At 45.9% G+C, this 1105361-nt stretch overlaps 2 protein-coding genes across 9 annotated transcripts; both read right to left on the bottom strand.

The window, feature by feature from the left end:
• Positions 1 to 77952: 77952 nt before the first annotated feature.
• TBATA (thymus, brain and testes associated) lies at positions 77953 to 314084 on the bottom strand. Of its 3 annotated transcripts, none has more exons than XM_069610744.1 (10): positions 313955 to 314084; positions 263098 to 263154; positions 230178 to 230425; positions 227933 to 228103; positions 175551 to 175648; positions 151499 to 151663; positions 120236 to 120317; positions 85707 to 85872; positions 80464 to 80516; positions 77953 to 78269 (listed from the first exon to the last, which is right to left on the bottom strand). In XM_069610744.1, the coding sequence occupies exons 2-10, from the start codon at positions 263142 to 263144 to the stop codon at positions 78193 to 78195; spliced, it is 1107 nt and encodes a 368-aa protein (XP_069466845.1). In that variant the 5' UTR covers positions 263145 to 263154; positions 313955 to 314084; the 3' UTR covers positions 77953 to 78192. The 3 variants fall into 3 exon arrangements, with proteins under 3 accessions (XP_069466845.1, XP_069466846.1, XP_069466847.1); XM_069610745.1 differs by having other exon boundaries at positions 80464 to 80513; positions 313955 to 314065; XM_069610746.1 differs by lacking the exon at positions 263098 to 263154 and having other exon boundaries at positions 313955 to 314063.
• A 248708-nt stretch (positions 314085 to 562792) lies between these two features.
• Positions 562793 to 1091454, bottom strand: LOC138472517 (protransforming growth factor alpha-like). 6 transcript variants are annotated; one of them, XM_069610741.1, is made up of 8 exons: positions 1091376 to 1091454; positions 818004 to 818090; positions 676405 to 676463; positions 676033 to 676077; positions 648718 to 648838; positions 584060 to 584209; positions 582763 to 582830; positions 562793 to 563317 (listed from the first exon to the last, which is right to left on the bottom strand). In XM_069610741.1, exons 3-7 carry the CDS (start codon positions 676430 to 676432, stop codon positions 582770 to 582772), a joined length of 405 nt encoding a protein of 134 aa, XP_069466842.1. In that variant the 5' UTR covers positions 676433 to 676463; positions 818004 to 818090; positions 1091376 to 1091454; the 3' UTR covers positions 562793 to 563317; positions 582763 to 582769. The 6 variants fall into 6 exon arrangements, with proteins under 6 accessions (XP_069466842.1, XP_069466841.1, XP_069466843.1 ...); XM_069610740.1 differs by lacking the exons at positions 818004 to 818090; positions 1091376 to 1091454 and adding an exon at positions 708989 to 709083; XM_069610742.1 differs by lacking the exons at positions 818004 to 818090; positions 1091376 to 1091454 and adding an exon at positions 708870 to 708939.
• Between the last annotated feature and the right edge of the window lie 13907 nt (positions 1091455 to 1105361).

Here is a 1105361-nt window from a genome sequence, read left to right as displayed (position 1 = left end):
CGACCGTTACTTGGAAATAACCCAAGATTTCGCGTCAAAGCGAAAGCGATTAGCGTCCGCCGTGGCCCCTCCCACGGCTGGTTTCCCGTATTCAGAAAGGAGGGCAAGTGCTCCAGTTTCTTAAAGGGACATTTCTAGATTTTCGCGTAAATACTCAGGATTCCTTCGCCCTGAGGGTAGCGACTGTTGTTTAGATGATCACCGAAAAGAGTAATTATTTTAGCGATCAATGCATCACCATCATACAATGAATCACTTATTTTGCATTCCCCCTTTTTATTCAAATATTTTGAATTTAACGAATGGACTTCTATTATTCTAAGACAACATTATTTTGATAGGCCCTTTGATGTCATCTACAATGATAGTCAAAGTATAAAGATTGCAAAATGTGCTTTCTTTAAAGAAACAGATACTCTGGTCCCCCAAAACCATAATGCTAACATAAAATTTGCCAGCCGCTAGCAATTGATAGAAAATGGATCTACATTAAAATAACGAATTCCGAAAAGCTCGAGATTCTAAATTGTGAAGCCAACTTGCTCGCATTTTGAACCTCAAGCTTTTCGATTTCTGTTGTTTAGTCACCCACGTTGCATCAATGTATGCGGGGGACACCCCTGCATCCCACTAAGTCCATAATGCCGTACTAGGTGAGCGCGGGACTTCCCTGCAACCCTTGCTCACCTAGTTTGGTATTTTGGACTTCGTCATTTTCTTTCATGCTGAATGCTGATTGCTCATAACTGATGAACCCATATGCATGCATCATTGTAGGCCGCCCTGACCCTCACCCGAAATGATTTGTCTCACAACATTTTGTCAAGTGTTAGCAATAAAAGGCCGTAGGATTTTATTGTACAGATATGGTTATGCAGGTAACAAATGATCACATATCATAATAATATCATACTTTTGGGCACCGGGTCCTGAGGTTACCCCCTCTGGCCCGTGCCGCCTTCTCATGTCCCACGACTCGTTGTGGACACCGTACAGTGCCCTGTACTTTTTCCTTTGTTCTCCCTTATTTGTAGGGTGGGAGGGTTTTATGGTAAAGACGCAAAGTGTGGAAGACGCTGAGTGAACAGCGAAACTCCTGTCAGTTTGGGTCCCCGTTCAGGGTCCACAAACAGATTGTGTTTTCTTAGAGCATTCTGCTCTTATTTATAAGACCCAGGGGATCCCTGGGTCTTTGATGTGTATAGTAGTGGGGCTGTGCGCCAGCCCCCGGCCGGATAGCCGACATGTCTGGCCCCCTGAGGAGTCTTTGAACCTGGGCCCTGCGTGACTGTTGGTTTTCCGTAGGTGCTTAGCACCTTGTTGCTTGGAGGAAGGGTGAGGCGCTTGTTCACACCTAACCCTTCCTCGGCTTTGTGTGACAGAGACTGCGTGTTTCTGTGCTTGTGGGGGAGAGGAGCAGGCGTGGGGGCGGGAGCTGCCCCTCTCCTAGCCTGCCGGATGGTAACATCATTTACTCTGCCTCGCCTTGGGTGGCCCTGTGGCATTGCCCAGAAAAAGCACATTCAACATTTTTGTAATCTTTTTTTGGTGCAGTGCCATCCAACGTATCGTAAACTTCATTATGAAAACAAACTAGCTCTTAAGTGATCCCTATTTGAAAGGTCCGAACAGCAGTTTATACTAATCTTTAGAGCTAGGGGAACCAGGGAATTTGCAGGGTTGGCCGAGCCAGACTCATGCCTGGTGTCCAGGCATAGCGTCAGGGTCTTTCAGGAAGGATAGCTCAGGGACAATGCGTTTCTCTTGGAAGCAAGACAACGTGGCGCAACACAGGTTTGAATCCCGATCCTGCACTTAGAAAACTCTCGCTGGTATTACCCTGAGGGTCAGTCGTTCTCCAAGCAACAAGTTGTTGGTAGATCTCTTTCTTCGGCTGGGGCCTCCCTCTGGAACAGCCTCCCACCCTCCCTGAAACTCGAGGAGCACCATGTATGGTTCCGGAGCACCTCAAGACCTTCCTCTTTGCTTCTGCTTTCTCTCCTCCTGTACCCTGCTGAACTCCTGACTGAAATTGCACTGGTCACCTGGCTACCCTCTGATCTCGTGCCCAGGACCCCTCCCCCACCAGCTGCACTCCTGCACTGCCTCCCCCGGCAATCCCTGCATTGGGGGCTGATTCGACATCCCTACAGTCTGCACTAGCTCTTGACACTTGATGTCTACACTTACCCCTGCACTTGCCACTCGCTGGCCACACTTTTACCTACTGTTTCATTATTTTATTCATTTTACTGTTGATCCTATGTATTGCATTGACCACTACTGCTCCCCCTCACACTTTCCCTTTCCCCTCTCCCCTGCACTTGCACGATCTCAATGTCATCTGGCCTAGTAACATCGTTGTCTCTGTCTTCCTTCTGTTCCCCCTCCCTTGCCTCATCACGCTTTGAAACACTTGTGTATTGGCACGTTATAAATGCCCTATCATATCATATTAAGCCCATTATAAATGAATAATACATAAATAAAATACGTTTCAGTTGTGCTCGGAGCCTCAGAATGGCTCGAGCAGCTGCCCCCATGTTAAGTTTGCATTTGCGCTCCCCTCTGGCAGCCTTTTCCATGATAATCTGTGGCTATTAACCCCCTTGCTGCATTTCCTAGTCTGCACTATAAGCTACCCACGGGTGCCTGAGACTGTTTTTCCCAGCTGTAGGAAAGGGTCCCCAACGTCATGTTGAAAAGGGCCTTTAGTGGCTTAAGAAAGACTCAACATCATGGTTGAAGTGGAGGCTATAATAACTCCCTTCAAAATAAAGCATGCACTGCAGCAATCATGCATGCATGCAAACAGCAGTTAATTCACTGCTGCAGTAGTCTCTCGCTGGTCTTATCTTTATCATTCCTTATGCACTTTGCACAATTAAAGTTGAATTGGCCTTCATAAGGAGGAGCGCCGTGGAGCATCTGCTTCCATGCCCCGCCGCTCCACTCTGCCAGTTCTGCGCGCCAAGATCGCGCACATACATATTGCAGTCTCTCTTTTTTCCTCACATGAGCTAGATGCAGTTGTTCTGTCGGGAGTCATTCGTCTTTCAAGGTTATATCTTGACACAGCTTGTGTCTGCAAGAGTGCATTGGCACATATCAGATTCTTGCCGTTTGTTACCTTCAATTTGTGTGTTCTGTTCTGCACATGCATTTCCTGTTTCAAATCTCACTCAAGCGTTCTTCTGCCTTTGACCTTCACAAGACTAGAACACCACATTCTACTCGTCACCCCCTTAACAACGGACCACAGACTCTATGTACAACATTCAAATGATAATCTTTGTACCTCTAGGAGTTCTTGCTCTTCTGCATGGTCTCTCAGACTGGTAGTCTCTCAAAGACTATTTTTGGAGACCTGTTTTCTAAGTTCTTCTCTGAGGTTCAAGCATTCCTCGTGGTAGCAGTCAGCAACAATGCAGGTGACTCCTTAGGTGTGCTGTCTTAAAACTGCTGAGTCTCTTCTTGGATGTTTTAATTTTATCCTCTCAAATTGTCTTTTCATGAGAGTTCATGCTTTCTTCTCCCAACTATTCCATGCGTCATCATGGGCATCTTGTAATTTTCCGCTAGGTCAATACATAGCCACTCATTCAGTATTCCAGTTTTTTCCATCCTCAGTCATAATATGGCTGGAAATTCTTTTTCTGACTCAAAGAGGTTGGCTATGTCTGAATTTGGTGAGGCAATACTTATGATTCAATTGTATCATAACAATGAAACAATTTTCAATGCTAGGTACTTGGACCACTTTTTTCGTGTCCTGTCATTTGTCTGCTTTCTTCGAGCTTCGGATAAGCGCCACAGGATAGAAGCAATATCTACCATTTTATCTTCTCCGACATCAGGTAACAATGGAGGTAATAATGTTTAAAGAGCATGTCATCCTGTCATGGCCTGCACGGGTGATACTCATGTAATGGAGCTGGAGATGTGGGGTGAACAACTGGAGCTGTTCTTTCCGGATAAATATTGGGAGTCAAGGCCAATTGAACACTTCCTTTTATACAACAGTTCAGCCTTAGCCAATTGGCCTGGTGGTGGTATAGGCAACTTTTGGGAAGAACTCCCAGGTGTGCCGAAGCACACTGGAAGTCCTCGGACTTGGAGAGCCCAACTCCCTCCTTCCCAGACACACAGAGTACTCAGTCAATGGCAAGTTCAAACTGTGGTTTATTACAGAAAAAAAACAACAGGGATCAGCACAAGGACAAGGAAAATCCATGCACAACTCGCTCTTCCTCAGCTCGCAGGCTGGTTTTACACCCTGATTACATCAGAATGACATCACAACCTTGCCCTTCTCCAGAAAACCTATCAGGCCACACAATTGGGTATTGAGTATTATACCCCCTAGTTACTATCTATAACAATGTTGCAGTGTGTTGGGCTTACCATTCGTTCTTACCTGTTGCTACCCACCCCTAAGGTACTAAGCCATGATTGGCTAGAACTGAAATCCACAGGGCTGGGTTCTGCAAAGATTCAAAGCTCTCTGTGTACTTTTTCAAAGTAATAAGAATGACTATGTGTCTGCATTGTAACTTGTGTATACCACCTTAGTCTATGAGAGTACTCCTCTGCTCGGCTCAACACTTGTCTCATATTGTAACATATTTGTTGCGGTCTTTTGTCTGGTAGCCTGAGCCTGGCTCTCTTTCTCACCGCTGGTCGCTGTTCCATTGTCTGCTTCGGACAGGTCACGTGTTCAGCTACCATGATTTTGAGTAGTGCAGCTCTGAATTATAAAGACTTATTCGCAATTACTGCAGCTGGTGCCTTTGTCGTCCGTGGATAGGAATGTCATCTGTATCTCGTGGCCTTGGCTGCGGGTCCTGTCCCACACATCTTGCTCCTTCTCCAGGCTGAATAAGCTCAGCCCGTCTCTGTGTCATGATGCCTACCCCCGGGGAACCAGACCAGGTCCAGCAACCCCAGAAGCAGGCATCAAGTTATTTTGAGCAAGCCCAAAAACCCCTGCTAGGGGCTGTTTGGGTGCAGTCCTGGCGCCTGTGGCGCCAGGCTCATATGGAGAATCAGTCCTGGCGCCTATGGCGCAAGGCTCATAGAGTAGAACTTACCTGGTGCAGACCATGATGCAAGCTTACCTGATGCAGACCATGCTGCAGAGCTCCAAGCCAAATGAGGCTTGGAAGGGACTATTTTACCTAGGGACTATTTTTTACTCGAGTGGGGCTGGGGCGGAATACTAACCTGGGACTACTTTGGAGGCTATTTAAACCACGCCCGAAGAGCAGCACACGTTTCACGTTATTCTGCATCCAGCAGCGTAACGCTCACCGTGTCTGCATCCAGTCTTCTTGCACGCCGGCCTCGAGTCTGCAGCTCCTAGAAAGAGGGAGGAACAGAAGGAGACGAGGTTAGAATAAGAGCAAAACCTTTGATCCTTACCTGAATTCCGGATCCACCGCGCCTTTGAGCTGGAAACAAGAAGCATTTTACGTGCGCTGCCTCGCCTGCTACAGCGCCGCACTGAACTCACCGGCCTTCGCAGCATCCTCACGATCCACTGCATCCTTCTGCACGTTCCCACCGCATTCTGGCACCTAAGGGGAACACAAGAACAGCAAAGGTGAGCCAAGGGAATAAACAGAGGCAATAGTAACTACCCCCATAGACTTACCTGATTACCGCCGGGGGTACTATTCCTCTTCACGGGTCGGCGCAGTCTCCATTGAATCCTCGCGTACCCTGGCCCCTAAGGGGAACAAAAGGACAACAAGGTGAGACGAAGGGACTAACAAGGGGAACTGTTCTCACCACAATAGACTTACCTAATTTTACCGCCGGAGGCATTATTACCCGAACTTCATATTTTCTCTTCACACTTGAATAAGGGAGCAAGCCACAGGTTACATTCTGCCCTTAGTTTATTGAACTGTGTAGGATAAGCCAAATCCTTACCTGAACTTTGTCAGCTACCACGAGGAACTCTTCCCTGGGCTCAAGCTGCAAACTGCAAGGAATCGGACAAGAGTGAAAGTCAGACATGTGATCTCTTACGAACTACATACTTTTCGGAGTCAATATTGTTCTGGAACTCACCAATTCCTTCGAGCCAGTGAAGCAACTGGTTATCAACGCGCCCCTGCGCTCAATGCAGGATGGAGAGCTCATCTTTTCAAACCATCAGGTGAGACTATAAGAGGGGACATCAAAGGTGATCTGTGGGGAGAACAGCGGGGGTGAGGGGATTTACGCTCAACCCCACAGGTGGTTAATTCCCTTTCTCCATTTACAGAAGAATATTCCTACGGGCTAAGCAAACGAAGCTAGGTGGGCTAGTCCAGTCCGCCATCTCGGCCCTACGCATCACACTGGTGGAGACCGCCCCTGTCCAGTTCAGATCGAAGCCTCTGTGGGAGCCAGGTGAGCGTAACACTCTGGTTTTGAGAGGCCTGTGGCCTGCTGTACTTTTCCTAAACCATTATAAAGTGGTTTCTACAATGTCCATGCTATACTATATTTTCCATAGGTTAGTCGCACGTGGTTCTGTCAGGTGCCATAGGTACTTCTGCAGTTTCATAGGGTTATTCGCATGTAAGCATCTGCAAGCGTTGCTCAGGATCTCTTGCTTCTTGTGGTTTCTGCATGCTGTATTTTGCTAATGGCAAAATAATAAAAGCAATAAAAGTATGTATATGTATCTGTCCACTAACTATAGAACTGCTCTCTCGTGTTCTTCATGTATTCAAGTGCTTGTTTGTGTCCTGAAGTGTGGATGGCACATGTGCTTTCTGTCTAATGCTGCTAAATCGTGGTGTACCTAATGACGTCAGCAACATGGCTTTGTGGCACTTAGTCCAGGCTGTCAATAGAGGTGTCTTTGATCATGGCCTGTGGCTCTTCGTCCACGATGGGGTAAATTTGTACCACACCTGCTCTGTATGGATGGTTGAGGGAGTGTGCTTGGTTGAAGGGATATCTCTCGACATACCGGTTAATCATGGGAACACTAGGAATCGGTCCGAAATAAAATAGGTCATTGCAGTGCTTCCTGGCCTTCTTCCGTGTCATGAATTTCGTACAAGGCGGAGGAGGGGACAGGCTTCCCCATCCCTCTTCAGTGGGGTGAACAACTGCCTTAAGAGCTGTTTTTTCAGGATCAATGTTGGGAGTCAATGTCAACTGAACACTTCCATTTTTACACCGGTTCAGCCTTAGCCAATTGGCCTGTTGGTGGTATAGCCAGCTTTGGACTGTTTCATACTATTCCTTCGTAGGAACCTCTTTATTTCATAGGATGTGAGTTGCACTCTGTTGTCCTTCACTTTTTATTGCAGAATACTTTCATTAAAAAAAGACTTGCATCATAACTTCTGTCTCCCTCCGTGCTAGTGGTTATGTCTACCATAGAATGTAACCATCTTGAGAGATAAACTCTATCTGTACCTGTAATTGTAATCCATGTATTTTAACGGTCCTATGAAGTATATCCCAACCTTTTCTTATGGAGTGTCTAGTCCGCTATGTCAGTTGTCTGTAACCTTTGGCCCTCCTGATGTTTTGGACTCCCAACTCCAACCAACCCTAGACAGGTATATCAATGTTGAGAAATCATGGGAATTACAACCACGGGTTGCAGACTCCTGTAGAGATGGGCCCAAACTGACCTAATTGTGGGGGTCAACAGAGTATTCAAATATTGTCCCAGGGGGTCCAGTAGGATGTTGCATTGGGTACTTACGGGTTGTTCATCTGTTTGGGTATATCTGTGCATGTGATAACCTATATTTACTATTATTGTCATTTCCAGTGATCTTTTGCTAGACTTTTTACATTGGCTCAGGGCAAATTTCAAGACACAGAAATCTGTCAGGACCAGTACAACTTCGGCCAGTAATATTTTAAATTCATTTGCCAACCAGGTGTGTACCCATAGAAACAGATAAGTAAACCATTAATCATTTTCAAAGTCCTCCACCTCTAACACCATCTTAGTGTGTTGTCCCTGTATGCTGGTTATTGTCTCTGTAAGGGATCCATTCTGCTCATCGTTTTGCTGGTTTGTACATACGGCAAGATGAGCCTACCTTTGTGCAGATGCCCCCTCTCCAGGGGCGTGATGAGATCAAGAACACACCTATTTTGGAGAGTCATTAATCTCACTGCTCTCTCAGCTCCTCTTTTATCGCATTAAATCCCTTTGCGGTGGCATTTATTGTTTGCAACAGCTCCTATCTGTTTATTTGTAACCATTTGGCATTTGTCGCTTCTTGCAAGCCAGGGGTAAGGTACAGAACACTGCGGTTCTGACAAACAGTTTATGTTCGTGTGGTATGTCATCATAGGCCTCATTTGATTTTGCTGAAAATAATGCTCCCTTTCGGTACGTTTTAGGGCAAGAGACCTTTTTGTTCTGGTATTTGGGCACATACCAATGCCTTGATACCTCTGGGTCTGGGCATTTAAAAAATGTAATAAATAAAATGTAAATAAATCAGTGGAAAATCACCAATCTGCACCTCACCTTGTGGTACTACCAGAGCCGGTGCACTTATTACTGCTATGGAGCATATGCCTCCCCAATTTGGAGGGAGCAGCACATAATATAGGCCTTTGGACCACAAACCCAATAGTGGTCTATTAATACAGCTGTGCCCGCCTTCATGCCTGGTGGGTCCATAATATGTTGCCATACTTTGTTCATTCCTACTTTCACTGTGCCATTGTTTCTAAAACACAGGGTTGCATTTTCTATTTGTATTATGGGTACCAGTCCTGCTTCATCTTTTACCCAGGTAAGCAATTTGATATCTTCTGTCCACTCTTTAAGGCACACCCTGTTTGCTTTCTCCACAACCTCCTCTGGTGCGGTTATGAAGGCTTGTGCTTTGCAGCCTATTAGTCCATGAACCCATCCTTCTGTGGTAAAACCCTCCCTGCTATGTGTAATTGGGGTCTAATCCAACAACCAGATATTTCTTTCCCTTGTGTGTATATCCACTGCAACAATTTATTGTCCTCTATTTAAATGTTTCCGCTCTGCAGGCCGGACAATATGAATTTTATTACCTTATGTTGCGTTGTTGGGTGTATCATCAGGGGTATTTGTTTCATGAAGCTATCCTCATGGATGCAATCTGCTTTTGTTAACCATTTTATGGTAGCCTATATTCCCTGAAATTGTCCTCTAGTGGTGCATAGTGCAAGATGTGTTAAGCAGTGTGCTCTGTATGTGTTTACTTCTGTCGCTATGAACACTCGGGAGGCACCCATGGCATATGGAATGAGGGAACAAACAAAACAGCTCTCCTCAGACTTCTCTTTTCTCACCCTTCTCATGTGCTGATACAACACGTTGTCTGTAATATGGAGGCATTTATCAAAATATTGCATCATGTGGTTCATGTCACTTTGCACCGTTCTTTATACTCTTTTAATTGTTATGATCACTTCATAGGCCGTGTCAGGTATCATCCCAACTGTTACTATTTCAGGACCTATGCTTGTGTTATCACACTTGTGTTATAGCCTTGCCATAGCAATAGAGTTAAACTGCTTCATTGCAATACAATACACAAAATAAAAGCAGCAAAATGCAAAAAAGAATGCAAGACTCATAATAACCACAGAACCTACCTTTTACTGGGATCTCGGTATATAAGCTCATGTGGGCAACAAAAGAAAATGTTTGGTATTATTTAAAAACTGAATGTTGCTTAGACAAGTGTCTCTTCACTTTAATAATAAGTGTCCACAATAAAACCTTTTTCAAAATAAAAGAACATGTTTTTCCAAACCAATATGTGTGTTATGGTTAAATTGCTGTTTCCATAGGAAGAGCACTTTTTGGCCGGCTTATAACTTCGCTCCCCCTGGACAAATCCTCACCAAACTTTGCAAAAAGAGTATATGGCCACTCTGCAAAGTTTGGTGAGGTTTGGTCCAGGGGGGGCCAAAGTTATAGGGGGGTCCCAAAACTTCTGTTTTCCCATAGACATAATGGGAAAAAACTTTGCTCACGCCTACAGCCCAAACCGCTGGACGGATTTACACCAAATTTGCGGCAGGGGCGGCAGCTTGGTCCTGAAAGCGTCTTTTGTTAATGGTGTAAATCCGTCCAGTAGTTTTTTTTCTAAAGGACTAAAACGTAAGGCAAAAAAATTATTGATATCTATGTCTGCTCCATGGACACACTTCCCTGTTCGCTCCGCGGACAGGGTCCTGATTTGCTGGGCGATCCGCGTCATGTCGACGTGGTCGCTGATTGGGTGGTTGAGAGCGTGTGGTGCGTCAGATTTTCTTGGCACACCCACCATCTTGTATCCGCGGACAGCGCAGTGAAACTTGGTGGAAAAATACTATTTAGGCAAGTGTGTTGGCGTGTAAGACTGTGTCACACGCCTTGCTCGTTTGCCGTGCTGGCGCTTGTGGCAACGATGGTGTATGGTCAGACATTGATTCTTCCTTCCTGTTTTCTTGTTACCGGTCTAGTCTTTCTGCTCTCTGCTGGGTTACTGTTTCTTAAACCCGCCCCTTCCTCTCTTCCGGTGTGTTGCAACCCTTTGCTTTGCTTCTGGTGCTGACGCTGCCGGCTGCTTTCATTCCTTTGCCTTCCAGTTTTTTCCGCTTTCACTTCGGGCTTTGCCCGCTTCCTCCCTTATGCCGGGTCTCGCCCCGCTTCCTTTCTCCGGGTCTCGTTCCCGTTCGCTAGCTTTTTTTTTCCTTCACGGGCTCGCCCGCTTTCTCTTTCTCCCGGTCCCTTCCAGCTCTCTTTCCCTTCACGGGCTCGCCCGTTCTCTCTCTCTCCGGTCCCCTTCCAGCTCTCTTTCCCTTCACGGGCTCACCCGTTCTCTCTCTCTCCAGTTCCATTCCGGCTTATTTCCCCTTCACGGGCTTGCTCGCTTTCTCTTTCTCCGGATCCCTTCCGGTTTCCTTTTCTCACGGGTCTCGCTCTGCTCTCTCTTCTACGGGTCACTTCCCGTTATTTTCTTTCTGTCTGCTCCTGTGTACCACTGCTCCTCTCTCCTTACGGGGATTTCATTTTGAAATTACCAGTACACTTACACTTACCTACGTTTCTTCGTGGGATACCTACCAGATTGTCCACCACCCAACAACCTACCAACCATGGTTGCACATCAGCCTGGACTTTTACTAAGAGAGGTTTTTTTGATCTTACGCTTTTTTCCTCTCTGGTCTTTCCGGAAGGGGGCCAACTGAATCCCTGTTCCACTAGGGAGGCAGAGTGGCTTCCCTACGGGACAGGCCATACCTCTTCACAAAAAAAAAGAAGACACAGAAGAAGAAAGGACACAAGAAAAAGTCGTCCTCTGAAGAATCACGTGAGGCGGATCGGGGTTTGGAAAGGGTTGGTATGACTAAACTTGACAGATTGCAAGGCCCAGATACTTCTAACATGGCATCACCTGAGCAAGTTCAAGAACTCTTAACGGCTGTACAAGACCTTTGGCCGGAAGTTCAGAATCTGAAGGCGGAGAATGCCGCCCTTAGGCAAAGGGTGGACAACCAAGAGAGAATCCAGACTAAATCATTACCCCCCCTGCCTTTAACCTCAGGAAAATATGATGGTTCACCACATAAAATCAAGGAATTTATGGAAGCCTGCATAATTCACTTCACGTTTAGACCACAGACCTTTTCAACTGACAAAGCCCGCATAGGCTTCCTGATATCGAATCTCACAGGCAATGCCTTGGCCTGGACCACTCCTTTGGTCACCAGTGCGAGTCCATTACTGCAGGACTACAACAGATTCACGGCCCAGTTCAAGGAGACCTTTGAACGGAAGGAGACCGTCCAAGTGGCCAGTAAACAGTTACTTGATATCCGGCAAGGAAGTAACGACCTATTGTCATACATCTCTTCATTTAAAAGAATAGCAGCAGAAACTGGTTGGCCAGAGTCCGCACAGTACACTATCTTTGGGCGTGGATTGAGAGAAGAACTTAAGGATGAACTAGCCCGTCTACCTCGACCAGCTACCCTCACGGATCTTTGGTCTACCGTTTTGCAGCTAGATTTCTGCATTGCTGAAAGACGTTCAGAATGGCAGAAGGGTCATAACCCTCCTATCCTTCAGGACCTCCCTACCCCGTCATCTTTCTCACCTGCACATCCCAAGGAAGAACCCATGCAGATTGGCATGACTAGGGGTCCTCTTACAAGCGAAGAGAGAAAAAGGAGAAAGGACAACAATCTCTGTTTGTACTGCAGATCTAATCAACACTTATTAAGAGACTTCCCGGAAGTCCCACCTAGGCGGTCGGGAAATGCTCGCCCTCGGAACTACTAGGGACTAGTTGCCAAGGAGGAAGACCTAGTCCCTATGTCTCGATGTCAATAGCATCTGTGAGCCCGTCGGAGGACAATCGACTTATGGTTGTTGCTGTACAGCTTACCCTCCCTCAGGAGACTGTGGATGTTCTTGCCTTAATTGACTGTGGGGCTGCTGGGTGTTTCATGGACACCATTTGGGCAAACAAATTTGGAACTGAGCGCCAAGAGAAAGAGGTCGACCAGAAAGTGGAAGGAGTCGATGGCAAACCGCTCAGTTCTGTTCTCATTACTCACTCCTCCCCTCCTCTTGAGATGAAGATCCTCCAACAACACACTGAGACCATTCAATTCGACCTCATTAGAGCAGCTTATTTCCCCCTCATCTTGGGTATCTCTTGGCTTCGCAGACATAACCCTGCTATAAACTGGGAAAAGAATCAGATAGCCTTTTCCTCTCCATTTTGCCTCAGAACTTGCATGTCTGAATCCCATTTCTCAAAGGTACAGGCCACTAAGGACTTATCTTCACATTCCGTAGGCATATATTTTTTACCCACTGAACTTCACCAATACAAGGAAGTTTTTGTGGACAAGGTCCCGCAGGAACTCCCACCACATCGTCCGGATGATTGCGCAATTGATATCCTTCCTGATTCCATTGTTCCATTTGGGCGCATGTTTTCCTTGCCTCAAAAGGAGATAGAAGTGCTAAAAGAGTACCTTGATGCTAACCTCCAGAAGGGACTCATCCAGCCTTCTCGCTCGCCTGCTGGGGCTTCATTATTTTTTGTCCCGAAGAAAGACACTAGCGAGTTACGGCCATGTATTGATTATAGGGGCCTTAATCAAATAACCATAAGAGACCGGTATCCCATGCCCCTTATCAAGGAAGTTCTGGAGACTGTCCATGGAGCAGTGGTTTTTTCTAAGCTTGATCTGCGACGAGCTTATCATCTCTCGCGCATACGCGCAGGAGATGAATGGAAGATCGCCTTTAGGAATCCTTACGGGCATTTTGAATACCGGGTGATGCCATTTGGGCTTGCTAATGCCCCTTCTATATTCCAGCGATTTATGGATCACATTTTTTCCAATCTCCAATTCCATTGTACCATTGTCTACTTGGACGATATCCTGGTCTACCCGTCCTCTGCTCAACAACACGTTACTGATCTCCATAAAGTTTTGCAAAGACTGAAAGAAAATCATCTGTTGGTGAACCCTGACATTTGTGTATTCCATGTTTCTAGCGTACCTTATTTGGGATTTATTTTATCTAAGGAGGGCATTCAGATGGATCCTTCAGTGCTCAGGATTGGGGTATTGCGCAGTGCTGTCAGGATTGCAATGGATTGTGTTTTATTAATGGGCAACGGACGTTTTCCAGTTCCGGCATACACTGTATTTCTGATGATGGTAATTGTGGAACCGTTGTTACCGGTGCCTGTGGCTCCGGAACCGTGTTGCCGGAATCAGAGTCACGAGGCGGGGTTGTTAGTATTTCCTGCATGCCAGTGCCGCTGCATCCGGCATGCCAGAATGCATGTGCATGCCAACACGGAATCAGCTGGAGTTTCCGGCATCACGGGTTGCCGGACACGGTGGCACCGGAATGCTGGAAAATCAGATTTCATACCGACAACCTTGTAATAAGGCCTATTAACACATTAAGCCTGGACATCAGTCAAATTAGCTGATATATATTCACTACTGTTATTAAAGTGTTAAGTGAGTTTATAAGAGGTCAGAAAGCCTGTGCAAAACTATCCAGGAGACACCACAAATGGCCACCAATGCAGATGAGTGTTCAAGGTGTGTAAAATTCATCCATATGTTGCAGTTGACATTCTAAAGTCCTCGTGATTTGTGCTGCATGTCAGTCAGCAATATAGTGCACAAATCAGGCTGCTTTATTTTCCACGGTGCAAAAATCTCTAACATGGATTATAGGGCAAAACTTGCTTGCTCCATTCAATATTATAGAAGCAGCAAAACTGGTTCCAGTGGTGTGTGCTCAATGTTAAGTTGCCAAACAATTGTTAAATAATGTGGCCACTGGTGATAGGCCCGGTTTGAGACTCATTGTCCTTGGAAAGAAAATTGGTGTTCTGGATGCAGGAGCAAAATTGAAAAAAAATGTCAGACCGGTACTTTTGGAGCCAAAGTCAATATAGATGTCGTGTGGCTTTATCAAAGTAACAAGCAGGTCACTGTGACCGACATGAGGTCCAAGGGATAACTCTGTCCTGGTTTCCAAGCTCTCTGTCAATATTTTAGCTGTCATGTCTTTTCTGCACCTAATTCTGTGCACAAGATCAACATGTCTCTAATTAAGATGCCTAACATAGTGAGTGGCTGTCATTTTGTAAAAGCATAACGGGGAGGTGATCATTGCAGTCCAATGTGTACAGGTAGCTTTTAAGACAAGTTGTCAACTTACTGTTTCACGACTTACTATAATCCTCACTTAAGCAATCAAAGTCATTGTGGTGAAGTGACTAGAAATTACCCCGTTTCCTTGCAGGCCAGTTTCATCGCATCCCATTTCGCAGCAAAAAGGTTACTGCATGTACCCAAATATGTAGTTGGTATGTGAGTTTAGGTACTTAGAAAGGTGTGTGTGCGTGGGGTAATGGAAGGGGAGGTGTGGGGGTCTCCTCCGCATTTATTTGCGGTAAAATTCAGGGGGGAAATATGGTGAAATGGGATTCAATTAAATGCCTGTGAGGAAATCACATAGATCCAAACATCAACAACAAATAGAGTTGTGAATCCCTCGTGTGTTTAGGCCAACATGTGCCTATTTACAAGGCTCAAGTCCAGGAAACACGCAGGTGACTGAGTCCCCCCACTTTTTTCAGAGGGCACCTTGATATGCTATTTTCTAGTGATGCTACATTCAATTGTTATGTTAATGAGTCCCCCCACTTTTTTTTATAGGACTTGACCCTTGAGCTATTCATGTGTGAAGATATGCATGCATTTTGGGCCCATTGACTCACACCTACTTACTGCTTCAAAAGTAGCAAAGGCGACTTTCTTCCTCCTCTAGAAGGAAACTAGGCTCTTGGTCTTTCAGTCACTTGCATCTATTTGATTTACGGGCCAACCAAACTTGGGTGACATGTTTTATGTTGATATATGTCAACAGGATGGTGTTTGGAGTGTGCATTAACAGTGTGGATTGCAACCTTGCAAGTAGTGAGTCTAGGTGAGGAGCCCAATAATATCTATGTTTAGGTCTTTTTTAGGCAATGGAAGACGGCAGGAATGAAAAATATCAGGACCGGACTGGGGGTTTTGGCTCAAAGTTGGTGCTTTAGCGCCACCTAGTAAATTTGAATGTGGGTATAGGATGTGTGAGACATTGGGATCACAGATGCAGAAAAGGCTGCACCTATATTATGGCTTCCTTGTTTTGGTGCATAAGTGCCACTATTCGTTTTGGCTCCTAGACGGTGCTTTAGCTCCACTAGGAAGCGCTTTATCGCCTCGGTTGTGCATTATCAGAGGCAGGTGTCTCTGGGAGAGTGTAAGGAGGCTGCCCTCCTGTCTAATACCAGTGCTTCTTCAGCTATGCAGGCTGCCCCCATCTACCGCTGATTAGAATTGAGAAACAAAGCCTGCACAGCTGAAGGAATTCTTTCTAGTACAACCAAAGCTGGTGGCTTTACCCGTGCTTTTTATTTTTGTATCAACATATGGAAATATAGAGGCAGGCAGATGAGAGGGTGGAGGAGGTAGAAGTGGGGCCAATCAGTGTCTCACGCACTTTTAACATTCTCTTTGAAAAACCCACATGGGATGTTGAAAGACTCTGATGGGAAGATCACATTAAACATATTGTCACACAGTGAGTTCGAAAAGTGAGTTGTTTGCAATGAGAAAAAGAGACTATAGATAAGAACAATGAGGAAACTAGGAACAACCGGTCTCTTGTAGAAGAATGTGCACACAATTCGGACCATGGGCCAACAGATGTTAAGATAAAAAGGCAGGGCAGTGAAAATGTACTGAAAAGATTAAGCAAAACTTGTTCTCCCAATCGGGACTAATGTAAATTGTGCAGATTAGCGGAGATAAGATCCTGGCATTTCGATTTTAGAAGAATCCTGGCTGCAGCACTCTGAATGTGTTGGTGTCTAGATAGGAAATGCTTGAGTTGGTCAAGATAGAGTGCATTGCAACTATCGAGCACTGAGTCTGTTTACTATTATCACCTGCAACAGAAACACGAAAAGGTGTGCAAAATCTGTTGAAGGTGATGGATTTCAATAAGGCAATGACACCACCATCATCTACCACCAACCACCCTCATAGGAAAGAATTCTGTTCCCATGCCAAGATAGATCCTCCCCTACAGCTTGCAAAGGCCAAGATGGTTCAGCAAACTGTTGTTACTAGCCATCACCCGCTCTCCAGGTTCTGCTTCAGACCAGGGGTGTCCAACTTAATAGGGTAGGGGTCAGGTTTGGATTCTAAAGCATCTCCTGTAAGCTGTACCATTGGATCTATGAAAATTAAAACCAGAATAATACACAGTGGTGGCTGATGGATAGATTTTTAAGCAATTAGTGCAAGCGAGCAAGTGATGTGAGCCAGTCTGAAACCTATCAGGATTATTCTAAGAAGATTGGTCACAGTGGTGCTTGTTACAGCACAAAGATCAGGAAAAAATTGATAAAAAGTCAAAGACATTTTTGTTGGGGAACACATCAAATATTGCAATATTCGGATAACCAGTTATCAACAGTACACAGAAGTACTTCACAGAAGCAAATTCTGGATTTTCCCATGCAGCACTACAGATAAGCAGGCAGTGTACCAGGCCATTTTTACTTCCTAAAAGCAGGGAACTACTCCCAACATGAAAATAGTGTGCAAAAATAGTCCCAACAAAAAAATGTGAAACACTATACAAAGTCTGTCCCTTCTCCCAAAATATGGAGTAAAATAATCCCACTTCCAAATAGTGTTTGCCTGACATGGCTTCCAGGTGTAAATAAGGAGAATCAAGCAGAGAAGGCCCAGTGTACGGACATGGACGAGGTTAGGTTTTTCTGACAGATTTTTCGGCACAATTACAATGAGCCTGCTTTTAATGAAAGTTTGACAATTTTATTTTTCATATTTTTATAAGCTTACAATCCGTTCTCTTCAGAACACAGTTTACACAATGTCAAATACATTTTCTTTCAAAATGTTTAAATGTATCATTGAAATATAATATGAGCATTATTTTTTCCTTTATGATAAATGTTTATTCAAATTCCTCCTTGTCGGAAGTACATCTCATTAATCGGCTACTATAATGTACATTATAGGTTTCATTGCATGTTCTGCTTTGTCTAAAGTATTTATTGCTGTGGTCACTAATTTGTATCATTCTGATTTTTCTTTCTGATGTCATATTGATTGTATGGTGCAGAAGTTAAACCTTATATTTCACTGTGTTACTTCACTATTAAATTAAAGGGTTTTAGTGCTATATAAATGTAAAAATCAACATGGATTACATTGATGCTGTTCACTGTTGTGATTGGCATCAAAGTGAACAACTATTCAGGGTTTACCATCGCTCTGCTGTAAAGTATTGTAATTTTCTCCTAGGTATCGTTGTACCAGTAAAGCCAAGATCCACTCGAAGTCAACAAACTGAATAGCCGAGTGAAACATAATCCTTTATGGTGACATCTTCATATCAAGACAGGCAGAAGGTTTTCATCCGAATGACATGTTTCGCACCTCCCTGGATGTTTGTTCACATAAAAAGTGAGAGAGCCCGACTCTATTGCAGTTTGAAACCACTTAGTCCTTTGTTAATGTTTCTCAGGTTTAAGTAGTACTTGTCAACAGCTGTTATCATGGCAGCCATTTTTAAACAAGAAAACAATTTATCCTCAGCATCAGAATTTCGGCATAGTGCTGATACCAATAAGAATAATGAATGCTGAAATATTCCAACATGAGTTGACAGCACAGTGCCTCTGCCAATAAATGGTACTTCCAATATAGCTGAGTAGACATCTTCACTAATGAAACTACAAACAAGCTGTAATTTACTGAACAGTGCACAAGATTTTAGTATCAATATAAAATCTTTCATTTAGCTATCACACAGTTCCCAATAAAAGACAATGGGACTCATTACGAGATTGCCGGTAGGCCGCCGGTAGTACTGGCGGCCTACCAGCAACCTTGGCTTGCCGTCTCTGCTGCCCGATATCCCGGTATTATCGGGATATTACAGACAGCAGCGGTACGGTAAGTTCCCATTCCCATGGAGTCCAAAAGGACTCCATGGGAATAGGACTCCATAGGAATGGGAACACTGAAGCACCGGCACAGTTGTTAACAGTGCCAGTGGTTCAGTGTTTTATCTGCGGGTAGGGGCCTGCACTTCTGGAAGGTCAGGCCTTTCGGTTGTTCACTGCCCCTATTGGCAGACTCGAAGTATGCTGGTCCAGAAAAGGTGCTAGTAACTGTTGTTAACGGCACCTTTTTCCGGACCGGCATACCTGTAATGAGGCCCAATGTGTTATCTAAAATCTAATAGCTAAGATTTTAACTTATAATCTCTATGCATGCTATCTGGGACGTCATTTCACCCAAATGCCAGGGATAGTGGAAGTGACATCACACAACCCTTGGCCTTTGATAACATCACAGGAACTGATGTCATTTGGCCCACCCCCAAGTGACATCATGGGAGTGATGGCATACAACCTTTCACCCCTTGAAAAAACAGGAAGTGGTATCACATATCTTTGTTCCTCAGTACACTAAGAAATCTACAGTATGGTTTTGCAAGTGCTCCCACTGTACACACTGAGAACTGTAAATGTATCTGTCAAATTTAGGCTGTGATCGACCCATCCACCATCTGGAAGAGGTTTTAAATTTACAGATCCAGAAGTTATCCAGATAAACAGATATACATGCAACCCTATGATAAGAAAGAGCCCTAGCTGCTTGGAACTTATCACTTTAATAAACATCTTCGTATTTTAACTTGAAGCCAACTTTCCCATGTCCAGAAAGATCCTGGAAATATTATTTTGAATAAGCTTTTATGTACTTCCAATGATTCATTTGTTTCAATCAGTATTTATTTCACTTTTCCAATAACACTTAAATCCCCATTGGATATGTCCTTTACAAAGGAAAAAAAGAACACAATCATTGATATATCTATTGTGAGATACATTTCGTACAAGAATGGATCACCATATGTAGCGTTAATATCAGTGTGTATAGGCGCATATTATTAAACTAGCTGTACATTGCTGTGGCTCAGTATGGTTAAATGGCAAAGAAAGAAAAGAGAAAGTGCACGTTTCTAATATGTTTAATTTCACAATGCTTGTGGGTATACAATATTTTTTGTTGTTCCATTGTCTGTGCAGATATAGAGATTGTCTGGTTTGCCGACTCTAGAACACACAACGTATAATCAATCTTTGTCTAGATCTAAACCGCACAATTCTAACAATTGGCCTTAAGCTTTGTTGATGGTGATTGCAAATGCAAGTTGGCATCAATTGAGGTGTTACGATTTCTGCACCGAACGACGTAATTTGGAAGCATGAGTTGTATTTCCTGATGTTAGATAGGAAATGCTTTGATCGGCGGTATATCCCGCAAGCAAAGTTTTTAATGGCTTTGGCGGTTCTCCAAGTTGAGGCAGTTCAATTTTCCCGGTGGCGCAACACATTCCTTTTGTTTCTCCATTAAATTTCAGAGCCTTGAAATAAGGACACACTACAGTCATGGTGCCGATGAGAACATGCCGGCTAAAACTATAATCATCAGCTGGGTTGTACCGGAATGCAAGGCGATTGTATTTGCGTGATTGCTGAGCACAGAGTCGTGTTTGACGCTGATCTGCTGTTTCTCCTTGACGTCTTTCAGCCACTCTCAGCCTGTCGAGTTCATTCGGTTGAGAACAAAGCAGATCTGAAGCTGCAGAACGCGATCTCCGTGCTCGCAACCGTGCTTCCTCAAGTCTGGCTGCACGTCGCAGCCAGCTTCCTCGGCACGTATTTGAGCCGTTCTAAATCGGAAACATTGAAATAGAATCGTAAAATATGCAGTATAACGTTTGTTGCTTTTACGTCCAACAGATGCCGCTGTTTTTCAGTAAAATATTTAGTATAGCGTGTGTTGCTTTTACGTCCAACAAATGGCGCTGTTTTTCAGAAAAAGCATGTTTTTACCTGTCACAGGTGTGACATCTATGTATATTAGGTATATAATAACGCGCCTATTCGAATGCAACGTTGTGTCAATATTTCAAAGCAATCAGTGAAGAACTTTCAGAGATTTAAGATTTTGAACTAACAAATATTTACATTTTTATTTATATACAAGATTACTGTGAATGTAAGCAGACTTCCAACACAACAACCTGGACTATTGTACATCACTCAGGCTAAATTATAAACAGACAGAGCATCTCCTAGAGGCCTAAACCCGAAAGCACAGACATCCAGTGCATACCAAGTGTCTGGCCACAGACTGGAAACAGCAACTGACCAACACAAGTCCAACTAGAAAAACAATGGTCTTGAGGGTTGCCCAGAGCTGTGCCAGTGGTTATTTGGTAAGTAACACAATTTTTTTTGTTAGATGGGACATAGAGGGGAAGCATGTGTTACAGGTAACTGTATTTGCATGTGTTTTTCATTTTAAAATGTAAACAGCAGCTCCATGACATCACCCCTAGAAAAGGTCAATTTTATAATTTTCTTTGGTCCTTTACATCTTGGTTAGTGCCAGCCACCTCCAGCTTCTAAGCACTGGAACAGTAACTGAACCCATGTTGCACTGCATCCTCTTGTTCCCAAAGCAAGTGCGTTGCCCTGAGCTATCCTTCCAAACACATATTTTGTTTGCTTGAGGAAGCAACAGATGGTTTACTTCAAAGGCAGAGGGCAACCTCATGTGAATTAATTATCTCACCATGCGTCTATCTGTAGTGTGCCTGGGATGCAGGTCTGACAGATCTGGGTCAGCTCACATACAGTGCAGAGGCAGGATTGGTGGCAGAAGCCACCAGGGCACACCCCTCTCATCACAGGGGCGCAGTGGCTCACTGGATGTGCAAATCAGACAATGAGAAACACTGATGAGATTTGGTTTCGTGCTGTGCTGTCACTGAGTACTGCAGGCTGCTCTTACCATTCCCAGCTAGCTAGACCTAGTCCCGTACCCTTCCTGTTGCTATAGTACTGGGTATGAGCTGCACATACAGCCCTGCCTCTGAACCCAACCATTTTGGCATTCTGCAATAATGGACTGTCAACCTGTTGGTGATGACAGCAGCCTCATGGCTTTTCCTGCATCCCTGTTATTTCTCCAGCTAGAGAGAGCTAGATCCAGGTGAAAAAAGCTGTGGCACATTTAGCTGAATTTACAACTGCCTTTTTCAGGTGCAACACAGATATCTGCTCTTGTTAGCACAGGTTTAGGAGTAGCAGAGGGGGAACCGGGGTAGCAGCTACACATGTCACACTCTGCAATCCCTATACTGATGAACTCCAAGAGCACAATAACCAGGTCCCTTCCTGACAAACAAGGATGCCACAGAAAGCAGTATTGTTGACTTGAGGGTCAGAACAAAATTATGGCATAATTTATAATAGTACTAATAACAATATAATATCTTTATGTAGTGCTTAATGCATGATACTGGCCCAAAATGGCTTTTAATGTTTTTGATTGGACAATCGCGTAAAGGCTATAGGCAACTGCCAAAACAGTTGTACAATTGTTTTGTAATTGAATGTGAGAATTTGTTCTCACTGTCCGCCGGTATTGGAGGAACCTGTTATTTCCAAGGACTATGGCTCACAAGCTATAATCATTCAAAAACCCACTATGAGGGGGTGCCCCTACGGTTGTGGTTTTGTCAAGTGGTCCTGGGGAACATAGTTCCAGAAATGATACGGATGTGCACTATGACGATCCTTCAGATGGCATCACTTGCCCCGGAGGGGAAACCCCTTTGCATGAGGCTAGGGATGTGAGGCCACTAAACAATAGTCCCCCTAGGGGTGGCAACATGCGGGAGGATCTCATGGAGAGGGACTCACCTCCTGGGGATAAGGACGCAAGTGGGAGACACAGCCCCTTTAAACCCCAACCCCTTAGGCTGATGTTAATGCCCGAATCCTCTTCAGATAAGATCAGGCCCCAAACTATGAGTTATTGTAAAAAATCAAACCACCCTGATGAAATGGGTACAGGGACAAAGAAGAGCTTGAGAAAGCTTCAATTGAGTGGGAGGAATGCTCGATCAGGTGCTACCAATTTGACTGATGTTACCAGGTGCTGTCTCGGCTATTTAAATCAAACAGCAAAGAAAGACAAGGAGTCTGATAACCAGGGATGGGAGAAAGATCTTGATCTCAATATCCGAAGATGGAGGAAGGTGTGGCAAAGATGGCTGTAGTAGAAAGTCATATCGGCTGACAGGGTGTCGGCTCTGAGAGTTGGAGAAGCAGCAAAGATAAAACAGGAGAAGAGTACTGAACTAGTCACAGAAGACGGAATGGTAAAATGCAGGTGATGGACCGATTTCGAGAAGGAACCATCGGCCAAACACCAGACCAGTCCGTGGAACACAAGATCTGACAGTGTGAGCCTGCAATCAGGCAGTTTGAAAGAAGGAGAAAGAGAAAGTGGTGCGAGGAAAGCGGCTCACAAACTGGCCAGAGGCCAACATAGAGTAAGAGTGGAACCTGTGTGGTGGTTGCATGACCTGTAATGGGTGGACTGTGTGGTGTGAGGAAAGCATCTCACATACCGGCCAGAGGCCAACATAGAGAAAGAGCAGAAGCAGTTTGGCGGTTGCATGACCTGTAATGGGTGGACCGTGTGGTCCAACAACTATGCAGTGACTGCCAAGCAGAGCTTGGCTCCGAAGCAGCGTAGGAAAGTGAGCAGAAGGTGTATCAGACAGTGGTGGTGGCACGACCTGTGACGAGTGGAATGTGCGCACCCAAACCGTGAGAGCAAGCACGCCCAATTCGAGAACGACATTGAAGTTGATAAAGAAGTTAACCCGTGGCCCCAAAAGCAACTTACGATACAATCCCAGAACTTGCTCTGTGTCAAACCTGAGAGGGGCTAGGAAGCTTCAAAATATATTTATAAAAGTTAATGACTTACTGCACCTATAATGCGCCTTCAAACACTTGTGTATAGGCGCGTTATAAATGCCATATCATATCATATCAGAGATCTCCCTTGCAGAAGCACTCAACTCAAAGCTATCGAGAATCCTGCCGGTATAGGCAAATCATTCCTCTAGGGTCACTTCAGCCCACACCAATAAAGTGGGATAACCTGATGCCAAATACTCCAGACAAAGTGGGTAAAGAACCCTGCTTAAGCAGAGACCAGTGCAGAGACGTCACTTAGTGGTTGCCAGGGGTCATACTTGCTACCCCTGTGGTCTCTCTTGCTACCCCTAAAAAAATAAAAATCTTTTTTTTTACATTTCTTTTTTTTACAAATTGAAGCTCCTGGGCTGTGGCCAATGCCATGTGCCTCTTTGTTCCTAGAGAGGCTGGATTTCTTATTCAGGCTTCTTTAAAAAAAAAAAAAAAAAAAAAAAAAAAAACAGGGGGTTCTACAAGTGTAACACTTTGAGTAGTGACCCTAAATAAGAAAGAATAGGAATAAAAAATAATTTGTTTTCTGGAATTCTAAACAATAATTGCTAGACTCATTAAAGGTTTATTTCAGGCACACTTCAGGGGGTTTAGCCTGTTCTTAAACACCTCAAATTCACAATGCAGACAATATCCTTCAAAAAGCATTCAGAGTAGAATAACCATCGATTTTGGACTATGGCCCTCATTACGACCCTGGCGGAATTCGCGGTGCTAAATGCACCGCGGAGCACGGCGGAAAGCTGCCGATAGCGCCATGGGGGTTGGCGGATTTTCCACCCCATGCCGACCTTGGCGGAGCGGTAAATCCCCAATCCCCATTTTGCCCTTCCCCATTCCCATTCTTGCCCCATAGGGTATAATGGGAGTGGGGAAGGCGTTAATTACGCCACCGTAAAGTACGGTGGCGTAATTAACAACGAGGTCCCTTAGCGCCATGGATTTCTCCGCCCGGTAAAACCAGGCGGAGAAAGGCTCCATGGCGCTACGGGAACTCGTAGTAGGGCGGACGGGTCCGCCACGATTACCGCTGGCTGTAACCCACTCCGCCAGGGTCGTAATGAGGGCCTATGTATTTTACTTTTTACAAGTTGCCGTATTACCATGTTTTTTCTGCCGATGCATATGGTGATCCATTCTTGTATGAAATGTTTAACAAGTTGCAGTGATATTGCAACCATATTTTTCATAGTGTACTTAGAAACAATATTTTTTTTTAGAGTTTGTAAAGGGTGTGCGCTGACATCAAATACAAAATCCGTAAACTCAAATAGACAAAAATGCTCGTGCTGAGTAACAAACAATAGCAAAGCTGAGCAAGAGTTTCAAGGAAGAAGAAAACACCTTAGGAAACGGTTAAAGCCCCTGTCGGGCTAGTTATTTAATGCAACACAAAACAATCATGTGTTCGGCCTTCTTCGTAGCCTTAACGGTTAAAGCCCCTGTCAGGCTCATTATTTGATGCAACAAAAAAACAGTCATGTGTTCGGCCCTCTTCGTAGCCAACACATGTTTCAACCCACTTTGGTCTTTTTCAAGGCAGGGCCTGTGTGACAAGCACATTCAAATCAATTGTTAAGAAACATAAAATAATCATATTGTGTACAAAAAGCCCCATGCATTCACAAAGCGAAACAAAACGGCAAATTCCTGCATCTAAAAAGGGGAAGAAAAGAGAAGAAAGGGCATGATTAGATTCCCATCATTTGTTAGAGCAAATTGCATAACCACATGTAAATCATACATATAGAATTTCATAAGATATTAGAAAATCACAATATATCAAAATCAGTATCGGACATTACAGAAGACAAAATTGGTATTGCTCCCACAAGATGAAATCCATATGATGTTACATCCATGTTTCACGCAAACATCACAGCAAAAAAAGGAAGCAAAAATACAAGACAAACGAAAAGAAAAGAAGAAAAATACATCAAAAATCATAATAGATAACATCAGTGATAAGTGAAACAAATTGTGCTGCTGAAAATAACCTTACATTCCAATGTGACAGAGCCTGAATGTGCTCAAGCCCTACCAAGTGCCCAACACCTCAAACTCAGTGGATGCCAAACCGCAATGCAGTACCTAGAAATACGTGCTCCATTATATAAAATCCCCACAGTTGTGCTTCCACAGTTCACACTTCCAAGTGTGTGCACCATGAATGATGTGCTGTGAATCATACTGTACCCCATGCTCCATGCATGCTAAAATATAAGTGAATGTGCACCAACCAAAATGACTTAATTAACCTGCAGTGGCTTCTTAATTCCAGCTTAACATGATTATAATGTTGCCTAGAAAGATATCCACAACAACTAGGTAAATACCAGGACAATATGCACCTGATTCCAAGCTACGCTACAATAATCACCAAAGAGTTATCTAGAATAAATAGGGCATGCCATAAAGGAGGCAAATAATAGCTTTCACGAAAAGATGACAGCCTGGCGCCGTGATAAGGCGATCATTGAAAAGGGTATAAATATGTCCTTGTTATATCCAGTCCCCTGGGGAAAGCGACACCTGAGCAATATCTATTCATAAAAAATAAGAACACAGAAGCCGGAAATTACTAAGTCGGCAAATGAGCTGTCAGTGCATGCAATCAGTACTGCCCAGACTGTACCCAGCTGTGCACTTTCACACAATCCTAGTCAGAGCAATATCTTGCTGCAGCTATGTGGCAGCGCAGGAGCTTAGGCAGCTGGCAGGTGCTGTGATCCGAGAGACTGACAGAGTAGAAATGAAACCTGGGGTCCTATGATATGATAAGTCATTTATAACATGCCTGTACAGAGTCTCTTGCATGTCGTATCAAAGTGGCAGAGCAGTGCCGAACCACTAATATTTAAACCAGTGCGCAGACTACAAGGTTATGACGCTACATAAAACAAAGAAATTGAGGAAGCTAAAGCATCGTCAGGATGATGCTACTTGCCCCAAGGCAGTGCCTGTAAAAGAATAGCACACCACCATTAGGGCTTTGGACCAATTCAACAAGTGTTCTATGCATACGAAGATGGCTGACAGGAATCTCTGCAACAGCAAAATGTTCTCTTGTGTCCAACTTGGACTAATGAATCTTTCTGAGTTTTCTGTGGTTCTACCCGGTCGCTACCCTGCCTGCAAACCTTCCCAGCATATATATCTTTAAGGTGGGGTCTCTGCAGTGCTCCTGGATCACTCTCTCACCTGTGGGTCATGCCAACACTTAATTAATCTTTTGCTGATCTCTGTGGGTTTCCAGGGTCACTTCCATGCCTGGAAACCTTCCGGTTATACTTCTTTATGGTGGGATCTCTGCGGCCCTCCTGGATCACTCTCCTGCCTGGTGGCCACCCCAATGCCTAATTATTCTTTATACTGTTTGATGGTGATTTTACTAACACTTAATCTGTTCACATTGCTCCCCTTTTCTCTCAATGTCTTTTTGCTCACACTTCCCGGCTTCACACAGCTTCCCTTTTCTAAAGGTATTCTTTCTTGACACAGAGGCTGTTTACTTTAAAGTACATTTCACATGGAGACTTTGGAAAATGTCCCTTCCCTTCTTTGAAGGAACGCCACCACTCTGATATAATGTATACTTTAAAACTAAATAGAATAGAAGTTCTTCCTCTACCATTCACAATCAAAGTCACACAGGGTTTTTCAGACTCCCACACTCACCGGCTCCCCTTTGAAGACATTCCTTTCTATTGCGCTTACCAGAAATGTCATGAAATGCCTCTAGGGGTTCTTCCTTTACCCCTCAGACGCTTCAGCACTATCACAGTGCCCCATGGGGTGAGCACTATTCTTGCTGGCTGGAGGAATGGCCTCTCAGTTGGCCTCCTTCCTCTGCCCCACCTCTGTCCCAAGGAGCTCAAGCTCCTAAGCCACACCTGCCAAGACCAACAGCCTTCCAAGTCCCCAGGGTGTGGGCGCTTTCCAGGCTGCAGCACTGCACACAACTGGTCCCCTCAGAGTCTTGCCTCCTACCAGCTTCTCTTCTGGCTTCTCGCCCACGTCTGCTTTTGTCACTCCCATCACTGCTACGGCTGTTGCTGCTTTCTCCCTCCTTTTTATACACCTGTGACTGGTTAATGGGTTGCAGGTCGTCATAATTAGATTCAATTGCCGGACCTTGCCTGGTCTTGGTATTGGGACATCTCCATTGAGAATGCTGGTGTGACTCGGTTTGCATCTTCTTTGTCCAAATACCATAGTGGTGTTTCACATAGGAAGTCTATATTCCTCCTGACTTAATCACAGTACTATAGTGGTGCTTTCCAAAGACATTATGCATTACTCTTGGGACCCTCCTCTTCTTCAGAGTACTTTGGGGGACCTCAGGGAAAACAACGGGATATGACCTTTTCTCGGTCATCTGAGAGGGGGTCCTATGGGAGGTAACTGGGAGTATGCTCTCAGAATTCTCATAAACCATAGATGGTTTGTGAAAGGCCCTTTCAGAACACTAGACCAATCACCAAAGCTAGGAATATATCTATTTTCTTTAAGTATCATTTCTTTTACCCTTTCTTATATGTATGAATCCTAATGTGTTCCCTTCCCAGTACCTTCCTCTTTTTTTCCTCTCCCCAAAATGGACCTTTTTTTAGGGACAACTTTTCAGATATAAAAAACAGACAATAAAAACACAGACTGTATAAACGGATCAATAATCTTTAATTGATCCTTTCAATATAGTGTGTGTTAAAAAAGTACACATGTTCATGTATTTTATTACAGCCATGGCTATCCTCTGTGGTAGCTGTGGGTAAACTCCCAGTCGTCACTGCGATTAACCTCGTATTGAGCAATCATAGTGTTTCATGGTACCCATGTGTACAATGATAGAAATGGCAGTAGCCGCAGGTATAATGCTGGTCAATGCTCGGTGGGTAGCCGCGGCTATCAAGAATCTTTAAAAAAAAAGTTATCTATATGTAAGTATAAGTGTGTGCAGTAGTCTGTAAAGTTTTATTTTAAGATATATTGAGTGTAGTCTTTGTAAACAGTTACTGCAACATGTTAATAACTTTGTATTCACCAATAATACATATAAATGTAAATACTTTTGAAAGTTAAATAAGTATGCAAACAACATTTGGTAAAAACATGTTTATTTGGGGGGAATGTGGTTGTAGGATTTATTTTTATTTTACTTCATACACATGACCCAACTTCATTAGCCCACTTATCTAGATTATTACTGTCAATTATTTGTCTTAAGTTTTTTATGTCCTTTTTTATTGATTGTACTTCATTTTGAACATTGATGAATAGTTCCTTTATTTCTTTTAAGGTATCCATGATTGGCCTTGGGGGTAATTCTTGAGGTGCTCGTTCGTTGATTTTTCTTGATACTTGAATCCCTTCTTCATCTGTTCGAAAATATTTGACATCGTTTAAAACAATTGAAGATATAATAGATTTAAAAATACTTTTGTTGGTTGCACAGACATTTAAAAGCAGTAAGGTAAAGTATATCTATTTGCTGACTGATATTTGGAACTTCAAATATTATTGTTAGACGGGGTGAAATAAATATGAAGAATGGCCTTAGAACATCTTAAATATTGCATAGTTTATTTTGGTTACATCTCTTCAACATCTCCTTTTTTTCTGTTTCTTCCTCTGAAGGATAATTTTCCTCTAGCAATTCCATGTAGTTTTCCATTCTACTGTGATAGAAAAAACACTGCTTGTCAGCTCAGATATTAGAATGAAAAATGGAACAAGATAACATGAGGAGAGAAGGTGTTGTTCCTTGTATTTACTTTATGATTGGTTGTTTATTGTTTGTGTGGTGGGCAGCTGCCAATAGTATGTTAGTACCTCAGATGCTCTTCAACTGTTAAACCTATCAACGTACTTTTTTTGAGTGATGTTTATATGTGCCAATAAAACTGCAGATTAAGGGCCTGATTCATGGACGTGTTTTATAATGGTGCAATCCCATAGGAAAAAGTTCCATGAATCAGGCACTAAATTGCATCATAATATTAAGAGTTTTTCTATATAGTAAGTTTGTATTGTCTAAGAGTGAGGTGTGTTTTTAGGAGATTGTGCAAGTAAAGGGACTGTATGTATTGTTTTGTTTGATATTTGAAAAATTCAGCCAATTTCAGTAGGAGAGGAATCTCATTGCTCACAAGACTATTAGAAAATGTTGAGACTGGGACTAATAGTCATTTGGAGGACACAGGTGATGTGTTTTCAAAGCATTGGCTTAGAAATGTTTTCTGGTCCTATAATGTAACTTTAGAGGGAGTATTTGAAAGGAGAGGTTTATACCCAAATTGTGGAGAAATATTTTTGACAGGAAGCACAGGTTTTTCTCTTTGGGAAACAAATAATTAGCCATCTAAAGAACAAACACAGAGACATTTTGCAAGATTTGTTTAGTTGAAATAGACAACAGGTGTATTTCTTTGATTGAAAATATATTTTTGGGTTCTAATTTGGCAAAAAGAAATAAAGGCATTTGTAAGAGCTACCAAGAGAAGTCTTTAACTATTATATAGCCAGAGGTAGCAACACGCCAATGAGATATTGTACTTTTTTTGGCGGCAGTGGCTATAACTAGCGTCATAGCTGCGGGTAAAGCAATACAAATTTCTGTGCATCGAACATAATATTTCATGGATTTTCCACAACACAATTTTACATGTTTTTCTGATTCCTGTGCAGCTCATACCCAGTACTAAAGCAACTGGAAGTGCATGGGGATAGGTCTAGCTATCTGAGAATGGGTAAGATCAGCCTGCAGTACTCAGTGACAGCACAGCATGAGCGCAAATCTCATCAGTGTTTCTCATTGTCTGCTTTGCACATCCAGTGAGCCACTGTGATGAGGGCCTGTGATGAGGGTGGGGGGCATTGGCTTCTGCTACCAATCCTGCCTGGGCACTCTGTGTGACCTGACCCAGATCTGCCAGACCTGCATTACAGGGACACTGCAGATAAACGCAAGATGAGATACTTAATTTACATGAGGTTGCCCTCTGCCTTTGAAGTAGACCATCTGTTGCTTCCTCAAGCAAACAAAATATATATGGAAGGATAGCTCAGGGATAACGCATTTGCTTTGGGAACAAGAGGATGCAGTGCAACATGGGTTCAGTTCATGTCCCAGTGCTTAGAAGCTGGAGTAGGCCGGCATTAAGCAAGATATAAAGGACCAAAGAAAATAATAAAATGGGCCTTTTCTACGGTTGATGTCATGGAGCTGCTGTTTACATTTTAAAATTAAAAAAAACATGCAAGTACTGTGACCTGCAACACATGTTTCCCCTCTATCTCCGATCTAGCGAAATAATGTGGGTTACTTACCAAATAGGCAAAACAGAAAAGTGATGGCTGGAAGGTTTACCATCACTCATTGCCACTGGCACAGCTCTGGGCAACCCTCAAGTCCATTGTTTTTCTAGTTGGACTTGTGTTGGTCAGTTGCTGTTTCCAGTCTGTGGCTAGGCACTTGGCAGGCATTCGATGTCTGCTCTTTGGGGTTTATGCCTCTTCCAGATGCCCTGTCTGTTTATAATTTAGCCTGAGTGATGTACAATAGTCCAGATTGTTGTGTTGGAAGTCTGCTTTCATTCACAGTCATTTTTATAATATGGGCCTATACACACTGATATTAACGTGACATATGGTGATCCATTCTTGTATGAAATGTATATCACAATAGATATATCAATAATTGTGTTCTTTTTTTCCCTTCGTGAAGGACATATCCAATGGGGATTTAGATGTTATTAGAAAAGTGAAAAAAATACTGATTGAAACAAATGAATCATTAGAAGGACATAAAAGCTTATTCAAAATAATATTTTCAGCCTCTTTCTGGACATAGGAAAGTTTGCATCAAGTTAAAATATGAGAACGTTTATTAAAGTGATAAGTTCCAAGCAGCTAGGGTTCTTTCTTATCATAGGGTTGTGTGTAAATCTGTTTATCTGGATAACTTCTGCATCTCACTTCTGCTACCCCAGGCACTTTGGTGAAATGACATCCCTGATAGCATGAACAGAGATTATACGTTAAAATCTTAGCTATTAGATTTTGGATAACACATTGGGCCTCATTACGGGTATGCATGTCCGGAAAAAGGTGCCGTTAACAACAGTTACTGTCACCTTTTCCGGACCGGCATACTCCGAGTATGCCAATAGGGGCATAGAACAACTGGCAGGCCTGACCTTTCAGTAGTTCAGGCCCCTACCAGCAGATAAAACACTGAACCACCTGCACTGTTAACAACTGGGCCGGTGCTTCAGTGTTCCCATTCCCTATCGGACTCCATGGGAATGGAAATGTACTGTACCGCCGCTGCCTGTAATATCCTGACAATACCTGCATATCAGGCAGCGGAAACTGTAAGCCAAGGTTGGCGGTAGGCTGCCAGTTCTACTGGCGGCCTACCGGCAACCTCGTAATGAGTCCCGTTGTCTTTTACTGGGAACTAGGTCATATCTAAATGAAAGATTATGTATTGATACTAAAATCTTGCGCACTGTTCGGTAAATTATAGCTTATTTGTAGTTTCTATGTTCATTACTTGAAATGCCTACTCAACAATATTGGAAGTACCATTTATTGTCTGAGGCACTGTGCCGTCAGCTCATCATTCATTATTCTTACTGGTATCGCCACAATGCCAACATTCTAATGCTGAGGATCAATGAATGTTTTCTTGTTTTAAAATGTCTGCCATGCTAACAGCTGTTGACAAGTACTACTTAAAGCTGAGAAACATTAACAAAGGACAAAGTGGTTTCAAACTGCAAAAGAGTGGGATATAAGAAGATCGGGTTCTCTGACTTTTTATATGTGAACAAACATCCGGGGAGGTGCAAAACGTGTCATTTGGATGAAAACTTTCTGCCTGTCTTGATATGAAGATGTCACAATAAAGGATTGCGTTTCACTCGGCTATTCAGCTTGTGGACTTCGAGGGGATCTTGGCTTTACTGGTACAACGATACCTAGGAGAAAATTACAATACTTTAAAGCAGAGCGATGTTAAACCCTGAATAGTTAATCACTTTGATGCTAATCACAACAGTGAACAGCATCAATGTAATCCATGTTGATTATTACATTTATATAGCACTAAAACCCTTTAATTTAATAGTGAAGTAACACAGTGAAATATAAGGTTTAAGTTCTGCACCATACAATCAATATGACATCAGAAAGAACAATCAGAATTATGCAAATTAGTGACCACAGCAATAACTTCTTTAGACAAAGCAGAAAATGCAATGAAACAGATAATATACGTTATAGTAGCTGATTAATGAGATCTACTTCCGGCAAGGATGAATTTGAATAAACATTTATCATAAACAAAAAAATAATGCTCATATTATATTTCAATGATACATTTATACATTTTGAAAAAAAATTATTTGAAAGTGTCTAAACTGTGTTCTGAAGAGAACGGATTGGAAGCTTACCAAAATAGGAAAAGTAAAATTGTCGAACTTTCGTTAAAAGCAGGCTTATTGTAATTGTGCCGAAAAATCTCTCAGAAAAAGCCTGACCTTGTCCATGTCCGTACACTGGGCCTTCTCTGCTTGATTCTCCTTATTCACACCTGGAAGCCATGTCAGGCACACACTATTTGGAAGTGGGAGTATCTTACTCCATATTTTGGGAGAAGGGACAGAATACTCTGTGTATAGTGTTTCACATTTTTTGTTGGGACTATTTTTACACACAATTTTTATGTTGGGAGTAGTTGCCTGTTTTTAGGAAGTAAAACCGGTCTGGTACACTGCTTGCTTATCTGTAGTGCTGCATGGGAACATTCATAATTTGCCGCAGAGAAGTACTTATGTGTACTGTTGATAATCGGGTAGCCGAAGTATTGTAATATATCATGTGTTCCCAACGACGTTTTATCGATTTCTTCCTGAAATTTGTGCTGTAAAATGCACCATTGTGACCAATATTTTTAGAATACTCCTGATAGGTTTCAGACTGGCTCCCATCACTTTCTCCCTTGCACTAATTGCTTAAAAATCTATCCATCAGCCACCACTGTGTATTATTCTGCTTTTAATGTTCGGAGATCCAACGGTACACTTTACAGGAGATGCTTTAGAATCCAAACCTGACCCCTACCCTATTAAGTTGGGCACCCCTGGTCTGAAGCAGAACCTGGAGAGCGGGTGATGGCTAGTAACAACAGTTTGCTGAACCATCTTGGCCTCTTTACAAGCTGTAGGAAAGGATCTATCCTGGCATGCGAACAGAATTCTTTCTTATGAGGGTGGTTGGTGATTGATGATGGTGGTGTATTCAAATCCATCACCTTCAACGGATTTTGCACACCTTTTCGTGTTTCTGTTGCAGGTGATAATAGTCCTGTATATTCAGTGCTCGATTGTTGCAATGCACTCTATCTTGACCAACTCAAGCATTTCCTATCTAGGCACCAACACATTCAGAGTGCTGCAGCCAGGATTCTTCTAAAATTGAAATGCCAGGATCTTATCTCCGCTGATCTGCACAATTCACTTGGGTCGCCATTGGGGGAACAAGTTTTGCATAATCTTTTCAGTACATTTTCACTGCCCTGCCTTTTTATCTTAATATCTGTTGGCCCATGGTCCGAATTGTTTGCACAATCTTCTACAACAGACCGGTTGTTCCTAGTTTCCTCGTTGTTCTTATCTATAGTCTCTTTTTCTCACTGCAAGCAACTCACTTTTCGAACTCACTGTGTGACAGTATGTTTAATGTGATCTTCCCATCAGAGTCTTTCAACATCCCATGTTGGTTTTCAAAAGAGAATGTTAAAAGTGCATGAGACACTGATTGGTCCCACTGCTACGTCTTCCACCCTCTCATCTGCCTGTCTCTATATTTCCATATGTTGAGACTAAATTAAAAATCACGGGTAAAGCCACCAACTTTGGTTGTACTAAAGAGAATTCCTTCAGCTGTGCAGGCTTTGTTTCTCAATTCTAATCAGCGGTAGATGGGGGCAGCCTGCATAGCTGAAGAAGCACTGGTATTAGACAGGAGGGTAGCCTCCTTACACTCTCCCAGAGACACCTGCTTCTGCTGGTGCCTCATAGTCTGCATTGCATATTGCACCAGCCAGGTGATAAAGGACTTCCTAGTGGCCAAAACTAATTGATGTGCTAAAGCACTCAACTTTGAGCCAAAAAACCCAATCCAGTCCTGATATTAAAAAAATGACCATGACCTATGTATGTCTAAGAAACTTTATTTTGTAACGTACATTGATGTCATGATTGGGTCAATAATAATGTCTCCTACCCTTTCGCTAGCATTTTCATTCCTGCCGTCTTCCATTGCCTAAAAAATACCTAAACATAGATATGATTGGGCTCCTCACCTAGACTCACCACTTACACAGTTGCAATCCACACTGTTAATGCACACTCAAAACACCATCCTGTTGACACACATCAATAAAAAGCATGTCACTGAAGTTTGGTTGGCCCGTAAATCACATAGATGCAAGTGACTGCAAGAACAAGAGCCTAGCTTCCTTTTGGAGGAGGAAGCAGGTCGCCTTTGCTACTTTTGTAGCAGTAAGTAGGTGTGAGTCAATGGGCCCAAAATGCATGCAAATCTTCACACATAAATAGCGCAGGGGTCAAGTCCTATAAAAAAAAAAGTGGGGGACTCATTAACATACCAATTCAATGTAGCATCGCCAGAAATTAGCATATCAAGGTGCCCTCTGAAAAAATAGGGGGACTCTGTCCACCCGCGTGTACCCTGGACTTGAACTTTGTAAATAGGCACATGTTGGCCTAAACACACGAGGAATTCACAACTCTATGTGTTGTTGATGTTAGGATCTATGTGATTTCCTCACAGGGATTTCATTGAATACCATTTCACCATATCCCACCCCCGCATTTTACCGCAAATAAATGCGGAGGAGACCCCCACATCTCTCCTTCCACTCCCCAACACACACACACCTTTCTAAGTACCTAAACTCACACCCCATCTACTTTTTTGGGTACAATGCAGTAACATTTTTGCTGTGAAATGGGATGCGATTTAACTGGCCTGCGAGGAAAAGGAGTAATTTCTAGACACTTCAATCTACCAGGATGTCTTTGATTGCTTAAGTGAGCTCTGAAGCACGATGATTATAGTAAGTCATCAAACCGTAAGTTGACAGCTTGCCTTAAAAGCTACCTGTACAGATTGGACTGCCAGAACACCTCCCTGTTATGCTTTTACAAAATGACAGCCACTCACCATGTTAGGCATCTTAACTTAGAGACATGTTGATCTTGTGCACAGCATTGGGTGCAGAAAAGACATGGCAGCTAACATATTGACAGAGAGCTTGGAAACCAGGACAGAGTTATCCCTTGGACTTCATGTCGGTCACAGTGACCTGCTTGTTACTTTGATAAAGTCACACGACATCCATGTTGACTTTGGCTCCAAAAGTACTGGTCTGACATTTTTTTTCAATTTTGTTCCTGCATCCAGAACACCAATTTTCTTTCCAAGGACGATGAGTCCCAAACGGGACTTATCACCAGTGGCCACATTATTTAACGATTGTTTGGCAACTAAACATTGAGTACACCCCATTGGAACCAGTTTTGCTGTTTCTATAATACTGAATGGAGCAAGCAAGATTTGCCCTATAATCCATTTTACATACAGATTTTTGCACCAGGGATTTGTGTACTATGTTGCTGACTGACATTAAAAGAAACATTCAGCACAAATCACGAGGATTTGGTAGCAATGGTAAAATGTCAACTGCAACGTATGAATGAATTTTACACACCTTGAACACTCATCTGCATTGGTGGCCATTTGTGGTGTCTCCTGGAAAGTTTTTCACAGGCTTTCTGACCTCTTCTAAACTCACTTGCCATTTTAATAACAGTAGTGAATATATATCGGCTAGGTTGACTGATGTCCAGGCTTAATGAGTTAATGGGCCTCATTACAAGGTTGCCGGTATGAAATCAGATTTTACGGCATGCCAGTGCCACTGTGTCCAGCAACCTATGATGCCGAAAACTCTGGCTGATTCCGTGTTGGCGTGAACGTGAAGTCTGGCATGCTGGATGCGGCGGCACCGGCATGCGGGAAATAACAACAAACCCCCCCCGCCAAAAGGCCAACACTGCGTCCTCAGTGCAAGTGACTCCGATCCCAGCAACACGGTTCCGGAGCCACCGGTAACAACGGTTCTGCAGTTACCATCACCGGAAATACAGTGTTTGCTGGAACAGGAAATTGGCCAGCGGCCATTAATAAAACACAATCCATTGCAATCCTGACAGCACAGGTGACATACCACAATCATGAGCACAGAAACACACCCCTGAACATGACATCAAGAGTCTGTGCGATCTGGAGGCGCAAGTCACGCTTCAGCGACGCTGACCTGAGCATGTTGTCGGACATCATAGTCCGGACATCTCTGACGACCTGCCTTTCTGACTCCCTCAGGTACATCATCTGGCAATGAGGAGGCCCATCCAAGCACCTGAAGGGGCACCAGCCGTCTATGCTGTCGACAGACCACCACCACCACCACCTCCACCCAGGCACCCAGGACTCCACAGCCTCAACAGGCACAACTGCTACTGCGACCCCAGCTGCACCCTTCGAGCCACCTCCGGTCCCACTGGTGCAACCAATCCAGCCACCTCAGGCCCCACATGCTGCACCCACCCTGGCAGCCCCAGCTGCAGCAGTGCTACTACCACCACCATTGCAGCCATAAGGCATGCACATGCATCCATTGTAGAGGACACAGCTGAAGGAAGCAGTGGACACGGGGATACCACCGACCACAGCATTGACAAGCACCTGCTGTTCAGCCCCATGGGCTCAATTATCCCACAATGCCCACCATTCCCCAGTGTGAAGGAAATTGATGGCCGACTCAGCTGCATGGAACAACGGCAGAATGCCTTGAAATCCCGGATCCAGCAGCACCTCCAGGAGGCGCATCTTATGCGTGAGAGCATCCAGCCCAGTGGACGATGTAATGCCTGTGCACTTGGCCGCTGTACAATTGCTATCATACAGATGTCCATGAGGTTATGGGAGGGGAACAGTGTTATGGATTCCCCAACGCACCATCCACAAGTACAATCCCTGCTAGTTCGGTGCAGAGCAGCCCAAGGTGGCGTTCAATGTGGCTGGCCCGCTCGGCACACAGCCGCACGCATGACCCAAAAAGGGGAACAAAATAGGCTATGGACACATGTGTTCTGTCTGTGACTTGTGCAAGTCATCATTGCCGAACATGACAAGTTCATTGAGTAGTACAGTTGAGTAGAGGCGTTTGGGGAGGGGGAATGGGGAGGGATAGTTGAGGAGGGGGAGTGGGGAGGGATAGTTGGAGAGGGAGAGTGGGGAGGGATAGTTGTGGAGGGGGAGTGGGGAGGGATAGTTTTGCCAGTTATTTCTTTACACATTTGTAAATATTTTCATAGCACAAATTACAGTTGGTGTTGCATAGAAATCATGACTGGACATTGTTATTTCAGTGTAAGTGAGTGATTTATTTACTGTCAAGTGCCCAGTGCGCTAGCTGGCCTGTGCCACGTGTGTGAAGTGATCGGAAGTAGTGGTCAATAAGTTCCTCTCGTGCAACACAGCCATCCATGTCATCACGGCGATGTGCAATTGGCAGCTCTTCATCACTCACATCCTCCTCTGCCTCTGGTGGGTGCATGTCCATGTCAGGGACGGTGCACCTTATATACATCTTGTGCAACATGGCACAGGCAAGGACTATCTTTCCCATCCTCACAGGGCTGTACATAGGTGTCCCCCCTGATCTCCTCAGGCAGCGGAACCTCGCCTTTAGCAGGCCAAATGTCTGTTCTATTGTACAAGTACAGATATGGGCACAGTTGTATGCCTGCTCGTGCTGGTTGTGTGGTTGCCTCACGGGGGTCATCAGCCATGGCATCAGGGGAAAACCAGCTTCACCTGCACGGCAACAACAGAAAGTGTAGAATGTCATACTTCTGCCCATATCATGTTGGTACAGTCTGTGTAGTGTTCACTAAACAATGCAAAATTGCACATGCAAAATGCTGGTTACATAGCATATGTCCTATTTTGGGTACTATAAATGCGCATTGTGAATATGCGTTGTGGGTGTGTGGTGTGCTGTGGCTTTGACATGGCCCATTCACAGCCACCATGACCTCTGACCCTGTCACTATAACACACCCAAATAAGACTGATGTGTGTGTTATTATTGTGGTAAAATGCAATAATGCTATTATGGCCAAGTGTCTGCATCATAGATATGTGTGGCTAATCATTTTAACTTCGGATCATATGTGTATGTGCACTTACATCAGGCAGGGCACCTGGCTAATTGTTGTACGGTATGTAGGTGGGGTGTTCGGATGCAAAAGTATTATCATTCTGTGCATCAGGTGGTGTGGGTTGTGGTGACTGTTTAGTGCTTAATTTTGTCACTTTGTTGTGATGCATTCTGGTACATGCAGTGCTTTTGATATTGCTGTACGGATTTGATGTTGTTATGCATGCACATGATCATTTTGTTCAATTGAGACACGCCTGTCAAGGCCTTGCACTCAGGCATGCTGTTACTGTGTTGCACATTGCATTCCCCCTCTACACTTGCACGTGCAGTACACTCACAAGGCATAGTAGGTTTGTCGCCCCTTCCTTTTATTATCATTACTTGTACTATTATTGCAATTATTTATCCTTGCTGTAATTAATTTTGTCTACCTTCCCATTTCCCCACCATGCCTGCCCTGTGGGCGCTTTGAAACAATTTTGCTAATTGTATAAGCGCCTAATAAGTGACCAATAACTAAATGAATAAATAAATTGCACACATCCACCGCTAATAGGTGTTGTACATACTCCCAATTCAACAGTACACACACCCTGGTACTTACACTCACCCACAGCCAGATACGCTATGGTGTTTTCTGCCCCCCAAATTCAACAGTGAACATGCCCCGGTACTTTCACTCACCCAGCAACCAGATACATTGTCCACTGTGATGTGCCATATACCCTGGCAGCGTGGAGTTGCGCAGCACCATGGAGTCATGGGTTTAACAGGGAAATCTGCCACAGCAGTGGGTAATGAGGTGGCAGGCATCACACACCATCTGCACATTCAGTGAGTGGTAGAGTTTTCTGTTCCGGTACACTGCCTCAACGGCATGCCTGGCCTCCAGCTCCATATGTGTGTAGTCCAATGCACCTATCACATTGGGCTACCTGCAATGGCATGGAAGGCGATTTTAGTGGCATTGACCTTGTCAGCTGTCCTGGGTAGGCTGATGTGATCCCCAACATGACGTAGGAGTGCACCAATGACCTGAAACAGGATAAACGAGAAACAAGGTTGAGATAGGCCATGCAGTTCACCCACTGTGTGTTGGTATGTGCCCGTGGTTAGGAAGTGTAGCACAGACACTACCTTGAGCAAGGGGAGGATGGCTGTATGGATCTGTATCAGGCTGACCAGGTAGTCATGGATCAGGTGCACTATAGAAGTGATGGTGTCCTTGTCTAGCTGGAACAGGGTGTGGATCTGGCTTTGGCTCAGGTTGAAGGGTGTGGCCCTGATACATGGTATTGTAGGCTGCCTTCGGGCTGCAACCTGCTGGCCATTGTTGTTTTGCTGGGCCATGATGGCCACCCTTCCCCTCAAGTGCCTCTGCCGCATCCTCTGCCCCCTGCCTCCTCAAGCAGTAGGCCTGCATGCATGGCCTCCTGCTCCAGTACTGCTACTGCTACTGCTAGCATGTTAGTATTGAAGGAGCATGGGGTGTGGGAGTGGTGCTTTTGTACTTTAGCAGTGCTCATTGGGGCCACCTGGGCTGATTTTGGCCACCTGTGTCATGTTTCTACACACCTGACTCTACTTAACGCCTGGTCCACGCTGCCGGTTTTTCCGGCGTGATGTTCATGGTGCTACCGGCATGACCATGCCAGTGTTTGCGTGTGTGTTGAGCTCGGAATGTGCACTTACTAACACCATGCCAATGTCTCAGGCACAGCAGATGCATCTGCAAGTATGCCGGACCGGAAAAAGGTGCTGCCAGGGAGCGACCGGCACCGCCATTTCTGGTCCGGCATACTTGTAATGAGGCCCAATGTGTGACTAATTACTTCCATCTATGCTCCCAAAACCCTAATGTGTATTCACTCCTCTCCCATGGATATTTCACATGCCACCCTTGGGGTCCACCAGGCAAGTAAGAAGCATGATACTGTTGCCCAAAGAAATTCAACAGCATCTCATTATGTAGTAGGCCATGGGCATAGTTAGCAAATATTGAAGAAGCCTAGAGCATATGGAAGCCTTCAGGATACTGACTTTCTTTGAAGTATGACTTATATGATAAAGTGAAGGTCTTTTGATTGAGGAGTAAATTAACCAAAGGTCCAATAGTTTCAATAATAGGATGAGCCATGAGGGATCTGCCGCTAGCATGCTTTTTGGAGGTGTTGGTGCTATTTGAAAAGGATGTTAGTATGGTTCCCTAAGTGAGGGTGTTTGCCAGACATGTCAATGGCCATATAAGTAATGAAGGAATGGATCATTTTGAAGTCGTCATGGATGTAGTGAGGGGATTCTTGGAGAGAATGTACCTGTTAGGCTGCAGGAATAAAGTGAACACGTTCAATCAAGAAATAGCTATACAAGTGTGATTTGGGTGACCTAAATGGCTGCACAGACTCAGATACCCCAGCACACTTTACTTTTCAGGACATACAGGGAAGCTGTGCTATTGCTTACTGTAATTTTTGAGCACTTTGTGAGAAATGGTTATGAATATGGTGGTCTCATCTTGGACCAAATGTGGCCAATATACCCTGGATGTTTGTCTTCAACATCTGCTGTCTGGACATGCTGTTGTGGAGGGGCAGGGAGGTGGATGTAGGGGTGTTGGATGGAACAGTCAGTCAGTAAAATGTTATTAAAAACGTAGTTTGGGAGAGATACTTCCATATATTTTCACTGCAATTTCTCTGTGCGTAAAGGGAGACGTCTCCCTGCAATATCTTTCTTGATGTAGAGAAGACATTCCGCAGAGTATTTTCCTTTTGTTAGACCCTGAAACCTACAATTGGTTCAGAATGGAATGCATTGCTACCAGGCAAATATCAGCTTGTCCAAAGCAACTAAGACCGCACAGAGTGGGCGAGTTGAGGTCAAAGATATTCCAGAGACATCATATGATATGATATGATGGGTTATATATAACACGCTTAATACCCAGAGGTTTCTAAGCGCAGACCCAAGGATGGAACCTGTGTTGCTCTGTGTCGTCTTGCTTCCAATGCGAGGACATTGCCAACGAGCTATCTCCCCGAGACATGCTTATAAGTCCATGGTGGTTGAAGAAAGAGGTCTGTATATGAGCCCACTAAAACTTAGTGAGAAACCCTAATATAACCAGATATTTTGATCATGACCAACACATTTCAGATTGAGAAAATCCTTCTTCAGCGGAATAAGAACCACCCTTCATAGAACAGTAAACAACATTCCTAATTAAAAGAGACTATAATGACATAAATATCATCCAATAACTATGTATATATTGTGAGGAATAAAACTCAGACACACGTTTTCGGTTAACGACATTTATGGAAAATAAAAGGAGTTGGGAAAGACCTCTCTGACCCTGCTCTTAGAGGAATTTCCCTAACTAAACCCAAACTAAGAATCTGTCTGTGTCAGGATGTCAAAATCATACTGTCCTTCTGTCTAGAAGTTATATTCTGACCCTCACGCTAAAACTAAATTATTAAGGTGAAAAGGGAAATTTCTTAACCTCTGAAGTGTTCATAAAAGAAGAATAAATAGTTCCAACAGAAATCTTCTTTAGGTATGAATAATTGTTGTTCCAAAAATGGGGGCTCCTTCCCCCTGGATTTCACTTCACTGAATACAACAGCCCCTTGTGTCTTTCTTGGCCCATAATAGCACTGTCACAACCAAAGCTCCCTAGCTTTGTAAATCCTTCTGTCAGGACTTGGCTTTTCCTCATATGCTTAGCACAGTTCTGATATTCTTATACTTAGAGGTTTGTGTTCCCCACATACTTGTAATTGCCTGGTATACTCTCTTGCCAGGGCTTTTTGTAGTTGTATGCTTCTGATATGCTTTCCTGACAGGACTTCTCACTTGTTATTGCATGGTCTACTCTCCTGCAAGCGCTTCTGCTCCTTTCACAATTGTTATTGCCTGGTATACACTCCTACCAAGGCTTCTTGTTCTTACACACCTGTAATTTCCTGGTATACTTTCTTGTCTTGGCTTCTCGTGTTCAAAAACTTGTAATTGCCTTGTATATTCTCCAGCCAGGGTTTCTTGCATTCACACAGGGTTTCTAACCATTTCCATAATGGTATATTTATTTGATTGGATAATATGTATGATATGATAGGTTATTTATAACGCGCTTACTACCAAGACGTTACTAAGCGCGGACCCGGGGATCGAACCTATGTTGCTCCATGTCGTCTTGCTTCCAAGGTGAGCATGTTGCCCCTGAGCTATCCTCACAATGATATCCTCTTGATATACATATCGCTTTGCTGTTCCCATCTACGCCACCTGGTTTCCCTTTGTGGTTGTTTCCTGTTCATTTTCCTGCCTCTCGTAGCATCTCTTTCATTCGCAGACTTTGCCTCAGGCTCAGGTAAATAAGGGGTTGCTTGTGGTGGTCAGTGAATGCACAGAAGTCTTTCCCTGGCTCCTGCAGTCCCAGTAGCATGACCCGCTATGTCGGCATTTCCCTTCTTCTTAGCTGGTGAGCCACCTGGCTTCACCATGTCTGCTTCTGCCCTTTGGTCCTTCGAGCCTCGCGGAGGGCTGAACCGTTGTCTTCCCAACAGCAGCCTCTAGCATCTTGTTTCCATCCTTTATATTTCCCAGGAACAGGTGTCTGTGGGAAAAGACTAAGGTGCTTGCTGCGCTTGCAGCTTCTCCTGCTCTGCATTACTCGTTTCCTCTTCTTCGTCGCAGTACTTGAGTGATTCTAGGACAAGAAGTCCATTGTTGATGATTGATTTCCAAAGCTTAAACAATCACTTTCAATAGTTTTAAATGACAAAGTATTTTTGCACGATTGAAACATGTTACTGGATAAGGCAGTCTTATAATTTCTACAAGATAGATTAAGGTTGGAGGTTTGGCTTATTTGATGTGGGGAAAGGTTTTCCCAATTATTTAAAGGGGAGGTGTAGATGAATGGCAATAGGCCGTAAGGGTCTTAGCTATGGGAGGATTATCTTCACGGGCAAATGGTGGATACCATGTCTCCTTCAATGAAGCCATGCCATATCCCTGGAGGTTGTCTCCTCCCATGTGATCCTCCCTCATACAGCCGTCCCCAGAGTCAGGATCATGCAATGGCTGCCGTCCCCTGGACACTTTGGAGGAGGTCACCACCGCAAGATCAGTGGTGACTCCATTGGATGCATCACAAAATGTGACTAGCCAAATAAATCCAATGAAAAGAAAACCACAGTATAAAGTCATACCTTATGCCTTATGTCCAACAAAATACTCCTCTTGCTCAAAAAGAACCACTGTTCATGCTCAACTACCTACAATCCAACAAAGAATATATCAGCCCAAGACCATTAATCTAAACACGACCACATTAACATATCTGTCGAAGAAAGGGAGGCCACAATAGAGATCTTTGGAAGATCTGGTATCTACCATTGAGCAACAAAATCATTAAGGGTTGCTCGAAGCAGGTATACTTGAAGAGAAAAGATTACCTACCAAACTTTGTGAGGGTATCTAATGGGCCCATTTTATACCTGTTTTATGAGTTAGTGAGGATTGAAAATAGAATGGAGACTGTTCTCAGGAATCATTCCTGTTCAATACAAGATCCCAAGCCATCACGGTGAAGAAATCTGTGAAGGTGCCCGGCAGTGATGGTATTCCTGCATATCTCTTTATGGTGTCTCTTGATGTTTGATGCCTTTTTTAGGTGAGTAACTTCAGCAGAATGTGAGGAATCCTGAGGTATCATCACTACTTTTGATGCGGGAGCCCCTTTCCATGAGGCCAGGGAGGTAACGCTGCTACCCGAGAGTCCCCCTGGGGGGTGGCACTCAGTGGGAGGATCTCAAGGGGAGGGAAACCACCCATCAAGAAGAGTGACGAGCCTGGGTGAATGCAGTTCCCCCTTGATACTCAAACCTCTCTTTATCAACCTTTTCTTAACCCCCCCCCCCACTTTCAGGTGCCAAAATGCACTTTTGCTGTACATCTCAGGTGGAGACCGCTGGGAAGGAAAACCCCTATAAGGTTCTAATAGCAATACTGTAATGTAGAAGAGGTCAAGAGTAATGAAGATCACTGCTGAGAACCAATACATGCAGAATAGTTGTTCAAATCAACCGTTTGGCCAGCTGTCACTCAAAACAAGAGACTGAATGGAACAATGGCTTCTTCCACCTCTTGGCATGGTGCGGGAACTCAGCAAGCTACGTGAAGGAGGTCAGACCAGGGAAGCAGATGCACATCCTGTCACAAGTTTCTCCCCTTCTCACCTGTTTTTCCTGTTTGCTTGCGACCTTCTTTTGTGACTTCTTTCGCACGGTCCAGGATTTGTATAAGCCTGTGCGCGGGTCTTCGGATTCCAGCGTGCTTCGTTCAGATTGTCCGGGAAGGAACAATGCACGGAAGCTGTGACTCGAGTGCTGGTGAAAATCCAGGAAAGTTCTGTAAAGTTTGAAGGATGAAAGGAAAGGAGGAGGAATGGAGGAACCGGGAAATAGAATTCAGGAAATTAGCCCCGAGCGAACTCCGGCAGCACAAGTCCAGCTACGGCAAGCAGTAGCATTGAGAAGCATTGAGAAGCGCAGAGCCGCTGGGGCGTGTCTGTTTTGTAGAACGTAGAGCGTGTAGCGCAGAGACTGGCAAGCAGCGTTCTGCATCAAGCGGCCATGTTGGAAGGATTACTGAGTTCAATCCCCTATGTGTCAGGGACCACGAAGTCCAGAAGTGATGCAGACAGTGGTTCATGACAGTATGCCTCCTCTGAAGCCCAGCTCCTCCAGGTTTGCCCGGATGTATAAGATGGTATCTTCGAATCAGCCTGGGAGCATTCATGTTTGACACGGGTTCCCAAGTGCGCTCACTGGGAGGGTATCCTTTCCATTCGACCAAATATTGTAGTTGACCACGTCGGTATCTAGAGTCACAGATTGTGGCAACCTCATATTCGAGTTGGTCATTGATAATCACTGGGGTAGATCTTGGAGCAAGTCGAGAGGGCTGAACATATGGTTTCAACAGAGAAGTGTGGTAGACTGGATGGATCTTTTTCCATGATCCTGGTAGCCGAAGTCGAAAGGCCACTGGATTGACGGGCCCATAATATCTGGGAGCCAGTTTATTTGGTCGCAGATGTCGAGGAAGGAGTTTCGAGGATAACCAGAATTTATTGCCTACTGAGTAAGAAGGCCCAGGTCTTCTTTTAGAGTCGGCGTGATGTTCAACCTCTTTTCGGGCCTTTTCTAAGTGTTATTTTGCTTCTTTGTGTACATTAATAAGGGTTTCAATCCAGGAAACAACCGTAGGAACTGGGTTAGGGTGTGGGAGAATGGAAGATTGAACTGAAGGATGACATCCTTGACTACAGAGGAAAGGACTGGTGTTGATAGTTGAATGATCCGAATTGTTGTAAGCGAATTCGGCCACAGGTATTAAGAGTGACCAATCATCCTGGACCTTGGTGGCGAAGCAACAAAGATACTGTTCCAGAGTTTGGTTTACACGTTCAGTGGCTCCATTGGTCTGTGGGTGATAACCTGAGGACAAGGCACGTTGGATTCCCAGTATACGACATCATTGTTTCTAGAACTGGGATATATATTGGGGTCCTCGGTCAGAAATGATCTTGGAGGGTAGCCCATGAAGCCGGAATATGTGTTCCAGGAAGATTCTGGCGAGTTCAGATGAGGATGGCAGTTTGCATAAAGGTGTTAAATGAGCCATATGAGTGAACAAATTAATGGTTACCATGATAGCTGTGTATCCCCTGGAAGATGGTAGGTCCACAATAAAATCTGTGGCAATGAATTCCCAGGGTCTTGTTGGTATTGCTGGTTGAAACAGTAGACCTGCCGGTTTCTTATTATCATGTTTGTTCTGATTGCAGACTGCACATGCCAGGATATGGATCCGGATATCCTCTTTTATCCTCGGCCACCAAAATTGTCTTTGTATTAAATGGAGGGTGTTGGTGATGCCACTGTGTCCTGAATGAAAAGTATCATGACACAGGCTTGTGATCTTTTGCAGTCGTCGAGGAGTGGGGATGACCAAGCGATTGTCCTTGAACAGATATCCGTCCCTTGTCTTGAGTTTCCATCGATTGTTTCTCTTAAACTCCTTCCAGGTTTCAGAGGACTGAGTTTGAATTTGAATATCCTCCAGGAGAGTGATAGCTTGGGCAACAAATTTTGTGTGAAGAAACATCTTAGGAAAAGTTTGATGTTCAAGGGTTTCGTAATAAGGACGTCTGGATAAGGCATCGGCTATTATGTTGTGTGTTCCAGGGACATGATGGATTTGAAACTGATATTGAGCAAAAAAGAAGGCCCAACGTGCTTGATGACTGTTTCTACATTCTAGGCATTGCAGGACTTTAAGATTCCGATGGTCTGTGCGGAGCTGTACCGGATGTTTGGCTCCTAGTAGAAGATGACGCCAATCAGTGAAGGCTTGGTGGATGGCTAGTAGTTCCTTTTCCAGGACAGAATAATGAGTTTCACTGGGAGTCAAGGTGCGAGAAAGATAGGCGATGGGGTGTTCTAACTTATCATCAAGTTCCTGCTTTAGGACTTCCCCGATGGCGTAGTTGGAGGCATCAGTTTCCACAAGAAAGGGGCGATCAATGTTGGGTTGAGCTAGAATGGGAGCTTGTGTAAACTCCGACTTCAACCGTTGGAAAGCCGTATCTTGGGCTGAGGTCCACTGAAAGGGGGCATCCTTCTTTAGCAATGTAACAATAGGATGTACAATCTCCGAAAAGGCTGGTATAAATTTCTGATAGAAGTTAGCAAGCCCCAGGAAGGATTGAATTTGTTTTACAGTAGTTGGAACGGGCCAGGATAGAATGGAATCTACCTTTGAGGGGTCCATTCCAATCCCCTTAGGGCTAAGAACAAATCTGAGATAGTGAACAGTTGATACATGGAAAACACACTTCTCGGTTTTGGCCAGGTGCTTATGTTCATGTAGACGTTGTAAAACTGCCTTTACGTGTTCTTCATGTTTCAGATGGTCCTTGGAGTAGATCAGTATGTCGTCCAGATATACAATGACGAAGAGGAATAGCATGTCAGAAAACACCCGGTCCATAAAACGTTGGAAGACTGCTGGGGCATTAGCAAGTCCGAAGGGCATAACCAGGTATTCAAAATGGCCAAAAGGTATTCTAAAGGCTGTTTTCCATTCGTCAACTTCCTTTATATGAATTAGATGGTAGGCACCCCTGAGATCTAATTTTGTGATTACTAATGCACCTCTTACTGCTTCCAGGATATCCGAGATGAGAGGCAATGGCTAGCGGTCCTTGAGAGTAGACTGGTTAAGGCCACGGTAATCTAGACATGGTCTGAGCTCCTTGTTATCTTTCTTGGGAATGAAAAATAATGAAGTGCCCGCCGGGGACTTGGATGGTCGTATGGTGCCATTTTCCAAGTTAGTATCCAGGTATTCTCGGAGGGCCCTCTTTTCAGGTTCTGATAAAATAAACATTCTCCCGAAAGGGATCACTGCTGAAGGGTCAGTATCGATGGCACAATCCTCAGGTCTGTGAGGAGGAAGAGCTTGAACTATGGCAGTCGAAAATACTTCTGTGTAAGCCTGATAGGCCCTGGGAATTCGGATGATGTTAGAGACAGTGACTGGACTGTGCTGGATTTCTTGCGAGTTTTCAGAGGACTTTGCTAAGGAATCTAGGAATAAACAGTGGGACATACAGTGTTCAGAACCAAGAAACAAGGAGCCTGCTGCCCAATTCATGTAGGGGTTATGCTTCTGTAACCAGGGCATGCCTAGAACCATTGGATAACGGGCAGATCTTATGATGTCAAATTTGATCCTCTCTTGATGGTGATTTATAGAGAGTAGGATCTCTTTAGTTTGAAGTGTTACGGGTCCTGAAGAAAGGGGTCTTCCATCGATTGCCTCTACAGGTTGCATCGTCTCTCGAGTTTCATGTGGAATGTTGTGAGTAGTGACCCAATCATGATCTATGAATATACCCATGGCTCCGCAATCTACTAATGCCAGAATGGGGTAAGATTCTTTCTTGGAAGGCGATAGAAAGGCCTGAAGAATCACAAGCTTATTTGGTCCAGGAGAGTTCAAGGAAGGAATTGATGTGGAGCAGACATCATTCTGCCGAAACTGTGCCCCATCTAGGATCGGGAGCTGGCGTTTCCCGAACGCCGTGGAGGAGCAATAGGGCACACTCTGACAAGATGTTTATCGGAGGCGCAATACATGCAGAGACCAGTGTGAATACGGCGCATCCTTTCTTGTGGGGTAATGGGTCCATGGAATGCCCCTAGTTGCATGGGTTCTGGATCTGAGGTCGGAGAAACTGCGGGTTCTGGGCAAGAAGGGTGGTCTAAAACAGCCTTTTGGAATGATGATTTCGACTTCTTTTTCTCTGCCTTTCTTTCCTGTATTCGAAAATCAATTTGCAAGGAAAGGTCCAAGAGGGCCTGGAAGGAATTAGGGCGAGCTACCCTGGCTAGCTCGTCCTTTATTTCTTCATTCAAGCCTCTGCGAAAGAGAGTGAAGCTAGCCTCTTGGGACCAATCAGCTTCCTCCATAAGTTGTTTGAAACGGGTGACATAGGTAAGCATATCCTGGGATCCTTGTCGAAAATCAAGCAGACATTCTTGAGCACTGTAAACCTGCTCAGGACGAACAAACATGGCCTTTAGGGCTTCCACAAATCCATTGTAATCATCCAGGAGGGCGTCACCCGAATTGACTAGGGGAGTTGCCCAGGTTAATGCGTTGCCAGTGAGATGTGATATCATAAACCCCACCTTTGCTCTAGGGGTGGAAAAGTAGTAGGGATTGAAGGTCAAATGCACCAAGCATGAATCAAGGAAGGCACGAAGGGTCTTTGGAGAGCCATCATATTTGTCCACCACTCCTCCCAATAACACACTTTCCTTGGTAGCAGAATCACGAGACAATACCAGCTGCTTTAAGGCAGCGTTCTCAGCTTTAAGGTTTTGAACTTCTGTGGTGAGTTTCTGCATGCCTCGCATGAGGTATTGAACCGTAGCTTCCATCCCTATATCCGTATCGATTTTTAGGCGTCTCAATCTGTCACAAGTCTCTCCCCTTCTCACCTGTTTTTCCTGTTTGCTTTCAACCTTCTTTTGTGACTTCTTTCGCACGGTTCGGGATTTGTATAAGCCCATGCGCGGGTCTTCGGATTCCAGCGTGCTTCATTCAGATTGTCCGGGAAGGAACCAGGAAGGAACAATGTCTGCGCGTGGAGGCCCGGAAGCCGTGACTCGAGCGCGGGTGAAAATCCTGTAACGTTCGTTAAAGTTTGAAGGATGAAAGGAAAGAAGGAGGAGGAATCAAGGAAGCGGGAAATAGAACTCAGGAAATTAGCCACGAGCGAACTCCAGCAGCACATGTCCAGCTACGGCGAGAAGTAGCGGTGAGACGCGCAGAGCTGTGGGGGCGTGTCTGTTTTGTAGAACGTAGAGCGTGTAGCGCAGAGACTGGCAAGCAGCGTTCCGCATCAAGTGGCCATGTTGGAAGGATTACTGAGTTCAATCCCCTATGTGTCAGGGACCACGAAGTCCAGAAGGGATGCAGACGGTGGTTCATGACACATCCGTAAGGACCCCAGAAAGTAGGATGCGTACCGCAAGAGAGGAAGTACTCGGAGTGGTAACAGGGTGGCTGGAGCACAGAAAAATCAATTCCAGCAAATAACCGAAGGGTGACCACCAAGACCCTGCAGGTACTATGGTGGCTAAGACCGGGGTTGGCAAGACTCAGAAAACACAAGGAACATTAAGAAAAGTAAAGACTGACATATGGCAACATTCAACAATGCAAAGCAGAGAGGTGAAGGGGGTCTGCGGCCCAAATAGGGGAAATATATCCCAAACATCAAGAACAAGGAATACGAACATTGTTGGTATAAGTTGGACACATAGACCCTGGCAGGAGAGAAAACCACGGCTGTGGGTCGGAGAGGGAACACTGAAAGCGAACTGTGAGAAAAAAGAATTGTGTATCCCACTTGGCAGGAGAGTGGACCAAGTGGGTACGAAGTGCCGGGATCTGGGACCCACTACAGTTGTTGGAGCTAAAAGCCAGGTCTACTCTTAAGAGTCGAGGACTCTTACCACAGCCTGAGAAAGTGGCATCCAGGCTGTTGTTCTTCGTTGCAGTACCTGGAAGCCGGGTCTGCTCACAGGGGTCTGAGATCCACAACACATCTTGGAAAAGGCAACAAGGTTGTTATTCTTTGCTATAGTACCTGGAAGCCCGGTCTGCTCACAATGTTCTGGGACCTTCTGTACAATTTGGGAAAGGTATCCAGGTTGTTCTTTTTTGTTAGAGTACTAAGAAGTGAAGTTTTGCTCAGCAGGGTCTGGGTCCCATTTGTTTTTAACCAAGCAAAGAGAGACATTGCATGAATATTGAACAGACCGAAAAGGAAAAGGGAAGTAAAACCCTTTGAACTGTATGGAACTTTATTTTCAAGCACCTTTTTCTTCTTCTTTTTGAATCCTGATGGAGAACTGCAAAGCAGGGCTGCAGGTGGCCAGCCAAGAGACAGTTTCCCTTTTCACCTTGGTTTAAGTTTAGCATATAAGGGATAAGTTAGGATTTGGACACAGAATAGTGTATCCTTTTTTGGAAATGCTGACACAGACAGTTTCTCAGTAGCTACTTTTGTTGAGGCAGGGCTTTGGGCTAGTTAAAATTTTCTCCAAACCCTGTTTTGTGTTAATAATAAAAGTATTTGCCAATAAAAATCTGTGTCTGAGTCTTACTCCTACAGCATCACAATATTTATACAACCAGTGAAGATGCCGCCATATTTGAAAACTGCAGAAGCCATACCAATTTTCAAAAAGAGGCTAAGGGCAGATCCAGCAAACTACAGGCCATTCTCACTATTAGCAGTAGCAGGAAACGTATTTGGTAAAATCCTCCTGACTAGAATTTAGGATTTAGAGTTCTCCGAAAAGTTGATAATGGAAGTCCATTGTAGGTTTGCCAGGGCTCTGGGACTCTGTAGTTAACATTTTAAGCATTTTATTAAGCACATTAAGTACATCCAAGTAAATATGGGGAATATTTTCCTCACTGGTATTGATTAAAGTTTGTGTTTGATTCAATCCTGATGGATAATGTCTCGTGGCACTGCATGCTGAAGGGCTTAATAATTAATTAAACACATTAATACAATCCCTTCAGGTGGTTAAGGTATGGCCCTAAGTAGGTATTGATGGGGGGCCTTTGAAAGAGGAAAGGGGATGCATCATTGATCTGTCCGGGCCCAAAACCCATTCAATTTACTTTTAGATGACTTAAAGAAGAATCTATTTCCTGCTCCATCCTCTTTGTGGATGATGCTGTGGTCATATTGTGAATGGAAAAATAGCCCAATATTATTAAGGTTGGTTTTTGATTGTTATTATAGGTTTAACTGGCTGAATATCCAAGGGCAGCAAACAAAAATGACCATGGGGCACAGAAAGGCGTTTAGTCATGCAGCTGTCATGAGTGGGATAGAATTGCAGAATGTAACTACGTTTGACTACCTGGGGATAATAGTTGCAGCCATGGTAGCATGGTGCCCACGGGTGGTCAAGACACAATACTTGGTGTAGAGTGCAAGCTGCAGGTGTGGTTGTAAGTTTTAACATCTGCTTTGCTGCCTCTACGGTTGCCTACCAGGGAAAGCTGATGACAGCATCCTTTTACAGAAGCAGTCTGTGGGACCATACAACTTTGGGGCCCCAGTTCACTTCAGGAAACTATTTAAGTGTGTTCAAGTGAACGTAAGTGCTAAATGTACCTGTGCATCTAATCATCAAATCATGCCAAGGCAAATTCTACTGTGGTCAAGAGTTTGGGCAATAGGGGGAAATACGGTTTACAAACAACACCTTGACGGTTCATACATAGCGAGAAATTCCTTAGTTCAAATAAATTAAATTGTGGTTGGATAAATGGTACTTGGCCTCTGTTTCAATGAATTCTGCTGAAACTTCAAGGGATGACCTATTGAGAGTGAAGTTACTCTTCTGGTAACTCGACCAGATAGGAACACTGAGTAGGTACTCTTCTGCTCATCGCAGTATGAAGACATGGAGGCTTATCTGCTAAAATGTCCCATGAACCTGTGCACTCTGCCGCTTATATATAAAGTTGCAGTTGGACTTTCTATCCCTTATGACCCTGGGCAGCAGATGGAAAAATCTTGAACCCCACAAGTCCCTATGAATGTGGGAAGAAAAGTGTGACAGAATGAGGCAGAGTCTTCATAATACGCAGGCCTACTGAGGTCTAGCACCATCTACCTACGTACGGCACTGTGATCAGCAATCCAGGGCCCCTCGAGTACCAGAAGGTGGAAGAGACCACCTGGGACATGCACATTCTGACCCGGCAACAACAGAGTGATGGCTCTGCCAAGCAAAGAAAGACGTGCAGGAGACACATAAACCCCATATACTGCTAGGGATTTTTATTTTACCAGGAGACAGAGCGCAAATGGATAAAAGGACATACTGATTGACTGTGGTCCTTAAGGAAAATGGAATTGCTCACCTTTAATTTCTTTGAGAATGTCCTGCTCTTACATCCAGTCCACCCTAAGCCCCTGTATTACTTTAGTTGTAAATCAAGCTTTTTGAAACAAAATGAGTCTCGAGTTGTCTCTTGATCTCTTGCCCATGACGTATGGTAATGTCACTGATGAACAGATTCATGCCAAAACATGCATGAAGATTGGGAAACTGGCCCCAAAAGCATGCTGTTTGAAAGTTTGGTACACATTCATCCAGTGGATTCTCTTAAATGTGCCTAAAAGCAGCCACAAACCAGTTAATGAGATTTGGATTGGCTCAAGCAATCTGCAGACCCAACAACTACGTCCTAAGTTTCTGATTGCACTGTATATGTCAACAAATCCGGACTGGGGATGCCCGTTTAACTAGTCAATAACAGCTATTTTCGTTGGTTGCTAGGATGCAAACATTTTTGCATGACTCCCATTGAGACCCATGGACTTTAAGCAGGTTCTGGCCAGAAACAGTGCTACAAAAATCCAAATAATTGAGATATTACAGTCATCTTGGTGCTGCCCACACACTAGGTAGTGCAAAGATGCCAGAAAGGGATGCAATAAGCCCCCACAAATGGGAATAACGGCTGCTTCAGCCCTGGGATCTACAGGCCATCACACTAGTCCATGGTAAACACCTGGTTCTCGATACAAACCTCAGGTCTCTGGGCAGTGCCCTGTGTACCTAAAATAGGGTCACAGTGACCACTGGGTCTGGCCATGGGCCAGGCCTTAATATTTAGTCTCTAACCATGGCCAGTGGCTACTTCAGTGGAAAATCGGTCACTGGTTATGGCTGCAGGCCATGTCCAGTGGCCCCTACAGGTCACCTTCTAGAGCCATTGCCAAAGGCCCTGACCCTGGCCTGAGAGACACTGGTCATGACCAGTTGCCATTTTGTGGGGAAGTGGTCAATGAGAAGAGGCCATTTTGGGTAGCTTTGGGGGGACTCTGAGCTTGTCCAAAAGGCAAAGGGCCTACAGGCTATGACCTTTGGCCACTACAGTGAATGCTGGGGTATGGGGCATGCCGGAAAGTCCTGCTTTGGGCAAAGTGTCCAGGAGCTATGGCTGCATATCGTAGAGATGCTGGCAGCATTCTTCCCCACATATGTTGAGGTGACTTTCATAGTAGGGTAACTTTACTGCCATGTTAGGCACACATGGGCCCATAATGTGTGCATTCATTCTAAGTTCTACTTTAGGATTCTTGAGAAGAGATATTTATGATTCTTAATCAAACGTTAGTTGATAAAGCTTCTGGCTTCCTTCCGCTCTTTTTTTCATTCACAGGTTTAAGAACACACTAGTGAATAGCACTGGAAGTGAGCAAATGTGGGAAAACACACAAATGATAGTGGTCACGTTTTTATACTGTTAGTAAAGTAGGAACCTTTGCTTGTTTCAATTCCATGGAGCTTAGAGTGACTTAATAATGTCTGATAAACCAGATTCAGTTTTAAAGATCTTAAAATCTCTGATGTTTATGAGGAATACAGATATGGTAGGAACATTAGTTAATTTGGGGGAATTATCTAATGTTAGGTCAGATTATGTTATTATGCATGGACTGTATGAGAATTAAAAAAAAATATATATATATATATTCCCTATGAATTAATTGGCCATGGTGCATGCTCTGGAATTAATATTTATAGTTACAAAAATGTGTTTATCTTGCCCTGATCCTGTGGCGAGACAACCAGAATCAGTAATTGAGTTAGTACATTGTTTTATAGTGTTCTCATTCTGATGCTTCAGGTAGTGTATGGTGGGTATGGCAAGGATTTTGACTCACTAATATGCAAATGAGAATTACATTAATATAATTAATGTTATATGTTATGGATTAGATAAGTTACATATATTGGACAACATAATAGCCAAAGATGGCATGATCTTTTATTCAGACCTTCTGATGCTCCATATAATAAATATATCCACTGTGCTTTCCTTTGCTCTAGATGCAACTATTTATTTATTTTCCACGTTGTACACACACTTTGATCAATACTGATAAATCTAATCTCTTGAATGTTTGCATTTCCATGCAAGGTGTTCCAACATTGATCAAGAGGTTGTTTGGCATCACAGATTTGTATCTTGCTGATGTGTTCATAGATCAGCTCTCTAAGCTTCATTTTTGTGCTTACAATATAACGTTTATTACAAATACAAATTATTATATTAATCACAAGGGTAGTGTTACTGTTTATGAAAGAGTTGATTTTGTGAGGCTTCAACTGCACTTTCCTAAAGTCTTTATTTTCATTCAAAGCTTGTGGCCACATACAATTACCAAATTTGAAAAAAGCATTGGTTTTTACGGGTTTATCAAATTCATACGTGTGCTTGCTCTAGTGTTTACAATTTTGGTATATCTCCAATTCATAGTTTGAGGTTTTTACAAAGCATTTTACAAGATCTGTAATACTGGTTGTGAATTTAATATGAGAGAAATTTGTTTTGTTTGCACTGTTCTTTGTAGTTTGTTAGACCTTTAGCTGTTTGTGACACAGGTTTGTTATTGTGTCGTCTTTCTTTAAAACACGTTTACATTAGTGTAGCTTCCTGTTGAAACATTTCAGGTTTGATGCAGTTCCTCGAAATGTCCCTATTGAGATGGTCTTGTGTATTAAGCTGTCTGGGCTGGCTGTACCCACAAGTCCAGCCCAGGAAGTCCTCTTCTTGGTCGCCCTGAGAAGGGTTGTCACCTTCCTCCAGGAAACAGGAACGATCCCTGGGAGGTCTCCTGGGAACCAGTGCTGCACAGATAGTCCTATTATTACAACTGCCATCTCACATGACAGCATGATTACTGGATACGTTTTGATATAGGCAGGCAGAGGAAGGTGGGATTTGGGCTAGCCCCGTTGAGATCTTCAGTTCACAGAGAGGTCTCAACGTCTTAGACTGAAGCTCTAACCTAGGCTAGCCTAATTTCACGCCTACCTCTGACTATATCAAAATGTCTGCAGGAACCGCCACCTGGTGTGAGGTGCCAATTGTAATAAAAGGACCATCTTTGAAGCACTGTTTCCCAGGGTACTTCCCAGGGAGTGTTCCTGTTCCCTGTAGGAAGGTGACAACTCTTCTCAGGGCAATCAAAAAGAGGGCTTCATGGGTGGCACTTATTATGAGTAGACCCAGGCCATACGGCTTAATACACTAGGCCCTTTCATAAATGAGTCACTGTTCACCAACCTGACAATGAATTATATCAACTTATTGTGGCTGTATAATTGTGTAAGCTCAGTAGCTACCATTTCAAAACTAGACATGGCTTATATATGGATAATAACAAATGCCACCAGGCTGCTGGTGTGCACAATTGTGATAATTTGAACCAGAGGCATATACAGAAGAAATACCACAGCAGCTGTGTTCAGAACTTTAAAACTGCCCTGCCACCACTGTATGCTTCAGATGTCAGGAGACCATTACAGCAGGGTGTATGTGTGAATTATACATCTTAGAATGGAGCATTATAAAAGTGGGGTATGATATAGATATTTCACTTCAAGAAACAGATTTACCTGCATCATTTTATAAAAAATAAAAAAACATAGGCTTACTGCCCTCGAAGATATAATTTTGACACAGTGGGTGTGAAAGCAGCATCCAGCATGTGCAATACAAGGTAATACGAGTGACAGAGGTGATCTGCCATTGAAAATTGCGATCAATGGAAGCATGACAGTCAAAGGTTATCAAATCAAAGTGCGGCATACCAAAAATATGGCAGACAGTATTGAAGTCAAACCACAGTGTTCAAGTTTAGAAAAGATTAACAGTCACCATAAGGTGCTGCAGTAGCATAAAACATAACATGTCTGATTAAAAAGAAGGGGTGAAACAAAACATGCTGCGAATGCCAAACAGGGAAAAAGTACAGTTGTCTCATAGATACATTTTAATTATTATTTTATTTTATTTGATATAGTTGATAAATCAACTTTTCAAATACAAAGTTTAAAAATACAAAAGAAAATGTTTCAGTTTCAATAAACAAGACAACATTTTCAATTATGCTTATTATATATTCATTATGATTAAAAAAAGCATAACTTCAATTTGTAGCTTGCGATCAGATAAAATCAAATTTACATAATTAATTCATTTGTTTTTTCCCTCAGGATAGATTGCCTCAAGAAATTGCACTATTGATTTCATAACAGTAAATTTTGTGCTTGAAATGAGTTGTACCCATATATTATTTATCACCTGAAATTCCAGATAGAATCAACATGTTAGATAAGTGTTTCTCACGTTGTACATGAAGTTGAGGGCATGATACTATTACATGCTGTAGTGTTTCTTTTTCAGTGCTAATTCTGCAAAAACGACAATAATTCATATTAGGTGATATAAGTTTCCTCCTAGCAAGGATATCTCTAGTCGTCCACAAATTTAGTCGAAAACGTAGATTATTTTTCCTTATTATTGGCGAAGGACACTTTAGTAAATGTGAAGACATATGTCGAAGCCTTTTATGTCCAAAACTAGCAGAGTCAAAGTCTTTATATTTTAAGCAGGTTTCTCGTTTTTTTATCCAGTCCCAGTAGTAGAATTTATTTTTGGCTCGTGTTTGATTTTCTAGTAGAAGCGTTAAGGAGATATCTGCTTCTATTAAGGCATTAAGAACAAAATTAGGCCATTTAAAGGGAAAATCAAGTTTGGATGAAATTAATTCCCACGCTACCACACTCAGCATGTTATTAGTTTTTACACCCAGTAAACATTTTCTGAAGAAAGAGCACATACGCCACATGACACGACCGGCTAAAGATACTAGGCCCAGTTCAAATCTTAGAATTGGCATTGGAGTGCTAATAGGAAGATGTAACACTTTTTTCCAGAAACATGCTTCAAGTTGATTCCACACACCATCTGCGGTGTATAACATTGATTCAATTCCATATGTAAGAATGGGAATTACTTTCTTTTCATAAAAAAGAAGGTGTTATAAGTAAATTTCCCATATCTATAGACTAGAATTTTTGCCTGTGAAATCAAAGATGTCAATTTGGACTGTATATTTATGAAGAATATATGATTTGTAACTGTGTTCTGTACTGTTAATCCTAGATATTTGTACTCTGTTACGATTTTCAAGGATTCTTTATTAAGTGTCCAATTCTGTAACCCAGATTTTAAGATTTTTCTTGAATTTCTACAAATCATTGTCTGGGATTTTTCAAGATTCCCAACCAATTTGTTCATGTTGACATAGTTTGTTAATGCTGATAATAGATTTTACAGCCCCCGTGGGGTCTGAGAAATCAGCACCAGGTCATCAGCGTAGAGCAACCAAGCTATACGCTGATTTCCAAGTCTCGGAGCATCAGACACAATATCAGAAAAAGAAACTCCTATATCAAGAATGAAGAGATTAAGCAGGATGCACGCCATAATGCAGCATGTTTAAGACCTTGATAGGTATTGAACTTTTCTGATAAAAGACCTTCTGTTGAAAGACGTACTTGCATAGCAGTATCAGAATGAAGTTGAATTATCAAAGCAAGTATTGCCGACGGACAGCCAAAGGATTTCAGTTTTTGAAACAATAGGGTTCGATCTATGGAATCGAAGGCCATACAGAAGTCAATGAAGGCAAAGTACAGTGGTTGTTTTTGGGTGGCATATTGTGATTTAACATTTATAGTGGTCATGTTTGGTAATGTGCAGAGTCCTTGTACAAAACCGGATTGAAAGGGGTCTCTCTTGCTATTTAGTGTAGACCACTCATTTAAATCTCGTAGAATAATACTGCAGAATATTTTGCCAGGGGCATCAAGCAATGAGATTGGTCTGTAGCTTACGGTGTTAGCTCGGTCACCCTTTATATACACGGGAATAGTGATCGAATGTTTCCAGGAAGTTGGAATTTTCCCAGAGCAAAGAATATTTCTGAACATGACGTTCAGTATGTCAGCCCATGGCTCTGGAAATTGCTTCATGATAAGGTTTGATAAGCCATCAGGCCCAGGGGCTCTTGATCTACTAACTTTAAGGATGAAATATAAAATGTCATCTATATCAAATTCTAGATGAATCGGATTACCAACTTCAGAACTGGAACAGTTCTGTGCAGACAGGGATCCAGAATATATGGTTGAATAGTACTGAATCCAAGTATCCCTTTTTACTGGGTTTATGGGTACTGCTATTTGTTGCCCAGCTGTCGCTTGGTTTATTATTCTCCAAGATTCAGCAGAATGTTTGGAGGATAGTATTTTTAACATAGAACCCCCATCATTTTGGTAAAGTTTAGATTTCATTTCTTTTATCCAGTTCTTATATTTAGTTATAATTTGAATGAGAGCAATAGTTTGTTCGGCTTTAGGCAATTTCAGAGCTTGTCTTTTTTCAGATCGAGTTTGTGCTTTCCTAATTCTAATGTCATGATTGTAGATATGTAAATGCGGAATTTGCTTAGTTTTATGCCTAATAGATTTTGGTTGAAACATTTGCATTAATTCAGGATACAAAATTGGGGCATTCTGATTAACCTCTCCGTCATTGACTATCAGTGAAGCATAGAAATCACTGAATGCTCTCAGAGACGTTTCTGTCCAAATGAGTCTATTACGGGCAGTGTTTATAATAGTACGGCCATGAAAATAATTACCAGTTCTTACCAATTTGTGTTTAGGTAGCCATGTAGCATTCAGTTGATTGTGATCGCTCGCATCAGATCGGATGACTCGAAAGGATTCAGTCAAATTCAGCATTTTATCATGGACATAGATGTAATCAATAATCCCTATGCTAGAACCTCTATACCAAGTTGACCTTGGCGGAATATCTGTCGAGCAAGATCCATTTAGCATGAATACATTTTTGACTTTAACAAAGTTGTTCCAATTTAGTAAACGATTCTGATTTGTTTGTCTTGCTGGTTCTAGACAATGCAAATTTAGGTCACCAGCTAATAATAGTTTAATGTTTTTATTTTCACGAGAGATCAAACCAAATGCATCGTTCACACTTTCCAGAAAATCGTCGTCAGATATTCCTAGAGGGTTCCAGTGTACATTTATGAGGACATACAATACATAATCTCTGAAAAGTTTAAGCATCTGAACGAATGGATTTGGCATGTACCATAAATAACTTTTTGTGAAAGAACTTTGTTTGATCGCAATGAGTAATCCTGAAATAGGTCTACCAGCACTGCCCTTGTTAACTGGATTCAGATAGATGTCATATTTATCCCACGAAGAAGCATGATGACATTGTGCATTTGCAAGTTAGAGTCCTTATTATTCATGAGGTGCTTAAATCCTCTCGAATTCCAGCTAATTAAGGTCATGCTTTGAGAGTCATTAAAAGATTGCTAACAATGATTATTCTGTTGACTGCATTTACATGCTTGAGAGCTTGATGTTAATTTAGGTGACGACATTTTGGTCGCGGGATTTCCTGTCATGTTATTATGGGAAATACCAGAGGAACTGGGTCCTGCTAATAGAAAAAATCCAAGGTCAAAGAGCTGCGTTTTGACCGCCCAGATGGTATTAACCACTACTCTTGAGTTCAGCCACAAAGTTACTGATGATTTGTTTGGAGCGTCACTAAATTCTACTAGCTCTATATCAATTGTCCCTATGTTGCCCAGAGCAGGAATCTCACTAAAGATAGATAATATAGGAGGCACGATTCAGGTTGTATTCTGTTTCTGGCAGGGGACGACAGATTAATGTTAAAGAATGAACAGCAGGACGTTTTGATGAGCGAGTTACAGATTTAGGTAGTTTTATTTGGTCCAAAGGAGCTTGCCTCAAGTTATTAATAGGAGTAGTTCTAATATCTGTGCCAGTCGTGATCAATTTTCCATTTAAAATCTGTAGTAAAGTCGATTCTATCAACTTTTTTATATCTTTTTCGATTAGTAATTGGCCAGGAGGCTCAATGTAATTTGTTTTTTGCTGCACTTTCTCACTGTCCTCCTTCGATGCAATTTCTGCAAACTTCACAACATTTAGACGAGAGTCAGTAGTGGCAACATCTACCGCTGTCTCTGTTTTTTCTTTTGTGAATGTTTTTAGGTTTGTCTGAGCTGGAATAGTAGACACATAGACATCTATAGCATGTCTGATTTCCTTACGACGATCAAATAGGTTCTGATTTTCAGGTGCAGGTTTAGAGATCAGAGAAATAGGTGTCTCAAGCTGATTTACAGTCTGAGTAGTCATGTTGTTTGTGGTAGCCTGAACCAGATCATTTAAGGGACCATATGATTCATTTTGAATGGTCTTATTAACAGCGGTCTGATTTTTTTCTACTTTGGTTGCAGTGTATATTTTCTAGCTATTGCTTTTGACACTGCGACCGCTGCTATCCGAGGATGAGTTAGATTTTTAACAAATGATTTGGTTTGTGATGAGGCTGTTACTTTGACTTTTGTTTGATTTTTAGATTTTTTAACTGCATCAGCTTTTTTCAGTACTTTCCTAGAAGGCAGTTCAGGTGCATTTGTGCTATTGCCTCCAAAAAGAGCATACTTTAATTTGGTCTCAGAATCTCTTTTACTGCCTGGATTTAGTTCTTTAGTGCCATCGCAAACAAGATCTATGATTGGATTCAAGATGAAAGCGATCGAGTGATCACGAAAGTTCAGATCATAATTGTCATGTAAATATACATCAGTTTGCGAACCCACAGAAAATTTTGTAATATAAGGATACAGGGATGCACTCTTAGAATAGATATTTGTGCTCATTTTATGTTGCCATGATATCATTTGTTCTAACTGCTGCGAGTGTTTTTCAGATTTGGCATTCAGCGTTTCAAACAATCTGGCTAACGAATGAATAGCAGCATTCATTGATTTTAAGGCTATTTCAGTTAGACCACTTGTGTTACTTTCAAGGGTATTTGTATCCATTATTGGCTGAAATGCAGTAGATTTGCGTGGTGTTGGTGCAATGAAGGAAAGTTTCTCGATTGAGTTTAGATTTATATATCGCTATCGTGGTTAAATAACTCAGGAGATTTTGATAGGTTTTCTTGTAAGGTCTGCATCGATAACTCAGAATTATTTATGTCTATATCTATAACAGCCAGATCATTAACAACATTCATGTTAGAAGTTTTACAACTGTTAGCAGTCAGCCCTGTTAATGCATTGCATAATAATATGCTATCCGACACAGATACATTTTCTTTCGCAAACATAACAGATGGGTCGGCAACAGCGTCCTCTTTTACCTGATTTCCCAGTTTATTTGTGGCTTCCGGATTCTCATTTTTGTTTGCTTCATGTAGCGGTCTAGTTGTAGGTTCACTGTTCAAGTCCGTTTTTGATCCTGAGGTCATGAACGCCGTCGGAGTTTCAACTTGTTTATCTGCATAGGTAAGTCCAGAATATTGGTCCTTGCAAAACGGGCGAAAATGTCTACTTAAAACATTTTGTAATTTCAGAATTGATATTGATTTGGGCAGACCTGAGCGAGGAGTGGTGCTCAAGTGAAGTTTCTTGACTGGACATCGTGAAAGAGTAGACACAGAGTTAACGCTGTTGGTACTTATAACTCCCGGCAAAGAAGGCATGCCAGTTTTTAAAGTCAGCAGAGTTCTCTTCATTGTAAATACAATGAGCTAGACGGCTAAAACAGGGGCAGACTACAGTTCTAGGACGCGAGTACCTGAGAGCACAACTTTGGACCGCAAACCATGACAAGCGCGGCAAAGCATCCAAGCGGTACTTTCCGGTACTTGCCGAGGTGCGCACGTGCGGTGCGCACGCTGACTTGATTTTATAGTCCCGCCTCCAAACAGTGGAAGAGAGCCTAAAGTAAAGGATATAGGGTATTACTTATGTTAACAGGAGCTTAACAATAATGTAACAATATTCACAATGCTAACTGCTTTGCACCTTATGGTATATGAAGTCCAGTATTAGTCCAAACTTGAAAAGAATATAATCCTTGGGAACTGAAGATCGTGGCCAAGCGGTACTTTCCGGTACTTGACGAGGTGCGCGCGCTGACTTGATTTTATAGTCCCGCCTCCAAACAGTGGAAGAGAGCCTTATGGGATATGAAGTCCAGTATTAGTCCAAACTTGAAAAGAATGCAATCCTTGGGAACTGAAGATCACGGCTAAGCAGTACTTTCCGGTACTTGCCGAGGTGCGCGCCTATTGTCTCATAGATAATAGGTATTTCAATTGTGTGACTTCTATATGTACATTGCCTGTATAACAAATGAATTGGATTGAACTGTTCAATATATATTTAATGGTATTACAATTCACATCAGGGAGGGTGATATATAAACAGGGTAATGTACTTGGCTACGAAAGACATATGAATAATACAAATTCAGCACAAATGAATGTACAATTTAATGCCATGTTATATTCTCTTTAGGCTTGACTACTGCAATAGCCTCCTCCTGAACCTACCTTCCTCCACACTGCGACCCATCCATCTAATCCAGAATAGGGCAGCAAGACCTATCCTTGGCCTCTTGCCCAGGGACCACATCTCTGGTTCCCTAGAAAGTCTTTACTTGGCTCTCGGTTGCTTCACAGATTAAATTCAAATCCCTCTGTATCATCCACAAGGCTGTCTGGGCCGGGGACCACACTATCTGCAACTAAATCTTACTAAATATTCCCCCCTCTACACCTCTGTGCTCCTCTGGCACCAACTCCTTGTGTGTAAATCATGTTGCTAAATAGAGGGCAGGAGGTGATTGTGAGCACAGAGAAGAGAATTCAATGTCTGATGGTACAGTGGCCACATTTACATTGTGTTGGGCAGTATTGCCAATCTAACTGCACCAAAACCATCACAGTGGGGATTACCCAAAGCCCCCTGGTGCTCGCACCCATACACACTAGCAATGAGAGAAAAGGTCGAAAACAGGAAACCAGCGACATTGAGACGCATGAGAGCGGAAGCAGAAGGAGAGGACCCAAGCGAATGCTGAGCCCTGCCACGGTCTCCTGCACAGAAAGAGGTAACAGAGAATGAGACAAGCCGCAGTCTGCCAGGCCAACCTTATGAAGCAAGAAGAACTTTTCGCATTGAGACAAATGTGATATTGAATATAAAACTGTTTAACTGTGAGTGTGTAAATACGATAAGGAGAATAACTAATAAACCTGAAATAAATTAATTAGGACCCAACAGAAGAGCGGAAAGTGCCCCACAGTGAAAGAAGTGAACAGTGGAGAAGGTCAGAGATAAAGTCCAGTAATTACAAATACGGAAATCAAAATATCCTATGAATCAAATAAGAGGAGAGATTATCAGAGTGGGAAACCCCAGGAGGGGGGAAAGGTTATACCCGATTAAGATAGCCTGTGTTACAAGACCCGGAAAGGCATACATGTTTAGACCAGAGTATAAGAAAGTGTATTAAGGAGAACGCTTGAAAACCTATCCCTAAAGAGGGGACACCACCTAAGTATCTTCTGAATGAATTAAAAGAACTTATCAAGGAAGCGTCAAGAGACTATTCAAAGAGACTTGGCTAAGTAAACCTTAGAATTAAGTAGAGACAATACTATATGAGGCGACCAGGAGAAGAGACATTTGCTTGGTCTCATTTAAGTTAGTTAACATAGTGGTAGGGTCAGTTAGAGTTAGTTTGGACCATTAACATATTCATTTGGGACTTCCTGATGACCAACAAGCACCTTTAGTTTATTTATATAGGCGGGGACCTGTAGCAGTAGGGAAAGATCGACCTTATTCTTATCATTTTATTAAACATCAGTCAAAATGTCTTTAAGGTGTCTGGCTCCTTCTTCCAACCCGCCACATGTCTCTTTTATACTTTACTAACATAAACACTGGGTCTGACCTACATGTAAGGACCTGCATGTGTGTAGCCTTATTGTGGCAAATGTGATATTGGTTACTGTAGAATTGCTTCTACCCATAATGTGTGGCATATGTCCTAGCATGCAATCTTTGCAGCGACTTTACCGCAGCTTTCAAACACCAGTTTGCCATCTTGGATTCCCTGTCCATGCATCCACGGTCGTGTTGGTGCCGCATTGAAACTGTGTCTGTAGCAGGATCCGACGGGGTTGTGGCAAGTGCTTCAGAGTTGCAATCTTAACTACGGGGAATGTCCTAGATCTAGCTGAGCCTGGGTTGATGAGGGTGAACTGACCTGTGTGAGGGGCTAAGTGAGGGTGACTAGGGGATCCTCGCCATATGCTTGTGGACTATCATCCCCCTGGTCACTTGACTTTGTCACACATGGTATTGGCCCTAGTCTTTAAACTAGACTGCTCTTCCTTTTTATGTCACAACCAAGTAAAATAGCAACACTTGATGGATGGTGGTCAGAAATGAAATGCATATTGAATATCGATAAATGCATGTTTTCTACTTCTTACAGACAAAACAATATGACTTAATCTGGAGCAGTATGAACATCTAGATAATTTGTCTGGAAAAACGAACTGAAAAAAAAACAGCATGATAAGGACTGTTTATATGAGAAACCATCAACATGCATTCAATCCCACATACTGTTTTTTCTTTACACTTGTTTCCTCTAACTTTATATTAAAAGAAATTTAAAAATAATTCTCTGCCCAGAACCTTCATGTGGGTTTGAAGGGCTAAGAAGCTTCTTCTGATCATACCTTAAATTCTGAGGGTAAAGAGGGCATTCTTATTATTTCATCCAGATCTGGCAATCACCCAAAACGTCTATCAAAGAGCTGTAGATTTTGGAAACTACCAAGAATTAGGTTTATCTGGAATTATTTACCCAATTCCTTTGCTCTAAAGGCCTCTTTTACTACCTAATATCCAAGTGTCCCTTAAAGGCCTAGCAACAACAGAAGGGGTTTCCTGACTGAGACAGGGAGCACATAATAGTTAGACTATTTCGCAAACACATTAAATATAGAGCTCATAAAGGAGAGAAGGGGGACATCCAAACCGTCAGGAGATACTCGTATGAAAGCATTAGAACAATTGGGTGGAGATAAAGGTGACACAACAATTGAACAGTTGCTACAGTAACGCTAGTAGCAATGGCTCACTTCCTGGGGCATATACATGTGAATGCACAGCGTGATGAAGAGAGAGATGCTGTATTATTTAATCAGCAATCTCGCCAGTAATGTTAGATAACAAGGGATATCCTTCTCACAGTGTGCACATAAAAGTGCACCATGCATAGGAAGATAGAGACCAAGTTATAACTTTAATTCGCACGCGGGAAAGGCAGATTGACCAATCACAATCTACCTTGGCAGGGCGCGATTGTCACTTCACCTCCCATGGTGTCAAAATAAAAATAGCCCTTATAAATGCCAGCTGCCATAAAAATAGAAAAGCTACTGGTTCCCTTTTAGGATGATGGTGGCCATTTTGATACCTCTTTTCCATGGCTGCGGTCATGCAAAAAGTGATGTAGTCCCTTTTCTATTTTAATGGAGGTGGTCTTTAAAAAAAAGAAAATGTCATTCCGACGGATGATGTGCTCGTGCTGAGGACATCTCCTGTCGTTAGGATAAAAAATAAAACCATTCCCAACCCGGGAAATTCTGGGGTGCAAATAGCTTTCATACCTGGATCCGCCCCGCTGCCTGGGTGTGAAAGCTACAGTGGAGACGCATCATTATTCCAATCTGACATGCCCATAATAAACAACATTAATAAAACAAGATTTGGTTATAGGTAGGGATCAGGAACAAGAATGGAAGTGTGCCACATCCCCAATATTGTGGCTCACTCAGTCATGCATTCTACTAGGAGGTGATCCAATGAACAAGGTGAATATCGTCACCACTTTGTGATGTCATTATGCACACGTGTTGGTGACGTCCAGAATAAAAATTAAGGGTTCAGAATGCTGCCACCTTTTGAAACATAACGGCACAATAAATGAAGGCGACACAATGCTAACCAGAACTCTGGGCAATTAATGCAAAATTAGGGATTACAGGCATACCATAGCCCTCCATATTCTATCACAGCCCTCCATATTCTATATGAATATTTTTTTGCAGGATCAACATCTGCATACAAACCTAAAGAGGAGATGCTAAAATACTTCAAAAGGACACTTAAGAAAGACCTGTAAAATGTCTAATAAACACATCTTGGACCAGATTAAATACCAAAGGTAAATGTAGGATGTTAATCATCCCTATTGCCGAATATTTTTCATGTGTAAGAATTACATCAGCAGCTGACTACATCTGGATATTTACCACCCAGGGAATCAGGGGGGCCATAACATCATGTGGAGATAAGCCCAAGATGAGGACGTCTTGCTAGAAGCCCATAGCAGCAATGGGCTGTGATTGACAAGTAGCAAGTAGCACTGGAGCTACCAAGAGGTAATCCCATTACTTATTATTTATTTATATACAGTATTAAAACTTTTACAAATATCAATTTTCAATCAACAACAATATCACAAACAAAACACAAATACAAATTCAATTAATTAACCATATGGTAGCATTAATAATTACAAATGTCCATTTTCAATTACATGCCTAATGCATATTGTCAGACTTTACGGACCTTACCAATCCCATAATACATCACGTCCCTTCAGATACACCTATTATCGTCTGCACTACACTTTAAAATCTACTTTCATTCATCTACTCACTTCAAAAATTCCCAATTCATTAGTGTGTGTGTGTCTCATTGTACAATTCCCATATCCTTAATATAATAAATAATAATAAAACTATAAACCTATAAAACTATAACATTTTAAAAGATTTAAAATTCCAACTTACATAGATATGAATTAGCCTCACATTCGGAAGAAGGGACCATTTAGTGTCCCCTGTCCTAGTCTACCATTTGCTTAACCAGAGCGGGAAATACTTGCCAATTTATTCAATATTATTTTCCACATGCGAAATAGAGCAAAATGTACTTTTTGATTTTCTGTATTTAACAGTATGTCCAAAAATGGTCAGTTTGTAGATACTCAATGTTATGGACAAAGCACCCAAAAAGCTCCATAATTACAGGTGCTAAATCTAAGCACTCCATAAACAAATGTCTCGAGGATTCTAGTATGTTCTTACTGTTACATATTCGGCATGTACGTAATTTACGAGGGATATTGTAGCAAGGGCCTGACTTCAAAAGTACCAGTAGCTGATTTAGTTCTTAATCTAAACAAAAATATTCTCATAGCAGGACACAGACAACACATAATATATCTTTGCGCCTTAAGATATGTATGTGAAACAGACACTATTTTCGTATGAACTTAGTTTAAACAAATGCTCATAATTATTAGTCCAGTCCCACATGCGCAGCTTCTTTTTAAATATCAATTTTAGAACATTGAAGCTAGTACCACGCCTGAAAGCAGGGTAACAAGAAATGTTTTCAAAACATTTTACAACCCAGCTATCAAAGTCCCTACTAGCAACTTTCAAAATGCTGCCTTGGGTATTAGCCAGAAGAGGTAAAAATTCACAGTTCAGTGAAGTGTTCTTATTAAGGTATAAAGGTCCTTGTTTTACAATGGCCTGTCCCTTCAGTGATGTCAGGCCTAGCTCCAGTCTAATATATTCAATAGGCATAGACTGTGCCAGTCCAAGGGCAGTTTTCCAAAAATAGCTCTCAACACTATCTAACCATTGCATGTCATGCATTGCCAATGATTCTAACCCATATAGTATCATTGCACAAATATACTGCTTACATAATATCAAAATCCTTTCCAGCGAGTACCCAGCAGTCTGATATGCATATCTGCGTATTAAATTAGCCAATTGTTTTGCCTTGAGTCTTTTTGTCTCCTTAATATGTTTATAGGCTCTGGATGAGCTCATCTCACGGCCCAGGTAGGGGTAATTTTCAACCCTCGTTATATCTCCAATACTTGTGGATAAGACTTGTGGATAAGACAGGGCATTTAATAGGTTTTGCACCCACAACCATCAACTCCATTTTATCCATTCATCCAATTACTAAATTGGCAAACGGATAGAAATTATTGGAATACATAAGGTTGGTTTTTCACCCCTGGGTGTTAAGTAAGCCTAGTACCCACACTGGGGCGCACAGAGTGCAAAGAGTCAAAGTTGGCGGAAAAGGAGTTTAATAAAGTATCATGTGTTTGTATAAGAAAGGGAAACTGATGTGTGGTACGTGCCAGCTGATGCACCCCTAGTTTTGCTCAGACTCTATCTTCCATCACAAGAGCCCAGTTTTTGGGGAAGTGGCAGGTGATGACCACTTAATCAGCAACAGTTCATGATAACTTTTATAATCCATAACCTGTGCAACATTTTTGCACAACCATTGAAGCCCCATCACACTGTGGCCTCGGACTCCCACCCTTTTAGTTAGCAGCCACATGCATCATTTGCTTGTGCCACAAAGACTGCTTGTGGAAAAGAAAATATTAGCAAGGCCTATCACAGGAATCAGTGAAAACGCAGCTTTGTTGTTAACAGGTTTACAGGCACAGCCAAATTACACAGTGTGTAAATCTAGGAGCAGTGATGGAAATTAATTACTGGGGATGTAGGAGCAGGGCTTGTTCTGATAGTCCTACCTTTATGTTTGTGCTGGTCCTGTTTTTTTATTTAGAAAATCAATTCACCCTATCTAAATAATGACATCAAAAACGTGCAGGGCCTCTCAAATACCGTTGCCTCCCCTTTATTGCTCAGTTTGTCTGTGTAGCTTTCTAATGTGTGTAATAAATATAGGGTGGGTGGAATGTAGCATCCACTCTTAATGCAGCGCTTCATTTTGCAGAACCTGGTCCCAACTCCCTGGATGGAAATTCTTGCAGTCTCTGGCGGCCACCTATTTGACAATGTATGTCATCAATTAGCAGCTAAATCAACATGAGCAAAAGAAAATGTGTCTGGCGCGAGGTTTGTTTTTCTTGATACATTAAAACACATCGTATTGTTAAATTAAACCTATACAGCCTTGAGTAATTGATCGGTGGGGCTGCCTTTTTTCGAAAGATTTGCTGGGCTCAGATTTAGGGCCTGGTTCACAGAAGTGTTTTATAATAATGCAATCCCATAGGAAAACGTTCTGTGAATCAGGGCCCTAATTGTCTGCTTTTTTCCCAACCAGGTCCACGAATCAGGAAACAGCTTTGTTTGTCCCAATTATCATTTTGTCATGGCCTGAATTTCAGGGCCTAGGGGTAACACCATTGTGGTGCTTAAATTCTAATAGAATCAAAATAAATCAGCCAGGGGGTTAGTAACTGCAGAGTATAACAGGACAGGCAGCCAGCGGCAAGTTGAAATACTAAACGTAAACTGAAAAGCTATTGTTTTTTTTTTACATAAATGTGCTAATGTAGATAAATCTAGAGTGAAACTGCAACAAGGAGATACAATTGTTACCTGATACTGCCAGAGGCCCCAAGGAGGAAAATGCCTGAGGGTTCCAGCAAAGGCAGGATGTAATGTGTGCTCTGTAAAGGGCACATTTAATGTCCTGAATTAAAGGTGTTTGTTGCTTTGTCATAATGCTGCCAACATGGGGCAGCTGCTTGGGGCCCTGCCTGAGACCCGGGGCCTGTTTCACCTGCAAAGGCTGAAAGGCCCTGAAGCCGTCCTGCATACAGGAGAGATAACTATGGTTTTTTTGTTGGAGGTGGAATATAATAAGTGATTTTTATTGCCCGTTACTAGCATAGATTGTGGTTGGAGCTTCATGAGAGACTTACAGTCACCATACTGGCATATATTGTGTCCACTGTTCATGAAAGTGATTTGGCAGTCCCCATACTGGCACAGATTGTGTCCACTGCTTCATTAGGTTTTGTTATAGTGACCAATACTGGCATAGACTTTCTCTCCATCTTTATGAAAATGATTTACTGTGACCATTACCAGCATTGCTAGATTGTGGCTGCAGCTTCATATACGTGACCTACAGTGGCAATTTAGTGTATGTTGTGGACACAGCCATCATGAAAATGTAGTAAAATACTCCCATTTACTGTTGGTGAAATAGCATCTACTTTCTCAAATAAACATGAATTGAAATAGCATCTACTGGGTTTTTGTTCATGTTACCTTAGAGAGCCAATTGTAAATTTTATGGCTTTTTAACCCTCCCCCCTTTCCTGTTGTTTCTGGACCATTTCAAATCATTGGGCTTCATTATGACCCGGGCGGTAAGGGAATACTGGTACTGGTAAGGGCACTGGTGCCGGTAATCTCTTACCGCCCTATTCCGAGGTCCCTTTGCGGGTCCTCCCTTAACGCCTGGTTACAGTACCGCAATTAGCGGTACCGTTATTAGCGCCTTCCCCATTCCTATTGAGCCCTATGGGGCTCAAATGGTTTTTGTTGAAGGGCCATGGTGAATGGGGAATTACCGCAACGCCAACCTTGGAATGGGGCGGTAATTGCTCCATTCACCATGGCGGAATCGTTAAGGTTTTGGAGGCAACCATGGTGCAAATAGTGCCATGGTTACCTCCAGGGTCGTAATGAGGCCCCTTATGTTTAACAATTTCTCGGGTGCGAACCCCACCCATACCTCCTACATTACTAGTCTCCCTCACTATGCTCGGATGCTCACACTAATTTGCATGAGATGTTAATGCCCCTGCACTCAAAATGTTAAGCAGCCACAACTGACCTTAAATAGTTCACAATATCAGTGCCCTCTCAAGACCTGCCCCGCCTCCTGGCACAAAAAAGCTGCCTCTACCCTGAGGATGTGTATTATAATGTTATTGGTTCACACACAGTGGCAGCTGGTACTTTTGCGCGCCAAGTGACAGTCACTACCGCCCCTTTATTTCTGTGCAAGGGGAAAGATGACGAGCTTGATTAATAAACCTATGACTTTCATCCAGTGCTGTATTCAGTACCTCATGTCTAGAGCATGATCATCTGTGCTTTGAGCATACCTTGTCATCCAGGCCTGACACAGGAGTCTGTGGCGCAACCTGTGCACCTTTGAGAAGTTTGGAGTGGGCCCCATCAGTAGGGCTTCCAGCGTGGGCTGATGTTGGTGTCATGTTTTCCCAATTTAGTGACTGATCAGCCTGACTTGCTAATCGAAAGCCTATCACAGATATCCGAGCCAAGGCCAAAGTTATAACTCCATATAGGCCTGTCAGCGATATGGGAATTTAGGAATGAATATGGAGACTGATTAAAAGGACCTCTGTGAAGGATAATGTAAAATCCCTGTGAGTCAAGAGAAGATACTTTTATAGACTCTGGCTTTTCTGTGGGGGTAGTTGAATAAAAACAGCCCTGATGCACCTCACAAAAGTGATAGTGAAGCAACAACTTACAGGGTAGTAGCCTGCCCCATCCATGTTTGTTAAGGGACTTCAGGTGATGGCCATTGCATACATTGATAACAGGGATATATTTGACACTGAAAAGTAATGAACAAAGCCACAAGCAGTCGAATAGTGATAGAGAAGAAGGAACTGTCAAAGAAATAAGGTTCTTTAAAAGTTGGCATTAATTTGCTTGCTATTTTCTTGACTGTTTCGATGTGGCTGTCCATATAACATTTGTTGTGAGGCTCTGCTTACGCAGGATCTCATCACCATCATTTACTCTAAACCTGACTGTGGCCATCACTGAATATATACAGCTAGAAAACTGCTTTTGGTCGAAAATACTAGCCCTTCTGAAGGGCGTGAAGACCGCATGCATAAGATATGAATTATCGTTCATATCGATCCACGCTAGGATAAGTTGGAGCCTGCTAAATTTATATCGCAAAACATGTATTCGGGCGCAAATCCCTCAATTTGACATCTTCTATGATGTCTCATCTGGTAACTCTAACGTCGCTTCAATGTGGTCGAATAGATGTGAAGTGTTATTACAGAACCATGATATTAAAGTTGATATGCTTCATGAAAACCCGGATGCAGTAAAAAAATATGGTGCGCTGACTGGGAACAAGCATGTATTGAGAGATCTGCGGCCAAATTAATGTGTGATGCGCCACTGGAGATATGTGCCTTTAACACCCAATAGCGATACATTACATTGTTTCCAGATCTGCAAGCCCGAAGTATGTTTCTATTGTTCAGATTAAATTTGTTTAAAACCATCGAACGTCTCCGCTTATGGAGGAGAAATGAGCATCTAAAACCCGAAATGTAGATTTTGCTTGCAAGCTAATAAATCACTCAAACACCTAGTGCTATTTTGCACTAAGCTAAGATCTGAAAGAACAATTCATTTGGGTCCACGGAGTGTAAATCATCCATCCTTATGCACAGACGACTGGTGGAAACAGATGCATTAAGGAACATACTTCAAATTGATACTCCTGGTAACACATCTTTTGGAGTCAATTGAAAATCGCCTGATGTGGACACCAACAGAGTGAACACGGCTGTAAAACTCGAAATTGCACGATATGCCAGACAACAGTTTATGAGGAAATCCATCTGAAAGTACACAATTGATGAGTGTTATACGTTTGTATGTTATATGTTTATACGTTGTCATTTTAAAGGTTTGAAAAAAAACAATAAAATAAAAAAAAATAAAAAAAATATATACAGCTTTTATGGTGAACATGCTGGAGCGGCAGACAACAAGCTGCTCTCTATTTTGATGAGACTGCTGTTGAGGCTTTATCATCCCCCTGTAGGAAGAGTACATTTGGAAAAAATCATCTTACACCAGGAAATCTCAACGAAACCATCAGTGGCTACCAGGGGTAAAAAGGAACGGTGTTCATGGCTTAGGGATCTGCAGCCACTGTATGCACTGGTGTTAAGTTACTGGATCAATTGTATTCTCTACTCATAGTTACCTCATTAAAAGCACATGACACAACAAGCTAATTAAACAGTGCTTTGAAACTTCATGAAGGTGTCAATAGGTTCTGTGAAAGGAACGTACATGTGCACTCTGTCATGAACTACAGAATACGCCCCTTTTGGACTTCCTGGTCCTTGTCTCAACGGGGCTTACACTCCCTTGTACTTCCAACCTGGCCGTCCACTGTGAAACACCTTCCTCGCTCTACACCTTGGACGTAGCGCGTTCTATTTATAGACCATGCCTCCCGCGGCTCCGCACGTCTCAATGCTATTGCGAAGTAGCAACTAGACATGTGCTTCATCCAGCCTAAACCATTCCTAGTCCCTTTCCTTCCTTTTTGATTCCTGGACTCGTGTGCTAGTTGCACACTCCGTTTACTTCCCAGATTCCTGGATCCTTGCATCCCGGAACTTTGAACGCACGCTGGAGTCGGAAGAGACTTGTGCAGCCTTATTCAAGACTCGATCAGTCCGCAAGAAGGCATCGATCAAGACATCCAGCAAACATCGAACTCAGGTGAGAAGGGGGGGGGAAAACCTTGACACTTTCTGCTGTTTACCTCTGCTTTGTTCATTTCCTATGCAGAATAGCAATCGCTGCATAACATCCACCTCATCAAACTTCGAAGGTTCAATATTTCTATATGACAGATGTTATGCCTTGCAAGGTTTTAAAGCCAGTGAAAGCTATTCTAGATAAAACTCTAGAGAGTCAAGGGAGATCATCTGAAATGGTCTCCAGAGCTCTGGTCCTATCCACGCTGGAATACTGCAACAGCGTATTCCTCACTCTGCCTAACTACTCCCTTCGCCCCCTTCAACTAATCCAGAATAGGACTAGAAGAGTTATCCTTGGGGTCAAGCCCAGGGACCACATCTCTCCAGTCCTAGAATCTGTCCACTGTCCAGTTCAGGACCCTCTGCATCATCCACAAGACTTTCTGGGTCTGGGGCCCTGCTACATCAACTCTCCCTAAATGGTTTGGGACTACTTGTCCTGAAACATTTTACCTAATCACATTTGATCTAATTTATTTTTTGGTCTAAAATACAGTGGAGAACACCCGCAAACCCCCCCACTTCCCTCAACTTAATCTATACCCTTATCCACCCCCATATATTGAACAAAAAAGGTCAAACAATTTCAATCAAATGTTTTAGGTCAAATGTTTTTAGGTCAATTATGCTAATACCGCCCAAATACCTCCCTGCTAGAGTCCTTTGGTCTTATAGCTCCAACTCTCTGCAGATCAGATCCTTTTCCTAGCAGACAGTGGGGGGTAAATCTCTCTCCTCCGGAGGTCCCTCCCTCTGTAATGGCCTCCCTGACCCTCTCAGACTTGAGCCGGATCTTCTTAATTTCTGGAAGCTTCTCAAGACCCTCCTTTTCTCTTCCTGCTTCCCTCTCCCCCGCTAATGCCCCCCTCTGCCTCTTGGACTGGCTGCCTGGCCCTCCTCAACCAGTCTACCCTGCACTTGGTCTCACTTGCCCCCCCACCTGCACTTGCCCTTCCAGGCTCCCTCCCCTGCACTAGCCTGGCTGAACCTGCACCCCTTGAGCCCTACCAGACCCGTTTCTCACACTTAGCATGTGGACCTTCTCTCTCCTGCATTCTCTCCATTTCTCTGGCACTGTTCATCTGGCCTCCCCTTCCACTTGTTAACCCACAGGCCCTACTGCCCTGACCGGCACTTCCCCGCTCCCCCTGCTTTTCTTGTTACTGCACTTGCATGATCCAAATGTCACAAGGCCTAGTAGGACTGTTCTTGATTTTCTTCACCCCTGTCCATCCCCCCCATTGTATTGTTGCACCTTGAAACACCTTGTGTATAGGCGCATTATAAATAACCAAAAAATAAAAATTAAAAAAAAAATAGATTAGGCCTTCTAATATGAAGCATGTGATTATTGCGGGCTCAGGTCTCCAGAAGTATCTGCAGTGGGCCCAGAATCAGCCACAGCATATTATTATTACCAGGGCACGTTTTAACTGTATTCACTTGAGAGCTGTGGTGGCAGCCTAATGGGAAAGAGAACCAATTGCATATCTTTTGTAATGCACATAAAGAAGACTTTGCACACATTTTACTGTTTTGTCAAGTTTTTACTCCCATTTGAGAGCGCACGTTGAAACCTGCCTTGCAGGGCCAGGGATTTGGTTATTATGACCCTGCTCTCTGTTACCTGCTATGGCCGAATTCAGTTTGTGTGGGCTGGGCTTCATAGTTATTTATGTCTGTCAGTCAGTCAATATGTTTATTTGGATCACTGAATCCATCAAACACATAGACATATACAGAAACATCTTGCTTATAAAATATGGTGTCAATAGCTAATAAAAAAAAATAAAAACACATTTTAAAACCGTTCCAAAATGCAGATAATTCAATAAATATTTAATCAGTGTGACTACATACTGCAAGGACCATGTGCTATAAACATTCATAAAAATTATAAATAGGTGGGGGGGAGCAACCGGATACAACCATTTCAGAACATCCAATACTTGATTCAATGGGTTAAAAGTGCACAAGCACTATCCTTAGGTTATTGTTAGTCTTATGGGAGGTATTGGCTCAAGAACCCCTTTCTTTGAAACATGGCTCGTTTCGGAAAGGATAATAATGCCCACGCTGTCAATACAGAATCTGCGGCCAAGACAAACAGCACAGCTGGCCTATAGGAACGAATATTGGCGGACCTAAAAACCGGCAATAGAGTTGACAGTCTAATAATGTTATTTGCTGGGCAGAACAATAAGAGATGGTTCAGGTCATCTGTCTGTCCACACGCTGGGCATCCTGATATATCCGGGTAACCAATCCAATTTGCTGTTGTTCCCCTCAGCTGCAGCCAATCAAACCTGGCACGCGTGATCAGCCAGCGATCTCCTCTTTCGGAACCCCAGAGGAGATAGGGCTGGTCCTCCTTCACCCTGCTGATCACTGCGTGTGCCCTATCTGTGTTAGTGGCAAACTCCATGAAATCCCTTTTCTCCCTTATAGCCTGGCCCAAGTAGATTTCATACGATCTCATTTGGCCCTTAGCCCTTCTTTCGAAATCTGCTTGAATGTTTCCTTTATTGCTTTTTTGTAATGTGTTTATGGTTTAATGCTGTACGAAGTTTATTTTTCTGAATTGTAATTATGTTGTGTATGCTGCTGGTTTTATGGGTACGTTTGGCATTCCCGAAATCAACTTCAAAGAAACAATACGTTCTATGCAAGAAACGTACCTGTGCACTTTATGCTGTTTACCTGATTTCCTCGGCAGAAGAGCAATCGCCTCACAACTTCCACCTCATCACACTTCGAAGGCCACCTTTCCTAATGTTCACATATTCATTCCCTTTAGTAATCTTGAGGATGGAGATGACCTCCATTCTAACCCTCTTGAAGGCACTAATCATCACATGGGTTACTGTTGGGAAGTCAAGTCATCTATACCATGGTGTTCACATAGGCCCGCAGGGTTCGCCCCGTTCACCAAAGCAACCCCACTACAATAACTCAGAAGTGTTTTTTTGTATAGGGGGCCTGGGCAAAATGCGAAACAACCAAACTTCATGGTGGTTATCATTGAATGCTTGCCGCTGTACCATTTGCTAACTATTTGGCTTCAAAGGGAACACATAGCGCAGAGGTAGAAAAAGGGTTTATTTCTAAGTTCCTAATGCTTGAATTGCATTTTGATTCTTGGCACAAAATATAAAATAGAACTACGAAAATCAAAAGCGATGTGAATAGGCTGACGTGCTCATAGCAGGAGAAGAGAACATTTAAAAGTGTTGAAGACTAGATTGAAGATTACCAGACTGCAGACTGACCTAAACATATATCGACTAAACATACATTGAGAAAATTAAGTTAAACAAGGCTGTTTATTATATCATCATCATCATTACAGGTACAGCAGTTCATGTTTACATGTAAGGAGTAGTTAATATGAAATCCAGCTTTGGGAGAGTCAATACAGTAATGATCGTCTCTTATTTCGGAATATTGCCAGGTGTGTTGAGCAGAAGTATGTGTGCAAGAGTGAATAAGAGCTAGAAAAGGCGGTTACAAGAACTCATGGCTGTGGGTTCGTAAACTGACTCCGTTAATGGGCTCCTTCTGCTGGTTCTTTTTCATTGGAAGAGGGGTTTATTTGCAGAACTTCTGCTGTGCCAATGCGCTCTGAAAAGCAATAGAAAAGACATCTTAACATCTAATAACGCCGACATTCGGTTAACTGGTTTCCTTTGTTCAATGGTTTCTCCGTAACGGTTTGCAATTATACACCATTTGTATACTATGAACGCAAACGGCATGAAGTGCTTCTCTTAGGACTTTCTGTCATACTATATATTGACGTGGAGGTTGTGATGACATATCAACAACAATGAGGATTGATGTTTATCAATGGGTTCGAATTCACACAATAGCTATATCAATAATTGTGTTCTTTTTTATTCGTAAACGACATATCCAATAGGGATTTAAGTGCTATTATAAAAGTGAAAAAAATACTGATTGAAACAGTTGGATCATTGGAAGGACATAAAAGCTTATTGAGAATAATCTTTCCAGCATCTTTCTGGACATAGGAAAGTTTGGCATATAAGTACGTTTGTTTATGTGTTAAGTTCCAAGCAGCTAGTGCTCTTACTTATCATAGCTTTGAGTGTAAATCTGTTTATCTGGATACCTTCTGGATCTGTGAATTCTAGACCTCTTCCACTGATTTGATGGGTTGATCATGGTCTAAATCTGACCAGGAGGAATTTACAGTTCTCAGTGTCTACAGGGGGAGCACTTGCAACAACATACTGTAGATTTCTGAATAGCAAGAGTTCTGATGAAACTTGTGTTGGTCATCATTGCTTCCCTACCCATAGTTCATTTGGAAGGAAAGTCATAGTTACTGCTCAGCAATTGCGGATGAAAAAATAGCCCTCTCAAACCAAAATAGAGTGTCACGGCTGCCCATATTCTCTGATGTATACAGAAAACATTATACCAATTAACAGTGCACAGTCTGACAAGTGGCTTGTCTGACAAGGGTAATGTACCCCATTGCCACTTGTCCATACTTGAAAAGTTCAATAATACAGAGCAATGTATGCCTGTCCTTCCCGTTTTATTATGCTCCCCATTTCTCCCTCAACCAGCATCTTTATTTTATACCCCCATTTCATTCAGTCATTGTAAGCACCTAGAAAAGGGAATGGACGGCACTTTGTGAATGAATTTTGCCAGGGGATTTAACCCGCGACACACCTTTTTCTCTGGATTTAACCTCTCAATCAGAACCTTCAATTGGGATCATCTGAACAGTGCATGCGAAGAATAGGATGTTACAATTACTATCCGTGAATCTTTTGAGTAGCAGTCATCATCATAGAGACTAATCAAATGAAATTCTAACACTATTCAAACGGGATGCATCAGTCCCTGAGATTTAACAAGATCTCATCACAAATAGGCCTCGAGAACGACCTAGCAGGTCGAAACACGTGTCGGCTGTTCTGAATAAACAAGTTTCTGATACTTTTAACACATGTTATTGTTTATATTTCAACTTGATTCTGATATTTAGATTTTCTATTGATTCGCTAAGATACCTTGACTTATTTTCGAACCAAGCGCGATTATAGTCTTGTGACGCTCCTTGTGACATAGAAAAGGGAATGCTCTGCATGCAGTGTTAGAAGCATTAGCCTATCTCTAAAAAATAAAAATGCATGTGAATAATGCTGTTATTGCCCTATTGGCATTTTGAAGTCAGTGAGGTGCTTCAAGATCTCATATTCCTGAAATGTAGTCATGTTCTGGTCAATACACTTGATTTTGCATTTAACCCTACAGATTTCAAAACCATTGCATCAAGTGTGAGAATGTGTAAATAGATGCACAACTCTCCATCTAAATTTGAAATTCTTTCAGCAAAACAGTTGGGTTGTGCCAATTTTCTTCAACGGGACATTTGCATTGACCTAGTTTTGTTATTTGAGCCCCAGAACACCAGTATACTAATTGAATCAGGGAGATATAATTAATAAGCCAAAGTGGTGTTAGTAACTATGTGATCATTTGTATAGCCTGCACACAGACTGAACCATGACCTGGTGATGATCTTCACAACATGGATCGGTACAAGATTATGACGTGCAGGCTAAACAGCTCAGTGGCTAAAAATACATATTCTGTCTTGGCTGGAGCATTAGTGTTAAGGTTGTCACTAAGAACTTAAATTGCCACGATGCACTTGGCATGTACATCAAACATAGAGGCAAGAAATAAAGTGTCATTCATAAGCCACAGTTTAATTAAATATGACTTTGTTACCTTCATGAAAAAATAACATCTGTTTTTGATGTCGCGTTTTTACCTGGTTTTTCATCCTCTGCTAGAGGTCTTTGTTTCTGTTTTTTGGTCGATCTGCTGTAATACAAAGCATTGGCAAAATTAAGTTTACTTCCTGCCACAACAGTTTGATAAAAGTAGTTTAAATAATGCACAACAAAAATAACTATGTGGTCACAGCACATTTTGTTCAAAATCACAATGTAAACTCAGAGCTTTTACAATGGATATGTCTATCTATGGTGAAGCGCAATATTAGAGAAGAACACATTACTTACCACTGGTAATGTTCTTTCGACTGGATATTCCTCCCAAGTATTACTCATCTTTGATGTACTCCGATATCCTGCTTGCAGCTCAGAAACTTCTCACAGCAGACGGTGCCGTGCGTCGTCAACTTCATATCCCTCGAAGGCCTCTGTCCGTCTCGAGAAGGATATCTGCCAGGGCTTTAAGTGTGGTAAGAAATCGAGTGGGGGCCCTCATTTGGGGCGGAGCTTGTGGGAGGGGCGTGGCCTAAAAAGTACGCAAATCGTAGGGTATACACACAAATATATATAAATGTTATATATTTGTGTGCGTACCTTACTATGGTTTGTGTACTATGCAAGCCATCTTTTCTAAACATAGAAATATGTTATATATTTCTACATTTATAAAAGATGGCTTGCAAAGTACACAAACCATAGTAAGGTACGCACACAAATATACAACGTTTATATATATTTGTGTGCATACCCTACGGTTTGCCTAGGCAGGCCAAAGCGAATGGTGAGATACTAGAGTGGCGTATAATTATGGGAAGGAATAGCGAGCAGTGTTAGAGGTAATGGAGGATGGCGGGCTAGACATGGAGGGGAGTGGGAACATGCTGCGAGAGGGGGGCGTGGTGGCACAGGGGAGTGGCTGGAAAAGAAGGCAGGCCTGCCTTCCGAGACTCCTGATTGGCTGCACCACTCCCTCGGATGCTAATGTGTGAGAATGCACGCTATGGATCGAAACCTGATTTACATTTGTACAAGTTCACATTTATACTATGTTATTATTGTGCATCATTCCATGGTATATATAATGGGAGTTGTAGGATTTGTAATTTTAATGTTACTAGTCACATGGTTTGAAACAGTTTTGTTTTTAGGGCAACACCCTGTGGTTAATAAAATGAGTATGTTTTGGGAGGCAACAGAACATCGGACACTGTAGCCAAGGGTGGACAGGCGACCAAAAGAGGCCCTGGAAATAATGTTCAAAGTGACCCCTTATTACACATTTTCAGCATGCCCAATCGTTTTCCTATGAGAACAAGTGAAAATAAAATAAGTGACCACACAAAACAGGCCCAGGGTGCAGAGGCCTACTGGGAAATCTCCAGAGTTCCCTATAGGCCAGTCCACCCCTGACTGAAGCTTCCGTCTGCTGCTGTCTGTATTATTGCTGTCTGTGAGCTTTGGGCAGATTATATGAACGTCGTTTCGTTGACTTATTCCCAAAGAAGAGGCAGTTTCTTTTGGGGTCAGTGAAAGCTAAGATACTTGCAGTACTAATGACACCGAGTTCAAGGTTCCATGATTTCGAGCTCCTCTGTTTCCGACTTTAAGTAAATGCATCATCATTTATTCATTTGTTTAACCTTAGTCCATGTTCAGTGGCGGATAACAATGTTTCCAAAATCCATTCGGATGCTATTATTTCTGGACATCATAGTGACATCCTGGGAAAAGCAAGAGGTTCCAATTCACAAGGGTGCTTGGAGTGCACAGTGTAAAGCCAATGCAACTGAACAGAAGGCAATGCTTGCTTCTAACGATCTGTAAGAAGAGCTTAGCATCCAAACTCCCAGAGTATTAAACACTTCCCAGCATGGCTCCAGATAGGGTTTTGAGGTGGCAGTGTTACCCGTGAAGCGTTCATTTCGCAATCTAGGAAGTGGACAGACACACATGTTAAAAGCCCTCTTTTTCGTTTTTGGATTATATTAATTTTTACCACATATTACTGCAGTAACAGGAAAACGCTTGACAATGAAAAAGTGTTACCTTTTCTAACTAGCACTCAACATGTGTCCCCCTCTTTTCCTGGTTCCCCAGAACCCACCCTTGAGTTTTACCTCCCTGAGCCTACCCCATTACCCCCTTTCACTCCCTGGTTCGTGTGACGCTTTTACTTTTGTGAGTGTGGCATTTGACGTTAGAATGGGAATTTTTACGAGATTCACCCGGGATTCCTCCGATAAGCTGAATACTTTCTTCTCCAAACAGGCTCCGAAGCCCATCTCTGCACATGTTTTCCTCTTTCACCTTCTCCACCTGTAGTCTAATATTAATACACCCTTCATTCTCCTCTGAATATCATTTGGTGCACTTTTCATTTTTGGTTTTTCTCTGTGTTCTTGCGGGTATCGCTCATTCCAAGCAAAAGAAAAAGGCGAATTTTCATTTCTGAAAAGACACCAAATTGTTTTTGGGGAGAAGAGGACACCCTCTTTTCCATTGAATATTTTGAAAACCACCAGACAGATTTACTTCAACACAACAAAAGGCACATCTGTGGTACTTTGTGCCCAACTTGTTTCTTATTTGTGCACATCTGGCGGTTTTCATTATACAGGTAATCAAAGCACTTTTTCTCTATTAGAAAATGTATTGGACTAGGTGAAACTGTTTTTTTGTTGTTTTAATAACTTTTACACCTTTTAACAAATTCTCCTCAAAATGTCCAGTTGGGGGGTAAGGGGAGACAAAATCCACCCAGCAAGTCAAAGGTTACTAGCAATAGATCTGTCTATGAGTCTATGTAAGCAGGTTTCACCTTAGCAATAAGGCGGTGGTCATCATTGTATAGTTAAGGTGAAACTTAAGATCCGTTGACTTGTTTGATGCATCTGTATGACATTTTCCAAAGATGTGTTCTGGGCTCGAGGCTCCAAAAGTGGAAAGTGTGCCACAAAGTCATCCATTGTTTTAAAAAGTTATATAAAGATAATAGATCAGTGTTTTTTATTTATTGTATTGGTCTTCCCATAGCAAACGTGAATATTCATTGAAGGGGCACACATAGTATTTTGCTGGATTGATTTCCTTCAAATGTGTTCCAAAAGCGGTGCAAAGTAGCGGAGATGTGCCTTTTCTCGGTTCGGTGGGAATCCATACCGTAGTTTTTTCAAATATTGTGGCGAGTAGGGTGCCCTGGCACCAACATCTTTTGTATATTTTCCATTGTGCATTGCAATATCGGAGGCTTTTCAGAAATGAAAATCTACCATTGTTTTCCCATTGATGCCAGGCATTATCACTAGAAGGAGAAATTACAACATGCTTAATGTTATTGTTGGTGGCTTTTTGCCTCCACGGTGGGCATGGGGAGACTGAAACAGTAGGTAGAATCTGCTAAGGTTGACAGTTATTGGGGGCTATGGATAGCCTTTCTTTATCTTTTCTTTTTCATCTTTTTGTGGGAATGGGAATATGCTCCTGAGAATATGAACACATACTGTGTTGCAGTTACCTTGAGAGTCTGTATATTGCACAAAGTTTCATTTAATGTGCATACTTCATATACAATGTTGAATTATCCTGCACTAGCGAGTTACCACAGCACCTAACCTGTGAGTGCTCACAATTGAAATGAAAATAGAAAAACAAAAAGGTAACCTCTAGATGTGCACATCTTATTTATTTAATATCACACTCGTTTTCCATTTTGTTACAGCTAACAGAGAACATTAAAAATGCTTCAAACATGTTATATCTCGGATTTCAATAACACATATTGTTTCGCTCTTATTGAGGACACTTATATGTTTCCATTATTTCCTTGATTACAATGCTGGTTTACATCTCTTTGTCGAGTCCTTGCGAAGAACTACACGTTTCCCTTTACTGTTATGTGCATCCCAGCATTCACCTGCTTACACAGCAACGCCTGGCTCTCTTCTTTCTGACAGTTTGCCTGGCAATCCCAGAAGATTATGCGCCTATGAGATACTACCTGGCCAATTACCCTTTAAGGGCAGTCGGAGCTCACGTTGGGGCCATCACACAACCATGCTCCCAGTACTCCTCTCCAAGATGCTAGAAAGAAACCACCATCACTGGAAAGTAATCATGAGATGTCTTAGTTTCCACTTTCTGATCAGCAGTCCATCTGATGCAAAGCCAGTGATTCTACATTCACCGCCACTTTCTACAACCACTATCCCTCTGCCTCAGGCCATTCTTACCCTCCCAATCTGTTTAGTCACGTGCGCCCCTTTCCTATTCCTGCTTCTTCCTGAGCTCTCACTATTGTTCAGTTGTCCTTTCTTTCTCCTTCACAGATTATGATCTGTTTACCCCGGGAGGGACACATTGCGCTAATTTCTCACCCGTTACCAGCATTGTAAGACTTCTGCTATGGTGTTTAGAGCAGTATAAAAGCATTATGACACACAACTAGGCCCTATTAGTGTGCAAATCAAACAATCACAATGAATGTGCTATAAAGAAAATTAATTATGATGAATTTTCACACTATGTAATTATGTTAGAAATTTAAAAGGCACTAGTAGACAACATGTCATGTATAAACTAGTGCAAGGTAAACATTAATTTACAATATGAACACAAATAGGGAAATTAATGTATTGTTATTGGTATTAATATAATCATCACTATCGTGTTCTGCCATTACACACAATTAATAACTATTATTCCTTTTATTGATCCGAATAATTGAATATCATCATATAGCCTAAATAAATTAAAACAGGGCATGTTTGGAACAGTGGAGAATTCACTGCCCCTTCGACATCCGTCTCAATATTGTGGAATTAACTGTAACAAAATGGTGCCAAAGGTAATGTGTTAAAACAAATAAAACAAAACTCCAATTTAATGGGCACATAAGCACTTTACATGTTTTTATCGATTCTGTAATTATCGGTTCTTTTTAATAACATGTGTAATGTTAAATAAAAGTGTTCTCCTAATGAATCTTCATAATGTGCTTTTCATAAAAGTATATTCTCAAAAGGTATTCTTCATAATAGTAAAAGAGTAAACTCTGTTTCTTATAGTCGAATTTCTTGTAAATAGACAACATTGCTGAGTGTAATCAGTTTTAATGGCATGCGTCTGTTCAGCCAGTTGTGATACATAACAGGCATTGTTTAGGCTGAAACCTTACCAGTAGTAGCACCACTTTTGTGTTTCCTGTTTACCATGGATTTACCAACGACATAACATTTAAGAATCAACAATATCTTGATAATAAGGAGGAAGGAAAATTGACCTGTTTATATTGTTCATCCCATAGGTCTTGTCTCTTGATGCTGGGCCAGGTGCACCTTGGGACATCTGAGACTGAAGTCTTTCCTCCATGGTTCTCCCCAAGCTTCGATCCTCCAGTTGCATGTTGGCAGTTGCAGTCTGGATCATCCCCATGACAAGTTCCTTATCTGCAATGAAGCAAAGGTGGTGAAAGCACACATGGACAGTGAACACATTGGTTAAATATATGTCAGACTGTCAACGTGTTTGTTTGATGTTAATGTCATACAGACGAATCTCATATCATGTAATGTGTAGCGATGAATTGTACTATACCAGCATGATACTTTCAGTTAGTACAATAAAAGTTATCAAAATTAGTTTCTGTGTGGTAGCATATATTGACAGTTTATTATAACTTGGTAAGTGGTCTGTTCAGCAATCAGTTATAACTAAGCTGCAAAGTGGAAGTAACATTTGACAAGATGGGAGAAGTAAGCAGATCTGAATATGTTGGGACATATGTTACTAAATTTAGAGACACCAGTGGCAATTGACATAAAAGACAGAAGCTACACCCAAGTCTGGTCAAATCTTTTCTATGGAACAATAGCATTGCCAAGGATCATGCCCAGACGAGGCTTAACTTAAGCCTATGGGAACTAAGTCCTATTCACAAAGGAAACTCATGTACACTCAAAAATGTGGACTTAAATTTACCTATGGTTCCATAATGTATACAATGCACACTACAGTGAAAAGGGACTGTAAACACTAATAAATTAAATGCTTTTTCTCCTTACAACATATGACTGTCTCATGGCTGTTGATTCCTACTCACATGCTGTCAATTCCACATCAATTCTGCACTTTCCCACACGTTGCACTACATGCAACCAGCTCACAAAGTCGATAGTTAAGAAGCCCATTTAGAATTATTCATAAATGCCAATTAAGATACGAGTTTGAGGAACTTCAACATTTGCATCATTTACCATAAAAAAACTCGCTTGAAATTGCACAATGTTGCTGTTCTGGTAGCTCTTTACCTGTGTATAATGTTACATATATGTGTATTCAATAAAACAACTTTGTTAAAGGACATTATGGTTAAGTTGTGATACTAAAAACCTATGAAATTCAGTACAAATCTTTGTTAACGGGATGTTATGGTTCCAAGTAAAACCGAAAAACCCCTGAAATTCGCCGGTTATGGTAAGGTAAGCAGCCATAACTCTCACCACCACCGTGCACTTCCAAGACTAACACCCAGGACATCAAAGATGACATCACAAATGTCATTCATGACATCACTGAGGACATCACATGTCTGGCTACCCCTTTTTTCCTTTAATGACATATGTAGGCCACATAGTTTTCTTCAGTAACAATCAGAAACTAAAATTTGAAAAGGTACTATATTTGTACACTTATCCTTCTAGTATGTTCTTACAGTAATTCCCTTAGGGTCCAGTCACATCATATAAAACATATACATAGGGGAATACACAGGATTTTCTGCGCATGAAGATAATCAGTAGGGTTATCAGCACTTTCTGATAGGTCTGTTATTTGTATTATTGTCCTTTCCCTGTATATGCTCATATTTTTATACATTGTACACACTCTTTTCCTTAGGGTCCAGTCACATCATGTGATACACATACATAGGGTAAGTAGCAGCTTTGAAACAGAGCAATAATTTCTCTGGATAAAGATAATCAATTATGTTATGAACTCTTTCTACTATTACTGCTGCTTTTTTTGTGTACTTCACTTTCCCTGTATATACTCATATTTGTATTCATTGTTCTCTTTGGGTTGTGCCTGCAATAACGCAATTATGTATTAAGTGGGTTTTATTAGCTACTCATTACATGTTTCACAGTACGCAAAACTCTAATAAGAAATCAGTTATCATTTCACTATTGAACATGGCAAGATTATGAATGTTGCACCTTCATCATGCATGCTGCACACACTGCCTATGTTTCTGCATGAGTAGCTTAGTATACTGGATAGAACTTCATAATAGAATGCTATTTATGTCAATGTATTGAGTAATGCACTAATTAGCTCATGATATTTATTCCAATGATCCTTGACACTTTTTGGGCAACATTATAATAAGAATCCCTTGTACAGAGTTTTCATGAAAAGTAAATGCACATGTGATGTCCTGGGTCTTAGAAGTGCACGGTGGTGGCGGAAATTATGGCTGCTTACCTTACCATAACTGGCGAATTTCAGGGGTTTTCCGGTTTTACTTGGACCCGCAACTTCACCATAACGTCCTTTTAACAAAGTTTTTTTTTACTGAATTTCATAGGTTTTTGGTAGCACAACTTAACCATAACATCTCTTTAACAAAGTTTTTTTTACTGAATATACATTTTGATAGTGTAAATTTGATAGATGTTTGCTAGGAGTCCCTTAATCAACCTAGAACATAACAAACACCGCACTAATGATTTTCATGTCCACAGACAGTCACGGACGACATCAACACTACCCAAACACGCAGGGGGTATCTGAAATTGTTCTATCATACCATATAAACACTATGAAAGTTGAAGAAGCAGCACATATACACATTATATATATAAATAAGTAAGCTGTGGAACAACATATTTAACACATCAACATCCATTGAAGTACAATATATAATAAAATGGATTATACCATAGCAAAAAAGATATACCTCCAACATAATTAGCTCACACAAACTGCATAGCTAGAAGGAACAGTAAACCTACAGAAAACAACGAATCCAGCTTAGCAGAAACTAGTAAGTAGAGATCATTTCTGTTATATATCGCTCTACTTTTTGTATGAGTTACAGTATAAATAATATATTTTTGTTTTTCACACAGAAATGTGCAGTACTTTGGAGTGGTTAGAAGAAAATGTCGGAAGACAGTGATAATAATGGTAGACACTTGTCTATACAAGGAAATAATCATTACCTAATATGTACTTAACATATATATGTTTATTTTTTACGGACCATACAAACATTGAAAATGTTAATCCAAAGGACACAATGGGAAAGACCCTCAAAATCATTGAACAAAAACTAGACATGTTGAAAGAAAATTTCAATAGTTTGAAACAGTTAGTGGAGACCACATCAAAGAAAAAATAAAGTTCCATTGTCCCACCTGTACCTGTGCCCCCTCCATTTCCCACATAACTATCCCCAAACCTTCAACAACAATGTAAACATTTTGATGAGACTTCCATCCCTTCATCCCCTCCCATCCATCCATCCTCTCCTAAACCCTAATTCCCCTGTTTTTGTATCAGTTTCTGCCTCCCCCTCGCTTTCATAATTTGTATATATGTTTATAATAAAAAAATATTATCTTTGTTTTAATGAAATTGTTTGTGTCTAATTTTTTTCTTTTTAAATGTCCGCAGACAGCACGCCTGTCTGGCCTGTCCATAATTAACAAAATATGGATGTCCTAAGGACAGTACACCTGTCCATACCATTCCCAAACAAGATGGAACTGTTCTTAGAACACACCAGCTGTCCAGAATATCCGCAAATCAACAAAATGGGGTATGCCAAGGACACTATACCTCTCCGTACCTTCCGCAAACAAGATAAAACTGTTCTTAGAACACACCAGATGTCCAGCATGTCTCTAAATCAACAAAATGGAGATGTTCTAAGGGCACTATACCTATCCGTATCGTCCGCAACCAAGATGGACCTGTCCCTAGAACAGGCGCGGTGCCGGGATGTCCGTAGTCAAACAAAATGGAGGTCTCCTAAGGACACTATACCTGTCCCTACCATTCGCAACCAAGATGGAACTGTCCGTAGAACAGGTGCGTTGTCCAGGATATCCATAGGCAAACTAAATGGAGGTGTCCTAAGGGCACTATACCTGACCGTACAGTCTACAGAACATCTACGCACATGCGCACCACACCCGTAAGTCCTCCGAACATCGCGCCTGTCCGTAACTGTCCGTCTCAATTGTGTCGCATTTTTAATTAGCTTGAGGACCTGAACACTGTCCGTAGAAAGCCCGCACGCATGTGCACGACTGCTCCTGTGCATTTGGTGTCCTGCGGACACCCATTCCCTTCATGGACGTGTTCCTGACGTCATCGTGTGACCGCACCCACGCTGAGCGTGTGTCCTAATTTGCGGACTCTGTCCGGTTGCGCAACATTTTAAAAGAGCTTATTCAGACAATCCTAATTATGTTACTGTGAAACATCACCATTTGACATGTCGCAGACAATGTCCCTGGCTTTCCACATATGTTTTGTAACTTTTTGAATGCTTTTCAATGTTCAATATGTTCGAGGCGCACCCCTCCACCCCTATAAAAGGCCACACCCAAGAGCTGATCTTCATTGTATTTCTGCTATTGCAGATTGTCCTTTCCTGCTGTGGCTGAAAATACCTCATCAAGCCTAATGGCATCCATGGCAGCTATTGCTACATCTGCCTCAGCACCACCCCCAAACCCTCCACCAACACCACCTCCCCAAGGGCCTGCACAGGGGAACACGCGTGAGGATGTAAGGACGAGGATGAAGAGGATGAAGAGAATGAGGTGGAGGAACTCCCTACTACCAACACTCGCCGGGAGTCTTGGGTGTGGCGGTTATTTAACGTTTATGGTAATGTACCAAAAGCACGTGCGGACAAGGTCACCTGTAAGCAGTGCAATTTAGTGCTGAGTCGTGGGAGACCTGGTTCGTACAGCTTTGCTACCACATCCATGAAGCGACACCTACCTTGCGATGAACCTAGTAGGTTGAGTTCCTCGACAGCATGCTCCGTTTACGCTCCTCTCACCACAAGAGACACTCCTGTGGGAGAGCGCATCCCTCCAGCCGCTTCACAGGCCATTCGCGATGCTGTTGACCCTTACCTTTCGAGGGTCACAGTATTGTGCATGTACTGCAACGCAGTACTCTGCAAGGGGGAAGAGTCTTCGAAGTGCTTTCGAGACTACGGTCACGGACCACCAGAAGACCTGCTACCTACCCAAATAAGGGCCACCCTACATCTTCCTCTCTCCACCTTCCCGTTCTTATCCCCGTGGTTGGTGTCCCTTCCTTACCTTCCGTTCCCCTCCTCTCCTAGTGTGTAGTGTGTGAAAATGGAAAATAAATATAAAACAACAAAAATCCCAAAAGAAAAGGCTCTTTTCAAAGCCGCCTTTCACAGTTTAAAAATAGAAGTATCAAATAAACAGTGCAGGGCTCTACGTATTTTAGAAAAGTCAGCGGACAGTTCTAGAACAGGTACAAATTTGGGGTGCTGCCCTAGCAAAACCAATGCACTTTTCGCTGGGAGTAAGTGGTGGCTCTGAAAAGAGCCTTTTGGTGGAGTGTTTGAAAAAGTTGGATTCGTCAACATCGAATGCGAAATAGATTACTGTAAATTCAAAAAAGGTTGCAATGCATTTTGTACATTTCTCAGAAAAATCTGATTGCCAGCATATGTAAGATGGACTCCATCTCTGCGAAAAATGTATGTACTACAAAACATAATATTTTCATTGTGAAAAGAAGACATGCCAACATCTCTTAGAAAGGCACAAACAGCCTTGTTGACATTGCGCCTCGCTTTCTCTATTTGTGGACCAAACAAAAAAGAACACAGCCACATTTGTCTTTGTGCAATACGAGAAAAAATTACTTGGGAATTTGGAAGCATGTCCATGACCTTCTCAAGTCCTTCTTTCATTGCAAATTGCAAAGAAATCCCAGACACATGTCCTAAACTGTTCCCTCCACAATGAATTATAATTATGTCTGGATGATTCTCTATCTGTAAAGTAGCACAGAGAGGTACCAAGTCCAGCCACTTCGTTCTACGCACTCCATGCCAGTACACTTCCACATGAGCGAATCCAAGATCTGCAGATACACCACAACGGTCTGCATGCACCTTCAACCAATGGATCCATGAGTCTCCCAAAATCCAGATAATCTGTTTTCGATCACACACAGCCATAGCTATCTGTTCTTCTCTAAGGAAAAGCACGTTATCACAAAATGGCTCCGTACAGAACACACCCAGAAAACTTTACTGAACAATCCCTAGCTGCGCTCATTCTCATTTGCATGCCTCTCCACCCCCGAATCCCCATATGTAATACGCGCTGTCCACAGACTACCGCCATGTCCGCGGACATGTAGAAGATCTGAGCGTGGTGAATGTACATTGAAATAGTGTGCCCCATTTCCCCTTTGAGGTGGGCTCTGAAAAGAGCCGTTTTTTAGGGGGTTTCTTTGCAGATACCTGACAGACACCTGATATTTTGTATTTTTGGGGGGGGTTTTCTTCTTATTTTACAACTAAACTTTTCACGACCTGTTCCAAAGCAACCCTTACATTCCAAAACAGCATGGCATTTCCCAAAAAAGATAAAGAAATACCATCTGCTTCAAAATAAGCAGCATTACTCGAAACAATATTCTCGTTGTTACAGAAAAACATACCAGCGCTAAGCATGAAAGCATGCATGCCTCGATTGATTGCACACCTAGCAATATTTTTCTGAGGACAAAAAACAGAAGTGTTGTCCCATATTGCCCTAGGTAGTAATCCAGAAAAAATTACTTTCGCATTTAGAAGGATGTTGATTACTGCTTCAACCAACTGTTCCAAATCTGCCAACAAAGTAGGGGAACTCGCGTAGCCCAAATGGAAAGCACCATAGTGCAAAACTACCAGATCAGGAGTGTTCATCTTACGCATATCTTCACAAACTTGGATAACTGCCTGTACATTGCAATCGAACACATCGCTCCACACTACCTCCACTCCTCTAACATCGAAATTGTGTGCAACATGCCTGCATTGAGAATACTGCTGTAAACCATGCACAAACATATCTCTGACCACCAACACCCTGACTTCTCCACCTCTGCCATCTTCACTACACACACTCTCTTTCTGCACAAATCCACAACGTCAACATCTGATTGGCTGATCCCTACAGTCCCATTTCCATGGAAGATTTTCTGGAAAACCCAGTATGTGGCACGCCCTACCCGCGGACAGGCGCTGTGTCTGTGCGGCACATAACTATTAGGCAGCCCTTCTACGCTTTCCACATCACTCTCGGTTCCATTCCCTCATTGGATACAGCTAAGCAGTCACACAACCATCCACCAATTATATCCAAGACCTCTACAGCTAACTCCATCATCAGAGTTAGGCACTTCAAATGTACTGTTGATCACTCTGAATACAACTCGCATATCATTGGGAAGCACCTACTACAAAAGTACTGTACAAGTCTCGAAGATTTCTACTTACAGCTCCATGCATATCCACATGCATGATTACAAAGTACAGGTAGGCATATTTTATGCAGAGAACATGTACAACTCTTATGAATCCATATATACAGACTAATGCCACTAAATCTGCATAGCCTACACATACATGGCAATGCTCCTGATTTAAGCGCGAAACGCCCGATTTCCCATTGAAAAATCACACTATTTTTTACTGTCTCCCGCATAGCCTATACATACATGCCAACCCTCCCGAATTATGCATGAGACTCTCGATTTTTCATTGAAAAATTGCACCTTTTTTTACTGTCTCCCGCTTAGATTAATGCTAATCCCAATTCAATACTATAAGAAAAATAAATGTTTCTGATTGCTGTGGCGAAAGCTCCCTCTCAGGTACTCCCGATTGTTGTCATGTCTAGCTATAACATGAAAATATTCAAATTTTTCCCATCTACTATAATGAACTATCACTTCCAAACCTGTCCAGACCCAACAACACAACTATTAAAAAAGAAAAGAACTTCATGAACTTAAAATTCTACTCATTTGCAATGCATGTTGAACTAACATAGTGTAAGTAACATATAAAGGCTGCACATAGTCAAATGAAACACATGCATACACTATGTTCAGATGTCAAACAAGAATACTAGCACAAAAACGTAAAAATCAACATATACATTAACATCAGTGCTATAAACACAAAATTACTAACTTCTTTCCTTTACAATTGCAGTGAAGACCACTCTCCTGAAAATCTGCAGCATCTAAACTACAAACATATTCGAAGAAACCTGCTCATTCCATAAAAAAAGAGTAAGTACAATATAACCTTTATATTCTTACTGTTCCTCAAAGACACTGTCTGTTACTCATGTGATTTGTGCACCCAAAAAACAGAAATTTCTGAACCATTCTGCCCACAAATCAACATTTATTAAACATAGATTAGCAGGCAGAATGGCACACAAATACCTATTTTTTGGAACACAAATAACATACTCAACCCTTATGTTAAACTACAAAAGAAACAACTGTTTTAATGTTATGCCATTACATTTAATATTAATACTTCTCCTCACCACTAGCTCTTTTTATTCTTTCATCTGAACCACAGTGTAGTAACACACAAACAGAAGAATAGCCTTCCCAACTAGTTGTAGCTGGCCAATGCACAATCACACACAACCACCTACATCCTTACCATCATACCCAGACACTCATGCACACAGCACACATACATTGCAGAACAGCCCAACCCATCCCTTCTTTTTTTTTCAACAGACCCCAAATAATGCCTACCAAAAAGTAAGTCAGTAGAAAGCAACTCAGAAGTAGAGCAAATGAAAATAAGTGTCCAAAATAAGCATCCATCTCTAACAGAGTTTGTACAAAACGTTCAAACAAAACAGCTAATGCAGTCATTTAGGGAAACAAAACAAGCTTCTAGTACAAAAACTTTGCCTCCTCTATCAAAATGTAAAACGAAACAAAAAATGCTTAACAAGAATACGGCTACCACTACTGCTAAAACTGCTCCTATAAATCTTCATATAGTAGCAAAGAAGCATACCAAAAAGTATTTTAGCAAAAATGTTCCGCCACAGAGTCATTCAGAATCTTATAAAAACAGGAGTGAAATCATGCACAACCCTTAAAACTTACCATAGAAAATTAATCCTAGAAGCTCTTCTAGACAGTGCAATACTTCTCAAATGGAAGTTATTTATTTTGGATGAAACCACTGACAAAACTAAGTACTAAACTACAAACAAAAACTTCTCAATAAACGGAACAACAACAAAAATAACTTCTTAAATATCTGTGGAGGTGTATGGAGTCACACCGCGACCACAGAACCATATTTTAATGAAGAAACATACAAACAAAACCAAACAAACACAATTGCCATCCATAGCAGTGGACGAGGTTATGAAAAAATTAATAATAACATAATGGAACAAGAAACGCTGCTTACAAAAATGTCCCCAGAAAACTCAGAATTACCTCTCCAATTGACTGAACCAGAACGTCCAGTATACAAATGGCCATGCACGTCAATGTGTAACATTCCGAGCAAATCTTTAAGCCAGTTCCTCAATCAGTATGTGAAAGGTAAAGACAAAATGAAAGTGCTGCAAAATATGGATACCTGTCCGGTGCACAAATACACAGGACTACAAGGACATTCATTAGCCTGCATTTCAGGACATATTTGCAAAACTACCTTCCATGATATCAAAATAACACATAATTCAACTATAAGAAATATAGTCTATAAACTGTACTATGCTAAAAGTCCTGCTTTAGAACTAGCCAATTTAAATAACACTCTTGTACATGGTACACCCAAAGACCTACAAGAAGAAATCGACAGTATCCAGAGAAAATATTTTGGAAGTGAAAGCCACTTACAAAATGCAATAGCTTCACAACAGACTAGCAACAATTCTGCACACTGCACATGACAAACTTCTACTGCACCCATACAAAAAAGAAATACTAAAATTTAAAAGTACATCCACTGAAGTACCAAACCATGTGTGTGTGTTGCCGCAGAACTTTTTACAAAATTAACACAAAAACTATAGACGTAGCATACAAAATAGAGGACAATGAAGACTCCAAATGGTTTGAATTAGCTCTACCTTTTAGCAGAAAACAAATACAAAATAACTGACCCCTTATTACTTTGCAGTTACTGCACTACAAAACTTGACAATAACCAAACTCCTTCACGTTCTATCACAAATAACTTGGAATTATTCTCACTACCGAAACCCCTACAACAACTCAATTTGTATGAGAGCATTATAATTCAAACAGTGCACCCATTTCAAGCAATAATACACTTTCAACCAAAAACAGCAAAATGATCTCCCTCTGAATTGGTGAAAGGCATTTGTGGCAAAGTAGGACAGAGGCTAATAGGCACACTTCTAGATTCAACTTTACACAGCGAGGATATTAGGCACACTTAAAAATTCAACGAGTGCACGCTATTAGGCACACTTCTAAATTCCATTTTCACAGAGAGGCTATTGGGCGCACTTCTAAATTCCACTTTCACAGAGAGGCTATTGGGCGCACTTCTAAATTCCACTTTCACAGAGAGGCTATTGGGTCCACTTCTAAATTCAGTTTAGCACAGAGCGGTTATTGGGCACACCTCTAAATTCGGTTTAGCACAGCGGCTATCGGTCACACTTCTAAAATCCACTTTCACAAAGGATATTGGGAATACTTCTAACTTCAGTTTAGCACAGAGAGGCTATCGGGCACACTTCTAAATTCCACTTTCACAGAGAGGCTATTGGGAACACTTCTAAAATCGACTTTCCCCAAAGAGGCTATTGGACACACTTCTAGATTCAGTTTAGCACAGAGAGGTTATTGGGCACACTTGCAAAATCAACTTTCAAAGAGGTTATTGGGCACACTTCTAAATTACACTTTAGCACAGAGCGGTTATCGGGCACACTTCTAAATTCAGTTTAGCACAGAGAGGAAATTAAGTTCGGAATTAGGTAAAGTTATATAGGCAAATAAACTACAGATGGAAGAGATTACAACTGTTTAGCTTTCGGAGTGGTAGGGTGTGAAGTAGTTGCTTCAGTCCCCGCCCTTGCCACACTTACTTATTGTTGGCTTCTTGCTTCTCCTGCGGATACCTGCAGATACGATCTGGAGTTGTCTCTGAATGAGTCGTCCTTTGCCTTAGGTCCTTAGCCAACAAGCTGCCGGGCAGGGGCTGCCCTGGGAGAACTGGTAATGGAGGGGAGTCCTCTGGCTGGACCAATCAGGGCCAGATGGGTGGGTCAGGAGGCGGGAGGGAGCGCAATCAGGAAGGTGGTGCGGGGTGGGAACGGGAAGGAAAGCAGGGGACAGGGGGGACCTGGGGGCCTGGATAAAGGTTGGAAGATGGCCCAGAGGGGCAACAGAGGCGCCGCAAACTCACCGGCGATTTTCTTGCAAAGGGGCACACTGCTGCTACAAGGCCGTTAGGTCTATACACACGGTCCTAAGGACCAATCAGGGCAGGATGGGCGGGTCGGGAGGCGGGAGGGAGCGCAATCAGGAAGAGGGTGCGGGGTGGGAACGGGAAGGAAAGCAGGGGACAGGGGGGGCCTGAGGGCCTGGCTAAAGGTTGGAAGATGGCCCCCAAGGGGCAACAGAGGCGCCGCAAACTCACCGCCGATTTCCTTGAAAAGAGAGGCACACTGCTGCCACGAGGCCGTTAGGCCTATACACACGGTCCTAAGGACCAATCAGGGCCGGATGGGCGGGTCGGAAGGCGGGAAGGAGCGCAATCAGGAAGAGGGTGCGGGGTGGGAACGGGAAGGGAAGCAGGGGACAGGGGGGCCCTGGGGGCCTGGCTAAAGGTTGGAATATGGCCCCGAGGGGCAACAGAGGTGCCGCAAACTCACCGGCGATTTTCTTGAAAAGAGAGGCACACTGCTGCTACGAGGCTGTTAGTCCTATACACACGGTCCTAAGGACCAATCAGGGCCGGATGGGCGGGAGGGAGCGTAATCAGGAAGAGGTTGCGGGGTGGGAACGGGAAGGAAAGCAGGGGTAGGGGGGGGCCTGGGGAAGATGGCCCCGAGGGGCAACAGAGGCGTCGCAAACTCACCAGTGATTTTCTTGAAGCATAGATGCACTGGAAACATACCAAATGCGACAAACTAAAGGATCATCAATGAGCATATAGGAGAAAAGTATAGAAGCATGTGCTTTTCCACTACTATTTCCTACTGGCAAAGGAGGAAGATACGATGAGACCCACTCAAATAACAGCATCAGAATACCACTCATTACGAATGTATTCTGAAGATCCACATTTCGTCTAAATCTGGGAATACATATTCCACCTACTCTTTGAAAGTGAACTAGCAAGTCTATGTTACAGAGTTGCACACATTGAAATCAGGAACCCACTTTCAAAAATATGTCAGCTACGTAATTAATACAAAAAGTGCAAGAAAAAGATGAGGTTTTGCACTCAAGCATAACAAATCTGTTTGCAAACATGCATGATACAAAATAATACTGGTACCGACGTCACAGAGATGTACGTTGTATGATCAGAAACCTTAGACCACCAACTTGGTTTGTGACATTAAGTTGTGCAGAATATGCATGGGAAGATTTACATGATTTTATGCATATCAAACAAAAACAAAACAAACATAGATATACTAACCCCTGAAGAACTTTGTTCTCTAGATCCTGTTAATGTTTCCAGATATTTCCACCATCGTTTCGTTGCTATGCTACACTTTATTTGTAATAGAACTGTTCCTCCCCTCGGAGAAGTGCAACACTTTTTGGGGAGAAAAGAATACCAAGCGAGAGGAGCACCACATATTCACATGCTTTTATGGATTAAAGATGCTCCTAAATTTGGCCAGGACAGTGATGCCACTGTTTTGCAGTTCATCCAAAAATATGCCACTTGTGAAATCCCTTGACCTTCATGCACAAATTGGACAATTTCAAAGACACAAATGTGGCAAATATTGTCGTCGCAAATACAAAAAAAAAGGGAAATACTACACCAAATGCCACTTTGGTTTCCCTAGACCAGTTACAGAAACAGGTGAAGTGAACAACTTTATGTCTTCAGTTAGACATAGTGTTAAAAGTAAATCACCCAAGAACACATATTACATAAAAAGAACAGAAGAATCAAAATACATCAATGATTACAATGCAATCATTGCCCTCTTATGAAATGCAAACATAGATGTGCAGTACATTGCAGACAACTCCATTGAAGTTGCACGATATGTTACAGCCTACTTAACAAAAGCAGAAAAACAGAGCTTCAAAACAGAGCTTCAAGACCTCTGGAATGACCTATCATCAGACAAAACACTATCTCAGAAATTGTACAGCTTAGGCATAAAAATGCTCTATCATAGAGAATGTGGCTCCTATGAAGCAGCAGATCGTTTAACCGGTACTGCTTTGTATGGAAAATCTGAAACAATAGCCAAACATGATCCCAAAAGCCAAGACATTTTGAAAAACAATTTACTAGACACATACTATCCAGACAGGAGTACCACTTTGGAAAGCATGTGTCTATACCACATAGCTCAAAACTTTGCATACAAAAATAATATAAAACCCGATGAAAACAAAGGTAGATATAGAGTGACAGATTGTGAGGGCAGCTTAGTGAAACTTACCAAACGAAGCTTAATTAATCATATGAAGTTAATCATTAAAAGCTCCTCAACAGAAAGAACTATATTACATGTCCCTGCTACAACTTTTAAACCATGTAGAAAAGAAGAAGAAGAAATACTAGATAACTATAACTCCTATGAAGACGCTTTCAAAGCAAAAGAAAGCACTATCACCTATGTAAACTTTACGCAGTACAAAACAATGTTGCACAATGAACAGCAACACGAAGAACTCCAGGCTCAACTAGATAAGGACACTTCCGACAGTAGTCAACCTTCTGTAACAGGAAGTCAAGAACGACTGGGACAGCCACTAAAAGCAAATGAGGCAGAATTAGCTATGACAGAAGTAGAAAACGCCATGTGTCACTATGAAGAAGATACAGAAGACTTAACTGTACTACAATCAAAACTTAAAGACCAGCGCATCACTTTTGAAGAAGTAACAAAAGGAATTGCACATGGTGTACAACACGAAAATAAAGAATGCACCTGCCAAAATTACAAACCTATATTGCTATACGTCACTTGTGAAGCTGGTTCAGGCAAAACATTCTTAATCAAAATCATCAGCAAGTTCCTTTAACAATTGACAAACAACAAACTGTCAGCTGTTGTAACTGCCCCCACAGGTTTAGCTGCCTACAACATAGGTGGTGTCACTTTACAACAATTACTACTGTCATGATGCCTACCTACAAGGAGCCGAGTCCGACCCAGCAACCCCAGAGGCAGGCATCATTCCCCCCCCAGGGAAGTGCCAGCAGGCCCAAGCTGGGGCCCTTTGGTCACAGACCTGGCGCCTTAGGTGCCAGGCTCATGTTGGACCCCTGTCCTGGTGCCTTAGGCACCAGGCTCATAAAGCTAGACATGTATTCAAGTGTTTCAATGTGCACTTACCTGATGCAGACCATGCTGCTACATCCAGGCCCTCTTGAGGCCTGAATGGAACTACTTTACCTGTGGGACTACTTTCCACCTGGGTGTGGTCGGGGAAGGATACATACCTGATCGGTGGAAGGATACAACCTTTGGCAACATTTCCAATACAGAGAATTAACAGAAAACATGCGCCAATCTGCAGACCTCACTTATGCCAACAACTTGAAAAATATTAGAGTTGGTGTACTATCTCAAGAAGCACAAGCAATATTAAAAACCAGGCACATCCGTGCACTGTATGGCCATAAGTCATGTGCTACTGATCTTATGGAACAATTAGCGCACAAAAATGTCTAATGTATGTCCTTAATGCCAACTCTTGCAAGCTGTTCGAAATTCAATGAAACACTGTTGAAAAAAGAAATGCAACCAATAATTTAAATTAGCTCCACAGACAAACGGGATGTACATGGTATGACACTACCCATTTGTCAACAAGCCACAACAAGACTAAATACCTGAGAAAATTCCATCTCCAGCAAAGCTGGTTTGGAGAAAATATTAAAATTATCCGTAAACTGTAGAGGAATGCTTAAACATAACCTTCACGTGGAGCAAGGACTAGTTAAATGGAGCACTGGGTACAATTGTTGGCTTTCAAACATACCCATGTGACAGCAACATTCAGTTTGTCGTTATTCTCTTTGACAAACTTTCAGAAGTAAAAAGGATAGGGCGCTCACCAGCTCGATTCCTTTTCTTCAAAGACATGTATGTACGCAGAGAACAATTTTCTCTAACTCTTGCATACGCAGTCACCATTCATAAATCCCAAGGTATTACCCTAGAAAAAGCATTGATAGATATTGGTAACAGTCTTTAAAGAAGGTATGAGCTAGATAGCACTATCACGCTTACGTACACTTGAGGGTCTATTTCTAATCAACTTCGATGCAAGTAAAGTGAACGCTGATATTCCTTGCATTTTAGACTACAATAGACTACGTTCACTATACACCCCCCCCATCTAAAAACATATCCTGTTCCACAAAAAGGAAAACATTGTAAAAGAAAACTAATTCAAACAGAAAGGCAACAGAATCGGAATGGAAATCCTCCAAAGAGAGTGAAAGAAACTAATACTTCATTACTACAACCAAAGAGGAATCTATTACTCAAGGTAATTCAGGTACTTCTTCAAAGAAGCAACACACACTCCGAAAAAATGACTTGGACACAGAACTATCTGGTCCATTCAAATTTTCAAATGTAAATGGTGTAAGTTGCTATGCAAATGTAGCAATGAATATTCTATTTCAATTGCCACCAATTGTTGAGAGCATTTACTTACACAGTACAGACCAATTGTGTTTGCAAATGTTCTTCATAGAAACGCAACAAACAATCCTGACAACACGTATAGTGTTTATGGAATAAGACAAGAATTGGACTACTGTGTTGGAATGGTGAAGTTCACTATAAACTCACAAGAAGATCCACAAGAATGTCCAATGTACTTACTACAAGTACTGGAAAAATATACCTATAAATGAAATGTTCCAGATTTCATACATGTGGAAACATACATGCACTCTCTGCAACAATGTGACACAGGAGCAAATCCCCAATGAACGCTTCGTGTATGTATCCATACCTAGTTGTGAATCCGTCCCATTTCAACAACTTGTACAAAATGCAAACCATGGTAGATGATGTACTACCTGCAATTCAGATAATCTCTCCACCTTACTAATACAAACACATAGTAACTGCGTAATACTAATGCTTCTACGTTACAATGCAGATGGTACCAAAAACAACTGCAAGCTGACTGGATTCACATATGGTCAAGTATCACTTTGTAAGAAAACCTTCACAACAATAGGTATAATCTACCACGCAGGAGCCACAACCAATGCAGGTCAATACACTGCATATATAAAAAAGAAATGTGGATGGTTCGAATGTAATGATGATACCATTACTCTAAAGCAGAGATTACCAGCAAATCTTACAAACGCTTATTTAATCTTCTTAAAACCAAAATTTAATAACTAATCTGTACTTCACCAATAACAAAAATTAAATTAAAAAACTATAAACAGTTAGAATACGCCACCAGGTATCTAAATGGGCCAAGATTCTATATCAACCAAACAGATAAAAGAATACCACTAAATTGTAACAAAAAATACACAGGTAGAATACGCCAACGGGTATCCAACTGCTTCAAAAATCTGCAACAAACCAACAGATAAAATATTAGCCAGAAACAACAAGAGAACACTAAAAACAAACAAATAGACTATAGCATAACAAAAAAGGGTTTTTTAATCCGACATGGATTTTTTTTTTCCCACAAACCCAATGATTTGAAAAACAAACACAGAAACTGTGCAAGTAAATATGCGGGTTGCAAAAATGCTGAAATGTCTATTATGGAATGTAATAAGTCTTTATAAAATATATGCACTCACATGCTCTTTTCTTTTATCACAGAAATTGAAAAAAAATATTTCCTCCAATTACCAAACTCATCTAATAAATATATCCAATCTCAACAAATGAAACAGTAAGTATAATTTCAAACATTTGATAGATATTCAATTCCATGAGTGTAATCTCTGGCTGTGATATACAGCGGTGGTTGTGGCCTTCGGCCATGCACCCAAGACTCTACATCCTGGCCACAACCACTGCAGTATATCAAAGCCATGGTCGCTTATGACTTGAGTGCTTATAACTGCAGTCTTGGGTGCATGGCCTCTGGCCATGCACCCAAGACTCTAGACCCTGCCCACACCAACCTGATAGATATTCAAATCTATGGGTGTGATCTATGGGTGTGATATGCTGCGGTGGTTAGGGCCTGCTGCCATGCATCCAAGACTCTAGCCCCTGGCCACAACCACTGCAGCATATCACATCCATGGTGTCTTATAACTCAGTATCACACCCATAGAATCAAAAATTTTCACTGCAGCATATACTCAATTTTAATGTCCGCTGACACCACGCGTGTTCTTAGAACAATGTCAACTTGCCTACGCACAGTACGGACGGAAATACTATCCTTAGGACACCCCTCATTTTCAGTGATTACGAACATCCCGGACAGCACAAGTATGGTGAATACATCAGTAGCACCTGCCACCTAAACAAATACAGTATTTCACCAATCTCTTACTCGCTAAACCTCCCCAAGCACTCTTACACACCAAAGCACTCCCCAAAACTGCATTTCGCCGCCGTTTGTCGCCGCGCTGTTGGCGGATCCAAGATGGCGGGCGCATCCGAACAATCTGACGCACATCACGCCTCACTCCAGCTAATCAGTGGACACATTGCGTGACCGCGGACATGACGCAAGCCCATTAGCCAATAGGTGTCCTGCCCGTGGAGCCAACAGGGAAGAGCGGACATAGATATCACAAGAGTGGGCCATATACTTTTCTTGCAAAGTTTGGTGAGGATTCATCCAGGGGGAGCGGAGTTATAAGCCGCCAAAAAGTGCTCTTCCTATGGAAACAGCGACTTAACCATAACCGTGGCTGTGTAATAATCTTACACCAAACATATGCTTGTTCTACAGTGCTGTGATGTTTGGCACACTCAGTCCTTTTTTAAGTCAGTTGTAACATAATGCTGGAAAAATCAATGTGTATAGACACAGCCACCCGACAGTCAATAGTTGCTTACTATATTATTCTCTTTCTGGAAGTCAGTCACTTAACATGTCCCAACTTTTACTGGAGTCTAAAAAGACAGAGTGTTTGGGAAAGTGGGGTATAAAGTCTGTGGAAAGTGGAGTGCATACATTGTTAAAATATGTGGCAGACATAACAGTGAAAGGATTTCTTGGTTTATTTATTTGTTTGTTTATTATTTGTAGGGCGCCCAAAACCCTTAGGTAGCTGGGTGCACAGCATATCAAGATTACTTAGAGCATGGTTACAGTTTACAAGTTACAATTAGTTTAGTTACATACATTATATACAGTATATACATTATGTACAGTCGTTTGCATGTAGGGTTTGGGCAGGTACATGGGATCATCAGGGACACAGTTACATAGTAGCAGGAGTTACTAGGTAGGGTGATGACATGGCATAGGGATGCATCATGGGACTAAAGATCGTTATGCGTAGCCAGGTGCGGGTATTGTGTCTAAAGCTGTTGTATGGCTGGTCCCTTCTTAGTTCAATTGGTAATGCGTTCCAATGCTGAGCTGCTTGTACAGGGAAGCTGATGCCGCCTGTTTTTTTTTTAGGCGGAATCTGGGTATTTGGAGGCAGAAGGAGTTGGTTGTCCTGGTTGGTCCTGGAGAAGTTTTTCTTGTTATTCTTTCCCTGAGGTATGGAGGGGCTGCATTTTTTAAACATTTGAAGGTTAGTGTGACGATTTTAAAGATGATCCTATCACTAATCTTTAGCCAGTTGTAGTTTCTCCGTACATTTGAGATGTGCTCTCTGGTAGGGAGGTTCAGGGCCGTTCTGAGCGCATCATTTTGCAGGGTTTGTAATTTACTGATGATGTTTTTGTTTGCTCCTGCATATAGTGCGTTGCAGTAATCCAATTTTGATAGGATAAGTGCATTGGCTAGAATAATGCAGCTTGCTGGTGAAAGGAAGGGTCTGCATGCTTTAATAAGTTTGCCAGTATTGGCGGTGGATGAGGCCAGGGAGTTCACTTGTTTTCTTAGGGACAACGTGGAGTCCAGATAGAAACCAATGGTCTTCACTTTTTTGGCAACGGGGATTATATTGCCGTTGATATTGAAGGTGCTGTAGTTGGTATCAAGTTTTTTTAGGTTGTTTGGTGAGCCTAAGATAAGGATCTTTGTTTTTTTGTCATTTAGGCAGAGGCCATGGGTTGCCATCCATGCCTGAATGAGGGTGTAAATCTCATTTACTAAAGCTGTATCCGCTGAGAAATTGGCCGAGGGGGGTGAAGATCTGGGCGTCATCTGCATAATTTGTGTAGGTGACACCCAGTCTGTCAAATTTGTCGAATAAAGGTTTAGTAAAGATATTGTACATGGTTGGCGAGACACATGAGCCCTGGGGAACTCCACATGTTGTCTGGATTGGGTCTGCTGAATCTAGGGTGGAGAAGACTTGCATGCTTCTATTGTCGAGAAAGGATTGGACCCATGCTAAGGCTTCACTTGAGAAGTGGGCGGCTGAGGCTAGGTGTTTGCAGAGAACTGCGTGGTCCACTAAGTCAAAAGCCGCCGACAGATCAAGGAGGAGTAGCATAGCTGTGTTTCCTTTGTCATTGAGCTCGTCAATTTGGGCTTTGAGATCTATAAGTGCAGTCTCTGTGCCGTGCTGAGGTCTGAACCCCGATTGTCGAGTGCCTAGAAGTTGGTTGGTCTCAAGGTATTTTTGGATTTGGAGATAGGCCATTCTGTCGATTATCTTCAAGAGGAAAGGGACAGTAGTAATGGGCCTATAGTTAGTGGGGATCGAAGGGTCTAGAGTTTGTTTTTTAAGTAGGGGTAGAACCCAGGATTCTTTTAAACTACTTGGGATGGTAGTAGATGAAAAGGAGGCGTTAATGAGTTTAGTGACAAAGGGAGCTAGGCCTCTAGCTGCATCCTTGATTATTTGAGCTAGGCAGTGGTCACCTTTGCAGTTGAAAGGTTTTAGTGAGGCAATGATTTTTTCAGTTTCGTGAATGGAAACTTTAGAGAATTTGAATGGTGCTAAGTTAGGTTTGTTTATGGGAGAGGAAATGATGGGAATTTCACTGAGTGGGAGTGAAGCTTTTTTTATTGCAATTTTAGATTGTAAAGTTTTTATTTTGTTTGTAAGGGCATTTTGGCTGTTAGTACACCATTGCTTGTCTTTGGGTACGTTGTCCGGTGGAGGTATGGGAGATTGTAATTCTCGTAGGATCGCGAATAGTTCCTTTGTGTTGGAGCATGCTTTGAAAATTCTCTCATTATAGACTTATTTTTTAGTTTGGATGATTGCTTTCATGTAGTTGGTAGCACAGAGTTTGAGTTTTAGTTTATTTTCAGCCGTGGGGGAATGCTTCCATATAGTTTCTAGTTTTCTTTTTTCCATTCTCAGTTCTTTTAAGTGGGGGGGTGAACCAGGTGTTGAGGTGGGTTTGTTGTTTACTTTTACAAATCTTGAGTGGGGCAATGGTGTCAATGGCTTTGGCCATAGTGTCATTGTATTAGTTCACCATTATGTCCAGGTCAGAGTTGCTTGGCAAGGCATTAATTGTTGGAAGGAGAAGGGGTAGGATATTGTCAGGTGTGATGTTTTCCCTTGGTCTGGTAGGGGCAGAGGGTACCATGATTTTTTTCATTATTGGCCATCTTATTAAGTGTTAAGCTGAAATCAATGGGGAAGTGGTCAGTCCACGGTTGGGATGTGATTTTGGTGATCATAGTGGGGCAGTTAGAGGTGGCGACCCAGTCTAATATACTTCCTTTGTCGTGGGTAGGGGTGAGGACTTTTTGGGTGAGGCCATGTCCGTCAAGCATAGTGGCTATTGCTTGCGCTTGTTTGTTCTTCGGGTCATTAAGCCCTAAATTAAGATCACCAAGGATCATTATCTGGGATGACTTTTTTGTATTGCTCGCTAGGAGGCTAGATAAGTCCTCTTCGAATGAACCTAGGGGCCTTGTTGGCCTATATATGAGATAGTTAGTGTACGACATGGGCAGTTTTGTGGCCAGTAGTTCACATGATTTTAGTGGGGGCAGCATCGATAACCTTAGATCCAGGTTGGATTTGGCAATGATGGCTAAGACACCTCCTCTGGCATTGGGACGGTCCAATCTTAATAGTTGGTACTCTTTAGGTATTGCCAGGGAGAGCGCTGGACCTGCTGCGTCATGTAGCCAAATTTCTGTGACTGCTAGAAGGTCAAGGTTATCTGAGGTTAGGATATCAGCTATTTTGGTGGCGTGGGCCACGACTGATCTAGCATTGATCAGTGTGCCTGCTATTGTGGTTTTAGGTAGGCGTTTGGAGTTACCAGGGTGGGTTCTTTCATTATGGTAATAGCAGGTATTTGTAGGTTTGCTTGCATAGAGTTCCTGTTAGGGTTTTTAGGATTGGTGCGGTGGTTTAAGTGAGCGTTGCTAGTAGGCTTAGGTTCGTAAAGGGAGGAGAGTCTAGCACGAAGCCTAGAGTTTCTATGAAGAGTGGGACAGGGTGCATATTTAATTTGGTCCATGGTTACCAGTATTACTTGTAGCAGCAGCAAGGGGGCATATGTCAGCAGAGTCGTGCTGATATGCATTCTGCTGCGGTTAATGAGGTTGTGCCGTGCACTATGAAGTACCGATCAATAGGCTGAAGCACAGGGTCGCAGTGGGCTAGAGAAGTGGGCAAGTGAATATGCTGAGAGCATAAGTTTACAAAAAAGGCTGAGGCAATGGGCAAGTTGGTGTGCTGAGAGCACAAATCACAGATAGACAATGCAATATGCTAGGCGTACAGGATCACTATGGACTAACAGCATTGGGAAGTATAATATGCTAGGAGTACAAGTTCACCATGGACTAATAGTTCAAGGCGTACAGTTGCTAGTGGTAGGCTAGTTCAAAGGCACACAGTTGCTAGTGGTAGGCTAGTTCAAAGGCTCACAATTCCTAGTGGTAGGCTACTTCAAAGGCTCACAGTTGCTAGTGGTAGGCTAGTTCAAGGCACACAGTTGCTAGTGGTAGGCTAGTTCAGAGGCACACAATTTCTAGTGGTAGGTTAGTTCAAGGCACACAATTGCTAGTGGTAGGCTAGTTCAAAGGCACACAATTGCTAGTGGTAAGCTAGTTCAAAGGCACACAACTGCTAGTGGTAGGCTAGTTCAAAGGCACACAATTGCTAGAGGTAGGTTAGTTCAAGGCATACAATTGCTAGTGGTAGGCTAGTTCAAGTTACATAGTTTGTATTGGCATAATTCTGGGCGGTACATGCATGTTACTAGAGACCTGATATGTAGGTGGAAGGAGTTTATTAACTTTATGTAGTGTGCTATATTGCATGTGTAATACATGTGCCCACTGTAGGGCTGCAAAGTCGAGGGGGATCTCTGGGTGCAGTTGTCTCCTGAATGGCATTTGATAGGAGAAGCATATAGTGGGATATGGTAGGACAGATATGGGGCCAAATGCAGCTTAAATTCCTATTGTATGGTGTCAAAAGTGCAAAAAGCTGTAAGCAGGACCAAGAGTCACAAGACAGAGTTCGGCAGGCGTTTCAGTGAGGCGCCGGCATTGTGTAGACCGTTGCACTGCGATCAGCGGATGTAGTTTATTATAGTGGGAGAGGCTAACAATGGATGATGCAAGGCTGACGGCAGAGGTGGCGCGGCGGGGCAAGACAGAGTCATACCTTGTCATATTAGCTCCCCAAGGAGTATGGTAGCATCGCCTTGCACTCCCATGCGTTAACAGGGGTAAACAGGGCCTTACTCTCGTGGGCCTTTCTTGTGAGAGGGCCGGCTTCCGCCTGCCAGCGGCGTTTGGAAGTTTAATTACTATTGTTTCTAGGCAACAAGTAAACAAAGCACCGGGCGGCCATTTTGGAGGAATGGCTCCTCATGGTTTCAGCTCACACGGCACACAAGAGGTCATTAAAATGCCTGATAAGGCTGCAAGGGCCAGTGGAGGCTGAGATATTGCACGTAGAGCGTGCTCGCCTGGAGTACAGGCACGGAGGTCTGTACTGGATATAGCTGCTCGTCCAGCACGAGTGTCGGTGACACGGCTGCTCCAGCAGCTCCAGTATCAGGATTCAAGGATGTTCCATCGGCGTCGCAGGCAGCAGTCTTCTCGATGCAGATGGAGGGGGTGAGCAGGGCTCCTGCCCTATCAGTTGCTGTAGCTGGAGTTAAATGATAACTGGTTTTCTTATGGTGCACCCTGCCAGGATTCAACCCTGTGATTTACCGGGAGATCACATATCACAATAGTGCATGCTTAACTAAATATGTGGTGAATCAAAATAAATGTGACATGGACTTTAAGGTTCGAATGTGATTTATGTTCAAGTCGGAGGGTGTTAGGGTTGGTTCCATGTTCATTTGCCAACAGACTTTTTTTCAAAGTTATCTCTGACACCGAAATTACTTCGAAAAAAGCCCCTACGCCAATCTCCTCCCCACCCATTTTAGCTCTGTCCCCCATATATTTCGATGAGTTTTTTTCAAAGTAATTTTGGCTTCTGAAATTACTTAATAAAAGCTTCTATCAGCAAATCAATGCAATACCGTTGGGGTTAACGCCTATGATGTAAAGGGGAATTCCTAGAGCAAAACAGGGTTTCCAGCTTTGTGAATGACCTACAGCACAGTGTCAACAGAATTAAAAAATGACGTGTATAGGGTTTCCCTATAATAGGGATAGTGGTCTTCACCAGGATCTCTAAAACACAAAACAGTGACAGGGACTACAGTGCCCGTCCACTCCTTTGTCCACAGTCAAAGGGATAAAGTGGTCAGCCACTTCTTGTTTTAGATTTCACTCCCAGGCATATAGTGCTGTATAACTTTGTGTCCTCTTAACAGGGCTATAGAACCAGGCTTACTATTTGTAATCCACAACAGGAGCATAGTTTTCGATCCTTTCTGGACCCGAGTTATAGTGCCCCAGGTCACTATAAAGGGGCATAGTATAGTAACATTTATTCACACACACCTCGTGACACAGCACACACCCCAGGGTGACGTGCTGCCCTCACGAAGCAACAACACACGTCATCATCCTGGCACCTATGGTGTCGGGGTCTAGTCACAACATACCATGCCAAGGCTAAGGACAAGAAAACACTCACTCAAATTTTCATAACACAAAAAGATTTAACCACAGAGATTTTCTCCCCCCAATAGCCTTGTCCACTCGCATTATTGCGCTGGCTGGTGCAGGCCTTCTTCGCCTTGTTCTTCAGCCTTTTCTGTGCTGCTGCCCCTGCATCGATCGCCAGTGGTCTTTGCATCTGCTCTGTCAGGAAGAACACCTCTTCATCATCATACTCAACTAGGGCTGCAACTTGGGCCTTGTTCCTGCACTCCCCTCCTCCATCTCTTCGGCCCAGTAGGCATCCTCCACGATTACTGCCACGTGTGCAGCTACTTCAGTCTGCCTGTTGCTCCACGACTCAGGCACAGCACATTGGCCACAGTGAATGATGTCCAGCAGGTGTTACAGAAATTGCCATAGTGTCCTGGCGTGTGGCACACTGCCTTCCTACCGCCGTACACGCCCCTACATGTGGCAACCCACCCCTGCAAAACTCACACATTCTCTGGGGTGCCTCTTCCTTGCCCCACTTTGGCATTGCCCCTCTCCCAGCCACCTTCACCGGAGCAGCCTTCTTGCTCTGGGGCCGGATAGCATGCACCTCATCCACTTGCAGCCCCTTCATGACCTCCTCCAACTGGGTCGATCCCGACTCTGCAAGCTCCTGAGCTCTCCCTAGTTCTAGGATCCTCTCAAGGGGAATTCCTGGCTCTTTTAGGATCTGGGTCCCCAGCTTGCTGGACCAGCACTTATGAATTGCTTGGTCTCGCAACACCCCCTCTTCATCGACAAAAGCGCACGTCGCTGCCAACTGGCACAGCCTGGTGTGGAACACATCAATGGACTCATCAGGCCCCTACGCGGCCTGCCCGAGTTGAAACCTTTTGTAAGCGATGTTAACCATTGGTGCAAAATAGTTAGACAGCGTCCTTCCTGCATCTCGATAGGACCAATCTCCTGGGGGCTGCACCCTGTACAACTTGTATCACTCCCCACATAAACCAGCAGGAGTGTTTTCTTTTTAGTATCATCTGTCACTTCGGCCAATTCAAAGAACATATCCAACTTGGGCCCAAGGTCTTTGCAATAGCCTTCACGTCGAACTTTGGCACTTGGTGTCTATGGAACACCATGCCCCCAGGGGCGGTGCTGCACTGCGTGGGCTCGGTCTGGGTGTTTGGAAATTCAGTGCCCCAGGGTTAGTGAGTATAGCCCCCTGGGAATTGGTACCTGTGCCATTGTTAGTTATCCTGGAGTCCCGTTGCATGATGTCTGCTGCTGTTCGGTGGGTGTATGGCACCCTCCCCTTTGAATCTTGATGGCCTGGCTGCACGAGCACCCTCTTCCCAGGGGGTTGTGGCAGGAGCGCCTATGTGGCTGGGGCAGCTCCCTTTGTATTTTGCAACACTACCGCCTTTTTAAATAATGGGAGTACCTCCCCTCTGTCACCGATTGGCTTGGCCACATGAGCACCCCTTCTCAGCAGGCCACGGCAGACGAGGTGAAGGTGTTTGGGAAGTCCACCAAGCTGCTGTTCTGCAGTTACCAGCACCACCCGCCATAGCTCTAGTAGCCTTGCTGCACCCTCTTTCCTGAGGGCCCAGCAGGGGAGGCCACAGTGTTTGGAGCAGCACTGTGGGTCGTACCTTTGTCTTGGAAGCTCAAAGCTGCTCCACTCTTCCCAGCTGACAATGGCAAACGGGCTCGCTTACTGGAGGCCTGGTGGTCTGCTCTCCTGTTTAAGAGTTCTTTCGGCCCTGCCAGCTCCCAGCTGCTCCACCAGGAATCTTCCCAGGCAGGGGCCTAATCTTTGTTCACTTCAGGGGCTGTCCCGTGCTGCTCCACCGAGGCGCACCTCCAGGCTGGAGCACAGGCATCACCCATGTGATCTGCGCTGGTGTGTGAAAGCCCTGTGTAGCAGGAGCACTCCACTACTGGCGAGTGACTGTTTTTTTCCCCCCTTTTTTTCTCTGCACCTCCGTGCTGTGGCACCACCACAGGAAGCACACGCCTGTCCCAGTCCCTCACCGGAAACACAGACGGTGCGCTGCAGGAAGGGAGCCCACATGCTGTAAGAGCAGGACTGCTCTCACATGGCGCTTCCCCCCTGAAACACCACCATGCACCATGGATGCCAGCCGCATGTCAGGATTCTTCCTGCGCCCATAACCCCTGAGACAGGAGGCAGCCAAGTTGCGGACCGGGGAGGCCGGTACATGCGTAGGTCATGGGAGACCTTCATTGCCAGTTTTTGAGGGCTTCAAGGAGGACCAGGCCCAATTCTTGTCCACAACAGGCAATAACACACACTAGAGACATTGAGTTGGTACTGTAACTGGCTTGCGGGAAGCCGCATGCCCCTTTTATCCACACACACCTCGTGACACAGCATGCACCCCTGAGTGATGTGCGGACCCCATGAGGAACAACACACATGACAACCCTGGCACCTATGGTGTCCGGTTGTAGTCACAACACTCTTGTCTGTCTTCTTCTCACTTACTTTTGATTCTTTACCCAATTGATTCTTTTCCACCACTTCAACCCCTATTGCCTTCAGCTTCATGCGCTTCCCACCTTAACAATTCTGTTCGTGTTCAATCGGACTGACCGAAGCTTGTCAGTCGAGTGAGCTGCAGTTACAACCACTATGTGCCTCTTGACACCAGATATACAACATGTGCCTCACAATGCTGAATAATGTCACATACCCCACCTTGGGCAATAGGCCGCACTGAGCACTATTTTAAAGGACCTGCCCTTTACAAGCTGTCATTCAAGTATTCCCCATACCCAAATATTTTCCATGTATGAGGCCTACCACAAGCACTAAATCAACTGGGCTACTTTCCCCTCTGAAGCAATTGACAGTAATGGCAGAAAGCCAATCACCACAGCCCACGTTGCTTTCTCTCCCTAAAGCACTTGCTTCAGCGTGCAGACACTTTTCATCCTGAAACAATGTATGTTTCCCTTTTGCACAAGTCGCGTTTTGATCTTGGGCCCTCTATAGCCGTCAAGGTGGTTCAGTGGATTCATGTGCTTCCTGCGTATAAGCTACAGGTTGAATCCGGGAATGCACAGCCTTTCAAAAACTGAATGTATACCTTGTATCACGGGGAGCGGTACTGTCAGATGGTGCACTCGAAATGTGTCAATATTTGTATTCAGTTTTTTGTTCAAATCCATCAAATCCCCATCACTGCACACTGATACCCTAGAAATCCGAACCGGCAGCCCGTCCCACACTCAGCCTGCTTCCTAGTAGGCCAGCACTGGGCCAAGAACTTTGGTTTTTATTCTTTGCACATGTGTGTCTTAGTGGAAACTATCCACTTTCACAGTTATTTGCTGGCAGGACCCATTAACCTTAACTCCTGGTTACTACCTAGTAAAAAGACCAGGACAAATTGCTGACTCGCTGTGCAAATTCAGACAATTTAATGGCTAAAGTATTGGCAAAGAGAGTGGAGAAAGTGATAACTAAACTGATTCACGAGAATCGGGTTGGCTTTGTCCCAGGAAGATCTGTGCCGGCTAACATGACAAGGCTGCTACTAACCATAGAACATGGAAGTAAACTTGAGGACCCGGTGGCGGTAATTATTATTATTAAGGTATTTATTGAGCACGGACCTAGCTTCGGGAAGCAATGGAGTGCTTTACAATCATAGGGGTGAGAACACAGTGAAAGATGCAGATAAAAAATGAGCTGGGAGCTAACAGGGGAGGGTGATCTCCCTTGATGCTGAGAAAGCCTTTGATACGATTGAATGGGCTTATCGCTTCGAAACCTTGAAGGAGATGGGGTTTGGATCAAGCTTCTTGCGTTGGGTTGAGCTACTCTACACAGGCCCTACTGCCTGCGTTCTCACCAATGGACTAATCTCGGATAACTTACCACTAAAGCGAGGAACCAGACAGGGTTGTCCACTTTTGCCATTCCCGTTTATTTTGCCATGGAGCCCTTGGCCATTCTCTCACGATCAAATGATGTGATTCAAGGTCTTGGATATGGTGGGTGTTCGGGTAAAATTTGGCTGAACGCATATGATCTCCTGGTGGTCGTCCATGAACCTGAACTAAGTATCGCCTCTCTGATGCACGAAACTGAAACATTCTCTGATATTTACGGATATAAGATCAACTGTTGCAAATAAGAGATGCACCCAATCTCTGGATCCTGTATGAAGCATATGTTTGATTTTTTGAACTTTACATGGTGCCCTATCAAGATGGGATATTGGCCCAGGAGTGGAGCCAGTGGTACAGCTTAATTTGTCATGCCTGCTGGCTATGATTACAACTGATCTGGATCATAGGTGCTTTTGAAACTATCCTTGTGGGGTAAAATCAATTGCATCACAATGAATGTGTTGCCTAGGATTAACTATCTCCTCTCCATGCTGCCGCTTAAAATGCTGAGTAACATATTTAAAAATGCAGATGTTTTGTGGAAACTACACCTATCACTGAAGCTGGGCAGTAGGAATCTACCAAATATTTTTGACTATCATTTGGCTTTCTCTGCAAGACATTTGCGTCATGCAAAAAGGACTGATGTGGGATCATGGGTTCAAATGGAATCTGGTGACACAGTGCAACTGGAACCCAAAGCTATTCTGTCCACAACTTCAAGACAATCGAGGGTGAGGAATCCCCTTACAGAAGGTCTGCATGAATGCAGTTGTAATATATCACAGCAACTGGGCAGAGATCCGTTTGTGTTCCCCGATTCATCCATCTGACTGAATCCTGCTTTTATGATACAGGGGAAGACACTATTTTGGCTGCCTTGGTTCCTGGGAGGGATTTGTTACATCAAATTTGTTCATAGAGCATGAGTGTGTACCCTTTGCCCAATTATGCAGGAATTTTGACTTGCGAGATTGCACTTATGCTGAATACAGGCAAATGAGGGGGGCCATCGCTGAGCGGCTCAATTGTTCGATACAGGCATCTCAGTGGAGTGTGGCTTGGTCACAGCTGGAATTATGCAGATGCGCTGCTCACCTAGCTGCAACATTGCACAACATTCTGGCTTCTGCCCCCAAAGGTGATGCAGAACTTGCTCCCATCTGGGCCAGAGAATTGGGTGAGGATCTCACCACTGGCTGCCGGAAGAGATGTTGCGGCAACGTTCGCCTGTCAAGTATGGATTGGGGCCTGAGAGCTTCCCAAATTAAACTATTTTTCAGTACTCCAGAATGAATGTTCAGGCAACATCTATCAGATGATGACCAATGTTGGAAATGCAAACAGGTGAAAGGGACACTGGGTCACCTGCTGTGGTTTTGTAACAAGATCAGGGACTTCTGTAGAGGAGTCTCAGAAAGACTGGGTCTAGTACTTGGGCAAGCCATCCCTATGAAAGCCTCATTGCCGATTCTTGGTAATGTTCAACCGGTAGAGGGTTTATTGCATGCAAACAAGATTTGGCTGCTCAAGGTTGTATGCTGGTGAAGAGATGATTCTACGTGCATGGAAATCTGTGAACTTATTTTTGCATTGATGACTGCGTGGAGGAGCTCCTGACTCTCTCAACCTATAAGAGAGCCATATACAGGCTGACAGGTGATCTGGACAAATGTAATGAGATCTGGGGTACATTCCGGGATATGTACAGTTAAATGGAGTCATGGACTGATGTGTACTAATTTGCTTTGCATTTTAAATGTATCTGCATTATTTGTCAACCTATTATAGCCCTATTTTATTGATGTTGCTCTTATTATCGGCCTATCTATTTTTGGGCTCTTTAGTTGCTGTTACGCTTATATGTTTTTCGACTGTTAATGACTTGCTGGCATTCGGACGTGTAAAATAAAAAATAAAAATATTAAATACCAGGTACTACCTGTTTGCACCATTTGTGAAAAGAAACGTGATCAAGAAGGAGTCTGTGACTGATATGATATGATATATGATATATGATGTGGCATTTATAATGCACCTGTACAAAAGTGATTCTAGGCGTGACAAGACAAGGAGGGGGATACAAAGGGAGAACAAAATAAGGATCTTGCTAGGCCTTGTGTCAATCAGATTGCGCACATGTGGGTAAGAGGGAAGAGGAGAAGTGCCAGGGGATAGGGGAAGGGGGAAAGTGCAGTTAACTCACGAGTGCAGCCAGCAGGTGGCTCATAAGTGCAGAGAGAAGGGACTGTAGGGTTGCAGATACAGACCCTTGAGTGCTGGGGAGCCCAGATGCAAGGGCAACTGGACATGCAGGAGCCTGGGCCAGAGTTTAGAGGGTGACCAGGTGACCAGTGCGTGGAGCAGTCAGGTGCATCAGCAGGGGAGAGGAAGAGAGAAAGCAGACATGAAAAGGAAGTCTTCAGTTTCTTCCGGAACCAGAGGTGGTTCTGCACGTGTTTAAGAGAGGCAGGGAGGCTGTTCCAGAGGGAGGCCCCAGCCAAGGAGATAGATCTGCCCTTAACTCTCTGCTTGGAGAAGCATCTGACCCTCAGAGAGTTGGAGGTGGATGAGCAGAGAGCATGAGAAGGAACATATTTTGGAAGAGAATGTTGGAGGTAGAACAGTCCCAGGCCCCAGAAAGCCTTGTGGACAATGGAGAGGGTCTTCAACTTCATCCTTGCAGCCACAGGAAGCCGGTGAAGCGATTTCAGAGTTGGAGCAATACAATCCCTGGGCTTGAGGGCAAGGACACGTCTTGAAATCCTGTTCTGGATAAGTTGTAAAGGTCAATGAGTAGAGGCAGGAAGATTTAGAAAGAGGCTATTGCAATAGTCCAGCCTAGAGAATACCAGAGCTCTGGGCACAGTGAGCTTCTGGGGGAAAGTGAGAAAAGGAAGAATACCTCTGAGGAGGGGCAGCTGATAGTTTGACTTCTTAGAGACGTCAGAGATGTGAGGGAAGAAGGAGTAGGGTGGAGTTAAAGATGACACCAAGGCTCTTAGCCTCACAGGAAAGAGTAGAAAGTAGGGCCCAGAATGGGCGGCCAGAGAGAAAGAGGAAAGGAGGGAGCGTGTGTCCCAATGAGGAGGATCTCAGTCTGACATTAAGGCAGAGATCAGTGGTGGCACACCATTCCTGAATTGCGGCCAGGCAATCTGGTATGAGAGAACAAGCAGAGGTGGCTGAGGAGAGCCTGAAAGAGAGCTGAGTGCAATCTGCATAACATGGAAAATTGGAGCAGAAAGTAGCGATGCAGCAGGCAAGAGGTGCCATGTAGTGGTTGAAGAGCCAGGTACAGAGGTTATACCCTTGGGGAACACCACAAGCAGAGGGAGAGATAGAAGAGAGGAAAGACCCCAGTTGGACTAGAGAGGGTCGGTCGGTGAGAAAGGTCAACCAGGCCAGTGCCTGATCAGTAATACCAAGGTTGTCGCGGAGGCGATTGAGCAAGATGGCATGGTTGTCCATGTCAAAAGCAGAGGATAGACCGATAAGAATGAGGACAGAAGGGAGATTAGACTCTAGATTGGTCTTCACGGGTGGTCAGGAGAGCAGTTTCAGTGCTTCTGGCAGCTCTGAAGCCAGACTGGTGGTCATGGAGGCAACCAAAAGATTCAGTATGTAGATTAAGCTTGGAGATGGCCAAATTTTCAAAGAGTTTGCCCAGGAAAGTGGTGATTAATTTGAGGAGAGTAGCTATAAGAGGAGAAGCAGGCCAGTCTTTGGAGCCTGCACAGTGATGCATCTCTCCCCCAATTTCCCCATCAGATCATGCTCCACGTGCCTCATCTCCCTTTTCCCCTTTGGCCCTGTTCCACAAAACCTTTTCCTCTTTCTCAGTTTTGGCCTACCTCAGTCTTCCTATTACCCCTCCTTTCACACAAGGTTCTTGTTATACGCCCCCAGCATTTGTTCCGTTGGCGGTCTTCTGGCTTTGTTCTCCTGACATGCCATGACAACAGTGGCTGTTAATTTGAGTGCATCCCCAGCCCATTTTGCATTAGAAAACAGGAGTGGCTGGTATGAACACAACAAATGGACCATGTTTCCACATGTTTCCAATGCTCAGTTATAGGGTGTGGTGCAGTGAGTAAGTCCCTTTAGTTTAATGTTGAAAGGGAAAGTATAAAGCAGGAGACCCAAGGTATGTAATTGTAAGGGAGCTGGCTAGATGCAGCCATCCTAGGACGGTCTAAAAGAGAATGCTACTCGAAGGATTATCTATTCGCTGTGTTTCTTTGATAGGCATGCTGCCCTCACATCGCCCAATTACAGGGGAGGGAGATCTGAGCACCAAGCATTCCACCAGTCCCCAAAATCCATGGACCGGATCCCATACTCACTTCTTAACACTGCTGCACCAAGACTCCAGCTCCCAACATTGAACCTGCAAAAAGATGATGAATCTCACACCTTATGTTGAAGTCTCTCAAGTTCACAAACTCCTCTATTTTCTGTATTGTGGTGCCAAGACGGTCCCAAGCAGAAATGGCCACTGGCGTTGACACATTCACAGACGATGGGTGAGCAGACAAAGGAAGGATCATTACACCAATACAGGAGGAAAGAATGTGATTTCCAACGAGACTCCTAATTAGGAGAATCATTGTAAAACACCCATGCAGTGCCTAAAATAGCACAGGGACACACAAAATAAAATGTGCTGATGCAGCAAATTCATCCCTGAGCATTTCCAGTTGCCATGTCAACCAGATATCCTTATACTGAATACCCATGCTTCTTTCTTGTGTTAGCAATGCTTTGCCACATAGGTGGCAGTAGTGCCACCATATTAGTGAAAACCAAAAAGTCCCCATTATCTTAATATAATTGGGAATCAGCACATTTGATGTGTTTTTGTAATTCTAAATTGTGTTAACCAAATAAGAGGAAACTATTAGTGATATACAAAAGCAAATACAACCCAGAATTAGCAGTGTGCAATAAAAGGCTTAACCATATAACCCATGAAAGAGGCACAAGGCCGGCCTTAGCTCTAGCAGCGCCCCAAGTGAAACGAAATTTGGCGCCACTCCTGCACCCAAAAGATTAAGAAAAAACAAGTGTGTGCGATTTGCCCAATTTTGGCATAATTTGGACTACTTTTCACAGCAGGAGGGATCATTGGAAAAAGTAGGGTAGGTTGGTCAGCAGATGGGCTCTACGGCCTGTGAGACTGCCCAAGTATTCATCCTGCTGGGGACTTTTCAGCCCCCTTATGCCACCCATTCACCCCCAGAATGTTCATTATGAGGGTATTGTGTCAAAACACCACTCACTAATACCTAGCATGAAGGCCAAGCAAATGCCACAGAGGGGCATCTCCTAAATCAAATGGGGCATGTTGGAATGTATGCATGCAGGAGATCTATGTAAGGGAAGCTTTTATTTGAGTTCCTTACCTCAGCGTCTGTGTCTGGACAGCTCACTAGAATACACTGCATGCAATCAGTGATGTCCTCTCGCAGTGAAATCTTTAATTCTTGGCGGTAGACAATCACTGATTGCATGCAGTATAGTCTGATGACCTGCCTGACATGGAGGTGTGGAAATCACAGAAAAGAGCTGCCCAGAGCTCTCAGCTGGTATGGTGAGGTGAACCCCACACCCAATATTGGTTCTGCTGCGATCCTCCCGCTATACACACATTTCTGGAGCACTGAATGGCTGGTAGGACTTTATATCTTCCTGTCAATTCAAGTGATATGAGAGTGAGGGATGATCTGAAAAAATGGTCTATGGCTGAAACTAAGGTATGGTATAGGAATGCATATAGGATGTCACAGGATGTTAACGACAATATATTGGCCTGGAACTCACTTATACAAACTTTGTTCTTTCCCTCTGGTGATATGCCACCTTGAACACCATGGTTGCTGGTATATAGAGATGCTTCATGTTTGTTGCCATTAAGGGAGAGCTGCCATCTTCCTTGACGTATGTGCACGAGGAGATTCACATGCCGAAGTTGGGTTTTCAACATACCTTTTATCTGAATGTGAGGATTTCATATTGCTAAGGATTTGTTGTTCTTTGTGACAAAGGGAATAGGCAAGCCCCCTTGTGACTGTCTTTTTTTAATATAATGGTTTTGTAGCTAAGGATTTGTTGTTCTTTGTGACAAAGGGCATAGGCAAGCCCCCTTGTGACTGTCTTTTTTAATATAATGGTTTTGTAGCTAAGGATTTGTTGTTCTTTATGACAAACGGAATAGTCAAGCCGTTGATGTGTATGCACTGTTATCGATTCATAGGCGGAATGAATGTTATTCCTGACACAGTATTGTTTATTTGATTGATATGTCAATGAAAAGTGTTACAAGAACAACATTTATATATATATACATATGAGCTCACTCATGCAGTCCAATTTGACATGTCCTTCAATTCCTGAAAAAATTGGTTTAGTCTTGTTGTTGGCAATACATGTAAAATAGCAAATGTATTCGAGGAATAAAGGTCTTCATTTTTTGCTATTTCGCTGGTCCCACCACATACCCAAGAGGCACCTTACCCCTTTGTGCAGCAGAGAGCAGCCAGTGCTGGATTGCTGACAGGGAGTCAGTTTGTAGAATCTGGCACAGGAGTTCCAAAACCTGTTGGCAACAAGAGAAGGGAGCATGTCAAAGATCTCGGGTCATGGCGACACTGGCACAAACAGGCATCCACAGGACAAGCAAACATGAGAGGATAAAAGGTCAAGGAAACAGACAAATATGCACCCAAAAGGACACATGTCAACTACACAAAGAAGAATTAAACGTTAACAGATAATGTGGGCAACTTGGGCGTATTTCGAAAAATAGTTGCTAACCGAACTCTCGCACAGGTATGAAGGGTCTTAATCAGCAAAGCAGGTGCACTCAAGTTGGGATGCCCCAGTGACAGGTTGGTATATCATGGACATGCACTAGTCACCATCTACACAGATGGTCATAGTGGGCAATTAAGAATCTTCCAAGGCAGGGACAAGGGATAGCCCACGTTCAACTGGGTAGACGTTCAACTGGGCAGAACTCACAAACTCCGGGTAATTCAAGTTGATACGTCACCTACTGAAGACATTTATAAAAATGACGTTCACCATTTATTCATGGTCTTTGTATTTTAGTAATACAAAAGGCAAACAAAGGGTTGAGCACTACGCAAATGACAAAATACAAATGCCCAAGCCTCTGAAAGCAATAGTTAAGCCAAATTGGAGCTGTGCCTCTAAAATGCTTAGGACCTAATTCTTTAAGGCCTGTTGAATTCATGTGAGAGCCTGACGACTTGCACGTCCATGCGGGTAGGTTCTTTCACATGGATCCTTATTTGTCTCAGCACAAGGCGGTGAGGGATCAAAGAGTCACCACAGGTTTCAGTGCCTTTAACCTCACTGATGAAGGAGTTAGGAGTCGAAATGTATGAAACTGCAGGACTTTGCAAATGCACATTGTGTACGTTTAATGCAAAACTTCACACATTTCTCGAAGTTGGGACGTTTTTTGCAGTCACCATTAAATGCATGCATCTCGGATTTTGCAGGCATTGAAGTAGAGATATTTGATTGCTAGCATGATAAATAGTGCTTTTTTCCCCTTCTGCAGACCGTTGCACCAACAATCACATTTCCACTATACCCATCAAAGCGAGGAAGTCAGTGAAGAGAAATATTCAAGCAAAGCATAATTTGCTATAATTATTTCTGACAAACCAATCATTTCCAGGTCAGAAAAGATAGAGGCAAGCATGTCATGCACTGCAGGCGGGAGTCCCTTTTGGGGTAAGGCCAAGCCTGATTTGCATCTGGTTTTTCCCCTTCTGTAATGGCTTGGCAGGCTGAAAAACAATGGTCTGGAGGGTTGCCCAGAGCTGTGCCCGTGGTTTTGATTAATTCAAAACCTTCAAGCCATCACCTTTTTGTTTTTGCTAAAGTCACCCCGAGTGCGACAGGTATGCCCAGACGTGGGTCCCGAGTCTGCCAGGCTTTGAGACCCAAGCTACTCCTCACTGATGATGCCCAGCAAGGCTGAAACATGTCTGGGGATGCTTGTGGTCTCTGCAGAAGTGATGTGACCTAGCAGTTCGGGCTGGACTGACCCTTTTAGGGTAGGACCAAGCCTGATTTTCATATGGTTTTTCCCCTTCTGTAATGGCTTGGCAGGCTTAAAAACGATGGTCTGGAGGGTTACCCAGAGCTGTGCCCGTGGTTATGATTAATTCAAAACCTTCCAGCCATAACCTTTTTGTTTTGCTGATGTGTGATCATTACATATTTTCAGATTATTCATACTAAACTTAATTTCGACAAAATGCCATAAAAGTTATATATGCACACGCAAATAAAATCTCAGCAATAAAATACACTGGGGTGTGAGCATAATAATAAACAGTTACAAAAAACATGTCCAATCAATAAAAGAAGATACCAGAAATGCAGTAATAAAAATTAATACACATAATAACTTTCTGAGAGGATCACCCTCAACCCCTCATCCAGACCCACTAGAGCACATCTCTCTGACCAAAGGTCAAAAGCAGGAGGCTCCAGCTTTCAACACCTAGCCCCCAAAAACTGGAATGCCCTCCCCACTGCACTCAGAAATGAAAAATCTTATACTGTCTTCTGCAAAATGCTCAAAACCAAACTGTTCAACTAATCATGTCAATTCTCTGTAACCTGCAACACTCACTGGCTTGTTATGCTGTTCCTCTGTAACCAAAAAACACGCACCTCCTCTTCTGCTGTGTATATTGTCTGCATTGTTGATCCACCTATGTAGGTCTGTACTAAGCAAGTATTTCTGTAACAGCGCTATGATGGCCCAGGGCCGCTGTGCGCTATACAAATTCAAATAAAAATAGTGACACAACTCTTATGATATACCAGATCTCCATTTATAGAACAGCGTTCATGTAGATTTCTCTTCTGCAAGCACTTGTTTAACTTGTACGTTAAAACTGCATAAATGTCCACAGTATTTGCGCATTTACATATGTTTTCCGCCACTGTCAGCATTCAGATACCACTATTTGTTAAACAAGTTTTGAAATGTACTCCCCTAATATCAGCTTAAAGTGGGTTGTGACAACTCTAGCAAGGTTGTCACTACTTCCCTGGGGGAATCTCCCCTTGTGTGGCCAGAGACTGATAGAAGCTACCTGACTGTGACCATGGGGGTGGCTATCTGTGGGAGGACCACATATGGGCCGACAACCTTCTGGGAGGTGGAGTAGAATCGCTAGGTCAAGGTAGGCATTTCCCTGTTTCTTTAGCCCCTGGTAAAACCCACTTGCCTACCCATTCCTGTATGGCATATTGTAGTGTGGGTGTAGATCATCACGTCATGATCAATCACCAACTGTATTTACATTCCCCTGTGCTTAATAACACTGAGACGAGGAAGAGGACTGGAGTAAGGAAGATAACTAGCATGGAAAGCAAAAGCTACGCTCTAGTTGTTGGAAAAGGTCAACGGGGCGGAACATTTAAAAACACCCCACCTGGAGAGACAGAGAGACGCACTTCTCCTGACATCAGTTGGGTCTCAGTGAGGAGAAGAGAAACTGCTGGAGGTACCATCTGGGGAAGTCTGGAAGTGGAAGGTTTGTCACGCTTGTGGCACGGACAACAGGAGCTGTCAGGTGAAGGAGGCAAAGCAAGAAGGAGACAGAAGATGGGACACTTTCCCAGCTGGCAAGCAAGCCACAGAGAGAACAGTAAGTTGCAAAGGACCCTGAAGCAGCAACCGGAAACTGGTGAGCCTAGAGAGCGAGGTTGGGACGCAAGGACACTACATGGTGGATTCCACGTACCATTGATGAACCTGGTAAGCCCAAACAAGGGAGCGGGGACACCAGGGCCATTGAGTAATATATGAAAAGTATTAACAAATCTTGGAACTATATTAAAGAGAAAGGTATTCCTGGTGAGAACTGTGAATCTCAGACCCGCACCCAAATACTGAACCAATAAAGAAAGTCCTGGCAGGAGAGTAAACCAGGCATACAGCAATTCTAGGGCCTGCACCCAAGTGATGAAATATGAAAATCCTGGCAGTTGAGTAAACCATTTGTGGTCACCCCCTGACCGAGTGAGAGGGAGTATTCGTAAGGGGTAGTGTTAGCCTTTAATAAGGTGGATTTCTAGGAGGCTCATTGTGGTCTCGAAGGCTTTTATTAAAATTGTAGGGTCCTTTGTTTTAGTGTTCAGAAAAAAGTTTCACGTGTGGGGTGTGAATATCAGTTATTATTATGGCAACCTCTTCAGATAAATGCCTAGCCTTGTCGTAAATCTCCCCCCGTCTCACCTGGGATCGCTTCTTGCTCTGTTCCGCGGGAGGATTCCTCTTGGGGACGGACCGGGTCTTGTATAGGCTCGCTCGAGTCTCGTCCGGCTGCAGAGCGCGTTCAGAGTTCCGGGAAGGTCGCTGTTCCAGGATGCCCAGGAAAATAGGTAGCAGTCGCTAAGAATGGGGATTCCAGGAGCAGATTAGAGGGAAGGGGTGAAGGGAGGAAGAAGGAACCAGGATCTAGGAATAGTGGATTCGCCGAACGGCACACACACGTCAAGTCATTACCTAATGATAGCGTTGAGACGCGCGGGGCCGCGGGGGCATGGGCAATTTATAGAACGTGCCGTGTGCGACGTGGAAGCTGGTCCGAGGCAAGTCGCTTGTTGTGGCCATGTTGGGAGTAACAAAGAATACAAGCCCCAGCGCGATAAGGACCAGGAAGTCCAGAAGGGGCAAGTTCTATGGGTCATGACAAGCCTATAGTGAAGAACATATACAAAAACAGTTAGATTCCCTGTCTGTGTTAGCAGACACAGGCGATGGTATTCTAAATAAAAACAATGACCAATGGGATGAATTAGCTCATCTTAGAAAATGTTTAATTTGCACAGAATTACACGGCGTCATCATGATACAATACCTTAAAAATCAGGCACTCCCTCAAGGTCTCAGTTAGAAATGAACCCAGGTTATTTTTGGACAATCCCGAGTTTAAGATCAAGTGGAGTTATACATCCAATAAATGTTGGTTGGTATTCATAATAGAAACAGCCACAGAAGTATCCAAACAGATTGAAATTGATATTTCTAAATTACAAGATGAACTAAAAAAGGATTTAGATCTTGATGACTTTAAAACCAAATTAGATCTACACCTTAAACAATTATTAGATTTCAAGAATGACACCAGTTTAGATTGTGTAAAAAGGATGAAAAAAGAGCTCTGCACCTACGCACTTGAAAAGGTTTTCCCTTATATTACTGACGGCTACAGGTTTGGTAACAATCAACAGGGTACAACCAATCTAACCTCCTTTAAGAAAAGGGTTAATTTCCACAATACTTCCTGTAGCTCAAGTGACGATGGAAGCACAAACTGCACAGACCAAAGCAACCAACAGGGCACAGGCAGAGGTCGAGGACAACAATACCAGAATAGGTAGAGCCAAGGACGTCCTTTTTTAGGACAAGGGCCCAACCGAGGGGATTGGGGGGGAATTAGATAGAGGAATCAGTGGTGATCAATTTGTCAAGCTACGCCTTAAGCAGAAATGAAGAGCTAGTCCTCAACAAAGGCTTGAATTTTGTCATCACGAAATATCATGATCCTTTTAAATTTAGGTCTGAGTTTCATAGTTTCATGCGCAAGGTCCATTTGAAGGAATTCTTTCAGAATGACAATGCCTATGAGAACCTCAATCGTAATGGTTTGAGAAACAAATCCACTTTTAATGCGCCAGCCCATAGTTACACATCTGAATGTCGGGTGTTTGAAAAACAGGTACTCAAAGAAGTTTACAAACTGGAACAACAGGGTATCCCTCATCATTCCAATTTTGGTAGTGCCCAACGGTCATTGATTTCTAAATTGGCCAAGGTGGAAGACGTCATAGTGAGGCAAGCTGACAAAGGTGGGGCCATTGTGCTACTCAATCGTAATGACTACGTGGGTGAATGCCTACGGTTATTGAACAATGTAAAAAGCTATTGTCCTATTCCCTCTGATCCTTCGACCACCCTGATGGCAATCATAGAAACCAAGGTATTGAGGGCCTATGAGGCAGAAATGATCAGCAAGCAGGAATGAGACTACCCGATTAGAAAACAAGGGCGGGTACCAGTATTTTACATCTTACCTAAAGTAAACAAAAGCCTTAATACTCCAGGCAGACCCATTGTATCGGGAGTTAGCTCTATAATAGAACATTTATCAAAATTTGTTGATTACTATCTAAGACCATTTGTCCTCAAAATGAGTAGCTACCTAAGGGAAACATCAGATGCCATTAATAAAATTGAGAATTTGCCTTTCAGCCCAGACATATCCTTATTGATTAGCCTCGACATACAATCATTGTATACAGTCATTCCACAAAGGGCAACTCTGGAAGTGGTAGAGGAAATCTTGAGAGACAGAAGATGGGCATCTAGTTAGTAATGCCTTCATCATGTGGTGTGCAGAGTTTGCTTTAACCAGAAACTTTTTTCAATTTCAAGGAGCCTTTTATGAAAAGATAGAAGGCACAGCCATGGGTGCCGCCATGGCACCAAATCTTGCTAATCTTTATGTGGAATACTTTGAGAAACGGGTCATCTATCCAGTTACAAATCCTTTTAAAAAACATCTATTGAAATGGTTACGGTTCATAGATGACATTTTTCATGCTATGGGAAGGCACAGCAACAGGGACGGAGGCCTTTGTGGAATGGTTGAATGTACAAAATCTGTTTCTAAAATTCACCAAGGAGATCAATGTGCAAGAGATTAATTTCCTGGATATCACCATTTTTCATCATGGTGGTCATCTCAAAGTGAAACCTTACAACAAGAAAACTGATAAAAATGCCCTTCTACATTTCTCTAGACATCATGCCAATCACATCAAAGCAAATTTACCCTTTGTGCAATTTCTCAGGGTCAAGTGAAATAGTAGTTTTCAGCAGGATTACAAGGATAGTGCTGCCCTCCTGTCCAAGAAAACTTCATAATGAAGGCTATCCAGCTAAACTGCTGAAGACGTCCTCCAAAAGGCTGTATAACAATAGTCGGGAGGCTTTATTAGAGAAAAAGAAAAGAGATGATAAAGAAAATCGTATTGTGTTTGTTAACACTTTTTCGAATTTGTCATATAAAATCAAAGGCATCATCAATAAAACACGGAGAAAAGTCTATAATGACAAATCCATTCCTCCTCCATTAGTGGCTTTCAAGAAAAGTGAGAACATCAGCAAGAGGCTGATTAGGAATGACATATCGATTAAGCATATGGCAGGACCTAGACAAACTACTCTGTTGGGGCTCCCGCCGGTGAAGGGACACTTCCGCTTTGGGAAATGTGCGATGTGTGCCTCGACCCAAGAAACTAAACAGATAAGGTTGAATTCAACTACTCTGTGGACATTTAATGATATGACTAATTTCAACACAGAGAATGTTGTTTATTTAATCACTTGTCCGTGTGGACTAAAATATGTTGGAAAAACTAACAGTAATGTCGCACACGTATGGTAGAACAGCGGAGTTGCATAAAAAAATCTGATATTAATGGCACCTATGGTTAAACATTTTGTTCAAATGAAACTCTCATGAAGATTTTAGGTGGGTCATTTTGAAGAAAATTGTTGCTAAGAACAAATCAGAAACAGACAGCAAATTAATACTGTTTGAACAAAAAATGATTTTCAAATGTCAAAGTCACATCATTGGTCTTAATGAGGAAATTGATTGGCAGCACACGCACGAATGATGTGGTAACAGTGTGGTATGAAAAACGGTGTCTATTTAGTAAAAACGTATGCCCTCTGAAAAAAGGTTTGCCTTTTTGATGTTGACTGGTCTGTATAAATAAGCATAAATCTTGTGTTGTCCGTAGTTTTGCTACTGTGCTCTTGACTGTTCTGCAAAATTATTGTTTATGTACCATCAGGTTTGTTTCTAAAATATAGATATATTCGGTGTTAGTGTCCTCTAATTCCATATCAAATATTTTTTGTTGGGAAATTATTGGTCGATGCTGTAAAAAGGATATAAGACTGGTTTGTTTTTGTTTCCACCATGAAATCCAGTGCCGTTTACTAACTTCAGCAATTTGGGGTTCTGTCACTTGCTATACTTTCCTTCTTGTTCCCGGTGGCAGGTCATAATTTTGAAGTCTGTTTTCTATTTCTATGACTGCTCTCATTTGTTGTATTTTAATATTTTATTTTTTTCAATACGGGGCATGTCACATTTGATCTATTCTCAGTGTTTTTTGGTGTGGACCCGTGTTTACAGACACATCTTATCACGAGTGTAACCGCAGGTGCACAGTCCTCTTTTTACACCTATGGAGGACGTAATCGGCAGTCCGCTTTTTATCACGGTACCCCATTGAAACGGGTTTATTTAATCCTGCGCGGAGAACGACCAGTATGCTGTGATGATAGACGCGGTACTCGGATAGTCAGTGTTTCCTTGCCCCCGCAGACGGTAGTCATTGAAAACTGTTGTGCAAATCAGGTATATAAAGTGTGGTCTCGGCAGAAATGTTATATCCAGGTATCTATAGTCATTTTCTAGTGACCCATAGGGATAGCATGGTGACGTTGGTTGTTGTTTTGTGCTTTCACTGTTCAAAGGTAATTTACTTTGAAGGTGTGGTGTCATTTAAAAGAAAGAAAAATCGTTTTGACTGTGGAAAGGATCACGGTGGAAACCTGGTGGGCAGCCAATTATATTAGGAGGTACTATGGCATCATTGATGTTGGCGTGGTGAGGGGGTTAGCGGTTAGTATAGTACAGCAGGTTTTGTAATGCACGACACAGTCTTTTTACACCTGATTTGGTTGGGTTTGATGTAGGAGGGCATTTAGTTCTCAATCTCAGAATGAAGGGCACAAGATGGTGCGAAATATGGTGATAGTGGTGTAGTGGTGATGCGTTAATGTTTTGAATGTGGTCCCATTTTGACATACAACAATGGGTTGTGTTTTTTTGCAGCACTGGTTAGGACCCTTGGCTATTCAAGAGCTACTAAGAAAATTACTAAAGACTTGATAAACTGAGTCTACAGCTACTAAAGTGTGTATTGTTACACCAGCACTACCAATATCCTACTAGGAGGTATGTAGTTGTAGAGATTGTGAGGCAGGGTTGACAGCAACTCTTGGACCTCACCCAGTACATTGCAATTAATCAGCATGTTTACTGGGATGTTGAGCTATGTGTTTGAGCTTTTTCTGACTTTCAAATATGGATGATGGTGACATATAGTGATAGCCCCCCTTTGTTTTTCTTTTTATTCTTTCGACTTTAGGAGTACTATTGAAATCTCCATGTGTGGCCCTGGATTACGTGGTGGAGACTAAGAAAATCGAGTTCTTCCCCTGAAGAAAGTTTGTGCAATTAGTGCAATAAAGAACTGAAACATGTCGGGATTGTTGTTTGCCTGAGACTCAGCTTTGGAAGAAGTGTTAAAGCCATTCGTGTGTTTCGTATTGTGCTGTATTCATTGTATGTTGTTATATGTATGTGAAATTGGTGATTTGTACTGGTTTTATATATACAATGTTTTGTTGTGTGGATTCATTTTCATGCAAAACATTTTTATGAGTGTTTAACCTTTTGTGAGGAACTTTATTAAAATATTCATTTTTGATACTATGGAAAATCATGTACCGGGTCTATTTTTTCAAGACTAGATGTGCAGGGAGGGTTTGTTGCATCAGACCATATGTATAGATCAGTGATTTTTGAAAACATTGAATCTGTCTCCTTTATATATAAATAGTCGAGTAAACCAGACATACAGCGAGTCCGGGACACGCACCCAATCAAGATCGCTGGACTTGGAAAAGCAAGAAAACAGTTCCCCAAATGTGTGGAATCTAGTCTCCCTTCCCTTTTGCAGGTGAAGTCTGTAAACTGTGGCTAAGACAAGAAAGCTCAGGGGAAGGAGCATACCCATTGAGCCTGTGAATTGTGAAACTGTGAAACCTGTAAACTGTGGAAAAGCTAAGAAAGCTCAGGGGCAGAGGCATTCTCCTTGAGTCTGGGAATTGTGTAACTGAAAAACCGAAGGGAAGGGACATACCCCTTTAACTGGTAGAACTGTGTTGGTTACTTTTTCACTTTGGAACTTTATGTTGGAACTTTGGAAAAGAGCTGCAGGTGATCAGCCAAAAGAAATTTCCCCCTTCACGTTATATTGAGTTTAGTGTGCGAGGGTCAGGTTAGGTTTTGGACATTCTGACATGGACGTGCCTTAGTTTAGTTGAGGAAGGGAAGCCCCTCCTAGAGTTAGGGATAGGTAGGATTTCCCCAACCCTCTCTTTAATTGTATCAGTAAATGTCTCTAACAATCAGCATAATGCCACTGTGTCGGAGTCGTACTCTTGATTCCTCATAGGCCATACAAAAAGAAAATGCCATAGAGATTCCCATTCTGTACCACGGAAAGCACACATGGGTGAATTTTTACAATCCCACCTGTCTTTCACACAGCAAGAGGTAAATTACCTAATCACATCTTCATAAACAGGGAATGATTCATCGGATCATCAATGTGATACAAGTACTCTTCCAGGACACATTTATCTTTGATATACAAGTAGTCATATTCCACTGACAAATGAAGCCATTTTGAAACATATTCTCCCCAGATCCACCGAGTATAAGCATTGATGAAAACTTATCTACTACCTTTGTTAATGGGCACTGGGCTGTTGCACAGTTCTTCCAATTTCAGCAGATAGAGAAACCTTTTAATATGGGCAAACCACTTTAAGGTACCTGCCCTTTCATACGTCAAAACATCAATCATGGCTCTCCTATACTTCGTAAGAGTCTCGCTAAAGCAAATGCAAATCCAGAATATTATTGGCTTTAGGGCTAATTAGTCTGTGATAGACGATTGGCGTAGTTCCATATATAATGGTACATTTGGAGTGATTTTAGAAACCCGTAGCAACTTTTTCAAAAAGTTATTTCCAGTTGTTAATTGAATATTAGACTTAGTTTGGCCTCAGATTTCTGTGCCATACAGAGCACCTGCCAATGCCTGAGCTCTGTATATTTCCATGACAGGTGTAATGGAATTAGTCTTAGCTCTATTCACAATAGGGAAAATCCCATTACATTTTCTTCCTAAAGCCAAATTAACCTTTGATACATGATTTTGCCACGAGCCATCTGCAGCAATCCTAATATCTAAATTGGCAAAATGACCCACTTCTTCAGTCCTCACGCCTTCTACGCTAATATCCAGCCGTGTCCATAGCTCTAGCCTCCTACCACATCTCATCACCTTTGTTTTATTAGCATTAACTTCAAGGCCTTTAACCCTACAAAAGTTAACGAAGTGGGCTGTCTGTTCCCTTAACTCTGAGGGTGTGCGGTAAAAGATAACGTTGTCCGCAAAAACAGGATTTCAATTTTCTCGCACACTAACAACGGGAAATCAAATGTATCTATTGGAAACTTCAATAGCACCTCATCAAAGCAAATTGAAAGCAGAGCCGCAAGTATGCAGCCTTTTCTTACGCCGTTTTGCACTGCAAAATTCTTAGTGGTCTGCCCACCCAATCCCCATCTCACTCTGGCTGATGAGTGCCTAGAGAACCATAATTACTTTCAGCACGGTGGGGGGCACTCCTTTGTCCACTAAAGCTTGCCATAGCGCTAATCTCAGAATACTATCAAAGGCTGCTTTAAGGTCAACGAAGAAGAGATATAAGCTACCTCCTTTGATAGTCAACATTTATCAATCAATAGGTTAAGTCTTGGGACCTGATCAAGCATACCCATCCCCTGCTTAACCCTGCTTAAATATTACTCAAAGCCCCATATTCCTGGAACCACCCATCCAATTTTATTTGCAGAATTTTCCCACCATTTTTGCTACTGGCATCTAATGGGGAAATCGACCTGTAATTGCCAGGATCCCCTGGGCCCCCCTTTGTAAAAAGTGGGTACAACTTCTGTCACATTATACGAAGGTAGTTTCTGGCCTGTACATAGCATGGCATTAAATAACCTACATACGTATGGCACCTAAATTACTGGTCCTCTTATATACAGGTATACTGGAATAATGTGAGGACGGGGGGCTTTCCCTTTGGTCTGATTACCCACAGCCTTAGCAACCTCTGTATACATCACTTCAAGGAGAGATGCAAACATGGTGTTAGGTACAGCTTAATTTCTTACAAAGTCACAATATAATTACCAATTGAGAGCTGAAAAATGGTCAAACCAAGTTCTTTCTGTAATAGCGGATTGGTCAGGGTGTTGGCTTGGGCATCTTCCCATTGACACTATATTCCAAAAATCTCTAGCATTTTTCTCAACTAAGGAGTTATTTAGAGAGTCCCATAAATCATTGCATTCAACGTTTTACTTCCTGGCTATTATCAGCTTATTATATTCCTTTCTTTACGTGTGTATTACCTTTTTTCCTCCTTCAACGCCGATTTTAAGAGCTCCCACAAGCATTGACTTTGCCACCCTGCACTCCTAGCCATACCAACTCTCGCTGTGAGTTTGTAAGCGTCTCACAGTGCTTGCAGGTTTTGAAAGCAATTTTGCAATATTGGGTGGAATTGTAGTGGCAGAATTGATCATAGCGCTCTCGCTAATATGATCAGGAGTCATCACTACTTTAAGAATTGTTAAGATTTGTTGCTAGATCAGTGGCAGATTAGATTTTAGGGCTGGTTCCTCCCATTTTAATCTACGCCAGTTATTAGATTGTGGGGGGGCTGCATGGGAACGCAATTCAGCCAAAATGGTCAAGCATAATAATTTATGGTCACTCACTTCTGTAAAAATGTTAAATTATTTCGACATATTTCGACCTATTACAATTACTGGTGAACATGTGTACATTTTTTTGGAAGGGATGAAAATGTGCAAATGGGATGCAACAAGGTTTTTGTATGTTTTCTTTTCCACTAAATGTAATTTGTCAGTAATAAAATTCAGCAAACGCACTTAGGTATGTTTTGTTTTCTACAAAATGTAATTAAGCTAGTAATAAAGTATGCTTCTCTGAACAACTGATGAACTTGGCATAAATATGTAAATATTCATTGAAAAGACATTTTTAAGGAGACATTATCGGTAAGTTGCTCCAATGAGAACCATTGAAATTCAGTGAAAAAACGTTAAAGGGACGTTATAGTAAAATTGCTCTAATAAAAACCTGTAAATTTTAGTGAAAAAAAACATTGTTTAAGGAACATTATTGTTGATGGGCAAAATGTAAAAACCAAAGAAGAAATTCGCTGGTTATGGTAAGCTATGCATCATCTTTGACATCACTGATGTCATCACATATGATGTTTCCCATTCAAGCCTACCAGGATTTTGAACATTTTGTGACCCCCGGCAATGTTGCCCCCTCTTAACAAAATCCCACCAAACTTTGCAAAAACCTTCAACGCTGTGTTTTTAATCGTTTTGCAAATCTGTGTGCAGATATGTCAAATTGCTCCACAATTATAATCCGTCCAAACATTTTGAGACCTCCCTCCCATTTTGCCCCCTCTTGGTGAAACGGAACCAAAGTTTGCAAAAACATTCGACGTTGAGCCTATGCTCTTATTGCAAAATCTCTTGCAGTTTTGTTGTACAACGCCAAAGTTATAAACCGTCTAAAAACTACTCTTCACTGACCCTGTAATGTAAGCAATATGCATGGATGTCCACGAACATTTGTCAAGTTTGTGAACATAACATTTGAGATGTCTGCGGACATCAGAGTGGAAAAAAAACACCTGATTTCAGCATTTTCTAGACAGTCCATCCAATCCACATCACCCCTTACCTCCCCAGAGATTGTTTTCTTTGTTTGACACATACAATGTTATGTTTCTGAATTTGTTTTACTGTGATGTATGGGAGCAGTTTCTGAGTCTAGCATGTGGTCCGTTTCAAAGGTTTTGAAGCACTTCACATTTTTAATTGCCCAATCAGCGGCTACGCACAATGTCCTTGAATATTACACAGCTCCCTTTTTGGCTCAGATGCGTCAGCTGACATTGAATCAGGAAGTAAATCCATGTGCCGAATCAAGATAATACTCATTTGTTTACCTACTTTAAGCAATTTTAAACAATCTCCTGGACTGATTAATGCCAAATTTGCAAATGCACACTTTTGGGACCCGGCTGCTACTCCTGGCACAAATTTGGTGCATATCTGTCCAGAGAGTATGGGCTGTAGCCATGAGCAACATTTGCTTCCATTAATGTCTACATGGATTTCAAATGTTTTGGGACCTCACCCTATAAACTTGCCTCACCTTGACGAAATCGCAGGTGTATATTTTGTTTGCAAAGTTTCATGCGGATTTGTCAAACAGCCTCAAAGTTGTAAGCCACGCAAAAACTGCTCTTCGTAAGGGAAAACCAACCTTATCATAACTACAGGGTCGCTAACAGTGGCCCTGCAAAGTGTGCAATTATTTTTAGCAATGAGTATTGGCAGGAAATCGGATTGAATAAATGTATGGTGTTTGCAAAAAGGAACATTGCAACTTCGTGCAGTAGCAAAGCCAGTCACTTTGCACAATTATGCCAGCGGAAAAAAACTTTGCATTCTACTAGCCTGAAGTGATCTTCACTGTGTGCAGATCTCACATGTTGGAGATTTAGAATGGTGGTCACAGGACATCTTGTATGAAGTTTCCAGATGGGATTACAGCCTTGTATAAAACCTCCTCCAATACCCCAACTAAAGATGTTACCCATACTTAATATATTGCATTATTTATTGTCCCGCAGTGTAGACGCTAAATGCCATCCCCACGATTTCATTGGTGGCATAGTTGCATACAATGCTGTTTTTAAGCTTATTTAAGATAATAAAGGCGTTTACACTCATCCGAAGTAGAGCATTGGAAGAGCAGAAAATTGGATAAGCAACTCTGAAAAACAGGGAAGCCTTGTGACCGGGGTTCAAACCCCTTCACCAGTGCGCTTAGTTTTTATTTTACTTCTTTTTTGCCAAAACACAAGCAATGACTTGAGAAGCCTGTAGGCTTTGCCTTTGTCTTATTGTTAGGAAATGGAGCATCACATACGTGTACTGTGAAATGGACAGAGCCTTTGAAGACAAATGTATCAGCCTTGTGAAATAGGTTACATTCTCTCAGTCATTGCTTAACTGTTTGTGTTTTTCATACGGTCGAGCTCCATGCCAAGTGTGGTCTGTCAGTGTAAAGTGTGTGTATTATTTATTTTTTATTTTAGAGTTTTTTTTATATAGAGTTTACTATTGGGAAACACTAAAAGCTAAAATGGCCTATCATCTAAAAATAAAGTAGGCAGCCCATTACAAAGAGCTGCTAAAAGGGAGCAGCCACATGAGCTGGAATGAAACCTCTCAACCAGTGCTGTATGGCTGGGCCAAATTTCATGTGTGATTGGTCATTGAAATGTGTTGCAGTGATGTCTTTCACATATGCAAAACTACAACACTGACTGGGGGGGCTCACTATATGGAATCACGTGTTAACTGCAAAGTGCACATTACTACCTTGAGATTATGAGGCCTCAGGCTTCCCAGTATTGCAAGGTGTTGTGAGATTTCGGTCTACCCACAATTCAAAGGCCAAGTGGCCATGATTATTGAAGTACCAAGACTTTATTGCTGTACTCAACCGCATGCTCGATGAAAGACTTAAACCCCAGAGTTTAAAGGGCCTTATGATCCTCCTCCTATCTCCATTGGGACCTTAAAGGCACCCTTTTGAGGACCTCTTCATTTGAGAACTAGAAATGATGAGCTACTGTACTCAACCCTGATGTGCTCTCCAATTTACTGGTACTTAGCAATGCGTAACATTATTGGGCCAGAGAGTTTTTTTTTCTGATATGTAGACCATGCAGCTATTTCCCAAAGAAGAGGATGAGTCAGTTCTGCAGCGTGTTATATAAAGGATGGGAACCTCACTGTACCCAAGACATCACATGTATTGCATGCTTTTGAACACCAATATTTCCTTTAACTTTGCGTTACTCTATTTGTAGATGCCTGCGTTAGATCACAGACTTCCTTCTTTTGATTGATATTTTATTTCTATCGCGCTCGTACACAAGTGTTTCAGAGCGCGACAAGGCAAGGGAGGGGAACAGGGGAGAACAAAACAGCGATCTTACTAGGCCCAGTGACATTGATAACGCGAAAGTGCATGGGAGAGGGGGGAGGGGAAAGGTGCATGGAAGGGGGGAGAGATGGAAAGTGTGAAGCAGAGGAGAAACAGATAAATAACAATAAATAATAATGGCAACAAACAGTGGTAATGCAGCCAGCAATTTGCAAGTGCTAGGTTTAAGGCAGCAGACAGGGTAGGTCCGATAAGTGCAGGAAGAAAAAGGGGGGGCTGTATGGGTAGAGATACAGACACAGTGCAAGGGGTGGCCCAGAGGTAGTGGGGAGGGTGACAGGATGAGCATGTACCTGGGCCCAAAAGACAGAGGGTGGCCAGGTGCACGGTGCCAAGAGAGAACAGATCAGCAGGGGATAGGGGGAGCGAAGGCAGAAGAAAAGAGGAAGGTCTTGAGGTGCTTCCGGAACCGGAGATGGTTCTCCAAGTTTTAGAGTGGCAGGGAGGCTGTTCCAGAGCGAGGCCCCAGCCAAAGACAGATCCACCCCCAGCTCGTTTCTTAAAAAAACGACTCACCCTGGGTAAATTGGAGGTAGAGGAGCGAATAGCTAGAGAGGGGAGGTATTTGCGGAGGGATAGCTGAAAGTATTTTGGACCCAGGCCCCAGAAAGCCTTGTGGACAATGCAGAGGGTTTTGAATTTAATCCTTGCAACCACTGGGAGCCAGTGAAGAGATTTCAGAGCTGGAGAGATACGATCCCAGGGCTTGAGGCCAAGGACAAGTCTCGCAGTCCTGTTCAGTATTAGTTGCAGAGGGCGGAGAGTAGAGGCAGGTAGATTTAGAAAGAGGCTGTTACAATAGTCTAAGCTAGAGAGAACCAGAGCTTGAGATACCATGAGCTTCTGGGGAAAGGAGAGGAAAGGCAGAGTACCTCTGAGAAGGTGCAGTGGAAATTTGACTTTTTAGAGGCCTCAGAGATGTGTGCAGAGAAGGAAAGGGTGGAGTCAAAGATGACCCCGAGGTTCTTAGCCTCACAGGTGGGGGTAGGAGGAGGGCCAAGGGAGGCTGGCCAGAGAGTGAGGGGAAGGATGGTGAAGGTGTGCCGATGAGGAGGATCGCCGTCTTGCTGGCATTCAGACAAAGATCATTGGCGGCACACCAATCTTGAATGGCATTTAGGCAATCAGAGATGAGAGAGGGAGAGGAGGTGGCAGTGGGCAGCCTGACAAGGAGTTGAGTGTTGTCAGCGTAGCACTGGAAATTTGAGCAGAAAATGGCAATGCAGTGGGTGAGAGTTGCCAGGTATTGGTTGAAAAGCCAGGGCGAGAGGTTAGACCCATGGGGAACACCACAGGTAGAGAGGAAGATAGATGAAAGGAAGGACCAAGTTGGACCTGGTAGGGTCGATCTGAGAGGAAAGCGGTCAGCCAGGCCAGAGCCTGATCAGTGATACCCAAGTTTTCACAGAGACGGTTGAGCAGGATGGTATGGTTGACCGTGTAGAAGGCAGAAGAGAGATCGAGGAGGATGAAGACAGAGGGAATGTTAGAGTCAAGGTTGGTGAGCAGATCTTCACAGATGTTTAGGAGAGCAGTTTCCGAGCTTCTGGCAGCTCTGAAGCCAGACTGGTGGTCATGGAGACAGCCAACAGAATTGGAATGAAGGTTAAGCTGAGAGATGGCCAACTTTTCCAGGAGTTTGCCAAGAAAGGGAGTAATGGAAATTGGGCGATAGCTAGCTGGACAAGAAGGATCAGCTGTGGGTTTCCTGAGAAGAGGATGCACAAAGGAGTGCTTCAGAGGGGAGGGGAAGGATCCAGAGGCAAAGGAGTGGTTGCAAAAATCAGCAAGGGCCGGATCGAGGGTGTCAATGTGGTCCTTGATGGTTTTAGAGGAACAGGGATGAACCCGTTTTGAAGAGGCTTCATAGATCGGACTTGTCTAGCAACCTCGTCAGGGGTGAAAAGAGAAAAGGACGAGAAAGATGGTGGGAGGGTGGCTAAAGGAGGGTCAGTAAGCACAGATGGAGAGGGAAGAGGAAGAGTGTGGGTGGAGAGGGTGGACAGGATGTTCTGGTTTTTTTTAATGAAGTGAGAGGCAAGGGCATTGCAAAGAGCCTGGGAGGCAACAGGAGGGGTAGAGACTGCAGCAGGGTTGGCCAGCTCCTTGCCGATTTTAAAGAGTTCGGCCGAGTTGTTAGATGCCGCAGAGACACGAGCTTGAATGTGGACCCTCTTCTTGGTGAGGACAGAGAGTCGGTATTGCCTTTGTAGCAGGCGACAGGCCAGTTTGTCAGAGGATGAACAGGAAGTCCTACATTTCCTCTCAGCTGCCATACACTTACGTTTAAGTGTAGCTAGGACAGAGTCATACCAGGAATTGCACTTGGCTTTGGACTTCAAATGGATCCTCATGACAGGGGCAAGAACATCAAGCGTATCAGAAATTGAAGAGTAGAGCAGAGACAGGGCTGTATCAGGATGAGAGACAGCCAAATGTGGAGGGGGGAGAGAAAGTGGCGGCAAAAGCCTCAACTGACAGCTTCATGGGCAATGTCCGAGAAGAAAAGTGGCAGTGTTGGGGTAGGCTTGGCGGGAAGAGAGGGAGAGATGAGAGGAGGGAGTGATCGCTCCAGGAGAGAGGAGTGGTCAGAGGGGGAGGTCAGAGGAGATCAAGACATCAAGTGTGTGCCCTGCAGAGTGAGTTGAGCCAGAGTGGAGGATGGACAGGGTGAGGGAGTCGCAGAGCTCACAGAAGAGTACAGAGGAGGAGCAAGGAGAGTCTAAATGTAGATTTAGGTCACAGAGGAGGAGGAGAGTGTTAGAGGCCAGGAGGGAGGAGGAGAGGTCTGCCCACTCAGAGAGAAATGAGGTGATTTGACAAGGAGGCCGGTAGATGGTAACCACAGTAAGAGAATGGGTAGGCGAGAGAAAAAGCCTACAGACAAGGCATTCAAAAGAGAAGTGGGTCTGAGTGGGAATGATAGAGGAAGGAATCCACTCAGGAAGGTCAGGGCTAGCCCCCCACCGGACCGGGAGGATCTGGGTGCTAAGAGGATCTTGTAGCCATCAGGGAGGAAAGTGTCAAAGCTCGTAACAGAGCTGGCCGTGAACCATGTCTCAGTAAGACCAAGGACATCAAGGTCTAGTTCTTCAAGGAGGTGGCAGATGTCAGAGGAGTGTTTGACGGCAGAGCGAGAGTTGAGAGTGGCAATATGAAGAAGGTTGCCAGCCTTAAAGACCTTCCGGGAGGGGTACAGATCAGAGGTACGCCCTGCGGAGAAAGCCCTGGGAGGGGCAGAGGAGGAGGAGGAGAGAGAGGGCAAGGTAGCCAAGGGGGAGAGGAGGGGACAGCAGGAGATGAGAGGAAATTGATGAGGCGAGGGAAGCGCCTATGAAAGAGGAGGAGATTGGCCCGAGGGCCTTGGACCATGACAGTGCCATTTACGTAGGTATTAATGATGACTTTAGAGGAGTCGAAGGAAGCCATGAGAACTTCCCAGCGTGTGCCAGCATTAATGAGAGAGGAGGAGATAGGGCAGAGCACAGAGACCATATGAGGAGTCCATAGATCTGGCGAAGGAACAACAAAGTGGATGTCGGTAAGGGTCTGTCTGGCGGAAGCATTGGAGTAGGTGTCGGCGATAGGAAGACCAGGATTAGAGGCCAAGATATCCTTTTTGAACTTCTTCCTACCAGACCTAGTGAGAAGGAAAGGATAGTCAATGGAGAAGCAGTTGGAGAAGATAGGAGAAGCGCCATTGGGGTGGAAGTAAGGAGAGGATGGAGATTATGGCGGGGCTAAGGCAGGTAGGTGTGAGACAAAAGAGAGTGGTGAGGTCACTGGGCTGGCAAGTTACAGAGAAGAAACAGTATACAAGCAAAATACAGAGAATTTCGCACTGGGCAGCAAGATATGACTTTTAAGAGCAAAGCAAAAACAGCAAGATTTGACTTTTTCAATCTTGGAATCGGATGTTGGCAAAGGGTTTAGGAAGCACTGCGCAGCAAGATAACAACATGGGAGCATCAAGCAGAAAGAACAGTGATAGTCAAAGGCAGTAGAAGTGAGTCCATAAGGAGGGAACTAACCCATAGTTCTGGAGGTGGCAAAGTCAAGGCAGTCTGGATTTCTTAGAGGAGAGAGTTGGCCGCATCATTGTGGTTAAGGTGCAGGGCGGACCCCAATTAGCGTTCTGGAAAAGGACAGGGATCAGACAGGGGCCTTGGAAGTGGGCCTTTGCTGAGAGGGCTGGCTGAAACCTGCTGGTCCCTGATTGGATGTAAGAAAACACTCAGCAACCAATGGGAGTGCAGCACAGGTAGAGGTGATTCAGCACAGCCTGTCTACACAACAAAGAAAACCACGGCAGCTATCTTGGAAGGGCCAAAAACAGTCAAATAAGCAGCAATAGGAGGAAAAAACGAGTGCTTTCAAAATAGCAATGCAGCTCCAGGTATTACAAATTTTAAAAAATGGCTGCACGATGAAAATGCCAAATAAAACAGTCCTTTCCAACAATATTATGCAGATTTCCTCTATTTTTCTTTTTTTTCAAATTTTGATTTTTCAGGTTCAATAATTCCCCAGGAGGTGCAGTAATGCACAGAAAGTGCACCTACCTAATGGAATGGTCAGCATCCAGGCACAAACTCCACATGTGCAGGAGAACAACAGATGGCCAAGGGGGTGGAAACAGGACCTCACTCCCCTTCAGGTTCAATAATTCCCGGGGAGGATGATGCAATAGCTGTACTGCAGCTGAAATCTCTGCTGACCTCAATTAAAAAAAACTTAGAATATACAATGCTTTGAGAGATGTTGGTTGGAAATGGCAGGCTGCTACATTTATCACTTTACATTGTAAGTGTTGATATGGTAGCTATGCTTACAAACTTTGTCATCATTGAAAAATGATATCTAAGAGCACCAGCATTTTGTGCTCATGCACACCAGAATCTTCCATTAATAAAACTGCTGATATGTATGAGCTATCCAAGGGGATGACACTATGAATGAAGGGTAAACTCCTAACAAGAGAGTGCTTAATTCAAATGACCCAAAGACAACTTCTCTTGCCCAGCCAAACATTTTGTGTCATCAAAGTGACTCTGCATAGGAGAGTGAAATGTTGCCTTTAGCCTTTAGATCCTGAGAACGGCAGAGAGATTTCTATGAGCCTAAACTCAAGTTGATCATGTTAAATATTATGTAATTGTTCTCCACAAGAGTCTAACAAAATAACTTTATGTCAGTTCATAAATGATATTGCAAGACATCTGGTGCAGATTTGTTCCTCTACATAATGTACATATGTAGTGGGTGACTAATACTATTTTCAAAATGTGTTGTCACAACAATGAAGTATGATTTGATATTTTGCTCTCTGTTATATGTGTCTGGAAGCAGATGCACCAGCACTAGGAGGAATAAAATGGAGGGTCCTTCTCTTTGTCATTGACGCAGTATTGTTTTCTAAAACTCCAAAAGACTCCAGCACCAAGTGAAGGTATTTGCCCCAGGTGCCATGAAAAAGAACTTAGAATTTATATATCGAAGACTAAAATCATGATTTGTCACCCCAAATAGCGTGCCCTATGGTCGAAATTACATATTTACTACAGGTGATACTGAATTAGAAGAGGGGGCGGGATATGACTATATGGGCTTGTGAGTTCATAATAATACTAAATGGTATCATGTCAAAACATTTGTGAATACTGTGAGGGTGTAGAAGTGGAGATGACAAAGAGGGCTCATGATTTGAGCTATAGACTTTTATTTAATCTCCAAAACCTAACTATCCCTATTTCTATGAGGCGTTGCCTTGCCTCAACCTAAGAAACTTAGTGGCTTGTCAGAATGGCCACCAAAGTAAATGGCTCTCTAACCCTAAAACTAAAACTCAGGTTCATAACTAACTTAAAGTTTGTGAGTTCTTCACCCAGGATAATGACTCCCTTCTCCTGATTTTCCTTCTCCAAGTCTCTTGTAGAGATACTTTATCAAATGCCCCAAAACACAAAAGGGGTCAGGGGGCGGCAGCGGAAATGACTTTGTTCTCCTGGTTCTCAGTTCTTGCCAACTGTTCCATAACAAAAAGTGGACCAGGAGAATGCCTTCCTTCTCCTGGCTCTTCACTGTGTTTCCACTTCAGTAGCAACTTTCAATCAATGTTGGAAACTCATCCGGGGCTGTGAAGAAATGTGAATAGTTCTTGTGTTGAGGATCTTCTATCCCTGAGCCCTCTGATGCATTTTCTGGCCTTGTCTCTTAGCTTAGATATTCCCTTGGATTATTTCTACTGCCAGGAGAGTTTTCAAAAAAGTTCTCTGCTATTCCTGGTTTTAGAAATACTATGATGAGAGAGATCTCTCCCAATGTGCCTCTCAGCACTGTATTGTTTTCTCTGAGTACTGGGATGAGGGAGAGTACTCCTGATGACTGTCACTGGTGCACTTCTTACTGTGAATATTGGTACAAGCTACATCATTCCCGGGGCCTGGACCAATGTGACACTCTTTCTGGTAAGTACCAGGACGAGGGTGATTACTCCTGATGCTCTTCTCAATGGGGTACTCTTTCTGGTGGGAACTAGAACCAGGATGACTACTCCCGACATGCTTTTCAATGACCCACGCACCCCTACAGGCCCTCCGGAGCCTCCTTTTACCTTCTTGCATGAGACAGCACCTTACTGACTGGTTCTTCCTGGGGCTGGGTTTCACTGCATCGGCATCCCCACTCTTCTCCCTCTCTTATAGTTCTCCTGTGCAGTCTGCTGGATCCTCCAGTATTGGCGATTTTATTGGACCAACCGGTCCAACTCTGCAAGGTCCTGCCACTGTATTCCTGCTCCCAGCTGCTCGTCTGACCTTTTTTGGTGATGTCCCTGCATTCAGCATTCCTGGCCTAACGGATTTGCCTTTGGTCCACCTCCAGGCTCCCAGTTTGAACTTCCCAGGTCGAGCAGTCAGACCAGCTCTCTCTCAAGCTTCTCTAGCTCGTCTCGCCTCCATGCTGCAAGCCACCCAGAGCAACTAGTCCATCCTCCATGCTCATTTCAAATAGATAACTGCACCCTCGCGTAGGGTGAATCATCTGATGTACGATACCTGAGGTATTCTTCATGCCTCCAGTGTGCCACCTCGTGTCAGTACTTGTGTAATGTGACTTAATGTTTCTCCACAGGTTTCTGATGTTCTTTTTCATATTAGTCTTTTCCCCTTTGGACAGACTTGTTATGTTACAATAGCACACGGTTCTACTTGTGATCTGAGGGGGAACAGGTGGGCAAAGGTGAGGTGGGTGTATGTGACCGGGGTTTAGGGAGGCAGATTTCCAGGTGGTCATACGTGTTCCCATGAGTTGAGTCCCTCCCTCTGAAGCCCTCCTGCATATTACCACCCCTAGGGGAACTATTGGGTAGCAGCTACACCTCCCTAGCCTCATAGGAAAGGGCTACCCAGGGGGAAAAGTGACAAGACCTGGTGAATCGTCACACTACATTGGATATAAGTGGCATGGATGGCAGTCACAAATATTTTTCATTATTATGGAGGCCAGACCATCTCACACGCAATGGAGGTCTATACAATGCAGGCTAATCCTGCTGTTACCTTTGGAGTGGAAATTGGGGGATATTCTGATGCTAACTGCTTAGTAAAAAAGGAAAACAAGATCCTGAAATGGCTCCCGAGCTTACCAAACAGTGCTCCAAACTGTCCTCCAATTAAATGTCACAATGAAGTGGAGTCGGGATGGTATGGTATTGATTACCTAGTAAAATTGAAACTTTTTTGTACTGGTTGAAATCATGGAATGCCCCATGTCTCTCATGAGGGGCTGCGGGATGTTTCAAATTAGCACGGCACGTTGAGAATACCATGGTTTTTCTTCATCAAATAAATGGCAAAGAAACAGAATCTACTGCTGCTGTGGAGTAACTCAAATGCGCTCGACCCTTATTCCAAAACTGAGCTGAGGCATGTATTTTACGAATGGTATTTCAATGATATCTGAAACTCGTGTGAATAAAAAACTGGTAGTACACTACCTAGCAGTAAAGTGCAATACTGACCTTGAGAAATACTTGAATATACCATGCCTCAAATCTCTGAAAATTCTAATGACTAAAATGTGATCTGAAATCATACTCATGCAGAGTTTTAAAGTACATTTAGTGGAGGTAACTTGGGCAACTGCAAATATTGTGAAAATTGGGAGGAAGATGTTTATCATTTTCTTTGTAGTTGCCCATTCAATAACAACCCAAGAAAATAGATTGTCAAACCTCGGTTCCTACACTATAAAGTAAGGACCACTAAAGAAGCACTTTGGTTAGTCAAAACCACATGAAAGGGCAACCACCCCCCAAAGTTTGGATGTAGCATATGTGCTGATATGATGGTTCCTTCATAAATGGCTTGGATCTGAAAGCTGAAGACAAGTATACCACTGGAGCTGAATCCAATGAGGAAGAAGAGAAAACGGCTGTAGCTAATTCTAGTCACCGTAGAAGTCTGCTGTGTAACCGCTGCCTGTGCTGACCCCTTTTTCCATGCAACCTGGGAGTCTCAAAGACGTGGACTTCGACTCTTAGATTGGGGGGACCAATCAGACTTAAGACCTGCATTTGAGCCATCCCACGATGAGCAGAGATCTTCCTGAGCTGCAAACCGGCAATACCCTTGGACCTTGAGGCTGAGTGTTGTGATACATCTTCTCATGAACAAATCTCACTGAAACATCAGTGGACCCCTGTTGGACCTCGAGAAGCAAGACTCCACTCCTTAAAGTCCCCTCACCGAGTGCTGGACTGAAATAGTGCAGCGAATCGATCAGACGATGACCGTTTCACATCTGCTACCTTGAAAAGGGGGCCAAATCCACAGAGCCACAGGAAGCACTGAAGAATCCTTTTTTGGGAACCTTTTCTGTCGACTGCTGCAGGTTCCCATCCAGAGTCTGTTCTTTCGTCACCACGACCAAGAATTCAGAGACCGGGTCCTGTGCTGCTGCATCGTGAAGGTGTTCATCTGCAAGCTCTTCTTCACTGTTGAGGTACTTTGTGGCTAAGGGTAACACTTACTTAAAGTCGTGTGTCACTCCTGTGTGGCTATGTTGGCGATTCATGTGTTTGGGAGTTCGTCCATACCGTTCGCTGAGGCCTAACGCTGGAACACATCTAGAGTGCCTTCTACAAAGTCCCTGAAAACTTTCTACTAACTCTAAAATCTGTACTTACTTGTTGGATGAGAAATCCTCTGGAACTCCTGAATCTGTGCCTTATCCTGACCTGCCTACTGTTAGCCACTGGACCAGCCATATTTCCCTTCTGCCTCCGAGATCACTCATGCCCTAAAATAGGGAAGGTCTTCCAAAGTACAAGGCCTCTGACTAGAAAGTAGAACAAGTGTTGCAAAATACTTACTTGCTATGTGTTCGTGTTCTAACTGGTTATCTATGAAATTGAATAAGTTAGAGTTTACAAAGTTCTTACTTACCTGTGATTTGCTTACTTCCATTCTGAAAAGTGTACAAAGTTATTTACTTACCTTTGAATTGTGTTCCATTATTCTAGAAAGTAACAGGGTTGGTATTATTGTATTATTCTTGAAACTGAATAAGTGTAACAGTGTATTACCAATGGTGATTAAATCACCTTGGATAGCATACTGCCATTCTAAATGTTTAACATTAGGTTTTGTTTACATTGAACTGCTTACTATCTTTCTGGAAGGTCTTATAGGGTGCTTGCTTACCTTAGAATTGTGTTCCACTATGCTGAAAAGTAACATTCGTATCACTACATAGTCCCATATTCCTGAAACAGAATATGTGTAATAGTTTATTACCAATAAACTAGGGTTTTTCTCACCTCAAATAGCATACTGCCATTCTAAATGTGTAACGCCGAGTTCTTACTTGTCTTTGAAGTGCATACTAGCATTCTGAAAAGTAAGTTATTGCTTACCTTTGACTTGTATTTCACTGTTCTAAAAAAGTAATATGGCTGTAACTGTATCATTGCTGAAAGAAGAATAAGTTACATATGTTGCAAGGTACTTACTTGTAACATTGCTGGTATAATTATGTTATTCCTGAAACTGAATAAGTAACATAGTTTACTACCACTAGGGTATGCTTACCTTGAATTGTATACTGTCATTATAAAAGTCTACTAATGTGGTTTTACTTCCTTGAATAGCAAACTGCCATTCTAAATGTGTAACACTAGGTTTTACTCACCTTGAAATGCATATTGTTATTCTAAATAAGTAGTGTGTTGGTGTTTATAATTGTGTTTATGATTTATAATAGTACTTACCTTTCTAAACAATTCTCTTTACCTATGAATATATAAGATAAACCATTATGTTTACAATACATCAGTGTATAAGTGTTTCTTTGAACGATATCTATGCTACACGTTTTTTTTTAGCTGTCTACAGCCCTCTCTCCCTACTAAGATACGCCTGGCTGTTGAGCCCTAGCTACCCCTTTACTGAGTGGTACAGGCCTGTAGTAAGAGTTGGAGTTTCTGTATTGCCCAAGGTATAGTTCATAAAGTACCTTTGGGTAGAGTTTAGGAAAACTATCTTAACAAGCCCTAGAAATACAAAACATATCCAGCAAGACTTGGAAACAGAGAGGACCTTGAAGGTTCCATCGCTCCAAACCAAAATACTAACATTATGAAACACCAGTTTATTGCATTAAGGAGACCCTTTTTCCATGTAAAGAAGGGATTCTTGTGGAAGTGTATAAAGACTTCAGACTTGCCATTCAGAACCAACAGAGAGGCTGGTAGACAACATTTTGAGAAATGTATAAACTTTCAAAAACCTTCTTTGGAAAGACGTCACATTATTTGGACCGAGCAAAACCCTTGGACAGAGTCCATTGCTCTGGACTATATATTGGTTATGTTTTTCTAAGTGGTAGGGCCAGATAGAAAGGTTTGGAATAGGAACTATTTATTTTGGATATTTCATGAGGAGAATTAGTTTAGTTTGATATGTAGGGAATTGACCTCATAGCAGTAGGGCTAGATAGACGTGTCACATTTTGATCCAACTCCTTCTGGTTCACCACACTTAATACCATTTTGTTTTGTATTTTCACATAACATGTCATAGTTTATGTCCCAGGGAGAGATTGCTTTTAGCTGTTTTGACCTTGTTTTTTTAAGCCAGACCTGACTGTGCATTGGTGCAGAAACATCCCTCCTCTGGTGCACAATCACCCCTTAATTGTTCTTAAAAGTTGGATGGTATGTTTTTCACTGACATTCTCTTAATCAATGAAGCATGCATCACACTGAAATGTTTCAATAGGATGGTGTTTCTGATGAGGAGACCTACCAATTCAACAACAGCTGAAACATCCAGGGAAAGTCGATATCAAGGTTGACATTGTTGGGATGCACATCGCACTCCCATGTCCTGCCAAGCTAACCATCCTGTGATTTGTACTATGAGGAGCAAGAGGTGATGCTAACAAATTTAGTTCTGCGCTGGGGAGGCATGGCAGGGGTGCCCGCAACTCTGGGACTGAGAGAAACGCTTCTTTATTCTAGAGGGCCAGATTTACCTTGAAGGTATCCACTGAGTTCATGTTAACGACCAGATGCACACCATGTGACTAAACCTATGGGGAGGGTAACATCCTAAGAGGCACGCCAATCATGCAGTGAGAAACCAAGGTGACAGGATAGAGGACCACATGTTAGAGGGCAGGGGTAGATTAGAAGTGGCCAATTAGTCAAGTGAGCATAGGGGACTGGTAGTATGTATACAGGTGGTAGCCAATGAGGGTGGGGGATATATACTGTATATTGTGTGCATCATGAGTGATGATGATTTGCTTTATAACACCTTGCATCCTTTGAACTAACCCAGTGATCTCTGTGGCAGCTGGGTCCTACGGCACCCTCTGCAAGGAAAACAAATGTATTTTGTAAACAAAAAGCGAAACGTGACAAAGAGGTGCACCAAGACTTTTTCCTTAGAGGATGGTTTTTCCTGTGCCTGGTTGTTTGGAGGTCTGCCTTACAACATCTCTAATCATAGCAAAGGGCCCACAATAATATTTGATGGGGTAATGCTCCTTGCCTTCATCAAAGAGAACTTTGTAGATGGCTGATTCTCCATGTGCAAATAATGCTGTACTCAGGACACCCCAAAACTGAATAATTATGAAGAACTACCCACACATTCCTCAGGTGAGGCATACATAGAAAGCCTGCGCCTCAGTTACATCAGAACTCTGTTGAGTATCCTGTCCTAAATCTGGCTGAAATGATCTGGAGTGACTCAAGTGTGTTCAGTATGAACATGTTCACTTATATATGGTTATATTTAAAGGAAAACTCCCAAGCCCTTTTTGCTGATTGCCAGCACAGAAAAAAGTAAGGGGGCAGTAGCCTTCTTTTTTGCTAAAGGGGGGCCTGGTTCTGGAAGGCAAAGTGAATATCAAGAGAAAAAAGAGATAAGACACCAGACTACCACTCCCTTAAATGTACAGGTGGGAACCTATTCAGAAGCTAGTAATTTCTTAAGCTAGCTATTGATATTGATATTGAGATTGTATGTCTATCGCGCTCGTACACAGAAGCTACCTGGCAGGACTAATTGGAGCTGAGGCACGTCTGCACATGCGCGAGAGCCGAGACACTGCAGCACCTCGATTGCAGCGTTAAACACTCGGGAAGGACGATGCACTAGTGTCCATTGATAAACTAGCCAACTAAGTTCCTACCCAAGACTGGATGGTTACTATTTTTCCTACAGTTTTTACAACTATATTGATTTGCCGGTGGACCACCACCAACATGTTACATCACGTGATTCCAATTAGTCCTGCCATGTAGCCTCTGTGCACTAGAGACTTCCAACACTGTATGCAAGACAGTCTCGATCCTTTCTCCCATCCCAAGACGTCACTAATTACCTAAAGATGAACATTTGTACATCTAATAATCTTCACGTTGTCCTGAAGAAAGCACAGAGTCCCTGAAAGCCATTTCTCTATCTATAAGACTTTAGTGTTTGCAATATTTACATCTGAGCTATAAACGCTAATCTGGGTCTCCTAGCTAGAAACACCAATCTATGTCGACAGTTAAAATGTGTTTGGAATTTGTCACTACACATTCATTTTTCAATGTTGTATTTAATATCATGTTAAGACACATGTCCATTTGTCTTCTCACTGGTTAACAATAGTAACCTTTTTTTGTTTCTGTGTATGTTTTTAACATGTTGTTGCCCCAATTAAACTTTATTTATTTGTATTTATTTATTTGAATTTATAAAGCGCCTAGAGACCCGGAGGCATCGTGGCGCTGTTATAGCATATTCACTTAGTACAGGTTAATTTACATAGCAGTCATACAGATTTAGGAAAAATCTTTACGTAGGCAGTAGTACAGGTTAGGCATTGTAGAGTGTGGTTAGTTAAATAGATTAGTTTTTAGCACCTTTCTGAAAGCTGTGAGGGATTCTTCGTGTCGTAGGCTGGGCGGGAGTACGTTCCAGGCTTTAGGGGCTAGTACGTCATTTATCTGTATAAATATGAGTGTCATCGTCTATAGCTAGCTTAAGAAATTACTAGCTTCTGAGTAGGTCCCCATCTGTACGTTTAAGGGAGAGGTAGTCTGGTGTCTCTCTTTTTTCTCTTGATTGCCAGCACAGCCAGTAATTGCCAAATGTGGTCATGTGCATGGTAGAGGGATGAGGAGATCAACTGGATAAGTACTGCATCTCAAGAATTCCAGTCAGTGTGAACCTTTGTCACAATGTGGCAAGGATCAGCGCTAGAGTTCAGACACAGAAAATCAATCTAGTTTTTTATACTCATTCTTTATTCTTTTTATTCTCAAGTACAGGAATTGGAGAAGGCCTAAGTAGCAGGGACTCATCTAAACACAACGGTACAAGGATACTTGAGGGTTACAATTAATCAATGCAAACCTATCCTATACTAAATAGGATCCATCCTCAAAAGTCTAGGTTTCCATAATCTAGCACACTTCAAAGGTATGGCTATATCACCCTGGAGTTTAGTTTTCACGGGTGTTTTTTTTAAAGTGCTTCCAGTACAATTGTGACACAATGTGGGCCTCTTGGGCTGATTTCTTTTCTGGTTGAGTCTGAAGACATGACTTTAGCCCAACCTATTCTGGGTCATTTTTGGGCTCCAGTCATATCTCAGGTCACCCTACCATGGGAAATTAAGTATCAAAAGAGCCTGATACAGGCTCACAATATCCAGGGAATCACCTCACCCCCAGCGTATTAACTTTTAGCCCCTAGTAAAGTTGCCTCCTCCTGAAGTTCCGGCGATGAATGCAGAACAGTGACGATTCTACCGAGGTAGCCCACTGAAGAGCTGGTCAGTCCACTGGGTAGTCCAGGGACACTTTCCGAAGGTTCAGTACAGCTGAATCCTTGAGAATGTGTTGAGACTGGTTGGTCCCACCAGTCCAAGGGTTGATGCACCACTCAGGGCCTTTGCAGGTCAGGTAGTGCAGTAGAGTATCACCAGGCCAAACGAAGGAAGGGATGCCAGGCCTCTTCGGGAGTCATCCACCATCTTCTACAAAGGATACTCGGCTCTACCGCTGATCTGAAGAAATGGCTGTAGGAGTCCTCTTCTTACCCTATATTGTGGCTGGAAGCAAGTCCAAACCCACCAATGGTATGGATCTGCACCATTGAAACAGCCAGCAGGGGGCACTATGGGTTTCACTCATGTCCCAGACTTTCTGGCATTATGGATGTGGAGTGGGAGCAGACAGTCTGACCCCTTTCCTGGGACGGACGGACGGACGGACGATAGGACAATATGTCCTAAGGACAAGCAAAACATCTTGTGGCATGGCCATTTAGGGCACTAGGTACGTTTAGTAGACAGACGCAGTAGACGCGAATGTGCACACTAAAAATAATACAAAACATTGTAAAAACCTATCTGCTGCCACCCACCTGTCTTTGGCCACATATAAAAGTAACCAAAAATCCAAAGTGTAAAAGACTAGGGTAATACAAAAGTATCCCCATTGCAATGCACTGCATTGTAAGATACTGTGTGCACTGTTAAAAAGTTAGTGAAAAGGTAAAAAGTTAAAGACAAAAGGGAAGCACAGTTTTCCAGTACTGATAGTCTGAAAGACTGATCAGTTTCTCAAGGACAAACTAAGCATCAGGCCCAGGGAGTGATGCTGAAGGCTCTGTGTCCTGTCCACGTTAATCCTGCTCCCCATGTTCCCCTGGATTGTGGTGAGCAGCTCGCTTATGGTCTCCCTGTTGAGCTGGTACAGGGTGACCAACAGGCTGTCAGTGAAGGCTTCACTTCCCTGTAAAAAGTCAGGACAGGTAGAAAAACAGAAGCAAAAGGTTTGGGGGTCAATAGATTATAGAGAAATATTTCCTAACACGAGGTCTAGTGTTCCTCTCCAGCTGTAGTTTCTTCATGGTCCACAGTTCCCGTATTTGGACCACTCTAGTAATACCTCCTTTTCCCTTTGTGGTTCCCCCTCCAAGGGTGTTGGTGAAACCCTGTTAATTATACTTGGCAGTGGAGTGTGGCTCTGGGGGATAATACCAGTAAATGATAAATTGTTACTGCGTGCTAAATGTCTATACAAAAGGCAAAATTATTGTGTTTGTCAATGCTTGCTTGACTGACCATTAGCTCCTGATCCTGGAAGTTTAAGGCAGTGTTCTTGCCTTTGTTCTTTGTGTTGTTTCTGTTAGCCTGACGAGATCCGTGTCGGGTTAGTGCACGGGAAGAAGGTGGGATGAGCCGACCAGTTTCTGCCGAGTACTGTGTAGATCTGCGAGGCTCCTCAGCCTGTTGAAAAAGAACAATGAGGCACATTTAGCACATCAGAAACAACAAACTTTGGGAACGATTCAGGTCATCTCTATTTCCTCTCTCTATACATATATAAAAAGGGAAATGTGTGGATATGTGGTTGCGGTTCGAAATGTTCAGCATACTTCTCAACATGTTACAAATCTGAAATTTGGCATGTGGGTAGGTCCCAAGGTTTAGACAATATTAAAGGTATAAAATATACATTTTTCAACAAAAAAAACTTTAAGCTGCTTATTTTTAAGCGGTCTTCAATGCTTGGATATGTGTGTGTGTCTGTTCTAAATATCCAGCATACTTCCCAATATTCTACAAACCTGCAATTTGGCATGTGGGTAGGTTTTATGGTGTAGACAATGAAAAAAGTATTACATATACATTTTGACAAATAATGTAAGTATTTTTTTTAAGCAGTCTGCAATGTTTGGATAAGTGTGTATGTCATTTCAAAATGTTCAGCATACTTCCCAACATGCTACAAACCTGGAATTTGGCATGTGGGTATGTTACATGGTGTAGACAATGTATAATGTATAAAATATAAATATTTGTACACAAAGGAGAAAAGGTACACAACCTTTAGTCTATTGGATTGCTCATCTGTCTAAACGAAGATGATTAGTGATAACCCATACCTATTAGTCCTGAAAAAATTGACTTAGTGTATAACACAAATTTATAGATTAAATCATTTTAATTTTTATATTCAGATTCAATAAAACATTGTTAAAACAGCTTGTTTTAAAACACAGTGTGTACCCAAGATTATGACCCACATGATGGGTATAACACCAATCTAATGGGATGAAATATACCACAACATTTACAATAAAAAAATTCACAGACACGTGACGATTAACATCCACTAAACATTAAACAAGGTGTCGATTAACATATCCCGACATGTTTAAGTTCTTCAGGCTTTCAAATGCTAGAACTTTCTTCAGGGAGAGAGAACTTTTTTTAATCAGTTTTCACCACCATGTGATCCTGAATCAAGGGGTACGGTAATCCAACAATGGGGTCACCTAAAAAGGATAACAACCAACACCACCATATCAGACAGTGAACCATAAGATTTTCATAATCCAAAGCAAGCCTCTGGACACCATCATATTGATGTCCAAAGGGCTCAGAGACCGGTCTCTTTTAGACCCGCCCCTTAGAGCACAAAACTACTATACCTCTATGAGTGCTAGTAAGTAGCGCTAAGGACACGGTCCAATCGATTAGCAAAAACTTCTCATATCAAGTTTGTTTCAATCGCTGGGTAGTCCAAGTCACCCTCCTGGTTCCAAAACCTGCACATCAAATTAAACACAAACATTACATCTAATAACTAACACAGCACCTTATGATTACAATTATTATATCCTACCAACAAGGCACTTACATCACCACATGCCCCCACTTTAGCACCTTAAGTTTATGGAAAGACAAACTCATGCCAGTGTCAACCGCATGCTATCACCAACATGAAGATACCCCAGTATGTGTGCCATCACCTTCTCATAGGTTCTAATAAAAAAATATATATTACCTCTAATCTTTACTACGGAAAAACATCAGAGTTTCACAATAAGAATCTCATGTTTGCCAAGAGTGCTCGCGGCATTGCCTCAATGCTACACATAAGGGGAAATGTATTTAAAAAATGCAGTCACTAACTAACCAAGGCAAGTCACAACAATTTTCCCAAAAGCTCCATAGTCACGCGCCTTACCTTTAACGTTGAAATGAACCACACTAATCGGTAGCTGATAACTGTGCCGTTTTCGCGCATGTCTCGGTCTCAACACATTTCGCAGGACCCCATACAGTCGTCACTGCTCACCGCGGATCTCACTATCAGCGGCTCCGTATTTACACGCACGCTCCTGTCCCGTAATAAATTCTAAAAACGGACTTGTGTCCTGCAAGCACAGAGGACCAGGTGCCGTCCCACGCAAACACTCACGTGTTGTCCTAGAAACTAAAAACGGACTACCACTATGTAATACTATGCAGGGTCTTAAAGGCTAAAAATCACTAGCATACTCTAAACTAATGTCCTGCCTGGACCCGAAGAGTACAATATGGGTCCCTAAAGCGCATCAAATTACAGCAAGAGTTGTCATAGCAACAGTATTTTAAACAAGATTGGTAGTAATCACATGGTGGTGAAACAATAATAATACATACATGAATAACTAACTTACACGAAATTATTAATCAGCACCATTGTTCCTCATTATTCCAAAATGCACATCAAGGATATACAGAGTCCAAAAAAAATTCAACAATACAGCATGAACATATTTATACTTCAACATGAAATGTATGGTTGCTAAAGAAGACATGTAGAGCAATACACATATCATAAGTACACAAGATGGTAGTTAAATATCATTTTTTGTTCAAAGGTAGAGAGTCTTCATGTGTATGTTTCTTATCTAAAAAATGTTTCACCATAGGAGCTGCGATTACTTTATTTTTAATGCAACTTCGATGTTCCGTCATTCGGGTCTTACATTTTCTGTTTATTTTCCCAATATATTGTAATTTACAAGGGCATGTGATCAAATAAACAACATTTTCAAAATTGTAGTTTGTCATTTCGTTAAGAACCCAAACTCTTGAGGAATTCAACTAGATTTGTTTAGTCTCTACTGTATATTTACACATCAAACACTTGCCACAAGGAAAATGCCCTTTCACTACAGGAAGGCCCCACAGAGTAGTTTGTCTAGGAACCAGCATCTGCTTTACAGTTATATCATTCCGAATAAGCATGTTACTTATATTTTCACTTTTCTTGAAGGCTATGAGCGGAGGAGGAGTAGACCCATCTCTATAGACTTTGTTCCATGCTTTCTTTATGATACTCTTTATCTTGTATGACAGGTTGGAAAAAGTATTCACAAACACAATGCTGTCTTTTTTGTCTTTTCTCTCTTTCTTTCTTTTCCAACAGGGCATCACGATTATTATTAAACGCTCTCTTAGATGACTGTTTGACTAACCTAGATGGATAACCCTTGTTAAGGAGTTTATCAGAGAGCTTAGAAGCACTATCAGTGAAGTCCTCTTTCCTTCTGCTATTCCTTTTAAGTCTCAGGAATTGGCCAAACGGGAGGTTGGCTTTAATGTGGCTGGCGTGATGACTATTAAAATGCAAAAGTGCATTTTTATCAGTCCCTTTACTATAAGGTTTAACTTTCAGAACTCCACTATGGTGGAAGATGGTAATATCCAAGAAATGTATTTCGTCTTCATTGATTTCTCGTGTAAATTTCAAGAAGGGATCACGTAGATTAGGCCAATCCACAAAGCAACCAGCCTCCTCCTTGGTCCCTTGCCATAGTACAAAAATATTGTCTATGTAGTGATACCACTTCAACAAGTTAGATTTAAATGGATTCCTACCAGTGCACACAAACATTTTTTCAAAATATTCAACATACAAGTTGGCTAAATTGGGTGCCATAGCGGCACCCATGGCCGTGCCTTCTGTCTGTTTGTAGAACATATGTTTTGAGTGCAAACTCTGCGCACCACAATATAAAACTGTTGCTGACTGGATGTCCCATCTTCTCTGCTGATAAGAATTTCTTCAATGACAGCTAGAGTAGCTCTCTGTGGGATCACGGTGTAAAGGGATTGAATATCAAGGCTGATCAATAAAGTTTCACCCCTAAAAGGCAGGTTCTCTATTTTATTGATCGCATCTGTGGTGTCCCTTAGATAGCTGTCCATTTTCAGAACAAATGGTCTTAGGTAAAAATCCACAAATTTAGATAGTGGTTCGAGAATAGAACTTACTCCCGACACAATCGGTCTTCCGGGGTGTTAACAAGAGTATGCAAGTGATTTTTAGCCTTTAAGACCCTGCATAGTATTACATAGCGGAAGTGCGTTTTTAGTTTCTAGGACAACACGTGAGTGTTTGCGTGGGATGGCGCCTGGTCCTCAGTACTTGCAGGACGCAAGTCCGTTTTTAGTGTTTATTACGGGACAGGAGCAGGCGTGTAAATACGCGCCGCTCATAGTGAGGTCCGCGGTGAGCAGTGACGACTGTATGGGGTCCTGCAAAATGTGTTGAGACCGAGACATGTGCGAAAATGGCACAGTGATCAGCTACCGATTAGTGTGGTTTATTTCAACATTAAAGGTAAGGCGTGGGACTATGGAGCTTTTGGGAAAATTGTTGTGACTTGCCTTGGTTAGTTAGTGACCGCATTCTTTAAATACATTTCCTTTCCCCTTATGTGTAGCATTGAGGCAATGCCGCGAGCACTCTTGGCAAACATGAGATTCTTATTGGGAAACTCTGATGGTGTTTTTCCATAGTAAAGATTAGAGGTAATATTTCTTTTTTTATTAGAACCTATGAGAAGGTGATGGCACACATACTGGGGTATCTTCATGTTGGTGATAGCATGCGGTTGAGACTGGCATGAGTTTGTCTTTACATAAACTTAAGGTGCTAAAGTGGGGGCACACGATGATGTAAGCACCTTGTTGATAGGATGTAATAATTGCAATCATATTCTGTGTTAGTTATTAGATGTTATGTTTGTTTAATTTGATGTGCAGGTTTTGGAACCAGGAGTGTGACTTGGAGTACCCAGCGATTGAAACAAACTTGATTTGAGTAGTTTTTGCTAATCGATTGGACAGTGTCCTTAGCGCTACTTACTAGCACTCATAGAGGTATAGTAGTTTTGTGCTCTAAGTGCCGGTCTAATAGAGACCAGTCTCTGAGCCCTTTGGACATCAATATGATGGTGTCCAGAGGCTTGCTTTGGATTATGAAAATCTTATGGCTCACTGTCTGATATGGTGGTGTTGGTTGTTCTCCTTTTTAGGTGACCCCATTGTTGGATTACCGTACCCCTTGATTCAGGATCACATGGTGGTGAAAACTGATTTAACAAGTTCTCCCCTGAAGAAAGTTCTAGCATTTGAAAGCCTAAAGAACTGAAACATGTTGGGATACGTTGTTAATCGACACCTTGTTTAATGTTTAGTGGATGTTAATCGTCATGTGTCTGAATTTTTTTATTGTAAATGTTGTGGTATATTTCATCCCATTAGATTGGTGTTATACCCACCATGTGGGTCATAATCTTGGGTACACAGTGTGTTTTAAAACAAGCTGTTTTAACAATGTTTTATTGAATCTGAATATAAAAATGTATAATGGATAAAATATAAATATGCCTTTGTCTAATTTGAGGGGGGATTTTTGGATACGTGTGTGTGTGGCTGTTCAAAATGTTCAGCATACTTCCCAACATGCTACAAACCTGAAATGTGGCATGTCGGTAGGTTCCATGGTGAAGACAATGTAAAACGCATAAAATATCAATATACGTTTGTCTAATTTATTTTTTTTGTAGGAATTACCGTGCAAAAGATCAGGTGCAGCTGCTAGTTTTAGGATAACGTGGGAGCAGTGAGGGATTGTTGATCACTAGAAGAGCCTCAAGTAAGGGATGCGAGCAGACAACAAGAGCATTAGGGTTCAATTGCTTGTCCAACCTGAAGTTAAATTCAAGTACTGGGGAGGGCTGAGAGGTTCATGTTACATATGTGGACTTACTCCCCATCTCAAACCCATTTGCTCATTGTTCTTTACAAATAGTTTTCTATAACCCCTACTCACCCGATCAAAACCTTTTATTGAAAAAAGCATTAAATACAGTGATATGTCATAATGAGCCAGAACAATGCCCAGCGCAGGGAATAGTAATAATGCAAAGAGTGCAGGCCAGGTAGAGACCTGTAACAGTGAGATCACAAAATGATGAGCCCAGCACAACAAAACATTATTTGAAGCAGTTGTCGGCATGACAAAAACAATACAATGCAAAAAAAGAAGAATGTGAGAGATATGCACTATGGGCATTCTTGATGATATGGATCTGGACACATCATCTAGGGTCAGTGCTGCAATAATAGGAGGAGAACTGGGCAAAGAGGATTAACCTAGTTATTCCTTGGTTAAATTCAACACTTTTCTTCCATTTGGGCCGACTCATTCTGCCGGCCACATTCTTGATGTCCTCATCTCTGGTGACATTCCTATCTCCAATCCGGTCACTACCCTCATCTACTGGTCTGACCACTCTCTCCTTTCCTCCCAACTGGGGCCCCTTGGCCCTCTATCCAAGCCACCCCCTGCACTGCCAGCCTCCTTCACCATCCTTCTATTGATGAAGCGAGTATCAGTTGCTGCTTTTGCCTCCACCTTCATCCCCCCCTCCCACCGCTGCTCCTGACTCTCCCTCTGATTCTGTCCTTGCTCAACTGCAGTTTGCCATCTCTAACACCCTTGACATCCTTGCCCCTGCCAAGAGGATCCACCTAAAACCTGCCACCAAGAACAGCTGGTACGACTCAGATCTAGCATATCTGAAACGCAAGTGCAGAGTTGCTGAATGGGAGTGGTAGACCTTGGGTTTATCCTCTGACAAACTGGCCTGCCGCCTGCTCCAACGGCAATATCGCTTCTCTATCATTCCAAAAAGAGGGCCCACATCCAAGCCTGCATCTCTAAAGCCACTAAACACCACGGCTAAAACTTACAAAATCTGCAAGGAACTCGGCAATCCACTTGCAATTTCCACCTCTCTCTCCTTCCTTCCCAGGCCATCTGCACTGCCTTCACACCCAAAACTCAGGACATCCTGTCCTCACTCTCCGCCACCCCCATCTACTCTCCCATGACTGCTCTCCTGCCTTCCTTGACCCCCCCCCCTTCTGCCACCCTCTCACTCTCCTCCCTCCTGTCCATTGCACTGCATGAGGTCTCTGAAGTGGTCTGCTCTATGAAGGCCTCCTCCAAATAGGTGCCCCCCCTGCTCCTCCAGAGGCATTTAGGCCAACATCTCCTCTCTCGGCTGACTTCTGTAACCACTCCTTCACCACTGGTTCTTTCCCTCTTTCCCGCAAGCACTCCCTTGTGCACCCTCACTTAAAAAAGTTGACTGCTGACCCCTCATGCCCGGCCAACTATTGCCCTATCTCTAATACTCCCTTCCTGGGTAAACTGTTTGAGAAGTTGGTCCTCCCCCAACTGACCCTTCACACTAATCTTGTTGGTTGCCTTCATGACCAATCTGGATTTCGAGCATCCAGAGGCTCGGAAACTGCTCTTATGAACACCTGTGCAACCATGCTCACACATCTTGACTCCAACTCTCCTGCTGTTCTCATTCTCCTCCATCTCTCCTCTGCCTTTGACACAGTCAACCATTCTATCCTCATAAAACCAATGGCATCACTGACCGGGCACTGGATTGGCTGACCTCTTTCCTCACTAATCACCCTTCCCAGCTACAACTAGGCCCTTTCTCCTCCATCACCACCTTGTCTACCCGTGGCATCCCCAGGGCTATATCCTATCGCCATGGCTCTTCAATATCTATCTCACCCCTCTTGCTCACCTGATCTCCTCCTTCTGTCCTCATTTCCAGTGTTATGCCGATGACACAGCTTTCCTTCAAACTTCCCTCTACTTTCCCCTCTCCTTCCTCTCTCATCCCTGACTGTCTGTCCGCCATTCAGGCATGGTGTGCAGAGAATAATCTCTGTCTCAATGCCAGTAAGACAGAGATCCTCCTTGTCGGGACACCTGTGCCATCTTTCCCCCCTACCCTCTGGCCAACCTCTTTGGGTCCTCTACTCCCAAAATCTTGTTAGGCCAAAAAACTTGGGGTCATCATCGGCTCTGCTCTCTCCTTCACCCCTCACATCATTGACCTTACCAAGAAGTCCCACTTCCAGGTCCACCTCGTCAGAGGCATTCTTTCTGTTCTCACCTTCCCTGAGAAACTCAATGTCTCCAGAGCTCTAGCCCTCTCTAGGCTGGACTACTGCAACAGCCTCTTTCTCAGTCTCCCTCTTTCCTCCCTTCGTCCCCTCCAGTTAATTCCAATAGGACTGCAAGACGTATGCCTGGCCTCAAGTCCAGGGACGGTATCGCTCCAGCCCTAAAATCTCTCCACTGGCTCCCGGGGGCTGCAAGGATCAAATTCAAGACCTTCTGCATCATCCACATGGCCTTCTGGGGCCTGGCACCACGCTATCTCCAATTTTACCAACCTAAATACTCCTGTGCTAGAGCCCAAGGCTCCTCTAATTCCAACTCTCTAACTGTCAAACACTTCTCCAAGCAGAGAGTGGGGGGCAGCTCTCTCTCCTCGCCTGGTGCCTTTGTGAGAGACCTGAAGGTGTCTCCCTGACTAGTCCCCGGGGATCTGTCATCCAGGTGGCCAGGATACAGCCATCGCTATTGGATCCAGTTCCTGGGGTGGACCAGGGAGGGAGGATCACCTGGATGGGGGTCCTCAGGGACTGGAAGTGGGACACTGACGGGTGAGACGCGGTATCCCCCCATCTTCTAACACCTTTTCCCCAGCCTACTACGTAGAATACTCAGAAACTCTACCTCCTCCCCTTTCCAACACAAACACTCTTACACCACGAACGACAACGGACTAACACTAGAGCAGTTTACTGATATGTCCCAACACAAGGCTCAGGCATAGTCAGGCAATTGACCTGAACCACACACACCTGACAGCCCTTTCCCTTCCCCACAGGGATAAAAGGTGGAGCACGAGAGCACATGACAAGCAAGGCAGACCGTAAGAAGAGACAGCTATCCAAGCACGGCAGTTCAAGCAGTGACAAGGAGAGAAGTGACCTTGCCCTTTCCGACCCAGACTCGCGAAGCCTCCCTGAAAGGAATCATAAAAGCACAAATAGCCAGCATGTTTTGCAGTAGATGTCAACTGTACATGGAGCACGCCTACACTGATGATCAGAACAGGGAGAGACGCTTGCTACTGTGGTGCCAGCATTGACTCCAGAGACAAGAAAAGCCAAACAGCCGATGAGTTGAGGGGATAGCCGATAAGAAACCGAACTGTGTTGAATGATAGTCGCAGAGGGCAAATTAAGGAAAGTTTAAAGAACTGTTAACATTGAGGGAAAACCAGCTGCAGAGGGGTCCTGCACAACATGGGTGCTCATTCAAGAGACTCTGGTTGATCCCGCATTTGTTGAAACTACCGATTCCAGAAGGCCCTAGGAGAGCTGGAGGAAATGGTCAAAGTAGTCATAAAGGGGTCTAGCAAAACCCCCTGTACAGTCGAAGGTCTTTGACCTACACGTAATTGAAAGCTAAGGGAGGTGTATCCCACATAGTGATGAAAGACAATGAACTGTGTGATTGGCAAGAGTGAACCTTGCGGAGGGATGCCGATAGAAAGGGGCGAAGTCTGAGGTCCCAATGAACAGGGTGTTGACAAGAGTGAACCCAACAGAGGGATGTCCACAGTGAACTGTTTGAAAGGACATTAAGGCTTGTGAATGTCACAGGTGAAATTGTTTTGAGAAAAAGTCATAGTGAACCCGACGGAGGGAGGCTGATATTCAAGAGGACTCTGAGCCAGAAGAGGGGGGACCCAGGGGTGAAAAGTCATCACCCGATGTACATTTGGAAAATCGCTTTTTGTTTATTTTGTACACACAAGGTCCTCAGAGGCAAGGGGCTTTTTGTAGAAAAAAGACTTAACCACTGAAGGTCCTGCTAGCTGAAAACAGAACGGTCTTGTGCTGGGAAAGCTCAAGAGTGGGCTGTGCTCAGGAGTCCCGCTTTGTCCTGTGATCAAAACATGGGAAAGGAAGACCCACGGCTACCACATCCTGACTTATCATTTGTGAACACTTCTTTCTTTCTTGTGAATTTTATCCCACACTCTTTTGTATTTAGTTGTAAGGATTGGCAATAGTTTGTTTTTAGTATAGGCCCTTTTATTTGGCAAGACCACTACTGCCTTATTATTATTTGATGGTCGTAGCTTGCTCCCATTTTAGATTTAGGTTTATATTAAGCGTTTTTCCAACCTGCACATACAGTTTATTAAACACCCTTGAACTGTCATCACTCGTGTCTGTCTTTACTGTTGCCAGCATGAGTTCCTTACACCTTCCTCTGGAACAGCCTCCCTCCCCCACTCAGACTTGAGCCCTTCCGTATTAATCACCCCACTGCCGCTGTGAGCGGTGTTAGGAAAGATTTCGTAATTGTAGGTAATTTTCCTTCCATGTGGCAAACCCTAAACTTTTTGCTGTTTTTTTCACCTTGTTCTTGACTTTGCCAGAGAAGTGCAGCCTTCTGCCGCACTCCTCTGGGCTTTCGCTCCTTTTCTTATGGGGAAACTGACATGCCCTTAAGACAGTCAGTACCGGGGAACGCTGTTTCCCGTAGTTTCTTTTATCATGTTGCGGCTTTAGTGCAACATGACACAAGAGGGCACTGTAAGCTAAGTTACAGCTCTCTTGGGTCTCTAGCCTTCTACAGGCCCTAGACACTCGTTTAGGATTGTATTTGATCAGTGCAAGTCATTCAGGGACTGGAATGGTGGCAGCGATCGTTTTGTGTATTTTGAGCTCCTTTTGGCGTTCTAAGCTCGTTTTTCGCACTGAACCCAAAATGGTGGCCTGGCTCCCAAAATGGCCAGACCACGAGGCTCCTTTGTCCTGTCCACTGACCGTCTTGCTCCCTTCACCTTCCCCAGGTCGAGCGACCCGGGGCCTTCCTTATTTGGGCATGTACTTTCCCGCGAAACACGGATGCTTTCGCGGGCTTCTACATGTCTTTTGTGTGCCTCCAGGGTGTGGGCTGGGATGTCTGGTCCCAATACACATCCTCGGTGCCAGAGAGTCTAGGGTAGTGTGAATGGCTGGGACCACCGTGGTCCGTGATTGGTCCACGAATGGTGTGTGTGTTGATGAGCGGATCTCCCATTGGCTCCCCTCCGTTTTGGCGCGAAGGGAACCGTGGATAAGAGGGGGCTGGAAACACCACTACCATGTCGATCTCCTGAGTTCTCACGAACAAAGGAATACAGGAGCCAAGTATCCTGCAACCAAGAGGCTGGACCGAGGAATCGCTGGTGACCCGCTGAAGGACTCCTCCTTTGCACTGCTGTCGTCCTGTGAAACCCTTTCCTCCTTTGATCGAACCAGAAGGCCTGTACTGGTGCTTCGACCTTTGTATTAGCAGGAACAGCTATTCTCGGCGACGTCATCATCTCCTGCCAGTAAGCCTTCGGAAGCGTCTCTGGGCCATCCAGTTGACTGACCAGCTTACACGGGAGTCCTGCTCTGTAACCGCCGCCAGGTTGTGTTGTATTTCGAGTCCTGGTCACTCTCACACGCTTCGTACACTTGGCGTTCCCAAGTCTGAAGTGAGTAGTGTACATTTGGCTCAGATACACACGGCCGCTCCGTTGCCCTGCGGTGGTGACAAAACTGTGCAGGTTTCTTCGATTGGGACGTCTTTTTTCTCTACACGACGAGGCATTCCCGGCTCTTCTGAACCTGCCAGCTGCTGAAACTAACGTGGAGAAGCCTGAGTCTGCTTGCATCGGGGACCGGTGAGTAGTATAGCTAGGATCTGGTCGCCCTCCTGCAGTAGCCCATTGCTTTTCCCCGCTGTGTAAAAACAGCACCCTTTTGCCGTACTCGCGCTCTGCTTCTGCTCACTGTGGAGGCTGCGCTTGAGTCGCGGAACCTGTTCTTCTTCTGTTGTGCACTAACCCGAACTGCCTGACTTCCTCCGAAGAGCTTCTCCTTTTGCCCATTGGCACCAGCGTGTGCAGGTACTTTGAGCACAAGGCTCCACTCTTCGCAGGGCTCGGACTTCCATCTAGTTAGGTGCCTCTGAAGGCGAACTGAGTCTAAAGCATTATCGCACTGCCTGTTTTCTTTCCCTTTCAGGTGGACTACACATTTTGTGCATATAACGCTTGCGACTCGTATTTGTATATATATTGTGTTGATATGGTATGTGTTGGCTTAATATTGTGATATTGTGATTTTCTCGCTACGGTCGTTATTTTAAAGGCCTTAAAATAAATGTGTATATATTTTTGATATAACAACTGTTTGGAGTAGTTTGTAAGTGCTCTTGCTTTGTGTGCTCATTGCGGGCTTTCAGTCACCCTCACCCCTATTGAGACCTAGTCTTGACCGCCGCGATCGCTACCTTGATTGGTCTGGCTCGTCCAGAGGTTACCCTGTTCCAAGTAATTAGGTTGGCCTTCTGAACTTCTGCGCCACCAGGACAGAGTTCAGAAATCCGTCTTAACAAGCGGTAGCCTGATCCTCATGAATCTCACAGGTTCCCAGGTCCTTCCTCCCAGTCAACACCAGAATCCCCCCCCCCCCACTGCACTGCCCTGCGGGACCCTGCTTGATGAATCCACATCCCACCCTTGAGAGTCGCCTGTACTAGCACTTAACCTGAGGTTCTCCTCCTTGGCTCCCCTTAGCACTTCCCTCCCAGGCCCCTCTTCCAGCACTTGTCCATTCCTCTGTGCCTCCTTCCATCCCCATCCCCCGCACTTCTACTCATTGCACTTGCACACCCAAATGCAATAAGGCCTAGTAGGACCGCAACTGTATATTTACTGTTTTTGCCATTGTTATTACTTCCCCCGTTTCCCCTTCCCATTTAGCCTTGTGGCTCTTTGAAACACAATTCTGTTATATACAGCGCCTTACAAATGCTCAATAAAATAAAAAAATAAAAACATATACTGATAATAAAGCTCTGTGTTTTAAGTGTGTTGGTCCTTGGTTCAATTCCAAGCTCTTAAAAAGTCATCTGAGCTAATTTGCTACATATGGGTTGTGTGAAAGAACAGACAGAGCTTCCGTTAAATAACTAGCTCTACCAGAAAAAGGAGACAGAAAATCATATTTGTGCTCTTTGTTCAAGGAACGCTTTTTTATTCCTGGTTTGTGGTCCTCTGAACATTTTATTCGAATCAGAAAGTATATCCAAAATGTTTGCATGTGTTTTGTGCAGTGATTGATAAATGGAACGCAAATCTCATGATTCACAGAAACCCAGTGTTTTCACATATTACACCCAATTCCCCAAAACAGTGAACTGCTATTACAAATTGGGGTACACCTAAGTGGTGGCGGCAGCCATGAGCAAGTTGCAGCCACATGTGAGTCATGTGGTCGTTTTCTCCTAACTGAAGTTGCCAACAGCACATCAAAGCTTTCTTGCTCTTCTCCATCTCAATCCCACCAACAACCCTACGCCCCCTTCCATTGCAGATCCGCTAGAGCGACAAGGCACCACGCAAGTGGCAACAGTGCGCAGTACAAGACACATTAACATAGCTGCTGACACAATGGGAAATTGAAGAGATTGGCGGTTTAATAGGGTGGCCAGACGTCCCGTTTTTTTTTTTTTTTTTTTAACTGGTCACCCTAGGTTTAGAGACGCGGGAATAAATGAAGGGCCGCTTGGAGACCTGTATGATTGACATCCTGGTGCTAGACAGATGGCTTTAGAAATATGGATGTACGACAATGTGAGTGGTTGGAAAGATCAGCGGCTGATGAGATTTGTCGGTGGAAGATGGATGGCTAAGGAAATGGATGTTTGATGCGTGGACTATTGACTGGCTGAGGAACCAGTAAAAAGAGTGCTAAAGCTAGACTCGTAGAGTGAAAGTGAGAAATTAAAATACAGCCATAAAGATACATTTCTGTTGTGCGTTTGCCCTCTGCTGGTTAGTTCGAGTTTTTTCAGTCGATATTTTAGCATCAACCTGGTCACTTCTGTTTTTAGTAGGACTCCTACTCAAGGCGTTCTTCGCGTGTAGAGCTTTGTGTGCATTTTGTACATGTCGTGGAAATGTGAGCATTTCTCCCCTTTAAAGTGCAGCATTGCAGTTGTAACTAAAGGTGAGAGAATGACTAACTGCAAGAACACCCAACAGAACAGATTCCTCTTTGTGAGAATGGACATGAAAAGAAAATGCCCATCATTTTCTCCGTGCACCAGAAAAATCAATAATTCAGGTCATGCAACAAATGCAGAAGGGAGATAGAACGTTTTGCTAGGACTCGCATTTTTGAGGAGCAGAAACATCAATCTTTATGGGGCCACTAGCAGATCTTTATTATGAGATTTGTACATGTAAATACATGACAGCTTTTTTCTAATTGTAATTGCCTGCCCTTTAGTGGCATAGGCTATGAACAGCAACAATATAACGAATGCTCGTGATACATTGATTCCTTTTCCTTCTCTTCCCATCTAGGAGGTTAGAGCTAATCTGCAAAAATAGAGGGAAATACAGTATACAGTAGGTTCCTCAATTATGAATGCGCCTGGCACACCACACTGCATGGATGAGAATAAGAATGGGAATCTTGGACAAATAAAGTCGAGAAAAGGTTCTTATGATTTTAATGTATTTCGTGTTTTTTTGCATTTTCTTGTGTTCATTTTGTGCATCGAGTGTGGTGAGTGTGTTGCGTATGTGTTGAGCTATACTTGTGCTGATATATTTTTTTATGTGGGTGTTATGGCATGGAGGCATAATGTTAAAGATGCCTTCAGAGATTTGAGCACCATGAATAAACAAATCAATCCATCAAACAGTAAACACACCATCCGGCTATTATGATTTTGCATTTGATACTGAAAATGTAATTTTAGTCATTTTCACACGAACTGCAAATGTGCTGAAATGCCATTTAAAATGTGCACGATTTAGCATTTTATCTATCTGCCCATTTCATATTTTATTTTATTTATTCTTTAATTTTTAGAGCACGTAAAACACGAAGGCATCAAGGGGCAATGATTATAGTAAAAACCAGTAGGACTAGAAGGACGTTGTTGGTCTAGTTAAAGAGTCATGTTTTTAGACTTTTGCAGAAAGCCCAGTACGATTGCTCCGCTCTCAGGTTGAGAGGTAGGGAGTTCCATGGTTTAGCTGCAGTGACAGGGAAGCTGGAGCCTCTGGCTTTGGTTAGTCTGCATTTTGTAGTCTGTTGGCATATGCAGCTCTGGTAGGTCTGGACGCTTGGGATTTGTAGAACCTCTGGATGATGTAGGTGGGGCGGTCTTGGCGAGGCATTTGTGGGTGATGGTCAGTGTTTTGAAGTTGATGCTTTCTTGAATGTGCAGCCAGTGGGCTGCCCGCCTTGCATTGGAGATGTGAACCCATTTGGGAATGTTCAGAGTGGAGGGCATTGTTTTGTATCACTTGTAGTTTGTGAATATTACGAGGGGAGGTGCTAGAAAATAGGGCGTTGCAGTAGTCTAGCCTTGCTCCTATGACTGCCCGCGCAATGGTGAGGCGGCTGTCGGTGGAGAGGAAGGGGCTGTATGCAGTGATCAGTTTGAGGGTGTGTGTGGCAGAGGGAATTGTATTGACTTGACGAGTGAGAGCGAGGGGGCATCCATGAAGACTCCGTGTTTTTACAGATTGTGAATTTGGAATGGTGATGCCGTCTATAGAGAAGGAGGCATATTGGGTGTCAAGTTCTTTTAGGGTCGAGGGTAAGCCGACTATTAGTAGCTCAGTCTTGTCATTGATTAGACATAGGTAGTTTGTTGCCATCCATGCTTGGATGATCTGATAAACATAGTTGAGCTTGTCCGAATCTGGGGTGTAGTTGTCAGATAGTGGGGGGAGGATCTGGGTGTCGTCAGCATAATGTGTGTAAATTATGCGGATCGAGTGAGGAGGTAGAAAAGGTTTTTTTCGGGAATATGTTGTAGAGTGTGGTGCGACACAGGAGCCTTGTGGGATGTCGCAGGTGCTGGGAGTTGGTTAAGATCTCACGTTTTCCACAAATACTGTAAAGGCTCTGTCTTTCAAGAAGGAAGCAACCCATTTAGAGGCTTCCGGGAGACGTTGGCAACTGTGGAGAGGTGTTTGCAGAGAATGCCATGGTCGACCAGGTCGAAGACTGCTGAGAGATTGAGGAGGAGCAGGAGGACAGATTTCCCTGAGCCTTTGATTTCGTCTAGGTTGTTTTTCAGGTCCAGAAGAGCTGATTCTGTGCCGTGACCTGGGCACAATCCGGATTGGCGGGTACCCAGAATGTGGTAAGTTTCGAGGTACTGCTGTATCTGGATGTGGGCGGCCCCGTCAAAGATTTTGAGGAGAAAAGGAACTGTTGTGATGGGTCGGTAGTTGTCATGTCCCGAGTCGTAGACGTCTGTGGGACCGCTGGCCCTTTAAATGCGTTGGGGGTGTGATGCATTGGTGAAAGCCCAGGGTGTTTAGGCTGTCTGCAATGGAGGTTGCATTGGTGTTGTTGGGGGTCATGTAAGCCTAGGTTGAGGTCACCTTGTAGGATGATTATCGAGTTGGGTTTGGTATTCGAAGATAGCAGATGTGCGATGTCTTCTTTGAAGGAGAGCAGGGGGCCGATAGATGACGTGCAGGGTGATGGTGTCGGTTCGAGAAATCTGGGGTTTGGTGGATAGGATGTCAAGTTCTGTGGTTGTGCAGATTAGAGTTTCCTGATGGTGAGGGTGTCTCTAGTTATTGGTGCGACTCCTCTGCCTCTTGCGTTTAGTCTGTCAGAGTGTGCAATAGAGAAGCCTGAGGGGAACGCGATAGAGAGGGAGGGACCTGCCGTGGCTTTCAGCCAGGTTTCTGTGACTGCTAGTCGGTCGACGTTGTTGGAAGAGATGAGGTTGTGGATATCCAGGGGATGTGCTTGGATGGAGAGGGCACCAATTAGAGCGCAGCTATGTTTCGGCGCAGAGGGGTTGCTTGCAGGGGTGCTGCTGGGTGTAGTGGCAGGACAGTGTAGCACAGTGGTGGCTGGGTGCAGTGGCAGGGCAAGACAGCGTAGCACAGGGGCTGCTGGGTGCAGTGGCAGGGCAGGACAGCATAGCAACAGGAGCTCCTGCGAGTAATGAATGCCCTTGAGTCAGGTGTTGTGTCTGTGGTGTTCATGGGCGATTTGTAGGAGTTGGAGGATGAAGAGGGTATGAATGTCGGGGCAAAGGGAGTGCTGAACAACCGATGAGATGTAGTATGCATTTGTGGGACAGCTCTTGTGTGCATGCAGGTTGGATTTCTGTGATTCTCAGTGGAGTGGTGGGTACAGCAGCTGAGGCGGGAGTTGCAGCATGATGTGGGTTGGGGGTTGGTGTTATATGAGCGAGCTTTGGGTGCAGGATTGGTCTGGCGAGTGGCGAGAGGGGGAGAGTACTGACTCTTTTGCAGGGAGGCATAATATGTGAGCGTAGGCAGGAATGGAGTACAGCGGTAGATCATTTGGTGCTGGAAGACTTACCTTGAAGGAAGTAAGGGAGCTGGGCCTTTCTGGCCCAGACAGGTGAGGTCCTTTTGAGTGGCCCTTTGGAGGGGGCCCCCGGCTTCGCCTGCCAGCTAAGAAAAGATCCACTCTTCATAGCGAGCTGCAGGCAATGGGGAAGTTCCATAGTGCCAAAGACAAACCAGTGTTTAGTTCTGGTATTGGATGCCCATAGCAATATTGTTCCCAGGCACCGTGCAATATTTAAATGAAGATACTCACTTTGCAGACTTTATTTTAATCAAGAGTCAGGATAAGGGCATCATTGATGGAATTCTGTACGTTTAGTATCAACATCTTGCTATTTTCATTAAGAATGAATGCAGTAAAATTGGAAGATTTTTGTCGCAATATTTCATGTGTCTTACTCTGAAATGTTGAAGTCAAGCGCACTATACCCAGAGGTTCTAATTAAACCAGTTGCTGCGTGAGTTGTATCTGCAAAGGTTTCATCGTGGTTATTTTCTTTTATGTATTGTGTTAGTTATTCTGGGTGCTGTGTGCAGAGCCACAAGCATTGCATTTTGGCTACTTCTAACTGCTTATGTACAAGAAACATGCCAGAAACACATGAGTAGCAAGGGTAAAAACAATAAGGAGAGCCAATAGCCACTAAGATGAGATCGAAGGGAAGGGTTATAATACGCAGGGGATGGGACTAGCCTTTTAGGCAAAGGGGTACAGCAACGCGAGCAAGCACACAGGGAAAATGTAGATGAGCGCAGTAACAGAGGATGCGTAGGAAGGACACTGGTTTCACTGATGCTATTTTATGTTTGTTATGTTATTGGGATTTATACAGTGCACTGCTGCCATGGTCATGCTCTACAGGTTCTCATGGAACATTGTCCCATTTCATTGAGACTCAGCAGAAGGTCTGTGCCTTGCCCATGGTCATACCAGAGCCCCTGAAACTCTTTGAGTCATCTTGGAGCCAATAGGCACCTATTAACAATTTTATTTAAATATGCATTGGTTTTCTACAGTGCAGGCGATCTGTAAATAAGTCATCCTATTACATAAAAGCAAATATAACAATAAAGCAATGTTAATCAAGAGAGTTGGACTCTCTTCATCCATGTTATACACTCTGCTGGAACAAAAACAGTTTTGGGAAAGGGATTTGGGTGAGGTGCCATAGAAGGAATGGTTGGAGGGTCTACAGCACACAAGGGAAGTGGCGATCTGTTCTAGATTTTGGGTGGTGAGTTTAAGTACTTACACCGCATATACTATTCATGGAAGAAACTTGTGAAGAGGGATAGAGGGTACAGTGACCAATCAGTGTCCTAAATGTAATCAGGAAACAGGCACTTTTTGTCATATGTTATGAAATTGTAGATACCTGAAAACTATTTGGATGGGGCTCCTGAGAATCCTTTCAGAAATTATGGGATGAACTGTAGGAGCAAACCTAGATTGATCATACTTGGAATTTGGGAAGACAGAGCTGGGTCCTGGCACACAAGACAGTCCCTGAAGACTGCCTTCGTTATTGCAAAAAGGGATATAGCTGCATATTGGAATAAACTGGTCCCATTGGCACTCGCAAAATGAAGGCAAGGTATGGACAAAAGAATGGAGTGTGCTACATTAATTTACAATAATAGGGGATGTTCACAGAAAAATGGGGAGAATTGTTATAGGTGGGTTGTCCATTATGATAATGAGGTAAGTTCCTTTTTACAATTGTGTTTGATTTGTGGGGGACGGGGAGAGTTGGAGGGTTGGGAACTCAACTCAATTTTCCTGTGATGATAATGAATTGAGATTGGTTTCATTAAGGGGGAATATGGTGGTTGATGGGGTAGAGCTCCTTGAGGGAATGTTGGGGGGATTGTTGAGAAAGGGTCTGCTGGTCAGAATCTACATTCATTGTTCACTTGGTCTGTCTTTGTATTTAATGTTTACAAACTGTAATACAGATTTTCATTAAAAAAAGAATGAAAGTCAGAGGTTCAAAGATGATTAGATTCTGTTGGAGTTTCTAACAAACTATGACAGCTACCTTTCCAGCAGCATTATTCCCATGACACGCCGAGTTGTGTCCTGGAAAAACTAAAGTTTTTGGGTTCCAGCAGAAGTATGCTCGATACTTACAGGAATTGATGGAAGGGCACCACCAGAAGCTAAATTTGACTAAATACAGGAAACCTCACCCGGCCAGACTCAGAAAGGATTCACAGATTGATAGCTCTTTCTCGATTCCGTAGGTGGTGGTGCCTGGTTATTCTTAGCTGGGGGAGTGATTTGCCTGGTTAATTCTGATAACAAGCAAGCCTCCTCCATGCTAGCTAGTTACGCAACCCTCAGCATTCATCTTCTTAGAGGGACACGTGGCGTTCAGGCATAGGAGATTGAACACTAACTGATCTGTGATGTCTTTAGATGTCCATGGCATCAAGAGGGCTACATTGAACGGCTCAGTGTGCATCTACCCTTCAACAGGTGTTGGTAACCTGCTAATGTCATGATGCCTACCCCCGGGCATCAGGACCAAGGCCCTCAGCTCCGGGAGCAGGCATCCAGACATTTGTTTAAACCTCAGCAGCCCGGCTAGGGGCTGTCTGGGTTCAGCCCTGGCGCCTTAGGCGCCAGGCTCATCTTAGAAATCAGTCCTGGCGCCATAGGCGCCAGGCTCATAGACTTTACTTACCTGATGCAGACCATGCTGCAAAAGAGTCCAAGCCTACATGAGGCCTGGATGGGACTATTTTGTTACAGGGACTATTTTTTACTTGGGCGTGGCTCTAGCGAACTTCTTACCTGGAACTACTTTGGAGGCTATTTAAACCACACCCAAACAGCAGCACATGCTTCGCGTTATTCTGCATCCAGCAGCGTGACGCTCACCGTGCCTGCAGCCAGCATCCAGTCTTCTGCCACGCCCACGTGCCTGCAGCCAGCATCCAGTCTTCTGCCACGCCCGCCTCGAATCCGGAGCTCCTAGAGTAAAGAAGAAGAAAAGGACAAGGTTAGAAAACAAACTTATTTCAAATTCCTCACCTAATTCCGGAACCATTTAATCTCCGGACCTGGAAAGTACATCAGTCCTGCACGCGTTGCTTCGCCAGCTCCAGCACAGCGCCATACTCACCAGTTCTCACAGCATCTTTCGATCCGGCACTGTCTCCATCATTTCTTCGCCGTAATCCGGCACCTAGGGGACACAAGAAAAAACAAGGTGAGCCAAGGGAACCAACAAATACAACCTCTTACCACCATAGACTTACCTGATTTACCACCGGCGGTATTATTCCATAACTCTCCACATTTTCATATGCCGCATCTGTAAAGAGGGAGAAAAACAACACGTTAATGCATGCAATAGTTACCGGACAGCGTTGGGTAACACAGACTCTTACCTGAACGCCAGCAGCAGCTACGAGACCTTCTTGTCACAAACTCAGTTGCAACTTAAGGAAGGAAGGGGACAAGAGTGAACATCGGGCACTTTGAACTCGATACTTACCAATCCCGCCAGGGACTTCAGAGTCAATACTTACCAGAACTCTCCCAACGCCTTCAAACCAGTGAAGTAACTGGTATCTACGCGCCCCTGCAAGACACGCAGGATGGAGAGCTCATCTTTTACGAACATGAGGTGAGGTTACTAAGGGGATATCAGAGGTAATTAGTGGGGGAGAGCGAGAACAGTTAGGAGGCCATCACTAAAACCCACAGGTGGTTAATCCCTGTCTCCACTTGCAGGAAAATACTTCTTAGGGTCCAGCAGACAAGACTAGGCGGGCCAGTCCAGACAGTCATCTCTGCACTACGCATCACGTTGAAGGAGACCGCAGCTGTCCGATCGACATCCCTGTGGGGTCTAGGTGAGCGTAACAGCTAAACCCAGTTTTTTAAGGAAATTGGGGATTGCAATTATTTCCAGTGAACAGTGAATTCTCATTCAATGTGTGTCATAGCTTGCATTAAATGCCTGCCCTGTGTAGACCCCGCGTAGCTACCACCAATTAGATGGTTTAGTGCAATCCTCCGGCCAGCCTCACCGGACTAGGCAATGAATAGACGATTATCAAAATTCCTCTTGAAAGGATGACTTCCAACTTGAGCTTTCCCCTTTCGATGAAGTACACACCGAAGCATCTCGGCCACTAACCACTTAGTACCATAGTGGCACTCATGCCTTGAGTTCTTCCAGCGTTTGTGCATCAACACCTCACGATTTGCACATACCTTCCCCTCTATCCTACTAACAACAAGCCCTGACCTCCTTTCTCGCAGTACCATGCATGACAAGTTACCCGAAATGACAGTCGTGGTATGTAAAGTACTTTACATTAAATTACATACGCACAGTCAGACCAGAGACTTTCATGCCAATTAGGGATCAACATCTGCATTATAATACAGAACCCGCACAAGGGTTGATCCATATCCATTGTGAAAGGGTCTATGCGAAATGACCTTGTCAGCGGTCGAAAAGGTGTCACAGGCCGACTCCAGCATCTGAGACCCCCTCATGTGCCATGCATGTGGATACTGGTGCCGCCCTCTGTCGCAAAATGTCTCCCGGCACATTTTCTGGTCACTGTTCCCTCTTCAATTTCAGAACTGCAACTCCAGCAATGTGCCTGGGAACAACTGTGGTTCATAGTGATAATGTCGAAAACATTTTTTCGAAAACAATGTCGAAAACCTATACATATAATGAAAAGAGTCAATTTTTAGAAAAAAAAGAAATGTCGAAAAAAAAATGTCATTTAGCACTATCAATAAATACATAAACAAGAAGAGTCCCCCCAACCCCCCTCACCCAACACCCCCCTGCTACCCCCACCACCCTCATACTCAACACATTTTAATTATATATATATTTATTTATTCAATAAATAAATAAACAAACAAGAAGAGTATCATTTACTAGGGGGGTTCCCCCCCAACCAACACCCCCCTGCCACCCCCCCCCCCCCCCCGCACACCCCCACCACCCTCTCACCCCTCATACTCAACACATTTTAATTATATATTTATTTATTCATTAACAACAAGGAAAATATCATTTACTAGGGGGGGTCCCCCAACCCCCCTCACTAAACACCCCCCGCCACCCTCATATTCAACACATTTTAATTATTTATTTTTTTCTAAAAATTTGAAAAAATTCGACATTTTTTTTTCGACATTATCACTGACCACCACTGAGAAAACCCAGACTGGAGCCAAGAGAACAGAATCAAAATCACCCAGAAAATGGACACCCAACCTGACAACCACAGATGAAGCAAAGGTGAATGGGGAGGGGGCAGCAAAAAATGAACTAGGGGGGGTGAGGAGAGACTGCAGAGGGAGAGGAGTGACAAAGGATCCCTTCCCAAACCGAATTGGCAAATAAAACACAGACATCTAAGGAAAGACAGAGAGGATGAGCAGTTTGCGCCCCTCGCTGCTACCACACCTGAGACTGCTTCCAAAACCTTGCTGGAAAACAGGGAGTGGCTTACAGTTCTTTTTAAAGCCACTCTCCTGTGTAATCCAATTTCTGGGGAATAGATAGGCACTGACTGGTGCATAGAGTCTGGTGAGCACTGCATCCAATGGAAGGGGAAGGTGGAGACAGAACCAGCAGGACCACAGTATAAAAGGAGACAGAAGGAAAGGTAAAGTGTGGGTTGTTTGAGTGAGGTCAGAGGAGAAGAAGGCAGTGGCAAACCAAGAGACCAGGCAGAGGAAGGAAGGTGCAGAGGAGCGTAGAGGCAGTTTACTCAGGCAGTGTGAAAGTTGAGGTATCTGTGAGGGAGAGTGGTACCGGTTTGGGAGAGTGAAGCAGTGAATGAGACAGTGTTTGTGAAGGTGAGGGGAGAGTGGGAAATATGCATAATGGACTGAGGGTAGTAAGTAGAGTAAGAGGATGTGGAAGAGGGGATAGTAGTAGTAGTGCTTAGTTGGGAGAGAAGGAGTAGTGCAGAGATAGTAGTGTAGTAAGGGGATTGCTTTGGATAGGAGAGAGTAGTAGTGGAGTGGAAAGGGGAGAATAGTAGGGGGCGGAGAAGGGAGAGTAGTGGTGAGTAAGATCGGAGGGTGGAGGTGAAGAGAGAGAGAGGAGCATCGGAGGGATAGAGAAGGAAATGTCAGGGAGTGTGAGGAGAGATGGTGGGTGGAGTCTGAGAGAGGAGGGTAGGAGGAGATAAGGTAGAGCAATAGAGAGACACAGGGAGAGGTACATCGGGGCGTGGTAGGAAGATCGAGTGGCGGTTTGAGTATCTTCTAAGGCACAACCCTATAATCCCTATAGACGTAACGTCATTGATAGTGCAGGGCAGCCCTAGGAAGCCCCTGTGGGAGCTTAGACAGATAAGGTATTGCATTTGCCTTTAGGCCCTCTGGCTAGTAGAGATGGCTGAGTTAGGGGGGGGGTGGGGGGGGAGTTGTGCATGTTAGATGAGCAAGAGATGGGCGACCTTTAGTGAGCCCCTCGTCCCCCTTTTTCCAGCCTAGTGTGGTACATTGTACATTCTGTATATTGCTACATTGAAAAATCTGCAAATTCTCACCTTAAGCTGCTTTTCTGAAATTAAAAAAATACAAACCAAACCCCTTGAATTTTCCTTGAGTCTGTGTGAGATGTTCAGTCTATCTGTGACAATATACTGACAAAGCCTTTGTGGCACCATTGAATTGTGTTGCCTCTCAGGTACCCAGGCATGCAGCTGAGGTGCTTTGACTATAATAGCCCATCTCTCCAACTCACATCCTGTTTCTTTTCTGACTCCCCAGGACCGGAAGTGCAGACTCTGGCAGCAAGCTCTCTCAATTCTTCTCTCCATGCCTCAGACAGGAATCCTGATGCTGTAAATAAAGAGCATGAGTTAGTCCACTATACAAACACCACAGTGTTCAGGTGTAATTACGTGTCTTTCATTAAGAGATTTGGAAGAACAGACACTCTGAGCCTAATTCACAGAAGCGTTTTATAATGGCGCAATCCCATAGGAAAACGCTCTGTGAATCAGTCCCTCTATCTTTAAATGATCCACTACTAGGTCCATAACGTGGATGACCTGGACCGATAAGCAAACAATGGACATGCGCACCCTCCTGCCAGCACTGACCAAATATCTCCCTCCTCTGCTACACTCCTTTACTAGGCATTTCATTTGTGTCAGACACCAGGTAGTGGAAAAAACATATAGCAGAACGTGATTTAGAAGTATTGGGAGCGCCTAATGTAAACATGACATTTGCTAATAACATTTGAATACATCATAATACAGAGAGGAATGTGGCTTTCTCCCATTTGCAGCGAATTCGTAGCTGCCAACATACCCCATGGCATTAATAAGAAGCTCATCTGGACCTAGTTCTTTTCCTTGCATCCTGGGACTTATAGTTCGTCATATATAGTGTGGGAAATGGGGGAAAGTCCCAGAATGTATAGAAAAAAACAGTACTGGGTGCGTTTCTCCCACATTAAATGTGGCATGTTGGCATTTATGTGAAATTTCACCTCAAAATGAGCTGCAATGGAAAAGAAAATGAGTGCATAAAAGCATGTGTGATTAACAAGGCACAACAGTGCCTTCTCTTGCTATTGCCGAATAGGCGTTGAACCTTTCTCTTCAATACCAAGGGCCTCATTAGGACCCTGGCGGTATGGGTTTAACGGCGCCGGTAGAGCTGCCCGCGCTGTTAAACCCATACCGCCGCATTACGAGTTCCCCTCGCGGGACCTGCCAAGGACGTCTGGTTTTACCAGACATCCTTAGCGGGTCCCTCGAGGGGCCGAGAATGCTAACAACGGGCCTGTCATTAACGGGCCCGTTGTTAGCATCATCCCCATTCCCATTGAGCCTTATGAGGGCTCAAATGGGAATGGGGATGGACCGGGTCTGGGTTCCCTGGATGGGGAAATACCGGGCCCTCCAAGGTCGGGATGGCCCGGTATTTCCCCATTCAGGGAACCCAGACCCGAATTTGGAGGCAGCCATGCCCATATTAAGGGCATGGCTGCCTCCAAACTCGTAATGAGGCCCCATGACTGCTATTCTCAATTCCGTTATCTAATTTTAGTTGTATTATTCTATATAAAAATACTTTATATGTTGTCTATCCTTTTCCTGCAGGGAAACACAACTAATTAACTTATGTAAATGGAGTTTCTATATTGTATTACACTTAGGTCTACCAAATCACTCCAGGGCACTGGCCACCACCTCTCCAGTCCTGGTCTTTCCTTTTACACATCATTATCGTCCAAATGTTTTAATTTAAGCGAACCAAGTTTGCAGCTCACAGAATGCATCCGCTTATCAAATCAAAGCCCAAAACTGGGGAAGTACTCTTGTGACATTGAGTCAACTTGCATTTCATCCTCTGCATACAAAAAGTACAACCTGAACAGTGAAGCCAGTGGCTATTATGACCAAACAACTGGAGGTTTGAGAATGTTGCAATTGCTCAGCCCTGTTGAGTGCAAACTAGGTCATTGCAAAATGATAGATTTCGGCTGACGTCAAATGCAGCATTCTTTCACTAAAATATATATGGCTCTGAGAAAATGGCATAAGCATGGACACTTTAAAAACATCATGTGCCAATCCTGACATGACATAGGAGCCCAGTAGCGTGAGCAAAATCATTGCTTATAAATTGACACGAACTGGGCAATTCTACTGTAATGAATGAATGAGTATTCCAGTACATGAATTGATTATTAGGTTAGGCCAAACGGTGTTTATTGGAAGTACTTCAACAATCAGCAGTATAAACAGAAATTGCTAACATTAATTTCCACATTTCTGACCGATTTACTAACCAATATTCCCCTTCCTGCTCCTCCAACATTACTGACGCCACTACACCAGAGCTTGCGCTAGCCACACTACACATAAACAAACCAAGAATCAATACTTTGTTCACACCCAGCATCTCCAGATGCTGTAGCACATCTAGAGCGATCCACCCACATACTCCTTAAAACCCTCAATAACGCAACTACACACCAAGTTACTGGATTATTTTACAGCTATGGCCATCCATGCCTCTGGATCCCTTACGGACACTATATAACCAGTGTGCACTCCCAAACCCGCCACAACCCACAACACACTGACACCAACACAAACACTTACGGTTACAGCGCACAAGGCCTAGCACACAAACTCCCACATGCAAAACACTCACAGATACCAGTTCCTCCTGGTTCTAAACCTACCCTCTCACTGTATCCCCTCTAACCTTCCAGCCCCTCTCTTACAGAGCCACGCAAGCACCCGGAAACTGTTCCTGGGTGGTAGCGGTGTGCGTCATAAATCAACATAACATAACAGTATTTAGCCACACATCAAAAATATGTGTTTCACTATACTTTATACTATATAAACAGAAGGTACTTTACATTATAACATTAACATCATGAAAATAGATTACAACACACATTCAAAATATCATAGAGCAAACAGTTTTGACTCTAGCTGGCAGTGTCCAACCGGAAAATGTGTTCTAGGCATTAGGGTTAAGTAAATGGGAAAGTAAATCTACCACAATATAAAGTACGGTGCTGGGAAGACAGATATTTGTCAGAATTAAATTATAAAGAAATGAAACAGAGTTAAAACAATATATTCGTTAATGGAATACGTAGTTAGAATCCACTAAAATATTAGCATTGCTGTTAAAAAGGGTTTTGTTTTAAAACTGAAAAGTAACACGCTACTGAAAATGTGCACTGAAAAGTGCCATCTGAGAACTGGTAAATCAGTGTTGAATTCAGCTGGATGTGTTTACCAGTGCAACAGGTGCTTGCTGACAAGGAACAGTTCAGAGCGTGTGCAGGCAGCAGAGAGATCAATGTGCATTACAAAATAAGGCATTCTCATAAAACATGCCAAATTTATTTATTCAATTTATTTATTTTGACATAGCAGTGCACTAAATCCTTAAGCATCAAGGCGCTAGTTACAGAAATTGGCATGGTTTGGACAGTAAGATTAGGATTATAAATACAATTTGATAAGTACGGTGAGCAGTTGAGCAGAGTAAATACCAGTTCTGGGTTTGAATGCAGAGGGTACATCGTTCGTTACGGGGACTCTTCTTAATGTTAAAGGATATTTATACCACACACTATGACCACCATAGTGGTCCCCTGGCACTCTGGCGGATCTGAAAGAAAGGGGGTAGGTTAGGGCGCGTTAGTAGGACACTGTTGGAGAGGGAGCAAGGGAGCTGTGTGTGATGTGCTGTTGGCAGCTTCAGTTCGTTAACATAACAGGTGTTATGTTATGTTACTTGGCATTTATATAGCTCCTTAAGTATCATTGGTATGATCTCAATGCGCTGGTAGGTTGAACGCCCTCGGGAACCGCAGTTCAGGTCAGTAGAGAGAGAGAGAGAGAGTCATAGTGCATGGGCGCACCGCATATGTGTGCAGCTGGTGTGGTTGTTGCATGATAGCTGCTTCTTAGCGGTAGGTGTGGTGCTGAGGAGACAGTTGGATGTGTTCAGTCTGGAGGGTGGACACCTAGACTGAGTTCTGGCTGTGTTAAGCCTGAGGAGACGCCTTAGGTAGCGGTATGTGCTGGGCTAGCTGTGTTTTATTAGGATGATGGGTTTGTGGGGTTGTGTTAGTATGAGAACAGCTATACCAAATGTGTTCTAGTTGAATGATGGTGTGTAGGAGAGAGTAAGTGTAGTAGTGTGATATGGTGGTTATCAGTAAGGTGCCTGCGACAAAGCACAAGAGCAGGACAGGGGGCGTGCATAGCGTCATGCATATATGAAGCGACAGGATGGGTAGGGATGACATAGGAATACAGATACATAGCAAATACATGGCAACTTCTAAGTTCAATTTACAGTGACGCTATTAGGCACACTTTCTAAGTTCAACTTTAACCAAGTGACGCTATTAGGTACATTTTCTAAGTTCAACTGTAACATAGTGACGCTATTAGGGCACTCTCAATGATGTTGGGGATACCTTCTAAGTTCAAATTTAGCGCAGAGACGCTATTAGGCACACTTTCTAAGTTCAACTTTAACACAGTGACACTATTATGCACACTCAGTGATGTTGGGGATACCTTCTACTTCAACTTTAACACAGTGACGTTATTAGGCACACTTTCTAGGTTCAACTGTAACATAGTGACGCTTTTAGGGCACAATCAATGATGTTGGGGATACCCTCCAAGTTCAATTTTAACACAGTGACGCTACCTTGCCTTGCTACCTAATGATGCAAATGCCACTTTATCTGTGTCTATGACCCCAGAAAACATGCCCCCCACTGGTTTGAATGAAATTACCGCTATTTGCAATTCTTCTACCACTGCCTTGCTACCTAATGATGCAAATGCCACCTTATCTGTGTCTATGACCCCAGAAAACATGCCTCCCACCGGTTCGGATAGGCTACCCCGACCATCAATGTCACCCCTGAACCGCACCTCAAATGTGCCCTCATCAACGCCCGCTCCATCAATGCGCATGCACTAGACATCCACGACCTTATTACCACCCTAGATCTAGATCTTCTAATGGTCACCGAAACTTGGCTACATGAAGCCTCAGGCCCCGCCCTATCCCTCGCTCTCCCACCTGGCTATGCCATCACGAGACAAGATCGCATGACCACTGGAGGCGGTGTCGCACTCATAGCCAAAGACTCAATCACCATCAGAAAGGCTGACAAAACTAACAATAACAGCGACTACCTTCAATTAAAACTCACCATCTCGCACCAATGCACCATCACCCTACACCTCATCTATCGACCACCAGGCCCCCTAGGAGACTTCCAGGCCTCCATCACCCACCTCCTGGCGGACAACCTCAAAAAGTCATCCAAAGCCATTCTCCTTGGAGACATCAACCTTGGCCTGAATGACGCCAAAGACCCTACAGCCAAAGCACTTGACACAGCTCTAGCCACCCTAGGATTCGTCAACACCATCAACAACCCCACACACGCCCTAGGCAGATCACTAGACTGGATCGCCCACCACAATTGCCCCATCACAGTCACGGGCAACACCCCCACCTCATGGTCCGACCACCACACCATCACCTTTAACATCCCCACCACTACAACCACATCCCACCCCCCTCCTCCCTTGCCTCCTGCCCTTACAAGGAGTGCCCGTCAACTGACCAAAGAAAGACTCCTACCCTTCTTACAGGGACCTGCCTTCACAGCCCCATTCTCCAACGACCCGGAAACTCTGGCAAAAAATTATGATACGACCATCACAGCAGCAATCAATACCATCGCCCCACTTAAACTTCGGAAAACCAAACCCACTAGACACGCTAATGCGTGGTTCACCCAAGACCTTCTAAAACTACGCTCCGACAAACGGGCAGCATTAGCTCTTTGGCAAACATCACGGGATGAGAAAGACAAACTCAACTTCAAATCCCTTGCAATTAATTACAAGAAAGCCATCATTAAAGCCAAAGCTAAATCCTTCGAAGAGAGAATTACTAAGGCCAAGTCGAACACCAAGGAAATGTTCGCCATTTTCAGGGAACTTGAGAACCCCACACCCACCCCCCAAAACTTCACTAAGGACAAAGAATGGTGTGACAACATCCAAACAGCCATGCGCAATAAGATCAGCTCTCTCCAAGCCAAAATCTTGAACACCAAACTAACACTCTCCACCCACACTACACCCTCCCCACCACCACTGCCCCCATCACCCACTGAGGCCCCACCCACCTTCTCGTTTAAAACCGTCCAAGAAAACGACATGATCAACATTATGAAAAAACCCTCCAATTGCAAAGGCGACCCCTGTCCTGCCTCCATCATCAAAGACTGCGCAGACACCTTGGCCCCTTTTCTAACAGCCTTCGTCAACGCCTCCTTCACCACAGGGAGAGTCCCCGCCTGCCTAAAGGAAGCATGGGTCCGACCCCTCATAAAGAAACCCACACTTGACCCCACCTCCCCTAATAACTACCGCCCCATCACCACTGTCCCTTTCCTCCTCAAGATTCTAGACAAAGCAGCCTACCTGCAGGTCCAGCACTTCCTCGAAGAACAGAACCTCCTTGGACTGAGAATCCGGCTTTCGCCCTAGGCATGGGACAGAGACCGCCCTACTCGACCTAAAAAACCAAATGGACGACGCAAGGGACCAAGGCAAACCTGTCTTGCTCCTTCTCCTGGATCTGTCGGCAGCTTTTGATCTTGTAGACCACGACATCCTCTGCCACCACCTCTCCTCCACAGCCAACTTCTCTCAAGAAGCCATTACATGGATCACCTCCTTCCTCCAAGGCAGGACCATGCAGGTCTTCTCTGACCTAGCCACTGCATCACCCTCTATCATGCTATGTGGGGTGCCCCAAGGCTCCTGCCTCTCCCCCACCCTCTACAACATCTTCACCCGCCCCCTCTTCCTCATCCTTGACGCCATGGGCATCTCTTACACCAACTACGCCGACGACACACAGATCCTTCTCACTCTGACAGGCGACTATGACACGGACTCTGCTACCCTCAACAACATCTACAACACAATTCAAATGTGGATGGCAATCAACGGCCTCTGCCTTAACTCCGACAAAACTGAGCTCCTACTCGTAGGCTCCCCTGACACCATCAAGAAACTTGACGCTCAGTTCAGCCATTTCACCATTGACTCAATCACGATCCCAGTACTTGACACGGTAAAAACACTAGGCGTCTACTTAGACTCCAATCTATCCATGACCAGACAAGTAAACGCCATTGCCTCCTCGGCCGCTTACCATGCAAAACTCCTTAACGCAATCAGACCTTATCTGTCAAAAAATACTTGCACTAACATAGCCAGGGCCATAACCGGCTCGCGACTTGATTACTGCAATATTCTTTTCCTTGGGACCTCCAACAAAAATCTTGAGAAGCTCCAAGTAATACAGAACAGTGCCCTACGCGCTGCACAAGGCATTGCCAAGAGAGCACATCACCGCCGCCAGAAAAGCTTCCCACTGGCTCCCCATAAAGGAGAGGATCCTATTCAAGGCTCTAAGCATCACCCACAAATGTGTCCATCTTGCCGCCCCAATGTACCTTTCCCAGAGGATCCACCTGGTCTCCTCCACAAGACCCACTAGATCACCCTATGCCAGCATGCTCTCAGTACCCAGGGTAAAAAGGACCAGAGCAGGGGGCTCCAGTTTCCTGTACCTCGCTGCCGTACACTGGGACACCCTCCCTAGCTCCCTGCGCTCTGAACCCTCACTGACCGCCTTTCGGAAAACCCTGAAAACGACCCTGTTCATCTAACAATTACATGGCCTAGCCCTCATAATTGTATTGTATGATGTATTATGTGGTATATCTGATCACAGGTCACTGCCTACTGTAACCCAAGGCACAACCTGCTCACATTGTAACTAAGTCTTCCTTGCAAGTAACAGTGCCACAATGCCCCTGGGCTGCCTGCGCGCTATATAAATTTAATTAATAAATAAATAAGGCACACTTTCTAGGTTCAAATCTAAAATAGTGACGCTATTAGGGCACACTCAATGATGTTTGGGATACCTTCTAAGATCAAAACCTTAACACAGTGACGCTATTAGTCATACTTTCTAAATTCAACTTTAAGAAAGTGACGCTATTAGGCACACTTTCTAAGTTCAAATTTAACACAGTGACACTATTAGGCACACACAATGATGTTGGGGATACCCTCCAAGTTCAATTTTAACACAGTGACACTATTAGGCACACTTCTAGGTTCAAACCTTAACACAGTGACGCTATTAGGCAAACTTTCTAGGTTCAACTGTAAAATAGTGACGCTATTAGGGCACACTCGATGTTGGGGATACCTTCCAAGTTCAACTTTAACACAGTGACGCTATTATGCACACTTTCTAGGTTCAAACCTTAACAAAGTGACGCTATTGGGGCACACTCAATGATGTTGGGGATACCTTCTAAGATCAAAACCTTAACACAGTGATGCTATTAGTCATACTTTCTAAATTCAACCTTAACACAGTGGTGCTATTAGGCACACTTTCTAGGTTCAAATGTAACATAGTGACGCTATTAGGGCACACTCAATGATGTTGGGGATACCTTCTAAGATCAAAACCTTACCACAGTGACGCTATTAGGCACACTCAATGATGTTGGGGATACCTTCTAAGATCAAAACCTTAACACAGTGACGCTATTAGTCATACTTTCTAAATACAACTTTAACACAGTGATGCTTTTAGGCACACTCAATGATGTTGGGAGAACAGTCAAGCTGCAGGTTTGAGTATAGTGATGCTATTAGGGTATGAGTAGTTATTTGACTTTAAATGTGACTGTATGATGTAACACAGTAAAACTTTAGATTTTTTTAAGTAAATAAAAGTGGTAGGGCTTTCCGGCATGAAGTAATTGCTTCAGTCCCTGCCCTTGCCACACTTGCGTTTTTGGTAAGTGCTGGTTGACTGAAAGCTACTGGCTTCTTGCTTCTCCTGCGGATACCTGCAGATACGATCAGGAGCCGTCTCTTTGGAGCCGTCCTTTGCCTCAGGGTCCTTAGCCGATGGGGCTGCACGGGCAGAGGCAGGAACTGGAGGCGGGAGGGCCGTGGAAATCAGGAAGAGGGTGTGGGGAGGGAATGGGAAGCAAGGAGACTAGTAAAGGACTCGGGGCCAACACAAAATGCTTAAACAGGCGGGAATTGACCAACTTAATGCGCACAGCACTCACCGAGCTCCGAGATGGACAATGGTGCCGGTGGAATGCACGCGAGTCGATAGACTCGCAATACTACGTGGATGGACCAATGGGAGGGGTGGAGGGCGGGACTTGTGGTGGGAGGGCCGCGGAAATCAGGAAGAGGGTGCGGGGAGGGAATAGGAAGCAAGGGGACTAGTAAAGGACTCAGGGCCAACACAAATTGCTTAAACAGGCAGAAATTGAACAACTTAATGCACACAGCACTCACAATGGAGCCGGTGGAAAGCATGCGAGTCGATAATTTGATGTGCTATCCAGTCGGAGTCCACTCTCTCACACCCATTATTACCAATTTTGTTAATGCCTCCTTCAACACCAATCCAGTCCAGTCCAATCCAATCCAGTCCCAGCCAACTTTAAAGCCTGGGTCACTCCCTTACTAAAAAAAACCTCTAGATCCCGCAATACCCACCAATTACCGTCCAATAACAGTCCCCTTCCTTCTGAAAATCCTCGATAAAATAGCATACAATCAAGTCCAAACACACCTGGAACAAAATTAACGCCAAGGGTACAGACAATCTGGCTTCAGGCCTACCGAAACCGCCCTACTGGACCTTAAAATTCAGATCGACTCTATCAGGGATTTAGGTCAACTCTGCATACTCCTACTATTAGACCTGTCTGCAGCGTTCGACCTTGTTGACTACGACAAACTCTGCTTCACCTGTGCTAAAGATTTCAATTTCTCCACCAAAGCCACCATGTGGATCAAATCGTTCTTAGATGAACGAACCTCTAGAGTCGCTATAGGTAAAGAAGCCGCTGATCCCATTCCAGTCCGTATAGGAGTACCTCAAGGCTCTTGCCCATCCCTACCCTCTATAACGCCTACACAAAACTTCTATTCTCTACCCTAGATGATATGGGTGTCATCTACACGAATTTTGCAGATGACACCCAGATCCTCATTCCACTCTCAGGGAACTATCTCCAAGACACAGAAACAAACAAAATCTACGCCATTATCCAAAACTGGACGGCACTAAATAGTCGATGTCTTAACAATGAGAAGACAGATTCCCATTGTGGGGTCAAAATCTAAAATAGGAGCCCTACGTCCTGACTACGCCTCCATTAACATTGACGGCTCCATGATACCAGTACTGAGGCAAGTCAAAACTCTAGGAGTCTACCTGGACGCAAATCTCACGATGACTAATCAGTAACCTCTCATCATCCACCGCCTAAACAGCTAAACTAATCACCCTTAGCAGGCAATTCCTCTCCTCTTCTAACTGCATCACATTGGCCAGAGCCCTGATACTGTCTAGATTAGACTATTGCAGTGTCCTGCACCAATCTAAAAAAATCCAAACTATTACTCCTTGCCACACCTCACTTCAGAAAATCTAGAGCGGGGGGCAGCAGTTTCCAATGCCTAGCTCCAAAACACTAGAACTCCCTTCCACTCAGCATTAACAAAGAGGAATCTCTCCTGGGCTTCAAAAAGTCACTCAAAACTTGGCTTTTCAACCAATACGAATAATGCCACGACCTCAGCACCTCTAAATACTCTGTGCCGCTTCTATTTTTCATTGTATGTAAACACTTTGCTATGACTATTCGGACTGTCATTTTTCTGCAAATGTTCCCCACTAAATTATATACTAACAAACTGTCTGTAACCTCGCTGTGATACCCACGGGTCTGGGCGTGTAACAAATGTAATAAATAAATAAATAAATAAATACTGATGTAATAGGCCCAGGTGTGCATTATTCCTAGCATATGCCATGCATTGCCATCAAATGATCAAGTTCTCCAATCATATTTTAGGCATTGGCATTCAATGCCAGGTAATCCGAGGTTAGTGTTTCATTCAAATTGTACATACTCCATACGCCAGGTACTGCCATGAAATGATGGGTATCCTTGCCCCAAGCCACGTATTTCCACCTTTTCCCCCCCAAGAATCACATCTTTACCATCTACTCACATGATGCCCTAGGTGTTCACATCAGATAGCTATTCACACCAATATCAGACAGCTACTCCCACAACTGCCAGTAGTCGACATGAAATACCAAGGTATTCCCTCCATTGCCAGGGTTTGACAGAAAGTACAGACACTCGTCCACTGCCAGGGATTGTCATGTCCAGGTACTCACCAACTGACATACATTTTAACCATGGATTGAAATCAAATGCCCATGTACACACCCCATTATCCAGTGTTGCCATTAGATGGCCAAGTTCTCACCCACTGACAAGGGATGGCATCACATTCCCAGCTATTCACCACATTGCCAGGGATTATCATCATATGACCAGGTATGTGCCCCCTTGCCATTTATAGATATTTAAGTCCCAGGTACTAGCACCCATGCAATAAAATGTTCAATTACATGCAACGGTGTCATGTATTGGCATCAACTCCTCAAACACATCACATTGAATGGCACTGCCATTAAATACATAATAATAACTCATGTATACCTGGGGTTTCGATGCCAATAGAGTGTCAGTGATTGCCATTAGATGGCCCCATATGCACCCAATTCCAACGGATGGCTATTAAATAGGTAGGTACTCTGCCAGTGCTAGAGAGTGACATTAAATGCCCAAGAACTCACCCAATTACAGAGATTGCCATTAAATGCCCAAGACATTGCCCTATTGCCAAAGATTGTGATCACGTGCATTGGTACACATTCCACCAATTATTGCTATCTGATGCACAAGTACTTTGCCTTTTACTAAGGATTGTTATAATGCATAAATAATTGCTTGTTGCCAAGAGTTGCCATCAAATTCAAAGCCATTTGCCTCATTGCCATATTCAAATGCCTGGGAGCTTGCCACATTATACCTACCAAATCTGCATAACATGATATCAAATACTGAGGTATTTGCCCCAATTGCCAGGGATTTGACCTTAAATTCCAACATGGTCACATTTTGCTGGAGAGTACCAAAAAAATGCCCAGCCAGGTATTCACCCATTATGAGAGATTGCACATAAATTCCCAAGTAATTGCCCAATGGCCAAGGGGTGCTATTCAATTCCCATGTATGGTAAACCTGATCTATTTCCAATGATTGCTTCTCATTGTCCAGATATTTGCCCCGCTGCCACGTTTTGTTATGAAACGTCCAGGTACCTGCCCTGATGCCAAGGGTCGCTCGCACAGGCACTTGGCCTCATTGCCATTCAAATGTCTAGTTACTTGTTTCATTGTTAAGGATTGCAATCAGTGCTCACATACTTGATAGAATACCAGACATTGCTATCAAAATCTCAGGTATTTACCCAATTTCTAAAGATTGCTGCGAAATGCAGAGGTCATCAAATGCATAGGTATCCGCCACATTGGAAAAGATTGGCTATCAAATGCCCAGGTAAACTGCCTCCTCCATTAAATGCCCAGGTACTTGCCATTTTGCCCAACAAATAATTAGGTAACTGCCCCGGGGATTACCATCAACTGCTCAGCTATTTAATCCACTGGCAGGTGTTGCCATCAAATACACAGGAATTCAACCCATCGCAAATGATTGCCAATAAATTCCTAGGCACTCACCCAATTGTTAGAGTTTCACACAAAACGGAACGATTTGACAGTCACTTTGAAACTCCAAGAAAATATATAGTTCAGAACAGAGCTGAAAAAGCTCCTCTTTGCTAAGGCCGTTTCCTCCCAGCAGTGAGCATCCCTCATCCTTACTTGTGCCCACTGATATTGGGTTCTGGCCCTTTTCGAAAACCATCTTGCTCCTTCATTCAACATTGGAGTCCATGTAACTACCATTTTCAGACCCCCAGAAATCACCAAGGAGATTAGACATATGATCCAATTGTAGCATCTATTTGAGAGGGGAAATTATTAACACAATCACACTCTCCGGAGGACATATTTAAATGCTAGTGCAGCCTGAGAATGTTAATCCCTGGTCCTCCCTCATATACTCATTGGATCAGTTGCCCTGCTATCATTTTAGTTTTGGACCTTCAGAACAGTGAACATTCGGGCTCACTTGATTGTAGTGTTCCTCATCTTTTTTTCCCTCTGACTTCATTTCCCCATGCAAATAGATAAATTAATACAAGACAAGGAGGGGGGAATTATGATCACATACAAAAACAGGCAATATCAAATTCCTTAACCAACAGAAAAAGTTCCCTAAGGTAAGAGAACTCCCACCCCCTGCACTCTAGCACAGGCTTATCAGAAAGCCAAACAGTTATACATGTCTTTATATCTCATCTATAGAGTTTATGCAAGTATTAACTGTGCAACCAATTTAGTGTGTTCTGCCAATCAACAGGGGCATTACATAGTACTTTTTCATAAAAAAACTTTTATTCCATCAGCAAAAGGAAGACCCAACGCGTTTCGAGCAAATATTCTTCATCTGGGGTCTTCAAGTAATCAGAAATCTAGAAAACGATCAATCAAATAAATGTATTTCTTCAAGAAGGCGTCATTCTCAGCATTGTAAATCATATTCTACTGTAACTGTAATGCTTTCTAGACATGTGTTCAAAAGTCTAATTACACATACAGAGCATACATCAATGTTGCAAGAAATATCTGAACAAAAGTTTTCATCCTAAGTCAATGTTAGAAATCCAAAAGCCCTCATTAATGAATAGAATCACAACCGATGTCCCAGTTGGTAATGTATTATTCAAACCATTTATCTATAATGCACAACTATTGCAACTTGAATAAATGAGTATAGTACCTCATCAGGTATCCATCATCTGGAGACTAGGAGCATACCAGATAAGAGAATAAGAACCCTGCAAAAATGTTTCTTCCTTTACATGCAGAAACCCTAAAATGAGATATGTAAACCAGTCTTAAATTCTGTCCAACGGGTATCCTATTATACTCTGCACACAATGTCAAACCGATTGAAACTCACTTCCAAGAGGTGGACTGTAAAGGTAATCTCCGGGCACAGCCGTCAAAGGTGTGGTGTAGCTGAGTTAGGCCCAGTAACGTGGATGCGGGGAAACCAGAGTCACGTGATGTGGGCGTGAATTAAGGCTGCCCGGAACTACGTCAGTCCAGAGCAGGAAAGCTAACAAAGTGATCAAAGTGATGTATTTGCACGTGGTATGCCTGAGGTCCGTGTGGGTCTGCGAATGCAACCTGATCTCCCCATCAACACCGGAGACCAAGTTATCCAACAGGACACTGGCGATGAGGAAAACACCCGATACCACGCGCGTGCGTCCTCCCTGGATTGAACACATACGCCTCAGCGTCCTGCCTGGATTGAACACATACGCCTCAGCAAGGATTGCAACTTTCTGCGCGAGTGTTCCTCACGCCGAAAAACAAAGCAGTCAAACTTCATAAAGAACCTGCCACGTTCTACTCGACCGCTATCGCATGCCGGTAAGCAAAGCAGATGCCACAACATTCCGCCAAACAATACTGCTTGCAATCCGATCATTACGCACAGCAAGGAAATGGAGATGCTGTCCAATAAAGCTACGTTCCGCATATAAAACAGCAATAGCAATACGGGACAGCCAAAAACACTAATACTGCACATACTTACCTGGAACAGTGAGCGAGGGTGTAACACCCCAACATAACCTCCACACAGCAAGGAAGGAATCCCTAGGAAGCGCGTGTGCACACGTGCCATCGTAAGCAAGGAAAGCGCAGGAAACATGCATACCGTGCTGCCAGCAAGGCCAACAGGCGACAAACATGTTGAGCCCTAATGCAAGCCCATCAAGAGCAGGGAGCAGCACGGGGAGAGGAGGAGCAATGTATTTAGACCTGACAGCCAAGAACATCCACAGACCACACTCATGGGGCCATTGGACCCCTACACCTCAGGAGCTGCGCTCAAGTGGGGCATATGGCTGCAGCAATTCGAACTGCATTTACAAGCAAGAGAAATCACTGAAGAGAAAAAGAAACACGCGCTCCTCTTACTGAACATTGGCACTGCAGCACTTTGCTTGTTTAATACACTCCCCACAACGGATCAGCAGACGACTACAACGCAGCCAAGGTAGCGTTGACCAGCAAATTCAAGCCAGAACTCAAACGAAACTATGAAAGGTTCCATTTCTGCATGACCCGCCAAAGGGAAAAGGAGACAATGGACGATTTCCACGCCAGGCTGAGGGAGTTAGCTGTGGGGTGTAAATTCCCCAACGCGGAGTTTGCAATCTGTCTACAAATTATCAATGGGTTTCATCTGAGAAGCTGCGAAGGGCCACACTATCAGAGAAAAAGATTCCATTAACTCGTATACTAGAGATCAGAAGGCTCCGAGAACAGAGAGATGACCAAGTAGCCATGATAGAAGCTGCAATACAGCGCCTACTGCTGGACAGCCCCTACAAGGGAGAAGAGGTGGCAGCGATCAAGAGACGACTGGACAGCCGACCACAAGAGGAGAAGTGCCCCTTCGACGCTAAACCTGGGCACCATCAAGGGCAAAACGAGACCTGCAAATGGTGTAGCTGCCCATGGCACCAAGAGGAACCGTGGCCGCATGGGGCGTATCATGCCAGAAATGCAAACGGCTGAATCATTTTGCAGCAGTGTGTTTGAATCCCTAAGGCCCGAGAGAAGTGAGCCAACAACACCAAAGAGACTCGAACCAACACGAATTGTCCCGCCTCCCGAGAGGAAGATGGAGAGCCAGAGCAGTTGACAGCATGCAGAGATCGCCCAGTAGCAGTGGAACTGAAGAGGCGTCCAACGAAAGCGTGTCCCCAGAGAGCCGGGGGAAAGTAAGGCGGAAGAAATTAAACAAGAAGGAACACTGTGTGCATATGATTTCAGCCATAAAGCCACATAACGAAACATGGAAAGAGAAAGAAGCAGAACTAATGACCGTCCTGCACCATCCAATCAGATGCAAGCCCCACCAAGGTGGTCATTGACACGGGGCCACAGTCAATGTCATGCCTTTAAACACCTATGGCAAACGCGACCCAAAACCAGCGCTTCAAGACAGGCCAGTGAAACTATGTGCATACGGCAGCAGAAAACCACTACCAGCACAAGAGTCATTCAGATCAAACCTAACCCACTCCGGAACTACTTGTAGGACAAGAATATATGTGGTGGATGCTGGCCTAGAAACGCTACTGAGCTGCCGAACAGCAGAAAAACTTCACTTGATACAGTTTGCATTTAGTGTCAATCCGACTGAAATTGATGACCTCCTCAGAAAACACCATCGAGTATTCCAAGGAATTGGGTGCCTCTGCGGCAGGACAATTAAGCTGCACATCGATCCAACGATAGAGCCAAGAGCTGTATGGCACCGCTGTGTCTCCTTTCACATGAGGGAAGCGGTTGAAAAGGAGCCAGACAAGCTGGAAAATTCAAGAATAATTGAAAAAACATCCGGGCCCACCCCATGGGTATCACCGATGGTTGTTGCACAAAAACCAAGACAACCCAACGCTGTAAGGATATGCATAGACATGATATTAACCAATGTGGCCATTGGATGCAAACGCCATGTCACGCCAACCATCGACAAATTAATCGTAGACCTGACAGGAGACAGGATTTTCAGCAAGTTAGACCTCAGGTCAGGTTATCACCAGCTGAGCCTTGTGAAAGAATCAAGATACATAACATTTTCGTCCCATCTAGGCCTACGAAGATATAAGAGACTAAACTTTGGCATATCCTCGGCAGCAGAGGTGTTCCAAAATAAGATTAGAAAAGTACTTCACAGCCTTGAGGGAACCACCAACATAAGCGACGATATACTGGTTTATGGCACCACTGCCGGCATCTGAAGTGAGAAGCTTCATGGGCCTGGCGACATATTGTGCAAGATTTATATCTGACCAAATTAACAAAGACAAGCAGTGGGAATTAACAGAACAACATCAACAGGCATTCCAACAAATAAAGGACTCACTGTCCAGCACCACAAGAATGGTGTTCTTTAACATAGACCAAGAAACAGAACTCCTACTAGATTCCAGTCCTGGTGGGGTTGGGGGCGGTCCTCACCCATGTGGACAAAGACGGGAGCATACACCCGATCGCATTCGCCAGCCAAGCGCTGACGAAGACAGAGCAGAATTATGCGCACATCCAGAAAGAGGCACTTTATGGGGCTGTCGCCATTTCAGAGTATACCTGCTAGGACAACCGGCCAAGGAATTCACAGATCAAAAGCCACTGATCCCAATTTTCAAGGGTTCTGTGCCACATCCCCCAGCAAGATTAGAAAAGTGGATTCTACAACTACAACCGTTTAACATCGATGTGGAATACAGGGCCAAAGCCAACAATCTGGCAGACTATCCCGCCATCCACGACCCACAACACGGCTCGAAGAACAGCATGCATCGGAAACAGAGGAACACGTATGCCACGTGGTTGCATGCGCTCGCCCGTGGTCACTCACGCTGCAAGAGATAGTTATGTTATGTTATTTTGCACTTATATAACACCTTATATACCATTGGTATGGTCTGAAGGCGCTGGTAGGTTGAACGCCCTTTCGAACCGAAGTTCTGGTCAGTAGAGGGAGAAGAGAGTCCAAAGGTGCGTGTGCGCATCTGGTATGTGTGCAGCTGGTGCGAAATTCCTGTGGTAGCTGCTTCCTAGCGGGTATACTTCTAATGCAAATGGTCACAGCTTTTAAATGCAATTGGGCACAGTTCTAAATTCCACTTACTCAGCGAGGCTATTGGGCGCAATTTCTAAATGCAATTGGGTACACTTCTAATGCAAATGGTCACAGCTTCTAAATGCAATTGGGTACGCTTCTAAATTCCACTTTCTCAGAGAGGCTATTGGGCGCAATTTCTAAATGCAATTGGGTATACTTCTAATGCAAATGGTCACAGCTTCTAAATGCAGTTGGGTACACTTCTAATGCAAATGGTCACACCTTCTAAATGCAATTGGGTATACTTCTAATGCAAATGATCACAGCTTCTAAATGCAATTGGGTACACTTCTAAATTCCACTTTCTCAGAGAGGCACTTGGGTACACTTCTAAATTCCACTTTCTCAGAGAGGCAATTGGGTACGTTTCTAAATTCCACTTTCTCAGAGAGGCTAATGGGCGCAGCTTCTAAATGCAATTGGGTACACTTCTAGATTCTACTTTCTCAGCAAGGCTATTGGGCGCAATTTCTAAATGCAATTGGGTACACTTCTAATGCAAATGGTCACAGCTTCTAAATGCAATTGGGTATACTTCTAATGCAAATGGTCACAGCTTTTAAATGCAATTGGGTACAGTTCTAAATTCCACTTTCTCATAGAGGCTATTGGGCACAATTTCTAAATGCAATTGGGTACACTTTTTATGTAAATGGTCACAGCTTCTAAATGCAATTGGGTACCCACTTTTAAATGCAATTGGGTACACTTCTAAATTCCACTTTCTCAGAGAGGCTATTGGGCGCAATTTCTAAATGCAAATGGTTAGCTTCGAAATGCAGTTGGGTACACTTCTAATGCAAATGGTCACAGCTTCTAAATGCAATTGGGTACACTTCTAGAGCAAATGGTCACAGCTTCTAAATGCAATTGGGTACGCTTCTAAATTCCACTTTCTCAGAGAGGCTATTGGGTGCAGCTTCTAAATGCAATTGGGTACACTTCTAAATTCCACTTTCTCATAGAGGCACTTGGGTATACTTCTAAATTCCACTTTCTCAGAGAGGCAATTGGGTACGTTTCTAAATTCCACTTTCTCAGAGAGGCTATTGGGTGCAATTTCTAAATGCAATTGGGTACACTTCTAGATTCCACTTTCCAAGCGAGGCTATTGGGCGCAATTTCTAAATGCAATTGGTCACAGCTTCTAAATGCAATTGGGTATACTTCTAATGCAAATGGTCACAGCTTTTAAATGCACTTGGGTACAGTTCTAAATTCCACTTACTCAGCGAGGCTATTGGGCGCAATTTCTAAATGCAATCGGGTACACTTCTAATGTAAATGGTCACAGCTTCTAAATGCAATCGGGTACACTTCTAATGTAAATGGTCACAGCTTCTAAATGCAATTGGCTACCTACTTTTAAATGCAATTGGGTGCACTTCTAAATTCCACTTTCTCAGAGAGGCTATTGGGCGCAATTTCTAAATGCAAATGGTCACAGCTTCTAAATGCAATTGGGTACACTTCTAAATTCCACTTTCTCAGAGAGACTATTGGGCGCAATCTCTAAATGTAAATGGTCACAGCTTCTAAATGCAATTGGGTACACTTCTAAATTCCACTTTCTCAGAGAGGCTGTTGGGCGCAATTTCTAAATGCAAATGGTCACAGCTTCTAAATGCAATTGGGTACACTTCTATAGCAAATGGTGCAGTTTCAATGGTGGCTATTGAGCACCCTTCTAAATGTGACTTTCCACAGACAGGTTATTGTGCGCACTTCAAGATGTAATTTTTAAGGGAGACAAAACGAGGACAGATGCATGCCTGCTACGAACCAGCCAAGCAGTCCAGTCAGGAGAATGGAAAAATTACCTGAAAGCATTGGCCCAGCGCAAACCCACAGTCCAACTACAGGCTCTGTTTGGGATCTGCCACGAACTCACGCTGTTGGGGGGAGGCGTCCTGCTAAACGGGCACAGAATCATCTTGCTGGAAACACTGGGCATGCCAATCGTCAAGGAGGCTAGCAGCGCCCAAACCAATTATCAGCGTGCCACGGAGCCACACAAGGTGGGAGTCAGTAAGCATGAACTTCTGTACCATTGCCGGGGAGGGGTATCTCCTAGTCGACAAGTTCAGTTGTTACCCAGAAGTTGAACATGTAAAATCCACGAATGAGGAGTCAGTGATCACGTCGCTTGAAAAAATATTTGCAATACATGCAGTACCCACAAAGCTGAAAAGCAACAATGGCCCACAGTTTACTAGCCAGGACCTAAAACAATTCCTCCAAAACCTGAGCATCAAGCACAAGAGAATCACCCCATGCTGGCCGCAAGCCAATGGCGACACAGAGCGGTTCTTGGGGGCCTGAATAAGATCATATGGATAGCAAATCCGGGCGCATCATCAAACCCCAAATATGTCAACCGGGGTGAGCCCAGCGGCACTCATGTTAGGGGTGCCGATACAAGCAGAACTCCCGGTACACCCGTGCTGGGTAAGTCAGATCCCGACATACCCCTCATCGAAGAAAGGTGAGCTAGGAGGAACGAACAAGAAAGCCAGGCATGTCATGCTCGACACAGGGAGCTAAAACCAGGGGACACAGTACTAGTAAAGAACAGGATGCCCCAAAAGAAGATGATGCTGAACTATGAGTCCCGCCCGTGGACGGTCCAAGACACCAATCATAGCATGATAACTGCCACCCGAGGGACCGAAGTAATGACAAGGAATGTATCTCACTTCCGTAAGGTCCCAGAGACAATGTGGAGGGAACAACCCGAACACCAACCAAGTGTTGAAACACCTCAATCAAGACACGAGGTACTAGCAGGGCCGGAGGAAGACCCCTCACCCCAAAGGACGCAAGAACAGCTTCCCCAGCAGGGCACGACAGCTCCCAGCTCCCCCAGGGCGGAAGAGCGGGAGTGAGCCCATCCAAGGTACCAGCTGAGAAAGAGAACAAAAGCATCATCTCGACTCCACGGGTACGTACTACAGGGGATTTACCGTTGCAGAAGCCAAGCAGAGAAGCAGCAGTAAGAGACTATTGTTTCAGATAAAGTTATGCTGATTATGTAGCTGAGTTAGGCCCAGACACATGGTCGAGGGAAAACCCGAGTCACGTGATGTGGGCGTGAATAAAGGCTGCCCGGAACTACGTCAGTCCGGTGCAGGAAAGCTAACAGAGTTGTCACAGTGATTTATTTGTGCGTGGTATGCCTGAGGCCTGTGCGGGCCTGTGAATGCTACCCGACCTCCCCATCAACACCAGTGGCCAGGTTATCCAACAGAACAAAAGGGTGCATAAGGATAATTAGAACAACGATTCTCTCGATAGATCAGCGGTAAGGTAAAGAATGCTGATGTAAGGCCATCTATAAAAATGAAAACTCGGCTGCAACAGTATTGAATTAACAGTGTAAACCTAAACAAGCTTACCACCAGGGTCAGCATAGATATTTGCAAAGAATCGTCATTTACTCCCATCCGACTCCAAACACATTCGTCTGGGAAGACACATTTGTTTAAAAAGTCCAAAATATGGGGAGCAGACCCTGCATCTCTATAGACTCACCTTCACGTAATGCCTCACTGCACTGTAGCAGTGACCACGGAAAGGGGACTCTGCTGCACTGTCAGCCATGAAATGCAGCAACTTGCGTAAACGTGATGACATCACGCCGTGATGACGGCTGTGGCGTCACCAGAGTAAACAAAACACTGCGGGTGACAAAAGCTGCGGTCAAAAAGTTTGAAATGTGCATGGGGCAAGAATAAGATGTAAAGGTCGGCAGGTGCATGCATCCTGTGATGCATATGCCAACATAATGATCTGTAATCTCGAAATAAAGGAAAAGTGACTACTAAGGTGACTACTTAGGTAAAACATGGATAAATCTCATAAATGAGCCGTACACAAAATTGTATGGTTCCCTAATGTTTAAAAACAGAAAGGTTGAGTGAAGAACCAGGTCGGAATCTTCAGAGATCCCAATCTAATGATAACAAAATCCTAGTGAAGCCCTATCTGCTGACCCAGTGAAACCCATGGGGACCAGATAAATCACCAAAGGTCCAAAGCGAGGCGTGCTGCGCATATCACTGCAGAATGGGGGGAATTTATGCTTAGAATATCCTCACTCTAATGAGAAGTCTGGAGTGATCATAATAGCATGTACAAAGATCAATGTCATGAAAAGATACCAGTTAAGGGTTACCAGTGAAAAAGGGAACCCTCCCAGTTTAAATAGAAGGTATAAGGATTTTAGTTGTGAGTGGGGCCGGGGGTGCTGTTACAGCCCAGATACGTTTCCACACCCCAGAATGTCATGGTCGATGTGATGTCCATGTGATGCAAATCACGTGGGCAAGTGAATAAAGAGGCGAGAGAAAGCCTGCAAAGGGCATTTCTCGCTCCTAGCCCACATTGAGCGTGTCAGTGTCATTTTTGCGTGCCTGCAGCTCCTGAGCTCCAACGGCCTTGCCGGGCCCAGCTCCCTCCTGGCAAGCCGACATCACACTGCTGACAAGGTGGGGGACGAACACTCGTCTGTCACAGCCCCACGTCAGCACAGCAGTGATCGGGCCTTGATCCACTCCACGCCCCTAGGCACCCCAGTGCCTGCTGACTCGAGTCGAGCCCACACGCAGATGCACCTGGACAACAGTGGCCCAACACTGTGAAGTTCTCTCCAGCAGCCGGTAGGACAAGCTGCAACGCTATGACACCACACCTCAGGCAACCCCAAGGCCCACTGATACAAATCGTGCTCTCCCCACCTGGGTGCCTGGGCGGCAGTGTGTCAAAGAAATAAATAACAGAACGTACAACGTAAGTGTGCTGTCAGCACTGAATGGCACGAAGGTACAGACACAGGGACACACCTCCCCAAAACCACTCACAGCGTTCGCAGGGACACCAGGATCCCACAGAAAACCCGACACGTGCAGTCGCATTCGCTACAGCAATTGTAAGAGGCTTACGGCCTGGGAAACATCGCCCACGTTCATGCGCAAGGCCCCAAACCCAACACATGGCCCCTCAAACAGAGGCAGAGCACATCCCCAACATTCACAGAGCGGACAAGTCACTCAGCAGGCCACGTGGCTGACTCCTGTGACCAAGAGCAGCCACGAGAGCCCTGGGAAGTAACGGGAAGGCACAAGCAACACGCTGCCTCCACACAGGACCAGGCCCAGCCAACATCCCCAACCAGCAGCGTTTCAGGCCCAGCCAGACGCCTGAGACAACACCAGGGCACAGCTAGGCCTGCAAATCAATCAGCCTAGTGTTTTAAAGCCAATATAAGCCAAATATAACTTTAGCCTACTCCGATCTTTAGCAGAATGATTTGAGTCCTTATATATGAGGATGAGAGACCCGATACAAATGTATTTTCTCCTACCCCTGTAAGGAAGGCATGTTATCAAAGTAAGACAGACACAAGTGACCACAGTTCATGGGCGGTTATTGAACTTTATCAAGGGTGTGATAAACGCCTATCTAAACATAAATATAAAGATGGGAGCAAGCTATGACCATCAAATAATAATTACGCTGTCCTAGTTGAGTCTCGTCAACATCAAAGGGTCTATCCTAAAAAACCTATTGCCAATCCTTACCACTAATTTACAAATAGTGTCGGGAAATATTCATTAAAAAAAACACAAGTGTTCACAAAAGTCATGATGTTCAGGCTGTTGGACTCCCTTCCCACGTTTTCAGCACGGGACAAGGCAGTTCACTCGAGCATAGCACACTCTTGGGCTTCTTCGGCAAAAGGACACATTTCCATTACCAACATCAGGGCCTTCTGTGCCCAAGCCTCTTAAGTTATCAAAGTCTCTTGATTCAGAGGGCCTGATGTACAAAAACAATTAAAATGTTCCTTTTACAAATATTCAAGTAGGGCGATTCACTCTTCACGCTGGATCCCCCTCAGATGGGCTCAGATCCCTTTTCACAATTAGTCTACCTCCGCCTGGCTCGGACCAATTGCAGTTCACTTCTCCAATGCTGTAGAATATCTTCTCAGGTGGCTCGCGGTTCACCCCGGATCACCTTCATCAGGGCTCGGATCCCTTTTCCATAATTAGTCTCCTTCAGCCAGGCTCGGACCAATTGCACAGTTCATATTAGCTATCAAAGACTTATGAATGTGCACAGGGTTTTGCTGAACCCGTTGCTGGACCACTTCAATTTCACAGTTACAAACGTTACACTCTCAGTTGGATACCTAACACAGACCTTTGAATGAGCACGCACGTGGCGCCGGACCACTCTGTATGTGGCATCTACCTTGTTTTCAAAAGTTCAGTCACTCCTTGGATATTCAATTATATTCACGTCGCTCATCACATAGGCCTTACATTCTGTTCTTTGCCGCTTGCAACCTTACCTTGGTTCTAACACAGACCAGTCTGCTATCAGTCTCCCTGACTCACCGGCTGTGCTGACTTTACTGGAGCGGCTTTGTCGCAGGAGCCAAGGACAGTACCACAGCGGCAATCACTCCTCCCCGCCTCGGCTATAAATGCGGAAGAGCCCTGGGTACCTTCGACACACAATGCACCTTTCTTCAGCTTTATTTCCCGCTCTTATGTTTCTTATTCTCAAGGGCTCGTGAAAGTAGCGGTTTTCTTCCATTGAAAAGGCCAAGGGCAAATCACTCCGTGCAACCCTTTCTGGTCTGGCCGCCTTTCTCCTCGGTTTAAACTGCCATCTCAGAACTACTGCTTCTTTGCATGTTTTGCCTTGCTCAGAGTGTGCTTTTGTGCTCTGCCTTTTATCCATGTGGGGTAGTGTGATGGAAGTCAGGTGTGTGTAATTATCAGTAATGGCCTGACTCTGCCAGACCCTTGTGTTGGGACATGTCAGGTATACGGCTCAGATGTTAGACGGTTGTCGCTCACGGTGAAATGTCAGCGAGAAAGTGTTCATGTCGGAAAAGAGGGGGGAGGGGTTGAGTTCCTAGGTATCCTACCTGGTAGGATGGGGAAAATGTGTTATTGGGAAGGGGATACTGCGTCTCACCCTCCGGAGTCCCACTTCCACTCCCCGAGGACCGCTCATCAAGGTGATCCTCCTGCACTGATCCTCCCCCAGGAACTGGTTCTAATAGAGATAGCTATGTCCTCGCCACCGATGACGAAAGATGCCCTGGGACTAGAGTGTGAGTCACCTTCAGGTTTCTCACACTCCCCACTGTATCTTCTCCTGGGTTATATCTTATATGAATTCCTTATCATTCTACTGTCACTTTGAATCCTACCTCTTCCCATCATACTTCTATGTCCCCACTCCATTGCCATATCTGACCCGTACAAACTCTCTGCCACGGTCAAAGCTTTCATTTTCTCTTTCCTGTCATCTCACCCCCCTCCTTCCAAACTACCAATACTGTGACCGCTCACCAGTGTACCATTATATTCCACATATACTGATTCCAATCATCCCCACATGTTGACTAAGTAGGTTTTAATTTTTTTTAAACTTTTATTTTTGCTAACAGAGGCATGTAGCACACACATACATCGGAGCAATAAAAAAAAATATGATACATGTATATATAAATACAGAGGCACAAAATCGGCAGTAGAACTACAGTAATTAGGTGATAACAATCATGGAGCAAACAATACGTAGGTTAACCAACACACACACAATCACCTAACTGCTTCTAAAGCAATTCAAGTGGTTGCTACACATCCTTACCCCCTACTAACCAAAACACACCTACGCACCAAGTCCCCTTCACCCCACCAAGAACCATTCCACCAGCTCTCCTCTTGAAACTATTATCTACACCACAGTACACTCCACACTTAAAGAAAACCTGACCCCAGTATAAACTTAGACTATAAGGGTGGAGCAAAGAACATTACTTCCTCCAGACATTCAGTTTGCATAAGGCTCTTTCCCCGCACTTTATTGCAAATGGAACAGGCCCACACCAACACATGACGACACCCAGCTATTACTGAAGGCTCCAAAATGTGATCACCCTAAAGGAACCGGCACACTTTGATAAATCAACATTCATATGCTGTGGATAGTTGTGAAACTTGCTACTCCTGAGTAAACAGATCCATGCTGACGAACCAAAGCAAGGTGTTATGAAAACTGCAAACCCAGACAGCCTGAGAGAACATAGCAACAGACAAACCACAATTAGGTGTCATGGAAGATTGACAAACCCGACTACCTTGAAAAAACAGGCCACTATGGCAACCCGTATTAGCTATTTGTTGCAGAAGCTTGCCTAGCACAAACACTACAGAGAAACAGGCCTTCTACTCTGGACTCCCTCTAGCAAATACTCTCAGGCTTGACACAAATGGGGGATAGTAATCTTGCTCACCCAGACATCTGTCAGAAACAAGAGACTGTATAAATGGTGACTGCATAAATATTCCACACAATAGCATAGCATACCAAGCCACATGCACTTACTTTCATTTTGAAATGATCAGTACATGTAAGAAGGAATATTCTCCGAAGGAAAAAGATCTTGAAACAATGTGGAAATATTTGGATGAACTCCAATAGCCAGCCTCACCGCTAGCCTTGAACCCCTTCCACAAGGAACAATACCCTCCAACATCATCTTTGGATGTACTGTGACGATTCACCAGGTATCATCACTTCTCTCCAAGGGGAAACCCTTTCCCATAAAACTAGGGAGTGGCAGCCACTACCCAATAGTCCCCCTAGGGGTGGTTTAATGTGGGAAGACCTTAGGGGGAGTTACTCCCCTTATGGGGACAAGGACGGTCACCTAGGGTACAGTCCGTTGGACAACGCCACACCCCAACCTTTCCTAACCCCCTTCGCCTCGATTCCAAACCAAACCACTTTCTTGAGAGTAGACCGATGTATTATTATAGTACTTGGGCAGCGCTTTGGTATAAAGTGCTATATAAGCCTAATAAATAAATACAAATACAAAACAGTGGATTGAGCATCCGAGGAGCACTTCCCAATAGTTTTGTTGTTACAACTGGGCCAGGGTACAGCTGTCCACCTTTGAGGCTAAGGAGATGAGCCTGCTCCACAAAGCCTTGCCTAGGGCTCTGGGCACGTGGGACCTCACTGGGAGAGACTCCCCATTAGGGGTCAAGGCCTCCCACTCCTGTGAGGAACTATCGAGACCATCCACAATAAAGCATTTGTGGGACTATCAGATAGAAAGAACATTATAAAATCCAGAGACTTGGCTGAAGACAAAACTAAAATACCCCATTATATCCAAGGAGTTGGATCTGTCTCTTTAAGGAGAGATGAACATTTAACTGAGACGATTAGGCTGGAAAGAGAGAGAAAACACCCTGGGAAATCCTGTGGTTTTAGCAAAAAATGTATTTCAACATTTACTTTGATGCTATTACTTCAAAATATTTCAACATATGTATTTTTGGGGTAATGGGTAAAAGGGGGGTGGGGAGGTGTTTGGGGTGAGGGTTGGAGTGGAGAGGAAGGTGTGGAACACCAAAAAACCTGAGAATAGGGAGAGCGCGCAGAGGAGAGACAAAGCACAGACACAGAAGAGCATAAGCATGGGAAGCCCACAGATGAGGGGACGCCTAGAGGAGGCAGAGCTGAGGAGAGCCACAGAGCCCGTGACTTTAAGAGGAGTCGTGAGCACCAGAGGGAAATGCTATAGAACCAGTATTTCTGACCAAAGAGAATCCGGGGAGAAGGGAATTGTGGTGGCCGTGTGCCCATCGTACAGGGCTGAAATCATCCAGCAGGCGGTGTTGGGGAAACACCCCCTGCGACCCACATCCAGACCCAGTCGTAACAAGAGAGAGGACCGAGTGTGTAACACCCACAACAAGGAGAAGCACAAGATCCGGAGCAGAGGAAGAGAACCCGAGTGAGCGCCAATCCCAAGAGTGTTCCCCTGCAGATTCAGAGGTAAGGGTGAGAATGGGAGTACCGGGAGGCCGCTGGGGCATCGTTATGGAGCAAGAGAAACTCATCCCAGTGAAATTGATGAGATACTAAATATTCAAGTGGAACTGTACTAATGTGACCAAGAGAATAACGAATTAGCCTCAAAGAGAAGGTATTAAGAAATGGGCACAAACAGAAACTCGTCCTGTGAAATTCATGAGATACTAATTATAAAGCTATTAAAGTAGAACTCCGTTAACATGATCAAGAGAATAACAAATAAGCCTGAAAGAGCATTTATTAAGAACTGGTCACAAGCACCCTGGGAAGAGGGGAAAGTACCCCATGGTTTAAGACAAAAAGATTGAAGGAAACCAGAGAGAGAAGTTTATAAATATGTATGGTAATTGAAATCAAGTGAACCAGATAAGAGGAGAAACAATCAAAGTGAGAAAGCCCAGGAAAGGAGGAAGGTCAAGTCACTACAAAGGATAACCAACCTAAGAAGGCCTGTGTTACAAGACTCAGAAAGGCATCTAAGCCTGGATCATGGTTTAAGAAAGACTGATACAAAGGGCTGTGAAACAGCTGTCCCAAAAGGGGAGACAAAACTCAAGTGGATTGTGCAAGAGTTACAAGATCTTGGCCAGAAGGTAGCAAGAGACTATTTGAAGATATCTTACTGACGAGAACTATGGACTAAGAAGAAACATTGCCACAAGGAATAATGAGGAGAGGGGAGCCATTCTCCTAGCAAAATGTAAGTTAGTTAAAATAGTGGTAGAGTCTGTTAGAACTAGTTTTGAACCGTGGACATATTCATTTTGTACTTCCTGATGACTGACAAGCACCTTCAGTTATTTATATAGGCAGGGGTACCGTCTAGCAGTAGGGAAAGATAGGCCTTATCTTTATTATTTTAATAAACACCGATAATAATGTCCTTCGAGTGTCTGCCTCCTTCTTCTGACCCACCACAGTGGGTAACAATAGTGACTTTGATTATTACAGCACTTAGGAGCTGAAGGAATCTGGCAGGAAGAGCTATATAAATCATCAAATTCGTATTCTCTCCTCAGTACAATTTCGTATTTACTATACATAAATAATTATATTCTGTTGGTCCAGGTGATGGTGATGGTGATGTCCAGATTGCAGTATTGCATATCTGTTTATCTGGACATATGTAAAATGTCTGTGGACAAATTACACGCTGTACAAAACGGACCGATACAGCCCATTTTTCCTTTAAATAAATCTGATCATACATCTTCGGTTTTCTTGGCTGTCAGCTGGCTTACAATGGAGGACCAACTCAAATTCCAATCCTCTCTTAGATTTGGAAGACTCTCAACTGTGCAACTCCAATTTATCAGTCTAAACCGGTCTTGCGTTATCGCTGTAGTCGGTCCCTGTGGTCACGCTGGGCAGCTGGATTAACACAGTTTCAGAGAACACGACTGGTGCGAACATGGCAGCCATGTTTGGAATGCTCTTCCTCTGTATATCAGATAGTACAAACTCATTAACTGGTTTTAAGATTCACTTGAAATGTCATTTGATCGCAAGTCAAGAGATTCTCAAGTGATGGCCCTTTTTAGTTTGGAAACTATTGCATTAAAATACAGATGGGGAGACATGACAAATGAAATGGGACACAAAGCATGTAGGTGCTTTTTGGTTATTTTCCCACGGCCATGCTAATGCCTTTGGACATTCCCACCCAGTTCCTGCACCTCCCCGCTCAAAACACCTCCTCATGGGAACTCTTTATACTCGCTATAATCAAGCCTAACCATCAAACTTTGCATTCAAAGTGCCTGCCAGTATTTTTTCAAAGCATTTTTCTGAGAGTCAATAACTTAATTGGATTTGTAAATGCTCTACTGATGTAATAAAAACCAGGTCTGCCTTCAGCCACTCAATTTATAAGCACTCTGCGTCTCATCCACTGAATTCCAGTTAAAAACAACCATTGGCAAATCCAACAGTTTTGGCTTGTTTATTGGTATTAGGCATGTACCAGGCACTGCTACTAGATGCCCAGGTACTCGCACCATTTTGCACCTGCTACCATCGGTGGGCAGTTAATACCACTATGGCAGTGCCTGGAAAGTGCCTTTGCCATGCCCACACAAAAGCCCAAACTGTTGGCATTGCCAATGAGTGCTTTATTTTGTATGTATATTTCTTGCTATTTTAACTGCTATTTTGTATTTTTTGTTTTTTGTTTTCTCTAAAATGTTTGCATTGTTTTATTATATGTTTTGTATACATTCAATTATGTAAATGGAAACCCAAATTCTCCCCGTCTGCAACTCATACTCTCTCCTGCCCCTCCAAATCTATACCAACTTCTCTGCTAGCCCTGCACCGTTACTTGTAAACCCTTTCAGGGGTTGTCTAGAGGCAGTGCCCCAGTGCTACCCAGCTAGCTTTGCACTTCATCAATTCTATGCACAGATGCATACATCCAAACATACACAAATAATGTCTATTTCCCCATACCTGCTCCTGGAGCTACCCACATCTTAATATTACTTAAATCTAGTAACTGTCAATTCATAACAATTTAGCATGTTTTATTCAATATTAACTTCCTGTCCTCATGATGCCTATTTGCAATTCAGTATCTTTAGGATTATTTATATAGAACAAACCTTTTTTTTCTCCAGGAAGCAGACCCATGTGCTGCTTGAGAAAACCCAGCCAAAACAAGTATTGCCTCATATAAGTATGCACTTCCTGTTGCAGCCTATTTGATTTTTTTTATTGTGTTTCAGTATAAAACTTTACACAAAATATCTAATTTGTGAAAACTTGGAACCTGGTTATGCTAAATGGCACGAACGTGGCTGATTCTCCTCCCCTTGCGACCTGGTTCAGTCAAAAGCAGTCTGGTATCATCGATTACATTTTTGTCTCAAGAAGTCTTTTTGAACACACCACTGATTTTGCAGTCAAAGCATCTGAATACAGTGATCATTAGCCATTAACTTTTAAGCTCATGCTGTCTCTTGCTCCATGCCCGCAGAGACAGACATTTATGGGCACGGTGGAAACTAACAACTCTTTGAATCGGTTGAAATGGTCCAATCAATCATTAGTGTGTTATCGTGACCATTTAAAAATCTGCGAGGAGGAAGGTTTTAAATCTGCCATCGCAAATAAGCTGGTTCCCTATCACTTAATGCAATTGTATGCCACTAAACAGAACTCTAACCTGAACATAACCCAAGTGTCTGATAATGCAGTTTGCCTTAGGAAAGCACTGTTCAGAAAACAGAAAAGACAAGTCCAATGTCTATCATCGGCAGTTAAAGCTGCTGCTTTGAGAACCATCAAAACTGCCTATAAAAATTGGGTGCAGGAATACAAGCTCACTAAATATTAGAAAAAGATGGCGAATCAATGCTAAATCACATCCGAGGCAAGAACACGGCTCAAATTTGGCAACTGCTTAATTCAGCCACCAAGGCACCACAACTCACTTCCCAAATAAATGGTGTATCGGAGAATGATTGGATGCTCCATTTCTCGTCCCTTTATGCTGCTCCATCCACGCCTGAGACCATGGACTTGCCCTCTATCGATTTCGATCTTGATTTTGATGAGGATGACATTCGCTACTTCATCAACAAAGCCAGCATGTCCCGAGCCTCAGGTCCGGACGGACTCTCAAACGCTGTACTAAAAAAGAATGTTGATCTTTGGGCCTCCATCTTACACATATTATTTTGGTTAATTATTCGTTATCAAGAACTCACAAAATCATGGACTCATTTAATCATTGTCCCCATTCACAAAAAAGGAAATAGACAAAACCCCATGAGTTATCGTCCCATTGCCCTTTTAGATGTTCCCGGAAAAATCTTTTGCAGACTAGTCCTTCATGACTTGAACTCGTGGTCACTCTTAACCCATCGAAGAGACCCATTTCAAACTGGTTTTGTTTCAGTATTAGGTACTGCAATCAATCTCACTCTTCTTAATGCCATCAAGTTTTCCTATGCCATACGGAAACAACCACTTTATGTTGCCTTTGTTGACTTTCGTATGGCTTTTGATTCAGTAGATAGGGTTTTGCTTATGAGAAAACTGCTGAAATATGATTGCCCCAAATCACTGATAAAAATTGTGAGCCTTCTACACTCAAATACATCTGTAAAAATTAAGTTGAATATGGAAGGCCTTCTCTCAAAAATGATTCCAACTGCAAGAGGTTTGAAGCAAGAATGCATACTTGCTTCGACCTTGTTCAATTTATTTTTACTGGACATAGCTGACACATTTGCCTCAGTCCTTTCTGATTCCCAAAAGCTAGGGATTCAAGTTATAGCATGGCTCCTTTATGCGGATGATTTAGTTTTGATTCCCAAACTCGATCTGGGCTACAAACTCTTCTCTATGTACTTGATCAGTATGTCTCAAGAAATAATCTAACCGTGAATCAAAATAAAACACAAATTATCATCCTGGGTAAACCTAAATCGTCTTTGCAAAATAAGTTCCAATGGTCAATATGCAGCCATAAGCTACAAGTGGTCTCTGAATACAAATATCTAGGGTTGAATTTTAACAATTTCACATCTGAAAAACCACTTGAATTAACAACGCGAACCAAATTAACAATGCTGACCTCTCAGGCAAAGATTGTTCATGCCAAATTTGGCAAATTTACCTGTATACCTATCATGTCTTTTTACCAGCAAAAAGTGATAACAGTCATCACATATGGGATGGAATCTGTGTTACCTAGACCTGTTGTATTTTGGAATCAGTTAGAAGCAACATTTTTGAAAACCTTACCTAATCTCCCAAAAAGCACTCCTAGTATGTTATTAAGATATGAACTTGGTCTCTTATCGATTCAGGTACAAGTGACTTGGAAAATGTGTACATTACTCAGAAAATGTACTATGGGGATATCTAATCAAAATAGTCTAGCAATTCGGCCGATTATTTGTTGACCTCGACTCATTTATTCCCCTTGAAATGGAGAACACATACTTTTAATGCCCTTGCAGATGCAGATATTTCGATCGATCTTCTTATCACAAATCCTAACTGAGCCAAGACCAAACTGTATCAATTTGACTGGTCATTGACTCAAGAAAAATGGCTTAAACTCAAAGACTTCAATAGGAATAATTTTGGCCATAAACAACTACGCATAATGGCTGACTATCTTGTCAGATGTCCATCACCAAACTCAAGACTGAAAATCTTAAGATTACGTCTTAACTTATGGCCTGTTAATGAGGTTCTGGTAAGACGAGGTCTTGTCAAAAAATAATTAAGCTACTGTCGTTTCTGCAAGGATACATCTATAACAGAAACCCTGTGTCACATTATTACAAAATGTAAAGCTTTTATATCTCATCGCTCTAAACTTGCCAAATGTGTGACTCAAAAGTATTCTGATCGTTCTAATGATGAAGTATGGGTCGAAATTTTTGGGTCAGTGAAAATATCTGTCAGAATTGCATCGATTCACATTCTTGATGCTGTCTTCCCATATGAGCGGAAGCCCCTTATCCTCATGAAATGAAAATATGGTAATCAATTTTGATAGCACAAATAATGTTTGTGCAAAACAAAAACATTTTTTTGATCATACTACTTGTTAAACTGCATTCTATGTTTGTCAGTTCTTTTTAGAAAGTGTTTGCACATTCAGCATGATGCAATAATGTATATAATGGTAATACCTATTGATATTTTATATACTGTGAATGTAATTTATGACCAATTAACTTGCACATTATTACCAAATGTTTCTTTTCATATTTGTAAAGTTGAACTTTCAACTAAATCAAATAAAAAACATAAAAAAAATTAACTTTACACAAAATATAAGTAATATAGAAAAGAATCCAAAAATACCACGTCATATAAAAATGCACATACAATTCCATAAAATTATCTTGCAGCCTATACACATTCTTTAGATAGGAATTTGTTGAAATGAAATGTGCAGGAATGATAGCTCAAGGGCAATGTGTTTGTCTTGGAAGCAAGGCAATGCAGAACAACACAGGTTCAAATTCCATTCCGCGCTTAGAGACTGCTCTCCAGTATTAAGCTCGATATAAATGATTAATTAATTGTGTGGGGTATGGCAAGTGTAAAACAGAAACTTGATGTATGGTGTCTATGCCAACATTTCCAAATGATAATTTAATATTTGTATAAAGCGAGTTGCGTCCAATTTCTCTGAGGTTTAAGCGCTGCAAAGATAATAGCCAATTCCATGCTATTCACTTTTGGGATTTGAACCTGTACCTTCAGGTTTTACACACATGTGAACTCTTCACTCGCTGAAGTATATTGCGGGAAAACAGCAACTCTGACGTTCTACACAGGCTGCTTTCGTGATCAAACACACATTGCTTAATTTCAGGCTAAGTCTTTTACCTGAAAACAGTATGCTAGTGGAAGGCGAAATATAGCCATGTTCCCTGTGGAGAAAAGCACGACCTGCCTCTATGAGCAGAAGGTGGGTTATGGTATATGTCCTTCAAAACTGTTTAACAACACAGTCGCCCTCTGGATTCCCACTGTGTGTCATTCTATTCTATAGTGCCTGGAATGGTATACAGTGCTAAATGCCTTTTCTCACCTTGGGGAGACAGTGGCCCTTTGAATAGGGTGCCAAGAGTGGGCCTTTTCCAATGAACAATGGGTGAAATAAACATGTTCTAAACTAATGAAAGATGGACAACACAAAGAAGGGTACACAGAGATGTCTATGTACAGTCTGTTTATCCCTCAGTTAATTATATGTCATTAAGACCGCTATATGCATCTTGAAGGGTGCAACGTTGATCACATTTTTATTTACACATTTCTTTGCAAATAAAATGCGGTGGGAGACCCCCCACAACCCTCAACCCCGACATCCCCCATCCCCCATCCTAATTCAATGCCTAAACCCACGCCCATATATGTTTGCGAGGAACTGTGTTACAAAATTGCGAACAAATCTTCCTCGAGCAAATTGCCATCGATGAAATGAGCACAGACGTCTTGAAGTACATTGGAATTAGATCTTTGGTGAAGATATCTAAGGTTATTGAAACGTATATTACATTAACAGGCCGATTCATGGAATTAATGTGCGCCGAAAATTCCGGCGCAGAGGTGCCAAAACGTGCGATTCGCAGTAAAAGTGCGAAAATCGCAGTGCAACTACGAAAATCACAGGGAAACCAGCGCACATCGATTCATGGAAGTCCGTGCGCGAGAAAAATATTGGATGTGCGCTGAAAAAGTGCGCGGCACAAGCCGGCGCACAGGTCATCCAACGGCGTGCGCCACGGCCGCTGCGAAATCGCACATAGCGCGGCGCACATAACAAAAGTAGGCGGAACACGGGGCGTAACACTCGGAATGGGGAATAACGCGTGAAAATATGGGCGTCACGGGGGAAGTACAGGAGGCAAGTGTGCGGAATGCCCACACGCTCGCCCACAACTCGTATTCATGGAATCGAATAGGGCAAACCAGTGCACGGTCAAAGACGCGCACAGGGCCAAACAAGTCCGCCACAAGAAAGCAGGCGGTAGCGTCTGTTAAGACGGATTTCTGAACTCTGTCATGGCGGCGCAGAAGTTCAGAAGGCAACCTAATTACTTGGAACAGGGTAACCTCTGGACAAGCCAGACCAAACAGGGTAGCGATCGCGGCGGTCAAGACTAGGTCTCAAGAGGGGTGAGGGTGACTGAAAGCCCGCAATGAGCACACAAAGCAAGGACACTTACAAATTACTCCAAACAGGTGTTATATCAAAAATATATACACATTTATTCCAAGGTCTTTGCAACAATGACCGTAGCGAGAAATCACAATAAAACTCTAGTAAACCAACACATACCAAACCAATACAATATATATACAAATACAAACGAGTCTAAAGCGTTAGATGCACGAAATGTGTAGTCCACCTAGAAGGGGAGGAAAACAGGCAGTGCGAAATAATGATTAGACCCAGTCCGCCTTCAGAGGCACCTAACTAAAAGGAAGTCCAAGCCCTACGAAGAGTGGAGCCTTGTGCTCAAAAGTACCTGCACACGCTGGTGCCAACGGGCAAAAAGGGGGGTCTCTTTGTGGAAATCAGGCAGTTCCGTTTGGTGCACAAATGAAGAAGAACAGAGTTCTGCGACTCAAGCGCAGCCTCCACTGTGGGCAGAAGCAGAGCGCGAGTACGGAAAGGCGTGCTGTTTGACACAGCGAGGAAAAGCTATGGGCTCCTGCAGGAGGGTGACCAGTTCCTAGCTATGCTACTCACCAGTCCCCGATGCAAGCAGACCCAGGCTTCTCCACGTCAGTTTCAGTGCTGGCAGGTTCAGGGGAGCAGGGGACGTCTCGTCGTCGTGTAGATTCTGCAGCAGCAGAGTTGAGTTAAAGATGTCCCAAACGAAGTGAACCCGCACAGTTTGTTACCACAGCAGGGCAACGGAGCGGCCGTGTGTATCTCAGCAAATGTACACTACTCACTTCAGACCTGGGAATGCCAAGTTTACGAATCGTGTGAGAGTGACAAGGACTCGAAATACAACACGGCCTGGCGGCGGTTACAGAGCAAGACTCCTGGGTAGGCTGGTCAGTCTGCTGGATGGCCCAGAGACACTTCCAAAGGCTTACGTGCAGGAGATGGTGAAGATGCTGAGAATAGCTGTCCCCGCTATTCCAAGGGTCGAAGTACCAGTAAAGGCCTTCTGGTTCGATCAGAGGTAGAAAGGGTTTCACAAGGCGACAGCAGTGCAGAGGAGCAGTCCTTCAGCGGGTCACCAGCGATTCCTCGGTTCAGCCTCGTGGTTGCAGGATACTTGGCTCCTGTATTCCTTTGTTCGTGAGAACTCAGGAGATCGACATGGTAGTGGCGTTTCCAGCCCCCTCTTATCCACGGTTCCCTTCGCGCCAAAACGGAGGGGACCCAATGGGAGATCCGCTCATAAAACACTCGCACTATACGTGGACCTATCGCGGACCACGGTGGTCCCAGGCATTCATACCACACTAGACTCTCTGGCACCCAGGATGTTTTATTGGGACCAGACATCCCAGCCCACATCCTGGAGGCACACACAAGGCCTGTAGAAGCCCGTGAAAGCATCTGTGTTTCGCGGGAAAGTACATGCCCAAATAAGGAAGGCCCAGGGTCGGCTCGACCTGTGGAAGGTGAAGGGAGCAAGACGGTCAGCGGACAGGACAAAGGAGCCTCGTGGTCTGGCCATTTTGGGAGCCAGGCCACCTTTTTGGGCTAAGCGCGAGAAACGCGCTTAAAACGCCAAAAGGAGCTCAAAAACACAAGAAACGATCGCTGCCACCATTCCCGTCCGTGATTCACTTGCACCGATCAGTTACAATCCAAAAAGAGTATCTAGGGCCTGTAGAAGGCTAGAGACCCCAGAGAGCAGTAACTTAGCTTACAGTGCCCTCTTGTGTCATGTTGCACAAAAGCTGCAACATGATAAAGAAACTACGGAAAACGACGTTTCCCGATACTGACTGGTCTTAAGGGCATGTCATTTTCCCCGTAAGAATGGAGCGAAAGCCCAGAGGAGTGCGGCAGAAGGCTGCACTTCTCTGGCAAAGTCTAGATCATGGTGAAAACAACAGCAAAAAGTTTAGGGGTTGCCACATGGAAGGAAAATTACCCACAATTAAGAAATCTTTCCTAACACTCGCCCCTCCCAGACTATGAACAGGGGGAACTAATCCACTCCTGGATGAGTCTCTTGTTCAGGTCGGTTAAACATTCTGGACAACCCATCAGCATTGCTATGTTGGACACCTGGCCTATGCTCAATAGTGAAGTCGAAGCCTTGTAGACTTATGGACCACCTAAGCAACTTTGGATTCTCTCCCTTCATGTTCATTAGCCACTTTAAGGGCTTATGGTCAGTTTGCACAGTGAAGTGGGTCCCATAGAGGTAGGGCCTCAGCTTCCGTAGGGCCCACACAACAGAGAAACATTCTTTCTCTACCGTGGACCATCTGAGCTCTCTGTCCTTAAGCTGGCGACTAATAAAACCAATAGGGTGTTCCTTACCCTTCTCATCTACTTGCGATAGTACAGCTCCTATCCCAGTGTCAGAGGCGTCCGTCTGCACAATAAAAGGTCTTTGATAATCAGGGGCCCTGAGGACAGGGGCCTGGCACAAGGAGTCTTTTAAGCCATTGAAGGCCTTCTCACACTCGTCGGTCCAAGTTACTTTCTTGGGTTTCTTCGGAGTGGTGAGGGCAGTCAGAGGGGCAGCTATGGTGCCATAGTCTGCCACGAAGTTGCGTTAATACCCCGTGAGTCCTAAGAAGGCTCTCAATTGGGTTTGTGTAGTGGGGGTAGGCCAGTCTTGTACTGCTTGTACTTTACTGGGAAGAGGCTGTATCCTCCCTCCACCTACTTCATGCCCAAGGTAAACCACTGAGCCTTGTCCAATCTAGCATTTACTAGCCTTTATGGTCAAGTGTGCTTTCTGAAGAGCCTGGAGCACAATCCCGAGGTGTTTCACATGGTCTTCCCATGTGGCACTGAAAACTGCTATATCGTCCAGATATGCAAGACAGAATTCGTCCAACCCATTCAACACATGATTCACAAGCCTCTGGAAAGTGGCAGGTGCATTCTTCAACCCGAACGGCATTACCCTGAATTGGTAAAGGCCGTCTGGAGTAGAAAACGCTGTCTTCTCCTTGGCATGTTCTGCTAAAGCTATTTGCCAATAGCCAGCAGTGAGGTCAAACGTGCTGAGGTACTTGGAGGCACTCAAAGTATCCACCAGCTCATCTGTTCGAGGCAAGGGGTGTGCATCTGTCTTGGTGACAGCATTCAGAGCCCTGTAATCCACGCAGAACCTCAATTCAGAAGTGCCTGCCTTTGGAACCAAAACCACAGGGCTGAACCAAGGACTACTAGAGGGTTCAATCACCCCAAGGTCTAACATCTTGTTGACCTCGGTCTTAATATAAGACCGTACTTTGTCTGACATCCTGTATCCCCTACTTTTGGTAGGTACACTGTCTCCTGTGTCTATGTTATGTTTGCACCAAGGTGTCAAACCAGGCGACTGTGAAAACAGGGGGGAAAACTGCCTAAGCAAACTTTTCACCTCAGCCTGCTGATCAGAAGTCAGGTGAGGGGCCACTCGGACACCCTCAAAGGAGCTATCTGAAGGACCACTTTGGAACAGGTCGGGGAGAGGTTCGGACTCCTCTTCCTCAACATCTGAAGCCAGCAGCAGTGCTGCGATTTCGACTCTTGGGACGAAAGCCTTCAGCCTATTTACGTGAAACACTTTTGGAGCCTGTCCAGGCCTTCCAAAGTCCACTAAATAGTTAACCTCACCCAGGGGCTCCACCACTGTGTAAGGGCCTGACCATTTGTCCTGTAAAGCTCGAGGCCTTATAGGATTCATGATCAGGACTTGCTGACCAGGTGTAAAGTTGATGAGGGAAGCTTTCTGGTCGTACCAATGTTTCACCAGCGCTTGTCCTGCCTTCAATTTATCACTAGCCAAGCCCATCAGAAGTACCATCCGTTTTCTGAGCCCCAGCACATAATCTACTACGTTGGTAGTAACAGGGGAAGTGGGCATCTCCCATCCCTCTTTGACTATGGCTAAGGGTCCCCGTACAGGATGACCGAACAGAAGTTCGAAGGGGCTGAAGCCAACACCCTCCTGTGGTACCTCTCGGTAGGCAAACATTAAGCATGGTAAAAGAAGATCCCATTTTCTTCTCTGATGTTCTTCCAGAGCCCGAATCATGCTCTTTAACGTTCTGTTGAAACGTTCCACCAGACCATTGGTCTGGGGGTGGTATGCAGAAGAGAACTTGTAGGTGACCGCACATTCTTTCCACATAGCCTGCATATACTTCGACATAAAGTTGCTGCCACGATCCGACACAACTTCTTTAGGGAAGCCAACCCTAGTAAATATGCCAAGTAACGCTTTTGCAACTGACTTGGCAGTTACAGTTTTCAATGGGATGGCCTCAGGATATCTGGTAGCATGGTCGACCAGCACCAGGATAAACCTATTGCCTGAGGATGTTTGCGGGTCAAGGGGACCAACGATGTCGATCCCTACCTTTCGAATGGTATTCCCACAACTGGGAGTGGTACCAATGGAGCTTGGTTTGTCGAGCCAACCTTACCAGATAACTGGCAGGAGGCACAACTCCTGCAGTGACTTTCTACTTGCACCCCCATCTTGGGCCAGTAGAAGTGCATGGATAACCTTTGCTTGGTCTTCTTAATACCAAGGTGACCAGCAAGGGGCACTTCATGCGCCAACTGCAGAAGGAAGGGTCTTACAGCAAGGGGAACCACCAACCTCCTATGGTCTCCTTCTGTAGACTCTGTGGGCTCACTATACATGAGTCCACCTTCGCAATAAATCCGATGCGTCCCAGGAGGTTCACCCTCAAGCTGGGAGCAGGCCTGTCTCCTTAGGCCTTCCAGAGATGGGCACTCACGTTGGCCTTTACTGAATTCTTCCCTATCAGGACCACCTTCTACTAACAAGTCTTTTAGTTCAGGATGGTCGTTGGGGTCAAATACTTCAGGCATCTCCACCTCCTCGTCTGGCCCGGGCGATTGACCAACTTCCTCCACCGCAGTGGTAGGTGAGCTCGGGGGAATGTTCTCTTTCCCTCATCTTGACTTGTTTACTCCTTTTGCCCTGGGTTTCCCCTTCGGCTGGGGCGGCTTATTGGTCTTGGCCAATGCTGCCCGTGCTTGAGACCGTGTGTAGGGTCTGTCGGCAGTGTCTCCTACGAGCCCTAAAGCTCTGAGATCATTACCTAACAAGACCTTTCCTGGGACGTTTCTCTGAATGCTCACTGGAATCCTGACTGCTGTACCATTTAAAGTAAGATTTACAGGTATTACTGGGAACATACGGAGTGGGCCGTCAGCCAACTTAGTGGGCATCAGAGTAGCTCTGGCAACTTCCTCTGAGTCTACCAAGGTAGAATCCACTACAGTTCGACTGCACCCACTATCCCTAAGAGCTGGAGTATCTACTCCATTGATCAGCACACTGTCTTTAAAGTAGTGCTTGGTATTATCTGGAATCCTAGCATAAGCCTCTGCGTCTTTAGGCTCCCAGGAACCCAGGGAAACTAAAACTACCTCAGCTTCTATCCTGCTGGGAAATGAGTCTGAGGAGAAGGATGCTCCTGTAATCTCTTCTTCCTCGTAGGAGGAGAAGGCCAGATTAGCGGAGTGGACTCCCAAAGGTTTAACCTTACACCGGGGATCCCCCTTCACGTGGTCAGTTGCTCTACAAGCAAAACAAGATCCATTGGGTCTGTTTACATAGGGAGGCTTATTGTAACCAGAGTTCTGTTTCGGAGGCTGACCTCCACTACCCTGTGAGTTCTCTTGTGTCTTACCCTTATTTTTCTTTTTGTGGCCCTTTTGAGAAGAAGATTTATCAGATTCTCCACCCTCCTTATCTTTGGACTTTTTCCCTTCCTCTTGCTTACAAGGATGAGTTTTGTCCTTATGGGACACTCGATGTGACACCCATAAGTCTGCTGCAATGGCCAGCTTCTTAGGATCTATCTCCTTCGAATCGGCCAAATGCTGCTTAAGCTCCGGGGAAGAAGATGCAAAAATGTGTTCCAGCATGACAAGATTTATCATGCCTTCAAAGGTAGAAACCTTATAACCTTCGACCCAGCCAGTCAAGTTTTTTAAGGATTCGGTTACATAAGATACCCAAGTACCACCTTCTTTTTTCTTGTACTCTCGGAATCGTTTTAAATATTGGGCAGGAGTCTTTCCAAACTTTAAAATGAGAGTTTGCTTTAACATTGCGAAATCAGCTCGCTCAGCCTTCGACATTCCCATAATGGCACTACAGCCAGAATGGGGCAGTCTGCTGAGTAACCAGGCAATCGTATCAGCATTGTCAACTTCTTGAACTTCACATGCATACTCAAACGTATTCAGCCAGTCCATAATGTCATTCCTTTCCTCATATACACTGAGCAGATCTTTCGGAAACCGTGGATGAGAGGAGGCCCCAGACCCATGTCCAGGACCCTTGGACCCATTTGCAACCTGAAGCTTGGCCAGTTCCAACTGGTGATCCCTGTCTTTCTGTTTTTCTGCCTGTTCGATTTTTAGCTTGACCCTATTGAACTCAAGCTCTTCCTGTAGTTTGGCCATATTGAACTCAAGCTCCTTCTGCCTAAACAGCAGCTCTTGCTTCTTGAATTCAAGCATGGCCTCCCCATCGACACTGGCAGAGGAAACATTAGACATCACATCCTCCCTGTCCTCGTGGTCACGGTGGATCAGTGCAGCGGCAGAACCGTCAGTTCTACCAGTGAGAGCAGCCCCACCTCCTTCCGCACTGTCCTCAGAAGTTATAGCGTCAAGCTGCGCTTCTTGCCACGCCACGATTCTTTGGATCATATCCAATTTCGTGCCTTGAGAGGAAACACCTCTCTACGCACACATCTTTTTCAATGTTTCGGATTTGGAAGCATTTAAAGTTAACAAGGTATTTGTTTCCATAGTGTTAGATAGGACTATGGCCTTTTTAAAGTTATACTAAGACAATTCACTACGTGTCCTGGTAGAAATAACTTGAAATGCCTTTGTTCGTGCGCAACACTGGATACCTTCAGTCATATCCCACCGCTGTACACCAATTTGTTAAGACGGATTTCTGAACTCTGTCCTGGCGGCGCAGAAGTTCAGAAGGCCAACCTAATTACTTGGAACAGGGTAACCTCTGGACAAGCCAGACCAATCAGGGTAGCGATCGCAGTGGTCAACACTAGGTCTCAAGAGGGGTGAGGGTGACTGAAAGCCCGCAATGAGCACACAATGCAAGGACACTTACAAATTACTCCAAACAGGTGTTATATTAAAAATATATACACATTTATTCCAAGGCCTTTGCAACAATGACCGTAGCGAGAAATCACAAAACTCTAGTAAACCAACACATACCAAACCAATACAATATATATACAAATACAAACAAGTCTAAAGCGTTAGATGCACGAAATATGTAGTCCACCTAGAAGGGGAGGAAAACAGGCAGTGCGAAATAATGATTAGACCCAGTCCGCCTTCAGAGGCACCTAACTAAAAGGAAGTCCAAGCCCTACGAAGAGTGGAGCCTTGTGCTCAAAAGTACCTGCACACGCTGGTGCCAACGGGCAAAAAGGGGGGTCTCTTCGAGGAAATCAGGCAGTTCCGTTTGGTGCACAAATGAAGAAGAACAGAGTTCCGCGACTCAAGTGCAGCCTCCACTGTGGGAAGAAGCAGAGCGCGAGTACGGAAAGGCGTGCTGTTTGACACAGCGGGGAAAAGCTATGGGCTCCTGCAGGAGGGCGACCAGTTCCTAGCTATGCTACTCACCGGTCCCCGATGCAAGCAGACCCAGGCTTCTCCGCGTCAGTTTCAGTGCTGGCAGGCTCAGGGGAGCAGGGGACGTCTCGTCGTCGTGTAGATTCTGCAGCAGCAGAGTTGAGTTAAAGATGTCCCAAACGAAGTGAACCCGCACAGTTTGTTACCACAGCAGGGCAACGGAGCGGCCGTGTGTATCTCAGCCAAATGTACACTACTCACTTCAGACCTGGGAATGCCAAGTGTACGAATCGTGTGAGAGTGACAAGGACTCGAAATACAACACGGCCTGGCGGCGGTTACAGAGCAAGACTCCTGGGTAGGCTGGTCAGTCTGCTGGATGGCCCAGAGACACTTCCGAAGGCTTACGTGCAGGAGATGGTGAAGATGCCGAGAATAGCTGTCCCCGCTATTCCAAGGGTCGAAGTACCAGTACAGGCCTTCTGGTTCGATCAGAGGTAGAAAGGGTTTCACAAGGCGACAGCAGTGCAGAGGAGCAGTCCTTCAGCGGGTCACCAGCGATTCCTCGGTTCAGCCTCGTGGTTGCAGGATACTTGGCTCCTGTATTCCTTTGTTCGTGAGAACTCAGGAGATCGACATGGTAGTGGCGTTTCCAGCCCCCTCTTATCCACGGTTCCCTTCGCGCCAAAACGGAGGGGACCCAATGGGAGATCCGCTCATAAAACACTCACACCATACGTGGACCTATCGCGGACCACGGTGGTCCCAGGCATTCATACCACACTAGACTCTCTGGCACCCAGGATGTGTATTGGGAACAGACATCCCAGCCCACATCCTGGAGGCACACACAAGGCCTGTAGAAGCCCGCGAAAGCATCTGTGTTTTGCGGGAAAGTACATGCCCAAATAAGGAAGGCCCCGTGTCGGCTCGACCTGGGGAAGGTGAAGGGAGCAAGACGGTCAGCGGAAAGGACAAAGGAGCCTCGTGGTCTGGCCATATTGGGAGCCAGGCCACCATTTTGGGCTAAGCGCGAAAAACGCGCTTAAAACGCCAAAAGGAGCTCAAAAACACAAGAAACGATCGCTGCCACCATTCCCGTCCGTGATTCACTTGCACCGATCAGTTACAATCCAAAAAGAGTATCTAGGGCCTGTAGAAGGCTAGAGACCCAAGAGAGCAGTAACTTAGCTTACAGTGCCCTCTTGTGTCATGTTGCACGAAAGCTGCAACATGATAAAGAAACTACGGAAAACAACGTTTCCCGGTACTGACTGTCTTAAGGGCATGTCAGTTTCCCCGTAAGAATGGAGCGAAAGCCCAGAGGAGTGCGGCAGAAGGCTGCACTTCTCTGGCAAAGTCTAGATCATGGTGAAAACAACAGCAAAAAGTTTAGGGGTTGCCACATGGAAGGAAAATTACCCACAATTAAGAAATCTTTCCTAACAGCGTCCCTGCGCCTGAAATAAATGTGCGCCAAAATGTGCGCTAACAAAAAGCACCTATATACAGCTATGATGAATGATCCATACTGTGGCCCTCTAGGACAAATGAGGTGCAAAGGGGTACCGACAAACACGGACCCCCGCTGTGTGAAAAATAGCGTGTGTGTGTATTACGGGGTGCGCGGGAACTTCCATACGCGATTGGCCAGGGTATGTGTATTCCGGGGTGCGCGTGAAGTTTCACACGCGATTTCAGCAGGGTACGTGTATTCCAAGGTGCGCGGGAAGTTTCACACGCAAATTCTCAGGGTACGTGTATTTCGGTGTGCACGTGAAATTCCACACGCGAATTCAGCAGCCTACGTGTATTTCGGGGGTGCCGGGGAGTCCTACACGTGAATTGGCCGTGTAAGACAATGTAAGACACCTACCTAGCTCCCTGTTGCTGGGTGTAGGTACTTCTTAGTAACTGAACTTCTTGTAACTGAACCAATATTATGGTTGAGATATGCTATGCAGCTGGACCTCGCTCGGAGATCCCGCACACCAGTTATACTTGGGTTGGGCTCAGACCATGCAAACCCATTTGGGGTCTATGTGGACTGGCCTTGAGAGAATAATATTGGTTCAGTTACACATTTGGTGATCCAGGGAACAGCTTGCGTGGCCAGCATTTGGAAGGAAAACAGGCACAGCAGCTCTCTGTTCCCTAGGGGTGAGCTCCAGCAGACATAGCCTAGTAACATAACACAAGGTCATTTTGTATGCTTGGGGTACTTACTTGGTCATCTGTCCAGTCATTAGTCCCTAGACCCTCCTGGGCACCACACTCTCTCCAGAGGCTCAGGCAGGACTAACCCCTGTCCGTGTATCTCTCCCAAGTGGCCTTCCAGTGTGTCCAGGCCATTCTAACAGTAGTGAAGAGCATGAACTGGGGATCACTGCCCACTCTATCGGAAAGGGAGTACAAGCACTCCATAGTGAGTAGGACTCATGTTACAGGCTTTTCATGGGCCCTGACTTTCTGTTGCAGCAGTCTTCTTTCCATGACAGCATGATGCGGTCCTTGTGGAAGCTCTTTGTCACCCTCTCTTCTCCAACTGCGACATCGTTATCTCCTGTGACAAATAGGTCACTCTCAAAGGTTAGGTCACTCAACCACATTCTAAAACAACCATAGACAGTTAATGGAGAAATGAAACATTCTGCCTAGACTCAGACGGAAGCGCAGATGATACACAAATAACCCTTTACAGAATCTCTAGGCCGTGCATGCAGATTGCTCATTTCAAAGTCCAATATCTTCTGTACCATGCCTGCGGGGATGAGGGGGTTACAGAAGGTACAACACCAATTGTGTAATGTGTGTAAGTTCGCTTCAACAAAACAACTTGCCTCACACTATTGCTGATGCACTTAGCCCCTGCCCCCACAGGGCTTCTCACAGTTAAGCACCCCATTTCTAGTGACCTTATACCTAATCATCTATCTGTGCATTTTTAAAAGTCCCCTTGCAGAACCATCTATTGTGAAAAGCAGCAATGAACAAAACATGATACATTTCCCTCACAACTTGTGTGAATGGAGTCACTGTGCCACATCCATGACAAAATATTACATGTACAAAAATATAAACATTGTCAACATATACACGTTATCCTCTATTTCCCCAACCCCAGCTTCCTTGGTATTTGTAAGTGATTTTTAAAAGAGAGGAAAGACTCTCTGTTTGAAAATTTGGCAACTTTATCGCACCTCAAATTTACACTCAATATGTATAGTTCCATTCTCTGCCAATATTTTGAAAAACCCTGTAATAAATAAGCTTCCCATTGTTATTTAAAATTGTTAATTGTCTTGAGGGACATCCAGTAGGCGCTTGCACTGAAAGGGATATGGAATCCGTGTTGGATTACATTTTTGATGATCTTCAAACATTGATGGAAGATGGCAGTGTCATCGTCCTTACCCTGTTTGTCAGAAGCATTTGACACCATCAACCATACCGGCCTGGACCGCTACCTCAGGGTAGACAAATTGAAATTGGGCTATAAAAGGTTTTACCTTTATTGTAGATGACCTTCAGCAAGAAGGCTTTCTGTCAGCTTTTACTTCTGCATTTGATTGAGTTATGTCTACGGTGTCCAGCAGGGCTCATATTTCTTACCAGTCAAATGTTATAATTATCACCAACATTTAGCAGACCTTATTTGAGTTTTGGATTCCGCTTCTACATCTATGATGACACACAGACCCACATTTGGCTGGATTTTGGCCTGCGTACAACTTAATTTGATTTTGCCACATCAGTGAAGGCAATCAGCTAGTTGATGAGTTCCAATTTGCTCAAAATGAACGCTGACAAGACTGCAGTTCTAATAATGGGAGTAGATCCTGATCTCTGACCACCAAAACTATGGCTGTGGGTTCTTGCCATGTCCACATTAACACTGTGTACAATCCTGGCTTCCTGATTGATTCAGCATATTCTCTAAAGCCTGAAATTTGCATTGCTGCATCTTCTTTTTGTTCCACCTGCACACAAAACAATAATATTATATTTTGTTCCTAAAGAAGGCTTCATAATGGCAATTACAGCCTTAGTAGACTTCTACCTTGACTTTAGAAACTTGCTTTACTTAGGTTTGCCAAAATATCAACTGTGTTGTCTTTAACTGATTAGAATACTGATGCCCATCTGATAGACAGTGAAAGACAAAGGAAGCATATACCCACACACCTCCAGGATCCACACTAGCTGGGGGTTGCCCAGTAGACTAACTTTAAGGTCCTCCATCTAGTATAAAAAGAAAGAGAGTGGACATAGTTTTCATGTTAGCACATTTTGTAAATATCTTCCAGCCAACTCCTTGGGATCCGCTAATCTGTAGTTACGTGTGGTAACGTGTTGCGAGGAATCGAGGACTGTAGGACTACAGTGCATGCGGGCCCTGGCCTAATTATTATGGCATTCAGTCGCGCTCCTGTTAGATCTTCTATCTTTTAGGAAGAGGCATAAGACTTCACCTTTTTATAGATCTGATTAACCGTGTTGGTATGCTCAAAGTTCTTCCTTCTTCAAGAGCACCTTGAGACGGTTGGTTGTACATTACACTTAAAAAATGAAATGCCTTAAATATAAAGATAGTTTACAAAATTTCTAGTGGGAAGAATTTGCAATAACACACAGCACTAAAACCAGAAGAAAAACTTAGGCATAGCTCCAATGAAATGACAATCCCAAAAGGTTCGTAACTTGGTTCAGCCATCAAACTTCAGCAATGTGCAATTATGCAAGAGAATAATTAAATTATTTCAAACTTGATCTAGTTTTAGGTATGCTTATAGTAAATTCTCTAGACTATATTGAACCATCATATGCGAGAGCCTTAAATGTCGACTTCCGTTTGGGCACATTGAGGCTAACTTCATACATGAAATCTTGCGTCTCTAATAGAACGGATGGATGCCCCTTGTGCAATTTGGGCCCAAAACTGTCTGCCATTTTTTGTTCTTCTGCACCAGCCTCAGGAGCTTGAAGTGCCTCTATATAAAGCCCACCACAAGGGAGGCTGGCGTAATGACTGTCACTGACGCACTGACCTATCTGACCTCCACCCAAGATCTGGATGTCGTCACTTCAGTAGCTACATTTATTTACCGGGCATAGTACCCAAGATTTAAGATTTGATGTAATACTATTGCATGCAATCAATTTACCACTCTTATGTCGCTCCTCCCTGTGGTCCTAACAGAACAATAAACTCATGTAGGGTTGAGTTTACATCTCTGTATTCCCAAAGAAGACTGCTTTTAAATCATGTAAAGGGCTTCAAGTCACCTCTCCCTGTACTGACAAACTTTATACTAGTTCACAATATTGACTCCCCTGCTTGTGTAAGGGTCTGCCATTGATTTTAAATGGTGGTATAGCATGCCCTGGGCTTGTTGATTTAGCACAAGCTCACTCTGTATTCTAAAGCTTTTGAATGTGTTGTTTTTACTGACTCTCTAATATCCATTTTGGATGTTTAATATGTTATTCATATTTTACAATTGTATCTGTTCGTAAATGCATTTTTATGGTGGTCGCTCACAGCATTACGATAAATAAAGAATAATAATAAGATGATGATGAGTACATTATCTGCATATTAGTTTTAAAAGCTGCTGATTTTTTAGTATACTGTGGCAAGCCAGAAGTAGGACTCGGACTCTGGGACATCATGTTCATGGTATTTTATTACCATCCCTTATAATTAGTCTGACCTCTTGGTCAGCTTCAAAGAAAATGACAAACTAATATAATGAAAATGAACTCTAAATGATAAGTTCCCTATTCTAAAACTCAAATGTTCAAGGAAAGGATATTCTTGCCAGGATGAATCTAAAACACATTTATAGAAAAAACAAACAGACATAAATCTAAAGGGTTTAACAACTAAAAGAAGCTTGACTGCTGCTTCTGTTTCAGGTTTTCTCCTCTGGATAGAAAGGTCTTCAGATGCCACTGTATGGCTAAATGTTCCAAATGTAGTTCCAAATAAAATCTTGCTTTAGGTATTTCAATCTCTCTTTCTACTTACACCTCGGGGTGCCATTTTCACACACTCATGCACTCCACTTGAGGTATTTTTATCTTGTTTCTGTCTTTCATCCCTGTTCCAGTGTGTCTTCACTCTCTCCCCCTCTTCTGAGGTCTCTTGATTCTTGTTTCCCTCTCTTGGGGTACCTTCACTCTTTTAGGTTAGCTTAACGTAGAGTAAGGGGATGAGTCTCTTATGTGACTCCTTTGCACTGGGCTCACCCCCTTCTCGCCTCTTAACTCGGCAAAAAGGGGATGAGCCTCTTACACATTCACCCTTCTCGACTCTTGCCCCCCAGAGTATTCAGATTACTCACAGTCCCTTCTTCACTAGGGAACTTTAGGTTGCCAATCCCTTTCCACAGGCTAGCATAGGCTGCCTTTCTTCGAGCTTGTTTGGGCTCCTGGATCATAGTGGCGCTGGCCTCTTCTCCCCTTTTGGGTCAGCTGGGCTCTCTCTGGCTTCCCATCTTCAGCATAGCAGGGTAAATACCAGGCACAATGCAGCCTTTCTTCCCCTGCTTCAGGCTTCTTCTTCACTGCTTTCTCTGAACTAGGGAACAAGTCCCCAGCTAAGACAACTTGCTCGGGACTTCCTTTTATTCTGTCCTTTCTCTACTAGCCGACTACTGACTGGCTGTACTGTCCGGCTTCTCCATTGGGGGAAGCAGTGCTTACATCATAGCTTCCCAGGGTATGTCATCCCCTATTCATCAGCGAACATCATCTCTCCAGATGGAAATCGCCAGCTCACGCCCTTGAGGAGCCATCCCAACAAGAACAAGGAGAAGCTCAAACATCAGGTGAGTCAATTAGGAGTTACAATGAACTCTCCTATATAAGGACCTTTCTCCAGTGTACCTCATTTGTAGGCACTAGGTATGGCTCTCTGTGTTCCTCTTGCTTTATGAAAGAAAGTTTTGTTTTATTTCCCCATGTCATTGTGGTTTTACAGATGTTATTTCATTAATTTAGATTCAGTTTACCCACAGTCCTTAATGAGGAATTGATCCCGGGTCCTTTTACATGGGATGTATCAATTCTACCACTGTGCTATTTCAGCTGTGCTGCTATTCAGTGGTGAGGGAGGCTGAAGCCTTTTTCCTGCAGTTGATATGTGCTTTTCCTCTCTCCATGCTGGAAGCGCACCTCGCCGCATGTTGCCGACATGACCAGGCGGTCCTCACCCTTCTCCACCACAGGGATTCAGAGATATGTTATTTGTGTGGGGCGGTGAAAAACCTTGATTCACCACAATACTTTGAGTGCTAGCTATTATGAATATCATACAATGAAAAAAACCAGTTTGGATGGACAATGGCAGGAAGAGATTTACACATCTGGTTCATGTTTGATCTATCGATATGGTATGAACGGCAATCTAGACTGCTAGGATACCACAAGAAAACTTACATTTATAATTACCAAATAATTTAGCAGTAATAGTGATGTGGAAATGTACAATTTAATTTGTTCATGTGGAAAAATGCACATAGGTATGTAGCAGATATATCGTATTAAGAAGAACCAGCAAAACATGTCTGTGCTATAAACAACTAAAATGCTCATTATGCAATGGCGACACACTTTCTTGAAAACACATAGTAGTGATGTTAAATAACCTAGCGTCATGCCTATAAAATAAGGTCCCTGAAGAAAAGTTGTAGAAACGGAGAACTCTTTTTTAAGACAAACTGAAGCAAAATAGATTTTCAAACTGAATACTTTGACAATTATTCGACAAAATGTTTCTGAAGAGTGAATCTTTTTTAACAAGATGAGCTGATAGGATCCCTCCAGTGCAACTCTCTAGCATTGGGATAAGATGATCCTTCACACTGTAGGTTCCAAATACCGGTCAGATCTAGTCAGCCCTTCACCCCCTTCCTGCCAGGTCGATAAATTGCATACCACGAGTATGTAATAATAATGATGATTATTACCGTGCTTACAAGTGGGAGAAATCTTGCATGAAGTTCTATATAAATCACACATTATTATTTATATTTTCGATGATTTCGATGCAGTTGGATAACCTTTATATAGAAAGAACTCTGTGGCTATTTTTTCAGCTGAGGAATTTAAAGTGTAGATATATTGTTTGAAGAATGGAGTTCGTTTGTCCTATTTTGATTTGGCTTGCAAATTTAATATTCCATATAGTCCATTTCATCTTGGAATTTAGCACATACCGTAATTTGTTTTGATTGTCAAATGTACATTGGTGATTTTGTGCATTTAAGCAGATATTATGATCTCCTTATTGCAATAGACACTTTTAGTACTATGAGTTTTGCACTGTATTGGCTCTAATGGAAGGAATGTATGTATATACACTTTTCTATATCTTTCTAAGGCGCTGTAAAATTATATTGTGATAGCCGATGAACCATTGAAATTTAACTATGCACTTCACCTTCAAACTTTGCACAGAAACTATGCAGTGCATGTGGCATTTCTGTGAGTCCAATAAGACAGTGGCAATCATACTACACATGATAGCTGTTCTGCATGATGGTATATAAATCATGAGGCATCAACTGCTTATCCACTTAATTTGCACTGCATATGTTATCTTTCAATTTTCTATAACAATAATTTACAAGTCAGGCGGTGGACCATGGTGCTATTAGCACCATGGTCCATGCCGGATTCCGCCATGGTGGATGGCGGAATTACTGCCCCATTCTAAGGTGAGTGGGGCGGTAATTCCCCATTCACCATTTGCCCTTCCCCATTCCCATTTTTGCCCCATTGGGCATAATGGGGATGGGGAAGGCGCTAATTACGGCACCGTAAATTACGGTGCCGTAATTAGCACCAAGGTCGCTTAGCGCCTTGGACTTTAACGCCTGCAAAAGGCAGGCGTTAAAGTGTGAATCAGGCGTTAAGGGTTTAACGGTGCCGACGCTCTTTACGGCGCCATTAACCCCTTAACCCCTTAACGCCTGACTTTTAATGAGGGCCCTTGACTGTTTGGTTTACACATTGAATTTTTTTTGTTATACGTAGCATTTTGACCCATGTACTGCATGGGCGTCGGTTCCGAATTTTAATACAAAATTCAGTTTTAGGGCATAAGGATTGTTTATGAAAAGTACTTCACTGGTGTGAAACCACATTCTTTTTAGCTTGTGTTAGTTAATAGGGAATCTCCAAAGCCAGATCACACTCTCCCACCCCTGAAATTGTGCCCACTTTCACATGCCAACCATGTTAAAAAGATTGCTGCAAACCTATCAGACACCTGAAGTCAGGCATCATGGGCCAATAATCTGTGAGAGTAAGCAAAACCATAAAGAAATTTGAGCGCACCGAAAAGGGCAACAGTGGTCAGTTGGTCCTCATCCCAGTGGTGGTCCCTGATGTGAAAGGGCATTAACAGTCATATATAACTTTGGTCTCATAATTTTTCAGTCCCAGTCCATTCATCTTTACATTTTTCTTTCACATACTGATCAAGATTCATTCGTTCTCACCTCTACAGGCAACTTTCCATCAAAACATTTTGTGGTATTATCCAAAGTAAAGCCATACCAACCTGATCCCAGTTGTGGTGCCAAGTTTCCATATGGGTCCCCAAGTGGCATCTGCATACTAGGCACCCCAAGCACACTGGTGGGAAATTGACTTTTCATCATGGGGTGAGGCAGCTGAGTGCTTGAGTTGGACCACTCATCATTCACAATGCATATGGGAATTCCATTAAGTCCTAAAAGAAAAGGGAAATTCATGTTCATTACCAAAACAATTGTTTTCTGAATTCTCTTTATTTCTGCTCTACCTCTGTACTCTTCACTAAAGGAGTTCTTTCACTGGTTCCGTTGCCTAAGTTTGAGCCACTGCACCCCTCCAATGGTATGGATGTTGGGAAAATGAAAAACTAAGGTTACGAGGACAGAATTCAAATGTGTGACTGAGATTGCACACAATTCTCCGAAGACAGAATATAAAATACTGGTCATTGTGTAAACGTTTGTTATGTAAGTTTGCTTATATTTTGGGCTATGTGCAGCACTGAGGCCTGTGGATGTAAGTTGATATTCAGACAAGTTGCCCCAGCAGAACAAAATAGGTGATTGCTGTAAGGTTTAGAATGAATCTTAAACCTTTGGCAATTGCTCTGAGCAACCCACTAGACCATCACTCTTCAGCCAGCCAAGCCATTACAGAAAGGGGAAAGGCCATATGCAAATCAGAATTCCCATCACATTATGCAGTTACTAAATGCATTTTAAATGTATCATTGATTATCATACAGCTAATCAAATAATACAATTAAGACTTTTTCCCTTTAAACTAGTACAAATACAAAAAGAGTCTCAATTCATGCCAAGATAACGTAGCTGTTATAAGCAATACCTCAATTTCGTGCAATCTAACTGCGTATATAAAAATCATAATTATAAAGTAAATTGCGTAATGTCTGAAGGACAACACTGACAAATATCTAGCAAGAGAAAGAACGAGTGTCAAAACACAAGAACAAAAATCGGAGAATCAAAAAGGGAGACAGCTATCATTAGAAGAGAGTACTCAGAAAGTGACACCGCTGCATGGTGTTTCAGAAATGGTATGATTAATTATGCACGTGCCAAATTCAATATTACTTGTGAAATATATACAGTTTATCATGATTTCCAATTGGACTTAGATATTCTGTATTCTAGTTTGGATTACACAGCAGCTCAATGGGTGTCATGACAGCTCCTCTTTCTTCTCACCCCCTGCCTTTGGATCTCAGCTGTATTACCAACCTGAAATATATTTTTCTAAGGTCTGGTGGTAAAGTTCTTTCTGGGATTAAAAATTGGACCATGATAGATAGATAGAGATAGCAGTCATTTCTGAAGGGGAATTGGTGTATTGTAATTCTGAATGATTCACCACAGTAATCTTGCCCATCCACAGGCAACGTCTGTCTTGGTGACTGGCTGAAAAATCTGTCTGCCTGTATTACATTCTTCCATCCACATGAAAATACCACCCAGTGTGCAGGAACTTTTCAGCCCACTGGACTCAGATTGACTGGATATATTAAGCGCTTAGTGTATCATTTTTGCATGGTGCGTGGAATTCCCCTAGCTAATAAAAGGTGGATGCTGGATTTGCTGTCAATGACACAATGAGATTCTACAGCGCAATTTATAGTTACTTTGCGTGTTAGAATGCATTGTATTTTAGCCGGAAGGCATGCCCATTTATACTGACACTATTCAGATACACAAACTGAACTTCATGGCCCTCATTACAGGTTTGCCGGTCCGGAACAAAGTGCTGATAACAACGGTTACCGGCACTCTTTCCGTACCGGCAAACTACAAGTCTGACCTGCCAATAGTTCTGGAACCTACCAGCAGATTTTTCACTGAAGCACTGGCACTGTTACTAACGGTGCCGGTGTTTCAGGGTTCCCCCTCCCATGGAGTCCTAACGGACTCCATGGGAATGTGAATGGGAACTTACCGGCTTTCCGCAGACCATAATATTCTGGTATTACAGGGATATCAGGCAGCAGAAACCTAAGACGAGTCTGCCCTAACCCCGGGTGCTACCAGCAAATGAGGGCCATGTCTTTTGATGCTATTCACTACAGTCTAACAGCGCCCTTCCTGATGCACCCCATACTTCTTTTAATTACAGTGATGAGAGAAGTCTGTGGATATATGGACATATTGATTTTCCGAAAAGAACAAGACGGAAATATACTCATGTTTTGAAACGTCCCTTAGCATATTTCGAATCACGTCATTTCCTTGTATTGACCTAGTTCACCTGCCACCTACCTTCTATGTGGGTCACCCGGTGGGGATGCGGATTGTGCCGGGAGAAGAAGGAATTGTGGCTGAGGTGGCCAAAGCGTGAGCTGCTCCTGGAGTTTGGCCTCAGGGCCTCAGCACTGAACCACAGCGGAGTGTTGAGGGCCACATTCTCAAGCTTCCCTGACACGTCTGGGACGGCTTTGCTTTTGAAAGGTCCAGAGACCGGGTTCTTTAATTTCTGCATTAACTCTTTTGTCGAGGCAACATCAGATCTGGGATATAATTCAGAAAAACTGGTTAGCAACATTTTATTAACAATCGTTGTCGTGTTGCAGGTTTAATCACTCACAACAGGTAAATAGGGATAAGCCGAAGTCAATATCAGAAAATGCACATTGTACATTGTAACTTTCGAGCATTAACTGTGACAGTATTATAGAATGATATACACATATCAGTATAACCCTTTAAGTGCCAAGGACGAGTATACTCGTCCTTTTTACATATGTTTATTATGTTTGCATCTTTTCAAAATCTGTTATGCCTTTGAAAATCTTAGGAGAGTAATAGGAAGTGCTCAAATGGTCCTTTGACCTCGGAAGTCTTCCTGTTGTGTTAATACTCACTGCATGAACATTTATTTAAGATTCTCGTCATGTGCTAAACATGTTCACCCTCACTGTTCACGCTAACCCACTTCAGAGCATACATGCTGTGTGGGTTGTTCTGTCTGCTGCGCTTGCATTCAAGTATTCTGTCTTTTTTCGGACAGTGGGCAAAAGAGCTGTCAGTTGAATTGTGCAGAGTCATGGATGTATTGAGTTGGTGGTTCATTAGTGGTGGCATATCAAGAGTTGCATAAAGAAATCGCAGTTGTGGCCCAAGTCGGCCCATCAAGGTTTGGGCATTGCAATTAATGGTAAAAGCATGACATCTCTTTTCTGAGCCTCTGTCATTTTGATTCAACCCTAGAGGACTGTGTAATGCGTTTCAGAGCTAGGCACCTCGATGCATAAAATGCATAGCTTAAGGGGCCTCAATAATAATGGACGATGCCGAGAAGTAGACCTCTACATCCTCCACAATCCATTGGTATTTCGAGGATGTGGACGTCCATGTCCTCTGCATCTTATCCGAGAAAGCCTATCCTCTGAGTTTCTTCGGTCTTGCTATCACACAAAGTGTCGGATGAGGTTATAGGGTGGGGCTACATCGGTAGGTGCACCTGGCCCTTCCTCCATCACGCACATCATTTGAATGTGTTCAGTAGAGTAACTTCCTAGTGGCAGATGCATGATTATCTTTTATGAGCTTTACACACAGTTTTTCTGCTTTATGTTGTAACCTTTGAAGTTTTAGGATCGGGCTCTTGGGTAGACTGGTACAGCAGGAGTTACAGTGGACTTGTCAATGGTCCAAGTTGCGATTGGTTCTAGCAATGGTAGGATCTTCCAGAGTAGAGCTTGTAGCTCGCTCCTTTAAACTCATGTTGATTTAGAGACTCATTGGCGATGAATGAAGTGGAGCCTGGGGCTCTATATGTTCTAATATACGTTTCCAGGCTACCAGTTGTTCTGGCACAATATTGTAAAATTGCAAGGGGACTTATTCTGGCTGTTGTGTCAGTGTTCAAGAGAAGGGCTAGAATTTCTGCCTGTGGACCTAACATAATGCATTCTGGTGCTAGGACTTGGACGTTGTGGGAGCAGCAGAGAATGAGGAAGAACTCATTTACTACTATGCGACAGAATCGCTGGAGCCACTGGGGGTGTATTGAGTATGAATCTCTGTGCAAAGTTACAAGCGACCACGAACAGATATATTCAAGAATTGAATGACTCCTGAGGGGCACAAAAAGCGCAATCTCATATGACACTGAGCTCACTAGGAGTATAGGTTGTAATGGGAAACTGCCCAAACATTTGCTAATCATATTCATTTATAATCTGAATTAAGTGGATCTTCTATTCATGTTTGCATTTGAATATGATTAAAAGGATAGTGTAGTTCTTCATGAAATGTAATATTTGTAAACACAAGAAAAAACGTTTTGTTTTTAGAAATATCTCTATTGTGCTAAATTAAATTCCATTGGTCAATAGGACAAGTGAAACAAGAGTATTTGCGAGATAAGGCGTACTAAGACAAGATGCAGAAAGGACGCGTTCATCAACACTGGAGCAGCAAGCTGTGGCAGATGGCCGATGAACGCTGGCTTGCCTCCATCTTGTGCATGAGGTAGAAAGCTGCATCCCTTCACACATTGTGAGCACAAGCGAATGACTTGTCTTGCTCATGTTGCATTGCTCACTCAGCTTGGCTTGGAAACTTAGCTTGTAGAACGCTAGTAGGATTACCGAACAAACAAACTATCGTATATTGTTTGGCAACTCAAAGCACTGTATGTTGTCCCTGTGTTGACTTTTTCGGACACGGAAATTCATCAGTATAAAACTAAGCTTTATACACATAAATGTTTACAAAAACGACGTCCATGTATCTAGCACGCTATCTTTCTATCTATCACTCATCAGTCTCTCTAACCTCCTCTAAAGATCATCTATTCCTCTATCACACTATCTACGTGTGCATCTATGAATACATCTCATATCTCACTATTTATTTATGTTAATCTTCACTGCATTTTTGTAACATTCATATACATTATATTGCAGAAATCAATAATAAACATACCAGAAGCCAGCACAAGTACCAGATGGTGTAGCTATCGTGATAAAAATGATTATACTGTTGCAGGGAAAGCAAACAAAAGAAAATTAGATTTGAGTCTTGATTTATAAACAGGTAAGGTTGGACAGAGGATGGAAGGGAGTTCCTGAGTAAAAGGAGCAAGAAAACAGAACAGATGGATTAAAACCATTGTCATCACACTCATCAAGGACTCACGTCACGTGACAGGGGACAGGGAGCCACGGGAAGAGGGGCGGGAAGTGGGGGGGAAGTCAGTTGGAAGTTGAGAGTCGAATAATAAAGATGTGTCTAAACCTCCCTCCTGTCTCTGCCTCGTATGTGCTGCAACGCATGCTTGAGGCCGTGTGGGCATTGGAACCAGTCCAGGTAGGGCTCTAAAACCAGTAAGGTAGAGAGGGTTTTGGATGGGATGTAAGAAGGCCAAGTGAAACATCAAAGAGAACAAGTAGAATGATTAGGCTTAATGAGACGGGTCAGATCAGATGGGTCAAGATCATAAGCCTCAAGGTCTGTACGCAAGTCATTAAATTTAAAAACAAACAGATATGGGTAGCCGCTTTATTTGCTCTAGGTAACACGTAAGGTTAGAGGAGATGGGTAATTTGAATGGGATTCTGACCAAAGAGTTTAGGATAGATAGAAATCTCTGTATGTTATATGCAGAAAGACTCATAAAAAGAGACATAGTAGCTATACCATGAAAGAGCTCATGTTGGAAGGTGGAATTTAGGTCTGACATGGGAATGAAAAATCTAATCCAAATGATATGCAGCTGGAAATGGGTGCTCTGAGTAATCCTGGCAATTGGGTTACAAGCTGTAGCAGCTGGAGGAACGAAAGGAGGGGTTAAGGGGATTTGAGTAGTGAGAGGCGTTCAAGTGAAGAAGTTGTAAAAAAAGAACAGATTTTCAGTGGAGATAGCAAGATGTCACCCAGGGTTCAAATGTGGATAGAAATGAAGCGATTCAGTGTCTTTCACCCCCGTTGTGGGGGGGGCAAACATGGCCTTTAAGGGCCTACCAGCACAAGCCCAGGTAAGCCCGAACGAAGCAAGAGCCTCAGCGGGAGCTGTGGGCTGTTAAAGGCCATGTCCGCCCCCTGTAGCATACTTAGTCTCACACAGGTCTCTCCTGCGCAGCGACTCTAAGCAATCTAACATAACGCTATGGTGGATGCGCCAAACAGTCCATCACCGTCACTGTTGACACCCAATGAGGCCGAAACTTGCCTGGCAATGCTTGTGGTCTTGTGCAAAAGGGCTGTGACCAAGTAGTTTGGGCTGGCCTGCACCTTTTGGGGTGGGACCAAGTCTGATTTGCATATGGTCTTTCCCCTTTCTCCTCGGCACCTTGTTTCCGGACTGGCAAAATACGAGTCTGCCTGCCAGAGTCGCTGTGCCCGACAGGTCTGACCCTGGCGGGCGCAGCGGCCACGGTAGGCATGCCCGTCACGGAAGCACTGGCACCATTGCTAACAGGCCGGTGCTCCTGTGTCCCCACTTCCATAGAGTCCAACAAGACTCTATGGTACTGGGGATTAACAACGTACCAGCACCTGACTTCCCAGCCGTCAGATTCAGAATGAGCTGTGGCACCGGGAGGTCAGGCGCCGGTAAATTATTCCCAGTCTAGCAGCAACCCACGGTAGCACCGGCAGGGTTGCCGCCGGACACGGAATGAGGTCCATTGACATTGGATATTGTTGTACCTATTGTACTCTGCATGAAAACGTAACAAAAGCATTAACTTTAGAGATATAAAAATACCCAACTGCGAAACATGCAAAAATGATGCATTTTGCAAATCCACAGGGCATGATACTCTTCCTTACATTTGAGAGAAAGCAGGAGAGGGCAAACAAGACATTTATTGACTGGCTTGAGCAAAAATGGAAGAGTCGGGGGCAAAGGGCCCGTATTTGAAAAGACATATAACACTGGAAGGTGGTTTGGGGTGGTCAGAAGCCAACCACCAGTCCTTTGCGTAGGGCCTAAACTCAATTGTATTTATTTTGGGATTATGTATTTTTTTAGTAAGTGGTAGGGACAGAACTTGCGTGGTATAGGATTCTGGACAGTGGAACTTATTATTTGCAACAGACATCCTGAGGAAGCACCCTTTTAACCTTTTTCCTTTATAGAGTAGGACCAAAGCACCTTAGAGTTAGGGGAAGTTTCGCTTTTTGCTGATTTAAAATCAATGAACATTGAAACCAATGCCACCTTGTCCGTCTCCTAGTTTTGATCTACCACCCCCCCAGATTAGACTTTGGGGAAAAATAAAGACTAAGAACTAGCCGGCATAGAAATTGATAGGGACTATGAAAACTAAGACTAGCTTTAGGAAGTCGGTTGACAATTTCCCTTGTTGGATCCTTCCATGATCCTGTTCCAGCCCCTTGCTGAATCTGCGCTTGTGAATTAGGATTTGGTTGATGGCTCTGGCCACCCAGCAGAAAACAAAACTCTTGAAGGTGCCTAACATGCAGGGCGAAAGGAAACAGAATCTAGCAACAGATCAAAATACCACACAAGTAGGGAAGAACAATACATCTAGCACTGGTCGCAAATTACTGATATCAGACAGGATAGTTACAGTTTGTCCTTGTATGTCATGTGCTGCCCACAAGATTCTCAAATTGCAATGTTTGTTCAACTGGAGTGAATAAAATAATAATACAATGCCCAAAATAAAGATCACTTGCGAAGGAAGTGACATCACATGACCTTTGGCCCTTACATCACAGAAGGTGATGTTACATGATTATTTATGTCAATGACATCCTAAGAAGTGGCATAAGTGTTGCGAACACGAACGGCAAAGTATATCAAATTCATTTTTTTAAGGTTACCAGGAGACTGCCAGGGGGCGCAGACAGCATGAACACCTAAAGTGCTGTCTCCCTCGTCCCTGAGTGTAACATGGCACAGAAAATGTTATAAATCAACTCGAACAGCTGTACAACTGAAACTGCTTGCAGCGGAATGCATTGGGAGGCCCCAGTGACTAGGTTTGGATCAGAAACGCAGCTTGGTGATGGAAAAATCGCTAATTGAATGGTGCAGCCCGGGACTGGTGGTGAATCTGCGCATGTCATGTTGCCGGCGCCATGTCTATACCATAGCCCCATGGTTCAGGTGCCCAATGTGGATAATGGAGGAAAGCTGCACTGGAAGCAGAGCATTGGCAGCCAGGAGTGGTGTTGCAGAGACGTGATGGACCCCCGAGACCTGAGGCGCTCTGCACAGAGAGGAGACGAGGAGCCATGCAGGGAGACCATTTCGCATTGGAGCGCCCCCAGCGAGGCAGAAAACGCCATTGGGGATGGCTGGGTGTGGCGATTACCCATAAGCATGGAGGACCGGCCCAGGAGCACCCTACTGAGGTGCGCAGCAACCCACAATGGGCGTAATGGCCATGACTGCTGCGCGCGCGCTGAGCAGCTAGCAGTCTGAAGCCTTGCGCCCCCCCACCCGCCCGGTTCCAACGGCGAAGAGAGTGGTAATAACTCAATTGAAGGGGCCAGCGCGGGGAACCTCACACTGAAGGCCAGGTGCCATCAGAAGTGCGGCAGCCTGGGCCGCTTGCCCGAGGTGCCAGGTAGTGACTATTCCTCACACGTTAACCTGCCTTCCCCGCAAACAAGTTGAGGAGGAGGTGACCCATGGGGGCTTGTATCAGCGAGGACTTAGTACCTGCAGTGGCCCTAAATAGGTCACATCACTGCACTGGAGTACAGACTTTATGCCGGACTGAGGGATATGAACGCTCTACATTGTAGGCTGGTCAGACTGCATAGAGCTGCCCCCTGGTGGGGACACCCGGCATGAAGCAAGCCTGGGGCTCTTTGGACCAGCTGATGTACCAGGGACTGCAATCAAAATGAATGTCCTCCCATGCTTTCTGTTCTTATTTCAAGCCCTTCCAATTTCACGCTGAGGTTAAAAGGGCCTTCTTTGGCTTTTTGTGGATGGACCACGAGTAGCATATTCTACGCTCATTTTACCTAAGGAGGAAGGTGGGTGGGTTGTCCTGGCATGTATGAACATTACCGTGCCTCACATTTGAGGACCCTGGTTGACCATATACGAAAATATGGGGATAAACAATGGGTCATGCTGAAGAACCTGCTCTTCACTTCACCACCGTCAGGCTGGGGGAGTGGCTATCGGTCCCACAACAGCGTCTACCCCAGAGAATTTGCACACACCCTGTGCTTGCAGTGCTGTGGCACCTGTGGAGGGAATCAAGGGAAATAGTGCATCTGGCCACCCCCCAATAGGGATATTATCTTGGGTCCCTTAAGGTTCCAGGTGTGCTATGAATCGGGGCTGATTAGGGCCGGCCAGATGTGGGTGTAGGGGACATTTTTTACCAAAACTGAACTTGAGACGGCGCTCAGTCTTTCACCCATCACCCAATTACCATACCTCCAGCTACAGGGGGTAGTAACAGACGCGCGTTGGGGTTATGCCCTGAAATGCCCTCTGACCCAGTTTGAACACATTCTTGATCAGAAAGTGAGTTCAAAGGGGCTCATATCGCAGATATGTCTGCCGTTGTTGCTGAGGGGGCATGTGGGCGCACTCAGAACACAGACACAATAGGCCACCAACCTCCAGCTCCCTGAGGACGTGGCTGTTTGGCCACGTGGCCGTTTGGTGGATCATATACAGGGCTGTCTGGTCATCCTCCATAGCAACCCAATATAAAATGCATAATGGCCAACTGCTGTTTAGATGGCGCCTGACACCATCGAGGCTTTCTAAAATGTACCCCCAGGTCAGCCCCCTATGTTGGAAAAACTGTGGGCTCCACTGTACGTACTGGCACATGTGGTGGGATTGTCCGTTTTTTAGACAGTTTTGGAAGGAGGTGCTGGGGTGGGTTACGGTATAGATGGAATTGATAGGGACCTGGCCCCATTCCCGGTCCTTTTTTGGGTTGAAAGGGACGGTGATGCTTTCTCAGTGCTACCCCATATGCAGAGGAATTTGCCACTGGCGGCTCGAGTGAGAGAAGTAATTTGTCCATGCGGGGATAGTGGTTGGAGAAAGCAAACGAAATATATGATATGGAGAGTTTGACGGCAATATTGCTCGAGTGGTACACACACAAATATTGGCGTGATCTGGTCCCCTTTTCTTAAATATTATTCTACGAACAAATTTGTACTGGTGACATAGGTTGATCCCCACAAACGCCCGGCCCATATCTTGGAGATCTTATTGAGAGCTGAGAGATGTGCCCCCCTCTGGAGGGACTCCACCATTGGTCCTGCACTGGGCTCCCGACCTGCCAACCTGTTGCCAGATTTCTAATAACATTATGACCCCTTATCTTTCAATGTCCCACAGCAAGGAATGGGAGGGGTGGGCTTGTTTACCGCAGCAGTGGGCTGGTACGTCAAACTAATACAGAAAACAACATGGACTTATAGCACAAGTAGTGCATTCCTCCCTTTACATTTTGTTATCGCCAAAGTGTTCTGTCAGTGTGCGGAAGGGTGCTATGTAACTGATTAAGTTATCCAGTTTTGTTTTTTGATCTTGAGTATGTCTCAGGTGTTTGGCATACTATACCCTGTTGACGCTGTCAATAAAGACACATTTTCAACAACAACAAAAAAGGTTACCAAGTAGACAAAAGGTCATTTTTGTTATCAATCATATAGTAACAATAGTACTGCCTTGAAGTGTCAGGTTCACAGCAATAATTTACCAGGTGCACACATAGCAACACCATCATCGGCAGGGGCACTGCTATCTAATGCCTGTACAGCCTCGCATGTACGTACAGTTACTGCAATCCTATGCCAGGTATATCTTCATAAGCCAGATATAGCGATTAGATCCAATATACAACCTCACCTTCCCTTTTACTACCATTGTATGCCAAATGAAGCCACTTATGTCAACATACTACCATCCTATGCCACCAGGTAATGATTAAAAATCCAGGTATAGCCATGTTATGTAAGATACCGCTTTACATATCAAGGTTCAAAGTGCCATTTTATGCCAAGTGCAGCCCCAAATGACAAGTACTGATTTATCATGCCAAGTAAAGCCATATAAACCAGGAATAGTCATCATATGCAGGGCACAGTGTCACAGGCCCACACACCGGACACATATGCCAAGTGCAGCCTCCTACAGTTCCTGTCATTGTTCCCCACTTACTGCCTTGCATACCGGATATAGCCATCAGAAGCAAGTATGAAGGTGCTGCTATCAAATGTCAAATATGTCAAGTTTTGCCTGAAATGCCCAGGTATTGCAATTTTAGACAACCTTCAGAACGGAGTCATAAGAACAACAGACAAACATCAACGGGTGAATTAAGGGCAGGCAAGACCCTTCCCCTACCCCCAGCACACTCTTCTTTTCCAATGCATCCTAATAATAATATGCAGCAACCTATTGCAGTATTGGGATCTGTCTACAGCCCCATGTATACACACTTACACTAAGTTGTTTGAACAAAGCAGAAAACACAACTCTGCAAGGTGCCTAGCATGCAGGGCAAGGAAACAGAATGTAGAAGCAGATCAAGAGACCACCAAGGAAGGGAAGAACAATAATCTAGTACTAGTCTCAATTTATTGATAGTTACAATGTGTTCTTGTTTGTCACGTGCTGCCAAAATCCTAACAAGGTTCTGAAATTGCAATGTTTGTCTAAATAGAGTAAATAAAATGAGAATACAATGCCCAAACTAGGGATCACTTGAGAAATATAGAAGGTATACATAATATGTGTCCTTAGCAGGGCCACCTGCGGTTCCATGCAGGCTTCATTAAAAGATATATGGTTCCTGCTCAGATGGATACTTCTTGTATGTTGCCCCAAGTGAGCACTAAGTGCAGAATTACAGGGGATTGGCACTGAAAATATATTGTAGTCCACCATCTCCCTGAAGTGTTCCCTGTACCGGTCTTCCTGCGCCACCTTCTACTGTTGCCCATGCAGCTCCATGCAGGAGGACGAGTAAGCGCCCATGAGTCCACACTGGAGCTGATTGATGTAGACGTTGTCTGCTCTCTCTACAAACCTGTCCATGTAAGAGATCTTTGCAACAGCACATGGGAATCCTTTCAGCAGTAAGTGTCCTGAGGGAATGAATCGGCTGAATAATACAAATGAGGAGTCGAGGAGTTGAACACAGAATTTGCATGATGGTCACAATGTAACGACACAAGGTTTCTTACAGGCTCTGCACAAACACTTATTCGAAATAAATGTGTACACTGCAAAATATAAACCTGTTCCTAAATATGACACTATCCCAAGCACAAGCACTTAAACATGTGTTGTTTCATACAGTCCGCTGCTTTAAAGCGTATGACTAAGTGAGCATATATATCACTATTGTTGTTATGCTTCACCTATAGCTTTGTTTCTGCAAAATAAACATTCCCTAATTATTAACATATCTCAATAAATGAACAGGTCTTTCAGCATGTTTTTCTTTCTTTTTTTGTGCTGACACTAACATCCAAACCAGGGGACGCAAGGGCAGAGCCTGGGCCAGCAGAGAGGTAGCCCGGGGTTGCACCTGCGACCCCAGGCGACCCACAAATGACATCCATGAGACTTGGATCCTTCCATGGTCCATTTCCAGATCCTTTGCAGAATCTGCGCTTGTGAATTTGGGTTGGGTTGTTGGCTCTGGCTGCCTTGCTAACCCTCTCCCGGTTCGATGTCTTGTTCTGCTTCTTCACTGTTCTCTCTTCTTCCTCACCTCTGCTTGACTATCTCTCTTCATCACCCTTCCACCTTCACTGTGCCATCCCCACTCCCTGCCGACCTGCGACTTCTGCAGCATTCCTGTGTTCCTCAGTTTCCTCTGCGGTTATAGTTTCCCCATTTCCTGGCTTGCTCTACTGCTAACTCTTCTGCACTGCGACTCTTGCAAAGCATGTCTTCCAGACCAACATGCTCTCTCTTTCAGAAAGACTGCTCCCTTCCATACACTTTCTTCTTGCCCACTGTTGGCTCAAAATGTCATACTTTAGGGAGAGTCTGTACTCCACCTTCTTATACTTGCTATTTCTCCTGTAATTGTACATGGGTCACCAGGATTTTTCTCTGCCACTGCATTTTGACTATAGGGGACAAGGAAGGGCAGGTGGACCTCACTTAGGGTAACCCCTAGTGTGGTGAGATTTGGAGGACACCCCTAAACTGCCTTTACTTACCTTCAATCCTTCTAAGTGCTTTAGATTTGGAACTTTATTCACCTGTTTCTTCAAAAACAGATTGATATGGAAGAGTAAATGTAAGCAGAGTATATGGTTGTCTGTTTGCATTGTATTGTGTTCTTCAATTTACTGCTCACAGTTTTACTTGTTTCAATTATAATGACCTACTGTTAAGGTTTTAAGATTTAAGTGTGGGTGATCTCACCAAACTGTGTGTCTGTATATATGTTTAAAGGTCTAATGAAATAGTATGTTTTACTTCTGTGTTGCTTGGCCTAATTCAGTGTTTTTGTGTAATTAACTGTACTGTTACACCCCCTCATATCTCCTGAATTCTGCCTTACTGCTCAGCTCATACTTATCTTGATATAGTTTGGCTAGACTGAATAGTTAATTACCCTGTTCATCAACTAGTGTGGCCTCTCAGAATCCTCCCACTGGCCTGGTCTGAAAATACATCCTAACACTCAGTTTAGGAATTTCTCTAAGTGATGAAAACCCAGGTGAGCACCCCGTTCCTAAAGAAAAGTATCGAACACCACTGTTTCAGGGGATAGTAGTAATGCCTTCCAGCAAGTTCCTTGAATTTGTCTAAAACAATAAGGTTTCTTCATGGGAATGGACAATCCTGTCCACCCAGCATCTAATGTCTGTTTCCACAGCCTCTGAAGGAATTCCTGCAGTGGACCTAGCGATGCAACCATGAAGACTGATTGTCAAATGTGTGCGATTAAGTCCCTTGCCTCCGCCAGAACAAGGGGCACCACACCCGGATAAAAAACGCCTTGTTTTTTATACTTGCTTTAGAGAAGAACATATATACTTGTAACTGTAGTCCTTACGCACTGATATCTTCTAATGATTCACATGCCTCTAACACTTTCCGTCATTAGGCTGGAGTCATATTCCCAGCCTGATGGTGGGGAACATTAAAAGCATGTGATTCTATGACAGCTCGAATGTGGGAGAAATGTTTTTTGTGTTCACTGCATAGCACATTTTCTGAATAAAGTTTAGTAGGAAACTAAATTTCCTAGAGGGACCAGGGTTCACTTGGCTGACCAGGGTTCACCTGGCTGATGTGACATCACTGCACATCGTGCCTATGATTCTGGGTCTCTTCCTGCCATTACCAGCAGAATGAGCATATTGTGCAAATGATGCAGCTGGCCTGTGCTCAAGAATAAGGTTATTGCCCATTGTCTTGCAATTCAGCTGTGTTTCATTAGGATATTTCTGGCTTCCTGACCTGGAGCCATTTACTGGATTCTTTTTGCTCTGCTGTATTATCTATTATTTTACTTGTTCCAATCTTCAGCTTTCGCGGCACTTCCCTTGTGTTCCTTGTATGGTGTTTCACTTGTTTCCTAATGCGTCTTTGGTTACTCTGGCAGGGACCCTGGTTATCCTTTCCCTGACATGGACTCATCTGTTCTCCTTATTTTATTCACGCTTGAATCATCTCTGTTACTTGGGCTTTGCCCACTACAAACTGAGATGCTATCCTGAGCTACCCAGACCTTCCTCCTCTACTCCTACTTGGAACATTTTCTTGAACTATCCTAAACTCCTTATACACTTGCATTTCAACAGGTGCCCTTGCATTGTGCATTCTTTTCATCTGTGTTCTATTGGAGCAGTTTTCCCTTGGTACCCTAGACTGCGGAGCTTTTACATCTGTTGAGTGCTAATTCAGATATTTTTTGGGATGTTGGAGGGGGTCGGATGTCTCGTCCCCCAGAAAACACAATAGTAAACAGCACTTCTTTTTGTGTCTCCTCAGAATTGCTGCCCCTACTTCGACTTTGTGAGAGATCATTGAGATGGGACTTGGTCCATTTCCTACTGTGCTGATTCTCAGATATCCTTACCCTGTCACTATGTATCCTGATGGGGGATCTCTGAGGGGAATTACAGTTAGCTGAGAGGCTGTCTCTATGCATACACTCAGAAGGATAACAGGTATTATTTTTTTTTTCTGACAATAGACTATACAAACTCTTGGCATTGAATGCAGCATGAAAATGCATGGAATTTATAATGGACCCTGCTTCCTGTCAAGTAGAGGTAACATCTGGCACTTAATTACCAGAATGTGGAAATATGAGCCCTCCATATGCAACAACGAAAATGTTTTTTGGCCAGATGGTATGAAGTGCATATTTGCAGGGTGGACATCTAGAAGCACTCTGTTCACATGAACCTGTTTCCAAGCAGAGGTCTATAACAGCTGTGATGCATCTGGACAATTCTTCCCTTCTCCCCAGAGGGGTGCTACCCCCTTTGAGGCTAGGTAGGTGAGCCCACTAAGCAAGACCCTCCCTTGGGGTCTGGGCGAATGGGATCTAGTGTCCCTAGATCGGTCCAGCCTCTGTGAATATTACCTCAGTGGTTAACTCCAGTCCAGTGATTTAGCCATGTTCAAAGGATGTTTGGATAGAAGTTTGAGAATAACAGTCAGAGAATGTTGCTTTCTTATGTTCCAGATTCACAGCATGCACAGTTTTTGCCTCCATTCTCATTACAGTTCGATAGAAACAGTAAGCATTTGCCAAACAGTGATCCTTTGGTTAAACCGGTAGTATTCACTTTTAATTTGTACATCTGATTGAAAGTCTGAAAATCTGGATCATAAATATTTCCAGAAAGAAACCTCATGACAGATTTTTCTGGTTGAAAAGTGAGCAACATCCTCAGATGCCACATGTTGGTTTGAGAATGCTCTGTGTTGGGAATCTGGAAAACAAAAAATCTGTAACCTAATAGAAGGGGAGCTGGGCAACACATCCCACTATATTTTTCACCAATCGCTCAGCTTACCGGGATTCGGAGGCAAATCAGGCTCAAGCTGGACCAGATGCTCATGATAACACCATTTTGTACTCAGAGAACTTAGATTCCCTCCTCTTGCTGACAGCTGCCCCTTCTTTTCTGTTCCAAGATTTCCCCTTCAGTCCTAGCAGAAGACTCAACACCAATGAACAGCTGTCAACAGGCATCCTGAACATTGAGAGGGAGTGCCTTAGATATAAGGATCTCTCTGCTCCCCGCCTCACTGCCACGCAGGGCTCTGGGAGACCCTCTAGCCTCCAGCCTTATGATCAGCACTGATTAATTACATGTCCTGTTGCAGCAGGAGTAATCTGCTGCCACTCAATTGTGGCTTTACAGACATAGCCAGGTTTCTTCAGCTTCCACCTGGGACTTCTCTGTTCACTCTTTGGGTGCAGTGGGCTGCCTTCCGAGCTGTCTGTGCCGCATGGGAGGAAGTCAGCGTGCCAGATGACATCACCAGGCTTCCGGGGAATTTTCCAAATTCCATGCCCAGGACCAAATCCCTGGCGCCTTCATGGGACCTCCAGCTTGTTTACCAGGCCCCTCAAAGCCTTCCATTCCAACCTTTAAAACACATGTACCAGAAACATCTGACATTGAAAAGAATGTTTTAGATTGCCATCACTTCGGCCCATAGGCTAGGGAACTTACAGCCCTTATCTGTTCCCCTTCATATTTAATCATCTCACTGGAGGCAATTATTCACTGTTGTGACCCCGCATGCCACAGAAAGGTCGTTTCTACATTTCAACTGTCTCAGGAGATTGTGCTGCCTGCCCTTCCAGCTGATCTCTCACAGGAGGAAGGGGCCCTTTATAGTCTCCAAATGTGTGTGAGGTCATTCTTATATATCGTGACCAGATTGCACAATTCTAATGTTCAGTTGGTGAGCAAGTACAAGTTGATCTAGGTCACCCACCTTCTTTGCCCTGCCTTCTGGTCTTAACTCTTAGATCATGGGCATCTCTCACCCAGGTGTGTGAAGCAAAGAGCAGATGAAGAAAAGGGCAACCCAGGACCAGAACCCATGCTCCACTTGACATCAGGTAAGTTACCTTGAATATGTGTTTCACCCCTCTATCGCAACATCCCATCCACATCATCACCACTTATTATCAACCACATAACTCACCAGCAACATAATGGACATCTCATTGAAAAAACCTAAACCAGGTCACCATACAATCCATCACCACTCCACCATCCACCACTACATGAAAACTGATGCTTGCCAATTTCCGTTCAGCAATCAACCATACAGCGAACCTTTGCCAACCTCATCATCAGACATGTCTTGGATAACATCTTCATTACTGAGACCAGGATGACATCCACCTCCACCCACATCCTAGATGTCCTCACCCCCAACGTCTACAGAATTCAAACAAGATTGGTAGGCCTCGCCATCATTCACAAGGCATCATGGCCATGAACCAAACTGGACGTTGCTATTGTTGTCTCTTTCAAAAGCCTATCCTGACACTTTGCCCTCTCCCCAACAGGCACAGTCTGTCAGAAGGACCCCTAGAAGCCTATGGAGGCAGTGGAAGATGCATCATCCACGAATTGTTCAGTGGAATCCAAGATGGCGCCTGCTCGACAACGTTACCACCAACTAGCAGTGCAGGTCTAGTCTTCCATTCAATATGGAGATCACTCACATTCAACCCATTCATTCGTATTTAAACACCAAAGAGCAGACAGGTAACTGCGTTGCTACTCTGTTTCTATGCTTAGCATTGCTCCCTTCTATTTGGAGTTTTCCACTCAAACCTTTCTGAGGTTTTCCCTTTGCACGTTCGTCAGCCTCCCGACTACGTTCCTGTTGCTTTTCTTACTTATACTTTCCGCTGACTGGCTTTTTCCGCTTAAGCTATCATTGCCTGCCAGTTCTACAGTTTACTTTCTTCCTCCTTCCCCCGTTTGCTACCTTCCTTCACTGTCGGATTTTCCGACGGGGAATTACTTCCGTGGCGCTCCTTTCTCTCTGAGACTTGCCCGTCGGCGCCACTCTCGTCTCCCTTCTGCTTTGCGGCTCCCAGCCCACCTGCAGCACTCTCGGCTCCCTTCTGCTTTTCGGCTCCCTTTACCTCCCGGCTCACTGCCTTTCTACGCCGCTCTCGGCTCTCAGTGCTATCCGGCGCCTTGCCTTCCTGAGTCACTCTCAACTCTCTGTCCTTCCTGGCATTTTGCCTGCTTACCTTTTTCTTTTTCTTTTTCCGTTCATTATATCTATCTCCTCTGTAGTTTCTCTTCTCAATCTTCCTTCTCTGCAAATCCCCCATTTCGAATTTCCCGCTTGGCTGCAGTTCCAGTGGAGTTCCCATCCTGCTACGTTCTTACTTGCCTTGGATGCCAATTCTTGCTGATATTCCACCGACTGAAACTTCGTCTCTCCACTCTGACATTTAGAACACCTTTGCATTGGACTGCCATTACGTCAACAGACTCTGGGTTTTCTTCCCTACAAGGGTTTCCCAGGGGATGACCCCCTGGATTGCACAGAGCCCAGTTGTCTGGCCTCTGGACATCTGGGGGGATGCCTCTAACCTCCTCAGAACTAACCGCAGAACCCGAAAACTCGTGAGTACCATCATAACTGTGAAGGCAAAGATTGTAGAGATTGTAAGAGATAGCAACGCCCAAAAATAGATCATGGATCAACAAATCCAACAACTGGTGGCTGCGGTCCAAAACCTAAATACTGAAGTGCAGACTTTGCGGAATGAAAACACCATGCTTCGCCAAATGGTAAACTCGAGGACAGCACTACCTCCAGGACCTTTACCTATGGGAAAATATGAAGGCAACCCTAAGAGACTTAAGGAATTCATTGACTCTTGTACCATACAATTTACTCTAAAACCGGCCTTTTTTCCTACAGACCGATCCAAGGTTAGTTTTATAATATCTAACCAATCAGGAAGTGCACTGGCTCGGGCTACTCCACTGGTGACCACAAACAACCAACTCTTAGAGTCTCTAGTCGGCTTTACAAATAGTCTCCAGGCCATGTTTGGACACAGAGAATTAGTGGTTACAGCCCAAGAAAACATTCTTGACTTGAAACAAGGAACAATGCAACTACTGGCTTTCATCACGCAATTTAAGCAGTTGGCTAACGAAACGGCCCGGTCAGATGACGCCCTCCTAAACATATTCCGAAGAAATGTGAACGATGAATTGAAGGATGAGCTATCTCGAGTTCCCCTTCCGCACAACCTTGCTGAAATGATTACTCTTGTCCTACATATGGATTACCGAATCCAAGAAAGAAATCTAGAAAAAAGAACAGGAAGGGCAAAAGGAATTCTGACAACTGCAAGAAGTGAATCAGTCAAGACGTCCCGCACTACTGAGGACGAACCTATGCAAATAGGTACAACCAGAGGTCCTCTTACCCCAGAGGAGAGGAATAGGAGACGTACTCTGGGGTTGTGCATGTACTGTAGATCCGACAAGCATGTACTCAAAGACTGTAACCTGGTCCTTCCACGGCGCTCGGGAAACGCCTCCACCCGTTCATAAAGGTAACCGTGAATGGGTCAATTTTGCAGAGTTCCCTAAATTGTGTAGCTAATTCACCACATATGGTGGTATTGCCGATAACAATCCAATTCCAGGACGTTACAATTGAAAAGGTTCAAGCTCTGGTAGATTGTGGTGCGGCAGGTCTTTTCATGGATGTCGTTTGGGCTTATAAAAACAAGATACCTCATTTATCTAAGACCACTGCCGTGCCGGTCGAAGGAGTAGACGGGAAACCGTTATCTTCAGGACCTATAAAAGAAAACACCTCCGTCATGACGATGAAGATATCTACTCACGAAGAAGAGGTAATCTTTGACCTTATCAAAGCCGCACATTACCCCATAATCCTAGGGATTCCGTGGTTGACTAAACATAATCCCTATATCAATTGGAAGGCCGGCACAATGTTTTTGGGATCAGAATACTGCATCTCCTCATGTTTACCACACTGTGTCACAGGGGTACAAACCTCAAATTCACATGTAACTTCTCAGAAACCTTCCTCTGTGGTATTGAACCTAAATTTGTTACCGGAATGCTATCATAAGTACCACACGGTCTTCTCCAATGAGGAATTTAAAGAGTTGCTTCCCCACAGAAGAGATGACTGCGCCATTGATCTGTTACTTGATGCTCAGATCCCTTTTGGGCAAATGTATACTTTATCTAACCCAGAAAAGGAAGCATTACGGGAATACTTACAAACCAATTTGAGCAATGGGCTGATAACAGAATCCAAAAGCCCAGCAGGGGCATCCTTGTTCTTTATACCTAAAAAGGATTGCAAAAACTCAGACCCTGTATTGATTATAGAGGGTTAAATAAAGTCACTAACAAGGTAGTTACCCCTTATCCAAGATATCCTTGAAGCCGTAAGGGGTGCTTCAATCTTTACGAAACTGGATTTAAGAGGAGCCTATCATTTAATTCGAATTAAAAATGGAAAAGAATGGAAAACCGCATTTCGCACACCCTTTGGGCACTACGAATATTGCGTGATGCCCTTCGGGTTAGCAAATGCCCCTTCCGTTTTCCAGAGGTTCATAGACCACTTATTTTCAGACTTATTACTTCATTCATTAATCATCTATCTGGATGACATTCTAATTTTCTCCAACAATCTGCAAGAGCACATAAACCATGTGTCCGAAGTACTACACCGTCTACAAAACAACCATCTGTTTGCCAAGTTGGAGAAGTGTTCTTTTCATCAGGCCAGTATTCCCTATTTCGGATTTATCCTTTCTGCAGAAGGAGCTTCCATGGACCCCAGAAAAGTACAAGCCATTTTGCAGTGGAAGGCACCACAAGGAATAAAGGAGATCCAAAGATTTGTGGGATTTTCAAACTTTTATAGGAAATATATCCCTAACTTCTATAAAGTCATCACGCCCTTGACCACTCTACTACGAAAAGGTAAAAAATGTATCTGGACTACAAAGACACATCAAGCATTCGACAAACTCAAGACAGCCTTCTCTACGGCACCCATTTTAAGAATACCGGATCAAACCAAACCATTCATTCTTGAAACCGATACTTCACATTCGGCTATTGGGGGAGTATTAAAACAGACTTCCTTAACCGACAGAGAACACCCCATTGCCTACATGTTAAAGACTTTAACCCCTTCAGAACAAAATGACACTGTTCTTGAGAAAGAATTACTAGCTATCAAGAAAGCCTGCCAAGAGTGGAGACATCTTTTGATTGGAGCAAAATATCCCATCACCATCAGAACCGATCACAGAAACTTGAAGGTCCTCCAAAATTATGAATGTCAAAACAGCCGTCAAGCCCGCTGGGCATATTTTTTTTCTTCCTTTGACTTTGTCATCACACACATCCCAGGGACCAATAATCAATTGGCTGATGCTTTGTCTCGGAGTCTCCAACCAGAAGAAGGTTGTATTCCGGAGAGAATATTACCTCAAGCCACTTTCGTTTTTGTGGTCTCCACATTTCTTCAAGACGTCTGAAGACAAGTACAAGGAATTAATGATATTGAATTCAAAAGTATCAACTCCAGGAAGAACAAGGATTGTATTACCACAACACGGAACTATATGTAACAACTGATTCTCTCAAGAAACAGGTCGTGCACATGTGCCATGACCACAAACTCGCGGGTCATCGAGGTATTGCCAACACCCAAGAACTGATCAGTCGCCATTTCTGGTGGCCTTCGTTATCTGCAGATGTAAAAGACTACATTTCGTCTTGTACTATATGTCTTCAGGAAAAGACACAGAGGAAGTTACCAGTAGGAAAGCTGGTTCAACCTCCCAGACCCAGCCAACCTTGGGAAAGGATTTCTACCGATTTTATTGTGGAATTACCTCCTTCTAATCTCAACACCACCATAATGGTAACCATTGATTCTTTGACAAAGATGGCCCATTTCATTCCCATAGTAAAACTTCCTACTGCCGCTCAAATGGCATCCTGCTTTCTACAGAGTATTTTTCGTTTGCATGGGTTACCTAAGCACATTATCTCTGACAGGAGGCCACAATACATTTCGGCGTTTTGGAAAAATGTATGCCAATCATTAGGCATACAACGGAATCTTACCTCTGGCTATCATCCACAAGCTAATGGTCAGACTGAAAGGTTAAACCAATCACTCGAACAATATCTCAGATGTTTTATATCCGCTACTCAAGATAACTGGAACGAGCTACTACCCTATGCGGAAATTGCTTACAACAATTCTCAACACTCAGCTATTAAGATGTCTCCCTTCTACTGTACTTATGGGTTTCATCCATTAGTGATACCTACCACGTCACCCCGGATAACAAATTCTCCTACAGTAGAGGAGTTGGTGGCAAACATTCAATCCGGACATAATCTTGCCCGTACCCTCCTGAAAGACACCCAACAAAGAACCAAGATACAAGCGGACAAAAGAAGATCCCAGGACCCTACTTATCATAAGGGGGATCTTGTTTGGTTATCATCTCGATACCTTCCAAGCAGAATGATACCTTCCAAATTATCCCCCAAATTCTTTGGTCCTTTTCAGGTACTCAAGGCCATCGGAAAGGTAGCTTACCGGTTACAATTACCTCCATCATGGTCCCGAATACATAATGTTTTCCATGTCTCTCAGTAAAAAATCCTTTGTGCCTGATAGATTCTTCAGACAAGGAGCAGTCACTCCTCCTCCTTTCGACACACCCGAAGGGCCTGAATATGAGGTGTCGGCCATAGCTGATTCCAGGTATCATCGGGGAACTTTACAATATCTCGTCGATTGGAAGGGCTATGGACCTTCCGATAGAACCTGGGAACCAGCATCCGCTATTCATGTCCCTACCTTGGTGTGCAGATTCCATAGGTTTCATCCTTGGAAACCCAGACCTTCCACCCCGTTGTGAGGGCATACAGTCAGAAGGACCCCTAGAAGCCTATGGAGGCAGTGGAAGATGCATCATCCACAAATTGTTCAGTGGAATCCAAGATGGCGCCTGTTCGACAACGTTACCACCAACTAGCAGTGCAGGTCTAGTCTTCCATTCAATATGGAGATCACTCACATTCAACTCATTCATTCGTACTTAAACACCAAAGAACAGACAGGTAACTGCATTGCTACTCTGTTTCTACGCTTAGCATTGCTCCCTTCAATTTGCAGTTTTCCACTCAAACCTTTCGGAGGTTTTCCCTTTGCACGTTCGTCGGCCTCCTGACTACGTTCCTGTTGCTTTTCTTACTTTCACTTTCTGCTGACCACCTTTTCCTCTTAAGCTATCGTTGCCTGCCAGTTCTACGGTTTACTTTCTTCCTCCTTCCCCCGTTTGCTACCTTCCTTCACTGTCGGCTTTTCCGACGGAGAATTACTTCTGCGGCGCTCCTTTCTCTCGGAGACTTGCCCGCCAGCGCGGCTCTCGGCTCCCTTCTGCGTTGCGGCTCCCTGCCCACCTGCGCCACTCTCGGCTCCCTTCTGCTTTTCGGCTCCCTTTACCTCCCAGCTCACTGCCTTTCTACGCCGCTCTCGGCTCTCAGTGCTATCCGGCGCCTTGCCTTCCTGAGTCACTCTCAACTCTCTGTCCTTCCTGGCAATTTGCCTGCTTACCTTTTTCTTTTTCTTTTTCCGTTCATTATATCTATCTCCTCTGTAGTTTCTCTTCTCAATCTTCCTTCTATGCGAATCCCGCATTTCAAATTTCTCGCTTGGCTGCAGTTCCAGTGGAGTTCCCATCCTGCTATGTTCTTACTTGCCTTGGATGCCAATTCTTGCTGATATTCCACCGACTGAAACTTTGTCTCTCCACTCTGACATTTGGAACACCTTTGCATTGGACTGCCATTACGTCAAGAGACTCTGGGTTTTCTTCCCCACAAGGGTTTCCCAGGGGGTGGCCCCCTGGATTGCACAGAGCCCCTTTGTCTGGCCTCTTGTCATGACTCGCTCCCTTCGCTCCCGTTCCCACCACTTGGGGGCATGATTTGGGGTTTATTCCCTACTGGACCTTTCCTCCGAACCTTATGCTACAGTGCTGTGATGAATTGGGAGCGCTAAATCCCTATTTTCCAAGCTACTTCCCTTCCGGATCCATTCCAGGTTTTTGGCAGCCAGCATGCTTCTTTAACCAAATGACTATGCTTCCCAGAATGCCTGGCACACTGCTCCACCTCCACCCTTGCAGGACAAGGTTGGGTGGAGGATAGGCAACAGCTGTGGCTGCAGGTGCAGCAATCAGCACACCTGAGGCGTGTGCTCGTTAAGCAGCTTTAAAAGCCTCAGTCTTACTTCAGTCCAGCGCTGGTCATCGTTTGCAGTGTTCCTGTTGTGACTAGTCCCTTGTTCCTTGTTCCTTGCCTTTGTACCTAGTTCCTAGTTCCTAGTTCCTGTTTTCTTGCTCCTCCGCCCTGAATCTCGGATTCATGCGCTAATTTATTTCTGCTCCCTTGATTCCCTTTTTGTCTTCCTCTGTTTGCAGGCAGCATTTCTCAGTGCTTCCCCTTTTAGACGCAGCCCAGTTTGTCTGTGTTCTATATTTCTTTGACTCTGTCCTTTGCTGCTGTAAACCTGTATGCCTTAGCCTTCCTCTTAGATTAGCTTCCTGTCTTTTCCTTGGAGGGGTAGGGAGAAGTTTGCATTGGTTATTTCGTTTTTCCCTGCTCCTGATCCTTACTTTCTATGGGGATCCATTCCATGTTTTCCATTGCACTTCTGCATTTAGTTCCCATTTGATTATTAGGTGTGGTGTGCGGTTGTAGCTAGCTCCTGTGTGAATGCTTATGTTTTCCTCACTAATTTGTAATCACTATTCCAACTTAGGTATTTAGTTTTCCTCCCAATGCTGTTCTAGCCTTTCTGGGTCCCAGTTTCATCAACAGGATTCGTGGGCTAGCTGACATTCAAGAGGTTTATCTCGTCCTCGTGAGTACAGTTCTTTAGTTCCCTTATTTAATACCATCAAGAATGTTAGTTCACAGATCCTGTCATTGCTTGCCCTCCACGTGGGTTTAGCGCTGTCAGTACCTGTAACAGCAATTGGGGGTAAGGCGCTTGCCGACTTTCCTCGCGGTCAGGTGCTTACCCCACATCCCTTTTCATATATTGGTTTTGTTGTCACACTCTATTTGCACTCCTGGGTTCTAGCATACATGAGTCGTTGTTCCTGTGTGCACGTAGTTTAATTCGAAGCTATTCACTGTGTGATTTAGTGCACATTTCCCTTGCCATATTCGCTGCCTTTGTACTCGCCTGACTACCCCTGACAGAATGACCAGCCCAAAATTCCCATTGAATATGGCAAGTTTAAGAAAGAAAGGCAGCAAGGCCTCTAACAAGTTTGTACAGACAGCTTCCCCTACATTTACCTGTGACAATCAAATCACTAGTCCTGACTTAAATGAACTCCTTGTCACGAATGGGCATTTACGTGCAAAGTATTTTTCCCATAGGATGGCACATCCTACATTGCCTGATCCTAGTTCTATCTTTTGTTTTGATCCCGATTCTATGTCAGCGCAAGCCTTAGCCGCAGAAAACAACACACTGTTAGACTTATTATACAAGAGTACCTCTGTTGTTGAACCCCATGATTCCAGTTGTGCTTCACCTCAGATAGAACAGTTTCATGATACAAACATAAAGAATGGAGGGGTTCCTTGCATAACTTCTGTTTTCTACCCTCAGTCTAAAGCATACTCCTTTGCACAGGTACATACTGTAGTCCCTAATGCCAAGAGGTCTAATGTCAATAGTTTGCTTAAGGGAAACACAGACCAAGTTGGTAAGAGAAACTATAAATCACAGAACCTGCAAGCAGTAGAGGACAATGTACAATCGGTGCACATCCAGATTGCTAGTGCAGGATCCAGCCCTGATGCCACTATGCCTCCCCCTGTGCCTACTGATAGTGATGTACAGTTAATGCAGGGCATGCTAAGAGCTAAGCTTGAGGAGTTAAGACAAGAATTCATTTCTTTACAAGAGGAGAATAAAACCTTGCACACTTTACTGAATACACCTCAGACTTTATCTGTTGATGTTGAGGAAGTGAACACTGTTCAGCCCCTGAGTGCAGAGACTTTGGTAAACCATGATATTTGTCAATATGTTAGATCTATTGGGAGTGAAGGTCTTTCGTCTAGCACAGCGCTTAATCTGGGCACAGTTTCTAACAATTGTTCTGCTGTTTGTCAGGGATTGCAGTTAGCTGAAGATTTACAAGCCACTCCTTTACCTAAAATTTCCTGTGTAGCAGTTTGTCATAATTCTGAGCTAGCACACATACAAGCTTCTGATTTCCAAACACAATCCACAATGGTGGCATACACAGATTCAGTCACTACAGTAGGCTTAGGCCCTGCTCTTGATACAGCTGCTGAGACTGAAGTAGATGTGAAAGCTGATGTGGAAAATGATGTTACCTCTGGGTTCACTCTTCCTTCTGCCAATTCTGATCAATACGAACAGTCAGAGACAGTACAGATTTCATGTTCTGATGGACTCATTCCACAGTATACAGAACCAAAAAACCGGCAGGCGATTCCTGAACTGTTGATTGATAATCTGCCTCTTTCAGAAGCTAAAACAGAGGAATGGACAATTGACGAAATCCTGATTAACAGAGACTTTACTATGGTGATTCCACTGGTGGATTTTGACTTCTACAGAGAAAGAGACTCTGTGTCACCCACTAAAGAAAGGGACTGCAAGGGTACAGCTCAGTCTTTGGTTACTGGTGCCAAGGAGTCTACTGCCCTAAAGGTGCCCTCCATTCCTGAGCCACCAATGTGTCTGTCAACTTCTGAGACTTCTGTCTGTCCTCCTACAACCATTGACTCTTCTATGATCCAATCCACAGCCCTGCAGTCATCTTTGGCACACGTGTCTTCAACCAATGAACCGCTGCCATGTCTGCCATTTACTCAAGAGCCAGTCCCAAAGATCTGGACATGTTTGTATCCAGCAACCGAGATTGCTTCAGCTTGCATGCCTTCAGCCTCAAGGTTTCCCCTGGCCTGCCTGTCTTCGGCTACAGTGACTCATCCTGCAGAACATCCTTCAGCTTTAGAGCCTCCGGTAGTCCATCAAAAGTGCATGTCTTCAGTCCCGGAGTATACTGAGTATTTGCCTTCAGTTCATGAGACGCCTGTATCCTGCTTAGCCTCGCTGCCGATATCAGAGGTATACCTGTCTACACCATCAGATCCTGCTGTATTTTCTTCTGCTCCAGCGATTCCTCCTGAATCCCAACCATTTACTGTCGATGAACGTCTAGCTTGCCTTTCTTTTGCTTCAGGAGGAGCACCAGAATGCCTGCCTTTTCCACAAGACGATTCTCCCAACTGCTTCACTTTAGCATCAGAGCCTCCTAAAGATGCAGCATCAGAGTTTGAGACTTTTTCCAGCTCCCGCTTCAGAGTCATCAAGCTGGACCAAGTGGTGAGTCAGAACCACTCACCTGGGTGTGCACAGGGGGTGGTGCAGACCGGTGTATTACCTACAGGACTTGTGCAACAGAATTCCGCCAAGAAGCACCAGTTGGGTGCTAGTAGCCAAAGGAAGGGAATGACTGCTGCAGTTCAAAATGTGTCTGTTATTGCTCCTTCTGCGAGTGTGCCTGAAATACCAAGTACTGCGTCTATCACTCCTATCAGTATGCCAAACGTCCCTGCTGTTGTATCCCACGTGCAACAAAGTGGCTACACGACTGTCACCAGGAGTACCAGCCTTGTACAACCCATTGGACTTCCAGGTCTCCAAGGCGTAGAACATGTGCAGTCAAACCTTAGTCACTTTCAACCACAAGCCTTTTCCCAGGTGGATGACAGAAGAAAATCTGAACCTCTACCTCAGCCGCCACCTTCTCTAATGGCTGAACATAAACCTTTCCTGAAGCCAGCAATTTCCTCACCTCCTGCATGTCCACTCTCGGCAGAAAGGCTAACAGGGCTTCTACCATTGTCTAAGGCATGTTGCACCAGCCTGCCTCCCTCCTCAAAGACTTATAAGGGTCCACTCCCAGTGACTGAGCTTCCTGGACCTTCCAACTCTGCTTCAGGTCCTGCAAGTCCTTCATGCCTTTCTTCGAACCATGAGTCTCTTCCTCACCAGAAGCCACCGTTTCCATCAGTACCACCTCCAAAGACAAAGCACTCCTATCATGGAAGTCCATCTGCCTTTGCCCACAGGCCACCATTTCCATCAGTGCCACCTCCAAAGAAAAAGCACTCCCATCATGGAAAGAAGATGTCTCGTGCGGGTGGCGGGCACCCGAAGACGGCCGTAGGAGGGGGTATACTGTCACAACTCGCTCCCTTCGCTCCCGTTCCCACCACTTGGGGGCATGATTTGGGGTTTATTCCCTACTGGACCTTTCCTCCGAACCTTATGCTACAGTGCTGTGATGAATTGGGAGCGCTAAATCTCTATTTTCCAAGCTACTTCCCTTCCGGATCCATTCCAGGTTTTTGGCAGCCAGCATGCTTCTTTAACCAAATGACTATGCTTCCCAGAATGCCTGGCCCACTGCTCCACCTCCACCCTTGCAGGACAAGGTTGGGTGGAGGATAGGCAACAGCTGTGGCTGCAGGTGCAGCAATCAGCACACCTGAGGCGTGTGCTCGTTAAGCAGCTTTAAAAGCCTCAGTCTTACTTCAGTCCAGCGCTGGTCATCGTTTGCAGTGTTCCTGTTGTGACTAGTCCCTTGTTCCTTGTTCCTTGCCTTTGTACCTAGTTCCTAGTTCCTGTTTTCTTGCTCCTCCGCCCTGAATCTCGGATTCATGCGCTAATTGATTTCTGCTCCCTTGATTCCCTTTTTGTCTTCCTCTGTTTGCAGGCAGCATTTCTCAGTGCTTCCCCTTTTAGATGCAGCCCAGTTTGTCTGTGTTCTATATTTCTTTGACTCTGTCCTTTGCTGCTGTAAACCCGTATGCCTTAGCCTTCCTCTTAGATTAGCTTCCTGTCTTTTCCTTGGAGGGGTAGGGAGAAGTTTGCATTGGTTATTTCGTTTTTCCCTGCTCCTGATCCTTACTTTCTATGGGGATCCATTCCATGTTTTCCATTGCACTTCTGCATTTAGTTCCCATTTGATTATTAGGTGTGGTGTGCGGTTGTAGCTAGCTCCTGTGTGAATGCTTATGTTTTCCTCACTAATTTGTAATCACTATTCCAACTTAGGTATTTAGTTTTCCTCCCATTGCTGTTCTAGCCTTTCTGGGTCCCAGTTTCATCAACAGGATTCGTGGGCTAGCTGACATTCAAGAGGTTTATCTCGTCCTCGTGAGTACAGTTCTTTAGTTCCCTTATTTAATACCATCAAGAGTGTTAGTTCACAGATCCTGTCATTGCTTGCCCTCCACGTGGGTTTAGCGCTGTCAGTACCTGTAACAGCAATTGGGGGTAAGGCGCTTGCCGACTTTCCTCGCGGTCAGGTGCTTACCCCACATCCCTTTTCATATATTGGTTTTGTTGTCGCACTCTATTTGCACTCCTGGGTTCTAGCATACATGAGTCGTTGTTCCTGTGTGCACGTAGTTTAATTCGAAGCTATTCACTGTGTGATTTAGTGCACATTTCCCTTGCCATATTCGCTGCCTTTGTACTCGCCTGACTAACCCTGACACCTCTGGACATCTGGGGGGATGCCTCTAACCTCCTCAGAACTAACCGCAGAACCCGAAGACTCGTGAGTACCATCATAACTGTGAAGGCAAAGATTGTAGAGATTGTAAGACAGTCACTTTTCACCTCATCTACAGATCACCCAAACCCAACACCACCTTCATCGAGGACTTCACAGACTTGGTCACCACCATGTCTCTCACGCATGACAACATTTTCCTCAGTGACATCAACATCTCTGGCAACCCAGCAACCAAGTCAATGAAGGATGATCTCCACTGCCTACTTGACACACTGAACCTCACATAGCACCTGAAAGACAACTCACAGGAAAGGTAATATCCTCGACCTTATCATCACTGCCTCTCCTACCCTCCATCATAGCTCTCCTATTCTGCTTGACTGGTCGAACCATCTTCCAATACCCTTTGAGATTAATCACACCACACCTCTCAAACAAACCCATTGGGAAACAAGCAAACAAGCCTTCAGATCCTTCAAGAACTTACCACTGGAGGCTCTCATGGAGGCTTCACCAAACTCCAACGCATATGGGCTGATCTACCTCTGATGAACCAGGATTGCAACGTGTTTCTCCAAGAACTCAATTCCACCCTCACAAACAACATCAACCGCCATTCCCCAGTGAAACAGTGCACACTCAAGCCTAAAACTTTTGCTCCCTGGTACACTCAATAACTCAACCTCAACAAATGAACCATCGGAAAACAAGACAAGAATTGATGAAAATTCTGCAGTGCCCTTCACGCAAGCGATTGATCAAAACTGCCATGGTCAACTACTACCATAACACCATCGCCAAGGCCAACAATGAAAGCAGAGCCCTCTTCAAAGCCATCATGCACTGCATAAACCCTCAGCCTGACCCACCTGTAGCACACTCCATCGAAAAATCCACTGCAATCAACTCTTTCTTTGTCAACAAGATCAATATGATCCGCCAACACATAGACATCAACATCACAACTGACAGCACACTACACATCCCATCTCACAAAATCACAACCACCTGGACAACTTTCAAGGCACCAACTATGGAAGCCCTCACTCCCACATTAGCATCCTTCAAGGTCACATCGTATGCGGATGACATTCTCCCTGCCTCCGTACTCAAGAACCTTCTGACTGATGCACTTCTCCCTTACCTGATAATCAACATCTCCCTAACTCAAGGCATCTTCCACTTGATCCTCAAGACTGGACAAATCTTCCAGCTTCTTTAGACACCAAAACTAGACCATGGCGATCTCAGAAACTACTGCCGCATCACCCATCTTCCCTTCCTATGTAAGATCCTTGATAAGACATTAGCCATACAATTACTCTAACACATCAAAGCCAATAACCTCTTTCAGTCTCCAGGACAGAAATGCCTACCATCAAGTTGATCGATAATGCCCTAAAAATCCTTGATGCTGGCCCTCCTTGTATCCTAGTTCTCACTGACGACTCAGCAGCATTTGACACAGTATACCACCAGACACTCACCGACAATCTATATCACCACATGCGGATCAGCGAGATCGTTCTCAGCTGGTTTAAAGCCTACTTTGCTAACTGCCAACAGTTTTTACAAATTGATTCTTCCAGATCACTAACTCTACCCATCAACTGTCGAGTCCTGAAAGGATCCATCCGGTCACCCTCTTCAATCTTTACGTAGAATCACTCTGAATCCTCCTCGCCCCACACAACATCCACATCCACAAATATGCAGATGGCACACAGACCTACCTCACAATATCCACCATCGGAGACATTCACAGCTCAAGGCTTGCATCACATTGATCCAGTACTGGATGTCCAGTGCTTACCCAAGGCTCAACTCCTCCAAGATTGAATTCTTACTGCTGAGCAAAAACACTGAACACCCTGACATGCAGACCTGGCTCTCTTCTATGAACCTCGAGGGCTTCACACCCTAGCTGCCCACCTGTGACAAGTCCCTTGGATTTACAATCGACAGACACCTCACGTTCAAACAGCACATAGCATGGAAGACACAAACAGCTTGGTATCAACTTTCTCTCCTGCGGAAACCAAGCCCTTCATCCCAGAAAACAACTTCAGATTTGATGTCCCAGTCTTGGTCCTCTGTCACCTGTATGGTGTGAATGCCCTTTTGGAAGGCCTTCCAATGACTTCCCTGACACCCCTGCACATGATACAGCAAGACGCATTAAACGACTCCACACATATGAACACATCACCGACCCTAATTGGACTGCACTGGCTCCCGCTGCAAGTCCGTATCATTTTCAAATCCTGTTGCATCATCTACAAAGCTGTCACCCTGAGGCCCCGAACGACCTCACATAGAAACTCAGCATCTCTGCGAGCCTGCAGTCTACCAGAAGTAAGGAAATGTGCACACTTGCACTCCGAAGGTGCTGGAAGGAAAAAGGAAATACCAGAAGACAGGCCTTCTCTGTCGATGCTCCAACACTCTGGAACCTACTCCTTGTCAACACCAGACTTGCCCAATCACTTCTACAGTTCAGGAACGAGTTGAAGGCCATTGTCATCAAGGAATGGCTCCTCCCTAACACTATGTCTACACACCCTGCACTCCCTACCCTTTCTGAGACACAGTGATCGGCCCCATAATGTCTCCTCCCCTGATTGCTTGCGGATTCCTTGCTGCCAATTGCCCAAACTCCCTGGTTAGCTCTCTGCTCCTCTTTTTCTCTGTTCCTCTCACTGTGTTCTTCCCCTTATGATTGTAAAGCAATCCGTTGCTTCCCGAAGCTAGGTCTGTGCTCAATAAATACCCCAATAATAATAATAATAATAATAATAATAATAATAATAGTTTTTTTAACTTTTGGTGGCCCCAAGAAGGGTCAAAGGCCTCCCCTTTGTTTATTGGTTGGTAGCAGCTAAATGACACCATCTCAATAGCCTACTTCATTGGAGACTTTCCCCTTCCAGCCAACGTGGCATGCAGACCACGGAGGGGCGGCCACATTGTAGCCCGAACCCATGGGCACCTCCCTAATGGATATTTGCAAGGCCGACACTTGGACCTCCACTAACTGTTTTCTCACCACTGCAATGCACAAGAAACATGGATTCTGCTCTGCAGTCTTGTAGTCGGATCTCTGATAAGGACCCCGTATCCTTATTGACTCTGCATCAAAGGTGCCCTGGGGTTTGTGGTAATTCTGGGTCTGTCTTACTTTCAGGGCAAATAAGTTTATTTGGCTTTTTGGCATTTTTTATTGGTTATGACTAGGATGAGAAAGAGAGGATGTGATGGTAATGAGCAGATTACTTACTGATAATCTTCACTAAACATGGTGCTGCTCTTCCTCATCACCGTCCCGACGCCACTCCTCTCCTTCCCTGGGTACTAGATTGTTCCATCTTCATGGAAATTGGAACAGGACTACCAGCCTAATGGCTGCCATTTTTGTATCCCCCACCAGTGGAGTTGAGGTGGGGTGGAGTGGTCGCACGGAAAATAGGATTATTTTTTTATGGGTCTTTTTGTGAAAAGTTCTGGGATAGGCAGATGGACGTCTTCATTAGTTAGGACTGGAAGGACAGGACTAGGTTTAATGAAGATTACCAGTAAGTAATCCAAGTATGACCGCAATATCCTCTCTTCCTCGTCTCAGTCCTAACTGCCACATTAATGATAATGATAATGATAATGATGTGTTATTTATATAGCGCCTTAATCCAAAGCGCTTTACAGAGCACATATTTACATACAATATCACCCAACCGAAATTGGGTGATAATGTGCAATGGAATGTGAAATGGAAAGGGCACCATGCAGGTGGCTGCATAGGGAATGCATTGGAAGGATGAAGATGGAGATGGGTATAAAAGCAAACAAGTATCTGGCATTTATTGGGCTGGCATTTAGTGTTAGGCCTTAAAGATGCAAAGTTACTCTGTGTCATTTGTGACACCACAAGGCAGTCCTGGTTTTTCACATTTTATGCTGGGACGTGTAGGCCCGTACACTCAATGGGAACTACGAGTCCCAGCATGGAATGAGGAAAACCAGGCCCGGATTGAGGTGTCATGCATGACACAGGACATGACATGGACATGACATGGCAAGTATGAGGCCTCAGTAGAGAAAGTCCCATCGGCATAAATCACAGTCCTGCATAAGGCGTCTAACGTATTCACAAAGGCCTGGCATGCTACGATGCTACGTCACCAGTTATTTTTTGGACACTTCATTTCCCACTACCTTTCTCCATATGGTAAAAACACACCCTGGTGCAGAAGCAGATCACGTATTTCTTCAGGACAGTGGTCATCACGCTCCTTTAAGTCATCAGACGTTGCTGTCAGTGTGCATCTGCCCCCATGATAGTGCAGGCAGCACAGGTCACACTAGATTCCATAGATATACCTTGCAGAATCATATTGAATTGTACCCAGACAATGGCAGCAGAGCCCTGTTTATACACTTTCGACTAAATGCTTTTAAAACAAGAGAGTGGTCAAGAGAGTTACGTACAACCGAAGACCTTAACACAGGGTGTAGATTCTGCAATCAGAGGTAGGAGACCTTAAAACACCTGACACACTATTGCAAGGGATTACATCGGGAGAGATCCTTGACATTGGTGCCACAGTTTATGAAATACCAAACACCAAGTGCGGACGCCTGGTGGCAAGCACGGTTTGATAGTCGCTTTCTGAGCCTGCTGAAAAAGCTGCTGATGTAATAACGAAAACAAAAACATAAGCTGTGATAACGCAGCAAAGAAGGCCCTGGTGGACGAAGGCTTGAATGCGGCCCGCAAGTAAACGATGTTAAAGCTTGGATAGCCGAGAGTTATACGGACATTTTAAGGAGGGAAGAGAGGACAATTTGTAATGTTTTATCTGTTTTTTTAAAGGCATTTGTGCCAATAAAAAAAAATATATAAAAAAAAGATATGCATTTACATGACAATAGAAATAACGCAAGGACTCGGCTTCCAGCGCTGCTCTCTAATATATATTCAAAATAATGCTGGATTCCCCTTGCTTTTAAGCGCTATACAAAAAGATGGTATTAATGTATTCCTACTGAACTATACTTGACATATGCATTTTCCACACACTTTATTACTTGCCAGTCCACACTTTGAACAGAAATGTATGTATGGGTTTCACTTTTTTCGACATTCATGTGTTTGATAAATCACCACATTGCATCTATGTGCATCATAATAAACAGAGAACACACAAATAAAACCACAAACACCACCTAACATAGCTATCCATCCACAAAAGGGGAAGGGAGCCCACATTCAAACAATGCGTTCAGTCTTTATGGATGATTTTATCTAAATACAATCTTCTGTATCCAAGAATCCCTGACAACTGCACTCATTGCTTTTGTCCACAACAAAAGATACACAAAGTCATTAAGTTACATTACGTATTTGTGGCACGGATCAGCGTAGGTGCAGGCTGTGAGGGACTCGTTTCCCTTCAGTTCCCATTTGGCAGAACTACACGGCTCCATTCTTAACCTTTAATGGCATGGTGTGGCTACCTCTGCATTCTATCCCTGACAGAAATAATGTGTGTACTCACTTCAACTGCTGCAGAACAGGTCGCGGATTCATTGTTTCAGTTGCCATTGTTCCGTTTCTATAACGACAAAGAAACGCAGCCGGTCACCATCAGCGCATAAGGTCCAAACACTGCTTCTCAGTATTCTGCTATTCACAAAGAACGCATAACCTTGACTTAAGGTTGGAGAGGGCTATTCGATTCATAAAGAAGTGCATGTGAGCCTCTCTGAGCTACTCCGAACTTACACCTACTAAGTCAGGAGCAAGTCAGAGTTGGAAACTTTTCTCTGAATTGCTACCAGTAGTTCTTGCATGATAAGCACGTTCGCCCAACACTTTAAAGCTCCAACATAAACACAACCAAGTCTTTCTGAAAATAGTGTAGAACAGATAGAAGCATCCATGCTATAGCATATAGAAGTACGCATTTGCTAACCTTTTTGCACACATTTGCCTTTTTGCTAACAACCCCCAAAGCGCCTGAAGTAAAGACATTCAATTAGACATTCAATTAGACACACTTCTTTGTCTTCCCGTATATGTTTGCTAAAAAAAAGTAAATTATTGTTGGTAGCAGATTTAATTCCTATGTGTCTGTAAAACAGCCATCCTGATTTTAAGTTTTACATCAAACATCACCTAATCACGTAGCAAATCTTTTTCCACTATAAAGTTACACATACGAGTTGTTGATATTGTGATAGACTCTTCAGAAATGTAGACAAGAGAGTCTTTTCCCACCCAAGGGATTATTCTGAGCTATCTATGAGCTCCGCCAGCACCATATATTTGCAATTGATGCCGAAACATGTTAGGTTGATTGTGGCTTCGTGCATAAGAGATGTGGACCAAGAGTTCAAGCTGGACTGCCCGTTTAGGGGCTGGACCAAGTCTGATTTCCATATGGTCTTTCCTATTCTCTATTGGCATTACAGGATGAAAAATGATGATCCGGGGAGGGTCGTCCAGAGCTGTTCCAGTGGTTCGTCGTTTATTCAAAACCTTCCAGCGATCACTCTGCAGTGTTGCATTAGTCACCCTAAGTGGGACAAGTGCGCCCAGATGTGGATCCTAAGCTGCATCTCACTAATGGGGCTCAATAAGGCTGAAATAGATCTGGGATTCTTTACGAAGTCGTGCAGAAAAGATGCGTCATAGCAGTGTGGGCTGGACTGACCCTTTTGGGGTGGTACCACACCTGATTTGGACATAGCCTTTCCTTTCCTGTAATGGCATGGCAGTCTAAAAAACTACAGTCTGGAGGATGCCCAGAGTTTTGCCAGTGGGTTTTGATCCAGTTTAAACTTTCCAGCCTTCGCTTCTCAGTGTTTCATTAAATCCTTCTAACCAATGATTCTTATAGGTGAATGTTATCACCATCAAGCCATCATGTGGAATTGTGATCACACAAACCCATTAGAGGTTCAGAGAAGGCTTCCAAGATCTGTATATTTTGCAGACACATAGCATGGTTCACTGATGCTTACTTACTAAATGGTGCATGAATATTAGAATGCTCTACTTTTTCCCGTACATTTGGGTTCTCGAAAATCTCTTAACAGAGTAGGGCGACTGTGTTATCTGGCACGCCCCGCTGTGAATTATCAAGATTGGGTGCACACTGATCTTCTTAGGTTTACTGCAGCCATATGGGCGGTACAATATGGACCTCCTCTCGTCACCAGGACCCCAAAATTCACCCCAATGGGTTCAGGGAATAGATTTTAGGAAACGCCCCTTAGACATGTACACAAAAAAACTCATGCACTGAATGAGCATTGATTTAAGGTTCTCAATAAAGACAGTAATATCTCATGGTGGATTTTCCAAACGCGTTGTGTCTGACATGTGCCTAATCAGACTAGGGGAAAGCCAGCCATGATGGCACATCGCTTGCCACTCTTGGATATGCATTCGCCTTCCTTGATCACCCTCTACTCATCTGGACTCTTATGGGTGATTTGGGCATGCCAAGAGGCACAAGTGTGGCATAAGTTGTGCACGTACAAATTGGGTTTGCGGACATTGTAGTCTTTTTCGAATATTTATTTATGAATTTTGTGAACTGTTTCTTGGGCCGGTCCTAACATATTGAGATTAGATATGCCACCAAGTAGGAAATGTCAGTGCTGCACTGCCCTTGTTGGTGGGACAAAGACTGATGTGCAAATGGATATTTCTCCTCTGTGAGTGGTGCAGTGAGCTCAAACGTGGTTGTATACCCTTCTGAGTGGAAGACATTCCATAGAACAGGGTATTAGACTCTTATTCGTTCTCAGTAGAGGGGCTCCCATACTCCTTTTCAGTCTTGCAGGCAGTGCTTTTGTCATGCACCATCGCTATCAGCGCGTCTGGGAAAGCTGGCGCTTTAGACGCCCTTCATGTTTCCACCACGTTCTTGGTCACGTTGCGGGCAGCAGTCTAGTCTTCTTCCAATATGGCCGCATTGCAACCCCACTGCTCCTGCGCCTTTGGGTTGGTACGCTCCACGTTGTTTCCCCGCTCTTGGTGCACAACGCTCTGTTTTCTGTCTCTCTCTCTTTTCTGCCACCCTTTTTTCCTTTCAGCTCTGCCTGAGTCCACTCATTCTGCCTGGTTCCTTGCCTGGGTCCTGCCTCTCCTCTCTCTATTTTGTAGGCAGCTACTCTTTGCCTTCTCCGGGGAAGGCTTTCCTTCAAATGTCTTTCTGTTTGAAGCTTTTAGGGTTATTTACAGTCCGCTTTCTGGCGCACTGCCTCTTTCCTCTCTCCTGCTCCTATCACCCTTCTACTTACCTTACCAGCCATTTCTTCTTGGTTGGTCCTGCTCTCTCAGCATTGTTTTTGGCTACCCACACCGCAGCCTCCAGACTGCCCGCGACTACCTGCATTCCAGACTATGGACCTCCAAAGGTTTTTTTTATGGCATTTGGCTTTTTCCCCTTCCTAGGCCTGTCACGGGAATGGAGCCATCGGATTACGGACTTCTGGACGTATCACAGTGGCTTCCTCTCGAGACCGGCCCTATCTACACAAAAAAAGAAGGAGAGCCCGTGGATCAAGAAGAAGGGGAGAAAGGAAGAGATTTACACAGGGGAGGAGGAGGGGGTTTTATTAACTTCAGAAGATGAAGCTGACCCTTGCGACAGATTTTTATAACAAAAAATAGAGAAAACAGGTTGTGATTACAAAAGTGAAACTCAGACCATTGGTTTTAGTTATATAAAACTTACATTGTTTTATTTAAATAAGAACGTTTTAAGTATCTTCCTAAAGAGATCTAAAGTTTCTCACATTCTGCTCTCCAGTGGAAGTTGATTCCAGACTTTAGGACCAAAAACTCCAAAGCTTCTGTCTCCTCACGAAACACATTTGGTCCGTGGAATACAGGTCCAAGAATTTGTCTTCCGAACGCAGATTCCTTCTTGGATGGTATAACATTATTTTATCAGCCAGGTAAGCGGGTTCAAGCCCTTTCAGGCATTTAAAAACTAAACAGGCCACTTTGATGTCCTTGCCCTTACTGAGATGTGGTTCAACACCTGCTCTGTCACTGCTCTTGACACTCTCCTTTCCAAGGGCTACTAGCTCCTTTCCAAACCCAGTCCTAACCAGTCTGGAGGTGGAGTGGCCCTGATTTTCCATGAATGGGTCCCGCTTCTATCACATCTACTCAATTCTACGCCTCTTTTGAATGCCTTGTTTGTAGGCTTGGTGTCTTGCCTACTCGCTCACTTACCCTTGCTACCATCTACAGGCCACCTGGCCCTATCTCTCTTTTCCTCTCTGAATGGGCTGACCTCACCTCTTCTCTCTTGGCCTTTAACTCTAAACTCCTCCTCCCTGGAGACTTCAGTATACACCACAACTCTCCTGAATCCACCACTTCACTGTTCCGCAACCTCAGTGATTCCCTCTCCCTTACCATTCTTTCTTCCAGTCCAACCCACTCAGCTGGACACACTCTGGATGCCTTCATCTCTGCAGACATCCCTATCTTTAACCCACTCACTTCCCCTCTCTCCTGGTCTGATCATTCTCTCCTCTACTCCTGCCCGGGGCACCTCGGCCATCTGTCCGAGACGCCTCCCGCACTGCCAGCCTCCTCCCATTTCACAGCTATAACTCAGGACATTCTGTCTTCTCTCTCCACCACACCCACCGCCACCCTCCCTCCTGCTCTCTTGCCTCCCTTTGCCCCCCTCTCCCAAATACTCGGCTTTGTCTTGCCCACAGCACCTGATGAGGTCTCTAAAGCTGTCCGCTATATGAAGGTCTCATCCAAGCAGGTGCTCCCCTGCTCTTCCCGAACTATTAAGGACAATATCTCCTCTCTCGCCCCCGGCTCTAGCCGATCTCTTTAACCACTCCTTTGCCACTGGCTCTTTCCCTCTATCCCTCATGCACTCTCTTGTACACCCTCTCCTAAAAAAGCTGTCTGCTGTCCCTTCATGCCTGGCTAACTATCACCCCATCTCTACCACCGCCCTGCTGGGCAAACACTTGGAAAAGTTGGCCTTCCCCCAACTTATCCGTCATACTGAACTTGCTGGTTGCCTCCATGACCATCAATCTGGATTCCGGGCATCCAGAGGCACGGACACTGCTCTCCTGAACACCTGTGAAGATCAGCTCTCTAACCTTGACTCCAACTCTCCTGCTGTTCTCATTCTCCTCGATCTCTCCTCTGCCTTTGACACAGTCACCCATTCTATACTCATTAAACGTCTCTGTGATACCCTCGGCATCACGGACGGGCACTGGACTGGCTGGCCTCTTTCCTAACTAACAACCCCTTCGCAGGTGCAACTGGGCCCGGACCCCTAGTTTCTCAAATCTCTTTAGAAAGGTCCCCATTGATGGCTAGTCGTAAAGTCAGTGGTTTGTAGTTTGCTCTTACCATTTGTAAAAACCCAGGTCTGAAGCCCATACTTTCCATCGTAAAAAATAAAAAAGACCATTCGACCCAATCAAACGCTTCTCTGAATCAAGCATTAATACCCATGCCGTTTGTCGACCCATGATCCGAGTGAATCAAACGTGGCACTAACCTTCCCAGCCTAGTTGCTAATATTTTAGTGTATAGCTTAGCATCGATATTAATAAGGGCTATCGGTCGGTAGGATCCACATTGAGTCCTTTCCTTCCCTGGTTTTGGAAAGAGCACCACCTTTGCCTCTTCCATAGAGGATGTAATAATACCCTACCCCTAAAGGAATTAAACAATGAAGTCAACACCGCGATATGATATGATAGGTTATTTATAAAGCACTTAATACCCAGAGGTTTCTAAGCGCGGACCCGGGGATCGAACCTGTGGTGCTCCATGTCATCTTGCTTCCAAGGCGAGCACGTTGCCCCTGAGCTATCCGGGATCAGATCCTCAATATACGTTTTATAAAATATTGCTGGTAAACCACCCGGACACAGAGCCTTATGATGGGGTAATGACATAATCGATTCTCGTACTTCCTCTGGTGTTATCTCGCCCTCCAATCCTTCCCTATCCGTTGGGTCAAATTTATTTAACCAACATTGTTGCAGATAGGACATTTGTACTGTGGGGTCTGGGCTATCTGAGGTGTATAAAGCTGTGTAGTATTCTGTGAATGCCTCTATCATGTGTCGGGAAGAGGAACTAATTTGACCATGGGTGGATTCTATAGTACGGATGATCCTAGTTTAATCTTTCATTCGAACTTGCTGTTCCAGCAGGGAGTCAGCTTTATTGGCTTTGACGTAATATTGTTGTTTTAAGTATAGTAGAGCCTTTTCGGCATGTCGTGTCTGTAGGAGATCTAACTGTCCCCTAGGATGTCTATATTTCTTACGTATTCGTGGCCCTTGATTGGATTCCATCTCCTTCATGACTGCTTTTATTTGGGTCTCCAGGTCCATTTGGGTTGCCAGCAATACTTTCTCCCTTTGGGCCTTTTTTGCAATTAGTCCTCCCCTTATGGTTGCTTTAAAAGCGTCCCAAACCCATCTTTCGGTTGTGTCCTGAATCCTATTTAGTTCAAAATATTCTTTAATTTTGTTACGAATTTCATTACCCATTACCTGGTCTTTTATTACCTGTTCCGGAAATTTCCATCACCATAGACCTAACCCTTAATAGCTTAATTGGTGCATGGTCCAATAGAGTAATTGGGCCTACTTCAATCTGCTGTATGTGCCCCAATAAGGATACCGAAACCCACATGTAATCAATTCTTGAAAACGTCCAATGGACTAATGAATAAAACATATATCCCACGTCCCCCTCTTGGATTTTAGTTAATGATCGGTTGGTCATAGTAATTTTCTATTTTTTCATTGGAGGGCGTTGTACTGTCTGGCCTATCATACTTCTGTCCATCTGGGGGTCCCAAGCCATGTTAAAATCCCCCATTAGGATAATTTAGCCTTCAGCAAACTGCTCTAATTTGCTTTAAATGTGTTGTAAAAAGACATCCTGTCTCAAATTCGGGGCATAGATTGTAGCGATTGTGTATCTCATTCTGCCCAATTGTATTTTAATAAATATATATATCTACCCTCCTTGTCAGTTTCCTGCGCCAGAATACTCTGACCCACCCATCCTTTAAAGGCTATTAGAACCCCTCCCTTCTTTCCTTTGTCATTTGATTGTACAACATGTGGGTAACAGTATAATTTCAATTGATTTGCATCTTTTCTTGATACATGAGTCTCATGTAACGTTACAACATCTGTTTTTTCCTGTCTCAAATATGACCCAACTTTAGGTCAATTGACTGGGAAGTTTAACCCTCTAACATTTAAGGATAGGACAAGTCGTGTTTTTACTCTTTCCATCTGAATAAACTATGTTTATAATTTGGCAGCTGACAACCCCCTCCCCATCACAAACACCCCAAAACCTTCCAAACTTGCCCCCCTCCCCTTGATATGATATGGCATTCATAACACGCCTATACACCTTCCCTCCCTTCTCCCAGTCAAGCCCAAGCTATTACCCTTCCTTCCACACATTAAGCTGTGGTAGTCAGCCTCACTAAACACCGGGAGATTAGTTGGGAGGGTCTACCTGTACCCAACACCCCCTGATTCCAAGAGCCGAGAATTTTACCCCCCTTCCCCACACCGCTTATTTATTACACCATCACACCCTGTGTGACAATTCCATCCACTATAGCCCTTACACTTAACTCATATTCATAATTTATTACACATCAGATCTAGTTTACACATTTACCCTCTCTGCAGCCATAGGTTTCATACTTGGTCACCAGTTCTTCCTTTCTGAATCTGACTTCGGTTTATCACGAGATGGTTTGGTCCATAACCATCTTCTAAATCTCCCTTTTTCTTGGACTTACTGGGATGCCTTTTGATGATTCGCATCATCTTCCTCTGTTATCTTTAATAACCTCAATCCTTCTTTGCATGAGGTGACTTGATGTTGTTGTCCTTCCCATGTGAAGAAAAGTCCAAATGGAAATGTCCATCTATAATTAACTTGATTTTTGATTAGGAATTGTACCACCGGACCCATACGTCTTCGCTTCAACAAGGTTGCCTGCGCAAGGACTTGATACAACTGGATTTCTGATACATTCACCATTATGGGAGTTGCTTTCCTTAGCAATTGTAGAATAGCCTTATTCTGACCATAACCTTGAATTGCAGTGACTACATTATGGGGCCTTTCTCCTGGATCTTTACATTTCGGGCCCACTTGATGTATTCGATCGGTCAGAACATCCTCTCCCTTTTCCAAGTCGAGCAAATCAGCGCACACCTGTTGCATTGTTGTTTTCAATTCACAGTCATCTATCCCTCCAGGAAGTAATTTAACCCATATGTTGGATCTCCTTGATCTGTTTTCTAGATCTTCCATTTGAATGTCAATATTTTGGGTCACCGTTGCCAACTGATCGGTTAACAGATCTATTTTTCGTGTATCTTCGGTGATATCTTGGATCGCTATCTCATTTGTTTCTGTTCTTTCCGCTAGATCATTAATATCATTTTTCACCTCTTGCAGAGCTTGTGCGAGTTCAGTCCTTATGAGAGCGAGTTGTAGTTGAAGTGTTTCAGTCATTTGTTCCTTAAAGTCATTTAAACATTGTTTAATAACTTACATAGTTGTATCTTGCTCTGGTATGTTTGATACTGATATTAAACCTGATTCTAGATGAGATGGTGATCTTGCGTCGGTAGATCCCTCTTCTCATTCTTTACGCCATAATTCCGGAAGAGCACCTTCCTGTTGCTTTTTCTTCTGAGGTTTGGGGGTAGGAAGCCCCTCCACTGGGTCTTTTGCTCTATTATGGGACATTGTAATAATAGCGACATGCACTAAAATACCAGCTCACCCCTCCAGCCTTGGTTATGATAAAATAGTCAGCAGCAGTAGTTGAGCCATACAGGATAACAAATGTAGTTCCACTCACTGTTTCGATACTTCTAACCAAACACTGAATACAGGTACGGTATACCAATACACTCATAACAGGGTTCATTTGTTATCCCAGATCAAGCTCTTTTGATGGAATACCTAGTTAGTTCGTTTGGTATCAGGTAATATTATCCCCACCAAAAATATCGACGTATATATGGTCATTTGGAACGGCCATATGCGATATTTTTGGGGGGATAATTTTGGGGTTTTTTGGGAGCGCAGGTTTAGTCTCCACTCTCCCCGCTGGGGATCCCCCTGGGTCCTTTAACCAGTTGGAAAGCACTGGTGATCCACTGCGTCCCTCGACCTGCACTAGTCAAATGGTGAAATTACATCATAATCTTGGATACTACTCACTTAATCTTATGGACTCCTTCCTGAGACAGATTCTGGAGCCTCGTTGTCCTTTTGTAATCTGTAGGAGTCCTAATGATTGTCAGTTTTTTCACAGGCGATTCCTCCTCTATTACTGTATTGCAATATGATTGTTTGCAACCAGGAGGTCAGTTGTGCATGTGACATGGGATATGAGTTTTAAATTCCACTTCACGCACGGAGCATGCTCTGCATAGTCACCTCCATTAAGCACCCTGTGTCTTTTGATTCTCAATGCACACTTGCTGAAGATTGTGGCGTACACACCAGACAATGCTTGTCCTCGTTTATTCCTTCCGCTGATGATGTGGCCTGTAGTCTCATGCAGAATCACAGCGCTTGAAAAATGACAGTCTATCTGCCTAGACATATAGGCATTCTCCTTTCATTAACCTCTGCAAAAGACCAAGATTTGACGTTAATCCCCTGGTTGGCCGCTCAAGCACAGATCCAGCTCTGGAGCTTTCATATCTCTCCTGGTTGTTACGTTCCCTCTCCCCCGTCATCAACAAGGATTCACAAGCTTTACTGAACAGGAACGATATTCCCTACTCTATTGTCCTTTGTGGAAATCACCCAAAAGGGGTGCTATCATCTTTTATCTGCAGCGGCCTGGAGGAGCACTTTCCTCACACCACCCGATCTCGGGAGCCATCTTGGATCAATCGCACATTTTTTGTACCTACTTTTGGTCATTTTTTAAAAAGAAAGACTGGCCCGATTGACACAGGGTTTACAAAAGCACACTTTCGGGACCAAGCCGCTACTCGTGGCGCAGGTTTGGTGAAATTCCGTCCAGGGGTTTGGCCTGTAGCCACAAGCAAAATATTTTTTCAATTGTGTCTATGAGGATTTCAAAAAATGTGGGACCCCCTCTAAAACTTTCCCCCCCACGGACGAAACCACACCAAACGTCACAAAATCATTCCGAGGGAGTGTAAGGAACTCATGGTAGCAATAGTAAAGACAGACACAAGTGATCACAGTTCAAGGGTGTTAATTAAAATGTAGATGCATGGTGGAAAAATGCCAATCTAAGATGGGAGCAAGCTTCGACCAACAAATGAAAAATGAGGCAGTCCTTGTGGCATCTTGTCTAAGTAAAAAGGCCAATCCTAAAAAACTGTTGCCAAATCCTTACAACTAATTACAGAAAGAGTGTGGGATAGGGTTTTCAGTAACAAAATAAGTGTTCACAAATAATAAGTCAGGATGTTATTGCCAGGGGTCTCCCTTCCCCACGTTTTGACCATGGGAAAGGTGGATCTCCTGAGCACAGCACACACTTGAGCTCTCCCAGCATGAGCCGACAGTTCAGTATCAGCTATCAGGTTCTTTGATGGTTAAGCCTCTTTTCAATAAAAGTCTCTAGTCTTCAAGAGCCTGATGTATTCAACAAAACAAACAAACAAAATGTCCCTTCCCAAATGAACATTCGGGTGTTGACTTTCCACCCCCTGGATCTCCCTCTGCTGTGCTCGGATCCTAATGACAAGGGAGACATTCCACTTTCCCTGGTCTTACAATGCTTCTTGCACTCACAAATCTTAATGTCTTTTCAAACACTTTACTGTGGACATCTCTCCGCCGGGTTAACTCCTGTTAACACACTCTTCATGGGACTTCAGACTTGGTCCCTTCTTGTTAGCATCCCTCTAGAGGGTTCACTCTTGCCACCCTTTGCAACACACTGTTCATGTACCAATTTCACCATGCATTTCCCTTAGCTTCAAAATCATCTGTCGGTCAAAGATTTTCGACTGTACGGAGGATTTTACAAGACACCCATATGACCACTTTGCCCCCCTTTCGCCTTTCCCTAAGGCCTTTTGGTTACGGTAGTTTTTACCATCGGGTAATCACCCAGATTTTCCTACTTGAGCACCCACGTGGAGTTGGACTCCTCTGTTGCTGGTTTTCCCTTTTCTATCAATAGCTCTTTAAGCCTTTCACAGTTCAAATTAGCCATTTGCTGATTTTCGTTCAACAAAGTACGATACGCCCCTTGACTCACCAGCTGTCAAGGTTGGTACCACAGAGACAAGCGTCTCTCCCCGGCTTGGTAATCAGCAGAGGAGGGTCTTGTGTACCATTGACATCTGCTGCAATACACGCCGGCTATAGTTCACAGTCTTATGTTCCCACCTGCTGAAGGAACATAAGGGCCTTGATCGGAAAGGGCAATGTCGCTTCTCCTGTTGTCCCCCTCTTGGTATGCGTCGTATTTCTCCTCCTCTTGAACTGCCGTGCTGAGTTAGCTCTCACATCGTGCAGTCTGCCTTGCTCTACCTGTGCTCTTGTGTTCCACCTTTTATCCCTGTGGGGAAGGGAAAAGGTTGCCAGGTGTGTGTGATTCTGGTCAATTGCCTGACTTTGCTGACCCTTGTACTGGGACATGTCAGGCAAATGGCTCTGGTGTTAGTCCGTTGTCTTTTGTGTTGTGTGAAACTGTTTGTGTTGGAAAAGGGGGGGCAATGTTTTGGAATATCCTACTTGGTAGGATGGGGAAAAGGTGTTGAAAGAAGGGGGATACCGCATCTAACCCATCAGTGTCCCACTCCCCAAGGACCACCCCCATTCAGGTGATCTTCCCTCACTGGTCCACCCCCAGGGAGACACCATCAGGTTTCTTATAGGGGCCATATACTTATGTTGCAAAGTCTGGTGAGGATTCATCCGGGGAGGTCGGACACATTTATAAGCAGCCCAAAAAGTGTTCTTTCTATGAGTTGTGCAACTTAACCTAATATGCCCAAATATGGTTTAAAGATCTTCTATGTTCCCAGTGCTCTCTGAGAGACAATTGTTTTGCCTTTTTCTGAATTGCATTCTGCTATTTGTAGTCTCCCAGTCAAGATGGGGGAGTAATGCCATAATTATACAATTTATGCCTAGCATAGTTCAATAAGGATTTATATATTTGAGTGACACTTTGCTAAGTATGCTTTTCAAGTTATCTTTATAAAGCAGTGTATTGTTCAAAGCCAGACATTGGGGTTAGGTGGGCAAATGATGAGAGGGCAAGTGCGTCATGAGTATTTGGCCAGGATGTGGCAAGAGAGGTTGCAATCCTGGACACAGGTGCAGTTGTTCCCCCCTGGTTGTGGGACAAGTAAATGACACATGTGGGTAGACAGCGTAACTTTTTTTCAGACGGTAGATGCAACCCCTTGGGTTGTTTTGAGGTTGGTAAACTTGCTCAAGTATTTGGATACCATGATTTTACTCAGGTTGTCATGTTTCCAGTGCAGACGCTTACCCACAAGACCACAAGCACTTGTCTCATATTGAAATTTTGTTTTCCAGGGAATATTTCCCTACATATTGCTGGGATTTGCAATTCTCCAGGTATTTGTAGCACCTTACCCAGAGATAGAACCTCGTTTGATGTGAGCCTCATGATAGCTTTACCTTCAGAATGCAATTTGTTCAAGGACTGACAGTAGCAAGGTTTAAAAAAAATGTGGATGTTGTGCGTTTTCTTAGTATGCTATGAGATATTTAAAACTAATACGCTAAGAAAACACACAGCATTCAGGACTGTGGGCTGTCTCCCATCCGTGCAGTAACCGGGACCAACCTTGCTTATCTTCAAAGCAAGGAAGGGACTAGCCCCCTCAGGTCATGTTGCTCTAAGTGGTTTTGTAAATTGTGCTCATTTATTAGGCAACTTGGCCTGAGTGGGCCAGCCCCTTCCTTTCTTTGAAGCTAAGTAGGGTTGGTCCGGGTTTCTTCATGGATGGGAGTCCCGGCTCCCTATTTGATTCACCCCCGACGTCACTCACTGTAGCAGTGCAAAATATATATTTTGCCCCAATAATCGCAGCTATGAATGTAGTCCTTATATTCACGGTTATCGGGGAAAACTGAAAAAAAGAAAATGCTTCCCTGCCCCCCTCAAGCCCTCGCCAAGTGCCCCCCTCATCTGTGCAGCTCCACCCACTCGCCAGATGGCCTCCTCACCTCCTCTGCCCTCTCCCATTACCCCCCACAATACAGTATTTTTTGTGTTGCAGTTTGCTTTGAGATGTCAGCTATCCGTGGCAATAGCTGAGATTACAGAAAAGCTTTGTGTTGCAAACTCAGTCCCTAGACCCCCTCCAACTCCCAATGTTTACTTGGTGTCCTCTTGCCTCCCCCCACCCCCAACTAGCCTGATGGCATTTGCATGTTGACCTGCAAATGGCTTTTTCTGCATTTCATTTTCCGATATCCTTGGTTATAGCTGATGATATCGCTTGCCATGATAGAAAAAAAGATGGCAGCTGTTTCATTTATAAACAACCAGTTTCTTGGCAATTTACCAGAGATATAGCTATCTATTTTGGGGAAGAGGGCACCCACTTCTATATCAAATATTTCAAAAACTACTGAATGGAATAACCGAAAAACACAACAAGAACTGAAGTCATTGCTTCGTGACCAAGTTGTTTTCCATCTGGTCCAAATCCGTCCAGCAGTTTGGGCTGTGCAGTGGAGCACAAATTACCCTTTTTTGTCTATAGGAAAATGAATGGGCACTAGGCTGCAACTTTGTTTATGAATTTTTTTTCTTAGCAATTTTTTTCTTTTTTAACAAAGCATTCCCAAAATATGCAGTCTGGGGGCCCGAGCGTTCCCAAGTTGTCTTCAGCATTTCGACCAAATCCGTCACATGAGCCAAAAGTTATTAGCAATTCTATTTTTTAGGTTTCCTTTGGGAGTCCGACTCACCTTAACTAGAGGGAAGAAACCGCCGCCCTATAATAAATACTATATATATATAAATATATCATTCTCTCCCTCTTGCTCTCTCTCTCTTTCTCTCCTTCTCTCACATGTCATGGAATCTAAATGGAAAACGCTAGACAATCATTGTGTAGGTAGATTTGCAAGAAGTAACATATTTCAATGTTAGGCATATTGGTCCTAATTTATTTCTCAGCTACTTGGAGTGTTGGTAAGGAACTGATGAACAGGAAGTGAAAAACAGCAAACAAAAGAACACATATTTTGGGAGCCTCTATGCATTTCTCAATATGAATTTGTGGATCTCCTGCTTTTTGCAAACTGGGAAGATTAATTAAAATACATTTAATTTTATTTCAACTGTTGAATTTATTTTATAAATGACAATCATTTTACATAAAACATTCATGTTTTGACTGTTCACTGAACATGTATGTAAGCTTATTGCCTTGGATACCAAAACAGTTAAGATTCACTTTTTTATTTTATAAAGAATACATTTATCGGACAATCCACTATCCTTTTTCATTGGACAAAAACACATCATATTGTATTGAATATCCCATGCCTCAATAGAAGCCCTGTACTCTTAGAGCAGCTGATCATATAATCCGACAGCAAGTCAGAACCGACAATAATATATTAATCAACTTGGAATCTTTGTGTTTGTTCACACTTTGCATGGGTGGCTGAGTGAATAGAAATAATTCTTGCTCTTTGCAATGCTCCCTGGACAATGGCAGCTAATTACTAGGGAAGGTTGTGTTTTGTTTGCCCTCCATTATGGGTAAAATAGTGATTGCACAAAATAATTTAAGTAAGATACCATCTTTTGACTTTTCAACGTATAATGTCATGCTTAAAGAACACACACATTAATACGATAGTAAGCAAGAAAACTATTTCTAAACTAGCACTTGGTTGAAATTAACAATTCAACGAAATAATGCAATTCCCATGAATTATGAAAATGTTTCATGGGAACACCATCTTTGAAATTTGAAGCCTCTGTTGTTTGTGCAATATTAATAGCAAGCATAAGAGTTAAGGTGACAATTGCTAAAAAAAAACATAAAACCCCTACAACATGTAAAGATGTATGTTGAATAAAATGTCCTATTAATTTTACTCACCCCTAGCCCAGGTATGCAGGTGTGCAACGCCATTGGGCAAACCGGGCTTCAGCCCCACCCCCCGAAATGTATGTTGAGGCAGAGAGGGCAGGGAAGTCTTTCCTGAAACCTGCAGCGTTAACGTTTTACTGTGTTTGTGCAGAAAAATGTATTTGTACAAATGCACCAACATTTGAAAGCTGCTAATTTCAAGAAAGGCTTCAATCACCACTCTGCCTCAGAAAAATGAACTACACACATCTCCCGCCCTGCGAATTGCGAGGCTACATATAACAATGTTATGTGTTCTTTCACGTCCGGGGGGCAGGTGACTGGTGTGCACAGTTGCTTGTTCTTTCTTTGGCAGAGAGGAGAGAGAAGCCTTTCCTGAAACTAGTGGTGTTAAATGATGTTGCACGTTAGCTCATTATGTATGCATGCCTGTGTGCAAGGACAGTGTATAGCTATTATGTGATGTGTGTGTGAATGAGTGAGTGCGTGTGTGAGAATGAGTGTATGATGTATGGGGGCTGAGTGCACTTGTGAATGAGCAAGCGTACAGTGAACGGAGGTGCGAGTGAATGTTACGTAATTGTGTGTGTCTGCTTATGTGAAATGCTGGGTCGGGGAGCTGATTTTGGCAGGTAAGAGGAGTGGGAGAGGGACAGGTGGAGAAGGGGGGATTTCGTTAAAAATGCCATTTTAGTGGGCACCCATAATAAAGTAGGCATGACGTGTTATTACGTGTCTAGACTGGCATTTTGGTGCAGCCAGTCGAGCCCTTTCTTTCTGTGGCATGATTTTTTTTTTACTGTACATCTCTTGTAAAGTAAGCATGATAAGTGTTATTATATGTCTAAACTGGCCGACAATGTGCAGCCACTTTGGACATGTTTTCTTATTTTGATATGGCATTTTTAATGGCAAAGCCACCAGAAGTATGTCCTTACGTGGGGATACTGCTATGTATTGTCAGACTCTGCATGGACCTATTTTCTTATAGTATTGTTACTGGCATTATACGCAAAGCAAACATGGGTATGTTCATATATGGGAATACCCGCATATTTTGGTGCAGCCAGAATGGAAATATATGTGCACAGCCAGCGTGAACATGTTTTTATATTGGCAAATAATGGTATAATGAACAGAAAATGTATGTTTTGTATCTCATGTGGAAGTTGGATTGTGGCACACTGTACTACCTACTGCCTGGTCCCCTGGTGGTCGCTTTTGTTTAAAGAGTGATACCTGATCGGATACCTGGGCTTCAGACATAAACATTATCAAAGCAACTAAATGTGATTGTTATCTTTAAATCCAGTCACTCTGTCACTCTCTCTGGCATTTTGCACTTTAGAATATACCATTTGATACTTGGGCCCCACGCCAGACAACCCTTGGGGTAGAACAGAGTGGGTGGAGCCTGCAAGTTTACTCCACCAAGTTTCTGAATTGACCCCTCCCATTGCCAGTTAACTCCCTCCCACCCCCGCTCCGAATGGAGATTTCGATAGTGCCCCCGCAGGTATGTTTGTTTGCTCGCTATACACAGAGTAAATTCAGGAAAAAACCTTACTCAAGCTATTAGATTCGAAGGTTGTGCTCAATCCCTTTGACGCTACCAAAAGATAACAGTAAGCATTGTAATAACAAATCCATGTAGTTGTGAAATGAAATCACTAAGAAGCAAATACCAACGTTATAACACTGTTCCTCATTCAGATTGTAATCCTATGTAAACATTGAAATATTCTTGTTAGCATAGTTAAACCCTGGACTTAAACTTGGGCACTCTAATTAAGTTTGGCACAGTGTAATGTGTGTGTGTTTCTTTGAGTCCTGCCTCCCCTTTGGCCATTTTCTTTTATATCCTGTGTTGGCAGTGCACCCAGTGGTAGCCGTGCACTAAAATCAGGTGGTTGGTGAACTAGCAATGTCATGTTGTCTTATATAGCACAACGTCTGCAATTTGTGTAGGCTCCTAGTATGGTGTAAGATTGTCACAATTTAAATATGACTTTCATGTGACCCGATATTTGACCTTCCAGAATCACCTGGAACAGACTTGCAGCCAACCTCTGTGAGTGGAATGAATACGTGTGAGCAATGGACTGCTCGCCCCGCGAGAAATACTGTTGTCCACCTGCTTTGGAGCAACCGAGTCTGTGCAAGTAGTAAGCCTTAAAACAGTAAGCACGTGCTGCCTGAATCCCGTCGATGTGAGTAGGCAATATGCATTCATAAAGGATCATTGGAAAATGATGGTGTTTGCTGGAACTTTTTTTTCTGATATCTCACGCTTTATTTACTACAATTTGCAAAGAGATGATTATTTGACTCCCATAGCCAACTACATGTGGCACCAGTGATGTTTTGCGTTTTCCTGTGTGATTTTTACATGTGGGTGTCAATGGGGATTTATCGGCTGGTTACAGACTTTGGGCCTAAGAAAGCAGCCCAACCGAAGCGCGCATGTAATCCGTCGTGCCAATGGGTTTATTAAGGGAATTTGGCTTCGTACATCTCGCCCACGCCAAATTCTCTAAAAAAGAAAATCTACTAAGATGCCTGCCATGAACATAGAAAATGTGCAGCTTTCCTATGTCACTGGCGGCGATGGCGGGCTGGCAAGGGCTCTGTAGATAAGGTAAGTGGGGCAAGGGGACGAAGGTGCTGGATAGATGGGGGTTTAGGGAGATCATGTGTGGGGAGTCCTTCGGGTATGGGGCTTAGGCATAAAAATGGCAGCTTGGGCAAGGGTGCAGGTTATGTTATTGAATTTCTAAAGCGCACATTCGCAAGAGGCATCTTGGCACTAGTGATCCAACTAGACCAGGCAGTGCCACCAGTCCGCTAGAATAGAGGGTGTTTAGGACCCGCCTAAACATGAGATGGTTTTCTGTTACTCTAACATCATGTGGCAGTACATTCCAGAGCTTGGCAGCCGCTACTGAAAAGGCACAGCCGCCAGTTCTGACCAGCCTGTAGCGAGGAATGACGAGGAGATGGCCATTCTGAAAGCGAAGTGCCCGGGCAGGAACGTAGATCTGAAATTTGGCCCAAAGATATTCTGCTCCCTGAACATATGCAGCACGATGGATGACACAGTTATTTAAACTCAATGCGTTTCATCACCGGAAGCGTTCAGGGGGGTGTGAGCCCGCACAGGAGTTTCAGTGCCGAGAGGACTCAAGGATCTCTAGGACAAGTGAGTGCAACTGGGCAAGAAAGTGCAGTCTCCTGGTTGCATGCCCACGGAGGAGGGACGGATTGGATATTATGGTCTTTAGGATGCATCCTCGAAGTTGGGAGGACCATCAGCCATAGTAGTCGTAGATTTTAGGATACAAACCCCATAGGGAGTGCATGTGTGTGTGTGGGCACCGCTGTGTTAGAGCAGGAGGGGTGGTCCCCGGTAGATGGCGTGTAGCCCCAGCATTTGTATAGTTGTGTCATTTAGGAGAGACGGGTGTCATTGTTGAAATAGTGTTTCGAAGGAGTAGAGAGGGACGCAAGCGTAGTAGTATTTATTATATTGCTTTTGTGGTGTTGACCCAGGTGGAAGGGTCACCATCATGTACCTTGTTTATTATGGATATCTGTGATTTGACTGAGTGCCAACATTTTGAATTAAAAATTCCTGAATACAGCAATACCAAATTTGAAATCGGCTCCTCAGTGAAATCATCATTCCTCCATCTACCCACCCACTAATTACCTTTTGGCGGCACACTGCGTTGTATGCCACCCATTCTCACACTGGTTCATCCTTCTACAACCCCGTTTCCCTTCACTTATGTGTAAGGGAACCGGTGCTGCAGGGTCCTTTTCTCTTCTCTTTCTTTTAAAACAGTGTTTGTCCCCTGCATTCCTTGTTATGGAAGCATAATCCCCAAAGTTCCATAATGACGATCAAGGAGGTCGGGGGACACCCCAGCAATCCCTGTTTCCTTTGATCGTCATTATGGGACTATTTCGAATTTGGCATTTTTGTCAATTTGTGTTTTTTTCTTGTTGTTTTCTACAGAACCGGTGTATAATAGCACACTTGGCATTCCAGCGGTGGGCATGAGCAAGTGGAGCAGAGGTGACTCGATGCCTGGCTTTACCAACATAGAGAAGGTGAGCCCATGGAGAGGGCTGCAGTCTTACTAAACCAGAGTGAGTGGATAGGCCTGGGGAGAAGGCCAGTGTATTGGATGAGAGAGCGTAGCAAGGGCTAGAGCGAAAGAAATAAAGGGGAGACGGTTGACTGTGGGTGAGTGTGGGTATTAGAGGGAGACGAGTATAAAAGGGGACGGGGAATTACAAAAAAAGGGGAAGGAAAGGCAAAGCCAAAAAATGGGAGATAATGGCCTATCGAGATAGCCCCTTCAGCCACATGTGCGATAAATTGCATCAATATAGTGATAAAATACTAAAGTATCATTCTCAGCAGGTCCAGGAGACTGCAGGTCAGTGATTCAATTTGTGGACCGGAGAAGGAACGTTCGATAGTAAAATAATAGAAAATATGTTCTCATATTTGTTAACAAAATACAAGGGCTCAAAGTTAAAGAGCAGGCAGAATATATTGGGGCTCTGGAAACTGTATGAGGAAAAGAAAGGAGAGCAAATGAAGAAGGAGAGAGAGGGGACAAAAGAGAGGGGCGGGCCAAGCTCTGCACCACCGCCACATGGTATCTATCTGGAAAGACAGCCTGCAGCGGGATATACAAACCCACAGCGAGAAAGTGAAAAGGGGGAAAAGAGACGACAAGGAAAAACAAGGATAGAGACACACAATGGGATGAGGCACACAAAATGTGTGAGAGGAAATACTTAGTGGATATTAAGAAGAACACATGACAACAGGTGGATGCATTATTTAATAAAGCAGAGAGGCTGATAGAGGAAAATATATAGAGAGAGGACAAGGGGGAATGGTTGTCGGGAAGATAAAAATTAGAATGGATGATGAGTAACAAGAACAGGGAGAGGAAGGAAGAAGAAGGAGGGATGAGGGTAGTGTGGCCTCAGATGAAGGAGAAAGAGGGGGAGATTGCAGCGATGGAGAGGGCAACGAGTGGACATCGGACAAAGAGAGGAGAAGTGGGAAAGCAAAGGAGACAACAAGACCACGATGAGCCTGGGAGGGAATGATCAACCTCCCTTTATAGTAGGAAAGGGAAGGTAAACGTGGGTCTGGCTTAGACCAGAAAAGGGGTTTAGGAGAGAGAGCCCAGGGCAAAGCAGATGCCGATGTTACAAAAGGGGAGAGGGGACGCACATTAAGTACCATGGCAGACAATGGATTGGAGCAACCTAATATACAGCTTGTCCTCCCTCGTGGCAGGGGCCAGCAAATGGATACAGGCACTTGAGAAAGAGACAGCAGGGGTGACACTGGCAGCAGGGGATATGACAAGCTAATTCACGGCTATAATAGGAAAGTGAGGGGACAAAATAAGGGAGCAGGCCAGATATAAGGGGATGAAACTAAGCACTAACGCACATGATGGGGCTCCATTCAACAACTTCCAAGCCCACGTATGGGAGGTCCTGAAGAGCATGTACCCAGATAGCCACAACTTAAGGACAGTAATGGCACATAAGATGAAGCCTGACAAAGACCCTGCAGAATGTTAAAACAGGTGCAGGATCTCTGGATACTGGAAACACGAAGGTGCTGCAATGAGTTCATACCCTTATTCTACCATATACTGGTCAAGGGAATGCCGACGGACGTCCAGGCATGGTTAGACAAAATTGTAAGGATAGAAGCGTAGGGATGGCCAGAGATACAGGCAACAATAGTACACAAGGTAAAAGGAAGCAGGAGAGCAAGAGACAGGCAGCATAAAATGTTGCAAAGGCAAAAAACAAACTGGTGCAAAAGAAACTGCCACAGTATACAATGGAGGGGGCAATGCTCATACCTGACTCTGCCGCAGTGGCACCCGCCCAACAGGGAGGGTTTCCCATGAGGAACACACCACAGCAGGGGGGGTATGTACTGCCACAGTATATGCCACAGTGGGGAGCCCCACAGCAGGGGAATTACATCGATGGAGGGTTCTTTCCAATGGGGAGAGGATACCCTCAAAGAGGATGAAGAGGAGGATACTGGGGAGCAGGATACAGGGTTTTTGGGCCATGCTTTATGTGTGGGAACATGTGGCATTTTGCGCACACATGCCATTTCGGACAACAAGCTCAGGCACAAGCGATCCAGATGGCACAGCAGCAAGGATTTCTCAAGGCACAACAGCAGTGGTAGCAGATGCAGTCCCACACAGCACAGCTGCAGCAGGGGCTGCATCGGGCCCAAGGAGAACAAACGGATGGTGGGATGGCACCTCTGAATATGAGGCAAAAGCCAGCACTAGCTGTGGGAAGTACAGTGGTATTAGGACAGCATGTGGTACCCCACTATACAGGGTCAGCGTTGTCAGGGTAAATCCTTTCCCTTTCCCACAGAGTAACATGCAACAACAGGGAGTGTGTCCAGTCCTAGCAGTAACTGATGGCCCGAAGAGGAACCCAAGGTAGCAGTGAAAATAGGACTAGGAGAGTTCTCATTCCTCATAGATACAGAAGCCACCAAATCTTGTATAAGAGAATGGGGATTCCAATAATCAAACAAAGTGATGGATACACAGGGCTTCTCTGGGGCAGTAGTGATGGTTCCAGTAACAAAGGTCTTAACACTAACAATAGGGACACAGCACATTGTAGCATCACTATTGTATTCCAAAGGCACCCCTATCAATATACTAGGGAGAGACTTGCTCAGCAAACTGAATGTCACAATATAATTCACAGAAAAGGGGATGGTGTGTTCAATGGCAGGCATTAAACTACACATGAGTGGTTCCGCTCCTTTTAACAGCACATGCTCAGAGCACACTACGAGGCCAACCCATGTACCCGAGCATGTTCCTGTATGGGGTCCAGATACTACTGGGATGGGTTCCGGCAATACGAGGGGAGGTGCGCCGATTGGCATCCGAATGCTTATTCAGACCACAGTGCCAGAAGGAAGGCACAAAAGGCATCACAATAGTGCTACAGCTTGAAGAGGTAGTGATACACAAAGATATTGTGATACTGTGCAGGATGGATGATGACAACATGGAATGGTGAATGGTGCTATACATCGACCCAACACTGACAGTCACAAGAGTAACGGATGAACAACTGTTCTCTGATGCGGAGGAAAGGAAGAAGGAGAGATGGTATTCCAGCTACTAATACCCTGCCAAGTAAAAATAGAAGAAAATCTGGTGCCAATACTCACACAACTGGTAAGAAGAGGAAGCAGACACACATGTGAGGATCTCAAAATTGTTCTGGAAAAACTATGGACAAAGGGGCCCCATGATGTAGCGGTATTATAAAGGGTAGGGGTGGTGAAGATAAAGTTAAAGGAACGGGTGCTGCTGCCCTAAGAAAAACAATACCCATTATCCAGAGAAGCAGATTTGTGGATCTACTCGACCCTACCTGCACTGTGGCAGCAGGGCATAATACAGGCATCCACATCACCATGCAACACAACTATATACCCGATAAAGAAATCAAAGGGAGGGTCATGGAGATGTATACAGGATTATTGCCCTCTTAACAATGTAGTTGAAGCAGAGTTCCCCTGGTCCCGAACCATGCTACAATCCTGTGCAATATCCCAACAAAGGCAAAGTACTTCATGGTCATCGACCTGAAGAATGCCTTCTTTTCCCTCCCACTTCACCCAGATCCTTGATATTTGACAGCATTTACGTATCGGGGAACCGGATTTGAACACACTATGTTGCCCTAGGGGTATTGTAAATCACCTAACATCTTCAACAGAGTGGTACAAATGGACCTGAGCAATTTACAAATGTCAAGCACAGTGATACAATATGTTGATGATTTGTTAGTGTGTGTCAGGAGTGGCACTCTATTAAGAGTGGCACAGGACACCCAGAAAGGGTTTGGGTGGTTGTGCCAAATAAAGTGGACAGATAAGAACACACACAGCAGAAAGGAAAGAGAACGAAGAGTAAGCAAGAGTAGCAAGGGAAAAGATACAGAATGAATACCCTCTTGGGGTGTATGCAGATATAGGAAAAGAGTATTCCACGAACCTTGGAAATACTCTAGCCTTCTGCACAGTTTGCTATAACAGAGGCCCACGCTGATTGCTCATGACTTGGAACAGCAGCTCTGGGTGTCTGCAATGTAGAAACAGGACAAGGGAAGGGGCAGAGGTTGACTGATGGGAACCAACAGACAAGCTCTGTACAAAAGGGTCTACAAACAGTAAAAGAGAAGATACTACAGACAAATCCAGTAAATTAGGTGATAGCAAACTAGCAGAAGGAAATGAAAGGAAAGTCGTGTAAGAGGATAGGATATCAGAGGACAGTAAGGAACAAGGTTGAGAGCTCAGAGGAGCAGGAAAGCAATGTGTAAGCCCACAGGGGTAGGACTGTAAGGTACAACGCCCAGAGGAAAAGGGCTTAGGGCAGCAGAGTAAAGCAGACTGCACGGCAAGGATCCCGTAAGGGCCGGGCAGTAAGGAGTGAACCCTGAGGGACAGGGCCGATGAACGTAGAAGGTAGCAGAGGACTGTAGAGAGCTGCTAGGCCGAGAACCCAGCGGAAAAGGTAGGTAGTAGGCAGCGAAGCGGGATAAGCTGCAAAGTAGGAAGGCCCAGAGGACAAGGGCTGTAGGTAGCCAGAGAGAGGTAGGCTGCAGAGCAGGGAGCCCCAGAGGACAAGGGCTGAAGGCAGCCGGAGTGAGGCAGGCTGCAGGGCAGGGTGCCCAGAGGACAAGGGCTGAGGCAGGAAATCAGCAGAGCGTGATCAGCTGCAATGTAGAGGGTACGCAGGGCAAGGGCGGAGGCTGGAAGGCAGCAGAGCGTGATCGGCTGCAATGTGGAGAGCCCGGCAGGGCAAGGGCGGAGGCTGGAAGGCAGCAGAGTGTGATCGGCTGCAATGTGGAGAGCCCGGCAGGGCAAGGGCGGAGGCTGGAAGGCAGCAGAGCGTGATCGGCTGTAATGTGGAGAGCCCGGTAGGGCAAGGGCGAAGGCTGGAAGGCAGCAGAGCGTGATCCGCTGTAGTGTGGAGAGCCCGGCAGGGCAAGGGCGAAGGCTGGAAGGCAGCAGAGCATGATCCGCTGCAGTGTGGAGAGCCCGGCAGGGCAAGGGCGAAGGCTGGAAGGCAGCAGAGCGTGATCCGCTGTAATGTGGAGAGCCCGGCAGGGCAAGGGCGAAGGCTGGAAGGCAGCAGAGCGTGATCCGCTGCAGTGTGGAGAGCCCGGCAGGGCAAGGGCAGAGACTGGAAGGCAGCAGAGCGTGATCAGCTGCAGTGTGGAGAGCCCAGAGGAGCAGGGCTGTGAGGCAGGGAGCCTGAAAGGCTATGGCTGGAGGCAGCAGGGTGGAGCAAGCAACAAGGCAGGGTCCAAGCAGGAGTGAAGGTAAGCAGCATACAAGATCCGTAGAAAGAAGCAAAAGGTGGAGGAAGAACTCTCAGATGCAAGAGGCTGAGCCACTTGCAGGCAGCAGCCTTTATACTGCCTAGCCCAGCACAGAGGCAGGCTAATTGGTTGCACCTGGCTAAACACACCTGCAGGCAATCGGCCACCTCCCTTTCTGTTCCTGGGCTGGTGGAAGCAGGGCAAGTCTCTAGGGCTTCTGGGGGGTGTAGTTCCATTGATAACCAATAGGAACAGCCAGGAATCAATGCTTGTAGCCAGGTGCATTATGGTATGCGTAGTTTGTTGGAAATAATAATTAAGCAGCAAAGTCTCGCAAATGGGAAATAAAGTTTCCAAAGTAAATATAGATAGATCCAAGAGTCTGTTGTAAATAAATGATAAACATATAGTCCAAATTGAGTGTAAATGGATGCGCCCATGGCGCAGGCATGACAGTATGCCCCTCTCCAGGCCCCTCTCCAGGTTCCCTGAAGACCGACCTATAGGAAGAATGTCTGTCACACCGTACAAGAGCCTTACTCCAAAAAGGCAAAACATGAAGCACCAGAAACGGGTTGCAAGGTGAGAGTCTTGAATGGCTGTAGAGAGTATCAAGGCGGTAGCAACTGGGTATGTGGGTGTCATGAGAGAGCCAGCGGGCTGGAACGCCCCTGAGACTGGTAGAGTAGAGTCTGGCAGTCTTAGTGCTATAGATACACCAGCAGAAACAACTGGAGCAGTAGTCTTAACAGGAAAACCCTTCGCTGACCCTGCAACAGTTAGCATGGCGGATGTAGGATCAGGAAGAGAAGGTGCTGAGGGATCGGGTTGTGTAGCAGAGGATTCTGCTGCAGCGAGCACAGCTGCGAAGGAAGTAGAAATCTGGGCATCGGGAGCATCAGAATTAGCAGTAGCTTCAGGAATCACAGTAGCTATAGCAACCTCAAGATTTGCAGCAGAGACTTGAGGAGTCTCAAATGTGGCAGGGAGTTTAGGAACCACAGCAGCAGGAAGATCATGGATTGCAGTTGGAAGTTCGGGTGCTGTAGCAGCTACAGATAGTTCAGGTGTTGCAACTACTTGTAGATCGGGTACCACAACTACTGGCGACTCAGGGGGTATCGAAGAAACTGAAGATGTTGATTGCTCAAGAGTGTTGTCTGATAGCACAGCCACACTTTGGCAAGCCCCGCTTGCCAACTCAGCATGCTCGGTGTGAACTGCGCCAGTCTCTTCAGCTGCCATTGTCATTTCAGAAGAGGTTGTAAGTGTGAGTACTGGACAATAGGCAAGGGTGAGGGCAGAACCATCCTTTGACTCAGATGGATTTCCAAACAGAAGACCACCCTTGTTTTGTGGTGTAATGGCTGTGTGCGTGATTTGACCCACGGGAGGAGTTAATTCTTTTCTGTCTACAACAACCTGAGTTTCTGTGGCTGGAAGGTGAAAGAGCTGTGTCAGTCTTTAGAAGGGATACATATGCTATATTTAGGTCTTCCATCTGCTTGGTATAAGTCTGTGTACTCTTCTGTATGGCAATTCCAGGCCTTATCATGTCGATCTCTAAAGATAAGATGTCAGGTGTTGGACATAGTGTCAGATGGTCTGGTGACTTGTGTCCCTTCATAAGATTCTTATAATGCAAATAAACAAAGTCATCATAGAGGTCTTCGGTCTTTCTTTTAAGGCGTAGGAGTTGTTCGTGTAGCAGGTAAGTATCATTAGTTTGATCTAAAGCTTCAGAAGCTGGTGTGGCAGAAAATTCGGTTGTAGCAATGGGAAGACTGACCTTAGGGTTATTGTGGTTAGTAGATACTGTGGAAGCATTAAGACAACCGATGGTTAGTATAGGTCTTTTGTACCCAGGACCAGATGCACAAACCTCAGGATAATGACTGCCTTGTCCTGTCAAATAAGGGTTTCCAGCATTCTGGGGAGCTTGCCAAGCTGATCTTGCGCATATCACTCTGGCAACAGCGTATTCTGGTTTAGAGTCTCCCACAATGAGTGCTTTATCCTTGGCTGTTGCGGTGTTAGAAGGCTTGTCAGAAGACGCAGGAGTGTTTTTCACTGTTTGGTTTAACAAGATCTGTAAGAATTCATTATCTTGCTGTAGCTCTGCAACAGATAAGGACTGCGGGTCATAGTCGCAGATGTCATAATAATTGTACATGGAAGAAGGGTCAGCTAGCCAGTGAGTATAGTACCGTGTTTGTAAATCTTTGTTTACTGAGGCGAGACTGTCCTTTAGACTAAGGTTCTTGTTTGCTGTCTTTAGGGAAACCATAGGTTTATGCAAAGGTTTCTTTACCCGAAAGGAAAGCATCTTTGTTCTGTGTGTGCCTTTCCGGCATATGGAACAAGACATTTTTGGCTCTTGCATTCTATCAGGAGTGGCACTCTATTAAGAGTGGCACAGGACACCCAGAAAGGGTTTGGGTGGTTGTGCCAAATAAAGTGGACAGATAAGAACACACACAGCGGAAAGGAAAGAGAACGAAGAGTAAGCAAGAGTAGCAAGGGAAAAGATACAGAATGAATACCCTCTTGGGGTGTATGCAGATATAGGAAAAGAGTATTCCACGAACCTTGGAAATACTCTAGCCTTCTGCACAGTTTGCTATAACAGAGGCCCACGCTGATTGCTCATGACTTGGAACAGCAGCTCTGGGTGTCTGTAATGTAGAAACAGGACAAGGGAAGGGGCAGAGGTTGACTGATGGGAACCAACAGACAAGCTCTGTACAAAAGGGTCTACAAACAGTACAAGAGAAGATACTACAGACAAATCCAGTAAATGAGGTGATAGCAAACTAGCAGAAGGAAATGAAAGGAAAGTCGTGTAACAGGATAGGATAGCAGAGGACAGTAAGGAACAAGGTTGAGAGCTCAGAGGAGCAGGAAAGCAATGAGTAAGTCCACAGGGGTAGGACTGTAAGGTAGAACGCCCAGAGGAAAAGGGCTTAGGACAGCAGAGTAAAGCAGACTGCACGGCAAGGATCCCGTAAGGGCCGGGCAGTAAGGAGTGAACCCTGAGGGACAGGGCCGATGAACGTAGAAGGTAGCAGAGGACTGTAGAGACCTGTTAGGGCGAGAACCCAGCGGAAAAGGTAGGTAGTAGGCAGCGAAGCGGGATAAGCTGCAAAGTAGGAAGGCCCAGAGGACAAGGGCTGTAGGTAGCCAGAGAGAGGTAGGCTGCAGAGCAGGGAGCTCAGAGGACAAGGGCTGAAGGCAGCCGGAGTGAGGCAGGCTGCAGGGCAGGGTGCCCAGAGGACAAGGGCTGAGGCAAGAAAGCAGCAGAGCGTGATCAGCTGCAATGTAGAGGGTACGCAGGGCAAGGGCGGAGGCTGGAAGGCAGCAGAGCGTGATCGGCTGCAATGTGGAGAGCCCGGCAGGGCAAGGGCAGAGGCTGGAAGGCAGCAGAGCGTGATCCGCTGCAATGTGGAGAGCCCGGCAGGGCAAGGGCGAAGGCTGGAAGGCAGCAGAGCGTGATCCGCTGTAATGTGGAGAGCCCGGCAGGGCAAGGGCGGAGACTGGAAGACAGCAGAGCGTGATCCGCTGTAATGTGGAGAGCCCGGCAGGGCAAGGGCGAAGGCTGGAAGGCAGCAGAGCGTGATCCGCTGTAATGTGGAGAGCCCGGCAGGGCAAGGGCGAAGGCTGGAAGGCAGCAGAGCGTGATCCGCTGCAGTGTGGAGAGCCCGGCAGGGCAAGGGCAGAGACTGGAAGGCAGCAGAGCGTGATCAGCTGCAGTGTGGAGAGCCCAGAGGAGCAGGGCTGTGAGGCAGGGAGCCTGGAAGGCTATGGCTGGAGGCAGCAGGGTGGAGCAAGCAACAAGGCAGGGTCCAAGCAGGAGTGAAGGTAAGCAGCATACAAGATCCGTAGAAAGAAGCAAAAGGTGGAGGAAGAACTCTCAGATGCAAGAGGCTGAGCCACTTGCAGGCAGCAGCCTTTATACTGCCTAGCCCAGCACAGAGGCAGGCTAATTGGTTGCACCTGGCTAAACACACCTGCAGGCAATCGGCCACCTCCCTTTCTGTTCCTGGGCTGGTGGAAGCAGGGCAAGTCTCTAGGGCTTCTGGGGGGTGTAGTTCCATTGATAACCAATAGGAACAGCCAGGAATCAATGCTTGTAGCCAGGTGCATTATGGCATGCGTAGTTTGTTGGAAATAATAATTAAGCAGCAAAGTCTCGCAAATGGGAAATAAAGTTTCCAAAGTAAATATAGATAGATCCAAGAGTCTGTTGTAAATAAATGATAAACATATAGTCCAAATTGAGTGTAAATGGATGCGCCCATGGCGCAGGCATGACAGTGTGCAGCAAGACTTAAGAACAGTGTAGGGCTGCATCGTTGCATCAATTAACAATACTAGCAGGCAAGGGGTACGGGGTGGACAGTGCAAAACTGCAATACTGCCAGGAGGAGGTGGTGTACTTAGGGCAAATAATCTCCATTGAAGGACGCAAGATAACAGGAAAGGGTAGAAGCAGTTCACTTGATTGCACATACACGTACAGTGAAGGAGATGCAGAAGTTCCTGGGGTTATGTAATTATTGTAGGGCATGGGTTTTCCATTACTCTACATTTACAAAACCCTTACTGCAGGCCCTTAAGGAGGCACAAAAGGAGAAAAGGGACATAAAGAGGACATCAGAAATGAATGAAGAAACATTGGCCCATGCCCCAGTGTTGGCCACACCTAACTACAAAGAGAGGTTTTACTCATTCTCCCACTCAGATAACTCAGTGATGGCGGTAGTCCTCACGCAAAAGAAGCTGCAGGGACACAAACTATTGGCTCACTACAGTGTAATTCTAAACCTAGTTATGCAGGAAAAAAGCATTCACTATTTGCCATTTTGGAAAAATCAAAAAGTATGCTAACCACACAGAGGGCATCAGGGTATGTAGTGATACTGACAAACCCGGTCATAGAGGTAGTGAGGTGCTGTGTGGTAAACCCAGCAACATTCATAGCAGAACCTGGGGAGGAAGGAGACTATGTGCATGACTTCATAGCACATATGGACAGAATGGAAGGGAACATATGGGTCAAAGAAGAAATAGAAGGGTCAGGCATGATCTTCATTGATAGGTCTTCAAGTATAGACCCCAATACGGGAGGGAGACATACTGGAGCTGTGACAGTGGACTACAAGAACGGGTAGTATGTAGTAGCATTCCAGCAGAGGTTACCATCGCACTATTCAGCACAGGCAGCAGAGTTAGTGGTCATAAGTGCATTGAACATAATGGAAGGGCATGCAGCAAACACATTTTCAGATTCAGTTTATGTGACATCTACAATACATTCATGATTAGGTCGGTGGGAGAAAAGGGGATTTAGGAGGAGTTACAGGTCTGAATTGCTCGGGCAACTGATTGAAGCACTAAAACTGCCATTGAAGGTTGCCATAGTAAAATGTGCAGCCCACACAGGTGAGCAATACCTCCTAGATTTAGGGAACAAAATGGCCAACAAAGCAGCCAAAGAAGAGGCCTATTTCCCTGAGGGAACTATTAGATTGTACACAGGTGCGAAATGGAGAATGCAAATAATGGTGGCAGAGAGGTGAAAGGGTCAAGAGGAAAAAAGAGGGGACGTTTTAACACAATACCGATTGCACATATTATAGAGCTGCAAGGAGAGGCCCCAAAGGAGGAAATAGATTGGTGGATACAAAGAGGTTGTTGCCTCTCACCCACTAATTTGATTTGGAGGCAAAATAGCACAGGGAAGCTTGTGATGCCAAAAAGGCTGTTAAGTGTAGCACTAGAACAGTTGCACTTTCCTGGCTACATGTCCAAGGAAAACATAGCGGCAGAAATAAACAAAGGCTGGTACATTCAAAATTTACATGCGGGAGTGGTGTAATTTTACGAGGAATTGTGTGGTGTGTCAGCAGTTCTGGTCTGGTCATACTTTAAAAACAGTAAGGGGGACATTGCTGTGACCAGAAGGGCCCTTGCGGCACTTGCATATTGACTATGTTGATATACAAGACAGATGTACTTCTTATAGTTACTTGCTTGTTTTTGTCTGTCCATTTTCACACCGGCTTGAGGCGGGGCCCTGTGCTAAAACCGAAGCAAAGTTGACTGCAAAGTTCCTAGTACTGGACGTGTTTTCGAGGTGGCGGGTATGCAATGAGATAAGGTCTGATAATGGCCAACATTTCGCCAATTATCTTTTTAAGGAAATAACGCACCTCCTGGGGATAACACACAAGCTATCCGCAGGCGAACTGGATTGTTGAGATATTAAACTGCTTGCTTAAAGAAAGCTTAGCGCAGTCTAACTATGACATTGGGCAAAAACTGACTTTATTGCCACCGATTGGCACTTTTTGCCTTTCGTAACTCACCCGGTGCGGATCACCATTTCACTCCTATTCCTCCTGCATGTTCAATTTCAGATGCAAATAACACGGCACAGGCTTTTGAGAAGAGCTGCAAATGTACCTACCTGAAATGACAAATGCCCTAAAATACATTTCCGGCCAGGTTCAACGTTCAACAAGTTGGCAACCAATGTTGAAGAACAGACAAGTGCGCACAGACAGGAAGAATTCTCATAATCACAGCTCCTCTATCAGGCGGTTGCGGTGCTTGTCAGTAACGTCATATGGCGGTGGCAATTGCCGAGGTACACTGGTCCTTACGAAGTTGTGTATGTGACACCCATAGCAGTGAAGATAAAAGAAAGAAGAGCATGGACGCACATTTCTGACATTCGCAAAGACAACAGCAGCATCCCCTAGGAAGAAGAAGAGAGGGGACCAACTTGAATGGACGTATAACCCAATTTTCATTGACATTCTTTAGAGCCATAAGACTTTACAGAAAGCCCACAAGTGAAGAAGGAGGAGGGCAGGAAACAAGTGGGTGGAATGGAATAAAGTATAAATATGATGTGAAAACTATAGGGATGGGATTGTTTTGTATCTTTCTTGTTTCTCGTATCTTCTTCCTCTTGTTTCTATTGTATAAAGAAAGTAGGGGTGTGCCCACCGACAATACTAAGGAGGCACGTACCATGAGAAGTGTATTTAGCACTGAGAAGTTATATGACTCTGTTTCGGAATGGGGGAGACATGGTATAAGGAAATGTATGGTACAATGAGATGAAAAGGGTGGAGGGAGAGAGCACTAATGTCAGTTGCTATGCATGCTCGCTAATCCCGCACGTTGCAGGGACACCAAAACAATTATTGGCACAAGGAGTAGCAGCCGAGAAGGGGGAATGCCTGATCCACTTGTCCTTATGCAGAACTCAGGGCCCGTTTCAGGGGCACACAGTAGAAGTGCAATGGATAGACGAAGGGGGTGGTGTATGCAGATCATTATATGCAACTTGAAAGAATGGCCGGGGAAGAAGCAACAAAACATGTAATACTGGAAAATCATATAGAAGGGGCGCAAAGGGGGGAACAATTGGCTACTACCCACAGGAGAATATATTGCAATAGCTCAACAGGACATGATATTCCATGGTGCCACACCAGACCCCTGATGTGTATAGGGGTTTCGGTGTTTCACAATGGGTAGTGGGAACAGGGGATAGTACAGTGATGTGGAGAGGGGGCTTTGTGGGATATGAAGAGGGGATGCTAAAGAAAATAAAAAATGAATGCAGAGGAATATGGAATGGAATGTACATAAAGCAGCTCACACAGAATTCCTTCTGTTTCTGAGCTACAGGGACGATCGTACTGGGGATGAACATAAGCTGCAAGAAGACGATGAGCATCCCCGCATTGCAGAAAGGGACTGCAGCTGTGATGGACAACTGGTGGGCCTGTGGATCCAAAGCTTACGCATAGTTGCCTCCAGACTGGGGAGGGGTATGGACACTTGTTATCCTCCACAACCCTGCATTGGTCTTTCCCCGGGCAGACCTGTTACCTCTCATCAAAATCTCTACATCATGGCAAGGGAATAAGGAAAAAGAGAAGGAGGTGAGAGACAACCAGAGGCAAGTGGTGAGGAAGAAAAGGAGTAGCAACTACACATCTGCCATATCAGCCCAGAGTCTGGACGCAATCCCACAGCACTTAAAACTTTTTAACAAAGCATCGGTTTTCTTCACATCCCTACTCCTTCCCAGGGTACAAGCAGCCACCAATGGTAAATGGCTGCAGATTACCCGCTACGAGGTGCTACCATTGGCAAATGCAACTGAAAAAGGACTGAACGCAGTGCGAGAAGAGCTCTGTGACCTGCGCCTGGTGGCCCTGCAGAATAGATTTGTTCTTGATCTAATGACTAAACTGGAAGGTGGGGTCTGACACAAAATTAGGAGCAGCTGTTGTACAGCAATACCCACCAATGATGCTGCCAATGGAACTTTCACAGATGTTGTCGAGGAGATATGTACACTATATGGAAAAATAGTAAAAGAGACACATGATAACACCTCTGACAATTGGCTGGGCTCACTATTAGCCTGGGTACCAGAATGGCTAGCATCTATGTTCAAAATAACTGTCCCTGTCCTTGTTGTGATGCTCGTTGCCTTCTGTGTCGGACAGTGGATCATCAAACAGTTTAATTGCTGCAAGGGTAAAGTACGGTATATAATGTCTGATAATCAAATTGGTGATAAAGATAGCAGATTAGAAAGGCAGCCTCTCAGGGTGAATGAGGGGAAGGCCGGAGTGCATGTGGTTTTTGCAGTACCCCCACCAAATGCAGAAGACTATGATGCTTTTTGGGTAGCATGCTCCCTAGATGGATAGATTTTCTAATAATTGGGGACACACTGGAAGGTTATGAGGTAGAAGGAAGGGACATAAACTGGGTAACACGTCTATGGGTGCCCAAGGAACAATGTAGGGAGATGATGGGGAAGAAGGTGTCAATCGAAAGATCAATCAAAGAGGGGAATGCAATGAAGGTGCTGATTCTGCACTAGACAGGGCGGCACACCTACCAATTGCAGGAATAAGGGGGATGGGCTGGGGTGCCTCCCAGTGGGAAAATAAGGAGGCTTTTGGAAACTGTAGCCAGCCCCAAGCACCAGGCATGGAGGGGAACAAGGATGGACAATCTGTATATAACACAATATGGATACAAGGGAACCTGCCGCATAAATGCGAGAGAGGTGAAACCGCAGGGAAACACACTCCATGGGGGCACCACAAGTGGGCTTCACCCCGTAGGCCAGCTGTGAACACACAGCCCATGTGCCCCAGTTGAGGGAGGGGAGAAGCTGAATTCAGGTTGCTCATCTTCAGCAGATCGCCTTCGCTGGGAACAGCACTGGATGATGTAATACAAGTCGGCGAGCAAGTCCCACGGCTACTCGTGGAAGCTGGCGAAATTGACCTGAGCCAGAGAGGCACTTACATGATACCAAGGTGGTTTCAAATCGCCCCTTGGCCAGCCAGTATGGGAACAAGGATATGGAATGGAGGGGCACTCCAACAACAGCCAATCAGAGGTTAAGTTTTGGTGGCCCTGGAAAGTAACAAGCTCACAGTGTGTCTACAATATTGTTTGCAAAGGTTATCATCCGGCAGGTGCCGCGTAAATGTCTCCCTTTCTACTAGCTCAGGGTGTCTTGTGTTCCTTCCATTCTGCTGCTGGCCAATGGCAGACGAATAAAGATACGAAGGTTATCACAATGATGTTATTAATAATTGCAAACTGTTTGCGGGGTGGAGCGGGAAGCAATGCAGTGCCACACGGGGAGGAGATTAACGAGATAGGGCAGGTCTGTTTGCTCCAATCATGTTTTACTAATGTATGTCTAGCTATAGGGATAGACTGATATGGACCAGCCAGCTTCATGAGAACTGAGAAGATGTGAAGTTTGAAATGCAACTGTTTCTAAGTGTAAACACTTTGTATTAGTGGTATAAAAAGTGATGTTTGCTGTGAGCCAGTTTGTCTGCTCTCATAAACCAGCTCTGTTCCACCTTGCTGTTTGATCTGTGCTTGCCCAGCTGTAATAAACAGCGTTACTTCTTGCTTGGTACACACTCCTTTTTGGATTGCTGCTGGTAACTTATTTATTACGAGCTCAAGAGAATCCCTAATACACACAGAAGGCCAGAATGATGGGGTACATAGGGCAGCGGCAAACGGAGAGCTAGCCACATGGACCTCTGTCTTGTCCCCATTCAGTCTAAGCAAGTTGGAGACCATCCACCGCCCCACAGCCTCCAGGCAACTCCTAAACTGAGGTGGCGTGCCAGTATGCAGAAGATTAGACTGAACTAGAATCTGTGTGTCATCTGCATATGAGTAGCACCAGAAGTCGTGGGAAAGAATGAGGCCCACCAGCGGTTGAATATATACATTGAAGAGAATGGGGGACAAAGCCGAGCCCTGGGGAACACCACAAGTCAGGGGAACAGCAGCTGAGTGAAAGGATAAAAGAGAGAGTGGTTGTGCCCTATCTGACAGAAAGGAAAAGAACCATCTCAACACTGGGCTAGAGATGCCAGGTCGGGTGAGGCGGTCCAAAAACGTGGGGTGGTCAACCCTGAGGTGTCCTTCATGGAACCCGTACATTACTATATAGTAAAGCCTGCATTTCCAGCCATCTGATTGGCTGAAACCTCTCTCCCCAGGTGATAATAGCCAAAACACAAAGGGCCTGATTTGCAAAGATGTTTTCAATGGGATTTTCCCATGTTAAAAATGTTTTGTAACTCAGGCCCATAGTGTACTCTGAGGCTACAGCACAGCTATATGTTTACACTAATTCAGTGAACACAGCAAGTGCACACTATAGAAGAGGTTTCAACGCATTCTTAATTCTAGTACTTTTATACACCTGCTCATTTGCATACTCTATGCATAACCGGACCAAACCATTTAACACAAAGTGCATTGGCAGCAAAGATAGCTGTAAACCATGATGAGTATGTATTAGTCTATCGGCTTCCAAGACTGTTCATGTTTTACTAGTCTATCGCCCCCCTGGCTATGACTCTACGTTTGTTGATATCTTTATTGATTTTGTTGCATCATTACAATTATAGTTTTCCAACTTGATTGTTTTTGCCGATTTTAACCACAAATGTAACGATGCTTCGGACAAAATTGCTGCCAAATTGATTGCTGCCATGGATGATCTCTCTCTGTGGCAGTTTGTTACTTTACCAACCCATAACCTGGGTAATCAGTTAGATCTGGTGTTTGCTAAGCATGATCTTCTTATGGTATCTTCCCCATTTCATATTACGTGGTCTGATCATTTCGTTTTTCCTTTTTTATTTGACTGTTCTGACCCCACTTGGCCGCTGTTAAACAGAGGGTTAAGAAGCGGAACTGGAGGCCGGTTGACATTTCTTTGCTTGCCGCACACATTATTACTGGCTGCAATACAGCACCCTCTGCTGATTGTGGGACCCTATCAGAAATCTTTTCCACCACTGCCGATTTGTTTGCACCATTGGCTGAGATTCTGGGCTGCAGGCGGCCGTCTGAGCTTTGGTTTAATGAGGACCTTATGTCCCTTTGTCTCAAACGTAGGCAAGTGGAACGCAAATGGTGTTCCTCCTATATGCTGGAGGATCGGACCGCCTTTTGTGCTGCTACCTCTCTTTATCATGCAGCCATTAAGCTTGCTAAGCGTAACTAATATATTCTTTAAATTGAAAACTCAATTTCCCAGCCTTGAGAGCTTTTTAGGGTAGTTCGCTCTCTTTCAACCAGGGACTGCTCTGACAACTCTATTCCTCCTTCTCAAGAGCATTGTGACTCTCTGGCTAAGTGTTTTTTTCTGAAAATGGATAATATTCGTGAGCATATCTTGTTGGATCATGATCCTCTTGGGATCATGCCTGGTTCCTCCTCTTCCTTAGCTCCAGGGATTATGCCATCTCCTGATGTCTGTTGGGAATCTTTCCCACTGTTTACGGTGGCAGATCTGACTTTAGCAGTTGCAGGCATGAAGTCAGCCTCTCCCACTGACGCTATTCTGCTGTCTGTGGTGAAAGACATTTTACTGCTGCTCCTGCCTCAGAGTACTGCTGCGGTCAATCTTTTGTGCTCATCCGGGATAATTCTTTATGCTCTGAAAGTGTGCCAAAGTGATTACTCTTCTAAAGAAGCCGGCTCTTGACCCTCTCCTTCCTGCTAATTTGCACCCTATCTCTCTTTTACCATTCTTTATGAAGCTGGTTGAATCCTTGGTGTCTCCTCTATTGGTGAAGTTCTGCGAGTCAATGGCTGTGCTTGAAGTTTTCCAGTCTGGCTTTAGATGATGATCTGACGCTTATTGCGGATCAGGGTGGAGTCGCAGCATTGATCCTTTTGGATCTCTCGGACACATCTAATACCATTGATCGCGCCATCCTGATCAGTCATTTGTCAGCTGCTGGTATGTTAGGTTCTGTTCTTTCATGGCTTTGCTCTTTTCTATCTGACCGGTCTCAGCAGTTGCTGCTCCAACCTTTTATCTGTGCAGTTGCGGCTCTGCTATGTGGGGTTCTGCAAGGATCGGGCCTGTATCCCACATTGTTTAGTATCTATATTCAGCCCTTGATCGCTCTTATCCGCTTCCACAGCTTTAGATGCTATTCGTATACTGATGATACTCAGATCTTGGTTCAGCTTGATTTACTCTATCCTTCCAATGCCACTCAGCTGCGAGATTGTCTATCAGCTGTGGGATGCTGCATGAGCGAAAATTGGCTGAAACTAAATGGAGGTAAGATAGAGGTTATGTTTATGGGCGCGGACACAGTCCCTTCTCTCTGTACGCCATATTTCTGGCCGTCTATGTTGGGTAATTTTCCTGCTGTGGTTTTGACAGCCAAAGATCTGGGTGTTAAACTATTGGCCTCTCTCTCGATGGCCTCTCAGGATGGTTCAGTCTGTCAGGCTGCCCATTTTCAATTGAAAATACTCAGGAAGGTCCTGCCTTTTATTCCACCTCATCTGCGCGCACCAGGGGTCTATGCTCTAGGTCTCAGCAGAATTGACAACTGTAACTCCTTATATCTGGCTCAGACAGATTATTTAGTACATTGTTTAAAGGTACTTCAAAATTCTGCTTTTTACCTTACCACTGGTACTCCGTATCAGGAGCATATTTCACCTGTTCTCAGGTCTCTCCATTGGCTCCCAGTGGCTAAGCGTGTGTTTTTCAAATCCCTTTGTTTAGTGCATATGGCTTTCTACACTGCTGGCCTAGAGTACCTGCAGTTGAAATTTCGACACTATGTTCCTGCCCGCGCACTGTGCTCTGCGGACCGCTCTCATCTGGCTGTCCCTTGAGTTCATTGTGCAAGAATTGGAGCTGCCATGCTGTGGAATGCCCTTCCGGTTGCCCTTTGTGCTTGTCCGATTCATATACATTTCAGGAAAGCTTTGAAAACTCTACTCTTCTAGTCTCCCCGCTCCTGCGATACCTGTGTTTCAGTCATAGCGCCATGTTGCCTTTTTAGTGTTGGTTGCGCTGTACCTCGGTATAAAAAACTTTAACATAACATAGTGTAGACACCTTAAATGTACATTCATTTATAGAGCCTTCCAATGCACCTTGGGGTGTGTACTCTTGCAGACTCATTACAGAAACATTGCACCATTGCATGTGCAATAATGCATGATATTAGCACTAGGGTAAACATTGCTCTAGTGTAAAAAAAAACATTCTTTTAAAAAGGTTTTGTACCAGGGTAATGTTTACCATAATGCTTAAACTGTTCTCTTTGGTCCTAGTTCTAATGCCATGCAAAATTGCACTTGCACCGGTGGAAAGATTATGTAATGAGGCACATGATGTCTCATGAATGAGATGGAAAAGTGGATGGAATTGTACAGGAGCTTTAGCAACTATATTGAGGCTACAGTTTCACAGTTTTTCGGGTCTGAACATAAAATAGTTGTATTTGATGCTTTAGGTCAGGGGTCTCCACGTGCTGCCTGCAACAGAAATTCTGCTCTATGTTTTCAGGACAGCCACACAAAGTGCCTCACCCAGATTTGTTCTTTTCAGTCATGTGTTTTTTTTGTAAAAACAAACAGATCCCTTAATCGTGGCACCCTCATTCCACTAGACTAGAGCCTTCCTCCATGCCCAAACCCCCTTAACCCTTTTTTTTCTATTTGTAATGATGATTTGATCTAGAGAATGTATCTTAGGTTTGTCCTATGGAAACAACACCCCTTGATCTAACACCTGTGAACCATGGGCGTAATTTTAGGGGGGTCAGTGGTATTTGTCCCCCCCAACTTTCATGGCACACCATTTTGTCCCCATTGATTTGGCTGGGGCACCTTTTCTTCAGATGTCATGACCCCCCAATATTTTCAGCAAAGTTACTCCACTGCTGTGAAGGCACCACGAAGCAAGACACAGCCAACAGATTCAAATGTGTACTCAAAGTAGATTTATTTAACGTAGAAGGAAAAAAACGTAGAATAAGGCCTAACCTGCCCAATACTAAGGTGGGATTTTCCTACCTAAAGAAAGCTAAGGATAGTCTGTGTCAGGATGTCTAACTTAAGTCTCTGTCTGTGTCCAAAACCTATGCTTGCCCTCACATCTAACTGCATACAATGTGTAGGGGTGTTGGTCTCAAAGGAATAGTGTTCAAAAGAAAGTGCAGAGCTTCGTCCAGCTCTTGGCTTAGAGTCAGCTTCCCTTTCCCCAAGTTCAAAATAGTTCTGAAAGTATTGGATTCTCTTCCCCAAGAGTTGAAAACGTTTAATTTTCAAAATGGACACAATCCCCTCGGACGCTTCCCAGCCCGGGATTTCTTTTGTCGTAAGTTCCCAGCTCTCAAAGATGATAACATTCGATTTCTTATCTTCTGTTTCTTTGACAAAGATGTAGCACCACATAAGATGGACTTCAAATAGGCTTTCATTGGCTTTTTCCAAACAGGGCACTCGGCCTAGGCGCATTTGTCGGACCACACAGTCCGCCCATTACAGGTCACGCAACCAAAACCCCTTCTTCCTGCTTCCATAAATACTTTGCCACTGGTTCCATTTGACAGTGATGCTTGTTTGATTCCGCAGTGTCACCTGCTTCAGATACTGTGCACTTTTTTATTCTTATTTGTATTTCTCTGTTTTCTGCCAACACAGGTCTCTTTCACATTCTCAGAAACTGTCTTGAGCCTGCTCTAGCCACGATACACTTTATTCTTGTTGTTTGTTTTTTTCTCTGGCTCTTGCCGACACAACTCTGGTGCTTGCCATCACAAGTCCCTCTCAATTTGCCATGCCTGGGCCCCTCTGGACTTTGGGCCACTTTTAAGCTTTCATTTTAGTACCTCCTTAGAACTCTCTTGACTTTGCCTTTACCTGTTTCACCTGTGTCACCTGTTTCACACATTGTACTCCTTGACTCTTGTTTCATGTACTAGTTTGCTTTTTCTCCAGTCATAAGCATTCAATTGGCTTTGCGCTGCATTCAATGGGCCTCATTATAAGTTTGCCGGTCCGGTAACAACGGTACCGGTAAGCTTGCCGGTTCCGTTGTTACCGGACCGGCAAACTACGATTCTGACCTGGCAGGCAGACAGGCACCCGCGAGCAGAGCATGTCGTATGCACCAGCACCATTCTAAATGGTGCTGGTGCATCCGACCTCCCCATTCCCATTGAGCCCGCGAATGAGCCCGCAAATTAGCAATTACCGGGTCCGGCAGGGCCGTAATGACCCGGTATTTGGCCATTCACGGGCGCTGGAAAATTTTGCAAGTTTGGCAGCAGCCTGCCGGTTTTACCGGCAAGGCTACCGCCAAACTTGTAATGAGGAGCAATGCATTTTACTCTGCGTGGTAGTCACAACTGCTTTCAATACTTTTTCACTCGGTGCAATAACACAAGTGCTTTCCATTCATCTTTACTCTGTTAGGTATTCACAAGTGCCTACAATTGGCTGCACTTAATTTGATATTTCAATAATATTTATTTTGGCATTCAACAGTACTTTTAATCACGTTACCTTTCACTCGGCAGCAGCAGAGATATTTGCTAAGCGTTGCCGCAGCGCCACGGTTGGAGTACGTACCAGCTCTACACTCACCGGTCTCGTATGGCAGCACTGGCGTCCTTAGCGACAGGCTTCTCCAGGCTTTTTCTGCTTCCTGGCTTCTTCTGACACCGCCTTCCTCTTGCAGTCTGTACTGAGCGTGCCGCCGACTTTTCTGACGTCTCTCAGAGGCGGCTGTGGTCACGGGGAGCTCCACTGATTCTCTTTTCGAGACCCGCTTCAGCTCATAACATGAGCTTGCAAAGTTTAATGTGAACTTATCACTTCAGGACCATTTTTGGGAAATTCAATATTTTTAGGATGACACAATGCATGTTTCAACACAGGTTCTTGCCCTTTGTATAATAGGGCTGCACAAAGGGAAGAATACTGTTTGTATTGACTATTAGCTCACACATGTTGCTCGAAGAGATGCACATTACAAAGATGAACAGCAATGCATATGTTATTTTAATATAGACTATCGATGGGTATAACCCTTGCTTCGTAGACACCTGTGGTCGACAATAATACTAAACAAGGTTGTGCCTCACGAGAAAGACCAACACATTATTTAATTCTAATATATAACAACATAATCATTCGTCTACTGGAGCATGAAAGGAATCATTTATTAGCCAAGGCTGAGGGATCGTATTCAATCATTCAAATATTTGATTTATTAGTCAACAGAAACCATCTTTGGAATTAAAAAAAAGACATAAAAAGTGCATATATATAAGGAATATAAGGACTATATATTGCATACACAAACAAAGGCCAAAATGTACCAAGAGAATGGATAGTAGGCACCCTGCCTGTGCAATCACCATTTAAATACAAGATATAATTACACTAACGACACAAACAAATATTAAACATGTGCAAATAATGCTTACAAAAACTGGGCAAATTCATATCAGTGCACAGAACAATTCTATAACAATGAAGGGTGGTTAGGTGAACACATCTTTATGCATTCTCCTTAATTGTTCACAATGTCATGGTAGAAACCTTCACGTAGGTTAGTTTTAATAGAACAATCATCCAATTCAAAAATGAATTGATGTCCTTCTGCTTCAGGACCTATATGTGCCAATGGGCTACCACCCTTTTATTTCTTTCACCAGAAATACATGCCTCCAAAGATTCCGGATATTCCCAAACTGACTCTCTCATGTATGTTACAATGTGGACCACTGCCATCATCATGCTAAGTGTAGTGTGCAAGGTGGACATCTACTTATATAGTTCTCATACAGTGACAGGAAAATGCTAGTAATTGGCGAATTTCATGCCAGCATCACACCGTGGCATGGCCTGGCACTTTAAACGGCTTTGTGCGAAAAGACAACATGAGTGTTTTTACATGGGGCTACTGGCATATACTGGCCCAGACAGCAAAAACGTACTTTCTTGTAGTATCACTACTTGCATTGTGGGAAAAGCGAATATGAGCATGTCCTTACATGGAGATACTATCATCTATTGGTCATGTTTGAACCCAACCAGCATGAAGATATGTTTCTGGACACTGGCAGAAGGCCCCATGAACATGCTTTGGAAAATGCTCCAGTCCAATTCTGGTGACCTGGCATCTATTACTTTATTCAAGTGTTACCCTATAAACCTGATTGTAAACTGTGTGTCGTTTGAACAAATTTGTCACAGAAATTGTGCTTTAAAATGCACCATTTCAACCCATTGAACCACCCTCTACCACACAAACCTTGCAAGGTTGGTTGGGGCATCCTTGCTGCACCCAGCAGCTTATGCAGATTCATGCAAAATGTGTATGCCCCTCCTAGTAAAAAATGTACCAACCACCACTGGCACTTTCTGAGCAATGGGGGACTACTTTTCTCCTGATGATGAGACAATCAACGCTTACCAGTGACAGTGGGGTAGCCATTTGTATTGGCAGGAAATACCATCCCAACCCAATGTGGAAGAACACGATGGTGTGCAAGCATCATAGATAGACAGATATTGTACTGAGAGAGTATGCCACCCACTACAATGTCCCGAGCATGGTAGCATGCAGCATCGCTGAGCACCTCCCCGTAGGGCTAGCCTCAATTAATCATTAGCATGCCCCTTCTCACACTGCATACAAAACCTAATAAACCATTTTCTTCATTTTTGTGTGGTGCACACCTTGTGCACGTACTTTACGCCTTACCTTGGTGCTGCACCTGTTTGAATTGTTGATAACTGCAGTGTGTCTTTTCCTATCTTACTGGGATTTATACCATCCACCGCTGCCATTTGCAAGCTCTCCAGGTGCTCTGGCAGATCTGAAAGAGTGCTGGGTGGCTTATGTAATTGCACAGAGAAGGAACCTTTAAGATAGCTTTGCTGCAGCATGGATGCGTGCAGTTCAGCAGTACATAATTACTTTTGGCGGTCTCCTTCGAGGGCATAGAGCAGCACATCTGATTGTTCAGGGCAGGCGCCATTAATACAACAAGCGTTGGTAGGAAATGCCAACAGTTTGGGCTTGTGTGTAGTTATGGGAAAGGCACCTACCACTATTCTTTCCTGTGGCGATTGCAACGAGAAAACAGGAGCCGCCGCTACAGGAAGATCGTCCGATACAATTGCTGTAAGAGTTTGAGCTCAATACCATTCTGAACTACCTGACCTGCACAAGTCTTGACCATTACATTTGGGACACGGTGTATAAACACACCAATTCCCACATTTGATTGGGCTAATACCATTCTACATAGAGTCTTGATTCATTGACCAGCAGTGCTGGTCTCAAACAAAATTGTCATTGGGACAAACCTTACTAAGGACACTACACATTCTAGAATATGGAATTCAGAAAAGAAGGAATAAATTAAGAAATTATTAACTGGCCATTGATGGTAGCAGATGCAAATTGGTGTGAGTGCCTGGGCATCTAATAGCAGTGCCTGGCAAATGCTTAACACTTATACACAAGCCAAAACTTTGCCAATGCATGTTTTAACAGGACTTCAGTGAAGGACATGCATAGTGCTTATAAATCGAGTGACTAAAGGCAGACCTGGTTACGACATTTTTATTACACCAGTAGCGGTTTTACAGCTCCACTTAAGTCATTAACTCCCAGAAGACTGCTTTGAAAAAGCACTTGCAGGCACTCAGACTGCAAAGTTTGATGGGAAGGATTGATTTAAGTGAGTTCAAAGAGTTCCCATAAGGAGATGTTTTGGGTGGGGAGGAGAAGAATATGGGTAGAAATGGGCATAGGAATTAGTATAGGCCATAGCCAGTCAAGGGTTGAGGTGGCGGGTCAGAAGAAGGACGCGGACACTGTGATAACATTTCCACTTGTTATTTATTAAATAATAAAAAAGAAGGCCTGTGTTTCCCTATTGCTATATGGGTGTTCCCTTACTATATAAATAATAACTATGGTGCATGTCAGTCATCAGAAAGTCTCAAACGAATCAGTCCGCAGTCCAAAATTAGTTCTAGCTGACCCTACCACTATTCTTTCCTGTGGCGATTCCAACGAGAAAACAGGAGCCACCGCTAAAGGAAGATCGTCCGATACAATTGCTGTAAGAGTTTGAGCTCAATACCATTCTGAACTACCTGCACAAGTCTTGACCATTACATTTGGGACACGGTGTATAAACACACCATATACCATTCTACATAGAGTCTTGATTCATTGACCAGCAGTGCTGGTCTCAAACAAAATTGTCATTGGGACAAACCTTACTAAGGACACTACACATTCTAGAATATGGAATTCAGAAAAGAAGGAATAAATTAAGAAATGCACACTGAAAGAAGCGTACATCCAGGCAAAAAGAAGAGGGCAAACAACTCCTGAAGAAGGGGGACTTTCTAACCCTGAAACGCGTTGCGGGTAACACATAAGGATTCACTGGATAACATATGATTCATGAACTTTTTGTATATGTATATAAAAAAACAAGAACCTTATGTGTATAATTGTTTACCTGAAGTTTGTACTAAAAACCAAGGTTGAGTGATTTAAAATCTTGAACCAATGTGCAAATCTAGAATTAACTAGGAATATGTCATGGTAGCATGTTTTGTTTAGTTTTTTGATTTGTGAAGAACACATTAAGATTGATGAGAAAACATACAATTGAAGTAAAAACTATATATTTTGTTTTACAAACTGAGTCAAACGATTGAATTACTGTGTTTATGAAAACAATTAACAAATTGATTGTCTATACAATAACCCGTGGGTGTGCAGGGGACGGGAGAGTTCCACAAGTTTGCGGACATCTGTTGTTCTTATGTTGATTGGTACAACCTAGTGTCAAGGTTGGTTTTCTCCCCGGCATCCCGTTAACTATCCTTAAATTTACTAATTACTTCAAACCTAGTAGGTGTGCACTTGGCTAACAAGATAATCCTAGCACTATTCTAACCAAGTTAAATAAGATCAGGAGGATGCCTCCCTCCTCCTGATTATGTTATGGCAATGTCTCTCCTTCTTGTCAGGTCTCCTTGTTAGTAGACTATTTTTAAATCATCTCTTGTTACTTTCTGTATCAATTCTTGACACTCTTTCACAATATCTTCGGGTCTTCGTCCCGATAATTTTCCAATATTCCACCTTTGCTTGCTTGCTTATTCTCAGGTTCTGGTTTCTGTACCCTTATGAGATCAGTAACATATAGCTTCTTAGCTGGGATATACTGTCTTGGCTTTTAGGGTTCCCCCTTTCCTCGGGACGTTGATTCTGAGTTTCTTTTTCCCTTAAGCGGTTCCCTTAACTTCTGTTGGTATTCATAAAAGTCTCTCTCTGATATTCTCCAATCTTTACTTCTAGGGTTAAGGGGTATTTTACCCTCTTCCCTGGGTATTTGTATTTGTGCCCATGTTGCAGTGCCCTCTCTTTCAGGTTTATTTGTGAACCTCTTTCCCACATTAATACAGTTACAGATCCCGGTACGACTGTGGGAAAGCGGATGTCCCACTGCCTCCTCGGCATAGTGGTTTTGGCGTCCTTGGATGGGTGCACAGCCCCTCCTCATGGTCATGCCACCCCTGGGATTCGGATTCCCATCTCCCTCTATCCTCGATTCATATAGACGCTGGCCCTCCTCCGTCCTGCTCTCGCATTCAGGCCACTTCTGAAAGTTGTAGGTCCTGCAGCTCTCCTTGGCTCCAACTCTTGCAAGTGTCACAGAATCAGTGGGCTTCCCCTGCTTATGCTCCGGGCTCCCTCTATGGACTTTGCTAAGTCCTGGCGAATTCTGTTCCTCCTTCTCAGTGCTCATTCTACCCGTCTCAGTTATATGGAGGTCTCTCCTTAAAGAGACAGATCTTCTTTCTTGTTTGTGGATATATCTATTTCAGATTTGGCTCTTGTCCAATCTCTGTCTTCAATAGTGTTCTGCATATCTGATAGCCCCAAATATGCCACCATGGGAAATGGCTTAGGGGGCTCCTCACAGGAACGGGAGTCCTTGTCCCCAAAGGGGGAGTCTCTCCCTGTGAGGTGCCACTTGTCTTGATCCCTAGGGAGGGTGTTGCAGAGTGGGCTCACCTCCCTAACCTCACATTTGAGTTTCCCTAGAGTTGTCACAGTGGGCAAATAACCAAACAACATTTACAAACTGTGCGTCACCCCTCATATGCCATTTCTCCCTATCTGTACCCTGATGCAATACTGGCTTATAGGTGGGGCAAGCGCCACCTAATACCCCAAACTAAAAAGGACCACTGGACAAGAAAGTTGTTTTCTGCACTTCTCAGCTGTGATCTTGGACTGCGCACTTACCATCATTTATAAATTGAAGCAACTTTTGACTCACAGGTAGAATGGACTGCTTTGCCAAAGGTAAATAAGGTATGTGGGGTTGCTAGAGAACACTGCACCACAAACCCTTTGAGACCGAATAATGGGGTGTTTCTTAGTGCTGCAGTGTAGTGCTAGTAGGCACATATGGTTTGTTTGTATCAATGCCTTCTTGAAATGTTTTTGGAGTTCTCTTGAAGTAGACAACTATTCCAGACTTTCTGCAGAGGCGCAATCAATCTAGTTGTACAAAGCATTGTGTGCCAAGCAGAAAACACCTTCTGCATTGTAATAAATAGTGTGGGGTGGGAGGTCTAGTGTCATCTGCAGAGCCTAGATTTACATATGGATATGGAGTGCAATCAGGACATTGAGGTGAATGAACGTCCATTTAAAAGAAACGTCATTTCGAGAACATTTTGAGACTACTTTATCGCGTAAAGGATTTACTGCAATAAAAAGACACCAAAAAGTGTTGGAAGAAAATATTTATTCCAGAGCTTTAAGAAGGTGACAGCAAGTCACGTTATCGTGGCAGCAAATGTGGCCCGGAATATGGTGGCTCACATATTTTAGAGATATAGACAATTATCAATGGGACACACCACCAAAAGGAGTTTTGAAACTATAGGACCAAAAAAACACTCAAGTCGTGGCTCTTCACGGACCTTAAAAGCGCACCTATATAGAGAAAGGGCCAATCCAACCTAGTCACAGAAATGCCTATCCGGAACCAAACAACCACAGGAACAAAACAAACTAAGTTGGGTTCCATAACCTCTAACAGACACCAAAAAAATCCTAAAGAACCAAACTAGGAAAAGGCCTACCACCGGATACAAAACCTAATAAGGGAACACCAGCACATCCGTAGCCTAAACCAGTGATCTGGTATCTCTGAAAGACATATTTTTGATATCACCCCGTTCCAAAGCAAACCATAAACTGCACTTATATACTCCACATTAACCGGCACAACTGCTCAATAAATAACCCTGATAGTCGAACACCATAGGCTAACACAAGGGCCAACACCTCCTCAACACACGTCTCCAGACAATAATTCCCTGAAATAACACACAACCCCAACACAGATGTACCAACATAACAGTCCACACTCTCCTTAGCACTGATCTATTCAAGCCATCACAGACATTAACCACTGAGCCTATATAGCTCTTAAAACATCTAGAAACGTACACACGAGACAGAGTCTGTCTCTTTCAGATGCCCTGGCAACAATATATCTTGCTTTCATCCCTGTGCTTCGATGAACCCATACTCGATGCCACTGCTTCCTCTTGCAGATTCTGAAGCTCCAAGAGACCATGAGAATATCAGACACTGAGCTGTTTCGAAACTCAATAACATAACATTAAAGTGAAAAAGAGCAGGACAGCAGAAACATAAACATGGGGAGACAACATTTGAGCAAAGCTCTTCGGGGGCTCAAAAAGTACATTCACAGCAAAGGGACATAGAGCCTTTAAGAAGCACTAGCTGAAGCAAATCCATTAATTCATTTCGGATTCTAAGTTTCTGCTGCACGCCCAGAAATGAATCAAAAAACCACTATATCTAAGGACTCAAGCTTCCCCATCACAGATCTTTACAAAAAATGTAATTGTTTTTTAATATTGCGCTTCATGCCAGACTCCAGCCTAAGCTTGTACCGCGACCCAAACCCCTGCTACTCAGTGTAGCCTTGTTTACAAGACCAGAGCGTTGCCCCTGACCGTAGCACTACTTGTTGTCAGGCATAGAAGCTCATTGGTTTCAGGTCAGGTTGGACTACCTCCCACGGGTGTGAGGTCAAGAATAATTTGCGTGCAAATGGTCATTCTGAAATGGCAAAGAAGAGTTTAAAATGATGGAATATGATGTTATCAAGGGCAAATCCTAGTTGTTACCTTAAGCATTTCCGTCCACACTTATTTGTTTTCTCATATAAATACAGAGCAGCCTGTATTACTTTTCTGAAGTTGGATTCTATCGTTGAAACCCAATGACGACAAAACAGAGTGGGCCTAATTCACAGAAGGGCTTTATAATGGCAAACCCCCATTTAGAAACACTCTGTGAATAAGGGCTCGTGTGTTCTCTGCAAGAGAGCAACAATATCTCCCAAGAGGACCGTATGCTCCCTCTTGCATAACAATTATAAGTACACGTCATGAAGGTGATATATTTGCTGCAACATATTTTCTAGGCAAAGCTTGGTCAAAAAGAATGAAATATTAAGTGCAATAATATGAACAATGGTACTCTGAATGTAAGAATGTTAATTGTGCGTCTAATGTCATTACAATGTTTTTTTAGGTGAAATATATGTTGTGTGAGGCTTTATGAAGGGTTTTGTGTTTTTTTTAGATACATGAATGATGGAATAATTGTATGATGCAATGCTTTTATGAAACACTTGTTGAAATAAAGGGAATGAAAATGAAACAGAATTATTTTTGATTCGCATATCTAATCAATTAAGACGAACAATTAGGTTGAGACTTTGAAGGCTAGTCAAGGTCACATTAGCCCAGAAGGTCAAATAAACTCATTTCGCATTAGCAGTTTACTCTGCCCTCTGCATAAGGAACAGGGTCATCAAATCAAACAGAAGCAAGTGGCAGTATGTATTACATCATCACAATAGTATAGGTGACACGAGTAAAGAACAGTGCCCTTCCTGCATGTTTGTGAAGGGACAACAAACACACCACACATGATGCACAAGCATTTGCACTGGAGCAAATGTGGACATGCCCGTTAGCATTTCAGATTTTCCCCTGCTACCTTACACCTGATTTGCAAAGCCTAAAGCAGGAGGACATCTGGAAATACCTGGAGCATCTGTAAGATGTCCTTGATCAACACTTGTGTCATGTGATATGATGTTATATTAAGGTATGTAGTTTGCACTTAAGAATCTCAAAGAAGCATCGGGAATCATCAGACTTTCTGACCACACATACTAAGTGAAGATTAACGCCAATTCTTGACTTCATATGATTTCATATCATTTTATTGGCACACGCACACTTGTGTACGCTAATTTCTATCCACCACCACTGCCTGGATTGCCTCCTTCTTGGAAGGTAGGGTAATGAGGGTCTTTTCAGAGACGGCTAACGCCTCGCCATCACCTGTGGCATTCCTCAATGGTCCTGCATCGCCCCAACCCTTTACAACATCTTTACCAGGCCACTCTAGCCTACACTAACTATGCCGATGATAACCAAATCCTGATCCCTCTCTCAGGCAACTACTCAGATGACTCTGCCACCCTCAACAACATCCACTCTACTATACAGGCATGGATGGCAGCCAATCTTCTTTGTCTCAACAGCGACAAGACAGAAATCCTAATTGTAGGTTCACCACCTGCCCTCAAATCTCTCACTAATCAATACACTGCCTTCCGGATTGACAATTGCCTAATTTCTGTCTCAACATCAGTAAAGACACTAGTAGTTCACCTTGACGCTTCTCTTACTATGTCTAGACAAGTAAGCCCCATTGGCTCTTCTGCAGCCTACAGCACTAAGGTCCTCAACGCAGCCAGACCCTTCCTCAGCAAAAACAACTGCCTCACAATTGCCTGTGCCTACTGCAATGTCCTATTCTCAGGCACCTCCTCTGGAAATATCCAGAAACTACAAGTCTTACAAAACAATGCCTTGAGAGCAGCGGTCCATATCCCAAAAAGAGAACACATCTCCAAAGCTAGAAGAGAAGCACACTGGCTCCCCATCCAAGAGCGCATCAGCTTTAAAATACTGTTCATTACCCACAAGTGCCTCTCCAATACACCAACCCAATACCTCATCCAAAGAATCACAAAAGCTCACTCAAGACCCACAAGAACCCCCTACACTGATCGACTAACTAACCGTGCCCAAAGTAAAGAGAAGCAAAGCTGGGGGCTCAAGCTTCCCCTTCCTTGCAGCCAAACTCTAGAATTACCTACCACCCACCTTGAGGGTTGAGAAATCCTACTGGATCTTTCGGAAAGCTCTCAAAACTCAGCTGTTCTCCTAAACACGCAGCACCACCTGCACTCTGATCTACCTGTCAAACAATGATCGCTATCTCTACCACACTATATAAATCCTCTCAATGTATGCAATTGTCCTACAATTGCAACTGCATCTCATCTATGCTACCCTTGTTGTTGCTTGCTAATGCCTCTCAATCTTGTAATTGTGCTGCCATTGTAACTGCATCTATGCTACCATTGTTTTTCCTGACTAAAATCACAATCGTATTACATAGCTTGTTCTTGACTTGTGCAACAGTATGACAAAGTATGTTCCAGACTTGTACCTGCAATAGTGCCTCAATGCCTTCGGGTTGTTTGTGTGCTTTACAAATGAAATAATAAATAATAAATAAATAAATATTGACAAGGAGAACACTATTTCCTTTCCCACTTAAAAACGCTTTGTGAATCAGTCCCTGCATATGTAGTCAGTTTATAGCTCTACGGGTGCAGACCTTCCAGGAGCTGCTCTTTTTAGGATTATGTGTATCCCCAGATATTCTCCAGTTTCAGGCTTACCGTTGATTGGAGAAGGCATGTACACGTTTTTACTACACCTAGTGGAAAAAAAGGTATAAAGAGGTAAAAACGTCTATGGTTGTTTTTACACTTTTGTTTCAAAATGATTACAACTGCACCGAGTGGAACTTTTGCTCAGAAGTGCAAAGGTAAATTGGTCCCCTGCGGCCAATTGTTTAGATTAAAAGCCCCCCCCCCTCCCTCCTCGCACACAGTGACTGTCCTTCCCTAACATATAGCTATCAGAATGGGAAACTTAATATATGTATTAGCAAGACATGGGGTGCATGCGTTCGCTCGTGGTGTCACGTCGAGAAGGGGACGCCGTCCCATTGTCTTTGCACTGATAAGAACAGGTTAGTGTGTGCAGCGCCGAATCCCTGCCCCAGATACACCTGGCTCCGTGTCCTCGAAAACTTATACAGTGACGGCGAAACATTCCTCCACGTGTGCGCCATGTACCGCGAATTCGGCAGAGGACTCTAGTAACACAATGAATTAAACGCAAATAAAACACCAACTAACCTACCAGCACCCTGTGAGTAGGTAGCGCTCTCTGGAAGGTTCCTCTTTGCAGTCTGAGTCGCGGAGGACCTGTAACTTTACCTCTTCGAAGTCTGTTTGCTTGCCTGTTTCTGGCTTGCTGAGTTGCGGTTGCTAGGTTACACTTCTCTTGACAACAGAAGAAGGAAGCACAGTGGCCTTGGGAGGTGCGATCAGCTTTGACAACGCGCAATCCAGACCGGCTCCCCCCCGACCCCTCGGGGGTTGCCCTTTCCCGCGCCGCCCCTCACTTTCAAAATGCTTCAATTCTTCCGGGACGGATAGACTGACGCCTCCATTTACCGCCCTGGGGTCAGAGCTAGATTTCGACTCACCTTGCCTCTGAACGCTGGTGTTGCCGTAGAGGTCACGTTGCATTTTGGTCCGTAGCAATCATTTGTGTCTACTATCGGCGAACAACTAACTTTAAAGGTTATATTCATTAAAAAAAAGGAAGCGAATATACACCGAAAGATAACAGTGGTCGTATCTGACAGGACTTTAAAAGATACGATGGGCGTATGTACGTCTAAGAAAGAGGAACAATTGCAGGCACGTCATTGACCATATTACAGAAACCATGCACGCTATTAGAAATAGTGCGAAACCTGAAATATTTCAAAGTTAAAAGTTTGCTTAAGTGCTAATATTGTTCCATATTAGCAGTAGGGCAAACCTGCCCTGGTTCAAAAATGCATTGAAAGTATATGTTTTTAGCACACTAGCAATTTCTGCTGCAGTGCTAATACAAGCCACATTTTGATTTACCACAGGCGAAGTTTCGTTAATGAGTGTCCAGGAATGTAACTGTGTAGTGGCCGTGTAGTTATGGTTAAGTTGCTGTTTCCATAGGAAGAGCACTTTTTGGGCGGCTTATAACTTCGCCCCCCCTGGATGAATCCTCACCAAACTTTGCAAACAAAAGTATATGGGCCACTCTGAATTGTTTTGCATGGTTTGGTGATGTTTGGTCCAGGGGGGGCAAAGTTATAGGGGGGTCCCAAAACGTTTTTTTCCCATAGACTGAATGGGGGAAAACTTTGCGCTGGACGGATTTGCACCAAATTGGAGGCAGGGGCTTGGGCGTGAAAGCGTGCTTTTGCAAATTTTGTGACAATCCATCCAGTAGTTCCCATAAAAACAATCAAAAAGTATGTCTCTAAAAATTAGTGATATCTATGTCTGCTCCGTGGTCACACTTCCCTGTTCGCTCCGTGGAGAACATTGCAATTGGCTATTCCGTGGCATGCTGCCCGCGACCATGTTGCGCTTTACTGATTGGTTGTGGCACAGCGTGAAGTGCGTCGTAATCTTTCGATACTTCCGCCATGTTTACTTCATTTTCTGTTGAACGCGAACATCGGCGCTAACATACGTAAACGAAGAAGGCACCAATGCACTTATAACACTTATGGATCACTGTTTCGAAAGGTGAGCGTTAATGAGACGTGGTAGTAGAAAGTCAAACATTGAAGTATTCTTGTTAGCACTGTCATACGGTACAGTGGGACTTGCTACTCATTGTACGAAATGAACTTACTTCGTCCATTTTACAATCCATAAACAACATTACTGCGGTCAGAGTGGCAGGAATCTGAGGCAGCCACCTGCTCTATTTCGTACACACAGCCCTTCTGCACATATAGCCAGTAGCAGTTCTCATAAATAGATGCTGATATGTTATTGCAAAATGAGAATGTATTTGCATTCGGAGTAAAGGCCACTGCATTTTCTCTTTTCAACACAAGCTCAGTACTGCCGCATATTTGTCGACACCCATAAGGGTCCCTTGTTTTTTAACTTTGAGGTACAGGGAAAGAGTAGAAAGAATGTAGGGAGTAACAGTTTGAAAAACATATCGTTTGGTAAGGTTATGCTTCAAAAACCTTTGCACCGACCATGAGAAATTAGTTCCTGAACAGGCAGTCTTCCAGATACACTAGTGTCTGACTACAGCGAACGCAATGGAGGCGCTCCACATCATGTAAGTGTATTTTTGCTGCCTATATTCCGAATTGATTTTATGTTTTAGTTTGTAAAATAAAATATGTATTTTCCCTAAAGTTTTACAAGTTTTATGTGCCATTGCAATGTTTTCCCTACTATGGACATTGCACATTGTCGCCGTTTGTAGGGTGCCACTACATTTCCCCAAATTCAAATAATATTTAATAAGAAAGGTATGTGTTACCATTTTTTTGTGCACAGGTTGTGCAGTGATACACGTTTTATTTCCCCTTCCACCGCGCAGCTACTTCCAAAGAAAAATTGTATTATTAATAACAACGTTCCAGCTTTCTGTGCCGTTCGATTTATTTTTTCCAATTATGGACATTGCACATTGTCGCGGTATCTAGGGTCCCACTACATTTCCTCCTATTGAATACATTTATTACAGAAAATGTTATGTAGTACAACTGTGGTTTATCCAAAGGTTGTGTATTCATACATCTTTTAATTCACATTTCCTCCTCAGATACTTTCTTCCCTATTGTGATTGTCACAGATTACAGAGGCCAAATGATGGGTTCTTTAACCGTCAAATGCAAACTTATAACCGGCTGTCTGAGCATCATAATTCACTGGGATGATCGTGTGGGCCCTCTGTGTCCCTACGCTGCTGTCGCTATAAGAAAGAAGTAACATTCCATCCTTTCTGGTGCTGTATATCACAGTGGTTGAAGTCGTCTTGCACATCAATGTGGGAGGAAAACGACTATTGTGGCGGCAACGCTTACTTTCTGTGTGTGGAAAAAACAATGTGACCTTTAACATTGTCATTGTCGACCAAAGAGACACACTTAATACTTCTGTGGAAAAGTGAATAGTGCCATCTTTTCGCACAGTTCATTGTGAAACAAAATTACTTTATTACTTGCATAGGGCAATGATTTCGCTCACTTTATTGTGAAATAAAACTACTGGGCAAATTTTTAAATGTTAGTCTTTTCTTTACAAATGTACTCTCTGTTTGCACAATGGGGAATGCTACATTGCAGGTCGTAATGTGTTCTTTTGTAGGTACTACATCACGGCACGTACGTCCATATGGACGCATTTGTTTAAGCTGCCAAGGAACGTTATGGAGAAAGGTACTCCATACCACTTGCATTGGCTACGGGAGGGTCTGGCCCATCTCATATGCATTAGTGCCGTCAGGCCAATTTCTGTCACTTGTCAGCCCAATTTCTGTCACCCAGATGCCCTATGCACAGAAATGTTTGTACAATAATATATTGTGACACCCTCCCAATACACATATCTTCACACCTTTCCACCTGTGTCACTTACAAAATTTTGTGTCGAAAGGTGAGTAGTAATGGTGTTGCATCCAGTATTTCTGATGTAATTGCGCTTCGCATCACAGAGTTTGTTTCGCATTTTATGTCAACGTGAGTACATTACTCCTTTGCTGTTTTTACGCACATTTTTACAGAACAAAATTAGTAAATGTACAACACATGTATGTAAAGGTCATTGGCAACGACTGAAAAGCTTTGTGTTGTGCATGTGATAGTCTTTTCATATTTAACGGTACAGCTTCTGTCTCTGAGGGGTAGCCTCTATGTATGGGTAGTGCCCACAATGTCGGGGATATGGATAATGACTGCAAGGGAGAAAACATTGCATTGAGGTCACCATGTCCACCGGGGACTGCCTTTCTGGTAAAAGTCTTGCTCATAACCACATATTTATCGAGGAACACAAATGTGGTGCTGCCATAACAGTAACACAGTTTTTTTTGCTTTCTGCAGCCTGCAATGGAAAGCGAAGAAGGCTTTCTATCCAATGCCCGTCTTCCCTTTGTATGGTGGCCATCTTGAAAAGGGATTTGTTTTCTTCAGCCGGGAATGCCGGAGGCGTTCCGGTTGAAGACAAAAATCCTCTTTCTTGGTACCACGAATTACTGCTGTAAAATCTTGATTGCCAATTGCATTCATCCCCCACTCTTTGGGGAGGAATGGGGGTGAATGATCCAGAAACGTCGGTATGCATGCTTGTTTATATTGTGTTGCACACTTGCATTGTGGAGTTCTGTGGCGGAAATTTTGCAGTTAGAAGTTCTTACAACAATACCCAATGTACTTTCACACTATCAACCAGTTACACATGTCATTGTGAAATGTGTATGACTGTTCGAACACGCCCCCATGCTATACGTCAGCATATGATAATGTGTAATTCTTCAAAGGTGGGCAGTTACTTCAAATGTTCCTTTACAGTCGTATGCTTACGTGTTACTATTGGAACCCTGATAAATGTAGTCGAAAACTTTCATTAAAGTAATGTTATGATGCATTTATACTACTAAAAACCTATGGCATTCAGTTAAAAAAAGTTTGTTACAGGGACGTTATGGTTACGTTGCCCTCCCAAAAACCTATAAAATTCACTACAAAGAAAACTTTGTTGAGGGGATGTTATTGTTAAGTTGCCCTACGAAAAACCTGGGCACTTCACAAAAAAAAAATGTTCGCCCTCCCCATTGTGGTTCAAATTAAAAACGAAAAACCCCTGAAATTCGCCAGTTATGGCAGACTGAGCCCCCTTATTTGCCATCGCCACTGTGCACTGCTAACACTAACACCCAGAACATGAAAGTTGTCCTCTGAAATGTCACTGATGACATCAATGACGACACCACATGTTTAGCCTATTTGTTTTAGTTGCCTGCCATATATATATATACATATACGTGATCAAGCGGTCTGTGTACCGTGAAACGCGTTGTGTTTCGTGCTTTTTCCTATCCATGCTGACTTTAAAATAAAGGCATGTCAGTCTGGATCAATTTGGGTTTTCCTTGCCTCAGCATAGAGAGTCATTAAGGCTTTCTTTATTCCTGTTTCTTTTGGGAGTGCATTCCGTTCATCTCATCCCGTTTCCAATCTGGATCGGGTAATGGGTTTTTTTTAAATATATATATATATATATATATATATATATATATATATATACATTCAGTAAAAAAACTTTGTTAAAGGGATGTTATACTTCACAGTGAAACCAAAAAACACTGCACATTCCCCCATTATGGTAAGCTAAGCAACCATAACTGCCCGCACCACTGTGCACTGCTAACACTAACACCCAGGACAAGAAAGATAACATAATTTTTCGTTTTTAATTTGAAACACAATGGGGAGGGCGAACATTTTTTTTTAGTGAAGTGCACAGGTTATTCGAAGGGCAACTTAACCATAACGTCCCCTCAACAAAGTTTTTTTTGTAGTGAATACACATATGCAAGAGAAGCATGGAACAAGTATGTACACACGGGTACGGCTTTTCTTCTAATATATATATCACACAAAACAACAAGCACATTGTAGGAGCTGCCCTCACATCACAGTATTGCAGACATTTTGCACCAGTGCAAATAGGACCAGGTCAGAAATTGTTAAAGTGCAAAAAATATAGGCATTCAAAGCAGTTTTTCACTCCGCACTGGTGCCAGGACTAGGCCAATTGTTGTCCTGGTGCAAAAGTGCACTGAAAGCATATCATTTTTGCAATTGGGCATGTTTGGCCTTAGTGGTAATCAGGTGCAAAGTTTCTGTAATACCAACTCCCCTTCAGCAATATTGTGTCTGGACCTAAACATTTTTCGACCCCCACCTACATGTTCATGAACGATTCATCACTCCCTCCAGACACTACCAATACTGCAATGTTCATAAATGTGCCTACATGGATGTGTCACACTACAATATTCATCAATAAATGTAAAGGTAGTGGGCCTCACTAAATGTTTATGGTGCTGGAATAAATGGTGGTAAAATGGCAGTGATGGAATTTCAACGAATTGATACAGCCGTACCCTTGTTACAGATGGCGAGCATTTTTGCCATCTCTAGCATATTGTCTACTGCTCATGTACCGCCAGTGTTACATTCAGTAGGACACCTAACATTCACGAAGGCTACCTAATCCGCAAATCACGCATTGAAATGACCATGAGATCATTATGTCGATAGTGATGATGTAAGAACATTATTCTTGGGAGGAATGGTGCAATGCATTGGTACATGTATCGTCATAACATTGATGTAATCGGTGGCATGTCTGATCTTGTGTCAGATAACATCAATCTGTGACAATGCATAGAACTGAAGAAATCAGTCAGACTTGCATACATGATGCAATCAGTTATGCCATTATATACTTCATATGTGACTTCATATGTAGGTCGCAATACGGTCAGGAAGGAGGCCGCTGATTAGGCTCCATAGGCACCTTAACATGGACATTTAGGTAGTGTTTTGTGGCTTTACATTGTAAAGAACTGGAAGTCACTTTTTCTCATTTTAAACGGAGCACTGCAGAAAATGAAAGCGTAAAATAGCTTTTTAAAATATTTTTTATTTTATTGATTTAAAATGCTCACACATTTTTTTACAATTTCATTCTAGATTCCAAAGCCGAGTTCTGTTTTTCTTTTTTTCCTTACTGTTACTATTTCAGGATTAAGGTTTCCCAAGCTCAATATGTTGTAAACATTGCGTAACTGCAATTATTTCGCTTGTCCTTTCACCCTCCATTAGTCGCTTCCACCAATCCTGTTCTTCATAGGAGTACAAGTCCTTGAAGAAGTGGATCATATGAATGCTTCTTTCTTTCGTAAGGCCCTTACAGTTCAGAAGGAGATGTCTTAGAGTTTCCCTAAAGTCCGGTCTCTCACAGAATCTACATCCATTTGTAGTTGCGATTCGTCTGATTGCCCTTACTTCATTAGTTGCCAGAATACTGAGCCGTGCTCTCATGAATTGCTTTTCCGCTGCAGGTAATTTTGCAACTGTACTGAGGCATAGGAGAGCTGCAAAGCAGAGATAGCATCTCTGCTTTGTTTCCCCCCTCCGACTCAGGAAAGCACTTTGTTTTACACTTGCATGAGATGTTCATTCAGGGGTAAAACTAATAGATTCCAATGGAATACTCATCACAATAGCACCTGATAATGAGCAGGCGGATTCCATTCGAATGTATTATAAAACAACGCCTGCAAAGCACAGTTGCAGGCAGTGGTTTGTTTCTCTCATAGCGGAGAGGAAAAGAAAAGAGTAAAGGTGATTTTGCCTTGGTTTTACGCTTTATTTTTGCAGTCGCCTTAGAAATGTGGAATTAAAATTGGACTGGAATATTTATTTTTCTTGTAATTCCCGATGTGGACATGTGATGTTAATTAGGGTTATATAAAAGATTCGCAAAGTTTTATGTATCCTAGACAGACTGGTGGTACGTTAAACTGTAAATTTAAGGCATGCCTGGTTATGGCATGGTGGATAATGGGTTCAGATAATGATACAGCCACAGCATTTCAATGTCATATTGTTGTCCGTTTGGTGAACAGTTCTCCAGTCCTGACAGGTCCGGTGGATATTAACTGTCTGGCCTGGGTGTTTCCACAACAACCATAGTGCACCCTACCCCAGGAAATTGATCTTTTGATCCTTGTGAGGAAGCCAACACCTTCCTTGAGGGAACAAGAACTCTGTTTGGGATGTCCCCTGGAAAAGAGTGCTTCAAAAACAGTACTGACATAACAAAACCATTTTCACACCAGAATGCTGATCACTCAAGTTCTTCTGAAGAAAGCAGAGATGGGAAAAGGGTGGACTTAGAGGAGCCAGAGCACAGATTTAGGCTGAAAGGAGTTTTGTCAGGTTTCGTACCTTGTCTTGGTCCTTTTGAGATCGCTGGAGAAGGCAGGTGCCAGCCACAGTAAAGATCCATATGACTGACTTCCGCCATTCTGAAGATGATCGCTCCACTCCGTTTCGCATGACTGGTGCACGCAATAGGAGGAGTCTCCAGTTCTTAACAAAGGAATACATAAGACGTTAGCATGTAAGTTGCAACTTTCTTGTTGTACCACAATATTTCCCCTTTCCCATCAGTTCCCTCTCTTTCCTGATTACCCCCCTTTTCTAATTGTCTCCCATTCTCTCCTTGACTCTCCTCTTGCCTTGCTCCTGATTCCAAATGTGTGACAAATCCATGCGATTCCATTGCTGAACTTGTCTTCTCTCTCCAAGCATCTTGTTGGGCCTGCTGCATCTTATCCTACTGTGCACCTCGTCAGAACAAGAAACCTGCTGGAATTCCTCACATCTATGTTGTGGACTACAACTCCAACTTCGCTCGACTCAATGGGTTTTCCTCTTACTTGAGTTTTTCTTTTGGTCGGGCCTCTCTGTCCGCCTGCCCGCTCTGTTTCCATTGAGGCGGCCCTGGCTTCCAAAGAGGACCGGCCCTACCTCTTCAAATGAAGAACTATCACCAAGTGTAAGGCAAGGACAGTTGCTGAAAGCTCTGAAAGGTTCCACCATCATGGGTTCCGCCAGGACTCCCTTCCTGCACCTCCCCATGCCCTACAGACAAGGCACTCTGTGTGTGATATCAGAAGGCCAAGGACGCTTGTTACAGCAGCCTAGACTGCACACCTGACAACAGATGTGCTTTGGACCAATTCGCCCTAGCAATTTCATTTGCTAAGGGAAGGAAATCCTACCATTAGTTGATTCATATTTGGACTCTCAGAAGATGAAATATTCACTTCAACGCTGTTGGGATTACAGTCTATTCCAAAGTCCTCTGCCATAGAGGTGAAGACAGGAGTGTCCAAGTCAAAGGAAAAATCTGTTCCCTAACCATACATGGGGCATATTTTGGGTGACCTGTTAGCTGACCCAGGCCTACTGCAAGAGACACTGCTAACCAGGACCCTGCTCTCTGCAGGTGATAAAAACCTGGAAGTCTTCTCTAATACGCTCCTGGCTGGGAAGTTCAGAGAGAAACAACGCACCTGGTCCCTGGGACTTCCCAGCAACAATATGCGTCTGGAAACCATGAAAATGACAGCACCACACATAAAAATCATAACTAACATAACATAACCAAGAATTCAAGAATCTGCTCTAGATCCTGTTTTCCCACTTCCATCCATTGTCAAGACAGGTCGACAACTTCAAGATGTCTTTTGAGTCACTACTAGCTACAGAAGTTGCTTTTGGCATTTGCTGTTGTCCGATACGCTGTCGAGTCATCGAACTGCGGATTAAACCCATCACCTACCTCTGATCCAGCACATTCGAGCTAATCACAACTGAAGCACTGCAATACGCCGCTGGACCTCCTAGAGGCGACTTGACTGATTCGAGACACCGACGCGACACATTGCTTGCCTGCGCTTAATCCAATTGAGCTGATCATTGCTGCAGAGACCACCCTTCACATTTGGATCACTTTGAGCCAACTCAACCTGTCTCTGCCCCCTTGATCTACTCAAAACCATGGATTAGAAATATCTTGATGCCATCTTAACCCAATAAAAGCGCTAAGAAAGCCAGCTCAATGTTGTCAAGCCTCAAAGACAAGACAAAAGGGTATTTGCAGTGGCACTGCTCCCCTACTGCTCCATATAGGGCCCTAGAAGTCCACACTGTGGCTGTTTTAAGACATGTTCCAGTACTTTTGACATTTGCTGCTTGTCAGTTTTATTGCACACCTGTCTTCACCAAGGGAGCTCCCTTTGGTCTCCAAGTCTGTATTTTTGGTCTTACCTTTTCAGAGGTGGACCTTCAGTATTTTTAATTAGTTCTATTTATTGCTGTTTTTTAGTATTAAAGTACCTATTTTTTAGAACCATGGTTGGAGATTCTTTATTTCAGTACCTTCGTACTATTGATGTTTGTGTTGCAATTGTATCGACTCACAATCTTACTGAAAACTATGCCTGTCAAACTGTGCTTGTTTCACCTTTATGATTAGGATCACTGCTGGCTTAGTATTAGTTTGTGGCCGAGTAGGTGGTTTAGCCACTACTCATCACTGTACTTCTGCAGAGCAATAGTCAAACTAGTAGGCAGTGGTGCAAGTAAAGCGTCACACCTGTGCGGAGTACCTGTATAGTGTTCGATTATCCTGGGAATTGGTTCCAGGTTGATGTCCTAACTAAAGCTACTGTTGGCTTTGGTATGCCAGAGGTCTGGGGGTTACTAAGAGCTCACTGTCACAGCTCCTAGGGCCCAACAACCCTCCCCAGTAAACAAACGGAGGACTCAGCCAAGGGCAAGTTAGAGCTGACATTTATTACACAAACCAACAGGGATCATACAGTACATTCGAACATTGCCAGAATCACTGCTCCCAAGCCCATTTGGGGGCCATTTTGTTGTATCCGTGCATCATTCTGCTGCTTGTGCTGAATAATGTGATGATAGGCATGTGCTGGTCACTACCTTGCTTGTCCTGTCCTCTCTCAACCTCACAACTGCTGTCCCAGTATGTCTTTCCCCAGTCGTTTGGTCAATTGTCAAAGACCTGTCAATGTAAAGGACATCTCCCCCTCAAGTGCGTCCTCCTGGACCTTGCGAGTGTCACTGAATTCTTCTTTGTTTGCTGTACAGTTGTGTGCATAGGCACCCTTCTGTAAGACATCGGCGATGAAAGTCAGCTGGTTGACAAGTCTGCATCTGACTATCTTGAGAGCTGGGTTTGATAGTAATACCTCGCATCCTGAAGCTCTCGGTGTCGTCAAAAAAATGCTCTTCAGTCTTTCCAGTATTGCAAAGAGAGCATTCTCCACGTAGAGAGTGGTGCTGCATCCCATGGTAATACTTGCTGATTTATCCACTGTGAATGTGGATGCAGACAATGTTTGTTTGCACAGATAGTGACCTCTCATTACTGGGTCTAATTTCCCACTGTTATAGGCTAGAGGCTTGTGCCCCATACTTGTCTTCTGTGTCAGTACTGCGGTCATAACCACTCCATCAGAGTGTGAGAATATGAAAAATTCCTTTTGATAGGTTGGGATACCTAACACTGGAGCTGTGCATATTGCTTCCTTCGGCTCGTTAAATGCCTCAGTCATTTCTGTTGTCCATTGTAGTGTCTTATCCCCCCTTTGTGCTTCTTTCAGTGCACTGAAAAGAGGCCTACTGTAGGTGCTGTAGTCAAGTACCCATGCCCTGCAGTCCTAGGAACTGCTGCATTTGTCTTACAGTTTGTGGGGTTTGCCCCCCTGCTTATTGCTTCTGCCCTTTCTGGTTTCACTCTTCTGCCATTTTGGGATATCATTTGTCCAATAAATAACACTTCTGTCTGGCAATATTGTAATTTGGCCTTGTCCACCTTGTACCCCTTTTCTGCTAGTGCTGTCTTCATGTGTACTGAGTAATTTCTACACTGTTCCTTTGTTTTGCTGCTGATCAATAGGTCTTCTACGTACTGTATAACTGTGCTTCTATCTGTACATTACCTAGATCCATTTGAAGTACCCTTGAATATGGAAGGTGATTCACAGTACCCTTGAGGAAGTCTTGTATGTTTACACTTCTTATTTATATATCAAAATTAAGTTAAGTCCTGTGAGTCTGGGTGTAGTGATATAGATAAGAATGCATTCTTCAAATCTATGACAGTGAAGGAGGCAGCTTCCATGGGGATGCTACACAACATTGTCGCTGGGTATAGAACTAACGGAAAGTGTGCTTCTACAATGTGGTTAAGAGGGTGCAAGTCCTGTATAAAATGCCATGATCCCCTCCTGACTTTTTGACAGGGTACACAGCTGTGTTGCATGGTGATTCTGATGGCACTAGGATGCCCTGCTTCACCAGTGCTGCAATGGTTTCATAGATGCCTTTGTCTGCCTCTCATGAAAGTGGGTACTGCTTAACTCGTGGTAAGATGGCTCCTGGCTTCAGCTTTATCATCACTGCTCCTATTCCTTTCAGAAGCCCCACATCCTAGGGACTTGCGGTCCATAGGACGCTGGGGACCCTTGCTAAATTGTCCTCAAGAAAGGTCAGTGGTGCTTTCAGCACCAACACCATTCTCTGTGGTACCTCCCTGTAATGTATCCTCACCCAATATGTGATGCTCATTTCGAACACCATCTCATGATCTGATCTGTTGTCTTTAAATAGTTCTTCTTCTGTATCTGTGGTCAACTTGTACCCTCCTGCCACAGCAATCACTGCTCACCATGGTCGCCCTGTGTAATCTGTCCCGTGCACTGCTATCCTGTCGTTCCCCACTATCACTGCCTCTAACTCTAGTGGCACTATTGTCCGTTCCTTCTCATTTTATGGCATCTCTGGCCTCAATAAGTACTCATTGGGAAGGCAGCACATTTTCCCCTGGATCCCTGGGTGCCATGCTATTATTATTTCAGTCCCATACTGAATCAGTTCCTCATCTACTGGCACCCCCCTCTGTACCTTCTGTCCACAATAGGCTTGAATTATTTCCCTCATGTTTAGAAGGTGTATCCCTGGTGTGAAACACACTATTCCATTGTCAGAGAATGAAATGCTCATGTTAAGTCTGTTTATGATGTCTCTCCCCAGTCTGTTTACAGGTGTCTGTCGAGAATACAATAAGCATAAACATAGATTGTGCTCCCCTATAGAAAGTGCAATATCTTCTGTGAAAGGGACAACTTCCGTTTCCCCAGAAAACCCTTAAGCATTCATGGCATTGCCTGACATACTATATTTCCTTTCCCGGATGCATGATTTAGTCACCCCAGTGTCTACGAGAAAGTAAAAAGCTTTGTCACCTATCATCACCCCTATATGTGGTTCCTTTGCAGGGTTGGGTGTAATCGATAGGATGGAACACATCAAGTCCTTCTGTGGGCTGTCCTATTGAGGGTATAATTACATTCTGCTCCCCATGAATGGGTTGTCCCCCACTACAGTAGCTCCCCCTAGTTTTCTTTATTTTTTTTCTATTTCTTTTTGTTTTGTAATATCTTTTTATTAGTTTGTCAACAAAATATAGTTCCATCACACAGGAGGTAACAAGGTTGTACAATAAAGTTAACACATCAATAACATCTTATTACTACCCCATCAAGCAACATCTAAAATATCAATACTACCACCCTTAAATATGTCAAGATATTGGGCCTCATTATGACCCTGGCGGTAGCCGTGCCCTTATTAATGATTTTTTAACAGGTCCAAGAAAAGGGCAGTAGCCGGGTTATGCTGACCTTGGTGGACCTGGTAATTGCCCTTTTCTTGGACCCGGTAAAAATCAATCCCCGTTCCCATAGGGCTCAATGGGAATGATGAAGATGCTAACAACAGGCCCGTTAATGACGGGCCCATTGTTAGCATCCTGGCCTGCTAGCAGGTCCTGCTTTTCACCTCTGGTGAGACCAGACATGAAAAGCAGGACCCGCTAGCAGGCCTCGTAATAGGGCATCCCGTAATGAACGGTGCCAGTCCCGTACCAGCACCGTTCATTACAGGAGCGCCAGGGTTCTAATGAGGCCCATTATCTCCCTATGTAAATAGCAAAATCCCCCTAGTTTTCTAATGGGAGTCGTTGTAATGAAGTGTGTGCATGCCACTGTCCCGTCACTTGGTTGTGTGCTTTTCTGCATCTGCAGTATTTGCTGTGCCATGTATACGTGTTGTGTGTAACCTTGCATCTGTGGTGTCTGCGAATACTGCTGCATAGGCACTTGCATTTGTGGTGCCTGTATCATGGGCTGGTGTGTCTGGGTATGCAGTCAGTGTCTGTCCTTGGTGTTGTGTCTGGTCCTGGGCATAGAACCTCTTCTGTTCCCCTTGATATGCTGGCTGGTATTGCATTCCACCATTTTGTAGCGTCCCTCCCTTGCATACCCTTGAGATATGGCCTATCTGTCCACACACTCAACACTGGGGTGGTTCTCTCACTTGCCTCTGACACCACCCAGAAAACCCTTGAGGGCACTGCTATGTTTGCTGCCCATATCCTGGAACCCCGCCCCCCCCAGAAACCTTCCTTGGTTCTGCTGCATCTGATGCCCGTACTCGTGTCCCCTTGGTGGCTCCCTCTTCCTTGGAACCCATGCTCTGCATCCCCCTACCCCATGAACCCACCTCCAGTGGGTGGTGGTGCATACTGCATCTGTGGTGCTCCTTGTCCTCCCGTGCTTGTTAATGCTGCCCCTTTCATGGCATATTTAGATAGCTTCTTCTGCACTAACTTTGCCTCCTCCTGCTTTTATTTCCTCATGCTTTTTTGCATTAACCTACAATAATATACTCTTGTGAGTTGTATTTCTGACCAAGGTTTGGCTTCCATCCGCACCAACATCTTTAGTTGCATCTGCACCTGTTCTGGCAACCCTTGGCATAGTATATGATAAAATAATGCCACTGTTTTGTCCTACGATTCCCACATTTCAAGGCGTCAAAGCTCTTGCATAGTCTGAATGTAGTGTAAGGGATCTTCGCCTTCCCCCATTTTGCGTGCTATAATCGCACTAATGTCTGATGTGTCTGGGTACTGCGTCTGTAGAGCTTGCCATACGGCCGCTGAGCAGTTAGAAAATGGTGCACCATCGTGTGCCATGCCCTGGGTTGATACTCCTGGGTACCCCGCCCTTTTCTACACGTCATCAGCAGCTTCCCAGAGGATTGGCCCTTATAGCCCCTGTAGTCTCCCACTGCTAATTTATGTCCCACTGTCATCCTTTCCATTTCTTGTATCAATTTCCCCGCACCCTTGGTTAACAAGGGTAGACTACACCTCAAGTTGTCCTTATCTATATGCTTCCATGGTATGTATTGAGATCGCCCCCTCAGTCCTATCAAGTGTGGCGCTGCTGTCTTGCTCCATTCGCCTATCTCCTCCCACCTTGTCATCTATCGTGCCCATTCCCCACTTTATTCTTATGTCTCTCACTGCACGCTCCTCCTCTTCCTTGCATTTGCGCTCTCTTACAAGTTACTCTATTTCCCACCTTCTCAGTTCCCTTCATACTAAAACATGCTTTTCCTTCTCATCTTCCTCCTGTTGCATCTGGAACTTTTTGAGCTCCCTCCTTCTCCTCCTCCTCATCCTCGCTGCTCCCGCTCCTTCTCTTCCTCCCTGTGCTTTTCTCTTCACACCCTTTCATGTCCCTCCTCTTCTTCCTTCTCCTTTGTTTCTACTTCTTCCATTATCTCCGCCCAGTCTCGCTCTTCGCTGCTATCCTTACGACTCACTACTTCCGTATTCACCCCTGCTGGATCTCCTATTGCCTTCCTATTCAACTTCAGAAGTATCTGCCATTCTACCCACTCAGAGCTAGAGCTCTTCCTTGGTGCTAGTCTGGGTCTCGCTGTGTACCCCTTTCCCACCATCTGTCTGTCTGATCCCTTTCTGCCCCTCCTCCTTAGTATATGGTGGAAGTTGGAATATTGGATTTATGCACCTCTCTGCTGCCTTTAGCTCCCGTATAGGGTATGGACCAGGCGCATCTGCGGCAGCCCCTTCTTTCTCGTGCTCAGGAAGAGGTGGGGGAGTGGGGGCTGAGGGCGCTGCACACGGTGTCTCCTGCTGGCTCAGCATCCATTGATGCCTCGCTACTTCCCCCTCATCCTCCTGGAACATTTTCCAGAGTTCGAATATCACCTTGCGATTGGTCAACTTTTTCCCTTTATAATTGACTAAACCATGGCAACAATGCAGAGGTTTCTCCAAAAATGTGCAGCAACCATTACAGACACACATACAAGACAATTTACCTTCTGTGCTTTTCGTCCATTCCATGCTATATTTACAAATCTTTTCCTTATATCGCAGAAGGGCCTTATATAGGTGCTGTAGGGGCGTATCCCCCCACACTTCCCCTGATACATTGCTTTATACTTACTTGACCTCAAGTCGAGGTTTTCGATATTTCCATTATTATACAATCACAAAAGAATACTTTCACTTCAGTTTTCTCAACTTCACAAATAGCGGTTCTCGTCAATTCTTCTAGAACCTTTCCGGCTCCCACTTAACCTGTTAGACGTGTGCCACGCACTGCCCTTCTACAACCTTTTGCTTCCTCAGGCACACCCGCCAATCATGCACATGTAGCTTCCGTGCACCACCACCAGCCTATTCCATCAATTTTAAACTGTCAGCACCAACTTCTGTACCTCCTTGTGCTCTCCTAGTCCTATGCACAGACCCGATGGGTGACGTCACCACTTCACTAAACAAGTGAGTGCTAGAGATCACTTACAATGCTTACGATGCTAATGTCCCATTACACAAGCATTTACTCAACCCCAACATGAATGTACAGCTGTCTTCCTGCCTCCTAACAGGGGATACCAATATTTCTCGTGTTCAATCTGTACCTACAGTATCGCCTTGTAGATAAAACACTTCTGCAACACCTTCCGCAATCTAGGTTAGCTCCCTTTGCTAAGCGTTTACACAGGGATGCCATCATCCATGACACAAGCCAAAACGCCCAATCCACAGGGAATCCAATATTCACATAAAGGCTGTCATCGGTACCCTTGAGTCAATAGTCTAGGTTATTCAGCAGAACCTTTTACCTCGAGATCAAATGCTCCCTAACCACACAAATGACATCTGCCTCCGCTCCTTTCCTTACTATGCTTCACAATGCTCAACACTACTAAACAATACTGAACAATACTTCAAAGCTATTCAACAATACTCGTTACCACCCCACACCCAATGTTACTTTACCACCCCTCTTAGTTGCTTGCGGCTGGGAAATCAAAGGGTGCATGGCAAGTGGGCAAACACAAGGAGCTACTGTTAGATTGATGTTACTAGAGGGTGCAGTATGTTCTCAGGAACAGGTGAAAGGGCCAGCCCTTGTCTACAGATTACCCTGGCTGTAAAGCTATCTGCTGTTGCCTGGGCTGGGAACATGTTCATGGGAAAGGGGGTTGGCTGGGTTTAGGAGAAAATTGAATCCCTTTCTCTGGGTAGTAGCGTGGCTGGAGTTCCACAACCCCCACTATATACAGTCACATACAGTGTAAAATGAAAAATGCATTAGGAAAATGAAAAGTCATGCAATGCATTGGTAAAATGAAAAATACAGAAAGCCCACAGTTAACAACAAGTGACATATATGTGAAACACAAGTGGAGGCTGTCAGGGGTCCACACATGGAGACTACCATTTCCACAGCCCCCTCATCCCTCATCCCAAAAGGACCATATCAAGTGGGCTGGGAACCAACATCACACCTCAATCTGGGCCAGTCTGTAACATTCATGGATTAGGGAGTCTGGATTCCAGGATGCGAGGGGGATATGGGCCATGGTCCAGTAGGGCCCAGGGGTCTGGCAACACTTTGATATGAGGCACTAGAATAGCTTGCAGATGACAATTATTGCCATCAACTCCCCAACAGCATACAGGACATATGAAAGAAGGTTTCCCCAGAAGGAGCTGAACCAGTCTCTTTTATTCCATCCAGAAAGTCCTTGGATGTATTCTTGGGTGTGGCCGGAAGGGAGGTGTTGTGAGTGGCGTGGAACAAGGATTTCCTCAGAGGTGTCTGGCACAAATACACAACAGTTTGATTTGATCCAATAAGTGCACACACTCCGCCATTGGAAGTCAATATCATGTTGAGGGCCATATGGTTTGGAGAGCCAGTTTTCTCAACTTCCTCTGCTAGGTGGCCAATGTTTCCAGTGAGATAGCAGTCTCATTCACCACCACCTCCAGAATTGCCTGCAACCAATACACAGCCCAACCTACTCAAAGCACACAGGGAAGGTGGCCTTGTACCGCACAGTTAGAGCCTCTTTTTCCAGGAGTGCACTGTGCTTCCTGGGATGGCAGAGGAATAGATGGTTGACACTGGCAGGTACAGCCTGGAGCGGGAAGTCTGCACCATGATGGGGAGGCATATGGGCATAAAGCCAGTGGTTCAGACTGAGTTTGCAGGCCACCAAATGGTAGATCTGGAAGAAAGAGTTCTCTTGGTAGTCCATGAAAGCAGGAGGGAGGAGCAGCAGAAGCAGAACAAGCATTAACTGGCTGATGTCGGACATTATGGATTGGCTTTGGGGAGCCATTGGGAACAAGAGCACCTGCTCAGAGCAGAGCATGTACAGATGAGTAAGAGTTCATCTGCCCTCCAAGCCTTTTGGTAGCAAATGAAAAGTTCACTAGGTCCTGTGGAAAGCAGAGATCTCACAAGTAAGCAAGCCTGAAAAAAATCAAAACTGGTAACTAAAGACGGGATGATGGCATAGTGTAATAATGAGAGATGAAAAGCAAGGCTAGTATGCTGGACAGAAAATGAGAAAATAAAATACACTTAAAGCAAAGTGAGTTTGGGACACTGTAGATGTATGATAGTCGCACTCAGAGATTGGGAGGCATTGAAAGCAGAACTGTCACACCCCAAACACAGATAGAACTACAAACATATTATATTCAACATATCGCAATTCACAGACGTAATAGTGAAATTCAATAATATCAGCTTTCAAAAAGATATCAAACTTCAAAAACATGACAACATTCAAAAATCAAAATTCAAAGTTGAGAACCAAAATTCAATAACTAAACTTTGGAACTCCAAATAAAAAAAATCAAAATACAAAAATATCAACAAAAAAAAAAATACAACAATACTAATTAAAAAATAACAACATCCAAAATATCAAAAATCTAAATTCAAAAATGCCTAAATTATAATTCAAGATTAATATTCAAAACATACAATTTGAAATTCAAAATTCAAAATTATTCTAAATATTAAAATGACTAAATGTTCAAAGTCAAAGTCAAAATATCAAAATCTAAGAAAAATTGCATTAAATAAAAATATCACAGTTCCAAATATATCAAAGTTCAAAATATCAATCTTCAAAAATATCACAGCTCCAAAAATATCAAAGTTAAAAAATATGAAGGTTCACAACCTCACAGTTCAGACAGTGCTGCCTTCCGAACACAGGTCACTTCGCCACCACGAGAGAAGACAGACTTTCCCACACCAGCAGGGTTTCAGAACGAGAGAGATTTTTGGAAAAGAGTCCATGCTCTTGGTTGCAGTGTCCGTAGAAGCACAGGGTCTGGGCTAATTCCTGGACCTCAGGTAATAACAGGGTTACACTGGATCGAGCACCTGACCCTTTGTGGCTGGGTCAGTTGGAGGACAAGGTCCCAAGTTTATAAAAGGCAGCACTGGGGGTTCTACTTCAGGATCAGGAGGGGGCCTCACCTTGGTATGGTTGGCATGAACCCAGGACATGACCATACAATAGAAACCCCTTATCTGCAAGTGCATGTTCCAATTTTTACTTCTGACGCAAGAATATCAGTTTAAAACAAAGCTTTATTCTAATACACCATATTCATACCTAGACTCAAAGACCAAGGAAAATCACAAAAAACGCAGAAGTTCAAATAAAAAAAAGAACACACAAACCATAGATATTATGTAGCACACTAATACAATTATTTTTAAAAAATCACCTTTGCAATAATAGTACTGCAACACGTCCGACCAACTTTGTCCTGTCTGTTCGCACATTGAATCCTTTGGTAAAATGTAATAGTACTTATTTGAACCTTCTGAGGACTTTATTTCATTTGGATTTATTGTTTGAAAGCTATCAACAATGGAATTTGTGAAACAATTTTATGCTCTGATTCACTAAAACTATATTATCTGAATTATTTTGTAGAATTGATTTCAAATATGCCCCTGATGAACAGAGACAATGGGCCTCATTACGAGTCAGCCGGTCCGGAAATAACGGTGGCGGTAAACCTGCCGCCACCTTTGTTTCCGGACCGGCTGATCTCGATTTCTGCAGGCGGGAGGTGGCACTTCCGCCAGGTCTGACCTGGCGGGAGTAACGCCACCTGCCTGCAGATGGACATGGAAACACTGGCACCAATACAGCACGGTGCTGGTGTTTCCACTTCACCCTTCACCATTCCCATGGAGTCCAATCGGACTCCATGGGAATGGGGACTTACAGAATTCCGCCTCTGGAATTCCCAGGTTACCAGGGTCGTAATGCCCCGGTAATTGTGGGAATCACAGAGGCGGAATGGTAATACGAGTCCGGTGGTAACCTGCCAGTTTTTCTGAGGCCCAATATCTCGAAACGCGCTGGGTTTAAAGAATAAATTCAATTTGAAAAATCGCTTCAAGCTAAATTTGTGACACAAAGAATACTTTGCTTTCTATGAAATTGTTGTTTATAAATTATCATTGAAATACATAGAAGACTGTATGACTTTTTTGATCTCTAAGGACTCTTTTCCTTGAAAGTATGGCTTTATTATTGGGCCCAAGATATTTTGTGGGGGACGCAAGTTCCCAATAGTGAACTTTGTCTTGTTCTGTGTGCACACTTTTGCCTATTGGTTCTTGAGGTCCACATTATTTATTGCTACCCACATGGGTGGTCTTGTTTTGTGTGCCAGGCGAATCAGGTATTCCTAGCCAAAAGTTCGAGCGATTGGATTCCCTTCCGGGCAGCACCAGACACCTGATTAATCCTGGGTGCAACCTAGTCTCTAGCTCTTGAGTCCCTAGGGTAGCTTGCAGTGTGTGTTTAGCAATGTTGTCAGTTCTGCTACAGGATCTTGTACTGGTAATTTGGGAGAGTTAGCCATCCGGGAACCCCTCCAGCCTCAGTGTTTTGAAGGTGACTCCTGTGTCCACCAGCATCCTGTCATGCATGTTACCTACCTGGGCTGCCATGTAGGGGCCTCTGGATGGTTAGGGCGAGGAGTTGGGGTGCTGGGTCCAGTTCCCGTCAAGCTTGAGGGAATTGGAAGGGACTCTGACCTGGCTGCTGAGGCCAGGGTTACAAGACAGTGGCAGAAGAGGAACCCTGGCTGCTCTGATTACTGGCTGGGGGGTGAGTGGCATTGGCCTGGGTTATGGCTGGGAGTTGTCCAGGTGGGGGTGCTGGATCAGAACCAGCATTCTGATCTGGGGGTCTAGGCTGATTGGGGAGCTGAGAGGGACCAGGCGGGTATGGTGCAGGAAGCTGTGAATAGCTCTGAGCAGACAGGGAGGCAGCCTGGTTCTATTCATGCTGAATCTGCTGAGGACAGTTGTACTTCCAGTGGCCCCATTCCTTACAAAAGGCACACTGGTCCTGATGCACAAAGGGACCTAACTGGGATGGGTACTGAGCCGGGGGTGGATACTGGCCTGGGACATGCAGACTCATGTACTGAGGGTTCTGATAGCCCCAGTACTGGGGTTCATAGGGGGTATCTGGGAGTAATGAACAATTCCTCCTCTCCATCTCCATCCAATGCTAAATCCATGCTGCCCTTGAGAAGCCCCGTACTGGCCCCGTACGGTTCATGCACCATCTGGGGGGTAGTCTGGGGCTGCAGGCATAGCAGCAGCCACATCAGCCTCAATCTGCAGACTGGCAAACCTCAGCTGCATGATTTTCTCCATAGTGTTCTCCTGCTCCTTCTCATACTGGCTGCAGTAGTGCGTGGTTTGGGGCAAGATGCTGGAATAGGGCATGCTGTCCCCCCGCCTCCAGCACACATCTGCTTGATGTCCGTGCTGGCCTTTTGCAGTAGACCAGCAACAAAATGGGTGACAATCAGAGGCTTAGATGTCTTAACAAGGTCATCCATCTCAGAGTATTGCTGGAAGACCTGCTTTACCCTCTCGAGATACTCAGTCACATCCTCATTTTCTGTCACAATTAATCATTATCCTTGCAGAATAATAGAAAACAAGGTGGGACTTACCAGGAGCATGGACTAGACCTTCAGTAAGATAGGGTCCAGGTAGGATAGTGGTGGCCTCTGGTACTGGTAATACTTTGATACTCAAGAAAAGACCTTCCTAATGATGCACCTCACTAGCTATTAACAACCGAAAAGCTAGAGAAATTAATCACTTGGAAGGGCGAGGAATCCACGAGAACAGGAAAACACCAGGCTGTAACAAGAGATCAGTGTTTCAGTAACCGGCCTTCAGAAAAGCAGATTTACCACCCAAAAGACATCTAGACTAACCTGTAGTTTTGAGATCCTGGACTTTCCTTGGTGCTGCTGAAAGAACACTTCCTAAACTCCCCAAAGAATGCAAATGAGTAGAAGTAAGTATGAGAATATACAAGCGAACAACCTATCCCCTCTATACAGTCCTTCAAATGCCTCCCAGGTGTTCTCTTACCGTAGAAGAGGTCAGCTGGCCTTACAATGTACTCGTCCAGATGGTAGAGGAACTTGAGAAATGATGCAAAAGGGAAAGGGAAGATTAGTACAGGAGGTAACCTGTACGGCACGAGGGACACAATAGAGCGGGTTGGTGCACTGGATGACTTGAGCTGCAGAGCATCCATAGAGTTCAGTGCACTATTTATATTTCATGGAACGAACCTGGATGAGACAGAGATGATTTGTAATGTGGATCCTCAAACTCTTATGTCACTGGTTGAGGTCTTTTATGTCCAATAATGTTCAGCGTACAATGCCTCTTTCATGGAGAGAAAAGACAGAGTTCTGTCTGCTGTGGATAGTTCAAGGTACCCACTGTAAGAAAAGAGAGGCTAGCCTGCCTGTGTAATTAATGGAACAGTTCACTAGAGCCCTGCATTGCTGCAAGGACAGTAGCTTAGAAACAAAAGGACCGCAGTATGGGAAGCGAGGCTAGCGTGCCGGTGTGATTAATGGAACAGCTTGCTAGAGCCCTGCGTTGCACGCAGAAAATAAAGAACTCACTGCAAGGATGCCAGATTAGAGTCAGGAAGACCTAGCTATGTGAAGCGAGACAGGAATACGCTGTGGAAACGAAGCTGCGGGAACGTAATGAACAGCGCACTGAAGTTAGCAACCAAAACCATGCGCAGAGCCAGAAGAAGTCCATATAACAAACCGAGTCGTCAGAAAAGGGTTCAAGCGGATGAGTGAGCAAAGCTTTCTGAATACAGGGAAAACAATCAGAAGCACCTGATTGCTATACAAGCGATGTTCAAATAGAGGGATGATCCTGATTGGAAGCAGAACCGACGTGAGACGCTGCGTTCTGTGCCACGTGATTGCGGGAAAGCGTGGATTGCGCATCTGTCGGTCGGCATCCCAAAACAACACAACATCGCCACAACAACCGTGCTGATAATCTCCACTGTGTGTAAAACAGCCTGGCAGTTGTTCTATATGCAAATGGCGTACTGTCAGCACGGGAACCAACAAGACGTCTCACACCCACGAAGGTAGGATCAGCAGGCATGACATTTTCATGTTGCTCACATGATTTGATCTTTTCAAAATCGGGGACTTCAGGGTAGAGTTCTGCTATGGCTTTTGCAATTTCATCTAACCTCTGGGACAGGGCAGGATTAGCTGGAGTCACTATGTCACCTTCTGTTTTCCCAGGCAGACTTTGAAGGTCAAAATGTCTGTGGTCCAGTTAGCCTTGGCCATAATGGTGGCCAACTGGCCTGAGGGCAGGAGTGTCCTCAGCAACTGGTGCATGTTAACCAGAGAAGGTGCATAGGTGACTATTACATTCCTCAGGAACACCATACATTCCTGAGAACTCCTCCCAACATTGGGGTCATGTCCCTTTAGCCTGGGTATCTCTGCTGGGGACCAAGACTGATGGACCATGGCTAAGGTGAACGCCTGAGTGGCAGCCACAGTCCTCATGGGTGCTACCAACCCCCACTCCCCGCCCCTCTCCTCCTCCTCCTCCTCATCTTCTGAAGAGGAGGAAGATTTGGTGTCAGAATCCCTGGCCTTGTCAAACAGGTAATTAATGGGATTGGCCTCCCTTTGGGGCAAGACAGGGCTTGGGTCAGGAAATCCTTGGCTAACCTGAGATCCCTGCCCTCTTAGGGCACTGCTCAATGGCAGGGTATTAAACCCCATATTTTTGGACTGTTGCGCTGGTCCTCCTACTCTCTACGGAAGGGGAAAGGGGTCTGACATATGCACCTCTAACCGCTGAAGGCCTCATGCCCGTTTAGAGGCTGCCACTTGAGGTAATGTAGGGCACGGGGAAGAAGGGACATGGTCAGTAGATGCAGTAGCCATACAGCCTGGCTGGCCAGCACAAGGGCCTCAGGAGTGGAGGATAATACAGGGGGGCAAGTGCAGCGGAGTCACATAGTACAGGGGCTCATGCAACAGGGGCATACGCACAAGGGGCAGGGACTGGGGAGGGAGCAGATTAGATTGGCGGGTGCAGACAAATCTAGGACATCCTGTGGGACAGAAGGGATTGCTTGGGGTAACACTTGGAACAGGCGGGGTTCACACTTATAACTGGGGTCATTTCTCAACTTCTTCTCTAGATTATGCTGTTTTAGCTTTTTCTCTAGGGTCGTTTGTTGTTTCAGTCACTTCTTCGTGGCCTCAGACACACTTTGCTGGGACAACAACATGTAGGCCTCCCACTGTCTAACTGCTGAGCTCCCTTTCTCCCTTTTAAGAACCTCAAGCACCACATCTAGGTGAGTCTCATCAAAGGAGCCTTCTAGGGGCCAGACGGGTAGGCCCTGGCCCTTGGTCTGTTTATGCTATACTGTCATCAATCTGGCAATATTCAGACCATGCACTGTGGCCATGAGGGCCACAGGGGAATCAGGGGAAAGTCTCATTCTGAAAGGTAAAAAGGTGTCATGCACCAACTACAATTTCTTTACAAGTTTCTCAGGTCAAATACTAAATCACCACAGGGCATAGGTCGGTACTACTGATACCCTACTATTCTAGTCTGTCAACCAGGGTGAATCTAGTGCACTCACAATTGTTCACAGGCATTCACAGATGCATACACGCAGGGAAAGGGTTTGGTGAAAAACTGTTGCAGGACAGGGGGCACAGTAATGCCAAGCTACTGGTCCACTTCCAAAAAGAGTGCCAGGTACAATTCCCAGGCATCCCAGTAAAACTACTCAGATGCAGCAGGCAGCAGGCAGGCAGATCAGGCACTTTTGCAGGCCAGGCAAAGACGATCTCTAGAGGCCCACTCTTGTGGGACTAAAGAAACACCCGGCGGTCACAACCCGGATATGGACACAATCAAACTGGGTAAGTGGGTGAGGTTGGCCCCTCTACTAGCCTTGTTCATTCCCAGTGAGTGTCTAGGAGATGAATTTGGTACATACAAGGTGGACCTTGGACTAGTTAACTGAATTAAGCGACAGTGTGCTCTAGAGCGAGGTTCCAGGCAGACTGGTCCCTAAATTGAGCATAGAGCCTCAGCTACCCTTGTTCACCCTCCAGTATTGGCCTAGAAGGTGAGTTTGTTACAAGGTAGGTGACTCTCCTCTCCTGAAGAACACTCGAGGTAAAAACCGGACACTGGATAAAATTAGGGGTTGAGGTCTGGATGCTATGAAGAGTTGGGTAGAGTACACTCTACAATTTGCCAGTACAATTGTGTGATGTTGTGTGGGTGTGCAGGTCCTCCACTGAGAGTGGCAATGTGCTAGCGCCTCACCACTGTCGGAATGAGACCTGGTTTGACTGGATGGGTACAGTGACCTACCATCAGTGCTACCATCCCTCTCAAAGACTACAAGCCCTCCATACAAGATACAAGCTGGCAATGTCAGTGTGTGTGACTGGTGCGTCAGTTCTTACCTTACTGATTGATCCAGCAGACAGGCTGCCAGGCACAGGTACATCAGGCAGGTTGGAGGGAAAGTACCCCTCTTCTCTGGTACTGGTAGGCGCTGGAAAGTTTTGGTCTGTAGATTCAGAAAAAGGGGAAAGGGGAATGTAAGAATCCACATGGATAGAAATAGCTGTTGCTGAAGGCAGAAAATGGACAAAGGAGAGGAGCGCAGGCTGCAGATTCGGGGTGAGTTCAGTCAGAGAAGGTGCAGACGTTGAGATGCTCTTCACAGGACCAGGGATCTAGAGCAGGTTCTAGCTCCGCGTCACGGTACCAGAAAACTGTGGTCCTGGGAGGCAGGCCAAAATGAGCAAACCATGTGGGAGACCCCAGGCAGCACCACATTTTTGGGCCAGGGATTAATAGACCCAATGAGGGTGCATTGTGTATGCAGGTGGACTGGGACCCCCCTCTGGCAATAACAGGAAGGCTACACCGAAGACAGTGAACCCCAAATGACTGCACCAAGGCAGAGCATCAATGGCAGGCATACAGGTTAGGCACACCAACGTTCATGGGATCCGGGGCCTGTGTAGTACCCTTGGATGCAGGGGGGAGAAGGGAAGGGTTAGAGAGGGAAAAGCTAAGTGGGGAGGCTGCTTGGAAGGCAGAGAGAAGGCAAGAGAGAGACTGGAGAGGAAAGAAAGAATGAGCAGCTGGGGAGCGATGAGAGAGAGATTGGGGAGCAAGGAGGCAACAATAGCTGGTGGGAGGGTAGTAGGAGAGGGGAGAAAGGGGCTGGTAGAGAAGGTGAGGGCTGAGAGAAGGGGGAAAGAAAGAGAAAGTGAAAGAGAGAAAGATAGAGAAAGAGACTGGGAGAGGGGAAGGGAGGGAGAAAGATAGAGGGAGAAATATAGAAAGAGAGAGACAGAGGTAGAGAGAACGAGAGAGAAGAAGTGAGAGAGGGGGAGAGGAGAGAGAGAGGGGGAAGAGAGAAACAGAGAGCGAGGAGGGGTGAAAGAGGGAGAGAGAAAGGGAGCGAGTAAGAGAGAGAAATGGAGAAAATAGAGAGGAGGGGAGGAGGGAGAGAGAGAGAGAGAAAGAGAGAGAGAGAGGAGCAGGTGCAGAGATGGCTGGAGGCCAGCCAGTCGAATAATAGAGCAGGCTGGGGAGAAAGAGGAACAGGATTAGGAGTAGGGGAAGGGGAGAGGATGAAGGACAGATAGGGAAAAGGGAACCTGCTAAAGGGCCTCCTAAGCTGCTCTACCCACACACACACATTCAGCACACCACTGCAGGCAACTTCAAACGAGCCCCCAGGTCTTCTCTCTACATGCTTATGAGGCTGTCGCCCCTCCACTCCATAGACCTTCCACACTCACCCACATGATCGACACAACAGGTGGAGCTGGTTAATGGTTCTTCCCAGGTTTAAAGGAGGCAGGGACAGGTCACCTCTCCACTGCTGTCGCTTCAACCCCCCACGTCCACCCACATGATTGGCACCACAGGTAGACATGGTTTCTGTCTGTTCCCAGGGCTTAGGAGGCTTGGCGACAGGAAGGGGGAGTGACATCACAGGTGGGCAAACATAGGCAGGGACAGGTCTTCTCTCAACAGCGGTCATGTCCCCCTCCAGAGCTCGGCCACACCCACCCCATGATGAGCACAGCTGTTCCCAGGGTCCAAGGAGGCGTGCTGTCAGGAAGAGAACAGAGAAATCACAGGGTGTAGGGCAAATGGGCAGACATATGTCAGGATTGTTAGATTGCTGTTACTGGGGAGGGGAGTTCTCAGGAACAGATGACAGGCCTATCCCTGTGCTGCAGGTTGCCCTGGCTGTAAAGCTAGCAGCTGTTGCCCGGACAGGGAACAGGTTCAGGGGGGAGGGTTGGCTGGGTTTAGGAGAGAATTTACTCCCTTTGCACCTGCATGACTGGGATTCCACAACCCGCACACGATACAATAGTTTTCATCCTGCACTGTATGTGACTGCACTGTATATAGCAAGCAGTCTGTCAGGGGTCCACACATGGAGACTGCCATTTCCACAAGACCATGAGACAAAAACAGGTTGACTACTAAGGGGCCAGCCGGGAGGAGTGAAAAACGTCTGTGTCTGTGCTATTCTTTGCTGGTTCTCTTATAGGTCTTGCAAGCGTGGCAAGCCAGAAGGAGGACTCGGACCAGAGGTCATGTTGTTAAATGGTTTTATTTAACTTCAAAAGAAAAGGCCTTTCTAGCCCTACTGCTAAAAGGAGAGTTCCCTTCCTTACAGACAATAAGAAGATACTAGTCAATAGTCAAAAAAACAGAATGGTGCTCTTTCCAAACCTGTCCTCTAAACTGGCCCTACCAATGATAAAAAATGTATAAGAAAAAACTAGGTAGAGTGTTCTGCCTTCAGAGTTATTCACCCTGATCTCACTCAGGGCTTCCAGAATCCCTCCTGGTTTCGGATTCAATGCTTATCAGTAGAAAACAATTATCACTGGTTTAACAGTTAATGTCCATCTTGTCAAAGTTCCAAAAGTTTCTCAAGTTCCTGAAAAGTATAAATGCCCAAGTAGTTGTAGGTGGAGGGATACCTCCTTAATCCCTCTCGATCACTTGTGTGGGTTTCACTCCATTACAATGTGCATCTTGTTTGTCTCTGTGTTCCCCTTCAACGTGTTCTTCACTTAGTTTCTCTGTCCCAATGTATAACCTATCTGTAACCCCTCTTTCCATATACTTCTCTTGGTTCTTGGTATCTTCTGTGAGCCGTTTGGCTGATTACAATAGTCATGTTTCTCGGGCTTCCATAACCCTGGAGTTCCTCTGTCCCAATGTCTCACTCATCTCTCTGAGATAGCGATATCCCCCTTTTCTATGTGTCTCTCTTAACTCTTGAGGGAGTTTCTGTGAGCAATCTGGAATTTTATACCAATCAGGTTTCTTTCAACTCCCTTGGGTTACTCTGTTTCACTGTTTTCTTTATGCTATAGGTGATCCCTTTACAACTGTTTGGTTTTCTTTGTCCCAATGTCTCACGATTCTCTCTCGATAATTGGTACCCCTCTGTCCTTATGCCTCTTGTGGTTCTCAGGAGCTTCGGTGAGCTGTTTGGCTGATTACCATATTTGTGTTTCTTGGGCTCCCATAACCCTTATTGTTGGTCTGAGGTTAGGGTAATCCTTCCTTCTTCCCCTTCCGCTCTCTGGTATCTCTGCCCCCCCTCCATTATGAGCAACCTGGATTCCTTCTATGTTGCAAGGTTTGCTCCAGTGAGATGGGGTCTGCTCTATAGCAGTGGCGTTCTCCACAGCTTTCCGATGTTCCCGTCTGGACACAAGCAAGTTTTGCGTTCCGTTCCTCTCAATGTTTCTCTGCTCTTCTGCTCCTTCCTTGCAAGCAGAGTGTTCGTTCCTCTCTCATGTTATAGGTTTGGTGTTGTTCCTCTGGCACCGGGCCTACCACGTATTTCGCAAGGTCGCGCCTCCAGATAAGGTGGCTCTGCTTGGCCTTGGCCTCGCTGAACCTGCTTAGGCCTGTGCCCGGTCGGCGGCATCTCTCTCCATCTCCTGTCTCTCTCCACGCCACAGTCAGCTGCGCTGTACATCGTGACTCTGCTGCTCAGTGAAGGGCTCACATCTGATGCTTGCCGCTGCATATTGCTTCTTCTCCTCCATTCAAGGGTGATTGTGCCTTTATTCTCTCTCCATGACCAAAAGGGGCATGATGTTTATGTTCAGCTGTCAAGCCCACAGAGAGGTCAGCATTGTCTTGAGCCAAACATCCAAAGGCACTGTCAATATTATTTGGGGTCCCATCACTAAATATAACATCAGTTTATAACATTCCTATGTATGCAGATAATGATTTTGTTATAGAGAGTTCCCCATGAGAATGGGAGTCCTTGTCCCCTTGAGGGGAGTCACTAGCAGTGAGGTCCCACTTTCCAAAACCCCTGAGGAGGTTTTTGCTTAGTGGGCTCACCTCCCTAGCCTCAAAGGGGTTGGCTCCCCTAGGGAAAAAGGGACAAAAGCTTTGGGTTCATGACAGAAGGAAGTCCTGCAGCCTATTTCCAGCATCCCCACTGCCATCGAGACAAGAAAACACTACAATAATAATGCACGTAAGGAAGGCCACAAATAGACCTCCGCCGATGCATCTCCTACTGATAGTGGTAGCACCCTTTCCTGTCGACATTCGCCGGACCGCCAGAGTCTTCCTGGGCCTGAAGTCAGGGATCTACAGCATCAATAATTCCAGACAGAAGCTATAATAAAGATGCCTCTATCTAAGCAATTTGGCATGGCTCTGTCACCCCTGACCTACTGTTGAGATCTGCAAATCCATCCCCCCTCCAAGAACATCTGCTCCTACTGCCACAGATTCAGTGGCAGTCTCTTCAACTGTCACCTCAACAGACGCCTGCAGAAAATTGTCATGCATACGGATCAGTTGCAACAACGTGTGCTAGACTTTGATATTAGGGAACTTGGGGTTTGGATTGGCTGCACCGAAGTAGTATAAACAGCTAAGCCAGAGATGACATTGAAAGGACTTGTTAGCAAACAAACAGCAGCGGTTTTAATTTTGTACTCTTTGTTGTAGCAGTGATGGATGTACAACTTGTGGTTATTGACTGACGTTGTACTACTATATTACCCAAGATTCATGTATCCTAGGAATTGCAGCAGCCACTGTTTCGGCAGTGATCATGCAATAATACCATGGCGCCTTCATCTCCCTCTCCTGCATTTGGTCTTCGGCTCTGAGTGCTTAATTGTTTGTGCTTTAATGCTCAAACACCACAGACACTGGCAATTACTTTTCAAAAGGAGACAGTGCTCTATACCCGCCACTTGTAATCACAACCACCACCACCTTCAACAATGTGTCTACCAGTCCCATATGTTTCTCTCCCCCCAAAGCAATTCAAATGCTTGCTTTGTGTGTGAGTGTCTGCATTCAAATAAGCTGGCCCAGCACAAATTCCTTCTCAGGTGGTGTATTGCATCACCCAGCCAATAATCCTGGCACTAATTGTCCACCACCTCCTCCAACAATATTTTCGGCTCCAGCAAATGTATCTCACCCCCCAAAATAACTGCACTGCTTATTTTATGTGTCAGTGTGTGTAAGGAACACATGGTGGCAACGGTAAAGACAGACACAAGAAATTGCAGTTCTAGGGTGTTTATAAAACTGTAAATGTAGGGTGGAAAAATGCCTAACCTAAACCTAAATCTAAGATGGGAGCAAGCTTCGACCATCAAATGAAAAATAAGGCAGTCCTTGTGGCGTCCTGTCAAAGAAAAAGGCCGATACTAAAAACATAATATAGCCAAATCGTTACAACTAATTACAGAAAGAGTGTGGGGTAGGGCTTTTAATAAATAAGGAAGTGTTCACAAATAAAAAGCCAGGATGTGATTGCCATGGGTCTCCCTTCCCCATGTTTTGAGCATGGGACAAAAGTGGATCTCCATAGCACAGTACATGCTCAAGCTTTCCCAGCACAAGCTGACAGTTGCGTTCCAGTTATCAGGTTCTTCGCTGGTTAAGTCTCTTTTGAATAAAAAGTCTCTTGCCTTCGAGGGCCTGATGTATTCAAGAAAACAGACAAACAAAAAGTTCCTTTCCTAATAAACTTTGAGTGATAAACTTTCACCCCTGGATCTCCCTCGGTCGGGCTCGGATCCAAATGCCAGGGGGGACAATCCACTTCCCCTGGCCTTACAATACTTCTTGCATTCACAAATCCTAATGTCTTTTCAAACAAGTCACTCTGGACATCCCTCTGTCGGGTTCACTCCTGTCAACACACTGTTCATGGCACTTCAGCCTTCGCCCCTTCTTGTTAGCATCCCTCCGCCGGGTTCACTCTTGCCAACCTTTTGAACATACTGTTCATGCGTTAATTTCACCAAGCAGGATTCCTTTCTCTTAGCTTCTACAATCATCTGTCGGTCAAAGACTTTCGACTGTACAGAGTATTTTACAAGACCCCTATATGACCACTTTGACCTCTTTTTGCCTTTTCCCAAGGCCTTCTGGTTTCAGTAGTTTCCACCATTGGATAATCACCCAGAGTTTCCTGCGTGAGCACCCACGTGGTGCCGGACCCCTCTGTTGCTGGTTTTCTCCCTGTTTCTTCAAATTAGCCATTTGCTACTTTTCGTTTCAACACAGTTCGGTTTCTTATCAACTGTCCCCTCGACTTACCGGCTGTGATGAACTGCTTGTCTTTCTTTCTCTTTGGAGTCAAGGTTGGTACCACAGAGACAAGCGTCTCTCCCCAGCTTGGTAATCAGCAGAGGAGGGTCTTGTGTACTATTGACATCTTCTGCAACACATGCTGGCTATTGTTCGCATTCTTAGGATTCCTTCTGCAGAGGTTTCACAGGCCTCGGTCAGCAAAGGGCAAGGTTGCGCCTCTCCTTGTCACCCTCTCGGTAGGCGCCGTCTTTCTTCTGCTCTTGAACTGCCATGCTGACTTAGCTCTCACGTCATGCGGTCTGCCTTGCTTGTCCTGTACTCTCGTGCTCTACCTTTTATCCATGTGGGGAAGGCAAATGGTCATCAGGTGTGTGTGATTCTGGTCAACTGCCTGACTTTGCCTGACCCTTGTATTGGGACATGTCAGGTAAACGGCTCTGGGGTGAGTCTGTTTTCTTTCATGTTGTGCAAAAGTGTTCATGTCGGAGAAGGGGGTGGCGTAGTGTTTTGGAATATCTACCTAGTAGGATGGGGAAAAGATGTTGAAAGAAGGGGGATACCTCGTCTCACCCATCGGTGTCCCACTCCCCAAGGACCCCCCATCTACGTGATCCTCCTTCACTGGTCCACCCCCAGGAACTGGATACAACAGCGGTGGCCATGTCTGGCCACTTGGATGAAAGATCCCCAGGGCCTAGCTAGGGAGACACCTTCAGGTTTCTCATAGTGCCCGTTCAAATAAGCTGGCCAAGCACACATGCTTCCTCAAGCCTTCTGCTCGTAGTATTCTCAGGCAGGAGGTGTGTTCTGTCGCACACAGCCAATCAACCTGCCACTTATTGCCTGCCACTGCGCCCAACAATGTTTCTGGCGTTCCGAATCATTATCTTCCCCCAAAATAATTCAACTGCTTGTTTTTTGTATCAGTGTGCCCATTCAAAGAAGCTGGTCCAGTGCAAATTCCACCTTCATCCTACTGCACACAGTCTACTCAAGCACGATGTGTCTTGTGTCACACATCCAATTAGCCTGACACTAATTGCTTACCTATGCCTTTCTGGCACCCACAATTTTCCCTCTTCTTGCAAAACAATTCAAATAATGTGTGTGAGTGTGCCCATCACAAATTCCGACTGCTCACAGTGTGCTCAATCAGGTTCTGCGTTGTGTCACACCCTTGGATTGTAATGGATGAAAGCATTATGCCTAAATATATGATTAGACTGCAACCTGTATGTAAACTGCAGGATGGGCAGACAACTCATCACGCACATACACTTGGAAAGTCTTTGGGGTGCCCAAAGGGGGTGATACCATGGACGCCAAAGCAGCCTGAAGTTAGTGCCTTCAGTGGAAGGGATTAATGTGGCGACCTCACAGAATCCCCACCTGAAAACGAAACTGTTCACAATAACATCCTGTATACATAGCTTATTACAGTATTACTCCATGAACTAGCAATGTTGAAGAACATTTCAATTTAGTTTGTCACAACCCCCTGGGTAAGGATAACCTTTACATATTGTGAAGGCCTGCACTTACGTATTTTGGTGGCTGACCACTCCACCTATGCACTTATAGCTGTTTCCTCCCTAGGACTTCTCTCTTGATACACCTAGCACTTACCCCTCCCCAATTCCCTCATCCTTTCTCTCCCTCTGCACTTGGCCTAGTAGGTCTTCATTCCCATGTCCCGTCCAGGTTGCCCTGTGGGTGCTTTGAAACACAATTTACTTGTTGTGTAAGCGCCTTACAAATGCACAATAAAACAAAATAAAAAATTTAAATAAATTGGAGTAAGATACATACAACAGATTCTGAATCAACAATAAAACTTAAGAATCTGTCTGTGTTCAAAACCTATGCTTGCCCTGACAACTAATCTTATAAAATGTGTAGGGATGTCAGCAACCAACAAAACAGTGTTCAACATAAAGTTTGGAGCTATGTCCAACTTGCAGCTTTCTTTCAGCTCCATTCCCCATGTATAAAGCAGTTCCAATAAATGTCTCAGGATTGCCTTAAATTCAAAATGATATAGAGTTAACCAACACTCAGGGTTCACTTCCCAAAGTATCAAAACATAGTTCCAAACACAAAATATCTTGAGATTTAGTCCTCATGTCAAGGAGCAGGTTAATCCTCGGGGTTCCTTTCCCCGAGATTCACTTTCAATGTTTAAGGATATTTTCGAGCATCTTAAAGGTCTACGCCACACAGGCGTCTTATGGATATGGTAGATCTTTGTACAAGAATGTCTTGAATGTATTCACTTGTTAAAATTCATCTCCAAAGTTCCATTCACTGTGGAGTCCAATGTATATTTGACTCACTTGTATTGCTGAAGTTTTGTTCACTTCAACATTCAATAAGGATTGATTTATTGGGTTCAAATCTTTATTTAATTGTAGATTTTACATACATAAATTTAACTTGTAATTAAAGTTGCATTCACTTTTTTAACTTGCCATATGCTGAATTTAAAAGCTTCTTTCATTTAGTATTTAATGGTACGCTTTTCATTTGGGTTAAAATTCAATAAATGTTAAATATGGGGGCCTGGCTTGGCAGCCATGGAGTAGGCTGTGATTCCTGTGTGCTCCGAGATCCGGCGACTTGATCCGACAAAAAAACCCACCTTTTTTTGACCTGCAGCAGCTTTAAAACGCATGAAAAGGTGTGGGAAGGCACGGAGCAGAGCACGAGCGGGCTGGCTGTATGTTTATGGCTGAGGAACAGTTGCATTGATACTTTGTATCTCGGAGCCGGCTGTGGAGAAGAATATCAAGATGGCGGCAGCTGAGAACATAGGGACTTCGAGGGGCACACCCCTGTGAGACGGAGCTCTCTCCGGCAGATGGCTGAAGTGGCAGATCGCTAGCGCAGCAGAGCAGGCATTATATCACTTGAGCCGGGCGGCTGCAGAGCACATGGGTCCCCGGCCAACGTAGCTGAGGACCGTGGTGAGTGGAGGAGGCACTTCGATCGCGGGTGCCTGCCGCAACTTGCGATTGCGGCGAGAAGTGCCCCAACGCCTTGTTACAGCTGCGCCTTCCGGCGAGTGCACACGGTAGGTCTTCATTCCCATGTCCCATGGGGAAGGATAGGGCGGCCTTGGATATAGAAGCGGTGACTGGACCCCGCAGGACAAAGTGCTGCCTCCGCTACAATAAGTGGCAGAACCCGGGAAGCGCAGAAACAAGATGCAGATACTGTGATGGGGGCTCCGGGGATCGTCCGACGTATTGCGACCCCATATAACATTTGTTGACTCGATGGTAAGCGGTCGCAGCCACGGGCGTGAGCTGTCGATCCAAATGCTGGCCGGATCTCCCCCATGCTAATGGAGTGCCACTAATAAGCAGATGCTCGCGAGCGGACATCGCACAGTGCGATATGTGCATGGTGGAATAGATAGACCTGGCAGGTCAACCGTCAAGCTGCGACCTGAGAGGCATACACGGAGGTGCATTGGGGCAGACCCCCGCGGACCCTCGCAGAAGGACACGAATAGAGCATTTTGGCCGTGTGGCACGAGTTGAACGGCCTGAAGCTTCAAGCTGTACTCGTGACTAAGCACCATTCCAGGTGTTACATTGCTAGTTCAACATTGAAGCGATCAGACGAGAAGCCGAACGGGTGCCCTGGGAGCAAAGCGTGTACAGCTGAGAAGCCCGACAGACACCAGTGGGCCCGAGATGCGGTGGCAGCCGTGGGTACTGCAATACCAAAGGGAGCGAAAAGTGCAACTCTAAATACTAAATACATGAACACTCCCTGGTCTAAGCAAAAGCTGGATGCAGAACTGGATGTCCCTGCAGGGCCAGCAGTGTAATGCTGGAGAAGTATGGAACAGGAGCCCACGCATAAATAAGACAGGTACCGAGGGAGCATGATGTGGTGCGCAGCTTAGTGTGGAATGCAGTCGTGAATCTGTGCCGCTCAGAACGGATTTTAATTAGGGATCGGGGAGTATTGTACAGTCTGTCTGGCCATAACAAAAGCCTGTGAGTAGGCCCCCTTCGGCTGTCGAGGTTCTCGGCAGATGCAGACTGCTGGACTGTGGGGTGGCACCACTGCTGAGAAGTAGTACCACGAGGAACACGGTGCGTAACGAACACACGAGTGGCGTTGATGACCAGCCACTTACAAATGAACGCAACATAGTGAGCGTTGGAGGAGGCTGGGACCTGCACGACGGACAGGGACTCCATGGTGAAACGTTGCCAGGAAGGTGAAACAGGTGGACTGCGAGCAAGGGCCCCGGAAGCACACTACTAAAAACACTGCTTAAAGGAGAGACGTGGGAGGGCACAGCCCACTCCAAGATTGACCTTGCGTGCCGCCTTGCAGTCAGCCCACTGGGGTCACCCAAAAACTGATCTGAATTGGTGAAGCTATAGTGACACAGGAGAGCTAATATAAGACATAGTGAGATTGCAGGATGTCGGTGAAAGGACTGAAGTCCAGGAGTAAGCAACCCACTATGGACACCTTTGCAAAGGTGCAGCGGACCCCTTCAACCCCAGCACAAAAGACGGAGGAGGCATCGGGAGATGACCCCCCCTGAGGGAGAAAACCGACAAGTCCTAGCGCCCATAACGGGCTTGAGTGCTAAGTGGGGCACAGTGATGGCGGAACTGCGGACAGCCCTAGAAAACAAAATAGATGCCGTAGGGATTTAAGTCACCTTGCTGCGCAGGATGTCAGAGCGCTGGCAGAAAGAACCAGCGGTCTGGAAAGTGCAGTAAAGACCAACACTGATGTAAGCACGAACAATGCGAAGGAGGTCCGTGTGCTCAAACAACAGGTCGCCAACCTTGAAACCAGTGTGGAGGAAGCAGAAGGACGGGCGAGACAGAACAACATCCGTGTGGTTGGCCTGCTAGAAGGAGAAGAAGGCCAGGACCCCACGGACTAAGTGGAGAACATGATCCTGCAAGAAGTAAGAGCAGACAAACTCTCACAGGGGTTCACGGTAGAGCGGGAACATCGAGCCCTGATGAGGAAGCCATGTCCTGGAGCTCCACCGCGGCCGATAATTGCGAACATTTTGAATTACAAAGATAGGGAAAAGATTCTGGAGTATTTTCATAAGGGCGGAACGATAGAAAGAGCCTCCTCCAGAATTACGGCATACCCTGACTATACTATGTTGGTGCAGAGGCAATGGTATAGTTAAGTTGCGGTTAAGAGAAGATTGCGTACAGCGGATATAAAGTACATGTTGTTGTACCCGGCAAAGTTGAAAGTTCTGCACAAAGGCAGAGCGCTGTTCTTTGATACTCCAGAGGATGCAGCGTCGTGGTTGGATCTACAGGGATGCCCGGCGCAAAACGAAGAACGAGACTCCCAGGAGCACGATAAGTGAAGACATTATATCATGTACCCTATGAGGATGGGAGGGTGGGGAATTCTGGTATATATACCTGATAGATACGGCATAGCCCTTGAACTCTATGACTCTGTTGGACTGGAATATAGTGTATTAAAACGCACATGAAAATGGAAGCATTAGGCGTAGCAACTCTAAACAAATAGGAGAGACTGGATCGCAATTACTTACCCCCGAGACTTAGTAGTAAGGCAGCCAATAGGGCGGCCTCACCCTGCGTAGCCGTGAGTACGGGTTTTACCAGAAAGGGCTAGATGCGGGGGTGCCTGAGATCCAGGGATGGAGCTGGGCAACAGTTGGGGAGGGCAAAGTTGGGGAAGGGAAGGGAGGCGGAGGGAGAGGGGAAGGGGTGTTTGGGGTGTTTGTAGTTAAGGGAAGTTTGAATTGGAAAACAAGCCTATATAGATTGAGACAGAAGTGGGATCTGGACTGCACCGATGAGGAGGGAGATTCTAATGAGTCATGGGGGACCTTAAAATAATTACGTGGAATGTCAGGAGACTTAATAGTTATCTAAAAAGAAACAAGGTCATGTTGTACCTGCACAGACAAAAGATAGACATTGCACTGTTGCAGGAGACACATTTGAAACGAGAAAAGATGGAGATGGTTGTGAAGAAATGGAAGGGGGTTGTGGCGGGCTCGACATACTCCGCTTATGCTAGAGGAGTACTCATCTGGGTGGCGCCGCATGTCCCGTTTCAACTGCTGCAGAAAGTGGCGGAAACGGATGGGAGGATGGTAATATTGAGGGGATTGGTGGAGAATAGAGAGATAAGCATTGTGAATACATATGCCCCAACCAAAATACGGCAGCATATTTCAGAACTCTGTGCACTAACCTCAGCATATGTATGGGTGGTGCGATGATCTGGGGGGGATTTTAACTGTGTATTAGACCCCAGGGTGGACAGATCAGATGAGAAGATTGATAGACCTGCCCCTGCGGCTAAAGCATTGCAGACACTGCTGAACGACTTTGGTCTAGCAGATGTGTGGAGAACAAGACACCCCCAAGACAGGGAATACTCACACTACTCCGCCCCACAGCAATTACAGAAAAGGCTGGACTATGCTTTGATACGTCGGACGTAGTGACGGAGAGTACTCAAGCGGAATATAAAGCGAGGGTCCTCTCGGACCACTCGCCCCTGGTTATTGGATGGCAATACTGCCCGCCGAGGGCAAGGATTCCGACATGGCGCCTTCGGGCAGAGGCACTTAAGGATCCAGTTTTCAGGGAAGATATAAGGGAGGAGATTATAAGCTACTTCGAGACAAATACGGGCAGCGTTGACTCGGCGAGCACATTATGGGAAGCCTTCAAGGTGGTGATGCGAGGGGTAGCAATAGCAAAATCAAAAGGCCTAGAAGGTGGGATCTTGGCTGACCTACAAGAGACAGAAAGGGAACTGGAAAAGGCATTGAAGGGGGGAAGTGCAGACATGGAGCTGATACTGAAACTGCAGCAGAAATGTGCGGAGCAATGGGAAAGACTGTGTAACCTCAACTATAATAATATATAGAGAGACAGCACGTGGGAGGGGACAAAACAGGAAGGTTTCTGGCATGGTTATACAAGAGCGAAACACCCAGACCCACGATTAGAATGATTGCAAGAGAAGATGGTAGTGTAGCTGACACCCAGGAAGGAGTCAATCAGGAATTTGCAGACTATTGTAGGGTACTGTCACGATCCCTGCCCTAAGCCTTGGTAACCAGGCCAGGTGGGCTACTTCTACCCCCATCAGGCCCTCAAGGACCTTGACATTTGCCCCGGACTCTCTTGGAGTCAGTCCTGGCACCTTTGGCGCCAGGCTCATATGCCAGAGCAGTAATCAGGGCCCATAAGGGCATTGCGCAACAACATGGATGCCTCCACATGGCTCAGTTCCTAAACTGAACCATACGGTCTAGCATTTTGGGTGTGGCAGTCCCAGTGATACCTGGGATGCATGCAGGCTATATAAACCACAACCGAACTCCAGTACACGCTTCGCGTTAGTTTGCAACCCTGCAACGTGACGCTCACCGTGTTCAGCTTCAGCCACGAACCTCGGAAGAACAGAATCTGCAAAAGAGGAAAAGACATTGTTAGAAAAGGTTGCAGCTTACCTGAATTTCATCATTAGCGGTCCTCAGCTCTTCCGATCGGTATCCTGGAACCAGCGCTCCTTCGGATTGACGGACCTGCAGAAAGGGAAAGACAAGCATTGAACATTTGCACAATTAACGAATTCCACCAAAAGGCTTACCTTGCCACTAGCACTTCATTCAGCAACACCTCTGGAATTCTACACTCCGGCGGAGCACCGTGACCTGTGAAGACAAATGATAACAGGTTAGCAAAGGCAAGACACCTTAGCGCTGCGTGAAGCGCCTACTCGCCGCTTCCAGGCGCTCCAAAAACGCTAATACTTACCAGCGAATCCCGAATTCACTCTTCGCCACGAATTGGACTTCCACGTACCTAAGGAAGAGAAAAAGACATTGTTAATTCCAGAAAGGCATGCTAGGACAGCAAAACACCATAGCAATAAGACCTACCTGAAAGACTCACGTTGGGCCGGCATCAGTGAAGTAACTCGACCGCTATTGCCCGCAAAGCACTATGCGCCCCTGCTGAGACAGCAGGACGGAGAACCCGCCAACATCAAGAACAAGGTGAGAGGAAGCCCAGAGGGGCCGCAGACGTACCGGGTGGTGGGAGGCTGTTAATCCCAGTTGCCCGGTCCTAAACATTCTTTACCTGTATTTCTGGCAGGATTCTTCCGCTGGTCACTAATGGGCATCGCAGGGAGGGATACCTGGACCCCGATCGCTGGGTGGCGCCCCCGTGGAACCAGGTGAGCGTAACAGAACGCGAAGCCTCCAAACTAAAATCCACCTGGGCACCATGGAAACCTCAGAACTAGACCAATTGGCCCAACTGATAGGAGAATTACGCGCCGAGGTTCATTCTGCCCGTCAGTAGACTAATTGTGACTAAGGAGCGCACAGACGACCTTAGCAGACAATACTTGCAATCACAAGCAGGCCAGACACCTCTGCCGGGAGGCAATCCAATGATGCAGAACCCTACACTGCCTTCCACTTCTTCAACTCTGGTGCAAATTACTCTACCAGGAGCAGTTCCTTTAGCCCCACCGGAGCGATTTACAGGCGATCCACGGAAATATGCCTCTTTCATGACTCAATGCCGCCTTCACTTTCTTTGCAGGCCAGGAGCATTTCCAAATGACCAAGCTCGGGTGGCCTTTGTTCTATCGTATTTGAGCGGTAGCGCAGCAGATTGGTCAGTACCATTAGTGACCCATGATGATCCTATATTACATGAATTTGGGGGATTTCAGAGGGAGATGGAGAAACTGTTTGCCCGTCACACTCGAGAACAAGCAGTGGACAATGAACTCCTTTCCCTCCGACAGGGAAATCAGGATTTGGTAACGTACATCGCAACTTTCAACAGACTGGTCGCTAAGCTAGGTGGCCTGAAAACAAAAGAACCACGTTGTTTCATCGGGGGTTAAGGGGAGAGTTAAAAGACGTTCTATCTCAAGTATTGGACCCCCCTCGAGACTGTTCGGAGTTCATAAACTTAGTCGTGCAATTAGATCACCGGCTGCAAAACCGAAAAGCAGATCGCTCCAAAATGGACCCACAGCAGTGTATGTTCAGTCAAGAGACAATGCAACACGTGCACAAGAAAACCCTGTGGAGCCCATGCAACTTGGGGGAGTGCGACCCCCCTTTACCTAGACAAGAGCGAGATAAAAGAAGGCAGCAACAACTATGCCTATACTGTGGAAAATCAGGACACTTTTTGAAGGACTGCCCAGTAAAACCCCCTAGGAAGGTCGTCGGGGCCACTGAGAAAGATGAGGAGAAAGAACCTAAGTCGGAAAACTACCCAGCTCGACAAACCTAGAGGTCAGTTTGTCGAGTGAGAGAAAGGAGCCCCGACCTCACACTTTGCAATACCAGTAATCCTAATCAACAACCAACGTTCCTCAAGAATGCATGCCATTGAGGCTTACATCGACAGTGGGGCAGTCGGAAATTATATTGATCAGGATCTGGTTGCAGAGATGGGACTCCCCTTATGTTCCAAGCCGACTACTGATAAGGTGACTACAGTTGATGGAACTGAAATTGCTTCCGGACCCGTTACCCAATGCACAGCTGAAATAACATTGCTGTGTCAGGATGGGCATAGAGAATTCATTTCGTTTGACATCATCAAAGCGCCTCAATTTCAGCTTATAATAGGGATGCCATGGTTAGTTGCTTATAATCCTTTGATTAACTGGCGAGACAGGAAATTAACCTTCCCCAGTGACTGTTCTCCAACCTGTTATTACCAAAAACAGAAGACAGCTTGCAGTAGTTCAACAACTCCCCAAACAACGACATCTGTCTTAGGTGCAATCAGTAATCTGCCTGAGGAATACCGCGATTTCCAGGATTTATTCCAGAAGGACCAGGCAAACACCCTGCCACCCCACAGGCTCTATGACTGTCAAATCGACCTTGTCCCTGGTGCCCAAGTCCCCTGTGGGAGAATCTATGCTCTAACTGAACCCGAAAACCTTCACCTGAAGTCCTATTTAGACCAATACCTCGCAAACGGATTCATCCGTCCGTCGAAGTCCCCTGCAGCCAGTCCTTTGTTCTTCGTACCGAAAAAAGAAGGGGACTTAAAGACCTGTATTGACTACCGCACATTGAACCAGATCACTGTAAAGAACTGTTACCCTTTACCACTCATTCCGGAAATGCTGGACCAGGTCAAAGATACTCAAATTTACACCAAATTGGATCTTCGGGGAGCATATCACCTGGGTCGGGTCAGAAGCGGTGACGAATGGAAAACTGCCTTCCGTACTAAATATGGTTTGTTCGAATATAAAGTTATGCCCTTTGGGTTATGCAACGCACCGGTAGCATTCCAATACTTCATGAATGACGTCCTGAGAGAGCTAATTGATGTCTGCGTCTTAGTGTACATTGATGACATCCTGGTGTACTTAACTTCCAAACAAGACCATGTCAAACATGTCTGTTCAGTCCTCACCAAGCTCTGTGAACATTGTTTATTTGCCAAGATGGAAAAGTGCCTTTTTCACGTAACCGAAGTAGAGTTTCTAGGCTTTGTTCTTACTCCCGGAGGCATCAGGATGGACCTGCACAAAGTCGACGCCATTCTGAAATGGCCATCACCAACGTCTGTAAAAGGAGTACAAAGCATGTTAGGCTTTGCAAACTTTTATCACCGGTTTATACCAGACTTCTCCCAAATCGTACACCCAATCACCGCATTATTGCAAAAAAATAACAAAAAATGTGCCTGGACTGAAGACGCAGAAAAGGCTTTTCAGGAACTAAAAAAGAGATTCACCTCAGCACCAATCCTGCGACATCCACGTCCAGACCTCCCGTACATCGTGGAAACGGACGCTTCCAGTATAGCAATGGGAGCTGTCCTCTCTCAAAAGGATCCCGAAACTGGCCAGCTACATCCCGTAGCTTTCTGGTCAAAGAAGTTCTCACCCCCAGAAATAAATTATGCCATAACAGACAAAGAACTCTTGGCAATCAAGTCTGCCTTTAAAGCCTGGCGACACTACCTTCTGGGAGCCAGACACACCATTACAGTAATCACTGACACCGAAACCTGCAATATCTTAAGAGAGCCAGAGCCCAATCTTCAAGTCAGCTGTGATGGGCTCTCTTCTTCGCCGAATATGATTTTGTCATAAAGTTTCGACCCGGCGTCAAGAATGGAAAGGCTGACGCACTTTCTCGTACTGACACTTATGACTTGGTTTATACGGCTCCAGATCGAGTCCCCATCATACCAGTAGACAAGCTCTTAGGCCTTACTACGGCCTTAACCCACATGGAACTGAAAAAAGAAATTCAACAGTGCATGAATCCGGATACCTACCTTGCGTGGCAAGCGCAAGGAGAACAGTATTCCGTCCAAGACCACTTACCCTTCTTCAAGGAGCGCTTATACATACCCACCAAGAACTTACAACAACAGGTTATTTCAAGTTACCATGACTCCCTAATCGAAGGACAACCTGGAATTACCAAAACCTTAGCCAAGGTTAAACAGAACTTCTGGTGGCCTACCTGGCGAAGAGATATCATCCAATACATTCGGTCTTGTGGAGTCTGCGCACAGAATAAATCGCAAAAGCACAAACCATCTGGCCTTTTGAAACCTTTGGACATTCCTCCAGCGCCGTGGCACACTCTTTCCCTCGATTTCATCACTGAGCTACCTACCAGTCAAGGGTTTAACACCATTCTTGTAGTTGTTGACCTATTCTCAAAAATGGCGCACTTTATTCCACTCAAGGGTCTTCCAGATGTATCCACGCTAGCCAAGGTATTTCTGGACAATATTGTTAAATTACATGGCTTTCCATCTGTCCTGATCTCCGATCGAGGTAGTCAGTTTGTTTCTAAATTTTGGAGGAACTGTTGTGCTATGGCACAAATTGATGTTCGGCTATCCACTAGCCATCATCCTCAAACAGACGGCCAGACCGAAAGGACCAACCAGACCCTTGAGCAGTACCTGCGGTGTATGTTACATCACAAGCTAAGAGACTGGAAAGACTTGCTATGGATAGCCGAGTATGCTTATAACAACTCCTTACATTCCAGTACTGGACAAACACCCTTTTATACTCCATATGGCAGACATCCACGTACCCACAGAATTGGATCTCCCAACCAACTTAGAAATGCCAGCGGTAAAAACCCTTCACACCAACGTCACTCAGGCTTTCAAAAAGGCCAAAGAACATCTAATTCATGCCAAAGACAAGCAAAAACAATTCGCCGACCAACACAGGACTATGGCCCCTGATTATCAAGTAGGAGACAAGGTTTGGCTAGCCACCAGGTACATACCCATCAAAGGAACCCGGACCTTCCAAGCCAGGTATTTGGGACCCTACACCATCAAGGCGGTTATCAATCCGGCAGCCGTCAAATTAGATTTACCATCCAATCTATGCATCCATCCAGTATTTCATGTGTCCCTTCTAAAACCAATGCAGCCTGGTACATGGATTGAAGCAGCACCGAAACCCATTCTTGTCGACGGGGAACCAGAATTCGAGGTTAAAGGCATACTGGATTCTAAGTACTCAAGGGGGAAGTTATACTATCTAATCGATTGGAAAGGTTTTGGACCCCAAGATAGATCCTGGGAACCCTGCGAAAATGTTCACGCACCACGTCTGATTAAAAGCTACCATCGAAACTTCCCAACTAAACCTGGGCCGGACAGAAGGAACACCTTGAGAGGGGCCTTAGGGGGGAGTGCTGTCACAATCCCTGCCCTAAGCCTGGATAACCAGGCCAGGTGGGCTACTTCTACCCCCATCAGGCCCTCAAGGGCCTTGACATTTGCCCCCGGACTCTCTTGGAGTCAGTCCTGGTGCCTTTGGCGCCAGAGCAGTAATCAGGGCCCATAAGGGCATTGCGCAACAACATGGATGCCTCCACATGGCTCAGTTCCTAGACTGAACCATGCGGTCTAGCATTTTGGGTGTGGCAGGCCCAGTGATACTTGGGATGCATGAATGCTATATAAACCACACCCGAACTCCAGTACACGCTTCGCGTTAGTTTGCAACCCTGCAACGTGACGCTCACCGTGTTCTGCTTCAGCCACGAACCTCGGAAGAACAGAATCTGCAAAAGAGGAAAAGACATTGTTACAAAAGGTTGCAGCTTACCAGAACTTCATCATTAGCGGTCCTCAGCTCTTCCGATCGGTATCCTGGAACCAGCGCTCCTTCGGATCGACGGACCTGCAGAAAGGGAAAGACAAGCATTGAACATTTGAACAATTAACGAATTCCGCCAAAAGGCTTACCTTGCCACTCGCACTTCATTCAGCAACACCTCTGGAATTCTACACTCCGGCGGAGCACCGCGACCTGTGAAGACATATGATAACAGGTTAGCAAAGGCAAGACACCTTAGCGCTGCGTGAAGCACCTACTCGCCGCTTCCGGGCGCTCCAAAAAAGCTAATACTTACCAGCAAATCCTGAATTCACTCTTTGCCACGAATTGGACTTCCACGTACCTAAGGAAGAGAAAAAGACATTGTTAATTCCAGAAAGGCATGCTAGGACAGCAAAACACCATAGCAATAAGACCTACCTGAAAGACTCACGTTAGGCCGGCATCAGTGAAGTAACTCGACCGCCATTGCCCGCAAAGCACTACGTGCCCCTGCCGAGACAGCAGGACGGAGAACCCGCCAACATCAAGAACAAGGCGAGAGGAAGTCCAGAGGGGCCGCAGACGTACCGGGTGGTGGGAGGCTGTTAATCCCAGTTGCCGGTCCTAAACATTGTTTACCTGTATTTCTATCAGGATTCTTCCGCTGGTCACTACTGGGCATCGCAGGGAGGGATACCTGGACCCCGATTGCTGGGTGGTGCCCCCGTGGAACCCCCGTGGAACCCCCGTGGAACCAGGTGAGCGTAACAGGTACTATATGGGGATGAGGAGGGTAGTAGCCTTGGGGAGATAACAGAAACACTGGAGGACATAGGACTGCCTAAGATAAGTGTGGAGGAAAAAGAGAAGCTGGATGCACCGATTACCTTGGAGGAACTAGAAGAAGTGGTGAGGAGCTGCCTACTAGTAAGTCCCCAGGGGCAGACGGGTTCCCAAGTGAATTTTATAAAGTATATTAAGAGGAAGTGCTCCCCCCAATGAAGCGTTTGAGGTGGGATGGCTGCCGGAGTCACTTAGAGAGGCGATCATAATACCGCTTCCCAAACCCAACAAGCCCGGGCATAGCTGTGGCTCTTATAGACCTTTGTCGATGTTGAACCAGGACAGCAAGATATTGACGGCTGTCCTGGCGAACTGACTACGGAGAGTTATTGGCAAACTAATACACCCCGACCAGATGGGATATGTCCCGAATAGGACTATAACTCATAATCATAGACGACTCCATCGGGTTGTTGAATGGGGGAGCAGGAACGAGGGCGAAATGGCAATTGTGTTCTTGGACGCGGTGAAGGCCTTCAATTCTGTCAAGTGGCCATGCCTGCTGGCGGCCTTGGCGGGCTATGGTATGGGACCTGGATACATAAGATGGGCAAAGAGGCTATATAGTGAACCGTTGGCCAGGGTCAGAACAGGATCGGTGATATCTGAAAGATGGCAACTCAGTATAGGCACCAGACAAGGGTGTCCATGGTCCCAAATGCTCTATATAGTAGCTCTGGAGCCCCTAGCAATATACCCTAGACAACAATATGACACTATAGGTATCGAGGTGGGAGGGGAACGACACCTGATCTCCTTGTATGGCGATGACTTGCTGCTGTACTTGAGGTATCCGGAGGAAAATCTCCAGTACATACTGGAAGTGATGGATAAATATGCGCAGCTGTCAGGTGTAGTGGTGAATCCTCAAAAATCTAGTATATTCGCGCTGGGGAATCCCTGTGAGAGGGTTACCGGTGTTACAAATACCATGGGCGGTTAGCACATTCAGGTATCTTGGGATAGACGTGTACCACACGGTGGAAGAAGAGCACAGACATAATACTGAGATAGCCATCGGGAAAATTGAGAAGTGTATGAAATTCTGGGTGAAGTTGCCCCTAGCAATGATGGGACGAGGGTCAATGCTTAAGATGGTGGTCCTACCTAGGCTCCTGCATTATTTCGGGAATATTCCATATCTGATACCCAAGAAATTCTTCACCAAACTGAATAGTATGTGTAGGGATTTCCTGTGGCATGGGACCCAGAACAGAGTGGCATTATGGAAGCTGCAGAACTTTTATGAAAAGGGGGGAATAAAACTGCCCAACTATGAGGTCTATTATGTAGTGAGCCAACAGCAATATATAGCTAAATGGCTCTCGGATGAACTGACCCCCGAATCCAGGTTGCTCGGACATGATTGTGCCCCATTTTACTTAAAGGAGATGATTTGGCTTCCCAAGACAGAAATGGAAGGGCGCCCTAAGATGATGAAGCTCGGGTGGGAGATGTGGCGCCGAGCGTGCCAGATGATGGAGAACCCATTCCCACGTTCCCCGCAGGTGCCGCTGGTCGCACTGGCAGGGGGAGATAAGCAGCTGAGGATGATAATCAGGAACCACTGGGAGTTGGTTGGGGTAGTGACAATGGGAGATATCTGGAGGGAGGGGACCATCATAGATTTTGAAGTGCTGGGGGAGGAAATGGGGTTGCACACGGGCCAGTACATTACAAATATCATCTCATATGATATCATATCACAGAATGGTGCAGAAAATCAAGAGAAAATGGCCCGAAACGGTACTGGGAGATGAACCAGATGCCGCTTTAGATACGATATATGATATAACAGAGGGGGGGCATGAGATCTCCAGACTATATGAGATGGTGATGTCTAAGGTCGAGAAGTAGTTAACACAATTGAGACTAGACTGGGAAGCAGAAGTGGGTGCCCTGCTGGAGGACGGGATGTGGGACTATGCTCTGGGATACCACAAGAAGGTGTCAAGGAATGCAAGACTAAAACAGATACAGCTATATGTCACACATAGGGCATGCATGACACCCAAAAGGATATCTAGGTTCAAAGATGCTGGGAGACAAGCATGTCCCAAATGCGACGAAGAAAAGGCTGGCATGGTGCACATGTTCTGGTCATGCCCAGTAATTGAGCGTTTCTGGGATGAAGTAGCACAGAAACTAAAGGAAAAGGGGGTCACGTTGGTTATAGATACAGCTTGGGCCTGCTTGCTGGGGGAGGGGGGGTCCCCGGATCGCAGAAACTTAAGCATGTTAGTAAAATGAAAGATCTAGCGCATATGTGCTCGCAAAAAGAAGGATTGCCATGGGATGGAAGACATGTCATAAGCCACGGGTGGAGATGTGGTAGAAGGAGTTGCAGAAATGGGCGGAGGCAGAAACCATGGTACGGCAAGAGGCGTGAAATGTAGGGCGAGAGGAGGAAGCAGGAACCTTAATGGCATGGAGATCATTAATAGCAGAATTGTTTGGAACGGTACAAGACCTGACTGGATCCACGGAACGTGAGACCCCGCCACGCGAGACAGACACAGAGTGTGCGGAACAAATAGGCTCGTAAGGGGGATAAGGGAAGCAGTGTCCGGAATAAACCGATTAACCTTTGTATTGTTGATACATCACTGCGTGTGTGATTTGTATTGTTTTGAATAAATCAATAAAACATTTTTTTTTAAATAAAAAAATGTTAGATATCTTTTCTCAATTCACTTCGTTGTTGTATATTGTTGTAGAATGTCTTTAATAACGTGCCCAGCACTCAGAAACGCTTGTACCAATTGTGAAAGGTTTAATTTATTTCATTTCATTGTCATAAGTCTTTATAGATGGCCTTTGTAACGTGCCCAGCACTCAGAGACTTTGTAAAATGTGGCTTTATGTACACGCGATCACTCAGCTACAATGTATTCTCACTTATTCAAAAGTAAATGAAGATTCCACTTGAATTGGTGACCTTTGAAAACAACCACTCTGATACCAAGCGATCCTCTGCATAATGTTGAAACACTTGCATAACAGGTTTCTTTTCACATAGGAACTCACTTGTTGTGCCTTTCGTCTTTCCTGCAGCACAGATCTCTTGGCTTTTGATTCTGGCCTACCTTGCCCACCCGTCAATCGATTCTTCAATCAGCCCTGCACCTACCTTGTGCCGTCAGCATTCTAGGTGCATCTATTTTATTTATTTATTTAATTGTTTTTTAAATAATGTTCCTAATTCCATACCTGAGTTTGGTTTCTAAGCGTGGATCCGGGTTTCGAACCTCTGTTGCTCTGTGTGGTCTTGCTTCCAAGACGTGTTGCCCGTGTGCTATCTACAGACTCATCCCGCACCTTTCCACCTCTGACTCCAGGCACACTCCCACCACATTCTGATGCCAGAAACAAGTGCCTCTGTGTGCACACCACTTCCCCGCCCACCTCAAGACTATGCATCCCTTCACCCCGCTCATGCAACTCTCCCATTACCTTTGACACCTCACCTACCCTGCACTCTCATTAATGCAAGGTCTGTAATTGCACATGCAGCTGATGTCAGGGACCTTGTCACTAATAACAACCTCGGCATCCTTATGGAAATATGGTAATGGAGCATATCAAGAAACCGTCCCTTGATCCCACCCTCCACATGAACTACCGGCCCATCAGCACATTTTCTTTCCTCCTAAAAATCCCAACTCGATATTCTCTGAGACACTGGCAACGTGGTCATCCTGCTCCTTCTCGACCTCTCAGCAGCATTTGACCTCGTAGATCACGACATCCTCTGCCAACAGCTACTATCAAACTTCCATTTCTCCAATAAGATATCTCTTTGGATTAAATCCTTCTTGATTGAGCATATGTACAGAGTATTCATTGGGGACTCAATTGCAGACCCCATCCCTGTTTTATGTGCGGTCCCTTCGGGTTCTTGCATCTCCCTGCCCTCTATAACACCTATACCAAGCCTCTCTTTGACCACCTTGACTCAATTGGTATTCCTTATACCAACTTTCCTGACACCACCCAAATCCTGCTACCAATATCAGGAATTCACAACCAGGATGTAGAAATGATCAACCAAACATACAGCATCATTCAGAACTGGATGGCTTTCCGTAATCTTTGCCTCAAGGACGAGACAATTGAACAACTGTTAGTGGGTTCCCCTCATAGTTAACGATGACTGGATCCTTCGTATGCCTCTTTCCCCATTTACGGATCAACTATCCATGTCTCCAAGTCTCCAAGCATGTGAATATGCTAGGTGTTCACTTTGATGCTGGACTCAATGGGCCTAATTGACTTTGCATTTTACAATGGGGTTTTGCCATTATAAAATGCTTCTGTGATTTAGGCCCAATATGTCCCACCACATCAATGCGCTTGATCCTCCACAGCCTACACTGCTAAACTCACTGCCCTGAGTAGGAAATGTATTTCCCCAGTGAACTGTCTGACTCTCACACGAGCGATCATAGGCAGTAAATTGGAATATTGTAATGTACTCTTCTCGTGTACCTCCTCTAAGAACCTTGCCAAACTACAACTCCTACAAAATAAGGCCCCAAGAGCAGCATTGGGCTTCAAACTATCAGACCACATCTCCACCACGAGCAGAGAGGTACATTAGTTACCCAGCAAAGCAATAGTAGAATTCAAAATCCTGACTATCATGCACCAATGCCTTCAGCAGAACACCCCAGCTCACCCGCCCCCCATCTCAGCAAAGACCGCGGTGCGCCCTCTTTGTTCCTCCTCTAGCCTCGCTCTACTCATGCCCAGATTCAATCTTAAGCGTGTGGGAGGCACCAGCTTTTGTGTCACTTCTCCTACCATTTGGAACGTGCTACCTGCTCACATCCGAAATTAACCCTAATATCCTGCTTTCAAAAAACGTTTTAAAAGTTTGTATGAATAACTTGTATTTGTCACATGAACATTGTCTCGCTTATCTTTGCCATGATACCTCCGGGTTTGGGCGCTACATAAATGCAATAAATTAATAAATGACGACATCCCACGGCAGGGCCCGCTCTCTCCATTGCTATTCCCACTGGATACCCAATCCTCCGTTGTGACCATCTATTAAAAAATGGTGGCAGAGTAGCCCTCATCCACAGGGAAATGCTTACCATCAGACCACTTTCCATGAGCGCCCCCCACCTGTGACCTTCTCTGTGCCAAGCTCTCTCTAGCCCCTACACCACCATCACCCTTCACATTGTCTACCTGCCCGCATGATCAAAATCACAACCCTCCGAAAAAATCCAAAAGAAGCTAGCTATCATCCTTTCGAAATCATCCAGTACTGACCCACCCCTATCCGCCTATCTACTCTCCCCTGCCACTTTCAGCTTCCACCCTGTAACTGAAGCAGAAATCTCCAAGATCATTGCTGGGCTTAAACCCTCATGATGCCAAGGAGATACCTGCCCTGCTCCACTCATCAAGGAATGCTCTAAAGCCCTCAAACCAATTTATTGTCAACTCCTCCTTCAACGCAAGTCCCAACCAACCTTAAGGAGGCATAGATCTTGCCTCTCATCACAAAAGTATCCCTTGACCTCACCTTAACCACCAATTACTGTCCCATCACCACTGTCCCACTTTTACTAAAAATCCAGAACTGCGCCTCTTAAATCCAAATACAAACCTACCTTAAAATCAACAAGATCTTCAGCCCATGCCAATCAGATTTACGCCCTGGTCATGGCACAGAATCTGCGCCAATCGATCTAAAAAATCAAATGGATGATATTCATGACTCTGGGAACCTAGCCCTACTACTGCTACTGGACCAATCAGCTGTATTCAACCTTGTGAACCACTAAATGCTCCGTCATCACCTCTCTTCCGCGGTCCAACTTCTCGTCTAAATAAACAAAATGGGTTGCATCGTCCTAGCAGACAGGGCCGCGCATGTCTTTGCAGTAAATGCATCTGCCCACCCAACCCCAGTCCCTCAAGGATCCTGCATCTCACCCACCATCTATAACATATACACCAAACCTCTATTTGACCACCTCGACTTCCTCAGCATTTCCTTCACCAACTATGCCGATGACACCTAGATCCTCCTCCCCCTCACAGGCACCCATGACCACGACACTGGCATCATCAACAAAAATCTTTGGTACAATCCAGGCTTGGATGGCCACCCACCATCTCTGTCTCAATGATGATGAGACAAAAATCCTCATTGTGGGCAGCCCTCACAACTAGCCAAGCTGGCCCCTGCCTTTCGCACCTTTACCATTGATGCTTTTACCATCCCTGCGTCCTCCTCTGTTAAGACTTTAAGAGTCTACCATGACTCCAGCCTCAACATGACCAGTCAGGCCAATGCAATTGCGTCATCAGCAGCCTATACTACAAAACTCTTAAACGTCCGCAAACCCTTCCTCTCCACACAAGACAACTTAACTATAGCTAGAGTAGTCATCGGTTCTCGGTTTGACTACTGCAACTCTCTTTTCACTGGCATTTCCGAGTGCAACCTCAATAAACTCGAGACAATTCAAAACAATGCCATTTGTGCCACCATGAACCTTGCAAAACAGGACCATGTATCAGCCCAAAGAAGTTTTGTACACTTGCAACCCGTGCGAGAACAGATTGACTTCGAAATTCTCTCTATCACACACGGATGCCTCTCAAATCCTGCTCCATCCTACCTCTCACAGAGAATTAGCAAAACTACCTCCACCCGACCTAAAAGATCCACTGACAGCCACCGTCTGACCACACCATGCTTCAAGCACACAAGAGCCAGGGGCTCCAGTTTCCCAACTACCGCCGGCCATCTCTGAAATGCTCTGCTACTACACCTGCGGGCTGAAACATCTTACTGGACGTTCAGGAAGTAACTAAAAACATTACTTTTTAATTGACTCTCCTTCTCCCTTCCCTTCACCTCTTTCAATGCCTACTCCCCCGTCTACCTTTCTGATGACTGGGTTCTGTAACTAGCCCCTTGATGCTGTAAGGAAGGCATGGTATCAAGTAGTAGACACAGACACAATGGATACACATTTTGAAAACCTTTATTTGGTATTTTGGTTGGGTTGGTAGAATTCCTAACTGGCCCTAACTCCAGAATGGAAGTAGTCTCGACCATTAAACAAATAACAAACAAGTCCAAGTCAGTATAGTCAAAATAAAAAGGCCTATACTATAAAAGAAAATTAACCTTGCCCTCCTTCTCAAAATAACAAATGTGTTAAGGGAATACAAAAGGGGAATAGTGTCTCGAAACCAATGCTATTAAGTAACAACTCCCTTTCCCACATTCAGCACCATAGGGTCTACAGAGTTTCTTAAAAAGATTGGTGGGTGGCAAAGTTCTATCAGTTTTGCACACTTTGGCTTGCTGGTACAAGTCAACAGCTCAACGTAGACCTCTGCATGACCACTTCGACCTCTCGTTAAACAATTCTACAATCCACAATCTTCCTCATCTTGCAACACCAATGTCTCTCGGTACTTGTAGTTTCTTACTTTCTTGTGTTTGCCTTCTTGGCCACTTTAAAAATCCATGTGCAACACCAACACTTCTTGGTATTTCTTTCTATTCACTTTGCCCTCTTGGCTTCTTGGGATTTCTTTCGCTTTGCTTTGCCCTCTTGGCCTCTTTCAAAGTTCATATACTTTGCACTCTTTCAAAGTTCTACTTTGCCCTCTTTTTTTTTTTTAATAAAGTATTTTATTATTATTATAGTATTACAACAATCATAAAAACAAAAACAAATCAACATAAGGACTATCATGGTCAGTCTCAATCAACAAAGGCAGTACACATATCAGCTGTGGTCCAGAGTCTTCCTTAGTACATATATCGGCGTGTAGTACATAATACCCATTGCACGCTCCCCAGCATGCAGGAGGGAGTCTTAGTTCGCTTCTTCTTCCCACCTATCTCAAATTTTCGAGGCTTTGTTGGGACAACCCCTTGCCAAATAGATCCTATGCTCCATCATGGCGCACACGTCCATATCCAGCTTCTATTGATCCATTGTCGGGGGGTCAGGGGCTCCCCATTTCTGCGCTATATTACGCTTGATCAGCCCTGCTGCCGTGTGTAAGAGCAATCTCTCCCACTTGTTAGCTTCGATTTGATTAGGTATTCCCAGGAGTAGGGCTTTTGGGTCCAGTGGTATGGTCCGGCACAGGACCCTGGAGAGCTCCCCGCAGCATGCACTCCAAAAGGCCTGTATCCGGGGACATGCCCACAAGATGTGAAAGAAGGTTCCTTCCTCCCCCCCGCAGCGGAGACAGTTTGGGTTTGGGGCCCTTTTCCAGCCGTATAGTCGCGTCCTAGGGTAGTATACCGGGTGCAGTATCTTCAACTGCACCAGTCGGAGCCTAGAGGAGATAGCAATCTCTCGAGGGTGCATGAGGACTTGTATCCAGTCCTCCGGATCTATTTCTCCCACATCCGCTTCCCATTTCGCCTTGAGCTCATTCAGTTTGGGGGTAGCAAAGGAGGACATGGCGTTATATAGGATGGAAGTGCATTTGGTGGGGATATACGCTGGTAGGATGTTGCGCTCTATGGGGGTGTAGTCCGGTAGCCTTGTGTCAGCTGTTAAGTGGGTTCTTAAAGCGTGGGCTAGTTGTATGTAGTGATACCGTTCCGTATTAGGGATCTGGAAGTGTGACTGTAGATCTTCAAATGAGGCCAGTTTTCCATTTGTGAGCATATCCCCCACTCGCGTGACCCCTGCTTTCACCCAGTTGGGCCATGGCTCTAGTTCACGGGACGCAGCTAGATTATTATTCTGCCAGAGAGGTTGTGCAATGGTAACTTTATAATCCCACCCAACGAACCGGTGTGCCTGTCTCCAGACCATAGTGAGGTGCGTTGTAGTTGTGGGTGGGGAGGTTCTCGGGAGGGGCTGATAAAGAATGGTCAGCGGGTCTGCATTCTGTATAGTGGCCATCTCAGCGCGTATGTGAGGTAGGTCCCGATTCCCGTGAAGCAGATCGTTAACTACAGCCAATTGTGATGCCCAATAGTAGGTTTGGAGACGGGGGACTCCCACTCCCCCCTCCCAGATCGATCTCTGACGGGTGGTTAACGCTATTCGTGGTTGACCTCCCCCCCATATAAGGTCCCTGAGAAGTGTCTCTGCTAGGTGAAACTCTGAGTCTGGAATTCTGTGTAGGGCATTTTGAAGGACATAGAGGTATCTGGGAAGGGTCATCATTTTAAAGAGTGCCGCTCTACCCATGAGGGTCAGGGGGAGAAGTTTCCAGTGTTGGACATTGATAATGAACCGGTCTGTGATCGGTCGGAGATTGTGTTCAACATAGCTTGTCAGATCCCCGGATATCCAGATTCCCAGGTATCGAAAGCCTTGTCGCTCAACTCGGTACGGGCATAGTCTGCTCTCCACCCTTCACAGGGAAGAGAACTGATTTATCCCAATTGATTCTGAGTCCGCAAAATTTACCAAAGCGGATGAGCAGCTGTGTTACGATGGGACAGGATCGAGGCGGGTCTCCCAGGTATATAAGGAGGTCGTCTGCGTAAAGAGACGTACGGTCCTCATAGCCCTCTGGCCAACCGAACCCCGTCCAGGCTGCGAGCGGTTCAATTGCAAGGGCAAACAAAAGGGGGGAGAGCGGGCATCCTTGCCGCGTACCTCGGCCCAAGGGGAAGGATCGAGAGGACCATCCATTTACCCTTACCTCCGCTTGGATGTTAGTATAGAGTAATTGTACCCATCCTATAAAGATTTCCCCGAATCCCATACGGCGCATAATCTCCCAAAGGCTATCCCATCGAATCGAATCGAATGCCTTTTCAAAATCGATTGCCAGCAGGGCCAAAGGTCCGATTATAATCGGAGATCTCTCCATTGCCAAATGGAGACGGCGCAGATTCATCCGGGTCGATTTGTGGGGCAGAAATCCACATTGGTCCGGGTGAATCAGGGTGGATGTAACCAGTTGTAACCGGTTCGCCAGGAGTTTTGCAAGGACCTTGGCTTCTCTATTAATCAATGATATAGATCTGTAGGAAGCACATTTGTATGGGGGTTTGTCAGGTTTGGGTATGACCACGATGGTCGCTTTACATAGGTCTGGTGGGAGAGTCCTTTGTTCCCGGGCGGCAAGAAACATTTTGTGCAGGGGGGCCGCCATTTTGTCTGCTCCTAGCTTTTGCCAGGTTTCAACGGGGAATCCGTTCGGGCCCGGTGTTTTCCCCGACTGGAGCTGAGATAGTGCCTCTGAAATCTCGGCCTCTGATACGGCGGAGTCCAGATGCTCCCTCTGCTGCACGGAGAGCGTCGGCAACGATAGCTCGGCTAAGAGGGATGGGTCTAGTGGAGAGGCTGGGGCTCGGTACAAGTCTGCGTAGAACATCGAGAAGGCCTCAGCAATCTCAGCGTCAGAGTGATAGCTGTCGCCCTGTGGTGTGACTATTTCCTGGACATGGCGTTGTCCCTCGTCTCTCTTCTGCAGCCAGGCAAGCATTTTGCCCGCTTTGTCCCATAGTTCGTATATTCTCGCTTTAGCCTGCCAGTGGGCCTGCTTAGCGTCATCCATCGCTCTGTTCCGAAGACGCTCTTGGGCGCGTTGGAGGGAACGATGGGTGTCAGGCGTGGGGTCGGAAATATGTTTAGCCTCCTTGTCGCTCACTTCCTTCTCGGCCTCCAGTATCTGTTGGAGCCGGGTGTTCCTTTTATGTGTCGTCCAGGAGAGGATTTCGCCCCTAAGCACTGCTTTGTATGCCTCCCATACTGTCATGGGGTTATCTACCGATTCTTCATTAATTTCGAAGTATTCAGCGGATATTTCCTCTAGGCGATCTATCAGCTCCGGGAACCCCAGGTAGTAGCTATTAAGCCTCCACGTTCTGGGGGGGAGGGCGCCCTGCATACATATTTCCATCGAAAGCGGTGAATGGTCCGAGATGCCCCGAGGGAGCAATTCGGCGGACATTGCCCTATAAAGGTCAGTGTGCGATAGAAGAAAATAATCCAGTCTGGACATAGAACCATGGGCACCAGAGTGGAACGAGTATTCCCTAACATCGGGGTGTAGCTCCCTCCATACATCCCGGAACACAAGGGCAGATGTAAAGTTGGCTAATTTGGTAGGGGTATCTGGGTTACGATTTCGGAGGTGAGAGCGGTCAGTGTTGTTATTCATGGTGTCATTGAAATCCCCCCCTAGGATGTATATGTCAGGGTGATGTTTACCTATAAGGGTGGTGAGGTCATCCAGTAATTCCTGTCCCAGACCCGATGGAGAATAGATCGAGACAATTGCCACCTTTTGACCCCAGATTGCTCCCAGGATGAACACGTATCGGCCCCTGGGATCTTGTTCTACGGTATGCTGAATAAATGGTATACGTTTGTGTATCAGAATAAGGGTGCCCCTGGAGCCCATTGTGTATCCCGCATGAAAGGTAAGGCGATAGTTAGTTCTTTGGAAAAAGGCACAGTTTACCCCAGCCAAGTGGGTTTCCGTAAGGAGGGCCACATCAGGGGAATGTCTATTTAGGAATTGCATGATAAGGCGCCGTTTAATTCCTGACCCCATCCCATTCACATTCCAAGTGAGGAGTTTCAAGGACTTAGTGTGCTGCATGAGGGATGTGTGAGTTTGTGTAGAGGATATTTATTACGTATGATGGGGATATTCAGGATATAGCGATACATAAGAGATGGCGGTATATTCTTCGCCTGTACTAAGGAAGCAGGGTTGCCTCGTGGAACAGTGCAAGACGCCCCTAACAGGGGACAGTGAGTAGTTTGGCCCATTAGCAAGTGGTAGTCCTGAAGTAACCAACAAAAAATTTCTTAAACTTTCCCAACACACCCCCGCCCCATACTCCACCCCAACACGAAGTACCTGTCGCCCAAACATGCTGATCCTTCAACTTAAGGAGTCAGCTCAAAAACCAGACCCTTAGATAGGGTCGAAACCAGCAAGAGAAAAAGAGGGGGGGAGAAAAAGAGGTTTAACCAGGGGAGAGTTCAGACCTTTCCGCAGAGTTCCCACCTTGCGCCCATCGTCGACTTCTTCCATGGTGGGTAGATTGCGCGTCAGTATCTGAGGCGCGGTCGGTACACCCTCGTGTGTCCCAGCAGTGTTCTAAGGTCCTCGTAGGGGACTATAGATAGTTCATTCCTCTTCTTGTTGTGCCGGTGGCTCCGGGATCTCCTGTCCCCCCCGTTCTGGGTGTCTCCTCGGGGAAGCCCGCCTCGGCCCGGGTCGGGGTCGTCCTCTCGGTCTCCTTGGTCGTGCAGTCCAATCGCCCTCTATGTGAGCCTCTGCCCAGGACGTTGTTGCGGCTGGACCTTCCCTCTCCATCATCCACTCTCGCCTCCAAGGTTTTCAAGCGGTTCAGGGCTTGGGACAGCTGACGGTTGATCCCGCCGATGCTGTCCTCCGCCTCGGAGATGCGCTGTTCCACGACTCCTGTTCTAGAAGTCAGCTTCTGCAGATCGTGGCGTAGGAAGGAGACATCCGCCGCCATGCTGTCTATTTTGGTCTCTATGGAGGAGCGAGAGTTGGCGATGGCCGCCATTACGTCCCGTAAGGAGAGGGATTCATCTCCCGTGGGGGAGTTTGGTCGTGTTGCAGGGTCCACCGGGGCCGGGGTGGTAGCGACGGCAAACTGGTCCATGCTGCTCTGTGTAGATGGTTTCTTCTGCCTGTCTTTCCCCATGTTCTCAGGAGTAGTGGGGTGTCTGCTACGATGGAGCTGGAATTATTGTGTGTACGCCGTTGGAGTGGTCGTACCCCCCCGGTATGTGGGATGGTGGCTGTGAGGGGGTATGAGTTCCAAAAGCCTCCTCCACCAGGGCCTAGGGCTTATATGACGAGAGTACTTTGAGGCCCAGCGCCCTTTAGTGGGCCTCCACAATACGCGTTGACCTCCGGTGCTTCTAGCTGTTCACCCAAGCGGGTGGCGGTCCCCCCTTCGCTGGTACGGTACAGTCCTCAGCGGACAGGGCTCGATCACTTACTTCTAACGCGGTTTGCAGTCGCGGCGTAGTGTCCCAAAGTGAATATGAGTCAGGAGGCAGGAGCCGCACACCACCGGGCCCTCAGGAGGGCCGCCATTTTCCCCCGCACTTCTCTCATGGATCGGATCCGTCCGGGCGTCTCCCGGGTGTTGGCGGGCTCAGCCGGTGAATAATCTCAGATTCCGCGGTGGAGGAAGAGAGGATGGTCCCGGGCGTCCGCCTCACGTTCTGTCCCGTACCCCGCCGTGGCCTCTCGATCAGGCGGAGGAAGTCCATCCCCAGACACCGGCGGCCATCTTGGTCGCGTAGCTCCGCTGCCGGGCCTCGGCAAAATGTGGATTTATCTCCGTCGTCTGGGCAGGCAGGTGCCACCACCTCCGTCAATCCGGGCCCGCAGCTATATGGGCTCGGTCGCAGTGTTTATTTCGCACGAAATCCCCAGGAATCAGGATGAAAATGCAGGATTGTTTTGGCGCTTGCGGAAGCTCACTCGGCTCACGTCCGCAACGTCCGCGCGCTGGCCACGCCCCCTCTACTTTGCCCTCTTGACATATTCAGAGTTCACATACATTTCTTTTCACTCATTCAACTTTCTTTCGGGATCGCAGTTATTTCCTTGCCTTTGGTTCCGGTTGTAATACACTTCAACTCAGAAAATTTCACACAGAGTTTTGAATGTGCGACTTCACCTTGCAGGACCACTCTGTTACTTTGTATCCATTTGTTTTACAATTCAGCAATTGTCCTTTCCATTATGCGTTTCATCAGCACATTCACATCTTTCAACTTTTGGGTTACAGTTACTTTTGCATTCAAACCAAACCAGGCTTTTGCTGCATTCCATAACCCACCTGTTGTATTAATTGGTCTTCATTCATCAATGCTCTTCATGCAGCAGTCAAGGCCGTTACCAATGCCTCCTCTGCTCCTCCCCAACTCCGCCGTTCACCCGGGCGGGTCACGGGCTGCTTTCAAGCACATTGTCGAGTGGCCCTTGTAGCCGTTGCAAACTGTGGGAAGGTTTGATTCCAGCAACAATGACTACTGGCAAGGTGAGCTCTCCCGCTAACCCTCCACTGTGATAATATTGTAACTGTTGCTCCGGAGCTGGCAAAGTTGTCTGGATATGCGTTTTGTCCTCCCTCGACGGCGAGTCAGACACAGATAGGAAGTGTGTATGCCCAGAAAGGCTCTACTTTTACTTTACTTTTACTTTACACCGTGCCAACCCCGGGAGGCAGCAGCACAGAGTGGGGTTAAGGACACTAATGTGCCTAGCTATCTAGTGACCACATTGACTAACTCTACTGGTGCGGAGGGTGTCCTATTAACTTGCGCTAATTTCGATCCATTGTTGAGGTGCTATGAAGCTGCTGATAGGGGTCTCTCAAAGGCCCCAAATACAAGGGGCATGAAGAACATGACAGTCGCGGACCCCTTTGGAAACAGTAGGAGCACTGAACTCTTGATCACAACGAATCTGGGTGCTTCGAATCTTGTTAAAGGTGGTCCGGGTACGGGCACGGAAGAGAATGTAAAACACCTGCCGTCTTATTCACCGAATACATCACTCTGTGTTGACAATGCTTGTGCATTTCTAGAAGAAATCTTTACTATCCCAGAATCACCTGAGTATGAGCGTTTTGTGAACGGTGACCAAAATATTAATGATGCCAGCACTCCTCTTGAAGATAGGGTGGAGTCTGATTTACTGTAAATTCAGCACTCAAATTTGGCAGCCTGACTATCGTGACATTGCAGAGATTAAAACTACTATTGCCTGGTAGAGGAGACTCAGTGCCTCAGCAACTGGAATTGGCCAGACCCCAACTCATGGAAACAAGATGGGTGCCAGTTTTACATCAAGTCACAAGTTGGCAGTAGGAGCCCCTATAGATCAGGAGGTAGGCCTGCTTTGACGCCTGAGGAAGGGGTCTACCATCAAATATCTACAGCCTCTATTACTCAATTAGATCTCTCAGTACTTAGGGGTAGCCCCCATTATGAGACAATATCCTCTTCCTCGTCATATTCAGAATTACCAGAAATCAATGTCTCTAGGCACCCATGCTTTGAATGTAATCATAAACTATCAAAAGTAGCAATAGTCCAGATTTAGTCTAATGTAATGTCTGCTTTGATCATTGCCGTAAATCCCTTTTCTCAAATATTCGAGGTAATGATCGAAACTATAAAAGACAAAGCCACATTATTGGCTATGGCCCTGTAACGCTCACCTGATTCCCGCAGAGGCGCCGGTCTTGACTGGGTGAATGCCGTATCTTCAAAGGTGATGTGTAACACACGGTTGGCTCTTTGGGCTGGACCTCTGTGCACTGTATGTCTGACTCGAAGAGTAAGATGTCTGCAGATAGAAAATATGGGATTAATGAACTGGGGTTATTGGGTGCCTCTCTCCTCTTCCCTTTCTCTTCTCCTGTAGAACCCCAAAGGTTAACACCCTCACCTTAGGTAAGTGAACGCTGAGCTCTCCATCTGCCTTGGGGCAGGGTGCCGTAACCAGTTTCTTCACTGGATAAGGGTGCAGGCCTCTTGACCTCAGAGGACTGCTGTCCGTCGTTAACTGCACGAACGGTAAGTTCTGGGCACTTCAAATGTCTTAAAAGTCTTTTGTAATGATATATCTTGTTTTGCAGGGTTCCGGCGATGGCGGATGGCGGGCTGATGAGGGTTGAGGATCGAACCCGCGTGAGGAATAGAAGCGCCTGGTAGCACGTAAGTAAGCGCTTGTAGCCTGCTTCACGATGCGCACTAACTCCCTTTTATCTTGCAGGTACAAGTTCGGAGCTTTAGAGAAGCTGAAGGGTGCTGGAATACCCACTGGATTCGGCGTGGGAAGGAGTAATGGCACGTGAGTAATAAAGTTGCCCAATGTCTTTAAACGCACCTTCTTTTGTCTTTCAGATGCGGGATGCAGCGCCGAAGGCCTCCGGAGCGTGCGAAGAGCTGGTAAGCTTTTGTCTTTCAGATGCCGGAATGCAGTGCGAAGACCTCCGGAGCATGCGAAGAGTAGGTAAGCCTTTGTCTTTCAGATGCCGGAATGCAGCGCGAGGTGCTGGTGACAGCCGATGGACCAGGCAAGAGATGCGCTGCCACTGAAGACCGTAGTGTTAACCTGTTCTTTCTTTGTCTTTACAGGTGCTGCTGAAGACTGGATCAGAAGCAGAAGACACGATGAGCATTCTGCTGCAGAGAATGCAGAATAACGCAAAGCAAGATTCATCCATCGGGTGTGGTTTAAATAGCCTCTTGTAGTGCTTAGGTGTCTCCTTCCACAGCCACGCCTAGGTAAGAAAAGAGTTCCTGCTTTCCAGAAGAGTTCCAGTGTTCTGAACCTAGGGAGTGGCTCCTGCCCCACCCAACAGGAAAAGTAGTCCCAAACAGAAGAGGATCAGGGGTTCAACTGGCAGGTAAGTAAGCAGCATGGTCTGCTGCAGGTAAGTCCACCCAAGCATTATGAGCCCGGCGCTTCCAGCGCTGGGACTGGGCATCTTTATGAGCCTGGTGCCACTGGCGCCAGGACAGGGTCCAAAAGGTCCCAATTGGGACTGGCTGACTGTCATGCATGCTGGACGCTACGCTCGTAGAACAGCTAGACCGTTCTACTCTAAATGGAGGCTATTCGATACGTTACCGGGAAAACGACGTTTACACTTTACACGTCGCTAACTTCACGTGACTTGCTTCGTCACGTGAACTACGGTATCACGTATTTAAGCAGCGTAGAAACTTCACTCGCTGCTTCTGATCGTCTCTCTTGGCGTCGTGTAGCTGAACCTCTGATCTACAACCTGGTATTTTCCTACAGCTACTTTTGGGCCTTCGATAGCGTGTGTTCCGCCACACGCTGATTCCTGGAGCTATCCCTTCGCGTGCTATTCCACACGCGCTCTTCGTCTTCATACGCGGCTGGCCAAGGCTGCGTAAATCCTGTCCGCGTGTAAACATCCACACGCGCTCTTCGTCTGCAAGTGCGGCCGGCCCAGGCTGCGTGAATCCTGCCCGCGTGTTAAATCCACACGCGCTCTTTGTCTTCATACGCGGCTGGCCCAGGCTGCGTGAATCCTGCCCGCGTGTTACATCCACACGCGCTCTTCGTCTGCAAGTGCGGCCGGCCCAGGCTGCGTGAATCCTGCCCGCGTGTTAAATCCACACGCGCTCTTTGTCTTCATACGCGGCTGGCCAAGGCTGCGTAAATCCTGCCCGCGTGTAACATCCACACGCGCTCTTCGTCTTCAAGTGCGGCCGGCCCAGGCTGCGTGAATCCTGCCCGCGTGTAAAATCCACACGCGCTCTTTGTCTTCATACGCGGCTGGCCAAGGCTGCGTAAATCCTGCCCGCGTGTAACATCCACACGCGCTCTTCGTCTTCAAACGCGGCCGGCCCAGGCTGCGTGAAACCTGCCCGCGTGTAAGTCCACACGCGCTCTTTGTCTTCATACGCGGCTGGCCAAGGCTGCGCGAACCCTGCCCGCGTGTAAATCCACACGCGCACGTTGTCTTCACACGCGGCTGGCCCAGGCTGCGCGATTCCTGCCCGCGTGTAAATCCACACGCTCACGTTGTCTTCAAACACTGTTTTCTTCTACCTCCTGCATCTGTGGAATTAACAGAAGGATTGATCCCTAAGTGGGAAGGAAGCCTTTCAAGGATTACTGGAAGTGACTTTGAACTGAACTTTGAACGCTATCCTGTGGTGACTTCAACCCGTATCTAGCGTGAGCCTCGTTCCGTCCGGGATAAGTCTCCCTTACTAATTTTCCCTTCCCTGTCGTTTTGTTCTTCGTTTCGAATCCATCAAGAGACTTCTGGATTGTTCTACCCAGAGATACAGGTCAGTGTGATCATTCCTGTCATTATCTAACTCATCATACTCAGGTTGGAGCAGTTATTCATGATACTTTGATTTGTCCTAGGCTGGATTACTATACCTTACCCACGCCCTTTCCAGTGATCCATCGCTCTGCCTGTTTTATCAGCCAGAGGGTTGTATCATTTGGAAGGTCTTTGTTGACTTCACGACTATCAAGTCGGGTGAACAAGGATCCGGAAGACCCTACCTCCTGTATCCTTTTGAATATTGTATCCTTTTCGGTTGATACTTTGGTGCATTCTGACACTGGCACTCGGAACCGGGGTTATGGGTCTGCTTCCAAGGGAGTCGGGCAAGTCCTGATCTTTTGGAAGCAGAGATCATGACAGCACCCCCCCCTCAAGGCCCCTCCCAAACTGGGCTTCTCCGGGGGTTTGGGCTTGTTAGGAAATGTTCGATGAAATCTTTTGATTAGACGAGGCGCGTGGACATATTCTGCAGGTTCCCAGGATCTTTCTTGGGGACCGTAGCCTTTCCAGTCAATCAGGTAAAATAGTTTAGATTTGGAGATCTTGGAATCCAGGATGCTTTTGACTTCAAACTCGAGTTCTCCATCAACTAGAATAGGTTTTGGAGATGTAGTTAGTCGGGTTTGAGGTTGCACGGGTTTTAATAGAGAGACGTGGAAGACCGGATGTATCTTCATGTGAGGGGGCAAGTCCAACTTGACCGCTACTGGATTTACTATGGTAGTGATGGAATAGGGACCAAGGTATCTTGGGTTGAATGTGCGTGGTCCTTTTAGAGGTACATATTTGGTGGATAACCAGACTTGATCTCCTACTTGATATTGGGGGCTTCCTTCCGATGTTGGTCTGCTCCTTTCTTGTATTGTTCTTTAGCCCTTTGAAGGTGAGAAACGGCTTCCTTAAAGGCTTGGGTGATTGTAGAATGCAGGTAGTCTACTGCTGGTGTTCCAAGATCTTGGAGTGGATCCAACTCCGAGGTTCGAGGGTGACTACCATATAAAAGAAAAAACGGGGTCTTCCCAGTTCCCGAGTGGACAGAGTTATTGTAGGCATATTCGGCTATCCAAAGGATATCTTTCCAAGTTTTTTCAGTTTGTTGTAGCATGCAGCGCAAATACTGTTCCAGAGTTTGATTGGTCCTCTCGGTTTGTCCGTCGGTTTGAGGGTGGTGGCTGGTCGAAAGTCTCACATCAATTTGAGCCGACCGACAGCAACTTCGCCAAAAATGAGAAATAAATTGACTACCTCGATCCGAAATTAGAACTGAAGGAAAACCGTGCAGTCGGACGATGTTTTCGAGAAATTCTCGGGCCAGAGTTGCTGCTGTTGGTAAGCCTTTGAGTGGAATGAAATGCGCCATCTTGGAGAATAAGTCCACGATTACTAGGATCGTATTGTATCCGGAGCATGGAGGTAAATCGGTGATGAAGTCCATAGAAAGCGTATGCCAAGGGCGAGGCGGGATGTCAATAGGGCGTAAGAGGCCGGCTGGTTTTTCCTTTTGACTCTTGTTTTGGGCGCATACTCCACAGGACATTATAAAGTCTCTGATATCTTTTTTCCAAGACCGCCACCAGAAGTAGCGCTTGATCTTTTCCGAGGTCTTGGTCATACCGGGATGTCCTTCCATTAAAGAATCGTGATAACAAGAGATTACCTTTTTCTGTAAATCTGTGCTGGACAGGTATAACCGTTCTTGGAAATATAATAGGTTGTCCTTCACCGTAAAGCCCTTTCCCTGCAGATGCCAATTCTGTATGTCTGCTGGAGTTACCAGTAGCCTGGCTTTATCCTTAACTTCCTCTATGGATTGTGTGGCGATTACACCTAGAATTCTTTGTTCGGGAATGATAGGTACAGGTTTAGGATTGATCAAATGTTCTTCCACTCCCATCCGAGAAAGGGCATCAGCTTTACCGTTTTTTGTACCAGGTCGATAGGTAATTATGAAGTCAAACTCGGCAAAGAATAGTGCCCAACGGAGTTGCCTAGAGGATTGAGCTTTTGCGGTTTTCAAATATTGCAGGTTTCGGTGATCTGTAATCACAGTAACGGTGTGTCGGGCCCCCAGAAGATAATGCCGCCAAGCCTTAAAGGCGGACTTGATAGCTAGAAGTTCCTTATCAGTAATAGTGTAATTGATTTCAGGAGGCGAGAATTTGCGGGACCAAAATGCCACAGGATGCAACTGATTGGTTACTGGGTCCTTTTGTGATAGAACTGCCCCCATGGCAAGGCTCGAAGCATCCGTTTCAACGATGTAGGGGAGTTCTGGGCGAGGATGTTTTAAGATCGGTGCAGAGATAAATCTAGTCTTCAAATTCTGGAAAGCTTGTTCCGCCTCGGTAGACCATTCAAAACGTTTGTTTTTCTTTAACAAGGCGGTGATGGGCTGGACTATTCGAGAGAATTCGGGATAAACCTGCGGTAAAAGTTAGCGAAGCCTAACATGCTTTGAACACCTTTTACGGAGGATGGCGATGGCCATTTGAGAATTGCATCGACCTTCTTTGAATCCATACGCACTCCGCTAGGTGATAATATGAATCCCAAGAATTCAACTTCAGTCACGTTGAAAACACATTTTTCCAACTTAGCGAAAAGTTTGTGTTGACGCAATCTCTCGAGGACCATTTTCACGTGTTTCCGATGTTCAGTTTCCGATGAAGAATAAACGAGGATGTCGTCAATGTAAACAACAACACACACATCTATGAGCTCTCTGAGGACATCGTTCATAAAATATTGAAAGGCGGCCGGGGCATCGCAAAGTCCGAAGGGCATGACCTGATATTCAAATAGCCCATACTTGGTGTGGAAGGCCGTCTTCCATTCATCGCCCTCTTTTACTCGTACCAAGTGGTAGGCTCCTCTAAGATCCAGCTTTGTATATATGCATGCTTTTCTGACTTGGTCCAGGAGTTCAGGGATCAAAGGTAACGGATATCTATTCTTAACGGTGATCTGGTTCAGGGCGCGATAATCTATACAAGTTCTAAGGTCCCCTTCTTTTTTTGGAACGAAGAACAAAGCTGAGGAAGCAGGGGACTTGGAAGGACGAATAAACCCATTCGCTAGGTATTGATCCAGGTATTGTCGGAGGTGAAGATTCTCAGGCTCGGTGAGGGCATAAATTCTACTACAAGGAGGAGTAGATCCAGGTATCAGGTCTATCTGGCAGTCATAAGACCTATGAGGAGGTAGAGAGTTAGCCAGATCCTTCCGGAAAACATCTTGGAATTCTAGGTATTCAGGAGGTAACTGGGGAGCCTCCGAGGAAATTGCTGCCAGTGCAACACCAGGTCGAGGGTGACAAGTAGAGACACATTCTGGAAACTGAACCGTTCTTGCTCGCCAATCGATCTGAGGATTGTGCTTCTCTAACCAAGGAATTCCTAGAATAATCTGGAACTGAGGGGCCTTGATCACATCGAACACAATCTTCTCATGGTGTCCATCTTGACTTACTAGCGTCACTTCTTGGGTGGTATGCGTTACTGGTCCGGAGGCTATCTCCGTACCGTCCACCGTAGTAATGACGTCCTTTACAGCCTTTGGACAAAGAGTCAGATTCATCCTCAAAACCATTTCATAATCCACATAATTGCCGATGGCACCGCTGTCGACGTAAGCTTCAATCGCATGTAATCGATCCGGATGTTCAGGGCTAATGAGGACCATAGGTATCACGAAATGCGAGGTCACGGAACTGGTTTTAACGCTCGGCAAGAGGACCTCTATTCTTGTCGGGCGAGGTTGTTTCCCTGCTCAGAGTTTGTGACCCTGGTAACTGCAGCTCCTACTGCCTTCTTGGCTGGTTGAAAATCATGGAGAACCGGATCATCTTGATTAAAGGATAGTTCCGGGACTTTTTTTTTATTGTCTCTACGGTTCGGCCATGTGTTTTTAAGCATAACTCGGTAGATTGTAGAAAACTTTCCTATGGACCTTACCCGACTTTTCGTCCATTAACGCACTCGAAATCAGCCGCCATTTTCTGATAATCCTATCATTTCCCCCCATCGCCCTGGCTCACCTGCTTTTGCGGCACTAAATCAAATCCCCCGCCCCTGAAACAGACTTGATCAAAACATTCATATTCCCCGCCTCTATCCGTGACGTGACTGAGCTGCGTAGGCAAACGCGCCAAGGCGTCTTCTACGCGACTCCACACAGAACCCGGAAATCAACACAGATGAGCTCACACAACACAGCGCGCCACAACTGGGAATATGAAACTGTACTTTTAAATTAAACCGCAAGATTGTAAATTTGGTAAAGTACATTTATTTGACATCAAATGTTTTGAGAATATTCAGCGATTTTCATTTTTATTTGCTCACGTTCCAAAAAGTTCGTTTTGAGGCATGCGATGTTCCTTTGCTGTACACAGGGTCTTAGATCATCTCACAATACAGCGCCACAATTCGGAATATGAAACTGTGGTTTAAAAGCAAACGGCAAGATTGTACATTTGGCAAAGTACATTTATTGGACATCAAATGTTTAGAGAATATTCAGCGATTTGCATTTATCTTTGCTCTCGATCCAAAATAGTTCGTCTTGAGGCAAGCGATGTTCGTGTGCAGTACACAGGGTGTTGGTTTACGATAAAATAAGCTCTTCGGTCGCACTGATAATCGCATGGCTGTTCCAACAACGAGGCACTAGGCCACCACAACGGTCTGTATGTTGCATCTAGCCGTTAGTACCGCGTAAGGGCATACTTGTACTTGGCGATCGTCCCATAAAATGGTCAGGGTGGTAACGTTGTTCACGGGGAGAAGCAGCTGGCGGTTAAAAAAGCCATCCGCCGGTGTCTGGTACTCGTGACACATACAATAATGAAGGATGTACCTGTTTTAAAAACATAAAAAAATGAAATTAGTCTCACCATCAGATCTTTATTAAAATTATTCATTTTATATATTAGGTCGGGAAATTATTTCATAGCTAGGACAGTGCAACTGGGTATTATACGTCAAGAGGGGGCTGTAGGATACTGAGACAGTCCCCCAGTGCAGGGGTTGACAGGGAGGCAGTGCAGGTGGAGAGTGGAAGGGCCCAGGACCGAGGTCGCAGACAGTGGACCAGTTGTAGCAGGGGAGAGGGAGAGAGAAAGCAGAAGCAAAGAGGAAGGTTTTGAGGTGCTTCCGTAAAAGGAGATGGTTCTCCTCAAGATAGTGCGCGGTACAAAACAATATGCCACATAGAACGAACAAGTACAACTTAACCCGTCTTTAAAGCTACTGTATAGTAATTAAATTGCGGTATAAACTCATCTAAAGAGTTACTTACATTATATTTGCATTTTCCATTGTGTCTGTGCGTAGGGCAGCCCCGAAATACCACTCCTTCTATGCCGACGTTATTTCTTCTAATGAACGAACATTAAATGGCTTTCGTTTCTGAAATTATATTCATTATCGTTTCTTACGTTATTGCCCCACACCCCCAAAAAGAAGTCTTTCGGGATGGTCCCGGCCTGTCAAGGTCAAATAACAATAGAACCTTATACTGAGTCGTGGGCCATTCCGGCACCCGAGCAAAAAATCAAAGCAGCTGACCTTCACTTTGAACGAGCACACATTCCTAGTTAGCTACATTCAGTGTAAGGCCATCTCACAGGACTTGAAATTTACACTCCATCTTTGCATTTTGTCTGCGTGCATTTGCAGCCCCAGAGAACCATAAATACGGAGACATTCTATATTTTTTGAAAAATGATTTATATTACTGTTTGGTTTAATTTAATGCACAAATGAACAAGGTTGGATAGACACATTGCATGTACATTGATCAATCACTTTTATTTACACAATACATAGTTACACATATTCAATGGGCCTGCAACATGAGGAGACTCCAGAGCAAAGTCACAGGTGACACCCGGGTGGTTCGCACAACTGCACGGTGAAGGGAGGGGCAACGGTGGAGAGACACATTGCATGTACACTGAGCAATCACTTTTATTTACACATTACATAGATACACATATTCAATGGGCCTGCGACATGAGGAGACTCGAGAGAACAGACAATCAAATTACAATCATTTAAACCGTGATGTGTATTTCTCAATGAGCTCTTCTTTAGGTGGACATGGAACAGAGGCAATGTTGGGTGGCAATGCAGTTGTCCCCTGCACAGGTTCGTTCACAACTCCATGTATGTGCCTATCTAGGACATCAACAATAAGTCTCTCAATAAAGTCATATTGCATATCCTCAAACACTGGTTTGATATCCATTGTTTACTTCTTTTAGTGAAGGCCTTATTGTAGCGAAGCGTCCCTAAAGTTCCGGTCGTCCTACTTTGTTGACGGCCAACATTATGGTTATGTGCCAAGACCGCTAGAAGAGTCCGATTTATCATGCCCTCCATGCCAAAATGCAATCGTTTTGGCCTGTACTTTAGGCACATATTGTGGAACACCTCCAAATCTCCTGTGTGGCAGAATTCCGTGAGTCCCCTCAAATCTCTTGTTATAGTTTTATCAAATACAATCTTTTCAATGGCTTTGTGAGTGGGTGATGAAGGAATCAACCACTTCTTCTTCCGTGCCTCCTCTGTGGACAAATGGCCATGTTCACAATTGTGGAAATGTTGGTTTGTGTTCCAACGGTGAACGTTGCTACAGTGTAGCATTACTGACCGCCATTTTTCCAGTAGAATTTCCAACGACCCTCCACATGTTTTTGAGCTCCACCAAAGATGGTTGCTGATTGACTTGGACCACTGTGAAATACCTTGCATATCTTTTTTTTTACCTGCAGCCAACATTTTTTTATTGATTGTTTTTGCAAGATGCCAAACATCAAATTGGTGATTTATATCTTTGTACTCTTCTCTCATTGTCTTGGCAATTGAAACGTGTCTGTCCGTGGCTATCAGGTCGATCACCATTCCCCGCGATTGTAGTTCTTGCAATGATGCTACAAAGCCAACTTTCTCCATGGCCACTGAGGATGTACTTTGTGACACCTGCACGACCACCGAACTCACAATTTTCTTACTTTCCATGTCCTGAAAGTGGTAGGTGCAGTACTTGGCTGAAAATCCTGGGCTGTCGCACTGTCCATCACCGGCTAGCCTGAACCGTTTGCCCGCGAATGTACTATCAATAGACATTTTTTCCATTCTCCAAGCTTCGCTAATGGCTGGAAATAGATAATCGGTTTGGTATTTGTAGAACTGAGTTTTCGCAATGAAATGGATTCCCACAAACTTTTTAAAACTTGAACCACTAAAAAGTGCAGCCGCTGCACAAAGTAGATTGCCTGCTGGCAGTTGCCCCAGCATGGGTTGTGCAGACCATGAGAAAGGATGATATTTTGTACAGGTGGCATGTATTTTAAGGTTAGTGCCTCAAATTGCACGAGTCACATTAATCAATGGCTCCCCACATACTTCCCCACCAACCGAATGCCCACATAATAATAATATCAATCAAACAACTATCGAATACAATGAATTTGGCCTCTTTCCTTATACTGTCACTCTGCATCCCAGCTGGTTCTGCCTGTAACGTTGAGGACATGTCACTCACATGAAAGGTAGAATCTCTGATATCGTCTTCCGCTATGTTCAGTGATATTGATGGTGTTTCATTGTCGTCCACTTCATTCTCTTCCATTGCAACATCTGTTCCTCCTCCGGCGATGGGTGAATAAAACAATTTCTTCAACTTTCTCGCGGTCTTAGTTTTTGCGGGTGTGGATTCTGTGAATTGATCTCCGACTGCATCCGAACTACCAGGAGGACATTCACTATCAATGGCTGGTGGTGGTATAGCTCCGTTGTCAATCACTTCATATTCTTCCCATTGGCACGATGCATCTCCAGTCTCAAGTCCCTGCCAAAAGGTTTGACAAGCAACATCTCTCGTTCGCTTCACTGTCTGTGTAGATCTAGTTCGTACACCCACTCGCAACTAGAGGACAGATTGGAAAAGGGATGTTCAGTTTAAACACAACTTACAGTATTGAACTATTAACAGTGAAAAACAACATAATATAGTGAGCAGGACACTAACCTTCTTTTGCTTTCTTTTCTTTGAAACTTTCTTGCCTCGAACTTCAACATCAGGACGCTGTTGCTCCGACTCGTGTGTGCATGTCTCGACTTCCTCTTGCGCTGCAACGACTATATTTTCATGATAAGCACATCCATCACGCACTGACGCTCCATCGACTCCCTGAAACATAGAACTTTCATTAGTATGTATAATAATATCGAAAACACAAAATGTACTTGGGGACCAATACCCACGTACATCTCAATAGCAAAACACGAATGAACGCTTTGTGTAGAACATTCAAACGACAATTATTCACGCATTGTTGATCTAGTTAGATGGAACTGTCAAGATCCATACCTCGGGCTCCTCATAGACTTCCATTGATGATATTATTGAAGATGATGCTTCAGTAACTCCCTGAAACACAGTAATTGCATTAGTATGGTTTTCTATTTTGTTAAAAAGAACATAAACTTTGTGCAGGCGTCAATGGCTCATCTAAATAGACCTGCACAAATGATCAGTTGTCTAAAATAAATAATGGATATGTAAATATGATTCGATTTGCTCGATCGTTGGAAGTGTCACCACCCAGAGATCTGCATCAACTACTAGGGGTGATGTTCTTGTAGAAGAAGCTCCGTCATCTCCCTGAAACATAGTACTTGCGTTAATAAAGAAGGAAGTATAGCGGATGTAATCACGTCATATGATTTCGCTTGATCGAACTGTCAGTATCCATACCTCGAAATGCATAAGAACATCAAGGGACGATGTAACTGCGGTGCACACTTCTGCAAGCTGTTGCGCCGACCCGTAACTGCATGCTCCCCCTTCTTCTTGGATTAATGCTCCATCGACTCCCTGAAACATAGGACTTTCATTAGTAATGAACACAATATTGAAAAAAGAAGACACATAGGAGGGCGACGACAGAAGGACATATCAATGGCTAAAGACGAAAGAAACATTGTGTGTAACAATCACGCTACAAGAATGCAAGATCTGATGATCTCCATCGATGGAACTGTCCGGAAACGTACCTCGAGCATCTGAGTGACATCAACGGTTGTCGTCAATACGTTGGACTCCTCAGCATCTCCCTGAAAGACAGTACTTGCATTATTTTGGATAACAATAATTATAACTGAAAACAAAGACTAGAGGACGAGTACAAGGGTGTACCATTAGGTAAAATAATTACACGATAAATTAAAACTATTGATTTACATGCCTAAAACAAGTCAGTGGCAGAATAGCCAAGTAAGATTACCCGATAGGCGCTTGAAGTGGCTGATGACTGCAATAACGACACGGATGGAGAATCTTCCGCCTTCATATTGAGTGGATACATAAATGGGGAAATTATTGTTAGGTAATGCTACACACTACCGCAAGGCCGAGAGATAAATACGTAAACTTGACTCACCAGTGGAGGGATGTGGACGAATAGAGTGGGAATAGCGGTTGAGAGCAATTTTCGCCTCGCTCGCGGTGTGTTCTTCTTTATTAGCAATGATGTGGAGTACATGTCTGAGCTAAAGTGCCTGCTGCAGATGCGGTATCGATCACCCCTCTTGTCTGCAAAGACTTCTAGGACTCTACTTTCAAGCTCAGACGGTGGATATCCGCAATATCGGACCCATTCTCTTATCTGATCTATTGTCTTAGGGAAAACATGCATTATAGTACCTTCAGATTTATTATGAGTCTTCGAAGGGCAACCGCCAATGGAACAGGCAGGCATTGTGGAAAGTTCTGAAAAGTAAAGATCAACAATTCTCTATGAATACCAATGTGTTAAAAAATTAAATGACACATAAAAGGTTCAATGCAAGGTTCGTTTTGGTTCTTGGAACTATACACGTTATTCACATGCGGATAAGTATTTGAATAACTTTAAAAAAATAGAAAGATAATTTGACTAAACTCAGAACATGTGACTAGTTCCTTGCATGTACTGTCTTGAACGAAAAGAAATTGGACGCAAAATGATTATGGTACATGGCCTTACCTTGACGAACAAACAGTTAGATGCAGGGATCAGAGTAGTTTCTTGTCGTAGAACAGGGAGCAGTTCACAGGTTGCAAACTGACGAGTTTCCTCGAAGTGGTCACGGAAGTTCACAGAGACGAAGAGCAGATAACCAGCACCTTCACGGGTTGACTAGCAAAGCGCAAAGAAGTTCTCATTAGAAATATGAAGTGGGTTATAAAGAATTCGAAACAGGGGTGTGTTTGTGAATGAATGACGTGTATATGTCGTGGCATTATGCGATTTGCAGGGGGCCGTCCAGCGTGAAGGGGGATGCTTGGCAGGAGACACGGGGTCTGGAGGTAGACATGGGAACAACAACCCATGCTCTATAGACCACTTTGAAGTGTACATGGTCTTTGGCACCTCTTGGCCTTTATCGCTCCCTGACAGCTCCACTTGCCAGCACAAGTACCCCGGTGCGAACTGCCTTTGATAGGGCGGGGGGTGGATTGGGGCGGTGGTCGTGCAGACAAGACACAGGAAGACTCGTGAATGGAGACACACTTATGTGGATTGCAGGGGGCCGTCCAGCGTGAGGGGGGATGCTTGGCAGGAGACACGGGGTCTGGAGGTAGACATGGGAACAACAACCCATGCTCTATAGACCACTTTGAAGTGTACATGGTCTTTGGCACCTCTTGGCCTTTATCGCTCCCTGACTGCTCCACTTGGCAGCGCAAGTACCCCGGTGCGAACTGCCTTTGATAGGGCGGGGGGGTGTGGATTAGGGCGCTGGTCGTGCAGACAAGACTCGTTTGCCACAGGGCCTCACCAAGGAGAGGCCATCTAACTGCATGTAAGAGGCAGGCTGAAGGATCTAGTACATGGAAGGCAGGGGGGTGAGTTTATAAATACCTCAGCCTCCCAGGAGAATATATGGGTGCAGTTCACCCTGGAGACCCTGGATGCCTAGGCAGTTAGTCAGCAGCAGGCTGGCCTGTGGTGGCAAGGCGGCACGGGCCAGAGGGGGTCATCTCTGTACCCGGTGCCCAAAAGGATGATTTATTATGATCAACCATATTGATTATTTACCTATAACCATGTTTTGTATCAATAAAATCCAACGGCCTTCCTTTTATTGCCAACGCTTGAACAAAGTGGTGTGGTAAGTATTTTTGGGGGAGGAGGCAAGGCCGGGAGGCTTGATGACAACCCGCAAAATAACATATGTATGTCTGCTGCATATGGGTTCAACGGTTATGTGGATTGAAGGTGGGCGGCCAGTGTGAGGGAGGATGCTTGGCAGGAGACATGTGGTGTGACAAAACAAGGCACAGGAAGACTATTCAATGGAGACACACTAGATTCATTTAAAAAATCAAAACAACCATTGTTAAAATATATGTTGGGTTTTATTTTAGATCTTAATTTCAATTGAACATAAATAATAAACATTACACATTGTAAAGTTCCGGTTGCAGCACATCCAGGGAAAATCCGCGGTATTGTCCACTGTCGCTGGGGAAATGTTGTCTAATGGCAAATACCGCACAGGCAAGTATTACTCTCCGAACGCGGTGTCCGAGCCTCCCGTGAAGCCACCAAGTGAAGCAACAATAGGCCACCAGCCTGTACCACCTGTGAAAATGAAAGATGCAAACTGTATTAAAATGACAAAACTTTCTTATCACTGTCGATTCAGGTAAAAAATGTCTTTCTGCTTTGAAAAAAATTCTATCTAGAAAATGCACAATATGGAACCAATTTACATGCATTCGAATGATATGTAGATGTAATTTTATATGTGGGAGACGACCATGACATAGTAGTGGCATCACTGACATCAAAACCAGAGTATACTTACTCGTTACTCGGATTACGCGGACGAACAGTGCCGCGAAGTTCGTGCATAAGCACCATCATCATCCTCAACACGGTCCGTGAGAGGCAGGCTTCCCTGAACTCTGGCAGCTCCGAAATGTAGGCCAAGCACCCGGAATTTTCACGGCAGCAGCAGTTCTCCTCCTCAGTTGGCATTAGCTTGCCCCGATTGCACGTGCACCAGGTGGAGACGCCGTCCATGCGACATGGTCCAGGCTCTTCATCCGTTGACTGGTCCTCCCAACTGCCGTCCGAATCCCCATCGTTTTCGCGTGCTTGCCTTTCCAGTAGTTCCTCTTCGGTGTACTCGGGCTTGTACATATACGGCATTATTGTAGCCATTGTGTGGTAAAGAAAGTAAAATAATTTACAGAGATGGTACAGGTGTTCACAAGGCCTAGAAGCGGCGAAGGTAGCTGACCAGAGCACAGAAACGAGTCACAGAATACTCAAAGTAACACAGAGAGAGTAATGGAATCGAAAATCTGCTGCTGTGTGTTGTGAAACGGTGTGTTTATACTCATTGAGGAAAGAGGCGTCCTGCCATTTCCATGGCGACACTTCATTAGCTGAGGCGCAGCGATTGTTGACACGAAACGTGCTTTGGCGTTGGGAAATGGGCGGTACGCGTCTGCTGATGTCAGGCTCAGGGGCGGGAGATTTGATTTAGTGCCGCAAAAGCAGGTGAGCCAGGGCGATGGGGGGAAATGATAGGATTATCAGAAAATGGCGGCTGATTTCGAGTGCGTTAATGGACGAAAAGTCGGGTAAGGTCCATAGGAAAGTTTTCTACGATCTACCGAGTTATGCTTAAAAACACATGGCCGAACCGTAGAGACAATAAAAAAAAAGTCCCGGAACTATCCTTTAACTAGAGGGATCGACCAGTCTGCCGCATTGCCACTAAGGTACGAAAGCACGAAAGCTACCTCAGCTTGATCAGTTGGAAGGCTGCTGGCCGGCATAAGAAGTGCAACCGGCACTGATTAATAAATACTGCAAACCTCTTTGGGTCACCAGAAAATCGTTCGGGCGGAGCCAGAGGTACATTCCCAGGTAGGTTGATCTGCACTGGGTTCGTAGAGGATGTTGAAGGAAGATTTGCCCTTGATGCGGGTAACGGAGCTTGTCCGGCTTGTGACTGTAGCAATTGTCTAGCGAGATCGTCTGTTCGCTCCTTGGAAATAATCAGTTCCCTTCTTAGAGCATTCGTTTCCTGACGGGCTGCATGCACTTCTGCTCTTAGTTCCCCAAGTAACTGGGCTAGCTGGTCGGTATCCGAGGTTTCCATAGCGCCTGGGTGGGAGTTTTGCGATAGGCTTTGCGTTCTGTAACGCTCACCTGATTCCCGCAGAGGCGCCGGTCTTGACTGGGTGAATGCCGTATCTTCAAAGGTGATGTGTAACACACGGTTGGCTCTTTGGGCTGGACCTCTGTGCACTGTATGTCTGACTCGAAGAGTAAGATGTCTGCAGATAGAAAATATGGGATTAATGAACTGGGGTTATTGGGTGCCTCTCTCCTCTTCCCTTTCTCTTCTCCTGTAGAACCCCAAAGGTTAACACCCTCACCTTAGGTAAGTGAACGCCGAGCTCTCCATCTGCCTCGGGGCAGGGTGCCGTAACCAGTTTCATCACTGGATAAGGGTGCAGGCCTCTTGACCTCAGAGGACTGCTGTCCGTCGTTAACTGCACGAACGGTAACTTCTGGGCACTTCAAAGGTCTTAAAAGTCTTTTGTAATGATATATCTTGTTTTGCAGGGTTCCGGCGATGGCGGGCTGATGAGGGTTGAGGATCGAACCCGCGTGAGGAATAGAAGCGCCTGGAAGCACGTAAGTAAGCGCTTGTAGCTTGCTTCACGATGCGCACTAACTCCCTTTTATCTTGCAGGTACAAGTTCGGAGCTTTAGAGAAGCTGAAGGGTGCTGGAATACCCACTGGATTCGGCGTGGGAAGGAGTAATGGCACGTGAGTAATAAAGTTGCCCAATGTCTTTAAACGCACCTTCTTTTGTCTTTCAGATGCGGGATGCAGCGCCGAAGGCTTCCGGAGCGTGCGAAGAGCTGGTAAGCTTTTGTCTTTCAGATGCCGGAATGCAGTGCGAAGACCTCCGGAGCATGCGAAGAGTAGGTAAGCCTTTGTCTTTCAGATGCCGGAATGCAGCGCGAGGCGTTGGTGACAGCCGATGGACCAGGTAAGAGATGCGCTGCCACTGAAGACCGTAGTGCTAACCTGTTCTTTCTTTGTCTTTACAGGTACTGCTGAAGACTGGATTCCAGGATGGTAAGCCTTTGTTCCCTTAGGCCCAGGATCAGAAGCAGAAGACACGATGAGCGTTCTGCTGCAGAGAATGCAGAATAACGCAAAGCAAGATTCATCCATCGGGTGTGGTTTAAATAGCCTCCTGTAGTGCTTAGGTGTCTCCTTCCACAGCCACGCCTAGGTAAGAAAAGAGTTCCTGCTTTCCAGAAGAGTTCCAGTGTTCTGAACCTAGGGAGTGGCTCCTGCCCCACCCAACAGGAAAAGTAGTTCCAAACAGAAGAGGATCAGGGGTTCAACTGGCAGGTAAGTAAGCAGCATGGTCTGCTGCAGGTAAGTCCACCCAAGCATTATGATCCCGGCGCTTCCAGCGCTGGGACTGGGCATCTTTATGAGCCTGGTACCACTGGCGCCAGGACAGGGTCCAAAAGGTCCCAATTGGGACTGGCTGGCACTCGGAACCGGGGTTATGGGTCTGCTTCCAAGGGAGTCGGGCAAGTCCTGATCTTTTGGAAGCAGAGATCATGACAGGCCCATACCAAGCAGATTTTCTTGGAATCTTTTACAACTGAGGTACAAAACGGAAATTGGACAAAGAAGCAGAGTTATCATCCCAATGCCAAGGCAGATTCTATGACCTGGCAAGAGGAGAGAAGGAAGACAAAAACATTATGATGGCAGTGATTTTGGAGTCACTGAAATGGCTTAGATCTTCACAAGGGAAAGACCCCTCCCTATGATATTTTGCCATTGTGGGCACTCATACATCAACCCAACGGTCTCCTCCTCTCTGGGAGCCATTTGTGTTCCTAAAACCAATGAACTCTCAGAATGCACCCCAGATTTGTTCCCGGATGGTGACAACCCAGATGGGTAAGGTGGACATGGGAGAGTCCCGAGAACTGCTCTCCGATTCAGGGAGCCGAGTCCTCTGGTATACCAACAAAGAACCAGTCAAGTGGGAAAGTATTTTCAATCTTTGAGAATTCTAAGAGTAAGCAATTGTCACCTGAAAGTCCAGGAGGACAACAACAAAGATAAAAGAAAGGCCAAAATCCCACAAAGACTAATAAATCAAAATCGAATGGATCTCGAGCGTTTCTGTGAAATTTTAGCATGCCTCCAAGAGACATTATTGCCCCTCTGCATTTAAACATGAGAGAGAAACAGAGGTTGACCCATAACCAGGAGATAATATCCCCCCAATTTGAGGTAGCAGGATCCTCGAACTGTAGGGGTGCGGTTGTTGACCAATCCATTGAAAGTGCAGATTCAGGAATGCTGGCTTTGCTGGACCTCACGACATATTCAGATGAAGAGCCGTAGGCCTTTTTCGGAAAGAGGACTCTGGGAGGCATCACCCGAAAAGAGGTTTGTCATCCATGAAACTCCAAAAGATGTCATGCGAGTCAATTTTAGGGACAAACGTCCAGGTCTTTTTCAAACTTTAAAAGAAAAGAGGCAAGCTCTGTTGAAGAAAGTACATCTGCAAGTGGAGTCTATGAAATATCACCTGATATACGGACACCCCTACTAGTAAAGGAATCATCTAAAGACACCAACTCAGATGCAAGACCATTAATTGTAGTAATCGAGAGACTGCTGCCTGCTAGGTATAGCCTAATTCTAAATCGAGCCTAAGTACTAAAACTTTTGCATTGTTCTCCTAAACTCCGGGACATCGTTTTCGAATGATATCAAATAGTACAATTCGTTAACAAAGCCCACTTGGATTGGGTTATACTGGACTTGAACCCAGATTGGTGAACACGGCCTTATTAGATGCGACCCTCGATCATCTTCCTTTGGGCTTTAAATTAAGTGAGGAATCTAAGACCCAGCATAAGGAAACTGGTGAGGAAGCACCTCAATCTATAAAGAAGTCTAAGATTGGGGGCATATGATTGAGAAACAAATAAAAGAGGGGATTCCGGACTGCCCATCCCCTAAGAATACAAGCTTTAAAGGAAGGGATCGGGAGGAGTCCCAGGAACTAAGGCATGACAGGATAAAAGTGACTTTCAAGCTTGCTGATAGGCATTGGAGAAAAACCACCGAGATTGGTAACAGCAAACCCTTACATAAGCAAGAAGACTGGTCATGGCTGGCAGCATCACTGGTATCCCAGGCTGATGTGCGCTTTATAAATACTAAATAATAAATAAATAAATAAAGAAGGAGGGCGGTAGGCTGTTCCGAATTGGTTCTTGGAACACCAGAGGCTTTGTCCACCTTTACAATACGGAAGATCTGGGACTGGCAACTTATGACATTCTGTGCTTGCAAGAAACTTGGATTTGGGTTAAACCGGTATGCAAGGGATTTAATGTTTTTTTGAATCCCGCTCCAAAGGGGGTGGTGGGTAGACCTTATTCTGGGTTGATGACAATGGTAAAAGTTGGTTGGGGGCTTACAATACTGGAAGAGAGCAATCCTAACCCATTTGTACAGATGTTGATTATGGAATGGCACAAGCATCTATCCACTACTCTAAAAACACTAGTTTTGGACAATGGAGGTCATTACAACCCCGGCGTTAAGGGTTAACGACGGCGTTAACCCTTAACGCCGGATTCACACTTTAACGCCTGCTTTTGGCAGGCGTTAAAGTCCATGGCGCTAACCCGCCATGGTGCTAATTACGCCGCCGTAATTTACGGCGGCGTAATTAGCGCCTTCCCCACTCCCATTATGCCCTATGGGGCAAAAATTATGCCCTACGGGGCAAAAATGGGAATGGGGAAGGGAAAATGGGAAATGGGGATTTACCGCCCCAATCACCTTGGAATGGGGCAGTAAATCCGCCATCCACCATGGTGGTAAAGTTGGTGCACTTAGCACCAAGGTTGTAATGACCTCCAATGTGTATTGGAACTCAGCTAAGATAGGGGACAAATTGTTTCTTAATTGTTTAACATCACTGATTAATGATTCCTACATTGAATTAAAACATGCCCACATGATGATCTGGGGAGATCTAAATGTTAAGCGTTTAGACAAGTGGGGGATGGTAATCCCGGTATCCAGTAAAATTGTCGAAAAACTTTTTCCAATGCCATTTCGTCTAAAAAAATGTTGCCGAAAATTATTTTCCAATGTTTTTTTTATTTTATTTTTCTTTTGTTTAGCTAGTAAAGAAAAAAAGTGTAAATAAAAAAAACAGGGGGTTTCGGGGGAATCCCCCATAAAAAAAAAACATTCCAAAAAATGTTTCCGCCATTTTGGGTTCGACAAAATGGCATTCGAAAAAGTGACATTCGAAATAGTCACTATAAACCGGTAATCCCATTGGCTGATTTAAAAGAAAGAAGACCAGCTCTGTGGATTTGTGAATTGAGATTGCAAGATTTTTCCATGCTTAATGGGCAAATGAAGTGGGATATTCTGGGTAAGTTCACGGGAGGACATGGACAGGTGAACTCAGGGTCGGACTGGGACAAGAAATAGGCCTGGTCACCCAAAAAAAAAAAGTGGCCCACCCCTCGCCTCACGGCCCTTGACCTCTGATGACCCCACCCCAAAGTGACATCCCGGAAGCGATGAAACACAACCTTTCTCCCATTGACAAAACAGGAAGTGGCATCAAATAGCATTGGTCCTAAGTACACTAAATTACTGTGAATCCAAGCAGACGTCTAAGGCCAAATGATAATATGTTATTGTATAGCACTTACGCTTAAGCTCTTTTTTATAGAACAAATATGCATACAATATCACCCAACCTGTGTTGGTACTCATTTTTCGACCTAAGAAGGATGAAAGGCTTTTTGAAAAAAAAAGGGAAAAAAAAATATTTTCTCTTTTTCTCTTCCAAACCGGCCCAGGCATGGCCAGAAACGGGCCCCCACTCCCCAGGGACAGCCACGGGCCGAAAGACTGAGGGGCCAATCCGACCCTGGGTGAACTTCCGACCCCAGTCAAGTCTCCTGGGTCCAACTCTCATATGGAGGGAATAGGTTGAGAATTAGCCCGTCAGAGGGTAGACCCATTACCGAGAAGTACCGTATGAAGGTGGTGGCGGGTGGTGGCGGGTAAGGAGATTTTAGACTATTCAAGCCTTTTCCAAAGATTTAGGGAAAAAAGTTGGGTGGGTCTAAAGACGGTGTTCGGAAGACTCCATGTATACAACCAGGAGGTGATTGAGGATAGAAAACAATATTGAGCCGATATGAGAAAATTAAAAAGGCTCCATGATGAGGACAGTGGTAGACTCCAGAAACAAAGAAGACAGCAGTACAAAAACTGTCTTATATCTTCTAAAGAGTACAACACAACCTGGAGCAAATGCTGAGAATTGTTTGTAATAAGAACACGTGAAATGTGTGGGTGCTATTGAATAATGACACATCTTATCAATCAGCAGCCCCACAGAAGATCCGGATCACCCATTTTTCAACTATTTTTGCGTGACCAGGGTCTGAGTGTTTCCCAGAAGAGGGGGGAGTGCATAGACCGTGGGAGTTTGGATTTGAAAGGGACAACATCATAGCCTTAATTAAAAAACTGAGCTCTTTGCGTGCCCTGTGTCCTGATGGTTTCAATAATGCAATTCTGAAGCTAACCCAGAGGCATGGGCAGACTTTTGTCTGCTCTTGTTTAATGAGATCTCTGCAGCACAAGAAGTTCCAGCCTCATGGAAAACTGCATTAATAATCCCTGTGTTTAAGAAAGAGGACAGGGATGACCCTCAAAACGATCGACCTATTGTGCTGCTGGACATCTTTGGGAAAATGTTTTCCACCCTACTATTGCAGCGTCTGGGCTCATGGCTGAATGAGTCCGGCCGCCTGGATCCCAGACAGGCTGGCTTTGTAAAGGGAGTGGGCACAAACCTCAACCCTTTCTATTGAACCTGTTGAAACTAGAAGCCATTAGAAAGAAGACTAAAATATATATGGCTTTTATCGATTTAGAACGAGCATTCAACAGTGTTAGCAGGGAGAGGTTGTGGTGAAAGATGCCACTGTGGGGCTGCCCGGGGGACCTGGTTGAGGCAATAGAGGCTTTATATACTCCAATATCAATCCAGGTGAGACTGTCTAAGGACTGGGTGTTTTCAGAGAAAATGTAAAACCTTTAGGGGATTAAAGCAGAGGTGTGCTCTGTCCCCTGCTCTGTTTAGCATGTATTTGTCTGATATGGGTGAGAGCCAACAAAATGCTAGGGTATCTCACTCCCGTGGATCCTATATGCTGATGACATGGTCATGATGGATCAGACGGCAATAGGATTGCAACAAAGATTAAATCTGCTTGAGACCTATATGGAGGAGAACGACCTTAGAGTAAATGTAAAGAAAGCAGAAACTGGACAGAGTGGAATGAAGTTAGTTCTAAGATCTAAAGCTAAAACCCTTGCTTCCTTAGCTTGAGTGTTTAAGGGGAGATATGGAAAGTTTACAATGTACCCAATTGTCACCTTCCATAAGCAGAAGAGGCCTCCTATTGTAACATACGGAGCGGAAGCGTCCTTGAACTTTTCTTGGCAGTTCTGGGATCTCCTAGAAGGTGATTTTTGGGGGAAAAAAGTACTTCCTCTTCCTTAGAGTCTTCCGATAGCCACAATCAGATATTAATTGTGTCTGCAATCCCTCCAGTCTATTGTTCTTTGGAAGTCCCTAGCATTGTATCGTAAATATGTAATTCAAGATAACCTTCCACCTTTTGAGATTTTGAGAACTAGGCAAAAGTTTCAAAGCAAATGGCTTCTGGACAAAAGGAAGGAGAGATGCCAAAGTTGGTTAATATCCTTTGACTTTATGGAGGAGATATTAATAACTAACCCAAAAAAGGTCAACAATAAGACAAGTCTGGATTAACAATCAAAATAAACAGAGTACTTATAAACTATCCCAGAACTTGACCCATGAAAGGAGATGCATTGGCCAAATTCCCCTGTACCTGGCCAAATTCCCCTATGCGGTTCTGCGAGATTAATTTTTGAACCTACGATTAAATGTACTATCAACTCAAGAGGTGTTAAGATCTTAGGGTCAAATTCCCAGAAGCGAGGTGTATTGCAGATTCTGCACTGGGCAAGGTTTGATAGATTCAAGGAAATATATACTATTGTAATGCACAGCTTTAACATCGAGGCAAACAACATTTCTGACTGACATTAGTAATAACATGAAAACTGGAATATGTTTTTAAGTGGGGAACATTTCCGTCTGATTGTGCGGGAATTGCATTTTTAAATCAAGTTCTTTTTAACATTGAGAATTGAAATGTGTTGGGCTCATGCTTAGAAATTGATATAATTCTCTGATAGTTTTAATTTTGAGATAAGAGATTAATTGGAAGTAAAATGTATATTATGAAAAGTTTGTAATAGAATAAACATAAAAAATCAAATGTAAAGTGGGGAGGAATTATGGAAGATGTAGTTTCCCATAAAATAAGCAGCGATAAGGGTTAGCTGGGTTGTTGAAAAAGGGCAATACCATGTCTCACCATCAGGAGCTTCTCGCCCACTCCCAAAGGACCCCCTACAGAGGTGATCCTCCCTCGCTTGTCCACCCCCATGGTCAGGATCCAAAAGCGATGGCGTTTCCCTGGCCATCTGAGTACGGGATCCCCAGGGACTAGGTTGTGAAACACCCTCTGATTTTTCACAATGCCCATGGGTTTTGCACCCTTTACAAATGCATAAATAAATATAGGCTTCCCAGTTAGCTTCTTTGTTGACATGACCAATGTAAAGGGTTTGGAGACTCTTCCGGCGGAGTTCCTGAAACATTTAGGTGGCAAGGTGAACAAGCAATTGATTTCCAGGACTTGCTGAGGAAACGTCTGTTTCAATGTAGTACATTACTCGACCAAACATACAGTGCAGGCTGAGAATTCTGCAACAATCTCAGTGCCTTGGTTTTATAAAATCAACAAATTAATTAGTGAATAAAAACCCTAAATGCTTTTCAGGATAAGCGCTCTAGATTCACACTCTCTCCATGAGAACTGAAAAGTGTGAGGTAGTCTGGTGTTTACTTCTAAGCGTTGTGACATTAACCTTCCTTCTGCAGTTACATGTAGTTGAATAAAATGCTGAAATGCACATAACTCTGTAGTATTATACGCAGAGATGACTGTGCGCTCCCATCATAGCCAGCCGACCCCCGCTTGAGGTGCTTGACAAATGAGAGTGCAAAATCCCCTGCTAACAGGTGTGGGAATACATTTGTTTAGCTTTTCCCCCTCAATTCAGGTGCATACCTTGACAGTTAATCTTCCTGGCTGGTGATTAATTATCAGAGTCTTTTATGTATTTGTCCTCTCCAGAGAAAACAACCACAAGTAGTATGCGCCCTAGACGGCACTGCCATTCATAAATACTGATATTTGGTAGTATGCTTACGAATCTTGGACCATCAAAACAAAAAACTGATGTAGAACAGATAATAGCAACTGTTCACTCAGCCCTGAATAGGAGACTGCTGTGAAACTGACAAACAATTTGAGGCCTGTCCTTTTTGCAGCTTTCACTTTCTTATTTAACAGGGGCTTATGCACACTTAAAAGAATGCAACCCCTCAGCGATGAGAAACCAGTTGCTTCTCTTACCTTGACCTGGGAAATAACAGGAATCACCCATGTCTTACTGACAGTACTGTTTTCATTACGGCTTACTGACAGTACTGTTTTCAATACCACCATGCAGATCACGCAGGGCTGTTGGCTGAGACACATCCATATAAACAAACCATGGAGGCTGTTTGACTCTGACCGAATGTCCGTATGCTCAGCGGTGACCGCAGGCTCTTTATTCTCTCCTCATAGAGTGGACCAGCGTGTCGTAGGGACGGCTCTTCCTCCTTCTTCTCTCCGCCTTATCATGGACGCTCTCCTTTACGAGAGACTCGGCTGCGCAAATCCCTGAGGCAAGAGGAAATCCCAGACTACTAATCCGGAATAGGCCTAAACCAGGTCAGGCCTCCTTGTTACGAGCGGCAACATCGAGACGGAATCCTCCTTTTCGTGCCAGCTACCACACACTCTCCTCAGAAAACGCATGCTCCAACTCTTCAAAAGGGCCGTACCATTATGTCATCCCCACGGGGTGAGGAGGGCATTAGAAAGCTTAAAATCTCCACAGGTACACACATTTCCTCTCTACTCTGAGCTACACTGCATTGCTCCAACTAGTCCTTGTGAGTAGAGGAAGTCTGATACGTTCAAATAGAAAAATCCATTATTTATATCTTGTGAAGGCATCATGAAGAAAGACACAGACAACAGATTCAAAGTTCAAAACAAAATGGTTCATTAAATTAAATGTCAGGATGGTTGAAGGCCTAACTTGCCCTATGCTAAGGTGGGATTTCCCTACCTGAACAAATCTAAGGAAAGTCTGAGTCAGAAAGTTCAACTGAAACGTCTCTCTGTGTCCAAAACCTATCATTGCCCTCACGAGTAAAGCTAAACAGTGTGTAGGGATGTCAATAACAAGAGAAACAGTGATCAAATAAAGTTTTGAGCTTCTTGCAACTTTTAGCTTCCTTCTCAGTTCCCCTTCCCTAAGTTCAAGAAAGTTCCACAAAAGTCTTGAGATTACCTTTCCCAAGTTCACACAGTTCCACAGCTCTTGGGGTTCCCTTCCCCAAGTTCAAGGAAACACAGTTCCAAAGAAAAGGGGTCTTGAGGCTCCGTCATCAAGACAAAATTGCAGTTCATCAAGCCTCAGTGTTCCCTTCCCCAAGACTCCAACGTATCAACTTGTACGTGGTTTCAATATTTCCAATGTTCAACACAACTCCAGGTCAGCTTGACACTACTTCTGGATTGCATTAACAGTTCAAGTAAAGTGCTCCTTCTTGGTTTATTTCAGAAGTGTCTTTATATTTCACCATTGAGGTTTCCCTGGTCTAGGGTCAGTTGTCAGACCACATGGGCCATCCATCAAAGGTAACTCAACCAGGAACCCTAGGCTCTTCAGCCCACACAGGTTTTCCATATTTGCCTCTGTGTAAATATTAAAAGTCACTTAAATTCTCCCTGTCAGCCTCTTGGCATTATGTGCAGGTTCACACTCTCTTGGCATCTCCTGGTTAACTTCTTGGCGTTGCAACTATGTGTCACACAACTTTGCAGTCTTTGGCCTTGCCAGATGATAGTTATTCATGAAGTTCACTTGACTTTAACAATTCACTTTGTGGTGGTCTCACTTATTCCCCACTTTTCTATTAGGCTCTTTCATATTTGCACTCATTTAAATGCGCACTTTTCCATTTGCCTTTCATCATCTCGTAGATTTGGCCACAATGTTCCTTTGAGTTCAGTATTCAATATTTGCTTATTATTTCATTTTTCAAGTATTCACTACTTGCTTGATGTTAAAACATGTTCACTTTGCTATCCAAAACTATGTTCAGTTACTTTCAGGTCATTCGACATTCATAGTCATCTTATTTCAGTTCGTTCAGCATTTTCAGAACAACAGCAACATAAGCGCATACCCAGTGAGTGATTACACTCACCGGTTATGCGCGGTCGCTCTCTGCAGCTTCACTGGTTCTCCTTCTATGATCCTCCTGGATCCATTAGCTTTGCCACCTTTGCAGCAGCCACCAAGAGCTTCCCTCGCTCTCCCGATTGCCGTGCCAGCTGCGGGCTTCGGGCAGTGCACAGCCTGTTGTTGTTGTTTTTGGGAACTGGAGCTCGGTCAGAGATTCAGACCCTCTTACGACCCACGCTTGGCATATGATCTCTCTCTTTCTACAGACTCACACAGATCCCAGTCCTGGCTCTGACTTGCTTCTCTCCGGCCCGTTTCTCTCCCTGCTCACAAACCTCTCTCTCCTGCAGACCCACCTCTTCTACTCCCTAGGAGTATTAAGGGCCCACAGGTGTGGGTCAATAAGATCAATTGCCTGACCTCTAGTCAATTTATTAGCGGAAAATGCTTGACTTTCCCAATGGTATTCATTCACAGTCTTCTTCTTCATCTGAGAGGTGAAAATACCTATTGGTATTCACTACTCCGAGTTGCCTCTTCCTCGTCTTGTGGAGAACACTTTGCAACCTGAACTTTACCTTTTGCTGAACACTGATATGCTCTTTGTGAACACATGATCCGATTTGTGAACACTTGCTTTGTTGACATTCATCTTTGTTGACATTGCTTGGCTGAACCTTTTGCATTAGAATTGATTTGTACTAAATTTGTACTGTGCACAGTTGTGAGGACACACATATCTCATGAGTGACCTGGAAATACCTTAGACTGGAGAAGTTGTTTGCTGGAGCTAGTTCGAGGGAGTTCGGGAGAGCCAGAGAGTTGCAGGGAGTTCCATTTGTTGATTGCTGAAGGAGAGTTGCCAGAGAGTTGGAGAGAGCCACAGAGGGAGTTGCAGAGAGGTTGCTGGCTGTTGGCTGGAGATGGTGATGAGGCTCTGATGAGATCGAGAGCTTGGCAGTTGGCAGTTACCAGATCTTGAGGCCTGGCAAAGACAGAGCTGGAAAAGGAATGGGAAGTATGGTTTTGGCCTAGGCTGACTGATTGATAAGAACAAGACACACACACACAAAGAGCTTTGGGTGAAGGGGAAAAACCAGATAGGGGACTGTCTAGAGTGAGAGTGTGAAGATGGTGTGGATTTGGGGTGGATTTGCCCATGAAGGTGATGGATGTTGGCGCTTGCATTAGATTGCATTAGAACCACACACTTGCAGCACAGGCTTGCATTAGAAACCTAATAGGCTTATGGTTATTGCATGATTGCTTTGCACCAGAAGTATAAAAGGTGCAAATTAGACATAGCATTAGAAATGCCTGCATTGTTATGCATTATGCTTAGCTGTGTGTACATAAATAAATGTATCCCATTGTTATTATTGAATTGATTCATGTGTTTTCTTTGTGTTATGTTATTTGTTATTCTGTTTCCAGTAGTAATCTAGGAGTAAACACAGTGCACATAGGGCCTGATACGAACGCAGCCAAGTGGGGGTATAGTGATCCATAACCCCCTAGGAGGTTGTCAAAGATTGTCTGAGACCGGAGTGTGCTTGCCCACGGGGGGGCAACACGATGGTTAGGGATTTGGTTTTTACAGACTGACAAAATGGAGGGGACACCCGGATCTTCACTCAATGCTGACTGATAGAGATAGATGTTTTGCAGCTGGTCTGCTGGCACACTTATCGGTTTCCCAACGGTCGAAGTTTGAACATTTTGTGCAACTGTGTTTTGTGTTTTTTTTCCTGTTAGTTTGTCGTGGGAATAGGGATTTTTTTTGTTTCATGTTTTGTCTGTCTTGGTTATGTTATTGTTTTAGAGCATGCTGTCTGCAATTTCGTTTGTTGTAGGAAGGGGAACATAATTGTTTGACCTTGGTTGCAGGAATTGGTTGACATTTGTTGACATTGGATAACATTGACCTAGAGCAGTATTTCATGACTGGCAATGTTTTATGAATAAATGTACATTAATTCACCGAGTGAGAGAAACAGGGTTTTTTTTTAAGACGCTCGGAATAATTGAAACTGCAGAATGAGTTAATTTCTTAGTGACCTGAAGGCAATAAGAAATCGGCTTAAAAATACACTTGCTTCCTGGGATGTATCACAGGCATCAACTGTATTGAAAGTGAAAAGAGACATAGCTACAAATAGGAGCCTCTATATTGTTGATTTGCACTCAGTAATATATCGTCTCAGAGATGTGATTAGTAACTGGGAAAATGTCCCATTGAAATCAGACCCATTGAATTCAATTTCATCAGCAGTGATGGGCGGGAATACAGTTCCTAGAATAATGCATGTTGTTCATGGGGAGACAGAGTTACCTCAGAAAGATGGGAGAGATAGTACAGATTTGACAGACATGTGCAGTGTGCCTAGAGAATTGGTTAGAGGAATGCATAGAGGGGGTGCCTATGGACGATTGAGGTATTGTGAAACTGTGCCATTAGAGAGTTATGTGCATGAGAAGAGTTATGTGAAGATCTTTGATTTGAATAGGAATACTGACAGTTTTTGCAGCAGTGCTAACACCAGTATTTTGATTCCTACGTTTTCGAGTGAAAATAAAATATTGTCGAATGACCTAGATATTTTGAGAACATTACAAGAGAACGTTGATAAAAGGAATCGTGCTAAATTTGGATGTTTTGAAAGCTTGAATGCCTGGAATTTTCATACTTTTAATGTGTGCATGGAAAGCATGTTTGTTGACATTGGAGATCGCGCTGGACTGGCAGACTGTGTATTTGAAGCACGAGTTAGCAGTGCATGTGTGAATGTGAATTGTATTATATATGAGAGAGGCTGTTTGAATGAAACTGATTTGATTTTTCAGCATGGAATAATTCAGCGTTGTGAATTCTTAATGAAGAAAAATGGGGAGAGTGTTGTTACATCTAGAGGACATGGAAGTGACACAGAAGGAAATGCAGGAGTGAAATTGAATGCAGGTGTGACATTTGTGATAGTTATGACATTTCTGAATGTGCATTTGAAAGTGAGATGTCTGGAGTATGTGAAATTGATTGTTTTGTTTTGTTTTGAAAAAGATAGGGATGGAGGCAGGAATTATGCATTAAGCATGCATGCATTATGATGCAGGAGAGACAGGCACAACAGTAGTTAGTTGCACTGACACATTGATGAGACACAGGGGAGATAGCATGGATTTGTCTTTGAGAGACATGGGAAAGTGTAGAGCAGATGTGCACTACAACGCACAATGAGAAATGCTGTTTTATTTTTTGGTTTTTAAAAACCTGAAACTGAGTAAGACTGATTCTTGCACTTTTGTTTCTTTGCATGAAATTTGGAGACACCTTGACCAGACATAATGGCATCACCATATGAAATGACCAGACCATGATGAGACAGCAGCATGACGCCTGGGAGCAGCATGTCCAGATAACCGGCATGATGACCAGACTTTGATGATGGCTGATACCTTGTGACTTTGCAGCACCAGAAAGAGACTGGCTTTTGTCACCTTGTAATGTGACTTTGCATCATGGCTGTTTGTTTGCAGCAATGATGAGACATTGGCATCTGACCATTTGACGCTTTGCAGCAGCACTTTTGGGGAATGCCGACCGACCAACCTAAGGCCTTAGGGTGTGCGCCTTGTCCAATGGCTGTGCTCTGAGAATGAACCCAGAAAATCTGCTTGCTACCCAGACTGAAGAGACTTTGTGGCATGACACCTATTGCCATGGAGAGAGAAGAGATTGTGACCAACTGTGCAGAGAGAATACACCTTGCAGCATCCTGTGCCAAGTGAAAGTGAAAGAGCAGTGAACAATTGTGCAGCAGCAGAAGAGAGAAGACAGCAGAGAGAAATTCAAATTGCTTTGTGAGCATCTTTTGTAATCTGCAGCAAGCAGCAATGAGCAGGAATACACGTTCTGAAAGCATTTCTTGCCTGATCCACGTTTGAAAGCAGTGAAGCGTTTGTCTCTTGAGTGAAGGAGACAGAGCATTGATCTATGGTGCTTTGAAAGCATTTTGCACTCGCATTTAATGCTGGCTGTCTCTCATATGAAGAACATGGGACTGGCTGGCATGGCAAGAGCATGGGACTGGCTGTCAATGGAGAGAATTTGAACCTGCTGGAGTTTGGGCCTACGGAGAAGGGCCAATGTGCATGAAATTGCAACTGTGCATGAAATTGCACTGGAGAGTTACCACCTGCATTGGCAATGTCTTGCAAACACTCTGAATGAGTGCACCTGTTGCCTTTGTTCATGATGTGAAGGGAAAAGGGAGCGTATGCATCAATTGACATCAATTGAAAGTCCTGACACACCGTTTTTCCCTGTGCTACCTTTGAAGTGAAGGGCATATGTTGATCACCCCATGGGGACAAGTGGGGCACATATGGTACCTGAAGCTTGCTCCTTGATGGAGCTATGTGCAAAATCTTGCTGGCATACATCAAGCAGGCCAACCTGAATTGGCTTGTACACGTTTCTGTTGCCTGAACACGATTGGTTTGAACACTTTGCTGTTGTGGAGAACACTTTGCAACCTGAACTTTGACCTTTTGCTGAACACTGATATGCTCGTTGTGAACACATGATCCGATTTGTGAACACTTGCTTTGTTGACATTCATCTTTGTTGACATTGCTTGGCTGAACTTTTTGCATTAGAATTGATTTGTACTAAATTTGTACTGTGCACGGTTGTGAGGACACACATACTTCATGAGTGACCTGGAAATACCTTCGACTGGAATATAACTGAATATGACTGCATGTATACACTGATATGTATGCATTGATCTATGGAATGTTTGGCCTGTTTGGCTACTGACATCTGTACTGACCTTTGACACCTGTGAAAGTGATTGTCATATTTTGTGATTGACACATTGAGATGGAAACACCTGTATGCACAGTACTTGTGCATTGATTCTATGCATTGCATTTTCGTTTTCTGCTTGTAGAGACACTTTCACACCTTTGGCTTGTAGACACTTTTTGACTTCTGGCCTTTGGCTTGACTTTTGACCTTTGACATTTGACTATGCTATTCTTATTTCTGACACATTTGCAGTTTTGCATTTGAATATTTTAGCTTGCCACTGATAGAGTGAAATGCTTGCATTTTGAAAGAAGGTTTTTTTCTGCATCATGAATGATATATGCTTTTTTCTGCAACTTCGCTTGGTATTAGGATACCACGATTGCTATGCTATGTTTTGTTATGTTATGATTTATTTAATGATAAAAGGGGAGAATTGTGGAATTTGATAAAATGAGGAGCCTGGGATTGTTATCATTAGAAGAATCATAAGACCCATTGTTAGACTGTACTATCTGTAGAGAACCATTACGCATTATTAGACTCACTGTTAGAGAATCATTAGAATCACCATTACCCAATCATTACTCCTTTGCTATGGACTCATTCCATTATTGCATTCTGTTTAGTTCTGATTAGTACATTGCTGGAGTAGACACTATCCACATTATTAGACTGCCACCTTTGTATGCATTTGCAATATGCTTTTAGAATGATACTGTACGCATATAGTGCTTGCCATTTAGGAGAGAAACATGCTGCCACTTTGCACTTTTGCCATTTGCAATAGAATGACACTTGCATATATTTGAAGTGCCATGATAGTGCTTTAGAGACACTGTATATTTGCACCATGATTTGCTATTCATCTATGTTTGCATTAGAAATAGTGCTTAGGCTGAGAGAAACTTTAGGCCTGGAATGACACACACTGCCATATGTGAAATGACATGAAAAGCCATTCAGATTGTTATGCTTTGTAGAGACACACATAGAGACTGTCATGTATGTATGTATGTATATATGTTGAGGCACTTAGAATTAGTTTGCATTATGTAGTTAGCGCTTGCATTGTGAGAGAAATTGTAAATGCTAGAAAGCATTAGGCTGGGATTTGAGAGCCATTTTCTGATGGAGAGAGACACTGGGCTTTTGTTATGAATTACACTGAGAAAGTATTCGTAAACATTGTCAGAGAGACACAGATAACATGAACCTTGTCCGAGAAGGAAGCTTATCAGCTTGGCTGGTGTGCTTCGCGGAGAGACTGCGAAGGTGGGGGCAGCTCCATGAGCACGATGGGGAGATGGAGAAGGTGCTTTTGCATGAGAGGGACGGGGCCTAAAAGAGCATTTTGTGATGCCAACAGAGCCTACAGTGGAGAGAATGGGGTATGAATGGGGAAATAGATGGTGTTTCGCACACAGAATGGCCATGAAAGAAAGATATGATGTTCTAATGTCACGCTGATAGGACACGACAGGACATGTCGTGCAAGGAACATGCAAACACAGACAGGCAGGCATTGCTATATGCTGACACAGAGAGAGACATTCTTAGTAGAGTAACCATGGAGAGATATGTGCGTCATTGGGGACTATAACCAAGGAGGAGAGGAGAGCCCGAGAGAAGTTGTTTGCTGGAGCTAGTTCGAGGGAGTTCGGTAGAGCCAGAGAGTTGCGGGAAGTTCCAGTTGTTGATTGCTGAAGGAGAGTTGCCAGAGAGTTGGAGAGAGGCACATAGGGAGTTGCTGAGAGGTTGCTGGCTGTTGGCTGGAGATGGTGATGAGGCTCTGATGAGATCGAGAGCTTGGCAGTTGGCAGTTACCAGATCTTGAGGCCTGGCAAAGACAGAGCTGGAAACAGAATGTGAAGTGTGGTTTTGGCCTAGGCTGACTGATTGATAAGAACAAGACACACACACACACAAAGAGCTTTGGGTGAAGGGGAAAAACCAGACAGGGGATTGTCTAGAGTGAGAGTGTGAAGATGGCGTGGATTTGGGGTGGATTTGCCCATTAAGGTGATGGATGTTGGCGCTTGCATTAGTTTGCATTAGAACCACACACTTGCAGCACAGGCTTGCATTAGAAACCTAAAAGGCTTATAGTTATTGCATGATTGCTTTGCACCAGAAGTATAAAAGTTGCAAATTAGACATAGCATTAGAACTGCCTGCATTGTTATGCATTATGCTTAGCTGTGTGTACATAAATAAATGTATCCCATTGTTATAATTGAATTAATTCATTTGTTTTCTTTGTGTTATGTTATTTGTTATTCTGTTGCCAGTAGTAATCTAGGTGTAAACACAGTGCACATAGGGCCTGATACGAATGCAGCCAAGTGGGGGTATAGTGATCCATAACCCCCTAGGAGGTTGTCAAAGATTGTCTGAGACCAGAGCGTGCTTGCCCACGGGAGGGTGGGGGCAACACGATGGTTAGGGATTTGGTTTTTACAGACTGACAGTCTCACTACTGATCCAAGTCAAATGAGCAGAAACAAGGTTAGGTTGGCTTTCAAGGGAAAAGGGGGGTACCATGTCTTGCCTGTTGTTACCCGCTCCCAATCCCCAAGAATCCTCCACCCAGGTGATCCTGGGTTGTTTTTCCACCCCATGGGTCAGGATCCATAAGTGATGGCCTTTCCCTGGCCACCTGAGAAGAGGATCTGTGGGGATAGGAGTGAGGATACCTTCAGGGTTCTCACATACCCTTTCCCTATGCGGGTTGAACCAGGGTGCTTCACAGGGAAACCGGGAGAGAAAGGCCACGTTACCATGCTCTCAACACTTCTGGGCTTCCACTGTGAAGCAATAGGGTTGAAGGTCCAAGAAACCCTGCATAACCCTTGGGTAGGATTCTTCTCTCTGTTGTACCAGGTCCACCCCAAAGAAATAGTACTTTTGTCCCATTGGGTCTCTTTTCGGAATTGGGAAGTTCTGATTTCTTTGGGTGGGGGAGTCTGGCCTTATGAGACTTTAATTTGATTTGGGCCACCTGTGAAATCCATTGATCGAATTGGGGTAAATCACTTCTCAGGACTAACTGGGCTGATACGTTGGGAATCACTGCCAAAGTTATGTTTATTTTTCTTCCCAAGATGGTAATGGGGATCTGGGTTAACGGGTGATTTTCTGCATACCCATGCACACAGGTGACCTTCTCTTTTCCTACTTCTTCCCATCCCTGGGAAAGTAACCCTGCTCCTATGGCGCTTTTCTTACTTCCTGTATCCAATTTCGGCCAGACAGTTTTTCTCTCTAAGGTAAGAGGGATTTTATACATGGTTTTATCTCCAGTACATAGAAAGACAAAGGGTTCTCTCTAGTTCTTATTTTTCTTTCACTTGAAAAGGGTTTTCTTTGAGTTCTTTTCCCCCTAGTTAGTATTTTACCAGGTAGAGCATAAAAGATAGCCTTATTAGAAGGTTAAACCCTCACTTCCTCACTCTGCTTCTTCAGACACGGTTCGCTTAATGATGCTGTGGTGGGGTTAGAATCTCTCTTGGCCCGCACTTGGCTTGGGTGTCTCTCTCCTTCTCCGGAATCCAACATGCTTCTCTCCAGCCCGTTCCGTGCCCTACTCTCCTCCATGGTGTGCAGCCCCACCTCTTAAACTCTCTAGGAGTGTCAAAGGACCACAAGTGTTGGTCACTAGGTTTATGCGCCTGACCTCTATGCAGCCTATTCGTTGGACATGCCCGACTTCCCCAATGGTACTCTTTTATAGCCTTCTTCTTCGTCTCAGTACTAAAGTGGCGAAAATACCTGCTAGTGTTCACTACTTCTAGTCGCCTGTTCCTTGTCCCAGTATTGTAATAGGTTGAATGAGGAAAATTGAGGGGAGCTAGTTCACAGAAGCCCATAAAGGCTGAGAGACGGTTAGGTTGGTTCTCAAAAGGGGAAGGGGGATACTGTGTCTCGCCTGTGGGTACCCTTTTCCCAAACACCAAGGACCCTCCACCCCGGTGATACTCCCTAACTTCTCTACTCCCAGGGTCAGGATCTAAAAGTGATGGCCTTTCTCCGTCCACCCAAGAAGAGGATCCAGGGGGAGTAGGAGTGAAGATACCTTCAGGTTTGTCACAATATACACTTTTCGTTTTAAGTGAGAATCCTTGTTAATCATCCCCTGTGGAACAGGTAAAACAACATGTCCTGACACAATAAGTAGTATGATGACTGAATAATCCCCACATTACAATTTAAGTTATTTTACAAATGCCATAGATACATTTTGCAAGCAACACACATTTCCATGCATATAATTGTTCATTTTGCGGAACACCAAGGCATCAAACAATCTTTCCAGCACCTCCAAATGTGTTTCTGTTCTCCCAAAGTTGTGGCAGATCATTTTAATTCAACTATTTGTGAGTGTGTGTTCAATCAATCAACCTCATTGCATATTTGTAAAGAGAATTGTTGAAATGCCTGGCAGAAAAATCAACAGCCAATAAATCTGCCACTAATGCCCACCTCCAGTGAAGACAAATGCTACAGTTCCTCAAATTTGTTTCTATTCTCCCAAAATTGTGGCAAATAAATTTGACTCAAATTGTGTGTATGAGCTTGTGTTCAATCAAGCGGCCCAGTACAAAAATACAAAGTAAATTGTTGAGTTGCTTGTCAGAGAGAGTGAAAACTCTCAACAAAATCCCAAAGGCTAAGCTGCGTTTCTATGAAATGCAGATTGCTTTTAAGTGCTGCTTGAAAAAATAAAAAATACATTATATTCAGCTGAGCACTGCCTAAAATCACCCACCAAACTTCTCTCCTATAATATTAAATGCTCATCACGCCATGATGTTTTGTTTCAAAGTCAAAAAAGCCCTATCTAAAAATTTAAGTAAAATGATCCAGCTCTTAAACAGCAATAGACACCACATCAGAAGCAATAGACACCACATCAGAGTACCCTCCTCCCTCTCTGCCGGAAGGCTCTGAACGCTTTACTATATAAAGGCGAGACTGCCTGCCCAAACCCGTTAACCCAAATCCTTCAAAAGGTACCAAATTCCTAAATACAGTAAAAATTCGAGTCATTCTGCAAACATTTAAATACTTGGGCCCAGGTTTGTTGATTTGTATCTCTGGGGGGATTTGATGTGTGAGTCTTCTCGCAAGAGAGGTGGAGTTTAGCATCTCACAGTATCAGCGCAAAATAGGGAACTATATGATACAAGGGAGCATAAATTAAACCTTTGCCGTATCTACAGGTTTCAGGTCTTTAATCTTGCTAATGAAAAGGGCTAACATCTCTGTAAAGGCAAAATGCTTTCCAAATGTGCAAGGATTATGCCCAAAGAAGTGCTAAAACTCGCATTAGCTAACATTATGAAGATGTATCCGAACTGATTTGGGCAAGTTGATGGAATCACAGATTTAATAGATTGTTAGAAAATATGAAGACCCCGGCACAAAGGAAAGGAGTGACCCCATCATGTAGGCAAAAGGCAGCCACCAGAATAGGTCCAAAAGCTCGAAGAACTTTTGCCATGTTTGTTGCAGGCAGATCCTTTCAGGGATTTTTTTTCTTCCTAAAACAGAAGACACACTTACTAATTCAGCCCATGTACTTATAATGTATACACATCAAACAATCCCCACGCAAGTAGATTTGTGAAAGATGCCTCGAACATATTTTTCCAATGGGTTTTGGGCCCCAAAAGACAGGTAGCTGTCTCTGCTGAAGATAAGCAGGGAATGTTTTCGGTTTCTGGTTGATCCACACTGAGAGGCAAAGATATGGGAGCAAGGGGTGCTATTGGGGTATTCCTGTACAACAATGGGAAACTCAGGAAACAAACTAGCATACGTAAACCTTTTCATTTTTTTAATTTAGGTGTTTGGTTTGTTCCCATTGGAAAAATGAATTCTGATTATTTCTGGAATAGTTAAGGGCAGGGGTAACAATTAATTACACATTTTACATCTTGACATTGCATAATAATGTGAAAAAATGTGATATCTACTTATTATGTACCGATATGCAGTTTTAGTTATTACAGTTACATTTGCTAATAATAAAAACACACACGAGGTATGTGCCAAGTCATTCAATGTTGCACCTAAAACACAATTAATTGTTGTAAAATGAAAAGGCATTTGTCAGAGAAAATAAAAAATAGACTTGGCAAACCTTGACAAAATTCCAACTCAAAAGACTTAAATCAATACATGCATAGACAATTACAATTTCTTGTGTAACACTCTTCAATTTAGATAAGCGGGAAAAGAATGCGAAGGACAGAAAACAGAGAAAGCCATACAAATGACTGTACGGGGAGAATATAATTTTAATCAATTCATCACTTATAGATAGGTCAGGAATGAAGGAATCAAATCCTTTAATTCTAAGTTGCATTCATTAAATCTCAATGCATTGCTTTTATATAATATAAGTCAACAGGCATTAACTAATACTAGATGGTGGTAACTGATGTAAAAACACTATTTGTTTGGCTTAAGTAAAGTAGCACTCCTTCCTCAGGACCTGAAGCACTCAAAAGGTGCCTCTTTTTTTATTTATGGCAAAGAAAATAGTTGCAGTTATTTTGGCCAACCCGTGCTCTCAATGGATACAATCCAAAGCATGCAGGAAGAAAGGCCTTGCTCTTTTTAAAACTTAGATATGGGGAAACAAGTAAAACTCTTGAGTGTAGTCAGGGGTTGCTAACAGTGGGGCAGTGGAGATGACCTCTTTCAGTTCATTAAAGCTTGTAAACACGTCCTCTGTCCATGTTATCTTCTTGGCTGTCTTTTGTGCTTTTTTGAGGCCATGCCGCAGGGGCCTAGTGTATGCATCGTAATCTAGAATCCACGCCCTGGAGTAATTACACAGTCCAAGGAATTTCTGCATTTCTTTGACAGTTTTTGACTGGGGGGTACCGCGTTCTGGTATTATTTTCTTTGCATGGACAGATATCAATTGTCCCAAATAGAGAACTTCCTGGAGGCAATATTGTAACTTAGCTCTGTCTACTTTGTACCCTTTATATGCTAGCAGCTGAAAGAGTGTGACAGAGTCCTTCCGACATTGGTGCTCATTATCAATGCATACTAGCAAATCATCCACATATTGAATGATAGTGCTGGGCAACTGTATGTTCTCCAAATCTGCATGTAATATTCTGTTAAAGATACAGGGGGATTCAAAGTACCCCTGAGGCAATCTTGTATGCGCGTACCACTTTCCACGATGCGTAAACGTTGTCAAATATTGAGAGTCTGGGTGCAGGGGAATGGAAAAGAAGGCATTTTTCAAGTCCATTACAGTGAAATGTGTTGCTTGTTTTCGGATGCTTCACAAATAGTTGCAGGGTTGGGAATGACCAGAAACTCTGCTTGTACAATGTCATTTAAGGGGCAAAGATCCTGGATCATTCTCCAACTTGACCCCTTTGTCTTTTTTATCGGGTATATAGCTGTGTTGCACAGGGAGTTAGCGGGCACAATAATATCTTGATGTAGAAGTGCATAGATGGTATCTCTGATCCCTTCCTCTGCTTCTTTGGACAGTGGATATTGTTTCACCCGGGGCAACACCACACCTTGCTGGAGTGTTATTTGAATGGGTGCCGCCCCCTGTAAGAGGCCGACATTGGCTCCAGTGAAACCATCAGAGAGCACTGGACATTACGATATTGCACCATTATCTCACAGGTTATGCAAAAAGCTAAAGACTATCTCTGCATCATCAACCCGGTCCTCAAACAATTCTGCATCTGTCACTTCTCTTAGGGTTACTGTTAGTTCAATGCACAGTACAGTGCACCACTCACACCCACCTGAATCAGTCCCAACTACAACAGTCCTTTTCTTGCACACCACCAACCCTTGTAAGTCTAGTGAGAGTATTGTCCCTCGCACAACCTCTGTGGTCACAATGGGTCTGAAGATAAAATCAGATGGTATCTGCCAACATGCCTTCCCAATCTGGGGCACTGCATTCAGTAACACTGTAATCCCATATATAAACATATCAGGAACAACAGGAATGCCGCAAACTGCCACCTCGCCTCCTCTAACATGTATAATCACCATAGCCCTCATAGCACACTTTCCTGGGGTAGCAATTATTATTCCCCAGTCTGTAAAAGAGATGGTCATGTTTAATTTGCTTAGGAGGTCATGCTCTAACAAATTTACTGGTGATGTTTCTGAATACAATAGAGGTGCACACACTGGTTTGCCTACTATTTTGATGGCTACATCTTCAGTAAATCGGCACATTGAATGAGGAGTTCATTTGATGTTCTCTCATGTGTACATTTTAAACAGTACACATTTGCTTTTTTCAGACAGCTCCTGAAGAATTTCCTATGTACCTTGTTTACATTTGAACGGAAAGAAACGTGTTGGGATGGGTTAGTTGAAGTAAGAATGAGTATGAGTGAGAGATGAATAGTAAGAATGGAGTGCTTGATGTGTTTTACTGCTTTAATTTTGCACAGCACAAGACACTTTTTTCTATGAAAAAAAAGGGGTTAAAAAAAAAAATCCGCTGAATACAATAAACTGTCTGTTACTGTTTGCACTGTGTAGATGACCAACCATTGAGTAATGGTCACTTATTAATCAGCACATTTTGATTGTGTTTTTAAGACTGTATTGATACTAATAAAATTGTTATATTTGCCTCGTGAGTTTGGTAGAGGTATTTGGTTCTCTTAACCAGCGTTTGGTTGGCTTTCAGTTCTAAGCAAGAGAGTGGCTCGCACCCTAGTGTCATTTTGTTTGTTGTTAAAGGTTTTTCAGCCTATTTGAGGGATCTCTAGTTGTAGGCTTCATTCCCCTTGTACCTCCCCCCTTGTTTTGTTGGTGTTGAGAGTTTCACCTGATAACAGGAAGTTTCCTTCGCTAATGCATGATTTAGTGGTGCCTGTGTCAACCATAAAGATAGATTATTTCCTATTTCAGTGCCTACCAAGCGTTCCTCGTCAGGGTAGTTAGTCACAGGCAGGACTGGGCATGCACGAAATCTCTGTGGCCTTTCCTAGTCAGGATATGCATTGGTACCTGGGAACATGAAAGCGTTGCCTCTCAGAACACTCCCTCTCCGATAATGTGTCACTATCCCATTTGGACCAGCATTGCTCCCGGTTATTGGGGCACCGCATGATTGACTTATGGCACAACTTGTGTTGGGGTGCCGGCAAGCAACTGTGCCTGAGGGGGTTGTGGTGGTAGCTGTGTGTATGCTTGGTGTATTTCAAATGGTTTAGATGTGGGCATCGGGGGTGCAGGGAAGTGCTGCTGCTGTATTGTGCGAGCAGGAGTGTATGGATTGTACCCTACTGCATTCTGCTTGTGCACTCGGTTACAAAATCACCCATTTTTCCACTTCCCCAACATTGAACTGGTCCCGCTCCACCCCTTGGCCCCATCCATCTGAATCCACCTCTGCCCCACCTTTTCCTATTGAAACCCTCCTCTTCCATGCTGCTGACCTCCTTGGTACCACTCTGGGTACTGTGGGTGCGATCCACTATTCCACTGCCCTCTGCCTGGCCAAAACAGTGCTATTCTTGCATCTGTTTATGCTGCTGCCTGTTCTGCCGAATCTGTTTGGGTGACTGCTGCTACCGCCCTTTCAACTGCTATTTTTGCCAATTTTATATGTACCAGTTTCTTTCCCCAGCCTACAACCTTTGTGCCATTTCCTTTTCTGTTTATTTGATCATATTATGTATTTGGGCCCACCCTTTCGCTTCTATGCCCATGATCTTATCGAGGGCTTTCTGTAGCTCCTTGGGAAATCCCCTTTTGATAACAAAATAGAAAAGCAGAACTTATTGGTCCCCCGTCCCTGCCCTCCACATCTCCTGCACTGTGAGAATTTATTGAGCGGGGTCTTCATCACCCCCCATTGTGTACTGCATTATGGACTGCAAATCCAGTGTATCAGGTATGCCCGCCATAGTGCAGCCCACAGCTGCACTCTGATGTCGTTAAAGTGGGCACCATCATGTGTATCATCACCTATTTTCACTCCTGGGTATCCAGCCTTTACCCAAACATCTCCCGCCTAATCTCCAACAGTTGCTACGAGTAAGCTTTTCACATCTCCCACTGCGAAAAGGGAATCCAGCTGTTTGCTTTTTAAAAGTGTATATCCATTTCCCAGCCCTGGCAGTGAGAGGCGAGAGCATTGTAATTAGATTATTTGTGTTTATCTGGGCCAAGGGGACATACTGTGTCCACACAGGGCCTTTATGCAATAATGGCAACTGCTTGCCCACTCCCCTTCTTGCTTTCACTTTCCTTTTTCAACTGCGGACCCCACAAGCTCTCTACCCATGGGGTAACTGCCAGTATCTCTTCTTCATCCTCCATTTCATCCATGGTGTCCCTTTCATCCACCAGCAACTCTCTTTTCATACCCCATCCGATCCCACTGTTCCATAGTCTACACTGCCTGCTCCTTGTTTATCATTTACCGCCTTCTCAATATGAACATTCTTATTTGTGGTGCTGTTAAATCTGAACAAGATATCCCCCGCCCTCCAATCATCTAGTCTACAACCTTATTTGCCCCCTTGTTGCCTGAGGGCCCTCAATCGTGCTAATTGCACCTGCGCCACCTCTAAAGCATAAGTCTTTCTGCGGGTTTCTATCCAGTGGAAATGCAGTGTTGGTATTTGTTTGGTATGGGGGTGGTGGCATGGATGGGGGTGATGCTGTAGCAGGCGAAGGCACATATGTTGGACTAGTATATCCTGTGCTGAGAAGGTTTGGGTAACACCCTACTGGGGGCGGAGGTGCTTGTTTCTCTTCGGATACTGCTGCCTTAGCTACACTTGGGGGTATGCTGTTGTCACACTGAGATTTGCACTCATCATTTTCCTCTATGTCCTCCACCATATTCCATCATTCTAGAATCTCTATCCTCCTTTGAAGCTATTAACCTTTATATTTGGCTTCCAGAAATGTGTACACGTGTTCCAGTATCCCCCTCTTGTTTGTCCCCTGCTCTGGCCATGGTTGGAAAATTTCCCCACTGCATCTCCGCCACCCACTGCTTGTGATATTTTTCAATTTTGTCTTTATACAATATAAATGCACCACACATATACTCCAACCGTGTAATTACCTTGATGAAAGACTTTATATGCAATAATGTCACACTCCCTTCTCCCTCAATTGCTGCACATACACACACACACACACACGCACTCTCCCTACACTCAATACCCACCCTACTTTTTCCACAGGCCCTCCCTTGGCCCCTGCTCGTTGCACAATAAAAATGAAACACTAAAACAAGCTAAAAGAATAAACTAAAATAACAGCCACTACTTCTCCTTATTCCCCCACCCAAAATAGATATTGGGCACAGGAATTCAAGCTCTCCAATTATACAGAGTCCCTACTTTTGTAGTCTTGTCATATTTCAAAATGTGGCACCATCTTCTCCTCTGCCTCGGAAAGGATCCCACTTCTCTGTTTCTCTTCTAATATACTCAAAACTGCCACATGGTCTTAACACACTAGTCAACTCATTCACCCTCATCACTTCCTCTTCACCTCACACAAACTCACAAACCATTTATTTTGTTCCCCCAATTCCCCTGGAAGCATCTGCCCCTGTTATCTCTGCCCACAAGAGGTGTACTGACATCTGCATGTTCACCCAAGCTCCTCTCCCGGGTTCCCCTTAACAGCCTGCACCCTCCGAGGAGCCGCACCCTGCTCCAAAGACCAGAAAGGAATTCTTTAAAAACGGCTCATGTACACCACTACGGGATGCGCGCTTGGGACTAGTCACTGCAGGAGGGTGCAGCCCCTCCAGATGTGTGGCCTGGAATCCTCCGCCTCTGCGGAAAATCTGGGATCACTTCGGGGTAACTAAAAATGTAGAGTAACCACTCAACGCTCACGCCAGAAAAAATACAACCCGCTATAGAAAAACAGCACACCTCTTGCTAGGAAAACAAGGTTTAATCTCATGAAATAAAAGTATGTGTCAACAAAGAACTCTGCTGCCACGGAGCACTCTGGCAAAAACACCATAAGCAATAGCTTTTAAAGGTACACAGCATCACAAGTGACATACATTACAAAGGTTGCAAATCCAGGTAGCTGGTTGGTGCAACCCAATACATATATAGCCTGCTCCAGACTGAATGCTAGGTGATTGTTCCCAGAATCTTCTGCCCTTCCACGTGGGTGATCTTCTTCTGTCGTCATCAAGTACAAAGACAATAATTGGCAATTATATACACAGGCCATAATTTCACAACTCTGCAGTGCACCTGGTATCAGGGACATGATGAGGCAGCTACTTTTGAGGTCATGATGACTTCTCCGAACGTGTACCCTGCTCCTTTCCCAGACACGTTGGCGCCTCCACAACATTCCCACCCATGGCATACATTCAATACCTTCATGCCTGGCACCTCACAGCACAAATCACATAGACTAATAGCAGGGGCAGCCCACTCTCTGAATTTCCTGATCGACTGATCACTTTTTGCAGTTTTATGACCAGGAGTCTTGGGCTGGTCAGTGAACTCAAAAGTTTGTTTACTGGGCTTTGGGGGTCTCAGTGCCGCTAAAATGTATAGGTCTGGACAGTAAAGGCCTAAAATCCCACACACCCCTTTCTCGTTGGATAATTCTTCAAAGACCCATTTCGGCCCTCCTGTGGCCTAATAGGGCACATTCTTTCGAGGTTGGATCCACTGCTGATAAGACATAATGTAGAACTGTATGTGTATGTTCGAAGAATTAACATTCTGCGAAGCTGCCAGGGCTATGAGCGAAACACGTACGCACGCCCTTCTAACCCTCGGGACTGAATATAAATTAATTAGCGTAACTGTGGCACTAAGCCTCAATTTCAAGATGGCACCTAACTTCTAAAATAGAGTTTCATTACACACATGATTCTAATGTACCAATTCACTACATTTACACTACAATCCGGCTTCTTTGAGTGGGCTAGCTTCCCCCTCTATTCTCCTTCTACAACCGCCTTGACTTAAATCACCTGGGGCTTTCGCACCCCTGCTTCCCAACACTTCCCAATAGGTCAACATGACCCGGTCCTAGATGATTATGACTAGTTTCTGAAAGCTTTTCACCAAATAATTGAATGCTAGACCTGTGAAACATTCCTCTGCAGCAAAGAGTGTGGTAGGTCAGGCAGAGAACGCAGACAAAACGATATGTTTTCAAGCTTTCAGGGTTTTATAAAAGTAAAATAAATCCATCATGATGCCCCATTGCCATGGTTGACATTCCCTATTCTAAGAAAATAACAAACTTAAGTTGATCCTTAGTCCAAACCTAGCCTATATTTCTAACTGACCCTACCACTAACAAAAGAAACACAAACTTAGCTGAGTGAAGTTTTCTTACTCTGCCTTGCTTGGCCTATGCTGGCTGGGGCATAATCCCCTGCCAACAATGTCTCTGGAATTATTCTTCTTGACTTCCAAAAGTTTAATGTGCAGTTCCAGTAAACAACAAAAGTTTTGGATGCCACCTGTGAAGAATCTCAAGGTATCCTCACTGTTTTAGATGTGGGAGACCCTTTCCATGAGGCCAGGGAGGTGAGACCGCAACGTGATGCTCTCCCTGGGGTGGTCCTCAGCAGGAGGATCTCATGGGAAGGGAGAACCCCAAGCAAGAGTAGTGACCAGCTTGAGAAAACACAATATCCCTTTCCACCTCCCACCTTCCCTCAAAACCCATCCTTCTCCACATTACCTGATACCCCCATATATAACTACTGGGACAAGGAAAAAGCTGCAAGTAATGATGAAGACAGCACATGCAGTAGCCTGTGCAAGGACCTGATTGTCAAGGTGTCATTCAAAGGCAGAAAGTGAACTGCAGAATGCCGTCTTCGTTGTTGGTCCAACGCGGACAACGAGAGGCTTCAGGTATGCAGAGACCGGCCAGAGGGTGTTGGGGGAGAGGTGGAATTTCTGGCCCCTCTCACCACTCCTGTATAGATGGCTCTCACTTGTGCTGAAGGGGGGAGACGTCCCCCCTCCCGCCCAACTGTAATCTGTGTTAATCACCTACTAATTACTAATAAGGAAAACATGTAACCAAGCCTTATTGAAGTGCAAAGACTCCATTTTCGGTAACCCACCAGACGCCATCTTTTACAAGGCCTGAAAATGATCTCCAAAAGCCTGTCTCTCCTTCTGCCCTGCGCCTCACACCGTCAGCCCAGCCCCCACCCCAATGCCTCCTGCCAGCTTCGCACATACCCTGTTCCCACGGAATTTCAGCCATTCATTGTTGCAACTTTTAGTGTCGTCCCAGAACAGATGAGATCACTGCGCTGTGTGAGACCAGAACAGGCCTAACTGCCCATTCATCTCCACTAATCTGCCAATGCCCCTTCTGACCCCCGCACTGCCAAGCTGCAGTCCACCAGGCCCATGCCCCTCTGCTCTTTGATATAGATTTACATCTGACGTCTCGTAGTGACCTAACAAAGACACCCACGGGAGCCCTGACCTCAGACACTCATATATTCTTTCTAATCCTAACACTTGTCTATTAGTATCATGAGGCATCAGGTAGCTCAAAACCTCTAAGATGAGCACCTGGTCGGGGACTCTAGGTTTATGGGTACCGGGGTGCAGAGGGTAGAATGCATACCTATAACTTGTCAATGAACTCTGAGAAGCACCCTCATTCCTTCCAGACTTTTAAGATTGTCATTTGTCTCATGCTCTGAGATTCTGTCATTGTAGATTAGCTAGTCAGGTAGTGTATCATTTTTTGCTAACATGACCTACACCTCACAGAGATGAGCCCAGCTGACCCACGTGCTGGGTGACTGACACCCAAGCAACAACCAATCCTACATGGTCTTCGCCTAACCATCTAAACCGTACCAATGACTCAACCCAATTGTATTGTAGAATCGTGTACTTGTAACGTGGCGTCATCAATGATGATTTTCCATCTTATAATGTGCTGCCCTTGTAATGTTTGGCAGATCGCTCTCTGGGCAGCAGAGTTCTCTGCGTGCACAATTTATCTTATATAAAACTTTGTTCTACTTGCAATCTATCTCTTGGTCTCATTCCCTACTGGGGTGTGTCCATTATTCTGAGTTTTGGATATTGTGTCGAGGAATGGGCGCCTTCAAGGGAGAAGAACATTTAATCCAGGAGAGAACTATACTTGCAGAAGGCTTCCAGCAGGGGAAGCAGAACAGAGTGAAGGAAAGTGCCTGCTGGTAATCAGAGCTGCGAGACTGCAAGGAGACGGATGCCAAAGAGCAGGAGAAGCACGCAGAAGGTGGAGAAGACACCAGAATGCCCAGGATGCTGCAGAAGCACTTGTGAGATCCCTGAGCAACCAGAGTGGGACAGCCCAGACCCGACAGCTACTGGGAGGAGGAAGTGGCGACTAAGAGTAGTGAACACCAAACACCCATTTCACCACTCTAGTACTGGGATGTAGAAGATGCCTGCAGAGTACTGTGAGGGTCAGGAATGTCCCTCCAATTATGGTGAGGTAAGCCCAAAAGAGACTGCACATCTGCAACCTGTCACTTGGTTGCAGGTGTAAAAATGGAGAGTCAGAAAGCAGCATAGAGATTAACGCGGAGGCCTTTCTGGGGAAGAATAGCAGGGAACCCGGACTATGAAGAGGCAGCCATGGTGGAACCTGAGGATCAGATCCAGGATGCCGGCTGACATGCCAAGTGCGGGAGCCTCCATATCGGGAAGCCAAGCAGCTGGAGCTGCGGGTGAGGAGATAAGCCGCCATCGTCCCAGAGGCAGTGGAGGTGCTGGGGTGTGTCTGACAGGGCCCGGCATACGAGTGGGGCTCGTAAAGGCTGGCATGCCATCTGGGAAGCAGAGAAGAAGTAGCAGGAGCCGCAGAAGAGGGACACTGGGACCGGTGAGTGACAGGGTAGCCACTCCAAAAGCAGGGGCACTCCTAGCAGGCTGCACTTTTGCCAACAAAATATTGAACTTTATGAAAACTTGAATTTGAATCAAATCATGCACAATGAATACCGAGTTAAACGAAAACCTGAAACTTACTTAAATCATGCTTATTGACTACTGAACTATAAGAAAACTTGAAAAGTATTCCGAACTATAATAAAACGTGAAACCTATTTAAATCATGCACAATGAATACCAAACTATACGAAAACCTGAAACATACTTAAATCATGCTTATTGAATACTGTACCATAAGAAAACTTGAAATGTATTCCGAACTATAAGAAAACGTGAAACTTATTTAAATCATGCACAATGAATACCAAACTATACGAAAACCTGAAACATACTTAAATCATGCTTATTGAATACTGTACTATAAGAAAACTTGAAATGTATTCCGAACTAGTAGAAAATTTGAAACATATTTAAATCCTACATATTGTATAACGAACTTTAAGTAAACTTGAAACCAAGCCGAACTATGCACATTGAAATACTGAACTGAGTAAAACCTTGAAAATTAAGCATATTGCATACTCAATTGAATAAAACTTTATGGGCCACGCAAATAGTGACTAACAGCCAGAGGGAAAGTTCCCATGTGAACGCAACCTGAGGAAAGGAGTGCAAGTGTGAGCAAGTATCACGAAAGTTGGAGCCATGAAATAAGACCACCATAAAGTGAATTATATGTACAAATGCAATGCAGCAAGGACAAAGACTGACAAGAGGTGTGGCACACATTATGACAGATCCAAAAGGCTAATCAGGAGAACCCAAAAGGATGCATAACTGCACCTAACGCCAACTATTTTGATGGTTACATCTTCAGTAAATTGGCACATTGAATGAGGAGTTCATTTGATGTTCTCTCATGTGTACATTTTAAATTGGATAACAGTACACATTTGCTTTTTTCAGACAGCCCCTGAAGAATTTCCTATGTACCTTGTTTACATTTGAACGGAAAGAAACGTGTTGGGATGGGTTAGTTGAAGTAAGAATGAGTATGAGTGAGAGATGAGTAGTAAGAATGGAGTGCTTGATGTGTTTTACTGCTTTAATTTTGCACAGCACAAGACACTTTTTTCTATGAACAAAAAAAGGGTTGAAAATTAAATGCCCTGAATACGATAAACTGTCTGTTACTGTTTGCACTGTGTAGATGACCAACCATTGAGTAATGGTCACTTATTAATCAGCGCATTTTGATTGTGTTTTTAAGATTGTATTGATACTAATAAAATTGTTATATTTGCCTCGTGAGTTTGGTAGAGGTATTTGGTTCTCTTAACCAGTGTTTGGTTGGCTTTCATTTCTAAGCAAGAGAGTGGCTCGCACCCTAGTGTCATTTTGTTTGTTGTTAAAGGTTTTTCAGCCTATTTGAGGGATCTCTAGTTGTAGGCTTCATTCCCCTTGTACCTCCCCCCTTGTTTTGTTGGTGTTGAGAGTTTCACCTGATAACAGGAAGTTTCCTTCGCTAATGCATGATTTAGTGGTGCCTGTGTCAACCATAAAGATAGATTATTTCCTATTTCAGTGCCTACCAAGCGTTCCTCGTCAGGGTAGTTAGTCACAGGCAGGACTGGGCATGCACGAAATCTCTGTGGCCTTTCCTAGTCAGGATATGTATTGGTACCTGGGAACATGAAAGCGTTGCCTCTCAGAACACTCCCTCTCCGATAATGTGTCACTATCCCATTTGGACCGGCATTGCTCCCGGTTATTGGGGCACCGCATGATTGACTTATGGCACAACTTGTGTTGGGGTGCCGGCAAGCAACTGTGCCTGAGGGGGTTGTGGTGGTAGCTGTGTGTATGCTTGGTGTATTTCAAATGGTTTAGATGTGGGCATCGGGGGTGCAGGGAAGTGCTGCTGCTGTATTGTGCGAGCAGGAGTGTATGGATTGTACCCTACTGCATTCTGCTTGTGCACTCGGTTACAAAATCACCCATTTTTCCACTTCCCCAACATTGAACTGGTCCCGCTCCACCCCTTGGCCCCATCCATCTGAATCCACCTCTGCCCCACCTTTCCCTATTGAAACCCTCCTCTTCCATGCTGCTGACCTCCTTGGTACCACTCTGGGTACTGTGGGTGCGATCCACTATTCCACTGCCCTCTGCCTGGCCAAAACAGTGCTATTCTTGCATCTGTTTATGCTGCTGCCTGTTCTGCCGAATCTGTTTGGGTGACTGCTGCTACCGCCCTTTCAACTGCTATTTTTGCCAATTTTATATGTACCAGTTTCTTTCCCCAGCCTACAACCTTTGTGCCATTTCCTTTTCTGTTTATTTGATCATATTATGTATTTGTGCCCACCCTTTCGCTTCTATGCCCATGATCTTATCGAGGCCTTTCTGTAGCTCCTTGGGAAATCCCCTTTTGATAACAAAATAGAAAAGCAGAACTTATTGGTCCCCCGTCCCTGCCCTCCACATCTCCTGCACTGTGAGAATTTATTGAGCGGGGTCTTCATCACCCCCCATTGTGTACTGCATTATGGACTGCAAAGCCGGTGTATCAGGTATGCCCGCCATAGTGCAGCCCACAGCTGCATTCTGATGTCATTAAAGTGGGCACCATCATGTGTATCATCACCTATTTTCACTCCTGGGTATCCAGCCTTTACCCAAACATCTCCCGCCTAATCTCCAACAGTTGCTACGAGTAAGCTTTTCACATCTCCCACTGCGAAAAGGGAATCCAGCTGTTTGCTTTTTAAAAGTGTATATCCATTTCCCAGCCCTGGCAGTGAGAGGCGAGAGCATTGTAATCAGATTATTTGTGTTTATCTGGGCAAAGGGGACATACTGTGCCTCACAGGGCCTTTATGCAATAATGGCAACTGCTTGCCCACTCCCCTTCTTGCTTTCACTTTCCTTTTTCAACTGCGGACCGCACAAGCTCTCTACCCATGGGGTAACTGCCAGTATCTCTTCCTCATCCTCCAATTCATCCATGGTGTCCCATTCATCCACCAGCAACTCTCTTTTCATACCCCCATCCGATCCCACTGTTCCATAGTTTACACTCCCTGCTCCTTGTTTATCATTTACCGCCTTCTCAATATGAACATTCTTAATTGTGGTGCTGTTAAATCTGAACAAGATATCCCCCGCCCTCCAATCATCTAGTCTACAACCTTATTTGCCCCCTTGTTCCCTGAGGGCCCTCAATCGTGCTAATTGCACCTGCGCCACCTCTAAAGCATAAGTCATTCTGTGGGTTTCTATCCAGTGGAAATGCAGTGTTGGTATTTGTTTGGTATGGGGGTGGTGGCATGGATGGGGGTGATGCTGTAGCAGGCGAAGGCACATATGTTGGACTAGTATATCCTGTGCTGAGAAGGTTTGGGTAACACCCTACTGGGGGCGGAGGTGCTTGTTTCTCTTCGGATACTGCTGCCTTAGCTACACTTGGGGGTATGCTGTTGTCACACTGAGATTTGCACTCATCATTTTCCTCTATGTCCTCCACCATATTCCATCATTCTAGAATCTCTATCCTCCTTTGAAGCTATTAACCTTTATATTTGGCTTCCAGAAATGTGTACACGTGTTCCAGTATCCCCCTCTTGTTTGTCCCCTGCTCTGGCCATGGTTGGAAAATTTCCCCACTGCATCTCCGCCACCCACTGCTTGTGATATTTTTCAATTTTGTCTTTATACAATATAAATGCACCACACATATACTCCAACGGTGTAATTACCTTGATGAAAGACTTTATATGCAATAATGTCATTCTCCCTTCTCCCTCAATTGCTGCACATACACACACACACACACACACACACACACACACACACACACACACACACGCACTCTCCCTTCACTCAATACCCACCCTACTTTTTCCACAGGCCCTCCCTTGGCCCCTGCTCGTTGCACAATAAAAATGAAACACTAAAACAAGCTAAAAGAATAAACTAAAATAACAGCCACTACTTCTCCTTATTCCCCCACCCAAAATAGATATTGGGCACAGGAATTCGAGCTCTCCAATTATACAGAGTCCCTACTTTTGTAGTCTTGTCATATTTCAAAATGTGCACCATCTTCTCCTCTGCCTCGGAAAGGATCCCACTTCTCTGTTTCTCTTCTAATATGCTCAAAACTGCCACATGGTCTTAACACACTACTCAACTCATTCACCCTCATCACTTCCTCTTCACCTCACACAAACTCAGAAACCATTTATTTTGTTCCCCCAATTCCCCTGGAAGCATCTGCCCCTGTTATTTCTGCCCGCAAGAGGTGTACTGACATCTGCATGTTCACCCAAGCTCCTCTCCCGGGTTCCCCTTAACAGCCTGCACCCTCCGAGGAGCCTCACCCTGCTCCAAAGAGCAGAAAGGAATTCTTTAAAAACGGCTCATGTACACCACTACGGGTTGCGCGCTTAGGACTAGTCACTGCAGGAGGGTGCAGCCCCTCCAGATGTGTGGCCTGGAATCCTCCGCCTCTGCGGAAAATCTGGGATCACTTCTGGGTAACTAAAAATGTAGAGTAACCACTCAACGCTCACGCCAGAAAAAATACAACCCGCTATAGAAAAACAGCACACCTCTTGCTAGGAAAACAAGGTTTAATCTCATGAAATAAAAGTATGTGTCAACAAAGAACTCTGCTGCCACGGAGCACTCTGGCAAAAACAGCATAAGAAATAGCTTTTAAAGGTACACAGCATCACAAGTGACATACATTACAAAGGTTACAAATCCAGGTAGCTGGTTGCTGCAACCCAATACATATATAGCCTGCTCCAGACTGAATGCTAGGTGATTGTTCCCAGAATCTTCTGCCCATCTTCTTCCACGTGGGTGATCTTCTTCTGTCGTCATCAAGTACAAAGACAATAATTGGCAATTATATACACAGGCCATAATTTCACAACTCTGCAGTGCACCTGGTATCAGGGACATGATGAGGCAGCTACTTTTGAGGTCATGATGACTTCTCCGAACGTGTACCCTGCTCCTTTCCCAGACACGTTGGCGCCTCCACAACATTCCCACCCATGGCATACATTCAATACCTTCATGCCTGGCACCTTGCAGCACAAATCACATAGACTAATAGCAGGGGCAGCCCACTCTCTGAATTTCCTGATCGACTGATCACTTTTTGCAGTTTTATGACCAGGAGTCTTGGGCTGGTCAGTGAACTCAAAAGTTTGTTTACTGGGCTTTGGGGGTCTCAGTGCCGCTAAAATGTATAGGTCTGGACAGTAAAGGCCTAAAATCCCACACACCCCTTTCTCGTTGGATAATTCTTCAAAGACCCATTTCGGCCCTCCTGTGGCCTAATAGGGCACATTCTTTCGAGGTTGGATCCACTGCTGATAAGACATAATGTAGAACTGTATGTGTATGTTCGAAGAATTAACATTCTGCGAAGCTGCCAGGGCTATGAGCGAAACACGTACGCACGCCCTTCTAACCCTCGGGACTGAATATAAATTAACTAGCGTAACTGTGGCAATAAGCCTCAATTTCAAGATGGCGCCTAACTTCTAAAATAGAGTTTCATTACACACATGATTCTAATGTACCAATTCACTACATTTACACTACAATCCGGCTTCTTTGAGTGGGCTAGCTTCCCCCTCTATTCTCCTTCTACAGCCGCCTTGACTTAAATCACCTGGGGCTTTCACACCCCTGCTTCCCAACACTTCCCAATAGGTCAACATGACCCGGTCCTAGATGATTATGACTAGTTTCTGAAAGCTTTTCACCAAATAATTGAATGCTAGACCTGTGAAACATTCCTCTGCAGCAAAGAGTGTGGTAGGTCAGGCAGAGAACGCAGACAAAACGATATGTTTTCAAGCTTTCAGGGTTTTATAAAAGTAAAATAAATCCATCATGATGCCCCATTGCCATGGTTGACATTCCCTATTCTAAGAAAATAACAAACTTAAGTTGATCCTTAGTCCAAACCTAGCCTATATTTCTAACTGACCCTACCACTAACAAAAGAAACACAAACTTAGCTGAGTGAAGTTTTCTTACTCTGCCTTGCTTGGCCTAGGCTGGCTGGGGCATAATCCCCTGCCAACAATGTCTCTGGAATGATTCTTCTTGACTTCCAAAAGTTTAATGTGCAGTTCCAGTAAACAACAAATGTTTTGGATGCCACCTGTGAAGAATCTCAAGGTATCCTCACTGTTTTAGATGTGGGAGACCCTTTCCATGAGGCCAGGGAGGTGAGGCCGCAACGTGATGCTCTCCCTGGGGTGGTCCTCAGCAGGAGGATCTCATGGGGAGGGAGAACCCCAAGCAAGAGTAGTGACCAGCTTGGGAAAACACAATATCCCTTTCCACCTCCCACCTTCCCTCAAAACCCATCCTTCTCCACATTACCTGATACCCCCATATATAACTACTGGGACAAGGAAAAAGCTGCAAGTAATGATGAAGACAGCACATGCAGTAGCCTGTGCAAGGACCTGATTGTCAAGGTGTCATTCAAAGGCAGAAAGTGAACTGCAGAATGCCGTCTTCGTTGTTGGTCCAACGCGGACAACGAGAGGCTTCAGGTATGCAGAGATCTGCCAGAGGGTGTTGGGGGAGAGGTGGACTTTCTGGCCCTCTCACCACTCCTGTATAGATGGATCTCACTTGTGCTGAAGGGGGGAGACGTCCCCCCTCCCGCCCAACTGTAATCTGTGTTAATCACCTACTAATTACTAATAAGGAAAACATGTAACCAAGCCTTATTGAAGTGCAAAGACTCCATTTTCGGTAACCCACCAGATGCCATCTTTTACAAGGCCTGAAAATGATCTCCAAAAGCCTGTCTCTCCTTCTGCCCTGCGCCTCACACCGTCAGCCCAGCCCCCACCCCAATGCCTCCTGCCAGCTTCGCACATACCCTGTTCCCACGGAAGTTCAGCCATTCATTGTTGCAACCTTTAGTGTCGTCCCAGAACAGATGAGATCACTGCGCTGTGTGAGACCAGAACAGGCCTTAACTGCCCATTCATCTCCACTAATCTGCCAATGCCCCTTCTGACCCCCGCCCTGCCAAGCTGCAGTCCACCAGGCCCATGCCCCTCTGCTCTTTGATATAGATACACATCTGACCTCTCGTAGTGACCTAACAAAGACACCCACGGGAGCCCTGACCTCAGACACTCATATATTATTTCTAATCCTAACACTTGTCTATTAGTATCATGAGGCATCAGGTAGCTCAAAACCTCTAAGATGGGTACCTGGTCGGGGACTCTAGGTTTATGGGTACCGGGGTGCAGAGGGTAGAATGCATACCTATAACTTGTCAATGAACTCTGAGAAGCACCCTCATACATTCCAGACTTTTAAGATTGTCATTTGTCTCATGCTCTGAGATTCTGTCATTGTAGATTAGCTAGTCAGGTAGTGTATCATTTTTTGCTAACATGACCTACACCTCACAGAGATGAGCCCAGCTGACCCACGTGCTGGGTGACTGACACCCAAGCAACAACCAATCCTACATGGTCTTCGCCTAACCATCTAAACCGTACCAATGACTCAACCCAATTGTATTGTAGAATCGTGTACTTGTAACGTGGCGTCATCAATGATGATTTTCCATTTTATAATGTGCTGCCCTTGTAATGTTTGGCAGATCGCTCTCTGGGCAGCAGAGTTCTCTGCGTGCACAATTTATCTTATATAAAACTTTGTTCTACTTGCAATCTATCTCTTGGTCTCATTCCCTACTGGGGTGTGTCCATTAGTCTGAGTTTTGGATATTGTGTCGAGGAATGGGCGCCTTCAAGGGAGAAGAACATTCCATCCAGGAGAGAACTATACTTGCAGAAGGCTTCCAGCAGGGGAAGCAGAACAGAGTGAAGGAAAGTGCCTGCTGGTAATCAGAGCTGCGAGACTGCAAGGAGACGGATGCCAAACAGCAGGAGAAGCACGCAGAAGGTGGAGAAGACACCAGAATGCCCAGGATGCTGCAGAAGCACTTGTGAGATCCCTGAGCAACCAGAGTGGGACAGCCCAGACCCGACAGGTACTGGGAGGAGGAAGTGGCGACTAAGAGTAGTGAACACCAAACACCCATTTCACCACTCTAGTACTGGGATGTAGAAGATGCCTGCAGAGTACTGTGAGGGTCAGGAATGTCCCTCCAATTATGGTGAGGCAAGCCCAAAAGAGACTGCACATCTGCAACCTGTCACTTGGTTGCAGGTGTAAAAATGGAGAGTCAGAAAGCAGCATAGAGATTAACGCGGAGGCCTTTCTGGGGAAGAATAGCAGGGGACCCGGACTATGAAGAGGCAGCCATGGTGGAACTTGAGGATCAGATCCAGGATGCCGGCTGACATGCCAGGTGCGGGAGCCTCCATATCGGGAAGCCAAGCAGCTGGAGCTGCGGGTGAGGAGATAAGCCGCCATCGTCCCAGAGGCAGTGGAGGTGCTGGGGTGTGCCTGACAGGGCCCGGCATACGAGTGGGGCTCGTAAAGGCTGGCATGCCGTCTGGGAAGCAGAGAAGAAGTAGCAGGAGCCGCAGAAGAGGGACACTGGGACCGGTGAGTGACAGGGTAGCCACTCCAAAAGCAGGGGCACTCCTAGCAGGCTGCACTTAATCCAACAAACTATTGAACTTTATGAAAACTTGAATTTGAATCAAATCATGCACAATGAATACCAAGTTAAACGAAAACCTGAAACTTACTTAAATCATGCTTATTGAATACTGAACTATAAGAAAACTTGAAACGTATTCCGAACTATAAGAAAACATGAAACTTATTTAAATCATGCACAATGAATACCAAACTATACGGAAACCTGAAACATACTTAAATCATGCTTATTGAATACTGTACTATAAGAAAACTTGAAATGTATTCCGAACTATAAGAAAACGTGAAACTTATTTAAATCATGCACAATGAATACCAAACTATACGAAAACCTGAAACATACTTAAATCATGCTTATTGAATACTGTACTATAAGAAAACTTGAAATGTATTCCGAACTAGTAGAAAACTTGAAACATATTTAAATCCTACATATTGTATAACGAACTTTAAGTAAACTTGAAATCAAGCCGAACTATGCACATTGAAATACTGAACTGAGTAAAACCTCGAAAATTAAGCATATTGCATACTCAATCGAATAAAACTTTATGGGCCACGCAAATAGTGACTAACAGCCAGAGGGAAAGTTCCCATGTGAACGCAACCTGAGGAAAGGAGTGCAAGTGTGAGCAAGTATCACGAAAGTTGGAGCCATGAAATAAAACCACCATAAAGTGAATTATATGTACAAATGCAATGCAACAAGGACAAAGACTGACAAGAGGTGTGGCACACATTATGACAGATCCAAAAGGCTAATCAGGAGAACCCAAAAGGATGCAAAACTGCACCTAACGCCAAAAGGCCAATAAAGAGAGACTATGTGAATGTGACTCTGTACAGAGGGGCCAGCCCAGAAGAACCTGTGTGAACTAAAGAGTCTTGGACTCCTGGTTGCATGACCTGTGAAGGGTGGATTGTAAGGTCTGACAACTGTGCCTAGACCAGTGAGCCCTACATTTTGAAAACCAAGAATATTGCGAAACAAGCCGAGGAACAGGTTACTGAGTTAACATCTTGGGGAAAGGACCCTGAGACGTGAGGAATTACTTATATTGTCTTGAGAACAAAGCCTCAAGACCTGTTTCTTTTGAACTGTGTTGCATGAAACCTGGGGAAGGGAACCACAAGGATTGTGTGGAACTATATTGCCTTGAAATGGAGAAAGGTAATCTTAGGACTTTTGGGGAACTGTTTTGAACATGGGAAAGGGGAGCTGAAGAAGATAAGAGCTGGAAGAAGCTCAGACCTTTATGTTGAACACTATTACTTTCATTACTGACATCCCTACACATTGTTTAGCTTTAGTTGTGAGGGCAAGGATAGGTTTTAGACACAAACAAATTCTGAAGTTGAACTCTTGGACTCAGACTTACCTTAGTTTCGTTCAGGTAGGGAAATCTCACCTTAGCATAGGGCAAGTTAGACCTTCTAACATCCTACCATTTACTTTAATCAATCCGTATGTTTTGAACTTTGAATCTGTTGTCTGTGTCTTGCTTCATGATGCCTTCACACCGATTAAAAACCACACTTGGTTAATTCATATGACCTGTGGGGTATACCATCATGAAGAGGTAACATTTGACAATCAATGGGCCTCATTACGACCCAGGCGCTAATGGGTTAACAGCGCTGTAAAAGGCTGCGGCTCCGTTAACCTATTAGCGCCTAATTACGAGGTCCCTTTGCGGGAATGGTGAAGGGCCATGGAGGCAGGGGGAATTACTGCCCCGCCAACCTTGTAATGGGGTGGTAATTCCCCCTTTCTCCATGGCAGAGTCGGTAACTTACCGGCATGGACCATGGTGCTAATAGCACCATCGTCTTCCGCCAGGGTCGTAATAAGGCCCAATGTCTCTCACCTCCGATTGTTTGTGTGCATGCCTTAGCTAGTCCAACATAACCATGACAGAGATTGGCCATAAGTCTGTTTTGGGTCTATATACGCAGTAAAAAATAAGTCTTGAACTTCCTATACTCTACATTAGGCCAGCAAGAGGCATACCGAATACCTGGTTGGTTAGAATTACACACAGCACATAATAGACACCAAGTATGAATTTTCACATAAATAGATTGGCACGGCCCAGTTTGAAAAGTACGGTTAATCTACTTGGCACTTTCATAGCTCTTAGATTGTGCTTATGCATTCACTGCAGACAAGTCTAACTTCACTAGAGTGCCTACATGCAGCTTCATGGAGCTTTATCAATTCACTTCAAAATTGATTAACATTACTAAAGACCTTAGGAATGTCTTGCCTTTTGAATATATTAGTTACACACACATACTATATTCGATTTATGATTTAGACATTAACATTGAACAAGTGAAAGGGTCATTTTACATGAGATGTTACTTGAATTCAGGAAAATCCCTTTTAAAATATTGTATTCTCAAAGCGCAAAAAGCAATTAGAACAAGGTTAAAAATTCTAAACCTTATTCAGCAAATTAGACGTAGATAAAACCCACTTAGATATAGGGAAAGCTTTGTATAACACAAGGCAAATTACGATGAGATGCTTAACACAGGCTGCAACCCAAAGCAATGGCTGAACAACATACTAAAGCAAAGTGGTGTCTGGTAAGCCGACATATTTTACAAAAAAAACAATGTAGCAATTTTAACTTAAATATTTGATTAATTAACCACCTATATGTATATAAAAGACATACAAATCTGGCTTGGATGGAGGCTCATTAGGAACACAAAAAACATTAAATGAGGTAACACTAATTTTTTCTTCAATGTTAGTATGTGTATAATTAATATTACAGTAAACCTGCATTCAAATGCACGAGGGCTTTCTTGACCTTTTCAATATCTTCTAATTCTTGCTACATTTTGCTTGTTGTTGGTACTCTTTTGACCAAAATCATCAATGAACCTTCTGTTCCACTTGTAATGTATAATACTGATGTTTAATGGTAGGTTCACAACATTGGCTTTTACGGGTATTTATGAAATTATGCACTGGTTATCATTGATAATATAATACGTAAACATGCAATATTTTGGAAAGGTCTCACAGTTGGAATGATGAAACTGTCATAGAAGGCACTGTCTAATAATTATATTGGAATGCCATCATGTTTCGTATTATAAGCAAAAGAGCTGGTTGGCAATCTGTTGTGTTCTAATTTACTAAAGCAATATAAGCATACATTCTGGCTTTGTGGCAGACATTTGCAGTAAAAAAAATGAATATGTCTTTCTATGATACATTGTTACTGGCCATTGTCACATCCACATTGATCAGTTAAACATACTTTTTGTAACATGCAGGTCTGCACCAAACACAAATATACTCTGGATATTGATAATTTAAACAACACATTTAGTAATGTATGCTTCCAATTGTTTTAATAGTTAAACATATCAAATTAGTAATGTAATTTTACAAAATTATGCACTGGTTATCATTGATAATATAATTCGTAAACATGCAATATTTTGGAAAGGTCTCAATCTGTTGTGTTCTAATTTACTAAAGCTTTTTATTGTTTACTTTTTTATTGTTTATGATTTAACAAATAAACCTTTACAACATTTTACAAGTTTGAAATTATACATTCATACAGTAGTAGAATGCAAAATAAAGACCTGCAAAGGGAATGATATAAAAAATGAGTTAAATCACAATTAATCAACCCAATTAACCATGTAAAAGATGAGTAACTGATTTATAAAAACATGCAACTGCTAACGCATCAGACACATTGGGCGAATGTAAATATCCTTGCCACGTAAATTAATTATTGGTCCGATTTACTAAAAGGAACTCATACACAGGATGTTCAAGGCTGGGCATTCTATAATTAGATGTTTGGCATTTCTATACTCTCATGTGTTTTACAAAATCTACACATTGGTTTGTCCATTTCAATCAGCCCCCTCCTGTGTGAAATCTCACCAATAAGAAGTAGGTTCCACCAAAAACGTAGGAACACTTCTCTGCGGATGTTACAAGGAAACAAAATAACGTACGGAGGAACTGTTCCTCTTTTTTATATTCATGTGTCAGGTGGCTAATAGACAGGTAACTATGACATTTATCAACTGTCTCAACCCAATCGTGATTATACAAAGGATTTTTAGCATTGTCAAGGTTGGCCATAAACTACTCTATATCGACACTCAAATCTTCCAAGATTGAGTTGCTGTATAGTCGCAGGTCTGACTGAAAATGTACTGTCTTCCACCTCGGGATCAAAATCATTGCTTTACTCAGTTTCCCATATAGCGATGCATCTGTTGAGGAGAGAAGTTTCAAGTATAGTTGCAGGCAGTTCCACCGTACTCGGGATCTTAAAGATGTTAACCCTAGCTCAAATCTAATAGCTGCGATAGGGATGCAGTTTGGATCTCCCAGAATTCGCCTCCAGAGTCTAGTCTCCATCCGATCCAACCATTTGGGAACTGCCCTGAAATACAATTTAAAGCCATAGATGATTTTAGGCATGCATTTACCTTCATAGAATTTTAATGCCAGTTTGATCGAATACGGGCCACATTATTGGTTCACAATTGCCAATTGGTTTGACAGGAGAGAAGCCTTTTGAGGCAAAATTTCTTGGAGATCAAGTGCAGAGGGGCCTGCCGAAATATAAAAATCCAAATATATCATACTCGGAGAGGGCGAAAGAATAGCCCCTTCCGTGGGCCATGCAAGCAAGGAAACTTTCTTCCTTCTACTAAAACAGAGGATTTTGGTCTTTGTGGAGTTAATTAAGAGACCATTCTCAGCAATAAATATACAGAAAGCAGAAAGTAGCCTCCTTATGTGTGGTCAAACAACAGGAAATCGTCCGCATATGCTGGCCATGACATTTTATCCTCGCCCAACTTGGGAGAAACCAATGAAGCCATCCTTAGGTACATTGGGACATCAAATACATACAAATTGAAAAGAAAGGGTGCGAGTTTACAACCCTGCCTTAAGCCGGACACAGTGGAAATAAAGCCTGACAAAAGACCATCTCTATTCAGATGAACCCTCACATCAGGAAGGGAGGCAGCTGGCGGATTAGCTTCAGGCGTCTCCCGGTTACCCTAGCAACAGTTCTTAAAAAACAGATAGAACCGCATGCGCGGATCTTACCCAGATACGGCTTTCATGGAGCTGAGACACAGTGAGTTGGGTACTGCAGAGCGCTCGTTTTGAGATTTACGAGCCATAATATTCACATAATTATATAGAACATTTACTTTTACAGATAACACATTGGGTTGACAAGTGCGTATTTTAACATAGAGAACGCAAGATTTCACACACGTCAACGAGGAAGTAAGTGAAGTCTATAGCGAACTACCAGGCTCATATAGTTTTATAACATGACAATGCACTATAGAATATGTATCTCTCATTTTTGCAGGATATCACCTTAGTAGAACTAAACATAGTTCTTATGAAAACGCCTATTACGGGCCGCCAGCTTTAAAGGTACGGATTAACGCACACCTTTCAGTAAAATGCTTATAAGTAAGAAATTAACACTCACACTGAACCTATGGGCCTCATTACAAGTCATCCGGTCTGGAAACAACGGTGGCAGTAAATCCGCTGCCACCGTTGTTTCCGGACCGGCTGATTCCGAGTCCTGCAGGCGGGAGGTGTCACTCCCGCCAGGTCTGATCTGGCGGAAATAACGCCACCCGCCTGCAGGCGGACATGGAAACACCGGCTCCGTCATAGACAGAACCAGTGTTTCCATGGTCCCCATCCCCATGGAGTCCTATGGGACTCTATGGGAATCGGGATTTACAGAATTCTGCCTCCAGAATTACCGGGTCACCGGGGTTGTAATGCCCCAGTGATTCCGGCAACCACTGAGGCGGAATGGTATTACCGGTCCGACGGCAGCCTGCCAGTATTTCCGGCACGGCTACCGCCAGACTCATAATGAGGCCCTATTTCTCTTATTTTTCTTATTTTCCTTCTTTTATTTATTTTCTTTCTCTGCTCATTACAAACATCGCTACTTTCCTAATGATTATTGACAACTTTATGGTATTAACATAGAAAGTATTGGAGAATATAACCCTGACAAAGTGATCTCCGAAATGCATTGGCAATAAAATTCTCCATTACAGCAATTAAACCCTGATGAGTTGGGTTCTTTCGTTCTATGAGCTGCTTAAGAACTATAGACACAAGATAGCAATCAACCAATGAATGAACTCATGATGAATGAAGATCAATAATATTAAGAGTACATCTGTTTGAATTCATTATTAAAACCTTTTAACCTTGAATGAGGCTGAACTGAGAGCGGCTGTTTACTTGGGTGTGACACATCTACCTTGTTCTGTGATACCATGATACTTTTTAACATGCCTTTAGGCATACCCCAAGAGTCCAATTTTCACCACAGGCGCCTACGGTCTACTCGATGAAGGCTCATTAAAGGTCTATCGAGGCAACATAGAAAGTAGCTGTTTTATCTGACCATGTACTTTCCTGAATAGCCTTACCACCAAGCCATTAAGGTTGGTCGAGTGGTCTCTACGGAAAAGCCTGTTTGGAAAATTGAAAACCTATTAACATAATTTGGCCAGGCCTCTAAATGGGGCATCAGGAGGGATGCATAGACCTTACTGTCGGAACCCAAAAGGAATATTGGTCTATAATTGCCTAGAAGCGATCTTGAACCCCTTTTGACTATAGGGACCACTATGGCTGTATGCCAAGACGGGGGAAGGGTATTTAGCTCAATTATGCTATTAAAAGCAATGACAGGAGCATTTGTCCAATTAAAGGGATCAGCCCTTAAGGTGCTATTATTTAAACCATTTGGGTCAGCTGCCCTAGAGAGCTTACAAGACTTGATTAGATCACCTACCCTTTCAATGTCTACCGTCAGCTCAAATCCTACTGGCATTTCAGTAAATGGTTTTAAAGCCTGAGATTCCTGTTTCACTTTCCCCAGAGAATAAAGTTCAGAGACTGTGTTAGTTTGGGACAGTAGTAGTGGAACATTGAGACCATTAATCAGTGATCAAAACGCACCCACGTCCTTACTAATATGAATCTGAACCTGTTATCTGCATCCCTTTTCATAGGTCAGTCTTCGTATGCTTACAGAAATTCTTAAACCTTTGTTTTATTAATCTAATTTTTCAACTTGCACAACTCTTGGCCTTCCCCCACCCCTCACTGCTTTGATTTCGCGCTTCAAAGCTGATTTCCTAGCGGCAAGCATTTCATCATGAACATGCAGGTGTCGCCTTAATTCCTCCTCTAGGAAGACTCATCATTAGTTCCTCTATGGTTGAATCAAAGTGAGAAACATTGAACACCCTCAACTTCCACTCAAGTGTTGAGGTAGACCTTGCCTGCCTTAATTAATCATTTAGAGAATCTATATTGCGAAGGGGCCACGTAATCCCATTATGGCCGGCTAGAACAATAAAATCATCTTGTGATGAATCCAGTTCAATCATCACTAAAACCCCAGTATGGGCCTCTTCTCATGTGGCAATGGGAAGGCAGCTGCTACGTGATCCTGACCCTGGAGGCGGCATTTTGAGGGAAGATCACATAGGCAGAGACTTGTATCAGGAGGAAGTGGTGACTCAGCATTCCTCCATTTTCCCTGAAACATTGATTGCATATTGTAAAGTACACTCAAGAAATGTAACTGCTATTCATATAACATCTCCTGATTCCTTTCAGTTCAACAATCGAAACCAAATAACCATGGGAGACTTAAAGCCATTATGGAGTTAAAGATCCATAATGCCTATAGTACTGGGATGAGGAAGAGGGAGAAAGAGTTAATCGTGCTACTAAAAAGACTGTGCAGTCTAGTTGTTTCAATTCAAATCAGCTAAGTGGGACATTTAAATGTGGGAATCATCTACAGGTGGAAGAGGGAGTGGCAGTTGCAGAAGCAGTCAGGAGAACCACGGATGAAGTCTGGAAAGCCACTGAAGGACGAAAAGCAGTGGACATTGAAGCAGAAGAGAAAGCACCAGCAGAAGCCAACGCAGGAAGAGAAGGCATGCGGTTTTGCAGAGTATGGACAGCAGGAAGCAGAATCATAGCAGAAGGCAGCGAGGAAAGAAACCCAGTTCTACGGTAGATGTGCTCCTGATCTGATGTGAGTAGCTCAGGTGTGCTGGGGCACACAGAAATTCAACAGAGCCTGTGGAGCTCTAGAGGAGGGTGTTGCACTCACAGGAGAGCTGTCAACGCTGCTGAAGCCTTGTCCTCACTGATATTACACCGCAGGAGTGATGCAGAGACGCCGAAAGAAGCCAGTGAGCTGGCTTAAAGAGAAAGGTAATCCTGGTCATGTGTTTTGACCCTCCTGGGTCTTTTTCAAGGCGTGTGGTTGGTATTTGGAATATTGGTGTGGGCGATGAGTTCTGATTAGATGGGCTCTTGGGGGATTGCAACCCTGTGAGGCCATGATGGCCTTCTGCAAGATGATGAGCGGTCGCTGTGATCTTTGGATCAAGGAGGGTCGAAACAAGGTTGGCTAAATTCTGTTATTAAACCCACCCTGTGATCAACCTACTCCAGCCAGTTTGATTCTTGAAAACAGATAATATCACCACAAATCAGAACCACTGACCGAGCGCCTGTTTGACTAGGGTTCTAACCTTTTTCAGATACATTTACCTTTTACATTTTGGTTATCTGTTAGTGTGGGGGTCAGATGCATTTGGACACAAGGTCATCTTTCTTTAGTTTTAGTTTTATAGGTAGGAATATTATTGTTAAGATACTGACAGATGGGCATTTATCTCACCCCTTTTTATTTTTAAATAAATATGGCAAACATTGAGAAACTACAACTTTGTGTGTCTCTCATTTCTGACCCCTCACATTCTTCGATGGGTTGTTTTTGGTATGCATATTTACTTTGCTTTTTCCTTTCACAATTAAAGTATGCCATGTCCTGTCTTTTGTTGTTTTTCTTATAGATACTAGCATGATGTTTAGCTTTACACGTCCTTCTGCCTACATATGACTTTCTGGTAATGTTACTTGATTTTTAGTTGCACTGGTACTTGTTATTTATTAACCTGACAATGCAATGTTTCTCCTTTTACTGTGCATAGTGCAACTGCAAGTGATATTTCATTTTTTAAATGTAATTTAAAGGGTTTGTTCAGATTCAAAAATGAACCTTAACCATTCATAATTTTACAGCAATGTACATATTAATTTATATTAAAAATACAAAATTATAAGAACCCTACCGTCTACCGAAAATAATCCTCCAAAATATTACAACACTTTCATCCAGCCAATGTTAGGTAGGTGGGTATGACAAAAAAGCCCTATGAAAGCCCAACTTTAAAATATTTATTTATTTATTTATTTATTTATTTATTTATTTATATAGTGCACTTGCAGCCCAGGGGCATCGAGGCGCTGTTACAAGAAGTTGTTGGACTCATGATTCAGAGAATATACAGGTGACCAGAGGTCTCTTGGTTACACAAATAGAGGCAAAGATACACAGGATGCATGATATGACTTATACAGATACATAATGATGTAAGGTGCATTTCATACAAAGAGCATGGTTTTAATGGCTTTGCGGAAGGCTTGGTGGGACTCAGTCATTCTTACGTGAGGTGGCAGTGCGTTCCAGTGCATGGCTATCTGGGTGGGAAAACTGGAAAACTTTATTATTAATTTTATTTTTTTTATTCACGGCACTTGGTTTATTTCAAACATTTGTCACATTACCATACAAAAGGCAAACAAAACAAACATAGATTTCAAAAGTAACAAATAACTTTAAAACATTCTTTGATCAGAGCCAGACATAAAAACATATATTTCAAAATAACCTAAATCCATTCAGAGTGGGGGGAACCAGGGAAAGGATTAACCATACAGCAAAGAGAAATTCAAAGAGCATCTTCCAGTTAAACAGCTATAGGGCCATATATAGAGCAGTCATTATAAGAGCTACCCTCTAAGAAATTTCTCCTCTTTCAAATTCTGTTTTATCTTGAGCACATGGGGGCAAGTTGAAAATCTCCCCCAAGAATTTTATTAGGGCAAATATCAGGTGAAAACATCCCCCCTGCCACAGTTCCTAATTATTTATTATCCAGTGGTAGCTCTGTTTTTTCCAAAACCTCAGTGCAGCCATGGAATGGGAGATCTGATAATCATTCAGAATCATTAACTAAAAGTAATGAAGGCAAAATGGGTCATGTAGAAACCTATAAGAAGATAGGTATCCTAATGTATAGGATACTCCCATCACCTGCACTCCTATTAACTGAAAATCAGTCGAAAGTTCAAGTCAAACTCAACAGCTTAGATGAACTCATTTAGACAATAATAGTATAAATAATCAGAAATTATAACAGTTTAACATTTTTTTAACAGAAGCAAAATAGTTCAAATCCAGCGAGGATCAATCAATGTAGAGCTCAACGTATTACAGGAATAATGCCATCTCTGGAGCATACATTTCGTTAATCTGCAGAAAACAAAATCATTTATCACTCATAGTTACACTACTTTTGAATCACACTACTTTCAAATTTAAGAAACCTAGGGCTATTCTCCCATTTGGATCCCAAGAATCCTCTATTTGGGTGGCCAGGGGACAGCCAGACCCTGGAGGTAGACCAGTGCAGGAGGATCACCCGGGTAGGGGAGTCTGGGTCATTCTCATGGGAATACCCTCAGCGAGACGCAGTATTTTAATTTTTCCAATGCACCCGTACCCGATGTCCCAGCAGCCTTTATGGGATGTTGTAACCAAAATCCCCCTCCGCCCAGCACTTTCCCTTACGGAGAAAACAACAGGGGAAATCCAAATTACCTCTAAAACCCAAAACCAATTTTACCTCCCCACAATACTACAACTCCCATGATTCTATTCCCCCATTGAAATCCACAAGGACTTGGAGGAGGAAGAGGCAGATGGAGTCATGATGAATACCCATAGGAATCAATAGGCAATGGATTCCTATGGACAGTCTCCATGTTGTCCCGATAACGAGGTCAGGCAGAGTCAGACAGGGAGGGACAACTATTCACACCTGACTCCAATTAACTCTAGCTGGGAGTATAAAAGCAGCAGCCAGGAACAGCATTGTGAGTGAGTTGGGGATGTTGGAGAGAGCCCATATGAGCTGGAGAGACCCTGATAGGCCTGGAGGAGAAGGTGAAAATGTTACGCTCACCTGGTATCCACGGGGACGCCACGCAGCCCTAGTTGGAAGATTTGCACTCTCGAACCCTCTCCCTGTCCCTTGCTAAGGTCTCTGGTTAAAGATGGGTCTGCAATATAGGAGATCTGGATTCAATACCAGATTGTCTTTATGTTTTCCCACCTCCCTTGGCCTCAACTCCTTCCTCCCCCTTGGGCCTTCTCCTCACCTTAATATTGTAAAAGGTGGATTATCCGTCCTGCTCCTCGTGGCAGGGGCGTGTAGATGTGGGGGGGGGGGGGGGCAGCGACCAAGTTACTTCACTGGTGCAAGCCCCCCTGTGGGAATCAAGGCCTGCTGTGACTCCGTAGGTTTGCTGCTTTATAGTCTTTATATGCAGTTCTTATGTTCCTCTTAGTTCGAATAATAATGTCTTGCTTCTTTCCTTTTAGGTATGGAAAGGAATTTTGGTGTTGGCATGCAGTTTGAAGATGAGCATGGGCAGGTAGGCGAAAGCGCGGTGTGTGCGATGCTGTCCGGTGAGTAATGCGCGATGCGCTGCGCTGTTTCGCCTTTTATAGTGCTAACCTGTGTCTTTTCTCTCCTTGCAGGTTGCGATGTTCCTCGCCGAGCGCCGTAATGTTCCAGCAATGATACTGACCAGGAGATGACTACGCAGGTAAGAATTGTGTGGCTTTCTTCATTCGGGAGGAAACGTGAGTAAACGCTTACAAATGCTGTCTTTCTTTCTCCTTTTTCTAGGTTATGGTATTCCAGGATGCATGCGGTGCCGGATGATGGAGTTCGTACCTTCAGGTGAGTGGAACTGAAGTCAGTGATGGATTGAAGACAGGATACTGTTCCATGTAAGTTTCATAGTGTTCTTTCTCTCTCTGCAGGTCCTTGGTTTCAGGTAAGCTGGCATCAAAGAACTGGAGACGGTGAGCGTTACGCTGCCCACAGCAGAATAACGCAAAGCATGTTCTGCTGTTTGGGTGCTGCTTAAATAGTTTCAGGTCCTCAAATCTCCTTCCTTCTTTGGTACAAAGAATAAGGGACTGGCTGCCGGTGATTTATATGGGTGGATAAATCTATTGGCCAGATACTGATCAAGATAAGATTTCAAATGGAGGTTTCTGGTTCAGTAAGTGCATAGATTCGACCACAAGGAATTTGCGCACCAGGTATGAGGTCGATCTGACAATCGTAGGGCCTGAGCGGTGGTAGAGTATTGACTTGTTCTTTCTGGAACAGGTCTTGAAAATCTTGGTATTCATTTGGTAGAGTACTAGTCACACCTAGTACAATCGCTGCCGTACTGGGAGTAGCAGATGTACATAAGTCTGTTTTCCCCTTTTCTTGGTAATAACAGGTGCAAGCACAATTATCGGAAAAGGCTAACTTCTTGGCACGCCAATCTGTTAGAGGGTTGTGAGCTACCAACCATGGCATCCCTAAGATTAGTCGAAACTGAGGAGCTTTGATGAGATTGAATGCAGTAGATTCTCAGTGTCCATCCTGGCACAGTAGGGTTAGTGCTGCTGTACATTGTGTTACTGGTCCGGAAGCTATTTCTGTCCCATCAACAGTAGTAACTTTTTCAGTAGTCAACTTAGAGCATAAGGGAAGCTCCATCTCTGCTGCCAGATCTTGGTCTACATAATTCCCAACTGCTCCGCTGTCTATGTATGCTTTGACAGCATGCATCCAAGACGGTTGTTGGTGATTGATCAAAATTACTGGTAATGCAAAGTGTGAGGTCTGTGGCTCATCATTCTCGCTCGACAAGCGGACCTCTACGCTTGCCGGGCTTGATAGTTTTCCTACTCCTTTTTATTATCTTCCTTCCCTGTGGCTCCAAAAGTTCTCCTTGGTGGTTTCACTGGAATTCTTTGAGGAAGTGGCCTGATTTTCCGCAATATAAGAATAATTGCTGTTGCCTTCTCTTGTCTCTTTCAGTTTTAGTTAAAGGGGGCCATACACCTCCGATTTGCATGGGTTCTACCGTGTTTTCCAATGTACATGGAACATTATCCTTTGACCGGACATACACAGCTCGAGTTTCTAACCTTATGCGGTCCGCTTTTCGGTCTTGTAATCTGTGATCTAATTGCACCACAAGGTTGATGAATTCTCCACAGTTTTTAGGTGGGTTAACCACTTGAGCAAGGACATCATTTAGGTCCCCTCGTAGACCCAGATGAAATTGTGTGGTCCTTTTTTCCTCAGGCCACCCACCTTCAACGACTAGTCTGTTAAATGTTGCTATATATGTAAGCAAGTCTTGACTTCCTTGACGGAGTGACAAAAGTTTGTTGTCTAATGCCTGGCCTTGGGTATGACGAGCAAAGAGTTTTTCCATTTCCATCTGGAAAACCCAAAGTCATGCAACAATGGGTTATCCTGACTTGCCAATGGTACCAACCAATCTGCAGTACTGCCACTCAGGTATGACAAGACAAAAGCAACCCACGCTTGGTCGTTAGGAAAAGCCCCAGGTCTGCAAAGGAAATGAAGACGACACTGGTTCATGAGTGTTGCATACTTCTTGTGGTCCCCTGTAAATCATTCAGGTGAAGCTAAAGGAACTGCCCTAGGAAAGGTTATTTGTACTGGATTGGTAGAAGAAGTTGGTACAGGTGCTGGCAGAATGTTACTAGGCAATGGGGTCTGTCCTGCCTGTGATTGGAGCAATTGTCTACTTATTTCGTCGAAAGATACTTAGTAACAATCAAATCCCTCCTAAGAGCGTTGGTTTCTTGCCTGGCTGAATGTACTTCAGTGCGTAATTGTCCCAACAACTGAACTAACTGGTCAGTCTCTGAAGTCTCCATGACGCCCAGGTGGATAATATTATTGAGGTTTTGCGTTCTGTTAAGCTCACCTGGTATCCATGGGGACGACACCCAGTCCTGGTTGTATGATTTGCATTTTTGAACCCGCTCCCGGTCCCTTGCTAAGGCCTCTGGTTAAAGATGGGTCTACAATATAGGAGAGCTGGATTCAATACCAGATTGTCTATATGTTTTCCCACCTCCCTTGGCCTCAACTCCTTCCTCCACCTTGGGCCTTCTCCTCACCTTCATATTGTAAAAGGTGGATTCTCTGTCCTGCTCCTCGTAGCAGGGGCATGTAGATGTGGGGGGCGAGCAGCGACCAAGTTACTTCACTGGTGCAAGCCCCCCTGTGGGAATCCAGGCCTGCTGCGACTCCGTAGGTTTACTGCTTTACAGTCTTTATATGCAGTTCTTATGTTCCTCTTAGTTCGAATAATAATGTATTGCTTCTTTCCTTTTAGGTATGGAAAGGTATTTTGGTGTTGTCATGCAGTTACAAGATGAGCATGGGCCGGTAGGTGAAAGCGCGGTGTGCGCAATGCTGTCCGGTGAGTAATGTGCGATGCGCGGCGCTGTTTCGCCTTTTATATTGCTAACATGTGTCTTTTCTCTCCTTGCAGGTTGCAATGTTCCTCGCCGAGCGCCGTAATGTTCCAGCAATGATACTGACTAGGAGATGACTACCCAGGTAAGAATTGTTTGGCTTTCTTCATTCGGGAGGAAACGTGAGTAAACGCTTACTAATGCTGTCTTTCTTTCTCCTCTTTCCAGATTATGGTATTCCAGGATGCATGCAGTGCCGGATGATGGAGCTCGTACCTTCAGGTGAGTGGAACTGAAGTCAGTGATGGATTGAAGACAGGATACTGTTCCAGGTAGGTTTCGTAGTGTTCTTTCTCTCTCTGCAGGTCCTTGGTTTCAGGTAAGCTGGCATCAAAGAACTGGACACAGTGAGCGTTACGCTGCCCAGAACAGAATAACGCAAAGCATGTTCTGCTGTTTGGGTGCGGTTTAAATAGTCTCAGGTAAAGTAGTCCAGGTAAAATAGTCCGAGGCCTGCCACACCCAAAGTAGTCCAGGTAAAGTAGTCCCAGGCCTGCCACACCCAAAAGACGAGACCGCATAGCTCAGTTCCTTGTAACTGAGCTATATGTGTGCCTCCATGTTGGCTGAACCCCCCCCCCCACCCAAGTTAAATAGTCCCAAGTAAATAGTCCCATTCTAATGTTGGTCTTTATGGTGGTTATGAGCCTGGTGCCAAAGGACTGAATCCAAGAGAGTCTTGGATGAGGTTTTAAGGCCTTTGACTTGGCCCTAACTGGAAGGCTGACTTGCCAGTGAGGGCCAGAGCAAGGGTCATGACAGAAAAGTGCCCAAACACTGGTCCTGCTACCCGAGAGTAGATTGCAGTGTGGAGGAGGAAGCCATCCCTCCAGAAGACAAGACCCGGGGCAGCTGGGGTGGCCTGGAGGTACCAACAGTTAAACTCCTCCCCTGGACCAGGCAGGCGAACCCAGGTCTCTGAGGGGCAGAGATTGTTATACCTCATGGACTCCGGTGTCCCTTTGGAGGCATTGGAGGGGGATCAGCATTGCTAAGAGGATTCCTCTCAACATGGCTCCCGTGATTGCAGGCACCATCACAGTCTCTGTGGTGCTTCCTGTTTTGGCTCCTTCCCTTTTGCAGCAGTGAAGGAGTTATTTGGCTCTCCAGTCTAGCCTCCGACGCAGCACTACTCTCCCCAGTGCTCGCTCCATGAGTATGCAGTTCTTTCTTGTAAAAACTTGTCTTAAGTTTCTTTGTATGTGTTTCTACTTCCGAAACTAATCTCTGCTTACACTCTACAGTCCCACGGATCCCAATCACATAGCAGACACTGTTCGGCAGTCTCAGGAACCTAGCTGCCTCTAACGCAGAGTGGTTGGTTAGCAACATGCCCGGCAATGGTACGCTTCTTCCCCACCGTCATTGCAGAGCAAGTCCGGTCTCACACATACTGATCGCTTTAATTTCTTTCTGCAGTCGCACTACACACACTCCGTCCCGTTGTCTTTGAACAATGATCCAGTAATCAAACAGACTTGCAGTCCTACAAAGGTACAGCGCTTTACACCATTCGACACATTCACATGGAAACTACATGACATGTGCTGACTCTGTTGTTCTCTCCAGTGCCTCCCGAGCCGGGTGCAGGGGCGAACAGCTGTTAATTGCCCTGCCTTCGATATGGAAATCTTCACTGTGGCAACACACAGGGTTCTACCTAGGTAGGGATTACTACGATACACATTTCCTCTTTCCTTTTCACTCTTCCACTCCTAACTCCTCTCCTGTATCTAACAGGAGTCATTATCCCAGTTCTTTCTAATGCCCCGGTGTATTTCAACGTTTCATGGATCACATCTTTTCTGATATTTTGTTACATTTTGTGATCGTGTATTTAGACGACATTTTGGTATTTTCCCCTTCAGAGTCAGAACACATCGGTCATGTCCAAGAAGTATTGGGAAGACTGAAACGCGAACATCTTTTTTGCAAGTTATAAAAATGTGAATTTCATCAGAGCTAAGTGCAGTATTTGGGATATCTTCTTTCACCCCAAGGGGTGTCCATGGACCCAGCCAAGATCACAGCAGTGGTTGATTTATATCACAGCAGTTCCCACGTATATTAAGGAGATACAGTGATTCTTGGGCTTTGCAAATTTTTATAGGAAATTCATTCCTGGATTTTCAGATTTGATTAAACCTCTTACCTACCTGCTCAAAAAAGGTGTTCCTTTTCAGTGGCTTAAAGAGATGCAGGATGCCTTTGATGCCTTGAAATCTCCATTCACTAAGGCCCCTATTTTGGTTACTTCCGACCAAGGCAGACAGTTCATTGTTGAGACTGATGCTTCACATCATGCCTCGGGGGCAGTACTACTGCAAGAGACAGACTCTTGTGACGAGTGCCCCGTTGCCTACTTATCCAAAACTTTGAACGCCTCTGAACTGAACTATTCTGTATTGGAAAAGGAGCTACTAGCCATCAAGAAGGCATTTGAAGAATGGAGGCATTTATTGTTAGGGGCGGAATTCCCTGTGGAAGTCCGAACGGATCACCATAATCTCAGGGCCCTGCAATATGCACAAACCCAGAACAGCTGGCAGGCTAGATGGGCTCCCATTTTCCCCCATACCATATATAGTCTTTACGTTTATCCCAGGAAAGATCAATTTGATGGCTGATGCCCTCTCCTGGAAGAAACCTAGGGGTCCCTCTCAGTTTTGTTCAGAGCATCTCTTCCCAAAGGCGGTTTTTGTCAATGCCGTCCTTGGCCTGTTACAACAATTTACCATGGCCACCAGACTTCATGAGCAGGACATCCATATGTTACTTTCTAAACACAACCTTCAGAAGGACGGCAGACTATACTTTCACGGAGATCGGGTATATGTGCCTACTGCCAACCTCCGTAAGGAGGTTTTACGCATGTGTCACGATACTAAGGCAGCTGGACACCAGGGGGTACAGAATACCATGGAGTTGATTCTGAGACATTTCTGGTGGCCTCCCCTGCCTGTAGATACCTGGGATTATGTGTCATCATGTAGGATATGCCTCCAGTACCTCGTAGGCCTCCTTTAGGCAGCCTGGTAAAGACAAAGATACCGGACCGTCCCTGGCAAATCATTTCTACTGATTTCATCGTAGATCTTCCTTCTTTGGCTGGATTCACTGCCATCATGGTAACAATCGATTCACTGACTAAACTGGCTCACTTTGTGCACTTAAAGGGAGTACCTACGGTGGTGCAAATGGCACCCATTTTCTTTGAATGCATCTTTTCCTGTGATGGGTTGCCGGACACCATTGTGTCCAATCAAGGTTCTCGTTATCCCTTGCGGTATTGGCAGCAGGTGTGTTCCATCTTGGACATCAAACGGGCACTGAGCCCAGGATTCCATCCACAGACTAATGGACAAACGGAGAGGCTTATCCGGACTCTCGAAGGTTATTTGAAGTGTTTTATCTCCACTGTCCAGGATAATTGGTCCGATTTGCACCCATTAGCAGAATATGCTTATAACAATGCCTCCCATGCTGCACTGAAAACAAGTCCATTCTTTTGTACCATCCAACTTGTTTCCTTCCAAGGCTCCTGCCTCATCACGTTTTCTAGATGTGGATACATTGATTCATCAGATCCAGGACGGATACCATATGGCACGCTCTTCCTTGCAGATGGCTCAGTATAGAGGCAAAAGATTTGCTGACTGACATCGCACCCCCGGCACCTTCCTTCAGGCCCGGCAATAAGGTTTGGTTGGCTTACTGTTTTTTGCCTCGACAACTGGTTCCCCCTAAGTTCGCTCCTTGATATTTTGGCCCTTTTGATGGTGTTGCAGCTGAAAGGCCCTGCAGCGGTTCAGCTTCGTCTTCCCAACTCCTGGTCTCAAATTCATCCAGTGTTCCATGTTTCTCAACTCAAGCCGGAGGTACCTGACCATTTTGGCTATCTTCTTTGCGGTTTTTCCCTGCCTGTGATCACTCATTCTGGTCCGGAATACGAGGTCTCTGGAATTTGGAATATCATGGCAGACTTCAGTATCTGGTTGATTGGAAGGGTTATTCCCCAGCCGATCGCTCCTGGGAATCGGTGACTGATGTGCATGCAGCACGCTTGGTGCGTCGCTTTCATCATTTGCATCCTGGCAAACCGGACTGCCTTTCCCTTCGAAGGGGGCATACTGTTATACCTAATGGGCTCTGGTGGTCCCTTTGGAAGCGCTCGTGGGAGATCAGCATGGCAAAGAGGATTCCTCCCAACATGGCTCCCGTGATTGCAGGCACCATCCCTGTCTTTGTGGTGCTTCCAGTTTTGGCTCCTCCCCTTTTGCAGAAGGGAAGGAGTTATTTGGCTCTCTAGTCTAGCCTCCGACACGGCACTACTCTCTCCAGTGCTCGCTCCATGAGTACGCAGTTCTTTCTTGTAAAACCTGTCCTCATTTTTCTTGTATCTGTTTCTACTTCCGAAACTAATCTCTGCTTACACTATACAGTCCCATGGATCCCGATCGCACAGCAGACACTGTTCAGCAGTCTCAGGACCCTCGCTGCCTCTAACGCCGAGTGCTTGCTTAGCAACAGGCCCAGAAACTGTACGCTTCTTCCCTGCCGTCACTGCAGAGCAAGTTCTAGTCTCACTCACACATACTGATCGCTTTCATTTCTTTCTGCAGTCGCGGTACACACACTCCGTCCCGTTGTCTTTGAACAAGGATCCAGTAATCAAACGCACTCATAGTCCTGCAAAGGTACGGCGCTTAACACCATTCATCACATTCACATGGAAACTACATGACATGTGCTGACTCTGTTGTTCTCTCCATAGCCTCCCGAGCCGCGTGCATGGATGCACAGCTATTAATTGCCCTGCCTTCCATACAGAAATCTTCACTGTGGCAACACACAGGGTTCTACCCAGGTAGAGATTTCTACAATACACATTTCCTCTTTCCCTTTCTCTCTTCAACTCCTAACGCCTCTCCTTTATCTAACAGGAGTAATTATCCCAGTTCTTTCAACCAAAGCAAGCCATATTGAGACACGTCTCAGGGGTTTAGGTAACACTGTCTCTTTTCATAATCCTCCTTCTGTTCCTGTCCTTTGGCAGACTATTGATCCCCTGTCTCATATCCTCCACCCTTATCTGTCGTCATGCCTATACCTGAAAACATCAAGTCAGACTTTCAACATAGTCAACAAGAAGACGCAGATCTACCAGGGTTTTCTTCCCCAGAGGGTTCCCCTGAGGTGCCTGGTTGGCCCCTGGTTGTCTCTCAGCAGGGGAAACCCAGGGGATATTGGGTACTTCTCAAAGGCAGCAAAGCAGTTCATCTCATCCAGGTTAGTGTCTTTTGTTACCTTCTTGTAATTTGCATATCAAGCATAACAGAGGTAGAGACCATGACCTACTACAAACATCCCCTTTTATCTCCTGCAGCTCCCAATGACAAAGTGCCATTTTGGGGAGCAAAGTAAGTGGTGAAGCTATAAGACACAAATCAACCCTTCAGGACACTTCAGGACCAGCTGCAGAGTGTTCTGGCACCATGTGGGTGCTTGTGTGAAAGACTCTGGCTGATCCCCTTTCTTTTGAAGGAAACTACAGATACCAGAAGACCGTGGGAGGGCCAGCGAAATAGGTCAAAGTGGTCATACAGAGGGTCAAATAAAATTCCCATACAATTGAAAGACTTTGATCTACAAACATGGTGAAAGTAAAAGGGGAAAGTCAATCCTGTGAACATTACAAGTGAATGTGAAGTTGGCAAGAGATAACCCAGAATAGGGATGCTAACAAGAAGGGGCAAAGGCTAATGTCTAGAGAAACAGTGTGTCGACAAGGCAAGGAATGTCCACTATGAACTGTTTAAAAAGACATTAAGAGGCTAAGGGGGAGACAGGAGAAGCACACTGTCCCGCTGGTCGTTTTGGAATACAAGCCCGATGTAGGGAGAAACCAAGAGATGCTGTAAGACAGGAGAAGTACACTGTCCCGCTTGTCTAAGAGAAGGATCAGCCCCAGAAGAGGGATACCCAGGGGTGAGCTGCTATCACCCTGATCACATGAACCAGAGAAAGGGAAGTTCACAGCAAACTGTTGAACAGACTTTTTGTAAGAACAATAGCATAAGACTTCTTGAAAGCCATAGGGAACCTGGCGGAGGTATGCCAACTGTCAAAACGGGTCTGAGCCTGAACGAGGGAGGTCCAGGGGTGAAGTCATCACCCAAGACCCATTAAGAAGAGGAACTGTTTTTGAAGGGTCAGCCCAGAAGAGGGGACCCAAGGGTGAAACCATCACCCTACATGAACTGCCAAGAGAAATTTGTGTTTTTTTGTTATTGGATACATCAGGCCTTCAAAGGTAAGAGACTTTCAGGAGAAACAAAACTTGGTCATTGATGATCCTGATTGCTGCCATTGGAACTGTTAACTTGTGCTGGGAAAGCTCAAGTGTCTGCTGTGCTCCAGGCTCCCCCCTTACTGTCACAACCTTGAGTGATTACAAGTATGACACACCCTGAAGGCGATACTTCACTCGAAGAAAGTCCATGAACCAATGTAAAATAGACTTTCTCCCCAAGAGCGCAGCCTGGAGGACTATAAGTCATCTGACAGGCCAGAGGCTTGAGTGAAAAGGCAGTAGCCGCAATATCAGAGCTAAGGGAACAAAGAACAATACAACAGGTCAGAATAGCAGCCAAGTACGCCGGTTCTCAGCAACAACCACCCTCAATATTCCCGGTCTTACCTGCTGTGTAAAGGAGAAGGCCAGTAACCTACTTGATGTCAGAGGAGAGTGAGTGCGGTGGTTGGTGTTTGTAGAAAGTTCCAATATCCAAAAGGAGTCTGTGTAGGACCACCTAACCCGAACGGCACGAGGGTGCACACTAAACCAGAGTCCAGAGCAAGTCCTGTGGGAATCAGCAGAGCGTTCAAAAGTAACCAACAAAAAACAATCCACAAAGTGACCAATGATGAAATCAGGAGAGTGTCCAGGAGGTCACAATATTCCATGGTAGAGTTCCTCGTGAGCACAGGACAGCGTCCTTGAGGAGTGCAGCAAAAGTACTTTGCAGAGTGAAGCAGGATGTGTTGATGAAGAAAGGTGAAACAGAGAAACAGACAAACAGTGGCTGATACGGAAAATGGCACGGGAAAGAAGTGCCTGTCAGAATGGTGTCCAGCACTTGGTAGACAGGCGTTGACAGAATGCCGTAGATGCAAAAGCCAAAAGTCCGGTAACCGGGGGGAGGCAGCAAAAGGGCATCAAACGTCAGAGGATCAAAGGGCAATCCCAAATGCAAATCCGTATAAGCGAGCCAGGTCAGATAGCCAGGAATACAACAATAAACCGAAAAGCACACTCTAAACCAAGTAGCAAACAACTCAGTTTAGGAGCACCCGGGTCGCGGCTTGAAAGGACATAAATAGCTAAGCAGTGTGAGGACACAAAAAGCACATTACGTGCGTGTCACGTGATCGCTGTCACCGAGGTTGGACAGCCTCCAGGTTTTTCTAGACATACCCAGCCGTCACCACACAGAAACCCGAGGCATGACATGTGGGGAAGGGAGTCTCAGGCTACCACATCCTGACGTATTATTTACGAAGACTTCTTTCTTTTCCTGAAAACTATCCCACAACTTTTATGTATTAGTTGTGAGGTTTTGCAATAGGTTTCTTACTATAGGCCCTTATTATTTGACACAAGGCCACCAGGACTCCCTTAATTTTCATTTGATGGTTGATGCTTGCTCCCATCTTAGTTTTAGGTTTAGATTAGGCGTTTTTCCAGTCTCCATACAGCATTCATTGTTCAATAAATACCCTTGAACTGTGATCACTTGTGTCTGTCTTACTTGTTGCCACCATGGGTTCCTCACATAAATCACAAGGTAGGTGAAATATTGGTTTAATTTACCAGATCGAATGATCATTAGATAATTCATTTAGAAAACCCTCCAAGTGTCATTGCAAAAATGTGGTCCAACAATAGATCTGCATTATAATGGAGAAGCCCTAGTGAGTATGTAGACTCATATTTATGTCCATTACTTAATTCAAGTGCACAAAAAATGAAGGTGACATCCCTTCTATTCACAATGAAATGGGATGAGGTGGCTTGTTCTAAAAAAACTGAATCCAAGGTAAAGAAGGCAATGTGTATCCATTTGGGTCTCTATGATAAGGTAAATATGTAAGTAGTAAGTAAAATGACTACAAAGCCCAGAGTTTATAAACAATGAGAATGAAAAAAAAACCACATATTAACGTTCGAGGTCCAGTGAGTGGGCTGTCACTCGAGGACATATGACCAACAGGATGATAGTTAATCTTCTAGGGGCAACATTAATGGTAGGTTTAGAAACATTACATCTATAGTGTAGCCCAGTACGGTATGCACAAAAGGCTAAAGAGAAAAAGCTTATGTTACCCAACAGTATCGGGGTAATTTATAATTCTCGGTGGTAACCTGCAGTAAGACCAATAGAACACTAGCTCTCCATGTGGTGCGGTACGGTCGCAAAATGGCTGCCATTCGTAGGACGTAGTTAAGTTAATCACATGATGACGCAATGGCATCACACGCGTGCCCCACTGGCCAAAGCGGGTGCGTGAACATATGGGAGGGACGTAGTCCAGTATCCAAAGTGCAAAACGGATCTAATGTGCCGGAGTAAATTCAAGTAAAACTTTGAAGATGCATTAAAGTGTATTTAGACGTACCCCCATAGGTAATTAAATAAATATTTCACTTGTACAGACGTGTGATATAAAATGCTTTGGCCAGTTAAATGACTAACTGCAACATACCAGTACTTGTAATAGATGGTTCCATGCAGCCTACCAGTTAACGTGCATATCTTTCCCTTTTACGCATGTAAATATGGCAAATACGGATTATTTAATTGTGTACTGCGTACCGTGTACGCTTTGATTTATTCATTAAAAAAACATACTTTCCACCACTAGATGGCACTGTAGCATTTCTTTTGTCAGCAGCATAGCCTTCTTATGCATGATGGTGAATTTCCAACTGAAAGACCACATCTTTGACAGCTAAGCGAGCAACACAATAAAGCATGCACTCTTTTAAAATGTGTTCATACCCATCACGTGTGTGTTGGATAAGTTTTACTCTCTTGCAGAGGAGAAAACTAATTTTTACTCTCTTGAAATTGCATTTACGCTCTAATTTGAAAAATCATGCGTAAAATACTCCCACCTCAAAATCTTATCTGGAGCACTGGTTCCATGTAATAATGTTTCTGTGAAAAAGTCGCCAGGTAGGCAACCTTTTTTTCCTGGGCCCTAAAGTTCTTTACCCAAATATTCTGGGAGGGGTATAGTTATATATTATTACCTCCAATCCTAGAATATTTGGGGAAAGTGTTTGATTGTCTGGAGAAGGCATTTATAGGGAAATGTCAACAGCTGGCGGCCATTTTCACAGCAACATTATCACTGGATAGCTAACAGAAGAAGAATTAACCATTTGTCGCAATGTCGTTAATCATTCAAATATTTATACATTTTTGTAAAGAATGAGTCTACCAGACTATAGACAGTTCAAAGTCGCAATAATAATCCATTTGTCAAAACGTAGACATTTCGAAATCACAATAGCCAATCAAAGAGTTTCAAGAAATTATGTAGAGTTAAATTGACAATAACAAAAAGTCATGTTCATTTTAACTTAAATCAAGAACCAGCATACCATTGGCTCAGAGTCTCATAATATAATACAAATATATGTGGGGTGGCTCATTGGAGTATATTTGAGGACATGGTATCTTCTAGCAAACGCTGGTTAGTCTCAAATGGGGATTTCCCCATATTTGCAACCAATGAAATAATGGTTGTAATGATAATTGATGTATATCATGTCAAATTCTTCTTGTAAGAGCTATCCCGGGAAGGCCTGTGGCACACCCATAATTTTCCTTAAGAATTGATTTTCATTGACTTGAGCTGTCTTTGTGGTATAATATCCCTACATGGCTGCACCGTAAGTTAAAAATGGTACTGATTTAACATGATAGATCCTAAAAGCATGATGTAGTGACATCCCACCTAATTTCTTGCCATATCTCAGGATTGAACCGTTGATCTGCAAAGCCTTGATTGTTTGTTGTTTAATGTGGGAGTTCTACCTCATATCATAGAAAATTGTGACTCCAGATAGAAAAAGGAGCTAACCCAATTCATTTTCCTGCCTTCAATCGATACTGCAGTCCCCAAGGGTTTACTACCGCCAATACGCATTACCTTCGATTTAACTGTGTTAATTTTTAGATCTCTTTGTCCCATCTAATGATTAAATCCATTAACCAGTATTTGCAGGGTATGCTTTGTTCTTGCCAGCAGGACTGCATCATCTGTGTGCAGAAGCATGCATATCTTCTGTCCTGCCATCTTGAGGACAGCGCTCGTCAAATCGGACAGTGCATACAATAGTGAATTTATGTAAAGATTGAAGAGTAATGGGGTTAAGACACACACTTGTCTAACTCCCTGGGATATTTGAAATGCCTGGGTTAGTTAGCCTTGGTTCCCCGTCCGTACTCTTGCCGATAAATTTGTGTGCATTGCAACCAAAACTTGCAGAATTGCCTCTGGCACTCCGAAAGCACGTTGAACCTTCCAGAGTTTATCACGATTAATACAGTCAAATGCTTTTGAAAGGTCCATAAATTCCAGATATATCATACTTCTTTAACCTTGTACATATTTATCTAGAATTAGGTTTGAATTCATCATTTGATCTCCCAGAAACCATATTGGTATTGCAGTAGGATTCCGCTATCTACTACCCAGTCCATGATATTTCCATACAATGGACAGCCAAACAACTTCGCTGAGGTGTAAATCATAGATGTTGGCTGGTAACATGCAGGATCTTATCTGTTGCCTTTCTTAAAATTGGTATTATTGGAAGTAAATTGTGAAATCCCATAGCATATAACTAAAGTTCAAAATCTCAATGAGAGCCAGATTGTGAAAACGTAGTAAGTTCAAAATCACAAAATCCAATTAAATGGGTCTAATAAATTATATATATAGTCAAATTAGGATGATTGAAAAAGTGACATGTTAAGTTTAACATAAATAAAGGACCAGCATATCATTTCACAAACTCATAAGATAATGCCAATAGATGTAGAGTAGCTCATTAAGATAAGTTTTAAAACCACATAGCCAATAACTAAAGAAAAGTGCCAAGATAGAAGTCTTTATTCATTCCATTCAGGTACAAAGAGTCTAACCTGTCAATCCAGTACAGCTCACGTTGTGTGAGGATTGTATTGAAATCACGTCCTCTAGGTGCTTTATGAACCACTTCAAGAATTACACAACGAAGTTGGGCAATTGAGTGTGTGTTCTAAAAAAAATCCTCGTAACAGATGACTAGGTATTCTTAGTCCAGATATTGCTTTTATGCTCATTTCAGCATTCTTTTGCTTTTCTTTTCGGTTTGGCTCACATACAAAATTCCAAATAGGCAGCATACACCATTTATCACAAAGTGTGTATCGTATGTATCATAATTTCGTAATTTGATTTTACAACCAGTACGTGGGTCTCTGATGTAATCCCCATTCATGGCATTATTACAATTGTTGCAACTTAGGCAGGGAAATGTCAATTTTTATTTTGTTGAAACAACAATTCTTTAGTGTGTTGCAATTTCTCTGCCTTGACCACGCAGTCTCAGCAATTTTACCAGTTGTGCAAGCAATCACAAATGGCTCTGGGGAAAGTTTGGATAGGTGCAGGTCCAGCTGAACCAGTCTCCAATCTTTTTCAATAATCGGGAGATGTGCTGACTGTGACTCGAGTACTTCATAGAGTATAGGAATGGTGTATGGTCAGACTTGAGTTTACGGATCGGCTGACTCTCCTGTGGTTTACTTGTAGCTTTCTGTTTGGCCTCAGTAATTAGGTCTAATTGGTAACCTCCGGCTCTAAGTCTCTCAGATAGTTTAGAACATTCTTCCTGGTAGGTATCCTCAACCAAAATAATTCTTCTTGAATTAAGAAATTGGCTGCAAGGGACATTATTCCTCAAATTCTGTGGGAGGAAGCTCAGGTAATGTAAGGTGTTAAAATCTGTGGGTTTTCTAAAAATGGTGGTGATACTTTCACTGTTGCATAACTGGATCTCAACATCTAGAAAATGCAACTAGGGTGTGCCTTTATGCATAGTGAATTTAATAAGAGGGTGTATGGCATTGAGGTACTCAAAGACATCTTGCAGTTCCTTCATGTTCCCACACCAGATATAACAAATATCATCTATATATATTTTCCACAATAGCATTTTAGATGACCAAGATGCATGATGAAGAACATGTGTAGTCCCAAAGTAATAAAAGATGTTGGCATATGCTGGGGCCATTGCTGACTCCATTGATGTACCTGAAGCTTGCAAGTAAAATTGCTCATTAGAGAATTATTTTCATGAATTAAATTATAAAGACTTTGGATGCTTGGCAATGTTCTTCCTGCAGTAGGATCCATTAGGGATAGGAGAATTCCATTGCAGGTTTTTCCATTGAGGGATAATTCATCAAATGTTTTCTTTACCATTTTACCGCAAATGTATGTGGGCTGGTGGTTTAGGGTAATAATGAAGCTGGGTTACATTGGGAGGCCTGCGTGGGGTTTCCCCCTTCCATAAATTTACGGTAAAATGTCCTGCAAAAAATAATTTGATTAATTCTTCCTTGATTAAATCACACAGAACCATCCATTGAAATGCCTCAATACCTTCTAGATGAGGTATGGATGTATAGAGTCTCTGGATGTATAGAGTAAACCAGATACTCTCATGGCACAGTTGATGCCATTTCTGTCACAAGAAAACTGTTCTAGTTGGAGCCAAATTGGACTATGGCTCTAGCTTTCTACAAGGCATTACTAAATGAGAAATAATGCACCTTCAGATTGTCCAAAATAACACTGTCAGAATGGTGGAAGACCATCCGGAAAAGGATCAAATCTCAGAAGCAAGGCGTGCACTGCACTGGCTTCCTGTAGCCCGCAGGATTTATTTCTGCATTATGTGCAATAGGTACAAGTACCCATATGGCACTAACACAGGATATCTCTCCAACCGTCTCACATGCTGCCATCACTTATTTATTAAATGTCTTTCTATCGCGCAAAACATAGTACACAGAGATCCAACAACGCGGGCCTCCTGCAAACTCCTAGAGCTAAGCTCAAGATGGTGGCAGAGGGGTCTGTAAGCTATGCAGCTCCAGAAAACTGGAATGCTCTCCCCTGACCTGAGACTGTGTCAGTCCTTCCCTAAATGCCAGCAGGACTGCATCATCTGTGTACTAAAGCATGCATATCTTCTGTCCTGCCATCTTGAGGACAACGCTCATCAAATTGGACAGTGCATGCAATAGTGAATTTATGTAAAAATTGAAGAGTGATTTTCATGATTAATACAGTCAAAGGTAATGTCCCAAAATGTCGCCCAATTGTGACAGCCGAAATGGCCGACTTTCTTTTTTTTTTAAATACCCCCTTTAAAACACATATATATGTGGGGGGTATGGGATATAATAGTAATATGGGGAGATGCAGGGGGTCTCCCCCACATATCTATGTAGTGTAAAGGGGGTTTAAATAAAACATAAAAAATTAAATCGCATTTTCGGCGTTCGCAATTGTGTGTGGTTGCAGTGATCACATAGATCCAAGTCAAATGCAGTTTAAAGGTCCATACATTCCAACTATATCATACTTCTATAACCTTGCACATATTTATCAAGAATTAGGTTTAAGTTCATTATTTGATCAGTCGTGCTTATACCCTCCAGGAAACCACATTGGTAGTGCATAAGGATTCGGCTATCTACTACCCAGTCTTTGATATTTCCATACAATGCCCAGCCAAACCATTTTGCTGAGGTGTCAATCAGAGATGTTTGTCTGTAACATGCAGGATCTTATCTGTTGCTTTTCTTAGAATTTGTATTATAGTCACCTCCTTCCAGGAGTTCGGTATGGTTTTATGTTATAGTACTGTGTTAAATATTGAGTTAACTATATGCACCCACACACACTGATCTTTTATGTTTAAAGAACTCAATCAGGACCGAAGCTGGCCTTGCAGATTTGCCATTTGCTATCCCGGTTAGATCTTTGGCTACTTCACTAATAGACAATGTTAAAGTGGCATCGCTGCATTATACATTTTGGCCAAAAATGCATTTTCCTAAATGCCTAGGCGGCTGTTAATGTTATGTTTTCCCAGGCCAAACCTTTCGCATCATCAGTACTACCTGCACACAAACATGTTTCTATGTCATCCAGGGTTGCATGTATGACCCTGGCTACATGTTTTGTAATTGGCTATTTAGAATGTGCTTAATACCCAGAGGTTTCTAAGCGTGGACCCGGGGGTCAAACCTGTATTGCTCTGCGTTGTCTTGCTTCCAAGGTGAGTGTTTTGCCCATGAGCTATCCTTCCGAAACAGATGCTTTCCCAACGTATCATTTTATACAAAGACCATGATCATCCCCATTCTCCACCGACAAAGGTCGACAATGAGTTAATTCCTCACTAATCCTTATTGTCAGGATGAGGAGATCATGATCACTTACGATCCTAATGGCCACCTTAAAGTCTTTGACTCAGGACCAATTTTCTACACCTAGTATGAGGCAGTCAATCGTTGAGCAGTGTCTAGCATTTATAAAAGTGTGCTTTCCTGGGATGTCTGACGTTAACCTCCCATTTAATGCCCTGAACCCTAATTCAATAACGGTGTCAGCAAATTTCTATGCCCTTTTATCATTTCTTGCCTCTTTAAAAGCCAGTGGTTGGATACCAACGGCTATAGCTCCTCCTCACGCAACAATGCAATCATTATTTTCTGAATGCAATTCCCATGGCTGAAAGTCCTGTTATATTAAGGGACATACATTCACCTACCTTACCTTTCAATCCATACCTTGAGCAGGTGAGTACTGGAACCAATTACAGTAAACTAAAAAGAAAATGGCAAGTACTACCTTTTCTTATTAAATACTGTACATTTAGCTTGAGTATATTTAGAACAATATCCTTATTATTAACAGTTAGTTAAAAAGAAGTTTGTTTTAATTAAATTCACAAGAGGAAAGTGTATAGTATGACATTGTGCTTCTCATATCAAAATAATCTCCCTAATCATACCAGTTTACCTAATTTCCCTGTTCTATCCAATCAACATTCTTGAGACAACAATCCCAATGACAGAGGGTCTACAAATGTTCCACTCCTAATGTTTGGGACAAAACATTCCCATCGCCCTATGTAGCAGGATCATCTGTGAGGGAATGTAGGCTTAAGGGGCCATTTAATGCTATGCATACCTGTAACCCTCCCTCGGTTGGGAAGACAAGATCAGATTGGCTGAGGGTAGAAGGAAAACTGGCAAGTGTTCATGTTTCTTTTCTTTCAGCAGGTGAGGCATCAGATATTGAGTGCAAGTGGTTCTGCAGTATGAGTATACGTAATAGTGTGGCAAGTGTAGATGGGCAAGTTCGTGTAAAGAGTGACTGGAATTGATGTAATTGAGTGAAAGGAGGGTGACTGTGGAATGGAGGGTGGAGGAGTAGAAGAGTAGAGTGGAGAATGGTGGAGTAGTAGAGTGAAGGATAGAGAAGTAGAGTGAAGGATGGATTAGTAGAGTGGAGGATAGAGTAGTATAGAGGGTGTAGTACTGAGACCTCTAATTACTGTAATGAACAGCTCAGAAGTCCGGGAGGGTGGCTAGATAGATAAGGCACTAGCCTTTAGGTACGTTCTGTGATGAATACAGGGAAATCGTCCCTTCTCCCCAAAAAGGAGCCACCCCCTTTGGGACTAGGGAGGCAACGCTTACCCCATAGTAGACAGGGCAAGCTGGATCTCACTGGGGGTGCCTCCTCCTTAGGGAACAAAGAATCAGCAGGTGAGGCATCAGATATTGAGGGCAAGTGGTTCTGCAGTATGAGTATACGTAATAGTGTGGCAAGTGTAGATGGGCAAGTTCGTGTAAAGAGTGACTGGAATTGATGTAACACCCCCTTTAGGACTAGGGAGGCAACGCTTACCCCATAGTAGACAGGGCAAGCTGGATCTCACTGGGGGTGCCTCCTCCTTAGGGAACAAAGAATCAGCAGGTGAGGCATCAGATATTGAGTGCAAGTGGTTCTGCAGTATGAGTATACGTAATAGTGTGGCAAGTGTAGATGGGCAAGTTCGTGTAAAGAGTGACTGGAATTGATGTAATTGAGTGAAAGGAGGGTGACTGTGGAATGGAGGGTGGAGGAGTAGAAGAGTAGAGTGGAGAATGGTGGAGTAGTAGAGTGAAGGATAGAGAAGTAGAGTGAAGGATGGATTAGTAGAGTGGAGGATAGAGTAGTATAGAGGGTGTAGTACTGTGGAAAGTGGAGTAGTCTTGCAGAGGCTGGATTAGTAAAGTGGAGGCTTTAGTAGTAGAGTGGAGGGTAGAGTAGTAGAGTGGAGGGTGGAGTAGCAGAGAGAAAGTTGCCGTATGGAGTAGGGTGTTGTAGTGCAGAAGAGGTAGATGGAGTGCCGAGAAGAGAGTTATATTGAGGAGAGGGGAGTTGTATTGAGGGTAGGGGGGTTTATTGAGGAAAGTTGTACTGAGGGGAGGGGAGTTGTATTGAGGGGAGGGGAATTGTACTGAGGAGAGGTGTGTTGTAGTGTATAGAGGGGTGTTGTAGGGCAAAGAGTGGTATTGCAGAGTGAAGGAAGAATGAGTGTAGAGAACATCAGAAGTAAGATCAAAGGGTGGAGGCAAAGCATACAAAAATTAAGTGATATCAGAGAGACAGAAAAGGGAGACAGAGTAGAGTGAGTGGAGGGTGAAGTTGGAAACAGGATAATACTGAAAGAAGGAGAAGATTAGTGGAAGATAGAAAGGAGAGGGGATTACGTGTGCTAGAGAACAGAGTACATCAGGGCAAAAGTCTGGAAAGCACATTCCAATACCATCATAGACCTCTAATCACTGTAATGAACAGCTCAGAAGTCCGGGCGGGTGGCTAGATAGATAAGGCACTAGCCTTTAGGTACGTTCTGTGATGAATACAGGGAAATCGTCCCTTCTCCCCAAAAAGGAGCCACCCCCTTTGGGACTAGGGAGGCAACGCTTACCCCATAGTAGACAGGGCAAGCTGGATCTCACTGGGGGTGCCTCCTCCTTAGGGAACAAAGAATCACCATGTAAAGGTTTTCCAACACCTCCCTTGAAAGCAGAGTCCCAAATGGGTGCTGGTTATATGGGGATTGAACAGTTTAATAATGTGCAGGGCTTTAAAAAAAATTGAATGGCTTGGTTTTTGATCCCAGTAAAACTAAACTACATGTATGAAGAGCACAGCCCATGGTGTCTCTCCTCCCTTTCCAGGGAGGAACATAAGAGAGCTGAGGTCCATGCAGTGATGGGCAGAGCCGGATTGAGGGGGCAAAACTAAAGCCTGCACTGGAGCACTCAGGAGAGGTCTGATCCTGGAGGCAGGGTAATGCAGAAGAAGTGGTGGGCCGAGCAAACCCAGAGCCGACAGAACGCTGCCAAGTCCACAAAGGCAGGAGCCCAAGCAGCTCAGTACCACAGAGCTCTAAAGAGAAAAAGCCTTTGGAGACACAGCATATCCATGTTTCGCAGCTCCAAAGCTGAAGCCCCGTCAGTCGCAGACAGGAGGAAGTGTAAGGGCCGAGCACCATGGTTTCACAGCAAATGGGGTAGCTGCCTCCCCATACCGCCACTTAGAACCAGGTACACAGGACAGAGGAATGAGAGTAGGGCAGTGAGGCACTGAAATACCCTACAAGGAGGTGAGAGCAATACGAAATCCAGGCCGCCTGACGGGCGAGATAGCCCACACAGGGCAGAGACAAAGTACCCCCACAAGGGGGTGAAATCAGCAAGAAACCCAGACGGTCTGAGAGGCCGGATAGCCCGCACCGGGCTGAGCAACCAGGTACCCCACGGAGGAGTGCAAACCATGCTGAGAAGTCATGCCGGGCTAAGAGATTCAATAACCCAGGAGAGACTATAAAATCCTGGAGGGGTGAACAAGAAACTGATTCTAAAAATAGTCTATTATACGAAACAAATAGCCGGTTTTACAGGGCCAGTTACTCCAATATAGTAACAAGCTCTTTAAACAGACAAGGGGCCTCATTACAACCCAGGCGGTAAGGGGTTAACGGCGCCCTAAAAGGTGGAGGCGCCGTTAACCCCTTACTGCCTAATTACGAGGTCCCTTTGCGGGTTCCCACCTTAACGGCTGGTAAAACCAGTTGTTAAGGATTGGACCCGCAAAGGGACCTTGGAGGTAATTACGGTACCGCAATTTGCGGTACCGTAATTACCGCCTTCCCCATTCCCATTGAGCCCTATAGGGCAAAAATGGGAATGGGGAAGGGCCAATGGTGAATGGGGAATTACTGCCCCGCCAACCTTGGAATGGGGCGGTAATTCCGCCATTCACCATGGCGGAATCCGGCATCAACCATGGCGCTAATAGCGCCATGGTTTAACGGCTGGGTCGTAATGAGGCCCAAGGACATTTATGTGGTGGTCTGGAGTCCCCTATTCCAGAAAGACAGAAAGGATAAACTTATTTTGAACTCTACCAGCAGACCAAGATCTGAAAGAGAAACAAAGAGACACGTGTGTGGCAGTCAAGAACCAACCACCACAAGCCAAGACAATCTGTAAGTAATATTTTCCTAGGCTAAGTTTATGCTTCCTCTATTATTAGTGGGGTTAGAGACTAAGGTAAATTAGGTTCAGACAGAGGACTGATATTTTGGTAAGACATCCTGACGAGTAGCATTGTGTACATTTTTTTAAGCTTAGGAAAACCCATCATCATAGTTTAATAGAACTTCTAAGTTTGAACCATGTATTTTTTGTCTATTACCAGAGTCCTACCAGAATACGGAAGGACTTAAACAATAGAGGTCAATATTCACCAGCTAATAACCTGGAGCTCAGAGACCCCTTGGTTAGGCAGGAGGTGCTTCTCGAGTCAAGAGAGAGGGAAGGTTATAGGGCCAATTACAACAATAAAAAGCATTTAATCATCCTTGGTTCCCAGAGTGTTCTTTGGCTATGTGTTAAATCTATATGTGGGGCTTAGCCTCACAGATACAGAGACAATCTAATCAGCTCGGATCAACCATGTTTTCCCTCTGAATTTTTGATAAAACTGGAGAATAAACATATAAAAGGGGTGTAATTGTATTGTTCACCCAGTCCAAGCAAGATTGGTCCTGAACTAAGACAAAATACCCATTTCCTCTGTGGTTAAGTGGTCCAAAGGGCTAGATACAATGCACCTGTGTTGGTACAAAAGTAATGTCAAGTCATTGCTCTGTATACTATGGCACACACTACTAACATGACTAAAAATACTAAAAATACTGATTAACACCTTAAATGAAAAATGAGGTGGGGAACACAAGATTTACATTCCATCCTCATACCCACCAGTCAAGCTTTATGGCAAAAAGGATGGGCAAGCTGGTAACATTGAGTCAGAATTGAAAATTGGAAAACATAGGCTGAGACCGCTTGGGATTACCCAACATCACGATGATGCTCCATTAATTTTGGTGAACCTTTTGACTTAAGAGACAGTCTCCACGTCTAGATTGAGTAGACAACGTTTGGTATATCTTAACATGCCAGCCAATAAAGTAACAAAGATGGTCCATCCAATGAACACTTGTGGTGTGTATCATCTGGAGGAATGATCACATAATTTGGTGGAGGTGGACCGCGAGAGAAGCAATTCCCATACATAGCTAAATTTGATTTGCACCCAAGGAGGGTAGGCCAGTCAATCAGGTGACTGGGACAGCAGGTGAGAATACACAATCCCTGCCGCTGCTCCAGCCACACGAGGCCCTTCCCCAGGTGGCGCTTTTTTATCTTTATAATGTGGGGAGACAAAAGGGAGCTTCTCCCTGTTGCCTCCCCACCAGCCCCCAAATCACCTGATTCCCCTTCCCAACTACCCCGACTTACCTGTGGGACCAGAGCCTTGAGCTCTGGTCCTTGAGCTCCTCCCGCCTGGCCGCCATTGAAATAGAAAAAACAGACCAGGTCCCTTTTCAGATGACGGTGGCCATTTTGGTAAATGGCCGCTGCCATTCGAATAGGGACCTAGTCCTTGTTTTTACTTTTTCTTCCTGATGGATGATGGGCTTGCGCAGCTGTTCCCCCGCCAGAAGTAAAAGAAAAAAAACTGCCAGCTCGGGCCTACCAAAGCTCAGGCTGGCGGGATGTTAAAGCACATATCCGCTCCCCCCGCCAGGGTGTGAAAGCTATATTAGGGAAGCCAAGAAAGATGGTAACAATACTCAACTGACTCTCCGCATCAACGTCAGTCCTGAGCAGGAATAGTAGACTGAAGTCAGCGAAGATACAATAAGATTCCTAAACCAACAGGGTAAGACAGAAGTTTTACAACATGAAACACCTATATACAAATCACAATTAACATTCAACTAGAAACAGAAAGTAAGGAAAATGTCAACTTTCATCTGTATTGTCGAAAACCAAGAAGCCCCAATAACAGTTTTTTATTATTAGTCCAAGAAAGTAACTCTCACCAAAGTGTTCTTCGGACGCATTTTCCAAGTAAAGAAATACTTAATTTTTCAATAAGAGGCACACAGTTATCGGTCTACATGAACCAAATTCAGTACACGTGGCTGGGTATTGCATGATAAATGCTACCACAGAAGATATACATTGTGCAAAATACTAAGCATGACCTCTACATAAGAAATAAAGTTGCAAACAGAATGGCCACTGCACTAGATTTGGTCAACAATGAGCTCTGGTCTGGCTTTGGAGGTAATCCGGCTTTGGAGGTAATCCAATGGTTTTTCAGGAAACCAGCCAGACTTTCAAAATGAAACTTGGATGACCTTATTCTATTTTGATACAGTTGAAAATGACTTTTCCTGCATTTTCTAAGTTGTCCCTACCTTTGCAAGATAGGAATGGCCAGTCACCAAAACTCATTTGCTGATATACTTTAATGATCTCCTCCGCATACTGGTGAACGTCCTTGGGCCTGCACAATATTCATCTTTAAAAAATGGGCTACGTTTGGAATATTCATCAGAAGTCGATAGTTTACAGGTGATTAGGTCAATACATTTTGGTCAGCTACCAGAAATAAGCAAGTTCTCTGATGAAATTGTAACCAGTTCACAGAGAATTCGCCCTGCAATTGGTATGTCCTCTTAATTCAGAAGAGATTACCTGTTGGTAAATCCATAATTCTAGCGAACTGGGAGTAACATGACAAATACTTCCTTTCTGTCAGATGGTTGTGGAGCAAATTCAAAAGGTGGAGGTATGTGCCTCAAATGAGGAAAGACGGTAATCGTGACAAACATTAACTGAATTTAGGGGGCACTTTAAAATTGATCCCTTTGTCTGTGGACTCCATTGCAGAGCAACACCATACCTATATACCCCCAATGGTACCATGTTTGTGGGTCACCCTTGAGCTCAACGTTCATAGTATCTGTAACAATACTTTCTAGGCATTCTTAAATCTAGTGCTCAGGGACAATTGTATCCAGGCCTTAGGGTATTCAAAAAGACGGTCCACTAGTCAGAATTGCCTCTTCCTTACGTTTATTAATGGTTATCTGAGATCTAAAGCTAAGGCAGTTGTTCCACTAAGGATTCAACTGTTTGATTGGTCTTCCCAACTCTAGAAGAACAACACTCTTGCATATACTTTAAATATTGACACTTTCTGAATAGGGTTCCTTTTGGCTATGTAAAAACAGGTGAATGCATTCAATGTGTTCTGCCATAAAGCAATGCTGATTACCAAAGAGAGAAGTACCCTTACGTACACTTAGAAATATTCTCTTAAAAAGTAAAACCATGGGGGAAAATGTATCAGAAATCAGACACATGCTGGTGGTCAAGCTGTTTCAGAGTTAAGATTTCCATTCATAAGGCTCTGTGGTGTCAGACAAAGTTTAATTTCTTAGGCCATGTGCTCATTGGTGTAGGCCACAATTGTCAGAAAAGAATATATGCTTTGCTGAAATGCAAGACTTGCCAACTGTCAGGATTGAGAAGTTTCTTTGGCCTTCTGAACAAGAGCCAAACATTTATAAAATTATTAATATTGTTCTACCAATAGTGCAGCTTTTAAAGAAACATGTGAAAAGAAAGTGGGGAGAACCCCAATGTCAATAGAACACGTTGAGAGGTATATCCCAAGTTCTTTGAATGGCGTATTCCTTGAAGGGTTAATAGTTCTTTCTGTAGACAGAGTATTTGGATACCTGCCATGAAGTCGTTTTATGAGAAAACCATAACCACAAAGTCTTTTCCCATGACTGTAAAGTGGTATCCCTTACAGTAATTAACAGTGACAAACATGAGGAAGTGCTGTGGGCCACAGTGCGGCTAACGCAACTTTAACATCATTTTGTTTAAGGTGAGAAAGTGTCATTTGAACATTACCACCACACATTGCTATATATAAGGAATACAATTTGGATTGGCAACCTCCCGAATGCTAGAATAATCTCCTTGATCATGTCCATGCAAATATTCCATGCAGAGCCGAGATATGGGCATAACAAAAAGAGCGTCTTGTCTGAATGGTTGGGCAGTCCACTATGTTGAAAAGCACACCACCCATAAGAGATTAGGTACTCTTATCCTCCCATAGAGTGCATAAGACATTGTACGTAAATGGCCACCCAGTATATGTTGACGGGTGCTCTTTACATGTGAATGAAGATCAAGAGCAGTTGATAGTGGCATAGGAAATGTACAATGGAAAAACAATAGGCAAGGTAAAAGCACGAGGAATTGAGCATAGAAACTGTTAGAAAAAGTTGGCCCAATGGTCATCAAACACTTCTTATCAGAGAAACATAATGTCACGCCCTCTCACACAACCCATCTCTCACTTCCCCCCTCACACCTGTCTCCCTCATCAGGCGCTTCTCGCCGTCGTATTTCCCATTCACACCAGCGGGGGAAACACGGCAGGCGGAATACCATGTTGGGCGGACCTGCCTCTTTTCGCCCTTTTCCGCGTTGGCGGTTGCCATGGCGCTTCCTGCACAGCCGGCGACGCCAGGATACCAGGACGTACCGACAGCCCCAATCGCTGGCCGCGTTGCGCTCCACGCAACGTGCGCGAGCAGTCACGTGATGCGTCACGTGACACCGCTCGCCTCTTCAAAAGAAGCCGGCAAACAAGACTCTTTGCTTCACAGCTACTTCTATGGAGGACTGCCAGGCGTTACCTTTGCTTCTTGTTTTCTCTCCTTGCTTCGACCTTGGAACGCTTCTTGGAACTGCTCTTGGATTACCCTTGGACTCTGGCGTGCTCTCTGATTTCCCGGACATCTGACACTTATTCATACTCTGGACTTGCTTTTGGATTGCCCTTCTGTTTTTGCAACCCTCGGATTGCTTCACGTTTTGCCACGGATCCAGTCTTGCTCCACCAGGTGCTTTCAGGAGTGTCAACTACATCATCCCAGCCTGCTTTGGGTTGCCCTGCATAGGTTCCTTACCTACACTCCACCCCTTTTAGGTAAGCTGGTGTCACTGCATCTTGTTTACTCCTTCTGCCAATTGCCAATTGCCTTTTTGAGTGTTTCCTTGATTATAACCCTTTGCCTTACAGTACTCAGGGGTCCTTCTGGCGTTCCCGATACCAGGCTGACGACGACACTCCCACCTGTGGCCTCAAAGATTGGCAGGGCAGTATTTTACATTCTGCTCGAGCGGTACTTGGGGACGGAGGCATTACATAACTGCACGACCATCAAGTCGGACCCATCAAGTTAGAACAGACTGTGAAGCCTTATGGTCGTCCAGTTATGGATGTTTCAGCCGGGGACCCTGTGATTGCTTTAATGCAAGCAGTGACATCGCTTTGGACAGATGTGGCAGCTGCTACCACTGCCCTCCGCACTGACCTGGCCTCTGCCACCACTGCACTGAACCACCGTCTTGATGCCATGCAAAGCACACGACATCCCTTACCTGTTGACGCCGAGTTTGGCGATGCTGCCCCATCCCAAAACACAATTCCCGTCACACCACCCACTCTGCCAGCCCCGTCTGTGGTGGTTCAGACCCCATTTCCTCTAGCAGCCCTCTAGCAGCCCCTGGGATCCCTTGAAATATCGCACCTTCATAAATCAGTGCAAACTGCATTTCTTATGCCGACCCCAGGCTTTCTCTGATCCGGTCTCTAAGGCGGCTTTTCTTCTATCCCATTTGTCGGGTGTGGCAGCCACATGGGCTAACCCATTGTTGGAGGGCAACCATCCTGCTCTGTATGATTTCGAGTTATTGACCCAAGAAATGGCCAAGGTTTTTGACACTAGATATAAAGCCCAATCCAGAGACATGTAACTCTTAGATCTTACTCAAGGCCGATCCACTCTCATTGAATATATCACCAAGTTCAACCAACTCGCTACTGAGACTTCCTGGCCAGAGAACAAGAAAGCAGTGATCTATTATCGGGGATTGTGTGGTTCCATGAAGGATGCTTTATCTGTGGTGCCGTCTCTTCCCCCACTCTATATCGACCTAGTCGATTTGACCTTGCAAATCGACGCCAGGCGGGCAGAACGTAAGGGGGAAGCAGGGTTATCCCATACCTCACCTTCAACCTCATCTGGCACCTTACCTGAACCCATGCAGATCGGCGGGGTACGCAGTCCTATTACTCATGCCGAACAAGAGCGCAGAAGGGCGGACAACGCTTGCTTCTACTGCGGTCTCAACAGGCATTTTGTAAAGGAGTGTCCCCGCCGGCCAAGGAACAAAGTTCCGGGTTTTCCGAAGACTCGCCCTTGAGATCAGGGGTTGGGGCGAGTCCTATACAAAATACCTCTGATCCAGCTTTTGGTCCCGTCCGACCTGTGGTGGTACAAGCTTCCTTAAACCCAGCTGCAGGGGTCTCCCATGCAGTACAAATAGTGATCGACTCTGGAGCTACAGGCTGCTTTATAGATATAGCGCTAGCCAGTTCGCTAAACTTACCTCTGATCAAAAAGAAACACCCCGAACCGGTTCATGCAGTAGACGTGACGTCCCTAGCCTCTGGACCAATCTTACAACAGACAGCCCCTATGGAATTAGTCATACAGGAAGTCCATAGAGAGACCATGTCATTTGATCTCATAGCCACGCCTCAGTTTGGTGTTATCCTGGGCATTCCTTGGCTAAAGAGGCACAATCCTCTGATAAACTGGGGCACGGGTCAGGTCTCCTTTGAATCAGAAACGTGCCAATACTACTGTCTGCTCAAGACACCTCGGGTTTCCAGTCCCGCAGACATTCTAGGGGTAGTCGCTTCTTTAACCATAGAAGACAGATCCGACGCCCAGGACACTCACATGATAGGGGCGGTCACGACCAACATACCTCCTGAGTATTCTGAATTTCGGGCTGTGTTTGACAAAGGCTCTGCGGAAGGTCTTCCTCCGCATCGATCCTACGACTGCCCCATTGATTTCGTCCTGGACGCTCCCATCCCAAAGGGGCGGATCTACTCCCTAACCCAGAGAGAAGAGCGAGTCCTGCAAGAATACATACAGCAGGCCCTGCGTCTGGGTCACATTCGCCCATCAACATCCCCAGCTGCAAGTCCTATCTTCTTTGTGCCAAAGAAGGAAGGGGATCTCCGTCCTTGCATTGATTACAGGCGTTTGAACGCCATCACAGTAAAAAACCGCTATCCTATACCTCTCATTACCCCATTGTTAGACAAACTCACTCATGCCACAATCTACACCAAACTGGATCTGCGGGGAGCATACAATCTCATACGCATGCGGGAGGGAGATGAATGGAAGACGGCCTTCTGCTCACGACAAGGGTTGTTTGAGTATACAGTTATGCCGTTTGGCCTCTGTAATGCTCCTGCTACGTTTCAGCGCTTCATGGATGACATATTTTGCGATATCCTGAACGCTTATGTGGTAGTGTACTTGGATGACATATTGTTTTTCTCTTCCTCCCTCGATGAACACATCACGCATGTCAAGGAAGTGTTGTTGCGTCTTCAAGCCAACACACTATTTGCTAAACCCGAGAAGCGCATTTTCCACACCAGTCAGGTTGAGTTCTTGGGGTTCCATATCTCTCCTGGGGGTGTCTCTATGAATCAGTCCAAAGTCCGGGCAATTAACGAATGGCCAATTCCGACCACACTCAAGCAACTGCAATCATTTTTGGGTTTCGCCAACTTTTACTGACGATTCATAGCTGGGTTCTCCTCTATTGTAGCACCACTCACTGCGCTCACTAGCCCTTCAGTCCCCTATGTCTTGTCCGTGACACAACAAAACGCCTTTGACTCCCTGAAAACTATGTTCACCACTGCTCCGGTGTTACAACACCCTGACCCTGAACTCCCATTTGTCCTCGAGGCAGACGCATCCTCTTATGCACTAGGAGCTGTACTGTCCCAACCATGTCCTGCCACTGGTCATTTGCATCCGGTTGCATTTCACTCTCGTAAGTTCACGGCAAGCGAATTGCACTACACAGTCACAGAAAAAGAACTATTGGCCATTAAGGACGCCCTACAGACCTGGAGACACCACCTCCTGGGCGCAAAACACCAGACGGTGGTGTTCTCCGATCATAAGAATCTCCAAGACCTTGCCTCCCTGAAATGTACAAACAGCCGACAAGTACGTTGGCATCTCTTCTTTGCCACGTTCGACTTTGTGGTCAAACATAGACCTGGTGTCGGGCATGGGAAGGCAGACGCTCTGTCTCGTTCCCCTGGGGGGGGAGGTTCTCCCATCCTTCCCTGAAACCTTGTTGAGTGAGACTCATGTAGTTTGTGTCTGCACACCATCACCTTCATTACAGTCCACCATACGACAGTGGGTCTCCCGCTATCCACAGTCACTAACAGAATGGGATCCGATCATGCAAGATGGGCTGCCCTTTGTACACAGGAAGCTTTTTCTTCCCACAAGTGAAACCAGGAACCTGGCGTTGGAGTGGTCTCATGATGCTGCCATTAATGGTCACCCCGGGCAGCATCGTACTCTGGAATTACTCGAACGCTGGTGTTGGTGGCCGACTATGAAACGCGACGTACAAAATTACGTCAATACCTGCTCAGTCTGTGCCCAGGGCAAGTCACGCAGGGGCCGACCTTTGGGTCTTCTTCTTCCTCTCCCGGTTCCTCCACGTCCCTGGCACACGGTCTCCATGGACCTGATTACCGACCTGCCACGTACACAGGGTTTCGATACTATTTGGGTCGTTGTCGACTCCTATACCAAACTGGCCCGTTTCATACCATGCAAGGGGGTACCCTCAGCCCCGGTCTTAGCCAAGCATTTCTTTAGGTCTGTCTTCTGTCTCTTTGGCCTACCCCATGTTTTGGTGTCCGATCGAGGCACACAGTTCACCTCCCGATTCTGGCGGGCCTTCACCTCTCTGTTGGGTATTGATGCTCATTATTCCTCTGCTTACCATCCAGAGAGCGACGGGCAAACCGAGAGGGTCAATCAGTCATTGGAGCAGTATCTACGCTGCCTAACGTTACAGTATCAGGACACTTGGCTTAACCTCTTGCATCTCGCCGAGTTTGCTTATAACAATACATTGCACTCTGCTACTGGGTTCCACCTTTCTTCGCCCTCTATGGCCAACATCCCCGTACTCTTCCCATTCCGGACTTCTCCTCTTCTGATACCCCCGCCGCTTCGGCCTGCGCTCGGGATTTGGTCTCGGTCCATGCCCAAACATTGGTCCACCTGCGTGAGGCCCAATCCTCCATGAAAACCGCTGCTGACAGGAGGAGGGCGGATGCGCCTGCATACAAGGTGGGAGACCGGGTTTGGCTCTCTACCCACCATTTACACATCCCTGGCTGTCGCAAACTTCTCCCTCGCTTTGTGGGTCCATATGAGGTGGTCAAAGTCCTGAACCCGGTGGCTATGCGCCTGGCGGTGCCCCCCGCCTGGCGGATCCACCCGGTTTTTCACGTCTCCCTGCTTAAACCATGCCCTGGCCCTACCCGATTGGCTGCCCCTCCTGCCTCGGTCTCTGTCTCGTCCCCCAATGTATTTGAGGTGCGGGCTATTCTGGGTTCCCGTATACACAGGGGCGGATTACAGTATCTAGTGGACTGGCAGGGGTACGGCCCTGAGGACTGCTCCTGGGTTGCTTCCCGGGATGTTCACGCTCCTCGCCTGGTGGCCCGGTTTCACCGGGAGCATCCTTCCAGCCCACGTGGTCGTGGGCCTTTGAGGGGGGGCTCTGTCACGCCCTCTCACACAACCCATCTCTCACTTCCCCCCTCACACCTGTCTCCCTCATCCGGCGCTTCTCGCCGTCGTATTTCCCATTCACACCAGCGGGGGAAACATGGCAGGCGGAATACCATGTTGGGCGGACCTGCCTCTTTTCGCCCTTTTCCGCGTTGGTGGTTGCCATGGCGCCTCCTGCACAGCCGGCGACGCCAGGATACCAGGACGTGCCGACAGCCCCAATCGCTGGCCGCGTTGCGCTCCACGCAACGTGCGCAAGCAGTCACGTGATGCGTCATGTGAAACCGCTCGCCTCTTCAAAAGAAGCCGGCAAACAAGACTCTTTGCTTCACAGCAACTTCTACGGAGGACTGCCAGGCGTTACCTTTGCTTCTTGTTTTCTCTCCTTGCTTCGACCTTGGAACGCTTCTTGGAACTGCTCTTGGATTACCCTTGGACTCTGGCATACTCTCTGATTTCCCGGACATCTGACACTTATTCGTACTCTGGACTTGCTTTTGGATTGCCCTTCTGTTTTTGCAACCCTCGGATTGCTTCACGTTTTGCCACGGATCCAGTCTTGCTCCACCAGGTGCTTTCAGGAGTGTCAACTACATCATCCCAGCCTGCTGTGGGTTCCCCTGCATAGGTTCCTTACCTACACTCCACCCCTTTTAGGTAAGCTGGTGTCACTGCATCTTGTTTACTCCTTCTGCCAATTGCCAATTGCCTTTTTGAGTGTTTCCTTGATTATAACCCTTTGCCTTACAGTACTCAGGGGTCCTTCTGGCGTTCCCGATACCAGGCTGACGATGACACTCCCACCTGTGGCCTCAAAGATTGCTAGGGCAGTATTTTACATTCTGCTCGAGCGGTACTTGGGGACGGAGGCATTACATAACTGCACGACCATCAAGTCGGACCCATCAAGTTAGAACACGTAAATATGAGGATTTCACATGGACAGTAATCCAACAGATTAAAGGAGTTAATGTAAAGGATAGGTTGTTGAGAAGAGAACAGGAACTTATTTTCCCAACCAAGAGCTGTAAAGATGGCCTGAATGAAGGCACCTAGTGGCATGATATTATGCATTAGGATGCATTCATGTAGTGAGGTCATCCCAATTTAGAATTGAATACTCTTGTCATCAGTTTATTAACTATTTGCTTTCTGTGGTCGCTAAATCAGCATTGGCGAATCAAGATCTTCTAAATACACATCATCCAAAATGGCAGCCATGAGTGGTCGTTTGTTGAAATTAAGAGCACCGGTATAGCTGTTTGCCTACTACCATTTACCCTAGCACTCACACAGGCGTTGACTGCATTGCAGGATAGTTCTTGCCGCAGACCTGGTCCGACTAGATGCCCTTGCTGCTGAAGCACAGTAACAACAGCTTGGTTGTGAAACGTTTTTGCCACACATTATACATTTACATAGGGTTTCTGATACATTCTTGTATCACACAAGAAAAAAAAACAAAGGAGATTTCAAAGCGGCATGGGCCAGAAAGGTGAGCAGTTTGTTTGTAGCTGCTCTCGTTCATGTATAACAATAGTAGCCATTTATCAAGCACTATTCTTTATAGAACAATCTTATGAATGATCGCAAGGTTAAATAATAAGGCATACCAACCCTGAATAATGCAAAGGTAAATGACTACACATTTCTTATTTTCATAAATGCAAGTGTTGATTCCTTAATGACTTATACCCCAACACCAAGCCTAAAACTGTTTGTTTATAATTTTATAGGGAAGCAACTGCAAAATACAAATATTACAAAATTGGATCATCAAGTGCAGATAAGGTAATCATAACCAATCTTCTTTGTTATTTTTAACATTGAAGGGATTTTAATAAAAGAGGGAGATGTTAATTTTTCTCCTTCTGTATTGTCATTTGTAGATCTACCAGGAAATAACTGGTCTTGTTTTAAATTTATAAGTGACCCGATCAATAAAATAAGAGATTGAACAACTGAGATTTACCGATACATCTAAATATAATCCTCAAAAAATCATATATGAGGGCATATTTGTATAATCTTGTCTCCTGAGGAAATATCCCTAAAATGATATGGAAGGAACTGAAACATGTTGCGTAGGAAGTGATGAACATAAGTTGTACATCAAATATAGTAGGGAGAAAAAACAGTTATGGATAATTATGGTAGAGTACATTGAAGCAACATTAAGGCCAGCAGTGACTAAGACTACATTGGTCTGCTGCTTTGTTGATGTTATGTATTTAATGGAGTAATTCAGAAGAGGTACAAAACTTGTGTGTAAGAAAAAAGTATGAGCGTTAAAATGCTTAATGTATTTGTCTTGTAATTAAGGTGTATGGTTTTTGGGTGATTGCAATGAAATGATTTATATATTAATACAGTTACTGTGGTATCTGCCTTGACCCAATTGGATAGGTGTAATAATTGTGTTGAACATCTGGATTTACCTACCCAGGTTGAAATTCCAGTTACCTCTATTAATGTTGATTTTTAGGGATAGGAAATGTTCATTTAACAACAGGCTATAAAACTGGTCTGTCTAACAGTAGACAAGATATTGACTATTAATGAAGCTATGCGCGTGGCCACTGACCATCGCATAAAAGAGTTAGTCATAATGTCTGACAGATTATCCCAGAAATGGGTTTGCAGTCATTTTACTCTGGAGGGATTCACAGGCAATACTCTGGGCCAGTAAGTCATCTTTGCAATATTGATAATTGATCAAAATCATTAATAGTATGGTGCAGTTAATGGGGTGACCCTGAATTGGAAGAAGTTCAATTTTTGCTCCAAAGTAGAAGGGTTACAAAAGAAATGAATGGACCGAATGATAATCGTCAATATATGCGTTATAGAGGAATGTATTGCTATAAAATGCTGCCTTTGAGAGGTTCATGTAGTGGCTGTCACCAAGTCCCAGAAAGTGAAGGAATAGCCAGTATCCCAATGTAGCTTGGGTCCTACAGACACAGATCATATTTACCACCTCAAACTACACATACTCATAAAGCTCCTATACTTCCTGCAGATGAACCACAAAATCAAACTGAAGGACTGGCAAAATTAGACTACTGTAAATGCATTTACATAGGACTACCTAAGGAAAGCCATTGTGCAACTACTACTGGTAATGAACAAGGCTAATCCCAGATGTCAAACAATAGGACCATATGCCCCTCAACCACTAAGTTTGGATTGGTTACCCATGAAACAAATCACACGAAGCTGTCTGCCTTATACAGAAGGCACACTGCAAACTGGGCCTGAAATCCCTAAGCGACAATTTCAAACATTATGCAAGCCCGACACCACCCCTATCTTCATCTATGCAGTTGCAACAAAGAACCAGGAGAGCAAAACCCTGGCCTCTCTCTGGAATATCCTCTGAATGACTTCAAATCAAACAATGCCAAATTCAAAAAACACCTCAAGAGGATACTTCAACCACACAACCAGGAACTACATGATAGCACCCAATACCTTCAAAACCCGCACAGTTTGGAGTTTCCCCCTGAACAAGATGTACTTCATAACTTTGAGCGCTAAATATAGCATAAATGTGTAAATCCTTCTCTAGCTGAGAACATGTCCTGTCTTACTCAATCTTTGTTGGCCCATCCTCTCACATTACCCTTTTTTTTATCATATGCCTTTGCCCCGTGGTGAATTATCTTCTACCCAGTCCCCTTGCTCTGCTCCCTACCTTTTCTATCCGTCCCTCCATTCTTTTACCTTAGGCACTGTAACACCAGTAATCTTTCATTTATGTCCTAATCGTTTCAAAACCTTTATTTTACTAAAGATCCTAGGTTGGTGTAATGCCTAACTGGCCTAACACTTAAGGGATGGTTCCCTTAACTTATGTTTCTAAGGGCTGTCAAAGTCTAGAAGTCCAAAATACAAATTTGTCTGTCTAGACCTATGCTTGCCCTCACTCTTTGACAAAAATGTGTTGGGTAGTCTTATAAAAGTAAAAAGTAGTGGTTCGACAAAAATAAGAAACCAGGATTGGTTTCAGGTGGCCTGCTCACCATTTGTAGATTGGTCAGCTTCAAAAAGATTGAGCTTACTCAAAAGAAACACTGTTCATGGCGCCTTCATAGTTCAAGCAATATCGATGGACTTAATGTCTTGGGGTTCCCTTCCCAAAGGTTCAGTGCCTTCATTAACATCAAATAATCAAGATTCCATTTTGACAGGCCTCTTAGGGTTCCCTTGCCCAAGCCCAGGCCTCTTCCAAGTTCAAATATTAGTTTCAGCTTTTAGGCCTCTCAGGGTTCCCTTCCATAAGCTTAGGCCCCTCTTACGTTTCAAAGCACTAGTTCAATTTGCCAGGATGTACCTTTCTTTCATATACAGTTCTTTAAAGTCGTAAGGGGTAGTATCAGAGACTTTTGAAAACACCTTGTTCTTTGCTTCTCCCAAGCGCGCCTACTACAAGCTTTCACTCCTCATTTTTTGACTTCTTTCTCGTGCCCACTGGCACCTTTGTTTCACCTTTCCTGCACACTTACACCTTCCTTTCCTTCTTGTGCCCAATGGCACCTTCTTTAGCTTTTCTCTGTGCACACTTACACCTTCTTTGTTATTTTTGTGCCCCCTGGCACTTTCCTTGCCCACTGGCACCTTTTCCAGCTTTCCCGTACACAGTTGCACTCTATACCTTTTCCGTGCCCACTAGCATCTTTTCCAACTTTCCCGTGCACAGTTGCACTCTATAACTTTTCTGTGCCCACTAGCATCTTTTCCAACTTTTCCATGCACACTTGCACTCTCATTAACTTTTCTGTGCCCACTGGTACCTTATCCAGCTCTTCCGTGCACACTTGCACTCTCTTTCCACTCTGCACCCCTCTCTTGCTTTGGATCACCCGCACCCTCTTTATTTAAAGTTCCTTTGCTTTGTGCCCTTTGAATGCTCTGCTTTTCTTACTTTCCCTTACGTTCTCTTCATCTTCTTATTCCTCTTTCAGTCTATATAGCTTTACTGCTTTCTTTACACTTCTTTCCTCTTTTTCCCGCTCTGTGCCACTTAATGCATTTTCTTTTGCCCACTCCATTTCAATCAGTTGCATGCTCCCGAGTCTCTCTCTTCCTCTTACTTTCATGACACTCACTCGGGCAGCAGCACAGTGATGAGCGGTTCCTTTGGGTTAGGCGGGCCTGAGGTCAGGGTCTCACCACCTGCCCCTCAGTCAGACACCTTTGGGGCTGGCACAGGTCCCAAGGGAACGAGCAATGTTTTGACCGCCAATAGCGGCCTGCAGGATGCTTTGCTCAGGCTCTTTGGAGACACGGCTCCCTAGACACGGTGCAGCCTCTCAGGGACATGCCGTTCTCCTCTTGGCCGTAGATCCTGCTGCTCTCTGTTCCATGGCTTCTCTGGTCCAAACAACACCCCAGCTCGTTCAAAAACTTGTGTAGAACCACACCTTTTATAGTTGGAAAAGCAGTCAAGTGGAGTCAGGTGTGAGTGATAATTGGTAAAGGCCTGACTCTGCCGGATGAACATTGGAGCAACTTAAGTTCATCCTATAGTCGGTTTCCCTTATACTCCCCATGTTACTCCTAAGGGAAATCTTCACTACCCCCGGTTGCCTCTTCCTCGTCCCAGTATTTGATGGAAATGGGCAGGGTGTGATGGCATGGGTTTGGAAATACCCCATGAACACTGAGGGATAGGGGTTTGAGGTGGAATGGGAAAAGGGGGTATACCATGTCTCGCCCTTGGATATTCTCCTCCCAATCCCCCTACACTCAAGTGATCCTTCCTCTCTTGTCCACCCCCAGGGTCAGGATTCAAAAGCGATGGCCCTTCACAGGCCACCTGACTAGAGGATCGCAGGCGAGTAGGTGGGAGAACACCGTCAAGTTTCTCACAGCATGTAGAGAACTTGAGTAAACAGTTGAAAAATGCATTTGCTCAAAACATTTAGAAAGATCTGCCCAAAGCAAGCGCAACTATTATGACTGGAGGACTCCCACAAGGAATATAAAGTAGGTAGCAATCAACACATTTCTCTTCCAAAGATAAAGCCAAAGGAATAGTTTCTCCCACCTTGAATTGGACATAATGTGGGTTCAGAAAAGAGTTCACATAGTTTATTCAATATTCATGTGAATAGGAAATTGAGAAGAAGAAAGGACTATCCATATTCAACCATCAATGGGAGGTGGTCAACCAAATCAGATAATTCACCAAGTTTGATCTAATGTGTGATACTTTAATTTCAGATGGATGTGTTTCAAAGTTAATGGAAGGATATCTGAATTACATTACTAGAAAATATTTTCCTAGGATGTTAGTCTAGGGAAAACCCCAACAACAAAGAAATTGTCAAATGTTATTCCTAGATATTTAATGTGTTCATATCTACCCTAATAGTGCTAATTCCCATTTTATTTTAAGGGGTGACTATACAGACAATTACAAAAAGGCAATTACTCAGAGACAATAAAAAGAGGTGCTGCGGATGAGCCACACCACAGATGGAGACTAACCAACCGGAAGGCCCAGGAGAAGAGGAGGTAGGTGTGGGGGTCATTTGACGTTCTGCCTTATAATACCATAATTTAAATTTTAACCATCACTCATACCCATTTAGATCTGCTGATGCACATGTGTCACAGAGGTGCCCAAGGAGCACTCATGGTCTCACAGAGCAATGCATTCATGAGCTAGCAAATAGGAAATTATCTTGTACTGAATGGATCCAAGAAGCATGCATGGTATCAAAGAGTGAGGCAATAATTTCACGTTCTTTTTTTAAATGAAACATTCACTAAAATATAACTAAACAGAGCAGAGTTATTAGTTACTCTTAGGCACTGGAGAAGTTTAAAGAAAGCCATAGCTTTAGTGGAAAATTAGCAGTTTTATGTTCATATTTTGTTTGTCATACGAGAGCATATGAAAGAATCCAGAATATTTTAAAGACCTGGTTATTTCAAGTGTGATATGCTGGGTGATTTATTCTCAAAGTGTAAGGTTTTGAACATTTTGAAATTTGATTTTTTTTCATTAAATAAGATGAACATTCGTAAAAGTTTACAGATTTTTCCGTGTTCCCGGCCCTCCCGCAGGAGGCTATAAGACAACCTGAACAGCCGATAATGGAAGAGGAGGTTGAGGGGCCATCAAATCCTTCAAGGACACTACCCGAGGCCCTGACAGATTCACCTCTCAATTTTACAAAATATTTTGTGCTCTTTTGATTCCTCACCTAACAAAGTTCTTTAATACCTTCCCTAATATGGGGACAATCCCAGCATCCATGCAGGAAACATCTACCATTTTATTCCTAAGGCTTAAAGACCTCAGTGTACTGAGTTCCTATTGCCCTATCACTATTATGAATAATGATGCCAACATTTATTCCAAAATCTTAGCTAGCCGCCTGATGGTAGTGCTTCCCTCCTAGATTCATCTAGACCAAATCGGCTTCATCATCCAGAGAAACACATTACGTCAAAAGAGTGCTTAACATGATAGAAATAGCAACAAGCACAGGTCTCAAGAAGGTGGGTGATAGCACTAAACGGCATAAAGCGTTTTACCAGTTGGATTGGACTTACATGAAGGCACTTCTCTGAGCATGTGGTTTCGGCCAATCTTTCAGAAATGTCTTCTAGTCAATTGCGTAACCCCAACTACTAAAATCTGGATCAACGGTAAATGAACCCCCCCACCAATCGCGCTTGCCAGAGGGACGAGGCAAGGCTGCCCTGTTGTCCTCAATATCATTTGCTCTTTCTATGGAGCCTTTTGCTACCAGAGTTCGAAAATAACAGTCCTATTAGGGGTATAATGCACAAAGGTAGAGACTATAAGGTGTCCCTATATGCAGACGACGTTCATTACATTAACAGAGATGGGTACACCGATTATGGCTCTGATGGAGGAGCTGGGGAACTTTGGGCGGACTTCAGCACTCTCAGTGAAATACACAAAATCTCAGGGCTTAGCCGTAGCGATAACACCCACAGAGATAAATATTGAATCCGCCTCATGTCCAATAATATGGAAACAAGACTCAATCGATTACTTAGGCATTAAGATCCCATCAAATATTAAAGCTCTCTATGAGATCAATTTCCATTCCCTCTTTACAAACTTGGAAAACTCGCTACATAGGAGGAATACTCAGGAGATTTCCTGGCTTGCCCAGGTGGCAGCCATAAAGATGAAGATAGTTCTGATGCTGCTGTATCTTTTCCTTGCGCTCCTGGTCCAGATCCTGATCAACAGGTAGCATAGCCTCCAAAATAAGATTCTTGCTTTCCATTGGCGGGATAAGAGATCCTGAATCACGAGGAAGATTCTGTTGAGAAACCCTGTATTGGATGTTGTGGGAGTCCCAGATATCTACTGATACTACCTGGTGGCACAAGTATCTCAAGTTTGGCCTGGCTTCAAATACAGCAGGATTAAACCCAAGTCCCCGTTTCGCAGATTCTTTTCACCAATGTTGCGCAGTATCCGTCAACCTTCCAACTTTTATCAGCAACGCGACTCTTTAGGGTTTTTGGAACAAAGTGATTGAGAGTTGGGGTCGTTTTCAGGGACTAGGGCCACTAGTTCTCATTTTTAATAAACCAGATTTCACGCTGTGTCTTTGGAAACTACATTTTAACCAATGGGTGAGGGCTGGATTGAAAATAATTAAGGCAACTATATGATGGGGGTCCCTCGTACTTTTGCAGAATGCAATGGGAAATTCAAGTTGGAGGAAAACAAGATAGTCCCCAGCTACGCCACTGGGCCACTAACCCGGAGGTCAAGCAGAGAGGCACAAGTGCCCTGGGTGCATTGGAACTCTCCATTCTCTCAGGGCTGATTAACAACACTCTATAATCCGCTTTGATCCCTAAGAAAAGCTGCCATATATGTCAAGTTGGGAGCAGGACCTGGGTCATCAGATCGGGGATGAGTCCTGGAGCATCCGATGGGAAAGAAACCACTGAGCTTCTCGATGTACCACTGACAATGAAGGTCAGCTAAAATGATGTTATAGATGATACCTATCCCTAGAGAGGCTCAATAAAATGAATCACTTGTACGAAGCCTCTTCTTGGAGGGGTTGTGAAGTTATTGGAACATACATTCATATGTGGTGGTTATGTCCAACAGCACAGTCCTTCTGGAAGAAGGTTCCCTCACACCTCAAATCGATCACAGGAGTTACTTTGGCCAATGGACCCGGTTGTGGTGTTAATGGGTGATGGGGAGATGGGGCTTATCCACTTAGGAGGAATGGTGCAGCCCTCTTTATCCAGCTGCTATTGGCATCAGAAATCTCCTTGGTGCGAAATTGGAAATCCCCTGAGGGTCCAATTATACATATGTGGTGGGGCAAAGTAAGGGAGATTCTCGCTTAAGAGAAAATCACGGCTTTATCGCTAGGGAAATATATATCTTATGTCGCAATCTAGCTACCTTTTGTTAATCATGTTAAGCACGCACTTCCTGTGGTATACAAACGAAATATTTACAAGTATGTAGCCTTGTTTTAAAAGGAAATGTGTTGGTGGAGTGATCCAATGATTGACGGGGATCACCATGCTAGTCTTGTGTACTGACGTTTGACATGCCAAGAAATTACAAATTGTGGGGGTATTAGGGAATTGAGTCTGGGAAATGTTCAATTAGTTGATTTGGCTCTTCCAACTGTGACTTAATCCATCCGTTTTGTAACATTTGTCTGTCTGCTGCTTTCTACTAAATAAAACTGTAAAAAAAAAATACAAAAGTTTACAGATTTTTGCAAAATGAGATTCTGAAGAAAATATTAAATGTACATTTTGTTTTTGGAAATCTGTAGAAAGTTAGAACTCCAAAACTAAAATAGCTACCACTAGTCCAACAAGTATGCCCTCGCGTGTAATTTATTTTCAAAAATAACATAATGCAGTGAGTGAATTTGTCAAAGGTTGTGTGGTGCTGTATGTAATGCAAACATCTTACAATTAAACGTTATAGTGTGGTTAGGTTGACCTGCAACGACATGCAGCATACATTATGGACAAATAGGGCCCTCATATGTGCTGATGCCACCAAATCATCATCAGTGTGCTTGCAGTATGTTTCATGCACCCTCTCAAATGAGTGTCCAGATTGATTCTACCAATCGCCCCACTTAGAGGATTAATAACCTAAAAGGCGCCAGACGATTAGTTCACAGGAAAAACATTGTGAATTGATGTTGAATTGTGTTTTGTATGATTGTTTTTAATATTTGTGTATTATGATGTCATTTTTTTTTTACGAGCACAAACACTTTCAGGTGTTAGGGATAGATTCGCACTCCATAGTGTCTATTGTGACACATGTCCTTTGCACTTTAAATGGAGATTGATGAACATGTTTAACCATGCCTCATGAGAAAAAGTATTTTTATGTGTTTCTAAATATATTTGAATTGCTGTAATTTCAAAATCGACAGGAACATTTTTTTGTATGGTTTCCAGATTGCCATGAGCATGCACAGGATTGAAATTAATAAAAACAGCGGAAACAAATTACAAATGTGAGAAAATGGGAAGCTTAAAATTAAGAACTGATTCTGGTTACTAACTATTGCTAAGGCCTTGAGTGTTGTCCAGTGAATATGATGTACATTTCTGCCAGAAATAACCCCCAGTTTAGTGAGTGCGGTCTGAGGACAAATAAACTCATTGACATTTTCATCATTCATTAAGCAACAATTGTTTAAACTGCTTTAGGAATCTATCCATTTTATGTGTAATTTGTCCAATACTAAGGCCTTTCCTTGGAAGCACAGCAACCTCTGAGAGACACTTAGCCACATTTAAGATCTCCTAATGTTAGACAAATGAAAGTAGGCACATCCTATGTAGAGGGCAGGAATGTGGGTATATCAGCCATAGAATATAGCTCCTGATTTTCCTTCTCCCCATTGCTCCTCTTTCTTCCACTCCAGATCTTACCACCTCCGCCCACTGTTTTTCCCCTTTTTGTCTCTCTCCTCCAGTCCGCTACTCATCTGCCTCTGCTCCACTCAGCTCTCATATATACTGCAGCTCCAGACTCCTTCCTTCTTCCCCACAAACCGTCTACCCCTTGACTGTTACAGGAGCTCCTTCTTATAAAGTCCCTTAGCCCAACCCCTGGGATGGCTCTCAGTGTAAGAAGCGGCAGTTGGGTAAGTAGTGGTGGGCTTGTTGATGATTGGTTGCCTTTACTTCCTTCCTCAGTCTGGTCAGGGGTGATGTTTACTGGGAAAGAGGCTGTATCAGGCAGAGCAGCCATCTTGAATCCTGCTAGTTCACCCTGTCTTTGCCTGCTTTTTGTTGCTCTCACACCTGGGTACAGCAGGTAGGTCCTCCTTCATTTGAAATGTTCAGTCTTCATGAACCCTAAATCTTCCTCTGGGGTGGTGCGACCCAGGGTTGGGCTGGTACAGAGAAAAATATATGTGTTGTACTTTTAACTTTAAGAAGTGGATAGGGTGTACTTTGTCCAGTTCTATGAGCAAGGAATGTTAGTTCTCAAGTGTTATCTTCCTGAGGGGTTGAAGCAAACCTTCATAGGTTGATCTGCTCTCCCCTCCAATTTACCTGACCCTGGGACCATGACCGCCTACCCACTGCCTATGGAAATACCCTGGGTGGACTGGGTCAGGGAGGTATTCCTGAGGGTTGTATGGGTTTTGTCAGGTGGATTTGTGGCAATTGGATAAGCATTGTGACAGGCCCATGCTATGCCCATGCTATCTGTCATCCCGTATTAGTACCAAACCTAATGTGAGGAACCTTCGCTCTTCCTCTGCGATCACTCTCAAACATCCTAAATTCAGGACAGCCAAATTTGGAGGTACTACTCTTCATGCTCAGGGTCCCCTTCTTTGGAACACACTCCCAGTTAGGATACGGCAGATCCAGAGCTATATCGTGTTCAAACGTGCCATAAAAACTCACTCACTCACTCACTCGCGTTCTGTGTGCGCGTTACAAAAATTAAAATAAATAAAAAAAATATGCAGAGGGAGCCACAGTGGAGGCCTTGTGGCAATTTAATTTGAAACAAATGAATGTCAAAAGCAGATGCAAAACTAAACAGAACAGTGCACCCAGCCCTGGTGAAAAACGAGGCAAAACTGGCACACACATACTAGCAATGGACAAAATCAGCATACCACGCATCATCTAATAAAATATTGGGTTATTTTGCCTGTATATCCATCAACATGATGCATCTAAATGCACGCACAAAATGCCCACCTGGGACTTTCTATATTGGCAACACTAGGCAGACACTCAAACAATAAACGAATACACATTACTACAGTATTACACAGAGGAATGAAAACCTCCCTGTTGGGGACATGTTTCTAGCCCAGGGTATGACATCAAGGATATTATCCTTAATAGGAACTTCCAAACAGAGAAAGAGAAACATTTAAGATTCAGGGCCTGATTCACAAAAGCGTTTCATAGTGGCACAATCCCTTAGGAAAGCGCTCTGTGAATCAGGCTCTAAGTATGTATCTTTGGCACAATATAGATTGGAGTTTATGACACTACCCAACAAGAGGTTGTATTGCGCTATTCCCTAAATTGAGACAACTTCACGATATAAACTGCAAAATGAGTCCTGTGCTTCAGTACCGGGCAACTCATTTTTCCTGCTCTTCTAATGCAACACTAAATAAGTGAGCTAACTCCATTGTAAAACAACCAAAACTCGGCTACCACCATGCACTGTTTATAGTGTATCTTCGCATGGAGACTCCCCTCGGAAATCAAGTCTTCATTTAAGTTAATTTTTATAGTTGTTAGGGTGTATTTTTTTATGTTGACCCCGAGATTAATTTCAAACCCACACTAGCCACTTTGGGGCATTCCTCTGTTTAGATTGTTTTCATTGCTGAAGTCCTATTCAAAGTGTGTTAAAATATATACATGTGCTGGCATATGCGGCATCAGGAGCAGTGTATGACAGTAGTGCATTTGTGTTTTAGAAATCATTATTGGCTATTTCTTTTCTTACACTTCATGCATGACGTCCCGTTAAGTATTTTCAGTAATTTGCATTTATTTTTAAGGAAAGTTTTATTGGAATGTCTCTTTAACCAATGATCTTTCAATTCATTAAAAAAAATGCATATATATTCAGTGAAAAAACTCTGTTAAAGGGATGTTATGGTTGCAAGAAAAACCAAAAACCCCCAGAGATTTGCCAGTTACAGTACGCTAAGCAACCATAATTCACGCCACCTCCATGCACTGCTAAGACTAACACCCAGGACATCAAAGATGACATCACAAATGTCATTGATGACATCACCGATGACATCAGATATGAAATTAATTGTGTTAAAAAGTCTCTAAAAGGGGTTGTGTTTATAATATTAGAAACAAGATGTGAGGGGTGATCGGGAGATCCATCATAAAGCACTTAATGTATTAAAGAATGTACTCATCTCAACAAAACATAATATTGGAGTGTTGTTGTTAAACAGGACACTAATCATACATACACAGTGTCACATGACCATGCGCGGCACGATGACGTGTTCACGAATGCGTCCGCACTTCGCGATCGGGTACGTGCTTCGCGGACAGTTTGGGACTGCATTTTGTACTGATCTAGGAACGTTCAAGCTCAATATCTTCCACTTAGCTCCTACACCTATTTTTACTCATTATCCATTAACAATCTAGTACACAGCACATACTTGGAATAATATTAGCAAAACTGCTATTTATCTTAAAAATGGCATCAGTTATTTCCATCCCTCCTCCCCAAGTGCCACCACCACCAAAGTGCCTACCTCTAGCACCAAGAGAGAATCATGGGTGTGGCAGTTCCTAACCACTGCTGGGAATGTACCAAAGGCTAAAGCTACCAAGTTGAAATGCACTGAGTACAACGTTGTTCCCAGTGGCTGACTACCTGGACAGTACTCCTACGGGACCACATCCATGCGCCGGCACACCCAATCCAACAACTGCAATACTCTCAGAAAGGCTGTTCCTTTCTTAGGCAGCAGTAGGCTGTCTTCCTCCACATCAGCTTCCTCAACAACTACTTTAACCACACAGCCTACTTCGGTGGGACACAAAATGCCATCAGCTTCCTTGCAAGCAATAAGAAGCTGTTGATCCATATCTTTCGAAGACAACAGTCCTCTGTACACTGCAACACACCACTCTGCAGGGCGTAACAATTTCGAAGTGCTTTTGAAGTAGTAATCAAGGAGCATAAGAAACACTGCCCCTACCTTAGATGTAATACAAGTACAACATCTTCCCTGTCCACCTGCCCTTCCATATTAGTGCTGGGTACCTCTTCCCTCATTTCCCTCCCCAACGTTCTAACCTCTCTACAAACAAACAAAAAAGGTTCCTAAATAGAACTACAAAATAAATCTTATAGACTACATCTACTTTACATTTCTCAATAAAGTACATTGAGTCAATAAGAATTTCCAACATTTCCATTAGAATTTTGTGTTATGTCAATGGGAATAATGTGGCATTCATCCCCGTTTCAGGCACTGGAACGGGGGATAAAGGTCGCCAGCCCAAGTAATCAGCTGAAGCGAAGCGAGGCGGGTAACGAGGGCTCCGGACCGTTATACCCCGCTCCATCCTCTGCAATGAGGAATGAAGGCCCAGGGTACCAAAACGGTAACCAGAGGTGCTAAAAAAAAGGATTGTTCTTCCTGCACCGGGACGCACACGGCATACCACTGTAGGAAGGAAAATTATTTTCCAAGATGGCCACCATGGAAAGGGAAAGACTCTGCTGCAAAGATATTTGCTATTCTTTTACTCAAACATCTGGAAAGATACATTGTCGAGAATGATATTTACTCAAGATACCAGGTGGGTTTTAGAACAAATTTGAGTACCTCTCAATGCTGTGGTGTTAGCCCATTTGTTGGCAACGTCTCAAATTTCGGATACAGGGGCAATTTATGTAGCAGCATTGGACCTCTCTTCCGCTTTCGATGCAGTGGTAAGAGAACTCTTGGGGTGCAAAATGTTGAAGGTGGGCTTTCCATGTAGACTGGTACAGTTGCTCGCCCTACTTCATACCAACACATGGTTTCAGGTTTGTGTCAATCAGGAGGGTGCTATCACTGGCCACATTTCTAACATGACAGGTGTCAAGCAGGGCTGCAATCTTGCGGCCACGCTTTTTAACCTTTGCATACTTTATGTATCTGGTGAGACTAGGTACTTTACATTTACACTGGCTTTGCTTCGCCAACGACATCATTCTCCTCGACAGAACGCCCTCAGACTTGCAGAGTAAATTAAATGTCTTGCACAATTTTGCGACTGCATACAACTTGCAAGCGAATTCTGCAAAATCTAATGTCATCATCTTTGCCAATAAAAAGTGTCCAAAATCTTATCAATGGACCATTGCTGGCCAAAACATCTTGCAAGTGAAATCGTTACGATATTTGGGTTACCAATTAGCTGACTCTAATTCTTTAAAAACATGGGCAACCGGTCTTAAGGCAAAGGTGCGTCCACTACTTTCTCAGATGAGAATTATCATTAGGAAATACAGAAAATTCTCATTAGTACCTGTATTAGACTTCTATAAACTCAAAGTAGAGTCTATACTATTGTTTGGCCTAGACCTCTGCTTACTGAGTGTAGACGAGAAACAGGATCAAAGGTCAGATTTGGAAATCCACGTTGGGATTGGCCTCTGCGGGTCCGAACTCTATAGTTCGTCATGAACTTGGTTTATTATTGCTGTTCGCAAGATACACCTGGCGGAAGCTAGCTATGTACGCTAAAATGTTGGTGCCATCGCTTAAGTCTTTGTACCAAGATTTCAACGAGCTTCTAATGGCCCAAAAGGTCCCATCCCTTGTTTTATTTGCTAAGCAAATGAAGGACACTCTTGCAAACATAAATTCTTCATCTGATAATTTAATGCTGTGTCTCCCGAACATGAAACATAAACTGTATGAAATGTATTGGATCTTAACCATTGACTCTAACTATACATACAAGACCTACAAGGATATCCCACATTTGAAAGCAAAAGAACTAAGGTCTGTCATATTTACATGAGGTTTAAACTAAACCATTTACCAACCTTAGAGCACGTGCACTACAAATGTCCACTATTAGAATGGAAAAATTGCTCATGTCGATTCTGTCTTTTCCCTCACAAGACCAAACAATAAAACAATTACTTGTGTACCGCCCATACTTTGAAAATAGCAGAGTGCAGCTGATGGGTGACTATTACCCAGATCTTGTTGCACATCAGTCATTCTGGGAAAGAGCTATGAGAGGGGATAGTACACGGCTTATACTGGCATTGGGTAGATACTTTTGACGATTTAGAATCAGACAGAGTGCTTATGAATTCAAACATAAAATGGTATTCTTAATCTATGTTTTTATGTTGATGCAATAAGGTCATTGTTGATGTCATTATCTTTATTTGTGTTGTTAAATGATGTCATATCTTCATTTTGGTATGCTTTATTGTGTGTTGAGTATCCATAGGTAATTTGTTTTATTTATATTGAAAGATTTTAACTCTGATGGTGACGATAAGTGTCTTAAAAAGTACGATTTTGCTTTAGCTTTCGATTCGATTTATAATTCCTTTTCTTGTTTAATTTGATGTTTTGTAAAGGTTTCTTTGTAAACCGGATACAAATAAAAAATGTAAAAAAATTAAAAAAAGGGAAGGCGGTGCTCTGTACAGAGCCCCTCTTCCCTTTCCATGGCGGCCTGCAGAAGGCGAAGAGAGAACCCTACGACCATATTACCATGAGCACATTTTCTTTCCCTTTCAAATCTATCCCAATTTGAAAAACTTTACCACATAGCCGGTCCCTGGTAGACATGGCCACTTCCTTCCCCATTAGTCGTCCCTCGTGGTCATGGGCAGTAGCCAGATTGTCTGGGTCATGACCTTATGCCATGATCCGGACAATCTGGCCACTGCCCATGGCCACAGAATATACCTCAGTCACCAAACGTACATCACTATTTTTTGTACCTACATTAAGACAGTTGTCAAAAAATAAGACATGGACACATTTGCAAAACCATGGTTTCCGGTCCTTGTCAATGCTCCTTACACGAGTTTGCTGGAAATCCGCCCATGTTTTATTTTTTCAAAAGTGTCAAAATATAGGAACATAAAATAGTCATATAACTCAGCCCACACATTCAGACTTTGCACAAACATTCAAGGTTGGGTCTCTAATCTTTCTGAAAACTTGTGTCCACATTCGTCAAACAGCAACAAAGTTATAAGCCATCTAAAAATGTTGACACGTCCCCCTCTAATTTAGCTCCTTTTTGACAAAATCCCACCATACTTTGCAGAAACATTTATATCTAGATCTAAAATCGTTTTGCAAACTTTTGTGCAGATTCGTCAAATGGCGCCACATTTATAAGCTTTTACAATATTTTGGACCCCCTCTAATTTTGACAACACAGCACCACACTTTTCAAAACCATTCAGAATCAGGTCTAGAATGAAATTCAAAAATGTCATGCAGTTTCACTGTGTGGTGCCAAAGTTATAAGGCATCCAAAAACTGTTTTTCACCAACCCTGTAATGCACAAATAAGCATAGATGCCACTGAAACATCTAATATGTTCGCAGACATCAAAGGACTGCCCCGGACTGTTCCCGGACATCAGAGAAGAAATACACCTGTTTTTGTGCTTTTTAAGGCCATATCCCATCATATCCTCATCACCCCTCAACTCTGCAGACATGGTTTAATTAGTTTGACAAGTGCAATGTTCTGTTTTTTTCTTATGTTTTTACCGCAATGTTCGCGGACAACAGGCGCTGTCCACTAAACCAACATGGCGGCGTTTCAAAAAATCTGACACAGCTCACATTTTTTATTGACCAATCAGCGGGTGCCTACGATGTCCGCGGACATCAAATCGCCCTCTAGACCAATCGGAGGCCCGTCCACGGACCGAACAAGGAAGTGAGCCCGCGCACCTAACCCAGATATCACTAATTTTTTTGTAACTACTTTTTGGTCGTTTTAAAAAACACTACTGGACGGATTTATACCAAATTTACAAAAGCCACTTTCGGGACCAAGCTGGTGAAAATGTATCCAGCGGTTTGGGCTGTAGGCGTGAGCAAACATTTTTTTCCATTGCATCTATGGGAAGAACCACACATATAACTTTGCCCCCCCTTGACGAAACTTCACCAAACTTTGCAGGATCGATCTGATGGGGCCATGTACTTTTGTACAAAGTTTTGTGAGGATTGGTCCGGTGGGTGAAAGGGGGGACAAACTTATAAATCGCCCAAAAAGTGCTCTTCCTATGGTTTGAGCAACTTAACCATAACTAAAGGGCTGCTACCGCAGGCCCTGTAATATATCAAATATATATTTTATATATTTGTATATCCAACCGACAGCACCTTTTGATCATGGCCTAAGGCTATGCCAAGTGGGAAGTTTATCTGGCCTGTAGCCTTTGTCCATGACCCCAGCCCCGTAAAACCAACAGTGATCCATTAGACATGGTCTGCAGTCAAGCCCTTGGCTGCAACTGTTCATGGAATGGCCCTGCCCCAGCCATTTCTAAGATGTGGGATTGGCCAGAGGCTATTTTATCCACGACAGGGCCTTTGGCCATGTCCTGGGAACCCATGGTCAATCAGGGGGGGTGGGAGTGGTGGTTCCAGGACCCTTCTGGTGGTTGCTGTACCATTCTCGGTCCCGCACTTCCTTCCTGTGGTCAGGATGACCCCTAGAATGGTACAATATGCCCCTTTTCAAAATCTTTGTAACACAGTGTCTGGTCAGATCTCACAAAGAGCCTTTATGAAACAATGGAACCCTCAAAAAAAATTCCTCATGGCTACTGTAATATTTGAAGATACTGGAAGTCACCAGGAAACATGGTAACAACATAAAAGTAAGTAGGTTTATTATAAGTTACAGGGCTAGTTGGGTGAAGAGAGGTAGGAGCTAAACAGTAGCCATCCTCTCAGACCAGTTCTCCCATCCTGAATCCCCAACTGGGATTATTGGAACTCTGATGACCCATGGAGTTCCAGCTGACATCACAACATTCCACTGCCTGCAATGGTGCACACATTGCAGGCAGATACTACAGCTACCAACTTATTTTCCCCTTATACGTTCCCATGTTTGGAACCCCAGAAGAGACCATGGACCAGGGCCCAAAGCAGCCAATAGGATAGCCAAATAGTTATGTGTCAGTCCGCAGATACCAAGTGAATCCAGATACAGCTAATTGATCTTTGGGGGTATTAGATTTGCCCCAAACCACAAAAGGATTGAGAGTCAGACCATTGATGAGGTCCTCGTGAAAGATTTGTCCAAATCCATCCAGCAGTTTAAGCTTTAAGGAGAGCAAAATAGACGTGGCCTGGCTGGAGTCTAATGGAGGTCTGACCCCATAGCTCTGCAGCCCTGCGATGCGTATTAGCCTGCTGCATGCCCTTAAGCCACTGCAAAGAACCATACCAAAATGGAAGCTGCGTTGGAACTTCTTGCCTTGGTGAAACTGAAGTTTGAAGCCCCGTGGAGCTACACATCCCCCGAGAAGCGGCCGATCCGACAACTGAGAAAAAATGGCTGCTGCAACTCAGCCCGGCGCCATGAGCGAAGCGCTGGCAGAGCCAGAAATGAGGGGCGAGGCAACACGGCTTGCGTAAAACAGCCACATCGGTATCAATTTGGAGAAGCACCTGCCCCCCCAGGAATACAGCACCAGCTGGGAACCTGAATGCGTGCCAAGTTAACAGGAACACGCAACAGCACAACAGGAACACAGGGTACACGCTGGACAGGGAAAGGCGAGGGCACCTTACCCGTATCCCTCATCTCTTCCCGGGGAGGCGCATGCTATCCTAAAGCTGCGCCGCATGCCCAGCTTAGCCTCAATTGGAGGTAAAGAAAGATAAAGAGCAGCGGTCCAGGACCACACTGACATGCCACCAAGGCACACAAGCTATTGGGAACAGTGAGGGGTGAGCAAACTAAAACTGCCAAAGGTGCCGCGAACTGAGGAAAACCAGAGTTAAGCATTGACTGGCAAGGAGTTTTCCCTGGGCCCTTGGATTATGAGGCGGCTGCACCACTTCAATGATGCAGAGAAGTGAGAAGCCTGGGTCATAAGAACCCCCTCCCAATCTAGAGGGCGGAGCCACAGACTGCCCACCCACGTGGAGCCCTGAGAAAAGAGAACCTGGGGGCTCAAGCTTTCAGTTGGCTTGGGACCTAACGCTGAAAAGAGACTGAACGGACACAGCTAAGAAATTAGCAAAGTCAGTTAGCCATATCATGCATGACATGAAATCCAAATAATCAGAGCGAACAGCAGCAGTGCAGCCCTCCACTCCACCTTACCCAGATAATCTTCGACACGCCCCTGCTAAGAAAACTCATATATGGGCAAGATGAAGGCAGGCAAAGCTAAGGAGAAAACAGGGGCTCCCATCAGAGACATGCTCAAACACCCAAAGCCACCACCAGAGTTATCACCGGTGCTTGAGGAGGAAGCCCAACCCGCCCCACGAAGGAGACATCATGTGCCTGTTCCAGTCCCTGCAAAAAGAGATGGCATCAACAGCAAATGACCTACAAAATTCCTTTCAAGAACTAGCTCATACCGTACAGCAAAATTAGTCCAAATTAGACGACTTGGAAACTGCCTTCTGCGAACAAACACAATTGCATGACCAGCTCGAACATAGGGTGGCAGCGTTGGAATCCTACCGGCGCATAGCTTAAGAAAAGCAGGAAGATGCAGAAAATCGTTCTCACAGGAACAATGTATGCATCAGAGGAGTACAGAGAGATCTCCAAGACCGTGACCTGGAGGGGTATGTCCAAGCTCTATACCAGGAGATACTCGGAGACGAAAAGGCCAACCTCACACTGGACCGCACGCATAGGATGTTCTCCAACTTCCAGGTGAGACAAAATCTCCTCCCAGATATCCTGGTTCGGGTCAATTTTTTCAAAACTAAAGACCTCATCTTCCAAAAGGCTAAAGCGATGGGTGACCTACTATTCAAGTGTTCGTCTCTTCAGCTGTTTCAAGACCTTTCCCAAGGAAAAATACATCGCCGTAAGCTGAGACCACTGACTGAAAAGGGAATTTGCTACAAATGGGGCTATCCATTCCGGATCATGTTCCAAATGGATGGGTCCCAACATCAATTCACTTCAGTTAAGGCGGCGGTAGAAACCCCAGAGATCCATGAGGCAGACATACACCGACCAGAAGATCAGGCCTCAGAAGCATCAGCAACTCAATGGTCACAATCAAAGTCGAGGAAGAGCAGGCGCAGAGAACGCAGAAGGCCTTCAATGGACAAAAGAGAAAGGAGCAGAGACTTAGAGGCTCCGGACTGAACGGCGAGTTTAGCGATTTAATCAAGTTAGCTCCTTCAGAAGCCCCAAAGAGACCTTGAATGTTCGAAGACTCCGATGCTATGAGACCAAGTAGCTGGATACGAATGAAAATAACTGTACAGGTTGCAGCAAGTTTTTTACTTTTGCGTCCCTCTATACTAGGGGCAATAGGATTGCATGCCCTTATTCAAGCTGATTGCTTGATGTTGACCCCACACGGAATTAATCTAGTTTTGGTTTTCTTTTTTTCTTCTTTTGTCTTTTATTTGTGTGGTTATACTGTTCATGCCAAAATGACCGAATAAAAAATACTTAATGCGTGATTTGGCCGAATTTCGGCCGTTTGAAAAATCCGACGGCTGAATTGTTCAACCAAATCACGCATTCAGTGCTGGGGGCTGCAGGAGTGCCCCCTGCACCCTTGCTTACTATATTGTAAGCGGGAGTTTGGGGCGACACCCCCGCAGTTGTCCCAGAAAAAATAAAGAAAAAGGAAAGGACCCTGCGCGCCAGTTCCCGATCACGGAAGTGAAAGGGAACAGACATCGCAGGGCCAAGCGAGACGGAATGTAAAGTAGGTAGGGGGCTGGTGAGGGGGGGGTGTGTAGGGGTATGTGGGGTTGTGGGTGGGCGTGTTGGTAGGGAAGTGTGGGTAGGGGCTTGGGCAAGCCAGCAACGTTCAGGGGAGAAAAGACAGAAGAACATTTATGATTTGGTCTTTCAACCCCAAACCTGGTTATACATCCAGAAGGTATTAGGAGGTATTACTTGACCAAGAGTTGGAATATTACACAACGTTCTCAGGGGGGGACCAGGTATAAAGGGGCTATAATGACACTTCAGCGTCTATCTGAGTGAGAAAGCCCTGGATGATGGACCAAATGACTAGCAATACCAGTGAAGAATCTAATCCATGTCTGATATCAACATTGTTTCTACAAATGCTCAGGGGCTAAACTCCCCAAGGAAAAGGAAAGGAGTCCTCGCCAAAATGATAGAGCTCAAGGTGGACATTGCCCTGCTCAAGAGACACATCTGTTGAGACAAGATGAAATAAGAATGAGATCATGTTGGCTCCCGCATCAGTACTTCACTTCCTCAGCAACTAAGAAAACCGAAGTAGCCATCTTAATAGTTCAATTTCTACATTTTGAACAGGTGAATGTGATTAGGGATGCCACGGGTAGATATATAAAGGTAATTTTGCACATAGCAGTGAGAGACCTCACATTGATGTCATTGTCTGGCCCCAATCAACATCAAGTTCAGTTCTATAACAACCTTTTTCCTCAAATAGCACAATTGCAGCAAGGGGAGCTAGTGATGGGAGGTGACGTTAATTTAGAACTTTGTGGTGGCCTACATAGGTCCGGCCCAGAGTCCTCTGCTGAAACGGCAAACGCGGCCCCCTTCAAGCGAGCCATGGCTGACTTTTATCTGATTGATGCATGCCGGAACCTTCATCCCCAGCACTGGGACTATTCTCAGTTCTCACATGTGTACCGTACCTAATCCAGAATTGACTATTTCCTGTTTCTCATTCCTCATTGCCCTGGATCCCAACAGCCACTATAGAAGTAGCCCTAATATCAGAACAGTTCCCCCATCACAATACACTTAAACGGTTATGGACTGGGAGGTTGGCCGTCCATGGGATGGAAGTTAAACAATTCACTACTTCCAGACCCTGTCATATGTTCTGACATCACAGAGAGGATAACACAGTACTTCCAGGAACACCTCACAAAAGAAGTGCCCATCTCAGGGAGGCTCTCAAACCTACTTTAAGGGGAGAACTGATTAGCATAGCCACAGCCCATAAAAAATGATGATCCACCCAGAGAGTCCAAGCTGAGGAGAACGTGACCAAATGGGAATCCCAATACAAGCGTGATGAGGCCAGGAAAACATATCGGCAACTTCAAGTAGCCAGAGCGGAGATGAAAGAGTTCTGGGCAGGCGATATTTCCCATAAATCACTCCGGACGAAGCAGTTTGACTTTAGCACATCCAATAAAGTGTCCCTGATGCTAGCCTACAAACTTCAATCGCAGCAAATTAGCACTATCATAGGGGCCCTTCAAGACAGTGGAGGGATGCTGCAGACTAAAGAATATTAAAACATGCGTACTCTGGGTTATTTGCTGCAGACCCATCCACAAGCACACAGCAGGAGACCTTCATTCGAGAAGCTCAGCTCCCCCAGGGGACAGACGAACAGAGACAATGGGCCTATTTACAAGGTAGCGTTGCCGGTAAAAGTATCAAGGCTACCTCCATACCGGCATGAAAGTCCGGCACCGCGAATGGGCAATTACCGGGGTATTCCGACCCCACCAGACCCTGTAATTGCCCTTTCGCGGGTGCCGTTGCCGATAGATCCGGATTCCCATTTCAGCACATAGGGCTCAATGGGAATGGGGATGCCTGTAGCACCGGCACCGTTTATAACAGTGCCGGTGCTGCAGGCATGCTATGCTCGCGGGTGCCTTTCATTCCGCCAGGGCAGATCTGGCAGAATGAAAGTCACCCGCGGCACAACTCAGAGTTTGCCGGTCCGGTAACAACGGTACCGGCAACCTCGTAATGAGGCCCAATCTCTACATGCACCCATTACAACAGAGGTAATCGCATAAGCCATTTGCTCCCTCCTGGGCAATAAAGCACCAGGACCGGACTGCTTCATGGTCAGCTCCTTTAAAAAGAAATCAGCAGCCCTCTCCCTCCATATGGCAACCTTGTTTAACCCCTTCGCTGAGATGGGGTCGATCACACCTTCTATGGGGGAATAGCTACTGACCCTGCTTGCTAAACCATATAAAAAGACCCCACTCTATGCTCATGTTTTCGCCCAATCGCAATCCTAAATCCTAAACTATGACTCCCGAACCTATTCAAAGGTATTGGCCAAGAGACTGCCAGTAATTCTACCAGAACTGGTGATGGCAGACCAAACAGGGTTCATACCTGGACGCCAGGCATATGACAATGTCCGGCATACAATAGATATTTCGGCCTGGGCGTGAAAACATAAACAAGCAATGGCTTTACTCTCGATTGATGCCGAGAAAGCGTTCGACCGGTTTAATTGGTCCTACATGTCCAAGGTCCTGGATAGGTGGTTCGAATTAGGCCCACGTTTCAGTAAACTGGTAAGAGCCAACTTTGCATTGCCATCTACAAAGATTAAAGTAAATTGTATTCTCCAATCAAGTGTGCCTTTATAGAGGAACTTGGCAGGGGTGTCTGCTGTCCCCACTATTGTTTGCACTATCTATGGAACCCTTAGCCTGTACGGTTCCATAGAGATAATACAGGGAGATTAGGGAGGTGGAAATAGAAGGCGACCAACATAAGCTTGCGTTGTATGCGGACAACCTCCTCTTTTATATGCCGAACTCCAGAGCCACACTACCACACACCGTTTCATTACTGGAAATTAACTTAACTAAATCCACGATACTCCATATTACAGAGTGACTGGGAGAAGTAGCACACTTGAAGGGCGCTTTTCCCTTTTCATGGATTTCAAAAACCTTAAATTATCTAGGGGTGAATCTGACAGCAAAATACACAGACCTTTACACGACTAACATTATTCCACTTTTCGCTAGGGCCGAATGAGATTTAGCAAAATGGGGGTAGTCTGAAATCTACTGGTTTGGGAAGAGAACAGCAGTCAAGATGGCTCTATTACCACATTTACTATATGTCTTCCAGGTGCTACCAATCTGGTTCCCAAAAATGGCCCTAAATGATCTAAAATCACAGATATTTAACTTTATATGGTCCCAGAAGAGGCCGAGGGTAGCCAGACATACATTGATCACTGCCAAAGTGGCAGGGGGACTAGCTGTACCAGATATCGAAAGCTATCCATATGCGGCCCAGTATTCCAGAAAGCATCCGAGACGCAGGAAACTAAACATTGAGTGAACATTGAACAGAGTGTCATGGCAACCCCTTTACATAAGGGATGCTGGGCTTCCCCGAAGGTCTGCATCAGACGGGATCAGGGTCTTCCGATTTCCAGCGCCACATTGGAATATTGGGACAAAGCTGAACGAAAATATGTGGTGACAACATTTCCCTCACCTACGACAGGACTATGGGATAAAAAAGGAATTTCCCCCGTAGCTACGGGGGAAACGGGAGACCACTACATTCGAAGATTTGTTTATTGGTGAGAGCCAAGTTGGCAACTCTTTAGAAGATGCTAACTGGTTCCAGGTTCAAACTCCCGCACTTATAAATGGGCAGGTGGGAGGAAGATGTAAGGAAACCTATAGATAACCTCACATGGTTCAATATGTGGACGAGAGCACGTCTCAAGCTGTTCATCTCAGGGAAAATGGTTTTAAGCTATTGCTCCGCTGGTACCTTACCCCAGAGCGTATACATATGCAACGCGCCTTCAAGCTCCTTTTTCCACATGCGGTGGGAATGCCCACAAGTACAAGCATTTTGGCAGAAAGTAGTCACCAGAACAAATAAATATGTGGGTTTGAATTGGAGACGGATCCTCTTGTTTTACTCCTGAGAAACTAAGACACAAGGGGCCACTACAAATTAACAGCCAGAAGCTCAAGATTAACTACCTTCTTCCTGCTAGCGGCACGCTTAGTAATTGCTCAACACAAAGTCACAAAATATGCTAGGCATAAAAGAATGGTGGGCCATAATATGGTATGTAGCTGCAATGTCCAAAACTGAAGCAGCAATGCAGGGAGCAATGTTGAAGTTTGGTATATTGGGCCCCAGTAATCACATTTGTAAATAACTCACTATAAATGTACTAGCATTCATCACAAACCCCTTGAGATATCCTCCTTCTCACTATTGTAGCAAGGGGAATGCCCCGAATTACCTGCGCCCCCACAAATGTCCTGATCCATACGCTATACCTCACTAAATGCTCTCAAACAATATGCAAAGATGTATACACAAAATGTTTTGTTTTACCCGATTTTCATTATGCTTTACTTTGCTCGTTATTGGATAAGTGCCCATAGTTATGTTTCAATTACATGTTTTGGAAGCCGGTTGGATACGAAAATATTGAACTAGCGAAATGCCAGCATCAGAGATAAGCTTATTAATGGAAATGGTCATTTTTGCAACCTTGACCTGTATTGGCACCAACATTTACTGTTAGGCAGAAACCTGTGCAGTTCCCTTAGGGACCACTGCAAAAGATTTAGGACTACAGGTGGTTGGCAGTAAACCCAATTGGTAGCAGTCTGTACCACCCAGATTTACCTGGTAGCTGTGGCTGAGCAGTCAGACTTCTCTCAAGATGAGTTAGGCAGTATATAGAGTATACACAATAGGTACAGAGATACAGTAGCACAAGCAAACACTGACCAGAGCTTTGGTGTAAAAGTATATAATTATTGATTTAAAGACACACTTGTAAATTACACTAGCACAAACAGAGGTAGGTAAATTCAACACACAGTCACTATTATATATATACAACCCTGATTACTTATTAGACAAGTCTTAATGAGAAACACCACTTATTTTCAGACAGAGGTGAGCGCTTAACATAAGATGGCACTCTAATAAGTTATTGAAAAGGGAGGGAAAATGCAGAGTTATGAAAGCACACACATGTCAATACCTTTCAAAGAACCACAGTGAGGCAGGTCAGGCAAAGTCTACTGGAGAGCAAGGAACTTCAAATGCCAGGCCCAGTCTTAGAGAGAGCAAGCAAAATGTGTCCAGGATCACACAGTGGGGTTATGCCCAAAGGGTCTTGGTAGATAGTTCACAAAAGATTGAGATCAAGTCAGGAAAAGTTAGTTAACAGGTCCCAGGCTAACCCAGGTTAGAAAGTCGAGGATTTACTGTCACCCCGAACGATCTGTCGCAAGGGAAGCCAGGCGGGACACAGTACCTGAAAATGGGAAGAAAGCTCCAGCGGGGGCAGTTGTTCCTGGCAGCGGGTGCAAGTCAGTGTTTCGTCCAGAGGAAGAGGAGGCCTCGACGTGGAGGAAAGCGGAAGGTCGTTGCACTGCCAGGGAAGAAACCAGCCACAGAGTTTCCCGGTTACAAGGTACCACCCTTTTCTTCACGGTAGTGGTAAACCGTGGTGTTCCGGTTGCCGGGGTGCTTGGCACGGGCAAGGCGGCCACAGGATGGTCCAGGAAGGTGAAAAGACGGGGAAACTGGTTATCCCCACCAGTCAAAGGAAGAAGACTCTCCGGGCTGGAGATCTCCTCTGTCGTTGGGAAAAGTGGTGAGACGATTCAGCAGGGCTCCACCGGTGGTGTCGTTGTTGCAGGTCGGCTCGGCTTCTCCCTCCTCGGATACTTTAGGTCCTGTGGCGACTTCTGAAGTTCCAGTCCCCAAAGCCCTGCTTTTATGCAGAAAACCCCCATTCATTCAGCCTAGCTGTCACTCAAACATGCTAAGTGGTGAGCCGGGCGACTCACCACTTGGGCCAATCACACAAGAGTGCGACTTGAGTTGCCGAGGCAACTCAGTCCTGGGTGCCTAAACCCCCTCCCACAGCCCCTGTGGTACCCAGACAGAGTGGCACCACATTTGGATGCTTCTGTGGAGAAGCCTGCCAAAAAGTGGAACAAAGGGCTCGACTTGTGTTGGACTCACAGAAGCGAACACAAATGCCATTTTGGAATCAAGTTTCGGCAAAAAATACCAACCGGTGAATTTATATCAATTTAATAAACTGGCGGTATGTTCGAGGCTATTTTAAAAAGTGGTAGCCTCGAACAATGGGAAAATCCCATAGGAATATATTCGCGGTCGAATATAAAAAGTAGTATCCACTGCCACCAGCCAAAACTTGGTCAGGAGGGACTGGACAGTGCCCCCTCGAACAACAGACCCTGGGGCAATCGAATTGCCCCGACCAGTACGTCCACAATAGGATGGTTTGTACTGGTTCTGTTCGCAATTGGAGACTAGTAAAGCCAGTGGTGACTTTACATGCCCTGGGAGACAGTAGTCAGTCCCAGGGTATGGAGTCTATGTTTGGGGGTCGCTACGAAACCCCTGGGTTACTGCACAGAGGGTGCTGTGTAACCCACATATCAAAAACACATGAAACCCTATGGGGAAAAGGACCACATAGCCCATAGAACACATACAAAGTCAAAGGAACACCTCAAATCATGTCTAAGAGTGGGAGGAAAAGAGTCTCACTCTTAGCAGGAGAAAAAGTTAACCCCAAAAATCCAGCAAAGCTGCTGTGGGACTCACTAGGTTTGGGAAATTAACCTTTACAGAGAATTCTCCCTAACAGTTACGGTAACTAAAACAATGTTGTAAATGTTTCAATAAACTTTAAATGTAAAAAACAAAAAAGAGAGCAAAGTAGATCCACACTATATGTCACTAACCCTGAACTGTACTATAAATGAATCATTGTTTAAAATCGAATCTTCCAAAATTCTGGACTACAATCTAAATAAGAACATTTAGAAATCGGCCTTGCATGCTAATGGTCTTCTGATAATGACCAATTGCTGCGATCTAGACTTTGAATTTTCGTTAATGTTAAAGAATTCTCTGAGAGGTTCCTGGCTTACAAATGTTCCTTCGCTGTGGTTATTAAACCCTGGCAACACCCACCCTTCAAAGGATTTTCCCCTCTGGTGCACACATTGGATCTGTTGCCACCTTACTTCCCCATTTTAAGTACCTTAATAAACGATTCCATTATTACGGCTAAAATAAGCATTGGAAGAAGACAATTGTGAGACAGCCTAGAAGCTCAATATTGAGTTCCCAAAACCATAAATTAAGCCATTGGCAAAGAAAGACCTTCCTTAAAGTACCATCGGCCTGAACACACAGTGCAGGCTGAGCAGGTGACTAACTCCACCCGAGGAAGTGGGAGGATAACATGAAGCATTTTTGTAAAAATGAGGAATAAAGATCTTGAAAGTTAAGTTTAAGCTAATATTCAAAGTAAGAACAAACTTGAACTAGATACTGTGAAAGCATCATGAAGCAAGCCACTGACAACAAGCTTAAAGTCCAAACAAAAGATATTTATTAAATTAAACGTCAGGAAAGTGCAAGGCAAATAGTTCAATTTAATAATCCGTGTCAAAAACCTATTCTTGCCCTCACAACTAGAACAAGCAAATGTTTTGGGAATGTCAAAGTCAAAATACACAGTGCTCAACTTTAAGTTCTGAGCTTCTTTCAGCTCAAAACTTTTTCTCAGCTCTCCTTTCTCCAAGCACAGGAAAGTTCCTTTAAATAAAAAATAAAAAAGACTGACCTTTCGCAGTTCAAAAGTAAGGTTAATTCAAAGTCACTCCCGAGGCTCCCTTCCCCAAGTTTCAAACATAACACTCCAACCTTGCCAGGCCTGAAGGTTCTCTTCCCCAAGGATCCTTGACACTTACTTGTGTGGGTCAAGTTATTTTCACTTGCTTCCCTTTATTGTTTCAGGGGTTAGGGTGCGCTCTTTGGGCTTTTTTGGTTTCTCCTTAGCCCTGTGACTTTACCACCAAGTGTCACACACCCCTTTCCAAATGGTAGAAAATTCAGTTGCAGTTCATATTTTTAATGCAGTCTTTTAATGTATTTTTATGCTGCTTAATTCTATATAGTTTTAAGTTTTGGATCTGACTGTTGTGCAGCACAGATTTAGCATTTGTCGTTGTACCTGTTAGTTCCACAGTTAAATTTCCTTTTTCAGTTCAATATTCAACTATGCTTTCACTTCTAAGTTTATTTCATGTGTAACCGGCATTCAACCTTCAGCGTCTAACTGTTGTCTTTTAATATTAAAGTTCTCTATGAGTTGGCTATGCAGTAAGCATTCACTTCCTTTATATTTCCTTTTCATTCAGTATTAAATAACTGTTGGTTTCTGTACAGTTATACTATTGCTGAGGACTTTCAATAACGTTCCTGCAAGGCTCATGACGAGTTCAGCAAACTTTCATTGATTCACAAATGAAGAATTCACAAAGTTGGGAGGCTTTCAAAAACGTGCTTGTTCCTTTAACAAGGCACGCAGCCACTGCTACATTCCATTGGTGTAATTATAGGGAGAACGGGGGGCTTTTGTCCCCCTCAACATTTGTGGCATGGCTTTTCGTCCCCCCCCATCTTTGGCAGGAGGGCCGTGGGGCTGCCGGCACCGCATATTTTTCCGGACTGTGTCTCTGACTGACTCAAGTGCAGCAGGGCTTAGGTATTGCAGTGTTTTGGTCCTGGTTGTGTCTACAGTCTGGCTTGTACTGTCTGGGTTAGTAAATAATGGAAGGTGGAAAAGCCTTTTCCCCCTTCTATTACCAACCCGGATAGTAACAACACATTTCAATATTTAATTGGCTGTTTGTCAGCCAATGAAATTCGGTAGTGAAGTGGGATGTTGGTGCTGTGCAAACGCATGCGTGGGTAGCCACCCCCAGCCCCTGTTCTGGACTGTTCTTTCTGAGGCACTCTGGTCCCTGAGAGGCACGCGTGCGCTGCGCTGTGTGTTCCCCCGGCACAGTGACAGTGTGGTGTTAGCCATTCTTGAAATGTAAAAGCTTAGAGACTTTTCAGGTCTAGCCTATGCAGTCTCTCTTCCTCTTTGCCTGAATGAAAAGGAGGGTAGAAATTTGGTAGCGTTATCTTCTGCGACAGATGGAAGTCGGAGACTACCTTCGGTAGGAATGATGGTTTTACCCTGAGGATGACTTTATCTTTATAGAAAGTAGTATGAGGAGGCTTGCAAGAAAGAGCCTGCAAATCATTTTCCCTGTGGGCTGATGTTATTGAGATAAGTAGGACTGTTTTCAATGTTAGGAGCCTTAAAGGGCACAAATGTAAAGGCTTGAATGGGATACATGACAGGAATGTTAATACCAAGTTTAAGTCCCAAACAGGTACATGAAATGTGACTGGAAAGTACACATTGGCAAGTCCGTTCAGAAATGGTACAATCAAGGAGATTTTGAAATAGGAGACCTCTTCAGAGGAGTGCTTAAAAATGGGAAGCGCTGCCAGGTATCCTTTTATGGTTCCAATCTTTAGCCCCAGATTGGCTAAATGCAACAGGAAAGAAAGCACCATAGGTGCACCACATTGGAATGAATCCACGTTCTTATGTGTGTACCAGTTACTGAATTGATTCCAAAGACACCGGTATAAGGATTTGGTTGCTGGCATTCTGGCCGAAAGCAAAATCTCCATTGCGTCATCCCAGAGCTCCCAATCTTTGTATCTCAACCTCTCAGAAACCATGTGTGAAGGCTGAGTGTTTTGACCACTGGATGGAGAACTCAACCTTCCTCTTGCGAGAGAAAATCCTCTCTTTGTGGAACATGCTTTGGAGGGCAGATGGACATGTCCAGAAGGTCCAGGTACCACGTCCTCCTGGCCCAATCCGGAGCTATTAGGATCATGGATTTCCCAAACTTTCTCAACCTCCTGATCACGTGAGGAATGACCGGGACTGGAGGAAACATGTACAGGAGATGAAATTCCCAGTCCATTAGAAGCGCGTCCCCTAGAGCTCCTCTTGGAGGAAATTCCCTGGAGCAATACAGTTCGCACTTCTGGTTGGTACCGGTCACGAAGAGATCCACTTGAGGGGTTCCCCAAACATTGAAGATCTCTTGAAGGACTTCCTGAGTTAGTTCCCACTCGTGGGAGACTGTGCTATGCTTGCTCAGAGCGTCCACCACCTTGTTCTGCACTACGGTTAGGTGAACTGCTGGTAGAGAGATTCCTTCTTGTGTTGACCAGAACCAGAGCTGCATTGCATCTCTGCAAAGTGGTAGAGACCCTACACCTCCTTGCTTGTTGAAGTAGTACACAGCCACTGTGTTGACCATCATTATCAGGACGTTCTTTCCCCATACAGATGGCAGAAAGGCCTTCAGTGCTAGCCTGATTGCACTCAGCTCCAGCAGGTTGATATGTAGATTCGACTCCAATGGAGATCAACAACCACTGATTGTCAGTTGATTTGTGTGGGCTCCCCACCCCGTGAGTGAGGCATCCCTCACTGCCTTTAGCTCCGGCCATGGTTGCCAAAAAGATTCTCCCTTGATAATGTTGTTTTTGCAAGCCCACCATAGAAGGTCCTGAGCAACTCTGCTCGGAACTTGCAGTTGGTCTGACATATTCCCTGAAAATTGGGACCATTCAGTCCTGAGAGCCCATTGAAGGGATCTCATTCTCAATCGGGCCTCTGGCACCAGAAAAATGCAGGATGCCATGAGACCAAGCAACCTCAGAAAATCGAAGGCCGGAAGATGCTGGCCATTCTGGAATTTTGCTATCATCTGCTGAATGTGTTGAGCTCTCAACTCGGGAGGCAGGGCTTTCCCAGAGGAAGTATCCAGGACTGCTCCGATAGAATTGGAGTCTTTGGAATGTTATCATATGGGACTTCTTGTAATTGAGGGAGAAGCCCAGTCTGTGAAGGGAGTGGCAGGTGATACTGAGATGTTCCCGGGCCTGTTCGGGTGAACGAGCCCTGATCAGCCAATCATCCAGGTAGGGGTAGAAGTGAATCCCCCCTCTCCTGAGGCTGGCTGCCACTACCACCATCAACTTGGTGAAAACCCTCAGGCGTAGGTCAGCCCGAATGGCAGAACTCAAAACTGATAATGAGAACTGCCAACTGCGAATCTCGGGTACTTTATGTGCTTGAGATGGATAGGCACATTAAAGTAAGCCTCCTGAAGGTCCAATGACCATACCAGTCTTGGAGTTAGAGAGCCTGAAGGATCAGAGAAAAGTTAACCATCTTGAACTTGTCCTTCCTGAGGAACTTGTTCAGGTTTCTTAAGTCCAAGATGGCTCTCAATCCTCCGTCCTTCTTGGGAATGAGAAAGTAGGGCGAATACCAACCCTTGTTCCTCTCCGCTACAGGTACATGTTCTATTGCACTTTCTCTAGTAAGGTTAAAATTTCCTGCAGAAGGAGCGGATCCAGAATTTTGACAGAGTTGGATCCCGGTGGATGATCTTGAGGCCTTTTTTGAAAAGGGAGGCAGTAACCTTGGGCTACCGTTTCCAGTGCCCAAGCATCTGAAGTAATGGCCTTCTATTCGTTCAGATGCTGAGAAATTCTGCATCCCATCGGGGTCTTGTGGGTCAAGGCCTCAGAGTGGCTTAGAGGCAGCTGCAGCAGCGGCTGAGGGTAAAGTTAGCGCTGCTGGGTCTGATTTAGCACCCCTTCCTCGTCCACCAAGAGGGAATCTTCTTTGGCCCCTTTGTACAGCCTGTCCCCTTCCTCTACCAATTGAGGAATAAAAACGAAAAGAGCGACCCCTCCAGGAAGATGAGCCTGAATAGCGTTGTTGAGGTTGCCGAATGGAGGTGCTAAAGGATTTAGCTGCCGCCTTGGAGGTCTGCAGCTTCTCCAGACTCTCATCCGCCTTGCTGCCGAACAACTTCGAGCCGTCAAAGGGCATCTTCAGCAGTCTGGCTCGCAAGTCTGGTGCAACCTGACTTCCTCAACCACGCAAATCTGCGTAGTATGGTGCTAGCCAGTGGTCGAAGCGAACGGGAGCGGTGCTTCTCTACTTTTTTAAATTACCTTTTACAGCTCCTATACTTTTATTTTAAAAAGAAATAATTCCGGAATGGTTTCGTTTTAAAATAAAAGTTAGGAAGCAGTTGAAACTTGCCCTTTTAGTGTACTGCACTGAACGTTCCCTTAAACAGCAGGTGCAAGTGCTGGTGGTGTGTATTGTGTGTGGGAGGGGACGTGATAATGGAGTTTGTGTGGAGTGGGTGCAGGCCAGCAGGGAACATAGTTCCACTACTTCTTTTCGTACACTTCGACCACTGGTGCTAGCAGCCATGGATCTGCTGATGCTGTCAGCAGTGTCCGATCCTGACTGGAGATATTCGCCCATTGCCTCCTTTCCGATCCTTAACTATAGCCAGGAAGCTGTGTCTTTCTTCCCTTCCAGGATGTGATCAGCCATCATAGCAACACAGTCCCACACGGTATAAGAGAATCTTGAGAGAGTAGATGTGACATTAGTAGATGTCAAAGCCATGCTGCCTGATGTGAAAACCTTACGTGCCCAGGCATCTACCTTTTTGTCATCTCTATCTAGGGGGATAGAGGGTTAGGCCCGACTGCCTGGTTGATGTGGCAGCCTGAACTACCAAGCTCTCAGGTGCGTGGTGCTTGGTCAGGTATTCTGGATCGCTGCTTGAAGGCTTGTGCTTCCTAGCAAAGTTTCTGTTAACTGCAGGTCCAGATTTTGGGGCTTGCTCTAATACGTAGCGGAAGCTCTGCTCCAACCCATATATTCTGTGACCCTGTTCATGAGATTTCTATAGGTGGAATCTGCATGTTCAGAAGGGTCAGTCCTGCCAAATTCCAGTTCTGGCAAGGTGTCAAGACCACTAGCCAACTGTAGAGAGTCATAAAGATCTCTCATTTTGGACTCTTGATTAATGAGATCTTCAGGCGCATTCTGGGTGCCAAATTGTAACCCAAAAGGAGGGGAATCCTCTTCAGAGGACATGGACTTAAAGTATTTTTTCGGAAGAGGTTTGGAAACCTTATCCTGAATGGTCAAAAGCCTCGACAAAGTTGAAGAGGCCGTCGACGGTGTCGAAGACGGCTTCGACAATGGTGTCGGTTTACTCAGTATTGCCTTTAAATTCAGCGCAGAGATGTTTGACGGAGTCGAGAAAGTCGTCAAGGTTTTCGACTATTTGTGTTTCTTTGTTCATATCGAAGAAGGACTCTGTTCCCAAGTCGGCACTGTCGACGACTTGTCGTGGGGTCAAGTACTCTCTCGACGTATTGCCCGCTTCATGCTCGGCTTCGAAGTAGTAGCCTTCGACTTCCCTGAGTCGTCCGAAGGAGCAGCCGGGGCATGGCTCTTGCGCGATTCTTTCGAGGGGGTTGAGGCTGCATTCTCGAAAATCTGCATCATTTCAGATCTAAAAGCATCCCATTTTCTCAGGGAATCTGATTTTGTTGGGCATCTGAAAACCTTGGTAGAGGAATTGGATGAAGAATAGGGACATCTATGGCATCTCATCTTCGCCTTCTTTGAAGAAGACGAAGACTGCCTCAATCAACTCCTCGACGGGGACCTCTTTGTTTTCTTATGCCGAGAGGAGTCTCTAGACTCACCAGACTTCGAAGCCACCCTCCCCACCGCTAGTTTGCTCTGTGCCCTCTGAGAGCTTTCTCCGTCATGGTCTGACAAGACCTGCAGTCATCGGTACAGTGCCTGGAGCCCAGACACCACAGGCAGACGAGGTGAGGATCCGTAATAGACATTTTTGACCCGCAGTCGTAGCATTTTTTAAAAGCCAGACTTTGGGGTCGAAAGAGTCGATGCTGAAGACATTTTCTATAAAGAAAACTGAAGCCCGCCGTTAAAGACTCGCAGCAAAAGCTTTCGGAAAAACGGAACTGAAGCTCACGGGCGCTGCATGCACTATTTATACGGACGATGACGTTGATGCAGGCCCTCGAGGGACATCGACTCGACGGCATCGCATACAGCACCCTCTGCCGAGGACATTTTTTTCTCAATCAGCAAAGCTGGTGAGATATAATATCAGAAGATGAGGAATACGTGGGAGGACACAATCCATTCTAAATGAAGTTTGTGGTGTGGGTCGACTCGGTCTCTCTGAACGATTGCTGCCTACTTCTTTGCTGTTTTCTGTTGGATTGGCTGTTGGAGTGTTCTTTCCTGTGCATTGTGTCATTGTCTTCCTCAAGCAGTCGACTGTTGTAGCCAGGGCAGGCCCAGTCTTAGAGTTGAATTGATTGTGAGTAATTAATTACTACTATATGCCATTGCTCAGGACAGTTTTCCATGAGGAGGAAGGGTATCTCGTGGCAATGCAGCATTACGCGCAACACATGTTCGAATCTTGATCCTACGCTTAGAAGCGTGTTATAAAAGAAAAATATAGCATCACTTTTTAGCCTGGCTGTGGCATCCGAGCAGGGAAGCAACTCTATGGAATGTAGTCGTGATCCTGCCACCAATGGGACCAGTTAGGCTGAAATTGTGAGGCCCTGTCACCATGCTTTTGAAATCGGCCACAGCTGATCTTTGCCAGCCCTGGATTCATTGCAAGAAATATATAGTTTATCAGGAAATTAAAAAGACAAACGTGTGGCCTGTACCCCAAATCAGTGCACGAGGCCGGAGCAAAGTCAATACAATGGAAACAAACATATATAGAACAAAAACTACAGCAAAATCGTGCATTGCTTATGTATAAAACTTTTTGTGGGCAGTGGTATCAGTGTATAGGCGCTATATAAATAAATCATATATCATATATCATATAGTAAAAGCAAGAAATTAAATCAGCATACGCAGAATTCCAGTAGAGAAATGTGCGCGATGCGTATGTGTTTGAGGACAAGAAACGTGAATCATTCCCAAAGAAATGCAAGCAAGAGCATCTAGAAATAGGGGTAAGAAATGCACACGTGGGCAGGCGTAAGGACAAGAAATTACATGAGCTCACATTGAATGAATGGCAAGGAATGTGAATCATGTATGTGTGGAGGAGGCAAAGGAACGTGTATTGTCTGTCTAGAAGCCAGGACAAGAAACACAAACTACTCCGTTCCTCAAATCTCATTATTTATGTATTTATAGTGGATTTATAAGGACACAGTCACTTCGTAATATTAAGTACATTCATTTTTGCACGAGAAATTACCACTAATCTTTTCCTTCCATGAAGTAGCCTTAATTTATTTAATCTTTCATTCCACAAATATAATTTCACTTGTTTTTATTCAATTAAAAGGGACATTCCTCCATTTGTCCCTTATTTATTTAAACTGCATCTTTTGAGTGCCCTTGGGATCGCTGTCGTTGCCATCTCTTCATTCATTCTCCTCGGGCATACACGCTGTAAAGATTGTGGCAGTCAACTTTTTTAATACTGAGCACTCTCGAGTAAAAATAATTGTTCTGGCCCACCCCTCCGCCCCCACTCCGCCTAGACACGCAAGATATAGCTTTTCTATTAAGTGCTTATATTTACGATCATTTATTTACTGTGCTTTCCGCCTCCCCGCCACCTCTGGGAGGTCAGCCTCACAGTTTGAATCCCACTGCTTATGGAGCTCTAGAGCAAAAACTTTAAATCAGCACCAGCACAAACTACTAGGCCAAAACATGTCTGGGGCCGCTTGTGGCCTTGTGTATAGGGGACGTGGCCTACCGTTTTGGGCTGGAGGACTACTCCTATTGGTGACGCGATTAACGCTGATTTGTATATGGTTAGTCTTTTTCTCTAGCAGATCATAAATGCACATACATGGCCTAACGCGAGTTACATTACATGGCCTAACGCGAGTTACATTTAATCTCTCTTCTGGGTTATGCATGTGTGGTAGTCACTTAGTGGTAGTCCCTGTTTAACAGAAATAATTCATCTTGTAATATATAATGCATGAAGTGAATACAATTCAATGCATACAAAATAGTGTTATTGCTCTTCTTGTCCAATGAAATAATTGTCCCCTCCTTTGTCTGCTGCAGGTCTGAACAAACTGCTTGCCACAACACCCATAGACAGCTGTGACAAAGGGAACGCTCGGAGGTTGCCATCATTGCAGTGGGGTACCATATTACAGCGGGGCTTAGCGTGAAACCCAAGCGCCTAGAGGCAGTTCAGGTTGTGTTGTACTCTCTATGCATAACTATTCCCTGTCTTCGTGCGGTTTGAGCTGTTTAATTTTTATATGTGTGTCCTGTATTTTCAGATTACTGTGAATCGCATTTTTTATTTTTTTATATATATGATTCCTGTAAGTTAAGAGTCTTGAACTGAGCAGAGCGTCCAGGTGTTTAAATCTATTCGGCATCCCCTTCAATTAATAATGGATATTTGTATAGTTTTATTAAAGACACTAAGCACCCTTTTTGTGTTGACTGCTTCGTTGTCCCCATGGAGGCCATTGCTCAAGTGTAAGCACATGATGGTTTCCATGCCTTGGTGCTATATAGTGCCTTCGTATGTTTCCACTCATTTAAAAAGGTGGAAGTGATGAGTTCTCTGGAATCTAGAAAAATAAACTGCACACCAGCTGTACCTGTGACATAAAGCTAAACACACCTGAAAGTTACTAAGGCTAATGAAGATATGGACTTCTTGCTCACTGTGATTAGAGAGGCACAGCTTCACCTCACTGATGATGCTCAACAAGCATGAAACATAGGCCATACCATTGTCTCAGGCACCAATGTTAATGTTTAAGGATATTTGTACCGCACACTATCACCACCAGAGTGGTCCCCTGACACTCTGGTGGCTCTGAAAGAGGGAGGGGGTGAGTTAGTGGGAATAAGCTGGAAAAGTGCAAGAGAGCAGTGATTTGCTGTTGGCAGCCTCAGCCCGGTGGGTCCGTTGGCTGGGCTTGGGGTGTTTTACTGTCCGTAGTCTTCATGTGCTGTTGTGCAAGTCTATGTGCGGTTTGTTTTGTTGTTGCAGTGTAGTGAAGTTTGTGCGGATTGCTGCGTTTTAGACCTGTGGTTGTGTTTGGTTAGAGTTTGAGAGGTGCATGCAGAGGGATGAAATTGTTAGTTGATTGGTTAGTTGGCCTTTCTGTCCTTGCAATTATGTCTAGGTGTGATGCTTGCTATCATTCACTATTCCATCAGAGTGTGTGGCGCTTGCTAATTTCAAAAATTCTGTCTAGATGTGAGGAAGGCTAGAGATCATGATTCCATTCGGGTGTTGCAAGTGTGGCGCATGCTAACATTCACATTTCTAACTGGATGCGACGCACTAAAGTCAAGAGTTCCATCTAAGTGTGGTACATGTTAACATTCACAATCCTGTCCAGATGTGACGCAGACTAAAGTTAAAAATTCCATTTAAGTGTGGGACATGCTAACATTCATGATCCTGTCTAGATACGGTGCAAACTAAAGTCAAGAATTACATCTAAGTGTGCCACATGCTAACATTCCTATCGAGAAATCCATCTAAGTGTGGGACATGCTAACATTCATATCGAGAAATCCATATAAGTGTGGCGCATGCTAATATTCATATTTCTGTCTAGATGCGACGTAGGCCAAAGTTAAGAGTTCCAACTAAGTCTGGCACATGCTGACATTCATAATCCTGTCTAGATGTGACGCAAGCTAAAATTGAGAATTCCATCTAAGTGTGGTACATGCTAACACTAATAATCCTATCCAGATGCAACGCAGACCAAAGTCAGGAGTTCCATCTAAGTGTGGTACATGCTAACATTAATAAACCAAAATTTACTAACCATAAATTAATAACACCAATGAAAAAGTGAACCACAGTTGTATATGGCCATTCATTCCTTTTGTGACTGTTTGCATCGTACCCAAATGTGATGCAAATTATGCATTTGAAAGAATATTTATTTAGCAACACTGGTCAAAACTATTAGCCACACTGTGAATTAGCTCAAACTGCACCACTTTGACCAAAGAAACTGGCCCACACCAGCCTTTTGTATTTTTGTTTCAGCCATGGGCCTATTGCTATATAAACCAGTACTATCCCACTGCATTGCACACATCCCAGTCCCCTGCAAAATAGTTAGATCAGGGGATGAGCTCCTGGGATCAGCCATCACAAGTAAAAGAGTGGTTTTAGTGTCCCCGTTGCTGCTGTCTTGCGAAGAGGTACGGTTTGAAAATAGCCTGTTGCATCCCATAAAGGCTGCATCTGCTTCATTTGCACTAGAACTGCCTAAAGAAAGGACTTTGCGGCTTAAAGCCAGCAAATTGATTTAGCATATCAAGGGTATACTCAGCAAGATTGCATGTTGTCTTTTTTTGCTTTTTTGAAGAAAAAACGAACAAAATAAAAAGGGCAGGCTACAGGCTGAGCTATTAATACCTGACACCACACCGGCCCCTTTCTTTCGCAAAGTGCCCCTTTATGCAATGCTTGCAGTCGCCCTACTCAGTGTATTTTTGTGGCACAGTGTCCACTTTATTCACACAATACTCCATTCTCTCACAATACTCCCCACCCTCACACAGTCACCACCTTGTTTCAGTGGGCCCCTTCTCTCACAAAGTGCAGTGCTGTGTTTTCTCACATAACGTCCAATTTCCTCAAATTGCATGGTTCTATTTCAGTTTCTTCTCTGTAAGTAGGAGTCTAAAGAGCAGCTATTTTATGTTTCTTACGGTGCACTGTTGCTTTTCTTACATAACCTATGCTTGGATCCTGCGCTTTGAATCAAAGGCAGAGACTAAGCAACTGAGCACAACTCCTTCCCCCTGCCATCTGCAACTCCGTACCGGAATAAAGATTTGTATTGAACTACATTTGGATCACATGCACTAATGTAGCTCATACACCTATTTTTTTAATAATCTTTAGATGAGGAGGACAAAACGAGTGCTTGCATCAGTCCTTCCCCCACCACTTGGTGCACATTCCAGGACGTCCTTATTGAACAACAAAGATATCAGGGCAGAGAGAGGAGACACAGGTAAGACAAAAGCTGAGCTGAGCTATGTGAGCCATAACCTGCTCTGTTTTTTGCTTTAGTAGGAGGACATAGCAGCCAATCTATAACAATCTATATCAGCAGCTGCAGTGTGAACATGAAATTACGCAAGCTTCCACTTCAAATGTCTTACTGGGGTTTTCAAGGGCATGAATTACTATGGTCTTGTTGGCTTGGATGATTATTGCTGGTGTTAGGCCACATGCTAAGTCACCTTTATTGATAGGTATGCTATCTAAAGGCAATTTTCTTCATTACTTTCCAATTTAGTAGCAATGTGCACTGTCCACTATACAGTCGCCTGCTTCATTTCAAGTGTGCTAGGGACTGTCACTATCAATCTGCACATATATTAAACAACACACAACTTTTCAAATGGGCCATTCGACAACTGGAGACAAGCCTCTTGGTGCCTAATGGGTCACCGTTTTTACGATGGCTCGGCTTGTGCTATGGTTCCCAGAGCCAAGCTACACTACTATTGACTCAGCTCTGGCAAGTGCTGTGAAATTCTTGGCTTGCCCACACCTACTCACATTGTACTGATTTATAATCCTAAAATGTACTTGCTGAGTAAGTCTGATTTTGACAGAATAATGTATTTAACCAGTTAGTGATACAAATTATGTTGCATACCTATATTTCAGAGCAATTCACTACATCCGTCCAAACCAGAAAGTGTGAAGATGAAGCGCCAAAGGCAAGGCCAGCCTACCATTGAAGTCTTTTTCAAAAGAGTGGGTGTTAGCCCTGCTCATCATACTAGATCTGCATCAATTAGTGCTCCTCATGAAGAAGAAATTCACACTGAGTGTAACGATGAGCTTGAATCAGAAGCCCAAGTTGAATCACAGTCATAACCAACAAACTGTGTTGGTGATGACATTGCTACAAGTTCTTTCACACCAAATAACACACTTTGTCAGTCCCCGGATGACCTTGTAACGCAAATGTCAATCCTTACTTTGAAAGAGCTCTTTCAACCACCTTCTGCAGAGATACCGCCACAAATCTGTGGTCAAAGAAGCCTGCGATTTCAAAGTGCCTGGTACAAAGAATTTGAGAGGCTACATTTTTGCCCTGTTTCTTTTTTTGTTTATTATTTATAGGGCGCCCAAGCCCACTGGTAGCTGGGCGCACAAGATAGCAAGATTACTTGAGGCTTGGTTACTTTTGCATAGATAAGTAGATACAGGTGCATTTAAAAGTTACAATTTACATAATTACAGGTATGTGCATGGGTAGTTACAGTAGTAGTTACTGTTTGAATATTTACAGGTATGTACATATGCATAGATTAAAAACATTGCAGTATGAAAAACTGCCTAGGAAAGAGACAAAAGGGGGTGAGCATGAGAGACTGTAGTTATTGGTCGTTGTGCCGTAGCCAGTTACGGGTGTTACGCCTAAAGCTGTTGTAAGATTGGTCTCTTCTTAGCTCGACTGGTAAGGCATTCCATTGCTGAGCTGCTTTTACCGGGAAGCTATTTCCACCGGTTTTTTGTAGGCGGAATCTGGGAATTTGGAGACAGTAGGAGTTGACTGTTCTGGTTGGGCACGTAGAGGGTTTTCTGGTTATTCTTTCCTTCAGGTAAGGTGGTGCTGTGTTATTAAGGCATTTGAAGGTTAAGGTGACCATTTTGAGGAGGATCCGATCAGTGATTTTTAGCCAGTTGTGATTTCTTCTCGCATTGGAGATGTGCTCTCTGGTAGGGAGGTTCAGGGCAGTTCTAAGCGCATTGTTTTGCAGGGTCTGTAGTTTGTTTGTGATGTATTTATTGGCTCCTGCATAGAGTGCATTGCTGTAATCCAATTTGGAGAGGTTGAGGGCATTGGCTAGAATGATACAGCTAGCTGGTGACATGAAGGGTCTACGAGCTTTGATGAGTTTGCATATGTAGGCAGTGGAGGAGGCAACAGAGTTTACTTGTTTTCTTAGGGAGAGTGTGGAATCCAAGTACAGATCTGGGTATCATCTGCATAGTTTGTGTAGGTAATACCCAGCCTCTCCAACTTATCGAATAAAGGCTTAGTGAAGATATTGTACATAGTTGGCGAGACAAAAAAGCCTTGGGGGATGCCACAAGTTGTTATAATTCGGTCTGCGGAAGCTGGCGTGGAGAAGACTCTCATGCTTCTGTTGTCAAGAAATGATTGGACCCAGGCTATAGCCTCATTTGAAAAGTGGGCTGCCGATGCTAGGTGTTTGCATAAAACTGTGTGGTCCACCAAGTCAAAAGCCGCCAACAGATCAAGGAGGAGTAGCATGGCTGTGTTTCCTTTATCGTTAAGTTCATCAATTTGGGCTTTGAGATGTATTAGGGCTGTCTCAGTGCCGTGTTGGGGTCTGAACCCTGATTGACGGGAGCCTAGTAGTTGGTTTGTTTCAAGGTATTTTTGAATTTGTAGGTAGGCCACTCTGTCAATTATCTTCAGGAGAAAGGGTACAGCGGTAATGGGCCTGTAATTAGTTGGGATGGATGGGTCTAAGGATTGTTTTTTAAGAAGGGGCAGGACCCAGGATGCTTTTAAGCTGCTTGGGACTGTGCTTGTCCTAAAGGAGGCGTTAATGAGTTTAGTAATGAAGGGAGCGAAGTCTCTGGCTGCATCCTTGATTATTTGGGCATGGCAACTGTCGCCTTTGCAATGATTCTTTCTGTTTCTGTTTTCCGTGTGGGGGCGAGATGCTTTTTTTAACACCATTTTGGTTTGCAGTGTTTTTATTTTATTAGCTAAGGCATTTTGAATATTGATACACCATTGTTTATTTTTAGGTAGATTGTCTGGTGGAGGTACAGGGGATTCTAGTTCGCGTAGAATCGTGAGTAATTCCTTGGTGTTAGAGGATGCTTTGGAAATCCTTTCGTTATAGACCTCTTTTTTGGTTTGGATAATTTCGTTTTTGTATTTAGTGGCCAGGAGTTTGAGTTTTAATTTATTTTCAACCGTGGTGGTGTGAAGCCATGTGGCTTCTAACTTCCTTTTTTCCATTCTGAGTCCTTTTAGGAGGGGGGTGAACCAGGTGTTCAGGTGAGCTTGTTGTTTACTCTTGCAATTCTTCCCTGATGTTTGAAGGTAGTGCTATGTTTCACTTGCGTAAAAAGTGAAAAGAATTGGTTTGCTTGCCTTGTCAAAGAGATGTGAGCCAACATTTTCTTCAGTAGGACTTTCCAACTGTAAAAAGGCACGTGAAATGTTTGCAGCTCACCAATCATCTGAAATTCACCAGAATTAATCTTGGAAAATGGTACATGCCCTACATGGACAAAGCATTGATGCTACTCTGCAAGATCAGTCAAGGAAGTTACAAGATCGTTTGCGCTGCTTGGTAAGACAAGAACTGTCACTGCAGGGTCATCAACTGGATGAGGGAAAACAATGAGTTATTAAAAATGTTCAGCAGCTGTGAAGGGAATGAAACTTTCAAAATGTGGGTACAGCGAAAGCCAGACTACACCAGTCCAGCAATACAGAATGAAATGAAATCATCTGTTCAATGAGTCATGAAATAATATGTTCCATCATAAGCAACATTAACTGCAGCTCAGTGTATTATTCCATTGTTGTTGATGGAACACAGGAATGCTCAGGAAAGAAACAAGAAAGCATCTGTGCATGTTATGTGGACTCTGACATGAATCCTCATGAAGAGTTTATTGGTTTCTATGAACCCAAGAATACGACAGGGAATTCTATTGCCAACCTAATTCTTGACATTTTGTCATTCTTCCTCTTCCTGTTGCTCTCTTACGAGGTATGGTATTTGATGGTGCTGCTAACATCCCTGGGGCATATCACAGAGCCTAGGCTCTCATCAAAAAGGAGAAGCCACTAGCCTTATTTGTAGACTGTGGTGCGTATTGTGTGAACCTAATAGTGAAAGAAAGCCATGTCGGAAGTCCGTTGCTACGAAATGCCCTAAATTGGGTAAATGAGCTAGGGAAGTTATTTGCTGAATCCCTGAAGTTCAGAACAATGTTTTCGGCTATTGCCCACACGGAAAAAGTATTAGTCAACAACATAAAAAAACTGCATCCTCTTTGCCCTACCCGGTGGACAGTCCGACTATAAGCAATTGAAGCTGTCCTAGGGCAATATGAACCTGTCATACAAAGCCTTCAAGGAATGGAGGAAAGAACTGGAGAAGTAGCTGCAAAGGTAAGTGGTCTTCTGGAGCACTTTCTGAAAGGAAATACTATTCTTAGTTTAATACTTATACAATCATTAATGGAACCACTCACAATACTAAATAAAAGCTTACAGGAGCGGAATTGTACCGTATCAGGTATGCTGAAAAAAGTACATCTCATACAAGAAAATCTAACGAGGCTCAGTGATGAGTCACGTCTTCTCTTGTTTTTTCAGCAAGCAGGGGCAATAGTTCAGAAGCTGTATTTAGAACCAATTGCCCCTCCACGACCTAGAAGATTGTCAGTACGTCTAGCTGGTAACGGAGAACAATACACTGCCAAGACAGCTGAGCAGTTGTTCAAAATCGAATATTTCAAAATCATCGGTATGACCCTTTCTTAGCTGCAACATGAATTTAGTCAACCAGGATTGCAAGAATTTTCCCAAGTGGAATAAATTATTTTCAATGCAGCGAAGTGCATTGCTGTTCTCACTGATGAAAGCATTAAACCTTTAAAGTCATATCCAGACATCAATGTAAGATTGCTGCAAGTGCATCTGGAAAGGTTCTCACAACATTACACATACACTTCCTTAAATGAGGCTGTGAGCCAGTTCCAACAACTCAGAATGATGTTAGGAGACTATTTGGTGACCTGGAAAGATTTCATAGGCTGCTGCTGGTCATCCCTGTTCAGTCTTCGGTAACCTATTTTCTCTCTATACGATTCCTCGATGTCTTGCTTTTGCTCCTTTTCCTTACTGGCCCTTAAATATTGGAATGCACTCCTCTCCTCCTTCAGTCTCGCTCCTCTTTTCCACATTTCCCTTCTCATCTCATCTCAGAACACATTTGATTGCTTGCTGATTTGGTTTTTTCATTTATTTCCATTTGAATTGTACAATTTCTTTCACTTGTTAAACATGTTGGCGTTTACTGCTCAATGCATAAAATAAAATGCAAATCATTAGGGATGGTGGCGTCAACTGTCACTACATCTAAAAAAAATCAAATAAAAGATGTAAGTAATTAATGAAATCAGAATAAGCAACTTAATGAGCAGTTTTAAAATCTTGCAGGCATCCATTTTGTATTATGTCTATTTGCTTGTTTGAGTCAGTGCCCTGGTGGCAATAATAAAACACCATCTCCCTTTAGCCTGCTTGCACGCCCTCTTTAGGTAGAGGGGACTCAGGCTTTGTTTTTGTTTTTTTTTACTTTTGTCAATGCACTGAACTCTAAAGGCCAAATGCGTTGTTACAAGATATTAGATCCCAGCTCTGGGAATCCCTGTACCGCATTACTGTCCGCCCAGTTTGTGTACCTATTTCAGCAGCAACGACCAGTAATTGAGCATATCAATCCATTTGTTTGCACTACAAACCGTGCTGCTCATGTATGAGATGTTACTGCTATGTTCCTAACTAACAGTAATGTGTTGTTCACCCTCTATTGTCCATTAAAAGTATGAAATGCCACGAAATGCCATATGACTAATACTCTGCCTACCCATTCAAGTGAATACGCACCATGTTTTTTGCAATATACTTTAAATATATTTTCTTGCATGTAGCACTGTATTTCATTTATCATTGCAAGCATTCCGCTCTGTGTACCAGTTATAGAGACCTGTTAGCAGACAACCCATCTCTACCCGCCCACCACACCTACTACTGGGGCATGACCATTTCGACTCAGAGCCCAGAAGGAACCTCCCTCACACCCTTCTCTTGTGCAAAGTCCTGCCCACCTGAACCAACATACAATCAAAGTAGAGATGCCATAGCAAGCTCCTTCGACTGCCTAGCCTGTAGATTCTCCATGCTCAGAGCCCACACCAAACCCATACTACTCCACGTCTGGCCAAGGCCCACTGTACTCCGGAATCTCATGTTGGACGCATGGTTCTCACGTCTCTTTTCCTCACCTCGCTCAGTCGCTTCATTTAAGCCTGCTCCTACCTCCTGCACCCATCGTCCACCAAAAAAACACCCCCTTCTGGGCCCACCTTTCCACAGGAGAAGAATCTCGCCAGACGAAAAGATCCCCAACCCCACGCCATCCACCACACAAATACAACCAACCTACCAGGGACCACCAATGTTCTATCTAAACCACCTATCGGGACACATACCCCGAAACATAGCCTCCCCCCACTCACTGCAATGTGCCCTCATAAATGCCGATCGCTCCCTGCTCACGCCACTGAAATTCATGACATCCTCGATAACCTTGACCTAGATCTGCTAGCCATTACCGAATATTGGCTCCATGAAGCCGCAGGACCCTCCATCACCCTAGCTCTGCCACAGGGTATTCCATCCATCGACAGGTTATGCTAAGCATGAAAGGGGGTGGAGTAGCCATCATTGTTAAAGAGTCCTTATCCCTCAGACAAGTTAACTCCAATCTGGCAGGAAATGCAGACTACCAACTATTAAACTCTCCTTCTCCCCTAACTGCACAATCACCATCCACACTGTCTACCGACCCCCTGCCCCATCTACCGACTTTCAGGAAAGCCTTCTCCAACTCCTAGCTGAGAACCTAAAAACCACTAGAAAAACCATCCCTTTAGGGGACCTTAACATGGGTCTTAATGACCCCAAAGACAAGCCAGCCAAAGCCCTTGCCAAAGAACTTCGAAATATGGGATACGTCCAACTTGCCACTGACCCCACACACTCTAAAGGACGTACCCTGGATTGGGTTACTGACCTTAACTGCTCCACAACCATTATCTCAAACACCCCCTGCCCATGGACTGATCATCATATCATTCATTTCACCATCCCCACCCCCACACCTACCAAACCCATCTCACCTAAGCCACCCGCATTTGCCAGGAGTGCACACAAATTGACCAAAGTCAACCTACAGCCCTTCCTAGAAGGTCCTTGCTTTAAGTCACCCTTTTCTAGAGACCCAGTGGCTTTAGCTGAAATATACAACAGCACCCTTAAGATAGCAATCAACACCATAGCGCCACTGGAACCAAAAAGAGCCAAAGTGTCAAAGCATGCAAACTCCTAGTTCCCTCTCGAGTTTCAGGAATTACACACGCTCAAACGCAAAGCACTCACCAACTGGCAAAACCATCCACATGATTCCTTCAAGGATGTATTTAAAAAACTATCCAATCAGTGCAAAAAAGCTATTATCACAGCTAAAGCGAATACTTATAATGCCAGAATATACAAAGCAACATCCGAATACAAAGAAATGTTCACCATCTTCAGAGAACTAACTACTCCCACCTCAGGACATTGTGAAAAAAGAAACCTGGTGCTCAAATATCCAGTCAGCCATGATCAACAAAATGTACCTCCTCCGGGCAAAAATTCAGGCCCACCACAAAGCCCTGACCAAATCGGGCCATCCTACATCTCCCACAAAAAACACACTCCACCAGGACAAAAACCCAGTCTCCTTCAGGGATGACTCTGAATCTGAAGTGGTAGCCCTTCTTAAGCACCTGAAACCATTTAATTACAAAGGTGACATTTGCCCAGCCAAAATCGTCAGGGAAAGTGCAGACACCCTTGCACCTTTCCTGACAGCTTTTATAAATGTCTCCTTTGCCTCTGGGATTGTCCCACCCTGCCTTAAAGAAGCCTGGGTTTGCCCACTCTTAAAAAACCTACCTTAGACCCCTCTTCCCCCAACAACTACCGTCCTATTACCACTGTACCTTTTCTATTACAAATCCTTGATAATGCTGCCTATACCCAAATACAGCACTTCCTTAAATCCAATGGCATCCTAGGGAAGAGGCCATCAGGATTTCGCCTGGGTCACGGAACCTAATATGACCTATTGGATTTAAAAAAAAAACAACTTGCTGAGATAATGAATGAAGGTAAACCCGCTCTTCTCCTCCTTTTGGATTTGTCTGCATCGTTTGATCTTGTGGACCACAAGATCATCTGCAGACATCTCACCAAATCAGCGCACTTCACCCCTCATGCCACCGACTGGATCACCTCTTTCCTTGAGGGTAGGGCTATGAAAGTCTTCTCTGACCAGGCCTGTGCCACACCCACAGTCATCCACACCCGTGTCCCCCAGGGCTCATGCACATAGCCCACCCTATACAATATTTTCATCAAACCACTTTTTGACAAACTTGATGCACGCATCATAGCCTATACAAACTATGCTGATGACACGCAAGTCATCCTTCCCCTCTCCGGCTCATATGAACAAGATGCTAATACACTGCACCAAGTTTATTCCATCATCCAAACATGGATGGCAGCCAACGGTCTATGCCTCAATGGGGATAACATAGAAATCCTCATAGCTGGACCGAGGGAAACCCTCAACAAACTCGATAAATACAGCACTTTTACGATAGACAATATGATAATCACTGTCTCTTCATCAGTCAAGACTCTGGGGGTCTACCTCAACTCCACACTCTCCATGAAACGGTAGCTGAGTGCCATTGCATTCTCAGCGTCATTCACAACCAAACTCATTAATTCAGTCAAACCTTTCCTGTCTAAACAAAATTGCCTCTCAATAGCCCGAGCTACCATTGGCGCAAAACTTGATTATTGCAACGTCCTCTTTGCCGGCACATCCTCCAAAAACTTGCATAGACTCCAAGTTATGAGCGGCTTGAAACATCCCCAAAAGAGAGCACATCTCCCAGGCCAGACGCAATGTCCATTGGCTCCCCGTCAAAGAGCGCATTATATTGAAGACTCTAGCCATTACGCACAAACACCTCACACTCAAAGCCCCTGCCTATCTTTTAGAAAAAAAAGCCAACTCTTCCAGACCCAAAAGAACGAATGTCAACCAATTGTACATCCCCACTGTTAAAAGGGCCAAAGCTGGTGGTGCCAGTTTCCCTTTCATTGCTCCTAAACAAAGGAACGCCCTTCCAATCACCCTCAGGAACCTGACCTCCCACACTGCCTTCCCGAAAGCCCTCAAGACCACACTTTTTAATTAGCATGGCCCGTGCCACGCAGTTAAAGTGTGCCAGTCAACCCAATTCCTCTGATCTCGATCAAGGGTTGGACTCTTAACCACTGAGTCACTTTCCCCTTTGTACATCTCATTCCCCACTGTCTGTTGTGTTTCAAAATCCTTAATGTTATTGACTGCCTGTTCTGACTGTCTTGCATTGATTATTGACTGCCTTCTCTGACTGTCGTGCATTGGGTTCACTGTAACCATGAACCTCTTAAAGGATATCACCTGTCGTTTTTTTTCTTGTCCCTCCCCTGCTTTTTCATTTCATGCAACTAAGTGAGCTTTCTTGTAACAGCGCCACAATGCCCATGGGCTGCTTGTGCGCTTTATAAATATAAAAATTAAAGAAATTAAAAAATAAGTTTCATAAGACTGGCGTGTATTTAGAATTGAATTTTAAAGATATGCACCAGTCTTATAAAAGTTATAACAGAGCGTCGGCTATTGACTCCTGTCGTGTAGCAGTTTAGTCTTATCCCCGAGTGCCACCATCCGCCTTCTCCACCCCGCAGCTTTCTTTAAGTTGTCATGATGCCCCCCCTCAGCATTTTTAACAAAGTTGGTCCACTGCTACATTCTATCAGTTTCAGCTTCATAGTCAATAGCGCTTCATTCGCGGTTACAAAAACACACCAGGTTTCTCATTCTGAAAAACTCACTGCCTCACTTTGGAGTCTTCTCTTGCACCGCGCAGGCCACAAACTGGATGGCTTCAGCATAGGGGGATTCAATCTGCCCCTCAGACACTCCCGTTCTCTTACAGCACAGCAGGAGAATGAGCAGTCTCAATTGGAATGAAGGACAACCATGCACCTGGTCTCCTCTTTCCTCACCTCTGCGTCGCAGAGCTCCTGCTCCCACTTCACTTTCAACAAGACCCTCAGCTGCTCCGGTCCTCAGGATGTTTCTGCGGCTGCAGCACAGCTTCCATCTGCTGCCATCGGTGTCTCATTTGCATCTCTTTTCATTAATTGCCTGACCATAGTTAGGCTTGTTAGCAAGACATGCCTGACCTTTACAATGGTACTCTTCTGAGGCCCTCTTCCTCGTCTCAGTACCAAAGTGGTGCATGTTGGTGTGTATTAATCATAGTCACCTCTTCCTCGTCCCAGTACTGTCAAATGTCATGTGTGGCAAAATGAGGGGGCCTGATTTAGAATAGCCCATAAAGGTCAGGAAAGGGTTGGATTTGTCATCAATGGGAAAAAGGGGCTACCATGTCTCGCCCAAGGGTTCCCCCACTCCCAATCCTCAAGGACCCTCAAATCAGGTGATCCTCCCTCGCATCTCCACCCTCAGGGTCACAATCCAAAAGAGATGGCCTTTTCCTGGCCACCTGCACAGATGATCCAAGGAGAGTGGGAGTGGGAATACCCTTGGGGTTCTCACAATACCCAAAAAATAGTTTATAAGACATCTTTCTTTTTATGGTTAGTAAAATCCTTCAATAAAAAGTTACTAGCAATCAGACTTTAAACATCGATCCTATTAAGTAGCTAAAATTAGACCTTTTGCCCGGTCCGCAATCCCTCTTCAGTTTCTAGTTTCACCCCTCAATCTATCCAGAAAATATTGCCTTCACCAAAAAAGTCTACCACCATTTCAAATCTAATATGCTTGATAATACAGTAAATAAAGTATTTCAATATTAAATCTTCAGTAACGTGTAACTTGGGTACCCTTTGCCAGAGGCTTAAACAATCATTACCTCCTAGTCTTTACATGAGGCATCTACATCTAGGCAGACCATTGTCGAAACTGATATAATATTAGTTTGTCTCTATTGTAAATGTTGGCCTATGCCCAGTCGCTTTGCGAGGAAATCCGTATTGCAAGGTCGTGACCTTAAGTTAATCAAGCCTCCATTTTAGGTTAAAGCCGCCATTTTGACTTATCGTGCAAAGTCACCCTGTGGCCTAAAATGGCCGACCTGTGTTCTCTTGTTCTTACTTTAACCTCTCCAACCTCTGTAGGCGAGTTAATGTCCAACCTGCCTGCAGGCTACATGTTAGGGTCATGTAGACCTTGTCCTTTGTTGACCTCGGGATCAGGGTAATTACATGTCGGCGATGTTAACCTACAAGTATACAAGAACAATAACGCTATTTAAACATGACATGCGAAACATCTGTTTGCCTGCATTGAAGCAAATGTGTAAAGAGTGTAAAGTTAAACCCAGAGAATAATAGTGCTCGTTAGTAAATGTATTAAGAAGTAAACCGCATGCACGAGATATGTAAATTAGGAATGAACCTGGCGCGAACCCTAGCCCAGTACATGATTAACTTGTAGGAGGCTGGACATCGTTATGAAGAAACTGTATAAATATGCTGATGTCCAGCTAGCAATTCCTGTTCACTGCTCACATTGAACCTGCTGGTGGTCTCTGTGAAGTACTGACGGCCAAATAGCTATTTGTGTACTTTGTTTTGTAAACTGTTCAGTATTGCAATAAAGATTCTGGGAATCTTTATAAGCCTGTGTTGGTGTATTTCCCTTTGCATGGTGTAAAAGCCTTAATATTGTATTTTCTGATACCCCAGATGGCGCCCGAATAGGGACCCTCAAGATTGACTTCGTCTCATTGAAGGTTGGCTCGGCTATCGGACCGGGATCGGACAGTGCCAACAAAACGGCCCCTCTGGACGAGAAGCGATTTCCTCGACAGAACGGCAAGATCCGATCCCTGAACGGTGAGATGTCGCCCGAGACGACGTCTTGACGAGGGTCCATATAAGTGAAAGATGCTAAAACATTTAGTCCCTCTTCTATCCCAACTTTCGACACTATCCACACTGGCCCATCCCACTCTTGAAGCCATAACTCACTCCAGATATCTAGGTTTGTTCTGTTTTCTTGTCATATTGGCTGACACAGGGAACACCTTCAGCCTCGACAGATCAGTATTTTTGTATGTGTAAACATTCATCTGTTCCAGTCATTGCATTGCTGTTTCAATTCACGAGTAATGCAAGGCACTGGGTGCCAGAGTTGGCCTTCATGTGTCTCCTCTTCAGATATGGTAGCTAGCCATAGGAGCTATTGCTGTGCAGACGCCTTCCCCATCCTAAGAATGCTAGGGCGCTTCATACTGGCATCTGGTCAGGTCTCAGGGATAGAACAGGAACATGGCAGCTCTCTTGAGATGTTGGACCGGTTGCCATATCAGCATGAATGTTATTGGTAATGCAGCATGCCTTCACCCAGTGTGGAGATAGAGCCTCAAACCCTGGCAGCAAAGTGCTGATAGAAGCGCATGAACCTGGAAACAATGGACCTAGGGGGAACAAGCAGCAACAGCTGTGCCCCCAGATAGCATCTTTGCCCACAGGAAAGGGTGCGGAAGTTGAAGCAACAATATGCCACATCACAGGACCACTGAAACCACCCTGCATTAGGACCCAAGATCACTTCCAGTCACAGCCAAAATTCCTCTTTACCCAAAGCTGCTGAGAAGCCCATGGAAAAGGGCACTGGGAGATGAGGGAGATTGTAGTGTTCCAGGACAACGGCCAAATTAGCATCTGAACAAATGGAAGCTACTGGTTAGATCTGGAACCCTCAGTGTTTGCTACATTTGTACACACCTGCAGATGAGTGCTGTAAATGAGGTATACTTTGACTGTTGAACTGAACCTTCTAGAGTAGTTATGATTTTATTTCAGATTTGCTCCCAGTCAACTGCGAACACGTCTCCTAAAGCTCCTCTTTGGGGACATTCCCTTGAGCAATATCTTTCGCACTTCTGATCGTCCGATTGATCTTGGTCACAAACAGATCTACCTGAGGGGTTCCTAAGCTAGTTCCCACTTGTGGGAGACTGTGCTCTACCTGCTCAGAGTGTCCGCAGGCGTGTTCTCCTCTCCAGCTAGGTGAACTGCCGATAGAGTGAGATTGATCCTTGAATTGCCCAGTACCAGAGCTGCATTGGTTCTCTACACAGTGGTCGTGACCTTACGTCGTCTCTCTTGTTGAGGTAGTACATACTCACTGTGTTGTCCATCATTATCAGGACATTCTTTCCCATACAGAGGGCAGAAAATCCTTCAGCGCTGGTCTGATTGCTCTCACCTCCAAAAGATTGATGTGTAGTTTGGACTCCGATGGAAAACAACAACCGCTGACTGTCAGATCGTTGGCATGGGCTCCCCAACCCGTGAGTGAGGCGTCCGTCACTAATGTAATCTCCAGCCATGGTTGCCAAAAAGGCTCTCCCTTCAGAATATTTTCCTTGCAGGCCCACCACATAAGATCCTGTGAGACTCTGGTTGGAATATGAAGTCGGTCCGATATCTTTCCTGAGAACTGGGACCATATGGGTGTTCGGAGAGCCAATTGAAGGTATCTCATTCTCAGGTGTCCTCTGGCACCAGAAAAATGCAGGATGCCATGAGGCCGAGCAACCTCAAAAAAATCGAAGGCCGGAAGAGTCTGGACACTCTGAAATGGGGTTACCATCTGAAGAATGTCTTGAGCCCTCACCTCAGGTGGCAAGCTCTTTCCCAAGGATTTATCTATCACAGCTCTGATATACTGGAGCGTTTGGGAAGGTGTTATATGGGACTTCATGTAATTTAGGGAGAAGCCCAGTCTGTGAAGAGACTGGCAGGTGACATTGAGATGATCTAGGGCTTATTCGGGAGAATGAGCCCTTATCAGCCAATCCTCTAGGTATGGGTAGACATGAAACCCCGTCTCCCGAGACTTGCTGCCATTATTGCCATCAGTTTAGTGAAAACCCTTGGGGTGGAGGTCAGCCTGAATGGCAGAACTAAAAATTGATAATGCGAGCTACCAACTGTGAACCTCAGGTATTTTCTGTGAAATCTTTCATTCAGAACTCAACAGCTATGATCCACCACCTCAACAATATAGAGACATTTCAACAAGACATCCTTGTGACTTTTGATGTCAAATCACTCTAACCGAGTATTCCGCAAAAAGAATTCATCAACATACTCAAAGAATACCTTGTAAAGAGATCAGATCTGTCAACACCAACCTCTTTCATCCAAGAATGCATCCGCCTGGCACTAACAGAAAACTACTTCATATACCAGGGACAATTCTACCAACAAACAAGAGGCACAAGTATGGGGTCAACATTTGCACCGGACATCGCTAATCTATATATGGACTATCTAGAAAACAAATTAATCTACAATGACAACAACAGATACAGGAACCAACTAATCGTTTGGGGGCGATATATTGACAATATTTTCACAATCTGGAGAGGGACAACTACACAACTTCAAGAATTTCACACATGGCTTAACAGTATAGATACGTGTATAAATTTCACTATGCACCACGATTCCACCAATATAGCATTCCTGGACTTAAATATCCAAATGGCAGAAGATGGCAAAATCACCACAAACCTGTACCGGAAACCTATCGACAAGAACACCTTACTTAATTTCACAAGTTTCCACCCACAGGCACTGAAGGAAAACCTACCATATGGCCAATTCCTGAGGATAAGGAGAAACTGCACTATATTACCAGAATATGACTACCATGGAAAAGACTTTGTCTAAAGGCACGAGGCTTCCTTCATCAGGAAAGATCAAACAACAGCAAGAAACACCAACAGAACTGATTGTTTGACGAACAGCCAAAGAGAAGAACAAAGAAAACATGATGTGTGTCACCACATTCACACCAATTGGCAATGCCATCAGAAAACTATTATCAGCAATTGGAGCCTACTACAAACAGACACCTTTAAGCCAGAGAAACCAAGATTTGCATTTAAAAGAAGCAAAAACCTGAGAGACCACCTAGTACACACATATCCCACCGAAAAAACTAAAAGGACAAATCAAACCATTTTATGGTATCGTCCACCGATAGTTGGATACTATAGATGCGGCAAATGCTCGGTGGGCCACCTCACCCAAAACCAGAAAGAAGTCTTGCTTAATGGCACTATATGGAAATACAAAACATTCTCCAACTGCCTAACCAAATGGAGCATCTACATGATAAAATGCCTGTACAATCTATTATACATAGGGAAAAGCAAGCGGGAGATTAGGCAAAGAATTTGTGAGCGCAGATCGTGCCTCAAGAATTCCATCGAAGATAAACCAATGGTGGCACATTTTGTCAAAGAAAAACACAAGCACACGGAACTACATTGGTGCATTATTCAAACCATAAGTGCAAAAGCTAGAGGAGGAGACAGAGACCTAGAACTAAGAAAACTGGAACAAAAATGGATCCACCGCCTCAATATGGTAAAAAATGGCCTAAATGTTTCCAAAGAATGGAACCTGTTCTTCTAGAATCTAGTCTCTTCGAGGATCACGTTTCTAGACCCAAACAGCACCCTGAAAATTACCATCAAATATGACATAACAAAAAGAGATGTGGCTATCCTACACCCTGAAATTAGGGCACCACATAGCAAGCCCCTGATGACACTGACAGTCCTTCCTAGTTATGTCTCATGAAACTCACATGAAGTGTATATGTATAAATCTGTATCTAAACACACAAGTGTAATGTGACTCTGACCGCTGTATGACACAATAACATGTTGCAAGAAAAAACCCTGGTGATCAGAGGTCTCCAAAATGTATGGATGCGCAGAAACTAATGTTTGAATACACTTACATACATTGCATAATCAGGCCTCACTAAGATTAGCAAGATACCTCAGCTCATACCGCAAAACCCAGTAATCTCACAGCATATGCACCTAATACACATGCGCACGGTCACGGCATCTGGTTGCCTAGATACCACTTTTCACCCAATAAGAGAACAGAGACATGTCAGTGTGCAAAGTACTCTGTGTAATTTATTTATTAGGAGTACAAGTAGCATCCAAGGCCCCAGTACACACTAAGCCCCCCTAGATGCTCTAATCTGCGATTTCCTGCGTTACCGTAGGCACTGGAGCACCACTCCATCACGCATGCGCTCAACGTGAGCTTCCAGTAGCTTAGCAACAAGCGCCACTAGTATATTACAGAGTAAGAAACACTGCCGCGGACACAGCACAGAAATCAAAGGATGCAGCCGCAGGTAAGGGAGCTCTACGAACAGGGGCAAGATCCCCTTTTTTTTTAAACAGCTTCTGTAATTAGTTACTACCCGTGCAGGTTTTGTACTACCCGTGCAGGTTTTGTACGAACATAGGCATAAACAATAGCATTGACCGAAACGTGACATTGTGATCACGGACCGGTACAGCCCTGAAAGGGCTCCCAAGAATTATAATCATAGGGCACAGTGAGCAAAATGGTTGCTTGCCTAGAACAAGTCATACTGGTTAGTATAATTTGTATGCCAATAGACCCCACAAGGATTTTAGAATCCCTGTTTTTCATTTTTCAGCTGCACAAGCTAGAACTACAAGAACTCAGCCTATAGATATACGAGCAAGCAATCCACTTTGCACAGAAGGCACCGCAAGAGAAGAACACTGCATCTCTTCTCTGAACCTGTGGCACTCAAATCATTGGCTCAGGTAGGATATTTTCCATCACACACCCTAGGCAACCACAAGCCTATAGAGAGACACCAATTTTCTTATTTTATTTTACCCTCCCGTTTTTAGATTCACAATCTACGGGGCAACACAAGTGACACACCTCAGTCCACCTTATCAGTCCTGAAGACGGCACTAGAACATTCAATCGACTAGTTCTTGCTAGAAACACCATAAGTGTTGACTAGACAGATGTTTGGTTATGAGAACCTGATTCTAAGTCACCACCTGTACTAACTTTCACTGTGCAAAGACTCAATGGCAAATTGTTATTATATGAATGTCTAATATGATAAAATGTGTACAAACACCCACAAATTATGGGGTTGCACATGGCAACACATGTATAACGGCCTGAGAAGGTTTTTATGATACGTTAGAAAATAAAAATGTCATATGTAAATGCAATTTTGGTGATCTCTAATTCATGTACAGACCAAATCAGATGATCTATTACTTTGTGTTGTGAAAAACTAGCGGCAAGTGCCAGACAGGTGGGGTAGCCTAAGTCCTCTTGCCAAGAATACTGTTTCACACCCTCATGACATAGGCCCACCCCAGATCTAAAAAGAGGGTCCCATACACCCCCTATATATCCAAGACATTTATAACGTGCCTATACACAAGTCTTTCAACACGCAAGTATCTCAGGTCCAAGATGGGTCTCAGCCCTCCGTCCTTTTTGGGGATAAAGAAATATGGGAATACCAACCCTTGTTCCTCTCCGGTACAGATACTGGTTTTATGCACCTTTCTCTAGCAGGGTTAACATTTCCTGCACAAGGAGCGGATCTAGAATCCTCAAAGAGTGGTTCCCCGGTGGATTGTTCTGAGGTCTTCTTATAAAAAGGAAGGCAGTAACCATGGGCTATGGTTTCCAGAGCCCAGGCATCTGAAGTAATGTCTCGCCATTCTTCTAGATGCTGAGACAGTCTGCCCCCGCTGGTGAACTGTGACTGAAGACCTCAGAGTGGTTTGTGGTGGCTGCTGCAGTGGCTGATGGTAAAGAGGCTGCTGCTTGAGCTGGCTTCGGACCTCTACCTCATCCACCACAAGAAAATCTTCTCTGGCATCTCTGACTGGCCATTCCTCTCGCCCTTCCAACTGAAGAGTAGTAGCGAAAAGATCTACACCTCCAAGGTTGTCCACTAGGACAAAAAGGCTGAGGTTGCCTAGTAGTGGCACCTAAAGATTTGGCAGCCACCTTTGAGGTCTGCAATGTCCCAAGGCTCTCATCAGCCTTGTTGCCAAAAAGATGAGACCTGTCTTAGGAATGTTGGGAAGCCTAGCTTGCACATCTGGTGCAAAACCCGACTTCCTCAACTACACTAATCTACGCATCACAGTGCTGGTAGCCATGGATCTGCTGATGCTATCTGCAGAATCCAATCCTGTTTGAAGGGACTCGCACATGACTTCTTGTCAGGCTGAGTCTTGTCTGATGATCTGCAGAAGCTGCTGAACAAAGGGAATTCTCAGCCAATCAGATCACTGCAGTGACCCCCCCCCATCTTGACTTGGGGTTCTATCAACACTCTAAATGATAGAGTTAAGGCCCAACCAGCACACAATGAAAGAGTGCATAGCAATACTTAACTAATCATACCCTAAATCAACCACCATCACAGAATACGACCCAGGGAACCCTGGCACTTCTTTGCCGTCCTTAACAATAGCTAAGAAGTTGTCCCTTTCTTCCCCTTCGGGAATATGCTCTGCCACCATGGAGATACAGTCCTACAGAGTATACGAAAACTTTGCAAGGGCACAAGTGGAGTTGGAAGATTTTAGTACCATGATCCCTGCAGAAAATGGTTTATAGGTAAAGTTTTGAATACAAAGTTTCGAAATGCAATACTTTCAAAACAAAAGGATAAAAAAAATATAATCGAATGCACTTTTTTCGGGGGGGGTCCCCCCAAAAAACCCTGTTTTTTGGGGCAAAACTAGTAATTTTTCCTGTACCAAAACCAAAAAGCATTCGGTCATTTTTTTTCCGATCCTTTTGATTCGAACGTATTGTATTCAACCCTTTTGAATTCAAAATAATGACTGGACACCGCAGAAAATACCTTCCTCGCTCATCTATCTACGCGGTTGTCCTCCCTATCAGGAGGGATGGTAAGGTATGCTGCTTGTTTCAAAGTAGCGAAGCTGCCTGCACCACCAAACTCTGCAGATAGGGGTATTTTGACAGGTAGTCAGGGTCGCTACTGGAGTGGCGGTATTTTTTAGTTAACTTCTTGTCGACTGCCGTATTAGCTTCGGGACTCTCCCAGTTCCTAGCCATCCTTTTTTGAAGTGCCACATGAAAAGGCAAAATGGGATCAGTTTGTGGACCCTTTTCCAGAATGTCTCTAAGGTTGTCTTAGCCATAGGGCAAAGATGGGCTGCTCCAACCCAAATATTCTACACATTTTGACATAAGCTGTCTATAAGAAGAGTCTGCATGTTGCCCTGGTTCTGGCTTTCAGAATTCAAGTTCAGGGGAGGTATCAACCTCACTTGCTGTTTGTACTTTTTCATATAGGTCTTGCATTCTACTTTCCTCGGTATTACCCAAATTGTTAGTTTACAATTGTTTGAATGAACAATTGACTGATTTTAAAGGGTCACAATTGACCTTTTCACAATTGACCATATATATATATATATATATATATATATATATATATATATATATATATATATATATATATATATATATATATATATATATATATATATATATATATATATATCTCTCGGTTTGGTAATATATATCTATATATAAGGGGTTTTCGGGGGGTTTTGCGTTGGGTGGGGGTATGTTACAATTGACCTTCACAATTCGGTCAATTGTGAAAAGGTCAATTGTAATTCGAGCAAAAATGAACAATTCGTATAAAACCCTTTCCTCAGAGATAAAGCTCTGTGGTATATTGGGTGTACCATAATGCAAGCCAAATGGGGCTCCCTCATTGTCAGATTGCTCTTCTTCAAATATAGAAGTAAGAGACTTAAAGAACTTTTTCAGGTTTTGTACCCAGAGGCTTTGACGTCGTCAAGTGGTCAACATTTTCTTTGTTAGTGCTGTTGTTTGAGGAGTGCTTGGCTCCGACGGCTTAGCCGGCAAATGTGGCGCAGCTGGCGGCGAAGACTTCGGCACCGATGTTGACGCCGGTGTTGAGGGCTTACTAGGCATTGAGGGCCTGTCGGGCGAAGGCACCACTGGCGTCGAAGGTGTTGATGATCTCGACTTCTCACCATGTCCCGAGTGATTCTTAGATTTTTCAGATCGAGGGCTCTCAATGCAGATCAATCCTTTTACCCGGGCTCGAGGGCGTGCAGGTTTTCGGTCGAGACCTCTCCTTTCCGGCTTCTTTCGAAGGCTCGACGGAGCACGGCTTTGTTTGTCGAAAAATGTTCAACATTTCCACCCTGAAAGCTTCCCATTCAGCCGGTTTTGATTTTCTCATAGGGCATGCAACCCTTTCAGGGGAACCGTCAGATGAAGTCGACGAAGGTGACCTTCGGTGCCTCCTCTTTGATTTCTTCGAAGATGACGAGTGGTGGGACCCACTCCTTGAGCTAGAGAGCTTGGCCTTCTTCCTCCAAGGAGAGTCGCCTCTCGACTCATCAGTCGAAAACGTAGCAGGTCGGGGCTTAGGTGATTTGGGGATTTTTTCTATCTTAAGGTTCCCCTTCCCTTCCCTCAAGGCTTTTCCAGCCATGGATTGGCACTTGGAACAATCTGTGGTATCGTAGTCCTCCCTGAGGCACCACAGACAGATACGATGCGTGTCAGTTAGAGACATCTTTGACCCGAAATCGCGGCATATCTTAAAACCAGACTTCGGCGTCTACGGTGTCGAAGAAGAAGACATGATTTCTCTACGGTTTTAGTAACAAACGGCACAGAAAAGGCGGCCCGAATTTCACAAGAAGTAAATGTTTGCATAAAAAACAGAACGGAGGCCAACGGGCACTGGGCATACTATATATATACCCATCAATGACATCACCCTCGAAGCAGGCATTCGAGGGACATCGACTCGACACCATTGCACAGCACCCTCTGCCGACATTTTTTGCTGAAGCTCGACATTACATGTCAAAGAAGAGGAATATGTGGGAAGATGCAATCCATTTGAAACCTTGTTTACTTGACTGGTGTCCAGCAATTATGGGGTAGCATCAGAGAACATAAAAAATTCTACACTGCTTTAAACATTGAAGCTGTATTTCTATAATATATCCATATATCAATGTGAAAAAGGTCATCAGACCCCTTAAATCTGAGGTAGGACAACTGAAATGGAGTTGCTGTGGGATTCATATTTTTGCCATCAGCCGGACTAAATATACAGATTACGAGGTCCTTGTATAACTTTTGTTAATATATATCCAGTATTACAACAGAGTTGAAAACCTTGTAATACCCAAGAAAATTAAAACTTCCATCTCTATTCTGGGCAACCCGCCAAGCCATTGTTCTTAGCCTGCCAACCCATTGCAAAAGGGGAAAACCATACAAGACTGTAATGTCTTGGCAATCAAAAAACAATGGTTTGGAGGGTAGCCCAGAGCGATGCCAGAGGTTAACATTAATTCCAACCCTTCCAGCCATCACCTCTTGTTTTGCCATTGGTTAGTTTGTGCAAGTGGTACCGCTTTGTGAGTGAGCATGAAAGAATGGAGCATGTGATTAGGAGAGTGTGCAAAGTTTTTACATTAAAGGAGGGTTTCTGAGTAGAAGGTGGGGGGGGAGTAGTAACAGAGGGTGGAGTCAAGGCTTGATATGATATATGATGTGGCATTTATAGCGTGCCTGTACACAAGTGTTAATAGTTGCGACAAAACAAGGAGCAGGAAACAAAGGGAGGACAAAACAACGATCTTACTAGGCCTTGTGTCATTCAGATCACACAAGTGCAGGGAAGGGGAGAAGTGCCAGGAGGAGGCGGGAGGGGAAGTGCAGTTAACTCTCAAGTGCAGCTAACGGGTGGCTCATAAGTGCAGAGATAAGGGACTGTAGGGTTGCAGATACAGACCCTTAAGTGTTGGAGAGCCCGGAGGCAGTGCAGGGGCAACTTGACATGCAAGACCCTGGGCTAGAGTTCAGAGGTGACCAGTGCGCCGAGCAGTCAGGTGCATCAGCAGAGGAGAGGAAGAGGGAAAGCGGAAGCAAAAAGGTAGGTCTCGAGTTCCTTCTAGAACCAGAAGTGGTTCTTATCAAATTTGAGAGAGGCAGGGAGGCTGGTCCAGAGGGAGATCCCAGCTGAGGAGATAGATTTGCCCCCAACTCTCAGCTTGGAGAAGCATCTGATGCTCAGACATTTGGAGGTGTATGAGCCGAGAGCTCAAGAAGCAAGAGGCCTTGGAAGAGAAAGTTGGAGGTAGAGCAATCCTAGGCCGCAGAAAGCCTCGTGGACGATGCAGAGGATCTTCAACTTGATCCTTGCAGCCACAGGGAGCCAGTGAAGAGATTTTAGAGCTGGAGAGATACGATCGCTGGGCTTGAGGCCAAGGACAAGTTTCGCAGTCGTGTTCTGGATAAGTGGTAAAGGTCGACGAGTAGAGGCAGGAAGATTTAGAAAGGCTGTTGCAATGGTCCAGCGTAGAGAGGACCAGAGCTCTGGAGACAGTGAGCTTCTGGGGGAAAGTGAGAAAAGGAAGAATACATCTGAGGACGTGCAGCTGATAGTTTGACTTCTTAGAGACATCTGAGATGAGAGAAGGAGAGAGTGCCGTTGAAGATGACACCAAGGTTCTTAGCCTCACAGGAAGGAGCAGGAAGTGGTCCTAGAGTGGGCGGCCAGATAGAGGATAAGAGGTAGCTGGTGTCGCAATGAGCACAATCTCACTGTTACTGGCATTAAGGCAGAGATCATTGGAGGCACATCATTCCTGAATTGCGGGAAGAGAATCAGGTATGCGAGAAGAAGCAGAGGTGTATGAGGGGAGCCTGAAAGAGAGCAGAGTGTCAACCGCATACCACTGAAAATTGGAGCAGAAAGTAGCGATGCAGTGGGCAAGAGGTGCCAGGCAGGGCTTTCATAAAATGGCCTTGGTGGAACCTTGTTCCATGTGCTATCAGATTAGGCTGAGGCCTTGTGTCCATCAGCAGAGAGCAATGTCTTGTGGCAAAATAGTTTCCAGGAAAGGAGAAGTACAAGGCGGTCTCACTCCGTCATATGTCGTTTTTGTTTTTTCTTCTCTGCTCCATGTGCAAGCATAAAGCGCTTCGAAACCTTTGGGTGGGAGCACCATAATCCCCTATTGCATAAATAAAACCTCACCCAGTATGCCCATCATCCTGCCAGTTTCATCTCATGCCAATGGTTACGAACTCCCCTGGTGGACGGTTTACCTCAGAAGCCGATGCTTTGTCAGATTTGTATCTTGGGATCGGTGCCATGGGGCTTGCAAATGTGATTCCCTACCTTTCCCTTGGCTCCAGGACTATCTCAGACACCTTCTACCAATTTCCCTTGATTTCCAGGGCATTTCGGAAGATTCAGGAGGAGAGGATTGGTAGGGTCTGGAGAAAGCACCCATGGTTCCATCCCTGGGCTCCTGCCACAAGACGACCCTTACCTCTTACCCCTGGTTCCAGCTCCTCTCTGCGTTCTGCATCCTGGGCACCAGGCTCTGTCACATGAGATTAGTGGCCTGGAAACTAAGTGGTTGGTGCTCAGGGAGGTAGCACTTTACGTTAGAGGCCCAGAGGCCAGCCATTCGGCAGGTTTGCAAAAGTCAGTGATTTATATTTTCCAAAATGGTTCACGCAAAAGGGCTCTTTCCCTTGAGAAACTCAGGAATGTGAAGAGGGCTCTTCTCAGGAATTACTTTTTATTGGACCGATTCATTTTACCTTTATATGTTGAGTGGGTGGCTAGCAAAAAGCCTTGGCATGCATCATCCATTGGTAAACAGATTGCTCCAGTCCCCCATATGAAGCCTCGTAGTATTAAGGATTAGTGAGGATCCTCGTTTCATGCCCTTAGATAAGGGGTCATTCATTGTGTTGACTGCTAAAATGTTCTTGTTCGTTGCCAATACTTTACGCTGACCTGTTGGAGAGCTGGTGTCCTCTGCCACAAGACTTCCTTGGAGGTTTTTTCAGATAGGGATGTTTTTCGCCATGGGCCAGCCTTCCTGTCTAAATGGTTTCCTAGCTGAAGTGCTGTGAATAATCACTGAATACTCATGACATGGTCTTAATTCTTACGAGGGTACTGTTTGGCACATCCACCTGTAAGGACGGGGATATGCAAGGGGGCAAGGAATTAATGGCCAGTTTACTTGCCATTAATCTTCATTACTGAGTCTAAGGCCTCATCAGTACAGTCCCCTACTGCCATTGACTACTGCTTATGTTCACACAGAACAAGCTTGGGGCGTTGTGGGGGTGGGAGAATTATGGCACCAGGATTGGACGTGCGAGGATTGGAAGTTGGGATAGAATAGATGCTACAAGTTTTGGGGAGTTTTCTATCATGAGTGGGGTTGTTTGACTGAATTTATTTTGCTGTAGTCCATTTGACCACATTTTTTGGGGGGTCGTTTTTACCGCAAATATATGCGGGCGAGACCCCTGCATCCCCCTATATAATTTATTACCCAAACCCACCCCATCTATATTTGCAGTAAAAAAGCTCCCTAAATTCAGGAAAATCGGTCACAATCAAATCAACCAGAGTCAACTTGGGTAATACCTTCTATCCCCAGTTGGAAGATTGATAGTTACATGTGGCTTTTGACCTCAGTTAGTCTCGAAGGACTGACAAGGAAGCCTTGGACTCGAAATAAAAATAATGTGCAGGGCATGTTATAAAGACAATATTTCAAATGACATCCCTCATCCAAAACTTTCAAGTAGGCACTTAATGAGCACTGCAGTGATAAATCATTTAGGTCTACCTGCTCTCTTTTTTTAAAAAAAATAAGATATATCTTTCAACTCCTTGCAAATTGAAATGTATTGAAAAAGAATACAATATCCCCCCACTTTACTTTCCTTTCCACAGACTAAGGTCCGGCAAAAAACCCTGGTAGGATCACAATTCACCACATCATTAGAACCAAATTGACCACTATGGTGGTGATGGGCACAGTATAATTATTCAACAGCATATTGTTAGAGAGAATTTTCATGTCTGTGCTAAATTCCCTTCCACCTTATAGACCCCCAGCTCTTTTGCTGGACTTAAGACTTTTTCATTTTAACTCCTGAGTGAGCGGGATCTTTTTCTCACTCCGTGTGTTTTTCCCGAACTGGGACTTTGTTTTCACAGTTTTTGGAGTCTGACAAACTCCATAGACATCTGCTTTTTGTATAGTGACACACAGCACCCTCAGTACAGTGTCATTGAGAAATCCTTGGATTTCTATTTAGGTTTGAACACCTTTTCTTGGGTAAACTACTGTTCCCAAGAATAGTAAGGTGAAATTGATCTTACTTACCTTTTTACTTTATAGGTCCAGCACACAACATCATATGTGGAGTGCTTGGGGGTACCTAGTATCTCCTTATCCTACATTCTCATGTAACATTTTTTGTTACACTTACTACTACTTTAAATGGCTGATGTCAGTGATTTACTTTTACTACCAGTGTGCATTTTTGACGCAGGTTGAACCCTCAGCTGCAGTACAGCACCCATCGGTGACCATTTAGTCAAATTGGCCCGTCTTCTTTTTTGACATGTTCTGTTTGTAAGGTCCTTCTTCCTTTTTACTCTAAGTTGAGACAGGTTTAAGTCCTTTGTGTGTTTTGCCTTTGGTGGGCTTCAGCCCTGAAGCCCACTCCTGGCTCCAGTGTGTCTGTAAGGACAGGAAGCGAGGGAGGATCCCAAAACGCCCGTCCTTTGTCTCTAGGTGTGCCTGAATGAAACCAGTCATGATTGGCCGGCTGGCTGTCCGCTAAGGACAGCCACCCTGCTGGGTGATTGACAGTCTAGGACTGTGAATGACTGAGAATGAGCTTAAAAGGCGAGGTTCTTGGAACTACAGGCAGAGTCGACCACTGGAAAAAACTTCTGAAGAAGAAACCGTGAAGAGAAGCCTGCTGCAACCTCCTGGACCTCAAAGTGCCTGGTGAAGCCCTGCAGCTGTGCTGACCTTTTTAAAATCAACAGAGAAGCGCCGGATGGAACAACTTCTCCCCTTGGGCTGGTGTGACCAACTAGCCCTGAGACGAACTCCACTTTGGCGCAACCCCCGACTTGCTGTGCCACTCCAGTGCTGCAGAAGCCCAATGCCAGGGGTCGAGTGTCCATTATTGAGTGCAACGTCTTCCGTGGAACAAATCCGGCCAAAAGCTCCAGGAGCCTCCTAAGTACCCTACAGAAGCAGGAAATCCTGATCCAGAGTCCCCTCACCAAAACCCAGGACTGAGGAAGCAAGGAAAGTCCAACAGGGATATTCATTCGCCCTTCGTGCTGTTTTACAGGCGCTAAAACTATGAAGAGCCGCTGAATCTAAGAAAATTTGTAGCTGACTGAGTCCGCTCCAGAGTACTGCTGCAGGAGCCCACCAGACGTTCTCCCTCTTGTCCCTACGACTGAGGCCCAGCAACAAGGGCCTGCTTGGCTGTAGCAAGGCAGGATCCAGCTGCAACACTTTCTTCAAACCAGAGGTACTATGGGGGTTTGGAGGATTTAATTCATTGCCATAAGTCGTGCTTTCTCACTTGAGAAGTGCACTGGCTTACATTTTGGAGATGATCTCATCTACCCCTGTACAAGCTTAACAGCTTGTGTTGCTCCAGTGATTTTCTTAACTATCTGACTTTGTGTAAGACTTTATCCAAGAAGAAGTGCATCAGAACTATTGACTTGATCCAATTGACTTTGACTGTCCTGGCTCGTTAAAGGCACCTTCTGGATGGATTGGCTTTGGCAGTGCTTGTCCCCTCATAGGTTGTAATTTGTTGAACACTTTTACTGCTGGGAAAGGTTTACCTAGATTTCATTAGAGGATTCAAACTGTCTTCACATTATAGGAAAGTATGTTCTAACCTTTCAATTTCCCTAACCCCTCCTTCCTGAAACCAAGAGTCTAAACAGTATATTGGTGTTTAAGGTAAATGCAATACTATCCTTGTTATTGAAGTCACTTCAGGGTGTAGGAGAAATGTATTATGACCAAAAGGCATTCACCAACTTTATTGACTTTGTAAAGTGATTCCAAAGTTTGCTTGACTGTTACAAACAACTGCCTTTTTTAAGCATGCTTAACTCAAACTGATGTATAAATTAATAAATATGTATAAATGAAACCTTGAGCGTGTATGTGTTACTTGGTTACTTGTATTGACTGATTTCATCTGTACAGCTCTACAGCTCACATTTACCCCTCTTGAGATAGGCTGGGCTGCTCAGTCACACTACCAACTAGTGTAGTGCATACCTATACCAAAAGGTGGGTTACCTAATATAAAGCAGATAAGTATTGTATAGTCTCACCCATTGTGACTGCACCAATTATTACCTTAACACATAGTCGCTGCAATGGTGTAATAATCCTATAATCCTTTGGATATTTATTTTCCCCTATGGAAAAATACAGAATACCTCATTAGGGCTAAAGAGGCTTCATGAAACAAGCACATTCTGCCACGAGCAGCTATGCCATTTAGCTACTGTATAAGGAAAGTAAACTAATTCACCTATGTACAAAAGGTGTTGCCCAATGTGTCCCTCCAATAAGAAATATGCAATTGGCAAAAACAAAGTAATGTTTACTAACAACAAAATTCACTTTGATATCTTTATTTTTTAACTCAAAGTAATCTACAAGAAGAGAACATGTCCATCAGAAAACATTGGAGATTCAAAAAAGGATGGAAGCAGCTAGGACGTATGTTATCAGGGGTGTAGGGCTGTGACCAGGGAAGGGATCATGGTCACTCCATGACTAAATGTGGTTTCTCCATCAGGTAATTACTCATTTGATGTAGTATACTAGAGGTAGAGCTGACAACTGCCACATTAGGACAATCCGGGTCCAGCTCCAATTATGCTGGTATGGATTTCCAGCTCCTGTCTGCACAATGCGCTTCAATGACAACCCATGTTTAAGCTCTTCTGCTTTTAAGAGTGGATATTCAAGTATTATCTGGACTGGACACCTTTGAGGTCCTGGACACCAGAGCATCCAGTGTCATTTTGCTATGGCTTTCAGGCACTTGACCACACAGTAAGAGTATTAAAGACCACTGATCCTGAATATTAGCAGGAAGCTGGATTTTGCAGCCTCAATTCTGCAAGAACAAAAGCAGAGCAGAATATTTAAAGTTGGGGTAGTTTCAAGTAGGTACTTGGAACTCTCAAGAAGTTTATGTTTAGCATTTGTACTTGTACATTTACTTTGTAAAAATATTATGAAGCTTTCTCAGACAACAAAATCAGTACTTCCAGGTTGTTCTTTGTGATGGATGTTCCTCCCAAGAATTCCTCACCGTAGATCTTTTCTTTCTGAACCAGCACATATCAAATTCTTCACAGAAGTGGGTGCTGTACAGCTCTGGCATCAAGGATCCTCACTGCTGTGGAGTCCAGACGTGACATCAGCATTAGTAAAAATAGCAGCACCTTATGTCCTCAGTTATAGCTCCCGAACTACCTGTGCTCAGTCGCATTGGGGAATTACGAAATATTTGAGGTGCCTTGTAGCCTTGAAGGATATAACAGCAGGGGGGAGCTTTCTGATTTCGGGGCAGGCTGGGAGGGCAATGTGGAGGAACCTGCACCTGAAAGAACATTACCGGAGTGCAGGAATGTGTTCTTCCAATAGATTGTTACCTCCCACAGACTGCTCATCTTAAAAAGACTCCCATATCAGTAACAGACTGCAGGGGAAGCAAACTCTGCAGCCATCAAGTAGTTGTGGCGTCCTGGCCTGAGGGTAATTTGGTCGCAAATATTGCAAAATGCCAACCCTTGAGAGCAGGGATTGCATGGGTGTCGCCCGCTCCCCATGTTTGATATTTTGCAATTTCAGGGTGCAGGGTATCTCCCGCTTCCTTAAAACTGGAGGCAGGGGACAAATTAAAAAAAAACAAAAAATGCATGTGCGTTGAAATTGGGCCCCAAGCAGCTAAATTGCGGTCAGTTTGCTGGGATAAAAAAAAAATTCAGCCAAACACACCCAAACCGGTCTTCCACAATGAAGGGATAGTTTCTTGCCATGTAAAAACTCAAAACCTATTGCGGGTCAAGTCTATGCAGCTTGTCTTCCTCTTTAGAGGGCTGAGGCGGTAGGTAAAAAGCTGGTAAACAAGTTCTGTGATAAGTGAAACTCGGACACCACCTTAGGCAGAAATGAAGGACTTACTCTGACCAGCACTTTGTCCTGCAAAGTTTGTGAAGGGTGGCTTGAAGGACAAGGCCTGCAGTTTGCGGGCCCTACATGCTGATGAAATTGCTATGAGGAAGACAGTCTTCCAGTTGAGAGCCTCAAGTGGCACAAATGCATCGGTACAAAGGGTGATGCAATAAGGAAGATCAATACTAGGTTTAAGACCCACGCCAGCACCACAAAAGGGGGTCTGAGTTTGTCAGTCCTTTTAGAAATTTCATTAAAATGGGGATCATGAAGAACAACCCTTGTTCAGGAGTGTGCTTAAAGATGGGCAGCATGCTGACACATAGCCCTTAAAAGTGGTAACCTGAAGTCCTTGTCTAGCGAGTTGTAAACGGAACAACGATAAAACCTTTTAGGTGTCGCATACAAAAAAGTATCAATGTTACTAGCTCTGCAGCAGCTGCAAAATTTCTTCAAACAGCAATCGTATAAAGCCTTTATTGCTGGCCTTCTGGCCGAAAGAAACCCCATTACATCTTCCCGGTGGACTCAATTCCTATACCTCAGCCTTTCAGAAGGCAGGTGTGCAGGCTGAGCACACCTTAGCTCATTTGGAGAACCAGCCCTCTTTTGGGATAGGGATGTTCTCTGCGGAAGATGTAGCTGAGGACAGATGGCCATGTCCTGAGGTTTTGGGTGCTACATTCTTCTGGCCCTTTCCGTACCTATTCTACTACATGATCACTTGGGTAATGACTAAAGTCGGTGGAAAATCATACAGAAGCGGGAAGTTCTGGTCCACAACAAATGAACTCTCCCCCTCCCCCCCCAGTTGCCACTCTTGGGGGAATCCCCCAGGAGTAAATGGCACTGGATGATAACAGGTCCACCTGAAGAGTTCCCCAGATGGAGAGGATCACCAGAAGGACTTCTTGGCACAGCCCCCACTTGTGGAAAATTGAGCCATGCCTTCTCAGGTGGTCCGCTGTCATGTTCTCCATCCCGACCCAGTGAACTGCCGACAGATTTTGTGCTCCAACACCCAAAACCAGAGTTGCATGACCTCTATGCACAGGGAAACTTTACACAGACCACCTATCTTTCTGATGAAGTGCATGGCCACTCTCTCATGACAGTTTTCCCTGTATGAAGGGCAAAAAGGCTATCAGTGTCAGTCTGATCGACTTCACCTATGACAGGTTTTAGTTCATTTTCATCTCAGCTAGTCCCCTCACGATCAGCTTGTTCAGGTGAGCACCCCAGAATTTCAGCGAGGCATCCGTAACTACAGGTGCCTCGGGCCCTGGTTGCCCAAAGGGTTCCCCTGCCATCTCATTCTCCGTGAGTCCACCATGGAAATCTGGGGACCATCTGTGGGATGTGCATAGCATGTCCTTTCGAGGAAAAGCTCTGCCAGAGGGAGAGCAAAGAACCACCGATGAATTGGAGCGTTTGGGATGGTGTCACTTAAGACTTCTTGAAGTGAAAGAGAAGCCCAGTGTCAAAGAGGAAACAGGCATGATCTAGATGGTCCAGAGCTTGACTTCGGGACCGATCAGGCAAGCGTCCAGGTAGGGAAAAACTTGAATTCCCCCTTTCCTGAGACTGGTTGCTACCACTGCCAACAGCTTGGTGAAGACGCTTAGGATGTATTGGCACATGAAAGTAGGCATACTGGATGTCAAGTGATACCAACCAATCCTGGAGTTCCAGGACTTGGAGGATCTGCCAAAGTGTTACCATCTTGAAGTCTAAGATGGGTGGCAGCCCTTTTTTGCGACCAGAAAATAAAGAGTACCAAACCCTGATCCTTTTGGCTTGCAGTACCTGCTCCATGGCACACTTCTCTACCATAGGGGCAATCTCCTTCTGGAGTAGTGGATCTGGAACAGAGGGTGGGCTGATGAGGAGGGCAGTCTGGCAGATGCCTTACAAAAGGGAGGCAATACTTGAGACTACATGCTGTGGCCAAGGGTCCGTAGTAGTATTGCACCATTTTGAAAAATTGTGTCGCAGACATCCCATACCAGAGTGGGATGGAAAAAGCTTTCAAAGCGGCTGGTGCTGCACTGGAAGGGACTGAAGCAGGAGTGGACTGAGTTTTTTCCCACCTCTTCCCCCTTATGGCCTCAAAAACCTTCACTGGCATTGTCGGGCAGCGCTTTGCTTGCCCCTTTGGCTGGCATAGCTATAATAACAAAAAGGTTTTCCTATCCACTGGGATGTGGACTGGGTGAGCTGGCAAACAGATGCTATCAGGGATTTCGCAGCAGCCTGTAATTTCTCCTGGCTGTAGTCAGCATTCGGGCCAAACAAGTGGATCGAAGCAAAGGCAGGTCAAGCAGTTTAGACTGCACAACCTAAGCAAATCCTGACATTCTGAGCCAGGCACATCTCCATGTAATAGAGCTTGTAGCCATTGCTCTTCCAATGAAGTCTGCTGCATCGAAACCTGACTGAAGGGCAAGACACATGGCTGCTTTGCCTTCCCACACAATATTCAGGAAGCCATCCCTCATCGCCCCTTCTGTGATTTGCTCTACAACTTCAGGTATCACCGACTTCATGGTCTGTCTACTTGGTGAGTGTTTGTTACATTTACAGCCTTTAAGGCAATAGGGCCTGAGGCAAAGACATTTTTGGCAAGAGCATCATACCTCTTATCACAGCCAGGGGTAGGTAGATATAGAAGCTTGTTTTTGCCTTTATGGTTGCCGCTTGTACCACTAAGCAGCTATGAGTGGGTTCTCTTGTGAGGAATTATGGAGAGGACTGACTTATATTTCCTGGCCAGATCCTTCTGCACTGCTGGGACAGAGGCAGTGTTTTTCCACAGCTTTAACAATGGATCTTTTATGGCAGTGTGAAAAGCGAGAACAGGCTCTACCAGTTTTCGCCAGTCTACAATGCAAGTTCAGTCATTTTCTTAGCAGGAGGTCCGCAGCCCAAAGCATCTAACTTTAGCCATCATTTTCCTGTAAGCTACATCCAGATGGGCACGAGTGCCAGGTTGTTCAAATTCGACCTCTGGGAGGTGTCCAGCACACTAGCATTCTTAAGTGAGGCTAAATGGTACTCTTAATTTTGGAATTTTCAGGCACACAAGGTGGTTCCAACCGCATGAATCCAAACTAAATTGGAATACCTTTGAAGAGGACTAATGCCAGGATTAGCGCCTCAAGTGGGATAGTCAGTGTTTTCCCAACCTCTTTCTCCCTCTAGTGATTTCTCAGCCACAGAGCTCTTTTCCTTGTTGGACCTTCATTTTGAAGGTGTTGTACTGGGCGACTTAGATTCCTAACCCTGAGTGTCAATTTTAAAGGCCTTTGCTTCAAGGCTTTGGTTATGTTTGGACATGACCCACAATCGGCTATAGCGTGATCAGACTGAGGCACCACAAACAGACCTTATGATGGTCTGTCAATGAAATTTGTGTGTCTCAATCCCAGCATGATCAATGAAGGTTTTTTTTGAAGAGCGTCAGAGAAATTCGGAGGCGTTGAGGTTAGTCAAAGAAGAATGTGGAGCATGCAGAAAAAAAGGAACAGGTCATGGCGTGCCATCTGCACCATTTGTACCAATGCCTACAACCTAGCCAGACTCGACAGTGCATAGGATCCTCGATACCCGAGACCCACAGCCCCCCTGCTGTCAAAGGTTTCCAAGATCTATTGTTGAAGGAAGACTATATCCAAGAGGAGTAATCTGTGGGAGGTGTGAAGAATCCTACGGATCCCTCACTGAAACCCTGCCTAGTCTCCTGCCAGGTGTTTAGGGAAAGGCAGACACTTCCTGATCCAAACCCTGGGGGTAGTGTATTGTGGGAGGATCACCTGGGAGGAGACCGGTCCCAGGGTGCTGAGGAGATTCTGTAGGATCAAGCAGAGTATTTTTAGTCTGGAAGAAGGAGCCCTCCTAAGGTACCAAGAGAGGTAATGGCTTGTCATTTTAGTGTACATGACCCTCATATTAAGGCTAGAGCCCTACCAAAAGATGTTTTGGGGTACCCAAACTAAACCCCTTCCTCACTCCCAAGGGTATAATACAAAGGAATCCAAAAATGTGGCTTTCAATAAATAACCTTCCTCTACAACAACTAATTTTAACAGTCCGTCTCTGACAGAGTTAAGGGAAAATAAATCTAAGCTTAATAAACTCAAATGTTAGAAGAAACAACTTGAACTACAAGTCCCAGAATCCCATAAGTACAGGGGCGAGGAAGAGGGATAGAGGCATGCAGTTGCAGCAGCCGGGCAACTGAGCCTAATAGCCCACACCTGAAGGAACCTGGCAGGCATAAAAGCCCCCCTAAGGTGCAGGCAGAAGGAAGGAGTGGAAGGAGCTGAAACATTAGCTGGAGTGCAAGTTGTAGAAGCAGAAGGCAGGCACAAGGCTTGCCAACCAAGCAGAAGTGGGAGAACAAGAGGGACCCCAGAACATGGAGACAGCAGATTTCAACTGCGCGTTCTGAACAGCCCTGTTCCCCTAAAACTCTGAAGTGCAGACAGTTTCTCCCATGTGTGCCCAATTGCCGAGCTGCAGATGGGCAGGAGACTGAGGCAAGAAGCAAATGTCAAGGAGAGGGTCTCATGAGTAAAAGGAATTCCCAAAATGTATGGCCGGACTGGAGACACCCGTTCAGGAGAAGGGTGTGGGTCCCTCAGTAAGTCAGAAGCGGTCAAAGTTGTGGTGGGCGTCGGGGAAGCAGGTGAGTGAAAGACAGCGTTCAAACAGTGCGCGAGCATTGCCGGTAACAGTTTCAAACTCCTTGTTAACTTGCATAAGGCTTTAAGCGAGTAGTTTGTTGCATCGGAAATACTGTGCACAATGGAAATGTAACACATGGGTATAACGGGGAGGTTTCCTTACTTACGTGAGAAGCTAACGTTACTGAAATCCATTGTTCCCTTATTGAAAGGCTGTTGCTGTCTGAAGGAGTGGTCGCATGTCCCTAATTAAAGAGAGGGAACGCTGTTAAGACCATTATCGAATACCTAACCTTGACAATACCAGAGTTATAATCTTTAAAGTGTGAAAACTACATGGAAATGGTCGCGTGTGCCCAATTGCGATTCCAAAAGAAGGTTTCAACTATCATTTACATTTACACAGGAATACAATTATGTATCCATCTTTAAACGTTGAAAACTAGCTCAAAGAGGTTGCATGTGCCTAATTGCTGTTTCTAAAGAAATACTGAACTTTATACTGTATCCACAAGTGACATCTTTTATTTCTAAGAAGGTAAAAAGAGCATACACTGTTGAAGAGGAGAACAAGCATTGCCCACGCTAAGAGGCACCCCATACTAATAGTGAAATCAACCTTTCTAAGAGTTAAAAAGCCATACAGCTGCACTGTGAAGTTAAGAATTAAAAGGCCCAAGTTATCTGAAGCTAAGAGAGTGGCACCAAACCACCTGGGTAATTACCTGGGCTGATAGCTGGCAGAAAGGTGAAGGTAAAGTTGGAGAAGGGGAACTGGCTGCTTGTAAAGACAATTTGAAAGTAAATACAACCTGTAATGCCAGCGACTGGAAACCAGAGAGAAGCGAGGCTTAAGTGAAACCCAGGTTGTTATTACGGCAAACAAGAGGCAAAGAGACTGCCCCTTTTTTATGAAAACTGTTAAAAGGAAGAGTGCCTTGCCTACCGGAAGAGGTTGAAGTATATCTTGTTAAAGCTTATCTAACGTGTCAAAGTACTGAGGCTGTGGCGGTATATTTTGTTGTCTTATTTTCAGTAGATGCAATATTGCAGTGGTCTGAACTAAGTGAAGTACTGTGGGACAAAGGTAACTGTTCTCATGGTGGAGCCAGTAGAAGTGTGATTGTAGTGGAAGCAGCAGCACTAAAATCATCCTGACACATACCATTGTGAATACTAAAACCAACTGAAGAAGTCCTAACTGTTGGCCAAGAGCTGTGTATTACGGACATTGGGGATATTGCATTTTCTTTTGAACTGTGGCACATTTTCCTCAAGAAGTGACAAAGCATTGTGACCGGGATTATCATTGGTGCTCTTTTTCTGCAATGTGTTACCAGGGGAACTTTGGTCAATGAACTTTTACTTTGAAACCTCAAGAACGGATTCAAGACCTTTCTTTCTTTGGTTGAACAATCTCAGAGTTGACTTTGAATCCTAGGGAAGGGAAATTACCCAGGACAATAGAAGGTCCTCTAGGTATTGTGAATGCTGTTCATGTTGTATTGCATCGTCATATATTGTATTTGTTGCTTAGTGTGAGGCTAGTTATCGTGTGTTAGAGTGTGTTCCCTTAGCTTTGGTTAGGCAGGGAATTCCTCAGCAGAGTAGGGGCAGTGCAACATTTAACATCTTTAAAATAAATTTATTTTAAAGAATACAATTTGAATAAATTAACTAACAGTTTTCCACCTCACATTACTGACCCCTCACAGGAGGAGGCAATCAATTAGAAAAGCACATTACCAATGCAAAGATTTCCATTTAGTGCATCATGTGCACTGGTTGTTGGTGCCAAGTCGCCTCCTCCTACCGCCATGCCTCCCCTCTAGGCTGGTGCATGCATGCAGAAATCAGCTGTGGATTATGAAAGGCATCCTCTACTATCATAAAGTTGTAGTTTTCATGCAAAAAGGAAAATATTCACAAATGAAGATGGGTGAGGAGGAGGGGAATGGGGAAACCGTGTAAGAAGAATGGATTAAATATAATGGAAGGATTTACTTCATGATGGTTGTCAAGCCACAAACTCAAGGTGCATAGCAATTCAGTGAAAGTATGAGAATCTAGTGTGGTGGAGATACATGTTAACATTAAAAAGGGACAATGAAGCAACAGTGCACATTTAAAAGACTATCAATACATATAGCTACAGTTGTAGATTGAGTTCAGGTTAAAGGTCAAGGCAGGATACCTATGCAAATCCAAGGGGATGCTCCAATAAATAGGGGCAGACTACTTACTGGGGGTGGGATGTTGTACTTTAGTTCAAGGAGTATGATAGCTGGCAGCCAGCACGGTGAACCAGCGGTAGGCAGCACATGATTTAACCTATATGGCTGTTGAGATTGTGACTATATTAAATTTAAAGAGAAACCAGGGTGTATGGGGAAGTGGTGCTCAAAGAGATTGCACGTGCCAGTGTAGAGGAGCAGGTGAATGGAATAACCAATTACAATTACCTCCTATTTGTTGGAAGCCTGAGATTGTGCCATGCATGACACCAGCAGTTGTGACCATACCACGGCGTGTATCCGAAAGAAGATTTCCATTGAGAAAACCATATCAAATATATTCCTGAAGAGACGACAATCTAAGGAAGGAACTCCCTGAAGGAATATGAAAAAGAGCAAGACGAGGAGCTGGTGAAATCACAAAAGGCGAGCGTGAAGCCCCGAGAATGCTGACTGAAAAGAATTCATGGATCTCACAAAAATTGATGACGAAGTTAAGAAATGAGTAAAGCTTTATACGTGAAAAGAAGATTGCATATGTGCGAAGAACTGTGGCAAAATGCAAGCAGTTCAATAACTGTACAGATGCTGTAACACAAGTAGATTAAGTAATCTTAGAAGCTGGCTAGGAGTGTATAGACTGCAGGTGAAGCCACCATTGTATAGAAACTGGACATCCATCATGAATTTAGTAAACCCAGACCCATGGAGAGGAAAGGCCAAGAACTGTTGCAGCAAGAATTAGCTGAGATCGTGGACATGCACGGCGAGGCTGTCTGGCCTGGTACCAAAGCAGAGGCAACCAAGACTGGTTATCTATTCTTGAAGGTGGCGAACGTGAGAAGCTAAATCATCCCTTGTTAAGGTGCAAAGAAAGAACACCAAGCGTGCCAAGTTTTAGTCATTCAAGACATTTAAATGCTGCAAAAGGGACCAAATCGTGGTTTCCGGTCATGTGAGCCAAGGATGGAAATAGAGTTGAGCATGGAGTTTGAGAACAATAGTGCGTGCCTGCACTCCCTTATATTCCCTGAGACAGGAATACTCTGCAAGACCAAGTTCAAAGACAATCTTCATGGCAGAAGGCATGGGTGATGAAATGAGCTAATTGGGTGGGGAGGTAAAGTCAAGTTCACCTCCTGGCACCTGGGTCTGAGCTTGCGCGCTGCTAAGTGAACCAAAAGTTCCAGAAGGGCACAAGCGTGCCGACCAGTTCTAGAGGGCCGTATTACGAAGGGCCTTATAGTTTGAGAGCCAATGATATACCGTGTACTTAATAGTGTTGAAGATGACATGTTCTAAGAGTTAGGCATAAGTTGTCCACCGGATAGTAGATATCCAATCACAATCCCACCACTTACAGAAAGTATACTTAGATGTTTGAATCTATCACAAACCCTTGTGGGTTTTTCACATTTGCCACGTAGTAGGACGTCACATCTGACATTTTTTGTATACAAGGCTGTTTTTATAAGAAATGCGCTGAGAACTCCAGCAAACATCCGTTGTAACTGCCTGTTTTAGATAATTGTTAATAAACAGCAACCTTTGCCATCTTCCTGAGTTGGTTTGATTATTTGGTATACAAGATATTCTGCATCCCATCCATTGCATGCACGATACCCAAAGGGCCATATGCTCACCACCTTTTCTACAGGCTTGCTTAGAAGCCCATAAGAAACACAGTTTTGCTTAAGCAACATTAAACTAATAATTCTGGATGGAACGAGGATTTATGGGTATAAAGGCAAATTCTCAGATTTAACAGGGTTTAGATGTTCTATATGCAACCTCATGTCGAATTTTCGACGACGTAAACAATGAAAAAGGACAAGCTCTTTTAGAACACTTTGGAGAATACTTGTCCTCTTTGTATCAACAAACTCCATCATATGCCTGGAAGTGTATCCAACTGTACTGTATGCTGGCCATTTCATGTGCACTCTGCATGCCTTTGTGACTAAAGTTAGAACTAGGCTGGCACAGGTACACGTGGTGATCAATGAGACAATAGGGTGGTGTAGTATCACTTGTCCGGCAGGGTCCAAGCGGTGTACTACTGAGCCTTGAAGCCATGGTTGATATAACAGAAATCTAGGGTCTCTGCATTCCGAGTCAGTAGTCTTGTTGAGCTACTCTGTCTCCATCCACAAAATACAGTTCAGCCAAGGGTTGCAGGACTCCAGTAAAAAGGGTTTCCAAAGTGACCAGATAATCACATTTTGTGCTAGATTATCACACGGCTGTGCTGAACAGTTTAACATAGCTAGGTTTGTACAGAGCAACTCTTACCCATCTACAATCGTACCCATCCTCACTATAAACGTATTGGTGTAACCAAGTCCCTTTTGCCCCATCTGTCCTAGCACTTTATTGCACTCCATCCTATGTTCTTGCTACTTAAATCCCATTAATGAAATGTGTAGAAACCCTACCTCTGCTTGCTATGCCAAATCCTACAATTAGTTTAAATTAAAGGTACTCCTGAGAACACTGGACTTTTCCAAGGGTGAAAAGAGTTGGCAAACTGAGTTGACCTATTTAAGTCCCGATTCGTCAAAACTGCCTTTGGCATCACAAATATGTTTTCCTGATCAGACGAACAGATATGGGGTCTACCCCAGTCTATGAGGATCTTTATAGAGCCCTTCTTACGAAGCTCCGGGGATCAGAGCTATCAGTTTAGTTAAGTACACAAGATGTTACCCAAAGAGCAGCCACCAACTCCCTGCTCTCTTCTCCCAGACAACATTTGAGACTTGGTACTGAATGCCTAATATCTTTGTCATTTGATCAGTGGCCACACAAGTGCAAATCCACTCTAGCTGCATAGTGGTTGTTTTAGTCACCATTTGATGAATGCCTGGAACATCTAGTATGAGGTCTAATCTGCTATTGCCTAGAAAACACCAATGCATTCTTGGTTGAGATATTGATGCATCCAGTGGCAAACTGCATGAAGTGCAGCAACTTTATTTTAAGTGACTAGGGTGACAAAGCAGACCGCATAGTACAGCGTGTTGAATGCTGGAGTGAAAAGAACAAACATCGGATCAGTCTTGCCCAATGGTGAACTAGAGTGAATAGGATGCTGCTTCAGAAATATATGGGTGCTAGTACTTAGGCCAGTCATCTGGGCCCATTAGCAGGAACACTGGTTTTAAGGAGGGTATGGAGACTGATGGTGGCACTTAAACTGTTGTGTGGTATGCATCGTTGTCCCCAAAAATGAGGAAAAGGGTTATTTTTCGATATGTAAAACACAGAAGCCTGCCTCCTTGAAATCCTAATAAAAGGGTTGGCTTTTTGCATAATGCAGTTTAGCAATAACGAGGGCTTTGAAGTAACAAAGCCAAGCTATGGTAAAAGTGATAGCTGGGCTTCCAAGGCCCACAGATCATTCCCCAAGTCGGTTTCTTTGATGTCTTATCTTTTATTACTGGGCTGGGGCAGACACGTGTGAATTGGAGAGTACAAATGGCTCTCTTCCCCTGACAAGACGGCTCACTGGGAAGGGGCCATAAGCATTCCAAGGCGCCTCATCCTGCCTATTCTCCACAGTAAATGGCTGCACCATATAAGCAGTGTAATGCATGCACACTTGTCCATTATATTTAGAAGGTACTTGTGTGAAACAATTATGTGATGTAAAGACAAGTAGGGCAATACACAGATGTCTGGCTGTCTTGGGCATGCAAGACATTTTCAAGAATTACGGCGTTTTACATGTTTGCGGACTTCTTGATTTCGAGAATAAGGGGTGTTTTAAATGAAAGTTGAAAACAAGGAAAGTGGGTGTGTTAAAAATAATTTAGACGAGCATGGGTACAACTTTAACCTGAGAGTGCCACCACCAGGTTGTGGAGAGTTTATGAGACCATATTTCAAAGTGTAAAGAGAATGCAGGTCAACGTGTGTTGCTTCTGGATTATTGGCTAGGTTTGTTTGCCTGTGACTGAAGTTGCATCATGTCATGCATGTACCCACCACACCAGGCATCCCAAGCACACCAGGCACCCCAAGCCCACCAGACACCACAAAAACACCTACCCCTGTCACTCTTGTGCTAGTCCAGCAGCGGCATTTGTCAGTAGGAGTCGCCGCTTCCCCCCAACCCCCAATCAACAGGAGGGGGACTGTCACACCATTGTCAGTGTCCGTGGCGGCTGTGGCCGCGTTGGAAGGCTCGGTTGCCTTGGAGAGGTGCTCAGCACTCATTAACCCGATCAGCTGCTACTACGGATGGGCCAAAAGACGCAGCTCCAGTCACGCGATCGATTGTTGTCCCGATCCTCCTATTCCTCGCTTATCAGCTGTTCAGACAATCTAGTATACGCCTTCACGTATTCGCTACTTTGTTACAACCAGGACTTTGCTTACGCTATTGGATTTTCCTCGCCTCACCCCTCGGCTACGCCGACCCGGCTACATTACTTTTGACGTGCTTTTGAACTCTGCGAACGCTACAAGGACTGCCTGCACAACCTTTTGCTACGACGACCCAGCTACAATTCTTCTGGCTTGCTTTTTGAACTGTGCAAACAAGGACTGCCTGCACAACCCTAGCGGGGGTATCCCAGTGCCGCGCCCCCCCCCCCCCCCAATGACTTGTTCCCTCAGGCCACCTCCCCACCGCCCCACCCCCAGTGCTACCCCGAACCGGTAGAGATTTGTCAGCCAGAAATAACACACCAGACACTTTGTAAAGTTGGAAGGGTTAAATGCCACAGCAGCTTTATTCGCATAAAGTCTTGGAGTTATCTTACAGGCGATCCGTAATTCACCACACTACAGGTTCTTCTACGCCGTGTGGGGTTACCTAGGTATCCCTCGCCCTCCCCCTCCCATACCGTCCTCGTCCGGTGGACGCCTCGGGTTGAGCCCGGCCCTTGCTAGCAACCTCTCTCTACCCCTGTCCATTTGAATGCTTCCCGTTGGTCCTACTTCCAGCCATTATGCCTTAGACATTCTGGCCGACACCGCCCTCCGGTGCCGGCTAACACGTTTCTGCCTGCCTAGATAGTCATTGCTTTGCGATGTCCAGCTGTCCCAGCGCCCTTACTACTCTAATCTGGCCCCCTTGTCCCCAACTGTGCCGCTTCTACAGAAAGCCCCAACTTGTCCCTCGTTCCCTCGCAGTTCCCTCTCCCCCCAGGCCTCCCTACGAAGTGTAGCCCAGTGCCCGCACCCCCGTCATATTCCGTGGACCCTAGCCCTCCCCATTCCTTTCCCTAGCTTGCTCCTCCCCTCTCCAGGTCCCAGGTTTCTTAGCGTCAGGCCAAACCCCCCCTACCCCCCCCCCAACAATTCTGCCCCTCCAGATCCTAGGCTCCCTTTTCCCCCAAAGGCAGACTTCCCAGCCCTGTTATTTCGTATCCCGTATCTTGCCCCCCATCGTTGGTCATTGTCCCCCCCCTTAACTTCCTTGGGCCCATTTCCCCCCCTGTTCCCTCTGCTCGCCATCCAGCCCTTCCTTGGTCCCCCCACCTCCCCTTCGTGCCTCCCTCCTTCCGTGAAGACGTCCCCCTCCAGTTACCTCTGTCAACTTTACCTGAGCCCCCGTACTCTCCTCTTGCTCCCCCCAGACCGACTTCCCTTGACGACCTTTATTGTGAGTTTGTGTTTTCTTCATTTCCCCCCCGTGCCCCGCAATCTTGGGTTGGAAATGGCTTCCAAGTCCCCTAAACCCCTCCCCTTTTTTCCCCAGGGCCCCCCCTGAGTCTAGAACTCTTGGGGCGCCGTAAGATCTAATCTGTTGGCTGAGCATTCCCCTAAGGGCCTGCCAGTTCTTTGCTAAAGGGATCGACCTGTGACTCCTCCAAGACTCTCTGCTGGCTGCCGGCGGCAGAGAGTTCCCCCCCAGCATGCACAGGAAGCTCCCTTTCCCGTGCTCCTATACCCTGCACGTCCCTTAGCCCTCCATCCCTGGTGTAAGGGGTGGGGGGGTTCGCCCCCCCGCCCACGGCGGCCTGTAGCCCCCGGCGCGTGCACCCTATTATGTGCCCCCGGCTTGGCACCCCGAGCACCCCACTCCCCAGAGACTCTCTGCTCAGGGTGAGGTGGCTCAAAGCGTGTGGTCTTGCTTCCAACAGGGGCAAAGCGTCCGGCAGCCGTGGTGTAAAACAGCGCGCACCATTCCGTTAACATCCCACCGCCTCGTCCTTCCCACGGTTTTGTTGCTAACATTAAGCGTTCCGGACCACGAAATACTGAACCATCGGCTTCCCCCATAAACATACTGCCACTTGTGTATACGCGCATTATAAATTCCCTATTGCATAAGACACATGTGGCGTTACTAGCACCCATTGCCTCGCAAAATAAATGCATCTTGCCACCCTGGTATGGATGTCTGCACAACTTATCTCATCCAATCGCCCAAGGTGTTGCCCCATACTCGAACCACTCCATCAGTGTTCCACATGGGTCTTAAACCCCACCGAAATTCCCCCTACTTAACGCAACATGACTGGCAGGTTTGTGTGGCAAGCCCCAAACCTTATTGGGTGTAATTTTAGGGTGGGGGGGACAGGGATGTTTGACCCCCCCCCCCAACTTTCTTGGCACCATTTTGTCCCCCTTCATTTGGCTGGGGCACCTCTCTTTCCGATGTCCTGATCCCCCCAACATTTTTCAGCAAAGTTACTCCACTACAACATTCACTGTAAAAAGCACACCACCCGGGTGTTCTAAGTGGGCCTTTCACTTTACCACAGCCCCTGCAAAACCCACCCAAGCTGCAGTGTTTTGTATGTTGCAAGCATGACCTACTGCATGTACATTCACCAAGGCATTCGAAATGAGCCTTGCCCCACCGTTCGGAGCCCTTTTTGCTCCCGATTTACCCTCCCCTTTACCAACAATATACCTCTAGTAACATTTGTGTCAGTGGAATGTGGGCGGGGTGCCAATTAACACATTTAATGTCTCCCATGTGCACCTTCCAGTGCAAACAACTAACCTCCATCTTTTGCCATTGCCCCTTCGGGCCCCGCCACCTTCCCAAGCGGCATACCCCCCTTCCACTTGTAGTACAAGGTAACACAATGTTTCAATTGTCGTGCTGTGAGTAGAATACCGCCCCAGCAGGACACCCCCGCCTCACCCCCCCCTTCCCTGCGATCGCTGTACCCTGCCCCCCCCCCCACCCTCTGCCTGATTGCCTGAATGTGACATCCCCCATCTGGCTTTAACTGGAACACCTGCCCTAATGCTGTTCAAGCCAATCGGTCCTTGTAGTTTCCTGGCGTCTTGCCACCACCGCCACAATTTTGACCTTGATGCAGTAGCCGGTGGTGCTTAGATGATGTATCATTAAAATGTGCCCACTGGGGATCCAGTTACCAACCAATTGCGCCGAACTAAGTGTCCTGATGTGTGCTAAACGGGCGAGGGGACGCCAACTTATTCCAAACATAAGGCTGTTGCATCCGTGCCCAACAAAGTGATGTGGGCACAGAACAGTGGCTCACGAAAAGAACAGAACCTCACTTAACTGACTTATCAGGCACGGGAATACTTATGCATGGCGTAACATAGACTTGTTCCTGACACCGCCACCTCGTTATAAAAGTTCCATGCGCGTTATAATCGCCCCCAGCAATGACACACCCGCTGTAGTCTATATATATTGGATCTGACAATGGAACACTCGCCATGCAAGCCACGTATAGTGCACCGACATCCTTGCGCATGGATGGGTTGATACGGTTCGTGTCGGACACTCGTTGGGACTCCCACAGAACTATGAAACAGACATGCCTAGAGCCTTATTAAAATTCCCCCCTTGCACCCCTATAGAAAATTAGGACCCGCGGATTTGCGATCGTCGTGGAGTAGTCCTGTGTGTTCCTTCATGCGGTCTCCCCTTTGAGCCTTTGCCACATCGGGTCGCCTCCTCCCTCTGTCTCCCGCCTCTTGATCCCTCACCTCGTTTGCCTGGCAACTACCGATTATAAACTACCGATTATAAGAGAAGGAATGGCTTAACCCTGCCTTCCCGCCCAACCGACCACCTGGGGTCCCTGCACCCTGAGCCCCTCAACCCGCCTCTACTTCCAGCCGTTCCGTGCCCTCACCCCCATCGGGTCACTTGCGAGCAGTGGAAACCGCACTTCCCCCGCAACTGTCCCCTATACCAATGCAAAATCCGCGTTGGCATGGTCCCCGGCTGGCGGGAACGCACCGTGATTATAGCGCTCAAGGAGGGCTCGTGTTATTCAGAAACCTGCTATAATCTGCGCAGCCTGCCCTCCTCCGGCCCGGTCACTCCTTCATTGCCCTCCCTACCATTTAGCTGGTCGTGCCGGTAACCTTGACCCCTCAGTGATTCTTCAGACTTGCGCCGTGGCCAGCCTATGCATTCCCTCCCACAGTGCATACTGTGTACCAATGGAACAGGCCCAAACGTGGCGCGGCAGCCACACAAGAAAACATGCAAGGGTAGTTAAACGAACGCTGCAGGCATGGCGCAGCGGCCATTGGCCGGAAAGGCATGTCCCCTCCACTACGCATTTGCCCCAACGTGGCTCGATTCCCCCCAGACCTCATCTCTGCACGCAGCTGTGACTAGACCGTCCGACTAGAGGCGGCCAACCAGTGGAAGCACATGTATAGTGTAAACCTCGTACTGAAACGAAGCAGTACTACCGCACAGCCATGAAACATAACCACGCACACCGTGCAATACTCGCCCAGCCGGTCTCATGCTTGAGCCCAGCCAACCGAGGGGGAGGTCACCAATGAACCCTAAACAAAACCCAGCATGCCTCTTTTCCCACCGCGAGGCAGACCCCTGTGTAAGCTCTGCGACACGGCGGGCCAGCAATGAGCCAAGCGATTGCAAGTCAATTTGACGTCACAGATTAAAAACTCAATGACTGCTTATGCAGGGACCATCATATCCATTAACCGGGTCATCGGGCCCCTTCACAAATCAAGCCATTAAGCAGCGCGCACTACAACTTTTCATATCGCGCTGTCCTCTAACTTGTCCACTCCCATGTCATTATTTGTTTATTTATTATTCGTCCCACTACGAGATGCTGCCTCCCCCCCTCCCCACCAATACCGAGGCAAGGGGCCAGCGATGGGATATAAATGTTCAATTTTTCGGCATGTTTGCCAGACCCCATTTCTCGGCTCACGCATGACCCCAACCATTAAAGTTACTGCTTCATCACCTCCACCGTCATGGCGCCCAGGGCAACGGCTAACTTCCGCTTGCTCTGCCAATTGCCGACCGCCTGCTGCGGTGAACACGGCCGTTCGCCCACGAATACCATGTATAAAACCTGCGTCTCTCGGCCGTGACAAAACCGTTTACCACTGGAACACGGTACCCGTGATGCAGTAGCAAATTACAGGATGCGCGCAAACACGAACCCCTGTAATTTGCCCCCCCCGTGAAAGTTCCCCCGCGAACGTGTCCCTCGTGGACCAAGGAGCTCGCCACCCCCGCCGTCCGCATGCCGCCATCTCTTCCAACCCAACATAATGTGCCCGTGTTGCGTTAAACCCCAATGCCCGCCCCCACACTTCCCCCACGCCGCCCGCCCCCCCTTTGCGTGCTCTCCGTGGACCCACCGGGCGAGGGTACGCCCCCTTCCTCACAACCTCACCACCTAAACCTCTGCAATCAGCCGAGCCGACGTTTGTCTTTGTACTAGTTTCACCCCTGATGCTGCTACTTGCCCATTCACTATGTGTCCTCACGTCCCCCTTAACTTTAATCTTCCCGTGTTAGCGGTCGCCAGCTATAAATTATGCCCGCTCGCACAGCATCGGGTTCCCCCTCAATTTACAGGCCTGTAACTGCACGTGCACTAAACACCCACGGGCCGACAGTGAAGCTTTTGCCGATGCACGGAGGCAGCACGTCTTGCGCCCCTGTTAAACGACTTGAGCTTTAACAACCCAGCCCTCCCCATTCTCGTTACCTCCTAACTCCTTAACAGTACTGCGACTCGTCTGCCCGACTCGAAACGCGTCTCCTTTCTCGCTCAAACCTCGAACTCCCTCAACACGGAACCAAAGCAGGAATCGAAGATCCAACAACAGGAAAACATCAAACAAAGTGGGTCCTCCGGCAGGGGCAGTGACCGAGGGATAGAGAACGAGTTTGTTGCAGACCCTCCCCTTTATAGGGCCTTCCTCTCCCTCGGTTCCCTGCCCCGCCTCTCTTCCTCCCCACTCAGAGCCTCTTCCGGGGGCGGTTTTCTTTGGCCAATATTCCCACCCCCCCACCCCCGATGTGTCTGAGGAGGGGGGGGGGGGAGTAGGCTGGCTGGGCAACCCCCACTAAGGGGCGGCGCCCGCCATGCCTCCTTCGTAGGCGCGTTCGCCCGCCATTTTGCTACGATGACTTGGCTGCATTTCATTTGCCTAAGAACTTGCTCAGCTTACCTTGGATTACCTTCTGACCTCAGTTTCTGCCTGGGCATTTCCAATGTCATCAGCCCTTAAACCCTGAGGGCTTCTTCCGCTTCCCTGCAACTGCTGGATACGGCACTCATTCCTGGTACCTCTGACTTCTTGAGGTGAGGCCTCCCTACATGGAGACCCTCAGACAGTTCAAGCCCTTCCTCAACTACTCCATAGGTAGGTGTTCTTTAAATCCTGAAATGCCAGGCTTTTGCCGGGTTTTGTACTTAGCACTTCACCTCTTGTTTTCCTTACAGCTACCCGAGGCTCCAGCACTTCCGTTCCAGCCACCTGTGGCCCCAATAACCGGTCAGCGAGTGCTTTGTCAACTCTCTCTGACTGGTGCTTGGGGACGGAGGTATTCATAGTCTTCGTGGATACCGAATCGTGACACATCATGACTTTTGCAACCTGTGTTAAATCCGCATAAGACGTTTAGTGACAACTATATACTCAGAATACATTGGTACTGAGTTGGAGAGGGTGACTGCAAAGAAGAAAGATACCACAGTTTCGGTTAATAGCCGGTCATACCAGAAAAAAAGTATTAAAAAACAGCTAAAATTAGTAGTTGAGAAGATAACCCAAACCCAGTGGGGGTTTCCCATAAAAAAGTCCTGGGGAAAAAAATGTTTAAAACTAGAAAATTCTAGGACTGCTGATTTTCTCCATAATTTGAATATATGGAACTGTGACCATATTATGGTTATATTTTATTACTATTTTTTCTCTTCCCATTAGAGGTTATCCTCTACTGCTCTTCCCCCCTTTTAAGCACTGGGTTGTGGTTTTCAGTGTTTCCACCTTTTACATTTCTCTTGTCTTCTTCTGTCCTTTTCACACTATGTGTAAATATGTGATTGAAAAATGATGAAAGAAGATTTTTTTGCACCTTTCTCCATATATGTTCATGCTGTAATCGATTTTTTGAGTTACAATCCAATTCTGAATATACTGTCTTTTTAGTTGATTGTTTTATTATTCAGAGCACTAAAAAAGAATATATATAAAAATGTTATAATTCACACACTGAAATTGTTGTGGTAGATGTGGTTATTTTATATATGAACCATGCATGAATATGGTCCCAACGAGGGGTCAGATTGGGTACAAGTAAACCCCAGTTAATGTCGAGTTCTCCACCTACAGCACATTAGGCGAGGTGTTGAGTGCATTTTTCTTTTTGCAGCAATGTTTTTCATGTTAGTTTGAGAAGATAACCCAAACAATCCATTAAACATGGTATGAGTCACTTCCAATAAAGGTCGGGCAAGATTAGTGAAAGTTAAACAAACGGGAAGCTTGATTGGTTGTTTTTCTTTCTATTGATGGTAGACCCCCAGGTGCGTGCCGTGCCTTGTCACTTACCAAAGTTCCACTGCTTTCATTTTGTAACCAGTTCTTCAGCATAGACCAAGGTTAGCCACAATTGAACATTGCCAGAATATGTTCGAGCAAAATATAGTGCATGCTGTGAAATGGCGAGTAACTCCCACAAATCTTGAGAATGCCTGAGAAAATGGTGTATGGTTTATGCCACTGGCAACTAATCACATTACTGAATGTTTTATCCCCTACTCCTGTAACATGGCAGAGAAGGTTGTCAGTCATGATAGCTGCAAGGATTCATGGCAAGGCTTTCCAGCACGTTCTCCGTCAGCTATTTCTTTTTGGGTTGTACAGGGCGTGCGAGGGAAAGTGGGATTCCAGCACTATTTTATGTTGTAAACAGCTCCCGCAAGCCTCCCGCCTACACACCCCTACAATCCTGGTCTATGGAGTCAGTGCTAGGACAAGGAGTGCACCATTTTATTTTTAGATTGCCAGCCTTCAACCCCAGTGTTTATTTCTCTGTTCAGTTTCTTTCTACTAGCGGCCACTCCGACTCCTTTGATGGAATCTATGTAGAAGATAGTTACCTATCTATGTATCTACAGGGACAGTTTAATGTGGTCATTGGGCACAGGTCTGAGGTGTGCCACTCTGCATCGTCTAACAGCTACTAAGAACGATGCAAATGTATCAATTAAACTAGCTCATTGGCATCACTAGATGTATAATTTGATCCATTTTAATTAGTGTTAAAAATCAACCATATTCTATTTAATCAAAACGTACAATGAGATGACCTCAGCCATATTAGCCCTCTCCTAACCCATTCTCCCTAAAAAAAAAAATTACGTTTTTTATTCAAAAACCTCCCATGTATCCAGATGAGGACTAGTAAACCAAACAAGATTCAGCAGTTTGATGTTACTAAAGCAATATTACAAATGGTCTAGTTAAGCTTATTCATCAAGTACAGTAAACTGGGATGATTTTCCAACATTTCCTGGGTAGTCCATAGTAATTATAGGTAGAAATTATAGTTACAGCCAAAAATTCAGACAATTACGTTTCCACCACACAGAGACACAGACCCCCCTGCTCATATTGCACTACAATGGGAGTGACAGATGTATGTATGCGTGTATAAGTGTACTTTATAGACATCCGGAATAGGTTTGGTCTTCGTCGGTACATTGCACTGAAAGAATAAATACATCTATCGAGCACCAATGTAATAAAATACCATTTATTCAATAAATATTCATACAATCAAATTCAGATAAAACGATTTCAACCATGAGCTGCAGCACGACATCCATTTTAGGTGGTTATTAAATAGGTGGACAACAGATCAAGCAGGTTAACAGCCCCCTCAAAGACGTGGTCATTCACTAGACAGAGCAGAATGCAGTTGCAGGTTTTAACAAGGAAGTGTTACTTTTTTAAACTAGCCTTTAAATTAAGCGCAAACGGTTCGAAAAAGGCACCGCAGGAAACCTAGTCCTGAGAGGCTTGCTGCAGGTTTCTGTAGACGTCATTTCTCTTGAGCTTAACACGACTCCAGCTATCCATGCTCCATTCTCATTGCTTCCACCTTAGTGCGAGGTATGCCTGCATCCCATCAAATAAAATCTTATAAAATAGTGCAATGTTCAATTTAAAGACACTTTAAAAGTAGTATATAGAGTCGTGCAATAAGGCACTCTCCTCGCTCCCATGGTGAATAGAGAAGGGGGAATGCCATCTACATCAGTTCTGAGGAAAGGGAAGAAGAAAAAAAATGTAAGCAGCTAGACTACATTTATCACATCTATAAACTTTAGTTACAAAGATGGCAAGTACAAGTTTAATAACGAATTCAATGTTAATTAAAATAAAAACGAAATTCAGAACCAAAGTACGAATAAGTTACCTGTAACACCTGTTCAACATTGGTAGCTCTCATGGATTCACATGCTCTTCATTATTCCCAGTTCTCAGGCTGGGAATCCTCTTTAAAAAGTTTAAGGGTAAACTGCTTTAATGTTAAACTGCTTGTCACTGTAGTGCTCTATTCAAGTCATTTTGGGTCATACTGCCATCAGCCAATTAGACAGATCCCCTTAGCTCCACCCCTGGTGGCCATCTTCAGATTTTGTAGCACATGCAATGTGGCAGTAGGAACCAAGAAGAGCGAGAGAGGGTCGCATGTGAATGCATGAAATATACAAATGCTGGAGAATAGGATTTACAGGTAAGTAACGTATTCTTTCTCCAGCATTGGTTCTTTCAAGGATTCACATGCTTTATACAGCAGCACATATAGGCAACCCCAAAAACAGGCAGAGGCACAGCTGATCAGAATTAACCAACTCATCTCTGGAATGCTCACCTCATGCGAACAGTTTGTGAAGTACTGCCTGGCCAGTTTGGGACTCCTCCCTGGAATCCCCATCAGCGCAGTAGAACATTGTGAAGCTATGGACAGACCTCCACGTGGCTGCTATGCAGATGTTGAGCAGGGGAATACCGAACAGTAACATCATAGAAGCCACAGCTCTTGTGGAGTGTGATGTTGGTCTTCCTGTAAGGGGCCTCTAGGCTAGACGATGGCAGTGGGAAATGCACGTCAACAGCCATCTCGTAATGAAAGACTTTGAAAGGGCGTTACCTTTGCCAAGAGATCCAAAGGCAACAAACCGTTAACACATTTTGTAACTCCTTAGTTCAAACCAGATAGCACTTAAAGGCATGGTCTAGTAAAAATGTTTGTCCCTACGGGTCGGCCATGTTTTTTTAAGCCTAAGTGGCTCGATTTTAGAAAACTTTCCTATGGACCTTACCCGAGTTTTCGTCCATTAAACGCAAGCGAAAACAAGCACCAGGGAGCTGCCATTTTCTGATAATCCTATCTTTTCCCCCATCGCCCTGACTGACCTGCTTTTGCGGCACTAAATCAATTCCCCCGCCCCTGAGCCTGTCATCAGCAGACTCGTCCCGCCCATTTCCCAACGCCAAAGCACGTCTTGTGTCAACATTCGCTGCGCTTCAGCTAATGACGTGTCGCCATGGAAATGGCAGGACGCCTCTTTCCTCAATAAGTATAAACAGACCGTTTCACAACACACAGCAGCAGATTTTCGATTCCATTCCTCTCTCTGTGTTACTTTGAGTATTCTGTGACTCGTTTCAGTGCTCTGGTCAGCTACCTTCGCCGCTTGTAGCCCGTGTGAACAGATACCAGTACCACCGCTATAAATTATTTTAGTTTGTTTAACACACAATGGCTACAATAATGCCCTACATGTACGAGCCCGAGTATACCGAGGAGGAACTACTGGAAAGGGAAGCACGCGAAAACGATGGGGATTCGGACGGCAGTTGGCAGGACGAATCAACAGATGAAGAGCATGGGCCTAGTCGAATGGACGGCGTCTCCACCTGGTGCACATGCAATCGGTGCGAGCTAATGCCAACTGAGGACGAGATCTGCTGCTGCCGAGAAAACTCGGGATGCCTGGCCTACATTTCGGAAGGCGAGCCACGACCGCAATGCATCACTGAGCTGCCAGACTTCAGGGCAGCCTGCCTCACACGGGCTGTGTTGAGAATAATGATGGTGCTTATGCACGAACTTCGCGCAACTGTTCGTCCTCGTAATCCGAGTAACGAGTAAGTATACTCTGCTTGTCATGCCACTCCTATTTCATGTTCTTCTTCTATATCCAAAATTACATCTACATATCATTGTAACGCATGTAAGTCGTTCAATAGTGTGCATTGTCTAGATAGCATTTGTCCGTGCAGAATGCCATTAGTTACAAGAATTGTCATTGACAACAAACGTTTATTAAACTTATCTTGGTCATTTAAAAACAGTTTGTTTCATTCCTTTTCACAGGTGGTACAGGCTGGTGGCCTATCGTTCCTTTACATGGTGGCTCCACGGGAGGCTTGGGCACCGCGTTCGAAGAGTGATACCCGCCTGTGCCGTTCGTGCCATTAGAGAAACGTTCCCGAGGGACAGCGGTCAGTACAGGGGATTTTCTCTCGCTGTGCTGCAACCTGAACTGTACAATGTTTAAAGTCTTGTATTTTTGTGTCATCAAAATAAGATACAAAATAAAACACCACATATATTTTAACGGTTGTTTCGATTTCTTAAATGAATCAAGTGCGTCTACATTCAAGGATGGACGTCAGACATCTGTGCTCCGAATGGGTGAAGGTCTGGTCGCTGTGAAGCAGGGTGGTCACTATCTATCTAAGCTAACATAACATATTCTCGATAATGCATGCACTAAATAACACTTGTTCAAAGTCTTTCAGTGGGTTATGTCTCTATAAAAGTCACAAATATGTCTATACTAACAATTACCATTGGATTATACAGGCCTTTGGTCTTGACCACTATAATACACCGGTTGAAGTGTGGGTCTGTGCTCACAAGAATCTCCGGTATGTGGCATTTGTTATTGATAAGCAACGATATACTATCATTGATTTAAAGACGATATACTATATATTGATATAAAGGCGGTTCGCACCAGTGGATGCGCGCTGGCATGGGGGGCTGTCAGGGGCGCGAAAGGCCAAGGTGCCAAACTACATGTACACTTCAAAAGTTATCCCACGCCAAGGGGCCATCGGTCACATGGCCTCCTCAGACCCCGTGTCTCCAGCCAGGCCTCCCCTTGAAGCAGGCCGCCCCCCTAAAACCACGACATACATACTTCATTCATTCACAAACACACCCCTGTTTCTAATACTTTATAAACCACTTGATATGTCTCATGAGAACATCTTTGTGCTTTGCAAGTCAACTCCTGAACGTGTTACCTGGCAACCACTGAGCTCTACGCTAATCTGCTCGTCGTTGTGCTATCCGTGAACTTCTGTGACCGCTTAGAGCAAACCCATCAGTGTGCTACCTGTGGCCACCCACCTATTCTCATGCAACATACTCCTCTGCTTGCTGAATCCAACTGTTTGTTGGTCAAGGTAAGGCCATGTATCCTAGTCATATTTCGCAGATTTTTAAATTTCTATCTATTTGCGAGTTGAGTACACAATAGTGCTAGGTTCATTGGTCTCATTGCTATTGACTTGAGTTTCCATTGCTATGCTATCAATAGATCTATTTATTTTCATCTGTGTCTATTGTTATCGAATTGCACCCTTTGGGGGTCCAGTGTATAATGTAAGCATGTTTCCTTCTCGTGCAATACAGAACATCCAAGGGATGAGTCACATGTTAAGTTTTTAGTCACATCATTTATACATTTCTGCAACTTATGCAAATACTAAGCCGCACATAATTAACTGGTATAGTTCCTGCGACCAAAACAAACCTTGCATTGATCATTGTATGATTCATTTACTTTTGTATCAAATCTTTATTCTTGAAGATTGTATAATAATGTCGATATTTACTTTTCAGATTTATCAACAATGCCTGCCTGTTCGATTAGCGGTTGCCCTTCGAAGACCCATACGAAATCTGAAGGCACTAAAATGCATGTATTCCCGAAAACTGTTGATCGAATAAGAGAATGGGTCAGACATTGCGGCACTTTTCCTTGGACATGTACACAACATCTTGGGTAACAAAGAACAATAAACGGCGAACGACACGGAAATTGCTCGAAAACGCTATTCCCACTCTATTCGTCCACATTCCGCCACCGGTGAGTCAAGTGTCCGGATTTAGCTTTAGGCCTTGCGGTAGTGTGTAGGTATCCGAACGGATTAATTGATATTGTAGGTGTTCTATCCCTTGTAATAATTTCGATATTGATATGAGTATATTTTTTTGAATAATGACATTTACCAATATATTCTTTTTCGATTTCATAACCCACAAACGCAATGTATATATATGGGAACAGGGAACTGCTGTATTGAGCATTTTACAAGTATTCCGTCGCCTTACATGGCTATGGCTATTTTTAATATTGGCATTTCATTATCAATCATTAATTTAACTTTACAACTTCTTGACTATCCCTTGAATCTGAAGCAAGAACATTCTACATCCTTGACGTGGTCGCAGTTATCAACCACTTCTAGCACGTATCAGGTAATCTTACTAGGCTAATCCGCTACAGACTTGTTTTATGGATGTCAAGTAATATTTTTATTTTATCGTGTAATCATTTTACCGAATGTTTGGTTAGTGCTTTCCAATTGATATACACCTTAGTTATCGTCCACTGGTGTTTGTTTTCAGTTATAATTAGTGTTATCCATACTAATGCAAGTACTGTCTTTCAGGGAGATGCTGAAGCGTCCGCCACATCTACAACATTTCTAGATGTTCTTCAACAGAATCAAGGAAAATCTAAATATCACAGGGGTAAAGTAAGGATGCCTCGCTACACTAAGGTGTTTTCAAAACGAAGTAAGCAATGGGTGATCAAACCAGTCTATGATGAAATGCAGTTTGACTTTGTGAAAGGCCTTATTGTTGCTGTGTTAGAGAAGCACAGATATGGAATTTTGGACGTTTCTGTGCAGAGCAGTGATCCATTGCCACCGAACATTGCGACTGTGCCATGCCCACCCGAAGCACAGCTGATTGTGAAGTACAAATCCCGGTTTAAATAATTGCAATACGATTGTCTTTTTGTAAATAAATGTTATTGTACATTGTACCTGTAAACCTAACCCCTACCTTCACCATCATGGGTGGCGAACAAGCTGGGTGTCATCTTTGAATTCTCTATTCACCTCACATATGTGTATGTATATATTCTTCTCATGTCTCATCTCATGTAAATGTAAATGCTGCGCACTGTTAACGGAGGGGAGGCTTGCGTATTGCAAATAATAAAACAAACACACAAACAATAAATCTCACTTTTAACTCAACTCCTGTGGTACTTTATACTTTCCCTGACCTTCCGCCAAAAATTAAATGTCTCAATTTGGGCTGCAAAGCTCGCAGACAACGGGGACAAAATTGGGGCACTTAAAACGCGCCAGCCAAAGCGGGCCGTGGCATTTGGGAGAGAAGCCAGTTCGCATTTGCACATTGAGGCGCACTACATAGACGGATTCTAAACTTCAAGTTCTCACAGATGCCTATACTACGTGATGTTGCAAATAAAGAATGCGAAGGACAGCGCCCAGATGAGGCCCACAAGTCGCACTGGAAGTATAAGGGTCTGTTGTTTTTTGACCTTGAGACAGGGACCATGCCGAAAGAACTACATTTGAAGGGGGTGCGCAATAACGTAAGAGACGATAAGGCAGAAAATTCAGAAACTAGACCGAGTTTCATTTTAGTTCAGTATACAAAAAATAGTTGTCAAGAGCACGGTCCGTTTTACAGACTGCATTACGAAGAGACACAATGGAAATTTTAAATATAATGTAAGTAAATCTTTACACGCTTTTATACCGGAATGAAGATTTAATGAATGGATGCATGAATAAATGAATGAAGAGCTAGGAAAAGCAAGTAAAACGTGTTCGTAGTGGGCACATGGGCATGCAGGTCCACTGGTCTCACCGATCTCGGTCCTTGGCCCAGCCACTTTTCCCTGCACTGCCTACCTGCAGTACGGGACTGTCTCTGTATCCTTCAGCCCCTTTTCCCGGCATTTACCTTGCACTTGCCACCAGCTGGCCCTATTATTTAATTTGTATTCAACTAACCATGTACAGCACTTCCCCATGCGCGATCAGAAAGACACCTGGCCTAGTAGGATCGTTGTCTGTCTGCCCTTGTTCCCCACCTGCCTCGTCACGCCTAGAAACACTTGAGTATAGGCGCGTTACAAATGCCATATCATATAATTCCTCACGCATGTAGACTGTCGTTTATCATTGTGTGTTGGCCTCGATTTATTTCGTTACTTTTCGCATTGATTTTAGAGCCGAACATACTCCATTGAACTATCCTTGCAAGCAAATAGTTTCTGAGCGGCTGTAATAAATAAAATAAGTAATATTAATGAAGATCGGCTGGCGAGACTAATTCTAATTGTTTTGTTTTCATAACAGGTATTTGCTCCCCTTCTGCTACTGCCATCGGTTTGAGACACCAGCAGATGGCTTTTACAGTAGACACCTGCAGCTTCGTGTGAACAACTGGAGCACACTGACAATTTTATGGGACGATCGCCTAGGGCCCACATGCCCTTACGCTGTACTAGTGGCTAGAAGCAACATATCAACCTTTACAATGGACTAGTGCCTAGTTGATGGAACAGCCTTGCGGTTCACCGTGCTTCCAAAGTGCTTCTTTTAACGAAAAGCAACACCCTGTGTACCATGGCGGATACAGATAAAATAAAATAAATGGCTTTCGGAGTTCATATGGTAATTGCTGAATATTCTCTAAACATTTAATGTTAAATAAATGTACTTTACCAAATGTACCGTGTTGCCGTTTGATTTTAAAGTACAGTTTCATATTCCGAATTGTGGCGCGCTGTGTTGTGAGATGGTCTGTGTTGGTTTCCGGGTTCTGTGTGGAGTCGCGTAGAAGACGACTGGGCGCGTTTGCCTACGCAGCACAGTAACGTCACGGAGAGAGGCAGGGAATATGAATGTTTTGATAATGTCAGGCTCAGGGGCGGGGGAATTGATTTTGTGCCGCAAAAGCAGGTCAGCCAGGGCGATCGGGGAAAAGTTAGGATTATCAGAAAATGGCAGCTCCCTGGTGCTTGTTTTCGCGTGCGTTTAATGGACGAAAACTCGGGTAAGGTCCATAGGAAAGTTTTCTAAAATCGAGCCACTTAGGCTTAAAAAAACATGGCCAACCCGTAGGGACAAACATTTTTACTAGACCATGCCTTTAAGGGCTTGGGCGACAGATCGCTCTGCAGGAGACGAAAGAAAACAAGTGGAATTACCAGTTCATTAAGGTCGAACGCAGAGGGGACCTTCAGCATGAAGGAAGTGTCCATACGCATAACCACCTAGACTGGCAAGAAGAACAAGTTACTTCTTACCTTGTAACATTCTTTCGACGGGATGTTCCTCCGACGTATTCCTCATCTTAGATATCTCCTTCCAGCTCTGCTGGCCTCGGAAAATTTTTCTCTAGAGGGCGCGTCGACGTCCTCTGAGTCGATGTCCCTCGACAGCCGCCATATCGACGTCGTACGTCATCCTGCCTATAAAGGCCGCGCGCAGCGTCCGTTGCTCAGTTCCGTTTTGTAGCCCACAATAATACTTTTGGACTAGACTAATCACCCTGAAGGAGCGTAAGCTGCAACAACAAGGGAAGTAGAACTGCGGGGATGGATGGGAGGGTCGATGAGGAATACGTCTGAGGAACATCCCGTCGAAAGAACGTTACAAGGTAAGAAGTAACTTGTTCTTCGAAGGGATTGTGTCCTCCGACATATTCCTCATCTTAGATAGGCTCCCATAGCAGTATTCGATTATTGGAGGAGGGAGTACTGACTTCACGCTGTCTTCTATTGATGAATAGAATGCAGTACAGCCCTTCCAAACCTAGTCTCTTGACTGGAGGAGGAATCCAAATTGTAAAATCGCGTAAAGGTATGGACAGACGACCATGTAGCGGCCGCACAGATGTCTTTAACCGGCACGCCTCTTTTGAGGGCCGAAGAAGCTGCAATACCTCTGGTCGAATGGGCCCTAAGGTTTTGAGGGGGCTCTTTCCCTACCAGTTTATAACATTCCAGAATGGCTAGAATGATCCATCTGGAAATGGTCTGCTTAGTTATTGGTAATCCCAGCTTGTGACCTGTGTAACCTACAAACAGCTGGTCTGCCTGTCTTATCCTGGCTAGTCTACTGATGTAAAAACTTAAAGCCCTTCTAGGGTCTAGCCTGTGTAACCTCTCTTCCTCTTTCCCCGGATGAGGATAGAAAGATGGTAGGGTAATCTTCTGAGTGATATGGAATTCAGAAACCACCTTTGGGAGGAAATTAGGCTTCACTTGCAGGACAACTTTGTCTTTGTGAAATATTGTGTGAGGGGGTTTACAAGAAAGAGCTTGTAATTCGCTCACCCTTATAGCAGATGTAAGTGCTATTAATAAAACAGTTTTAAGGGTAAGGAACCTTAGCGAACAAGAATGGAGTGGTTCGAAAGGTGTGCCCATCAGGAAAGTTAGTACTAAGTTTAAATCCCATAGTGGAACTTGGAATGGTCTTGGGGGATAAACATTGGTTAACCCCTTTAGAAACTGTATTACCAAGGGTAACTTGAAATAGGATGGTTCTTCCGCAGTGCGCTTAAAGATGGATAGCGCTGCGAGATAGCCCTTAATGGTGCCAACTTGAAGGCCTGAATTCGCCAAATATAGAAGGAAGGACAAAACCATTGGTGTACCACATGAAAAAGGGTCGATATTCTGTTCTCTACACCAGCTGCAAAATCTGTTCCAACGGCAGCGGTATAAAGACTTTGTTGCTGGCCTCCTTGCCGAAAGCAACACCTCCATAACATCCTCAGGGAGGTCCCAATCCTTGTACCTCAACCTTTCAGAAGCCAAGCGTGAAGGTTGAGGGTTTTGATGTCTGGATGGAGAACCTGACCTCCCTTCTGTGAGAGTAGGTTCTCTCTGAGTGGAAGTCGAATTGGAGGGCAGATGGACAACTCTAGAAGGTCCGGGTACCACGTTCTCCTGGCCCAATCCGGGGCAATTAGTATCATGGTTCTCCGGAATCTTCTCAACCTCCTGATCATTTGAGGAATGACAGGGACCGGTGGGAACGCGTACAGAAGCGGAAACTCCCAGTCCACTATGAACGCGTCTCCCAGAGCTACTCTCGGGGGAAATTCCCTTGAGCAGAACAAATCGCATTTCCTGTTGACGCTGGTGGCGAACAGTTGCCAAAACTGTTCTCCTTTCAGAATGTTCTCCTGACAGGCCCACCACTGAAGGTCTCGAGCCACCCTGTCGGGAACCTGAAGAAGATCTGTCATTCTCCCTGAGAATTGTGACCACTGAGTCCTCAGTGCCCACTGGAGGAATCTCATTCTCAGGCGAGCCTCTGGCACTAGGAAAATGCAGGATGCCATGAGGCCTAGCAACCTCAAAAAGTCGAAGGCTGGGAGACATTGGGCATCTTGGAACTTGGTAACCATCTGTAGAATATCTTGAGCCCTCACCTCTGGTGGCGAGGCTTTTCCCAGGGAAGTGTCCAGGATCGCTCCTATGAATTGGAGTCTCTGTGATGGTATCATTTGTGACTTCTTTAAATTGAGAATTGAGGGAGAAGCCCAGTCTGTGAAGGGAGTGGCACACGTGATTTATCTGGATCTGAGCTTGTTCTGAAGAGACAGCCCTGATCAACCAATCGTCCAGGTAGGGTTAGACGTGAATCCCTTCCCTCCTTAGACTTGCCGCCACTACCGACATTAACTTGATGAAGACCCAAATGGAGGTCAGCCCAAATGGCAGCACTCGAAATTGATAGTGAGAGTTGCCAATTGCGAACCTCAGGTATTTCCTGTGTTTGAGTTGGATAGGCACATGGAAATAAGCATCCTGAAGGTCCAGAGATACCTACCAGTCCTGGAACTGAAGGGCCTGGAGAATCTGAGAAAGAGTGACCATCTTGAATTTGTCTTTTCTGAGGAATTTGTTCAATTCTCGCAAGTCCAAGAAGGGTCTCAGTCCTCCGTCTTTCTTTGGAATGAGAAAGTAAGGGGAGTACCAGCCCTTGTTCCTCTCCGCTACAGGTACCGGTTCTATGGCACCTTTCTCTAGCAGGTCGAAAATTTCCTGCAAGAGGAGCGGATCTGGAGCTTTCTGAGAGCTGATCCCCGGTGGATGACTGAGGTATGCGTAGGAGAGGCAGGCAGTAACCTTGGGCAACTGTTTCCAATGCCCAAGCATCTGACGTGATAGCCTGCCATTCCGCCAGATGTTGAGTCAAACTGCCTCCTACAGGTGTCCTGTGAGGGAAGTCCTCAGAGTGGTTTTGGAGCGGCTGATGCGGATGCCGATGGTAAAGAGGCACCTGCTGTTGCTGCGGCTTTTCAATATCTACCCCGTCCACCTCGGGTAGTTCTTCTTTGTCCCCTTTGAGCTGGACGTCCTCTACCTCTTCCGAATGCGGAGTAGAAGCGAAAGGACTTGCCCCTCGCCGAGGTTCCTGTGGGACGAAAAGGTGTCTGACGGATTGCAGCGCCTAGGGATTTTGCTGCTGCTTTTGAAGTTTGCAGTTTCTCTAAACTGTCATCCGCCTTTTTCCCCGAACAAAGAAGAGCCATCGAATGGCATGTTCAAGAGCCTGGCTTGCACATCTGGGGCAAAACCAGACTCTCAACCAAGCGAATCTCCTGGTTGTTGTACTTGCCGCCATTGCTCTGCTGATACTGTCAGCCGAATCAATGCCCGTCTGGAGGGATTCGCACATCGCGTCTTTGCCGTCCTGTATGATATTCAGGAATGCCTCCCTTTCTACTCCCTCCGGGATGCAGTCAGCCGCTGTAGAAGCACACTCCCAAAGTGTATGGCTGAATCTAGCAAGGGTGCAAGTAGCATTAACAGATTTTAACGCCATGCTACATGCCGAAAAAACTTTCTTTGCCATAGCATCATATTTTTTATCGTCCCTGTCCTGTGGGACGGTAGGATAAGCTGTCTTGACATCGGTAGAAGATGCTGCCTGTACCACCAGACTTTCTGGGGATGGGTGTTTTGACAAAAACTCCGGGTCTGTAGAGGATACCCTATATTTTGTAGACAGTTTTTTATTTACTGCCGGGACGACATCTGGGGTTTCCCAGTTCGTCATAATCTTCCTCTGAAGAGCTTTATGAAAAGGCACCACAGGGTCCTCCTGTGGGCCCTTGCCAAGAATATCCGTAAGGTCATCTTGTTGGAAAGATTGTGAGGGTGCAGACCACCCCATAAACTCTGTGATCCTGGCCATTAAGGCTCTATAGGGGGTTTCAGCATGCTCACCCGGGTCTGGCCTAGCAAACTCCACCTCAGGGGAAGTGTCTAACCCACTTGCCTCATGTAAGGAATCATGAAGATCCTTTAACCTGCGTTCTTCAGAGGAAATTTCCTCTCTAATTGGGGTTACAGGTCCCTGCAACTCAAATGTGTCATCCTGTTCAGACAATTCACCCTCTTCCATAATAGAGGACATAGTTCTCAATTGTTCTGAACTCATAAAGGGTGTAAATCCCATTTCCAAGGCAGAGGGTGCCGAACTTGTCATAATCGGCCTCGAAAACGTCGATGTCGTCGACGCCGAAGGCTTCGGGCGTGGCGTCGAAAACAAAGGCAGAGGCCTCGATGACCTCGACAGAATTGGGATTCTACTCGACAATCTCGAAGCCATCGACATCGAGGACCTGGGGATAGTCATTGGGTGTGTCGTGACCGTGACTTTTCTTGGCGTCGACGCCTGTGTCGAAGCTGGCATCGAGTCGACAGACCCGTGTGTCGAAGGTCCCTTCGACAACGGCGTCGAAGACACCGACCTCGGCGTCGACGGAACCTTCGTCGACGGAACCTTCGAGGAAGGTTTGGAGGTCATAGACCTACTCAAGGGTTCGAGACGCGCTCGAGAGGTTTCCTTCGCCGGGTACTGCGACTCGCGGCGTTTTTGACCTTCAGGTCTTTCGACCAGAGCATCGCTCTCAGCAGTCTTCGAGGGGGTCGAGGCCGCTTTCTCGAAGACGCTCATCATATTTTTGCGGAATTCCTCCCATTCAGCCCGGGAACTATGTTTCGTGGGGCAAGGGATTCTTTTTGGTGAAACAGAGGAAGAGGAAGACGGAGAAGGGGATCTTCGACGTCTCCTCTTCGAGTGCTTCGATTTCGAGGAGTGATGGGACCCACTCCGAGACCTGGAATGCGAATGGTGACGAGGAGACGAATGTCTCGACTTCGTCGACGAAGAAGAAGCTTTAAAAGTCTTACCTTTCTCCAGCTTCCCCCTACGCTCCTTCAGGGCCTTAGCTGTCATGGACATACAGTCCTCGCACTCCGAACAATGGTGTTCAGGTCACAAACACCACAGACAAACTCTGAGGGTTAGTCAGCGACATCTTTTTCCCACAATCTCGGCATTTTTTGAAGCCGGATCGAGGAGTTGTCGGTTCCGAAGAAGCAGCCATCGAGTACGGATCGAATAACTCGAGGTAAATAGATTAAATCCTGACAAAAAAACTGAGCAACGGTATTCCGAGGCACTGAGTAAGCGCGGAAAAACGGAACTGAGCAACGGACGCTGCGCGCGGCCTTTATGGGCAGGATGACGTACGACGTCGATACGGCGGCTGTCGGGGGACATCGACTCGGAGGACGTCGACGCGCAGCGCCCTCTAGAGAAATATTTTCCGAGGCCAGCAGAGCTGGAAGGAGATATCTAAGATGAGGAATACGTCGGAGGACACAATCCCTTCGAAGGGAGGTTTTGCAGGAAAGGGCCTGCAGTTCTCCCACCAGTCTGGCCGAAGTGATGGCAACTAGGAATGCAGTCTTCCATGAGAGAGATTTCAAGGAGGCTCTGTAAAGAATCGGGAAAAGGGGGCCCATTAGTCTTGAAAGGATCACATTGAGCTCCCACTTGAGCTGGTGCTCGAACAGGGGCAAAGACACAAAAAGAGTCCCTTGAGGAACTTCTTCACCAATTCATGCAACCACAAGGAAGGTTGACCTGAAGTAGGTGTGTAGCATAAAGTTGCTATTAAATGCACCTTGATAGATGAGTGTGCCAGACCGGCTTCCGCTAGCAATAGGAGGCATCAGAAGACTTGTGCAGCCTGAACGTGGAATGTATTTAGGTGTTGCACACCACATGGTAAAGCGGCTCCACTTGCTTCTGTAGCCAGAACGAGAAGATGCCGCTCTTGCCCTGGCCAGGATTTTTGTGTATTTGGGCGGTAGCAGAAAGTTTCCAAACTCTGGGGCTGCAGGAGCCAGTCTATCAAGTTGAGGGATGCTGGGTCTTAGTGTATTACTGACACGCAGTCTCTGAAGAGTAGGTGGGGAAGCAAGGGTAATCGGATGCAGTGCTCCACCGAAAGGTGAAGCAGGTCTGAATACCAAATTTGCTGGGGCAACAAGTATCATTGTGCAGAGGCTCCATTTGAGTGTACCGACAGCTCAAGGATGCAGAGAGATTTGGGGAGGTGGGGGGATGGGGGGGGGGGGGAAAAGAGCACAGGAACAGTCCTTTTCATTGGAATGATATGATAGGTTATTTATAACACGCTTAATACCCAGAGGTTTTAAGCGCGGACCCAGGGATCAAACCTGTGTTGCTTCGTGTCGTCTTGCTTCCAAGGCGAGAAAGTTGCTGCTGAGCTATCCTCCCGAGAAACCCCCAGGCTCCCGTCCTGGTGAAACTGTTTCGCAAACTTGACATTTTTTGTTGGCCGCTGTAGCAAACAAGTCGAACTCTGGACTCCCTGACTAGAAGAGATGGAGGACTTGGCTTTGGTGAAGTTCCCATTCGTGATAGAACCTCAGTTCCCTGCTGAGTGAATCTGTGATCATATTCTGGATTCCTGGCAGGTGGAAAGGAATCAGAAATGTGGGCCAGTCCCCATTTCCACAGCGCCTACACCTCTTCAGAGAGAACCAGAGAGTGGGTCCCACCCTGCTTGCGGATATAGAACATGGTGGTGGTGTTGTCCATGAAGATGCACACCACCTGGTTATGCAACTGAGGTTAGAAAACCGTCAGTGCCCAGAACCCTGCCCACAACACCAGGACATTGTTGTGAAGGCCATTTTCCTCAGGTAACCACAGCCCTCTGGCGTGGAATTCTCTGGTGTGGGCTCTCCACCCTTCCAGTGAGGCACCCGTGGTCCCTGATCCGATTCACCGGGAGACAAAAAGGGGCTCCCTCAGTGGTTGAGATGACGACTCAATTGGATAGCATGGTGGAATGAGAGTGCGAGGTGAAGCTTCTCTACCCATTTGTTTCCAACAGGCATCTAGGAACTCTTGCAGTGGCCTCATTTGCAACCAGCAGTGAGGCATCAATGGGATGCAGAAGGACATCATTCCCAGGAGCGACTTGAGGAAGAGCAGATTCGATTTGCCGCCTCAACAACTGGTGGAGCTTGTTCAGCAGAGTCTTCAACCTGCATTCTGAAGAGTGGCGAGCCCAAGTAGAGCGAGTTTTGAGCAGGATTTAAGGAAGACTTTGCAAAGTTCACTGATAACCCCAGAGATGATATTCTCAGTGTGTTGGGCAGCGATTGGTCGAGATGGGGCATGCACCAACCAGTCGCCCAGATAAACGTGAACACCTGAACAATGAAGGTGGGCCCGCAACTGGAGCTAGGCATTTTGTGAACACTCTTGGTGGCGGCTTCAAACCGAAGGGCAGGGCCGTGAACTGGTAATGTCGTCCTTGGACATGAACAGAGGAAACGCCTGCACCCCCATGAAGGGATCTGAAAGTAAGCATCCTCTACGTCTAAAGAGGAGAGGACATCTTGTGTACGAGCGCGATAAAAATAAAATATCAATCAATCCCCTTCTTCCAGCTGGTCCAGGATATGTTGTAGTGTTACCATGCAGAACTTTGAGACTTGAGGAATTTGTTGATTCTCCCAAGGTCAAGTACGAGTCATCTGTCCTGATTTTTTAAGTACCAGAAAGTATCTGGAGTAGACTCAGGCGCTCTGGAGGTGTAGTGGTACAACTTGGAACCCCCCTTTCTTTACAAAGGACCGTACATCCTGGAGAAGCAAGGATTGTTGTTTTACCACACATAAGACAACAGGCATGCAAGACGTTTTCACATGAACACCAGGGTGATTGATCGACAGCACCCATTTGTCGGTGGTGATGTCTCTCCACTGTGAGACAGTTTGGTAGCCGCCCACCTACTGGGGAGTCAAAGTGGAGGAGGGCGAAAAAGTGGCATGTCAGGCCTGCTTTGGCACTTGTGAAATTATTGCCACCCAGAGTATTGCGCTTATCCTATATATTCTGATTCACTATTGCGGATTTCTCCTCTGGAAAAAATCATGTGAACTTTTTGTATCCATTTGTTTTGAGGAATCATTGGTTTATTATTCAATGTTCACTGTAATTGAACACAAAATCATTGTTAATGATGGGGACTTTGTCCTAAAATTTTATTTACAGTCTGAAAGCACAAATTTAAAGCCTAAGGAACGACCAGTGGGGGAAACGTGTGTCGGCTGGGCGCATCTAATAAACCTGGACTAATCATAATTTGAAAATTGTATAATGAAAGTGTATTATAATAGTGAATCAGAATATTTAGGAGAAGCTCAATACTCTGGGAGGCAAATTATTTCACAGCTTAATTTAGGGGACGGGGCAGAGTCTCTGCTACCAGGAGTCTGCAGCTATCCATCTTTACCTTCCACCTAGTATCCAAATTTATTTTAACCTGAGCGCACCTCAAATACAGGTTAGCCCCAAATACAAGAAAATGCTTTGGAACTTTGCTCAGGAAGCTCTGTATCATTGCTGGTTCCCCCTACAAGATTGAGATCTTCCTTTATATCCCTCTTGAATGGTGCCAGTGCGGGTTGTTTGTGGACAGTAGGAGGATCTGTAGTCCCTCAAAGTCTGTGAGAACCACACTTTGCTGTAGCAAAAGAACTGGCAGTGCTGTTGCAGAGTGCCCAGGGAACAGGCCATTTCAATGTAAGCCTTAATAGCTTGCGGGTTATCATCAACCTTCTTTCCAAAGGGGATGATGCTGTCAAAAAGGCATATGGACCACCTTCGACTGGACGTCAGGTCGGAAGTTGGTGGCGTTAAACCAACCCATGCGGTATAATACTGCTGCATTACTGATCTGGTGGAAACCAGTATCTGCAAAGTCCACAGCAAAAGAAATGGCATTGTCTGATGCCACTTGTCCTTCAAGCGCTTCATACAGTTTGTCGGCTTGCTTGAAGGAAGTCCATTATCGACCCCCGCTTGAACCATAGTTCACGGTCTTAGAGCGAGAGAATTTCGAGCAAGTTAAACTCTTCGATGTCATCGCGGTTATAGAGATGACCCTCTTCCCAAAAGCGTCTAGCTGATTGTCCTCTTTGTCTGGAGGCACCATACAGGGAGAGGAAGGACTGGCAGAACGCTTATGGGCAGCTGCAGAGACCACAGTATGGGCAAGGCTGTATGCAAAGGCATTTAGGTGGAGAATTTGGGACCTTTTTCCCCCCCCTCAAAGCTATCCTGCTTGAGGGGGCACCAAAAATGGGTTTCATTACTAGAAGGCCATCCTCCCAAATATCCCAGTACTGGAATTGCCACCATTGATTTCCTAGCAGATTCCCGCCGCTGACAAAGGAATCAGTAGAAGAACAGCTTTGTCGCTGGCATGAGGGCGTGAAAGGAGCCAATCTCGTTGGGAAGCAAGTCTCTCAGAGCAAGGTCTGCTTGCTCACCGTCACCTGGCACCACATCCTAAAACTGGTCTGTATAGTGCATGCCTGTCTCAGGAGGATCGCTGAGGGGCAACACACGAGTCTTTGAAGCAAGATGACGCGGGGCAACAGGTTCGATTCCCTGGGTCTGCACTTAGAACCCTCTGGGTATTAAGCGGGTTATAAATAACCAATTCTAATTATGCCTGGAGAACCATCTTTTGGATAGTCATCTGTGTCCATATCTGTGAGGTTGACTTTCAGTAAGGGAGGATTAACCTGGCCTTCACTTGCCGGAACAAGGCCTTTCCTCGCAGGGAACCCATGGGGTTGTGCTGGAGAAGGAAAGGGTGGAGCAGGAAACCGTTGTTGGAGCACTAGTGTGGACAGGATAGCTTTCGACATCTCTGGAGCTTAACAGCGCAGGGGCCTGTGGAGGCTCAGGGCCATGACCATTGGGACAGGTGCCACTGGAGAAGGTTGAGGTAGGCTTTGTTTTGGTGGAGTAGGCGGTAACATGTCTGCAACAGGTTGCTACTCATCCTCGGAGGATACCACCTCTAGCACATCCATGTCTGAATCAGCACCCTGCTGTGGCAGCTGCACAGGAGGGGCCATGGATGGACAGAGGACTGTAAGCAGTGCATAAGGAGCCAGTGAAAACAGTGGCTGAGCAAGAGTAGCACTGGGAAGATCAGACATCTCTGTCCACAGCAACCCCCTTCGGGAACGTGGGGATAAGGAGCCTTTGAATCTGTGTTGACGAAGCAGACATGCTTGGTGACAGTGTACTTCTTGGTAATTAAGTTATTGCAGATTTAGACATGTACAACAATTTAGTAGTCGACAAAGGGTCAACAGGACAGAAGTAACCAGTTTTACAGTCGGCTTAGATGTCTTGGTCAACAAGGTGGATGGAGTTCTCAAAGGGATGGTGGTCGAAGAGGACTTGGTCAACAAGGATCTTGGTCGACTGTAGGTCATCGACAAAGCAACTTTAGTCGTGCATGAATGTTGGTTTTCTGAAGGCTGCTTGGACGATGAAGCTGCTGAAGGTATTCAACGCTGAAGTGGTCAACAAGGGACTGTAGGCATAAGTGAAGAAGTTCAAGCCAGTCGACGAGAAGGCATCCTGAGCATGTGATCAGTCTTCTTTTGCCTTCTTTCCCTGGGAAGATTCCTTATGGGACCTCAACCTCTATGAAGTGGGAGTATGCTCTAGGCGTCTCCTGTACCTGGCAAAGGAATAACTACGGATAGAGTCAGTGGCCCCGGCAACTTCATCCAACCAGGCCACTAAACTGTGGTGGTGGTCCTTGTGGGTCTTGGATGAGAACGACTGGTAGATAGTACCGTTGTTCAAGTCGTGGTTCAGGCACAGACGATAAAGATACTTTGTGAAGATCCTCCATCTAAAGTTTTTTCAGGTTGCATGTCGAGCAGGCCTTCAACAGGCTCTTCCTTCTCGTGTCTGTATTTTAAACAGACTTTTGAAGGCCTCAGATGGACGGTTGGAACTCCGCGGGCATTGGAATGGGCCGAAGCCTTACTGCTGTATTTGAGAAGCAATGCAGCAGCAAACTTCGAAGACTTGTAAGAAACATTTGCAAAAATAGACGCCTAGCAGAGAGAATTTGAGGACTCCCAACACAACATGCAGTAAAACATCTGAAGATGGCCACCAGGGGTGGAGCTAAAGAGACCCGTCTAATTGAATGTGGGCAGTCCGACTCAAAATGACTACTCAAAAGTGACAAGCAGTTTAAGAAAAATGTAAAGGTAAACTGCATTAATGCTAATGAGGATTCTCAGCTCGAAGACTGAATATTTCAAGAGCATGCAAATACATGAATGATCCAATGCAGGAGAACTGTAATGCAGAGTCTTCATTAGACCAGTCACAAGACCAATGCATTCTCTTAGGGAGCCAGCTTGGGCTGTGGATGCCAATTCCTCCCTTCACGGGACTCTACTGCACCTGGGACCTTTGATAACCTGGTAAGCCAATCAATTAGTGAGTGACGGGAATGGCAGCCAATGACTGATTTTATAGGACCGAGTGATGCCCAATGGGATTTTTAAGTTGAAGCCTACATTGGTCAGCAGTTTTAATAACGAGTAGGGCAAGATATCCAAGGAAAAAGCACAATGTCTTTATAATCTCATGGGGATCCCCGCCGCCTAGGTGGGGTATCCACCCTACTCTGCCACCCCCCCCCCACCCCCACACACAAACACACACCACCTTCACCGCTATATGGTATTTCAATTGTCAAGAGCTTCCAAACAGCGAGAAGGCCTGGGAAATTGCACAGGTAGAGACTATGGTGACATTTTGACTCCCTTAAATCGTGTCATAACGGAGCAACTGAATAAAGGACTGGTGGCAGGAATAAGTTTCCGAGTGGGGAGTTTTAGCAGGTTGAGAAGTAATAAGTGTGTAGCCATTAACCTCATCAAGAAAGTCTGCTAAGCACACAAGGCCATCTTGAACGCAGACTTACAGTTGCAGCTTCATGCCACATGTGAACTGTTTACACATGGAATAGTTGCAGACCATATCCAAAACAGCCTTCGGTTTTTGGGGCAAAACAAACAATGGTGACCCTCCCTATTATACTATGCAAATTCTGCATCTCAATCTTGTTGAATTACAGGTCGCTGCGTACGAGCAAAGTTCACAAAGCACCTTTCAAAAGGAGGTTTACAAGATAAAAAATTAGAAAGAGGTTGGGGCACACTGTATTTGGGGTGATTGTCATTTTTTTCATGGGTGCACAGAACTGACAAACTGCACTGAGTTACATTCTCGAAGCGTGCATGCCATATCCAACACATGCACTTAGAACAGTCAGGGATTATCAGTTATTGGAAGTGTAGGAACAAGTGTAGGAAACCAACCTGGTTCTTAGACATCAGTGTTATCCAGAAGAGTTAGCTGGCTCATAGTCCTCTTTTGTTTGCAGAAACTGAAAAGGAAAGAAGCATGAATAAGGATATGGTCAGATTATCATACAGCCAATATCACAAAAAGAACAACGTGAGATACTAGCACACAAGCGTTTTGACTACTTTAGTTTAGTCAAAAGGTTACCCGACCACTCCAGGCCACAATGCCAATAAAAAATGGCAGATGATGGTAAACTTGAATGAAAGCTCTTGTACTTTCTCTGAACAACATCCAGAGCACTGAGCTATGGAGTGCCCACAGTATCAATTGAATTGGTACATTAAATGGACCTCACTTCACTAAGAACCAAAAAGGTCAAAAATGTTTTCCTCCCACTTTCAAAGTCATTCGTAGTGGATATTAAATCTAAATCGAGTTCACCATTTGTTCTAAAAGCAGTTTAAACCCCAATTAAAGATATTATTTTAGGGTAATTTTTTATGTACATACGGCAGACTGTTAAAAACGTACATTCAGGATTTGAAGGTTCCTTTCGGTTGCCAGAAGTCCAAGTACCGCAGATGTAATGCGCTTGCACAATGGTTACTGAAGAGTGATAGTATGTAGAGCTAACGCTAGTCACATTTTGTTGATACCTGCAGGTTGTACCAAACTAAAATTCTCCATATACTGTCCAGTTAAGAGGCGGTTTGCATGGAATGAGGAATCCTCCCCTCAGCCCATACGAGGAGGAAATTAGATTTCATAAATACTACTCACTCAAATGGACTATGCACTACACTGCCCAACAAAAAGAGCAATATGCTTTGCCTCGATTTAACAGAACCACAATTCCCATGTACTCTCACGCTGTTGGTTGCCATATTTTAGATCAGTTGTCAAAATAGGTCACCAGTGTGCAAGCGCATTGCAGTGTTTTTGTAAAATCCACCCGCACTGTAGAACAGTAACCTACAATCAAAGAATGTTTGTTCCATAGCAAATCCTCTCTTTATTTGTACATGGAGGAGACCGAGCTCGGGCATGTGTGGACGCCAGCGAGAAACACACCCATGCTAACACACTTATCTACAAAACTCGATCCATAACAATTGTTAGGTTGGGATAAAGCTCTAAGCCCCGAAAGCGGGAATAATGCACAACACGACTGAATCAGTCCATGTGCATTATTCTGCTTGGGTGGAGGGACCAGGGAAGCAATATTGGAGTTCACTATGCAAGTTCAGCAAAATTCCAACTTCTATGCAAATGAAAAATTGAAATGAAAATTAAGCTATTTGTACTTACTAGACACTAAGCCCCACACTAATGATCAAGGACAAAGCAACCAAAATAGTCACTGCAAAGGCTACTGCCATGATGGAATGTGGGCTTTCTGACAAGATCTGGAGAAGATCCATGCTCTCACACCTGCTACCAACATAGCCTTTGAAACAGCTAGAGAAATAGAAAAGCAAGAAACATGTCAGCAACGATAAATCAGAACATGTATGCAGGTTTCTATACACAATCAAGTGCTTTGATTAGCGGATGACCAAATTAGGAGAAGGTGAATTTAAATTGGCCTCCCCCGCCCGCAATAGGTTTTACGGTCATAATAATTCAATTAAGGACTGCAATAAACTTAAGTGACTTGCAGGATCATGGTGAAACCACCACAGCACTTTGGTTTAGGCCATCAATTTTAAGGCAGTTCACTCCTGTGCATATACCTTAAATGCCAACCAGTCCCATTCCATTCCAGTGATGGTAGGCTAGTTATTCTTTGCATTCAGGGACTTTTAGCCCAGTGTTCTGTTTAGAGTGGTCAAGGGAAAAAGAATGGAATAGAACAGACCTAAAGGATGGGGGTGCAGGGAAGATTAAATCATTCGAAAAAGTACTTTGACTAGAACAAAATATATGAAATCCATTTGAAAAAAATAATGTGCCGTCATGCCCTGCTCCTCCCCTCCACCGCAAAAAAAAAATAATAAAAAAAAAAGTACAACTGGAACATACGTCGAAGTGTGACCCTTGTGACAGGGTTAGGCACTCAACAATGTTAACACGAAAATCCCTCTCGGCCTAAGGCAGTGAGGGCTCACTCCTACCATTGCACGTATACCCGAGACCGAATAATGAACACACCCCACTAGGGAATGAGACCAGAAGAATAATTGCAAGTAAAAAATGTATATAAGATAAATGCAAACAAAGAACACTGCTGCCCGAGAGCGCTCTGCCAAACAATACACTAGCAGCACATTAAATGGACACACAGTCAACTATGATGTTTCAAATAGGGTACAAATCTTGGCAATTGTTTGGGGGAAGGCATATGCCATACTCGATCACAATGGGGAGGTCAGATGCAAATTGGACGTTGCTCCCCTTCGCTCCGGGCACTCGTAGGTAAGCTGGGCTCATCTCCGCAGTGTGTGTCATGATCCATCGATCACGCCCCTTTTGGTCATCCTGGTCCCTGGCACGTCGGGGGTTACTCGCCGTAGTACACCCAGCATGGCCGTATTCATTGAACGCGGTCTATCGATCTTTACGTCCATGCAGCACATTCCATAAATTAACAACGCCCCTGCGGCTCCGCGCGTCTCAACGCCATCGTCAGCTGAGGCTAGACGTGCTTCGCAGTCGTGCTCCCGGAACTGAGTTGCTGCTCGAATTCCCGGACCCACTCCTTTTCCTTCCCTTTTACCAGTTTCCATCCGCGTTCCGCGCAGACGGCCCCCATGTGTGGCCTTCCTTCCTGGAGTTTCCTTGATCCCAGACGAAAAAGCTGAACGAATCCTGAAATCCGACGACGCCGAGCGGGCTTATACAAGACCCGAACAGCACGGAAGAAAACCCTGGCGAAGGATCCCGCAAGGCAGCAAAAACAGGTGAGAAAAAAGGAAACCTCTGACAGTGTGAAGGTCGGGTCGGAGGAGCGCTACATTTTCTATCCAAGCTAAGACAACAGGAACTGATGACATGAGACAAAATGGCAAGTCTAGCATGAATAGGGTACTTTCAGAACCCATTGGCAGATATCTGATTGGGCCGTGAGCCCAGGTTGAAAGGGTCTAGCGACCCTCCTCGCACCGGCCCCTGCATTCACTGCAGGCAGCCGGCGCGAGGTGAGGAAGCCCATCCGGGCACGCCGCCCATTTTTCGGGCGCCAACTGGGCCCCCAGGCCCTCCGAGCGTCCCTCTCCCACCCGCACCCTCTTCCTGATTCCCGCCTCCCAACCCGCCCATCCCCGCTCTGATTGGGCCGTGAGCCCTTCATCACTTGTCCTCCCAGGGCAGCCCTCTGCCCGGCAGCCAAGGGCCCCGAGGCCAAGGGCGGCTCCAACAGAGGCGGCTCCAGAAAGTGTCTGCAGGTGTCCGCAGGGGACGCCAAGGAAGCCAGCACCCAACTGACACCAACAAAAACCGTGAGTGTGGCATGGGTGGGGAGTAGAGCAATCACTCTACTCCAGAAAGTTCCTGCCACTCTAACTTACCTATCAATCGCCTAGACTGCTACAGACCTGCACCATGCATTATTAGAGAGATGTGACCACAAGCCCAAACCTATTAATGGCGGGACATCAAACACTGCCTGCAGTATAATGCTAACCATACCACGAGTGAACCACAAAGACGAGCCCGCGCCAAATCTAGACAGAAACATGATTGTTAGCATGGATTCTCAAGTTTCCAGTTTTCGATAGAATTGTGAATGTTAGCATTGTCCGCACCTGGATATAATTGTGAATGTTAGCATGTCCGCACTTGGACGGAATTGTGAATGTTGGCATGTCCACTCTTGGATGGAGTTGTGAGGGTTAGCATGTCCTCATCTGAATGGAATTGTGGAGGTTAGCATGTCCACACTTGGATAGAATTGTGAATGTTGGCATGCCCACTCTCGGATGGAATTGTGAACACTGGCATGTCCACACCTAGATAGAATTGTGATTGTTAGCACGTCCACATTGGGATAGAATTGTGAATGTTAGCATGCCCACTCTCAGATGGAATTGCGAATACTGGCATGTCCACACCTAGATAGAATTGTAAATGTTAGCATGTCCACACTTAGACAGAATTGTAAATGTTAGCATGCCCACTCTCAAATGGAATTGTGAATGTTAGCATGTCCACACTTGGATAGAATTGTGAATGTTAGCATATCCACACTTAGATGTAGTTGTTAATATCCGCCTGCGTCGCATCTAGATGGAATTATAAATGTTAACATGTGAAAGATGCATTAAGAAAGCGTGCCCTATAGCCTCTCCATACATTTAGAAATGTGCCCAATAGCCTGTCTGGTAAACTGAATTTAGAAGTTACCCAAGATCCTCTGACAGTTGCATTTAGAAGTGTGCCCAATAGACACTCTGGAAAGTTGCATCTAGAAGTGTGCCCAATAACCTCGCTATGAATTTAGTAGGGTTCCCAATAGACACTCTAAAAGTTGCATTTAGAAGTATGTCCATTATCCCCTCAGTGAAATGTAGAAGTGTACCCATAGCCTCCCTGAGAGTTGCATTTAGAAATGTGCCCAATAGTCTCTCTAGTAAATTGAATTTAGAAGTGTTCCCAACACCCTCTCTGGAAAAGCCTCTCTGAAATTGACTTAATAGTGCGCCCAGAATCCACTACGTAGAAAATTGAATTTAGAATTGCGCCCAATAGCGTCGCTATGAAGGTTGCATTTAGAAGTGCAACCAATACCCTCTGTGAAAGTTGATTATAGAAGTGTATCCAATAGACGCTCTGTAAAGTTGAATTTAGAAGTGTCCCCAATAGCATCTGTGAAAGTTGACTATAGAACTGTATCCTATAGACACTCTGGAAAAGTCTCATTTATAAGTGTGCCCAATAGCCTCTAGTAAAATGAATCTAGAAGTGTGCCCAATTAGCCTCTCTGTGGAAAACTGTATTTAGAAATACACCCAGTACCCTCTCTGGGAAAGTTGCAATTAGAAGTGTGCTCAGTGAAAGAGCATATAACCGACCATACCACACCACCATGCTTACTCTCTCCTTACATCACCACTCAACTAGAACACAGAGATACTATGACACCATTCGGTATAACTGTTCTCATACCAACATTCCGCCGCTTACTCCACATCATTCTATGTAATCACTGCTGGTTCCACACCCCCAGCCAGGCGTTTTCCTCAGGCCTAACGCAGCCACATCCGTTCCGGATAAATCCTGCCAGAACGAACACATTCTCCTGATTTCTCAACCACCACACCTACCGCTAAGAAGCAGCTATTACACGAGTACCGCACGAGCTGCACACATACCCGGTGCTCACACGCACCTTTTGACTCTCCCTACTCTCTCTACTGATCTGAACTTCGGTTCCCAAGGGCGTTCAACCTACAAGCGCCTTCAGACCATACCAATGGTATATAAGGCGCTATATAAGTGCAAAATAACAATAACAATAACAATATATTAGCATTCCAACCCCTGTACCCAGAGGTTCATAAAACACAGTGCCCCCAGACCCAGGTGTCTGACCTGTGGGTTTTGATCTGCCCGATTCCTCACGATACGGGTAGACATGTGTTTGGTCTAAGGAGTATATATTGGTACCTAGGATTAGGGCTATGGTGCGTGTCCCCATCTGGTCACTATGAGGGGTCAAATGTGTATCTGTTTCAAAGACCAGAGGGGCATGGGTCTGGTGGACTGGTCTGGCAGAGTGGAGGTCGGGGGTGCACAGGCAGGTTTGTGGAGATGGAGGTGCATACGAGCTGGGGCCTGCTCCGGTCTCACACAGTGCAATGAGCACATCTGTACGAAATGTTCCAACAACGAATGGCTGGATTTCCCTGAGAACAGGGCTTGTGCGGAGCTGGCAGGAGGAGGAGGTAGCTTGGGCTGTCTTTGCAAGACACTGGGCAGGGGAGAGACAGTATTTAGAGATCATTTCTGGGCCTAGTAAAAAATGGCGTTCGGTGCGTCACAAAAATGGAGTCTCTAGGTAGCCATACAGGCTTGGTTATTCATTTAATTACTGCTGTTGGTTAGTGTGAATAATAGATTGAGTGGTGGGGGGGCTGGGGGGGGGGGTGTGGCGGGGGAAGTCTTCCCACACCCTTTATCAAACACAGGATCTATTCAGCGCGGGAATGGTGAGGGGGTGGAAAAGACTGCATGCCCCCTGCCCCCCAACAGCAGGGAGCCTACCAGTGTGTTTGACGGAGCCCATCCTACCCCAGAGGCCACTGTGAGAGTTGGGCAGTCTGCCCCTTCTACCTAGGTCTCCCTACAACTGTCATACTAGTTATCAATCCATGAATGCCATGCCATTTTCTGGACAGTCTTTTCCTCTTTCAAACCTCCATTACCTAGAAGTCATTGCTGGGGAGGAGAGAACAAGCAACCAAACAGTGAAAGAGACAGCAGCAAACAGCAGTGCCATGGAGTAGTGTGTGCTGTAAACCAACAATGAGGAGGTTCTCAAGCATGCTTTGAAATTGTGTCCTTCAGAGGCTGACATTGAAAGAAAAAAAAAAACCTTAAGCGGCCCCGCGTTGGAAATCCATACACAAAGATCACTGGGACTGCTTTTCCTGGGCCACTATTGCAGAACTAGACTACACGTGTTTGAGGCATTTTAAAGCATCATACCCATAAAGTCACCAGCATTAGCTAGGGATTGGCCTGTGAAAACGAGGAACGTCTGCACCAATAGGAGGAGCATAAAAGTGGACACAGGAAACAGCAGTGTGGGTTGTTTGGAAGCGATAAAAGGCGGAGGCAAACAGAGACCAAGTGGCGGAAGAATGGGCAGCAAAACATGTATGGGGCGGTTATAGTTGAGTGCAAGGTAAGGTATTGGTTGGTGAGAGAAAGTGGTACATGCATGCAAATGCATGTATTAGGAGTGAAGAGTGACAGATTAAGTGCAAGTGTAGTGGTGTATATGAGTGAACCAGGCGAATAGGAGAGTGAAAGAAAAAGGACTGAGAAAAGGAGGGGTGGAATGTGGGGAGGGAAGAGTAGCACTAGAAGGAAGAATATCTGAGGGACAGAGGCACAGAGGGAGATAACAGAAAATGGAGGAAGACAAATGAGGATAGCAGAAGGAAAGGAAGGCAAAAACATCAGGGCAAGGATTACAAGGGAATCGGAAGTAATTACTAAGTGAAACCTGTGTGGCGGAAAGGCACCACTTGTTGAGATCTTTGCTTTTTGTGGGACGACCAGGAGTTTCTAGGTGCATCCGAACCAGTCACCCAGATAGATAAGAGGATTGCTTTAAAGCCCTTACTAGTAGTCAGACAGATACTATATAGGAGTTAACTGATCCAGAGTGCACACTTTGGGATTTATGTACAACTGGGCTTGGGAGGGGGAAGCCCACAGCAGAATAGACACAAATGGCCCTTATCAAGACCAGATTCAAAAATTGCATTAAAAAACCTTTGAACCATCAGATGTGGGGTGTTCGAGCCCATCTGTGACAGTGGTCAAGAGTAGCCCCTAATTTCCAGTTACGGTTTTTCCTCACATAGATTAACCTTTTGTCTGATTACTTCAGTTGTCTGCAAGTCCAACTTGGCAGAACACTAGACTATCTGGGGTCTGTTTTAAATACAAGACCACGTAATCACCCTTCTAAGTTACAGGGTCTGTTAAAGATGTTATGAACTGTATCTGTAATATTAAAGTGTGTTACTTACCTGTAACTGTATTTGTCTAGAATTGGTATCTTTCATAGATTTACATGCTTGAATATTACCCGTCAGACTGGGAATTCTCAGTGATTTAAATAATTATTAAAAATTAAATAAATCTACATTATTTCTATAGAAATACAATGTAGATTGCCCCTTATGGCCTAGGAGCCATTCACTTGTGTAGTCCCTCCACCTCACTTTGGTCCTTATGGTCCTAACCAATGAGGTGGCAGGGTTTAAGCTCCGCCCCCAGCCACCATCTTCAGATGGAGCCATAGAAGACTACAGGAAGGATGGCTGCAGGAAGAGGGAGCAGCCTCTCAGGGGAGGCGGGCGGGCACATGTGAATCTATGAAAGATACCAATGTTGGAGAAATACAGTTACAGGTAAGTAACAAACTTCTCAGGCATTGGATCTTTCATAGATTAAGATGCTTGGATAGAATACCAAGCAGTTAGGCCATACCCATACCAAATGTATATTCTGCAGATCATTCTACTCACCTTACTATACAACAAGTAACAGGTTACATTACCAGGGAAGGCGAGAAGAGAAGGCTGCTCCTACCTTACGCAAAGAGATGGCGAAGAACCGCTTGTCCCACTGGCAGCTCTTTGCTGGTATCTTCTGCCAGACAGTGATGTTTGGCAAACGTATGAAGAGTGCTCCAGGTTGCAGCTCTGCAGATGTCCTTCAATGGTACTCCAGCGTGAAAAGCAACCGAAGCTGCCCTCCCTCTGGTGGAGTGAGCCGAAGGCGGTCTAGTAATTGTATCGTCTTTTACCTGATGGCAGTGGCTGATACAGTGGGAAACCCAACGTGCCAAATTTTGCTTTGAAATGGGCTGTCCTTTAGTCCGCCCAGCAAATGCGATGAAGAGTCTGGTCGAGGAATGGAATTCTTCAGTTCTCTGGATGTAGAACTTTAGGACCCTTGCAACATCGAGTGAGTGTAAGGACCTCTCTGCATCGGAAGAGTGAGTCACGGAAAAGGTAGGAAGTACGCTGCGCTCGGTGAGCATAATTTCTGACAGTACCGTGGGTAAAAATTTCAAGTGCGTCCTTAATAAGACACGGTCTATAAGAAACGAGGTGAAAGGAGGGCTTGCGGCTCGCTTATCCTCCTGGCTGACGTGATAGCTACTAAGAAAGCTGCTTTCCAGGATAAACTTTTTAAGTCACACCTGTGAATTGGTTCGTATGGTGGCTCCATGAGCGCTACTAGAACCGTGTTCAGGCTCCATGTAGGAACTGGTGTAGGAGTTGGCGGGAAAGTACGCATTAATCCTTTTAAGAATATTTTGATAGCCGGTTTAGTGAGTAAAGATTGTTGACCTGCGTTTATCGTGTATGCCGATATGGCGGACAAATGCACCTTGATGGATGAAAGGGAAAGCCCTGCTTTCGCTAGGTGCAACAGGTACGGTAGTATTTGTTCAACGGAAAGAGCGGGTTCACTGAAGATGTTTCACACCACTTGGTAAAACCGGTCTATTTCTGAACGTAGGTTGTTCGTGTAGAAGGGGCCCTAGAGGCCTTGATTACATCCCAGCATTCTGCAGGAAGATTCAGATCAATTAATTTTCACTGCTCAGGAACCATGCATGCAGTGACAGGCTGTCTGGGTCATGGTGGAGCTCCTTCCAACCTTGTTCCATTAAGAGGCTCTGATGAGCTTTGAGGCGAATCGGAGGGCATCGAGATAGGTGTTGCAGGGTTGGATATAGGTGTCGCTATGAGTGGGATAGGAGGCAAGGCATAAAGGAATTTTACCATCCAGTCCACTGAGAAGGCGTCCCCCATCGAGAGCAGTTCCGGATACCTGGAGGCAAACCTTTGGCATTTTTTGTTGGCCTTGGTGGCAAAAAGGTCAATCTGTGGACATGCCCACATGTGGAAAATCCACCGGGTTTCTGCTTCGTCCAGCTCCCATTTGTGGGATGCTTAATAAGCAGTCCTGCTGTCTGCCAGGACATTGTCCACTCCCGGTTGGTGTTCCGCCTTGATGTGGACCTTGTGATGCAAAGCCCAGGTCCATAGCTTTTGAGCCTCTTGCGATAGCAATTCCGACCTTGTTCCCCCTAGTTTGCTCATGTAGGGCATCGAGGTCGTGTTGTCTGTTTGAACAGTCACCGCCTGCCCTGCCAGTACCGGCAGGAAGGCTTTCAGCGCCCATCGAATTGCTTTGAGCTCCAACACATTTATGTGCAGCTCAGATTCTTGGATGGACCAAGTGCCTTTGGTTTGTAGATCTACTAAGTGTGCTCCGCAGCCCAATAGCGAGGCATCCGTCCTGAGCAGAAGGGTTGATGTTGGAGCCTGGAAAGGCATTCCCGTAGCAGGTTCTGTGGTAAGCTCCACCATCGGAGGGCTTTGTGAAAGGCCGCTGGTAGTTGTATGGTATCTTCCCATGAGCCGATTGCCTGCTTCCATTGGTGGTCCAGGGTCTCTTGGATTGGCGTCATGTGCAGCCTGCAATTTGGTAAGAGGAAACTGCATGAGGACATCATGCCCAGAAGAGATTTGAGGGCGCGGACTGTGGTCGCCCCGTTGCTTTGAAACCATGAAGACTGAGTTAGTGCAGATATTCTGTCCGCTAACAGTCTTAGGCCCTCATTACAAGTCAGGCGGTGGACCATGGTGCTATTAGCACCATGGTCCATGCCGGGTTCCGGCATGGTGGATGGCGGCATTACCGCCCCATTCCAAGGTGAGTGGGACGGTAATTCCCCATTCACCATTTGCCCTTCCCCATTCCCATTTTTGTCCCATAGGGCATAATGGGGATGGGGAAGGCGCCAATTACGGCACCGTAAATTACGGTGCCGTAATTAGCACCAAGGTCGCTTAGCGCCTTGGACTTTAACGCCTGCAAAAAGCAGGCGTTAAATTGTGAATCAGGCGTTCAGGGTTAACGGCGCCGTTAAACCCTTAACGCCTGACTTGTAATGAGGGACTTAGTCTGGGTATGCTGGTGTTGATTTCCACCCCCAGAAACAGCACTGTCTTGTTGGGAACGGGGCAGGAATTATCTTCTTTATTGAAAACCCTAACTCCTTCAAGAGTTTTATTGTTCTCTCCACTGTGGCACACGCCAGTCTGAGTGAGCTGGGCCTTAATATGCTAATTGTCTAAATATGGGAAGACTTCCGTTCCTGACCTTCCGAGGTATGCTGCCACCAGTGTCAGGCACTTGGTAAGCACTCTTGGTGCTGATTTTAGGCCGAACAGAAGGACACAACTGAAAATGTGACTCCCCTACGGCAAACCTGAGGAATTGCCTGTGGGCAGGATGAATGGGAATGTGGAAATATGCGTCGTCCAAGACGAGGATGGCCAGGAAGTCGTGTTGGTTGAACCATGGGAGAACGTTCTGAAGAGATAGCTTGAATTTGATGCGCTTGATAAACTTGTTGAGAGCTCTTAAATCCAGAATCGGTCTCCACTGACCGTTCTTTTTCTTCACCAGAAAGAACCGGGAGTAGAAACCTTTTCCCCTTAGTCGGTATGGGACCGACTCTATAGTTGCTTTTAGGAGTAGCTTGTGAACCTCCAGCATGACCCGTTTCTGATGATGCACTTTACATGGAACGGGGGCAAGGAACAGAGGTTGGTCCAGGAATTCGATGTTGTGACCTTTGCGGACCACCTGTAGCACCCACTGGTCCGATGTTATTTTTAGCCAACGTTGATAAAAACTGCTTACACTCCTGCCCACCGGGATGCGTCGTGAGAGAGGAGTAAGAAGAAAGTCAGTTTTGCTTGCTCTGGGCCTTGGCATGGTTGGAGCCACGGTTGCCCCTATGGGTGTACCGTTTGATGACTGATAGCATCTGTCTTGAAAGGTATCTCTTTTTGATTGTAGGAGGGGCAGCTGAAACCCCTATATTTTGAGGATGCACCTCGGAAGGGTTGAAAGGAGCTACAATATTTGTCTGTCCTTAAGGGAACTGATGGCATGTATCAGTATCAGCTTTAATACCCTTGAGATGGTCGTCCATCTTTTTACCAAAGTGGTCTTGCCCATTGAAGGGCATATCTAAGATCTGAGCCTGAATCTCTGGTCTAAAGGTCATAGCCTTCATCCAGGCTTGCCTTCTCAAGACTGTACCACGGGCCATTTGTCTGAAACCCGACTCTGCTATGTCAACAGCTGTGTCGATCATATGGTAGGAGGTGGCCTTGCCATCCGATATGATTGCTTTGGCCTCTTCTTGCAGGTCCGCAGGCAAATGCTTGGTCAGCTTGGATATACGGAGCCACAGCTCACGGTCCAGCCGTGCCATCATGGCCAGGGCGTTTCCAGCCCTGATGGTGAGAGAGGCCGAAGAGGATACCTTCCGGTCCATGGCATCCAATTTACGCCCTTCTTTGTCCGGTGGAGTTGAAAGAGGTGAGGATTGATTAGCCAACCTTTTCCTGGCTGCGACCATTATGATGGAATCCGGTTTGGTATGCCCTCTTAGGCATAATGGTGTAGTGTCCGGTGCCTTATACCATTTCTGCGGCCTTAAAACGAGGGCCAGTGTTGGCAATGGTGTAGCCAACATTTTTGCTCCAGTGTCCCATATAGTGTCCAAAAGAGTGATCATAGTGACTGTTCTACGTTTGTCTCTATGTTCATAGAGCACTGTTTTTGTTTCTCTTCTGATGCAACTTGTAAATAAAAGAGGACCGCCGCTTTACCAATTATGGTATGAAAAGACACTAGATCATCTGGTGGTGAAGCATCTCCTGAGGAGTCCTTTCTAGGCTTCTCTACAATGTAATCGTCCCACTCATCCTGCATGTCTGGCTCCTGAGTAATCTCCCCTTCTTCAGGGTCTGAAAAAAATCCCTAAAAGGATCTTCTTTCCAGTTGGAAATGGATGCGGTGGATGGGACTATTGTAGGGTCCCTTGTGGATGGTCTCATAGGATCCCTTGGGGGTGGACTTGGCATAGGGGATGATCTAGAAGGGGAGACCCTCGTCGGCGAAGCACTGGGCGTCCTGCTCCTGGACCTACGGGCAGGTTCCGGCAAGCGTGCTCCCTACTGAGGTCTGCTCCTGCTAGGAGAGCTTCTTCGAGAATTATGAGGCGGTGAAAACTGCCTTTGAGGAGATCTTTCCATCGGTGTAGAGGAACAATGCCTCAGTCTCTGATGCCTATTGAATTGGTCAATGATCCTCTGCATCGGATCATATGGGTTCCCCTGGAGTGGGATGCCAGGGAGGACAGTTTGTGAAAACATAAAAATTGATATGAGGCTGGGAAGCACAAAAGAAACACACCAACACAGGTTACAAAGGACATACAAGTGCTTTATTTAAAAGCTACAATAGTTACCAAAGTCAATTGACAAACGGATAGCTATTCGGCTCTCAGAGTAACGTAACGAACTTCAACGAGGGTTCGATGCATTAGTAGAGAGACCGTACATTAGAAATACTTGGGCTTTTATATCCTTTATCCAGCCCTTGGCCAACCCCCTCGCGGGTTAACCATTCTTGGGATCAGGCCTAGGGTTCCTTGCCAGGTCAATCCTATAATGTATGCATTTTGATCAGCTCCGCTGATACAGTTGTTCATTTACACATAGGTCAGTAATAGGACAAGGTCTCAGTTCGCGACCCCGACAAGTGGCCTGCAGGCATATTAGTTATTCGTGTGTGCGGAGGTCACAACGGCCAGAATCTCACTCAGAATGTTATTCAGCCTCCTTTTTGATGTTCAGGGTGACTTCCACATTACAAGAGAACCTAAAATGGCAGCTAAATCCAAGATGGCGACTTACATTACTTTTCGTTAAGGTCAAGACCTTGCCGCGGAGTCTATTTACATGATTTTTAGACAGCTTGGCGTAGGCCAATACACATTCAACTACTGCGATAGGAGGCATAATATTATTTCAATTCCAACAGACCTATGCCAAGTGCTATCATTTCTAATACTTTTGCAAATAACTCCATGTATTGTCATCCATACATCCCGAATCATTGTCTGTAATATCTATAGCCATTAGGTCGTTCATCAGAACCTCTTGTAACACAAACTCTTTGGATGCTGTATCTGGGGCATACATTCTATGCCCTATTGTGCTCACTGCTTGGGCACAACATCCCCCTAGCATTCCACATATACTCGGAAGACATTGAAAACAGCAACAAAGAAATAGCAGGATCCCCAAAATAACCAGAACAACAGAAAGCACCTTCCAACCCCAAAATCGTAAAGAATCCCAGAACCAGGTGCTAAGATTCCAATCTCCTACAGGGATATGTACTTCAGAACTAAGGATATGCAAGTTCTGTATTGCTTTAAAAATTGTCGGCGAAGAATCTGGTACGAAAACACAGCAAGCGGACCCCACCAATTTGCATACTCCACCTCGTTCTGCCAAAATGACATCTAATGCCATCCGATTTTGGAGTGCTACCAATCTTCTTGCTTTTTGTTCTAGTGTCATATTGTAGAGTATGTCCGTGGTCCGGTTGATCGTTCTCTCCAGTACCCTTGCTAATCCCCTAATGTTCTCAGAGTTTGTTATTTGTCCCCAAAAGGGCACAACTGATTTTGCTATATCTCCCAATACTTGCCCAGGGGTATCTCAGTTCTTGTCCCGCCGTGGGCGAGCCTTAGAAACCTCCAATGTACTAGCTACAAATACCCCGGGTAACAGAATTCCTAAATAACAGGTTCCCTGCCAATCCTTGGGCAACCAGGGAAATGCTAAACTACCACAAACAAAATAAACAGGCCCCCCTACATACAGAGGCCTGTTTTCTCCAGTCAAATTTACAATGTTCATACAACCTTCAAAATCTCCCATTGGCCGAGTGCCATTTCTTTGTACACAAAAGGGGACCGAATCAGGGCTATGATTTATAGAGTAAGAAGGAGGCACGGCGTCCTTATTGCCTATCGGAGCCATTTTAAAGGAAATTAAAGTTTGAAAAGGAAGAGGCAGTTTATCAGACGGCCTAATAGAAGCGACATTAGGTTTACTTCTATTTGCAAAAAGCGAGCATCCCAGGGGAGTTAATTCACGTTTCTCTAAATCATTCAAATTAGTTCCATCAAAGTTCCCTGAGATGCTATCATTCCAACGGCCAAAGAATAGTGCTCTAAGAGAGGCATAGCAAGCAGTCGTTAAAGGTAAAGGGTGAATATACCATCCTAGTCCCTTGTTCCCATGTTGCGGTAAATGAGTGCAAATCCAACAATTACTCTTATTAAAAATGGCATGCGTTGCATTCATTACTATCATTAGAGTGTTATTATGATACTTTTCTCTATGTTGGGAGTCTCTAGGGGACAGAGTGTGAAGGTGTACAGAGGGAGTCAAAGCAGTTGGTACAATCTCGGTCGGTAGTAGAGGTTTTAGAGGATAGATTTCTTCAAAGTACCAAAGTCCTACAGCAGTAATTGCAAAAATAACAATCATTATTATCAAAACACAGCAATACGTTTTCGGGGCCCAGGCACATTGTTCATTGTCCAAGTTGGTCACCCCCTTATTCACAAGTCCAGTGCGGGGAGCAGCAGTGGAGGTGGCAGGCATTGTAGTTCCTCAATCGACGATCCCAATGTTCGTTGCTGGCGACGCTACGGTCGCGCGATTTCTTAGTCCTTCCCAACCCTAGTCAGCAGAATCCCTTTTTCTTCCTGTTGTTCAACAGAAACTTTCTTATACAAAAGAAAACTTTCAATCACTTCTCTTTCCCAGATGCACGGAAAAACCCGTGCCGTAGTTCTATTTTCTTCGTCGAAGGTTGTACCTGGTGGTACCCAAGATTGTTTGATCCGAAAATAAGGTCTCGTCACTTCCTGAGGGAAGCGACGTATCGGAGGCGACGGAAGTCGCAGAACTTAAAACAGTGTTTTCCGGAAGTGATTTTTCAAAAGAGTGCGGAGACGAAATGGACTGTTCCCCAAGCTCCACAGGCTCAGAGAAATTCTCCGACGCACTCACAGCGCTGTTTGCTACTCCAAGATCAGGGACTGTAGCATCAGCGAGGGGATCTGCTTCTTCTGTAACGTGTGGCATCGGGTGAGGAAGTTTCTTGACATGCGTCGCGTGGATCCAGCGTTTCTTCCCAGCCACCCGCACTGCTGTCCGGGTGACCAACAGCACCTGGTAGGGTCCCTTCCAACGAGGAGCGAGACAGGAAGACCTTTCGTAGGCCTTCACTAGGACCCAACTTCCAGGCTGTATATCGTGTCCTGGGCCTGTGAACCGTACAGGTAAAGTTGAATATACCTGGTGATAAATGAAATACAAGTTTTTAGTTAACTGGTTACAGTAGTCTACAAGCAATACATTTTCCACCTCTCGCAGGGCTTTAGGTTTTGGGAGGCCCCAAATGTTAGCAGGTCTCCCCATCACTACCTCAAATGGAGAAAGCCCAGTCTTAGTTTGAGGTGTGGTACGCACAGCCAATAATACAATAGGTAAGGCATCTGGCCATTTCAGTTTGGTATCGGCACATGTTTTTGCAAGCTTATTCTTTAAGATACCATTATGTCTTTCCACCAACCCAGCACTTTGAGGATGTCTAGCTGAGTGAAATCGTTTCTCAATATGTAATGCTGTGCATATCTGCAAAATTACTGCTGCAACAAAATGAGGACCATTGTCCGACCAAATTACCCTTGGGAGCCCAAATCGAGGAAAGAATTCTTTTACCATAATCTTTACAGTGGTCATGGCGGTAGCATCTTTAACGGGGAAAGCCTCGACCCATTTACTAAAGGCACAAATAATTACAAGAACATATTTCAGATTGTTACACCGTTTCATCTCAATAAAATCAAAGTGAATGACCTCGAAGGGTACAGAAGGGGGCCCAAGGCTTCCCCTTGGAGTTACTGTCCCCTTAACCCACATTGTGCTGTAAGCAGATCATGCAGTTCCGAACATGACGTTTTGCAGTCTCCAGAATCTTGTTATTCACCCAAACTTGTTCTAACATTTTCGTGATCTGCTGAGCACACACATGTGTAGGACCGTGTGCCATCGTAACCATTGCCAGTACATATGAATCAGGGAGCAACCATTTTCCTTCAGATATATCCACCCAACACCCATCATCATCTAGTTTCCCCATTCCTTCGGCCCACCTTTTAGATTCTTCTACTGTAGCATCAGTTTCAATATCCCGCACAGACCCAATACCTTCATCCATTACATAGGCATCTTTTGTTTCTCTTAGCGGATACATGTCTGTGCTAAGGTCTGTGGCCGTTTGCCTGGCTATCAGGTCCGCAAAGGCGTTCCCTTTTCCCACATCATCTATGACCTTACGATGTGCTGCACATTTCATGATCGCCAACTGCCTAGGGAGCGAGAGTGCCGAGAGCAATTGCACTATCAAGGGGCCATGCTGAATCTTGGTCCCATGTGAGGTCAGGAACCCTCTTTCCGACCAGAGCCTCCCAAAGTTGTGAACCACCCCAAAGGCGTACTGGCTATCAGTATATATATTTACTATACGCCCTTCGGAGAGTTCACAAGCTTGGGTCAATGCTATAATCTCTGCGGCCTGCGCGGAGTTATGCGAAATTCTCTTAGTTTCAACAACTTTACTCAATGTAGTAACTGCGTAAGCAGCTGTAGATGTACCATCTGAAAGTTTGAAGCAGGAGCCATCACAAAACAGCTCCCCTTCTGCATTGTCCAAAGGAGTATCTATAAGATCTATCCTTCCCTTCGTTTCTTGTTCAGTGGTATACAGACAGTCATGTAATTCTTCGTCAACGCAAACAGTGTTTTGCGGGAAAGGTAAGAGTTCAGCCGGATTAAGAACACAACACCTCTTAATTTGAATGTGAGGGGCAAACAGAATTAATTCATACCTTGTTAACCGTGCAGAGGTGAGGTGTTGCGTTTGGGTTTTGTTCAATAGGATATCTACAGAGTGAGGTACCATCAAAATCAAATCATGGCCTAGGACCATTCCCTCACTCTGTTTTACAGACGCGGCAGCAACAGCGACAGCTTGCAAACATCTTGGCAAAGCGCATGCGACAGGATCAAGGGCGGAGGAGTAGTAGCCGCACGGCCTATTCTTCCCTCCGTGTTCCTGTGTTAACACGGGCAAAGCACATCCATCACATTCATGCACAAACACAAAGGCCTTGTCATAATTTGGAGTACCCAGAACCGGTGCAGAGCATAACGCGGTTTTGAGAAGCTCAAATGATCGTTGATGTTCCGATTTCCATGGCAGTGGCAAAGAAATGCCCTTCTTCGTCAAAGCCAACATCGGTTTTATCACTAGCGAAAAGTTCGGGATCCACAACCTACAGTAAGAAGCCAAACCTATTAAGGCTCTGACTTCCTTCTATGTATTTGGAACAGACATGCCAGAAATGTGTTTTATTCTTTCAGGTGTCAATCTTCTCCCCTCCTTTGACAGGAGGTACCCTAAATAGGCGACCTCCTGACAACAATATTGAAATTTTTTGAGCGAAGCTTTATGACCATTTTTGGCTAGATGAACAAGCAACTATATAGTGCCTTCTTTACAAGCACTTTGAGTCTGCAGCCAAAAGCAAATCATCAACATATTGAAGCAGTGTACAAGTAGGTGGCAATTCAAGGGTGTCGAGCTGCTCTTTCAAAGCTCTACTATAAATGCTTGGACTTTCAGTATACCCTTGAGGTGCCCTAGTAAATGTAAATGAGCGTTCCCCCCCCCCCCCCCAAGGTAAACGCAAACAAATATCTACTTTCCTTATGCATAGGAATGCTAAAGAAAGCATTTTTTAAATCCACAACGCTAAAGTGCGTAGCCGTAGCAGGGATCATTGTCAATATTATTGTGGGGCGACAACTCTGTTAATAGCACGAAGATCAATAATGAACCGGTATGGGATTGCATTGTCGCCTTTCTTATATACAGGCAAGATCCGACTGTTACACAAACTACCTGTAATCTCCTCGATCACCCCACGATGCACAAAATCGGAGACAATGCATTTCAAAGCACGCTCGCACTCAACTGATATTTTATACTGCGGAATGCGTGGTAGTTTAACTCCATGTTTCAAAACTATTTTAACGGGCTCAATCTGTAGTACCCCAACATCATTGTCGTCAACCGCCCATAAACATTCCGGGACAATGCTAAACTCAGGAGGTAAAGGTCGAATCAGAAACTGAGAATTAGGAAGTTGCTGTGGTGAAACCGTCAGCCGTACTCCATCAGAGGAACAATGAATTACTGCATTCAATTTCTTTAACAAATTCAACCCCAGCAAATTCTCTCCACAGTTCGAAGTCAGAAGAAAAGGGCAATGGTCCGTAAAGGGACCCAAAGAAACAGACACCGGTGAAGAAACCGGACAGACAATTGGTATACCAGAAAACCCTACGGAAACATTTGTTTGCCCCGACAGTGGAATGTTTGGAACCCGAGAATTATCAATGGAGCACTTCTGTGCTCCAGTGTCTATCAAAAACTGGTGTTTCCTATTCCCTACTAATAATTCAACGTAGGGGCCTTTCTGATTAACGGGAATAGGTGAAGGTTCCAAACCCTGCTTCGGGCAGTCCTAATGAAATAGAGTATCGTCGGAAGGAAGCTCTTCAGAAAGGTAGGCAGCAGAAGGGTGATCAAATATGTTCCTCGAGTCCACACTCGAGGTCTGATTTTCCTGTGAAAAAGGTTGCTGAGGATCTTGCAAAAACTGACCTATCAGGGCCCCCTGCTCCAGGGCGGCCCCTAGGTCGTCTACCCATACTCCCAAACGCACTGTTTGACCTTTGTCGAAGGACGTGGCACTGTGCTCGCCAATGACCTTCCTGGCGGCAATAAGCACATTGATTAATATTCAGAGAACCCAAAGGAGCATTTCCTTTTGGGAGATACTGACCTCTAGTCTGTGTCATGCCTCCTCTGGGGTTTCTAACAATTTGTTGTAATAATACTTTGGTTTTCAAATCTCCTTTCCTCTTTTCTATTTTCTCCTTCTCATTATTAACACGGTTCTCATAATACTGAGCCATGTGCAAAACCTCAGATTGAGATTTTGCCTGCCAAGCGCTCTCAGAGGACATAATCTGTGACTGGATGTCGGGCAACAATCTACGTACAAATTTGTCCACAAACAACCTTTTCCCAGACTCTGTACCCAAATCCTGCCCACTGAAGTCAGAAAATACCTGCTCGAATCTGTTCAAGAATTCGGTGGCGCCTTCAGTTTTCCCTTGAACACAGGCCGTAAGCTTGTCCCAAATAATTCTTTTCTCTAGAATTATAGTTTTTAATTTTGCGACAATTCTATCAGGCAAAGTAAGTATTACCTGTGGTGGTTTCTCACCTGCTGGTCTTTCCCCATCAATCCTAATCATATTAGCCCACGTATCTCCCAACCCTGGCACATCGTCTATTGTCCGAACCTGCTTCCATACATCTACGGGTAGGAATACAGGGAATAACAAGTCAATATCACTTAAGGTGAACACAGAGGACTGCAAGACGGACTCTATCTCTTTGTAAAACCCCGTCGGGTTTTTCCTGATATCGGGAACTGATTGTCTAATAGTGTTCACTTCCTGTCGTGAAAACGGGACGTGAACGAATTGCGATACATAATGTGCAGGGATATCCACAGCGGGTGCACCAGTCCCAGCGTTGGCGGGAATCTCAACCTTTGGGACAAAGGTTGGAGGAACCTCTCTCGTAGGCAACTGAGATATAGGTACCTCCGGCCGCTTACTAAGCAACAGAGCCAGGTCGAGCGCTAAGGCAGCCGAAGAAGTGTCGGGCGAAAAAGCCCTTTTACAAATCCCCAACAATTCTATGGGGCAACTAACCTTCTTTCTTACACATTCTTTTTGCAGGTACTGTACCATTACCTGAATTACCTTTCTTTGCATTTCTACTGTATACTGACTATACGTGTCATATACTTCATCTGGCGGAATCAATGAATCCGAGATCCATCGAATCGCATCTTTGGTACAAATCCGTACTTCCTCAGGTGCCGATCTACGACACGGAAGGAACCGTTTCTGTACATACATACTATCGTCTTCGTCATTCTCATCTCGTGACTTTTCAAAGTCCTTCCTATACTCAAACAATCTTTCAACATGACCATATACTTTCTGCTCTGTGTCCCTCGAAAGTGCCAAAGCATTTAGATCTCTCACCCCTTGTGGAATATCCGAATTTTGTAATCTACCCCACATCACACATAAATGAGTCCCCAAACCTTCGAAAAAAACATTTTTCTCGGGAAAACTGTTCAAATTAGATAATGTGGAAAAAACATTAACTTGATCACCTTTCTCCATACATTGCTTAGCCCATGCAAACAATTCCTGTTTCTTATCTGCAGAAACAGTATAACGAGTGACGATCTTGGATCCTGCACCTTGATCAACTTCAGTCAATACGGGACCACTCGGGAGCAGAGATGCAGGTAAATTTAATAAAGGTGCAACTATCGGCGCAGGAGGAAGGGGCGGTGCGATAGGTGGAGGAACAACAACTAGAAGAATAGGAACAATAGGTTGTACAGGGGGAACAGGAACAACAGCAGGAATGGGCAGAGCGCCCAAGAAAGGATCATACGGAGGTGGCGCAGAGGCACCAGGCCTGCGTTCGTTTAACAATTTTTCAATAAATTCTTCGGAAACATGAAAATCTTTAGAGGGGTATATTTTCTGGATTCCAAGTGAAAAAGCCCTATCCATATTTTTAACTGATTCTGAATGTTTTTCTTTATCATATAACAACGCTTTTTCGGCATTTGTTTTATGACGGCGTGCATGTTTATCCCTACTTTTAAGCTGCTGTAACGCTTCTTTTTTCCAATTCTGTAAAACATCAAAGGCTGCAGGTCTAGCCTTCTTTTTTAGCAAGACCGATTCTAGGTATTCAATACGGGAGATCTCAAAACTGCCATTGATTGGCCACTGAAATTCGGAGGCATGTCTGGTCTGTCTGTGCCAAATATCATTAAATACTATACTACCAATGCCATACTTACAGTACATAGTACATGCTGGCGACCCCTCCTGTGGTGCCGGGTGGCTAAATTCCAAAGAGTGTCAATCGCTGCGGAACAGAGCCCTAAAGCAGCTAGACAATTTCCCAGGCATTTCACAAAAAATTGGTGTTACCTGGTCAATAATTGTGTCTGCAGATACAATACGCCAAATTCAAATTGTCAGGGTTAAATTAAGACCCGGGTCACGACTGCACCTGACCAAACCTAAGGAGGACCGTACGGTTTATCAAAGAACTTACCTAACAAATTTTACCTTGTGTTTGGTGGTTTCGACAAATCTGCCCGCCTCAAAAATGGACCCTCGTCAAGATGCCGTGTCAGACCACACGACTATCGTCCAAGGATCGGATCGTGCAGTGCTGCCGAGGTATCACGTCTCGTTCGGTCGGGCCCGCAAAATCACACCGTCCGATCCCGGTTCGATAGTCTGCGTCAACCTTCAATGATCCGGCATCAATCTTGAGGGTCCCTATTCGGGCACCAACTGTGAAAACATAAAAATTGATATGAGGCTGGGAAGCCCAAAAGAAACACACCAACACAGGTTACAAAGGACATACAAGTGCTTTATTTAAAAGCTACAAGAGTTACCAAAGTCAATTGACAAACGGATAGCTATTCGGCTCTCAGAGTAACGTAACGAACTTCAACGAGGGTTCGATGCATTAGTAGAGAGACCGTACATTTGGAATACTTGGGCTTTTATATCCTTTATCCAGCCCTTGGCCAACCCCCTCGCGGGTTAACCATTCTTGGGATCAGGCCTAGAGTTCCTTGCCAGGTCAATCTTATAATGTATGCATTTTGATCAGTTCCGCTGATAGTTGTTCATTTACACATAGGTCAGTAATAGGACAAGGTCAGTAATAGGACAAGGTCTCAGTTCGCGACCCCGACAAGTGGCCTGCAGGCATATTAAATATTCGTGTGTGCGGAGGTCACAACGGCCAGAATCTCACTCAGGATGTCATTCAGCCTCCATTTTGATGTTCAGGGTGACTTCCACATTACAAGAGAACCTAAAATGGCGGCTAAATCCAAGATGGAGACTTACATTACTTTTCGTTAAGGTCAAGACCTTGCCGCGGAGTCTATTTGCATGATTTTTAGACAACTTGGCGTAGGCCAATACACATTCAATTACTGCGATAGGAGGCATAATATTATTTAAATTCCAACAAGTTCTCCTTGGGCGCGATGGTCAGTTGCACAGGAACGAGTTCAGAATCAGAGAAATCCTCCTGTAGGATGTCCAGAAGTTCTGCCATTTCTTTCAAAGGAGATAGTTGAGCTCCTATTGGTATAATGAGGTCTTCCGGTGTAGGTAGTCCTGTGTCCATTGGTCCGAACGACTTGGAGGGCGTGTCAGGGATATCCGTGGATGGCGCCTTGGACTTGTTTTTCTCGGTCGACAAGGGGTCAGTAGTTGTCGATGGTTAGGACTTCATTGACGAGGATGTCGTTGCTGAGGGTTTCATGGACGAAGAAGGCTTTGTGGACGAGGGAGCTGTCGACAGATGGTGCTCCTTGACCGTTAACGATAGCTTAGTCGACGAGTGGTGAGATTCTTTCAACGACAATGACTTAGTTGTGGACGACTAGGTTTGAAGAGTCGTCGTTGACGTCTTGGGTTTCAGCGACAGTTTACTTGTCGACGGGTCTCTGTCGCCGATGCCGCTCGTGGACAGCGTTTTTGATGATGATTGCCCCCCTCCCAGAATTTTTTAAAACATCTCCTTACCTTTGGAGGAGGTTCTTGTCAGGGTGCTTTTTCTTTTGGTCTCCAGATCCAAGGGATGAGATAGAGATGACAATTCCATCTTTTTCTTGCTATGTGAGAGAGGAGCTTCTTTCCACAGAGGAGGCCCTTCTTTTAAGTTTGCCTCTTTCAAGGCTTCATAGACAGTACACGGGCTGTCTTAGCGGATTCTACATCCGAAGAGTGTCTTCTAGATTCCACATGTAGAAGGAGTCTTCTATGTCTGTCCTGGAGAGTTTTGTTAGAAAAAGTCTTACAAATATCACATTTGTGAATTTCTTGCGGATAGCGACAGTAAATGCACTGCTCATGAGGGTCTATCAAGTAGACCAGCGTCTTCTTGCATCTAACACAGTCTCTGAAAAGGGAAGGCTGTAGTAGATTTCTCTGACATGGTGTGGAGAGGATTCACTCGACAAATTCTGAGTGAAAACAAGTGTTTTCTGGGCCCAGAAACGCTGTACAGGAAGAGTTTGGTCAGGAGATCAAGGTAAAGTTGTTTTTGAGAAAAAATTAAGCTACCAGCAAAGAAAAATCGAAAAGCTCAGAGCGGAGGATTCCCTCCAGTCTGTTAGACTGCGGTGAAAAATCTGAAGATGGCTGCCGGGGGCAGAGCTTAAACCCTGCCACCTAAATGGTTAGGGCCATAAGGACCAAAGTGAGGTGGAGGGACTACACAAGTGAATGGCTCATAGGCCATAAGGGGCAATCTACATTGTATTTCTATGGAAATAATGCATATATATTTTATTTAATTTTTTAAATCACTGAGGATTCCCAGTGTGATGACAGGGAATATCCAAGCATCTGAATCTATGAAAGATTCAATGCTGAATAAGTATGGGTTCAATATGTTTACATGCCAGAAAGAGCAGTTTTGCACAAATTGTGGCATATCGCCACCATACTCCTCTTAACTGTGTAATGTGTGCCCTAAATAAGATCTTCACTGATTCCACACCATATGGCTATGCCCCCTCAACTACACAAGTCACTGGAGGCTCTTTTGGCGTAGGGAGGCTGCAATAAACCAACAAAAGCTAAAGCATTTAAGAGATCGCTAGAAAAGCCTCTTCCCAAAATAAGCTGCCCTTTTGTTAAAGAGGTAGTTCATGTATGCTTCAGGTTGCAATTCCCTCGTTTCCCCCACGCAATATTCCATCTATGAGCACAAATTTTACAGCTAATCAAGTTTTATGAAATAACCTACTGTGATGCCTCTTCCGTTATAAACAAGATCATGCATAGCGACCAGTTAACACAAGAGCCCCTTCTTTAGGTAGCCTGCAGTTATGAGCCTCCACTTCCAACTAGACCCATCAAGGATTGGCAGGTACTTCCACTTGTTGGTCAGTTTTTCTAAAATCTTGTCATTGCTCAGTGATACTATAAATTGGAAGTTAGGCCTCCTACCAACAGCTCCCAGGCACTGTTGATTATGAAGAGCGCATATGAAAATGCTCAGTGCTTCAATAGTTCATTCAGTCGACTGGAACATTCTTAAACAACAAATACTAAAAGAACAGATCGCATTCTTAGGGATTCTGTTCGCCCACAAGAACATTGAACATATTCACAGCTGTGCTGCGTTATAGAATGAGGCACAAAGGCTTCCAACGACGACCATGTACCATTTCAGTCTACTGCAGTGTTTGCAATGGTTATTGGGTAGAGGGTGCAATGTCTACAAAGTCGTTGTTTGATATCTTGTATGCCTTTCTGATGCACCACTAGTTTTGAGAAAGTCTATGGAGTGTACAGTAATGGACACTGCTCTCCAATGGACCAGACTATCTATGGTCACGTTTGGCATTGTTGGGCTTGCATGGTTGCAGGAATGTCCTCGTGTAGCAGGCATGACACCTGCCAATGCCTAACATGATGAGCATTGCAAACTGCAGGTTGAGGGAACATTTGCTTGCCAAATACCTGGTCAAAGGCCAGATTAAGGAGTCCCTGGAATGTAGCAAGGCACATCTGCCTATATTGAGCGCACATGTGTATTAGGGGGCAAGGATGTCGGCACCCTTAAAACATTGCTGCTATAAAATCAGGATTCAGGACAAACTTGGATGTCCATTATAAATCTGCAAACTAGTCCTACGTCTGGCAATACAGACTGCTTCAAATATAGCTCCGTACTTGCGTGTTTTCTAACAGGTTTTCCAATTTTCTGGAAGTCACAGCAGTCTCCTAAGCCATTCGATTGTTCATGTTTTTTTAGAGCAACCCGATTTGTAGGCACAAATTACACTGGGACACGTGAATCTCAATGCTCGCTAATGGCGATATGGTTCTGGCTAGAACATGCCCATCATGAGGAAGTAGGGGGTCTCCCCATGGCCTGGTTACTGATGTGTAGATAGCAAACATTGGTAAATCTGTTGTCCATTCTAGTAGTACCAATTTTGCTACAGTATGGTTAAATATGCACATTGTTCTTTAGTACGAATGTATGGTTACTTTTGGTGTGTAGTGTTGGACTTCGCCCTTTCTAGCCCTCCTCTGCCGCTCCATAGCTACATTCTCTGCACGAGCATAAAACACAAGCTTGGCGAACTGCAGGGATCTTCTCAGGCGCATCCAATGCACTGTCAGCCGCTAGGACTCCAATTAATGGCATTTTGGCACAAGCACAGGAGCATAGAATTCAGAAAACAGGACGGGTCTTGCAATTTCTTTTGGAAGTGTAATGTGAGAAGTAAACATGCTCGAGACACTCAGCTTAAATTCAAAGGCTCTCAGATAAGCCCTCCGGCCACTTTCAAAAGACCACAGTAGATGGAATGCTATTTTCGGTGAGGTGAGTGCAGTCTCATACGACACTACCTTGTCTCTTTTGAAAAAACCTTGCTCACTGATAGTAAGTAAAAATAACATGAATGAGACTGAAATCATTTAGACTAGGTTTGATTTCAGAATATACGGCAGGGAGACTTCAGGATTATTAATGGTAGTAGGGCATTATCGATCATAGCTCTCAAACTTTAGAGGAGAGTTCGGCCCGGTTTCGGACAAGTAGTAATATGGGATCCATTGGAGCCATATGGTTTCCTTTTGCTACGTAGGTAGGAGCAAGTTCAAGTGACATGAGTGAGCTGTGTCATTTTAAACTGCAGATGGTCCGACTGGTAACCAGTGAACGGGAGTGTCCGTCTTCTGAAATGGGATTCAACCTCTTGAGGCCGCAGGCTACATGCAATCAAACTTGCTAACAGCTGCTCCAATGGGGTGATGAGGTGTGGTGGGGCAGGGGGCTAGTGATTTGAGGAGTAAGGAACCTTAGAAAATCAAAAGTTTTTGACTTTGGTCAAAAAAGTCAAAGCTCTACCAAAAAGTAAAGAGAGTGAGCCCACATTTGAGGGCATTATTGTTGCGGTGGGTTCCGAAATATGTAGTCTTTGCTTGATTAAATTGGGGAAGAGTTTAAATTAAAGGAAAAAAAGAAAAAACAGTTATTCAATTAGTTTGATAAATGTATACTGGAAAACTTTTCTTGTACCTGTGATCTTTAAATCTACTCTGTAGGGCACACATGATTGGACAATATGGAGAGGTTTTTAGAATATCAAAGCAGAGTCAAGCGCACAGTAGAGACTGCCGAGTCCAAACAAGACCTAATGGTGACTGAAAGGCTACCTCAATCTAAACAAATGAATAACTAAACCTCCTGTAATAATCTTAAGGCAAGATAAGTAAATGGTGTTACCTCAGCCAATGGAATGTTTAAGATCAGTCATGTCAGGAGTCAGCAGCTTATAGCCCAAAGCATCCAGCAAGTCACAACTCCCGTTAAACCCAGCCAGCATAGTCAATGGTGATTCAGTCTCAGTCCAAAACATCTTGCGTGCCACAGGCTGAGGACACCCCCCACAGCTAATGTGTCAAGGCTGTGTGCCAGCCCAACCTAACAATGTGAACTCCCACACACAAACTTGGTCCCCCAAAACCCCAGATGCATCCTCAGTCCCATGTCTAGGCTGCACATCTGGCTAAATGGCAAAAATGTGGATCTATACAGTTCGAGAGCAGGGTAACCATAGAATATTACTCTGGCTAAAACTGTGACTGGTCTAAAGTTGTAAGTGTGCAGGTGTCAAGACTTGAGGGTAGCGTGAAGTATGTAGACCTCTGTCCCTAAGCAACCAACTGCGAAATACAAGATACTCGCTCTTTGAGGATTAGGGCCACAAGTGGCAGGAACAGGAACACCAGGTGCTCAGAGTTGCTGCTGTAAGGAAACGGACAGTTTAGGATTAATGGACAAAACAATTCTCTATAGTACACAATAAGGAGTACAAATAGAAGCACCTACCAGAAGATGGAAAATTGGGCAGAGCTGTAGAATATGCAGATGGTCAAGGTGTTCTATATGATGTCCCGTTCCCTCAGTAAGTTAAATGGCGAACACAGAGGGGAAAATACCTGATGGTAAGGGTAGCCCCTGTTAGCTCACTGGCAGCACCTGAGTGATGCTGAGGCAGAGCCTGAGGGCCAGACTCTATGAAGTACGTGGTTTCCAGAAGCAAGAGTTCAAGGATGTAAGTCTGAGCTGAAAAGAATCCAAAGGAAGTGCCAAACAGTCCGTGAAGTAGTCTGTGGTCATAAGCAAGAGAATCACAAGGTGTGGCGTAGCAATTAAGGGTTAAGCAAAGAATATCCAGAGAACGTAGTCCGTGGTCAAAAACACAGCAAAGCACAATCCAAGGTTTCAGAACGCCAAACGCCGAAAGATCAGCTGAGAAGCAACGTTGGCCGGGAAAATAGCTGTCGTGGCTGCGCGGTCACGTGGTCTTAATGCGAGCATCACGTGACGGATAACATAGCGTGTTGCCATGGAAACAGAAGTGAAGCAGTCCGAGACACCATGTCACGTGATCGTCACCCTCGCAAGATGCTCCTTCTGCACATCACTGCAACGGGCCTCCGCTGCCCCATCACTCGCGTATACAAATGCTGTGGAAGCTGCCATGAGGGACGGGATCTCGCCCGTAACCTCGGTGGTGCACCTACAGACCTCCGATGCTGCAGGTGGGTAACAGGATGACCCCAGGGGTGTGCTGTCTGGTGTTTCGTGAGGGACCAAGCCCGGGACACAGCGGGCATACCAGAAGGGGTCTGTGAATGTAGGGGCTGAGACAACGTGTGCATGACAGCAGGATTGATATGGTGCATTAAGCAGAGGGGCGATTTTGGGATGGCCAGAATTTGACATTTCACAAAGCAGATTTAAAAACCATAAATTATTGAAGTAACCAACATAGTGCTGTATTTTCAGAAGAACCAGAAGGCTTCAGCTGTATGGGAGAGTAAGCAGGATGATCGGTGACTTGTTCGTTAGGGTAAAGGAAATAATTGTCTTTCAGAGAATCTCATGTGAATTGAAGAGCGGGGGTGAACATTTATCATGTGTATGCAGCCTGGTCCAAATATCAATTATCCGGGTGAATATTAGGGAACAATGTGGACAAGGCAGTGATTATAGCTGGAGACCACAGGTGTTATTTTATAAAAAGCATTTGATATAGCACAAAACCCAATGGTAGGTCTGATCGGGCACTACACCAGCCCAGAAAAATATAATTTAAATGAAATCCATAAATCACTGGGTTTGTTTTTTGGACAGACAGATTGCTATATATGCACACTTTATTTGCATGTTCATTAGAAGATTTGTTTGCTGGGATGTCTGCATTTTAGAGCGATGCCTCAAGTAGCTTTGTTCATGTAAAAGAAAGTGGTTATGTGTGTTGCGCTAGTTGTACATGCAGTTGTCATCAGGTGCTGGAGTCCTAAAGCAGCTGGTAATTTTAGCACAATACATTTTCTCCTCAGATAAATTTCCTCGAGCATTGGGTTGGGTATTCTTTCCACCATTATCTGCCTGCACCAGAATCCGTGCAACTACTTGGCAGACTAAATAGAGAATCATCTACTTACAATCTTCACCAGAATTAGGAACTTGCATGAAAACTTTGGTCCTGAAACTTCACAACACATCAGGTGTCCCGATAAAATTGCTGGAGAACAGTCACTTGTTGATTAATTTGTGTTAGTTCCCACAATTAATTTTCAAACCTATCAATTTGCGTTCTGAGAAATTGTATTGTGGGAAATGTAGGTAACCACTGAAGCACAAAATAACCACCTTCAATAAAGGACGCCTATAAGCCTTTTTTGCCCTCAAAAGAAAGTAACACCATATGCAAAGGTGCACGACAAACATCCCTTTCCTTCTTCAATCCGAGGCACGTTTTGGCTTGTCTGCAGCATGTGCCACATTCTTGAATTCAAACTTGGAGCCCCAAATGACTGCTTGGTTTCAGATGTTACGTCATCAAATCAGAGCAGTAATAAGGCCATTAGGTCTGTTGCAACATTAATTTCATGCAGAATTTGGAGCGCTAAAATAGTTTCCTTTTGTCCAAACCCTTCGAATGACACATGGTTACATAATGGTGCCTCTGCCTATTCCCTTCCTGGAACATGCAGGCATATTGATTCAGACCTTTTAATCATGGGGTGGGTGAACAGGACAGATCGCAAGGCGTGAGGGACTGGTGCAAGGACCACACATGGACCAGAAGGCTGAAGACTTAGGTGCTACTGGGAGTCCAAAGTTAGGAGACTCGAAAGCCGAGTTATGAACATCAGTCTAAACATCAATAGTGTTTCTGGCTCAGTGAGGGAGCATGCTAGCACCACCTAACCTGCTCCACTTCACCTTGTAGCTTGCTGCAACCCATGTATCAATACTCTAGACTCATTTAAACCTTTTAACCCAGCGGAAAAGTATGGATCGTGTATAAAAACAAAAAAATATATTGTTTACCCATTTGTCCTGCAACGCAGCAGAGGGGAAACGGAACCCTGCAACACCTAGAATATATTTTATTTGAATTGGAGTTTTACACTTAAGTTACTCCTTTTTTGGAGAGAAGAATATTTGGCATGCTGTTTACAGATTTTAAAACAGATTACTGAATAGGACCTGCATTCTTGGTGTCTTGTTAGCCTGTAAACAGCTAGCTTGCCATTTACTGACTGGCAAAGGATTGCTCTCAATTGGGACTTCAAAAAACATTAGATGAGTTGTAAGCAAGCAAAAATCAGCAGCTGGGACAAAACTGATTATCTGAATCTGTTAATACTCCTACTGCTACTTGTGAGGCCTATGTAGACGGGTTTCACCCCCAAGGACAAGCCAATAGGTTATAAGCCTACGGGCGAGGCAAATATTAAATTTGTTATCTGTAAGTACTTGTCCATATACTGTAAATCGTGACTTAACTAAGACTTTAAAATTCAAATTTAAACATAAAAGAAGGCAGCATCACCAACACAAAGCCAGACTCAGGGGAATCAATGAGAAACATTAAGAATGTTGGATATCTAACCTCACCGAATTTTAAACCCTCAAAACCTAGTGATTGAATGCAATTTAGTTAAATGATTTTGAATTGTTTGATTGTTATTCATGTCTGTATTGTACTGCTGTGTACTTTATTGGTTGGCGTACTAATAAAAAGATGTTCATGAAAAAAAAAAAAACTAGTGATTGAGCATATGAGAAGGAGTACCAATAGACGTTGCCGTTTTAAAATTTCTGGAAATTAACATCACACAGTGCGCACCACATAGTGATGTTTTTATAAAAATGAGCATCACTTACATTTTGAAGCACTTATCACTGTGACCCATATGTGTTTGAAGACGCCATTTTGTTGTAAAGTTATCAGACATGATCTTGTTAAGGTCACAAGCCCAACAGAAATAAACTGGAGTCACACACCCCTGCTCATGATGCAAGTTTCTGGTGGAGCAAACAGTAATCCACACATTTTAAGCAATCACATGTTGCCACACAAATAAGTCACTCCCTCTAGAAAAGCATAACATTTCACATTCCTCCACACAAATAGATTTTTCATTAATAGAATATCTAGAATAACCAAAACCAGTCACCACGATTAAATGCAAGTGTTTTTAACATTTAATTGTAAAGAAACACTTCTAAAAGCCGCCCGGACAATAACCAAACATGACATTTGTTTCCCATACTTAGGAAACCACGCTGGTCCAAAAATCAAAGTTCAATTCAAACAAACGTGGTGTACGTATACAAAGGTCTCATAATCAAAGGTCTCATAATCGGTTTCATTTCAGAAAGGTCCACCATGTTGCTCACAGTGGAATGCTCGGTGGAATTCTGAGGCAGTGTCAACATTCTGTAATTCATTTAACAGTGAAAATAACTTTCATTCTTTGGCACTGCAAACGACTTGATGGGCGTTAGTGTTCCCTCCTCACAATGCGTAGAGCGCCATCTGCATTTCAAAGCCGATATATCAAAGCATTGCTCTCAACATGTGGTATATACATGGGTGCACAGGAGTTTGTGCATACAGTGAGAATTGCCGGTTTTCCCATTAGGGAGAGATAATAACGTCCACTGTTTGAATGTCCCGTCCGGCAGAAGAGGAGGACCGTGATAGTGGTAGATTTGCGATGTATTTGTATTTATTGATTTATTAAGCGCCTTACACCAAAGCGCTGTAAAATAAGAAAATATTGACCAAAAAAGCCAGGCGAATCCTATCCACATGCTATAACTTGATACCGCAAACACATGGAAAAACACATGGGATGACCCTGGGCTTGTGAACGACCTCTTGTACTAAATAAAGTATCAAATGGGACGATGACGAAAGGATTTTTTAATACACTGAGTTGAAAGGATTTCGTGTAAACTGATTTATTATGAGAGCGAGCAGGGGTGAGAGCTCTATAGAACAAGCCTACAATGTGCATGTAGTTAAACATTCTCATCCTCTGAGAATATCCAACTTTGACTAGGGGCCTTTATAAAATAAGCTTTCCTATTACATTTTGTTAGATGAAACGGTGCCAGTAGATACATTTGTTTAAAATGCTCAATCCCACGAGCCGTTCATGCTGTTTGATAGTGCATGCTGGAACTTTTGGTCTGGTTTTCCAGTAGCAGCATGCAATTTGTAACTTGTAAAGATCCCAAAAAATGGATGGGTTTAATATGTTTTTTTTGGCGGGGAAGGGCGCGGGGGTGTCGAAGATTGGTTACACACGGTACATGAGTTGAATGCAAATTTTGAATTTTGTTTTTCCCCCCACCATCGGTATACATAGGAAATCCCTTACTCTTGCTATCCGCTCTTCCCCCACCTTCACCTCATTCCGCACTTCCCTTAAAACTCTTCTCCTCCACTCTCCTCCCTGAAACACCTATCCCCCTTCTGTTTCCCCCCTCCTTATTCTTCCCCCAACTATCTCCCCCCTTTCACCTCCCCCCCTCACAACCTTCTTCACCACTCCCCTCCTATCCTTTCCCTTCCCCCTTCTCTACCTATCCCCTTCAGTTAATTGCTCTTTTCACTGTTTTGTTGATTGATTCCTAATTTATTTGCGTCAACTGTTATATTGTGTGTTTATGTATTATGTTGCTCAATTATAATTCCGAAACTAAAGTACTAATCACTCATGCTCCGCTCTGGGCACTGTTAAAACCACATCTAGTCCAACCACTCCCTCCATGCCCAAACGCTTATTTAACAGCAAGACTATGGGCCTCATCACAAGTCCAGTGGTAACCGTGGCGGTAAAACCAGCAGGTTGCCACCGGACTCGCAAATTTTACCAGCTCCTCGCTTGCCGCAAACACCAGGGGATTACAACCCTGGCATTCTGGGAAGTCAGGCGCTGGTAATTGTAAATCCCCATTCCCACAGAATCAAATGGGAATGAGGAGTACAGAAGTACCAGCACCTTTAAGAACGGTGCTGTTTCTTCTGTGAAACTCTGCGGGCGGGTTCCATTCTCGGACCCTGGTGGGCAGGACAGCACCTGCCCGCAGAGTCATACTGTGCCGGTCCGGTAACAACGGTGCCAGTAGCCTTACCGGCACTGTTGTTACCAGACCGGCATAGTTAGAATGGGGCCCCATATGTTGAGTTTTAACTGCCATGTCAACTGGGCTCATTAGGAATTTTGAGACATGGAACACAGACACTTGCTTGGCCTTCCTGCCGGCACCAACGATCTCTGGTGAAGCAATAGGCAAGGTTACTGTGCTGCCCTCTCCAGCTTTATTGGACTATGCATAAATAAGTGGCATTGTACAAGCAAGAGTAACTGTTTGACTAGGTTACTGGTCTTCCGACATTGCTTCGGGGCCCTTTATTACTTCCACAAGCACATTATACTGGTTGAAGGAGAAATGAAAACAGATCAGTAGCAGTGGGAAATGGAATGCATACCAAGGCTTGGGCACAGCTAGGAATTTGCAGCCTCACAACAAAGTGCTCCACATGGAAACAGGAGTCAGGTTGTAAGCAAGGTTAAAAAGGTACAAATACCAAATAGCAGAGATAGCGAGACAGATTTGAGGCTACAAGGTGGGTGCAAATGTATGGACTTCAAAAGCAATTAAAAGAAGACCGTAGGATTCTAGAACCTACAGCTCCAGTGAATGGCAGCTTGAGGGCTGAGCTCCTGAGCCCTGTTCTTATCTCTGTTTTTTTATAATATGGCTGAGAAAATACCAGAGAAACTGCAGCCTTCCAAGAGGCAGAAGGGGCAAGGTGCCAAAGTGGATGGCGAGAGCAGAGAAGACAATGTTTTGGGCATGCTGACCATGACTGCTGACATTGCTGAGATCAAAGCCAAACTGTTTGATTCAGAAGAAAGATATGGTGAACTAACTTCCAAGGTTGCCTCTGTAGAGGCTCATTTAACTGTGGTGGATGAGGATTCAAGGATGGCTGAACAGATAAGGGAGTTACAAATACTAACAGAAAAACTGAATTTGAAATGTTCTGAGCAAGAAAATGTCTCACTTAGAAATAATGTGCGCATAGCAGGTTTTCCACAAAACATTGAACAAGGATGCCCTGCAGAGTTTTTGGAAAATGCTTTGTTCAAGATGCTTAAATTGGATCGAAAAACCCCACTGGAAATTGAGAGGGCCCACAGATCCCTGGGACCCAAACCTGCCATTGGTCAGAGACCAAGACACTTTAAATTTTGAGATTTCCAGTGCGTGAATTAATACTGAGAAGAGCTCGTGAGCTGAGAGATTTGAACTGGGGAGGTAACAAAATTATGATCTTTGGAGACCTCAGTAAGGATATTGTGGAGAAAAGGAGAGCAATTAATGTAGCCAAGGATAAGGCTAGAAGTAAACATCTGAAGTACTATATGCTGCACCCAGCAGTGTTGAGTGGTTTTAAATGGACAAACTCACTCCTTCACTGACTTTCGTAGTGCAGAAGCCTTTCTCTCGTATCTGGAGGTTGAACCCATGGAGGATTCAAGCACCCAGACAAGTGGATTGCATGGAAAAAGAAAAGATGAGAGCATTGGAGTGTGATTTGCTACTGTTGGCAGTTATTTTATTTCTTTGTTTTATTAATTATATTTACCATATACAATATTTACCATTACCATATTTTTCATTTGTTTTTACTTAAGCCTTAGTTAAACGCCCTCGAGACTTGTTTTTATTTGTAATCGTTACTCGAAGCACTCAACTTTCTAACTGAAAAATTGAAGGAAAGGACCTAATCAGCGTGATGTACGTGCTGTGGATGACGAAGGAGTAATGGCTTGCCGGGATCGGATCTGAGCGTATTGTGCTTCTTACGCTCGATGACTATGGCGTGGGCGAGATCTTTGTCTGGAGCGAGTTAAGCCGCTCTGTATTCATGCGCACAAACTCCCTGTCTCTTTCCTCACTGCCGGTGTTGATATGGTGTTCACAAGGTGAGAAATGGGGGGCCATGTAGCGCACTTGTACTGTGACTGCGCTCTGACAGGCCTGCCACTGTGTCCGCGGCTTCCGAGAGTTACTTTCATCTCCGAGGGGATGGGCTCCCTGAAGCGAGCAAGATCGCTTGCGGGATACCCATTCCCTCTGAATGCGCCCCGCCGGAGCTACTAAACACTAACGCTCCCAAAGGACGCTGAAAAACGAATCGTCTGCGCTTCCACTACAAACGTAATGCACCTGTATTATCACACTGCACGGATCGTATATTACCAATCCTACGCGCTCCCTTCATTATAAACGCAAAATATGACAATGCAATAACACTGTTATATAAAACTTATGAAGGGCACTTAACTGTGGAGCCAGCAGAAAAAAGAAAAAAGGCTTTATATGCTTACGCCCCTTATACACGGAATGGTCAATTTTATATGTGAACCAACATAATTCTACAATGAATGTCCTGCACGACGCCCTGTTGCTGGTTTGTACCCGACTCCGCTGATATCATTGGTTGTTTATATTTCAATCTTTATATGGCGGACTGGAATGCATTCAATTATCTCCTCTTTGCCTTTACAACTGTCGGCTAAAGGGAGTTCAGCCTCTCTCATCATCTTTGTTGTGGAGGTCCTTTCCTTGCATGCCTTTGCTCTTATGTATCAATGCTTGCTTCATTTAGCGGTATAATTCTGGGCGCTGCTGACAGCCTTTTCACCTGCTTAGGACTGTTCCTGCTGAATTTTCATTTGCCATTCTGGCAGAAACCAACCATCCACAAACTTGGACAATCTTTCATTTCTATTACTCCTTCATTTCAGCACATTGATAAATTGGGTCCGAATGCAGTGGACTTTTGGGACTTAAACTCTGTGGAACATTCAGCACAGGTTGATGCAGGAGGGCACGAGCAATGTCTGAAAACGAAAAGGGGATGGGTCCTGCAAACACTCCTTTATGAATGCTCTTCCAATTGCATACTGCCGGTTTCTGCTTGGTTGCTCCTCTGCTTTGCCTGTGTTTATTCTTATGCTCATTCATCTTCTACGCTCTAATTATATTCGGGCGTTATTGCCATATATTGAGCCTTATTTGGTCGCTAGCTTGCATCGATACTCCTCTTTGGTGTGCCGTTGCTAATTCTCTGATGCAGCGACAGTGCCGAGTTCACTGATGTAATGGCCATACCTCCGGGCTCTACATCTGGTGCATTACGGTTGCTTGGGGGTGTAATCTGCCTCCATGATGCGTAGCCTACAGGCTCTACAATTATTAGACATTACCAATGGTCATGGAGTTGATATATAGTGATTACTTACTGCAGTGACTTTTACCACCATAACTGTGCATGCATTTTGATGTTGGGTGATCTATAGTACTGGAAACCTCGCAGCCTGCGCTTTCCTTACATATGTATTGTGCGACATGCTGCAGGGGTAGTGGTTGTGTTACTTCTTAATGGGTCTCAATAGATGTGGTTTGGTTGTTGATGACTTATTTCTATGGTTCAGTGTATATATACAGTGAACTGTCTGACTGTAGGACAATGTATGGATGGGGGTGTAGATTTGAGTGAGAGGTTAATTTTAATGCGGTGACCCAACTCAGGTGAAAGGGGGTGGTAAAGATTCATTGATGCAATTTTGACCTGTCTTGGTGGCTCTGTGTGCAAGTACTTGATATGTTTGAATGCTTGCTATTTAGTTGTTGCATGGACACAATCAGTTGTCTTATGAAAGGATCCAACTATGAGCTTCTGTGATGGGATGGGTGTGAGGGATGTTTAGGAGTTTTTGGTTTTAGATTGCATTGTTCTGGCATATACTTGGGAATAGGAATTTGTTATGTTGTTAGCTTAGGCATTTGCTAACTTAGTGTAGATAGGAAGTTTCATTGCTCTAGTAAAGAGTAATGCAATTACTTTGTACCTTTTGATGCTGCATATTGGATGGAGTACTTGTGCCTCTCTGTAGATGCACTATGTTAAGAGGGTTTTGGGGGATTATTTGGAGGATTCTTAGTGTTAGTTGGAATTGAACTTTTGTTTGAAGAGATGGTATTTAGTAATGATACTGATTTTACGGGCTGGGATCCTGGAGGAGATGGGTTGGAATGTGCTATATTAGGGAGGGGGGTGCACTCATGTGAAATCTGGAGGTTACATCCAGATACTAATGTGGTACTGTTTTTTGATGGTTTGCGTTTATATGTTGGTCTTGTTTTGTCTTCGTGAATTGTTTGTTACTGGGGATCCTCAATTGAGTATCATGGTAGATTGGGTTGTTGGAACTTTAGGTATATGTATCATTGTTCGATTCAGTGCTGACTTGGAGTTCAATCGATGGCGATACTGTTTCGAATTGTTTAGTGTTTTGAGTAGGTTACTATAGGGAGATGGTTACTCTGTCAGTGTTTACTTGGAATGTTAAGGGTTTGAATTGCCCAAGTAAGCGTAGGAAAGTTATGGCGAGACTGCGGAGAGCTAGAGCAGACGTTGTTTTCTTGCAAGAGACTCATCTGGTGGATGAGGATAATCATCTTTTACTTAATTCGAGATTTCGTAGGCAGTTTTCTAATTGTTATTTGTCTAAATCGAGAGGGGTCAGCATCCTATTTAGGAAAGGTTTGCAGTTCAGTGTTGATAAAGTGGTGATGGATGGATAGGGTTGGATGATTTTGTCGATATCCAGTGTTGAGGTAAGAAGATCACATTGGGGTGTATATATGGACCGTGTTTACCGAGCAAGTGCTTCTTTGGAGGACACTTCACATTTACTCGGTGAAATGCATGGAGAGACGATTATTTTAGGGGGGATTTTAATTGTGTTAGAGATTATAAAATTGACGGAACTAGTCAATGTAGGTACACTAATTTTATTTGTAAGGAATTTGATTTCTTCTTGCAGAAGTTCAGTTTAGTGGATATCTGGAGGGAAGTTCATCCTTTATTCTCCGGTGCATGATACGTTTTCTAGGATAGATTACATTTTGGTGTCTGATACATTGTTGGATAAAACAATTGCTGTGAACATTAGGTAAAGGGAAATCTCAGACCAAGCTCTTATGGACTTGCAGGTGGTTCGAGAGAGTCCCACATTTATTAGATGGCGCCTTAAAGTAGGGGTTTTGAATGATAGGGAGGTTTGTGCAAACAGACGTTCATGGAGAGGTATTTTGAAGAGAATGAAGGATCAGACAGACTTCAGGATGGTGTGGGATGGTTTTAAGGCTGTATTGAGAGGGGAATTTATAAGTAAAATTGCACACTTGAAAGTTAAACGTTTGAGTGAATTGAAATGTATGGAAAATAGGCTGTCTGATTTACAACGAATATATGCGCAATCGGGTATGGTTAAGGATAAAGAGGAGATGTTACAAGCTCGGAAGTTGTTGGCTAGTAAGAATTACTTATTGACTGAGATGGGTATTTTTTTTTATACAAAGCAGAAATTCGGTGAATGTGGAGAGAAGAGTGGGAGGCTGCTTGCTAGTAGGTTGAAAGGTATAACTGAGAAACCCTTTGTTCAAAGTCTTGTTGATGAGCATGGCGATGTGCTGATGAAAAATGTCGATATTTGTAAATGTTTTAAGGGATTTTATGAGAAATTGTATTCAGGGGATGTGTTCCCGTCTCAGGTGGGATTGGAAGATTGTGATTTTGGATCTTCCTAAGTTATCGTTGGAGGAAAACAGGGAATTAGAAATTGATATTGAGGTGATGAGATTGTATTGGCTATTAAGCAGCTAGGAGTAGGTAAATCTCCGGGAATGAAGGGTATTCCTGTGGAATTGTACGGGAAATTTGAAACTTATTTGGCTCCTACCTTATGTAGGTTGTTTAATATGTTTATACATGAAGGTGATCTATGCCAGTCGATGTGTGAAGCAATGATTACCTTGATACCGAAAGAGGGGAAGGATCGGAAAAATTGTAGCAATTATCGTCCCATTTCATTACTGAATGTAAAGATATTTGCTAAGGTCATGTCTAATAGATTGGAAAAATGTATAGGGAAATTGATTCATACATCCTAATTGGGGTTTTTGCGGAACAGATTTGGATATGATAATATTAGAACTTTGATATAATGAGTTTGAAACAGGATGATCTGTCGGATGCAGCATTGATTTTTATGGATGCGGAGAAAGCCTTTGATAGAGTGAGTTGGAGATTTTTGCAATGAGGCAGATGCGATTTGGGAATGGGTTTCTAGGGATAATCAGTCGTCTTCAGAGTGGTGCCAATGCAAGGATCTGGGTAAATGGTGTTTTGTCTGAAGCTTTTGGGTTGACTAGAGGAACAAGGCAGGGATGCCCGTTGTCACCCTACTTGTTCAATCTTGCTTTGGAGCCATTGGTGGCATATATACGTGGGGAACAAGGTATTAGGGGCCTGAAATTTGGTCATATGGAAGTTTTTTTTTTATTGATATTTTATTTCTACCGCACTCGTACACAACTGTTTGAGCGCGACAAGGCAAGGGAGGGGAACAGGGGAGAACAAAACAGCGATCTTACTAGGCCCAGTGACATTGAGAACGCGCAAGTGCACGGGAGAGGGGGAGGGGAAAAGTGCATGGAAGGGGGGAGTGGTGGAAAGTGCGAAGCAGAGGAGAAACAGATAAATAACAATAAATAAATAATAAAGGCAACAAACAGTGGTAATGCAGCCAGCAATTTGCAAGTGCTAGGTTTAAAGCAGCAGACAGGGTAGGTCTGATAAGTGCAGGAAGAAAAAGGGGGGGCTGCATGGGTACAGATACAGACCCCAGTGCAAGGGGTGGCCCGGAGGCAGTGCGGGAGGGTGGCAGGATGAGCAGGTACCTGGGCCCAAAAGACAGAGGGTGGCCAGGTGCACGCTGCCAACAGAGAACAGATCAGCTGGGGAGAGGGGGAGCGAAGGCAGAAGAAAAGAGGAAGGTCTTGAGGTGCTTCCGGAACCAGAGATGGTTCTCCTCACGTTTTAGAGTGGCAGGGAGGCTGTTCGAGCGGGAGGCCCCAGCCGAAGACAGATCTACCCCCAGCTCGTTTCTTAGAAAAACGACTGACCCTGATTGAGTTGGCGGTAGAGGAGCGAAGAGCTCGAGAGGGGAGGCATTTGTGGAGGGATAGCTGAAGGTATTTTGGACCCAGGCCCCAGAAAGCCTTGTGGACAATGCAGAGGGTTTTGAATTTAATCCTTGGAGCCACTGGAGAGATTTCAGAGCTGGAGAGATACGATCCCAGGGCTTGATGCCAAGGACAAGACTCGCAGTCCTGTTCTGGATTAGTTGCAGAGGGGGGTGGGGGGGGAGTAGAGGCAGGTAGATTTAGAAAGAGGCTGTTACAATAGTCCAAGCTAGAGAGAACCAGAACTTGAGATACCATGAGCTTCTGGGGGAAGGAGAGGAAAGGCAGAGTACCTCTGAGGAGGTGCAGTCAGAAATTTGACTTTTTAGAGACCTCAGATGTGGGCGGAGAAGGAAAGGGTGGAGTCAAAGATGACACTGAGGTTCTTAGCCTCACAGGTGGGGATAGGAGGAGGGCCAAGTTAAAGTCCTTTCATATGCAGATGACATGGTGGTGGCTCTTGTGGATCCTGAACGAGGTAGTGTAGTTCTGAAAAGTATCTTCGATAGGGTGAGTAAGTTGTCGGGACATAAAATTAATTGGGACAAAACTGAGGTGTTCCCAATCGCAAGTACTTGTGTGCGTGATTATTTTTTGGATTGGCGTTGTAAATGGCTTATGTCGCACGTGAAATATTTGGGTGTTTATCTGACTAAGGATATCAATAAAATGGTGGAATTAAATGTAGAAAAGTTGGTGGCTACCTTGAGTAAGGATATTAGAAGATGGGAACGATTACCGATGGGGATTTGGGCTAAAGTCAATGCTATTAAGATGACTCTTTTGCCAAAGGTATTTTATGTTGTGCAATCTTTGCCTTTCAAATTTTCGAAAAAGCTGCTGGCTAGTATAGATCGTGTTTTTCAAAACTTTCTGTGGGGGATAAAAAGAGACCCAAGATTCCAAAGTTTATTTTGATGCGTAGTACTAAAAACAGAGGTTTTGGATACCCAGATTTGGAACACTACTATAAAGGGTTTATTTTGAAAAAGGCAGCGTATCATTTTTCAGTGGGGAGTGGGCCAGAGCCCTTGTGGGTGCTAATGGAAGGGTATAAATTGAATGGTTTTCCGTTGCATGCTATTACCTCAATGGGACATCTACCTGGGAGGGGTAGTAGGCTTCCGACTATTACGGTGACTAAAGAGGTTTTGGTGTGCTGGTTGAGTCTCTGTCAGGGGAACTTATACTTCCACTATGGATTTGGCTTAATTCGAGCTTGCAATTTGCTAATAAACCCTTTTGTTGGAGAAGTTGGGTCTCGAAAGGGATTTTATGTATCAGGGATGTGGTGCGTGATGGCCGTATATTGTCATTCGAGGAGTTGCAGAGGACGTTTTGTTTGGCAGGGAGGAAACTGAATAGGTTTATGAAGTTGAAAGCTCTATTGAGTGAGAGATTGGCAATGTTGACAGGACCGTTGGAGGTGGTATCGGCGGGTGGTCAGATTCTTATATCATCGCCACAAATGGTATGCACTTATACTAGCTTGATGCCGGTATGTTCTAAGGATGTTGATGCTAACAGGAGAACATTGGAAAGGTGGAAACAGGAGTTGGGTTGTGATATTATGGAAAAGGAGTGGGAATCTAAGTGGGGTATAGGATATAGAAGTAGGTTGGACCTCAGGTTGAGATGGATTCATTTGAAAGTGTTGGGACATCTGTATTGGACTCCATTACGTATGTATAAGTTAGGATTGGCTGATGATGACTTGTGTTGGGGGTGTGGGAAGGAGAAGGGAACGTTGATTCATATGCTATGGTATTGTTCTCGGGTGAATTTTGGGTGGGAATGTTAGATAGGCTGGAGGCGATCCTGTCTATACGTTTTCCCAGGATGCATATGCAGGTGTTGCTCTTGTCGGGTAAGGGGCGTTGTGCAGTTGCTCGTCGATATGGACAATGGGTTGATAAAGCACTTGTGGTTGCAGTGAAACAAATACTGATGGTGTGGAAGACTAGGAAGAAGCCCAGAGTGGAGAATTAATTATTTGTTAGTATTGTCAAACTTTGAGCGGGTGATGTTTGTGAGACAAGGAAAGGAAGATAACTATCAAGCTCTTTGGAAACTGTTTATAGATTTATATGGTGACTGTATCTGAGGATTAGTTGCTCCTATTGGATCAGACTACCTGAAAATGTATGTGCATTCGTTGAGGATTCCCCGTTTTATTTTTGTTCAGTTTTTTTTTATTCATAACATTTTATTGGGTTTTACAAAAGAGCATTACAATAAGCATAACAGCAATCACAGAACAGCAATCAATGGGTATGGTAAAGCGATAATGTCGTGGAGGACCGGGTTGGGAGGGACCAGTTGGCGGGTTTGGGCATTACTGTCCAATGTCAGTCCTTAACCGCCAAGTGGATTGCGGAGCGACGTGGGGCTGTGGTTCAGAAGAGCGGGCTGCTTTGGAGCCATCTGGTTAGTGGAAGTAATTAGAGTAGTGTAGAATGAAACATCCTACTGAATGTTGATCCCAGAGTGCAATTTCTGGAAATGAGCAGACTGTTTTCTACTTCTTGTCAAAGCATAAAAAGCTATTTGTTTGACTTTACTAACCTATATTAATAACCACTTTAGAAGACCCGACTTGCAAAGTACACAAATAAACCACCATTAAAAAATGCATAGTTTTTGGTTAGGGTTAATGAGAGAAGAATAAAAGCACCAGAACAGAAACAGTCAAAACACAAAAAAGCGTTTTGATTGCATTAATTCCAACCCATAGACTTGTACATTCATATTCATTCTGTACCAAAGAAAGTACGCAATTGATCCATAAAAGAAAGGTATGTGACAAATAACCAGGCTCCTAAATAAGCTTGCTACAGGTCAGTGATATTATCTTTCATAGACCATATGCCAACCCAAAACACTTCCAAGGAAAACCTTGCAACTTTTTGACTGGGTTCCTTGATTAGAGCAAACACCTCAGTAGATCATATGGTATACACAATCAATTCTGAAAATGTGTTCATAGACTGGCACTACTGAAAAAAGTATATAGGCTACATGGTTCCGGTTTCAATTGATTGCTCAGAAAATCAAGCCTCAATATGAATGTGATATGCCAAGCACTGTTGAAGCTAATCGTGACATGCCTTCCCTAATGAGAACTTGTGTGGCACTCGCACAAGGCTGGCCTGTGATGCCTACCAATCTGTGGGCCCTAGTCATGTGTCACTTATTCACCAACATAGTCTTACAAACCGCTCCAACATTCAAATGCTATACATCACCCATGCAGGTTTATGGGCCACCAGTTTGAGAATCAGGACACAAATATTCCTTCTCAACGATGACCTCACAAATAGCTTTCCACCATCATCGCTATCCACTCAAATTTGCGCTCATCATAATGGACCTTCAAAGAAATAGCATAACGTAGGTACATTTATAGCGGATAAGTGAAAGGACTATAAAAGTTGATTTTTAGGTACAACACAAGTTAGATTATATACATAAGACACAAAGGCATTGTAGAGTTTGAAATCCTTAACAAGACCCATGTCATTTTTAAATCAGGGAATACACCCTGGTCTCAGCCTAGTATGCAGTGCACAAATGAAATACTTATTTTATTAGGGCTATAGGTTCAATATGCTGAGTGATATACCACTCATATCACACCCCTTTTCAAAATACCCCCAGGTCACAATGGACCAGGAATCAGGCTGGTTGGTAAAGGTAATTGTTTAAAATTAAAACATACTTTTTAATAGGAGCAGCAATCACCAATGTGGTGACAACAGATAATAAGGTATATAAGGCAGTTAAATTCACTTTTAGCAACACAATATAAAAACAGAGAAAAGAACACTTTTGGCTAGTTTGAAAGTATAGCACTTCGGTTAAGATTTCCCCTTGCAATATTCCTCAACCCACAAATAAGCAATTTTAAACAGAGATAAGGAAGCAGCAGGTGTTCAGGAATAAAAAACCGTAACAGAATTTAAATACCACCTTCCCTCCCCAAATAAGAGAAAAACGGGTTGGCAATCTTACACTTTAAAAATGACATTCGATAATGGCTGTGTAAAACAATGAATGTGTGTAAAAATCCTTAAAAACCAATAAAAAATGTTATGGAGCAACATTGGAAAGATGCTAACAATCATGAGCTATAGTTTAAGCAAAAGTAACCACTTTGAATCTGAATTGAAGGTTGGAAATAGTTGAAATTGAACATCACACGTGTAAAACTTTGCAGAAATGTGAATTCTCACCTAAAATTCACTAAACGGTTTTTAAGAAAAACGGGTGAAATACACTGTTTTGGCATGCGGTTTTTGTGTTGGGATGTAGCTACAGGTCTTATGTATAAGTCAGAGCTAAAATGAAGTCTCTAGCTACAGAGCTGTGGAAGATATGCAATGTTGAGAGGCGTTTTGGGAAAATAAAGACATGAAAAAGAAAGCAGAAATCAATTTTTACAAGGATAGTTTTATTCTACACCAAGTCATTCAGGCTAGGTTACCAGAGTGAAACACAGTAAGCTCTAGAGTTTATCCGCGGTACCAACCCCAGCACCTCTGTGTCTGCCCTGGCTGACTCCATCCGATTACCCGAGGGAAGATTTAAAGGTTTGGGATTTCACGCGGCAAAATGATTTAAAGGAGTTTGCACTAGCACAAATAATCAAAGGCAAGGTTTCAAGAATGGTTGTGACAATATTACACATTCTTAAGGTAAGGATAGGATGACTTAGAGATTGGGATGGAACAAAACAAGGTATGCTATGATTCTTCTATACTTCCTATTAATACTTATAGCAGTCCACTTTAATTTAAGATTTTGGACCGTCAAGGGTTCTGGTCATCACAATGATCAGTTTAACTGGCGGAATAGGGTCAGCTGGGCGGTTCTGGTCACCTGGACTGGCACCTCGGACTGGAGACTGCGCTGGAGATGGGAGATCAGTGGTATGGCGAGTTTGTTGCAGGCAAGCCTTTAGTAGTAGCAAGCTGGCTGGATCAAAATGCTTCCCTTGGATTTTTGGGATTGCTTCAGAATTTGGGCCTAGCTAACAAAGGAGTTCAGCAATGCTGAGGCCTTAGCTTGGTAAGTAAAATCAGGAACAAGGATGGAGAATTCAGGAACAGGGCACCACGCAGAAAATCAGGATGAAGTCAGGAATCAGTGCGTCTGTGTGCTGTGAGATTCCCTTATTTATCATGCCAAATGACATCACAAAATTATGACAGGGGCAAGCCTACTATCCACACCCCTACAGCTAGGATTGGGCAAAAACATAATCTCCGCCTTGCTCTTTGCTGGTTGGATAACAGAAAACGCTGTCATGTTTTATGGTGTTACTTTTACAATGTCTAGGAATCTCCCCCAGCTCCTAGAACCAAAATCTAATTTCCCCACAAATACATCTTTATGTAGTTATGACCTCTAAGAAAATCAAACGCACAGGTTGCATATTTCGTGGGTCACATTTCAATCCAAATACCAAGTGTGGGAGACATGGTTTAGGCTTTGACATTTCGGCAATTTTGACCATGAAAGATTTGGCCTAAAATTTCCCAATTCTGTACATAGATGCACATTTACCCCTGGGATGTGTGTACAAAATGTTAAGTGCGCAATTTCAATACTTTCCCCACAAATGGTTATTCTTCACAACTTCTGTTCCTTATGCAGTGAAGGGTTAAATCACGTCTTCAAAGAAAGAGCATAAATTTAGATTTACAATTACCAACTTTCAGATTCATCATATTCTTGTGGCAAAGTTAAAACTCTTTAAAGCTCAATTACAAATAGGCATTTAAACATCAAAATGCCCTTAGCAGTTTTTTTACTTTTCTTTCAACTGGCAGCAGCTGTCAAATTCCTTTGATCAGGATGGGGTCCTCTTCCTTGAAAGTGAAGATTCCTGCCTTTCACACTTGACAGGTGAGAATCTTAGCCTACTATTCTCTCCGCCTTAGGCAATGACGAATGTCTTATGCACTGGGAAACCCCCCCACCCCCATTGCCTTGGGATTCAAAGCCCCCATGCTGGCAATTAGCATTCATGCTCCAGAAGTTTATGAGGTCACCCTTTTTCAGGGCTGGGAACTGACAAAGCAGGTTTTTTTATATAGTTGATTAACTCAGACTGGGTTTAGCTTGGAGTTTCACCTTTTAAATCTTTCCTATAAACATATAAAATTAAAACAGTTTATAAGTGTGCCTTTACCATTACAAATCCTTTTACATTTCTTAAGTAATTAAGCCTTGACACAACAATGTACTTTAAAAATAGGCGTTTTTCCCCAGTCAGGAACAAAGCCATTTTACTATTCCTTTAAATTCCATTTTCATCTCAGCAAATATACACTTTGTGCAGCTTATAGTTATTGTCTTGAGTGCTAGAATTGTTTTCCAGCATGGATACATGTATCAAACATTTGTTTAGAGTCTCTCTGCACAGCTGATTTTGATACAAAGTTTTAGCCACGTATCCTGTGGAAAAATAAAAACACAGTCCCTGGTTTGCTTTTCAAAGGATACTGTTGCCAGGAGCCGTCCTTCAATGAGGCCTGATTCCTCCGAGACTCAATGAATGATCCTGGGCATTGCAGGGCCCTTTAATCTCAATGATTCAGTAGAAATGAATGGATCTGGCGCCAAAAACAGCACTTTTTAAGATAAGGAAAATGTCATTTTAAAAAGGCATTTTCAGCACAATGATGCGGTTTCATCCACTTTGCTCCATGTTGACTGCGGCAGAGCCCACTGACATGCTCCTGCAGTGAGGACTCTGTTTTCACCCCCACCTAAACTGTGTGTGGCAGGGTGTGCATCCTTTTTCTGGTTGTGACACAAACGTAGTTTTAAATATTTTGGTGCACACAGGTGTCAGCGCGGTCATTTTGGGCTGTTTCTTTCACCCTTGCAGTAAAGTGATGTAGGGAGGCACATTGGAGTGCGTCCAAATATCCCACAGTCTCAGTGGAACCAAACACTTAATCAACAAAGACCTCACCACAAGTTTATTTCTACTACTTAATTTGAGGAGGTTCCATTGATGAAATGCTTGAAGGTTTATTCATGTGGATGAACGGACCATGGGTTTCCAACGTCAAGACTGTTACAGCGATATTGTGCACAAACTTGAAGTCATATTTTTTCTAAAACAGGCTTGCCAGCCCACTTTTCATGAATGCCAATCCGTAATAATCCCCCCCCTTCTGTTCCTGTTGCACCACCAGTCTTTGCATTCTAACAATTTCATTATGGGCAAGTACAGCCAACTGCATCCTCGCCTCCTCGCCTCCATGCCATGTAAGGGTGCAGAAGCAGACATGGGACACAAAGGTGGCATGCTTGTGGGCATATATCTTTATTAAACAGACAGTAAGAAAAATCCCTGTCTGTCCCCATAACTAAGAGGGGTTTCCCTGCTTCAAACAAAACTAAGGAAGATATCAGAATGTCTGTCAAAAAAAATAAATAAGTACACTGTCCTATGTTCCAAACCCATTTGTCCCTTACGCCTCAAAAGAAAACTATACAACTACCTTCTGGGTGTTCTTGGGCAGTTTGTGACTGTATGAGGAATGTCTCATCACCCCTGGTCGCCATTATGCCTTTCAATATAGTTTCAAGTGGGAGTTCTCCTTCCCCAGGTCCTTAGAACCTCTTTCGAAAATCTCAATTAGGTCCTTGTCTTGACTTTTCCAAACAATATTTCCCCTCTCCTTTGGGTCTTCTCTTCCAGTTATGTGGGTCCCAGACCATTGTTTCAGGATTGTAATGTCTTTCACTCAGGCCCGGTAAACTATCCTGCAAGGGTTCTATGTTCATTCATCCCCAGATTTTTTTTTCTGCATTTTTTTGCGGAAATGTTTCACTGAAAAAAAACGGTCATTTCTTTTTTTATTGGGGGTTACCCCCAAACCCCTCCTTGCCTTTTATTTATTGCCTATCCTCTCACCGCCCATACCACTTATATGCCCTTCCCCACCTCCCTCCACCCCCCATATTTTTTTATTTGTTTTTTTGGCAAAAAACTCCAGGGGAAAAAAAAGGGCGAAGAATCAACATTGTACCCCTGCAAGGCATTGTTTCGCATATACAACTCTTTAATCCTTTGAGCATTCGGGCCCCAGATCCTTTTCTCAGGCTTATGGTCTCTTAAGCAGGCCCAGATCACTAACCTGCCAGGCACTGTGTGGCTGAAAGTCCTCTAGGATTCATTCAACTACTGATACGAGGAAGATGACGATTCCTGCACTCTGGTTGGTTGCTCTCAACAAATGGATTTACCCTGGAAGTTTCCCTTATGCCTCAACTTGGTTCAACTCCACCCCTCAGGGTCTCAACAGGGTCTTTGCTCTGCCCACTGCTTCGTAGATCAATTCCCAACTCATTAACAGTTTTCTTTATGGATATCCTCAGCTCCTTGGGCTTGCTCCTTACTCCTGTTCCGTGGTTTGTTTCTCTCTGGCTCCCAGCTTCTGCAGGCTCGCTTCTCAACCCTGGAAGTTGTGTGGCAGCTCGATAGTCCTGGGTCCCTCACAGGTACAGCAGTTCCTCCTTCCGCTCTGCACCGGATATCAGTTTCTCCCGCTGTGGTCCTCTTGTCTCAGCAGCATACTCTGCTGGAATAAGTCTGCTGTATGGCCAGCGCCCCAGTCTCCTTCTGTCCCAGTTCTCCACACAGCAGCTCCCTCTAGCTCACAGTTCCTCCAGGGAGGATCAGACAACAAGAGAAGTTCTTCCTCTCCGTTCATCTTTGGCCACCTCATGCGTGGTTGAGCGATAGTATATTCGCTTTGGTTCCGTGAAGGGCTCTTCAATCATTTTTCCTTCTTCGTGCCAGTATATACAGAGCCATAGCTTTCCAAGTTTTCTTTACTTTTCCATGTCACGGTATGGTTATTCTCATACTCCTAGACCGGTCTAATCTGCATAAAGTAACTGAGTAGCAAGAAGAGGTAAAGAGGATGGGAGTGTTTTGTCCCCAAAAGTGGGGGGGGAATATTTTGGGGGTAGAGTGGTAGTTATACCGAGTTCTCCCTTGATAGTCTACTCTTGCTCCACAGAGGGTGTTCCCCCCCATTTGATCCTCACACCGAGAACCACCCCCTAGAGAGACTATCGGTAGCAGCCTCACCTCCCTAGCCCCATGGGAAGGGTCCCCCTTTCAGGGGAGAAGTGATGACATCAAGGGATTTGTCACAGCCATCCATGTGGAAATACAGAACATTTGCCTCAAAGAACCTCCAAACTGTTTGGAACACCACCACATCCCTAGTCCGGCAAAAATCTGTGAGGCCCTTCAAATAAAAAATTTTAAAAAAATACTGATTAAGGGATTTGGATCTCACCGGTCAGTAAATGTTCTAGCATGTGCCCAACAAAGGAAGCAACACGTAAAAAAGGATGTTTCTCCCTCCAGTGGATGGGTTCAACATTAAAGTCTGTATGTTACTGCTAGTATTATTGTTTTGGTTATGTTAAGCTGTGTGTGTTGGTACCGATCGATATATCTTACTCACTCTAACTCTCACCCGAATAGTTGCTTTAAATGAATGAGTCAAGGACAGAGAAATGCGAGGACACCATCTTCTAATAGTAGTCAGGGAATTGCTCATTTGAGATTAGGATCATGCATGAGGTTTACAAAAAAAAGAAAATGATGGTGCAAGAAAGGGACTTATTATCAACCTTGCCATAATTTCTGGTAAAAGCTGATCATCCAAGGTAAAGTTTATGTATTATATGATGCATTGCATGTGCCTATGGTTATCCTACCTCTGTCATGAGGGTTGTGCAGAGTAGGATGTTCTGTTCTAACAGTGATTTGGGGACAAATTGTTTCTGTATGTTGAAATTGGGCTAGCGTCAGGTCAAGGTTTAGTTCAGTGTTGTGGCCTACCATCTTTCAACTTTGGAGATGCGCCAACTATTCCTAGTTCCTTCATGTTTTTGTTGTGTGCTAGGTTTCATTTTAGCAATACAGAGGGGAACGAAATTTCCCTGGGAGGACAAACATTTTTTTTTTAAAGGCACACCTGTGTTAAGGTATCAGGTGCCCGGGTTATTTTGGGAACGGTGAACTGCTGTCATACAAGGGAAATGTGAACAGCAACATTGAGACTGGAATAGCTTTGATCTGCCCTTTTTCACTGAGGTTAATTGGGCATTTAAACTGTCTCATCTGAAGGAACTGTGATCAATAGCAGTAGAACTGATGGATGGTTTTGAACTGCCTTTTTCGAGGAAGCGAATTGGGTAAATTAAAATTAATCCTGACCATGTATTTACGTAGGTGCCAATTGTATTTCAGTTCTGTTGCAGATCTGATGTTAGATGTTGATAAGTTAGAATGTTCTCTAGCTAGAATGTTTCATGTCAACATTTAGTTATATGGTGCTGCCAGTAGCACCTTAATGTTGAATTTGAAATATGCTGTTGCCCGTTTGCTGTCCGTATGGTGAAGGTGTAGTCTTGAATGACTGTTGCACAGTGCAGTTTTAGTGAGGTGTGGAGGAGGACAGAACGTAATGTTGTGTTCATTGTGAGTTTCTATGCTGGATGTGAGTTGCTGATTTGGGTGATGAGTGGAGGTGATTGCATAGTCCGTTTGTTTGTGGGGGTGGAAGTTGGCAGAATATGTACCCCTTCTGTGTTTGCTGTCCTAGGTGATGGGCAGCACCACCCCTCCTGAATGTTATTGTGGGCATTGGTGGCTTAGTTAATCCACCCGGGTGTTACTCCACAGGTTGTGATGTACCCTGTTCCAGTGGTTGGGCAATCCAGGTTTCCCTTCCATGTCATGTTTTCCCCCCACCTCCTGGTGTGTAGTTTGTTTCCCTAGTGGATGGTTTGTGCCAGGGTGTGGTAGACCCTGTATCTGGGGTGGCAGCTCTGAATAGAATGTGTTGTGTTACAGAGTGATTGTTGTGTGTATGCTTGTTGCTTTTGGTGGTGTATGACTGCGTAAGAAGGGAGATGATGTGATATAACTAGTCCTGTCCTGCTGGCTATGGATGCATTCTGGTAGAATGTTGGTGAATGTTATGATCAACAGCCCAGGAGAATGTTGTGCAAGTGTTCTATGAGTGTCAGTCTGGGGCCTACGATGGTGATGTGAGGATGGTTGGTGGGTGTACTGCGTGATCTGTGTCCTGTATGTAACCACAAATAACTGGAAAGCTACCCTGGAACTACAGCAGAGGCACCCCAGCTGGTCTGTGTGTGAGACTTCTCATTTATAGAGTGAGATTTGCGGGGCAAATCGGGCATGTTGATAAGAAACGGTTAGGACAAGAGCAGCAAAAAGAATAACACGTTCAGAAGTGAAGGACAAGGATTGATAATCGTGGCCCAGACTTTATCATGAGTCAGACTAGTGAATGTTCAACCTGCAATGGAGAGTGGCATACCCGAGCAACCTGCGAAGAGTGAAGATTTGGTTTAAGTACTTCACATCCCAGTTGATAACATATGAAAAAGGAGATGAGGCAGAGTCAACAGAGCACAGAGGCACCACACGTACAATTACCAAGTCTAGGTCTGCTGTCAAAATGAATGGTCTTTCTCAGACCTGCACATTGCCCAAAGCAACCCACAGTACCTGTGCTATTGTAGCACTATGTCCCCAGGTCCTGTTGTGTCAAAGTTAAACAAGAGAAACAAGGATATGAAATCTGAGATTTGACAGCGTAACACTTCTCTGTGCATAATTGGACTGAGCGCTATAGGTGACATGCTCCATAGTAATTGGGGCCCGACTACTAAATTTCATTTAAAGCACAAAACCACCATGTCCAAAAATAATCTTTCAGTGCAATCTGAGTGAACATAAGCCGAAACTGCCAGAGAAGTATCATGCAGAGGTCAGTAATTAAAATGGATCAGAAGGTAAAGTTGAAATCGAAATCTATTAAAGTGAATACTTAAGCCTTATCATTGATGTATACTATATACACTTGTTAATGGCCATGCATAAAGATAGCTGTTCCTACTATTTCAAGTAAAAGTCAAATAAATCTGGGGAGGCCCTTCTTTCTGAAGACTACATCTCAGTTGTAAAATGTTGTCTGCAGACATTTTTGCATATATCGGCCAAGAAATCATAGGGACGGCTATCAATACTTCAGTGGAGACACTCGTGTCAGCACCCCATCCTTTGCAAAAATGTGCAGCACTGTCCAGGAACAGTGCATGAAAATGCAATAAGATTTATAGTAGGAGCAAATTCTGAAAAAAGGGGCGTTTTTATAGAACACAATGCAGTTACATAAATAAACTTACAAGAATGTTGCTAGAATCCGAAGATTAGGGAAAGTAAATAAGGCATTTACAGAATTTAAAATAATATTTGAAACAGACTTGTAAATACGTTTTTTTTTAGGGTGTTAAACAAAGAGGATAGTCAACCCGTGGAACCATCTACGGAATGTGAAAAACTTTAAAATAGTTAACATTGGTGAGGTTCAAATTTGTAGTATTGGATAGCGGTGGGTTATGAGACAGGGACTGTTTTCAGGCCCTGTCAAATGGGGGGACCCCGCCCAGCCTAAAATCCTGACTGATGACAGAGGGAGGGCAGACCCATCCTTACCTGGAGTATGCCGGCGGCCCGGGGAGGACCCTGATGCAATGAGGGCAGCATCTCTACCAAGTCCAGTGCTCCCGGAGAGAGGAGGGCAGCACGACCGGTCATACGCGACAGTTGCGGTGCACTGCGGGGTGCATAAAACAGCACAACACTGGCTGCCACAGAGGGAGAGGTGTGCAGCTCGGGAAGCCTGTACAACATGGAAGCCCAGTCCACTAACCCATCAGGGATTCAATATAAACAAATGAATGTCGGCCACAAGTTTAACCCACTAAACCACTAGGGATTAGCTGCAATAAGCAGAGAATAAACTTAACAACCAGGACACCCTTAATTAAGGAAGGCCTGGAAGATGGGGACAAGAAACTCCTCCCTGGTCAGTCGTGTCCACGTTAGGAATGTGGCAAGCAGACATGGTTAAGGGGTGAGGCTTACAATCCCTTGTCACCCCTCACCAACCCCTTTCCCGGACATCCCCTGGAGCAGGGTTGTCATTGGTCAGTGTAAGTAGCCAATCCTGGGAGGGTGTGGGGTATTTAAGGAGGTGTGAGAATGGTTCAGTGTGGGCTAGTTGGATGAGGACACAAGGGCATCCGAGACACCAGAGTAGGCGAAAGTGAAAGAGCGCAGAGGCTATTATAAAGGAGGGGGTCTGGAGTATTTGTGTGCGAGAGATGAATGGTGCAGAGAGCCAGGCAGAGAGAGACCTACCCAAGAATCACTGGCCCAAAGTACTTGTAAAATCTCCAAAAAATAAAAAACACCCTTGGACTTAGAATTCGAGTTAGTGGGGTTCTCTGTGATGGGCCACTGTCACATTTACCAGTAAAATGCTGAGTGATAGTTAGTTTTTAGAGTCTAAGTCAACTTGCGTGAGGTTCAAATGCGAAAAGGGTGAATGCAGGATTTGCTGTCTTAGTTTGTTTTTAAATTGATGGTGCGCCATTTTACATAATACACATGGCTATGTAAAGATGAAAACATCTCAACAGGGAACATCATGGAATTCCTTTGAAGATTCTAAACGAAAGCCAACAGGAAGTTCAATGGAATCAAAGTCGCATGACCCCTTCTAGTAAACTGTAAACAAATGTTGCATGTGCAAACATTCAGATTACCACTACACCACTACACTATGGTGAGACATTCTGCTTTATTGAATCTTCCAAATGGTATCATCTATAGATGTAGATAGGTAGATATTTGGCAGTGAAAGCATGCTCCGTTGCTTAGGATTTCTGTATATTGGCCATATGCATTGACCTGCAAGTCTGTAGGGGTAGTAATTTCATGCTATTGAAGCCTGTATCCCTTTGAGTTTCCAATTGAATTGAAAAGGGGACATTTGCATCGTCTAGGACTTGTGGCACACCCCCGTGTAAGAGCCCAATTATTTTACTGAGTGAACTCACAAGAGCATCACCAATTAGAATGATGGCATTTGTACCATCAATGACAGTGTTTGAAATCATGGTTTTGTATGCAAAAATGGATACATTTACCATGTTGAACAATTGGAAATGTCCTTGGCACATTCGTCTTCGTGATACAATTGGGTTTAAAAGGACAAAATGTTTTGATGCTCAATGAAGTGTCACGACACGACCCACTGTGCTCCTACTTGGCATGAAGTTTGAGGTGCAAAATCATTGTTTACATTTAAAATGTTATTGTAAAATGTCCAAATGCTCTCTTGCGCAACTTTGGCATGAGGCGTTTGGCAAGTGCATACTTTGTGACGTCCAACTGCCCCTTTTGGTACATTTTTGACTGGGTAGGTAATTTTTATCCCCTTTGCACCCAAGAACATATCCTTTTTGAACACGTGGTCTTTAATTGCCTTTTCTCCCCCTGGCTCATTAACCAGAGCACTGTATCTGCTATCTTCGCATATTCTGTGTTCTTTCTACATTTTTTGCTCCAGTTGGTTAATACTGTACATGGTGTTGAAAGATTAAAAAATATCAAGGCTTACTACCGCATAATAGAAATACGCCAGTCACAAGGTCTAAGTTACAATTGTACTTTATTGACAAACAGCTGTTTGGTTATTAACACCCCGCAGTGTGTACAAGCAGACACCGTGAGATGAGAGAGTGCTGAACATTCCACAAATGCACATATTTATACAAATTCTTCACAGCCTTGGACACATCGTCCAGCCCCTCTTCATGTAATAGATAACCTAGGGTTTGTGACCCAACTACATAACTAATTCATGTTTAAATATCTTTGCATAGTCTGCTGTTTTCCATCAAACAATTCACATGTTTCCCAAATACAAGACACAAAGGTAACATTCCTAATTTTACTCACTTATATTTGTGTGACTAACAGGAAAAAAAATCAGTTTGTAAAAAAAATATAAACCTCTTACTTTCAAATATTAGTAATATCCCCAAAGTTGCCAAATGTCCATCGATATTTAAAGAATTCGATGTTTCACGGTCAACTTGTCGTTTTTCATCTTTGAGTCGTGGTTAGAGAAAGCCTCCTCAACCTCTCCCATGGTGGACACAGCACCAAGCCTGTTACACTTCACATCCTCCATAACCACTGCACTGTCAAAGGACACAGCCCCTCCACACCTAATCTCTGCAGCCTTTAGCACCACCGACCACACCAGTCGCCTCAAAATCCTATCCCACAGGATGAAACTGTACCATCCTCAACTGGTTTACACACATGGGCTCCATATCCCATTATTGGTTTGACCGCCGTCCGCAATCAAGTACAGGGTCCTGCTGGTTTCCTCCCAGTCTCCACTCCACAGTGTCGAATTCTTCATTCGAAAAACAAATTAATTTCCACCAAAACAGACAACTAGACCTCCAAATCTCATCCGCTTCACACCTCCGTACCCTGAACTGCTGTCTATATCACCACCTCGATGGCAACCTACTGCCTCAAACACAACCGTTCCAAAACAGAATACCTCCTGGTTTGCCCTGCGGGGCACAAACTAGACCTAGCCCCTTGGATCAAAACATGCGCTACAGACAACCCCACACATCCATCTCTACACCCATCAAATCCCGTAGTTCACCATCGACCAACTTCTCACTGCATTCCAAACACTGGTTCTGTCCCAACTGGACTATGGTAATGCTCTCATTCGACTCCAATGCCAACTTTGCCCACTGTAAGCCATACAAAATGAAGCAGCTAGACTCATCCTCCAGCTTCCCAAACACTCATATCGCTCCATCTTCCCATACCCAAGCGAATTGCCTTCCATGGACTCTGCATTGTAGTCAAAGTCATCCCCTTAAGAACCCCAGCTTACCCACATGACAAACCCATCCACACAACACCAGACAAGCTAGCCAGAATCATCAACGCATTCTACTCTGCAAACTAACAAAAGACAAAAGCAAGCATTTGCCCGTTGGGCACAACGAGCATGGAATATCACTACCACTTCACATCAGCGCTGCACCTTACATCACCACCCACATATTCCAGCCCCTCCACTTCCTCCGCTACCACCGGTCCATCCTAATGTTCCTATCTCAGCCTAAAAACATTTTGTAACTGCGGTTTTGAACCTTTTAAAAAGGCGTCCAGAGATCCTGGTTTGGCCAGGGCTGAAAACATTCTAATAAAAAAGTTTTAGAAAAGTTTGAGGAATATAAAAAACGCCCATAAAATAGATGAAACATTTTAATAGCTATTTCTCCAGCGATGTAAGGTGAATATTCTGCAGTAAAATATTGTTTTTAAAATGAAATGCATAAAATACACATTCAAAGCTCCTGGGATGTTTAGGATGCTCCTGAAGCCGAAGTATTGACATATGAAACTTGGAAATTCTTCCCCGATATCACATACAACGCCCTAGTAGAACTACGCACTTGGATTAGAAGCCTTCGTGAATCCACAAAGTTTACACCACAAGAGTACCATCTGTTGATTCAATTAACATAAAAGAACATTGTACACTTCTTTAAGGTAAATATTTAGAAATTGTTTTGAGCCATTTACAGAATAAAAAGACATGCAACCATGCCTAGGCATAACAAAATAGACTAAATGCAATCTTAGGCCTGGCACCAAGCTACTGATGCACCTGGGGCGCGACAGTTAACACTATAGCAAAACAGTTATATTGGTGTTTATTTTTGTTCGACGAGTGCCATTATAATAGGTTTGACTGTTTTGCCACCTCTTGCAACCACTGTTTATGGTACAAGTTTAATTTTAATCCACATTAAAGAAATCCATTACAACTAAACGTTACACAATCTGGAACATTATCTCATGAATATGATGATTGGACTTGGAAAGTGACACCACTACTGTCAAATAACGAAAACATTATAGTGCAAGACTCGATTTCCCATAAAGTTGTAGCAACTTTAAGCAACAAGTAGTTAAAGTCAGAACACATTACCAGATAACAAATATAGGGAGACTAGAGAAAGAAAACCCAACTCCTAGTGGCAACAGGAAAGAAAGCATTTGGTCAGACATCAGCAATGCAATTCATGTTTGTAATGGCAAGCAAATAGTTGCAATAACTTCATAGTATACTTACTCATTAGTGGGAACATACGGACGAATGTTGCTATTAAATTAGTGCAGCAGGGACATCAAAAACTGAACGGGTAAGCCTTGAAGTCGCGTAGGTGTGTCATGTAAAGGGCAGAAGGATCTTATTCTGAAAGCCCCTTGAATACACGTCAACAAGTATCTTCTAATGTGGGCATCAGTTCACAATAATGACATTGACAATAAGAAGACCCCTCTTCCATTTAACTTGGATAAGGAGAAACATCCCTGTATTCTGCTGGTTCTTCAAAACTTTACCTTGCTTCAGGTTTTAAATCCGTGTAATCTGGTTCGTACATGAAACCATGAAGCTGCCCCGCCATTAAAACTTCAAATACGCAGAGTAGACAAAAGTTGGACAGCGACGAGACAAAAGAAACGACCCGTTGAAAAACAATTGGCCATTAGATTACACATTTTATTCAGAACATGTAGAGGGATATGTGGATAAACTGGCTAACACAAAAGCATTTTAAAATAGATTTCTGCCCTTTAAACAAACCATACCCTTACATGCAAAATCGAACACCGTTACAATTTTATCCTCGAGGTTGCGCCAACTTGCCATCAATTTCGACTTTGCCCAAGGCAGCACAATTGCCTACCTCGACCATTGCACTTAATGATTACGTCCAGCAACACTGGAGGATGTGGAATGGCTTGTGCACACAATCTGCTAAATCACCAAGTGTTAATACTTTTTCGATAAACAAGCAGTCCGGGGCCAAAATTATGGGGAACTGGGAGCGATTTAGCTCCTGCTTCTAGCATTAGAGCCTGGTTGGCCTAAAAACAACAGCTACCAGGAGCTACTTTTGGCTCCTAAAGCCAACTGGTGCCTTCATGTAAATGAAATTAACTGAGTATTTGGGAATGTTTAAAAAGAAGAATTAGATCACAATACACATTTAAACACAATGGTTTATACAAAATGGACGAAACTTAAAGGAGCATTTCTGGTAGTGGTAGCTCATGGTTCCCTTGCGGTAGCTCCTGCCTAGGGGGTAATGCCCGACAACCAGGAGCTGGTTTTAGCTCCTGCTAAATGAATCTCAATTTCGAACCTGGAGTCGCAAATCTAGATTGTATTTCAGATATAAAAAATATGAATAGTCTTTGCTTTAAACACGTTAATTTTTTGTGCCCAAACCAGCAATGACTGGCAAACATGAATTAGAGGGGATTATGTGCAGCAGGAAGGCCTAATTTACAATCGTTTTTCTAGTTCACACATTGTTGAGGGGTACAGCAGTTGATTTGAATAGGATATTGTGGTTGTGGACACCTGAATACTTATTTGATCCCAATGAGGATTTAGCACGGAGCATTCCAAACATCTGTTTAGATAATAGACCAGAGAGTGCTGGTCTTCAGTTACACCCGTTTGTACATGAATAGAGCTCACATGCAACGAATGGCAGTTTTTTGGTGGCTATACCAGGGAATTTTACCTTTATAGGTATCAAACGAAGCTCCATTAAATGATCTTTAGGATTTCAAATACATGGATAGATTGTGGATTTTAAAGTTATAAATAAGGTGGATAGCGACTATTTGGCCCTGCTTCACTTAATTTGATTGCAGTACACGCCTGTGTTGGCCCAAAAGCCCTCCAGTACGTACACTAAAGCACTGGGCTCAAATCTCTCAGAAGACATTGATAATTCTTTTTACTCAACCTAGCATCATGGCTTCCCCTGCGACCAATCTGGGCCCCAATGATACTTTTAGTGAGCATTGCGTTTATTTTCCGACTGACATGGAAATTATGGAGGGGGGGGGGGGTAATAGTGGGTGTGGAGGGAGTTGGGGGTCAAATGTTTTTGAAGTAATGCCGAGGTCGGACAGTATTTAGTCAGTCGGAAAATGGACATAGAATCCTTTCAGCGCATTGGCGACTTTCCTCAATGGATTGAGAAAAGCTTCTGTGTTCAGTTTTGATGCTCACCCTCAATTTATACCAGGTCTAGTTTTCATACAAGCAGCATCAAGGTAAGAAGATTAATTGCATACTTTGAAAATGGGGAAGTATGATCAATCATCCATGGTCAGTCTTAAGCTCATTCATCGACCAAGAACTTCGCCAGAGGAAGCCTGGGATGAATTGATCGACACTGTAGCAAATGGCAATTGAAGACACTGAACTACTAGGAGATGGGCGACTTGGAGAAGGCCCTCAAATCTAACATGGCAGAGTTTTGTATTGTGATCAAAATAGTAAGGACAGCCACTTTATGAATTCCATTACTAAGGAGTGCTCAAAGGACTCTACGCATCTCGTTAGAGGAAGTGCAAAAAGCCAACAGAAAATTAATAAAAGTCTAACACGATTTACAAACATTTTAAAAAAGATACCCTTTGTTTTAGTCAACGCTTCTGTAATACTTTCCGTGCATGCATTAAGCAGACCATCGACCTTAATTTGTAATTTTTAAAAGTCCCGCAAAATGTGTGAAATGCTGCAGAATATAGTATTTTGCCCATCTACCACTTATTACATTTAGTGTGGCTGACAAGTCCATGCGAATGTATGATTTCCACAGCACCACTGGCCTCAAGCCACATAAAATGAAACTCTTTGCGAGAGATTTGCAATCGTGAAATATATTAAGGCCAATAGAAAAAGAAGTCAGGATATTTGGCAACTACTTATTACTAATTTAAGAGGCATATAATGTCTGCTTAAGGTCACGAAGTATCCAGTCTGCTGAAAAGGTCAATATCCCAACCCATTTCACTCAAAAAATAAAGGGGGTTGTGACGGACCCCAACATAAAGGTAAAACGGGCACAATTGAGCTATACCGGCTTCATCTTCTGTGGTAATGTGGCCTGGGGAAAGGATATACGGACAAGAATGGTGTGAATGATTTGGTAGCAACCCAAACTGCGAAGTATAAAAGTCCAAAATCGAGCACTGGCCAATCAAGGTGCTATGAAAAAAAAAAATTGAAACATACCATCTGCAAAAATAACAAATCGAAAACACTCTACATAGGTGGTTTTGTAAAGGGCACAGAATATGCAACGATGGCAAAAGGCAGCACTCTGGGTAATAAGACAGTAGGAGACAGGAAGATAAAAACTACAATGTTCTTTGAAAAGGATATGTTCTTATAACAAAAATGGATTAGAGAGACCTAGCTAGTCTCTAGGGCCAGAAATTGGGCCCACAGGGCAGTTACCAGTCAATACTTCAAACTATTTGGCGATCGGTTAGAGCAGAGTTCAGGTGCAGCAATTTGTTGAAGCGGCAAGCTGGGGTTGAGTCGGTTTGAATGCCGTGGCTAAGAGCAATTTGGCGGTGGCGTTTGAGAAATGAAGGTTGGAGCGCTCACCAGGATCAGTTCAGAGGTTGAGCTGGTTCGAGACATACATTAACCACTGGGTAGGGATGACGAGTGACACTCCAGTCGAAGCAATGATCGAAATGCTCCACTGTGCAGCTGTATGAATGAAGCAGCAGTTTGAGGTCAAGTTTTTTGGTAACTGCTTGTTCTAGTTGGCGAATGATAGTCCAGTGGTTTGAGTCGGTGTCTGGCGGTCAGCAGTTTGTTCAAGACTTGCATGGTACGATGCAGTGCACAGAGTTTTAAATATGCTAGGTCGCTGGTTCAAAGAGTTCAGTCAAGTGCCAAAAGCAGGACTAGCAGGTTATGTGCTTCGAATGTGGGGAATCCAGTTTGAAGGCAGTCGGATTGTTTCGAGGTGGTGTAAAGAAGTATCCTGCCAGTCTTGGCTCTCTGGATGCTACGGGTCCCACTCCAGGGACTCAGAATCAAGTTAAGGAGGCCAGCACACACATGCAGACATTGTTCAACATCATAAGACCCTGGGTGCATCCCCCAAAGTGGTAAGTGAATGTGTCCATAGTTGCAGCAGGGGTTGGAATTTGGGGCATATAAAACTCCATTTTATGTATCGATGATACACCTGAGCCACTGCATTATAGTTGTGTAGGCTGGACAAGTGTGTAGGATTTTTTTACACCACTTTTTTGGCACACTTCGGTAAGACATGGCACAAACACTGTGAAATAACATTGTTGACAGAGGTCGGAGCAGATGGCATTTACATGCAAGCTGAAGAGGGAAGGTCAGAATATGCCTTCCGCCCGGGAAGACCCTCTAACAAGAAGCACCACCAAAGACAAAATGGCCGCCCATCGTACAAGCTCACACCAATCCCCACCGCTCCCCCAACTACTATGAGAGAACCTCTCAACAGACCCTACATCCCATGAGCCGTGCAACCACTACCCAGAGTGGACAAAGACACAAGAGGGAGCCGGAGACAGCTACATGGACAGAATCGACTAGAGCACCAAAAAGCCATGCCTCAAGTCGCTAGAAACACCATAACGACATAGCTACATCAAACATGAAGTACATGTGCCATCCGCGCAGTCGGGACACTCGCACCCAACTACACGAAGAACACAGGTGTACAGTTCTATGAGTTAGAGGTCAGCGACATGTACATACTGTCTGCACGTTTATTATTTAGCTTGCTGCATGAAGAGCACATGTAAATGCTTGCAGAAGCTTACATGCAATCACCCTATGAAATGGCAGGAGCACTCAAGGGACCCAACAGCCGTAACGCACCAACTTATGGACACTATGGAAGGTGCATACAGTAGAAGCCAGACCATGGCTTAGGAAATCGTAGTAGGCCATAGCCTTTTTAGGAAAACCTGAATCCACACAGAATGCTGTGCAAGCAGAACTACTGCAGCGGGAACAAAGCCACTGCCAAGGTCGTAATGTTGCAAGGGACATTCCTCACTCTAAGCCAAAGTAACATGAGCTGCATAGGAGCCCATTACCTGTAAAATACAGAATAATTCAGAGCTCCTGAGCTCACAACTGTGGTCTCCAAGCACTTGATCCAGCCGCGCTGATGAGGAGTCAAGATTTGATGGCTGGGAAGAGCCAAACGTCTGACAGACCAGACAATGGTCGCAACAAATTTGTTACACTCAAACTACAGTTCTGCGGTGGGAACAGAGGACGCTCACGACAGACACGGTTACAACGCTGACACATAGTTGTACCTTACGGACACAGTTGCATATGCACCATGAACAGGTGTCTTGCGGGCTAGGAACAGTTTGTCCCAGGTTTGGGGGCCCGCGGTTCCACCAATCAAAATTCATGGCCCTAGTGGTGGGTAGCTGGGATCACTGACAAATCATGTGGTCTGCACACTATAACAATGAGTTAGTTGCAATTAACCAGGATGGTCCAAGGCTGAAACCTGACGTGGCCCGGTTCAATGAACCAAACCCTATATGGGCTCCTATTGGGAAACTACCACTCAATAGCCTATACAGAGTGGAGTTAGGTTTTTGGAGAGGGGCTTGGAATGTGACGCAAGTTGTAATACCACACATTACCAAAACCTACCTGCGAGCCAGCATTCGCTGAGAGGTGCCTGGAATTTCTGCCGTGCACGAGATCCCTGTTGGCTGTAATAAACCCCAGCTATACCTTGCTACTTGTTTGGACCTTGCGTTCTTTTGGGCTGGAAAGAAGCTGGGCCTTCCATGAGTTCTGCACCCTCTTGACTCCAAGCAAAAGGCTCTGCCTGCCTGGGGGTCCAACCCTAACAAGGGCGCATCTGATACAGCTTGGAAATACAAGGCTATATCATTGGGTGGAATATATCAATCTATGTCGAGGGGGGCCAGGCACCACAGGAATATGGATTATGTGGGCAGTGTGCCAGCGGGTGTGTCAGGTGTTGGGCATGTACGCAGGAGATTTGAGTGGAGACCATTTGTCAATGGGGCGGGATTAGGATGATCGCATATGTGTGACCATTGTTCTTCCATGTCATTCGCCCAAACTACATCCTTTGTTGGGGGAATGTGAACTAGCCCATCGCAGTAAGGTACAGCGTTTAGCCAAAAGGAGACAGTCGTACAAATGTACACACACTAGCCAAAGAGGAGTGGGAGATGTGGACAGGCAGAGTACGGGCACAGGGGTCAACAATCTTACAGATCATTTCGGACAATATTGCACATACATCATTCCGGAATGGCTTGAGTCGGGGACAATCCCATATCATATGGAAATACCTGGCGTTGGAGGAACAGACAGCGTGGGCATGCCCCAGTACCCTCCTTGGAGAGCAGATGGAGTCGACCTGGGGTGTAGTGATACTGGTGCAATACCTTTAGCTGTATCAGTCTGAAATCGGGAGTTATATGACACTGTTTGGCATATATTAATCCTCATATGGCGCCAGGTGTGGGAGCTCTAGGAGAGAGCCGCCATCTTGGTCGCCGGGCAACAACGCCTCCAAGTTTGTATGATTTTTATTCCAATCTCATAAGTTTGCTTTACTATAGCGAGAGGTCTTAATCAAAATTAATCCAGGATTCAGGAAGCGGCACCCAATTAATACCTCTAAAAAAGTCTAAGTTTAGGTCTTCAAATTATTTTTTATATATTCTTTTTTTACACACCCACCCATTTCCGTTTTGTAATTATTCCCCAGTTTATTCAGAAGCGGGCACTCCACAGACATCCTTGATTTCACATTATTACCCCCCCCCCACACTCTTTAAGTAATTGAGTACTTAAAGAAATAATCCCCAACTCGAGCCTTAAGTACTCTATGGGGGTTGTTGGTGGCAGATTTAAAGCCTTGCGCCAAAATAGAACCTCCAATACATTTAAACACCCGGTATCCTTTTCATGCCTCTGTATGCATGATCAATCCTCCTCCCGTTACCCTGCCCCCCCCCCCACTATTGGGCTCCCACTGGCCACACCAACTGCACCCTGTCCCTTGTCAATAGCGTCAAAGGGTCTTTTGGTATGCAGCATCCTAGCGGGAGGACAGTCCTTTTGTGAAGGTGTGCCCTGGATTCCTGTTCACAGGACAGCTTCCTGTAGAGTTGTTTTCTCACTGCCCTGAAAGGAACAAAGCGGCAACCCCCAAGCCTACAGTCTTGCTGGGAGCAGCAGAGACCACTTGGCTAGCGGGGGGAGAAAAAGGGGGAGGGAATACACAGCAAAGCTGGGCTCAAAGAGCTGACACATTTGCAATAACAAATTAATGTGGCTAGGATAATTATGAGAGATATTAGCCACCATACCTTAAACTCTGGTATGTATGATATTTCATGTTTACAACAGTCATCAAAATAGCAACTCTTAGTTATGTATTTCTTGGAACAACGGGTACGGGTCTTAAACACAGCCCCTATGCTGCAAAGACTTGGCTGACACTGCAGCTTCCAACGGTGAATCTGTGACCACCCCCTGAACCTGCTCTGTGCCACTGGAGGGCAGGTGTTGCAGATCAGGGTACTGATCCAGCAGGATACAGGTGTACACTATGGGTTGGCATGGAAAGGGGAGGGGGGGGAATTAAGCAGATTACCCTATAATGTGGAATTTGCAGCATCAAATAATAGCAAATAAAAGTCTAAGGCTTTTATACCCTTGTACAAATGGCAATTTCTCACAGCATTACAGTATTATCACTGTGGTGGATTCTTTTAAAATTATTTGGCAAATTGATTTTAATGACGCTGGAAAAATGGTTCGAGGAGCATAGTATTTTAATTAACCACAAATGGTCCTTCATAGGGGCTTGGAACAGGATCTACAAGGCCTTAATCTAGATTATATTGCTTCTAGTAATTTTATGGAGCATTTATGATCCTACAGGATGCAGCCAATGGAAAAATTAGCTCTAGTCCTAGGGTGCATTGGGACACCTAAAAGATTGCTAGCTATCTGAATGGAGTTGCATTCCCAGAATAAGGCAATGGTTAGATTTGGAAGAGAAGGAGTGTCCTCTCCTTTTTATCTCAAAAAGAGCACAACAGTGGTGCATTCCCACCTCCCTTAATCTATAGACTAACTCACTACCCCTTTTTATGTGCCCATACTGGACACAAAAAATGAATTATTTCAGTTCCAGCATATGCCGATTACCGTACCTCTTACAAGAAGACACACCAAGAGTTGCCTGAGCTCTTGGCCAATTTTTCCACATTGCACTCGGGAACTTCACGTGGCAGTAGATGTGGAGCTTCTGGTTACAGGTTCTATATTGGTTCTATGTTGGTCTGCTGTTCGTTCAGAGTGCATACATCAGGTGTTCAAAGTTTGTTGAGGTTCTCTAGGCCACCAGGGAACGAGTGAACATTGGAAGGGGTGGGGGGGGGGGGTCTATGGCTTCAATATAAACGGACTTAGTATGTTCAGATTGCAAATGTAGTCCAGCTTGATGCATTAATGTAAATCATTGTCAGATGAAAAATATTCAGATTTGTAATTAATGCATTACGGGTGGGAAACAGTACAATTGATTTCCATTTAAAAGCTGTGTGCTCAAACATTAACTGCCTAAATTGGTGTGGGCTCATGAGTTTTAAGAACCACAAAGGGCGACTTGCATAAACAATCCAATTAAATATTGCGTAAAACCTATGCAGACAGCCCCACTCTACTTACATGCATGCAGGAGTCTCTTCTGACAGGAGATACCGACAAGTACCGGAAAAGCAAAAGTGCTTGTAGAGATCGGGGCAACTGGAAAACATCTGCTCAAAGGTGGAATTTGATGCCTGTTCAGCTGCAATAGGAAAGATTAATGTAAGTGCTATTTTCCTCGGAACAAGAGAAAATAGGGCACTAGACGTGGCGTACTCCATGGCATTACTTTCTTGGTTCAGAGTGTAATCACAAGTGGAATGTGTGGATTTTCAAACCAGAATTGTTGGAACCATTTCATCTTCTGACTTTGTTATACCCTTCAAGGTCTATGGCCCAGACAGCGTTTATATATTCTAATATTCTAATAGCCTATGAAAGAGAAGATTTAAATTTCATTCTACAAGTAGAATGCCAAAGACAATTTCGTAACAATCCTTTAAAATGTCGAAGGATTAATAAAAGCGGTCACAAGGGTCAGTTTGAAAACAAAATAATGCTGGAAAAATTATTCTTTGGACAGTCAGTCGAATACAATCCTCAAATGGGATCCGCCAAAGCGTGGGTGGGGTTCAAAAGGTCTGGCAGAAATAATGTCAGACCACAAATGAAAAATCATTTGCGCCCATTTGAATCTGACAGTTTTGCATTAAGCGTGCATGCTGGCCAGAAATGCACACTCTTAGACAGTCTTCACCAACTGCATCATAGGAAATAATAGATTACACACATAGGTACACATTTTCATAATTGTTTGTTTTGGTTAAGCTAAGGTGAAACAAATCAACGTAACAAAACAGTTGAAAAGTAACAATTTGGAAGTTACACCACCTGGTCTCCGAGCCCTCCTCCCATTTAACAGCCGATGAGTGAGCACACTGAAATCTATATCACCCTGACGGCCATGACTTGTTGCAAAATTGCTCAGAGCATGGCCTTGGAGCCATGCATCGTAGTCACCCTCCTACCCCCGGATATAATGGGCCAGTTGGTACATTACATCCGTTAGCATGCAGTACAAATACTTATACAAAGCTCATTCTAGGACTTGAAATTAGCCAAGGAAGTTATTTGACCGGTAGATCGCTCAGCGGCAACGTGTTGACCTTACAAGCTAGACGACATGAAGCAACACAGGTTCGATCCCCCGGGTCGGCGCTTGGAAACCTCTGGGTATTTAAGCGCGTTATAAATACACAAAAAAGAAAAAAAAACAATTACGCAAATAAAAAACAAACAATTCCTGTAACAGCGCTTCGCTGCCCGCAGGCTGTGTGAGCGCTTTAAAAATGCAAAAAAAAAAAAAACCTGCAATAACCTTTATGGCATTGGTGTGGTCCTTGTGCATATGGGCTGCCAAGAAAGGTGGAGGGGTGGGCTCAGAGTCAAGGTGATGGGCAACGCACCAGGCGAGGCTTGGTAACCTGTGCCCCATGGCAGCCAGAGAGGGGGAGGAGCAACCCAACAAATGGGCCAGTGCTGCCCCACCAAACTACAAAGTCGATGCGCAGTCGCCAGGAAACAGGGCAGGGCAAGGTGTCCTCCTCCCACAGCGATGCAAAGCACCAGGGCCCCCAAAGACAGGAAGTAGGCGGGGGCATAAGGTGCAATTTGTTGTCGGTATCCACCAGCCAGGGGGCTGGCACCACAGCCCCCCACCACACAGAAGGACCCAGGGGATAGCCCCTGGGTCCAATACAAGGAGCTGCTTTGGCAGCAGAAAACAGAACCAGTTTGTGGACCCAAACACAAGGGAGTTCACTGTGTTCTCAGCGTCTCCCTTTTTTCTTTACAAAAAGTTGGCGGTGCACTCAGCGTCTTGTTTTTCTCCCCCCTCACTTGAACATTGTCCTGTTCAAATATCCAGTGCAGTGCAGCAAGAGCGGTCGGCGGCGAAAGACAAACAGCAGGCGGTTGTTTCAGGGAACCCACCCAAAATAAAAAAAAAAAAAAGACATTGGCGTACAAAGCGGGCATTTTAGCTGTATACAAAAAAACTTGAAGTAAGCCGACACAGAGCAACGGCAGGAAGCGATACCGCACACATGTAAAATTGAAACGTATTTTTGTAATATATGCACTTGCGCAATTGGTCAATTGCAACGCTAGGGCAAAACAAGTTAAGGCGCACATAATTTCAGGAGTACGAGTTATTCATGGGTAAACCGCACAGACAAAACAGAAGTCTGGTGACACAACGGGCACGGTTTAAACGAGTCGGAGCAGTCACAGCAAAATAATAAACAAGGGAATTTTCCCCTTTTAAGCACAATTTAAGATGCATACGCAGCAGAATGAAAACATTAGATAATACAAACAATTTAATAAAACATTTTCTCAAATTAAGTGGGAAATGATTTTCCAAGCAAGAAAAGCCAGGCTTCACGCGCTCAGGCACGCGACTCATGTTTTCGATGTGCGACATATCACACTCCATGTGAATGAAATTACGAAAACAGTAGCAAACATTGCGAATTTTTTTTAGGGAGAAAGAATGTCAACCTGAGAAAAACCGGCTGTGTTTCTGGTCACAAGCACGTGACAATAGGGTGCACCCCACAGTCAATGGATTTTTTAACAAACTTAGGAAACCAAGTTATAACAGTACCCTGCTACAGGGCACACCACAACACTTACCTTTACGGGTAGCGAAACACGTTGGCCGCACACAGGCTGCGCTCCGATGTACATCTCCGGCCTCTGCACTGGGTTTCAGAGCCAAAGACCCGAAAAAGAAGCCTGCATCAGACGAGGCAGGCGCTACCATCCACCCTGCCAAAACCACACAAGCACACACCAAAGCAGCACACATCACCTAAGGACCAGCACCAAGTGCATACCATGATCATGCACAACACCCTTACCAGCGACGCACGCTAGGAGAACAAGAAAGAACCAGCATCAACATCTGCCAAGATAACACAAGCAACAGACACCAAAGCAAACCAGTACCCGGAGCAGCACAGCGAGCAGAACACCCATTTTGGACAACCAGGCAGAGCCTGCTCATGTAGGATTCAAATCCCGGCAGGGTCAAATGCAGCTTTTCATCCTTCCGAGGGCGATAAATGAACACCACACACCATGGGTAATAAACAGCACTCAGATGCCTGAGGGATTGTAGCGCTATAGATGCAAAACTAGTGCTATAGATGCAAAACTATTGACTGCAAAACTATTGACATCGGCCCAACCCTACCAGCTTTTGACACGGATCCGGACAATAAGTATGGGGCAATGGGCAAGAGAACAAAGGCACACGGCGGACTGCCCACAGCGACCGGCAAAGACAAGACAGCCAAGGACAGCTACACAACTCAATCGCTCCAGCTCCACAGAGACACTGCAGCTGGCACAGAAATAACGAAGGGTCTTAACATGGATAAACAAATTTCTGCATGTTTGGAAGCAGGACAACACGGAGCATAACAAGATTGTCAGGCGCAGGTTGGTGCACAATCTTCATCAAGAAGGGGGGGGGCACCACCATCTACAGTATGCCCATTTGAGCAAGCTGGAAGCATACAATGTCATCAAAACTAACAAACTCCCTGAAAACTGTTAGAGACGGATTAAGCAAAAATGACTGAGTACAAAGCGATATTTTTTTAAAACCAAGACAAATCACACACGAGTCAAGTTTTGCGTTTCACGAGTACAACAATCTTGTTTAACCATGCCCATGAAACGGTTTTTACAGCTACACACAAGTACCCTGCCAAGGGGGACAACAAGACATAGAACAGGCTCACCTAACAAACTTGATAAGAACCCCAAACAGTCAGCAAAGATGGCAGAAGCGCTCAATTTTGTACATCCGGACAGAACCTGCTGATGCAGTTTTTCCAAACCCGGCCGAGCCAACACACAAGCTATATGCGAATCAGCACCAGCCAGAAACAGATGGCCATAAAAGGAGAACCCATAATAAAAGGAGAACCCATAGAAAAGGATCTCCAACTAAAAGCAGCTATCCAAACGGAGCTTGCCAAACATTTCTGTGTGCTCAGAATAAACAGAACCCTGAAACGGGGTTCAAAACACCACCTCACAACTAAGGAAAATCCATACCCGGGGGAACAAGTTGTAACACTATTGAGTTAGTGTAACAGAATTTTCCACAGGCCGGAATGGGGCGACTACAATACGGCGAAAGAGGACAAAGGGGTTCGGGACACCGGGTGCTAGCAGTAAGAAGCCATGTGAAGAAGGGGAGACAGCACGAAAGAAACACCACTGCAAGGTAGGTAAAAGGGAACTCACTGGGGGGACCAGAAGACACGATTTCTCAAACATACCGACGGTCCAACAGCCAGCCAGGGGCCCAAAGAAACACACCAGTCAGGTAGCACAGCAAGCAGAGCGTTGGCATCTATACATCCCCTCAGAGATGGTGGTTCCAGTGTCCAGTCTGGGCAGTACCAAACACAGCCCACCAGCCTTTAAAAATAATATTTTTTATCCAACGCATATTGTAAACACGCACAGAAAAGCAGGGCCGGGCCTTTAGCACAACAAGCAGAGCACTCCTTTTAACATTGGCCCTGAGCTTGCTGGTGCAGTTTTTCAAACCCTGGCAGGGCCAAACTCAGCCTTTTACCTCTCCAAGGTAAAGAATCGGCACCACACGTCAGGGGTAATAATAATACAGCACTCAGAGATTCAAGGGACACAATTTAAAGTTTAGCAGGACCAAGACCCAGCAGTTGCCCATGGTACTCGCACCTACAGCACACATACCAAAGTTAAAGCCGAGATTATAACAATCCCGAAACTAGGGTGTCAACAAACAAGAAGCGTTCCAGACCGCTGGGATTTCCCGCAACATGCAGATAGTACACAAGTTGATGACCAGTTATTCCCAGCGGTTAGAGGTGGCAAACCACAGCAAGGGTGGAACAGTTTTTGAGCCACCCAAGGAAAACCCGGAAGCACGTTTCCTGGCAGCTGATTAAAACAGTCACAGATACGAGCCTATCCAACCGAGACGGAGGAAGAAGCAGCATCAACACAAGAAAGCAGGACAAGCTAGCACAAATTTGGGGCTAGAATAAAAGCCCAGGCTTGCCACAAAGGGCAGCCAAGGTAACAGAAAGGGCGATATATCTCTAAACATGGTCACCACCCTCCCAAATGGTACAGAACAGAAAAGAGGGGGGAAAACCCAAGAGGTATCGGAACAAATAAGAGAATAAGGTGCAAGTATTTAAACACAAAGAAAGGCCATAACATGTGAAAAATCACAAGTCAGGTAGATAGTACATCAGGATGCTAGAGAATAGGGTGACACAGCTCACAAGGCAGCAAAAAATACTCAAATAAAATACGAGCAAGAAATAAAGTAAACAAAAGGCCAACAACCGAGGGCTGGGGCCGGAAAACTACAAGTAGCTCTGAACCTGAAAACGGTTCTATAAAAATAATAAGCAGTGGGGAAAAGCACCACACAGCACAAAATAACAGGCCAACGCCCGAGGGCCGGTAGCACTGAACGTGAATGCAGGTGCTAAAAATGTTAACAAGCAATTATGAAAAGCAGGGGTGGCCCGTCCCATAGGAAACCCGAAAATGTTACAACAGGTTACCACATCTCAGGTCGCAAGGGGGATGTATCTCACTTTTATAAGAGAAAGGATTTTTAGTTTGCTGGAAATTTATACCAGGGCCCATTTTTTGTTTGCAGTTCATCCCGGGTGGTAAAACACCACGCAGCACAAGAAAACAGGCCAACGCTGCAAAGGGCCGGGGCCAAAAAGAAGCTAATAGCAGGGTAACCGAAACGGCTTGGAAATATGAGCTATACTGTTAAGCAGGGGTAGCGCGGGCGCTCCCCAGGAACAGACGCAAACACTCGGCTCTAGGTGGGAACTGAAGTAATAAAACAAAACCAACCTTGCAGCGAATACAGGGTAGAAACCTACACCACAGCAGATGGGCTAGAAGGCCCCTCCGAGCAGGGCTATACGCAAGTACTACTTCAAGTAGATGAAGGGGGACTAGAACCATTTAAGACCGCGAGCGGTCATAGCGGGAACCATCTCACCCAAGGGGTAGCCAAGGTCTAATTTTCTTAAACAATCTGGTTTTGATTGTTTTACTAAAAAGAAACAAACTTGCCGTACAAGGGGAAATAAGAGGCTAGCATAAGACGTTGGGCCGCACATAACTACAAGCCAGCAATGTGCGGGGAAATAGCAGGAGATGCACCCCGTTAATGATAAAACCAGGTAATGACAAAACCTTTACAGGGGCCAGTACCAGGCATGGTCAAGGGACTAGCCCAAACTAATGGAACAGACAATTCAGCTAGGAAAAAACTAGTACCAACATTTGGGGGAACCTGGACAGCCGGTAACCCATCCAGGTCGTGACAGCACAGGCCAGAGGGGGTACCCTCGGGACACGATGCCCAAAAGTACAGCATACTATGGTTACTGTAATTATGATTATCTTTGTTATGACCATATACAACAGCCTTTTATTGCCAACACTTATCCAATGTCTCACGTACTACCTGGAGAGGGGCGTTGGGGGTGGTGAGCATGGGGCACATTGTCACCCAGGTCATGTTACCACTCTACCTGTATATGGATCCACTGGTTATGAGCTTTCAAACACTTGTCTACATTTTAAAGTTTGTTGCACTAACCTCCCCTTCATCTAAGGTTTCCAGGGTGTTGCAATATCTCACTCCACCTGTAGTACTATAGTTCTTTTTCGTTTTCGGTTCACAGACAAATTCCATATTACCAGTAGGTTTCCAAGCTACACAGTTGACTTTTCCTCCATTATTGGTCTATAGCTCACTTACTGTAGCCTCTGGCCACTTGGCGAATAGGAACCAGCGCGAGAGTACTTGCAGTACATTAGGTATATATGTGAAACTGTATGTATGTTCAGGGTTGGCTCCAGCCCCATAACACTTGGTTGGTTGAAATTTTGGCCCATGGTCGGTGTACTGGCGATTGTGAAATGTGACCAACCCCACCCATTTTCCCGGCACAGGGGTGGACCAGGGTCCGGCCCTGTGCTATCTGCATAGGCGATTTCACGAGATTGCCGATTTAGCAAGTTTTCAAAAATGGGAAGTTGTGACAAAATAAAACAGACAAGACTATAGCAGACCCCACACGTGCAGGTCAGCTACAGACCCGTGCAACGTCAGATGGTACCACTAGTTGTCTGCATCTTGCACAAGCAATGGCAAAGCCAAAAGTTTGGCCATTCATGCAGTTATGGGATAGGCATTTGCTAGGCACGGATATAATGGTATTACAAGGTCTCAATATTGCAACAGCTGGAAACTGGGCAATTTAACCGGGAAGTGGCAAATGCTTCTCGAATACCTCAAGCCAAAACTGTTGGCTTTTGCAATGGATTTTTTTTAACAGGATTCCAGTGCATGGAAGAAATACAAAGTAGCTGAAGGCACACTTGGTCAACACATTTTTACTAGACCAGTAGCCATTTACAACTACAATCAGGCCACCAACTCTCAGCAGACTGCTTATTAAAATCATTGGCAGGCTAAAGTTTAATGTTCCTGCTTGGAAAAGGGAGCTCAAAAAGATCCTAGGAGGATGTGGTTAGGGCAGGGAGAGACAGGTGGAGGGTGGAATTGGCCATTGGTGGGTGGATTAATTAACCACTCATCAATGGGTGAGTAATCAATCAAACACCCAAAGGCTTGGTGTCCCTCACATGTCCTCTGCCTCCTACATGTACTTGTTTCGGCTTTTAGGTGGTGCTTAAGCACTACCTCAGAGCCCAAACTAAAGGTATGTGTGATTCTCCACCCCTCGGCCATTGTTCTCACGAGATTTTATAGCAAGAGCTTCACACAAGAAAGCAAACAAAGTACAGTTAGCACTTTAAAATCTTTTCATGAGAAATGACAATGCAGGAGATCAATTGAATACATAATTTCTACTCACAAAAAGACGAAAAGCCATTAAGTATTTTATCCCCAAGGCCCCAAAATGTGCCGAAATGCTACTCGATCTCCCCACATCCACCCTGAAAACAAACTACCTCAAACCTCCCTTCCAATATTATCAACCATGGTCCTATTCCGGTGAGGATTTGCACGAGCACTAGTAGGTGAATGGTGACACAAGGGTATAAGATATGCAAGATGGCTGCCGTCTAAGTTAGACACGCTCCTCTGAGCTCCGTCCGAGCGGGAGATCTAACGGTGTAATTAGCAGCCCTGTTAAGCCGTCCAACCAGAAGGAATCAGACGTGATTGCTGCCAGGCTCGGGGAAGACTTGCCGCGTGCGCCGGAATGCAGCACGGACCGAGCCGTAGGTCCCACACGGTCAAGCCACCCAGCCCAAAAGCCCGCCAAAGGCCAATACCTCGGCCGTGGCGGGTTTGGTGGGGAGAGTCTCCATCTGCGGCCCCTGGTGCTGGGCTGCCTTGCGGCTGCTCTCCCCGGTGCGGCTGCGGGCCCTGATTTGCCCCCCCCCCTCTGCCTTGAAGTGTGGCGCGGCGGTTCAGGGAGCTCTCTGGGTGGGCGGACAGCGTCCTGCCGGTGGCCGGCCCCTTGAGGGGCTGAGGTGGGCGGCCCTGCTGTTTGCTGCCGCGGGCCTGGGCTCCGCGGTCCCATCATCCCCCTACCCGGTGGTGGAACGGCCCGGGGGGGGGGGGGTGCGGTCCAGGGCCGTGGAAGCGGATCGTGGCCGCCGCTGGGCCGTGGGCAGACCCCCGGAACCATGAGGAGTGATTGTGGCAGCCGCGCTCACGATCCGGCTGAAAAGTAAGGAGAAGGGGGCGTGGGGGCAATGAAAGGAGCAGAACATCCGTTGGGGCCTGGGGACCAACGCCCCCCGCCCCAACACCCCGCATAGATCGGGCCCAAACAAGGCCCCCCCCGATGCGCTGGACATCCTCGAAGGGGCGCTGCTGGCCTCTTCCCCCATCCTGCCACAGCGAGCTGGCAACTGAGAGCCCGACCAGAAGGTAGTTGGTGAGGCCAGAATTTGGTGCTCTCCAGCGGGAGCACCGCGGGCCATTTACAGGGATATCAGAACTTCTGGAAGCAGGAGGCAAACCCCCCCCCCCCCCGCTTCTCTGCAGCGGCCTTCGGCCCGACGAAGTGTTGTATCCCGCCGAGCATGCTGGAGCCTCCCCGCAGCCCCTCTGCGAGCACCGCCCCTGCGGTCCGCCTCTGTGGTTCTGGCGGCCCAATGGGATACATAAAGCCGCAGAGGCGGACTCGCTCCCGCTGCGCAACCTGCCGCACACCACCACCCATTGACTATGCGGCGTGGGCTGGGGGGCCACTGCTGGACGCTGTGAGACACACGGGCACAGCCGCCCTAACGGCTTGGGACCCCCCCCCCCACAAACTGATGTTAGCATATCCCCTGGGATGCCCCTGCGTCCCTCTAGCCGCGTAGCCCATCTTTGCTCCCCAGCTGCCCTCACCTGCATCATCTTCGCTGGGGCTTCACTTCAGGGAAGACGACCCTCGCCCCACCACCCTGCTTCAGCACCCTAGGGGCACCCCCAGACAACGACACGGACAGCTAGACCCAGGTGGACACCCCGGGCCCGCCAAAGTGGGAAGTGCTGCATGATATTGGATTCAGGGACGCAACCAGGAGATCATCAGGGGCCCCCACCATATTGCCACAGAACACCCTCCTTGGCACCGCTGGGGGGCTGTTTTAAGAAGATTGAAGGAGCAAAGCACACAGGTGGCCGCGGAATCTGGCCCTGGGGACCATCTGTATCCCGCAACAAGTGCAACAAACAATAGGGTCTAGCTTACCACACAGCGTGTTGTGCTAACTGCAGCGGACCCTGGGGGGGATACAGGGCGGATCTACCCCTCTGTAAAATTGCACAAGTGGCTAGCAGGCAACAGGTATTCTAACATCTGAGGCTACTGTGCAAACGTGCAACCAGTAATCGGCCCGGGCCGTCGCGGGAGCGCACCTGGGCCCCTCCTCCCCCTTCTCTATCCCCCTCGAGCCACAGATCCAGATACTCACAGGCTCCCAACAGGAGCCCACCCAGGCTGCCGCGGGTCACCAGAAGCATACAGTAACAGCAGCATAGGCCCGGGCAGAGGCGGGTGCGCGCCTGGGCCCTCCAGGCCCGCCACAGCTCCCCCACAGTGCACACCACGACGGGGACTGTGGCACCTTATAACTCAACATTAAGGGCCACATTGGGCTAAGGCTGCCCCCCAGTGGGACCGAGCTGACGCGTGAGCGCACCTGGCCCCCTTCTTTATACACCAGTGGCCACAACAGAAAAGCCAGACATAGCAGCATTTGAAGGCGGAGAGGGAGTGGGTCCGGTCACGAGGAGGGCCCCCCCCACTTCTAGAATCTTTCACAACAGGATAACCTACAACTGGGTCCCGGACATCATTTCAAATCGGCAAGCGACGAACAACGACCTGGGAACTCCCGGCTGGGACGTCATCCCCCGAGGGAAGGAGAGGCCATCAGATCAATGCCCACCCCCGAGCTAGATTTAGCAACCACACCAAGTAACCACAAGACAGCTCCAATTGTGAGTACGCTACCCCAACAGCGACTCCGCAGTACGAGTACCCCACATCTTGTGACCGGTGCCCCCTACACTACACCCCGCTAACCAGCCCCAGATTGGTGTTTGGGATCACTACCATACCCGATCACACGGAAATCCGCTGGAAAACATAATCGGATGGAGCCATCTCCTAGCAGAGACCCACGAAAACAAGTGTTAGGAGGCCCACACAGAGTCTCAACGAGGAGTGAACCTGATGCCCGGGATTAAAGGGAAAACTCCCCACACAAGAACCAAAACACCGGCGAAAAACCAAACTCGTCTGCTAGAAAGCTGCTGGAACACAACACAAGAAAGCGCCCCATCCCCCCCCACGCCCCCGAAGAACCTCCAGACCAGGGAGAATCGACGATGCCTAACAATTCTAACATGGCTATAAATAAGGAAGAACTACTTGCCTTAGGGGCATGGAATCCAGGATAACAAACACGCTCCAGACCCAACTGGAAACTGGAAACAATGAAAGAAGAGCTGAAGACGTCCCTGAAAGAGGTACGACAAGAGATAGACGAACTTGGAGGCAGAGTGGACACTCGAAAATGGACTCTCACATATGGCAGAGGAAGCAAAACAATACAATGGCCTACTAGACCAAGTTGCCAGAGCTACAAATAACCTAGAGATCCAAACTGAAGATTTCGAAAATCACTCACGGAGATCCAACATCCGAGTCAAGGGCCTCCCAGAAACGATCCAGGATAAAGACCTACGGGACACCATGCAACACTGCTTCAGCAGCATCCTGAACAACGCCCCCCATTTGACAGATTTGACAGAATCCACCGAGTGGGCCCAAAAAGGAATGAACCAGGAGTGAGACCCAGAGATGTTCTTATCGCCATGACCTCTTATAGCCTGAAAGAGGACATCTTGAGAGCCGCACATACCCACAACGAACTAACAATCAATGGAGGGCGAATCCAACTGTACCAAGATCTAGCGTTGATCACCCTACATAAGAGGAAGCTTACGCAACCAATCACAAAAGTACTACAATCTGAGCAAATCGCATACAGAAGGACATTCCCCTTTGGACTAGCCTTCCCCTGGAAAGGGAAACAAAGAAGGATCAGTACATGCGAGGAAGGCTTATCATTACTACAAATTGAGGAAGAACAAACCCAAACCGGAACTAGCCCACAAAATAGCGCACCCAGAAGCCAAAACAACCAATGGGAATGGTCATCCGAAAGGAAAAGAAGATCTAACAGAGAAAAGAAACTGGCAGGCCCCTTCAAATATCACGAACGAAACACCCTGAAGAAGACACTAAATAAAGAAGCGACACAGAGGAAACACCTGACCACGGCATGTGAGCCACCTCAAACTAACCCAAAACAAGACACTAGGAGACAGAAGCAACAAACATATCCCGTACAAAAATGGCAGATACATTGATCGTCTCGCTAAATGTACAAGGACTGAACTCTCCTGGGAAACGAGCGATTCTCAACAGGCTCGAGAAGTTGCCTGCAAAGGTAGCCATCCTGCAAGAAACCCACCTCTTGAAAACGGATGAAAAACGAATGCGTAATAAGGCATTCCCACAACAATACTTCGCCTCCAGCGGCTCGAAAACAAAAGGGGTCACAATACTGTTGGCTAAGGGACTGAACTTTCAAAAACAACAGATAATTAGTGATACTGAAGGGAGATACCTGGGAATCAAAAGGGAAGACCTACACGATCCTAGCGATATACGCTCCTAACGGCAAACAAGACCGATACATCACAGATCTCTTACTGAAAATAGGGAGCTGGCGTGAAGGCCAAACAATCATAGGAGGGGACTTCAACTGCTAATGAACCCTAGTATCGACAAAACCTTGCCCCCTACAGCAGCCGACCAGAGAAACAGACAGACGTTGGGAAAGTTCCTCAGAGAGCTAGAAGTAATCGAGACCTGGCGCTTCTTCCAAGGAGACACGAGAGAATACACTCACTATTGTGCAGTACACAGAGGATACTCCAGAATAGACATGATTCTGGTTTCAGCAACTCTAATCCCCCAAGTGACTAAGGTGGAAATAGGAACACAATACATTACAGACCACGCCCCAGTACTGGTTAGCCTGGAAATAGACAGAGGGGAAAACAAACAACGCCCGCCGTGGAGACTCAACGACCTGATCCTGCACGACCTAGCGCTTAGAGCACACATGGAAGAAACTATAAACAACTATTTTAAAGAGAACGACAACGGCGACGTTGACTGGAAAACAGTCTGGGATGCAGGGAAAGCTGTAATCCGAGGAGAATTCCTGGCCCAGGCAGCGGTATACTGTAGGGAACGGGCGATACTAGCCCGGAGGATGGAACTGGCCCTAAAAGATGCAGAGAAAAACCACAAGTCCCGACAAACGCAGAAATCCTGGGGAAAATTAAAGAAGGCTCATGCCCAACTAGGTCACACTGCGGATGCGGTTGCACAGACGTTGCTTAACACTAAGCAATCATACTACGTCCACGGAGGCAAGGCAAATAAATTCCTAGCGGCCAAATTAAACAAACAGAAATCCCGTAACTATATAGCTGCCCTAAGAAATGAAAAATGGGATGTGATCACAAAAGAGGAAGAGAAACTGGAAATAATGGTCCGGTTCCATGAAGAACTACTACAGGGAGCAAACCTAAATGCGACAGACCAAAAATCTTATCTACTGGCTACCCATCTACTCCAAATCTCGGACAAGGAAATCCTGGGGAGGCCATTCACAGCTCAAGAAATCAACGAAGCTATCTCTTCGTTACCAAGGAACAAGACCCCAGACCCAGACGGCTTCGGAAATGCGTACTACAAAACATGCCGAACACAACTACTGGGCCCCCTCACCCGACTTTTCAACACAATCGGAGACACTGGATCGATCTCCCCAGATATGGCAAGATCATCAACAATCCTTGTGCTGAAACCAAACAAGGATCCCGCCGAATGTTCAAGTTACCGCCCGATAACACTCCTAAACACGGATGCAAAGCTATACACAAAGATACTAGCAAACAGGCTATCGCAGATCCTCCCAGATATCATCCACACCCAAGATAACGTTAGAAGAGCCATAAATGTAATCGAATGGGGGAGACGTACAAATCAGAAATTTGCAATAGCGGCCCTAGACGCTTCACGCGCCTTCGACAGCTTGGACTGGGAATACCTTCGGATGATCCTGGAAAAATTCGGATGCGAGACACAATTTAGCAGGATGATCCTGGCAAATTTTCAACGCCCATCTACATCATTCCGAATAAATACCTGCGACTCAAGACAAGTGGAGATAAGGATGGGTACGCGCCAGGGCTGCCCCCTATCCCCACTAATATTTGTAATGGCTATGGAACCACTAGCAGCGCGGCACAGAGGAGACCCCGATATAAAAGGAGTGCAAATCAAGGAGACCCCCGCAGAAAATAGCATTATACACTGACTATGTGATGCTCTATATGGGAGACACCAAGAACACACTACCGAGAGCCGTTGGGACACTGTGAATCCGGAGATGGTGGCAAATTCCTCCAATCAACTACAATAAATCAAAGGCACTAAACATAACGGAGGACGCAAATACAATAAACTACATGAAGTAGAGATTCCCCCTGAGATGGGAGGAAAACACTCTAGAATACCTGGTTATATATTGTAATTGATTATGCCTCTATCGAAAAATAAAAATGGTTAAAAAAAAGATAAGCAGATATGAGCTGCCAATTATAATATTAAAAGCCATTTGATGAAATTCAGGTAGTGGATCTCCCATTTCTGAGCGCACTAAAACCAGAGCTCTACTTTTGAATCAATCATAGCACTATGCAAAATCCTATTGCATAATTGCCTCTAGTCGAAATACTGGTTCCATGGTTGCATACAAATCATGCCAGCTAGCTCTCGCTTTACATTTCTTTTTGAGCATCGAGTTCTATAGAACAATTTTCCCTCATTATAAGGGCCTGTTGCAGCCCTAGCCTGGTAGGCAGCTACAGCATTTCATTTAATAAAATTGTATTAGGTGGCCTTATCTTGGTGCCTAGAACAAGGTTAATTTTTCCCAGACAGATTTCAGCCTTCTCACCGTATTAGGTTTCAGGAACATCTTTGTAAGGGGTACCATGGACTAGTCCACAATCCCAGCAGGAAGGAGTGTCTATTAAATAATAGACACCCCTTTTGGCTGGAATGTCAGTGGGAGTCTATGCATCCATGCCCTTCACCAGTATTACCTGAAGAGCAACATCTGCTTCTACCATTCCGTCAATAAGCTTGGTTAACATGGACCTTGGGAGAGGTAGTGTGTGCAAGAATGTGGTTTCTTGGATGCCCAAGCCCAATTCTACACGCCAACAGGGCCCACATTTGTCAATTACGAACACTGGTGGGTGCAGGTGTATCTGGCTTTCACACTAGGGCATTTCCATTAACCATTTTAACCAAACAGGCCAAGATTTGCCTCCATCAACTACTGGGAATACTAGGTCAGTCCCAAAGTGCAGTCCAGAGAGTTGGTTCCAGATTGAACCCTTTAAATTCAAATGAAGAGCACAAGAGTCAAGTTTCTCAGCAATCTTGCCTGCAAGATATGGGAGAATAAACCCAGAGTCACCCTGAAAAGGGTGTTTGCCATTGATATTTAAGCAACGGTTGTTCCAAATAAACAGCTTTCCAGTGGCTATAGTGCCAGTATAGACTTTGCCACAGAGATAGATTACCGTGCTTTAAGTTGCCCATCGATGGTCTGCTATTCGTGGAATCCAAGTACTTATATTGGAAACCACCAGGAGACACCCTTTACATATTTATCCAGTTGGCAGTCAGATGTCAACATCTGCTAGAACAGATACTTGTGCTGGAGGAGACTGCATGTTCAAGAACAATTTCATAAAGGTCCATTTACTCTTCGGAATACATTTTCCAGGGAGATTCAAAAGTGGTTGTCGATCATATATTGTACAGGATGTACATGACTGGGAGACTCCCACTACTCAAACCCAGGCGAGAGCCTTTTTGGGCCTCACTGGGCATTAGCGCAACTTCATGATGGACTATGGAACGATAGCTGCCCCTCTGACTTCGCCCAAACAACCAAGGAAGGTTAATTGGGCTGAAGACTGTCAGTGGACCTTTGTTGGCTTGAAAGAAAGACTGTAGGGCACCTGTGTTTGCGCCCGATTACAGCAAACCCTTTATGCATTGGAGGGGCAGGGTCTCCCTGTCCTTGTTCTGTAGTCCTTTTTCGTGTATGTTCTGACCAGGAGTCCATGTGGGTGGGACTCCTGGCGGCGCAGCTCTTCCTCTTTTGGTTTGGTGTACAGACCCTTGGGAAACCCCTATGGCACCCCTGGGTGGGGGTACAACCCTGTGACCCTACTGTATGTTTTTGGGCACCTGTGTGTGGCCCACAGAGCAGGGTACAGGCTGGTGGCAGCTCCATGTTGAATTTGACAGGTGCTCAGAGTACCCTCCATTTTGGGATACCCAGGCCCTGCCATTGGAATTAGTGGATTGCTGATAGACGACAAGATGGCCTCTTGCTTTCTATTGCCCGTTACCTTGTTTTTCCCAAAGTCCTGGGAAGCCCTGACTATGTCCCTTCCCCCGTCTGTTGGGTGGACGTTCCATATACGGTATTGTGGGGAAGTCCAGGCCAGACTAGCTGGAGCCTTCCCAGTGACTGTATGTTGCAGATATACCCTGTGGCTGGGACCTGGGTGAATTGTGTGTGTGACCAATATGCACTTCATGTTATGGGTGTCTGGTTTCTGGTATGTAATACAATTAATGAGATAGACCTGCCCGAAACTGGTATGAATGCAGTGTGTAGTGCTGAATGGCTGGGTACTTGTCCCAATACACATTCCTTGTTGTGTGTTACTCGCCACACTCGACAGCTCAGGGCGATGAATTAGCGACCCATCAGGAAGTGTAAGAATTGAGGTATCAACCAATCTCCATTACTGCAGACCCCTGAATACCAAGATTCAGAGTTCCTTTAAGAGGGACTCTTCTTTACGATACACCTCTCTGCTATTCCTAAGTGGACAGATAGAGGAGTTGATCGCACAGAGCAGGGAACACGCGCACCGTCAAAACCACTGCTGCAAGAAACATAAAAATAGTTAACAAAAATCTTAGTTGACTCTTTGTACCAATAAACCCCACAATCGTGAATACCTGATGGAACGGTTGCTATGGCTTGGAATAGTGCTTTCAGATTCTATGTCGGAACCTACAAATGAAGACCCACACTATAATCTCAACATATAGAAGAGTTCTTGACTGAGTTGGAGATAGAAATTATCCCAGTTTGACAGTACTCAAGCAACGACAAAGAAAAAAATAAACAGGAATATTAGTACGGGGCAGTAACCCGGACAGCATGAGGGACGCGCTAGTGACAGGTTGGTGCATGAATCAGAGCGTTCGAAATGCACAGGACTTGAGCGACTTGGATAAGCTTTAATCAGGTCCGTATAGAATTGACAGTCAGAAAACAAATGGTTCCCAAGATTAGCTTTAAGAGGAGACACAGTGGATACTGTATCAGATGGCAGCTCTTAGGTTACACAACGCCCTATATTTGTAGGTAACTGGAATAAAGTACAAAGCAGGAGGAGTTGCACTTATGTGAACAACAAAAAGACAACCTGTCTCCGGTCACAGAGTTGAAGATGGAGTATGACGGAGGCAGTCCAGGGACGTTCTGCGCTCGGAATACCAGGGTCGGAACACAATGCTAAGCAAGAAAGTCTTCCATCAAAGAATCCGGGTACGTGTCTTGTTGGTATGCACGTAACGCGTCACCTGACCCCGGCAAACTCTGCCTGTAAACAATCTCCATGGCAACCGATGCCTTTGCCAAACAGACATGGAAATGCTACGTTTCCAGCGCGAAACAGTGAAATGCAACGACACAGTTGAAGGACTCTGCGGCCGTAACATGCGAGTGTCTGGAGGGAGGAGAATGGCCTGAATGCACGGTGCGCCTGATTGGCTGCCTGAATGCCCTCCTGAGTGATTCGTTGCCCGAGTGTGAGCCAGCAGAGTGAATGAGAGACAGAACAGTATATCTGTGGGCCTCTCACTGCTAGAATTTGTGCCGATCAGGGACACCCAAACGAAGTGGGATGGCAGCCCATATGGACAAGGTCCCCCACGGATGTCAAATTTGGCTTGGGGCCGGTCTTCATTTGGTGACATTGGGCCTCATTACGGGTCCGGCAGTAACCTTGCCGGTGCTACCAGCGGGTTGACGCCGGACCCGTAATAATTGACTGGCGCCCGACTTCCTGGTGCCACCGGGCAAGTCCAGCGGCCAGGAAGTCAGGAGCCGGTACATTTGTTAGTCCCCATTCCCATAGAATCCTATGGGATTCTATGAGATTGGGGACACAGGAGCACCAGCACCATGGCAACAGTGCTGGTGCTCTCGTGACAAGTCTGCCTACCGTGGCTTGCTGCACCCGGGAGTGTCAGACCGGTTGGGCACAGCGGCTCCAGCAGGAAGACTTGTAGTTTGCCGGACCAGAACAAGGGTGCCAGTGAGCTTACCAGCACGTTTCCGGACCGGCAAACAAGTAATGAGGGCCATGTTTTCTCATATCCCGGTAGAGGGATACAACGGCTTAATTTAATGCAAATGTATTTGAGTAATGTATTATGTTTATGTTGTATTTTGATGGCCCCATGGCCGCAAAAAAGTTAATACTGACTGAAAGTCTCAAGGCATTTTTTTCCCAAAGTTAAATCTAATAATTTGAGTAGTTTCTTATAGCCAGAGATAACCGATTTAAGGATCATCCCAGACAAACTTCCAACCCAAAATCTCAGTCTTGCTGGATATTCTGTCTTAATTGTCACAACTAACCCGTGTAGCTGTGCATTTCAAACAAACATTTTCATATTTGGTTACTCTAGTACTGGTCAGAAATATAGCGTTCATACCACCTGCACACTTCGTTTTGAAGTCTTTTTGGTTATACTCAAAGCCTTTGCACAGCAGGTTTGGGTCCAAAGTCTAGCATGCGTGTTTACGATCAGATTGAATAGCAGGATTGAAAGAAGGCACGAGTGCTTCGCCACCTGCTCCCTCGGAATCTGGGAGTAGGCCATTCACAGACTCTTGAAGCACCAGCAGTCATGCTTGTTCAGGAAGTGTTAGATCTATTACCAAGTCACGTTTCACTACAGATGTCAAACACCTTTCACACATTGCTATGAAGGTATTGTAACCCTTTTGCTTTTCCTGGAAAGGTCTAGTATGTTGCACAGCTCAGGCCGTCCACGCAGGATTTCCCCCTTCATAAACCTAGTTTGGTCCTTGAACTTGAGTACCCACGTTTTGATCAGTATTTTTGAATTCATATTGAGAAAGGATATAGGTCTGCAGTTGAGCATTGGGAAATATAGAATGCCTTTTCACTCAAGACAAAAAAGAAAATTCAATATATACAGATCTTAAATATTCTGCACAGGTTGGGTCGAATGTTACAGGAAGAAAATATTAAAACCCAACAGAACCACGCATATTAGCACTGGTAAGATCCTCAGTAACAGCTGATATTTTCTGTGAGCATACATTCTTATTTATTCAGGTGAGCCAATTCACAGTTCAAAAAATACCAGTCATCTGTCGAGGTAGCAGTCTGTTCCTTGTGTATTCTTTTTCCAGTTTACCCAAGTAGGACTGACATACCTTGCACAGTTCAATTTTCTTGACCAACATGTCATCGATTTCTCTGAACGATAAACTAGTTGAAGGCTTCTGTCATTCAGACTCATTGTCATGCACCTTGCGTGCTCACCATCCTGGCGCTTGTGGCAGAGATTGCGACTGTTCCGCCATTAAGTGGTGCCGTCCTACCTTTCTCTTCCCCATGGTCTCGGTCTAGCGTTTTTTCCCTTTCATTGTTTTGCTTCCGTTCTTAAACCCCGCCTCTGATCCTGCTCAGCACGTTGCAACCCTCTGTGTATCGTTCTGGGTGCCTGTGCTCTACTTGTTTAGGATCCGTTCCTAAAACTACTCTGCTACGGGTCTCGTCCCGACCTCCTTAGACTTTAGTCTGCTTCCTGTTTGCTCTTTCATTTCTTCACTCGGATGTCTGTCTTCCGCCGGCCGTTTCTTTTGCTGCGGGCTTCGGCGTTCCTTCTTTTCTCCCACTCTTTGGCTCTTCCTCTCGTTCTTTTTTCTCCTTTTTGCTTTCGTTTTGGTTCCGTAACCATCTTTACTGCTTTTTGGGGTTTTCTCTGTTTTCCCCTGGTTCCCATACACGCCCCTGTGTGTGTGCCCTTCTGTCACTGCTCTCCCGTCTTTCCGGCTGTCTTTTCTTCTTTCGGCTTCCCAACTTTCTTTTTCTTCTTACCTGTGAATGGTTTGGGTTCCTCCTTTGAGACGCCACCCCTCCAGACTTCCATCTGCCATGGAAGGCACCGCTGTACCTGTAAAGATTAACAGAAAGAGACTTACCAGCTGGCTCTGCTAACGCCATATCCTTTGTTCAACGAAGCATACTACAGTCACCTCCTCAACAGATTACCATTCTGGAACATCCCTATGCCCAACTTAAAACTGCTGACAAGAGGTTTTTTTAAGCACCCGCTTTTATCCTCACACTGGCTCTCTCGGGAGGGGGTCCCCGTGTATCCCTGTTCCTCTAGGGAGTCAGGGTGGCTTCCATCCGAGGTCGGCCGTACCTCTTAAGAAAAAAGCCACAGAAGAAGGGGCGCAAGAAGAAGTCATCTTCCGAAGATTCAGGTGAGGAGGAGTGGGGTTTGGAAGAGCGTGGGACGTCTGGATTTGCTAGATTGCAATGCCAAAGAACCTCCGACATGGCCTCCGCAGAACAAGTTCAGGAGTTCTTTATGGCTGTACAAGGGCTTTCTCAAGAGCTCCAGATTCTCAAGGCAGAAAATGCTGCTCTCAGGCAAAGAGTAGACAACCACGAAAGAATGCAGACTGAATTACCTCCTTTACTGCTAACCTCTGGTAAATATGATGGTTCACCCCGCAAGCTTAAAGAATTCATGGAAGCTTGCATTATTCACTTCACCTTTAGACCTCAGACCTCATCAGACCAAGCCTGCATAGGGTTCCTGATATCTAACTTAACAGGCAATGCCTTAGCCTGGGCCACACCTTTGGTAACTAGTGCAAGTCCTCTGCTGCAAGATTACAGCGGGTTTACAGCCCAGTTTAAAGAGGCCTTTGAAAGAAAGGAGACCGTCCAAGTGGCCAGCAAACAATTACTGGACATTCGTCAAGGAAGTAGTGACCCATTATCCTACATTGCAACATTCAAAAGAATCACAGCAGATCGGCACCACAAGAGGTCCACTCACAGCCGAAGAAAGAAAAAGAAGAAAGGACTATCTCTGTATGTACTGTGGTTCCGAACAGCACTTAAGGGATTGTCCCGAGGTCCCACCAAGGCGGTCGGGAAACGCTTGTCCTCGGAACTACTAGGGACTAGTTACTGAGGAGAAAGACCTGGTCCCTATGCTTCAGTCACCCTGTCTGAAGACAATTGGTTAATGGTGGTCGCAGTGCAACTAGTATTCCGCCAAGAACTTTTTGATGTCCTAGCCCTCAGACTGCGGGGCTGCTGGTTGTTTCATGGACACAGATTGGGCCAACAAGTCAGGTATCGAACGCCAAGAAAAGGAGATGGATCAGAAGGTGGAGGGAGTGGACGGTAAGCCTCTCAGTTCCGGTCTCATAACTCACATCTCTCACATCTGGAGATGAAGATACTTCAGCACACCGAAACCATCCAATTTGATCTAATAAGAGCTGCCCATTTTCCTATCATTCTCGGAATTTCATGGCTTCGGAGACACAATCCTTCTATAGATTGGGAGAAGAATCAGATAGCCTTCTCCTCCAGCTACTGTTTTAGAGCTTGTATGTCTGATTCCCGATTCTCTATGGTACAGACTCTTAAGGAACTCTCTCCTCCATCTCATCCTGTGGGAATACATGTCATACCCACGAGCTTTGTCTATACAAAGAAGTATTCATGGACAAGGTAACTCAAAAGCTCCCACCACATCGACCAGAGGATTGTGCCATTGATATAGTCCCTGATGCTATTGTTCCTTTTGGGTGAATGTTTTCTTTGTCTCTTAAGGAAAAGAAGGTACTTAAGGAATATCTCGACGCCAATCTCCAGAAGGGGTTAATCCAACCTTCACGCTCACCAGCCGGGGCTTCATTGTTTTTCGTAAGACACTAGTGAATTACGACCCTGTATCCGACTATAGAGGCTTGAACCAGATCACCATCAGAGACCTTTATCCCATGCCCCTCATTAAGGACATCCTGGAGGCTGTCCAATGGGCCCTTATTTTCTCGAAACTAGATTTACGGCAAGCCTACAACTTCTTGCGCATACGCGCGTGGGACGAATGGAAGACGGCATTTAGGACTCCATTCGGCCATTTTGAATACCGAGTAATGCCCTTGGGACTGGTCAATGCTCCCTCTATCTTCCAAAGATTTATGGATCGTATCTTTTCTGATCTCCAATTCCAATGCACCATTGTCCATTTGGATGACATTGTGGTGTACTCTACCTCCAAACAACGACTTATTGAACATCTCCAAAGAGTCCTGGAAAGGCTTAAAGAAAACCACCAATTAGTCAATCTGGATAAGTGTATGTTTCAAGTCTCCAGTGTACCATACTTGGGGTTTATTTTGTCAGCAGAGGGCATAAGGATGGATCTCCGCAAGGTTGATTCCATACTCCAATGGCCGGTTCTCACGTCTGTAAAGGACGTCCAAAGATTTTTAGGATTAGCCAACTTTTAACGGAGGTTCAATCTTGGGATTTTCCGAGTTGGTGTGGTACTGCCTATTACTAAACTTCTAAAGAAGGCTTCATTACCCTTTCTATGGTCTGCTGAGGCCAATGAGGAATTCCAACAGCTAAAGAAGGCATTCTGTTCAGCTCCTGTATTACAGCAGCCGGATCAGGGGCGACCTTTTATCGTCGAGACAGACGCCTCAGCCAGGGACCATTGGCGCAGCTTTACTTCAAGACCATGATGGCACTGAACACCCTGTAGCCACCTTTCTAAAACTTTGACTGCCAGCCGAATCCACTACTCTGTAATCGAGAAAGAATTACTAGACATGAAGGCAGCTTGTGAAGAATGGCATCACCTTTTACAAGGAGCATCCTACCCTTTTGAACTGAGGACCGATCATAAGAATTTGAAGGTGATCCAACGTATGGAATGTATAAATTCACGACAAGCCCGTTGGGCCCATTTCTTTTCTCAATACGATTTCGTTCTGACCTACTTACCTGGGTCTAAGAACGTACTGGCCGATGCTCTCTCAAGAATACCCTCTCCTGGTATCTATAACGAGCAATGTCTGAATCTTATTTTGTCTCAAGAGGTTTGTTGGTACCGTTTCCTCTTTTTTGGGAGTACGACGAAAGGGTTCCATGACACACCTTACTCCGCCTTCCATCAAGCCTCCGCATATTTTACACAAGACCAATGGGCTTTACTTCATCGACCATCGTTTGTTTTTACCTGATCAAAAGACCCGTTTGAGAGCTCCAAGATGGCGTCATTACGACCCAGTGGCAGGGCATAGGAGAACATCCAATACAGCCGATCTCCTTAAGAGGCAGTTTTGGTGGCCTGGTATGATGAGAGGCAGCTACTTATGTCACGTCCTGCCCAGTCTGTAACAGGGCCAAGTATAACACACAGAAGCCTGTAGGCTTTCTTCAACAAGAACCTCCGCCTGACAGACCCTGGAGTGTTATCTCTACGGACTTCATTGTCGACTTACCTCCCTCTGAGGGGTGTTCCTGCATAATGGTAACCGTGGATTGTTTTACTAAGGCGGCCCATTCTTCCCCTCTGCCGGGTCCCCCTACAGCTGCGGAGATGGCTTCTGTCTTCACGAAGGACATCTTTCGTCTGCATGGTTTACCTAAGAAGATGATATCCAACCGAGGTTCACAGTACGCTTCACGCTTTTGGAAGATACTATGTGAGAACTTGGGTATTGAGAGGGCTATGTCTTCTGGTTTTCACCCGCAGACCAATGGTCAGACCGAACAGACTAACGCTTCCTTAGAGCAACATCTACGATGTTTTGTCAACACCCAACAGGACAACTGGGTTTCTTTGCTGTCTACTGCAGAACTCGCCTATAACAATTCAAGACAACGTGCTACTAGCCTCAGTCTGTTCTTTTGTTCTTATGTGTTTCACCCCAGCTTCATTCCAGACTTACACCTGCCATCTTCTGTTATACCATCTGTGGATGCCGTTCTCTCCAACATTTCCGAAGCCCATAAGATCGCCTCAGACAGTTTAGGGACAAGTCAATTACATTATTGCCATCAGAAGAACCCTCGCCGTCTTCCTTCCCCTAGATGGACCATAGGCACTAAGCTTTGGTTGAGTACTAGATATTTACCTCGCTGGTTACACCCCTCAAAACTTACCCTGAGGTATCTTGGTCCTTATTTCATCCTTGACCTCCTCAAACCGGTGTCTTACCATCTCCAATTACCCAAGCACATAAATGGATTCATCCTGTCTTTCATTCGTCCCAGTTGAAGTAATATCAGGAGGATCCCTATCGACGTGCCCTTCCTAGAATACCCACCATTGAAGATAAGACTCCTAAGGAGTTCGAGGTTGCCAACATAAGAGACTCAAGATACAGAAAAGGTTGATTGGAATACCTGGTACACTGGAAGGGGTACCCACAAACTGATGACTCCTGGGAACCTGTGTCCCATATACATGCTCCTAGACTGGTGCAGAAATTCCACTGTGCCCATCCCGGTAAGCCAGGGGGGGGGGGTTCCCCTTAAGAGGTAGCATACTGTCATGTGCCTTGCGCGCTCACCATCCTGGTGCTTGTGGCAGAGATGGCGATTGTCCCGCCATTAAGTGGTGTCGTCCTACCTTTCTCTTTCCCATGGTCTCGGTCTAACGTTTTTCCCCTTTCATTGTTTTGCTTCCGTTCTTAAGCCCCGCCTCTGATCCTGCTCAACACGTTGCAACCCTCCGCGTATCGCTAAGGTTGCCTGCGCTCTACTTGTTTAGGATCTGTTCCTAAAACTACCCCTTCGGGTCTCGTCCCGACCTCCTTAGCCTTTAGTCTGCTTCCTGTTTGCTCTTTCATTTCTTCACTCGGATGTCTGTCTTCTGCCGCCCGTTTCCTTTGCTGCAGGCTTTGGCGTTCCTTCTTTTCTCCCACTCCTTGCCTCTTCCTCTCGTTCTTTTTTCTCCTTTTTGCTTTAGTTTTGGTTCCGTAACCATCTTTACTGCTTTTTGGGGTTTTCTCCGTTTAACCCTGGTTCCCGCATATGGCCCTTTGTGTGTGCCCTTCTGTCACTGCTCTCCCGTCTTTTCTGCTGTCTTTTCTTCTTTCGGCTTCCCAACTTTCTTTTTCTTCTTACCTGTGAATGGTTTGGGTTCCTCCTTTGAGACGCCACCCCTCCAGACTTCCATCTACCACGGAAGTCACCACTGTACCTGTAAAGATTTAACAGAAAGAGAGACTTTCTGCTAACGCCATATCCTTTGTTCAACGAAGCATACTACAGTCACTTCCTCAACAGATTACCATTCTGGAACATCCCTACGCCCAACTTAAAACTGCTGACAAGAGAGGTTTTTTTAAGCACCCGCTTTTTTCCTCTCACTGGCTCTCTCGGGAGGGGGTCCCCTGTATCCCTGTTCCTCTAGGGAGTCAGGGTGGCTTCCTCCGAGGTTGGCTGTACCTCTTCTCAAGAAAAAACCCACAGAAGAAGGGGCGCAAGAAGAAGTCATCTTCCGAAGATTCAGGTGAGGAGGAGTGGGGTTTAGAAGAGCATGGGACGTCTGGATTTGATACTCATTGAGACTAACTGGTTAAGCTAACAGTCTGGCCAAAAAAAAAAAAAAAAATCCCAAAAGTGCAGCTGCAGCTTTAGTCAAATGCACAGAATCCGCTTTGGCAGCAAGAAATTGGTTTGCTTAAAAATGCAGTCTTTATAGTTTGGTTTTTACTGCGAGACCCATCAGTTTGCCGGCAAACTAACATTCCAGTTTAACTCAGAACAGTCTTTAACTGAAGGCGAGCGCCATAGGAAAACCGATACCAAGGCTGATATAAAAAAAAGAACAAAAATGTAATATTTATAATGCCTAATCATCTTGCGTTTAGAAGATCCTTGAAGACACACCTGTTCTAGATGGGACTTGCCAGTCTGGTTTTCCTCCTTCTCAGCGCCATGATACTCTCGGTTGACCGTGCGCTTTAAACATTTTCCTAACATAATATTTTCATGGGTTTTTACCAGTGCACCCTAATTTGCTACAACTTAATAATGGGATACTTACCCCAATATAGCAAAAATGTTTCTTCAATTTAGAACGTTTCACCTTAAAACTCTGCCATTCCCACCTTCTAGCATCATTTTTAAACACTTCTATACACTTTTTGCAACTTTTTCCACAGTTTGTGTTCGCCGACGTTCACGAACGTCTGACATCGCAGACTTTCTGAACAGTGTCTCATGACCATGCATGCGCCAACAGTTTGGAACTGCATTTTTCTGCTCAACTACAACTTTGAAGCTCACAAATTAACCTTGCACAGCTCCTACACCTATTCTTACTCATTATCCGTTAACTATCTAGCACACAGCACATCCGTATAAGTTTTTGTAATATTCCATTTATCTTAAAAATGCCATCAGCTATTGCCATCCCTCCTCCCCAAGAGTCACCACCACCAACTGGAGCACCTAAACAAAGAAAGAAGCACAATACTTCAAAAGACAAATCAAGAAGAAGACCAGGAAGATGAGGTAGAAGTGCCCATCTCTAGCACCCAGAGACAATCATGGGTTTGGCAGTTCTTTACCACTGTTGGAAATGTACCCAAGGATAAAGCCATCAAGGTAAAATCCACTGAGAGCAACATTGTACTTAGTCGCAGACAACCTGGGCAGTACTCCTACGGGACCACCTCCATGCGCCGCCACATCAAATCTAACCACTTTAATGATGTTAATCCATATCTTTTGAAGAAAACAGTCCTCTGTATATACTGCAAAAAAAAAAAAAACACTCTGCAGGGGTGGAGCAATTTCGAAGTGCTTTTTAAGCTGTAATCAAGGAGCATGAGAAACACTGCGTCTACCTTCGATTTAACACACGCAGCATCTTCCTCTATCCACCTGCCCCTCCATGTGTGTGGTTGGTGCCACCTCCCTCATTTCCCTCCCCACCTTACTTTCTGGGTTCTCCTGCAAAAAAGAAAAAGGTTCATTTAGGAACCACCTTTCACATTAGCATTTTCGACTATGCAAATGGAAATAATGGGCAATTGCATACTACAGAAAAAGAAAAAAGCACAAAGTTCTGTCTGAAATTCTTCTCTAGTATACAACACACACCATAATCCATTGCCGTTTAGAACTATTCAAAGTCTACACATTCCCCTTTAAAGCCCATGCCTTAGTATAAAACCGGGATTGCACATGCACCACACAAAACAGCCCTCCTACTCTTTTTACTGTTATGTTTGTAACACTCCCTCATTGCCTGCCGGTCAGGGGGGATTAGGGGGAGGAATGGACATACGTGCAACTATAGCCATTGAGAAACTCCTGAATTGAATCTTTCGGCATAGGCAGTCTCCCATGCAAATAGGTTTGCCCGAATAGGCGGCACTACAGCACAACCTTTGAGCCAAAAGCAAAAACATGCCAAGAACTATGCGTGTGGTTATAGCTTGCTTAGTAAAACTTACGATGGGATTTAGTGCTGAAGTTCCGGCCAACGCAAGTGGAAACACCTGATCAAGAAAAGGAACTTAAATCAAATAAAAAACAAACATGTGGTTGAAAAAACACTGGATACAATCTCCTCTGCCACCCGACCCACTCCCCACGCACTGATCTGCTTTTTTAACAAGAAGCTTTGAGCACATTATACAATAATGCACATTAGGTGGAGCACTAAACACCAAGTGAAATCTTGTATTCGGTCCCTGCAGTTTTATTGTATTTATGATATATTTACTTCATGTCCTTACCTACATTATACACAAACATATTAGAGACCAGGATGATGGGCCCAAAATAAAATCGTTAATTGTGTGCTATAATAGGAAAAGGATTACCAGCTAGAAGAACAAAAACTCCAAACATGGTCTTCACTTTTCCTTGTCGAAGAGCAGAACTGTAAAAGAAATTAGCTCAGTGTAAAAAAAATATACATTATTGAAATGCTGAAGTAGGACTGCAAACACATTTAAATCAGTACAGGATTTTTAACAGATGACATTTAAAATGCATCTCAAGTGTTTGTCATTACTACAGGGATTTCATGCACAATATGTATTGTAAAGGTATTCAAGAACACTTGATATTGGCCCTTTTAGTCCTAAAGCACATGTGAAAGTGTGAGAGGCACACAGCCTGTTAATAACCCAAATGAAGCACCAATAACAGTTAAAAATGTAGATGGTCCAACAAAGGCAGTCTTGGACAATAGTGCAAGACCAGATCTGATGCACCCGTATTCTGAGGTCTACAGACCACTCCCCCTAGTAAATGGCATAGCTGATGGCAGTTTTAAGATAAATAGAAGTTTTTCTAATATTCTTCCAAGTAAACCAACCAACACATTCAAAAGGCAGAACCCTCGACTGGGTAGCAGACCTAAATTCTAACCTCTGCATTAATTCCACTTCCCGATTGCAGTGGACTGACCACCATCCGATTACCTTCACTATGGTAATCGACAAACAGACACAAACACGACTATAGCCCCTCCTCAACCTACTAGGAACAAAAAAAAGACATCACAATAGACAAGCTCTTACCACTTATCCTGCCTTCATTGAGCCTTCTATCATCATCTACAGACCCTAATATATTAGTTGACACTTACAATACAACTATGTCTAAAGCGTTGGACTATCGCACCTCTCAAACTGCGTAAAAGCAAACCACAAGCACATCTAAACGCTTGGTTCACCCCACATCTAAAAGAACTTGGGCAAAAAAAAAAAAAGAAAATTGGAAGCCTTATGGCGTCACACCCCATCAGCAGAAAATAAAATGATCCTGACTAAATTTGCCGACCACTATAAAAAATAAATCATTAACACTAAGAAAGAAAGATCTTATACAGAAAGATCTTTACAACGACAGGCTTGCTAAAGCTAGCGCTAACAAAAAGGAGCTCTTTACCATACTACGAGAAATGGAGGCACCTATCCCTCCAGCTGATAATATAACTAAAGACAAAGTCTGGTGTACCAACATTCAGAATGCTTTAGCCAACAAAATTGTACTCCTCAAGGAAAGATTGCCAACAAGCAATCCTCTCTTACCAAACATTATGCTCACTCTCAGACCCCTAAAACACCAACCAATAAACCAGAACAATTTAAATTCTCAAAAGTCTCCATCCTTTAAGTGGAGAAAATGATTTCCTCCCTGAAGCCATCTAGATGCCAGGGCGACAACTGCCCAGCACAATTAAAGATATTATGATGTGTTATTTATATAGCGCCTTAATCCAAAGGGCTTTACAGAGCACATATTTACCTACAGTATCACCCAACCAAAATTGGTACTCATTCATCGACCTCGGAAGGATGAAAGGCTGAATTGGCCTTGCCGGTATTGGAACCTGCGACCTGCAGATCACGCTCAGATCGCAGCAGCGAGCGCTCAACCCGCTGAGCTATTTTACCGGCAAGATGCAGCAAGAGACTTGTCACCATTTATCACCAAACTCATCAATGCATCTTTTTCAACTAATATTGTCCCAAGTAACAAAAGAATCCTGGGTCCTACCTTTGTTTTTTCAGCAAACTTTAGATCCAGTCATTCCAACCAACTACAGGTCCATCACAACGGTGCCCTTCCTTCTGAAGATACTTGACAGATTAGCGTACATCCAGATACAACAATACCTGGAAACAAATCAACTCCTCAGCACCCGCCAATCAGGTTTCAGGCCGCAACACGGCACTGAAACTGCACCGATTGACTTAAAAACACAAATGGAGGCACTCACAGACAAAGGGAAAACTGTCATGCTGCTCCTCGACTTGTCAGCCGCTTTTAACTTGGTGGATCACGAAGTCCTTTGCAAACACCTTGCCTTAGCGCTCACTTCTCTAAGGATGCAGTAGCATGGGTTCAATCATTCCTCAACAATAGAACTATGCGAGTCTTCTACCCCTCAAACTCAGCAGATCCCATCTCCATAACTGGCAGCATTCCCCAAGGTTCATGCGTTTCGCCCACCATGTACAATATCTTCACGAAGCGATTGTTTGATAAATTGGACAATTTGGGGGTGTCACCTACACTAATTATGCAGACCACACCCAGATCCTCATACCCCTTTCGGGCAATTACATCACTGATGCGGCTCTTGCGAACAAAATCTACCTCATTCACGCATGGATGGCCACACATGGCCTCTGCCTGAATGACAAAACTGAGCTTCTAATACTGGGTACCCCGGCCAACCTTAAACATAACGAATACTCCTACTTCAACATTGATGGCAACTCTATCAAGGTTGTAAAGGAAGTAAAAACACTTGAATTCTACCTTGACTCCATCCTAACCATGAGTAAACAAGTCAACTCCCTAGCGTCCACATCAGCATAACATACAAATTAATCAGGGCCTGCAGACCTTATCCATCACCAACTAGCTGCATTAAACTTGCAAATGCCCCAATACTCTCAAGATTGGACTATTGTAATGCTCTCTACTTGGGGGCTAACAAGTACATCTTAAACAAAATCCAATCGTTACAAAATAACGCCCTAAGAACAACATTAAATATCACATATCTGCGATTAGAAGACAAAACCACTGGCCGTCAAAGACAGAATTCTGCTAAAAACGACCTTGACCCACAAATGCCTCAATGCTGCACCACGGTACCTTTCCGACCGGATAGCCAAGAAAACTACCAATCGCCTGACTAGGTCCTCCAACTCATGCTTCCTTAGCGTACCGTGCTTCAGCCTAGCCAAATCTGGCAGCAGAAACTTTCCAGTCATGGCAGTCCAAACATGGAACTCACTCCCCTACTCGCGCCGGGCTGATCAAACCTACCCCAGTTTCAGACGCAACGTACAGAAATGGATCAGAACCAATGACGCTCACCCCACAACTTAGTGTTAAACATCATACTAAGCTAGTATCTGCCATCATAGAAGTTTTCAATTGAAATCACACCTTATATTGCTCACTGTAATGTAACTGTATATATCTAACTTCACCTGCAACCTGTGAACCATAACTTGGGAATTGTAAGTATCGCCATCCTTTTACCGGTAATACTAGGACTAATTCTATGTATGATCAAGCCTAAAGTCTGCTTGCACCCAGTTACTGTCGGGTTTGGTGCGCCATACAAAAAACAATAAACAAACATCCAAGCACAGATTCAATATTTTTCTCAATGCACTAAACCTTTAACAAGTACTCCAGGACTAATGCAACTTGAAAACTTACCAGTATGGACCAATTCCCACTATTTGAAAAATCCTCTAACAAAGAGGAAGCACTAACATAATCGACACAGTGGATGTCCCCCAGATTGAAATCACTTTACACGTCATATAATAGAATCATCTGATATTAGAACAGTTTTGAGTGGAAGGACTGAGGCTTTGAAGAAGCTTACTTGAGTGAAACACATGTCAGACAGATTTCTCCATTTACTTATTGAGAAAACATGGTTTTGACAAGTGCATCTTTTTTTATATGAAGGATATGAATGGACTTCATTCTAGGAGTCATCATGGCAGATCACAATTTTTGATGTAGGCTGTCTCTTGTGACATAGGGTATAGGCGTCTTCATGTGTAGCCAACAGCTACTCCACAGAACTAGTATCCCAGGCAATAACCTGATATATACCCTCTGGTTTAATCATTTCTCACAGTTCTCCGGGTAGATCTACAGTGTGAGAAACCTCAAAAGCACAGAATACTGAAAAGTGTGCACTACCATGAGAAAAGCGTGATCCCAAGTCTATAGTACAGTAATTAATTTGTTAACTATTGCAATACTCCATCATATGGGTCACACCAATAACTTGAGTGACAGCAAGAAAGCAAATAAAAGCATAAAAAGGAAACCCATGAGAAAGTGAGTCCACAAGAATGAAAGAAAGGGAGAGTGAAAGGCAATGACCAAGACAACTAACTAGCAATAGGGAATGAAGGGGAGGCTAAGCGCATGCCTGAGGTAGACCCTCAGCGAAGAGCACCTTACCGTCTTTGCCCAGCCTCAAACATGTGACTGATCACAGGGTGGTTTATGGGGTGGGGAGGCTGGGGGGGAATCGAGGCAAAGATGAATGCACCTACCCGTTTTCCTAAACACATAGCACAAAAATCAAGACATCCAATAACCAAAATAGAGGGATTTAGTCCATTAATTTGTATTACAATGATGCAGACTGCAAAGAGGAAATCAAAAGCTGCACATGTAAGTGGAGTTCAGGTGCAGGCAAAGGACAGGGGGGCATTAGTAGGACTGCAGTGTGAAGTGTGGGGGGTGAGTGGGAGGTAAGGCATCCAAAGCAATGACAACAGAAAAGCAACACGGCCCACCCGGGGATAAGCAGAGGTTAACACTATTTAGCACATTATTCTAGTCTCCTGAGGACGGACAGGTGCTGGTGAGATACTAGTTAAGGATTATAGTCTCTAGCAAGGGGGGAGCGCAATTAGGAGCTGGAAAGCCAACTTTATATAGCCTCAGGGCACCTCACAGGCACCATTACCTGTCCCCCTTCACCACTTAAGTGGCAGTGCCAGTGCCATCCTCAATATTCACACAAGGGACTGCAATGAAACATCAGTACTGCAAAGTAACAAGTGGAGTGTCAATCTGCTTCCTGCCAAGAGAGTAACTGGAATGCTGTCTTGTCCAAGATATTAACCCCCTCAACAAAGCAAAAAAAAAAAAAAAAAAAATTGTGGCGTACACTTCCAGCAACATTTCATGTACCATTCAGGTGGTGTGGACCTCTCCTTTGTTAGTTTTGACAGTTAGGTGCATCTTGCGTGAAGTCATTTTGCGACACACATTGCATGCATTTTGACTTGTGTGATCCGTCAGATTCAGGATTGGGGACTGTTATCACCATCTTTGCAGCGTGTTGTGTGGGCTATGCTCCTTTGAACTACATCTCCCAGCTAACCCTTGTGCCTTTATTAGGTGCATTTGTGCCGGCAAGCCGGGTTTTGCTGGTTCGTGTCTGAGTTGCAGGGGCGCGTTGTTATCTAGGACGTCTGCCTCGGGCACAGGTTTTACTGTCGGATTCAATTGATCAGGTATTCAAATGATCAGGTATTTATCTCTTCTTTATCTCTTCTCACATTTTTTATTAAGGTGCACACTGGTTTGTACTAGTGTGTGCGGGGCGGCAGAGCATGTGCTGCAAGGTGCAGAGGTCTTTTATATTACTATATTTGGCTTGCAGTATAGTTCTAGGATAATAGAACAGCTAGCTGCCCAAAGTATGCGCCGGAAAAGTAACTTAGCTAGATATCTCACTATGCCATTAGCTCCCCCACAAGAAAGTTAAGTTAGTACTTTACCGTTGCGACCAATGGATGACTACTACCAATTTGTCCATATTGTTGCGATCTAGTTTGAGTACTAGTGCGGATACTATAGAGGGGAGTAAATCCTTGCCACAGGCAGCTAACCATGGCCTCTCTTCTATACCTAATTATGTAGGCGAGTCAGGCCCTGTATTGTATGTATATGCTGCAGCGGTAGTAGGTTAGATGTCTCTATAGTAGCGCTGTGCAATATTCGGAATTATAGTACAAAATATGGACACTAAATACTGTTAAGTGTCGTCAGGATACGGTTTATACGTCCCCATTTCAGCAGATGCTGAAAACGTGCTCATCTTAACACACGCTCTTTACCGAAACACGCTATTGAAGTGGCAGAATTCAATACAGATGGTGATCTGGATACTATGTTTCTTACAGAAACTTTCCCTACTTAGTCTTCAGGCCTGAACTTAGCCTTGCCCATAGCAAATGGATTTCAAATTGTATCTAAAAACTGATCTGGAAGCACAGGAGGGAGAGTATTTGTTATTTTGAGGTCTTGTTTGAAAATTCATCAAATTGAGGTAGAAGGTCCACAGGAGACCCACTTTCTGACAATGAATTTGTTTTATTTATATAATTAAGTTGTTAGCTAACCCCTGTTTGACCTATACTTTTATTCTACTCTATAGACCTATTCAAGCTATGCCATTATTTGAAGAACAAAGGATAGCTCTTTGCCAATCAGACTGTGCATGCATAGACTTTAATTTGTGGTGTAATGACCCTTTGCATTGTATGGCACATTCTGTTAGACTTTAACAGGATTGGGATTTGAGCAGTTCATTAAGGAATCTACCCATAAAGATGGGCATATGCTTGATCGGCCATGTTCATCAGGTAGAATGGTGAACATGCAGGAGATTAAGGCCTGCCCATGGTCAGATCACTCCTTTGTGTATTTTGTTTTATCAGTCCAAGATCTACAGCCTCAAACAGAACCACCTAAAGTTTTGGTGCCTTAGCATAGCTGAAGTAAAAATACCTCTAGTAATATTGTGCTGTTTTGGTATCTTTGTTGAATTTACCCACTCAGAGCCCTACAGAGGATTTTGCTTTCGGTTATACACAATGTCTACCCAATGCTGTTGATGGTTTTGCCCCACAGATTGTCGAGGTATATGGGAGGCGCCTCGGCTGTTCAGACATGGTACAATTAGGATCTGCAGACACGATACAATCAGATCTGTGGGCATTAAGGAGCATGAAAAATAAGGCATATAGGCATTTGCAGGTAACGCCAACAGAAGCAGACAGGGAGGCATATAAACAAGCTACAAGTTAGTATAAAAAGCCATTCTGCAAGCCAAGAAGACTTATGATGAACAGATACACAGTGCTTGTTAACTATTTAAAATCCTGAAGGAACTTGATAAGCGTAATGTTGGGCCTGAGGAACATGTGGTTAAGGACATAAATTGGTGCACTGATATACAGCAGGCACTTAACAGGTGTTGATTGATACCAAAAGGTTGAACTTACGAACACAGGAACAAGGCTATACTCCGGTTCTGACCTCAGTGCTGTTATTTCAGTTCAAGAAAATTACTTAACATGTACAGGCACTTCAGAAATTATTTGTTGTCCAGGGGATCCCTTCCCGGCGAAAGTTATTACTGTGCCGATAATTTTGCTCTACCAATTGCTAATTTTATTAATGCTTCCTTTGAATTGGAGCATTTAACGACTGCAATCAAGCACGCTTGGATTACCCCTTTATTAAAGAAAGCCTCTCTGGATCCAGGAAAGGCAAGTAATTATCGCCCCATTAAGAGTTCATTTTTTATTAAAAATCCTGGCTAGAATGGCGCCTCTTCAAATTCAAGACCACCTGGAGGAGCACGATCTTTTAGGCGCTAGTTTAGGGAGTCTGGTTTTTGTGCCTACCATCTCACTGAATCAGCTCTTTTAGATTTAAAATCTAGCTTCTCTAAACATGGACCATGGAAATGCCTCTTTACTGCTTTTACTTGACTTGTCAGCAGCTTTTGACTTGGAGGATTTTAAAATCTAATTTGAGAGGATACAATCTGGCATTTTGATCAAAAGAGGCAGCCGATTGGATTTTATCATTTTTAGCCGACAGGACTGCAAGAGCTTTTAGTGGGCATTTGGCTGTGAATCCTGTGGAACTTGCATTTGGTGTCCAACAGCGTTCCTGCCTCTCTCCAACCTTTTTTCATATTTGCATGAAACCTTTGTTCTCGATAATGCTGGGATTTATTTACACTAATTATGCTGACGATTTTCAGATTACGTTAAAATTGTCAGTTGATTATGCGGTTGATGATCAATACTGTTTTTAACTATATTGTTGGATGGCTGAAAAAGGTTTGGCGCTTGAGGAAGCTAAAACAGAGCCGTTACATGTAGGTACCCGTCAAAGGCTTGAATCTAAGCTTTACTATAGTTGGGCTGCCAAATTGATACTTTCGAAGGTTAAAGTATTGGGCGTCTTCAAGGACGCTAAGCTGGTATCAAGACCAAGTCAACTCTGTATGTTCTTCCTATCCCATTGGCCAGGATTCTTCCATACATATCTGAAAGTAATACGGCCACATTAGCCTGGGACATTATAGGAGTACAACTAGAATATCGTGGCAGCTTATTGGCTGGGTAAATTCAGAAGAAACTGTAGTAGTTTGGAACAATGCAGTGAAGACTATAGTCTACTTAAAGCGTTGTGATCATGTCCGAGGTCCAACAGACCTTATATTGGCTACCAGTGAGAGGGAATAAAGTTCACACTCCTCACATTGTTTGAAAATAATCCCAGCTACTTATAACAGATGATCAGTGAGGCAGCACGTGAGGGTATTAAGCTCTAGTCACTTAGATTCACTAGCGGTACCACAGTAGAAAAATTGGAGATAGCAGGGAAGACTTCCTTTAACTTCCTTGCTTCCGCCCTTAACTGCTTACCACCCCCATTTGCAGTCAGACCCGTCATTGGCTGTGTTTAAGAGGGCACTAGGCATTGGTTTTTGGACTTTACGTTTATGGTTTTAATGGCACCCTCTTTTGGGTCATGTTTTTATTGTTTTACATGACTCTTATCGACATTTGTGGTTCTTTTTAATATTCTTTCATTGTGGGTATCGAGAGAAACCTGAGGGTATTCTCACTCCTACTCTCCTTGGTTCCTCTATGCAGGTGGCCAGGGAAAGGCCATCACTTTTGGATCCTGACCCTGGGAGGTGGAGAAGCAAGGTAGGACCACCTGGGTGGAGGGTCCTCGAGATATCCCCTTTTCCTAGTTAAAAGTCAACCTAACAGTCTCCCAACCTTTGTAGGCTGTTACAAGCCAATTCCCCCTCATGATTCCACACAAAACACTAGACAGTACTGAGACGAAGAAGAGGCAACTGAGAAGAATGAAGATTAGCCCTCTTCACCACAGGGTCCGGCATGTCTGCCCAACTACGGTCAGGCAGGCTTAATTAACCTGACACACCTGCAGCCGGTTAGAGGGATGCAGGTGCATAAAATGAGCGACCAACGAAGAGAGAGAGAGCCTGCGAGGGGAACCAGGAAAGAACTGTGTAGGAGGAGCAGAGACCAGCAGGGGATCCGCTCTTCATGGGACAGCCATGGTGGAACTGGACGCCAAACCATGGCGCCGGCAGATCCAGTCCTCAAACACTGTCTGCGTTCCCTAAAAGCAGCAAGGCAAGCAGGGCTTGTATTGGCGGTGTTCCCCACCCGCGAGCGGAGCCCGCAGCAGAAGCTGTCAGGAGCCGGAGCAGGATGCTTGTGAATGTCAGACACACACAATCACTGGTGAGCTCCAGGACGACCCGCAGACAACAGGAGAAGACTGCAGGTCAGTGTCATAGGGACACATGTATCAGGGAGCTCCGATCAGGACCGCAGGCAAGTGCACATCCACATATTGAATGTTGAAATACAAAAAACTTGAACGTTGCAAGAAACCAAGGTATGCTGATTACCAAACTATATGAGACTCACTTTTGTACAATGCATTATAGTAAAACTTCTTGAAATAGACACATTGAATGGCAAACTCTAAAACACCTTTACCTTGAGACAATTCAAGTGTGCCTTCAAACTTTAATTAGAATAAGAAACATAATACTTTTGAACTTGGAATTGAAATTCAAATCATAGAAAAGCTATGTTGCATAGTGAATTACATCTAACCTTACAATTGACTACAGTAAAGCCTACAGAAATCATCAACAAAGAACTTTAATGGATGAATGCAGTGTGGCAAAACAACTTCTTGGCAAAGGGGGTGTGATACATGGTGGCAAGGCCACGAGAATCCAGGAAAAGCCAAAGGATATAATATTGCACCGTAAAAGCCAGGAGACCAGCACAACAGAGTCAAGTAATGGTGAGTTTGGCGCACAGGAGCAAGTGCCAAGCAACTTACATGTTGGGCTGAGAATCTAGGGACGCTGGTTGCGCGACCTGTGATAGGTGGACCGTGTGGTCTTACAACTGCACCTAGACCAGAGAATCATAATTGGTGAGAACTAAAGACATTACGAAACAAGCTCAAAACTACTGCAATATTTTTTAACTATACTTTTTGTCTTGGAAACAGAATCCTGAGACCCATTGTATTCTGGATTGTGCTACTTAAAACTTGGGAAAGGAACCCCAATGACTGGTCTTGAACTATATTGCCTTGAACGGAAGAAGGTAACCTTTGAGACTTTTCTTTAATGGAACTTTCTTATTCTTGGGGAAGGGGAACTGAGAGAAAGCTGTGGGCTGGAAGAAGCTCAGAACTTTGAGTTAAACACTTTCTTCTGGGTTTGACAACCCTACACATTGATTTGATATAGTTGTGAGGGCTAGTAAAGGTTTTGGACACAAACAGACTTTAAATGGAACTCTGACACAAACTTTCCTTAGTTTCATTCCGTTAGGGAACTCCCATATTAGTATATGGCAACTTAGGCCTTCAACCATCCTGACATTTCAGTTAAATAAACATCTTTTGTTTAAACTTTAAGTCTGTTTGTCTGCCATACTTCATGATGACTTCCCAGTATATAGTCCTTTAGTTCAGTGTTTTTGCTATGTTACTGTACTTTGTTTTGTATTAGTGCTCATTTGCCTGCAGGTCCAAGGCACTTTACGAATGTATAAAGGTAAACTAATGCATTGGAGTACATCTAGGGAGGAATGACTTACAGGAAGGGGCACAGAGTCTGTAGGTGTTTGTTATGTGCCCATCCATTGCCTGCCCATAGCCATGCTAATCCCTATGGCTATTCCCACTCATTCCCGCCTCTGTCTGCCCAAAACATCTCCTCAAGGGAACTCTTTGAGCTCGCTTTAATCAAGTGTTACCATCAGGCTTTGCATTCAAAGTGTCTGCCGTGTTTGTTCAAAGCAGTCTTTTGAGAGTTAATGACTTAATTGGAGTTATAAACACGCTACTGGTGTAGCCTGCCTACAGCCAATGTTTTTACTAGCACTCTGCGTTTCCTTCACTGCTAAAAAAAAGTATTGGCAAATCCAACTTTTTGCATTGACGTTTTTATTGGTTATATCAAAGGCAAAACAAGAATACAACATCGATAACTTATTCTCAACCCATCAAACCCCATTTCCCCTTCCAGCTCCCTCCCTAAAGACCATCAATTACATCACTACCAAGTGCATAAAAGGATTTAAAGCTGCTTCAATGCTGTTTAAAGAGGTTACTATTCCTTGTGCCCCCTGTCCATGGGGAAAACCCTTTTGACCATCAAATAAGTGATATTTGCACCTCGCTGACAACTCATGAGTTTGCAATGTTATGCAGGCATTGCTGAATGCTTGTCTAGGGTTGCGGTAATAGCTCAGCTTTGCATTTTCTACTGTGACGAATCCGTAGTTCTCGTCCCTTTTTTCTGGCGGGGAGTTAGGGGGTCCTTTTGCATGGGGCCAGGTTAGTGCATCCACAGTACAGTAGTCCCCCTGCGGTTGGTGCAAACAGAGTGACGATCACATGGGGAGGAGCCCCCTTATGGGATTAGGGATGACAATGTTCAGAGAACACAGTATGCCCCCACGTTAGTACACCTAAACCCTTACCCAACATTAAATCATCCTTCCCCTTCTGTTGATAGGGCCAATGTCTGTTATTACCAAATTAGACAACCTAATATACTTGACAAAGTTAAAACATCAGAGAGGGGGCGTGGCCTGGAGCGCCAGGGATGTGGCAGCTCCTTTAATGGCCTCTGCATGGGGACTGCAGCAACCATCGGAAAACCCTAGGTTCCTGCGATGCCACGACATTATAAATGCCTGATCTGGTCTGCGGAAACCTGGGAGACCTGCCGACAGTAATTTCAGCTCATAACGCAAGTGGAACGGCAAAAATGCAGTGAGGGTACTTGCCGACACCAAACGCAGAGCAAACCCAAAATGGCGGGCGGGCCGCGTCAGCCCCGTCTTTGCAGCTCTTCGGTGCCCATCTAGCATGCGGCATCTCAGCCGCTGACGTGGTACTGACTGAAACGCTGCCGGGAACCCAGCCCGGACTTATGCCCCAGGTACCGCAACTGACTGGGGCAGCGCCTCCAATCCAGCGCCTCCAGTCAGCCTCTGCCTTGCAGGCACCCCCCGACTCACCTGCCAACCTTCCGAGGATCGATTGCCCCCTCTCTGGGACTGGCTCATGGCAAGTGCCAGCGGCTGCCCCCCACCTCAGCGGAGCCAGGCCCTCAGAGCCAACTTCCTCCCAGCTGCGCTACAATAATCCGCAGCCTGGCTCCTGGAGGGCCCCCCCTGGTCACCAACTGCAGCAAGCTTTGGGCTCATGAAGGAGATACAACAGACTGTGGTGCCTTAATTCAGCTAATTCACCCTCGCATGTATGGAAGATCGCGGGGGCTCTCGCTAGTCACCGCTGCACTTTTGGAGGCCCAGACAGTGCAGGGCTCCTATGCCACGCTAGCAGGGACACCCATTGCCCCCCACCGCTCCACACACACAGTATGTGACAGCTCCCTCCGGCCACACGGTACGCAGAGTTCTGAAGGTCCCACACAGCTGAGGCCTGGATGTTGAGGCCGGGGCAGTAACCCTCCCCAGCCCCTCCCACCCATGTACAGGGGGAAATCACCTGCTCCTTCACCCCTGCCCATGTGGCAGCTTCGAGGCAGCCCCCATCATCTTTGCTCCCCCCACACATTACTCTGAGTGTGCGTAGCACCCGCACAACTCTGGGTGGCGGTCTCACCCCCACAGCCAGGGGTGTTGAAGCAAACCACAGGGGGCCTAACACGGTCCTAAAGAGAAAGCCACCTCTAGCCCTGAGCCCTTCAAGCACTTTTAAGAGCCACCCAGCCACAGCCCAGACTCCCCCAGAAAACTTTGCTGCCGTGGATTGAGGACTGGACTTTCAAGCCCCACAAGACCTGCCCCCCCCCAACCCCTTACCAGAGCCCAATCTACATTTCCCCGGAACCCTGGACCTTCCAGAACATCTAGAGAAGTCCTGGCTGGCAACAACACCACTTTCAGCCTCCCGGGGCGCCCCTGGCCAACGCCCCTCACCACCAGAATGGAGAAGCCCGACCCCGCCCTGCCTTCACTCCAGGAGCTCTCAGCAATTGGGGAGTAGATCACCTGTTATCACAGCTTCGGGCCACCCTCTCCGCCCCTTCACTGCGTGATGTCACCATTTCGCCACAGCAAAAGTCCCTAAAATCACTAACCTGACCAGCTACTTCCTGAGGCGCCCTGGCCCACTTCACTCCCCCGTTGTCACTGAATTAAGACAGCGTGGTTCCTCGGCTGGGGTCCAGGGACTTTCTACTGGCTAATATGCCACTCACGTGCCCGCCAACAACTGTATCATCACATAAAACTCGCTGGGAGCCGTCTCCCTCCCTGGAACAATGGCTAAATCCCTGAACCCTGCCAAATCTGCGGATATCTCCACCATGCTTCTTGCAACGGAGAAAGGGAAGAAGGCAGAGCCCCCCCAAAGGGGTGTCAGAAGATAAAAGGAACCCTTGCAACCAAAGAAGACCTCCAAGCCTTTATGTCCAATATCAAGTCAGAGTTCAGATCCTGTATGTCGGAGCTCACCTCAAAGCTAGAACAAACAGAGCAAAGGGTCGGTGACATTGAGCACAAGATGGGGGAATCTGAAGAGCTAGCCCAAGAGCATTCCACCACTCTGGGGGAAGTGCAATGCACAATCCAGACCTTAATGGACAGAAGCGAGATCCTCGAATTTAAGCAAAAGGACCTGGAAAACCATGCCTGCCGAAATAACCTGTGCATTCGAGGTCCCCCCTCAATCCCTGATATGGAGCTACCCGAGTACGCGGGCAACTTCTTCCAATCGCTGCTACCAAACCTGGACAAAGCTCAGCTCCTACTTGATCGCACCCACAGTCTGCCCAAGACGAGGAACCGCTTCAGATCCCCCTCACCCCCCACCCTGGATGTAATCACGAGAGTCCATTTTTATACCACTGAAGAAGCCATCTCGGCAATAGGTCGCTCAAGCGATGAATCATCGTTCCAAGGCTTCCCACTCCAAATTTTCCAGGACCTCTCCTCCCTGACATTACAGAAGCGCAGAGCCCTGCATCCTCTCACGCTCTTTCTCCAAGACCATCAGATTTATCGTGGCTATTCCCATCGGCTCTGCAATTCTCGCACAACGGCAACGAACGATCAGCCATCTGGATGACGCAGCATCGATCCTACGTCCCGGCTCCCCGGGGGACACAGGGTCCTCCTCTCCCGGCCAGAGGGTAGCCAAACCAGGCACAACCTCCCCCAAGCCAAAGCGCACACCCTGGACAAGAGTGCAGAGAAGCCGCAAACCTAAATGAAGATCGGCGCAAGATCCATAGAACTGTAAGAGTATTTAGCATTATTTTTATGCAGCACCACTGCATGGGTTTGGTGCATTGCTGTAATGCGGTACAGCAAAGCATGTGTTGCCAGTGTGACATGGACATGTAAATGAAAACAGGCTAGTCAGTCAAAAACGATTTCTACATTTAAAATGCAAATAATTTTTTCACAGTTAAAAGCATATTTTTTTCCACCTAAAATTCCTCTGTTGCAGGAGACAAATTTGAGGATTAATGAACTAACCTTATTAACAATAATAACGATTCTAACTCATTAATAATATAATGTGTTCTCCAGTGCAAAATGGGATGGAAAATGAGAGGCTCTGAAAGTCATTTTAAACGCGCATCCGGGTTTTTTTTTCTTTGCTTCCATCTGCGCTCTGTCCACAGTATTTGCAGGAAGCAGGAAATCAGTTTGGTTACAGTTGCAATTGTATAAGCCAAACCATTGTTAAAGAAAAGGAGGGTGGGACATGATAGAATTTCATTGGTTGAACTCGTTTGGCGGGCTGTAACAGAGCTTTGCTAATGAATCTCAGGGAAAAAGAGAAGACTTTTTACACAGCTGGGAGAAATACCAGGCTGGTGGCTGGGTATTTTCCAGATTGAAAAAGCAGATCCCAGTGCACTGCTCCAGAGACTGGGAATTCCAGTCAATAAACCCTGGTTTGAGTGACGGCAGATGCTCATCCTTGCTGGGGTGATTTAAGAAGAATTAATTGAACCACTTCCAGAAGGCGACCAGCCGACGAACTTCACATGCTGGACAGGCCTGGTAATTATATTACAGAGTGTGGGGGCAGTGTGTATGTGTGCGAAACTATTCAGTCAGCGTGGAAGAGGGAACTCCAGTGTTTTATCAACAGGTTTAATGTTGCGAATTGAAAATGTTCTTGCCGCTCTCTTTTCATTTTGTTACAGATAAGGTTGTTACTGTGTAATTTCCATTTATTTCTGTAAAAAGAGTAAGATCGTGTTGAAATGCAATTTTTTATAATACACAAAAAATATCTGAAAGCAGACGGATAGTGTGTTTTATTTTTCTTTTATCTGTGCATCTACCCTTACAGTACTGATAATATGGGGAGAGGTTTAGACAGTGCAATTGTCATTTTTAAGCTAGCTAAAAATAAGACTTAGCGGTAGCTGTGTGCATGATTCCATTTAGTATATAAGTATGTTTCTGAACGTAATATAATAATAATATAATGAAATAGACTGCTGCTGGAGGTACATGAGTCAGCAGAAAGAGAGGCCCTGGACATAGTTCACCGATGTAGTTAAGTTGGAGATAAATACTGCATGTTAGCTCGCTGCCGTAGATAAGACAGCGAGGACAGCCCATGGTGGCACTCCAATTGAAAATGTGGTGTTCCTGAAATGTAAGCCTAAGGCCTCTCTAGTGATCACACGAACAAACTAAGCAAAAATAAGGGGTTCTGGATATTGGGGCCACATATAAAACAAAGGAATTATGCTCACCAGAAATACCACCAATCACGCATACCAACATAATGTATACCACTAAATGTATCAGTGTGCTGAAATAATGTATGTATACTGTAGTACTATATACCAAATCTAATCTGAATGCAAAGAGTGATTATTACTGAATTATTTTCATTTTGGCGGTAAGAAAATACTGCTAGGCCCCAAATCTATACAAAATACCCTACAGAACACAGCACAGGAACCTTGCACACTTAATCCCACTGCGGGCCCCATGCGGTTCGTACCCAACTCCAAGGAGTATTTCACCGTTTTACCCTTGGAGTGAAATTCAGCCTTTTTGGTTGACAACTACCTGTTTCGGCTAGGGGATGCACCAATAAGTCAAAAATCGGTCCCCCAAGTTAAGGTTTTGGCCCCCCGTTGGAGGCCAATGTTAGAAGTTTGTTCTTCCCGTTGGAGGCTATTTGGAAAACCTCAGCCACGGAAGAACCCAAACCAGCTTGCCGCCCGCAACCATGGTTGACATGGACTCCTCCCAACACCCCCTCCCGCGGCAAAGGGACTTGGAGGGCCTGCCCCCACATCAGAAACTGAAATTCACCACCCTAAATGTCAGGGGCCTGAACTCCCCTCTGAAGAGGAAATCCATTCTGCAAAGGCTACAGGACGAGGGTACCTCAGCAGCTTTCCTGCAACAGACTCACCTGAGGCCGGCAGACTTCCCCCGCCTTCGCAGTAAACTTTTCCCCCTACAACTATTGGCTTCTAACAGCACCAAGAAGGGAGGCACCACTATCCTCTTTGCAAAAGAGCTGAAACAGCAAATCCTAGACTCACTACGATGCCAGGAGGGGCGCTTCAAAGCAATCAAATGCATCATTTTCGGGGAAACTTATCTCAGTTTATGCGCTGAACGAGCATCAGGAAGGGTTTTACCGAGACTTCGAGGAGGCCCTCCTCCCATTCATTGAGGGACAATTCGTCATTGGGGGTGGGAAAACTTTAACGGGGCCCCGGACCCGCACCCACCCATACATCTACAGACCTAAACTGGCAAAAGGCCTGCTCCATCTCTTTTGGACCCTGGATGTTGTTGACCTGGAGGGTGATCTCTCCAGGAGGAAAATTTCACTTTCTATTCATATGTGCACCGTACCTTCTCGCAAATCGACCTACTGGCCCCCCCTCAGATCCTGCCCTTCACAGACGACGTCACCATTGGCTCTCGGATCCTCTCCGACCACGCCCCAGTCTCGTTGACCCTGCAAGCACACGACTCGGATCCCGCCCCCTCGCCACCAGTGGAACTTATACAATCCCATCTTAAATGACGTGGCAGTGAGGGACTCCATTGCCAGAACAATAAAAAACTTCTTTGCAGAAAACCGCAACGAGGACACATCCCCAGCTAACACCTGGGATGCCATCAAGGCGGTGCTCAGAGGGGAACTGCTTGCCCAAGGCGGAGCTTTCCATAAGCGAAAACAGGCAGCCCGCACCGTCCTGGAATCGGAAGTCTGGGAAGCTGAAGCTACTCACAAGCTGAAGAGTTGGTCCCCGAAATCCTACAGGGCGCTACAGGCGGCAAGTAAAAAGGCAGGAGGAACATTATGCCAAAGCCACAGCGCATCTACTAACCAGATGTTAACAGTGGTATTATGTCCACAGTAACAAAGCAAACAAGCTGTTGGTAAACAAACTAGCCAAAATAAAGAAAAGAAATACCATCCTGGGCTTTCGCGACCCACAGGGAACGGTCCAATTCACGGAACGCGAGAAGCTGCAACTGGCAGTGCCCCACCAATCGGAGATAATGACAGCAGTCCCAAGGGAACAAAAGGAACAACAGTCCCATCTGCGAGAGGCAGCTCTCCCACACCTTACACCCACGGCGAGGGAAGGACTTGAAGCACCCATCACAAGTGAGGAAGTTGAGGTGGCCATAAAAAGCCTGAAACCTAGAGCCCCGGGCCCAGATGCGTACGCCACCTGGTTCTACAAACTTCCGTCCTCAACTGGTGGCCCCCTTAACCCAGCCCTTCAACTCATTTACCGCCACTGGAAGTATCACCCCCACCATGCAAGAGTCCACCACGATACTCATCCTTAAGCCTGGAAAAGACCCCAAGGACAACAACTCGTATAGGCCCGTCTCATTATTAAACCTGGACGCTACTATATACTCCAAGATCCTGGCCAACCGCCTGGCGCCCATTCTTCCCAGCATCATCGACCCGGACCAGACTCGGTTCATAGCCCACAGATCAACAAGTGACAAGGGAGTAGTTTCTTACCTGTAACTCCATTTCTCCAGCATTGGTATCTTTCATGGATTCACATGCTTAGAATATTCCCCGTCGTCAGACTGGGAACCCTCGGTACACATATATATAGTCATTTCCAATAGGAAAACTTTTGCCCTATCCCCGTCTGCGTCCTCTACGGGGCCGCCCACGTACGCCCCGTTGGACGTGATGGTATATAAGCCCCGCCCCCGAGGGTCCCTTCAGATTTCGACCCCTCCAAGTTAACGGGGGGAAAACTTGCTTACATACCAATCTTCCACATTGCAGTCCGGGGAGGCCGGAGGGCGCATGTGAATCCATGAAAGATACCAATGCTGGAGAAATGGAGTTACAGGTAAGAAACTACTCCCTTCTCCAGCATTGGATCTTTCATGGATTCACATGCTTAGAATAGATTGTAAAGCAGTAACATCAAGAAGGAGGTGAGAGTGCAATGTAACTTACATTCGTAGAGACACCCCCAAACACTACCGTTTACACCATGTATGTAAGCAACAACTTATTATACTGATACGAAACGGATTTCCGCCATACAATGCTATGTCATATGACTCAGTATGCACCCCTTGCGCACATATCTACCCAACCACTTATGTTTAGGTCAATAAACTATGCACATTCATGTATACACTCTGAAAAACCAGCTGAGGCCAAATAATAATAGGCAGCATTCTTCTTGAAACTTTGGCTTACCTCATTGAAAAAGGTGGCGAAGCACTGCCCTTCCCATTTGTACCTCATCCGCGTGCTGCTTTTCCAGGCAGTAGTGGCGCGTAAACGTGTGCGGAACAGACCATGCCGCCGCCTGGCAGATGTCCGTCAGCGGAATTCCTGCCCATAGAGCCACGGAGGAAGATGTCGATCTCGTGGAATGGGCTCTGGGACGATGTAGTAGAGGTCTCCCGGCCTTGGAATGACACAGGGTAATCGCCGAGGAGACCCAGCGAGCCAGACCTTGTTTGGAGATAGCCTTACCCCTAGCCGAGGGGCCGTAGGCGACGAATAGCTGTCTGGTGGCTCTGATATCTTGCGTTTTTTGCAGGTAAAATTTTAGCACCCTTTTGACGTCCAGAGTGTGAAGAGCCTTCTCCGCCGTCGACGAAGGAGATGCAAAGAAAGTAGGGAGTACCAGGGTCGAGTGCTTATGATAGACCGACGGTACTTTTGGGATGAATGAAGGGTTAGTTGATAAAATAACTTTGTCCTTAAAGAACCTCAGATATGGAGGGTCTATGACCAGTGCCTGTAGTTCCGACATTCTTCTAGCCGAAGTGATGGCAACTAGGAACGCGAGTTTCCAAGATAGAAATTGTAGAGATGAAGGACATTGGCTCAAAGGGAGGCTTCATTAAGGCAGCTAGAACCGTGTTCAGACTCCACGACGGTGGGAACCGTTTTTCCGGAGGGAAGGTTCTAAACAGACCCTTCATGAAATGCTTCACTAGCCTGTCACTGAATAGTGGAGGGGACTGTCTTCTTCTGGTAAATCTCGAAACAGCCGCCAGGTGTACTTTGATTGACGATGATGACAGTCCGCTCTGCGCAAGATGAAGATACGGGAGGATTTGCTCCGGAGTTACTTCCAAAGGTTGTATATTTTGTTGTGTTTGACACCATATACAGAACCTTTTCCATTTGCTTACATATGATTTGTTAGTGGACGGGGCTCTGGCCGCCTGCAGAATCCTTCGGCAATCAGTCGAGACTTTTAGGTTCCCGAACTCCGAGAAGTCAGGAGCCATGCAGTTAAGTTCAGGCTGTCCGGATTGTGGTGCCACACGGTCCCCTCGTCCCTGGACAGGAGGTTCGGTACTTTCCTGAATGGTATCGGCTGATCCAGCGACAGATGAAGGAGGTCTGAGAACCATGGTTGCCTCGGCCAGCGCGGGGCCACTAGGATGACCCGGCAATTGTACCTGTGGATCCCCTGGATCGTCCTCCGTATGAGGGGAAATGGAGGGAAGGCGTAGAGGAACTTGCCTGTCCACGGAAACGAGAACGCTTCCCCCAGGGAGCCTGTTTGGGGCCATCTGCTCGCGAACTGAGCACATTTTCGGTTTCTTTCCGTGGCGAAGAGATCGATCGACGGGGTCCCCCATCTTTCGAAGATTTCCCCGAGTTGAGTGGAGTCCAGCTCCCACTCGTGTATTTGTGACATAGTCCTGCTCAGGGAATCCGCCTGTAAGTTCTTCGCTCCCGGTAGGTGGTATGCCACTAGGGAGATGTGGTGTTTTAAAGCCCAATGCCAGATCTTTTGAGCTTCCTTCGAGAGGGTCCTGGATCTGGTGCCACCCTGTTTTATCAGGTAGAACATAGCTGTCGTATTGTCCGTGAGCACTCTTACTTTTGACCCCTTGATGTGTGGGAGGAAAGATTTCAGGGCCCATCTCACCGCCCTTAGCTCCAGGACGTTGATATGTAGGCGAGATTCGGTCGACGACCACCTGCCTTGGGTTTGGTGACGTGACATGTGTGCTCCCCAGCCCGACAGAGAGGCGTCTGTAATGATGGTGTTCTGAAATTCCGGCTCCTGCAGGGGGACCCCTCTGTCCAGGTTGCGCGCCACTTTCCACCATCGGATGGCTTTGATAACTCGTTCGTCGTCGACTATTATCTTGTCCGACCAGCGGCCTGTGGCCTGCTTCCATCTGTCTGATAGGAACTCCTGTAGTGGTCTCATGAACAACCGGCAGTTCGCGACTAGGTGGATGCACGATGCCATGGAGCCGAGGAGAGCCGCATATTTTCTTACTGACAACCTTCTCTGTAAACGAAGTTGGCTTGTGAGGTGTTTGATCTTCAACAACCTTTCCAGGGATGGTTTCACTAGTCCCGTGTGGGTGTCGAATTGAGCACCTAGGAACTTCAAGCTCTTCGAGGGCTTTAGTGAAGACTTTTCGTAGTTCACTGCAAATCCCAGACGCTGTAGCAGTCGCAAGGTGGTCAATAGGCTGTCGTTGGTCGACGCTGGGGAGGATCCCCTCACGAGCCAGTCGTCGAGGTACGGGTAAACGTGATGCCCTTCCTTCCGCAGCCAGGCTGCTACGGGTGCTAGGCACTTTGTAAAGGTTCTTGGGGAGGACTTCAGGCCGAAAGGGAGCACAGTAAATTGGCAGTGTGTTTGGCCGACTAGGAACCTCAGGAACCTCCTGTGGTGAGTGCGCACCGGAATGTGAAAATACGCATCTTGGAGGTCCAGAGACGCCAGGAAATCGTTCTTTTGGACCGATCTGATTACCTCCTGTAGAGTAAGCATCTTGAACTTCTGACTCAGCAGGGTTTTGTTGAGGTCCCGTAGGTCGAGGATGGGGCGCCACTTCCCGTTTGGTTTCTTTACTACGAAGCAGCGTGAGTAAACCCCTAAGCCTCTCTGTGAAGCAGGGACTAACTCGATGGCGCCTTTTTTTTAGCATGAGCGCAACCTCTCGACGCAAGACGCTTAGGTGTGGTTGAGACAGGCGTATCGGTGGACGTCTTGGAGGTCTGGATTTGAATCTTAGGGAATGTCCCAGTCTCACCGTGTCCAGAACCCACCGATCTGTCGTAATTGACTCCCATTCCTCAACGCAACTTGACACTCTCCCTCCTAGAACGTCATTGTTGATCTTTTTGTTTTCCCGTCGACGACGAGTAAGTGGGACGTCTCTTAGAGGCCTGGAAATTTCTGCGTCGGGTCGAGGACTGTGAGGCGCGTCTATAGCCTTGGGACGGATATGAAGACCTCCCGAATGCTCTATCCCTGGATCCCGCAAATCGTGCGTTTCCCGTAGCTCCTCTAAAGGGGCGAAAGGAACGAAAGGGCTTACCGCTTTGGAGAGAGCCCAGCGAGCGCGCCGTCTCAGAGTCCTCCTTCATTCCTTTCAAGGCCTCATCCACCTTTTCGCCAAACAGGTGGTCACCTTCGAAAGGCATGTCGACGACCTTATATTGCACCTCGGGTCTAAAGTTGGTGCACTTGAGCCAGGCCTGGCGTCGTAGAACCACTCCGTTGTTAATTTGTTTGAACCCCGAGTCTGCCAGGTCCACCGCTATATTGATAGCATGGTTCGAGGCTTCTTCTCCTTCACGAACCAGGGACATAGCTGATTTTCTGTGTTCTTCTGGGAGGTGGTCCAAAATGGGTGCCAGTCTGTGCCACATCTCCCTGTCATACCTGGCCATGATTGCCAGGGAGTTCGCTGCTTTCACTGTTGACGCTCCCACTGACAGGATCTTCTTACCGAAAGCGTCTTGGCGTCTAGCTTCGGAGTCCGGCGGGGTAGAGCACTTATGCTGGGCCTTTGCCTTTCTCGTCGCCGCCGCCGATACCACCGAGTCAGGCGTGGGTTGCGCAGAGAGGCATTTTGGCGTCGAATCTGGAACTTTAAATTTTTTCTCTACGCGGCCTTTGACCGCAGGTTCCGAGAATGGATGCCGCATGGTTTGGACGCCCTCTTTCCATACGTGGTCCAGTATCGGTATCGAAAAAACGGAACGCCTATTCTTGCCCATGTGGTCAAAGAGGAAGCAGTCCTTTTCTTCTTGTTGGGTCAAACCGAACTCCTTGCAGGCCTTTTCCATCATGGAATGGAAGGCCCCTATGTCATCCGGTGGAGATGGGTGAATGGGACTTTTCGGAGGATCCACCTCCACATCCGAAACCCATGACGGGTCTCTCGACGGCGAGAGGGAGATATCAGAAGCTGACCCCTGTTCAGAGAGGGAGTCCGAGAGCTCACCTTCTTCCTGGACTGTTGGAGCAGTTGGGCCCACGACCGATCTAGTCGGGCGGTGTGAAGGTCCGGGCTCGTCGACGAGGGGAGTCGTCGGAACAGGTGGGAGCCTTTCGTCCAGGGACTTCAAGAGCGAGTGTAAGGGAGTAGTTTCTTACCTGTAACTCCATTTCTCCAGCATTGGTATCTTTCATGGATTCACATGCTTAGAATATTCCCCGTCGTCAGACTGGGAACCCAGTCTGACGACGGGGAATATTCTAAGCATGTGAATCCATGAAAGATCCAATGCTGGAGAAGGGAGTAGTTTCTTACCTGTAACTCCATTTCTCCAGCATTGGTATCTTTCATGGATTCACATGCTTAGAATATTCCCCGTCGTCAGACTGGGAACCCAGTCTGACGACGGGGAATATTCTAAGCATGTGAATCCATGAAAGATCCAATGCTGGAGAAGGAGGAAAGTACCTCCATGGAGAGAGTAGTCTGGGCGTTTGGAGGCTGGGTGAAAACTTGAGAGCAGGTTGCACCAGAAGGAAATCTGGGCCGTAGCCCCAGGTCTTCCGGGCTCACTATTCTGAAGCCGTCGTCTTCTTTGGAGGCGATCGAAACTGCCTGTTCTTGTAGCAGTGTGTCGGGTAGCCCCATGTCGAACGCTTCTGGCCTCCAGGCCTGGAACTCCGTCGACGAGGGAATCGTCGTCGACGATGAGCCCGTTTGAAAGGCGGGGGACTGTGACGGAGTGGGCACTTGGATCGTCGCCGTCGTCGTCGTCGGGCCTGCAGGTGGCTTAGGCGGTCCCGCCTTCGCGGAGCTCTCCCTGCGTTTATCCGCCTCTCTACTCGTAGCTGATCTTTTCTGATCGCTCGAGGAGGATTTTGGCCTGTCCTTATCTTTCTTCGACGAAGAAGGAGAGGAAGATGATTTCTTCGTCGATTCTTTCGATGAGGCCTTAGAGGAATGACTTCGAGGCACGTCCTTCTCCGTAGGTCGTGATTTTTTGGCCGGAGGTTCCGACGGATGTGAGCGTCGGGAGGCTTCTGATGTTTTCGCTGAGGCGATACTGCGCACCGATCCTACCTCCGACTGAGGGTACGCTCCAGCGCCGTCGTTCAGCCACGAGACCAGTTGCCGATTCCGGTCCTTCAGGGTTTTTTGGGAAAACCCCTTGCAGATATCACATTGGTCCGCCGAGTGGTGGGGGTGAAGGCAGTAGATGCAGTCAAGATGGCCATCCCCTTCATAAACCTTCTTTAGACCGCACGTGGCACACGGGCGGAAAAGAGGCTTACCCGACATTATTGCCAGACCAACTAACAAAAACTCGTAGGAGTTAGAAGCGGACCAAACAGACAAACTCGCAGGAGTTAGAAACAATCGAAAAGTATTTGAAGAAAATACACGAGGAGATCCCACTATCTTTGGAGACGGTTGAAATCTGAAGGGACCCGCGGGGGCGGGGCTTATATACCATCACGTCCAACGGGGCGTACGTGGGCGGCCCCGTAGAGGACGCAGACGGGGATAGGGCAAAAGTTTTCCTATTGGAAATGACTATATATATGTGTACCGAGGGTTCCCAGTCTGACGACGGGGAATATTCTAAGCATGTGAATCCATGAAAGATCCAATGCTGGAGAATATCCGCAGAGCCCTAAAACTGATAGAGGTCGCCAACCAAAGAAGTGCAACAACTTGCCCTGCTGGCCCTGGATGAGACCAAAGCCTTTGACAAGGTAGATTGGACCTTCCTATGCTTCGCCCACAAGGCCTTCAGCTTTGGCCCGACGTTCCAGAAAATGGTCCTAGCGAACTATCAATCCCCTAATAGCCGGCTGAGAGTCAATGGCCTCGTCAGACCCGATCCCCCCTCACATGTGGAACGAGACAAGGATGCCCACTGTCCCCCCTGCTCTTTGCCTTGGCCATGGAACACCTGCCCAAACGCATCCTCCGGAACCCCCAAATCAAAGGACCACAAATAGGCCCTGCCCAACATAAGATCGCTCTTTACGCTGACAATGTGTTACTGACCATCACTGACATGAGGCCTCTGTGAAGGCAGCCCTGGCCGCAATCCAAAGATTCAGGAGAGTAGCAGGCTTTGCCATCAATTTCAAGAAGTCGTTGGCCCTAGGGGTGGGGCCGGATCCAGGCGAAAGGGAAGCCCTAGAGAAACAAAGCCCAATCCAATGGAGCGTCAAATCTATCCCATACCTGGGGGTCCAGATCCTGGCCCACCTGGCAAAAGTATATCAGACAAACTTACCCCCCTCTTTGAGGAGATGGAAAAGGATCTCAACCACTTGCTATCGCAAGAGATCTCCCTTCTGGGCCGCATAACAGCCTGCAAAATGAACCTCCTCCCACGGGTCCTTTATGCCTGCTCCTCCCTACCCAGCTCAATTCTGCTCCCCCCCACAACACCTTCAAAGAAAAATTATCAATTTCATTTGGAGGGGCAAGAAAGCGCACATTCCCCGGAGGACCATGATGGGCAGCGTCAAATCGGGAGTACTGGGGGTTCCGGACCTCCGATGATATCAAATAGCAGCACAGCTGGCCCGCATCCAAGCATGGGGAATTGCCTCAGGATGCCTGTAATGGGTGGAGAACAAACAGTCCCAGCTCGCCCTTCCCCTCCACTACCTCCCATTCATCCCTACTGCACTGTGCCCAACCTGGCCAAACATGCTGACCTCCACTAAACATTCAATGAGAGCTTTGGATTGGGCCCACAGACAAAGGCATCCCGGGGTGCCTGAGCTCACAATCCCCAATGTTCCTTAACCCAGCCTTCTCCCTGGGCTTCTGCCCAACGAACTTTAAGAACTGGGTGGAGGGAGGCCTCGAATCACTGGGGCAGCTCTTTGAGGAGAGTGCCCGCGCACCTTTGAACAATGCAAGATAACCTTCCAACTTGCGGAAACGTACAGGTTCATTTATGCTCAACTGCGGCACTGGTGCTCCCACCCCAAGACACGAACTGCAGCGACACGGGCGCCTGCTCCACTAGAGCTCACCGTAAACGACCTACCGGCCCGAGGGAAAATCTCGGCCCTCTATAAACTACTGCAGGATGACCCCCTCCTCAATAAGCCCTCCTACATGTCCCAATGGGAGGCGGACCTAGGACATGACACAGAGGACCAAACCTGGGTGGACATCCGGTCCAGAACACACACGTCCTCCCCTGCATCACCAATAGGGAATGCGCCCACAAAGTGCTCCTACGTTGGTACTACCCCTCGCTCCGTCTCACTTCCAGCGAGCGCTGGACCCGCACTGCTGGCACCTTTGCGGGCTCCCAGGATCCTATTTCCACATGTGGTAGACGTGTCCGAAGGTAAGAGAATTCTGGTCCCAATGCCTCGCCACAATAAAGGGCATCACTCAAGTGGCAATCCCACTGGTCCCCGAAAACATCCTTCTAGGGATCCCAGTCCCAGGCTCCTACCCAAGAACATGGAGGAAGGCAGCCCTTATAACCCAATTCCTGCTGGCAGCCAAAATTACAGTGGCACGGACCTGGAAATACACTGAAGGCCCCCTGATGACCCTCTGGTGGATCAAGCTTTGGGACATATTGATAGCCGAAAAGGTCACGGCGGCCAAGGCGGGCTTTCTCCATCGCTTCACAAACATTTGGGCGCCGCTCTTAGACTATGACCAGAACTATCCGGCCCGAACGTATAATCCACGGCTAATAGCGAGAGCCCTACACTTAACTAGTGAGAGGCCATCACTTGACTCGACTCAATGAGACTGGAAGACAAATCTTACCCGGGGGATAATGGGGGAGGGATAAGGGAAATGTCAAGTTATGTGCATCGCCGGGGGCGGTGAGTAAATGTTGATGTATATGTTCGCCTTAGTGCTGATTTATAAATTAACAATTAAAAATAATAATACATTAGAGAAGGCAAAGTATACTGCATACGACTCCATTTCAGGTATTGGAAAACCCAATGTACTTAAGAGTCAGACAGAGAATGCTTATGGCCCCACTACATATATTGGGAAACTCAATTTACTTCACAAGACTGAACGATTACAGAATGTAAAGCAGGTTATATCTGACTCTGTGGCATGTGTTGAGAAGATCAGGAGTACAAGGATCACTATGTCAAGTGAGCATTCCATCTTTTCAAAGAACGTGATTGACTCAAGCAACTTCCTTTTCCAACGCAGGAATTTAAAACATGCCACAACTGAGATGCATCAGGAGAGCGATCCTCCAAAGAGGAAACCCGCGAGCTGTGCAGTGGCAAAAAGGGATGAGAGCCAGCAGGAGGGAGGCCGAGAGTGGAGGAGAACACAAGCGAGGTGCCAGAAGCAAGGACTGCCCGATTTACTTCTACGTGAAACCTCCGGGCATCCAAGAGGACGCACCGCCGGGGACAAGCAGACATCAGGAAAGCTGCTGCCGGACGCGACAAAGCCCCAAACACGACCGGAGCCTCCAGAGGCAGCAGTTGCTCAGGAAACACTGGTACCTACCAAAAGATAGCAAATAGGTATTTGGGTTACCCAAATGGTGCTGAACAATACGGGGAGCAAGGGTGTTAAGGTAGATTAAGAGGGTCTAGGACCGTGGGAACGAAGTAAGTCTGGGACCCGCACCCAAAAAGAGAACTGTTACCAGGCAGGAGAGTAAACCAAGCAACTGTGAATGTTACTAGCCAGACTTGCACCCAAAGCAGGACAGTTCATGAGAGGACCAAGGCTTGGCAGGAGAGAATCCCAAGCTGGCTTGAATATGGCGAGTCTGGGACCAGCACCCAAAATAAGTGAAGAACACATTGTGCATCAAATCCTACGCTTGGCCAAAAGGAGTGTGCCAAGTTGGCGGCATAAATAGGAGAAGCATAAGGATTATACTCTTGTGAACTGCCCATTGACATTTGGTTAAACAAGTACAGGCCTAAGATGCCCCAAAAGAAGAGAACACCTATAAAAAGGATTCTAAGGGAAAGGATTACGACCCTAACCTTGCAGTCCAACAGTTTTGAACATTTCTCTTTTTGCCACTTGTGATTATCTAAGATATTGGGAACTTTTCTGTTGGTTAGATCTAAGAACTTTACTAGGAATTTAGGAGAAAGTATTACGACCCTAACCTTGGAGTCCTATATTTCCTTATGGTCACCAGTTCCGATTACCGAAGAGACTTGCAACTTCTGTTGGTTGGATCTACAAAGAACATTTACAAAGAGGTCATCCCTACAGTGTTAGGGGAAAGAAGTAGATCTTTTGCGACAAGACGATTTTATCTTTTGGACATTCTGACAGTTTCCTTAGAGGCCAGGAACCCCTCTTAGGTTTAGGGACAGGTATTTTTCCAACCCTTTTTCCTAAAACAAAGGTTTCTACCCAAAAACATGCCGCCAGTGTCCAAGCCTTACTTCTTTACCCTCAAACTACCCAAACTAAAAGCTGGGAATTGTAATATTCCCCTCACACCCAACTCTGCTGTTGCACTGTAACTTCCTGACTGGGTCATATGAAGTAACAGGCGCCGGAGAGAAAAGGCTGAAGCAATAGTTTCTGAACCTCTGACCAGAGGCAAATCAGCAAAAAGTCTGTAGCTTTTAACGCCAGAAGTTAAGTCTCCCATCTTGATATCACCAAGCTCTACACATTCAGATCTCCATCTTGTGGAAAATCCTGGTTCTTGATCACTTCCATCCTCAATCATGGCGTCCCCTGGGTTTCCGATTAATGCCCAAGGCATACACCCTTGAGTGCATCCACAGGCAAGGCCACGAGTAACGCAGTAGTTGGATAAAACACCATGCTCCTACCCCTGTTCATCTGCCCTAGAGGAGACACTTTGAAACAGGACTACACGCAAATCCCCTGCATCTGAGAAACAAATGGAGAATGTGCCCCTTGTTGCACTTGTACCCATTTTTCCTCACTGTGGAAGGGCCTAGAGGCAGTTTGCTGTAAAGTGCAACGCATTTCTCCTCATGCTTATTCACTTGCGTGCATGCCATATTAAATGGCATAATCTGACCCCTTTATCGATTGTCATTGTGAGGCTGGAATTGTTAAGATGCAAATAAACCCTTTAGGTCCTTCAGTTTGATCTACGATCTTAAGATACATGTACTATTCACTTGGTGTGAACATGTTGTGCTACAGAAGCCATCCATTCACTAAAGTGACTTCTATCCAGAATTCTTTTTGGGCACAGATAAACTGATGGGTGTTTTTGAGGTCCCCTAGTATGCAACTTACTACCGACACCTTTCCAGCCAGCTGCATAAACCATATGCGAGTCTTATAAAAAGATGTATAGCCATAAAAAAAATCTCATCACATATGCGTTTGGGTAATTCATAGAATACATTGACTTCCTGCTTCATCACACTCCAGAAAGTAGTGTATGCGTGGCTGCTGCCAAACTGCAGTTATCGCTGAGATAACTGTGCAGATTTTTTTTTTTGATTTTTTTTAATAGAGTTTAGCCAATAACCAGTCCGATTTAACCAGTGTTGTGACACTGGCATGGTTTAGTGTCTAGAGAACAAAGAAGGCTGTGCCTGATACAGGTCATCCAGTGATTTGTGGGTTAGTTCATAGATTTTAAAACCCATTGCGATGATCAGTGGTTGTAGTGGAAAGAAATAATAGCGGAACTGTGGAATTTTGCACTATTGCTGAAGTATTTGGTACTCATTTGCACAATCCAACAAGTACACAATTTCACCTTTGCACTGGGCTAGTCAGTTGGTGCATAACTGCACATGTTATTGCAAATACCCAAACTGCCTCTGTGAGGCCTGTGAACAAACTAGATTTTCCTCTTTGCAGCAGGCCAGTGACACCATGAAGGAGTAGCAATGCCTGTTAGGCTGCCGGTGCTTTAAAGCCCCTGCCTAGCCCCGAGGGAGTAATGCAACGGGACACGACGGACTAGTCCGAAATAACACAACAAACACAGTGCAGTACTTCCACCGGGCATGTTTCATGAGCAAGTTCCAAATTTGTTTAGTTTTATTTGAAAAAAAACCATTCTGTAACGATTTCTTTTTAAAACAATAGTATTGAAACAGTGAATAATAAAACAATATAGATCACCGCTCCCTCTCGCTTCTACCATACAGCGACAATGCCAATGGCGCTTCTACGAAGTTCTAATTGTAACTAGAATGCAAGTCGTGCAAGAGCTCTAGCACACTTCCTCCCTTCTTAACTGCTGGGTACAGTGGGGTGTTTTTCTACGAAAAGCTTTTGCTAGGTAGGGCTGCAAGATACATGTAATGGCAATGCGTAGACAAAGAGCGTGGGCAGTGGTTTGAAATGTATGTGTCCCTAGCAATCTTGACCTGATCTGTGACATTTGACATTACTTGCCATGTCCATGCACACTTGCCTGCGGTCTGGACGTCAACGTACGGTTAGTAAATGACCACTGTTGACTGTCTCTATAGTTATCAATGGTAGAAAACGTCTCCTTTTGTGCATTGGAAACGCACTGGATGTGCTGGTGCACCCAGGAAGGTTCAGGTAACCCAAAATAAAAATGAGGTCAGATTGGATCTTCAAATTAAACCTCAAATTAAAAAAAAATATCCAAACCATGATGTATGTAGTTTAACTTTGCTTTAGGGTGGCACATATTGCTCAGTTTGCTGTAGGGAAATGCAGGGCAACCTGTTCGGGTGCTAATAAACACGTCCATTATTCAAGGCTTTTTATGCATTGTGCAGTAAAGGTCGCCACATTTCCACTAGCCATTGGAGAGAAATGTACCTCTGCAAGTACGGTTGTGTGTATACGGAAGCCTTGACCCCCACCTAAATGTTCAGCTTGCACATGTGCAGTCTGTGTGCACAATCACCGTTACCCTTTGCAGAGAGTGGCCTGTGGTCTGATGGGCTCAGGGCCTTGCGGTGCTAGCGATGCTGCATGAGGGAAAGAATGTCTATGCGACTGAGTCCATGGCAGGCGGCCAGTCGTCGAAATAAGTGCAGAAGCGTTAGAAATGCCAACAACCCTTACCCAAGGCAGCCTGCTTTATTTAAGGAGGCTGTGGAGGTGCGTGTATTTGCAGCATGTGCTCAGCACAAAGGATACAACTGTTGAGCTACCTGTCAGGGGTCACAATGCAATATGGACTTGAGGCTTCCATCAAGGCCTCTGCAATCCCTCTTGGTGGGCCCCCGGCACTATCTCAGACTATTAGAGCAGCGTCCCCAAGTCCTCCAAATTGGGTGGTAGACTGACGAAATTGACTGTCCAAACCCTTTAGTTTGGGCCATTAGGTGTTACCTACAAACCAAAACTATTGCATTAGTGTACAGACGGGGAGGAATGTCACACAGCCTGTAAGTTTTTTGTTCTGGTTATGTGCAAACCCAGTTCATGTCCCTCCCCGCCCAAAACAGTTCATCATGGGAACTCTAGGAGCTCACTTTAATTAAGCCTTACCATCAAACTTTACACTTGAAGTGCCTACAAGGGTTTTTGCCAAAGCAGTCTTCAGAGTTAATTAACCTGCTACTGGTCTAATAAAAATGTCTCACCAGGTTTGTCTTAAGCCACTTGATTTATAAAAATACACTGTGTGACCTTCACTGAAGTCGTGTTAAAAACAAGCATTTCAAAACCAACCGTTTTGGCTTGCGTAGAAGTATTAGGCATTTGAGGCGCTGCTATTAAATAGCCAGGTACTTGCACCTTTTTGCAGCTCCTACCACCAATGGGCAGTTAATACCACTACCGCTGTGCCTGGCAAGTGCCTTTTCCCATGCCTACACAAAATCCCAAATTTCCAATGCTTGATTTCATTTTGTATTCTGGGACTTGTAAACCTAGATTTTATAAGTAGGAAATCCATAACTAAATTACAAGAACACAAATGAAAAAGAGAACTGGGAAATAATCTTTCGTTCAAAATGGGGGTACTGACAGATATGATTTTCTAAAACCCCATACGTAGCAACATATTGCAAGCCTTGGTCAACCAATCACTAAAAGCAGGTGGCCTGGACATGCTCCCCAGGTTATGTCAATCTCAAAGCACACCAGACTATGAGGCGCTTTAACAGCAAGTTGCCCCATAATAGGCGTGAAATAATCAGCCAGCCCGGGTATTCAGGTATTCAGGCACACTTCATGTTGTGTTACGCTAGTTCATTGAGAAGGTGAGCAAATGCAGGAAGAACAAAAAAAAAAACACACCCACACATTATGCACGTAAGCATGGTTAAACTGAGAGCAAAGTCTAGTTTCACTAAGTTGTAGGTGAAACCCTGAAAAAACGCCATGCCTGAAGTCTAATGACATTGCCAAAAGAAGCTTCATGGTTAGTTACCAGATAAAGCTCAACACATCGATCAAAAGTAACAATTTACAGTTTTACAAAAACCGTTTACCAGTGCGTTGTTGTAGCTGGGTATAGGGTATTTGCTACCGAGTAAACGTTTCCCCGTCGATAAAAAGGCATCGATGCTAAACAGGTTTTCACAGGAAGCATGTTTGTCCTGTTGTGCAGTTGCAACATTTCCCCACACTTGTGCAAATTAATTAAGCCTAATGTTTTCACAATACTAACATGTCAGTTCGTTCCCCCCCACAGACGTCAAATTACGCCAATAAAATAGAACACCGAGGTACGTCCCCTACCGTCACCGACTCACCGTAACCTACGAGCAACCGCCCCTTCGACACAAACTACACTACCCTACTTGAATAGACAACAAGGCTAACAGGTTGCTACAGTAGGACACAAAGGTGCAGCTCATTTATAAACTCTAACCTGGTAACAGCTGTACGGACGAACAACGCAGGTGTATACAAACATTAAATATATTTTTTTTTAAAACTGCACATAGCCGTTGAATCGACGCTTTTAAATCTTCCATCGTTTATTCGTCAAGCCATTCAACGAATCCGTGCCCCATCAATTAACGGCTCATTATGTTATTGGAAATTGACTCCCACTCCTAAATTCGCAGGAAGACAAGGTTAGTCAAAAACCTATCCTTGTCACACAGATGCAACTATTTGGAGAATACATTTGAATGAATATGTCATGAGAAGGGAAGAGAAAGCAATCGAAAGTGGTTAAGAGAGGAATCATTCTTCTTGTAGTTGATGATTTTTAGCTGGGTGGTTTTAAAGCATGCCGAAGCTACGAGATGTGGAGTAAAAAACAGCTTTTCCATAAATCTCAAATTGTCCCAAGTCAAGTGAAAGTAGCGACACGCTCCTAATTTTTGCATTATGGGACTTGCAGTCCTACATTTACACATATCATTGAGTGCTCTATTAAGGTTTTTTACAACACTCCTATCACTTTGCACCTGCTTTAGGGTGTAACGCGTAGTGGAAAGGTGACCCCCAGTTTTGGATTATCAGGCGGCCAGGATGAGATTCCAACGTGTGTGGCTGTATGGGTTGCAGGTAAACCGCGGCCTAGTTTCATTGTGATACTTATTCTGAGGGTTGATGCGCTGGAAGATGGTCCGTGGGGCAGCCAGAGATGGACACTGAGTGGCAGTTGGTGCACACATTACCCAGATGAAAGGCAATCGTTAGGTGCCTTGGGGAAGGACGAGGCAGTGGTTCTTTGCAGAATCTTAAGTCTTCCAGTCTGAGTGGAAGGGGACGGGGAAGCGCGAGGGAGCTACGTTGCAGAGGATGTAGCCTGGATAATGGAGGTTGCGCTCCCCAACTAGTAGAATGACTAGAAAGGCTAGGAATTAAAAGTTTAGTCGCCTCGTCTGGTCAGCCTGAAGGGAAATACAAAACTGCACAAATATATTAGACAAGCATTTGCAAAGCCAACAGGTTGTGGCTATCATATACATGATATAATATAATTTGGTATTTATAACGCACCGTTACACATGTGTTTTCCAGGCACCAAAGGGCTAAGGAGGGGGGACAGAAGGATGACAAGACAACGATCTTACCAGGCCATGTGGCATTCAGATGTGCAAGTGCAACTAGGAGTACAGGGGAGAGGGAGAGGGGAAAAGAGCAGGGAGGGGTACAAGAGGGAAGTGCAGTCAGGGCAGCAGGGCTCTGAGTAAGTGTGAAGACGGCAGAGGACTACATGGGTGCAGTCCCAGACCGCAAGTGGAGGGTAGGTCAGCAGGCAGTATGGGGTGACTGGTGAAGGGGTTTGGTAGGCATGGTATTCTGTGTGACTCTGACCGCAACCAGAGAAGGAAGAAGAAAAGAGGAAGGTCTTGACCAGCTTCCAAAACTTCAGGTGATCCGGCTCAAGTCTGAGAGGGGCAGGGAGGCCATTACAGACGGAGGCACCTGCTGAGGGGAGAAAGATCTACCCCCACTCTCTGTTTGGCGAAGCGTCTGACCTGCAGAGTTTGAGTTAGCTGAGCCGAGGGCTCTAGAAGGAAGGTATTTAGGAAGAGAGTGTTGGATATAGAGAGGACCACGGCTCCAGAAAACCTTGTGGATGATGTAGAGGGTCTTGAATTTGATCCTCGCGGGCACAGGGAGTCAGTTGAGAAATTTCAGAGCTGAAGAGATGTGGTCCCTGGGCTTGAGGCCAAGGATACGTTTTGCAGTCCGGTTCTGGATTAGTTGAAGAGGGCGAAAGGTAGCGTTAGGAAGACTGAGAAAGAGGCTGCTGCAGTAGTACAGCATGGAGCAAACTATTGCTCTGGAGACAGTGAGCTTCTGGGGGAAGGTGAGAAAATGTAGGATACTGTCAGGATTCGCCCCTGGAAGTTATGGAGTTCTTGGCGATTGTAATCGGCTCATCCTACGAGACGGTCTAGTCCTCATCCAAGATGGAGGCTCACACTTTAAATCAAGGCCATGCCCACAGCCCAGCGCGTTGTATTTGCTTTCCAGTGCTCTCAACGCTGCTGCGCTTCGGCTCAGTGTATTCACTCCATGGATCTTTGTTGCCTTCCTGCCCGCCTTGCCCGTTGCCTTTCGTGTCTCTACCTTCTGTAGTGACCGTGTTCCTCTTGCTGCTTTCCTTCTGACTTTCGTTTCTTAGTCCCCTCCTTCTTTTTCTATCTATACTTCTTTCCGTTTGCACCACTTACGATACTAATTCTATTTTCCTACCTTTCTGTCTCTTCTTACACCTTCCTCTGTCTTTCTATATTTCCGAGCTGCACCCAGGGTGGTTTCTATGGTTTACTCGGCTTCCTTTATTTAAGTGGTTCCATTCGCGGTCGCGGAGCCGCTTTCGCCCTCTCCGTGTTAGCGGTTCAGCTTCCAACACACCCGGTGATATTTATTCTCAGGTATGTAGGTTTCTAAGTCACTGCTTTTCCAATTAGTACTTTCCTTCCTCCCCTGGATTCCACGCTTACATTCTGAGTATCTTACTCTCTCTGTTACATGTAGGTGCTTATTGCACTTATCATTTCCCTTTCCGAACATTACCATCTTCGCGCTCTGCTGAGCTCGTCGCAAAATCCCTTGCCATCTACAGCCATACCATCAGGGGAAACATTGGTTACTGATTTAAGGAACAGGATTAAAGAAGTTGATCTACATCTTCCTGTATTCACGATTCAAGAACTATTTCCCGTTGGACAACCAGGGTTTTTTCTGCCAAGGCTTTTTCCCTGGGATTTGGGGTTTGGCTCCTTGGAGTCCCCCTTAGGCAGATTTCCCTTCCTGCCAAGGTGGCCTCTGAGGAAGCCAGACCCTACTTACGCGAGAAGAAGAAGAAACCAATCAGAGAAAAGCTGACAACCGACCACAAGAAGGCTAGGAAGAAGCCTGCTGCGAGCTCTTCCAAGGACATATCATCTGAAGGCTCAGGTGAGTAGGAGGTTGGGGACGAAAGTGCCTTATCTGACAGATACCTCTGAGGCGGTGCAGCTGCAAGTGAGCCTTCTTGGCAAGGTCCATGATTTGTGGAGAGAAGGGGAGAGTGGATCGAAGATGGCATCAAGGTTTTTTTGCCTCACAGGAGGGTTAGGGGCAGGGGCCCAAGGAGGGCAGCCAGAGGGAGAGATTAAAAGCGGGAGCATGCGTCCCAATGAGAAGAATCTCTGTCTTACTGGCATTAAAGCAGAGGTTGTTAAAGGTGCACCATCCCTCAATAGCGGCTAGATAATCAGGAATGAGGGATAAGGGAGAGGATGCTGAGGGTAGCCGGAAAGAGAACTGTCATCCACATACACTGAAAGTTAGAGGAGAACGTAGAGATCAGGTGGGCCAGATAAACATCGAAGAGCCAGGGTGAGAGGATAGATCTTTGGGGAACACCACATGTGGAAAGAGCGGTGGTGGAGAGAAAGGACCCAAGTTGGACCTCCAGAGGGTCGGTCCAAGTGAAAGGAGGTCAGCCACGCCCAAGCCTGACCAATGATGCCAAGGTTCACACTGAGACGATTGATCAGGGTGGCGTGATTGACCATGTCAAAAGCAGAGGAGCGGTCAAGCAGGAAGAGGACAGAGTGAGATCTGGAGTCAAGGTTGGAGAGCAGCTCTTCACTGGAGTTTCGGAGAGCAGTTTCCGTGCCTATGGCCGATCTGAAGCCAGACTAATGGTCATGGAGATAACCAGCAGATTCAGTGTGGAGGTGGGGCTCAGAGATGGCCAGTTACTCAAGGAGTTTGCTCAGGAAAGGAGTGATAGAGATCGGGCGATATTTGGCCGGGCAGGAAGGATCATCAGAGGGCATCCTCAAATGACTCAATACTGCAAGCATGTGTTAGCCTAGTCACTATAGGTATAGCCCATACATGCAGCTTCTGCAACCATATACCATGTACAACTTTAATGCACTCTATAAAACTTCCAAATGGACAGAAATATGTGTTGCCATGCCTGGAATTCCCGACTAAGATGCAAGTCATTAGAGTGCCTTTTTCCCAGGAGGTCTACTGTTACATATCAATATGTTCTGCCTAAGTACGTCACAGGAAGAAACACATCTTTTTACCATCTGATCCCTCTTCCCCTTACCTACGTCAACATCATAAGAATGGTCTTAATTTCTGCATATGATTATGCAAAAGGTTTTTTCACATTTGCTTGCAAGACAAATGGACTGTGTGTCTCGGGAGGATAGCTCAGGGGCAACGTGCTCATCTTGGAAGCAAGACGACACAGAGCAGCACAGGTTTGATCCCCGGGTCCGCACTTAGAAACCTCTGGGTATTAAGCGCGTTATAAATAACCTATCATATCATATGCTAACCTTAACCCATTCCCAATTAACCAACCAGTCCTGTCCCCTAAGTCTGCTGCTTTTATTTGTTTTCTGATGCTCAACCCTGAACTTTTGAGAAATACTAAGTGCACCTTCTGGCACGCTAATCCCACCTCCCGCTCGAACAAATATTTTCATTGCCCCGAAGGACTTGTCCACCCTTAATGTTCGTGTTTACTAGATGCCACATAGTGGAGTTCTCCCAGGTGAAAATGGAGGGCCACCCGTACTTCCAGTTGACTGCTCCTCAGGCAAGGGGTACTAGGGCCCCCACCCCTTACGTTATCCAGGTGTTGATGTGAAGTCCATAGTCGGGGCCTGCTCAGAGTGGTATGATTCACTGGCTCAGGCCGGCGAACTTGCCTCAGTCTCCCAGGCAGGCCAAATGCCCATGACCAGCAATTTTTGGCGCACAAGATCATAGCATCCAACAATGCCAATAGGCAGAGTAGTGGCCTTACGAAAGTTTGCTAAGATTTTTTTTAAATGAACACTAGGGTTATGGTTACACAGGTGGCATAATGATGGGGCAGCAAAACAAATCTTTTTATGTTTTTCTACAAAGGGAAAGCCACAGGTCCTGACACTTCATAATCTTCCCCCATTGTCAATGAACGACATATTAGTTATTTTTTCATTGACTGGGGCCTGCGCCTGTCCACACCTTATATACAGTAAGCAAGGACGTCTTCATCCTGTAGAGGCATACTGTGATATTGTAAACTCATACTTATAATGTATAAGTCTTCCTCCTTTCCTTTGAAAAGGGGCCTTCTTGGGACCAACTCTTGTTTTCAGTTTTACTGAAAGTTGGCAAGGTCAACTTGGTCAAAATGTTACTAATGTGTAGTGTGGGCTTTTGGATTTAAGTAGGGATACACAGTACTTCGGTTTTCTGTTTCGTCCATCTAGAGTACATTTCCAATCAGATGTCTGCCAGGCAGAACCTGAGTGGATGAATACTACTGTCACTCCTTTCCTAAAAATGCCTCTGGTCTCTCTTCCTCCTTTCCCCATAAATGAAAAAATGCACATTTGTATTAAGCAATCAGGGTTCAAAGGTCACTATTTTCTGAACATTTGAGCTGCACTAAACCCTTGTGCAGGAAAAAAAGAGCACATATTGGTTTGCTGTATTTTGGGCAACTCTTGCAATACTTTTCACCTTGCGTGCATATCCAGAGCAAATATCTCTAATTACATTTGCTGCCGATTTGGGGTGTGGGCGAAGGTGTAGGGTTGGAAAAGCTTCAGAGGAAAGGGGTGGAGTAGGCAAATTGGCTATTAAAAAGAGTGGTCTGCTTTGCAGCATCAATGCTTCCAGTGCTGGTCTCCCACTAGTTTAGGGTAGCCTCGGTGCATGGGATTATTACGTTGTTAGAGGGGCATTTAATTAATGATTGAGGAAGCTTGCTTTCTGAGCAGAAAGGAATTATTAGAGGTGTGTAGTGGGGAATTTATTTATAAACAAATATACTGTTGAAGCTGAAATGGAATCTTTTTCACAAACATGCTAACATTTCCAGCTATCAATGCTTACTTTCAGATAGAATTGTGCATGTAAAGAGGTCTCAAATTGTTCCATGTCAGATAAATTGGGTAATTGAGTCCTAGTTGTTGCTTGGGATTTTGGGAGTTTTAGTGCTTTATTTATAATTGTCCAAGGATGAAAACAAAGAAGTAGGAATGGATGGGCAACTGTCACAGATGGCCTTAAGAAACGGACAAATCTGAGATATCGTTCAAGGGTTTTTATTAGCAAATTTACTAGGTGGTTGTCTAAAGGTGTTTTGGCAGCGGGCTAATGTGTCTAAAGGGGTTAACTAGCTGGTCCTTCAGCCTCCCTGCAGCTCCCTCCACTATAGCCCAGATTTCCCTGGCGACCAGGGTAAACTTAAACCCTAGTGATTGGTAATCCCTGTAGTATAACCTCTCTACCGTGGGAGGACCTAGCGGCTGACGCCTTCTTTTCGTGACTCCCTCTTGAACTACTTTTAATTTTTTTTATTTTTTTATTGTGTTTGGTTGAAATAACCTTTTACAAAACGATTCACGCGACTGAATGATTGTTTTAAACAGACGAACGAGAAACAATTCACAAAGAGAAACAAAAACAAGCAACATGTTACCATCTACAAACACATTCCAAAATACGCATAATTAACACATATAAAACCCAATCATAATAAACCACTATTTTTAAAATGAAACAGCAATAAAACTAAAAATGAAAAAGATCTTTTTAAAAAAATGTCCCATTCATCCTAAACACTATTGTGATCACTGTATCATTCCTATGGCTTTACAAGCAACATTCTACAATAATTTCAAACTTTATGAAGAACAAGCGGAAAGAGGTGAGACCAACGTAGCATTTGGACATATTGACAGAATGGTTAATCAACAATATTGCAGCAAGCCAGCACCTGCACGACTGCGACTGTTAAAGGATTGTAAACACCAGCATTTAAACGGTCCCAAAACATTTCTGGTATGAAATTAGCACTCTTAAAGCCAAATCTGATAAAAAGTCGAGATCTGGCTTCTCCAGTTCCTTGACAATCCATTAGGAGATGTTTCAAGGTTTGAGCTGTAGGATTCGAGCATCCATCACAAAGCTTTGCGGCCTGATCCCCTTGGCCTCTTTGTGCTAAGATTTTGCCAGTTCCTGCTACGTTTAATCGAATTCTGAGGAAATTGTGCCTTATTTTCCAGTCTGGAAATGTAACCAGATAACTCTGTAAGAAGTCCAGATTCTTTTCTTCTACTATGAATTGATTGGATCTTCTACTATGAATTGATTGGATCTTGCTTTCACCTTCATCAAGTCTGTTGTTATGATCCAATCCAATTCTACCAACTTTTTATTACAGGGATTATGTAGCAAAGTGTCCAGATCTGTATTTGCCTTTAATAATTCAGCCTGAACCCATGTTTCCAATTTTCTCAGACTCTCCGAACCTCCCCTCTCACAATGCTCTCTGATATCCCTGTATAAAGAGTTATCCTGTGCCACAGAGATAAGCCTGAAAAGAGACATTAATTTACATTCTGTGATAGTTTTCAAGAAGCTTAACCCGATTTCGAATCTGAGGAGACCCATTGAGACACTCATAGGAAGATTGAACACTTTCTTCCACACCAAACCTTCCCTCAGGTATGCCCCAAGCTCTTAGCTTTGTCCACAATTAGCCCCTGTCCACCTGATTAAAAGCTCTGGAAAAATCCACCAAGGCCCCATACAATGAATTTCCTCCACACTTGCCCGTTTTCTCTGACATTACATTGAGTGCATTACATTAGAGCTGTGGTGAGGCCCTTTACGAAAGCCAATCTGGAACTTAGAGAGGATCTTGTGATCTTTTACCCATTTCTCGACCTCACCCAAGAGGATCTTCATAAAAAGTTTTCCCTCAATATGTAAAAGGGCGATTGGACGATAATTGAGTGGTGACAAGCAGTCCCCCCCTTTAAAGAGTGATATTATTATGGCTGATTTCCAGGTGGCAGTAAAAGCTTTCTTGAGCAGAATTTCCCCAAATAACCAGACTAACAGTTTGGCCCATGTGGTTGGATTCTCTTTTAACACTGAATAAGTGAGCCCGTTGGGGCCGGCTGCTTTGGAGGACAAGCTCTTCTTAATCATTTCCTCCATACTCCTTGTGTCGAATGGTAGTTCCCATTTCACACTCTACAAAGCTGCAGAGATAGAATTTTTACATGAACCAAAGGTGAGAGAGAGATAGTCCACCCAGACCTTTTCCGGGACCAAATTACAAAGAGAGCTTTTCGAACACCCTTCCAATGCATTTATCACCTTCCAGAAATGACCCGAATCCCTGTTTGTCACCAACGTTAACATATGTTCACTGTCATACTGAAGACGCAATGACTTCCTTCCTACCGACCAGTGTTTGTGTGACTGACGTAGTGCTTTAGATTTTTTTCATTTTTATTCGAACACAGATTCAACTTTGTTAAACTCCTTAATTCTTGTTACAAGCGTTTTTTCTTCAGCATTGTGGCTTCGTCAAACGCATGGCGATGCACTTGCCATTTCCCGCCACCTCCCATACTCGGCGAGCAGGTGGACCAGATGAATTTAGTAAAGCTAGCCGGGGTACAATTAATCCTTAATACAGAATCAGGAGTTTCACTGAGGCACTTATTCAACCTCTCCCCGTCCCTCTTATATTTTTGGAGGCATATTCTCCCCTTCCTACTTTCAATCTGCTGACTGTGCCTATATTGCTCTTCAAGGTAATCTCTGCAAACATCAGGGTCAGCCTAGAATGGTCACTGACCCCCTTTTATCTACAATCATTGAAACATTCTGGGCAAAAAGGACAAAAATAAATAGTCTATAATTGAACTGATTTTCCCCTGTGATCTTGTCGAATTGGCAGGGATGTCCCCCGAAAGAGAGCCATTCCCCAAATTCAGACCCCAGCCTTCTAAGAACTCAACCCAAGATCTACTGCTCCCTGAGGGTTTCTGTCATGGTGCATGCTCCGAAACCCCCGAAACTGGTGAGCCCATCCCTGACTCTGGCTTCCTTGGGGGCTTATCAGGCCCCAGCTAGGCTCACCTGGACTCAGTCCTGGCGCCGCTGGCACCAGGCTCATGGTAGGTGTTAACTAGATGGTCTGTATACTCAGCTCTGGGAGGCTGAGCCATTCAGTGCAGGGTGTGGCTTGGGACTACTTTACCTGAAGAAACAGGATACAGTTAAGGGGACTATTTTCCTGGAACTACTTGCAAGGCTATTTAAACCGCACCCTGCAAACTGAACACGCTTCGCGTTATTCTGCACTCCTGCATTGTAACGCTCACTGTGTCAGTTCAGGTCTTCCTTCCCTTCAGCCACGCCCGTCCAGTGTCTTCTATCCATCGGCACCTGTGAAAAGAGAAGAACAGGAGTTATTAAAGCATTGAAGGCCTTACCTGCAGAACATCTTGGCCTTGCCTTCTGCTTACCCACGGACCGCCGCATCTGTAGAAGAGCAGAACAGAATGTACCCCCTCAGGTAGCTACTCACCTGGGGTCGGCCTCCTCCAGGAACTCCTTAGAGCAGTTCTTCATCATTCTGCATTGCGCCTCATCTCGACACCGTCAAGTAACTCCGTTGAGCGGTTCTTCCATCTTTTTCCTGGAATTGCGCCGCACCTTCCGAACAGAAAAGACAAGCAGGTTAGTCGCACACAGCAAAGGAAAGCTAAATAAAGTGAACAATTAGCGCGCCCGCACAGCGCTATACTCACCGGCAGGAATCCTGCTCATCATTGTCAGGAGAGTCAACCCATCATCCGAAAGCCGCTTAACGCCGCGCCTGAAAGAACAAGAACGAACATTAGTTACTTCGAGCGGGAAAGACTTAAGGCAGCTATTCCATGGACTTATTAGGATAGAGACTTACCTGTTTACTCCGGTCCTTCCGATTCAGCAACCTCCATCGGATCAGTGAAGTAACTTGATCTTGGAAAGACTGTATATCCGCGCCCCTGCCAGAGTGTGCAGGACGGAGAGCTCACCGATTAAAAAAAACAAGGTGAGCCAGAGGAAGAGAGGGAAATCGTAAGGAGGTGAAAACCAAAACCAGCTCCATTCAGTTGGCTAAAATCTTGTTTCGACTTGCAGGCGAACGTCTCCTGAGGCCAGAACGAAGGGAAGACGTGGGCTAGCACCCTCATTTAAGCAGCGCAACACCAGTGCAGACATCATCCTTCGGACACGAGTACGCCCCCGTGGAGACCAGGTGAGCGTGACAGTTTCTTTCCTTGTTGGACCTCCCCCTACTTTGAGGTATGGGGTTGCTGATGGTACTCTTGTTCAGAGAGGAATTGCCATAGCATTTCTGTGCTGGACTGCCCTTGTGGGCGGGACAAAGACTGATATGCAAATGGATATTTCCCATCTGTGAAGGTACAGTGAGCAAAAAGCAATGGCTGCGAACTCTCAATGTGGTTAATAGCCACTGAACAGGTTATCATGCCTGGTTCTTTCGAGAGAGGGGCGCCTGCTACCTTTTTTGTATTTTTGAAAGGAACTTGGGGTTGGTCACCCTGGGTTACCTGGGGGCAACCAGACGTGGACTCCCTGCTCACTGTGCTTAGAGAGGCTCAGCTTCACCTCACTGATGATGCCCAACAAAGCTGAAACACTTGTATGGGGTTGCTGATGGTACTCTTGTTCAGAGAGGAATTGCCACAGCATTTCGGTGCTGGACTGCCCTTGTGGGCGGGACAAAGACTGATATGCAAATGGATATTTCCCATCTGTGAAGGTACAGTGAGCAAAAAGCAATGGCTGCGAACTCTCAATGTGGTTAATAACCACGGAACAGGTTATCATGCCTTGTTCTTTCGAGAGAGGGGCGCCTGCTACCTTTTTTGTATAGCCGAGGGATGGCCTTCTTGTGGGACACCAGACCATTCTGTTGCTCTTGAGGTCCATTTGGACTTCTTTTGTTTTGTCTTCTCCGAATCTAGTGGGCAAGAATTTGACACTTGTATACCCAGCCCTTCCAGCTCTTTTGCTGCTCCTTTTATTGCTTCTTGACATTCTCTTGAAGTTAAACCAAATTCAACCAGATATACATTTTGTATTTCGGGAAAGCAAACATATTCAATGTCTTCAGATTTTATCAAATACAAGCTCTGCACTTTCTTGAGAATTGACAGAATGGTGCTTCTACATAATGACTTGATTGCTTTTTTATTCGAAACCGAAAAAAGCCAGAGCTTTGGGATCGCGAAAATTGATGTTTCTGTCTCTGTAATTACTCCCTGAATGGATTGGTACGGGGCCTCTTTGGAGGCATCCTCTGTGACGTCCCCTCTTTCAAACATTTCACGAGCCTTCCCCATTCCATTCTGGTCGATGATCAAAGAACAATATTTACCTGACCCCATTTTCACTTCTTCAAGCATAACACTTTTGCTGGTACTATAAATTGTCGGTTTGACCGGCTGAGGACTAGGAGCTGACCTTCCAGCAGAGACTGCAGCTACCTGCCCTTTGCTAATTATACCAATCAATTTCGATGCTGCATGTCATTTATTTGATAAGAAGATGGGGGCCACTGGGATTTTCTTATTATTACTGTCCCGACAGAAATTGGGGTCCGGTTGCTCCTCCGCCACTTCCTTCGAGTCCGTTTGTAACCCCACGCTCACATTGATCGCCCTGATATCCTCCAGGTTAATTACTTCCGACTCATCGGGTTTCTTATTTTTGCAAGACGGAGGCTCTTCCTTATGACTGCCTATTGATACGGCTCTATTCAGATCCAGGACAGGATCAGCGACTTTACTCCCTTCAATTAGGGCGACTGCCTTTTTTTAGGTAGTGCTTTTAGGAAGGAGATTGTTTTGGATTTCATTATTTTTTCTCTTCCTTGTTTTTTGGTTTTCTTCCCACCCTCCTGGACGAACGTCGCCCTTTTACTTCTTCTTTTCCTTCTGGCCTCTCTTTTCCTTTGTCTCCTTTTGTTTTTGGATAAACTCTGCCCTGTGTCTTTGCTGAATTGTCTTATTCCCTCCTTGGTTATATGAGGAATATCTTCCTCCTGGATTGGTATTTGATCCGAGGTCCCTATAGATGCGTCATCTGCATTGGTCATTCTCAGGAATTCTTCTAAGACAGATTCAGACAAGAGAGTATCATTGAAAATAGTAGAATTTCTCTCCTCTTGATCTTCTCTTTTTTCTTCTTGGGACCCACTTATTATTGGGTTCATTTTTGTCAAGAGATCTTTGACCAGGAGTACGATGTTCCCTTCCTCCTCCTTTTTTGACTCCAATGAATGTTGGATTGCGGAGATGTCCATTCCTTGTTTTACCAGCTCCAACCTCATGTCATTTACCAATGGTGCCAATGAGGAGTTAAGATGTTATTGCACCCTACTAAGTTTAAATCCAAATTCGCCACCTCTTTTGTCAATTCTAGGAGGATCCCAGCTTGCCCATGGACCTCTGACCTTAGAAGTTCGAAGACAGAGACCATCGAATTAAGAACAACAAAATGAAGTGCTGCAAAGGTATTATTATCTCTCACTTGTGAAGTGTTCAGTGGCGACGAGGACTCTGGTGGTACTGAGCAGTCCTCTAATTCATCTCTGGAAATATCTCTAGAAGAAAGTATCTGTATTACATCTTTGGTCTGGGAGCCATCATTGACCTGTCCGGACTCACTTTCATCATCAAACACAAATTCATTGGTGTAGGAAATCACCTGTGCATCCACCTTTCCCTTATCAGTCGCCATTTGCTGCAATGTAAGGTCTTGGTCGATTGTTAATATGTCTACATCATTGACACTTATGCTTCTCTTTTTCCCGAAGTGGCTGTCGATTTTTTTCTGTTAGGGTCGCTTCCATGCCTGGGCAATGCTCTCCTTTCCTTCACTTCAGCCTGGTCTTGACCCCGGTGTACGAAACTCCGGTCCAGCCTGAGGGAGAGCCTTTGAGGGCACTTGGGCATGGATGACTTGTCTCGTGGGACATTCTACTAAGTCGCCACTATTTTCTACCAGGGCCTTTTCAGGTTCACTATTTGAGGCTACAGAGTTAACTGCACTGATTGCCGAAGTGATTCCATCCTGTTCCGGAGCCCTGAGGTCACCTACCAATGGGTTACTATGAAGTTTCATCACTTACGTAGATTAGCCCCTGCACACTCTGCTAATGGAGGCAAATAATGTGCTTTTAACAGGGTTGTTTAGGACCTGTATAGGACCTGTGTTGCTAAACTCTTCGCGAGCAACTGATCAGCCTGTGATCATTAAACCCTGACTCCGAGCTTTACCACTACCCAGTTATAGACTGCTGCTTTGGGAGGGTTAGCGAGGAGGAGGTGGGAAAGGCTGACTACTAGGTTAGGGGAGTGAACTATGAAAAGACTGTGCGCACAAAGGGCACACAGCCTGAACCTCAAGATCAAGGAGAGACACTCCTCTTGGGTATCCACAGTCTCTCTATTTTATTCAGGTCCTCAGCGCATGGCTTCAAGCAGCTCTACAAATATAAATATACATTTTTGATCGGTGGGATCAAAGAGACAATGCACCACAGCTCTGCAGTCTCCCACTTTGATCAAACATACGCCCCTGTGGTTCAATTATTATTATTTTGGTACCTTTAATACCTTGTCAGCAGGCATACAGCGTAGTACCTTGTCACCGGGTGCCTCAACTCTCTGCTCCTTTAGGGGGTCACAGGTCTCGGATCTCTGGTCTCAGGACTCTCACTGCTCACACAGCTCACATAGCAGTGAACGTAGTCACGCGAACAATACCAACACCACTGGTCTCTGCGCCGCGCCACAGCCTCCAACCTCCAGGCACCTCCAAGCACCTTCAAGCGCGGGACCAGACCCAGACCGACACTGATACTGATACCGAAAGCGGGAGCGAACATGCGTTACCTACACGCTCGACTCGCTTCGACTCGATTCGAGGAAAGCACCTTCCGCTGCGTGCTTCCAGCTATCAATCCGCACTGAACTGACACAGAATTCAGCCGCTTCCGACAGCAACCACCACTGCCTTCAATCTTGGTCCTGTGACTCCCTCTTGAACTACCTAAGTGATACCCTACTCTAATCCTATTCCAATGATCGTCTTCACAAAGAAATGTTGCTGATGGCCCTCCAGCCACTCTCTTGTGCACTCTATCCCTTCCCCTCCCATTTACTTCTCTCCCTGATATTGTATCTCCCTATTCTATATCCCTTTTATTTTACTCCTTCTTGAATTTTCCTCCCATCCTGTTGTCTTCACCTTCTCCCCTCACATCCTAATACCACCCATCTTCCTCTCCTGCTCTCTACCCCTCCTGCATTCAGCTCCTATTCCCTTAACCTCCCTCCCTCTCACACTCACTCACTCAATCACTTTCTCTCTCTTCTCCCATCTACCTCTTGCCTCTTCTGCCCCTCTGGTCTTCTCACTCTCTTCTCCCTCCTATTTCTCACACCTACTATCTCTCATCCTACCCCCCTCTTAGTCTCCATCCTTCCCGTCTCCACTCTATACCTATCACTACTGCACGCCTCTTGACCTCACCCAAAACCCTCACACAATCTGCAGTCTGTATGGGCCTTTTATATAAGTGTCTCTCTGGCCTTCCTTTGCCTCCCACCCCATTGGTTACTCACTTCACCTGACTCTAGGGCCCAGTCCGCATCTGTCATGTCTGCAAGGGATGGATAGTTCCATTGCAAAGCCATAAAACACTTTTGGCCCCACATACTTTTGCTTTGCTGCAAATTCAACATTCTTTGTGATGGTCCCTGCTGGAAATTGGTTGAGTGGCTCACAGTTTCCAAGCTGCAATGAGTGCTGCTAACTTCTCTTGACAGGTGCCGGGTCACTGGAGTCTGCTGCAAAAGTATTGGTTTTCTTTTGCAGCCCACTAAGCTGGTTTGTTTTGGCAATGCATTCTAGTGCTGGTAGTTCTGGAAGGAAGCACAAAAGAACTGGCGCATGAATGGAGAGTGAATGGAATTGGGTGACTAAATGTGGTACTACTTGTCACATTCGACCAGGGACGGCAGTCGCTACCTGATCCTGAACCTGGGGGAGGCTATATGAGAGAGGATTGCATGGGAGGAGACAGCCTTCGGGGGGATGTCATGAGTTCATTGGATGAGACATGGTATCCCCCATTTGCCCATGAAGATGACCCCTTTATACCCAATGCTCTTATGGCCTATTGTCATACATCTACAACCCCAGTTAGGGCAATGTGAGAAACCGAAGGGTGTCTCACCTCGCTAGTCCTCAGGGGCTTGTCACCCAGGTGGCCAGACACAGCAATCGCTTTTGGATACAGTTCCTGGGGGTGGACCAGTGCGGGAGGATCACCTGGGCAAGGTGACTTTTTTTTTCTTTTCTTTTTGGTTTAGCTGAAAATCAACCTTTCAAATTTTATAAATATTCAAAAAAAATAATAAATGTTGCACATATAACAAAATACATCTGATTCTATTCACTCTATTCAATTCCTATTTACAACAGCTCTCATTACATCAATACAACAACATCATATATTTACATCATATCATTCATGATCTTTATCATTTTGATTCTCCCCTTCTGGGGCAAAAGAAAAAAAAATGAATCAATGCATACAAAATATAGAAAGTCATAGAGCTTAATTAATTTATACTCCAAGACTTACTCCTTATCGTAAAAGGGATTTCATTACTTCAAACTAGGCCTTGTGCAAATTATTAACTATCAACTAGCTTCAGTTTTTTAAATCTAATGTTATTTCAGAGTGTAAATAGAATATAACATCAGCGGTCATTTTCATACATGACATACGGGTTAAATGAATCAATTGAGCTGCTCTAACAGATTAAGAGATTTAACTAAATTTATCATGGCTACATTCACTCTAAAGTTAGAGCTGTTATAGAGTAATTTCCAGAGCATATCTGCATCCAGCGTTCTATATTCAGGGAGTATATATTAAAAAAATGTCACTCTCGTTGACAATAAAACCGGACATTCAGCAATCAGGTGCTTCAGGGTTTCTATTTTTGTGACCTCAGAGCAAAAACGACAATGATTGTCCGCACTCATATTTCTGAAAAATAGGATCTCTTTAGTATGCCACAAATTAAATCTTAATCTCATAAACAGTGTTCTTAATTTAGGGTCCGAGAATTTGATCGCATATTGCTCGGCTTCATTTAATTTCTTTATAGCAAAAGGCTGCACCTTGAATAGGTCGAGAAGCTGACATCTATCCCTTGTCCGAATCCAATCCTGTAACCAAAGTTTGCCCTTACTATTATTTGGGTTGGTAATCAAGGTGTTTTCAGACATCCCTAATTGATCTAAAATCTTCTTGGCACTCTCTCTCCATGCCGCGATTTTAACATAATGTGTAGCTAACACATATTTAGCCAAGACAGGTAAGATAGTAAATGCGTTCTTGGCCATTAAATACTTTCTGTAAAGGCTAACCACCTTCCAGCAATATGCTGCATATGGAGAAGTCATGCCCATTTCATGTCGAATTAAACACATAGAAACTCCCTGCGGCAAACCCAGGATATCCCTCCAAAAACGAGCTTCTAACTTCTGCCAGGAGGATTCGGTTAGGTGATCTCTTGTCTCAGAACCATAGGTAAGAATTGGAGTTACCCTTTGTTTAAAAAAAGGTAATCGCAGGCACAAGTGAAAATGTGCCATTCCGCCCCTGGATAACACAAACTTGGGCAATACCTTTCTTCAATTTTCAGTCCAGATCCTGATGAAAGGGGAGATCCCTAGGGTGGGCACTTATGATTATTCCCAGATATTTGTGTTCCTGGACCACTTCTAAATTGTTATTTTGCAAGAGCCAAGAGAAAGCCTTCTGTGCCCCTCTACGATTTACATCCCAGATCATGACTTTACACTTAGACTGATTTATTGTCAATAGTTTCTTTTCAACATAAATTCCCAATTGAGTAAGAAGGGCGTTCAGCCCCCTGCCGAGTCTTCGCCAGCAACACCAGGTGGTCAGCGTAAAACAACCAGGGGACCGAAACCCCCCCAGCCTCGGTGAATTGGAAACAAGTCCTATAAAGTCTTGGGGCATATCGGGAACAAAAAAAGTTTAACAAGGTGCATGCCAACAGGCAACCCTGTTTAATCCTCTAAAAGTAAGCACAGGTTCCAATAGATTGCCATCTAATGAAAGCCTAATCTGGTGTCTTCGTGGAGTGGGGGTGAGGCAACTGATGGTGATACCCAGTATTCCCCCCTTTCCCATAACCATGCCCCATCCTACCAGGTAGGATATCTTGAGACTTCAAATCCCCACCCCCCACCGGTTCCTACATAAACACTTTCACGCGGACAGTGCTCTCTCAGGAAAGACAGACTCACAGCCTAGCATCTCATTGGACATGTCCCGCTAATCGGGTCAGGCAAAGTCAGGCATTTGACTTTAATCACATACATCTGGTACTCATTAGCTCTCCCCACATGGATAAATGACGGAACATAGAGACACACTCTGACCAAGGTGGAACACGAGAAGGAGCAGAACTTCTGGACAAAGGCGAACCTACTGGAGCAGAGAGACCGACAGAGGGACGAGAGCAAAGGGTAGGGAAACCCAGGAGATCCCTGCAGGAGGTTGCTGCTTCCGAAGAGCCGTGAAAGATATGTGGAAAAGGCCAAATCCAAGACAAGAGGACTGCATTGTGTTTCAAGGACGCCAGCGCCCCTTCTGGGTAAACGACAGAGTTGGGGAGGCGAGGCCAAGCCTGTGTTATTAACCTTGACTTGTGAATTAAAACCGTAAAGACAAGAAAGGAATGCACACAGCCAGTGAGTTTGCAAGTGACATGAAAGACCGGTGTGTGTTAAGGAAAGATTGGCGTTGCAACAGTATATCTCACAATTGAATGCTGCACAAGTGTGGATGAGATGCGGAGGAAGGCAAACCTGTGGTGAACTTTAAATTACTGATAACTGCGAAGCCAGTGATACAAAATAGCAGAGTGGTCCGGCGAAAGGAAGTAGCCCACTCGAAGGTCCCAGCAAAAGGTAAAATGTTTTGTTACAAAGCGACAAAGTTAATGAACTCTGAAACGTGTAATGATCAAGATTAACCCCATAAAAAGAGGAAGTGCAAGGTGCTTATGCTTATGATACTGACCTACCCAGACCAAGAGACACTGGAGCAAATAACACAAGAGTGTGAGCTGAAAGGAAAGTGGAAGTGGTCCTGCAGAGGTCTATAGTAAAAGCCTCACACATTCGAAAGTCTTCGACATCAGGAAAAGGTCAGAGCGCGAATGAGGTGAAAGGTGCCCCTAGGGGTCCCTCGTGCTATGGAAACAAGGCAATGACCATACACGAAAAGATGCGCCAGACACGAGGTTTCAAATTCCCAATGCTAGGCTTTATTGCAAGCAAAAGATAGTATCAATTGGCCAATTCTGATCTCACGCCCCGCGACGTGAGTTTCCTAGACCTCGAGGGACGCAAGAGAGCGAATTACGTACATCAGTTACATATATACAAAATGCATATGCTTTCGATGTCTATTCTAGTAACAATGTGCAATTTAGAAAGTGCGGAGGCATCTTTTAGAACACAGTGGTTCTGTTCTTGGAAGCAATTTGTACACGGGGGAAGAGCCACATTCCAAGCTTTGCTATCTATGAGGTACTATTTGTGTCCTGGGAGCCGACACGTTCTAAAGGGTTTTGCGAAGGGGGGCCGTAAGAGAAGCATAATTCAAGCCTTTAACTGTATTATTCTAACATATTCTACCATCGTACGAGACTGGCTGGCAGCTGTGAAGTGATTAAATGCCCTGCAGCTTCCTCCCAAGGCTACAGAGAGGGAGCGTGGGCATTCCTTTCTGGGCTACTCATGAGGAGTTCAGCAAACTCTTCAGTCCCACGACCTTGTCCTTTCATATTCAGACAACAATGTTAACAGTTGAGCAGAGTAAGCAGAATCCGCAAGAATTGCAAGCTGCAAAGCAGGTTTTAGACAGAAAGCAATGAGCAATGGTTAACAAGCAAAATGGCGATTCTTGCTACATTTAAAATGGCCGCTCGTCGGTCAAGCATAGCAGTTCATATTTCTCCAATTCGGTGCATAAGACGGTTGGCCCATGGCCATCAAGTTACGTCTATCATTCAAATGAAGGGTATTCATTTTTCCAGATTGACAAACCCTCCTTTTGGCCGTGTGCCAAACGTCTTATTTATTCATTGTATCCTCCTCTTCTGAGGAGGAGTCTGGGGTATCTGCATCTAAATCATTTCCATCATTAATGTCTATTACCATGAATTGTTTTACTATTTTTGTTTCCTCAGTGTCTCTGTTATTCTGGCCATGCGTTTGTTTTCCTCTCAACACCATGTGCATACATCCCTTAGTACATCCATCAGTTATTTCAGTGCATATTATTGGTAAGCATTGTATGCAACAGCAGCATGTTATGAATATCCTGAGTACCATCATTAGTATCGAAATTAACTTCCATCCCCAAGACCGCAATAATCCCCATAACCAGGATTCTATCCCCCAACCCCCTGCTTCAGTAGAGAGTGTGGAACTTATGACATGTAATTTCCGGATCGCTTTAAGTATCGTAGGGGAGAAGTCATCTATATACACACAGCATGCAGTTTTTACGAGCTTGCAAATTCCCCCACGATCAACTAATATTATATCGAGAGCCATCCTGTTTTGGAGTGCCATCAGTCTTATTCCTTTTTCTTCTAACGTCATATTCAATAAAATATCCGTTGTGGAATCTATTGTTTTTTGTAATATTCCAGACAGTTTTCTTATATTGTAAGAGTTCTCTATTTGAGACAAGAACGGTATAAATGATTTGGCTATATCCATTGCTATCATTCCATCCTCACTACTCCTTTGAGTTCTACCTTTTGTTCGTCTGGCTACTTCTGCTGTCTCCAAGAGGAACACTCCTGGAAACAGTAGACCTAGGTAGCATGTACCTCCCCAGTTCCTAGGTAACCATGGATATGCTTTTTCTCCACATATAAAACAAACAGGGTCTCCCACGTACACGGGTTCTATTTCATGTTTTAAAACCACTATGTTCAAGCAGTTTGCTAAACGTTCCTACTTTATAGGAACCCTTTTTCTGTAGACATAGGGGAGCAATTTTGGGGCTGTGATCCACTGCATAGGCAGGAGGCACAGCATCTTTGTTCCATTCATCTCTCATCCGAAATGTCATTATTGATGTTCTTTCTGCTGCAGGGTTGGTCTATTCTGCCTATGTAATCTATCTAGTCTTGTTATTTTTCGTGTATTCTTTCTCACGGGTTCTAGTGCAAATACGCGAGCTTTTTGGAATATGGAACAACCCACAGGTCTCATGATTACTTCCTCAAATTCATTTATATTGGTCTCATCTAGCTGACCCGTATTACTCTTGTTCCATTTCCCAAAGAACATTGTACTTAACGTTACTTCACAGGAATAAATCAATGGCAATGGTTGTGTATACCAGCCTATCCCTTTCCCACCGTGCTGTGGTAAATGGGCGCAAACCCAGCAATCTTTTTTCTTTAACACTGCATGGGTCATGTTCATGATGATCAAAAATGTATTTTTGCCGTAACCTTCTCTATGTCTTTCTTCCATTGGGGGCAAAGTACCAGTGATTACATGAATTGGGCTTTCAGTAGCTGCTTTTGGCAAAAGTGTTTCTAATGGGTGTACGTACTCCAGGAACCATAGTGTAATAGCTGTTATTGTTGGTACTACCATACTTAAGAAACATAGGACCAATGTCCAAATCAGTACCGTATTCCTTTTTCCATGCTTTTTCCCTAAATTTACAGTCTCTAAATCTATTATTTTTTTAGCAGGGGTGCAGGAGGAGGCTGAAACCGGTCTTGACTTGTTCTTCATCGTCCTTCTTCTTGCTGGCAAAGTTTGTCGTGAATGTCTCTCGTTCTTGATTCCAGAAAAGTTCAACGAAAAATGTCGCAGTTCAATTCTCCCAGCCTTTTCACAGCCTGGATCATTTATCCACTCCCGAGCAACATTAGTTGTTCTTTCTCCCACTGCTCAGACGATTTCTGAACAGTTCTTTATTTGATAGAGTACCATGTGCATCCAGCTTGTCCCGCTCTGGCTTAGGACACATGTACTCTATCAGCGCATCGAGGAGCCGTGAGTTTTGAATTGTCTGACTTGCACAATTCTCACACTTCTCTCCTCTACGCCCCTGATTCCTACTCCGTCTGTGAGTAGAGCATAAAAGGCCAAAAAGAAAAGCACCAAAGATCTGTGGATCACTTTGCCTGTCGAGCCCGCAGATTATATCGATTCACTCCTGCTATTGTATGATCCGTGAATAGTGCCCTTTCATTTCCAGTATCAGGCTCAGTGTCAGCCTGTGGCACAATGATGGGCAGCGATGGGCGTCGTGGCAATGATGTGGTTTCTTTCTCTGGCTTTGGTGCATTCGCGAGAACTGGTGGGCGCCAAAGGGGTACACTCGTTGTTTCTGCTCGTGTTTGCAATGCAGGGTTTGTGTCGCTCGGCAGTGATGTTGTTTCCGCTGAGCAACGTTGGGGCACTTTTCGCCCTTCCCCCTTACTGGCAGCCTCCTCAGACTCTGTTTCGAGTTTCACTTCTCATTTGCGCTTTGTTTCAACTTTCACTTCTCGCTCAGGCTGATGCTGTGGCACTGGACTGGCAACAGTTTCTTTCGTTTCCGAGACCGTTGTCTTTTTCTCGTCGTCTGGATCAGGCAAAGTTTTCAGTGACGCTGGGAACCTTTTGGCATGGGTAGCATGGATCCATGCCTTGCGTCCGTCCACTCGGATGGCTGTCTGTGTTGCCAAAAGTACTTGATAGGGGCCGCGCCACCTGGGTGCTAGTGCTGTCTTCCATTCAAAGTTTTTGATTAGCACCCAGCTCCCAGGCTCCAGTGAGTGCCCCGGTCCTGTATATCGCATCGGCAACGCCTCCTGCACCTGCTGATGAATCAAACGCAACTTTTGTATTAAAAGTCCACAGTAAGTGCTTAACATAGGATGCTCGACCTCACATAATTTTCTAGGCTGCGGTGCGCACCATACATTTGCTGGTCTCCCCATTATAATCTCATAAGGGGAGAGCCCAGTCTTAGCCTGCACAGACGTGCGCATACACAACAGCGCTAGGGGTAATGCATCCACCCAACTCAACTTGCTCCCAGCGCAAATTTTCGCTATCTTTGACTTCAGAATTCCGTTGTGTCTCTCCACAAGCCCGGCAGAACTGGGATGCCTGGAACTGTGGAATTGCTTCTCTATTTGCAGACCTGCACAGATCTGTAGCACTACTGCTCCCACAAAGTGGGGGCCGTTGTCTGACCACAGGACACGAGGCAACCCAAACCGGGAGAAATACTCCTTCAGCATTACTTTTACTGTGGACATGGCATTACAGTCTTTTAAAGGATATGCCTCCACCCACTTGCTGAAAGCACAGATTACCACTAACACGTACTTGTAGTTCTGGCACCTTTCCATTTCTATGAAATCAAAATGGACCACCTCAAACGGCATAGAGGGTGGGCCGAAACTACCTGCTGGAGTCACGGTTCCCTTTCCTACATTGTGTTGCAGGCACGTGATACAATTCTGCACTAGCCTATCTGCATTCTTTTTTATGTGCTCATTCTTCCATACTGTGGATAAATGCTGTACCATTTTCTTTGCGCAAATGTGGGTAGGGCTATGCGCCATTATAACCATTGCAGTTACGTAACAATTTGGCAACATCCAGTTCTTTGTTTCCTTGTCCACCCAACATCCTTCCAAATCTAGCTCAGCAGAGCCCTTAGCCCACCCCTGAATCTCTTCGGTCGTGGCCTCAGCCTGCATTTCTTTGACTGTTGCAACTCCATTCTCTATCATACAAGGTACTTCCTCAGTCTGTACTTTCATCATTTTATTCCCCAAATCTGTGGCTGTTTGCTTCGCAATCCTGTCTGCAAAAGTGTGTCCCTCTCCCACTCTGCATGTTACTTTCTTATGCGCCTCGCACTTTACTATAGCTAGGCGCTTTGGAAACGTGAGCGCAGACAACAATCGCACAATCAAAGGGCCATGCTGAATCTTGGCTCCATGTGATGTCAAGAAACCCCTCTCAGCCCAAAGTCGGCCAAAATTGTGAACCACGCCAAAGGCGTACTGGCTGTCAGTATAAATATTTACATTCAGATTCTCAGAGAGTTCACAGGCTCGGGTCAGTGCTATTATTTCTGCGGCTTGTGCCGAATTGTAGGGGATCCTTCTGCTCTCTACAACTCTCTTTAGGGTAGTAATTGCATATGCAGCCGTTGATGTGCCATCAGGTAATTTAAAACAAGAGCCATCGCAAAATAACTCCCCATCTGGCTCTTTTTGTGGGATATCGCTCAAATCAATCCTTCCCTTTGTTTCTTCTTCAGTGATCATTAAACAATCATGGGGTGGTGATTCGTTGTCACCAATTTCTGCTATGGGCAGTGGCATTAATTCTGCAGGATTGAATACGCTACACCTCATAATTTGGATGTGGGGTGCAAACAAGATGAGCCCATATCTTGTCAGTCTAGCTGAGGTGAGGTGTTGCATCTGCGTCCTATTTAATAGAACGTCCATAGCATGTGGCACCATCAGAATTAAAGTGTGCCCCAATACAATTCCTTCCGTTTGTTTCACTGATGCAGCAGCCGCTGCAATGGATCGCAAACATCGTGGTAGTGCGCGTGCTACAGGGTCCAACGCGCAAGAAAAATAGCTGCACGGCCTATTTCTTCCACCTTGTTCCTGTGTCAAAACCGCCAATGCACATCCTTCACTCTCACTCACAAATAGTCTGAAGATCTTTTTATAGTTGGGAGTGCCTAAAACTGGTGCAGCACACAATGCATCCTTTTTAGTCAATTTTATCATCGGCTTCACAATCAACGCAAAATTACTGATCCACTGCCGACAATAAGAGGCCATGCCTATTACAGCTCTCACTCGTTTTTGAGTTTTTGGAATAGGCATACTAGTAATACTTTCTATGCGTTCTGGTGTTAATCTTCTCCCTTCTTTGGAAAGTAAGTATCCCAAATAAGACACCTCCTTTTGATTATACTGGAATTTCTTCAAACTTGCCTTATGACCATGGGTCGCTAAATGTCTCAAGAGTAATACAGCACTTTCTTTGCAGATCTCTTTCGTGTCAGCAGCTAATAACAAGTCATCTATGTACTGCAAGAGTACGCAACCTTCGGGTAATTCTAGCATGTCTACCTGCTCTTTTAGCGCTCTGCTGTAAATGCTCGGGCTTTCTGTATATCCTTGTGGAATGCGTGTGAATGTGAATGATCGACCTCCTAGAGTGAACGCGAACAGATATCTACTACTTTTGTCCACTGGGATGCTAAAGAATGCGTTCTTCAAATCAACTACACTAAAAAATTCTGCAGTGGCCGGTATCATTTTCAGTATTGTTGTGACATCTGGGACCAAAGGGAATTGTGGGTCTACCACTTTGTTTAATGCGCGCAGATCAATTATGAAACGATAGGGTACTTCATTGCCTCCTTTCTTGTAAACTGGAAGAATCGGGCTGTTGCACGTGCTACCTGCAATTTCCTCAACCACTCCCAATCTCACCAGGTCAGTAACAATGCTTTTCAAACCCTTCTCACCTTAAACAGAAATTTTATAGTGGGGAATTTGTGGTAGTGTTACACCTTCTTTCAAAGTTATTTTTGCTGGCTCTATTTTCAAGCATCCTACATCATTATCATGCATTGCCCACAGACAGGTTGGTACTCTACTTAGCTCTTCTGGCAACTCTTTTGACATGAATTCCGTCACCGGTGCATCGTGAGGCCACATCGTGAGGAACACCCCGCCTGCCGTACAATGTATGACTGCCCCCAATTTTCTCAACAAATTTAATCCTAGCAAGTTCTCTCCACAATTCTCCGTCAAAAGAAATGGACACTGTTCCGTAAATAGTCCTATTGTAATTGGGACAGCTTCGGACATGGGGTTAATTACTGGTGTACCTGCGAACCCTACAGAAACATCCTTCTGCCCCGACAGTGGTATCTCCGGAACCAAGTGGTGGTCTATCGAGCACTTCTGTACCCCTGTATCTGCAAGGAAACGGTGCTCCTTATTCCCGACTCTCATTTCTACGTAGGGTCCTCTCTGATTCACGGGAATAGACACTGGTTTCGACCCCTGTCGTGGGCTGTCCTATCGCGAAAATAACACATCGTCCGATGTGTAGTCACCGCTACTGCTATAATACGTGTTTGGTTGTGTATCAAAAATATTCCCATTTCCCCCTCGATATCCTCCACTCTGATCATTTCTCTGTTGGCCCTGCCCGCCCTGATTTTGGTTCGAAACACTTTGGTTCAATGTCTGGTTCTGTTGTGCTTGGTTTTGGCCATATGATTGGGTTTGAGTACCTCCATTGGTATATCCCTGCTGCTGCTGCATGTTACTTCTGCTTGGGCCGTTCGACCCCTGATGTCCTCTATGAGGCCTTCTCTGACCAAACCCACCTCTATTCTGTAGGTGCGGGCATTGCGCTCGCCAGTGTCCTTCCTCCTTACAGTACGCACATTGATTTAATCCCAATGACACCCCATGCATATTATTCAAATTTCCCCGGCCTTGTGCATTCCCTCCAACTCTATTGTATCCAATGACCTGCTGCAGTAACACCCTTGTTTTTAAATTTACTCTATCCTTCACCTCTCTTTCTTTCGCCACATTTACCCTGTTCTCGTAATATTGGGCTATGTGTAATATCTCACTCACCGGTTTTGCTGCCCAGGAACTTTCCGACGTCATCAACATATCTTGAATTGGCGATATTAGTCCCCTCACATATTTATCAACAAATAGCCTTTTCCCCGACTCTGTGCTCACATCCTGCCCACTGAAGTCTGTGAATACTCCTTCAAATCTATTGAAATACTCCGTTACTGGCTCATCCTTGCCCTGTACACATGTAGTTAATTTGTTCCACTGAATCCTTTTTTCTGGAATTATTTCCCTCAATCTCCGCATTATCCGTTCTGGTAGATCTGCCATGCGGGTTCCCGGATTTTCCCCTACTTTTCTATTTTTATCCTCCAGTATTAACTCCGCCCATGTGGCGCCAAAAACCCCCACGTCATCTACCGTCCTCATCTGTTTCCATATATCTGCTGGCAAAATGACTGGGAAAATCAAATCTATATCGCTCATAGTAAGCACTGCTGATCTCAGGGTTGACTCTACTTCCTTGTAGAAACCTGCTGGATTCTTTCTTATATCGGGAATCGTCTGTTTTATAGTATTCACCTCTTGCCTGGAAAAGGGGACATTCACATACTGGGCGGTGAAATGGGCTGGTGTTACCTGCGCTCCTACTGTTCCCGTCACAGGGATCTCTACTTTTGGTACAAACGTGGGCGGGACCTCTCTCATTGGAAATGCCCCACTCACGATCCCTCCCCCTTCTCTTAGGTTCAATAGTATTCCTAAGTCCAGTGATAGGCCCGTTTCTCCTGTACGTCGCTCGAATGCTCTCGTGTATACTGCTAGTATCTCAGGTGGGCTGGCCTTATTATTTTTTATATCCTTCTCTATCAAATGTTCAGCCATCGATTGCAGTGCCTTTCTTTTCATTGGCATGGAATAGTCGTCAAATATGTCATGTATGACCATTGTTGGGATACTAGGATTCGACACCCACTTTATCGCTTCTCGTATACATACTTTCAGCTTGTCGCCCCTCTGTACAGATGACATTGAATGTCTCCGCTGTATGTATGATTCTGCCGTCCCTCTCCCCTCTCTTCTAATATCCCAACCCCTGTACCCAGGTGCAGCAAACATTTTGGCATATTCATTATCCAACTCATTTTTAAGATCAAAAAGTCTATCCACATGTTCCTTCACTTCTTCATCTTTTATTCTACAACATGTTAGTTGGTTCAGATCTAACAATCGTTGTGGTGGTGAATTCCCAAGTATCTTTTTCCATTCTCCCACCAAAAATTTCCCCATGCATTCCAACACTACCTGTCTCTTGTCTCCTCTTCGGTAACCATACAATGAGGCCAATGCTGCCGTCTCATCATTTCCTTCTATGTAAATTTCTGCCTCTTTGCCCGTAATTCGATCTTTCTCTCTTTGCTGATCGCGCTTCGAGTTACCCGTCCAAATCCTGTTCCAACAGCCCCGCCTCTCGCCTCCCCGGTCTCAATCTCGACTTCGGGAGGGGCGGATGGTGCTGAATCTGTCTCTAGAGCGGGAGGTGCGGATGGGACAAGTGACACAGGTGGCATCTGTGAAGGGCCTTGCTGGGTGCTGGGAAATTGTGTGTCCGCGGTCTGCGCTTGTGGGAGTGCTCGCGCTGTGGGCGGGGCTTGGGTTAACGCTTGTGTGAGGGGAAGTGCTCAGGCTGCGGGAGGGGGTATGAGAGCTACTGGTTGGGCCCGCGCAGTACTGCTGGCGTGTTTGGTTTCGATTCTGGTTTTGGGCCTCGACCCGTGTTAGTTAACAAATGTTCCATCAATTCATCTGCTATGTGTAGTTCCCGCTGCAGGTATATTCTGTCTATGTTCATCTGGTCCCGTCTCCCTTCCCGTCTTAGACTCTCAGTCCACTCCTCCTCTTCCTTCTCTTCTGCTATCTCAAGCTTCGTTTTATGCCTACGTGCATGCTTCTCTCTACTCCTTAGTCGGAGCATCGCTTCCCTCCTCCAATCTTTGACGGTCTCAAAAGCTGCAGGTCACGCTTTCTTTCTAATCAGCACCCTCTCTAGGTTATCTATCCTCCCCATCTCAAAACTACCATTAATCGGCCACTGATGGTCGGGTTGCTTTCTAGTTTGCCTATGCCAAATTTCACAAAATATTATCGCACCCACACCATATTTCGCATACATATCATAAGCCGGTGTTCCCCCAAGCGGCGCACTTTGGCCATATTCCAAGGACTGTCTACCGCAGCTGAAAAGCCCCGCTAAAGTGGACAGTACTCCAGGCATGTATCTTTAACCTTCCCCTTTGGTTAGCCACTTTTACCTGGACGTTTGAGTTTGCAAAATCAACACTCTACCAAAAATCAGGTTTTCTTTGAATCGGGGAATGACTCACCTGATAAAACAAGTCACCTGTTCTAACGCAACCTCTCCCCACGTCGTGTCTGCACTTCTCTGGCTTCTGCCTCGTCTCGGGACCATCGCCTCCTTTGCCCTCTGGTCCGGTACGTCGATCAGGGATCAGATGTCTGTAGATCTACGGAAGGAATCTCTCCTCTCTTCTACACGGCGCCCCGTTCACTTCTTGATCCTGGCTCGACCGTCCCGTCCTCGCCGTTCTTCCGCCTTTACTCCGTTACAACGTATACGATGGGGCAAGTGGGGGAGGGTCCCTGTTCAGGCGCCATCTTGAAAGGGGCCCCTAGGGGTCCCTCGTGCTATGGAAACAAGGCAATGACCATACACGAAAAGATGCGCCAGACACGAGGTTTCAAATTCCCAATGCTAGGGTTTATTGCAAGCAAAAGATAGTATCAATTGGCCAATTCTGATCTCACGCCCCGCGACATGAGTTTCCTAGACCTCGAGGGACGCAAGAGAGCGAATTACGTACATCAGTTACATATATACAAAATGCATATCATACAATCAGCAAAGTCATGTTCAACACCCCTCTGTATTAAGTTCCTTTGAACTCGGGATGACGATGGACATATCCGACGAGTATGACGATTATAATGCTTTCGATGTCTATTCTAGTAACAATGTGCAATTTAGAAAGTGCGGAGGCATCTTTTAGAACACGGTGGTTCTGATCTTGGAAGCAATCTGTACACGGGGGAAGAGCCACATTCCAAGCTTTGCTATCTATGAGGTACTATTCGTGTCCTGGGAGCCGACACGTTCTAAAGGGTTTTGCGAAGGGGGGCCGTAAGAGAAGCATAATTCAAGCCTTTATCTGTATTATTCTAACATATTCTACCATCGTACGAGACTGGCTGGCAGCTGTGAAGTGATTAAATGCCCTGCAGCTTCCTCCCAAGGCTACAGAGAGGGAGCGTGGGCATTCCTTTCTGGGCTACTCATGAGGAGTTCAGCAAACTCTTCAGTCCCGCGACCTTGTCCTTTCATATTCAGACAACAATGTTAACAGTTGAGCAGAGTAAGCAGAATCCACAAGAATTGCAAGCTGCAAAGATGATTTTAAGACAGAAAGCAATGAGCAATGGTTTACAAGCAAAATGGCGATTCTTGCTACATTTAAAATGGCCGCTCGTCGGTCAAGCATAGCAGTTCATATTTCTCCAATTCGGTGCATAAGATGGTTGGCCCACGGCCATCAAGTTACATCTATCATTCAAATGAAGGGTATTCATTTTTCCAGATTGACAGAGGGAGACCGGAAGTATGATAAGTTGGGGGAAGGGCACCCATAAAGAATGTGGATTAAGCTTGGGGAAGGGGTTAACGTGCAATGTCATGCGGCCCTTGGCCCACGTTTTGAAGTGCCTTTGTTTTGAGAACCTAAGCCAGCATGTGTCATCCTGTCTACCGGGGCCACCTTACTCTGTGCTGTCCAACGTCGGGAGGAGAGCTGACTATGCCATTTTAATCCTTTATGTTATAACAATGAGTTACATTTGCATACACATTCCACTTTACACACATTATGTATAAGAGATAGAGCAGGCATTAGGTTTTGTTAGTATAGGCCATTTTGAGTTGACAGAGACTAAATAAGTCTGTGTTTTCTTTATTATTTGACGGTAGAGACCACACCCATCATAGCTATAGGGCAAAGCAGGAGTTTTTCCAAAGCCTGAAAGTTGAATAAAGGTTTTGAAATTGTTTCTCTTGTGTCAGTGTCAGCGCCACACCCGTAGGTGTCCCACTTCCACTCAGTGAAGACCCCCCATCCAGGTGATCCTCCCGCACTTGTCCACCCCCAGGAACTGGACCCAATAGCGATGGCTGTGTCCTGGCCACCTGGATGACAGATCCACGGGGACTAGCAGGTGAGACACCTTCAGGTTTCTCACACAGAGCCAAGCGGCTCACCAGAAGGAGAGAAGAGAAACGCTACAGGTTGCGCCGCAGACACACCAAGAGACGGTGCAGAACTCCTGGGCACGCGGGAACCACAGCAATGTTTTACCTACCGGGACTTGGATCGATACAGGCATGCTGAGGCGAGGATTCGGGGGACAACGGAGCAAAGCGAGAGCAGTCCAGAGGCAAAGGCAAGTGGTACACACTTGACGCATGGGCGCAAATGGGGCTGGGAATGCCAAGAAGAGTCGGTCAGTCTGGCCAAACATTTCAAGGACCCTAGGGCGTTTCGGTGACTGTGCCAGATACGAACTGTGATAATTTTAATTATACCCACAGAAGGAGATAAAGTAAAGAGACTGAATGAGAAAAAAGAAAGCATATCGCCAATAAAACCCCCAACAAGATATGATTGTACGGAATACAAATATGTGGGGAAGCCGAATTGAATGATGTATCAAGGACTGGTAATATACCAATGAGGGTATGCACAACTGTGGAAGTAACAGAAGGTGGTCCGAACGCACAACAGACTTATGCCAGAGCCGTTTACCTGACATGTCCCAATACAAGGGTCAGGCAATTGCTGATAACTACGCACACTTGATGACCCTTTCCCTTCCCCACAGGGATAAAAGGCAGAGCACGAGAGCACACTTTGGACAAGGCCGAATGCAAGAGGAAGCAGCAATTCCAAAACGGCAGTTCTATATTTTTTTTCTTACTCTTTTACTCTGTTTTCTCCTCCTCTCCTTTCTCCATTCTCCCCCTATCTCTTCCCGCCCTCTTTTACTTTTTTCTATGGACTTACTCTACCAGAACTGTTCCTGGACCTAGTATGATAGCAATAAATGTTTGTCTCCCTCCTCCTTTAACTGTTCCCCCCCGCTCCAGCACTATCTGAAATGTCGTCAGTGTTACGCTGGTCTTTTCTGCGCCGGTGGCGCTTCATGCCATCTATTCACGCCGTCACTCCCAAGATGGCGTCGCGGAATCGAATGGACGGTCTAGAACCCATTCCATCCATTGAGGAAACTCCGCCCGGTGATTTGATCACGTTACTTAAACCGCCGGAATGGAAGACTCAGCGCGTAGCTACTGTTGTTAGTGGTCACGCTCCATAAGTCTTCGCTTAGGAGAAATACTGGAATTTCGTTTCCGAATTGGTTCCAACCTTCCACCTCCTCCCTTTATTGAAACCTGCTTGTCTATCCTCTTTTCTCTTTCCCAGGCTGACCGCGACCAATCACTGTCACTTCATAGCGTACAAGAGCTCGTTACCGGTGAAGTCGCCTTCAGACCTGCTCACAGTCCATAGGTTACCTCCCCTCTCCCTTCGATTCACATTTCATCACACAGGAAGCCTCGTTCTATACTTACCTCTCATTGTTTCCCCCTCGTGTCTATTCATTAGGAATCTCCGGACTACATCTGCCATCATTCATCCCGGGAATCTCCATTCACATCCCCCTTCGTACTCAGACTGGGTAGGTGGAGCCAAATCCCCTACATATTCCTACAACCTGTCTTCTCTTAAAACATCACTGACCTTGTTTTCTTCCTCTCCCAAAGTTCCCGCCGGTCCCGAACCTCTTAACAAACCCACCTCCGAGAATCGGCATAGCAATCAGCGAACTATCGGAGAACCTCCGGGAGAAACCCGCACACTGAAACATTTCCACCTCGAGGCTGCAGCAGAAGTCTTGTCAAATCCCATTAACTCAACGCTCTCAAGCGGCACAGGGTTTTTTCCCCTTTACAAAGGGTTTCCCTGCCGCATCCTTCATTTGCCGAGTTAGAGGCGAAGGGAGGGTGTAACAGGTGAACTCCTGATAGCCTCATCTCACTATTGAAGACAAGGTAGGAAATCTACAGTTGTTGTGTGGTGTTGGGGGGAAACTAAGTGAGCCATTACGTTCCCACAGTTACAACTAACTCTAAAGTTAACAGATAGCAACGCCCGTGGGTGGTAGCTGGGTAGCGTTTTGACTCTCTTGGTGCTCCCTACCTCACTGCAAATTAGTATGGAGCAGCAGGTCCAACAGTTGATGTCAGCTGTACAAGCCCTCTCAGGGGAGGTCCAACAGCTTAAACAGAAAAACCAAATATTGCGACAACAGGTGGGTCGCTCAGCGCATAGCTCAGAGGTTCCCCCGGGTCCACTTCCATTCGGAAAATGCGATGGAAATCCACATGCCGTTAAGGAATACCTAGAGGCTTGCACAGTTCAGTTTGCTTTTAAGGCAGCCTTTTTTCCTACGGATCGCGACAAGGTGGGCCATATGATCGCCCAAATGACGGGCGCATCATTAGCATGGGCTACCCCCCTTGTCACTAATAATAACCCGATTCTGGACTCCTACCCCGCCTTTTGCAACAGTGTCAAAAGCATGTCTGGCAGGCAAGAAATCCCGATAGCCTCACAAGAGAGGCTGTTGGACCTTAAGCAGGGAAGTCAGGACCTCTTGACATACATTACTAGGTTTAAGCAGATGTCCGCCGACACCTCCTGGGCGGACGACGCTCTAGTTACCATATTTCGACGAGGGCTATCTGAAGACCTAAAGGACGAAGTTTCACGAGTCCCCCGTCCTCACAACTTAACAGAATTTATTGCATTAACAATGCAACTAGACTATCGCCTCCAGGAAAGACAGCGAGAACGACGCAAGGGTTGTTCACAAAAAGCCTTTTCTGAAGGGACAGTACCTCTACCCAAGACTTCAGTAACAGAAGAACCGATGCAATTAGGTTCCACTAGAGGTCCTCTTTCTCCAGAAGAAAGGTCCAGAAGAAAATCGTTAAGTTTGTGCATGTATTGTGGGGCTAGTACACATACGGTAAAGGAGTGTCCCCTTACTCCCAAAAGGAAATCGGGAAACGCCGGCGCCCGTCCGTGAGGGGAACAACGGTCCAGGGCTCTTTGACAGTTACTGGTTCCCTATTGGCCATACACTCGGATCCCGACCCTGTCCCAGAAAGCGCCATGATTGTGCTAGAAGTGACCCTATCCTGGGACAACATACAGCTTCAAAGAGTGTCTGCTCTCATAGATAGTGGAGCTGCAGGGAACTTTATTGACGATGTCTGGGCGGCACGACATGGTATTCCGAGAAGAGCAAAACCCATAGCAATCCCAGTGGAAAGCGTGGATGGTAGCCCCTTAACCTCAGGACCCATTACTAATCATACTGGCCCTTTAAATCTGAGCATTTCTAATCACCATGAATCACTGGTGTTAGACATTCTCAAAACAGCCCATTACCCGTTAATCTTAGGGTTACCTTGGTTGAGGAAACACAATCCTTACATAAATTGGGCTGCCGGCACTTTGTTCCTAGGCTCGGAACACTGTGTTCAACACTGCTTAGGATCAAACAACCCGTCCCTAAACCAATCAACAACCAACCAGGGGCTCCACCAGGTGAAGATTCTTCCCCCTGTCCTCCAACAATATCAGGAAGTCTTTGCACAGACAGAGTACTCCTCTCTTCCACCACACCGCAGAGATGACTGCGCTATCGATCTAATCCCTGACAGTCCTCTCCCCTTTGGGAGAATGTATATATTATCTGCCAAGGAAAAGGAAGTACTGAAAGATTACTTACACACACATGTACAGAATGGGTTGATTACTGAGTCTAATTCCCCGGCAGCAGCTTCTTTGTTTTTTATCCCGAAAAAAGACTCTGCTGAACTTCGCCCATGTATAGATTATCGAGGGTTGAACAAAATTACAGTCCCAGACAGGTACCCTATGCCCTTAATACCTGACATATTGGAGGCGGTCAGGGGTGCACAGATATACGCCAAGCTAGATCTCAGGGGAGCCTACCACTTGATATGCATAAAATCCGGGGATGAGTGGAAAACAGCCTTCCGCACCCCTTTTGGTCACTACCAGTACCAAGTTATGCCCTTTGGTCTTACCAAGGCTCCCGCAGTGTTCCAAAGGTTCATGGACCACTTGTTCGCAGATATATTGCTACATTATGTTATCATCTATCTGGACGATATCCTGGTCTTTTCTCCCAATGAAACTACACACGTTCAACATGTCAAAAGTGCCCTTTCCCGTCTGCAAGATAACCATCTATTTTGTAAAATAGAAAAGTGTGAATTTCATCAAACTTCTGTCACTTACTTAGGGTATGTCCCTTCACCGCAAGGAATCTCTATGGACCCGATAAAGATCTCCGCCATTAGGGACTGGCCATCCCCCAAGTCCATCAAAGACATACAGAGGTTTTTGGGATTCGCCAACTTTTATAGACGGTTTATTCCACACTTCTCTTTCTCAATCACTTACACATTTGCTCAAAAAAGGGGTCCCATTTGTTTGGACTCCCGAAACCCAGACCTCCTTTAACGCTTTGAAATCCGTGTTCACTAGAGCACCCATTTTGGCGGTTCCAGATCAAAACCGACCATTTATAGTGGAATCAGACGCTTCCCATTCGGCACTTGGAGCGGTCCTATTACAGCCGGATGCACAGAACATGGAAAGACCAGTAGCATATTTGTCAAAAACCCTCACTCAAACGGAGCTCAACTACACAGTCTTGGAGAAGGAGCTCCTGACTATAAAAAGAGCTTTTGAGGAGTGGCGACATCTGCTGTTGGGACCGCAACACCCTATAGAAGTAAGGACGGATCACCAAAATCTACGAACCCTGCAGTATGCACAGACATGCAATAGTCGCCAAGCTTGATGGGCACATTTCTTTTCACCGTTCCGAATCACTTTTATCTTCATTCCAGGTAGAGTTAATTTAAAAGCGGATGCTCTATCTCGACGGGAGGGCAAGGATCATAAGAGCTTTAAACCGGAGCCCTTATTCCCCGTTGCTAAGTTCATTCCAGTCATACATCTTTTTATACAGAAAATCCGAGATCATACTCAGAGGATGTTGACGGTCAATCCAGACATTACCACTCAGCAAGAGTTATCAGTTAACAACGGACTCCTACTTAAAGGAGATAGGCTATTCATCCCTAATGAAACCCTTTTCAATTGGAGGTACTGCGACTATGCCACGATTCACTGATCGCTGGGTATAGAGGAATCTCCAATACCGTAGAACTGATCCTCAGGCATTTTTGGTGGGCCACGGTTAAGGAGAATGTACAGGAATACATAGCTTCCTGTGCAATTTGTCTACAGACTAAAGTTCCTCGCAGACCACCTGTGGGGAAATTGGTGCAAATACCACTACCCAATAGACCCTGGCAAATTATATCCACTGACTTTATTGTGGACCTTCCAGACTCGGACCATTGTTCCACCATAATGGTCACCGTGGATTCGCTAACTAAAATGGCACATTTCATCCCCCTTCCATCTGTACCTTCTGCCCTACGTATGGCCCAAGTCTGGATCGTATTTTCTCTTTACATGGTCTTCCCGACACGATTATCTCTGATCGGGGTCCCCAGTTCACCTCCCGGTTCTGGAAACATTTGTGTAACACCTTAGGAATCTCACATGCTCTGAGTTCGGGCTTCCACCCTCAATCTAACGGACAAACAGAACTCCTAAATCAGACGCTAGAGGGATACCTCCGATGCTATATTTCGGCAGCACAAGACAATTGGAAAGACCTACTACCTCTTGCAGAATTTGCATATAATAATGCTGTGCATTCGGCCACAAAAGTCAGCCCTTTCTACTGTACCTATGGCTTTCATCCCTCCGTATTTCCATCAGTCTCCCCTTCTTCCTCAATCTTCCCGAGCTTGGAGAAGCTTTCGAACTCTGTTCGACAAGGACACCAAAGGGCATTGGAAGCCTTGAAGGTGGCACAGGATAGAAGCAAGGCGCAGACGGACAAACACAGATCCCCAGATCCTCCTCTTGCTGTAGGGGATCGTGTATGGTTGGCCAGGACGTTTTTTCCCCGGAGACTCTTCCCTTCTAAACTGTCCCCTAAGTATTTTGGACCTTTTAAAGTGCTTGAGCGGAAGGGATTGGCGGCCTTCAAATTGGAGCTACCCAGGTCATGGAGCAGGATCCACCCTACTTTCCATGTCTCTCAGCTGAAACCGGATATTTGGAACCGTTTTCATCTTGTCCCTACTGGTACACCCCCTCCGATACTTCTGAGTTCTGGCCCCGAATACGTGGTATCAGATATCTGTGATGCACGTTTTCACAGGGGGTCTCTGCAGTTTTTGGTCGATTGGAAGGGCTATTCACCGGCTGAGAGATCCTGGGAGCCCGCCCCTGCGGTACATGCTCCGCGCTTGATTCGTGCCTTCTATCGCCGGCATCCGGGTAAACCGGGTGCCGCCTCCTTTGCCACGGGGCATACTGTTACGAACCGTTCCCAACGGTGGTCTTTTCTGCGCCGGTGGCGCTGCATGCCATCTATTCACGCCATCACTCCCAAGATGGCGTCGCGGAATCGAATGGACGGTTTAGAACCCATTCCATCCATTGAGGAAACTCCGCCCGGTGATTTGATCACGTTACTTAAACCGCCGGAATGGAAGACTCAGCGCGTTGCTACTGTTGTTAGTGGTCACGCTCCGTAAGTCTTCGCTTAGGAGAAATACTGGAATTTCATTTCCGAATTGATTCCAACCTTCCACCTCCTCCCTTTATTCAAACCTGCTTGTCTATCCTCTTTTCTCTTTCCCAGGCTGACCGCGACCAATCACTGTCACTTCATAGCGTTCAAGAGCTTGTTACCGGTGAAGTCGCCTTCAGACCTGCTCACAGTCTGTAGGTTACCTCCCCTCTCCCTTCGATTCACATTTCATCACACAGGAAGCCTCGTTCTATACTTACCTCTCATTGTTTCCCCCTCGTGTCTATTCATTAGGAATCTCCGGACTACATCTCCCATCATTCATCCCGGGAATCTCCATTCACATCCCCCTTCGTACTCAGACTGGGTAGGTGGAGCCAAATCCCCTACATATTCCTACAACCTGTCTTATCTTAAAACATCACTGACCTTGTTTTCTTCCTCTCCCAAAGTTCCCGCCGGTCCCGAACCTCTCAACAAACCCACCTCCGAGAATCGGCATAGCAATCGGCGAACTATCGGAGAACCTCTGGGAGAAACCTGCACGCTGAAACATTTCCACCTCGAGGCTGCAGCAGAAGTCTTGTCAAATCCCATTAACTCAACGCTCTCAAGCGGCACAGGGTTTTTTCCCCTTTACAAAGGGTTTCCCTGCCGCATCCTTCATTTGCCGAGTTAGAGGCGAAGGGAGGGTGTAACAGGTGAACTCCTGATAGCCTCATCTCACTATTCAAGACAAGGTAGGAAATCTCCAGTTGTTGTGTGGTGTTGCGGGGAAACTAAGTGAGCCATTACGTTCCCACAGTTACAACTAACTCTAAAGTTAACAGTCAGGCCTAGTACGATAGTCGCTTGTATTGTTCCTCTCCCTCCTTTCTCCTCCCCCCTCACTCACCTCTTGTTAATCTCTGGCTCTACCAGAAATGCTGTCAGGCCTAGTATGGTAGCCGCCTGTCTGTTTCCCCATTTCCTTCCTATCGGTGTTTTAGCTCATGCACTATCTGAAATGTCGTCAGGCCGAGTACGATAGTTAATTTCACATTCTTGTTGTTCATGGCCTGTAAGTGACTTTAAAGGGTACTGTGGGCCCTAACCATATCAAGACCCCTCGTTCATAAGCAGAATACGGAGAGCGAAACACTCGCCCTCCCTATTTACTCGCAAATACCATCTGTTATTCGGCTGTTAGATGTGTTTCTTGCAACAGGGCAAGGTCTACTTTACATCTCTTAAGGTATGAAAAGACTCTGTTCTGCTTTACATAAGCATTTAAACCCTGTACATTCCAGGTAAGTTCGTTTACAGCGCGCACATTGAGCTTTTGTCTAATTCTATGGGGCTATCAGCCTCTGACATATCTGGCGGTCCTCCCTCCCCCAGTACAGTAATCTCTCTTTTTGGAACTTAGTGGTAAGGATTGGCAATAGGTTTTTTAGTATAGGCCCTTTTTATTTAACACGCGCCACTAGGACTGATGTATTATTATTTGATGGTCGTAGCTTACTCCCATCTTAAATTTAGGTTTAGATTACATGTTATCTCACCCATCATAAAGTTCACTAAACACCTTTGAACTGTGATAGGTAGAGTTTTCTCATAAATCGCCATTTTTTAAATAATAAAGGGTGAGACAAATGCCTAACTACCCTAACCTAACAAATCAAGACCAAAGGAAAATGACCTAGAGTCTGAAAAATGTCTGTCCCTCGCACTATTACATACAGCAAGAATTATACAGGGATCATTTGGCTGTTTCAATTTTGCAAAAACAACAAATAAATAATTCAAACATAAAGAAAACAGAAATCCTTGTGACCAGGGTTGGAGCCCTTCCCATGGACCTATTTAATATGTTTCAAATGAAAGTTCTTTTCACTAGCCAAGTTCCACTGCAAGTAGAATAAACACGGGGTAATTCATGGAATAAATGTGCGCCGAAAAGGGGAGCGCAAGTGTGAAAATCGCAGCGCACGCGTGCCAATGCCGCGCACGCAGCCGTTGATCGATTCATGGAATGCGCTGCGCTAGTAAAAGCTGGGACGTGCGCCAAATCCGTGGGTGGCGCACGCGGGCGCACGCGTCACTAAACGGCGTGCACTACGCGCACAGGGAAAGCGCACATAGCGTAGCGCACACAAGAAAAGTGGGCGTAACATGCGGAATGGGGAACAACGCGTGAAAATGTGGCCGTTACGGGGGAATTACAGGAGGTAAATGCTCGCAACGCCCACACGCGCGCTAACAACACGTATTCATGGAATCGAACAGGAGAAAGGCGTGCGCCAAAAAAGACGTGCTAATCCGGAAACACATACGCCAGCAGGAAGCAGGTGTAAGCGGCCCTGTGCAGCATAAAAGTGCGCGCAAACTACAAACAAGCTCAGACGCTACGATGAATATACCGTTCCTCGCAGCAGTGGTCGTGGGACACTGCAGGAGGAGGAGGATAGCCAGGCCCCGCATTTTTTTACCCAGGACCAGCCTTTTTGGGATGCCTGATGACCAGGTGTATGGGAGGTACAGGTTTCCACCACACATAATCCTACACCTGGTGAGGGAGTGGGAGGATGACCTCACATCACCCACCCTGTGCTCGCAAGCACTGAGCCCCTTGGAAAAGGTGCTCAATGTACTGCATTTCTTGGCTACTGGTTCATTTCAGCAGACAAGTGCCATAGTGGGGGGTGTGTCACAGGCCACGCAGTCACGCTGCCTACACCAGGTGTTGGCCATCATGACTGCACGCCCCTCAGTCCGCAGGGCATATACATGCCCAGAACACCTGCAGAAAGGCAGGCTGTTGTCCAGCAATTTTACGGGGTGGCACACTTCCCCAGAGTCCTAGGTGCCATTGATTGCACCCATGTGGCTCTATGTCCACCCAGGGCCACTGAGTATATCTATCGGAACCGCAAGCACTGGCAGTCCATCAACGTGCAGGTTGTATGTGATGCCAAGGGAATCATCACCTCAGTATATGCCAACTATCCAGGGTCCAGCCATGATAGTTTCATATTCAGAATGTCACCCCTAAAACGGGACCTGGAAGCTGGCCGGTATGGCGACACATGGCTAATTGGTGAGTATAAATGCCTCTGCACATGCATGCATGTCACAAACTGAGAAATGGGAAAACCCCACTAATGACAACCATTATCACCTCCCCAGGGGACAGTGCCTACCCTCTGAGCACCTAAATGATGACGCCAATTCGGATACCCCACCACACCACCCGAGGTAAGAAACAACACAGCCCATATTGCAACCTGGGGCATAGTGGAGCGCACATTCGGAGTGCTCAAGTCACGCTTTCGCTCCTTTGACCGCTCTGGTGGGCAGCTGCTATATGCGCCCCCAGTAGTGTGCAGGATCATAGTGGCAGCATGTGCCCTGCACAACGTTGCAACCCGGCGGGGCGTGCCAGTGGACATGGTGGTGCCCCCACATCCCCAACCATATGCATGGCCGCTGTGCATGGGAGGTGAAAGGGCACGTGGTGAGGCAGCCCGTACCCAGCTTGTGGCAAATTACTTCACCTAAAATCCCACCCCTGAGGAGTGCACACAGGCCTGGCACATACCAGCTCGCAATAAATGATGATGACAAAGGGACAGTCATCTGTCACAACCATACCAGCCGGAGATTGTTCACCTGGAAGTGCTACATTGTGTGCATCCCTAGCTACTCAAAGACACACAATGCTGTGTCACAAAAAGGTACAAATTCATGCAGCATGAAGGACTACCCCCTTGCAAAATACCACATCAAAATAGTGACATGTCACCCAACACCTCCCCAACACACCATGGCATGGCATGCAATGTGAAAGCAACCAAATGAATGCACAACACATGACACAAGTGTCACAAAGTGCACTGTCCTAAATGGAAACAGGCCACAGACAATTTGCTCTCAATAATGAATACAAAAACAACACACGTGAACAAATACTTACCAGCAAGAGAAAACATCAGTACATGGTCAAACAGTGGCAATATATTACACTAAAAAATAAAAGTAGTGCAAGTGTCACAACCTGACTAAGGCAGCACATCAACCCCTTCCAACTGTAGATTGTTGTTGGAAGGCAAATGTATCGGTGAACTGCATACAACATGAACTGCATCTGCAAAGTAGATGGGCTTGTTAAGACATGAAGAAGGTACATGTATATAAGGAAAAAGTCAGTGATGTAGAACCATACATAAATCCACCATGCAGTGGAGATATCTACAACAATACCCACTAGGGATGTATACACAGTTTTGACTACAGACTGTCCACACAACTTATGGGAGCCCAATGTCACTGTGTAAGTTACTGTCACTTGGTCACACCCTTTGCAAGCCCATGGAAAGAGGAAGCAGGAGGGGTGTGTGTGCCAGGAACCCAAGCATCTAACCCAAAGACAGGACAAGCCTGCATGTGCCCAGCTGGAATACACAGTGGATGCATACGGGAGCCACACAAAGCACCACACTGTTAAAAAAAAAAAAAGAATATCAAAAATGGCCATGTGTGGACTGGGGGGGAAGGCCACCCAGGAGGGACGAGGTACAGGGTGCACCCCAACACCCACATGCTTGGATGTTGAGAAAAAACAAAAATACTTCCATGGGCTCATGGCCTGCACGGCTACGCTACAGTGGGAGAACTGTCATCGCTGTCACCACCCTCTGGTGGTACATCAGAAGGTGGGCGTGATATGGGAGGCAGCCCACGCTAAGCCCTGGCATGCTCCTCCATGGCAGCAAGAATGCAGATGTGAAAGGTTTGGTTCTGCAGGATGATGGTACGGAGATCCCCATGCAGCACCTCACGGGTAGCATGCATTTCTGCCTGCATGGCCTAGCGTGATGCCCGGATCTCCTGACGGGTTGCCTGGAGCTCAGCTGAGAGTTTACGTGTCAGCTGCTCCAGCTGCTGTTCTGCCCTTGCACTCCGGGACACCTCAAGTTCACCCAGAGTATCTCTGAGGGACCTGTATTCTAACCTGAGGGCTTCCCTGTGGGCCTGTGACTCTACAGATATAGTTGTGCGCAGAGTCTCCAGTCCAGCCTGTCGGTCCCTGTCGGATGCCAACATGTCCTCCCTGTGTGAGTGGGAAATGGAGTCTGTTGCCTGCTGCCGGAGCTCCATCTGCCTTTCAGGGGGGAGAATGGAAGTGGCCCCCTATCCATTGCCTGAGCCATCATTTCAAACGATGCCCCATGTTGTGCTGCTATACTGTACATGGAGTTCTCCCACACAGTATTGCCTGGTGGCGCACGGCCACCGCGTTGGCGGGCACCACACCTGTTTGGGGCAAGGCGATGTGCACCTTGCTGTTTTGGCACTGCCTGAGGCTGCAGGACTGTATTCCTCCTTTGATCTTTCTGGCCCAGGAACAGGAGAAAATATTGTGGAGTGTGACCCTGCATCCGTAACCCCCACAGGCGGACTTTCCAACACTGAAATCCCCATAGAGGGGTCTACCCCCGGTGAAGATGGGTTGGACAGAACAGCATCCCCGCCAGAAACACTCACCTGCGACGACACATATGTCTCAATGTCCGATTCAGCACCTGATTCATAGAGGTCTCCGGAGGTGTACCCAGAGACACCCGTGGACAGTATGGTCTGTAGGAGTAATGGGTTTTCACCCACCACCACCCCATGTCCTCCACTGGTGCCCGGTTGTGGCTGCAAGTTCTCCTGGGTCTGCGCCATCTCCTCCTCCTCAACAGCATCAAGTGCCTCATCTGCAAAAACATGAAAGATAACAAATGGAAACAGGCATGAGCACCATAGCACACACACACATAGGCATGACGAGGCAGAGATCCAGTACATAAATGGCACATGTCCCACATGACAATAACTCTGGCATGCATGCACTATCAATGATTTGGAAGGGGAGGCAAAAAGCACACACTGATGACTGCAAGATGTAAAACCAACACATGTGCTGCATGCTGGATTGCACTGGCATAAAAAAATGAGCCTGTGAGTGGCATGGACAATCCACATACATGACACATGCCAGCACACAGACGGCACGTACCATAGCCATGGCAGATTTGACAAGGACACCCAGATGGTAGCAAATCAGTGCTGTCACCCATCCATGTGAGATGGACATCATGAAATAAAACATGTAAATAAGAGTGAGAAAACACGCATGTGCCACACGCTGCAACAAAGCCAGTGTTCATTGATGCAGTGATGGCAGGCACATGGATACATCAATGGTTGGTCACTTCGACATGAGAAGATACAATTGTAATGTTCAACATTCAAACAGGGCCCCAAAATGATAGTGTGCAGGCCATGTGTAGGTGCACATTACTCAATCAGCCTGATTGTAGAAATCTTTCCCCTAATAAGTCAAGAAATGTGGGCCATTGTGTGGTGTAATCTATGACAGAAGTATGTCACATTTGGGACAGTAGGCCACGGGGGCGTGGCCTGATGCTCATGGAGTGAGGACGCGGAACTCTTGAGCTCCAGCCAAGCCCTGTAGTCCGATCCTGATTGTGGTACTTTAAGACTGCTGCGTCGTCCATCTGACAACCCAACCGTGGCTCGGGCGAAGACCTGTGCTCCGCTCCTGATCCTGATGAAAATCTGAGCCCGGGTACCTTGCCTGGCGCTCCGGCCCGGCTCCCCCCTTCCCTGAGCTGCCCTCGCAAAATGGCGGCCTTGAAGCCTCGGAGAGCCTGAACCGCGTAGGGGGGGCGGCGAGGTGTCGACTCCTGGGACTATCCGAGCATCCACGCTCATCGCCGACCGGGAGAATCCAGTGGGGCAGGGGGACCCTCAGAACCAGGCTCTTCAGCCCGATGCAACGGACCAACTGAATCGCGCCCCGCAGCCCGACGCGACATAGCTGTGTGGTCGGGACTCGTCCGGCGAGACTCCCTGCCTTGCAACCCGAGCACTCGAGAGGAGGGCGTGCTGAGCTGCTCCCCCCCGCAATCAGCGATCCCTAACAGCTGACTGCCACCGCGGATCTCCGGTGGTACCCCCCCCCCGAAATAGAAGTGGTGGGAGGCTGCGGGGGATTTGGGAGACCCGCGGCTCCCCCTGGACTTGCCTGACACTGCGACAACTCGCTGGGGGCGAAGATCCGTGCTCCGCAACTGCTCCCATTGATAATCGGAACCCGGGTGCCTTGTCCGGCGCTCCGGCCTGGCCCTCCTCCTCCCTGGGCTGCGCTCCCACAACGGCGGCCCTGGGGTCCTGGAGAACCTGAGCTACGCGGGAGGGCCGGCGAGGTGTCACCTCCTGGGATCAGCGGACCATCCCCGCTCACCGCAGACAGGGAGAACCAGCGGGGTGTGGGGACTGGCGGAGCTGGACAGAGGCCTGCCACAACATCACTGAGAAGCACGGGACTCACAACCCAAGCGCCCGCAAGGTAGGCGCATAGACCCGCTCCCCTGAACCCAGCAACCTCCGATAACAGGCTGCCACTACATGTGCCCAGGGATCATCCACTGGGACTTGCGTCCTTCTCTGGCTGTGGCACTCCATCCCGACAACGAACCAACTAAAGCGGGCACTGGAGTGGGGGCGGTACCCCTCCCCGGCAAAAGCAGAGAGAGGCTTCGGGGGACCTGGGAGGCTCGTGGCTCCCTCTGAACTGTGACACCAAGCAACGAGCGCTTCCTGGCACCCGTGGCCCACTGCGACAACATCCAAGGGGCCGCGCTCCAGAATCAGCACCAGAGACACTGAGGGAGCCCTCAATTAGCCCTGAAACCTCTGGTGAACACAGCTAGGGTCCCCCCACTCCTCACGAGTAGGCCCTCGCCTGCGCACAACACTGCAAGATCGACCCGACAGGCGGATCAAATAACTGCGGCACCCCCCTAGCACAGTCCTGACCGTTTGCACCAAACCAACGTTGGGGTGCCCCTGCCAGCCAAACAGGAGAGCGGACCGGGGAGAATCATTCCACTGTGTACCCTGACCAAGCGGCTCAGGTGTCCACGTCACACTAAGGGGACCGGAGATCCCGCAATGTCCACTTTAAGGGGCAGGGCCAAGAATGCCACCATGGATCCTTTTGTCACCCCAAAACCCCAACCGATCGCCCAACCTACATCGAAAGGCGCAGCCTCGCAGACCAGCCCAGGAGAACGCGCCAGGGACGACCAAGTGCTCGAGGCTATAGCTGCCCTGAGAACGTTCATTGACACAAAAATCGGCGAAGTGAAGGCCGACATTCAACTTATAAGACAGGATGCTCGTAACCTGACGGAACGTGTCACCAACATAGAAACCATCCAGAAGAATATTGCCGAGGACACACAAGATCTCAAGGCAGAGGTGGCGGACCTTCGAAGAAAGGTGAGCCACTTGGAGGCCAGATCGGAGGAGGCAGAGGGCCGCGCCAGGCGCAACAACATTAGAATCCTGGGCATTCCCGAGGGAGCCGAAACCACAGACCCTACGGCCTATATAGAGTCCCTAATACAGCACGAAATTGGGGCGGAGAAACTCTCGCAGGGCTTTGCCATAGAAAGGGCCCACAGATCGCTCCAGAAGAAACCCCCTCCAGGTTCCTTTCCTCGCCCCATCATAGCAAAGGTCCTCAACTTCCGGGACCGCGAAGTGATCCTAAAGTTCTAGAGAGAGGGCGGAGAGATAGAGCGGGACAATTCAAAAATCACCATCGACCCTGATTACACACAGTCAGTGCAGAGAGCAAGGAACTCTTTCGTCCCAATTAAAGCTAGATTGAGAAAACTAAATCTAAAATACATGCTGCTGTATCCCTCCAGACTAAAAGTGATCCACAAGGGGCGAGCGATATTTTTGGAAACTCCAGCCGCAGCCACCATGTGGTTGGAACACAATAACCTGGCCGAGGTCCCCTCCGAACCCACCCATGAGAACTGAACCGAATGCACAAGGGGTGACGGACCGACACCTGGACACCACCACCCTTGAACCCGTACTGGACACCATCACAAGAGAGTATATCACCACCATGGAAACTACACTGAGAACATCAAGTGACTACGGGGCCCACCCGGCCTCCCGCTCATGAGCACACAGCACGCACCCACTAACGACCAGTGCTGGCTAGCTGCCGGCACGAACCTACTCGTGCCTGAAACCCGGATTGGGTCAGACAGCACGAGAGCCCCCGAGCACTGCCCCCCTAAGTCAGTAGCTGGGTGCACCAGTTATGGTTATTTTCGTTCAGTTTTTGTTATGACTGCACTCCTCATGAAGACTGTCCTCCAATTCACGGAGGATCAAAGGCCGGAAGCTGAAGCCCATCACCTCATGCAAGCGAATCGAAGCACGACACCTAGCAGTGGATGCCCATCCCAGGAAATGGGCGTGAAGCCTCCCATATCCACGATCGAAGTCAAGCAATGGCAACACGCTTCAGAATAATCACATGAAACGTCAGAGGGATGGGATCCTACCTGCGGAGAAATCGAATACACTCCTACTTGAAAAGGAAGAAGGTATTGTTCGCCCTCCTGCAGGAAACGCACCTCACATCCGACATCACGAACAAACTGGCGGACTATTGGGGGGGCCAGGGCAGTGGCTCCTCTTACTCGAGGTATGCACGTGGCGTATACACGTGGGTGAGTCCTGACACACCCTTTCCACAGATGGGGATGGAGACGGATGAAGAAGGCAGGTACGTGATAGTTTGGGGCATGCTGGAAAATTCCCGACTATGCATAGTCAACTCATACTTCCCACAACATGGCATACCCTCCCACCTTAAGCAGCTATGCGCCAAAATTGCACACCACAGGGAGGACGCCTTCTTGTGGGGGGGAGACTTCAACTGTGTGATGAATGAAGACACAGATAGATCTTTAACGCTGCGCATCCCCAATAGCCCTGCGTCCCGTGTCCTCCGCAATGTGGTCGAGGACTTGCACATAGTTGACGTCTGGCGAGATTTGCATCCCATCGACAGGGCTTACTCATTCTACTCAGCCCCCCATGGTTTACACACCAGGATAGACCATCTTTTCGTCGACAACGCATTGATCCCGCAGGTTGAGTCAGCGAACTACCTGGGAAGATCGATTTCGGATCATTCTCCTCTCCTGATACAGCTCCACCTAAGAGGCCCGTGGCCCCCTATCCCGATGTGGCGTATGCCAACTGAAACCTTAATGGACCCTTCATTCAAGGAAACCCTAAGAGAGAAACTAGAAGAGTACCTAGAGATCAACAAGGGATCGGTCCAGAAGTGTAGCACATTATGGGAAGCCATGAAGGTGATAACAAGGGGTGAGATAATAGCTGAAGCCGGTGGGATCAGGAGGCAACTGAGGAAGGAGCTAGAGGACAAGGAGGATGAGATCAGGCAACTGGAAGATGCTTCGCCTCTGACCACTGCCAGGGAGGCCAAACTGAAGGAAATCAGGGAGGACTGCAGGATAGCCTGGGAGAGGCTGTCCAAGTTCGACTTCTCCACACGGATCCTGAGAGCACACAAAGAAGCAGATAAGCCAGGCAGGATACTTGCTTGGCTATGCAAGAAGGAGAATCCGAGGCAGGCCCTCAAAGAGATCAAAGATGAGGGAGGCACAACACAAAGGACACAACAAGCAATAAATGAAGTCTTTTCAAGCTTTTACGCTAGGCTCTACACCCACAACGAGCGAATCCCTGAAGAAGATATTAGAGACACCCTGGACGAGATCGGACTACCCAAGCTGAGTCAAGAACATCGAGCTGGGCTGGAGGAGGCCATCACACTAGAAGACATATCGGAAGCGATCAGGTGCTTCTCCACTAGCAAGACTCCCGGGACGGACAGCCTCACCCCAGAATTCTATAAGGCCTACGAGGAGATCCTAACCCCGATATTACATGAAGTTTATTTGGAGGCATATGAAACTGGAACCTTGCCGAGTAGCATGAGAGAGACTCTCATAATACCAATGCTCAAACCAGGCAAACCACCCGATGAGTGCGACTCGTATCACCCCTTGGCGATGCTGAATTACGATGGCAAAATCATCACGACTATATTAGCCAAGAGGCTCTCAAGGGTAATAGGGTCCCTAATACATGAAGATCAGAACGGCTTCGTCCCAGGACGTAACACCACCGCCAATCTGAGGAGGCTCCAACATGTTATGGCACAAACAGAGGAGAGCAAGGAGGACCTGGCGGTACTCTCACTTGACGCCGTAAAAGCTTTCGACTCGATATTTTGGGAGTGGCTGATCTTGACCCTTAGAGAGTTTGGTCTAGGGGAACACTTCATCCGGTGGGTCGAGGTGCTCTACAACAACCCGGAGGCGCGGGTGAAGACTGGTAGTGTGGTGTCAGGAGCATGGCCCATCCAAAGAGGAACCAGGCAAGGGGGCCCACTATCGCCGATGCTGTACATCCTAGGCCTGGAACCAGTGGCAATTTATTTCAGGAAGCAACTGTTCGACTCTGGCATCAGCATTGGTGGAACATATAACATCATCTCCCTATATGCCGACGATGTCCTTCTATACCTCCGGAACCCCCGAGAAACCGCACCTACAGCATTGGATGTCCTCGATAATTTTGCTAAATGCTCAGGGATAAAATTTAGTAGACAGAAATCATGCTCCTTCCCCCTTGCGGGACTCAGAGGAAGAGACATAGAGGAACTACCCGAAATAGGGATCCAGTAGCAGCTGGAGGCCTTCCGCTACCTAGGTCTAACCATCACGCACACGCCAGCCTCCACCCATGAGCGCAATACCGAAGCAGCAATGTGCGGGGTTCGAAGGTCCATTAAATTCTTGTCAAAGCTCCCCCTCTCAATGATGGGTAGAGCTGCAATCTCCAAAATGATTATACTTCCAAGATTCCTCTACTACTTCACCAACATCACACACTATATCCCCCCGCCCTTCTTCAGGAAACTGGAATCTCTGATCAGGGACTTTCTTTGGGGTCAGGCCAGACATAGGCTTGCCCTGAATATCCTCACGCTCCCCCACACCGAGGGCGGCATCCAACTGCCCGACTTTCAGAGATACTATCTCGCAGCACAACTAACACATGTCACAAAGTGGCTCTCGGATGAACCCTCTGCTGAGACTGGCCTCCTTTGCCAGTTGACCGGGCCTACGCACCCTAAGGAGATAATATGGGGCTCGCAGGTGGGCCCCCCTGACCCACCCATGATAGCAAAACTGGGGAGGCGGGTCTGGAACAGGGTCAGAACACTACTAGGCCTCCATCACCCGTACATGCCTGAAATCCCCATGCTGACAGATGTATGCAGGACCCCCATCGACCTCCCAGTAATGAGGAACTGGGAGACCTGTGGCCTCTATACATGGGGAGACATGTTCGACGAAGGAGCCTTTAGAGACTTTGATTCACTACAACTGAAGGACAGACTCTCTTCGGGCCAATTCCTATTTTACCAGAGGGTGAGACACGTAGCCAAGACCAAATGGAACACATGGCCTGAGGAGCCATAGACCCACCCCCTTGTACAGGAGATGTATAATTTGAGCGACGGCTGGAAGCCGACATCGAGGCTGTACGCCCAGATGAACGACCGAGTTAACCCCAGAGGAGCGCGCCTGAAAGAGAGGTGGGAGACTGACATTGGGACAGGAATCACGGAGGAAGAATGGGCAACAGCCCTGCTATATCCGAAGGAGGTGTCACGGAACGCCAGGTTCAGGATGATCCAGTTGAATGTCCTCTATAGGACCTACATGACCCCGCACAGGATAGCCACCTTCAATGACAAAATCCTTTCGACATGCCCATGGTGCTCCTCCGAACAAGCTGACTTGATCCACATGTTCTGGCTTGCTGCCGAGCAAACCTGCAGGATAGCTGGACTGGAAAGGTACGAATGGACAACTAAGGAGTGTCTCCTGGGCACCCATCCGAGACTTAGTAAAATCAAGCACCTAGTGAAGCGTATGGACATGGCATCCATTCTTGTGAAGAGAACAATAGCGATGGCCTGGAAGTCGCCCGCAGGCCCCAGATATGGACCCTGGATCAGGGAAATGGAAAGATGGACCACGGCCGAAACCAGGGCCTGGGAGGAGGTAAACAACAGAGGTGGGGACGATGTGAGCACAACACTAGAATCCTGGAAAGCCCTCATGAGGGACATGATCTTCTCGACAGACTTCAAACCCCCCATAGCAGCCCAACAGGACACAAATCCTAAGCGAATCGTTACGATCAGACCAACGAGCCCGAGCACGTTCCAAGCGCTGTGACCCAAAATGGCCACAAAGAGGGGTGGCCCCGGTTCCGAGCCAACATGCAGAATAAGGACCGCATTATGATACCATGGGAGTGGACAGTCAAAGTTGTTATTATTGTTATTTTTGTTAGTTTGTTGTTATCCGTTGTCCTTCTGGCAGACACGACACATGATTGATAATATAAAGCACAACCCGTGCTCAACTGCTATGTGTATGATTACAAATGCCAATAAAAACATTTAAAAATAAATAAATTGGGACAGTAGGCCACAAAAATGTCTGGTAAATATGCTAATCATTTCATCAATCCGGCTGAATGAAGAAGAAAAGAGTATGAACAATGTTGTGGCAAGAGGACAGCTGAAGGCCAAGTGGATTAATCATGTGCAAAAAGTGAACTGTGGTCAGAAGGGATACTGTGAAAGGGAAACACAAGGCCGGAGGATGGTTTTGAGGGACCACATGGGTGACCCATAGCAGTCATGACTAGACAGCCTCACCTGGCACTCAATCAGAACACATCACCCAAGCAACACACATATGGATTGCACACACATGCATGGTCACTCACCGGACATTGCTTCAAGATCTGGTAGGTCTCCCACGCCTTGGATCTGATCCTCTGTGATGAATGCTCCAGCAACAGACTCATGTTCAGTGAGCTGTTCCTCCTCTGGTGGAGACCCACCACCAGTCACCAGAGTAGAGGCATGATTTGAAGCCAGCTTGTTCTTTGCTCTGCGTTTCAGGTCATTCCAGCGCTTAGAGCAATCATCAGCTGTGCGCTTCACAAATCCAAGGGAACTAATGCGGTCTGCGATGGTCTGCCAGTGGGCCCTACGTTGAGCAGTCGTAGTCTTGCACCCTGCAGTCACCACCATTTCGCGGCCATGGGCCGACACATACCCCACAAGTGCATCTAGTTCTGCATCATTGAAACTAGGCTTCCTTGACGTGCCGGAGTGGGTAGCCGTGTCTGGGGTCCCAGCCTGTACTGCAAGAGCACCCACCCTTCTTCGTCTTGGAAGGTGGTGCGGACCCTGAGTGGCTGATGCCGCTCTGGTTGGTAGGGGCAGAAACGCAGGTGGACTCGGCACTGGAAGTTGCCAAAGGCACGATGACCAAAGGTCTCACTGCAGGCATTGGCTGCTCGGTGATGTTGGCAGGACCAACCTCGGTGTGATGGACTTGGACTGACACTGTCCCGGCTGGGAGACTCAGAGCTGGGGTAGATTGAGCTGCAGCTGCCCCTACAGCCTCCTCACCCTGGCTACTTGGGGCAGCAGATGACATTGCTGCCCCAGATCCACGTGGCCTGGTGACAGCAACTTTCACCGCCACACGTGGCTTAGACTTGGTGACACGGAAGTCAGCCTGGGAGTCATCCTGTGCCGGTTCTGTTGACAATATGGGCCGGTTTAACAAGGGCTGAGCTGCCATGGTGTCAGCTACATCTCCCTGAATCATTGGGGAAGGGGGGCGTAGGTGTCCCTGATTGGTCCTCCACACACTGCCCTCTTGGGCCACCCTGCACATCCTGGCCACGTCCCCTACTGCGCCCACCTCTTTGAGCTTGGCCACCTTTGCCTCTCTTACTGCTTGGTCGCCTCCCAACCATGGCACTGATGTTGTTGTGCGTATGGGAGTTTCAATAAACAATTGTCCTGGGCAATTGGGGTGAAAGGGGTAGGGTACTAGTTGGAATTCGTACCTTAATGCTCTAGCAAGGCTGTCTGTGACCCCTGGGGGAAGATGACGGGTCACGCAATGCACAGGCACCCCGAAAACAATATTTAACGTGCACGCAACCCCTGGTAGACCACGCACGTGGAAAAATGAACCCGCACTACGTTGTGGCACCCAGAAACACAAAAATAGGCGTACGCGTGATACACACAGCCTACAATGACCTCTGTAGGGGTACGTGACACACGGGGGCAACCACAGTTGGAAAATACGCGCGCGACTCACTGTCTGCCTGGAAAAAGAACGTGTGCGCGTTGGCAACACCCCTGCCCAAAAAAGAATTGAACGCTGTCTGAGTAAACAGGGAGTACGAACTGGAACCGTTGTGAAGTTATCGCGTGTGAACCGAAGAGAAGTACAAGAATCACCCGCTCGCTCTCCACAAAAAGCACGTACAAGAAAATGGCGTCCTATGTGTATCTTTTTAAGCCAGCCCACACGTGCAATGTCACTTACGTGCATACGCGCTAAGGCCCTTTCCTCCAATTGCACGCAGTGACACCCGGACGTGCAGTTTTTGCACGTGTACAATCAACATGCACCCGTGTTGAGGGAAACGCCCTTGCGCGTCACGTCACAGACGCGCTTACGCGCTAAGGGCCTTTCCTCAAAAATCACTCCGTATCAAGCTGGCCACGAAACAACACACGGAAGACCACGCTCCTGCCCAGAAGGCCATTTTCCTGCCCCCCAGAGCCCCGAGCACGCTCCCACCTGCCATCTGCTGCTGCTGCCTGCCTGCCTGCTGCCCACGTGCCCTGCTATTTGGTGCCTGCACGTCAGCCATCTGCAGGGGTCCAGTTGCTGTGTCCACCCCTGCTGGAACAGAAGACTCCCGACTGGTATACCATTGCTCCACAGCCCAGCCCCAGGACCCAGTTGCCCACCCATACCTGCCTCGGGGCAAACACCATCCGAGACCACTGGCGACTCCCAGCCAGAGAGGCAGAGGGCTACCAGCTTCAGCGGTAAGGAAGTTGGTATCCTGGTGGAGCAAGTTCTGGGGCATTATGATGCCCTCTTCACACCATCGCGCGCCAACAAGGAAGGATGGGAGGGGATCTGGGAGGACGTAGTGGTTGCCATCAACGCGTAGAGGGTGGCAACCCACGACATCAAACACATCTGGAAGCGCTGGGAGGACTTCAGGTCCAGGACCCTCAGCAAGGCCCGGCGCCTCTTGAAGGCAGAAGATGCAGAGGGGTGCCGGGTCAGCCAACATCCAGATGTGGGTCCTGGAACGCATAAACCCAGCGCTCCACGTCCAGATCCTTCAGAGGCAGACCCGTCTGGAGTTGAGCGGTAAGTGGCCATGCATTGCTGTGTGAAACAGGGCATGTTGCAGTGTGCTGGTAGTCAGCTACTTGCCTGTATGTGTCACATAAGCCATGTATGGATGTGTGTGTGCAGGGACATCATGGTGCTGCATGTAAGACCAGTCATGCGTGAACCACATGGATGGTGCATGTGTTCCAATGCAACATGGGGAGCAGCATGCGGAATGCACACATGAATGCATGCCTGTCTCTGTTCTTAGACATGGATGGGGTGTGAGAGATGGGTGCTGCTGTCATGGACATGTATGGTATACATGTCTGTGTGTCTGAGTAGCGTGTGTGTGACTTTGAAACGCCATGGATGCATGACACATGTCTGTGACGATGTGTTGATTCACTGATGCAGTCTAGTCATCCTTGTATCCACTGTGTCTGTGGTGTACGAGGCCTGATGCATGACCCTCTGGTGATGTGTGTGCATGGGATCAGTATGAGCCATGATGCACGTGAGTTTGAAGACAACATTTATGTCAATAGAGGCCCTTGTACATGGATGCTAATGTTGATTGCATGCGCCATGCCTGTTTCTGCATGTGTGTTGCCTGCATTGACCTATGTGTTGTGGAGGGACAGGATGGAAGTGACGTTTGACAGTGCCACTCATGTGTTATTGCTTCCTGTCTAGGGGACTATTGTACAGTACCCTGATGCTTGTGTTCTATGTCTCCCTCTACTCAGCGTCGAGAGAAGAAGAGGGCGTAGATGGTGCTGTGGAGTAAAGCGTCGGGGATGCCTCCACCGGGCGGCGATGCAAGGCCCAGCCACCCTCCCAGGAATTGCCATCATCCGGGAGCGAGGGAACTGGTGCTGCGTCTGCCACTACGGCTGCAGCGGAAGGGCCGGGTGAGCCCCCACAGGGGCTTGCGATGGCGGAAGACGGTACGGAGCCATCCAGTTTGGTCGTCTACACAGAGGAGGAGGAGGCCGCTACTAAGCCGCACATGGGGCCTGGTGGGGGTGGTACCACTGGTGCAAGTGGTGCAGTCCAGGGCCAGGGGCAGGAGGCAGCACATGTCACCATGGAGGGGCCTGTGCATGTCACTGTCCCTGACCCTGTGACTGCACCACCATGCACCAGCAGTGATGCCCCATTCCAGGCCCATCCGCAGGTAGGGGGGAGGCCCACGTCATCTGGCACTCCATTACCTGCGGACGAGGAGACCCATGACCGTATGGGGTCCATCCTGATTGGTGTTCCGTTGCGCACACATGTCATTCGTGATGGCGTGCGTGCTTCCTGGGGGGACCACGCACGCCATCACGAAGAGCTGCGTGGCAACGGGCACAGTTGGGAGGGGCCCTGGTCGGAGGGTTCCTACATGTGTCGAGCACTCTGGCGGCCCTCTCCTCCTCTGTGGAGACTATGCGCCAGTCGTTCTCCCAGCCGTCCTCTGGCCTAGATTCCACCAGGGCCCCCTGTGGACCTGGCCCGACCAAGGCAGCCAGCTTGGTGGAGATCACATCCCTGCCACAGTCGGGAGTCGGAGGTCCAGCAGGGGTGGACACCCCACCAACTGGAGACCAGCAGATGGAGGATGTGCCGGCATCATCGGGCAGGGCACATGGACAGCAGCAGCAGGCTCAAGGTGGGAGTGATGATGGCTCGGGGCCATCAACATCAGAGGGACAGGTATCGGCCGGAGGGCAGGAGGACCCTGGAATGGGAGTGTCTTCCGTGTGGCAGTGGTTGGGCCAGCGGATAGATGCGGAGCGGCGGCGGGCGGAAGAGGCACGGCTCACCATGGTCAGGGCGGAGTTCTCCATGCGCAGGACGTTGAGGCGGGCTGAGTGCCTCGAGGCAACTCGCAGGGAGTTAGAACAGGCCATGACTGCATCCCTGCGAGACCTCGGGGCCAGGGCAGAGGCCCCCCTCCGGGACATCGACATGGAGTTCGATGATGCCCTGGCCCGGGACATCACAGAGTGAGCCGTAGGACTTGCCCGCCGCCATTGTATATAGTTAGTTAGTGTTAGGTTTCCTTTCTGTTTTTATTTCTTTTGGGACGCTTGGACAATGCCCCACCTTTTTGTATATAGTTGTTCATTAGGTAGGGTTTTTTGTAGGTTTCCTTTCAATGGTTGGGCTCATGGACCCTGGATTTGTACTTTGTAAATAGTTCAACACTGGATTTCACTTCTTATTTTTTTTTTTCCATGTGTCAGTCTAGAAAAATTGATACCTCTCATGATTGACGGCAAACGTATTTTGGTGGCCGTGGGCCAACCGTCTCATGCACGATACGATAGACATATAGGTTTCCGAGTTTACCAATGAACGACCATTTTGATGTAACAAGGATCGCCATTTTGTTTTCTAACAATTGCTCATTGCTTTCTGTTCTTATTGCTTCGCAGCACATTTTCTGCGTACACTGCTTGACTGTTAAACATTGTTGCCTGAATGTGAAAGGACAAGGCTGCAGGGCCGCAAGGCTAAAAAGAGTTCATTGAAACACAACATAGGCAGCGCCAGGAAGGAATGCCCGGCTACCTCCCGAATGTAGCCTTGGAGCAGAGCTACAGGGCATTTAATCATTTCACAGCTGCCAGACAGTCTTGTTATATGGTAGAATATGTTAGAATAAAGCAGCTAAAAGCTTGGATTATGCTCTTCTTACGGCCCCCCTTTTCTGAGCCCTGTAGAGTGTGTCGGCTCCCAGGACACGAATAGCACCTCATAGATAGCAAGGTCTGGAATGTGACTCTTCCCCCGTATGTAGCTCGCTTCCAAAAACAGAAGCACTGTGTTCTGTTCAACAACTAAAAGATGCCTCCGCACTTGCAAATTGCATATTGTTACTAGAATAGATATTTGAAGGTGTCATAATTGTCGGAAGTGTCCATCCTCACACCGAGTTCAAAGAAACCCAATAAAGGGGGGCGTTAAACATGTCATAGCTGAATGTATGATATGCATTTTGTATATATGTAACTGATCTACGTAATTCACTCTCTTGCGTCCCTCGAGGTCTAGAGATACACGTCGCGGGGCGTGAGACCGAGTTGGCCAACTGAGACTATTTGCTTTGCAATAAACCCTAGCTTTGGGAATACAACCTCCTGTCTGGCGTATCTATCGTGTATGGTGACTTGCCTTGTTTCCATAGACGTAAGGGACCCCTAGGGGCCCCTTTCAAGATGGCGCCCGAATAGGGACCCTCCCCCACTTGTTCCATCGCATACATTGTAACTGAGTCAAGGCGGAGAACGGCGAGGACGGGACGATCGAGCCGGGATCAAGAGGTGTTCGGGGCGCCCTGTAGAAGTGATGAGAGATTCCTTTGCAGATCTGCACACATCTGATCCCTGATCGACGTACCTGGCTAGAGAACAAGGAGGCGAGGGTCCTGTAATGTTTCAACACTAACCTGTCTCGTGCAGCAACCAACGAGGCAAAGGGAGAGTCCCCTGAGGCCCCTAACACCTCCCTCCTCCCTAAGAGGGAAACAAAGGGTTGTGCAAGGGATCCCAGGGAAACCCTCCTGGGGGAAAAAAACCTGCTGGAACGGATGTGGAGCTGGATCAGTCGCGTTGCACGCTGGCTGCAGCTCCTCAAGATTACAGGACTCACTGGATCTGGTCACGGGATCCCGGCGAAGTCCGTATTCTAGATAAGTAAACAAGAGATGAGCGAAGGAACTAGGTACGAAAGGATTCAGTGTAATGGTTGGTGGTGTACCTAATGTGTCTGGAAGGGGAGGCTACCGGAGCTTCCTGTAGACTCGTGGGCAGCGGAACGGGATGACTGGGCAGAAAGGCAAGGCTGTAGGAAAGAGCAGGAAGGAAAGGTAAGCATAGGAATAAGGTATAGAGTAATAAACACCCTAGTTGCGAACTCACGTAGCGTCTGTAGAGAGTAGCGACGCACTGAGCTTCGGCTCTGCTGTGCCATATCCGGAATCCACGGGAGAACGAGATGTCAGAGGACGTCTGCCATGCGAATGTGAAAACACTGCACCGTAACCCAGAGGATGAGGAGCCATCTTGGAAGAAGGGGAAACGGAAAGTGCTCGCAATCTCCAGCGTTGCCACAGGGAACGGCTGTGCCAGCGAGCCGTCACAGGTCCCGAAGCGGAAGCCAAGAAACGCAGACACGACGTCATTGGTTGCGTCAGTATACAGACGACTTGTGTCCGGAAGGACAAATTGATTTATGAGGTAAGTCATTCCCCGATTCAAAGTAATCCTGATATTGGTTGAGAGTTGACTTTTCAAAATCAAACGCCCTAGGTAAGGTTGATTAACCAGGGGGAAGGTTGAAACAGGCCTGGGGTATTGTCCACCCTAGCAGGGTTTTTCCGCTGTGGTAGACAATCTTTGGAAGATGGTCAAATTGCACCACCTGGGGGAACGCCGGCATATGAGATGTATGTGAAGTATGGAGTGGGTGCAATAATATTCTGTGAGACTTGGCATAGGCAAACCAGAAAGCAACAAGATCATCAGTGGCCGATTAATGGTAGTTTTGAGATAGCGAGAATAGATAACTTGGAAAGGGTTTTGATAAGAAAGAAAGCGCGTCCTGCAGCATTTGATATCGTTAAGGACTGGAGAAGGGAAGCAATGCTCCGACTTAGAAGTAGAGCGAAGCATGCGCGCAGGCATAAATCGAAAGGTGAAGTAGCGGAAGAAAAGGAAGATGAGGAGTGGACTGAGAGTCTAAGGAGGGCAGGTAGACGTGACCAGTTGAATATAGAAAAAATATACCCACAACGAGAATTACAGATGGCAGATGAACTGATAGAAAACATATTGATCCATACAAAACAAGGCCCAAGATCAGAAGCGAGGCCAAATACGTCAGTAACTATTGCCCAAACCCCGCCCGGAGCTCAAACTCTCCCTCCTGTAGCTCAAGCCCTCCCACAGCCACAGACCGCGCATGTAACACTTCCTATTAGCCAACCAGGCCCACAGCAGACACTCCCCGCTTCTGTTGTCCCATCCGCACCTCCCACCTTAGATACAGATTCGGTACCGTCCGTCCCTCCCGGGGGTGAAATTGAAACCACGAGGGCGAGAGGCGCGACTGAACAAAGTAGATGCATGTGGGTAACTCGCAAGGTGGAATTACAGCAACAGGCAGAAATGTATATAGACGGTAATGATGGGACGACAACATTGGCTTCGATATATGATTTCCGAAGAAGCAACGAAAGACAGGTAGTGTTGGAAGGCATGGGTGAATATTTGGTGGTGAGATGGAAACAGTTAATTGGGAAATTACCACCGCAGCGATTGTTGGATTTGAATGCATTAGCACGCTGTAGAGAGAGGGATGAAGAAGTGAGAGAACATGTATATGGACTTTTTGAACTTAAAAATGAATTAGATAATGATTATGCCGAAATGTTTACTGCACCTGGGTACAGGGGTAAGGATATCGGGAGACATAGGAAGGGAATGCAGGGGTCACATAATGAACGGCAGCAGTTACCATCGCCAGGGCAGAAGGCGATGGTGGACGGATTATCGTTGTTAAAACAGGTGGGTGAAGACTTGAAAGCATGCCTACTGAAAACACAGGTGCTACTACAGCAAGTAGCAGGACATAAAAGAGGGAGATGGAATGCACAAGGAAGGAGTAATTCGAATATGCATGAGGGGCCAGTGAGACCAAATCAGTGTGCGTATTGTAAGGAGGAAGGACACTGGCAAGCGCAATGTCTACATCTGCAGAATAGAAATGGGTCTGGTCAGAGGAGACAGCACAAAGGGACCAAGGAGCAAATGGTCCAAATAGGAATAGTTTTCAGCAGCACCAAAATAATGGAGGTAATCAAAACCAAGCCCAAAACCAAAGTGCCCCTAACCAGAGTCCGGGACAGCAAAACCAACAGTAAGGAAACCAGAGTGGGGGAAATAGAGGGAAGAGTGGGAACGTTTTTGATACACAGCCAAACACGTATTACAGTAATAGTAATGATTACACATCGGACGATGTGTTATTTCCCCAATAGGACAGCCCGGGACAGGGGTCGGAACCAGTGTCTATTCCCGTGAATCAGAGAGGACCCTACGTAGAAATGAGAGTCGGGAATGAGGAGCACTGCTTCCTTGTAGATACAGGAGCGCAAAAGTCTTCAATAGACCATCACTTGGTTCCGAATATACCACTGTCAGGGCAAAAGAATGTTTCCGTAGGGTTTGCAGGTACACCAGTCATACGTCCAGTGTCCCAACCAGTCCCAGTTACTATAGGACCATTCACTGAACATTGTCCTTTCCTTTTAAGAGAAAATTGTGGGGAGAACCTGTTGGGATAAAATTTGTTGAAAAAATTAGGTGTCGTTATACATTGCACGGCAGACGGGGTGTTCCTAACGATTTGGCCACAAGATGCCCCTGTGTCAGAATTCATGTCTGAAACTTTACCAGGAGAACAAGGTAAAGTGTCAACCCGTATATGGGCAATGCATGATAATGATGTAGGATGCTTGAAAATAGAGCCAGTAAAGATCATTTTGAAAGAGGGTGTTACACTACCGCGAATTCCCCAATACAGAATTTCGGCTGAAGGTGAAAAAGGATTGAAGAGTATTGTTACAGAGTTGGTGAAATTAGGGGTGATTGAAGAAATTACAGGCAGTACATGCAACAGTCCGATTCTTCCAGTTTATAAAAAAGGAGGCAATGAAGTACCATACCGTTTCATAATTGATTTGCGCGCGCTAAACAAAGTAGTAGATCCACAATTTCCTTTAGTGCCAGATGTCACTACAATATTGACAATGATACCTGTCTCAGCAGAATACTTTAGTGTAGTTGATCTAAAAAAATGCGTTCTTTAGCATTCCGGTGGACAAGGACAGCATATATTTGTTCACGTTCACATCAGGAGGACGATCATTTACATTCACGCGGATTCCGCAAGGTTACACGGAAAGTCAGAGTATTTACAGTAGAGCATTGAAAGAGCAGCTAGACATGCTAGAATTACCAGTGGGTTGCGTACTCTTGCAATACATAGACAATCTATTGTTAGCTGCTGACACAGAGGAGATTTGTAAAGAAAGCACTGTATTACTACTGTCACACGTAGCGGCTCATGGCCATAAAGCTAGTTTGAAGAAGTTTCAATATAATCGAAAGGAGGTAGCTTATTTGGGCTACCTACTTTTGAAAGAGGGGAGAAGGCTAACGCCAGAACAAATAGAAAGTATTTCTTGTATGCCTATCCCAAAGACACAGAAAGGAGTGAGAGCCATAATAGGCATGGCTTCATATTGCCGACAATGGATCGGTAATTTTGAGTTAATTGTGAAACCGATGGTGAATTTGACTAGAAAGGATGTGGTTATGCCTTTTCAGTGGGATGAGGAATGTCAGAGAGCGTTTGATCAATTGAAAACTGCATTATGTTCTGCTCCAGTTTTGGGCACACCAAATTATGAAAAGGTTTTTAGACTGTTTGTGTGTGAAAGTGAAGGATGTGCATTGGCGGTTTTGACACAGGAACAAGGGGGAAGAAATAGGCCGTGCAGCTATTTTTCTTCTGCGCTGGACCCTGTAGCGCGCGCACTACCACGATGTTTGTGATCTGTCGCGGCGGCTGCTGCGTCAGTGAAACAAACGGAAGGGATGGTATTGGGGCATACTTTAATTCTGATGGTGCCACATGCCATAGATGGTCTATTATATAGGACACAGACGCAACACCTCACCTCTGCTAGATTGACAAGATATGAGATTATCTTGTTCGCGCCCCATATCCACATTATGAGGTGTAGCGCTTTGAATCCTGCAGAATTAATGCCACTGCCCATAAAAGAAATTGGTGACAACGAATCACCCCCCCATGATTGCTTAATGGTCACTGAGGAAGAAACAAAGTGGAGAGTTGATACCCCACAGAAAGAGCCAGATGGAGAGTTATTTTGTGACGGCTCTTGTTTTAAATGACCTGATGGTACGACAACTGCCGCCTACGCTATCACTACCCTAGGGAGCGTTGTAGAAAGCAAAAGAATCCCCTACAACTCGGCACAAGCCGCAGAGATAATAGCATTGACCAGAGCCTGCGAGATTTCTGAAAATTTGAATGTGAATATATATACTGATAGTCAGTATGCTTTCGGGGTGGTTCATAACTTTGGTCGACTCTGGGCTGAGAGAGGATTTTTGACATCACATGGTGCCAGAATTCAACATGGCCCTTTGATTGTACGATTGCTGTCTGCACTCATGTTTCCAAAACGCCTAGCAATAGTGAAATGAGAGGCACACAAGAAGGTGACATGCAAAGTAGGAGAGGGAAACGCATTTGCAGACAGAATTGCGAAACAAAATGCCACTGATTTAAATACTAACATGACAGTTCAGACTGAGGAAGTACCCTGTATGATAGAAAATGGAATTGCCACTGTCAAAGAAATGCAGGCCGAAGCCACGGCCGATGAAATACAAGTGTGGGCAGAGGGCTCTGCTGAGTTAGATCTGGAGGGTTGTTGGGTGGACAAGGGAACTAGAAACTGGATGTTGCCAAATTCATATGTCACTGCAATGGTCACAATGGCCCACAGCTCTACTCACATCTGTTCAAAAATGATAATACAGCACCTATCCACAGTATGGCAGAATGTAAACATAAAGAAGAATGCAGAAAGCTTGGTGCAGAACTGTATCACGTGTTTACAACACAATGTAGGAAAGGGAACAGTGAATCCGGTAGGCAGTTTTGGCACGCCCTCTATGCCTTTTGAGGTAATCCATTTTGATTTTATAGAGATGGAGAGATGCCAAAACTTGAAATATGTCTTAGTGGTGATTTGTGCATTCAGCAAGTGGGTGGAGCCATATCCCTTAAAAGACTGCACAGCAATGAGCACGGCAAAGTAATGCTTAAAGAATACTTTTCCCGTTTTGGCCTGCCCCGTGTCATATGGTCGGATAATGGTCCACATTTTGTGGGCGCAGTGGTGTTACAGATATGTGCGGGTCTTCAGATTGATAAGAGATTTCATAGTTCAAGATATCCGAGTTTGGCCGGTCTTGTGGAGAGGCACAACGGGATCCTCAAGTCAAAAATAAGCAAGATATGTGCAGGCAGCAAGTTGAGTTGGGTGGATGCATTACCAATAGCGTTATTATGCATGCATACGTACGTCTGTACAGGCTAGAACTGGGCTCTCCCCGTACGTAATTGTAATGGGGAGGCTGGCAAATGTTTGGTGCGCACCTCAGCCAAAACGACTTAGGGAGGTAGAACATCCTGTGCTTTGTACTTATTGTGGCCTTTTAATGCAGAAATTGCGTTTGATTCATCAGCAGGTGCAGGAGGCTTTACCAGTGAGATATACAGGTCCGGGGCACGCGCTGGAGCCAGGCGACTGTGTGTTTCTAAACATTTTTGAAAGAAAGTCATCGTTAGCACCCAGGTGGCGCAGCCCCTATCGAGTACTCTTGGCAACGCAGACGGCAATACGGGTGGATGGACTGAAGTCGTGAATACATGCCACCCATGCCAAAAAGATTCCAACTTCACTGAAAGACTTGCCTGACCCAGACGACTGGAAAGAGACAGCGGTCCCAGAAACGAAAGAAACTGTTGCCAGTAAGCCGCCACCAAATCTACCCGAGCGAGAAGTGAAACTCGAAACAAAGCCTGAGACGATTTCCAAAAAGGGGCAAGGGCAAAGAGTGCCCCAACGTTGGCCAGCAGAATCTACATAACTGTTGGCTGACACAAAGTCTTCATTGCAAATACCGGCAGACACTAAACATATACCCCTTTGGCGCCCACCAGCACTTGCCAGCACGCCAGAGACCGAATCTGCATCACTGGCGCGGCGCACACCAGCACCTGCAGTAGCGCCACAGGCTGACTTTGAGCCTGGATCTGGAAGTGCACCGGCACTGTTCACGGATCACACAATACCAGGAGTGAGGCGATATGATTTGCGGCCTCGAAAGACAAAGTGATCCACAGTTCTTTGGTGCGTATGTCAACCTCTGGTTCTGCTCATGGACGGAGAAGGAACTAGAGGAGTAGAGGAGAGAAGCGTGAGAATTGTGCAGGTCGGACAATTCAAGAACCGCGGCTCTTCGGTGTGATCATAAAAAGTACATGTGTCTGGAACCAGACCGGACACGCTGGGCGCACATGGTACTAAGGCAATTGGTAACTGATCAAAAGTCCTCTGAGCAGTATGAGAAAGGACAAGTGATCTTGCCTAAAAACAAATAAGCAAATTCAGGCTATAAAGGACTGGCAGAACTGAACTGTGACAATTCCGTTGAACTTATTGACATTAGAGCAAGTGCATCGAAGAGAGATATCCACGACGAACGCTAATAAGGAAGAAGAAGGACGATGAGAAACATGTCGAGACCGGTTTCAGCCTCCTCCTGCACCGCTGCTGAGAATGAGTTAATTGTAGACTGTAAGCTTAAGAAAAACGCATGGTAAAAAGAATTGTATGCTGGCACTGACAATAATTATGTGCTTTATGAGTGTGGTAGCACCAATAACGACAGCCCTAGTATTATGGTATGTGGAATCGATACACCCATTAGGAATGTTTTTACCAAGAGTTAATATATCCACTACTGAAAGCCCGGTTCAGGTGATTACTTATACCTTGTCCCCAATGGAAGAAAGACACAGGGAAGGGTATGGAAACAATACGTTGTTATTGATCATGAATATGACACATGCAATTCTAAAGAAAACAAATTGCTGGGTATGTGCCCATTTACCGCAGCATGCTGGGAAAGGAATAGGTTGGTATGTACAGCCATTACCATTAAGTTCTGCATGTAGTGCATCTTAAAGTGCAATGTTTTATGGGAAATGGAATAAGAGTGGCATGGGTCAATTAGACAGAACAAACATGAATGAGTTTGAGGAAATAATTATGAGGCCTGTGGGTTGTTCCATATTCCATAAAGCACAAGTGATGACCCCAGAGCCTACGAGGAAAAGTACACGAAAAATAATACGACAAAATAGTCAAGATAGATTGTCCCCACCAGTTAAAACATCTGTGATGACGTTTCGTGTAAGAACATACGGGAACAAAGATGCAGTTTCCCCTTCTTACACGGTGAATTATAACCCAAGAACTGTCCCTTTTTGTCTAAAAAAGAAAGGCTCCTATTCAGTCGGAACATTTATTGGATGCATGAATACAGTGGTATTAAAATGGGAAATAGAACCAGTATATGTGGGAGATCCAGTGTATTTTATATGTGGAGAGAAAGCATATCCTTGGTTGCCCAGAAACTGGGGAGGTACATGTTACCTAGGTCCACTGTTCCCAGGAGTGTTCCTCTTAGAAACAGCAGACATGGCCAGACTATCCAGATCTAGAGCCAAAAGGAGTAGCGAAGGCATTTTGATAGCGACTGACGTAGCAAAAACATTAATTCCATTTTTGTCCCAAATAGTGAACTCCTATAACATAAGGCAGCTGTCCAGAATACTAAAAAATACCATAAACACAACGACAGATATACTATTTAACATGACGTTGGAAGAAAAAGGAATCAGGTTAATGACGCTGCAAAATAGAATGGCTCCCGATGTGATCCTGGTTGATCGTGGGGGAATTTGCAAGATTGTGGGATCAGCATGTTGTGTATTTGTAGATGACTATTCCCCTACAATTTTTGAAGCGATAAAGAAAATGCATGTCCTAAGCTCCGAACTCCCTACTGGAGAAGGAGGCTGGGGAATAGAGTCCTGGTTTTGGGGAATATTGCATTCTTGGGGATGGAAGTTGATCTCGATATTAGTAATGGTGTTTGGAATATTCATAACGAGCTGTTGTTGCATACACTGCCTACCGTTAGTTTGCACTGAGGTAACAGAGGGATGTACGAAGGGATGTATGCATATGATGACAAGAAGAAAACAAACTTATGGTCGGGCTAACCAAGACACAAATGAGATGAAACAGTGAAAGAATTAATGGCTGTAGATATTAATGAAGATGATAATGCTTACAATAGCATGCAAAATTCAGACATAAGTACTTCAGAGTTATCGCCACCAGAGGAGGATAATGAATGAGACGTTTGGCATACGGCCAAAGGAGGGTTTGTCAGTCTAGAAAAATGGATACCTCTCATGATTGAAGGCAAACGTATTTTGGTGGCCGTGGGCCAACCGTCTCATGCACGATATGATAGACATACAGGTTTCCGAGTTTACCAATGAACAACCATTTTGATGTAACAAGGATCGCCATTTTGTTTTCCAACAATTGCTCATTGATTTCTTCGCAGCACATTTTCTGCTTACACTGCTCGACTGTTAAACATTGTTGACTGAACGTGAAAGGATAAGGCCGCAGGGCCACGAGGCTAACAAGAGTTTGTTGAAACACAACGTAGGCAGCGCCAGGAAGGAATGCCCAGCTCCCTCCCGAATGTAGCCTTGAAGCAGAGCTGCAGGGCATTTAATCATTTTACAGCTGCCAGCCAGTCTCGTTATATGGTAGAATATGTTAGACTAAAGCAGCCAAAAGTTTGGATTATGCTCTTCTTACGGCCCCCCTTTTCTGAGCCCTGTAGAGCGTGTCGGCTCCCAGGACACGAATAGCACCTCATAGATAGCAAGGTCTGGAATGTGACTCTTCCCCCGTATGTAGCTCGCTTCCAAGAACAGAAGCACTGTGTTCTGTTCAACAATTAAAAGATGCCTCCGCACTTGCAAATTGCATATTGCTACTAGAATAGATATTTGAAGGTGTCATAATTGTCGGAAGTGTCCATCATCACACCGAGTTCAAAGAAACCCAATAAAGGGGGGTGTTAAACATGTCATAGCTGATTGTATGATATGCATTTTGCATATATGTAACTGATGTACGTAATTCACTCTCTTGCGTCCCTCGAGGTCTAGAGATACACGTCGCGGGGCGTGAGACTGAGTTGGCCAACTGAGACTATTTGCTTTGCAATAAACCCTAGCTTTGGGAATACAACCTTGTGTCTGGCGTATCTATCGTGTATGGTGACTTGCCTTGTTTCCATAGACGTAAGGGACCCCTAGGGGCCCCTTTCACATGGATCAATGGTTTTGTCTTGTTTTTTCACTTTGGATTTGTTTTGCCGGACAGACACTTTGGACCCATGTGCTTTTGGATTTATTTGGATTCTGCTTTCACACATTTTTATTTTATATTTTGGACATGCAGCTTTTTATTCATTATTTCCATTCTTGTGTGTTTCATTTAATTTTGTGTTTAATACATTTTTATTTCCTACTTCAATGTGTGGTATTCTCTCTTTGGTTTCATGCATGTCACAATGTGTGTTTTCTCAATCACATGCACCCATTGTGTGGGTGTGACAGAAATGTGTTGATGTGCATACTTGCCATTTGGGATGTATCATGTGATGGGTATTTCATTGTGGGGTAGATGTAATACCTGGCTGTGTGTTTGGACTGGGGTGGCGTGGGGTGTGATTTGGGTGGCCATAAGGCCCATGATTGTGGATCGTCATGACGTGTTGGGAGGAGACATGAGTCGGGGCCTGCTGGCAGGTGCCTGTCACTGCCGGGTGGGTGGGTGAGAGGGTGGGGGACATGAGTTGGAGCCTGCTGGCAGGTGCCTGTCACTGTTGGGTGGGTGAGTGGGTGGGGGGACATGAGTCGGGGCCTGCTGGCAGGTGCCTGTCACTGCTGGGTGGGTGGGTGGGGGGACATGAGTCGGGTGTCATGATGCCTACCCCGGAGCACCAGGCCAGGCCCAGCACCCCCGGGAGCAGGCATCATGCCCCCGGGTAAAAGCCCAGCGGCCCCTTATAGGGGCTCTTTGGACTCTGTCCTGGCGCCGTTGGTGCCAGGCTCATAAAGGAAGGTGTTTTGTGCACTTACCTGATGCAGACCATGCTGCAAGATTCAGGCCTCCCTGAGACCTGAAAGGGACTATTTTTTCATTGGGACTATTTTGCCACTCGGGCGTGGCCAGGGAAGGATACTTACCTGGAACTACTTTGGGGGTTATTTAAGCCACGCCCAGACAGTAGCTCACGCTTCGCGTTGTTCTGCATCCAAGCAGCTGAACGCTCACCGTGTCTGCTCCTGCATCTGGTCTCCAGCCACGCCTGCCTCGATCCTGGAACACCTGTAAGGAAAGAAGAGACGAGAAAGGTGAAAACCAAGAATTTTATCAAACTTCTTACCTGCATCCGGAACCTTCACGCCAGCGTTCCTGAGAAAAGACTTTCATTTAAAAGCACTGCGTTGCTCGCTGCAGCGCCGCGCTTCACTCACCTGTCCTCGGGAGTTCTTCTGGCTCCAGCACGACTGTCTGCACCGGTCGCCACATCTCTGCGCCTAGGGGAGAGAAGAAGAGACAAAAGGTGAGCAGAAGGAACATATGAGGAAAGCCTAATTTTCCGCCATAACACTTACCGGTCTTCTGTTGGTGGACCATTCCTCATTTCGGGTCGGCGCCGCTTTGTTGGCAGGTACCGCACCCCGGCCCCTATGGGGAAAGGACAAAAGACATTACTGGAGGAATATAAAGACATTAAGAGGGATCGCCCCCATCGCTAACTCACCTGAGTTTACCATCGGCAATTCAATCCCTCAACACATCGCCTTCATTCTGCACCTGAAATAAAGGACAGATCACAGGTTAGGAAGGCAACAGAAAAGGAGGCTCTACACATGAACTTTTGTAATCTTCATACTTACGGCGTTCCGCTCGGAAAAGTCAAGTGGATTTTGCCAGCGCCATTCTGAAAACCAGTGAAGTAACTGGACAAACACGCGCCCCTGCACCAGAAGCAGGATGGAGAGTTCATCCTTTCAAACCATAAGGTGAGCTTCAACCGGGGATTTCGGAGGAAGTTAGGGAAGAACGAAGGGGGAGAGGGGGGAGCAAGCACACTATTCTGCAGACTGTTAATCCCCTTTCTCATCTGCAGAAGGATATTCCTACGGGCCAGACAAGCAAGATTTGAGGGTCCTGTTCAGTCGGTGTTCCGAGTTCTGCGCATCACGCTCGAAGAGGCCACAGCAACCCAGACTAGACCAGCGCCTCCGTGGGAGTCAGGTGAGCTTTACAGAACGTGAAGCCTTCCTACAAATTCCCACCCAGGCGCTATGGAAACTTCTGAGACTGATCAGTTGGCCCAACTACTGGGGGAATTACGGGCCGAAGTACACGCCGCTCATCAAGAGACTAATGCTCTCAAGAGGGAAGTGATTGTGTCAAAGGAAAGAACTGATGACCTGGCTAGACAGTTTTTGCAAGGTCAAGCTGGACACACTCCTCTACCCGGTTCCGGGGGGAACCCCGCTCCTGTGGTTCCCAGTAACCCTGTGCAGATTAATCTACCTGGAAACATGCCGCTGGCCCCACCCGAACGCTTTTCTGGGGACCCCAAATGATTCGCCGTATTCATGAATCAGTGTCGTTTGCACTTCCTATGCAGACCTGGGGCCTTCCCTAATGACCAGACCAAGGTAGCCTTTGTATTGTCATATCTCAGCGGCTGTGCTGCCGATTGGTCAGTTCCACTGGTTACTCAAGATGACCCGATTCTCCGTGATTTTCAAGGATTTCAAGCAAGCATGGAAAGGTTATTTGCTCGACACTCTCAGGGGCAGGCTCTGGATGACGAACTCCTATCCCTGCGACAGGGCAATCAGGACCTCCTATCCTACATTGCAACCTTTAATAGACTAATTGTGGAAACTGGGTGGCCAGAGGATAAAAGAATCACGTTATTTTATCGAGGTCTACGCGGAGAACTTAAAGATGTCCTGGCCCAAGTTGTAAATCCGCCCCAAGAATGCACAGAATATATAGACTTAGTGGTCCAATTGGATCACAGACTTCAAAACAGAAAAGCAGATCGGTCCAAGTTTGAGACCCGGGTGTTGGTCAAGACCCACGCTAACCCCAAGGGTGCTGATGTCTCTGAGCCTATGCAAATCGGAGGGGTTAAAGGACCTTTAACTCAAAAAGAACGTGAAAGAAGACGGCAGATGCAATTATGTCTTTATTGTGGGTCCTCTGGACACTTTCTACGAGATTGCCCGGCAAAACCGCCCAAGAAGGTGGTAGGAGCCGCTGATAAAAACCATGAAGATTCTGTTTCGGGAAACGACCACGCCCGACAAGCGTAGGGGTCCGCTTGCCGAGCTTGAAAACTAACTCTCAGACCTCGCATTTCATTGTGCCAATGGTCCTCGTAGATCCGGAACAGCATAAGCGGTTGCATGCAATAAAGGCATACATCGATAGTGGGGCTATAGGAAATTATGTGGATCGTGAATTGGTCTCTAGGATTAACCTCCCTCTGCGTCCTAAAACCAGCAAAGATGTCATCACCACAGTCGATGGAACCGAAATTGCCTCTGGACCGGTAACACATTCCACTGCTGAGGTGACACTTATAGGTCCGGACGGCCATCGGAGGCAGTTGTGTTTGATGTAATCAAGGCTCCACAGTTTCAGGTTATTCTCGCAATCCCTTGGTTAGAGACACATAATCCTCGAATTGATTGGCAAGCGAAGAGAATAACCTTCCCGGATTGTGCACAAACCTGCTACCCAGAAAATCTGAAGATTAGTCTAGCGTCTGTAACCTCTGTCTCCATGCAACTACCTCCGGAATACCAAGACTTTCAGGACGTCTTCCAAAAGGAACAGGCCAACACGTTACCTCCCCACAGATCGTACGATTGCCAAATCGATCTGGTGCCCGGTGCACAACCCCCTTGTAGCAGGATTTATGCCCTTACTGAACCTGAGAATCTGCATTTGAGACAATATTTAGATCAATACCTAGCCAATGGTTTCATTCGCCCGTCAAAGTCTCCGGCATCCTCGGCTTTGTTCTTCGTGCCCAAAAAAGAAGGCGACCTTAGAACTTGTATCGACTACCGCGCATTGAACCAGATAACTGTTAAAAACCGTTACCCTCTGCCTCTGATCCCTGAACTCCTTGACCAGGTGAAGGACGCTTGCGTATACACCAAGTTAGATCTCCGGGGGGCTTATCATCTGGTGCGAGTAAAAGAAGGCGACGAATGGAAAACGGTCTTCCGTACAAAATATGGATTATTCGAATACCAGGTGATGCCTTTCGGGTTGTGCAACGCGTCTGCTGCCTTCCAATTCTTTATGAACGATGTCCTTCGGGAACTCATCGATGTTTGTGTTGTCGTATATATCGATGACATTCTTATGTACTCCTCTTCAGAATCTGATCACAGAAAGCATGTCAAGGCCGTCCTTGAGAAATTGCGCCAGCACAAACTGTTTGCAAAGCTGGAAAAGTGCGTTTTCCATACCACCGAGGTTGAGTTTCTTGGATTCATCCTGATCCCTAAAGGGGTCCGAATGGACTCACGAAAAGTGGATGCCATCCTCAAATGGCCATCACCTAGTTTGGTGAAAGGTGTCCAAAGCATGCTTGGTTTTGCTAATTTTTATCGCAGATTTATCCCGGAATTTTCACGTGTGGTACAACCCATCACTGCACTCTTGCGAAAAAATAAACGCTTTGAATGGACCGAGGAAGCCAAACAGGCCTTTCAGGAATTGAAAGCTAAATTCACGTCCGCACCTATTTTGAAGCACCCGCGTCCCGATCTCCCATATATAGTCGAAACCGACGCGTCCAGCTTAGCCATGGGAGCTGTCTCAGAGAGACCCTGAAACCAACCAACTGCACCCCGTAGCATTTTGGTCCAGAAAGTTCTCACCGCCTGAGGTAAATTATGCAATCACAGACAAGGAATTATTAGCCATTAAGTCCGCCTTTAAGGCTTGGCGGCATTATCTTCTTGGCACCAGGCATACCATCACCGTGATCACTGATCACCGAAACTTACAATATTTAAAAACTGCCAAGGCTCAATCGTCACGTCAGCTCCGATGGGCTTTGTTCTTTGCTGAGTAATCACTTACCGCCCGGCTGTAAGAATGGCAAAGCGGACGCGCTATCTCGAATAGGAATGGGAGAAATAGACACAAACTCAGAACCTGTGCCGATAATTCCCGAACAAAGAATTTTGGGGATAACCTCTTTACAAACCCTTGAAGACATTCAAGCACGGGTAAAACAACTCCTGGACTCTACAGCCTTGCAGGATTGGATCCAAAGGGGGTCTTACTATTCGGTCAACGATGGCCTACCTTACTTCCAAGGACGCTTATTTCTGCCAGAAAAGGAATTGCAAGAACTGGTTATTTCCCGTCATCATGATACCCTGATGGAAGGACATCCTGGCATTGCCAAAACTGAGGAAAAAATTAAACGACAATTCTGGTGGCCTTCCTGGCGAAAGGATATTAAATCTTTCGTGATGTCCTGTGGAGTTTGCGCCCAAAACAAAGGCCAAAAGACAAAGCCCGCCGGTCTTCTTCAGCCTTTAGACATTCCACCAGCACCTTGGCACATCTTGTCACTAGATTTTATCACGGACCTGCCCCCTTGTAATAGATACAATACTATTCTGGTTGTGGTGGATTTATTTTCCAAGATGGCCCATTTTATTCCGTTGAAAGGATTACCTTCAGCTTCTGTCCTAGCCAAGGAATTCCTCGAAAATATCATCCGTTTGCATGGATTCCCGCCCATACTAGTCTCCGACCGGGGGAGCCAGTTTATTTCTCATTTTTGGAGAAAGTGTTGTCAACTGGCACAAATCGACGTAAGACTCTCAACCAGCCACCACCCACAGACCGATAGTCAGACGGAGAGAATGAACCAGACCCTTGAACAATACCTACGATGTATGTTGCACCAATCGGAGGGTAATTGGAAGGATATTTTATAGGTGGCCGAATATGCATACAATAACTCGGTACACTCTGGAACTGGACAAAGCCCCTTTTATACCCTATATGGACATCACCCTCGTACTTCAGACCTGGACTCACCTCTGAGCCTTGAAATGCCCGCAGTGGACCATTTGCATTCCACGATAACTCAAGCCTTCAAGGATGCAACTGCACGTTTGCAACAAGCGAAAGGGAAATACAAAAAGAATGCGGATCTGCATCGGAGTGAGGCGCCTCCATACCAAATAGGGGATCAAGTATGGTTGGCTACCAAACACTTATTGCTCAAGGTACCTCAAACTTTTAATCTAAGGTATTTGGGCCCTTACTCGATCAAAGCTATAATTAACCCAGTGGCAGTCAAGCTCGATCTACCAGCTAACATGCGGATTCACCCCGTTTTTCATGTGTCACTTTTGAAACCATTGCAACCAGGAACCAGATTAATAAAGCCACCAGAACCAATCCAGATAGATGGGAAGCCTGAATTCGAGGTGAAGAACATTTTGTATTCTAAGATCTCAAAATCAAAACTTTTCTATCTAATTGATTGGAAAGGGTACGGGCCTCAGGAAAGGTCTTGGGAACCCAGCGACCACGTACATGCACCTCGGCTGGTAAAAAGGTTCCATCGGAATTTCCCAAACAAACCGAAACCTCCAGAGGGAACGACCTTGGGAGGGGCCTTGGGGGGGAGTGCTGTCATGATGCCTACCCCCGGAGCACCAGGCCAGGCCCAGCACCCCCGGGAGAAGGCATCATGCCCCCGGGTAAAAGCCCAGCGGCCCCTTATAGGGGCTCTTTGGACTCTGTCCTGGCGCCGTTGGCGGGAGGCTCATGTTGGACATCAGTCCTGGCGCCATAGGCGCCAGGCTCATAAAGGAAGGTGTTTTGTGCACTTACCTGATGCAGACCATGCTGCAAGATTCAGGCCTCCCTGAGACCTGAAAGGGACTATTTTTTCATTGGGACTATTTTGCCACTCGGGCGTGGCCAGGGAAGGATACGTACCTGGAACTACTTTGGGGGCTATTTAAGCCACGCCCAGACAGTAGCTCACGCTTCGCGTTGTTCTGCATCCAAGCAGCTGAACGCTCACCGTGTCTGCTCCTGCATCTGGTCTCCAGCCACGCCTGCCTCGATCCTGGAACACCTGTAAGGAAAGAAGAGAAGAGAAAGGTGAAAACCAAGAATTTTATCAAACTTCTTACCTGCATCCGGAACCTTCACGCCAGCGTTCCTGAGAAAAGACTTTCATTTAAAAGCACCGCGTTGATCGCTGCAGCGCCGCGCTTCACTCACCTGTCCTCGGGAGTTCTTCTGGCTCCACCGCGACTGTCTGCACCGGTCGCCACATCCCTGCGCCTGGGGGAGAGAAGAAGAGACAAAAGGTGAACAGAAGGAACATATGAGGAAAGCCTAATTTTCCGCCATAACACTTACCAGTCTTCTGTTGGTGGACCATTCCTCATTTCGGGTCGGCGCCGCTTCGTTGGCAGGTACCGCACCCCGGCCCCTATGGGGAAAGGACAAAAGACATTACTGGAGGAATATAAAGACATTAAGAGGGATCGCCCCCATCGCTAACTCACCTGAGTTTACCATCGGTAATTCAATCCCTCAACGCATCGCCTTCATTCTGCACCTGAAATAAAGGACAGATCACAGGTTAGGAAGGCAACAGAAAAGGAGGCTCTACACTTGAACTTTTGTAATCTTCATACTTACGGCGTTCCGCTCGGAAAAGTCAAGTGGATTTTGCCAGCGCCATTCTGAAAACCAGTGAAGTAACTGGACAAACACGCGCCCCTGCACCAGAAGCAGGATGGAGAGTTCATCCTTTCAAACCATAAGGTGAGCTTCAACCGGGGATTTCGGAGGAAGTTAGAGAAGAACGAAGGGGGGAAGAGGGGAGCAAGCACACTATTCTGCAGACTGTTAATCCCCTTTCTCATCTTAGAAGGATATTCCTACGGGCCAGACAAGCAAGATTTGAGGGTCCTGTTCAGTCGGTGTTCAGAGTTCTGCGCATCACGCTCGAAGAGGCCACAGCAACCCAGACTAGACCAGCGCCTCCGTGGGAATCAGGTGAGCGTTACATCGGGATCTGCTGGCAGGTGCCTGTCACTGCTGGGTGGGAGAGTGGGTGGGGGGACATGTGTCAGTGCTCACTTGTGCATGGTGACATGTGAGCTGGCTGGGGGGCATGGCCAGGGTGGACGGGCTGTCTGCGGGGCATGGCCAGGGGTGCAGGCTAGTCCCCTGTGTTGTGGAGTGCCTGCAGGGCCTAGGGAGGTGTGAGAGGGCACACCTGGGAGGACACACACTGCCAATTCGCGTCGGGGCACCCCAGGAATACACGTACCCCTCCCGCGGCAGCGAAAAACACACGTAAAACTCCCCATGCACCCCCAGAATAGACGTACCCCTCCCGCGGCTGAGAAAACGTGTGTAAAACTCCCCGTGCACCCCTCAGAATACACATACCCTGCTCGCACAAGGCATATCGCATGTGATACTTCACGCGCACCCCCGAAATACACGTACTCCGCTCGGTCAAGGTCTATCGTGTGTAAAACGTCCCGCACACCCCTCAGAATACACGTAGCCCGCTCGCAGAAGGCCTATCGCGTGTGATACTTCACACGCACCCCCGAAATACACGTACCCCGCTCGGCCAAGGCCTATCGCGTGTAAAACGTCCCACGCACCCCTCAGAATATACGTACCCCGCTCGCACAAGGCCTATCGCATGTAAAACATCCTGCGCACCCCCAGAATACACGTACCCCTCCCGCAGCAGCAAAAAACGCACGTAAAACTCCCCATGCACCCCCAAAATACACGTACCCCGCTCGCACAAGGCCTATCGCGTATGATACTTCACTCACACCCCTCTGAATACACGTACCCCGCTCGGCCAAGGCCTATCGCGTGTGAAACTTCCCGCGCACCCCTAAGATACACGTACCACGCTCGCCCAAGGCCTATCGCGTGTGAAACTTCCCGCGCACCCCCAGTAATACACGTACTCCGCTCAACCAGCGAAATCGCGTGTGAAACTGCACGTGCACCCCTCAGAATACATGTACCCTGCTCGCCCAAGCCCTATCATGTGTGATACTCCCCGCACACCCCTCTGAATTACACGTACCCCGCTCAGCCAAGGCCTATCACGTGTGAAACTTCCCACGCACCCCCAAGATACACGTACCCCGCTCGCCCAAGGCCTATCGCATGTGATACTATCCGCGTATACCTCAGAATACATGTACCCCGCTCACCCAGCGAAATCGCGTATGAAACTGCACGCGCACCCCTCAGAATACACGTACCCCGCTCACCCAGTGAAATTGTGTGTAATACTCCCCGCGCACCCCAAAATACACGTACCCCGCTCGCACAAGGCCTATCGCGTGTGATACTCCCCGTGCACCCCTCAGAATACACGTGCCCCGCTCGCACAATGCCTATCGCGTGTGATACTCCCCGTGCACCCCTCAGAATACACGTGCCCCGCTCGCACAAGGCCTATCGCGTGTGATACTCCCCGCGTACCCCAAAATACACGTACCCCGCTCGCCCAAGGCCTATCGCATGTGAAACTTCCCGCACACCCCACAAATGCACTGTGCCGGCCCTGTGAACTGGTGCAGGGTTAGCGCGGCCCTTTGCGCTGCATTGGGGATTTCAATGCCTTATCCTTGCGCAAGGGGCGTTCTTGGGGGTGTAACTGGCGCTGCGGGATGTTCTCGGCGCCAGCGCTAAAAATGGCTTTGATATTCCATGAATACGCGGTGCGCCAGAATGCTGTTTAGCGCACACAGCTGGCGCACGCTACCTCTCTGCGCTGCTCGCGTGCGCTGCCTCTACGCTGAAATCTATGAATTACCCTGACAGTCTTTTACATCAGTCGGTTTTAAAAAGGTTTCTCACTCTTAAGACAATATTAAAGTTTTCACATCCTCTATTTGGTGAATCAAAAGGACTCTTTCTTCATACATCAGATCGAAATGCCAATACAAAAGAAGTTCTTTTCTCAAAAAGACAAGTGACCGTCTACCACATTGCATTTCTTCTTTTATAAGCAATACCTTGGTCAGGTTGTATTATACAACAGTTCCTTCTTCTTAATACACTATACTTTAATCAAAATAGATTATACAATAGTTAATCAACAACAGTAGTGGAATTGCCATTACTTTTCCACCACAACCTTCACAACCTTCTACCACAGCCACAGTACTTCAAATCTTCTTCCTAGTCCACTCAACCGCCAGGACTAACCACTATTTGTCCCTTTGCTGGTGTACCCACCTGCCAGGATAAAGCTCCTACTACTAGAACTTGTACTCTATGGTGAGGTTTGTTCCAAACTTTCCACACTAACTCTTTAATGGGGAAAGTTGAACCAACAACTGCTTCTTGGGTAATTACTTTGACTTGTAACACAATTGGCTTGCAAATTCTTTTGCAGTTATGCCGTCCAAAAGGACAATGATTCTCACATTGATCTGTGTGCCATAGACAATGCAGGTTACAGTTTTCTCCCCCTTGATCACAAAAAGGGCTTTTCTCCTACTGACTCTGATCTCTTGTTACACAACATATTCACTGTTGGCAATGCAGTTTACAACTTTCTTCCACAGGGTATCTGGGACTGCTACATTAAAAATTCCTTGATGTCACTTAGAGCTTTCTTTGGCTTTGACAATTCAGATTATAATGTCTCTTGTTTAGCTATCCCCCTTTTGGAAAACTGTATTCATTTGGTTTGCTTATTGCCCCCTTTTTACCTTGGCAATATTGGTTGCAATATTCTCCTGTCCAACATCTCTGTTTTTAGGAGGTTGCATTCATTCTGTTTGATTATTGTCTTCCCTTGGCTTTGGCGATGGGGTTTACAATGTTCTCTTTTTCGGCCTCTCCCTTTTGGGAGATTACATTTGCTCTGTTCAATTACTGCCCCCTCTTGGCTTTAGCAATGTGGCTTACAATGCTGTCCTGTTCGATATCTCACAATACAGAAGAGTTGCACCCAGTTAGCTTTAGTTTAAAGGTTTGAGATTCAAATGGTGCACTTTTGCACAGTGGTCTATTGCGGAAAGCCCCAGGGTCACCTCTATTATGCCAACTCGCCGGTATATTCCGGCATCTCTGTTGGACTTGCTGCTTCTGCTTCACACATCTCTGCTTCACACGTCAGGGTCTTTCTAATGTTTGACAGCTCTAGTCAGTCTTCCTCTGCTCGCGCTGTCTCAGTGGTGCACATGCTGCTCCACACGCGCTCCGGTGAAGACTTCACACTCGGGCAAGATACAGGACACAGAGAGCCTCTCTCTCCTTAGAGACAGCTTGCCTCCACACTGCTTCATGACGCATGTCCTCTGCATCTGGCTGGACCCCCGACCTCTGTCAAGTTATTTGCACAGCGTCCTCCTACTGTTAATGAGGCGACTCCATCATCTGCCTTCTCCTGCTGCTTCTCCTCCTCAATGGCCCACACCTCAAAGGCCTTTATATGTTTAAAAGTCCTGCTCAAATGTCGGTCATTATAACAACTAGACCGAGCATTAGAGATACGCAACTCTAGACCCCTCTTCCTCATCTTAGTACTAAGAGAATTATGGGACTTGGAGCCCACAATGTTCTTATTATTTTAGAAACATTTAATTCATTTTGTGTAGGGGATTTATATGATGTATATTTAGGGAAATATTTTAAAGGAAATGTGGGTTTCTCTTGGGTTCATAACCTGAACACCATAGGGAATCATTACTACTAAAAGTAGTAGCATTAACAACCTGATTCTTATACACATCATTTTCAGGTTTACAAAGAAGGTTGTTAGACTTGGGACCTTGAGAAAGTCTGGGAGGGAGGCCCTACGGTGACAACATGCCATTAAATATTCAGGCATTAGCAAAACCACATCCTCAGAAGAGGATGAATACTGTGCGTCTCCTGACAGAGTCACCACATTCCCTTGACAGCCTTCTCCTCCCATGTGATCCTCGCCCCTGATACAAACCGCAGGGTTAGGATCAAGTAGCGTGTACCTTTCCTTGGCCACATCGGAGGAGACTTTAGGCTGGGATTCTATGACGACCCTGCAGGAAACATCACACTACGGTACATGTGGACAACCCGCTCAGTTCCCCGGATTTCAGCCCCTGCACACATGAGATGTTTGCCTGGGAGTGGCAAAACATCAAGGTGGTCGTAGAAGGTCTGGACAGAGCTCATTTCAAGTGTCTGGACACGAGGAACAAAACTTGATGGAACCACATTTCAAGGCTCTAGGACGCACCGTTTCTGAGAAATCGACACCGTAACGCACCATAAACATCAATGTGGTCACAGAAGAGCCGGACATTTTAAGTGTCTCAACACCAAGAACAAAAAGCCACGTTTCAAGGCCCTTGGATGCACTGTTTCCGAGATATCTGTACCGCAATGCACTGCAACATACTGCACCACGCCAGGGTGAGGCAACAGGTGGGGAGAGCGCACAGGAGGTCCCATTATGCTGCAGCACTAAAATTCTCCCCTCCACTTCTGCTCCATGGTTGTGAACAATTGATGAGAGGGCTATTACCTCTGTCTACAGAACCTGTGCTAAGTACGGGCACTTTCTGCTAGTACTTCATGAAAGTTGGTGCTACAAGGGATGTTTTGCCACTGCCTGAACTAGGGGAATAGGTCATCCAAAGAGAAAATCTATCCTCAAAGTACACCTGTTTCCAGTATTTATGGAAGGACTCAATAATGAAATGTAAAGAAAGTGCAGGGGAGAAAAATTCAATCCTGACACAAAAATGCATAAACAATGTTAAGACGCAGGGTGTACTATGTCCCCTACACACTGTCTACAGCTTAGAAAGCCAAAAACCTCAATGGGCCTCATTATAAGTTTGCAGCTCTAGTAACAACGGTACCGGTAAGCTTGCTGGTACCGTTGTTACCGGACCGGCAAACTACAAGTTATTCTCGAGGGTGCCTACCCGCCGGCCAGGTGTGACCTGGCGGGCATACCGGCAGCCGCGAGCAGAGTTTGTAGAACGCACTGGCACCATTTACGAATGGCGCCGGTGCATCCGACCTCCCCATTCCCATTTACCCTATTGAGAGCATTTTTTTCCGGCACCCGTGAATGGGCAATTACCGGGTCCGGCAGGGCCATAATGATGGTAATTGCCCATTCGCGGGTGCCGGAAAAAAATGATACTGACAGGGCTACCGCCGGTTTCATAATGAGGCCCAATGAGTTCTGTACAATATCTTATAATGGTTCTAATATTTTACTGCTAAGTGATAAATAAGTATTTGCATATATTAGAAAACAAAGAGAAAACCCCACAATCATACTATATCATGAATCATAAAGTTGGATACACTCATAACAAGATTATTGCAAAATGTATTCATCATAAATAAACAGATCAGCTAGGTAACATAATAACTTTCCAAATAAAATCAGCACAAAGCGTTTTGGGATATATTGATCCCTTCTTCAGGAGCCCTACAATCTTTACAATCTTAGAGTCAGAGTTACTTTAAAGTTACTTGGAGATCAATCAACCTACACTGAATTGGATAACGATCTGACACCATTCATTAAAGATCTGATCCCAACAACATTAGATAAAGCACATGATAATGATTGGATCACATCTAAGACTTAAGATTTTTAGACACAACAATTCCCTATAATACCAGATTTGTATGCATTACCAGAAATTACAAACATCCCACTAAACCAGCATTCAGACCAACTGTAGTAGGGACAGATGCTTTCTTGGATCCCTTAGCTAAATATCTAGACCAGGCTATAAAACCAACAATGCAAAGATCTATAACCTATTTAAGGGATACTATGCACTTTTTGAATTCCTTGAATGAACTACATGAATTTTCAATTAAATATATATATTTTGCACTAGATGTACAAAGTCTATATACCTCTATTCCTCATGAAGAAGGGTTGGAAGCCCTACAATGGATACTACTTCAACAAGAAATCGTTCAAACTAATAAAATCTTTGTAATAGAATTGACCAAAATGTTCCTCTATAATAGTTGTTTCATATGCAACAGCAAATACTACCTACACGTTTCTGGTACCTCTATGGGCTCAGCTATGGCCCCAGAGTATGCACATATTTTTATTTACCACATCGAGAACACTTTCCTACTTAATCATGATATGTGGTCGACCAAAATTGTGTACTGGAAAAGGTACATTGATGATATTTTCTCAATTTGGAATGGAACATTACCAAAACTGCATCTCTTTGTAGAGTATCTTAATACAGTACATACACAAATACAGTTCACTCTAGAAATAGGTCAACGCAAATTACACTTTTTGGATGTGGAAATTGCTCTATCTAATAACACACTGACCGCCTCAATTTATGGTAAACCTACCGATGTAAATAAAATACTACTGTGAGGAGCCCTTTTATTGAAATGATAAAGGAGTTGGAAAATGCCTCATTGTCCCAAATTTAGGAGGTATTTCTCTACCTCAACCAAAACTAAGGGTCTGTCAAGTGTCAAGATGTCTGAAGTAAAAATGTCAAAAATCCAATCCTAGCCCTAACTCTAACGTGTTAAGGGTATTGTGTTTTGTTCAGAAAGTGCACAAATGTTCAAGTTCAACAAAATGGTATAAGTCCAACAAAAGTGCCAAACCGATAATGTTCACAGTTCCAGAAGGAATGACTCCCTTCTCCAGGATTCTCTCAACCAAAATAAAAGTTCAAAGAATAACCAAGTTCTGTATAGTGATTTTTAGTTCAAGGGGATAACTCTCTCCTCTCCTCTTGTGTTGCAACTCACTCCAGGGAAATGACCCCCTTCCCGAGGCCTTTTTCCACATTTCATACAATCTCAATCTTAAGGGTATAGGTCCTGCTTAGATTTCTCCTGCCAAGATAACAGAACTTGAGTGTGAGTCCCAGACTCGCAAAACATCTGGTATACGCCCTTGCAAGGTTCCCTTGTACAGTTCCTTTACACAATTTAGGTGCAGGTCCCAGACTCACAAAACACCCGGTATGCTACGCAGCCAAGTTCTCTTATACAGTTATTTTAAACAATTTGGGTGTGAATCCCAGATCTGTATACTCTACAGCCAGGACTTTATTTTGCAATCTCTCTTTCTCATTTAATACAAGGTGGCATGCATCTACCCCAAGTTACTGTATGGCAAAGTACTGTGACGATGAAGATGACACTTATTCCCATGAGGATTACTCTCTCCCACACTCTTGCCAACAAATTCACTCTTTGAGGGGCTCTTCGCCTCAGTTTCGGCGTTTCCTTCTCCCCTCCTGGTTCACCGACAGCATCTGCGTTCTCTCACTCCAATTGTACCCATTCGGGTACTCGACTTGGTATCTGCTGGTCTCGAGCGGCTTTCCCCAGTCAGCGGCACAGAACATTGTCACTCCTCACATGGTAACGAAGCCTGACCTGGCTTCCAGTTCCTGACGCAACTTCCTTCTTCTTCTTCTGGCAGTACCCCGGTAGACTGGCACTGCTTGTCGGGCCGGAGCTCGCCTCTGCGCTTCTCTCACTGCCAGCAGTGGTGAGAGTGTCTTCAAGAGGTCAACCTACGTATGTATCTGATCTATTTAAATCTCATTCAATCCAAAACATAAATTATTATGAATAATCAAACAACAGGTGTAAGATACCAATGGCATTTTATTATTTCAGTATGTCTTTTTATCAGCAAAAACAACATTTTGTTTAAGTGATATTGTTTTTGCAGCAACAAAATGAAAAAAGAAAAAGGAAATTAAATACATTAAATGAAGGGTGTTTCTTTCTGCAAATCCTTTTAAAAAAAGCAAACCATATAAAGCAAAAAGATGTTTTAAAACAATGACACTTTAAAAATAGTACTTGCCAGCCAATAAAGAGACTGCTGGCATATTAAGTACCCAAATAATAGAAATGATCATCGATAAGTCATATCTTTTTTTGAATATGAGTCTTTCGCACTTTAATTCAGTCAAAATGTTCAAGTAATGCTGGAGTAATTCTTGGTTGATAGCTCTAGCCATTCACTGAGAGAGGTGTAGTAACCAAATCCTTCTTTAATTGTCAAAGGACCTTGAAGTGGATCCTACCCATGGCAACCTTTCTATATAGGATATGCATTTTTTTTAACTTTGTTTATTCAATGGTCACATTACAAGCAGCACAATACACAATACATTGGGCCTCATTACGATGTTGGCGGTAGCATTCCAGCCCCGGTGGACCCAGTACATCCCCATTGCCGGGTGCTGGTAATAATTACTCCCCATTCCCATTTGAGCCCTATAGGGCACAATGGGAATGGGGAGGTCGGATGCACCAGCACCGTTCGTGCTCTGCTCGCGAGTGCCGGTACGCCCGCCAGGTCAGACCTGGTGGGCGGAACGGCACCCGCGAGCAGAACTCGTAGTTTGCCGGTCCGGTAGTAACAGCGGCGGTATTTTACCGGCAAACAGACCTGCAAACTTGTAATGAGGCCCATTGTCAGTAATTAACACAGGAAAGATTTCCAAATGTATACCAAATTCGGTTCAAGAGCTGTCAATATTTAAGTTTATCTCACACAGATACATTCTGAACGGGGCCCAAATGTCCTTATGGCAGCATGTTGTAGGTACAGAAAGAACAAATTGCTCTTCACGTTCATTAACATAAGTTAGTTCTCGCAGCTTATCGTCCAGGCTGGGCGCATTTTTAGACTTCCAACACTTTAATATGAATTTCTTTGCCACAGCACATGAGACATTAAACAGCCTTCGTGTAGTTTCAGAGGATTTGCCAATATCACCAAACAGGTACTTAAGTGGGGCCAGAGAGGATGAAATGTGTAGTATATCCTCTATGGCCTCGGCAACTCTACCCCAAAATGACGCTATCTGGGGGCATGACCAGTACATATGGAAAGGATCAGCCAGAGGACTTCCACACTTTAAACATTCCCCAGTACAGTCTGTCACAAACTTGGCCATTTTAGCGGGGGTGTAGTGCAAGTGGTTCAGGATCTTGAACTGAATCAGAAGCAGTCCAGCATTGAATCATACTGACTTAGTTGACAGTATTTACCCCATTTATCATCATCAATTGTGGTACCCACGCTCCCCTTCCATGCTGTTTTAATGGAATTCCAAGGAGGAATATGAGACTGTATTAACCCATATAACCTGGACACTCTGTTTTTTGTGCCCTCATTGGACATGATGGCTCTTATGCATTAATGTGAATGTGCTTTCTTTGGAAATGATGGCCATCTCTTACGGAATGGAGTTCTCATTCAATGGTATTGCAGCAATTTCAACTGTCCACCCCCTATAGTATACACAAAATCTTTTTGAGTGACATATTCACCCTTAGGGTACATATCACCTATTTTCAAATGCTTTGCAGGGTCCCAAGACTTTTGGAGCATCTCTTGAATGTGGGGGAGATTCCTGGAAAGCACCATAATGGAGCTCCACGGTCACAGGCCACTTCCACACCAATTTTCCGAAAAATGTTCGACCATGCTTTGACAGTGGTACTTACAGGGTCAAATGCGCAGGAGTCCCTATGTCTTTAATTGAATATAACTGAGCTAAGGTCAGCGGGGGATTACGCATATCCCTCTAATTGTATGTGTGTAGTTGTGTCTTCGTGGTCGCACCAGTATCTTGCAAATTGAGCCTGTGATGCCAGGTAGTAAAGTTCAAAATTGGGTGCCTCGAGACCACCACATGTATAAGGTTCAGGCAGTTTATGCCAAATTGTTCTTGCCACACCCGGCCCCCAGACAAATGTAGAAGCCAATGATTTAAGCTTGGTGAAGAAGGCGCATCCCGGCCACAAAGGGATTTTATAAAATAAATATAATAATTTCGGAAGGACAACCATTTTCAAAAGCGCCACCCGCCCAAAGAGTGAAATTGGGAGTTTTGCCCATAACAGTAGCTTTGTAGATAGTTGTTACAAATAGGCCTCATAGTTTTCTGCATGCAATGATTGTCCGTCACCCGACAACATAATGCACAGGTATCGGAAATGTAGTGATGCCCATCTAAACCCACCTATGTTAGGTGGCTGCGTGGTGACAGGTGTGATGGGAAACAACTCTGATTTGGAATCGTTTATTCTGTAACCTGAATAGCGGGAAAATGTATGGATGTCACTCATTATGGGTGCAAGGTTGTGTTCAGGGTCCCGGACGTATAGGAGGGTATCACCAGCATATAACAATATGATCTGGGGGGAACTGCTTCTTCTAATCCCCCTGTGTCCATGTATCCGCCTAACCAAAGCGGCCATGGGCTCGATAGTTATGGCAAAGAGCACTTAGGTGAAGGAGCAGCCCTGTCTGGTCCTTCACCTATAATGCTGAACGTGTCTGGTTTGTTAGGACTTTTGTGACCGGGTTAGAATACAGGAGTCGTACACAGCTCAGTAAATAAGGGCGATCCCAAAACAGCGCAGCACCATGAACAAATATCTCCACAACACAGAATCAAATGCCTTTTCGGCGTCTAGGGCGGCCACTGCAGCTGTCGCGCTGGAACTCACCTGTGCCATCACCATGAATAAGCGACAGAGATTCAACGTGGTCGACCTCGTGGGGCTAAAGCCTGATTGATCAGGATGCACTAATTGGGTAATACTTGGGAAAAGCCTAGACGCCAGGATTTTCGCTAATATTTTAGCATCCGTATTGATCAGTGAGGGCATATTGTGCGGAGGTCGGTGAGGTTTAAGTAACACTGTAATAATAGCTTTGCACAATTTATTGCAGGAGTGAGCCCTGCTCCATGGATCCTCCCACACCCCCAGTAGGACAGGAGCCAGCTCCTGGTGTAACTCCTTATTATAGTTCAATCACCAGACCATCCGAGCCCGGTGTCCTCCCAGGTGCCAGTGACCTAATGGCACTGACAATCTGGGCTTGTGTTATAGGTTGGTCCAAAGTGAGCTTGGCTTCGGGCGGGATCGTGGTGAGTTCCAATGCCAATAAGTATCTGGAGAGTTTGTCATCTGTGACCTAATCCCGATTAGAATATAAAGTGGAATAGAATTGTGTGAAAGCATCGTTAATGTCTTTATCGTGGTGCATGATTGAGCCATCTGCTGTCTCAATCCCCACAATGGAGTTGCGATAATTCTCGGCTTTTAACAGGTTAGCAAGTGATCTACCAGCTTTATCCCCGTCTCCATATCTGCGAGCCCCGACAAGGTTGGCCATATACAATACCTCTCTATCTGCTAATTGGTGGAATTCACCCAATAGCTCCTGAATCCGCGCTAGAGTCTCCTCCCCATGTGCCTATCTGTTCTCATGGTCCCTGAGCTGGTTTTTGATTTGGCCTAGTTCTCTTCTAATACTTTTGAGTGATCCGGAGGTTTTGGCCATAACGATACCCCTAACCCAAACTTTGAATCTCTCCCAAAGTACTGCATGGGTGCGGACTGATCCCACATTGATGGCAAAGAATTCTGTAATTTCAGCATGCAGGGCCTCAGTCATACAGGGGTCTCTTGGGATTGCGGAAAGCATCCTCCATCGTTGTTTCATGTCACCCATTCTGGGGGACATGGTACCTCCCAGTTTCTGCATCATGGTCACGTGGGGTAACCATGTGACCAAGTAAATAAAAGGGACGAGCCATTTCCGGCTCATCAGTCGATCCAAACCAAACTCCGGTGTTGTTCTTCCAGGCACCATGCTGGTGCCACACTGCATGCAGGAGGCCCAAGGACGGGGCCCTGCACGAGGTTGGTGCCCCTGCTGGGCAACACCGTCCCCTGTGGATGTGCGGGCCATGTGACCATGGCTGAATGTGCAACCCCGGCCTGGGTGCCCCCAGAGCCGGGGCTGCTGTGAGGTGGGTGCCCTCAGCCCATGTGACATGCTCCGGTGATCCGGGGCTAGCAGGGTGATCCCTGCTCATTGTTTGCTGCATGAGCGCAGCCGAATGGTCCATGTCGGGTGATGCCGATAACATCTGTGGCCCGCTACGGTGGTCCAGGAGCGGGCCACCACAATGGCGACAAAGGCTGGTCTGTGCCTGTGAGCTGGAGCTTGCGGGCTGTGGGAGCCCGTGTGTGTGAGGCGGCGTCGGCTGCTCCATGGGTGGCCCAGGGCCACGTGCTGTTCATGGGCATGGGCCGTCTGGTGCCTGCTGGTTCGAGCGCGGCGTCGGCTGCTGCTGAGGGGAATGCGTGTGCAGCCGAAGCGGCCTCGGCTGCACTGGAAAAGAGGTGTGGCCACAAGCTACTGGGCCCGCAGTGCGGAGAACAGCTGTGAGCTTTGGACAGGGTGCGGGTGGAGGGGTGCTCACGCGGCTGGGGTTGGTGTGTGCATGCCCCTCCGTGTGCGCCGTAGGTTCGACGGAGGAAAGAGAGAAAGGAGCCTGAGGGCCAGCGGCCACACCGAGGTAACAAAGGATGGGGTGTGACAGCAGGACCATGTGCCCGGCACCACAGAAAGGAATGCTCGCTCTGAGGAGCGGCCAAGGGAGGAGAGGTGCAAAAGGGGCCGCCAAACAGCTGGGGTGGCCCTGATGACTAGCGGCATCGGCCGCGGCACTGAAGAGGTGCAGGGGCCGCCAAACAGCAGAGGTGTCCCCCAAATATAAGGCGGGCCCATCACCACCTGGGCCCGAGATCAAACAAAAAAAAAGAATTGGAATTGTGAATGGAGGCCCGTGGCGGCCGTTGAAAGAACAAAAGGAGGGGACGTGGCCTCCTAATGCCTGGGCTCGAGATGGTGGGAAAGGAAAGCAGTTCGCCTGCAACTAATAATAAAAAGGGCTGCAGCGGTGCACCAGGAAATCCGAGAAATCCCAGCCAAAGTGAGTTGGGCAGGGCCTAAGAATAACACAGGCCTGCCAGGGTGAAAAAGAAAAAATATGCTCCGGACCGGAATATTTACAAAGGAGAAGGAAAGGAGCCGAGATGAAACAAAGGGCGCACGGGAAACGTCTGCATATGCTGTGTCCCCTTCCCTGCCTCTGGGCCCCTTGTGCAGGCAGCAATGCCCGTGTTTGGCCTGCATGCCTCATCCCCTGGAAGCCCATCATATCCCCTTGAAGTCCATCACGCAAAGGCAGATGAGCTCGACCCAGTCGGTGAAGAGCTGATCCGGTGCTCTGTGCAGAAAAAGATCAACAAAAGAATTGCGATGGATGGGCCCAGCGTTCCCATGCCACACAGCACAAGCGGCAGGTACCAGCCCCCATCCCGTCAAGAATAGAGGTGGCCATCGGACTGGCGCTGTCCATCGGCCCATGAGCCCATCAGATAACTCCTTGCAGAGGTTCTCGTTGTGAGGGTTGCAGCTCTTACGAGTGCTTGTACGCCCTTCCATGTCACAGAGACTCCTGGCTTAGAAGTGGAAGAGGTGCACTGGCCCAGACACCCCATCAACAGTGCCTTCCTGCCAGGAGCCCTGTAAAAGCTGGGGAAGTGAAAGGAGCGATTTTGGCAGTCGGCCGCCAGCACCCTGCAGCAGTGAGCCTACCCTTTCTTTGAATGTGGCCAGTGTGGCCCCTGGTGCTTCCAGACGCATGTGTGCCCATCCGGAACTGTGTAGTCGCCTGTCATCCGGCTACAACTAGCCAAGGACTGGGTCGATGTGGCCCCTGGTCACCCCATGTGTGGCTTTATCGGCCCCTGAACTCTTGACGGCCCGGGAGACACCTCATCGGAGGACGGACGGGTACCCTCTGGACCCTGTGATTGCACACACAATGGTTGGGAGTCTGCAGACCCAAACTGGCCCAGCCCGAGTATGGAGTGGAACTGTGTTCATGTGTTTGTGGGTGTTGTAGTATGGGGTGCCAGGGCCGAAACACATTGGTGTGTCAGTGGAGCATCGCCCACTCACTCAGGTTAATAAAGGGTGTGAAAACGAGTTTGTTTTATAGTTATGAAAAAGGAGGAGTGTTGCATGTCACCCATTCTGGGGGACATGGTACCTCCCAGTTTCTGCATCATGGTCACATGGGGTAACCATGCGAGCAAGTAAATAAAAGGGACATCAGTCGATCCTAACCTGACTCTGGTGTCGTTCTTGCAGGCACCATGATGGTGCCACACCACGTGCAGGAGGCCCAAGGATGGGGCCCTGCACGAGGTTGGTGCCCCTGCTGGGCAACAACGTCCCCCTTGGATGTGCAGTCCATGTGACCATGGCTGAATGTGCAACCCCGACCTGGATGCCCCCAGAGCCGGGGCAGCTGTGAGCTGGGTGCCCCAGCCCACGTGACATGCTCCGATGATCCGGGGCTAGCAGGGTGATCCGTGCTCATTGTTTGCTTCGTGAGCGTAGCCCGAATGGTCCATGTCGGGTGATCCTGACAACTTCTGTGGCCCGCTCCAGTGGTCCAGGAGCGGGCCATCACAATTGTGATGCTTGTGGTGGAGAGTCAGATAGTTCAAGAGTCAGAGAGACCGGACAGTGGTCGGAAAGTGTACGTGGGAGGATATCACAACTCTGTACCATATTGGCTATCAAGGGGGTTAGTAACCAGTAATCTATTCTGGACTCAGAATCATGAGCCGTGGAATAGTACGTGAACTCCTTACTATGTGGATGCAGTGTTCTCCAAATATCTGTGAGGGGGAGCTTTAGTAGGATTTGGTGTAGTATATTACCTGCTTTCGTAAGCACCTGTGGTCCATCGGATGACCAATCCAACTTTTTGTTTAGAATGGTATTAAAATCTCCCCACCACATCACCCAGGTCTTATCCAGTGGGATCAGCATGTCAATAATTGTCTGGTAGAATTCCGGATCATCCAAATTAGGTCCGTAAGTATTGAACAATACCATTGGATGCCCAGCTACCTCACCCCACACTAGTACATACTGTCCCAAAGGGTCGACCTTGCTTCTAGTATACCGGAAAGCGACCGAGGGGTGGACTAGAGTGAAGACACCTCTAGCCTGCGTGGAGTATTCGGTGTAATATCTCAGAGGACCCCAATTGCGGGCCAAGGAGGTGTTTACTTTCTGCAGAGCATGTGTCTCCTGTAACATCAGGATCTGTGGGCCGTGTCTTTACACATATGCACTGACTTTCCTTGCCTTACCTGGGTTGTTAAGGCCGCAGACATTCCAGGTCATCAGTTTGATTTGCAGCCCTCTACCGTTGGGACCCATTGTTGCCATTTACGACGTACTCTACTAACAAATGTAATGTGTGCACACTTATTGCTCAATTACTTGCAACATGACCATTATTTTCAAAACATTTAACCATTTCAAACCACGCTGTCTCTTCCGCCCTGCCTTCCCACCCCCAAAATTATCTGCAACTATTCTGGGGAGGCTGTTTACACCACAACCCCCAAGTAATATACCAGCCCAATCGGCTTCTGGTTCAGGTTTAAGCTTGGACTGGTAATGCTTGGATCCATCCCACAACATCAACCCCAACTGGATGATGTACTCCCCTTTAACTCGTGGAACTTTCCCGAGGAGCATAAACTGTGGCAACCACGGAAGCCACAACCGCATGCCGCCATCCGGGCAACTCTAAATCAAACATAGTGGTGCTATCAAATTGCTCAGGCTTATAGTGCAAAGCATAAAGGATATAACAGGTTTCATAGTTTAGTTTGCAGGATCTCTACTTTCATCGTCCGGGCCCGGGCTTCTGTTCTGGTCCGCATCCCAGATTCGGGGTGGAATTGGAATGGAAGATTCAACATAGTTCATAGCTTCAGTAGGATTTTCAAAAAAATGTGCCCTGCCTCCATGCTGAATCAGCAGTTTTGATGAAAAGATTAACACATACAGGATCCGGCGCAGTCTAAGTTGTCTCTTCACTGGGTCATATGACCTCCTCTGGGCTTGCACCCCTGCTGCAAAATCTGTATAGATATGATTATTGCTTTCCTCATACCACAACATCCTCATTTCCCTGGACATTCTCAGGATTACGTCTCTGGGCCTCATTATAACTGTGCCGGTCCGGGAACAACGGTGCCGGTAACCCTACCGGCACCGTTGTTACCGGACCGGCACAGTATAACTCTGCGGGTGGGTGCTGTCACGCCCCACCAGGGTCAGACCTGCCGGGCGGGATGGCACCCGCTCGCAGAGTTTTCACGGGAGCACCGGCACCATTGTTAGGTGCCTCCACAAAAATGTCCATTTGGCCTTTGCAGGTGGATTCTGGGACTCCAACAATACGTACATTGTTCTTCCTGGATCTCAACTCCAAATCTTCACATTTGCCTCTAATCTTGGATATCTCTCCCTTTAAGTGCGTTATGTCTCAGTCCTGTTGATCCACCTAGTCTTCAGTCACGCTTATTCTGGCTTCCCTATCTGTTATCCGAGTACTCTGCTTCTCCAGTTGTGCCTCGAGTGATCCAATTGTTGCTACTATGTCATCAAGTTTGACATTCATGGATAAGAAGCCTAACTGCATCACTGTTTGTACGTGATCCTCTCTAGGATTTCCGGTTGACGTTGATGGAGCATCTGTAGATGGGAGTACCGCTAAGTTCGCTACCGGGTTTAGGAGTTGGTGAAAGAATCCATAGGGCCTTTTTCCTTGCCGCCTGCACCCTTTGTCATTGTCGATGGAATGTAGTGAGGATAGCCCCCTCCTATTAGTCAGGTCTTCTCAGCAGTTTACCCTGAAGATGTAGACTTTGTAGGGATTTACAGTTGGCCAGTCTGGCCCCTTCTTCTCAAGTATCGATACGGGGCAGTCACCTGTCTCTGGCTCGTTAATGGTACAGTCTTGGCCATTGCTTGTATACTGTCCCAACTATGGTTCAAAACTCTGAGGTCGGAACAGGAGCAGGCTGTCTTGTCCTCCACACAGGGAGGTATCTCGCCATCTACAGAACAGAGCATCAGGGTGCAGATATGACGATAGATTGTCCACTAATGCCAATGCGTGCTATATCTTCATGTCTGGGGTGTTCCGATCGCCACACTGCACACATTCGTTAGGGTCTACTATTGTGTTAGGGCCTTGGGGGCCTATGGTTGCCAATCCACAGTCTCAAACGAGTATATGTAACTTTAAGGGTCCCATGAGTGAGCTTTTAGTATAGATGGCTCATGTTGGTTGGAGACACCACATACAATGGTTATAAGAGCCCCAATATACTGTCAGCTTGTGCATAAGTACATCTCTGTTTTTGTTTGTTTGTGCCTTTCTCGGTTAGCACTGTGAGGATTAGGATGGACTTTCGCCTGCCCTGGACTGAAAGACCGCAATGTGCGTCCGGGACCCTCCATAAGGCATGACCCGCAAGGGTTTACCACAATATTAGGCTCTCGGGGGCCGGCGATGGACACTCCACAGCTTCCAACAGGTATATATGACTACAGAGTTCCTGTGCCTGCTCTTTGATGGCAGTGACTCCTGCTGGTCAGAGACATATATTTTAAATGTATATTGTAGTACTATTGTACCATCATTCGACACATAGGTCCAGTGCCGCCTCCTCTTGTTCGTGCCCCTTTTGCTTCGCCCTGTGAGACTTAGGATGGACTGTAGCCTCCTGCGTATTAGTACATAGCTCCGTGGGCCAGGAGCCCCCCACAGGGCCCTCCACCGCTCTTGCACCACACAGTTTTATTTACTGCACCGCTGTCACAAGGGCACCGGTTATATCTAACTTAGATCAGTTAGCTGGGTGCTCATGAGTCAATGCACCACAGCGGGGCCCGTCTAAGCTTCACCTCCACCACCATGGGGGTACGCACACATAAACGCTGAGTGGCCTGACGAGGGATAGGAAGTTGTATATATTGACTCGGCGTGTGGGGCAAGTCTACCGGCCTCTTCGTGTTTCTGTCCGAGAGACTATGGCCGCCCCACGTTCCAGCCGCAGTCTCAGACACCTCCGACTGCGTTAGCTCCCTGTTCCTATCAGGGCCTTAAAAATGCTGGAAAGCCATGTTGGGAGCTGTTGGGAGCCAGTAGTAACGGGCTGGAGCTGCATCTCAACTAAATGATGCGTCGCCTTACTCCCACAGAAAGGGAGATTATGGCGGTGCTCCTCTGAACTTTTCTTTCAATGTCTGTGGGATTTGTACATGGATGGTGCAGAGCCCGTCATCCAGGTCCCACCACAGGGCATGTGCCTTGCACTGCCTAGACCGCAGTTTTCAGCAGTAGTGGCAGGGGTCCCAGAGAGGCACAAGCGTCCCCCAAGCACAGCTTAATAGGGAAAATGATGCAGGCGACCTTGGCAGGGGGTGGGGCAGCCCGGTCTCGTCCTCTGATCCGTCTCAGCCCAGTCGGTGCCGGCAACCTCGAATGTTGTAGAAACGGGGAAGGTGAATCCAGTCTTCACAGAAGCCTGCAGCGTATGACTCCTCCCACACAGCGGCCTATGTAGCCGCACACTCTCCCTCAGCAGGGTGTCCCGCTTCAGAGAAACCCAGCGCGGCCCGAGATCCCCACCTCTCACGGCAGACTGACAACGAGAAATCCTCCATCTTTACAGAACGTAGGAAGCTCCAAGTAAGATATCACCTGCACCGAGCCTTCCGTCACTAAGTTCCACCACTTGAAAAATAGCCCCGTTGAGGATATTTAAATGTTTAGGATTTGGCCCGGGATGTAGCTTCACAGTCAGGCAACCATCTCCTTGCTGCTCAACAGCACCCCCCAGAATATGCATTTTTAATACCCTGTCTGTTCATACTGACATCACTAGTAGTGTGTACATAAGTACAGTATCTTACATAATGAAGATTCCCCCTGCTAATAGCGCAGGGAGCTCTTGATTCTATTAAAGACAAGGAGGCGAGCATTATGCTTCATCTTCTTATTTATTTGCTCTCCAGCAGTTTCAACACAACAAATAAAATGTCCATCTTTCTGATGGCCCAAACACATTTTTTTTTTTTCTTTTTCAAAACTTCATTTCCCATCAGCCTAGGCCCTGAACCCAGTGTCCTGGTCATGTGACCTAGTCCTTCCTCTTCCTGTAAACCTCCTCTTCTTTGACTGCATTCCAACTAACATCGTAAACATCTCCTGAACTGACAACTTGATCCGGGAGGTCCCTGAACTGTAGAACTGTGAAAACGAACTCTCGCATCCAAACTTGCGATCTCGATTAATGCTTTCCGATCAGCTCTCGTGCTTACTCAGCCGTTCTTCTGATCTTCTCCTAAGACGGAAAAACAACAGTACAAATTAGGGCGGCGGATACACACCCTATTCCTGAGGAAAAATGCACTTGTTATTCACTCCGTACATATCTTAATATTACCACGTCATCTCTTATCCTTCTCTCGTGTATCTCGGGTGGGAGATTAATGCTCGCCTCCTTGTCTTTAATAGAATCAAGAGCTCCCTGCGCTATTAGCAGGGGGAATCTTCATTCTATGTCAAGACGGAGGCGAGCATTATGCTTGTTCAAAGCTTCTTACCATAGCTTCTGCCAGCGCATTAATTGGCTTAAAGTAAAACGTTCTGAACGTGCTATCACTCGCCCAATCGGCTGCTTTCAGAATATCTTGCAATGTCGCTTCTTGACGGAGTGCTTTGGATGCCCCCGCTCCTCTCACAGAGTGTGCTCCAAACGTCGCCATGTCTATCCCTGCTAGACTCATGACTTCTCTAACCCACCTTGCTATAGTGGCTGTCGCTACGCCTTTATGCGGTTTCCTACGCGCTATCAGCAATTGCGTCATCCCCGACGGTCTCAGCTCAGCTGTTCTATTTATATATTCTCTTATGCATGCGGCTACGCACCATTTAGGATGGTCTTGCATATATGGATACGTTATTGACGAGGAGTCTGTCTTTGTCCTCCTGGCCAGATGGAAAGTCACTCCGTCTGGCCCGTATATCATTCTGTCTACCTCCAATGCTCTGACGTCTGCTACTCTCCTGCAAGAGATCATGCATAGAAGCATCGCTAATTTCTCCGACAGTCTTCCCAGTGTTAGGTACCTATTACTGGGCCAGTCGGCTAATAGTCGAAGCACGACTGTAACGTCCCATAGAGATTTATACCTCGGTTGCGGAGGCTTTCTGCCTCTTATCCCTTTCAGGAGTCTAATTACTGCCACGTTCTCACCTACTGGTACTCCATCAATAGGCATATGGCCTGTCGATATTGCGGATCGATATACCCCTATCGTGCGGTAGGCTTTACCATCCTGCAGAAGTTCCGCCAGGAAATTCACGATCTCTACTAGAGGGGCAGAAAGGGGATGAAAACCTCTCGCCTTGCACCATCTTGACCATTTGTTCCAAGCTGCATCGTAGCTCCTTCTAGTCGACGGAGCCCATGATTCTGCGATGAGGCTCGCAGCTTGAGGCGAAATTCCCGGGGGATTCCAACGTCTCCTGCTATCTTGCCCACCATTAGCGGCATCGTCCCCTTCACTCTCAGAGGGTGATACGACCCAGCTGGGTCCGTGAGGAGATCTTCCTCTTGCGGCAACACTCGAGGATAGTCCGCCATCAGTTCCATTAACGCTGGAAACCAGACTTGGGACTTCTATATCGGCACTACTATGATCAGATTCGCTTCCTCCTTGCGGACTTTTGTTAGAACTCTGCTTATCATTATAAATGGAGGGAAAGCATATAGCGTTTGACCTCTCCAATCTTGCAGAAAAGCATCTGTCCCTGCTGCTGCTGGGTCCAGCCTCCAGCTGAAAAACCTGCTCATTTGAGCGTTCAGTCTGGACGCAAATAGATCTGCGTGAAACGGTCCCCAGAGCTTCTCTATCCGCTGGAATGTCGCTCTGTGCAGCATCCAGTCGCTGGTGTCTGTGAGATGTCTGGAGTTCCAGTCTGCCACCACGTTCTGGGCTCCTGGTAGATATTCTGCCGTCACTGCCGTTCCCGACTCCAGACAAGAGTGCCAGAAGTCCTTGGCTATCTCTGCTAACAATCTGGACTTCGTCCCACCTAAGTGATTTATGTATTTGACTGCTGAGATGTTGTCCATCTTCAGAAGTATACATGAGTTCACTCTGTCCTTGGTGAAGGCCCTGATAGCAAAAGAGCCGGCCAGAAGCTACAGGCAGTTTATGTGAAGCTTGAGCTCCTCCGAGCTCCATCTGCCTCCCGTTTGGAGTTCTCCGCATCGGGCACCCCAGCCTGCTCTGCTGGCGTCCGATTCTATTACCATGTCCGGGCGGTCGCCAAAAATGGCTCTGCCGTTCCATGCCTCCATGTTCTGGAGCCACCACTCTAGCTCCGTTCGGGCTTCTTGGTCTAGCTGGACTAGCTGGTGATAGCCGAGCCCTTGCTGTAGGTGTCTTATTTTCAACCTCTGGAGCGCTCGGTAATGAAGGGGCCCTGGGAATATCGCTTGAATTGACGCCGCCAGCAGACCCACAATTCTTGCGATTGTTCGCAGCGATGCGGTCGGGCTGGCGAGGCAGGTCCTTATCTCCCTTCAAATATCCCTGATCTTCCTGTTCGGCAGCTCCAGGGTCGCAGACCTGGTATCTATAATGAAACCTAGGAATTCTATCCTCCTGACTGGTACAGTTTCCGATTTCTCTTGGTTCACTAGGAATCCCAAAGAGGTCAGTAGGTTCGCTACCCATCTGGTCTGATATCGCAGCGCCTCTTCGCTGCTTGCCATTATTAGGATATCGTCTAGGTAGATGATGATCCGAATGCCTTTCTCTCTGATTGCTGCTGCTACTGGTCTCATCATTTTCGTAAATGCGCAGGGAGCGGACGCTAGGCCGAAAGGCATCGTGGCGAACTGCCATAATCGCCCGTCCCAGTTGAAAGCCAGGAAGGGTCGGTATTCCTGATCTACTGGGATCGTGAGATACGCGTCTTTCAGGTCTATTCTTGTGAGCCAGTCGCCCTGTCTGAGCGTGTCTCTCAGTTGGTGAGTCCCTTCCATCTTGAAGTGGTTGTAGACTACCCACTCGTTCAAGTCCTTCAGATTTATTACTGGCCTCACTGTCTCTTTCCTGTGAACCAGGAACATATTGCTTATAAATTTCGGAGCTACGCATGGCTCGTTGGCCCGTTTCTCCGCTAAACTCTGAAGTTCTGTTCGCAACAGGGCTGCTTCTGTTCGCTCTGTCACTATCAACCTGGGGGTTCTGTATTGGATCGGGGTCTGTGTAAATTGTATGTGTAGGCCCTTGACTGACTGAAGCACCCAAGCGTCGCAGGAAAGCGTGCGCCAGTTCTCCCAGTACATCGCTGTCCTCCCCCCTACTGCACGGTAAGCGGATACTCTCACCTGTGGGAACGTATTGTCCTCTTCCCCGTCCTCTGCCTCGCTTTCCTCTGGGGAAACGGCCTCTGGGTTGGAAGAAGGTGTCTGGCTTCTTATCATCCCAATATTGCGCTCTGTTCGATTGAGGCCTTCTGGCTGACTGATAACGACCGGACGCTCGGCCTCTGTAGCGACCGGTCCCTCCAAAAACCCTTCCGGGGAAGATTTTTCTAATGGAGGCTTGCGCTTTCTCCAATGAGGTGTAGGTCCCTACGAACCTCCCCATCTCCTTTCCGAAGGTCTCGCCGAACAGCAGTCCTTGCGCGGCCTCTCCTGCTTCGTAGGAGGACAGGTCTCCTAGCTTTTGATCTATCTTCAAAAGCAGTCCTCTTCTGCGCTCTGAGGATATGGCGCAGTTCGCGTTACCTAACAGGCATACGGCTCTTTGGGCCCAGTTCGCTAATACATCCGGGACAATTTCTTCCCCTGTGTCTTTCGCTCTTTCTGCCAGGTCCATGATCTTGGCTAGTGGGCCTGCTAGATCCAGGACCTTCTCCTGACAACTCCTCCAGGAGCGGTCGATCCCTTTCCTAGGGTCTCTATTCGATTTCGCCACAAACGCTAACATTTTAGGGTCCAATTCTGGCGCTTCTGCTACCTTCCCTGGGAGTTCCGGCCTGGGGCATTCCGCCCTCATTCTTTGCCTCACTTCCTTCTCTAAGGCCTTGCGCAGCCTCTGCGTCATGTATCGTGCCACTCTCGGGGAGGGCACCCATTCCGAAGATCTCGGGTTCCTAATCTCCTCGGGTTGGAACATGTCTGAGGTTTCCTCCTCTAGATGATTCAGTTTTCTCAGTCTCTTTTTCGGAGGCGGTAAGCTCCCTTCGTCTCCCTCCTTATCTTCCTCCTCCTGCGAAGATGTTGGAGATTCTACGGGTTCCTCTTCTCGAGGGACCTCCTCTCCTGCGTCTCCCATATTCTCTTCCCCTGGGTAGGGGGTCCTGAGGCTCGGCACCTCCGACTTGGCCATAAAGGCTTCTCTGAGCCTATTGAAAGCGTCGGATGCCTCCGGGGCCTTTGGATTCGCCCCTTTAGGTTGGCCCGGGGGGTCAGAAGAGTTTGCGCTCTTCCGGGCCTTCGTACACCCCTAAGGGCTCTCTGGCGTGGCCCTGGTGGACGTGCTTGTTGATGGTACGGTGCTTCTGTCCTTTTGGCTTAGGAAAGTCTCGATTGTTAGCAGGCGGTCCTGCAGGGGTCTGACTCCTAGAGCCACTGCCTCTATGAGTGAATTACCCAGCACGTCCTTGAAGCTCTGAGCCAGGTCTTCCGAGTACGTGGCTTCTTGCTCCTCCTCACTCCACTCAAAATCGGCCATGATATGTGCTGGTAGGTGCCTGATAGTACCTGAACAGGTGTAAGGGCACGTCCACTTCTCACTCCTTTATCTAGAGGCTGCACCTGGCTGCAAAGCAGCTTCTTTATTTTTTTCAGTGTAGGCACTGAGTTCACTAATTCGCTCTTATGAGCGCTCTCCGGTAAAGGTTATCGATCTAGCTCTGCCGGGGAAATCGGGTCGCACTGCCCGCGCAGCGGTTAGCCCCTCCTTCCCGAGGGAGGGGGGGCTCGTCCCTCGCTCTATACGCCGAGTTTCTCGGCGAAGCCCCGCCCCCGCGAGGGTGGGGGCTGGGGAAAGAACGTATCTCCTCCGGCGTCGTCCGCGTTGGGCGTTAACTCTGTCTCTCGCGCCTCCCTCACGAAGGTGGGGGTCTCGCTCCCTCACTGTCGACGCGAGTGCGGTGTCTCAGGCCGGCCCCTGAGGTGCTGATACTGCAGCACAGGGCTCAGGCTAAAAACAAATTAAAGTAAAGGATTGTCGAATCCTCCCTACGCTGCGCGATCCCTGCGCGCTGTCCTAATGATTGGTCATGAGAAAAACGCTATCTATCATCACTGCAACTGATAACCCAAGACAAAAAGCTGACAGAAATGCGCAGCTAAGTGAAAGGGTACTTATCTCTTGGAGAGCAGGAAAAGAAGAGGAGGTTTACAGGAAGAGGAAGGACTAGGTCACATGACCAGGACACTGGGTTCAGGGCCTAGGCTGATGGGAAATAAAGTTTTGAAAAAGAAAAAAAAAAAAGTGTTTGGGCCATCGGAAAGATGGACATTTTATTTGTTGTGTTGAAACTGCTGGAGAGCAAATAAATAAGAAGATGAAGCATAATGCTCGCCTCCGTCTTGACATAGAATCAAGCTTGTGCAATTAGTGAAGAAATAAGTATCTTTTCTGCTAGTAAAACTGCAGCAGATGGATTGTTACCCAAGCAGAGATTTAATTGCACTGGTCCACTAAGGCTACTTGGTTTAAATTAAAGGCAGTCCGCTTGATACATCAGTGGAACTAATAATGAAGTAAATTGTGTGGAGGGGAACCAATACATTTGCACTTATGTGCAAAATAATCCGCTATGCGAACTTTCCATCATTTGCACTGGAAAAGTGCAAACGAAGGTGCAAAAACATGTGCAATCTCCATTACACCATCTTTTGTGACTTTATAGTGCAAATAATGAAAGCGTCGTCTGTGTGTTTACACATGGTAGAGCTCATTTTGAATGAGCTCGTGATCTGGAGGTGGGCATGATAGTCGATTGTTGCCTCTGCTGGGGGCCTTTTCTCCTTGGCCCAGTCCTCGTCGCCAATGTTAATGAGCTAATAACTTACACTTCACAGCAGTCGTTGGTATTTGAGAGGGTTTATTTAGCAATACATCCAAGAGAAAGGCCCCCAGCTGTGAGCCAGGATATCTGACTCTCCTCCTGCTCTCAATCCTCTCCCTTGCTGGAATGTGGAACTCTTGCTTAGTTATAACAGCAATGGTTCCTTGGTAACTAGGTAGCATAGCAGCAGATGACAATGATGGTAAATCTAAACACCTCCTAACAGGGCACCCGTTACATTAACACCTCAACGTAAATGTCTCCCCAACGCCAAACCTTCGTCATTTGCATGACGTCGGGAGAGTGCAAGACGGGAGGGCAGAAGGCGGCATACAAGCATGTACAACGCCTTTCGCCCTACATTTTTGCACTCTGCCACGTAAAAGAAGTAACCACCGCCTGCCATGCTTAAATGGCAGGCGGTGTTTCAATGGATCCCTATGGAGTCTGCCTGCTTTTTGCTAGTGCAAAAAGCCAGCAGGTTCCATAGGGATTCCCAGCATTTGCACCACCATGAAAATGCATGCAAGTGCCCATGTTGGACTATTTGTATGGCAGAAGTGCAAAAAGCCAGCAGGCTAAAGTCTCGCTTTATGCAAACGACGTGCTGCTGTCCTTAAAGGACATATGCCCATCCCTATCATCCTCCCTCGAAGAACTGCACTGATTCAGGGAGGTTGCAGGGTTTGCTATTAACTTTGGGAAGTCTGTGGCCGTGGGGATAGGACTAAACTCTGGTGAAGTGGAAAGCCTCAGACCCCTGTGCCCAATTCAATGGAAGTGCAAATCCATCCCGTACCTCGGGGTCCATCACCCGGCCCATCCAAAAGAGGTGTTCCCACTGAACTTCCCTCCTCTCTTCAAGGAGCTGGATCAAGACCTTGAGCGATGGTCCTCGCAGGAGATCTCTCTTATCGGGCAAATCACGGCCTGTTAGATGAATCTTCTGCAGCGGTTCCTATACGCTTGTGCCTCCCTACCCACTACAGTCTTTATGCATCTGTTACGGCGACTACAGAGAAAGAGAAAAATGTTTAAGTTTATATGGAGGGGTACGAAATCAAGGTGATCCCAGAGAGTTATAATGGGCAACTCATGCTTGGGTGGTCTGGGGGTCCCTAACCTTCGAAAATACCAGATGGCATCTCAAATGGCACACTTTCGAACATGGTGCTCACCGGATAACCCCCTGAAATGGGTCGAACTAGAGCAATCGCGGCTCCCGCTCTTTCTTCACTCCCTCCCCTATGTTCCTCACCCGTGTCGAAGGTCATGGACAAAGATCCTGGCCTCCACTAAATCCACCCTGGGTATTTGGGAGGGGGCACTGAGAGCCAGGGGGATTCCACAGGGTCTAGGTCCACACTCCCCGGTCTTTCATAACCCAGCCTTCTCCCCAGGGCTTCTCCCATCGAACTTCAAGAACTGGGTAGTGGGAGGGTTGAAATCCTTAGGGCAATTGTTTGAAAACAGCCAACCCTACAGCTTTGAGGAATGTAAACAAATTTTCCAACTAACCGAAACGGCCAGGTTTACTTATGCCCAGCTCCGACACTGGTGCTCGCACCCCTCGGTCCGACACAAAGCTACATGAGACCCCAGCCCTCTCAAACTCACCCTACAGGACCTACCAATGAGAGGCGGGATCTCCAAGCTTTATAAACTCCCACACAATGACCTCCTCTCTGCCAGACCCCCATATATGGCACAGCGGGAAACTGGCCTGGGCCGTCTACTAGATGACCTGATCTGGGTGGATATATGGACTTGAGCCCACTCCTCCTCCTTCTGCATTACCAATTGTGAATGCACCTACAAACTACTCCTTTGTTGGTACTATTGCCGACAGGCCTACACCAATTCAACCGAACCCTCAGCCCCTTATGCTGGCTTAACTGTGGACAGCCTGGATCCTATTTCCACATGTGGTGGACCTGCCCTAAAATTAAAACATTTTGGAATCAATGTGTCGCCACCATAAAAGAAATCACCCAGGTAGCAGTTCCCATTGAACCTGGGGTTATCCTACTGGGTGCACCAGCATCAGGATCCTACACCAGATCCGGGAAAACTGCCATACTACTTACGCAAATGCTATTGGCGGCAAGGATCACAACAGCTCGGACATGGAAGTCCACTGAAGGCCCATCAATGATCTTGTAGTGGATCCAACTATGGGACATTCTGGTGGCAGAGAAGGTCACTGCAACTAGGGCGCGGCTTCCTACATCGATTCACTGACATTTGGACCCCCCTGATGGAGTATGACCAAAAAATCCCAGCACAAACCTACAAGCCCTGTGAGACCCGACTGGTCCTAGGCGAGGCTGGGGAGCAGGGACCTCAAAGGCCCACTGGGAATGGCCAAGAAGACATTTGACCGGGGAAGCGAGATGAAAGGGGGGGAAACCTGGGGATAGGGGGGACTTTGTTGAATAAGCCAAACGGTCATTTGAATGAAACATAATACGTAGTAACACATGTTCTGCCTGCTGTAAATTTCTTCACTGTGCAACTGTTTAAAAAATAAAAATGTTTAAAAAAAATAAAATACAAAATCCAGCAGGCTTCATAGGGATCCCCAGCATTTGCACCACCATGAGAATGCATGCAGGTGCACATGTTGGAGTATTTGTATGGTGCAGAGGAAGGGAGCGGCGGAAACTCAAGTTTCGTTCCACCCTCCTCTCCACTATACAAATGAATGGAAATGTAGCGTGGCGTGAAAGGAAGGCGTAAAGGCCTTACTCAAGCCTTACTCAAGGCTTTTACACCTTTTATTCATGGTACACCACAGAGCAAAATGAGCTGCTTAATGTCGATTCCTATAGAATTCAGTGGATTTTCACTAATGGAAAGTGTCATGCTGCCATAAATACATACATTTTTTCTCGGTGAGCATAGGGGACAGGTGGGATTTCCATTATGAGACCCTGCTCCCAAATCAAAAAGAGCAAACATTCCCCAGCACAGTGTCTGTGGCATAAAAGAATGCGTACATGTTATATGCATTGTTTCCACACCCCAGGTACCACTCTGGGGACTTAGAAAATTAGGCCCAATGTGTCCTACATACTTTGATCATGAATTGCTATCAACATCAGCTCAGGTTGCAATCTGAGTATTGCTTTCCTAGTGCAAATACCATGCTTTCTGAAAGTGTGTGCCTTCTAATTACTAGCTGCATAACACTGACCATATTACAGATGTCTGCGAATGTTAAGGAGGTTCTCTCATGCTTCAGGAAAGTCTTAACACAGGTGTTTCCTAAGTAACTGTTCTTTGCAAAACCTGTTCCACTTTTATTCCTGTTGAGAGTAATAGCACCAAAAGGCTAAACTATATACGTCTTGCGATCCAAAAAACAAGGATCATTCTTTTATCAGAAATAAATACACCAAACCTCTTAGGGGCTGTAGTGTCCTCTCTCTCTATTGTTAGTGTGATGCCCTTTCAGTTGTTTGTACTGTGGGTTGCAGCCCACGTTTTATGTAGGCGGAGCACCCCCCTTCGCGTCAGTTCGCATTGAAGGATTAAAGAGGTTACATGCACAGAGAACGTCTCTGCACGTCATTGATCCTGTTTCATTTAGTTGCATGCCTGCCGTATTTGTAATACTTGTCAGAGTTGAACAATGGCGACGAGATGATCACCTCCCGTGCACATTCATTCTTCAAAACCGGTGCTTTCCCTGTCACGTGGCGGTGGAAACCCCAGCTGATCCTCCCGAACCGCCCGTGGCCCGGCCTACAGATGCTGAACTACCCACAATCCAAAAGAAGGTGAGACCACTGCGCAAGAAACATTAACGCTGGCACGGCCACAGAGGAAACGTGGCATCTCCACACAGCACAGCATTTCAGTACCCCAACACCCATTTTCAAGGGGCAAAGACTCATTTCTGAGCTGCAAGAGCCCAACTCGCTACACACCCTGTCACAAGTCAGTTCTCTCCTGCTACAAACATCAGACTCTGGAGAACAAATTGCAGGAAAGGCCTCGCTGCGTACCTGCTGTCATCCAGCCTACAGCAACCCACTGCACTCCCAGAAGGTGAGCGTTGGGCCCCAGCCATCATGTCTGACAGTGAGGTGGGCAGTAGCTCTCAAAGCCCCCATTTCACTTCCACCCCTCGCAATCCTACACACAGGGAGGAAGGTGGCTATGACTCATTACAATTGCAAGTCATGCAGCATTTCGACATTTCTGACACAAGCAGTCTGGCACCAAGAAGGTCCATGTGGCTAAAGGAATTGCATATATATATTGACGCAACAGGTGTTAGAGAAGAACGCCGTCTGAGAGGAGTACTATTGCACTCAATAGGACCGGTAGTGAGGGACATTGGGGGTCATTACGAGTATGGCGGTAGGGGCTTAACGACACTGTTAAGGATGGCAGTGCCATTAAGCCCCTACCGCCATATTCCGAGGTACCTTAGCGGGTCCCAGCAGGAACGACTGGTCTAACCAGCCGTTCTTTGCGGGACCCGTTAAGGGACCTTGGAGCTAATAACGGGCCCGCAATTTGCAGGCCCGTTATTATCACCTTCCCCATTCCCATTGAGCCCTCTAGGGGCTGAAATGGGAATGGGGAATGGTTTACTGAATGGGGACTTACCGGGTCCACATAGGTCGGAATGTCCCGGTAACTCCCCATTCAGTGAGACCGGACCCGGCTTTGGAGGCAGCAAAACTCGTAATGACCCCCATTATGTTTGAAATGCCTGAAAACATGACAGATACTTTCCAAGGCATAATTGATTTGCTGAATAGTTATTTTGCACCATTGAAGAACGTAGACTACGAAAGGCAGGAAAAGGGAGAACAGATGGACAATTTTGTAATGCGGTTAAGGAAAAGAGCAAAGTACTGTGATTTCGATGGCTACTCCACAGAAGAGGCCCTAAAATCACAGACCATCGCAGGGTGCAAATCACCTGCGTTCCAGAAAAGCTGTTAAAAAAGTAGAACCCTGGATGAATTCCTCCAACCCGTGAGAGCGAATGCTGCCTTATCTCTACAAACGGAGTCACTAATCAACATTAAAATATCCCAATCTGCGTCACCAGCAACACTGTGCCCCATACGCACGTCGGAACATGTTGACAACTTCAAAAAGATTTGTTTTAAAATGATGCATAGCAGAAAAACTATCACTAAAGTGTTTTTCACACAGGTAAAGATTACATTCCTTTAATCATAAACAATATTAGCACCCAGGAACTCATACACTCTGACCAGACCGGGCATATTCCGCGCAGAAGCATATCTGACAAACATAGAAGGCTCCATCATGTTATAGAACAGACGGAAAGGGACTCCCAGGAGGTTGCAATAATTTCATTAGATGCAGTGAAGGCCTTTGATTCTGTCAAGTGGCCTTAGTTGATGGCGGCCTTGAAGGAGTATGGGGTTGGGCCCACATACTTGAAGTGGGTCCAGTTGCTGTACAGTAAACCACTGGCTCGAGTCAGGATGGGAGCGACCGTCTCAGAACGATGGCAATTTAGTAGGGGTACTAGACAGGGATGCCCATGGTCCCCGATGCTGTTTATCTTAGCGCTGGAACCCCGGGCGATCTACTTGAGGCAGCAATATGGAGAAGTGGGGATCAACACGAAGGGAGGGCAACATCTGCTATCGATGTATGCTGATGATATGTTGCTATATTTGAGATACCCTGAAGAGAACCTACAATATATTCTGGAGGTAATTGAGCGATATGCGGTGCTGTCTGGTAGAACAGTGAACCCCAAGAAATCGTGTATATTTCCCCTTGGTAAATATAAAGGGATACCACAGGAGATACTGCCGGTATTACAAATACAATGGGAAACCGATACTTTTAGATACTTGGGGATAGATGTACACCATAGGGTCGAGGTCGAACATAAACAAAATACAGAGAAGGCTGTGGTTAAAATTGAAAATAGCATGAGGTTCTGGCGAAGCTCTTTTTGACCATGATGGGGAGGGTGGCGCTGTTAAAGATGGTGGTACTGCCTACACTACTGCACTATTTTGTGAACATACCATACATGATACCCAAGTCATTATTTGTACAAATCCAGAGTATGTGTAGGGGGTTCATTTGGCATAATTCCAGGAATAGAATAGCATTAGGGAAACTGCAGAACGCACATGAATAGGGGGGCATCAGATTGCCCAACTTTGAGATTTACTATTGTTAGGGAGAATTCTCATTCTATGGCTAATTTCCCTTACCTATAGAGTCCCCCAGCCGGTTTGCTGGATTCAAAGGGTTTGTTTCTTTTTACCTGCTAAGAATGAGACTCTTTTTCCCACTCTTAGGCATTTTTGCTATGTGTGTTCTAGGCAATTTTGTGTTTAATGCCTATGGGATCTTTCTCAACCCCATAGGAACCATCTTTATTCCCATGTGTTACACAGCGCCATCAGTGCAGTGACACAGGTGTGTCGTAGCGACCCCCAAACATAGACTCCATACCCTGGGACTGACTACTGTCTCCCAGGGCATGTAAAGTTCCCATTGACTTTACTAGTCAAATCCTATGAACTAAACCAGTAGGACCCATCTTACTATAGAGGTACTGGAAGGGGTTAAAAGTTTTTCCCCTATGTTCATTTTCGAGAGGGTACCGTACAGTCCCTCTCTCAAAAGTCTCTGGCTGGTGGCAGTAGTTACTACCATAAATATTCGACCGCAAATATTTCCCTATGTGATTTTCCCATTGTTCGTGACTACCACTTTTTCTGACAGCCTCTAACATACCACCAGTGTATTTTAATATTAACTTTACTCCGGTAGGTTTTATTTGCCAGAACTTTAATATAATTTCTTTCTCGTGTCATTCTCTAAACTCCTAACCCAAGTCGGGGATCCTTTGTTCGTCCATTTGGCGGGCTTCTGCCAAGAAGCCCTCCTTTCGGCGCCACTGAGTCTGGGGTGGGTCCATTGTGTGGGAGGGGGAGTAGGACCCCTGGACAGGGTTGCCTCAGCAACCCATGTCGCACTTTATCCTGATAGGCTGGAGGGTCTCCCGCCAAGATGACCACTCCACTGTGTGAGTGACAGCTAGGCTGTATGAATGGGGATCTTTTTGCATAAAAGCAGGGTCCTGAGGACTGGAAGAGCAAGACGTTGCCACTGGAACTAAGAAGCCAAAGAGGAGAGAAGCCAAAGACCACTGCAACGACTGAACCACCAGTGAAGCCCTGCTGCAGCGTCTCACCACTTTTCACCACACGACGAGAGAAGATCTTCATCTGAAAGAAGCCTTCTTCCCTTGAGCTGGTGAGGCCAACCAGTTTGCCAATTGCCTTCCTGGACCTGCCCTGGTCGAAACGCCAGTACCCTGTACTTGGAGACTGGATAGCCAGGCACCCGTCCACCCGGACCGCGATTTAAAGGAGCGTACCTTTTATTCGTCGGGCAGCACCGTGGCTGGTTTCATCCCTGTGTAGTGCAGTAATTCGAACCTTCCTCCACGACGAGAGCCTCTCTTCCTCTGCTGGATCACCCGAACTGCAGGAACTACCAGGAACAACTGCCACCGCAGGATCCACTTCTTCATTTTAAAGGTACATTGTTCCGCCAGGCCGCCCTTTCTTCGTGGTAGCACTAAAGGTGTTTTAAATCCTTTACCTACCTGTTGGGTTGGCCGCCCCTCTCTCTTGATTCTTTCAACGTCTCCATCCACCTTTTCAAAATCGTTAACCAAAGGCTTGACTGCAGCTACAAGAACATTTTGCTCCTGGGCCCTTGCCCTGTACCAACTGACTTTGGCACAGGCCTACTGACTCTGGTCACATGTGTTAGATCTGCCTTCTTTAGACTGATTCTCTGCTAGAACTGTGTAGTGTGCCTATTTCTTTTAAATACCCTTTCCTTCCCATTTTTAAACCTTGTGAAATGCCATTTTGCTCAGTTTTCATTTAAGTATTGCGTATACTGATGCACTGCCTTGCTTAAACTGGTTCACAAACTGATGGGAAGTATTGCTAGGGTGTGTAAGAACCTATTTCTAAATCACTTGTGCTTTCCCTCCTTTGTGAGGAATTGTTAGAGGATCCCTTGTGTGTAGTTGTCACTGTGCCGTTTTGCTCAGTTTTCACTCTGGTTCCCTTGGTCTACAATTTAACTTGGGAGTGTGTATGTTTTTTCTTTGACTTAATTTAACTTGCTTGATGACTGTGATACATGTGTTTTATTAGAAGTGTATAAAATAAATATATATATACTTTTTAAATACAAAGCTTTGGTCAGTGTTTCCTTGTTCCATAGTCTAGTGGGCCTATTGTGTAAACCCTGAATACTGCTCATCTCCCTCTTGAGATAAGTCTGACTGCTGAGCCACAGCTACCAACTAAATCTTTGTGGTACAGACTGATACCAAAGGGGATTTATTGCTCTCACCTGTAGTCCTAATCTTGTGTAGTGCTCCCTAAGGTAACTGCACAGGATTCTGCCTTACAACTATCTGGCCAGCGAGCTACAATATGTGGCAAAGTGGTTATCGGAAAACTCCACACCAGAGTCCAGATTGTTGAAGGCTGAATGTGTGCTCTTTTTTCTGAATTAATGGATATGGCTGCCAATATCGCAACGAGACGAAGGGACAAGAATGTTCGATATGGGAAGGAACGTTTGGCGAAGGGCCTGCCGGGTCCTGGAGAGCCCGTCCCTGTGTTCCCCACAGATTCCACTAGTGACATTGGGAGGGGTGGACGAGCAAACGAGGAAGGCAGTCAGAAGGCACTGGGAACCGGTCAGCATAGAACTCTGGGGGATTTGTGGAAAGGCAGGAAGGTGGTGGAGTTTGATACTTTGGTGGAAGACACCGGTTTACACCAGGGAATATATATTACTTATACTAGGTTAGTGCGGACGATAAAAGACACGTGGTCGGAAACATCGTTGGTCAGACAGCCTAATACGGCCATAGAAACATTTTATGATGTGTTGGACGGAGGCCATGAGGTCTTCCGAATATATGAACTGTTGATGTCGAAGGTGGGGAAGGAGATGATTCAGTTGAGGCGGGACTGGGAGGAGGAAGCCAGAGAATCAATGGGTGATGGGTTGTGGGTGGGGGTGCAGGGATACCACAAAAAAGTGTCAAGGAACGTGAGATTGCAACAAATCCAGTTATATGTTACCCATAGAGCGTACATGACTCCTAAGAAGATAGCTAAGTTTAAATACGGAGACACAAACATGTCCTAAATGTGGAGAAGTGAATGCGGGATTTATACATATGTTCTGGACATGCCCAGAAATAAGGAGATCCTGGGGGAGGTAGCCCACCTGATGGTGGAGAAAGAGATACATTTGGATGTGGAATCTATGTGGGCGTGCATGGTAGGGGGGATCCCCAGGCCGCGCAAATTGAAACACATAAGTAAACTCAAAGACCTGGTTTACGTTCTAGCTAAGTACAGAATAGCTATGAGCTGGAAAGCAAGCAACAGACCAAAAGTACAAGTCTGGTGGCATGATCTTCGGAAATGGGCAGATGCGGAAACGGTGGTGTGGAGCGAAGCAGTAGGCAGAGGCAGGGAGCAAGAAGTAGAGACTTTGACAGCCTGGAGGCATTTAGTAGCCACTCTGTCTGCGTCTGGCCTAGCGTGCTTGGAGGTCGACGGTTCTTCAAAGGGATCAGAGGGCGGGGCGCCCTCAGAGATGGTGGTGGAAGGCGGTGATGTGGGGTAGGCTCGGGATAAGGGACGGAGGAGGGAAGCAAAGAGGGGAGTAGTGGAAACTAAATGAAAACTGCACATGAGAATTGTAATGTATAACCGTTGTGTATTTTATGGTTTTCACATTGGAATTAATAAAACATTTTTTTAAAAAAATATGAGCACCCGGGATGGGGGCGCAGCCAATCAGGTTCCTTGGTTTACCTGCTTATACTCCTGATCTCAGCCCGTTCTCCATGGAACCCGATCGCTGCTTCCCCCGCTCCACCATCTTCTCCACACCTACCCACCTTTCCACTTCTTTGTTTTTTACTAATCAATACTCCCCTCGCAAGCCCCACTTACCCAATTGTGGCAGTGGCACTGCCTGCCGCCACATCAGCTTCCCACATCTCGCTTTTCTGGCTGCCATGGAAATAAATGAGGGGCTCCATATGGATCCCTGCCTTCCACAACCATGGTGGCCATCTTTTCACAGCATTTTCATTCAATGAACGGGACGCTGCGTTCCTTGGGCTATAACAGGGGCAGCATGGTTTTGCTCAGGCCTTTAACTCGGGCTGCCAGGCGTTTACCCCCCCGCCCCTCCCGTTATAGGTGTAGGCCGTATAACGGGTTACTAAAGCTATAATAGTACATGGCCTATTATAACCAACTTCCGACAAGCATTTCCCACTAATGGGCATGTCTTCAAGGCTGAAAATAAATCATCATAAAAAAGGGAAGAAGAGAAGAAAAAGATACATTTTACTGCATGTTTAATTATTCATTTAGAAAACAACAATTCATCATAAAAAATTGTCATTGGTGCCACTATATTAATTAATGTGAATACCCCATGAATGCAGAATGTACCACTGTACCTTTGTGCACTTCTAATATGTATTTCCTATTGAACTAATCCATGTTTTTTCTCTTCCCTTCCGATGGCCAATCACTTATGAGGTTACCTGTCAAAAGAGATTAAAAGGACTGCAACTCAAAACAATTACAACATTTCCATAATACACATATCATTTTGCACAATAATATGAATTCCTTTATTATTCAGCTGGCGTAATACATCTCAGAATTTCAATTCAAAAGTATTAAACTTTGATTATCAATGATATTCGTCTAACATGGAACTCCATGTGACAATTTCAAAAAATACAGTAGACAAATGTCTGTGTAAATATCTAACCTGGGAGAGCATTCCCAAAGCGTGAAAACAAGTTTGTTGAAGAATTACTTTTGAAGTATTAATACTTAGCTCTTGCCCAAAAAATGGTAGCATCTGCGTTAAATTATTCATTTTGATATAAGTTTGCTTGCAAGAAATGTAGCTTCTGCAGAAACTTGTAAAATAAATACATTTAAACAGGCTTGTTTAATGTGATGTAGAGGCCTGTCCGCTAAGAGTACAAACTATGCGGTGAAGGGGCTAATATCAGCGTTTTCCCACCTTTTCCCAGTGCAAAAAGGATAGTGATCACATGCGTGCTCTCAGGGCGGCCATATTACTATGTCAACTCAGCAATAGGCTTGCATTAAATACATCGCATTAAATATAGGAAAACCCAAGAACAGAATACCTTCCAAACATTTTTAAACTTATTGATAAGTTCAAACATATTATTGTAATTGTTCATTTATAGAGCATGCATACACAGGTGGAGTGCATCAAAGCGCTTCAAGGCGGGAGGGGAACAAGGGAATACAATAATCATTCTTAGGGGGCGTGGCCTGGCGCGCATGGCGTAAGGCAGTTTAGGAAGTGAGCTCCGGCCAAGATCCTTTTCCAAGATCCTAAAAGCACAGAAAAACGGCACAAACTGCTTTTGAAGGACACTCGAGTACAGGCGAAACACTTATCTACATTCCGGTCGCTAATACGGGAAGAATCGGAGCCGCAGGAAAGCAGAAAACATCACCTTAAGGACTCCCCTCCTCCCCCGGCATACCAAGATGGCGGACGGGTCCCCATGCTAGCAGATGGGGGAAGGGCCGCTTGTCGCCGCGGGTGTGTGAGAACTTTGACAAACTACAACAAACTGAAATAAGCAGTCCCCAGCACCGAGGCAGAGGGAGATTCCCCAATACAGACAGAGCAGTGCAGAAACGGAGCTACGCCTGAAGCACCGCTCACTAGTGCGGGGGACCGATGTGATGGAGACGAGAGCCGTGGCTCGCCCGAGGCGTCGGACGGGGACGGCGCGCACTGCACACTGCCGCGTAGGAGCAGCAGAGAACGGAGAGAGCGGCCGCAAAGAGGTGGCGAGAGGCGGTGAGAGGCAGAGGAAGTGCACCGCGCCTGCAGGTGAATGCCTACCCACCCGAGACACACTGGCAATTATACCCACTGCACAGAACAGGAGACTGCCCCTGAAGGAGAGGAAGCATCGGTAAGCAGAGGGATAGCTACGAGGTGGCAGCGGGCAACGGAGAGAGCAGACCGCACCCAGTCTGTGCAGCCCACCTGCCCCAGAGACATCGGCGACTCCAGCAACCGAGAGGTACAAGAATCTAGCCCGGCAAAGCGCCCGAGGTGAGAAAGAGAGGCGATTGAAAGTCGTGGGCTCACAGTAGGAGCATAAACAGGCTTGGGGCCCCGAGACATGTAGTTTGGAAGAGGGCATGTACGATTGGTGCAGAGGACAACAACCAAGCTGATAAAGAGAAGGGATAAAAAGTCGTGAGCACACAGTGAAAGCATAAACAGGCTTGGGGCCCTGTGACTTGGACTCCGGATGAGGTACATATACGATTGGCGCGCAGGACAGCAACCAAGGTAATAATGAGAAGCGATTAAGTGATTAAAAGTCATGGGCCCATAGTGGGAGTAAAGGCATGCTTGGGGACCTGTGACCTGAACTTCGGCCAAGGTGCATGCATGATCGGGTGCGAGGACGGAGAACCAAGAAGCAGCCAATAACTGCGGCAAACAATTGTACTTGAACTACACCTAATAGGCGGGTTAGTCAGCATTGGACGGGTAACACGCGGAGCAAGATAGACCCCCTTTTCCTCCTGTAAAATCGGCAATGTAGCACATACTCCGAATATAGGGGCCACACTGTGCCACAAACTAACTAGATACAGCTGATAAGCACACAAACGTACTACAGGGAAACGCTGCCCACTAAGGTGGGGGGCAGGAGCTAACAACGAGGTGCATACCAACAACTGGATGAGAGACACAGTGGGGCAAGACCTAAAGAGAACACCTCGCAGGCAAAACCCAGACCTCGCGTTTGATGTCCCCGCAGAACTCAGCCAACAGAGCACAACAGTGCTGGACACAGTAGGACAGCCGCAACACAGTATTGGATACACCATGCCGCCCACCAAAGATAAAGATAAGCAAAAATCCAATATTATGGACTCGTTTGCAGCAACAAAATCGCGACCCCCATAACAAAATGAGAAAGCAACATCGGAAATAACCAAAGCCATGGAGGTAGAGAATCGAGACGGGCAAGTACTGGAGGCAATAGTTGCACTGAGGCCCTTCTTAGACACAAAGATCGATGAGGTAAAAACAGATATGCAGCTGATGAGACAAGATGCAAAGAACTTAACGGAAAGAGTAACCACCGCAGATGCAGGACTGCAAGAAACAAAGGAATCCACAACGGACTTGAAGTCCAGGGTAACTGAGTTAGAAAAGAGGGTAGCAACACTAGAAGCGAGAGCTGAAGTGGCGGAAGGGGAGGGCCAGACGCAGCAACATCAGACTGCTTGGAATTCCGGAAGGAACAGAAGGCCTAAACCCAACCAGATTTGTGGAAACACTGATACAGAAGGAAATTGGCGCAGGCAAGCTCTCACAGGGCTTTGCTGTGGAACGAGCACATAGATCCCTCCAAAAGAAACCTCCCCCGGGCTCATACCCTCGGCCAATAATTGCAAAAATCCTCAATTTCCAATACAGGGAAATTATACTCAGGTACTCCAGAGAGGGGGGAGTGATAGAGCGAGGTGATTCCAAGATAACCATATACCCTGACTATACACCTGCGGTGTAGAGAGCAAGGAACTCTTACGTCCCGATCAAGGCAAGACTAAGACAACTGAACCTAAAATACATGCTACTATATCCCTGAAGATAATCCACAAAGGACAAGCCAAATTTCTCGAGACACCAGCGGCTGCCAACATGTGGCTAGAACACAACAATATGGCGGAGGGCAAAGAACAGGGCACGTGAAAGATAGCACCACTGAGTAAAGTTCAAGCCTGACAAACTGCGACTGCTTGCGACCACTGCTTATGCAACAAGCTACACAAAACCACTGCTGAAACATTGTCAGGAACGGCCGGATGACACGCTCAGCGAGCCAGCCTACACACCGAGAACTACCCCTCGGATCATTTACTCACAACCACGGACGGGAGCTCAAGGTATCACACATGCAACCCGCCACAACCCACCCTATTAGGACTTGTGCAGGCCAGTTGCCAGCACACTACTCACGCCAAACGACCTGGATAGGCCTATGAGGTGCAGGAGCCCCCGAGCGTTGCCTCTTCTGTGCAACTGCTGGGCGCAGTTCAATGTTGTTAAAGTTTGTTAACTCATTTGTTGGAATGAAAGTTGAAACAGTTGAAAAGTCTCCAGGATATGATGCAGCACCTCTGGCGAGGACACGGAGGAGAGAAGTGGGCAACCCGGAATCAAGCGACCCAGGGGTGAGATGACCACACTCCCTGACCACCACGAAAGGTGAGAATGACATTGTGGAAGGAACACCAGAACTCTTCCCAAAATTATCATGGCTATATGCATCAAAGTGTTAACCTGGAATGTGAGGGGGCTGGGCACCTACCTTCGTAGGAATAGGATTAAATCCTACCTGCACAGGAAGAAGATCGGAGTTGCCCTATTACAGGAAACCCACCTTACAAAGGAATCTATGGCAAAGTTACAAAGGCACTGGGGCAGGGAGGGGTTTGGGACCGCCTACTCCAAATATGCCAGAGGGGTGTTCACATGGATCAGCCCCCAACTCCCTTACCAACTAACCAAGACCGAGTCGGATCCAGAAGGAAGGTACGTGATACTATGGGGACATATCGAGCAAACCGAAGTATGCATTGTGAACTCATACCTCCCTAACAACAACATACCAGCCCACCTAAACCTAATGTACGCCAAGGTCACACAATATAGAAATAATTTTTTATCTGAGGGGGAGATTTTAATTGTGTAAGCAACCCGCAGCTCGACAGATCCACATCCCTCCTCAGCAGCCTGACAGCGCCCATCGCGGCTGTGAATACCATGCTAAAACGCCTAGACCTAGCAGACGTTGTCAAGGAGTTCCCCCCTTCTCTCCTGAGTCCGATCTTTGCTGGATTTCTTGGTCGATGCCTTCTTGCGGACGGATCGGGTCTTGAATAAGGCTGCACAAGTCTCTTCCGATTCCAGCGTGCGTTCAAAGTTCCGGGATGCAACGATCCAGGAATCCGGGAAAGTAAGAGGGTGCACTACACAGGACACGAGTCCAGGAAGTAAGAAGGAAAGGAGAGGGACTAGGAATGGAGTTTAGAAGGGACAGAATCAGGGAAAACAATACCGCGAGCTACGGAGCACACGTCTGGTCGCTACTTCGCAATAGCATTGAGACGCGCGGAGCCACGGGGGGCGTGGTCTATTAATAGAACACGCTACGTCCAACGTGTGGAGCGAGGAAGGTGTTTCACGCTGGATGGCCATGTTGGGAGTACCAGGGAGTGTAAGCCCCGCTGAGACAAGGACCAGGAAGTCCAAAAGGGGCGTGTTCTGTAGGTCGTGACAGACGTCTGGCGGGAGTTACATCCAGACGAGAGGCTACTCATTTTATTCATCCCCACACAGCCTCCACACCAGGATCGATTACGTTTTCACTGGTAGGGAACACCTACCCCAGATTGATGTGGCACAATACCTGAGTCGGACCACCTCCGACCACTCACCCCTAATGGTAGAGTGGAACATTACAGGACCCAGATCCCCAATACCGACATGGAGAATGCCCACAGAAGTATTGAAAGACCCGGCATTCAGAGACAACCTCAGGGACTCCCTAGAGAACTATATCGAAGAGAACATGGGCAGCGTAGACCACCTGAGCAGAATATGGGACAGTCTGAAAGTGGTAATACGGGGAGGAATCATAGCCAAAGCTGGTGGCATCAGGAGACAATTACAAACTGAACTAGAACAACGGGAAAATGAGATCGAGAAGCTAGAATCCGACACCCAGGGCACCCAACGGGATGAAGATAAACTCAAGCAGGTCAGAAATTAATGCAAGGAAGCCTGGGGCAGGCTAGCCAAGTTTGACTACATCAATAGAACCAATAGGGGGCACACTGAGGCAGACAAGCCTAGCCGACTCCTAGCCTGGCTATGCAAAAGAGAATGCCCCAGGCACCTAACCATGGCCCTGAAAAGCGAAAATGGAGCACTACACCAGACCCAACAAAGCATCATGGACACCTTTAAACAATTTTATGCCCAACTATACTCACATAACGCCCAGGTGCCCCCTGACGAGATCTCAAACACACCAGAGGAGATAGGGCTGCCCAGGTTATCACCCGCACATAGCCAAGCCCTAGATGCAAACATCACCATGTAAGACATATCTGAGGCAATTAAATCCCTAGCCACATGTAAGGCCCCGGGCAGCGACGGGCTACCTTCGGAATTTTATAAGACCTATGAACCAACTCTAACCCCATTATTGCCCAAGGTCTTTCAAGAGGCATATGATTTGGGGATACTGCCCGAGAGCATTCTCGAGACACTGGTGGTCCCGATGCTTAAACCCAACAAACCTGCAGACGTTTGGGACTCCTATCGCCCACTCACAATGCTCAACTATGACATTAAAATACTGACCATGATCCTTGCCAGAAGGCTCTGTAGGCTGATAGGAGGGATAGTACACACAGACCAAAACGGCTTTGTGTCAGGCCGCAACACCACCGCTAACCTTTGCAGGCTCCAGCATGTTATTTCCCAGGCCAACCGAAACTGGGGTTCCTATGCACTGTTATCATTGGATGCTATTAAGGCATTCGATTCCATCTCTGGGAATGGCTGCTAGCGGTCAATAGAGGTTTCGGCTTTGGGGAGAAATTCATCAGATGGATCGAAGTCCTTTACATCAAGCCACATGCACGAGTAAAATCCAGGCGGCTTGGTTCTACAGCGTGGGACATACAAAAGGGAACCAGGTAAGGCTGCCCACTTTCCCCCATGCTCTATATACTTGGGCTAGAACCTATTGCCATTTATTTCAGAAAACAATTCTTCGATGCGGGCATACAACTGGGCGGGATAAACCACATAATCTCCCTGTACGCGGACAATGTCCTCTTATATTTGAGGGATCCAAACCTGAACGTGCCGACTATGCTGGAGGTTCTGGACAATTTTGCCAAAGTTTCTGTATACGGTTCAGCAGATGTAAATCGTGCCTCTTCCCACTGGCAGACCTCAGAAACAAACACATTGAAGACCTTCTCCCATTAGGCGTACAATGGCAACTGACCACATTCCGCTACCTCGTAGTCAACATAATGCGCACTCCTGAACTAATGCACGAGAATAATACCTTGGCGGCGCTACCCCTTCTACGCAAATCGAAAGGTTTTTGGTCTAAACTCCCCCTGCCTATGACGGGTAGGGAGTCCATCTCTAAAATGATCGTCCTCCCCAGGTTCCTCTATGGATTCCAAAACGTACATTGCTTTATTAAAGCCCCCTTCTTTCGGTTACTCGAGACAATATTCAAGGACTTTCTATGGGGTAAAGGCAGACACAAGGTAGTGCTAACCACACTAACTCTCCCGTGCAGACAGGGAGGTATTCAACTCCCTGACCTAGAGAAATACTTCTTGGCAGCCCAGCTCAGCTTCATAGCCAAATGGCTAGCTGACGAGGCCACGTCTGAAACAGCATTACTACAACACCCAATCGCCCCAGTGCGGCTGAAGGAACTCATCTGGGCACCCCAACACCTTCTAAGCGAAACACTTTTACTGGTAACCCTAGGAAGGCAAATATGGAGCAGGGCAAAGTCACTCCTTCTCTTGGGACACACATATGCCCCAGATATACCGCTGATCTCAGACCTATGTAGGACCAGTGTCGACTTAACGACCATCAGACACTGTGAAAGAAAAGGGGTCTACACGTGGGGAGACTTATACAGGGAAGGCTCCTTCCGCGACTTCTCTTCCCTGAAATCTGAAGATGGCATAACCAGCAGCCAATTCCTGTAGTATCAGAGGATTAGCAAACGGGTGCAAGCCAAATGGGATGAATGGCATGAGGAACCCGAGGCCAATCCCTTTGTGTCACTATTGTATAACCTGGGGGAGAGCTGGAAACCGGTATCCCAAATATACAGCCATTTAATCGACAGGCCTAACCCCGCAGCTCTGACCAGAAATCTAAGTGGGACATGGAACTGGGGTGCGAAATGACAGACAAGGAATGGGAAAGAGCCCTGGCGTTCCCCAAAGAAGTCTCCAGGAATTCCAGGTTTAGGTTAATCCAACTGAACATACTATATCGCACTTACCTAACCCATATAGACTGGTGAAGTTCAATACACAACTTTACCGTAACTGCCCCTGGTGCAGCAGGGACGAGGCAGATCTCCTACACATGTTCTGGGAATGCACCAAAGTCCGGCGGCTTTGGGTCAAGGTGGAGCAAACCTGCAGCAGGGCAGGCATGTCTAGATACAAATGGACCCCCAGCGAATGCCTCCTGGGAACTTACCCTAGGCTAGCCAAAATCAAACACACTGTGAAGCTCATGGATATGGCGTGCATCTTAACTAAAAGGACCATTGCAATGGCATGGAAACGACCAGGTGGCCCACAGTTCCAAGCATGGTATAAGGAGTTGGAGCGCTGGGTGGGGGCAGAAACCACGGCTTGGGAAAACAGCGTTGCTAAATCCCCCGAAGATGCAAGTCAGGCACTAGACACCTGGAAAGCCCTGACATGAGCGATGCTCCATCCTTCTGATGATGAGAAACCTCCTTGAATGATTTACTTCTATATTGCCTGAACTCGCTAACCCCAATGATACCTGGCATGCTACTACCTGAACCAGAACTTGACCCTCGCTTCCACGCTCCTCCCTTTACCTTACCTTTCCTTTGCCCCTTCTGCTCTACCCCTCTGTAATCCTCCCACTCTGAGCTGCTCATTAGATCACATGGAGACAATTACTATTATTGTTAAATGTTTATGTTAATGTTGGTTTATCATTTCTACCTTGTCATACACCATCCAAGATACGCTATGTCGCAGTCGGCCACCAGCGCCACACTGCTGTTTGACCTATAATAAATGCCAATAAAGAAATTTAAAAATAAAATACAGTAATCATTCTTAGCCCTTGAAGTTTCCGAATGAATCTAAACAGAATAAACTAGCATACGAGGCCTGACAGCATTTCTGCTAGTGCAAGTGCATGAAGTGTTACAGTTGGGGAGGGTGAAAGGGGGGACAAGACAGACGAACATTAATAGTCCTAGTACATTTAGGTCATGCACACGTAAGGACGGAGGTGCGAGGAGAGATGGGGTGGGGGAACAAACACATCCAGTCCAACAAGGCCCTGGGTTAAGTACAGAAAGGTTGCCTCACTCGTGGAGCGTAAGCTGAAAGTTCAGTAATGCTGAACATAGTGCAGTGACCCAGAGGCATGCGTAAAGACTGGTGGGAGACCTGGGACCTGTAAGGCTCTGAGGTGAACCAGGCAACCAGTCAGCAAAACTGAACAGAGTTACAGAGGAGAAGAAGGAAGAAGGGTGGAGAGAAAGAAATTTAAAAAAAGAACAGAGGTTAGCAGAGGAGAGGGAGAGAGAAGGAGGAAGAGAAGAGGAAGGTCTTGAGGAGTTTCTGGAACTGAAGGTGCTCCTGGCTCAACTAAAAATCTATTAAACTATTTACCTTAATTAGATTAGTGTTTTGCTTCATAATCATAGAAAGTGGCAGAGTAAAGGCTGCATTTCATTGACTCGGGAGGATAGCTAACGGGCAACGCGTTTGCCTTGGAAACAAGACGCGCAGAGCAACACAGGTTCGATCCCCGGGTCCGCGCTTAGAAACCTCTGAGTATTAAGCGCGTTATAAATGACCCATCATAATCATATATTATACAATACATTGGGCAGAACAAAAGTATGAACGTAAGGAAAAGACTAATGAGCCTTGAATAACCTAAATTAGTTGGACTACTGTCTAGTCCATACTATCACCCAGTTAATAGTCCAATAAAATGTATAAAAAACTGGATTTTGTTTGATCCTATCAACCGAAAGCTTGACAGTTCTGGTAATACAATGACACACGGAACGCACAAATTCATGTAATGCCTCAATTCACCCATGTGAACTTTATAATTTACATTTTCACTATCAAAGCAAGCAATCATAGCAATCAAGCATCAGAGTAGCCATGTTAAGTGTACCAACTCAGTTGTTGTTGAATGGGTATAATACGTGTTATTGGCTCTAGTGACAAATATTTCCCCAACTGAGTTATTTTAATATATATTACTAGTTTGGTGGGAACCTGTGCCAGGGTTTTGTAGTGGAGAGAGCGCACAGGGCCCTAATTAGGAAACCTCGACAAGGGGCACCCCCAAGACCAATGATAGATAAGATCATGAACTATAAAGACAGAGAAAAGATCCTGACATTTTCAAGAGAGGGTGGAGTCAAAACGAGAAATGCTGCCAGAATAACTATGTTCCCAGACTATACGGCGCAAGTGCAAAACCGCAGAGTGCAATTTTGGCCAACAAAGGAACGCCTTAGGGCCGTCAAAGTGCGATTTATGCTGCTATACCCGGCCAAACTAAAAGTACTACATAATGGTAGAACATATTTCTTTGAGACTACAACAGAGGCCCAAGAGTGGATGGACCAACAAGGGATCCCACAATTGGGAGATAGGGATGAGCGTGACAACGGGAATCTCCCCCCCCCCCGATGACCCGGGAAGAAGTGCACCGGATATTAGAGTAACAGTTCAGAGACTTCAACCAGCAGTTAGATAGATGCAGGAGCTCACAACCCCTGGAGCAGGCCCCCAAGTCGCACAGAAGCGACCCAGCAGGAGAACATAATTTATCATGCCAGTTTCAAGGCACCATGCTGCAACGAGTGCACCCACAGGAGGGAGGGGAGCACTTTGAAAGCGGAGGAGCCTGAGCGGGGGAAAGGGGTTGGGCCTTTGTTTATAGTTATAGCAGTTGCATGGTTAGTTAGATTAGGAGAAGGCACTGGAGGAGAAAAAAGCATGCAACGACCAGAACACAGCAAAGGAGAAGAGAGAGAGTGGATAGAGCTGCGCCCAAAGGCAGAAAATCAGAGAGACATACCGAGGGTGATATGCCCGGAAGCACCAGACATTAGACAAATAATAGCCCACAAGCCCATGGGAAGGTACTGGCCACCGGATACAGCGAACACATGGGCCGGGAAGTCTTAAACGTGGTCACATGGAATGTCAGGGGACTAAAAGTATACGTCTAAAGGCTGAGGGTCTACGCCTGGCTAACTAAGGCAAAAGTCAATATAGCAATTCTACAGGAAACGCACCTGACAGTGGAAAAACAAGCCAAGTTCGCCAAGAAATGGGGAGGCCAATTATACAGTTCAACATATTCGAACTACGCAAGGGGAGTGCTGACATGGATTGCCTAGGGGATCCAGTTCCAGCTCGTAAAACAAGAAAGAGATGTGGAGGTCAGAGTCCTGATCATACAGGGTATGTTGGAGAACCGGGAGGTGTGCCTGGTGAACACCTACGCTCCTAACCATGATGCAACAGAGTTTTTCAGGACACTTACCCCCGAATAGCCCCATACAGAGACATGCTGATGATTTGGGCTGGCGACTTCAATTGCACACTTGACCCTCGGCTGGATAGGTTGGACACCACGCATAAGACACCGGCGCCGCCGGCCAGAGCGTAACAGAAGAGACTGGAGCAGCTCGAACTTGAGGACGTCTGGAGGAAGGTACATATGGGCAGCAGGGCATATGCTCACTATAGCGCCCCACATGGGACATTCACCCGAATAGAGCATCTGTTCACGGGCAAGGAGACACTGGGAGAATTTACTGGGGCACACATACATGAACAGACATTATCTGACCATGCACCGCTAGGGGTGACATGGGCACACATATATAGAAAAGCCCCCATACCCACATGGAGACTGAGGGCGGAAGCATTGCAGGATGGGGAGTTCCAGGAACACATCCAGAGCACAATAGATGATTATTTCGAGCACAATGTGGGGTGTGCGGATAGCACCGGGACGGTCTGGGAGGCTTTTAATGTGGTGGTAAGGGGAGCAGCAATAGGGAATGCAGGGGGCCTTAGGGGAGAGATTTTGGCGGCTTAATTAGAAGGAATAGAAAGGGAGATTGAAAGAGTGGAAGCACGAGCAGGCGAGATGGGAACAGAACCGGGAGATCTCATTACCATGAGACAGAAGTGTATGGCAATCTGGGCGAGGCTGGGGAAGCTGGACTACGAGAGATATATTCAGAGGCTACACGCCGAGGGGGGCAAGTCCAGTAGGCTCCTGGCTTGGCTAACCAGGCAGGAGGGTAAGCGGGAGCCGATAAACGCAATCACAGATGAACAGGGAGAGGTGATTAGGTCCCAAGAAGGCATTAACGCGGTCTTCTCGAGATTCTATGAGAAATGATATTCCCGGGTCCAGGAGGCGGAAGAGGGAGACATAGCGGATGCGCTAGCAGAAATCGCACTGCCCTGACTAACGGAGGAACAGGTCCGGATTCTGGACATGCCCCTCACAGTGTAAGGGCTATCAGCGGTCATAGCCCAGCTCCCGACCGGTAAATTCCCCTGGACGCGATGGGTTACCAGGTGAATTCTATAAGAAATATAAGGACACCCTGGCCCCGGGACTGCTAGCGACACTGGAGGAGGCATACGAGAGAGGGAGGCTTCCGAGTAGCATGTCGGAATCTGTGATCGTACCAATACTAAAATCAAGGAAGTCACCTCTGGAGTGAGGGTCCTACAAACCAATCTCCTTGATAAACCAGGACTCTAAGATCCTCACAGCAGCTTTGGAAAAAGGGTTATACCCACGCTGGTGCACCCAAACGGGGCACGTACCAGCAAGGACTACAATGTGGAGCCTCTGCAGACTCCACTATGTCATAGACAACACAAACCAACAAGACGGGGAAAGCGCAGTGGCATTGTTAGATGCCGTAAAGGCATTTGACTCGCAAACTGGGACTGGCTCACAGGAGTGCTCACCCACTTTGGGATAGGGGAAGGATACCTACGTTGGATTAAGCTGTTATACAAGGAACCAAGGGCAAGGGTGAAGACGGGTAGACCTGTTTTGGAGGAGTGGAGCATAGCACAGGGCACGAAACAGGTATTCCCGCTGCCCCCGATGTTGTATATCTTGGCCCTGGAACCATTTGCAGCCTTCCTAAGGGCGGAGTACAAGGACACAGGAATAATGATAGATGGGGAGGTACACCAAGTATAAATCTATGCTGATGATATGCTGCTCTATGTGCAGAACCCACGGACACACTTGCCAGATAAGCGCGAGGCTCTGGAAGAATTCGGCAGGCTGTCAGGAATTACTATCAACAAGGTAAAGTCCTCGTTGTTCCCCTTGGTGGGCCCGAGAGGCGAGACACTGGACCTGTTACCGGATCTGGGCCTTATATGGACCCCACGCACCTTTAGATATTTAGGAGTGGATATACACAACGACATTAAGGAGATACACAGGTGGCCCTGGACAAAAATAGGGAAGGCCATGCAGTTTTGGAGGACACTACCTCTGGGGATGATAGGGAGGGCGGCCTTATGAAAGATGATAATCCTACCGCGTCTTCTGTATTACTTTACTAACATTCACTACAACACCCCCGTTCATGGTGCAGTGGCTGGGCGAGGACACATCCATAGACTCAATATTGTTCAGATCGTCGCTGCAGCGATACTACCTGAAAGAGCTTCTGTGGATGGACACGGCCTCGGCCAGCGCTCTCCCAAACATGGTCAAGCTGGGCTGAGCACTGTGGAAAAGAGCATGGAAAATCCAGGAAATAAGAGACCCCTGCTCTAGGCAAATAACACTTACAGGACTGGTGGATGACCGCATTGCAAGCCTGGCAACGTTTAGGACACAGTGGGAGGACAAGGGGATAGCCTAAATAGGAGATCTGTGGCAAAATGGGCACTGGAGGAGGTACAGGGCATACACAAGGGCCAATTCAAACTGTATAATAACATGGTCCAGAGGATAAGGAAAAGGTGGGTGAACCCTACCAGAGGATAATGACACAGGGGAGGCATTAGATTCATGGTATGACGTCTCTGAAGGGGGACATACAGTGTCCAGGCTCTATGAACAACTACTAGGAGCCAACAACAGGAGAGAATTGCAGGCCCAAGTGAAATGGGAAGAACTACTCCAGAAACCCTTCACAGATGAAGAATGGTACAGGGCCCTCCGGTACCCAATGAAAGTGTCTTGGAATGCAAGTTTCAGACAGATGCAGCTTTATCTCATGCATAGAGCATATTTGACGCCAAAACGGATGTCGAGTATGGGAGGCGAACAGACCCGGAGCTGCTCGCGCTGTGCGGTGGAGCTGGTAGATATGGTGCACATGTTCTGGTCATGCCCGAGAATAACAAACTTTTGGGATACTATCAAGGAAAGAGGTATATATCCAGATGCAGGCGTGGTTGTCAGCCTCCTATCTGCTGGGCTTGATCCCGAGGGGAGACCAGCAGAGAACACAATTGGCAAAAATGAAAGAGCTGATGACAATACTGGCAAAACGCTGCATAGCAATGGTGTGAAACACATGTACAGGACCCTCGACGGAGGGGTGATGGGCGGATCTGAACAAATGAGCAATGGATGAGACATCAGTGTGGACAAGGTCGACGCAGAGAGGGGAAGGCAATAGCCGAGCCAAGATATTAGCATGGAACGCACTAGTGCAGGAAGTGTTCGGAAGCAATGAAAAAGATAGTACGGATGAGTCAGGAGGCTGGGCCGAGAACTAACGGACAATGGAGGAAGCTCAAGCAGATAAGGATAATAAGGACTCCAACAGGAAAGTGCCAGTAGAAGTGCTGTGTGTGTTGTTGGTTAAATGGTTAATTGCAATATTTTGTGTTGAAATGCAAATAAAAAGGTCACCCCTTACAATGCTTATTATGAAAACAATCAATAAACTTTATTCGGATAACAATATCCATAAAAGTACAATACATAAATATAAATTATAAAACAGTTACATAAAATACATACCTTAAAAAGTTCAAATTCAGCCCACCCCTTTAAATTGAACAGTAATTTAAAAACACCTTTACTCTACCCTTCTACTTAAGGGTGAGATGTACTTTTGATTGTTGGCAAAAATACCTCTTTTTCCTGCATAATCTTCTGATGCATTTTCAATACCCTGTTTACAAGGATCGACAGGGCCGAGGTTATCAGAGGGGCTTCCGTTTTCAACAGAAAAAGAAGGACCTCTAAAAACTGGAACCAACAACCACCTTAACGTGATGTAAATAGGGCAAAATAACAGGAAATGTGCCAAATCCTCCAATCCCACACCACATAAAAGACAGACAGCATGTATGCTCAATCCCGTTCTCTTTGCTATTACTTCCCCAATGGTAGGTAGTTAAAGAGAGCTCTGGTATTGTGACTTCTTTGAGACTTCTTGTGGGACCAGACCAAATAGTCTTTAATTTTGTTAGTTGATAATAACATATGATATGATATATTTTATTTGTATCGCGCTGATACACAAGTGATTCAGAGCGCAACAAGGCAAGGGAGGACAAAACAACAATCTTACTAGGCCCAGTGATATTGAGAACGTGCAAGTGCAGGGGGAACAAAGTGACATAACAGACATTACACGTCTATTCAATGTTTTTTTGTTTCAGAGGATTCTCTTCTCCCAAGAATCCAAGTTGTCACTTTCTTTCCCATTTCACGACTCCTCACCCTGGTCAGTGGGTTTAACATATCAAAATGCCCTTCCAGATTTCAGTTCTATAATGTTTGTTTTATATATCGGACCCATTTAATCAAGTGAACCCCTTTGTGCTTAGCAATGCTTCTTATAAGGTGCCGGGAGAGAGAAGCGTCGGGGTTTGCCCAAACCCTGAGCCATAAAAAAATCAGTGATGTTACTTAAGCTCACCTCATTGGGTACCGCAAAGTTCGGTGCTGACAATAGCAAGGCCAACAACTTTTTCAAAAAGACATTTCCTTCTTGTTGAATTCCCTTCTGGTTCCCATAACCCCATAACCCCAAATTGCTGCACCATATTTTACAACCCCTCTGGTCCAGGCCATGTAGATCTTCTAACTATCTTTAATGGATGTTGCCTATGTAGCCCCATGAACTGGAAATAACCCCTAATGGCTGCCTCATACTGCATAATTGTTTTTTAAAGTGATCCTCAGGAGAAAACACCTCTGAGAAACAGACCCCCAGATAATCAAACAAATTGACCAGCAGCATTGGGTCCGTCCCACACCACATGGTTCTAAACTTCACCTTCTTCCTTTCTGGACGACAGTACATTACTGCAGATATCTTGGAGTTCACCTTCAGGTCTAATTCTCCCGTAAAAGCTATATAACTGTTGATAAGACAATTCAGAGCTATTGGAGGCTGCACTATACGCACGGAATCATCTAAATAGACTAGAACTGGCAGTGACATACCCACTGTATTCAGAACGTCAGCCTGACAGTCTATTAGGGTCTTATGCAACGTGTTGATATACAGAGAAAATAGAATCGGAGCAAGTACACACCGTTGCCTGACCCCAGCCTGGATCGAGAACCAGGATGTGCAATGATCCTCTGCCCCCGATCTTACAAATGCCACGTTATTCTCGTGTAGGGAGATGATGATCATCAGAACCCCTAGTGGAAAATAATAGGACCTCAGTACCTGCCGTAACTTTGTTCTGTTGACCTTGTTAAAGGCAGTGTTGAGGTCCGTTAAAGCAAGATACACTGGCTCTTTCTTTATGTGCAGGGAATGTCCAATAATCAAATATAAACCTAATAAATACTAAAAATACTAAAATAGAGACATTAATCAAAAGAGCCCAGTGATGGACGAAATCCAAGTTGAACTGGGGATAAGATTGAATTTACTGACACCCAGTCCTCTATTATCTTCAGGAGACATCTCCCAAACATTTTACAGCTTGAATTTAAAAGCGAGATAGAGCGATACAATTGAGGAGACTCTCTGCACCCTTTCTTAGACAGGGGGACAATGATTGCCTTCTTCCATTCTTCCGGGACAATGCCTTTCGTCATTATCGCATTAAACAACCCCGCTAGAATAGGTCCCCAGATCTCAATAAACTCTTGATAATAATCTACAGGAATTCCGTCCAAGCCTGCTGCTCTATTTCTTTTTGACATCGTAATAGACTTTACTACATCTAAGGAGTCAAATTTCACATAATTTTTCCTCAGTGCTTGCATAATGTTGCACCGGGTAGCCTGAGTCTCCTTACTTTTCCTCTCCTCGTAGGCTCCTACATTTGTAGCAGAGTTATTATACAGTTTGGAGAAATGGCCAACCCAACCGCTGCCCGGTATCATAGTCGCCAGACCAGAAACTTGCACCCAATATGCAGGTTTTTTTTTCACTGCCGCCCAAAAGCTTTTGGATTTTTTTTTCCATGCTGGCTGCCTCCAATGATTCTCAAGCACTAATGTCTATTTGTAGTTTCCGTTTTTCTATGGCTCTTTTATAAAAATGATGTCGCCAGTATAATTTCGCACCTGGCCGCAACATTACCCCTTAGTAACGAAAAGAGCACCCTTCTTGCTGCTCTACGCTGCTCATCAAAACAGCCTTTCGGTGCACCTTTCTTCCTTCCCAGTGCTCTTTTTGATAGAAAGAACCCCAAAATCCCTCATAGTTCGAGATAATTAGCTCTGGCTTCACCGACTCATCCAATAACAACATGACTTTTTGACTGTTTAGTTTCAGGATTTGGTTTCCTACCCAGGGTTTGTCTGCCAACTCCCATCTCAGGGGTTTGGTAGCAATGCCTCTGCAGGTCAACCCTTCTAATTGATAAATTGCATTTCTGCATGGTCCTGTTGTTTGTAACTGCACCACCAAAGCCAAGCCATAATGATCACTAAAAAGGGCTGGCTGTATACCAAAATCCACTATCTGATTCCACATATTAGCTGTCACCATGAATAATCATTTGTTGAGCACCCTCTACTGCTGCTGAAGGTCACTTGACCTGGAATATCATCACCTATCCTGCTTTACATTTGAACAGTGATGCCAGTCCTCCATATGGTCTTCCTCTTCTACCGTTTATGTGATAAGCCCTATACCTATCTAGCACTACATCCTCCTCTAACCATGTCTCCTGGAGGAGAATAATATCATACTTTTTTAGGTTATCCTCAGTGGAAGGTTCAGCCATTTTCGTTTTAAACCCGGCTATATTCCAAGACAGCATAGCTATTTTCCCTACATTCATGCCCACACCTGCTGGATATTGTATGCTGCCAGTAGTTTTTTTATTTTTTATTTCTCCAAACCCCCCAACCGCTCTGGCCACGGGATACCCTGTTCTTAAGTTCTACCATGGTGAACTGGGGCCCGTGTATGGTGACCAAGTGGCCTCCTTGCAATAGTCCCCACTCATTCATTTAGGGGTAGTGACTTTAGTTTCATCTCCCCTGTGCCCCACCCACCGCCCTGTTTCTTCCAAGCCGGGCCATCAAAGCTGCTTCAAAGGGGGGACCTGTGTCGTATGTGCATATACTTGCTCCAAGGCCTATTTAGAGGGTCCATACCGGCCAGACACGACCTGCCTAATTCTTGACTCTAAATCAGCTCTTGTCAGGTAAATTAATAGGCAGTTTGGATCAACATTCCTTACTGTATTTCCATTTATCCCAGTGCCCCCTATGGCGGTACCCCATTCGCCCAAACTCACCAGATTTGTGTACCCTGTATACTACGAGTCATGAGGTGAAAGATTTCCACCTTTATAGCCTCAAACACTTAAATTACCCTCAATGCTAGTGCATCACAACAATTCAAGATACAGCTCCGGAAGTTCAAGTTTGCAAAATTAAAGCAGACATTGCACCCTTTAGAAAACATAGTCGAAGAGGATTCTTATAGTGGGCAACATTTGAAAAGAAATGTCACACACCCTCAAAACCTCTGACAGTGCTTTCAAAAATGCTCTTGGGTATGCATTTTTATTTCCATTTGTTAACCCCATAAAACAACAGATCAAGTTTGTTTCCCTCCAGCCACTGAGATGGTCTTCTTTGGGCAGCTCTTGTTCTGCTCCACAGCCTGTTTGCAGCTTACTCTCTGCTGTGTCCTGCGTTACTTGTTTCCCTGGGGCCTTTTTTCCCATGTTGTTTCTATCCGGGTTAGAGATTGGCCCTGCCAGGTCTAAGGCTCCCCGACTTTTATTGTTTGCTTGTGGGTTCTTCTGCACCTGAGTACAGCCCTTTGTTCTGTAACAATACATGTATTCCCCAAAGTGCTTCCTTTAGGGGTTGGGCTCTATATGGCGGCTGTTGTGGTTCGGCATGTCTCTCTTGCATCAAAGGCATTTGGTAGTGTAAGGAACTCATGGTGGCAACAGTAAAGACAGACACAAGTGCTCACAGTTCATGGGTGTCTATTAAACTGTATGGAGGTTGGAAAAACGCCTAATCTAAACCTAAATCTAAGATGGGAGCAAGCATCGACCATCAAATGAAATAAGGCAGTCCTAGTGGCATTGTGTCAAAATAAAAAGGCCAATACTAAGAAACCTATTGCAAAACCTTACAACTAACACAAAAAGGGTGTTCAATAGTTTTCATGAAAAGAAGAACAAGTTACTTCTTACCTTGTAAAGTTCTTTCGATGGGATGTTCCTCCGACGTATTCCTTATCTTTGATAATTCGTCTCCAGCTCGCTGGCCTCGGAAATGTTTTCTCTGTAGAGGGCGCTGCGCGTCGACGTCCGCCGAGTCGATGTCCCTCGACAGCCACCGTATCGGCACCGACATCACCATGCCCATAAATAGCCACGCGCGGCATCCGTTGCTCAGTTCCGTTTTTTTGTAGCATAAGATAAATCATGCCTGAATTGGTTATTGACCTTGAAGGAGCGTAAGCTGCAACCACAAGGGAAGTATTACTGCAGGGATGGATGGGACGGGCGATAAAGAATACGTCGGAGGAACATCCCATCGAAAGAACGTTACAAGGTAAGAAGTAACTTGTTCTTCGAAGGGATTGTGTCCTCCGACGTATTCCTTATCTTTGATAGACTCCCAGCTTGCGGAAAAACAGAACTGAGCAACGGACGCCGCGCGTGGCCATTTATGGGCATGGTGACGTTGGCACCGATATGGTGGCTGTCGAGGGACATCGACTCTGCGGACGTCGACGCGCAGAGCCCTCTACAGAGAAAAAATTTCCGAGGCCAGCAAGCAGTGGCATGTAAGTGGAGGTGTGTCATGTATCCCTTTTAGGAATGAACCGAATGTAATACGGCTTTGCCAAATCTGATCTCTTGACTAGTGGAGGAATCCAGGTTGTAAAATTTTGTGAATGTATGTGCAGACGACCTTGTGGCAGCCGCACATATGTCTCGGACCGGAACCCCTCTTTGGAGGGCCGAAGAGGCTGCGATACCTCTGGTTGAATGAGCCCTAGGATTTTGGGGTGGCTCTTTCCCTGCCAGTGTCACGCCCCTTCGGAGACGCTGGGCTTTGTGGCATCGATGGACCATAGGACGGCGGGTGTCAGCCATTTCTACTACCAAGATGGCCGCCGTAACTGGAGTTGCGAGTCTAGCCTCAGCACACCTTGATTTCCCGGAAGTACTGCCTCCCTACCCGAGGGTGGGTATATCAGTCCCGGAGATCAACACGGCGTTGCGTTGCTACTCCTCATTAACAACGCTACGTAAGTTCGTTCCTAGGTCTTAGAATTTGACTTGCGAAATACTGTCTTCAGCTTCTAAACTTCCTGTTTTCAAATTCTAGTGTCTCTCCAACTACCTCTTTGTTTTCCGAGTTCGCGGTCTCCTCCTCTTCATCAACCAAGTTTGCCATCCGGTCCCATTCCGGACCGTGGTAAGCCTCATCCCAATCCCGTATAACCAATTACCTCCAATCCCGCTTTTCCTAACATTCACAACTTACTATTTTCCTCTTCTTCGCTTAGTAACAGGCACATCACGCACCGGCATTTCGAACACACTGGCAAGACTCTGCACCATCAAAACAGATCTTAGCTCCGCCTCGATTGCTTCTCAGAAGTTTTCGGAAGATTCTGACTACCACCATCTTCCCCCTATTGTTCCGATTTAAGGGTAATCCACATTCCTCTTACCTTACATTCTATCCTTCAGTTTCACTCTGATACTTACCAGTCTCTTTCTTCTTCTCAAAGACGAACGCCCTCCTGACTTCACCGAAATCCCCGACTGCAACGGAGGACAACACACCGCTACCTTCGGAACAGGGTTTTCTTCCCCAGAGGGTTTCCCTGGGACTTCTTCTTCTACCTGGTTTATCCGGGAGGGGGAAGAGGTACTTGGGAGGCTTTCATTATCTTCTCTCCATTTGGAACAAGAAGAGCTTTCCACTACCGAAAGGGGGTCTGTCGGAGGAAGAGGTAATGGTGAGTCCTTGGGATAACCTGCCAATTGATTAATTGGACATGCATATAACTTGTCTCATTTATTAATTTATGACAGTAGCTGGCGATGAATGGAAGACAGCTTTCCGTACTCCTTTGGGACACTATGAATATAAAGTAATGCCTTTCGGCCTATCCAACGCCCCCGCAGTCTTCCAACGCTTTATGGACCACCTCTTTTCAGACATTCTTCTTCACACAGTTATTGTCTATTTAGATGATATTCTGGTCTTTTCTTCATCACCATCAGAACACTGTCAGCATGTGAAAGAAGTATTACGGAGACTATTCAACAACCACCTTTATTGCAAACTAGAGAAATGTGAGTTTCACAGAAACCAGGTTGCCTACCTAGGGTACATAATCTCTGCAAATGGGGTATCCATGGACCCTAAAAAAGTATCAGCTATTACAGATTGGCCTATACCATTCTGCATTAAGGATCTGCAGAGATTTCTGGGGTTTTCCAATTTCTACAGACGTTTCATCCCACACTATTCGCAAGAGATACTTCCGCTGACGACACTTCTTAAAAAGAATGTAAAATTCCTTTGGTCCGGGGAGGCACAAATTGCCTTTGAGAACCTGAAGAAACATTTTCTCACAGGACCCATACTGATTACTCCAGATCAAACCAAGAAGTTCATTGTGGAATCGGATGCGTCTCATCAGGCACTTGGGGCCGTTCTGCTTCAAGAAAATGATCAAGGAATAGAATGTCCTATAGCCTATCTTTCTAAAACACTGTCTCCCTCTGAAATCAATTATTCAGTGCTAGAAAAAGAACTATTAGCTATAAAAAAGGCATTCGAAGAGTGGAGACATCTTCTCCTGGGGGCAAGACACCCAGTTGAGGTCAGGACTGATCATAGTAATTTACGCGTCCTACAGTATGCTCAGACCCGAAATAGCAGGCAGGCACGTTGGGCACACTTCTTTTCACCGTATGAGATTGTTTTCACCTTTATTCCCGGGAGAGTCAATCTCAAGGCTGATGCATTGTCCAGAAAGGATTATACCTCTTCTACGCCTTTTCGATCGGAACCTCTGTTTCCCAGAGCCACATTCGTGCAGGTAGTTACCACGTTTTTACAGAACGTGGCTAATTCCACTTTGCAATTTATTCAGTTGAATCCACAGTTTCTGGCGACCTGGAAACTCAACATGGTCCAAGGATGTGCTTATAAGGACAAGAAGCTCTTCCTCCCTTCGAGTGAACTACAAAAGACAGTTCTAAATCTCTGTCACGACTCATACCTAGCGGGTCACCGAGGTGTGGCTAATACTAAAGAGTTGATCCAACGTAACTTCTGGTGGCCGGAAATGACTCAAGACATCATAGACTACGTGTCCGCTTGTGCTATCTGTTTGCAGTCAAAATGCCCTCGAAACGCCCCTTCAGGACTCCTCTCAGTAATGCCGATCCCGGACCGTCCTTGGCAAATGATTTCCACTGATTTCATAGTTGATTTGCCACCATCAGACGGTTGTACAGTAATCATGGTCACAATCGATTACTTCACAAAATCGGCACATTTCGTTCCACTTCCGCGGATTCCCACCGCAGCTCAGATGGCAAGAGTTTTTCTTTCACTGATTTTTTCCCTTCACGGATTACCTGAGACCATTGTTTCTGATCGAGGTTCACAATATACATCTCGCTATTGGCAGCAAGTCTGCAAGAGTTTGCATATCTCCCGGGCATTGAGTTCAGGTTTCCATCCGCAGACAAATGGTCAGACGGAACGCCTAAATCAGACCCTTGAGGGATATTTGCGTTGTTACATCTCCTCCTCACAAGATAACTGGTGTTCCTTGTTGCCTTTGGCTGAATTCGCGTATAATAACTCTCGACATTCAGCCTTGGGATTCAGCCCTTTTTTTTGCTCCTACGGATACCATCCTCAGTGTTTTCCCAGCGGTCCGGTCTCCACTTCAAAATTTCCCGATGTGGATCTTCTCATTGATGCCATCCAGATGGGACATCGAACAGCCAAGACCTCTCTTCGGGAGGCCCAGATCCGGGTCAAACGCTCTGCTGACAGACATCGCACTCCAGCTCCGCGGTTGGTACCAGGAGACTTGGTTTGGTTGGCATCTCGATTTCTGCCTCGTCATCTGGTACCATCCAAATTGTCCCCGAAATATTTCGGCCCTTTTTGCGTTTTGAAGCGTATAGGGTCATCAGCTTTCAAGCTCAATCTCCCTTCATCCTGGTCCAGGATTCATCCTGTTTTTCATGTCTCGCAGTTGAAGAAAGACGTGGCGGATCGTTTCTCCCGTGCACGGAAAGGACTACCCTCTCCTGTCATCACCCCGACAGGTCCCGAGTATGAAGTGGCGGGAATTTGCGATTCACGCATTTTCTGGGGTCATCTACAGTTCTTGATTGACTGGAAGGGTTATTCTCCGGCAGATCGCTCTTGGGAACCGGCATCGGCGGTTCATGCTCCTACTTTGGTCCGCCGGTTCTTTTTGTCCCATCCGTCCAAACCGGGAGGCCCGGGGCTTTTGAGGGGGCATACTGTCACGCCCCTTCGGAGACGCTGGGCTTTGTGGCATCGATGGACCATAGGACGGCGGGTGTCAGCCATTTCTACTACCAAGATGGCCGCCGTAACTGGAGTTGCGAGTCTAGCCTCAGCACACCTTGATTTCCCGGAAGTACTGCCTCCCTACCCGAGGGTGGGTATATCAGTCCCGGAGATCAACACGGCGTTGCGTTGCTACTCCTCATTAACAACGCTACGTAAGTTCGTTCCTAGGTCTTAGAATTTGACTTGCGAAATACTGTCTTCAGCTTCTAAACTTCCTGTTTTCAAATTCTAGTGTCTCTCCAACTACCTCTTTGTTTTCCGAGTTCGCGGTCTCCTCCTCTTCATCAACCAAGTTTGCCATCCGGTCCCATTCCGGACCGTGGTAAGCCTCATCCCAATCCCGTATAACCAATTACCTCCAATCCCGCTTTTCCTAACATTCACAACTTACTATTTTCCTCTTCTTCGCTTAGTAACAGGCACATCACGCACCGGCATTTCGAACACACTGGCAAGACTCTGCACCATCAAAACAGATCTTAGCTCCGCCTCGATTGCTTCTCAGAAGTTTTCGGAAGATTCTGACTACCACCATCTTCCCCCTATTGTTCCGATTTAAGGGTAATCCACATTCCTCTTACCTTACATTCTATCCTTCAGTTTCACTCTGATACTTACCAGTCTCTTTCTTCTTCTCAAAGACGAACGCCCTCCTGACTTCACCGAAATCCCCGACTGCAACGGAGGACAACACACCGCTACCTTCGGAACAGGGTTTTCTTCCCCAGAGGGTTTCCCTGGGACTTCTTCTTCTACCTGGTTTATCCGGGAGGGGGAAGAGGTACTTGGGAGGCTTTCATTATCTTCTCTCCATTTGGAACAAGAAGAGCTTTCCACTACCGAAAGGGGGTCTGTCGGAGGAAGAGGTAACGGTGAGTCCTTGGGATAACCTGCCAATTGATTAATTGGACATGCATATAACTTGTCTCATTTATTAATTTATGACAGCCAGTTTGTTACATTCCAGAATGGCCAAAATAATCCACCTGGAAATGGTCTGTTTTGTTATGGGTAGTCCCAACTTGTGACCTGAGTATCCTACAAACAGTTGGTCTGCTTGCCTAATCCTAGCAAGTCTGCTGATGTAAAAGCTCAAAGCCCGCCTTGGGTCCAGCCTATGTAGCCTTTCTTCCTCTTTCCCTGGATGGGGAGGGGGATAGTATGAAGGCAAGGTAATCTTCTGAGTGATGTGGAATTCAGAAACTACCTTTGGGAGGAAATTAGGCTTCACCTGTAGGACAACTTTGTCCTTATGGACAATTGTATGGGGGGGTTACAAGAGAGAGCTTGTAATTCGCTCACCCTCCTAGCAGATGTGAGTGCTACCAATAGGACAGTTTTAAGAGTGAGAAATCTCAGCGAACAAGAGTGGAGTGGTTCGAATGGAGTACCCATTAGGAAAATTAAGACTAAATTTAAGTACCATAAGGGAACTTGGAATGGTCTTGGAGGGTAAACATTAGCTAATCCCTTGAGAAATTGTATTACTAGAGGTAGTTTGAAATACGATGGTTCTTCCGCAGTGCGCTTGAAGATTGAAAGCGCTGCGAGATAGCCTTTTTCAGTGCCAACCTGAAGGCCTGAGTTTGCCAAGTAGAGTAGAAACAATAACACCGTTGGTGTACCACATGAAAAAGGGTCGATATTCCCTTCTCTACACCAGCTGCAAAATGTGTTCCAACGGCAGCGGTATAAAGACTTTGCTGCTGGCCTTCTGGCCGAAAGCAACACCTCCATGACGTCATCAGGGAGGTCCCAATCCTTGTACCTCACCCTTTCAGAAGCCAAGCGTGAAGGTTGAGGGTTCTGATGTCTGGATGGAGAACCTGACCTCCCTTCTGTGAGAGAAGATTCTCTTTGAGTGGAAGACGGATTGAGGACAGATGGACATATCTAGAAGTCCGGGTACCACGTTCTCCTGGCCCAGTCCGGGGCAATTAGGATCATGGTTTTCCAGAATCTTCTCAACCTCCTGATCATTTGAGGAATAACAGGGACTGGTGGAAACGCGTAAAGGAGTGGAAACTCCCAGTCCACTACGAACGCGTCCCCTAGAGCTCCGCTCGGGGGAAGTTCCCTTGAACAGAACAGATCGCACTTCCTGTTGGTGCTAGTGGCGAACAGATCCACCTGAGGGGTTCCCCAAAGGGCGAAGATCTCTTGAAGGACTTCCTGAGCTAGCTCCCACTCGTGGGAGACTGCTCTGCCTGCTCAGAGCGTCCTCTGTCAAGTTCTTCTCTCCGGCAAGGTGGACTGCCGATAGAGAGATTCCTTCCTGATAATGACGTGTTGTCCGTCATTATCAGGACATTTCTCCCTTGTACTGATGGCAGGAAAGCTTTCAGCGCTAGTCTGATCGCTCTCAGCTCTAATAGGTTGATGTGTAGTCTGGACTCCGATGGAGACCAACGACCGCTAATGGTCAAGTCGTTGGTATGGGCTCCCCACCCCGTGAGTGAGGGGTCTGTGACTACTGTTATCTGCGGCCATGGTTGCCAAAACAGTTCTCCTTTCAAGATGTTCACTGGATAGACCCACCATTGAAGATCGTGGGCTGCCTTGTCCGGAATCCAGAGGAGATCTGTCATTCTCCCTGAGAATTGCGACCACTGAGTTCTTAGTGCCCACTGAAGAGATCTCATTCTCAGGCGAGCCTCTGGCACAAGGAAGATGCAGGATGCCATGAGGCCTAGCAACCTCAAAAAGTCGAAGGCTGGGAGACGTTGGGCATTTTGAAACTTGTTGACCATCTGCAGAATATCTTGAGCCCTCACCTCTGGTGGCGAGGCTTTTCCCAGGGAAGTGTCCAGGACCGCTCCAATGAACTGGAGTCTCTGTGATGGTATCATCTGTGACTTCTTTAAATTGAGGGAGAAGCCCATTTTGTGAAGGAAGTGGCAGACATAATCTAGCTGGATCTGAGCTTGTTCCGAAGATACAGCTCTGATCAGCCAATCGTCCAGGTAGGCGTAGATGTGGATCCCTTCCCTCCTTAGACTCGCAGCCACTACTGACATTAGCTTGGTGAAGACCCTCGGGGCGGAGGTCAGCCAAATGGAAGAACTCGAAATTGATAATGAGAGTTGCCAATTGCGAACCTCAGGTATTTCCTGTGTTTGAGATGGTTTGGCACATGGAAATAAGCATCCTGAAGGTCCAGAGATACCAGCCAGTCCTGGAGCTGGAGGGCCTGAAGGATCTGAGAGAGAGTTACCATCTTGAACTTGTCCTTCCTGAGGAACTTGTTCAATTCTTGTACGTCCAGGATGGGTCTCAGTCCTCCGACCTTCTTTGGTATGAGAAAGTAGGGGGAGTACCAGCCCTTGTTCCTGTCCGCTACAGGTACCGGTTCTATGGCACCTTTCTCTAGCAGGTCTATAATTTCCTGCAAGAGGAGCGGATCTGGAACTTTTAGAGAGCTGTGCCCCGGTGGATGACTCTGAGGGATGTGTAGAAAGGGAAGGCAGTAACCCTGGGCAACTGTCTCCAATGCCCAAGCATCTGACGTAATAGCCTGCCATTCTGTCAGAAGGTGAGTAAACCTGCCCCCTACAGGTGTTTTGTGTGGAAAGACCTCAGAGTGGTTTGGGGGCGGCTGATGCAGATGCCGAGGCTAAAGAGGAACCTGCTGCTGCTGCGGCTTTAGTACTCTTGACCCGTCCACCTCGGGTGGATCTCCTTTGGCCTCTTTGAGCCGGCTGTCCTCTGCCTTTCCCGAATGCGGAATAATAGAGAAAGGACTTTCCTCTCCCAGAGGTTCCTGAGGGGCGAAAATGAGTTTGGCGGATTGCAGCTCCTAAAGATTTTGCCGCTGCTTTAGATGTCTGCAACTTTTCCAGACTGTCATCAGCCTTTCTACCGAATAAAGAAGAGCCGTCAAAGGGCATATTCAAAAGTCTGGCCTGTACATCTGGAGCAAAGCCAGACTTTCGCAACCACGCATGCCTGCGGATTGTCGTACTTGCCGCCGTGGCCCTGCTGATACTGTCAGCGGAATCGATGCCAGTTTGAAGTGACTCGCACATGGCATCTTTGCCATCTTTGATGATGTTAAGGAAGGCTTCCCTTTCCTCTTCTTCCGGTATGCAGTCAGCTGCTGATGAAGCACACTCCCACAGTGTGTGACTGAACCTGGCGAGTGTACAGGTGGCGTCGACGGACTTCAACGCCATACTACAAGCAGAAAAGACTTTTTTGCTATAGCATCGTACCTTTTGTCATCTCTATCCTGTGGGACAGTAGGGTAAGCGGATCTGCTGCTTGATGAAGTTGCCGCTTGAACCACCAGGCTCTCTGGAGTCGGGTGTTTTGATAAGTATTCAGGGTCAGCCGCAGCTACCCTATACTTGACTGACAATCTTTTATTGACTCCAGGGATAACCTCAGGAGTTTCCCAATTAGATGAAATCTTCCTTTGCAAGGCTGCATGGAAGGGGACCACAGGATCCTCCTGTGGACTTTTGTCCAGTATGTCTGTCAGGTCATCCTGTTGAAAAACAGGTGAAGGCGCAGACCAACCCATAAATTCAATAATCCTTGCCATTAGGGTTCTATAGGGTGTTTCGGCATGTTCCCCTGCGTCTGGTTTGACAAATTCCACTTCTGGGGAAGTGTCCAGCCCACTTGTCTCATGTAATGATTCGTGTAGGTCTTTCAATCTTCTTTCCTCAGAGGTAAAATCCTCTGAAACAGGTAGTGTGGTCCTCTGCAACCCGAAGGTTTCCTGGTCAGAATCCTCCCCTTCTCCATAGATTGAAGATAATCCGGAGCACTCTGACCTCGGAAATGGTGTAAAACCCATTTCTAAGGCAGAAGGAGTCAAACTCGTCATTATTGGGTGAGAAAACGTCGAAGTCGTCGACGCCGATGTGACAGGCTTCGAAGGTGCCGAGAAAGGCGTTGAGAAAACTGGAAGAGGCCTCGAAGAACTCGAGAGGATCGGGATCCTGCTCGAGGATGTCGACGACGGTCTCGGCGTCGTGTCAGAGGCTCTTGGTATCACCGTTGGCTGTGAAGTAGCCGTGGTTTTCTCTTTCATCGGCGTCGATGTCAGCGATGCCGATGGCGTTGACTCGATCGACCGATGCGTCGAAGAACCCTTCGACAACGGCGTCGATGGTGCCGATCCATGCGTCGAAGGGATCTTCGATGATGGCGTCGAAGATGGTGCCTTCTTACCCTATGGCCCGTGGCGCTCTCGGGTGGACTCTTTCGCCGGGTGCAGCGATTCGCGGCGTTTCGATTTTTTGGGTTTTTCACCCGGGGTATCACCCTCAGCTTTCTTCGAGGGGTTCGAGTCTGCTTTCTCGAAGACGCTTAGAATTTTCTTCCTGAATTCCTCCCACTCAGCCTGAGAGCTGTGTTTTGTGGGGTAGGAGACCCTTTCTGGGGAAACAGAAGATGACGAGGAAGGGGATCTTCGACGTCTCTTCTTTGAGTATCTAGATCTCGACGAATGGTGGGAGCTACTTCGAGACCTGGAGTGGGAATGCTTTCAATGGCGAGGAGACCAATGCCTCGACTCGGCCGAAGAAACTTTCGAGGAGGTTTTGACTGACTTACCTCTCCCGAGCTTCCCCTTGCGCTCCTTTAAGGCTTTCTCCGTCATGGACATGCAGTCCTCACACTCAGAACAATGGTGCTGGACTCCCAAGCACCACAAGCAGATCCTGTGTGGATCTGTTATCGACATTTTCTTACCGCAGTCTCGACATTTTTTAAAGCCGGACCGCGGAGTCGTCGGTTCCGATGAAGAAGCCATCGAGAACTAGTGGGTATTCGAGTAAATATAATAGGTTTTATATGACTCAACTGAGCAACGATATTCCGAGGCCCCACGAAGCTTGCGGAAAAACAGAACTGAGCAACGGACGCCGCATGTGGCCATTTATGGGCATGGTGACGTTGGCACCGATATGGTGGCTGTCGAGGGACATCGACTCGGCGGACGTCGACGCGCAGAGCCCTCTACAGAGAAAAAATTTCCGAGGCCAGCAAGCTGGAGACAAATTATCAAAGATAAGGAATACGTCGGAGGACACAATCCCTTCGGAAAAGGTGTTCACAAATAATATGTCAGGATGCGGTAACTTGAGTCTCCCTTCCCCACGTTTTGAGTACGGGTTAAGGTGGGATCTTGGAGCACAGTACACTGTTGAGGTTCTCCAGCAAGAGACGACAGTTCCACTTGCAGCTATCAGGGCCGCCGATGGCCAAGTCTTGTTTCTCTTCAAAGTCTCTTGCCTTCGAGGGACTGGCGTATTCAAATCACAAACAAAAGTCCATTCAACAAACACAAAAGTTCATTTCCTGGTTTTACTTAGGGTGAGGATTCTTCACCCCTGGGCCCCCCTCTTCCGGGGGCCGACCCCTCTTTACTTTCTGCCACCCTCCACCGGGTTCACTATGGCTTTTCCTTTAGTCACAAATCTTAATGTCTTTTTAAACAGTTCCAGTGGATATCCCTCGACCGGGTTCACTTTTGCCAGCACACAGTTTCTTAGGACTTTAGGCTTTGCCCCCTCCTCGTAAAGCATCCCTCTTCCGGGTTCACTCTAGCCAACTTCACATTCACATTTGCTTTCAATGTTTGCGGGACTCACTGCCCTTGCTTTCTCACGGAGCAGGATTCACTTCCCTTTCAGTTCTTAGGTCAAAGGCTTTTGACTGTACAGGGATTTTGCTTGACCTCCTGAATGACCACTTTGACCTATCTTGGTGGCTCTCCTACAGCCTTCTGGTATCTGTAGTTTCACTCAGACAGGGATCCACCAGAGTTTTTCGAAGCAAGCAGCACCCACGTTGTACCGATCCCCTTCTGCAGCTGGTCTCCCCTTTACAATTTTACAGTTCTTTGAACTTCTCTCACTTTGCCACTTTGTGACTTTCATTCACCACAGCCCGGTTCTTATTGGTTCTCCCCTCGGCTCACTGGCTGAGATGAACCACTTGGGTTTCCTCTAAACTGGAGTCAAGGGCAGTACCACAGAAGCAGAACTCTCCCTCGCTCAGGCTTATCAGTGCCAACGTGCTCTGTGTCCCGTTGACATACACTTGGGCTATTGTCCTCGGTCTTACGATTCCTTCTTTGGAGGTTTCGCGGGTTTGAGTCGAAAGGGGCAAGGTCACAAATCTCCTTGTCATCGACTCGATGTTTTCCGCCTTTCTCCTACTCTTGAACTGCCAGGTCTGGATAGTGGTCTTGTTGTGCTGTCTGCCTTGTTCGTGCTGTGCTCTCTTGCTCCACCTTTTATCCCTGTGGAGAAGGGAAAGGGCCGTCAGGTGCGTGTGATTCTCATCAATTGCCTGACTTTGCCTTACCCTTGTAGTGGGACATGTCAGGTAAATGGCTCTGGTGTTGGTCCATTGTCTTAGTGTGAAAGTGTTTGTGTCGGAAAAGGGGGGGGGCAGTGTTTTTGAATGTCCTACGGAAGAGTATGGGGAGAAGGTGTTGAAGGAAGGGGATACCGCATCTCACCCTTCGGTGTCCCACTCCCACTCCCAAGGACCTCCCATCCAGGTGATCCTCCCTCATTGGTACACCCCCAGGAACTGGATGCAATAGCGATGGCCGTGTCCTGGCCACCTGGATGACAGATCCCTGGACACTAGCAAGGGAGAAACCTTCACGTTTCTCAGAGTAGCCACTGGGGTTCATGGCCCACTCAGTCTCCAGTGTTCACTCACAGGGAACTTTCCCTAGCATGCATGTTAAGCCTATACTTGCTCAGTGTGCTAATAGCCTCCAAGCAGGCATACATTCTCGCTGCATCTCTCTTGCTTCTGTCCAAAAAGAGCCTGAGGGCATCCTTCAGTTCCAGATATGCAGCAGTAAACCTATTTGGGTACGTCGTGAGATCGATGCACTATCCGGGTTCTTGCTTGTGCACTGACCCCCCACTCCAGCAGATTCCATACTGCCACCATCAGGGTCCAGGGCCGTGCAATTCTCCGGGAGCGTGGCAGAAGGTTTGGCAAGCTCAAACTCAACTGGAGTGCAGTCAGTAATACTTTGGATTTTATAATTTCTCGTGGCTTCTTGCCACTGCCCAGACAAGCTTTGGTCAATCGTGGAGATCATCGGGAGCTGCGAAACTGGTCGACTCCATATCTGCTTCTGTCAGGTCTGGAACCAACAACTTGAGTGTCGGATAAACTATCCAAATACAAGCCTGACTCCAGCACAGAGTCAGAAGTTAGCTCACACAAATCCGACAAAAGTCAGTCCGGACATGAGGGAGCATTAACTGATTGCTTAGTTTTGTCTCCCATTTTTTGATGCTGGAGACATGTCTCTTCATAGTATTGATCAATGGAACGCTCCAATGCTCTCAGGATTGATCTGTCGGATGGGCCAGCCTCCTTAGTTGGGGTTTTGCCACCACTTTGCAAGGACGGCGTCGGATTTAAGTAACCCTTTGGGGGATGAGTCAGTGTCCCTGGCCGGCTCCTTCACGGGAGAGGTTGTCAGCAGTTAATTTGTTGCTGACTGGGTCTCCTCCCTGCCACACAGAACCTCCTCAGCTAGATCTAGAGCAACCACTTCCTCGACGCCACCACCGCCATCTGTTGTTGGGTTTACCAACTCACTCAACTCATACAATTTGTTCAGTTCGGTCCCCCCAACCACTCCCTCAATTGCTGGGGCTGATTTCAAGGCCTCCATGTTTCGTGCCACCCAATTTATCGTGGCCTGCCTGGTTTGATTAAGTCCTGCAGCCTTCACATTCGCTTTGAGGTTTTTGGTAGTCACCCCCTTCTTGCAGCTGGCTTTCCTAGCTCTAGGTTTTGCCACCATGATGTTCCAGGGTCAGTGCCAAAGTCTGGTACCAATTCCACTTTCAATTTTACAAATCCAGCAAGGAGAGCAGGCGATTGAGCGAGAGAACAAAGAGAGCAGTATTTATAGTTTTTACTGCACAGAACCAGACCCCGTCAATACTGACAATACTGTCTTTCTGTACCAATGAATCCGGGCCATACGAGCAGTTAGCAACCCAAGACTAGGGCTGAACTGGCAAAACCTGCTAATTATAGCACCAATTTTTCCCAGAACTTGCCGTGAGGTGTGGGATGCACTCGCCACAGCAGGCAAAAAAAAGAAAAGATAAAGGCTATGACCTACTAGCCCCCTGGCTTCAGGCTACATACAGGTTTGCAGTATGACCATGGTACTTCCGTTATGCCTCAGTTTGCCTCATTAGGCCCACTAGCTCCATCTGTAGTTCTGTTTTTTTATATATGGGGGTGGCTTTTATTGCCTCTTGTCATACCCTCCGAAACCTACAGCAAGGAGCATGCCAGTGGTCTGGTGGGATCTCAGTACCTGATTCTCAGGGTCCCCGGGACTCCAACTCCACCCCCAGCTCCTGCAGACTGCAGCCTTGCAGAGCAGAGTCAGGGTTAGCATTTTTCTCTTTTCTCAGGCTTAGGCACAGGAACAGAATAAGGATATCCTATGGGGAAGGCAGCGCTTTGTGCTCGCTAACAGCAGGCTCGGCAAACAAACAGCTAGAGGAAGGGCCCTAGCAACGCACTCACGTTTGTGTGTCAAGCCGCACTGCCGTGCTACAGCCGCTTCCGACACAAAGCACCAATTATTCCAATTATTGCTTATTCGTAAGTCAAGTTGTTTACCTGATTCATATTGCAGTATCCAAAAAACGTTCACACATGGGCTGTGCCACTGCGGTAAAGAACCCTCAAGAGCAAATTATTGTAGTTGGTGTTTGGTTTATTAAATGATAGTTAGCCTTTTGTGAAACACGTGTTTCGGCACATAATGTGCCTTTTTCAATCAGGGCAGTAATAAATCTTGTTCTGGTTGACTAAGACCATGTGGGTCTATAGTTATTAGTCGGCTTGATGTCCAGGGTTAAAATCCCTCCTGCAAAGTATCTTGGCAGTCCTGCGCGTCGGCTCCTTACTCCTAGCCAACGTGCGGGACTGACAAGATACCATCTTTCTTTTGCTGCTTCCCTTCATCCTTTTTCTGAGCTGCCCCAGAATCCTTTCGAGTAGCTCTGTCAGCAACCCACAAGTCAGCAGCTTTTGCTAGCTTCTTGGGATGAAGCTACCAAAAGAGGGCCCCAAACAGAAAAAGGGTAAGCCACAAGGGAAACCAAATCAATCTAGTAATACCTCTGGTGCCAAACCAGAGGGAGGTCAGCAGAAGCCCCCATTTGTCAAAACATTTGGAAAATGTTATGCTTGTGGGTCAACTGACCATGTGACAGGGGATCCCAGATGCAAGGGGAAACCTTCAGGGGTCCACACTGCCTCCTTAGCCTTCTCCCCAGAGGAAGAAGTACATATGGCTAGTGGAAACTTTCAACTACTGGCTGAAGACCTCATTGGAGTCTCTGCCAGTTTTTCTTTAGTGCCCCTGGGTCTGTGGGAACAGCAGCATTGTCTATAATTCTATTCCAGATAAGACAAAAGAATATTACAAGGACAGTGTACTTGTAAATGATCAGGAGACCCCTGCCATTAGAGACACTGGGGCCAGCATTACAGTGGTGGATGAAACCTTTTTCAAACCTGAGGATGTTGCTAAGGCACCCAAAGGTCTCACTAAGCTTGCTGAAGGCCCTGTCCAAATGCTTCCAAGACTACCAGCTCTCATCCAGTGCAACAACATGACTGTCAGAATACCTGATAGTGTACAAAGTGAGGTGCCTGGGAGAGTCCTGCTGGGGAATGACTTAAAAACTCTTGGTGTTGTATCAAGCACACCCAGGCCTCCCAGTAAAAGGAAACGGGAGCAGACAAGGAAGGCCAGAGAGATCACCCTAAATGACTCTCAAGAGGTTGTTACAGGAGAATCTATAACACCCAGTCCACAGGAAATGCCAACTTCTACTTCCAGGAAAAGGAGACAAAGGGGAAACCCAAGGTCTCAGGAAACAAGAAAGATAGCACTCCTGTGCATCCAATTAGGACATCCCCGAGAGGACTGTCCAAAGTCACACCTGTGAGAACTCCACCAGCTGAGGCTGAGTGTGAGAAACAACCAGGAGAGGTTGAATCAGCTGCTGAAGATTCAGAGCTGGAAAAAGACATTCCCCCTGTTGGAGATCTGGATCCTAAAGACCATCCTGAGCTGCAGTCTTTACTGGCAGAAGGTGGCCCCCCTAGAGCAGACTTCAGCAGAGGTCAAAAAGAGTGTCCTACTCTTGAAGGACTTCGCCAACAGGCATCTCCCCAGCTAGACGGGCAAGAGCCAGGGAAGCACAGGTTGTACTGGGAGGATGGCCTCTTCTACAATGAACCTACTGAGTCTGTCCCAGGGGACTACAGAAGACTTGTAGCGCCTCAGGAGATAAGACACCAGTTCCTACAGTTAGCCCATGAGATTCCTTTGGCTGGTCACTTAAGCTTCAAGAAGGAACCAAGGAAAGGCTTTCTCTTTATTTCTACTGGCCTAAGATGGAGTATGATGTAGATACATTCTATAGGAGCTGTCACACTTGTCAGGCATCTGGCAAGAGTGGAGCCAAGAATGTTGCACCTTTGATGCCTCTCCCAGTGGTGGGAGTTCCTTTTGAGAGGGTAGGAATCGACATTGTTGGTATCTTAGATCCTCCAACCTCTTCAGGCAATCGATTTATATTGGTTATAGTAGACAATTCTACTAGGTATCCTGAAGCTATACCTATGAGGACGGTTACTGCTCAGGCAGTTGCTATGGCCCTAATTGGTATTTTTACCAGGGTAGGTTTTCCTAAGGATGTTATCTCTGACAGGGGATCTAATTTTATGTCCCACTACATGCAGGCCATGTAGAAAAACTGTGGAGTAACTTACAAGTTCTCAACTGCCTACCATCCCCAGACAAATGGATTGGTAGAGAGGTTTAACCGTACTATGAAGAGCATGATAGGTGCCTTAGAAGAACCCCTTAGAAGAAAGTGGTACCTTTTATTGCCATGCCTTCTCTTTGCTTATAGAGAAGTTCCTCAGGAGGGAGTTGGATTTAGTCCCTTTGAGCTCCTCTATGGTCATCCAGTTAGAGGTCCATTGGCCCTAATTAAGGAGGCGTTGGAGAGGGCTCCTTCCCCCAAGCCAGTGAGAGTCACTATGTGTTAGGTCTCTGAAGGAGAATGACACACATGATGACAGAAGCTTCTGATAACTTGAAAGTAGGTCAGGCTCTGGTGAAGCATTGGCATGACCAGAAGACCAGCATGGTTGAGTTTACTCAAGACCAGCAAGTTCTAGGTATGGTACCGACAAGGCAGATGGACTTACAGGAAAAATGGATTGGACGCTTCAAGGTTGTGGGAAAACTTGGAGAGGTCAATTATTTGGTGGACTTAGGCAATCCCAAGGAGGCCCCCAGGGTCTTTCACACCAACCGCCTAAAAGCCTATCTCTCTAGACGAGAAGTGGGAGCTTTGCTTCTAGTCTCTGCTCAGGAGGGGGGGGGGGAGTGAACCTCTACCTGACCTCCTCAGGAGACAACCTTTAGATGGGAAGATAGAAGGAGTTCATCTATCTTCTAATCTGACACTGGAGCAACAGGAGGAGTGCAAATCTCTGTTAAATCAGTTTGCTTCCCTGTTTTCACTATCACCCGGCTTGACCCCTTGGGGCCAGCATGATATTCTCACTGGTGACTGTTTACCTGTTAAAAGCAGAGGTTACAGGATGTCAGACCATGTAAGAACCCACATTAAGGAAGAGGTCAACAAGATGCAACATCTCGGGATAATAGAGCCATCTACAAGTCCATGGTCCAGTCCAGTTGTACTAGTGTCAAAGGCAGGATTCAAGGAGTTGAGATTTGTGTTAACTATAGAGCTCTTAATGCAGTCACAAAGACTGATGCCCATCCTTTAATGAGGACAGATGAACTGGTGGACAAACTTGCTTCAGCCAAGTACCTCAGTACATGTTATGCTCACCTGGTCTCTGCGTGGACGTTGGGGCACGGTTGCAGCCCTCCCAGGAAGTAGGACCCTCCGATCTGCCTCCTCCTGCTGCAAATAGGCTGTGGGCTGCTGCGATGAATTGGAGCCCTGCTCCTGGGTAGATGTGAGAGGATGTAAGTTTGCTAGCCTGTGAGTGAATTCCCCCTCAAACCCTTCCTCCCGTAGCGTGGTGAACATCCATTGTCCCATTAAGGCTCACCTGTAGATTATTAAGGGTGAACTCTCCGTCTTGCTACTTCTGGCAGGAGCGCATGTAGAATGAGGACCAAGTTCCTTCACTGGTCCTTTATGCATGGTGTCCAGTCCAGCTGCAATGATTCCAAGTCTTTCTGGTAAGTGTCTTTCTGTTTTCTGTTTGTCTTGAAGTATTGGTATTGTCTTGTTCACAACATGTTGTCAGCTCTGTAAAAATGTCTATCTTTCTCCCCAGATAGGAGTGATTGCGGTCCAGGTGAGCAACTGAGCCCGAGGTGGCCACAGAGGAGGAGCAGCTGGTAAGTGGAGCTTTTAAGGACAAAGGTGAAGAATTTTGCAAGCGTGACCTTAACTGCAGGTTCGTATGTCTAACCTTGCCTTAGGTCCTTTAACAGGGTCCGCCTTCGTGGAAGAAGATGTTGTGCTGCAGAGCCTTGATCCGAAGTTCTGCACGTCAGAGATGAAGAAGATGTCGTGCTGCGGTGCCGGGAGCTGGAGTTCTACGTGCCGGAGATGAAGAGGATGTCGTATCGCGGTGCCGGGAGCGGGAGTTCTGCATGCCGGAGATGAAGGTGTTGTACCGCGGTGTCAGGAGCTGAAGAAGATGTCGTGCCCAGAGCTGAAGACCTGCGATCCGGAAGATGAAAAATGGATGCCAGGCTCAGCAGTGAAGAATACAGATGTAAGCTGACTCCAGGAGATAAGCGTTTGGACAGGAGACTGGACTCCCAAAGTAAGTGCTACTTAGCCCAGGCGGCGGTGAGCGTTATGCTGCATGCAAATGCAGATTAACGCAAAGCGTGCGCCTTGGGGTTGGGCTAGCTTTTATAGCTGAGCTCTTAAGGCCACGCCCACTAGCTCAGTTCTGCTTGCCACACCCTGCCACTCCTTGAAGTTGCATGTGCATCTGAAGATAGAAGGCCACACCCGGCTGATTGCACACAAGTGGACATTTCTTGAAAGCACTCCTACCCATAATAAAAGAGTCTTGCTTATGTTTCTCCATGAGCCTGGCGCCACAAGCGCCAGGACTGAGTCCAACCAGGCCCACAGTGAGTAAACGACCCAAAGGGACGTGCCTGAACCATGGTGTCCCTTGCTCCCTCCACCTGATGGTGCAGCTCCTGTGATCCTGGGCAAGTGCCCATGACAGCACTCCCCCTCAAGGCCCCTCTCAAGGGTGGTCCTCCTCCTAGTCCTGGTTTGGTTGGGTTGTTCCGATGCAACTGCCTAACCAATCGGGGAGCATGGACATTTTCGCTGGGTTCCCAGGTTCGGTCTTGAGGCCCATATACTGTCCAGTTTATGAGGTACTATAATTTGGATCGGACTACCTTAGATTCTAGGATTGCTTTGACTTCGTACTCAGGCTACACCTCAATTAACTCAGGATCTGGTGGAATGCCGATACGTGTACCCGGTTCCATTGGTTTTAGAAGTGAAACCTGAAACACCGGATGAATCCGCATGTTGGATGGCAACTCCAATTTCATGGAGGCAGGATTATGGCCTTGATTGTGTAGGGCCCCAAAAATCTGGGGCGGAAAGCTCTTGGTCCTTTCAGAGGAATGTTCTTAGATGCCAACCAGACTTTCGCCCTAATTACGAGTTGCCCGGTAAAAGCGGGTTCATGGGTTCATTACCGGCATGCCGTAACATGCAAGTCCGTGCTCGTATGAACCCGCTAACAGCGGGTGATTACGAGTGCGCGAGCACGCGCGTTCCCCCATGCCGGTAGTGGCAATATCGCCATGCCGGTAAAGGGCCACCAACCCCCCTATACCGCCATTGCGGGGCCCGCCCATTGCATAACCGCCTCATAACAACCCCTAAATACCGGCACGGTATTACCGTGTTCGCAAAAAACGGACCCGGAAATTACGTCATCGCGCACGAACGGGAAATGGGCCGGCAGCCATCTTTAAAAACACAATCCATTGCCATACTCCACAACCACCACTTCCTTCATGTTGTTGTGTGCCACAACAGAAGCAGGATGTCTAAGGCTACGAAGAAGTCGACCCCAAGGAAGAGAAAGCAGCGTTTTTCAGATGCAGAACTAAGCATGCTTGCTAACACCCTTGCGCAGCATGCAGATACGATCACGAGCACTGACCTGAAGCATGCGGCCCAATCAAAAAAAAAAGAAGTCTGGCAGGAGGTCGCACAGAGGGTGTCAGCAGTGGGGAGCAACCCAAGGAGTGTGTGTGACTGCCGGAAGCGGTGGGACGACCTCCGCCTCCGGGTGAGGAAGATCCTGGCGGACAACAGGAGGGCCGCAATGGCGACAGGCGGGGGCCCACACTCCCCTGTGAAGTTGACGGCATGGGAGGAGACCGCAAGTTCCTTCATAGACCCTGAATCAATCGAGCTAATTGGAGACCAGGAGGTTGGCGCCGCATCATCCACAGAGGAAGGTGAGTGAACCATCACATCCATGTAGACTAAACCATAATGTGGCACAAGTGATGTGAAAGTGAGACTAGGCAAGGCAATGCATGTCCCAGGGCTACATCAACATATCCATTCAAGAATGTGTGCCACACCCTGCACCACACGCATGCTGAGTGCCAATCCCAATCCCAACAGAGGTGCAACATGACCCAACCATGCCCATGAAACTCACCACACAGACACCAAACCAATGCCATGCCACCAGCCATGCATTGATTGCCCACATGCCCCCTCAGAACACCAAATGCCACACCCCAGAAATTAAATGATGCCTGAATGTAGGAACATATCACACCGCAATACATCATAGCTGCCATTTGACACCATCACTGATTACCTGCATCTCTTCTATCCCCCAAGCACTGATGAGGAAGATGGAATGCAGGACAAGGGTGCAAGTACATCCACTGCACGCCAAGGGACCAGGGCCACCGCCACCCCCCAGCCCAAGAAATTGCCTAGAGCAACAGGCAGTGTGCCACGCAAGGAAGTAACCCTGCAGGGGACACCTGCAGCCACAGAACAGCAGCAGCCACCCACAAAAGTGGGAGGTGTTTCCATTGATGCTCCGCCAGCCACCGCGGACGTTGTGTCTACAGAGGTGGATAATGAGGGTGACATCATGTCCGGCACACCCACCCCAAGCCCCATTACCAGCTTCCCCCCCCCACAGAGTCTGAGTGCATGGACGATCCGTGCCTTCATGACTCGGACCTTGGAGACTCTGACATTGGCATCTTTGAAGAGGACAGTGCCCTTGACGTGGGCCCCACGCAGGTGCCATCCACCACCCTGCCATCCACCACCCTGCCAGCCACCACCCTGCCAGCCACCACCCTGTCTACCGCCACCCCGGCCACCAGTACTCCTGCAGCCAACGACCCTTTCGAGGCTCGCCTGGCAAGGGTTGAGGCCCGACAGCAGTCCATGCTGGAACTCATGTGGCAACAAGTAACCACTGTGAATGACGCCATCAGGGACATTGCCACGGCCATCGCAGCCAATACTGCTGCTGTGGAGGCATCGACATGTGCCTTTAGGGAGTGTATGGGGTCACTTACACTGGCCCTGCTTGCGAATCTGCCGCAAATGCAGCGCCCACACCTTGGGGCAGCCATGGAACTGACCATCAACACCTCCACTGCAACAACCCCTTCCACCTCGCCCCAATCGAGCCCTGTGCGTTTGACGTGGAGGAGTGCACGGCGCTTGACCATGGCACCCCCAGATCCAAAAATTGCCAAGAAATAACAGGACAGGCAATGACATATTGAAAATGTACGTTGGTGAAGGGACCACTGTTTGTTGGACATATGGGGACATTTGGAGTTTGTGGAGTGGGTGAGGGAGTTTACTGGGGTATTTTTGGGGTTTGTGGGGTGGGTGGGTGAGGGAGTTTACTGGGGGTTGTGAGGGGATTATGTTCACAATATCACGTGTTTTGAAAATACACCGTTGTGGGCAAGCAAATCATTGGCTGGACATTTATTGTGTGATGGTGTACAGTGGGGCAGTTCTAACAAAACAAGTGTGCATGTCCACATTCAGCCAGTGTGTCGCAGACACATTACTTTCATTGTCCCTGCGTTTCAAAATTATTTGTCAATTAGTGCTTGGCGTACAGCATGGCCATGTCCCTGTACGTGTACAAAATAGTCACCTATATGCAATGTATACTGTACAGAGGTATGGTACACAGGATGGGGTTAACTAGATGATGTAGGGTGTAATCCTGCATGCTGAGGCAGATGTGCTGTGGTAGTGCGACAATGTTTAGTCTCAAATTCATGCTGTATATTGATTGCTATGCATGGTCACATTACCCGCATTGCCACAGTTGCCATCCTATTCAGTCATGCATTGCTTGCCATCACCATGGTGCCCTGTTTGTGCCTCTTACTTGTTGTCATCCATATGCATTATTTGTGATATGTGGCCCAGTGATGTCTCCTGTTCCGTTTTGCTGGTTCAGGTGAGGAGTGTTTAGCTCTGCATGCATTCTCCACTCACTGGCTATTGCCACCCAGGTGAACTTTTACCCCCCCCCCCTTTCCCACCCTGGTGCAGTAGCCCCCCCTTCTGCATCCACACACATCAGTACCCCACAGCATGGCCATGGCCCTGTTGTGCAACTCACCAAGCAGCCAGGCACGTGGTCCAGCATGTCGCTCCTTGTGACGGGGTAGCGTGCAGTTGCGCAGTAGCATGGCATCATGTGTGGATCCGGGATATCGGGCGCAGCAATGGGTGATGATCTTGCTGAAGTCACATACCATTTGCAAATTGATGGAGTGGTATTGCTTGCGATTGCGGTACACCGCCTCTATGGCATGGGGGACTACCAATTCCACATGGGCTCAGCCGATGGCACCGACACAATTGGGCATGCCTGCCAGTGCATGGAAGCCTACTTTGGTTTCGGCTATCTCCTGGCAAGTCCGTGGTAGGGATATATGGGTGCTTGCATGCTTCAGGAGGGCATCCAGCACTTGGTTCAGCATGCGTGAGAATAGTGGTTGTGAAATGCCATGCAGCTGGCCCATTGTGTGTTGGTACATGCCTGTGGCCAGGAAGTGTAGCACAGACACCACCTTTAGTAGTGGGAGGATGGCAGTGCGTATTTGTATGTGGCTGGCAATGTCGTTCTGTATCATGTCCACTATGGTGGTGATGGTGTCACGGTCCAACCGGTACAGGGTGTGGATCTGCTCAGGGATTAGGTTGAATGGGCTGGGTCTGGTGCGAGGGATTGCTGGCTGCCTACGAGGCTCTGGTGGCTGCGCTGGTGGTAATGGCTGGGCCTGTATCACCCTCCTTCTCCTCCTGTGTCTCCTCTGTGCTGCCTGTTCTTGCTGCTGTAGTTAATAATAATATTAATAATAATAATAATAATAATAATTGTTGTTGTTGTTGCAGTTGTTGCTGTAGTTATATCAGTATAGCCATGTCCTCCTGCGCCATGATTGCAAATGCTGGTGGTAGCATTTTGGTGTAGGAAGGGGTGTGGTGTTTAGTTGTGCTCCTTTTGTACTGGGCAACTCTACATTGCCTACACCTGTGGGGGGGTTGTGGTGTGTGGGTGTGCTCAGTTTATACTGGCACAGCCTCCTTTGACTCCACCTGTGGGGATTGTGTGCACCTGTGGCAGCTGCCTTGTATCTTGCTTGCTGTTTGTGGGTGGTCCGCAATGCCTGTTTTGCCGGCATCGTGCAGCCTGTGATTACCGGCTTCGCGATGCCGGTATTTGCATGTATGTGTGGGTTGGAATTACCCCCTATTACCGGCATGCCGGTATTTGCTCCCTGAAGGGGAGCGTGTATGTGCCTATGCCGCCGTTGTTTAGTGTGCCGCTAATACTGGGTTTGCGGGTCAGAATGCAACAGGACGGTAAACGATGCCGGTATTACCATACCGGCATCGTTTTTGCCTTACCGGCATACCTCGTAATGAGGCCCTTTGTCTCCGATTTGGTAACTGGGAGCTTCTCTTCGATGTAGATCTGCAAACCTTTTCAGTCCCTCCTTGGCTCTGGTCAGATGCTCGGTTGCTTCTTTAAAAACCTGGGTGATGGTTTTGTGCAGGTTTGCTATTGCTGGTATTTCTAATGTGTCAAGTGGGTCAAAACCAGATGTCTGTGGATGTCTTCCGTACACAGTATAAAACGGACTTTGCCCTGTACTGGTGTGAATGGAATTGTTTTATGCGTACTCCGCCAACCAGAGGATGTCTTTCCAAGAGTCTTCAGATTGTTGTAACATGCATCTTAAATACTGCTCTAGGGTCTGGTTGGTTCGTTCGGTCTATCGGTTTGGGGATGGTGACTTGTGGATAGCCGAAGGTCATTTTTGGCAATTTTACAACACCTACTCCAGAATGCTAAAACGAATTGGATTCCTCGTTCCGATATCAATACCGATGGGAAGCCATGCAGTTGCACAATCTGTTCTGGAAACACTGTCGCGAGAGCAGAATCGGTGGGGAGCCCTTTCAAAGGAATGAAGTGGGCCATTTTGGAGAACAAATCCACAATAACCAAGATGGTGTTGTAACCGTTGCAAGATGGGAGGTGTGTAATAAAATCGATGGACAGAGTGTGCCAAGGTGCTGCCGGTACCATCAATGGGAATAGTAAACTGGCAGGGTTTTGCTTTTGCGATTTGTGTTGAGCGCAGACACCACAGGTCACAATGAAGTGGATAATGTCCTTCTTCCAAGAGGGCCACCAATAGTGTTTCTTTACTTTAGCCTGAGTTTTTGCTATTCCTGGATGTCCTTCCACCAAGGAAACATGATAGTTGGCGATGATCTGGTTTGGTAGTTTCTTATCCGGAATGTACAGTCGCCCTTGGAAGTAGGGTAGTGTTAGGACACGTACCTGGAAGGCTGTGGGTCGCTACATTCCTTGGCAGCTTTATTCTAGGTATCGGATCAGTGGGAGGGAGACTCTCCGATGTCCCAATCAGCTGTGTGGTCCAGGTTACGGGCGCACGCGTGAGCCGCGGACCAAGACGATCGTAGGCTTGCGCTTCAAGCCTCGTTCTCGCCTCGGAAGGACCGCAGCGCATGCGCGGTTCTCTTCGCGCTCCAAGCCTCGGTTTCGCACCGCGGCCGTAAATAGCGATCGGGTGCAGGAACGAATCGCGTCTTAACGCGGTTCGTTCCTGACTCACCGTTGTTTCGCCGCCTGCTCCTGTTTGACTCTGCAGTCTTGCTTCCCTTCTGTGCCTGGATCCCTGCCCTTCCTTGCCTGGACTTCCTGTTCCCCTTCATGACCTTCCTGTTTTGCCCGCCTGGGTCCCTGCTTTCCTGCCAGACCGTCCAGTCCTTCAGTCTGGTGCTCTAGCCATTCCCTACGGTCCCACCGCCTCCTGTTGCTTGGTTTCCCTGCCAGGTTCCCTCCTTTCGCCTGGAATCCTAACTTCCCAGTTTTGCTCCATATTCCTTGGCTGGCCTCCCTGTTCTTCCCTTACTGCCTTCCCCTGGTTAATCCTTGAGGTTTCCTGAGGCCTATCTGCCGCCTCCTTGGTGTACCTACCTTGTTGTCTTACTGGGGTACCAGTCTACCAGTCTACCTGCCTACCTGCCTGCGTCAATTTAACCTCAACACCTTCCGGATGTGCCTGGGCCTGGACCCTCTCCATCAACTTGGCTACCCATCCTTCCACAGCCTGCAAATTGACTGTTGTTTGGAACTCCTTTGAACTGAGTGTTTCTGGCTCTCCTGGCGATCCTCGGAGCTCTCTCTCCTGGGCCATTCTCCGGAGCTCTCCTCTCTGGACTTCTCGACTTCCTGATTGCCTGTCTCGCCTGTGCCAGCTACAGCAACCAAGGTCACTACAAGAAGAAGATCTTTGGTGCTGGGGGTGGTCCCCGTCCAATCCTGTACTATCAGGACGGGACTGAGGCCGCTTCCTTGTACCATATTCTCTACTGGTTAATCCGAATCTCAGACTGGCTTCCCCAACGCGGAAATCATCCGGAAACAGAAGTACATCCAAGTTGCGAGACGTACACCTTAACAGATTAAGACACCTTACCACCAGTTCAGATTCTGAGACGGATGAAACCGAATAATTAATAATCGAAATCAGAGCCCTACGTACTGAGATGTCAGCCTTAAGTCAAGAGAATCTCACCTTGCAGCAAGTAGTGGCACATGGGGCTAGTTCAGTCATCTCTGCAGAGTCTGTAATGGCTCAGACTAGTCCAGTTAAGTTTGATGGTGATCCTCGCCGAGTGGCCGAATTTTGTAACCATTGCAGGATTCATTTTTTGTGCCGTCCAACGCATTTCAATCAAGACAAGGCCAAGATTGGATATATCTTGGGAAACTTAGTTGGGAATGCATTGGCCTGGGCAACCCCGCTGGTGGTAGCCAAGAGTCCCATTCTTGAAGATTTTGTGGCTTTTGAGAAAGCATTCTTGGAAGTATTTCAATCACCAAACCTTGCGGCTACCGCACAGAACCAACTTATGGACTTAAGACAGGGGTCAACCGATATTATTTCTTACATCAGTCGTTTCCGGCAATTGGCCACCGATTCTCAATGGCCTGAGGTAACCCAGAAGACACTCTTCCGAAGGGGTTTAAGAGAAGAGTACAAGGATGAGCTACTTCACATTCCAGAACCAGATACCTTACAGTCTCTCCAAGAACAGGTCTTACGAATCGATCACAGGCTGGCCGAGAGAAGAAATGAAAGACGGCGTTCGGAGAAAACATTTCCTCGATTCCCGAATCTTCCATCCAAGGCTTCGGGTTCCACTGAATCAACGCCAGAACCGATGCAACTCGGAGCCGTCAGAGGCCCTTTATCAGAGGCGGAGAAGAAGAGATCTCAGGTTGTGTCTGTATTGTGGGGCCTCAGGACATTACCTCAGTTCCTGCCCGCTTCGACCACTCCGAAAGTCGGAAAACTAAATGGCCTGTCGTATGTAGGGAAGGCTACGTCAGTCCCCTCTTCTTTTCCAGACCTTCCAGTGAAGACACAGGAGAGACAGCCCATGCAGCCTGTGGTTCATATGGCTCTGTCTATTAAAGTTTCTTGGTCAGGTAACAAACCAGTTGAAGTGCTAGGTTTGTTGGATTGCGGAGCTTCTGGTAATTATATTGACGTCGATTTTGTGGCCAGAAATGGAATCACCTTGCTTGAAAAGAAGCGCATCTCTATGGTGGAGGTAATCGATGGGACTCCTCTGTCTTCAGGCCCTGTTCACCAACATACTGAAACTTTGCATCTACAGATTGAAGGGCATAGGGAACGGATTTCACTTGATGTAATCAAGACACCTACGTACCCCATAATTTTGGTGTTACCTTGGTTGTTGCATCACAATCCTAACATTAATTGGGATACTAGAACGTTGGTGTTCTGTTCTGATCGTTGCTCTAAGGAATGCTGTATTTGTGATCCCATTCAAACAACTGCCCCCGCTTCAACACAGACCGATGGGGAGAACAGAATCAGTCTATATTCTGTTGTTTCGATTCCATCTGAGTACACCGAATTTCAAGAAGTTTTTTCTGAACCTGGGGATATTCCTCTACCTCCTCACAGATCATTGGACTGCACCATAGGCCTGCTACCAGATTCTGAGATTCCACATGGTAAAGTGTATTCTTTGACGTCCCAAGAGAGGGAGGTACTACAAGAATATCTGCAGGAATGTCTTCAGAAGGGTTATATCTCACCTTCAAATTCTCCCGCCGGGTTTCCATTATTCTTTGTCAAGAAGAAGGAGGGTACCTTACGGCCTTGTGTCGATTATAGACAGCTGAATGAAATCACCCGAAAGGACAGATACCCGCTTCCTTTGATTCGCACTATTATGGAATCCTTGCACAAAGCCCGAGTGTTTACCAAGCTAGATTTACGTGGGGCTTACCATCTGGTGCGCATAAAGCCTGGAGATGAATGGAAGACAGCATTCCAGACACCATTGGGCCATTACGAATATCGGGTGATGCCTTTTGGCCTATGTAATGCCCCCTCTGTCTTTCAGCGTCTGATGGATCAAATATTCGCTGATTTAATCGGAGTTTCTGTATGGGTGTACCTGGATGACATTCTGGTTTTCTCTGAAGACTTGAAGGAACACACTACTCAAGTGAGGGAGGTCCTTAAGCGACTACAACAGAACCATCTATATGCTAAACCAGAAAAGTGTCAGTTTCATCAGGATCACATCGAATTTCTTGGATACGTGATCAGTGCCTCCGGGATAAATATGGATCCGGCAAAGGTTCGTGCTATCTTGGAATGGAAGACTCCCAAGGACCAACGTTCTCTCCAACGCTTTCTCGGTTTCGCCAACTTCTATCGCTGTTTTATACCGGCTTTTTCTAAGGTGACTGCTCCACTGTCCAGTTTAACGAGTACTAAGAAGAGTTTTGAGTGGGGATCAGAAGCCTCGACTTCTTTTCAACAGTTAAAGGAGGCTTTCATCACCTCCACGATACTCTGTCATCCTCGGGAGGATAGACCATTCATAGTGGAGACCGATGCCTCCGACTTTGCGATTGGAGCTGTTTTGTTACAGCATGATCCCAGACTGAATATGGAATTCCCAGTAGCATATTATTCCAGGAAACTCTCGGCCAGTGAACGAAATTATCCGGTTATTGAAAAGGAACTTCTGGCCATCAAGATCGCTTTTGAAGAATGGCGTCACCACCTTTTAGGGGGTCGGTTTCCGGTGGAGGTACGCACAGACCACCGCAATCTACAATTTCTACGATCTCTTCAATGCAGGACTTCTCGGCAGGCCCGTTGGGCTTTCTTTTTCTCACATTTTGATTTCAACATCACCTATGTACCGAACTCTCGGAATGTGAAAGCAGATGCATTTTTCTCGATCCCTTGAGGATGACATCAAACATGAAGGCAGAGATCAGCCAGTGCTGGCCCCGAAACATTTCCTTCTGGCCTTGGTACCATTCTTACAGAGAGCAGCCCAAGAAACATCAGTGGATTCCAAACGGTCTGCTTTTCTAACACATCCACAAGTGCGTGAGAAAGAAGGCTTGCTGCTCTTCCAAAATAGACTGTACTTACCCACTGAAGCTCTACGTAATGCAATATTGCATGGTTTACATGATTCCAAGGTTGGGGGACACTGAGGAGTTCGATCTACACAAGAAGTGATAGCACGCCAATTCTGGTGGCCTGGTTGGGCGACTCAGGTCAAGCAGTACGTAGAATCCTGTCCCACCTGTGCCCAAGTCAAGACTCCCCGCAGGAAACCTTTGGGCTTATTACATCCTACTGAAAGGCCGCCTTATCCGTGGCATACACTCGCCACAGATTTTATTGTGGACCTACCAAGTTCCGAAGGCAACACATGTATCATGGTGGTGGTGGACTGTTTCACCAAGACGGCCCATTTTATTCCCTTTGAGAAGATACCAACAGCAACTCAGATGGCTAACTCTTTCCTACAAAACATCTTTCGCCTGCATGGGTTACCAGAGAAGATTATTTCGGATTGGGGCTCTCAGTTCATCTCGGCCTTTTGGGGGCAGCTGTGTCGACATCTGGGTATTCATCGAGCTCTTAGTTCTGGTCATCACCCTCAAACTAATGGGCAGACTGAGAGGACGAATCAGACTTTGGAACAATATCTGCGATGTTTCACAAACGCATCTCAATCTAATTGGGCCTCTCACCTTGTGTTGGCTGAAGCGGCCTACAACAATTCTGTACATTCAGCTACCGGATTCAGCCCCTTTTACTGTTATTCTGGACTTCATCCCAAGCTGCTGCCTCTCTCTCCTGTTCAACTCAGTCCAGTCCCGTCTGCGGATCAGTTGGTTGCCGAGATTCAGTCCCTCCACCTTCGAGCAGCTGGTACCCTAGCTCAGGCACAAGAATACATGAGCAAGACCGCCGATAAACATCGGAGTCCTGCGCCTCAATTTCAAGTGGGAGATTGGGTGTGGCTGTCTTCTAAGTACTTACCGGCCCGTAACTTACCATTGAAATTGGCTCCTAGATTTCTTGGTCCCTTCCGAATAATCAGACAGGTTTCTCCGGTGGCTTTCAAATTGGCCCTTCCCACGTCCTGGCGTGTACATCCTGTATTCCACGTTTCCTTGTTGAAGTCCTATCGCCCCGACCCCTATGGTTGTTCCCCTTCACGTCCAGCGCCCATTGAGGTTGAGAGTATGCCAGAATTTGAGGTTCAGGAAATATGTGATTCCCGTTACCTTAGGGGGAGATTGCAATTCTTGGTCGATTGGAAGGGTTACCCTGTCTGTGATCGCACTTGGGAACCTGTGGGTAATGTCCATGTTCCTCGTTTAGTGAGAGAGTTTTATTGCCGTCATCCCTGGAAACCTGGGGCTCCTGGCCTTTCTGGAGGGGGTTATGATGTTAGGACACGTACCTGGAAGGCTGCGGGTCGCTACATTCCTTGGCAGCTTTATTCTAGGTATCGGATCAGTGGGAGGGAGACTCTCCGATGTCCCAATCAGCTGTGTGGTCCAGGTTACGGGCGCACGCGTGAGCCGCGGACCAAGACGATCGTAGGCTTGCGCTTCAATCCTCGTTCTCGCCTCGGAAGGACCGCGGCGCATGCGCGGTTCTCTTCGCGCTCCAAGCCTCGGTTTCGCACCGCGGCCGTAAATAGCGATCGGGTGCAGGAACGAATCGCGTCTTCGCCGCCTGCTCCTGTTTGACTCTGCAGTCTTGCTTCCCTTCCCTGCCAGGATCCCTGCCCTTCCTTGCCTGGACTTCCTGTTCCCCTTCATGACCTTCCTGTTTTGCCCGCCTGGGTCCCTGCTTTCCTGCCAGACCGTCCAGTCCTTCAGTCTGGTGCTCTAGCCATTCCCTCCGGACCCACCGCCTCCTGTTGCTTGGTTTCCCTGCCAGGTTCCCTCCTTTCGCCTGGAATCCTAACTCCCCAGTTTTGCTCCCTATTCCTTGGCTGGCCTCCCTGTTCTTCCCTTACTGCCTTCCCCTGGTTAATCCTTGAGGTTTCCTGAGGTTTATCTGCCGCCTCCTTGGTGTACCTACCTTGTTGTCTTACTGGGGTACCAGTCTACCTGCCTACCTGCCTGCTCCAATTTAACCTCAACACCATCCGGATGTGCCTGGGCCTGGACTCTCTCCATCAACTTGGCTACCCATCCTTCCACAGCCTGCAAATTGACTGTTGTTTGGAACTCCTTTGAACTGAGTGTTTCTGGCTCTCCTGGCGATCCTCTGAGCTCTCTCTCCTGGGCCATTCTCCGGAGCTCCCTCTCTGGACTTCTCGACTTCCTGATTGCCCGTCTCGCCTGTGCCAGCTACAGCAACCAAGGTCACTACAAGAAGAAGATCTTTGGTGCTGGGGGTAGTGGTCCCCGTCCAATCCTGTACTATCAGGACGGGACTGAGGCCGCTTCCTTGTACCATATTCTCTACTGGTTAATCCGAATCTCAGACTGGCTTCCCCAACGCGGACATCATCCGGAAACAGAGGTACGTCCAAGTTGCGAGACGTACACCTTAACAGGTAGATCGTCTTTAATGGTGTATCGGTCTCCTTTTTGAAGCCATTCCTGTTGGGCAGATTGATTCATCTGGCATCACAAGTTGGAATGTAGATCATCCAGACAGGTTGCTGCGACCATCATATTGTGGATCCGCTCTTCAGGAATGATAGCCGCAGGGTCCAGTGTAGTAAAATCTTCCTTTTCCTTGCTCATGCGGGTGTTACGCTCACCTGGTCTCTGCGGAGGCGTTGGGGTACGGCTGTAGCCCTCCCCAAACTTGAATCACCCCCTTCTGGCCTCTCCCTCAGTAGAAAAGCTGTGAGCGGTGGTACGTGGTGATACTGCTCCTGCGTGGAGATAATATTGTGTGAGTACGCCAATCTGTGATTGCTAAACCTCTCGCACCCTTCCCCCCAAAGTACGGTTTCTGTGAGCATACGCCGGCCCATAAAGCTCACCTGTGAATTATGGAAGATAAGCTCTCTGTCCTGCTACTGCTGGCAGGGGCACGTCGAATGGGATCTCGTTCCTTCACTGATCCCTGATAAGGATTAGTCCAGTCCAGCTGCAACTATGCTTCCCCTTATGATTGTTAAGTCTTTCTTGAGCTCTTGTGAAGCTGTTCGTTCTGTTTAATGTATTTATATGTTGCTCCTATTTATGCCCACAATAATGTCTCTCTTCTGTTTTCTTCCCTTAAATGGAAATGTGGCCTCAATGCAGCTGTGAGACACGAGATGCGGCCGGATGGAAGATGGATGCTACCGCAATGTTCGTCAGCAGCTAAGTGATGGTTTAAGGAAAAGCGCGAAGTATGGCGATGCACAACCTTAAACTGACTGTTTTTTCAATGTCTAACCTTGTCTTCTCGTTTTCCTTGCAGGCGCTGCTGTCGATGATGGAGCGTGTCGTGCTGCGGTGCTAAGATGAAGATTTCGGCGTTCCGGAAAGTGTAAAGATTAATACTTGGTCCGCCGAAGAGATGTACAGGTAAGAACAGCTTCCCGCAGTTGGTAAGTATGCTGGCAGGAAGCAGGATGTTCAGGAAGCAGGATCTTCAAAGTTAAGTCTGACCTCAGGCGACGGTGAGCATTACGCTGCTTGCAAGTGCAGAATAACATGAAACGTCTGACTTGAGGATCGGGGCAGCTTATAAAGCTCAGATCGTGGGCACGCCCATTAGGGCAGGCTTACCAGCCACACCTTGCCACTCCTAGAGAGTGAGCACGTGTGAAGGCAATCCATTAGCAGCCACACCCAAGAATCCACTTGGGGCTGCTTAATGGATGGAATGTTCAAGGTTAATGCATCCTGCTTAATGGATGGAATGTTCAAGGTTAATGCATCTGAAGTGCTATGTCCATAATAAAAGCTTTTTGGTGTTAAATTGATGCTCTTGTTTACTTTTGTTCATGAGCCAAAGGCGCCAGGACAGTGTCCACCCAGGTCTCCTGTGCATGCGACCCCCGCATGCCTGTGCCGCTGACTTCATGACCATGGCAGCACTCTCCCTCAAGGCCCCTCTCAAGGGTGGTTCTCCTCCCGGACCTGGTTTGGTGGGATTATTGCGATGGAACTGTCTGATTAAATGCAGAGCATGGGCGTGTTCACTGGGTTCCCAAGTCGGTCTTGAGGTCCGTAACCTTTCCAGTCAATTAGGTAATACAATTTTGATCGAACCACTTTGGAGTCCAGGATGGATTTCACTTCATATTCTGGTTCTCCATCTATTACTTCGGGCTCTGGCGGAGAACTAAGCTATGTATTGGATTTCATGGGTTTGAGGAGAAAGACATGAAATACGGGGTGAATTTTTATGTGAGATGGTAACTCCAATTTCATGACGACAGGATTGAGTATGGACTTTATAGCATAGAGGCCCAGGTATCTTGGGCGGAAAGCTGTTGGCCCCTTCAGAGAAATATGTTTGGATGCTAACCACACCTTTTCTCCAATCTGGTAGGTGGGAGCCTCATTCCGATGTCGATCAGCAAACAGTTTTTGTCTTTCCTAAGCCTTGGTCAGATGCTCTGTCGCCTCCTTAAGAACTTGAGTGATGGTTTTATGCAAGTTTTTTATGGCTGGTATTTCCAGGTTATCGGATGGATCAAATACTGATGTCCTCGGATGTCTTCCGTGCACAGTGTAGAATGGAGTTTGCCCTGTGCTTGTGTGAACTAAGTTGTTGTATGCATACTCAGCTATCCAGAGTATATTTTTCCAAGAATCCTCGGACTGTTGCAACATACACTTGAGATATTGCTCTAAAGTTTGGTTGGTTCGTTCAGTTTGCCCATCTGTTTGAGGGTGATGGCTTGTGGACAACCAGAGATCGATTTTGGCAATCGTACAACACTTTTTCCAAAAGGCAGAAACAAATTGAGTTTCGCAATCAAATACTAATATTGATGGAAATCCATGCAATCAAACAATTTGCTCTAGGAACATAGAAGCGAGAGATGACGCAGTTGGGAGTCCCTTCAGAGGGATTAAATGGGCCACTTTGGAGAATACATCCACAACGACTAATATGGTGTTGTATCCTTTGCAGGGTGGAAGATACGTGATGAAGTCCATCGACAGGGTATGCCAAGGTGCTGGCGGTACTGTTAGGGGATGTAGTAAGCCAGCGGCGTTCTGTTTCTGAGACTTGTGTTGTGCACAGACACCAAAGGTTTCAATAAATTGGGCAATGTCTTTTCGCCAGGTTGGCCACTAGTAGTTTTGTTTTATCTTAGCCTGAGTTTTGGCTATTCCTGGGTGTCCTTCCACTAATGAATCATGGTAATTTGTGATTATTTGCTTTTGCAGTTCTTGGTCTTGGACATATAATCGTCCTTGGAAGTACAGTAGATTGTCTTCGATGGTGTACTGGTCACCTTTTAACAGCCATTCTTGTTGTGTTGATTGATCCATCAGGGATTGCAAACTGGTTCTTTGGTCATCCACACACGTGGTGGCAGCTATTCTGGTTTGATTCCTTTCCTCAGGAATTATGGCCACAGGGTCGGATGCTGTAAAAGCCTCTTTTTCTTCACCCATGCGTGATAGAGCGTCTGTTTTCCCATTGCGTACTCCAGGTCTTTAAGTGATAATAAAATCGTAATCCGCGAAAAAAAGGGAGCCCAACGAAGTTGACGCAAGGATTGTGCTTTGGCGGTTTTCAAGTATTGCAAGTTACGGTGGTCCGTGATGACAGTGACCGTATGTCTCGCCCCAAGAAGGTAATGTCTCCAGGCCTTGAATGCTGCTTTAATCGCCAGTAATTCCTTATCTGTGATTGCATAGTTCAACTCAGGGGCTGAAAATTTGCAAGACCAGAATGTGACGAGGTGTAGTTGTCCTGTTTCAGGGTCTCGTTGTGACAATACTGCTCCCATGGCTATTTTTGAAGCATCTGTCTCAACTATGTAAGGTAGGTCTGGTCGTGGGTGTCGAAGAACTGGTGCTGTAATGAATGCTAGTTTCAACGTCTGGAAGGCTTCTTCAGCTTCTGTCGACCAATGGAACTTTTGATTTTTCTTTAACAAGGAGGTAATTGGATGTACAATTTGTGAAAACCCAGGTATAAACCGACGGTAAATTGGCGAATCCGAGCACGCTTTGCACTCCTTTCGTGGATGTTGGTGAGGGCCATTGGAGGATTGCATCCACCTTTCGTGTATCCATATGTACGCCTTGTGGTGTGAGCATGAAACCGAGAAACTCGACTTCAGTTACATGGAAAAAACATTTTTCCAACTTGGCATACAATTGTTGTTGTCGAAGCTTCTCTAAAACTGCCCAGACATGGCCTACATGTTCTTCCATGGAATTTGAGTAGATAAGAATGTCGTCAATGTAAACAAGATCGAAAACGTCCAGTAGTTCACAGAGTACATCATTCATAAAGAATTGGAACGCCGCGGGGGCATTGCATAGCCCAAAGGGCATGACCTGGTATTCAAAGAGGCCGTACTTCGTGCGGAAGGCCGTTTTCCACTCGTCTCCCTCTGTTACTCTTACAAAATGGTATGCTCCTCTTAAATCCAGTTTTGTGTACATTTGAGCATGTTTCACTTAGTCCAGGAGCTCTGGTATAAGTGGTAAAGGTTATCGATCTTTACTGTGATCTGATTGATTGCTCTATAGTCAATGCAAGTTCTTAAGTCCCCCTCATTTTTAGGCATGAAGAATAAGGCCGAGGAGGCAGGTGAGTTGGACGGGCTGATGAAACCGTTTGCCAGGTAAGTTCTAAGATGATGATTCTCCTGTTTTGTCAGAGCGTAAATTCGGGGATCTGGGCTCCGGTTACAAGATCCATTTGACAATCATAGCGTCTGTGCGGGGGCAGAACGTTGGCTTGCTCTTTTTGGAAGACACCCTGGCAATCTTGGTATTCAAGCGGTAAGGAGCTGATAAGGCCCAACACGATTCCTTTCTTCAGTTTCAGATTAGTGTAATCTTTTTTGTAACATGTGTCGGCACAATCATGAGGAAATGTCAGAACTCGTTTTTGCCAGTCGATCCTAGGATTGTGGGTCTCCAGCCAGGGCATTTCCAATATCCTCTGGAACTGAGGAGCACCGATGAGATTGAAAGTAATGTCCTCTTGATGCCTGTCCTGACACAGAAGCTTGACTTTCTCGGTGTATTGTGTCACCGGGACGGATGATAACTGAGACCCATCCAAAGCAGTGACGTTTTCCGATTTCTGTGTTACGCTCACCTGGTTCCCACAGGGGTGTCGGGCGGAACTGGACAGCCGTGGTCTCCACCAACGTGATGCGTAGTGCAGATATGACTGACTGGACTGGCCCACCTAGCTTCGTCTGCTTGACCCATAGAAGTAGTCTCCTAAAGGCGGAGAAAGGGAATTAGCCACCCGTGGAGTTGAGTAATAGCCCCTTCACTGCGTCCCCATTTATCACCTCTGATATTCCCTTTCACAACGCTCACCTTATAGTTTTGAATGATGAGCTCTCCATCCTGCGAGGAAAGCAGGGGCACGTTGATGGCCAGTTACTTCACTGGCTTGAGGATATTGGAAGAGTTCTAGACAAATCTTGGCTCCAAAACTCCTGGCGAAGGGCCGTAAGTATATAGTTCTAAAGAGTTCAAAAATGTCTGAATAATCACTCTTGTCCATTTAATTTGTTTATCTTGCAGCTTAGACCCAAATGAAGATAGTTCTGTGGCAGCTGAAAGCGTTCTGGTAAGAGTCTGTGCTATCCCACACTGTCCGTTAAATGATGCCAAAGTTTAACTCGCTGCTGTCTCTTTTCTTACAGGTGCGGCGTAAGAAGATTTGGCGTGCTGGTGAATAATACCTCCGGCGTTAAAATCAGGTAAGTATATGGTGGCAAGAGATTGTCCTTATTTGTTTCCCCTCGGCTCACCTTGTTGTTTTCTTGTCCCCCTTAGGTGCTGGAATGCGGCAACTTAATGATGGAGACAGCGCCGGATCGTAGAGATGCTGCGAGGAACGGTGAGTATGGCGCGGCGCTGCTGCTGGCGATGCGCCGTGTTTAAAATAAAGTATTTTTCTGGTTCAGAGGTGCGATGAATCCGCAATCAGGTAAGAAACCCAATAATGTTCTTGTTCTAACCTTTCTTCTTCTTTCCCTTCTTTCTAGGCGCTCTGGACTCGAGGCGGGCGTGGCACGAGGCTGGATGCTGACGCTGACTGCAGGCACGGTGAGCGTTACGCTGCTGGATGCAGAATAACGCGAAGCGTGTGTTGCCCTTCGGGCGTGGTTTAAATAGCCTACCAAAGTAGTCCCAGGTAAGTATTCCTCCACAACCACACAGAGTAACAAAATAGTCCCTAGGTAAAGTAGTCCCTTCCAAGCCTCACATGGGCTTGGATCTCTTGCAGCATGGTCTGCATCAGGTAAGTTTTAACATATGAGCCTGGCACCATAGACGCCAGGACTGTACCCACATAGCCCCTAACAAGGGTTGCTGGGCTTTCTCTGGGTAACATGATGCCTGCTTCTGGGGTTGCTGGACTTGGTCTGGATGCCCAGGGGTAGGCATCATGACAGCACTCCCCCCCAAGGCCCCTCCTAAAGTCGTTCTTCCCCTTGGTCCTGGTTTGTCTGGGAAATTCCCGTGGAATATTCTCACCAACCGAGGTGCATGAACGTGGTCACTAGGTTCCCATGACCTTTCTTGTGGTCTGTAGCCTTTCCAGTTGATTAAATAAAAAAGTTTTGACTTAACCATTTTGGAGTCCAGGATACATTTAACTTCAAATTCGGGTTCCCCGTCTACAAGGATGGGATCAGGTGGCTTGGTTAGTCTTGTTCCAGGTTGTACCGGCTTCAGAAGCGACACATGGAAGACAGGGTGAATCTGCATACTAGCAGGTAATTCCAATTTGACGGCCACCGGGTTGATAATGGCCTTAATAGAGTAAGGTCCCAAATATCTAGGGTTAAAGGTCCGCGTTCCCTGTAAAGGTATGTGTTTTGTGGCCAACCAAACTTGATCCCGAATCTGGTATTGTGGAGCATCACTTCTATGCTGATCAGTATTTTTCTTGTATTTTTCTTTCGCTTGCTTCAAATGTTCAGTTGCTTCCTTAAAGGCTTGTGTAATAGTAGCGTGCAGATGGTTCACTGCGGGCATTTCTAAGTGTTGAGGTGAGTCAAGTTCTGAGGTTCGAGGATGGTGCCCGTATATGGTATAAAGGGGGCTTTGTCCAGTTCCAGAATGTAGAGTTATTGTATGCGTATTCGGCAGTCCATAGAATGTCCTTCCAATTACCTTCAGTCTGGTGTAACATACAACACAGGTATTGTTCAAGAGTCTGGTTGGTCCTCTCCGTCTAACCATCGGTCTGGGGGTGGTGACTGGTTGATAATCTCACGTCGATTTGCACCAATTGACAACATTTTTTCCAAAAATGTGAAATGAATTGACTACCTCGGTCAGAGACCAATATGGAAGGAAATCCGTGTATGCGAACAATGTTTTCGAGGAACTCCTTGGCCAGGATTGAAGCAGAAGGTAATCCCTTTAAAGGAATAAAGTGGGCCATCTTGGAAAAAAGATCCACAATAACTAGAATGGTGTTAAATCCATTACATGGAGGTAGGTCTGTAATAAAGTCTAACGATAAGGTGTGCCATGGTGTAGGCGGGATATCCAACGGTTGTAAAAGTCCAGCTGGTTTTTTCTTCTGACTTTTGTTTTGGGCGCAAATGCCACAAGACATTACAAATGACTTTATGTCTTTTCGCCAGGTGGGCCACCAGAATTGTCTCTTAATTTTAGCTTCAGTCTTTGCGATACCTGGGTGCCCTTCCATCAGGGTGTCATGATAATTGGAGATGACTAGTTCTTGTAGTTCCTTGTGTGGCAGAAATAGTTGCCCTTGATAATAAGGTAGATCATTGATGACTGAGTAGTCCAGGCCTTTCTTTACCCAGTCCTGCAGGGCTGTTGGATCGAAGAGTTGTTGGATCTTTACCTGAATATCCTCTAGTGTCTGTAGAGTAGTTATGCCAAGAATTCTTTGTTCTGAAACTATAGGTACCGGTTCTGGGTTCAGATATGCTTCTCCCATCCCTATTCGGGATAAGGCATCTGCCTTGCCATTTTTACAGCCTGGTCGATAAGTGATCACGAAATCGAACTCGGCAAAGAACAATGCCCATCGAAGTTGGCGTGACGATTGGGCCTTGGCTGTTTTTAAATACTGCAAGTTCCGGTGATCGGTGATTACAGTAATGGTATGCCTGGCACCGTGAAGATAGTGCCGCCAAGCCTTGAAGGCGGATTTGATGGCTAATAACTCTTTATCGGTAACCGCATAGTTTAACTCGGGGGCCGAAAACTTTCTGGACCAAAATGCTACTGGGTGAAGTTGACCAGTTTCAGGATCCTTCTGGGATAGGACAGCTCCCATGGCTAAACTGGATGCATCCGTTTCAACTATGTATGGAAGTTCAGGGCGTGGGTGCTTTAATACAGGTGCAGATGTGAATTTCGCTTTTAACTCTTGGAAGGCGTTTTCAGCTTCTTCAGTCCACAAGAAGCGTTTGTTTTTTTCGCAAGAGTGCTGTGATAGGGTGTACAACATGTGAGAAATCCGGAATGAATCTGCGGTAGAAATTAGCAAATCCGAGCATGCTTTGTACTCCTTTAACTGAACTGGGTGATAGCCACTTGAGAATTGCGTCCACCTTTCGAGAGTCCATTCGGACTCCTTTTGGAGTCAGGATAAATCCAAGGAATTCAACTTCCGTAGCATGAAAAACATATTTTTCCAATTTTGCATATAACTTGTGCTGGCGTAATTTCTCTAGGACTGCACGAACGTGCTTCACATGGTCTGATTCTGAAGAGGAGTACACTAGAATATAATCTATGTATACGACAACACAGACGTCAATGAGTTCATGAAGGACATTGTTCATAAAATACTGGAAGGCTGCTGGTGCATTGCACAACCCGAAGGGCATCACCTGGTATTCGAATAACCCATACTTAGTGCGAAAAGCAGTCTTCCATTCGTCGCCTTCCTTCACACGTACCAGATGATATGCCCCTCGGAGATCTAATTTAGTGTAGATGCAAGCGTCCTTTACTTGGTCTAGTAATTCGGGGATCAGAGGCAATGGGTATCGGTTCTTAACCGTGATCTGATTCAATGCGCGGTAGTCTATGCACGTTCTGAGGTCACCTTCCTTTTTTGGCACGAAGAACAAAGCTGAAGATGCAGGGGACTTGGATGGACAAATGAAGCCATTGGCAAGGTATTGGTCCAAGTATTGTCGTAAGTGAAGGTTTTCAGGTTTAGTAAGGGCGTAGATCCTACTACATGGAGGTTGTGCACCGGGTATGAGATTGATTTGACAATCGTATGATCTGTGAGGTGGTAAGGTGTTTGCCTGTTCTTTTTGAAAAACATTCTGGAATTTTTGATATTACTGAGGTATCTGCACAACTGGAGTAGCGACTGCGGCCAGGCCTTCGTTCAAGGGTTTTTTCGGGTAACAAGTATGTGCACAATCCGGGAAGGTTATTCTCTTCTCTCGCCAATCAATACAATCATTATGTGTTTCCAACCAAGATATCCCCAGTATTATTTGGAACTGCGGGGCTTTGATTAAATCAAACACAATAGTCTCTCGATGCCCATCCTGACCCAATAGTGTCATCTCTGCGGTGGAATGAGTTACAGGCCCAGAGGCAATTTCAGTTCCATCGACTGTGGTGATGACATTCGAAGTGGTCTTTCTGCAGAGAGGTAGATTCATCCTAGAAGCCAATTTGTGGTCCACATAGTTTCCTATAGCCCCGCTATCAATGTATGCCCTTACTGCGTGCATACGTGATGGTTGCCTTGGATCTATAAGGACCATTGGTATGATAAAGTGCAAGGTCTGAATATCCTTCTCCAAGCTCGGCAAGCGGATCTCTACGCTTGTCGGGCGTGGTCGTTTCCCGAGTCAGACTCCATATGGCTTTTATCAGCAGCTCCTACCACTTTCTTGGGTGGTTTTACAGGGCAATCGCGTAGAAAATGTCCCGAAGTTCCACAGTATAGACACAATTGCATTTGCCGTCTCCTTTCTCTTTCCTTCTGAGTCAAGGGTCATTTAATCCCTCCAATTTGCATGGGTTCTGAGGCATCTGCTCCTTTGGGGGTAGCGTTGGGTTTAACCAACACCCGATTCTCGACCTTGGCTCGGTCGGCCTTTCTGTTCTGAAGTCTGTGATCTAACTGGACCACTAAGTCTATATATTCAGCACAGTCTTGAGGTGGGTTCACAACTTGAGCCAAAACATCTTTGAGTTCCCCTCGAAGTCCTCGATGAAATAACGTAATCCGTTTTACCTCGGGCCATCCAGTTTCCACCACCAACCTATTGAAGGTTGCGATGTAGGTTAAAAGGTCCTGGTTACCCTGTCATAGAGACAAAAGTTCGTTATCCAGGGCCTGTCCTTGGGAGTGCCGTGCAAATAGTCTTTCCATGCTCATTTGAAAACCCTGAAAATCCCGAAGAATAGGGTCATTCTGATTGACTAGTGGAATTGACTAATCCGCTGCACTGCCGCTGAGATATGATAATACAAAGGCTACTTTGGCTTGATCGTTTGGAAAGGCTCCAGGTCTGCATAAAAAGTGCAAGCGGCATTGGTTCATAAACACAGCAAACTTTTTCAGGTCCCCAGCAAAACGTTCCGGCGGGGCTAAAGGAATGCTCCCTGGTAGAACCACTTGCACAGGATTGCTTGATGAAACAGGAGTTGAATTCCCCCCGAGTCCAGGTAATGGTGTTTGCCCAGCTTGGTTTTGCAATAATTGTCAAGCAAGATCATCACTGCGTTCCTTAGAAACAATCAGTTCTCTCCTGAGGGTATTAGTTTCTTGACGAGCGGCATGTACTTTAGCCCTAATTTCCCCTAATAATAGGGCAAATTGGTCAGTTTCTGAGGTATCCATGACACCCGGGTGAGGATTTGTAGAGAGGCTTTGCGTTCTGTTACGCTCACCTGGTTCCCACAGGGGTGTCGGGCGGAACTGGACAGCCGCGGTCTCCACCAACGTGATGCGTAGTGCAAAGATGACTGACTGGACTGGCCCACCTAGCTTCGTCTGCTTGATCCGTAGAAGTAGTCTCCTAAAGGCAGAGAAAGGGAATTAGCCACCTGTGGAGTTGAGTAATAGCCCCTTCACTGCGTCCCCATTTATCACCTCTGATATTCCCTTTCACAAAGCTCACCTTATAGTTTTGAATAATGAGCTCTCCATCCTGCGAGGAACGCAGGGGCGTGTTGATGGCCAGTTACTTCACTGGCTTGAGGATATTGGAAGAGTTCTAGACAAATCTTGGCTCCAAAACTACTGGCGAAGGGCCGTAAGTATATAGTTCTAAAATGTTCAAAAATGTCTGAATAATCACTCTTGTCCAATTCCTTTGTTTATCTTGCAGCTTAGACCCAAATGAAGATAGTTCGGTGGCAGCTGAAAGCGTTCTGGTAAGTGTCTGTGCCATCCCACATTGTCCGTTAAATGATGCCAAAGTTTAACTCGCTGCTGTCTCTTTTCTTACAGGTGCGGCGTAAGAAGATTTGGCGTGCTGGTGAATAATACCTCCGGCTGTAAAATCAGGTAAGTATATGGTGGCAAGAGATTGTCCTTATTTTTTTCCCCTCGGCTCACCTTGTTGTTTTCTTGTCCCCCTTAGGTGCTGGAATGCGGCAACTTAATGATGGAGACAGCGCTGGATCATAGAGATGCTGCGAGGAACGGTGAGTATGGCGCGGCGCTGCAGCTGGCGATGCACCGTGTTTAAAATAAAGTCTTTTTCTCGTTCAAAGGTGCAATGAATCCGGAATCAGGTAAGAAACCCAATAATGTTCTTGTTCTAACCTTTCTTCTTCTTTCCCTTCTTTTTAGGGGCTCTGGACTCGAGGTGGGCGTGGCACGATGCTGACTGCAGGCACGGCGAGCGTTACGCTGCTGGATGCAGAATAACACAAAGCATGTGCTGCCCTTTGGGCGTGGTTTAAATAGCCCCCAAGGTAGTCCCAGGTAAGTATTCCTCCACAACCACACCCGAGTAACAAAATAGTTCCTAGGTAAAGTAGTCCCTTCCAAGCCTCACATGAGCTTGGATCTCTTGCAGCATGGTCTGCATCAGGTAAGTTTTAACATATGAGCCTGACGTCTATGGTGCCAGGACTGTTCCCCCATATGAGCCTGGCGCCATAGACACCAGGACTGTACCCATATAGCCCCTAACAAGGGTTGCTGGGCTTTCTCTGGGTAACATGATGCCTGCTTCTGGGGTTGCTGGACTTGGTCTGGATGCCCGGGGGTAGGCATCATGACATTCTGCTTCTGTCGGAGAGGAAGGCCTATTCGGAGAGCCAAATCTTGGTCAATGTAGTTGCCCACAGCTCCACAATCAATAGATGCCTCCAGGGCATGTATTTTTGATGGCTACTTGTGATTCACCAACAGCACTGGAAGGACTAGTTGTGAGGTCTGTACGGATTCCTTTTTCATGCTCAACAAGCAGACCCCTAGAATTTCCAGGCATTGGCGTTTCCCGAGTTCTGTTCTTCTTCTTCATCAGTTGTGTCTGTTGCCCCAACTGCTTTCGTGGGTGGTTTTACTGGGCAGTCACGGAGGAAGTGACCTGCATGTCCACAATATGAGCAAAGCTGTTGTCTTCTTTTTTCCCTTTCTGCTTTGGTAAGGGGGCTTCGTAATCCACCAATTTTCGTACTGGCTCAGACTGTTCATGTGGTTTAGTCAGATTCTCACAAGGTCATACATAAACTGACGGTCCCTCTGACCTAGCTCGATCCATTTTCCGATTCTGCAACCTATGATCGAGTTGCACCATCAGGTCTATGTAGTCCGCACACCTCTCAGGGGGATTCACCACTTGTGCCAACACATCCTTAAGTTCTCCAAGTAACCCTCGGTAAAAGAGTGTAGTCCTCTTCTCTTCTGGCCAGTGGTCTGGGCTATGAGACGATTGAAGGTTGCAATATAGGTTAATAGATCTTGACTCCCTTGTCTGAGTGAAAACAACTCGTTCTCCAGAGCTTGTCCTTGAGTATGACGGGCAAACAATTTCTCTATCTCATCTTGGAAATTCCCAAAGTTCCGGAGTAAAGGGTCATCTTGATTTACCAAAGGTATAGACCAGTTTGCCGCACTAATTCCTAAATACGAGAGTACAAACGCCACTTTGGCTTGGTCATTGGGAAAGGCTCCTGGTCTGCACAAGAAATGAAGGCGACATTGGTTCATAAATACAGCAAACTTGTTTGGGTCGCCTATGAAGCGTTCGGGAGGGGCTAGAGGCACTGATCATGGAAGAACCACCTGAACCGGTGTTGAGATTTGTGGTGTGGAAGAATGAGAAGAATGGGTCACTCCAGGCAGTGGAACCTGTCCTGCTTGTGCTTGTAGCATTTGTCTTGGCAATTTGTCAGTTCTTTCTCGAGTTACAATAAGATCCCTCCGTAATGCATTGGTTTCCTGTCTTGAAGCATGTACTTCAGCCCGTAATTCCCTTAGTAAGAGTGCTAACTGATCTGTTTCTGAAGTTTCAATAATGGCCATGCAGAGAGTATTAGAGGCTTTGCATTCTGTTATGCTCACCTGGTCTCCGCAGAGGCGTTGGGGCACGGATGCAGCCCTCCCTGAACTTGAATCACCCCCTTCAGACCTCTCCCTCAGTAGAAAAGCTGTGAGCGTTGGTACGTGGTGATACTGCTCCTGCGTGGAGATAACAGTGTGTGAGTGCACCAATCTGTGATTGTTGTACCTCTCGAACCCTTCACCCCACAGTACAGTTTCTGTGAGCGTGAGCATACGCCGGCCCATAAAGCTCACCTGTGAATTATGGAAGATAAGCTCTCTGTCCTGCTACTTCTGGCAGGGACGCGTCAAATGGGATCTAGTTCCTTCACTGATCCGTGATAAGGATTAGTCCAGTCCAGCTGCAACTATGCTTCTCCTTATGATTGGGAAGTCTTTCTTGAGCTCTTGGGATGCTGTTCGTTCTGTTTAATGTCTTTATATGTTGCTCCTATTTATGCCCGCAATAATGTCTCTCTTCTGTTTTCTTCCCTTAAATGGAAATGTAGCCTCAATGCAGCTGTGAGACACGAGACGTGGCCCGATGGAAGATGGATGCTACTGCAATGTTCGACAGCAGGTAAGTGATGGTTTAAGGAAAAGCACGAAGTATGGCGAAGCGCAACCTTAAACTGACTGTTTTTTCGATGTCTAACTTTGTCTTCTCTTTTTTCTTGCAGGCGCTGCTGTCGACGATGGAGCGTGTCATGCTGCAGTGCCAAGATGAAGATTTCGGGGTTCCGGAAAGTGTAAAGATTAATACTTGGTTCGCCGAAGAGATGTACAGGTAAGAACAGCTTCCCCCAGTTGGTAAGTATGCTGGCAGGAAGCAGGATGGTCAGGAAGCAGGATCTTCAAAGGTAAGTCTGACCTCAGGCGACGGTGAGCGTTACGCTGCTTGCAAGTGCAGAATAATGCAAAGCGTCTGTCTTGAGTATCGGGGTAGTTCATGTAGCTGAGATCTTGGGCACGCCCATTAGGGCTGGTTTACCGGCCACACCCTGCCACTCCTAGAGAGTGAGCACGTGCAGAGACAATCCATTAGCCGCCACACCCAAGAATACACTCTGGGCTGCTTAATGGATGGAATGTTCAAGGTTAATGCATCCTGCTTAATGGATGGAATGTTCAAGGTTAATGCATCTGAAATGCTATGTCCATAATATAAGCTTTTTGGTGTTAAATGGATGTTCTTGTTTGAGCCTGGTGCCAAAGGCGCCAGGACAGTGTCCACCCAGGTCTCCTGTGCATGCGACCCCTGCATGCCTATGCCCCTGGCTTCATGACCATGAAAGCGGGAGAGGGCATTGGCTTTCCCATTACAAACTCCTGGTCTATAGGTAATGACAAAGTCATATTCTGCAAGGAAGGGGGCCCAACAAAGTTGGCGCAAACATTGCGCTCTAGCGGACATTAAGTATTGTAGGTTGCGGTGATCCGTGATGACAGTGACTGTATGTCTGGCTCTGAGAAGTAGTGTCTCCATCCTTTAAACGCTGCCTTGCTTGCTAGCAATTCTTGGTCAGTGATTGCATAGTTCAATTCGGGGGGAGAAAATTTACAGGCCCAGAATGCCACGGGGTGTAATTGTCCAGTTTCCGGGTTCCGTTGTGACAATACAGCCCCCATTGCTATGTTAGAGGCATCAGTTTCAACCACATACGGCAAATCTGGGTGCGGGTGTCGTAGAATGGGTGCTGTGGTAAATGCTTGTTTTAGTTTCTGAAAGGCTTCCTCAGCCTCTGGAGACCAGCAGAATTGTTTATTTTTTCGTAGCAGAGAGGTAACAGAATGGACGATCTGAGAGACACCAGGTATGAACCGACGATAGAAGTTGGCGAATCCGAGCACACTTTGTACTCCTTTTGTAGACGTCTGTGAGGGCCATTGAAGGATAGCGTCCACTTTGCGTGTATCCATGCGAAGGCCTCGTGGTGTGAGAACAAAGCCAAGAAATTCGACCTCTCTTACATGGAAAAAACACTTCTCCAACTTGGCAAATAGTCGATGTTGCTGAAGCTTTTCTAGCACTGCCCGCACATGACCAAAACGCTCTTCTTTGGAAGTTGAATAAATGAGAATGTCATCAATATAGACAAGTGCGCAAACGTCCAGTCATTCACGGAGCACGTCGTTCATAAAGAACTGGAATGCCACAGGGGCATTACATAACCCAAAGGGCATCACCTGGTATTCATACAGACTGTATTTAGTACGGAACGCCGTCATCCACTCGTCTCCTCCTTTAATCCTTACAAGGTGGTAGGCCCCTCGTAGGTCCAGTTTGGTGTAGATCTGAGCGTTTTTTACCTGATCCAAGAGTTCTGGGATAAGTGGTAATGGGTATCTATTCTTCACCGTGATCTGGTTTAGTGCTCTATAATCGATGGATGTTCATAAATCGCCCTCCTTTTTAGACACGAAAAAAAGAGCGCAGAGGAGGCAGGGGATTTAGACAGATGGATGACGTCATTGGCTAGGTATTGGTCTAGGTAAGATTTTAGGTGTTGGTTTTCCTGCTCAGTTAGAGCATAAATCTGACTGCAGGGTATCTGAGCTCCGGGTACGAGATCAATTTGGCAGCGTTTGCTTGTTCCTTTTGAAAGACATCCTGGTATTCCAGGTATTCGAGTGGCAAGGAGCCAGTGAGACCCAGTACGATTCCTTTTTTAGTCTTCGGGTTGGTGGGCCTTTGAGCGTAACAGGTATCAAAACAGTCTTGGGGAAAGGTCAGAACTTGTTTCTGCCAGTCAATCTTAGGGTTATGGGTCTCCAACCAAGGCATTCCTAATATCATCTGGAACTGAGGAGCACCAATGATATCGAAGGTAATGCCCTCTTGGTGGCCGTCCTGGCACAAGAGCTTGTCTTTTTCGGTATAATGTGTTACTGAGCCAGATGAAAGTTGAGATCCATCTACCGCTGTGACATTTTCCGATTTCAGCTTTTGCCGGAGAGAAAGGCCTAGTCGGATAGCCAGATCTTGGTCAATGTAGTTTCCCACAGCTCCGCTGTCAATGTATGCTTCCAAAGCATGTATTTTCGACGGTTGTTTGTGGTCTACCAAGAGCACCGGAATGACTAGATGTGAGGTCTGTACAGGTTCCTTTTTACCACTCGACAAGTGGACCCCTACACTTGCCGGGCATTGGAGTTTTACGAGTCTTGTTATCCGTTTTCGTCTTTGTCGGTTGCTCCGACTATTTTCCGGGATGGTTTCACCAGGCATTCTCGAAGAAAATGGCATGCTTTTCCACAATATAAGCAGAGTTGTTGTTGTCTCCTTTTGTCTCGTTCTGCCTTGGTGAGAGAACTCTGTAGTCCCCAAGTTGCATGGGTTCGGCTTGTTCATGTGACTTGGGTGGATTATCACGAGGCCGTACATAGACCGATCGCCCTTCCGCCCTAGTTCAATCCATCTTTCGATCCTGCAGTCTGTGATCAAGTTGTACGTTGATGTATTCAGCACAGGCCTCTGGGGGATTTACCACTTGAGCTAAAACGTCCTTGAGTTCTCCACGCAATCCACGGTAAAAGAGCGTAGCCCTCTTCCCTCCTGGCTAATTTGTTTGAGCTACAAGATGATTGAAGGATGCGATGTAGGTTAACAAATCTTGATTTCCCTGTCTGAGTGACAGTAATTCGTTGTCCAAGGCCTGTCCTTGAGTGTATCGTACAAACAATTTCTCCATTTCATGCTGAAAACCCCCTAGGTCCCGGAGCAAAGGATCATCTTGATTTACCAAAGGTATAGTACACCAGTCTGCTGCACTACCTCCCAAATATGAGAGTATTGTAAAAACTGATAATATAGATGCCTGGTTTGTTATCAGTACAGAATCATTACACATCATTACCCATTATTACTCTTGGTTACAGAACTATTATTAAGTAATACCCCTTTAGGAATCCAGTTATCCATTCATCCTGTTTAGTTATCCATCATCTAATTAGTACTGATTAGGAGTATGTGCATTTGAAGAGAGAAATAGGCCCTGTTATATGAAGGGTTTGCTTAGTAATGTTAATGCCATATATGTTGAAAGAGATGCTTTTAGAATTATGTATTATGCATTTGAATGTAGCGCTTAGGCTGAGAGAAATGTGCTAAGCACTATAGAGAATGAATGAGGCCTGGAATGACATGTAGAGCCATTTAGAATGACAAATTATTATATTTGTAGAGACATGTAGAGACATTTAGAGACACATGTTATGTTTTGCAGTTACATGTACACATGTATGCATTGAGTGTGCACTTAGAATATGTTTGCATTAGATAGCGCTTGCCATTGCGAGAGAAAGCGTAAATGCTAGAAAGCATTTAGCTATTTAGCTGGCTCCTAAAGCCATTTCTGGATGGAGACACAGAGGAGCGCCGCGGAGTGTGGAAACATTGTTAAGAGTTAACAGTGTACAAGTATTCGTAAACATTTGCTTGGCAGAGACAGATAACACAAACCTTGTCTGATAAGGCGAAGGAAGCCTTATCAGCATGGCACTGAGCTTTGCAGAGACAGAAAAGGTGGGGGCTGCGCCACATGGATAGAGGGAGAGTGTGCTTTTGCATGAGAGGAGCGATGGCCTGTTCTCTGAGAGAGAGGATTTTGTGAAGCCAACAGTGGAGTGAATGGGTATGAATGGAGAAATAGGAGGCAGGCACTGCAGATAGAAGGCCATGATAGAGCTATGATGTCCAATGTCACATTGACACAGAACACGACAAGAACACGGAGTGAAAGTACACAGACTTTCAGGCACGTTCATATTTAGAATTTGCTGACAGACAGAGAGGCATTTAGCTTAGAGAATGAAAGTAACCATAGGGATTTGTATACGTCATGGAATAGTATAACCAGGGGAGAGGGGAGTTGCTGGCGCTAGTTGTTGGAGTTTTTAGATGTTGATGGAGTTCGATGAGAGAGAGACGGTTTGGTGTGACAGTGATGCAGCCTTGGCAGACCAGCTTGGGAGAGATCGAAGAGCTTGGCAAAGGCAGAGGCAGTTCGAGTGACCAGATCTTGAGAGGCAGACACTGACTGGCTGGTTGCAGAGTTGTGCATAGAGGAGAGACTTGACAAAGAAAGAGCTGGAGAGGGGAGAGCTGCACATGCAAATGGGAAGTATGGTTTATGGCCTAAACTGATTAGAACAGACACTCACACAAAGAGCTTTGGGTTTGGGAAAGGGGAAATCAGACAGGGATTGTCTTAGATAGAGAGAGTGAAGTATGATGTGGACTTGAGAGGAATGCTGATGTGACACATGCCATATGTATATTGCTTTAGACACTGATAGCTTGCATTAGAAGCATGTAAGGCTTATAGTTATCCAGTGCATGGTATATTTGCTCCAGAAGCATAAAAGGTGCAAATTAGATATTTGCAATAGTTTTAGTATTGTTTGCATCATGCTTTGCTGTGCATAAATGTATTCTATTGTTATAATTGAATCGATTCATGTGTTTTCTTTGTGTCTTATATTATTGTGTCTATAAGAGTATGTTAGGAGTAATCTAGAAGTAACACAGTGCACAAAGGCCCTGAGATACGAAAGTAGGGGGGGTAGTGAGGAGATTGGCTAGGGTTGGCTAGAGTTGTCTAAGACTGGTGCATGGTTGACCAAGGGGGCCAAGACTGTGATAGGATTTGTTTTAGGACTAACAGTATGAATGCCACTCTGGCTTGGCCGTTGGGAAAAACCATTGCGAAAAACCCCAGGTCTGCATAAAAAATGTAAGCGGCATTGATTCATGAATATGGCGTATTTGTTGGGGTTGCCTGTGAAATGTTTGGGCGGGGCCAGAGGAACTGCTCCTGGAAGAACCACCTGGACTGGTGGTGACTGTTGTGGTGTGGGAGTAGGCCCAGGCAATGGAACCTGGCCTACTTGTGCCTGGAGTAAATGTCTTTCCAAACCATCAGTACGCTCTCTGTTCACAATGAGGTCCCTTCTTAAGGCATTGGTTTCCTGCCTGGAAGCATGAACTTCAGCCTGTAATTCACCCAAAAGCTGGGCCAATAGGTCAGTCTCAGAGGTATCCATAACGCCCAGGCAGAGATTCGTAGAGGCTTTGCTTTCTGTTATACTCACCTGGTCTCTGTGGGGACGTTGGGGCACGGTTGCATCTCTCCCAGGAAGTAGGACCCCCCGATCTGCTTCCTCTCACTACAAATAGGCTGTGGGCTGCTGCGAGGAATTGGAACCCTGCTCCTGCGTAGATATGAGAGGATGTAAGTTTGCTGGACTGCGAGTGAATTCCCCTTCAAACCCTTCCTCCCATAGCGTGGTGAGCATGTATCATCCCATTAAGGCTCACCTGTATATTATTAAGGGTGAACTCTCCGGCCTGCTACTTCTGGCAGGGGCGCATGTAGAATGAGGACCAAGTTCCTTCACTGGTCCTTTACACATGGTTTCCAGTCCAGCTGCGACGATTCCACGTCTTTCTGGTAAGTTTCTTTCTGTTTTCTGTTTGTCTTGAAGTATTGGTATTGTCTTGTTCACAGCCTGTTGTCAGCTCTGTAACAATGTCTATCTTTCTCCCCAAATAGGTGTGATTGCGGCGGCCCAGCAGAGCAACTGAGCCCGAGGTTGCTTTAGAGAAGGAGCGGAGGATCCCTTGGCGGTCCGGCAGCTGGTAAGTGGAGCTTTTAAGGACAAACGCAAAGAATTTTGCAAGCGCAATCTTAACTGCAGGTTTGAATGTCTAAGCTTGCCTTTTGTCCTTTTACAGGTTCCGCCTTCGTGGAAGAAGAAGATGTCGTTCTGCGGAGCCCTGATCCGAAGTTCCACGTGTCGGAGATGGAGAAAATGTCATGCTGCGGTGCCGGGAGCTGGAGTTCCGTGTGCCGGAGATGAAGAAGATTTCGTACCGCGGTGCCGGGAGCTGGAGTTGTGTGTGCCGGAGATGAAGAAGATGACGTACCGCGGTGCCGGGAGCTGAAGAAGATGTCGTGCCCAGAGCTGAAGACCTGCGATCCGGAAGATGAAGAATGGATGCCAAGCTCAGAGGTGAAGAATACAGATGTAAACTGACTCCAGGAGGTATGCGTATGGACAGGAGACTGGATTCCCAAGGTAAGTGCTACTTAACCCAGGCAGCGGTGAGCGTTACGCTGCATGCAAATGCAGATTAACGCGAAGCGTGCGCCTTGGGGTTCGGCTGGCTTTTATAGCTGAGCTCTTAAAGCCAAAGACACACTAGCTCACTTCTGCGTGCCACACCCTGCCACTCCTTGAAGTTGCACGTGCAGCTGAAGATAGAAGGCCACACCCGGCTGATGGCACACAAGTAGAAAGTTCGTGAAAGCACTCCTGCCCATAATAAAAGAGTCTTGCTTATGTTTCTCCATGAGCATGGTGCCAAAGGTGCCAGGACTGAGTCCAACCAGGCCCCCAGTGTATAAACGTCCCAAAGGGACGTGCGTGAACCATGGTGTCCCTTGCTCCCTCCACCTGATAGTACAGCTCCTGTGATCCTGGGCAATTGGCCATGACAGCACATTTGACCTAACGTCAGGCAATTGGCAAATAGCTCTGACAGACCATGCCAAGGAGAAAACTGCATTTTCAACCCCAGCAGGCCTCTACCAGTTTAAGGTAAATGCCTTTTGGATTAAAGAATGCACCTGCTACGTTCCAAAAAATGGTGAATCAGGTTCTGAATTGGATGGAGGACTTCTGCATGGCATACTTGGATGACATTGCAGTGTTCAGCCCTGCTTGGAAATATCATGTTGACCACTTAGGATATGTATTTCAGGCTCTTGAGCAGGCCCATCTGATCATAAAGGCAAGTAAATGTCAAATTGGTCAGAGCAAATCGGTCTACCTTGGACATGAGGTAGGAGGAGCTAAAATCAGGCCATTGCCTAGCAAAGTACAAGCTGTACAAGAATGGCCCCCCCCTACTACTCAAACCCAAGTGAGAGCCTTTTTAGGTCTCACTGGTTATTATAGGAACTTCATAGAGAACAATGGGTCCATAGCTTCTCCCTTGAATATGGTCTCCTCACCAAATTCCCCAAGAAGGTCAGGTGGAATGAGGAGTGCACTAAGGCATTTGAAGGACTTAAGAAAGCTGTTTGTCGAGCTCCAGTCTCAAGAGCTCCTGACTACAGCCAAACCTTCATTGTGCAAACAGATACTTCCAATACAGGTATAGGTGCAGTTCTGAGTCAGCTGGATGAGAAAGGTAGGGAACACCCCATCTGCTTCATCATCAGAAAGCTGAAGTAACCTGAAACAAGGTGGGCAACCATAGAACGTGAGTGTTTTGCCATTGTGTAGTCTCTGAAGAAGTTTAGACCATACCTGTATGGATCTACTTTTGTGATTCAGACAGACCAGCAACCCTTGAGATGGTTAATGCAGATAAAGGGGGAAAATCCTAAATTGTTAAGATGGTTAATCAGCCTACAGGGGTTTAATTTTACCATTGAACACAGGTCAGGGTGTAATCACCAAAATGTTGATGGTCTCTTCAGAATGTATGACCGACTGGAGTATGGAGATTCATCCATGAGTGGATTAAATCCTCCTGTCCCTTAGTCTGGAGGGGGGGACGAGTGTTAGGGAGAATACTCAAAAATGTGCTGATTCCCTTCACCTTAGAGACCCCCAGCGAATTTGCTGGATTTTGAGTACTTGATTTATTTACCTGGAGAGAGTGTGACCCTTTTTCCCACTCTCTCATGTGTTTTGAATTGTGTTTTACTCTTGTGTTTTCTTTGGTTATGGAGTTTTAGACAAATCCATAGGCATCATCTTTTCATTTGTGTCACACAGCACCCTCAGTGCAGTGGCACAGGGAAACCTTCTAAGGCTTTCCCAAGGTTTAAATACCTTCTCTGGGATAAACTACTGTTTCCCAGAGTAAGTAAAGTGAAATTGACTTTACTAGTCTTTTTAAATTCCCAGACCCAACACACCCTATCGTACAATAGAGTTCTGGAGGGATTACTTAGTATCACCTGTGTCTAAATAATCATGTAGCAGTCAAATGCTACCCTTTCCTCTCGAAATGGCTGGTGGCAGTGGTTTTACAACGAACTACCATGATTTTTCCCGACCGCAAGCACTGGTAGCGTTAAATCGCGGGAGCCATGTTTTTAAAGATGCCGTCTGAGCCCCCTCAGTAAAAACAGGCCCTGGTCTTCTTTTTTCAGCATTTCTTTGTGGAAAGGTCCTTCTAGAGTTTTGCTCTGCGCGCCAAACCAGGTTTGGTTCGCCTTTGGCAGGCTTCAGAACTGAAGGCGCCCGAGTGTCTAGGGTGGGCAGGAAGTGAGGGAGATGTCCGAAACTCCCTCTGCTTAGTCTCCTAGGAGACCCAAATGCACTCTGTGGTGATTGGCTGGCTGACTGTCCGATAAGGACAGCCACCCTGCTAGCTGAGGGACAGCTAGGCTGGAATGAATGGGAGAGAACTGAATAAAAGGCGGGTCTCTTGGCTTGGAGTCGACCACTGGAACGAAAGAACCAAAGACGAGCTTGAAGATTTGCCAGTTGCCAGCTTTTTGACCAGTCCCAGTGCAGTGCAGGAGTCCCCCAACGTCCTCCCTCTTGTCCCCACGACTGAGGCCCAGGAACAGCAAGATCTGCAGGAACTGCCAGGAACAGAGGTCACCAGCTGCATCTTTTTCTTCATTTGTAAAGGTACTGTAAAACCAGACTGAAGTATTTACCTTTTGCGGTGAAAGTGCTTGAAACTTTCCCAACTCACAGGCCTAATCAGCTTGTGACCCAACCTATTATTCTTCTTGCTACAAACTATTCCTAAGAACTTTTGCAGAGACTTTTCCGTTTATCTACCAAAACTGCTTTATCCTATCCAAGACTTTAGCCCATTGACTTTGGCCTAGCCTAATGAATTGAATTGACTCTTCTGGTGAACTCAAAATATCTGCACTGCCTAAGAAATAACTTTTTATTTTATTTGGTTAGATGATAAATGAACCTTTCAAATATTGCATTTCATGACTGCAATTTTATGACATTTCATAAGTGATTTCTACATATCAAATCATTCACAATCAAAATCAATGAAAAAATAATACAAAGATAAAAATACTATATCAAACTAAAAACACAAAAATCACTTTTCATATTATCAAATTAAAACTCACCAACACACAATATGACATCAATAAAACAGTAAAACTGGCAGCCAATCTTTAGCCAAAATGACGACAGCATATGGGAGTCCTTTCATGCTCCAAAAAAAAAAAGGACCTAGAGTAAAACTATTTGCTTACCACACTCCCAACTACCGGGGAGGTTGGAGTCTAAAAAGTGAACTATCACCACTATTGTCGCTTGGTATTCGAGAAAATCATTTGCCAAATTTGATTTGTTTCAACAGGGCGATAGATGGCAAACAACCCTTTAAAATATATATTGCGTTTGGCCTCTAACATAGGGCAAATGACAATTAAATGTTGTAAGGTTTCCTTCTCCAAGGTGCTTTTACAAAAGCGACAATGATTTTGAGCTCTGTATATTTGATTGCGTCTGGATAGCACATCATTAGTGGGCCAAAGATTGAATCTAAAACGCATATATTGGGTGCGAATGTGGGGAGAAGGGCATGCCAATAGATAATCACCTGGCTCACGATATCGTTTTGTGCCAAATATCAGTACATCAAAATCTTTGTATATATAACATTTTGTTTGATTGGAGCACCACGCAAACTGAAAAATCTTGATTTTTGCTCGCCCTGGGTTTTGCAAAAGCAAGTCAAGGGTAACTGACGCATCTGTCATAGCATTCAGTATGTACTGTCGCCGACTCGATGGAAAAGTATCATTGGAGACTAATAGATACCATGCTTCTACGCTCAACATATTTGCCGCAGAAATCCCCACCAAACATTTCCTCAATAAGGAACACATGTACCACACAACTTGTGAATGGATTGACAATGAGCCCAATTGAAACCCAATTCAGACTCCAACCTATCCCAATCTACATGTTCTTTTGGAGCTCGTGTTTCAGCTCCATACAATAATATGGGTATTACTTTCTGCTGATAAAACGTAAGAATATGTTTATACGAAAATTTCCCATATTTGTAGGCTAACATTTTTGCCTGTGATGTTAATGTACGCAATTTGTTGTTTAAATCCAAAGCATAAGTATCATGTTCTGGATTATAAGAAATGAAGAGGCCCAGATATTTATATTGAAAGACAACCTGCAGTTCTGTATGCTGTAATTTCCACTTGTATCTAGTTTGTCTGAATCAACGTTAACAGGCTGACCCACTACCTTATCAGGCTGGTCGGTAATGTCCTCCTCTTCGGTGGAACACAGATCGTCTCCCGATACCCCTTCCTCCTCACCTGACGTTGAAGAGTAGTTCCGTTTCTTTCTCCTGGTGGGCAGAGCAGGTGATCTCTTCTTCTTAAGAAGGTAAGGTCGGCCTCGAAAGGAAGCCACCGCGGCTCCTAAACTGGAGTCACGGTGACCCCCCTCCGCGACGGACTAAACAGAGTGAGGGGAAAAGCCAGCGGCAGAAAACCCCTCCGGAGCACAGAAGCACACTGATCCGGAACCAAGAAACGATGAAGTAACACTGCAGATCCACTTGAGGTAAGTGAGGATGCTGAGCGTAGTGAGACAAGCCGAAGGGAAATGAACGGCCGACGCACAGGTGGCAACGGAGAAGGGGAATCAGCAAGAACGAGGGAGAGAGAGCCAGGGAGCGTACAGAGCGCGGGGAGAAATAGAGAAGGGAAAAACAGAAATGCCAGGGATGGAGGGAACGAAAACAGAATAGGAGAAAAGGAGGATAGCAGGTGGAACACCGCAAAGAGAAAAACGTGAACGGAGCGATAGCAACAGAGGGAAATCCAAAGTTGCAACGCAGCGAGCCGCCTAGTACAGAGTGGTGATATACTAGGTGGCGGTCATGTTTAGGAAGACTAGACCGTAACGTCGTACACGAATGAGACGTGACGCGCAGATCAATGGCGGCCAAGTTTCCACCTTTTCCATATCCGCCAACTACCTGTGGTCGTGACAGTCTGGTACTATGACCATTATTACAAACGAGAATCTGCGTCTTTTCAGTATTGATCGATAAATGATTTGCATGGGCATAAACTTCAAGTTTGGACAATAGGTTTTGGAGGCCACTCAGTGTTTGGGACAATAAAACCAAATCATCTGCATATAAAAGTCAAACAATTTTCAGCAGACCAAGTTTTGGAGCATCCCCTACAGCCTCAACTAATGTTTCACCCATATCCAAATGAATAGGTTAACCAGTGTTGCGGCTAAAACACACCCCTGTTTAAGTCCTTGAGGATAAACGCCCATCCTGAGACAATCTAACTTGCATTGTGGTGTCAGTGTGAAGACGCATAATCAATGCAAGTAGCGAGGGTGGACATTTAAAATGTTGCAGCTTTTGATTTAATAAGAGCTGGTCAATAGAATCGAAAGCCACCCTAAAGTCTACAAATGCCAGATATAACGGAAGCTTCCGTTGAGCAAATTGTGCTTTAAGCATGTTAAGTGTAATGATGTTAGGTGATGTGCCCAAAGCAATTACAAACCCTGCTTGGAATGGGTTTTGCATGTGACACTTTGGAGTCCAAGCATTTAGATCTTTCAAGATGAGTCTGCTGAACATTGTTCCAGGTGCATCCAGCAAAGCTATTGGCCTATAGCTCGTTGGAAGAAGCCGGTCCCCTTTTTTATATATAGCTAAGACAATCGGATGTTTCCAGGATTGAGGCACCTTTTGTGTCTGGTTAATGGCTGTAAAGATGTCATATAAAATGGAATCGCAGAGTTCATGGTGTTGCTTGAACATAGAGTTGGAGAGACCATCAGGTCTTGGAGCTCGAGAACCACTTATTCTGTCGATGTGGAAACGAATATCATCTAACTGAAATTCAAGATGAAATGATTTAACCACATCGACAGAATCTAAACTACTGCCCCTGAAACAAGAGAGTATAATGGACTGTAATGTGAAGTCCACTTTGCTTCCGGTACCCCGTTGGCTTGAACAATGGTTTGGAAACCATGTATAGAATGATTTAATATTGCCCATATGTTTGCTGTATTCTTAGATTCGAGAGCATATAACATTTGAGCACCATCAGACTGATAAAGTGAGGCCTTCTGGTTACGCAGCCAGTTCTTGTAGTTGCATAGTTGTATTAGCATGTGTGCCCTTTGCTCAGAGGGATAATTTAGGACTTGCCTTTTTTGCAATCTATACAAGGTTTTTCTAAACTTTACTTCATGGTTGTAAACATGAAGTTTTGGTTTAGTCCCAACTATTGTATGCATGTGACGTTGGAACATTTGCATCATATCGCTATATGCTAGATTATGAGGAGCGCATCCCGAGCAATCTTTGTCCAACTCATGAGCATGGAATAAACCAAAGGCTTTAATTGTGTGCTCCGAACATCATAGTCTATTCTGCTGATTATTCACCAAAAAGTGACCCTGGGTGAACATAACATTGCTATCCATACCAGCACTTCAGACAACATCTCAATAAAAGAATTTTGTGATCGCTTTCACTCGTTTCCACAACACAGAAATCAATAACGGATGAAAAAAGACCATCATTTGCATAGTTGTAATCCAAAATGGAAGCAGAGCTACCTCTGGGCCACGTTGGATGTGCAGGGGAGTCAGACAAACATGTTCCATTCAGCAAATGTAGGCTTCGAGACTCAACAAAACATCTCCACATATGCAGCCTTACTCCATCAGAGGCCCCCTCCTCTACCATACACTGTAAGTTAAGATCTCCTGCTAATATAATATGTTCAACAGAAGCATCCAAAACAATTAGATTCATTAGATCATTTAGATCATTAATGAACTTGGTGTTTGAAATTCCAACGGGGTTCCAATAAAGGTTGATCAAGGCAACACAGGACGACGGAGTGAAATGTTTCATCAGCTGCATATATGTATTGGGGGCTGCCCAGGGCTCAGATCTTAAACCTACTCCTGCTTTAACAGCAATTAGGAGTCTGGAAGAAGGTCTACCACGGTCTGCTTTGTTAAGGATTTCAATCAGGCGACGCACACCTTAGTCTCGGCGTAGTATGCAGCGCACAATTGAAATGCTTATGTTTTTAGATTAGATTCAATATTGAGATGGTCCACCACTCATATCACACCCCCTTTTCAAATACCCTGGGTCACAATGGACCATGAACTAGGCTGGTTGATAAAATATAATATTTATTTATTTATTTGAAAATGAAAAGAAATCATATCATTTTTCATATGGGGCAGCAATCACCAATGCGGTGGTAATAACAATAGAAATGGAAGCAATCCACTTAGTTTAACTTTCTACTGACACATCTACAAAACACCAGGGAATAGGAGCACTTTTTGATTTTAGGTAAAATAGCACTTGAGTTAGAATTTCCCCCTGCAATGTTCCCTTAACCCACCAACAATCAATTCTAAATGGATAAATAGAAGCAGTGGGTAATCAAGAATGACAAATGGAAAACAGAATTGAAATCCGGCCTTCCCTCCCCGAACAAGAGAGAAAAACGGATTTGAAACCCTGGCAATGCTAAAAATGACACTCGGAAATGGATGAATAAAATAATGAATTTGTGTAAAAACCTTGAAGCAAATATAATTCTTCACTAAAGCAACAATGTAAAGATACAAACAATCACAAGCCATGGATTAGCAAGAGCATACAGTTCGAAAATGAGTGTCAGGGTTTAAAACATGTTGCAGCAAATGACACGTTGGAAATTTAGCAAACTGGTGCTAGTACTAGAAATCAATGGCAGGGTGGCAAGAATGATTGTGACAGTTTGAACAAGGTATCAGGATAGGGATAGGGTGACTTAGAGGGTGAGATGAGGACAAAGACAAGATTGACTCTGGGTTTAGGTGGGGTGGCAATTGATACTCACAGTCCACTTCTTGGTTTTGGATTTTGGACAGTCCGCGTTCTGTTTACAACACAGATCTGGTCTGATTAAGGACAGTCGGACAAAAACAGCGGGACAGGATCAGCTGGGCAAGGACTGGTTACCGGGTAGCACTTCTGGACTGGCAATTCTGGTCACTGGATAATATAGGTCATCAGGGTAGCAGGATGGCAGCAGCATGCAGTGAATGGCAGCAAGCCAAGCTGGATCAGGATGCCAAAAGTACCACAGTTTTCTCCTGGTTAATGGGAGATGAGTAGGTTTTTAATATTGTAGGCCTTGCTGTGAATGGGATTACCACTGCTTAGGAGTTACAATGGGCCCTGGAGTAGGATCAGCAATTCTTGGTCTTGTAGTTGGGGTCTGGATCTGGAAGAAAAACAGGAACAGGAACGCAGTGCAGGAAATCAGGAAGAGTGTGTGTCGAGTCTTGTCCGGGACCCTTATTTATAGTGCAAAATGACATCATCAAAGTATAGGCTGGGCAGGGTTAACTACGCACGTCCCTAAACTACTTGGATTGGGCAGGGTTGCTAGTCTCCACATTGCTCTCAGCTGGTTGGATTTCCAAGGGAATGATGTCAGGTTTATTAGGTGAGTTTTACAATGTCCAAAAACTCCCACATTTCTTTTACTGAAAATCTGATTTTGCCAAAAACATAGATTTACACCCTTACAATCTCTTGGCAAATTATACACGTAGGTTACATATTATGTACAGCACATATCTGTCCAATTCTCCAGTCTGTGCAACCTTGTTTCGCCTTTCTGATACATTTTAGTAATTTTACACATGAAAGATTTGGCCTAACATTCCACCATTTTATACACAGATGTGAATTATCCCCATGGATATATGTACAAAATGTTATGTTTGTAAGAATAATACTTTTCTTGGAATCTGCCATATTTTGTAACTTCTGTTCCCCATGCGGCAATGAGTTCTACCAAGTTTTAAAAGAAAGCCCATTAAATTATATTTGAACTGCAAACTTTTTATATTTTTACTCATTCTTGCTGCAGAGATAAAAAGTATTTAATGTTTATTTATAAAATAGTCTTTGGAACCAAAAGGCAGTCCATTGTCAATAGATAATTCTTTTTTCCTCCATCTGCAACCAACTGTCATTTCATCCCTGTGTGGGGTGGGGGTTCCCAGTTTAATTGAAGGTTTTATTGCCCCTTCACACTTCACAGGTTAGTGTCCCAGAACTTCTCTTGTCCCAGCCTGGAGCACAGACGAATGTCTGACGAGCGCGTGAACTTTCTTTGTCCTGGCCCATTTTTTCCTGTCCTGGCAAGTTTTTCAAGCTGGCAATTATCACTTACGTGTCCTGGATTTATGGTGTATCTCCCTTCCTTGGGGAAGTTTCATGGCTGGCAACTGGAATGACTGGTTTTTCTGAGAGCTTGCAAATGTCTTTCTTATTTTGGGTCCTGAATTAAAACAAACATGTGAAAGGAGATAGCCTATTTGTGTATTATCACCACTAACATAATCCCTTTACAATGCTAAGTAAGCAGGCTTTCATTCACAATATATTTTTGAACAGGCCAATTTTTTCTTCAGTCAGCAAAGCCCATTTTTCCACATGTGTTAAAACTGCTAGCATTTCTTTCCTTAAATTCGGTTTGGCAGCTCCCTCAGATGCCCCAACTGTCTTTGTAGCTGTAGTCATTTCCTTGAATGCAGGAGTTTTATCCAAAGTATAGATACATTTACACTTGACCTGGCTAAGAGAGTTAAAGTCTCTTTGAACTGCTGAGCCTGGATACATTTGGAAAGAAATAAACAAGTGTTCCCGTGCGAGTGAAAGTGAAGTTGCTTATTGATTTCTCTCGGAGTTGGTTTGACTGGGCCCGTCATTCAGGAATTATGCCTACTTTTGGTGAAGCACAGTGAAATATCCTGGGCATGACATGGCCTTTTTAATCACAGTGGTTTCAGAATGAACAGATGGAATTAGCATCAAAGCCACATGTTTAAAAGGTGAACATGTTTCATTTTGAAGGGATTTTGGCTTTTGCAGCAATGGCAGGTTTTCCTTTTCACTTGATTCCATTTATAGGTTTCAGAACACCCTGGCATACTTTTTCAGTGTGTCCCCTTGTTCCATTTTGCCTGAATTGTGCTAGGCAGGATGGTACAGCCATCTTTTTGTTGCTTCCACAACACAGTTTTGAGATCCTGGTGCGCACAGGCGCCAGCACAGCCAGGTTGCTGTTTCTTGCGCAAAAGCAGCTTTGTGTTCTGGGGCAATGCCGTTGAGTGGGTCAATATATCCCACAGCTTTTAGTGCAGGGTTAAGATGGATTAAATAGTTATCCCATACTGGTGGAGATAACATCCACGTCTCTTGCAAAAGAACCACAGTGTGTTTACCAATGTGGTTAGTATCATTATATAAAAAAGGTGGCGAAACCCACTCGTATTCGAGCTCAAGAGGGAGATTTCATGTGACTTTAGTGGAGAAGCTAGTTATTTGCAGCCATTGTTACATTTTGTATATTGTGCAAAACTAGGGGTTTGGTGGATGGATTTCGAAGACCCAATATTTGCTTTGTATGCGGTTTGCTTTTTCGGCTGAGATGTTGTTCCCATTTCCGATGACACATCTGTAAAAATCTCAAAGCATAACGTGTAGAGTTGATTTTTCGCAGACCAGGTGGTATTCTGAATGACACGTGACTGCAGCCAAAGTTTCACTGAATTCAAATTTGGTTTGTTTACAAATTCAACCAATTTTATATCTGATGAAGCTATACCCTCTAACAGAGGAACATCACAAAAAATGGCCACTACAGCCCGCCGATTTAAATCATACTGTATATTCGGCGATGGTCTACAGGCCAGGACTAGTGAGTATCTTGATGGACGAAATTCTCTTCGATTCAGATGCCGGGTCTCAGTTTTAATATGGGTGCTATTATCAGCATGTTGTTGAAAGAGAGGGCCAGACATAGCCTGTCCTTTTGATAAAACATTATCAATTAGGCTAAGAAGTTGAGGACCAATTGCAGCTAAGACGGTGCTACTCACCTGATTGGAGCCGTGGGCTACCTTTGGCCCGTCAACAGAGGATGGAAGTACTAAATGTACTTTTTTGACTATAGCTGGAACCTCCAGATCGGTATCTTTGTATTTGGTAGCGCCTGTAGTTACTTTTAAAGCTGTGGAGCTATCGGCCAAACACACAACTGCAGTCCCCTCAGCTGCGACCTGAGTTGAGTCAGACTGTGTTGAAACATGCTGTCGAACTGTGGAATTAGAAAAATTAGTTCGACAGGGGCCCAGGATGGCTGCTGGCGGATGCCCAGCCATATACGCATCAACTGCTTTGCGTATCTCTTGCCGATGATTAGCCAAGGACTAAGAATTTTCCACAATTCTAACATCCTTAGATGATGTGTCTGGTGTATTAGAAGCCAATTTTGGTGTGTTCCCTATTTTTATCCATATCATGCACAGTTTGGATCAACTCGTCCAAAGGGGCATAGGATAATACGTTTACATTTGTATCGGGCAACCTATTAGTACTTTTGGCCTGATTTAAATGCAAATATTTCTTTGTTACAGCACTTGAGGCTATTAGTAGATTTTTTGTAGGTAGCTTAATAGACTTAGGAAAGTGTTTTCATGTCGTTGAAGAGTTAGAGCTCTTCAAAGATTTTTGATTCTTAGTTAGTTTGTTCTGTAGCCCACTCTTTACAGTTGCCTTCTGTGCTGAAACATTCTGTTTAGAGTGTCCTGGGTCAAAGATAGTATAAACTTCTTTTGCCTGTCCCACAGTTAGAGGCTGCTCTGAGGGCACATCTATGACCCCATTTATGTCCTCCATTATAACTTGATCAAAACAAGGAAGGGAGGAGGGAACATATTCCCCTGATCCCAGGGTATCCTGGTCCATGGACTCCTCCCTCCCTCAGTTATTCTGTACCAGGAACTCCTCACTTACAGATGTTTGTGTTGCAACAGTAGTCAACTTCACATTCTTATTTATTGCAAGACCAACAGAACCTGTGCCTAGGCTCAATGATTTGGTAATGTCCTCTTGCGGTTTGATTAGCTTGGGACAATAGTTTAGCATCCAAAGTGCCAAAAAGATGGGCTACAGACTGCAAAGCCACATTCATGGCATGGAGTGTGAACTCCAGTAAGTTTTGTGTGTTTTGTGTGCTTGCCTCTTTTACCCCTGAGTTAGAATCTTTATCAGAACTCTGGGGTCTCCTTGGTGTGGGATCTATGTAAGACGCTGACAGGTTAGAATAGGGATGACTAATTTCAGCAAATAATACTGGAGAATCAGCCGAAAAACAGGAACTGTTGGACTTTGAATGAATACCCGCAATGTCAATCGGAGTTGATGCAATTGATGTACACAGAGCTACCATGTTTGGCTCTGTAGGTGCAGCGCCCAATATCATACTATCTGAAAGGGATTTATTAGTCAAGTTGGTTGGCATCTTTACGTTGTCCACAGTGGGTAAAGGAGCTTCATGCTCTGATGGCGGTGCATTGACGCCTCTAGGGGTGTCTTTACCATCACCCACATCCGCCCGTTCCCCTTTTTCAGGCTGCTGCATATTTACAGCACTATCCAAGTCCTGGTTTAATGGACCTGTGACGGAACCAGCCACAGATGACATAGTAGGAGCAGGTTCCATGTCAACAGGACGTTGCCGGTCTTTGCAGAATGTTCTAATATCAGAGTTCCTTTCGATCTTCTCTGGCTTTCGCACGAGTTTCGGAATTTTAAGATGCGGTTGGCCACTAGGGCTAGAGCACAAGTGAGTCACAGCTCGTTTCCGTATATTAGAAATCAGAGAGCATGTCTTGGCGTCCTGTACTTGTGCCTCATAAGGATGAGACATACCAGATCTTAATGAAAATGCCATAGCAATGTACACCCACAAAATCGACCAGCTGCTCCAAGTTAGAAGTAGCTGGATCCTCAAAAGATAATGAAAGCACCGGCAGAAGTCCCCCGCTTTGCTGCGTCTCCATGACAAAAGCAGCAAAGCGGCAAAGCAGTACTTCACCGGTACTTCGTTTGGTGCGCACGCACTGCTGTGCGCGCGTGCCTGCTCTTAAAGGTGTCGAGAAAGCTAGAAATACAGTGGTATTAGGGCCACAAGTCCAAACATGTTTCAGTTCAATGATGTTAAAGAGTTAAGACTTTATACAGTTGATTGTAGTTGCAGACCATCAGCAAAGGCAAATCCAATTAGAAGGAGCAGGGAACGCAGAGAAACCCGGCACAAGCGGTACTTCACCCGTACTTCGCTTGGTGTGCGAAATAACAGTTTTCTTCTATGTTCTGTTCACCTATGCCTTTTTGCTCCTCCTTCAAAGTATTCTGAATGCCTCAGAAACACAAGAGTGTACAGTACTGAAGTATATTTGTATGTGATTATATTGCCTCCTTCTTATGAATGTTTTATAACTGACAGTTAAATTAATTAATAAGTAATTAATTAATGAGTATTTAACAAAGAAACCTTGAGTGTAAGAATTTATTTGAACACCTGCGATTGTAGACCTCTGTGTAACATCATTACAGCTCACATTCACTCTTGAGATAAGCCTGGTTACTCAGCTCCGCTACCAAAAACTGTGTAGTACACACTTATACCAAAGGTTGGTTTTGCTTACACCTGTAGTCATAGTTGCGTGTAGTGCTCCCAAAGGGTACTGCATACAAACTTTGCCTAACATGCATTCCTGATGAACTGCTGAAGGTTGATTTGAATCCAAATTCCTAATGCTCCTAACATGTTCAATGGTACGAGTGTGTCATTTTCTAATCGTGCTCCCAATGTACCTCTTCTTGCAGACAGAAATGAGCGAAAAAGTTGCTGGACAATTCAATAAACTATTATTATGTGGTTTTTGACAAGTATATCCAGATTTTTAATACACAAACACAAGCAACACATTGTCGGCATTTGAAGAAGCCACATGTTTTATTTTGTAGCCATTCTTCTTGAATGGCCTTAACTGACACTAGATAGCTTGGGCTAAGAACTTACTGTAATGTTTTGGCCTTTCTATACTTATCTTTGGGTTCTGTGAGAAACCTAGTGGTATACTCCCATGTATTGTGTCGAGAATCCTCTATTCAGGTGTCATGGGGAGGGCCATCGCTTTCAGATCCGAACTCTGGGGGTGGACGAGCGAAGGAGGACCACCTGGGTAGGGGAGGTCAGAGTTGTGACTGCGGAAATACACCAGGTGACACACAGTATCCCAACAGGATAATAGGCAAGGAGGAAGAAGTCCCTGAAGCCTTTATGGGATATGAGGCCCCATTGTCCCTGATCCAAGAGAGAGGCGGGAACATTGTGTTAGAACAAAAGCAGGCAGGGAGGTGGGTCAGAGGAAACAATAACATGACTTTAAACATAACACCTATTTATCTCCCTACCTTTCAGACCCAAGGGGAGGTCGTCAAGATCAGTACCTTTATGGCAGTGGACCAGGAGTAGGAAACAACTTAACAAGAAGGGAATCATGCCAGTGGTATAAAAAAAGGACCAGGGGACTCCTCTCTTCCCTGTCAGCCCTCCTATAATTATTCCACCCATAAAGATCATTTTCGATCTCACCCCATCGCCCCTTCCCCATTTCCAAACAACTACTGAGACGAGGAGGAGGCAACTAAGATCAGTAAAAATGACCCATAGGAATAACATGGGGAAACTAAGGGAAACCTAATTTGGAGAAAACAACTGTCCCACTTATAGAGTCAAACAGAGTCTACCGCCACTGTTAATTCCGGACCGCCCGACCTGTAATGAGGCCCTGTGTGTTCAGGTATGAAAGGCGTGACTTATCACAGTTGAATGAGCAAGCTGGAGAGGCATTTTGGACCGGAGTGGTGTGCCTCGACGCTGGCCCGGTGTGCAAGGAGGGCTGCAGTGTTGCTGGGGAGCTGTTTATCCTGAGAGCTGGAGCCAGGCAGTTTGGACTCTGGTGGCAGAGTCTGTGCATTTGCTCGTTCCCTTGGGTTGGGCTGTGTGGCGGGCCCAATGGTGGCTGAGGGGCAATTGGTGAGACCCTGACACTGACCCAAAACATCCCGAGAGACTGTTCACCAGCGCTACGCTACCCGGTGAGTTTCGCATGACAGAGAGAGAAACGCGGGAGCTTGCGGGTGGCTGGAGGGGGAAATTGAGGAAAAAGCAAGATTTGTAAAATGGCATGAAGTGGAAAACAAGAAGGACTGTTTTAAGAAACGGAAAGTAAAAAGAGAGAAAGCGAGTGAAAGAAAGTTACAGAAAAGAAACAGTGCACGCGAGTGGTGCAGAAAACAAAAGACAGAAATCAAATACATTTGAAAGAAAGGGCAAGCGGCCCGAATTCAAAGTTAAAGTGGACTGAAGCAACGCAAGAGGAAAGTGCGAGGGCGCATAATAAAGTCAAGAGAGGGCAAGCAGCCCAAAAGGAAAGTAAGGAAAGGTGAGAGTGGGCATGGAGAAGGAAAGTGACAGTTTAAAGGAGCAAGGACACACAGAAAAGGAAAGAAAGGGCAAGTGTGCACGACCAAAGACAAAAGTGAGTGAAACAGAAGGGTGCAAGAAGCAAAATAAAGCAGCAAGGTGCAAGAGGCACAGAAGAAGTACAGAGGGGAAAAGAACAGTGCAAGTGTGTGCAACAAAGTGAAAGGAATAAAATACAATGCAAGTGTGCACGATTGTGATGAATGGTGCAATTCAATCTCCCCTGTAAGCACACTCTCCTCACCTGAGCTGTCTGAGTTGTCGGTCTCTTGTAGGCGTCGTCGTGCAAGGTAGTCTCTTCCCTTCTTATGATGAATTTGCTTGTCACGGAGGGAAGCCACAGTGACTGCTGTTTAAACAGCTGTCCCGTGACTCCCTTTACGGAACCAAGCCAGAAATCAGGGAAAAACCCAAAAGGGAAAAAACCCTGTGGTGAAGTGTTGACCCTTCCAATCCAGATGGCAGGACAATCGCTGATGAGAGCAATGGTGTGAGGCGGACAGTAGAGTTGTAGATGTCCAAAAGTCAAAGCCAAGGAGTAGTAGAGTCAGGGAAGTCAGATGCTCCTTGCGGCAGTTCGAAGATATGGCACTGGATCCAGGAAGAGGAAGAAGGTACAGCAAGCACAGCTCAAAGGAGCCCAGCAGAAAGAGAGTACGGGAAAATCCCCGAAAGTCAAGAGAGAGAGAGAGAGGGAAATATTGCCGGAACAGATAAAGCACACCAGAGTACCGCTTGGAGCAGCGGCAGGAAATGAAGCGAGGAGTAGCGTTCCAAGGGAAAACAGGAACACAGGAGGACAGGCAAACCCTCTGGAAGATCCGAAATGCGTACGGCAGAGGATCGGAGCGAGGAAACCCGGAAACAGGAAATCATCCAAAGTGGGTTGCAACGCAGCGTCTACCAGGAGGCGGGGAGTTAAATACTCCCAGCGGCGCTGCGTCACGTAACTGGGGCTGGAAGCAAGAACACAGAGAAGGGACTAAAACACCCTACCTCTGTGTCTCCAGCTCCAACGCGGAAACATCCGCCAATTTCGGCTATGGCCGTGACAGCGGGTGACAGTATGCCCCTCCCTAGACCGCAACCACCCCGGATTCCCCGGGTGCAAGCGGTGGAATCTGGCAAGCAACCGAGGGGCATGTACCTGGGAAGCCGGTTCCCAGGAGTCCTCCGACTCCGGGTAACACTCCATGACAGGAGGTATTCCAACCGACCACGGTAAAACCTAGAATCTCTAACAGCAGAAACCTCATACTCTTCCTGGGTGGATGTAGACACAGGAATTTGCCGGGAGAGAGACCGGTGGTGGGGATCTGGATAGTAAGTTTTGAGGAGAGAGGAATGAAAAATAGGGTGAATGCGTTTAAGAGAAGGGATGAGTTAAAGACGATAGGCCACAGGATTGACTTTGGAGAGAATGGGAAAAGAACCCAGGAAGCGTGGAGATAGCTTGGAAGGTCTTGTCCATCGGGGAAGGTACTTTGTAGACAACCACACCTTGTCTCCTGGCCTCCAGGAAGGGCATTCTCTACGGTGCCTGTTGGCTCCAACCTTATTCCTTCGTCTGCTATCTTCCAATCCTTGCAATGCGCTGCTCTGTGCCTCTTGGATATTTCTCAAAACCTCTTCAGCGGCTGGTGAGTTGAAAAATCGGGGTACCTCTGGTATTAGAAATCGTGGGTGGACTCCGTAAGTCCAACAAAATGGAGAAAGGCCTGTGGCGGAGTGTTTGGAATTATTGTAAGAGAACTCTGCCGTGGGAAGTAGAGAGACCCAATTGTCTTGATGCTGGGAAATTAAACATCTCAGATATTGTTCTAGAGTGGCGTTGAGTCGCTCGGTTTGGCCGTTGGATTGCGGATGGAAACCGGAAGAAAGGGCTCTTTCTACCCCCAATCGGGTACACAAGGCTGTCCAGAATTTAGAAATGTACTGACTTCCCCGATCAGAAATTATCTTGTCAGGGAGACCATGTAATTTGAAAATATCTCAGGCAAAGGTCTCCGCCATCTTGGTTGCGGTAGGGAGTCTCGGAAGGGGGGAGAAATGTGCCAACTTGGAAAAAGCATCCACCGTCACCATGATAAAAGTACATGATTCGGATTCCGGGAGATCCACTATAAAGTCCAAGGAGATGAATCCCCACGGGTTGTTAGGAAAGATTTCATAATTGTAGGGAATTTTCCTTCCATGTGGCAACCCCTAAACTTTTTGCTATTGTTTTTAACCTTGTTCTTGACTTTGCCAGAGAAGTGCAGCCTTCTGCCGCACTCCTCTGGGCTTTCGCTCCTTTTCTTACGGGGAAACTGACATGCCCTTAAGACAGTCAGTACCGGGGAACGCTGTTTCCCGTAGTTTCTTCTATCGTGTTGCGGCTTTAGTGCACCATGACACAAGAGGGCACTGTAAGCTAAGTTACAGCTCTCTTGGGTCTCTAGCCTTCTACAGGCCCTAGATACTCTTTTAGGATGGTATTTGATCGGTGCAAGTCATTCAGGGACTCGAATGGTGGCAGCGATCGTTTTGTTTATTTTGAGCTCCTTTTGGCGTTCTGAGCACGTTTTTCGCACTGAACCCAAAATGGTGGCCTGGCTCCCAAAATGGCCAGACCACGAGGCTCCTTTGTCTTGTCCACTGACCGTCTTGCTCCCTTCACCTTCCCCAGGTCGAGGGACCCGGGGCCTTCCTTATTTGGGCATGTACTTTCCCGTGAAACGTGGTTGCTTTCGCGGGCTTCTACATGTCATTTGTGTGCCTCCAGGGTGTGGGCTGGGATGTCTGGTCCCAATACACATCCTGGGTGCCAGAGAGTCTAGGGGGGTGTGAATGCCTGGGACCACCGTGGTCCGTGATTGGTCCACGTATGGTATGTGTGTTGATGAGCGGATCTCCCATTGGCTCCCCTCCGTTTTGGCGCGAAGGGAACCGTGGATAAGAGGGAGCTGGAAACACCACTACCATGTCGATCTCCTGAGTTCTCACGAACGAAGGAATACAGGAGCCAAGTATCCTGCAACCAAGAGGCTGGACCGAGGAATCGCTGGTGACCCGCTGAAGGAATCCTCCTTTGCACTGCTGTCGTCCTGTGAAACCCTTTCCTCCTTTGATCGAACCAGAAGGCCTGTACTGGTGCTTCGACCTTTGGAATAGCAGGAACAGCTATTCCCGGCGACTTCATCAACTCCTGCCAAGTAAGCCTTCGGAAGTGTCTCTGGGCCATCCAGTTGACTGACCAGCTTACAAGGGAGTCCTGCTCTGTAACTGCCGCCAGGTTGTGTTGTATTTCGAGTCCTGGTCACTCTCCCACGCTTCGTACGCTTGGCGTCCCCAGGTCTGAAGGGAGGAGTGTACATTTGGCTCGAATACACACGGCCGCTCCGTTGTCCTGCTGCGGCAACAAAACTGTGCTGGTTTCGTCGATTGGGACGTCTTTTTGCTCTACATGACTACGAGGCGTTCCCTGCTCTTCTGAACCTGCCAGCTGCTGAAACGAACGTGGAGAAGCCTGGGTCTGCTTGCTTCGGGGACCGGTGAGTAGTTTAGCTAGGATCTGGTCGCCCTCCTGCAGTATCCCATTGCTTTTCCCTGCTGTGTAAAAACAGCACCCTTTTGGCCGTACTCGCGCTCTGCTTCTGCCCGCTGTGGAGGCTGCGCTTGAGTTACGGAAACCTGTTCTCCTTCTGCTGTGCACTAACCCGAACTGCCTGACTTCCTCCGAAGAGCTTCCCCTTTTGCCCGTTGGCACCGGCGTGGCAGGTACTTTGAGCACAAGGCTCCACTCTTCGCAGGGCTCGGACTTCCATCTAGTTAGGTGCCTCTGCAGGCGAACTGAGTCTAAAGCGTTATCGCACTGCCTGTTTTCCTTCCCTTTCAGGTGGACTGCATATTTCGTGCTTTAAACGCTTGCGACTGTGTATTTGTATATATATTGTGTTGATATGGTATGTGTTGGTTTAATATTGTGATATTGTGATTTTCTCGCTACGGTCATTGTTTTAAAGGCCTTAAAATAGATGTGTATCTATTTTTGATATAACAACTGTTTGGAGTAGTTTGTAAGCGCTCTTGCTTTGTGTGCTCATTGCAGGCTTTCAGTCACCCTCACCCCTCTTGAGACCTAGTCTTGACCGCCGCGATCGCTACCTTGATTGGTCTGGCTTGTCCAGAGGTTACCCTGTTCCAAGTAATTAGGTTGGCCTTCTGAACTTCTGCGCCACCAGGACAGAGTTCAGAAATCCGTCTTAACAAATTGGTGTACAGCGGTGGGATACGACTGAAGGTATCCAGTGTTGCGCTCGAACTAAGGCATTTCAGGTTATTCCAAACAGTGCACGTAGTGAATTGTTGTAATATAACTTTAAAAAGGCCATAGTCCTATCAAACAGTATGGAAACAAATACGTTGTTAACTTTAAATGCTTCCAAATCAGAAACGCTGAAAAAGATGTGTGCGGAGAGAGGTGTTTCCTCTCAAGGCACAAAATTGGAAATGATCCAGAGAATCGTGGCGTGGCAAGAAGCGCAGCTTGACGCTATTACTTCCGAGGACAGTGCAGAAGGTGGTGGGGCTGCTCTCACTGGTAGAACCGACGGTTCTGCCGCTGCACTGATCCATCGCGACCACGAGGACAGGGAGGATGTAATGTCTAATGTTTCCTCTGCCAGTGTTGATGGGGAGGCTATGCTTGAATTCAAGAAGCAAGAGCTGCGGTTTAGGCAGCAGGAGCTTGAATTCAGCATAGCCAAACTAAAAATCGAACAGGCAGAAAAACAGAAAGACAGGGATCACCAGTTGGAACTGGCCAAGCTTCAGGTTGCAAATGGATCCAAGGGTCCTAGACATGGGTCTGGGGCTTCCTCTCATCCACGGTTTCCGAAAGATCTGCTCAGTGTGTATGAAGAGAGGAATGACATTATGGACTGGCTGAATGCGTTTGAGTATGCATGCGAGGTCCAGGAAGTTGACAATGCTGATAAGATTGCGTGGTTGCTCAGTAGACTGCCCCATTCTGGCTGTAGTGCCATTATGGAAATGTCGAAGGCTGAGCGGGCTGATTTCGCAATGTTAAAGCAGACTCTCATTTTAAAGTTTGGGAAGACTCCGGCCCAATATTTAAAGCGTTTTCGAGAGTATAAGAAAAAGGAAGGTGGTACTTGGGTATCTTATGTCGCTGAATCTTTGAAAAACTTAACTGGCTGGGTCGAAGGCTATAAGGTTTCTACCTTCGACGGCATGATAAATCTTGTCATGCTGGAACACATTTTTGCTTCTTCTTCCCCGGAGCTTAAGCAGCATTTGACCGATTCGAAGGAGATAGATCCTAAGAAGCTGGCCATTGCAGCAGACTTATGGGTGTCACATCGAGTGTCCCATAAGGACAAAACTCATCCTGGTAAGCAGGAGGAGGGGAAAAAGTCCAAAGATATGGAGGGTGGGGAATCTGCTAAATCTTCTTCCCAAAAGGGCCACAAAAAGAAAAACAAGGGTAAGACACAAGAGAACTCACAGGGTAGTGGAGGTGCGCCTCCGAAACAGAACTCTGGTTACAATAAGCCTCCCTACGTAAACAGACCCACTGGGGCTTGTTTTTCTTGTGGAGCAACTGACCATGTGAAGGGGGATCCCCGTTGTAAGGTTAGACCTTTGGGGGTCCACTCCGCTAATCTGGCCTTCTCCTCCTACGAGGAAGAAGAGATTACAGGAGCATCCTTCTCCTCGGACTCATTTCCCAGCGGAATAGAGGCCGAGGTAGTTTTAGTGTCCCTGGGTTCCTGGGAGCCTAAAGTCGCAGAGGCGTATGCTAGGATTCCGGATAATACCAAGCACTACTTTAAAGACAGTGTGCTGATCAATGGAGTGGATACTCCAGCTCTTAGGGATAGTGGGTGCAGTCGAACTGTAGTGGATTCTACCTTGGTAGACTCAGAGGAAGTTGCCAGAGCTACTCTGATGCCCACTAAGTTGGCTGACGGCCCCCTCCGTATGTTTCCCGTGATCCCTGTTAATCTAACTTTAAATGGTACAGCAGTCAGGATTCCAGTGAGCATTCAGAGAAACGTCCCGGGAAAGGTCTTGTTGGGCAATGATCTCAGAGCTTTAGGGCTCGTAGGAGACACTGCCGAAAGACCCTACACACGGTCTCAAGCACGGGCAGCATTGGCCAAGTCCAATACGCCGCCCCAGCCGAAGGGGCAACCCAAGGCGAAAGGAGTCTACAAGTCAAGACGGGGGAAAGAGAATATTCCCCCGAGCTCGCCTACCACTGCGGTGGAGGAAGTTGGTCAATCGCCCGAGCCTGACGAGGAGGTGGCAATGCCTGAAGTATTCGACCCCAACGATCATCCTGAACTAAAAGACTTGTTAGTTGAAGGAGGTCCTGATAGGGACGAATTCAGTAAAGGCCAACGTGAGTGCCCATCTCTGGAAGGCCTAAGGAGACAGGCCTGCTCCCAGCTTGAGGGTGAACCTCCTGGGAAGCATAGGATTTATTGGGAAGGTGGACTCCTGTATAGTGAGCCCACAGAGTCTACAGAAGGAGACCATAGGAGGTTGGTGGTTCCCCTTGCTGTTAGGCCCTTCCTCCTGCAGTTGGCGCATGAAGTCCCCCTTGCTGGTCACCTCGGTATGAGGGAGACCAAGCAAAGGTTATCCATGCACTTCTACTGGCCCAAGATGGGGGAGCAAGTAGAAAGTCACTGCAGGAGTTGTGCCGCCTGCCAGTTGTCTGGTAAGGTTGGCACGACAATCCAAGCTCCGTTGGTACCGCTCCCAGTTGTGGGGGTACCATTTGAAAGGGTAGGGATCGACATGGTTGGTCCCCTTGACCCGCAAACATCCTCCGGCAATAGGTTTATCCTGGTGCTGGTCGACCATGCAACCAGGTATCCTGAGGCCATCCCATTGAAAACTGTAACTGCCAAGTCAGTTGCAGAAGCTTTACTCTGCATATTTACTAGGGTTGGCTCCCCTAAAGAAGTTGTGTCGGATCATGGCAGCAACTTTATGTCGAAGTATAGGCAGGCTATGTGGAAAGAATGTGGGGTCACCTACAGGTTCTCTTCTGCATACCACCCCCAGACCAATGGTCTGGGGGGGCGTTTTAACAGGACGTTAAAGAGCATGATTGGGGCTCTGGAGGAGCCTCAGAGAAGAAAATGGGATCTTCTTGTTTCATGCTTACTGTTTGCCTACCGAGAGGTACCACAGGAGGGTGTTGGCTTCAGCCCCTTCGAACTTCTGTTCGGTCATCCCGTACGGGGACCCTTAGCCATCGTCAAAGAGGGATGGGAGATGCCCACTCCCCCTGTTACTACCAATGTAGTTGATTATGTGCTAGGGCTCAGAAAACGGATGGTACTTCTGATGGGCTTGACTGGTGATAAATTGAAGGCAGGGCAAGCGCTGGTGAAACATTGGTATGACCAGAAAGCTTCCTTCATCAACTTTACACTTGGTCAGCAAGTCCTGATCATGAATCCCATAAGGCCTCGAGCTTTACAGGACAATTGGTCAGGCCCTTACCCAGTGGTGGAGCCCCTGGGTGAGGTTAACTATTCAGTGGACCTTGGAAGGCCTGGACAGGCTCCAAAAGTGCTTCCCGTGAATAGGCTGAAGGCTTTCGGCCCAAGCGTCGAAATCACAGCACTGCTACTGGCTTCAGATGTTGAGGAAGAGGAGTCTGAACCTCTCCCCGACCTGTTCCCAAGCAGTCCTTCAGTTAGCTCTTTTGAGGGTGTCCGAGTGGCCCCTCACCAAAATGGACAAGGCTCAGTGGTTTACCTTGGACATGAAGTAGGTGGAGGGAGGATACAGCCTCTACCCAGTAAAGTACAAGCAGTACAAGACTGGCCTACCCCCACTACGCAAACCCAAGTGAGAGCCTTCTTAGGACTCACGGGGTATTATCGCAATTTTGTGGCAGACTATGGCACCATAGCTGCTCCTCTGACTGCCCTCACAACTCCGAAGAAACCCAAGAAGGTAACTTGGACCGACGAGTGTGAGAAGGCCTTCAATGGCTTAAAAGACTCCTTGTGCCAGGCGCCTATGCTCAGGGCCCCTGATTATCAAAGACCTTTTATCGTGCAGACGGATGCCTCTGACACTGGGATAGGAGCTGTACTATCACAAGTAGATGAGAAGGGTAAGGAACACCCTATCGGTTTTATTAGTCGCCAGCTTAAGGACAGAGAGCTCAGATGGTCCACGGTAGAGAAAGAATGTTTCTCTGTTGTGTGGGCCCTAAGGAAGCTGAGGCCCTACCTCTATGGGACCCACTTCACTGTGCAGACTGACCATAAGCCGTTAAAGTGGCTAATGAACATGAAGGGGGAGAATCCAAAGTTGCTTAGGTGGTCCATAAGTCTACAAGGCTTCGACTTCACTATTGAGCATAGGCCAGGTGTCCAACATAGCAATGCTGATGGGTTGTCCAGAATGTTTAACCGACCTGAACAAGAGACTCATCCAGGGGTGGATTAGTTCCCCCTGTCCATAGTCTGGGAGGGGCGAGTGTTAGGAAAGATTTCATAATTGTAGGGAATTTTCCTTCCATGTGGCAACCCCTAAACTTTTTGCTATTGTTTTTAACCTTGTTCTTGACTTTGCCAGAGAAGTGCAGCCTTCTGCCGCACTCCTCTGGGCTTTCGCTCCTTTTCTTACGGGGAAACTGACATGCCCTTAAGACAGTCAGTACCGGGGAACGCTGTTTCCCGTAGTTTCTTCTATCGTGTTGCGGCTTTAGTGCACCATGACACAAGAGGGCACTGTAAGCTAAGTTACAGCTCTCTTGGGTCTCTAGCCTTCTACAGGCCCTAGATACTCTTTTAGGATGGTATTTGATCGGTGCAAGTCATTCAGGGACTCGAATGGTGGCAGCGATCGTTTTGTTTATTTTGAGCTCCTTTTGGCGTTCTGAGCACGTTTTTCGCACTGAACCCAAAATGGTGGCCTGGCTCCCAAAATGGCCAGACCACGAGGCTCCTTTGTCTTGTCCACTGACCGTCTTGCTCCCTTCACCTTCCCCAGGTCGAGGGACCCGGGGCCTTCCTTATTTGGGCATGTACTTTCCCGTGAAACGTGGTTGCTTTCGCGGGCTTCTACATGTCATTTGTGTGCCTCCAGGGTGTGGGCTGGGATGTCTGGTCCCAATACACATCCTGGGTGCCAGAGAGTCTAGGGGGGTGTGAATGCCTGGGACCACCGTGGTCCGTGATTGGTCCACGTATGGTATGTGTGTTGATGAGCGGATCTCCCATTGGCTCCCCTCCGTTTTGGCGCGAAGGGAACCGTGGATAAGAGGGAGCTGGAAACACCACTACCATGTCGATCTCCTGAGTTCTCACGAACGAAGGAATACAGGAGCCAAGTATCCTGCAACCAAGAGGCTGGACCGAGGAATCGCTGGTGACCCGCTGAAGGAATCCTCCTTTGCACTGCTGTCGTCCTGTGAAACCCTTTCCTCCTTTGATCGAACCAGAAGGCCTGTACTGGTGCTTCGACCTTTGGAATAGCAGGAACAGCTATTCCCGGCGACTTCATCAACTCCTGCCAAGTAAGCCTTCGGAAGTGTCTCTGGGCCATCCAGTTGACTGACCAGCTTACAAGGGAGTCCTGCTCTGTAACTGCCGCCAGGTTGTGTTGTATTTCGAGTCCTGGTCACTCTCCCACGCTTCGTACGCTTGGCGTCCCCAGGTCTGAAGGGAGGAGTGTACATTTGGCTCGAATACACACGGCCGCTCCGTTGTCCTGCTGCGGCAACAAAACTGTGCTGGTTTCGTCGATTGGGACGTCTTTTTGCTCTACATGACTACGAGGCGTTCCCTGCTCTTCTGAACCTGCCAGCTGCTGAAACGAACGTGGAGAAGCCTGGGTCTGCTTGCTTCGGGGACCGGTGAGTAGTTTAGCTAGGATCTGGTCGCCCTCCTGCAGTATCCCATTGCTTTTCCCTGCTGTGTAAAAACAGCACCCTTTTGGCCGTACTCGCGCTCTGCTTCTGCCCGCTGTGGAGGCTGCGCTTGAGTTGCGGAAACCTGTTCTCCTTCTGCTGTGCACTAACCCGAACTGCCTGACTTCCTCCGAAGAGCTTCCCCTTTTGCCCGTTGGCACCGGCGTGGCAGGTACTTTGAGCACAAGGCTCCACTCTTCGCAGGGCTCGGACTTCCATCTAGTTAGGTGCCTCTGCAGGCGAACTGAGTCTAAAGCGTTATCGCACTGCCTGTTTTCCTTCCCTTTCAGGTGGACTGCATATTTCGTGCTTTAAACGCTTGCGACTGTGTATTTGTATATATATTGTGTTGATATGGTATGTGTTGGTTTAATATTGTGATATTGTGATTTTCTCGCTACGGTCATTGTTTTAAAGGCCTTAAAATAGATGTGTATCTATTTTTGATATAACAACTGTTTGGAGTAGTTTGTAAGCGCTCTTGCTTTGTGTGCTCATTGCAGGCTTTCAGTCACCCTCACCCCTCTTGAGACCTAGTCTTGACCGCCGCGATCGCTACCTTGATTGGTCTGGCTTGTCCAGAGGTTACCCTGTTCCAAGTAATTAGGTTGGCCTTCTGAACTTCTGCGCCACCAGGACAGAGTTCAGAAATCCGTCTTAACACGGGCGAGTCGGCTTCTCCACCTGAGTGAGGAGTCCTAGAGGTTTGCCCGAGGCACACTTAGCTCTGGCACAAATTGGACAAGATCTCACGTACTCAAACACCTCCTTTCTTATGTTGGGCCAGAGAAACGACCTCGGGATGAGTTCTAAGGTGCCGTCTCCGCTTCTGTGTCCCACCATACGTGAGTCATAACACCATCTCAGGATCTTCCTGCGTAGCGGGCCTTCTGGGATATACCACTTCTTCTTATAAAACACCCATCCATCCTTTACTTGAAAGGGGGAATCGGAAAAGAAGGAGATTTGAGGCAATTCTTGCGTCACAGCGGCCTTCACCTCTTGAAGAAAAGAACCCACCATTGCTAGGATCTGGTTTTGGTGGAACATGGGCTTGGTCTTGACAGACACTGTTTCAGTGTGGGAGTCCTTACGAGACAAAGCGTCAGCTAGTCGATTAAGCGACCCCGGGATGTATGTGATCCGGAAATCGTACTGTGAAAACAGGTAGGCCGATCTTGCCTGTCTGGAGTTTGAACATTCCATCTCCTGTAAGGCTTTCAGATTCTTGTGATCTGTGCGGATGAGGAACTGGTGGCGGGCACCCATGAGGAGGTGCCACCATTCTTCACAAGCCAATTTCATCGCCAGTAACTCCTTTTCAAGAACGGAATAATTGAGTTGACTGGGAGAGAGAGTTTTAGATAGGTAGGCGACCGGGTGTTCTACTTCCTGAATGGTCTGAAGTAACACGGCCCCAACAGCAATGGCGGACGCGTCCGTCTCCAGAATAAACGTCAGTGTCTGATCCGGATGCTGCCGAATCGGGGCTGAGCAGAAAAGGCTTTTTAGATGACAGAAGCTCTCCTCCGCCTCAGCGGACCAGGAAAACGGGTAGGTCTCCTTCTTGAGCAATCGGGTAATGGGAAACACCACTTCTGAAAAGTTCGGAATGAATCTCCTATAATAATTCGAAAGTCCCAAGAACCGCTGCACCTCCCAGACAGAAGTAGGGGCCGACCAGTTGAGAATGGCGTGTACCTTGTCTGGGTCCATAGCAATCCCTTCTTCAGACAGAACATATCCCAAATATTGCACCGAAGGTACGGCGAATCTGCATTTTTCTGCCTTGACCAGTAGATTGTTCTTTTGCTGGCGATCCAGAACTTGCTTGACTTGTTCGATGTGATCCTCCATGTTAGGGGAAAAAATCAAGATATCATCCAGATAAATGATGACTGATATTGAAAGCATGTCAGAAAACATTCTGTCCATAAATCTCTGGAATACCGCTGGTGCATTCACCAATCCGAACGGCATTACCTTATATTCAAACAAGCCCAGAGGGGTACAGAATGCTGTTTTCGTTCGTCTCCTTGGGCAATCCGTAGCAGATGGTATGCATTTCGAAGATCAAGCTTGGTAAATACTCTAGCCCCTTTTACAGCCTCAATGATGTCAGTGATAAGGGGCATCGGATACCTGTCACGAATGGTAACCTTATTTAGGCCCCGGTAGTCTATACAGGGTCTAAGATCGGCAGAGTCTCTTTTCTTAATGAAAAATAAAGGAGCTCCTGCAGGGGACTTTGATGGTTGTATAAGGCCATTCTCCAAATTGGTATCTAAGTATTTCCGAAGAACCTGTTTCTCCGTCTGCGTGAGAGAGAACATCCGACCAAACGGAACCAGGGCATTGGGTTCCAGGTCGATGGTACAGTCCTCTGGCCGATGAGGCAGCAATTTGGCATGAAGGCACTCCTGAAACACTTTGGAAAACCCTGAGCAAAAACTGGGTAATGCATGGAGTCCCACGTGATTGTTGGAAAAAATCTTAACCGGCTGTAGATCTCCCCGACCCTCCAACAGAAAACAGTTGGTAGCACAATACGGGGAATTGAAACTCAGCTGATTCTCAGACCAGTTTATCAGTGGATTATGTCTACGGAGCCATAAGATGCCCAATATAATGGGAAAATGGGCGGCCCTGATGATGTCAAAACATAAGACTTCCTTGTGTTGGTCTATCGTCACGGAAAGTTCCTCCGTGGTATGGGTAATAGGACCAGAAGACAATGGTGACCCATCCACTCCTTCAACCTTCTGACCTTCTTTCCGTGGTATCCGGCGGAGACCCACCCTGTCTGCCCACAGGGTATCAACGAAGTTACCAGCCGCTCCACAATCCAGTAGGGCTAGGGTCTTAACTTGTCTGCTCTCTAGGTCGAGATGTACAGGAATCACCATGAGTCTGGAGTCCTCTTTAGACTCGGAAGAGGAAACTGAAAGACAGACATTGGGACGATGAGAAATGTTGGGAGACCCCCGGTCGTTTGTCCCTACTGACGCTGAGGGTATTCGTTTCCCGATCTCTTGTTTGGCAGTTCTGTGCAGTCCTTGAGAAGGTGTTGGTCTGAACCACAGTAGGCACATAATCCTTTCTCTCCTCTGCAACGTCTTTCAGCAGCGGATAAAGGTGCTCTGGTGGCGCCGATCTGCATTGGTTCTTCGGAAGAAGTAGCAGTAGAGCGACCAGTGAGTGAGTGTGCAGAGGGTTCTGGAGTATAACCAGGACTTCTTTGTTTGCGACGCTCCGCCCTTCTTTCTTGGAGACGATACTCTATGTGAAGAGCAGCAGCTAACAGGTCTGAAAAAGTGGGTGAACGAGGAGACCTGGCCAACTCATCTTTGATTTCTTCCTTCAATCCTCTCCTGAATATGGCATATTGTGCTGTTTCAGGCCACCCCGCTCCGGCTGCCAAGGTTTTGAAGGAGGAGATGTAAGACAATACATCTAGAGAGCCTTGTTTGACATCCAGTAAATCTTCGCAGGCGGTGAAGGACAGCTCTGGCAGTTCAAAAGTCTGCTTCAGTAGATTCTGAAACCCTGGAAAATCCTGCAAAATGGCATTTCCACTGGTCACCAATGGAGTAGCCCAGGACAGTGCGTTTCCTGTCATATTTGAAATTAGGAAACCCACCCGGGCTTGATCTGTAGCGAAGGTACGAGGCCTAAAGTTGAAATAAACCATGCATGCTTCCAGAAACTCCTTCACCTTTTTGGGAGATCCATCGAATTTCCCAGAGGACAGCGTCATGGGTGGTAATTCCGGGGGGGGGCAGGTTCTCTAGCTGATACCGTCTGTTTAAGCAGAGCATTCTCAGTCTTTACTCCTTGTAGCTCCTGAGACATTGCTTGAAAAGCTTTCCACAGCTCTTGAACCTGATCCTCAGCAGACATCTTTAAAGCTTTTGGCGTTGCAATCTGTGATGAATGGTGCAATTCAATCTCCCCTGTAAGCACACTCTCCTCCCCTGGGCTGTCTGAGTTGTTGGTCTCTTGTAGGCGTTGTCGTGCAAGGTAGTCTCTTCCCTTCTTATGATGAATGTGCTTGTCACAGAGGGAAGCCACAGTGACTGCTGTTTAAACAGCTGTCCCGTGACTCCCTTTCCGGAACCAAGCCAGAAATCAGGGAAAAACCCAAAGGGGAAAAAACCCTGTGGTGAAGCCAATCCAGATGACAGGACAATCGCTGATGAGAGCAATGGTGTGAGGCGGACACTAGAGTTGTAGATGTCCAAAAGTCAAAGCCAAGGAGTAGTAGAGTCAGGGAAGTCAGATGCTCCTTGTGGCAGTTCGAAGATATGGCACTGGATCCAGGAAGAGGAAGAATGTACAGCAAGCACAGCTCAGAGGAGCCCAGCAGAAAGAGAGTCAAGAGAGAGAGAGAGAGGGAAATATTGCCGGAACAGATAAAGCACACCAGAGTACCGCTCGGAGCAGTGGCAGGAAATGAAGTGAGGAGTAGCGTTCTGAGGAAAACAGCAACACAGGAGGACAGGGAAACCCTCTGGCAGATCCGAAATGCGGACGGCAGAGGATCGGAGCGAGGAAACCCAGAAACAGGAAATCATCCAAAGTGGGTTGCAACGCAGCATCTATCAGGAGGCAGGGAGTTAAATACTCCCAGCGGCGCTGCGTCACATAACTGGGGCTGGAAGCAAGAACACAGAGAAGGGACTAAAACACCCTACCTCCGTATCTCCAGCTCCAACGCGGAAACATCTGCCAATTTCGGCTATGGCCGTGACAGCGGATGACAACGATAAACATCTGAAGATAAAAGGTACCAAGGAAAGCACGAGTAAGAAATCAAGAGAGGGGCAAAGGATCATAGTGGTCGCGCTAAGGAAAAGCAAAGAGCCTTGCGTTTTCGAAAGCCTTTGATTCTACCCTATGAGAGGATTGTATGTAGGAAAAGCTGTAACTAAGGAAAAGTCATATCCCGACCAGCTGAATTTGTGTTTGGAACTAGAGGGGGCCTTAGCTTGGGGAAGGGAACTTCCAGCCTGATTTGGACTTCCACTCGGACTCCCCTACACACGACCGCTCCCGGGCTGTGTGGTGTTAGCTGCCCGGAACACATCCAACTCGTACTGGGTGCCGCTCTATGCCGAGTTTCAACATTCAGCATCAGAAACCACATTGAACTCTCTCCTCGGTAGGAGATTCTGCTGCTGCATCCATTTAAGTATACAAGTACACTGTACTGCCTCCTCTGTCCTTCTCCCAACCACCAGTCCCCTCTCTAATAGTTTTCAGTGCACAGGACTATTTGTATGCTCTGCAGTACCTTCTAGGTGTGCACCAAGCCGTCTCTAGTGCATCCCTTGTGCCGCCCGGGTTCTAGTCCCTCACTAACCTTCACTTCCTCGCTAATTACCCTACCCGTGTCACTACCCTCTGGATAGAACCACCATCAAGCCTTCCTCACGTTAAGAGACAAACAGTGGCAGTGCATTACCTAATTCAGGGGTGAAATGAAGGGAGGAGGGGTTGGTTGATTAACGACTCCCTCCTATTCATTGTGCTCAAATTGCCTTCCTAGGGGGAGCCTTGAAGGAGGCACGTTAATGCCCAGGAAGGTCTGAATTCCTTACAACCAGGTTAGTTCAGCACGACCAAGGGTATCATTACTGTACCTTAAAGTTCCTTACTGATATTTGCCTCTCTAATTCCAGCCTGGTGTCCTTCCTGTAATTGTGGATTCTTCGCCTTCCAAACGATTTACTCTTTAACTTTAACTTGAAAGGATTTATTATGTGCAGCCATGGACCCTGGGGCTTGAGGTCGCAACAAGACATATACAACAATAAACAATTAAGCGCCATGGTGATTTATAGGTTGTGGATTCAAGATGAGGTCAGGGGTCTTATTGATAAGGTAAACAGATAAGTCTTCAATTTCTTTTTAAAAATATATGTAGATTCCGTGCCTCTTAGCTCTGGGGGTGAGATTGTTCCAGGCCTTAGGAGTGATTGCAAAGAAAGCTGTGTTGGATACTTTCACAGTTCTACATTTCGGTATCACTAAGAGGTTCTGATTATTCGATCTTAGTGATCTGCCGTAAGTTCTTGTGGCCAGCAACTGCTGTAGATATCCAGTCATTTTTCCCTGTTTACACTTCTGTGTGATAGTCAAGATTCAAAATAAGATTCTGAAGTCGATCGGTAGCCAATGAAGATTACGTCTTGCCGCTGTAACATGGTCTGTGCGCCTAGGCCTCATTATCACTCTTACTGCTCCATTCTGACAAACCTGAAGCCTATTCCGGGTAGCTTTATCAATACCGATTAGTAGGCTAGAACAGTAATCAATCTTGGCCCCTATGATCACGCTAGTGATAGTTTCCACATTGTCTTGGGAAATAAGGGGTTTTAGGTGAGCTAGCAGTTTTATATAGTATGCACAAGATGACACTAAGCTGCTTACATGAGGTTTCATAGTGAGTCGCTGATCAAATATTACTCCTAAGGTTTTGACTTTCATCAGTGGAATGATTTTTTCCTCTCCTAGATGAAACTTTTCGTAAGCAAAGCCCAGTTTCTGTAACATGTGAGGCAACCCAATCACCATCAGCTCAGTTTTATTCTTATTAAGGGCTAGTTTATTACAAATCATCCAGGTTTTGATAAGAGCAAAGGTCTTATTGATCACTATTTCAACATGATCATGAGATCCGGTCAGGGGGATAACACATTGCGTGCCGTCGGCGTAGTTAGTAAATATCACGCCCTCATGATCAAACTTGGCAAACAGCGGGGCAGTGAAAATATTGTACAAACAAGGTGATGTGGATGCACCTTTTGGGACACCCCATCCAACATTATTTGGTACAGATTCTGCCTCTCTGAAGAAGACCTTGCTTTCTCGATTACAGGGGAACGAAGTAACCCATTGGGTAGCTAATGGTGAGAAGTTTGCGATCTCCTTCAACCAACCTGGTGGACATGATGGAATGGTCCACCATGTCGAACGCAGCTGTGAGATCTAGTAACATCAGCAACGAGGCTTCATTTTTATCCATACGGGCTAGTAATTTGGATTTTAAGCTCTAGGGGGGCCGCCTCGGTTCCAAAACCCACAAGAAATCCTGATTGATGATAATTTAGGAAAGGATGGGCTATTTGGTGCCCTGATATTTGTTCGTAGGCCACTGGATCTAGTATTTTCACTAGGAAGGCAGTGTTTGTGATAGGCCTCTAATTATTAGGCAGGTCAACTAACAGACCAGGTTTTTTTCAAGATGGGCATAACACAGGCCTTTTTTAAATCCTGTGGAACAGTTTCGGTTTTCAATGAGGCATTAATAAACTTGCAGATGGCTCTTAGCAGTGTGGTAGGGCAGGTTTTAATAATCATAGCCATGTGGACATCATTTTTACATTTGGTAGTTTTTAGTTGTTTAATTATTGTCTCCAATGCATTCATCGAAATTGCAGTAAAATTAAAAACGGGAATGGAAGGGGATCTCTCAAAGGCACAATCTATTTTCTCACTCTCCTTGCTCACTAGATTGATATTTTTCTCTGTGATAATTTCTCTGATTTTATGCAGTTTGTCATCCATAGCCTGTTGCATTAGGTCACACCAACCACATTGGGGGTCATTATGAGGTTGGAGGTAAAAAACAGTTTTTACCGGCATGGAGCAAATAACGTGTCAGTGTAGGAAAGAGCCTGCGAACAGTGGCCTATTACGAGTTCGCGTGCACGAGCGTAGCGGCATGCCGGTAGCGACACTACCGGCATGCCGCTAAAGTCCCAAAAATGCCCCTTAGCAGCATCATGGGAAGCACAGACAGCACTACTGCCGCCGTCCACCTCTAAATAACGGGCCCAGCATCAATTGATACGGCATTAGCGGGCACTGCTAATAGTGGCCACCGCTATTAGCGGTCACCGTTAATAAGTGGAACCGGAAGTAACGTCATCGTGCCGGAATGGGAAAGTGCATGGCGGCCATCTTTAAAAACACAATCCATTGTCATCCTCACCACACAGCACCTGGAGACTCATTCAGACAGAAGAAATACACCTACACCACCTGCATCATGCCTAAGGCACTGAAGAAAGGTGCAGCTGTCATGATGCCTACCCCCGGGGACCCAGACCAAGTCAAGCAACCCCGGAAGCAGGCATCAAGTTACCCCAAGCAAACCCACCAACCCCCGCTAGGGGCTATTTGGGTGCAGTCCTGACGCCTATGGCGCCAGGCTCATATGGAGAGTCAGTCCTGGCGCCTATGGCGCCAGGCTCATAGATTAAAATGTACCTGATGCAGACCATGCTGCAAACTTACCTGATGCAGACCATGCTGCAAGAGCTCCAAGCCAAACGAGGCTTGGAAGGGACTATTTTACCTAGGGACTATTTTTTACTCGGGTGGGGCTGGGGAGGAATACTTACCTGGGACTACTTTGGAGGCTATTTAAACCACGCCCGAAGAGCAGCACATGCTTTGCGTTATTCTGCATCCAGCAGCGTAACGCTCACCGTGCCTGCAAGTCTGCATTCAGTCTTCTGCCATGCCCGCCTCGAGTTTAGAGCACCTAGAAAAAGGGAGAAAGAAGGAGAAAAGGTTAGAACAAGAGCAATACCTTTGATCCTTACCTGAATTCCCGATCCATCGCGCCTTCGAGCTGGAAGAAAGAAGTTATTTTATGCGCGTCGCCTCGCCTGCTCCAGCGCCGCGCTGAACTCACGGGCCTTCTCAGCATCTTCACATTTCACCGCATCCTCCTGCATGTTACCGGCACCTAAGGAGAAGACAAGAACAGCAAGGTGAGCCAAGAGAATACACAGAGGAATACCCCCATAGACTTACCTGATTTTACCACCGGGGGTACTATTCTTCTTCACGGGTAGGCGCAGCTTCCACTGCATCCTACCCTAACCCCGGCTCCTAAGGGGAAACAAAAGGACAGCAAGGTGAAACAAGGGACTAACAAGGGGAACCCTCCTCACCTCAAAAGACTTACCTAATTTTACCGCCGGAGGCATTATTCCCCGAGAATTCATACTTTCTCTCAGCGCCTGAATAAGGGAGAAAGCAACAGGTTACATATGGACATTATTTTATGGAACTGTGTTGGATAATACAAATCCTTACCAGAACATTACCGGTTGCCACGAGGAACTCTTCAGTAGGATCAAGCTGCAACCTGCAAGGAATCGGACAAGAGTGAAAGTCAGGCATTTGAACTCTTACGAACTACATACTTACGGCGTCTTGCCGGGAATATCGGAGTCAATATTGTCCTGGAACTCACCAATTCCTTCGAGCCAGTGAAGCAACTGGTTATCTACGGGCCCCTGCGCTCAATGCAGGATGGAGAGCAAATCTTTTCAAATCATCAGGTGAGACTATAAGAGGGAACATCCAAGGTGATCAGTGGGGAGAACAGCGGGGTGGGGGGATTTACGCTCAACTCCACGGGTGGTTAATTCCCTTTCTCCACTTGCAGAAGAATATTCCTACGGGCCAAGCGAAGGAAGCTAGGTGGGCCAGTCCAGTCCGTCATCTCAGCCCTATGCGTCACTTTGGTGGAGACCACAGCAGTCCAGTCCAGATCGACGCATCTGTGGGAGCCAGGTGAGCGTAACAGCATCTCGGCAGCTTAAGGAGCGGTTTTCAGAGGACGAGCTCACAATGCTAGCAGACACGCTGGCCGAAAATACTGAGGTTTTTTTTGCGAATGACCTCAAGAGAGCAGCCCAGCTCAAGAAAAAAGAGATCTGGGAAGAAGTAGCCCGTAAAGTGAGTGCAGTAGGGAACACTCCAAGCACAGTGAAGGACGTGCGTAAATGGTGGGACGACCTCAGAATGCGTAACATTATGTCGGCCAACCGGAGCCAGGGCCTGGCTACTGGCAGTGGCCTCAGCTCGCCAATTAAACTCAGTCGTTGGGAGGAAAAGTGCGCCAGCACTATTTGCATTGATTCCATTGAAGGAGTGGGCGCGATGGAACATGGCGCCACATCATCCACAGATGGAGGTGAGCGTCGTAAGAAAACAAAGCAATGCAAAGCATGATGATAGTCCACCAATGGGACTGTGCCATGAAGCAATGCATGGACCTTTACAGACGCATGGACACATCCCTGCCTACATGCCGTCCTCAGCACTGACACATACACATTTATGCATCATGCCTATGCCATACCTGAGACACACCCCACAAACATGGAAACGGCATTAGTCACACTGCACGCAGTCCCCAACAGAAATGCATGTCACACAGCATACACCACCTCAAACATGTGTGACCTTGACGTATGCCTGCATGCTCCCCCCATATAGCAAGCAACCTGAATGTCAAAACTCCAAAACCTAATCCCCTCTAATGTCTAGAATAGCAATAATACCAATGTATGCATGATGCATGTAGTACCATCACTGTTGCCATCCCTTTCTCGGTCTCCCACAGGTTCAGATCCTGACAGCGAGGCCCAGGACTCAGCGGCGCAGGCAACAACTCCAAGGAACAAGGCCAGGGAAGAAGGCAACAGGCCTTCAACATCAAAAGGGCCAGGCAAGCCACAACTGCCACAGAAGGGGAAGGCATCACAGGATGCCACGTCACTGGGGCGGCTAAGAGCCAGTGCCACGACAACAGTGCCCACAACTGCTGTGTGCACTGCACAGGAGCCAGTGGCCGATGGGGCCCTTTCAGCTGCCAACAGCTCTGTCCGGGAGGTGGCAGCCACGGCACCCCATAGCGACGAGGATCTGATGAGCCAAGGCCATGTGTGTGTCCCTGTGGAGGATGAGTCCTCAGACTTATCTGCCACACCCAGTCCCCCACCATCACCCCAGATCACACCATTCAGCACCACCAATGACAGCGCACAGGAGCAGTCTGGAGGGAAGCCAGGGCAAGGAAGCATGAGCCCCACAGAGGAGCCACATGATATGGGACAGGTGCCACATGCAGCCTCCACCTCCACTGGTGTCTGGGATGGGGTGCAGCAAATGGGTCAGATAGAGCAGCGCCAGGAGGAGCTGAAAGGCCTGGCCAGACAATTTGTCTCGGATGGTGCCCAGACAAGGCAGGAGGGCCGGGACCACACTGCGTCCTTGAGACAGGCCATTGAAGCTAGCACCACTCATATTTGTGAGGAGTTGTCCGCTGTTAGGCAGGTCTTTGGCCGTACAGCAGATGCCTTGGAGGCAGAGCGTCCTGCCCCGAGACTGGAGCAAGCGGGCACGGCCTCCTTTTCCAGCTCCACCAGACCAGCCCCCTTCACAGGGCTGCGCGCACCTTGCGGCGCTCAGACATGCCGCCACCAGGTGCGGGAAGTGGTCATAAGTAGATGGGGCAGCCTGAACATGTTTATTGATGCAGAAGCCTGCACCATTTGATTGGACACCATGTGTGGGGGAGTTATGGGGGCAGGGGGAGGGTTAGAGGGTGTGTGGGGGAGTTGTGGGGGTAGGGTATGTGGGGGAGTTGTGGGGGGAGGGAGAGGGTGGAGAGGGTGTGTCTGAGGTGGAGGGTATGAGCACATTTTACTATTGTACTGTTTAATACACCCGTTGTGTAATACTTCAGTGGACATTCCTTATTGTATATGTGTCATTTATTTTTCTACAGTGCATAGTGTACATGTACTCCCACACCCAGTGCCCTCAGTCCCACTTTCATGGCACCCTCTGCACCCATGTGTTTTAGAAATATTGTCCAATCACAGACTGGCGCGCAGCACGTCCCTCCTGTGCATCTGCACCGCGATGATGTGTGCCCACAGATTCTTCATCCTCTTCAGCATCACCTGGTGGTTGCAGTTCAATGTCAGGGGGCAGGGGCACATTCCGTCGGATACACATGTTGTGCACCATGACACATGCCATGATGATCTTGGCCACCTTCTCTTGCCTGTAGAGGAGTGCCCCACCCGACCGGCTGAGGCAGTGAAAACATGCCTTCAACAGGCCAAAGGTCTGCTCAATAACCACACGGGTACGGGTATGGGAACGATTGTAGTCCTCTTCGTGCCTGTCCTGCGGGTTCCGGACAGGGGTGAGGACCCACGGCTTCAAGGGATAGCCACTTTCACCTGCATGGGTGCAAAATAGGGTATGTGTTAGTCAATTAATGATGGGCAGCTGTACTTATCACACATGCCTGCAGATATTTGTTGGTGGCATGCACATGTCCCTGGTTGTATGCACACATTTGACCTTGCCTCAATGTGTGCTGTGCCATGGTCTTATGGTGTGGATTGCATCTTCAAGATGATACACGGTGTACACTGCCTTGAGGTTAGCATGCATTGTGGACACATACCGCAGTGTTTGTGTTATATATGTGATGTGTAGTGTTCTGTATGATTTGCTTACTGGCAGCGTTGGCAGTAGTCTCTGCATTATTTAGCATTCAGCGCTGATTATTCCCATGGTGACATGCTGCACTACTGTGGTGGTGGCTGTGTGACGAGCAGTGTATTCCCTTGGTGGTTTTGTTTTCTGCACTCTCATGGATGCTTGTCCTGTGTAGTGATTTGCTGCAGACATTTACATTGTGTATACTCACAGCATGTTGCTGGATTGTGTTACGGAGGGTGAGGTCTGATGATGGGTGGTGCACGTGTTGTGAGATGTGGGGTGGTTGAAATTTTGACAGGTTGTGATTGGTGTGCAGCTTCCTTCATTGCTATGGGGATTGGTAGTCATGTTCAGTTTGGGATGCTTTGGGGCACAGTGTTTTGGGATGTGGACATCATACTGTCACCACAACAATGACACCATTGTGGCGTGTGCATCTCTCCCACCATTTCACTGCTATGTGCCTGTGATGCAACTTACCAAGCAGCCATTGACGTCGTCCTTCATGTCGCTCCATGTAGCGTGGTAGGGTGGAGTTCCCCAGTGTCATGCCACGCGGTACTTGGCGCCTGTGGAACCGCTGGCGGCGCGGACATTATCCGGCCGTGCACGCTGGTAGCCTGTCACGCCCACTTTCAATTCCGCCCGTGCGTATGCGCGCTTACGCGGCCCGGAGTATAAATACAGCTCCTTCCGGGTTGTGTACGCGTTGCAACGCTTCCGGTTTCCTCCGTTAGTGCTGTCTGCCTTTTCGCCTGCTCTCACTCACTGCTGGTTACCCGAGTTCTATCGGGTCCTTTTTCCTATTCCCCTTGTCTTGCCTTCTGCCCTTCCTGTTTTTTCTCCTCCTGCCAGCCTCTTTGTGTACCAGACCTAGGCCTGTTTTCTTGGATTGCTGATTCTTCTGATTCGGATACCTTCCTCTGTGATCCCGGCCTGTTTAAGGACTGCCTACCTTCCTTCGGAGCTTCATCCTAATACCACGGAGTATCTGCTTCAGCCGACTGCATTCCAGCACATTCCAGCTCATTCCGAAGGAGAGTCACGCAGGTCGCTTCGGGGTTTTTTGTGCCTTTCGGCTTTTTCCCCTTACCGGCGTTCCCGGGAGGAAGCACCGGAAACCCTTTTTGGGTACACGGTGGCTTCCTTCCGTGGGCGCCCCTACCTACATAAAAAAAAGGAGCGACCAAGAAGTAAAGGGAAGAAGGGTACTGGAAGAAGAGACGAAGGTGAGGAGTTAGGGGAGGGTGGCGAATCGGATTATACGTTCTCTGACGAGGATATCACCAATCCTGGTGACAGTTTGCAACGCCCAATTGAAGTTGAGATGGCTACACCACAGCAAGTACAGGAACTTGTAGCAGCAGTCCAGAACTTAAATATGGAAATGCAGAATCTCAAGGCCGCCAATGCCACCCTTCAGCAACGAATAACAGAGAGAGAACGACCTTCCACTGATCTTCCACCGCTCCCCCTTGTGTCGGGCAAGTTTGATGGCACTCCAAAAAAAGTAAAAGAGTTTTTGGATGCGTGCCATTTGCACTTCTCATTCCGCCCTCAGACCTTTTCCTCGGACCATGCCAAGGTGGGGTTTATGATAACACACATGTCAGGTAATGCCCTGGCATGGGCTACTCCGTTGGTGAACCTGCCAGATCCAGTCTTACAGGATTATGATGCTTTCAAGGGCTTGATACAACAAACCTTTCTACGTACTGAAAGTACCTACCTGGCTTCAGAGGATCTGCTGGACATCCGTCAAGGAAATTCGGATCTACTAACCTACATTACAACATTTAAACAGGTGGCAGCTGAAGCCGGGTGGCAGGAACAGGCTCAATATGCAATCTTTCGGCGAGGTCTGAGAGAAGACTTAAAGGATGAGCTAGCCAGGATAGAAACTACTTACGGCAACCCTCCGGATAGATTTCCGCCTGACCGAACGACGGATGGAAAGAAGAAAGACCAAGACAAATGCTCCCCCTCTTCTGGAAACACACCCGTCTCCTTCTGTACCCTTCTCACGCTCCTCCAAGGAGGAGCCCATGCAAATTGGGACAGCGCGTGCTCCGCTTACCCCTGAGGAACGCAAACGGCGCAGGGACGGCTGCCTGTGCATGTATTGCGGAGCTTCTACTCATATGTTACGAGACTGTCCGGAGGTTCCACCCAGAAGGTCGGGAAACGCTCGCCCTCGGTAAGTGTTGGGACTCACTACCGAGGGGCTGGTCCTAGTCCTTACGTTTCTCTATCTGTGTCATCTCCCGAAATCCCTGAAGACTCTCGTCTTATGGTGCTCACAGTTACCCTCAAACTAGAGTCTACAGATGTGACTACATTAGCTCTACTGGATTGTGGTGCTGCCGGCAACTTCATCGACATTCACTGGGCCAAACAAAAAGGTCTTAAAAGAATTGCCAAACAGGAAGACCAGAAGGTTGAAGGTGTGGATGGTGAACCTTTGAGCTCAGGCATGATCACCCACACCACCGAGGAACTCACCTTGTCGATACAACAGCACACGGAAAGAATTATTTTTGACATCATCAGAGCCGCGCACTTCCCCATCATTGACTGGTCAAAAAATCTATCGAGTTTTCAATCTTCCTTCTGTAGAGCTGAATGTTTACCCGAGCCAAGATTCGAAACTGTCAAGACATCTAATAGTTGTGAAACCAAGTCTGTCCATTGTTTGCCCCATTATCTAAGGGAGTTCACAGAAGTGGTGACAGAAAAGATACCTATTGAACTACCTCCACACCGGCCTGAGGACTGTTGCATCGAACTAACTCCAGGAGCTTTAGTACCATTCGGCAGGATGTTTCCTCTGTCACTGGAGGAAAAGCAATATCTCAGAGGTTATCTGGACGATAACATGGCTAATGGACTGATCCGACCTTCAAAGTCTCCTGCTGGAGCTTCCTTGTTTTTCGTTTCCAAAAAAGATTTGAAGGACCTAAGACCTTGCATTGATTATCGAGGCTTAAATAAAGTCACTGTTAAGGACCGTTATCCAATGCCTTTGATAACTGAGATCTTACAAGCCGTCCACGGTGCAACAACATTTACTAAGCTCGATTTAAGGAACGCCTACCACCTTCTCTGAGTACACAAAGGAGATGAATGGAAAACTGCCTTCCGGACTCCGTTTGGGCTCTTTGAGTACCAGGTCATGCCATTTGGGTTGGTTAATGCCCCTTCTATTTTTCAACGGTTTATGGACAGACTGTTCTCCGATTTGTTGTGCCAAACAACTCTAGTGTACCTTGACGATATTCTAATATTTTCCAACAATGCCAAAGAACACGAGGAACATGTCAAGGAAGTTTTCCTTAGGCTTAAGAACAATCACTTGTCAGTTAAACTTGCAAAATGTGTTTTCTCCGCTTCATCCATACCTTATCTGGGTTATATCTTGTCCAGTCAGGGTATCTCAATGGACCCCCACAAGGTGTCATCCATCCTAGACTGGCCTTCACCCTCTTCAGTGAAAGAAGTTCAAAGATTCCTGGGTCTGGCGAACTTCTATCGTAGGTTCATTCCCAATTTCTCCCAGAAGATCCTGCCCATCACTACTCTCCTCAAGAAATCTTCTGAGCCGTTCAGATGGTCGGCTGACGCCGAGGATAGCTTTGGGGATCTTAAGAACGCTTTTTGTGCCGCACCCATACTTCTACAGCCTGACCAGGAGCTGCCCTTCATTCTGGAGACCGACGCCTCTGCTGCTGCCATAGGAGCTGTCCTTCTCCAAGAGGTTCGGGGAGTAGAGCATCCTGTCGCCTACTTCTCGAAGACACTTAACGCCAGTCAAAGAAACTACTCGGTCATTGAACGAGAATTACTAGCAATGAAATCGGCTTGTGTGGAATGGCGGCATCTCCTTCAGGGAGGCAGGTATCCATTTACAATCCGGACTGATCACAAGAACCTGCAAGTTCTGAGGCAATTCGAGTGCTACAACACCCGACAGGCCCGATGGGCTCATTTCTTCGCCCAATTCGATTTTCACATCACTTATATCCCAGGAAAGATGAATGTGTTGGCTGACTCCCTTTCACGGCGTTGTGACTACCTACCTGATTCCGAGTCTCCTCGTGAACACATGTTTCCCCGACCCAGAAGCATCGGAATGGTTTCGACGTTCCTCAGTCAGGTAAAAGATGAATCGGGAGGGCGCTTTGAAGTAGAGAGACATCCCAAGGGCTTGACGTACGAAATCAGAGATGGTCTTTACCTGGTCAAAGGTAGACTCTATCTACCCACGCCTGCCTTTCGCAAGATGGCCTTGAATTGGTGTCACGACACAAAACTTGCTGGGCATCGGGGGGGTACAGGCACCCTGGAATTCCTTCGTCGTCACTTCTACTGGCCTAGAATGAGGGAGGACGTGGATCGTTATGTACAATCCTGTATCATCTGCCTCCGAAGTAAATCCCCTCGTCAACGACCTATAGGATTACTCGAACCTTGTGCTGTGCCTGACGGCCCCTGGAGCTCAATCTCTACTGATTTCATTGTGGATCTTCCCATCTCACAGGGGTGCACATGTATAATGGTGGTGGTTGATTCATTCACTAAAATGGCTCACTTTTCCCCTTTGCCCGGAGTTCCCACTGCAGCCAACATGGCCGAAGTATTTCTCCAAGACATCTTTAGACTGCACGGTATGCCCTCTAAGATCATCTCTGACAGGGGAAGTCAGTACACCTCTCATTTCTGGAAGGCTCTCTGTGAGCGGCTGGGGATTGAAAGAGCTCTCACGTCGGGGTTTCACCCCCAGTCTAATGGACAAACTGAACGGCTAAACGGAACTCTGGAACAATACTTAAGGTGTTTTACTAATTCCCAACAAGACAACTGGCACTCGTTATTGGCTCTGGCCGAATTCTCCTACAACAATTCCGTACACTCAGCTCTTGGGGTTAGTCCATTTTTCTGTAATTATGGCTACCATCCCCGGTCTATTCTTCCTATCTCCTGTCTTTCTACTAATATACCATCTGTAGATTCCTCACTCACCCGCCTTAAAGAGATACACAAGAAGGCTATGGAAAGCCTTCAGGCAGCGCAGGAACGCTATAGGTCCCAAGCCAACAGACATCGTCAACCCGTGCCAGGTTGGGAGGTTGGTTCCAGGGTAATGCTTTCTACGAGATACTTACCTCGTTGGGCCCATCCATCCAAACTATCCCCAAAGTTTTTAGGGCCTTATAAGATTGTACAAAGGATCAACCCTGTGGCCTTCCGTCTTAAACTTCCTGCCAGCTTGAACAGAGTTCATCCTGTCTTTCATGCGTCTCAGCTTAAGCCCTTTCATGTTGATACCTGGAGGCGTCAAGCTGAGGGAGTTAATGTTCCTCAGGATTCCACTCCGGAAGAATACGAGGTAGCTCAAATTTGCGACTCCAGATATCATAGAGGCAGACTAGAATACCTTGTACGATGGAAGGGCTTCCCCTCCTCTGAGAATTCCTGGGAACCCCTCTCCCATATTTCTGCCCCTACACTGTTGCGCAAATTCCACTTTTGCCATCCGGGCAAACCAGGGGGAGGGTCCCTTGGGAGGGGGCATACTGTCATGCCACGCGGTACTTGGCGCCTGTGGAACCGCTGGCGGCGCGGACATTATCCGGCCGTGCACGCTGGTAGCCTGTCACACCCACTTTCAATTCCGCCCGTGCGTATGCGCGCTTACGCGGCCCGGAGTATAAATACAGCTCCTTCCGGGTTGTGTACGCGTTGCAACGCTTCCGGTTTCCTCCGTTAGTGCTGTCTGCCTTTTCGCCTGCTCTCACTCACTGCTGGTTACCCGAGTTCTATCGGGTCCTTTTTCCTATTCCCCTTGTCTTGCCTTCTGCCCTTCCTGTTTTTTCTCCTCCTGCCAGCCTCTTTGTGTACCAGACCTAGGCCTGTTTTCTTGGATTGCTGATTCTTCTGATTCGGATACCTTCCTCTGTGATCCCGGCCTGTTTAAGGACTGCCTACCTTCCTTCGGAGCTTCATCCTAATACCACGGAGTATCTGCTTCAGCCGACTGCATTCCAGCACATTCCAGCTCATTCCGAAGGAGAGTCACGCAGGTCGCTTCGGGGTTTTTTGTGCCTTTCGGCTTTTTCCCCTTACCGGCGTAACCGGGAGGAAGCACCGGAAACCCTTTTTGGGTACACGGTGGCTTCCTTCCGTGGGCGCCCCTACCTACATAAAAAAAAGGAGCGACCAAGAAGTAAAGGGAAGAAGGGTACTGGAAGAAGAGACGAAGGTGAGGAGTTAGGGGAGGGTGGCGAATCGGATTATACGTTCTCTGACGAGGATATCACCAATCCTGGTGACACCCAGGACCACTGAGTCATGAGTTGATCTGGGAAATCGGGCACAACAATGTGTGATGATCTTGCTGGTGTCACATACCATCTGTACATTGATTGAGTGATATAGCTTACGATTGTGGTACACCACCTCTTTTGCAATGCGGACCACCACATGGGTGCAGTCAAGTGCACCAATACAATTTGGCATGCCTGCCAGTGCATGGAAGCCAACTTTAGTATCAAAGATCTCCTGGGCAGTCAGTGGTAGGGATATGTAGTTCCTCGAGTGCTTCAGGAGGGTATCCAGCACTTGGTTCAGCATGCGAGAAAATAAGGTTTGTAATATGCCATGCATGTGCCCCACTGTGTGCTGGTAGGTCCCTGTGGCCAGGAAGTGGAGTACAGACACTACCTTCAGTAGAGGTGGGATGGCAGTGCGTATTTCAATCAGGCTGACAATGTCGTCGTGTATCATGTCCACAATGGTGATGATGGTGGCCCGGACTAGACGGTATAGGGTGTGGATCTGCTCAGGGGTTAGGATGAATGGACTGGCACTGATGCGAGGGATTGGGAGCTGCCTGCGTGGTACCACTGGCTGCACTGGTGGGTCTTGCTGGGCCTGTCTCACCCTCCTTCTCCTCCTGCATCTCCTCTGTGGTGCCTGTTGTTGTTGCTGGTGTAGCAATGCAAGCATGTCCTCCAGCCCCAGTATTGCTACTACAAGTGGAATCATTTTGGTGTGTTTAGGGGTGTGGTGTGTCAGTGTGCTCCTTTTGTGCTGGGCCATACTCCATTGCCATCACCTGTGCTGATTGTGTGCACCTGTGGCAGTTAAAACACTGCAAATTGCTGTTTGCGGTTGGTTCGCGATGCCGGTATTGCCGGAATCCCTCTTTACCGCCTTCATGATGCCGGTATTTGCATGCCCGCCTGACTTGTGATGTCCTCCTGTTAGCGCCATCCCACTATTGCCGGGCGCAAGGGCCGTGTGCCCGCGCGCGTGCCGGTACGGGGGAGCACGCTATCAGCAGTGGTGCTAATACCGGGTAGTTGAGTCGGAATACCCCGGAGCGGTATGCGGTGCTGGTAATCCCTTACCGGTATCGTTTTGCCATTACCTCTAACCTCGTAATGACCACCATTGTTTTTAAGAGATCTTTCTCGAATGGTGTGATTCGTTATTTCCTGCTCCTTTAAAATGTTAAAAAAACTCCTTGGTCCGGCAGCACTAAATATAATTGAAGAATATGGTCAATAAGCGGGCCTCAAATCAATACTGGAAAATCAATCCTCTTCCCAATCGACAAAAATAGAGATGGCGAGGTGGATAGGTTTACTCCCCTAGGAATGAAGGTCAGCCTCACCACACTTAGATATTTGGGCATCAAAGTCACCCGAGAACCTGACACTCTGTACCAGGCTAACTTACCTCCCCTGTCACTAACATTGCAGAAAGACATGGAAAGATGGGCCAAACTCACGATCTCTTGGCTGGGCCGCCTAAGTGCTATTAAAATGGTAATCCTCCCCAAAATACTGTACTTATTCCAGATGCTCCCCATTAAAATGCCCAAAGAATACTTCACCGCCACCAGGAAATCAATAATGGCTTTCATGTGGCAAAACAAAAAACTCAACGTCCCTAGATCTCTTCTTCATTTTAGGAAAGACAATTCAGGGGTGGGCCTCCCGGACCTAGAATTGTACTACAGGGCAGCTCAACTACGAGTGTTAATTCTGCATCTGAGACAGCAAACAGATTTGCAATGGATACCTTTAGACAATTTTCACCTCCGCCCATACACTGTAGGTGAGTGGCTGTGTGTCCCTGAAACCCATTTACGAAATAGCATTAAAAATCACCCAATTCTTGGCACCATATGGGCGATATGGAAACCAGGCAAAGACATGAAAGGGGTCACGTCGTGGCCCTCCCCGTTGGGACACCTATGGGTACCAGGGATTTGTGATGAAATACCTGAACCATTGAGCTATCAGTCATGGTATGAGGCTGGGCTAGAGAGAGTCGGGCAATTATGGAGAAATAAGACATTTATAAGCATCCAAGAACTCGAAGAAGCACTTGCCATAGACCCATTATCGGTGTTTCAATACTTAAAACTGAAAGGTGTAATGACACTGGAGGTATGGAAAGATCACTTGCAAAGGGACCTTACTCCCTTTGAAAAATGTTTAGACACATGCTCAGGCTCCAGAGGCCTAATAAGCGCAATGTACACAGCATTAATAGAGATCCACACAGCCCCTCTACCACACTAAAGCACAGATGGTAAACGGACTTAGGTGGACAGCTCTCACAAGAGCTATGGTTGGGAATGTGTAGGCAAACTGCAAAATCCTTGATCTCTTGCCAATATAAGCTACATGCACTCAAATTGTTATACAGATGGCAATATGATCCGTTAAGACTTGCCAAAATGTATCAAGATGTAAGCTCACATTGTTGGAGGGGCTGTGGTAATAAGGCAGACTATTGGCACATGTGGTGGGGATGCAGTGCGGTGCAAGCATACTAGGACGAAGTTCTCAGTTGGATCAAAGAATTAGATGAGCAGGAGAGGGGAAAACACCCCTTACTGGCTCTTATCGGCCTAATTGAAGACGAAGAGACAATCCTTAAAGCTCCTAAAATGGTCCTGGGATTACTGTTAGCCGCAAGGGCCTGCCTCACGATGTCCTGGAAAAGACCAACCCTTCACACCAAAACTAAATGGATAAGCGTTGCCCACAATATCTTTAGAATGGAAAGTCTCACAGCCGCCCTTCATGGAGACCGTACTTCTGTTGAAAACGAATGGTCTGAATTCCGTGCCAAATATATTACATGAACAAATGTGTGCATAATGTGCCAAAATAATCCGAAATATGCTCCTAACTTGTTGACTGTGCCTGTAAAAGTTGTCTGCTTTCTTACAAACGTCCCTGTCTATTCACAAGGAGAAGGTTCCGCCGAAGACCGAAACGCGAAGCAAGAGAAAAATTCCCGCTTCGCCAACGGACATACAGGAAGGGGAGGGGGTTGGGTATTAAGTTATATATATTTTGATTTATATTTTGTAATATGCATGAGGCCACATCAATCTTCATAATATGTTCTGAAGGTAATGCATGTATGAAAATGTTGAAGTCTTCTTTGTAAAATCAATAAAAATGGAATTTAAAAAAAAAAAAGCTCCTTGGTGTCTGACTGAGCATTTTCTATCCTATTGTTGAAAACATTTTTTTGACCACCAAGATAGCTAATCTATAATTTTTAGCTGTGTTCTTATAGGTTCCCAGGAAGACCTGCGTTCTGTGAGTTTTCCAAGCATAGAAATGGTTACGCGTGAGAGATTTCAGGTGTTGTAGTTCAGGAACAAAACATATATTACGCTTGATCTCCGCCTTTGGTAATTTTTTCTTTATTGGTGCTAAGGTGTTAGCAATCTCTTCAAGGTTGGATGATATAACCCTTGATAGTTCCTCGGGAGATTTCAAATCGGAAAGATCCATCAATGAGTGGAGTAATGGTTCGATTTTATCAATAGTGATGTTTTTCAGGTTATGTGACAAGACTTCTGTGCCACTCCCCGGCTTTTGATTATTAAAGGCCAGTGAGGTGTATCGTTGGGGAGGTCATTGCTGGAGATTAGAGAAAGGGTCTTTCTGAGTCCAGATCTCTTAAACCAGGGCAGTGAGGTTCACAGTACTAGTCCTGGTGAGTCATTCCTTATTCCATGCATATGAGTCTGAGACATATTGTGACAGAGGTCCCACACAGTTGGAGACGTATTGATCTGCTTTACAGTGTTAATAGGACTGAAGCATGGGGAAGGGAACCCGGAGAAGCTTAATAAGGAACTGTGATACATTTCTTTTGTGGTGTTTGAAACTTGAATACGTTGAAGCTTGGGGAAGGGAACCGCAATGAACTCAAAGTAATTGAAAGTATTTTGAATTCACTGCAAGGGACGTGTGTCAAAGGTCTTGCAGGCAACCTTGTTTGATTTAACTCATTTTTGGTGAACTTAAAACCACGCCTGGCAAGAAAGCCACAGAAAGCCAACCCTGGTTTTTATTTTTCTGTTGAACCACTCCTTTTCATTTTTGGCAAATGACCCCCAAAACATTTTTTTTATAGATTGAGGGCAAGCATAGGTTTTTATTTGTAACCTCTTTCAAGGAATGTTTTTTCAATCACATTTCTTCTTGATACATTTTTGCATCACATGATTAGGTTTTTCTTTCAAGAGCTCCCCATATGCTATTGGATTGATTATACCATTTTTGTAGGCACTCAGCAAATTATGCACTCAATTTGCATAAGTTGATTTGTGACAACTTAGAGCAACAGTACCATGGTTGAGCATGGGGAAGGTCTGCCAGTGGCATATGAGTTGCGTTGAAGATCTGATGCATTTTTTATTTATTTGTAAATTCTTGATTAGCTTAAGGAAATGGTGTCTTAGGCTGCATTTTATTAGGGATAATATAAGGACCCCACCCATCCCGGGCCTAACATATGCTGTTCTAGCATATCTTAAAAATCCATATCGGTTGGTAATTCATAGGGTCACTTCTGTCCCCCTTCTTTGAATTTGAATGGCATATTTGTATCAGCTGGAATGATATGTATGCGCAGTATAAGAACAGTATCTTAGTTCCATTGATGCCCGAGGCCACTATGATGTCTCCATTCACAAATTGCAGCACGTTCTATTGATATTGCAGAGGGAGCTATTTAAGCACTGCCTCCGCTGTAACGCACGCTTTGTGTCTTCTCCACTGACAGCGGGTAATGCTACCAGCGTTTCTTCTCACACAACATGTAAAAGGAGAAAATAGTGACATTAGCTTTACAGAAAACTATAGAATACAATAGTTTATAGAAAAGACTTACCTGACAAAAGTAATTCTCCGAAGTGGTACCTTCAGTCAGAAGTTTCACTCACAGCCGCAGCATCCTCCGTCAGCAGCTGTCGCTCGTAGCCGATGCATCGTCAGCAGAGGTTTCACTCACAGCTGCATCATCTTTAGTCTGAAAGTTCATTCACAGCCGCAGCATCTTCAGTCAGCAGTTTTCATTCGAAGTCGCAACATCTTCAGTCAGAAGTTTCTTCCGCAGCCCCTGCATCTTGAGAAGGTATTTTCCTCAGCTTTTCCGAAAACCTGCAAAAACAACACAAAAGGTATTTAATTAACAAGCGAACCTAACAATTGATAAAAGAAGACATTTAATAAGCGTTTACGTACCGGAAGGCTCTGCAAGTTTTCAACTCATAGTTATTTCTGCGCTCTTCCTTGAAGGCTGCAGTTACTCCGTATAGGCGAACTTACATTTTACAACGTTTTCTCATCCTTAGTAACTCTGTGGCTATCCGCAGTCATAATTCTTTTTTTTTTTACATTTTATTGGGTTTTTAACAATACAACAGGTTTTATAATTAATGCACCAGTTGGAAGTTTTGTGTGTCCCCCTCGCTCCCTACCCACCCAACTTTCCCAAGACCACAATTGTCCGTCATCAGTTCAGCCTATACAGGATGACCATCATGGGCTGCCAGTGTCGTCGGTGGAGGAAGCTTCCTCTCTTGGGTGGAATAATGACACCGTGAGCGCCACCCATTGATGTAGGTCTTCACTGATGTGCAGTTTCTGTTCCCTTTGCGCATTTTCCCATGCTCCAGTTTCTGCCGTTGACCACTTTCGGAGGTCCTCCCACCACAATGCTAAGCTAGGGATTTTGGGGCTTTTCCACCCTATAGCAATGCGTCTCTTCGCTAAAATGTACATCAGGTCCATGAGCCTGTTCAGAGGTTTGTTCTTCTTGCTTTTTTTGTATCTGCCCAGGATGCACGTCCTCGGTGACTGTACGTCCAAGGTAATGTCCGCCTCGGCTACTTTTGCTGCGATCTGCGACCAAAAGGATTGTATGGTCTGGCATCCCCAGAACATGTGGGTCATCCCCGCTCGGGGTTCTTTGCATTTTGGGCATTCTATGATTCTGACCCCTTTGAATTTGGAGATAATTTCAGGTGTGAGGTATGCTCTGTTAATGATATAAAACTTCACAAGTTGCAGTCGGGCGTTTCTAGATACTTTTTTATGGTAGTGTGTTATATGTTCCCATTCCTTATCCTCGAATTGCAGGCCTAGCTCCTGTTCCCATTTCTCTTTGCACTTGAGGTCTTGCTTGGTTGTGCTATTTAGCAATGCCTCGTAGAGTCTTGAGGTTTCATCCCTCAGCAGCGTTTAGCATGTTTTCAATGATTTCGTACCCGGTTTCAAGGTTCTCTACCTCAGGCCATCTGTTTGTGAGCCTTCTTATCGCCGCTCCGTGGAGTAGGAACTGCCCTATTGGTAGTCCCGAGGTCTCATGTAGCTCCGCAAACTTTAAGATGCCCTGGTCGTCCACTAGGTGTTCTGACTTGAGTGTCGTGTAGACCGATGAGTCCTCTGTCCCCAAGTGACGCACAGGGGAACTTAATAGAAACCCGCTGTGCGACCTTTGAGGCCACAGGTGGGAGATGTCTTCCCAGATCCACGGAGCCTCTGGAACACCGATGCTGCTGTCGAGAAGGAACGGGGTTAAGTACCAGGCAATCACAATACAGTCAGATAAACAAAAGGATCTAAAATGTCTTACCTATCTGGTGTAAGGGTAACCCAGGTAACCTAGTAGAGAGGTTCGAGACTCAGATGATGCGGCGGTCCCTGGAATGGTAGAACCGCAGGTTAGCGTGGATGAAGGGTTAGCCACCTGTAGGAGAGAGGGCTTGACTTGAATCCCAAGAAGGGAAAGGGCGTAGAAGTTCAGCAAGGTAACCAGGGATGATCCAAAGGCAAGTCGAGGTGAAGTCCAAAATCCGGCAACAGGTCAACAGTTCCAAGCAAAGGTACAAAAGGGGTGTCCGAGGGAGTCCGAGGTAGAGTTCCGTGATCAAGATAGCAAGGAGCAAGTAGTAACGCCAAACAGGGTCTGAAGCCAGCTGAGAAGCAATGAGTGTTCTGTCTCTCAGACCTTTATACTGTGTGTCTGGGAGTCATGTGACGTCTCTGGATCATGTGACGTCCAACAAGGACACGTGACTCTGGATCACGTGACCGACGTGGTGACGTAACACCGCCCCTTCTGCTATACGCTCTCCAAGGCAATTGCCAATGCAGAAAGGGTTGCAATCGAGCCCGTACACCAAAGCTGGTACGGGGTTTTCGGTTCTTTGGGTTAACCGAATCACCTGAGCCTGGAACCGTGGGAGGGGATGGCGGAGAAATGTGAGCAGTGTTCTGATGTGTAGTGAACTGGTGTGCAGAGGATCGTCTAATATAGCCCCCCCCCAACGGCCCACGACCCCGTGGGCAGGACGGATGATCCTTATGGAAGCGGGCCACCAGCCGAGGGGCGTTCAGATCCAAGGCGGAAACCCATGAACGCTCCTCCGGGCCGTAACCCTTCCAATCCACCAGATATTGGAGCCTACCCCTAAACCATCGGGACCCTAAAATGGCCGACACCTCAAAGACATCAGGAGAGGACAGGGGCACCGGTGCAACAGGGGTACGAAGGCGGACAGAATCGGGGCAAGGCTTGAGGAGGGATACATGGAATACAGGATGGATACGCCAAGAACTAGGAAGCACTAGACGAAAAGCCACCAGATTCACTACCTGTGAGACTACATACGGGCCGACAAAACGAGGTAGCAGTTTCCGGCAACCCAGTAGGCGAAGGTGACGTGAAGACAACCAGACCCTAGAACCCACCACCAGAGGGGGAGCAGCCAGACGTTTGCCATCCACACGGGCCTTCATGGCAGTCTTCGCTTCCGTGAGATGCACCACAGTACTAGCATGTACAGCAGACAGATCCCTAAGACACGTCGTGGCCGCAGGATTCGAAGAACTAGAAGCATCAGGGACGGGCAAGACCTTGGGATGTTGGCCGTAGAGGGCGTAGAAAGGAGAATAACCTGTAGCTGAATGAGCCGCGTTATTGTACGCGAACTCAGCAAGCCGCAAAACGGCCAACCAGGAGGTCTGATGTTGCAATATAAGGCAGCGAAGATACTGCTCCATAGATTGATTCGTCCTTTCGGTCTGCCCATCGATCTCAGGATGATATGCCGAAGAATACCTGGTATCAATGCCCAACAATTTAGTCAACGACCTCCAAAACCGAGAGGTGAACTGTGATCCTCGATCGGATATAATGACCGAAGGGAGGCCGAATAACATGAACACATGTTCAAAAAACAAGTCCGCCAAGACCGGGGCCAAAGGAATACCTTTACAAGGGACAAAACGAGCCATTTTTGTAAACGTGTCCACCACTACCCAGATGGAGTCAAAGCCTCGTGACTTGGGGAGATCGGTAACGAAATCCATAGTCAGTGTATGCCAAGGCCTGGGAGGAACTGGAAGCGGAAGTAGCAACCCAACCGGTCGGCCTCTCCGATGTTTAGCCTGAGCACACACTGCACAGGAATTGACATAGCAGTCTACATCGCGCTTCATAGAGGGCCACCAACACCAGCGCTTGAGAAGATCTAAAGTGCGCTCTTGACTGGGATGGGCATTAAAAGGGGCATCATGAGACCACTCAAGGGCCAGATTACGAGTGTCAGGTGTGGGAAGGAAGAGACGTTCATGTACGAAAGGCAACCCATCAGAATACACGGGGTCCCATTCTCGCAACTGGTCGGAATGATTGCTAGTCCAGGATCGGACCGAGTCTAATAATGACAATGAAGGTGTACAAAGACAAATCACATGACTCTTTCCGAGAACAGTGTCAGGAAAGGTTGGCAACTCGACCCCCCCTGGGGAACGTGACAAGGCGTCTGCTTTTCCATGTGCAGTGCCAGGACGATGCATAATACGAAAATCAAAAGAGGAAAAGAAAAGATGCCATCGGACCTGTCTGCTATTAATGCACTTCAATGAGGCCAGATCCTGTAAATTCCGGTGATCTGAGTATACAGTGATGGGATGTTTGGCCCCCAGAAGATGATGGCGCCAAACACGAAAGGCATCCATGACAGCCAAGAGTTCTTTCTCCGTAACAGTGTAATGAGTCTCAGTACTGGAGAACTTACGGGAATGGTATGCCACTGGGTGTAATTTGCCTGTTGTAGGACACGTTTGTGACAATACCGCACCGAGAGCAAAAGAAGAGGCATCTGCCTCTACTATGAACGGAAGATCAGGATTGGGGTGCTGGAGTACCGGTGCGGTAGTGAAAGCAGTTTTCAGAGCCTCAAAAGCCTCCTGTTGTTCCCTGTGCCAATGATAGGGTACCTGAGGACTAGTCAGAGCCGTGAGCGGCGCAACAATTGTGGAAAAAGAAGAAATGAAACGTCTATAAAAGTTGGCGAATCCCAAAAAGGCCTGCAAGGACTTGAGTGTCTGAGGTACTGGCCAATCTAATACTGCTTTGACCTTAGATTCGTTCATGGATAACGCCCCAGGGGTGATGTGGAAACCCAGAAACTCAACAGAAGTTTTATGGAACTGGCATTTCTCAGGTTTGGCAAATAAGGAATGTTCTCTCAAACGGGATAGTACTTCTCGAACATGCTTTACATGGTCATCAAGATCACGAGAAAAGATTAAGATGTCGTCCAAGTACACAACCATGTAAACGTCCAGAATATCCCTGAATATGTCATTCATGAATCGTTGGAATGTGGCTGGGGCATTACATAGGCCAAAAGGCATGACTAAATATTCGTACAAGCCGTAACGAGTACAGAAAGCCGTTTTCCACTCGTCTCCCTCGCGAACGCGTACTAAATTGTATGCGCCAAGTAGGTCAAGCTTGGTGAAAACGGAAGCATGAGTTAAATGGTCCAGAAGTGGGGTGATTAACAGGATTGGATATCTATCCTTTTTTGTGATAGCGTTAAGACGTCGATAATCCACACAAGGGCGTAAATCCCCCTCCTTCTTGGGTACAAAGAATATGGGACTTGCTGCTGGTGAAGTGGAGGGACGGATGTGTCCTAAACGTAAGGCGTTCTGTACATACTCTTTCAATGCTTGTTCCTCCGAAGGGGACAAAGAATAGATCCTGCCCGAAGGGATAGCGGAATCAGGAAGTATTTCGATTGGGCAGTCATATGGTCTATGTGGAGGAAGTACCTCGGAAGAGCCCCGATCGAAAACCGATTCAAATGCTTTGTACTCAGGCGGAATCCCAGACACCAACCCCCCAACAGTATGTGAATGAACAATCTCTGGGTCCTCAACAGTGAGTTGAGCTAAAGCTCCCAAGGCCCGAGAAGGTGTGTCAGAGGCTTGATGGACCGGGAGACAATAATTCTGACAGACTTCGGACTCGAAGAGTACAGTGCCTGACTGCCAATTGATCAGTGGGTTATGTTCACGTAACCATGGAATTCCTAGTATGATACCAAATTGGGGTGTGGTAATTAAATCAAAACATAAGGTTTCTGTGTGTGTTTCTTGTATGTTCAACAAGAGGGGTGCAGTTTGGTGTCTAACAGGACCAGAAACCAATGCAGAGCCGTCTACGGCTTGGACATGTTCCGGTCGTGTTTTTACCACTAAAGGTAGGTTGAGGGAATGGGCCAAATCAATATCTATGTAATTACCAGTGGCACCTGAATCAATGATGATATTGACTGCATGAAGAAGGCCTGTAGAGGGACATAGAGTAGCCTTTACAGAGACGGGTTGGACACGAGCAAAGGCAAGAGAGGTACCCGGAGATGATGACGGGACACTCGACCTGTTCTCCGGATCTAAGGTCGAGCCATCCGAAAAACCTGGCTCTTCTTGGGACGTCGAGGACACTCTTTCACAATATGTCCAGTGGTGCCACAATAAAAGCATGCATTGTCCACCCTTCTACGTTCCCTCTCTGATGTTGTGATAGGACTACGTAAACCTCCCACTTGCATAGGTTCTTCTGTACTGGAAGCAGGAGTACTAGCAAGAGTAGGATGGGAAGAGACCCCCAATTGAGCTCTACGCTCTGATCGTCGTGCATCTACCTGCAAGACGAGATCAACCAATTCCTGATACTGAGTAGGCATAGAAGGGATCACTGATAAAGCATCTTTCATGGTGTTACTCAACCCCCTATAAAAGACCACCGCCCGCTTGTTTTCTGGCCATGATGTTTCTGCAACTAGCTGATTGAAACGGGTGATGTATTCTATCAAAGTCCTTCTACCCTGAGTCAGTTCTAAAAACTCCAAATCCCTAGACTGCGCCTTGTGTCGGGTATCGAATACTCGAGACATTTCCAGAACCAACAAATCAAAGTCGTAAAGGACTGGGCTATTATTCTCTAGCAGGGGATTAGCCCAAGCGGCAGCCGTTCCGGCTAAATGGGAGAGGGCGAAGGCGGCTTTAGTAGTGGAAGTAGGAAAAGCCAAAGGTCTGCATAAGAAGTGTAACTTGCACTGATTAACAAAGGTTCTGAATTTCTTGGGGTCACCTTGATAGCGTTCCGGAGCAGCCAGGGGGGAAGGAGATGGGAGGATCATTGGAGTTGGGACCGTAGAAGTAGCCAAGGGAGGGGGTGTAGTGAAGGAGCTGGCATCTCCAAACTCAGGGTCTGCAGGAAGGGAATGCTGAACACTCTGTATGGAATCCAACCTTTGGTGGATCACTGTGTTCGTGGCTGCCATATCTGCCCTTAATACTGTAATTGCCTGGACTAAAGCAGCTATGGGTTCTTCCGTGGATCCCTGCATCGTCAAACACGACTATACGGCTTCTCAGTCTGTTCTGACTTGAGTGTCGTGTAGACCGATGAGTCCTCTGTCCCCAAGTGACGCACAGGGGAACTTAATAGAAACCCGCTGTGCGACCTTTGAGGCCACAGGTGGGAGATGTCTTCCCAGATCCACGGAGCCTCTGGAACACCGATGCTGCTGTCGAGAAGGAACGGGGTTAAGTACCAGGCAATCACAATACAGTCAGATAAACAAAAGGATCTAAATGTCTTACCTATCTGGTGTAAGGGTAACCCAGGTAACCTAGTAGAGAGGTTCGAGACTCAGATGATGCAGCGGTCCCTGGAATGGTAGAACCGCAGGTTAGCGTGGATGAAGGGTTAGCCACCTGTAGGAGAGAGGGCTTGACTTGAATCCCAAGAAGGGAAAGGGCGTAGAAGTTCAGCAAGGTAACCAGGGATGATCCAAAGGCAAGTCGAGGTGAAGTCCAAAATCCGGCAACAGGTCAACAGTTCCAAGCAAAGGTACAAAAGGGGTGTCCGAGGGAGTCCGAGGTAGAGTTCCGTGATCAAGATAGCAAGGAGCAAGTAGTAACGCCAAACAGGGTCTGAAGCCAGCTGAGAAGCAATGAGTGTTCTGTCTCTCAGACCTTTATACTGTGTGTCTGGGAGTCATGTGACGTCTCTGGATCATGTGACGTCCAACAAGGACACGTGACTCTGGATCACGTGACCGATGTGGTGACGTAACACCGCCCCTTCTGCTATACGCTCTCCAAGGCAATTGCCAATGCAGAAAGGGTTGCAATCGAGCCCGTACACCAAAGCTGGTACGGGGTTTTCGGTTCTTTGGGTTAACCGAATCACCTGAGCCTGGAACCGTGGGAGGGGATGGCGGAGAAATGTGAGCAGTGTTCTGATGTGTAGTGAACTGGTGTGCAGAGGATCGTCTAACACTAGGTCACCAAGGGTGGTGACCCTGCAGGGTTCCCAGGTGTTTCTTATCTCTTTCAGGCCCCCAGGTCTGTTCGAGATGGTTGCTGCTATCGGGATCTAAGGGGAGTATGGGTCGTTTGTCTTCGTGGCTCTGCAGGCTTGTTTCCAGATCTGGATCCCTAGCTTCATTAGATATGGGTTGTGTTGAATCGCACTATCTGGGGTCCAGAATAAGTCTCTGAGTAGCATGTGGGGGATGGCCGGTTGTAGAAGTCGGGTGTCTGTTGTGGTTTCATCTGCCATCCATTGTATTACGTGTTTCAGTTGGCCTTCCAGATATACTTCAAAGTTGGGGATTTTCAGGCCTCCTTTGTCGTAGGGTCTCTGTAGTACATCAAGTGAAACTCTATGCCTCCCTCCCTGCCACAGGAATCTTCTGCAGAGTTTATTTCAGTCTTTGAAGAACTGCTGGGGGATGTTGTATGGGACGTTGGTGAAGAAGTGTAGGAGTCGGGGCAACGCCACCATCTTAAGAAGCCCAGCTCGCCCTGCCACTGTGAGCGGGAGTCTGCCCCAGAAGTCCATTGATTTTTCTAGGTTATCTTCGGCTCTTGCCGAATTAAGGGTGTGTTCGGTCTTAGGATCCCAGTGAATGGTTATCCCCAGATATTTGAAGGAGGTGGTTTCCCATCAAAAGGCCATGGTTGGGAGGCTTCCTTCTCTGGCCTCACTTAATGATGCGAGGGGGAAGAGGCATGACTTATCATGGTTAATTTGTTTCCCTGTGTATCTATGAAACCCGTCTAAAGTCTCCAGTATGTATGGTATTATATGTTCTGGTTTGTTCAGGTAAAGAAGTGTGTCATCTGCGTACATGGAGACCAGATGGGTCACTCCGTCTATCACTATGCCTCCACCCCCATATTCCTGCCTAAGGTATGCTGTACAGGTTCTATTGCTATGATGTACAACATGGGGGAGAGCGGACATCCCTGTCGCGTGCCCCTATAGAGGTGCCATTTTTACGAATAGGTATTGTTTGTACGTACCCTGGTCGTGGGGTCGGTGTATATGAGTTTGGTCCACTTTAAGAAGGCCGGCCCTATTCCCATCTTGGTCATGGTGGCTTGCAACCACTTCCACCGGACTGAATCAAATACCTTGGTGGCATCCAAGGATGCCACTGGGCATTTCCCGGGCCTGCCCTTGGTGCTGTATATGACGTGGTGTAATTTTCGTAAGTTCTCTGTAATGGTTCGCCCTGGCACATAACCTGTCTGGTCGTGGTGGATTAATAGCTGGACCGCCTTCCGCAGCCTCCTCGCCAGCAGCGCTGTAAGGATCTTGTTGTCTACGTTTAGCATAGATAGTGGTCTGTATGAGCCGCACTCTTCACCGTCCTTGCCCGGTTTCAGTAGTGGGATAGTTACGGCTTCTCTCATGGTGTTTGGGAGAGAGCCTATTTCGTATGCTTCATTAAACACTTGGGCCAGGAGGGGTGCCAGTGCATCCTCGTACGTTTAATAAAACTCCCCTGGGAACCCGTCTGTTCCTGGGGCCTTACCGGACGGCAGGGATCTAATGGTGGCCGTAACCTCCTCTGGGGTGATGGGCTTATCGAAGGCCTCGGCCATTTGCGCGTCAAGTTTGGGTAGCTTGATGATGTCTAAGACATCCTCTATTTCAGTGTCTGTGGGAGACGGGGGAACGGTATAAAGGGCTTGGTAGAACTCGGTCAACACACGGTTTATCTCTGCCTGTGTGTGTGCCACTGTGCCGTCCGGTCTGCAGACTTGGCAAATGGGCTTTCTGGGGCCCTCCTGTTTGTAGAGCCAAGCTAGTTTGTCCCCGAGGGCATGACTCCATTCAATGTGTGTTGTATAGCTGAGTTTCCCTAGTTTTTCCCAGTGCACTAGGCAGACTTGTTTAAGCTCTACCACTTTTTGTGTGTGGACTGGGTCCGTGGAGGCCTTGGCTTCTAATGCCTTCAGCTCTTCTTCGTTGCCTGTTAATTAGGTTACTATGGCTGCGATCATTTCCCCCCTCATGACCACTTTGTACGCCTCCCATGTGGTGCTAATGTGTTGCACGGTATTTTCGTTTACTTGCCAGTAGTCTATTGTGCTCTTCCTTATCTGTTTGCGGAAGGCCTCATCCAGCAGGGCTTTGTTTCTAATCCTCCAGATAGACACGGGCGGTCTGGGTGCGAACACTGTCCACGTGGTTATCAATGGGGAGTGGTCTGACAACACTCTGGCTAAATATTGTGTGTCCCCAAACATGGCCAGTTGCTCCTCGCTCACATGAATATATTCTATTCTAGTGTGTACAGCGTGTGGGGCTGAATAGTAGTACTCTTGTTTCTCGGGATGATGTTCCCTCCATAAGTCTCTAAGCGCGAATTGTTGTGTTAGTCCTTTCAGTATTTTGGCAGGTGGGGAAGGGCGGGTGTGTTTGCTATGCGATCTGTCTGTGCGGGGGTCAAGGGTGCAGTTGTGGTCTTCCCCCCATATCAGGGTGCAATCTCTATATGGGCCGAGCCGATTGTATAGTGAGCGAAAGAAGACTGTGCATCGTGATTGGGGGCGTAGGTGTTAATTAGGCAGACTTCCTTTCCTTCAATGGTGCCGTGTACCAGGGCCATTCTGCCTTCATCGTCTGTTTTCCAGTGAATCAGTTTTATGGGAATGGTTGAGGCTATCCAGATCAGGACTCCTCTTGCGTACGTGAAGTACGTGGATCCTATCAGTGTCCCTCTCCAAGTTTTGGCTAATGCTCCTAGCTTTTGTGCATCCAGATGAGTCTCCTGCAGGAGGGCGATTCCGACCTTGCTTCGTTTTTTGAATGTGTGGATTCGGCATTGCTTGACGTAGCTATTCATTCCTCTGACATTAAATGTCATGATTCTGATTTTGTCAGCCATGGGTTTTGTGTGGTCAAAAGTTTGTGGGTGACGCTCTTGGCGAATCCTCTTTCGGTTCCGGCAGCTTTTGGTGCTTTGGGCTTTCTTGGTTTATCTGTGTATAATTCCCCAACTTGGATGCCAACTCCCTGGTTCCCTCCCCCTCAAAACTTTAAACTCCTGTGTAACAAAACAAGTTCAGCGGGGTTCCCCCCGTTCTGACTACCCCATTTCAGCTCCATTTGACCTCTCAGTGGTCTCTTGGTGCCCTACGGGCGGGTTAGGTATACCCAAACTACTTCTGGGGGCAGAAGGAGTCGCTTCGGCCGCTGTCGTGTTGATAGCAGTCCGTCTTCAGTATGGCTCCTGTTAGGATCTGACTTGCTGCATTCGGATGTGTGTTCAGCTTTTTTTTGAGTGTGCGAGCCCATTTCCTGGCTTTAAAGTGGTCTCTTAGGATGCAGATTGCTGTGGTTTGCGCTCTCTCATTTCGAGGTCAGGGAACTGCTCCCTGTCCATCCACTCTCTAGCTTCTGCCGGCGTATCAAACAGGTGCACTTTGTTGTTATGCAGCACTTTCAGTCTTGCTGGATATAGGAGCATGTAGCGCAGGCCTGCTTTTTTCAGTCTTGCTTTGGTGTAAATGAATTGGGCTCTTCTCATTTGGACCTGGAAGGTGTAGTCAGGATATAGGCTATCTTTGCTGCATCTCTTTGAATGCAGCCGCTTGATCTCGAGAAGGCTAAGATTGTCTCCCTATCTCTGTAGTTGAGCATCTTTGCAATTATTGGCCTGGGTGGGGTGCCCAGGGGCGGCCGTTTGGTGAGCGAACGGTGCGCTCTCCCAATGGTAAAGCCTTGTGTTAGTTTCCCAGCCCCGATTTCTTGCAGTAGGAGGTCTTCTATATAGTTCGTAGGGTTGTTTCCTTCGATGCCCTCGGGCAGGCCTATAATTCTGATGTTATTTCAGTGCTCCCACCCTTCAGCTTCATCTGCTCTATCTTCTAGGTTTTTCACCTTTTGTGCCAGTACGTCAACATCCTTCAGGAGCTGAGTTTTGGTCTCAGTGTTCTCTCGGACCTGGGTCTCGAGCACCTCGGTTCTGCCCGCTATAGAGCGGACGTCTTGTCGTAGTAGGTTCAGATCAATTGCCACTACGTCTATTTTGCTTTCCATTGTCATCTGGAGTGTTTTGATGGCTTCTAGTAGCTGCGAGTTTGCAGGTTCTGCAGTTGTTTCTGGGGGCATGGACCGCGTTGACGTGGAGCCAGTGGTGCTGGTGTCTGGCCTCGCTGATCCTCCAGCCGTATAGGTCTCCATGGTGGTCTGTTTCTGTTTGCCCCTAGCTCCTTTTGCGGACATTACACTGTGGGCAGGGGGGCCTGCCGGCTCCCTGGGCGGGCTGCACCTTAGGTGGAAGTGGTGCACTGCCTGGGAGCTGGGCTGTAGCTGTGCACACTGTGTGAGTCTCTCACAGCGATTTTTGTGGTTTCTGGGGGCTGTACGCGTTCCCCCGGGTGCAAGTCGGGTGGGCACCAGAGTTTGTTCTGTTGCTTTTAGGCTCCCTCACTTTTACTGATCAGCATGTGGGGGGACCCTCGTGGGCATGTCTATCTGTCGCCAGTGTCTTAATGGTCCCAGCACTGTGTGGGGGTCCCGGGGGGTTCCACACCGCTGCCGATTTTTGTTTTGCCACCAACAAGTTTGGTGGGGCTGCTCGCGCCGGCGACCCCAGCTCCGCCAGCCTATGCGCACGGTGGCGGCGCCCAGCGTGCTAATCTCGCCTGTTATGCGCAGTTCCAGGCCTTGCTCGGGGACGCGGCCTCTATGTCACTAGTGTGGGTGAGGGACCTCGGGGGGGGGGGGCGCACGCCTCTCAGATGCAATAGATGCAGATGGCCCGACTGGGTCCCCCCCTCCCGCTGGCTCCTCACCTTGTACTTCTGTTGTTCTGCTGGACGATCCTGTGTGCCGGCTCGCCTCCCTGGTCTCCCCCTGTCTGGGTCTGTCATGGCAGATCCGTGTACTCCTTTGGCTCGCGTCAGAGGCAGTCCGCCCCAGGCCGCCTCTTTCTGGGTCTGCCGCGTCTCTGCAGGCGCTGCGGGCAACGGCTGGGGTGCGGCACCGACGCCTCCGGCCCGAACGCTCTGGGCCAGTCCTCCTGCGGGGATCAGGGGCGCCGGGTCACAAGGCCGTCTGGCATCTCAGGGTGCCAATCCTGCTGCAGCTCGGTCCCGGGAGCGAGCAACCCACCCGCCTCTCGGGCCGTCCGCCAGGCCGCCCCGGTGCCCACTGAACTCCCAGGGTATTAGCGGTCACGGCCCGATGGGTCTGGGCTCTATGTTCTTCGCTGCGTCTGCCGTTCAAGCGGCAGGCACCATTTTCTACCTTCGCTCTGTCTCTCCACGAGTCGGCGCCTTGCCACGGAGAAGGGTCGTAGCAGCGCAAAACTTCGGTCAGTGCTGCCTGACGTGTCCAGCTGCGGTTGTCGAGGCTCTCCGTTGCTTGGGCTGCACAAAAACGTGGAATTTCAGAAATATTTTCGCCACATCTTGCAGAGCACACTGAATAGGCGACCTTCTTACATGGCGGTTAGCCACGCCCCCCCCCCGCAGTCATAATTCTTATCCCAAATCCCGAGAATCTGCAAAAAGAGAAAAAGAAAGGCAAATTATTAAAAAGAGAGATCTCTCCAACGTAGGAAATTATTCAAGCCCTTAAGGATTACAATATTTTCACCAGTTTACTTACCCAAAGACTCATTCTTAAAAGAAATAGAGACATTTCAAGGCAAGAAGCAATAGATTACCGCAGCTACCCACGTTACCATTGTTTCTTCAACCCAATGCGCCCCTGCAGAAAAGCAGGATGGAGAGCTCCACAATAAATAAACACAGGTGAGAAGGGAGGGATTTAAGGAGTATACATCTCATGCAGTACAATCTCTGTTAGTAGATGTCACAGCATTCTATTGTTGTCATTGTTGTTTAACAGAAAGAGAATCCTAGTGCCAAGGTACCAGGCCCACAGGCTGAGAAGGTATTACGCTCCTGAGGAGTCGAGGTAAGCGTTGCAGAAACCTACCTAAGCGTTTTTATGTGTATATATATATATATATATATATATATATATATATATATATATATATGGCTCTTTTATACACAGTAAAGATGTGACATTTTCTTTGATGTATCTCATTTTATTAAGTAAGCTCTTGATGAAACTGAGAATGAGGAATGTTTTAATATAGTACTGTGGATTTATAGGTCTACTGTGGAATACATTTTCTGTCGTCCTGTATTTTCTGTTTTAGTCATGTTTATGTCGTCATATTTATTGTTTGTAAATGGGTTATTTTCCGAAAAAACTTTATTTTTCTTCTCTTCATACCATATCTTAATTTATTGATAGTAGTTATTTGTTTTCTATGTAAAATAATCCAGCTTGAAAATGTAGTATTTTTTTCTTATAAGTAAAAGTGAATTTGAGATGAACATTGTATTTCAGCCAATTATTACACTGCCTTATTTCACATTTTCTTCCGTCCCACATGAACAATAAAATACCACTGGCGAATCTGCCATACCACAGTGTCAAAGATAGTTTCAATAATACTCCAACTCCCAGAGATGGTTTAAGGGATTTTGTTACTTGCTGCAGCAGGGTGCTAGGGCCGTCTTGCTCACTCTTTCTCTCTCTCTCTCTCTGGTCTAGTGATAGCATTTTTCACCCTAATCCAGGCATCCCTATCCCCAGGTTAGTAGACGGAGAATATTGACCCCTCCTATTTATTATCTAGTTGGCTGTTCATGACAACCTAAAGCAATTGCCTTCTCTATCTTGACTCTCTCAAGGAGCAACCCTACCACTTGGTTAGTCTCTACTCAAGGACTGTGATTGTGCTTTCAGACACTTTTACCCACTTGGTCTTGCTCTCGACCACCTGCTGTCCTTTCCCTTACTCTACACGCTACTCTCCTCCGACTACTCCTACTCCCAACTCCAGCCCCTTCACTTCCTCTACTCCCTGCGTCTTCCTTCTCTGTCCCTCCAATATCTCACACTTGTTCTAAGATTTGCCTCCACACTTTGACGTTACTACTCCCTCTACCACTCTACTACTTCTTCATCCACACAGCCATTCCCTCCTCCACAAACTAAAACTTCTCCCTCCTCCTTCTCAGTTACGCTCCTTTCACTCTCACAATAGCTTCCCACTCACTCCCTATACCCCCTCTAACAATATCACTTGCTACTCATGCATGCACATTCACCAAATAGTTACACTTGCTTTCACCATCCAATATCTCACATTTCCCAAAAACCGCCTGCAGTTACCAATGTGCCATTCTTCCTCCTGATTGCCTCTTGGTCTCCCACCTACTCCTCCCCTGACCACACATGAACAACCCACAACTTCCTGTTTCTTGGGGATTTACTTATCAAATCAGACAAATAATCTTCAACAAGGCTCCAGTGAAGACCATGGTGGTCCTTAACCCCAAAGAACCAAGCAGTTGATAGCTTGGTAGAAGTTAAAGGTCCCAACCATAAGTTACCTGAGATTTTGACAAATAACCCCAGGGAATCGAAAGGGTTCAGATAAACGGGTAGTATTCAGATTATTGCATGCCTTTCCTGCCCTGAACTTGACTTTCTTACCCAAGTTCTAACTGGACCTGATTTGAGGAATGTAACTGTTAAGGCCACTACATCCAAGAAAAATTAACTAGCAAGGAATCCTGATGTAACCTATATGCTCAACAGTAACCATCTCAGTGTCATTTCCTGCTCAAGCAATCAACCACATATAAGAATGGTCCCATCTTCTAACGATTTACCCCTCGGGAACTGTAAGGAAGGAATGGTATCAAAGTAAGACAGACACAAGTGATCACAGTTCAAGGGTTTTTATTAAACTGTAAAAATAAAAAGGGCCTATACTAAAAAACCTATTGCAATCCTTACCGCTATGTTACAAAATAGTGTGGGATAATGTTCACAGGAAAAGAAAGAAGTGTTCACAAAATAAGTCAGGATCTTATGGCTGGGGTCTCTCTTCCTCACGTTTTTAGCACGGGACAAGGCGGACTCTTGAGTACAGCACACTCCTGGGCTTTTCCGGCACGAGGTTACAGTTCCTTTTCTCAATATCAGTACATTTTGTGTCCAATTCTCTTTGTCATGAATCGCCCTTGGAAACTATGGGACAGATGGGCGAAATGGAAGTAGGATTCTATGACAAGACAGGAGGCTCATATTATGCATTACAATCTTTACTCTGAAACCACAGCAGCAAAGAAAATACTTTTACAAACAAAAAAGTTTCCACAACAGAACTAGATAGAGTTCAATGTCAATGTATGGGGAACTCCCCAACCCATCCTGGAGGACAGGTCATGCCCTGCAGGGGACCAATGAGCAGGGACCCTCTTCTATATATGTCCATTACTCTAACCCCAACCCCTCTTTCTTTGCTGCTGCAATCCACAGCTAAGTCAACTCCTCCTAGTTCTTTTCTTAGTGTGGAATTATGGAGTTTAGAGTGCTATTTATTTATGTTATTAATGTTATATTGATGAGTTTGGGGTTTTATTACACTGTACTGTGGAAATGGTCATGTATTTTTCATGTTCCGTTGGTAACTGGCTGAGTGCCGTGTTCGTGTGCGAACGCTGACCTGCAGGTCACATTCATGCTGTGTAATGCTCTGCTGGGAGCCTTCTGCTTCTGCAGTGTTTGTTTATATTTCTTCAGCCCTGAGAGGCGTTCTAATCAGGCTGCGGCTAAGTGTGAAATTCTTTCCCTCCAGGCAGTGTTATTTTTAGCAGCTGCCCCAGCCCCAGAGCCAGCGCACGTTTCCCACAGGTGGTTTGGGAACACTTGAAATTCTTTTCACTTGAGAGGAAGTTTTGTTTTTCTACAAGTTCATTATGTAAGCGGCAGTAGGAACCTGCGCGCATTTTTTCCATGACTGTAAAGGCTGCAGCTTCTTTTACTCATTAACTTCCCGCACGTCGTGTGTGTGTGTTTTTATGTTTACATGCGCATTGTCATTAGTTGCATACAGGCTAGGCCTGTCCTGGGGATCTGGCTGGGGGGGGGGCAGTTTGCTAGGCCCTCCTTTGATGGGAGTAACTTCCATGAGCATTCCTGAAAAGGGCAGCTGTGTCCTCTTTTTAGAGTGAAACGCTTGTATTTCTACATTTAATTTATATAGATCTATGGTGGTGAGGGATGTTTCAGCCCACAAGAGGCATAGCTCAAGGAGAGGTTTGCAGGGTTACCAGGCCGAGGGGCCTCGGTTCGCTGCCCGCCTTTGGCGGTATACACATGTGGATGCGAATGTGTATTTATATATATGTATTTACATTAATGTTTATATTTATTCATATACTATATATATATATTTAAAATTGATATTTTATTTTGTGTTTAAATTGATATTTTCAGTATATATTAACACCAGTTCGCCTACTGAAGGGTGCTTTGCCTTCTTGGTAAGTGCTATAACCTGTTTAGCTTCAGGTTCTGCCTGAATTCTATGGGGAGGTTAACCCCTCGTATACTGCTGGTTTCCACACCCTGCGGGGGTGACCAGTTTCAGGTACTCTGGAGGTGCTCTGGAAAGGTACCGTCACCTGCTCGGTGGCAGGATTGGCTTGTGTTTCTGCGAGGTGATCCCTCGTATACTGATGGTTCCACACCCTGCTAGGGTGAGCAGTTGAGGTACACTTCATCAGTGTATTCCTCACTTAAAGTTGGCAACTTTGTCGGTGTGCTGCATATGGCGTTGGTGATTACCTTAACAGTTTGTGTGCCATAACCTGTTTGGTTTCAGGTTTCTACCTCAGTTCTAATGCAAGGTTACCCCTGGTGTACTGCTGGTTATCACGCCCTGCTCGGGCAAACAGTTGAAGGCACAATTGCTCAGGGTATTCCTCCCTTAAGGTTAGCAGACTGTTTAGATGCTGCATATGGCAGATGTCATTATTTCTGTAAGCACACCGTAGCCTGCTTGGTTTCAGGCTTTGCCTGGATTCTGCGGCGAGGGACCCCCTCGTGTACTGCTGGTTGCCACACCCTGCTAGGGTGAGCAGTTAAGGTGCACTTGCCCAGTGCTCTCTTTTGCTAAACATTATGTTTAAGTGATGAATGGAACACATTGGCGTGTTCAGAATTGTCAGTGGCCCGGATAGCTCGGTAAGTAGCAGCTTATAGAAGGGCCGGGGGGTTTGGACCCCTGTGAGGGCATAACCCCTCTTCTTTGGATATTTTATATGTCTATTTTATATAATTTATTAAGTACTTTAAAGAAAAGAGTGTGTGGAGGTTGTGGTAAAACCCATGTGGGGGGTTGTACCTTCCTCTATAGACACTGGTGTTAACCTTCGTCTTTTAGTTAAACTTCTGTCGCCCTTTACCGTAGTTAGTTTCAGGACAACTCAGTCCTTCCTTAGGTCTTGCTTTCCCCGATATCAATTGCTCCACCCAACACCTGTGCTGATTAAGCTGCTGTATTTTCTCCCATCATGAGGAAGAAACAGATGATGCGTTATGCCTCTGTTGAGGTCTGCAGGGCTGGAGGCTCTCTATAGTGGGGACGGGGTTTCCCTTACTACTTGTCCCATTGGACATTCTTTTTACTATTGAACTGTTGGTGGAGACAGGGTCAGCTTGAGGGTAACTGTTCAGTTTTGTTGCATGGCAAATTGAGCAACCGTGTTCTACTTGGAGAAAGTGTTTGGGAAACACTTGATGATATCAGATATACGAGTTGCCAAACAATAACTTTAGGGCACTTGCCCCATGGGTTTTCCTCCCAAATCTTGGCCTGTGGTTCAACTAACCGTCTAACAGTGTGTTACACTTTCTCCTCTGCTCGAGGAGTTCAGGCAGGCTTCTGTACCCTCAAGAGAGTTGCTTAATCTCTTTTGTTGTGTATATATATATAGACATATACATTTTCTACAGTGCACCGATTAGGGTGCTGGTTTTTTCTCATCCGTGCTGACCCTACTGATGCAGGTTCCTAATTTTGGAGAGGTCTAAATAAGTATTTTATCCTGCTGAGATCGATAAGTGAACACTTCACGTCACACACCGTTCGTAATAGTGATATGCACCACTCATATACCTGAGGGTTCGTAGTACTGTATAAGTACTGTTTGCTATGGACAATGTGCTTCATTTTTTCTTTTTTTTCCCTGATTCCCTTAGTGGCCAGTCAGCCTCACACAAATACAGAGACTCAGATCTCGGGTTTGAGGGGACAGTGGTCCCAGATTTCTTTCACAACCTGTATTTACGAGGCATTGATCATTTTTCCCTGAGATCTTTCCCCCTCATTCCCATGCTCGTCATCCTTGGGGGATATTGTATCATGATATACACCACGTGGAGTATCGCCCGTTGGTTTTTCTGGTTTTCTTTTACAGGAGTTCAGACTCAGGGCCAGTGCAGACTTGCACTAAGCATTTCCCTCCCGTCAGTTACTTTCCTTTGCGCTAATTCCTGGTATTTCAACAGGTTAAGCGGAGCCTGTCCACGGTCAGGGGGTTGGTTAGAGTGTATTTATTTCTCTTAAGGGTGTTAAAAGCGGGGTTGTAATGTGGTCCTCGGGGTAGCCTTCTTCTGGGTTGCAAGGTTTTTTTCCCTTAGTTAAGTGGGGGAGGGTTCTCCTCATTTGTGAAGGCTCAATATTCCCCTTGGTGAGATAGAGGGGTCTGGGAGTGATACTAATCTCCCTTCCAAGTTATTATGACCCTCTATCACAATGTGTTCCAGCGTCTCTACATTAACTATCAGAAGGTGTCTGCCAGTACGATTCCCAGAGGGCTGGGATATTTATATTCAGTTAATGACTTGATTCTCCTAGTCACCTGCATGGCAGGTGGACCTTTGGGTTTTCACAAGAGTTTGTTTTTACAATAAGGTGCCAGCTCAGGGTGCTGTGAGCTTCAAGGCTCTCCAAATTGACTGAAATAGAGGTTAGACCTCTTCTGGTGTGCAGCTTCAGTTTAACTATTTAGTGATCACTTCTTTGCAGTTTAGAGTCTTGCTAAGACTTGGAATTGGATGTCACTATGATGGTGGCGATTGGATGTAAGATACATTCTTTCTCCTTGCCAGGTTTGGCCTCTTAAGGATCAGGTTTGTAAATATCTGCTTCTTGTCATGGTAGCAGAGTTCTTCTTCAAGTGTTCGGAAGGTCTGACGGTCTCCAGTTGGCGGTTTGACAGGTTTAGCTTCTCAGGTGGGGCCCCTCTCTTCCATTCTGCTTCGGCCTCCAGAGGACATCCCTCCTTAGTATACACATATGTCTGAAGACAATTGTGGGTTAAGTTTATGGCTTTTCAGCTCTGCTCAGGATGGGTCGTCCTGTTACAAATTTATAAAATGATTTTTACTCCCATTTTACCTTTTTGAAGATTTGTCTTTCCCTCTTGGTTCCCCAGTGTAGTTATGTGACATGCCCTGATCCTAATGCAATATCTTACTTTAATGCATGGGATGGAACCTAAAAGACTTTCCCCCTTTGGGGTACTTTTTCTTTATCTCCAGGTGAGCTCTGTGCTTATTTTCTTTGGTTTGCTTTCTAGGATCCCAAAGATGATATTAATTTAAATGTTTTAAATGTTTGATTGGACAACAGAGGTGTTTTTTACAGAGGAGTTTTTGTCCTAACCTATTAGTATAGGAAAACTTTGTTTAAGGGTTTTTTCCCCTCTTAACCAGTTGGTTTTGGCGGCCTGTAAGGAACACTGGAATTGGCACAATTTCCTGTTTTCTTGCTTTTGACGATGCCTTATAAGACAGTTTTCGGGCAAACTAGTCTTGGTCATTTCTCTTGCGGTCAGCTGATTGATTTAATGAAAGCATAAAAATGTTTTTTCCTTTCCTATTATTTTATTATATTTTATTATATTGGCTCTATTGTATGGATCATGTTGTACAAATAAGATGCAAGGGCTTTGAACTTGCATAATATGAGCCTCCTGTCTTGTCATAGAATAGCTAATCCCCCACACTAACGTGAGATGGGGTTTAGATTCTATTAAAGACAAGGAGGCGATTATTATCCCACCCACCCACCCTGGATATGATATGATATGACAATTGTGACACGCATGTACACAGGTGGTTCAAGAAAGAACATTCTTTGGTTTGTTGTTTTTCCCAACCACCCACCCTTCTTGTTTGTTGTTCTTACAGCCACGAGTTGAGGTTCTCACCAGGAGTGTGGCTCGCAGTTACAAGTTGTGGAGTGCGTGATTTTGGATGAGAAGTCCTATCCAGAAGAACTTCGGCATAGATTCAGGCTGCGGGAAGGTGGAGATCTCCAGTTTCGATGGATTCTTTCTCCGCGCTACGCAGTTCAACTGTTTCATTGGACTTCTGGTGCAAGACAGCTGCAGAAAGTGGGGTTGGGGTTAGAGTAATGGACATATATAGAAGAGGGTCCCTGCTCATTGGTCCCCTGCAGGGCATGACCTGTCCTCCATGATGGGTTGGGGAGTTCCCCATACATTGACATTGAACTCTATCTAGTTCTGTTGTGGAAACTTTTTTGTTTGTAAAAGTATTTACTTTGCTGCTGTGGTTTCAGAGTAAAGATTGTAATGCATAATAATCGCCTCCTTGTCTTTAATAGAATCTAAACCCCCATCTCACGTTAGTGTGGGGGATTAGCTATTAATGTTCACTCTTTTCTTCTGTTGGTGCAACGCACTAGTCTTTCCGTGGAAACGACAGACTTTAATTAATGGCCAGGTGAGGCAACCGGTGCATTGCAACTTTATTGCATTCTAACGCTAGTTACCGAGACAGCGCTCCTGTTTCGAGTTTTCCCCTGGCGATTCCTCCTGCTTCTGACTTTCTCTTTCCCTTGCTTCCTGCCTGTTCCTCCCGCCACACTGATTGCAGCAGCTTTGCTTCTTGTGCCCTCCAATTTCTCTCATGCTGCCTTTCTCAGCGTGTGTGTGTTCGCAGTGTGTTTTCTTTCACCGCGCTGCTGGCGGTTTCAAACACACGCGTGCTCACGCTGACTACTCCCGAGAAAAACAGAATGGATAAATGTAGCCCGAGACCCTGTACCATATGGACCGCCTAACCGCTGCCTTACACAGAGACTGTGGCTCTGTTGAGATGGCATGGGCCGACCTTTGTACACTATATGAACTATGAAATGAGATAACTAGATCCATACACCCATATTGTGACATTCACACAGCGAAAATTTCCACCCACATCACCACAAACGCAAAGTGAAAGTGAAAGGTTCCTTATATGAGGTAAATCATGATGAAGACCAATGTCTGACGCTGAGGTACGAGATCACTGGGGGTTTACGGGGCATGGGGAAGGGAATAAAACTAAAGTTGGCTTCAATGTTCTTACCTTTTCATGTCACATTATGTCAAACTGTTACATACCTACATATACTGTGACGCATAAAACTCAATAAAAACCGAATTAAAAAAAAAAAAACTGTCCAGCCTCCCCCAGTGTCCTTGTCTCACGTGATCATGACAATGGTTTGCTATCAGAGTATTCTTTTGGTGGGCACTATCGGGCGGGTGTTTGTTGCTGGCAAAGGAATGGCTCAGGGGCTGGACAGGAAAGTGTCGGTAATGTCAATGAATGTTAACGGCTTATGTGACAAAATCAAATGGGGAGAGATCCTACAATTATATATAGGCCCACATTTGCCTTTCTACAGGAAACTAATCTGGCCGGCACAGCATTGATGGATAGGGATTGATTAAGAATGCCTTGGTCTTGTGTGTAATGAGTTCATCTAGCTCTGCTTCATCAAATGTTGTCTTAATGATGTTGGGTACCTGTTCGGTTGGGTCACTAAAATTTTCCAAATACGTGTCCTGATCCCTAAGTTGTTTTTCGATTTCCAATTTGTATTTGGTGGTGTCCCAAATCAATAGTGCCCTACCCTTGTCAGCAGGTTTGATAATTAGATCAGGGCTCCGCCAAAGTTTATCCAATACTATTTTTTCTATATTGGTTAAGTTTGATCGACCTCTTTTCTGAAATTTCAATTTCTGTAAATCCTTGATGACTGATTTCTGGAAGGCTTCGAGCACAGGATTTAGAACAGGTGGTGAGAAGGTACTCTTTGGTTTAATTTCAAGATATTCTGTCTGTTTTTTGTTCCCCATTTCCTCAATTGAGTCAAAAAAGACCTTCTGTTTCATTTTCCTTGTTAATTTAAAGAAATCAATTTTCGCTTTCAGTAATGTGCTGTTATGATGGGAGATGAAAGAGATCCCTTTCTGAAGAGTACACCACTCCAAGTTGGTCAATTTGTAACTCGAGATGTTTACTACTGTGTCTTCCTTTGATTGAGATTTACTTTCCTTGTTGGATTTTTTCTTTTGAACTCATCTGATCAGACGCAATCTAAAAAAGAATAAGAGGTTGAGGGTGTACCTGATGGTAATTTCGCAGTGTTCTGAACTTCAGTGGTATCCTTTGGGTCCCGTGTAGGTTCCACTTCGTTTTCTGTTACTTACTCGGGGTTGTCAATCTCACCACTAGAGACTTCTGATGAGGATGGGGTTAGATGCGGTGTACATTAATTCTTGCTACATGGTGCTCTTCTGCTTCTTGAGTTATCTTTCTGAAGATAGTATTTCTTCCGTTTATAAACTATGTCCACGAGGGCTAAAGCAAGATGGTGTGAACATAAATCAAATATCTGTGTGTCATCTGAAAAATCACCAGTGGCACAGCATTTGAATGCACAGAAACACACAAATGCACAGATCCAATTTATTATCTTGGAGCATGTGCCACTACCAAGGAGAGGTGGAAATTGGATGAGACTGCTGAAGCAAAGAGAGATATATAGGATTGAAAAACTGGATGCAATATATCATCGAGGTATGAATCTTGACTGGGATCTTAACTGCTATCTGTAATAAAATGTTATTGATAACCAATCCATGACATCTTAATATTACCTAAAAATATCTCAATTACTATTCCTAATCTCCATCATGGCCACAATGTATTTGCCTGGAGGAACTGCAAACAGTTACAATATAAGATATAACAATGGCTAACTCACAGCAAATTGCTGAGTCAATAGTCCGGAAACACATTTGTAGAGTTTGACTGCACTAGCTCCGATACGTAGTCCAAGATGGCGCTCTGCGTGCCTGAAGTAACAGACCAGAGCTGTATATAAACTATCGAGACCAGGGTTGCTTAGCAATGAGCCGATGCAGAGACGTGATTAACGAGTGAGCAGACACAAACACACAGGGAGACGCTGCACACACGGTGAGCTGAGGTAAGCAGTATATGAGACAAATCGAATTGTGTATCAGAGGAATGCCTTGATAATCTGATTATTGAGGTAAACAGAAAACAAGCCAATATAGATATCTTGCTTTACGCAGACGGATTGAACGTGGTACTTTTAGATTACCGGCGTATGCTCTATGTGAACAACGCCATCAAAGACAATGCCATAGCGCCCCTAACAACTAGATCCAGGGACGTATGAGTATATCATCAATCCTTAAATGAAAGGTACGAAGAGTGATACACCTATTACAACATAGCAAATGAATATGCCTGATAGTATCAATGTATGTTGAACTATTAAGATGACTGCTACAACAAGATGACAATCATCAGCGGCTGCTGCGGTCCACGGGGCCATTGTTGGACCGTTGCCTGATTCCTCAGTGCGCCTGAGTCCCGATGGGCACTGTGATCCGTGGTCCGACCTGATCGGAGTCGCTTCGGGCCTCGGAGCGGCCTCCTCCCGCTCTGCCTCCGGGCCGACCCTGCAGGATCCTTCCTGCCCTACAACCATCTTGGTCGCGGATCTTCCCCCTGCTGACTCTGTACACCTCGCTGGCGGCAATCCCTGGACTCTCTGCACGCCCTGTGCAGCCCCGAACTCCCTCTCCTAGATCCGCGTTTAAACGCTGCTGTAGCGGTCCATGGGGCCAACGTTACTCCGGCCTCAAGGTCTCTCCTGCTGCCGGACACTATGTGGCCCTTGGTGCCCGCCCTCAACGCACCTGAGCTGGACCTCCTATTCTGCACACGGGGTCACGGTGGGCCCTGAGGACTGGGCCTGTATTGTTTGATGTAGATTTGGCCTCTGTGCGGCCCCCTCCTGCCCTATAGCTGGGTCTGCACTGCGGGATCCCCCCTCACCCACACTGGGTCCCGGTGGTCCTGCTCTTCTGTTTTTGCCCCTCTGTACAGCACTCTGCACATCACCCAACCCATCTCTACTCAGTGGAGTTCTATGTCCAGATCAGATTTCGGATCCTACCCTTGTTTGCCTCCATCTTCTCCTGATCCCAGCATTAATTCTTCTTGGGTGTCTACCTTCCCATCCATTGTCCTTTGTCTCCTGCGTTGTGGTAGCGCTCTTTACTCTACTCTAACTCTTCCATCTACTGCGGTCTGCTGGTCTTCCCAGCCACCACTTTGTGTACCCACTCCTTATGACTTTCTGAGCCCCTCCTTGTCATCCCCCTGAACTAGTTCTGTAACCCTGGTATCCCGTCACTCAGTTGTAACGGTCTGTTTCCGCTATTCACTTTCTTGCCTTAGGCGCCATTTCTCTTTCATCCACGACCTAGAGTCCCTACTCCCTCTGACCTTATAGCCTCCTGCCGGTCATCCTCAGTACTGAGCCCCTGACCTCCTTCCTACATTTCCTCTGCCTCACTGAAACCTGGATTCCTCCACATAACACTTCTGTCCCGCTTTCCTCCCTCTTCCTCTTTCCTCCATATCCCCCGTCCCACTGGCTGTGGTGGTGGCGTCGATCTCCTGTACCACTCCAAATTCATCTCATCCTCTTCATCTCTAACTCTCCCCTCTTTCCCTTCCTTTGAATTCCTTTACAAGTCTTTCTCCTCTCCCCATCCTATTTCCTTCCTGGTCATCTATCGTCCCCCTGGACCTCTCTCCTCCTTCTTTGAAGACCTTGATCAACTCCTCTCACTTATTTCTCCCTCCCCCTCTCCTCTTACTGTACTTGGCGACTTTAATATTCATCTTCCTTCCTCCCCCCAATCTTCCCCCCTCCTCTCCATCCTTGATTCCTACCTCCTCTCCCCCCTTCCTTAATCCCCTACGCACTCCTCTGGTTCAACTCTTGACCTCATCTTTAACTCCTCCTACCCCTCCTCCCCTGTCTCTTCTCTTCCTGTTTATCTCTCTGATCATACCTTACTCTCGTTCTCCCTTTCTCCTCTCTCACCCTCCACTAATACTAATCCCTCCCCACCAATCTTCTCACGTCGCGCCTTGCGTAATTTTGATCCTACCCTCTTCTCCCACACTTGGTCTTCTTCTCTCCCATCTCACCAAGACTTTGCACTATTTTTTCCCGATGATGCTCTCTCCTCCCTTTCATCTTCTATCACTACTACTCTTGACCAACTCTACCCCCTTTGTCTCTTCTGCCCTACTCAAAAACCTTCTCAACCTTAGCTTACTTCCCATCTCCGCTCTATGCGGCGTCTTCTCAGGCGACTTGAAAGACTTTGGCTCAAAACTCCCTCGCTCTCTAATCAAACCTCTTACTTCTCCTACCATGCACTTTACAATTCTTGTCTTGCGACTGCCAAATCCTCCTACTACTCTAACCTTCTTCAGTCTCAAGCCTCCCATCCTCGTCGGATCTTTCAAACTGTTTACCGTCTTCTCTCTCCTCCCACTCCTGATCCCTCATCCAATTCCTCACTTTCTCCCTCTGACTTTACCAATTACTTTTCCTCTAAAATCATCTCTCTCAGGCAAAAAATGAACTCCCTCTCTGACTCCTCCTCTCCTTCTTCCCCCTCACCCCCATCTTCCATCATATCTGTCTTCTCATCTGTTTCCCCTTCTGATATCTCCTCCCTTTTATCTAAAGCCCACCCCACGTCCGCCCCCTCTGACCCTCTCCCTTCTATTCTCATCCCTAAGATCTACCCTTTTATTCTCCCTTACTCACCACTTTCTTCAACTCCTGCCTATCCTCATCTACCTTTCCCTCTGTTTTCAAACATGCAATGGATTATTCCTATTCTTAAGAAACCCTCCGCAGATCCTCTGCTCACTGCTAACTACAGACCTATTTCTCTTCTACCTTTCCTCTCTAAAATCCTTGAACGCCTTGCCTACTCTCAACTCTCTTCCTTCGTCTCTACTTCCTCTCTCCTTCCTCCTTTTCAATCTGGCTTCCGTCCTAAACATTCCACTGAAACTGCTCTCACCTCCATTCTCAACTCGCTCCTGTCTGCTCGTCACCCTAAGCAATCCTCTATTCTTATCCTCCTTGATCTCTCTGCCGCTTTTGACACTGTCAATCACCCACTCCTGCTCCATACTCTCTCCTCCTTCGGGTTCAAAGGCCCTGTTCCAAAATGGCTATCCTCCTACCTTTGCGCCTGTTCCTTTACTGTCTCATGGAGAGGCCAGACCTCTCCTTCTTCCCTCTAACTTACGGTGTTCCTCAAGGCTGTGTACTTGGCCCTTTCCTCTTCTCTCTCTACACCTCTTGCATTGCCCCTGTTATCTCCTCCTTTGGCATTTCCCATCATTTGTATGCGGATTATACTCAACTCTTTCTCTCTTTCTCCTCCTTCACACCTGACATCCATCTGAAGCTCTCCTCTTGTCTCACGGCCATCAAGAACTGGATGTCCTCCCGCTTTCTCTCTCTCAACACCGATAAAACCGAAGTCCTTTTCTTACCCTCTAATACTCTTCCCCCTTCCTGTCCTCCCCCTTTTATCCATTTTCCTCCTTCTGATCTCCCTATCTCCACCCATGCTCGCAATCTAGGCGTTCTTTTTGACTCCTCTCTTAACTTCTCGCAATACATCTCACTCACGTCCCGCTCCTGCCGATACCACCTCTACAACATTTGCAAAATCTGTCCCTCCCTAACTTTCCACGCTACTAAATTCCTAGTCTCCTCACTCATCTTTTCCCGTCTCTTCTACTGCTCCACTCTTCTCTTCAGACTTCCCTCTTCTCATCTTGCCACTCTTAAATCCATTTACCACTCTGCTATTCGTAGCCTTTGTCTCCTTACCCCCCGTGCTTCTATCTCCTCTTCGCTCTCTCACCTTAGCTGGCTACCTTTACACCTACAACTAAAATTCCACTTTCTCTGCCTTGTTTTCAAATCCCTCCATGGTCTTGCTCCTCCTTATCTCTCCTCGCTTCTCTCCTTCTACACCCCCCCTCGCTCCCTTCGTTTAGCTGACCGCTTCCTTCTCACTGTACCCCCTTCCCCCTGCGCTTCTTCCCGGTTCCGCTCTTTCCATCTTCTTGCCCCTCTGCACTGGAACTCTCTCCCCCTCCTAATCCGATCTTCCACCACCCTCACCTCATTTTGCACCTCCCTTAAATCCCTTCTTCTCCATCCCCCTCCGTGAAGCCCCCTCCTGCCCTCTCGTATCCACCCCCCTGACTTCTCCTCTTCAATTCCTCTCCCACCTCTCCCTTTACTCTCTCTCTCCCTTCCTTCTACACGTTTTCAATCCTTCTCCTGGTCCCCTCAACTCTCCACTTCTCCCCCCCTCAAGTAATTGCTCTTTAAACTGTTTTATGGAATGATTCAAGTTGTAATTTTTTGCTCACACTGTTAATTTGTTGTTATTTCTGTGTATTTGTTGTTCCAATGTACAACGCTTTGGTGCAAAGCGCTCTATAAATAAATAAATAAATAAATCAATCAATCACTGTACCGTCCAGCTAATGTAATTACCTGTCCACAGACTGATTGGAGGGAGATTCCCACAATGTGAACAGCAGAGCAGGAGACACATAAAATAATGAGGATCCATTACCTCATTCCCGACCCCCCTGTATAGAGAAAACCAACTCGGTGAGTTGTGTTTATAAATGACTGAGATACAGGATAAAAGGAATTGAAGGCGGCCTCGATGTGGGACCCAGCGCTTTTTCCAAGCGACTGTCCCCACACAAGACCTTATTAGCTATTTTATTTTTCACACGTCTGTAATTTCATGTAATAAATCTTTATTTTAAGAATTAACACAGGATTTCCAGAAAAACTTGAAGGGCTTAGATACCAGTATCAACACATTCAAAGGTCCATGCATGGATAGTCAGTGATCTAAAAACCGACAGCTAAAATATTGCTTAAATGATTTATAGTCACCTACTGTTTTCACATAACACCTAAACTAAATTTTCTTTAATTTAATTTCCAGAATGTAATCAAAACGACAGATATCTTTACATGAAGAGGAGCGACTGAAGCCCGAAACACATAGTAATCAACTGGAAAAACCTATTTTAGAGATTATATCTCGCGAGAGGATTGAACCATCAACTCCTATATAGATATCTGTCACGCCCTCTCACACGGCCTTTCCCTCTTCACATCTCTCCTCCTCAGGCGCCTCTCGCCGTAGTATTTCCCGTTCACACCACCAGCAGGGAAAACACGGCAGGCGGAATACCATGTTGGGCGGATCTGCCTCGTTTCGCCCTTTTCCGCGTTGGCGTCTGCCATGGCGCCTCTTGCACAGCCGGCAACGTCAGATTACCAGGAAGTGCCGGCAGCTCCAATCACTGGCCACGTTGCGCTCCATGCAACGTACGCGATCAGCCACGTGATACGTCACGTGATACCGCTCGCCCCTTCAAAAGAGGCTGGCAAACAAGACTCTTTGCTTCACAGCTACTTCAACGTCTACGGAGGACTGTCACGCATTACCCTTGCTCTTGTTTGCTTCGACCTTGGAACTCTTTTCGGATTTGCTATTGGATTACCCTTGGATTTTGGCGTGCTCTCTGATTTTCTGGACATCCGACCCCTGTTATACTCTGGACTTGCTCTTGGATTGCCCTTCTGTTTTGCAACCTTCGGATTGCTTCAAGCCTTGCTACAGATCTTGCCTCACTCCACGAGGTACTGGGAAGGAGTGCCTATTACACCATTCCGGCTTGCCGTGGATTTCCCTGCGTAGGTTCTCTACCTACATTCCATCTCTATTAGGTAAGCTGGTGTCACTGCATTTTGTTTAACTCTTCCTATCAATTGCCCATTGCCATTATAGAGTATTTTCCTGATTATAACCTTTTGCCTTATAGCGATCAGGGGTCCTTCCGGCGTTCTCAATACCAGGCCGACGACAACACTCCTTCCTGTGGCCTCAAAGATTGCTCGGGCAGTGTTTATATTCTGCTCGAGCGGTACTTGGGGACGGAGGCATTTTATAACTGCACGACCATCAAGTCGGACCCATCAAGTCAGAACAATATCTGACCCCTATCATTTGAATGTTATATAAGATTATAATACTAATGAATGTCAACATTATCTTCGCTGCATATGTAAAGAATTGTTTAAGAATATATGATTTTTTAACATTAATGCAAATGTATATTTTATGAATGTGGAAGTAAAAAACATTCTGGAACTATTTGAAATGTTCTATGGAATTCTCTTTTAGAATCTTACTCAAGTTGTTTGAATTAATTTGACGCATTTGAGTCTCAAGTATTGCTTTTGCAATCATATTGCCCACAGGTGTGCCCTGTGTCTGCTTGGACGAATACCCTAAGGTTTCCTACAACACTCACTAGTCCCTTCTCTATTCCCTGACCACCCTGTGCTCCAACTTGTTTCCGCTCCTTTTTTCTCCCTGCTATGCACCATTGGAATTCTCTCCCTCGTGATGTGAAAAACACAATGCACTAATGCTCCGCCCCACTAACCAACAGCGAGCAACCTCTACTTACTCAGACATTTCTCCCGCTCTGTTACTGCCCTGTATCTAACTCTACTACACATACCTGTATATAATTAGTTCTTCGAACCAATGTAATATGTCTGCCCAGCCTAGTCCCTGGTCTCTTTAACATAGATTTCCCACCAACCACCGGTGAGTAGATCACTTCCTCTCTCACTTTTGTATGACACCTGACTCAGGATTGCCCCATTGACTCTTGCTTACCTATTTGTGTCTGGTTCAAAATATCCTTTACCCATAATAATTAAATAGAATTACAAAATAAAAATTCAAAGTATCGCACAACTAGAAGGAGGAGCAGAACCCAGCAGGCCGGTATGAGAAGGGGGAAAAAATGGAAAGGAGGTGAACAAGGATAAAGCACAACTAAGGCATGAAACAAACAACGGGTAAGTAAACTGAGAGACTGAGGGAGAGCTGAGCCTGCGAGACGTTTGCCGGCTAACACCAAGACTAGAGGAGAGGACAGGGACTGTAGTCCATGACCAGGCAGTTGAAGAAAGTGTAAAATGCTCTGCCAGAGAAGACACAGAAGCTGAGGAGATGAAACTCTGACCAAGGAAGTGGCAAAAGAAGAGAACGTTGAGGCCTTGTCTTGTCCAGGGAGAAGACAGGAAGCCAATAAAAACTGTGCTACATTGTGATAAAAATTGTAGATTTCTCCTGAGAAATTGGTAATCATCTTGCCTAACCAAATAAACCACTTGAGACAAAAGCTACCTGTCTGTGTCATTTCTTAACACCTTGCTACAGCTCATAGGTGCTTTATTATGGTAGGTTTTAGTCAATTGGATTATCAGAAAAGTAAGCATGATTTTTTTTTTTTTATCAATGGTGACAACATCATTAAGTTTAAAACTGCCCTCAATGATATGAGGCTTAATAAACTGGACAACCAGGTTCCCCCAAAGAACGCAAAGTGCTGTTTAATAACTACCTGGCTGACAGGACATTGAACATGGTGCGTTTAGATAAAAATTATAACGCTTAGTGCTAGACGGCTTCCATGTTGCAGATCTCTTTCATTTCCCCTCCAATATGTCTGCTTGATTTGCATGGGTGAACAATGAATGGGCTATGATTAATCCAATGGAGTCATCACAGATCCCCCAGCAATGACCTCCTCCCATGTGGCCAGGGGACGCTAGCCGCTACCTGATCCTGACCCTGGGGACAGCTATTTAAGGGTGGATCATGTGGGAGGAGACAACTACCAGGGTGATGTCATGACTTCATTGGATGAGACATGGTATCCCCCCCGTTTGCCCATGAGGAAGATCCCCTTATACCTAAGACCCTAATGGCCTATTACCATGCGTCTGTTCCCTCCCTTAGGGAAAATAGAGAAAGCTTTTCCCAACATCCTTTAGACCAAATGCCCATCTATGGTCTGTAAAGTAAAAGCTCCAAGAAAACCCTTTTAAGTTCTAACTCCCCTTTATACAGAACTGATCTTTCATATGGAATCATTGAGAGAGGTTCTCCAAGTACTGTGCATCAGTTGATATCCGTGGACTCTAATTCCTACAACCACCGAAATACTGAGATGAGACGGATGAAGGAAATGATACAGTGCAACAGGAGCCTCAAGCTCAATGAGCATGTTAGTTGTTTTGAGAGAGCACCTGTGAACGGGATGTTTTCACATGGAAACCAAACTGTAAGAGAGCTCAGGAGAAGCCGTTGCATCTCCATTCAAGGTGTGCAGAAGTTGGAGGATAGAATCTGTGTGGCGAAGACAAGGGGCTCTCCAGCTAAGAGGGAAAGAATAATTGCGAGAGTAAGCAGGGCCGCAGAAACGCCAGGAACCCCACGACGATTCCTGGGTGTTCGACAGCTGGTGGAAGCAGAGTTACCCTCACCGATACCTGAAGGTGATCAGGCATGCAGGAGCAGAGCCGCAGGAGAAGGCAGAGAGACGTCAAGGCAGTCCAGAGTGGAAGGCTAGCGGCAGAGCTGCGCCGCGGAAGCACAAGTGGGACAGAAGACACCACACAGAGCTGGTGAGTCAGCCCAAGCGAAGTGGGGAAATACAATTTGAACTTGTAAGGCAACAGGACCGAACAATAAGAAGATTGTGAGTGCATAATGCAGAATACAAATGCAATATGTGAGAAACCTGAGAGTGTTCTCCCACTTATATCCCCGGGATCCTCTATTCAGGTGACCAGGGAAGGGCCATCGCTTTTGGATCCCGACCCTGTGGGCGTACAAGCGAGGGAGGATCACCTGAGTAGAGGGCCACATGGGATTGGGAGGAGGACAAACCTGAGGGTGTGACATGGTATTCCCCTTTTCCATTTCCACCTCCAAACCCTTTCCCTCAGCTTTCATGGGGTATTTCCAAACCCATTTAATCTCCCCCTCCCATTTCCAATAAATACTGGGACGAGGAAGAGGCAACCGGGAGTAGTGAAGATTTCCCAGAGGAATAACATGGGAAGTGTAAGGGAAACTGGCTGCAGAAAGAACTTAAGTTGTCCTATTGATAGAGTTAGGCAGAGTCAGGTATTTGCTAATTATAACTCACACCTGACTCCACTTGACCGTTTTTTCAACTTTAAAAGGTATGGAGACGGGAGCAGGCACCAGCCACAGAGGCACACAACAAGGCCTCCCTTCTTCATTTCATCTCGACGCTGATGTAAGCTGGCTGTTGCCTTTCCAGCTCCTCTTGGAAGGTAGGCTTACATGACGTTATTGCAGCTTTCTTTCATCTTGTGGCTGCATTTTCTGAATTTAGAAGAAAAATTTGTGCACTTTGGATTTTATTCCGATTTTGGGCATGACATGGCCCATTTCATTTCCTGGCCCTTCTGATGCTCCCATAGCCCATGGCTATGCTTTACTAGCATCCGCACCCTGAAGTTGGTGTTTTCGATTTTGCACAGTGTTTCAAACTTCCGATTTTCGTTGTGTTGCCCTTTAAAATGCACAACTCCAAGATGGCTTCCCCCTTCTTACCATTTGGTGGCTCCTTATAGTAACTTCAGTCATGGCCTTCCTGATTGGCAACTGTGTTCCTTTTTGCCCAATCAGGCCCACCTGTAGGCGGGAGCAGGAACCAGCAACAGAGGCACACAACTAAGGCCCTGTCATTTACCCTGTCCGCTGACAGGCCGCTTTATAACCATCCATCCTCTACCACATCTCAACCCTCCTTCAGGTTGTTATCCCTGGGCTAGAAGACTACCATGACTCTGCTACCTTACTCTCCATTGGTTAGTTACCTCCTCCTGACCTTTACCATCTCACTCCTACTTCATTTCTGTAAAAATAGAACCTCACATTTAACCTGAAAGTCAAACCTTGTGTAATTTTGCATTTAACCTGAAAGTCAAACCTAATCAAACCTGGTGTCATTTTTGCATTTGACCTGAAAGTCAAACCTGGTGTAATTTTGCATTTGACCTGAAAGTCAAACCTGGTGTCATTTTGCATTTGACCTGAAAGTCAAACCTGGTGTCATTTTGCATTTAATCTGAAAGCCAAACCTAAAAGTCAAACCTGGTTTAATTTTGCATTTAACCTGAAAGTCATACCTAAAAGTGAAACCTTGTGTAATTTTGCATTTAACTTTGCCCATTGATGTAACCTGCTAGCCCAGTGACTGTTTCCATACCGCTGTACTTGTTTACTCCTCCCTCTGCCTCCTGTCTCTTCCCACCCATGGCACTTTCTGTTTCTCCTATCTACTCAAACTGCTTCTCTATTAACCATCCTTCCCTTTGTCATGACCTTGTCCCCCACCGAGTGCCCACGGGGCCTTAAAGACTCTGTTCGGCCCCCCTCGAATCCCGTGGAGCCAGTCCTGGCGCAGTTGGCATCGGAGACACATGCTAGGACGGGGTTTCCATGGGCAATGGACAAGCATGGCCGCCCCCATGTGGAACACTGGGGAACTGCATTCGGCGGTCTAGCATCTAGGGCGGGGCCCGCCCGAAGGCACCTGGGATACCTGCTGGCTATTTAAACCACGCCCGATTGAAGACACGCGCTTCGCGTTATTCTGCTTTAGCAGCGTCACGTTCAACGGGTCCTGCTCAGCATCCTGGCCTACAAGGGCGATCAAAAGGCAAGAAGCATTCCCAATTTACCTGTTCCACGGCATCCTCCGGCTGCTGAGACCAATCAACCCTCACCATCTTCCTCCGGCTCCATCCCTGTTATGATGTGAGCAGCTTACCAGTCCTCCAGGAGGGCCATCTTCTCCGAGACATTTTCCGCTCCCGTGGTTTGTGGAGAACCACTCCTCGTTTATTCTTCTCGACCTGCAAGACAACAATAGCACAGGTTAGCCATTTGTAAGGACGCTCTCTGCGCCGCTTGGCGCTTCATCTTACCTTTTCACTCCCAGCTTTGGCCTCCGCCTCGGCCTCCAACACCTGCAAGAAGAGGGGAGAAGGTTATTTGTGCTTACATCACCAAAGACATTTTCTCAACTTCATCTACAAAGACTTACCTGAAAGTGCAGAGCCGCAGCCGGTCTGGACTCCGGCCCTCGCCAGTGAAGAAACTCGGCGGTACGGTTCCATTGACGACGCACCCCTGCCCAGCGCGGCAGGATGGAGAGCGCACCTTTATAGAAACCAACGTGAGAGACATCCCAGGGGAACCGCAAGGGAATCGGGAGCCTGGGAGGCGGGTTGCCAGGGAAAGAGCAACTGTTAAGCTTCCTCTTCTGTCTCCTAGAGCCAACCCTCGACATCACGAACTCCAGGTAAGGGGAAGGGACCGAAGAGTAACCCGGCCAGTCGAGAAGGCGTCCCTGTGGATACAAGGTGAGCGTTACAGAACGTGAAGCCCAAACTTAACTAATCACCTGGGCGCCTAGTATGGAAACCTCTTAAACAGACCAGTTAGCCCAGTTGATGGGGCAGTTGCGCGGAGGTCCACTCTGCGCAGCAGGAAACTAATGCCTTGCGAAGGGAACTAATTGTGGCCAAGGAAAGGACGGATGACCTCGGGAGGATACTTCTCCAGTCACAAGCAGGCCAAGCCCCGTTGCCCAGAATGACTCAGTCCTCATCAGCCTCAGCGAGCAACCCGGTCCAATTCAACCTTGCTGGGGCAGTACCTCTAGTGCCTCCGGAATGTTTTTTAGGGGACCCCCGACGATATACTACCTTCATGAACCAGTGCCGTCTCCATTTTCTGTGCAGGCCTGGGGCGTTCCCCACGGACCAAGCTCGTGTGGCCTTCGTTTTATCATATCTTAGTGGAAGTGCGGCAGATTGGTCGGTACCATTCATTAGTCGGAACGACCCTCTGTTACAGGATTTCGATGGGTTTCAACGGGAACTGGAAAAGCTCTTCGCCCAACGCCACCATGAACAGGCTCTCGATAATGAACTCTTGTCTCTTCGTCAAGGGAGCCAGGATCTATTGACTTACATCGCAACTTTCAATAGACTGGTGATCATGGCAAATTGGCCAGAGGACAAACGGACCACACTATTCTACAGGGGGCTTCACGGCGAGCTAAAAGACGTGTTGGACCAAGTAGTGGATCCACCCCGGGATTGTGCTGAGTTCATTAGTCTGGTGGTACAATTGGACCGTCGACTGCAAGACAGAAAGAACGACCGTGGGAAGCCGGATTCACACCCCTTAGTCCTGCGACCCAAGGATCAAACCCCACGAGGACCCGACGTGACCAGCGAACCTATGCAGATAGGAGGGGTCAGGCCTCCCCTAACCAAAGCAGAGCGAGTAAAAAGGAGGGACTTGCAATTGTGCCTATATTGTGGAAAAACAGGTCACTTCTTAAAGGAATGGCCGGTCAAGCCGCCCCGAAGGGTTGTGGGAGCCATTGATAAAGAAACCCCTGACGAGGAATCGGGGAAATGAGCAAGCCCGGCAATTGTAGGGGTCCAATTGTCGAGCGAAGAAGTCCAGCTACAGACCTCCCATTTTGCGCTACATGTGATCTTAATTCCCCATCAGCTGCCGTCCAATATGCACTCGTTGGAGGCCTACATTGACAGCGGTGCGTTGGGAAACTAGATAGATCAAGACCTTGCAGCAAAGATGTGGCTAGTCCTTTGCCCTAAACCAACCGCGGAAACTGTAACCACTGTCGACGGCACTGAGATTGCCTCGGGCCCTGTGTCAGAATGCACCACCGAGCTCACACTCCTGTGTGAAGATGGGCATCGCAAAATCATCACCTTCGATCTGATTAAAGCCCCCCAATTCCGGCTGATCCTGGGAATGCCATGGCTGGTCGCTCATAATCCATGAATCAACAGGCGAACTTGCGAACTGGTTTTTGCCCATAGCTGCACGTACACCTGTTACCCGAAGGGTCGGAAGACTAAACACGCATGTTCTCCAGTTCGGGAGGGAACGGTCCATGCCCTCGGAGGGATCGCTACCCTACCGATTCATTACCAAGGCTTCCAGGATGTGTTTCAAAAGGAGCAGGCTAATACGCTGCCCCCCCCCACAGACCCTATGACTGCCAAATCGATCTGCTACCTGGAGCTCAAATTCATTATGGGCGCATTTATGCGCTCACTGAGGCCGAGAACCAACACCTGAAAACATGCCTGAAACAGTACCTGGCCAATGGTTTCATCCGCCCGTCCAAGTCATCGGCCACGGCGCCGTTATTCTTCGTGCCAAAAAAGGAAGGCGATTTGAGAACGTGTATTGACTACCGTGCACGGAACTAAGTAACTAATTAGAATCGCTACCCTCTGCCTTTGATCCCGGAATTACTGGACCAGGTTAAGGAAGCCTATATCTATACTAAGTTGGACCTGAGAGGGGCCTATCATCTGGTACGCATAAAAGAAGGGGACGAGTGGAAGACAGCATTTCGTACCAAGTACGGCCTGTTCGAATACCAAGTAATGCCGTTCGGCCTATGCAACGCTCCCGCTGCGTTCCAGTATTTCATGAACAATGTCCTTCGAGAACTCATCGACGTCTGCGCCCTGGTATACATAGACGACATCCTGGTATATTCAACATTTGAGCAAGAACACATTGAGCATGTACGGGCAGTCCTGGCCAAACTCTGAGAACACCATCTTTATGCCAAGCTGGAAAAGTGCTCTTTTCATGTTACGGAGGTGGAATTCCTGGGCTTTATCCTCTCTCCCAAGGGGATACGGATGGACGCTCACAAGGTGGATGCTGTCCTCGATTGGCCAGCGCCCAATTCAATCAAAGGCGTCCAGAGCATGTTGGGGTTTGCGAATTCCTACCGTCGATTTATCCCCGGATTCTCCCAAATCGTACATCCGATTACATCCTTGTTAAGGAAATGCAACAAGACATTTAACTGGACTGAGGCAGCTGAGAAGGCTTTCCAGGAACTCAAAGTGAGGTTCACCAACGCCCCCATTTTGTGACACCCACATCCAGACCTTCCCTATTCGTACCTGTGAAAGAATTTCAAGAACAGGTAATCTCCAAATACCACGACTCCCTCATTGAAGGACATCCGGGAATCGCAAAAACCTTGGCCAAGGTCAAAAGGAATTACTGGTGGCCCACTTGGCGCAAGGATTTATTTATTTATTTTATTTATTTGCATTTTTAAAGCGCTCACACAGCCCGCGGGCATCGAGGCGCTGTTACAGGAATTGCTTGTTTTAGTTGTGTAGATGTTTTGTCTTAGTTGTGTATTTATAACACGCTTAAATACCCAGGGGTTTGTAAGTGCGGACCCGGGGATCGAACCAGTGTTGCTTCATGTCGTCTTGCTTCCAAGGCAAGCATGCTGCCGCTGAGCTATCCTCCCGGGACAAGGATGTAATCGAGTTTGTGTCATCTTGCGGTCTCTGTGTCATGAACCATCGGACACACCCGTTCTGGGCCTCCTGGTCCTTGACGCGTCGGGCCTTACACTCTGTTGTACTTCCAACATGGCTGTAAGCACAGAACGCTGCTTACCAGCCTTCACGTCCGATGCAGCACGTTCTATAAATTAGCCACACCCCCGCAGCCCTGCGCGTCTCAACGCTACTGTTAGCTGTGGCTAGACGTGTGCTACGTAGTTTGCCTTTGCGGATATGTTGTTTCCTAGTTCCCGGATCCTCCGCTTTCCCCTACTATCCTTTCTCCTTCTTATTCAGCCTTCTTCCCGGATTCCGTGCACCCGCCTCCGAGTGCACCTTCTCCTTATCCTGGACTTCCTGGAGTTTCCTATTGATCCCGGACATTGAAGCTGAACGAACACTGGAAGCTGAAGACGGCCGAGCGGGCTTGTATAAGACCCGTACCGTACAGAAAAAAACTCCTCCTAAAGAGTCCATCAAGCAGCGAAAACAGGTGAGAAAGGGGGAAACCTGTGACACTCTGTGCCCAAAATAAGTCTGTCAAACAAAGACCTGCCAGCCTTCCTCAGCCGTTGGACGTTCCGCCAGCCCTGTGGCATACTTTATCGTTAGATTTCATCACTGATCTCCCTCTGTGTCAAGGATACAATACCATTCTGGTAATTGTGGGCCTATTTTCCAAAATGGATCATTTCATCCCATTCAAGGGTCTTCCGACTGCGTCCGGCCTCGCCAAAGTCTTCCTTGAACACGTTGTGCGCCTGCATGGATTCCCTTCAGTCCTAATATCGGACCGTGGAACCCAATTTGTATCCAGATGTTGGAAAAAATGCTGCTCATTGGCCCAGATAGACATCTGTCTGTCCACTAGTCACCACCCCTAGACCGACGGCCAAACGGAGAGAACAAACTAGACTCTCGAACAGTACTTACGCTGCATGCTTCACCAGGGAGAAGGTAATTGGAAAGATCTCCTATGGGTCGCCGAGTACACCTATAATAATTCTCTACATAGTAGTACGGGACAAACGCCATTCTATACGTTGTATGGGAGACACCCACGCACTTCTGAATTAGACGCCCCCGCAACCCTGGAAATGCCGGCTGTCGAGACCCTGCACTCAACCATCACTCAGGCCTTCACTAAAGCACAAGAACATCTAAAACAAGCTAAGGCGCGCCAGAAAAGGTGTGCGGACCAGCTTCACTCCGAGGCCCCTGTCTACCAGGTTGGAGATATGGTGTGGCTAGCCTCCAAGCACATACCAATAAAAGGAAAGCAAACGTTTCGCCTGCGGTTTTTGGGGCCATACCCTGTGGAGACCATAATTAACCCCGCCGCAGTGAAGTTGGTCCTACCAGCCCACATGCGAATACACCCAGTATTCCATGTATCTCTCCTGAAAGCAGTCAAGCCAGGTACCCGAATAACTACCCCACCTGAGCCCGTCATCGTTCAAGGGGAACCTGAATACGAGGTGAAGGACATTCTGGACTCTAAGTGTGTAAGGACTAAACTCTACTACCTAGTGGATTGGAAGGGGTATGGACCACAGGACAGGACATGGGAACCCAGTGAACACATCCATGCTCCACGCTTACTTCAGCATTTCCATCGAACATTTCCTTCCAAACCAGGACCAGGTCGGAGGACCATTTTGAGAGGGGCATTAGGGGGGAGTGCTGTCATGACCTTGTCCCAACCGAGTTTCCACGGGGCCCTAAAGACTCTGTTCGGCCCCACTCGAATCCCGTGGAGCCAGTCCTGGCGCTGTTGGCATCGGAGACACATGCTAGGACGGGTTTCCATGGGCAATGGACAAGCATGGCCGCCCCCATGCGGAACACTGGGGAACTGCATTCGGCGGTCTAGCATCTAGGGCGGGGCTCGCCCGAAGGCACCTGGGATACCTGCTGGCTATTTAAACCACACCCGATTGAAGGCACGCGCTTCGCGTTATTCTGCTTAAGCAGCGTGACGTTCACCAGGTCCTGCTCAGCATCCTGGCCTACAAAGGCGAGAAAAAGGCAAGAAGCATCCCCAACTTACCTGATCCACGGCATCCTTCGGCTGCTGAGACCAACCAACCCTCACCATCTTCCTCCGGCTCCATCCCTGTTATCGTGTGAGCAGCTTACCAGTCCTCCAGGAGGGCCATCTTCTCTGAGACATTTTCCGCTCCCGTGGTTTCTGGAGAACCACTCCTCGTTTATTCTTCTTGACCTGCAAGACAACAATAGCACAGGTTAGCCATTTGCAAGGACACTCTCTGTGCCGCTTGGCGTTTCATCTTACCTTTTCACTCCCAGCTGTGGCCTCCGCCTCGGCCTGCAACACCTGCAAGAAGAGGGGAGAAGGTTATTTGTGCTTGCATCACCAAAGACATTCTCTCAACTTCATCTACAAAGACTTACCTGAAAGTGCGGAGTCGCAGCCGGTCTGGACTCCGGCCCTCGCCAGTGAAGAAACTCTGCAGTACGGTGCCATTGACGACGCGCCCCTGCACAGCGGGGCAGGATGGAAAGCACACCTTTATAGAAACCAAGGTGAGAGACGTCCCATGGGGACCGCAAGCGAATCGGGAGCCTGGGAGGCGGATTGCCAGGGAAAGAGCAACTGTTAGGCTTCATCTCCTGTCCCCTAGAGCCAACCCTCGACATCACGAACTCCAGGGAAGGGGAAGGGACCGAAGAGTATCCCGGCCAATCGAGAAGGCGTCCCCGTGGATACAAGGTGAGCGTTACACCCTTCTCACTAAGCCTGGAAAGAAGAAGTTTAAAAAGGATATCTTGGCTTCTAACCCGGGTTTCCCTATCGCTGATACCTATTCCAACGACTCTTCCCGACAGACCCTCACCGACATCCTCTTTGTCGTTCCTTCGCCGGATCTATGGATCCTGCATGTGATCTCTGTGCTCTGTCCTGTCTCCTCCAGAGTCATTCTTAATGTCTATCTAAATGGCACCGTCATGGTCCAAGGTCCTCAGGCCAATCTCCTCCTCTTCGATAGGCGTTTCCCTCGCTTCATCAACTTCCTTTCATCTCCCGCAGTCCCTTCCTCTCATTTCTTGGCTACCCTTCCCACTCCTCCCTCCTCCTCTACCCAACCTCTGGCTACCTCCACTCCTCCGCAGGGCGTACGTCTGATTTGTACCCCTCCCCAGAAGGTCTTTAAGGCTGGCAACCTTCTTCATCTTGCCACTCTCAACTCTCGCTCTGCTGTCAAACATTCCTCTGACATCTGCCCCCTCCTCGAAGAACTGGACCTTGATGTCCTTGGTCTTACCAAGACATGGTTCACGGCCAGCTCTGTCACACGCTTTGACACTCTCCTCGCTGACGACTACAATATCATCTCCACTCCCAGATCCATCCGGCCCGGTGTTAGTGTAGCCCTGATCTTTCCTGAGTGGATTCCTGCCACTATCATTCCCACTCAGATCTACCCCTCTTTCGAATGCCTTGTCTGCAGGCTATCAATCTTTCCTAGCCACTCTCTTACTGTTGCTACTTTCTATCGACCCCCTGGTCAAATCACCTCCTTTCTCTCTGAGTGGGCTTACCTCTCCTCTTCCCTCCTGGCCTCAACCACTCAACTCCTCCTCCTTGGTGTCCTCAACATACATCTCGATTATCCTTGTCCCTCATCTTTGCTCTTTCGTGACCTGCGATTCTCTCTCTCTCTCTCTCTCTCTCTCTCTCTCTATCCTTCCCTCTGGCCATACGCATTCTGCAGGTCATACACTTGATGTCTTGATCTCTTCTGGCCTCCCCCTCTCAATCCCTCTGACCACTCCTCTCTCCTGGAGTGATAACTGCCTCCTCTCCTCTCATCTCTCACTCTCTTCCCCCCAAGCCAAGCCTACACAACACTGCCAACCACCTTCTCGGACATCCAGCCCATGAAGCGTGTGTCAGTTGAGGTTTTCGCTGCCAACTTCTCTCTCCCCCCTCCTCCTCCGGCTGACTCACACCCTGACACAGCCCTATCCCTCCTCTACTCTTCTATTTCTGATACTCTTGATGTTCTTGCCCCTGTCATAAGGATCCGTCTGAAGTCCAAAGCCAAGTGTAATTCTTGGTATGACTCTGACCTAGCTACACTAAAAGGTAAGTGTAGGGCGGCTGAGAGGAAATGGAGGGTTTCTTGTTCATCCTCTGACAAACTGGCCTGTCGCCTGCTCCAAAGGCAATACCGACTCTCTGTCCACACCAAGAAGAGAGTCCACATTCAAGCCTGTGTCTTGGCGGCATCTAACAACTCAGAAGAACTCTTTAAAAACTGCAAGGAGCTGGCCAACCCTGCTGCAGTCTCTACCCCTTCTGTTGCCTCCCAGGCTCTTTGCAATGCCCTTGCCTCTAACTTTATCTCAAAAACCCAGGTCATCCTGTCCAGCCTCTTGTCCCTTTCCCCTCCTCCCCCCCTCCATCTGTGCTCGCTGACCCTCCCTCAGCCACCCCCTCCCCCTTTCTCATCCTTTCCTCTTTTCTCCCCTGATGAGGTCGCTAGACAAGTCTGATCTATGAAAGCCTGGGCAAAACAGGTTCATCCATGTTCCTCTAAAACCATTAAGGACCACATTGACATCCCCGCTCTGGCCCTTGCCAACTTTTACAACCTCTCCTTTGCCTCAGGAAATGTCCCCTCCCCTCTCAAGCACTCCTTAGTGCATCCTCTTCTCAAGAAACCCACAGCTGATCCTTCCTGTCCAGCTAATTATTGCCCGATTTCCATTACTCTCGTTCTGGGCAAACTCCTGGAAAAACTGGCCATTTCCCAGCTTAACCTTCACTCCGATTATGTTGGCTGTCTCCATGATCATCAGTCTGGCTTCAGATCTCCCAGCAGCATGGAAACTGCTCTCATGAACATCTGTGAAGACCTGCTCTGCAACCTTGACTCTAACATTCCGTCCGTCCTCATCCTACTCGATCTCTCTTCTGCCTTCGACACGGTCAACCACAGCATCCTGCTCAACCATCTCCATGATAACCTGGGTATCACTGATCAGGCCCTGGCCTGGCTGACCCCTTTTCTCTCAGATCGATCCTCCCAGGTCCAACCTGGGTCCTTCCTATCATCTATCTTCCTCTCTACCTATGGTGTTCCCCACGGGTCTAACTTCTCGCCCTGGCTTTTCAACCAATACTTGGCAACACTGGCCCACTGCATTGCCATCTTCTTCTCAAATTTCCAGTGCTATGCTGATGACACTCAACTCATTTTCAGGCTGCCTTCGGCCACCTCCTCTCCCTCTTACACCTCTGATTGCCTAACTGCCATTAAAGATTGGTGTGCTGCCAATGATCTTTGTCTGAATGCCAGCAAGACAGAGATCCTCCTCATCGGTACACCTTCACCATCCTTTCCCCTCACTCTCTGGCTGTCCTCCCTTGGCCCTCCTCCTAGCCCCCCTGCGAGGCTAAGAACCTTGGGGCCATCTTTGACTCCACACTTTCCTTCTCTGGCCACATCTCTGAGGTCTCTAAAAAGTCAAACTTCCTACTACACCTCCTCAGAGGTACTCTGCCCTTCCTCTCCTTCCCCCAGACGCTCACTGTCTCCCAAACTCTGGTTCTCTCTAGGTTAGACTATTGCAACAGCCTCTTTCAAAATCTACCTGCCTTTACTCTCTGCCCTCTGCAACTAATCCAGAGCAGGACTGCAAGACTTGTCCTTGGCCTCAAGCCCTGGGATCGTATCTCTCCAGCTCTGAAATCACTCCATTGACTCCCAGTGGATGCAAGGAATACATTTAACACCCTCTGCATTGTCCACAAGGCTTTCTGGGGCCTGGGTCCAAAATACCTTCAGCTATCCCTCAGCAAATACCTCCTCTCTCGAGCCCTTTGCTCCTCTGCCTCAAACTCCCTCAGGGTCAACCGTTTTTCAAAGAAATGAGCAGCGGGTAGATCTCTGTCTGCAGCTGGGGCTTTCCTCTGGAGCAGCCACTCTAAAACTCGAGGAGAACCATCTCCGGTTCCGGAAGCACCTCAAGACAATCCTCTTTGCTTCTGCCTTCGCTCCCCCTCTCACCTGGTGATTTGTTCTCTCTTAGCACTGTGCACCTGGCCACCCTCTGTCCTCCGGGCCCAGGTACCTACTCACCCTTCCACCCTCCCGCACTCCCCCTGGGCCACCCCTTGCACTGGGGTCTGTATCTGTAACCATACATTCCCCCCTTTCTTCTTCCTGCACTTAACAGACATACCCTGTCTGCTGCCTTAAACCTAGCACTTGCCACTTGCTGGCTGCACTACCATTGTTGCCTCTTATTTATTTAATTATTATTTATTCTGTTTCTCCTTTGCTCTGCACTTTGCACTTCTTCCCCTTCCATGCACTTTTCCCCTCACTCTCTCCCATGCACTTATGTGTTCTCAATTTCACTGGGCCTAGTAAGATCGCTGTTTTTATTTTTATTTTTTTTGGTTCTCCCCAGTTTCCCTCCCTTGCCTTGTTGCGCTCTGAAACACCTGTGTATGAGCGCAATATGAATAAAATATCAATGCAATTCAATTCAATGGTTCTACACAGGTGAATGAGCGAGTTGAGGGATGTTGTTTGGACCAGAGGAGCCAAGGAGCAGAGGGAAGCAGAAGCTACATTCCAGAGGAGAACAGCGTGTCGAGACGCTGGCCCAGTGTTTGTGAGGGGCTACACCATGGCTAGTGAGCCGATGTCCCTAGAGACCCTCAGCGAAGCATCCTGCAGACTGCTGTTGGCGGTCGAACATTGCTAGTTCCCTTGGAACATGTGCCGCCCCAGGGTACCTGAGGGGCAGGTGGTGAAACTCTGACCTCACGCCTGCACAACCAAAAGGGATCGCTTGTCAATGTGCTGCTGCCTGGGTGAGTTTTGTGGAAATAAGAAAGAGAGAGAGGGACTTGTGAGCATGCAGCTTACTGAAGCGGAGCAGCCCAAAGAAGAAAGAGAAAAGAAACTCGCAAAGCAATATAGACAGAAAGATGAGTGACAAGATAAAAAGAAAGTAAGAGAAAGCAGGAAAAGCAAGAGCACGAAAGGGGCATGGAAGTTAAAGAACTATTGAAGAGTGCGCGACTAAACTAAAATGAGAGCGAAGGGTGCAAGCGACCTAACAGAGTGCAAGGGTGCACAGGAAAGCTGGAGAAAGTGTCGTGTGCATGCAGGAAGTTAAAGAAGGTGTCAGTGGGCACAAGAAGGAGAGAAAGGTGCAAGAGAAGGAAAGAAAGGTGCCATTGGGCATGAGAAAGAAGTCAAGAAAAGAGAGGGGCACAAGAAGGGGTGCAGAGAAGCCCCTGGAGGCAAAAGATTAAGAGAAGGAAGAGCAGGAAATAAAAGAGAGGGGTTAAAGTTCAGAGTGGTCGCGCTTAGGTGGAGCAAAGAACCTGGCATTTTCAAAAGTCTCTGATTATACCCCTTGAAAGAACTGTATCTAAAAGAAAGGTATCCTGACAAACTGAACTGGTGTTTTAAAACTCTAGAGGGGCTAAGCTTGGGGAAGGGAACCTTAAGAGGCCTATCAAAGTGGACTCTTAATTATTTTGTGTTAATGAAGGAATTGAAGCTCGGGAAAGGGATCCTCAAGGCAATAAAGATATTGGGCCTCATTACAAGTGTGCCGGTCTGGTAACCAGGGTGCCAGTAAGCCTACCTGCATACTTGTTACCGGACCGGCACACTACGAGTCTGTGGGGGGGTTTGTCCCGTGCGTCAGCGTCAGACCTGGCAGGCGGAATAGCACCCACCCGCAGAGTTTCAAAGAAGCACCGTCACCATTATTAACGGTGCCGGTGCTTCCGTGGCCCCCATTCCCATTGAGTCCTATGGGACTATGGGACTCAATGGGAATGGGGAATTTCATTTTCCGGCATCTGACTTCACAGACCGCGAGGGCTGTAATGCCCGGTGCTTCCGGCAAGTCAGGTGCTGCAAAATTGTGCAAGTCCGGCGGTAACCTGCCGGTTTTACCAGCACGGTTAAGACTGGACTTGTAATGAGGCCCACTGACATTGTTTGAACTATGGAAAAGGTCCTATGAACATTCCCTTTTGATTGAACCCATTTGAAGCTGCCCAACCTACGCCTCGTGAGAAGATCACCTGAAACCAATCCTTGTGTCCTATTTCTGTTGAACCACCACTTTTTGCTTCTGAAAGACTTCCTAACACATTGTTGTCAAAGAGTGAGGGCAAGCAGAGGTTTATACACATAGATATTTTTTTTGGGACTTCCAGACCTCGAAGACCCTTAGAAACATCAGTTAAGGGAACCATCCCAGTAGTGTTAGGGCCAGTTAGGCATTGCCAACCCAGGAACATTAGTAAATAAAGGTTGTAAAACAAATATCTTTGAGTGTGTCTCTCCTGATACCATGCCTGTCTCAAAAAATCCCCAAAGAATAGAAGAGTGCATGGAATGCCTATATGGGTTAAATTGAAAGTAAGCATTGAAAGCACTGGACATACTGAATCGAGCTAAAGATAAACAATTGTGAATATAAAGAGAGACTGTTAGACATATATGGAAATAAGGAAACCCAGCAGGCCAGTAAACCAGACAAATTGCAAGTGTACGAGAAGTCCTGGCAGGAGAGTATACCAGGCAGTTGCAAGTGTTTAAGGAGTCCTGGAAGGAAAGTATACCAGGCAGTTGGAGGTGCATTAGAGGTCCTGGAAGGGGAGTATATCAGGTAGAGATTTCAAGCCTACAAAGAGGTCTCAAGAAAGGACTGTATCTGTTAAACGAAGACAGTAGAAGTAAACAAGGAACGGTTGCTTATGAATATAAGAAATACTGGCAATGGAGCATACCAGGTACTCATAAGGAGGATAAGAAGTCCTCGTAAGGAAGTAGGCCAGGCAATCACAAGAGTCATTGAGGTTTGAGAAGAAACCAGGGAAAGTGAGTAAACCTCTGGAACCAAGGCTTGTTACTCTTAGCGAATTATGTGTTAAGAAGGACAGTGTTTGAAAAGAATGAACTTTTCAAAAGAAGAAAATCACAAGGCTGAACAGTTATTACCTAACAGGATTGTTGTGGGCCAAGGAGAGACACATATAACTGTTAAACCAAAAAACATTACCATCCCATTGAAGAATCCAGGGCAAGGGAGTCACCCTCTGAAACCAAGGTTCTGTTACCTTGGAGAACTTTATGTTGGAGAAGTTATATTTCCATTTATGAAGACTTTTACAAATACCAGGTTAAAGACAATTTCCTTCTCACCTTATTATTTAGTTTGTAGTGTGAGGGGTAGGATATGACAGGAGTCTTGCCGGAGAGCAGAGGACAAAAGCTATATCTCACAGAATGCACTGTAGATTAGGGTAGATTCCTGAGGCAAGACTAGCATATAACAGAAACAGGGTACATACCAAGCTGAACTGAGTTGAGACAGGTATTCACAGGAACTGCCGGGGCAGGAGCAGGAACTGGCTGTAAGCAAAGAGACATAGAGAAAGCAAAGACAAGCAAATATTCTGGGCACCACAGATTGTTTAGAATAAAGGGTGTACTGGAATATGATAAGGGGTCTCCATGGATTAGGGAAAGCCAGCCCTTGGGATCGGTACCAGCAGATTACTCTTAAGAACTGTCATACAGCGTAATGTGTTAGGCGTGCCAAAGAGACTGTTGAACTCATTGTAAGTTGTGAGACAGGCAGGGGATCAAGAGAGACACAAACTCAAAAGTAATAGTTTGAGATCCTTTACTATCACACTTTGTGGGTTGGTGTAATGCCTATTTGCCCCTAACTCTAAGAGGGTTGTTCCCTCAACTGATGTTTCTAAGTGTGGTTGATGTCCGTAAGTCCAAAGCCAACGTTTGTCTGTGTCCAAACCTATGCCTGCCGTCACTCTTAAACCAAATGTGAAAGGGGGTCTTCTAAAAGAATAAATGGTGATTCAAAAGGAAATGTAAACCACAGCTGGTTTCAGATAGTCTTACCAATAGGTGTAGTTCTGCAAGTTCAAAAATAGTTGAACTTAAAAAGTGTTGCCCTTGGATCCTTCCACGTAGGGATCTTGCAGCAAGTCCACAATGTCTCTGGGTCTCTTGGGGTTCCCTTTCCGAACCTTCGGTCCTACCAGTTCCAAACAAAAAAAACAAAGTTCATGTTAGGCCATTCGGGGTTCCCTTCCCCAAGTATAGGCCTCTCTTCACAAAGTTCAACAATGTCTCTTGTGGGCCTCTTTCAGTTCCCTTACCCAAGCCTAGGCTCCTCCGGTCTCAAACTAACACAAATTTCCTCTTGTCAGGATGTACCTTTCACTATACAGTTCTCTCATGGGGGTAGTGTCAGAAGCATTCGAGAATGCTGGGCTCTTTGCTCCTCCCACCCGCGGCCACTCTGACTTATAACCCCTCTATTATTCTCTGGCACCTTTTCTTCTTCTGTACCTCTTTCACTTTGTCCTTTTCCAATTTAATGTGCTTCCTGCACACCTTCTTTAACTGTCATGCATACTTGCACCTTCTTTCCACCTTTCTATGTCTCTTGCACACTTCTCCTAACTTTTCACTGTGCTCTCATGCACCTTCATTTGCCATGTAACATGCCCATTGCACTCTCTGTACTTCTTTCTGGTCGTTTGCACCCTCTTTCTCACTTTTGGGTTGCTTGCATATCCTCTCTTGACTGTTCGTTTTCCTTCTCACTTTCTCTTTGCTATGTCTCTCGGTTTCGGGTTGCTTGCACCCCTCTCCTTACTTTCGGTTCTCTCTCGCGCCCACTCATGGCTGTTTTTGGGACTCCAGCGCACTTTGCTGTCTTTCATTACTTCCCCGCCTCTAGGTCAGCTTTTCTGTAATTCCACTTTGCTTTCTTCCACCGCTTCCCAGCTTTCGCTTGCTTCACTTTGCTTTTACATTTCTCTTGCTTCACTTTGCTTTCTTTCACTGCTTTCCCACTTTTGCTTGCTTTCATCCCGCTTTTGCTCACCGGGCTCTTCTTTCAACAAGGCTCCTGCTCCAGCCACCCACACGGTACTGAGTTTCTGTCATGAAACTTATCAACAGTAGCCACAGTACAAATGGGGTTGGGTCGAGTTGAGGGTCTCACCACCTGCCCCTCAGATACCCTTGGCACCGGCACACGTCCCCAGGGAACAAACATTTCCCTGAATACCTCTGCAGGATACAGTCTGCCTCGCTCCGGCTCCCTGGAGACACGGCTCCCTAGCCATGCTGCAGTCCCTTGAGAACACCACGCCAGCGTCTTGGCACGCCGTTCTCCTCCGGATCCTCCAGGCTTCTCTTCCTGCAGCTCCCTGCTCCTTGGCTCCTCTGGTGCAGTCACGATCCCCAGTCCGCTCATACTCTGTGGCAGAACCACACCTTTTATACTGGTGTAGAGTCAAGTTGAGTTAGGTGTGAATAGTCAGAATAAAGTTCCTGGCCTTGCCTGACTCCTTTAGTAGGACAATTCAAAGGTGTTAGATGGTAACAGTCTTCTCTCTCTTTCTCAAAGTGTTTCTCACTTCTCTTAATTGCTTCTTCTTCCCAGTTTTAGTTGGAAATGGAGAGGGGGAGTCGAATTGGGATTGGAGGTTAGATCTATTTAGTGAAACATTAGTATGTGACTGACAGAGGATATAAGAAAACCTTCTAGTTTTATTTAAAGGTAAAGCTTTCCGTCTCGGTAGGTCAATCTATACCCCTGACATACTGGCATACAGGCATGGGACTTCATAGAATTCCGTGTGGTCTAGAGTAGACAAAGGTGAATGGATACTTCCCTTAAGACTATGGGCCTCATTACGGGTCCAGCGGTAACCATGCCGGTGCTACCGGCGGGTTTGCCGCAAGACCCGTAAATATTTGCTGGTGCCTGACTTCCCAGTGCCAACGGGAGATTACAACCCCGGCGGCCCGGAAAGTCAGGTGCTGGTAAAATGTTGTTGTACCCCCTCCCATAGAGTCCATTAGGACTCTATGCGAATGAGGACACAGAAGCACTGACACTGTTGTTAACGTGCTGGTGCTTCCGTGATGGGTCTGCCTACCATGGTCGCTGTGTCCGGCAGGGTCAGACCAGTCGGGCACAGCAGCTCTGGCAGGCAGACCTGTAATACGCCAGTCTGGAAACAAAAGTGACGTTTAGCTTATTGGCACCCTTGTTTCCAGACCGGCAGGGTCAGAATGAGGACCTATAACATTGTCTTTTTGGATCTTTTTTCACACCTAGTTTCCTACAATAAAATCCTTTCTTGTCCTCTCTTGGATCAGGGTTAATGAAGCCTGGATCAGGGAAGATGGAATCAACATATCCGTTAAAAGCTTCTGGGACGTCTTCTTCCTCACTTACCGTCCCGATGAGATACTGCGTCTCGCCTTCGTACGCTCTCCCCTTTGGATCAGAGACAACGGACCCGGCATATCCTATAAAGGTCTCTTGGACTTTCTCCTCCTTACCTACTGTCCCTTGGGAATAACACATCTTGCCTGTGGATACCTCGCTCCCAATGCCTAAGGATCCTCCACCCAGGTGATCCTCCCCCGTGTGTCCACCCCTAGGCTCTGGATCCAACAGCAATGGCCGTTCCCTGGCTAGCTGAGAAAAAGATCCAGGGGGAATAGGAGTGAGAATACCTTCAGGTTTCTCATAAAGGATAAAACTGGAGAACATATACTGAGGCAGGTAAGACTCCAACGGACTAGGCAAAGACAACAGAAGTCTTTCCCTTATCTGAATGGAGACCAACCCAGGGGTTACACTGTAAATGGATACAGAGCGGAGGCACAACAGTGGACCAAGATATAATACAGACAGAAAGCACTGTTGAAAGAAGTAACCAGGGTACAGGACAGGATAGAGAAACAAAGTACAAAGCAGAGACTGGAATATCAGAATACACAAGACAAAGGACTCAGACAAGATAGGTTGCTGCCAAGATAGCGAATGCAAGGGGTTCAGGAAACTCAGAGTACTTAAGAACAGGCACTAGAACTGTGGACAGAAGTCTGGTAATATTGCAGGCAAGGACCAAGTAAGAAAACGTCAAGAGACTGGGATTGCAGAGAGAAAGAGAGAAAAGCCGGGCAGAAACAGGACAAGTCTGTGAAGCAGAAATGTTTACAGAAAAAGGGTGTTTACAGAAAGTCAGAAAGGCAGAAAAGATCTCAGCAAAGAACTGAATGTCTTTAACAGCAAAACAGGAAACGGTTTCAGAAGTCAAAAGCTGGAAATCAAGGAAAAGATTCAAAAACAGGCAGACTGCAAAATCAGACTGGAAATGAGCTACAAAGCAGCAACAACAAGCAGGATTCAAAAGCCAAAATCAGATATTCAGAAAAGGTTCAAAGCACAGAAGAAGGAAGGGGCAAGGCCCCCCCGACGTAACCTAGTCCAATGGATAAACAATCAGGCAGAGTAACCCCTGGGGAGACAGCCAAGTAAGCAGGGAAAAAACCCTCAGCAATGGGGAATTAAAACCTGCAGATGTTGTCGGTGTGTAATCCAGGAGGTAGCAGATGGATATCAGGAGCTTGATGAGTCAAGGAACAACAAGGAGCTAGAAGGGAAGGGAAGAGAATGGGAGAACAAACAGCAAGGTCAAACAGGAACCAGGAAATCCACGGCGAAGGCCACGGAAAGGAGGAAGGCCAGGCGCGGCACCGCAGAAAGAAGGAAGGAGGACAGGTAACAAGTGGACAACTAGAGTAGTGCTGAGCTGGGCACCAAGTTGCCATGCGTTGAGATGAGAGCGGCTCCGGCTGTGCTATTGCATAAGAATGCAATGAGTGGAAAGACTAGACCGCACGTAGCAGTGCCAAGGAAGGTCATCGGCAGCGATCTTGCTAGGAAAAATGGCGCCCACAAAGCAGGAGTGGTAGCTGCAGCTGGCCAAATGTGTACTGGGAAGGTAAATCATGACAGCATGCCCCCTCCAAAGAATCCTCCCACTTGGTTTGCCAGGATGAAGGCAGTGATATTAATGGAGCTGGTGAGATGCATGTATGTTGGTAAGTGGGTCCCAGGTGCGTTCAATGGGAGGGCATCCTTTCCATTCTACCAAATACTGAGGACATCCTCTCCAGTACCTGGAATCTCACAGTCTGGCCACCTAGTACTCAACTTGCTGGTCATCAGTAACAACTCGTGGCGGAATGACCCCCTTACTGGAAGAGGATCTGTAAGGTTTCAAAAGTGAAGTATGAAACACTGGATGAATTTGCATCCATGTCATGGGTAACTGCAATCGAAAGAAAGGCCACAGGATTTATGACCTTAATCACAGTAAAGGGTCCATAAAAGCGAGGAGAACATTTGGTGGGCCTTAGTTGCCTAGGAAGGTACTTGGAGGATAACCAGACCTTATCGCCTACAGAATGCAAGGGGGATTGGCAGCATTTTCGATCTGTGAACCTTTTTGTGGCTTCCCTAGCTTTCAACAGGTGTTCTTTGACAGCTTTATGAGTAGTCTGCAAGTCTCAAATCGGAGAATCTACTGAAGGTACAGGCCCAGGTCCAACAGAACTTACAGGTAACACAGGGGTATGGAAGTCATAGCTGCAATAGAAAGAGCTGGTATTCAAAGAGGAATGATCCAAATTGTTGCAGGCAAACTCAGCTACCGGAAGAAGGACTTCCCAATCATCCTGTACTTGGGAAGAAAAACACAGCAGATACTGTTCGAGTGTTTGGTTGGCCCTTTCTGTTATCCCGTTGATTTGAGGATGGTGTAGAGAGGATAACGCTCTTTGAACACTGAGCAGATGGCAGAGTTGAGTAAAAAATCGGAAGGTATACTGAGTGCCTCTATCAGAAATTATAGTGGATGGCAAACCAACCAAACAAAAGATTTCAGAAAGGAAGACGTTAGCCATCTCTTTGGCTGAAGGTAACTTGGCTAGTAGGGTGAAATTAGTCATACGAGAATACAAGTCTATGGTAACCATCATAGTGGTACAACCCCTTGAGGGTGGTAGTTCCACTATAAAATCAGTAGCTATGGTTTTCCAGGGTTGGGAAGGTACCTTGGACTGGAGCAACTGTCCTGGTGGTTGTCGTGCATTCTATTTATTCTGAGCACAAGTTGCACAAGATTGTATGTATGTCTTCCAATCTTATGCCATCTTTGGCCACCACAAGTGTCTTTACTTTCGTAGAGTGACCCTTTTGCAACGGTGTATGGAAAAGGTGGTGTTGTGATATGATATGATATGATAGGTCATTTATAACACACTTAATACCTAGAGGTTTCTAAGCGCGGACCCGGGGGTTCGAACCTGTGTTGCTTCGTGTCGTCTTGCTTCCAAGTCGAGCATGTTGCCCCTGAGCTATCCTCCCGGTCAAAGGAACATGGCAGATCTTCTTAAGGACTCTGTAGCTAGAAACAAGGAGATATCCTTGAAGAGCTTCCCTTCCTTATCAGTAAGGCCCAAAGGATTGGTAAGTAGATACTGTTGCCATTCTTTGCTTAAAAGGGTGTCTTTACATACTTTTTCCAAGAAATTGTCAACATGACAGAAAAACAGTTTCAGGAAAAAAAGTTGTGGTGTCCTTAAGGTAATCAGGACGATGAGAGAGAGCATCTGCTATAACATTCTGTTGACCCAAAATATAGGTAACTTGGAACTGGTATTGTGCAAAGAAATAAGCGCAACGGGCGTGTCTGCTATTTCTGCATTCCAAGGACTGGAGCACCTGGAGATTGCGCTGATCTCTTCTGATGTGTACAGGAAACAGGGCGCCATGCAGAAGATGTCACCAACCAAGGAACGACTGGCAAATCGTTAGCAACTCCTTTTCCAGGACCCAGTAGTGTCTTTCACTTTCCAACATTGTCTGTGAAAGGTATGCAATAGGGTGGTCTGTAAAATCCTCTTGAATCTGTTTGCGTACTGCACCAATCGCAGATTCCGAAGCATCAGCCTCGACAAAAAAAGGTTTGCAGGTGTCAGATTGGTGAAGTATGGAGCCTTCAGTAAACTTTTTCTTGAGTAACTTGAAGGCAGATTCTTGAGCAATAACCCAAACAAAGAGAACACCTTTTTTCAACAAAGAGAAAATGGGTTGCACTGCGGAGGAGAAATTTGGTATGAATTTCCTGCAAAATTAGCCAAACCTACAAAGCACTATCTGTTTCACAGTTGTGGGGGATGGCCATGAGGTAATAGCAGAGACTTTATTGGGATCCATGAAAATGCCCTGTGGGCTTAGAACAAAACCCAAATAACGAACAGTCATTAAATGGAATTGGCATTTCTCGGGTTAAGCTAAAAGCTTATTCTCTCATAAATGAGTCAAAACCCTGGTAACATGGTCCTGATGTTGGGTAGGATCTCTGGAAAAAACAAGTATGTCATCTAGATATACGATAACAAAGTGGAACAATATATCGGAGAAAATGCAGTCCATGAATCGCTGAAAGACAGCAGGCGCACTGAACAACCCAAAGGGCATCACTAAGTACTCAAAGCATCCAAAAGGGGCCCTGAAGACTGTTTTCCACTCGTCACCGGCTCTTATCCGAATGAGGTGATAGGCCCCCCAAAGGTTTAATTTGGATAAAAGGACAGCTCCTTGGAGTGCCTCCAAGATGTCTGATATCAGAGGTAGTGGAGACCTGTCCTTTTGTGTTACCTGGTTCAACTCTCTGTTATCCAAACAGGGAAGTAATTAGGTGGTGTTTTTTTAAGGTACAAAAAACAGTAATTCCCCAGCAGGCGACTTGGATGGTCTAATCAGTACATGTTTTTGTTTTTTTATTATCTTTATTGGCATTTATCAAAACATGCTACCAATCCCCAATTACCTTGCATCCCCTCCTGCACTTTGCCGAAGTCGAGCCATATATTCTATGTAGTTTACTTGGGGTTTCATGCCACTCTATCATCATTTTATACCAACCCTCCCGTAGCTGAATGGACCTGGTCAGCTTTGAGGTATTCCACCATAGCTCTTCCCAGTACCCAGCAGGAACCTCCCCTCCCAACGTACCTTCCCATGCTGTTTGGTACGGCCATGGATTTTGATCTATGCAGTCTTGAAGTATCCCATATATGTCTGCCACTAAGGGTTTGTCCCCAGGGTAAGAGGTGACATATGTCTCAAATTTTGTCAGCAATCTTATTGTTGCTTGGCAAATCTTCTTCTGATGTAACCAGTGCCTTAGTTGAGTGTATTCGAATCTGTCCCCTTCTATCACCCCTACTTGCAGCTTACAGTCCTCGAATGATGATATTTCCCCATGCCACACCATGTCTCTGATCTTCAGGCATCCTTTTTCTTTCCACCATGTAAATGAGCACTTCACAATGCATGTGGTGAATTTGGGTTGTGAAACATTGGGGTGAAGGGCGATGGAGTGGAGGATAGGTGTCCCTTATTAATTAACCTATCCCATATATCGCATGTCATACATAGTACGCTACTGCATCTAACGCTCGGGGGCCTTTCATTCCTGTGTAGCCACAATAAGCCAGCTAGTGAGCAGCCCAACACGGCTCTATCCATTCGTGCCCATATTTTGGCTCTATTGTCTGAGAACCATTCCCGGACTACTCTTAGTTGGGCCGCTTCATAATATTGGTGCAGGTTGGGAAGCCCTATTACTCCTCTATGCCTTGGGGTTATCAGAATATCTAGCACTACTCTCTGGCATTTGTTCTGCCAAACAAATTTGGATATTAGCATGTTCATTGCCGTAAACATGCCCTGGGACCGCAATTGGCAGTGTCTGAAACCTATATAGCCCCGTCGGGAGAGTCATCATCTTCAAGGTATTTATTCGGCCAAGTCAGGATATCCGCATCAGGGTCCACTTTGCATAATATATTTGTGTTTTTTTAATTAGGTCTGGAAAATTAGCTTTATATAGCGCCGAGACCTTATTGGTCAATTTTATCCCTAGGTATGTCCAGCTTCCCCCAGTAGAGTGGAAAGGGGAGCATCTCCATATCTGTGAAGTCAATTCATTAGATAGTCCCACCTCCAGCATTTCTGATTTCCCCATGTTTATTTTCAATCCCGAAAGTCTGTCTTGTGCTTTAAGGATTCCCACTAGAGCCTGGATGAACATCCCCGGTTCCATGAGTGTTAGCAACATATCGTCAGCATAAGCTGCCATTTTATGCGTCTCCCTGCCAAATGGGACCCCCTTAATGTCCTGGTTCTGTCTAATTGCTGACAGTAGGGGTTCCAAGTAGACAGCATAAAGATGCAGAGATAAAGGGCATCCGTGCCTAGTCTCTCGTTCTATTCTTATAGCTTATGATATGCAAGCGTTGACTGTCAGCCTTATCGAGGGGTTTCTATAGTTTGCCTTTGCCATTTGGATATATTTATTCCCAAATCCCATTAGTTCCATCCATCATCAGAAATAGGTATGGCCATTCCCACCTATCAAAAGCTTTTTCACCATCCAAGGAGATCAGGGTGGCCAGTATTTGCTTTATTTCCAGTTTTTCTAATAAGTGTATCACCCTTCTGGTATTGTACCATGTTTGCCTTCCCGCTATAAAGCCCGATTGGTCCTGTCCTATAATTCCTGAGAGAACCCCTTTTACTCTTTCCGCTAGCATCCCAGTGTATATTTTAACATCTATGTTCAGTAACGCGATAGGCCTATATGATGCGCAACTTGTGGGGTCCGTATTTGGCTTTCCAAACCGAACAACCTTTGCCTCCGTCATAGAACGTGTTACCCCTTCTCCATTTCGGAATGAGTTATATAGTTTAGCCAGGAAGCTTTTTAGCTCATTACAAAAAATCTTATAGAAGAGCCCAGTATAGCCATCCGGTCCTGGTGACTTATTATTTGGGAGGCTCTTTATCAGTCTTTCAACCTCCTCTAATGTTATTTCCTTCTCCAGACCATCCCTCTCTTCTTCCGTTATCTTCATAAGCTTTATCCCTTCCAGAAACACCCGGATCTTATGAGGCGCTGGGCCTTCAGAGGAGTACAGCTGCTTATAATATGATGTAAAGGACTGTACTATCCCCTCTGAGTCAGTCACTAGTGATGCGTCTAACTGTTTTCTTCCCCCCACATGTTGTTGGCTACACCGTTGCTTCAAATGACTGGCCAGCATTCTGTCAGCTTTGTGGCCCCCACATAGTAGCGCTGCCTAAGGCTTAACAAAGCACTCTCCGCCTAAGTGGTCCTAAGCAGCCGCATTGGTCTCTGTGCTTCCTTCACTTTGCTATAATTCACCTTATTCTTTCGCCCAGCCAAGTCTATTTGGTCCTGTTCCAGTGCCACCTCAAGGTCCTTTTCTAATTAATCTTTCTCTTTTAGTCTTTGGGCTTTTAAGGAGATCAATTCCCCCCACAGAACTGCCTTAAAGGCATCCCATATTGTACTCTGGGGATCCTCTTTTATGTCATTCAATACAAAGTATTCTGCAATTTTATCCCTCACTGTTTCCCAGTAGGACTTCATCCCTGATGAGTTCTCTAGGCAGTCTCCATGTCCACAGAGAGTTGCCTATTTTCCGGCCGTTAAGGAGTATCATAATCGGTGCATGGTCTGATAGGGAGATCAGATCTACCTCTATTTCCATTAATGTTGCTAATATTTCAGGGGGTGCCCCAAGCATTGGCTATTCTAGTATAGGTCTGGTGGACATGGGATAAACAAGTAAACCCTTGCTTCTACCCCCTTTTAACCCTCCACAGGTCTCTCAGAGCCATTCCCTCTAACAACTCCTGCACTGCCACCAATGGATGAAGCCGCTTACTGCTGCCCTGGCCGCTCCTGTCTTTCTCCGGATGCCAGGATATGTTGAAGTTTCCTGTAAGGATGATGTCCCCTTCCACACACTTTTCCAGTTTCTCCAAGTTTCCCCAACGTCTGAAATAAGAAGGTGCCCTGACCCGAGTTGTCCCGAGTGTACCTATTGTCATAACCTTTTTGCCAAGTTGCACCTGCAGAAAGATATACCTCCCATTTGGGTCTGTCAATGTTTTGACTATTTTTGACCCTAATGTGTTCCTTATGCCTACCAATATGCCTGCATTGTATTATGGGCATTTGCCTGTTATAGCTGTGTAAAAGGCTGTATTTTTGTTTTGTGACCATCTCCTTTTCTCATGTGTGTTTCCTTTAATAGGGTTATATCTGCGTTACTCCGTTTATCTGTGAAGCCATCTTCTTTCTTTTTATCGGAGTGTTCAGGCCCCATATATTGTGTGAAAAGATTTGCAGCTGCTTAATCATTTCCCCCTGCCCCCCCTGCCTTGTGTTCTAACATTGTGCCCTCTCCTTCCTATTTATGCGCTTCGCATGAGCCTGCGGTCCCCCTACCCCTTCCCGTCCCCCCTTATCCCCATCCTCCCACCCTCCCCCCACCCTTCTCTGGGCCAGGCTTGGTATCCTAGGATACATCCCAACTGGTGGGAACCGACCCATGTTCTACCTGAATTCTAAGGTTAACCTAACCTTCTAGGACTCGAAGTAGTACCCCACACCCTCCCGGATAGGTCTGCTCAGTGCCTATGGATAGCACCTGCTAGTTGAAAAACACCCTTTATGCCACCACCCTTACCATATAAACCCTTCTCTCGGGCTTCCTCATTTTAACTTAAAGTCACAGGGTTGTGTTGATTCTTCTTTTCTTCATTTCCTGGATTGGGGTCCCGTCAGCCTCTCCTCCCGTGCACCGTAGATCATTCTCACAGCTTGTGTCCCTGCTGTCGAGCACCACCTGTTCGATCCCTGTGGGCCATGTCTTCTGCTTCCAGACACTTGTGTATAGGCGCGTTATAAATGCCATATCATATCATATCATATCGGGCCCAGTGTAGCCATACCTTCCTCACACTTTGTGACTCTTTGTTGTCTGCCTTCCCAGGGAAACACTAAGCCAAAGGGGAAGGTCCATTTATAGGGGACTTTTTTTCCCTGTAATATTCTCGTCACCGGCCCCATTGTTCTTCTTTTCTGGAGTGTGGTTGCAGCAAGATCTTGAAGCAAGCTTACGTGCAAGCCATTCATCGTAATAGTGTCTTGCGCCTCTAAGGATCCTCTCTTCTCCTCGTAAGACGCCAATGCCTGTTAATACATCCCTCGGTCCATTCCCTTATCCGCTCCTCTTAGGGCCCACTCTATGTATGCGGTCGATCCGGACCACCTCTGGAGAACTGTCCGTCAGCAGGGTGGCAAAGCACTGCTGGGTTATGGCTTTCAGGTCCGCGTCAGAGTTTGTTTCTGCCAATCCCTTGATTCTTATATTTGAACGTCTTGAGCGATTTTCTAGGTCTTCTGTCTGGATTTCCAGATTTTGCATGGCAGAAGCTATCTGCCCCAACAACTAGTAGTTCTGTCCCACTTCCTTTTCTACTTCAAACAGGCCTTGTTCTGCCGAGTCCACTCTGTTTCCCAAAGTATTGATATCCTCTCTAATTTCCTTCAGTGAGATCTTTAATTCTGCTTTTACGCTCACCATGTGCTGCTGAAAGGATACTGTTAGCCTCTCCTCCATGCCCTGCAAACACTTTTGCAGTCCCTCTTTGCTGAGGGCCATGTTTTCAGATGCCTGTGACTCTTCGTCGTCTTTTTGCTCCAAGCTGGGTGCTCCTATCGCCGACTCTGAAGGGGACCTTTGCCAGCACCTCTCTTACTGTTATTCACGGTTGTGTTGGCCAGGCCGGGGCATTGCTCCCACCTCGAATCAACAGACAAGAGGGAGCGAAGTTGAATAGTTCAGCCCAAGCTGGGGTGATCCCACTAGGGGTTTCCCAGAACCAGGCCTCCTCAACTTGAGGAGCTCTTTTAGGCAATACACCCCTCTGCCTTAAGAAACCCAGACAGAGGAGTTGATTCCTCAAAAGAGCGGGGATGTCCACAACGCAGAACCAATGCTGTAAGAAAAAATGCGAGATATTAGATATCAGGATGATATAACCTCGTCAATAGGATTCCCTAAAAGAGTGGCTCTACCTGTTAGGGTGGGACCAGATCAACAGCAGGGTTAGTGCCTTTTTAGAAGAGCTGCAACTAAAAGAGAAATGAAGGTGGGTAAAGTCGTCTATCTAATAAGTCAGAAAGATAGTAATCAACACTGAATCCGCTTACCCAATGCAGAAGAGTAAAAGGACTTAAAGAAACAATGGAGGTACAAAATAAAAAAAAGGAGGGGTTAGTAAGGGTACTACTTCCTAGACGACACGAGGGACGCCAACTAGTGTCGGGGTGGTGCACAAATCAGGGTAGAGTCCAGGAGTGCATGTTGGTTCCAAGAATGTCTTTATCAAACAGCACAATCCAAATAAAGTATAGTATAGTTCCAAAGATGTAGGTATCCAAACAGAGCTGCAGAAGGGTTGGGTCGTATAATTACCACAGAAGAGGATGTTAAGGCAGGAGAGAAGAATTGGTTGGAGCGGATGACAGTAAGTTAAATGGAAGGAAAGTTGTATACTGTCTTACTGTGATCTAGCTGTAGCGAAGTGGAAAGGTTTCCCATGTAGCAGGATCTTGTCCCCAAGAGCGGAGTAGGGAGCCAACCACCAGAGGGATCAGGAGGAACCAAGATCAGAGCGTCCCGAGAGACGCAGGTAATGAAAAGTGAGCAAAAGCTTGAATGCGTCAAAGACACAAGTCCGGTTCGCCAAAACACAGAAGGGGCAGGCTGTAGCAAGTCGAGCAGGCAAGCAAAAGTCCAAAATACAATGAATCAGTCCAAAACAAAGCAGGATGGAAGAACGCTAATTAGAAGCGGCGTCTTCCAGGAAGCAAACGCTTATGTATGTTTGTTAAGGGGTGGAGTCTGCCTCGCTGCGTCCCGATCAGCTGACTGGGCACGTGACCCGCTCGAATCTTGGCCCCGGAAACGCTATGTCTCCACGGCAACTGCCAACGCTGCAGGAACGAAGCGGCAAGTCGCCCATACCTGCGGGGAGGAGACAGAGACGTAACACTAACTGTCCCTTCTTGCCACTTTTCTTAGTGGTCTGCAGTCCAGGAGTCTGTTTTCCCTTTGATCGTGGCATCTGCGTGTGGGGGCCGCTCTCCTACATCTCATCTTGTTCTTAATGGCAACATTTTTCTTCACTGTGGTGTATCCGCCCTATTTGAGCTCTTCTACTGATCTTCACGCTTATATGGCGGTCCCTCACACTTAGTCTTGTTCTCTCTGATGCCCCCAGACCTCCTCCTCAGAACGTGCAGTGTCTGCCCTTTATTCTCTTATGCTGCAGGCCCCCGCTGGTTTCCTGGAACCCCAACCCCCTTTCCCTTCTTATTTATCCTCCAGACAGTGTTGTGATAACAGTCTATGTGTGGGGCAGAGGCGTTGCTAGGGGGGGCTTAGGGGACTATAGCCCCTGGTCTTTTGGTTGTAGCCCTGGATAGAATCTCAGGAGCTACAACCAAAAGGCTAGCTAGCCCCGAGTCCTGACAGTTCCAACATTAGCCAAGCCCGGATCATTTCCAGACCTAGCAACACCCCTGGTGGGGGGGGTGGGTGCTTTTGTGTAGATCACCCCTGTTTACTGGTACCACTATTTGTAGAATTCCCAGGTACTGCAATCCTTTTGATAGTCGCCTCCGGTCTGTGTCAATGTCCCAGATATTAAATCTTACTTTAAGTGGAGCTCCGTGCCCGCACGAGGACCGCTCCTACCTCACTTCCCAGGCCGAGCTGAGTGGCGAAGCTCTTGCCTGGTTGTCCTGCTTCCAAGACTTCCTTCGGTTTTGCTCCTAGTGCTGCCTCACTGCACATTTACTCTTGGCAAAGTGCGGTGTCCTCCTTTTGGGTTCCTCGTTCCTCCGAAGGTGCAGCACTGCTGCGTCTCTGCACCTCCTTCCGTTGTTGCGCCTCGCCGAGGCTTCACAGCAGGACTTCTTCTATGTCTTGCGGTGCGAGCCGCTTATACTCCCCACGTTGAGGCTCATCACCCTGGCGTCCTCTTCTTGAAACGCTTCCTTGCATTCTGCAGAGCTTTTCCGCTCCTTATCTCTCATATACCACCCCGGGGGAAGAGAGCCTTTTCACTGCCACTGTTTAGCATGGGGCTCCCCTTCTTCCAATCCAACCCCTTTGGTCTGGTTCTTTTGCTGGTGCTTCTGCTCTGCCTGGCTCTCCTACCTCTCACAGCTTCAACACGGCAGTGCTCCCCTGCGGTTGAGGGGGCTCCGCTTGCTGTTCTGCCCCGGGTTAGATTCTCCTGCTTGTTCACAATCTGCTATGTGGTCGCTCTTCTCATTCCTCCACTGGTTAGGAGTTCAGAATCTGAATTGCGCTTCTATCAGTGACCTATATTGTTCTCCTTTTTGAGGCCCAGCCAGGAGCTCGTGAGAGTGCGACCTCACTCTCTAGCGGCCATCTTGGAGTCATCAGTCCATGTTTTAAGTTGATTTCCAGATATTCCTAAAGAGCTTTCATTTCTGAGTGAACATTCATGCAAAGGGAATGATGTCTAGATCGGACGTTTCAATGGCACAATCTTCTCGCCGGTGTGGAGGCAAGGTCAGAACAATTGATTCAGAAAAAACATCAACAAATCCTTGATATTCCTGGGGTACATGATTCAAGGTTGAGAGTAACACAGTCTGTTCCTCCATACTACCTACCAAGGTATTCTGGCTGTTGTCTGTGTCTTGAGAGAGACAAAGGGCAAGGCAGAATTCAGAGCCTAGGAAGAGAGAACCAGCAGACCAGTTGATATAAGGATTATGCCTGTGAAGCCATGGCATGCCTAAGATTACTGGATAATGAGCTGCTTTGATGATGTCAAAACTGAGGTATTCCCAGTGGTTGTTGATGGTCATACAAAGGGCCTCAGAACGCTGTGCAATCGGTCCAAATGACAAGGTGTAACCGCCAATTCCTTTGACGGCCTGGATCTGTTCCTTATTTTGACGAGGAATCTGATGAGTTTGGGCCCATTCATCATCCAAAAAAATACTCATGGCCCCATAATTCACCAACGCGAGCACTGGTAGAACGTCTCACAGTTTGGACTGTAGGAAGACCTATAATACTACCAGCTAGGTAGTGAAGGCCCTAAATTGGCAGAAGAAAAGGAGCAAGTATCGACCTCTCAAACCCCAGCTCCAGTAGTAATCCTTCACCGCTGCCGTACTTTTCATCATATCAGGGATCACAAGAGTGTGGTTGCACGGTGTGTTTGCGCCAACAGGAACTGTTCCTTCTTTGCTAAAACAAAGTTCATAGTCTGAGGCCCCCTTTCTCCACTGACCCTGTAGCACTGGTAGACACTGATAACTCTACCATCAAAACAGCCATAGACGTCGTTGCGCATCTTACTAAGAAAAAAGCCAAAATCAGGAAACACTCCAACTCCTAGTTCACGCAAGAGCTATTAGACCTAAGATCCCTTAACCGCACGGCACTTAACAGCTGGAAAAGCTGCCACTCCCACTCCACTGTTGAGTCCTACTAGCCTCCTGCTACAAAAAAGAAATCACCCTAACCAAATCCGCATCATGCAACGCAGAATCTCCAATGCAAAATCCGAGTCCAAGGAACTGTATGCTATCTACAAAGAGCTAGCATCCCCCCCAACTAACACTCAGGAAACAGTAAAAGATGAAACATGGTGCAACAACATACAAACGGCCATGCTGCAAAGAATACACACCCTTAAAAAGAAAAGAAAAACCCACCTCAACGCACTTCCCAAAGCCAACACAACCCAGGCCCAGCGACCCACGCACACAATAACTCCTCTAAATCCTTCTCCTTCAGACAAGTTACCAAAAAATAAGTCCTAGACATCATGAAGCACATCAAACCCTCCTCATGTAAGGGAGATATCTCCCCGCTGCACTCATCAAACACTGCAGAACCCTTAGAACCGCTGGTCACAGCCTTCATAAATGTTTCACTCCCCTCAGGCATCACCACCCCCACCCCCGATATAAGTTTGGGTTTGCGAGCTTCTAAAAAAAACCTTGCTCGATCCTGACATGCCAAACAACTACAGACGCATAATCCATTCCTGCTTAAGATACTGGACAAGACAGCATACATCCAGATACAACAATTGCTTGAAGACAACAACCTCCTGGGTAAGAGGCAATCTGGCTTCCGGCCTTGCTACCTACGGAGACTGCCCTACTCGACTTAATAATCCAAATTGAGCAAACCATGGATAAAGGAAACCAGCACTGCTACTGCTCCTTGATCTGTCTGCAGCCTTCGATCTCCTAGATCACAGGACCCTATGCAGACACCTCAAGGAGGCAGCCCACTTCTCCCAGCAGCCCACATCCTGGATCACCTCCTTCCTGGAAGGAAGACAAATGAGAGTGTTCTCGGACCAGGCTTGTGCTACTCCCACCCCATCCACTGCGGAGTCCCTCAGCGATCCTGTACTTCACTGACCCTCTACAATATTTTAACGCCCCCTCTCTTCAATGATCTTGACGATCACGGCATAGCATACACCAACTACGCCGATGATACGCAAGTGCTACTCCCGCTCACTGGCTCCTACGAACAAGACGCAGCCACACTCAGCAAGACCTATGCCCTCATACAGGACTGGATGGCGACTAATGGCCTCTGTCTCAATGGAGACAAGACCAAAATACTACTAGTGGGTCCCAAACAAATCCTCAATAAGTTGGATAGTAAATACTCATCATTCTACAATGACAACACCACCATCACCACATCAGATACAGCCAAAATTCTAGGAGTATACCTAGACTCCACTATATCCATGTCAAGGCAAGTTAGCGCAATCGCCTCATCAGCCACACTAACTACTAAGATCATTAATGCTGTCAAATCATACCTCTCCCTCAAAAATTGCTTGACCATAGCCAGAGCCACGGTGGGGGCCATGCTTGATTACTGCAACATCCTGCTCCTAGGCACTTCATCCAAGAACTTGAAGAAACTCCAAACTACACAAAACAACGCCCTCGGAGCAGCCCTCAGCATTCCTAAGAGGGAGCACATTTCCCAGGCCAGACGGGAGGCCCATTGGCTCCCTGTGAAAGAGCGAATTCTTTTTCAAACCCTCTCCATCACACATTCCTGCTTGTCTAACACACCTCCTACCTCTCTGAACCCATCCACCGCGCCACGTCAGAAAGACCAAAGCGGGCCCAGCACTGCAACCAACTTGCAGTCCAACCTTTCAAAGATCCAGAGCAGGAGGCCCGAGTTTCTCAGTCCTAGCTCCTAAGAACTGGAACATGCTACCACCAGCATTCAGAGAAGAGGCCTCCCTCTCAGTGTTCTGCAAGTCACTGAAAACTCAACTCTTCCAATAGCCACTGCCCCATAGGCGCACGTCCGCTTCAGCTGTGATAACCTAATGTCTCTGCTATTACTAACGCATTGCATATATGATAACACATGCTGTAAACGGTCTGTAAAACTTTTATGCATACTGTTGTTCGCTTAAGCAAATATCCTGTAACAGCACCACGATACCCAAGGGCCGATGGGTGCTTTATAAATGCAAATAAATCAAAATAAAAAAATGTCTCTATGTATTCACACTAGCTTCTCCATTGTTGCAATCCATGTCAGCCTTGTGATGTATGGGGACCATATTTGCACACACATAGTCTCTACTTTCTTTGCTGTACTTGATCAGTCCATCTGCCGTGCATGTCACTTTGGTGCCATGCCATTTGTCGTTGACATGTGAGTAACCTCCCAAGGAAAAATATGCTACTTGTAGACACTGGTGGTATTTCGTATTGCCATTGCATAACGCTGGGTCTAAATCAATTCTCCTTAACTGCACGCTGTATGCCTGGAATGTGTCCTTTACCCTACATAGTGCAAGATGTACCAGGCATTGTGCCTCTGTAATTGGGAATGGATGTGGAACTAAAACCTTAGGAGCCCCTGATGTGTGCGGGATAAGTGCACACACGTAACAGTTTTCATGTATCAAATTTCTTCCTGCAGTATGCATATCGGAGTACCAGCTGTTGGAAGATTCTGAGTACTCGTTATCAGAAATGGCGTCAAAGCCTAACCCCTTATATAAATCATACGTCATTCGTACTTCCCATTTTATTAGGCTAAGAAAATTAGTTGGGGTGGCTGGCAAAAAGTGAGACATTTTGTGATTCTTTTCCATCATTTTCATCATAGTAATAGTCATTCTAGTATTATTTTCCAACTGTCCACCCCCCCTTTATATGGTTGAAGAGGGAAGGTCAGAATATGCCTTCCATCCCGAAAAAGCCTCCAACCGGAAGAAGCACCAGAGACAATATGGCTGCCGATCATATGAGCTCAAATCAATTCCTACTGCTCCTACAATGGACAACTATCATGAGTAGGCCTCTCAGCAGGCCCTACAGCCCTGTAGCAGTACAAACCCTACCCAGAGTGGAGGAAGATACACAAGGAGCTGGAGACAGTTACATAGAGAGAATCGGCTAAAGCATCAAGAAGCCATGCCTCAAGTCGTTAGAGACATCACAACGACATAGCTATGTTAGACATGAAGCACACATGCCATCTGCACACTCGGACATTCACACACCCAACTACACCAAGAACACAGGTATACAGCTCTATGAGTTAGAGGACAGTGACATATACATACTGTCTGCACATTTATTATTTTGCCATTAGGCCTGCTACAGCAACACAGGAACGCAAGAAGCAAGAAGGGCTCATGCAAATGCTTATATGCAAATAATTCCATGGTATGGCAGGAGCACTCAAGGGACCTGACAGCCATGACGCACTAACCTATGGACACTAAGGGAGACGCATATAATAGAAGCCAGACCATGGCTTAGGAAATCTAGTAGGCCACAATCAACTTAGAGGGACCTCAAGCCTCACAGAATGCTGTGCAAGCAGATCCACCGCCACAAGAGCGATTTCCAAGGTCGCAATTTTGCAAACAGCATTCCTCCCGCTGAACCAAAATTACACCGGCTGCAGGAGAGGTGCGCTCTCTGACAAATACAGAATGATTCAGAGCTCCTGTGCTCACAAACGTGGTCTCCAAGCACGTGATCTGGCCGAGCTGAGGAGCTGCCAAGATTTGGTGGCTGAGAAGAGCAACCTGTCTCACCGACCAGACAATGGTTGCAACAAAGTTGTTACACTCACGCTACAGTCCTGCGTTGGGAAACGGAGCGCTCTCATGGCAGTTACACACTGTACACACAGTTATGATGCTGACACATAATTGCACCTTGCAGACAAATAAGTGCATATGCACCGTTAACAGGTGACCTGCGGGTTGGGAACAGAGTTTGTCCCAGGCTCGGGTGCTTGCGGCTCAGCCAACCAAAATCCAGGACCCTAGGGGTGGATAATGGGAGTCACTGACCAATCACGAGGCATGCTCACTAACAATTCTGAAGTAACAGTTTTCGGGGACAGTCCAAGCATAACACCTGACGCAGCCTTGTCCAATAACACCACTCCTCTATAGGCTCCTATATGGGACTACCATTCGGCAACCTATCCCGAGTGGAGATAGGTTTTGGAGAAGGGCCTAGAGAGTGATGCAAATTGTGACATCACACGTCATCAAAACTGGCTTGCGAGCTAGAGTTAGCTGAGACTTGCATGTACTTGCCTCCGCGCATGTAATCCCAGTGGGTTATTGGCTGTAATAAACCTTCAGTCACACCTTGCTACTTGTGTGGACCTGGCGTTCTTTTGGGCAAGGGAAGGAGTTAGGCCTTCCATGAGTTCGGCATCCGCGGACTCCTAGCACGGCTCGGCCTGCCTGGGGGTTCACCCTAACAAGCCTTGCCAGAAGCTGCTTCCTTAGACGTCGGACCCATAAGGCTGCAGGACCCTTGCAGGAATTGCGAGAAAACCAGACAGCGCAACCGGACATAAGCCGTTGGGAGCCATCTTGAGAATATATCCTGCCTGCAGACTGCGAGATGTCCACGGAGTCCAGAGAGGCGAGACGAGTGGTTGGCGGGGAGCCAGCGGACGAGCAGCGTCGACGAACACGGAACGTAAGTTGCGGTCCACATAAAATGCAATGTGTTGGGTGATTGGGTTTTATGTATGTGGAAGGAGGGAGGTGTAAACTGTGATCAATATAGGTATTGAAGTTATGGTAGCACATGCACAGAGGTATGGACCTGAGTGGAGCTAGAAGTCCCTTTTCTATGTTTAGGAAGCGTTCGGCTTGAAGGGGCACAGGGTCTCCGTAATACGCAGGGACTATAGGCTTGATAGGCTTGGACTGTGGAGAGATATATATATATATATATATATATATATATATATATATATATATATATATATATATATATGTGTGTGTGGTATTCCTATGAGTTGGACGTTCTAGTTCGGAGCATAGACGATGGATCCCCGTAAGGGATAGCTGTAGCTATCCTGGATTGTGAAAGGTGTTTTAGCTAGTTTAGCCTCCTGGAGAGAGGCGTTTCACACGTCAGGCGACACGGCAGGTGCAGTTGATCACAAGAAATACAGAGTGGACTCCACCCTGCAGAGGTGGGAGGAGAGCTGTGGGGTTTGGAGGTTGTGGATTGTCAATGTGGGGTTAAAGCAATGGGTCATTGTTATGTGCGCACACAAGTTGCTTGTTTATCTGTTCAAACTTTAGCCTGGTGACGTCACCCATGGGTCGGTGCATAGGATGGTGTGCTACCACGGTGTGGAGCTAGCATTGTGGAATTGGGATTGGTAGACAGGTGAACGAGTGGCAGTGTGTGGAAGGCGCATGCGCACGATTGAGGAGGTGTGCCTGACAACGGCAGAGTTGGTGAAGGCAGGGCTGTATGCGGAGTATGCTGTGTAAGGTGCAGAGCTGCAGAGGCTCGTAGTACATTGAAGTGGTAAATCTTCCATTATAACCTTTTCTCCCTTGACAGCAGAGTATCGAAAACCTTGACTAGAGATCAGGGAAAATACAAAAGTGGTTATGTATTCATATGGTGGAACTCGGAAAATGTATAGCGCGCAGTCAAACCAATACAACACCTATGTAAGACCCTGCCCCGTATAAATGTAAAATAGTGAAATATAATATACAATGGTCCAAAGGCACAGAATGGAAAATAGCAAGACCATGGCCACCGACGGGCTGTGCCACGCCAAAAAAGAGATTGCAGGTATAGGACCAGAAGAATGGATGGATAGCTGCACAGATACTCCTGAAATTAAAAGGAACAACAACGGGGGCAGCGGAAGGTGCCACAAAGGCCATTGAAGGCTTGGAGTTGGGACAAGGGTGCTGTGGAAGGACAGCGCAGGTAGGGGAGCAAGAGGAGAAGCAACATCAAGTGGATGAGGAAGCAAGACTAGAACAGGAGGACGTGGAACGGAAACGAGAATTAGCGAAGGAACTGGAGATGCAGGAGCAAGGACCGAGAGAGCATTTGGAAATGTTAGAAAGGGAGCAAAGAGGCATATTGGAGAGAGAGAGACGAGAGAGGACAGACAACGGGAAGAGATGGAGAAGAAAAGGGAGGGAATAGAGAAGATGGGAGAAGAGAAAAAGGAGATGGAAATGGCACTAGAGAGAAGAAAATATGATTGCAGGCATCACGTAAGTATGAGGAGAAGCGGCTGAAGCAATTGAGGACAGAAAGGTGGGCAAGGGAACGATATAGAGAGGATGAGGACGCGCAGGCGTTAGAACGGGTAAGTGATGCAATTAAATTAGATTTGGAAAGAAAAAGATGAGATGAGGAGAAACAAAGACAAAGGGGAAGCGCAGAGGGCCAGTATGATACAGCGTGGCACGACTTGGAGTGCAGGAGGAGGAGAACGCATGCAAATTAACAGACATTGACCTCAATGCACCACGCAAACCCCAACCTAATCACACGGAAACTAAACTTTTCAAATGGGTTCTGTAGCCACATGGATGACGAGTCCGACCATGACGACGACCATAGTGACGATGAGAGGGAGGGAGCCAGCAAACTCTACCTAACAAGGACTGGTGAAAGGACCTCCTGGGAGTGCAGAACACATGAGCAGAGGGGTGGGGGGCACGATGCAGACAAACCAACCCAAGGCTTAGCAGAAGCGGTAGACCCTCAGACACCATACAACAGCAGACTAAGGGACCTCCCAGGGCATAGGACGGATGGAACAACGATTGTAAATCTAGGGGACATTCTTGCTCTAGGGGACGACCGTCAGGCACACGAGACACAACATCACAATGGACACATGCAATAGAGCCAATAGACATATGTGCAGACATGGAGGGTGAGAGGGGACCCATCCAGATCCAACAGTACAGGCAAATACCGGAGGAAAGGGATGCATATTCACAGATGCCGTTAGTAGAATGGGGAGGGACAAGGCCACAGTATGTACCTTGGAAGCACACAGACAAGGAAAATATTAAATGCAGATTACCTTCACTAAGTGGAGGAGCTGGGAAATGGATTTATGAAATGGAGAAATGAACCATGGGGCATAGGCTGGCAGTGGGTGATGTCAAGGAATTGCTGGTCTCCATACTGGCTGATGCAGCTGATGACATCTGGAAGAGGGCGGAATACCCGGGGGTAACCACCCAAAACACAGCACACTACGGGTCACCATTTGCGAATTGCAGAGCTGCAGTATGGCAGGCACTGCGGACACGATACCCTGACACGTCAGACAAAGGAGGTATTACATCACACAAGATGTGCGACGATGAGGATCCTGTTAATTACAATCAAGAAATTCAAGAGCTTTGGTACCTTGAAACTCGAGAGCCGTGGGACAAAAAGATAGAAATCTTTTATCATATCTTGATCCAATGATTACCAGAGCCGGTACAGAGAAATGTGCAAAAACTGGTAGGGTTGGAGGCAACGGCCTGGACGGGAATACAACACACCATAGTGCATCGTTGCAGGTTATGGCAAGAAAAGATGAAACAAAAAGCAGAAGAGAAAGGCAGACGAGGAAAAGTTAGTCCGAAGGAAATTGTCAAAATATGCACTAGAAGGAGCACTAATAACAAGCCCCAGACCACAGACACAGACAGTGACTTCTCAACCACAGCCTCAGTACCAACCACAACATCAATACAGCACCATGCAACCATACATGCCACCCATGGGAGGAGGATACATGAGAAGGGGGGGCTACCAACAGAATTTCCGAGGTAGAGGAGGCTTCCAAAGGACGCCAGGATTTGGAACACTATCGCACCAACACACTGAGGGGTTTCGTGGATACCCACAACAAATGTCACAGGGACCAGGTGAGGGAGGAGGAGGATTCCCATGGCAAGCAAGGGAGACACCCCAGTGCTGGACCTGCGGGCAGCTAGTACACATTTCCTGTGCCTGCAGAAACAGGGCTATGCAACAAGGGTGGGGGGAACAGGGGTACTAGGGAGGGCAAACTGACTACTACACCCCAGACATACAACAACAAGGACAGATGCAGAACACTTAGCAACAAATACCACTGCCCGCACAAGCACAGCCCAACATGCACCACCCACGACAGCACCACCCCAAATGACAGTATCTCCAATGTCAGTGTCCCTGCCTTGATATTCAGCAGCACAACAGCTAACACAAATACAGGACCACTCCCCAGAACCAATGGAAACGGCGCAACAGCACCAGTACGAAGGATGGAAGGAGTTAACATAGTGGGGAACAACCCCTACACGGGGAACGGGTTATCTCTATTCCACCAATACGACAGCCCACAGACGAACTTGCTGTGTCCCATCCTGTCAGTTACCCCCAATCCTGCGGGGGAACCTCACATAATGGTGACGATAGGTGACAAAACTTTTTCCTTTCTTGTTGACACTGGGGCGACTAGGTCTTGTATCCGCAAAGGGACATTTGCGTTGTCAGGCGATGCCATGAACACTCAAAGATTCTCTGGGGCTCGAGAAGTGGTTCCTTTTACTGATAACATCTCCTGTAGGAGATCATGATTTATCTTTACGCTTACTCTACTTCTAACAAGAACCTGTAAACATATTGGGACGTGACATAATGAGCAGACTAAACATGACCATCTCATTTACAGACAAGGGCATAATATGTTCCACACCAGGAATACACATGCTCACTGTATGACAAATTGTTCAGGCATATTGTGGAAATACGGTACAGAGGGGGGAGCCAACCAACGCTGAGCTGTTCCAGTACGGGACAGACATGGCCCTTGCATGGTTGCCAGGGATTGCACGGAAGGTATGGAGGAGGCCAGGTGAGTACCTATTCAGACCAGAGACACCATCAGATGAAACAGAAGGAACAGTTGTATCTATAGACATCTGGGGGGTTGTGGCCAGACAGGATTGGGTTGCAGTGCACGCAATAGATGACATGGGGAAGGCATGGAGGGCCATAATTGCAGTGGCAAAAGGAAGAAGACTAACACATGTGACAGATGAGGAGCTGTTTTCAGAAGATAGAGGGGAGGCAGAAATGATGTTGGAAATGAGTGTGCGCTTCTGGCTACACATAACATACAGAGAAGTTCACACAAAATGGCAATAGAACTAGAGGCACCACCACCATTCTGTGAGGAGGATCTGACCAGGGTACCTGACAACCTATGGACCACAAGTCTCTATGACGTGGGGTGCATAAAAAGCATAGGCGGGTGAAGATAAAATTGAAACCTGGTACAATACTCCCACGGGTGAAACAATACCCCTGATGAAAGAGGCAGATGAGGGCATTTATGAGACAATCAACGCCCTCATTGAAAGAGGCATTTTGGTACCATCAGAATCTCCATGCAACACTGCAGTGTACCCTGTACGTAAATCGAACGGGGGGGGGTCATGACATTTTATCCAGGATTTATGCCGTCTTAATCACATTGTAGAAGCAGAGTATCCTGTAGCAGCAAACCCCGCAAGAATCCTATGTGGAATCCCAGCAGAAGCAACCTGTTTCACTGTAATTGACATAAATAATTCCTTTTTCTCAGTACCATTACACCCAGAGCCACAAGATTTCACCAGCTTCATGTACCGCAACAAGAAATGAAAACACACTAGGTTTCCACAAGGATACTCTGAATCACCATCTATCTTTAACAGAGTAATAGAGATAGATATAGGTAATTTCCAGACAGAAAGCACAGTCTTGCAGTATGTAGATGACATCCTCATCTGTAGCGAAACAGAGGAAGAATGCAGAAAGAAATCAGTACACATGCTCACAGTAGTAGCAGAAAAGGGGTACAAGGTAGACAAGGCCAAACTCCAGTACTGTCAAAAGGAATTGCTATATATTGGCCAGTTAATATTCAAAGATGGTAGGCACATTACCCCAAAAAGAGCTCAGACAATACAGAACACACCACAACCTAAAACAGTGAGGGAGTTGCAGCAGTTCCTCGGATCAAACTGATGGGATCAGGAGAACTGGAGCTGCTGTAGTGAGGTTGAAGGAAGATTGGAAAAGTGAGGTAGTCCAGAGTGCTCGCTTCCCTCCTCATTATTCAGCACAAGCCACATAACTAGTGGCACTAATATTGGCACTACAAAACTGTGTAGGGAAAAGGGTGACACTTTACTCAGATAGTGCTTATGTCACCTCCACAGTGCATTCAGGATTGGCAAGATGGCTCAGGAGAGGGTTCGGATGGACAGATGGGACTCCAGTACATCACGCTTTGCTGTTAGGAGAACTAACTGAAGTGATAACATACACAGAAGAGCTAGCATTGGTGAAGTGCCAAGAACACACCAATGGGGAGGTGCCAATCTCGAGGGCTAATGAAGACGCCGACTACTAGGCAAAATGTGTATCATATTTTGGAGACATGTGGGATTTGAAGGAGAAGCAAAAACAAAGGGAAGGGGTGAGGCAGATGCTATTAAAGGATGGATACAACTACCTACCAGAAACACAGATAATGGAGCTGCAGGCAGCTGCACCAAGAGATGAGAAGAAACTTTGGGTAAAAAGAGGATGTTCTATGTCCCCTACCGACGCCCTATGGTGACAAAACACAGGAAAACTGGTCATGCCACTTGCGTTACTGAAAACAGCATTTAATGCCCCTCAAGGTGGTGACAGGACGACGCGTGCATCTCCCGCTGGCTCCACCCACAAGGGCCTTGAGGGACTGTGAGAGTGTGGCTGATCTGTTAGGACAAGAGATGTTTGGTTAAGTAATTTCACTTGTTTCTAGCGCTTCTTTTTATCTCTCACCAGATACAGGGGAAGTCGGAAGACGACATACAAGAAGATACTGTTACGCTCACCTGGTTCCCACAGGGGCGTTGGTCGTACCCGGTCAGCTGCGGTCTCCACCAACGTGATGCGTAGTGCAGAGATGACTGTTTGGACTGGCCCGCCTAGTTTCGTCTGCTTGACCCGAAGAAGTATTCTCCTGCAAGTGGAGAAAGGGATTTAGCCACCTGTGGATTTTAGCAAGGACCCCCCGCTGCTCCCGATCTCCCCACTAGTCACCTCTGATATTTCCTTTTAGTAAGCTCACCTTATGTATTTAAATGATGAGCTCTCCATCCTGCGTGGCATGCAAGGGCGTGTAGATACCAGTTACTTCACTGGCTTGAAGGTACTGGAGTTCCGGCTATTGACTCCGGGGCTTATAAAGTTCAAAAGAGTTCAATATGTCCGATGTTCACTCTTGTTCCATTCCCTTTTTAGAATTGCACTGGGTCCAAAAGAATATTGCCTGGTGGTAGCTGATGGCGTTTGGGTAAGAGTCTGTATTTCCCAACACTGTTCGGTAAAGTTGCCTGGGTTTAATTTGTTGTTTTCTCTCCCTTTATAGGGGCGGCATATGAAGATGTGGCATGTTAAAGGGTAATGCCTCCAGTGATAAATCAAGTAAGTCTATGGTAAGTGATGATATTTGTCGGCTTCTGGGCTCACCTTGTTGTTTCTTTGGTTTTCCCCAGATGCTGGAGTTCGACGACGAAAAAGATGGAGAGAGCGCCGAGTTGAAAGATGCTGTGGACTGGTGAGTATAACGCGGCGCTGCAGCTGGCGATGCGACGCGTGTTGGTATAATGTTCTTTCCAGGCTCGGAGACGTGCTGGGTCCGGAATCAGGTAAGGAATAAAAATGATGTTCGTTATCTAACCTTTTCTCCTTCTTTTCCCCTTTTCCTAGGAGCTCCGGATTCGAGGCAGGCGTGGCAGAAGACTGGATGCAGGCTTGCAGGCACGGTGAGCGTTACGCTGCAGAATGCAGAATAACGTGAAGCGTGTGCTGCTGATCGGGCGTGGTTTAAATAGCCTCCAAAGTAGTTCCAGGTAAGAAGTTCCCCAGAACCACACCCGAGTAAAAAAATAGTCCCTGTAACAAAATAGTCCCATCCAAGCCTCACGTTGGCTTGGATTCAGTTGCAGCATGGTCTGCATGAGGTAAGTGATGTCTATGAGCCTGGCGCCTATGGCACCAGGACTGATTCCTATTATGAGCCTGGCGCCTAAGGTGCCACGACTGAACCCAAACAGCCCCCAGCCGGGGCTGTTGGGGTTTTGATAAATATCTGGATGCCTGCTCCCGGGGCTGATGGACTTGATCCGGATGCCAGGGGGTAGGCATCATGACAGATACCAGCAACGAGGAAATACACAAAGAACCACTAGTTCAAATAGGGGACTACGTCCTCCTAAAAAATATTACCCTGCGCTAGAATGCGCCACGCTTTACCGGCCCCCACCTTGTTGAGGCGGTCACTAACAGAACAGTAAAGCTGCAAGGGAAGACTGTCTGGAATCACCTGCAGGACATCAAGCCGTACAAAGCATCGGTCTCACCCCAACTCGCAACTGCATAAATCAACAGGGCCAACGCTGCATCAACCAACGATCAACCAGAAAGCACAAATGTTCCAAACCCCAATGAACTAGAGACTACTGGCCACCCTATGGTCAGACGCTCCCAAGTCCCTGAAATTCCCACAGAAACACTGGTATAAATTGACCAGTGAAGAACATCGCCTTGTCCCAAAGACATTATTGCCCTGCCCAAATTCCTCCCAGGACATGAAACAAATGTAAAAAAATACATTGTAGTAGCGTGATTTAACTTGTTCATTCCTCACACACAGTCCGTATTTATTTTAATTTTATTTTTTGCATTTTTAAAGTGCTCACAGAGCCCGCGGTCATCGAGGCGCTGTTACAGGAATTGTTTGTTTTAGTTGCGTATTTATAACGCGCTTAAATACCCAGAGGTTTCTAAGTGTGGACCCGGGGATCGAACCTGTGTTGCTTCGTGTTGTCTTGCTTCCAAGGCGAGCATGTTGCCGCTGAGCTATCCTCCCGTACTACCGACTAGAGCAGTAACACTGTCAAAACCTTTCTCTTTTTTGCACATGCAGGGTTCTGCAACTGTTGATGTAAATCGTTAGCGAAATAGCAAGTGTTAGAAATTCCCTTGATGTTCCCTCCTGTTGACCGCCCTGAAACGTTCTCCAACCAATTTCTCAATGCTATAAGAAGACTGAGACATTTTAGAGACCAATCTCCCGAAATTTACTTCCTAGTATTTATAGAGTACCTGGCCCAAACACACCCGCAACTTGAACAAAGAGCATAGCCTGTCCTGCCCACACTCTGAAATTCCTCCATACAGAAGATTTGGGAAGAGATATTTGCATGGGCACTTAGTGATTATTTAGTTCGCGGAGCTTGAACGTACTCACAAATACAAATATAAAACGCTTCTTATCGTCATTTCTAGGTGGGCAACTTTATCGTCTCATCAGCTGATTCAAAGCAACGTAAGTAACTATGGTAAATGGAATCAAAATCATTATGTCTGCTGTGTGGGTACTGCTATCTACCAGGCTTTTAGCCACTGCCCTCTCGCAGCTATATCTTGCTTTGTACCTCTCCGCTGCATCCCACACTAACACGTTCCCGACCCAAGCTGCACGGACTACTGCATCAGGTGGTACAGAAGACACTACTGATAAGGTAAGAATAGGTAAGCGCAGTGTTGGCACGGACATGAAGGGAGTTGGCACATATCTTACAGACACTACACACATAACAAACAACATGTGGTATAAACACATGTCCAAAATTGGTAGGGACACAACCGGGGAGAGCTGCTATGTCTGCTCATTGATCCCTTATGCCATGAGTGCTTCCAGGACCTTCATAGCAACAGCACAATGTCTGATGTATCTACCAATGTTCCAAACACAGGGAAGATTCCATGGTAGAGCAGCCACCTTAAGATGGATGTCCAAGGTGACCTTACCATAGGAAGACAATTATATTAAGACGTTACCCATGATGGACAATTACTGGCAACTCGCTGAAGGGCTGCAGTACATAACGGAAGGACCCGAGAAAGCAGAAACAAAAACAATAATATTGCAATACTTACCATGCAAGTAGAGAGCGAAAGGAATAGGCAGAGAACCGGGGTGCTGGGAAAGACCACAAATATTGATCTATGGACAAGTATATACAGATGATGGCTGGGTAGATGGAGTAGTGGGAAGCAAAGCCGTAACATTACCAAAAAGCAGCAGTGAACAAGGTGCAAGAAGAAAATGATAAGTGCCTTAAGGAGTGGGACAAGAGTGCAAAACTAGTCACATGGGTGGACAACGAAGCTGGACCTATGCAAATAGTTCCCCTTACAACACCAGCACTGTGTTACCAACACAATGGCAAAGAAGAAGTAGGAGAAAATGTTGGGTGCAAAAGAATAGAAACAATACCAGAGATGGGAGCAGGAACAGTTGTCCTGATGGATCATTATTGGGCGTGTGGAACAAAGGCATATGACAAGCTACCACCAAACTTGGGAGGAGTGTGCTCCTTAGCGCACGTCAACATACCCTCTCTAGTAGGACCAAGGAAGGACCTTCAGCTCAATTAACTCCTGAAAATGCAGCCCAACAATAGGAAGAAAAGATCACTCAACACTTCTGCAACTGTCCAACCAGACAGCGCTGACAGGCATGAAAAGCTCAGGAGAGTGAAGTGGGAGGGCAACTACCTATGGGGGAGATCAGAGGCAGCATTGGACAAAGTACCAGCCTCTCACAGATTGTTCAGTAGGACACAGATGTTCTTCGCATCACTATTTCCCATAGTACACAAGTATGCTGATGCCAAATGGTTGAAAATGACTAGATGGGAGCTGATGGTCACCATAAACTTGACGGTGAATGGATTCAAAGCAATAAAAGAAGAGCTCAGGGTGATAAGGTTGGTGGTACTCCAGAGCAGATACATTCTGGATCTCCTCACGGCTATGGATGGAGGAGTTTGCATGAAAATAGGGAGTTCCTGTTGCAACTTCACACCTGCCATCAATGAAGATAACAGAACATTGTCAGATGCAGTAGCCCACTTGGCCCACATGCACACAAAATGGAAGAAGAAGCGAGGGGGTCGGGAAAGGACAAGTGCTGGTTGGCTTAGCTCTAGCCATGGATGCCCTCCTGGCTGGCTGATGGCCTGAAGGTAATGGCTGGAGGACTAATAGTGAGAGCAGCGTCCTTGTGAGGAATAAAGATATGCATAGAAAGATGCCAGAAGACAGCGGAACAGGCAGTAGGAATGCAACTACTAATGGAGTCGGAGAAGGGAGAGCCAAAGGATGAGATCATAAGGGAAAGTGAGAGGCTGAGGCAAATGATAGCAGAATCTGACATATTCCCACGAGGAATGAAGGTAGAATACCTGTGCAACCCGAAGAAGTACGTAGGGAAGTGGGTATACTGCAAACCCGAAGGTGGTTGTGTCTACATGTATTGGTCATTCGAAGATCATGTCAACTACTATGGACACCTGGCCGGGATAAGAAAGGTGTGGCGCTTGATAGACAATGGAAGAAACAATGGTGGCGTGGTCGACAAGATGACCAGAGGGGGGACTGAAGAGGGAAGGTCAGAATATGCCTTCCATCCCGATGACGCTCCAACAGGAAGAAGCACCAGAGACAATATGACCGCTGATCATTTGAGCTACGAACCCTACCCAGAGTAGACAAAGATACACAAGAAGGAGCTGGAGACAGTTACATGGACAGAATCAACTAAAGCACGAAGAAGCCATGCTTCAAGTCGTTAGAGACATCATGACGACATAGCTACGTTAGACATGAAGCACACAAGCCATCCACACACTCGGGACATTCACACACCCAGCTACATGAAGAACACAGGTATACAGCTCTATGAGATAGAGGACAGTGACATATACATACTGTCTGCACTTATTATTTTGCCATTAAGCCTGCTACAACAGCGCAGGAACGTAAGACGCAAGAAGGGCTTGTGCAAGTTCTTGCAGATGCTTTTATGCAAATAACCCCATGGTATGGCAGGAGCACTCAAGGCACCTGACAGCCATGAAGCACTAACCTATGGACACTAAGGAAGACGCATATAGCAGAAGCCAGATCATGGCTTAGGAAATCTAGTAGGGCACATTAACTTAGAGAGACCTCAAGCCTCACAGAAAGCTGTGCAAGCAGAACCACCACTGCCACTGCCAAGGACACAATTTTGCAAACGGCATTTCAACCACTGAACCAAAGTAACACCGGCTGCAGGAAAAGTACGCTCTCCGACAAATACAGAATAATTCAGACCTCCTGTGCTCACAAACGTGGCCTCCAAGTACGTGATCTGGCCGAGGCATGAGGGCTTGTGGCTCAGCCAACCAAAATCCAGGACCTTAGGGGGTGGATAATGGGGGGGGTCACTGACCAATCACGGGGCATGCTCACTGTAACAATTCTGAAGTAACAGTTTTCAGGGACGGTCCAAGCATAACACCTGAAACAGCCTTGTCCAATAATACCACTCCTCTATAGGCTCAGATATTGTCATGATGCCTACTCCCGGGAAGCCAGTTCAGGGCCAGCGTCCCCAAAAGCAGACATCATGTCCCCAGGGAGGAACCCAGCAACCCCTTATAGGGGCTCTTTGGACATTGTCCTGGCACCTTTGGCGCCAGGCTCATAGAAGGCATCAGTCCTGGCACCATAGGGGCCAGGCTCATTATGGGAGTGCTTGGATGGACTTACCTGATGCAGACCATGCTGCCGGATCCAGACCTCTTTGAGGTCTGAAAGGGACTATTTTACCTATGGGACTATTTTACCACTCGGGCGTGGCTGAGGAAGAATACTTACCTGGAACTACTTTGGGGGCTATTTAAACCACGCCCAGACAGCAGCTCACGCTTCGCGTTGTTCTGCATCTAGCAGCTGGACGCTCACCGTGTCTGCTCCTGCATCCTGGCTCCAGCCACGCCCGCCTGCAACCTGGAACACCTGAAAAGGTGGAACACTTTCAAGGTGCGCTGGCTCCCACTGACGGGCAGAGCAAGGCTTGTGGGGCTCTCTGGGGGGAGGAGCCTCCACTGCCCCATGGTGTCAGAATAAGCAACCTTTTCCTCGGCATTTCCCAGAGGGCACAGTCGGCAGCGTTGAGACCACTAGGTCCCAGAGTAGTGGGAAATCTGTTGTATCCTCCACGGAGATGCCTCCATCACAGCTGTGACTTTCCCCGAAGAATCTGCAATCACGATCTTCCGGACCCAGGCTGGACCACTGGCTTGTTTGGGTGACGTGTCACATACCTATCCTGCCCTTCGAGGGTTCCCCCGCTGTCAGCGTGTGGACGCTGTGGTCCAGTCCGGATACCTGCACCAACGCCTTCAGCCACCGGAATGAACCCGAGCTATCACGGCTGCAGCAACCCAATGGAAGGCAGTCATCTTTGTGGATGAAAGACTTCCTCGCACTCAGATTGCAGGTACCAGATCCCCTGTTTACGTTACTAATTGTGAGGGTGTAAAACCATGTCCACGGTGATCCCACACTCTATAGCAGACCTTGGGGGAATGGAGCAGTCTGCACGCACCTGGCTCTTGCTGCCACTCTGAAGGGTGCCTTCCCCTCTACCTAATCTACTTTATGATTCACTCTGCCGTGGGGTACTGGCACTGGACTCTGGGAGGCTTGAGGAGACCTGCTTGGTACTGCTGCCTAGCACGTGTGCTGCAGGCTGTTTCTGGATCCCCACCGCCACTGCATCCACCATGCAGATCATTGCCCTTATGCAAATGGGGCCTGCAATGGTCGAGTAGTGGGCATTCCCCATTACACGGGTAGGGGTGGCTGCCCTTGGAGGTGGCAACTGCACCACACCCTGCCACCATGGGGCAGAATAGATGCACTAGTCCTAAGCTGAGGCGACTTGTCTTCACTGCCTGCCCTCCACTAGTACTGGACCATCCCAGACGGTACATCCCCTGATATACTACATCTCACATAGCTGCTGAAAAGAGGAATCGCCACCTTGTTTGCTTGAATTTACCAGCTGCCTGAGGTTTGGGGGTACAGTCAGTCGCCGACTGGTCGATCAGGATAATCCAGGTACCCACAGTGTGACAGGGCATTGCAGAACATGGCAGTGTATGCAGGGGAGGACACAGCCCACTCCAGCCCGCGTGGAGTGTGACCAGCCTGGTGCTGCCATCAAAATGTGGTAGGTATCCCGTGAGTTGAACTGCGAGACAGACCAAATTTCTCTATGAAGCCAGCCTGATAGACAGTGTAAACAACGCCTAAGTCCCTTGTCGCGGACATACAACCACCCACCTTACTGATTCTCTAGTTGTCCTGGATCACGCATACCTGCCGCCTAATGCCATATGCCTTCACACCATATCCGGTTCACCCCTGCAGACGCTGTGGGGTGCTGAAATCCGTGCCCCATCGCCTGACTTGGGTGTGCTGTCGGAAGACCTTGCATCAACTGCTGGTGATCAAAGTGGGCACATCGGGCTTCGCTTTCCTGACCTTACCTCTGCTTGCAGTGCCCTGTAGCAGCTCTCCATAAGCTCTTGTACGGCCATGACCAAAGAGGCCAACAAAAAACAAAGCTCTATCAACATGTTTGCCAAGTCGGCGGCAAAACCAAATGAAGCTCCACCTGAAGCAGCGGCCCCCCTGGCAATATCTCCTGAGTCCACAGAACTCCAAAAAATTATGTACTATATGCGTGAGGGGTTCAGTACCCTTCACTCGAAACTTGACGATATGAGCGGGACTATCAGCTCTATTAAGGCCCGGATGATAAAGACTGATACCCGGGTGACGGAGGTGGGGGCCAGAGTTGGCTTGGCAGAAGATAACATCAGAACACTTCGATCTGAAGTGGCCACGCTGTCCAGGCAAGTCCAAGTGGTCAGTAAAAAGAATGAAGACCTGGAATCGCGGTCCAGGCAGAAAAACCTGCGTATCATTGGCGTTCCGGAAGACAAAATAGACGGCCAAGTGGAAGACTACGTGGAACGCATTCTTCTCACTTTATTGGACTCCCCGAAGCTGTTGTGTCAATTTGCAATCGAACGGGCCCACCGTTCCCTAGCCGCGAAGCCCAAGCCTGGCGCGCCCCCCATCCCATCATAGCAAGAGTGCTAATCTACCGAGATATGGATGCTATACTACGGGCGGCAAGAACCAAGGGCAAACTGATACTCGGCTCTGCCAGGATCCATCTCTACCCAGAATTTTTCAGTGGCTATCCACCAGGAGTGCAAAACCTTTTTAGCTGCAAAGAAAAGACTACGAGTGCTGGGGGTCAAAAACTCCATGCTATACCCAGCAAAACTGACGGTCGAAAATACGGACCGAGTTTTCTTCTTTACTATCCTCGAGGTGGCCTCCAAATTCATTGATGAACATTTCCCGGGCTAACATTTGTTTCGCACCACGGATGTGATCCCTCCTGATTTCTCCTGTGAAGAGAAATTCCTATGCATATCCATGAGATCGGCACTGGGACTGCCTGTCCGATCTCTTCCCGCAACACACCAGTCCTGTTGGGAAAACTTGAGGCCGGTTCTGATCCCACCCATTATCTTCACTATTCTTCTGTGTTTTATCTCTAAATTGTGCACCACGCTATGTTTTAGTTAATGCGCAGTGTCGGAGTAACAGCTGTTCTTGGCTTACGCCCAGCCCTCCAGACAGAGTTGCTACTGTTGCTGTTGGGTTAGATGTTCTATTGGGGTGACACGCTTCTGATTGGGAGGGCGGGCTGGGGAAGGGGTGAGGGAAGCACCAAATGTTTAGAAAAGTGCTTGACATGCGATTGAGGATAAGAGTTGCTAACTATTTCCAGGCTGACTATATCAGATTAGGACCTCTTCTAGTCTGGATTGAACCCTTCGGGGCATGCTCCCTCCTGGACATGTCTCTATTGAAGCAAGCCTACCTTCTGGGTGGCGGATGAATGCATTGTATGTATGAGCTGGAATATTAGAGGATTGGGTAACCATAGTAAAATGCGTAAATTGCAACTGTCACAAGTCTCTCCCCTTCTCACCTGTCTTTGTTGTGTACTTGTGACCCTCTGGGTTTTCTTCTTCTTCACGGCCCGGGATTTGTACAGACCCGAACGCTGGTCCTCGGCGTCCAGTGTGAGGATATCGGTTCAGCTTCCAGGAGTCTCCGTAGGTCCAGGGTAATACCAGGATGTAAATAAGTGCGCTCAGAGACACGGAGGTCCGTGACTCGAGCGTGGAAGGGTTTCCAGACGTTTTGGAGAGGGAAAAGGAACAGGATGGGATTCAAGGAACTGGGAATAGGGATAGAAGCTAGAGCCCCGATCGAACTCCGGCTAAACACGTCCGACTACAAGTAGCAGTAGCGTTGAGACGCGCTGAGCCGCGGGGGCGTGTCTCTCTTGTACGGTGAGCAGCGTGGAACGTATAGACTGGCCAGGAGCGTTCTGTTCCGGGCGGCCATGTTGGAAGGATCACTGCATTCAATCCCCTGCGAGTCAGGGACCAGGAGGTCCAGAAGGGACGTAGACGACGGTTCATGACAGCATGCTTCCTCTGAAACCCAGCTTCTCTGGGTTTGCCCGGATGGATCAGACGAAATCGTCGAACCAGTCTGGGAGCATTCATGTTTGACACAGGTTCCCAGGTACGCTTACTGGATGGGTAACCTTTCCACTCAACCAGATATTGTAGTTGACCACGTCGATATCTTGAGTCACAAATCCTGGAAACCTCGTACTCCAGTTGATCATTTACGATAACAGGGGTGGATCTAGGAGCCGTTCGGGACGACTGAATGTATGGTTTTAACAGAGAAGTGTGAAATACTGGATGGATTCCTTTCCAGGACTCAGGCAATCGAAGTCGAAAGACTACTGGGTTGATGATCTCCTGTATAGAAAAAGGACCATAATATCTGGGAGCCAGTTTATTAGGGCGCAGATGTCGAGGAAGAAGCTTTGAAGATGACCAAAGCTTATCTCTTACTGAATATGAAGGTCCAGGTCTTCTTTTGGAGTCAGCATAATGTTTGACATCTTTTCGGGCTCTTTCCAGATATTCCTTAACCTCCTTCTGTACTGTGATGAGGTTCCCAATCCAGGAGTCTACTGCAGGCACTGGGGTAGGGTGAGGGAGTACGGAAGGTAGCACCGATGGATGAAAACCATGACTACAGAAGAAGGGACTGGTCTTGATAGCTGAATGATCTGAATTGTTATAAGCGAATTCGGCCATAGGAATTAGGAGTGACCAATCGTCTTGAACTTTGGTGGCGAAGCAACAAAGGTATTGTTCGAGAGTCTGGTTCACATGCTCAGTGGCTCCATTGGTTTGTGGATGGTAGCCAGATGATAAGGCACGTTGGATTCCCAAAATACGACACACTTGCTTCCAAAACTGTGATATGTACTGGGGTCCTCAGTTGAAATGATCTTGGAAGGCAGCCCATGAAGTCAGAATATATGTTCCAGGAAGATTCCGGCAAGGTCAGATCAGGGCGGCAGTTTGGATAGGGGTGTAAAATGAGCCATGTGAGTAAACAAATCAGTGGTAACTATGATTGTCGTGTAGCCTCTAGAGGGTGGTAATTCCATGATAAAATCAGTGGGAATGATTTCCCAGGGTCTTGTTGGTATTTGTCAAGACTTGATGGTCGTGTAGACGATGATACCTCCGTCCCCAAGTACCACCCGAGCAAACAAGAAATTACTGCCCGAGCGGTCCTTGAGGCCACAGGTGGTGAAATTCGTCAGCCGGAACCAGGAATGCCGGAAGATGCCCCCCACGACCACTGTAAGGCAAACACGGGGTTAGATAATAAACACAGAACCCTAGACTTGAATATGAAAACGTAAGAAATCTACAATGGGGCTTACCCTTAGGAGTTGGTCAGTACCCAATATTGGTGTAGGGATGTTATCAGAGGCAGCCAGCAAGGTTGACGACAGGATGGCAGTCTGGCAATGCACTTAGGAGGATGTAATCACCACCTGACGTAGAAGCCAGAAACTGTGAGCCAATCAGGTATGGGAGTCCTGAAAGGTATGTGATCCAAGAACAGAGTTTGTAACAAAAGGGCAATCCAATAGCAGTCCAGGGACAAAACCGTGGTCGAATCCAGGAGAAACAGTTCCAGCAAGGTACAGCAAGGGAAATCCAAAAATCAATCCGAAGGAAGAGCCGAGGTCGTAACCAGAAAGGAGTAAGTTCCAGGCAAAGGTACCGTGATGGGAAGGACCAAATCAGAGTCCAAGATCAATCCGAGGTCAAAATAGCCAAGTGGTAGTCTGTAATCCGTAATCCGTAATGCGCCCAACAGGATCAGCTGTGAAGCGCTGGATGGCAGTCAGCGCGTCGCTTTTGAATGCTGACTAGCGATCACGTGACTCTCGTCATCCGTCACGTGATCGAACGTGCTGAGGAGGAGCTCCCAGGCACTGGCAACGGAGACGTTGTAGAATGCCCGTGGCGCGTCTCCATGGCAACTGCCAACGCCGAGATGGAAACCAACGCCGGGATGGGAAATGAGGCAGAAACCGGCGTTGCTGACCGTGTCCCACCCCTTGCCGGCAGGCCTGCAGGTGAGAGTATGTCCTGGCATGTTTTTTGGTGGTGGTAGTGAGAGCTGGTTTATTGGGTGTGTCCACGGGACGCGTGGATGATAATGGGGGCGTGACATATTGCTGGTTGGAGTAGGAGTCCTGTCGGCTTCGTATTATCGTGTTTGTTCTGATTGCAAACTGCACATGTTTGGACATGGATCCTAATGTCATCCTTCAACTTCGTCCACCAAAATTGTCTTTGTACTAGATGGAGAGTGTTGGTAATTCCACGATGTCCCGAATGTAAGGTATCATGACAGAGACTTGTGATCCTTTTTCTCAACCCAGGAGTTGGGATGACTAAGCGATTGTCCTTAAATAGATACCCATCCTTTGTTGTGAGATTCCATCTGTTATTTCTCTTGTGCTCCTTCCAGATGTCCGAATTTCGAGTTTGGCCTTGGATGTTTCCAGGAGGGTGAGAGCTTGGGCCACAAAGATTGGGGGGGAAACATCCTTGGAAAGGTCCGATCCTCAGTTTTTTCGTATTAAGGACGTCTGCATAGGGCATCAGCAATTATGTTATGTGTTCCAGGAACGTGATGGATTTGAAACTGATATTGAGCAAAAAAGAAAGCCCAACGGGCTTGATGACTGTTTCTGCATTCCAGGGATTGTAGGACTTGAAGATTTCGATGATCCGTTCGGACCTGCACTGGGTGTTTGGCTCCCAGGAGAAGATGGCGCCAATCAGTAAAGGCTTGACAATTGGCAAGCAATTCCTTTTCCAGAAAGGAGTAATGGGTTTCACTGGATGTTAGAGTGCAAGAAAGATAGGCAATAGGGTGCTCTAAGTTGTCGTCCAATTCTTGTTTTAGGACGGCACCAATGGCGTAGTTGGAAGCATCAGTTTCAACAAGAAAGGGTGTAAACTCTAACTTCAGGCGGTGAAAGGCTTCGGTCCACAAGAAGGGGGTGTCTTTCTTCAATAAGAAGACGATAGGGTGCACAATCTCAGAAAAGGTTGGTATGAATTTACGATAAAAATGTGCAAGTCCTAGGAAGGATTGTATCTGTTTCACGGTGGTAGGAGTAGGCCAGGACAAAATGGAGTCTACCTTAGAAGAATCCATATCAATCCCTTTAGGGCTAAGGACAAAACCGAGATAGTGAACAGTTAAAACATGAAAAAGACACTTCTCAGGCTTGGCCAGGAGCTTCTGTTCTCGTAGACGTTGCAAGACTGCCTTCATGTGTTCCTCATGTTTTCGATGGTCCTTTGAATATATAAGTATATCATCTAGATATACTATAACGAAGATGAACAACCTATCAGGGAACACTCGATCCATGATATGTTGGAAGACTGCTGGGGCATTAGCAAGACCTAAGGGCATGACCAGGTACTCAAAACGGCCGAAGGGGGTTCTAAAGGCTGTTTTCCATTCGTCACCTTCCTTTATACGAATGAGATGATAGGCACCCCTTAGGTCTAATTTTGTAAAGATTACTGCACCTCTGACTGCTTCTAGGATATCCGAGATGAGGGGCAAGGGGTAACGGTCCTTGAGAGTGCACTGATTTAGCCCACGGTAGTTCCTTGGTGTCTTTCTTGGGCACGAAGAACAATGAAGCACCCACTGGAGATTTGGATGGGCGTATGGTGCCATTTTTCAGGTTAGTACTCAGGTATTCACGGAGAGCCTTCTTTTCAAGTTCTGATAATATAAACATTCTGCCGAAAGGAATCACTGCTGAGGGTTCTGTATCGATGGCACAATCCTCTGGCCTGTGAGGAGGGAGAGCTTGAACTATAGCGGTCGAAAAGACATCAGAAAAGGCTTGGTAGACCTTGGGAATCTGGATGATGTTAGAAATGGTAACTGGACCTTGTGTCCCGGCTGGGTGATTCCGCCAACTCCCGTTCCTCCCCACTCTCCTCACCTGATTCCAAATCCCCTGGTTGCAGTTGTCTGTGAGAGAGATAGTCCTTCTCCTTTTTGTGTAGAACGTATCTGTCTCGAGAGGAACCCACAGTGAGTGCTAAAGTAAGCAAACCTGGGGCCCCCTTCCCACGATCAGACAGTAGCGAAGGGAAAAAGCCTGTTCAGGCAGAAAAAACCCTCTGATGAAAGAAGCAGCTTGAGAAGGTCTGGAGCAAGCAGCTGTAGCGGCGTTCTTGAGGTAGGTTGCTGATGGGAGCAGGCGAAGCCGGATATCCAAAGTAGAGAAGGAACCAGAGAGAGGGAGAGCCACCGGGAAGAGAACCAGTGGAGAAAACTACCCCGGAGCAACAGAAACTGAAGCGGCTGGAAGACAGCGCAGCCGACGGTAAGGCAGAGAGGGCCGGCGCGGATGAGCCGTGCACCGCAGGGGAAAACAAGCCGGAAAGTAAGGACAAGGCGAGAGGGAGAGGCAAGGCAGAGGGAGGAAAAGAGAGAGAAGGATAGGTGTTCCGAGAAAGGCAGACCGAAGAAAACAAGGAGGTGACCGTGGCGGTCGAGGCTGGAAAACTAGCGTGTAAACCCAAAGATGCGAGCTAGCGCAGTGAAGGGGGTTGCAACGTGGCGATCGCTGGGAGAGGAGGAAAGATGTACTACCCAGCGGCGCCATGTTGGAAAACCACTAGACCGTAGAGTGCGCTGAAGAGAATTCACGTAGCGGAACCTCCGCTCGCCCTTCCAGCGCGTAGCCGCCAACGCGGATACAAACGCCAAACAGGACGGCGGATGACAGTATGCCCCCTCCTAGAGCGCAGAACCCCCGGCTTAAAGGGGAAGCGGGCATGAAACCGAGCCAACAATCGAGGGGCATGAATGTTGGAAGCTGGTTCCCATGAGTCCTCCGACCTAGGGTAACCTTTCCAAGACACCAAATATTCCAACCTACCCCGGTAGTGGCGGGAGTCACGCAAAGTGGAGACTTCATATTCCATAGAGGAATCCACCTGAGGAAAAGGCTGGTCGGGGACAGCTCTCTGATGAACGTCCGGAATTAAAGGTTTGAGAAGAGAGGCATGAAAGACAGGATGAATGCGGCTGAGGTAAGAAGGTAGTTTAAGCCGAAAGGTAACAGGATTTATCTTGGAAAGAATAGGAAAAGGACCCAAAAAGTGAGGAGAAAGTTTAGAAGGGTGCACCCTCCGCGGCAAGAATCTGGTGGACAGCCAAACCTTGCCCCCTTCCTTCCATTCAGGGCAAGACCTATGATGTTTGTCTGCTTGGATCTTGTTGTATTGGCGACTCTTCTCCAAGCACCTTCTGGCAGTGACGTGTGCATCAGAGATAGACTTCAGAACCTCTTCAGTCGTCGGGGAATTGGTGGGCGACGGAATATAGGGAAGAAGAGATCTTGGGTGTACTCCATAGGTGCAAAAGAAAGGAGAGAGTCCAATGGCTGTATGAGATGAGTTATTATAGGTAAACTCCGCCGTAGGAAGCAAAGCAACCCAATTGTCCTGAAGACGATTGCTGTAGCATCTAAGGTACTGTTCTAAGGTGGCGTTAAGGCGCTCAGTTTGACCATTGGTCTGTGGGTGGAAACCAGAAGACAGGGCTCGTTCCATACCAAGGCGAGCACAAAGAGCCCTCCAAAACTTCGAAATGAATTGGCTGCCACGATCAGAGATGATCTTGTCAGGAAGACCATGAAGACGGAAAATATCCTGGACGAAAACCTCAGCCATCTCGGTTGCGGAAGGCAGACCAGGCAGTGGGGAAAAATGAGCCAGTTTGGTCATGGTGTCAACTGTGACCATAATACATGTGCAGGAGTTAGAAACAGGAAGTTCCACGATGAAATCAGTAGAAATCAATCCCCAAGGGCGAGAGGGTACCTCAGGTTGGGTGAGAAGACCCAAGGGTTTGCCAGTTATGGATTTAGTCATGGCACAAACAGGGCAACTGAGTATGTATTCCTCAACATCCTTCTTGAGTTCTGGCCAAAAAAAAGAACGAGAGATATATTCAGTGGTATTAAGCTTTCCTCGATGGCCTGCAGTGAGTGAATCAAGACACCAATTTATGATCTTGAGACGTAATGGACCGGAAGGTATGTACAACCGATGGTTGATGTATAGCAAACCCTCCTTTTTGGTGTAGGGTGTCTCTCCTCTGGGTTGCGGAACAGTACCCTCCGAAACCACACCAGCACGAACCGCTTCCAAAAAGGTATTGGCAACATTCAGGATCCTATTCCTGTGGAACATCGGCTCTGGGGTATGTCTTTTCTCCTCACATTTGGGACTCTTCAGAGAGAGAGCATCCGCAAGCGTATTGTTGGTACCCGGCAAGTAGGTAATTTGCAGACCATACTGGGCAAAGAAATATGCCCAAAGAGCTTGCCTGGAGTTGACACACTCCATATTCTGCAAAACCTTGAGATTCTTATGGTCAGTTCTGATGATAACGGTCTGCCTAGCTCCCATGAGTAGATGTCGCCAAGTCTCACATGCTTGTTTAATGGCCAGCAATTCTTTTTCCAGCACGGAGTAGTTGAGTTGGCTGGAAGTTAATGTCTTGGAAAGGTAACAAATGGGGTACTCCCGTCCCTCGAACACTTGTAGCAGAACAGCTCCAATGGCCATGGCCGAGGCGTCAGTCTCGACGATGAACTGTCTGCTCTGGTCAGGATGGCGCAAAATGGGAGCAGTACAAAAGATGTTCTTGAGATCGTGAAAACTCTGTTCTGCTTCAAAAGTCCTGCGAAAGGGATTGTTGGCTTTCTTGAGTAAACGAGTTATAGGGAGGACTGCTTCAGAGAAGTTTGGGATGAATGTGCGGTAGAAATTAGAGAGCCAGAGAAACCTTTGGACCTCTTTGATTGATGTCGGAGAAGGCCAGTCCAGAATAGCTGCCACCTTGCTAGGATCCATGGAGATACCTCTTTCAGAAAGGTGATATCCTAGATAGGGCACTGAAGTAGCAGCAAAAACACTCTTCTCTGGTTTGACAAGGAGTTGGTTGTTTTTAAGCCTTTCCAGAACTTGTTGGACGTGGTTCTTGTGATCCTCTAGATTGTCGGAATAGATCAGGATGTCGTCCAAGTAGATTATCATGGAGACAAACAATAAGTCTGAAAACATCCGGTCCATAAACCGTTGAAAAACCGCAGGAGCATTCACCAAACCAAAGGGCATGACTCGGTACTCAAATAAGCCGAACGGAGTGCGAAAGGCGGTCTTCCATTCATCTCCTTCGGCGATGCGTAACAAATGATATGCATTTCTGAGGTCTAATTTAGTGCACCTTGAACAGCTTCAATAATCTCATGTATTAAAGGCATGGGATACCGATCCCGGATGGTAACCTTGTTGAGGCCTCGGTAATCGATACAAGGGCGCAAGTCAGTAGAGTCCCTCTTCTTGACAAAGAATAAAGAAGCTCCGGCAGGAGACTTGGAAGGTTGAATAAGCCCATTCTGAACATTGGCATCAAGATAATCCCTTAGAACCTTTCTTTCTGCTTGAGTTAAGGAGAACATCCTACAGAAGGGAACCAGAGCATTAGGTTCAAGATCTATGGTACAATCTTCTGGCCTATGGGGAGGTAAGGTCGCTGGCTTTCTTTCAACGAACACCTCCAAGTACGGGGAACAGTACAGAGGTAGAGCATGAACCCCAGCCAGCTGTTTGGTAGACCCTGTAACAATCTGAGAAAGACCGTTGTTAGAAAAACAGTTAAGCTTGCAGTAGGGGGAACAAAAATTTAGCTGATTGTCCTCCCAATTGACATGAGGGTTATGCTTTCTGAGCCATGTGATGCCAAGAATAACCGGAAAATGAGCAGCTCGAATAATGTCGAACCGGATTGTTTCGGAATGTTGAAATATGGTAACTGATAGGTCCTCGGTGGTGTGAGTAATGGGTCCTGAAGAGAGAGGAGAACCATCAACCCCTTCAACCTTTTGATCTTCTTTGCGAGGCAGGGTGCGGAGACCCATTCTTTTGGTCCAGATGATGTCAACAAAGCTTCCGGCGGCCCCGCAGTCCAGAAGTGCAAGGCACTCAACAGACCTGCCGTTGACCTCAATAAGAACAGGTAGAACCATAAGCCTGGAATCTTCGGGGATGCAAGGAGCCGAAATTGAGAGAGAAACATAGGGACTGGTGGATGAATCGGAAGTCCCTCGGAACCAGGTCCCTACTGGCGCCGAGGGAAACCGTTTCCCTGCCGTTTCTGAGGAAGTTCGGTACATTCTTTGAGGAGATGTTGATCCGACCCACAATAGGCACATAGACCCTTCTACTTCCTTCTTCTTCTTTCAGCAGCGGATAGAGGTCCTCTAGTAGATCCAATCTGCATGAGTTTGTCTGAAGTACGGGAAGGAGAGGAGGAGACGGTGGAGGATGAGGCAGGATCGGCAAAATGAACAGTAGTTCGTTGTTTCCGACGCTCTGATCGTCGCTCCTGCTGTCTATATTCAATTTGTAAGGCTGCGGAGAGCAAATCCGGAAAAGAAGGCGGTCTAGATGCTCTGGCGAGTTCGTCCTTAATTTCCTCCTTAAGGCCTCGCCGGAATATGGCAAATTGTGCATGTCCAGACCACCCAGCACCCGAAGCCAATCTCTTGAACTCTGAAATGTACGATAGGACATCCGATGACCCTTGTCATATATCCAACAGGTCCTCACAGGCGGTGTAAGTCAACTCGGGCCTCTCAAAGGTTTGTTTCAACAGGTTCTGAAAACCAGCAAAATCGTGTAAGATGGGGTTAGCCCCAGTAACCAGCAGAGTAACCAATGCCAGGGCATTACCGGTCATGTTCGATATCATGAATCCGATCTTAGTCTGATCGGTGGCAAACAGCCGGGGCCTGAAAGTAAAATATACTAAGCAAGCCTCCAAAAACTCTTTGACTCTTTTAGGAGTTCCATCGAACTTCCCTGCCGAAAGAGTCATGACAGGAAGTTCTGGGGATTGTGGTTCACGGGCAGTAATCATCTGTTTCAAGACCACGTTCTCTGCCTTAACAGTTTGTAACTCTTGGGACATTCCCTGAATGGCCTTCCATAGTTCTTGTATCTGTTCTTCTGCCAACATTTCTTCTGATTGGCGTTGCAATCTGTCCTGGCTGTGTGATTCCGCCAACTCCCGTTCCTCCCCACTCTCCTCACCTGATTCCAAATCCTCCGGTTGCAGTTGTCTGTGAGAGAGATAGTCCTTCTCCTTTTTGTGTAGAACGTATCTGTCTCGAGAAGAAGCCACAGTGAGTGCTAAAGTAAGCAAACCTGGGGCCCCCTTCCCGCGATCAGACAGTATCGAAGGGAAAAAAGCCTGTTCAGGCAGAAAAAACCCTCCGATGAAAGAAGCAGCTTGAGAAGGTCCGGAGCAAGCAGCTGTAGCGGCGTTCTTGAGGTAGGTTGCTGACGGGAGCAGGCGAAGCCGGATATCCAAAGTAGAGAAGGAACCGGAGAGAGGGAGAGCCACCTGGAAGAGAACCAGTGGAGAAAACTACCCCGGAGCAACAGAAACCGAAGCGGCTGGAAGATAGCGCAGCCGAAGGTAAGGCAGAGAGGGCGGGCGCAGAGGAGCCGTGCACCGCAGGGGAAAACAAGCCGGAAAGTAAGAACAAGGTGAGAGGGAGAGGCAAGGCAGAGGGAGGAAAAGAGAGAGAAGGATAGGTGGTCTGAGAAAGGCAGACCGAAGAAAACAAGGAGGTGACCGTGGCAGTCGAGGCTGGAAAACTAGTGTGTAAACCCAAAGATGCGAGCTAGCGCAGTGAAGGGGGTTGCAACGCGGCTATCGCTGGGAGAGGAGGAAAGATGTACTACCAAGTGGTGCCATGTTGGAAAACCACTAGACCGTAGAGTGCGCTGAAGAGAATTCACGTAGCGGAACCTCCGCTCGCCCTTCCAGCGCGTAGCCGCCAACGCGGATACAAACGCCAAACAGCCGGCGGATGACATCTTGTTGGCTCTCAGGGAAGTCTTCAGAGGGCTTTGGTAAGGTATCCTGGGATAAGCAGTAAGCCATACAATATTCGGATCCTAGGAACAGGGAGCCTGCTGCCCAATTGATGTAAGGATTATGCCTTTGTAGACAGGGTATTCCAAGAACCATCGGATAATGGGCTGATTTAATGAGGTCAAATCTGATCCTTTCTTGATGGTGATTAATAGAGAGTAGAATCTCTTAAGTCTGAAGGGTAATGGGTCCTGAAGAAAGAGGTCTCCCATCAATTGCCTCCACTGGTTGCATAGTTGCTCGGCTTTCGTGTGGAATGTTGTGGGCAGTGGCCCAATCTTGATCTAGAAAAACGCCCATAGCCCCGCAGTCAATTAAGACCAGGATGGGGTAGGATTCTGTCTTGGAAGGTGATAGAAGGGCCGGAAGAACCACAAGACTATTTCGTCCAGGAGAGTTCAAGGATGGAATTGATGTGGAGCAAACATCTCTCTCCCGACACCGTGCTCCATCTAGGATCGGGAGCTGGCGTTTCCCGAACGCCGTGGAGGGGCAATAGGACATTCTCTCACTAGATGTTTATCGGAGGCACAATACATGCACAGACCGGTATGGATCCGCTGCATCCTTTCTTGAGGGGTAATGGGACGATGGAAGGCTCCCAGTTCCATAGGTTCTGGGTCCGGGGTAGGAGGAACAGTAGGCTCTGCTCTAGGAGCAGGTTCCATAGTGGTCTTTTGAAAAGTCGCCTTAGATTTCCTTTTCTCTGCTCTTCTTTCTTGGATTCGGAAATCTATTTGCCAATGAGAGGTCCATAAGAGCCTGGAAGGAGCTTGGGCGGGCAACCCTTGCTAGCTCATCTTTTATTTCTTCGTTTAATCCCCTTCGGAAGAGAGTAAAGCTGGCTTTTGGAGACCAATCTGCTTCTTTCACGAGTTGTTTGAAACGAGTAACATAGGTGAGCATATCCTGAGACCCTTGTTGAAACTCGAGTAGTCTCTCTTGAGCACTATACACCTGTTCTTGGCGATCAAACATTTCTTTAAGGGCTCTCACAAAGCCATCATAGTCATCCAAGAGGGCATCGCTTGAATTGACCAGGGGGGTTGCCCAAGTCAATGCATTTCCAGTGAGGTGGGAGATCATAAAGCCCATCTTTGCTCTAGGAGTGGAGAAATAGTAGGGCTTGAAGGTGAAGTGAACTAAACATGAATCAAGGAAGGCGCGGAGGGTCTTGGAAGAACCATCATACTTGTCCACTATTCCTCCCAATATCACACTTTCTTTGGTTGCAGAATCACGTGATAGAACTAGCTGTTTTAGTGCAGCGTTCTCTGCCTTGAGGTTCTGTACCTCTGTAGTTAATTCCTGCATACCTCGCATGAGGTCTTGAACTGCGGCTTCCATCTCTGTGCCTGTTTCGTTTTTAAGGCGTCTCAATCTGTCACAAGTTTCTCCCCTTCTCACCTGTCTTTGTTGTGTACTTGCGACCTTCTGGGTTTTCTTCTTCTTCACGGCCCGGGATTTGTATAGACCCGAACGCTGGTCCTCGGCGTCCAGTGTGTGGATATTGGTTCAGCTTAAAGGAGTCTTCGTAAGTCCAGGGTAATACCAGGATGTAAATAAGTACGCTCGGAGACATGGAGGTCCGTGACTCAAGCGTGGAAGGGTTTCCAGGAGTTTTGGAGAGGGAAAAGGAACAGGACGGGATTCAAGGAACTGGGAATAGGGATAGAAGCGAGAGCCTCGATCGAACTCCGGCTAAACCCGTCTGACTACAGGTAGTGGTAGCGTTGAGACACGCTGAGCCGCGGGGGCGTATCTCTCTTGTACGATGAGCAGCGTGGAACGTATAGACTGGCCAGGAGCGTTCTGTTCCGGGCGGCCATGTTGGAAGTATCACTGCATTCAATCCCCTGCGAGTCAGGGACCAGGAGGTCCAGAAGGGACGTAGACGACAGTTCATGACAGCAACTGTATGTTGAGCGTCTCAAAGTTTAGGTCCCAGGGGGATAGCTCAGCGGAAACATGGTCGCCTTCGAAACAAGACCACACGTAGCAACACAGGTTCGATCCCCGGGTCTGCTCTTAGAAACCTCTGGCATTAAGTGTGTTATAAATACGCAACTAAGTCATATTCCTGTAACAGTGCCTCGATGCCCCTGGGCTGTGTGAGCGTTTTAAAAATGCAAAATAAAAAAAAAGTGCTTTTTCTACAAGAAACCCACGCATTGACCAAGGGATGTGAGGGGTTTGCTAGGTCATGTGGTCACCAGTGCTACTACATCACCTACTGTACCCAAAACCGGGGAGTTATGATTCTAAGCCACAAGACTCTCAAATTATTACATAAGGTAATACACACTGACCCCTTGGGACGCTATGTGTTATTTGGTTCTCTTCTGGGAAGGGAGGTGGTTCTACTCAATATCTATGGCCCTATTGATGATCCCAACTTCTACTCTCATCTCTCCTCTCTGCTAGCTGGGTTCCCCCTAATTCCTATACTCTGTGGTGTTGGCTTCAACACCATTGTAGACACTGACCTAGATAGGTCTGGCTCTGGGGCTAGCCAGCTCTCCAATGCGGCTAGGACCATCATTGAAGTGTAATCCCAGCTGAGTGTGGTTGATGCATGGAGACTGATACACCCTCACTCCTGAGTTTTCTCTTTTTATTCCTCAGTACGCGACTCACGCTCACATCTCGACAGATGGCCAGTCTCCAATATACTCACAGAACCATCGTTCAGATGACCATTCTGCCCAGAACCTTTTCGGATCACTCCCCAGTCACTGTTTCGCTAAAGTGGGGCGAGAGCAACGGGGGACGCGCTTGTGGAGATTGAAACCACATGCCATATAGGATACTGTATTTCAATCCGAACTGCAGTCTAGTATCGACACATTTTTTCTACTAAATACTGGGTCTGTGGAGTCTCAGGTTACTCTGTGGAAGACGTTTAAAGTCTACATCTGAGGTGTCGCATTAGCCAAAGATGCGGGGTTCCTTAGAGTCATTCAGAGGACCATCGAAGAGAGCAAATTCCTGCTTGCCAGACTCGAAACCCAATATGCTGCATCCCCGACTGCTACCACACTCTGTGAGATAGGGACAGCACTAGATGCCTTCCGAGCCCAGGCCAACCAACCGTGAACAGAAGTTCCTGGATGACCCCCAGGTTTCCCGGAGGTATGGGGAGGAGGAGCGCCCGGGCTGTATCTTAGCTAGACTGATCCGTCAAGAAAGGGGGGCACCCCATATGCCAGCCATTGAAATAGCAGATGGCACCCTCACGCTCTCATCTCAGGAAATCGATGTCGAGTTCCGCTCCTTTTATGAAACACTTAATAACAATACAGACACTACCCCCACGGCAGATATCGACACCTTCCTGGACAGTCTGCCGCTCTCGGTCCTGTCCGCAGAGACCAGGGATGCTCTGGACCGTCCAGGGTCAGCGGGGGCGTTTTACCAAGGCAATAGACTCTTTATCATTGGTGGAGGGTGCCGGTACAGACGGGCTCTCCACCAAATTTTATAAATGCTATAAGGTACACCTGGTTCCCCAGTTGGTTGCTGTGTAGGAAGAGGCATGCAAGGTCGGTATTCTCCCACCTCTCTTCGAGAAACAGTTATCTCAGTGCTTCTAAAACCTGGCAAACCAGCTTCGCAATGTGGTTCCTACGGGCCATCTCATCAACTGTGACGTAAAAATATTTGCCACGGTACTGGACCTCCGGCTGGCACCATATATGTCCTTTGCTGTCCACCCAGATCAGTCGGGTTTCAGTTCGGGGAGCTCCACTTCTCTTAATCTATGCCGATTGTTTAACATCCTAGCCCGAATTGACCCAGATGTACAGGCGGTGGCAGCCACATTAGATATGCAAAAAGCATTTGATTCAGTCTCTTGGAGGTTTCTGTGTTCGGTGTTATAAAAGAGTAATTTTGGCCCCCATTTCCCATCTTGGGTGAAACTATTTTATGGCTCTCCTGTCACCAGGGTCCAAACGGAAGACCGGTGCTCCACCCAATTTAAATTAGCTAGAGGCACCAGACAGGGTTGCCCCTTTTCGCCATTAATATTTGCATTAGCTATTGAACCCTTGGCAGATAGGATTCGTCAACGGCATTCATACTGGGCTATAAGACTATCGGGGACCCCGGAAATCATTTCCTTCTATGCGGATGACACTTTACATTTCATTCATTCTCCCAAAGAAAACTTGGCTCCAATATTGGACGACGTTATAATTTTTGGTGAGTTATCAGGTCTAAAGGTGAATTTTTCCAAATCCGTACTGTTGCCGCTGACCAACACTACGGTGGCCCCCCGAGATCTCAGAGGGTTTGCCTGGTCTCAAACAGAGATTACGGCCCTCATTACGACCCTTGCGGAAATCAACCGACCGGACCGCCATAGCGTAAATAGCGTTTCCGCCATTGCACGATGGAGCAAAGTGCGGCTCATTCCGACCCATCGGGCACGAGCACCACGCCATGGCGGAAGTGCAAAGTCCGCGATGGCGGAAATGACCCCAAAACGGGCCACACCGCCGCCGTAAGGCGCCCTAGGTGCAATACCGCCACCCATCTCAGCGGACACCGCAGTGAGCGCCAACCGGAAAGTACGGTGACCGTAAATATACGGAAACGGAAGTAAAAGCATGGTCCCGGAACGGGAAACATCCCGCCGTACACCTATAAAACCACAAATTCCACACAACCATAAAAAATACTACCCTGAGACACATCCCAACCCGTCATCCACCCTAGTGAAACCAAGAAAAATGGGAAAAGTAGCGACGAAAGCGTGCGACCGCAAGCGGCAGGTCCACTTCTCCCGTGAGAAACTCACGGTGCTCACGGAGACCCTCCAGGAGAATGCTGCCGTCGTCTTCTCCACGCAAATGACCAGGACGGCACTTGCGAACAAGAAGGCCATATGGGCCCTGGTGGCACAGCGTGTAAGTGCGGTGGGGACCGCACCCCGCAACCCACAGCAATGCAGAAAGCGATGGGACGACCTGCGGATACGCGTCCGTAGCATACTTTCTGCCAACCGCAACATTGCCACAGCTACCGGGGGAGGATCGGAATCACCCATCAAGTTGACCCCCTGGGAAGAAATCTGTGCCTCCACCATTGGAATGGAGAGCATAGAGGGAGTCGGAGGGATGGAGAAAGGAGTGCAGACATCCGAAGATTCAGGTAGGTGTCCCAAATAAAACAATGCCAAAACCACAATGTCCAATCATGTGAAGTACCACGTGCCCACATAGTGCAACAGGAACACATGTCCAGGAGAACGTCCACATACATAGGCCTGATAGCACACATTAAAACTCACATCAAATACATAAATAATTAAAAATCCTAAAAACACCCTCTACACGTGCAGCAGGCACACCCTAACTGCAGGCTGCCAAACAACTGCACCCTCACTCCACACACAAATGAAACCACCTCCAAGGCCCCGACCCAAATCACCCTCAGGTACCACCCCAATGCATGTGATACATTGCCATTCCAATTCCCACAGACCCATTAATAACGCTCGCCCTCCTTTACTCCACCACAGGGTCCGATCCAAACGACGAGCTCCAGGACACCCCTACCAGCACACCTGCAAAGAGGGCCAAGACCAACGGCCAAAGACCCTCCACCTCAGCTGCACGCATCAAGACACGGCAGCAGCACAAATCAGGTGGCAGCACAGAGGAGGGAACATCAACAGGCACCCCAGCAGCCAGCATGCCCACACCACCACCACCACAGGTCCCCCCAATGGATGCCACAGTAGGCACTGCTTCTGGTGGCAGCAGCACCATAGGTGATACTGCATTAATGGCAGCATGCTCCGACACAGAAAACGGGGATGTCGAAGTTAGATCCATCCATGACCTGTCTCAATCCCCCTGTCTGTTCCATCCCGTACACCATGAGGATACCACGCAGGGGCACCCACAAGACGACGACTGGCCATCCCCCACAAGCCCTGTGGCAAGGCAACATGAGGTGATCAGCCCCTCTGTGACACCACCGCAAATGGCCATGGCCCAGCAGAGGCAACAGTCCCTCGACCAGGTAATCGTGCAACAGCAGCAACTGGCCACGCTCCTCAAGGACCATGCCGATGAATGTGGGGGCACTAAGGCAGCCATAGAAACATCAACTGAGACACTTAGGGCAGAAATAGAGAGAAGTACAGAGACACTAAGGGCACAAATGGAGAGTAGCACCGAGAGCCTGAGAGTAGAAATGGAGAGAAGCACCGAGAGCCTGAGAGTACAAATGGAGAGAAGCACCGAGAGCCTGAGGGGGGAACTGCATGCGACGTCCAAAGACGTATGTGCCGAACTTGCCGCAGTGCGCCGTGTGCTCACTGAGCTCTCACAAACCCTTAGGGACATGCATGGACGTGAGCAGGCAGAGACATCATCCGTTGCAAGTTCCGTCCAGGGCAGCCCCCAACGTAGATCTGGGAGGAACCTGCGCTCCACAGGCAGGGGTGCCCCTGATACCCGCAGAGGGGGCTTGCAATAGCGACAGCCCACTGACAATGAGCATCTTTGGACACTGGTGTTCGGGGGGGAGGTAGGAGGGTGGAGGGGGTGTGTTGGGCTCACTTGGGTGGCGGGTCGATAGGGTGTTTAACATGATATCACATATGCCATAAACAATGCACGATCATGCAATGAGATGTGTGGACATTGATCTTTGTGTACGAGGCCATTATAGGCGTACAGTCCATATTGTGCATGTTCCAGACACACACAGTGCCACGAGTCCCGTGTCCATGTATCAGCCACCAGGCGTGAGTGCTAGAAGCATGCATCTATGAGATGCTGACGAATGTCACGGCCCTCCTGTGCCTCGCAGACTCCTTGAGGTGCTGCCACATCCCCACCCTCATCATGACCATCATCAGGTGCTTGCAGTTCTGCGTCAGGGGGCATGGGCACATTTCTACGTACGCACATGTTGTGGAGCATGACACATGCCATGACCATCTTTGCAACCTTCACATGGCGGTACAGGAGTGCCCCGCCAGACCTGCTGAGGCAGCGGAAACGAGTCTTCAGTAGGCCGAATGCCTGTTCTATGACTACACGGGTACGTGAGTGGGCATGGTTGTAGTCCTCCTCATGCTGGTCCCGTGGGTTCCGGACTGGTGTGAGGAGCCATCTCTTCAGTGGATACCCGGCATCACCTGTATGTGGACAATAAAGGAATTTTGAGGAATGCCATTGCTACGTACGCACCCCCCCCCTTCCTGCCAGGTCATTGCCGCATCACATACCCCACATCATCATGCATGAAATGAGACTCACCGAGTAGCCAGGATCTGTTCCCTGCGTGTCGCTCCATGTAGCGTGGTATAGTAGAGTTCCTCAAGACCATAGAATCATGGTTTGATCCAGGGAATCTGGCACAACAATGTGTAATGATCCTGTTGGAGTCACACACCATTTGTACATTCAGGGAATGAAATTGTTTTCGGTTGCGGTACTGGGCCTCCATGGCATGTGGGACGACCAATTCCACATGGGTGCAGTCGATGGCACCAATGCAACCCGGTATGCCGGCAAGTGCATGGAATCCCACTTTTGTGTTGGTAATTTCCTGCTCCGAGCGTGGTAGAGAGATGTAGTCGTCTGCGTGCTTCAGGAGGGCATCGAGCACTTGCAATAGTGTCCGTGAGCACAGTGGCTGTGATATGCCATGCAACTGTCCGACTGTGTGCTGGTAGGTGCCTGTGGCCAGGAAGTGGAGTACAGACACCACCTTCAGTAGGGGTGGGATGGCGATTGGGCTATCTATCATGCTGACAAGGTCAGCCTGTGTCATGTCCACAATGGCGGTTATGGTGTCCCGGTCCAAACGGTAGAGGGTGTGGATCTGCTTATCAGTGAGGTTGAACGGATGTGCTCGGAGGCGTGGGATTGCGGGCTGCCTGCGTGGTGGTAGTGGCTGTGCTGGCGGCCCTTGCTGGCCCTGCCTTGGCCTCCTCCTCCTCCTCCTGCGTCTCCGCCGTGCGGCCGGTTGTAGTTGGTGTTCGTCTTCTTCTTGAAGTTGGAGTACTTGCAGTGCTATCAGGTCCCCCAGGGCCAACATGGCTAGTCCTGCCGGTAGCATTTCGGAGTGGGTGTGGTTGTGGGAGGAGACTGGGTGTGCAATTTATGTGTTTTCAGGCTGAATGGCCTCCACCTGTGGTGATTCATTCCACCTGTGCAAGCTGCACTCCCCTTTGGGCGAGCACGTCCCGCACACAACGCTGCAATTCGATGAATGGCATCTTGCTATTGCAATCATGTATTTGTACCCGATGGCAGTGTAACATTGGTTGATATGTTCATTCGGCTATGGTCCCATTGTTTCACATACAATCTTTGCAGTCGCGAACAGACTTGTGAAGGGTCAGTGGAACGTAGTACTCGAGTAACGGTGGACCCTCATGCAACACTGTACCGAGCTTCACCGACGGGCGGGGCGTTCCATTTGTGAGTGAAGGCAGTTGCCATTTTCACACACAGCCGACTAGATGGATTAATTTGTGGTTTCAAGCGGCCACAGATGCCTTTTCGACGTGATGTTGCAAATGAGGAATTCGAAGGGCGGCGCTTTCGGTTTTCAGCTAGCGGCGAGGAGATGCCCACAGGTCTGACTGCAAATATAACGTTCTATTGTTCAATGTCCTTGGGACAGGGGCCATGGCGAGGATGCAATGATTGATATGAATAGTTTGGGATGCGCAATAGCGACGTGGGCGATGAGGCCGGACGTTCCCAAATACATGTTACTTCACAACACTGGAATTACGGGCTAGGGCACAGTGGATTTTGGAGGCTGCATAACGCACAGACTCAATGGAAATTTCACATGTTATGTGAGTATGGAAACAGGCGTTTTCATTACGGGATGAGGGAATGATGTATGGATGCATGGACAGATGATTTGATACAGAGTTTGCCATGTACAGGGCTTCTTGGAATCTATCCACCTCCCCTGCGCTATGTGATGCAGGGCTGCCATAGTGGGACCATCGTCTATCTGGCCTTGTTGAGCCCTCCCTGTCTCGACGCGCCTTCAGACACTTGTGTCTATGCACGTTACCAATCCCATCAGATGGATTCTGTTTTAACAGACGCATGCACAGGTACACTCGTTTGTGATAGTGTTTTCACCTCGATATAGATAGTTATGATTCGCAAGTGGTTTTTGGGTGGTGATGATCCTTTGGAGTGGGCTAGCATGCATATGGCTGTGGATTTGGTGTGATCATTGAAGTGAGTAATTCAAATGTAGTTCTGATGGCCATACTATTCTTTTTCATTTCATTTGGTTGACAGGTATCTCCTCCCCTTTTGCCACTGCCATCTGTATGCCACTCCTGCAGATGGATTTTACTCCCGACACCTGCTGCTTCGTGTTAATCAGTGGAGCAGCATTACGATCTTATGGGACGATCGCCAATGGGCCACATGCCCTTACGCAGTACTAGTGGCTAGGAGCAACATTTCGGCCTTTCAGCTGGACTAGTGCCTCCCTATTGGGACGGCCCTGCGGTTCTAGGCGCTTCCATGTTGCCTTTTCGTCCGGGAATGTAGCCCCTGTGTACCATGAAGGAACAGGGCGTCACACAAGAAGTAGCTGGTCATTTATTGCGGATGCAGCCCACAATTATGAAATATATTTTGGAGTTCATGGCCTAATGGCTGTATGGGCTTGGTGAATTTGTTGTGCATTAAATTTCTGTTCTGATATGAACCGTGTAGCGTTCTTCTTTGCGAGTGATGTGGCATATTCCTATTTGGGGAGCGATGTATTGTGAGGAGATCTGCATTGGGTTCCAGCTTCGGAGTATAGTTGCGTGGTACTGTGCTGGGCGCGTTTGCCTACGAAGCCCAGTGAGGTCAGGGATAAGGGCTGCCATTATGACTGTTTTGATGATGTCATGCTCAGGGGCGGGGGATTAGCTTTTGTGTGACAGTTGCCGGTCAGCCAGTTGGATTGGTGGAATGATGTGATTATCGGAATATTGCTGGTCACAGGTGCCTGTGTTTGCGTGCGTTTCTTGGTGGGAGACTGAGGTCATGTCCATTTGTATAGCTTCTGTATTCGTGCCATCTGTGCCCTGCAGCTCCCATTGGGCCCTCTTGAGATTCATTTGTTCGTTGGCAGGCATGGATGACTAGTACATTTCACTGGTTGCATTGTGTGACTTCATTGCACCTACGGGGGGTTGTACAATGTGGCCAGGGAGCGGTGTACAAGCACTCAGTAGGGCCGTTTACGGTTGGTTCGCGATGCCGTACTTCTCACCATGGCGGAATGGTACTTTCCGCCGTGCTTGATGGCGTTAGGTGCATGTCCGCTAGGGTCGGAATTCGCGTACCGTTGCGCCATGGTGGTAATTACGGTTTGGCATGGCGCGCGCGCGCGTACTTGGTGCAGTTAGCGTTGGCGTTCACTACGGTGTCGCTAATGGCATCGTACTTTGCGGTGACGGGTCATGATCGCACCGAGCGCTATTCGATGGCGGTATTGCATTTCCGCCATCGTTTTTCGATTTCCGCCAGGGTCGTAATGAGGCCCAACATATCTTGGGGTAGTGGTTGCACAGCACCAGATTCCATTATATGACCTATTTTTCGGAATTACCTTACCTCTCTTGCCTGAAAGACAGCAGATTGAGCCAAATTGCCAATTACACATGCCTGGGAGGGTGGCTGTCCTCAAAATGATAGTTCTACCACAACTCCTGTACAGATTTGAGAATGTACTGCTATGGCCGGGTGGCTTATTCTTCAAGACACTGACCCAGACTTTTAACGCCTTTCTGTGGCATTCTGGGGCTGTCCGTCTGAAATTAGAAACGTTAGCTTTTCCAACAGCACAGGGCGGATTTGGCGCCCGTAACTTTGAGAGATACTGGATCGCTGCACAGGCCCATTTCACTGCATTCTGGTTTGAATCCGGCGAATTCCCCCACGTTAAACTCGAGCAACTGGCTCCCAGTGGGCTGGTAGTTCGCTCCTTGGCTCTCCCTTCCCCAAGCCTCAAAGTAGACCTTGTAGATCCCACCGGGTCCACGATGTTGGCATGGAACAAACTTTGGAAACAGACAGGCACCCCACGCCCATTTCATGGTGACCTGCCCCTGTGGAACTATCTCCCTGACTCTCCCTGATTGGATGCTGCAACGGTCTGCCACTGGGCTGATGCAGGTCTTGACACTATACGGGATGCTTTCACCTTGGGAACCTTAACTGAATGGCCGGACCTGCCTGAATCCCTGCGGGGACGGCCTTCCTTCTCGCTTCAATATGCGGGCTTGCGTCGGTCTCTCAAAAGCAGGTGGCCTGAATTCCCCTCGATCCCCGCTGACGACTCGCTTTTGTTTCAGATTATGATGGGCATGACCTCTAGGGGGAGGGTCTCCAGACTGTATAGCCTTCTCCAAGGAAGGAGAAACCACTCATGAGATGGGCTCAGGAAGACATGGAGCAGAGATTTGTGTGTTGAAATAACTGATCGACAGTGAGAATCTATGTGAGCCCGAACCCAAGTAGTTTCCTTCAACTATAGATTTAAATTGATCCAATTTAAAATACTCTACAGATACCAATACACCCCAACCAGACTTCATCACATGTCAGTGGACCGGCCTCCTGAATGCCCCAGGTGCAGAGCAGACAATGCTGATTATATACATATGCTCTGGTCATGTCCGCACCTCCTTTCTCCGTTTTGGAAAGAAATATGTGTAGCGGTATCTCAAATATTCAATTGTACCATCACACCATCCCCATTGACCTGCCTCTTCCATGAGTTCACCCGCCTCGGCCGCGATCTCATGAAACTGGCTGGATTATCTATGTTGCTTGCGACCTGCTGTATTTTGCTACCCTGACTGCGCCCTAGAGCTTCCTCTTTTCACCAATGGCTTCAGGCTGTCACCTGGGCCTCCGACACGGAGGAGAGCTGGGCTAGCTTTCAGCCAGCAGCGAGTAGGCCCAGAAACATCTGGACCCCCTTTCGATCCTATTTGAAGATGACATTAATGAGCCGCTGTCCCCTGTCCCTAATCCCGATTGAGTTATCTGCACGCTTCTGGGTACCTACCTCACTGGATGTAACGCTCATAAATGTTCTCTATTATGGTCATGCAAGGCCACTTTACCAGAATATGTACCTCTCATGTAAAATTGCTGATTACTCATATGTTGCTCGCTGTTCTCTGTTGTACTGTCAAGCATATTAAGTAAAAAAAAATATTCCCTAAATTCCACTCCTAGTACTTTCGCTGCTTAATGTGCATCTGACACTTTCTTCACAGGGAATATGGGGGTTTCCATGTGTCTGCCTGTGACAATTTCATGTGGTGTCAAATGTCGGTCCTTATTAGGCTGTGTGCGTAAACTGAAGAGGGCCAAGGGCAAGCAAAGCACCCAGTTTTTCTTCACGTGGAGCACAATATTGACAGTTTAATCTTTTTCAAAAGACCATTGATCCTCTCCACAATGCTATTAGCCAGAGGGTGGTAAATTGAGCACATTCGATGTTTTATGGCATATAGAGCTGTAACATGCTGAAATGGCGCATTAAAGAAATGGGTACCATTATCTGATCTCAATACTTCGCACATGCCCCATCATGGAAACAGCTCTCTGACCAGGAACTGTGCTGCACACTTTGCATCTGGGTGTGCACATGGTCCTGCCTCCACCCATCTTGAAAAGGGGAAAACCACCACAATAAGGTACCTGTATCCATTGCACCTTTCCCCCATATCTGCATAATCTATATGCAGTTCACAGAATGGCCCTATAGTGCGGGGGAATTTACCTATTAATGTCTATAATGTCATCCCTGTGCTGAAACTTTGGCATGTCAGACAATGTATTGCTTTTTGTTTTAAATGCTCCTGGAGGTTTGGCACAAACCAGTCCTCTTGAATATCTACCACATTATGTTGTTTGGAGCTATGCCAGGGGAAATGGAGTTGCTCAAATGCCACATAGAGTAATTATTGGGGCATCACCACCTTCCCAGAAATCTCCTGCCTCCACAATAGATCAGTGGGGGATTGTTTGCATCCCCTTCACAACCATAGCTCCTTTTACTCCTCAGGCGCTTTCCCTTGCAACTCTATAATCTGTGATGTAGGCTATGCTTTGTATGGAACTGTGGTCTTGCCTTCTACAGGGGTGGTCACTGTACATTCTGTTAACATTGCATCTGGGAGATAGGCTGCCAATTTGGCCGCCTGGTCTGCAGCCGCGTTGCCCTTAGAGATTTCATCCGTGGCATTAGTATGGACAGTGCATTTGATCAGTGCCACACCTGAGGGCCATGATAAGGCTTCAATCAGTTCTTCCAAAAGCCTTGCATGCTGCACTGGAGAGCCATCTGCCCTGAGAAACCCTCTCTTCTTCCACCGAGACAGACCCGCAAGCACTGTTGTCGTGACATATGCTGAGTCTGGGTAGATGGTGACACACTGCCCTTGAGAGACTCTCAATACCTCAATGAGAGCGACAAGTTCCGCTGCCTGAGCTGAATAATGCATAGGTAATTTTTTCATGATCACAACTTCATGCTTCCCCCTTTACCACGCACCACTACCACCCCTGTATGCCTCTGCCCCGTCTCCTGCTCAATTGTTGATGACCCATCAACATAAAGTGCCTTTCCTTCTGTCAATGCACTGTCTCTAGCTTTAGATGTACCCTCTTCAACCTCGTATGTGTGACAGTCATGCATATTCAAGTCATCATCAGTTGATGCCTCTGTCAAAAATGTGTCAGGATTCACTGTCCTACAACTTACTATATGAATATGAGTTTGGAATTTATAATCTCATATGCAGAGGATCTCTGAGTTGTCAAGGTCGATTTAGATCTTTCCAAAATGGTGAATAATGAATGTTTCACAAACAAGGTAGCAGAGCACCCCATGCCAATCGTGGAACTTTTCTCTATTGCAAATTCAGCTGCTGCGACTCCTTGTTCGCATGCAAACTGTCCCTGCATGACTGAATCGAGCGTCCCAAAATAATAAGCAAATAGCTTGTGGCCCATTGTGCTCTTATGGGTCAATAATGCTGCCATGAGCCGTCCGAGTGGGAAAATTAATAAAACTCCTGTGTGTAATCCGGAGAATAATTATAAGCCCAAAAATTGCTGCATTTCCTTGACATTACTGGGCTTAGCGGCGGCGCGTACTGCCGCCGCCCTATCTGGTAATATTTTTTTCCCATTTGCAGAAATAAGTTGTCCCAAGTATAGTACCTGCCTGCCTTGTACCCTTTGTGAGCCTGCAATTACAATAATGCAACAGAATCCACCCTGCACTGTTGTTCATTTTCACTAAATACCAGCAGATCATCCACATTCTGGATGATTGTGCTAGGCACCTGAATATTTCCCAAGTCGGCATATAGTGCTCTATTGAAAATACTTGGACTTTCACAGTACTGTTGAGGCAATCCCGTGTGCTCAAAGCGCCGTTAACCATGCGTGAATGCAGTGAGATGCCATGAAGGAGGGTGAAGTGGGATTGAGAAGAACGCATTCTTCAGATCCACCACTTTGAAGTATGTCGCTGTCTTGGGAATGCTACATGGGATTGTCTCTGGATTTGGAACTACCAGAAACTCCTTCTGCACCACATCATTAAGAGGACGTAGATCCTGGACCATCCTCCAACTACCACCTGTTGCTTTCTTGACTTGGTATATGGCTGTATTACACAGGGATGTGGATGGCACAATGATCCCTTGCTCTAATAGAGCATGACTAGTGCCTTTTATCTCTTCCTCTGCTTCCCTTGACAACAGGTACTGCTGCACCCTCAGGAATACTGCTTCTGACTTCAATGTAATCTGCACTGGGGTCACATCTCTCAGTAACCCAACATCATGTGGATTAACTGTCCAGAATTGTGCTGGCACATATTGCATGTCCTCCTCAAAAAATAAAGACAGGGTCACCACTGCCATCAGGGGGCACGCTACCTTCCTATAATGCACCATGATATCACAGCGGATGCAGATTTCCAAAATGATCTCCCCATTTAGCTCACTGCCCTCAAATAACTGCTCATTAGTCATTTCCTTCAATTGTACTGTCGTGGCTACACATAGTACTGTGCGCCACTTGCACCCATACTGGTCTGTTCCAATCAGGACTACTCTTTTGTCTGACACTACTAGTCCTTGCAAATCTAATGACAATATTGTCCCTGCCACCATCTCGGGTGGCACCATGGGTCGGAAAATATAACATTTTTAATTTTTTTAATGTTTTTATTGAGCATATAGTTTCTAAACAAAACCTTTTAGCTATTCCAAATCAGAATATCATAGTCTGCAAATAAAAACATCTAAAAAAAAAAAGTGATTCGATCTAAAAGCCTGAAGTTTTAACCAACCTGGAAAATAACAATTCGAGAACAGTCAGGTAGCAAATTCTTTTCCTGTGTCAAGTTTGGGAAAAATTATTGAAACGAATTCCAGCAAGGTGAATGTCAGTGAGAGCCTGGTTCCCTGCACCAACAAAAAACAAATGTCCCTTTTTGTTAGTGTTCGGTTTTGGATAAAAAATGTGCCCATCAAGTTAGTTCGAATGTGATTAAAACCCGGGCAGTTCATAATCAAGTGGTACAGCGATTCTAATTTATAACTACACAGTCTACAGCTGTAGTCTCTTACATTCTTGGCTTTCCTGACTTCGAGCAGCTCCCATGTTGGCAACAAGTTAAGATGCAGTCTTAGGAATTGACTTCGTAAACAGTCTGAGGGAAACTTTTCCAAGTATGGTAGGATAAGTCCTCGCATACTAGGGGCACTGCAGTATTTCCCGTGAAGTTTGAAGGTAGTAAGCGAGTCCAAGGTGTCAATCCAGTCTTGTTTCACAGTTTTCCCCGGTTGGAGCTGTGCGAGCGCCTCTTGTATTTCATTCTCTGTGATTTCGGTGTTCAGGAGATCCGTTTGCTGTTGTGAGAGTTTCGGGATCTTAATCCGGTCGAGGTAGCAAGAGGGGTCGAGCGAGAGGCGTTCGGTAGGTGGAGTATAGAGTTTCTTATAGTAGGCGGCGAATGTTTCCACAATGTCAGAGTCTTTCGTCAGCAATGTTCCCTGTGGGGCTCTGATAGCTCGCACCTGTCCCCTGCTTTGTTCACGTTTCTCCAGCCAGGCCAGGGTTTTGTTAGCTTTGTCACCATTTTTATAGATTTGGCTCCGGACCAGCCGATAGGCCGTTTGTGCGTTGTCCAGAGCTATGTTGCTGAGGGCTTCCTGTGCCGTGACCAGGGCCTCCTTTGCCTCTTGGGTGTTATATGTTAGGATTTGTCGTTCGCATTCCAGTACATGCGCTTCTGCCTCCCTAACCTTTTGGACATGGCGTTTCCGGTAGGTGGATACCGCCAAGATAGCTTCCCCCTTGAGGACCGTTTTATATGCCTCCCAAATCGAGATTGGACATTCCACTGAGCCTTCGTTTATCTCAAAATATTCTGTGGTCTTTTTCTCGAGTTCTTCCACGATTTCAGGAAGCCGCAGGTGGCATGTGTTCAGGCGCCAGTTGCTGTCCGGGCGTTGATGGGCGTTTTTCATGGTTATAAGGAGCGGAGAGTAGTCCGAGATTCCTCTTGCAAGGAATTCAGCTGATAGAAGTCTATGGGTTGTGCTGCGGGGGATGAAAGCGTAATCAATTCTCGAGGGCGAATTATACACACTGGAAAAAAAGGAAAAACCGGCCTCGCAACTATGGAGTGAGCGACATGAGTCTATTAGCCCCAGTGCTTTGGCAAACGTGGAGAGCGATGTCGGGACAAGTCGGCTTCTGGTTCTCCTATGGGACCTATAAAGTGTGATATCCATCACTTTGTTGAAATCTCCACCTATGACCCATAGGTTGGCTTCCTAATCTAGGAGCAAGTTCCGTAGCTCAACCAGCAGTTCCTTCGTGAGCGTGGGGGGGCGTAGATCGCAGCGAGACCCCATTTCTCACCCCAAATGTCTGCAAGCAGCATCGCATAGCGGCCCTGAGGGTCGGCCTTTACTTTCCGGACCTGTAAGGGGACTCCTTTATGGACGAGTATCATTGTACCCCTGGCGCCATTTGTAAATCCGGCTTGGTAGGTGTGCGGGTAGTTGGATCTTTCAAAGAAGATGCTGTTCGTGCCAATCAGATGTGTTTCATTGAGTAGAACTATGTCTGGTAAGTATCGGTTGAGATACTGCAGTACCAATTTTCGTTTCACGCTGGAACCAAGTCCGTTAACATTCCAGGACAGCAAAGAGAGCGTGTTGGTGTTTGTATTATCTGTAAAAAAGAGGGGGTGAGGCGCGCACTCCAATTCCTGGCCAATATACTACCTGAAGAAAGAAACAATATATAACTGGGTTAAATCCCAAAAGTGTCCAATTCACTGGGTTAGATCCCAATTGTTGCCAAAATGTTCACAGGGTTGGTGTTACGCTCACCTGGTTCCCACGGGGGCGTCGACCGGAACTGGGCCGCTGTTATTTCCACCAGCATGACGCGTAGCGCCGAGATGACTGACTGGACTGGCCCGCTCAGCCTAGTTTGTCTGGCTCGCAAGAATATTCTTCTGCAAAGAAGAAGAGGAATTAACCACCCGTGGAATTGAGTGTCAACCCACCTTCCCCACTCCCGTTGCCTTCCCACAGATCACTCTTGATGTCCCCTCCTTAGTCTCACCTGATGGTTTGGAAGGATGAGCTCTCCATCCTGTATCGACCGCAGGGGCGCGTTGATGACCAGTTACTTCACTGGCGTAGAGGAATTGGTGAGTTCCAGTATTGACTCTAAAGTCCAATTGTTCATAAGTGTTCAAATGTCTGCTCTTCACTCTGTCCGATTCCTTGCAGGTTGCCGATTAATCCACTCGAAGATTTCCAAATGGCACTCGGTAAGATTCAGGTAAGTCTATTGTGGTTTTCCCCTTAGGGGCCGGGGTACGGCGATGAAGCAGAGTTGACTGCGCCGACCCGAGATGAGGTGAGTACTTCCCATGGTAAATCAGGTAAGTCCTTCGGGGTAGCTTGTATAGCCTTAGAGAGTCCCCTTGCTCACCTTGCTGTCTTTGTCTCCTTAGGTGTCGGAGGGCGGCCGCGAGATGGAGAGAGCGTGATGGAATGCTGAAGTACCGCCAAGCAGGTGAGTTCAGCGCGGCGCCGTAGGAATGCGAAGCAATGCTTCAAAGACTTCTGTCTTTCAGTTCCATGGCGAAATGGATCAGGATTCAGGTAAGGATTAAAGTTAAAACTCCTGTTCTAACCTTTATCCTTCTTGTCTTCTTGTTTCAGGAGTCCCAGGACTGAAGCGGGCGTGGCTGAAGACTGGAGCTGCTGAAAACACGGTGAGCGTTAAGCTGCAGCAAGCAGAATAACGCGAAGCACGTGTGGCTGTCCGGGCGTGGTTTAAATAGCCTTGGAAGAAGATCCAGGTAAGTATTCTTCCACAGCCCCGCCCAAGTAACAAAATAGTCCCTTCAGTAAAATAGTCCCTCCTAAGCCTCATTTGGCTTGAGTCTTCATGCAGCATGGTCTGCCTCAGGTGAGTATGCAGCATGGTTTGCTTCAGGTAAGTTATCAATAATGAGCCTGGCGCCCATGGCGCCAGGACTGACTTTATCTTTATGAGCCTGCCGCCATAGGCGCCAGGACTGTACCCAAACAGCCCCTAACTGGGGCTTTTGGGCATGCTCCAAGTGGCATGATGCCTGCTTCCGGGGCTGCTGGGCCTGGTCTGGTCTTCCGGGGGCAGGCATCATGACAGCACTCTCCCTCAAGGCCCCTCCTAAAGTCGTTCTCCCCCTTGGCCGTGGTTTGTCTGGAAATTTCCGATGGAACCTCTTCACTAAACGAGGTGCATTCACGTGGTCACTAGGTTCCCAAGACCTTTCCTGCGGACCATAACCTTTCCAGTCAATTAGGTAAAAGAGTTTTGATCTCACTCTTTTTGAGTCCAAAATATTCTTGACTTCGAACTCGGGCTCCTCGTCTATGAGGATAGGTTCAGGTGGAGGGGTTAGCCTAGTTCCTGGTTGCACTGGCTTCAAAAGAGACACGTGGAAGACGGGATGGATTTGCATATGAGCAGGTAGGTCCAACTTGACGGCCACTGGGTTAATAATTGCCTTTACAGAAAAAGGTCCCAAATACCTGGGGTTAAAGGTCCGAGTCCCCTTGAGTGGTAAGTGCTTATTGGCTAACCATACTTGGTCCCCTATTTGGTATTGAGGAGCTTCACTTCTGTGCTGATCCGCATCCCTTTTGTATTTTTCCTTAGCCTTTTGCAAATGGATGGTTGCTTCTTTAAAGGCTTGTGTAATAACAGCGTGGAGATGGTCCACTGCGGGCATCTCTAAATGCTGGGGTGAGTCCAAATCTGAGGTTCGAGGATGGTGCCCATAATTGGTAAAAAAAGGACTTTGTCCAGTTCCTGAGTGTACGGAATTATTGTACGCATGCTCTGCGATCCACAGGATGTCTTTCCAATTCCCCTCAGAATGATGTAGCATACAACGGAGGTACTGTTCAAGAGTCTGGTTGGTCCTCTCCGTTTGACCGTCGGTCTGAGGGTGGTGACTGGTCGAAAGCCTAACATCAATTTGTGCCAGTTGGCAGCATTTCCTCCAAAAATGTGAAATGAATTGACTGCCCCGATCTGAAATTAACACTGAAGGAAAGCCATGCAGGCGGACAACATTTTCAAGGAATTCCTTGGCCAGGATTGAAGCTGAAGGTATCCCTTTTAAAGGAATGAAGTGGGCCATTTTAGAAAAAAGATCTACAATAACTAGAATGGTATTGTAACCTTGGTACGGGGGTAAATCCGTGATGAAGTCTAATGACAAGTTATGCCAAGGGGTAGGTGATATGTCTAATGGTTGCAATAATCCAGCAAGTTTTTTCTTTTGCCCTTTATTTTGTGCGCAAATGCCACAAGACATGACAAATGACTTGACATCCTTTCGCCAGGTGGGCCACCAAAATTGCTTCCTAATTTTAGCTTTGGTTTTTGCAATACCCGGATGCCCTTCTATTAAGGTGTCATGGTAATGGGAAATAACAAGTTCCTGTCGTTCCTTTTGCGGTAAAAATAGCCGGCCTTGGTAATAAGGTAAATCATCGATGACAGAGTACTCTGGACCTTTCTTTGCCCAGTCCTGTAGGGCAACGGAATCAAAGAGTTGGTGGATCTTGTTTTGAATGTCCTCCAGTGTCAGTATGGATGTCAGGCCAAGGATTCTCTGTTCCGGAATTATGGGTACGGGTTCTAAAGTTATTTCTGCCTCTCCCATTCCAATCCGGGACAAGGCGTCTGCTTTACCATTCTTACAACCTGGTCGATAGGTTATTACAAAATCAAACTCGGCGAAGAACAATGCCCAACGGAGTTGGCGCGAAGATTGGGCTTTGGCTGTCTTTAGGTATTGTAAGTTGCGGTGATCGGTGATGACCGTGATGGTATGTCTGGCACCCAGTAGATAGTGCCGCCAAGCCTTGAAGGCAGACTTGATGGCCAGCAGCTGCTTGTCGGTTATGGCATAGTTTAATTCGGGGGCTGAAAATTTTCTTGACCAAAACGCCACTGGGTGAAGCTGGTTAGTTTCGGGATCCTTTTGGGAAAGGACTGCTCCCATGGCTGAACTGGATGCATCTGTTTCCACTATGTAGGGAAGCTCGGGCGCGGGTGTCTTAATATGGGAGCAGATGTGAATTTAGCTTTTAACTCTTGGAAGGCGTTCTCGGCTTCCTCTGTCCACACAAAGAGTTTGTTTTTTCGCAATAGCGTTGTAATGGGATGTACAATGTGCGAGAAGTCCGGGATAAACCTGCGGTAGAAATTGGCAAAGCCAAGCATGCTTTGAACTCCTTTGATTGAACTTGGCGAAGGCCAATTAAGAATAGCATCCACTTTTCGTGTATCCATCCGGATTCCTCTCGGGGTCAGAATAAATCCAAGGAATTCCACTTCCGTAGTGTGGAAGATGCATTTTTCCAGTTTAGCATATCATTTATGCTGGCGTAACTTCTCTAGGACTGCTCAGACGTGTTTTACATGCTCAGATTCTGATAAAGAGTATACTAAGATGTCGTCGATGTAAACAACCACACAAATATCGATAAGCTCTCGGAGGACATCGTTCATGAAGAACTGGAAGGCTGCTGGTGCATTGCATAGTACGAAGGGCATCACCTGGTACTCAAATAGTCCGTACTTGGTGCGAAAAGCAGTCTTCCATTCGTCACCCTCTTTGACACGTACCAGATGATATGCCCCCCGAAGGTCTAGTTTCGTGTATATACAAGCGTCCTTCACCTGGTCTAGTAGTTCTGGGATCAAAGGCAGTGGGTATCGATTCTTGATGGTTATCTGATTCAGTGCGCAGTAGTCTATACATGTTCTAAGGTCGCCTTCCTTTTTCGGTACGAAGAACAAAACTGAAGATGCAGGGGATTTGGACGGGCAAATGAAGCCATTAGCAAGGTACTGGTCTAGGTACTGGCGCAAATGAGGATTTTCGGGTTCCGAAAGGGCATAGATTCTGCTGCAAGGTGGTTGTGCTCCAGGTACAAGATCTATTTGACAATCATATGTTCTGTGAGGTGGTAAGGTGTTTGCCTGTTCTTTTTGGAAGACATCCTGAAAGTCTTGGTATTCAACAGGTAATTGTATGGCTACTGGAATTACTGGGGCCAGGACTGAGTTTTGAGTTTTCCTTGGGTAGCAGGTGTGAGCACATTCTGGGAAGGTTAGTCTCTTCTCTCGCCAATCAATACAGGGATTATGTTTTTCCAACCAAGGTATCCCCAGTATCAGCTGAAACTGTGGGGTCTTGATTAAGTCAAACATCATAGCCTCTCGATGCGCATCTTGACTTAGCAATGTCATCTCTGCAGTGGAATGAGTTACGGGTCCAGAGGCAATTTCCGTTCCATCTAAAGTGGTGACAACATCGGCCGTGGTCTTGCAGGTGAGAGATAGATTCATCCTGGTAGCCAATTCCCAGTCCAAGTAATTTCCTATGGCTCCACTGTCTACGTACGCCTTTACCGCGTGCATGCGTGATGGCTGCTCTGGATCTACAAGGACCATGGGTATGGTGAAATGCGAGGTCAGAGTGTCCTTCTTGAAGCTCGGCAAGCGGACCTCTACACTTGCTGGGTGTGGTCGTTTCCCGAGTCAGATTTCACATGGTTTTCGTCCGCTGCTCCTATAACTTTCTTGGGTGGTTTTACAGGGCAGTTCCGAAGAAAATGACCAGTAGTTCCGCAATATAAACATAATTGCAGTTGCCGTCTTCTATCTCTCTCCTTTTGGGTTAAGGGTCCTTTAACCCCCCCGATTTGCATAGGTTCTGAGACATCTACTCCCTTGGAGCTTACGTGAGTTTTAACCAACACCCTGTTCTCAAACTTGGTTCGGTCAGCCTTCCTGGTTTGAAGTCTGTGATCCAGCTGGACCACTAGATCTATATATTCAGCACAGTCTTGAGGCGGGTTCACGATTTGGGCCAAAACATCTTTGAGTTCTCCTCGAAGTCCTCGATGGAATAATGTGATTCGCTTGGCTTCAGGCCATTCGGTTTCCACTACTAATCTATTGAAAGTTGCAATGTAAGATAAAAGATCCTGGTTACCTTGATGTAGGGATAAAAGTTTGTTGTCCAAAGCCTGTCCTCGGGAGTGTCGGGCGAATAGTCTTTCCATGCTTGTTCGAAAACCCTGGAAATCTCGAAGAATCGGGTCATCCTGGTTAACTAGTGGAATGGACCAATCCGCCGCACTGCCGCTGAGATATGACAGTACAAAGGCTACCTTGGCCTGATCGTTTGGGAAAGCTCCAGGTCTACATAAAAAGTACAAGCGGCATTGATTCATGAATGTTGCAAACCCTTTTGGGTCTCCGGCAAAGCGTTCAGGCGGAGCCAAAGGAACGGCTCCAGGTAAATTTATCTGCACCGGGTTACTCGATGGTACAGGAGCTGGACTTGCCCCAAGTCCTGGTAGAGGTGTTTGTCCAGCCTGGCTCTGTAATAGTTGTCTGGCTAACTCATCAGTTCGTTCTTTTGACACTATCAGTTCCCTCCTGAGGGCATTGGTTTCTTGGCGGGCGGAATGCACTTCGGCCCTTAATTCCCCTAATAATTGGGCCAACTGATCAGTTTCCGAGGTCTCCATGACGCCCAGGTGGGTATTTGTGGGTAGGCTTCGCGTTCTGTTACGCTCACCTGGTTCCCAAGGGGGCGTCGACCGGAACTGGGCCGCTGTTATTTCCACCAGCGTGATGTGTAGCGCCGAGATGACTGACTGGACTGGCCCGCTCAGCCTAGTTTGTCTGACTCGCAAGAATATTCTTCTGCAAAGGAGAAGAGGAATTAACCACCCGTGGAATTGAGTGTCAACCCACCTTCCCCACTCCCGTTGTCTTCCCACAGATCACTCTTGATGTCCCCTCCTTAGTCTCACCTGTTGGTTTGGAAGGATGAGCTCTCCATCCTGCGTCGACCGCAGGGGCGCGTTGTTGACCAGTTACTTCACTGGCGTAGAGGAATTGGTGAGTTCCAGTATTGACTCTAAAGTCCAATTGTTCATAAGAGTTCAAATGTCTGCTCTTCACTCTGTCCGATTCCTTGCAGGTTGCCGATTAATCCACTCGAAGATTTCCAAATGGCACTTGGTAAGATTCAGGTAAGTCTATTGTGGTTTTCCCCTTAGGGGCCGGGGTACGGCGATGAAGCAGAGTTGACTGCGCCGACCCGAGATGAGGTGAGTACTTCCCGTGGTAAATCAGGTAAGTCCTTGGGGGTAGCTTGTATAGCCTTAGAGAGTCCCCTTGCTCACCTTGCTGTCTTTGTCTCCTTAGGTGTCGGAGGGCGGCCGCGAGATGGAGAGAGCGTGATGGAATGCTGAAGTACCGCCAAGTAGGTGAGTTCAGCGCGGCGCCGTAGGAATGCGAAGCGATGCTTCAAAGACATGGAACTTTCAGTTCCATGGCGAAATGGATCAGGATTCAGGTAAGGATTAAAGTTAAAACTCCTGTTCTAACCTTTATCCTTCTTGTCATCTTGTTTCAGGAGTCCCAGGACTGAAGCGGGCGTGGCTGAAGACTGGAGCTGCTGAAAACACGGTGAGCGTTACGCTGCAGCAAGCACAATAACGCGAAGCACGTGTGGCTGTCCGGGCGTGGTTTAAATAGCCTTGGAAGAAGATCCAGTTAAGTATTCTTCCACAGCCCCGCCCAAGTAACAAAATAGTCCCTTCAGTAAAATAGTCCCTCCTAAGCCTCATTTGGCTTGTGTCTTCATGCAGCATGGTCTGCCTCAGGTGAGTATGCAGCATGGTTTGCTTCAGGTAAGTTATCAACAATGAGCCTGGCGCCCATGGCGCCAGGACTGACTTTATCTTTATGAGTCTGCCGCCATAGGCGCCAGGACTGTACCCAAACAGCCCCTAACTGGGGCTTTTGGGCATGCTCCAAGTGGCATGATGCCTGCTTCTGGGGCTGCTGGGCCTGGTCTGGTCTTCCGGGGGCAGGCATCATGCCAGTTGGATCCCTTCTGCTGCATTTGTGCTGCTGTTCTCCTCCTCCTAGCGCTTTAGTGTCCCAACACTCTTCAGGGAGGCTGTGTTGCCTTGCTTTTCAGGTGAATCCAATTAAATTGCTAATGCAGTCTCGAAGGATTATGGGAGCTCTAGTGAAAAAATGTTGTTCAGTTCAGGTGACCAAAGAAAGACTCCCCTCCAGGAGCACACATTTTACCCTTAGCAGGGAGTGGGGGGGAAACCATACTATGGTTCTCCACTGTAGGGCAAAATATCCCCGGTGCTGCAGCCTCTGGAGTCCGGATCTCCACAAATTACATGTAAAAAAGAGGGGGTGAGGCGTGCACTCCAATTCCTGGCCAATATACTACCTGAAGAAAGAAAAAATATATAACTGGGTTAAATCCCAAAAGTGTCCAATTCACTGGGTTAGATCCCAATTGTTGCCAAAATGTTCACAGGGTTGGTGTTACGCTCACCTGGTTCCCATGGGGGCGTCGACCGGAACTGGGCCGCTGTTATTTCCACCAGCGTGACGTGTAGCGCCGAGATGACTGACTGGACTGGCCCGCTCAGCCTAGTTTGTCTGGCTCGCAAGAATATTCTTCTGCAAAGGAGAAGAGGAATTAACCACACGTGGAATTGAGTGTCAACCCACCTTCCCCACTCCCGTTGTCTTCCCACAGATCACTCTTGATGTCCCCTCCTTAGTCCCACCTGATGGTTTGGAAGGATGAGCTCTCCATCCTGCGTCGACTGCAAAATGTTCACAAGGTTGGATCCCTTCTGCTGCATTTGTGCTGCTGTTCTCCTCCTCCTAGCGCTTTCGTGTCCCAACACTCTTCAGGGAGGCTGTGTTGCCTTGCTTTTCAGGTGAATCCAATTAAATTGCTAATGCAGTCTCGAAGGATTATGGGAGCGGTAGTGAAAAAATGTTGTTCAGATCAGGTGACCAGGTGATCTGCGTGGGTCACGTAGTGGGGCATCCGGAGGATCAATGATGGTCTTGTATGCTTCCGGGGTGTTCGGAGGTATTCACAAGAGGAAGACGTCCAGAGATTGCCATGTAGTTGTGTGATTGACATCTGGGTCGTACGGGTATCATTGGCCCCACCAATAGTCAGTGTCTGCTTTCCGCGCCGGTGTGTGGCAGTGCCATGTCTCCTCATCCTGTGATTCTGGTTACTTACACCCTTAAAACTCCCCCCACACTGTACTTCCCCCCCAACTGGGAGCACCTGTCGCCCAAACATTGAACTTACAACTAGAAAACTTCTTCGGGGATGACCCGGACTGGGGTAGTGCCTACACCGCATATCGAGCGGCAGCGACTAGGTTAAAGTTCCCATATTACTTCACAGAAGGTTGGTCCCCATGTTGCGGAAGCCTCATCCTTTCTTCGTAGGGCTGCTGACAAGATGCTGCGTGGTATCGACATCCGCGCTTGCCGGTGATAGAGGGGGCAAGGGCTGCCCTGGCCTGTGTTTCTGCACATGCGGGTAGGGAGATGCGCGTCGTGCTCTGGAGTCATTGAGGACTTGTGTTTCGAGCCAGTCGCATGCATCCTTGGGGTTGTAGAAAAGATGAGTGGTGCCCTCGTGATGGACTTTAAGCAGTGCCGGGAAGAACAGAGCATACTTGATTGATAACGACTGGAGTTTCTTCTTAACTGAGTCGAACGACTGGCAGGCCTTTTGAACATCCTTAGTGTAATCAGGGTAAAACCCAACTCTGTAGCTGTTATATGCGATTGGGCCGGAAGCCCTGGCCATTTGTAGGATAGGGTCGCGATCACGATAATTCAGCAGGCGCGCAATTATCATTCTAGGCGGGGCTGCAGGAGTAGGTCGTCCGGTGGGCAGCCTGTGTGCTCTTTCTATGGAAAAGAATTTGGATAATTTTTTGGGGGCGAAGACATGAGCCAGCCAGTCATCAAGGAAAAGTTCAGCGCTGGGGCCTTCCTCCTTCTCTGGTATTCCAAGAATCCTGAGGTCATTACGCTGTGCCCTGCCCTCACTGTCCTCAGCGCGATATTCAAGCTGGGTGACTTTTTTGGGTGATTTCAGCAAGTTGTTGTTCCAGGCGATGAACAGTATCTTCGGTACCTGACACCCTTTGTTCTGCTTTGCTGACTCTAGCCGACAGGTTGCATAGGTCCTGTTGAATGAGGGACACTTCTGTGGATAGGCCTCCAATTTTGAGTTCCAGTGATGTTCTCGAGTCCCCAATCGCTTTCATGAGGTCTGTCAGAGAGATTGGAGGGTCGTGGGATTCCTCACTGGCCCCTTCCTCTTCTGGGGTCTGGGTCCCTCGGCGGGGAGGGGCCCCCATAGTGTAGAGGTCCATTTTACTTTGAAGGGTTTATCTTTTGGTCTTTTCTTTTCCCATGTCACGATCAGTACACCCGGTATGGCGTCAGGTCCGGGTATTTCTCGTTGCCGCCTCAGGGAGGGTTGGTGTTAGAGCTGGGGGGGGGCGCTGCGCAGGTCAGACTTCTATGCCGCAGCGACACAGGGCGCCCACGGTGTGCCCACTCAAGGGCGGCACCAAGAACCGTAGAGCATGTTCCGCTTGTGTGTGGGGCCCTCCTCTTGGGCTGCCAGTCTCGTTAGGATAATGCAAAGTGCCTTGGGGGGGTCCGCCCCTATGGTTGTGTTTCCTCATAGGGGCTGTTTCACTGCCAATCCTCATGGGCTCCGGCCCGCAACATAATGAGGGGGGGAGTCCAGGGGTCCACCGTGGTCAGAGGGTGGTTGTATTGGCTGTGAGGAGGGGTGTCCCCAGCCACCGCTCCCCCACCGCAGCCCGTCGAGGCCTAAACTTTGTGGAGGGATGGGGAATATGGTCTCCCCAACTAGTGTGGGGCGGTGCCGCTGATCCGCTCACCCACGTAACTCTGACCAGTTCTTACCCCTGTGTCGCACAGTTCCACTCCCTGGTTCTGTGGGCCCTGTTGTAGGTCCGGTTATATAGGGAGCCGTGAGAGGCGGAGGCGAGATTAACCCCCCGCCCCACACCCTCCCGTACCTTGCTGCTGCCAGGTCCGTTGCTGTCGTATCATCCGCCAACAGGGGAGCGCAGCACTCAGAGCTTCTTGTTGTGCCGCGCCTCGACCGCGGGCGTTGCAGTCTCGCTGACCAGGGGAGTGGGAGGAAGGAGGGGATCACCAGGGGAAAGGCTGGTGGTGCGGGCCAGGCCGCGGGGAGGCCCGTAGAGTGGCTCCCAGGTCTGCACGCAGGATGTGGGGAAGCGTTTCCCTCGTGGATCGGGAGGGGCGCGGTGCAAACATCCCCAGGTGTTTCGGCCACGGACCGTGCCGCTGCGTTGTCCCAAGGGTTGAGCAGGTGGGAGAGACCTCAGTGGCTGCTCGTCGGTGCCAGGGGAGCGCTGCGGGGTCTCGTTTGCAGGCCGCCGGCTTGTCTCCGGCGCGTCTCCTCGCCTGGGAGCCACAGCGTTCTCAGCGTCTCAGAGGGGGAGGGGTGATCAACTGATTCCGCCTGCACCGCGATGGCCGCGAGACGTCCGCCAGCGGTCTGCAGGCTGGTTCTGGCGTCCCCCCATCCGGTTCTTCTCCGGAATGCAGCTGCTCCAGTGGGTCCGCTTCTGCTTGTGGGCAGCTGAGGCGGTATTAGTTATTGTAAAGGGAATATAATTCAGGATGATTGTAACGGCCGCCAGGAGACGATGTATTTAGCTCTGCATGCGTTGCGCGCGCATCGCAGTCCATCTCTGGAATTTTTACTCCGTTTATGAACCAGCCATTGGTCTTGGCTGCTTTCACTCTAGGCCTGCCAAATATTAAAACAGCAGATTTTGATGCATTTATCTGCAGGTCATTAGCTGACAAATAAGAGGCCAATGCATCTAGCTGGCGCTGAAGACCAATTGGCGTCTCAGCCACTATCACTACGTCGTCAGCATACAAGAGTCTACTTACTGATGTACCAGGTATAGATGGTGGAAATCACCTAATTCCTTTGAATGCCTCTTCCATGTTGGATGGATATAAGTTGAAAATAGCAGGTGCTAGGCAGGAGCCTTGATTGAAGCCAGTTGTTGTCTTGATGGCATTTGTTGTGTCGCCCAGTTTATTTGACCTTATTTGAATTGATGTGCCTGAGTGGAGTGCCTCTATAGCTTCTTGCAGATTAGTAGGGCAACACCAAGCTCTCTTGGACCACATGATTTACTGGTTCACTGAATCAAAAGCTTGTGACAAGTCCACTGAGGCCAAGTAAAGCTTTTTGCAGTTTTTCAGTGCTGTTCTCGTCTTTAAGAGTTTGATCCAAAACAAGTTCAAGGCAGTACAAATACCCTTTTCGAACCCAGCTTGCCATCGATCGGGGTGATTTGCTTGCTTGCTCCAAACAATGACGTGTTTCAGGATAAGGGCTGCAAATATTTTGCCTATCACGTCCAAGAGGGCGATAGGTCTATCATTTGTTGGGAAGTCGCCTGTCGCCATTGTTGAAGATTGGGACAATAATAGAGGTGGTCCAGGAGGCCGGTATTTTTTTCCTGAGCTTCACTAATTTCAACAGATCTTACGTGAAAGTTGCCCATTCTTCTGGATTCTTTTTAAGTCATGTTAGTCAGGCCATCCGGACCTGCTGCTCTCGAATTGCTGGAATTTTTAATTAAACCTAAGAGTTTTCCAGTTTCAAACGACCATTTTAGAAGGTTCGGATCTTGGCCATACACGTGGTCAGTTGTCAGGCTGGAAATGAGAGTGGTAAAGTGTTTTACCCATTCTCCTGCCGGAATGGGGTTTGTTAGTATAGACTGCTGAGGGGCATCCAGTGAATTGAAGATTTGCCACATCTCGCCTGAGTTTTTTGTGGCAACAAGCTTCAACATGTGCTCCGCATCTTGTTGATTTAGAGTGTATTTGTATTGTTTTAACCAGTTTTTGTAATTTAACTTGCCTTTATTGACAGCATTTAGAATTTGAGGTGTTGGTTGTTTCCTTTAGGCTCTTTCAGGCGATTCAGTTCTTTTTTCCTTTTGGACACTGCCAAATTAAATTTGTGTCTGTTGGTGAAGTTTTTTTCCTGAACGTGGCTCTCTTTTCTGTATATATGGACATCTGTATAGGGTAATCTATATCAATGTATTTGGTGGGACCACCCAAGACTGCTGTTAGAGCAATGACGTTTCCCTGTGTCAATCTCAGTCTGTTCTTTCCAGGCTGTATGTCGATGCTTTCTAACCGTGTCGCAGGCTGTCTGATCAATCCATACGAAATTCGCATCTTCAGGATGCTGTGATCACTTAGTGTAAATGACCACCATGTCCTTTAGATTTGTGTGCAGATTGTCCGAGAGGAAGATGTAATCCAATATCTGGGTGTCTCTACCCCACTTCCAGGTTGCATTGGGTGGGGCATCTTCCACTACTGTGCCATTTACTAATGAAATGTTTCTTAGAGAAAGTTCCTCTCTCCACATCAATCCTCGTAGTACAGGTTCCTGTGAGTTAGATGCTGAGCTCTTTATCAAAGTTTGAGTATTGTTGAAGCAGTGAATATTCAGGTCGCCACACGGAATGGTGTTCTGGTCCGGCCTTATGGCCCTGGCATTATCAATCTCCTCCATGACCTGTTGGACGGAGTTGTTAGATGACATTGCTTTTGTGTTCCAATATAAGTTGCAGATTAACAGAGCCCCAGCTGTGTTGTCCATAGGGCTTTTTGTTTCAAATAACGAAATTTGGACTAGAGGGGAGATGTTCTTACCCATGTAACCCTAAGTCCACTAGAGTTGTTTAGTAGTATGAGGAGGCCGGGCCTGGGTCTTCCCGTTAGCCCTTTTATTGCTCGGTTTAGATAGGTGACAAAACCCTCAATTAGTGGTGTGTCTCTTAGCCAGGTCTCCTGGAAGCATACCACGTAGTTTTCTTCAAATTGCAGGGACCCTTCACCAAACAAGTGCCTGAAACCTCTAGTATTCCAGCAACCTAGTGTGAAGCCTTGCTGTGAAGCCCACATCCCGGGCCTTGGGCGTTATGAGTTGGATGCCAATGCACCGGCCAGCCTGCCATCCTTCGTTATCCTCGACCTCCCGCTTTCCTTTTTGGGGGTATCTCTTGTCCAGTACAGGATTAGAGTTGTCTATCACAATTTTGAATTTGTTTGGTTGCATCCACCCATCAACTCAGAGTTGGTCCATTGCAACTTTGCTCCACGAGTTATGTTCCCCCCTGTCTGTTAGATCTACTCTTTAGTTGTTTGCGATCTTTCGGTGGCCTTCGGGTCGGATCTTCGACTTCTTTAATATCCCTTGACTCTGGGTGTACTACTTCTTTCAAGGAAAAGCTCATGCTGGTTATTGTGGGAACTTCTTTCTCCAAGAGTTGTTTAATTTTGTCCAAGGAAAAGTAGATGATCACCTTATCTTTTCTCGACTCCTCAGGGAAGTCAATCAAATGGAGATCCTTTGAGAATCGTATGGTCCTTTATGTGAAGTAATCTTTCAAGTGGTATACGAGTTGTATCCTCTCCACTTGTTACTATGAATCTTTATGATCTGTTCTGTTGTGTTGAGTTATCTTGTCCAGGGGCCCTCGGATGAGGCCCTTTATCTGACCAATTGGCCAGCCCATCGAGGTCCCTGCTTCTTTGTTCTAGTGTCCTGTAGCTACCCCTCAACTGTTTTTGTGAATTTTTGCACTTGTCTGCCTGGTGTGGCTTGCCAATGTGGACCCAGTAGCTCACCCTAGACCTTACTTGCGACCTTGAAGACGTAGCCAGTAGAGAGATGCGCTCTTCTGAGTCATCATTTTCCATCTGCCCCTCGGTGTCGTCATCCTGATCATCATTGCTTTCTTCATCTGATATATCCTTGGTCAGAACACTATGGTTGTAGTTCGATCTCAAGACAGCTGTGCGGTCCACCAATGAGGTGTAAAGGCTCACTCCCCGTTGCACCAATACAAACTCATAATAAATAACACATCACAGTAGGGAATGAGACTAAGAGAACAGATTACAAGTTAACAAGTCTTTATATAAAATTGGCATCCAGAGAACTCTGCTGCCTCGAGAGCGCTCTGGCAAACATTACGATGACACAGGATTATAAAGCAAAATATCGTCATCACAATATAGGCTACAACGCTGGCACATGACTGGCTGGAGAGTGATATCCCATATGGCTCTGTAGGCGCTGCCTCCTCAGGATAGGCTGCCCAGTTGGCGGGAGCGTGTGTGTCACAAGGTCCAGCTGCCTGTGTCCAGATGGAGTGAGGGTTGGGTCACTGCGAGATAGAGTTGACACTAACTAAGCTGGCATGAGAAACTACCACTAGACATATAATAAACAACAATCATTGGTATACCTTTGAGTAAATCTTGCAAACCTATACATTTCATACACATGATTACATCATCTTTCATTGGAACTTTTATGAGGTACAGGGCTTAGGGGGGCTTGTCCTCCGTGATAACCTGGGTGACAGGGTGGCACTTAGCATATCAAGGCATGTGGGGAGTATGACATATGTTAGTTTTAGGACACAATATACTGCGACAGAGGTCTGGATTTAGTGGGGGCAATCTGGGGTGGGCTGAACAGCAGGGTCACACTTCTGGTACATCAAGAGAATACCTTAGGAGGGCACAAGGTTACATTGGCAGTAATTTTTCAATAGCGGGGGTAAGAGGGCAGGAGCAGGTTTGTGGAGATGGATGAGCTACAAGTCATGGCTCGAGCCGGTTCACACACAGGGCAGTGATCTCAGAGGAAGAGTGAGAAGATACATTCTGTTATTTGTTCCAATTATCCCCGGCGCATCCGTGAGAAAGGAATTTGCTAAGATTCAGACAGTTAGAGAAAAGATGGGGGCCATGAGCGTGCTGTGCGCGGTGCTACAGAGAGGAGAGAAGCTTTTTCGTAGTATCGGAGTGCGGCCTAGTCCAAAGATGGAGTCGAGGGCACACAAAATGGAAGCCAAGTGTATCTCGTAATAGACCCACCTATGCTAATGTTAGCAAAAGGGCAATGGAGGCGTCCCCCACTAGTGCGTGAGCAAGTGGTCCATTTTGTACAGAATGTACAGGGGGGGCCCAAAAAGGCCCTTCACTCCCTCACAGAGGCCTGAGTCGGAGGAACTTCCTCCCAATCATCAGAGTAGGTGGAGAGATTAATCAAGTCCTCAGTATCGCTTAATGTTTCCCTTGGAGGAGTCTCACTGTGTTTTCTTGAAGAAGAGACCCTCTCTGGTCCCGGAAGAGGGCTCTGAATTTCGCATTCTGTTTCCACACTAATGTGAGAATCCTCCAAAACAATTTGATGGCTTGAACCCAGTTGTTTTTCTTGTGGGTCAAGCCTTACTTTTTCCCCAGAATTGTCTTGCTTTTTGGAGGTCGAATGGTCCAATTCGTTAAGGTTCTTAATTAAGGTAACCTGTCGTTTTTGCTCCCGGAAGTGTGTTCTTTATGTTGTAGTTTCCATTTTTAAATTGTACTCTTTTCCCGGGTGCTCTTTTTATAGTAGAGGCCCTACCCATGTTCCTAGTAATATTTGTAAAATCAGGGAATTTGGAAAAGATGTCCTATGTTTTCACCGAGGAAGGTGCTAAAGGAGGGACAACAGGGGTTTCAGGTTTATTTGAGCTAGCCCACGATGGATTTTTAGCTTTTTATAAACCTGATGGACGCGATGAATCTTTAAAATTTTGTCCTTTAGTGTTGTTAACTTGTGATGGTTTAACAGGGCCACATCCTGTGTGACCTCCGATGTGTTGACAGTCTGTACATCAGCTTCAAGGGCAACTTTGGTGTTATTAACTTGTGGTGGTTTAGCAAGGACCACATCCTGTATATCCTCCGGTATAGTGACAGTCTGTACATCAGCGTGAAGGCGACTGTGACATTGGAATCCCTCGCAGTTTCCTCATCAGTTGGAGCTCAGAGGCTATTTTGGTGTGTTTCTTATACCAGTAGTGGGCCTTTCTGGTGGTTTAAGAGCATGGAGGACCTTCTTTTGTCTTTTTCTTTTATAATAGGGTCCAAGATACTCTTTAAGAAGTTTGTTATGTTCTCTTGAGTTTTTATCCATGTTCCCTTGAAGTGCTGAAATAAACCCCTCGACAAAGACCATTTTTGAGTGTAACATGGCCAAGAGGGTAGTTTGGTCTTTGAGCTGGTCCGCAATGTTTTCGTACAGTTTATGAAGGGGGCCATTGTGAGGCAGAAGACTGCGATCATATTTGCATCTAGTAGTGGTTTAGGCAAGGTTTTTTCCTCAATCTGGGCAGCTATAAGGTCTAATAGCAAATCCTTATCCGTCATGACCGGGACTGCAGTCGGGTGAGGATCTTCGCTACTAGTTGTTAATCTCCAACGTTTACAGGAAATGTGTGGCCGAACTGTAGTTTTTTGGTACGGCAGTGTAGGTCTTGAAGGTTCAGGAGGTGTCGAGCTTACAGTTGGATTGGGGGGTCAGTCTTTTACTTAAATGTGACCCCCTAATAGGTATACTGCCATTGGTTATAGGCACACCCGATGGTATAAGTGCTTGATAAATCACTTCATTGATCTTTCTATGGCTGTCGTGGGGCTCTCTCTCCATCACGCAGTCCGAATAGGTTGGACTTCTATGCATCATCTCCGGACTAGGGGCCTCGGGAGGGAGAGGAGCCTCAATTAGGCTTTCGCAGACATTCAACTGCGTTGGCTCCTCCTTTAAGTCCGGCAAAGTTATTTTTTTTTTTAAGAAGCTTTGCCCTGATGAGACGACTTTCTCCCAGTCTTTGACCAAGTGTTAGCTGGTGAAATGTTGGGGCCACTCAAGATAGGTAAAGAGTTCCGACGAGTGTAAAAAATGTGTTGCTTTTCCTGTTATGTGCTTGGGGTCTAACCTCTTGGTTTCAAGATACTAGGGGGTTTCTTAAAATTATATTGATCCAAACCTCCAAAGATATGAGTCTGGTGGACTGCTTCCAGGTCCTGGCACCATCTGTACACATATGATTGTTGTCCTCTAAACTTAGTGCCAAGTGGCCTTCCCTACTGGTGGGCTCTTTAGGTTGTGTCAAGCTTGTCTGAGTCTCCGAACGAATAATAACTCCCTCCATGTCACTTCTAGCTGCCATTTCAGGTGTCGCAGTGGGTGGAAGAGGGCAATCCATATCTGAAGGACGCTCCAAAATATTTAGAGAAGAGGATGTCTTTGAGCCAATTTCCATGCATACGTCAGTTGGGCAATGAGAGGCCACCTCTTTTAGGCGAGACCCATTATTGTCTCCACCAGCAGGATTCTCTGCCATAATCATGGGTGCAGGTTTAGTCAGAAGGTGAATGTCCAATAGATAGTACAAAAGTGTTCTTTCCAAGCAATAACCATTTGCTGTGCTGATTTATGAAAAATGGCGGACCAAAGGGTCTAGACCCGGCAGTCTCGGCGCTATCTTTTTCTGTGGAGAGTGCGCAAACAGGATAGGATAGGTTAAAGTTAATCCGTGAATGTCACACAGAAGTCGGGGGCTCGATTTGTGACTGACACACCTCCCACAATGTTATGGCTTTCTCCTGAGTATGAAAAGCGAGAACAGTAGAAGATGTAGTGAGGCTCACTCATCCGTTGCCCGCTTGCCTGACTGCCCGAATGCAGTCCACTTTTCGCCACTTCGCGGCCACGTTCGCAGTCCCGCAGAGGTTTTTTTGGTGGAGAGGGTGGAGCTCTTCACACTCACACGGCGTCCCTCACGGCGTTGCCTATGGATTAAAGGCACAAGAGCCTGTATTGTGGCAAAGATATTTTTTTGCAGGTTGAAAGTGCCTCCAGGCACGCGGATCCAAGAAAAGGGAAGCAGTATCTTCCAAAATAAGCAGCGCAACTAACTGCCCGACTGCAGTCCATTTATGGCCACTTTGCAATTTAAGGCACGGCTTTTGTTAATACCTTGATACCATAGACAAATATGTCCAGCACCACAGGAACCCTAGGGACTACTGACTCCCTTGCCATTGCATTGATTATTACCATTGCTCAAGCTACACACATCCCTAGAGTGGAATACACTACCCCTTGATCTGTGAATGATATAGTTACATTTAGTTTACTGAGCAGATCCCTACCCAATAAGTTAACAGGGGAACTCTCTGAATATAACGAGGGGGCTCATACTATCTTCCCTCCCACTTTTATATTCAGCTCCTCAGTGTATGGAACTGTAGAACTAGCCGCAGAGACTCTCTGTGTGTCAAGTGTTTTACCTGATAATGGAAAGTTCCCATTCATTATGCATGATTTAGTTTACACCTGAATCTACCATAAATATAAATTGCTTGTTTCCTATTTCCACCTCCACCAAGGGTTCTTCTTCAGGGTGTGCGGTTGTCAATAGGATTGGACACGCAAGTGCTGTCTGTGGGCTGTCCTTATCAGAATATGTATTTGTCCCGGGGAATGAAAAAGGGCTGCCCGCCATTCTAAGTCCTTGGAACAGGGCGCCTGTTCCCCCTGCCATCCTGTTAAACTGTGTTCCCTGCTGTGGTTGTTGCCCACTTTGCCCTTGCCTGTCAGCCCCATAAGGGAACTGATTTTGACCCCCTCACCCAAATTGCTGTTGTCCCATTCCTTGAGGCCCTTGGAATGCCTGCCCTGTAGGTGATGGCCCATAATTAAATTCCATCCCAGGCCTGTTCCTGCATTTCCTTTGCGAAATGCCCCCATCTACCGCAATACCAGCACTGTGATGTTCCCAATCCTCCTACCGGGGCTCTAATCCCCCCCAGAGCCTCCTGCTCTTGTGCCTCAAAGTCCTCCTCTTCCCCTTGGTGCTCCTTCATACTGCCACTGTGGGTTGGGGTACTGTCCTACCCACCACATTGTCCCTGTGCTCCTTCGCCCCATAGTGCCACAATTGTGGCATTCACAATTTGTTGAGTGCCTCCTGTCCTTTCTCCCTGAACCGGTGCGTCACTGGTGCTTGGTTGACAACCTTATTTAGTTTCTTTTCCACAAATTTTGCCCCGTCCATTTGCCACTTCTGGGCTGTCTCCCTGTCCCGCTCGTTGATTCTCTTACAATGGTGGACTATTATACTTTGTATCTCTGCCCACCCTTTGGTTTCAATTCCCACAATTTTATCAAGTGCCTTCTGGACCTCTTTTGGTAATCCCCTCTTTACAATAAAGTAGAACAATGGTACTGAATGGTCCCATTACCCTTCTGTCTCAACTCTTCACATTTCCTGTAACTTACGAATACACCTGACTGGGTCCTCATCATCACCCATTGTGCACAGCATTAAAGAATGTAAGTCAGGGGTATCTGGGTACATCTTTTGTAGGGCATCCCATACCCTTGTCTTTACCTCATTAAAGGCTGTTCCATCATGTTCATTACCTGCAAGACTTATCCCAGGGTACTCAACCCTTGCCCATATGTTTCCAGCCTGGTCTCCAACTATGGCAACCAGTAAACTATTAAGGTCTCCTAGAGCTAAAGCTACCCCTGCTGTTTGTTTTTCAAATTCATAGATCCATTTACTGGCTCCAGCTGTAAGCTGGGGGAGAGCTTTAATGAAATTATTTTTAGCCAGTAAAAGCCATGGCACATACTGTGTTATCCCTACTCCTTTATGTATAAGAGGCATCTGCATGTCTATTTTGTTTTCTACCCCTTTTTTAGTATTCTTCTGGTCTTGCTCTACCACCATTAAATCTGGTCTATTTCTTGGTCTATTCCTCCTAACTGCCTCTTGTGGCGGAACAGGTTTCTCGCTGCCTCCTCTCCTTGATCTTTTTCTTGCCCTGCCTCTTCATTATTTCTGCCACCTTGATCTTCCCATTCATTTTCCCTTGCTTCTTCTACTTCTTGTCCCAGGACCGTTCATACCCTCTCCCCATCATCTGTCATACATCGACAGTGGAAACACTGGCAGAGATGGAGATACACCTAATATGGCCGACCTTAGTCCCACCTTGACGGTCGAGTATTCTCACAAGAGGGCCGCTTACACTATAACACTAGGTTAGTGCTTTCACTTCCTGCGTTGTACCCGTCTTCTGGTATTCGCTGCTAGTTCCTGTTCCCATAAAGTGTACTTGCGTTCTATTCCTTATCATTCTGTTGCTTTCTGCCTAGTCTTTCAGCACCGTTCGGGTGATACTTTAGGATCTTAAGGTAATCCTTGTTTAACTCTGCTTTCTGCATTCCTTTATTTTTTTTCCTTTCTTAGGTATCATTCTATCTAGTTCGCTATTGCTTTCCCTATTGTTCGTTTTGGCTTCTTTCTTTAGCTATTTGCGTTATTGTCATTTTTCCTTCTTTCTGCCTTTTGTTTACATTTCTAACAGTTCGTCCACAGCTGCCGTAAGCTTCTCGCCCTAGTAGCTGCGGTCTGCTTACCTTCTACTCTTTCACCTTGCTTGGGCCGCCTCTGCCGACTCCTCTTCCTCTCTATTCTGCTACCACGACTTCCTTGTTTTCCCGGAGAGTGGAAGTTGCGTCTTCCGACTCGGTTCTTCTCCCTGCTCCGGGTTACCGTGAGCGGTTATTCCTCGTCTGTTCCTCCGCAGGCGTCTTCTCTCTTCTTCCCGGTTGGCTGGACATCTTTTACTCCTATTCTTTCCTCTGTTCTGTGTTGTATGCTTGCCCTGTCCGCTTTCTTTGTGTCTTTCTTTCTTTACCATTCTGTTAGGCTTAAAGGCCATAGACTGTCTCTGTGGCATTTCCATTTCAAGAGCTCTCTAAACCCTAAATAAGTTATCTTTAGCTTATTCACTCACATGGACTATCTACTTTGTATACTTCACGTCGGATTACCTTGCTACATCTCTTCATTCATTAAGACTCACGGAAGATTACAGCTCCGCCTGCCTTCATTTAAGATGCAAAAATCCTGGGCAAGACAACAGCTTTAACATCTTAACAGGGTTTTTTACGCCATTGGCTTTTTCCCTGGACTTTTGGGGGCTTGCTCCTTGAGGTTCACCAAGATTGGGTTGCCACTCCGGTCAAGGTGGCCTCCAAGGGAGCTCTCCTCCAATATCTACATCAGAGGAAGGAGAGAAAGCCTAAGGTATTAAGGAATTCACGCAAGAAAAAAGAAGCTGAAGCTCCTGACAGTTCTATTGAAGAGACAGGTAAGGAGGAGTGTTGTGAGTTATTCCTGGTTTTTGACATCATAATTTTCAACACAAACATTTCTTATTGCCCCTGGGATTAATCTAAAAATCTCCTGACTTCCAAACCCCTATTTTCTGCACTGGTAACCATATTTCTGGTGATACCTCTTCAGGTTCTTGTGACCTGACTAACCTTTCCTGCAATGCTATTAACTTGTTGTTTATATCTGCTTGTGGGCCCTCTGGGTACACTGATGCTATGGGCATGTCAGCGCTTGTGGATGGGTTATTTGGAGGTGGAGGTGCAAAAGCTCTTGAGCCCCCCCCCTAGTTGCTAATCCTGATAATCCTGTTGTTGACACTCTCTCTACCACTAGAAGTTTATAGACCGGGTTTATATACCCTACTGCAGGTTTATGTCTTACAGGTATATCCCCTTACATTGGATCTCCTTTTCACCTTCCTGATCTTTCATATCCTCGAATGATCGCCAAAGATCTAGAATCTCTTTTACTTTTTGGAATTTTTTACCCTTATATTTTGCTGCTAAAAAGATGGAAATCTTTTCTAGCACGTTACTGTTATGGGAGCCCTGCTCTGGCCAGGAGCAGGACATATCCCTTCCTTTGCTTCCACTACACATTGTTTGTGATACTTATCTATCCTGCCACAATACAGTGGCAGGACCCTATGCATGTGTTTTATTGGAGTTTCTTCCCACAGAATGTTGCATGCATCCCTAATGCTTCACTTAAACCTTATTGCTATGCTGCGCACGCTGCTGCTTGTTACACAAAAATACAGATCAACCCACTTTTTCCCCCACACCTTTTTATTTTTTCCACTTTGATTTCACCCACACTCACACTGTGACTCATCCACCTTCCTTCCTTTTTTACCACAAAAGACAGCAAGAGAAAATTTACAAATATAATTGACTAAAATCCAGGCCCATTTCTTATACCAAGCCACTACTTTTTTTCCTTATATTCTTGTAATACCACCTTCCTAGATTTTTTAATATCCTGAGGATCCCATTGCTTTTATCATCATAAGAGAATAACGCGTGGTACTACCTTCTCAACCAATTATGGCTGAAGATCTCTTGCTTCCCAGTTTTGTGCGCTGAGGCTCCCTTTTCCATTATAAAAAGTAGAAAAACAGAACTACACGACAATTTCAATACATAACCCACCTCCTATTTACTCTATACCTTAACCTATCACCTGAAATCCTATCCAATGTATACCATAACACATCACCAAAAGTCCTATTCAATCTATTCCATAACACACCACCAAATGTCCTATTCAATCTAATCCTTAATACATCACCAAAAGTCCTGTTGAATCTATTCCATTGACCTCGTACTTCATCCACATCACCATACTATCATACATACATGTCCCCTTATTGTTATCCCTTACAAGATTATACTATGTGTGTGTTCACTCCAGTTTCTTCCATTTGCAAAGTCCCAATGCTGGCCTGTCTTTCTTTCTGGAGCCACGCCTCGCTTTAGCGAGCAGAGAGGATTTCTATTAAAATGGCTCCTACTAAAACCGCTCAAGATACATGTATTTTTTGATTTAAGGGACCGGTCGCTATAGATGGGCGTGGCTCATTCCTGGTTACTGGCCTGGGGCTTCACAAAGTACGGGGGCAAAACTGAGATCATGATGGGACCGTAACCACAGTAAGGGTGACCCTAAATATAAGGGTATCCCTAATTATAAAGGTGTCCCTTAATTACGCTCACACCAGAGTAAATTACACCCCTCTAGGGAAGTAAGTCCAAGAGTCTATCTTGCAAGGATAACAAGTTTATTCTTTACAGAAATGAGGATAGGAGAAAAGAACTCTGCTGCCTGAATGGTCATCTGTCCCTCTTCCATTCCTTTCTCCTCTCAAACTGGAGCCAGCATGGGTTTATATACTGCTGGCTTTCTGCAGTTGTGTCACTGGATAAGGGCATGGCTTCATGCCAAACCGTCCTGCTTCCATACAAGCGATGCTGCAAAATCTTCCTTCCTTCATTGTCAGTGATTTCTGTCAGGACATGCTACTTTACATATTGCTACCTTACATAGAAACATACTGCAGCCCTGCAGACTTTTACAAACCTTGAGGCCTAGCCACAGGAAAACTAAACATTTCTCCAACTAATTATCATTCATCCTATCCATACTCCACTCATCCTATTCGTGTTTTTAGGTGGTCCTGTAATTTCTTTTAAACCTGGTTTTCATAATTCTGCATGTTGTGCATTGAGCATGTAAAATCCCATTTTAGCATGACAGACAGCAGACAGCTGGTCACCTTGTGTGCTTGTGCTAGCACGAACACCATGGCAATGCCTGTAGTCAATTTTTAGCACAGGTTGCTTTCTTTCCGGGAAGGGAGGGGGAGGTTTTGACTCATACAGTGCTAAGATTTTAGATTTGATATTTACAATTGTATACAGCTAATAGTTAATTGCACCTTATTTCTAAATAATAACTGCCTTCATTTAGTGCCTGTCCATGTCTGTGTACATGATTATATTTGTGTAAGAGCTTTCCCAGTGCCCCTCCTGCCCCCTCGTCCCTTCTAGTGCCTAGAAGCAGTTAAAATAAGTCTTGCCTAATTCTAAAGTGCTTGGGAGTGAAGGAAGGCACAGGCTCCTTCCCAACAAGGGTTTGCCTCTCACAGTCTATCGTCAGCAAGTGACTGCAGGTATGCCCGAAAGGGGGGCTAAATGTCAAGGGGCCTGCCACAGGCCTGTTGTTGGGATATCCAGCGTTCCTCCAGATTTGATGCGCAGGTAACATCCCAAAGCCACTGTTTTGGGATGGGTTTGCCAAAGCGACAAGAACTCGTGAAACAGGCAGTTCATAGGGTACGGCTCGATAGCACTGTCCAGCCTCTCAGACACAGCAGAACAAACCCCAGCCCAGAACTCTGAAACATTGGGGCAAGCCCAAACCATGAGAAAATAGCCTGCATTGTCTGAACGGCACATGTGGCAGAGGGGGGGGGGGTGGTCATGAAACATGAGGTGCGGTCTTGCGCTGGGGTGTAGCGGAATCTGTGCAGTACCTTGAATTGGATCAGCTGGAACCTGGCATTAAGGGATCCTAAGCATGTCTGCATGCACATAGTTTCCCAGCCTTTGTCAGTAATATCTATACCCAGATCCCTACCCCCACACGCCCAGTTTAGCAAGTGGTTCACTAACCCGGTCCTGAAGCAGATTATACCGTCTGGAAACTATCCCAGTGGTTGATGTGCCTCCCATGCCAACGCCGTTGTAGCCGCAGGATTGGCCATCCCAGGATCTTTCCACAGTGGGGGTAGTACCAAGGAGCAGACGTCGCGGGGGCCCAGTCGCATGTCACCCAATCTTCACATGTAGGAGTAGTGAGCCCTCAGTGAACCAGAAGACTGCAAATTGTGCCTAAACCGCTAGCCAGTATTTCAGAAAGTCTGGGGCAGCAAACCCTCCACGACCGTATGGTCTCGGGAACGTGGTCCATTTAAGTCTTACCACTCCAGAATGCCAAAGGAAGCCGCTCACTGAGACCCTCAATGCTTCGAACAGTGGTACACCAGGCCATATCGGAATGTTCAAAAAGCGGTAAAGTAAGTGTGGCAGCATAGCCATCTTAAGGAGTGACACCTGGCCAGCAAGCGTTATAGGCAGTTTTGCCCAAGTGCGCAGTTTTGGCAAAAGTTGCTGTCGGTAGGCCCCAAAGTATCGCTCATACAGTGAGGGTTGATGTCTCGTGATTAGGTACTTTATTTTCAGTGGGAGACCATGCGAATCCTATGAAGTCACTTGGGCCAGCCGTGGCGTCTGTTAAAGGAAACAGTTCGTACTTGCCACAGTTGACACGGAGTCCAGATAGGAGCACGAAGCGGAGAACATCTTGCATTATGGCAGTGAGATTATTCTCTGGATCCCTGATGTACAGAAATGCATTGTCTGCATATAGAGATATGATCCCCTATGTGCACGCTTTTGGCATATAAGGTCGGCCAGAGGTTCAAAGACTACCGCAAAGATGAGTGGGGAAAACGGGCAGCCCTGTCTGGTCCGTCTGCAGATGTCATGTCAAAAAGGAATGAGAGCAGGCCGTTCGTGCATGCCCTGGCCACCAGCAGCGTGTAGAGTAGTTGTGTCCACGAGATGAAACAGGGGCTGAAATTACACTTTTCAAGTAGAGCCCAGAGGAAGCGCCAGGATACAGAATCAAAAGCCTTCTGGATGTCAAGAGCTGCTGCCACCGCTCCTACCTCTGGATCCACCCGGGCAAAGATATTAAATAGGCGCCTCAGATTGAGTGTCGTAGAGCGGCCAGGCACGAACCTGGATTGGTCCGGGTGTATAAGATGTGGCATGTAGGGGGCGAGTGGGAGTGCCAGCACCTTCACAAATATTTTAACATCACTATTGATGAGTGAGAGGGGGTGGTAGGAACCACAGTGTGTAGCAGGTTTACCAGGTTTGAGGAGGACGGTTATAACCGCCTCCCTAAGTGTGGGGGGCAGCATTCCTTTCACAAAGGATTCGTCCCATAGGGCAGATAAGTGGGGCGCGAGGCAAAGTTTATAGCTTTTATATAAGTCCATAGTGAGCAAGTCCAGGCCGGGAGCCTTACCGGAGGGCCGAGCATCTATGGCGCTAGAGATCTCCTCAGTATTCATTGGGCAGTCAAGTGCCTCCCTAGCCTTATCTAATGCATCTTTTATTTCACCTAGCGTGGTAGCTGCCGGGTTCGCCGCATATTGCGTTTCAAGTAGCTTTAGGGAGACTTTGCTGTCACGGATGTTCTGGCTGATGGCATTAACAATCCGTTATTCTTTAGACAGAGTCATAAAAGCCTCCCAAAGAGTAGTAAGGGAGTCCACGGTACCCTTGTTAATTTCGAAGTAGTCGTCAACACACTCTCCCAGCTCGGTCTGGAATACGGGATCTAGCAGTGCTTGGGGTTTGAGCCTCCAGGGGCGTCCAGAGACATGCTCCAATTCCCAAGCCAGAGTCAAGGTGACCGGTGAAAGGTCTGAGTAATTGTTGTAATTGTAAGTGTTTATTCATTTATAGTGTGCACCCGGCCCATGGGCATCTGGGCGCAGATCAGGTTACATTGTTACATATAAAAGCAAAGCTAAGTACAATAGGAGAGGATAAGCGGGTATATACAGTATATGTACAAGATAAATCAGGTTACAGTGAAGCATATGAAAACGCAGCAAATACAGAAAGCTATGAGAGGCGGAGATATGCATGTAGTGCAAAATACAAAATATAGACAGAAATATACAAGATGCTGTATTAGCAGTGGTCATATATGCACTGAAGCAGAGTCCTAGATAGCTGTTTCCGGTAAACAGCAGGATTACAGTGAAGAGGGTCATTGGTCTAAGGATTGTAGCCATTTCTTGGCATTAGATTTGTAGCAGTGGAAGGGGGATATGGCTCTTAATGAGTCGGGGATAGAGTTCCACAGTTGTGCTGCCAGGACTAGGAAGCTGGTGCCTCCTGTTTTTATTTTAGCTTAAATTTAGGTATTCTGAGACTGTTGGATTGTGCTATTCTGATAGGGCCTGTGGATGTGCGTTTGGTGAATCTGTCGGTGATGTATAGGGGAGCCATGTTGTATAGACATTTATGGGTGAGGTTAAGTGTTTAAGCTTGATTCTGTCGTTTATGCAGAGCCATTTGTTTTCTCGTCTTACGTGGGATATATGCTGATATTTTGGAATGCCTAGTGCTGCTCTTAGGGCATTTCTTTGGATAGTCTGTAATTTGGTGGTATTGCGTTTGCTGGTGCCTAGGTACATGGCCTTGCAATAGTCCACTTTGGACAGTATTAATGCCCTTGCGATTGTGATACAGCTTGTCGTGGATAGAAATGGTTTGCAGGCGTACATCAATTTACATGTGTAGTTGGTGGCAGATGCAGTGGCATTAATTTGTCTATTGAGGTTCAGGGCCGAGTCTAGATAGAAGCCTAGGGTCTTGACCTCTTTGGAGACTTGATCTGGATTCCATCAATGAGGACAGAGCTGTACAGGGTAGAGAGTTTAGTCAGTCTGTTAGGGGACCCAACGATAAGGAGTTCCGTTTTATCATCTGAGGCAAAGGCCGTGGGTGGCCATCAAAGTTTGTATGATTAGGTAGATTTTGTTAATCATGGTTATGTCTTTGTCGTAGTCGCCAACGATAGGAATGAGAATCTGGGTGTTGTCAGCATAGTTGGTATATGACCCACCCAGATTGTCGAGTATGTCGAATAAGGGCTTAGTAAAACTATTGTTAAGGGTTGGGGATACACAGGAGCCTTGTGGTACTCCGCATGTGATGGGTACTGGGTCTGCTACTGATGAGGGTGAGAATATGCTCATGGATCTATTGTCTAAGAAGGAGCTGATCCAGGTAGTGGCTTCTTTGGAGAAGTGGGCAGCTGTTTTGAGGTGGTTACATAGGACATTGTGATCGACCAGGTCAAACGCGGCGGATAAGTCTAGCAGGAGAAGGATGGATGCTTGGCCTTTGTCTTTCTGGTCGTCTAGTTAATTCTTAAGGTCGATGAGGGACGTGTCGGTTCAGTGTCTTGGCCTAAAACCTGATTGGCGGGTGCCAGTAAGTGTTGATCTCCAGATAGTGCCATGGCCACTTTCCCAGGATCACAAGAGTGGTACCATCAAGTGGAGGGAGCAGGGGGCATCATGGGTCACGCACGTCACTTTGGGACATTTATACATGGGGGGCCTGGTTGGACACAGTCCTGGCGCCTCTGGCGCCAGGCTTATAGAAGGAGTTAAACGGGACATTTTCATTATGGGCAGAAGTGCTTAGAATAAACAGGAACTATTTTATTAGGAGCAGGAATTCTCTCAAGAACTCTAATTCGTGTAACTAGTCCGGGTGTGGTCTCCATCTTCATCTGCATTAGCACGTGCATCTTCTAACTTCTAGGAGTGGCAGGGTGTGGCATACAGAACTTTGCTAGGGGGCGTGGCCTTAATAGCTGAATAGCTGAGCTACAAAAGCCAGCCGAAACCCAAGGCACACGCTTCGCGTTATTCTGCACCTCCGTGCAGCGTAACGCTCACCGTCGCCTGGGATTCATCTTACCTGAAGTTGTCCTGCCACCTTCGTACGTGCTTTTCACTGAAGAATCCTGCTCTTGGGGGGGGGGGGGCGCTAGCAAGCCAGACCAAGATGGCCGCAGGCCCGTGAAGCTCTCCGGCACCTCATACATCCGGCATGTTGTCCGGCGGTCTCTGTGACGGAAGTTATGATTAAGCTGCGACATTTGAAGCAGGAGCACATTTGGCCCTCGTAGAAGCTTTCCTGGGTGAAATTGGCGTCAGAATGGCGGAGTATTAGCACGGCGAAGTTGTAGCTGGGAATCGCTCTAGAGAAGAGTGGGGGAAGGTGCAGCCCCGCTTGAAGTGGTGCGCCGGTGCCCCGTATTTGCTGCCTGCAGCGAGTTGCACGAGTGTGGCGGACACAGCGGGATACCCCGAATCGGACAACTGCTGCCTGGAGTGCGGAGCCTGTTGAGACACCTCCTCCCCCGCTCGGCCCTAGACGGTTGGTGCGGTGTGTGCCTCGTCGGCCGCAGCACCATCCTATGGAGCTGGAGCGGTGTGACGACCATCCGCTCTAAAACGCTCCGAGCGTGTACGGACGTCGCAGCCGAGCGATGGTAAGTGAGAGGGCGGGCTGTGCACCTCCTCAGCGGCTGGACACACGAACATCCCAGAGGAGTGAGAAGGGAGGACTTACACCCAAAGTCATTGGAGTGGCCCTGAGACGGGAGGTGGGGGTGCTGCTCAGCTGGCCTCGGCCTGGATGGGACGCCCCCCCTGGGGCCAGTAAAGACATTGGGCCTCATTACACGGTAGGCGGTAAGGGTTTACCGGTAACGGTAAGGGCACCGGTACCGGTAAACCCTTACCGCCTTACTACGAGTTCCCTTTGCGGGACCCGACCTTAACAGCTGGTTTTACCAGTCGTTAAAGTAGGGTGCCGCAAAGGGACCTCGGTGCTAATTACGGTACCGCAATTTGTGGTACCGTAATTACCACCTTCCCCATTCCCATTATGCCCTATGGGGGCAAAAATGGGAATAGGGAAGGGCCTTGGTGAATGGGGAATTACCGGCCCCGCTCACCTTGGAGTAGGCCGGTAATTCCGCCATCCACCAAGGCGGACACGTTAAAAAACCGGCGGCAACCATGGCGCTAATAGCGCCATGGTTACCGCACAACGTGTAATGAGGCCCATTGTCTGTTCCAGCTTGCCGGTACAGGGAGCGATGCGCAGTGGGGGGCCAGCCCTATAATCCATCGGGGGCGGACTCTCCGGTCGCGATTTGGTGCGACCATCCACACATTGAATCTGCCCTAGAGGACTGGGAAGCTGCTCATTGTTGCTGGTGCGGCACTGGATTAACTGGTGGCCGCGCCTATTGAGGGTAGTGCAGGCGTGGTACAGCGATCTGTTCCACGCAGTTGAGGGCTGCTTGCCCCTGGGACGGCAAGATTTCGGGCCCCTGGTGGCTGGTGCCTGGGGCAGCGCTTGATACATTTTGGGCCCCATACACCTGGAGTTGCTTGGTTCGGGCGCGCCGCATTTGCGGCGGATGACCAGTGTGGGTTAGTGGAGCACATTTCTGGTGCCTGAGTCGGGTGTAGTGGACCCTGGTGTTGGACAAAGGGTTCGGGCTCGACCCCCCCGGTGTGGGAAGGGGTGAGGGCTACAGGGGCGCAATGGGCCCTGGTCAGCATACCCAGCAGCTCTTCTCAGAAACCCGCTTATCTCACGGGCCATGTCTAAGTCAGGGAAGGGGGGTAAACAGCAGGCGAAGTTAAACTTTGAGATGCCCACACAAGTCAAGAATTGCAGGACACTGAGCGATTCTGCTCCGTCGCATACCTTAGGGCCGGAGCTGGATCCTGCAACTGCTTTCCAGGACATTAAGGTTATGCTAGTGCAGCTACAGTCAGGAATACAATCTCTGGATGGTAAGCTGGACAGTCTGAAGTGCAAGGTGGACCACATGCAGGTCCGTTTGGACAAACATGGGGAAGATTGGACGAGGCGGAGGGGGGGTGTGTGGAGTGGAGGATGTGGCAACCTCGGTCTCGGGAGAAATGTCTGTGGTCAGGAAGGCCCTGAAAGAGCTAAGGGAGAAGCAGGAGGACCTTGAATCGAGGTCCCGTCGGAATAATATACGAATCATTGGCTTATCCGAGTTGGGGGGCCAGAGGAACATGGAGACTTTGGTGGAAGAAATACTGCGAGAAGCGCTGGGCCCTGAAGGCTTCTCCCTGTTATGCGTGGTTGAAAGAGCGAATAGGATCCCTAGTGGTCGGAGACCGATCCCGGGGGCCCCGCCTCATCCACTGATTGCTCGGTTATTGAATTATCGGGATACGGCGCTCAGGAAAGCTAGACAGAAAGGCACTGTGTTTTATAAAGGGGGTGCAATCTAATTCTTCCCTGACTTTTCTGATAAGGTGCAAGCAGCCAGGAGAACTTTTTTGGAAGTCAAGAGGCCTGAAATATGCAATGTTATTCCCGGCCAAGCTGCGGGTCGTACATGAAGGCAAGTCTCTGTTTTTTCAAACACCGGAGGAGGCCTCCTTCTTTCTTGATATGTTGCCTGGGTCTCCCAGACCACGGATGAACGATGTCTGATGCTGTTCAAGCATGGAGGGGTTTTTCTTTTGGGGACGCAGCTTTCCTTGGTAGTTGGTGTTAAACCCATGTGAAGAGACAATTATCCTGGACTGGTGCAATGGAGGGTTGGGCTCATAGCCGCCCCTTGAGTGAAAGCTGTTCGTATATACGCTAATGGTAGTTGGGGAGCTGGAATGTTGGGGTCTCCAGTATGGGTGGGGGGTGTTCTTGTTGGGGTTGGTAGAGGGGCAGGGCGGGTTAGGGGGGTTATCACCGACAAGTTGGGGGGTTGTTGGTAGAATGGGGGGCGGGAGGGAAGGTGGGGGGAGTCGGTGGCACATATAGAAGGTTTGGATGCATGTGAGGCTAAATGTCGGAAGGTTCTGCAATATCTGGAACGGCATAGGGTGGGGGTGGCCTTTCTCCAGGAGACCCACTTCACAGCGGCTACTGAATCTAAGTTTGGCAAAAGCTGGGAGTGCCATGGGCACTTTTCTTCTTATTGTTCTTATTCCAGGGGTGTGTGCATTTTGGTGCATATATCGGTGGGATTCCGACTGACCAAAATCCTGAAGGATCAAGAGAGCAGGGTCTTGGTGGTACAGGGGGTTATTCAGGGGAAGCTATACACACTAATATGCTACTATGGTCCTAATCAGGGCACAATAGAGTCTCTTGACTGGGTAGAGAGGCAATTGGGGGTACTTCCCATAGGGGAAATTATATGGGCAGGAGATTTCAATACGGTTTTAGACAGCTCTCTGGATAGGGTGGGCAGTGGAGCGCGTCTAGGAAGTAGAAGCTCCACAAGAATTCGGGGCATGTTCCCAGTGTGGGATATAGAGGACATCTGGAGGGTGAGAAATCCTGGGGTGAGTCAATATACGCACTATTCTGTGCCGCATGGCTCGGCTGCTCGACTAGACTATTTCCTGGTGTCTCGAGCAATTATGGGCCGGTCCGTGGGGGTGGGTATTCAGGCTCGCACTCTTTCGGATCATGCTCCTGTTCTGTTATTTATCCGATTAGAAGGCCGAGATAGGGCGAGGCCTTCTTGGAGGTTTAAGAGTGAGGCGCTTACAGACGTGGTCTTCAGGGAGGAACTGGCGAAAGCTATAGATGTATATTTTGAGGTCAATGCTGAGTCGGTGTCGTCCGCTGCCGTCCTGTGGGAAGGATTTAAATGTGTGAAAAGGGGAGAATGTATAGCCAAGGAGTTGGGGATTCTGAAGAAGATACGAAAAGACCTGCGCAGAGGAGGAACTCCGGGTTTTGCAGGAGAGGGCCCCCGTTCCGACTAAAACCCAACAGGGGAATATTAAGCAGAAACTGCAGGAATTTCATACCCTTGCCCAACGGGAGGTTAAGTTTATGTGGGATAGGATAGCCCCCCGGAAGTATGGAGAAGGGCAGGCCCCAGACGGTCGCTCGCGAGAGCTACTCGACTGGGTGGCCGGGAGAATAGGGTGACGGTGATCGCAGATATGAGGTGGGTTGATCACTTTGAGGACGTGGGGATAGTTCATGAATTCCAGGAACTTTATATTGTCATTTTTATTTACGGTTTTGCGTAGGATGGGCTTGGGCAAGTTTTTTATCTCCTTGGTGTCACTGCTATATACCAATCTGGTGGGGCTAGGGTGAGGGTGAATTGGCTGACCACTGAGGCATTACCGCTCGATAAAACGGTTAGGTGTCACTAAGCTTGGGGACCTGTTTCCAGATGGGAAGTTCATCTCCATCGATCAGCTGAGGGAGAAAGGGGCCCTTTCGGCACTAGATGTGTTTCAGTACTATAGAGTGAGGGTGACGCTGCAGCAGCTGTTCCCATCTTTTCCTGAACCGCCCTCAGAGGCTGGGATACTTGATAAGGAGATAGGGGTGGGCATAGGGCGGCGGGTCCTCTCTGAATTGTATGGGATGGCTCTGAGGGGCAGACCGGGTTTTGGGACGTCATCAAAGGAGATGTGGGAGAAGTCACTGGGAAGGAAAATACCTGCAGATAAATGGGAGTACTGCTGTGAGATGATTAGGAAGGGGGAGATCAACACAAACTTTAAATTGATCCACTTTAAGTTTTTGCACCAATGTTATTACTCCCCGGCTCAACTAAAAGATTAATTCCCTCAAAGGTCGGGGGCCTGTATCAGATGTGGACAGGAGGCAGCAGGATTTCTCCATGTGGCCTGGGAGTGTGAGGAGCTGATGCAATTCTGGCAGCAGGTTTTTGCGGTGGTTGGAGATATTGTGGGGCAGCAGCTTACACCAGACCCTGTGGTGGCCCTATTGGGGTACACTGAGCAGATACCTAAGGGGACTAGGAAATTGATAGGTCTTCTCTTATTTTTAGCAAAACGTCGAGTGGCTATGGGGTGGGGGGTTTCAAGGAGTCTGACAATTGCCCAATGGTCAAAGGACATTTTGTACTGCAATGATATGGAGACTAGATGGGGAGTAATGAGAGGGAACTGTCGGGGTGACAGCCAGATATGGGATGCATATATGCTATGCCTCCTCGAGCAGTCGAGGGGGGAGGGCCCTAAGTCCCCTGTTACACAGGAATCCCCCACCCAGCCCAGCCTTGCGGTGGGATCTTTGCCCACTCCCTGAGGCCTCTTTCAAGGATTATGGCAATTTGGGTTATACAGCCTGGCTGGCATGGAGGATTAGGATTATAAGGACGCTGGGTTCGGACTTGATTGGATTCGGTGGATTATCTATGGGACGTTGGTCTTGTCGCTCATGCAGCTTCTGGTTTACTTGTGTTGCCTTCATGTGTGAACCGGGGTGGGTGGGATGGGGCGGTTACTTGGTTGGTTGTTTGTGTTGTTAAAGAAAGTTTTTAAAGAAATAAAAAAAAATCCTGCTCTTACCTGTGCGCTTCCTCATGACAACTTGGCTCACCGGCAAACACTCCGGAGCACAGACAGCATCATCTAGGCATCGCAGCACGATGCACTACATCCAAACTTGCAGCGCCTGCAAAGAAAAGGCAAAAGACAAGGTTAGACACTTAACAGACATTACGTTAAGGGCTCGCTGCCATTAAAACCTCACGCCTTCCCTAAAGCCATCACTCACCTGCTGCTGGACATTGCGGTCGCATCCATCTCCCGCTCAGCCGCATTCCGCACCTCCACAGCCGCTGTTGGGCCGCTTTACCACCTATTTGGGAGAAAACAGAGAGAAACGTTATTCAGGGCAAAACAACCACATTGAGAGCAATAACATCAAGACATTGAGAGGGAAAAGACAAAGACATTGAGAGAAAGCGGAAAGAGGAACTTAGTCGCAGCCAGACTGGACTAATACTCAGGAATCAGTGAAGGAACTAGATTCCAGCAACAAGCGCCCCTGCCAGAAGTAGCAGACGGAGAGCTCATAATTTACATTAATCAGGTGAGCCTTATGGGCCGGTACGTGCCCACAGAAATCGCACCTTGGGTCGAAGGGGTTGGGAGATACCACAGTCGCTTACCAGTGCATTCATGTTTTCCCATATCCACACAGGAGCAGAGCCACCAATTATCGCCTTCCATAGCTGATCCGTAGGGGACGAAACCAGAAGGGGAAGATCTAACACCAGGGAGGGCTGCAACCGTGCCCCAACGCCTCCACAGAGACCAGATGAGCGTAACAGATAGGCTTGAATCTGGAGGTAGGCCGCTTTGTCAAGGCTTTTAAGCAGAAAAGGCACGGTTGTAATAGGCCTGTAGTTGGTGGGAATGTTGGGATCTAGGTTGGGTTTTTTCAGTAGGGGGAGTACCCAGGCATCTTTGAGATTGGTGGGTACTGAGCCGGATATAAAGGAGGAGTTAATAAATGTGGAGATGAAAGGAGCCAGTTTTTTGGCAGCTTCTTTGATGATATGAGCTGGGCAGGTGTCTCTTAGACATTTGGAGGGTTTGAAGGAAGAGATGATCTATTCGGCCTTAGCAATGGAGATGAAGTTGAATTTGAATTGGTGGCTAGGTCTGGATTGTTTGAATGATGACTCAAGCAGTATGGTATCTTGAGTTTCTAAGGCAATCTTGAGTAGGGCAGTTTTTTTATTTTGATTTTATTTTGGAGTGAAGTTATTTTGTTGCAGAGGGGATTTTGAATGTCGTAAGTCCTAAGCAGTATATCTGTTCCCACTGACCAGTTTATTAATGTCCCAGATACCTGCCACTGGTCAATCCTGGAGTGTGAATCATGCAGTGTTGAGTAAAAGGAGTACCCACAGGACTATGGATTTAACAATCTCCAGGCGTCTTCAACCCTCAGCCTCGTTTGCCTCTCAAGTATGGACCGGGCTGCCGTAGACAGCTGCCAGGCCTTACTGCTGGACCTATCTAGGTTAAGATCCACAATGGTATTAAAGTCCCCACCCCACAGGACGGGCACAAGGAGATACGGTGCCAGGAGATCTATCACCTGGGAGTAAAAGTCAGGGTTATTGACATTGGGCCCATATATGTTCAACATTGCCACCTCCAAACCATATAGTGTACTGTGCACCAGAACACAGCGCCCAATGGGATCTGCATAGGTGGCCTTTTGTACGTATTGCAGTGATTTGTGAATAAGGATCATGATTTGTGTGGAATATTGTGTGTAAAAGTGATGTGTACCCCGGCTTTTGCCAAACCCCTCACATCCTGCAGCTAGTGCATGTGTTTCCTGTAAGAAGAGGATGCGGGCCTTATGTCGTTCAGCATAAAACTGAAGTTTCTGCATCTTGACACGATTACCTAATCCCTTAACATTCCAGCTCATGCGCATCCGGGTGTCAACCGCCATTGCAGGAAGTAGGTCATGGGCCCTGTACGGGCCAGCAAAAAGCACCTTACAAAACAATCTTCAAGGTGTGGTAGCTCACCCAAAAGCCCATTGCATATGTCAAGCATTTTCCGTTTATCTTTCCCCACCCAACTGCCGCCCAGCCCCCTCCCAATCCGAGAAGTGAACACCCCATACCAACCCAACCAACAACCTTTGCAACATTGAATGGGGGACTGTTTGCAGCGTACATCCCGGCCTTCAACACAGCAGTATAGTATGTAACAAGTATAAAATGCACAATAATATGTGGGTGACTAGTGCGCAGGAGGTAAACAATTATCCATGTAGGGGGTAACCGAATACCAAAGTGAATACAGCATGTCCTGCGTCAGAGTCACATACACAACATGTAGCAACAACCAGCGACAAACAGAAGGGATAAGCAGTTCACCCGGGTGAAGTTCTGCTTGAGGAATTTCATTGCCCCCTCCGGGATTGTAAAGAAGTACATTTTCCAAGAGTGTTCAACTCTGAGCTTAGCTGGAAACAGCATGGCATACTTAACACCAAGGTCGCAAAGCCTCCTTTTCACTGCAAGAAAGTACTTCCGTTCCTGCTGCACAGTGATTGAGAAATCAGGATATAGATGAATTCTGTTAGAGGCCAGCAGTAACTCCTATTTGGCCCTGGCAGCCAGCAACAGTGCATCCCTGTCACAGTAATTCAGGACCCAGGCAATGATTGGGCGATGAGGGCTCCTGGCTTAGGCTTTGTGGTCAGTGAACAGTGAGCATGCTCTATGTCGAACTGGGGGACAGCTTGGGGCCGTCAAGGAGGGTGCGTTCAACAAAATCTTCCATGGTGCCTTCAATGTTGTCCTCGGGAACCCCCGATTATGTGCAGGTTATTGTGCCGGGACTCCAGATCATTGTTTTTCTTACCGATGGCCTGCACCTGCTTGGTAAGTGAGGTTACGTCAGCCCTGAGCGCATTGATGTCGTGCTCTGCCAGCCCAATTCTCGTCTCAGCCTCGGTGACTTAGGAATCGAATTGGTTTTGTCCATGCAGGCCTTTATAGCGCTGATTGTGCCACTCATGTCATCAAGTTTAGCATTGAGGGTGGTGAACCCCTCCTGCAGGAAGTCCATTATTTGCTGCAACTCCGTGGGTTCCCCAGTTGCAGGCGCAGCAGGGCCCTCTCCAGTTTCGTCAGCATCCCCCAACACTTTAGGGGTCGTTTTGGTGTACATGTTCAAGGAGCTTTGTTTTTTACTGCCTTCTTTGGTCATGGCCGCGCTCTGTGCTGAGATGGCAGGTAGGTAAGCAGATTGATACAGCAGAAGTAAGTATGAGTTGGGGGAAGAGCAGCAGTTGTGGTGGGTGCTGTGTCCGAAGTCGAGCCCACTAATCAGGGTTTGGAGGGGGTAACTTCAGTGTCACTGCCCTAGCTGGTGGTCATATATGGCCCATAGCACAGGAGGCCAACACTGCTGTGGAGTGTGAAGGTTTCAGCAGGGCAGGCAGTGCAGTAATAGGTGAGGCAGAGTACCCGCTTCAGCAGCCAAGCCACAGGGAGCAAGTTGCTCGGGGAGAGCGGTTGGGATCTGCAGAACGAGCAGCCCAGAGCAGTCCGTGGATGAGGAGCAGGAGAGGGCCCCAGAGCTATGCCAGCAGTGGTGAGGGATAAGGGTTCCGGTAGTAAGCGGCGACTCACCGTGTTGAGGGTAGCAATGCGAGGTAAGCCACCAAAGCCGCTTTGGGTTTCTTCGTGCGTGGCAGGAAACTCACGGCTGAGGGCATGCCTGCAACAATAGGAAGCAGAAGGAGCGGGAAGAGCCCTGCAGCCCCCGCCCCCACCCAATTTGCCTGCACAGCCTGTTACGACACCCTCGCAGATTTGAGTGTTGCGATGTAGGCAGACAGGCCAAGCAGCGGTCAGAGGGGCGGCAGATAAAATGCAGGCCATCGGCGGGGCAGTGGGGCGGACAGAGCCCAATGTTGGTCAGGGGATCGATGTAACCCTCTGGTTACATATTTCACCTTTTCTGTTTTGTTGTGTGCACTGTAAGGATGTGTGCTACACCATGCGAAGGTCCCGGGCTGCGGAGCCACAAACTCAGGCAGCCATCTTGCTTTGCACGCAACAGCACCCCTCCACCAATGCCCTTTTACCTCTACCAGACAGGCAATGTCTCTTTCTCTTCTTAACACCAGCTTTCTTCTCTGCCGTTCTTCATCCACTCTTGTCTTTTGTCAAGCCACCAACCAAGTACTTTCAATTTAAAACCTCTATTGGCTTCAACAATGTGAGTTCATGACTAACTGTTGGTTCTTTTACATCATTGTCATTCATTTACAAGCTCTACTTTAAGAGTATCATATCAGCCCCTTTTCTTCTGGTAGCAAAAGTTATTTCCCCCTTTTCTTTAGCCTCTTTTGGGCAATGCGTGTTCAATTCTGGGCTTAAGGTAATGCTTGTTTGTTCGCTTTGATTCACAATATTGAGGTTTAACATTTAGTTTCACAGGATACAATGTTATTGTGGTTTTACTTAGGCTCTGTCTTCGTGCATGAATCACTTTTATGTACACACAACCATTATTAAAGTTGTTAAAGCTGTTTCTGTAATTTATAATGTTCAAAAACCTCTTTCATAGCGTATTTCTCTAAACGTGAGTGATAAAATTGTTACACTCTATCGTCTGACACGCTGCCGTCAGCTTCAGTCAATTTCACTCCTTCCCGAGTGATAAGAAATTGATTACAGTTGCCCACCTGCGATGCCTGAAGGCTTGGGAACGCGCGGAACCACTCACTGGCTTCTCGCCCTCTGTCACAGGCTGCAGGACTTCTATTACGAATAATTTCTCGACCGGGCACATGTCATGGGACAGGGCCGCCGATGGTCCTTGTGGCAGCGCTGGAAGCATGTTGCTGTGCTATCTCGTTTTTCCCCCAAGATGGAGGCTGGTGGTCTGAGACTCGCTCCAGTCTTCCAGGCTCACTATGTGCATGAGACTCTGCCCCCTGTAGCAACAAGGATTCAAACAGAGCCACAAGCAGGAGCACTTTACGTAGCTACTCCTAATAGCATGTGCTTCGTGAGTCAGTTTCTAGACATTCTACTCTTCTTACCTGCATCCTGGTATTCTGACTTTCTGCTAACTCATTTCTCTGTTCTAGATCCAGACTGTATTTTTGTACGGCTCGCGTGCTTCCCATGCTTTCCAGCGACTCTCTACAGCCACTCGAGTTCCGGGTAGGAATATGCTTTCACTGCTGCCTAGGTTACCCGACACGAGAGCCGGTCATTAACCCTTCCAGCCTTCTCTCTCCTGACAGCATCCCTCCGTTGTCAGTTAACTGCATCCTCAGCATGTTACAAGCCCTTGCGCACTCCTGATAGAGACAGCACTGCCGTCAACTCGATCCAACCCTCGCAGAACAGAACGGCTCTCTCCATAGCAGGACTGCGTGTCATAGGAACGGGTAGGCGATCTGGGTTCATACAGGGCGCAGCCCTCTGCTTTCATTTCTTCGCTGTTCTTCTTTATTCCTCTAACATTCTTTCACACTTGTCAGTTACTATTCCTATAGAGTGCTGCTGACCTTCTACAAGATTAACTATGTCCTTACCCTTTTGCTATCATTGAAGACGTTACTACAGACCTGTTGGGTATCTCTTTAAGGAATTCAGGGAAATCAAATTCCTAAATGGCCTATGTTTAAGGGAAGGGTAGGGACTTCTGTAACCCCCGTTCTCCTTGTGGCAGTTTCCTGGTTCCATCTGCATATTGAAGGCATCATCCAGACAGACAATGCCTTTCAAGCACTCCCAGACAAGAATCCTGAGATAGAGAGATTCCTGTGGCAGGTGGCATCGCAAGGTTTTATTCCCCAGAGGCTTTCCCTGGAAACCCTGTCCCTTCCTAGCTTCATTAGCTGGATGGTGCAGGGCGACCAGGAGGATTCTCAACTCATTGCTTGGTGCATCTGTCCAGGTTAGTGCTCAACCTTTAGTCATTCCTATGTTGTCTTTGTATTACAGCACACTTCTCACATCAAGCTGCCTTCGGCACCAGCAGGCAGGCACATAGTTCGGACCACCACAAACCTCTGGAACACGCCAGTCACCAGGCACGATCTGCTGCATGCTTCTCGCTGTGAATGCTCTGCAATCAGGTTCACATGGGGGAAAGCTTTCGAACCTTACGATTCCCGCTGCACAACCTCTGCAAGCCAGACTTTGGTGGAACCGGACCACCTCAGGACTGACAACTGGAATAAGCTGATGGAAAATCCTGGCGTCCATCCGTTCCTCCCACTTCTGTGGACCCCCAGCCGCTTCTGCTGTTGCTACAACTTCTACTACTCCTCCAACCATGACCACAGCTAATGGGCTGCACCTGAGGGAGCTTTTTAAGCATCTCAGACTCCGAGGTCGGAGCTGTTAAGTTTAATTGCCTGCTCTTCAGGCCTGTATTGTTCTTCAGCCCTCTTCTCCGTCCAGTACTCTTGGGACTTAAAGTCACCAGAAACAAAATTAGTTCCAACTGTTGATTTACTACTTTTAAAAAATGCTTCATCAGGTTTTATCACAGACGGGAAAATCAGTTTATATATGCCAACATTTGCAGCCGGTCCGAGTAGAGCGCTCGCTTGGACATCTCTGCAGAGCCTGCTGACGCAGGTTTGAATCCCAGCAGGGCCAAACTCAGCCTTTCATCCTTCCGAGGTGGAGAAATGAGCACCCATACCGTGGGTAATAATGAGCAGCGCTCAGATGCCTGAGGGTTCGTAGCGCTATATAAATGCTAAATTATTATTATTATTATTATTTATTTTGTAGGTTTACTTTCTCAGTACATTTGGAAGCAAGGGGGATTTTTATCCATATACGTTATCACAGGTTCCGCCTTATGTAAAGTGGTTAAAGATGTTGCACGCACTTTGCCAATATTTCTGAACCTAACATAGGGTTCAGATACCTTACAATGGCAATAGGCCATTATATGTTTTGGTATACAAGAAAGGTTACTCCCTTTCCAAGGAGAAAACTGTGCCTCATTCCATGGGATCACTTCACCAACCTGGGCCCTATTTACTCCCCGGTGATCTTCCAGCAGTACACCACACTCAATGTCAGGATAAGGAAGCATGTGCCTTTCCCTGGCCACATGGGAGGAGACTTTAGGCATGGGTACAGTGAGGGATCCGTAGGATTCATCACAACAGCAGCAATTTTCACAAATACACCAACAAAACAGCAAGTACAAATAATTACTCCTGCAGGAGATAGAAATCAAAGACATTTATGTAGTTACAATTCACCTAGAGGGGGAGCAACCAAAAGAAATTGAGGCATTGTTTTGGCCCTGATTACTACATGCACACAGACACACTGAGGCAGTTCAAAATCTTCACAGTTCTGGACTGTTGAGTAACATCCAGAGGTACGAATACAAAATAGTATTACATTTGGATAATGGATTTTTCACACAAGCTTTAGTCTCATGGAGCTTAAAATACACTGCATTACCTTTCAAGGGAAGTATTACTGTTTCAAAAGAATCCCTCAGGGCTACAACAACAGCCCAGGAACATTCTAAAACAGAATACAGTGCCTTGCAGATTGTTGCCAGTATGTAGATGACATCTATTGAATTGATGCAGATGTGAACACCCATGTAAAAAAAAGTGGATTAAATCATTAGTAAAGAGATATTCAATTTGAAAAAATCAGAAATTGCACATAAAGAAGTTACATTTGGGGGGTTTTCATTGACACATGAGGGGAGTGTGCACTCCTCATAATTTCTGGAAAAATATGTACACTTACATAACCCTTGCACACTCAGACAACTAGCCTTACTGGGTTTGTTAAACTACGGGCACACATATGTTTCTAACTATGCATCTTTGGTCAAAAAAACTATTTATGAATACGGGAAATTGAATTTCTTTCCATGACTCAAAGCACTCCTCTTAAAGGTAGGAATACTGATAAGGACTTAAATGTAATATTACTTCCTGGTCAAATACTCCAGTCTGACTCCTTTTCCTCCTCCCCACTCTCATGACTCTTTTCTGCCTCCACGGCTACTTATCCCTGCTCCATTGTCACGTCTTTCTCCAACGCCTCAGCTCTGACTTCTTACACCTCTGCCTCTGCTTTTCTCTATCTACATCTGTTTTCTTTGCTGATTTCTTTTCTGCACTGCCATCCACTATTCTCTGCCACATTCGCTATACCTGTGACTCTCCTACTGTCTCTTATTTCCAATCCCCTTATATCCACCGTCTGGTGGGCACAGAGCATAGAGAAATAGTCAAAGGGTTTCAGGTATCTTTGGTTTATAAACTGAGTTTATGACTAGGAGAGGGGCCCTAGGACTACAGCTTCCTCGCTTGATTGTACTAGGACGGCAGACCACCCTGTGGTGCTGCCAGCCAAGGATATTTTTACTGAGTCCTCCATTACGTTTTCATAGTGCAGTCTGCAGTATTCCCTTCACCTCACTGGGGCTATCAGCTCTTCAATATGATAGTGACATCATGTTTTAGGTTTTTAGTGCATGCGTGGGTTCGCGGACCAGGCAGGTCAGGGCCTCCCAACATTTGCGTGTGTTACAGCTGCAGACCTACTTTTCACCCTGCCCCAATTCTCAGTGTAAATATTGAGTGTTCCCCTGATACGCAGTGCCACAGCCCTTCAACAATTTAAGTCCTAACTTTCATTCTTTTAAACCGCCTACATGGTGACATAGGTTTATCTAGCCAGGACTGGTTGTGTGGGTTTTATGTGAGATAGAGGCAAGGCTAGAGATGGACTGGGCAGCCTGGTTGTTCCTCATTATACCGGCTCCAGGATCTTCTTGCCAGATCGGGTGATGGTCCCAGACAACCAGCGTCACCCTGGTCTTATCCATTAGCTATCAGCATGAGACTTTGACACAGACTACTTGAAATAACTGAAAGAATGCAATTGGATGAAGTGTATGAGCAGGTAGAAGTCCATGATCTGCCTCTCTGAAAATTGCCCATTTCTACAATAACACCACTACCGAAAGAAACATAAGTTTGCAACTGGCCCTTGTTGCTCTATGTGTCTTATCTCCATCTGGAAGGCCCATAAACCATAAAGCAGCAGCTTGGCCAGCCCTAGAGCCACTATGGCAAAGTCAAGAGGTCATCAGCACTACCTGTGTAGTTAGTACATGGAGATATATGGCTACAGTGCTACTTGAAAGGGCGAAGGTAAGCCTTGACCTATTCCCTTTTCTTCCCCGCTAATTCAACATCCACTATAATGAAGAAGCGTCTTACCCATCTTATATGCTAAACAAGTAATACCCATACAATGTCAAGGCATATAAAGCCACAGAACATAGCAAACTGTCTTTACCTGATCTGAAGGAGCCCACTCTCCTGTTTTCATGGTGGTTATCAGACAGCATCTGGCAGACAATCAGATTTTTTCTTGCTGCTGGTACAAAATGAATATAATTTTTACAGCATAAACACATCAACCTTTCTGTTTCACTGACTCTGCAATTGACACAAAAGTCACCCCCTTTTGAATGTGATGCCTAGACCCGTCTATGCACATTCAAGGCTGCAGGACTGTATTTGACAGGGACATATATCGGACTATACTAATAACAAGGCTCAAATATACCTCAATTGATAAAATGCAGCCCACTTTTCAACATTACATTTTTTAACTGACTGAGAGAAATCAGTTTATTAATGGTAATCTTATACAAAACAGTTCTGCATGAAAACTGGCCTCTCAGTCAACATTTCAAGATCTGATCATTCCTGACCTCCTTCTGTCTTCTGACATTGCTGAATTGTTATATATTGGAGAAAACGGAAACCAAGCAAGCCGGGACAAAGCTAATAGTAAACTAGTTTCTGTGCTGTGAGGTACAGTCCTGATATGTCCTGGTAGTTACACTATTTGCCATCAACTGCCATAATAGAATCAGATGCATCATTTGCAATGTATTTCTATCACATCCCATAGTGCTTACACCATTTGTATAGGCGCGTTACAAATGCCATATCATATCATATCATATCATATCATTTGCCAGCTATTAGATGGGACGATAATCACAATATTTACCAGCTGCTACCAACGTATTCTGATACTGTGGCGAGCGAGAAGTTGGAGTTGGACCACTGGACATGGTTAAGAGGTTGACTAACTTAAATTAAAACTCTCCCGTACCTGGGTGAACAGCTACAATGGTGTCCCCTATCTACAACTGAAACCCCTACAGTGCTAGGCAGGATCTTCAGTCAACATAAAAAGCCTCTCCTCAGTCCAAAATCTAGCTAACTGGCCCTACACTGTAAGGAAATTCTAAGACCTAAACTAAATGCCTATTAGGCTTTGGATTTTGTAGCTAACCCCCTGCTCGCTTAACAGTTCTTGAAAAGAAATGTTAATTGAAACGAAATGTTCATCAAAGTTCTGTGTATTTGGCCTTTGCCAGCAGTCTCTAGGGCAGCAACAACTGTGGGGATTTATTGTCCCACTATTGTGCTGGTAACTTCCAATATTTTGAAGAAATTACTAATCAAGGCATTTACAGGGTAATTCATGGAATTAATGTGCGCTGAAAAGGGGAGCGCAAGCGTGAAAATCGCAGTGCACACGTGCTAAAGGTGTGCACGCAGCTGTTTGTCGATTCATGGAATGAGCTGCGCGTGGCTTACCTGAAATGTGCGCCGAATTCGCGTGTGGCGCACACGTCATTGCGACATTCCTAAAGCTGGGCGCGAGACGGCTAGTGAAGACGCACACAGGGCAGCGCACACACCTAAAAAGGGGGCGGAACACACGGAATGGGGAACAACACGTGAAAATGTGGGCTTTACAGGGGAAGTACCGCTGCTAAATTCTCGCATCGCCCACACGAGCGCTAACAACACGTAATCATGGAATCGAACAGGGGAAACGTGCGCGCCACAAAAGACACGCTAATACAGAAACACGTACACCAGCAGGAAGCAGGCGTAAGCGGCCCTGCGCAGCATAAAAGTGCGTGCAAACAACAAACAAGCTCATACACTACAATAAATATATCGTTCCTCGCAGCAGTGGTCGTGGGACACCGCAGGAGGAGGAGGATAGCCAGGCTCTGCATTTTTTTACCCAGGACCAGCCCTTTTGGGATGCCTGATGACCAGGTCTATGGGAGGTATAGGTTTCCATCCCAAATCATCCTAGAACTGGTTGCGGAGTGGGAGGATGACCTCACATCACCCACCCTGTGCTCTCAAGCACTGAGTCCCTTGGAAAAGGTGCTCAATGTACTGCATTTCTTGGCTACTGGGTCATTTCAGCAGACAAGTGCCATAGTTGGGGGCATCTCACAGTCACGCTGCCTACACCAGGTGTTGGCGATCATGACTGCACGCCCCTCAGTCCGTATGTGGAATGAATCTCAAATGAATGAATCTCAAATGAATGCACAACACATGACACAAGTGTCACAAAGTGCACCGTCCCAAATGGAAACAGGCCAGAGACAATTCCCTCTCACCAATGAAAAAGAAACAGCACACATGAACAAATACTTACCAGAAAGACAAAACATTAATACAGGACTCAACAGTGGCAATGTATGACAGTAAAAAATGAAAGTAGTGCAAGTGTCACAACCTGACAAAGGTAGCACATCCACCACTTCCATCACCAGTGTGTTGCTGGTAGGTAAATGTGCCAGTGTTTGCCCAGAACACCTGCAGAAAGGCAGGCCGTGGTCCAGGACTTTTACAGGGTGGCACACTTCCCAAAAAGTGCTAGGTGCCATTGATTGCACCCATGTGACTCTACGTCCTCGCAGTGCCACTGAGCACATCTATCGAAACCGCAAGCACTGGCATTCCATCAACGTGCAGGTAGTATGTGATGCCAAGGGAATCATCACCTCAGTATATGCCAACTATCCGGGGTCCAGCCATGATAGCTTTATATTCAGAATGTCACCCCTAAACCGGGAACTGGAAGCTGGGAGGCATGGCGACACATGGCTCATTGGTGAGTACAAATGCCTCTGCACATGCATACATGTCAGACACTGAGAAATGGGAACACCCAACTAATGACAACCATTATCACCTCCCCAGGGGACAGTGCCTACCGTCTGAGCACCTACATGATGACGCCAATATGGAACCCTACCACACCGCCCCAGGTAAGATACATCACAGCCCATATTGCAACGCAGTGCATAGTGGAGCGCACATTCGGAGTGCTCAAGTCACATTTTCGCTCCCTTGACCGCTCTGGTGGGCAGCTGCTGTATGCGCCCCCAGTAGTGTGCAGGATCATAGTGGCAGCATGTGTCCTGCACAACGTTGCACCCGGCAGGCATGCCGGTGGACATGGTGGTGTCCCCACATCCCCAACCACATGCACGGCCACTGCGCATGGGAGGGGAAAGGGCACGTGGTGAGGCAGCCCGTACCCAGCTTGTGGCATATTTCTTCACCTAAAATCTCACCCCTGCGGAGTGGACACAGGCCTGGCACATACCAGCTGACAATTGATGATGATGACAAAAGGGACAGTCAACTGTCACAACCATACCACCCTGAGATTGTTTTCCTGGAAGTGCTACATTGTGTGCATCCCTAGCTACTTAAACAGACCCAATGCTGTGTCAGTAAAAGGCACACATCCATGCAACATGAAGGATTACCCCCTTGCAAAATAGTACACCCAAATAGTGGCATGTCACCCAACCCCTCCCTAACCCCATCAATGTGAAAGCAACCAAATGAATGCACAACACATGACACAAGTGTCACAAAGTGCACCGTCCCAAATGGAAACAGGCCAGAGACAATTCCCTCTCACCAATGAAAAAGAAACAGCACACATGAACAAATACTTACAAGCAAGACAAAACATTAATACAGGACTCAACAGTGGCAATGTAAGACAGTAAAAAATGAAAGTAGTGCAAGTGTCACAACCTGACAAAGGTAGCACATCCACCACTTCCATCTCCAGTGTGTTGCTGGTAGGTAAATGTGCCATTGTACTGCATACAACATGAACTACATCTGCAATGGAGACAGGCTAGTTAAGACATGAAGAAGCTACATGCAAATATGCATAATGGCCTGTATGGAATACAATATACAAATCAACCATGCAGTGGAGAAATCATCACCAATTCCCCACTAGGGGTGTATACACAGTTTGGACTACAGACTGCCCACACAACTTTTGGAGACCAATGCCTCTGTGTAAATTACTGTCACTTGGTCACACCCTTGCGAGCCCATGGAAACGGGAAGCAGGAGTGGCATATGTGTCTGGAACCCAAGTTTCAAATACAAACACAGGACAATCCTGCATGTGCCCAGCTGGAACACACAGTGGATGCTTACGGGAGCCACACAAAGCAACACGCATGAATGTACAATCTGAAATAAAATAGTTATCAACAAAAAAGGAAATGTAAATTAAAAAAATGAAATGAAAAATTAAAATAAAATTAAAATTAAAAGTAAAACAAAAATAACAAAGTAAAAATGAATATGTAAAATACTAATTAAAATGAAAAAATGAAAAATCAAATGAAATATGAAAATAAAATTTAAAAAAAGAATAATCTGAAAAAAATCTAAGGAAAAAATGCAAATTTAAAAATCAAATTCTAATTTAAAAGGAAAAATCACTATCAAATATGAAAATAAAATTAAAAAAATGAAAAAAAAATGAAAAAAGAAAAATGAAAAAGAAAAATCAAAAGTGGCCATGTGTCGACCAGGGGGGGCACCCCACCCAGGAGCCAGGAGGGAGGAGGAGGGAGGAGGTACAGGGTGCACCCCAACACCCACATGCGTGGATGTTGAGGAAAAAAAAAACACCATGGGCTCATAGCCTGCACGGCTACCCTATAGTGGGAGAACTGCCGTCGCTGTCATCACCCTCTGGTCGTACATTGGAAGGTGTGCGTGGTATGGGAGGCAGACCACGCAAAGCCCTGGCATGCTCCTCCATGGCAGCAAGCATGCAGGTCTGAAAGGTTTGGTTCTGCAGGACGATGGTCTGGAGATCCCCATGCAGCACCTCACGGATAGCACAGACTTCTGCCTGCAAGGCCTCACGTGATGCCCGGATCTCCTCACGGGTTGCCTGGAGCTCAGCTGAGATTGTGCGTGTTAGCTGCTCCAGCTGCTGTTCTGACTTTGTACTCTGGGGCACCTCAAGTGCACCCAGAGTATCTCTGAGGGACCTCTGTTCTAACCTCAGGGCATCCCTGTGGGCCTCTGACTCTGCAGATATGGCTGTGCGCAGAGTCTCCAGTTCAGCCCGTCGGTCACTGTTGGACGCCAACATCTCCTCCCTGTGTGAGCGGCACGTGGACTCCGTTGCCTGCTGCTGGAGCTCCACCTGCCTTTCTGGGGGGATAATGGAAGTGGCCACCCTATCCACGGCCTGAGCCATCATCTCACACAATGCCCCCTGTTGTGCTGCAATAGTATACATGGAGTTCTCCCACACAGTATTGCCTGGTGGCGCGCGGCCACCGCATTGACGGACACAACAACTGTTTGGGCCAAGGTGATGTTCACCTTGCTGTGCTGGCACTGCCTGAGGCTGCAGGACTGCATTCCTCCTTTGATCTGCTGGCCCAGGAACAGGAGCACATATAGTGGAGTGTGACCATGCATCCGTAACTGCCACAGGCGGACATTCCAACACTGAATACCCCATTGAGGGGTCTACCCCCAGTGCAGGTGGGTTGGACAGAACAGCATCCCTGCCAGAAACACTCAGCTGCGACGGGACATTTGTTTCAATGTCTGATTCAGCACCTATGCCATAGAGGTCATCGGAGGTGTACCCAGAGACACCCGTGGACAGGATGTTCTGTAGGACTAATGGAATTTCCTGCACCACCACCCCACGTCCACCACTGGTGCCTGGTTGGGGCTCTGAGTCCTCCTGCCCCTGTGCCATCTCCTCCTCCTCAACAGCATCTAATGCCTCATCACTTGCACAAAGATATAACAAAAGTAATGAAGACAGGCATGTACAGCATAGCCGACACACATAGGCATCACAATCTACACATCGAATACATTAATGACACACGTCACACATGACACTAACTCTGGCATGCATGCACTGGCAATGAAATGGAAGGGGACCCTTAAAGCAGACACTGAGGACTCCAAAATGGAAAAGCAACACATGTGCTGCATGGTGCACAGCACCTGCCTCGCACATTAGCCTGTGAGTGGCATGGACAATCCACAAACATAACACATGCCAGCACACAGATGGCATGTAGCATAGACATGGCAGAACTGACTAGGACACCAAGATGGTAGTAAATCAGTACTGTCCCCCATCCATGTGAGACGCACAGCATTAAATAGAACATGCAAAAGAGTGTGACAAAAAACACGTGTCACATGCTGCAACAAAGCCAGTGTTTACTAATACAGTGATGGTAGGCACATGGATACATCAATGGTAGGTCACTTGGACATGACACAAGTCAAGTGTCATGTTGAACATTCAAACAGGGCTCCGAAGTGATTGTGTGCAGTGCATGTGTAGGTTCACAAAAGTCAATCAGCCTGATTGATGAAATCATTCCCATAAAAAGTTAACAAAATGTGGGGCATTGTGGGGTGAAATCTATGTCTAAGTATGGTGAATTTGGGGCAGACCGGCACAAAAATGTGTTTTTATCATGCAAATGATTCCATCAATCAGGCAGAATGAAAAGAAATACAGTATTAACAATGTTGTGGCATGATGCCAGTTGAAGGGCAAGTGCAGTCATCAGGTACAAAGTGTTTACTGCGGTCAGTAGGGATACTGTGAAACCCAAACCCAAGGGCGGAGGATGGTTTGGAGGCACCACATGGGTGACCTATAGCAGTCATGACTACACAGCCTGACCTGGCACTCAATCAGAACACATCACCCAAGCAACATACACATGGTTTGCACACACAGGCATGGCCACTCACCGGACATTGCCTCAAGATCTGGTAGGTCTCCCACTCCTTGGATCTGATCCTTTGCGATGAACCCTCCAGCGATTGCCTCAGGTTCTGTGAGTTCATCCTCCTCTGGTGGAGAGTAGAGGCATAATTGGAAGCCAGCTTGTTTTTTGCTCTGTGTTTGAGGTCATTCCACCTCTTTGAGCAATCATCAGCTGTCCACTTCACAAATCCAAGGGAACTAATCTGGTCCGCGATGCACTGAGTGGGCCCTATGTTGAGCAGTCGTAGTCTTGCACCCTGCAATCACCAGCATCTCACGGCCATGTGCCGACACGTAGCCCACAAGTGCGTCTAGTTCCACATCATTGAAACTCTGCTTCGTTGACGTGCCGGAGGGGCGAGCCGTGTCTGGGGTCCCAGCCTGTTCCGCAAGAGCCCGCTTCATCCTCTTGAGAGGTGGTGCGGACCCTGAGTGACTTACGCTGCTCTGGTCGGTAGGGGCTGAAGCACAGGTGGACTGGGCACGGGAAGAAGGCAATGGCAGGATGACCAAAGGTCTCACTGCAAGCATTGGTTGCTGGGTGCTGCTGCCAGGACCAAGCGGCACAACTGCCTTGGTATGATGGTCGGGGACCAACACTGTCTCGGCTGGGTGACTCAGAGCCGGGGTGGATCGAACTGCAGCTGCCTCTGCATCCTCCTCACCCTGGCTACTTGGGGCAGCAGATAATATTGCTGCCCCAGATCCATGTGGCCTGATGACAGCAACTTTCACTGCCACATGTGGCTTTGACTTTGTGATACGGAGGTCGGCCTGTGAGTCATCCCGTGCCAGTTCTGTGACCAATCTGGGTTAACAGTGCCTGAGCTGGGATGGTGTCTACTGCATCTCCCCGACCCATTGGGTGGGGGCATAGGTGTATAGGTGTCCCTGATTGGTCTTCCACACACTGGCCTCTTGGGCCACACTGCTCATCCTGGCCACGTCCCCTAACGCGGACACCTCTTGGAGGTCGGGCACCTTTGCCTCCCTAAGCACTTGGTCGCCTCCCAACCATGGCACTGATGTTCTTGTGCGAATGGGAGGTGCAGTAAACAATTGTCCTGGGCAATTGCGTTGAAGGGGGCAGGGTACTACATGGAATACGTACCCCTGTGCTCTAGCAAGGCTGTCTGTGACCCCTGGGGGAAGATGACGGGTCATGCAACGCTCAGGCACCCCGAAAATAAAATTTAACGTTCATGTGACCCCTGGTAGCCCACGTGTGTGGAATAAAGGACCCGCACTACGCTATGGCACCCAGAAACACAAAAATAAACGTACGCGTGGTACACGCAGTCTACAATGACCTCTGAATTGGTACGTGACACACAAAGGCAACCACAGTGGGCGACTCACCTTCTGTCTGGAAAAAGAACATAAAAAAGATGCACATGGGCGCATTGGCAACACCCCCGCCAAAAGAAGAATTGAACGCTGTCTCAGTAAACAAGGAGTACGAACTGCAACCGTTGTGAAGTAATCGCATGTGAACCGACAAGAAGTACAAGAATCACCCGCTTGCTCTCCACAAAAAGCATGTACAAGAAAATGGCGTCCTATACGTACCTTTTAACCCTGCCCAGAAGGCCATTTTCCTGCCCCCCAGAGCCCTGAGCCGACTCCTACCAGCAATCTGCAGCTGCCTGCCTGCCTGCTGGCCACATGCCCTGCTATTTGGTGCCTGCACGTCAGCCATCTGCAGGGGTCCAGTTGCTGTGACCACCCCTGCTGGAACAGAAGACTCTCGACTGCAGTTCCATCGCTCCACAGCCCAGCACCACGACCCAGTTGCCCACCCACACCTGCCTCGGGGGTTGCCATGTCGGGGAAAACACCATCAAAGACCACTGGCAACCCCCAGCTAGCGAGGCAGAGGGCTGCCAGCTTCACAGCAGGAAAGGTTGGCATCCTGGTGGAGCAAGTCCTGGTGCATTATGATGCCCTCTACAGAAGAAGACACACTGACAAAGATGGACGGAAGAGGATCTGGCTGACCATCGTGGTTGCCATCAACGTGGAGGGGGTAGCAACCCGTGACCTACCACACGTCCGTAAGCGCTGGGAGGACTTCAGGTCCAGGACCCTCAGGAAGGCCCGGGGTTCACCTTACCACCGACGACATGAGGGTCCTGTAACGCATTAACCCAACGGTTCACTGCCAGGTCCTCGAGAGGGAGACCGGTCCAGAGTCGAGCGGTAAGTGTCCATGCGTACTTATTGGACGCAGTGCATGTTGAGGTGTGCCAGGAGTGTGCAGCTTGGACATATGTCTGAAAAGGGTCATGTATGGATGTGTATGTGCAGGGACATGACCGTGCTGCATGTGAGTCCAGTCATGTGTGATGCACATCAATGGTGTATGTGTTCCAAAGCATGATGCACAACTGCATGTGGAGATGCACACATGTCAGCATGTACTATGGCATGGTTGGGGTGTGACACATGGATGCTGGTTCCACCTTCATGTATGTGCATGACATACATGTGCGTGTGTGTGTTTGACATGTGTGCGACTGTGATGCACCATGGATGCATGTGACACAGACATGTAGGAACCCGATTGGCAGATGTGACATAGTTGCCGATGATTGCACTGTGACAGGTGGTGGAGATGTACAGATGCATGTCTGTCTTGTGGCGTGTTTGCATGTGTTGGGAACTCCCCATGTTGCTTGTGACATCAGGCCGACCTTCGGATGTTCATGCTGGTGTGTGTGTATGGATGCGGCTGCCTGCTGCACGATTACTGTTAATTCGTGCATTTGTGTGGGTTCAAATGATATGAGTGTTGGGAAGTGTGGTGCCATCTGTGAAGTTTGACACTGCCACTCTGTGCAACTGTCATGTGTGTATCCGACCATTGTACAGTGCCCTGATGCCTGTGGTCTGTCTCTCCCTGTCTGCAGTGTCGACTGATGAAGAGGGCGGAGACGGTGCTGTGGAGCACAGCTGCAGGGATCCCACCGCCAGTCAGAGACGCAAGGCCCAGCTCCCCTCCCACATAGTGATCTCTTCCGGGAGTGAGGAGTCTGGTGCCGCATCCACGGCTGCAGCTGCCGAGGGGAGGTCCAAGAGGCAGAGTTTGGAGGTGGACTCCTCGGCAGCAGTAGGGGCAGCTGAGCCCCCGCAGAGGCCTATGGAGGAAGATGGCACAGAGTCATCCAGGTTGGTGGGGGGTTTGTTTGAGGAGGAGGCCGTGGAAGGCCCACGCACAGGGCCTGGAGGCTGGATTCCACTGGTGCTAGTGGTGCAGTCCAGGGGCAGGGACAGTAGGCAGCACAGGCCGCCTCAGAGGTGCCTGTGTGTAATCATGTCCCGGATCCAGTGACTGCATCATCCGGCACTAGCAGGGATGCCTCCGTCCAGAACCATTTTCAGGGAGGGGATGCACATACAACAACTGGCCTTCCTCTCCCTGCGGACGTTGCAATCCGTGAACGGATTGAGCCTGTCCCAACTGGGGTGGCGTTGCACCAACGTCGGATTCGGGATGACGTGCAGGGTTCTCGTCTGGAAATGCACGTCATTTTGAATCCCTCTTTGGCCACATCGACCTACTACAGGTCGTCGGCACTGGGTTCATCCGTGTGCTGGAACTTCGTGTGACCCCCTCCTCAACTAAGCCCCCTATGCGCCAGTTGTCCCCCGTGCCATCTTCCTGCCCAAGTATCACCTGGGCTCCCTGTGGAGCTGCCCCTAAGCCAGCGGCCAGGCTGGTGGAGGACACGTCCCTGCCACATTCAGGAGTCGGAGGTCCAGCAGGGGTGGTCACCCCACCAACTGGACCCCAGTAAGAGGAGGACATGCAGGCAGGGCACATGCACGGCAGCAGCAGGCTCAGGGTGGGAGCGATAATGGCTCGGGCCATCAACATCACAGGGGCATGCATCGGCCGTCGGGCAAGAGGACCCAGGATTGGGAGTGCATTCCGTGTGGCAGCGGTTGGGCTGGCAAATAGATGCGGAGCGGTGGCGGGTGGAGAGGGCACGGCTCACAATGGTCAGGACAGAGAACTCCATGCGCCGGGCGTTGAGGCGGGCTGCATGCCTGGAGGCAACTCGCAGGGAGTTGGAGGAGGCCATGGCTGCATCTCTGCGAGACCTCGAGGATAGGGAACAAGCTAGCCTCCAGGACGTTGAAGTGGAGTTCGATGATGCCCTGGCCCAGGAAATCAATGAGTGAGCCGTCGGACCAGCCCGCCGCCTTTGTAAATAGTTATGTAGGTGTAGGTTTCCTTTCTTTTTTTTTTTCCTTTGGGGTGCATGGACTATGCCCCGCCTTTTTGTAAATAGTTATTTATTAGGTAGGTTTTTTCTTAGGTTTCCTTTGGATTGTTGGGCTCATGACCCTTGATTTTTTATTTGTATATAGTTATGGACCGGATTTTACTATTTTATTTTTACCATGGAGGAATGTATTTGTTTTTTTTTTTACTTTGGATTTTGTTTTATGGATGGACGCTTTGGAGCCATTTTACTTTGGATTTTATTGATTTCAGCATTCATTTTTTTCCTTTATTTTGGACATCCAGACTTGTATTTATTATTTATTTTCTTGTGTGATTTTGTTTCATTCATTCAGTTTTGTATATAATACATTTTTATTTTTTACTTCATTTGCGTGGTCTTCTCTCATTGGTTTCGTGCCTGTCACAATGTGGGTTTTCTCAGTCATGTGTCGCCATTGTGTGGGTCTGACGGACTTGTATTCATGGGCATACTAGTTATTTGGGATCTAGCATGACATGGGGATTTCAGTGTGGAGTGGATGAATGCTTGGTTGGGTGTTTGGACTGGGGTGGCGTGGGGTGGGGTGGGATTTGGGTGGCCATAAGGCCCATGGGTCTGGATTGTGATGACGTGTTGAGTGGGGGACATGAGTCGGGGCCTGCTAGCAGGTGCTCGTCACTGGGGGTGGGGTGGGGGACATGAGTCGAGGCCTGCTGGCGGGTGCCCTCACTGGGGGTGGGGTGGTGGACATGAGTCAGGGCCTGCTGGCAGGTGTCCGTCACTGGGGGTGGGAGGCATGAGTCGGGGCCTGCTGGCAGGTGCCCGTCACTGGGAGTGGGGGACATGAGTCAGGGCCTGCTGGCAGGTGCCCGTCACTGGGGCTGGGGTGAGGGGGACATGTGTCGGGGGTCCTAAGTGCATGGTGCCATTTGGCCTGCCTGCGGGTCATGGTCTGGGGTGATGGGCTGTCTGCGGGTCATGGTCTGGGGTGATGGGCTGCCTGCGGGTCATGGTCATGGTGGATGGGTTGTCTGCAGGCCATGGGGAGGGTGGATGGGCTGCCTGCGGATCATGGTCCGGGGTGATGGGCTGCCTGCGGGTCATGGTCTGGGGTCATGGGCTGCCTGTGGGGCATGCCCAGGGGTGTAGGGTGGTCTCCTGTGGTGTCGGCTGCCTGCAGGGCATAGGGAGGGGGGAGGGGCACACCCGGGAAGGCCCACACTGCCAAATCGCATGTATTACTCCCCGCGCAACCCCAGAATAAGCGTACCCGCTCGTGCCAGGCCAATCGCGTGAAAAACTTCCCGCGCACCCCCAGAATACGCGTACCCCGCTCGCGCCAGGACAATTGCGTGTAAAACTGCACTTGTACCCCGCTCACGCCAGGACAATCGCGTGTGAAACTGCACACGCACCCCCGGAATACGCGTACCCTGCTCGCGCCAGGACAATCGCGAGTAAAACTATGTGTGCACCCCCAGAATAGGCATACCCCGCTCACGCCAGGACAATCGCGTGTGAAAATGCACATGCACCCCCCCCGGAATATGCGTACCCCGCTAGCGCCAGGACAATTGCGTGTGAAACTGCACGTGCACCCCCGGAATACGCGTACCCCGCTCGCACCAGGACAATCGCCTGTAGGAAATGCAGTCAGCCCATCCACCCTCCACATGCCCCGCAGGCAGCACATCCACCATGAACTGCAGGCAGCCCAAACCACAGTGGGGAAATTTTGCACGCAATTTGCATGGCGCAGGCGGAGTACGTGTATTCAAGGGGGTGCGCAAGTTGATTTCCACACGTTTTGGCTGCAACGCACAGGGTACGCGTATCGAAGGGGGTGTGTGGGGAGATTTTCATGCATTTTGGCTGCCGCGAGCGGGGTACCAGTATTCAAGAGGGTGTGCAAGTACATTTTCACGCGTTTTGGCTGCCGTGAGCGGGGTACGCGTAGTTTTTCATGCGATTACAGTGAAGCGGCCCTGTAAGCTGGTCCAGGGTTAGCGCGGCCCTTTGCGCTGTATTGGGGATTTCGATGGCTTTTCCTTGTGCAAAGGGCGTTATTGGGGGCGTAACTGGCGCTGCGGGATGTTCGCTGGGCCAAGGCTCAAAATGGCTTGGGAAATCCATGAATACGCGGTGCACCAGAATGTTGTTTAGCACACACAACTAGCGCACGCTGGCGCACGCTCCCTCTGTGCGCTGCTCGCATGCACTGCTTCTGTGCTGAATTCTATGAATTACCCCCTTAAGATTGTGAGTCTTGGGAGGATAGCTCAGCAGCAATGTGCTCACCTTGGAAGCAAGACGGCACGGAGCAACACAGGTTCGATCCCCGGGTCCGCGCTTAGAAACCTCTGGCTATTAAGCACATTATAAATAACCTATCATATCATATCGTATCATATCATTTGCATGTCGACTGCCATCATGTATGGTATTAATGAACTGAAGGCTATTATTTGCACTAGGAGTAAGAGTTGTGTCCCCCACTGTGAGACGGTGTATGAAGTATATAATGCTCTGTAGTTAATAGAAGAAAATGCTGTTGTGCGGCAGTGCGAAAAATTAAGAAAAATCCTGTATATGATTTTCTCTCTAGGAAGTATGCTATAAATAATCAAAAAACTAAGTATAATATTTGATTAGAGTTCACAAATGATCCCAAGTTAATGTCCACTGGTCAATTATATATGAGGCTTTGACTCTCAAAGAGGATACAAAATGTTGGTATTACATTAATAGGTACACGAGAAGAGATCATAACGGGATGGTAAACCCGATTTCTGAAAAAAACATGGGCATGTTACATCAATAATCTCTATTATGTAACTGAGCCATTTGCTATACCACATACAAATGTAATCGACAAAGTGTCAAATAGTGCTACTTAACAACTGTGATTGGTTTATGTTTGACATTAAGGACATTAAAATAATAACAAAGACATCTATAACATCTAGGAGACCTGGACCAGATAACATACCCAATACAGTTTTTTTAAGGCTAAACCAGAACTGTGGGCTCAGATCTTGTATAGGCTGTTTTCGGAAATTGCTAAATCTGGTATGATCCCTCCCTCCTGGAAAAAAAGCTATTATAGTTTCGATCTTTGAAAAAG

The sequence above is a fragment of the Ambystoma mexicanum genome, chromosome 8, assembly GCF_040938575.1.
Source record: "Ambystoma mexicanum isolate Mex_15411 chromosome 8, UKY_AmexF1_1, whole genome shotgun sequence".
NCBI lineage: Eukaryota > Metazoa > Chordata > Amphibia > Caudata > Ambystomatidae > Ambystoma > Ambystoma mexicanum.
The sequence above is the reverse complement of the archived record's forward strand: the minus strand, read 5'-3'. Positions and strand labels throughout refer to the sequence as shown.

Bases quoted from the DNA above. Each gene is read 5' to 3' on its own strand.
- LOC138472517 (XM_069610738.1), bottom strand. From the start codon at position 708,733: ATGTTGCAACTGCACAACAGGACAAACATGCTTCCTGTGAAAACCTGT. The intron at 648,839-676,032 runs GTAAGTTTTACT...TTCCTATTGCAG, and splicing joins CTTCAGCACTAAATCCCATC to CTGAACAGGCATCAAATTCC. The intron at 582,831-584,059 runs GTAAGTACAAAT...TTTCCTTTTCAG, and splicing joins AGTGTGGGGCTTAGTGTCTA to TTTCTGCAAACAAAAGAGGA.
- TBATA (XM_069610744.1), bottom strand. From the start codon at position 263,144: ATGGCAACTGAAACAATGAATCCGCGACCTGTTCTGCAGCAGTTGAA. The intron at 175,649-227,932 runs GTTGGTATGGCT...CTTTATTTACAG, and splicing joins GGCACCACAACTGGGATCAG to CATCAGGATTCCTGTCTGAG. The intron at 120,318-151,498 runs GTCAGTCAAGCA...TGTTGCCAACAG, and splicing joins TCCAGGATCAGGAGCTAATG to GTTTTGGAACTCCTGTGCCA.